This window comes from Macaca mulatta, chromosome 19, assembly GCF_049350105.2.
Source record: "Macaca mulatta isolate MMU2019108-1 chromosome 19, T2T-MMU8v2.0, whole genome shotgun sequence".
Classification (NCBI taxonomy): Eukaryota; Metazoa; Chordata; class Mammalia; order Primates; family Cercopithecidae; genus Macaca; species Macaca mulatta.
The window spans coordinates 48,721,899-49,849,327 of NC_133424.1; the positions used below are offsets into that span (position 1 = coordinate 48,721,899).

Consider the following 1,127,429-nt stretch of genomic DNA (forward strand, 5'->3'; position numbering starts at 1 on the left):
CTGGCATGAGGTCTGAACTTTCCACCTTTGCCGTCACCTGTTTCAGTCACAGAAGTTATCTGTTAAAATGGGTTCGTATCCCAAACATACTCACAGGCATTGAGAGTGAAAGTTACATGGTAAAAGGTGCTTCAGATATATTAAGTTAAAGAAAATCAATTAAACTCTCATTACTTCATTTGGAGAAGCTTATAGTTTTATTTTCTAAAACAATTATTAATTTTAATATGCAATACTTTAATATGCTCATTTAACCACAGAAAGATTTTTTTTTTAAATGCCATCAAGCACTAGCATTTCCTGGGAAATGGTTTCAAATGCTATCAAGTTTCATATTCCATTTCAGAAATGGAATATAATGATGTAATACACTGAACATCATAGCTTCCCAATTATAGCAGCAAATACAGTTCACAATGGATGACCGCAGTGAAATCACTGAAGTCCAACTGATGTAATCATTTATAAGAACTCTGTCTTTATTAATTTTGAGAAGGTAATTTTAAGGTGTTGGGTTATACTTTTACATCCACAAAATTTATTCCATTCTTAATACATAGAAAGCTAAAGAAGAAAAGACAATCAGCATCAATTGGGATGATACTGGGCCAGAATCATACCTCTTTCACTATCATTACGATGTTCTGAAGGTAGAATGCCTAGAATCTAAATATATAATTACAGCCAGAGGGATCTGGTCCAAGATATTCCACATAAATGATTTTCTATTCTATATTTAAACCATTGGATATAATTTGCCATAGAAATTAGAATTACTAGATTTCTCTTTATACGGGAAATGTCTAGATTTTGGTTTCCCCAGCCCTCCTCATCTAGTTCATATAATCAGTTTTAGGTTAGTCTTGTAGAATAGTATGTTGGAAAAATTTAGCAATTACCAATTCTTCAAATATTTTACTTCTAAAAAATTAGGTTCTCGGAGTCTCTCTGAGACTACTCTGGCTCGGGAGAGTAGGATTTAAAAAAAAAAGTCAGATTCTAAATGTATTCTTTTAGAAAGCATTATCTTCTAACTGTCTTAATTTTTCCTTTGTTTGTTGGTCTACTCAGGCTTTCTTCAGCATGTGAAGTAAATTTTAGTATATTTTTTCCATAAAATAATTCTGGATTTTCAATATTTTAAAATACATGTATAGTGTGTGTATAAATATATATACCTACACACTATACACATACACATTACATATCTATAGTATAGCAACTTATAACTTTAAAAATCCATAGCTGCCGCTTTTATGATTCATATAGCTGTAGCTGTGTAATCTTTCATATTTCTATTCTGTGATCAAGACTGCCAAGGTCTTGATTATATTGGTATCCTTTAAAGAAACACACAAAAACAACCAAGTCTACTTTTTATTATTTATACCAGTGCTGACAACAGAAATATGTGAGCTACAGATATAAAATTTTCCTGTAACACATTTTTTAAAAACAAAAAATATTCATTTTAATGTATTTTATTTGAACCAATATATCTAAAATATTATTTCAATATGTACTCAATATGAAAAACTGAGATACTTAACTTTTTAGAAACAACTAAGTCTTTAGAATCTTGTGTTTCACATTTACCACCATTTGAATTTGGACTAGCCACATTTCAGTGCTCAATAACTCAATTTCAAGTGCTCAACAGGTTGCTAGTGACTACCATATATTAGACAGTACAGGTCTAGTCCATTATTTCCCACATTTAGCAGTAGTAATTGCTTTCTTTTACTCATTCTTTAAACATATGAAGTACTGGCCGGGCGCGTGGCTCACGCCTGTAATCACAGCACTTTGGGAGGCTGAGGCAGGTGGATCACCTGAGGTCACGAGTTGAGACCAGCCTGGCCAACATGGTGAAACCCCATGTTTACTAAAAATACAAAAATCAGCCTGGCATGGTGGCAGGCGCCTGTAATCCCAGCTACTCGGAAGGCTGGGGGAGGAGATGGCTTGAACCCGGAAGACAGAGCTTGCAGTGAGCCGAGATTGTGATTGTAGCACTGCACGCCAGTCTGGGCGATAGAGAGAGACTCCGTCTCAAAAAAAAAAAAAAAAAAAGGTGCATACCATGGGTACTATAATACAGAGATAGAGAGGTGAACTAAATAAAATGTGGACCCACATTTTAACTTCCTGAATACATTTATCGTTATTATAGTGTAATTAATATTCCAATCCCAATGTGTACAGCTTTGGCAACATCCACAAGTTTTAATATGTACAAATTTTTTTTTTTTTTGAGATGGAGTTTTGCTCTTGTTGCCCAGGCTGGCGTGCAATGGCATGATCTCGGCTCACTGCAACCTCTGCCTCCTGGGTTCAAGTGATTCTCCCGTCTCAGTCTCACGAGTAGCTGGTATTACAGGTGCATGCCACCATGCTCGGCTAATTTTTGTATTTTTAGTGGAGATGAGGTTTTTGCCAGGATGGTCAGGCTGGTCTCAAACTCCTGACCTCATGATCTGCCCACCTTGGCCTCCCAAAGTGCTGGGATTACAGGCATGAGCCACCACGTCTAGCCAGAAATTTTTTTTAATAATTCATTTTAAACTGGTTATAATTTCATGGATAATTTGATCTTTAAAAGAACATCATGGAAAATTTTAAAAACCCAGAAGTAGAGAGAATAGCAAAAACAAATAAAAACCACGTATCCAAGACTTAGGTTACCATCATTTTGCCAAACTTGTTATTCATCCTCATTTTTCTTTTGCATGAACAAAATGACATTCCAGAATATCATCTCCTGTGTATAAACTTCAGAAATTATCTCTAATACTTTTACATAACCACAATGCTATTATCACACATAACAAAAAGTTTAATATTATCTAATATTGTCAATATTCCCATTCTCCCAATTATTATAAGTATGTCTTCTTTTACGTTTGTTCAACTCATGATCTAAGTGAAAACCACTCTTTCATTGCATGTGACTGATGTTGTCTCAAGTCTGTCAATACCTAAGGGTTCCACCTTATTTCTTAAAATGCCATTTTATTGGTTGGGAAACCAGGTGATTCCTCTTGTAGAATTACCCTTATTTTATATTTAATTGCTCCTTTTCATGTCATGTAATTTACTTTTCCATTCCTTGAATTTTCTATAAACTGGGAGTTAGTTCTTGAGGCTTAAATTCAGGTTCAGTATTTTTGGCAAGATGTGTTTATCTTACTGTATCACATTAGGAGGCACATAATTTTTACTGTCTTGCTTTTTGTGAAGTTAAGATGATCAGTGGGTTCAGATGTTGTCAGTCTCATCTATTCATTGTAAAGTTCACAACCTTTCACTGAATAGTCTCAACCTCTACAGAGAATCATGCCTAAATCCATTATTTCATTATGTGTTACACAATAGTTTTTCTAATACAATTTTCTATTATTCTTTCTGCATTCATTAGCCTGGAATTTTCTAATAAAGAAGAACTTTACCTCATTAACTTCTGGTTGCCTTGAAATACAGTTTACACAGGAAATGCAGACTAAATGACTTTCCTTTCATTTGCACATTTTCAGAATGAGGTGGTTCCCTGGCAACCTCCTTGTGTATACTACACAGATGGAAGAATATGGAGATAATAATAGGTAAGATCAAAAGCTTTTCCACATTCAGTACTTTAATAAAGTTCCTTTCTAGGATGAATTTCCTATAACATGGTTTCAAAGGTGATGAAAGGCTTCCATATGTTCATTAACGTATTCTTTCCTTTAAATAAAACTTCCTTAGTTGTGAGCATGAAGCAAAAGGGATTCCCACGTTCAAAAACCTTTCCTCTAGAATGTACTTCCTATGCGCAACATAAAATTCACAACGGAAGAGTTCTAATAACTATTAAGTTACATTATGAATTCGCTGATGGTAAGTAAGATGTGAATGTTGTCTAAATGCCTTTTTACATTCCTTACATTTGTAAGGTTTCTCACCAGAATGAATTCTCTGATGTTGAATTAGTGATGAATGAAGTCTAAAGGCCTTTCCACATTCCTTACAGTCATAGGGCTTTTCACCAGTATGAATACTTTGATGTTGAGTAAGTTGTGAAAGCAGTCTAAAAGTCTTCTCACATTCCTTACACTTATAGGGTTTCTCACCAAAATGAATACTCTGATGTTGAGTAAGCTGTGAGAACAGTCTAAATGCCTTCCCACATTCCTTACATTCATAAGGTTTCTCTCCAATGTGAATACCTTGATGTGAAATAAGTTCTGAGTAACGACGAAAGAACTTCTGACATTCCTTACATTCATAGGGCTTCTCACCAGTATGTATTCTCTGATGGAGAGTTAGATGATAGCCACGACTAAAAGTCTTCCCACATTCCTTACAATCGTAAGGCTTCTCACCAGTGTGAATTCTCTGATGGAGAGTAAGTTGTTGCCGCACTCTAAAGGCCTTTCCACACTCCTTACATTCATAGGGTTTTTCTCCAGTATGAAGTTTGTGATGTATTCGGAGGCCTGTACTACACAGAAAGGCCTGACCACATTCCTTACACTCATAGCACTTCTCAGCAATGTTAAGTCTCTGATGTCGAGTAAGGTGTGCATACTGCCTAAAGGCCTTCCCACATTCCTTACATTCATAGGGCTTCTCACCTGTGTGAATCCTTTGATGGAGATTAAGTTGTCCTCTAACTCTAAAGCCTTTCCCACATTCTTTACATTCATACGGTTTCTCACCAATATGAATTCTCTGATGTACTCGAAGGTCTGAGCCACATGTGAAGATCTTTCCACATTTTTTACATTCATAGAGTTTGTCAGAAGTATGAATTCTCTGATGTCGACTGAGGTGGGCACACTGTCTAAAGGCTTTTCCACATTCTTTACATTCATAGGGTTTCTCACCAGTATGAATTCTTTGATGGAAAGTAAGTTGTTGTCGTACTCTAAAAGCCTTCCCACATTCCCCACATTCGTAGGGTTTCTCTCTGTTATGACTCTTCTGATACAGAGGAAGAGATGTGAGTTTTCTGTAGGTAGGCGTTTTTCCAGAAGTGGTTTTTGTCACTTGCGTGAAACACACTTCATGAGGACTTTCTTGTCCTTCAAGTCCACAGCTTTTAATTCTTTCCATTACCTTCCACTGAGATAAGTTCATTTCATAAATATCCTTTTCTTGAAATAACTTTTTAGTGTCATATCTGGATTCCAAATCTGAAAGAAAACAAGACCAAAACATATTTTCCTGTTCTACACAAAATAAACAAAAAACTTTATGATAGAAATCAATGACACCCACAAAAAAGAAAAGAAAGCCCAATTGAAGTAAATGGGCTCAAAATCTCTAAAACAGGTAACTTTAAAAAAGCTAAAAGGAAATATGAAAATGATGAGTTAAGACCAGATTATTTGGGTGCAGATCAAAGTTTGAGACTCTGCAATTAAATTTTTTAAATTTCTCTTTTCAATTAGAATAAAGAGCAAATACTTTATCAGGAGTAACATGGACTCTGTTAACCACAAGGTATCAACTCAAGCCACTGACCCCTTTTTGTTGTCCATGTCCCTATCACACTTGCCTCCTTTCTGCTCCTAGAATGTGTCGCAATCTTTCTTTTTTATTTTTGAGACAGAGTCTCTGTTGCTCCGGTTGGAGTGCAGCAGCATGATGTCGGCTCACTGTAACCTCTGACTCCCGGGTTCAAGCAGTTCTCCTGCCTTAGCCTCCCTAATAGCCGGAATTACAGGAGTGCGCCACCACGCTTGGCTAACTTTTGTATTTTCAGTAGAGACGGGGTTTCACCATGCTGGCCAGGCTGGTCTCGAACTCCTGACCTCAAGTGACCCGCCTGCCTCGGTCTCCCAAAGTGTTGGGATAACAGGCATGAGCCACCGCATCCGGCCCAATCTTTCCACTTCTTGGAGCTTTTCACTGGCTATTAAATCTCCCAGGAATCCTGACTTGGGTTTGCATGGCTGGGTTTCTTTCATACATCAGATTTCATTTTAAAAATCAGAAAAACGATCCCTGCTAACTTCATGTAATATATATCCTTTGTTTTCTATACCAGTCACTTCTTCTTTTCTTCTTTCTTTTTTTTTTGAGACGGAGTCTCGCTCTGTCACCCAGGCTGGAGTGCAGTGGTGCGATCTCAGCTCACTGCAATCTCCGCCTCCCGGGTTCACGCCATTCTCCTGCCTCAGTCTCCCGAGTAGCTGGGACTACAGGTGCCTGCCACCATGCCCGGCTAATTTTTTGTATTTTAGTATAGACGGGGTTTCACTGTGTTAGCCAGGATGGTCTCGATCTCCTGACCTCGTGATCCACTCGCCTCGGCCTCCCAAAGTGCTGGGATTACAGGCACGAGCCACCGTGCCCGGCCTCTTTTTTCTTTTTTTTTTTTTTAAGACAGAGTTTCGCTGTTGTTTCCCAGGCTGGAGTGCAATGGCGCAATCTCGGCTCACTGCAACCTCCGCCTCCCAGGTTCAAGTGATTCTCCTGCCTCAGCCTCCCAAGTAGGTAGGATTACAGGCGCCTGCCACCACTGTATTTTAGTAGAGATGGGGTTTCACCATCTTGGCCAGGCTGGTCTTGAACTCCTGACATCGTGATCCGCCTGCCTCAGCCTCCCAAAGTGCCGGGATTATAAGCGTCAGCCACCGCGCCCAGCTTACTTCTTTCTTTTTTTTTGAGAGAGTCTCACTGTGTCGCCCAAGCTGAAGTGCAGTGGGGCATGATCTCGGTTCAGTGCAATCTCTGCCCCAGGGTTCAAGCAATTCTTGTGTCTCAGCCTCCCAAGTAACTGGGATTACGAGCACCCGCCACCACGCCTGGCTAATTTTTGTATTTTTAGTGGAGACTGAGTTTCACAATTTGGCCAGGCTGATCTCAAACTCCTGTCCTCAAGTGATCTGCCAGCCTCAGCTTCCCAAAAGTGCTGGGATTACAGGTGTGAGCCACCATGCCTGGCTACTTATTTCTTAACACTTTTCTCAATTGTGTTGTTATTCATTAATTTCCCCACTTATTATTATCTTTATTTTCTTACCTTAACTTCCCCAAGGGCAGAAACAATTTTTCACTCACCAGTGAATAACAAATCCACAGTACATGTTAACTATGAATTAAATTCTCATAATTAGTCAGCAATTATGGCATATGATATCCTGCCTCCAATCTTAAACCTTACTACACTGATTAAACATTCTTTTTATCGCTTCCTACAGAGATGGGAAACAAGCACATCTAAGCTATCTCAGTAAGTATATAAATGGAAAATAGTGATTTCTTTACACTTGATCATCTTCCAATTTGCCTCTTCATGTACACTTGCAGGTATCTCCACTGCAGTTCAACTCCTACTTTGCATAGTCATAGGTGAGCTTTGCCCCCATTCACGACCAAGGTAATGAGAGGCTCTAAATATTTATCTTCACTTGAGTTTACATAATGTGCACATCTATGTTACAGGTTCCCCATATCTTACCAGAAGTCCCCATAATGCCACCTGGGTACTTCCTAGAGAATATTTCAGTGATTTTCCAGGTGTAACAACAGGTTTATGCTATGGTAAAAGGCTAGTAAAATTCTGAGCAAAGAGATGTTTTTTGCAAATGTGCACGTTCTCAAAATCTTTGCAACAGGAATTCAATACTCTTTAAAAAGGAAAAGGTATTTTAAATATTGTTGCTTTAGGGTTAGGATTAGAGTTAGGGTTAAAGCAACATTATTTGCAATCTACCCAAAGTGGAAAGAATCCAAGTATTCATCAATGGAAGAACAGCTAATAAATGATGGCATATTAATACATCACAATACCATACAGCAACGAGAATTAACAATCTACAACTACATGCAAGATTAGCAAGGGCTAATCTCACAAACATAATGGTGAGTAAACAAAACTAGACATAGAACAATATATACTGTACAATTCCATTTTTATAAAGTTTAAAAATGATAATTAATAATCTATAGTGGTGTCAGGACAGTGGTTAGCCTTGGTGGGGAGGAATGACTGAAAGAAGTCAGGAAGGGCTTCTGGCATCCCAGTAAAGTTCTGTTTCTGAATCTGTGTACTGATTAGATGGGTGTGGTCACTGTGCCAATTCACTAATTATCTGTATATTTTTGTGTGTATTTATATTTCAATAAGTTTACTTTAAAAAAGTATATACTAGGGCCGGGCACGGTGGGTCAGGCCTGTAATCCCAGCACTTTGGGAGGCCAAGACGGGCGGATCACGAGGTCAGGAGATCGAGACCATCCTGGCTAACACGGTGAAACCCCGTCTCTACTAAAAATACAAAAAACTAGCCGGGCGAGGTGGTGGGCGCCTGTAGTCCCAGCTACTCCAGAGGCTGAGGCAGGAGAATGGCATAAACCCAGGAGGCGGAGCTTGCAGTGAGCTGAGATCCGGCCACTGCACTCCAGCCCGGGCTACAGAGCAAGACTCCGTCTCAAAAAAAAAAAAAAAAAAAAGTATACACTAAAAAGATACTAAAGGGCAACAATAATTTAAATACTGTGGGTAAAATGTGACCAGAGACAGGTAAATGAATGGAACAGAAAATACTGTTATATAATCTGTGTTTCTCTCACTCTGTCTCTCTCTTTCTCTGTCTCCCCACCCAAAAAAAGCAATACAAAACTACGGCAATTGTCTAGAATTTTGGGGATAAAGTCCATTTATGGCCTCAATAAGACAAATAAGATATAAGTGATATTAATAAAAGCATCATAATTAAATAATGGTAGTAAATAAGTAGTTATGAAGGTAATACAAAGGTTAAAGAAATAAGATGCTCATTTCAAAGGATTTACCTGCAAATTAAAAATAAAACCAGTAATCTATAAAAGGAAAGCCAGTCAAAAATCAAATTAAAGGCTAAAACATTCATAAGAAAGTGAGAAAGTGTTACTGTTCACAGCATTAAAGTCCACACAAACTGGGCACCATGGCTCGTGCCTGTAATCCCCAACTACTTGGGGAGGCTGCAGTTGGGGGATCACTTGAGGTGGAAGGATTATTTGAGGCCAGGAGGTCAAGACCAGCCTGGCCAATGTAATGAGACCCCAATCTCGAAAAATTTAAAACAAGAAATTTAAGCCCATACAAATTGGCATAAGAAACAATAAACAATGGAAACAGTAATGGAATACAGGAAGCGAGGAGACAATGCACAAAGTAAATATAAGCATAAACAAATTAGGACAAAATGTCTGTATTCACTAATAACCAAATTAGAACAGGTTGTAAAATTTGTTCTGTAAAATTTGAAGGTTTTCATTAAAAAAAAAAAAATTGCCAATGTTGATAAAGTGAACTTGAAATTGTCATATATGGCTCCCTACTTAAGTGACAAGCCAGATCAATATCTTGGCTACTTAAGTGACAAGCCAGATCAAGATCTTGGCATTTTGAACATTCTCAATTAGGAGGGTATTCTATAATATACACAGCTGAGCTGTATGTCACCAAAGAGTCAGCCATGTTCGTTCCCAAATGTGCCTATTCCAGTTCTTACTGCTGCAAGCAACTAAAATTATTAATGTTTAAAGACAATTATTTCTATGAAAACTAAGTTGGATGTTTTGGAAGTATTGGCTATACATGCACATTGCATTTTTGTCAACGTAGGCATGGGTGAGAAACATAATAAAAGACAGAAAACATAAAAATTCAAGGATTCTGCCCTCAGATTGCTTCACAAGTATCTTTACATTCCTGCTCTACTTCAAAGAAGTTGAAACTGGAAAGAATAGCCTATGTTTCATATATACTTTGATCAAGACAGAATGGGCTAGACCTACACTGAAACAAAATGCTGGGCCAAACATCAAAATATTGGACTATGAGAGACAATTTTAATGTTCTACCTCCTAAAACATGTATGTAAAATATTTTAATGCTAATATTAATTATTATTTATTAATCATATAATATATAATTTATATCAATATATTAATTAATGTTAATTAATAAAATTAATAAGCCAAATACTAGTTTGGATTCCACTGAATCAAAGAGTTTATTCTAGTAAACACTGCTAATGTGAAAAAATATTAGTCCATCTTAGATCAAAATGAAAGAAGTATTTCCATTTGCGGGCATCAGCTTTAAATAAAAAGAAAAGAGGGGCAGGGCATGGTGGCTCACTGTAATACCAGCACTTTGGCAGGCCAAAGCAAAAAGACTGCATGAACCCAGGAGTTTGAGACTAGTCTGGGCAACATGGTTTTCCATCTCAAAAAAAATTAAATAAAGTAAAATAAAATAATAAAATAAAATAGGGAGCAAATTATCTTGTCATATAATTATCCCCGGAAGTATGCTGTTTCCTGAGGTACAATGTCTCCCCCATCCCTTTTTTTCTGGCTGATACAAGATTATACAGGACACAGAATATTTATGACAAAGACAGTTCTAATTATATTAACATCAGAGATCTGAAAATGTTAAAACCCTATCACCATGAAATTGTACTTCTGAAAATTAACACTGATCTAATACTGCATAATCCTGATCTAATACTGCATAATCCATACTGAATTCCAATGAAATACTGAATAAGCCTCAGGTTCAGATGATAATCTTACTGCCATTTCACCAAGGAACCAGAAACAACTGAAAAATATGTATTCTCCTCTTCACCACATTCTCCAATCAATCTATGTCTGAAATCTTACCATATATGTGGTTTTCCTTCATCAATCGGTTCCACTCCTTCCCATCTACTGAAGGTCACTGCCTACAAAACTACCCTCTCTCTCTACTTCATCATTATTCCTCTCTTCGAAATCATTCTCATAGCCTATAAACATGTTAAATATTTCACATAATAATTTCACATCATAAAATATATTCCCTGTACTCTGTGTGTCTGCTTCTCTTTATGACAAAATTCATCCAAAGAATAGTTTAACCTTATTTTCACCATTGCCTCACCACCATTTTCTTTTTGTCTCTCAATAAATAACTCTAAAGCAAACAAACAAACGAAAAACCTTTATAAGAGAGCATTTCTAACATATCAAAAAGTAGACAGAACAGCATAATAATCTCCATGTATCCAGCACCAACCATTAACCCCATGCCCAATCTTGGCCTATGAACCCCCCAATCTACTTCCTTCCTATTATTTGAAGCAAATCTTGGATATTACATTGTTTCATGTGTACAAAATATGCATCTCAAAAAGCACTTTTATACAAAACCACAATACCATTATCTAAACCTTAAAAACGAGTTATTAAATATCATCAAACATCAGTGCCCACACTTCCATTTGGCTGACAAAATTTTTTTTTTTTTTTTTTTTTTTTTGATACAGAGTCTCGCTCTGTTGCCCAGGCTGGAGTGCAGTGGCACGATCTCGGCTCACTGCACGCTCTGCCTCCCGGGTTTACGCCATTCTCCTGCCTCAGCCTCCCAAGTAGCTGGGACTACAGGTGCCCGCCACCTCGCCCGGCTAGTTTTTCGTATTTTTTTAGTAGAGACGGGGTTTCACCATGTTAGCCAGGATAGTCGCGATCTCCTGACCTCGTGATCCACCCATCTCGGCCTCCCAAAGTGCTGGGATTACAGGCTTGAGCCACCACGCCCAGCCCTGGCTGATAAAATTTTAAACAACCTAAAAAGAATAACTCATCCAAAGTTCACAGAATACAATTGTTACATGTCTTTTACATCTCTTTTAATGTATAGATTTTCCTATCATTTTTTGATTTCCCTTGTAATTTATTTGTTGAAGAACCTGTTTTTGGTCCTGTAGTTTCCCATATTCTGAATTTTGCTCACTACATTCCCAAGGTGTAGAACATAGTCCTCTATCTTCTTCCCATAAGTTGGGAATTGGCTTTAGATGCCTGACAAGACTTAGGACCTTTGTTGGCAAAGTTACCTCATAGGTGATACTGTGCTCTTTCATCAGGAGAAACAACGTCTGATTGTCTCTATCTCTTTGATGCTATCAGCACTGATGTTCAATATCTAAATCCAGTAGTTCTTATGGGCTCCAAAATGGTAATATTCTATCATTTCCTCTTCATTTATTCACTGAATACTTTCATTAAGAGAAACATACCTCCACCTACTACCTATTCGTTCAATTGTTATAAGGCAGGATAAATACTTCTTTTCCTTTAAATTTATGCTTTTTAAATGTTAGTTGCCTAGTAACTTCCAATGATGAATAATTTGCTGTTAGCATCATTAAGAATTTATAAAATTAAGTGTATTTTATGCATTGCAATACATTGTAGTCATTATAGTAATGACATTCAAATAGTCCCATCTTTGGACAACTGAAGCCTCTTCAAATTGGCTCTTCTTCCCTGACCACCCCATCTAAAATTACTCCATTCACTCATTATGATTCTCCATATCCTTACCTTACTCACTTTTCTTCATAATACCTAATTACTTCAGGATATTTTAGTAATCCATTTACTGATTTACTTGTTTACTGCCTGACTCCCCACTACAATTTAAACTCCATGAACAGAGGGCAATGAAAAAATGTATACATAAAAGTCAAAACACAAAAGATGAGCTAGAAAGGGATTAGATCCAAAATACAGGTAAAATGGAATCACGAGGGAAGAAAGCTTTCCCCTATAAGAAAAGGGAGGGAAACAAGACAGAAAAGAAACAAGTGATAAGTGGAAGTATGGATGAAATTTCTTTGGTGGCTCATGCTGAGAATATCTAAATATTCTTCCCAAGATTCAGGTCTCTTCTTCACAATTGACATCTAAGGGGTGTGTCTCCTCCTCAACCAGCAGGTCTGGCCATGCCATAATGGCTGACCTCTGCCTGATCAGCACTTACCTAGAGTCCATCTTCTTTTCTCATCCCTCATAACCATCCAGGGCTCTTTCCCTTGTTCCAATAGGGTGATCACATCTGGCTTAGAAATGGAACATCCTGCTTAAAAATAAATAATAGAATATAATAAAGAATTTATTTAAGACTTCAAAACAAAGATGACTATCAAGATTGAAAAACATTCATAGCACAGTTACTTTAGGATCACAAGGAAAAACAAGAACAGAGAAGTAGGGACCTGGTCTTATACTTAATTTAAACTTACACAGGCTCTGTCTCGAGAGAAAAGAATAGTTGAAATCAATGGTTTCAAATCCTGCCTCTCTTTCCCATGTCAATAGAGCAACTAATTCAATCTCTCTGCACCTCAGTTTTCTCAGATGTGAAAAGCAGATAACAGTAATGTGTATACATAGCATTGCTGTGAGATTTGATTTAATGTAAGTGTTTAGATGAGTACCTGGTACATGTTAACCATTATATATGTTCATGAGGTACTACATTTGCTATTTTTTGATATTAATTTGTTAATAGAAAAATAAGTTTCTTGCCAGGATATGCATACAATATTAAATTCAAATTCATGTATTTTAAACTTAATCAGAAAGTAGTTAAAGTATGTCTGTTGTAGGAAACTGAATACTGTCCACTTGAGTTTTAACAAACTCTCAATTCAACCCAGCATCACATACACTATAAAAGCTGTTTTAATAGCTATGTAGAGCCAGACACCTCTGTCTTCCTATTTTCACTGTAAATGAGTTACAAATAACATGGACTATCCATAGCAGTATAAAAACCAATTTCTTTAACAATGGTTTTGCCATGAGTGTCTAAGAATTTATATCCAGCTGTCATTAAAGACCAGTAATAACAGAAAAGTCAAAGAAAAATGTAAAGGTCAATGAATAGGAAAAGATGAAGGTGCTTAATAGTGGTAGCTATTGTCAAACCACAAAGCAGACAGCTAGTTTTTAGACAGTCCAGACGCGGCGGCTCACGCCTGTAATCCCAGCACTTTGGGAGGCCCAGGCGGGCAGATCACGAGGTCAAGAGATCAAGACCATCCTAGCCAACATGGTGAAACCCTGTCTCTACTTAAAATACAAAAATTAGCTTGGCGTGGTGGCACGCGCCTGTAGTCCCAGCTACTTGGGAGGCTGAGGCAGGAGAATTGCTGGAACCCAGGAGATAGAGGTTGCAGTGAGCCAAGATTGCGCCACTGCACTCCAGCCTGGTAACCAAGCGAGACTCTGTCTTAGAAAAAAAAAAAAAGCCCAGAAATTCAGTCCTGTGAATTTCTAAATTATTTGACACAGATATGCTATGCTTACCCAGTGACACCAAGTTGCTATAGTTCTCTAATATCACATCTCTGTACAAATTCCTCTGATATGAGTTCAGGCATTCCCACTCTTCCTGAGAAAAGTCTACAGCCACATCTCTGAACATCACCAAATCCTGAAATGATAAACGCACGTATTATTTGTAAGATAAATGAAAACATTTTGAAGATGGAAGAAGGTATCTGGATGTAGTGGCTCAACGCCTGTAATTCCAGCTTTGGGAGCCTGAAGCAGGAGGATTGCTTGAGGCCAGGAGTTCAAGACCAGCCTAGACAACATACCAAGACTTTGTCTCTTAAAAAAAAGGCTGGGCGCGGTGGCTCACACCTGTAATCCCAGCACTCTGGGAGGCCGAAGCGGGCGGATCATGAAGTCAGTAGATCGAGACCACCCTGGCTAACACGGTGAAACCCCGTCTCTACTAAAAATACAAAAAATTAGCCAGGCATGGTGGTGGGCACCTGTAGTCCCAGCTACTCGGGAGGCTGAGGCAGGAGAATGGAGTGAACCTGGGAGATGGAGCTTGCAGTGAGCCAAGATCATGCCACTGTACTTCAGCCTGGGTGACAGAGCAACAGAGCAAGACTCCGTCTCCACAAAAAAAAAAAAAAAAAAAAAAAAGTGGAGGAAAGGTTTGATGGGTTTTGATGATATATGTTCACTTCATACATCAAATGAATAGACTGGTGCTGGAAGCCTGTGATGTGGGAAGGTGGCAATAAAGATGTGAGTGTGACTGAAGCAGAATATATGTTCTTGAAGATTTCTATAAACAAAAGACCAGGGTTTGGCAACATTTTCTGTAAAGGGCCAATATTTTAGGCTCTGTATACCACATATGGTCTCTGTTCCACATTCTTCTTTTTTTTTTTTGTAACAATTATTTCAAAATTTAATTAGCTGGCAGGCTGTTCCGAAACAAGCTGCAGCTTGTGGGCCAAATCTGCAGTGTATCTAGTTTGCCCACCACTGCTATGGTCAAAACTTCCTATGTACTATGGAATAGAAGATAATTTTATTTATTTCCAGACATATTCAGGTAATTATCAGAATTTCTCAATTAACTGAAATAGGTTCATAGGAACAGTACTTGCAAAGGACCTAAAACATTCTCAATAAGTGGGATTTACTCTATCTTCTTTTCCTTTAAAGATTAAAACAATAATAATTATTGATGGGATTCTCCCCAAAAAATGAACTGTAAAATCTCTATTTTTAAAAAGTATATTTTGCATAAAACTTAAAAATTTCTTCCAGATATAACTTTATTATAATGTATCATTAGCATTTTTATCATAACAGATGCTTTATTTAATATTTATAGTTTACTACATGATACAGTAGTTCCCCCTTACTCGTGGTTTTGCCTTCCTCAATTTCAGTTACCCACAGTCAACCACGGTCCAAAAATATTAGATGGAAAAATTCCAGAAATAAACAATTTTTAAGTTTTCAACTCCATGCCATTCTCAGTAACATGATGAAATCTCACACTAACCACTCTGCCCACCTCGGATGTGATATGCTTTGTCCAGCATATCAACATTGTATATACTACCTGATTATCAGATCAAAACAACATCATATATATAGGGTTCCATACTATCTGAGGTTTTCGGCATCCACTGGGGGTCTTGGAATGTATCCTCCTTGGGTAAGGATGGACTGCTGTACGCCATCTGATGGATATGTTACACTTAATAGAGATTATATTTATATATAGCTATACTTTTAAATATATTAAATTATATTTAGAATTTACATTACAAAAAATCTCTAAAGTTACTGCAATGTCCAACACTCTAGTTTAGCAATATGTGGATATTGAGCACTTGAATGGGACTAGTCCAAATCCACATGTGCTGTAAATGTCAAATATATACCAGATACCAGATAGTGAAGACTTTAGAAGGAAAATAAAAAGGTAAAACATATTGATGATTTGTATGTATTTTTTATTTTATCTTGGTTTTGAGGCAGGGTCTCACTCTGTCACCTAGGTTGGAATGGCGTGGCACAATCACAGCCCATTTATTGATTACAGCTCACTGCAGCCTCGAACTCCTGGGTTCGAGCAATTCTCCTACCTCAGCTTCCCAAATTGCTAAGACCATAGGCATATGCTACCACGTCTGGCTAATTTTTTTTTGGTGGTGGTGGTTGTTTTTTAGAGATAGGATCTCATTAAGTTGCTCAGGCTTATCTCAAACTCCTGGGCTCAAGCAGTCCTCCTGCCTCAGCCTTCCAATTCCAAAGTGCTGAGATTACAGACATGAACCACCACTGTCAGGGCCTGACCATGACTTTTATATTGAATACACTTTGAAATAATATTTTGGCCATATTGGGTTAAATAAAAGACATTAAAATCAATTGCATGTGTTTCTTTTTCCTTTTTTTTAATGTGACTACTAAAGTATTTAAAATGTTTACTAAAATACGTGGCCTTGCATACCATTCTATACTTTCAAAATTTGACTACTAATTTTAAATTCCATATGTAGCTTGAATTACAATTATTTTAGACAGTGCTATTTTAATCCTGAGAATTTCAGATACAATGCCCATTTCTAGGAACTTCATTTCTGCCCATCTCTGCTCTAGACAGATAAGGAGCACACAGGAGATGCTGAATGATTTGGTCAATGCACACATGGATACTGATACAATTTGGCTGTGTCCCCACCCAAATCTCATCTTGAATTGTAGCTCCCATAATTCCCATGTGTTGTGGGAGAGACCCAGTGTGAGATAATTGAATCACGGAGGCCACTGTCCCTATACTGTTTTTGTGGCAGTAAGTCTCACAGGATCTAATGATTTTATAAGGGGTTTCCCTTTTCTCTTGGCATTCATTCACTCTTTGCCTGTCACCATGTAAGACACGCCTTTCGCCTTCCGCCATGACTGTGAGGCCTCCCCAGCTATGTGGAACTGAGTCCATTAAACCTCTTTTTCTTTATAAATTACCCAGTCTCAGGAATGTCTTTATCAGCAGTGTGAGAACGGACTACTAAAGATATGCATGGAGAAGATGGGGGCACTTAGGAATCTGGCTGGCTCCACCCCTTGCTGGAATGGGGAAGACTGGGGAGCAGCTGTTGAATGGGGCTCTGTTAGAAAGTTGCCGAGTAACAAATGAGAATGTTCACATAACCTGAAAAAAATGACAGAATTCCAAGTAGAGAGAAATTCCAACTTACACGAGCCATGATTTTAGAATTGAAAGAACCGGGTCAATGTTCCTCAAGGTTCATTTACTTCAGAAGCAGGGTCCACAGATGCCAGAGCTGGAGAAAGAATGCGTAAAATCATGAGAACAGAATTGCCTCAGAGTTTCCAAATTTAAAAAACCGATACTATTACTCCATTCCTATATGCAACTCCCACCCCCAACATACAGACAAGTTTTGATAAGTAAGAGGTAGTTCAGACAAAGATGTCCTCCCCAAAACCACAGCGAAATCAGCTCAGCTGCACAAGGAATTGCAGAGCAGAGACTGCAGCATCAAAGCGTATGTCTAGACACTTCAGCAGGAGGGCTGCCAGTTGGTCCTCAGCTCCGACCCCAGGGCAGGCTGGTTTGGACCACAGAATGGGTTGCGCAGACCTGTCCTGAACAGATCCTCCTCCCTCCATCCCCACCTTCCCAGATGAAAAGGGGTTACCCCATCTAAACCAAAACTCTCCTTCTTGGCCTTAGGAATCTGGCTGGCCTCCCCAAACACGAAGACAGAACATAGCATAGACAAGAACTGCCCAAACTTTGCTCAAATTGGAATCACCTGGATACCTTTAAACTATACTGTTGCCTGGCTCCCACCTTTAAACACACTGATTTAATTAGTGTGACGTGGGATTTAGGATTTTTTTAAATTACCTCTTCCTCCCATGGGTGTTTCTAATGGGCAGCAAAGTTTGGTAGTCAAACTTGAGTATGCATCAGAATCACCCAGAGGGCTTGTTAAAACACAACTTGCTAGGTCTCACTGCTAGAGTTTGGCATTCAGTAGGTTTGGGATTGGACTTGAGAATTTGCATTTCTAAAAAGTTTCCAGGTGATGCTGCTGCTGCGGGTCCAGATGCCACACTTTGAGAACCACAGGTATAAAACACCTGTAGAAAGGCTATATAGCAGCCTTGATTATGGCAAAACCACAGGTGCACATTGGGATCCCTTCCCCAAGGCTTAACTCAGAGCTCTCTGCTCCTTATTTTCCTATTCAGGATCAATATTGCCTGCACGATCTCAATTACCAAGCAATCTTTCTTGGTACTCAGACTTAAAGAAGTAAATTTATGAAACCTGAGCATGGATAATGTTCTAGAAGGTAGAAACAGGCTGGGTGCAGTGGCTCATGCATGTAGTCCCAGCACTTTGGGAGGCCCAGATGGGAGGATTGTTTGATGCCAGGAATTGAAAACCAGCCTGGACAACATAGTAAGAGTCTGTCTCTGACAAAAAAAAAAAAATTTTTTAATTAGCTGGGTGTGTTGGCACCTGCCTGTATCCCTAGCTACTTGGGAGGCTGAGGCAAGAGAACTGCTTGAGCCCAGGAGTTCAGGGCTGCAGTGAGCTATGATCTTTCCACCGCACTCCAGTCTGGGTGACAGAGTAAGACCTTGAACAAAATAGGAAAAGGAAAAAGAAAGAACCTATCAGCTTATCAGTTAAAATATACTAGTAACTAGAGAGCATATTGAAGGAACTGTATTGGCAGATTTGAAAAAGTTATGACACCTCATAATTACTAAGCTGTTGGGGAAATGGATACTCAATGATATGATGTAGAAAGAATGAAATAATTTGTGGATAGAAAGTGTTTAAAATGGGACCAAAAAAGCTGGAAAGAACCTAAATATCCTTCAGCAATGTTAAATAAATTACCACGCATTCACACAATGGAAAATTAAACAGCCGAGTGCAGTGGCTCATGCCTGTAATCCCAGCACTCTGGGAGGTCAAGGCAGGTAACCGCTTAGTAAGTCCAGGAGTTCAAGACCAGCCTGGCCAACATGGCAAAACTCCATCTCTACAAAAAATTAGCCAGGCATGGTGGTGCAAACCTGTGGTCCCAGCTCCCTGGGAGGCTAAGGTGAGAGGATTGCCTGAGCCCAGGAGGTTGAGGCGGCAATGAACCCTGTTCATGCCACTGAACTCCAGCCTGGGCAGCAGAGCAATACCCTGTTTTGTTTTGTTTTGTTTTGTTTTTTTAAAAAAAAAAGAAAGAAAAGAAAAATAAACACCCATTAAAAATGAAGATAAAATTCATATTTGATGTCATGGGAAGACAGCCACTACATATTGTTGGGGGAAGAAGACAGGTTAGAAAATATGATTGTAATGTAACTGTCTTTTGGCAGGTAAACTACGTATACATGCATATATGCATATATGTATATGCATGTGTATATATGCATATATGTATATGCATGTGTATATATGTATATGCATGTGTATATATGTATATGCATGTGTATAAAAAGATCTGTGAATTGTAATAAAATTTTATTGTTACCTCTACTTGAGTCCTAGGTGATAATTATTTATTCTTCCCTGGAGTCTTTACAATTTTTTTAAGGCAGGATTTTGCTCTGTCACCCAGGCTAAAGTGCAATCTCGGATCTCAGCTCACTGCAGCCTCCACTTCCAGGGCTCAAGCGATCCTCCTACCTCAGCCTCTGGAGTAGCTGGGACTAAAGGCACATGCCACCACCCTGGCTAATTTTTGTATTTTTTGCCAGTCTATGTTGCCTAGCCTGTTCTCAAACTCCTGGACTCAAGTGATCCACCTGCCTCCACCTCTCAAAGTGCTAGGATTACAGGCTTGAGCCACTGCACCTGGCCTGAATTTTTTAATTAAAAATTTGTATTGCTTATACCTGAACAATAATTCAAAACAGCTATGCAAGGAATATCACAAAAAGCTCCAACAGTTCCATCCCTGCTACTATGCCCCTATCTTCCAAATCTAGAGGCAACAATTTTTACCTCTATTAACTGTTCCTTTTGGTATTTAAACTCCATACATTTAAAAACCATGCTAATATTTTTACTTCTGAATTTTTAGTTGTAATCATTATATATTCCCTTACTACTATGGCAGGCACAGTTTTAGCTATCTTACCTACTCATCTCCCACCCACATATGCACAGTTACAGTCCCTTTGTCCTTTCAATATGATTTTTTTTTTTTTTTTGAGACAGAGTTTCACTCTGTCACCCAGGCTGTAGAATCTCAGCTCACTGCAACCTCTGCCTCCTGGATTCAAGTGATTCTCCGCCTGTCCCACCCTCCCAAGTAGCTGGGATTACAGGTGCACACCACCACGCTCAGCTAATTTTTGTGTTTTTTGTAGAGATGGGGTTTCACCATGTTGGCCAGGCTGGTGTCGAACTCCTGGGCTCAGGTGATCCACCAGCCTCGGCCTCCCAAAGTGTTGGGATTATAGGTGTGAGCCACTGCACCCAGCCTCAATATGATTTTATTCTATTTCAGAGTAAATCCGTTTTTAAATTCAGTTTATATTATTGCGACTAAACATTGTTACCAACTGAACTATGTAGTACACTCAGGTTATTCTGCCTTCTTTGCATAAGACTTTTTTTTCTGAGATTAAAATGATCTTGTTTTTTGTAAGTTTAGTTTTCAAAGAAATTGTCATTAATTCATTTCCCCGAATCATGTAATTGAGGGATGAAGCTCCTGGTATAAAATAGCACAGCTGGCCGGGCACGGTGGCTCGTGCCTGTAATCCCAGCACTTTGGGAGGCCAAGGCGGGTGGATCATGAGGTCAGGAGATCAAGATCATCCTGGCTAAAATAGTGAAACCCCGTCTCCACTAAAAATACAAAAAATTAGCCGAGCATGGTAGCACATGCCTGTAGTCCCAGCTACTGGGGAGGCTGAGGCAGGAGAATCGCTTGAACCCAGAAGGGGGAGGTTGCAGTGAGCCAAGATCGCACCACTGCACTCCATCCAGCCTGGGTGACAGAGCAAGACTCCATCTCAACATAAAAAATAAAAAATAAAATAGCACAGTTGTCTATTTTATATTCTGAGAATGAAAATCAATCCTTCAGAAATACAGTCAAATACTTCAAATACCTGTATCCCACCTGGCAAAAGTCAATTCCTAAATGTGCCTATCGCTGAAATTCGCATGACTCTGAGGTGAAAAGTTGATCAAGTTATAGGAGCCAGAAACCCTCCTGAAGGAATTGCTTGGGCAGTTTTGAATAGTCCTGCCCAATAAGTGATTTCTTAAATAATTTACAAAACATCCATAAAATGGAATACTAAGGTAATCACTAAATGCCAAATTTTAGAAAACAGTTAAGGAAAGGAAAATATTCAAGATACACTGAAAGAAAAAAAAACAGATTACAACACGATATATGATTAGATTTTTTAGACCATTAAAGGGAAACAGACTTGAACAGATGAAAAAAACTCCTAAAATTTCAATTCTGAGACTTTAAAATTAATTTTAAAATCAGATTTAAATCTCAACTTAACTGAAATTTCCATAATCTAAAGAACTAAATATTTGGAAGGTTTGTCAAACCAGAAGTGGATCATTGGGATGTCACTTTTCTCCATACATCCATGGAGTTATAATCCACAACAGCAGTGAATTCCTCTTTTAAACCTAGTTTAAACTTAGTTTAAAAGAGGTCTTAGTTTCTTTCAAATTTTCTATGAGTCTTAGCCTATTCTTCAGAGATAAAACCACCAGCTGGGTATGGTGGCTCACATCTGTAATCCAGCACTTTGTGAAGCTGAGGCGGGTGAATTGTCTGAGGTCAGGAGTTTGAGACCAGCTTGGTCAACATAGTGAAACCCTGTCTCTACTAAAAATACAAAAATTAGCCGGACATGGTGGTAGGTGCCCGTAATCCCAGCTATTTGGAAGGCTGAGGCAGGAGAATAGCTTGAACCCGGGAGGCGGAGGTTGCAGTGGGCCAAGATCGCGCCATTGCACTCCAGCCTGGGCAATAAGAGCGAAACTCCACCTCAAAAAAAAAAAAAAAAGAAATAAAGAAATAAAACCACACAGGCTTGTAGAAATATTTTGGGAAAATATGCTCTAAAACATTAATAATGATTATTTCTGGACATTGGGACCATTGATCATTTTAATTTTCTTTATAGGTTCCATAGTTACTAATACTTCACAAGCTTGTATTAATTCTATCATCAGAAATATTTTAAAAAGCTATTCCAAAAAATTTTAAATGACTGGGAAGATAGGCTACCTTAAAGTCATTAAGAAAATTGGGAGCCAGGTGCAGTGGCTCATGCCTGCAATCCCAGCACTTTGGGAAGCTGAGGTGGGTAGATCACTTGAGGTCAGGAGTTCAAGACCAGCCTGACCAACATGGTGAAACCTCGTCTCTACTAAATACAAAAAATTAGCCGGTCATGGTGGTGGGCACCTGTAATCCCAGCTACTTGGGAGTCTGAGGCAGGAGAATCGCTTGAACCCCAGCGAGGTCACAGTGAACTGAGATTTCAGCATTGCACTCCAACCTGGGCAACAAAAGCGAAAACTCTGTCTCAGAAAAAAAAAAAGAAAAGAAAGGAAAAGAAAATTGTGATTAAACAGGCCCTGCACAAATGGTGACAACAAGGAAATCAGTGTGACTGAAAAAATAATTTCTACCAGTTCCTGAGTATTGTATCTCATCAAGACCCTGAAATAGTTCTGTGAAGGATTACAATCCTGGTTCATGTCATTTCCAAAGTGATTAAGAGCCAGTAAGAATGGCAGACAAGAACAAATGCTCATTTCACAGCAGCTACTTAATAACTTGCATTTACCCCTCCTCAGCTCCAATAAATAACTATCATTAAATACCTAGCGATTTTAATATTTACATTGTTGCAAATTAACTTAAAAATCTTTATTGTTGTGTTCAACATTCATATGTAACAACAATTTCTTGGCGATTCTTATTTACATCAATACTTCTCAATATTACATTATACTTTTCTCTTATGACTAAATATAAACACAATTCTTATTATTGCATAACATTCCATCACATGGAGTGTGATTTAACTATTTCCATATTGCTAGATATTAATTTTATAAAAGAATATCCCAAAAGTCACTCCCAGTTATGTCATTTCTAGACAGCGATTATCAATGTCGTTGAAGCTTATATAACTCCGATAATACCATGCAATGACAGGCTTCCTCGCTCCCCTGCAAAAATTAACCATTTACAAATACATACAACAATTCTGGATATAGTCTTAAAATATCTTTGTTGCCCTGAAAGCTCATAAACAGAGTCCAAAGACTTATGTTACCAATCCCTGTTCTGGTCCACTGGAGGGTCTGGCTCATTTTCCTGCTTGCAAGCATCCATCATAATTACCTTCACATTTGCATTGCTCTTGGGAATAAACAAAGCTGACAGGGAATGACTGAGCATCATCATTTTAATACCAGTGGCTACGATGAATTAAGGACTCACTATGTGCCAGGCACTCTCCTAAGAGCTTCACAAATATTAATTCATGTCATCTTCAAAACAACACCGTGAGTATACACTATTACAATTATGAGGAAACTGAAGCACAGATTGCTTAAACTCGTTTAGCTTTAAGTGGCAGTCAGGATTCAAATCCACTTAATCTAGGCTCGAAATACTTAATCACTACACTACACTACACCTCTGTCAGTCGATCCAAAGATATACCCAAAATAAACTCATGCTGCCAAACCTCAAATCACATCTGGCTGGTACCAAAAACTTCTACTCAGGAATTTCCTGGAAAAAAAGACATCATCTTTCTATCCCGGAATCATTAAAACATATCTAAACCCTAGAAAACTCCTTAACAAAAACAAAGTATGAACATTAATCTCAAGCAAGGGTATTTCCATATCATCAAAATCCTTAGAAAAACGGCGCTCACAGAGTAACTGAACATACAGTTAAGTAACCACGTAACTAACTATAGAACAGCATGAAGTAGGCACTAAAAAAGGGAAATCTATTAATTAGGTCCCCTGTCGTTAACGAGGTAGGGAAATCCTAAGGCCCAAATCAATGAATAAATAGATCATTCTCAAGCAGGATTTTAAACGGAAGGAAGTCGAATGCATTTCACAGAAACAAAGCAGCAGCACGAACTCACACGGAACCGGCTTTTAGAAGAGCAGCAGCGATTCGTTTCTCCTTCTCAGGCGCCTCCTCTGGAAACCGGCAGGGCTGGGGAAGCAGGCACGGTTCAGGACACCCCAGCCTTTTCTTGATTGGAACCCCCCCTCCACGCTTCCCTGGCCCCAGCGAACCGCCACCTGCATGCACAAATGGAAACGACAGGGCAGAGGATCCGCAATCACCCGCGTCTGGGTTCGAAGTTCCGGGTACGCTGTAGTTCCATACCCAGTTGCCCACGCCCCGGGACCACCCACTGTGTCTTTTCGGAACTGTCCAGGTGTCCTCCCAGACCCCAGACACCCGCCCCAAATCTAGGTCCCAGCGTTTTGCAGGGGACCTTCATCTTGGGGCGTTCACCTGTGACTTCCCTCTTGGACCTTTTCGCTACGGCCGAGCCTAAGCGACTGAAGAGCGGAAGGAGATGCGCGGAGCCTGGGTCTCCAATTGCACCATAGGCCGCACCCACGAACCGGGCCCGGCACAATTACTGCCGTCCGGGCCTCCAGGCCTCAGGGCTGCAGAAGCTCAGTCCCGGGAAAAAACGCACAGCGGCCTGAGGCTCCATAGGAACCTTTTCTCCACCTCCGGTCCTGCCTGCAAAATAACCCACCCCGCGCTCTTTTCCCTCAGAAAAGTAGCGGCCACAGCGGCGCCCGGCTCCCAGCCCCAGCCTCACCGGACTCCGAGGATCGTCCAGCCGTGGAGTCAGCGGCGCCAGAATACGGGAGAGCGCCTGTCTCGGTCGCGAATGCGCAAGCGCGCGGGGGGCGGAGGCAAGTCCCGCGGCTGCTCCGGAGTGGGAGGGGCGCGTGGGGCAGGGTCTCGGCAGGGATAGTGCGGCGGGGGAGGTGCACCCAGAGGGACGGTAGTGTCCCTTGCCTCAGGCCTCTACCTCTAATGGGGGCCCCGTGACTGACCAGTGCCATTAAAGATAATCCGGGCCTGCTCCCCTGTGGACACTGCGGTCCAAAACTTAAAAAACCAATATTTCGGCTTTTTATTTTTCATTTGGTTCTCAGCTCGGCGCCAGGCGGAAGCTGCGAGCCCCGCCCCGCCCCCAGCGACGCCTCACTGGATCCTTTGGAAATCGGCTTCTGCCCGGAGTGCGCAAGCGCGCGGGGCGAACCTGGGGGCTCTTCAGGGAGCAAGGGAGACGGCGTGGGGCCGCACGTGCAGAGGGGTCGGGAGATTTGGAGGTGGGTGGAGGTTGGCTACAGGATCCCGATGGGGATGGAGTGTCCAAACCTAGGCCTGTAGCCGTGACCCTGGCGGTGAGCTGGATGGAGGAAACCCCAGTGTGGCGAGCCTGGACCAAGGCGCGGCGCGTGCTCCCTGTGGTGTTTGCTGAGTGACGGCCGCCGCGCCCCCGCGCACCTGGACCGAGTGCCTGGCCGCAGGCGGGGTAGTGTTTCCGGGCACGGGGGATGATGAGTGCGCGTGTGCCGTTCTCCTGCAGGGGATTGTGATGGTGCCGCAGAGAGAGCTGCGCGGTGGTGCCCGACTCTGACGCCGGCTGTAGGGGTCTCTGGGATCTGTGCGGTTTGTGTCTGCGTTTGTGACGTACCTGAGATCGGATCTGTGACTGTGGCTCTGCCTCGTCCCGTGTTATTTCCAGAATGCTTTTGCTAGGGCAGCGCTTCTGGTTCTGGTTTTCCATGGAGACGGTTTGTGGGTCTCTACGAAACTGAGTGTTGGGATTTTGATTATCTGCATCTGGCCCTTGTGTACCCTCAGGACTGTGGTGTTAGGCAAGTAAAACAATTGCAGGAAAAAAAAATTGGAAAGGAATAAGGTTGCTGTTACTTCCAAATGATGGACTTGTAGGACTGTGTCAGAAAATTGAAATGAATAGGACACCATGAAACAGGAGGGAGAGGCATTTTATTTTCTTCCATACCTGGACTTGGAATATTCTAACAAATGAGATTTGTTTTTTCTCCTTTGTTCCTAGATGAACTCTTGGATAAATTCAATGTCTCCAAGCATTCTGGTCTCAAACTCCTGACCTCAGGTGATCCTGAGACCATCCTGGCCAACATGGTGAAACCGTGTCTCTGCTAGAAATAAAAGTAGCTGGGCGTGGTAGCCGTGTGTCTGTAATCTCAGCTACTGGGGAGGCTGAGGCAGGAGAATAGCTTCAACCAGAGAGTCAGAGGTTGCAGTGAGCCGAGATCACACCGCTGCACTTAAGCCTGGCGACAGAGCGAGACTCCATCAAAAAAAAAAAAAAGCAAAAATTAGCTGGGCATGGTGGCACATGCCTGTAATCCCAGCTACCCAGGAGGCTGAGACAGGAGAATCGCTTGAACCCAGGAGGTGGAGGTTACACTGAGCCGAGATCGCAACACTGTACTCCAACCTGGGCGACAGAGCAAGACTCCATCTCAAAAAAAAAAAAAAAAAAAAAAAAGGATTGTTGACTCAAGAGTCATGGAGGTATGACCTGGCAGTCAGCATTTGGGGACTTGCAAATGTCTGTGCATGGCTGAAGTGTGGGGTGCCTTTAGGGAGTGGGGAGGGGAACTACAGGGGTAAACAAAGTCTAGATTTTCAAAGACCCTGAATGCCAAGCACAGGAACTTGAACTTCATTCTGTAAGTAATGGGGAGCAGGAATTAAACACGGGAGGGCTGGGTTCATATTTATGCTTCCGAAACATCACAATGATCTTGATAGAGAGAGTGCGAAGTAGAGACAGGACCACTGGGCATCTAGATCATGGTTAGCCTGGGCATGGCTATCCCTGAGAACTTATAGGCTCTTATCAGCCTCTTTAAATAAGCATGATGGCGTCACAGTCTTTGATCTGCAGATCTCTGAGGCTGCAGCATTTCCACTGGCATGAGGCTGAAACTTCGGTATATGATTCACAGTTCAAGGTCCTCCAGCTGTATCCGTCTTTTCTTACTAAGTCCAGATGGACTCATCAGGGTTGGTGATGTAAGAATTGGTCTGGCCCACATGAAAAAATGCTCATCATCACTGGCCATCAGAGAAATGCAAATCAAAACCACAATGAGATACCATCTCACACCAGTTAGAATGGCGATCATTAAAAAGTCAGGAAACAACAGGTGCTGGAGAGGATGTGGAGAAATAGGAACACTTTTACACGGTGGGATTGTAAACTAGTTCAACCATTATGGAAAACAGTATGGCGATTCCTCAAGGATCTAGAACTAGATGTACCATATGACCCAGCCATCCCATTACTGGGTATATACCCAAAGGATTATAAATTATGCTGCTATAAAGACACATGCACACGTATGTTTATTGCAGCACTATTCACAATAGCAAAGACTTGGAATCAACCCAAATGTCCATCAGTGACAGATTGGATTAAGAAAATGTGGCACATATACACCATGGAATACTATGCAGCCATCAAAAAGGATGAGTTTGCGTCCTTTGTAGGGACATGGATGCAGCTGGAAACCATCATTCTTAGCAAACTATCACAAGAACAGAAAACCAAACACCGCATGTTCTCACTCATAGGTGGGAACTGAACAATAAGATCACTTGGACTCAGGAAGGGGAACATCACACACAGGGGCCTATCATGGGGAGGGGGGAGCGGGGAGGGATTGCATTGGGAGTTATACCTGATGTAAATGATGAGTTGATGGGTGCAGCACACCAACATGGCACAAGTATACATATGTAACAAACCTGCACGTTATGCACATGTACCCTACAACTTAAAGTATAATAATAAATAAATTAAAAAAAAAAAAAAAAAAGAATTGGTCTGGCCACTTGATGTCTTCAAAGAAATGATGTTTCCAGCACTTGAATGCAACCATAGAGAAGATCCCATTGTCCACTGGGTTCTGTTGGCTGCTGACCCTTCGCTGTTCCACTTGGCTCCTAAAGGAGAGACACAGCTGCCCACTGCCCCCTTGATGGACAGATGGGACTGGAGGTGTTCACTGATAGTGTCTGGGCTGCTTCTGTAGTCTATCTCACCCTCACCTCTCTGGGATGTTCCCTGCTCACTGGAAGGGAGAAAAGAGCAGGTGAGATTATTTGGATGGCTTTCCATAGCTGGCTGTTGTCTCCAGAGCCTCACCCTTCTGGTAATTGACCATTTAATTTATTGCCTACTGAGACACCTTTAAAAGTCAAAGGAGTCCAGGTGCAGTGACTCACACCTGTAATCCCAACACTTTGGGTGGATCACTTGAGGTCTGGAGTTCGAGACCAGCCTGGCCAACGTGGTGAAACCCCATCTCTACTAAAAACACAAAAATTAGCCAGATGTGGTAGTACACGCCTGTAATCCCAGCTACTCAGGAGGCCGAGGCAGGAGAATTGCTTGAACCTGGGAGGCAGAGGTTCCAGTGAGCTGAGATCACGCCACTGCACTCCAGCCTGGGTAATAGAGACACCCTGATTCTCAAAAAAAAAAAAAAAAAGTCTCTAAGAGGCTGTGAGTGGTGGCTCATACCTGTAATCCTGGCACTTTGGGAGGCCTAGGCAGGGGGATTGCTTGAGCTCAGGAGTTGGAGACCAGCCTGGGTAACATGAGATCCCATCTCTACAAAAAATTTTAAAAATTAGCCAGGCATGGTGGCATGCACCTGTAGTCCCAGCTACTCAGGAGGCTGAAGTGGGAGAATGGCTTGAGCCTAGGAAATTGAGGCTGCAGTGAGCTATGGTCATGCCAGTGCACTCCAGACTGGGTAATAGAGTGAGACCCTGTCTCGGAAATAGAAAAATAAAAATAAAATAGTCTCTAAGAAAGTTTAATACGGGAATTGAATAACAATTGTTTAAGTAAAAACAAAAAATGCAAAAAATAGGAAGTACACTTAGATGCATACATGTGCTTGTGTGAAGATGGGATATCTGGAATGAGATGCAAGAAAATGATTAAGTGGATTTCTGGGACTGGGGTAGAACTGAGGGACTGGTCAGAATAGGAGAGAAACCTACCTTTAATGTGACACCCTTTTTAACAGTTTGATTTGCTTTTGAAAAGAACTATGAACATGCCTTACCTTTTCACCAACTATAAAATTATTAGTAAGTATATGGAGAGGGATCTTGACAGGAATCTGATGTACTGTCCTATTCCATGAATTTTCCATTCCAGAAGCCCCATGGTCAGCTGGGCATTGCTAGTCAATGGGATGTGGCCTGGTACTGGGTCACTCTGATGCAATAGACATCTGCTTTGCTTCAATTACTGCAGGGTTGCCTTTGAAGACAGACAGAATTTCCATGCAAGGTACGTGATGCAGGACCAATGATAAGCCTTCTCTTGGAGTAGGAGATGGGGCAGTTAGATCTCTGAGTGAACTCATAAACAGAGTCCTGGTCTGTGAGTGCTGGTTTCTTCTACAGTGATCCGTCCCAGGACTGCTGTGACCCCTGTGGGGAAGGAGCCCGCACAGCTGGTGTTGCTGTCTGGAGTAGAATCCTGTGCCCCACTCTTCTCATGTTTGGATATATCTAGTAAACCTCTTGTTTTAATAGCAAGACATTGAGCTGCTAACAACCCATAAAAGGTACAGCCTTACCTTGTTACAGCTCACGCCTGTAACCCCAGCACTTTGGGAGGCCAAAATAGGCGGGTCACCTGAGGTTGAGACTAGCCTGGCCATTATGGTGAAACCCGTCTCTACTAAAAATACACAAATTAGCCAGGCATAGTGGCAGGTGCCTGTTAATTCCAGCTACTTAGGAGGCTGAGGCAGGAGAATCGTTTGAACCCAGGTGGCGGAGGTTGCAGTGAGCCAAGATCATGCCACTGCACTCCAGCCTTGGCAACAGACTAAGCCTCTGTCTCAAAAAAAAAAAGGCACAGCCTTACCTTGCAGGATGTCAGTATGTGAGTAAATTCTTTGACTTGATTTCTCAAGTGGCTACAGAGTAGGGCAGAAATTGCCCTGCCTATTTCACAGAACTGAGGCCCAGACATTTTCAGGGCAGAATTGCAGGGAGAAGAATGGCAGAGCTTGTTGGCTGGGACTTCTCCAGGGGAGGTGTTGCCTGTGCTGGGGACTTGGTGCTGTGGAAGCTGTTGGGAATTTCACTATGAGATCGAAGTGAAGTCATTATTGAGTCATAAATGGAGTGTAAGTGTGGCTTGTACCTGTACGTGCCAGCCCTGGCAAGAGTCTCCGGTCCAGTTGTAGGGGTGCCATAAGCAGTGAACAGCCTCTTTGGCCATGAGGTCCCATTTTTTCCATTTCCCAGGTGGTTGGTGATGGTTAACTGGACCCAAGATGATGAGAGAGAAGGGAAGCAGGTCCCAGCCACACTCAGAGCTTTGACCTCTGGAGCTCAAAAGATGTGGGACTGTGTGTGCCTCCATGTAGGGAGGGCTCCTTGCACGCTGAAGCCCTTAGTTTACGATTGGGCATATCAATTAACTTGACCCAGTCAAAGTGAATCTCAGAGGTTTATTTTGGAATGCTAGGCAAAGGTGCTCTCCCTCTTGTACTGAAAGGGATATGTCCAGATAGGAGGCCTGGAACTGATGCAGTCATGAGGAAATTAGCCTCAAGTCAAAGCCAAAACACTGGCAAAGGGAGAGCTGAGCGTTCAGTGTTAAAACCTGATGACATAGTGAACATCTTGATCATGCCATACCCGAAGCTCCATTTATCTTTGGATTTTGTGGTTACAAAAGCCAAAAAAAAAGTCATTGATTTTTTTTCTAAATGAACTAGTTTTTACAATGGTTTTAGATTTATATAAGATACAAAGATATGACAATTTCATACACCCACACCCAATTTCCCCTAGTAGTAACATTTACCTTAATATGATACATTTGTTACAATTAAGCAATACTATCAAGAAACAGGGCTCATATCTGTAATTCCAGTGCTTTGGGAAGCTGAAGCAGGATGATAACTTGAGGCCAGGAGTTTGAGACCAGCCTGGGCAACATATCTAGACCCTGTCACTACAATTTTTTTTTTTTTAATTAGCCAGGCATGGCTAGTCCTGTGGCTCATGCCTGTAATCCCACGACTTTGGGAGGCTGAAGTGGGCAGATCGCCTGAGCCCAGAAGTTTGAGATGAGCCCGGACATAGCAAAACCTTGTCTCTACTAAAAATACAAAAACAGCTGGGCATAGTGACATGCACCTGTGGTCTCTGCTACTTGGGAGGCTGAGGCGGGAGGATTGCTTGAGCCCAGGAGGTGGAAGTTGCAGTGAGCCGAGATTGTGCTACTGCACTCCAGCCTGGATGACGCAGCAAGACTCTGTCTCTTAAAAAAAAAAAAAAAAATTAGGCATGGTGGCATGTACATGTACCTGTAATCCCAATACTTTGCAAGGCTGAGGTGGGCAGATCACAAGGTCAGGAGTTTGAGACCAACCTGGCCAATATGGTGAAACCTGCCTCTACTAAAAATGCAAAAATTAGCCGGGTATGGTGGTGGGCACCTGTAGTCCCAGCTATTGGGGAGGCTGAGGCAGAAAACTGCTTGAACCTGGGGGAGCAGAGGTTGCAGTGAGCTGGGATTGCGCCACTGCACTCCAGCCTGGGTGACAGAGTGAGAGTCCGTCTCAAAAACAAAACAAAACAAAAAAATTAAGTATGACATAGTGTTTACCAAGCAAATTTGGAAGGAACAGATAATCACCATTAAATGTTTATCAATTATTTCTATGAGATTAAATTACCTTTTCCAAAAATGGACAATGGTAGCATCCCAAAATTTTATGATACACTTTTATGTCTTTTGTGTCTTTTTGTGAAGCTATCTATAAAAATTACCAGTAATCAATTAAAATTAGAAGACAAGGAAAGAAAAATGAATATTGAATAGGCAACTTAAATGAAAATTACATAAAAGCATTGATGGACATAAACCTTGCCAGTAATTCCAAAAGTGAGTAGACTGTTACAGTTGAAACTTGTTTTTAATTAGAAGATACTAATCTGGGCTGAGCGCGGTAGCTCATGCCTGTAATCCCAGCACTTTGGGATTACAAGGTGGGCGGATCATGAGGTCAGGAGTTTGAGACAAGCCTGGCCAACATGGTGAAACCCTAGCTCTACTAAAAATACAAAAATTAGTGGTTTTGATAATTTACATAGCTTAAAAGGATCTTCCCACAAAACACTTAGTAATTAAAAAGGGGAATATAATTTTAGAATGGACAAACCTGGTCAACAATACTTTAATCAAGAGATAAAAGTTAGGATTACTGATGCCCTAATATGATGCACTATTAATAAAAAGGGAAAGGCTGGGGCGTGGTGGCTCATGCCTGTAATCCCAGCACTTTGGGAAGCCGAGGCAGGCAGATTACCTGAGGTCAGGAGTTTGAGACCAGCCTGGCCACTATGGTGAAACCCTGTCTCTACTAAAAATACAAAAATTAGCTGGGCATGGTGGTGTGCACCTGTAGTCCCAGCTACTTTGGAGGCTGGGGCAGGAGCATTGCTTGAACTGGGAGGCAGAGGTTGCAGTGAGCCGAGATTGCATCACCGCACTCCAGCCTGGGCGACAGAGCAAAACTCCATCTGAAAAATAAAACTAAACTAAAATAAAATGGAAAAGCACTGTGTATATAGTACAGTATGGTATAATGTAGTACAGTATATGGGTGCCAAAGCATACATAATGTGAATCTAATAGGAAACATTAGAAAAACTCAAATGGAATGATATTTTATAAAACAAATGGCCAGTATTTTCCAAAAATGTCAACTGAAAGGACACAAAGATACAAAAATGCGTACCCTCCCTTCCTCCCCCCGATGTTGCTAAACTCTTTGTTCTGCTTTCTAATCTCTGCACGTACCAGAGGTTTCGTAAGTTCTGTAAGTACATGTTTTTCTTTCTGAGGCCAGGTCACAAGGAATGTTTAAGTAAGATAGCCAGGTCACAAGGTGTGTTTAAGCAAGATAGCCATAAACTGGTTGTGCAACCTGACGCAATATAATTAACTGCCTTTGTGTAAAACTGCTCTTCCGCCTCAAGGGTTGTACTGAAATATCAGAAATGGCGGGAACCAATCATAGTTTGCCAAATCGCTTTGTTCAAACTCCAGCCAATCATACCTCTAATTTGTATAATGATTCTATGCCTACTTTCCTTAGACTATATAACATTGTTCGGAGCTCAGTGGGGGAGCTCTCCTGCCCGTCTCGTTTCACGAGCAAGTGAGAGCTCCAGGTTCGAACTTGTAATAAAGATCCTTGCTGCTTAGCTTTGACTCTGGACTCTGGTGGTCTTCTTTGGGGAATAAACGGTCTGGGCATAACACAACGTCATAAACGACAAAAAAGACTGAGGAACTGCTCCACTATGCCTGGCCAAAAAAATTTTTTTAATAGAGTCGAGGTCTCACTATCTTGCCCAGGCTGGTATCAAACTCCTGCCCTCAAACAATACACCAGCTGTGGCCTCCCAAAGCACTGGGATTACAGGCGTGAGCTACCATGCATGGCCTAAGTAATAGTTTTTAAAGGTGATTATCTCTGATTAAGTTTTCAGTGTTTTTGAAGGGATAATTTTTTGAAGGGCCTTTCTAAAGGTCTTTCCCCATATCTAACATTCATAGGGTTTCTGATTAGTATGACTTACCTGATACTGAGTTAACTGAAAGTTATGATCAAAGTCTCTGCCACATTCCTTATATTCTCTGCATTTCTTTCCAGTGAAATTTCTCTGATGTTTCATATGATTTGTGCAAAATGTAAAGGTGTTCCCACACATTTCATTAAGCTTATCACTGGCATGGATTCTTCCTTGTGGAGTAAAGTTTTCACATTTTGGCTTCATTCAGACTTTCTATAGCTTCAGGTTTGGCTTCATTCAAATTTTCTATGCCTCAGTGAACCAACTAGAAACATTTACATATTTACATATTCCTGTAAAATGAAGTTTACCATAGATGTTTAAAATTTACTTGAAATACTAAACAAAACATTTCATACTATTAAAAATGCCTGTAAAATTTCCATGTTCCCAATTGCACTGATGCATTTATGTCATTTCTCTTATTTATCTCAATCATAACTGGCAAATCTAGTCTATATTACAAGTTGTTTCAAACCACTTTTAGATAAAGTCCACTTTCTGTTTAGCTCATTAATTTTTCTTTTTAAGTAATTCATTCAAATTCATTGAATAAACAAATTGATTTATGTAATACGTTTCCAGTGTTAATTTTGGGTTTGTTACTTTTCTGCTTGAATGTTTATTTATTCAAATGAGCCACATACCTCAGGTTTTATTATGCAACACTATCTTTCATATCTAAATAGCCTATTATTTCAGATAGCATTTTTCACTTAATCCAAGAACTATATATGGTGGTGTTTATAAACTGCAAATTTTAAAAATTCGTCTTCTGTATCTACTTGTCTTATTTGTTTGTTTTTTTCAGATAAAGTCTCACTCTGTCACCCAGGCTGGAGTGCAGTGGTGAGATCTCGGCTCACTGCTACCTCCATCTCCCAGGCTAAAGCAGTTCTCCTGCCTGAGCCTCCCGAGTAGCTGGGACTACAAGTGCACACCACCATACCTGCCTAATTTTTGTATTTTTAGTAGAGATGGGGTTTTGCCTTGTTGGCCAGCCTGGTCTCAAACTCCTGACCTGAAGTGATCCACCTGCCTCAGCCTCCCAAAGTGCTAAGATTAGAGGCATGAGCCACCACACCCACCTGTCTTGAGTTATTGTCAGAAAATGTACACTACTTTTTGAAACTTGCTTCAGATATATCACTTCTCATATCAACTTTAATCTAAAAAATTTACTTAATACATCCATTCAGTGTTTCCAGAGTGAATTTTCTGATTCAACTAAAATAAATTTAAATGAATGTTTCCTCATACTCACTATATTCTAATAATTTTCATTCCAGAATAAATTATCATAGATTTGCAATCAGAGAAATTGTGATGGTGGATTTCATTATATTAATAAAATCTGCATAATTAAATGTTCTTATATAAATATTCTAAGAGTAGTAATGAAGGTGATAATCATGACAGCCAATATTTACTGACTAGTTTCTATTTACCAATAACTGTTCCAGAAGTCTTTGGATAAACTCATTTAATCTTAATCTTCACAATAACCTTATCACAATGTAAGAAATTTGTAATCTGAAGTATACAAAGTTTAAATTACTTGGTAATAAAACAGACGTGGAAACTGGTGAAAGTATAATGATGCTGAAAAAGATTCATATTATAGATAAACACTTTTCTACATTCACAAAGTCAACATGATTATTCTCTATATGCTATTCTCTATGATAAGTCAAATATAATTTTAGTGGTAATGTTTTTATTAGTAATTGATACTCTTTTTTCCCATATAAATTTGATGCTTAATAAATTGTGAATTATGAGGCAAAAACTTTACACAGTCACTGGATTTTCTTCACTTACAGATTATTTGCTATTCCATAATTGATAATTTTAAAATCAAGCGTTTCCTATAGAGTCACACTATATATTATATAATGTTGAGTATATTGTGAGAGTAGATCTTTACACATATCTGGCTTTCATAAGGCTTCTCACCAGTACAAATTCCATTATGAAAAAGCCTAGCTGAGGGACAGGTAAAAGTGTTTCCCACATTTCTTATACTTCTGAAGTTTCTCGCAATGTGAATTTGGTGATGTTAGGTAAGAATTGTTAAATAAAAAGATGCTATTCAAATACATAAGATTTATCCCTTCATGTATGTATTCTCTGGTGCTTTTTCAGCTGTGAAAGACAAGAAAAGGCCTTCTCACATTCGTTACATTCATAGGGTTTCTCACCAGTATGACTTCTTTGATGTTGAGTAAGATGCGCCCTCTGCCTAAAGGCCTTCCTACATTCCTACATTCAAAGGGTTTCTCACCAGTGTGAATTCTCTGGTGTTGAATAAGAGTTGAACAATCAATAAAGAATTTTCTACATTCTTTACACTGGTATGGCTTCTCTCCAGTGTGAATTCTCTGATGTCTATTAAAGTAGGAAACACAAACAAAGGCCTTCTCACATTCCTTACACTCATATGGTTTTTCACCAGTATGAATTCTTTGATGTTGAGTAAGATGTGTTCTCTGCCTAAAGGCCTTGCTGCATTCCTGACATTCATAGGGTTTCTCATTAGTATGAGTTCTACAGTGTTGAATAAATGTTGAATAACAAAGAAAAGCTTTCTTACAATCTTTACATTCAAAGGGTTTGTCACCAGTGTGAATTCTCTGATGTGTATTTTTTTTAAATTTTTTTTGAGATGGAGTCTCACTCTGTTGCCCAGGCTGGAGTGCAGTGGCACAATCTCAGCTCACTGCAAGCTCCGCCTCCTGAGTTCATGCCATTCTCCTGCCTCAGCCTCCCGGGTAGCTGGGACTACAGGCACCTGCCACCACGCCCGGCTAATTTTGTGTATTTTTAGTAGAGAGTGGGTTTCATCATGTTAGCCAGGAGGGTCTCGATCTCCTGACCTCGTGATCTGCCCACCTCGACCTCCCAAAGTGCTGGGATTACAGGTGTGAGCCACCGCGCCTGGCCTCTGATGTTTATTCAAGTTTGAAAGCCAAGTAAAGGTCTTTCAACATTCCTTACCTTCATAGGGCTTCACACTGGTATGAATTCTTTGATGTTAAGTAAGAGTTAGATAATTATTAAAAACCTTCCTACATTCTTTACACTGATAGGGTTTCTCTCCTTTGTGAATTCTCTGATGTCTATTAAAATCAGAAAAACAAATGAAGGCATTCCCACATTCATTACATTCATAGGGTTTCTCCCCACTGAATTCTCTGGTGTCTCATTAGATGTGCACTCTGCTTGAAGGCCTTGCATTCCTGACATTTATAAGGTTTTTCATTAGTATGTGTTCTCTGATGTTGAACAAGTGTTGAACAGGATATAAAAGCTTTCCCACACTGCTTACATTCATAAGGCTTCTCACCAGTGTGAATTCTCTGGTGTTGAATAAGAGCTGAGCAATTATTAAAGGCTTTACCACATTCTTTACATTCATAGGGTTTTTCAACAGTGTGAATTCTCTGATGTCTGTTAAAGTCAGAAGCACAAGTGAAAGCCTTCCCACGTTCCTCACACTTATATGGTTTCTCACCAGTATGAGTTCTTTGATGTTGAGTAAGATGTGCACTTTGCCTAAAAGCCTTTTTACATTCCTGACATTCATAAGATTTCTTATTAGTATGAGTTCTCTGATGTTGAGTAAGTGTTGAGCAATTATTGAATGCTTTCCCACAGTCCTTACATTCAAAGGGCTTCTCACCAGTGTGAATTCTCTGATGCTGAATAAAAGTTAAGCAATTGTTAAATGCCTTCCCACATTCTTTACGTTTGTAAAGTCTCTCACCAGTGTGAATTTTCTGATGTCTATTAAAATCAGAAACAGAAGCAAAGGCCTTCCAACATTGCTTACGTGTATAAGGTCTCTCACCAGTATGAATTCTTTGATGTCGCATAAGATGTGCATTCCACCTAAACATCTTTCTACATTCCAGACATTCATAGGGTTTCTCATTAGTATGAGTTCTCTTATGTTGAATCAATGTTGAACAACATAAATGCTTTCCCACATTCTTTGCATTCATATGGTTTCTCACCAGTGTGAATTTGATTATGTTGGGTAAGGTGGGCACGCTTTCTTATGGGCTTTCCACATATCTGACATTCATAGGGTTTCTGATTAGCAATGACTTATTTGATATTGAGTTAGTTGAAAGTTACAAGCAGTCTTTGCCACATTCTTTAAATACATTGCATTTCTTTGCAGTAAAATTTGATGTTTCATATGATTTGTGTAAAATACAGACGCATTGCCACACATTTCATCAAGCTTGTCAGTGATACAAATTCTTCCCTGTTGAGTAAGATTTTCACATTTTTTATGTTCATAGAGTTTCTTTCCAGTATGAATTATTTGATTTAGAAGAAAAGATGTAGGCTGGATGAATTCAGATAATATTTTTTCAAATGGCACAGTTACATGCCTGAAATATTCCTCTTTAGTTTCCTGTTGTCTCTTAAAGAGTCCTTTGCATTTCCAATCATTTCCAAAACAAGATTCCTTGAGGCAAGAACTTCTGACTCTATTATTTTCCATTTTAACGATTCTTTTTCAAAAGTGCCATTCTTAAGAGGTAACTCCTTGGTGTCATACCTAGACAGCATATCTGAAAGAAAATAAACATCATGTTTTCCTCTTTTATGAGAAATAAAACTTCATAGAAGCAGTCAAACAGATAATAATGCCCTTAAGCAAGAAATGGCTTAGATAACTTTCAAATCTTGGCATTTAATTTGCAGAAAAAAATTGTTGGAATGGCTATATTAATATCAGATAAAACAGACTTCCAGTTACTCTATATTATCAAAGATAATTTTCTCATAATGATAAAAGAGTTATAATAACTCATCAGGAAGACTTGGCAATCAGAAATGTGTAGGTGCAGAATAACACAGCCTGAAAATATGTGAAGCAAAAATTGACAAAAGTAAAGTAGGAAATAGATAATTCTACAATCATAGTTGGAGATTTTGCAACCATCTCTCAATAACTGATAGGAACAACTGGAACATCCCCCTCCCCCAGAAAATGAGTAAAGTAATAGAGGATATAAGTAACACTGTCCACCACCTTCAACTAGTTGATATATACAAAACATAATATCAAAAACTGCAGAACGTACATTCTCTTCAAATACCTATACGCATTCAAAATAGACCATATGCTGGGCCACTAAACAAGTCTCAATACACTAAAAAGGATCAGTGTCACACAGAGTATTTTCTTTGATCACAATGGAACTCAGTTTGAAATTATTGGCCGGGCGCGGTGGCTCAAGCCTGTAATCCCAGCACTTTGGGAGGCCGAGATGGGCGGATCATGAGGTCAGGAGATCGAGACCATCCTGGCTGACACGGTGAAACCCCGTCTCTACTAAAAAATACAAAAAAACTAGTCGGGTGAGGTGGCGGGTGCCTGTAGTCCCAGCTACTCGGGAGGCTGAGGCAGGAGAATGGCGTGAACCCGGGAGGCGGAGCTTGCAGTGAGCCTAGATCAGGCCACTGCACTCCAGCCTGGGCGGCAGAGCGAGACTCTGTCTCAAAAAAAAAAAAAAAAAAAAAAAAATTATTAAAATATCTGGAACCTGTCCCCCAATACTTGAAAACTAAATACACCTGGAAATTAGAAAATACTTAGAAATTAACAATATTAAAGTATAGCACAGCAAAATGTATGTTATATAGCTAAGGTAACATTTACAGTGAAACCTATAGCTTTAAATGCTTATATTAGAAAAGAAAAAGGTATAAAATAAACAACCTAAGGTTTTACTGCAAGACAGTAGATAAGAGCAAAGTAGGCCAGGGAGGTGACTCATGCCTGTAATCCCAGCGCTTTGGGAGGCCGAGGCAGGTGGATCACGAGGTCATGAGTTTGAGACCAGCCTGGCCAATATGGTAAAACCCCGTCTCTACTAAAAATATAAAAATTAGCTGGATGTGGTGGTATGTGCCTGTAATCCCAGCTACTCGGGAGGCTGAGGCAGGAGAATCACTTAAACCCAGGAGGTGGAGGTTGCAGTGAGCCAAGATCACGCCACGGCACTCCAGCCTGCACTAGAGGGTGAGACTCTGTTTCATAATAATAATAATAATAATAATAATAAAGAGGGTGAGACTCTGTTTCATAATAATAATAATAATAATAATAAAATATTGAAGTCTTTTTTCCTTAGATCAGAAGCAATGGGAGTGATTAATAGGTTTTGTAACTTAATTATGGTGGTTTCATGAGCAAACATGTATACATATAAAGTATACCATTTGACACATCAAAATTTGTCAAACCATATACTTTATAGCATAGCTGGTTCATTATATGTCAATTATGCCTCAATACATCTGCTACAAAAAAAAAGAAAAAAAGTTCTTTGTAAATATTTGAAATACTTCCCATTTGTCAAACTTTTTCTCCCAAGACCTTGGGCCTCTGACGGAAGGTTTCCACACAATATCTTAAACAAAAGACATCACCACTCTGACCAGTTTGGGCTTCCCTAAAATGTACTTCTGCTGGGAGTACCCCAACACCCTTACCCACCTGGATACCATCCTGTTTTCCCAGCCATCCAGGGTTCTTTCCCTTGTTGCAATAGGGAAATCACTGATGGCTTAGAAATGGCAACTCCTGCTCAAAGAAATAGGATATTAAAAATAAATAAACCAAAAAATGTTTCTTTTTAGAATGGTTTAACCTAAAGCAAATTCAAGTTCCTCTGAAGACTGATGGAAACAGAAAATCATAATCTGGCAAACACCAGAGTAAACAACTGCTGTCAGAGCCAGGTGTGGTGGCACATACCAGTGGTCCCAGCTACTTGGGAGTCTGAGGCAGGAAGACTGCTTGAGCCCAGGAGGTCAAGGCTGTAGTGAGCAATCATCATGCCACTGCATTCCGGCCTGAGCCACAGAGCAACACCCTGTCTCAAAAAAGTAATAACCATAACTGTTCTCTGCAGGAATCATTGATGAAACTAAAGTGATAAAAATGTCATGAGCAAGAGGGTATTTGTAGAACCTCAAATTTCCTTACAAGTTACTTACTGATTGCAAAGGTAAAAATAGTAGCTTTACTATGCAGAACCCTAGAGGATACCATTTCAAGCATCAAAACAAGATATTGTTTTTGATTGGCCATTATTTATGTCCTGATGCAATGCACTGAAAAAGGCATCACTTCTGTAGTATTCTTGCCAAAAATACATAACTTTAATGTAATCGTAAGATTGTGCCACTGCACTCCAGCCTGGGCAACAGAACGAGACTCTGTCTCAAAAAAAGAAAAGAAAGTTTTGGCTGGGCATACTGGCTCAGGCCTGTAATCCCAGCACTTTAGGAGGCGAAGGCAGGAGGATCACTTGAGGCCAGGAGTTCAAAATAAGCCTAGGCAACATAGCAAGACCGTATCTCTACACAAATTTTAAAAAATTAGCTGGTCACAGTGGCACATTTGTAGTCCCACCTACTTGGGAGGCAGAGGTGAGGGGATCACTTGAGCCCAGGAGTTTGAGGCTGCAGTGAGCCACGATCATGCCACTGTACTCTAGCCTGAGTAACAGAGACCCTGACTCAAAAAAATATATAATAATACATAAAACAAAATTTAAAAATGGGCCCTAGAAAAGCTTTTGGGTAAAAGAATGATGAAGACGTCAGAATTCATTCACATTAAGCTGACCTAAGGAGCACAAGCAACAAAGAGGCAAATGAGGGGGGAAGGTCTTAGTTAAATTTAAATCTACATGGGCTCTATCTCTACTTACCTGGGTAAGAACAACAAGCAGGCACAAGACAGAATCAATGTATCTTCCTGTGAAATATCAAATTCCTAGAATGTAGCTTTCAAACATAAAAATGACAGGGAATGTGTTTTCCTAAATTTTAGATGAACCATCATGTCTTAAATCCTAAAGGCTGTTATATAAATGTCCCTTGACCATCATCTAGCTCCTTAAAAATCAAGAAGAAAGGCAGTTACATAAGGAGAAAGAGTGAAGGTCAGTGAAGAACAGGAAATATGAAGGTGCCTGACAGAAGCAATCTATTCCAAGACAACAAAACTCAAACCAATTTTTGGAACATGGAACGGAATTTGGATATTTAATGCAGCCCCAGAATTGCCAATGGAGAGAACATTTTCTGAATTACAGGGAACAGGTGACCTTACCCAGTGACACAAAGTTGCTGTAGTTCTCCAACATCACATCTCTGCACAAGTCTCTCTAAGCAGGGCCCAGGCATTCCCACTCTCCCTTAGAGAAATCTATAGCCACACCCCTGAATGTCACCAACTCCTTAAAGGAAAAGTCCCATTTAACATATGTAATAGTAAAGAAAATATATTTTAGGTGAATGATAAGGATATAAAAAAGGATTTTTCTGGAAGGCATTCTATAGTAAGCAATAGGTTGAAATTGGAAACTTATAACACAGGAAGGGGCAATAAGGAAATGAATACACACATATTGGTAAGCAGTCCTGTGCTGTGAGGCGGATACAACATCCTGCCACTGTGGGACATTTCTATTAATCAGAACATGTTGAGAAGCAAACAGTGTAAACAATGTAAATTGAAACTGGGCCGGGCACAGTGGCTCTTGCCTGTAATCCCAGCACCATGGGAGGCCGAAGTGGGCAGATCACCTGAGGCCAAGAGTTCCACACTAGCCTGGCCAACATGGTGAAACCCTATCTCTACTAAAAATACAAAAATTAGCTGGGCGTAGTGGCACTTGCCTGTAATCCCAGCTACTCGGGAGGCTGAGGCAGGAGAATTGCTGGAACCCGGGAGGTAGAGGTTGCTGTGAGCCGAGATTGCACCACTGCACTCCAGCCTGGGTGACGAGAGCAAAACTCCATCTCAAAAAATAGAAAAGATTAAAAAAAAAAAAAAAAAAAACTCAATAGCTCTACAAATACATGAAACACCACGTGCCTCTGTGCAGTTAAGGGTTAACTCAGCAGGCTTAAAGCTTTGAGTTCAAACTCTGCACATTCCAAAAAAAGAACTGGCCTTTGATGGGCTGCTGGAAAATCATCTCTGTGTCCTTGAACACCCTGTCTGATGAGAGTGTTTTTGTGTGCTAAGACCTTGGGCTCTATCAGGTTGACTTCTGGGGACCTGGAGACTAAGTACTAACGTTGTCCAGGTAGACACTCTAAGTATCTCCAATAAAAACCCTGGACACCACCTGGGTGTGGTGACTCATGCCTGTAATCCCAGCACTTTGGGAGGCTGAGGTGGGTGGATCACCTGAGGTCAGGAGTTCAAGACTAGCCCGGCCAACCTGGTGAAACCCTGTCTCTACTAAAAATACAAAAATTAACTGGGCATGGTGGCAGGCACCTGTAATCCCAGCGACTCGGGAGGCTAAGGCAGGAGAATCACTTGAACCTGGGAGGCAGAGGTTGCAGTGAGCCGAGATCGCGCCATTGTACTCCAGACTAGGTGACAGAGTGAGACTCCATCTCAAAAAACAAACAAACAAACAAACAAAAAAACCCTGGACACCAAGGTTTGGGTAAGTTTCGTTTCCCTGGCTGGCAAACTTTCACACATGTTGTCACATACCATGGCTAGAAGAATTAAGGGCATCTCCATCAACTCTACTCTGATAGGACACCTGGAATTTTATGACTCGTTTCTCCTCAACTGTTGCACCTTTCCCTTTCATGATTTTCATCTGCATCCTTTTAATTTAATAAACTCCAACTGTCGGTATAACAGCTTTTCTGAACCCTGTGAGTCCAATCAAGGAATCATTGAGTCTCACGGCAGTCTTGAAGACCCTCAGATCCGAAGTGGGATTTACTAGAAAGATCCTGACTCACTGAAACATAGCAAAAACATTGTTTGGGGTAAAAAAAAAAAAAAAAAAGAACTATGTGGGAGTGGGATTGATGAACCTTTGATACTTGGATGGTTATGGAGTTACCCTTGGTATGAGACAGCAGCTGCACTGCAATCACTTACTAGAAGTAAAATTCATCAATCGAGTTGATTTATTTGGTTATTGTTTGTTTGGAGACAGAGGTTCGCTATATTGCTCAGGCTGGTCTCAAACTCCTGGGCTCAAGCGATCTTCCTGCCTCAGCCTCCCGAGTAGCTGGGACTATAGGCATGTACAACTGTGCCCAGCACCAGTGGAACTTAGAAATGATAGACCCGACCTCCAAAGGGTTGGCTCATTAGATACATAAGGAAAATAAGGCAAAATAATGAGAAACAAGCTAAAAATAGAATCCCTTGTGTGTCACATGCAATAGCTCAAATTAAAGTAAAGGAGAGTCAGAGTGGGGCCTGGCATTGCACCAAGGTCAGACATTGGCTGGCCTGAGCTATGGCCTCTAGCGTCACAGCTGTTACCAAAGGGAACATGTGTGCTGGAACAACAGACAGTACTCCACAACCGTTGATCACTAAAAGGTAGTGCAGGCGGCAGAGAAGATGGTGAAACCAAGAAACTATTGAAACGAGGGGTACAGTGTGAAAGAGTGGTCTCGTTTTGTAGACTGGTATCATCAGCTTTCTGAAGAACCTTTACTAAAGTGAACTGTGAGACTGACTAACTTAGGAGCAATTTCCTCAGTTTTGAATACTGCAGAAGGGAGAAGTATGTTTGCTTTGAGGCAGACCCATGGCTTACTACTGAACAATCACAGATGGCTATATATGATGCAGATACAATGCAGATTGTTGTTGAGGGGACAGTTATCCTAGTCGACTAGATCAAAGCTGCCATAACGGCCAGGTGCGGTGGTTCATGCCTGTAACCCAGCACTTTGGGAGGCTGAGGCAGGTGGATCACTTGAGGTCAGGAGTTTGAGACCAGCCTGGCCAACATGGCAAAAACCCGTCTCTACTAAAAATACAAAAGTTAGCCAGGTGTGGTGGTGGACACTTGTAATCCCAGCTACTTGGGAGGCTGGTACATGATAATCGCTTGAACCTGGGAGGCAGAGGTTGCAGAGAGCCAAGATCAAGCCACTGCACTCCAGTCTGGGTGACAGAGTGAGATTCATCTCAAAACAAAAACAAAAGCAAAAAAAACCTACCATAACATTAATTTACCCTGAGATGGAGAACTGTCCTTCTTTAAATGCCAAGTGGCGCTCCCCAGATGAAGCAGCTGATATGCTGCATATTCAGGATATATCAAGTTGGCTTCATGATGATCAGATGTTTGTGCAATTACCCCAGTTTGAGGCAAATACCATGATTAAGGGGACTCCTTCTGCATGGGCACTCCCTGTCAACTTTACTACTGCAAAATCAAGCAATGGTCCAAGAAGCCATATCAGATTTGTTGTCTCAGCTTCCCCCTTATGGGCATTATAGAAGCTAAGAAAATGAGAGTAATTCACAAGACAATGGGGAAGATGAAGGAGATATCAAGGGACTCTCATCATAAGTAGTGAGTAAACCTTAAAATGGTTCTTAAGAAATGGGATTGGTCGAGCGCAGTGGCTCATGACTGTAATCCCAGCACTTTGGAAGGCCGAGGCAGGTGGATTGCTTGAGGTCAGGAGTTCGAGATCAGCCTGGCCAATATGGTGAAACCCTGTCTCTAATAAAATACAAAAAAAAAAAAATAGCCAGGCGTGGTGGTAAGCGCCTGTAATCCCAACTACTCAGGAGGCTGAGGCAGGAGAATCACTTGAACCCAGGAGGTGGAGGTTGCAGTGAGCCAAGATCTAGCCACTGCACTCCAGACTGGGCAACAGAGCAAGACTCCATCTCAGCTGGGCACGGTGGCTCACACCTATAATCCCAGCACTTCAGGAGGCAGAGGTGGTTGGATCACTTGAGGTCAGGAGTTCGAAACCAGCCTGGCCAACATGGTGAAACCCTGTCTATATTAAAGATGCAGAAATTAGCCAGGCATGGTGGTGGGCACCTGTAATCCCAGCTACTCGGGAGGCTGAGGCAGGAGAATCACTTGAGCCCAGAAGGCAAAGGTTGCAGAGAGCAGAGATTGTGCCACTGCACCCCAGCCTGGGTGACAGGACAAGATTCCATCTAAAAAAAAAAGAACAGTCTTAACACCACTATTAGATGTTGGGTGGATCAACGGGAGCCCTTGCTGATCACCTGACACCAAAGGGCTCTAAACAAATATGTTTTATTTCTCCTAATTTGAAGGAACTTAAAAGGCTGAAATGCAAAGATGACACTGAGAAACCTGATCTTGAATCACTAAGGCAACAGCCTGACAAATTAATCAGGATGACCAACCACGCTGGGACCAAGGCTATATGCATGTGTGTGAGTTAAGACCGGGGTGGAAAAGGAACATTTCTAGGACTCCTTGACATGGAGCTCAATGCACTGTGATTCCAAAATCTGTTGGTGACACCCTAATAGGGACTACAGTTAGATTGGGAAGATACGGGGATGCAGTGGTTGACTGTTATTAAGGTGAAAGTTTAAATGAAAACTAGAAGGTCTGAATGGACCTTACGTGAAGTGGTTGCATCTCCTTGCCTGAATACGTAATGGGGAAAGGTATTATGTATGACTGAGGAACACTTCCCCTACCTAGTATTTTAAAACTAAAGGCATGTAAGTTTGTCCTTCAATCAATGTTATAAGACAGGCCAAACAGGAACCTATAGAATTGCTGAAGCCCACACAGGTTGTCAATTTTTTTTTTTTTTTTTTTTTTTTTGAGATGGAGTCTTGCTTTGTCATGCGGGCTGGAGTGCAGTGGTACAATCTCAGTTCACTGCAACCTCTGCCTCCCGGGTTCCAGCAATTCTTGTGCCTCAGTCTCCCAAGTAGCTGGGATTACAGACGTGCGCCACCACGCCTGGCTAATTTTTGTATTTTTAGTAGAGATGGGGTTTCACCATGTTGGCCAGGCTGCTCTTGAACTCCTGACCTCAGGTGATCCACCCGTTTTGGCCTCTCAAAGTGCTGGGTTTACAGGCGTGAGCCACCACACCCGGCCAACATAGGTTGTTAATTTGAAACTGTATAGAATACCTGGTAGATACAAGAGATTATCACTTTATTAATAACATGTTAGAAGCTAGAGTGCTGGTACCAACAAATTCTCTATACAATAGCCCTGTTAGATCTGTGCCAAAGGGAGAGACTAACAATAGATTGTCGAGGCTTAAATGAAGTAGTACCACCGAATTAAAGGACACCAGTACTCTGACTGATTTTGCAAATGCCTTTTTCATTATCCCAATCTTGGGAAAGAGACAACCATAGTTTGCCTTCATGCGAGGAAGATCTCAATTTATATCTACTGTATTCTCACAGGTTATTTGAATTTACTAGCTTAATATTACAATTTGATTAGGAAAGCGTGGACTTGAGGCTGGTCCTAAATGTAACAATATACTACATTGATGATAATGATAACATCAGAACCTGACGAACAAATTAGGACTGATTTCCAGCAGGGAAGGCCCACACAGAGAGGCAGCATAGCATGTAGACTCTATCCGAGGGCCACTGGTAGCCCTGGGAGCCTACAAAAGGACCCTGGCAGTGGATAGACATACTTACCCTGGATTGGGCTTTTGCATACCTGTGGTAGATGTAAAGGCTCAAAATACTATAAAACACCTTGAATAGAAACGTGCCAATTGGCATTACTGTGTTATATTTCTTCAGACCAAGGGAAACACTTTACACCCCACAGTGTCCAACAATGTCCAGAGTTCTCACATCAATTGGACATACCATGCTGCAGATCATCCTCAAAGTAGTAGACAATTAGAATAGGAGAGCGATAGAGTTGTTGGCTAAAGTAAGGGAAAGTAAAGTATGGTCTGGTTTGCACTCCTTCATGAGGGTGTGCTTACTCTCAAGATGGGGAAAGCCAAGGATAGTCTCCACTAGATAGATTCCTCTACTGTCCTGGGCGATTAGGAGGAGAGGGTGTGTGGCAGAATGCTGGCACAGTTACACAGATCTTCTCCAAATAACCTCAACTTTCTTTTTTCCTACCTGATGCAGTGGTCCTGAGACCATGACTGTAACTCCAAGTGACAGAAGCAGGAATGATCCCTAAACAAGAAACTGAAACTTTACCTTTCAATCTTTCTCAAAATGTTATTTATTTATTTTTAGAGATGGGGTCTTGATATGTTGTCCAGGCTGGATTTGACCTCCTGGGCTCACAGATTCTCCCACCTCAGCCTCCCAAGTAGCTGGGACTAGAGACATATACCACCATACCTGGCTAATGAAGTAACAGTGAAAAAGACTGGCTTGAGGGAGAATTTAGCTAACCATCAGCTAATTTCTACGCTCAATAGTTCTGTACAACTTTATCATGTGGCACATAACAGTAGATTCAAGGAGGGAAATGAGTAATCAAATTAATACAAAAATATGAGAATGCATGTAATGCCTTTATCAGATAGGTTAGTTGTTTCTTTAAATCCCACTGCTACTCCATACAGGCTCCTTGAAATTATAGCCATCTGAGGCCGGGCGCGGTGGCTCAAGCCTGTAATCCCAGCACTTTGGGAGGCAGAGACGGGTGGATCACGACGTCAGGAGATCGAGACCATCCTGGCCAACACGGTGAAACCCCGTCTCTACTAAAAAATACAAAAAACTAGCCGGGCGAGGTGGCGGGCGCCTGTAGTCCCAGCTACTCGGGAGGCTGAGGCAGGAGAATGGCGTGAACCCGGGAGGCAGAGCTTGCAGTGAGCTGAGATCCGGCCACTGCACTGCAGCCTGGGTGACAGAGCGAGACTCCGTCTCAAAAAAAAAAAAAAAAAGAAATTATAGCCATCTGCATCCTGATACTATTGCTGTTTCTGTCATATAAATGTCATATCGAATGCAGATGCTCAGACAGTTTTGCTATAAAAGAGCCTAAGCCAAGGCCTGGGTGAGTGGACAGGTAACTCAGTACACCTGGACTGCTCAAATCCTGCACGTTCCAAAGAAAGAACTGGCCCTTAACTGGCTCCTGGGAGATAACTCTGAGCCCTTAAATATCCTACCTAATAAGAGCATTTTTGTATACATCCGTGACCTAAAAAGATTTAGTTCCACTGTTCTCAAATCAAAGACTAGAATCCCTGATATAACCATAGATGTGACCTCACAAAAAAATTTGTGCCTCCCAAATGTAAAGAATTAGAAAAATTCTTCTTCATTCATGTGCCTTAAAAGGCTCCAGGACCTCTCTGAGCCAAGGTTTGCTCTTCAGAAAGTGGAGTTATAGCGCCTCCCCTGGAATCTTGAACCCCAAACTATGATCTCTCCAGGGTAGTCAACGGGCCTTCATAAATTATTCCTTAATCCGAGGCTTCTCAAATCTGTTGTGTTCCCTAAGCAACAGAATAAATGCCTACTCTACTCAGGGTCTGACGGAAAAGCAGCAGCAAAATAAGATCCTTTAAAATATTTCTTCCTGTATTTAAAAGTCACACTGATTTGGTATACTATACAATAATAAATTTATATTTTATACAGAAATCCTGTTTTATAATATTTATCAGATCAATTATTTAGCTTTTTCTTTTCCAGATTTTCGAGTAAACTGACGTTCTGGAAGAAGCACCCTTATTTTCACCATTTTACAGTAGAAGAAGGAAAGGTAAGAGGCGGTGAATCCGAGACTCCCACTCAGGTGACGATCCCTTGCGGGCACTCACTCTCGCTCGCACTACAATCAGATCCTCCATGCGGCTTTCACATACTCTGTCACATTCGCAGCCAGAATCCCCTCGGATGGACTCTTACAAACCTCCAGCCCCATCCCGGGATCCGTCGCGTCCTCTACAGCCACCAGGCGGGCCAGCGTCCAGGACGCCCAAGCATAACCTCCCCACTCTAAACCGTTAGGAATCAGTGGCTGAACTCACTGCGTCACAATAGCATAAATTGTGACCCGATGAGTCTGTGCACTCGGAAAACAAGAGAACGCTCCCACGTCTCCGGGCGCAGCTTGTGCCAGCAACTAGGTCAGCGGGACAGCTGAGAGGATTCAAGCAACCTTCCCGCAACCGGTTCCGCCATGTTTCTGGACTCGTAGCCCAGAATACATTTCCCAGAGGCGTTCGCGGCCGACATGCTTCGCGCAGGAACGCAGCCGCTTCGCGGCCGAAGGACGCAGTATGGTAGCTGCTCAAAGAGCGGTGCTCAGCCCCGGGAGGCTCAGGGCTGCCCGAGGTAAGTAGTCCCAAAGTCAGTGCTGTTAGGGGCTGAGCATGCGAACAGGGCAGTGGGAAGACCATTTGTGACGGTGGCTTTTAAATACACCCCGAACGTCTGCTTCTTTTAACTGGAGTATTTAATTTATTTACATTTAATATAGCCACTGTTAGATTTAACGCTGCCATTTTATTACATTTTTATTTATTTTTATTGCTAAATACACAGGCTTTTATTTATTTTCTTCGCATTCAATCTTTTTGTAAATTTAAAGATGAGGAGGCCGAGTGCGATGGCTCACGCCTGTAATCCTAGCACTTTGGGAGACCGAGGCGGGCGGATTGCCTGAGCTCAGGAGTTCGGGACCAGCCTGGGCAACACGGTGAAACCCCATCTCCACTAAAATACAAAAAATTAGCTGGGCGTGGTGGCGTGTGCCTGTAGTCCCAGCTACTCGGGAGGCTGAGGCAGGAGAATCGCTTGAATCCGGGAGGCAGAGGTTGCGATGAGCCGAGATTGCACCACTGCACTCGCCTAGGCGACAGAGTGAGACTGTCTCAAAACCACAACAACAACGACAAAACTATATTAATACTTTAATAAACTATACTAAAAAGATAATGAGACAAACGTGCATTTGTGGAACTGCACGTCAGTCAGGCCAGTTCCCTGCAGAGGGAATTCCCAGCATGACCTCATTCATCTGTGAGGACACAGAGCAGTCCTTGTTTAGACAGACACTTTCATCTACTGCTCCAGCATGGTCAGTACTCCACTTCTTGATGGTTTCCTTCTGCTATGAATGCGCATGTCCAGTTGCTTCTTAGAGCAGACGTTTACCTTCCTCATCCACCAGCCATTGGAGGACTGGGGCCACCCAGATGATTGATTGGACCCATTCTTCCGGGAGGGTTTCCCAGTGGCCCTCTTTCATTACCATCATATCTGGAATCACATGAGTTTCCATAGCTGCTTCTTTTTTTCAAATCTTGCTGAAGCAGTTTTGAAAAACAAAACCACAAACTCACCTATTCCCCAGAAGTAATCTGTTATCAAAGATAATCTCCATGGAAACTGACTCCAGCTGTCCAACACTTGTGCATTTGAGATGTAAACCATCTTGCCCTCCCTCCCTGCTTCGGGGACTTACTACTTTTTAAAGACAGGGTCTCCCTATGTTGCCCAGGTTGGCCTTGAACTCCTGGGTTCAAACGATCCTCCCACCTATGCCTCCCAAAGTGCTGGGATTACAGGCGTGAGCTCCTGACATTTTAATTTCTTTTTGTTGCATGTTTCCGTTTTCTCTCCTTTCTTTATGATGGGTTGATGCATTATGATTCCAATTTTCTCTTTAATAGTTTGTAGGTTCTTTTAGTCATTACTCCAGGAATTTTAGTAAGTCCAAATTTATCAATAGTCTGACTCTCCTCACAGAATGCATTCAATTTCATATGCCTTCTTAGTTTTAAAATACAAGGTATCAGTTACATATTTGTTTTGTTTAAACAACCTCTCTGGGCTGGGTGTGGTGGCTCATGCCTGTAATCTCAGCACTTTGGGAGGCCAAGATAGGCGGATCACGAGGTCAGGAGATGGAGACCATCCTGGCCAACATGGTGAAACCCCGTCTCTACTAAAAATACAAAAATTAGCTGGGTGTGATGGCACATGCCTCCACACCCAGCTAATATCAGTAGAATACCAGCTACCCAGCAGGCTGAGGTAGGAGAATCGCTTGAACCAGGGAGTCAGAGGTTGCAGTGAGCTGAGATCGTGCCACTGCATTCCAGCCTGGCGACAGAGCGAGACTCTGTCTCAAAAAACAAACACCTCTCTGATGTTATACTATTATTTTGTCAGTATTCATTTACATTTACTCAGAACATTGACATAAGTATAAGTGGTGTTCAAATAAACAGAATGTTTAGGTTTTGTCAAAGAGAAATAAAGTGGGGCCGGGCACAGAGGCTCATGCCTGTAATCCAGTGCTTTGGGAGCTTAAGGCAGCTGGATTGCTTGAGGCCAGAAATTTAAAAGCAGCCTGGGGGGGCAAAATAGTAAGACCCCCCATGCCTACAAAAAAAAAATTTTTTTTTAACTAGCTGGGCCTGGTGGTCTACACCTGTAATCCCAGCTATTCAGGAGGCTGAGGCCAGAGGATCACTTGAGCCCAAGAGCTATGATGGCATGACTACATTGCAGCCTGGGCCACAGAGCTAGACCCTGTCTTAAAAAAGAAAGAAAAAGGCCAGACGCAGTGGCTAACACCTGTAATCCCAGCACTTTGGGAGGCCAAGGTGGACAGATCGCCTGAGGTCAGCAGTTCAAGACCAGCCTGACCAACATGGTGAAACCCTGTCTCTACTAAAAATACAAAAATTAGCCAGGCGTGGTGGTGTGCACCTGTAATCCCGGCTACTCAGGAGGCTGAGCGGGAGAATTGCTTGAACCTGGGAGGCGGAGGTTGCAAAGAGCCAAGATTGCATCACTGCACTCCAGCCTGGGCGACAACAGTGAGACTCTGTCTCAAAGAAAGGAGAAAAGAGTCCAGGCATGGTGTCTCACACCTGTAATCCCAGCACTTTGGGAGGCCGAGGTGGGTGGATTACCTGAGGTTATGAGTTCAAGCCTGGCCAACATAGTGAAACCCCGTCTCTACTAAAAATACAAAAATTAGTCGGGTGTGGTGGCAATGCCTGTAATCCCAGCTACTCGGGAGGCTGAGGCAGTAGCATCACTTGAACCCAGGAGACAGAGGTTGCAGTCAGCCGAGATCATGGCCACTGTACTCCAGCCTGGGCCACAGAGCCAGACTGCATCTCAAAAAAAGAAAAAAAAAAAGAAAAGAAAAGAAACAAAGTGAGACAATAGTAAAAGGGAGTAGACAGATTTTATTCAGTAATAACTACTGTATTAGAGAACAGAATACGGTGTAAACTGAGCTCCACTTTGGGAAACAAAAATCAGGAGTTGTTGAAAATGGTGGGGTGTACTAAAGGAGACACTGAAAGGTGTTAAGGGGGAGTTTGGTCCCTGTGACTAAGGCATCAGGTTTTTTTTTTTTACTAATTGATATTTATCCAGAGTTGAAACAAATTTCTTTTATCTTTATGACTAAGACAGTTGTGAAAGTTGGAGCAAGACAGCCACCAAAGTTAGGCCCTTACACTCCCATAGGAACTAAGAGGTTGAAGCAAGAGCTGGCTCTCTGAATGTTTGCATTTCAAACTCAGCTCTGAGGAGACAGCTCTTGGTGGTAGATTTACATCTCAAAGGGGCAGATAAATTATTTATAATTGCATCCTTTCTAAAGTAACTGCTTCAAGAGGGGGCTTAAGGACCTATCACTAGTTTCAGGTTTTGGCTGGAACAGTATGTTTTCAGAGCAGCATTGAGCTTTCTCAAGCAGGTTTTTTTTTTTTTTGAGATGGAGTCTTGCTCTGTCACCTAGGCTAGAGGGCAGCGGCATGATCTCGGCTCACAGCAATCTCTGCCTCCCGGGTTCAAACAATTCTCCTGCCTCAGCCTCCTGACTAGGTGGGATTACAGGAGTGTGCCACCATGCCCAGCTAATTTTTGCGTTTTTAGTAGAGATGGGGTTTCACCATGCTGGTCAGGCTGGAGTTGAACTCCTGACCTCAAGTGATCCACCTGCCTTGGCCACGCAAAGTGCTGGGATTACAGGCGTGAGCCACACTGCCCAGTTTACATCTGAATTTCATTCCAGGATTAAGTGTCTGATTCACCTAAACATATCGGAATGAAAGCCCTCTTATGGTTTTTACTTATTAAGTTTACCCAGAATGAATTCAGATTTAAAAACCGTAAAACCTAAAATTTTGAATTCATTAAATCTGAATGGTTAATGGTTTTCATCTCATCAAAATGCACTAAAAATAACACAAGTAATGATATTATTATATATAGAAGCTAATGTTTATTGAACGTAACAGTATATTCCATGTAGTTTCCCATAATTTTTTCATGTACTAACCCATGTAATTCTTCTTTTGTTTTTTAGAGAGCTGAAGTGATTTTACCTTTTTTCCTTCACTTTAAGCCAATCATGAAATTTCAGTGATTTCTGGGGTGAGGGCAGAAGGTGGTATTACAAATCATCGGGGCTGTGGCCCAGTTGCCTCAGGGAGGTGCAGGTAGGCTGGGCCCTCACTAGGGCAACTGGAGGAGCACGGACTGCCCCACTGGCAGGCAGATGATGTTCCAAGAGCGTGAGAGCTGGTATGCAATGTCTTCCACAGTTTCCAGCTTGCACAGCTTGCTCAGGCCATCTCCTGCAGTGGCCAGTGAGTTGGTGATCAGCTCAGCTGCTTTGGAGTCACCCTCAGCAGAGATGATGGCCGCCTTTTTCTGCTGCTTAGCCTTCACCACAAATCTGGCACTCTCTGCCTCCTGCTGGGCCACCTGTTTGGCTTCCACTGCTTCTATTAACTCCTTCCCGAAGGTCAGATATGTCAAAGACATGTTGTCCAGGATGAGCCCAAAGGTGGCTGCTCACTCCATAAGGTCGTTGCTCACCTGGCTGGAGACGAGCTCTCTCTGGGTGATTAGTTCTCCAGCATCAAAGCAGGCCAGCAGTGACTTGAGGATCTCAGTGGTAATGAACGGCAGCACAGGCTCATCATAGTCCTCTCCAAGGCTGGTGAAGATAAGAGGATGCTGGCTAGTGATGGGCTGGAAGAGGATGTGCAGTGTGATGCTGACATTCTGTAAATCTTTGCTACCAGTGATGAATGGTGCATTATGTGGTTGAGAGCAGCAGTCAAAGATAATTGGTTTTTGTACCCATGGGATGAGAAAGTGAGTCCCTTCCCCTACCACAACGTTCTGTACTCCACGGAATTGGTCAAAGATGACAGCTCTGTGCCCAGCATCCACATTATATAAGGCAGAATTCACCATGCCTCCTGCAACAGCTAAGGCCAGGCCAAACTTGCCCATGGACTCAAAACACTTTGGCAGCCATGTTTTCTTCTGCGGGACCCTCTCACACCTGCTTCCACTCTGACTTTCACATCTAACTCATGTAATTCTAACAGCACTATACTGTAGGTACTACTATCACCATTTATATATGATCCCCAGAAGGGATAAGTATCTTCCCCCATATCATCCCAGCTATAAGAAGTGGACATCGATCATGAGCATTAAATATGCAGAATGGCTAAATAGCCTTTCCCATCATCGCTTATATAGACAGAGGTTTCCTGTTTAATGACTTTTCCCAGGTTTAACAATAAATGATTGTTGCTGCAAGATGTTTACATGGAAGTATAAAGAATGGTTTCCTGCATTCTCTCAGTTTTCCTCTACTATGATTATTTTGGCAATCCAAAACTAGAGGAATATCAGAAAAGGTTTTCTTATGTTATTAAAAAAATACATAATAAATTCTCTGAATCTGAGTTAACACAGTTCTTACCAAAGAAACTGCATATTTACATTTTGGAAAGTTCACACCAATACAAATTGATGCCTAACAAAAACTGAACTGTATCTCAAAGCCATTCCACATTGTCTTCAAATTGTTCAGTGGGATAAATCGACAGAATGTGCTTTCTTTACTACCTGTATATGCCACAGTTTCTCTATCAAATATGAATTCTCTGATGTACTTCAAGGATGGATCTAAGCCTAAAGGACCTTCTGCATTTATTACATTTAAAAGGTTTCTCACCAGTATGAACTCTATGATGTATACTAAGTTCATGGCTACTATTAAAAGCTTTCCCACACTCTTCACACATATAGGGATTTCCATCAGCATGAACCCTTTCATGTCTAACAAGATATGAGGCACAGCGAAATGCCTTCCCACATCTTTTACATTCATAGGGTTTATCACTGGTATGAATTCTCTCATGAATAATAAGATGTGAAGCATGACTAAAAGTTTCCCCACATTCTTTACATTCATAGGACTTTTCACCAGCATGAGTTCGGTCATGATATATGAGGCTTGTGGCATGACGAAAGGCCTTGCCACATTCCTTACATTCGTAGGGTTTCTCGGCACTATGAATATTCTGATGGGCTTTAAGTACAGAAATGAACCTAAAAGACTTCCCACATTTGTTGCATTCAAAGGGTTTCTTACCACTATGAATACTCAGATGCTGAGTAAGTTGTCCAGATACACTAAAGGCCTTCCCACATTCCTTACATTCATAAGGTTTCTCACCAGTGTGAACTCTGCGATGTATAGTGAGTTTATGGCTATAACTAAAACCCTTCCCACACTCTTGACATACATAGGGTTTCTCTCCTGTATGAATTCTCTCGTGTATGACAAGATACGAGGCACAACGAAAGGACTTCCCACATTCTTTACATTCAAAGGGTTTGTAACCAGTATGAATTCTGTTATGATGGGCAAGGTGTGCGCGTTGACTGAAGGCCTTCCCACATTCCTTACATTTGTAGGGTTTCTCACCTGTATGAATATTTTGATGTATTTTAAGGGATGAATTCAGCCTAAAGGACTTCCCACATTTGTTACATTCAAAGGGTTTCTTACCACTATGAATACCCTGATGTCGAGTAAGTCGTCCATACACACTAAAGGCTTTCCCACATTCCTCACACTTATAAGGTTTCTCAACACTTTCAAATGTATGAGGTGCAGTAAGTTGATGGCCACTACTAAAAGCCTCCCCATTTTCTTTACATTCATAAGGTTTCTCCCCAGAATAAATTCTCTGATGCATAGTAAGTTGATACCTACATGTAAAGCCCTTACCGCATTCCTTGCATTCATAGGGTTTTTCTCCAGTATGAATTCTTTTATGACCTACAAGGTGGGAAAACTGACGAAAGGCCTTTCCACATTCCTTACATTCATGTGGCTTCTCTCCAGTATGAATACTCTGATGTACTTTAAGGCCTGCTTTGAGCCTAAAGGACTTCCCACATTTGTTACATTCAAAGGGCTTCTCACCAGTGTGAATACTCTGATGTCGACTAAGTCGTCCATACACACTAAAGGCTTTGCCACATTCCTTACATTCGTAGGGTTTCTCACCGTAATGAAATCTGTGATGTACAGTAAGTTGACGGCTAGTCCTAAAAGCTTCCCCACACTCTTTACATTCATAGGGTTTCTCAACATGAACCTTCCCATGTTGAGCAAGGTTTGCAGGATAACTGAAGACTTTCCCACATTCTTCACATTCATAAGGTTTCTCACGAGCATGAATTTTCTGATGCTCTCTAAGGTCTGTAAGATGGCTAAATGCCTTCCCAAACTCTTCACGTTGATCAGGTTCCTCACTAGTATGAATTCTTTGATGTATTATGAGTTCTGTAAGATGACTAAAGGCCTTCTGACATTCCTTACACTCGTATGGTTTCTGTCCATTATGAATTCTCTGATGGAGAGTAACAGATGACTGTTTCCTATAAAGGTGCATTTTCCCATCGCTGATTATTTCATACCTTGAATCCAAATCTAGAAGACATATAATAAAAACATTTTGTTTATTGGATGAGAAAATGTCAATGTATTGTAGAATTAAGAGAAATTCTCACCTATTACAGATGCCAAGAACTCAGGCCGGGCGCGGTGGCTCAAGCCTGTAATCCCAGCACTTTGGGAGGCCGAGGCGGGCGGATCACAAGGTCAGGAGATCGAGACCACAGTGAAACCCCGTCTCTACTAAAAATACAAAAAATTAGCCGGGCGCGGTGGCGGGCGCCTGTAGTCCTAGCTACTCAGGAGGCTGAGGCAGGAGAATGGCGTGAACCCAGGAGGCGGAGCTTGCAGTGAGCCGAGATCGCGCCACTGCACTCCAGCCTGGGCAACAGCGTGAGACTCCGTCTCAAAAAAAAAAAAAAAAAAAACAGATGCCAAGAACTCAAAAATACAGCTATAAAATATAAAAAATGAAAGGAGAGCTCAAAAAATGAGTTTCTACAGGAGGAGTGCAACCTTACACATACATGCACCCATACACAAAGACAGACACACACACACACACACACACAGCCCTGTTTTGTAGTGTTTGCCAAGATCTCTGGTATAAATACTCCCACTGAGGGCAATTTCAAGCTGTCAATTTAATGCAGATTTATTAACATATATGCATAACTGGCTCTAGAATGACAGAACTGACCAGCTGTACCACACCCCCTCTATATAAATTTATATCATATGCTAAGAAGACAGGCAAATATTGATATGGAAATAGAAGAGTAAAATGGAAGAATTCCAGCAGATTGAACATCTGTAGGATCAGAAGTAATAAAAAAAAGTCAGGGTAAGATAACTAAATAAAAACTCAGTATCTTATTTAATATATAGAGAAAAGAAGTATACATGGTCATACATAGAAAGGAATAAACTACAGTTGTGGGAACACCCATCTTTCAGGGAAGATTGTAACTGAAGAATGATCAGGTTTACAACATATGTAGATGTGATATACATGGAAATTATAAAGGGTAAGCAAATCATGATGGAGAAAATGGGTACACATCATAATCATGGGCATTCAGTATCAGCAGGCAGGGAATTCAAAGAGTGAATATTTATCTCAATAAAAAGGAAAGAAAATAAGTTAAAGATCACTACCCAACATTTAGGAATTCAAGAGCAAGGTACAGGAAAGTAGAAAAATAAAGATAAAAGCAGAATGTGATGGGTTAGGAAACAGAATAGTGTCAACACCTAAATCAAAGACATGGTGTTTACAAAAATCATTGGGTGAAATATGAGCTAAAGCAACCAAAAAATAATAAAAATAAAAATAAGAAGGAAAAATAAGAAACAGAGATTTTATTTAAATTATAAGAGTATATATACATATCTTGAAAGTATTAAAAACAATGAATAATTTTGTAGGAATATTCCTCAGAGTGACCCTAAAAGTGAAAAGTCTAAACAGTCAATTGCCATGGATGAAATACAAAAAGCTGCTAAAAAGACAGTTATAATGAGCACATTTTACCACCTATCTTGTAATTTCTCAATATCTAAATTTTAAAATTATGCACATAAGATATTGCAGAGAAACAAACAATTCAGGATAGGAACAGGTAACATGAACCTGAAAATATTACAAAAGAAAAGGAAGGAAGTCTTCAAAGACTTAGAGTTGTGAGTAAACAAAACAATAAAAATAGTAGTGTTGAATATGAATTCTAAATTTCTCTTCAAAACATTAATATATCAGTATGTTCAATTCTTTGCCTTCTACATTTAAACTTAACTTCCTCGTAAAGCAACCTTTTTTGATTACCTACTCCACCCTAAATCATTCTGATCACCTGCTCCACCCTAACTCATTCCTGTTATGGGCTATACCGGCTCTGCCCTGACACCTGCCAAAGCGCTCACTCTGTCATTCTCTTTAAATTAGCCAATCAGAATTAGTTTAGCCTGTGCGGTCTAACCCTAACCAATAGGGGAACGACACAGCAGCAGGGGCCATGTGCCTCAGGGATAAGAACCCCTTCCCCTCCCTTGTCCAAATGTGCGCCCACCATTGCTCCATCGGTGAGAGCGCACCCTTCTATACAAGTACCTTGCCTTGACGAGAATTAAAAAAAAGAGAAAATTTTATATTTGAGTGCTATTTCTTTTGCGGCATTGAAACTTTATTTATAACAGTAGCATACAAAGGTTTGGAGCCAGGCTCAATGGCTGATGCCTGTCATGCTAGCTAATATGATTGCAACATCAGAACATTAAGAAAAAGCTTAGAAAAACACACTGGAAATGACAGACAACATAGGAGCTATAACCACGAGTGGGGAGACAGAAAAGGATGAAAATGCAAATTATACAACTGAAACATATAATCACTAAGGGTCAGTAAACTTGATTGATCAACAGAAATTATTCAACTTGAAATGGAGAGAGAAAAATGGTTTAAAAAATTTTAGCCGGGTGTGGTGGCTCATGCCTGTAATCCCAGCACTTTGGGAGGCTGAGGCAGGTGGATCACCTGATGTCAGGAGTTCGAGACCAGCCTGGCCAACATAGTGAAATCCTATCTCTACTAAACATACAAAAAATTAGCTGGGCATGGTGGCGGGCACCTGTAATTCCAGCTACTGGGGAGGCTGAGGCAGAGAATTCCTTGAACCTGGGAGGCGGAGGTTGCAGTGAGCCAAGATTGCACCATTGCACTCCAGCCTGGGCAACAAGAGTGAAACTCCGTCTCAGAAATAAAAAATTTAAAAAAAAAAAAGAAGAAGAAGAAGAAGAAAACATTTGTAAAGAGCTGTGGGAATAAATCAAAAGCTATGGTTGAAATTATAAACTGAAAAAACAAAGATTTTGGCAGGAAAAATATCTCAGGAAATAGCGATTGAAAACAACTCAAATTTAGTGAAAGAAATAAATTTGTAGAATTAAGATGCTCATTTAATGCCAAGTAAGATACATTACATTTACTGATAAAAGCAAATTAAAATACTTTGTTGCCATCAGATTTACTATACAAAAAATGCTAACAAGTTATTTAGGCCCAAAGAAAATAATACCAAAGAGAAATCTGAATCTTCAGAATATAAGAAAAGCATCACTAATGATGATGTAAATACCTAAAATCATTTTTTGCTCCTTAAGTTCTTTAATATGACTGTCAAAAGCAAAACTAATAACACTGCCTAGTGAGGTTTACAACATATGAAGATGTGATATACATGGAAATTATAACGTGAAGGGTAAGATGGATATAAACCTATAAAAACACAAGGTTTATACATTTGTTGAGAAGGAACAACTCTATCTAGATGGTGAAACATGATGTATATTGTATACTATAATCCCTATAACACTCACTAAAATAAATTACTCAAGGAGATACAACCCAAAAGTCAACAGGTAAATTTATTTATTTATTTAAAAAATTTTTATTATTATTATTATTTTTTGAGATGGTGTTTCACTCTTGTTGCTCAGCGATCTCGGCTCACTACAACCTCCGCCTCCCAGGTTCAAGCAATTCTCCTGCCTCAGCATCCCGAGTACCTGAGATTACAGGCATGCACCACCACGCCAGGCTAATTTTGTATTTTTAGTATAGACGGGGTTTCTCCATGTTGAGGCTGGTCTCGAACTCCTGACCTCAGGTGATCCACCTGCCTCGGCCTCCCAAAGTGCTGGGATTACAGGAGTGAGCCACTGCGCCCAGCCAATAGGTAAATTTAAATAAATAGCAAAAAACAAACAAACAAACAAAAATTGAAATAATCAAAACTACAAAAGGAATGGACAGAGAAACTAAATAGAGAAAAAAAGTAAAGTAGTAGACCTAAATGTAATCATGTTAATAATTACATAAAATGTATAGGGTCAAAACACTTTAAGAGGCAAAGATGAACATAGTGAATGACCCATCATCTCAAAACCATCCTGATGGCTACTGGTTAAAAAACAAAAAAACAAAGCAAAACAAAACAGAAAATAACTAATGTTGAAGAGAATGCAGAGAAATTGGAACCCTTGTGCATTATGTAATGGCTACAAGGAACATACTTTAAAGACACAAAATATTAAAAGTAAAAGGATAGAATCAATATAACAAGCCAAACAAATGGTGGGCTATGTTAATATCAGACAACATAGATTTCAGGACAAAGGAAAATAGGAAGATTCAAGAAGGTGCATGTCATAACATAAAAGGGATCAGTCTATCAAGAAAACATAAAATTCCCAAACACTTATGCACCTGATAACACTCTCAAAGTATATAAAACAAAAACTGATTGAAATGCAATGAAAAATAGGTAACAATAAAACATAACTGGAAATTGGTCAGACGCAGTGGCTCACGCCTGTAATCCCATCAATTTGGGAGGCCGAGGTGGGCGGATCATGAGGTCATGAGATCGAGACCAGCCAGGCCAAAATAGTGAAACCCCGTCTCTAACAAAAATACAAAAATTAGCTGGGTGTGGTGGTGCACGTCTGTAGTCCCAGCTACTCAGAGGCTGAAGCACGAGAATCACTTGAACCCAGAAGCAGGAGAATCGCTTGAACCCAGAAGCAGGAGAATCACTTGAACTCCGGAGGCGGAGGTCGCAGTAAGCTGAGACCACACCATTGCACTCCAACCTGGGTGACAGAGTGAGGCTCTGTCTCAAAAAAAAAAAAAAAAAAGAAAGAAAAAGAAAAAATATAACTGGAAATGGAAATATTTTTCTAGAAACAATTCCCAGAACAAGTACACAAAAACATGGTAAAGATATACAAGATTTGCACAGTATCAACCAAGAAACTACATGAGATATTGACAGAACATCCACCCAACACCAACATATACAATATTCTCAAGCACATGTGGAATATTTGCCAAGAGGGCCCATACAGTACATAAAACAAATCTCAATTATTATTTAAAATAATTCAAGTCATAAAAAGCATGTTCTCTGATCACAACGGTGCTACTTATAAATCACTAACCAACAATGAAACATCCTTAACTGTTTGGAAAACAAACCAACACACTTCTAAATAAACCACAGGTCAAAGAAGAAATCAAGAAGGAAATCAGAAAGCAATATGAACTGAATCAAAATGGAAACACAATGTATCAAATTTTATGGAATACTAACTAATAAAGAACCACCTAGGGGAAATTTACAACACTAACAGCTATGTTAGTATAAAAAAACAACAAAAAAAGACTTCAGTTGGCCGGGCACGGTGGCTCAAGCATGTAATCCCAGTACTTTGGGAGGCCGAGGTGGGCGGATCACGAGGTCAGGAGATCAAGACCATCTGGGCTAACACAGTAAAAGCCCGTCTCTACTAAAAATACAAAAAATTAGCTGGTGGCGGGCGCCTGTAGTCCCAGCTATTCAGGAGGCTGAGGCAGGCAAATGGCGTGAACCCAGGAGGTGGAGCTTGCAGTGAGCCAAGATCCCGCCACTGCACTCCAGTCTGGGCGACAGAGCGAGACTCTGTCTCAAAAACAAACAAACAAACAAACAAACAAACAAACAAAAAAACACCTCAGTCTTCACCTCAATAGAAAGAGACGAGCAAATCAAACCCAAAGCAAGAAGAATAAAAATAATAATCATCAGAAAAAGTAAAATAGAAAATTGAAAATCAATAAAAAAAAAAAATCAATGAAACCAAAAGCCGATTCTTTGAAAAGATCAATGAAGTTGATAAACCTCCACCCAAAGGAGAGAAAGGGAGAGAAGGCATAAATGACCCATTGCAGGAATAAAAAAGGGATTATCACTATAAATCATAAAGTATTATGAACCCCATGCCAATAAATTTGATAACTTAGATGAAATGAACAAATTCCTTGAAAGACACAGACCACCAAAGCTTGACTAAGAAGTAGATAAAGCGATGAACACTACCATCCAGTAAATAATTTAAGCTGGTCAGGCCCTTCAGAAAACAGTTTGCCAGGGTCGGGCATGGTGGCTCACGCCCCAGCCCTTTGGGAAGCTGAGGCAGGCAGATCATCTGAGGTCAGGAGTTTGAAACCAGCCTGGCCAACATGGTGAGACCCTGTCTCTACTAAAAATACAAAAATTAGCCGGGCATGGTGGCGGGCGCTTATAGTCTCAGCTGCTCAGGAGACTGAGGCAGGAGAATCACTTCAACTTGGGAGGCAGAGGTTGCAGTGAGCCGAGATTGCACCACTGCACTCTAGCCTGGGCAAGACAGCAAGACTCTGTCACCCCCCCCCCAAAAAAAAAAAAAACTTAGATGAATGTTCAACTTCCAAGAAAAATACAAACCACCAATTTTTAGTTAAGAAACTGAAAATCTGAAAAAGAAAAAAAATCTGTATTTCTTTCTCTTCCTCTCTTTCTCGAAATCTCTCCCCCACATCTGCTCCCTTCTCTCTTTCTCCCTTTTGTTCTCATAAAGTAATTAAATCAATAACCCAAACACTTTGTATAAAAACAGGTTAATGGGCCGGGTGCGGTGGCTCAAGCCTGTAATCCCAGCACTTTAGGGGGCCGAGGTGGGCAGATCACCTGAGGTCAGGAATTTGAGACCAGCCTGGCCAACATGGTGAAACCCCGTCTCTACTAAAAATACAAAAATTAGCTGGGCAGCACACCCATAGTTCCAGCTACTTGGGAGGCTGAGGCAGGAGAATTGCTTGAACCCAGGAGGCGGAGGTTGCAGTAAGCCACGATCACGCCACTGCTCTCCAGCCTGGGCGACAGAGTGAGACTTTGTCTCTAAATAAATAAATAAGTTAATTTATTAATTCACAGTTTGGTAATTCCAAAATCTCTGCCTTATCTGGGTCTGGTTTCAATCCTTTTTTTTTTTTTTTTTAATGATGTTTACTTATTTTCAGCATGCCTTGTAATTTTTGTTAGAAAAAGCTGGACATGGCCGGGTGCGGTAGCTCATGCCTGTAATCCCAGCACCTTGGGAGGCTGAGGTGGGCGGATCACTTGAGGTCAGGAGTTTGAGACCAGCTTGACCAATATGGTGAATCCCTACCTCTACAAAAAAAAAAAAAAAAATATATATATATATATATATATATATATATATATATATATATATATGATATATAAATTAGCCAGGCATGGTGGCAGGCGCCTGTAATTCCAGCTGCTCGAGAGGCTGAGGCAGGAGAATTGCTTGAACCCAGGAGGTAGAGATTGCAGTGAGCCGAAATCCCTCCACTTTTCTCCAGCCTGGGCAGCAGAGCAAGACTCCGTCTGGAAAGACAGAAAGGGAAGGGAAGGGAAGGGGAAGGGAAGGGGAAGGGAAGGGGAAAGGGAAGGGGAAAGGGGAGGGGAAAGGGAAGGGGAAAGGGGAGGGGAAAGGGGAAGGGAAAGGGGAAGGGAAGTGGAAGGAAATGGGGAAGGGAAGGGGAAGGAAAGGGGAAGGGTAGGGTAAGGTGAAGGGAAAGGGAAAGGAAAGGGAAAGAGAAAGGGAAAGAGAAAGGGAAAGGAAAGGAAAGAGGAAGGAAAGAGAAAGGAAAGAAAAATGGCGAGGGGGGAGGGAAAAAGAAAAGAAAAGAAAGAAGAAAGAAATAGCTGGCCGCGATGTGTCCCGTAATAGGAACTGAGGTGAATACACCTTCAGTGTAAAGTTTGAGGTTTGTCTGCCTGGGAGTTAGGCCGTGTTCATTGTGTGCTGTAGCTGTTTGTGTTGTAGTTTCAATTATTCCAGTTTTTATTTATGTCTTCTCTTTTGTCTTTGGGTTTCCCTAGCAATTCTTTCTTAAATGGAGACTGTCTTGCAGGTCTCTCAGATGGAATCCACAATTTTTATTCTGTAGCTCTGTTGATAAGGAGGTAAGGTATTGCAGAGGGGATGCTTTCTGTAATCTTATGATTAGCACTCTCTTCCCCACCGTGGCCAGAGGGCTCAGGTTGTAACCTTGACAAGAATTTCTTAATTTTTTTTTTTTTTGAGACAGGGTCCCACTCTGTCATCCAGGTTGGAATGCGATGTTGTGATCTCGGCTCACTGCAGCCTCTGCTTCCAAGGCTCAAGTAATCCTTCCACCTTAGCCTCCCAAGTAACTGGGATTATAGGCAGTGCCACCACACCTAGCTAATTTTTCATATTTTTTGTAGAGACAGGGTTTTGCCATGTTGGCCAGGGTGGTCTTGAACTCCTGTCTTCAAGTGATCTGCCTGCCTCGGCCTACCAAAGTGCTGGGATTATAGGTGTGAGCCAGAGAGCCTGGCCAAAATTCACTTTTCTTGATATACAGTTCTATGAGATTTGAAAAATGCACATAGTTGTTCATAACCACAGTGAGGATATAGAACAGGCCGGGCGAGGTGGCTTGCACTTGTAATACTGGCACTTTGGGAGGCTGAGACGGGTCACTTGAGCCCAGAAATTCCAGAGCAGCCTGGGCAACATAGTGAGACCCTGTCTCTACAAAAATACAAAAATTAGCTGGGTGTGGTGGCACACACCTGTGGTCCCAGATATTGCAGAGGATAAGACTGTGCCACTGCACTCCTGCTCTGGGTGACAGAGTGAGACCTTATCTCAAAAAAAAAAAAAAAAAAAGGTTGGGCAGGGGATATAGAACAATTCTGGGCCAGGCATGGTAGCTCACACCTATAATCCCAGCACTGTGGGAGTCTAAGGCAGGAAGAACACTTGAGCCCAGGAGTTTGAGAACAGCCTGGGCGATGTAGGGAGACCTCATCTCTAAAGAAAAAAAAATTACCAGATGTGGTGGTATGCACTTGTGGTCCCAGCTACTGTGGAGGATCACCTCAGGTGATCTGCCCGCCTCGGCCTCCCAAAGTGCTGGGATTACAAGCATGAGCGGCTGCGCTGGGCCTCCATTGGCTATTTCATGCTGAGATATCCATTTCTTTCTTTCTTTCTTTTTTTTTGAGACGGAGTCTCGCTGTGTCTCCCAGGCTGGAGTGCAGTGGCGTGATCTCGGCTCACTGCAAGCTCCGCCTCCCGGGTTCACGCCATTCTCCCGCCTCAGCCTCCCAAGTAGCTGAGACTACAGGCGCCCGCCACCACGCCCGGCTAGTTTTTTGTATTTTTAGTAGAGACGGGGTTTCACCATGTTAGCCAGGATAGTCTCGATCTCCTGACCTCGTGATCCACCCGCCTTGGCCTCCCAAAGTGCTGGGATTACAGGCTTGAGCCACCGCGCCCGGCTAAGAGATATCCATTTCTTCTCCACATCAGAAGCCTCCTCGCTGAGGAGGGAACTTTATGACTAATGTTTCAAGGATGTGTTTACCAAATGAGATGACCACTTCCATTTTGTATTTACATACAAAAATGGCTGCCCCTGCCTGACTTGCTCTTACCTGTACATTCTCCTCTTGTTTCTTCCCCCACAATCATCCATGGCTCTTTTCCTTGCTCCAATAAGGTGATTAAATCTGGCTTAGATATGGAATGTCCTGCTTACAAAGAAAAGAAGTGCCACAAAATACAGAAATCAAATTTGAAGGTCAAATTTAAAATTACAATTGCAATAAATGAAAGGTCAAAGTGATACAGAATAAGATTTTAGAGACGAGTGAGAGAAATAAGAAAAAGATCACCCAGGGAGAGTCAATCTTTTTGTTTGCTGGTTTTCAAAAAATCTCGCTCTGTCACCCAGGCTGGAGTGCAATGGTGCGATCTTGGCACACTGCAACCTCCGCCTCCCAGGTTAAAGTGATTCTCCTGCCTCAGTCTCCTGAGCAGCTGGGACTACAGGCATGCGCCACCACGCCTGGCTAATTTTTGTATTTTTAGTAGAAATGGGGTTTCACCATGTTGGCCAGGCTGGTCTCGAACTCCTGACCTCGTGATCTGCCCATCTCGGACTCCCAAAGCGCTGGGATTACAGACATGAGCCACCATGACTGGCCTCAAAAGAAATTTAAACTTATATGTCCTCTAACTGCAGTAAGCAAGCATAAAGTGGTTGAAAACACACACTCTAAAGCCTGGGATTGGCTGGGTGCGGTGGCTCACGCCTATAACTCCAGCACTCTGGAAGGCTGATGTGGATGGATCACGTGAGGTCAGGAGTTGGAGACCAGCCTGGCCAATATGGCAAAACCGTCTCTACTAAAAATACAAAAATTAGCTGTGGGTGTGGTGGTAGTGCCTGTAATCCCAGCTACTAGGGAGGGTGAGGCAGGAGAATCACTTTAACCCAGGAGGTGGAGGTTGCAGTGAGCTAAGATCGCCCCACTGCACTCCAGCCTGGGTGACAGAAGACTCCATCTCAAAAAAAAGAAAAAAAAAGAAAGAAAGAAAAAAAAAAACAGCCTGGGATCAATTCCTGACTCTGTCACTTTCCAGCTGTGTGTGACCTTGGGCAAGTTACTTACACTGCTGTGCTCAGTATTCTCACTTATAAAATTGGGAAAATAGTAAGGCTGTTGGGAGTATTAAATTACTTGATATATGAGTAAAGTACTTAGAAAAATGTCTGTGTGGAAATCACAATGCTAGCTGTTCACATTATGCTACTGCAGTTATTTTACTAAGAGTATACAAGAAGAGATATCTATAGCATATTCATCCCATTTTACACGTAATTTTCATGGATTGTAAGTTTCAACTATAAATCAAATAAATTCTGTCTCAGGAAATGGACTGTTTTCTCCTCAGTCTTAAGTAAGTTTAATTTATCCAATCCACCACTCTATGACTATATGAACAGGCTATCTCTTTTGATAATAATAGCAATTCAGCACCTTCTGTCAAATTAATATCGCTGCAAATGGATCAGATAATAAAATGGAGCACTAAAGCAATTCTGTGCACAAAATAAATAAGAAACCTGAACGCCCTGACAATGGTTCTACAATGAACATCAGAAAATTCTAAGCTAAACCACTGGTTCAACCCACTTTCTGGGTTAAAGAGACAAATAAAAGAAGTATCAGAGGGAGGTGTGAATGTCACCGAAAGATAGAGAAGATGAAAGTGTTGAAAGGAGCTGCCATTGCTGACTCAAAGCTGAAACCACCTCAATAGAAATAGAGAAAACAAATTTAGTTTCTTAAAAGGCAGCCCTGAAAATCACAACAGAAAAAGAATATATTCTACAGAACAGATGATTCTAAATTATTCTAAATAATTCCAGGTTAATAAACATACCCAGTGAGACTAAGTTATCGTAATTCTCCATCATCACCTCCTGGTACAAGGTCTTCTGAACCAGGTTGAGATATTCCCACTCCTGATGAGAGAAGTCTATGGCCACATCCCCAAATGTTATCGATTCCTGAAACAGCAAATCGAAACAGCAAACCCACGTATTACTGGGGAAATTAAAGAAAAGACTTAAAAAATGGAATAGAGGGGCCGGGCGCGGTGGTTCATGCCTGTAATCCCAGCACTCTGGGAGGCCGAGGCGGGGGGATCATGAGGTCAAGAGATTGAGACCATCATGGCCAACATGGTGAAACCCCGTCTCTACTAAAATACAAAAAATTAGCCAGGCATTGTGGTGCATGCCTGCAGTCCCAACTACTCGGGAGGCTGAGATAGGGGAATCACTTAAACCTGGGAGGTGGAGGTTGCAGTGAGCCGAGATCAGGCCACTGTACTCCAGCCTGGGCAACAGAGCGAGACTCCGTCTCAAAAAAATTAAAAGAAAATGGAGTGCATGGCCAGGCGTGGTGGCTCACGCCTGTAATTCCAGAACTTTGGGAGGCTGAGGTGGGTGGATCACCTGAGGTTGGGAGTTCAAGACCAGACTGACCAAGACGGAGAAATCCTGTCTCTACTAAAAAAAACACAAAATTAGCCAGCATGGTGGAACATGCCTGTAATCCCAGCTACTCAGGAGGCTGAGGCAGGAGAATCGCTTGAACCTGGGAGGCGGAGGTTGTGGTGAGCTGAGAATGTGCCATTGCACTCCAGCCTGGGCAACAAGAGTGAAACTCCGTCTCAAAAAAAAAAAAAAAAGAAAAGAAAAAAGAAAAGAAAAACGAAAATGGAGTGGAGGAGATGAAGGACTGCATTGCAGCAGAAGAGCAAGATAACCAGCACACAGACCAGAAATATATGCTATCAGGGAAGGGAATGAAGTAGAATTTATGCATATTTTTGAAGAAGCTTGAAACACAGACAAAACTTTCTGCCTGTTCTGGGACACTTCTTAGGTATCTGACCCTTTTGAAAATGACAAAATAATAATGTTTTTCTATTAAACTAAATCATTATTATGCACATAACGCCCTGGTGGTATCTGCCTCATAAATTCTCAATCAGTGTATGTTAACTGAGGAATATTTTGACTTGGAAGAGAACTTAAATTTTTAATTAAGAGATGTTTTATGCAAAATATGGTACAGATTCTCAATTTTAGAAAACTAGGTTTCCTGTGACCTCATGGTGCAACAGTAGTGCATCTGACTCGCGCGTCTGACTCCAGAAAACTAGGTTTCCTTAAAATTAATAATCTCTTCAAGCATCAAGTACTTCATTACGTCAAATCTTACCATGAGCATTTTTGTTTGTTTTGACAAAGGATTTTATCATGACATCATTATGTTACGGTATTTGTTTTTCAGGACTTTTTATCCAGATCCACAACTTCTGTGTTTACGAGTTCCAATCCAATAGACTAATTCACAAGAAGCATGATATTTTATCCTACCTGAAGATTTAGATCCTTCAGTGCCAATTTCCACCTTATCTAGCTGAAAAACTCAAATGTCTGGAAAATTTAAAAGATTTCCCATGGATGGTCAAATGGAACTGTTGTCTCAATCGCAACAAATGACAAAACCGACCTGAAATGCGTATATCTGTACTCAAAGAACTTGACTCCTTTCCTCTGTATCACTGCCCAAAATAGAAGAATGGGCACCTAGAGGACATTGAGTAATTTGGTCAATAACAACACGAACGCTAGTGAATTTGCAGTAGCCCACCTAGCAAGGATGCTGGGTGACGTGGTACATATTTTACAGGAAGAATAAGAACTGGGGATTAGGTTAACTGAGCACCCTCTCACGAAGGTAACTTCAGGAAACATGATGAAAAGACGTATATGACCTAAAAAATCACACACACATCAACATGGCGAGAAATATCAACTTACACAGGCCATGGTTTGAGACTGGCAAGAGTTGATCAGTCCTCAGGGTTTCTCTACCAGAAGAGCAAAGTCAAAAAACCAAGACCTGAAAGAAGAGAAGACCTTGAGACCAGTTGTGCTTCAGTGTTCCCCACAGGACTCAAGGTAATAGTGCTGTTTTCCTCTTCCATTCCAAGTTCCAAACTACCTCCTCTTACATACAATTTGGGAAGATTAAGATTCTGGATAAACCCATTTCCTCCCCGACTACCCAAGGGTCTCACCTACACAGAGTCATACATCAGAAACATACTGTCATGGAAACCAGACCCAGATAATTCAGTGGGAAATTTTCTGGCCAATGTATGATGTTGGTGAGGCAGATGTGGACCTCAGATTAGGCAGCTCTGTCCTGCTTTGAGCAGACCTACCTCTTTCCATTCCCTCCTTTAAGGGTAAAAACAGGGCACATCATCCATATCAGAACCTCTTTTTAGTCTTGAAATTGGGTGAAATTGGTCAAGATATTGGAGACAGATAGTGACTGTTCAGCGTTCTGAGCCTAGCAAAGCTTCCTAGTTAAATATATAACAGACTATCACTGTCCTAGAATACAAAGTAGTCATTAAATGTGAAATTGAGAAAAATTCAAGGACATGAAAAATATCAGAAACAATGTCAACAGAAAGATCACACTGACCAATACATTTATTTTTGTAAAATATATAAATACATATCCATCAATACAGAGAGAAAGGCTGACAGACAGATAATCATAAAATAGGCAAAGTGGCATGTACCTGTAGTCCCAGCTACCCGGGAGGCTGAGGCGAGAGGATCACTTGAGCCCAGGAGTTCAAGGTTGCAGTGAACCATGATTGTGCTACTGAACTCCAGCCCGGGTGACAGAGCGAGACTCTGTCTCCAAGAAACAAAAAAGTGCTTATAGTTATAGTGCTTATATCTCACTTTGTATTCCATTTTGGCTCAATACATGAAACAACTAAATAAAGCTAAAGGAAAAGTAAATAAACCTTTGCTTAGCAACTTCCCAAAATCAGAGTTTGATAAACAGCATTCCTTATACTTTTGTGTGGCTCTTGATTTTTTCATTATTAATGTTTCCTTCGTAATTATTGTAAGCATGGACATATTAACTTGAAACGTGTATGTGTTTCCAATTTGTTAAGGTGGGAATTTCAACAAAATTATGTTTTCTCTAAATTTAAAATCATTTTACTGAATGGCTTATCTTCTGTGGGTTCTTTTGGGTCACCAAACCTAAACTCACTTCATCACTGGTTCTTAGATATGTTAGAATTGTGTCTCCAACAGCATGGGGAACTGTCCCTGAGTAATCTTCTCTGTGAATGGATGATGGCCTCAATACAGATTTACTTCAGGTCTTCTTAACAGAAGGGTTTATTTTTTTCCTAAATCTGGCAGGTAGGTCAGGATATCTTCCAGATAGCTGCTGAATTTCCTCATGCAATTAATTTTGCTTTCCATCTAATATCAATACAGTGAAAACTACAAGGTTTAAAAGATATAGCAGAAACCTGTTTATCACCATACACAGCCCATAGACTCAGTATAATTTGTTCATAGCCTGACTGTTGCTATAGTCAGACTGATGTCTCTGTTACGTGACATCACCACGTAGGTCACCTAAATCTCTCCAAATGGACTCTATCACATACTGCCTTAAACTTCCTCCTATTCAGATTTGATTTGCCTTCATAGATTATATTTCAAAGGAAGCAACTCTATCTTTTCAGGATTGTCCCATTTCAAATACTACAATTTTCAAGTGTGGCATACTAGAAGCACTTAATAAAAGTCTGATTTTTTTTTTTTTTGAGACAAAGTTTTGCTCTTTTGCCCAGGCTGGAGTGTAGTAGCGTGATCTCGACTCACTGCAACCTCTGCCTTCCAGTTTCAAGTGGTTCTCCTGCCTCAGCCTCCAGAGTAGCTAGCTGGGATTACAGGCGCCCACCACCACGTCCAACTAATTTTTGTATTTTTAGTAGAAACGGGGTTATCACCATGTTGGCCAGGCTTGTCTTGAACTCCTGACCTCATAATCTGCCCGCCTCAGCCTCCCAAAGTGCTAGGATTACAGGCGTCAGCCACTGTGCCCGGCCCAAAAGTAAGATTTTTTTTTTACCACAAAATTCATTCGTAGGAATTTCTAAAAGGAAATAACTATAGAAGTATACAACCAATATGTACAATACATTCATCAAAGATAATTTTTGACTATCGAAATTAAAAATACAAACATTAAAACACAGTAGGGAGTAGTTTAAACATATTATTCTCCCGACTATGGTAACAACCTATGCCATTATTAGTAAGATTGATTTTAAATCATATAATCAAAGGAAAATAGTACCAAGGATGAGTTACTAAATAAGACAGGTTTAAAAACGTATGCACCCTGTCTCTACTAAAAATTAAAAAAAAAAAAAATAGCCCGGCATGGTGGCGGGCGCCTGTAATCCCAGCTACTTGGGAGGCTGAGGCATGACAATCACTTGAACCAGGAGACACAGGTTGCAGTGAGCCGAGATGATGCTACTGCACTCCAGCCTGGGTGACAGAGTGAGACCCTGTCTCAAAAACAAACAAACAAACAAAAAGCAAACAACAACAAAAAGTATACACAAATTAGTTACCTGGTATCCTGGCAAAATTAGGAAGACAGGCTGTCTTCTCACTCTCAAAAGTGATACCGAGTTGTGCCCTATGAGAGATGCTAACATCTCAGTGCCTGTTTCCCCATCAGCAAATAAGGGATAGGGTGGCTGGGCGCAGTGGCTCACGCCTATAATCCCATCACTTTGGGAGGCCGAGGTGGGCAGATCACGAGGTCAGGAGACCGAGACCATCGTGGCTAACATGGTGAAACCCCATCTCTACTAAAAATACAAAAAAATAGGCGGGCGTGGTGGCGGGCACCTATATTCCCAGCTACTTGGGAGGCTGAGGCAGGAGAATTGCGGAACCCGGGAGGCAGAGGTTGCTGTGAGCTGAGATCGTGCCATTGCACTCCAGCCTGGGCCACAGACTGAAACTCCAACTGAAAAAAATTTTTTTTAAAAAGATGATCAGGTAAGTAAGGAGAAAATGCCCCTTTCCTTACTCCCCAGCAGGTACAGAAAACAAGATACCACTCAGCCTCACATAAATTCAAAGAACTGGATCTAATAAAGTACTAGGTCAAGAATATTAAGGAGAGTGAATCTTATTTTCCTGCCAAATACAAACATTTATGTAAGTATTTGTAAATATTACAATACCTATTTATTATTATTACTGAACTATCTTTGGAAATATTACCATACTTGCAAGACATCTGGAAATCATAGATTACCATGCTTTTTTCTGCAGTAACTTTGCATTTCTAAATTACTAATTCTGAGAGGATGTCTTACTTCATAATTTGTGCCCTGTTAAGTTTTAAATCGCATTTTTAATACCTAAAAGGTATAAAAACTTGGATTGTTTTTCATCTCTGAAGGAGGTCCCTAGTAGCTAGCTCTCCTCTTAATATGCAGGGATATATGAAATCCCATGTCAAAAGACTCAGTTACAACACACTGACTTACAGATCTAATGGGCTTTATTTGTGATTCATGAAAGGGGTAGCCTCCATTGTACAAAACAGCATAAGAGCTCCTACTGAGCAATGGAGAAACAGTGGATTTTGTAAGGTGGGAACAAATAAGAGAACTATAGAAAAAAAAAATTGGTGACCATCAGGCTACTTCAGTTTACTTTTTTCTGCAAGGGTTAAAGCGGAGGTCATTTCCTTATTATGCTGACTCGGGTAGGCTGGAATCTCCTGTTTTCAGGAAAAACTGATCTGTTTGGCACTCTACCCGCTCCCTTAAAGTTTCAGTTTTGTAATGTGGCTTTTAGTATGAGTAACTTCATTTTGGTTTAGTCTGGTCTGTTGGAGCCTAGTGCAGGAGCTCAGTCCAAAGTAATGGTGTCTCATCATACTGGTTTTATATCCACGGTTGGGTTAGATTCCTTTTTCTAACTAAAATTGGAGTCTTTGTCTATTTCATTAATTCTCTTCTGTAAAGACAAAACCACACACAAGTGCTCACGCATGAAAACTGAAAACATATACACCCACATTTTTAAAGTGATTATCTCTGGGCAGGGAGGTTTGGGTTATTCTAACTTTCTTCTTCGAAACTATCTTAGGGAATGAAATTTTTGTGATGAACCTGCCTTAATTCCATCATCATAAATATAACTTCAAGATATTTCAAAGTAGTAAACTATTCCTAGAAGTATCATTACGGGGAGAGGGTACATGTGTCATCAAAGAAATCTAAATATTAGGCCCAGAATGAAAAATCAGTGCGCCTAAAACATGTAACACTTTGTCTTCTTGAACAGCCTTTAGCTGTGTTTCTTCTACATAACTAGAAACAATTCACTATAAAGATTCTTTCCTAAATGGACAGGGAATGTCTTCTGCACATTTAATGGGAACAGGTACACAGAATAGGTCAAGTAATTTGGGGCACACATTATATGCTCAATAAATGTGGCCACAACCCTTCCATTCTTCTCTGAAAAACCAATTAAATAATCATTTTGGATACAATCCTTGCAAAAATTTTGCAAAATTCCATTTTTAAAAAATGAGCTGCATGTATAGTTTAACATTTTGAGAACTGTGATCCATCACCGTAAGTCTAAACAGTCTTAAACATTAGATCACAGCTATTTTTCCTGTGACAGATTCTTTACAAACATAAATCTTATTATCTGTATAATATCCAATCCCATGGATGTTGTATAATTTTCTTAACCATTCCTATAATCTTGATCAATAGTTTTCTGCAAAACCATTCAAAGGTATAAAACTCCTTGATTCCAGATCTAAAACTCAAGTCTAAATAATCTGGATTATGGACATCCTCGAAAAATGCATATTAACAAACATGTGCAGCAATTCTTTATAGAATTTCAGGGGGTTTGTGATGTCCCTTATGCCCACAAGGGCACTGGTCTACAGACAGTACACCAATAACTGAGAATTCCTGTTTTGGAAAACTTAAATTCTGGCTCACTTCCTTCACAACACGGTTAAGTTCATATTCTTGTTGCTTTTGATCTACAGAAATCCAAAATAGAATATCCAAAATTGCCTCATAATACTTAGCGCTTACGTTTCCCCCCTCCAAGACTACAGGCGCATAATTTCATACACATAACCAGAAGGAAGTATGTTGGATGGAATCTGCAATCATCCTTCACTGCAGGTTCTTAGGGTCAGAATTCAAGAAGGCGGTGTCTGTTAAACATGTAAATGAAACTCCAAGAACCGGGAGATGGGGGCGGAGTAACAACCCTTTTCAGGAGGGAATCCTACACTCGAAACTGACAAACTCTGCCAAACTTTAGTCAGGCTATTACATCTTCAGCTAGGTCCATCTGTACACTTCACTGTAAAATCTGGCTATAGCAAAGAACTATTCTAAGTCAGTTTAGCAAGACCCCTTCGCCTCTGTATCTTCATCCTCCACCGTCCCCCAGGTGATAAAGTCTTATCACCCAGGTCTCTCTCTCTCCAGAAATAATCCTTTTAGCTGCGTTTAGTCAGAATCTTCCTTAACTCAGACATTTCCTCTTAGTAATTTCTCATCCAGTGATCCCTAACCTTCTTGGCTATAAATTCCCACTTGTTCATGCTGAATTCGGAGTTGAGCCCAATGTTTCTTACCCACTGCAAAATCCCACAGCCGGGATCCCAATACCTACCACGATGGTCCTGAATAAAGGCTTCTTTGCATGCTTTAACAAGTGTCACCGAATAATTTTTTATTTAACAGAATCTATCATACCTGTCTTAAGGGCAATTACTCCTCTAAGCTTCCCATCCTATCTGCTTCTTCTCACTGGAAATCTTCATCTAAGACTCAGTATCTGATTTCCCACTGGGACCATTTCTCTGTTGTAGTCGTACTAGGCTGAGAAGAAGGCAGAGGAAGCAGGAGGGAACCTGGAGCCAAGAGTCAGTAGACCCCACAGAACCCTGCGAAGCACACTTTGCAAAGGACACGCACGGCATGTCCAGGTAACACAAGGTCGACCACGCACCCCTCACAGTCCCACAACTGCACCCGCGTCACACAGGCACGCCGGTCCTGTCGCCGCTGCGCCGTCTCTCACGCTCCCCGCCTGTCTCCTAGAGACGGGCCCCTCCTCCGCATCTCCAGCACCCTAGGGCCTGAGGAGGCGGGAGACTCGCCCGGCCCGGGCCTGGGGCCTCCGTGCTCTGAGCGCCTCCTGCAGCCCTACTCTCACCGCCACGCAGGGTCCCACGCGGGCGGCGGGCTGGGGCTGCAGAGGCTCCCGCAGTGACCTGTGCCGCCTTCTTCAGGTGAAACAAAGTCTCGCGCAGCGCAGAGCCAGAGGTCCCGGAACCGGAGCCAAGGGTCGGAGTTTTCTCCGTTGCCTGTGGAATATGTAGTCCAGGCCAGAACTGTCAGGACTGCAGGCACGGGTGAGAAGTGGGGTCCAGAGTCCTAAAAACCTACGAGAAATACGGCGGTGACCACTGGGATGGCGCGCCCCTCCCAACACCCGAGCCCCGGAGACTTCTGGGAGTGGCCGCCTTGCCTAGGAGTGCGCATGCGCAGATCGGCCGCTACTGGGGCCCCTGACATGAGGCTTAGGGTGGAGTTAGTGCGTTCTCAGGGCCAGAAGGAGGCGAGTCTGAGTGGAAAGCGATCCAGGTAGCCTCGGAAGGGATCACCTGCTGGATGGGTGTGAGCTCCTCAGGGTGGGGCGCCGAAACCGTCATGGCCCCTGAGATGGCGCCGGCCTCCTTGGTAACACTTGGGACCGGGACTTTTAATACCACTCGACAGGCCCAGCTTGTCTCATCAAGTGCTAGGTAAATGGACTCACGTCCTATACGAAGGTTTGAAGTTCCATCACATTTTTCAATACATGACATTATTATGTTCTTCATCTTTGGACACGAATACATTTGACTAAAAACTTGACTAAAAAATCATCTGAAGAAATAACTGCTAAATAGTTTTATTATTTTTGTTCTGGGATAGGCTTCTTAAACGTAAAATAAGAAATTAAAAAAATTTTTTTGAATCTTCATGTAATACTTTGTAAATCTTGATAGTTACTTTTAAGCATCCAAAATTTCCAAATGGTAAAAAATGAATATAAGAAAAAATTTTAGGTAAGTAAATTTTGGGGAAATATTTATAACAGCTAAAACAGACAAATAGATAATAGTCCGGATTTCCTGTTTCTTTGGCTTAATAAAATATTGATGAATACAGGCCGGGCACGGTGGCTCACGCATTTAATCCCAGCATTTTCGGAGGCCAAGGCAGGAGGATCAGTTGAGGCCAGAAGTTCAAGACCAGCCTAAGAAACATAGTGAGACACCCCTCTTCTCCTCCCAAACTCTACCAAAAACAAAGGTTAGCCTGGTGTGGTGGCATACGCCTGTGGTCCCAGCTACTCCAAAGGCAAAGGTAGGAGGATCAGTTGAGCCTGGGAGTTCAGGCTTCAGTGAGGTATGATAGTGCCGCCGCACTCTAGCCTGAGCAACAGAGCAAGACCTTGTCTCAAAAAAATGAATAAATAAAATTAATTTAAAAATAAAAAATATTCGTCTGTACTCTAAGAGGAAAAGGAACAAAAACTAAAAATTCACCATTCAAAAATACAAATAGTCAAGGAAAAAAAACTATTAAAGTTACAGTCTAAGAACTTATTGATCACTTATTTCTTCTCTTAATTAGTTCTTGGATTTGTTGCTCCTGAATCTCCTGAGTAATCCCTCAGAAGTACCACACATAGATCAATGGATTAAATTGATTCCACATATTATTTTCTTTTTCTTTTTTTTTCTTTTTTTTTTGAGATGGAGTTTTGCTCTGGCGCGATCTTGGCTCACCGCAACCTCCACCTCCCAGGTTCAAGTGATTCTTCTGCCTCAGCCTCCTGAGTAGCTGGAATTACAGGCATGTGCCATCACGCCCGGCTAATTTTGTATTTTTAGTAGAGACGGGGTTTTACCATGTTGGTCAGGCTGGTCTTGAACTCCCGACATCAGGTGATCCTCCCACCTCAGCCTCCCAAAGTGCTGGGATTGTAGGCGCGAGCCACCGTGTCCGGCTCCACATGTTATTTTTAACAAGGATACCAAGGCAATTTAAGGAAGGGAAGAGTAGTCTTTTCAACAAAGACTGGAACTAGAGATGCACACAGAAAATAATGAATTGAGTTCCCTGCCTCTCACCATATACAAAATCAGCTCAAAATGGATCAAACACCTAAGTGTAAGCGTAAGACTTAAAACAGTAGAACGTTTAGAAGGAAATGTAGGCATAGATCTTCTGGACTCTATAGTCAGCAATTGTGACATCAGAATCACAAGCAACAACATCAAAAAAGGAAATTGAACATAAATTGTAAAACATTGTGCTTCAAAATCCACCAAGAATGTGAGAAGCTACCCAAAGAATGAGAAAAATTGTTTGTAAACTATGTATTCAATAAGGAATTTGTATCTAGAATATACAAAGAAGTCTTGCAACTCAATAATAAAAAGCCCAACAAAAATGGGCAAAGTAACTGAATAAGTATTTCTCAAAAAAAAAAGTATACACACGGCTACTAAATACTTGAAAACATGTTCTATATTAATCATCAAGAATATGCAAATCAGTCAGGAGCAGTGGCTCATGCCTGTAATCTCAGCACTTTGGGAGGTCGAGGCAGGAGGATTGCTTGAGCCTAGGAGTTTGAAACCAGCCTGGGAAACAAAGAAAAAAGACTATGTAAATCAAAACCCCCAAAACACCAATGAAATATCAACTCATACTACTTAGGATGACTAAAATCAAATAAATACACAATAACAAATTTTGGATAGGATTTGGAGAAATAGAACCCTACATATATTGATGGTGGCACTGGAAAATGGTAGAGCTATTGTATAAACAGTCTGCCAGTTCCTCAGAAGAATACAGAGTTACCATACAACATAGCAGTTTTAGTCCTAGGTATATTCTCATGATAAATTAAAACCATATGTTCTCACAAAGCTAATATGCAAATATTTACAGCAGCATGATTCATGATAGCCAAAAACTGGAAAAGAAAAACCCCAATTGTTCTTCATTTCATAAGTAGATAAGTAAAATGTGGCATATCTACACAGTGGACTATTATTTGGTAATATAAGGAAATGAAGATCTGATACAAGCTACAACATAGATCAACCTTGAACACTATTCCAAGTGAATGAAGCTGGTACAAAAGACCACGTATTTATGATTCCTACTATGTGACATTTCTTCTCATATAAAATTTCCAATGTGGGCTAATTTATAGAGACTGAAAGTAAATTGTTTCCTAAATTGAAGGGTGGCAGGAGGTGGCCAAAGGCTGTAGGCTTTCATGCTGGCGTGATGAAAATGTTCTAAAATTGACTGTGCTGAAGGTTTCATAACATTGTGACTACATTAAAAACCACTGAATTTTACACTTTAAATGAGTGAATTGGACGGAATGTGAATTATATACAAAGTTGTTACCAAAAGAAATAAAAAAGAAATACAGACTTTTCAACAGGTAAAAACTGAGAGCATTTGTTGCTAGCAGATCTTCTTTATAAGAAATGTTAAAGAAAATTCTTGAGAGAGAAACAATAGGACAGAATCAGAAATTTGTATCTAAACAAGAAATGAAGAGTCAGAATTAAAGTTAATGGAAGCAAAACCATTTTTTTCTCATAGTTTCTCTGAAAGATAGTAATAATGTTATTATTTTTTTTTTAAATTTTTTGAGATAGAGTCTCGCTCTGTTGCCCAGGGTGGAGTGCAGTGGCATGATCTCAGTTCACTGCAACCTTTGCCTCCCGGATTCAAGCAATTCTCCTGCCTCAGTCTCCTAAGTAGCTGGGATTACAGGCACGCATCACCAGGCCCGGCGAATTTTGTATTTTTAGTAGAGACGGGGTTTTACCATGTTGATCAGGCTGGTCTTGAACTCCTGACTTCAAGTGATCCACCCACCTTGGCCTCCCAAAGTGTTGGGATTACAGGCATGAGCTACTGAGCCCAGGCTATCTTATTGTTTTTAAAAGACAGGGTCTTGCTCCGTTGCCCAGGCAGGAGTGCAGTGGTGCAATCACAGCTCACAGCAGCCTCGACCTCCCAGGCTCAAGAGATCCTCCTACCTCAGCCTCCTGAGTAGCTAGGATTATAGGTGTGCATCACTACATCTGGCTAATTTTTAAATTTTTTTTGCAGAGACAGGGCCTCACTGTATTGTCCAGGTTGATCTCAAACTCCGGGGCTCAAGCGATCCTCCCATCTCAGCCTCTCAAAGTGTTGAGATTACAGGTGTGAGCCACTACGCCCAGCTCAATCATGTTTTAAGCAATTTAAATAATAAGATATATTTACCCACATATTAGCCATGTCCTATGTAGGTCCAAATTTCCATCTGATATCACTTTCCATTTGTCTGAAGAACCTTAACATTTCTTAAAAGCATTATTCTCTCATCTTTTAGATGCCTAAAAAATCGGACATCCACAAATTTTCACCTTCGTACAAAAGTATTTTCACATTATACAGAATTCAAGGTAATATTTTTCATTTCTGCACTATATAAGAATTTTGAGGCCAGGCGCCATGGCTCACGCCTGTAATCCAAGCACTTTGGGAGGCTGAGGCAGGCGGACCATGAGGTCAGGAGATCAAGACCATCCTGGCTAACATGGTGAAACCCTGTCTCTACCAGAAACATAAAAAATCACCTGGGCGTGTTGGCAGGCGCCTGTAGTCCCAGCTACTCGGGAGGCTGAGGCAGGAGAATGGTGTGAACCCGGGAGGTGGAGCTTGCAGTGAGCCGAGATGGCGCCACTGCACACTCCAGCCTGGGGGACAGAGCGAGATTCCATCTCAAAAAAAAGAAAAAGAATTTTGCTTAACTGTCTTCTAGGTTATGTTGGTTTCAACATGAAATACTTTTATTCTTGCATTTGTTCCTCTCTATATAGTCTCCTTTCTCTGCTGACTTATTCTTTATCACTATTTTAAAGCAATTAGATTATGATCAGTCTTTGTTTAGATTTCTACATTTCTTGTGATTAGAATTCATTGAGTTGCTTCAATTTGTAAGTCTACAGTTTTCACCAACTGGGAAAACTTTTAAGCCTACGAATCCTTTTCCTGCAATGTCTAATCATTTCTCCAGAGTATTTTACATATCAGACATTGTAGTTTTCATTTGTAGATGTTTAATGTGGTTTAAAAAAAATCTCCCATGATTCTCCTAAAAGTGCTTATATTTTGGCCAGTGGCTTACACATATAATCCCAGCAGTGTGAGAGGCTAAGGCAAGACCCTGTCTCTACTAGAAAATACAAAAAATTAGCCGAGCATGGTGGTGCATGCCTGCAGTCCCAGCTACTAGGGAGGCTGAGGTGGGAAGATCAACTGAGCTCAAGAGGTCAAGGCTGCAGTGAGCCATGATTGGACCACTGCACTCCAGTCTGGGCCAAAGAGTGATACTCTGTCTTAAAAAAAAAAAAAGTGCTTACATTTTGGTCTACTTTTGTCAACATATGAAATATCATTATAACTGTTCTGATAACCTATCAATTCTAGTATGTGAGACAATTTTGATTAATCAATTTTGCTTCTCCTTCTGTATCATGTTTTCCTGGTCCTTTGCATGTCTTGTAACTTTTTTTTTTTTTTGAGATGGAGTCTCGATCTTGTTGCCCAGGCTGGATTGCAATAGTGTGATCTCTGGTCACTGCAACCTCCACCTCCCAGGTTTAAGCGATTCTCCTGCCTCAGCCTCCCGAGTAGCTGGGATTACAGGCATGCACCACCGCACCTGGCTAATTTTTTGTATTTTCAGTAGAAACGGGGTTTCTCCATGTTGGTCAGGCTGATCTGGAACTCCCGACCTCAGGTGATCCACCCACCTCGGCCTCCCAAAGTGTTGGGATTACAGGCATGAGCCACTGCACCCACCTGTCTTGTAACTTTTGATTGGATGCTAAACATTGAAATGTTACCTTGCCAGGTATTCTGGTATATTTTTAAAGTATTTTTGAGCTTTGTTTTGAAATATAGTTCACGTACTTGAAAACAGTTTGATCTTTTTCATCGGTTCTTTTTCAGCTTTGATAAGGCAGGACCAGAGCAAGACTAATTAGTCCAAAGCTAATTTTTCCTCTCTGTTAAGACAGTACCCGTCTGAGTACCCAAGGTCTTGTGAATTATGAGGGTTTTTCCACTTTGGTTATTGGTAACACCTGCTATTCCTGGACTTGTTTGAGCTATGAGGATTATTCCCTCTATTCATTTCAAGTGGGTTTTCCCACAGCTTCAGGTGTTTTCACATATGAGCTAACTGGTCAGTACTTTCAGCTGAAGATTCAAGGGAACTCCCTGGCAGCTCTCCAGAGATCTCTTCGTGGAGGTTGTTCCTGTCTAGTACTTTGTTCCACATATCCTGGCTTCCACAGACTCCCAAGTTTGTGTCTCAATTCAGGAAGAACAACGGGCTCTGCTTCTGGTAACTCTCCCTGAGCAATGGACTGAAAATACTCCAGATGTTAAGTTGGGAGAAATAATAGAGTTCACCTTGGTGGTTTCTGCAATTGGGGATCATGGTCTGCTTGTTGTTCAGTGTCTGAAAATTATCATTCTATATTATTTTTAAAAATTATTGAGATGGGAGGGTACATCCTACCCGTTATTATGTCTTAAAAGTAAACAAAACTTTTTTTTTTTTGAGATAGGGTCTTGCTTTGTAGTCCAGGCTAACATGCAGCGGTGCCCTCACTGCAGCCTCCACCTCCTGGCTCAAGCGATCCTCTTGCCTCAGCCTCCCGAGTAACTGGGACTACAGGTGCATGCCACCATACCTAGTGAATTTTTTTTTACTTTTTGTAGAGATGAGTCTTGCTTTGTTGCCCAGGCTGCTCTCAAACTCCTGGGCTCAAAGAATCCTCCCACCTTGGCTTCCCAAAATGTGGGGATTATAGGAGTGAGCCACTGTGTTCAGCCTAAAATTATATCTTGCTTTATCTCAATAATGCTTATTTAAGAAGAAAAAGCTAAAAGAAAAACACTTAATGACCTCTTCCATAAGCTCACCAAGACCAAGGCCCTGATCAAGAAATATGTGGTTGATAATCCACATGGTAAAGCTTTCACTTTTTGTGATTATATCTTTACATGCATGTGTCTCAGTGAAGACCATGGAAACTAGAGGAGTATCTAAAAATTGCTCAATTACAATTAACTGTAGAGAGAAAAATGGGAAGGACTAAGAACACAAGTGCAAAAAAATAGTAAGAACAGCCGGGCGCAGTGGCTCACGCCTGTAACCCCAACACTTTGGGAGGCTGAGGCAGGTGGATCACAAGGTCAGGAGTTCAAGACCAGCCTGGCCAAGATGGTGAAACCCTGTCTCTACTAAAAATACAAAAAATTAGCCAGGTGTGGTGGTGGGCACCTGTAATCCCAACTACTCGGGAGGCTGAGGCAGAGAAATGCTTGAACCCAGGAGGTAGAGGTTGCAGTGAGCCAAGATCGTGCCACTGCACTCCAGCCTGGGCGACAGAGTGAGACTCCATCTCAAAAAAAAAAAAAAAATAGTAAGAATAAAATATAAATGAATATTACAACTTTTTTGCATATTGTTTCCACTTTAAAATATTCAAGATGCTTTCAAGTATCTGATAAAAATTAATGACTTTTCTTTTTTAGAGACAGGGCCTCACTGTATTGCCCAAGATGGAGCGCAGTGGTGCCATCATAGCTCACTGCAACCTCAAACTCCTAGGATCAAGCAATCCCCCTGCCTCGACCTCCAGAGTAGCTGGGACTACAGGCATGCACCAGCACGCCTGACTAATTAAAAAAAAATTTTTTTTTGTAGACACAGGGTCTCACTATGTTGCCAGGGCTGTTCTTGAACTCCTGACTCCCTCTTCAGCCTCCCAAAGTGCTGGAATTAAAGGCGTGAGCCACCACACCCAGCCTACATTTTTTAATATATACCTAAAATTGCTCAATTAATTTTGCAAGTGATAATTAAGTGCTTGGCAACATTTAATTTGTTAAATCCATGATTATTTTGTATGTGAATAGAATGTAAGTATTCAGAATATTCCTATCCAACAGAAAGTTTTCCAATAATGAAAACATTGTATATAGTAGTCTCCCTCTTATTTGCAGGGGTTATGTTCCAAGACCCCCAGGGGAAGCCTGAAACCAAGGATGGCACCAAACCATCCTATTTTTTTACTATACATATGTACTTATGATAAAGTTTAATTTATAAATTAGGCACAGCAAGAGATTAACAACAAGGAAACATGAGATAAAGGGGGGACTACTGTATCTGTAAAGTCCAATACACAAGGCTATTGAACACTTAATTGTGACTAGTCCTACTGGTGTGAACTCAATTTTATGTCTTATTAAATTTAAATTAATTTAAAATGGCCACATGTAGCTGGTGGCTAGTGTATCTATCTGACAGTGCAGATCTAGAGGAATGTCAACTACTTAATATTTAATGCAATCAATGCTAATTATGTGACAAATTATAACTTTAACATGAGGCAATAAAATAAAACTATTAATGGATATTTACTCACCTTGCATTACAACTTTTCACACATTAAAGAATCTATCATTCTCATGACGGCTGCTGGTAAGTATCCAAACATGTCTAAGCAGCAATGCATTTTATATTCTTTTTTTTTTTTTTTGAGATGAAGTTTTGTTCTTGTTGCCCAGGCTGGAGTGCAATGGCCTGATCTTGGCTCACCGCAACTGCAGCCTCAAGAGATTCTCCTGCCTCAGCCTCCCGAGTAGCTGGGATTACAGGCATGCACCACCACGCCCCACTAATTTTGTATTTTTTTTATTAGTAGAGATGGGGTTTCTCCATGTTGGCCAGGCTGCTCTCAAACTCCTGACCTTAGGTGATCCGCCTGCTTTGGCCTCCCAAAGTGCTGGGATTACAGGCGTGAGCCACCGTGCCTGGTCCACATCTTACATTCTTGGTAAAGAGTTCTGAGCTCCCAGCATCGTATTGCCAAGAACACATAATGCTTGATTTTCATTGAGGGGTTCATGTGGGGATGCTTCTTTTATGTGGAACCCAGTGGTAATACCATGATGTGCAGTGCTCAGAGGCACTGTGGCTGGGGCAGGTACTCAGCTCGGTTAATCTGTAGCTTTCATATAAAGCAAAATTCAAATAGAGTATCAGGTGATTTTGGAAAAGTGTTTAACAATCCAATATTAAAACGGTAAGAAGGAAAACAAAATAAAGAAAAACAGGACCATATGGGGTTTAAAGCCAAATTTTATCTAACCTTTAATAAACAAATAATGGCAATAACAAAAGTTTAAAAATATTCTTAATTTTGAATATTAATATATGAATGCTAATAATACCAATTTTGAATATTTGTACAAAAATCCCGAACAAAATATTCATAAGATAAGCAGCTTATCAAAATAATAATATACCACAGCTAAGCATATTATATTTCAGAAATGGTTTAAAACAAGAAATCAGTATGAATTATAACATTAAAATAGCAGAGGAGAATGATATATGAACAAAGCAAAAGAAGTGATGGGATTTGAAAAAAAATAAGAAGTTAGCCCTAATTATAAAGCATACTTACATACAACAAAGTAAATATTAGTTGAATGGTAAAACATTGTACTGATTTCCATTAAACTAGCTAAACAACTAAGACACTGGCTATTACCCCAATACTTGGCATAATCATATTTATTTTAATAAAAGTAAAGAAATAATAATGATTTTAGGCCGGGCGCGGTGGCTCAAGCCTGTAATCCCAGCACTTTGGGAGGCCGAGGCGGGCGGATCACAAGGTCAGGAGATCGAGACCACAGTGAAACCCCGTCTCTACTAAAAATACAAAAAATTAGCCGGGCGCGGTGGCGGGCGCCTGTAGTCCCAGCTACTCAGGAGGCTGAGGCAGGAGAATGGCGGGAACCCGGGAGGCGGAGCTTGCAGTGAGCCGAGATCGCGCCACTGCACTCCAGCCTGGGCAACAGCGTGAGACTCCGTCTCAAAAAAAAAAAAAAAAAAAAAAAAGAAATAATAATGATTTTAAAAGAAAATTCATTTCCATTCATAGATAATCTGACTGAACACATAGAAATCTCACATACTATTAAAAATATAAATAGATTACCAGTTTATGGTTAGACTGATAATGGTAATGTCCAAATATAATATGATAGTATGCGGGAAAACTATCAGTATCAGAAAAATCATGAATGCACTTTAAAAAGTTACTGTCCAGGAAAAGGATATTATATATAAAATAATGAAAGAATCAAGATCTAGAGTATGTGTGTGTATTCATAAATCAGCAGGTTGAGAAAATGAGCAAAAGAAACAAACAGGAAAGTCACAGTAAATAACATGATTGGCCAATAAATACATATAAAAAATACTTAATGGGTTAGTTAAAAAAATAAATATATTTTTAGGTGGACAAGTGGAGTTACTGGATACTTTTACTTCCAGCTGACCAGACTAGAAATTACAAGAGTAGAAGAGCATTTGGAAAAGATCCAAGAATATACATCAGCTATGACTGCAATTATAGAGTTTTGTTATTTACAGACTCCTCTGAAACAATATTCTAAGTAGAGTTTTAAAAACTTATCTATAACCTAAATACTGATCAGGATGAGAGTTTAAAAACACTTAGGCCAGGCATGGTGGCTCACACCTGTAATTCCAACACTTTGGGAGGCCGAGGCAGGTGGATCACCTGAGGTCGGGAGTTCGAGACCAGCCTGACCAACATGGAGAAACCCCGTCTCTACTAAAAATACAAAAAACAATTGGCCAGGCATGGTGATGCATGCCTGTAATCCCAGCTACTCAGGAGGCTGAGGCAGGAGAATTGCTTGAACCCGGGAGGCAGAGGTTGCAATGAGTCAAGATCGGACCATTGCACTCCAGCCTGGGCAACAAGAGCGAAACTCTGTCTCAAAAAAAAAAAAAATCCAAAAAACAAAACAAAACAAAAACCACATTTAGGTTTTTCATTTTGTAGAAAAGTAACAGTAGTATGAGTACAGAAAAAGGTGGTTACTTGCCTATAATCATGTGAGCTGACTACATTCTCCCAGGATTAATCACCTGACAGAATGCTGAAATTCCAGTTTGAGGGTCATTCAGCTTTTGGTTGGCAGCATTTCAGCTTACGGTTTCATGTTCCAGTTTTTGTTTTGTTTTTTGTTTTTTTTGAAACAGTCTCACTCTGTCACCCAGGCTGGAATGCAGTGGCACAATCTTGGCTCACTGCAGCCTACACCTCCAGGTTCAAGTGATTCTCCTGCCTCGGGCTCCAGAGCAGCTGGGATTACAGGCATGCACCACCACACCTGGCTAATTTTTGTATTTTTAGTAGAGATGGGGTTTCACCATGTTGGCCAGGCTGGTCTTGAACTCCTGACCTCAAGTGATCCAACCACCTCGGCCTCCTGAAGTGCTGGGATTACAGGCATGAGCCACCACACTCAGACTTAAGTGTTAGTAGGTAATATTAATAGAAATGGAAGTTCTGAGGTAATTCTTAGATACACTGGGTTATGGAAAGGCAAACAAACTTTCTACACCACAGTGCACGCCAGTCTTGTGAGAGGCTAATCATGTGGCTTTTGTTTGTTCCAGGAGCAGGAGAGTGCTTCACTGGCTTGTCTAAGAACACAAACTATTTTTCAATTATCAAGTACAGTGGTCATCTAACCTATAGCAAAATCATTCTGCATTGTGTTTTATTTCATTATCAAAACTTAAAATAGATTAGGGCAAATGATGTTAGTATTTAATAGTGAATTATTCCCTTTGTGGACAAAAGGGATATCAGTATGCAGATCACAGCGAATGATCATGCTGACGCGAATGATCATGCTGACACTACAGACACAACGCATGATCACGCTGACACTACAGACGCAACGCGTGATCACGCTGACACTACAGACGCAACGCGTGATCACGCTGACACTACAGACGCAACGCGTGATCATGCTTACACTACAGACTGTTGGCTGACAATGCATAATGTGTGATGCTCCTTAGTTTGGAAAAGTAATTTTTATAGGGCTGGAAGTGAGTTTAGGTAGTTATCAACTGCAATCCTGATTTCCAAAAGGTTTTTAAAAAGGTAGTTTTTAGAATTGATGGTATCATGTGCACATAATTCATCCCATTTACAAAACTGTATATAAAGCTTAGAAAATTACAAGGATAAACATAGATCAACATTCCTTTTCTTTCATTTGTCTAGAATATATTGAACCAGAAGAATGAATTGACTCTGCCAGAAAAATGACTATTGCACAATTATTTTAAAAGAATGTTAGAGTTTGCTGATATCATACTCGGAAATTTTCCATTTACCCTAATGAGTGAAACTCATCTTGTTTTCAGTCATCTTTTAAAAATTCTGATTTCCTACAATATCTATGTCATGTTTGAAAAACTATATTCTTTTTTTTTAATGAAAAACTATAGTCTTTTACAAATATAATTCCTTCTCAAAATACATTAGAGATTGCTAAGTATTTTGGTATAAACACCAAAAATTAACTTTTTCTTTTGAGACTGGGTCTTGCTCTATTGCCCAGCCTGGAGTGCAGTGGCATGATCTCGGCTCACTGCAATCTCTGCCTCCCAGGTTCATGTGATTCTCCCATCTCAGCCTCCCAAGTAGCTAGGATTACAGGCGCATGCCGCCATGCCCAGCTAATTTTTGTATTTTTAGTAGAGATGAGGTTTCACCATGTTGGCCAGGCTGGTCTTGAACTCCTGACCTCAAATGATCTATCTCCCAAAGCGCTGGGAATATAGGCGTGAGCCACTGTGCCTGGCAAAAATTAACTTTTAATTTAAAACATTTTCTTTATATCTTTTAAATTTTTTCTTGATTATATCTAGAGATTTAGCTCATGTTCCACAAAATGGGATGGGGTAGGATTTGAATAAAAACTAGTTGTATTTCCTAATCATTAATCTCTTTATCTAGTTTTATTAATTTTTTCTTAATATTGGTATATTTGTTTTCCTTTCTTCTGGCCTCATATATTAACAGTTTTTATGCACAGATTTATAGTCTAGCCTTTAACAGGCAGTTCATATGTACTATACAGAGAGATGAATACAAAAACATCTTTTTGTTTCAATCTTTGTTTCCTGAATTAAAGGTATTATATTTTCAAATTAATGGATCAATGTAGCACCCATCAAATTACTAATGCAAAATGGAGTTTTTCAATGGAGAGCTGACAGGTGCCTCTTTAAGCAGCTTTACAATGTAGCATAAATAATCATGTAAAAAACTGATATGCTTTCAGAAGTCTGCAGCATCATTCATGAGATGTTCTTGACAAAAATCTCAACCTAATCTCAACCTAACGAATTTTCTAGACATAACTTCCAATTTATAGGAAACACGAGGGACAGAGCAACAAGTTAAATCATACTGTGAAGCAAAAATCAAGAATGTGGGACATTCTCTGGGTACTTAAAAAAGAAAAATTCAGGCTGGGCGCAGTGGCTCACGCCTGTAATCCCAGCACTTTGGGAGGCCAAGGTGGGCGGATCACAAGGTCAAGAGATGGAGACCATCCCGGCCAACATGGTGAAACCCTGTCTCTGCTAAAAATACAAAAATTAACTGGGTGTGGTGGCACACACCTGTAGTCCCAGCTACTTGGGAGGCTGAGGCAGAATTGCTTGAACCTGGGAGGCAGAGGTTGTAGTAAGCCGAGATCGCACCACTGCACTCCAGCCTAGTGACAGAGTGAAACTCTGTCTCAAAAAAAAAGAAAAAAAAATTCAAAAGCATGAAAAAGTGGAGATATTATCCTAGAGAAAAAGAATAAATTTAAAAAATCCCAAATGCAATGAATTAACCAAGAGTGGATACTGATCAGAAAATAAGTAGTTATAAAAAATCTTTGGGCACATATTTGAAGACACTATAGAAATTATTAAGTTTTTCCAGTATGATTATAGTATCACAGTTATCCAGGAAATTTGCAAATATTTAAAGGCAAAGTGCCATGATATCTACAACTTACTCTCAAATGATACAGAAATAACCCATACATAAGCAGATAAAAAGAGCTGAAATAAGATAAAGCAAGTAACATGAATGTAAACATATATGGTGGGTTACTAAACAATTATTTCAATTTTCCTGTATGTTAAATTAAAATGTACATTTAGAATTTAGGGAAAACCTCAAAGAGAACAATTTACTTCTTGATAGTCCATTATTAATTCCTACTTTATCTTAAATTGTGAACAGAGAATATGAATTGTTGGCTATTATCAAAATCTTGGCCAGGCACAGTGGCTCATGCCTATAATCTCAGTAATTTGGGAAGCCAAGGACTGCTTGAGGCCAGGGGTTTGAGACCAGCCTAGGCAACATAGTTAGACCCCATTTCCACAAAAAATGAAAAAAGCAAAAGCAAAACAAAACAAAATATGCAAAGTCTCTCTTTTTTTTTTTGAGACGGAGTCTTGCTCTGTCACTCAAGCTGGAGTGTAGTGGTGTGATCTCGGCTCACTGCAACCTCCGCCTCCCGGGTTCAAGTGATTCTCGTGTCTCAGCCCTCCGAGTAGCTGGGATTACAGGTGTGTGGCATTACGCCCAGCTAATTTTTGTATTTTTAGGAGAGATGGGGTTTTGCCATGTTGCCCAGGTTGGTCTTGAACTCCTGACCTCAGGTGATCTGCCAGCTTTGGCCTCCTAAAGTGCTGGGATTAGAGGTGTGAGCCACTGCACCTGGCCAAAATCTTCAGACACACAAAAATCGTATTTTTAATTTCCAAAATTATATAAAATTTAATAGATGAGTGGCTTTAAGCTGTTCTAAATAAATTAATTATGCTATTAGAATCTTTCATAAAAATTATCAGCAACACAAATAATGACGATATCCATAATAGCTCATATTTATTTATTTATTTATTTTGAGATGGAGTCTCGCTCTGTCTCCCAGGCTGGAGTGCAGTGGCACAATCTCGGCTCACTGCAACCTCCGCCTCCCAGGTTCAAGTGATTCTCCCGCCTCAGCCTTTCAGAGTAGCTGGGACTACAGGTGGTGTCACCACACCCAGCTAATTTTTTGTATTTTTTGTAGAGATGGGGTTTTACCATGTTAGCCAGGATGGTCTCAATCTCCTGACATGTGATCCACCCACCTCGGCCTCCCAAAGTGCTGAGATTACAGGCGTAAGCCACTGTACCCGGCCAATAGCTCATATTTATTGAGCATGAGGCTATATGCCAAACAGTCTTCCCAGATTTTGACAAGTATAATTTGGGCCACATCTGCATAATAGGACTCTTATGTACCTTTTTTCTTTTTAGACAGGGCCTAAAAAAGCCAGGCTGGTGTGCAGTGGCTATTCACAGGCACCATCATACAGCACTGTAGCCTCACACTCTTGCCTCAAGTGATCCTCCCGCCTCAGTCTCCCGAGTAGCTGAGAGTACATGTGTGCACCGCCATGCCTGGGTTTCATGTAGGCTCTTGATTATACTTTGCAAATAATTCCCATAGATGATAAATATCTTGGCCAATGACACACAGGGAGTTATGTGGCAGTGATGACAGGTAAGGCATGAGCTGTGGCTAAAAGCACTACTGCATACATGACATTAACAAGTTAGTTTATTAGTACTAATTTTCAAGACCTCAACAATGATTGAGTGGTGTCAGGTGTGGTGATTTTAAAATAAAAATATGTCTGCAAATGTTTTGACATTTCTTTCTTTAAAAGGTGAAAGTGGGCTAGGCATGGTGGTTCACGCCTATAATTTCAGCACTTTGGGAACACTGTGGGAGGACTGCTTGAGCCCAAGAGTTTGAGACGAGCCTGGGCAAGTTGGTGAGACCCCCATCTCTACAAAAAAATTAAAAATTAGCTGGGCATGGTGACGCATACCTGGCGCACACCTGGTGCACAGCTACTCAGAAAGCTGAAGCAGGAGGATCACTGAAGCCCAGGAGGTTGAGGCTGAAGTGAGCCATATGCACTCCACTGGGCGACAGTGAAAGATCCTGCCTCCAAGAAAAAAAAAAAAAAGGTGAAACTTAATTCCACTCTTATTGAATGTAGGCCAGACTTAATGACTTGCTGGTAACAAATAGAATGTGGTAGAACTAACTTCCAAAGGGAGATTATAAAAAGGATCACATCTGAGAAAAGCCAATTGTCACGTCACAAGCACACTCAAGCAGCTTATGGACAAGGCCCCATGGGAGAAGAAACGACTTTCCAGTATAAACTTAGCCACAGAACCAAGCCTTTGAAAGCATATCTTCTAGCTATAGTCAAGCCTTTAGATAAGCACAACCTCTTGAGACACTTGGAGTAAGAACTGCCCAGCTTAGCCGCTCCCAAATTTCTGAGTCACAAAAACTGTGAGAAAAATACATATTTATTGGCATTTTAAGCCAGTAATTCTTCGGGTTCTCTGAAATGTGGCATGAGATAACAGATTCTGGTACCTAGACAAGGGATGCTATTGAAACAAAAAGCTATAAATGTCAGAGGGGCATTGGGACCACAAACTGTGTGGAAATTGGAAGGGCCTAGAAAATATTATTAGCAGAAACCTGGATATTTTTGAAGAGGCTCCTAGTGAGGTTTTAAAGAAAACTGAAAAATGTTACTGGAGACTATGGGGAAGGGATTCTCGTTATGTAACAGCAGAAAGCAACATTGCTGCATGTGGTAACTGTGAGAAGTATAAAATAATACATACAGAACTGTGTAACTGGGCCAGGCTCGCGCTATAATCCCAGCACTTTGGGAGGTCAAGGTAGGAGGGTCAAGAGTTTGAGACCAGCTCAGGCAACATAGAGAGACCTCATCTCTACCAAAAAAAACAAAAAACAACAACAAAAAAAAAACACAAAAAACAAACCACAAAGAATTAACTAGGTGTAGTTGTGCATACACCTGTAGTCCTAGCTACTCATAAGGCTGAGACGGGTGGATCACTCGAGCCCAGGAGTTCAAGGTTGTAGTGAGCTATGATCATACCACTGCACTCCAACTTGGGTGACAAAGCAAGATTGTGTCTTTAAGAAACAAAAACAAACAAACAACAGCAACAAAAAAAAGTGGGTAATTTAGCTTAGGAGACTTCCAAGCAGAATGTTGACGGTGTCTTCTGGCTCTTGTTGCTTAAGTGCTAGAAGTGAGATAAGCTAGAAAAAGATTGTTAAACAGAAGTGAACCAGGACTTGCTTTTGGAAACTCCCAACCTCTCCAGAAAGCAAATGATGCTAAACTTCAGAAATGGTCTCTGGACAAAGACAAAATCCAGAGCACTGTTAGGGAAACATAGTATATAGGTAACCTTAGGGTATGTGTTCATACTGATCCTCTGAAAAGCAAAAAACAAGGTCAGATCAGAAGGAAGGAAGGGGCTATGAATGAAAAAGAGGTCCAGGAAAGGCAGTGAAAGCCTTCAGGTCACGGTTCAAGACGGATGACTCTGAAGGAGAGGAATGAAGCAAGATTGGTAGAAAAACTATGAAAACGCAGGGCTATGAAGACAGTTTAAGCCTGGCTGATGGGAAGCTGATTCACAGTTCCCCAGCTGAAGGGTCTGGGTTTCGTAAGAATTGACTAGTATGAATACTTCTGTTACAGAAAAGGGGCTGGGGGCAGCCCATGGGAAGCATGGCCTCAACATTAACACAGTGATTATTTCAGAGAGGGAGCAGAAGGGGCACTTCACAGCAGGTTATCTGTTCTCCAAAGAATAGAGTATGACTATTAAAAACCCTTGGTTAAGACCCCAGAAATATCTAATGTGACAATTATGAGAATCATCACTCAATGAAATTTCTATAAAAGGTTCTGTCAGCAGCCTCTGCAGAAGCCCAACGTAGAGGAGGCCGGATCTGCATGAGAGTGAATGAACAAGTGAGCATGAGCACTAGGGAAAGGCGATCCTGAAGATTCTGTTCATTAGAAGCAAGTGACTAGGTTCACCTCACATGCAAAGGGAGGCAAACTGGACTTCTGTTTTTTTTGTTTTTTGTTTTTGTTTTTGAGATGGAGTCTCACTCTTTTGCCCAGGCTGGAGTGCAGTGGCACAATCTCAGCTCACCACTGCAGCCTCTGCCTCCCAAGTTCAAGCGATTCTCCTGCCTCAGTCTCCCTAGTGGCTGGGACTACAGGCATGTACCATCACGCCTGGCTAGTTTTTTAGTTTTTTATTTTTAGTAGAGATGGGGTTTCACTATGTTAGCCAGGCTTGTCTCAAATTCCTGACCTCAAGTGATTCGCCTGCCTCGGTCTCCCAGAGTGCTGGAATTACAGGCATGAGTCACCATGGCCGGCCAGACTTCAAGTTTGAAGGGTAGAGTTTCAAATAATTTGAGGGCATATTTTTAAAACACCATGACTGGCACTCTGAATACAAATTGCTTATATTTCTACGTCATGCAAAATATCCTCAAGAAGCCACCCAAATTGCTTGAGCCCAGAAGTTGAAAGGTGCAGTGAGCTATGATCATGCCTCTGCACTCCAGCCTGGGTGACACAGCAAGACCCTGTTTCAAAAAAAAGAAAAAAACTCCAAAGTCTCATTCATTTGTAGTATCAACTACGCTCAGGCTAGGATTTCCTCATGTAAATTGAACCCACCGTGGATGAGGACAGCTTTCTCCTGGCACTCTCACTCTCTAAGCCAGCCCACCAGTGCGAGCGAGTCACCTGGAAAACAGATCCTTTAGCCCCAACAAGTCCTCAGAAGACCACAAGCTCAAGGAAAAACCAATCCAAAAGCACTCAGTTAAGTCTCTTCCCGAATTTCTGACCCTCAGAACCTATGAGTGATGTTTACTGTTGTGGTAAGACATTAAGGCTTGGAGTAATTTGTAATACAGCCATTGAAATCTAGTATGAAAGGCTTTTGGTCATCCTTTTAATTAATAAGTTTATATAAAAAAATCCATGCCATGGATGTTGTAGGCATGAAGAAACTGGGATTCCTTTTTTTTGTTTGTTTTTGTTTTTGTTTTTTTCTTAATTTACCATTGAACAGTCAGATGTTCCATTAAAATATCAACATCGAATGCTTTCTAATGTGGCAAGAACTGCATTTTGAACTCTCTCAATTGCTAAAGCCATACCTGTAAGACTAACATTCCATCATTTCTCACCAGTGTGGACTGTCTGATGATGAATGGCGAGCTCGTACTCTTTATGGTCTTAGACTTTTGTGCTCCTATGAATTCCCTGATGGGCTTTAAGGGCTGAACCATATCTGAAGGTTTTCCCACACTGCTTACACACATAGGGTTTCTCACCAGTATGAATTCTCTCATGTTGAACAAGGTTTGAAGCACGACTGAAGGCCTTCCCACATTCTTTACATTCATAAGGTTTTCCACCAGTATGAATTTTCTGATGTTGTGTAAGGTAGCCATACATTTTAAAGGCCTTTCCACATTCTTTACATTCATAGGGTTTTTTATCAGCATGAATGCTCTGATGTGCAGTAAGGTGTGAAGTACGTCTAAAGGTCTTCCCACATTCCTTACATTCAAAAGGTTTCTCATCAGTATGAATACTTTGATGTAGAGTAAGATTTCTATAGAAAGTAAAGGTTTTTCTACATACCTTACATTCATAGGGTTTCACACCAGTATGAATTTTCTGATGTTGATTAAGATATCCATGCAAGCTAAAGGTCTTTCCACATTCCTTACATTCATAGGGTTTCTCACCAGTATGAATTTTCTGATGTTGAATAAGGTTTGAGCCAGTACTATAGGCCTTCCCACATTCCTGACATTCAAAAAGTTTCTTACCAGTGTGAATATTCTGATGTCGAGTCAGATTTCTATACAAAGTAAAGGTTTTCTTACACTCCTTACATTCAAAGTGTTTCATGCCAGTATGAATTTTCTGATGTTGTTTAAGGTAGCCATACAAGGTAAAGGCCTTTCCACATTCCTTGCATTCATAGGGTTTCTCGCCAGTATGAGTTTTCTGATGTTGAAAGAGTTTTGAACCAGTAGTATAGGTCTTCCCACATTGCTTGCATTCAAAAAGTTTCTCACCAGTATGAATATTCTGATGCCGAGTAAGATTTCTATACAAAGTAAAGGTTTTCTTACACTCCTTACATTCATAGGGTTTTCCACCTTTATGAATTCTCTGATGTAGAAGAAAGTATGAGGCAGTCGTATAGCCCTTCCCACATTCTTTACACTCATATGGCTTTTTACCAGTGTGAACACTCTGATGTACAGTAAGTTGGTGACATCTTCTAAAGGCTTTTCCACATTTCTCACATACGTATGGCTTCTCATCAGTATGAATCTGCCCATGTTCAACAAGATTTGAGCGCCTACTAAAAGTCTTCCCACATTCCTTACATTTATATGGTTTTTCGCCAGTATGAACTCTCTGATGAATTCTAAGGTGTCCACCTTGACTAAAGGTCTTCCCACACTCCTGACATTCATAAGGCTTCCCACCAGTGTGAATTCTCTCATGTTGAGCAATGTGTGAGGCATATATAAAGGCCTTCCCACATTGCCTACATTCATAGGTCTTCTCACCAGTATGAAATCTCTGATGCACAGTCAGCTGATAACCACTTTTAAAGTCCTTCCCACATTCTGTACATTCATAGGGTTTCTCACCAGTATGAAATCTTTGATGGAGAGTAAGTTGATAACCACTACGAAAGTTCTCCCCACACTCTTTGCATTCATAGGGTCTCTCAATAATATGAAACTTGTGATGTAGAATAAGTTGATAACCACTACTGAATTTCTTCTGACACTTCTTACATTCATAGAGTTTCTCTCTCTTATATATGCTCTGAAGTTGTACAGAGGATATACCTGTTTCATAAGTGGGTACTTCTATGTAGCTGATTATCTCACACTGTAAATCCAAATCTGAAACAAAAAAGGACAACAAAAAAAATTTGTTTCTATACCAGAGAACAAGAAACTTTATGAAACAAAGAAAAACCAACCCTCACAATAAGTGAATGGCATACAGAATTCAAAAATATGGTTATGAAATTTGAAAAAGGCCAAGAAGAGTTCAGAGATGTATACGAGTTTAAGTAAGATAGTGAAATTACTTATTGAGGACATATGTAACATTTAGGTGGGGCTAGAATTTTTGACAAGCTTGTTCCAAATCTGCCATCTTGGCACTGTCAAAGACCAAGTGAATTAAAACTGAGAGGAGAAAAACCTTGACATCTTTATTTTGAACCTATCACTGATTTAGATACAGGTCAGTGTTTAAGAATACATCCTTTAAGTTCCTCAAGTGATTTTTCATTGTTCTTAGAATAAAATACAAATCCCTTTCCAAGGACTGCTGCTTACCTAGGAGGTCTCATGTCAAAACAACTAACTCTTTGCTTCCTATTCTCTATCATAGTTCCTCTTTGCAACACCAAGAATATAGTACAATTGCCCCTTCGTATCTGTGGAGGATCAGTTCCAGGACCTCCTGCAGATACCAAAACCCAATCCAGCTACAGATGCCCAAGTCCCTGATATAAAATGGCATAGTATTTGCACATAACCTATACGCATCTTCCTGTATACTTTCAATCATCTCTGGATTACTTACAATACCTAATACAATGTAAATGCTATGTGAATAGCTGTCCTACTGTATTACTGAGAAAATAATGACAAGAAAAAAGTCTGTATGTGGTCAGTACTCTCACAATTTAAAAATATATGTTTGATCTGAAGATGGTTGAATCCATGAGTGCAGAAGTCATGGATACAAAGGGCCAACTATACAACTTGCCACAACACTTAATGCTGTCCACAGACTGTTTAACTGCTCAAGAGTCCTTGGACTTAGACATTTCACAGGCTGAATCCTTCTCATCCTTTATGTTTCAGGGTAAATGTTCTTTCTTTAGAAAGGCAGTACCTGCTAACTCTGTCTGTCTCTCTATCTTTATCTATCTACCTATCTATCTATCTATCTATCTATCTATCTATCCATCCATCTAGCTATCAATCAATCAATCATCAAGACAGGGTCTTGCTCTGTCACTCAGGCAGAAGTACAGTAGCCCAATCATAATTCACTGCAGCCTTGTACTCTTCCAGCTCAAGCGATCTTCCCACCTCAGCCTCTCAAGTAATTAGGACTACAGATGCACAACACTACGCCTGGCTCATTTTAAAATTATGTGTAGAGACAGGGTCTCACTATATTGCTTATCCACCATGATCAAGTCAGCTTCATCCCTGGGATGCGAGGCTGGTTCAACATACACAAATCAATAAACGTAATCCATCACATAAACCGAACCAAAGACAAAAAAATCACATGATTATCTCAATAGATACAGAAAAAGCCTTTGATAAAATTTAACTTCCCTTCATGTTAAAACTTAAAACTGGCAATAAACTAGGTATTGATGGAACATATCTCTACAGAAAAGGCCTTTGATAAAATTCAACATCCCTTCATGTTAAAATTTAAAACTGGCAATAAACTAGGTATTGAAGGAACACATCTCAAAACAATAAGAGCTAATAAGAGCTATTTATGACAAACCCACAGCCGATATCATATTGAATGGGTGAAAGCTGGAAGCATTCCCTTTGAAAACCAGTACAAGACAAGGATGCCCTCTCTCACCACTCCTATTCAACATAGTACTGGAAGTTCTGGCCAGGGCAATCAGGCAAGAGAAATAAATAAAGGTATACAAATAGGAAGAGAGGAAGTCAAGTTGTCTCTGTTTGCAGATAACATGATTTTATATTTGGAAATCCCCATCATCTCAGGCCAAAAACTCCTTAAACTGATAAGCAACTTCAGCAAAGTCTCAGGGTACAAAATCAACGTGAAAAAATCACAAGCATTCCTTTACACCAACAATAGACAAGCAGAGAGCAAAATCGTGAATGAACTCCCATTCACAATCACTACGAAGAGAATAAAATACCTAGGAACACAATTAACAAGGAATGTGAAGGACTTCTTCAAGGAGAACTATAAACCACTGCTCAAGGAAATAAGAGAGGACACAAACAAATGGAAAAACATTCCATCCTCATAGATAGGAAGAATCAATATTGTGAAAATGGCCATACTACCCAAAGTAAATTATAGATTCAATGCTATTCCCATCAAATTACCATTAACATTCTGCACAGAATTAGAAAAAACTATTTTAAATTTTATATGGAATCAAAGAAGACACCATACAACCAAGACAATCCTAAGCAAAAAGAATAAAGCTGCAGACATCATGCTACCTGACTTCAAACTACACTACAAGGCTACAGTAACCAAAACAGCATGGTACTGGTACCAAAACAGACATATAGACCAATGGAGCAGAAAAGAGACCTTAGAAATAACACCATGCATCTACAACCATCTGATCTTCGACAAACCTGCCACAAACAAGCAATGGAGAAAGGATATCCTATTCAGTAAATGGTGCTGGGAAAACTGGGTAGCCGTATGCAGAAAACTAAAACTAGACCCCTTCCTTACACCATATACAACAATCAACTCAAGATGGATTAAAGACTTAACTGTAAAACCCAAAACCATAAAAACCCTATAAGAAAACGTAGGCAATACCATTCAGTACATAGGCATGGGCAAAGACTTGATGACAAAAATGACAAAAGCCATTGCAACAAAAGCCAAAATTGACAAATGGGATCTAATTAAACTAAAGAGCTTCTGCACAGGAAAAGAAACTATCATCAGAGTGAACAGACAACCTACAGAATGGGAGAAACCTACTCATCTGACAAAGGTCTAATATCCATAAATTACATGGAACAAATTTACAAGAACCAAACAATACATCAAAAAGTGGGCAAGGGATATGAACAGACACTTCTCAAAAGAAGACATTTGGTTGGGTGTGGTGGCTCACGCCTGTAATCCCAGCACTTTGGGAGGCCAAGGCGAGTGGGTCACAAGGTCAGGAGTTCAAGACCAGCCTGGCCAATATGGTGAAACCCTGTCTCTACTAAAAATACAAAAAAAATTAGCCAGGCATGGTGGCAGGTGCCTGTAATCCCAGCTACTCGGGAGGCTGAGGCAGGAGAATCACTTGAACCCGGGAGGTGGAGGTTGCAGTGAGCCGAGATCAAGCCACTGCACTCCAGCCTGGGTGACAGAGTGAGAATCCATCTCAAAAAAAAAAAAAAGAAGACATTTATAAGGCCAACAAACATATGAAGAAAAGCTCAACATCATTATCAGAGATCATCAGAGAAATGCAAATCAAAACCACAATGAAATACCATCTCACACCAGTTAGAATGGTGATTATTAAAAAGTCAGGAAAAACAATAGATGCTGGTGAGGCTGTGGAGAAATAGGAACACTTTTACACTGTTGGTGGGAATGTAAATTAGTTCAACCACTGTGGAAGGCAGTATGGCGATTCCTCAAGGATCTAGAACCAGAAATACATTTGACCCAGCAGTCCCATTACTGGGTATATACCCAAAGAAATATAAATTATTCTACTATAAAGACACGTGTACATGTATGTTTCCTGCAGCAGGATTTACAATAGCAAAGACTTGGAGCCAACCTAAATGCCCATCCGTGATAAACTGGATAAAGAAAATGTGGTACATATGCACCATGGAATACTATGCAGCCATAAAAAGAAATGAGATCATGTCCTTTGCAGGGACATGCATGAAGCTGGAGGCCATCATTCTCAGCAAACTATCACAGGAACAGAAAACCAAATACCGCATGTTCTCACTCATAAGTGGGAGCTGAACAATGAGAACACACGGACACAGAGAGGGGAATAACATATACCAGGGCCTGTTGGGTGCTGGGAGGTGAGGGGAGGGAACTTAGAGGACAGGTCAAAAGGTGCAGCAAACCACCATGGCACATGTATACCTATATAATAAACGTGCATGTTCTGCACATGTATCCCGTTTTTTTGTTTTAGGAAAAAAAAAAAAAAAGACTAATGATGTCACACACATATACCAAGAAGGTAGGAAAACGTTTATAACTCTCATCATGAGGCTTTCTAGAGAGCAGAGCAGCTCCCAAACAGGTCATAAAACAACTTGAGAGATTAGGAAAAGGCTGGCTTGGAGTTTGCATGGTGGTTAGGGCGTGGTGCTGGGCTGAGTGTTCCTGCTCATGGGATGGGGTTCACATGGTTTGAATGTAAAGGAGGGAGCACCTAGGTTTTCTATCAGCTGGCCCAGAAGTAAACAGAAGGGGGAAAAAAGAGGAGTCGTCAGCAGTTAAACATCAAAAACAGAGTCAGGGACTGGAGTGGCGGCTCACGCCTGTAATGCCAGCACTTTGGGAAGCCGAGGCAGGAGGATTGCTCAAGCCCAGGAGTTCAAGACCAGCCTGGGCAACACAATAAGACCTCTTCTTTACAAAAAAAAAAATTTAAAAACTTGGCTGGGCATGGTAGCATGCACCTGTGGTCCCAGATATTCGGGAGGGCAAGGTGGGAGAATTGCTAGAGCCCAGGCGGCCAAAGCTGCAGTGAGCTGTGTTCATGCCACTGCACTTCAGGCCAGGAAACAGAGCAAGACCCTGTCTCAAAAAAAAAAAAAAAAAAAAAAAAGAAAACACTTTTTTTTTTTGAGACGGAGTCTCTCTCTGTCTCTCAGGCTGGAGTGCAGTGGTGCAATCTTGGCTCACTGCAAGCTCCGCCTCCTGGGTTCACACCATTCTCCTGCCTCAGTCTCCCGAGTGGCTGGGACAGCAGGCACCCAACACCACGCCCAGCTAATTTTTTGTATTTTTACTAGAGATGGGGTTTCACCCTGTTAGCCAGGATGGTCTTGATCTCCTGACCTCGTGATCCGCCCGCCTCAGCCTCCCAAAGTGCTGGGATTACAGGCGTGAGCCACCGCACCCGGCCAGGAAATCCTTAAGAAAAAAAAATACTCTGTCACTCAGGCTGGAGTGCAGTGGTGTGATCTTGGCTCACTGCAACCTTTGCCTCTCGGGTTCAAGCAATTCTTGTGTCTCAGCCTCCCAGGTAGCTGGGGCCACAGGTGACCACCACCATGCCTGCCTAATTTGTTTGTATTTTTAGTAGAGATAAGGTTTCTCCATGTTGGCCAGGCTGGTCTCGGAACTCGGAGCTAAGTGATTCGCCTCCGTCTGCCTCAGCTTCCCAAAGTGTTAGGATTACAGGCATGACCCACTGCATCCAGCCAAGACTTTAATTTTTTTTGGGGGGGGCGGGGGTGGTGGGATGGAATCTGGCTCTGTGGCCCAGGCTGGAGTGCAGTGGCGCAATCTCGGCTCTGCAACCTCCGCCTGCCAGGTTCAAGCAATTCTACTGCCTCAGCCTCTGGAGTAGCTGGGATTATAGGTACTTGCCACTATGCCTGGCTAATTTTTGTATTTTTAGTAGAGACAGGGTTTCACCATGTTGGACAGGCTTGTCTTGAACTCCTGACCTCAAACGATCTGCCCACCTCAGCCTCCCAAAGTGCTGGGATTACAGGCGTGAGCCACCACACTCGGCAAGATTTTAATGTTTCAAAAGCAGTTTTAACCATCTCTATTTTCTAACGAACTACAATATACATAGAGGATTTCTTAATAAGTGTTAAAATTATTTCTTTATAAGGGTTATAAATAATTCTGTATTTCTCTATTAACATGGTATGAAATAAAGAAAGCAAATTATCCAAAGTCTGATTAAGCAAAGACAATCCAAAGTCTGAGTGGAACATTTAATCAATAAAGATCCAGAACTTCATAGATACAATTCAAATACTGCAGAGCTCAGTTACTTTCCAGTCACACACAGATTGTTCCCAAAAACTGACCATATACTGGGCTATAAAGCAAGTTTCAACGTATTTCAAAGGATCAAGATCATATAGAGTATGTAGTCTGACCACAAAAAAATGTTATGCTAGAAATCAATACTGCAAAGGTAACTAGACAACATATATTTGGTAATTATATACTGCTTGTAGGTAATCAATATACTGAACAAACAGTGCACTGTGATATGATAAAATAACAAACTTTGGAAAATGATGTGTTGACTGAAAATTATAAGGCCACACACTAAAGGAAGTATATACAAACACTACTCAAGTGAGTAAACTTGTTGCTTATGGAGGTACTGGTTAATTCAGAAATGTGTTACATGTACACTGGAGTTGAACAGGTACATAAATAAATGGTGGATGGGGAGAGCCAGTTTTCTTGCTATCAGGGTAAAAAAGTTACAGATAAACAAGGCAGGAAGACTAGAATGCATTTTGTGGTACTGGATGAGAGTCAGAGACATTAGTATGAACTCATGTTTAGCTTCAGATGCATACAAACAGATAGACAGAGAGACAATTACTAATATATGTAAGCATACATGGGTGAATGTGCATGTATATCCGTTACCCAGACCTTGTTTTTTTGTTTGTTTGTTGGTTGGTTGGTTGGTTTTTTTGGGGAGGGTGGAGGATGGAGTCTTGCTCTGTCACCCAGGCTGGAGTGCAGTGGTGTGATCTCGGCTCATTGCAACCTCTGCCTCCGAGTTCAAGCAATTCTCCTGCCTCAGCCTCCTGAGTAGCTGGCATTACAGACGCGTGCCTCCATGCCCAGCTAATTTTTGTATTTTTAGTTGAGACGGGGTTTCACCATGTTGGCCAGGCTCGTCTTAAACTCCTGACCTCGTGATCTGCCCGCCTTGGCCTCCCAAAGTGCTGGGATTACAGGCGTGAGCCACCATGCCCAGCTGACCTCGGTTTTTAAATCCCATTCTCCACTAAAAGGAACCACACTCCCGGGAGAAACAGCTGATTCCAGGACCACAGGAGGGAGAAAACAAAATGAACTTGAAGGTAGTACCAGGAAAGAAGTCCTCAAAAAACAGAAGGATCAGGGTATTAAATGAACACAGGTACCAATCTAAAAGAGCTATCAATGTCTGAAGCTGAAACAGTATGGGTGGCAAAAGAAATAATGTAATATTTGATTATATCTTGAAGTATAAAACAAATATACGTGAGTCTATAAATGAGAAGTATAAATGAGAAGAAACAAATATTTCTCATAGAAGAATTCTAGATATTAGAGATTAAACTCTATGGAATGTAAAGCTTAATTTCTACTCCTGTGTACCTGCTCCCAGGGTGGGCTAGACTTAACAAGTTGTTTCTAAAGAATAGAGAATGGAAAAGGAAAAAATAGTACATTTGGAGTGAAAAAAGCTGGCAGACACTACTTTAGCCAAATGATAAAGGTTAATATCACCAGTGATGTCATGTACCCCCATGTAATGTGATGAAAAGCATACTTCACCTCTGTTACAGTCTTTCTAAAAATTACTACTTCCAGCCTAATTACAAGAAAAATAAGACTTGGACTGGGAGATACACTACTGGCATGGTCTGTCAAGACAGTCAAATTACAAGAAAAATAAGACTTGGACTGGGAGATACACTACTGGCATGGTCTGTCAAGACAGTCAAAGTCATGAAAAGCAAAGCTGAAAAAACTGTCACAGAACAGAAGAGACTGGAAGATAAGACAAATATATACAATGTGGTGCCCCTGACTGGATGCATCTTGGAACAGAAATATGAGCTATATGGAAAAACTGAAGGAAATCCCAATAAAGAGTCTCATGTCAGTTTCCTAGTTTTGACAAATGTACTTCATGTAAGATGTTAACGGTGGTGGAAAGTAGGAGAGGTGTATACAGGAAATCTCTGTATTATCTTTGTAAATCTGTTAATTTTGTAAATCTAAAATTATTCTACAATTAAAAAGTTATTGTAAACAAAGATAATTACCAGTGGTCTTTGCTTGGTTGGTGGAGAAAAGAACAAACAAAAATGATCATTACACACTACTTCTTTAATATTCTTGGCAAAAAATGTTTAACCTTACTCTAGTCATGAGGGGAAACCTTCAAACCTATAAACCTGACATTCCACAAGAAAACTGGAGTAGACACTTCAAAAAAACCAAACTCTAAGGGGTAAATGTAGTAGGGTAACACCAAGATAAAAAGCCTAAGATCTGGCTGGGCGTGGTGGCTCATGCCTTAATCCCAGCACTTTGGGAGGCCAAGGCGGGCGTATCACAAGGTCAGGAGTTCGAGAGCAGCCTGGCCAATATGGTGAAACCCCATCTGTACTAAAAATACAAAAATTAGCCAGGTGTGGTGGTGGGTGCCACCAGCTAACTCGGAGGCTGAGGCAGGAGAATCACTTGAACCCAGGAAGCAGAGGTTGCAGTGAGCTGAGATCACACCACTGCATTCCAGCCTGGGCAACAGAGCGAGACTCGGCCTCAAAAAAAAAAAAAAAAAAAAAAAAAGGCTAAGACCTAAATGCAATGTATGAATACACAATGGATCCTGGAAAGATTTTATAAATGACATTTTTAGAAACAGTATAACAAATGTAAGTATAGACTATAGTAGATAAGACTACATTACTATTATAATAATATTGTGACTTTGAAGGAGAATGTCTTTATTCTTAGAAGATGCACATAGTTAAGAGGTGAAATTTAATGATAACTGCTACTTACCATCAAGTGAGCCAAGAAGAAAGGTGCATATATACAGAGAAAAAGTAAGGCAAAATGTTAATAACCAAAGATGAATTTACGTGAAGGGTAATTAACTGTATATATATTATATATTATACACATACACATACAGACATACACAAATACATATTTTAAAAATATTCTCACTTGGCTTGATGATTTTCAAAATAAAAAGCTGGGGAAAGGAAGGAAAAAGCAACCCAGAATTTAAGGAGGTATTACCTAAATTCCCATATAAAATTATTTTGAACTAAATAATAGCATGTTTGTATCCATTTATATTTGATAGAGTGAAAGAAGTAGAAAAACAATTTATAAAGCAGATATAAATACATATGAGAAAAGAAGAAAACTTGAAAATTGATGACCTATATATTCATCACAAGAAGCTGGAAAAAGTGCAATAAAATAAACAAAAATAAGACAAAAGTCCAGTAATTAAAAAAAAAAAAATAGAGTTCACAAATACCACAGAAGAGCCACAATGGCAAATATTGTATTTCAAACTAATGTTACTGATGCAATTCTTTCAACACTGATGAAGAAAAAAGTAAATGCTACAATATCCAACCTAGGAGTGCTATCAGGTACCTCAGCTATAGCTCTCCACACTGCACAAACACAATAACATGGCATTATGATAAAAACATGTTACTAACTTGCTTGAAATGCATAAAACTCTAAAAAGCAGCCACTGCAAAATCAACACACAGAACACTTGGACAATTCTATAAGCATTACGTAATTTGCATCAGTTTTTAAAAAGCACAATGGAAACTGAAGGTTCAGATGTTTTTTTCTGGAGTGTTTCTTCGGACTCTAAGAGGGGGTAAAAGGGTACATTCCCTCAACACAACACATGTATGAAGCTAATGAAACACTTACATCCAACATTATTTATTTTTTATTTTTTATTTTTTTGAGATAGAGTCTCCCTTTGTTGCCCAGGCTGGGGTGCAACGGTACGATCTCGGCTCACCGCAACCTCTGCCTCCTGGGTTCAAGCAGTTCTCCTGCCTCAACCTCCTGAGTAGCTGAGGTTGCAGGCGCACGCCACCATGCATCGCTAATTTTTGTACTTTTAGTAGAGACAGGGTTTCTCCACATTAGCCAGGCTGGTCATAAACTCTGACCACAAGTGATCCACCTGCCTCGGCCTCCCAAAGTGCTGGGATTACAGGCATGAGCCACTGGGCCCAGCATTCCAGCGTTAGGAAGGACAATGAAAAAAAAAACAAATTACAATCCAATCCCATTCATGAAACCTAAAGAAAACATTAAAAGTTCAGATATAATTGAAAAGAGATAAAATATCAACACATGATGACCAAATTGGATTACAGCATGCAAGGTTAGTCGAGTAATAGAATTCAACACAGTACAGAATAATGGAGGAAAAAAATCGTATGAATTATGTCAATAAATGCAGAAAGAATGATTCCTAAGAAGAGTTTTAGCAATTGTATAAAAAAGGAAACCACCTCCATATGAAAGAGTATTTATATATATATTTAAAAAACATACCTTAGCCAGGCGCGGTGGCTAATGCCTGTAATCCCAGCACTTTGGGACTCTGAGACAGGAGAATTACAGCAGTAAGCCAAGATCACACTACTGTACTCCAACCCCCGGTGACAGAGCAAGACTCAGTCTCCAAAAAAAAAAAAAAGTCAACGGCCTTTTTCTTGTGGAAAATGACAAGCTGAATTCATATGCGAATACAGAAGACTCAGAATAGCCAAAACAATCTTGAAAGACAAGAATCAAGTATCAGTACTCATACTTTGTGACTTCAAAACTTTTTATAATGCTACAGTAAATCAAGTAGTATATAGTACTGACAGAAAGTGTGTGTATATACGCATATATATATATACACACACACAGGTACATATATCTCAAATTTATGATTAATTCATTATCAAAAAGGGTGCCAACAAAATTCAAAGGAGTCTCTTTAGCAATAGTGCTAGCACAACTGGATATTCCCATGCAAAAGAATGAAGCTGGGCATCTACCCTTTATATCACATATGAAAATTAACTCAATGTGGATCAAAGACTTAAAAGTAAGAGCTAAAACTACTAAAATAGAAGATAACATAGAAGTAAATCATCATAACCTTGGATTACAAAAGTTTCCTAGATAATAATATCAAAAGCACAGCAACAAAAGAAATAATAGAATGGAATAGAATATTATTCAGCCATAAAAAAAGAATGAGTATTGACACCTCCTATTATATTGATGAAACTCAAAAACATGCTAAGTGAAATAAAGTCATTCACAAAAGGCCACATGTTGCTTGATTCTTTTTTTATATGCAGAATAGGCAAATCTATAGATATCAGAGGAGATTAATGGTTGCCAGAGGCTGAGAGTGGGAGGACAGGGAATGACTGGCAAGGTGTATGAGGTTTCTTTTCTCTTTTTTTCTGAGATGGGGATTTTGCTCTGTTCCCTAGGTTGGAGTACAGTGGCATGATCATAGCTCACTGCAGCCTCAACCTTCAGGGCTCAAGTCATCCTCCCATCTCAGCCTCCTGAGTAGAAGGCAAAGGTTAAAAAAAGGTATCTTAATCTTGGTATCAAAAACTTTGGAATTAAGGGCACAAATTACAAAACAGACCAAATGGCATTCCATAACATTAAACAATGAAATAACAATGAATTTAAAAGTTAGGAACAGCCACACAACATAACACCTACTATCAAATCAATCTTGAAACAAGAACGAAAAGATTTCTAAAAATAAAAAGTAACTAATTAGAGGTAAAGAATGACAGTCTCGAATCAATGGAATAAATCTATTTTATTTATTTATTTATTTATTTATTTATTTATTTATTTTTGAGATGAAGTCTAGCTCTGTCGCCCAGGCTGGAATGCAGTGGCGCCATCTCGGCTCACTGCAAGCTCCACCTCCTGGGTTCACGCCATTCTGCTGCCTCAGCCTCCTGAGTAGCTGGGACTACAGGTGCCGGCCACCATACCCGGCAAATTTTTTGTATTTTTAGTAGAGACGGGGTTTCACCGTGTTAGCTAGGGTGGTCTTGATCTCCTGACCTCATGAGCCGCCCGCTTCAGCCTCTCAAAGTGCTGGGATTACAGGTGTGAGCCACCGTGCCCGGCCTACACTAAAATTACGATGTCATAAACTCAGCCCCATCCCAACTAGTTCGCTCTGTTTTGCAAAACCTGCCTTAAAAATTACCCAGTTGCAGGCCGGGTAATATACATATATATATTTTATATACATTTTATATATATATAAAAAACCCAGTGGCTACTTTTCGGTGGAGCACGTTTTTAAAAAAAAAAACAAAGAGGCTGGGCGTGGTGGCTCATGCCTATAATCCAAGCACTTTGGGAGACAGAGGCAGGGGCAGGTGGATCACCTGAGGTAAGGTGTTCCAGACCAGCCTGGCCAATGTGGTGAAACCGCGTCTCTACTAAAAATACAAAAATTAGCCAGGCGTGGTGGTGGGTGCCTGTAATCCCAGCTACTCGGGAGGCTGTGGCAGGAGAATTGCTTGAACCTGGGAGGCGGAGGTTGCAGTGAGCTGAGATCCGGCCACTGCACTCCAGCCTTGCAACAGAGCAAGACTCCGTCTCAAAAAAAAAAAAAAAAAAAAAGGAAAAAAAGTTACCCAGTCTCGTTCTAAAACCTGATAAGTAACTTTCCTGGTTTCTTATTTTAAGATACTACTGCTACTCTTTCAAGAGGTTGTTCTCCCTTTTTTGCAATAAATCTAATAAGTTTAGCTTTGCTAGATGAACAGAAATGTCTGGTAATTCTTGGAAGTCAACAGTATATAGACACCCTAGGAAATAACTTATGAAAAATGTTGTTAAATGTAGAAAAATAAATATTTTGAAACAACATAAACATATAACAAGTAAGTCCAACTCAGAATAATACAAAGTACCAGAATAATGAAAGATATATCAGGAAGGCTGATATTTTCAGACAAAAATCAGTTGCTTTCTAATATATCAATAATAACTAATTACAAGCTGAGCAAGGTGGCTCACACCTCTATTTTCAGTTCTTTGGGAAGCCAAGGCAGGAGGACTGCTTGAGCCCAGGAGTTAGAGACCAGCTGAGCAACCTAGTGAGACCCCCATTACTAATAAACAAACAAACAAAATAATGAATCACACAATATAGAAGTATACAATTACATATTATAGAATTATATGTTATACGAGTTCTTAATCTCTGACAAGAACATAGCACCATTAGAAATTTATAGCAACACCAGAGAACAATTTCTTTTACAACAAGTAAAAGAACTCTATTTTAATTGACCTGAAATTTAACTGTAACTGAAAAGTTTAGAAAAACTTAATAAACTATAATCATAGATTTAGTTTTAAGGGTTTTTAAAAACTATCATCTTTCAAATTTCTTTTAAAAAATTATAGTTTAAGTTAGAATATAAAACTTACATTGCTGGTTTCTTTATCCTAATTTAATAAGGCATATCAACCTTCACTGGTCTTTGTTCATTTTCACTACAACTGGATAAATGATTAGACATTACTGCCAGCGTGGCAATTCCTTTAGTATATGTAAAATTTGGACAGGATGAAATGGAGAAAATTATTTTTCTCAGCTTCATTGATAAGAAATGCAAACTATGAAGACTGACATTGTTCACACATGTGATTTGGAGTTTTCAAATTCGTATAAAGCTTGTTCTGGTGTTGCAGCTTTGAAAGAACAGGAAGATACTCCAGAGTGATTGGCCACATTGCTACACATACATACACAGCTACCAGTTTCTCTGAGTTAAGAGGGCCTAGCACTAAGAGGGTCCAGGGGCAATTAGCATACCTAAGCCTAGATCTGGATTTCTAAATGGCATTCCCAATAAAAGGAACTGGTGCTCCATACAGAAGTGGCTGATTCCAGGGCTATGGCAGATAAAACATAAGATAATCCTAGATTAACAGCTTGTAGTGCCAGAAAATAAGAAATCCTCACCAAAGGATGGGGGTAGGTTGAAAAGGCACAGGAGCCAACTTGAAAGAGCTCCAAGTGGCCAAAGCAGAAGAAAAATAACTAAGGATAGTACTGGATTATAACTCATGGAATAAATATCTATGAGTCCATATTGATATAAATAATTGAATAAATAGAGGAATAAGGGAGTATTCCTTCTTACAGAAGAATTCCAGCTAATGGGCCAGGCACGGTGGCTCACACCTGTAATCCCAGCACTTTTGGAGGTTGAGGTGGGCAGATCACGAGGTCAGGAGTTTGAGATCAGCCTGACCAACATGGTGAAACCCCATCTCTACTAAAAATACAAAAATTAGCCAGGCGTGGTGGTGCATGCCTGCAATTCCAGCTACTCAGGAGGCTGAGGCAGGAGAATCACTTGAACCCAGAAGGCAGAGGTTGCAGTGAGCCGAGATCGTGCCACTGCATTCCAGCCTGGGCAACAGAGTGAGACTCTATCTCAAAAAAAAAAAAAAAAAAAAGGCCGGGCGTGGTGGCTCACGCCTGTAATCCCAGCACTTTGGGAGGCCGAGGCAGGCGGATCACGAGGTCAGGAGAAAAAACACAAAAAAATTAGCTGGGCGTGGTGGCGGGCGCCTGTAGTCCCAGCTGCTCGGGAGGCTGAGGCAGGAGAATGGCGTCAGCCTGGGAGGCGGAGGTTGCAGTGAGCCGAGATCGCACCACTGCACTCCAGCCTGGGCGACAGAGCGAGACTCTGTCTCAAAAAAAAAAAAAAAAAAAAAAAAGATTCCAGCTAATAAATGTAGGAGGTTAACACAAAATCATCAGTAGGCAAATGTTGCATTAAAGATGGGTGCAAGCAGGCCGGGTACAGTGGCTCACACCTGTAATCCCAGCACTTTTGGGAGGCTGAGGCGGGTGGATGACCTGAGGTCAGGGGCTCAAGACCAGCCTGGCCAACATGGTAAAAACCCATCTCTACTAAAAATACAAAAATTAGCTAGACGTGGTGGCATACGCCTGTAATCCTAGCTATAGCGCCTGTAATCCCAGACTGAGCCTGAGAGGCGGAGGTGGCAGTGAGCCAAGATAGCACCACTGCACCTGCACTCTAGCCTGGGTGACAAAGTGAGACTCTGTCTCGAAAAAAAAAAAAGAACTGGTATAAGCAAAATCTACTGTTGGAAGCTAAAATCTGGGGCAGGGATGGGGGACTGTAAAAGTTGGAGGAGAAATAGGATATCTATATTGTTTTCCTGGGACTCACAAAATAATACCACAAAATGAAGTCTGCAAAAGCATCCTCAGAAGCAAAAGTTTTTTCTCGGACCTTCTCTTGCCCTCCTGTCTCTCAGTCCCATTCTCTCCCGAGGCTAACCATAGCCTCTTCTCCAAGGCAAGTCATGGAAACCAGAACCCCTTGTCCCCAAAGCTATTCATAAAACCTAAAAATATTACTCTAACTTTCCCCCACCTTTTTGGGTAAAAACTGGCCATAAAAAATTACGTGGCTTACTTTGTTTGACTGTTGGTCACAAGACCCCCATTCCAGAGAGGGTCACCCGTTCTAGAAGGAAGGAATACGTGTTCTGAGAGGCCAAGAAGAATCTAGACAAACAGGCATTGCTGGGTTTCCCTACTCAGACTATTAGCATTAGATCACATCCTTTTTGTCCAATCCTGTTTCTACATAGCAGTCCATACTTCGTTAAATCTAAGCATAAAAATAGGTAATTTCCCCTGAATCTTTGGATCTTCTTTCTAAAGGCTCCTGTGTCATGAAAAAGTATGATTAGATCAATTTGTATGCCTTTTCTCCTCAATCTGCCTTTTGTCAGTGATTTTCAGTGAAACTTCAGAGGGTGAAAAAGAAGTTTTTCCTTGGCCCGGACAGATACAATTATGGAAAGCATCTCAAACAAGTTATATCATATTAGCATTGCCTAAGGCACAAATTCTTATTCCACCAAATTATCATATTAGCATTGCCAGTGGAACAAACTATCATAGTCTCCTCATGTGATACAATGGGAGGAATAGAACATCACCTGGGGGCAATTTTACAAAATATGTTTGGCTTGAATTTAATCATAAGGAAGTGACAAAACATTGCAGATTGTAGGACATTCTAAAAAGAAATCAAGTGGACTGGACTTTGCAAAGATGTCAATTTCATGAAGGAAGATGCTCTGAATTAAAGGATAATAAATAGATTTGGTGAGTAAGTATGACAGATGTTCTTTGAGTTGATCCTAGATTTTAAAATTTATAAAAGGACATTATTGGGATAGTTGGGAGAAATTTGGATGTGGACTGTATATTTGATTATATTCTTAGAGTATTGTGAAATCACTAGGGTAATGTGGGCAAAGGGTTAACAAAACATTTTTTAATGTTCTGTTATTAAACATTAAACAAAATGGGAATCCCATTCTGCATGAGGATGTACTCTCAGGCTAACTCTCTAACTCTGCTTCCCTAAAAACGGAATGTGTTGACTATGTTAATTAAGTTTCATTATTTATGGTAACAATGACCCTGATAGGCAAGTTGCACCTGAGATTGTGGACTAGGGGCTAGATAAAGAGAACACCATATATGGGGTTTATTTGACTACAACATTTCTTTTTAAAAGGGTTCATGTCCTTGAAAGACCCTGGAAGCTATGCCTAGAGAATCCTCACACCAGATATTGTACCAACCTATGGAGCCAGGTTTTTTTTGTTTTTTGAGACAGAATCTCGTTCTGTCACCCAGGCTGGAGTGCAGTGGTGCGATCTCAGCTCACTGCAACCTCTGACTCCCTAGTTCAAGAGATTCTCCTGCCTCAGCCTCTCAAGTAGCTGAGATTACAGGCCCGGCTAATTTTTTATATTTTTGGTAGAGATGGGGTTTCACCATGTTGGCCAGGCTGCTCTTGAACTCCTGACCTCAAGCAATCCACCCGCCTCAGCCTCCCAAAGTGCTGGGATTACAGGCGTGAGTCACCGCGCCCGACCAAGCCAGTCTTCTTAAGTCAGGGGAGGCCCCACACTCGCCGTGTGGATCTTACCTCCTAGCACTTGAGCTCTAGCACCTGTGGAAAAGAGAGCTCCTGGAAGGCTGAGTCTCACGTGCATGAATCACTGCAGCCACACCACACGGTGCTGAGCACTAAATACAGCAACAACTACAAACTTAAAGATGTGTATTTAGGTTAAGAGTAAATATCAGGGCCAGGCACTGTGGCTCACAACTGTAATCCGAGGACTTTGGGAGGCTGTGGCAGGCAGATCACTTGAGGTCAGGAGTTCGAGACCAGCCTTTGGATTTTGTAAAATACAAAAATTAGCCAGGCATGGTGGCGCACACTTGTAATCCCAGCTATTTGGGAGGCTGAGGCAGGAAGATCACTTGAAACTAGAAGGCGGAGGTTGCAGTGAGCCAAGAGCGGGCCATGCACCATGCACTCCAGCCTGGGCGATAGAGTGAGACTGTCTCTTTTCTTTTTTTTTTTTTTTTGAGACGGAGTCTTGCTCTGTCGCCCAGGCTGGAGTGCAGTGGCCGGATCTCAGCTCACTGCAAGCCCCGCCTCCCGGGTTCACGCCATTCTCCTGCCTCAGCCTCCCGAGTAGCTGGGACTACAGGCGCCCGCCACCTCGCCCGGCTAGTTTTTTGTATTTTTTAGTAGAGACGGAGTTTCACCGTGTTAGCCAGGATGGTCTCGATCTTCTGACCTCGTGATCCACCCGTCTCAGCCTCCCAAAGTGCTGGGATTACAGGCTTGAGCCACCGCGCCCGGCCGAGACTGTCTCAAAAAAAAGAGTAAATATCAGTCATAAGAGAGGAAGTATATGATGCAATGACTATATATTTAAAAATATGATTACAGTAAAACTAAAAATTGGGAGGAGACTGGACATACTAAAAAACATAACTGTTTTCAGTAATCATTTTGGTAGTAAAGCTGTTATTAATGTTCTGAGAATGTTTCACATGTCATAAAGAATAAAGGAAGTGGCTGGGCATGGTGGCTCATGCCTGTAATCCCAGAACTTTGGGAGGCCAAGGTGGGTGGATCACCTGAAGTCGGGAGTTTGAGACCAGCCTGACCAACATGGAGAAACCCTGTTTCTACTAAAAATACAAAATTAGCTGGGTGTGGCAGCGCATGCCTGTAATCCCGGCTATTTGGAGGCTGAGGCAGGAGAATCGCTTGAACCTGGGAGGTGGAGGTTGCAGTAAGCCGAGATTGCACCACTGCACTCCAGCCCAGGCAACCAGAGTGAAACTCTGTCTCAAAAAAAAAAAAAAAAAAAAAAAAGAATAAAGGAAATGAATACTTGCATGGTATTTTAATTTTATCATCACTGGAGTATTGGAGAATTGGTACTGAGCAAAAGAGATACAGATCAAAGACAGAAAATTTCAATTAAACACCATTTAGTTCTAAGTTTGGCCAGGAAGTTGCCATATAAACTCATTAGGTAATTGGTAATTTATTTTTATGTAAATATGTAACACATACATGTATACTTACAGATTTTTTTTTTTTTTTTTTTGAGACAGAGTTTCCCTCTTGTCGCCCAGGCTGGAGTACAGTGGCATGATCTCTGCTCACTGCAACCTCTGCCTCCTAGATTCAAGTGATATTCCTGCCTCAGCCTCCCCAGTAGCTCGAATTACAGGCACCTGCCCCAATGCCTGGCTAATTTTTGTATTTTTAGTAGAGGTGGCTTTTCACCATGTTGGCCAGGCTGGTCTTGAACTCCTGACCTCCGGTGATCCATCCACCTAGGTCTCCCAAAGTGCTGGGATTACAGGCATGAGCCACCACGCCCGGTCACTTACGGATTTTTCTATCTTTAGCTAGTAAAAAGCCTATAACAATCTTCAACCCAGAAAAATGGGCACTTCTAGCGGCTAGACTGTGGCCTTGAAATACCATTTCCCACTAAAAGAACCCAACAGTTCACAAACTTATGGCTAAAAGCTTGGTACAGGAAATGTACAAGATAAGCCTGGAACACTTTGTCATATCAGATGGGAAAAAACTGGCAATAAAATAACTGTCTAAGGCTGGGTGCAGTGGTTCATGCCTGTAATCCCAGCACTTTGGGAGGCTGAGGTGGGCGGATCACCTGAGGTCGGGAGTTCAAGACCAGCCTGACCAACATGGTAAAACCCCGTCTCTACTAAAACAAAATTAGCCAGGCGTGGTGGCGCATGCCTGTAATCCCAGCTACTCAGGAGGCTGAGGCAGGAGAATCGCCTGAACCTGGGAGGCAGAGGTTGCGGTGGGCTGAGATCACGGTGAGCTGAGATTGCACCACTGCACTCCAGCCTGGGCAACAAGAGCAAAACTCCGCCTTAAAAAAAAAAAAAACCCTAAAACTAAAAGGAAAACTATCTAGTCACATAAGAAGGATCCTAGGGGCCAGGCATGGTGGCACATGCCTGTAATCCTAACACTTTGGGAAGCCGAGTCGGGTGGATCATCTGAGGTCAGGAGTTTGAGACCAGCCTGGACAACATGGTGAAACCCCGTCTCTACTAAAGATATAAAAATTAGCTGGGCATGGTGGCACGTGCCTGTGATCACAGCTACTTGGGAGCCTGAAGCAGGAGAATGGCTTGAACCCAGGAGATGCGGGTTGCAGTGAGCCAAGATCGTGCCATTGCACTTCAGCCTGGGCGACAAGAGCGAAACTCCATCTCAAAACAAAAAACAAAAGAAAAGAGAAAGAGAAAGACCAAACATTGATCTAGTCTTTATTTTACAAATGGTATCAGTAGTTACCAAATAGTAGGTGATGTAAGAAATTGTTTATATTTGTACATAATAAACAAAAAATAAATGTTAGAATTAGAATATGGCTGTTTTAGAATGTCTGATGAATTAATACATCCAGGCACTGAGCATAAATGCTTGCTAAAAATCACAGAAAGAGAGACAACCAGAAAGTTTATGCTGAGAACCTAAACCATTCACTCCCACACTCAGCCTTAAAACACAGAAGTGGCCCTACCAATCCCCCCACAGGTAGCTTACTGTCTACATAAACATGATGTCACTATCCCACTGTTTTCCTCAGCACAATTATACTGTTCTGGAAGTTTCTTGCATAGGCAAATGGCTTCATTGTTCATTGTTCATTACTGGAAATTCCTGAAAGATCCACCAACTCTTTTTTTTTTTTTTGTGAGACGGAGTCTCACTCTGTCGCCCAGGCTGGAGTGCAGTGGCGCGATCTCACCTCACTGCACGCTTCGCCTCCCGGGTTCACACCATTCTCCTGCCTCAGCTTTCCCAGTAGCTGGGACTACAGGCGCCCACCACCATGCCCGGCTAATTTTTTTGTGTTTTTAGTAGAGATGGGGTTTCATAGTGTTCGCCGGGATGGTCTCGATCTCCTGACCTCGTGATCCACCTGCCTTGGCCTCCTAAAGTGCTGGGATTACAGGCGCGAGCCACCGCGCCCAGCCCAGAGATCCATTAACTCCTAAATGGCAAACATCAACAGTTTGTACTCTAGAAAATTTTCAGTTCCTAACCTCAAAATTCTAACCTAGCTGTTTCCACTAATTCTCCACTGTGGTATTGTCATCTTTACCTAATCCTAATCAAGTCCCCGCATGAAGATCAGCCTTAAACCACACTTTTAATTCTCAGTAAAAGCCATCCTTGCCCTCCCGCCCCTGAGACACTAAATAAAGCTCTTTAGAGGTGGTGTTTTCCTTTAACACAGTAAACCGTAAGCCCAGTTCTCTCTGGTGTGAGGGGAGCAGGAAAAGTGCCAACATATGATGCATACAATACTGCCCAGGAAGTTGTCTTGCAAAAAAATAAATAAAATAAATTGAATCAAAATCGACTAAGTGTAACAGTGAGATAAATCTGGCATAGCTGACTCCACCTTACTTCTAACCTCACAAGCTAATAGCGTTTGCTCATTCCTGCACGCTGGCCAAGTTAACAATGGGAGGATTTAGTTTATAGTATAACTTTAAAGCAAGGATAATAATCCCTTTCCAAAACTATTAATAATTCCCAAGGAGACAGGGAGGGTGTACATACAAGTAACAACGTTATGTTAAAGATTTACAGGAGCATTGTGACCTGACCGAGGACAACGTTGTGCAGCCTTCTCGGACCCCTGCTGACACCCAGATATCTGTAGTCGCCAGTCACCTCCTGACCTCAACCTCCTCCTTGTTCCCCTTTGCCCAACATAAAAAACGGCATGAGATTCATGCCTTTTAAGATGGTTCTTTAGGACATTAATCTGCCATCTTCTCCGTTTGCTGGCTCTCTGAAGTATAAAGTTCCTCGCCCCAACACCTTGTCTCTTGACTTACTGGTTGTTGTGCAGTGAGCAGTGTGAGCTCTGGACTCAGACACATAAGCCTCTTGATCCCTCTACTTAATTAGAGGATATAGAGGGGTCAGAGAACATATTTAAGCAAATCTCAGGGATGGCATCAGCAAAATCTAGAATGGAAGATGTTTTCTTCAGCAAATAAGGGGTTAGGAACACAAAGAAAGATGAAGACAAAACTTAGAGACTTGTGAAAACTTAAAAAGACTTGAAATTGGAGAAAGAATAAAAGGAAGGAACTTATTACCATTAAAATCAGAACAGTGGTTACACTTAGCAGGAGGAAGAAGATTGTGACTGGTTGGAGACATGTGGAGGACTTCAGAATTAACTAGAAACTATCTCCTTGTTTAGAAATACTGCTTGGAGTGTATAAAAGAATCTTGTATGCCATTATTATAACCTTTCTGTAACTCTAAAATTATATTAAAATAAAAAAATGTTTTAAAGTTTTAACTCCTGACCCAGCTGTGGTGACATAATTGTTTAACTTATAAGACTCAGTAAGCTACGCATTTGTTATATGTTGTTCTCTGAATCTGATGTTTTCAAAAATGCCTTGAAAACAATTACATCGTTTCTAATCCTTCGTATTCCCAACAATTCAAATTCAACAATACCTCATATGATCTGACTCCTCCTAACAGTGTGACCTCATTTCTTGTCACTCTCCTCTTAGGATCTCTATTCTGGTCTACTTTGGTGCTCCTCAAACTCACATAGCTCTCTCCATTCTCCTCCCTTGACTCTCCACATTCCTTCCCTTCACTGCCCCAGTCATCTCCTTAGCCTTCCAAGCTCATTATTCAGCTTGGAATATTCTTCCCCAGATAAACACATGGCCCGTGACCTTATACCATGTCTCTTTCCAAATACTACTGCCCCAAAGAAGCTGTCCCAGGCAATCTCATCCAAAACGGCCTAATCTCTGCTTACTTTCTACCATTGCTTATTCCACTGTCTAATAGTATTTGTTTGCCTGTTTATTTTATTTTATTTTTGAGACAGAGTCTCACTCTGTTACCCAGGCTGCAGTGCAAAGGTGTGATCTCGGCTCACTGCAACCTCTGCCGCCTGGGTTCAAGCAATTCTCCTGCCTCAGCCTCCCGAGTAGCTGGGATTACAGGCACCTGCCACCATGCCCAGCTAATTTTTGTATTTTTGGTAGAGACGGGGTTTCACCATTCAAGATCGGTCAGGCTGGTCTTGAACTCCTGACATCATGATCCACCTGCCTCAGCCTCCCAAAGTGTTGGGATTACAGGTATGAGCCACTGCGCCCGGCCTACCTGATTATTTTTATGTGTTCTTTAGTACAATGTAAACTTCCATGAGGATAAGGACCTTACATGTCTTGCTCATGATCACTACATTGATATGTGTGTTGTGTGTGTGCGTGTGTGCAAAAGGGGAGCCGGAAAAACAGCTGAGTCCAAAACACAGGTAAAATATTGCACTCAAGAAAAGAGGCTGGGTGTAGTGGCTCACACCTGTAATCCCAGCACTTTGGGAGGCTGAGGCGTGCAGATCACGAGGTCAGGAGTTCGAGACCAGCCTGGCCAACATGGTGAAACCCTGTCTCTACTAAAAATACAAAAATTAGCCGGGGGTGGTGGCACACGTCTGTAATCCCAGCTACTCGGGAGGCTGAGGTGGGAGAATTGCTTGAACCCAGGAGGCGGAGGTTGCAGTGAGTGGAGATCAAGCCACTGTACTCCGGCCTCGGTGACAGAGCAAGACTCTGTCTTGGAAAAAAAGAAAAGAAAAGAAAAAAGAAAGCACCCATCACTGAAAACGGGTTTGAAATAGAAAAGAAATAAGGTGGTTGGTAAATGGGGTAAAGTTGAAGCTTCTTCTATAGCTTATGCTGCGATCTTTATTCCCCACCAGGTTGTAGGCCTTTGCTCCACAAGTCTGGGTGCCTAGGAGGGCTTCACAAACAAAGTGACACAAAAGTGTCTCCTTTCTCTTACCACATGGGCTGTGGCTGGCCCTGATGGTGTCCCCTGCCTTCCTTACCTGTGAACTGTGTTTCTTCCCTCAAAATCATCCAGGGCTCTTTTCCTTGCTCCAGTAAGTCCACCACAACTGGTTTAGAAATGGAATGTCCTCCTTATAAGAAAAGAAATGCCACATGTTATAAAAATAAAAACAAAAGTAACAGAAACCTTTGAGCTTTGGTTAAATTTATAATGAACTAAGGACTTCAAATAAAAGAGGGGAGAGATGATTAAAGAAATGAAGCAGGTACAGTAAAACCTTATTTTAATGTAAACTCATACACGCTTGGTCTCTTAGGAGAAAGTTTTACCTGTGACCTTATAAATTGTCTATTTCCAAATATTACTACCCCAAAATAGCTGTGAAGTTCTCTAGAGCCAGAAGGCTGGGGCACAAATTATTCCTCTTAAATCTACCAACCTTGTGACTTTGGCCATGTGACTTCAACTCATTATTCCAATTTGGCAAATAAACTGGGCATAATACTACTACTATTGGCTAGGCGCAGCGGTTCACGCCTGTAATCCCAGCATTTTGGAAGGTTGAGGTGGGAGGATCACTGAGACGAGGAGTTTGAGACCAACCTGGGCAACACAGCGAGACCTCATCTCTACAAAAAATTAGTCAGGCAGGGTGGTGCATCTATAGTCCCAGCTACTCAGGAGGCTGAGGCAGGAGGATCACTTGAGCCCAGGAGGTCAAGGCTACAGTGAGCTATGATTGCACCACTGCACTCCAGCCTGGGCAACAGAGCAAGACCCAGTCTCAAAATAAATAAGTAAATAAATAAATAAATAAGATAATAACAATAATACTAACACACAGTTATATGAGGATTAAGTTATTTTATATATATATATATTTCCCTCCCTTCTGAAGAGTGGCTGGGGACATAATGACCACAGTTGTACCAATTATGATTATCTTATTATTTCTGTATGAGATTAAAAAAAAGCATCCCGACTGATATATAAAATCTTCATTCAAACTCAATGCAAAGTTCATGAATTATAACTTTCAACAATAAATCATACAAATTGGCTACAGGAAATGAAATGTGGACTCTTCAGTTTTCAACAAATATTGTTCATCTAATCCAGCACTATGTAAGTCACAGGGGTTCTTCTTATACTCAGAGTAAATCATGAATCTGCATCTGTTGTCTCTGCAGGTGGATCAGATGATGACACAGCATATCTATAGGAATTCTGGAAATACACACAATGGGAAACCAGGATTCCTGGACAATGGTTATTCATGGACTAATAATATATAATTTTATAATAATAATATACAATTTTAACACAGCCCCTTGGATATTAAGGAAAGGAGGCAATCATAAGGGGCAGGAGAATATGTGACTATCTCTAAAGGATGAAGAAAATGATGGTGTTTGGTGGCACAGCCATTGTCAAACAGGCGGAGCTGAAATCTTCCTCTAAGAACAGGAAGAACTTCAACTATATAAAATACAGCCTTGAAATTCACTGCATTGAAAGGTAACATATCACAGATCACATTTTAAATTACTTGAGGCAAATAAACTTACCCAGTGAGACCAGGTTTCTGTAGTTCTCCAACATCACATCCCTGTATAAGTCCCTCTGATTAGGGTCCAGGTATTCCCACTCCTGCTGAGAGAAGTCTATGGCCACATCCCTGAATGTCACTAATTCCTGAAACTGCAAACCCATTCATTACATAATTTTAAAAACATTTTAAAGATGGAAAGACAGGATATTAACAGCACACTGGAGAAAAGGAGTGATATAGCATATGTGGCTAATGACTGGTAGCAGACTAAAGCAATGTGTCTACATATTCCTAAAGGATCCTTTTGCCACAGACAAACTTTTCTGCATGTGGAAGGCTCCCACAATAATTCAGACCTGCTGAGGAATGGATAAAATAAAATTCAATAAAGTATTAAAGACAAAACTACATAGTCTGCTAGTTGTGTGATGCATAAATTCCCAATAAACATGAGTTTCTAAACTATTTTTCCTTTAAGTTAGAAAAATGAGATGTCCTTGTCAAATTTAATAATCTCCATATTTTATTGTTTTGTTCTATTTATTTATTTTTTTTGAGACGGGGTCTTAATCTTGCTTAGGCTGGAGTGCAGTGACTCAAACAAGGCTCATTGCATCCTTGACCTCCCAGGCCCAGGTGATTCTCCCATCTCAGCCTTTCTAGTAGCTGGGACTACAGGTGGGCAAGACCCGCCCAGTTAATTTTTGTATTTTTTGTAGAGACTGGTTTTACCATGTTGCCCAGGCTGGTCTCAAACTCCTGGGCTCAAGCAATCTGCCTGCCTCAGCCTCCCAAAGTGCTGGGATTACAGGTATGAGCCACTGCACCTGGCCAATTTCCTTTTTTTTAAAAAAAAAAAAAAAAAAAAGCTTTTGCAGAACATTTAGACATTTCCACAAGCCTCAAGTTACATCATTATGTCAGAACACATAATAAGCATTTTTCTTTATTTTGACAAATACATTTATTGACTGTGCAACAATCAATTTTATTATGAATATTTCAGACTTACTCCATTGTTAATCCATCTTTTACCTTCATGTCCATTTAAAAAAAATTTTTTTTTTTTTTTGAGACAGACGCACTCTGTTGCCCAGGCTGGAGTGCAGTGACACAATCCCAGCTTACTGCAGCCTTGACCTCCCAAGCTCAAGCAATCCTCCTACCATAGCCTCCCAAGTAACTGGGACTACAGGCCCAGCTGATTTTGTACTTTTTTGTAGAGATGGGGGTCTCACTTTTTTTGCAAGGGGTCTCAAACTCCTGGCCTCAAGCGAGCCTCCCGCCTTGGCCTCCCAAAGTGCTGGCATTACAGGTATGAACCACCGTGGCTAGCCTACCTTCATATACTTTGTTGGACAAAACTTCAAAGATCTTCCCCAGTTCTGGAAATCAGCATATTTACTCCTTAGGATAATATTCTCATTCATCGCCATTTTCCATCATTTAATACTTTTCTTATTCCAGAATGGATACTGATATAGGATGACACATAATCAAAAAGATGTCACCCAAGTTCAGCAGCACACGTTCAACCACAAAATAAAAACTTGCCTCTCAGTAATTCCTTGGCAAGATCCATGGTATATCTCCAACAATTCTAAAATTCTTAAAGAATATGAGATCTCATGGCATACTAAGACAGACCAATTAATAACCAAATCCCATCTTATCTGCCTAGAAAACTCAGGTCTGTGGAGAATGTCAAAACCTACCTATGGTACCCAAATAGGACCAACATCTCTAATTCACCAAACCAAGGACCTATAAAGGAAGCTCAAATAGTTCCCCGTTGAGACTTCACTCCTTTACTGCTCTATCATAGACTTTGGTTGAAGAATAAGCACATGAGTATTAAATACATTTGACAATAAATAGAAAAGTGGACAGAAAACACTTGTAGGGAGAAAACTGAGTTATTTGCTATCACTATTCACTGTATTAGAAGAAAGTGGGGACAGATAACTGAAGGGGGCCTTCTTAAATAGGAAGCCTTAGGTTAATGAAAAAATCCACATAACCTATGATCATGATATTGCAAGGAAACAGAATTAATCAACTTACACAGGTCATGGTTTTAGAACTGTAAGACCTGATCAGTCCTACTCGGTGAGGTTCCAATACCAGAAACATTCAAACTCCAGAGAATCCAGAGCTGAGAGAAGAAAAGAGATGTTAGTGTTCCCAATATGACTTAATTTAATAAAATCTTTCACCTCCTCTATTTCTCCTTCCAAATTAATCCCTCATAACTGAACACATAACTTAAGGAAAAACAGACAATGAATCTAAGCACTCCTTCACACCCCAGGAAACCTAGCTACACAAAGGTAGTTTTAGAGTAAGTCACTGGCTCATTAAAGCCAGAACCAGACAAGATAACAAGATGTTTTCTGGACAAGCCTCCAATTTGGGAAGGCTGATCTAGACTTGAGATTTGGCTGCTCAGTTTCTCCATGAGAAGATTCACTTGCCTTCATTCCCACCTTCCAAGGCTGAGAGAGGGCTCACCGTTCAAACTAGAAGCTTTTTTTTTTTTCTGAGATGGAGGCTCGCTCTGTTGCCCAGGCTGGAGTGCAGTGGTGAGATCTCAGCTCACTGCAACCTCTGCCTCCCAGGTTCAAGCGATTCTCCTGCCTCAGCCACCCAAGTAGCTGGGACTACAGGTGCGCACCACCACACCTAGCTAATTTTTTTTGTATTTTTAGTAGAGACAGGGTTTCACTATGTTGGTGGGGCTGGTCTTGGTGATTCACCCGCCTTGGCCTCCCAAAGTATTCAGATTACAGGCATGTGCCATCGTGCCTGGCCTCAAACTAGAACCTCCTCTAGGGCATCAGAATCAGTTGAAATTGGTCAAAATATGAGAGAGAACACAGCACAGAAGGAAATGCTTAGGCCTGGTTCTGTGTTGAGTACAAACTGCCTTGCTAAATACAAAATATACACATAATAGAATACCAAGAAGCTATCAGATGTTAAGTAGAGAAATGTATTTAATAAAATAAAAAAATTTCAGATATACTGTCAAAAGAAAATTAAGATGAAAAAACAGAATGTGCAATATCACTGAATCATTAAAAAGACAGACAAGCATTGAGACACAGGCTATAGGACATCAATACATTGAGAAATCTGGTAATTTATTTATTCTGTTACATTACAACATGATCGTATGTTACCATTACTTTTCTTTTAGTTGCTATCTTGATTTTCTTTTTTGAATATATTTCATAATCATTTTAACATTGTTCATGCATTAACTTAAAAAATACATGTGTACACACACACACACAAATGTGTGTGATAAAAGTTGGGTTTGTTTTGTTACTTACCCACAATGTCATCCAGACTAATGTTAAACTCTCTCTCTCTCTCTCTCTTTTTTTTTTTTTAAAGGGGCAAGGTGTCTTGCTCTGTCATCCAGGCTAGAGTACAGTGGTGTGATCATAGCTCACTGCAAACTCAAGTTTCTGGGTTCAAGTAATCCTATTGCCTCAGTCTCTCGACTGGTTGGGACTAAAGGTGTGTACCACCGTGCCTAGTTAATTAAAAACATTTTTTTTAGAGACAGGGTCTTACTATGTTACCTAGGCTGGTCTCAAACTCCTGGGCTCAAGAGATCCTCACTCCTAGGCCTCCCAAACTGTTGGGATTACAGGCATGAGCTACCACGCCTGGCCTACTTTCACTTTTTATCTAACATCACTTGAAGAAAAAATTAGACAGTAAAAGCTTACAGAATACATTCACTAACTTCCATATATATTCCATGGACTTAGTTACAATGATGACCAGAATCTAATCAATGCCACCTCCACATGAATTCCCAAGGCACATCACCTGAATCTCTCTAGTGGTCTTCACTATACACTGATTTACCCATTCCTATTTACAACTTATAGTCCTTGCTGAATTATTGGCATTTTAAAGTAGTGACTAGTCCTACCACAGCAATCAGACAAGAGAAAGAAATAAAGGGCATCCAAATTGGTAAACAGGAAGTCAAACCTGCTGTTTGCTGATGATATAATCATATACCTAGAAAACCCTAAAGACTCATCCAAAAAGCCCCTAGATGTGATAAATAAATTCCATAAAGTTTCAAGATACAAAATTAATGTACACAAATCAGTAGCATTGCTATATACCAACATTGACTAAGCTGAGAATCAAATCAAGAACCCAACCTCTTTTACAACAGCTGCAAAAACAAAACAAAAGCAAAAACAAAAATCCAGAAAACAAAAAACTTAGGAATATACCTAATCAAGGAGGTGAAAGATCTCTACAAGGAACACTACCAAACACTGCTAAAAGAAATCATAGATGACACAAACAGATGGAAGCACATCCCACACTCATGGATGGGTAGAATCAGTATTGTGAAAATGACCATACTGTCAAAAGCAATCCATAAATTCAATGCAATTCTCATCAAAATACCATCATCATTCTTCACAGAACTAGAAAAAACAATCCTAAAATGCATATGGAACAAAAAAAAGAGCCTGCATAGTCAAAGCAAGACTAAGCAAAAAGAACAAATCTGGAGACTTAACAGTCCCTGACTTCAAACTATACTACAAGGCAATCATTACCAAAACAGCATGGCAACGGTATAAAAACAGGCATGTAGACCAATGGAACAGAATAGAGAACCCAGAAAGAAAGCCAAATACTTACAGTCAACTGATCTTCGACAAAGTAAACAAAAACATAAAGTGGGGAAAGGACACACTATTCAACAAATGGTGCTGCGATAATTGGCAAGCCACGTATAGAAGAATGAAACTGGAGCTTCATCTCTCACCTTAGACAAAAATCAACTCAAGATGGATCAAAGACTTAAATCTAAGACCTGAAACCATAAAAATTCTAGAAGATAACATTGGAAAAACTCTTCTAGACATTGGCTTAGGCAAAGAGTTCATGACCAAGAACCCAAAACCAAATGCAACACAAGCAAAGATAAATAGATGGGACTTAATTAAACTAAAAAGCTTCTGCGCAGCAAAAGAAATAATCAGCAGAGTAAACAGACAACTCACAGAGTAGGAAAAAGTATTCACAAACTATACATCTGACAGAGGACTAACATCCAGAATCTACAAGGAACTCAAACAAATCAGCAAGAAAAAAACAAATAATCCCATCAAAAAGTAGGCTAAGGACATGAATAGGCAATTCTCAAAAGAAGATATACAAATGGCCAACAAACATATGAAAAAACGCTCAACATTATCAGTTATCAGGAAAATGCCAATAAAAATCACAATGTGATACCACCTTACTCCTCTAAGAATGACCATAATTTTAAAAAATCAAAAGATAATGGACATTGCCATGTTTGTGGTGAAGAGAGAACACTTCTACACCACTGGTGGGAACAAAAACTAGTACAACCACTATGAAAAACAGTATGAAGATTCCTTAAAGAACTAAAAGTAGAACTACCATTTGATCCAGCAATTCCACTAATGGGTATCTATCCAGAGGAAAAGAACACATTACATAAAATTCTTTTATTATTATTTTTTGAATGATAGAGATAGGGGTCTCACCATGTTGGCCAGGCTGGTCTCAAACTCCTGGCCTTAAGTGATCTGCTGGCCTCAGCCTCCCAAAATGCTGGGATTACAGGTGTGAGCCACTGTACCCAGCCAGAAGTAATTATATGAAAAAGACATTTGCACACATGTTTACAGCAGCACAATTCACAATTGCAAAAATATGGAACCAGCCTAAATGTCTATCAACAAGTGGATAAAGAAAATGTGGTGTGTGTACACATATATATACACTATGGAATACTACTTGGCCATAAAAAGGAATGAAATAATGGCATTGGATATAATCTGAATGGAGTTGAGACCATTATTCTAAGTGAAGTAACTCAGGAATGGAAAACCAAACATTACATGTTCTCATTTATGAGTGGGAGCTAAGCTATGAGGATGCAAAGACATAAGAATGATATAATGGACCTCAGGAGGCTGAGGGAGGAGAATCGCTCGAACTCAGGAGGCAGAGGTTGCAGTGAGCCAGACTGTGCCACTGCACTCCAGTCTGGCGATAGAGCAAGCTTCTGTCTCAAAAAATAAATAAATAAATAAATAATATTTAAGAGATGGTCTCTTGAAGTAACTAATACAAACTTCAAGTCTTTTTGTTAGTCTTTTGGGATATGATTTTCAGATTTAAGCTCTGATACTTAATAAAATGTTTCTTAAAGTCTCATTGGTTAATTGGGAGAGAATGTCATTTAGCATATAAAATAGTCTGAAGATGAAGTAGAATAATCCATATAAAATATTTAATAAAACAATTGCTTAATGTAAGTTGGCTTTTTATTATCAGAGATGAAGAACTTTACAAATTTCCTAAATGTACTGCTTTCAAAGAAACATAATTCTACTAATTCCATTTTTTTTTTTTTTTTTTGAGACGGAGTTTTGCCTTGTTGCCCTGGCTGGAGTGCAATGGAGTCCTCTGTTGGATGTATAGCTCTCAGCTCACTGCAATCTCTGCCTCCGGGTTCAAGCAATTCTCCTGTCTCAACCCCCCAAAGAGTTGGGATTACAGGCGCATGCCACCACACCCAGCTAATTTTTATATTTTTAGTAGAGATGGGGTTTCATCATATTGGTTAGGCTAGACTTGAACTCCTAACCTCAGATGATCCGCCCACCTTGGCCTCCCAAATTGTTGGGATTACAGGCGTGAGCCACCGTGCCCGGCCTACTAATTCCATTTTCTCATGTGAAAAAAATTAATGTTTCTCTGGCCTGAATTCTTATGTGGCTAACTAAAAAATGTTGAAGGCTGGCTTTAAGCATACAATTCTCCTCAATAAACAATATTAGCAAAAATGATTCTCAAATACCTAAGGAGAAAATGTGCCCTTCCTTTGCCCCCAGCAGCTAGAGAAAAAACATTTCAGTAACCTAAAGCTGCTCAGAGAATGTGATCTGATAAACTGCCAAATTAAGAATTTAACAGCAGCCTAAATTCTGTTCTTCAGTACAACATGGTGATTTCTGTGACTCTTCCTAACTTTTACTATCTATCTCATGTTTCGGCTAGTATCTATTCCAAGTATCTATTGTGTAGACAATGTTTCCAATACACTAGGTACAATAGATCTAAATTTCATACAATAGGTACTTGGAGGCACTTGGACATCAGAGATTATTTTTTGTTCTGTGAAATGAAACTGAATCTAACTTTTATTTTATTTTATTTTATTTTATTTTATTTTTGAGACTGAGTCTCACTCTGTCGCCCAGGCTGGAGTGCAGAGATGTGGTCTCAGCTCACTACAACCTCCGCCTTCCTGGTTCAAGTGATTCTCCTGCCTCAGCCTCCTGAGTAGCTGGGATTACGGGCACCTACCACCACACCTGGTTAATTTTCTTTTTTTTTTTTTTTTTTTTTTGTATTTTTAGCAGAGACAGGGTTTCACCATGTTGGCCAGGTTGGTCTCAAACTCCTGAACTTGTGATCTGCCCGCCTCAGCCTCCCAAAGTGCTGAGATGACAGGCGTAAGCCCAGCTAAACTCTTTTTTTTTTTTTTTTTTAATTATTATTATACTTTAAGTTCTAGGGTACATGTGCATAACATGCAGGTTTGTTACATATGTATACTTGTGCCATGTTGGTGTGCTGCACCCATCAACTCGTCAGCACCCATCAACTCGTCATTTACATCAGGTATAACTCCCAGTGCAATCCCTCCCCCCTCCCCCCTCCCCATGATAGGCCCCGGTGTGTGATGTTCCCCTTCCCGAGTCCAAGTGATCTCATTGTTCAGTTCCCACCTATGAGTGAGAACATGCGGTGTTTGGTTTTCTGTTCTTGCGATAGTTTGCTGAGAATGATGGTTTCCAGCTGCATCCATGTCCCTACAAAGGACACAAAATCATCCTTTTTTATGGCTGCATAGTATTCCACGGTGTATATGTGCCACATTTTCTTAATCCAGTCTGTCACTGATGGACATTTGGGTTGATTCCAAGTCTTTGCTATTGTGAACAGTGCTGCAATAAACATACATGTGCATGTGTCTTCATAGCAGCATGATTTATAATCCTTTGGGTATATACCCAGTAATGGGATGGCTGGGTCATATGGTACATCTAGTTCTAGATCCTTCAGGAATCGCCATACTGTTTTCCATAATGGTTGAACTAGTTTACAATCCCACCAACAGTGTAAAAGTGTTCCTATTTCTCCACATCCTCTCCAGCACCTGTTGTTTCCTGACTTTTTAATGATCGCCATTCTAACTGGTGTGAGATGGTATCTCATTGTGGTTTTGATTTGCATTTCTCTGATGGCCAGTGATGATGAGCATTTTTTCTTGTGTCTGTTGGCTGTATGAATGTCTTCTTTTGAGAAATGTCTGTTCATATCCTTTGCCCACTTTTTGATGGAGTTGTTTTTTTCTTGTAAATTTGTTTGAGTTATTTGTAGGTTCTGGATATTAGCCCTTTGTCAGATGAGTAGATTGCAAAAATTTTCTCCCATTCTGTAGGTTGCCTGTTCACTCTGATGGTAGTTTCTTTTGCTGTGCAGAAGCTCTTTAGTTTAATTAGATCCCATTTGTCAATTTTGGCTTTTGCTGCCGTTGCTTTTGGTGTTTTAGACATGAAGTCTTTGCCCATGCCTATGTCCTGAATGGTACTACCTAGGTTTTCCTCTAGGGTTTTTATGGTATTAGGTCTAACATTTAAGTCTCTAATCCATCTTGAATTAATTTTCGTATAAGGAGTAAGGAAAGGATCCAGTTTCAGCTTTCTACTTATGGCTAGCCAATTTTCCCAGCACCATTTATTAAATAGGGAATCCTTTCCCCATTTCTTGTTTCTCTCAGGTTTGTCAAAGATCAGATGGCTGTAGATGTGTGGTATTATTTCTGAGGACTCTGTTCTGTTCCATTGGTCTATATCTCTGTTTTGGTACCAGTACTATGCTGTTTTGGTTACTGTAGCCTTGTAGTATAGTTTGAAGTCAGGTAGCGTGATGCCTCCAGCTTTGTTCTTTTGACTTAGGATTGTCTTGGAGATGCGGGCTCTTTTTTGGTTCCATATGAACTTTAAAGCAGTTTTGTCCAATTCTGTGAAGAAACTCATTGGTAGCTTGATGGGAATGGCACTGAATCTATAAATAACCTTGGGCAGTATGGCCATTTTCACGATATTGATTCTTCCTATCCATGAGCATGGTATGTTCTTCCATTTGTTTGTGTCCTCTTTTATTTCACTGAGCAGTGGTTTGTAGTTCTCCTTGAAGAGGTCCTTTACATCCCTTGTAAGTTGGATTCCTAGGTATTTTATTCTCTTTGAAGCAATTGTGAATGGAAGTTCATTCATGATTTGGCTCTCTGTTTGTCTGTTACTGGTGTATAAGAATGCTTGTGATTTTTGCACATCAATTTTGTATCCTGAGACTTTGCTGAAGTTGCTTATCAGCTTAAGGAGATTTTGGGCTGAGACAATGGGGTTTTCTAAATATACAATCATGTCATCTGCAAAGAGGGACAATTTGACTTCTTCTTTTCCTAACTGAATACCCTTGATTTCTTTCTCTTGCCTGATTGCCCTAGCCAGAACTTCCAACACTATGTTGAATAGGAGTGGTGAGAGAGGGCATCCCTGTCTTGTGCCAGTTTTCAAAGGGAATTTTTCCAGTTTTTTTTTTTTTTTTTTTTTTTGAGATGGAGTCTCGCTCTGTCACCCAGGCTGGAGTGCAGTGGCCGGATCTCAGCTCACTGCAAGCTCCGCCTCCCGGGTTCACGCCATTCTCCTGCCTCAGCCTCCCGAGTAGCTGGGACTACAGGCGCCCGCTACCTCGCCTGGCTAGTTTTTTGTATTTTTTAGTAGAGACGGGGTTTCACCGTGTTAACCAGGATGGTCTCGATCTCCCGACCTCGTGATCCGCCCGTCTCGGCCTCCCAAAGTGCTGGGATTACAGGCTTGAGCCACCACGCCCGGCCAATTTTTCCAGTTTTTGCCCATTCAGTATGATATTGGCTGTGGGTTTGTCATAAATAGCTCTTATTATTTTGAGGTACGTTCCATCAACACCGAATTTATTGAGCGTTTTTAGCATGAAGGGCTGTTGAATTTGGTCAAAAGCCTTTTCTGCATCTATTGAGATAATCATGTGGTTCTTGTCTTTGGTTCTGTTTATATGCTGGATTATGTTTATTGATTTGCGAATGTTGAACCAGCCTTGCATCCCAGGGATGAAGCCCACTTGATCATGGTGGATAAGCTTTTTGATGTGCTGCTGAATCCGGTTTGCCAGTATTTTATTGAGGATTTTTGCATCGATGTTCATCAGGGATATTCAGCTGAACTCTTTTTAAACATTGAATCCCAAAATGCTATTTTAGTTGATCATTTCTTTTCCTGGTAATTAATTTTAACTGATAAATCTATGATTCTAAAAGGTAAAAATATTTAGGTTTTTCAAGTGAGACGATTATGGGCCCTTTTCAACAAACTACATATAGAAAGAACATACCTCAACACATGTATATGACAAAAATCCATATATGACAAACTCACAGCTAACATCATACTGAATGGGAAAAAGCTGAAGGCTTTTCTCTAAGATCTGGAACAAGACAAGGATGCCCATTTTCACCACTTTTATTCAGCATAGTACTGGAAGTCCCAGGCAGAGCAATTAGGCAAGAGAAAGAAATAAAAGACGGCTGGGCATGGTGGCTCGGGCCTGCAGTCCCAGCACTTTGGGAGGCCGAGGTGGGCAGATCATGAGGTCAGGAGATGGAGACCATCCTGGCTAACACAGTGAAACCCCATCTCTACTAAAAAACTACAAAAAATTAGCCGGGCATGGTGGTGGACGCCTGTAGTCCCAGCTACTCAGGAGGCTGAGGCAGGAGAATGGTATGAACCCGGGAGGCAGAGCTTGCAGTGAGCCGAGATCGCGCCACTGCACTCCAGCCTGGGCGACAGAGCGAGACTCCATCTCAAAAAAAAAAAAGAAAGAAAGAAAATCCAAATTGCAATGGAGGAAGTCAAACTGTCCCTGTCCCTGTCTGCAGACAACATGAACTTACATATAGAAAGTCATAAAGACTCCACCAAAAACTGTTACAGCTAACAAACACACTAAAGCTGCAGGATACAAAATCAACATATAAAAATCAGTAGCATGGCCAGGCGTGGTGGCTCATGCCTGTAATCCCAACACTTTGGGAGGCCGAGGCGGGTGGATCACCTGAGGTCAGGAGTTTGAGACCAGCCTGGTCAACATTGTGAAACCCCATCTCTACTAAAAATACAAAATTAGCCGGGCATGGTGGTGTGTGCCTGTCGTCCCAGTTACTCAGGAGGCTGAGAACCCAGGAGGTGGAGGTTGCAGTGAGCTGAGATCGTGCCATCGCACTCTTGCCTGGGCAACAAAAGCAAAACTCCGTCTCAAAAATCTCACCAAAAAAAAAATAATAATAATAAAAAATCAGTATCATTTCTATATGCCATTAATAAACTACCTGAAAAAGAAATCAGAAAAGCAATCCCATTCACAATTGTTACACAAGTTTTTGTTTTTGTTTTTTTTTTAAGATGCCCTGGAATAACAAAGGAGGTGAAAGATCAGTACAATAAAATCTATAAAGCTTTGATGAAAGAAATTGAAGAGGCCACAAAAAAATGGAAAGAGATCACATTTTCAGGAATTGGAGGAATTAACATTGTTAAAATGTCCATGATACCCAAAGTGATCTACAGATTGAATGCAATCCCTATCAAATTACCAATGACATTCTTCACAGAAATAGAAAAAACAATTCTAAAATTCATACGAGACCACAAAAGACCCTGAATAGCCAAAGACATTTTGAACAAAAAGAACAAAGGTAGTGACATCATATTATCTGACTTCAAAATACACTGCAAAGCTATAATAACCAAAACAGCATGTTACTAGAACAAAAACAGACACATAGACAAGGCAGAATAAAGAACACAGAAATAAATGCATACACTTATATCCACCTGATTTTCAACAAAGGTGCCAAAATAAGTTACCACGGGCCCTCCTTCTCCTTCTTACATGCACACAGGGATAATGAAACCCATGGATTCCTTTTCAAACTAAGGTTGGAAATCATATGATCAAGTAAGGTGATTTTATTTTGCAAAAAGAAAACCAAAAACATATGCTTACAGATAAAAATTGGAAAAACCTACCCCAAAATATAATTAGTAATTCACCCTGGTAGAAGTGGAGGAGGAGAAAGGGCATGGGTAATTTTAACTTTCTCATTACTTCATTCTTTAGGTTACTGGATTCTTCTGCCACAAAGCTGATATACTTCTTATCTAGAAACATAGCACCAATAATACCTAAGATATTTATTAAAATGAAATTATAAAGGAGAATGTTTCTACTCATTGAGGAAACTGTGAACTTTAGTCCTGAAATAGAAAAACAATATGATTGAAATAAGTAACACCTACCATTTCTTGGATAGCCTTTAGTTGTATCATCAGTGTAATTCAAATTTTTTTCTGTGAATGAACATAATTCAGATAAATGAAATTAGCATTATTTTATTATATTTTATTATAAAAAACAGAAAAGAGTTTTGCACATAGTAGATTCTCAAATGTGAATGTAGACATCTCCTTCACAAAACATACAATCCAAATATCATTTTGGATACAATCCTTGCCAAATGTCTGATTGAACCTAATAAAATTGTTTTTTTGAGTCGGGGTCTCACTTCCATCATCCAGGCTGCAGTGCAGTGGGGTGCTCACATCTCACTGCAGCCTTGACCTTGCGAACTCAAGTGATCCTCCTATCTCAGCTTCCCAAGTAACTGGGACTACAGGCACACACCACCATGCCTGGCTACTTTTTTGTATTTTTAGTAGAGACAGGGTTTCACCATGTTGGTCAAGCTGATCTCAAACTCCTGAGTTCAGGCAATCTGTTGGCCTGACTTAATATTTGTTTAGCTTATGTTCCAGGGTCTGTTGTCATGGGATTTACATTTTTATTCTCATTACACTCCTATGAAGTAGGTACTATTATAATATGTGTCTGAGAGCTGTAGAACTCGGAGCCTGAGTGAACACACTGCCTATGCTCATACAGATAGGAAGTGGCAGAGCTGAGATTCAAACTAAATCTGGGATACCCAGAGCCCATTCTCTTCAATATCATACCACACTGTCTCTCAAAATCCACACAACAACGTGTCTGAAAAACTCAGGCTGCCAGCCCACAAATATCCCTGACCAGTACTAACAATTATTTCTTAGAGATCATCTGAACATATTCTCCACTTGTAGACACAGACCTGTATCCTCAAATACCAAATTATAGTTCTGCTTCCAAAAATACCACCAAGCAGATGACTCTGCAATTGTTGACTCTTAGTCCTCTGGAGAAAGAATAGCTAAGATCTCTGGTGTATGATTCCCTATAAACCCACTAATCTCCTTCTGAAATACAGCCCAACTGCATGGTTTGAATGATCTGCCAATTGAATAAGTGAATATTACTTAGAGAAGAGACAGAACCTAAGAACCATTGTGTAGTTGTCTCAGTGAACTCTGTCATCACCTGGGGAAGGAAGGCCTAAGATACTCTCTACCTAGTTCACTTCAGGCAAAGAAAATCCAATGTTCTTACATCAAAATAAAAATTTTTGTGAACCAAAAGGAAAGAAACCAACATGAATATTGCTTTTTAGCCATCAACAATATTTCTTAACCTTCATTATTTTTGTAGTGCAACAGTTCTTTCCTCCTTCTTGGGTTTCTTTTGGAGAATGGCAGGAGCAGAGGAAAACTGGATCACAACCAAACGTTGGTCACATACAAAACCAAGATATAGGCCAGGTGTGGTGACTCATGCTTGTAATCCCAGCACTTCAGGAGGTCAAGGCAGGAGGATCACTTGAGCCCAGGAGTTCAAGACCAGCCTAGGCAATATAACAAGACCCGTTCTCTACAAAAAACACAAAAATTAGCTGGGTGTGGTGGCACACCTATAGTCCCAGCTACTTGGGAGGCTGAGATAGGAGGAACACCTGAGTTCATGAAGTTGATGAAGTTGAGGCTGCAGTGGGCCATGACTGCACTACTGTACTACACCCTGGGTGACAGAGTGAGATTTTATCTCAAAAACAAACAAACACATAAAAAAACAGGATATAGGAGGAGGGCTGAAATCTGTAACAGAGTTCACAGTTCCTGGGGTCAAAGCTGTAGGAATGGTGTGGTTCTGAGACTTATACTGCCCCTGCACAGCCCCAAGGGAGGAGCTTCCACCAGGGTGTGTAACTCCAGGAGCCTTCCCATGATGTCTTCCCAGGAACTTGGCTTAAGAGGTACCTGCAGCTCTAAAAATTTCCGTCCCAAGCTCATATGAGTACTTTATTTCTGGGAACCTTCATGCTAGAGCTCTAAATGTGACTTCTCTCTTGGGGCTGTGAGAATTGATGATATGAACTGGATTGTCATACCCAATTTAATCACAGTCATTTAATTGTCATACCCAATTAAATCACAGTTCAGAGTCTAGGGAGAAGAAAAGCACAGCATTCATAGTGCAAGCACCTGCCCAGGGATTATCGTGCAAATCAGCTATTAAAATGACTGCTAGAACCTTAAGACCAGTTTTACCTAGTAGCTGCTCAAATAATTGCCCTAATGCTAAGACTAGTTTTACCTACCGCCCTCACTCACCAGAAATTGCCAGCTCCCCGAAACTTCACTAGTGCCAATGAGTTTTGTGTCAAAACAATAGGTAACATTTCTCTTTCTAATAAAGCCCTCTGAGTGGGAAAAAAAACACAAATGATTTTTCCTCTGCAATTACACAACACTCAACACAGAAGACTTCCGTAAGCAAACGTGGAGGTTTTTCCACACACACCAAGCTAGCAATCAATTCTGTAATGGACAACCAGCTGGGTGTCCTCCAATACAATTCAGACACTATCTACCTGGAGATAGGATCAGATCCCTCAGGTTGAGGGCTTAGTCCCACAAGACTGGCTCACCCTTCAGACACTGGTTCCAAGTCTGGGCCTCCAGAATGTCATGCATGTTATTAACATGCACGTTAATAAATTTGTCTTTCTTTTCTCCTATTAATCTGCCTTTTGTCAGCTGACTTGCAGCAAACCTTCAGAGGTTTACACCCAAATTGCAATCCTGTTTTTCCCAAATAAAATGTTTTATTTTAGAGATTTCTCTTAATATTTTATCTGACTTTGATAGGGCCATTTCTTTAAGCTACAAATGGCTGTAAGTTAAGAGGGTAGAGGAACCAGCAGGTAACCAACTCAGTGACACACACAGAGCCCAACAACCCACACTCACATAAAAGCCAGGCTTTCTAGTCACAGGAGCACATTCACACACCACTCACAGTGTCACAACCGCATAGGTTGTTGTGGACACCTACCCTACCCTGTTACACGCGCTCACTGACATGCATACTGCACACTCACTTCCACCCTCGGTCACCCTCAGTCACACAATCCCTCTCCTCTCAGGCTCGCACAGATGAGAGGCCAAGACCAACACCCTGTCTATGCCCTGGGCCTTCTCTAGTGCAGCTCTGAAATCCCAACCTCTGCTCTCCCTGCAGGTTCGTGTCTGGCATCGATCTAGGTCCAAAATTACCTTGTGTTGGTTTCTCCCTTTGACATGACTATCTTACTATGTGGCCCCCAATAACCATGCGGACATAGGAAAACCCGAGACATCAAGATTATTTTAGCCCCAGTAGCCTCTGAAAAATGTGGTCTTCAAGAGAAAACTTTGTGGCAGTGGAAGCCCCACATTCAAACTGCTCCCATTGCATTTTCAATCCACTCTCCAATGACTGGCTTTTGGAAGACTTCAGAGATTTCCTGCTGGCAATGTACTGTGCAGGCCCACAGTCAGCTAAGGACTGGTGTTTCTGGCCTGTGTGTAGGGAGAGGTAGGGTAGGTGCACTGGCCCTCGGGGAAGGCTGATGATGGAAATTGCTGATTAAATGACTGGATTTTTAAAAAAATTAAATCAGTCCTCTGTCCAAAGCCAACACAGGCCAAAAGCTAGGCCTCTAGAATTAAACAGGTAGCCAAGTTGTGAATGCAAAGGAAAAGTTCTTAAAGCAAATTTAAAGTGCTACTCCACTGAATACATGAATAAGAAAATAAAATAGCCTTATTGCTGATATGAAAAACATGTTATGGTCTGGATAGAATATCAAACCAGCCACATCATTCCCTTAAGCCAAAGCCAAATCCAGAGAAAGGCCCTAAGCTCTCTTCAATTCTGTGAAGTCTGAGAGAGGTGAGGACACTGTGGAAGAGAAGTTTGAGACTAGTGGAGGATGGTTCATGAGGTTTAAGGAAAGACGGCATCTCCATAACATAAAAGTCCAAGGTCCAGTCTGGCCAACATGGTGAAACCCCATCTCTACTAAAAATACAAAAATTAGTCTGGTGTGGTGGCAGGTACATGCAATCCCAACTACTCGGGAGGCTGAAGCAGGAGAATTGCTTAAACCTAGGAGGCGAAGGTTGCAGTGAGCCCAGATCGCGTCATTGTACTCCAGCAGCCTGGGCAACAGAGCGAGACTCTGTCTCAAAAAAAAAAAAAAGTGCAAGGTGAAGCAACAAGAGCTGATGTAGCAGCTGTTCTAAGTCATCCAGAAGATCTAGCTAACATAACTGACAAAGGTAGCTACACTAAACAGATTTTTCAATGTAGATAAAACAGCCTTCTTTAATGGCCATGACTTCTCCTCTCTAGCTATGAAAAGTCCCAGATGGCATCTTCTTCCATGTCACTACTACTACTCAGAAAAAAAGATACCTTTTTTAATATTATTGGTCATTGACAATGCACAAGTCATCCAAGAGCTGTGATAGAGATATACAAGGACACTGATGTTCTTTTCATGCCTATTAATACAACCACCATTCTGCAGCCCATGGATCAAGCAGTAAGTTTGATTTTCAGTCTATTATTTAAGAAATCCACTTCATAAGGCTATAGCTGCCATACATCATGATTCCTCTGATGGATGTAGGCAAAGTACATAGAAAACCTTGTGGAAAGAACTCACCACTCTACATGCCATTAAGACTATTTGCGATTCATGGGAGGAGGTCAAAATGTCAACATTAACAGGAGTTTAGAAGAAGTTGATTCCAACCCTCACTTTTTTTTTTGAAGACTTTGAGGGCTTCAAAACTTCAACAGAGGAAGGAACTCCAGATGGGGTGGAAATAGCAAGAGAATTAGAAGTGGAGCCTGAGGGTGAGCATATGTGAACTGATGAGGAGTTGCTTCTTATAGTTGAGCAAAGAAAAGTGGTTTCTGGAGATGGTAATCTACTCACGGTGGAGATTCTTTGAACATTGTTGAAATGACAACAAAAGATTTTGGATATTACATTAACTTAGTTGATAAAGCAGCAACAGGGTTTGAGAAGATTGCCTCCAACTTTGAAAGATGTTCTACTGTGGGTAAAATGCTACCAAACAACATTGCATGCTACAGAAAAATATTTTGTGAAAGGAAGAGTCAATCCATGCAGGAAACTTCATTGTTGCACTTTTTTTTTTTTTTGGAGACAAGCTCTCACTCTGTTGCCCAGGCTGGAGTACAGTGGTGCGATCTCAGCTCACCGGAGCCTCCACCTCCCAGGTTCAAGCAATTTTCATGGCTCAGTCTCAGCCTCCCGAGTAGTTGGGATTATAGGCATGTACCACCATGCCTGGGTAATTTTTGTATTTTTAGTAGAGACGGGGTTTCACCATGTTAGCCAGGATGGTCTTGAACTCCTAGCCTCAGGTGATCTGTCTGCCTCGGCCTCCCAACGTAGGTATGTAGATTTTTTAGATATAATGTCGTTGCCCACTTAATTGACTACTTTAAACATAACTTTTATATGCACTGCAAGACCAAACAGGCTCATCTTATTTTTTTTTTTTTATTTTTTATGTTTTTTTTGAGACGAGTCTCGCTTTGTCACCAGGCTGGAGTGCAGTGGCATGATCTCAGCTCACTGCAACCTCCACCACCCAGGTTCAAGCTATTCTCCTGCCTCAGCCTCCCAAGTAGCTGGGACTACAGGCGCCCGCCACCATGTCCAGCTAATTTTTGTATTTTTAGTAGACACGGGGTTTCACCATGTTGGCCAGGATGGTATCGATCTCTTGACCTCGTGATCCGCCTGCTTCAGCCTCCCAAAGTTTTATTTTGATACTTGCCTTTACCTCTGTGGTCTGGAACCAAACCCACAATATCACCAACATATGCCTATACAGCATAATCCCACATTATAACCACTCTTTTGCTTACATCCTCACCTCCATGAACTTCTCTGCTTCATTTTTGCTGAAATACAGTTGTTTCTCAGTATCTGAGGGGGACTGGTTCCAGGACTCCCATGGATACCAAAAATCCATGGATACAAAAGTCCCTTATATAAAATGGTATAGTATTCACCGGGTGTGGTGGCTCATGACTGTAATCCCAGCACTTTGGGAGGCCGAGGCAGGCTGATCACTTGAGGTCAGGAGTTTGAGACCAGCCTGACCAACATGGTGAAACCCTGTCTCTACTGAAAACACAAAAATTAGCTGGGTGTGGTGGCGCGCATCTGTAATCCCAGCTACTCAGGAGGCTGAGGCAGGAGAATTGCTTGAACCTGGGAGGCAGAGGTTGCAGTGAGCCAAGACTGCGCCACTGCACTCCAGCCTGAGTGACACAGCGAGAGCGAGACTCCGTTTCAAAAAAAAAAAAGTATAGTATTTGCATATAACCTACATGCATCTTCCTGTATACAGATGGTCCCAGACTTACAATGGTTTAACTTACAATTTTTAGACTTTAGGACGGTGTTAAAGTTATACTCATGCAGTATGTTCCTGGATTTCCAATGGAGTTAGGAGTTTATCTGGATGCAACCCCAGCAGAAGTTGAGGAGTGTCTGTACTTTAAATAATCTCTAGACTACCTATAATACCTTAAAAAATATAAATGGTATATAAGTAGTTGTTATCCTGTGTTGTTTAGGGAATAATGACAAGGAAAAAAGTCTGTACATGTTCAGAACAGACACAACCATCATAGGTAAGCCTAATTACACTTTCAGTCTGTGGTTGGTTGAATCCATAGATGTGGAACCCACAGAAACAAAGGGCTCATTGTATCACAACCTTAGGTAAATCTAACTCTTTTTTACTCTATGCTTGATCTTATGCAACTGGTATAGTCAAAGAAAAATGTGTGAGCCATGATGTGCCACCTCACTCCAGCCTGTGCAACAGAGAACCTGTTGCTATAAAAAACAAAGAGATATATATGCAGATTAGACTCATATTAAAATAGTCACAAACCAGAAGCAGGACATTAACACTGCCCAGCATTCCTATTCGATTTATTTTCTTCCTTCCTTCCTTCCTTCCTTTTCTTTCTTTCTTCCTCTTTCTTCCCCTTTCTTTCTCTCCCTTCCTTTCTTCTTGTTTCTCCTTTCTTTCTCTTTCTTTTTTCTTTCTCTCTCTCCTTCTCTCCCTTTCTCTTTTCTTTTTCTTTTCTTTCTTTCTTTCCCCTCTCTCTTCTTCCTTCTTTCTTTCCTTTCTTTCTTTCCTTTTTTCTTTCTCTCTCTCTCTCTCTCTCTTTCTCTCTTTCTTTCTTTCTTGGTTGAGACAGAGTCTTGCTCTGTCACCCAGGCTACAGTGCAGTGGTACAATCACAGCTCACTACAGTCTCAATCTCCTGGGCGTGATCACCGGATCCTCTTGCCTCAGCCTGCCACGTGGTTGGGACTACAGGTGTGCACCATCACTCCCAGCTAATTTTTTGATGTTTTTGTAGAGACAGGGTTTTACTTAGTTGCCTAGGCTGGTCTCAAATTCCTGAATCAAGTGATACTCCTACCGTAGCCTCCCAAAATGCTGGGATTCCAGGTATGAGCCATGGCACCCAGCTCCCATTCTATTTCGTTTCTTTTCTTTTTTTTTTTCTTTTCAATTGAGATGGAGTCTCACTCTGTCACCAGAACGAGGAGTGCAGTGGTTCAGTCTCGGCTCACTGCAACCTCCACCTCCCAGTTTCAAATGATTCTCCTGCCTCAGCCTGCTGAGTAGCTGGGATTACAGGCATGCACCTCCACCATGCCTGGCTAATTTTTGTATTTTTAGTAGAGACGGGGTTTACCATGTTGGTCAGGCTGGTTTCCAACTCTTGACCTCAAGTGATCTGCCCTCCTCTGCCTCCCAAAGTGCTGGGATTACAGGAGTGGCCACCACACCCAGCTCCATTCTATTTTCTTAATCATTTCCTTTTCTTACTCAGACTATCAATGAGAAAATCTTGGCTGACAGTGAAACCGCATGTTAGAAAGTTAGGCCTCAACAATATAAATATGCTAAATGAAAAGCATTATACTCTTACAACCTTAAAAGAATAAGTTACCCCTTTGTCTCAAACTACATCAGTAACAGCAACAATAATCGTAAAGAGAGGAAGATTGCTGTCCTTGATGCTAAACTGAATTTTTAGGTTCTCTTTACCATATGAGAATACATGGAAGAATCTGAATGATATGCCAAATGAATATGAGATTTTTTTTTTTTTTTTTTTTTTTGAGAGTCTTGCTCTGTAGCCCAGGCTGGAGTGCAGTGGCAAGATGTCGGCTCACTGCAACCTCCGCCTCCTGGGCTCTCCTTCCTCAGCCTCCCGAGTAGCTGGGATTACAACCGTGCACCATCATGCCAGACTAATTTTTGTATTTTTAGTAGTGATGGGGTTTCGTCATGTTGGCCAGCCTGGTCTCGAATTCCTGACCTCAAGTGATCCGCCCGCCTTGGCCTCCCAAAATGCTGCGATTACAGGCATGAGCCACCACACTCGGCAGAATATAAGAACGTTAATGAGATTCAGCTCAATGGCTCCCAAAATCTACTGGGAAAAAAGCAGATTGGTATTAGGACATTCAGACACATTTCAGACAAAGGGAAGCATGCCCTAAAACCAGTAATCTTAGGAAAGAAAAAAGCCAACTAGCCTAAACATTGATTTTTAGACGTGAAAGAATTTTTTTCCTCCTCATCAGAGTCCTTTTGAGTAATAGCAGGACCAAGGAGGGGGAAAAGAATCATGAGTTACCAGGTCCTTCCTTGAAGCACGGAATGCCTCGTAACACAATACCCTCCACACCTTCCCTGTTCACACACTTTAACACATGGAGGTAGGAGGGAGGCTGGAATCTGGGTATGAGTTCACAGCAGGTTCCTGGGGTCAGAGCTCTGGGAAAGACGAGGTTCTGAGACAAGTAGCTCGCTCTCAGAGTTCACAAAGAAATAACCTCCCAGGCGTTTCCAATCTCACAGCAAGTCAATGCCTTCTTGCTGGAAAACTTCATTTAGAGTTCAGTATCCAATTTCCCTCTTGCAGACATTTTTTGTGTGTGTGTCAGCCGCAAGCAGCTGTGAGGAGAGAGGGGAGAAGACGCATCCAGGAACCTACAGCCACGACTCAAAGTGACACCGCAGTGCCACCGCAATCAACGTACATGAAAAGGACAAGCACCTCACATCCCCGTCACGCAAGCACAGCCACTCACTCACCTGTCACAGCCTCACAACCGCACCCACCGTCAAGGAGGCACATCACAGCCTCTCACACGCACAGTTTCTCTCTCACACACTCTCAAACATTCTCCATCTGACATATACAACATTCTCTCACGTGCGCACTCAAATACCCTCCTCTGCTGTTCATGCACCCACGGGCCTGAGATTCCGATAACAACTGGTCATCCAACTACAGGCTTCCACGGTTTAAGCGCTTCCTCCACCACCCCGGCCGGTTTAGGTTGGGCTCCAGTGTAACTTGATTGCCCAGAGCTCTGCCTGCGAGTACCCTGTGCCCATCCTGAAATGAGTTCAACTCACCTTGCAAAAGAACCACGCGAAAACGGAAAGGAAGCCATAGATTGGGTGTTCCCGTTGCCCTCTGGGAAATGTAGTTTAAGCCTAAAGATCCATGACGGCGGTGGCTTGTGGGAAAAGTGTCTCGGAACCCCAAATCCCGGTTAGATTGCAGGCACCGTCGGACGCTGGCTCCCGGAGGGTTTAATCTTCCCTCTACCCGGAGTGCGCAGACACAGAGACTTACTGCGCTGGCGAAGATAGCTGAGGCGAAGCCATGTTCGACTTGTCCTCGGAGTCCTGAGGGTTTCAGTGACCACAGAAGGCTGAGAAGGGGAATCCGAACTCGGAGCTGCCGGAAGCCTCGGGCTGGTTGAGTGTAGAGCCGGTCGGGGAGGGGGTTCAAGGTGTGGCCGCGAGGGCGAGCGTGGGGGATCGGGTATGAGCTCCCGAGGGCGGGGACTCTGCTCTGTGTCCCCTGAGGAGGTCCAGCCTTGTTATAAGGTATGAGAAAAGTAACTTTTAAAGAATGGACAAATATTAATTGTATGTTTTATATACTGATAGAGTACAATATGCTGTTTTGATCTATGTTTACAATGTGAAATGATTAAGTCAAGCTAATTAAATCTGTCACCTCACTTTTTTGTGGTGAAAACATTTAAAATCTACTCTTTGAGCAATTTTGAAACATACAACACATTATTTATGTAGTTGCTATTCTGTGCAATAGATTACTAAAGTTTGTTCCTGCTAACTAACTGAAATTTTGTACTCCTTTAATTAATATCTCCCTTTCCCCCATTTTTCAGTCTCTGGTAAACACTATTCTCTGCCTCTTAAGAGTTAGACTTTTTTAGATTCCACAAATACCACTTATGTGATATTTGTATTTGTCTTTCTGTTCCTGGCTTCTCTCACTTAGCATAATGTCCTCTTGGTTTATCCATGTTGTCACAGATGACAGAATTTTCCTCGTTTTATTTTTATTTTTTATTTATTTTCTAAAAATCTATCTTTTATTTGTTTTTTAAAAACTCCATCTTGAGACGGAGTTTCACTCTTGTCGCCCGGGCTGGAATGCAGTGGCACAGTCTCAGCTCACTGCAACCTCTGCCTGCCCAGTCCAAGCAATTCTTGTGTCTCAGCCTCCCAAGTATCTGGGATTATAGGCATGCGCCCCTACATCGGCTAATTTTTGTATTTTCAGTAGAGACAGGGTTTCACCATGTTGATCTGGCTGGTCTCGAACTCCTGACCTCAGGTGATCCACTCACCTTGGCCTCTCAAAGTGCTGTGTTTACAGGTGTGAGCCACTGTGCCCGGCCAATTTTCCTCTTTTTAAAAAGTGAATAGTATTCCTTTATATATACATATATATGTATATGACATTATATATATAATATGTAACATTCTCTTCATCCATTTATAACATGCTGGACACCTAGGTTGCTTCCATATCCAATGCAGAATAATGCTGCAGTGAATATGGTAGTGCAGTTCTCTCTTCAGCATGCTGATTTCAATTCCTTTAGCTATACACCCACAGGTGGGATTGCTGGAACATAGAGTAATTCTATTTTTAGTTTCTGATGAATCGCCATATTATTTTCCATAATGGCTGTATTAATATACATTGGGAAATGTACTTACTTTTGATGCTGTTGGGAATGGACTGGTTTATTGAATAAATTGTGTTAGGTACATTGACTAATGAGTGGGTAGAAGTGAAGTTATATTTACTTAATTCTTTAAGGCATAGTCAAAACAGACTGAATAATTAAATGTAAAAATGATCTGGAGAAAACGTTTTTGGCTTTTTTTTGAGATGGAGTCTCGCTCTGTTGACCAGGCTGGAGTGCAGTCGTGCGATCTCGGCTCACTGCAACCTCTGTCTCCCGGGTTTGAGTGCTTCTCCTGCCTCAGCCTCCCAAGTAGCTGGGATTACAGGCATGTGCCACCGCACCTGGCTAATTGTATATGTTTTAAAATATTGAGTTAGGAATACATTTTCTAAGCTAAATTGACGTGAAATGCTAAGGAAATAGTGAGATTTAACTTGATAATTATGTGTCTGAATGAATCAGCCAATTAATAAAATTAAAACAGGCCAGGGGCTGTGTTGCATGCCTGTCATCCCAGTACTTTGGGAGGCCAAGACAGGCAGATCGCTTGAGTCCAGGAGTTTGAGACCAGCCTGAGCAACACATCAAAACGCTGTCTCTACAAAATACAAAAATTAGCCAGGCGGGGTAGCATATGCCTGTAGTCCCCACTACTTGGGAGGCTGAGGCAGGAGGATCACCTGAGCCCAGGGAAGTGGAGGCTGCAGTGAGCTGTGATCCTGCCACTGCACTTCCAGCCTGGGCGACAGAGTGAGACCCTGTCCCAAAGAAACTAAAATAAAATGAAATGAAAACAAATACAAGACAAAAATGGATAGACTTAACACACAGTATGATGAACAGACATAGATAACAATACTGATCCAGTGTGTTTCTGTTATCAAACTCTTGGTCACTAGTCTAAAGGAAATGGGAATGGTGACTATAAATTCACAACCATTTACAACATTAGAAATACAAATTATCATCAGATATATCAGACTCACAATTACTTGCCCTTTTAAAAATTCATCCTGCTCTCCATAATTAAGAAAATATTGATAACTCTTTTTTGCCCTTAACTTAGCCCTTTGTGCTCCTGAATCTCTGAATTTGTGTTCACATCTTAAGACTCTTTTTGTAATTATTTACTGTAGCTTTTTGTCTTCAGTTGAGACATCACCTATATTCTCTTTACACTTTTCCACAAATGACTCAATTTTTTCATAAGCATCATTGATGAGTTCCATGTATGTGATGATAGTGTAATGATAAATTATCAATGTGGTTTCCCTCCAGTCTTGTTCATTATTCAAGTGACTCTCCTTGGTTTAGCAACAGGTCAGGAGGTATCTATGACATTTTGTTCAGGTTAAGCAGTAAGAAGAAAACAAAATCTACATTATCTTTTTCATATTTTAAACACAAGCCAACAAATAATTTGGAAGGACCCGTGATTAGGCAGTGAGGATTTTATGCTCCCTCAAGAGTAATTGAGATTGTTTAATTGTATGGAGGAATGAACACATCTCAAAGGGAAGCAAGAAGATACAATATTTAGATCACAGAAACATTAGGAAGTGGCTTTGCACCGTGGCTACACCACTGTACACAGGAAATATCGGCACCGTGGCACACACCTGTAATCCCAGCACTTTGGGAGGCTGGGGCAGGTGGATGACCTGAGGTCAGGAGTTTAAGACCAGCCTGACGAACATGGTGAAACCCCATCTCTACTAAATACAAAAAATTAGCTGGGTGTGGTGGCACACACCTGTAATCCCAGCTACTTCGGAGGCTGAGGCAGGAGAATCGCTTGAACCTGGGAGGCGGAGGTTGCAGTGAGCTGAGATGGTGCCATTGCACTCCAGCCCGGGCAACAAGAGTGAAACTCTGTCTCAAAAAAAAAAAAATCACTGCCACAAACTTTTTCACATAGGATGATGAAGGATTCCAGAGCCCCTGCTACCTCTAGGGGCTCCTCCCCCTGCCATACCACACATATATCTTGACAGGGCCTGTTACAGAGAAGAAAAGGCCCAGTAAATTAATATCACAATCATTGACACATACCCACCAGAAAACTCAAAGTAAAATTTTGACAAAATTAAGTGTCAGCAAGAATGCAAAGATTTGGGAATTATGAGACATTGTAAGACTGTCAGTTGGTGTGTTAACTTTGGGATGAAACCAATAATACCTAGTAAAGCTGAAGATACGTTTACCCTGTAACCTATGGTTTTACCTCTTGCTTTATACCATACATAAATACACACTAATGGTAACCAAATAGAAATACAAAAATACAACAGCATCATTTATAACTTACAAAAATGAACACAACCCACATGTCCACCAACCATGAAGGGATACAAACTGGTGTACTCTTTTTTTGTTTGTTTGTTTGTTTGTTTTTTGAGACTGAGTCTCACTCTGTTGCCCAGGCTGGAGTGCAGTGGCGCGATCTCAGCTCACTGCAACCTCCACCTCCCAGGTTCAAGTGATTCTCCTGCCTCAGCCTCCCGAGTAGCTGGGATTAAAGGTGTGCACCATCACTCCTGACTAATTTTTGGTTTTTTGTTTCTTTGTTTGCTTTGAGACGGAGTCTCACTCTGTTGCCCAGGCTGGAGTGCAGTGGTGCAATCTTGGCTTGCTGCAGCCTCCGCCTCCTGGGTTCAAGCGATTCTCCTGCCTCAGCCTCCCAAGTAGCTGGGACTACAGGTCCAGCTAATTTTTTGTATTTTTAGTAGAGATGGTGTTTCACCACTTTAGCCAGGATGGTCTCGATCTCCTGACCTCATGATCCGCCCGCCTCAGCCTCCCAAAGTGCTGGGATTACAGGCATGAGCCACCACATCTAGCTGGTGTACTGTTTTAATAGAATGCAGAACCGATGCTAGATGTGAATATTAAATACTTAATATTGAATAATAGAAGCCAGATACAGCAGGATACAGACTATTACTCCAATTATGTAAGAGGAAAACCAGGCAAAATCAGACTATACTTTAGGCATATAAAAATACATAATAAGGCCATGATTCATGCTAAATGAGTAGATTTTAGCTTCCCTTGCCACACGCAAAAAATGTGGGTATCTGTGAGATGATAGAGATGTTAATTAGTTTCACTTTATACTATGTATATGTATCCTATAACATAATGTTGTGTATCTTAAATATACACAATAAAATACTTAAAAAAAGAAAAAATTTTGACCAGATGTGGTGGCTCATGCCTGTAATCCCAGCACTTTGGGAGGCTGAGGGATGAGGATTGCTTGAGCCCAGGAGTTCAAGAACAGCCTGGGCAACATAGTGAGACCTTATCAAAAAAGAAAAGGAGGCCAGGTGTGGTGACTCATGCCTATAATCTCAGCACTTTGAGAGGCCGAGGCGGGCAGATCACAAGGTCAGGTGTTTGAGACCAGCCTGGCCAACATGGTGAAACCTCATCTTTACTAAAGATACAAAACATCTTTACAAAAAGATACAAAACATTAGCCAGGCATGGTGGCTCACACCTGTAACCCCAGCTATTCAGAAGACTGAGGCAGGAGAATTGCTTGAACCCAGGAGGCGGTGGTCGTGCCTCGTGAGCCGAGATCGTGCCATTGCACCCCAGCCTGGGCAATAGGGCAAGACTCTGTCTCAAAAAAAAAAAAAAAAAAAAAGAAAACAAAATTATGAAAGGATGCCCAACAGAATTAAAATGTTGACTCTAAAGTGAGCTACTGAATGACGGGGATGCATGAGAGAAAATGTTACTTAACATTTTTATACCTATTGAATTGAATCGTATGTATGCATTATAAATTTAAATGTGCAATAATGCAGATAACTCAAATGTGGGTATGCTTTGATTAGGACTTTGCATTTCCCATTTGCTCAACTTCCTTATGATTGTAGATGCATATGAATAGAAATACAAAATTTAAGGAGACACAGGACTTCTGATAGCCCTTTTTTCTTTCCACATTTTGTGTCTCTGGCTGTAGTTTGCTATATGTGCCCCTATGGCTAATGAGCAAAATGTTTTTCAGATGGATACCTGTGACCAAGCATTGCAAGTTAAAGATATTTCTGAATCTTGGACCTCTTAGTTCCTGTGAAGCCTGCCAATGCATAATAAAGCAGAGAGGAATGTAAAAGGTTGCTGCATCGATAATCAATTTCTGGTGAGCAGTAATTACAGGTAATGTAAAATGAGACAATTATTGCTTTTCATCATATCTTAAAGGAACTCCTACAGTCGATGATTTTGAACAAAACACCTAAGTTCACTCTCCTCTTTTCTATAATGAAAAGACATTATCCAGTAGAAGTTCAAGAGTAAAATCTGAAGGCAACTTATCTGACCTGGCCACATGGCCTTGCCACTTATTCAACATAACTTTCTACACACTAACCTCTCCAGACCTCAGATCTTCAACTCTCTAAAATGGAAACATAGTGGTATTTACCTCTAGAACTGCAGCTGAACTGAGCATTTTAGGGAAGGAACAAACACACACATGATAGATATAGTCAGATTATGAACCTAGTGTAGCCCAGAATACAGAAATTTCTCAGTAATAGAGATCCTCAAGAGAAAAATCACATGTAGCCTATCTCAGTGGCCTTTCATGTGGCAAATGAAAAGTGAAAGTCCATAATGAGAAAGACATGGGCAGCCAGTGACACCATCCATTCAATGTAGACTCTCAACATACTTGACAGTCGTTACCTGTTATACCCCAACCCAAACCATACATAAACCTCAAGCCTCAGTCAGAAATATTTATGGACAACCAGGTATATTATTCTGTGCTTCCAGTCAAAACTCAGGTAGACCACATTTTATGTGACAGGAGAAGGCACAGTTGATGCCCAGTTAACCCTGAGATCATCTCTGCCTGCAGCTTCCTATCATCATAGCAAGCTCTTTCCCTTCAGTGCATTGTCTGTATCTGCCCTTTGCTATATAGGTAGCAAAAATAAGCATCTGAAAAGATGCTTAACTAGGGAATTCACTGTGTCACTAGGGAATTCAAAATTCAAAAATTCACATTCAGTATGTCACTAGGGAATTCAAATTAAAACAACGATGAGACACCACTACACATCTATTAGACTGGCTCAGATCCAAACACTGACACCACCAAATGCTGGTGAGGATATGGAGCAACAGGAACTCTCATTGATTGCCGCTGGGAATGCAAAATGGTACAGCCACTGTGGAAGGCAGTTTTGCAAATTGCTGCAAAACTAAACATATGCTTACCATATGATCTGACGATTGCATTCTTTGGTATATACCCAAATGAGTTGAAAACTTATATCCACTCAAATCCTCCACACGAATGTTTATAGCAGCTTATACATAACCAACAAAGATTGGAAGTAACCAAGATATCCTACAATAGGGAAATGGATAAACTCTGAAATATTCATACAATGGAATATTTTTCAGGAATAAAAAGAAATGAACTACCAAGGCATGAAAAGACATGGAGGAATCTTAAACATGTATTTCTAAATGAAAGAAGCTAATGCAAAAAGGCCACATAGTGTATAGTTCCAATTATATGCAATACTAGAAAAGGCAAAACTAGGCAGATGGTATTATAAAAGTTCAGAGGTTGTCAGAGGCTTGAGCAGAGGGAAGGATGAATAGGTGGAACACAGAGGATTTTTAGGGCAATGAAACTTTTCTCTGTGACCCTCTAATGGTGGATATATGTTCTTATGCATTTGTCAAAGCCCATAAATGGTACAACACAAGGAGTGAAGCTTAATATAAGCCATGAACTTAATAATATCCATATTGACTCATCAAGCATAACAAATGTACCACACTAACAAGATGATAATAGAGGAAGTGTGTGTACTGTGGTGTGAGGGGGGATAGTAGAGCTCAATATGCCCTCTGCTCTGTTTTTCTGTACACCTACAACTGTTCTAAAAATTAACTCAATTATTTATTTATCTTTTGGAGACAGGGTCTCGTGCTGTCACTCAGGCTGGAGTGCAGTGGTGCAATCACAGCTCACTGCAGCCCCAACCTCCAGGGCTCAATCAATCCTCCCACCTCAGCCTCCTGAGTAGCTGGGACCACAGGTATGTGCCACCATGCCCGGCACATTTCGTAGGCATCTGAAAAGATGTTCAACACCATATGTCACTAGGGAATTCAGATTAAATCAACGATGAGATACCATTACACATCTATTAGACTGGCTTGAATCCAAATGCCAACAACACCAAATGCTGGTGAAGATATGGAGAGACAGGAACTCTGATCTATTGCTGCTGGGAATGCAAAATGGTACAGCCACTGTGGAAGGCAGTTTTGCAAGTTCCTGCCAGGCTAAACATATGCTTACCATACTATCCAGCAAAAAAAAAAAATAAGAATTTAGAATATATTTTATATACTTAAAAATACGTATTTAAAGAAATATATATTTTCTATATATTTTTAAAATAATGTTTTAAATTTTTTTGTAGAGACAGGGTCTCCCTATGTTGCCCAGCGTGCAGAATCTATTAATTTTAAAAATGTTTTAAACTCTTGAGCAAGGAATTATTTGAAGAGTGAAAAATCAAATGATAGAATATTGATTGGTAAATTGCAAATGTTGAATATTAAATAATTTGGATTAATTTTAAATTCCAAAAAGCGAAACTTTAAAAAATATTTTTAAAATTTCCTAATCCCATGTCAATGCATGTTCAACATATTCAGAAGCCGATTTCAGAGAAGAAATAAGCGGTTGACAAGTTCTTAGGTTTTGACTTCGTTTGTTGACTATTTGTATTTGTGAATGGAGAAGTTTAGATTTTGTTCCTTTCTTCTTAGGGTATTGACTAATAATTTTATTAAGCCAGAGAGACAGTAAATTATAATTATTACCTGCTTGTCCATTTTATCTGTTATAAATCTCTCCTCCAAATTCACTTATCTAAAGTTTTTGGTTCTTTTAGCTGCGTGCAGTGGCTCATGCCTGTAATCCCAGCACTTTGGGAGGCTGAAGCAGGAGGATCACTTGAGGTCAGGAGTTCGAGACCAACCTGGGCAACATGGAAAAACCCTGTGCCTACTAAACATACAAAAATTAGGCTGCCAGGCATGGTGGCTCACGCCTGTAATCCCAGCACTTTGGGAGGCCGAGGCAGGCAGATCGCCTGAGGTTGCGAGTTTGAGACCAGCCTGACCAACATGGAGCAACCCCATCTCTACTAAAAATACAAAATTATCCAGGCGTGGTGGCACATGCCTGTAATCCTAGCTAGTTGGGGGGCAGAGGCAGGAGAATAGCTTGAACCCAGGAGGCAGAGGTTGCAATGAGCCGAGATCGTGCCATTGCTCTCCAGCCTGGGCAACAGGAGCAAAACTCTGTCTCAAAAAAAAAAAAAAAATAGCTGGGCATGGTGGCGCATGCCTGTAGTCCCAGCTACTCGGGAGGCTGAGGCAGGAGAATCCCTTGAGCCTAGGAGGCGGAGGTTACAGTGACCTGAGATTGCACCATTGTACTTCAGCCTGGGAAGAAAAAGGTTTTTTTTTTAACTCATTTTTTTTTTAAACTATTCAGATATATGGGATGTTTATAGATAACTACCAAGATAAATAATTACCATATCAAGATTCTAAATTTTAAAAACTATTTTTTCCCTTTGTTACGTTTAAGAAGCCTGTTCCAGGCCGGGGTGGTGGCTCATGCCTACAATCCCAGCACTTTGGGAAGCTGAGGCCAGGGGATGATGAGGTCAAGAGATCAAGACCATCCTGGTCAACATGGTGAAACCTTGTCTCTACTAAAAATATAAAAATTACCTGGGCGTGGTGGTGGGTGCCTGTAGTCCCAGCTACTCGGAAGGCTGAGGCAGGAGAATGACTTGAACCAGGGAGTCGCAGGTGGCAGTGAGCCGAGATCACGCCACTGCACTCCAGCCTGGGACAGAGCGAGACTCGGTGTCAAAAAAAAGAAAAAAAGCCGGGCGTGGTGGCTCACGCCTGTAATCCCAGCATTTTGGGAGGCCAAGGCGGGCAGATCACTTGAGATCAGAAGTTCAAGACCAGCCTGGCAACATGGTGAAACTCTGTCTCTACTGAAAATACAAAAATTAGCTGGGTGTGATGGTATGCACCTGTAATCTCAGCCACTCACAAGGCTGAGGCAGGAGAACCGCTTGAACCCGGGAGGCAAAGGTTTCAGTGAGCCAAGATCATGCCACTGCACTCCAGCCTGGGTGACACAGTGACACTCCGTCTCGAAATAAATAAATAAGGGGGAAAAAAACAAATGTAAAAAACAAGTGAGTCTAAAAGTAGCAATGAATCATAATGCCTAAATTTGTGGGATTGGTGGGACGTGGTGGCTCCTGCCTGTCATCCCTGCACTTTGAGAGACCAAGGTGGGTGGATCACCTGAGGTCAGGAGTTCAAGACCAGCCTCACCAACATGGTGAAACCACGTCTCTACTGAAAATACAAAAATTAGCCGGGCGTGGTGGCAGACGCCTGTAGTCCCAGCTACTAGGGAGGCTGAGGCGGGAGAATGGCTTGAACATGGGAGGCGGAGGTTGCAGTGAGCCGAGATCACGCCACCGCACCCCAGCCTGGGTGACAGAGTGAGACTCCCTCAAAAAAAAAGTTTGTGGGACCAATTACAGTCCAGGCCAGGGGAGCACACACTGGCGACCAACATCTCCCCCTCAGGCACCTTCAGGGTCAAAAGAGTGCGCCTGGAACAGACTGGGAAACTCCAGCAGGCAAAGTAAGGTGCCAGGAATAAAGATACCGCCTGACACATTCTCCACTCTCCCCCCACCCACCCCTCTCCCCACCACGCTTCCATCTGGCTCCAACCCTGCCCTCTCCCCAGCAGCCTCAGATTGAAATCTTGCAAGGAAGACACCGATTCTCAAAGTCACAGGCTTAGGAATCTGAGCTACAAACAAAAATGAGGCCCTGCTTCCGCAACTCCCCTCTACTCCCCTCGGCACTGCTGCCCTGCACCTGCCCCTTCCTCCATAATTTGAACTGTCCTCCCAGAAGCTGGAGGGACGGCCGGCCTGTCAGGAACAGAGGACCAGCATGCGGCAAATGCCTGGGGTAGGTAGGAGCGACAGCGAGATTAGCGCAGGGATGTAAGAAACAAGTGGCTCTCGGACCAGAGAAGACTCTGCGGCAGACGGCACAGTAGACCTTCACAGATGCGTGCGCTGGACAGGAGCTCCCGTTACCGAAAGAATTGTCTGAGAAAGGCTCTGATCTGACCCGAAAGGCCCTTGGTTCCCACGGCAACGCCCTAGGGTCTGGCAGTAACAGGCTCTGTGCCGGGAATCTCTGGGTCTGGGGGGTCCCGCCTCCGCCAGCCTCTCACAGCCGAGGCACCTCCCATTGGCGCCTGATGGGTTAGGGAGGCTTTTCTTCCAGCTGTGACAGATCCAGCCTGAGGAGCGCTCCTGGGTCTGTCTTAGTTGTTTCTTCCCGCCCACCTGCCACTCAAAGCCACAACCCACTTGCACGCCACCGTGTGGACACCTTAAAGCGACCGTCTAGGTCTGAAACGCGCTGAGGGAATGGTCAGCTTCGCTCCCATTAGATGGCTTGGCCCAAAGGACCTAGCGACTGCCCGGACAAAAATTTCTTCCTACAAGCTGCATGTGTCTGTGGGCTCTAAGAGTCAAAACCAAACCCAAAAGAAAAAGCCAACCCACCCCCACTGCAAAACCAAAAACCACCACCAACCCACCTTTCACGTGAGGAGTCCTTGAGAAGGGCTTCTTCAGCCAGGACCAGGAAAGGGAATCTGTACACTTGGCGGGACCCAGAACACCCAGTGGCAGGGACCTGACCCACCACTGACACACAGATCAGGATGCCTCACCCTGAGAGATGACCCCACAAATCTGGCTCTCACAGATTGATTCCACACCCTCTCATCGATCCCACACACATCCCATCACTCACACCAGATTCCCTCATCACTGACCCTACATACGCACAATTGTTGATTCCATGGACCTCATCACTATCCCAAAGACCACCCATCACTAATCTACAGACCCTCCTCTGTCACCCCAGGGACCTCACAGATTCCCCATCCCTGATTCCAGGATCTATAGAACCTCATCTCTTATCCCACATACCTATTAGTAAGAGGATACATTCATGGAAGACTGTGTTGACCATTTTACACATCCATTGCATGTGTGTATGTGTGTGTGTGCTGATTAATGGCTTAGGTAAACTTAACCATTTTGATAGCCAACGCAGTTTTTCTTTTCTTCTTTTTTTTTTTTTTTTTTTTTTTGAGATGGAATCTTGCTCTGTTGCCCAGGCTGGAGTGCAGTGGCGCAATCTTGGCTCACTGCAAGCTCTGCCTCTGAGGTTCACACCATTCTCCTGCCTAAGCCGCACGAGTAGTTGGGACTTCAGGCCGCCCGCCAGCATGCCTGGCTAATTTTTGCATTTTTAGTAGAGACGAGGTTTCACCTTGTTAACCAGGATGGTCTTGATCTCCTGACCTCATGATCTGCGCACCTCAGCCTCCCAAAGTGCTGGGATTACAGGCGTGAGCCACCGTGCCCGGCGGCCAACACAGTTTTTCAATGGCTTTTCTTTTTCCTTCTTTTTCTTGTACATATTTAAAGACCTTACTCCAGTAAGTGTGGATTGCAAATTATTAATGCCTATCCCTTATTGAGTCCTTGTCATGCATATTTGTTATTAATCATAATTCACAATTCTTACAACTCAGAGACACCAAAGACTCACATAAGAAGAATGGCTGTGGGTTTTTGTTATTACTATTTTTTGGTTTCTGTAGATTATAAAAGTCATTCATTTGTATCAAGTCACTAAGTGTATATTTTGTTTTCTAAAAAAAATTGTAATTAAAAATATTTCTTAGACAGGGTCTTGCTCTGTCACCCAGGCTGGAGTGCAGTGGTATAATCATGGCCACTGCAGCCTCAAGCTCCTGGACTCAAGCGATCCTCCCACCTCAGCCTCCCTACTGGCTGAGACCACAGGCATGCACCAATATGCCCACCTAATGAAAAAAAAATTTTTGTACAGATGGGATTCTCACTATATTACAGAGACTGGTCTTGAACTCCTGGGCTCAACTGATCCTCCCACCTTGGCCTCCCAAAGTGTTGAGATTACAGGTGTGAGCCACTGCACCCAGGTGATAAAATCTTTAAAAGAGTAAAATACTTTGGGAATGAATGTAAACTAAATCTTGGGCCTGGCATGGTGGCCTATGCCTGTAATCCCAGCACTTTGGGAGGCCAAGGTGAGGGACTCACTTGAGGTCAGAAGTTCGAGACTAGCCTAGTCAATACGGTGAAATGCCGTCTTTACTAAAAATACAAAAATTAGCTGCGTGTGGTGGCGGGCGCCTGTAATCCCAGCCACTCAGGTTGCTGAGGCACAAGAATTGCTTCAGCACCCTAGGCAGAGGTTTCAGTGAGCTGAGATCCTGCCACTGCACTGTAGCCTGGGTGACAGAGGGAGACTGTCTCAAAAAAAGAAAAGAAGAAAAGAAGAAGAAGAAGGAGGAGGAGGAGGAAGAAGAAGAAGAAGAAGAAAAAGAAGAAGAAGGAGGAGGAGGAGGAGGAAGGAAGAAAAAAATAAGAAGGATTACACTATAGCATCATTAATAAGAAAGGGGACATATCTATAAATATGGAGAAAAATTTTAATTATAAAATAATACTTGTTTGTTCCTCTATATTTAGAAATCTAGAGAGACTATTTTCCTAGAAAAATGTAATTTATCAAAATTGACTTAAGATGATATTGGAGATTTTTTAAACTAAAATATATATATTTTTGTAATCAAAGGAAAGGAACCTCTTCATTTTAAAAGCAGCACTTGGCCGGGCATGGTGGTTCACACCTGTAATCTCAGCACTTTGGGAGCCTGAGACAGTTGGATCACTTGAGGCCAAGAGTTCGAGACCACGCTGGCCAATATGGTGAAACCCCATCCCTACTAAAAATACAAAAAAAAAAAAAAAAAAAAAAAAAAAAATTAGCCAGGTGTGGTGGCTACTGGGGAAGCTGAGGTGGGAGGATCACTTGAATCTGGGAGAGGGGAGGCAGATCGCCCCACTGCACTCTCACCTGGGTGACATAGCAAGACTCAAAAAAAATAAAAAGCAACACTTATACTATGGTACATCCTCAGGTAAGACGTAAAGAAGGAAATTATTTCTAATGAAAATTTCCAGCTCATTGAAGCATGGATTAGATGAGTATAACAAATCTCTGTAAGAATACCTCCTAAAAATCAAAAGCAAAATTAGTTTCCCTTGAGAAACTAATTATAGAAAATATATATACATTACCAAGTGAACTAAGGATCTACCCAAAGAACTATGAAATTAAAAATAATTAATCTAGAACAGCGATCCCCAACCGTTTTGGCACCAGGGACCAGCTTCGTGGCAGTTTTTCCACGGGCTGGGGGAGGGGGTGAGATGATTCAAGCGCGTTACGTTTATCATTAGATTCTCAAAGAGTGAGCAGCCGAGAACCCCTGCATGCTCAGTTCACAGTAGGGCTCACGCTCCTATAAGAATCTGATGCTACTACTGATCTGACAGGGAGGCAGAGCTCAGCTTCCTTCACTGGCTCCTGCTCAGTGCAGCTGGGTTCCTAACTGGGTTCCAATATCAGTCAGTGGCGTGGGGGTTGGGGACCCCTGACATAGAATATCCAGGACTTAACTATTCTGATTTAATTATAAATCTTGATGAATAACAAAATTATTGATCTAACTCTGGTGCTTTCAAGATTAGAAGTCAGCAATCAATTGCTTATGGACCAACCACTGGTTTTGTAAATGAAATTTTATTGGGACACAGCAATACTCATTTGTTTACTCATTTCTTTCCCACTTCAGTAGCACGTATGAGTAGTTGTAAAATATGACCCAAAGCCTAAATTAGTTACTGTTTAGCCCTTTACTGTTGGCCCTTTAAGAAAGAGAGTGCCAACTTGTGGTCTAGATTTATTACTTCTTCTAATATTTATTTGATTTTATGAAGGGTTGTTTCACACATAATTGATTTTTTCAATACTGAAAAACACCTTTTTCCCCACATTTTACCATTTTCTAAATCAGGATGCTACTTACAGTTGATAACTACTTTCAAGCACTTCCAGCTAGATGACCACTCTAAAATAATCATTAGATATACCTTCCACTGTATTTTCTGGCAATCTCAAGGAAGTGCCAGCGTCGAAGAATATTAGTTTTAATGAAATTTGTGCATTTTTGCACAATTAGAATTCAACCCAATGAAAGAATCAAGAATCAATACCTTTTAAATAAGAATGATTAAAGAAAATCACAAGTTACACATTGTCAAATCACCATCCATTATGTCAGTGTGATTATCCATTATAATTTACATTTCTATGTCCATTTTTTTTTTTAACTTTTAAGCTCAGGGGTACATGTGCAGGTTACACAGGTGAACTTGTGTCATGGGGGTTGTACAGATTATTTCATCACCCAGGTATTAAACCTAGTACCCATTAGTTATTTTGCCTGATCCTCTCCCTCCTCCCACCCTCCAACTTCCAATGGGCTGCAGTGTCCGTTGTTCCCCTCTATCCATCCATGTGTTCTCATCAATTAGGCCCCACTTATAAGTGAGAACATGCGGTATTTGGTTTTCTGTTCCTGCATTAGTTTGCTAAAGATAATGACCTCCAGCTCCAGCCATGCCCCTGCAAAGGACATGAGCTTGTTCTTTTTTATGACTGCAACTATGTCCATTTCTTGCATATAGGGAATCCAATATCCTATTCATTTATTCTCAGTTTTATAGTTAACACTTTTTTCCCCATACAAAGTTAAGTTTTACAATAAAATCTAACACAAGACAGAATAATGAGTTCTGTAATAAAATAAGCCATTGCAATAGGTTGCTATTCCTCCAGCTAACTATATATGCATGTTAAATGTAAGGATATACCTTTACCCAACATTTTTGAAATTATGCTACCAGGAACACCATTAGTACTTGATGGTACTTTTATTAAGGCTTCTTTGCTTAAACAAGTTTATGAAGTACTGAATATTAAATCTCTGTCTTGGAACAATGAAAAGCTCATTATCAATCAAACAAAGGAATAATGAGCCGTGGCATAAAGAACATTTTAAAATGTTACCATGGAACCCGCATTCCTAATACCTGTAAACATCTTTGGGAAAAGTTGCCAGATCCAAAGCGAGTGACTCTAGGGTTGGAATTTTCAGACATTTCCTGTGATTAGCCATGAGTCCATGACAGCGCACATCATGACCTGTAATTAGCTTCTTTTATCTGAACGTAGAGCTGCTATTTTTCTACAAAATGAAAACTCTTTCAGCCTAATCTTTCTATAAATATACTTCAGTGTATTTAAATCTTTTTTGCTTTTGCAGTTGACAATTATGCAGTTGCTTACAATTTTCACTATTATATAAAGAGTAATGAGCTTTGCTTCTGTTTTCTAGTGTACATGTGAACAGTAGTCTCTAATTGCTGAGGCATAGGCTGTAAACATTTTCAGCATTGGTGCATATAGCCAACTTCTTCAGTTTTGAAATATCTGACAGCTCAGTCAAAACTGAAGTGGGTGCTATACTTCTCCCGGTATATGTTTTAGTTTTTATTTTTCTAATCGCTAGTGAATTGAGTGTTTTCCACAGATTTTTACTTGACAATTATTAATTATGATTTTTCCTAGTTGTGCTTTTTGCCTGCTTATTCATTTGTTTTCCTACTGATAAATAAGTGTTTTAAAAAATCATATTCTGGCCGGGCGCAGTGGCTCAAGCCTGTAATCCCAGCACTTTGGGAGGCCGAGACGGGCGGATCACGAGGTCAGGAGATCGAGACCATCCTGGCTGACACGGTGAAACCCCGTCTCTACTAAAAAATACAAAAAAACTAGCCGGGCGAGGTGGCGGGCGCCTGTAGTCCCAGCTACTCGGGAGGCTGAGGCAGGAGAATGGCGTGAACCCGGGAGGCGGAGCTTGCAGTGAGCCAAGATCACGCCACTGCACTCCAGCCTGGGCGGCAGAGCGAGACTCTGTCTCAAAAAAAAAAAAAAAAAAAATCATATTCAGGATCCAAATTATTTGTTTGTTTTATAGGATGTCTTCATTTTTTCCAAACTGATGATTTATGCTGTTTTTTGTGTTCAGTATCCCCAATGCCAACAATTTAAATGTCAATTTAGTCAGTTTTCACTCTTATCAAATATTCTTATTATTTTTATTCATAATTTTATTGTACTCTGGTTTTCTAAATATCAGTCAAATTATCTGCAAGTTAAAATGAAAATGCCTTTTCTAATATTTATATAGATTTCTTTAATTGAAATAGCTTTAGTTATCTCATATATTGGGAGTGATACCAGGCTTTGAGTATTTTCCTTCAATTTAATGGAAATTACATCAGCAGTTCACATTAATCTAATGTTTCTTTTTGGTTGTGGGTGAATCATCTGTGTTGTATGTAAGTAGCTTCCTATGTTAGAAATGCCTCATTTTTTCTTTTCTTTTTTTTTCTACTACCCACTCATCTGTTACTCTTTTTTTAAATGCCATTTTATTATCTGTTGCTATAGTCATATACTATTCCTCTTTAATTTATTGATATATTAATTGATATATTTCTTGATTTTTAAACATCCCTGGAATAAACCCTGGTTGGCCAAGGTATATTATTATTTTGATACCTACTCAGTTTCATTAGTTAATATTTACTTAGAATGTTTACATCTACAGCCAGGTGCGGTGGCTCACGCCTGTAATCCCAGGCGTGGGAGGATTAATTCCAATTCTTCGAATCACTCATTCCTAAGGTTCATAACCCAACTGTTTAAATGTAAACTGTCTTGTTTTGTTATTAGGTAGTGCTGCATAACAAATTACCATAAATGGAGGAGGTTAAAAAACATACATTAATGGATTGGATTAATTGGATTAATTAATTCCTCCACCTTTGGGAGGCTGAGGTGGGTGGACCACGAGGTCAGGAGTTCAAGACTAGCCCAGTCAACATGGTGAAACCCTACCTCTACTAAAAATACAAAAATTAGCTGGGCATGGTGGCGGGCACCTGTAATCCCAGCTACTCAGGAGGCTGAGGCAGGAGAATCACTGGAACCTGGGAGGCGAAGGTTGCAGTAAGCTGAGATCACATCACTGTCATATCACTGCACTCCAGGCTGGGCGACAAAGTGAGATTCCATCTCAAAACAAACAAAAAAGAAGAAGAAGAAAGACTGTGGGATGGCAAGGAATGTAGTGCCGCATAACTCATTCAATGGGGCCATCAATCCCGTAAGTGTGAGGAACTGAATTACGCCAACAAGTACAAGAGCTTGGAAGAAAACCCTAAACTCCATAAAGGAACACAGCCTGGCTGATATCCTGATTGCAGCCTTGTGAGATCCTGAGCAGAGAACTCTTCCTCAGCCAAGTACAGACTCTAACCCATGAGAACTATGACATCATTAATGTATGTTTTTTAACCTCCTCCATTTGTGGTAATTTGTTATGCAGCAATACCTAATACCAAAACAAGACAGTTTACATTTAAACAGATGGGTTATGAACCTTAGGAATGAGTGATTTGAAGAATTGGAATTAAGACTCCGGCATAACACTAGGTACTAAAATGGAAATAACTTCTTCCCTCCGTATTTACAAATTATGAGCCTTACTTGGGTTTGAGGTATGAACTTATTTGAGCTGCAAGGTACAGAAATATCAAACCAGGAATAAACAGAACTTCCCAACGACTGAAAATCATGGGGTACAAAGTGGGGAGGGGAATGGAAGGGAGAGGCACCACTTCAATTCCACTGAAATTTTCCACACAGGAAACTTCAGTTATCATGAGCTCACAGTCCAAAGTTAGGAAACAGTCCAGAAAACAATCCACTATGAGTAGACAACAATGGACAGAGCCAAATTTACACTTCTTCCTCTATCAGAAAATATTAATACTGCTTGGGGGTTATATTATAGCCCTTGTTAAAATATTAACGGACAACAGATATAACAAATATGAAGAAAGGGCCGGGCGCGGTGGCTCAAGCCTGTAATCCCAGCACTTTGGGAGGCCGAGACGGGCGGATCACGAGTTCAGGAAATCGAGGCCATCCTGGCTAACCCAGTGAAACCCCGTCTCTACTAAAAAAAATACAAAAAACTAGCCAGGCGAGGTGGCGGCGCCTGTAGTCCCAGCTACTCGGGAGGCTAAGGCAGGAGAATGGCGTAAACCCGAGAGGCGGAGCTTGCAGTGAGCTGAGATCCGGCCACTGCACTCCAGCCTGGGCGACAGAGCGAGACGCCGTCTCAAAAAAAAAAAAAAAAAATGAGGAAAGAAAATACTGTTGAAAGCACCAGAGAGGTTTGAAAAAGACGGGTTAGACCTTAAAGCACTTACCGGGTTTGGCACAGCGAAAGAAAATGAGTAATCTGACAACTAGGTCAGAGGAAATTAAAAGAGAAGTCAGATGGATAGGAAAACATGAGAGGCCAAGAAGCAACGTTGTTGAATGAGCAGTGGAAACCGAGATGTATTGTAATTGGATGCTAGAAGGAAATTATAGATGGAATGATGGAGAAGAAGCAAAACGTTAGCATTTGAGAATTTTCTTCTTTTTTTTTTTTTTTTTTTTTTAAGAGACGGAGTCTGGCTCTGTTGCCCAGGCTGGAGTGCAGTAGCGCGATCTTGGCTCACTGCAACCTCCACCTTCCGGGTTCAAGCAAATCTACTGCCTCAGCCTCCCGAGTAGCTGGGACTACAGGCGCGAGTCGCCAGGCCTGGCTAATTTTTTTTGGTATTATAGTAGAGACAGGGTTTTACCATGTTTTCCAGGCTGGTTTCTAACTCCTGGGCTCAGGCAATCCACCTGCTTTGGCCTCCAAAGTGCTAGGATTACAGGCATGAGCCACCGCGCCCGTTCGAGAATTTTCTAGTATTGAAGAAAGGCATGATTCCCCAGGTGGCACAATAAAAACCAATTATATTCTGGACTGACTTCCGGAATGGTTAAGTGAGGAGTTTATGAAATCCTCTCCTCCTAAAAGCAATGATAAAAGTGTACAAAGTTGTCAAAAACCACTATTCAAAAACGCTGGAAGCTGATCAAGAGCATGGACACAATTAAGAAGCATTTGTTGAAAGCAAGTTTACTGACTCTTGGAAAGAACAGTGGGATCTGTGGTATTTTAGCCAGGTGCTGCTCCCATCCTGCCCGCCCCTCCCCTCAAGTCTACCTTCAGGCCTGGCAGTTCGACCGTACTACCAGAGGGGGCAGAATGGAGTTAGTAGCAGACATGAAAAAAATCCATGCCCTGAGTACTGCTGAAAACAATGGAGAACTCAGTGACAAACAATCAGAGAATTCTAATAATAGCCTGAGCTCCATACCGGTTAGCGTAATTAACAAAATGGCAGGCCAGACAGTTACAGGAAGAACCATGGAATGAGACAGCAAAAGAGGGCCTTGCTAAGATCCCACAGGTTCCTAGAGGTCTGGAAGGCTGTGCACATGCACACAGCTGTGGCTGCTCAGGAGAAAACCAAAAGGGGCCTGGCGTGGTGGTTCACACCTGTAATTCTAGCACTTTGGGAGGCTGAGGCAGGCGGATTGTTTGAGCCCAGGAGTTCGAGATCAACCTGCACAATGTGGTGAAACCCTACCTCCACAAAAAATTAGCCAGGTATGGTGGTGTCTGCTTGTAGTTCCAGCTACTCGGGAGGCCGAGGTGGGAGGATCACTTGAGCCTGGGAGGTCGAGGCTGCAGTGAGCTGTGATTGCAACAATGCACTCCAACCTGGATGACAGAGAGTGAGACCCTGTCTCAAAAAAGTCCCCAAAATAAAAACAAACAAAAAACACGGGATACTTAACTTTTATTTAGGGGCTCATATAAAAAGACTTATAATCATATACGTATACATATAATCACCTTTAAGGTGATTAAAAATCTAACATTATGAACAAAACAAATCAACAGATATAAAAAGCTCCATACATTTTCAAAGACAAGTTCTATTTCTTTTTTTAAGGAACTGATATGACGTATCAAATATGTAAAATATAATACAGAAGGAAATTAGAATATAATCTCATATATAAATATAGATGCAAACTTTTTTTTTTTTTTTTTTTTTGAGAAGGAGTCTTGCTCTGTTGCCCAGACTGGAGTGCAATAACGCGATCTTGGCTCACTGTTACCTCCACCTCCCGGGTTCAAACAATTCTCTTGCCCCCCAAATAGCTGGGACTACTGGCGCCTGCCACCACGCCCAGCTAATTTTTGTATTTTTAGTAGAGACAGGGTTTCACTATGTTGGCCAGGCTGGTCTTAAACTCCTGACCTCAGGTAATCTGCCTGCCTTGGCCTCCCAAAGTTCTGGGATTACATAGGCGTGAGCCACCATGCCCGGCCAGATGCCTCCAAGACCTTCTAAGGAAAGGAATAGTAGCCAAAGAGAAAGAGTACCAGGGCAGACTTTTCTACAAAAAAGTGATCAGATACTGGCCCTTGCCCTCTAAAGGTTATACTGCACTGACTGAAAAATTGTCCCCTTTAGGACAAAGGGCATCGGTTTTCTCTGGCCACTTTCCAAGGGATTCTAGGCTTGAGGAGGAAGAGAAGCTAGAATATTTGTTACAGCTGAGAAATGTCACTTTATTCAGTATACAGTAGCAGGTTTCTGGAGCTGAATGAAGATGAGTCTTCATCTAGCTCCACCTCAAAGCAGGGAACAAGTAAGGAGGCTTAAAATCTGTGGCCCAGGCTCATTTTCCCATAGAATCCCAAAGTCCTAATATTAAGCCCAATCATAGTAGGAGTAGGCATACTGGGCAGCCTCTCAATACAGTGAGGACTGACTTGCGGTAGGCTTTTCCAGGCAAGTTGTAGGAAGCCATACTGGGCAATGCCCTCAGGTTGGATAGTATGGACATTGTTCTGCCCAGGGAGGGGTACCACATCCTGGAACTTGAGGGGACCTGCAGGGTCATGGGAATGACCACAAAAGAGGTGGTAGAACAAACGCTCACCATATGCCAGCTCCTTGGTCTTCAGGGCATTTTTGTAGATGGTCTCTTGGGGTTGAAGTTCCTCTCTCTGCAGTAACTCTAGTAGAAGCCTCTGGATTCTAGGGGACTTAAGTTGGTACAGGTCCATGAGCTGGTAGAACTGTTCCATCCAAGCAGCACTGTCTTTTGCATATCGCTGCTGCAGCATCCGCAAAACATGGTACAGTGCCACAAACGTCTCCCACAAAGGCATCTCTTCCTTCTTTTTAGAGATGGATTGTGCCTTCTTCTCCAACCTGGGCAATTTAGGGGCCCTGCCCTTACCCTTAAAAGCCCCGAGATCCTTCTGAAACATTAGTGCTGGAGTTTGTTTGTCCACAGAGGCATGGGCACCTGTGAACATGTCTCTTGTGGCAGGATAAAAATGTTGCATCTCCATCTCTTTGAGGGCATCAGATAACCGTTGTACCTGCGCACTCCTGTAAGGCTCTTCCAAAAGATGCCGGTTCATAGCCTTCGGGACTTGAATCCTCTTGGTAATTGGTGGTATCACTGGAGCAGGGATGGGCAGTGCTTCCTCCTTTGCCGAAGGGTGAGATTTGGAGATCTCACCCTTCCTCCTCAAGGCTGGGAAGTCCTTCTCAAATACCAAGGCTAGAGATTTCTTATCCACAGAGGGACAAACAGCTGTAGGAACATCCCTTGTGACTGGATAAAGGTGCTTTATCTCCTTGAGAGCAGTGGATAACTGTTGTGCCTGCTTCTTCCTATGGGACTCAGCTAAGAGATGCCAGCTGACAGCCTGTGGGGTCTGAGTCCTCTTGATGGCTGATGGTAATACTGGTTTGGGCACAGAGGACAGCCCCAACCATTTCTGTGTTTCTTTTTTTCTAATTGGAGGGATCTCTTTTAAGTGCACCGGACTCAAAACTTCCTTACAGAGTTGTAATGTATCAGTGGGACTTAACTCTAGGTTCTGCCTGAGATGTTTAGCAATGACCTTAAGATTGGACATACGCATCCATTTCAAGTGTCTCTTTGAAGTAAAGTCTCTGAGGATCTGACTCAGTCGATGAAAACTGTCCCTGGAAAGTTGCTTTCCTGCTTCCAACCTTTGTAAGGCATTGTTAATCCAATCCTCGTCTGAGAAGCTTGCTTCTGAGAAGGCCAGCCTTCGATATCTCCTATCTGGCATTTCAGGTGAAAAGGCTGGGACTGGAGCTGGAGCCTGACCCTTAGTTTCCCCCATCAAAGAATCCTGATACCCCAAGAACCACTTCCATCTTTCACCTTTGTGTCTGTGTTTAGGTTTGTGTGGTTCCATGGAAGTATCAGATAATTGAAACTCTGGCCTGTGGAGACCTTCTGGGACCGGGGTCTCTAAGCCTGTTTCCATGGCTTGTAAAAACATACCCCTGGCTTTCTCCAAGAGTTCATTCTCTTCTCTTCCCAGTGAACTTGTCATGGGGTGTACTCCAAGAAGTTGACGGCCCTGTCTGTTTTCAGAATCCAAGTGATCCTCTAACACTTTCAGGGGTGTTCCCTCTTTTTCCTCCAGGGTTACCTGGAATAGTATTTTGGAGGGGCTCTTCAGAACTGTTGGCCACATAGCCTTGTCCATAAGTCTGGAGTCTCTCCTTACATCAAGCAAGCCCTCTTTCTTAAAATGCATTTCTCCTTTAGCTGTACCCTCGCTTTCCTCAGCAAGATCCTCACCTTCTATCACCAGCTTGGATAATCTCACCTCTTCCTTTGGGAACTTTGTTTTCAATACTCTCTCCTCTTCTGAGAACATTGCCTCCATAAGTCTGCTCTCCTTTTCCTTCTCTTCACTCAGGCTTTCCACATCCTTCTGCCTTTCCTCCTCCTCCTTCTCTTTTTCCTCCATTTCCTCTTCCTCTTCCTCTTCACTCAAGCTCTCCTCCTCCTCACTCAAGCTCTCCTCCTCCTCACTCAGGCTTTCCTCCTCCTTCTCACTCAAGCTCTCCTCCTCCTCCTCACTCAGGCTCTCCTCCTCCTCTTCACTCAAGCTCTCCTCCTCACTCAAGCTCTCCTCTCCCTCCTCACTCAGGCTCTCCTCTTCCTCCTCCTCACTCCAGCGCCCCCACTCCTCTTCGCTAAGGCTCTTCTTTTCTTCTTGTGGGCCCTCTTTTTTCTTAATCAGCCTCTCTTTCTCTTTAGTCAACCTCTTTTCCATTTTCCTTTTTTGAGTCAAACCCTCTTCCTTTAGCTTCTTAGTCAAGTTATCCTCCAATTCCTCTTCACTCATACTTGCTTTCTTCTTCTTAATCAGATGTTTCCTTTTCTCTTTCTTGGGCAGAATCTCCTCCTGTTTCCCTTTCTTAATTAGACCTTCCTCTGTTTCCTTCTCAGTCAAGCCCTTATATAAGTCCTTTAATAGTATAATTCTGAGATTATCTAATAACCACTTCATCTGAGTCTTCTTTAGTTCACGCTCCTCAACTTTCTTCAGAAGCTCCTCTACCTGCCTTTTTTCTAACAAATTTGTCTTCTGAAACTCCTTTAACATAGTCTGTACCTGGATTTTATTGAATAGTATATTTTCCTGGACCTCCTCTAATAACTTTTGGTCCTCCTCTGAGCTCTCTTTATCAGTTAGCATTCTCTCTTTGGTGACCAGTCTGTCTACTAGTTTCCTATCTTTCTGAGCCTGTTCCTTCTCTTCTTTAATTAATTCCCTCTGTTCCTTAAAAAATTCCCACCTGTCGCCATCAATTTCACTCTTTTCTATAATGGATGATGTCTCTCCCTCAGTTATTTCTCTTTCTTCTGAAGGAACTGTAACCAATTCTCTAACTATTCGTGCCAGGATCCCAAACAGTTGATTCTCTTTCATTCTTATATTTTCTTCCGTGAAGCGAGTCTCTTTCTCTTCAGAACCAATCCCTTCTTCCATATCCAGTTTTCTCATTGCCTGTTTTCTTTCCTTTTTGGTTTTCTTTTTCTTCTTGGCAACATCTCTCTCCTTCGTCATAATGTCATAGGCCAGTTTCCTGTCTTCCTGGGACAATTTGCCCTCTTCTTTCATAATTTCTTTCTCTTCCTGGGTTATTTTTTTCTTTTTCTCAGTTATGCCAATTCCTTCCCTGGCCATTGCCTTTTCTTTCTCAGCAATATCACTCTCTTTCTTGGCCAGTTTACTGTCTTTTGGGGCTTGTCTCTTTGCCAATGCCCTTTTCTCTATTTCCTTGGCCTCTTTCTCTTTTTCCTGGAACTGTTCCTCCATTTCACCAGCCTGTTCCTCCTCTTCTAAGGACAATTTCTCTTTTTTCCAGACTCTTTTTTTTGGCTCTACCTCTTTCTTCTTTTTCCAGGCCCGTTTCTTGTCTTTCTGACTCCATACTCTCTCTTCGTGGGCCAGTTTCTCCTTTTGTAAGGCTAGTTTTTCCTGAATCCATTGTTCTTCTTCCTCAATTGCTTTCTCATCTTTCTCAGTCTGTTTCTTCTTTTTCTTAGCTTTTTTCTCTTTTCCTATGGCCTGTTTCTCTCCTTTTGGGGACCCTTTCTTGATTTCCTCTGTGATTTTTTCCTCTTCTGAGACCCGTTTTATTTTTTCTCTGGCCCATTGTTTTCTTTTCTCAGCTTCTTGCTCCATTTTTTGAACTAATTTCTCTTCTTCTTGTGACAATTTCTCCAGTTCTCCAAACTTTTCATTGTCTTCTAGGTACAGTTTCTTTCTTTCCCAGGCTAACTGTTTGCTCTCCTCTTTTTGAGCCTGCCTCTCTGTCTGGTCTTGTTCCTCCTGCTCCCCATAAAGGGCCTCTTTGCCAAACCATTTCTCTTTTTGGATTAATTTACTCTCTTGCTCTGCCAACCTCTCCCTTTCTAATGTCTGTTCTCTCTCTTTCCCAGACAGTCCTTCCTCTTCTCTAGACCAATGATCCTGAACCAGTTTCCCCAGTTCCCAGGCCTCTTGCTCCTCTTCCTCAACATGTTTCTCCTTTTCCCAGATGTGTTTCTTCCTTTCTCCAACTTGTTTCTCTATGTCTAGGATTAGTGCTTCCTTTTCCTCAGCCACTTCCTCCTCTTCTTCAGCCACCTCCTCCTCTTCCCCAGCCACCTCCTCCTCTTCCCCAGCCAGCTCCTCCTCTTCCCCAGCCAGCTCCTCCTCTTCCTCAGCCAGCTCCTCCTCTTCCCCAGCCAGCTCCTCCTCTTCCCCAGCCAGCTCCTCCTCTTCCTCAGCCAGCTCCTCCTCTTCCCCAGCCAGCTCCTCCTCTTCCTCAGCCAGCTCCTCCTCTTCCCCTGCCACCTCCTCTTCCTCAGCCAGCTCTTTATCTTCCTCAGCCAGCTCCTCCTCTTCCCCTGCCAGCTCCTCCTCTTCCTCAGCCAGCTCCTCCTCTTCTCCAGCCAGCTCCTCCTCTTCCCCAGCCAGCTCCTCCTCTTCCCCAGCCAGCTCCTCCTCTTCCCCTGCCAGCTTCTCCTCTTCCTCAGCCAGCTCTTTCTCTTCCCTAGCCAGCTCCTTCTCTTCCCCAGCCAGCTCCTCCTCTTCCCCTGCCAGCTCCTCCTCTTCCCCAGCCAGCTCTTTCTCTTCCTGGGCCCTCATGCTTTCCTCCTGGGCCTGCATCTTTTCCCATTCTGACCTTTCCCTTTTCAGGATTGGCTGCTTTTTCCTGATCACTTTCTTTCCTTTCCCTAGTAGTTGTCCCCTTTTTCCAGTTAGTCTTTTTTCTTCTAGGACTAACTTCTGATCTTCCATAATTAATTCCTTTTGTGGGGAAGCAAGTATTTCTTCTTCCTGGGCCATTTTTTCTTCTGGATGGGTCAGTTTCTTTTTATCTTTGGTTGGTTTCTTCTTTCTCTGCATTTTTTCCTCTGGTTTTGTCAGTTTCCTTTCTTCCTTAGCTATTTTCCTTTCTTGCTTGGCCAGTTTCCCCATTTTTCTTTTAAATTTCCTTTTCTCCAAGACTAAGCGATCTGCTGGGAAAACAGCTTTCTTTTTCTTTTCTTCTTGAGAAAATTTCTCATCTTCCTTTAATGCTTTTTTATCCTCTTGTTCTGTCAATACTCCTGTCCTTTTGTCCTTGACACCCCCTCTAATGACTTGTTTTGTTATGGTGGGTGTTTCTTCCAATACTCTGTCATCTAATTCTAATGAGACTGAGCTTGAATCCTTTAAAAGGGGGCATATCTCTTGGAAGAGATTCCAGCTGGGCTGTCGGTCAGCAAGTATCACCCCAGCCAGGCCTACCAATTCTTTGCCCAGATCCCTTAACATTCCTGGATGGGAACTTGCTATCCTTGAAGTGACAAGAGAGCAAATGTCATCCCTCCAAGATCTGGTGTCTGGTCTACTTGCGTGTCCAGGGGTCCCAGCCAAACCCCGGGTCTTCTTCTTTTCACTTTTCTTCCATTTACCTTCTTCTTGCTCATCAATTTTTATGACATCTTCCTTAGGTTCTTCTGTAGTCACCTCTGAAACATCCTTCAAATCTTGTTTCTCTTTCCACTGCACATCTGCTATTCTGTGGCTTTTTCTCATTGCCTTTTTCCAAAGCCTTTTAATGTGTTCTTTTCTTTCCAGCTTAGAGATCACGTCTCCATAATCTTTCATGCTACCTTGATCTATGGCTTCCATGGTGTCTGTGGCCTCTAGGGCTTCTGTGGCCTCCATGGCCTCCATAACTTGTAAAATGACCTCCTTCTCTGTTTCAGCATAATCCTGGGATTTGACTGTGCTTAAAGAACTCAGTGGTAGCTCTGGCTCTAAGGTAACATGTTGGGTTTCAACTTGCTCTGATTTCCTGGCCTCTCTTTGTTCACCTGCATCTTCTGAAGGCATCAACATGGAAATAGACTTTCCCAACTTTGTCTTTCTGTGCTTCCTGGCAACTCTCAGGTCCTTTTTAACTGCAGAGATATTGGGAGAAAAACAGTTAACAGAAACACAGAGGTATTGAGTAAGATCCTTTGTAAAATCTAATTCAGTGAGCTACCATAAGAGATACAAAGCAGGGGGACTGAGGCTTTATGATATGGAAATGCATGGTTTCATCCCGCCATCCATATTCTAATGAAATAAGAGCTTGGTATTTGCTGTGGGATAGATCTTTCTCAGGAAGGTCATTTTCTGTGAATAAGATTCTCCCACTGAACTCCATTCTCACTAGTATCCTTTCATATACCTTGGCCTCATTCACCCTGCATTTTGGGGCCCTGAGGTTGGCCCCAAACATGTTCCATACATCACCCCATACATACTAAGCTTTCTGCTCCTTTCTTGAAAATGTCTCTTTCTTTTCTTTGGTTTGGTGAGCTTTACAGTTTCTAACAAAGGTACGAGCATGTCTTTAGAAAAGACCTTAAGTTCTTCAGACCATGGTATATCCAAAGAAAAAGTAAGTGACTTTTCTCTTTGTAACAAGGTCAAGTTTTCACTTAGCTGCTGCTCCACATGAATAAGCAGGGACTGTATATCTTCAGCTTGAATATTCAGCAGTTGTCCCAGAGTGATTTCCCCGATAATTTCTTGCCTATATAAGTCAAGGGAAAAGGAGGACAGTACTAAGCTAGTGATAGAACAAAATTCAAAAAAAACAAGAAGTTACAATGGAAGAGAGGGATAAAGTAGTAATTTAGAACAGGCTGAAGTAAAGTCTGGTTAAAGAAGAAAGAATGTGGCTGGACACAGTAGCTCACGCCTGTAATCCCAGTGCTTTGGGAGGCCGAGGTGGGTGGACGACTTGAGGTCAAGAGTTCAAGACCAGCCTGGCTAATATGGCAAAACCTCATCTCTACTAAAAATATAAAAATTAGCTGGGCATGGTGGTGGGCGCCTGTAATCCCAGCTACTCAGGAGGCTGAGGCAGGAGAATTCCTGGAACCCAGAAGGCGAAGGCTGCAGTGAGCCAAGATAACATCACTGCACTCCAGCCTGGGTGACAGAGTGAGATTCCATCTCAAAAAAAAAAAAAGGCTGAAGGATGGCAAGGAATGTAGTGCCACATAACTCGTTCTCTTGTGCTTTGCTTTATTGTGCTTCACAGACACTGTGTTTTTTACAAATGGAAGGTCTGTGGCAACCCTGCCTAGAGCAAGCCTGTCAGCATCATTTTTCCAACAGCGTGTGCTCGCCTCTTGTCTCTGTCACAGTTTGCTAATTTTGACAGTATTTCAAACTTTTTCATCATTATTATTGTATCCATTTTGGTGATATGTTATCAGCGATCTTTGAAGTGACTATTTTACTTGTTTCACGGCACCATGAGCCGCACCCATGTAAGACGCTGAACTTAATCAATAAATGTTGTGTGTATTCTGACTGCTCTATTAACCAGCCATTCCCCCACCTCTTCTCCTCAGACCTCGCTATTCCCTGGGACACAACAATATTGAACTTAGGCCAGCTAATAGCTCTACAATGTCCTCTAAGTGTTCGAGTGAAAGGAAGAGTCACATGTGTGTCACTTTAAATCAAAAGCTAGAAATGATTAAACTTAGTGAGGAAAGCATGTTGAAAGTCAAGATAGGCAGGAAGCAAGGCCTCCTGTGCCAAACAGTAGGCCAAGTTGCAAATGCAAAGGAAATGTTCTCGAAGCAAATTAAAAGTACTACTCCAGTGAACACACAATGATAAGAAAGCAAAACAGTTTTATTGCTGATGTGGAGAATGTTTTAGTGGTCTGGATAGATCAAACCAGCTACAACGTTCTGTTAAGCCTAAACCTAATCCAGAGCAAGGCCCTAACACTGTTCAATTCTACGGAGGCTGAGAGCTGAGGAAGCTGTGGAAGAAAAGTTTGAAGCTAGCAGAGAATAATTCATGAGGTTGAAGGAAAGAAGCTGTCTCCAGAACATAAAAGTGCAAGGTGAAGCAGCAAGTGCTGATGGAGAACCTCCAGCATGTGATCCAGAAGACCTAACTAAAATAACTGATGAGGGCGACTGCATTAAATAACAGATTTTCATTGTAGGCAAAACAGCCTTCTATTCAAAGAAGATGCCTTCTAGGACTTTCATGGCTAGAGAAGAGTCAGTGGCCGGCTTCAAAGCTTCAAAGGACATGCCATGTCCTGTTAGGGGCTAATGCAGCTGGTAACTTTAAGTCAAAGCCCGTGTGTATTTGCCATTCTGAGAGTCCTAGGATCCGAAAGAATGGTGCTAAATCTACTCTGCTCATGCTGTATAAATAGAACAACAAAGCCTAGATGACAGCACATCCCTTTATAGCATAGTTTACTGAAGATTTTGAGACCCACTGCTGAGAAAGATAGATCATTTTCAAAATATTACTGCTCACTGACAATGTGCCTCATCACCCAAGAGGTGTGATGGAGATGTATAAGGAGATTAACGTGGTTTTTCATGCCTATTAACACAACATCCATTCTGCAGCCAATAAATCAAGGATTAATTTTGACTTTCAAGTCTTATTTAAGAAACACATTTTGTATGGCAATAGCCACCATAGGTAGCAGTTCTTCTCATGGATCTAGGGAAAGTAAACTGAAAACCTTGTGGAAAAGATTCAACGTTCTAGATGCAATTAAGAATAGCTGTGATTCATGGGAAGAAGTCAGGTATCAACATGAACAGAAGTTTGGAAGAAGTTAATTCCAACCCTCATGGATGACTTTCAGAGGTTCAAGACTTCGGTGGAGGAAGTAACTGCTGCAGTTACTTGTAGTGGAAATAGCAAGAGAAATAGAATTAGAAGTGGAGCCTCATGATGTGACTGAATTGCTGCAACCTTGTGATCAAACTGGAATGGATGAAGAATCTACTCCTGGTGAAGATGCTTTGAACATTGCTGAAAAGACAAGGACATTAAAATATTACATTAATTTAGTTGATACAGCAGTGGCAGGGTTTGAGAAGACTGACTGTAGTTTTGACAGAAGTTCTATTTGAGTAAAATGCTATCCAACAGCACCACATGCTGCAGAGACATCTTTCATGACAGGGAGAGTCAACTGATGCAGCAAACTTCTTTGTCTTATTTTAATAAAATGTCATACCCGCCTCAACCTTTAGCACCCACCAGTCAGCAGCCATCAATATCAAGTCAAGACCATTCACCAACAAAAAACATGACAACTCGCTGAAGGCTCAGATGATCATTAGCAATTTTTAGCAATAAAGTATTTTTAATTAAAGTATGTGCATTGGTTTTTTTTGAAGATGAAACTTCGCTCTTGTTGCCCAGGCTGGCGTGCAGTGCTGCGATCTCGGCTCACTGCAGCCTCCGCCTCCCGGGTTCAAGTGATTCGCCTGCCTCAGCCTCCTGAGTGGCTGGGATTACAGGCGCCCAGCACCACGCCCAGCTAATTTTTGTATTTTTGGTAGAGACAGGGTTTCACCATGTTGGCCAGGCTGGTCTGGAACTCCTGACCTCAGGTGATATGCCCGCCTTGGCCTCCCAAAGTGCTGGGATTACAAGTGTGAGCCACCGCGCCTGGCCTGTGCATTGATTTTTTTAGATATAATGCTACTGCACACTTAATAGACTACAGTCTAGGGTAAATATAACTTATACGCACTGGGAAACCAAAAAATCCATGTAACTTGCTTTACTGCAGTATTCACTTTATTGCAGTGGTCTGGAACGAAACCCACAATATCTCTAAGGTATGCCTGTAGTCAGTGGGACACATGATGCTTCTTTGGTTGGGAGATTTGTGGACATGAGTCTTGAGGAATCTTGAGAAATTGAAGAAATGATGGAAAGACAGGCTAGTCAGCGGTCAGAAGGAAAGGGGTAGGTGCTGAGTAAAAGAGCAAATTGAAACAAAGAACAAAGTGGGAATTTATTTATTTATTTATTTATTTATTTATTTTTTGAGACTGAGTCTCACTCTGTTGCCCAGATTAGAGTGCAGTGGCACCATCTCAGCTCACCACAACATCTGCCTCCCAGGTTCAAGCGATTCTTGTGCCTCAGCCTCCTAAGTAGCTGGGACTACAGGCATGCACCACCACACCCGACTAATATTTGTATTTTTAATAAAGACAGGGTTTCACTATGCTGGCCAGGCTGGTCTTGAACTCCTGACCTTGGGTGATCTGCCCGCCTTGGACTCCCAAAGTGCTGGGATTACAGGCATGAGCCACCATGCCTGGCAAGAATAGAATTTAAAAAGGATTTTAGAAATGGGAAGACACAGTCAGATATTGGAGGATAGGAGACGGAAGGAACCAGAAGAAGAGAAGGTCACCATCCAACTTACTGCATTTTCCGGAGAGTTTCTTGTTTCTTCAGCAGTTGTACCAGCCTGGTCTTGGTTTGGATGCCTGTGACTCTTACCATAAGGTATAAGGCCTTAGCCCGCACATTCTCATCACTGTCCATCAATCCCATAGTCAGTGGAATAGCAAAATGATGGTTCATGAGGCCTAGCCTATCCAGTACCTCCCAGGCTAGCTCACGGATATGTGGATTGGAATGGGTTGTATCTTGCAGGAGGCGATGGGCAGTCTTAGAAACCAACTCTGAAGATATCTGGCAAGTGGCAAAAATACGTTTAAGTACCCTAAAATATCTCTTGTATTCCTCTACAGAGCAGTAAATTGTGAGGTTGAGGATGGCCTCTATTAAATCATCCATAAGCCTTCCACTATAGTTTCTTCTCATCCAATTTTGGTTTGCCATGCTTTCAAGAATATCAAGGGAAGTTCCTTTTCGCTTCTTGGATTTATCCTTCTGTTGACTCCTTGACATTTTCTCTTCTACTAGAGTCATAGATGACAAGTCCCAGTCCTTAACTTGGTAGGATGAATACAGATCACAGCATAGGAAGACTGGGGTACCCTCAGGCCAAAGGCGGGCACGGATCACTGAGTTAGGGATGTAGCCATCGGGAGCAAAGGGCCATTGCCGCCCTTGACCAAAGAAGCACCGTAGCATTTGGTAGGCATTGAATCCATCCCAGCCAGCCAGCTGCAACTGAGCAGGAACCTCATGTCGGGGACGATTATGCTTGGAATCAAGAGTAGAGAAATCAATATCCTTAGCCTCAAACAAAGGAAATTTGGTCTTTTGAATCACAAGGGACATGCTTCTCTCTTCTTCTACAACATGAGGCACAGTATTGTCGAAGGCAATGAACCGTTTGTTGACAAGGGTCTCTAGCCCCTGTAATTCCTGCCGCCCTCTTCCAAGGTAGACAAATCTGGGTACAAATACTGTTTCAAACATAAAGAAGAAGCTAGGAAGGAAGGGTTTAGGGACTTCTTGTATTTCATCTGCATTTTTTAGGATACGCAGGTGAACCAGCTGAGCTGGAGGGAGAAGCTTTAAGCAAGATACTATGTAGATACTCTGGTTGAAAGTCAACAACAGGTCACCTCGATTATTGGCAAAGCAGAGTGGGCCAAAATGCAGGGCTGAGTCGATCTCGGTTACAAGTCTACCGTGGAAGTCCCAGATCCGGACTGAGCCATCAATGCCACCTGTGACAAAAAGTTTCAGGGGAAGGCAGACATCAAATGAAGTGATGTCACACTCATGCAGGCATTTTGTCTCTCTCCACACAAAGCTCTGTTTTGATTCTGAAGATGTCAGAGAGCCTTCATAGTGCCAGAGACGCCAGCAGTAGCTTTCAGTGATGGCACCCACAGAACCTGGCAAGAGTATCACATGTTTTAGGGGGCAGCCACAGAGGATTTTGCTGACAGGCTGAAGGACTACCTTGTTCACCTGAAGCACGGCCTCTGTCAAGTGTATGATGTTATCCATGCCATAGGAACAGAGCAAGGCATTTTCCTGAAGGCCTTCCAGGGTAGACAATGCCAATACTGCCCCAGAGTGAACAGTCTTCTCTATTCGGGCACGACTGTAGTGGGAAAGGATTCTCACAATGCCACTCTCATGCCCACAGAACATCAATCCTCCTAGGCCTTTTTGCAGATGGGACCTCCCATAAGCCAAGCATCTTACTCTATCCTTACCGTCTGCTGAAGTGCACACAAGATACTTGACTGTACAAGGAGAGCGTGTTGCATCAAACACCAGCACCTCTGAACTGCCTAATGCCACAAAGAGCTCCTCTCTCTCTGAGTCATAGGCCCAAGCCAAAGCCTTATCCATAACAAGTAGAGGCCAGGTGATAACCAGGAGATCCCCTGTTACTGGAGATAAGAAGCGCAATAAACCATCCTCAGTGGCACATAGAATCCGAGTCCAGTTATGGCCGCAGCAGACCCGCTGCACCTGCTGGGGAGCAGAACCACAGACATTGAAGAGGCTATAAAAGTAGGGCAGGTGATGCAATGAAAAACTGTAGGTGGTCTGGCAGAAAAAAGTGGTATTATCAATAAACTGCAGTCTCTGAAGATCCTCGTCAACATTCAGCTGCCGCAGCAAGTTCCCATAAGTGAGATTCCATTCCCTCACTGTGCCTTCACTGCCTGCTGTTAGTAAGGTGTGGATCTCTGGCCGGCTATGGATACATATCACTGATGAGGAATGGGCTTGAAAGCTGTGGAGGAAGTTACCCTGGTCTAAACCCCAAGCGTGGATCTCTCCAGCCGTGTTTCCAGCGTAGAAATTGCCCTGAGAGACACAAGTAAAGGAGCAAGTGATGGAAGAGCCACTGGCGACAGGCGTGAACTTCTTCACTTCTTCCAGCTGGCCCTGACCCCGGTGAATGAAGACCCTCACTGTATCCTCACACAGAGCCAACAGGGATCCCTGGGGGCCATTCAGGGAAAATCCCTGTACAAGCTCATGATTAGCCATAGGGACTATTTGAGCCATCTCGATGCTCCTGCCATTTGGTAAGATAAACCAGGTAACCACAGCCCCCAGGGTACCACATAGCAGCAACTCAGTTGCTGGATCATAGAAGAGGCAGCTGGTGGAGAAATGACAGGGCACTGTACCCAGACATCTGAACCCTTGATGGTGATCTCCAAAAAGCCTTAGGCGCATGTCACCACAGTAAGCAATTAACATGTGGTAGGAACCTGTGTGGACCATTGCTTGGATGGGCGGCAGCTGATCCATCACGCGAAGCCTCATCTTCTCTACCATTCCTTTCATTTCTGTACCCTTTTTCTGTATCCAAAGTACTGCCTAGAAGAGGATGAGAGATGAAAGCCTGACTGTGGAGGCAGATCATTTCCCAAAGTGTGGGGTAGGGAAGGCTGAATATTCAGGTCCCTGTTCCCTCTGGTGTGACTAAGGAAAGACTAGAGAGCTTGACTTTAGGAGTCTCCTAGTACAGCAGCCCCCACTTACCCATGGTTTCCCTTTCTGTGGTTTCAATTACCTGTGTGGTCAACTGCAGTCCAAAAATATTAAATGAAAAATTCCAGAAATAAACAATTCATAAGTTTTAAATTGCATGCTGTTCTGAGTAGCAGGATGAAATCTCAGGCAGTCCCATTCCATCCTGCCTGGGATTTGAATTATCCCTTTGTCCAGTCTATCTACACTATATACCCTATCTGCCTGTTAAGTCACTTAGTAGCCATCGCAGTTATCAAATTAACTGTCATAGTATTGCTGTGCCTGTGTTCAAGTAACCCTTATTTTATTTAATAATGGTCCCAAAGCACAAGAATAGTGATACTGGCAATTCAGATATGCCACAGAGAAGCCACAAAATGCTTCCTTTAAGTGAAAAGGTGAAGGTTCTTGACTTAATAAGGAAAGCAATTGTATGCTGAGGTTGCTACAATCTATAGAAAGAATTAATCTTTTCGGACCGGGCGCAGTGGCTCATGCCTGTAATCCCAGCACTTTGGGAGGCCAAGGTGGGCGTATCACGAGGTCAGGAGTTCGAGACCAGCCTGAACAACATGGTGAAACCCCGTCTCTACTAAAAATACAAAAATTAGCCAGACATGGTGGTACGCGCCTGTAATCCCAGCTACTCAGGAGGCTGAGACAGGAGAATCACTGGAACCTGGGAGGCAGAGGTTGCCGTAAGCCGAGATCTTGCCACTGCGCTCCAGCCTGGGCAACAGAGTGAGACTCTGTCTCAAAAAAAAAAAAAAAAAAGAATCATCTGTGAAATTGTGAAGGAGGAAAGAGAAATTCATGCTAGTTTTGCTGTTGCACCTCAACGGCATGCATTATGGCCACAGTGCATGAACAGGCTTAGTTATGATGGAAAAAGCATTAAATCTGTAGGTCAGCCACATGAACAGAAACATGTTCCAATTCATGGCAGTCAGGTTTGGTACTATCTGCAATTTCAGATGTCCACTGGGAGCTTGGAATGTATGCCCCATGAATACGCGGGGACTACTATACTAGGAATTGGGTATATGATAGAAGCACCATGTTCAAGGCCCTTTTCTTGGCCTTCAGTGTACTTTATGGGGAATATGAATTCTGTGGGCCTAATAACATGAGGTGAAGAAGGATCACTGCATCCCGTCAAACTGGGATATGGAGATGAGTACTAAAATGAGCTAATTCACAGTCACTACCATCATTCTAAAATGAGGGCAGTTCAGGTGTGATTCATGTAAATTGGATTAAGAAGGAGAGGGGGGAAATGAGGTGGCTTCACCTGCATTTTTCCACCAGGTTCCATCCAGTTTAAGGAGATAAAACAGTTGACCTTGATGGAGTAGTAGAAGCAGACAAAAGGCTTGTTCTGACGATGGTGAGACTCCCGGTATAGAGTCTCAGGCCAGTCACTCAGTAGAACCACATCATTCTTTGGTTCTTCATCAATCTGAGAGAGAAGAATGACCTGAGTTAAGAGTTCTGAGTCCTCACTCATTCATTCATTTAAGAAATATTTACTGGCCAGGTGTGGTGGTTTGCACCTGTAATCTCAACACTTTCGGAGGCCAAGGCAAGCAGATAGCTTGAGCCCAGGAGTTCAAGACCAACCTGGGCAACACAGCAAAGCCCCATCTCTACAGAAAATACAGAAATTAGCTGGGCATGGTGGTGCATGACTATAGTCGCAGCTACTCAGAAGGCTAAGACAGGAGGATCGCTTGAGCCCAAGAGGTCAGGCCACAGTGAGCCATGATTGTACCACTGCACTCCAGTGTGGGTGACAGAGCGAGACCCTGTCTCAATAAGTTAAATAAATAAATAAATATTTACCAAGAGATGAGTGGTCATTTGTTGTTTTTGAGCTAACCAACATTTACCCTACTACTGGAAAGCAGCATTTGAGGAGTCATCCCTCCCTCGCCCTCAGTTTGCAACAGAATACATCTGTATCGATCGGTCTCTTCTATGCTTTCTCAACCAAGTTTCCATTTAAAAAAGTAAGCCCTTATGTCCTAAAGTATCCAATCTACATAATGAATTAATTTCTCTCCTAGTCATCTAGAATGCTACCAGTTATAAGGCATTGAGAGAAAAAAAAGTAGCCCCTCAAATCATGTTCTGTGTTCCATGGTTCAGATGAAGAGCCACAGTTGAGAAAGGCTGACAGGTTCTATGAAAGACCCTGAGGGTACAGTGCTGAGCAAAACAGACATGGCTCTGACTCTTAAGAAGATGAGTCCAGGGGGGAAACAGATATTAAACAAATAACTAACAACTGAGTATACAAAACAAGTAAGTGCTTACAAAGAAAGGAATACAATTCTGTATGAGTATGACAGAGGAACCCAACCACGGCAAATATGTATACATGTCACAGTTGGAATCACTTTTTTTTTTTTTTTTTTGAGAGGGAGTCTTGCTCTGATGCCAAGGCTGGAGTGCAGTGGCACGATCTCGGCTCACTGCAAGCTCTGCCTCCCGGGTTCACGCCATTCTCCCGCTTCAGCCTCCCAAGTAGCTGGGACTACAGGCTCCTGCCACCACGCCCGGCTAATTTTTTGTATTTTTAGTAGAGACGGGGTTTCACCGTGTTAGCCAGGATGGTCTCGATCTCCTTACCTCGTGATCCGCCTGTCTCGGCCCTCCGAAGTGGTGGGATTACAGGCGTGAGCCACCGCGCCCAGCCGGAACTACTTTTTTAAGTTCCAACCTACATCAAAAGGACCACTCTTGTTAGAATCACACCCACATAATACACCACCTTTGGGAAACTCATACTTCACAGTATGTAATAGAAGACCGCCATGTGTGGCAGACCTTGTGGCATGCACTTCTGTCTCTTCTCTTCTCTTCTCTTCTCTTTTCTTTCTTTCGATGGAGTCACGCTGTGTCGCCCAGGTTGGACTGCAGTGGCGCAATCTTGGCTCACTACAACTTCCGCCTCCTGGGTTCAGGTGATTCTCCTTCCTCAGCCTCCCGAGGAGTTGGGATTACAGGCACCTGCCACCATGCCCAGCTAATTTTTGTATTTTTAGTAGAGACAGGGTTTTGCCATGTTTGTCAGGCTGGTCTCGAACTCCTGACTTCAAGTGATCTGCCCACCTCAGCCTCCCAGAGTGCTGGATTTACAGGTGTGAGCCACCGTGCTCGGCATTCTGTCACTATTCTTATGTGTACCCAAGGGGAATGTGTGCTATTTATGGAGTTAGCTGTGTGTCAGCTCTTCTGGCCATGTGGGATGTGTGTATATGTATGTACCTATCAAGGGAGTTACATCCCTTTTAATAGGTTACACAGTAGAACATATACAATACATACTACCTTCCAGTGATGTAGCAGATGTCTGTAATACACGTACATGAACTCCTCATGCTGATCAGCCAAAACTTGAGTTCATGAAGTTTACTTTTGGGGTCACCCTTCTCAGTAGCTGCTTGAACTATACCTGCCTCCTGAACAATGCTCTGTGGATCTAACTCTCCAAGCTCTCTGCATCAGAATTTGTGCTCTGACCACCTAAGGTGGAAGGTATAATACTAAATCAACTGAAGTATTAAAACAACTTTACTTATAATGTCCATCATACCTGCTTCCTGCATCCACAAAGGATTTGAGACTATACTGAGGCCAACATGTATCTACAACTCAGAATCTCTCTTCTTTCTGTATTCTTTTTTTTTTCCTTTCTCTCTTGCTCGCTCTTTTTTTTTTTTTTAAAGAGACAGTCTTGCTCTGTTGCTGTTGACCTGACTAGAGTGCCATGGTGTGATCATAGCTCACTGTAACTTCAAAATGCTGGGCTCAAGCAATCTTTCCACCTTAGCCTCTTGAGTAGCTGGGACTATAGTCACACACCACCACACTTGGATAATTTTATTTTTGTAGAGATGGGGTCTCGCTATGCTGCCCAGGCTACTCTTGAACTCCTGGGCTCAAGTGATCCTCTTGCCTTGGCCTCCCAAAGTCCTGGGATTACAGGCGCGAGCCACCATGCCCAGCCCTACCTGTATTTCTTATTTTCAGATCTTAAGAGCTTACAGCACCACTGTCATTGCTGATTCAGTAGCAGTAGCAGAGTTGAGTGTAAGGACCCTGGTGTCTGAACTCCCAACGCCTCATCTCTCTTAATCAGAAAGCTCATTTACATACCTCGTATTCTATTAGTTAATCATCATTCCTTTTCTCCTTTCCAGCCTTTATATATAAACAATTCATTCACTCATTAAACAATATCAATGCTTTGCTATGGAAAAAAGATTATCGTAAACAAATGCAATGTGTCTGCCTGATATTACTGCTACCTACTCTACATCAAACCCTTCTCCTTCCTGTTCCCCCTCCTTCCATTCCAATAAAATTCTGCTTTGGTTTAGGGTGATCATGGACCCAGAAACCCTGGCAACATAGAGTACTATTATGGTACTCCAAGGCTGGCACGGCCCTGTGGCTCTCTGACCTTCCCTCTTCCATCTTCTATCTACTTGCAATTTGAGGCTGATACCTGGAAGTGTAACAACTATCTTGTAACCCTAGGGTCATAAGCTAACATAATAGAACGGTGGAAAAGAAAGAAAAAGAATGTGGTCCTTGACAACATGTAAGACAAAGATGCCTCCTACTTATTTAATCCATATAAATCCATTTTCTGTTATTGCAGCAGAAAGTGTTCTAACTTACCTAATGCGATCATCTTAATTTAGCAGGGGAAGTTATTGGGGGATGTGGGAGGGCCTTTCCAAAGTTGCCTATGTCTTGCCCATGCCCCAGCCTGCCTTGGCAGGGATAATTAGTACAGGTCCACCATGTGCACAGCTCTCATACACATCACCTTTATGTCCTTCAGGATCTTATTTATGAGGAACTTCAAGTTCTTCCACTCAGGAATAAGTCTGGATGAAGATGATTTCCTATTGATATCCCAGTTCTTTATAGACATCTTGGATTACAGAACCTGTGGAAGGTAAAGGTCTCTTAATCAACAACATCTGATGTTAGACCAGAAATTAAGGGAAGTGGGAAACAGGGAAGGGCAGCAAGATAAATTGGAGAAGTACTCCTTTAGAGGCCAGGCGTGGTGGCCCACGCCTGTAATCCCAGCACTTTGGGAGGCCAAGGCAGGTGGATCGCTTGAGCCCAGGAATTTGAGACCAGCCTGGCCAACATGGTGAAACTCCGTATCTACTAAAAACACAAAAATTAGCTGGGCATGGTGGCACGTGCCTGTAAACCCAGGTACTCGGAAGGCTGAGGCAGAAGAATCGCTTGAACCCAGGAGGAGGAGGTTGCAGTGGGCCGAGATTGCACCACTGCACTCCAGCCTTGGCGACAGAGCGAGACTCCATCTCAAAAAAAAAAAAAAAAAGAAGTGCTCCTTTAGAAACAGGAGAAACTCCTTTGTTTTAAAAAAGGCATGAGAATGAACTACTGGTACTTGCAAAAACATAGATGAAACTCAAAAACTTAATACTGAATACAAGAAGGCAGACACAAAAGAGAACATATTGTATGATTCCATCTATATGAAATTCTAGAAAAGAGTCATCTAGGCTGGGCGCAGTGGCTCATGCCTGTAATCCCAGCACTTTCAGGGGCCGAGGTGGGTGGATCACAATGTCAGGAGTTCGAGACCATCCTAGCCAACATGGTGAAACCCCATCTCTACTAAAAATACAAAAATTAGCCAGGCATGATGGGATGTGCCTGTGGTCCCAGCTACTCATGAGGCAGGAGAATCGCTTGAACCCAGGAGGAAGAGGTTGCAGTGAGCCAAAATTGTGCCACTGCACTCCAGCCTGGGTGACAGAGTAAGACTCCATCTCAAAAAAAAAAAAAAAGAATAATCTAACCAACAGGGGCAGAAAGTAGATCAGTGGTTATGTGGGGCCAAGATTTATGGGGACTGAGTGGGAAGGGGTGAAAGGGAACTTTTTGTAGTCTTGTAATGGTCTATATCTTGACTGTGGTAGTGGTTACATGGGTATAGAAATTGGTCAAAACTCATAAAAAAATTATGGTATACTTTATTACATGAAAATTATACTTAAATAAATTTGGTTTTGTTTGCTTAGAAAGTCTTGCTGTGACACTCAGGCTGGAATGCACGGGAGTAATCAAAGCTCACTGTAACCTGCAGCTCCTGGGTTCAAGGGATCCTTCTGCCTTAGCCACCCAAGTAGCTTGGACTACAGGCACAGGCCATCATGCTCAGCTAATGTTTTATTTTTTTTTATCTTTTATTCTCCAAAAGATGTAGAGATGGGGTCTTGCTATGTTGCCCAGGCTGGTCTCAAACTCCTGCCCTCAAGCAGTTCTCCTGCCTCAGCCTCCCAAAGTGCTGGGGTTACAGGTGTGAGCCACCACGCTCGGCCTTAATTTCATTTTTAAAAGGGAATAGAGTGGCCTGGCACAATGACTCATGCTTGTAATCCTAACATTTTGGGAGGCTGAAGTGGAAGGATCACTTCAGCTCAGGAGTTTGAGACCAGCCTGGGCAACACAATGAGACCTTGTCTCTAAAAAAATTTTCAAAAATCAGCCGGGTGTGGTGGCAAGTACCTGTAGCCCCAGCTACTCAAGTAGCTGAGGCAGGAGGATTGCTTGAGCCTGGGAGGTCAAGGCTGCACTGAGTTGTGGTCATGGCACTGCACTCCAGCCTGGATGATAAAGTGAGACCCTGTCCTAAGAAAAAAATAGCCAGCGTGGTGGCTCATGTCTGTAATCCCAGCACTTTGGGAGGCCGAGGCGGGTGGATCACAAGGTCAGGAGTTCAAGACCAGCCTGGCCAAGATGGTGAAACCCCATCTCTACTAAAAATACAAAAATTAGCCAGGTGTGGTGGTGCATGCCTGTAATCCCAGCTACTAGGGAGGCTGAGGCAGGAGAATCGCTTGAACCCCAGAGGTGAAGTCAGTGAGCCAAGATCGTGCCACTGCACTCCAACCTGGGCGACAGAGCGAGACTCCATCAGAAAGAAAGAAAGAAATTGAGAGAGAGAGAGAAAGAAAAGAAAGAGAAAGAAAGAAAGAAAGAGGGCGGGTGCGGTGGCTCATGCCTGTAATCCCAGCACTTTGGGAGACCGAGGCGGGCAAATCACGAGGTTAAGGTCAAGAGATCGAGACCATCCTGGCCAACATGGTGAAACCCTGTTTCTACTAAAAATACAAAAAATTAGCTGGTCGTGGTGGTGCACGCCTGTAGTCCCAGCTACTCGGGAGGCTGAGGCAGAAGGATTGCTTGAACCTGGGAGGCAGAGGTTGCAGTGAGCCAAGGTTGCGCCACTGTACTCCAGCCTGGTGACAGAGCGAGACTCCATCTCAAAAAACAAACAAAACAAACAAAAGAAAGAAAGAAAGAAAGAAAAATAATAGAGTGAAGTGGGTGCTTTATATAGTCTAGAAACAGAACAAAAAATACATCAAGTAAAGTTTTTAGGTGAGTTTAGGCGAGCCAGCTATAGCTTAGCTGAAATAATGCAGGGGCCTAGCCCTCCCTTAGCTCTCTTTATTAGGAATCTCATATTTGTGGACATAATTATATTTATTAACCATCATCCTTCTTTCCTACTGAAGTCCTCATATATGTAAAAGTCACCCACTTTCCACAAATATTTCCTCCCTGCTCATTATATGCCAGACTGCGCTGAGAGCTGGAGATGAAGCAGGGAGGAAGAATGAGTATCTGTCTGGATGGGGTTTACTGTCTAGCATAGAAGGCAGACACTGAACAAGTTCATATAGATATCCAATTATGACAAGATGTCGGGCTAAAATAACCTGAAAGCCTCACACTACAAAATCCAAGAAATTCTGGATAAAATAACAAGTACCTAAGCTTCAGGAGCCAGAAATTAGGGAAGTAGAGGGTAACCCACAGCAACAGGTGCTGACTGCTGTTGTTCCAGTCCTGAGAAAGTGTAGTTATCAGAGCCCATAAAGACCATAAATATCAATGACCACAATGGCTAGTGGCTTGAATAGTATTGCCCTGGTAAAGAGAAGACCCAGGCCTCAGGCCAATGATAGGGAGTTGTAGTTAAAACCCTTCCACAAAGCAGTGGAACACTTGACAAAAACAAACCTTGGAGAGAAAGACTTCTACAGACAGAGCTGACTCATGAACAGCTTCCTGAAAGCTTACACATCTTTAAACTTTTATCCAGGCATTCCCCAAATTCACAGGGATACCTATCGCGTTCTCCAAAAGATTCTCTGACATGTCCCTCACTTGGACTGACAAGGGAGAAAAGCAAGAGGGAAGGAGAAACACCACAGAGCACATCAACAATTCTCCCCTGCGAAATCATCATTTTAATTATGTACCCAACAGGAAAATAATTTAAGAGTCACACACACACACAAAAAAATCCTTCACAATCTTTTAGCATGCTCTTCATATGTTATCAAACACCTACTGATCTCAAATAAAACTCCCAGAACACAGAAAGTCACATTTAACATTCTGTTACATGTGTATATTAAAAATGTTAAGGAAACCACCATAAATAAAAATAAAAATAAAAATAGGTGGCTCATGCCTGTAATCCCAGCACTTTGGGAGGCCGAGTTAGGCAGATCACCTGAGGTCAGGAGTTCAACACCAGCCTGGCCAACAGAGCGAAACCCCATCTCTACTAAAAATACAAAACTTAGCCAGGAGTGGTAGCACGCACCTGTAGTCCCAGCTACTCGGGAGGTTGAGTCAGGAGAATCGTGTTGAACCCAGGAGGTGGAGGTTGCAGTGAGCCGAGATCACTCCAATGCACTCCAGCCTGGGTGACACAGCGAGACTCCATCTCAAAAGAAGAAGAGAGAGAGAGAGAGAGAGAGAGAGAGAGAGAGAGAGACAGAAAGAAAGAAAGAAAGAAAGAAAGAAAGAAAGAAAGAAAGAAAGAAAGAAAGAAAGAAAGAAAGAAAGAAAAGGAAAGAAAGAAAGAAAGAAAGAAAGAAAGAAAGAAAGAAAGAAAGAAAGAAAGAAAGAAAAAGAAAGAAAGAGAATGCACGATTTTACCAGTTGAGGGAAAGGGACACGAAATAAAGAAAACATTAGAAAACATTAACCAATTCAATATTAGAAATAAGAAGGAAAAATGAGGTATGATATATAGAAATGAGGGGATAGAAACAAATCTTTCATTATCATAATAAATATAGATTAAACTCATCAGATAAAAGAGAGACCAAATTGAATATTTAAATGAATTAAGTGTGTGCTGTTTATAAGAGAAAAATCTAAAATATAAGACATAGAAACTTTATAGCATCATGGGCTTCTGTTCCTTAAAATGATCTGAAAGCAATAAGGAGAATGAAAAACATCTTCACAAGCTCAACATTCAGCAAAACCTGGATAAGTGTAATCTGTAGACAACAAATTACATGTAAGAGTTGGGAAAAACAGCTCAAATGAGGAACAACTATAGGGAGGAAGTGGAGACAAGAAACTATGGAAAGAAATTTGAGCAGAAAGAAAGATAAACAGGAGCAGATATAAGAAAACACCTGTGGTGGCTCACGCCTGTAATCCCAGCACTTTGGGAGGCTGAGGGATGACAGGGTCAGGAGATCAAGACCATCCTGGCCAACATGGTGAAACTTCATCTCTACTAAAAATACAAAAATTAGCTAGGTGTGGCAGTATGTGCCTGTAGTCCCAGCTATTTGAGAGACTGAGGCAGGAAAATTGCTTGAACCCCATAGGTGGAGGTTGCAGTGAGCCGAGATGGTGCCACTGCACTCCAGCCTGGGCGACAGAGCAAGACTTCATCTCAAAAAAAAAAAAAAAAAAAAAAGAAAGAAAGAAAAGAAAAGAAAAAGAAAACACCTGGAAAATTAAATTTCCTAAAGGTGAGGAGTCCACCATCAGGTAAGGATCTATACCTCTTCTTTGCAACTACACTGTAAGAAACTGGAAAGCAAAAACAGAGGAGACAGAGTTGATCAGTCTCCTACAGAAGACATATATGAGGCAGAAAGAACCTCTTAAACAAGAAAAACTCATGCTGGAAAACCTAACTTACGCAATATTCTGCAAAAAAAAGGGACTAGCCACATTAACCCAAAACTGCAAAACGAACTATGAAGGAAAGCATAACAAAATAAACTAACATATGAAGAGCTTTCACTGGAAAACTGCCTCAACAGATCAGATAAAAATTATAAGCAGGCCAGGTGTGGTGGCTCTTGCTTGTAATCTCAGCACTTCAGGAGGCTGAGGTGAGAAGATTGCTTGAGCCCAGGAGTTCAAGACCAGCCTGGGCAACATAGCGAGACCCCGTCTCTACAAAAAATAAAAAATTCACCAGGAGTGGTGGCACACTACTGTAGCCTCAGCTACTCAGGAGGTTGAGGTGGGAAGATTGCTTGAGCCTTGGAGGTTGAGGCTGTAGTGAGCTATGATCTCACCACCGTACTCCAGCCTGGACAACAGAGTGAGACACTGTCTCAAAAACAAAAAAATTATAACCAAATATTTTGCCATGAATAAAAAAAAAATGATGCAATTGCCTCTATGATGGAAGACCACAAAGCAAAAATACAAAAATCCAGGGAAGAGATGCTGAAAGAACAGGGTAAGAACAAATGGAGAGCAGGCAGAAATCGAAGAAAAATCAAGTATCACAAGCATAAGGACAAAAGTTGAAAGAACACAAGGGAGAAAAACCCAGTGAAGAACCTAGAGGATAAAAATGGGAGAAGCAGGCCAGGCATGGTGGCTGATACCTGTAATCCTAGCACTTTGGGAGGCCGAAGCAAGAGGATCACTTGAGGTCAGGAGTTCAAGACGAGCCTGGCCAGCATGGAGAAACCCTGTCTCTACTAAGAAATACAAAAATTAGCTGGGCGTGTTGGTGCACGCCTGTAGTCTCAGCTACTTGGGAGGCTAAGGCAGGAGAATTGCTTGAACCCGGGAGACAGAGGTTGCAGTAAGCCGGGATCAGACAGAACAAAACTCCATCTCTAAATCAATAAATAAATAAGCCTGTGAACTTAAAGTGATCCACACCCTGTCCCCTTATATATACTGTCAGTTTCTTCTCTCTTTCTCTCTGGCCACCTGACTCTTCATTCCTGCCTTGCATGTTTCGTGACAGAGGACTGCCCTCCAGACTCATTGTACGTTCCCTGCCCAGGATCTGTAAGTAAAAAAATCTTTGAACCTATTTTCTGTTGTGGTAGTGTGTTGGATTTGCACCTTCCATCTAAAACACTAGGGGCTGCCTCAGGCTGGATTTCCCCAAGGATGTGAGAGGGAACATAACGCTGGGTTCCTGGTGCCAGAGCTGGGGCATGGGTCAGACAAGAGCCACAAGGACATCTGCCAGTATAAACAAGTTTCCAGCACAAAGTTTCCCCTGGTCGTGCGTGGGACAACTGAGAGTCAGAATGTCTGCTAGGTAAAAGAAGTATTCTAGGCCAGGTGTGGTGGCTCACATCTGTAATCCCAGCACTTTGGGAGACCGAGGCGGGAGGATCTCATGAGTCTGGGAGTTTGAGACCAGCCTAGGCAACATAGTGAGACATCATCTCAAAAAAAAAAAAAAGTATTCTGTGAAAGGCACACTGTAAATACCCATATCCAGCTCCCCTTCATTTCCCATTAGGTTTAGGATTGCTAGTTGCTCTGGTGCTGGAACCCCATTTTTTTTTTTTTTTTTTTTGAGATAGAGTCTTGCTCCATTGCCCAGGCTGGAGTGCGGTGGCACTATCTCGACTCACTGCAACCCCTGCCTCCCAGGTTCAAGTGATTCTCCTGGCTCAGCCTCCAGAGTAGCTGGGACTATAGGGGTGTGCCATCACGTCCGGCTAATTTTTGAATTTTTAGTAGAGATGGGGTTTCACCATGTTGGCCAGGCTGGTCTCAAACTCTTGACCTCAAGTGATCTGACCACCTCAGCCTCCCAAAATGCTGGGATTATAGGTGTGAGCCACCTTGATTTTTTATCATTAAGTTCAACAGATATTAGATTACTCTGTAAAACTGCTATAAAAGTTCCTAAATGCTTACTCTGAATTTCCGTACTTGTCTTGTGGCGGACAAGGACAAACAGCTCCCGGCTGACACCAGTGTGCTAATGGAGGACCTTCTTTGAGATTCTTATCCCTAGCTGAACAATTCCAACCCTTTCTTTTCCACATAGCAAGAGTCACTACCTCTTTTTCTTCCTTTATCTCACTAAATTTCTACCATAAGTAAAGCTTATTTATTTTATTATTTTTTTACATGGATTCTCACTCTGTCACCCAGGCTGGAGTGCAATGGCACAGTCTTGGCTCACTGCAACCTCTGCCTCCTGGGTTCAAGCAATTCTGCCTCGGCTTCCTGAGTAGCTGGGATTACAGGTGTGCACCACCATGGCTGGCTAATTTTTGTATTTTTAGTAGAGACAGGGTTTCACCATGTTGGCCAGGCTGGTCTGGAACTCCCGACCTCAGGTGATCTGCCTGCCTCGGCCTCCCAAAGTGCTGGGATTACAGCCATGAGCCACCACACCCAGCCTACCATAAGTAAAGTTTAAACTTTCCAAAATCCTGCATACAACTCTCAAGTACATGCAAGGGAAGACCAAGTGGCCACTGCAAAGAAGGATTTTTTTTAAATGAGAAAATTAAATGTGTTTAAAAGTCAAGGGGAAGAAGCCACTAAGAAGGGAGAGTGAAAGTACAGGAAAGAGAGAGTGGGCTGCTACAGCAAGCTGATGTGTGAAGAGAAATAAGAGTTAGATCCCACAATCTCAGAGCCTTCTCAAAGTTTCCTCTGGTAATTTACGACTAGGAGCTCTAACTGGGAAAATGGGGGTTTCCTGACACTTCTAAATCTTAGACTAAGGCTTCATTCCATTAAGTTTTTGGTGAGAGTCAGATATTTCACTCAACCCTTCTTGACCTCAGAGAGAAATTCCCTTTTCTTTTTCCCTACTAAAGTGTTTAGAAAAAGAAAGTGAGGCTGGGTGCGGTGGCTCATGCCTATAATCCCAGCACTTTTGGAGGCCAAGGTGGATGAATCACCTGAGGTCAGGAGTTCATGACCAGCCTGGCCAACATGGCGAAACCCCATCTCTTCTATAAGTACAAAAATTAGCACACACCTGTAATCCCAGCTATTTGAGAGCCTGAGGCAGGAGAATCGCTTGAACCTTGGAGGCAGAGGTTGCTGTGAGCCGAGATCGCGCCACTGCACTCCAGCCTGGGCAACAGTGAGACTTTGTCTGAAAAAAAAAAAAAAAAAAAGAAAGTGAGATAATGAAACTAAAAATGCGTTATAATTTTAAAATGCAGTATTAATGCAGGGTGCCATTACATATGAGAGAAGTGAGGGGCGTGCTAAAATCAGGGGAGAATAAGAGAGATGGAACAGAAACTAGAGCAAATAGACTTACGTTTAAAAAGCTAGGTTCTCCCCTTCAACTTTTTTTTCTCTGGACTTCTCAGATTGAACAAAGTTTTATCTCCTCTATGGCAGACGTCTTAATGAGCTCAGTGGGACCAATGGCACTCAATATACATTCGCCCCATGGGGAAAACCTGTTACTAACATCATACAAACATCATAGGCTTCCCCACTGAATCTTCCATTGCCTCCTGGCTCACACACAGAGGATTACATGCCCCTAGTTCTACAAGAGACAGACTCCAGCTACAATTTCCCCTAGAAAGAGTGTCACTGGCTCCAACATCATAATGCCTCGGACTCCCCCAGCCCCTCCCCCATATGTCCAGTGAAAGCAGCAACATGAACAGCATGAAAATCCCCACATGAATGTGCTAAGAGCTGGGAGGTAGGAGAAATCTGGTCGTTTGTGATAGTGGAAAGGGGTCACTACATTGCGGTGGGATGGTGAGATTTAAACTGTCCTTTTATGACAGAGTGATTTTCTGAGGGCTGGTCATTTGAGATCCCATAGCCGGATGAGTAGAGACACTAATATATTGTGAGGGAGGGCAGGGAGTGTGACCTTTTTATCTAAATAAACTTTATTGTGTGCTTACATGTACCAGACACTGCTCTAGAAATGTTCATGTATTGTCTCCAAACAATGCCTTAAAGCAGGGCTGCCAGATAAAATACAGTTAAATTTGAACTTGATGCCCGGTTACATTTGAATTTCAGTTGAACAATATTTGGGAGATACATGCTTTAAAAAAATCTGTTTTCTTTTCTTTTCTTTTTTTTTTTTTTGGAGATGGAGTTTCACTTTTGTTGCCCAGGCTGGAGTGCAATGGTGCAATCTCAGCTCACTGCAACCTCTGCCTCCCTGGTTCAAACAATTCTCCTGCCTCAGCCTCCCAAGTAGCTGGGATTACAGGCGCCGGCCACCACGCCCAGCTAATTTTTGTATTTTTAGTAAAGACGAGGTTTCTCCATGTTGGTCGGGCTGGTCTCGAACTTCCGACCTCAGGTGATCCACCCGCCTTGGCCTCCCAAAGTGCTGGGATCACAGGCGGGAGCCACAGCGCCCGGCCCTTGTTTTCTTTTTTAACTGACATCCAAACTTAATTGGGTGTCCTCCATTTTTATTTGCTAAATAAAATGTGGCAACACTACTTAAAGCTACTATCATCCCCGCTTCCTCCAGGTGAGCAAATGCCCCACCACACAGCCAGAATGTGGCAGGACCAAGAGTCAGACTCCAGACATGTTCTGAGCCATTATGCCATTGTCCTGCCTGGCCGTGCTGGGATGTGCGTGGGACGCTCTGGCCTTTGTGACAGAGGCCCTGCATCAGCGGTTTACACGCACGGCCGGCTCTTTACGGTTCTACGGGGTCCCCATGCAGCCCTTCATAAAGGCAAAGCTTGAGGTCCACCAGGCCGGAAGAAGCCATGAAACAAAAGCTATGAGAAGGACGGGCGCGGTGGCTCACGCCTGTAATCCCAGCACTTTGGGAGGCCGAGGCGGGCGGATCACCTGAGGTCAGGAGTTCAAGACCAGTCTGGCCAAAATGGCGAAACCCTGGAGTTCAAGACCAGTCTGGCCAAAATGGCGAAACCCTGTCACTACTACAAAAATTAGCCAGGCATGGTGGTGCGTGCCTGCAGGAGAATCGCTTGAACTCGGGAGGCGGAGGCTGCAGTGAGCCAAGATCGCGCCACTACACTCCAGCCTGGGCAATAGAGGCGACTCTGTCTCAAAAATAAAACACACACACACACACACACACACACGGGCGACTCTGTCTCAAAAATAAAACACACACACACAGACACACACACGGGCGACTGTCTCAAAAATAAAACACACACACACACACACACGGGCGACTGTCTCAAAAATAAAACACACACACACACACGCACACGCACATGCACACACACACACACACACACGGAAAAAACGGCCCTGGACTCCGTGTATAGAACCTGGTGTCTTAGGGCGTTGGGCGGGAGCAGGGGCAGGTGTCTAAGCCGGACCATTGGCTCCCTTCCGCACCAGCCCCGTGCGCTACGAGAACCTCGTTACCGCCTCGCTGAAGCTGGGAAAAGCAGCCACCGCATTTTGGCGAGAAAGCACGCGGGACCCACCGACTGCGCGTGCGTGCAAGCCAGGGCAGGCGCGCGCGCAGAGGAGGGGCTCTATCCCGGAGCCACGGCCCCCGCCACATCCCACCTCCCCGCCCAGGAGCTTCCGCGAGGCTCGCCCAGCAGCTCCTGCTCCACAGCAGCATGCCTACCTTGACGTCTCACGCGCTCTTCAGCCCTCTTTTTCTCTGGGTCTCGCGGCTCTCCCCCTCTCCGATTCCGAGTAGTGCCTTGCGCCGGGCGTTCGGAGACCGACACAGAAGGAACAGGAGGGGAACAGCGGCATTAAAGAGTGGTGACTCAGGAGTTCAAGACCAGCCTGGCCAACATGAAGAAACCCCATCTCTACCAAAAGTACAAAAATTCGCCAGGCATGACGGCGGACGCCTGTAATCCCACCTACTTGGGAGGCTGAGGCAGAAGAATCACTTGAACCTGGGAGGTGGAGGTTGCAGTGAGCCGAGAAGATAGCGCCACTGCACTCCAGCCTGGGCGACTGAGCAGGAAGAGCGGGACTCCGTCTCAAAAAAAAAAAAAAAAAAAAAGGTGGGGTGGTGACAAGCCCCTATTACGGCCTTAGTGCGGGATTCCCCTTGGGGCGGGAGACGTCGTCCTTTCGGGTGGGGGCGCGGACTGCAAGTCCTATCAGGGAGCGACACCGGACTGCATCCGCCAGTATCCAGGGTGTAGCGCCCCCTAGGCGCTGCCTTCCTCCGTCTCTACGGGGAGTTGCGGCCGGAGGACTGGGTTTTCCCTGTGCAGCTGTGCCCCGCATTGGGGAAACTGACTTTTCAGGTAAGATCCCTTCCAAGTTCCGTGGGTTTCGCCTTTCCCTTTAACCTGTTCCCCAGCGTCCCCTGGTAATAGCAGATGAGGGTGATGACGGGAGGACTAAAGTTCCCCATCTGCCTCGTGTTGGAAGCCTCCATGGTCTTCACCTCCCCAATGTTGCCTGCAAGTAGATAGGAGCAGAGATGATATTTGGGGAGGTGACCGAACTACGGCTCCTAACATACAACTCTCAGTGTGTCGCGTCTGTAGCTCCCTGTATTTCGTCTCTCCCTCCCCCTCAAATTTCCCAAAGAGAAAAGGTAGAGGCGACAGGTGGATTGTAGCTCTCAGGAGGTCCTGTGGGGAGAGGGAGCCTTCCCAGCAGGCGCCAGGCGGTGGCTTCCGCTCCCTAAGTAGCCAAGCTGTACCCTGGCCCGCAGGTGGCTGGAGAAAAGTGCACTGCCACCCTGCTCCCGCTTTCAATTTATAACCATGAACCTCAAGTAGTTCTTAGTGCTCCCCCGCAGACACGCTGTTTAGGGTTTTGTTGTGTTTTTAGTCCATTCACTGCCGAACACAACTTTTCAAACCGACCGCACCCTCCCGTTGCCTCCCTCTAGGCTAATAAGTGCTTCTTACTTCACTGAGAAAATCAAAGCTATCAGATGAGATTCTGTACAGACTCCCAGCACCATGCCTACCTATCTGTATCTCTGCTCATATACACTGCCTCTCCTCTCTTGCTGCAAATGAACTAACAGTGTTCTTACCTAAAGTCCATTCAGCAGTTAGGCACTAGGTTCCACCCCCTTTTATCTCTCCAGTTTTTGTTTGTTTGTTTGTTTAGATGGAGTCTTGCTCTGTCGCCCAGGCTGGAGTGCAGTGGTGCTATCTCGGCTCACTGCAACCTCCGCTTCTCGGGTTCAAGTGATCCTCCCACCTCAGCCTCCCGAATAGCTGGGACTACAGGCATCTGCCACCACACCCAGCTAACTTTTGTATTTTTAGTAGAAACGTGGTTTCACCATATTGGCCAGGCTGGTCTCAAACTCCTGACCTCAAGTGATCCACATGCCTCGGCCTACCAAAGTGCTGGGATTACAGGTGTGAGCCACCGTGCCCGGCCAAAAGCCGGAGCTCTGTCCAGAAAACAAACAACACACATAGACACACATACACACTTTAAAAAGTCCCCCTACTCCTATTAACCACTGCTGCATTCCAGGCAGAACTCATAGAAAGTACTGTCTATATTTCCTGCCTCTAATGTCTCTTTTCTTGTCCTGTATTGAACCCATTCCAATTATACTTCAGCATCTATCACTACCGGAACCGTCCTTGTCAAGGTTACCAACAATCATCTTGCTAAATTTAATGGTTGACTTTCGATTGTTATTCTACCTGACCTGTTGGCAGCACTTAACACAAATAATCACCCCCTCCTCCTTAATACACTTTCTTCACTTAGTTTTGCTGACATCACGCATTCTTCGTTTTCTTTCTACCTCAGCCTCTCCTTCTCCATCTCCTGTGCTAGTTCTTCCACTGTTCTTTAACTTCTTAATATTAATGCTCCTCCAAACTCAATCTTTGTTCCTCTTCCTTATCCGCACTCCCTTGGTCATCTCATCCAGTCTCATGGCTTTAGGTATCTTCTCATCCGGGGTTCGTAATATGGCCTCTTGTTCCTTTTTTTTTTTTTTTTTGAGACGGAGTTCTGACACCCAGGGTGGAGTGCAGTGGTGCGATCTCAGCTCAATGCAACCTCCTCCCCCCAGGTTCAAGCAGTTCTCCTGCCTCAGCCTCCCAAGTAGCTGAGATTACAGGCGCCTGCCACCACGCCTGGCTAATTTTTGTATTTTCAGTAGAAACAGGGTTTCACCATGTTGGCCACACTGGTCTTGAACTCCTGAGCTTCAGTGATCCGCCCGCCTCAGCCTCCCAAAGTGCTGGGATTACACGTGTGAGCCACCGCGCCCGGCCTACTTTCTGACCTCATTTTCTGTTACTCTCCCGTTCACTCAATTTGCTCCAGGTATGCTGGTGTTTTTGCTGCCAGGCACCTCATTGGTATCAATGTTTGCCACATTTATAATTCTAGCTCATACCTTTTCCCTCAACTCCATAGTCATATATCCAACTGCCCATTAGACACGTTCACTTAAACGTCTAATAGGCATCTTAATCTCAATTTGTCCAAAACTATGAGTTCCTAATCTTCCTTCTAGTATTCACTTCCTTGTTAATCTTCCCCAACTCAATTGTACCTCCAACCTTCCAACTGTTCAAGCCAAAAAACCCTGAAGTCATCATTAACTCTTCCTTTTTGCTCATACCCACACCCAGTCTTATCAGTAAATGCTTGTGGCTCATCCTCCAAATAGATCCAGATCTGCCCAATATTCCTCTTTCCCCTATATTACTGTAGCAGACTCTTCATTCATTCCCCTGCTTCTACTCCCCTTCCCTGCACTTCTGACTACCTCACTGCAATCTATTCTCTACATAGCAATCAAGGTGCTTCTTAAAAATATAAGACTGTGACACTCCTTGGCTCAGACTCTCCCATGGTTTCCATCTCATGCAAAGTAAAAGCCAAGACCTTAAAATGGTCCCAAAGTCCCGACATAATCCGGCCCGCTGTTACTCCAGGAACACTGGCCTTTTTGCTGTTTTCCAAACCTGCCAGGTACCTCATTGCCGTTGTTTTGCCATTGTAGATAAGCGTATTTATTTATTTATTGTATATATATATTTTTTGAGACGGAGTTTCGTTCTTGTTGCCCAGGCTGGAGTGCAATGGCTCGATCTCAGCTCACTGTAACCTCAGCCTCTGGGGTTCAAGCGATTCTTCTGCCTCAGCCTCCCAAGTAGCTGGGATTCCAGGCATGCGCCACCATGCCCGGCTAATCTTGTATTTTTAGTAGAGACGGGGTTTCTCCATGTTGGTCAAATTGGTCTTGAACTCTCAACCTCATGTGATCTGCCTGCTTCGGTCTCCCAAAGTGCTGGGATTACAGGCATGAGCCACTGCGCCCAGCCATAGATAAGCTTTCGATTTGCTTGTAACCAATAAAAAATATTTTTTAAAAAATCCGCCAGGCACAATGGCGTACACCTGTAATCCCAGCACTGAACCCAGGAGGTTGAGGTGGCAGTGAGCATGATTGACTGTGCCACTGCACTCCAGCACAGATGACAGAGCAAGACCCTGTCTCAAAAAAAAAAAAAAAAAAAAAAAAGTCTAACCTGTAAGGAGCAGGAGAAATATAATTTTTTTAAATGTATGTGGTATATATTTATCGGTATTAAAGTTTTATAATTAGCTAAAGGTTGAAGTAATTGATATGAAAGGTTCAACGGCTTTATATGCTATTATATATGCCATTTATTGGAATTAAGTTTCTATAATTAGCTAAAGGTTGATAGTATTGTTTAGATCCTTGGGATCTTTTCTTTCTCTGATTAAATCTCTCAACCATTTATTTCTCTCCACCTTTCTGTTAAAATATCCAAAAGCAGGCCAGGTGTGGTGGCTCACGTCTGTAATCCCAGCACTTTGAGAGGCCGAGGCAAGTTCACTTGAGGTCAGGAGTTTGAGACCAGCCTGGCCAACATGGTGAAACTCCATCTCTACTGAAGATACAAAACTTAGATGGGTGTGGCTGGGCACGGTGGCTCACGCCTGTAATCCCAGCACTTTGGGAGGCCAAGGTGGGTGGATCACGAGGTTAGGAGTTCGAGACCAGCCTGGCCAACATAGTGAAACCCCATCTCTACTAAAAATACAAAAATTAGCCAGGCAGGATGGCAGGTGCCTGTAATCCCAGCTCCTTGGGAGGCTGAGGCAGGAGAATCACTTGAACCCGCGAGGCAGAGATTGCAGTGAGCTAAGATCACGCCGCTGCACCTCTCCAGCCTGGATGACACAGAGAGACTCCATCTTAGGGGAAAAAAAAAAAAGCATATTACAATTTCTTATTGAGTATTCAAATTTCCAACAATCTGTTTCTCCTTATGGTTTTGTCACTTTGCTATATTTTTGGCAGGATTGTTAGCTGCCTGTTTAAGATTAACATATTTCCTTCTGTTGTACTTTTTATTAGTATATTTTTCTTTGTCCTTTATTATTTTTTATGTTTTTACACATATATCATAGTTGTACATATTTGGGGGGTACGTGTGCTATTTTGATACCTGTAAATAATATGTTACTATCAAGTCAGGGTAATTGGGATACCCATCACCTCAAACATCTGTCTTTTCTCTTTCTTTCTTTCTTTCTTTCTTTCTTTCTTTCTTTCTTTCTTTCTTTCTTTCTTTCTTTCTTTTCTTTCTTTTCCTTCCTTCCTCCCTCCCTCCCTCCTTTCTCTCTCTCTCTCTTTCTCTCTCTCTCTCTCTCTCTCTCTTTCTTTTCTTTCTTTTCTTTCTTTGACGGAGTCTCACTCTGTTGCCCAAGGTGGATTGCAGTGGTGCAGTCTTGGCTCACTGCAACCTCTGCCTCCAGGGTTCAAACAATTCTGCATCAGTCCCCACCTAGTACCTGGGATTACAGGTGCATGCACCACCATAACCGGCTTATTTTTGTATTTTTAGTAGAAATGTGGTTTCACCATGTTGGCCAGGCTGGTCTTGAACTCCTGACCTCAGGTGATCCACCCACCTCAGCCTCCCAGAGTGCTGAGATTACAGGTGTGAGCCACCTTGCCAGGCCGATTTGTCTTTTCTTTGTGTTGAAAACATTACAGTTCTTCTCTTATAGCTATTTTGAAATATATAATCATTGTTCACTATAATTACCCTACTGTACTATCAAATATTAGGATTTATTCAAATATTAGGATTTATTCCTTCTATATAACTGTAGTTTTGTACACATTAACCAACCAACTTCTCTTTATGTACCCTCCGCTTACCTTCCCAGTCTCTGGTAACCACCATTTTACTGTTTTATCTCAACTTTAAATTTTATTTTGTGAGCTAGTAAGACTGCTACTTTAGGTGTCTTTTAATTCATATTTGTTTAGCATATAATTTTACTTCCTCTTATTTTCTTTTTTTTTTTTTTGAGACGGAGTCTCGCTCTGTCGCAGGCTGGAGTGCAGTGGCCGGATCTCAGCTCACTGCAATCTCCGCCTCCCGGGTTCACGCCATTCTCCTGCCTCAGCCTCTGGAGTAGCTGGGACTACAGGCACCCGCCATTTCGCCCGGCTAGTTTTTTGTATTCTTTTTAGTAGAGACGGGGTTTCACCGTGTTAGCCAGGCTGGTCTCGATCTCCTTACCTTGTGATCTTCCTGTCTCAGCCCCCCAAACTTCCTCTTATTTTCAAGATTTCTTTTTATTTTAAATGTATTCCTCCTTGACAACATATTATTGGACCTGATTTTTTAAATATAATCTGAAAGTCTCTGCATTTTAAAGGGTGAATTTGGCTGGACGTATTGGCTCATGGTGGATAGCCAACATGGTGAAACCCTGTCACTACCAAAAATATACAAAAATTAGCTGGGTGTGGTGGTGCACGCCTGCAGTCCCAGCTACTAAGGAGACTGAGGTGGGAGAATCGCTTGAACCTCGAAGGCGGAAGTTGCAGTGAGCTGAGATCATGCCATTGCACTCCAGGCTGGGTGATGCCTGGCCGCCTGTTTATATCTTAAATTTATCACTATTTATACCTTCTGTGTCAGTCTCGATTCACTTAAGAAATATAAAACACACAGTGGGCTAAACAAAAGAAGTTTAATATAAAGAGTTATTAAATTCTGATCGAATAATGATTACAGGCTGGGCACAGTGGCTCATGGCTGTAATCCCAGCACTTTGGGAAGCCGAGGCGGGCAGATCACCTGAGGTCAGGAGTTTGAGACCAGCCTGGCCAACATGATGAAACCCTGTCTCTACTAAAAATACAAAAATTAGTCAGGTGTGGTGGCAGACACCTGTAATCCCAGTTTCTCGGGAGGCTGAGGCAGCAGAATCACTTGAACCTGGGAGGCGGAGATTGCAGTGAGCCCTGATGGCGCCAGTGCACTCCAGCCCGGGTGACAGGGTGATACTCTGTCTCAAAAAAAAAAAAAAAAAAAAAAAAAAAAAAAAAAAATTACAAGCTATAAGGAAACTCTGTATGGCAACCTAGAACTAAGGGAGAATACTCAAAGAAGGACAAACTTGGGAAAGGGCTCCCTCCCGAAAGCTGGAGTTCAGACGGAACTGGAGAAGATAAAGCCCATTAGCCAAGCACAGTGGCTCACACCTGTAGTTCCAGATACTCAGGAGGCTGAGGCTGCAGTGAGCCATGATCATGCCACTGCACTCCAGTCTGGACAACAGCGCAAGACCATGTCTCCCAAAAAGAAATAGTAATAAGGAAGAAGAAGAAGAGGAAGAAGAAGAGGAGGAAGAAGAAGAAGAAGACGATGAAGAAGAAGAAGAGGAGGAAGAAGAAGAAGAAGAGAAAAAGAAGGAGAGAAAAAGAAGAAGGAGGAGAAGGAGGATGAAAGAAGAAGAAGGAAAGAAGAAGGAGGAGGAGGAGGAGGAGAAGGGGGGTGGGGTGAGGAGGAGGAGAGAGGAAGGAGGCAGGAAAACCTTGCCAGTTTTCCCAGGCTGGAGCTGGTCTGCAGTTTCTGAGCAAACAGAAAGCAACCATCCAGCGTGCAGGCGAAGCACAGACAATCAGCAACCTGTGGCATGGGTGTGCGGAAGAAGCAGAGACCTCTGGGGCACTGGTTTTCCATATTAATGCAGGAAGGTAATTGTAAGGCCAGAACAAAGGTGCAAGGTCACCAAGAGACCACGTATTCTGGGAACATGGCTGTGGCAGAGCTCTATTGGATGTTCTCTCCCCAACACCCACCATGCAGGAGCCAGGAACAGCAGGAGAGCCCATTCCTCCGCAGCATCCTTCCAGAGCTCCCAGTGACTCTCACAAGGATCTCACCGTTTGCTCACAGTAAAGGAGAGTTGCTTAAAGGAATTCTGTCCATTGTGACAGAGCATATGTTAATGGGTGAATTGGAGCTGACAGACAATACATTTTTTAATCTTATGTATTTCTTCATTTTTATTTTTTGGAGACAAGTGTTTTACATTGTCACCCAGGCTGGAGTGCAGTGGCGTGACCTCAGCTCACTGCAACCTCTGCTTCCCAGGTCCAAGTGATTCTCATGCCTCAGTCTCCTGAGTAGCTGGGATTACAGGTGCCCACCACCCGCCTAGCTAACTTTGGTATTTTTAGTAAAGATGGGTTTTACCGTGTTGGCCAGGCTGGTCTCAAACTCCTGACCTCAAGTGATCCACCTACCTCGACCTTCCAAAGTGCTGGGATTACAGGTGTGAGCCACCGCGCCCGTCCTGAGAGGAAGTAAATTGACAACATCATCTCTAACAGGACAAGTACTTTACCATGATCCTCATATCCCTCTGATCTCCCATCCTTGTCCCCTCCATTCATATTGATATTGTCCAGAATTTTATTTTAGAGTTATGAATGTTCTCTGTATTTCATTAGATCCTAGCCTTATTAGTATAGCAATAACAAGGAACAGTTATCAAAATAATTACCAAAACAAATCACCTTTTCTTTCCATTTTTCATTTTTTGTTGTTGTAGCTGACACGGAGTCTCACTCTGTCACCCAGGCTGGAGTGCAGTGGTGAGATCTAGGCTTACTGCAACCTCGGCCTCCCAGGTTCAAGCGATTCTCATGCCTCAGCCTCCCGAGTAGCTGGGATTACATGCTTGCATCACCACGCCCATCTAATTTTTGTCTTTTTAGTAGAGACAGGGTTTCACCATGTTGGCAAAGCTGGTCTCGAACTCCTGACCTCAAGTGATCAGCCTGCCTTGGCCTCCCAAAGTGCTGGGATTACAGGCGTGAGTTACGGCGTCCGGCCTCTTTCCATTTTTCTTGCAGCATCTGTAGAATTTCTCTTTCTCTCTGTCTCTTTTTTCTTTTTTTTTTTTTTTTTTTTGGCCCTTCTTCCAAAACTTTTTCAAAATGGGCCTCTATGTGTCAATCTTTGTGAGGCCTTGTGAGCTTGAAGTTATTTTTTTCCCAGGTTTTAAAAATAACTTTTATTGGTCGGGTGAGGTGGCTCACGCCTGTAATCCCAGCACTTTGGGAGGCCGAGGCAGGTGGATCACGAGGTCAGGAGTTTGAGACCAGCCTGGCCAACATGGTGAAACTCTGTCTCTACTAAAAATACAAAAAATTAGCTGGGTGTGGTGGCGGGCACCTGTAGTCCCAGCTACTCGGGAGGCTGAGGCAGGAGAATGGCGTGAACCCAGGAGGCAGAGCTTGCAGTGAGCCAAGATTACACCACTGTACTCCAGCCTGGGTGACAGATCTAGACTTCATCTCAAAATAAATAAATAAATAAATAAATAAATAAATAAATAAATAAAACTTTTAGTTTCTAAAAGCTGAGGTGTGCATTATAGGAAACTGAAAAACACAAGAAGCAAAGAACAAAGTCATCCACAATTGCAAGTACTTTACAGTTTGACGTGTCCTTCTAGGCCCTATGTGTGTATAGAAACATTTAATTTTATGGGATTGAGATCATTCAGTGGGTATCATGCTTTTTCACACATCATGAATATTTATCAATTCAAAATCCCCAAGCTATGTCAGTATTTTGATAACCAAGAATACACTTCACCAGCTCAATCTGTTAGAAAAAAATGTAATCCTGCCTTCCTTGGGACAAAAATTTCATAGAAGACAAAAATGGCAACAAGCCTCTAGATGAAAGCATTGGCAGAGTTCGATTAAAATACTGCATTCCCTTAACACTCAATTTAAATGAAGTTATTTTTTGTAAAGTCTTCATTGATTGACAATTCAGTTGTAAATTTCTTGGTTCACATTTCTTCCCCTTCAATATTTTACTCCCTGGTCTACTTGCATCCAGGGTTGCTACAGAGAAATTTGATGTCAGTTTGAACCTTGTTCCTTTGTAGATAATCTGATCTTTCTCTCTAGAAGCCTCTCTCTTTCACTCCCTCTCCTTCCCTTTCTATGTATCTATATATTATATATCCATGTATCGCTTTCTCAGCCTATTTGCATGCACATAGCCAAATGTGGCTATTCCAGCCCAATATTACAGTTCCTCAGTTCAAGCAGCCAGCAGAGTTTGACCAGATGCTCTCAGTTTTAATTCCAAATTCCTTGAAAGGAAAAGCTGATTGGCTTAGCTTGGATCTGGTATCCACTCTGGGTCTAATTAACCATGACAAAAAGGAGGGTCATGGCTGCTAGGCTTATTCCTCTAGGGGAAGGGACAAATCTTATAGAAAGGAGAATGGTGTGGTATTGATTCTCTCCCTTGTTCAGAGGCCAGATTTATACCTGGCTCCTGTGCTTCCTCTCCAGCTACTGGTATGCAGTTGTCCTGAGTGATAGCCCCTCTGAACATCGGTTTCTGTTCCCTGGACTCTCACAATTTTCACTTTTACTCCACATCAGCGACCCACACCCTGGAATGTATTACTCAGAATGATTTCCCTCTGGAAATTTATGTATTTATGTATGTATGTATGTATGTATTTATTAAGGCAAAGTCTCACTGTGTCACGCAGGCTGGAGTGCAGTGGCACCATCACAGTTCATTGCAGCCTCCAACTCCTGGGCTCAGGTGATCCTCCCACCCTAGCCTCCTGAGTAGCTGGGACCACAGACATGCACCACCATGCCCAACTAGTTGTTGTATTTTTTTTTTTTATAGAGATGGGTTTTGCCATGTTGCCCAGGCTAGTCTTGAACTCTTGGACTCAAGCAATCCACCTCTCTCGGCCTCCCAAAGTGCTGGGATTAGAGGTGTGAACCACTGGACTCAGGCCCCTCTGAAATTTTAAATTCAAGCTTCCCACTTAAAAAAATTTTTTTTGAAACACTTTGTTTCCCAGTCTGGAGTACAGTGGCACAATCACTGCTCACTGCAGCCTGGACCTCCAGGCTTAGGCAGTATTGCCTCAGCTTCCCAAATAGCTGGGACTACAGGCACGTGCCACCACGCCCCGCTAATGTTTGTATTTGTGGTAGAGATGGAGCTTTGCCGTTGCCCAGGCTGATACTGAATGCCTGGGTTCAAGGGATCTGCCTGCCTCAGCCTCCCAAAGTGCTGAAAGCTTCCGACTTTTTGACCATAACCACAAGCGACCCTTCTGTCACAGCTTCCCAAGTAGATGAGACTATGGGCACATGCCACCACACCTTTTTAACTAAGGTCTCTCCTTATCCAAGTCTAAACTCGTTTTGAATGGACAACATTCACTGCTCTTGCACTTTGCAGGCTTCCCACAATCTTGGAGAATATTGTAGTCCTTGGAGATCATTGCCCTATAAAATCAAGTTTCTTCTTATTCCCTGCACACTCCCAGATAATAACTTTTTACTTCACTCTAAAAATAGAATGTGGGTCAGATCCAGTGGCTCACACCTGTAATCACCAGCACTTTGGGTGGCTGAGGCAGGAGGACTGCTTGAGACCAGGGGTTTGAGACCAGCCTGGGAAACATGGTGAGACCCTGTCTCTATAAAAATAGAAAAACATAGTTGAGCATGGTGGTGCACGCTTGTAGTCCCAGCTACTCAGGAGGCTGATGTGGAAGGATCACAGCAGTTCAAGGCTGCAGTGAGCTATGATCACGGCACTGCACTCCAGCCTGGGTGATAGAGCAAGACCCTGACTCTTTTTTTTTTTTTTTTTTTTTTTTGAGACGGAGTCTCGGCTCTGTCGCCCAGGCTGGAGTGCGGTGGCGCGATCTCGGCTCAGTGCAAGCTCCGCCTCCCGGGTTCCCGCCATTCTCCTGCCTCAGCCTCCGGAGTAGCTGGGACTACAGGCGCCCGCCACCTCGCCCGGCTAGTTTTTTTTTTTTTTTTTTTGTACTTTTTAGTAGAGACGGGGTTTCACCGTGTTCGCCAGGATGGTCTCGATCTCCTGACCTCGTGATCCGCCCGTCTCGGCCTCCCAAAGTGCTGGGATTACAGGCTTGAGCCACCGCGCCCGGCGACCCTGACTCTTAAAGAAAGAAAGAATATAGGGCGTGGCTTGGGAAAAAATAGAATGTATTAGTTGGGAACTTGCTTAACTTGTGACAACTAAAATGAGTGATTGAGGCATAAGTCTCAAATCATGGAGGTTTATTGAGCCATCTTGAGGCTCAATAAACATGAGTCACAGAAACATCTATGGCTGTTTGGAGAATCTCCAAAGAGCCTCCAAAGAGGTTCTCAGGAGGTGTAGTGTTTATACGTTTTCCTTAAAGGGGAAGGTAGGGGGAGGCCCGCAGTGAGATAAATGATTACATACAATTACTTACAATTGTGAGACTTTAGGTAGTGCCCAGTAAATCTACATTTTACCTAAGACAAGGTGTACATTTGAAGAAAAAGGGAATAGGAAGCATGTCTCAGGAAGGGGTGAAGGAATCAAAAAGGATTAATCTTGTCTTTGTTCTGTACCAGGTAAGGTAAGCCAGTAGTCTTTTGAAAGGGCTGGTTTAGAGCCAGGTGCAGTGGCTCATGCCTGTAATCCCAAAAATTCGGGAGGCTGATGCGGGCAGATCACCTGAGCCCAAGAGTTCAAGACCAGCCTGGGCAACATGGCGAAACCCTGTCTCCACTAAAGATACAAAGAAACTAGCCAGGGGGCTGAGGTGGGAGGATCACCTGAGCCAGGGAGGTCAAGGCCGCAGTGATCCGTGATTGTGCCACTGCTCTTCAGCCTGAGCAACAGAGGGAAACCCTGTCTCAAAACATGGGGGGAAGTAGGGAGTTCTGTTTAGCCCGTAGGGAAGAAAGTCTAATGACTGGTAGCGAAGGAGGGGGTATAACGAAGCCTCTCTGATCTCCTGTTGCCAAGGTTGAGGACACGCACCCGTGACACAGCTTCAGGAAGTCCTGACAACACGTGCCCAAAATGTCAAGGCACAGCTTGGTTTTATACATTTTAGGGAGATGAAACATCAATCAAAATATATAAGAAGTACATTGGTTCTGGCTGGGCGCGGTGGCTAATGCCTGTAATCCCAGCATTTTGGGAGGCTGAGGCGGGTGGATCACCTGAGGTCAGGAGTTCAAGACCAGCCTGGCCAAGATGGTGAAACCCCGCCTCTACTAAAAATACAGAAATTAGCCGGGCGTGGTGGCAGGCACCTGTAATCTACTTTGAGGCTAAGGCAGGAGAATCGCTTGAACCTGGGAGGTGGAGGTTGTAGTGAGCCGAGATGGTGCCACTGCACTCCAGCCTGGGTGACAGAGTGAGACCCTGTCTCAAAAAAAAAAAAAAAAAAAAAAATACATTGGTTCCCTCCAGAAAGGCAGGGACAACTCAAGCAGGGAGGGGGCTTCCAGGTCACAGGTAGGGGAGAAACAAATGGTGGCATTCTTTTGAGTTTCTGAGAAGCCTTTTTAAAGGAGGCAATCTGAATATGCATCTATCTCAGTGAGCAGAGGGATGACTTTGAATAGAATGGGAGGCAGGTTTGCCCTGAGTGATTCCCAGCTTGAATTTTCCCTTTAGCTTAGTGACTTTCGGGGCCCAAGATTTTTTCCTTTCACAACCCTCACTATGCTGGAAAGGTACATCCCTGTCCCCTTGTCCAAGGCTAATTCTTCCAGCTGGACTCTGGACCCTTTTCTCTTGCTTTATCAGGGACCTGGCTTATCGCAGTATTCCCCTGTTCATCCTACACCTTCAAGCTTACCATCTCCGTGATTTGGCCACATCAGCATGACAAACATGACAGAGCAGGAGTATTGCCACCTTGGACAAGCACTGTTGTTTTCAGTTCACCTTGATCAAAAACTGCCTAAATCCAAAGGGCATCAGCCTAATGGCTAAGGTCAGCATGACCATAAACCACAAATAACATCTCTGACCAGAAACATTCCAGACTCCTCCCCAACCAGAGACATGGCAGCCTTAAGATAACCTCCCTGCCGGCTGGAGAGATGTCAGCCCCAAGATAACCTCCCCTCCAACTAGAGACATTCCAACCCCACCTTAAACTTCTCCCCCACACATAAACATTCCAAGCTCTCTCACCAATAAATACTTAAGTCTATAATAGAGAGCGCTCCTGACCGAAATCAGCCAGAAGCCCCTCTCAGGTTTATTGCTCCTGTCTTGACTGTTAAGCACTTTTCATGTTTCTTAACTTTCTTTGCTTAAGTGCTTAAGTGTCTCCTGTTGACAAAAAGAGTCAAACTCTGTAAAATATTTGCAGAGGTTTATTCTGAGCCAGATATGGTGACCATCGCCAGTGTTACAGCCTCAGGAGGTCCTGACAACATGCACCCAAGGTGCCCAGGCTGCACTTGATTTTATACATTTTAGGGAGACATAAGGCATCAATCAGTACATACAAGATGTAGATTTGTTTGATCTGGGAAGATTGGACAACTGGAAGTGGGGTGTGTCCAGGTCATAGGTGGATTCAAAATTTCCTAAATGGCAGTTGGTTGAGTTTATCTAGGCCGGGCATGATGGTTCATGCTTGTAATCCCAGCACTTTGGAAGGCCGAGGCAGGTGGATCACCTGAGGTCAGGAGTTCAAGACCAGCCTGACCAGTATGGTGAAACCCCGTCTCTACTAAAAATACAAAAATTAGCTGGGTGTGGTGGCAAGCACCTATAACCACAGTTACTTGGGAGGCTGAGGCTGGAGAATTGCTTGAACCCAGGAGGTGGAGGTTGCAGTTAGCTGAGATCATGCCACTGCACTTCAGCCTGGGTGATAGAGGGAGACTCCATCTCAAAAACAAACAAACAAACAAAAGACCGTGGAATCAATAGAAGGAGTGTCTGGGTTAAGCTAAGGGGTTGTGGAGACCAAGGTTCTTACTATGCAGATGAAGTGTCCAGGTAGCAGGTTTCAGAGATAATAGATTGCACATGTTTCTTATGAGACTTAGAAAGGTGCCAGACTCTTAGTTAATTCTCTCCTGGATCAGGAAAAAGACCTGGAAAGGGAAGGCGATTCTCTACAAAATGTTGATTTTCCCCACAAGAGTCAGCTTTGCAGGTCCATTTCAAAATATGTCAAAGAAATATATTTTGGAACAAAATACTTCCATTTCTTTCAGGGCCTGCTATGTATCATGTTGGTATCTTGTTGCTACAAAGAGTATGTTTTGTCAGTCTTAAGTCTCTGTTTCACTGTTAATGCTGGTCAGCTGTGCCTGAATTCCAAAGGGAGGAAGTTACAATGAGACATGTCCGACCACCCATTCCCATCATTGCCAGAACTAGTGTTTCAGGTTTACCTTAGAATGCCCTTGGCCAAGAGGAGGGGTCCGTTCAGTTGTCTGGGGGGCCTAAAGAGTTTTATTTTTGGTTTCCACTCCCATATTAAAATCTTCTCACCTGGCCAGGCATGGTGGCTCACACCTATAATCCCAGCACTTTGGGAGGCTGAGGTGGGCGGATCACCTGAGGTCACGAGTTTGAGACCAATCTGAACAACATGGTAAAACCTCGTCTACTAAAAATACAAAAATTAGCCCAGCATGGTGGTGCACACCTGTAATCCCAGTTACTCGGGAGGCTGAGGCAGGAGAATTGCTTGAACCTGGGAGGTGGAGGTTGCAGTGAGCCAAGATCACACCACTGGACTCCAGCCTGGGTGACAGAGCAAGAGTCCATCTCAAAAAAAAAAAAAAGTCTCCCCACCTGACCTTATAGGCTGCTGCTTTCTCTCCTCCCTCCACTTCCTGGTCAATTCTATTGCATTTACAGTGTCTTGTCTTCTTACCGTCCATGGTGAGAAGGTGTGTTAGTGAAGCAGCCTTGTAGTCTGGAGTAACACCCAAGGTTCGTTGTCTCACAGCCACAGAGAACAAGGACGCAGACACAAAGAGTGAGGTTGAGAGTGGAAGTTTACTAAGTGAAGGAAAGAGAATAGCTCTCTGCTGCAGAGAGGGGTCCTGGAAAAATGGGTTGCCAGATCCACAGTGGGTTTTTCTCCCGGCCCGCGGGATAGTCGAAGCAGGCCCTGGAGGAGGGGGTGGGAATTTGGGGAACAAGAGATACGAGAAATGGAGACAAGACAGTGCTCTGATCAAGTCTCTTTTAATGGCGGTAATGCAGTGCCTTATATACACTTGGAGGGGAAGGGGTTGGGCCAAGGCGAAAATGATCTCATAATGGAGGCGTGGCCAGATAGGTATTGGTTTCTCTGGTCGAACGTCATGTTGCACCTGCGCTGTCAGGTAGTAATTTTCACGGGCGCGGGAAAAATGGGTGAAGAAGAAGCAGGAAGAGCGCCATCTTCAACGAGGTATTAGTACAGGGGAAAAAAGGCAAAGATAGGGAGAAGGCGTGGGGTGGAAATGAATAGAGCTCAGGCGTTCCCAATCGTCAGCTATCATTCGCTATGGCCGGGGCGCGCAGCTCCGGACAGGTCCCCCTTTTAATTATTTTATGATGAGAAAACGACCCCTCAGGAACTGCGCCTGTCTTAGGTTGGGTCAACTCATCCCCACCTTCTAGGCCCGTCATGGGATAAGGCAGCAGCAAGGGCGGCCCTCCTGTCTTAGGCTCCGATGGAGATAGTGTCCTCTTACCCGTCATTGACTGTCCAGTTCAGCACACAGGAGAGGTGGTCTTATTAAGGCAAATAAGACTCACCATTTTCAGTCATCTCAAGGCGATGATAATGGACCTGTATAGGTTTGGCCTGGAAGGCCTCGATTTGTTGTCTGACGAATGCCATAAGCTTATTAAAGATTATAGGCCCGAGAGTGAGAAAGAGTAGAAGAGTAAGTAAAGGACCAAGAAATGGCAGGAGATAGGGGAGAAGTCCATTGAGTCCAGTCCACAAGGGATTAGCGACCAGACCTTTTCTGCGCTCTTCTAGTTCTTCCTGTAAAGTCTTTATCTTATCTCTGACGATTCCGGATTTGTTGGCGTAAAAACAGCACTTTTCATTTCCATGACTGGTCTGGCATTAGGTAAGCTGTCTTGCCCGAGCAAGTCACCTGGGTGATTCTGTCTGACGGAGGTTCAGATACCTGTCCCCCTTTGCAATCACAAGGCTGGCCGTATTGTTTTCGTAATAATTCTCTTGCCTTACGAGGGTCACCAAAACCTGCATAGACTGTCACTATGTTATATAGAGCGATTATTCTCCAAAGGAATCTCATGTTAGGCTTCATTTTCTGAAAAACAAAAAGGAAAGAACTTCTCAGGGAGATTTATCTTCCCTGGACTGACAATGGTTATGATTTATTTGTCTTACCAATCTTTCAGGCAGCCATCTGGCTGCATCATTTTTTTGTGAGAAGATGCATACTGAACCTCTTCCCCAAATTAAAACTGGATCGGGGCCATGCCATGAATTATCAAGTGGATCTTTCCATTTTACCATTGCAAACTGTTTTTGAGATTCAGGATGCCAGAAACGATCGGCAGCCAATTTTCCATGACTGTCCAAATTTAAAAAATTAAGGATAAACAGGGCATGATTGAGAATGTTTCTAGGGGTACCCTTCACGGGGTACCAGCTCCCCCCTTTTAATTTTGTGATAACAGTTTTTAAAGATAGATGAGCTCTTTCTATTATACCTTGTCCTTGGGGATTGTAGGGAATACCTGTGGTATGTTTAATTTGTAGGGTATTACAGAATTGTAAAAAGGTTTTGGCTATATAACCAGGGCCATTGTCTGTTTTGATTTGTTTGGGTATTCCTAAAATAGAAAAGCAATGCAATAAATGAGCTATGACATGTTTGGTGGCCTCTCCTGTTTGGAGAGTTGCACTGATGAATCCACTATAGGTGTCTATGCATACATGGATATATTTTAGCTGACCGAATTCTAAGTGGTGAGTAATGTCCATTTGCCAAATTTCGTTGGGGATGAGTCCTCGGGGGTTAACTCCTAGATAGGGAACAGGCAAATACGTTATGCAGTTGGCGCATTGTTTAACTATTTGTCGAGCTTGTTCTCTGGTAAGTTTAAACATGAGTCTTAAAGTTTGGGCGTTTAAATGATGCAAGGCATGTGCTTTTTGTGCTTGTTGCAAATTGTCTGTAGTGACTGTGGCTATGATTTTTGTTGCCGCGTCAGCTGTTGCGTTACCTTGTGTTAAAGGTCCCGGTAATCCTGAATGTGCTCTAATATGCCCAAGAAAAAAGGGAGTAGTCCTTTTTCGAATAAGTTGTTGACATTGTAAAAATAGGTCAGCTGTGTCTGAAATATGTTTAATTTGAGGCACAGTCTCTAAGAGGGGTATTGAATGAGCCAGGTAGGTGCTGTCTGTGTAAATGTTAAGTGGCTGACAAGGAAAAGCTGATAGTGCTGCAATTATAGCTTGCAATTCGACCAGCTGAGCTGATGTATAAGTGGTCTGGAATTTAACGACTACATTATTATAAGTGTAAGCGGCAAGTCCTGTGGAAGATCCATCAGTGAAAATTAGTAATGCGTCATTGAGAGGTTCTTTGCTGGTAATATGGGGAAACACAAACGCATGAAGTTTACAAAATTGAATGAGTTTGTTAGGTGGGTAATGGTTGTCAATTGAGCCAGTATAAGAAGCGCAAGCAACTGGCCAGGCTTCCGTATTTTGTAATAGCCAATGAATGTGTGATTGAGTGTAGGGCTGTATAATGGTAGAGGGTTCTATTCCAAAGTATTTTCTACTGTTTTCTCGTCCCAAGATAATTAGATCAGCTATGGCATCATAATAAGGCAACAAAACCTTTTTAGGGGAGGAGGGCAGGTGTACCCACATAATGGGATTGTTCTGCCAAAATAGGCCAGTAGGGGTTATTGTTGTGTTAAAAATAAGGAATATTAATGGCTGAGAATAATCAATACCGGTAACAAATTGTGTTGCAATGGCATGTTCTACCTGTTGGAGTGCCATTAATGCTTCTTTAGTAATGGACATGGGAGATTTTGGATTAGAGTCTCCTTTTAATATATCGAAAAGAGGTTTTAACTCTCCTGTAGTGAGTTTTAAGTACGGTCGAAGCCAATTTATGTCTCCCAGTAATTTTTGGAAATCATTTAAAGTTTTTAAATGATCACGACGTATAACGGCCTTTTGATTAATGATTTTGGGTCCATTAATCTGGAAACCAAGATAGGTGTATGGATCTTGTAACTGTACCTTTTCTGGGGCTATTTGTAGTCCAGCTGCTGCTAACTCTTGTTTGAGTTGAGCAAAGCACTGTAAGACTTGTTCGCCAATTTCTCCTGCTATTAAAATATCATCCATATAATGTATAATATACATTTGTGCCCACGTTTTTCTGACTGGCTCTATAGCAGCAGCTACATATTTTTGACACAAGGTAGGACTATTAGCCATACCCTGAGGTAAGACTTTCCATTGATAGCGTTTCATTGGTTGTTTAAAATTTGTAGATGGAAGACTAAAGGCAAATCTTTTCTGGTCAGCAGGGTGAAGGGGAATTGTAAAAAAGCAATCTTTAAGGTCAATAATGATTTTAAAATATTTTTGAGGAATCGCAACCGGTGAAGGTAATCCTGGTTGTAAGGCACCCATAAGGATCATAGTGATATTTACTGCTCTTAAATCTTGTAAACGCAAAGCATGCCTACAAGACCAAAAACCTCATCACCTGGGTACATGGTAGATAAGTAAATAATGGTCTGCACCCCAGACGCAGCAAATCAGAAACTTGGAGGGCAGAGCTCTGCAAGCTGTGATTGAACAAGCCTCCCAGGTGAGTTTCATGCACACTGAAGGCTCAATGAGAACCATTGTTTTAACCAATTAAAATACAATCTTCAGGTGGTTCATATACACTGCCAAAATTGAGAAAGCTTGAGAATCACTGAATAGTAATAATTATTTTCAGATGGTACTCGACAAATTTACAAAAACTGCAAACATGCAAGACCCGCCCAGCCATCTGCACATCCACTGGGATCCACTCCCACGATCACCCTCGAGGGAAATGAGACCCTCCTCCGTATCTTGCGGAGGCTTTGCAAGGTTAGAACAAGAGGTCACCTTTAAAATATGCTCTGTCTGAGCGACCGCAGCCACGACTTGCGGATCGACCTCCTTCCTATCTATTAAATCTCTAATGAGGTTCCAATAAGAGAAAACGGTCACAGGAATTTTTTCTGGCCCAAAAGTATTATAATAGTCCTGAAGACAATCCCCTACTCTACGCCATATTTTGATATCAATAGTTCCTTCCTGTGGGAACCAAGGGCAAATATCTTTTACAAAATCAAAAAATTTAAACAAGTCATTACCTTTAACCTTTACTCCTCGTATCTTTAAAGCCTCTTTTAATTGTCCTACATATATTTCATGTTGGCTTAATTCTTGTCCCATTTCGGATGCCTCACTTACCTTCGATCCTGACGCAGCAGGTTCCCGCGGTGATCAGTTTAATTCCTTTTGTCTTTGTTAGCGGTCAACCATCCTTTAGCGTCCTCTTCCTCACAGAGTCCCTCGTTTCCAGGTCCCTGTTCGGGCGCCACGTCTCCTGGCCCGCGGGATAGTCGAAGCAGGCCCTGGAGGAGGGGGTGGGAATTTGGGGAACAAGAGATACGAGAAATGGAGACAAGACAGTGCTCTGATCAAGTCTCTTTTAATGGCGGTAATGCAGTGCCTTATATACACTTGGAGGGGAAGGGGTTGGGCCAAGGCGAAAATGATCTCATAATGGAGGCGTGGCCAGATAGGTATTGGTTTCTCTGGTCGAACGTCATGTTGCACCTGCGCTGTCAGGTAGTAATTTTCACGGGCGCGGGAAAAATGGGTGAAGAAGAAGCAGGAAGAGCGCCATCTTCAACGAGGTATTAGTACAGGGGAAAAAAGGCAAAGATAGGGAGAAGGCGTGGGGTGGAAATGAATAGAGCTCAGGCGTTCCCAATCGTCAGCTATCATTCGCTATGGCCGGGGCGCGCAGCTCCGGACAGGTTTTATAGATGATCTGGTGAGGAGACAGTGTCTGATTTACATAGGGCATGAAAAACTGGTTGGATCAGGTGTGCCATTGGCATAGGCGTGAATCTCAGGTAACTCCAGCCTGATCTTTTATTATGCAGGTGGGTTCTCTGCCTGGTCTGCAGTATGTTGCCCGTTTCTTTATTGCTGTACAGGTGGTAACAAAAAAAGGGAAGATGGAGCCTCCATGTTGGACATGCCCGGCCCCAGATAGCCCTTTTCTGTTGGCACCGCTGCTGGCATTCCCCCATGCAAGCTTCTAGCTTCCTTATTTATGTTTGCAGCTCGATTTTTCACACCGCTGTTTGTTTAGAAAAGAAATGATTTGGGGGCTGCTTTTTGTTAGAAAAGAAATTCTGCCGAGGACTTTTTGTCCTCAGTACCTGCCTAAATAATTTCTTTCTACCTCCTGTATCATTGGCACTTGGGGAACGTATCTGAGTCGTACAGCACTCTTCCACCCATTACAGTCTAGCTTCAACCCTCATTCCTCACTGAATTGGCTTTGGTCAAGGTCGCCACAATCTCCTTGTTGCTAAATCCAGTGAAGCCCCGTCAGTCCTTTTCTTTGCAGTAGCTGACCCTACTGGCCACTCTTTCCTTGAAGCACTCCTCTTCCTTTAGCTTCTCTGGTCCTGCACTTTCTGATTGTTCTTCAGCCTCTCTAGCCTTTCCCTCAAAGTCTGTGTCAATGCTCCATGATTATTTTTGTGTTTCTGCATGGTTTGGTTTCCTGAGCAAAGGAGAACTTACTTAGATGTGCTAGAAAATGTCTCCTTTTCTCCAGACCTGTTTGCTCATCACATGCCAATGGTGTTAAACTTGGAGCCATCTGCTCCCATTCAAAGGAAAATAAAACTGGCCAGGCATGGTGGCTCATGCCTGTAATTCCAACACTTTGGGAGGCCGAGGTGGTTGGATCATGAGGTCAGAAGATCGAGACCATCCTGGCTAACATGGTGAAACCCCGTCTCTACTAAAAAAATACAAAAAAATGAGCCAGGCCTGGTGGCAGGTGCCTGTAGTCCCAGGTACTCAGGAGGCTGAGGCAGGAGAATGGCGTGAACCTGGGAGGCAGAGCTTGCAGTGAGCCGATTGTGCCACGCACTCCAGCCTGGGCGACAGAGCGAGGATAATAAAACTTATCTTGACTGAGTGTGGTAGCTCTTGCCTGTAATCCTGGCACTTTGGAGGCCAAGGCAGTCAGACTCCTTGAGCCCAGGAGTTCGAGAGCAGACTGGGCAACATGCTGAAAATGCATCCCTACAAAAAATGCAAAAATTAGCCAGGTATGGTGGTGCATGCCTGTAGTCCCAGCTACTTGAGAGGCTGAAGCAGGTGTGTTAGCACTTTAGGGAATGTATCTGAGTCACACAGCAACAAATGTTAAAATCGTCTCACCTGGCCAGGCATGGTGGCTCACGCCTGTAATCCCAGCACTTTGGGAGGCTGGGGTGGGCGGATAGGGTCTCTAGCATCCTCAATTCTTGCCTCCTCAGAAGAATTCCACCGAGGGGCATAAGGCAGGGTGAGAGACTGAGGCATGTTGTAGAGGAGAAGTGAAAATTAATTAAAAAGCTTTAGAGGCTAGGTGCGGTGGCTCACACCTGTAATCCCAACACTTTGGGAGGCCAAGGTGGGCGGATCACGAGATCAAGAGATCGAGACCAGCCTGGCCAACATGGTGAAACCCTGTCTCTGCCAAAAATAAAAAAATTAGCCAGGCGTGGTGGCCCATGCCTGTAGTTCCAGCTACTCAGGAGGCTGAAGCAGGAGAATTGCTTGAACTCAGGAGGTAGAGGTTGCAGTGAGTCGAGATCATGCCACTGCACTCCAGCCTGGCGACAGAGCGAGACTCCGTCTCAAAAAAAAAAAAAACAAAAAAACAAAACAAAAAAAACTTTAGAGCAGGAAAGGAAGGAAATAAAATACACTTGGAGGAGGTCCAAGCGGGCGGAGATCAAGTGTGTGGTTTAACCCTGGACTTGGGGTTTTATACAGACTTGGCATTTTATCCGTTGTTATGCTTCTTGGGGGGTTGCATTCTTTCTCCCCTGATTATTTCCTTGGGGTGCGCTGTCCACATGTGGCCAGCGCTTGGCAGGGAGTGCACGCACAGTGTGTTTACCGAAGATGTATGCATGACCACTTGAAGCATTCGTCCCTTATTAGTCAAGCGTTCTTAGAAGAAGGTCATACACCAGTTAAACTCTGCCATTTTGCCCCTTAGTGCACATGGTTGAGCCCACTTGCCCAAGTCCTAAGATCTTACAGGGAAGCTGCTGATCACCAGTTTCAGGAGTTTTCTGTCTATTGGGATACTGCTGTTCCCTGGTGCCAGCTGTGACCAATTATTATTTTAGAGAGCTGTTTGGGGCAGGGCACCGGGGACACGGACTAGCTACCTACTGTAACAGGTGGATCCCTTGAGCCCAGGGAGGTTGAGGCTGCAGTGAGCTGTGATTGCACCACTGCACTCCAGCCTAGGTGACAGAGTGAGACCCTGTCTCAAAAGACAACAACAACAGGCCAGGCGCAGTGGCTCACGCCTGTAATCCCAGCACTTTGGGAGGCTGAGGCGGGTGGATCACGAGGTCAAGAAATTGAGACCATCCTGGCCAACATGGCGAAACCCTGTCTCTACTAAAAATACAAAAATTAGCTGGATGCGGTGGTGCGTGCCTGTAATCCCAGCGACTTGGAGGCTGAGGCAGGAGAATCACTTGAACCTAGCAGGTGGAAGTTGCAGTGAGCCCAGATAGTGCCAGTGCACACCAGCCTGGGTGACAGAGTGAGACTCTTGTCTCAAAAACACAAAAACAAAAACCCAAAAAACTGATTTTCTTCATAGTGCTGACATTCTGGTGGGGAGAGATGAGCATTAAATAAATATATGTCAATTGCTAAGTACTACAGAGAAAAACAGAGCCAAGTAAGGAGAATGGAGAATGCCAGAGGGGAAGGGAAGGCCTCTCTGATAAAGCAGTATTTCAGTAGAGATCTGGAGGAAGTGAAGAGTGAACCATATGTTTATTTTGGGGAAGAACATTCCAGGAAAAGGAACAGCAAGTGCCAAGGCCCTGAGGGGGAATTGCATTTGACATATTTGAGCATGGTTGCTGGAGCTGGGAGAGAAGAAAAGTGATAATTCATGTACTCAGAGAGGTGCGGGGAGGGGCTCGGCTGCAAATCATGTCAGCCTTTTAGGCCATTGTAAGGACTTTAGTATTTCCTCTTAGTGAAGAGCCACTGGAGGATTTTGAACAAAGGGAATGGCATGATCCAAAGTTGGTTTTTAATTTTTTTAATATTCATTTTTTATAGACAGGGTCTCAGTCTGTTGCCCAGGCTGGAGTGCAGTGGTGCAATCATAGGTCACTGCAGCCTCGACCTCCTGGGCTCAAGCGATCCTCCCATCTCAGGCTCCCAAGTAGCTGAGACCACAGGCAGTGCCACCATACCCAACTAATCTTTTTTATTTTTTTGTAGAGACAGTATCTCACTATGTTGCCCACGCTAGTCTCAAACTCCTGGCCTCAAGCAATATTCCCACCTTAGCCTCTCGAAGTCTGGAGTTACAACTGTGAGCAGGGAAAGTGCTGGGATCTCAGGTGTGAGCCACTGCGCCCAGCCTGATGTTTGTTTTCAAAGGATCCTTCGGGTTGTTGTGTGGAGAATAGAATATGGGAGGTCTAGGGCAGGAGCAGTGAGATGAATGAGTTTGATAAAGCCAGATAGGACCTTCTGTGGGGTATAAGTGAAAGGAAGGCATCAAGAATGACTTTAAGTGGCTTGAGTAAATGGAAGAACATAAATTGCCATTTATTGAGAATGGGAAGAACTAGGGGAGTAATAGTTTTGGAAAGATGAGATTAGAATGTTACTGGACACAGTGGCCCACACATGTAATCCTAGAACTTTGGGAGGCCAAGGTGGGACGATCATTGAGTGCAGGAATTTGAGACCAGCCTGAGCTACACAGAGAGACCCTGTCTCCAAAAAAATGTTTAAAGCTTAGCCAGGTATGAAGGCCTGCGCCTGTAGTCGCAGCTACTTGGGAGGCTGAGGCAGGAGAATTGATTGAACCTGGGAGGCAGAGGTGGCAGTGAGCCGAGATTGCGTCACTGCACTCCAGCCTGGGCGACAGAGCGAGACTGTCTCTAAATAAATAAATAAACAAACAAACAAACAAATAAATAAATAAGAAATGGGGGCAGGCAGCAAAGAACCCTATAGGTATGGATTGAAATTGGGGGTATCGGTGTGAACTCATAAACTCTAAAATATATATATGTATGTGTATAAACACATTTGTGTACACAGGGATATACTGTATGTCTGTGTTTCTGTGTGTGTGTGTGTGTGTGTGTGTGTGTATACATACACACTTATATTTCCTACCTGTGAATGCTGAAAGAGCCATGAGGCAAAGTCACCCCGAAGCAATGAGCACACCGACTGCCCATATCTTAATAGTTTCCTGGGACTGCCATACTGAATTAGCACAAACTAGGTGGCTTTCAACAACGGAAATGTATTCTCTTACAGTTCAGGATGCCAAAAATCCAAAATCAAAGTGTTGCCAGGGTTGGTTCTTTCTGGGTCCAATTAACCATGACCAAAGAGAGGGTCATAGGCTGGGCGCAGTGGCTCACGCCTGTAATCCCAACACTCTGGGAGGCCAAGGTGGGTGGATCACGAGGTCAGGAGTTCAAGACCAGCCTGACCAACATGGTGAAACCCCATCTCTACTAAAAATACAAAAATTAGCCGGGCATGGTGGCACGCACCTGTAATCTCAGCTACTCAGGAGGCTGAGGCAGGAGAATGGCTTGAACCCGGGAGGCGGAGGTTGCAGTGAGCCAAGATCACACCACTGCACTCCAGCCTGGGCGACACAGTGAGACGCCATCTCAAAAAAAAAAAAAGTTACAGTTGTCAATTTCATGTTATACATGTGTTACCACAATTGAAAATGGCAATATTATATAAGGCAAATAAAGGTTGTAGAAATGTTCCAGATTAAAGGACACAAAATAGACATGATAACTAAATGCAATCAATACCTGACTCTAGACTGGTTCTTTGTTTGGTTAGAGATGGGGTCTCGTTATGTTGACCAGGCTGGCTTTGAACTCCTGGCCCCAAGCAATACTCCTGTCTCAGTCTCACAAAGTGCTAGGATTACAGGCATGAGCCACTGTGCCTGGCCTAGGTTTGCTCTTACAATGGAAGGGAAGGAATGCTTTAGGCTGGGCATGGCAGCTCACGCCTGTAATCCCAGCACTTTGGGAGGCCAAGGTGGGCGGATCACCTGAGGTCAGGAGTTTGAGACCAGCCTGGCCAACATGGTGAAACCCCGACTCTATTAAAAATACAAAAATTAGCCGGGCGTGGTGGTGGGCACCTGTAATCCCAGCTACTTGGGAGGCTGAGGCAGGAAATTTTCTTGAACCCAGGAGGCAGAGGTTACAGTGAATTGAGATAGCGTCACTGCACTCCAGACTGGACGACAAGAGCGAAACTCCATCTCAGAAAAAAAAAAAAAAAAAAGAATGATTTAAAGGACATTATTAGGACAACTGACAGTATGGGATTATGGATGTAAAGTATTGCAAATGTATGAAGTTGATAACTGTACAACAGTTATATAAGAGAATATCCTGGCCAGGCGCGGTGGCTCAAGCCTGTAATCTCAGCACTTTGGGAGGCCGAGACGGGCAAATAACGAGGTCAGGAGATCGAGACCATCCTGGCTAACACGGTGAAACCCCGTCTCTACTAAAAAATACAAAAAACTAGCCGGGCGTGGTGGCGGGCGCCTGTAGTCCCAGCTACTCGGGAGGCTGAGGCAGGAGAATGGCGTGAACCCGGGAGGCGGAGCTTGCAGTGAGCTGAGATCCGGCCACTGCACTCCAGCCTGGGCGACAGAGTGAGACTCCGTCTCAAAAAAAAAAAAAAAAAAGAGAGAATATCCTTATCCTTAGGAAGTACATACTGAAGTGTTCTATGTAACTTACCCTCAAATATTCCAGATAAATATTAAATTGTTTATGTGTATGTGTGTGGAGAGACAGAATAAGCAAATGAGGCAATATTTTAACAATAATCTGAATAAAGGGCATAGAGGTTTATTGCATTATTTTAATTTTTTGATTTTTTTGGGAATTTGAAATAATTTCTAAATAATGTTCTAAAGTTCAAGCTGGGCATGGTGGCACACACCTGTAGTCCCAGCTACTCAGGAGGCTGAGGTGGGAGGATCACCTGAGCACAGGAGGTTGAGACTGCAGTGAGTGGTGATCATGCCACTGCACTTCAGCCTGGGAGAGACAGTGAGACTCTGTCTCAAAATAAAATAAGTTCGAAAACAAACGAAAACCCCAGTGAGCCTATTCCTTTTGTTCATTCTCTCTCTCTTTTTTTTTTTCCTTTTGAGACGGAGTCTTGCTCTGTCATCAGACTAGAGTGCTATGGAGTGATCTCCACTCACTGCAACATCTAACTCCCTGGTTCAAGCGATTCTCCTGCCTCAGCCTCCCAAGTAGCTGGGATTGCAGGCACATGCCACCATGCCCAGATAATTTTTGTATTTTTGGTAGAGACAGGGTTTCACCATGTTGGCCAGGATGGTCTCGATCTCCTGACCTTGTGATCTGCCCACCTCAGCCTCCCAAAGTGCTGAGATTATAGGCATGAGCCACCGCGCCCAGCCCCCATTCTCTCTTAAACCCACTCTAATCAATCCACCTATCCCACAACTCCACTGAAATGTATTTGTCAAGATTACGAAATATACCCATTTGCCAACTCCAGTGGTGACTTCTCTCACTCTTTCTCCTACTTGACTCATCAGCAGTATTTGACATGGTTTATCACTCCCTCCTTCTTGAAATGTGTGCATCTTTTGACTTCTGGACACCACTTTTTTGGTTTTTCTCTTACATTCCTGGCCGCTCCTTCTAAATATCCTTGACAGTTCCCCTTCCAACCATTGGAGTGTCCAGGGCTCAGTTGTCAGAGCCAACCCATCTAGATGGAGGTTGCAGTGAGTGGAGATCACTCCATAGCACTCTAGTCTGATGACAGAGCAAGACTCCGTCTCAAAAGAAAAAAAAAAAGAGAGAGAGAGAATGGAACAAAAGGAACAGGCTCACTGGGGTTTTTGTTTGTTTTTGAACTTATTTTATTTTGAGACAGAGTCTCACTGTCTCTCCCAGGCTGAAGTGCAGTGGCAAGATCACCGCTCACTGCAGTCTCAACCTCCTGTGCTCAGGTGATCCTCCCACCTCAGCCTCCTGAGTAGCTGGGACTACAGGTGTGTGCCACCATGACCAGCTTGAACTTTGTTTTTTTGTTTGTTTGTTTGTTTTGAGACGGAGTCTCTCTCTGTTGCCCAGGCTGGAGTGCAGTGGCCGGATCTCAGCTCACTGCAAGCTCCGCCTCCCGGGTTTACGCCATTCTCCTGCCTCAGCCTCCCGAGTAGCTGGGACTACAGTCGCCCGCCACCTCGCCCCGCTAGTTTTTGTATTTTTTAGTAGAGACCGGGTTTCGCGTGTTAGCCAGGATGGTCTCGATCTCCTGACCTCGTGAACCGCCCGTCTCGGCCTCCCAAAGTGCTGGGATTACAGGCTTGAGCCACCGCACCCGGCCGAATTTTAGAATATTATTTAGAAATTATTTCAAATTCCCAAAAAAATCAAAAAAATAAAATAATGCAATAAACCTCCATGCCCTTTATTCAGATTAAATTATTGTTAAAATATTGCCTCATTTGCTTATTCTGTCTCTCCACACACATACACATAAATAATTTAATATTTATCTGGAATATTTGAGGGTAAGTTACATAGAGCACTTCAGTATGTACTTCCTAAGGATAGGGATAGTCTCTTATATAACTGTTGTACAGTTATCAACTTCATACATTTGCAATACTTTACATCCATAATCCCATACTGTCAGTTGTCCTAATAATGTCCTTTAAATCATTCTTTTTTTTTTTTTTGAGATGGGGTTTCGCTCTTGTCGTCCAGTCTGGAGTGCAGTGACGCTATCTCAATTCACTGTAACCTCTGCCTCCTGGGTTCAAGAAAATTTCCTGCCTCAGCCTCCCAAGTAGCTGGGATTACAGGTGCCCACCACCATGCCCGGCTAATTTTTGTATTTTTAATAGAGTCGGGGTTTCACCATGTTGGCCAGGCTGGTCTCAAACTCCTGACCTCAGGTGATCCGCCCACCTTGGCCTCCCAAAGTGCTGGGATTACAGGCGTGAGCCGCCACACCCAGCCTAAAGCATTCCTTCCCTTCCATTGTAAGAGCAAACCTAGGCTAGGCACAGTGGCTCATGCCTGTAATCCTAGCACTTTGTGAGACTGAGACAGGAGTATTGCTTGGGGCCAGGAGTTCAAAACCAGCCTGGTCAACATAACGAGACCCCATCTCTAACCAAACAAAGTCAGAGTCAGGTATTGATTGCATCTAGAGTCAGGTATTGATTGCATTTAGTTATCATGTCTATTTTGTGTCCTTTAATCTGGAACATTTCTACAACCTTTATTTGCCTTATATAATATTGCCATTTTCAATTGTGGTAACACATGTATAACATAAAATTGACAACTGTAACTTTTTTTTTTTTTTTTGAGATGGTGTCTCACTGTGTCACCCAGGCTGGAGTGCAGTGGTGTGATCTTGGCTCACTGCAACCTCCGCCTCCCGGGTTCAAGCCATTCTCCTGCCTCAGCCTCCTGAGTAGCTGGGATTACAGGTGCGTGCCACCATGCCCGGCTAATTTTTGTATTTTTAGTAGAGATGGGGTTTCACCATGTTGGTCAGGCTGGTCTTGAACTCCTGACCTCGTGATCCACCCACCTCTGCCTCCCAAAGTGCTGGGATTACAGGTGTGAGCCACCGCTCCTGGACTCAATTTTTTGTTTTTTAGAGACAGAGTCTCGCTGTCACTTAGGCTGGAGGGCAGTGGCACAATCATAGCTCACTATAGCCTTGAACTCCTGGGCTCAAGTGATCCTCCCATCACAGCCACCTGAGTAGCTGGGACTACAGGAGCACACCACCACATGTGGCTAATTGTTTGTTTGTTTGTTTTGAGGTAGAGTCTTGCTCATTGTATCACCCAGGCTGGAGTGCAGTGGTGCAATCTTGGCTCACTGCAACCTCTGCCTCTCAGGTTCAAGAGATTCTCCTGCTTCACCCTCCCGAGTAACTGGGATTATAGGCATGCACCACCACTCCTGGCTGATTTTTGTAGTTTTTAGTAGAGAGGAGGTTTCACTATGTTGGCCAGGCTGGTCTCAAACTCCTGAGCTCAAGTGATCTGCCCGCCTCTGCATCCCAAAGTGCTGCTATTACAGGCATGAGCCACCGCGCCTGGCTATATATATGTGTGTGTGTGTGTGTGTGTGTGTGTATATATATATGGAGAGAGAAAGAGAGAGAGACAGAGAGAGGGTCACACTCTTATTTGAATTCTGATTCAAACAAAGTATAAAAGGACATTTAGGGAGCCAGACATGGTGGCATGCACCAATGATCTCAGCTACTTTGGAGTCTGAGGTGGGAGGATCCCTTGAGTCCAGGAGTTCAAGGCCAGCCTGAGAAATATAGCAAGAACCCATCTCTAAAAAATGAAAAGAAAAACAAAAAACATTTTGGGGAGGGGAACAACCATGGAAATTTGCATAGACTTGAGTATTAGATTATATTAAGGAATTATTTTGTTAGACATGAAAATCATTATATAGAAAAATGTTATTTTTTAGAACTGAAATATCAAAGTATTTAGGGTTGAAATATGATGTCTAGGATTCTTAAAATACTTCAACAAAGAAAAAAGTAGATGAATCAATTTTGACAAAATGTTAATTATAGGTGATAGGGAGCTGGGAGTTCATTGTAAAACTCTTCTACTTTTGTGATTGAAATTTTTCATAAAAACACAAACAACTGTTCTTTGACATTCTGGCAAACACAAGAAAATATCTGGGTTGTCACAGCCAATACCCAAATTCTGAGGGTCCCTGAAGAGTCATTTATAGACTTTCTGACTCTAGCACCACAGGCTGTCTGCTGGGTTTTGTTTCTTTTTACTAGAGGACTCACTGATATCCTGACTCTAGACTAGCTCCTACAATGGAAGAGAAAGAATACTGTAAAGGACATTATTAAGTCAACTGACAAAATTGGAATATGGATGGTAGATTTATAAATGAATCAGATAGGTATTGTTATTCTTTTTCTGGATCTTTCAAGGAAATTATCCATTTCATCTGCATTGTCAAATGTACAGACATAGAGTTGTTCATAGTAGTCTCTTATCTTTGTAAATGTCTATAGGATCTGTAGTGATGGCTCCTCTTTCATGCCTCATATTTGTGATTTGTGCACTATCCTTTTTTTGACACAGACAGAGGCCAAAAGGAGAAATGACTCAGGTCAAGACTGCAGAGCCAGCTGGGCTATCCTTAACTCCTGCTGCCTTGCCTGGCTGTCAGGTGAATCATCCTTTTTGAGGCTTCCTACTCCCAGCCCACAGCTCTCACATATTCTTTTTTTAATTTTTATTTTATTATTATTTTGAGATGGAGTCTCACTCTATTGCCCAGGCTGGATGGAGTGCAGTGGCACGATCTCAGCTCACTGCAACCTCCACCTCCCAGGTTCAAGCAATTCTCCTGCCTCAGCCTCCCAAGTAGCCAGGACTACAGGTGCCTGCCACCACGCCCAGCTAATTTTTTTTTTTTCTGTATTTGAGTAGAGATGGAGTTTCACCATGTTGCTCAGGCTGGTCTTGAACCCCTGAGCTCAGGCAGTCTGCCTGCCTTGGCCTCCCAAAGTGCTAAGATTACAGGCGTGAGCCACCATGCCTGGCCATCTCTCACCTATTCTGCATGGTCTGACATGTAGTCTGACATGGAAGAGCCCAATTGCAGAGCAAGGACACTTATTGCCCTTGGCCTCTGAGGTGAATCTAACTTCTCAGAATGTTCTCTTGCCCTCTATCCTCTGCTTCCCCTCAAAAGAAAAAAAAGAGGTAGAGGAGGTAAGATAACAAAAGAGAGATTGGGGTGGGGAGTGGCAAATGGCAAAGATGGGCTACTTTTTAGAAGCAGCAATAAGCCTCAGCTGACCTGGAAAGAGGCCGTTCTGCCATGGCAGGGAGAGGAGATCAGGGAAAAACAGTGACAACTTTACTGCCCCCTTTCTTTTTCTTTGAGATGAAGTCTCGCTCTGTCGCCCAGGCTGGAGTACAGTGGCACGATCTTGGCTCACTGCAACCTCTGCCTCCTGGGTTCAAGTGATTCCCCTGCCTCAGCCTCCTGAGTAGCTGGGATTACAGGCACACACCACCATGCCCAACTAAGTTTTTTGTATTTTTGGAAGAGATGGGTTTTCACCATGATGGTCAGGCTAGTCCTGAACTCCTGGCCTCAAGTGATCCACCCACTTTGACCTCCCAAAGTGCTGGGATTACAGGTGTGAGCCACCACACCCGGCCTACTCCTTTTGCTTTAACTCTTGTCTCCTTAATTGCTAGAGGGAAGGTCCCTAAGTAACTGGGGGGGCCTAATTGAGCCTACACCTAGTTTTCCAAATTCTTATTCTATCACCCTACCCAAATTCCATGTCTAGATAGTAATAAAGGGAGTGAAAGACATAGGGACATCAGCTTCCTTCTTTTTGTTGTTGTTTTGTTTTTTTGAGACAGGGTCTTGCTCTTGCCCAGGCTGGAGTGCAGTGGCACAACCATGGCTCACTGCAGTCTCAACCTCCCAGGCTCAAGTGATCTTCCCATTTCAGCCTCCTGAGTAGCTGGGACTACAACAGGCACACATCACTGCACCTAGCTATTTAAAAAACAGGCCAGGTGTAGTGGCTCATGCCTGTAATCCCAGCACCTTGGGTGGCCAAGGTGGGTGGATCACGAAGTCAGGAGTTCGAGACCAGCCTGATCAATGTGGTGAAACCCTGTCTCTACTAAAAATACAAAAATTAGCCAGGCATGGTGGCGTGTGCCTGTAATCCCAGCTACTCAGGAGGCGAAGGCAGGAGAATCGCTTGAACCGAGAGGCGGAGGTTGCAGTGAGCCAATTTTGCACCACTGCGCTCCAGCCTGGGTGACAGAGTGAGACTCCAACTCCAAAAAAAAAAAAAAATTGTAGAGATGGGGTTTCACCATGTTGCCCAGGCTGGTCTCAAACTCCTGGGCTCAAACGATCCTCCCACCTTGGCCTCCCAAAGTGCTGCGATTACAGGCGTGAGCCACTATACCTAGCCTAAACTCTATTTTTTTTTTTTTGGCTTCAACCTCAGATGGCCTCACCCCTTGGTGCCATCCAGTGATGAAGTCACCAGGTGGAGGTGGTACTGGCTAAAACTTGTTGAAGATTATTCCTTTACTCTGAGAATCTCCTCAACACCCACCATTCCTGCTATCTGGAACTCAAGTCATCAGCATGCAGAACTACAAACAGAAAAATAGAGTCAGCCCCACTGTAGGACCCCAAATACTAAGGGACAAAATGTTGCATTTTCTGACTCTAAAGCCCATTCTCTTTCCACCATATCAATACCTCTCAAATTCGTGCCAAATATATATTAGTTTTTGTGTCTGGTACTTTCCTTCTTAGAGTGCTTGGGGAGGATGGTGGGAAGGAATGAAGAGAACAAGGACAGACTTGTCTGCCTCAACACATCCACACAGTGGGCACCCCTGTCTTTTGGGAAGCTTCCCCCCATCTCAGGAGTACGTGAGTAAGTTGTTTCCCTGGCTACCTTCTTGGGGAACTAAAGTTTGCTGGGAAAAAACACATCAAATTGCTTGTTGCAAACAAGAACCTCCTCTTTATTCCACATATAGAAGCTGTGTTTCCAGAGCTGGGAAAGGGCTTCGACCTGGCCCTACCTCTGTGTGGGCCTAGAGATGAAGGTCTAGGTCTGGGCACGGTGACTCATGCCTATAATCCCAGCTACTCGGGAGGCTGAGGCAGGAGATTTGCTTGAACCCGGGAGGCGGAGGTTGCAGTGAGCTGAGATCACGTCATTGCACTCCAGCCTGGGCAACAAGAGTGAAACCCCATCTCAAAAAAAAAAAAAAAAAAAAAGAGAGAGAGAGAGAGATGAAGGTCTAGATCCTGGTGACCAGGCCTTTCTCCACTTGGCAATGAAAAGTCCCAACCTCCAGTCAGTCCCAAATTAGAGAGTGGGAGCAACGGTGTGTGTCAATGCCTTGGTGAGATGAAGATCAGCTTGCGGCAGGCTTTTCCAGGCAAGTTCTAAGATCCCATACCGGGCAATGCCCACGGGAAGGATGGTGTGCACACAGTTCTGCCAAGGGAGGGGTACCACACCCTGAAACTCCTGAGGACTTCTACAAGTATGAGAACTGCCACAAAACAGGCAGCAGAACAGCCGTTCCCCGGGAACTAGCTCTGTGGCTTTTAGGGCCTCTTCATAGATGATCTCTTGGGGTTGAGGTTCCTCTCTCATTAGCAGCTCCTGAAGCAGCTTCTGGATTCTGGGGGACTTAAGTTGGTACAGGTCCATGAGCTGGTGGAACTGTTCCATCCAAGCAGTGCTGTCTTTTGCATATCGCTGCTGCAGCATCCGCAAAACATAGTACAGTGCCACAAACGTCTCCCACAAAGGCAACTCTTCCTTCTTTTTAGAAATGGGCTGTTTCTTCTTCTCTAATTTGGGCAATCTGGGAAACCTGCGTTTATCCTTAAAATCCCAGAAGTCCTTTTGAAACATCAGTGCCAGGGTTTGTTTTTCCACAGAGGCATGGGCACTTGGAAAAATGTCTCTTGTGGCAGGATAAAAGTATTGCATTTCCATCTCCTTGTGAGCAATGGCTATCTGCTGTGCCCTCTCACTTCTGTAAGGCTCTCCTAGAAGATGCCAATTTTTAGCCCTTGGGTCTGGAATCCTCTCGGTAGCTAATGGGTACTTTTGTGTGGGGACAGCCAAAGGTTTTGGCCAGCTCTCCTTTTCCTTTGCTTTTATAGGAGGAATCACTTTCCGGTATTTTGGACTCATAGACTCTCTAGTGGGTTTTGAGATCCTTGTGCCTCGTGACTCCAGGGCCTGCTTGTGACGGTACACGATGGCTTCAAGTTTGGCCAGATTCAGCCATTCTAAGTTTCCCTTTGAGACGAGGTCTTTGAGCAGCTGGCATAGTCTGTGGAAACCATCCCTGGAAAGCTGTTCTCCTGCTTCCATTCGTTCTAGGACATGGCGGATCCACTCTACATCTGAGAGGATTTCATCTGCATGTTGTTCCTTAGCTGGGATTTGGGAGAGAGGTAACTGTACCTCAGTCTGTCCCATCAGAGGTGGATGCTGCAGAAACCACTTCCACCAGGCACCTAGTGGCTTGTGTTGGAGTTCCTGACCTTCCACGGTCCTCCTTAATATGTGGGACATAAATGGGGTCTTTAAGTCCCGTGCTTCGGACTCTAAAACTGTACCCAAAACATGTGGAGGTATGGGTTCATATTTTCCCATCACTTCTCTTTCTTTATCCATTGTCTCTGAGAATTTCCTGGGTATTTCAACTACTGTGGCCTTTTTATCTTCCCAGGATATTTGTTCCTCTGGCACTGGCACTGGTATTTTCTCTTTCATCTCCAGAGCTCTTGACATCAGTTTCTTCAAAGGGCTTTTTAGAACTCCCAGTCTTACAGCCCCATCTTTGACATGAGGAACTCCTTTTCCAATGGAAAGGACTCTTTCCTTTTCTCTTAGGATCTTTCTTCTTTGTTCTTGTAACTTAAATAGTTTTTCTTTTTTTAAGGTATCTTTTTCCCTGTCCATTTCTTCTTCCAATGAGCTGCTCTCCTCTTCCTCTTCCTCATCACTCAAACTTTCTATCTCTTCCTCACTCGTAATTTCTTCTTTCTCCTCAAACACTTCTTCCTTCTCCTGAACCTCCTCCTTCTTTTCCTTTTTTTTCTCCTCCTCCTCCTCCTCTTTCTCCACTTGCTTCTCCTCCCCTTCCTCCTCCTCCTCTTCCTCCTCCTTCTCCTTTTCCTCTTCCTCCTCACTTTCCTCCTCCTCTTCTCTCTCCCTTTCCTCCTCTTCCTCCCTTTCCTCCTCCTCCTCAGAAGACAAACTCTCTTGCTTCTCTAGTTCATCTAACAGGCTTTCCATTTCTTCAGAAAAATGCTCTTCACTTTCCACTTCATCCACTTGACTGGAAAACTTTTCCTTTGGTTTATCAACTCTCTTGGCCTCTTTCCTCTTTCTCCACCTTCGTTTAAGGAATGGGATTACCTCTTCTTCTTCTATTCCTCCTTCCTCTTCATCATCCAGTATGACTTCTGAATGCTCTCTGGCCAATTTGCTCTCTTCCTCAGTCATTTTTTCTTCTCTGTTTACCATTCTCCTCATTTCCTTGGCCAGTTTTCTCTGCTTCCGAGCCAGTTTCTTCTCATCTTTAGTCAGTTCTGATCGTTTTTCAGAAAAATCCCACTCTTTGATATCCAGCTTACTCTGTTCTGTACTCAGTCTTCTCTCCTTAACAAAGAGTGACCTCTTTATCTTTGTCATTTTTATTTCTTCCTGTGTTAGTTTCCTTTCATCCCTGGTTAGTCTTTGAAGTGCCTTTAAGATTTTGTTTAGTTTTGCTGGTTCCTTGGAAAGGCTCTCCTTTTTTTTAATCAAATTCCTTTCAGCCTTGGCTAACTTTCTTTGCCCCTGGGCAAATATTCTCCGTCCTCTAGTAAATTCCAGTTTTCCTTTGGCAATTTCCCTTTCCTCCATGGCCAGTATCCTGTCTTCATGTAGCAGTATCTTCTCCTGTAGTGACAATTTCCTCTCAAGTAGTTCTTGTTCAACTTTAGTCATTTTTCTTTGTCTTGAAGTTTCTGGAGTCTCTCCCTTAGACAGTGTTTCCTTTCCCTCAACCAGTCTCATCTTCTCCTCAGCCAGTCTTTTCATTTCCAGGTTCAATGCCTTTTTTTCCTTAACAATATCCAACTCTCCTCTGAGCCGTTTCTTTCCTTGGACCATTGCCTTCTCCAGAGCTAATTTCATTTTTTCCTGGGCCAATTTCTCCTGTTTCTCGGCCAGACTATCCTCTACTTGGACCAATTTTTTCTCTGTTTCAGTCATTTTCTCCTTCTTCTTGATCACGGTCTCCTCTTCCTGTGTCAGCTTCTCCTCTACCTGAGCCAGTGTCTTCTTGAACATTCCCAATTTGTTCTTTACTTGCACTAATTTCTTTCTGCTGTGGGTGAGTCTTTCTTTGTTATAGAGTAGGTTCTCTTTCCTCTGAGCCAATTTTTCCTTCTCCTGGGCCAGATTCTTCTTTTCCTGAGCCAGATTCTTCTTCTGATACAGTATCATCTTGTTCTCTGTGAGTTCTTCCATGCTGTTGATCCATCTTTCCCTTTTCTGGGCCAGTTTCATCTTCTTCTTAATCAATTGCTCCCTTTTCTGTCCCAGTCTTTCCTCTTCCTCAGGCATTTTTTCCTTGTGCTGGGCCAGTTTCTCCTCTTCCTGGATCAGCAACTCTTCTTCCTGGGTCAATTTTGTCTCTTCTTCAGACAGTTTCTCCCTTTGCCAGATCAATGTCTTCTCTTCCTCAGCCAGCTTCTTCTTTTCCTCAATCAGTTTCTCCTCTTCCTGATTCAGTTCCTCTTCTTTCCAAGACAGTTCTTCCATGTCCCATTCCAGTTCCTCCAATTCCTGGGCCAGCTCCTTTTCTTGCCAGTCCAGATTTTGTTCCCTCTGGGCCAGTTCTTCCACTTTCTGGACCAATATGTTTTTTACCTCGGCCAGTTTCCCTTCTTTCTTTGCTAGTTTCTCTTCTTCTCTAGCCACTTTCTCCCATTTCTTGGACAGTTTCTTCCTTTTCTGGGCCAATTTCTCCACCTCCTGGCTTAGCTTCTCCCCTCTTTGGGCCAGTGTTGCCTCTTTCTGGGCAAACTTACCCTCTGCCTGGGCCATTTCCCTGTCATCCTTGGTTATTTTAACATACGCCTGGGCCAGTTTTCTCTCTTCCTGGGCCAACTGTCTCTCTTCTTGTGCAAGTTTCTCTTCTTCTTGTGCTAATTTCCTCTCTTCTTGGGCTCGTTTTTTTTCAGCTCGGGCTTGTTTCCTGTGTATTCTGGCCCGTTTGTGTTCTTCTTGGATCTGTCTCTGCTCTTCTGTGACCTGCTCTTCTTTTTCTTCCTCCTTCCGAGACACTTCTTCTTCCTCCAAAGTCACTTCTTCCTCCAAAGTCACTTCTTCCTCATCCTTGTACAGTTGCTCCTTGGATTCAGATTGCAACATATTTTCCCAGAATTGTTTCCACTCTTCCCATTTCAGCTTCTTGTCCTCCTGAAGCATTTCCTCCTCCGGGGATAGCTTCTCTCCAGCCTGGTGTAGTTTCTCCTCTTCCTGAAGAAGCCTCTTCTCCCAGTCTTCCTTCCATGCCTTCCAGGATTTCCTTGTCTCACCATGGGCCTGTTTCCACTCATCCCAGGACTTTTTCCAGTCCTGCCAAGACGATGTCCTCTCAATCATAACCGGTTTTCCTTCTTGTTCAACCACTTTCTCCTCTAGTGTGGCCATTTCCTTCACTTCCTCACTCATATCCCTCTCTTCTTTGGGCATTTCCCTCTTTGTTTTTCCTACTTTTCTTTCCTGCTGGACAGCTTTCCTCTCTTGCTTAGGTGACTTCTGAAAGGTTTTCTTCTTTTCTTTCTTTGATATTTGTTTTCCCTTGGTTACATCACCTGGTTCTAAAAAAATAACTTTCTTTTTCTTGCCCTTTTTCAAAATCACTTGGGTTTCCTCCAAGGCCGGCATGTCTTTTGCTTTCTTTTGTGCTTGTTCTTCTTCCCTTGGCATCACTTCGTGTCTGATCACCTCTTCTGTCACACCTTGTATCATGTCCTCTCTAATTGCTCCTTCATGGATAAAAATTGGTTTCTCCTCTGGCGGGACTACATCCCAATCAAGGTCCTCAAGCAGAACTTTACTTTCTTTCTTCAACAGGGGGCAGATCTCCTGAAAGAGTTCCCAACTGGGGTGCCTATCTACCAGCATCTCCTGAGCAAAGGTCACTAGCTCAGTGTTTAGATTTTCTGACATTTTTGTTTGGGAACCAGATATCCTCAGGGTCATAAGACGACACAGATCGTCCCGCCATGATGAGCCATCTCCAGCGGTTGACCTGCGGCCAGATATTCCTGAGGCTCCGCGCCCTAGAATTTTAACCTTTTTAGTAACTGGCTGTCCCATTACAGGAGGTGTAGGTTTCTCAGTTATAACTTTGGCTTCTTTTCCCTTCTTCTTGTGCTTCTTTTTGAGTTTCCGAGCTCTTGCTTTCTTGTCTCTTTTGTCACGTATTTTCCGCAGCATCTTCAGGGTCAATGCAACGTGATCCTTTGAGATATCTTTCTCTTGAGAGTCAACATCTTTTAAGAGCTTTGTTACACTGGTGCTTGAAGACCATTTGGAATGGACGGATGCTTCCTCCATCTCAACTGGTGCGGCCTCAGTCCCACTTTCATCCTCTAAGAGGCCTGGCTCAGTGATCATATGTTTAGAGTCTCTCTCTTTCGTCTTCTTGAGACCCCGCAACCATTTTCGGCCTGTAGGAAAAATGGAGAGGTGGAGGTAAGCAAAGTATGGGGAACTAAATGAAACCTTTCCAAATATTAGGTGTGAGCTAAGAAGAACTGTCATAAAAGAAGTAGCAACAAAGAGAACTGAGGCCTTAAAAAAAAAAAAAAAAAGCATCTCTTTGCTTTATTCCTAGCCCCCTACTCCTGCCAAATCCTAGAGAGCTAGGCCTTAGAGTCTTCCTGAGTTTGAGTGGATCCTTCCTTAGAAAGTCTTTTTTTTCTTCATTGCTTTCATAAAAATCAATTTTATTGAGGTATAATTTACATATGATATACCCATTTTAAGCAAACAATTTGATGAGTTTGAAAAATGTATACACTCTTGTAACTATTGCAATTACAATCAGGATATAAGGCATTTCTATTATCCCCCTAAATTCCCTCCTACATAGTGTCCCAGTCAACATCTATCTACCCTTAATCCCTGGCCCTAGGCAACAACTGATCTGCTTTCTGTGACTGTAGATTCATTTGCCTTTTTTAGAATTCCAAATAAATAGAATCATTTAAAAATGTGCTCTTTTGTGTTTTCTTTCAACAGTTTTTGAGATTCTTCCATGTTGTTGCATGTATCACTCTTTTTTATCACAGTAGTATTTCATTTTATGAATACACTGTCATTTCCTTATCTGTACACTTTTTAAAAAATTATACTTTAAGTTCTGGGATACATGTGCAGAACATGCAGGTTTGTTACATAGGTATACAGGTGCCATGGTGGTTTGCTGCACCCATCAACCTGTCATCTACATTAGGTATTTCTCCTAATGTTATCCCTCCCCTAGTCCCCCATCTGAGAGTGCCTTTTCTATGATGAGACCTTTCCACTTATCTCTCTTCCCACCTGGTATCTCTTTTTTTTTTTTTGAGATGGAGTTTCGCTCTGTCACCCAGGCTGGAGTGCAGTGGCACCATCTCGGCTCACTGCAACCTCCACCTCCTGGGTTCAAGTGATTCTCCCACCTCAGCCTCTCGAGTAGCTGGGTTTACAGTCACCCACCATCATGCCTGGCTAATTTTTGTATTTCCAGTAGAGACGGGGTTTCACCATATTGGCCGGGCTGGTCTCAAGCTCCTGACCTCGAGTGATCCACCCGCCTTGGCGTCCCGAAGTGCTGGGATTACAGGCGTGAGCCATTGTGTCTGGCCAGCCCACCTAGTATCTCTTGATCCACTTTAACACTAACTACCCTGCCTCTTGAGGACCCTGAGGCATGGACCAGATTACCCCTTACATACTATGCTTTTTGACCACTGCTCGGCCTCGTCTGTGGCCTTTGCTGTGCTTGACGGCCACTTCAGGTTCTTCAGAAACTGTAGGAGGTTTCACGGAGAAGGATTTAAGTTCAGAAGCCTTTGGGACATCTAAAGAAAAAGCCGGCTTTTCATCTCTATGTGACAGAGTCAGGTCTTCATTCAATCTCTGCTCCACTTGAGTGGAAAGGATTTGGAGATCTGTGGCCCGCATCCCCAGCAGATGGTCTAGAGTTTCCTCCCCGATCATCTCCTGCCTATGAAAGTCAAAGGAGAAGAAGGACTATGCTGAGTCAGGAACAAAAGGGAGAATGGGAAGAACAAAACGGCTGTGGAACAGGCAGGAGGCTTGGCAAAGTGGCCAAGAGAGACGGCATATACAGAGGAAAACAATGGCTGAGACAAAAGAAACTATCTATGAAGCCAAGATGGCAATGAATGGAGTGATCTGTATTGGAGGCTGTAGAAACAGGAGAAAAGGATGAAAATGGAACTTGAAGAGGTAGCGGACATATAAGAAAAGCAATGGAGAAAGGGGTGAGCAGGCCAGGTGTGGTGGCTCATGCCTGTACTCCTAGCACTTTGGGAGGCCAAGGTGGCAGGAAGATTGCTTGAGCCCGGGAGTTTGAGACCAGTCTGGGCAATATAGTGAGACTCTGTCTCTACAAAAAATTAGCCAGTGTGGTGGTGCATGCTTGTAGCCCCAGCTACTGAGGAGGCTGTGGCAGGAGGATTACTTGAGCCTGGGAAGCAGAGGTTGCAGTGAGCCAAGATCGCACCACTATACTCCAGCCTCCAACAGAATAAGTCCCTGTCTCAAAAAAAGAAGGAAGAGGAGGAGGAGGAGGAGTGAATAGGGGATTGTCAAGAATAGTCATCTAGGAATGAGCAAAGGCTATGAGAAAGAAGAAACGTCAGGAAGAATTAATAAACAGGGATGAAGAAATAGCAAAGGAAAGGAGGGGGAAATGGGGAATGGGGTGAAGAATTGAGGGAAGCACAAACGTACTGCATCTCCCGAAAAGTCTCTTGTTTCTGGATCAGCTGTAAGAGTGAGGTCCTAGAGTGGATTCCAATCTCAGACATGAGGCTTAGAGTCTTGACCCTCACTCTTTCATCCTTGTCCATTAATCCCTGAGCCAGAGGCATGGCAAAAAGATGAGTAATCATTCCTAGACGCTTCAGCCCTTCCCAAGCTAGTTCTCGGATCAGCGGGTTGGAATTGGTTGTATCATCCAGTAGCCGACGGGCTGTCTCAGAGCGTAGGGCTGGAGACACCTGGTAAGAGGCAAAGATTTGCCCTAGTGCACCAACACAGTACTGGTACTTCAGCAAGGAAGCATGGACCATAATATTGAGCATTGTCTCAATCATGCTATTAATGGCTATTTCACTCATCTTTCTTCCCAGCCAACTTCGGTTTGCTCCATCTGTAAGGACGCCGTAGGTTATATCCTTGGAAAGTCTCATTTCTAGGAATTGTTCATCCTCCTTCTCTGGATATTCTATATTACTTACAGTTCTTACCTTGCTCTGCCAGAAAAAGAATTCTTGAGACCTGTCCCATTCCAGCTCCCGCTGGGGTGCATGCAGGTTGCACTGTAGGTATATTGGGGTGCCCTCTGGCCAAAGACGGGCACGAATCACTGAATTGGGGATATAGCAATCAGGGGCAAAAAGCCATTCCCGCCCATGACCAAAGTAGTATCGCAATATCTGATAGGGGTTGAGTCCATCCCAGCTAGTCAGTTGTAGTTGGGGAGGAAGCACATAATGGCGTTGGTAACGTTTACTCATCTGCGTCCAATTTTCCATGTCCTGCAAAGAATAATGCATGGAGGAACGCAGTAACACTGGGCTCCCTTCCTCATCTTCTTCTATCACATGTGGCACAGAATGGTCAAAGGCAATGGCCCGCTTGTTGACAAGGTTCTCCAGACCCACTAATTTCTGTTGTGCTTTTCCAAGGTAGATGTACTTGGGCACAAACATGGTCTCAAAGGAGAAGAAGAAGCTTGGTATGAAAGGCTTAGGGATTTCCAGTACTTCATCTGATATGCTCATAAAGGAAAGGCGAGTCAGCAGGGCTGGGGGAAGCAATTTTAAACAGGACACTAGGTAAAGACTCTGGTTAAAAGTCACAAGCAGGTCACCCCGGTCATTTGCAAAACAGAGTGGGCCAAAGTGCAGTGATGAGTCCAGAATGGCTATGAGTCTGCCATGGAAGTCCCAGATCCGAACAGAGCCATCGGCAGAACCTGTGACGAAAAGACTCAAGGAGAGGCAGACATCAAAGGATGTGATGGCACACAGGTGCAGAGGCAGTGTTTCTATGAATTTCAAGCCATTCTGTGACCCAGAGGACATAAAATCATGGAACTTCCAGAGACGCAGGCAGTTTGTCTCTGTGATGGCACCCACAGACTTGGGCAAGAGTATCAGATGTGTTAGGTGACAGCTGCTGAGGATGCTGGCGAGAGGCTGCAGTTGTACTCTGACCCCATCAAGCACAGCTTCTGACAGGTGCACATAGTCATCCATTCCATAGGAACAGAGCAGAGAGTTTCCTTCGCCACCAAAAATCCCTCCAGACAGCGTGGAGAGTGCCAGTACAGCACCAAAGTGCATGAATTTTTGTAATCGAGCACAGCTGTGCTGGGAGAGCACTCTTATCACACCACTCTGGTGCCCAGAGAATATCAGTCCCTCTAGACCCCGCCCCAAGTTGAAATGCCCATAAGCCAGGCATTGTACAAAGTCCTGAGAATTTGGTGAGGTGCCTAGAAGATACTTGGCTGGGCAAGGGCAGCGGGTTGTGTCAAATACCAGAACCTCTGAGCTGCCTGTTGCTACAAAGAGCTCCTCTTTACCTGGGTCGTAGGCCCAATCCACAGCCCGGTCCACGATTGAGAAGGGCCAGGTGATAACCAGAAGGTCCCCTGTTATTGGGGACACAAAGCGCAACAAGCCATCCTCGGTGGTACACAGGATCCGGAACCAGTTATTTCCACAGTAGACCCGACGCAACTGCTGGGGAGCAGAGCCACAGACATTGAAGAGGCTGTAGAAGCAGGGCAGGCGGCGCAAGGAAAAACTATGGGCAGTTTGGCAGAAGAAAGTAATGCTGTCAATAAACTGGAGCCGGTACAGCTCCTCGCCAAGCTCTAGCCGCCGAAGCAGGCTCCCTGAAGTCAGGTTCCACTCCTTGATTAGGCTGTCACTGCCAGCTGTTAGCAGGGTGTGGGCCTCTGGTCGGCTGCGGATACAGATCACTCCTGAGTGATGGGCCTGGAAACTATGGAGCGGATGGCCCTGTTGGAGGCTCCAAACTTGGATTTCCCCAGCTTGGTTTCCAGCATAGAGAAAGCCCTGATCAAAACAAGTGAAGCAGCAGGTGATGGAGGAGCCGCTGCTGGTGGACATGAACCTCTTTACCTCTCCCAGCTGACCCTTGCCCTGGCGCATCAGGACCCTCACCACCGTCTCACACAGGGCCAGGAGGGAGCCATTGGGACCATTCAGCACGATGTCCTGGACCAGCTCATCACCTGGCATGGAGATCATGTGGGCTATATGGAGGCCCGTGCCACTTCGCTCAATGACCCAGGTCACCACTGCTCCCAGGACGCCAGATAGAAGCATCTTCATTTCCGGGTCATAGCAGAGGCAGCTGATGTTGAAGCGGCAGTGCACTTTACCCAGGGGTTTGAATGCCCGAAAGTGGTCCCCAAAGAGTCGCAGGATCAGGTCACCACAGTAGACCACGAGGATATGAAAGGAACCTGTGTGGACCATGGACTGGATGGGTGGCAATCGTTCAGTCATGGAGAATATTCTTTTCTCAATCATGTCCTCAGTTTTGCTCTTCATCCACACTACAGCCTAGAAGAGAATAAGATGGAAACTGCCTAGGCCAGGCGCGGTGGCTCATGCCTGTAATCCTGGCACTTTGGGAGGCCGAGGCAGGTGGATCACCTGAGGTCAGGAGTTCGAGACCAGCCTGGCCAAAATGGTGAAAGCCTATCTCTACTAAAAATACAAAATTTAGCTGGGCATGGTGACCGGCGCCTGTAATTCCAGCTACTCAGGAGGCTGAGGCAGGAGAATCGCTTGAATTCGGGAGGCAAAGGTTACAGTGAGCCAATGCACTCCAGCCTGGGTGACAGAGCAAGACTCCGTCTCAAAAACACAAAAAAACAAAAACAAAAAAAAAAAAAAAAAGAAAAGAAACTGCCTAGAACTGATAGTAGTGCAGAATATTCCCTTATTTCCCCATGTTTTGTGTGAAGGAGGAGTTGGAGGACTCTAGAGTGATTTTATCCCTTGGTGATGGGAACTGGAAATACAGTAGAGGCAGGAAGCCTAGGACCCTTTTCCTAACCTTGGTTTACTTCGGGGGAACCATACAACCCACTCAACATGGGGACTATAATTGGAGAAAGGATGAGGAGAGATTTCTGGTTCCAGACCACATTAATTCATGGGGAATATCTTCCTTTGTCAATCTGGGCTAAGAGCCATGTGGGCATGGCCCTGGGAGAATGGGCCAAGAAGGGGAAGAAAGGCAGTCTTACCTGTATTTCTTTTGTGCTCGATGTCACCCAAGAGAGGGAGGTGAAGAAATGGGCATCACTGAAGTAATAACATACACATGGCATATTTTGAGGATAGCGAGACTCTTTGAACAGTATCTGGGACCGGTCGCTCAGCACAATTAGGCTGTTCTTTGGGTCTTCTGAAGGCTGCTGGAGAGAGGTGTGGCATAAACTAAGAGGCTAGGGCACAGAGGCACTAAATATATTCTCGCATAAGTCACAATTGGAGGAGTTCCCAAAGTCATGCCTCCCACCCGAAGGACCTACTCCTGTTACACTCACACGTGCATAACTTATCACCTGTGGGACAGCTATACTTCACAAGCATGTAACAAATCCCCCAATGCAGGAGAGAACACAACCCTACAGAGCCTCTGTGTGCAAATTTTATAGTGTGAACACGGGGAAAATGATGTTCTTTTCAACATGAAGTTAGCCATGCCTGCCCTCTAACATTCCTTTTTTTTTTTCAGATGGAGTCTCACTGTGTTGCCCAGGCTGGAGTGCAGTAGCGTGATCGCAGCTCACTGCAACCTCTGCCTCCCAGGTTCAAGCGATTCTCCTGCTTCAGCCTCTCAAGTAGCTGGGACTACAGGCACACGCCACCAAGCCCTGCTAATTTTTTGTATTTTTAGTAGAGATGGAGTTTCACCATGTTGACCGGGCTGGTCTCGAACTCCAGACCTCAGGTGATCCACCCGCCTTGGCCTCCCAAAGTGCTGGGATTACAGGCATGAGCTACTGCATCCAACCCCCTCTAACATTCTTGCTTGTGTCTAGAAGGTACATGTACCATAAAGACACAATCTTTAACAGAATAGTCAGGCAAGTACATCACCTTACACCCACATGGAATATAGCAGAGTCTCCCAAAGTCAGTGCATCAGTGCAGCTCTAAGTTACTGAAGCTTAAAGCTGCACTAAGTGAGACTCTCGGGACACCCTATCGGGCCTTTAAATTTGACGGAGGGCAAGCATTTATACCATATATATATAATCCCACGGTGATAGAGTATGTGCTATGAAACATGCATCTGGGATCCTGTAATTTTTTTTGTTTTGTTTTGTTTTGTTTTTTGAGACGGAGTCTCGCTCTGTCGCAGGGGCTGGAGCGCAGTGGCCGGATCTCAGCTCACTGCAAGCTCCGCCTCCCGGGTTTACGCCATTCTCCTGCCTCAGCCTCCTGTGTAGCTGGGACTACAGGCGCCCGCCACCTCGCCCGGCTAGTTTTTTGTATTTTTTTAGTAGAGACGGGGTTTCACCGTGTTCGCCAGGATGGTCTCGATCTCCTGACCTCGTGATCCGCCCGTCTCGGCCTCCCAAAGTGCTGGGATTACAGGCTTGAGCCACCGCGCCCGGCCTTGTTTTGTTTTTTGAGACACAGTCTCGCTCTGTGGCCCCAGGCTGGAGTGCAGTGGCCTGATTTTGGCTCATTGCAACCTTCGCCTCCTGGGTTCCAAGCGATTCTCCTGCCTCAGTCTCCCGAGTAGCTGCAACTACAGGTGCAGGCTACCACACCTGGCTAATATTTTATATTTTTAGTAGAGATGGTGTTTCACCATGTTGCCCAGCGTGGTCTCAAACTCCTGAGCTCAGGTGATCTACCTACCTTGGCCTCCCAAAGTGCTGCAATTACAGGCATGAGCCACCACGCCTGGCCCTGGGATCGTTGGTGACTTTTTTTTTTTTTTTTTTGAGACAGAGTCTCGCTCTGTCGCCCAGGCTGGAGTGCAGTGGTTGGATCTCAGCTCACTGCAAGCTCCGCCTCCCGCGTTCACGCCGTTCTCCTGCCTCAGCCTCCCGCGTAGCTGGGACTACAGGCGCCGCCACCACGCCCGGCTAGTTTTTTGTATTTTTTAGTAGAGACGGGGTTTCACCGTGTTAACCAAGATGGTCTCGATCTCCTGACCTCGTGATCCGCCCGCCTCGGCCTCCCAAAGTGCTGGGATTACAGGCTTGAGCCACCGCGCCCGGCCTGGGATCGTTTTATGCAGAGCCAACCATAGCAAAACTGAGATTGGCAACTGTTCTCTCTGGTGTCTCCTCCTCTGTTTTAAAAAACCTCTCAGCCAGGTGCGGTGGCTCACACCTGTGATCCCAGCACTTTGGGAGGCCAAGGCGGCAGATGGCCTGAGCTCAGGAGCTCAGCCTGACCCGCCTGGGCAACATGGTGAAACCCCATCTCTATTAAAAATACAAAAAATTAGCCGGGCATAGTGGCATGTGCCTGTAGTCCCAGCTACTTGGGAGGCTGAGGCAGGAGAATCACTTGAACCCGGGGGCAAAAGTTGCAGTGAGCCAAGATTGCGTCACTGCACTCCAGCCTAGGTGACAGAGCGAGATTGCATCTCAAAATAAATAAAATTAAAAAATAGAAAAACTCTCTTTCCAGAAGGTCAGTTCCTCTGACAGTGCTTCAGAGTGTCCACTTTCCACTATGAAAATGTCCTTGCGAGTAGTCTGTGACTCATGGAAATTGATGGCCTACCTCCTGCTAAGGTGATGACTATCTTTATAATATACCTTGTTTGCTTCCTGTTCTCAAGGACAATCTGTGGCTCTTCTGAAATGCTCATGACTCTAAGACGGGTAGCAGCCAACCTATGATGTGTTTATGTCCTACGTATACATTACCTTGCTTTCATTTATGGTGTCATTTAGGAGGAGTTTTAAATCTTTCCACAGGGGAATGAGCCTGGGGGAAGATGTCGCCATGAGACTCCCTTGGCCCTCCTGAGGACCGTTGCTTAAAAACCTGTGGGAATCCAAAAGAGCCCAGCTTAGTCACTGCCACTTTCCGAGAAGCTAGGAATCAGAAGGCAAGAACAATGAATTCATGTCTATTGAACACCTTCTGAAAGTCAGGAACTGTGCACAAGACATACTTTCTCATTTCATCCACTCTACAGCCTAGTAAGGTAGGCATTATTTCATTTTATAGATGAGAAAACTGAGGCCTGGAGACAGCAAATGGGGAGTGAATCTTAGCGTGTTCCTTCCTATTGTAACCCAGTAACATAAATGGGTGAGAGAAGCAGAGAAACCGAGAGGGGGCTGGAAAAGAATACCCTCACAGGCAAATAATAGTCCTTCACATTTTGTGTTGTGTCCGGAGAGCATTTTGTGAAGACTGTGGGGTCTCAAAGTATGGTCCCCGGACCTCCTGAACCAGCATTCCTGGGGGTAAGTTTTATTTTGTTTTATTTATTTATTTATCTATTTTTGAGACAGAGTCTCTGTCACCCAGGCTGGTGCGTGCCTGTGCTCCCAGCTCCTTGGAAGGCTGAGGCAGGAGGATCACTTGATTTTTTTTAATTTTAATTAGTTAATTTATTTATTTTGAGACAGAGTCTCACTCTGTCACCCAGGCTGGAGTGCAGTGGCCCAATCTTGGCTCACTGCAACCTCCGCCTTCCAGGTTCAAGTGATTCTCCTGCCTCAGCCTCCCGAGTAGCTGGGATTACAGGCACGTACCACCACGTCCAGCTAACTTTTGTATTTTCAGTAGAGATGTGGTTTCACCATGTTGGTCAGGCTGGTCTTGAGCACCTGACCTCAGGTGATCCACCCACCTTGGCCTCCCAAAGTGCTGGGATGACAGGTGTGAGCCACTGCTGTCTGGCCACCTGGGGGTAAGTTTAAAAAAAAATAAAGCTGGGCGTGGTGGCTCATGCCTGTCATCCCAGCACTTTGGGAGGCCGAGATGGGCAGATTACAAGGTCAGGAGATCGAGACCATCCTAGCTAACACAGTGAAACCCCGTCTCTACTAAAAATACAAAAAATTAGCTGGGCGTGGTGGCAGGCACCTGTAGTCCCAGCTACTCAGGAGGCTGAGGCAGGAGAATGGCGTGAACCCGGGAGGCGGAGCTTGCAGTGAGCCGAGATCACGCCACTGCACTCCAGCCTGGGCAATAGAGTGAGACTCTGTCTCAAAATAAATAAATAAATAAATATTTAAAAAATCAAGTGATCCTCCTGCCTCAGCCTTCCAAGAAGCTGGGACCACAGGTATGCACCACCATGCCTGGCTAACTTTTCAAACTTTTTTTTTTTTTGTAGAGATGGGGTTTTGCTTTGTTGCCTAGGCTGGTCTTGAAGCTGGGTTCCAGCTTTAGCCTCCCAAAGTGCTAGGAATACAGGTGTGAGCCATAACACCGACCTGTAGGTGTCAAAATGCATATTCCTGGGCTCCTCCCCTAGACCTACTGAATCAGAACCATGGAAGTACGACGCAGGAACCTCCACTTGTAATGTGCTCCCTGGGTGATTCTACTGGCATTGGAGCCTGACTGCTGAAATAGGAAATGGAGATATAGGGCACCCAGGACTAAGAGTCAGCTCCAGCTAGCACATATGGAGAGAGGATCCAGCCATTTGGCTTTGCAGGTTTCCCTGACCATGTGGAATCAGGTAGCTCCTTTTTTTTTTTTTTTTTTTTTTTTTAAGATGGAGTTTCGCTCTGGTTGCCCAGGCTGGAGTGCAATGGTGCAATCTCGGCTCACTGTAACCTCTGCCTCCTGGGTTCACGCCATTCTCCTGCCTCAGCCTCCTGAGTAGCTGGGATTGTAGGTATGCACCACCACGCCCGGCTAATTTTGTGTTTTTAGTAGAGATGGGGTTTCACCATGTTGGCCAGGCTAGTCTTGAGCTCCTGACCTCAGATTATCCACCCACCTCAGCCTCCCAAAGTGCTGGGATTACAGGCATCAGCCACCAAGCCCGGCCTCAGGTAGCTCTCTTACAGGAGGTACATCTGCTGTTCATTGTCCTCATCCCCGTTCCCTTTTCTTTGGCCTTCATGAGGACAAACCTCTACTTTTCCTGGTTGTACAGTGAATTACTTTTAACATACCCCCTCTGTCAGGAAATCTGTTACTACTTGTGGGAAAATGGGCTAGTTTTTCCTCATTTGTAAAATGAAAATGCCACTGTTGCTTATGTTACAGGATTGCTGCAAAGATTAAATAGGATAATTTATGTGAAAACCCTTTTAAGCATACCCTGTAGTGACAAACACGACTTCTGTTTGTAGGCTGGCCTAGTTCTCAGACAGGTGACCACTCTATTTCCTTCCAACTCAAACTTTGTGCTTTTCAGCTGCTCTGGAAACATGACAGTTAAATTTATAGTCTGGCCAGCAGAGGGCAACGGAGGCCAACCTTGCCTGCCAGATGTAGAAGAACTTCATCCGTTTAGAGAAATAGTGGGAACTTGTTAGAAATGCAAATTATTGGGCCCCACCCCAGACCTACTCAATTGGAAATTCTGAGATTAAGGCCCATCAATTAGTTATTGTTGTTGTTGTTTTGTTTTTAAGATATAGGGTTTTGGCTGGGCGCAGTGGCTCACGCCTGTAATCCCAGCACTTTGGGAGGCTGAGGATAGGTCACCTGAGGTCAAGAGTCCGAGACTAGCCTGGCCAACATGGTGAAACCCCGTCTCTACTAAAAATACAAAAATTAGCTGGGCGTTGTGGCAGGCGCCTGTAATCCCAGCTCTTCAGGAGGCTGAGGCAAGAGAGTCACTCGAACCCAGGAGGCGGAGGCTGCAGTAAGCTGAGATTGTACCACTGCACCCCAGCCTGGGCAAGAGTGAGATTCAGTCTCAAAAAGAAAAAGAGACAGGGTTTTGCTCTGTTGCCCAGACAGTAGTGCAGTGGCATCATCATAGCTCACTGCAGCTTTGAACTCCAGAGCTCCAGAACTCAAGTGATCCTCCCACTTCAGCCTCCCACGTGCTAGGACTACAGGCATGTGCCACCACACCTGGCTAATTTTTGTTTCTTTGTTTTGTTTCTGTGGAGACAGGGTCTCACTGTGTTACCCGGGCTGAAGTGGTCACAAGTGATCCTCCCACCTTGGCCTCCTGGTCACAAGTGATCCTCCCACCTTGGCCTCCCAAAATGCTGGGATTTCAGGCATAAGCCACCACGCCTGGCCTATTTTGTTTTTTTGTTTCCATTTTTGTAGAGATGGGAGTGGGGGTGGGGTAGGGATAAGGGGGTGTCACTATGCTGTCCAGGCTGGTCTCTAACTCCTGGCCTCAAGCTTTGGCTTCCCAAAGCCTCGGCTTCCCAAAGCGCTGGGATTACAGGCATGAACTGTTGCACCTTGCTTCAACAATAACCAAAGTGTGAAAAACACTGGTTTAGAGAACTGGTGGAGTCCCAAGTCATTTGGCCTGGGCTTCCTGAACCTAGGTCAGCAGAACCCACCTTCTGGTATGGCTAAGCCGAGGCTCTGTGTTACCACAGAGACTTGCTCACTGGATTTGCAGTGGGGGAAAGCAGCAGGCAAAACTTATCATCATCATCATCATCTCACATGCATACAGTGGGTGAGAGCCCAAGGAAAAGCTTTCAACATCAATCATTTCCTTAGTTCTTGAAAGAATCCTGAGAGGCAGATATCATCATCTCCGTTGTACAAAAGAGGAACATGAACTCAAAGAGGAAAAGGGATGTGTTTAAGTCTACAAAGGGCAGATCAAGACTAAGATCCACCGAGTACAGTGGCTCACGCCTGTAATCCCAGCACTTTAGGAGGCCAAGGCGAGTGGATCATGAGGTCAGGAGTTTGAGACCAGCCTGGCCAACATGGTGAAACCCCGTCTCTACTAAAAATACAAAAATTAGCCGGGCGCGGTGGTGGGCGCCTGTAATTCCAACTACTCGGGAGGCTGAGACAGGAGAATCGCTTGAACACAGGAGGCAGAGGTTGCAGTGAGCCCAGATCACGCCACTGCACTCTAGCCTCGGTGATAGCGCAAGACTCTGTCTCAAAAAAAAAAAAAAAAGACTAAGATCCAATCCACAGTTCAGGATTCTTCCACTATATCAGAGGAGGAAGAGGTTTTGCTGGCTGATGCTAAGAAGGCTCTCTGATCCACAAATCCACTCACAGTGGGAACTTGGCACTGGCTGGCAGCACACAGCATCCTGTCTCTTTCCATGCTCCCCAAACTGCATGCTGCCCTCCTGCGATAGCTGTCTCCATTCGGTTCCACTCAACCCTGCACTTGCTGCTCATTCTGAACACCTTTCAGGCTCCAGATGATCTGCTTCAGATCCTGCACAGCAGTGGAGGCCCCTATGGGAGTTACCCCAGGCCAAAGTGGGAGGCTCACTCGCTTGCAGCCAGAAGTTCAAGGCCAGCCTGGGCAACATAGTGAGACCCTGTCTCTACAAAAAAATAAAAGTAGCCAGGCGTGGTGCCATGTGCCTGTAGTCCTAGGTATCTGGGAGGCTGAGGTGGAGGATCACTTGAGCTCAGGAGGCTGAGGCTGCAGTCAGTTATGATGGCCCCACTGCATGCCAGCCTGGGTGACAAAGCAAAATCCTGTCTCAAAAAAAAAAAAAAAAGCCAGTTGCGGTGGCTCACGCCTGTAATCCCAGCACTTTGGGAGGCCGAGGTGGGTGGATCACAAGGTCAAGAATTCAAGACCAGCTTGACCAGCATGGTGAAACCCTGTATCTACTAAAAATAACAAAAATTTGCCAGGCATGGTGGAGGGTGCCTGTAATCCCAGCTACTCCGGAGCCTGTGGCAGAGAATTGCTTTAAGTTGCAGGAGGCGGAAGTTGCAGTGAGCCGAGACTGCACCACTGCATTCCGGCCTGGGTGACAGGGTGAGACTCCAACTCAAAAACAAAACAAAACAAAACACCAGAAAAAAACCAAACAACCACCACAACTCAGAGTTACCCCACTGGCCCCTTCTTGCGGCCTCAGAGCTGCTGAGAGAGCAGTCATTTGTAGCAAATTTGCAGTCACTGCCATCACTTCCCATTATTCCAAATATCTCCACTGGGTCCCACTTCTCTTGACCAGCCTACAAAGAGCAATTGGTTGGGACTATTTCAGGGAATATTTCTAGGTGGTGAGTGAGAAGGAGGACTTTCAAACCCCAAATCTCTATGTTTATTTAATTTTATGGGGTGTTTTTTTTGTTTTGTTTTTTTGAGACAGAGTCTTGCTCTGTTGCCCGGGCTGGAGTACAGTGGTGGAGTCACAGTTCACTGCAGTCTCGAACTCCTGGGCTCAAGCAATCCTCCCGCCTCACCCTCCTGAGTAGTTGGGAACACAGGCATGCACCCCCATGCCTGGCTAATTTTTTAAAAACTTTTTGTAGAGACAGGGTCTCACTATGTTGCTTAGGTGGTCTCAAACTCCTGGGCTCAAGCGATCCGCCTGCCTCAGCCTCCCAAAGTGCTGGGATTACAGGTATGAGCCACTGCACCTGGCCCTTTATGTTTATTTTCTTATTTATTTATTTGCTACTCTTTCGCACATCATAGACCAGTTTCCTTGGGTTAGCCTCAGAGGATGACATTCAACTCCCTAATCCCAGTACCTGTCCTTAAAAGCAAGTTTGTAGTGAGCTCCAGATGCTTTAATCCCAACAGTCTTGATTGTTTAATATCTTTGACTTTTTATTTTTTGTTTTTTTTGAGATGGAGTCTCACTCTGTCGCCCAGGCTGGAGTGCCATGGCGGGATCTCAGCTCACTGCGAACCCCGCCTCCGGAGTTCACGTGATTCTCCTGCCTCAGCCTCCTGGGTAGCTGGGATTACAGGCATGCACCACCATGCCCAGCTAATTTTTTTTTTTTTTTTTTTTTTAGTAGAGACGGAGTTTTACCATGTTGGCCAGGCTGGTCTCAAACTCCTGACCTCAGGTGATGCACCCGCCTCAGCCTCCTAAAGTGCTGGGATTACAGGCGTGAATCACCATGCCCGGCCGATTGTTTAATATCTTTTTTTTTTTTTTTTTTTTTTTTTTTTTGAGACGGAGTCTCGTTCTGTCGCCCAGGCTGGAGTGCAGTGGCCGGATCTCAGCTCACTGCAAGCTCCGCCTCCCGGGTTTACGCCATTCTCCTGCCTCAGCCTCCCGAGTAGCTGGGACTACAGGCGCCCGCCACCTCGCCCAGCTATTTTTTTGTATTTTTTAGTAGAGACGGGGTTTCACCATGTTAGCCAGGATGGTCTCGATCTCCTGACCTTGCGATCCGCCCGTCTCGGCCTCCCAAAGTGCTGGGATTACAGGCTTGAGCCACCGCGCCCGGCCCTTTTTTTTTTTTTTGAGACGGAGTCTCGCTGTCTCCCAGGCTGGAGTGCAGTGGCCGGATCTCAGCTCACTGCAAGCTCCGCCTCCCGGGTCCAAGCCATTTTCCTGCCTCAGCCTCCCGAGTAGCTGGGACTACAGGCGCCCGCCACCTCACCCAGCTAGTTTTTTTTTTGTATTTTTTTTTAGTAGAGACGGGGTTTCACCGTGTTAGCCAGGATGGCGATTGTTTAATATCTTAACGCAAAGATCCTAATGGGAGAATTCAAGCTCTGTGGCCAATTTAGCGTGAAGGGTATTTGGGACCAACGAATGTTATTCCTGCTGATTGCGGAGACAAACCAGGTCCATGACTGATGTTGACACTGGAACTATATTCCTTTTCTTAGCATCAGTCCACTGTAAGGTACATAATGTTCGTGATGGCCTGAGGAAAGGCAATCCTCCCACGAGTTTTGTCTTGTTAAAGAGAGTTGACTCTAGGGGGCGCTGCACTCCACGACACAGTCAGGCCCCTGGGCTCCCATTGGCTCACTAGTTGGCTCCACTGTGTTCTGTTATATGTGTGTGTGAGGGGATCCAGGCAGGTTTCTTGCTCCCTAGAGCTTACAGTCATCAATGAAGAGATATAAAATGGATTGCAGTGGGAAACTCTAGATGATGGGTTATATTATCCCGTAGAACTTTTCTGCAACTTTTAATTTTCTCAAATTAAATTGCAAATTAAATTCAGTTTTAAGAAGGAAAAGTATGAAGTGCTTTGAGTACATATAACGAGGAGACCTGGCCACCCAAAAGGAAGGTGATGAGTGCGCCACACTGTGAGACAGGGCCCTGCATGGATTATATAACCTTGCAGGTGGTCTCACGTTTGGGGACAGGGGTGCAGAAAGTCCAGCAGGGGACAGGGGTTCAGAAAGTCCAGCTGGTATCGGAAGAGCCTAATTAGTTGACTGTAAAGTCAGAGGGGCAACCTAAGCTTACTTGGTTCTTTGAATGACATTACTGATAAGGAGCCCAAGTTTGTCCCCAGGGCCTGGGAGTGCTATTCTGGCCTTCAGGTGGCTGCATAGCTAGGGCTGGGGGTGGAATGCATTTAACTTTCTTAATGGGAAGAAATAATTTTCCAGGCTGACAAACATACATTAACAGGGTGGGCTAGTTTCTGTTGGATGGAAGTGTTACCCTGGATCCCTGAGAAGTAATGACAGTATCCAGGATTAATTAGGTTGTAAAGTAGTAACCAGGAGTTTTACGTATCTTTTAATTCTTATTTATTTTGAGACAGGGCCTCACTCTGTCACCCAGTTGGAGTGCAGTAGCACGATCATGGCTCACTGCAGCCTCGACTTCACTGGCTCAAGTGATCCTCCTGCCTTAGCCTCCTGAGTAGCTGGGACTACAGGCTAGTGCTACCACACCTGGCTAATTTTTGTACTTTTGGTAGAGATGGGGTTTCACCATGTTGCCCAGGCTGGTCTCAAACTCCTGGACTCAAAGAATCCATTTGCCTCAGCCTCCCAAAGTGTTGGATTATAGGTGTCAGCCACCACACCCAGCCTATTTTGTTTCTTACAATTATTCTAATGACTTAGCTATTATCCTCCCTGTAATTAAACAACTTCTTTTTTTTTTTTTTTTTTTTTTTTTGAGACAAGAGTCTCACTCTGTCGCCCAGGCTGCAGTGCAGTGGCATGATCTCGGCTCACTGCAAGCTCTACCTCCCGGGTTCATGCCATTCTCCTGCCTCAGCCTCCCGAGTAGCTGGGACTACAGGCCCCTGCCACCATACCTGGCTAATTCTTTCTATTTTTTAGTAGAGACGGGGTTTCACCATATTAGCCAGGATGGTCTCAATCTCCTGACCTCATGATCCACCTGCCTTGGCCTCCCAAAGTGCTGGGATTACAGGCTTGAGCCACTGCGCCCAGCCAAAAATATTTTTCTTATGCGAGTGATAATATACTATATACACTGTTATTCACCTTTTTTTTTTCCTCTTAATATAGCTTTAAGATTAAGTCATGTTAATACATATAACTCTGTTTCATTTCTCAACAGTTACTAACTGCAGGGCATTCCAATGTGTGGCTGAACTATCATTTATTTATCCAAATTTCTACTAATGGACATTGGGTGGTTTCCAACCTTTTGCTATTGCAGCTAATGCTGCAAATGAATATCTTTGTTAGTGCCTCATAACATTTTAATTTTATTTGATTTTAATTTAACTTAAATTGTAGAATTGAGGTCAGGCATGGTGGCTCATGCCTGTAGTCCCAGCACTTTGGGAGGCCAAGGCTGGCGGATCACGAGGTCAGGAGGTCGAGACTATCCTGGCCAACATGGTGAAACCCGGTCTCTACTAAAAATACAAAAATTAGCTGGGTGTTGGGGGGTGTGCCTGTAATCCCAGCTACTTGGGAGGTTGAGGCAGGAGAATCACTCGAATCAGGGAGTCAGAGGTTGCAGGGAGCTGAGGTGGCATCACTGCACTCCAGCCTGGCGAGAGAGTGGGACTCCATCTCAAAAAAAAAAGAAAAAAAAATGTAGAGCTGAGGCAATGAAAACATTTTTCCATTAACCTAACTTGGAATAATATTTTGGATGTATTTGAGTTAAAGTATTAAAATTAATTTCATAGCTGGGTGACATGGCTCACGCCTATAATCCCAGCACTTTGGGAGGCTGACGTAGGAAGATGTCTTGAGGCCAAGAGTTCAATACCAGCCTGGCAACATGGCAAAAAAAAAAAAAAAAAAAAAAAAAGTAAGTAAATAATAATAAATAAAATGAATTTTACCTGTTTATGTAAAATTTAAAATTGCATATGTGGCTTGCATTACACATAAATACACACATACACATAAATTTTTTTTTTTTTTTTTTTTTTTTTTTTTTTTTAAAGAGACAGGGTTCTGCTGTCACCCAAGCTGGAGTGCAGTGGTGCAATCATGGTTCCCTGCAGTCTCAAACTCCTGGGCTTAAGCGATACTCAGCCTCTTGAACAGCTGGGACTATGGCCACATGCCACCACGCCTAGCTAGTTTTTTAGTTTTAGTAGAGATGGGGTCTTGCTATGTTACCCGGCCAGTCTCCAACTCCTGGCCTTAAGTGATCCTCCTGCCTCAGTGGCTCAAAGTGCCTGGTATATTTCTCTTAGGTAGTATTGCTCTACATTGCCGTAGTCTGGTGGTGGCCTGATATCCCTATTGGACAGAAAGTTCCCTGAAGTAGGACTCCAGTCTGTCTGGATTTCTCTTGTTTCCATAATCACCCAACCTGACAAAGAATAGGTGCTTAATCCATTTTTGTTGAATGAGTGGAAAAACGTGCTCTCCCAGGAAGAAACATCTGCTTCCCAGCTTCAAATGTTAATCTTCCTAGAAGGCAGGCTGAGGCGGAAAGGGTATTGACTACGGCTTCTCGACCAGAGGACCTTGCGATTCCAGTCAATTCCCTCGGTAACTCTTATGGAGGCGTGGCAATATACATTAAAAAAGGAGTGTGTGTTAAGGAGTATTCCGCTGCTGGGTTATGCCAGCAGGTGGATTAAATTCGGATAAAATTTCCCAAGGTGTAGGTACTCTACAAACACTAGTTACCCTCAGGAATGTGTGATCAACAAAAGAATGTAAGATAACAAGGCCCCTACGCAGCCCTTGGGTCTTGTGGCTGCCGTCGAAGGCAGAGCTCTGGAGCCGCCTACGCCGGGGAGAGGCGACTACACCCAGGGCCCTTCACCCTCGGGCCTCCTGCACGGGGGGAGGCAGGGCGTTTCTGTCTCAAAGCATGGGCTGCGCCTGTTACCTGCGACAGGACTCCCGACAAGGGACGGGTACGGTGTGTGCACTCAGACGCTCCTTGAGCTAGGGGCAGCGACTAAGAAGCTACCTGGCGGATGCTGCGAGAGGACTCCGCCCACAGAACGGTTAGACCCCAACCCCGCAGCCAGCGGACTCCCCGAGGCCAGGGGTCTGAACGCGCGTGCGCATGGGCGCGCGCTCGAAAGAAAGAAAAAAAATCCTCTCAGCGGGGGCCCGCGGCAATTTAGGCCGGGGTCTGCCGGCGAGCGCGCGTGCGCGAGCGCGCATCGACGCCCTCCTCCACCACCCCCTTCGCGGGGGGTCTAGCTCACTGCTCCGCTTCCTCCACTTCTCCTGGGGGAAGAGTGACTAGCGTCCTAAGGGTGAGTGACTCGAGCCTGGCAGAGAGTGAAAGAGAGGTTCCGCCGAAAGAAGGGAGGAGGCAGACGGGGCTAGGAGAAAGGAGAAACCGCCCCGGCGGGGTGAGCAGCGCAGCTCTGGAGCTGGAGTCTGCAGGAGACACGCCTCCCTCCCTCACGCCCCTCGGGGCTGCGGAAGTGCTCTAGAGACTGGAGCTGCATGAAGGCGACCAGTGGACTACGGTTCCTAGGAGGCAGCGCGGCAGTGCGCCTACGGCTCCCGGCAGCCCCCGCGCGCCAGGCTCTTTTCAGTTCGCGGCCGGCTAGGGCGAAACTACAGTTCCCAGGAGGACGCGCGCGAAGCGGCTTGGAAGTGGGCAGCCTGGAAGTCACTCGGGCCACCGGAGCTGGCGGCGTCTCCAGCGAGCGGCGCGGAGCCCGACGCCGCAGTCGTGGGGCCCGCGGGGCGGGCAGCCCAGACGTCAGGTATGTGGCTCCGGGTGCGGGGTCGGCCTCGCGCAAGTGTGGCGGGGAATCGGTGGCTGCCCGGACCCCGAGGGTCAGCGCGGGCGGACGGCCGGGTGTGGGTACTGGCCGTGGGGGGCGGCGGCGCCGGGACTCGCGCCCTCCGGACCCAGCCGGACTTGTGCCTGCATGGCTCAACTTTCCAGGCGTGCACCCCGGCGCTGTGGGGAAGAGCTTGGAGGCGGGGAGCGGTGGATTCGCGTCCCGGCTGTGCCGCTCGGGAGCTGCGATCTGGGGAAACCGCGCCGAACCTCAATTTCCCCTGCAGTAAAACGGAGTAGGAGAGTGTCTTGGCGGAGATTCTTTTGAGATAATAGAATAAAACATTTGGCACATAGGAGGCACTTACTACGTGTTGGGGTTATTGTTAGCTCTCCGAAAAATGAGGTGAAGATGTTATCGATTGCATAGGGTGAGGATTAGTTGAGTGTGTGCATGTAAAGAGGTGAGTCCATGGTTAGCACCCAACGCAGGCTAGCTGCTGTTAACCGAGATAATTTTGTTAAGAGCGTTGGTTTGGAAGGCAGAGAGACCCCAGGTTCAAATTTGAACATTTACCAGCTGTGTGACTTTGAGCAACTGGCCTCACCTCTCTGTGCCTTGGCTTCCCTATCTATAAAATGGGGATTTAAGTAGCAACCACTTCGTCGAGTTGTTTTCAGGATGCAGTGAGAATACCATGCGTAAAGTGCTTAGCACAGCAGCTGGCACATAATGCTCAGTAAATGGTACCGTTTATTAAGCGTGTTCCTAGTGGCCCAGAGACCCTCTGAGGGTGGGGCTCTGGCTGTAGTATTGGTCTCCCCCGAGGGCCAGATTCAGAACTGGTCCAGTTGACTTGACATCCTACTACCTCAGGTTCCTCATTTCCAAAATGAGATAATAACAAGATCACTCTCAAAGGGTTGTAAGGATTTGCTGAGATTGTGTTTCTAGTCCAGCGCCATCTCTCACTAAGTAGCAGCTCTTATGTATTATAATTGTTCTTCAATATTCTCCATCTGGCCCAGAGACTGCCTGACTGTGGGCTGTGACATGACAGCCCTGAGCTCCCCCACACGTTTGCTCCCAGCCTCAGTGTCCCATCTGTGGAATGGTAGTCATAGGACTTTTGTGCCAGGATTGTTTGGATGGTTCCAGGAGATAATTCATGTTTAGTGCTTTGCACAAGACCCGGCACACAGTAAGTGCTTATTAAATGATTAAATGCATCTTGCTGTTTTTTTTTTCTTTTTTTTTTTTTTTTTTTAATAGGCCCTTTTTGCTTGTTTGTACCTACATGGCAGAGTGGTCACAAGGTTAGTGTTTCTTTATTCTCCCCACCGCCCAAAATTTTACTCACCAAAGATTAAATTATGGAACACACTATAGTAGAAAGGCCTAAGAAGAAATGGGACTGACCTGCCATCAGCGGTCCCCTGCTCACACACCCCTCCCCATAGAGCCATTATGTTTACTCCAGTGCTTTAATTATTGTCTTAATGCTGCCAGCTCTTGCCTCTGTGTCCCCTGCACTCCAGCTCCAGATGTGGAGCCTGTGCTTCTTCGATGCCCCTAGTGGCTTTCTTGGGCACCATAAACTCAACATGTCCAACCTGAACTCCTCCTTCTGAAACCAGTAGTCACCATCTTGGCAAATGCACCAGCATAGACCTGGTTGCCTAAGCCAGAAACCTGGGAGTTGCTCTTCCCCTGCCTTCCCATGTCCAGTCGACAGGCAAGAAGGACGAATCTGCTATTTCATAGGAACACCATTTCATTGGCCCATATTGGTCTCCCATCTGATGGGCACTGAAAGTTCCCCTCCGCTCCTCGAGGTGGTGGCCTTTTCTCACGAGGTTGAGTTTTTTGTTTCTTTGTTTGTTTTGAGATGGAGTCTGTAGCTCTGTAGCCCAGGCTGGAGTGCATCGGCACAGTCTCAGCTCACCTCCGCCTCCCGGGTTCAAGCGATTCTCCTACCTCAGCCTCCTGAGTAGCTGGGATTACAGGTGCCCGCCACCACGTGCGGCTGGTTTTTGTGTTTTCAGTAGAGATGGGGTTTTCACCGTGTTGGCCATTCTGGTCTCGAACTCCTGACCTCAGGTGATCTACCCATTTTGGCCTCCCACAGTGCTGGGATTGTAGGACATGAGCCACCACGCCTGGCCATGACAAGGTTAAGTCATTAGGGATTAACATAGGTAAACCTATGTAACATATGTATTAATAAGGGCAAGAAGACATTATAGACTTGACTGGACAGCAGTGACTGTGGATGTGGCATGAAAGCCTGGCTTTCAGGGGACCCAGTTCTGTGATTTTAGCCTGGTACAGACTGGCTGAGTTGTAAATTTCTTTCAGAAAAGTTAGATGGTGTCAGCGGCTTAGAATATCCCGTGTGGGAGGGTGGCCATCCTGGGCATTTCAGGAGGCAGCACCCATACCACACACCCAAGAAGAGCCTGGGAAGAGCATTTATTAGCGCTCCCTTTAGATTGAGTTTATTGTCAGAAACCTGTCATTGTGATTTCATTTGATGATAGAAACCGGTGGTCTCAATCACATTTGTGATGGCCACCAAATTTACCTAAGCATTTTGTTCCCTTAACCTGAAGAAATAAAGCAGTGGCTTAAAAAAAAAAAAAAAAAAATCTTGGTTATTCTCCATGACTAGTGACAGCAGCACGTGGCTTTTCGGCAGTCTGTGTAGAATGAATATCTAAGAGTTAAATGCGAGTCTGTCTTTCAGACATTGCAGTTGTTAGGTGGTAAATCAAAAGTGGAATTTAGAATGTGCAGTGATTGGTGCCTCTCTTTTTTGCTGTAAAATATATTTTACTGATATATTTCAAACATAGATTTAGTAACTTGAAAATCTAAATTAAATGTATTTACATTTTAACAAAATAATTCAACAGTCATTTCCTTTAAAATAAAGAATTTGGGCCGGGCGCAGTGCCTCACACCTGTAATCCCAGCATTTTGGGAGGCCGAGACGGGCGGATCACGAGGTCAGGAGATTGATACCATCCTGGCCAACATGGTGAAACCCCGTCTCTACTAAAAATACAAAAAAATTAGGCGGGCATAGTGGCGGGCCCCTGTAGTCCCAGCTACTCGGGAGGCTGAGGCAGGAGAATGGCGTGAACCGGGGAGGCAGAGCTTGCAGTGAGCCGAGATCGCGCCACTGCACTGCAGCCCGGGCGACTGAGCGAGACTCTGTCTCAAAAATAAATAAATAAATAAATAAATAAATTAAAAAAAAAGAATTTGTCTTTAGCTGTAAGGACAAGAATGAGAGGCTATTTGGTGGGGTGCAGTGGCTCATGCTTGTAATCCTAGCACTTTGGAGGCTGAGGCAGGTGGATCACTTGAGCCCAGGAGTTTGAGAGCAGCCTGGGCAACGTATTGACACTCCATCTCTACAAAAAAGTAGTCAGGTGTGATGGCACACATCTCTAGTCCCAGCTACCCGGGATGTTGAGGCTGTGGTGGGCTGTGATTGCAGCATTGCACTCTAGCCTGTGTGACGGAGTAAGACCCTCTCTCAGAAATTTAAAAAAAAAAAAAAAATGAGAGTCTATTGGACAAGTTTGTGCATTTGTGTATTCTTCAAGACTGATATTACTTCCTTTTTTTTTGTTTTGTTTTGTTTTGTTTTGTTTTGTTTAGACAGAGTCTTGCTCTGTGGCCCAGGCTGGAGTGCAGTGGCATGATGTCGGCTCACTGCAACCTCCACCTCCTGGGTTCAGATGATTCTCCTGCCTCAGCTTCCTGAGTATCTGGGATTACAGGCACGTGCCACCATGCCTGGCTAATTTGTGTATTTTTAGTAGATATGGGGTTTTGCCATGTTGGCTTCGAACTCTTGACCTCAGGTGATCCACCCACCTTGGCCTCCTAAAGTGCTGAAATTACAGGCATGAGCCACCGTGCCCAGCCTATTGCTTCCTTTTTTTTAGGACTATTCTGGTCATGACATTTTGTGCGTGTGTGTATGTATGTGATTGGGTTGAATTTAGCTTAAAAAAAGTTATGCAAGAAATTCATGCTTGTTGTAATGTGTCAAACAGTACAGAGATGTAGGGAAAATACCTACTGCCACCCTCCACTCCAAAATCCCATGTACCCAGAGATAACCATTTGTTCAGACAGTGAGTATCTATTAAGTATCTATTGCTAGGTTTTGGAGATAGCATAATGAACAAAATGGATGTGTTCTCTGCCCCTGTGATTTGGGCCGATGCCTCAGTTATCTTTTTCTGTGCTTATATTGATTATGTCTGTATGTGTGTATGTGCGTGTGTGTGTGTGTGTATCGACTGTTTTCTTCCTCCTACCGTACCATTCCCCAAAAAAGGATGGGGTAGAAATCAAGTTACACCTATTTGTAACCCAATTTTTTCAATTAATGGCTGGGCATGTCCTTCCAAGTCATTACATATAGATTTGGCTTATCCTTTTCAGCAGCTGTACCCACATTCTTCAGTGTAGAGAGACCATGCTTTATTCCAGCATTCCCCCACTGCTGGACCTTTACGTCGTTCCTCTGAGATTTCTTTACCTCAGCAAACACACATCTAATAAGTATCCTTGGTGGTGGCTCACGCCTGTAATTCCAGCACTTTGGGAGGCCAAGGCAGGCAGATCATCTGAGGTCAGGAGATTGAGACCATCCTGGCTAACACAGTGAAACCCCATCTCTACTAAAAATTACAAAAAAATTAGCTGGGCGTGGTAGCCGGCGCCTATAGTCCCAGCCGCGAGGGAGGCTGAGGCAGGAGAATGGTGTGAACCCAGGAGGCGGAGCTTGCAGTGAGCTGAGATTGAGCCACTGCATTCCAGCCTGGGCGACAGAGCGAGACTCCATCTCAAAAAAAAAAAAAAAAAAAAAGACAAACAAAAAACAAACAACAACAAAAAAATACAAAATTAGCCAGGCGTGATGATGAGCACCTGTAATCCCAGCTACTTGAGAGGCTGAGGCAGGAGAATTGCTTGAACCAGGGAGGCGGGGAGGCAGAGGGTGCAGTGAGCCGAGATTGTGCCACTGCACTCCAGCCTGAGTGACAAGAGTGACACTGTGTCTCGAAATTAAAAAAAAAAAAAAGTATCCTTTCACATAGGCAGCATGGCCTAGTGGCTGAAGCATAAACTCTGGGGCCACATGGTCCGGGTTCACACTGTGACTTTACCCTATACTTGTTGTGATACCTTGGGCAAGTCATGTGTCCTTCTGGGCCTTAGTGTCCTCATCTGAAAATGGGGATGATACAAGTGTCTTCCTTATAAGGTGATTGTTGAGAGGTTCCATAAGATCATCTGCATCAAGCCTTCAGGGCAGGGACAGCTGTGATTTTTTTTTACAGACAGGGTCACTCTGTTGCCCACGCTGGAGTGCAGTGGCATCATCGTAGCTCACTGTAACCTTGAAACCCTGAGCTCAAGTGATTCTCCCACCCCAACCTCCCTAGTAGCTGGGGCTACAGGTGTGCACCACCACACCCAGCTAATTTTTTAATTTTTGTGGAGATAGGGTCTCACACTATGTTGCCTAGGCTGGTCTCAAACTCCTGGCCTCAAAACGATCCTCCCACCTCAACCTACATGTGATCTTTCAAACTCAAAGTAATTCACAGGAAGAGTCAACTCAATCATTTGAAACACCAGGTAGAAATAAGAAAAAGTTGTATCACAGGGATCCCGCTTGAAGATGTTGGGGCCTAGGGCAAGGGATCCAGCTGCACCTGAAAGAAGGGAGGAGATTTGCCCAGGAAGATAGGAGCCAGTAAAGTGGCCTGACCACAGTGGGTGGTGGGGGTGAGGGACTGGTGGTGGAGCGTCAGTGGGAAATATCACTCCTCATATTTGCGAGAAGCGTGCCACCGTTGGAGGGTGGCTTAGGTGGCGGGCAGACCAAGTTCAGATCACAATATAGCCACTAACTTGGAAGATGTGCACTGAACTTTTTTGTTCATTGGCAAAATGGGTGTGATAGTAGTCTTTATCTCGAGGGTCGTTGGAGACTGAATGAAATGTCTGCAAGACTTTCAGCACATTGGGATGTCATTAGCCCTGTGCAGTTAGCTACTATTCTTATTTTATTGAGTTGACAGATGTGTTGAGACCGTGCTGTGTACCAGGTCCTATTCTAGGCACTGAGGATTCAGCAGTCAACAAGACAGACAAGATCCTTGCTGTCCTAGGGTTTACATTCTAGCCATTCTAGCCCGGGAAGACATGCAATAAACAGGATCACTTCACTTTGTTTTTTTGAGATGGAGTCTCGCTGTCACCCAGGCTGGCACAATCTCAGCTCACTGCAACCTCTGCCTTCCAAGTTCAAGCCAATCTCCTGCCTCAGGCTCCCGAGTAACTGGGACTACAGGCATGCGCCACTATGCCCCGCTGATTTTTGCATTTTTAGTAGGGGAGGGGTTTTGCCATGTTAGCCAGGCTGGTCTCAAACTCCTGACCTTGGGTGATCCACCTACCTCGGTCTTGTACAGTGCTGGGATTACAGGCATGAGCCACTGGGCCCAGCCTCTTTTTTTTTTTTTAAATAAAGAAAAATCCTGATCCTGCCTCTTCAGATAGTTTTAACTGTGATGGAGAAAATTTAACAGGGTAAGTGGAGAGAAAATGGCTGATGGGGCAAGATGGCAGTGGTTACTTTAGCTTGGATGGTCAGGGAAGACCTCCCAGGCCTCTTTGAAGAGTCATGTTAACTGAGACCTTAATGAGCAGTGGCACTGGCTATGCCAAAAGTTGGGGAAAGAACGTTCCAGGCAGAGGGGACAGCAAGTGTTAAGGTCCGGAGGTGGGAGTGAGTTTGCTATAAAGAGTATCAGTGTGACTGGAGAAGGGTAAATTCCTAGTTTTCAAGTTTATACCACTTTAAGTTCTTTTTCTTTTTCTTTTCCTTTTCTTTTTTTTTTTTTAGAGTATCAGTGTGACTGGAGAAGGGTAAATTCCTAGTTTTCAAGTTTATACCACTTTAAGTTCTTTTTCTTTTTCTTTTCCTTTTCTTTTTTTTTTTTTTTTTGTGAAGGGTCTGCTCTGCCGCCCAGGCTGGAGTGCAGTGGCATGATCTCAGCTCACTGCAACCTCCGCTTCCTGGGCTCAAGTGATCCTCCTGCCTCAGCCTCCCAAAGAGCTGGGATTACAGGAATGTGCCACCACACCTGGCTAATTATTTTTGGTACTTTTAGTAGAGGAGACAGGGTTTCATCATGTTGGCCAGGCTGGTTTCAAACTCCTGACCTCAGGTGATCTGCCCACTTCGGTCTCCCAAAGCGCTGGGATTACAGGTGTGAGCCGCCACACCCGGCCATATTTTTTCTTTTTTTTGTGGAGACCCGTTTTGCCCAGGCTGATCTTGAACTTCTGGGCTGAAGTGATCCTCACCCTCGGCCTTCCAAAGTGCTGAAATTACAGGCACGAGCCACCATACCTGGCCTACTTTTTTATAAAATAATAATAATGGTAGCAGCTTACCTAGTGCTTACTCTGTGCTAGATGCTCTTCTAAGCATTTCACACATTCCTCAGTTAATCCTGACAGTAGTCCAATGAAGTAATCAACTTGATCGAACTCATTTTACAGGTGAGGAAACTGATTCCGCCCTCCATGCTCTTTACCTACATTCTAAGCTCTCTTCCCAGGCCCTCCTTACTAGGCAGAAGCAAATTGAGGAAGCGGACACAGCATTTCGTGTCCTTGTTGTTTGACATGCAAAGCACTTTAGACTGTGTTTAGTACCCAATTCATGTGGCAGCAGGGGCGGCCTGGGATGTTGTGGCATCATTTTTGCTCTCAATGAGACAGGGATGGTTTGGTGGTGGTTTCAAAACTAAAGACCCTCCAGCAGAGCCTGTCAAGTAGAACAAGACTGACTGATTGCCATACCAGGCACAGGTTAGCATGAAACAAAGTGTAGTGTCTGAGGGAGCAGGGTGTCTCCTTTGGGTGAGCTTTGCAAGGGGACTTGGGACTTGGCTGGAAAAGGTGTTTTTTTCTTTTTTTTTTTGAGTCGGAGGCTTGCTCTGTCGCTCACGCTGAAGTGTAATGGTGTGATCTGGGCTCACTGCAACCTCTGCTTCCTGGGTTCAAGCGATTCTCCTTCCTCAGCCTCCTGAGTACCTGGAGTTACAGGCATCCACCGCCACTCCCAGGTAATTTCTGTATTTTTAATAGAGACGGGGTTTCACCATGTTGGCCAGGCTGGCCTTCAACTCCTCATCTCAAGTGATCTGCTGGCCTCGGCCTCCCAAAATGTTGAGATTACAGATGTGAGCCACTGCACCCAGCTGGAAATGGTGTTTGAAGCACACTAGCCGTGTGGACTGTTAAAGTATCACACTGTGGCCCAGCAACTAAGACAGTGATTCCTGGACCTGTAAGGGCCCCAGGTCCCTGCTCCAGCACCATGACCTGTGTGTACTTTGATTTGCTGTAGCCTAGGCCTTATGGGTTACTAAATATTTTGAATGAAGGATAGCCCTGATTAGATGTGAGGACAGTAGTGGGTGCTTTTAAGACTAAAAATATTGGGTGGGCATGGTGGCTCATGCTTGTAATCCCAGCACTTTGGGAGGCTGAGGTGGGAGGATTACTTCAGGCCAGAAGTTCACGACCAGTCTGGGCAACATAATGAGACCCCATCTCTGCAAAACAAAAAGTTTTTGTTTTTGAGACAGATTCTCACTTTATTGCCCAGGCTGGAGTATAGTGGTGTGATCATATCTCACTGCAGCCTCTGCTTCATGGGTTCAGATGATTATCCTGCCTTAGCCTCCCCAGTAGCTAGGATTCCAGGTGCCTGCCACCACACTCGGGTAAGTTTTGTATTTTTAGTAGAGACAGGTTTTCACCATGTTGGCCAGGCTGGTCTTGAACTCTTGACCTCAGGTGATCCTCCCACCTTGGCCTCCCAAAGTGCTGGGATTACAGATGTGAGCTACTGCATCTGACCTCATCTCTGCAAAAATTTTTTAAATTAGCCAGGCCTGGTGATGTGCACCTATACTTCCAGCTACTCAGGAGGCTGAGGTGAGAGGGTCACTTGAGCCTAGGCACTCCCACACCTTGAGTCCCGGAGATCAAGGCTACAGTGAGCTATGATCACACCGCCTGTCTCTTTTAAAAACAAAAAAAAAAGACTGGAAGTATGGCGAGCATCTTTCATCTGTCCATCTGTGAAACATTTCTTCACCTACCCTGTGTGCCAGGCTCCATGCTTGACACTGACAGTATAAAGTTGAGTAAGACACTGGTTCTCAAAGGCCCACAGCAGTGCTGTCCAGTAGAAATATAATGTGGGGCCGAGCACGGTAATCCCAGCACTTTGGGAGGCTGAGGCAGGCAGGTTACTTGAGTTCAGTTCGAGACCAGCCTGGCCAACATGGTGAAACCCCATCTCTACTTAAATACAAAAAATTAGCCGGGTGTGGTGGCACGTGCCTGTTATCCCAGCTACTTGGGAGACTGAGTCAGAGAATCACTTGAACCCTGGAGGTGACGGTTGCAGTGAACTGAGATTGTGCCACTGCACTCCAGCCTGGGCAACAGAGCAAGACTCCTTCTCCAAAAAAAAAAAAAAGAAAGAAAGAAAGAAATATAATGTGGGCCACTGATGAGGCTCATATATGTAATTAAAAATTTTCTAGTAGCCATATTTTAAAAAGTAAAAGGAAGGAGGAAAGTAATTTTAATAATGTATTTTATTTCATCTAAAACATAATTTCAATGTGTAATCAATATAGAAATTATTAGTGACCTATTTTACATCCCTTTTTTCACATTAAGCCTTTGACATACAATATGTATTTTACACTTTCAGCACATCTCAGTTTGTACCAGCCATGTTTCAAGCGTTTGGTGGCTACATGTGGCTAATGGCTACCACGTTGGACAGCACGGGCCAAGGGTATGAGATTCAGGTGTAAATCAAAGGCGGTAGTTCACTGACAGATCAGACCTGCCACCCCTGTTTTATCTTGGTGGAGAAGGGCAGATGTATGATGAAAAGCAGGTTTATCACAAGCAATTATAGCTAACCAAAGAGCTACTGTCCATCAAACTTGCTGTATGTGCCTGGCACTGTGCTTTGTGTTGGTGGGTGTTACCTGTGTTTGGAGGTGCCAGGGACTATGATTATTCCCATTTCACAGTTGAGGAAGCTGAGATAAGGCAACGAGAGGTCACTTGCTGAAAGTTGGGAAGTGGCAGAGGCAGCATTTGAGCTCAGGTACAGAGTGTATACTTTTAAACCTGTTTTATATGCTGCATTGGAAGGTGTTTAAGGGGGATAGGGTCTGAGTTTTGAGCAATGAAAACCATAGGAGGGACTTGTTGCACAAAATCGATTCTCATGCTGGTGGTAGAAGATCATACCTGTAATCCAACATTTTGGGAGGCCCAGGAAGGAGGATCGCTTAAGCCCAGGAGTTTGAGACCAGTCTGGGCAACAAAGCAAGACTCCATCTCTACAAAAAATTAAAAAATTAGTTGGGTGTGGTGGCATGTGCCTGTGGTCCCAGCTACATGGACGGCTAAAGTGGGAGGATTGCTTTAGGCCAGGAGGTCAAGGCTGCAGTGAGCCGTGGTTGTGCCACTGCACTCCAGCCTGGGTGACAGGGCAAGACCCTTGCTCAATAAAAAAAAAAAAAGAAGTCCCAAATTTTCAGCGTTGATCTCTAGGTTTACGTTGGTGCTGGGGTGCTGGTTTGAGAACTGAATGATTGAGAGGTCCACTCCTTAAATTGACCTCTAGGTTGGCTGGAACCTGGAACCTTACCTCCCAGGAGAGAGGGATTTTGGGGAGTTGGGAGGGGTGTGGGCAGGGAGACTGAGGAAGGCAATGAAAGGTCTTGGCCTGTTTGAAAGCTCATTTCTTTTTTTTTTTTTTTTGAGACGGAGTCTCGCTCTGTCGTCAGGCTGGAGTGCAGTGGCGCCATCTCAGCTCACTGCGACCTCCGCCTCCCAGGTTCAAGTGATTCTCCTGCCTTAGCCTCCCGAGTAGCTGGGACTACGGGTGTGTACCACCACACCCAGCTAATATTTGTATTTTTAGTAGAGATGGGGTTTCACCATGTTGGCCAGGATGGTCTTGATCTCTTGGCCTCATGATCCACTTGCCTTGGCCTCCCGAAGTGCTAGGATTACAGGCGTGAGCCAGTGCACCTGGCCTGAAAGCTCATTTCTAAATTGCTGCTTTGGGGCCAGGCATGGTGACTCATGCCTATAATCCCAGCACTTTGGGAGGATGAGGAGGGAGGATCACCTGAGGTCAGGAGTTCAAGACCAGACTGGTCAACATGGTGAAAAATAGAAAAAAATTAGCCAGGTATGTGGTGGGTACCTGGAATCCCCGCTCCTTGGGAGGCTGAGGCAGGAGAATCAATTTAACCCAGGAGGCAGAGGTTGCAGTGAGCCAAGATTGTACCTCTACACTCCAGCCTGGGCGACAGAGCGAGACTCAGTCTCAAAATAAATAAATAAATAAATAAACAAACTGCTGCTTTGGAGGTGAAGCCTTTCGTGTGGCTGACTCTGGCCCTCATTGCTGTGTATTCAGGTGGGTGCTGTGGGCTCTGGTGGAAGCAACAGCAGAGCTTAGCGTGTGAGTGCATCTTACCCTTGCTGTGCTCCAAAGACATTGCCAGTGGCTGGGGTGCAGGGAAGGGACATCACAGTGGTTTCCTCTGTTAACTCTATGAGAGTCGTGGTTCTAGACTTTTTGGTGGTCTCAGGTGCAGGATGAATCCTGGCCTCCTACCCAAACGGGGCAGGTGCTGGAGATTCTCAGCTGGTTCCTTTTCCCAGGTGGTGCTCACCACACTTATCTCCAACTGCTGGACAGTGCCTGGCATGTCAGAGATGCTCGGTAAGTCTCTGTTGAATTAATGATACGAGCCAGCATTCACTGAGCTCTTACTATGTAGGAGGCACTGCTCTGAGTGCTTCTCAGATAATACCTCATTGAATCCTTAGAACCACTCCTTGGGGTAGGTACTGTTGTTTTTCCCATGTCTCATCAGGGGAAACTGAGTTACAGAGAAGTTCAAGTCACAGAGCTGGTGAGTCTCAAATTCAGGATTCCTGTGCAAGACACTGGCTGCAGAGTCTAGGCTCTTAAACACTCACTGTGTGGTCTTTCCGTGAATGGACAGACGAACAGATGGGGCAGACAAGCAGGACCATTCTCACTAGTTCCAGCCTCCCCACTCCACATGTGGTTTCTGAGCCCCTGTGTTGGGGTGGGGGCCGCAACAGTTCCCAGGCCCCTTTGGGCCCTGAGGCTTTTTTTTTTTGAGACGGAGTTTCATTCTTGTTGCCCAGGCTGGAGTGCAATGGCGCGATCTCAGCTCACCGCAACCTCTGCCTCCCAGATTCAAGCAATTCTCCTGCCTCAGCCTCCCGAGTAGCTGGGATTAGAGGCATGTGCCACCACGCCCGGCTAATTTGGTATTTTTAGTAGAGACAGGATTTCTCCATGTTGGTCAGGCTGGTCTCGAACTCACGAGCTCAGTTGATCCGCCTGCCTTGGCCTCCCAAAGTGCTGGGATTATAGGCAAGAGTCACTGCGCCTGGCTGGGCCTTGAGGCTTTAATACCTCTCTGGCCAGTGCTTCTTGGTTTGTAATTTTTTTTTTTGGAGACAGGGTCTCACTCTGTTACTCAGGCTGGAGTACAGTGGCACGATCATAGCTCCCTGCAGCCTCTACCTCCTGCACTCAAGCGATCCCCCCGTCTCAGCCTTCTGAGTAGTTGGGACTACAGGTATGCACAACCATGCCCAGCTAATTTTTAATTTTTTTTGTAGAGATGGGATCTCTCTATGTTGCCCAGGCTGGTCTTGAACTCTTGGACTCAAGTGATCTTCCCTTTTTCCTCCCAAAATGTTGGGATTACAGGCATGAGCCCACCATACCTAACCTAAAAAGTCCCTATCTGTAAGATGCTCATGCTGAAATATCTAGGATTAAACTGTTAAGCTGTCTAGGATTTCCTTCAAAATAATACAGACAGGCGGAGAGAGCAGGGGCTCAAGTGTGCATGGGTGAATAAGAGATGAAATAAGATTGCCCGTGATTGGAACTATTGAAGCCGGACAGTGAGGGTTTATTTTACTCTTTTTTTGCCTTGATGTGTTTGAAATGTATCCTCATGAAAAGTTAAAAACAAGTACAACAAATTTCACCCAGCATTTGTGTATTTCAAGCTCAAGTGTACATACGGGGGAATTCCCTGCCTCTGCTCAGTCCACTTATATAATACAAATGTTTGCTTTTTTTTCTCTATTATATCAGCCAATACTTGGCCCAATGCTTTGGAAGCCCCTTTGATAAAGCCATGTGTGGCAGCAGTGGGAACACCCGGCCAGGCCTCAGCAGCCCCGGCTTCTCTGAGCAGCAAACACTGTGGCACTGGCCTTCGAGTCGGTTTACTGAGGTCCCTGTTCCCTGAGATCTGTTTCCCACTAGCACCTGCCTGTGGGGTCCCTCCCACATTTTTTCCAAGGACTTGTTTCAACAAAAAGCCTCAGACCCTCCCCTCATGAGAGATGTACACAGATCTTCTGACACCCGGCCTTCGTCTGGTGGGTCTTTGTTGAGGCCCCACACGAACCGGAATCCAGTCTTTGGTGTGCCCACAACATCGCGGCAGGAGGCAGGAAACGTGCCCCTTTCAGTTCTGACTCTGGACAAAAGAAGAAAAGGGGCAAGATGCAGCTTGTGACAGTGCCTGGGACCTGATGGTATTTCTCATCAAGCTAGCAGCTAGGCCTTTACGGCCGGCGTGCGCTCCCCGCTCCCATCACTGCGTTTGTGCCTTGGGGGTCTGGAACAACAGCACATGAGTATGTGGTGAAATTCTTATGTGGAGGTGGCAGGAAAAGAGGGGAGCGTTTGGGGGCTTCTCCTGATGGTGTGCTGCCTGGTGGGTAGAGATGGTTGATGGGAACAGGAGCGCTGGTTGGTCGGATCCTGCCAGTGCTGGCACCGTTTGTTGCATCTGATGGTGAGCTCTCTTCTCTGGTGCCCTGTTCTCTGTGCTGTGCTGTTGGTTTGCAGGGAGGAAGACGGGGGAAGTCCTGCACCCCCTCTAGCTTCCATAAACTTCCACCCCCAGCACCATCTTCATCTCTGTCCTTTCTTTTTCTTTCTTTTTATTTTTTTTCTTGAGACAAGGTCTTGCTCTTTTTTTTCACCCAGCCTGAAGTGTAATGGCACGATCACAACTCACCGCAGCCTCAGACTCCTGGGCTCAAGTGATCCTCCCACCTCAGCCTCCCAAGAAGCTGGGACCACAGGCACATGCCACCACGCCTGGATAATTTTTTAATATTTTTGTAGAAACAGCCTCTTTCTATGTTGTCGTAGCTGGTCTCGAACTCCTGGCCTCAAGCAGTCCTCCTGCCTCAGCCTCCCAAAGTGCTGGGATCACAGGCGTGATCCACCATGCCTGGCCTCTTTTTCTTTCCAAGGCACTTTTTGCAGTTCTTTCAGTAGAGAGGCTTTCAGGTGAGTCTAGTGTGGAGGGAATGTCGGGAGCTCTGTCTTCAGTATAGGTGGCTTGATTTGTGTATATTTCCCAGTGTGGACTGCATGTGGGATCTAAGGGCAGCAAACCCCAAATGCTGATGCCGTGAATCTGACTTTTATTTTTTTTTTTTTTTTGAGATGGAGTTTCGCGTTTTGCCCAGGCTGGAGTGAACTGGTACGAGCTCAGCTCACTGCAACCTCAGCCCCCCGGGTTCAAGCAATTCTCCTGCCTCAGCCTCCCTAGTAGCTGTGATTATAGGTGCCCGCCACCACGCCTGGCTAATTTTTGTAATTTGTTTTAGTACAGACGGGGTTTAGCCATGTTGACCAGGCTGGTCTCAAACTCCTGACCTCAGGAGATCCACCTACCTCAGCCTCCCAAAGTGCTAGGATTACAGGTGTAAGTCACAGAGCCTGGCCTTGATTTTTATTTTATTTTATTTTATTTTGAGACAGAGTATAACTCTGTCGCCCAGGCTGGAGTGCAGTGGTGCGAACTTGGCTCACTGCAATCTCCGTCTCCTGGGTTCAAGTGATTCTGCTGCCTCAGCCTCCTGAGTAGCTGGGACTACAGGCACGTGCCACCACACCCGGCTAATTTTTTGTATTTTTAGTAGAGACAGGGTTTCACCTTGTTAGCCAGGATGGTCTCGATCTCCTGACCTTGTGATCCACCCACCTCGGCCTCCCAGAGTGCTGGGATTACAGGTGTGAGCCACTGAGCCTGGCCTTGAGTTTTATTTATTTATTTATTTATTTATTTATTTATTTATTTATTTGAGACGGAGTCTCGCTCTGTAGCCCAGGCTGGAGTGCAGTGGCTGGATCTCAGCTCACTGCAAGCTCCGCCTCCCGGGTTCACGCCATTCTCTGGCCTCAGCCTCCCGAGTAGCTGGGACTACAGGCGCCCGCCACCTCGCCCGGCTAGTTTTTTGTATTTCTTAGTAGAGACGGGGTTTCACCGTGTTAGCCAGGATGGTCTCGATCTCCTGACCTCGTGATCCGCCCGTCTCGGCCTCTCAAAGTGCTGGGATTACAGGCTTGAGCCACTGCGCCCGGCCTTGGCCTTGAGTTTTAAACTTATCAAGTCCTCAGTGAGGGGAGCACTGTTCTAGATACCAGGGTGCAGCCATGAGCAAAACAGCCAAGAGTTCTCACCCTTCTGGGACTCACCTTGAAGTGGAAGAGTCAGTCAACAAACAAGATAAAGAAGTAAAACACGCACCATGTCAGCTGGTGATAAGCGCGAGGCGGCAGAAATTAAACAGGGAAAGGGCCTAGGAAGCAGTCCTGCATGGCTTCACAATGGGGCTATGTTCTGAGAAATGTGTTGTTAGGCTGTTTTATTGTGTGAACCTCATGGAGTGTACTTGCTGCGAACCTACATGGCACAGCCTCCTCCACACCTAGGCGCTATGGAGTAGGCTGTCGCTCCTAGGCCACAAACCTACACGCACGTGACTGCCCTGAATTCTGTGGCAGTTGTAACACAATGGCAAGTATTTGTGTAGCTAAACGTAGAAAAGGTGCAGTAAAAATATGGTATAAAAGATTTTTTAAAAGGTGCACCTGTACAGGGCACTTAACCGTGGATGGAGCTTGCAGGACTGGAAGTTGCTCTGGGTGAGTCAGTGAGTGAGTGGTGAGTGAATGGGAAGGCTGGGACAGGACTGTACACCACTGTAGACTTAACGGACACTGTACATTTAGGCTACACTAAATTTGTTTTACAAAATGTTTCCTCAATAATCAGTTAACCGTAGCTTACTGTAACTTGTTTACTTTGTAAACTTTTAAATTTCTTAACTGTTTTGGGTTTTTTTTTTTCTTTTTTTTTGAGACAGAGTCTCGCTCTGTTACCCAGGCTGGAGTGCAGTGGCATAATCTCAGCTCACTGCAACCTCTGCCTCCCGGGTTCAAGCAATTCTTCTGCCTCAGCCTCCCCAGTAGCTGGGATTACAGGCACCCACCAACTGTAATCTATTTTTCGTTGTTGTTTTTTTTTTTTGTATTTTTAGTAGAGATGGGGTTTCACCATGTTGGCCAGGCTGGTCTCGAACTCCTGCCCTCTGGTGATCTGCCTGCCTCGGCCTCCCAAAGTGCTGGGCATGAGCCACCGTGCCCTGCCTTGACTCTGTGGTAATACCACTTAGCTTAAAACACATCTTATTCAGTTGTAGAAAAATATTTTCTTTATATCCTTATTCTGTAAGCTTTTTTCTATTTTTAAATTTAAAATGTTCTACTTTTATTTTTTTGATTTCTGAGCTGCTTTTAGTAAAAACTAAGACACAAACACATGAGCCTACGCCTCCCCAGGATCATTAGTATCACGGTTCCTCCTCCATCTCTTGTCCCACTGGAAGGTCTTTGGGGGCAGTAACACACGTGAAGCTGTCACTTCCTATGATAGCAATGCCTTCTTCTGGAATAACTCCTGAAGGACCTGCCTGAGGCTGTTTTACAGCTTTTTTTTGTATATAAGTAGAAGGAGCACGCTCTAAAATAACAATAAAAAGTATATATACAGCCCGGCCAACATGGCGAAACCCCATCTCTACTAAAAATACAAAAATTAGCCCGGCATAGTGACAGGAGGCTGTAATCCCAGCTGCTCGGGAGGCTGAGACAGGAGAATAGCTTGAACCCGGGAGGCAGAGGTTGCAGAGAGCTGAGATTGCGCCACTATACTCCAGCCTGGGTGACAGGGCTAGACTCTGTCTCAAAAAAAAAAAAAAAAAAAAAAGTATATATAGTAAATATGTAAACCAGTAACATAGTCATTTATTATCCTTATCAAGTGTTATGTACTGTACACGGGCCGGGCGTGGTGGCTCACGCCTGTAATCCCAGCACTTTTGGAGCCTGAGGTGGGCGGATCACCTAAGGTCAGGAATTCTAGACCAGCCTGGCCAACATGGTGAAACCCTGTCTCCACTAAAAATACAAAAATTAGCTGGGCGACGTGACTTGCACCTGTAATCTGAGCTACTTGGGAGGCTGAGGTAGGGGAATTGCTTGAACCCAGGAGGCAGAGGTTGCAGCCTGGGCAATAGAGTAACACTGTGTCTCAAAAAAAAAAAAAAAGTATTATGAACTATACATGATTGTATATGTTACCTTGTCTTTTACATGACTGGAACCACAGTAGGTTTGTTTACACCAATGTCATGACAAACAGGTGAGTAATGCATGGCGTTCAGACCTCCCTGTAGCTGCAATGTTACTAGGCAAGAGGAATTTTTCAGCTCCATTGTCTTCTTATGTGACCACCCTTGTAAATGTGGTCCATCGTTGACTGAAACAGTGTTATGCAACACATGACTGCATTAAGGTGGAGGGTGTTGAAATTTTGGGAAGGGTGGCCAGGGATGGTCTCCCTGAAAAGGTGGCCAGACCTGAAGGAGGTGAGGGAGTGGGAACAGCCAGTGCAAAGGCCCTGAGGCGAGGGGCCTGGTAAGATTGAGGCCCACATGGCTGGAGCAGAGTGAGCGGGGGAGAGTGGGAGGAATGAGGGTAGAGAGGAGACATTTGCAGATCTCTTAGGGACCTGCACAGGTTTGTCTTTTCTCTGATTGAGAAGGTAAGATTTTTCAGGGTTGATTACATTTTTTTTTTTTTTTTTGAGACAGAGTCTCACTCTGTTGCCAGGCTGGAGTACAATGGCCCAATCTCAGCTCGCTGCAATCTGCGCCTCCCAGGTTCAAGTGATTCTCCTGCCCCAACCTCCTGAGTAGCTGGGATTACAGGCGTGCACCACCACGCCCAGCTAATTTTTGTATTTTTAGTAGAGACGGGGTTTCACCGTGATGGCCAGGCTGGTCTCAAACTCTTGACCTCGTGATTCACCTGCCTTGGCCTCCCAAAGTGCTGGGATTATAGGCGTGAGCCACTGCGCCCGGCCGATTTATTACATTTTTGAAAAGTCTGACTAGTGACCACACGTATATGGAACCAAAGCAACAAAAATAGGGCACCCAGTTCCCTTCCCAAGAGGCCACCGCCATTCCAGTTTCCTGCTGGCGACCAGTTCCTTGACATTATCTGAGGGAGTTTCCTGTCTTGTATTAGGTCGAACTGCCTGACATTGTGCTTTTGTGGGTCAAGAATGGTTGAATATTGGCAATTTTATGAGGTTCAGCCTCATAAAATGAGGCTCTCAGGAACCTGAGGAATTTGGCCAAGGCTTTCCTGCCATAAAGAGTTGGTAGTCCTCCCCCAGTTCCTCCTGCATCTCACTGTCCTCTTTCAGTGACAGGCCCAACAGTGCCTGTGACACCAGGGCGTGAAAACCCCTGCCCCAACTTGTAGTGTCAAACCGGGGCTTGCTATTAAGCCCAACAAGAGGCTGCCCCTTCCCACGGGGACCTCACCTGGCTTATGATGGTAGACACTTTGCCTTTCTGCATCTTGGTACCACCAGTTTTGAAAGCACAGCTCCCAGAGGGAGGGGCACCCGCGGACTCTTGCTGGATGTTTGGTGTGGCTCACGTGGTGGGGATGCTCTCTGGAACTCGTGGGCATTCTGGATCAGTCACCAAGCACAGTAGCTGGCAGAGCACCCAGCTTGAGGTGTCTGTGGGAATCTGTGCTGGGACCAGGTGGCTCAGGCTTGGGGAGGAGGCCTGAGGAGCCGCGCACCTCCCTGTAGCGATGGGAGATTTGCAAGTCGTTGTGGAACCCTAGGGCACTCGTCTTGGTCCTGTGGGAGCGGGTGGGGGTGAAATAACCTTAAAGGAGATACGGTGCCAACTTTGGAAGAGCTCAGTCGGGAAGTTGTGCCAGTTGGTAAGCCTTTGGCTGCAAGCGGTAATAATAGCATCAGCAGCAACAACTGCAGCAGCAAGTAGGCAATGTATGTAGCGTCTGCTGCATGCAAGACTGTGCCAGGCCCTTCACATGAAGCCACTCCTTTAAGCCTCCCGACAGCCCTGGAAGATACTATTCTCCCTTTGCAGATGAGGCAACTAAATTTGAATAACTTGTTCAAGGTCAGGCAGCTAGAAAAAGGTGGTGACGTGATTTTTTTATTTTTTTAGATTCAGAGAATACATGTGCAGGTTTGTTACATGAGTATATTGTGTGATGCTGAGGTTTGGGGTACAGATCCTGTCACTCAGATAGTGAACAGAGTACCCAATAGGTAGATTTTCTTTTCCTTTTTTTTTGAGATGGAGTCTCGCTCTGTCACCCAGGGTGGAGTGCAGTGGTGCAATCTCAGCTCAGTGCAACCTCCGCCTCCCAGGTTCAAGCAATTCTCCCTGCCTCAGCCTCCCGAGTATCTGGGACTACAGGTGCCACCCCCTCCCCCCTCCGCCCCACCATGCCTGGCTAATTTTTGTTTGTATTTTTTAGTAGAGATGGGGTTTCACCTTGTTGGCCAGGCTGGTTTTGAACTCCTGACCTCAGGTGATCAGCACTTGGCCTCCCAAAGTGCTGGGATTACAGGCGTGAGCCACCGCGCCCGGCCGGCAGATTTTCAACCCTTGCCCCGTTCCTTCTTGGCTTTTGGAATTTTCAGTGTCTATTGTTCTTTTGTGTGTGTGTGTGTGTGTGTGTGTGTGTGTACCCAATGTTTAGCTCCCACTTAGAAGTAAGAACATGGAGTGTGTGTGTGGGTATGTACCCCATGTTTAGCTCCCACTTAGAAGTAAGAACATGGGCTGTGTGTGTGTACCCAATGTTTAGCTCCCACTTAGAAGTAAGAACATGGAGTGTGTGTGTGTGGGGGTGGGTGTGGGTGTGTACCCAATGTTTAACCCCCACTTAGAAGTCAGAACATGGGGTATGTGTTTGTGTACCCAATGTTTAGCTCCCACTTAGAAGTAAGAACGTGGGATATTTGGTTTTCTGTTTCTGCATTCATTCACTTAGGATATTGGCCTCTAGCTACAGCCATGTTGCTGCGATAGACACGATTCCATTCTCGTTTAATGGCTGTGTAGTATTCCATGGTATATATGTACCACATTGTCTTTATCCAGTCCACCGTCGACGGGCCTCGGGGTTGATTCCATGGCTTTGTGGGTGGATTCACATGCTATTGTGAATAGCGCTGCGATGAACATACAAGCGCAGGTGTTGTTTGGTAGAACCGTTCCTTTTCCTTTGGGTAGATACCCAGTAATGGGATTGCTGGGTCGAATGGTAATTCTATTTTTAATTTTTTGAGGAATCTTCAAAAGCCACTGCTTTCCCCAGTGGCTGAGCTAATTTACATTCCCACCAACAGTGTATCAGCATGGTGACGTGATTTGGATTCAGGCAGTCTGACTCCAGAGCTGTATCTTAACTCCAAAGCTCTATGTGCTACTGCAGTGGTTTTCAAACCCCAGCAAGACCAGGCGCGGTGGCTCACACCTGTAATCCCAACACTTTGGGAAGCCAAGGCAGGTGGATCATTTGAGGCCAGGAGTTTGAGGCCAGCCTGAGCAGCATGGTGAAACTCCATCTCTACTAAAAATACAAAAATTAGCCGGGTGTGGTGGCACACACCTGTGGTCCCAGCTGTTCAGGGGGGTGAGGCGGGAGAATCGCTTGAACCTGGGAGGCGGAGGTTGCAGTGAGCCAAGATTGCGCCACTGCACTCCAGCCTGGGCAACAGAATGAGTGAGACTCCGTCACAAAAAAACAAACAAAAAACCCTAGCAAGGATCAGAATCCCCAGAGGGCTAGGTAAAACAGAGATTGCTGGGCCCCACCTGATTCTGTAAGTTCCTGATTCTGTAAGTTCCTGATTCTGTAAGTCTAGATTGAGAATTTGCATTTTTGGTGACACTGGTGCCCTTAGTCCAGGAAGCACGTTTTGAGAACCGCGAGCTACTCTAATAGGAAGCCCGAATGAAATTGGCCTGAAATAACGAGATTTATGATCTCATATAACAAGCCTGTAGGTAGGCAGCACAGGAGTTGACTAAGCAGTTTCCCAATGCCTGCAGGGATCCCATTCCTCTCCTTCAAGCCACCCTGCCATCCATGGTGTGTCTCCTGGGTCCCTAGACTCCCTGCGTGGCCACAAGATGACTGCCAGGGCTCCAGTTGGCACACACTGACAGGGCCACATCCAGCAGCAGAAAGAGGGCATCTCTCACTCGCTGTGTATCTCTTTAAGAGTGAGGAAACCGTTCATTGATTCCCTGCCTCCCAGATTTCCCTCATATCTCATTGGCCAGCATTGTGATACGTGACCCTGCCCAAGAAACCAGCCAAGGGCCAATTAGGATTGACCCTCTGGGGCTGGGGCCTGGGGCCTGGGGCCAGCGGCCAGCCTCACCTGAAGTAGGTAGCACAGGGAGGAGAGTGGCTACAGGAATAAAATCAGAGTACCATTTAGGAAAGGACTGGGAAAGGGGGAGGGATATTGGGTAGGCAGACAATTGGATTTGCTGCAGAAATAAGTGGAACAGAGTGAAAACATAATGTCCATGCATTTTTGTCATCGTGCTTACCAACTTTGTTTGGTAATTACCTGAATCAGGACTTACCTTTTGTTCTCTAATCATGCCCACCTTTGAAACTGTGTGCACAGAGTCCCTGTACCATAAGAACTCTGAATCTTATTGGAATACCAAGTATTTTGTCTGACAATTCAGGGAAACCTGAGTTGAGTGATGAGGCAGCAGTCTGAAGGTTAGAGTGCGCGGTCTTTTTTTTTTTTTTTTTTTTTTTTTTTTTGAGACGGAGTCTCTGTCGCTCTGGCTGGAGTGCAGTGGCCAGATCTCAGCTCACTGCAAGCTCCGCCTCCTGGGTTCACGCCATTCTCCTGCCTCAGCCTCCCGAGTAGCTGGGACTACAGGCGCCCGCCACCTTGCCCGGCTAGTTTTTTGTATTTTTTAGTAGAGACGGGGTTTCACCGTGTTAGCCAGGATGGTCTCGATCTCCTGACCTCGTGATCCCCCCGTCTCGGCCTCCAAAAGTGCTGGGATTACAGGCTTGAGCCACCACGCCCGGCCGAGTGTGCCGTCTTTGAGAGCACTCACTCTGCTCAGAAGCACCTGGGTCTCACTCCTTTCTCTGCTCCTGAATCCCTCCCCCCTCCTCCTTCCCCTCCATGCAGAGACTGAGTTTCCGCCTCTGAGGGTCATCCTTGGATGAAAGGAGAGGATGCCTGTCAAGTGCTTACCCCCAGGGGCCAGCATATGGTAAGTGCCTAAGAATGTGGCCTCTGCTATTAACATATTAAATGTGACTTTTTATGTATGTATGTATTTGTTGTTTTTAAAGACAGTCTTGTTCTGTCACCCACGCTAGAGTGCAGTAGTGTGATCATGGCTCACTGCAGCCTCAACCTCCTGGGCTCAAGCAATCCTCCCGCCTCAGCCTCCCATGTAGCTGGGACCACAGGTGCATGCCACCATGCCTGACTAATTTTTTAATCTTTCATAGAGACGAGGTCTCACTTTGTTGTTCAGGCTGGTCTTGAACTCCTGGCTTCAAGGGATCCTCCCTCCTTGGCCTCCCGAAGTGCTGGGATTACAGGTGTGAGCCACTGTGCCCAGCATAAATGTGACTTGTAATAAATATAATTTGATGATCCTGCCCCCCCTCATCAAAAAAGAAAAAGAAAAAGAAAAAGATCTGTGAAGAGTGACCATCCCTTTTGCAGACTGAAATTTCCTGAGGATACCTGTTGGTACTGCTCGTGTCCACATTGTAAAGCCATCACCCTTTGAGACTGCAAAAGGCTGAGGAATGCAGTGTGGGTTCTGAGCCAGACTGCTGAGTGCAAGTTCTGGATCCATCTTGGGCTCCTTGTTTTACTTTGGGCAAGCCACTTAGCCTTGCATGTCTTAGTTTCCGTATCTGTAAGGTGGAGCTGGTAACGGTACTGTCCTCCTAGGTTGTTGGGAGGATTCGAATACATGAAAGCACGTGACATGCTTAGACCACTACAGCATCTGACCCAAAGCAGCGCTCAGTACAAGATATATCAGCTAATCTTTGAATATTCGGTGCCAGTTCATTCAGAGGGGACTATAAGCTCCCTGTGGGCAGGGTTTATGTGGTTTTTGTTTACTACTGTGTCCCAGTGCCTGACTCAGAATAGACATTCTGTTTATATTTGTGTGTGTGGATGAAAAGAAGCATGGTAAGAGCCTTTCTTAATTTCTTTTCCTTCAGCTGCCTGGAATTTAAACTCTGGCCATGAGCTGATTAGTCGGTATTGTGAAGGAATAAAGTGGACCTGTTTGACTCTGAGGGCAGCATGTGATAAGTGCAGCTGATAGTTGTTGAGCGTTTTTGTGAGCCAGAAGCACAGTGCCCACCATAAAGATCTCACTTGGCCAGGCACAGTGGCTCATGCCTGTAATCCCAGCACTTTGGGAGGCCAAGTAGGGAGGATCGCTTGAAGCCAGGAGTTCAAGACCAGCCTGGACAACACAGTGAGACCCTTGTCTCTACAAAAATAATAATAAAGCTCTCACTGACTCCTCATCCCATTTCATACATGAGGAAACTGAGGCCCAGTGGGAGCACCTGCTTCTCCTTGCAAGAGGAGATCTAAAGTACTGGTTAAGGCTGGGCACGGTGGCTCATGCCTGTAATCCCAGCACTTTGGGAGACCAAGGCAGGTGGATCACCTGAGGTTAGGAGTTCAAGACCAGCGTGGCCAACATGGTGAAACCCTGTCTTTACTAAAAATACAAAAAAAAAAAGTAGCTGGGTGTGGTGGCGCACACTTGCAATCCCAGCTATTTGGGAGGCTGAGGCGGGAGAATTGCTTGAATCCAGAAGGCTGCGGAGGTTGCAGTGAGCCGAGATTGCATCACTGCACTCCATCCAGCCTGGGTGACCGAGCCAAACTCTGTCTCAAAATAAAATAAAATAAATAAATAAATAAATAAAGTAGTGGTTAAAAACTGGAACCTTGGAGCCACTCTACTTGGGTTAGATCCCCACCCCAGCACTTTCTTCCTGTGTGACCTCCAGCCTGTGACTTGTTCGTTCAACTTCTCATCTGTAAAATAAGAATGCTGATAGTTTCTCCTTAGAGGGTCACTGGGAGGGTTAGAAGAGAGAATTCATATGCAGCGCTTAGAACAGCCCCTTGTGCAATGAGCATTCCTGTTGTGGTTGTTGTTATTAGCCAGCCGAAGCTGTTCGGTTGTGCTTCCAAAGCTGGCTGGAAGAGTCCAGCGACCGCGTTTAATCATTAAGCTGCATTGCCTCTGCGAGCTAGCGCCTCCTCTGCACGGGCCAAGGAGCCCGCCTTTGGATTGTACGGTTCTGAATGAAGCATCCAGGCGCAAGCTCAGGGCAGGGGATGGTGTGGGCACAAGTCCAGCCCTGGCTCGGTCAGTGAACAGGTGGCTGTGTCTGAATCCGAGGTAACAGGCGAGCCGCCTTTGTTACCTTTGAGCTTTCTCTCAAGTCCATTCAGACTCCTCAGACCACGTGTCTGATGAGTAAGGAGGCCTTTTCTTTCCCTCCCCCAGAGGGACTGTTGGCAAAACAGCTTTCTTTGGGAACGCGCCTGTTCACGACGGACCAGCCATCTCCTGGGGAACTCCGGTGGCTGGCGTGTTCCTGCGGCTGTTGAATAAGTCGCTGTTAGGAGCTGGCACGGCAGGTTCCCGTTTCCGCATTCCAGACACCCACAGCGGGCTGGGGGCGGGCACCACCGAGGTCGGCCTGGAGAGCCGAGGCAGGTGGCCTCGCCCTGGGAGGACCTGGGACAGGAGGAGCCCACCTGGGGCTCCCCTGACAGCCACCTGCCCACTTTGTGATGAGAGCCGTGTTCGGGGAGTCTTTCAGGTGAGCGATGTTCGTTAAATGTGGCAGTGACTTGCCAAGAAAGTTAATCATGTTTCTTCCTCTCCGGAGTTAGACAGTTGTTTTTTTTGGTTTTCTTTTTTTCCCCCCTCTTCTCCCTGAAATGTTTACCTGTCTGCTCCTAACTGTGAAGAAAGAGTGGGCCGGGTGTTGAGGGACTGAGAAAAATGGAGGACATTTCTCCCGAGAGGAGGAATCGGTGACTCTTTCAGTGAGCTGAGCTCCTGCTGGATGCAGACTTCTGTGCCGGGGCTGGGGGCGATCCCAGCCTGGTGTAGACGAGCTCCGTGGTCTCGCCTGAGTCCCCTTTCCTCTCTGGGCCTCAGTTTCCTCTTCTTGTGAAACGGGAACTAGCAGCAGTGCCCAGTGAGTCATCTATGTAAAGTGCTTTAAGCCTGGGCACTGAGCGGTGCTCAAGTGTCCCCACCCCAACCCCGGGCCCCCATTTTCCCTGTGTGACCTTATCTGTGACCTCTCAGCTGCTTGCTTGCTGTACCCCAGCTACACTGGCCTCCCGCTGTCCTCCCTCAGAGACTTTGCCCTGGCTGTTCCCTCTGCCTGGAACACTTCCCCTAGAATCCCCAGTGCCACCTCCCTCCTTCCCTCCCTCTTTCAAGTCTCTGTTCTGATGTCACCTTCTCCATGAGGCCTCTCTCCTTATTAAATTGCACCTTCTCCCTCACCCTCACCCTTACTCTTTACTTTATTTTTCTTCCTAGCATTTATTTCCACTCAGCGTGTTTTGTCTATGCTCTGCTTCCCAGCTCTAGGCTCCATAGAAGCACAGGCACTTTTGTGTCCATCCTTGTAGAACCGTTCCTGGCACATGGTAGATGCGGGCTAAATTATGATATGAATGAATTTTTATCAGGTGCAACATGGTCCAAGGATGGGTGGCCAGCCTCGTTTGGGGTTTGAGGAGGGTGTCAGCTTTTCCAGGAACCTGTGGCTGCGGGTGAGGAGGCATGCGCAGATGCCTCCCTCTGGTCACCCAGCAGCTCCCTGGCACCTGCCTGCAGCATCCAGCCCTCTGGCTTCTTGTCCCACAACCCCTGCAGTTTGTGCAGCCCAGGCCTGGTAGTGACTCCTCCGGGCAGCCTGGGTGCCTGTGGCATGGAACAGGAAAGCTTGGCCTAGTAAGTGGAGAGGATGTCAGGTTCATTTAGGTGGAGAAGGCTGTGTGGAAGACACCACCCATATACACACAGCCCATATTTATCTCCAGCTCCTGCTTGCTGTTCCTGCACGGGGAGGCCAGGGAATGCCTGGGAAGTAGCAATTAACCAGCCAGGCACAGTTGAGCCATCTCCCCTGCTTTAATGGGCAATAATTCTTGCTCTGGGGCTGAACAAGTTTTAATTAAATGGTGAGCTCGAAGAATCTGACCGTGTAATAGCTGACACATCCTCATCTATTTTCTAGCTCCTGGTGTCAGCAATTGATTCTGTAAAAATATCCTGGGCAGGGCTTCCCTGAGCTCCGTGGAGTGAGGTCAGTGGCCCTCTTGGATTTCTCCCAGCATGAGGCACCAGGGGACCGAGGTGCTGATGGACTTCATGCTGCTGTAGCATACATCATCACACGTCAGGACCTGCTGCTATTTTAAGAATGTGCAGAGCAGGAGGGAAGCTCTTCTACAACATTTAACATGTATGTCCCTTGAGCTCCCAGTGCGGGAGTTTGGGGTTGAGTTGGGGACCCTCCTATTACACTTATTTCATATAATACCTGAGCCCCAACACTGTGGGCACACTACTTCTCTGGGCCACACGTTCCTTATCTGGAAAATGGGGATAATTAATAGATGATTAAACGAGAAGTCAAAGTGAGATCAGGTGACTCAGCACTGTGTCTGGTGCATAGATAGCACCCAGCAAATTAGATTTTAAAAAGATAATTATTTATATGAATTATTTTCAAGCCCCTTTTTAATATTCACGGTCTGTCCCTTTTTTGTGCCACCCCCCACTCCACCCCTATGTCAGCATCCTCTCGCAATCCTTCACCCATGGTAACAATCAAGGACTGTATGTATCTTTCCACATTCTTCTCCTTGGTTATATAATCCTATAGGAGATAATATTACACTTATTTTCTTGCATTTTGCTCTTCTCACATAGCAAGCAGTGCCATGTGGAAATGCCTCTGAGTCCTTGCGTAGTGCTCAGATTTGTTCTTTTTAGTGGCTACATAACACACAGTGGTGTGGATGCAACATAATTGATTTGGCCAAGACATCACTGATGGGCATTCCCTTTGCTTCTAGAGTTTTTTCTCCCCTAAAATTATTATTTTTATTGATAGCCTTCTTTAATTAGATTGCAGGCGTCCAAGCTGTTTGGCCACCTTGTTAAGCTCTAGGCCTTTGAGAATGAATATGAAATAACAGTAGTATAATGATGCCTCTCGTCCAGATAGAAGATGTATTTTTGGAGGGTTCTTACCAGGTCCAGCACTGTGTTGAACCAAAAAGCAATTTAAATGCTTTTTCATTTTTAGGAAAATTAATAGATTCATCGCACTTAGCCAGATTAGTTGTGTTTAATGTACTTATTATGAAATAAGAGTGAAAGGACAGTTCATGTTTTTTCATATTAACAGTCTTGGTTGGAAATCAGAATGTGCAAGAGATTTTTGTTGGAATTTGTGATCGATTGTGTGTTTCTTTTTCAGGTGGCACTTTAGTTAGGGACTGTGCTTGTCTTCAGGAAACTTGTACAGTGTTGTACCCAGATAGAGGTTTGTTCTACTTATCTATTGCTGCACCACAAACCACCCCCAAACTTAAGGCCTTAAAATGACAGCAGTTTCTTATTTCTTGTGAACCTGTGGTTGACTGGGGCTTAGCAGGATGGTTCTTCTTGTCGTGCTTGGGGTCTGTTATGTGGCTACAGTCAGAGAGTGGATGGGGCTGGAACATTCAAAATTGCTTTACTGAAATGGCACCTTGGGAATGACTGGGTCCATTTCTGTCCATAGTCTTGGGACCTCTTCTTTCATGTGGCCTGGCCAGCCTGTAGCTGGACTTATAACATGGCAGCCAAGGACTTTGTGAGCCTTCTTAAGGCATAGATTTAGAACTGACCCCACATCACTTCTACTTCATTCTGTTAGTTAATGTGAGTTGAAGAGTCAGCCCAGATTCAGTATGGGAGGAATATCACAAAACAAGTTCCAGGAGGTGTGGTCCACTGGGGGCATCTTTCTATCCAGGCTACCACAGGGTTCATTTTCTCAAGTAAGAAGTACAGAGCTCAGCAGGCTAAGGTGGTGCTCACCCTCTCTCTGCTGCTCCAGGTCCCTCCTTATCTGTGTCACCATCCCTAACCTCTTATTCATAAAATGGTTGCTCCACCTCCAGCCTGATATCCTTGTGATGGGCAGGCAGAAGCAAGGCTCTAAGGAAAGGAAACAGCACCTGTATCAGGAAACCAAAGCCTTCCCTGAAATCCTTAGCAGACTTCTGCTTGTGACTGTTTGGCTAGAACTTTGTGACATGGCCACTCCTTGCTGCAAGGACATCTGCAGTTTTTCAGTTGGGCTCATTGCCACCCTGAGCAAAGGGTCAATAAGGAAGAAGATGGAGAGTGGATATGTTGGGCACATACCTGCCAACGCTCTATCCAGACAGCCACAGAAGTGGTGGGTAAACAGAGTCAGCATACATTCATTTATCAAATGTTTAGTAAATTCCTGGCAAGGGTAGGGCACTGAGCTTCTCCCAAAGACTAAGAGTGTGCAGGATTTTTTGCAGACCTTGACCAGATCATTGCTGAGCTCACCTCTCTCATATCAGTGTTTGAAGTTAGTCTAATGATAAGAATAGTAGCCAGTCTCTTTAAGGGCTTACCTTGTGTAGAGGAACTGTTATGAATACTTTTCATAAGCCAACTCAGTGAATCTTCACAGTGGCCCTATGAAGTGGGCACTGCTATCACCCCCTCTTCTCAGAGGCAGAAACAGAGGCACAGAGAAGTTCAGTAGCTTGCCATATTTCCTCTGACGAGGGCATGGTGGAGTTGAGATGCGGTCTCTCCTGGTCTGGCTCTGGAGGCGTGTACTGAACCATTTGACTATACTGCTTTGGTTAATTACAGGAAACATTTCTTGTTGAAATGAATATGTAATTGACAGCAGAATAAAACATGAAACAAAAACCACTTACTTACTCCATCCTCTCCACTCCTACTTCCTGCCTCATTGGTCTCATCTGTCAGTAACCTAGTAGAGATTCTTCCTCACCTCTTTCTAAATGCATTAATTTTTAAAATCTGTTTAGAGTCTGGGTCTCACTGTGACGCTTAGGCTGGAATAGAATGGTTGTTTGGCTAATGTTTTTCATTTATTTGTAGAGATGGGATCCTGCTATGTTGCCCAGACTGGTTTCAGACTCCTGGGCTCAAGTGATCCTCCTGCCTTGGCCTCCCAAAGCATTGGCAGTACAGGCATAAGCCAACATACCTAGCCTGTATTCACTTCTTAAAGATGGCCTTTGGACACACAGAATTGGATTAATCATAATGCGTGGTGCATGATACACTGGCATTTTTGGTCTGTGAAATAATATTTGTCTATCGTAATGAACAGCCATTAGCCCACTGTTTGCCCAAGAACTTGAATATTACCAGTAACTTACATGTACCTATGTGGTACTTCCCATTCACTTTCTTGCCTGCTCTCAGAAGTGACTACCATCTTGAATTTTTTGTTTATTATTCTTTGTCTTTAAAAGAATGATTTTTGAACTTTATCAGAATATGGCTGAGTGTGGTGGCTCGTGCATGTAATCCCAGCACTTTGGGAGGCAGAGGCAGCAGGATTTCTTGAGCCAAGGAGTTTGAGACCAGCCTGGGCAACATGGCGAGACTTCATCTCTACAAAAAATTTTTAAAAATTAGCCAGGTGTGGTGGCATGCACTTGTGGTCCCAGCTACTTGGGGGGCTTAGGAGGAAGGAAGGATTGCTTGAGCTCAGGAGGTTGAGGCTGCAGTGAGTCTTGTTCGTGCCACTGCACTGTAGCCGAGGTGACAGAGTGAAACCCTGTCTCAAAAAAATAAAAATAAAATAAAAAAGGCTGGGCGCGGTGGCTCACGCCTGTAATCCTAGCACTTTGGGAGGCCGAAGCGGGTGGATCACGAGGTTAAGAGATTGAGACCATCTGGCCAACATGATGAAACCCCATCTCTATTAAAAATACAAAAAAATTAGCTGGGCGTGGTGGTGTGCACCTGTAGTCCCAGCTACTCAGGAGGCTGAGGCAGGAGAATCGCTTGAACGCAGGAGGTGGAGGTTGCACTGAGCTGAGATCATGCCACTGCACTCCAGCCTGGGTGACAGAGCGAGACTCCACCTCAAAAAAAGAAAGATATACTGTACATAGTCTTCTGAGACTTGCATTTTTCACCTAATATTATGATTCTGACATTGATTTAGACTGGTACTGCTGTGACTCATGCATTTTTATTTACTGCCATGTGAGTATTCCACTGGCTGGATATACCACGTTTTTGTTTTAGGCATTTTCATGCCAATGGACATTTTGTTTTCAGATATTTTGCTGTTCACAGGCTGCTGTGAATGTTGTTACACTTACTTCCTGGTGCACATGGACAGGCATTTCTTTTAGGTATGTACTGGACGTGAGATTTCTGGATTGTAGGTTGTGATCATCTTTAACTTTGCCAGATATTACTGAGCTGCTTGTTAAACATCCCACCAAGGATGAGTTTCTTTTATTCAGTGTCCTTGTCACATTTGATTTTGTAAAGCTTTTTTACTTTTGCCAGCCTAATGGATAGGAAATGAAATCTTGTTGTGGTTAATTTACCCCTGAAGACTAGTAAGGCAGAATATCTTTTCATTCATGTTTCTCCTTCTGGATATTGCTTGCTCATCAATTCTGCTTCTTTTTCTTTTTCTTTTTTTTTTTTTTTAGATGGAATTTTACTCTTGTTGCCCAGGCTGGAGTGCAGTAGTGCGATTTTGGCTCACCACAACCTGCACCTGCTGGGTTCAAGCAATTCTCCTGCCTCAGCCTCACGAGTAGTTGGGATTACAGGCACCTGCCACCACACCCAGCTAATTTTTGTATTTTTAGTAGAGATAGGATTTCATCATGTTGGTCAGGCTGGTCTCAAACTCCTGAGCACAGGTGATCCGCCTGCCTCAGCCTTCCACAGTTCTGGGATTACAGGCGTGAGCCACAGTGCCTGGCCACTTTCGCTTTTTTCCTATTGAATTGTAGGTGTTCTTTATGTACTGTGGCTGCTAATCCTGGGGTGGCAGCCTATTTAACGTAATGAAAGTTTATGATCCTTGGGTCATCCTTTCTATGGTTGTTTTCTCTCCCCTGCTATTCTCCCACGAATTCCATGATACCTTTTTGTGTATCCCCAGCTCACAGTGATTCACTCTTTGAAACAGTCCTCAACTTCTGGGCATTTGTGTATGTTAGTACAGATATATGACTATATCTGTTCCACCCACTGTGCTGTGGCATTTTGTTCTCAGATATATCTCTTAGGATTAGTTTCAACTGCAGGCTGGCTGTTGGTGGTGCACACCTGTAATCCCAGCTACTCAAGAGGCTGAGGTAGGAGAATTGCTTGAATCCAGGAGGCGGAGGCTGCAGTGAACTGAGATCCCACCATGCACTAGGCAACAGAGCGAGACTCCATCTCAAAAAATAAAAATAAAAAAATAAAAGAAAAAAAAGATTAGTTTCAACTGCATGTAATTTAGTTTCAACAAAGTGACAGTGGCCTAAGCAAAATAACTTATTGCTCTCTCATATAAAGGAGCCCCGTAATAGACAGGCGAGGCCTATGTTCTCATCAGGGACTCAGGCTGCTCCCACCTTCTGGCTCCACCACCCTTGTCCTGCCACCTCGTGGTATGAGACGGCTGCCCAAGCTTCAGCCATTATGTCCCAGGAGGCAAGAAAGAAGAAAGGAGACTTAAGTTGTACACGGCAAGTCTCCTTAGACCTTTGCCCAGAATTTAATCTCACTACTATATGTAGCTGCAGGGGAACCTGGGAAAGGTAGTTTTATTTCCCATGGCCTTATTCTTAGCTAAAATTTAGATTTGATTACTAAGTTAAAAGGGGAGACTCAATATTGGAGTAGGCAGCCGGTAATGTTACTAGTTCTGAGGTGTTCCCTAATAGCGGAGCTGAAAGGAGCCATCAGACACCAGAATGGTACTGTAGATGATGCCCCCCCACCAATTTTGGTTCTTTGATTAATTACACAGATATTTATGGAGTACCTGTTTTGTACAGGCACTATTCTGGGAGCTGGGAAGAGAGTAATAGAAAAGCAAATGAGGTCTCCACCCTCGCAGAGCTTGTATTTTAAAAGAGCAGCTAGATAGTAAGCAAGTCAGTTACTTAGTGAGTCAGAGATAAGAGGTGTGAAGAAAAAATAAAGGAGGGCTGGGCCTAGAGGCTCTCAACTGTAATCCCAGCACTTTGGGAGGCTGAGGCAGGAAGATTGCTTGAGCCCAGGAGGTTGGGGCTGCAGTGAGCCGTGATTGCACCGCTGCATTCCAGCCTGGGTGACAGGGCAAGACCCTGCCTTTAAAAAAAAAAAAAAAATTGCTTTACCTCTTACTAACTCACGACCACTCTGTTTTCTTCTATATCCACCACCATCCACCCCCTACTGTATTATTTTAAAGCTAAATAGTTGAGTATCTGCAAGATAAGTATTCTTTAAAGACGTATGACAAGACCATTTTAATCATGACAATAATTAACATTAATTGCTTACCTCATCTGGTATCCACACAGTGTTAACATCTCAGATCATCTTATAAATATATTTCTAGAATTGGTTTGTTCCAATCAGGACCCACCCGGGTTCACCATTGGATTTGGTTCATCTGCTCGTGAAGCCTCATTTAATCTATGACTTCTCCCTCCCTCCAGCTCACTGCAACCTCCGTCTCCCAGGTTCAGGCAGTTCTCCACCTCAGCCTCCCTAGTAGCTGGGATTGTAGGCATGTACCACCACGCCCAGCTAATTTTTTTGTATTATCAGTAGAGATGGGGTTTCACTGTGTTGGCCAGGCTGGTCTCAAACTCCTGACCTCAAATGATCCTCCCGCTTCAGCTTCCGAAAGTGCTGGGATTGCAGGAGTGAGCCACCACACCTGGCTTGTTTTTTCTTTGTTTTCTCTTGCAGTTTGTTTGTTGAGAAAAGCCATGTCATTTGTCCTGTATATGATCAGGCCTGGATCTGACTGATCATATCCTTGTTGCAGTGTTTAACTTATTCTTCTATCTCTTTGTTTCCTATAAATGAATCATTGAATTTGCAGAGTAGGTGAGTTTCATGTTTGAGATGTACACACACGCGCACACACTCTCTCTCTCTCTCTCTTTCTCTCTCTCTCTCTCTCTCTCTCTCTCTTTTGGCAGTGAGAGCTAGCCATCCTCCTAGTTGTTGCTGTATATGTCCATTAGGTATGGAAAATTGGTGGCCCCTTTCTGTGTTTTGTGGCATTAGTGGCTGTGGGTGACCATTGCTCAGAGCCATTATTTCATTTGGGGTGTACAAAAATTGTGCCGTTGTAATTCTGTTCACCTCTTCATTTATTAGTGGGACTATTCCTCTAGAGAGAACCTGCCCCTCATCTATTATTCAGTTATCCCGAGGGTACTGGCTCTTTTGAACTTTTGTTTGCCTTAGAAATGACTATTGAACAATTGGGCTGGTGGTTTCTAATCTGTTGTGTTTTTTTTTTTTTTTTTCCTCCCTGCAGAGATTCAAATCTTCTTTGTTTTTATGTTCATTCATTTGACATTTGCCGGTCTCTGCCACTGCTCATACCCTGGCCTGAGCTTGCCAATAAACAGATGAACCAGTCCAGTCATCTCATTGTGTGGGCACGGCTGCTGCAGGCCTTACCTTTGACCGGGTGGGGCCTTGTGGGTGTTTGTCAGAGTAATGAGACTGTTGACATTCCCATATTTCTCTTCCCCCTGTCAGACCTTATAGTCTTTGGTGAGTTCCTGCTCTGCGCCAAGGAATTAGTCCTTTATGCTTGGGGCAAGAGGTTTTTGAGTATTTGGATTTCTTCTGATCTGAAACTCCATTCCTAGACAAAAGAACAATAAAGGGCTCTGCTCCATTGCAGAGGCAAGCCCTGGTAACCTGGCCAGGGGCGAGCTCTGACCCCAGCCACTGTTGTCTGAGTCATAAATTCTTGAGAGCAGTAGCACGCTTGAAATCATTTAGATGCTTTGGGATCAGTTATTCATTATATCGCATGATATCTAAGGGCCTCTTTGCTGCTAGAGATTACAACACATTCCTTCCAGGGGCAGAGAATTTATTGTTCAGTGATGTGCAAACTCATTCATTCATTCCATTGTTAACTTCTCCATTCAGCAAATATTTACTGAACTTCGCATATGCTTCCAGTGCTGCGGATGGAGCCGGAGAAGGCTCGTCCTCCTGGAGTTGATTGTTTAGGTTGGGGGACATAGTCAAGGAAGAAGTAAACAGATTAACAAGATAATTCCAGATGGGGATGAATAATGCTGTGGAGTCAGGAAAGCAGAATAGTGAGAGAGATGCACCTGGAACTGGAAGGGATTGTGGGAGGCTGGACAACTGGGGTGGTTGGAGCCTCCCCAGGGTGACATGCCAGCCGAGAGTGGAGTGGTATGCAAAGGTGCCAGTCTTGTGAAAGATCAGGAAAGAGCTTTCCCAGCAGAGGGAACAGGAGGTGCAAAGGCGCTGAGGCTGGAATGAGTTTGACGTGTGGAGTGCGGGGTAGGGAGAAGGGGGAGGGCAGGCAAGTGGGGGAGCCTGGTGAGGGTGTGGGTTGATTCAGAGTGTCCTCCCATGCCCTCTGGCTACTGCGAGGAGCATAGATTGAAGGTGGGAGTGGAAGTAGGGCAGTGAGGGGCAGCCTGTACTGCGTGAGGAGAGAAGTAAAGTCCCGGATGAGAGTGGTGGCACTGGGTACAAGAAATGGGTGGCCCAACAGAACTTGTTTAGGGATTGGCCATGGTGGGTGGTGAGTGGGCTGAAAGGTTTACCAGTGGGTTCAGGCTTTGGTCTGCAGGATTTTGTGGTAGTAAGGATAGCCCCAGTCCCCTTTAACATGGGCTGAGGTTTTCTTTTGTTCTTTCCGTTTTTTGTTTTTTTTTTTTTTTGAGATGGTCTCTGTTGCCCAGGCTGGAGTGCAGTGACAGTGATCTCGACTCACTGCAATCTCCTCTTCCCAGGTTCAAGTGATTCTGGTGCCTCAACCTCCTGAGTAGCTGGGACTACAGGTGTATGCCACTACACCTGGCTCATTTTTGTGTTGTTAGTAGAGGCAGGTTTTGCTGTGTTCAACAGGCTGGTCTGGAACTCCTGGCCTCAAGTGATCCTTCTGCCTCGGCCTCCCAAAGTGCTGGGATTAGACACATGAGCCACTGCACCCAGCCTCTTTCTCTGTCTCTGTCTCTGTCTCTCTCTCTCTTTGTAGAGACAGGGTCTTGCTATGTTGCCCAAGCTGGTATCAAACTCCTGACCCCACGTGATCCTCCTGCCTTGGCCTCCCAAAGTTGCTGGGATTCTAGGCATGAGCCACTGGGCCTGGCAAAGAGCTGAGGTTTTCTACCACACACGTCTTTTCTAGCCTCCATATAGTAGATTCTTAATTCCCATTTCACCCCCAAAGGAACTGAGGCCCAGAGAAATGAAGTCCTTGGTCCTCGTCACATAGGCTGTTGGGACTGGATTGGAACCTGGGTAGCCCCACCCATAGTCTGACCATGCTCCCTTCTTCTCCCTCACTCCAACCACAGCCGTTAATTCATGATATTGACACAGCCTGTGTCCAGGAGGAGCCAAATGTCAGTGTTGTACATATATGAAGTCAGGAGGGGATCAAATCCACATCGGTGGCCTTTCCACCATTCCCACTAACCTGGATTCCAACACGCCTTTTATGGCAGTAATTATTACAGGGCAGAAAACAGGGACTTTACGATTGCTGACAACTTTACACGGGACCCAGTTAAGCTGTACATCTAGGCCCTGGACTTTGAGCCCAGAGCCTGCTTAACTGATTGGGCCGAAAGTGTTCTCACCCATCAAATCCTCCTTATCACCTTCTCCAGAACTCCACCTGTAAAGGGAGCTCACCACCCACAGGGTGTGTGTTGTATGTGATGCCTCAGCCAGCCAAATGACTTTACTTGGTGTCCTCTAAGAAAAGGTGTGACCTCCTCCTCTAGCATGGTCTCCTGTGAAAAGTGGTGTTGAGTTTGGTGCTGCCTCTGCTTGCGTTTAGGCCCCATGACAAGGATTGTATGTTGATGAATTTTTTAAAGTGTTTTTGAAAAATATTTACTGCTTTAAAATGTACAGAAGCCACACGCTGGCTATAAGCCGTTCCAACAGCAGAGCAGTATGTAGAGAGAGCATGGGCCGGACATGGTGGCTCACACCTGTAATCCCAGCACTTTGAGAAGCCGAGGCGGGCAAATCACCTGAGGTCAGGAGTCTGAGACCAACCTGGCCAACGTGGTGAAACTGCATCTCTACTAAAAATAAAAAAATTTACCAGGTGCAGAGGCGTGCGCCTGTAATCCCAGCTACTTGGAAGGCTGAGACAGGAGAATTGCTTGAACCCAGGAGGTGGAGGTTGCAGTGAGCTGAGATTGTGCCACTGCACTCCAGCCTGGGTGACAGAGTAAGACTCCATCTCAAAAAACAAAAACAAAAACAAAAAACAGAAAGCATGAAGATCTGCTTCATTGTCTCAACCCAATGGCCTGGCTTTGCCCCCAGGTCCTGCCCAGATGCATATTAAGTGCACACTTCCAGGTCTCGGTCTGTGCAGTGGATTATTTGTTAAGAGCCAGAGTACCTGGGTTCAAGTCCTAGTATTGCTGTGTACTGACTGTGTGAACTTGGGCCTTTACTTAATCTCTCTGTGCCTTGATTTCTCCATCTTTAAAATCATGGTGTTGGTCCCAACCTCATAGGCTTTTAAGGATTTACCCTGTTAACGTATTAATATGTAAAAGTTAGAGTAGTGCCTGGCATGTGATAAGCACAGGTGGTCCTCGATGGGGTTATGTTCTAATGAACCCCTTATACATTGAAATTACCCTTAAGTCAAAAACGCATTCACACCTGTCATCCCAGCACTTTGGGAGGCTGAGGCAGGCAGATCACTTGAGGTCAGGAGTTCGAGACCAGCCTGGCTAACATGGTGAAACCCCATCTCTACTAAAAGTACAAATTAGCTGGGTGTGGTGGCGGGTCCCAGTAATCCCAGCTACTCGGGAGACTGAGCCAGGAGAATCACTTGAGCCCGGGAGGCGGAGGTTGAGTAAGCCGAGATTGTTGCCACTGCGCTCCAGCCTGGGTGATAGAGCGAGACTCCATCTCATAAATAAATAAATAAATGCATTCAATACACCTCACCTTCCAAACATCATAGCGTAGCCTAGCCTTCCTTAAATGTGCTCAGAACACTTGCATTAGCCTATAGTTGGGGAAAAATAATCTAACACAAAGCCTATTTTACAGTAAAGTGTTGAGTATCTCATGTACTGCTTATTGCTGGCCTGGAAAAAGTTCAGAATTCAAAATACATTGAAATTGCAGCCATTTGCGCCATGGTAAAGTCAAAAAATTGCAAGTCAGAGACTGTACTCATGTCTTAGGTTTTTTTTTTTTTTTTTTTTTTTTTTGGGATGGAGTCTTGCTCTGTCATCCAGGCTGGAGTGCAGTGGCACAATCACGGCTCACTGTAACCTCCGCCTCCCAGGTTCAAGTGATTCTCCTGCTTCAGCCTCCCGGTAGCTGGGACTACAGGTGTGTACCACCATGCCTGGCTAATATTTTTTTGTATTTTTTGTAGAGACGGGGTTTCACCGTTTTACCCAGACTGGTCTCGAATTCCTGAGCTCAGCAGTCTGCCCGCCTCAGCCTCCCAAAGTGCTAGAATTACAGGCGTGAGCCACCGCGCCCAGCCAGCTATTTTTTTTATTACAGATCTGTGTGAGTACCACTGTTCGTTTTATAGACATACTCTAGGTATGCCATCCTGCAGATTACACTTGAGTAGGCTAGCTTAGAGATCCCCCCATGTCTATGGGTCAACGTCTGTGGCATTCTTTTTAATGGCTACACAGCATTCCACTGTATTTGTTCCCTGTTGTTGAACATACTGGCTGCTCCCATCTTTCATTATTGGAACTCTGAACATCTCACGCACAAAAATCCTTTGTTTGCTTATGAAGTTTTTTTTGTGACAAAGTCCTAGAGTTACAATTCCTGAAACAAAGTGTCTGTTTTTAAAGACTTGTGGCTGGGCGCGGTGGCTCACACCTGTAATCCCAGCACTTTGGGAGGCCAAGGTGGGAGAATCACCTGAGGTCAGGAGTTCGAGACCAGCCTGGCCAATATGGTGAAACCCTGTGTCTCCTAAAAATACAAAAATTAGCCAGACGTGGTGGTGCATGCCTGTTATCCCAGCTACTTGGGAGGCTGAGGCAGGAGAATCGCTTGAACCCGGGAGGCAGAGGTTGCAGTGAGCCGAGATCATACCACTGTACTCCAGCCTGGGCAACAGAGTGAGACTCTGTCTCAAAAAAAAAAAAAAAAATCCAACTCCCCCACTTCGATAGTCAACGAGTTATCCCTATCCCTACTGACTAAATAATCCATTCCTTCCCACTAATATGAGACTCAAGCTTACTATGAGCCAGGCCCTCGTCTGTCAAGTTTACCTTTCAGTCTCCTGCCGTAACTCAATGAAGCAGATTGATAATATTCCCATTCACAGTAAGAAAACCGAAGCACAAAGTGGTGTCGTTTCCTGTGTGACACATCACAGCTTGGATGGGGCAGAGCCTGGCTGGAAATATTGTAGATTTATTTAATAACCAGCTCCCTATTTGTAATATGTTTTCAGCAGTTTTTCCTGCAGTTTCTTGCCAAATCTCCCTTTTGTCCACTCGTAATTGCCTGCAGCATTTACCCCATGCTGGAGTTCTATGTTTTAGGCCTGTTCTCTGCCTCTGCCCTGGCCAGGACTTCTGTGGCAATGTTAGATGCCAGTGGAGGCTGCTGGCAGGCATGGACCTATCAGATGTCTGATCCTGTAGGAGCCCCCTCCACAGGACCCTGGCTAGGCAGGGACCAGGGTGTTTCCGAATCCCCTTAAGTTAATGGTGGCCACTTAGGCAGTGAAAGTGTCATGAAAGACTCCTCTGTCCCCATGGCTGGGCCAAACCAGGGAAGACGCTGACATCAAGCACAACTGAGAACAAGCAGCAGTAGGCAATGTTCTGGGGCTATTAATTCATCCTGGGGGAAAAAAACCTCTCAGTGAATTAAATTGGTTTGTGTAAAGTGCTGAGAAGAGCCCAGCCTGGGCGACATGATGAAACCTTGTATCCACAAAAAATACAAAAATTGACTGGGCATGGTGGCGTGCACCTGTGGTCCCAGTTACTCGGGAGGCTGAAGTGGGAGGATCACCTGAGCCCAGGAAGGTCAAGGCTGCAGTGAGCTGTGATGGTGCCACTGCACTCCAGCCTGGGCAGCAAAGTGAGATGCGGTCTTAAAAAAAAGAAAGAAAGAAAAAAAAAGAGTGTTTGGCACATAGTAAACACTCACATACATATTAGTCATTGTTCCTGTGTTTCTGAGGGCAGGGATATTATTCCCAGGAGGTGTGCCTAGAATGTGTGTGGGCAGATACCACTCGGGTATTTCCTGAGCACCTACACCATGGCACACAAGTGCTGGGGCTACAGTTAGGGCTCAGGACAGACACGGCCCCCATGCTCTTGAAGCTGACATTCTGGAAGGCAGGTGGACCCTAAACAAACAGATACATGATAAAATGTTTTATAGTGAGAAGTGCTATGAAGAAAACAGATCTGGGGAAGGGCTAGAGATTGAGGGAGGCTACTGTTTTATCAGAAGTGACCAGGGCAGGCCTCTAAAGAGGTCACCTTTGAGTCAAGGCCTGATAGATAAGGAGCCAGCCGTGGAAGGTGCATTCCAGACAGAACCACAGATGCAAAGGCCCAAAGCTGGAGCTTGCAGAGCTTGTTCCCAGCAATTCACAGATGCCACTGTGGCAGGAGGGCAGTAGGGGAGAATGGCAGGAGATGGCATCAGAGAAGGAGCCAGGTGGCAGCTTCTTAGCCTCGGTTCTTTTGGTTGAAAATAACAGAAACCCATCTTAGACCCACCTAAGCCTCAAAGAATTGTGAGATGCCTCCTGAAGCCTAGGACTGGCACTTGTCTCCTGGCATCAGGATTGATAGGCCCAAGGCCTAGGCGATTTTCTGTCTCCATCTCCCATCTCTGCCTCTTCTTTCTCTCTGCTTCCTCCCCTCTTTGGGTCTCTCCAGGCATTTGGCTGCCCCGTTGCCCCTTCCTTTGTGGAGTTCACGGTTCTCAACCACAGATGGTCACCTCTCATCCAGTAAGCTTTGGCTGGAGAATAAGCATGGCCATCCCACCCATGCCTGTGTACATGCACAGTTTTTATTCAAAGGGTACTCTAAGGCCAGGCGTGGTGGCTCACACCTGTAATTCCAACACTTTGGGAGACTGAGGTGGGCGGATCACCTAATGTCAGGAGTTCAAGACCAGCCTGGCCAGCATGGTGAAACTCCATCGCTACTAAAAATACAAAATTAGCCAGGTATGGTGGTGTGGGCCTGTAGTCCCAGCTACTCAGGAGGCTGAGGCAGGAGAATTGCTTGAACCTGGGAGGCGGAGGTTGCAGTGAGCTGAGATTGCACCACTGCCCTCCAGCCTGGGAGACAAGAGCGACACTCTGTCTCAAAACAAACAAAAAAAAATGGTGGAGAGGGGACTTTAGGAAGCCTGGAAGACCCACTCCCCTGCTGTCCTGGCCTAGAGTACATTTCCCTTCTCTCATGGGAAGCAACATCATGTCATGGTTAAGAACATGGCCACATTGGCCGGACGCGGTGGCTCACGCCTGTAATCCCAGCACTTTGGGAGGCCAAGGCAGGCGGATCATGAGGTCAAGAGATTGAAACCATCCTGGCCAAAATGGTGAAACCCTGTTCTCTACTAAAAATACAAAAATTACCTGGGCGTGGTGGTGCATGCCTGTAGTCCCAGCTACGCGGGAGGCTGAGGCAGGAGAATTGCTTGAACCCAGGAGGCAGAGGTTGCAGTGAGCCGAGATCGTGCCACTGCACTCCAGCCTGGGTGACAGAACAAGACTCCATCTAAAAAAAAAAAAAAAAAAAAAAAAGAACATGACCACATTGTCTGGATTCAGAGCTCTGCCGCTTGCTAGCTGTGTGACCTCGGACTCATAACCTCCCTCTCGGGGCACAGTTTTCTCACATATAGAATGAGGATGCTAAAGCCTTTTGCTTCAGGGTGTGGTTCAGAACATTAGATAAACTTAGGTAAAGGACTTAGTCTGAGCCTGATACACAGTAAGCACTCAAAGTATTAGTTTTCATCATCATCATCGTCATCCTTACTTTTCCTTCCTGAAGCTGGATAGTGCTCTACAGTTCAAGATAGGACTTGGAAATAAAAAGCCTAGGATTGATCCCAGCTCTACTACCAGCTAGCTCTGTGACCTTGGCCAAGTGAGTAACAGCTTTGGTTTCTTTATCTGCATAGTAAGGAGAAGAAAGAGCTGACAGGGCTCGATCACTGGATGTATGTCATCTGAGATTTGGGGCAACTGGCAATTCAAGAGATCCCAAGTTCCCTGCTCAGTGCAGCCCCGGCTCCTGATCACATCTGAATGTGAGCTGATGGAGGGCTTGATGCTAGGGCCTGCCTCACCTCCATCATGAAGGCTTGCATGAGACCCTTCTGTGCTGAGCCTGGCGCTTGCTCCCTGTAAGCCTGTCTGCTGCTCCCTCCACTGCGAGCCCTCCCAGGTCTGATGCCGCCTGTCCCCAGGCCCCCAGCATGCAACACTTTTTCTTCTTCTCTTGTGAAAGGCAGATCTGGAAGAAGCTTCTGGGGAAATGCTGTGTTTGTGTCTGGTTATATCTATTCCCAAAATGGTGATTCTTAAACCTGGCTGTGAGTCGGCATCACCTGGGGAATCTTGGTAACAGTTGGGATTCTTTGGCTTCCCTCCTGGAGCGTCTGCTCCCGCAGGTGGAGAGGAAGATCATCTGCTGGTTTGGCCGCCCTACAACCATTCACCATTCCTTTGGGGTTTTCCTTTTGGGAACTGCTCTTCCTCCATTGCGTCCGTTCACTTACTGAGACCGCTGTGTGGAATATATTACTTACCCAAGGCACTGGGGATATGGCAGGGAATCTGGAATATGCCCTTGAAACTGGAATCGTGTCTGTCCCTTGGATCACAGTACCGTAAGGCTGTCACTTTCTGATTTTTATAATTGTACTGTGCTTCAGAGATTCTTCTTAGGAAATACCCACATCTTTAGGGGTTACAAACAAGAGCAAATTAACTGGAAAAGGGAAGCAAACCAGTGTTGGCTGAACAAACATGAAAATGACTACAATGTTTATCTTCAGTTTTGGGAGAATTGTCCTGAAGACTGAATCACAGCGTCATCCTTTGTACAGAATAGGGTTCTGTTCAGGAGACCAGTGCTCTCGTGCACAGCTTTGAGTGTGAAGATCTAAAAATTTTAGTTGGTAGGATGATTATAGGTTATTTTCATTTTCTTCTTTATACTTTTGTATAGGTTTCACATTTTCCAGAAGGAAGTTTTAGAAACAGAAGGGGGAAAAAAAACTACTTAAGAAAAGCCCTGGGCCAGGTACGGTGGCTCACACCTGTAATCCCAGTACTTTGGGAGGCTGAGGCGGGTGGATCACTAGGTCAGGAAATCGAGACTCTCCTGGCCAACATGGTGACACCCGGTCTCTACTAAAATGCAAAAAAAAAATTAGCCAGGCACGGTGGCACGTACCTGTAGTCCCGGCTTCTCAGGAGGCTAAGGCAAGGGAATCACTTGGATCCTGGAGGCGGAGGTTGCAGTGAGCTGAGATCACACCACTGCACTCCAGCCTGGTGACAGAGCAAGACTGTCTCAAAACAACAACAACAACGAAAAAAAACCCCACTGTTGTGGAGTGCCCCAGTCTACCTGGTTTGTACTTAGAAATGCCTTAGGAGCAGCCTGGGCCAGTCAGGTCATTCCTTGTCTTCCTGCCACAGGGATTGGTTCAGGGAAGGGAGGAGTCGAGTCAGTCCAATCAGAATTAAGATAGGTCTTTCTCTGGAGCTCCCAGGAAAGAAGAGGAACTTTCTTCCTACGAAGGTGCCAAGTTGTGGGGTGTAAGCTTAATGCTGCCGGGGGCCTGGGGACCATCTTTGCTCAAAGGGTCAGTTGGAAAGGAGATGGAAATGATTCAATACAAATTCTTTGGGTAACTGAACTTTTCAGTAACAGGAGCCAAAAAATTGGCCCTTTTTTTCCCCTCAAGTCAGTTTGAGTTGGGTCTTTGCCACTTGCAACCAAAAAAGTCCTAAGTAATATGGTAATTTTCGTGGGCCCTAGAATCTATATTTAAATTTAAAATTTTTTCTGCTGGGCTCAGTGGCTCACGCCTGTAATCCTAGCACTTTGGGATGCTGACGCAGGTGGATCACTTGAGGTCAGGAGTTTGAAACCAGCCTGGCCAACGTGGTGAAACCCTGTCTCCACGAAAAATACAAAAACTAGCCTGGCATGGTGGCAGGTGCCTGTAATCCCAGCTACTCGGGGGCTGAGGTAGGAGAATCCCTTGAACCCGGGAGGCGAAGGTTGCAATGAGCCAAGATCGTGCCATTGCACTCCAGCCTGAGGAACAGGGTAAGACTCTCAAAAATAAAATAAAATAATAAATAAATAATTCTCCACAAATGATTTGTATGAATCACATATTTGGGAACCACTTTGCTAGACTTTCCTGAGTAGCAGTTCTTAGCTTTATGTGATCAACAGACTGGCCTGGGGAACTTGTTAAAATATAGCAGCTCTGTTCCACATTGCTGGAGATTCTGGTTTGGGGCCTGGGGCCTGGGTATCTGCATTTTGAACACCATCCTGGGTGATTGCATACACATCAGAGTATGTGAATGCACAGAGCATCCTCGGCCGGGCAGGTGGCTCACGCCTGTAATCCCAGCACTTTGGGAGGCTGAGGCCAGTGGATTGCGAGGTCAGGAGATCAAGACCATCGTGGCTAACATGGTGAAACCCCGTCTCTACTAAAAATACAAAAAAATTTAGCCAGGTGTGGTGGCGGACGCGTGTAGTCCCAGCTACTCAGGAGGCTGAGGCAGGAGAATGGCGTGAACCCGGGAGGCAGAGCTTGCAGTGAGCCGAGATCATGCCACTGCACTCCAGCCTGGGTGTCACAGCGAGACTCCGTCTCAAAAAAAAAAAAAAAAAAGAAAAAAGGAATTTTGCTAATAGTGGAAAATGTTCAAGAGGGTAATCACTGATTTAGTTCAAGGTAATTTAAGGTGAATGCATTCCTCGTGTGTGTATGTGTATGTGTGTGCGTGTATATGTGTGTACCATACTTACTTGAGTTGAAGGAGGGCGAAAGCCCTTTTACTCGACTGAAAGGAAATCTTTTGAATTGACCTATCGGTTCAGAAAATCCCTTTTCAAGTCTTCCCTTGGGCAGCTTTGCTTTTGAGGCCCCTGAAAGCTGGGGAAGAAGGGGCTGTGAGGCCTGACTGACTCCACGCTGCTGGCTATCCCTCTAGGCACGTGTGATTTTGCTATTGTCTGAAGTCTTGCTTTCCCCAGAATTTGTGCCCCATGCTGAGTTCCTACAACTCAGCCACCAGGAATTAGGGCATGGGTTAGCCAGGATTATTCAAATTTAATCTGATCATCTTTAAACATTTTTGCTTGCATCCCCTCCCAAAAGAATTTTGATAAGCCCCTATATACCTCCTTGTACACTGTAAAGCTAACATCTAAAATAATCTTATGGTAACTTTACATTTGTCTTATTAGTGGGAGAAGAAAATAGTACACATTTTGAAGGTCAAATGTAATTGAAATATTTTATGATGTGATTAGATAAAAAAAAGTTTTTACTACCTTATTGAGTAAAGTACACAGAAGCTGAAAGCCGGGCGTGGTGGCGGGCGCCTGTAGTCCCAGCTACTCAGAGGGCTGAGGCAGGAGAATGGCGTGAACCCGGAAGGCAGAGCTTGCAGTGAGCTGAGATTGTGCCACTGCACTCCAGCCTGGATGACAGAGCGAGACTCCATCTCAAAAAAAAAAAAAAAAAAAAAATGGGGGGGAAGAAAAAAGGAATTTTGCCAATAGTGGGAAATGTTCAAAAGGGTAATCACTGATTTAGTTCAAGGTAATTACAATCATGTAAATTTTTCCCTGGAAATTTTTTTCTGGTGGATCTCGAAAAATTAGGTGGTCCTGAAAAATGTTCCCTTTGAACAAATCAGAGCCACTAACCTATATTGCTTTGACATTCATGATCCTACTGTGGTTCAGAAAATCCTATTTTTAAAGCCAAGTTTCATGTTTGGCAGAAAGATACTTAAGTCAGGGAAAGACAGGCAAGTCTAGGGGTTTAAGTAGCTTTTTATTGTTCACTAAAGGCTGCTTCCCTGAAAGCAATATTGATGTTGTGTGTTTGGAGTCCTGGAGGTTTACACACCTCAGGGTAGTGCTCCTTGGGAAAGTGGGGGAGTGTACAACAGCGGGTGGGCAGTGGAGGAGACAGGTTGGTTTGCAGCCAGATCAGTTTTAGGAAGAGTAACTTTTGGACGTTGAGGATCTGAACATTGCTTCCCTTGAAAACACTGTTTTCAAGATACTCCTGTATCTGTTAAGTTTCTGTAAACCCCAAGTGATAAGCACATCCAAGCGTGAAGCCTCTCGGCTTCAAGAACCAGGCAGTTTCTTATGGAGCAGGAAGTCCAGAGGTGAGTAGGTTACAGAAGTTGTCACCACCACCACCTGTATGTGTAATATATACACATGTACCATAAAAGTCACCCGTTCAGAATATGCAATTCAGGCTGGGCGCAGTGGCTCATGTCCGTAATCCCAGTACTTAGGGAGGCCAAGGCAGGCGGATCTCCTGAGGCCAGGAGTTCGAGACCAGCCAGGGCAACATGGCGAAATCCTGTCTCTACTAAAAATACAAAAATTAGCCGGGCATTGTGGTGCATGCCTGAGGTCCCAGGTATTCGGGTGACTGAAGCATGAGGATTGCTTGAACCCAGGAGGTGGAGGTTGCAGTGAGCTGGGATCACACCACTGCACTCCAGCCTGGGGCGACAGAGTGAGATGCTGTCTCTCAAAAAAAAAAAAAAAAAAAAAAAAAAAAGACCAGGCGTGGTGGCTTACGCCTGTAATCCCAGCACTTTGGGAGGCCGAGGCGGGTAGATCACCTGAGGTCGAGAGTTGAAGACCACCCTGACCAACATGGAGAAACCCCGTCTCTACTAAAAATACAAAATTAGCCAGGTGTGTTGGCACATGCCTGTAATCTCAGCTACTCAGGAGGCTGAGACAGGAGAATCACTTGAACCTAAGAGGCGGAGGTTGCAGTGAGCTGAGATTGCACCATTGTATTCTAGCCTGGGCAACAAGAGCAAAACTCCGTCTCAAAAAAAAAAAAAAAAAATTATACAATTCAGCTATTTTTGGTAAATTTGTAAAGCTGTATAACTATCACCACAATCCAGTTTTAGAATATGACCACCACCCCAAAAGATACCCATCTTGTACCTGTTTACAGGCAGTCCTTGCTTCCACACCTAGGCCCAGGCTACCGCTAACCTGCTCTTTGTCTCTGTAGATTTGCCTTTTCTGAACATTTCAAATACATGCATGTATTTGACATTTCGAATACATACATACAGTATGTAGTCTTTTCCGTACCAGGCTTCCGTCACTTAGCATGATGTTTCTGGGCTTCCTCCAGGTGATTGCTCGGATCAGTTGTTCATTTCTTCTTATTGCTGAATAATATTCTATTGTGTGTGTAAACCACATTTTGTTTATTTGTTAACCATGAATGAATAATTTCATTACCATTATTCATTAGTGGATACTTGGATTGTTTCCAGTTTGGGCTGTTATGAGTAGTGCTGTTACAAACATTTATGTTCAGGTCTTTGTGTGGACATGTTTTCATTTCTGCTCAGGAATGGAATTACTGGGTCATTCGGTAACTGTTTAACTTTTTAAGAAACTGCCAGATTGTTTTCCAAAGTGACTGCACCATTTTCATAGATAGAGTCTCATGGTGTTGTCCAGGTTGGAGTACAATGGCTATTCACAGGTGTGATCATGGCGCACTACAGTGTCGAACTCCTGGGCTCAAGCTGTTTTCCCGCTTCAGCCTCCTGAGTAGTTGGGACCACAGGTGCATGCCACCGCCCCTGGCTGGGGTCCAGTATTTCTTTATCCTCACCAACGCTTATTGTTACAGCCGTCCTAGTGGGTGTGCAGTGGTATCTCATTGTAGTTTTGATTTGCATGTCTCTGATGACTAATGCTGTTGATCATCTTTTTATGTGCTTATTGACTATTCGTGTATCTTCTTTGGTGAAATGTATATTTGAATTGTTTGCCCATTTCTTAATCTTGTTATTTCATTGAGTTGTAAGAGTTCTTGATATGTCCTGAGTAACACTCATCAGATATGTGATTTACAAATGTTTTCTCCCAGAAAATATTTTTATTTTTTTAGTCATGCCTTTTGAAGTATACAAGTTTTGTTTTGTTTTTTTTTTTGAGACCGAGTCTCACTCTTGTCACCCAGATTGGAGCAGTGGCACGATCTCGGCTCACGGCAATCTCTGCCTCCTGGGTTCAAGCAATTCTCCTGCCTCAGCCTCCCTCATGGCCAGGATTACATGCATATGCCACCATGCCTGGCTAATTTTTGTATCTTTAGTAGAGACAGGGTTTTGCCATGTTGGCCAGGCTGATCTTGAACTCCTGACCTCAAGCGATCCGCCCTCTTTGGCCTCCCAAAGTGTTAGGATTACAGGCGTGAGCCACCGTGCCCACCCTAATATAAAAGTTTTTAATTTTGGAAATTCAGTTTATCAATTAGTCTTTTATGTATTGTGCTTTTGGTATTATGTTTAAGAACTCTTTGACCCAGTATCATAAAGTTCTTCTTTCATGTTTTCTCCTAGAAGTTGCATACTTTAAACTCTTGCCTTCGAATCTGTCATTAATTTTGATATCATTTTTGGGTATTACGTAAGGGCCTAAATTTATCTTTTTGCATATGAATATCCAATTGTCCCAGCACCATTTGTTGAAAAAAAGACCATTTTCCTCCACTGAATTAGGTAGCACTATAGTAAAAGTCATTTGATTATTAACATAAGGGTTTGTTTCTTCTGATCTATTGGTCTAAATGTCTATCCTACTGCTAGTGCCACAGTCTTCATTACTGTAACTTTAAAGTTACTTTAGAAATTGGAAAGTATTAAGTCCTCACCTTGTTGTTCTTTTCCAAAATTGTTTTGGCTTATATGGGTCCTTTGCATACTGACAAGTTTTCAGATCATCTTGTCAATATCTGCACAAAAGCCTGCTGGGATTTGATAGACTCTGTGTTGACTCTACATGTCAATTTGGTGAGAATTACCATATTAATATTTAGTCTTCCAGTTTGTGTACAAAGAATGCTTCTCTATTTATTTAGATTTTCTTTACTTTCAGCATTTCAGTGCTTGTAGCTTTCAGTGTACAAGTCTACACTTCTGTTAAATTTATTCTTATGTATTTTATTTTATTTTATTTTTGATGCTATTGTGAATGGAATTGTTTCCTTTTTCTTTTTCTTTCTTTCTTTCTTTTTTTTTGAGACAGGGTCTCACTGTTACCCAGTCTGGAGTGCAGTGGCATGATCATGGCCTTCTGGGCTCAAGCAACCCTCCCATCTTAACCTCCTGAGTAACTAGGATTATAGGCACATGTCACCACACCCAGATAATTTTTAATTTAATTTAATTTATTTTTTGAGACAGAGTCTTCTGTTGCCCAGGCTGATGTACAGTGGCATGATTGCAGCTCACTGCAGCCTCAAATTCTAAGTTCAAGTGATCCTCTCACCTTAACTTCTGGAGTAGCTGTGATTATAGGCATGCGTCACCATGCCTGGCTAATTTTTTTCTATTTTTATGGAGGCAGGGTTTTGCCCAGGCTGGTCTTGAACTCCTGGGCCCAAACAATCCTCCTGCGTCAGCCTCCCAAAGTGCTGAGATTACGGGCATGAGCTGCCATATCTGTCCTAAAAAGTATCTTATTTAATGGAGACATTTGGAGATAAGATGCCACACTTTATATGATTTCAGTCCTTTAAAGTTTTTTTTTTTTTTTTTTTAACCTTTCCTTTTGAAATAATTTAAGTCTCACAAGAAGTTGCAAAATTACTACAAATAGGCCGGGCATGGTGGCTCATGCCTGTAATCCCAACCCTTTGGGAGGCCAAGGAGGTTGGATCACTTCAGCCCAGGAGTTTGAGACCAGCCCAGGCAACATGGCAAAACCCTGCTCTATAAAAAATTAGCTGGGCATGGTGATGTGCACCTGTAGTTTGAGCTACCGGAGAGGCTGAGGTGGGAGGATCACCTGAGCCCAGGGGGATCGAGGCTACAGTGAGCCGTGATTGTGCCACTGCACTCTGGCCTGGGCAACACAGTGAGACCCTGTCTGGAAAAACAAAACAAAACAAAACAAAAAAACTACAAATGTATATCTACATGTGAAAGAATGAAGTTGGAACCTTACCTCACACCATATATAATAATTAACTCAAAGTAGATCATAGACCTAAATGTAAGAGTTAAAATTGTAAAACTCTTAGAAGAAAATATAAGATTATATCTTTGTGACCTTGAGTTAGGCAGTGGTTTCTTAGGTGAGACACCAAAAGCACAAACAACAGAAGAGTAAAATAGACACATTAGACTTCATGAAAATTTAAAACCTTTGTGATGCAAAGGATGCCATCAAGAACATAAAAAGACAAACCATAGAATGGGAGAAGATAATTGCAAATCATGTCTATAAAGGACTTATGTGCTGAATATACAAAGAACTGTCACAACTTGACAATATAAAAACAACCCAATTTAGACAGGGGCAGAGGATTTGAATGGCTATTTCTCCAAAACATCCAAATGGCCTATAACCACATGAAAATGGCTCAATGTGATTATCATTAGGGTAACGCTAATCAAAACCACAGGATTCTATTTCGCACCAACAAGGATGACCATAGCCAAAAGGGTGGGCAATAACAAGTCTTGGCCAGGATGTGGAGAAATTGGAACCCTCATACATGGCTGGTGGGATTGTAACATGGTGTAGCCATTTTGGAAAACAATTTGGCAGTTACTAAAAAAAATATATACATAGAATTACCATATGATCCAGCAATTCCACTCCTAGGTATATACTCAAAAGAAATACTAACATATGTTCACACAATTACTTGTACATGCATGTTCAGAGTAGCGTTATTCATAACCCCAGAAGTGAAAATGACCCGATGTCCATCAACTGATAATTGGCCAGATGGAATGCGATATAGACCCACAATGGTATATTATTCTGCCTTAGAAAGGAATGAAGTACTGATACAGACTACAACATGGATGAACCCTGAAACACACATGAATGAAAGAAACCAGACCCAAAAGAGCATATATTGCTTCCTCCCATTTATATGAAATGTTCAGAGTAAGCAAATCTACAGAGACGGAAAATAGATTAGTGTTTGCCGAGGGCTGGGGATGCTGTGAACAGGAAATGCAAAGTGATTGCTAGGGGTGCAGAGTTTATTTTGGGGACGATAAAAATTTTCTAAGCTTAGGTTGTGGTGACGGGGAAATATACGCTTTTAAAGGGTACATTTTATTCATTCACGTTTGATGTGATTGTTGGTGTGTGTTTGGATTAACATCTGTCGTTTTTGCTGGTTTTTGTATGTCTCACATCTTTTTTTCTGCTTTTATTCTGCCTTTATTGCCGTCTTTCTGATAAGCAGATATTTTCTAGTGTTTCATTTTTATTTGGTTGGGTTTTAAACTCTTTCTTGTTATTTTTTTAGTGGGTCTCTAGGGATTACAGCATGCATCTAAATTTATCACAGTCTACTTCAGATTAATATTAAAACTTAGTTCTAGTTAAATATAGAAATTTTGCTGTAATATAGTTTCATTTTCTTTTCCCTCTTTTGTGTTATTATTGTCACGTTACAAGCCCCACAGGATGGTTTTATAATTATTTTATGAAATCTTACATCTTTTAATTCAGTCAAGAGAAGAAAAGAAAAAATGTATTTATGTCATCTTTTATATTTGCCCATGTATCTACCTTTTCTCATGTTCTTTCTTATTGTAAATTGGAGTTATACGGCCTCTTTTCCTTTCAGCCTAAAGGACTTCTGTAATATTTCTTACAGATCAAATCTTCTAGCAGTGAATTCTCTCAGTCTTTGTCTGGGAATGCCTTTATTTAGCCTTGATTGATTGATTTTGATGCAGGATCTTGCTCTGTGGTACAGGCTGGAGTGCACTGAACTGCAGCCTCAACCTACTGCGTTCAAGCGATCCTCTACCTCAGCCTTCTGAGTAGCAGGGACTATAGGTGTGCGCCACCACACTCAGCTAATTTTTAAATTTTTTGTAGAGATGAAGTTTTGCCATGTTGCTCAGGCTGGTCTTGAACTCCGGGACCCTAGCAATCCTCCCACCTTGACCTCCCAAAATGCTGGGATTACAGGCATGAGCCACTGCACCCAGCCAATTGAAAAAAATTTTTTTTCTTTTGTTTTGAGACAGAGTCTTGCTCTGTCACCCAGGCTGGAGTGCAGTGGGTGTAACCTTGGCTCACTGCAACCTCCACCTCCTGGGTTCAAGTGATCCTCGTGCCTCATCCTCTTGAGTATCTGGGCTTACAGGTATCCGCTACCACGCTTGGCTAATTTTTGTATTTTTAGTAGAGATGGGGTTTCACCATCTTGGCCAGAGTGGTCTTGAACTCCTGGCCTCAAGTGATCCACCCGCCTCAGCTTCCCAGAGTGCTAGAATTACAGGTGTGAGTCACCGTGCCCAACCATTTTTTTTTTTTAATTTTTAATTTTTCTTTAGAGATGGGGATCTCGCTATGTTGCCCAAGCTAGTCTCAAACTTCTGGCCTCAAGTTATCTTCCTGCCTGGGCCTCTCAAAGTGCTGGTATAATAGGCATGAGTTGCTGTGCCCTTTTCCACCTTGATTTTTGAAGGATAGTTTTGCTGGCTATAGAATTCTTATTTGACAGTTTTTTTTTTTTCCTTCAGCATTTTGAAAATGCTATCCTCCATTGTTTCTGGTGGGAAACAAGCTGTCATTTGTACTGATGCTGAAGCTTTTCTCCTTGTGTTTGTCTTTCAACAGTTTGACTATGTTTAAAAACAAAACAACACCAAAACCAATTTGACTACATTGTGTCCAGTGTGGCTCGCTCTTTATTTATTGTGTGTGGAGTTTCTTGGCCTTCTTGGATGTGTAAACTAATGTTTTCCATCAGATTTGGGATGTTTTGGGCTATTACTTGTTCAGATTTTTTTTTCTGGCTCTATTTTTTTTTTTTTTTTGAGACAGAGTTTCACTCTGTCGCCCAGGCTGGAGTGCAGTGGCATGATCTCGGCTCACTGCAAGCTCCGCCTCCCGGGTTCACGCCATTCTCCTGCCTCAGCCTTCCAAGTAGCTGGGACTACAGGTGCCCACCACCATGCCCAGCTAATTTTTTGTATTTTTCAGTAGAGACGGGATTTCACCGTGTTAGCCAGGATGGTCTCGATCTCCTGACCTCGTGATCCACCTGCCTCGGCCTCCCAAAGTGCTGGGATTACAAGCGTGAGCCACCGCGCCTGGCTTTTATGGCACTCTCTCTCCTCTTTATGGACTCGCATTATGTCTTTCTTGATGCCTTTGATGGTGTCCCTCATGTCTCTGAAGGCCTGTTTATTCGTATTCAATCTTTCTTACAGATTATATAAATTCTGTACAGATTATGTACATTTTTTTGATCTGTCTTTAAACTCACTGGTTCTTCTCAAATCTGCTGTTGAGCCCCTCTAGTGAATTTTTTATTTTAGTTATCAGAATTTCCATTGCTTTTTTCTAATTTCTATTGATTATTTCTACTTTCCTTTAATTTTTTAAACATTATTTTATTTAGTATTTGAACATACTTGTAACAGCTGTTTGAGGTGTAACTTGTAAGCCCTCTGGAAGTCAATTTCTATTAACTGATTCTTTTCCTGAGTCGGGGTCACATTTTACTGTTTGTGTGTCTCACAATTTTTTTTTCCTTTTTTTTTTTTTTTTTTTGAGACAGAGCCTTACTCTGTCGCCCAGGCTGGAGTGCAGTGGCACAATTTTGGCTCACTGCAACCTCCGCCTCCTGAGTTCAAGCAATTCTCCTGCCTCAGCCTCCCGAGTAGCTGGGATTACAGGCCTGCGCCACCATGCCTGGCTAATTTCTGTGTTTTTAGTAGACATGGGGTTTCCCCATGTTGGCCAGGCTGGTCTCAAACTCCTGACCTCAGGTGATCTACCCACCTCAGCCTCCCAAAGTGCTGGGATTACAGGTGTGAGCCACCGCACCTGGCCATGAGCTACTGCGTCCAGCCTTTTTTGTGTGTGTGTGTGTGAGATAGGGTTCCACTCTTGTCGCCCAGGCTGGAGTGCAGTGGCAGGATTATGGCTCTTCTCAGCCTTGACCTCCTGGGCTCAAGTGATTCTCTTGCCTCAGTCTCCCGAATTGCTGGGATTATAGGCATGCAACACCATGCCCAGCTTTGTGTGTTTGGCGTGGGTGTGCACACGCATGCATACATGTAGAAATGAGGCTTCCTATCTTGTCCAGGCTGGTCTCAAACTCCTGGGCTCCAGTGATCCTCCTGCCTTGGCCTTCCAGAGTGTTGGGATTACAGGCGTGAGCCACTGTACCCAGCCTCAGTTTGTTGAGTTGCTGCTCATACACTGTAGCAACTGTGGATTCAGATCTCTCCCTTCCCAGGCCGCGGTTGCCGTCACCATTTTTCTCCTTTTGTTTTGTTTACTGAGTATCCTGGGCTAATTCTTTGGAGTTTGTCTCCTTGTGGTATAGAGACTCTCTTTTCTTTTCTCTTTAAAAAAAAATTGTTTTAATTTTAAGCATAACTTACTAGGGGTTGCCTTTGGTTCAGCGTAGTTTAGTGGTCAGATTAAAGATAGTGCTGAAACACCTTAGGCCAATAAAGCTTCCGTCCTTTGCCAATGGATCTGTGTCTGTGGGTTGGGGAATATTTTCAAAGTTCAGTTTCTTCCTTTGTTTTTTTCCCAAGCAGTTTCTGAGTCAGCCCCAGCTATTACTTTCTGCCTGGCCTTCTGGTGTCTCCCTTGCACACTCTCAAGGCATCATGTTGGGCCGGGGATGTATGGACAGCAAGGGCCCCTCTAGTCTCTCTGGAGCTTGTGTGCAACCTTGTGTATATGCACGTTGTTCCAGACCAGCAGGGCTGCATGGAACCTTACCAAGGCCTGGTGTGGCTATCTCATTCCCTGGATCTTCCTGCTAAATTTCTGGCTAGTCTCCAGGCCCGCTGCTGGCTCCAGCCAGATCGTAACCACAGTCTAGCTGTGATGTTGGTCTTCCCCATTTGTTTGGCACTAGGCCCCCCTCCAGCCACAAAGTTTTCATGGCTTGCTCTGCCTTGGTCAAACGGATGGAGTTGGTGTGTGTGATGGGAGGAACCCTAAATTAAACGCCACATGCTCACACTGTTCTTACTTGAAGTTCAGTGTTTATTTATTTAGTTTTTGAGTAAATGCTTCTTGGGTAGTTACATGCCTTCGGTTGATTTCTAGAATCCTCAAATGGTTGTGTTTGGCAATTCTGTCTACTTTCATTGTTGATTTTGGTGGGAAATACTTTTCTGAGCTCCTCCTCACTTCCCCATTCCAGAAGTCTGGTTAGCAGTTTTGACTTTTGATTTTCTCTTTAATTTAAGACATACCCAGAAGTCTTTCCAAATTTCCAAATTTTAAATATGTAGCTCTAGCTGCATATTTCAGTCAATTTGGAAGCTTTTTAAGTTGTTAGGTGTGGTTTTTGTTTTTTAATTTTACTTTTTAGTATGCACAATTGCAAACATGTAAGAAGTACAGTTTATATTATCCAGCCGTGAGCAAGCTTATTTTGTTTATATTCTGACTTTGCCCACTCCTCAGCCCATTGTTTTGAGGCAAGTACCATATATCATATTTCCCTTCACCCATAAATATTTCAGTAAATAGTTCTAAAGGGAGAAGAGGCTGAATGCAGTAGCTCATACCTGTCATCTCAACACCTTGGGAGGTGGAGGCAGGATGGAGTTCGAGACCAGCCTGGGTAACATGGCAAGACCCCATCTCTACAAAAATTTTTTAAAAAACATTAATCAGGTACGGTGGTACACACCTGTGGTCTGAGGCTAAGGCAGGAGGATTGCTTGAGCCCGGGGGGTCAAGACTACAGTGAGCCATGTTTGTGACACTGTATTCCAGCTTGGGTGGCAAAGCAAGATCCTGTCTCAAAAAAATAAAATAAGATAAAAGGAGAAAATTTCTCTTTAAAAACACAACAGTGATAAATTATCACAGCTAAAGCATTTGATAGTAATTTCTGTCTTTCTTTTTGTTTGTTTTGAGACAGAGTCTCACTCTGTCATCCAGGGTGGAGTGTAGTGACCCAATCTCAGCTCACTGCAACCTCTGCCTCCCAGGTTCAAGCGATTCTCCTGCCTCAGCCTCCCAAGTAGCTGGGATTACAGGCATGTGCCACCACACCTGGCTAATTTTTTGTATTTTTAGTAGAGACAGGGTTTCACCGTGTTAGCCAGGCTGGTCTCGAACTCCTGACCTCAAGTGATCCACCCACCTCAGCCTCCCAAAGTTCTGGGACTATAGTTGTGAGCCACCACACCCGGCCAGCATTTAATAGTAATTTCTTAATGTAAAATAGACCTTGAAAAGTAAGATGCCCAGTTAAGTGAAATCAGATTCTCTGAGAGTGAGGCCTGGACGTCAGCATATATTAGATTCTTTCGGTAATTGTGACGTGCAGCTGAGGTCGAGAATCATTGAGTGAGATAGAATTCTCTTTACCCTTTTCCAGAATTGTTCATTTCTCATGTAAATGCATTAGCATGAAAGTATTGTGATAGAAAATTCTCGTTTGGGGAATTCAAGAAAATTGCTTTCCTAATATAGGATCAGTTTTTCTGGCCATCCCATGGATAGTTTATAAAGAATGAATCTCATCTGTTTTCTGGCACAGAGTTTTATATAAACTTTTAAAATCAAATTGCGGCCGGGCACGGTGGCTCAAGCCTGTAATCCCAGCACTTTGGGAGGCCGAGACGGGCGGATCACGAGGTCAGGAGATCGAGACCATCCTGGCTAACACGGTGAAACCCCGTCTCTACTAAAAAATACAAAAAACTAGCCGGGCGAGGTGGCGGGCGCCTGTAGTCCCAGCTACTCGGGAGGCTGAGGCAGGAGAATGGCGTAAACCCGGGAGGTGGGGCTTGCGGTGAGCTGAGATCCGGCCACTGTACTCCAGCCTGGGCGACACAGCGAGACTCCGTCTCAAAAAAAATAAAATAAAAAAAAAAAAATAAAATAAAATAAAATAAAATTGCTAGTTTGTATTATTCAGATTCTCTATAGCCATAATTTTGGTCAATTTTATCTGTTACTCTCCTGAAAAGAAATATGTTTGCTTCCTACAGTGATTATAATTTTATCAGTTCTTTTTATATTTCTAATTTTTTTTTTTTTTTTTTTTGAGAAGGAGACTCACCCTGTTGCCAGGCTGGAGTGCATTGGTGCAATCTCGTCTCACTGCAACCTCCAACTCCCTGCTTCAAGCGATTCTTCTGCCTCAGCCTCCCGAGTAACTGGGATTACAGGCGTGTGCCACCATGCCTGGCTAATTTTTGTATTTTTAGTAGAGATGAGGATTTCACCATGTTGGCCAGGATGGTCTCAATCTCCTGACCTCGTGATCTGCCTGCGTCGTTCTCCCAAAGTGCTGGGATTACAGGCGTGAGCCACTCTGCCGGGCCTGGTTTTGTTTTAAAATGTAGATTCGCATTTTCTTTGTAACTTTTTGTCATGAAATGTTGAGGAAAAGAACAGCAGACTGGCCGGGCGCGGTGGCTCACGCCTGTAATCCCAGCACTTTGGGAGGCCGAGGCGGGCGGATCACAAGGTCAGGAGATCGAGACCACAGTGAAACCCCGTCTCTACTAAAAATACAAAAAATTAGCCGGGCGCGGTTGTGGGCGCCTGTAGTCCCAGCTACTCGGGAGGCTGAGGCAGGAGAATGGCGTGAACCCGGGAGGCGGAGCTTGCAGTGAGCCGAGATCATGCCACTGCACTCCAGCCTGGGCGACAGAGCGAGACTCAGTCTCAAAAAAAAAAAAAAAAAAAAAAGAACAGCAGACTGTCTTCTACCCACCTCCCTGCCTCCACCCCTAGTTCCTACATTCTAGCATCCTTAATTGTATCTGGAATTTTTCTGATGTCAGTGTCATCAAATGGTGTTGGATGACATTAAATTCCATGTCAACCCTCCCAAAACACGCCCCTGTCACTCCAGGGTTCATGTCTGGGACCCAGCGTTCTGTGTTTGGGCATTGCCACCTCCTGCCCACCTCAGAAGCACCCGCCACCTTCCTGATCTTTGTGTGTGGTGGGCACTTGGGGGGAATGTGTATGTTAGAATAGGCGGTCTGTGATCTATCACATTATTTTGCACGGCCAAAGTGTGTGCCAGGCTCAGTTCTCCATCCCCTCTGCTAGTACCATTTGGTTAGACACAGACAGAATCTCCCCCCACTCCCCTGCCGTGTGATCCACAGCTTACTGTTTTTTTCTGAAATAAGTGCTAATTGGTTTTTAATTCCACTTGGATTTTAATGCTGCCCACTGCAGCCTTGGTCCAGGAACACTGATCTGTTTGAAGAAATGTTCCTCAGGAGGAGGAATCAGCACTGCAGGGAGCTGGCAGGCTCCGTCCTTCCCAGCTCACCACAGTGGACTCAGGCCCCTGCCAGCCACACGTGTCCCTTTGCCTCGGGCTCAGCGAGGGATGCTTTGCAATGACTTGCTCACGATGGCAAGGACAGGTTTGGACAGAGCTCCCTTTCCTCCATATGTGGAGAGCTACTGGGCCTCAGTTCATGGAAGCTGGAGGAATGTTACGAGCCCAGCGTGGAGCGGTGGGTCGCAGAGTCCTGATCTGAGATCCAGGAGCGTTCCTGTGGCTTCTGGATGACTCCTGCCATGCCCACCTCCCTCTGCACCGTCCATCTGGGACAGGCTCTGTTCTGTAGTCTGTTATGGGAGAGGCTGGATCCTGTCCTGCCAGCCATCTGGGATGGGGAAGTGATTTTGATCTGCCTCCACCCTCCTCCCCAGTGTTTTCTTCTCTCTAGAACACTGTTCAGAACTGTCCCACTTGCCGGGCGCGGTGGCTCAAGCCTGTAATCCCAGCACTTTGGGAGGCCGAGACGGGCGGATCACAAGGTCAGGAGATCGAGACCATCCTGGCTAACACGGTGAAACCCCGTCTCTACTAAAAAATACAAAAAACTAGCCGGGCGAGGTGGCGGGCGCCTGTGGTCCCAGCTACTTGGGAGGCTGAGGCAGGAGAATGGCGTCAACCCGGGAGGCGGAGCTTGCAGTGAGCTGAGATCCGGCCACTGCACTCCAGCCTGGGCTACAGAGCCAGACTCAGTCTCAAAAAAAAAAAAAAAAAAAAAAAAAAAAGAACTGTCCCACTCCAGGGCTGCCTCCAAGACCCACACTCATTCATGCCCACTTATTCTGTGCATCTGCCCAGGCACTGAGGGAGGGGAAAGGCAGATGTGAGTCCAGCAGGTGGAAAACAGGAGTGCGTGGAGGCGTGGGGGTGGAGCAGCTCCTGCAAGGGCAGAACAACAGTGGAGCGGTTGGGAACACAGACTACTTCGGCGGACAGGCCCAGTTTCCACGGCTGGCTGGGAAATTTGGTGCAGGTGACCTCACCCCTCTGGACCTCAGTTTCATTAGGGCTGCCATCACAAAGTACCACACACCAGTAGCCTAAACAACAGAAACATATTGTCTCAGAGTTTAGGGGGCCAGAAGTCTGAGATCAAGGTCTGGGCTGGGGCTGGGTTTGTTCCTTCTGAGGTCTATCGAGAAGACTTTATCCCATACCCCTCCCCCAGCCTCTGGTGGTTTGTGGGCATTGTTGGCATTCCATGGCTTCTGCCGTAGCACCCTGATCTCTGCCCTCATCTTCATGTGGCATTCTCCCTGTGTGTCTACGTGGAAGTTTCCTGTTCTTTTTTTTTTTTTTTTGAGACAGAGTCTTGCTCTGTCGCCCAGGCTGGAGTGCAATGGCACGATCTCAGCTCGCTGCAACCTCCGCCTCCCCGGGTTCAAGCAATTCTCCTGCCTCAGCCTCCTGAGTAGCTGGGATTACAGGCGCCCACCACCACGCCTGGCTAATTTTTGTATTTTTAGTAGAGACAGGGTTTCACCATGTTGGCCAGGCCAGGCTCACTCCTGACCTTGTGATCCGCCTGCCTCATGCTCCCAAAGTGCTGGGATTACCGGAGTGAGCCACCGCACCCGGCCGGAAATTTTCCCTTCTTATAAGGACACTAGTCATACTGGATTAGGGGCTCACCCTGCTTGATCCCAACTTCTGCAACAATCCTATCTCCAAATGAGGCCACATTCTGAAACACCAAAGGTTGGGACTTCAACACGTGAATTTTAGGGGGACACAGTTCAACTCATGATGGAAAAAAATAGCAATGATAATTACCCATATACTAGGGTTGTTAAACTTTAAAAAAATTTATTTATTTATTTAGAGACTGGGTTATGCAACTGGCTAATTTTTGTATTTTTGGTAGAGATGGGGTTTCACCATGTTGCCAAGGCTGGTCTCAAACTCTCGAGCGCAAGCAATCCACCCCCCTCTGCCTCCCAGTGTTGGGATTACAGGAGTGAGCCCTGGCGCCCAGCCACTTATGTTATTGATTCATATAAGTAAAGCCCTTAGCTCAGTTCCTGTAGCATAGTAAGTGCTCAGTAAATGTTAGTCTCATTAATGGGTTCTGATGGCCTCATCTCTTTTTTTTTTTTTTTTTTTTTGAGACAGAGGCTAGCTTTGTCACAAGGCTGGAGTGCAGTGGCACGATCTAGGCTCACTGCAACCTCCGCCTCCCGGGTTCAAGCGATTCTCCTGCCTCAGCCTCCCAAGTAGCTGGGATTACAGGCATGTGCCACCATACCCAGCTAATTTTTGTATTTTTAGTAGAGATGGAGTTTCACCATATTGGCCAGGATGGTCTCAATCTCCTGACCTCAAGTGATCCACCCACCTCGGCCTCCCAAAATGCTGGGATTACAGGCCTGAGCCACCACACCCGGCCATCCTCATCTCTTAATGGGACAATTGCAGTCCTGATTAGCTCACTGCTTCTATTCTTGCCTCCTCTATTCCATTTCTGATTTTCATTCCAAAACCAGAAATGAAATCATGTGATATACCCCATGTGTAAAGCCTTCAGTGGTTTCCCATTTCTAGCATTCAGAGTCTTTGAGCCTCAGGTAAAAGAAAACCAAACCCAAACTGGCCAAAGGACATGAAGATAACATGATTGAAGTTCAGGGGTAAGCTGCTTTATGTGCAGCTTGAGCCAGAGCTCAGATAATATTATTACCAATGCTGGGTTTTTCTCCTTGATCTCCCAAGTTGTTTCCAGTCTCAAATTGGTTGTCCTCTGATAGTTATGATTGCAACAACTCTAGCCTGACATCAGGTCCGGTGGAAAAAGAGAGAGTGAGTTTTTTTTTTTTTTTTTTTTCCTTGTGGAAGCTTCTGCAAAAGTTCTGAAACTCACTGTGAGCTGGCTTGGGTCATGTGTCCAGCTGTTAACCATTGCTATGACCAGGGAGGGAAGGTGGTCAATTGGCTTAGTTAGGCCTGGGTCAGGTGTGGAACCCCATTGACACATCATGTCCCGAAACTGGATTGCAAATGAAAATAGCGTTCTTTTTTAGGAACAGAGACAATGGCTGCTAGTAGGGAACAAATCAATTACTCTCTAATATGCTCCAGTACTTACAATAACTTTCAAAAATCCTGACCTGGAATGGTGGCACATGCCTGTAGTTCCAGCTACTAGGGAAGCTGTGGTGAGAGGATCACTTGAGCCTGGGAGTTCAAGGCTGCAGTGAGCCATGATCATGCCACTACACTCCAGCCTCGGCAGTAAAGAGAGACCCCATCTCTGTTAAAAAGAAAAAAAGAAAAGAAAAAACCCTTATGGGCCAGGTGTGGTGGATCACCTGAGGTCAGAAATTTGAGAGCAGCCTGGCCAACGTGGTGAAACCCTATCTCAACTAAAAATACAGAAGTTAGCCAGGCGTGGTGGTGGGTGCCTGTAATCCCAGCTACTTGGGAGGCTGAGGCATGAGAATTATTTCAGCCGGGAGCTGGAGGTTGCAGTGAGCTGAGATCGTGCCACTGCACTCCAACCTGGGTGACAGAATTAGACTGTGTCTAAAATAATATAATAATAATAAAAAATCAAAAACAAAAACAAAAATCCTTATCATGGCTTATAAGGTCCCACGCAATGCAGCCTTGCCAATCTTGCTTACTGCACACCAGCCAGTCTTTCATATTCATTTCTCAAATACGCCACACTTTCCTCCAGCCTTTGTGTGTGCCCTTCCCTATGCCTGAAATACTTTTCCTGACTGCTTGTCTTCTAGCCTTCTCCTTCTTATCCAGATCTTAGCCTAAATGTCAAGTCCTCAAAGAGGCCCTTCTGGGCTGTCCTGAATGTAAACTAGGCCCCTTGTTATTCCTGCCTGGCAAAGCTTCATAGCAGTTATCATAATATTTAATTACACGTTATGTTTGTCTTCACATGTTTAATGCCCGTCTTCCTCACGGGGCTGGCTGTGAGTCCCAGGAGGTCAAGCCCAGACCTGTTACTTATTTATTTTTTTTGCTTTGCGTTGCATCCCCAGTACCTACTAGGTGTGCAAAACAAAACAAAAAACCTTTATTAAATGAATGTGGTTGAAATAGAATCATTACTCATTTAAAATTCTGGTTAGTTTGTCATTGAACTAGAGCAGGGAACAAAGTCCAGCTGGAAGTTTTTAAAACCCTGGCAGTGAAATTTCACAGTGAAAATGTTACTCGTAAGTTAAATGGATCCATAACTGCAGCCATATTTTTCTAGGCTGGTTGGTATTAGTGATAACCCAAAATGACTTTCCTTTTGGAGTCTTGGGGAGTGGAGATGGTACATCTCCCAACAATAAAAACTTCACGTTAAGTGGAGTACTACGATTAACACACATTTTTAATTAGCCTCTTAGTCATCTCCTATCTGAAGAGGCCAGGACAGGCATTTTAATACTTGGTTATTGGACTGCCTCTAAGGAACTCTCCCGTGCTGCAGATACGATTCTGAATCTCTGCAGTTTGTCAAGGTTCCTGCAGCTGGAAGCCATTTTCCAGGCCGCTCTCTTCTCACTAAAGCCATAGTTCTTTCTTCTCACTAAAGCCATCTGTTCAGGCTCTGTGCAGAGGGAAGAGGTCCCTGAACTGGCATGACTGCAAAGGCGGTCGAACCCTCCTCTCCTGCAGGAGGTGGCAGGCATGGAGGCTGTGCTGTGGATGGGCAGTGCATCTCAGAAGAGTTAGCTTCAGCAGTCATCAGGTAAAGCAAACATGCTAGAGAGTCACTACCACCTTCACATTCTAAAGATGTCAGGTATTAGTCAGGTATAGGTTTGGCTGCTGTAACAGACCCAGGATAGCAGTGGCTTAAATGAGAGGGCAGTTTATTTCCCTCCTGTGAAACAGTTTGAGAGTGAGCAGCCCAGGCCCCTGCCATCTTGTTGCTCCCTGTTCCTGGGGTGTTTCTTTCATCTGCATGGTCCAGAATGATTCTCCGTCGTTGCCATGTGTGCAGCCTGGCCCGTGGTGGGGAGGATGTAAAAGGAGGGGTTATACCTCTTCTTTTTCAGGCAGTTTTTTTTTTTTTTTTAGATATAATTTATAAGTGTTAAAATTTGCCCCCCTTTTTTTTCCTCCCCCACTTCCCCTGCTTTTCTTTCTTTTTTTTCTTTTTCTTTTTTTCTTTTTTTTTTGAGAATGGAGTCTCACTCTGTTGCCCAGGCAGGTCTCAAACTCCTGGGCTCAAGTGATCCTCCTGTCTCTGCCTCCCTAAGTGCTGGGAGTACAGGCGTGAGCCACTGCACCTGGCATATTTGCCCTTTTAAAACATTTGGTGATTTTTCAGTGTATTTTCCAGGCTCTTTTACTGTTGTAACAATCTATTTGCAGAACATTTTCACCACCTCAAAAAGAAACCCTGAACCCATTCCCCCTTCTCTGATTCCTCCCTGTGATTTCCCCGTCCCTGCATCCCCTGGCACCACTAATCTTTCTGTCTCTGTGGATTTGCCTGTTCTGGACATTTCATGTAATTGGAATCATGCAGTGTCCATTTCTGTCTGGCTTCTTTCATTGAGTGTCATGTTTTTTGTTTTTGTAAAGACAGAGTCTTGCTCTTTCGCCCAGGCTGGAGTGCAGTGGCGCGATCTCGGCTCACTGCAACCTCCGCTTCCCAGGTTCAAGCAGTTCTCCTGCCTCAGCCTCCTGAGTACCTGGGATTACAGGCGTGTGCCACCATGCCCAGCTAATTTCTTTTGTATTTTATTAGAGACGGGGTTGCCCAGGCTGGTCTTGAACTGAGTGTAGGCAGTCCGCCTGCCTCAGCCTCCCAAAGTGCTGGGATTACAGGCATGAGGCACCACGCCCAGCCTCAGTGTCATGTTTTTAAGGTTCACCCATGTTGTGCACGAATCAGTACTTCATTCCTTTTTGGGACGGATAATATTCTGTTGTACGGATAGACCACATTTTGCTTTTCCAGGCATCAGCTGATGAACCTTTGGGTTGTTTCCACGTTTTAACTCTAATGAATAATACTGTAAACATTCATATATAAGTTTTTGTGTAAAGATATTTTTCAGTTCTCTTGGATATCTACATACTTAAGAGTGGAGTTACTAAGTCATGTGGTAACTGTGTTTAACTTCTTTAGAAATAAGAAAGAGATACCTAGTGTGTGTGCGCGTCATGAACCCTTTGACACCTTTTGCTTACAGTTGTGTTTTTACATCCTAAAATGTAGGATGACAAAGGCAACTAATTGTCTTAAAATGTAGTTTTTGAAATACGAAGATAAATTTGTGACATAGTGTGGCAAAATCCATTGGCGGATCTAACAACCATAATTCCAAAGTAACAAAGGGCATAAGTGCTATTTTGAGATGTTTGTAAGAACTGTGAGCTGGGTGTGGTGGCTCATGACTATAATCCCTGTGCTTTGAGAGGCCGAGGTGGGAGGATCACTTGAGGCCAGGAATTCGAGACCAGCTTGGGCAGCATATTAAAACCCCATCTCTACAGAAAATTTAAAAACTTAGCCAGGCATGGTAATGTGCTAAAATGTGTCCTGTAGTCCCAGCTACTTGGGAGACTGAGGCGAGAGGATCCCTTGAGTCCAGGATTTTGAGGCTGCAGTGATCTGTGATCGTGCCACTGCACTCCAGCCTGAGCCGGAGAGTGAGACCCTGCCTTAACAAAATAAACCAACAAAACTGCAATGTGATGATGATACCTGTGGTTTCTGTTGGTAACAAATTCATAAGCACGAAAACGACTATAGTTTGCCTATATTCCTAATTGAAGAAAATGCTGAATTTCAGTTAGAGATTACTGAAATAAAGAGGTAATTCTGCCCCCTTCCCCCCAAATTAATGGAGCTCCTGAATTCTATCCTGCTTCAAAGAGCATGACCCAGAAGTTGCACACATTTCCTTCACTTCTTCCCTGTGATCCTGATTAGTTACATGGTGACACCTAGCTGCAAGGGAGGCTGGGAAATGTAGTCCTCATTCAAGTCAATCACATGCCTGGCTAAAATGTAGGGGTTCCGTTATTAAAGGAAAGGGAGGAGGATGGGTATTGGGGGACAAGAAGTCGATACTGTACTACACTACACCCCCTGCAGCCACTTTCTCACCCAGGTCAAAACACGTGTTCTTCTGATAAGCACCTGCCAGAGGAGTTAGTTTGGCTTTCGGGACCATGGTGTATGAAAAAAAAAGTGCATTTTTTTTTTTTTTTTTTTTTTTTAGGTGGAGTCTTGCTCTGTCTCCCAGGCTGGAGTGCAGTGGCGTGATCTCGGCTCACAGCAGCCTCTGCCTCCCAGGTTCAAGTGATTCTCCTGCCTCAGCCTCCCAAGTAGCTGGGGTTATAGGCACATGCCACCATGCCCGGCTGATTTTTTTATCTTAGTAGAGACGGGGTTTCACCATATTGGCCAGACTGGTCTGGAACTCCTGACCTCAGGTGATCCACCCACCTTGGCCTCCCAAAGTGCTGGGATTATAGGCGTGAGTCACCGTGCCTGGCCAAAAAAAAAAAAAAAAACGTTCATCTTGAAGCACCAGAACGCCTCTCAGAGTGGTGAGCTGCTCGCATGATGAAGAACCGAGCCTGCCTGAGGGAGTAGTGTATGCCTGCCCCCCATCCCACACTCACACCAGAGGAAATGCTCAGAAAGTGGAATGCTGGGCATCTGTTCTGCTTAAATTACTTGGCCTTAGCAGTGAGGGCTAAGGGGATCCTAGTTGATTTCTACGAGGTAAACATTTGATACAACCTCTCTCTGCCTTTTTACTGTGCACTAAGATGTGTGGTTGGCTTCTCAGATGACTGGATGGTGATGCTGTATTGAAACTCTTGATTCTAAGTGTCAGAATCCACTGTCGATCACCCAAGGCGGAAGAGGGATTGATGTGTGGGCCTGAAGTCCCAGGAAGATCAGTAACAGACAGTGGGCAGCTCAGCCGTCTGGCAGCAAATTAACAGGACATGGGCAGCCCAGAGGCAAAGTGACTTCCCCATTGTCTTGGTTATAGAGGTTGAAGGGCATGATGCTGATCTAACACTGGTAACAACTGGACTTTATTGAGCACTTCCTGGTTGCCTGGCAGTATTCGTTTTACAACAACCTCATGAGATGGGTCCTGCCATACCCTACTTTCCTGATGTGTAGGGACTCATCGACCTCTTCAAGATCATATAGTTACTTATTTGTGGCTGGACATGATGGCTTACACCTGTAATCCCAACACTTTGGGAGGCCGAGGCAGGAGGATAACTTGAGCCAGGAGTTCAAGGTCAGCCTACGCAACATAGTGAGATCCCATCTCTACAAAAAAATTAGCCGGGTGCAATGGTGCGTGCCTATAGTCCCAGCTCCTCAGGAGGCTGAGGTGGGAAGATCACTGGAGCCTGGGAGGTCGAGGTTGCAACAGCAAGCCATGATTGTGCCACTGCACTCCAGCCTGAACAGTAGAGTGAGACCCTGTCTCCCCCCCCCCCGAAAAAAGGAAAGTACAAGTATTGATTCATGGCGGCGGTGGGGTTTGAACAGAGGCTGGTTCTAGCTGGTACTGTCATGAGGGCGGAGGGTGAGATGCAGGAGCAAAAGGCTTGAAAGCCTGGACAGAGGAGTTTGTGTTTACCTTCACGCTTTCATTTCGTGAGTCTTTATTATTGATGATGACTTTTGAGTTGACGTGATTGTGCCATCCCAGCCTCCCCTCCCTCTGTTCTAACACCCGGTGGTACACACCCCTCCCCAGCACCACCATCAGACCCACAGGTGGCTCTCATGGAATCTCTCCATTCCCCATTATTCTAGGCCAGCCCTTCTCCCTTGTCCTAGTTTTAAACATGAATTTATAAAAAGTAGTTAATTTGTGGCCATGTGCTGTGGCTCACGCCTGTAATCCCAGCACTTTGGGAGGCTGAGGCGGGCAGATCATGAGGTCAGGAGATTGAGGCCATCCTGGCTAACACGGTGAAACTCCACCTCTACAAAAAATACCAAAAAAAAAGTAGTTAATTTGTTGCTCAGCAAGTCTATACGGTGCCTACCAGGCTCCAGATCTGGGCTGCTCGACACAGGAACATCGTGAAGCAAATCCCTGCCATCGTGGAGCTGACAGCCTGGAGGGACCCAAGAGACTCAGGCGTTCAACAGATAACGTCAAAGTCCCAACTGCAGCTGTGATACATACCAAACAGGAAACATACAGGGAGCAAGGAGAGCATATTTAATGTGCGGAACCCAGGGCCTGACCCAGGGGCCGGGAGGGAGGATGGCAAGGAGGGCTTCTCGAGGAGGTGCTGTGTAGGCCGAACCTAGAGCGGAATGGCAGCAGAGAGGGAGCAGGGCACCTCCGGGGGGAGCTGGAAAGCCTTAGACACGTCGCCTTAGTCCTCACTCCCACTGAACTCTGAGGAGACGGCTGCAAGTCGAGACTCCCCACCTACCAGCACGTCACAGTGTGTCCAGGCTCAGGGTCCCCATCTGTAAGATGGGAGCGATATTGGTCATGGTGCCCAGTTCATTGGTGGATATCCCTGGTGGATTAAATGAGTTACTATATGTAAAACTTTAGAACAGCTCCTGGCCTCTGGCAAGGGCTCTATAAGTTTAATTAGTCATTAAAATTTGTATGTTATAGGTCTAAAAACAGCTAATAAAAAATCACCCCACCCAGGCCAGAATCCAAGTTAGAGAACTGCTTGAGAGGGACTGCCAGACACACAGACTTGGTTGCGGGAGTCAGGGATGCAGCCAGAAATGGGGGGTTGGCCGGGCACCGTGGCTCACACCTGTAATCCCAGCACTTTGGGCGGCCAAGGCAGGAGGATCACTTGAGGCCAGGAGTTCAACACCAGCCTGGCCAACATGTTGAAACCCCATTTATACTAAAAATAACAAAAATTAGCCACGTGTGGTGGTGGGCACCTGTAATCCCAGCTACTTGGGAGGCTGAGGCACAAGAATCACTTGAACCCAGGAGGCGGAAATTGCAGTGAGCTGAGATCGCACCAGTGTACTCCTGCCTGGGTGACAGAGCAAGGCTCTGTCTTAAAAAAAAAAAAGAAAAAAGAAAAAGAAATGGGGAGTTGGTCTCAGGGAGTGCTGTCCTGGAAGGGATTTCCTTGGATTTTCATCCTGCTGTACATCTCTTATTGTGTTTCTCTTCCCGGGATGGAAAGATGGCAGCTCTTAGAGATGCAGGCTGCCCCTGAGTGCCCTGATCACTGACTCCACCTTGTAAAATATTTGTAAGATGCCCCTGCATTGTTGCACTTGGAAGCAGTGCCGGCCAGTCTGGCAGAAAGTGTGAAACCAAGTAAGTGATCTGCTTTATCAATCGGGGTTCTTGGGTTGCAAGCAACAGAAATCAACTTAGGCCACCTGAGGCCCTAAAAGGGGCGAGCAGCTCTGGGATGTCTCTCAGTGGATATTCTTGGGCACTTTTTTTAGGGCCCTGCCACCCCAGGGGCTGGGGAGGCAGTGGAGGGTAGCAGTGAAGCACTTAGACTCTGCAGCCAGCCTCCTGGATGAGAATCCCAACCTCACCCCTTATTCATAAGCATCTCAAGCTTTCTGTGCATCAGTTTGTCAGCTGTAACATGGGAATGAGAACCAGAGGGTTGCTATGAGGATTCAGTAAGTTGATACTTGAGACGTGTTGAGAACAGTGCCTAGTGTAGAATATGTGGCTAGATATATACTAGCTGCTATTATTTTTATGTAATTGCTGTGGTTATTACCATTATTATTATTTCTTTGAGATGGGGTCTCTGTCACCCAGGCTAGAGTTCAGTGGCACAAACACGGCTCACTGCAGCCTCAACCTCTTGGGTTCAGGTGATCCTTCCACCTCAGCCTCCTGTGTAGCTGGGACTATAGGCGTGTGCTACCATTCCTGCCTAATTTTTTGTATGTTTTTGTAGAGACAGAGTCTTGCCATGTTGCCCAGGCTGGTCTTGAACTCCTGGGCTCAAGCAGTACACTCACCTGAGCCTCCCAAAGTGCTGGGATTACAGGCATGAACACCTCCCAACCTAGCCTACCATTATTATTTCTATTTTATTTTAAAATTTTATTTTTTTGAGATGGAGGCTTGCTCTGTTGCCCAGGCTGGAGTGCAGTGGTGTGATCTCGGCACATTGCAATCTCCGCCTCCTGGGTTCAGGTGATTCTCTGCCTCAGCCTCCCAAGTAGCTGGGGCTATAGGCGTGTACCACCACACCCAGTTAATTTTTGTATTTTTAGCAGAGACAGGGTTTTGCCATGTTAGCCAGGCTGGTCTCGAACTCCTGACCTCAGGTGATCCGGAGGTCCTGCCTTGGCCTCCCAGAGTGCTGGGATTACAGGCATGGGCCACTTCGCCCGGCCTCATTATTATTTTTATTGGCAGCTTGAAATTGAAATCCCTGAACAAGAGGCAGCCATTAGCCCAGTTTGGATCGGGTGGGTGGGCAGGTCCCATGATTGGCAGTCCCTCCCGACCCCCCACAGAACTAGGAGGAATGAGGGAGAAATAGTTGTCCCCAGGGAAAGTGGGCTGCTGTCACCAGAAGTTGGGGCAGAGACTCCAGGCTCCAGGCAGGCCCAGAGCACCCATGTCCTCCAAGCTCAGTAATTGGACCCAACAAATGTTGGTTACTTCCCTGCTTTGTGCCATGGGCTCTGCTGAGCACAGAAGACACACAAGGGACAGTGACTTGCACAGTCTCCTCCTCACAAGCCCTGTAGTCCAAAAATTGAGGGTCCTGGTTAAAACTAAATGCCTAGAACAGTGCCTGGCCTATAGGAGCTCCTTCATAAATGTTTCCTGAATGAATAAACACACAGGGAAGTGCGAGAGTTTTATGGAACACACAACCGAAGCATCCCACTAGTTATTTTAAAGAAACCCATGTTTGTACCTTTAGCCTCCAGGATGAGGTTCAGAGGGGTGTCCAAGCACCCAGTAGGTGTTTACTAAATGGGGACTAAATTATCTCATAGGTGCATGAGATAATTTAGTCCTGCAGCCTGCCCAGTGTGACAGTTGAGGGCAGACCCAGAGTTGGGGAGCTGGCTGCCTTCTTTGTTGAACCGGATGTGCAGACGTGGCTCCAGGATGCATCTCTGTGGAATGCAGTTGCTAATACAAATGAGCCTCCTCACGTCACAAGGCATCTATTCTGTGGACAGTTGGGTGATGGGCCGTGGGACTGGGCGGGCTCTCTACGGGAGTTTCAGAGCCACATGTTTAGGGCCTTCCTTTGGAGAGGGACTTTTCCCCATGAATGACTCTTAATAGCAAAGATAATAAGAGCCACCGCTTTCCAGGTGCCTGGAACTGTGCAAGGGAATTAACCCATGGAATCCTCACAGTGGCCCATGAAGCCCGTATATGATCCCCATTGTGCTGAGGCTCAGAGAGGGAAAATAACTTCCCTGTTGGGTGCACAGCAAGCAAGGAATCGAGGTGGGATTCTGGCCGTGGTCTCTTGCTCCAAAGCTTCGGTTTGTCCTTCTATACCATGCACAGCCTGTTTTCTCTCTCTACTATTAAGTTTAAAACAATATTATTTGTATTAATTTGCACACAGTACAATATTTAAAAATAAAAAGTCAGACCAGGCATGGTGGCTTACACCTGTAATCCCAACACTTTGGGAGGCTGAGGCAGGAGGATCACTGGAGTCCAGGAGTTCCAGACTAGCCAGGACAACATAGTGAGACCCTGTTTCTACAAAAAATTTAAAAATTAGCTGGGCACGGTGGCTCAGGGCTGTAGTCCCAGCCACTCGGGAGGCTGAGGTGGGAGGATCTGCTTGAGTCCAGGAGGTTGAGGCTGCAGTGAGCTGTGATTGCACCACTGGACTCCAGGCTGGATGACAGAGACCCCGTCTCAAAAACAAAACCAGAAAAAGGCAGTTTCCCTTCCACACCCAAACCCTCCACAGAAGCAGCCACCGTGACCTGTTTCTTACATCTCCTTTCAGAAGTCATGTGTACAGGCAGATCTGTAAACACGGCAGCCAGGCTCAACATTAAGGGTGGCCAGCTGTAGCCTGCCGGCCAAATCCAACTCACTGCCGGTTTTTGTATGGCCAGGGAGCTAAAAATGGGTTTCACATTTTTAAAAGGTTAAAAAAATTAAAACGATTTCATGTCACGTAAACCTATATGAAATTTAGGTTTCGCCAGACGCGGTGGCTCACGCCTGTAATCCCAGCGCTTTGGGAGGCCAAGATGGGTGGATTACCTGAGGTCAGGAATTTGAGACCAGCATGGCCAACATGGTGAAACCCTGTCTCTACTGAAAAAAAATACAAAAATTAGCTGGGCATGGTGGCGCATGCCTGTAATCCCAGCTACTTGGGAGGCTGAGGCAGGATTATTGCCTCTGCCCAGGAGGCAGAGGTTGCAGTGAGCTGAGATCGTGCCACTGCACTCCAGCCTGGGCGACAGAGCCAGACTCTGTCTCAAAAAAAAAAAAAAAAAAAAAAATTTAGGTTTCAATGTCTATAAATATTTATTGGAACACAGCCACGCCCATTTCATTGTGTATTGTCTGTGGCTGTTCTCACGCTGTAGTGGCAGAATTGAGCAGTTGCAACAGAGACAAGTGTGACCCATTCCCCCCAAACCTGCAATATTTGCTCTTTGGCCCTTTACAGAAGAAGTTTGCTGATCCCTGTGCTACACACTTTCCTTGAGCAATGTGCATTGGAAAGACGGTCAGCTCTCAGCACTTCCCTTGCATTCTAACTGTGCTGCCCAAAAGCAGAGCCCAGCTGCAAGCCGTGGGCATGTCCAGGTGTGGCTGGCGGTGGGTCTGTTGGTACCTCCACGTACACCTCGCTGAGTATTTCTTAGGCCCTGGCTGCGTGGCAGGCCACTGGCTGGGAGCCAGAGCAGGTCTAGGCCTGCCCTCGGGAATCCACAGGCTGGTGGGTGGGGAGAGTCAGGCAGTATCGGGCAGTCCTGTGGAGGGATGTATTCGGGCCTGCTCTCACAGGCCTTCCCTGACCCTCTCCCCATCACTCCCACTTTGTTTTTATTTGTGGCACTTAAAAAAAATAGGTTATGCATTTATATGCTTCAAAATCAATTCTGTGTGGATGTGTGAACGGTCTCTGTCCTCCACTCCTCTCCCTGCCCACTTTGTTCCTTTTCCCCTTACGTAATGATTTGTATTTTCCCTTGGGTATCCATCTAAGGTATCATTATATCAATACAAGCAAATATGGATATGTATTTTTGTCTTCTCCTTCCTTCTTCGACAAAAGGTAGCCTACTTAGTACTCTGTTGTGCACTTCGCGAATGTTTACTGAACAGCACACCCTGGAGATCTCTCTTATTTTAGTGTTCTGGTGGAAACTGAAGGATGGGTAGGAACTAATAAGGCACAAAGGAAAGGTGTATGCTGGGGTCGGGGGAGCATGAGGAAGAGCATTCTAGGCAGAGGGAACAGTGTGAATGGCGTGTGTCCAGGTTCCAGGGAGCATGGCTCCCTCCAGAGCAGGGGGAAGGCCTGGGAGGCTGAGGCCAGGGAGGAGGGGGCCAGTCAAGGCATGAAGGTTCAGCAAGGCCTGATGGTCAGTGGAGGTATCGTGCCCTTAATTCTGGGCACACCCGGGTGTGGGGTTCTGCTCTGTTTCCTTCCATGCCCTGATTTCTGTGTGGCCAAGTACACTTGGCCGTCATCACATGTGACCAAGGAGAGACCGAGAATGTCCTCTAGAGCGGGTTATTGGGACTCTGGTTAATGATGGAAGAGTTTCTCCTGTGAGCTGCTCTCGAGAAGTGTGACCTGGTGTCTGGGAGGTTTCAGGCCTGTACCTCCTGCCTCCTCAGTTCTTTCTAGTCATGGGACACGGGACACGTCCCATCAGTTCTCACCTTTTCAGTGGACACAGTCGTGGTGCCCAGTACAGGCATTGTTTGGAGGGTAACGCATGCACCATGCTGAGTTCCAAGTTGGCCACATAGTGAGTGCTCAAGATTTGATGGAGATGACTTTGGTTCTTTTTATAGGGCTGGTGTGGGCTCATGGTTTGTTAGTATAACTCATGATTAGAGGTTTGGGGAGTCGATGCAGTGGCTCATGCCTGTAATCCCAGCATTTTTCGAGGCTGAAGCGGGAGGACTGCTTGAGGCCAGGAGTTCAAGACCAGCCTGGAGAATACAGCAAGATTCCCACCTCTACAAAAAATGAGCCAGGTAGTGGCACATGACTGTAGTCTCAGCTACTCAGGAGGCTGAAGTGGGAGGATCACTTGAGCCCAGGAGGTCGAGGCTGCAGTGAGCTATGCTTGTGCCACTGTACTCCAGTCTGGTGACAGAGGGAGACCCTGTCTCAAAAAAAAAACCAGAGTTTTGGTTTGGTTTGCTCACCTGAGTTCTAATACCTGCTCTGTTACTTCTTGTTCATGTTGAGCAGGTTACTTAACCTCTCTCTACTTGATTTTTGTCAGTTGCAAGCGAAAGTGGTAATACTTGCCTCTGGGTCCTGTGGATGCCGGCAATTATTATTATTCCTATTATTTCGTAGCCTCCACTGTACAGTGTTGTCAGATGACTCAGTGCCGGTGGTAGCAGCGTTGCCATCATTTCAACAGCAGTGCCCTTCGTTAGCTGTGACACCTCACCTTTTCTGCAGGACACCTTCCCGCAAATCCTTTCCTGTCAAAGGGTTTGGGTAGAGTTGCTCCTTGAGTATTTAGGAAAGGAAGCCCTGAAGGAGAAGATTGTCTCTTTAGTCCCTTTATGAGTCATTGACCATAAAAAGTCACGTGACCACAAGTACCTGCAGGGAAGGGTGAGAGATGGAGAATTTTCCCAGTTGCCTCCTGCACAGAATATAAATATCACCACCACAGCCCTGTGCAGTACGTATTCGTGAGCACGTTAATCCATCTCGCCATCAGAGAGGCTGGCTCCAGCATCTTACGCATGTCCACGTTGTGGTCAGCTTGCAAGAAGTCACCCGTGGTATGTGGCAAAACAGCTGGACTCCCGACATAAAGTGCTGGAAGGAAGACTATGAGGGACACAGTTGTAAAGGCTCTCGAGTATCTGTCTAATCAGAGAAACAATTTAATGTCCCAGATCAAAGTCGAGAGGCAGGCTCTGGGAACTGGGCTGTGAGCAGCCAGAGAAAGGCAGCAGAACCGGTTTCTTCAGGGCAGGTCTCTTACCTGCTTGTCTAATGCCCAGTGGACACTCCATTGGCTCCCAGAGGCCTTCCTGGTCATCTCTTCCCTCTGGCTGGGTCCTTGATCTTTGCAGATGGCTGTGTCCCCTGGGGCCAGGGAGCACCTACTGTGTGCCTAGTGCTGTCCAAGGTACTGGAGATAATCATAGGTAATGTTCTTTGAGCGCTCACCGTGTGCTTGATGTTGCAGTTACTTGGGTGAACCCATGTAATCCTTGCAGCAGCCCTATGAGGTGGACAGTGTCGGGTCCATTACAGATGTGGAGACAAGCCCAGGGCTGCTATGTCACTTGCCCAAGGTCACATAGCTAGTTGGGGCAGCCTCTGCCGTCTGGATCAAAGCCTGCCATGTAAATGGCTCCAGCGTTTGCAGGCCACATGCACGTCTTCAGAGCTTTCTCCATAATGGACTCTTTCGGAAGACCCTGGCCTCCAAGGGGTGTATAGTGGCTTATGGCTCTCCCAGTTAACGGTGCTTATGAATGTGGCTGTGGAGGGCGAGCGGCTGGGGCTGGACAACGTGGGCTTTCCCACTGTGACCTCTGGCAGCCAGAAAAAGGGACAGGGGTCAAGCAGGGGCATCTTTGTCCACTCTTAGCTCCTCCTGCCTATTCAGGACCCACCCTACAGGTTCCTGTGGCCTCCCCGGGGTGTCTTCCTGGGGTCAAGGCTTCTCTGGCACGCATACCATGGTGACCTTGCCCCTCTACCCCGACATCCCGGCCAGGCCATGTTGAAATTGCCTTTTCGTTTGTTAGTCCCTCTATGCAAAATGTTGGGAGGGCAGGGGCCTTGCATCTACTTCCCTTGGCCCAATCCTGGCTGTGCAGTAGGTTTTAAAAACACGTCTGAACAAATGAGTAAATAAATGACTCATGTGACTCAACTAACATCTAAACAGAACTTAACTTGCCATATCTTCTGGGCACATGCCGCATCTGGGCTAGAGAGGCAGCGGAGGGTGGTAGTTGAAAGCCAACCCTGGAGGCATGTGCTGGGAGTTCAAATCCAGTTCTGTCGCTTACTTGCTGGGTGACCTCGGACAAGGGACCACACCTCTCAGGACCTCAGTTTTCTCATCTGTTAAGTGGGATAATGGTAGGGCCTGCCCCACGGAGCAGTTGTGAAGGTTACATGAGTTGGAATGTTAAAGCATCTGGCACAGGCACTGGCTTAAGAGTTAGCTGCTTGGCCAGGCGCGGTGGCTCACGCCTGTAATCCCAACACTTTGGGAGGCTGATGCGGGTGGATCTCGAGGTCAGGAGATCGAGACCATCCTGGCTAACACGGTGAAACCCCCGTCTCTACTAAAAATGCAAAAAATTAGCCGAGCGTGGCGGCGGGTGCCTGTAGTCCCAGCTACTTGGGAGGCTGAGGCAGGAGAATGGTGTGAACCTGGGAGGCGGAGCTTGCAGTGAGCCGAGATCGCACCACTGCACTGCAGCCTGGGTGACTGAGTGAGACTCCGTCTCAAAAAAAAAAAAAAAAAAAAGAAAAAAGAAAAAAAGAGTTAGCTGCTCCTAGGCACTGTGCGGTGGTGTTAACCGTGAAGAGTAATCGGGTCTTAGCCTTAGGTATGTGGAGAACCGGCTCAGTTCCAGGGGAGGTGATATTCACCGCATGAGCCTAAGAAACCGTGATTTCATCCAAAAAAGATTGCTCAGCCCTGGCATGGTGGCTCATACCTGTAATCCTAGCACTTTGGGAGGCTGAAGTGGGTGGATGACTTGAGCTTAGGAGTTCGAGACCAGCCTGGGCAACATGGTGAAATCCCATCTGTACAAAAAACACAAAAATTAGCTGGGCGTGGTGGTTTGCATCTTGAGATCTCAGCTACTGAGGAGGCTGAGGTAGGAGGATAACTTGAGCCTGGGAGGCAGAGGTTGCTAGTGAGCCAAGATCACACTACTGCACTCCAGCCTGGGTGACTGAGCAAGACCCCATCTCTTAAAAAAAAAAAAAAAAAAAAAAATTGCTCAGCACTGATGAGGAATTGCAACTCTAACCCTGATCAGTAAGCTTGCTTAACACAGGCGTGATTCGAGTGGGGATTTTTGGAGTTGCATGAAACTATGTGTTCTTTGTGGGAGAAGTTGGGAGAAAGACCCAGCCCAGCTGAATCTCCTGAGAACAATGAGGCACTTTTTGCAGATACGCTGTCCTTCCAGTCTCAGGGAGCGCTGTGTGAGCCCTCTGCAGGGCGGGGCAGTGAGGCGGTTAAGGGCTGGATTCCATCCTTACTAATGTGTGACCTTGGGCAAGTAACACCAGGCACAGTCAGTGAGAAAATTAGTAAATCAAATTCACTCTGAGTATAGAATAGAGATAAAATACATAGAAGTAACATAACAGGTAGAGTGAGAAGAAACATACATCTAGTAGGATTTCCAGAAATAAAGCTAGAAGGGGTGGAGGGGAGGCAGTATTAGAACTAATGCTAAAAATGTGCCATAATTGAAGACTTGAATCTCAATGCTGAAAACTCACAATGAGTGCCAAGCAGAGACTGGATAAAAAGAAATCCCCTAGATAGATTATTGGGAGGCTGCAGAACATTAAGGATAAAGAGAAAACCTTGGAAACTAGCAGACTAGGCGAGCGCAAGTAACAAACCATCCCTAATCCTAGGTGTTCATTTCTACAAAATGAGGAAAAGAACAAGTTACAATGTGACCAGCTTACTAATGAGCTTGGAACTAGTAAAGATCTTTTTGCATAGGTCCTGACACATAACAAGTGTGCATTAAATGTTAGCTGCCTTACTGTTGGTGTCATAAATGTTGATGACAACAATAGTGATTGTTCTGTAGGCTGCTGTGGAGTATGGCTGGTACTCCACAGATGCCTCTCATGCAGGCAGCTCTGTGGCCAACTAGAGCATGTTGTTGTGGTGATCCCTAAAGAAGAGAATAGTCATTTCATGAACCTGACTGGAAGTCAAGATTTGTGGATTCCTTCAACAAATGTTTCTAGGACCTCTTGTCTGTGCTAAACACAGTTTCAATGCCCAGGTATGCAGCAGACAAGACAGACCTAGTCCTTGCTGTCCTGGAGTACAAGGTCTGGTGGAGGAGACAGACTAGAAATAAACAGTATTTATCAGAAGTGATTGGTAGTGCCATTAAGACATTCAACCATCGTAGCATTTTGGGAGGCCAAGGCAGGAGGATCAGTTGAGGCCAGTTTGAGACCAGCCTGGGCAACAGAACAAGATTCTATCTCTTAAAAATTTTTTTTTCTTTTTTTTTGAGTCAGGGTCTCTCTCTGTTGCCCAGGCTGGAGTGCAGTGGCACAATCTCAGCTCACTGCAGCCTCAACCTCTCTGGCTCAAGGAGTCTTCCCACCTCAGCCTCCTGATTGGGACTAGAGAGGCACATGCCACCATGCCCGGCCAATTTTACAAAGACAGTTGTTTAGGTCGAGTGTGATGGCCCATGCCTGTAGTCCCAGCTACCGGGGAGGCTGAGACAGGAGGATCACTTGAGGCCAGGAGTTCAAAACCAGCTTAGGCAAGAGAGAGAGAGAAAGAAAAGAAAGGAAAGGAAGGAAAGAAACTAAACCAGGATAAGGTGAAGTGAGTGGTATTGGTGGGAGGGGTGTCTTAGAGGGCTGAGGAAGGGGCCTGTCCAAGGAGGTGACATTTAATCTGAGACTTGAAAGACGAAAAGGAGCCAGCCATACACACAGTTGGGTGAACAAGGGTGAGAATGTGGTGGGAGGGATAGGTAGTTTGTTCCCCAAAGCCTCCACTTGCGTCCATCCCAGGGGTGTTTGGAGAGGAGGTCTGTGGGGAGCTGACTTTGGCATCTAGGAAGAGAGGTGGTGGGCCCAGAGACCGGGCCCCTCCCTGGCTCCTCCCAGCCTTCTCAGGGCCCTTACCCAGGGACGCAGGGCCACAGGGAAGAGACCCTTCGCCCCTTGGGTGGGCTCCCTGACTTCCCAGTCAAGAACGTGGTTGTCCTTTTTGTTCCAAAGGTGACCCAGCTGCACCATCATACAAGCAAAGCGGTGGCGCTCTGTGCCTGAAGCCCGCTTTCTCCCCCAGAGTAAATCAGCCCAAAGCTGTCTGCCCTGGAGAAGCTCCAGAAAGCAGCCAGGCCAGACTGGGCATGCTGCTTGAGGCTGTGGGGAATTAACCATCTCTTTTCTTTGTGTCAAAGGTGGGGAAGGTATTAAAGCAACAGGGCTTCCTGGATAGAGCCGCAATTAGGAGCCCAGATTCAGGGCTTCAGCTCCGGCTTCCCTACTCACACCTTGGGCAAATGCCTTCCATGTGCCTCACCTTAACTTTCCCATCTGTACAATGGGACAGTATTTCCTGCGCTTAGAAAAGTGCACACAGGATGTGCTACGTTAAGTGTATCACCTTCCAATTTTAACTTGAGGTGAGACGACTTTCTCTTTCCTCTAGTTTCTTGTCAACAGTTAAGACACTTGCGTTTGACTTCTGTTTCTCCACACCAGCCCGGTTCTTGCCCAGGAGCTTGGCGTCAGGCAGTCAGCCAGCCTTCAGGTGCCAAAAGCAGCCCTTCTGCTGGGGGGAGCAGGTTATTTGATGCCAGGAAGCTGAGAATTGTCAGGATGTTTGTCGCCAGCAGCGTTGGGGGCCTGTGTGGTGCCTGCACAAAAAGGACTGTTGCTGCTTGTCAGAGAGAGAAGGCTGCTTCCTCCAGGGCAGCTGCTGCTTTTCTTAACCCTGGCTGCACGAACCCTGTTAGAATCAGGTGGGGACTGTTTACAGCGTGCCCGTGCCTGCCTTTCCCCTTTTCCCGCTTCCTGTGTAAAGGGCCTGAGGCCTGGGCACGGAGACTTTTTTTTCTTAGCTCCCTGATGTGCCTTCAGGGACACTCTGAATTCAGGGGCATTCACAGTCACTGAACGTAGCTGAGAGCCACCTGGGGATCGTGATAAAATGCAGGTTCTGATTCATCTGATCTGAGGAGGAATTTAGCATTTTCTTTTTCTTTTCTTTTCTTTTTTTTTTTCTTTCTTTTTTTTTTTTTTTTTGCTTTTTGAGACAGACTCTTACTGTGTCGCCCAGGCTGGAGTGCTTTGGTGCGATCTCAGCTCAAGGCAACCTTTGCCTCCCGGGTTCAAGCGATTCTTGTGCCTCAGCTTCCGGAGTAGCTGGGATTACAGACTTGCATCACCACCCCTGGCTAATTTTCAAAGTTTTAGTAGAGATGGGGTTTCACCACGTTGGCCAGGCTGGTCTCAAACTCCCAACCTCAGGTGATCCGCCCGCCTTGGCCTCCCAAAGCAATGGGATTACAGATGTGAGCCACTGCGCCCGGCCGCATCTGCTTTTTCGGTGAGCTCCTAGGTGATGTTGATGATACTGTTTCCCAGACCGCAGCTGTCAGAATCAAGGGCCTAGAAGTCTGCTTTTGAGATATGTAGAATGTGGGACACGCACTTTGAATCCCTAGCTGCATCTTTACCAGACCTCTTGGTGATTGACTGCCCATTAGGATTTGCGAGCCTAGACCAGGGTTTGTGCACCCTGACACTGTTGAGCTTTGGAGCTAGATCACTTTTTGATGTCAGGATTGTCCTGTGCATTATGGGATGTTTAGCAGCATCCCTGGCCTCTACCCACTAGATGCCAGTAACAGCACCTCCAGCGGGGATCATCAAAAGTGTCTCCAAATGTCCCCTGGAATAGAGGTGGGGCAGTGTTATCCCTAGCTGGTTACCAGCGGCCTCACACCCTCAAACTACACCATGCCTGGGACCTGCTGGGCCCGCTGGTCACGCACATCGATGCTCAGGTCCTACAGCAGCAGTCATGGCCACTTTAGTTTGGGGCAGGGCCCCAGTGGGGATACAAGCTCTTGGTGCATCTCCCGTCTGCCGCGCTTTGACAGACACTGCCCCAGCGCCCTTACCGCTCAGTAAATGGTGGGTGTGGCTGGACTAGCAAGTGGGGAAAGGATAATAAACCAAGCTGGGTGTTTGTGTTGGGAGAGTGGGAATCAGAATGAAGTCACCATAAAGTCCCTTTTAATAACAGTAGAGAAAATTCTAGGCTTGGTGGCATTATCTCCTTTGGAAATCGTCCCAAATTCACTCTCTTCTCCCCTCCTCCTACAGTCCCCATGCTGGTCCTGTCCATCCTTGGCTCCCACTGGCCTAAGGCAGCAGTCTCTCCTTATCCCCCTGGCTCCTGCCCTACCCCTCGTGGTCTGTCCTCCATACTCAGCCAGGTGGGGTCTGTGAACACCTGATGTCATGGCCCTCCCCTGCTCAGAACCTCCCATGGCTGCATCTCACTCAAGAGAAAAGTCAAGGCCAGGTGCGGTGGCTCACGCCTGTAATCTCAGCACTTTGGGAGGCCTAGGAGGGAGGATTGCATGAGCCCAGGAGTTCGAGAGCAGCCTGGGCAACATAGACCCTGTCTCTACAAAAAATTTTATAATTTTTTTTTTTTTTTGATTAAACAGAGAAGCCGGTGCAGTGGCTCGTGCCTGTAATCCCAGCACTTTGGGAGGCTGAGGTGGGTGGATCACCTGAGGTCAGGAGTTTGAGACCAGCCTGGCCAACATGGTGAAACCCTGTCCCTACTAAAAATATAGAAACGAGCCAGGCATGGTGGTGGGCATCTGTAATCCTAGCTACTCGAGAGGCTGAGGCAGGAGAATCGCTTGAACCCGGGAGACAGAGGTTGTAGTGAGCCGAGATCATACCACTGCACTCTGGCCTGGGCGACAGAGTGAGACTCCATCTCAAAAATAAATAAACAAATAAATAAATAAACAAATACATAAATAAAAATTAAAAAGAGGAAAGTCAGTGTCTTTTTTGTGGCCCACTGGGCCCCTGTGATCTGGCTGTCACCTCTCTGCCTTGTCCTTTGACCGTTTCCCTGCTGCTAGAACGCGGCAGGCACCTTCGCTCTCCAGGGTGTCTGCGCGAACCGTCCTCTCTCCGGCTCCACACAGTCCTCTGGCTGCTCCTGCGAAGCTTCCCTCAGGTTTCTCTGCCTAGAAGTCACCCTCCCAGTGAGGCCTTCTTTATGCCTGACCCCCAAACAAAAATGGATTCCATTTATTTACCGTCTTCCCTCATGGAATATAAGCCCCGTTAGAGCAGGGCCCTTGTCTGCTTTCCCGTGGTTTCCCCAGCACAGTGCCTGCCATGTGGGAGGTGTTGGCTGTGCGATTGAGGAGAGAATGAGTGAATGGCTACTTAAGTGCTGCTTTATGCCTGGCCTTGTGCATCCTCCCGCGGAACCCTCCTAATTCTGTGGGGCAGCTCCTGTTTTTTGTTTGTTTGTTTGTTTTTTAAGACAAGGTCTTGCTCTGTCACCCAGGCTGGAGTGCAGTGGCACAGTCATGGCTCAGCGCAACGTCCGTTTCCTGAGCTCAAGCCATCCTCCCACCTCAGCCTCGTGTGTAACTGAGACTACAGGTGTGCACCATCATGCCCGGCTAATTTTTAAAAAATATTCAGTAGAGACGGGGATCTTGCGGTGTTGCCCAGGCTGGTCTTGAACTCCTGGCCTCAAGCAGTCCTCATGCCTTGGACTCCCAAAGCCCTGGGATTACAGGCGTAATCTCAGTGCACCACTGCACCCAGCTATGCAGCACCTGTCTTGAGCTCCATTTTACAAATGAAGACATGGAGGTTCTGATTAAGTCCCTGCCCAAGGTCTCCCTCTGAATAGGGAAATCGCCAGAACACACATCAGGCCTCTCTGCTTAGGTTGAATTCTTTTTTTTTTTTTTGAGATAGAGTCTCGCTCTGTCACCCAGGCTGTAGTACAATGGCGTTATCTCAGCTCACTGCAACCTCCGCCTCTTGGGTTCAAGCGATTCTCCTGCCTCAGCCTCCCCAGTGAGTAGCTGGGATCACAGGTGTGAGCCACCGCACCTGGCTAGGATGAATTCTTTAACTCCCTACATCATTGCACTGCTTGTCAGGTGGCACAGCCAGAATGAGCCTTGGCTTCCCGTGCACTCAGGGTGCTGGGGCCTGGCTGAGCCAGGCCATTGGAGAGTAGAGGATTTGGGGTTCCCTGCTGGGCTTGTTGACGTGGACACCCCTCCCCCACCTGGTCTTTTGTTTGACCTGGTGCTTTCTGTTTGCCTCTGCAGCCCTCATGCATATTTAGGGTTCTACCTGGCGGAGTGGGGGAGGGGAGGCTCCTTCTCTGTGTTTCCTCTGTGAGATTCTGGAGTGGGGTCAGCCCCTGGTTCTGCCCCACGGCCCCAAGCCTCTTCTGGTTGCTGAACCACCCTGGAAGAATTCCCAGGTCATTTTATACCCACATCTTGATTTCTGTGACCGGATGGACCAGATCACCAGCTACCTGGGGGGAGGGACAGAGGCGTCTTTTTGGGTTTCTTTTAGGCCTGGCAAGGTGGTGGGTGTTCCTGTTGAAAGATCTAAAAACCTCCGTTCATTCCTAAATGTCTTTTTGGGGCCTCTTGCGTGTTGGGCACTTCCTTGAGCATATGGGAGGAAGGCAGCCAGTGAGACAGGCGGGGTCATGGGGTGAACACCTGCGGAACTTCGGCGGTAGCCAGGTCCGTTGGGATCTGGAGTACCCACTTTGCCTTCGGAACGCTGTCTTCTGGCTGGGCATGGAGATAAGGAATAGATACAGCAACAGCCACTTAACCGCAGGTGGACGACGAGTACAGCTCTTGATCAGCTAGTCAGCCCACAGTGAGAACCCCGCCCCAGTCTAGGCTACCGTGTCCTCTGCTGCCAGCAGCCCAGTAGGGTTCTTTGCTGAAGTCTGGTTTTTCCTTGACTTGTGGCTGGCGAGTGCTACACGCTCTCAGAGGCCCAGCGGACCTCTCCGTCCACTCAAGGGGCGCGTGTGTGTTTAATTGGACCGCTAGTACCAACAACAGCAGACACTCTCAGTGCCAGGCCCTATTCTGAGTGCCTTTTAATCCCCATAATGACTCAGTGGCGTTGGTACTGTTGTTGGCTTTCTTTTCCAGATGAGGAAAGTGAGGCAAAGAGAGGGGAGGTAACTTGTCCACTGCCTCACAGCTATTAATAGTAAGTGGCAGGGGCCAGGCACGGTGGCTCACGCCTGCAGTCCCAGCACTTTGGGAGGCTGAGGCGGGCAGATCACTTGAGGCCAGGAGTTCAAGACCAGCCTGGCCAAGATGGTGAAATCCCGTCTCTACTAAAAATACAAAATCAGCAGGGCACAGTGGTGCGTACCTGTAATCCCAGCTACTCGGCAGGCTGAGGCATGAGAATCGCTTGAACCCGGGAGGCGGAGGTTGCAGTGAGCTGAGACTGTGCCACTGCCCTCCAGCCTGGGCAACAGTGCAAGACTCTATCTCGAAGAAGAGAAGAGAGGGAAAGGAGGGGAATAGAGAGGAAGGGAGGGAGAGGGGGAATGGGAGGAGAGGGGAGGGAAGAGAGAAGAGAAGAGAAAGAGCTTACTGACCTTAAAAAAAAAAAAAAAAAAAGTCACAAAGCTGGGATTTGAACCCAGTCCATCTGGCTTCCAATTCCACGCTCTTAAGCACTCTGTGGACACATCAGATGGCTGGACAGGGCCAAACTGGCTGAGCTCTCTGGGGATGGGAGGAAGACCCTGCCAGCATGGAAAGGAGCAGACGTTCCCATTCCTGGTGCTCTGGGAAGAACTGCCTCCCCACATCCCCAGAGCAAAGGCCATGGAAGAAAACCTGAAGGCAGGGAGAAAGCTATGTGGCCGGTCAGCTGCTGTCACCCTGGAAAGCCCTGGGCTGGCTTATGTACCCCACCTGCATGTGAGTTCAGTGGGCCCATTGTGCAGATGGCTTGGCAGGGGCTGTGCAGAGTCACTGTCCCCAGGAATGCAGCAGCTGAGCTCTCTGCCCTGGAGTTCCAGAGGCTCCTTTCACTCAAGACAGCCCTGTGACAATGACCTGTCGCACAGATGACCCTCCACCTGATGCTTTGGAGCTGGAGACAGATCTCTCTTGGGGGCTTGCTGGGACCGGGGTGGGGTTTGGGGCGTTTGGAGTTGGGTGTGAGGCCATGGAGCCTTGCAGCTGATGGCTTGGAGTCACACTGCAGGCAGCTGTGTCCGGGCCCCACCCTGCACTAGCTGCGTGGCCTCAGGCAGGTGACTTCACCTCCTTCCTCAGGCTCTTCATTTTTCAAATACCTGCCTCGTTGAGTTTGGGCTGGAGGGAGAGAGAAAGGATGGTAATTCACTGAGGTCATCTTATGCAGAGTATTCAGTCCACAGCCAGGCATCCTCATGGGAGGCAGTGTCACCATGTGGCTACAGCCAGGGCCTCAGGAACCACCACTTCCAGCACAGGGCTTTAGGCAAGTGGCTTTAGCCTCCATTGGGCTACACTTCCTCATTCTACAGCAAGGGCCAGAGCAGTCCCGACCTCTTAAGGCTGTGGGTTCACTGAGTGAGTCGGTACCTGGGGAGTATTTAGCACAGGCCCTGGCACTCAAGGTAAGCACGCCCCATGGCATGAGCTGTCACAATCATAACGTGCAATTGAGAATGTCGGCTTGAGGCCTAACAACCAGGCAAGGAGGAACTGCACAGATAATGTGATCAATGGGGCCGGGCACAGTGGCTCACACCTTTAATTCCAGCACTTTGGGAGGCCAATGCGGGTGGATCACTTGAAGTCAGGAGTTCGAGACCAGCCTGGCCAACACGGCGAGACCCTGTCTCTGTCAAAAATAAAAAAATTTTCTGCACATGGTGGCGCACGCCTGTAATCCTAGCTACTTGGGAGCTGAGGCATGAGAATCACTTGAACCTGGGAGGCGGAGGTTGCAGTGAGCTGAGATTGCGCCACTGCACTCCAGCCTGGGCAACAAAGCGAGTCTGTCTTAAAAAAAAAAAAAAAAATTATGAATGGGATGGTTCTAGAAAACTCCAACTTAGTCAGCCACTCCCCTTTGGCCTTGAAAAGTGGTGACATGTCCCCCAAGGCTTTGGGAGGCTCCATTCAGATTGCCTACATGCTGACCCTGGTCAGTTGTGCAGGGCGAGTGTGAGTGCAGGAAGTCGGCGGACCTAGGTCCCTGGTACTCCCAGCTGTGTGACCCCGGCAGGATCCTCAGACTCGCTGGGTCAGTGTCAGGCACAGCGCTAAGCACAGAGGTCGTGCCCAGTCACTGTTGGTTGTTCTGAAGACAGCAGAATAGTGAGGGCACTGGAGGGTGGGCCCTATGGTCAGTCAGATGGATTCAAACCCTGACTGTGTCAGGTCTGAGTTATGAGACCTTGAATAAGTGATTTAGCCCCCCTGACCCTCAGTTTCCTCATCTGTGAGATGGGGATGACATCACTTCAAATGGGGCTGTGGGGATCACGAGGCGATCTATATGAAGCCCTTAAACCAGCTCTTGGCACAGAGAAAGTTCTCATTGCGCGTTGGCTATTTTTGTTGCTATTATTATTTTTGAGATGGAGTTTCACTCTTACCGCCCAGGCTGGAGTGCAGTGGTACGATCTTGGCTCACTGCAACCTCCGCCTCCTGAGTTCAAGCAATTCTCTTGCCTCAGCCTCCCGAGTAGCTGGAATTACAGGTGCACGCCACCATGCCCAGCTAATTTTTTGTATTTTTAGTAGAGACAGCGTTTCACTCTGGTGGCCAGGCTATTATTATTAAACCATTCTAGAAAGCATCATAACTGGAAAGTGTAAATCGCAGATATGTTCCAGGGAACAGATCCCTAACGGGGGAGTCTGTGGAGAGCTCCTCCTCTGGAGGGCTTGTTCAGAGCTAGCATTCGAGCCTTTTTGTCTCCAGAATGTACCTGAAAGAGTCTGTGAAGGAGGGGGCAGGAGCGTGTCAACCAGGTGTGATGTTGTCTTGCCACAGGGACAGGTTTCCCAAGGTCAGAGGATTCCACGGATTGTTCAAGGTGCCATATGAATAAACACTTGAAGTATTTTAATAACTGTGCTTTTATTTCATTGCATAGCGGGAAAGTAATTTTATTTTTTTATTATTTTTTTAGAGACGGGTCTTGCTCTGTCACCTAGGCTGGAGTGCAGTGGTACTATCATAGCTCACGGCAGCCAGGAATTCCTGGGCTCAAGCAATCCTCCTATTTCAGCCTTCCAAGAAGCTGGGACTACAGGTGTGCACCACCACACCTGGCTAAGTTTCTTATTTTTATTTTTTGTAGAGATGGGGGTCTCGCTGTGTTGCCCAGACTGGTATTGAACTCCTGGCCTCAAGTAACCCTCCCACCTTGGCCTCCCAAAGTGTTGGGATTACAGGCATGAGCCATTGTGCCTGGCCAGGGAAGGAGTTTAAACAGCACGTCAAACCTAGTATCCCTTGGCTATTTCCACATTGGGTGAGGCTAAGGTTGATACTGAAGCCAAAAATAAATGAATGTAGTTAAAGTGTGGAGGAAGCAGTCGCTCAGGTGCTCTGGGATATGGTACAAGTGGCGCCAGTGCGTGTAGATCTGGGAGACGAATGGGGTCAGGGCGGGGCTGTGAAGTTGTTTTTCAGTCGTGGAAAGGCTGAAGCTCCCTCAGGAGGTTGCTGAGCTGTTTGGCCCCCTTTGCCTGTCTCCTCCTTGGCTCTTGAAAATCACTAAAGGTCTGAGCACGGCCACTCCAGAGTGGAGCAGCTGCCCCAGCTGCTGTAGTTTCCCACATCAGAGGTGGTAAGACGGATGAGGAAACGGACCAAGTGTTTATTGCTAGCGCCTTCTTTTCCTGCAGTGGGATGTGAAAGCTGGGGAATGGCCTGGAGCAGCTAACTGTGATAGTGGTAATAATCTTTAACCAATGTTTGAGTGCCAAGCACTTTCCATGCTTGATGGCATCGAATCCTCCCTCTACAGCGTGATCTTTCCATCTGTCGGTTGGGACACATTGGGCTGCAGGTAACAAGATGTCTGGTGTCTCCTGGCTGAGCAGCGGAGACCGCGTCATTGCAAACACTCTGGAGGAGACAAGCTCCATGGCCGGTGCAGAGGTGCTCACCTGGAGCTCCAGGCACTTAGGTTTCTGTGTGCAGGCGTTTTATTCGTGCTGGCGGGGTTGGTCGTTGCATGGTCATGGGATGGCTGCCCCAGCCTGAGGATCACTTCCTCAGACACGGCATCCCGAGCTGGGAGGAGGGGTAGGGGAAGGGTTTCCTCTTCACATGCCTTTCCTTTTGGAAGAGAATATGTTCTTATAAATGCCCCTCCCCCAGCAGACCTCTCTTTACGTTCCATTGGCCATAAAGGAGCCAGGGGCCGGCCCTAGCTGCAAGGGAGGCTGGGGCAGCGCATGTCTGTACCGTGGGAGACAGCAAGAGACAGGGGATGGCAGTGGCATCCGCTACACAACCAAGTGTCTGCTGTGGGTGGGTGCTGTTGCCACCCTTGCTATAGATGAGAAAAATCAAGGATCAGAGAGGTGAGAGAACGGCTTGCTTGGAATCTCATACAGCCTGGAGGACAGAGCAGGGATCTGAAGCCATGTCTTCCCACAGAGCCTGCAGTTTTAACCCCTGTGCAGTGCTGCCTTCCTGCGGGGGGGACTCCCAGCCAGCTGTAATGCAGGGTGGTGAGTAGGTGAGCTGCAGCTGCCAGGGGAACACAGGAAAGAGAAACTCGGCTTGGGCTCCACCAGGGAGAACTGTGAAGAGGGGTGGTTGGGCTGGCCTTCAAAGGGTTAGTAGGAGTTCTGCCAGATACACAGGGAAATGGCCTGAGGAGGTGGGCCCTGGGCAGAGGGCACAGAATGAACAAAAGCGGATTGGGACAGTGTATGCTGGGTGGGTCAAGGAAGCCTCTTTGGGTTGAAAGGTGAATTTGTCTTACGTCACTGGGAAGTCTGTAGGAGGGGAGCTTCAGACACAGTCCGAGTATGGGGCCCACACGTGCCACTGGGGCTCTCCTTGGCTTTGCTCTGCCAGCAGGCTGGATTCAGGGGCAGATCCTCCTGGTTTATTAACTCAGTGGAAAGAGGATTTAGAGTCTTCAGTGGTTTGTTTTGTTCCGAGACGGGGTCTAGCTCTGTCACCCAGGCTGGGGTGAAGGTCATGATCATAGTTCACTGTAACCTTGAACTCCTGGCCTCAAGCAGTCTTCCCACCTCAGCCTCCAAGTAGCTAGGAGTACAGGAGTGCACTACCACGCCTGGCTAATTTTTAAATTCTTGAAGGGGGTGTGTGTGTAGAGATGGGGTCTCACTACATTGCCAGGGCTGGTCTCAGACTCCTGGCCTCAAGAGATCCTCCTGCCTTGGCCAACCAAAGTGTTGGGATTACAGGCATGAGCCAGCACACCCAGCCAATATTTATTTATATAGAGATAGCATCTTGCTCTGTTACCCAGGCTGAAGTGTAGTGGTTCAATCACAGCTCACTGCAGCCTCAACTTCCTGGACACAAATGATCCTTCCTCCTCAGCCTCCAGAGTAGCTGGATTTACAGGCGGAAGCCCAGCCTTTATTGTTTTTAATTGATAGGTCAACATTACATCTATTTATGGTATGCAACATGCTGTTTTGGTATGTGTGTACATTGTGGAATGGCTAGGGCAAGCCCTTTAACATAACGCATGACCTCACTTGTTTTTTTTTTTTGTAGTGAGAACACTTAAAGTCTCTGCTCTCCACCATTTTGAAGTATGCCGTGTATTGTTAGTAATTGTTGCTATCATGATGTACAGTAGCTCTCTTGAACTTACTTCTCCTGTCCAACTGAAGCTTTGTGTCCTTTGACCAACTCCACAATCCTCCACTGCCATCCTCTGTATTTTATTTTCTTGAGACAGAGTCTCACTCTGTTGCCTAGGCTGGAATGCAGTGGCGCCATCTCAGCTCGCTACATCCTCCGCCTTCTGGGTTCAAGTAATTCTCCCTGCCTCAGCCTCCCAGGTAGCTGGGATTACAGGTGCCCACTACCATGCCCGGCTAATTTTTGTATTTTTGGTAGAGACGGGGTTTCACCACTTTGGCCAGGCTGGTCTCAAACTCCTGACCTCAAGTGATCCACCCGCCTTGGTCTCCCAAAGTGCTGGGATTACAGGTGTGAGCCACCGCGCCCAGCCAGTCCTCAGTGTTTTTATACCAGCCCCAGGGAATATTCCAGTTGGGTTGTATGCCTATCCAAGAAGGTGGTATTTGGGAGTGAGTGGGGGAAGATGAAGCAGAGATGCTAGATACACAACATAATATCCACAAGTACACGTGCAACTTTTAATAGATACCTTCATCTTCTGTACTTTAATATCCTTGTCTGAAAAGTGGGATTAAGGTAATCACCCCTGCCTCATACATAGGGTTTGGGAAGATTCCACATGGTAGACATTCACCAGTACAGTTAGAGAATGCTCTTTGGGCTGGGTGCGGCGGCTCACATCTATAATCCCAGCACTTTGGTAGGCTGAGGCAGGCGGATCACTTGAGGTCAGGAGTTCGAGACCAGCCTGGCCATCATGGTGAAACCTGATCTCTACTCAAAATACAAAAATTAGCCAGGCATGGTAGCACATTCCTGTAGTCCCAGCTACTTGGGAGGCCAAGGCATGAGAATCGCTTGAACCGGGAGATGGAGATTGCAGTGAGCTGAGATTGCACCACTGTGCTCCAGCCTGGGCAACAGAGTGAGACTGTCTCCAAAAAAAAAAAAAAAAAAAAAGTCCGGGCACATTGGCTCACACCTGTAATCCCAGCACTGTGGGAGGCCGAGGCGGGTGGATCACGAGGTCAAGAGATCGAGACCATCCTGGCCAACATGGTGAAACCTCATCTCTACTAAAAATATAAAAATTAGCTGGGCGCATTGGCGCACTCCTGTAAGTCCCAGCTACTCGGGAGGCTGAGGCAGGAGAATCGCTTGAACCCAGGAGGCAGAGGTTGCAGTGAGCCGAGATCACACCAGTTCACTCCAGCCTAGTGACAAAGCAAGACTCTGTCTCAAAAAAAAAAAAAAAAGACAAAACAAAAAGAGAGAGAGTGTGTGCTCTTTGGAACCTAGAGCACTGGTCTCCCAATTGGTAGAAGACCCCAAATGACACCTTGCCAGGACCTGGTATTGCCATATAAACTTGGGCTGCTTGGATTCAAATCCCAGCCCTGGCCGGTAAGAGCTAGATAACCCTGGGCAAGTGGCTTTACCTCTCTGTGCCTTAGTTTCCACATCTGTACCAGAGAGAAGAATGCTTAGGGCACTGCCAGGCACATGGTAGACATCAGTAAATATTCTTTTGATGAGTGCATGAATGGAAAATCTGAGTCAGAAGCAACTCATGGCTTGTTAAACCTTTTTGGATTTGTATTGCCAAGAGTACCTCCAGAAAAGCGTTACTCTGTTACTGCAGGCTGTGATGACCCATTTCCCTGTTGCCCAGCCAGTGCTGTGTCTTATCTTCTAGGAAAGAATTCATAGTAATTTTTTCCAGGAGTATGTGGTGGGACATAGTAATTTCGATCGGTAATGGATCCAGCCTAATATTATGGCCATGTAAGAAAATGTCTGTGTTTTTCAGAGCTGCAAACTGAAATGCATAAAGTTGAAATGACATGATATCCGGCATTTGCTTTAAAATCCTTCAGGCTGGGTGCGGTGGCACACATGTGTATTCCCAGCACTTTGGGAGACCAAGGTGGGAGGATTGCTTGAGCTCAGGAGTTGGAGATCAGCCTGAGCAATATAGCAAGACCTCATCTCTACTAAAAGTAAAAGTTAATTAACCAGGCATGGTGAGATATGCCTGTGCTCCCAGCTACTCAGGAGGCTGAGGCAGGAGGATCACTTGAGCCTGGGGGGTTGAGGCTGCAGTGAGCTGAGATCACACCAGTGTACCAGCCTGGGAGACAGAGCGAGACCCTGTCTAAAATAAACAAAATAAAATACTTTGGTAAGAAGGAAAAGGGGGGAAAAAGGAAGAAATAAAGAATAGATGAAGCTAATATGGCAGAATCTTGACAATTTTTGAATCTAGGTTTGGGTACATGGGAGTTCATTGTACCTTGCTCCCTACTTTTTTTTAGCATGTTAACAGAACACAAACCAACCCTATCTTATCACACACGTGCACACACACACACACACACACACAGACTAAAAATTGTGTGATCTTGAAAAGCACTGCGATCCTGCTGCCCACAGGCAGTCGGGAAGGCCCCGAGCCAGGGTGGCAATGGGTAAATGACCACCTTGCAGTTCTTTGTTCATCCCCTTCGTGGGGAGACCTTTTCTGGTTCAGCAACTGGACGGATAGTGGATTTCAGGCCAAAGCATCAATTTCTCATCTCTTTCTTGCTTAGGGGGAGGAGACCAAACCCCCTCAGTGATTGACTCCTGGGTTCCCGCTCACTGCGGGCCTGGTTTTACCATGGGGTGGAGGGAGCCACAAGCTACTCTTCTCCAGGGACCTGGGTGATGATAGCAAAAACGTAACTGGCCAATCTTCCACAGTGACTAAATGCTAACTCCAGCCCCGCTCCTGGATGCACATGAGCAGTCTTGCCCATCCTTGTTAAACAGGCGACCGCCCCCAGCCTTCTCTCTAGTTGCACATGGAAGTGAGTGGTGGGTGAGTTTTCTAGCGCTCAGTGTGCTCTTCATTCCGCTGCCTGTGGACGCCAGGGAGGGGCTTCCGCAGTCCATCTGGCACTGGGTGGGTCTCAGTCCGGGCGGGCGATCCACCCAGGAACTGACCCCTGGTTGCTCCAGAAAGGTCATCGTTTAAGAATGTTTCTTGGGTAGCCCAGCGGGAGGCCCACGTGTGCGTGTGGTCAGCTGTAGCTTCCGGCTGTCTCACTTCTGCTGAATTCCAGCAATTTCTCATTTCCTTTAGGAAACAGGATGAGTCTGGAGAGGAGTATGAAAAATCATGACAAACCTGGCGATAGGGACACTGGGAACCTAGCCCTGAATGAAGCTTATAGTTTGTTATGATTGCCAGGGTCTTGAACAGTGTAGACCAGGGGAAAGAAGGTACCTGGGGCCAGATGCCCTGGATTCAAACCCCCCCACCCCCACTTAACAGCTTTGTGACCCTGAGAAAGTTGTGTAACCTCTCTCTGCCTCAGTTTGCTCATCTGTAAAATGATGATAGTACCTGCCTCGTAGGATTTAAGGATTAAATTAGATACTGTTTTTTAAGTGTTTGAAACTGCCTCTTCTGTAGTAGTTCCTCAATTAATAGTGGCTATGACAATATTATCGTATCCTGTTGTAATGTGCATGCACAGTTAGGATTAAGAACCTTTGGTCAGCCAGGCACGGTGGCTTACACCTGTAATCCCAGCACTTTGAGAGGCCAACGTGGGCAGATCACGAGTTCAGGAGATCGAGACCATCCTGGCTAACATGGTGAAGCTCCATCTCTACCAAAAAGACAAAAAAGAAAATTAGCCGGGCGTAGTGGCGGGTGCCTGTAGTCCCAGCTACTCGGGAGGCTGAGGCAGGAGAATGGTGTGAACCCAGGAGGTGGAGCTTGCATGAGCTGAGATCACGCCACTGCACCACAGCCTGGGCGACAGAGTGAGACTCCCTCTCAAAAAAAAAAAAGGAACCTTTGGTCAGCCAGGCGCGGTGGCTCACACCTGTAATCCCAGCACTTTGGGAGGCCGACACGGGTGGATCACCTGAGGTCAGGAGTTCGAGACCAGCCTGGCCAACATGGTAAAACCCCATCTCTACTACTAAAAATTAAAAAAATTAGCTGGGCATGGTGGTGGGTGCCTGTAATCCCGGCCACTCTGGAGGCTGAGGCAGGAGAATTGCTTGAACCCGGGAGGCAGAGGTTTCAGTGAGCCAAGATCACACTACTGCATTCCAGCCTGGGCAACAGAGTGAGCAGTGAGACTCTGTCTCAAAAAAAAAAAAAAAAAAAAAAAAAAAAACTCTTGGTCTATAAATAGTGGTTCAGATGGAAGCAGAATTAGAGGAGAGGAAGAGGGAAGCACTTTTCTCCCCAGCAGTACATGGTTTGAGGAAATAGGCTTAATTTCACCATTGAAAAATGTTATTTTTTACTCGATGTTCAAAATCTCCTAGGAAAGCAGGGCAAAAGACTTTTTTTTCTTTTTTTTCCCTCATGCTTAGGCATGCAAAAGACTTTAAAGGGGGAAAATGTCTCTTCCCCACTTCTCTGTATACATGCTGGGAAAAAAAAAGACTGGAAGGAAATGAACCAATGTCTTTACAGTAGTTGCCCTTTGGTGGGGAGAGTATGAGTAACTCTGTAATCTTCTTTGTACATTTATGGTCCAAGTTTTATATATATAGATAGATAGATAGATAGATAGATAGATAGATAAACATATACTACTTTCATAAACAGGAAAAATGTTAAAAAGTTAAGAAATCGTGTGAGCTTGGCTTCTGGGGAGGTTGGGTGGAGTTATTTCAGAATAAAGCTTTCTGCTTAATGTTTGAGTGTCCAGAGAAGTTTGCACCCCACCCTTCCTCAAGGTGTACTTGAGGCCTGTACAATTTCTGCTTAGAAAGTTCTTGATATCAAAGATGATCTCTCAACCTCCATTCCTCCACCTGCCCAATATTGTTCTAGATATTTATGTTCTCTCCCATCTTTCTCTTGAGATGAAAGAACTCTAATTCTTTTGTGGTTCTTCTGATCTTGAGAAAGAACTGCATTTTAAAAAACTTAAAAAAATTTTTTTTTCTGAGACAGGGTCTTGCCCTGTTGGCCAGGCTGGAGTACAGTGGGGCAATCATAGCTCACTTCAGCCTCAGCCTCTTAGCTCAGGTGATCCTCCTGCCTCAGCCTCCCAAATAGCTATGACCACAGGCATGTGCCACCATGCTTGGCTAGTAGATTTTAATATTCGTAGAGACTAGGTCTTGCTGTCTTGCCCAGGCTGGTCTCAAACTCCTGGGCTCAAAGCAATCCTGCCACCTCGGCCTCCCCAAGTGCTGGGATCACAGGCGTGAGCCGCCATGCCTGACCCTGCAGTTTTTAAGTACTTTTTTATTATGATAAAGTATGATAAAATGTACATAACACAAAATTAACCATTTAAAAGTTTTATTGTGCACTTTGGGAGGGCGAGGTGGGAGGTCAGGAGATCAAGACCGTCCGGACTAACATGGTGAAACCCTGTCTCTACTAAAAATACAAAAAAAAAAATTAGCTGGGCGTGGTGGCAGTGCCTGTAGTCCCAGCTACTCGGGAGGCTGAGGCAGGAGAATGGCGTGAACCCAGGAGGCGGAGCTTGCAGTGAGCCGAGATCACGCCACTGCACTCCAGCCTGGGCGACAGAGCAAGACTCTGTCTCAAAAAAAAAAAAAAAAAAAGAATAAAAAAAAAAGATAAAGACTCCGTCTCAAAAAAAAAAAAAAAAGTTTTATTGTGGCATGATATACATAACATAATTTTTTTTCTGTTTTATAAATAGCTTTAGCTTGATTGTGGTGATTTTGTCACAGTGCATACGTATATACAAGTTGTCCACCTTGAGTATAAACAGTTTCCATTTGTCAGTTATACCTTTAAGGAAACTGTAAAAAATAAAATATGCACAACTCATTTAGTAACCTAGAAATCAAGTATTTAATTTTCTGATATTTTATTATGCCCAGTAACATTACCCAGTAACAAAGCTGAGGAAAAGCCAAGCGCACCTGAAAACCTGCAAGACAGGGCCTGTGCCCGAGTTTTCTGATATTGTATTATGCCCAGTAACATTACTGATATACATAGTTACCAAAAAATGTACCTTACGCGTGCAGTTCAGTGGCGTTCAGTACATTCACATGGTTGTGCATCCATCATCATCCATCTGCAGAACATTTTTCATCTTGCAAACTGAAACTCTGTCTCTGAAAAACAATATTCTCCATCCCTAAGCCCCCAGTCCCTGGAAGCCACCTATTTTCTGTCTCTATGAGATTGACAAATGTAAGTGTCTCCTATGAGTGGAATCATCCAGTATTTGTCCTTTTATGACTGGCATATTTTATTTAGTATCATGTCTTTAAGGTTCATTCATGTTGTATATATCAGGATTTCCTTCCTTTTAAAGGCTAAATAATATTCCAATTAGTATTTAAGGCTAAATAATAATGATATGTATATATCACATTTTGTGGCCAGGTGCGGTGGCTCACGCCTGTAATCCCAGCACTTTGGGAGGCTGAGGTGGTCGGATCACAGAGTCAACAGATCAAGACCATCCTGGTTAACATGGTGAAACCCTGTCTGTACTAAAAATGCAAAAATTAGCTGAGAGTGGTGGCACGTGCCTGTAATACCAGCTACTTGGGAGGCTGAGACAGGAGAATCGCTTGAACCCGGTAGGCAAAGGTTGCAGTGAGCCAAGATCACGTCACTGCATTCCAGTCTGGTGACAGAGCGAGACTCCATCTCAAAAAAAAGCAAAACGAACACAAAAAAACAACAAAAAAAAGATATGTATATGTATATATCACATTTTGCTTATCTGTTTATCTGTTGATGAACACTTGTGATGCTTCCACCTTTTAAGTATAGTGAATAATGCTGCTGTTAACATTGGTGTACTGACAGGCACAGTGGCTCATGCCTGTAATCCCAGCACTTTGGGAGGCCAAGGCAAGCGGATCACTCGAAGCCAGGAGTTCGAGACCAGCCTGGCCAACATGGTGAAACCCGATCTCTACTAAAAATACAAAAAAATTAGCCGGGCATGGTGGCACGCCCCTGTAGTCCCAGCTACTCAGGAAGCCGAGGCATGAGAATTGCTTGAACCCAGGAGGTGGAGGTTGCAGTGAGCCGAGATCACACACTCCAGCCTAGGCAACAGAGTGAGACTCCATCTCAAAAAATAAAATTAAAACTGAAAACAGGAGAGTTTATTCAGTAAACATCGACTGAAGACCCTACTCTGGGCCAGGTACCAATGGGCAAGGCAGGCACAGCTCCCCGCTGGTGGAGCCCACAGCCAGGGAGAAAACACAAGAACCACAGAGCCATATGGATGAGTACTGTGTTCTGAGTGCTCTGAAGAAGAATGGGATTTTTCGAGCTGTAGTACAGGGGGATTCACAGAGGCTCCCCAGGGAATTATAGTTTGAAGTATCATATTCTGGGTGCAAATGGAAATTTGGTGTACATCTCTAGATAAGCCTCACTTCTGAATGCTTCCAGCTGTGGGCAGGGATCCCCAGATGGGCGTTGCTATGGAAGCAGCTTGCACCTCTCACTTCCTGACTTGAGTTTATTTCCGAGTTTCCCGTGCCACCGCCAGTTCCCAGCTGTAAATACATACGTGGCAGGGTCCCTTTTTCCTGCAGCCTCATAGCTGCCCAGAGAACGGATGTGGCTGGAATCCAGCCCGGGAAGCCTCCTCCCGACAGACAGAGCTCGTTCTGGAACCTGCCATGTCGCGGTTTCTCTTCCATCCCGGCTCTTTCCTTTGTCCTCTCTCGGGACTGTGCCAGCATGCCCCAGCCTGTGTTTTGAAACTTCAGACCCCAGCTTGTATCTGATGGAGAAATGAGCTCATGAAGACTTTTTCCACCACCCAGCTACCGGGGAAGTTGAGTCAAATCTCTTTCATTTCAGATCCATCGCCCACCCCCACCCCCACCCCCAGGTCAGATTTGCCACCCTTCTGACAGAAACTGGGTTAGCTGTTCTCTGGGACTGTTTGTGAGGAAGGGACTTGTTGACCTGAACAAAGGACTACAAACAAGACGGGGGAGGGGTGTGGCTGATCGCTCACCGGGATTGGGACTTTTCAGCTACCCTTCAGTGCTTTCGAATAGTAATTGCTAACGTGTTGAGAATTTACAGTGTGCTAGACAATCTTTAAATCACTTTTAATCCATTTAACAGCTCAATCAAGTGTATATAATTATTCGCATTCTAGAGCTGGGGAGGCGGTGGGCAAGTTGGGCAAGTTGAGTCATTGGCCAAATTCCTGTACTGCAGCAATTTAGGCAAAAAGTGGGCATTTAACCAGAGGCTGCTGGGGCGGCCCAGAGACCTGAAGCAAAGCCTCAGGACCAGTCGGTTACTTGGTTGCAAGTAACAAAAACACCAACTCAAACAGACATAAATTTTAGGGGAAAGGATTGGCTCATTCAACTGGAAAGCCCAGAGGTGGGGCAGATGTCTGGGCTGGCTGGTCCAGGAGCCTGGGGCTATTGCCAGTGACCCATTTTCTTTCTGTCTCTTTATTGTTCCCTCTGATGTCAGTGTCATCCTCAAACCTGGCTCCCCTGAAAGTTGCACACCAGCTGCCAGCACCCGCTCAGGCTTGTGTCCTTATCCCTGTCCTGAGAGAAAGAGAGGGTATCTGTCCCCCAGCCATCATGCAAAACCTCAGAGCTCCTCTCTGATTGGACTAGCACTGGTCATGTGATCTTCCCTGAACCAATCACTAATAAGAGAGGTGAGCTCACACTAGCAGGCTGGTTGCAAAACCTCCCATAGGGGAAGGGCGGGCAGGGTGCTGGGATTGGAACCAGGATACACATGCCACTGTATCTGCATTCTCTTCCTCACTTGTTCACTCCCCACCTCTAGATCTGCGTTATTCATTTTCTTACATTCAGTCTCTCTCTCTGCTTTTTCTTCTACTGGACAGGAAGCCTGGGCATCCCAGACTGCTGAGGGATACACCTTGCAGTACAGGCCCCCAAAGAGTCACCCCATGTTCTCTCAGCCCAAATCCAAAACAACCCGAGGAGGGGAGGATGTCTCCCTCCGGACTAACCGGGGCCGAGGAAGGGGTTCTTGTGACGGGCTCAGCTGAGTCAGGTGTCCTCCACCCACCCCCCAGCCAATCAGCTACAGGCAGGGATGAGGTCATTGCTCCCCTGTCCCCTGCCATGTGCCTGCTATAACATCTTCATAGGACCTCTAAGCTGGAATCATTTAAGCAGGATGCCAAAGGACAGCAATTGGGCCACACTTCTTGACCGTAGTGACACTAAAACCTCATTGCAGCTCTCTACAGGAAGGCCAGCTCTTCACTGTGGCCCCCCAGACCCTGCGTGCTCTGGGCCCTGCCTGCCGCCCGCCCACGCCTCATCCTGTAAGTCCCTGTGCACCGTGCTCCAGTTGCCGGGCCTGTCTGTGTTCCTTGAATGCACCATGTCTGAGCCTTGCTCCTGGGCTGCTTTCTTGGCCCTCCCGCCATGCTGCCTACTACCCCTTCCCTTCTGGCCTGGCCGATGTCGACTCCTCCTTCAGATGTCTCCTTCAACACACTCCCAGGGGGCTGTTCCAAAGCCCACCCCACCCTTCTTCCCTGAGCTATTCATCTGACCTGATCAGGGCTTTCCCCTCCCCTTAATGTCAGCTCTATAAAGGCAGGAACCAAGTCTGTTTTGTTACAGATATGACCCGTTCCACCAAATATGCACCTTACTGAACTTTGCTAAAGGGAATGAATGAAGTGATAATAGTGACATAAGGAGAAAGGGAAAACGGAGCACAGCGACTTGCCTATCACTTAGCTAGGAATCCCGGCACTGTGGAAGGCTGAGGCGGGCAGACTGCTTCAGGCCAGGAGTTTGAGACCAGCCTGGACAACATGCTGAAACCTCATCTCTATAAACAATACAAAAATTAGCCGGGCATTGTGGTGCGCACCTGTGGTCCCAGCTACTTGGGAGACTGAGGCAGGAAAATTACTTAAGCCTGGGAGGTTGGGCTGTGATCCCGCCACTGCGCTTCAAGCCTGGGCGACAGAGTAAGACACCATCTCAAAGAAAAATAAAAGCACCCAGATAAACAGGCGGTGAATGGTGGAGGAAAAATCCTGGGTGCCAAGACATCATGTAGCTAGTTGGGGAGGTGACTCCGGGGCTGAGAGCATCAGTCAAAGTTTGCCAGTCTAGGGGAGCGGTGGTGGCAGGGGTGAGTCCAGGGTAGGGGTCGGAGACTGTATATGAGAAGAGCCTGAGCTGGGGTAGAGCCAGTCTGGAAGAACTGAAAGGCCCGAACATAGATGCAGCATTGGTGAGGTGGGATGGAGCAGTAGAAGGTGCAAGAAGCAGACAGGGCCAATCATGCTTGACCTTGCAGGCTTTGCAGGGTGTGGGCATCATGCCTTTCACCTTCTAGGGAATGGGGCGCATAAGAGAGGGAAGAGGGCAAGAAAGGTGGGAGGGCTTTGAATATTGGCATGAGAATACTGTCCAGGGAGATGACAGTCCCCCACACTGACACGGGCGGCATCTGTAGAAACAGGAAAGGCCTCTCAGACACATGGAAAGATACCTGACTCTGGGCATAATAAGAGAAATACCAATTAAAATCATGCTGAGATACTACTTCGCACCTCTCAGAAGGGCAAGAGCACAAAGCGTGCGCACACGCTGCAGGCAGTGGCGTGGAGGGCAGCCAGGGTTCTCCGGAGCTAGTGGGAGGGAAAGCAGAGCTGTCGCTTTGGAGGGAACTCTGGCCATTCCTGTGAGTATGACCCGGCACACACCCACCCTTCACCCCAGCAGCTCCACTCCCTGAAGCTTCACCTACACATGTTCCCAAGTGTGAGAAGTGATCTTTGTCTAAGGTTATTCATTGCAGCAGTGCTTGTCAGAGCCGAAAAGGGGACATGGCTTGTGTGTGCCTTAATATGGCACTAGAGGAATCAGTCGGGTGTCTGTACAGTGGAATACTGTGCGACAGGGAAGGTAGAGTAAGGCCCTGATAGGAGGGGCCTTCGGTGTCTGGTGTGCTGCTAAGCAGGAAAAGGAAAAGAACATGGTGGCTCACGCCTATAATCCCAGCACTTTGGGAGACCAAGGCAGATAGATCATTTGAGGTTAGGAGTTCAAGACCAGCCTGGCCAACATGGTGAAACCCTGTCTCTACTAAAAATACAAAAATTAGCTGGGCACGGTGGCTGATGCCTGTAATCCCAGCATTTTGGGAGACTGAGGTGAGCAGATCATTTGACTTCGGGAGTTCAAGACCAGCCTGGCCAATATGGTGAAACCCTGTCTCTACTAAAAATACAAAAATTAGCCAGGGATGGTGGCCGGCACCTGTAATCCCAGCTACTCTGGAGACTGAGGCAGGAGAATCGCTTGAACCCGGGAGGCAGAGGTTGCAGTGAGCCGAGATCACGCCACTGCACTCCAGTGCAGTGCGAAAGTGAGACTCTGTCTCAAAAAAAAAAAAAAAAAAAAGGAAAAAACAATTCTTATATTTGTAATTCCCCAGGGGAGGGGGAATTTTGGAAAATGTGAGGAGAATATAGGTTTTGTGACAATTCCAGTGTCAGTCAGCCCTGGAGCACTCTTTATTATTTATTATTATTATTATTATTAATTCTTCTTCTACCTTTTTTTGCTTAACTTAAGCATACCCTGAGAGAGCACTCTTAACTGTCAAATTAGATCACCTTAATTTTCCATACCAGGCACTGTGTGCTTGGCTGTATGTGTGTACGTATCTTTGTGTGTGTGTGCACGTATGTGCATGTATGATTTAGTTACTTTATTGAGATCTCTAAGGCACCACCTCTGAGCGGCCTTCCTCAGCAGCCTGTGTAAAATGGCCTTCCCTGTCACTGTCTCCTGCTTTTTTTTTTTTTTTTTTTCATGGCGTTTATCATGATCTGATGGTCTATATTTGTTTGCTTTCTACACCATCCTCTTTGGAATGTGAGCTCCGCGAAGGCAGGGATCTTTGTTTTGTTCCTTTCTGTATCCCCAACGTCTAGAGCAGTGCCTGTCCCATAGCAGTTGCTTGATGAGTGTGTGCTGAATGAATGTGAGTGCGTCTGAAGACTGAATGTTATCCTTCTGTTACAGATGCAGACCTCAGGCCCCCAGAGGCCTTGCCCTCTTTTCATGGACTCTACAAACTGCAAAGCCCACTGGTGTTCTGACTGGGAAAGAGGCGAGAAATCCCCCTAGGCTGCCTTTTTTTTTTTTTTTTTTTGAGACAGAGTCTCGCTCTGTTACCCAGGCTAGAGTAAGTACAGTGGCGCAATCTCGGCTCACTGTGACCTCCGCCTCCTGGGTTCAAGCAATTCTCCTGTCTCAGCCTCCCTAGCAGCTGGGACTACAGGCACCCACCACCACGCCCAACTAATTTTTTGTATTTTTAGTAGAGACACAATTTCACCATATTGGTCAGGCTGGTCTTGAATTCCTGACCTCAGGTGATCCACCCACTTCGGCTTCCCAAAGTGCTGGGATTACAAACGTGAGCCACTGCTCCTGGCTAGGCTGCCTTTTAAGCTGTTAAAATTCTCCCTTTACCCCCATTCCTTTTTCTTTCTTTTTTTCCCCTTAGAGACAGAAGTACAGTGATGGGATCATAGCTCACTGCAGCCTTGAACTCCTGGGCCCAAGCAATCCTCCTGCCTCAGCCTCTTGAGTAGCTGTGACTACAGGTGCATGCCACCAGGCCTAGCTAATTTTTAAAATTTTTTTGGTAGAGACAGGGTCTCCCTATGTTGTGCAGGCTGGTCTTGAACTCTTGGCCTCAAGCAGTCTCCCCAGCTCAGCCTCCCAAAGTGCTGAGATTACAGGCATGAGCCACCATGCCTGGCCACATTCCTTTTACAAAGTCACCGTGAGAGCTAGGAATACTAGCTGGGTCTCTTCTGCGGGGTCCTGCCTGTGAAGTACTGAGGGGCTTGCCTGCACCACAAAATTTCTTCAGCTGTCTGGGGTCCGTCTCCCCTTCTTGCTTGGACGACCCTTGTTGTGGCCTGGTTGTTTTGTTTTTGTTTGTTTGTTTTTGAGATGGAGTCTCGCTCTGTCACTCAGGCTGGAGTGCAGTGGCGTGATCTCGGCTCACTGCCACCTGTACCTCCTGGGTTCAAGTAATTCTCCTGCCTCAGCCTCCCAAGTAGCTGGGATTACAGGCGCCTGCCACCACACCCAGCTAATTTTTGTATTTTTAGTAGAGACGAGGTTTCACGGTGTTGGTCAGGCTGGTCTCAAACTCCTAACCTTGTGATCCACCTGCCTTGGCCTCCCAAAGTGCTGGGATTACAGGCGTGAGCCACCGCGCCCAGCCCTGTTCTGGGCTGTTATTCCATGGAGAATAGGTAGAGAGAGAAGGAAATTTCCAACGTGAAGGCATTCTCTTCTGGAGGGAACCATCACTTAGGCTGCATGCTTAATCTTACCAGAGTCCAATTTGCCCAAGAGACCTCCTCAGACATGAGGAGTTGAGAATGTCGTTTATTTCTTCAGTATTTCCGTTGTAATAACAGCTTTGCCAGTGTGCTTTTGAGGATCCTTCTGTGCCAGTCACTTTGCCAGCCGTTGCATTGCTGTTACCTCATTTAACCCTCTCAACAGCCCTACTGAGGGTGGGTATTACTCCTCCCACCATGTTACTGATGAGGAAGCTTGGGATTCAGAATGGGCTGGTAACCAGCCACACGTCACAGGCTGCTAAGCCGCAGACCTGCGATTTGATTCGGGCTCTAGCTGACCACCAAGATGGCGCTCCCTGGCCTCGTTGCCACACTGCTTCCCCATCTGCTTTGGGGATTTTCCCAGTGGCCAGCAGGACAGGGTCTGGTTTTCTGTGACAGCGTGATATGGATGGTTAATCATGTCTCCAAGCCCTGCTGTCCGGCATGAGGCTTTGGTGGATTGGAGGAAGGCTGGTGTAGAGCCTTCTGCTTGTTTACTTCTCATAGGTGTTTGCCACACAAGAGATCAAACTTCTGTTTCCCGTTGAGATTGGTTTCCATCTCTCTCCATTCATCTCTGACACTCCCTGTCTCTCTTAATTATGTCTTATACTGATGTCTATAACCCTGCCCAGCCCTCTCCCTCCAGACCCCCTCCCAGCAGTAACTGCTATTAGTAGAGCTATTAAGAACACAGGCCTGTATTTTCAGCACTTGAGGAAGCCGAGGCCGGAGGATTGCTTGAGCCCAGGAGTTTGAGACCAGCCTGGGCAATATAATGAGACTCTGTCTCTACTGAACATAAACATTTTTTAAATGAGCTGGGCGTGTTGGCTCACGCTTATAACCCCAGCACTTTAGGAGGCTGAAATGGGAGGATCACTGTAGCCCAGGAGTTTGAGGCTACAGTAAGCTAAAATCAAGTCACTACATTCCATCCAAGGTGACAGAGCGAGAACCTGTCTCTTAAAAAAAAAAAAAGAGTCTGGGCACGGTGGCTTACGCTTGTAATCCCAGCACTTTGGGAGGCTGAGGCAGGTGGATCACCTGAGGTCAGGAGTTCAAGACCAGCCTGGCCAATATGGCGAAACCCTATCTCTACTAAAAATAACAAAATTAGCTGGGCGTGGTGGCGAGCGCCTGTAATCCCAGTGACTCGGGAGGCTGAGGCAGGAGAATCGCTTTAATCCAAGAGGTAGAGGTTGCAGTGAGCCGAGATTGCGCCATTGCACTCCAGCCTGGGCAACAAGAGCAAAACTTCGTCTAAAAAACAAAACAAAACAAAACAACAACAACAAAGAACATGCACACTCTAGCCAGGCAGCCTGGATAGAGCCTTGGCTCTACAGTTACCCACTGTGTGACCTTGGGTAAGTGACTCTGAGCCTCATTTCCTCCCCTGTAATATAGGAGTAATAATAACAGAACCTTCTTCCAAGGATGGTCATGAGTATTCATCAAGATTGTGCTGAACCCAGGGTACAACTCATGGTAATGACCAACAAACACGGTCTCTTTCTGTGCACATAGAAACATCTCTCCTTACACAGTTTGTTACTTTATTCACTGAGAAGACATGGATGTGTGCAGATATATCTTATTTTTTCTCAGAGCTGCTAGAACATTTATTTAGCAGATACTCTCTTGTGAGTGGCAGCACTGTTGCACGGTCTAGGTATCCATTGGGAACAAGGTGAGAGCCCTGTACTCATAGAGTTCATGTATTCATCAGCAAGACATAATAAAGAAATCAGTGGGCCGGGTCTAGTGACTCACACCTGTAATCCCAACACCTTGGGAGGCCAAGGTGGGAGGATCACTTGAGCCCAGGAGTTCAAGACCAGCCTGGGCAACATGGTGAAACCCTATCTCTACAAAAAACAACAAAAATTAACCAGGGATGGTGACGTGCACCTGTAGTCCCAGCTACTTGGGAGGCTAAGGTGGGAGAATCATGAGCCCAGGAGGTCCGGTGAGCCATGATTGCACCACTTCACTCCAGCCTGAACAGTGGAGTGAGACCCTGTGTTGAAAAAAGAAAAACAGCGGTCGTGCTTACTGCTCTGTAAGGAATAAAACTAGATTGAAGTAGGGGCCCCCTGATCTGGGTGGTCAGGGAATGCTTCCCTGAGGAAGCCTGCCTTGAGAATAGCTAGAGCCACACGTGCAAAGGCCCTGGGGCAGGAATAAAATTGGAAGGTCAAGGCAGCCAGTGTGGTGGGAGCATTTGGATGGTGGGGGAAGATGATGAGGCCCGAGATATGTTGAAGAACTTTAAGCTGGAAAGCAGCTGGAGGTGATCCCTGTTTGATGTAATCCCTCTGGCTGTGGGTGGAGAACAGAATCTAGGAAGGCAAACGTGGCCTGGGGAGGCCAGAGAGGGATCTCATGCAGTTGTTAAGATGAAAGATGATGGTAGTGGCTTGGCCTGGGAAGGAGGAAGAAAGGAAATGAATTCAGGACGTATTTTGGAGTTAGTGGCAATAGGGTTTGCTGATGGACTTGCTGTGGAGGATGAGGGAAGGAGGGACAGGAAGGATTCTCCCATGTGTCTGCATCGTTGCTGGATCCCTGCTGACAGACACACAGGTTGTCTCCCATGTCTCCCAACATGCATGAACGCACACCCTTGCTGGGTTGTGTCCCTTTTTTTTTTTGAGACAGGATCTTGCTCTGTCACCGAGGCTGGAGTGCAGTGGTGTGATCTTGGCTCACTGCAGCCTCGACCTTTCCGGCTCCCGGCTCAAGCAACCTCAGCCTCCCGGATAGCTGGGACGACAGGTGCACGCCTCCATGTCTGGCTGATTTTTTTATTTTTTATTTTTTGTAGAGATGGGGTCTCGCTATGTTGACCAGGCTGATCCCCATCTCCTGACCTCAAGCGTTCCTCCCACCTCAGTGTCCCAAAGCGCTGGGATTACAAGGGTGAGCTACCATGAGTCTTAAGGGATGGAGGGGAAGGGCATTTCACGTGGAGGGAAGCATCTGAGGAAATACTAGGGCCTGAGTAAAGGCTGGGGCCCTGCTGTGGTGCTGTACAGGGAGCCTCCTCTGCTCCTAGCCCAGCTCAGGCCAAAGCGTGGGGTGAGGGACAGAGTTGTCTCCTGGGCTGTGGAACAGCAGCATCCAACCTTAATCCACCACCTGAAGTGTGTGCAGTTGCTGCCCATTTTGAGATTCTTTCATGTCCTCCATCCCCCGTCTTATCCAGAGCTGCTTTCTCATCTGGCCAAGTCCATTCTCCTCCCGTCCTCTCCCCTCCCCAGGTGAGTCCAGAGTTTCAGCTAATGTTGCAGCAGCAGATGCATCACGTTGGATTGCCTGCCATTCTCGGGGCCCTTTTGCTGTCTGCATTTAGGTCAGCTTTGTTTTCCTGGGGATTGAAAGCAGTGGCTGGCATGGCCTTTGGTTCTGGGCCAGCCTCGCAAGGAGGCTGGACCTGCAGGAACTGAACGAGAGGCCTCTTGTTTGTATGAACTTGATTCTTCCACCTTCTTTGTCCCCTATTCCCTTCTGTTTCTTGTTTCTGGCCTTGTTCTTGAGAGTGCAGGTCCCACAGGCAGTGGCCAGTGCTGCAGGCCTCCTTTGCCCTTTCTGAGGGACTTTGGGCATCTGGTGGACTCTAGTCCACTCAGCCAGTGAGGGCAGCTCAGCCAGTGTGAGTTTAAAACGGCATGACCTCCAAGCTCCCGTTGCCTCCTGCTCCGACCCTGACCTGGGTTTCTCTCTGGTGCTGCTGGCAGGTGCTGGGCCAGGCTGCTCGTCAAAATTAGCATCTCTGGGAATTCGCCTTCTGCCTACCCAAGGGCTGTAGAATAGGAGGTATCACAGATTACAAGAAGGTAAAATTTGACACATTTCAGCTCATACCAGGTCCAAAAAAAAGGAACGACCTTGAAGGAGAAAAATATAGAGCATTAATGAGCTCAACTCAGCACCCTCCCAAGTTGCTGGAGGACATGTGAATCACTGCAGCCTTTTTAGAGCATGGACTGAAAAAAAAAAACAAAAACCTCTTTTTTTTTTTTTTTTTTTTTTTTTATGAGCCAGTACATGCATGTGATAAAACATTCAAATGGTACAAAAAAGGTATACAATAGTCTTCTTCCCCTACCTACGATCTCCCAGTTCCTTCCTGTGAGGACACCCATGTCTCATATGTTCTTTGAGAGATGCTCAATACAAAAACAAGCATATATTATACGTGCAGTTCTGGACCTTCACTGGGAGACCATTCCGTAATGTAACCATGTAATTTTTCATAAACAGCCTTTGACCCAGCACTGCCACTCCTGAGAATCTATCGTGCAGAAGAAAAAAACAAATAGCCTAAGTACAAAAGGATATTTATTGCAGCATTGTTTGCAGTGGCAAAGCAAAAAACAAACCCTGGAAATAAAACGAATGCCCATTTTTCAGGGACTGATGGAATAAAATGCAGCACATCTATGTTCTTGGCCTATCAGCTGCTAAAAAGAGTGGGTAAGAGCACTGATTGCTGGCCTGGAGGCATTTCTGTGATGTATTTAAGGGAAAGCAAGATTCAGAGAAGTACATTTGATAAGATCCTGTTGATGTAAAATACAGCGACAAAAGGCATTGTCATTTTATTGGGGACAGTGGGTATCTACTTCATTCTCTTCCACATCACATGGCCTGCTCCACCCCGCATTCTGCCTGGGAGACATTGCCAGGATCCTTACTTGTGCTCAGAGTGAACTTCACCCACTGGTATTATTAGAGGCCTATCTGGGAGCATCCTCCAGCCAGACCACAGGTGGAGAGCCCATGGCATTCGTGCTGGAAAATGCTCACCTGGGCCTCTGTCAGGCTAGGAGAGGCCAGCCTGTTCCTGGGTGCCAGGTGCTATGGTGAGAATCGCTTCTCGCTAACCATGACAGGCAGTGTGACCAATTTCCCAGTCACTTGGTAGGATGAACTAAGCGGAGTTTGGTGAGCTGTGAAGCATGCAGCACCACCAAATCTGCCACTCACGAGACCGGCACAGAAGAATTACAGAAGTGCTGAAGTCAGGACATCAGATCTCGGGCTCTGTTCCAGCTGAAGGTTCCGGGGGCAGAAAGCACAGGTAACAACTTAACTCACGTCCATCCCGAGCTCAACACACAGAGTCACCCAATGAAATGCTTCTCGTGCCACATTCTTTTTTTTTTTAAGTTCTAGGGTACATGTGCACAACATGCAGGTTTGTTACATATGTATACATGTGCCATGTTGGTGTGCTGCACTCATTAACTCATCATTTACATTAGGCATATCTCCTAATGCTGTCCCTCCCGCCGCCCTCCACCCCATGACAGGCCCCGGTGTGTGATGTTCCCCTTCCTGTGTCCTACTATTCTCATTGTTCAGTTCCCACCTATGAGTGAGAACATGCGGTGTTTGGTTTTTTGTCCTTGTGATAGTTTGCTCAGAATGATGGCTTCCGGCTTCATCCATGTCCCTACAAAGGACACAAACTCATCCTTTTTTATGGCTGCATTGTATTCCATGGTGTATGTGTGCCACATTTTCTTAATCCAGTCTATCATTGATGGGCATTTGGGTTGGTTCCAAGTCTTTGCTGTTGTGAATAGTGCTGCAATAAACATACGTGTGCATGTGTCTTTATAGCAGCATGACTTATAATCCTTTGGGTATATACCAGTAACAGGATGGCTGGGTCAAATGGTATTTCTAGTTCTAGATCCTTGAGGAATTGCCACACTGTCTTCCACCATGGCTGAACTAGTTTACAGTCCCACCAACAGTGTAAAAGTGTTCCTATTTCTCCACATCCTCTCCAGCACCTGTTGTTTCCTGACTTTTTAATGATCGCCATTCTAACTGGTGTGAGATGGTATCTCATTGTGATTTTGATTTGCATTTCTCTGATGACCAGTGATGATGAGCATTTTTTCATGTGTCTGTTGGCTGCGTGAATGTCTTCTTTTGAGAAGTGTCTGTTCATATCCTTCACCCACTTTTTGATGGGGTTGTTGTTTTCTTGTAAGTTTGTTTGAGTTCTTTGTAGATTCTGGATATTAGCTCTACAAGGCTACTACAAGGCTACAGTTACCAAAACAGAGATATAGACCAGTGGAACAGAGCAGAGCCCTCAGAAATAATACCACACATCTACGACCATCTGATCTCTGACAAACATGACAAAAACAAGAAATGGGGAAAGGATTCCCTATTTAATAAATGGTGCTGGGAAAACTGGCTAGCCATATGTAGAAAGCTGAAACTGGATACCTTCCTTGCACCTTATACAAAAATTAATTCAAGATGGATTAAAGACTTAAATGTTAGACCTAAAACCATAAAAAACCTAGGCAATACCATTCAGGACATAGGCATGGGCAAGGACTTCATGTCTAAAACACCAAAAGCAGTGGCAACAAAAGCCAGAATTAACAAATGGGATCTAATTAAACTAACGAACTTCTGCACAGCAAAAGAAACTACCATCAGAGTGAACAGGCAACCTAGAGAATGGGAGAAAATTTTTGCAATCTACTCATCTGACAAAGGGCTAATATCCAGAATTTTTTTTTTTTTTTTTTTTTTTTTAAATAAGAGAGTCTTGCTCTGTTGCCTAGGCTGGAGTGCAGTGGTACAATCATAGCTCACTTCAGCCTCAACCCCCCAGGCTCAAGTTATCCTCCCAAGCAGCTGGGTCTACAGGTGCACACCACTAGTAGTAGGCCCAGCTAATTTTTAAACTTTTTTTGTTGACATATGATCTCACTATGTTGCCCAGTCTGGTCTCAAAACTCCCGGCCTCAAGCGATCCTTCTGCCTCAGCCTCCCAAAGTGCTGGGATTACAGCTATGAGTCACCACACCCAGCTCCATGCCAGGTTTAAATGCAAGTAACAGATCATTTCACTCTTTGGAATCACTAAATGACACAGCTTGCATTTCCTGGCTTATACGTATATATGTCATTCATTCTTACCAGAATAGTGGAAACGCTGCACAAAACCAACTTAAACTGTTTTCATTTCATATCTTGACATGTGTACATTCTACCAATATTCTACCTTTGACTTACTGATGACTAAGGAAGGAATGATAGGAAAAGGAACTGTGGGTTGCTGTATCTTTCCCTTTCCTTCCATGTCATCGTTCTGCATGCCTAGTTGGCTAATTCGGGGAAGTGTGGCAAGTAAAAAAGAATGTTGCCAGGTACGGTGGCTCATGCCTGTAATTCCACACTTTGGGAGGCTGAGGCAGGCAGACTGCTTGACCCCAGGAGTTTGAGACCAGCCTGGGGAACATGGCAAAACTCTGTCTCTAAAAAATATACAAAAACTAGCCGGGGATGGTGATATGCACCTGTGGTCCCAGCTACTCAGGTAGCTGTGGTGGGAGGACCACTTGAGCCTGGGAGGTCAAGGTTGCAGTGAGCTGAGATCATGTCACAGCTCTCCAGCCTCCAGCCTCCAGCCTGGGTGACAGAGCAATACCATGTTAAAAAAAAAAAAAAAAAGATTGTGAGAGGTCTCCATGGTCTTCATGTTTCTTTCTGCATTTCATATTTCATCACCTTCTTTCTGCTGTGTTCGAAGCAACTCCTGGCTCTAATGGAGGGGCCTCTGGGAACTGTCAGTTTTCCCGCTTACTCCGTGTAGCTGTGATTATATGCTTACTTTATACCTGCTTTCAATCTTGCTGAACTTGCATGCATCGTTGGCCCGCTGGAATCCGGCGCTCACAGGGGATCCGGAATACCATATGAGAATGCCGTGACAAGGAGTGACAGGCACACACGTGGCTCAGATCTTCTCTGCTCACATGCGTGTTCCATTGGCCCCGGACTTCACTTACAAAATACAAGTTCAAAGACAAAATGATTTAGAATTTCAAGACGTTGACAGAACATTAGACCAAGGGAAGGGCTCACAACTACTGGGGTCACACACCCAGAAAGCTAGCACTATCTGGGTTTGTTGCATGAAGTAACAAATACTCAGTTGGAGATAGGGTTCTGTTACCACCCCAGTTTTAACTTACCTGACTTGGAGTAATAGCGTTTCATGCTAGGACTTAAAACACTTCTAAGGCCAGCTCTATTTTTAGTAGACTGTATATACGAATCGAAACATAATCAGTATCCTTACCTGTGCCTGTTTTTCTGCCATCCGCTGGTGGGTAGTGGTCCATATTGGCAGATGACATCATCAACTACCCATTTATTCAAACCAGAAACATACACATATATATGCATACATACTGTGAATGCATGTCTTCTTTTTTTAAATGGAGTCTCTGTTGCTGAGGCTAGAGTTCAGTGGCACAGTCTTGGCGCACTGCAACCTCCGCCTCCCAGATTCAAGCATTTCTCCTGCCTCAGCCTCCCCAGTAGCTGGGATTATGGGCACACGCCACCACGCTCAGCTAACTTTTGTATTTTTAGTAGAGATGAGGTTTCACCATGTTGGCCAGGCTGGTCTCACAACTCGTGACCTCAAGTGATCCTCTTGCCTTGGCCTCCCAAAGTGCTGGGATTATAGGTGTGAGGCATCACACCTGGCCTTAAAGTGATTATTGATATATTTGGTTAATACCAATCATGTTTGTAATTGTTTTCTACTCTACTCCTTACCAGAGACTTCTTTTTCTGCCTCCTCTGGCTTTTTTTTTTTTGAGATGGAGTTTCACTCTTGTTGCCTTGGCTGGAGTGCAGTGGTGCAATTTCAGCTCACCGCAACCTCTGCCTCCCAGGTTCAAGCGATTCTCCTGTCTCAGCCTCCCAAGTAGCTGGGATTACAGGCGTCCGCCACCATGCCCGGCTAATTTTTTGTATTTTTTAGTAGAGACAAGGTTTCACCAGGTTGGCCAGGCTGGTCTTGAACTCCTGACCTCAGGTAATCCAACCGCCTCAGCCTCCCAAAGTGCTGGGATTACAGGCATGAGCCACCGCGCCAGCCCTTTTTTTTTTTTTTTTTTGAGACTGGGTCTCGCTCTGTCGCCCAGGCTGGAGTGCAGTGGCATGATCTCAGCTCACTGCAGCCTCCAGCTCCCAGGTTCAAGCAATTCTCCCACATCAGCCTCCTGATTAGCTGAGATTACAGGGGCATACCACCACACCACTAATTTTTGCATTTTTAATAGAGATGGGGTTTCACCATGTTGGCCAGGCTGGTCTCAAACTCTTGACCTCAGATCAATAGCCTTTCTATCTCTATGGATTTGCCCATTCTGGACATTTCATGTAAATGGAACTGTGTAATCCATGGTCTTTTGTGACTGGCTTTCACTCAGCATCATGTTTTCATGGCCCATCCATGTCACGAATGAATTCTTGCTTCATTCCTTTTATGGCTGAATATTCCATTGTACGGAGGTACCACATTTTGTTAATTCTTCAGCTAATGGACATTCTGGGATATCCTTCCTCCCACTTTTCACATAGCTTCCTTTTGCTTTTTATTTAGTTCTGGGCTTAAATTCATTCTGGTTCTCACCACTGAACTTATATATGTACCTGTTTGCCTACTTCTTTACTCTGGTCCCCTAGTGTGGACGGTACATTTTGTGAGGGCGGGGACTGTGTCTGCTTTGTTCACCGTACCTAGCATCCTACCCCACACCGTGTCCAGAGTGAGGTAGTGCCCATTGTTGAATGAATGATCTCATATATATCTCACTTTACCTCTTCCTAAGGCAAGGTGATCGTAACCCCACTCTGTATCTGGGAAGTTCTGTGTCTAGCTTTCTCCCTGGTGTTGAGGAGAGCAAGGCATCCTAAAGCATGAGGATACTTTAAATGGTGGCAGGTTACTAGAAGGATTTCTTTGGTGTAAAATACTGTTCCATCACTCATCTGCTATGCAAGACTGCCGGCTCATTTGAAAAGCCCATTTGGCTGCCAGTAGCAGACACCAGAAATAACAGTGGTATAAACTCAGTGGAAGGCAGTTTCTGTCCTGAGTAAGACATCAAGAGATAGGCAGTCCATGCCTGGTGTGGCAGCTTCACAGTCAACAAGAAAAGCAGAGTCCTTTGATACAGGGTCCTTCTGCTCACTATCCCTAGCACAGGGCCTTCATGGCCCAGTGTGACTGCTGGAGTCAAGCTAGTGAGTCTGGAGTCCAGGTGGGAATAGGGTGAGGGAGAGGCACAAAAGCATAGTCCAGCTTTGCATTTCTGATGAGGATTTTCCTCAAAGTCCCACAGCTTATATTTACCTTGCATTGGCCATGCTGGCTGCAAGGGAGGTTGGGAAATGTAGTCTTGGCTGAGCATCCTGAGAAGAAAGAGAAGAATGGCTGCTGGGTGGGAAGGGCACTTAGCAACTGGAGTTGGTTCATTTCCTGCCCACAGTACCCAGGTCCATCACAGCCAGCTTCTGCCCATTGGCCTGGACCTTCAAGCCTTAAGTGACCAGAATCAGAGCAGGGACTTTCTCCGTGTGTCTGGTTGACCAGAGGGTGGGATTTTGAGGCTTGTCAGGGAGCATCAGTTCAAGAAACTTACCACATCACCAGCAATAAGAATAATGGTAGCTCTGGCCAGGTGCAGTGGTTCATACCTGTAATCTCAGCATTTTGTGAGGCTGAGGCAGGAGGATTCCCTGAGGTCAGGAGGTAGAGACCAGCCTGGGCCACTTAGTAAGACCCTGTCTGCACAAAAAAGAAATTTAAAAACATTACCCAGGTGTGGTGATGCACACCTGTAGTTCCAGCTACTCAGGAGGCTGAGGCGAGAGGATCACCTAAGCCTGGGAGTTCAAGACTGCAGTGAGCTCTATGATTGCACCACTGCACTCCACCCTGGGCAACCGAGTGAGACCCTGTCTCTAAATATATATATATAAATAACTAAACTCATGGTAGCTCACACTTAATTTATACTTAGTGCATAATAGATTTTGTTCTAAACAATTTGTGTGGAGTAACTTTTTACTTAATCCTCACAACACCCTTATTGTTATCCCCATTTTAGAGATGAGGAAACTGAGGCACAGAGAGGGTAAGCAACCATAGGCTTTCTCACTGTGAGTAATTTTTTTCCCCTTCACTTCCCTTTCAATGTGTTATGAATAACAGGATTAGAAAATAAAGCCTGACCTATTTTGGTAGATTGACCACTGTTCTGCCTTTCAGCTGATTAGCTGGGGTCTGGAGAGTGCTTTGTGGAAAGGCACCCAACAGTCGAAACCACACTGACAGGCTGTTTTCATAGCAGTGCAGGAAGGGGCTTAACTGTTGGCACATCCAGCAAATGGCTGGTGACAGGAAGAAAAAGGATCCACAGCTATGCAGAATTTCCGCAGCCCGTGAGCCTGGGGCCGGCTGACCACAGTGCCTGTGTGCCAGCGGACTGGGCCTGGCCTTTAAAATGACAGTCACCCCAGCTGCCCTTAGTAGTGTGTTAAGGAGAAAGAAGCTGTTCTCTCTTCAGGTCCCCAATAATTAGTTCGGGCACCAGGTCATCATTCTAGCTGCCTCTGATCAGCCATGCTCAGTGGAAATCTTTGAGTCCCACAATATATCTCTGAGTTGAGTCTTTATTTTTTTTATTTTTTTGAGATGGAGTCTCACTCTGTGGCCCAGGCTGGAGTGCAGTGGCACTATCTTGGCTCACTGCAACCTCTGCCTCCAAGCAATTCTCCTGTCTCAGTCTCCCGAGTAGCTGGGACTACAGGTGTGTGCCACCACACTCAGCTAATTTTTGTATTTTTAGTAGAGATGGGGTTTTGCCATGTTGGCCAGGCTGGTCTCAAACTCTTGACCTCGGTGATCTGCCCACCTCAGCCTCCCAAAGTGCTGGGATTACAGGCGTGAGCCACCGTGCCCGGCTTTTAGCTGAGTCTTTTTGAGACCCCTTCAGGTCCATGTTGGTGGCTGTCTGCAGACTATCCAGGGTGGTGGCACAGCACATGGCCCCAGGCTGCAGCAGGTGTTTCAGTTAGGAATGATTCAGCCACAGCTAGTAGAATTCACAAGTGGCATTGTCACCTTAACACATAGGTGGTCCTTCATGTCCCATAACAATGTCCGGAGTGAGAGCCTGGCAGGTTCAGTGGCTGACAGGTCAACACCAGCACTGCTCTGACCCTCTTGCCACCATGGCCTTAAGATGGCTGTTGGACCCTGAGAACTCAGCCCATCTAGTCTGGGCTGGCTATTTCTGGGGACAAGGGGACTCTCTCAAATCCGGCTGTCACATCTGCCTGTCTACATTCCAAGATGGAGAAAAGGCAGACTGGCGAAAGGGAAAATGACTGTGTAGATGTAGATGAGTCTGACCCTTTTTTTTTTTTTTTTTTTGGAGACAGACTCTTGCTCTGTCTCCCAGGCTGCGATGGAGTGATACAGTCATGGCTCACTACAGCCTTGGTCTCCTGGGCTCAAGTGATCCTCCTACCTTCCTGCCTCAGCCTCCCAAGTAGCTGGGACTACAGGTATATGCCTCCACGCCTGGGTAATTTTTATATTTTTTTAATAGGGATGGGGTCTCGCTGTGTTGCCCAAGCTGGTCTCTAACTCTTGGGCTCAAGGAATCTGCCAGCCTCGGCCTCCCAAAGTACCGGGATTACAGGCATGAGCCACCGCACCTCGAGTATGAATCCGATCCTTTTTGTGAGGAGAGGGGAAATGCTTTTCTAGAGTTCCTGAATGAGAAACCTCTGCCCTCCCCAAGGTTCTGAAGATATGTGCCTGTGCTGTCTTCCAGACATGTTCATATATTTCCTTTGGCATTTAGGTATTTGACCCATCTGACATTGATGTCTGTATGTGGAAAGAGACAGAGTTCAAGGCTAAGCTCATATTCTTTGCTGTTGCATTTAGTAGGCACCATTGTTGGTGGTTCTAGAGCCAGACCCACTGGGTTCAAATCCCTCCTGGCTATGCCGTCTACTTGCTGTGTGATCTTGAGCAAGGTACCTTTCTGTACTTCAGTTTTCTGGTCTGTTAAAAATGGAGATCAGGCCAGGTGCGGTGGCTCACACCTGTAATCCCAGCACTTTGGGAGGCCGAGGTGGGCAGATCATGAGGTCAGGAGATCAAGACCATCCTGGCTAACACAGTGAAACCCCGTCTCTACTAAAAAATACAAAAAATTAGCTGGACGTGGTGGCGGGCGTCTGTAGTCCCAGCCACTTGGGAAGCTGAGGCAGGAGAATTGCTTGAACCTTGGAGGCAGAGCTTGCAGTGAGCCAAGATTACGCCATTGCACTCCAGCCTGGGCAACAGAACGAGACTCCGTCTCAAAAAAATAAAGAAAAAGAAAAAAATGGAGATCATAGTACAACCTACTTCTCAGGTTATTAAGAGGTTTAAATGAATTGGTAGTTAAAGAGCAGAAAACAGAGCCAGGAATGGTGGCATGCACCAGTAGTCCCAGCCACTCGGGAGGCTGAGGTGGGAGGATCACTTGAGCTCAGGAGGTCAAGGCTGCAGTGAGCTGATTGTGCCACTGCACTCCAGCCTGGGTGACAGAGTGAGACCCTGTCTTTAAGAAGAAAAATTGTAATTCCAGCACTTTGGGAGGCTGAAGTGGGCAGATCACGAGGTCAGGAGATTGAGACCATCCTGGCTAACACGGTGAAACCCTGTCTCTACTGAAAATACAAAAAAAAAAAAAAAAAGCCGGGCATGGTGGTGGACACCTGTAGTCCCAGCTACTCGGGAGGCTGAGGCAGGAGAAGGGTGTGAACCTGGGAGGCGGAGCTTGCAGTGATCTGAGATCGTGCCACTGCACTCCAGCGTGGGCGACAGAGCGAGACTCCGTCTCAAAAAAAAAAAAGAGAGACGAAAAAACAAAACACAACTGAAAACAGTGCCTGGCATGTAGTAAGGAACCAAAAAAGAGCCCGCATCTCCAAGACAATCCTAAGTCAAAAGAACAAAGCTGGAGGCATCACGCTACCTGACTTCAAACTATACTACAAGGCTACAGTAACCAAAACAGCATGGTACTGGTACCAAAACAGAGATATAGACCAATGGAACAGAACAGAGTCCTCAGAAATAATACCACACATCTACAGCCATCTGATCTTTGACAAACCTGAGAGAAACAAGAAATGGGGAAAGGATTCCCTATTTAATAAATGGTGCTGGGAAAATTGGCTAGCCATAAGTAGAAAGCTGAAACTGGATCCTTTCCTTACTCCTTATACGAAAATTAATTCAAGATGGATTAGAGACTTAAATGTTAGACCTAATACCATAAAAATCCTAGAGGAAAACCTAGGTAATACCATTCAGGACATAGGCATGGGCAAAGACTTCATGTCTAAAACACCAAAAGCAACAGCAGCAAAAGCCAAAATTGACAAATGGGATCTAATTAAACTAAAGAGCTTCTGCACAGCAAAAGAAACTACCATCAGAGTGAAGAGGCAACCTACAGAATGGGAGAAAATTTTTGCTCATCTACTCATCTGACAAAGGGCTAATATCCAGAACCTACAAAGAACTCAAACAAATTTACAAGAAAAAAACAAACAACCCCATCAAAAAGTGGGCAAAGGATATGAACAGACATTTCTCAAAAGAAGACATTCATACAGCCAACAGACACATGAAAAAATGCTCATCATCACTGGCCATCAGAGAAATGCAAATCAAAACCACAATGAGATACCATCTCACACCAGTTAGAATGGCGATCATTAAAAAGTCAGGAAACAACAGGTGCTGAAGAGGATGTGGAGAAATAGGAACGCTTTTACACTGTTGGTGGGATTGTAAACTAGTTCAACCATTATGGAAAACAGTATGGCGATTCCTCAAGGATCTAGAACTAGATGTACCATATGACCCAGCCATCCCATTACTGGGTATATACCCAAAGGATTATAAATTATGCTGCTATAAAGACACATGCACACGTATGTTTATTGCAGCACTATTCACAATAGCAAAGACTTGGAATCAACCCAAATGTCCATCAGTGACAGATTGGATTAAGAAAATGTGGCACATATACACCATGGAATACTATGCAGCCATAAAAAAGGATGAGTTTGTGTCCTTTGTAGGGACATGGATGCAGCTGGAAACCATCATTCTTAGCAAACTATCACAAGAACAGAAAACCAAACACCGCATGTTCTCACTCATAGGTGGGAACTGAACAATGAGATCACTTGGACTCAGGAAGGGGAACATCACACACTGGGGCCTATCATGGGGAGGGGGGAAGGGGGAGGGATTGCATTGGGAGTTATACCTGATGTAAATGACGAGTTGATGGGTGCAGCACACCAACATGGCACAAGTATACATATGTAACAAACCTGCACGTTATGCACATGTACCCTACAACTTAAAGTATAATAATAATAAATTAAAAATAAATAAATAAATAAATAAATAAATAGTAGGAAAAAAAAAAAAAAAAAGAAAACCTTGTGCTTCAACCCAGAAAGAATTTGCACAGCCGCACATGGGTCTGGGGGCTCAGCAGGGAGCTCTGGGCCTGTCAGTAGATGAAGTTTGTCACTGAGGTTACCCTCTCTTCATCTTGACAAGAAGTTGCCAAATTGCTCTCCCAAAATGTTTGTTCCTATTTCCACCCCCACCCGCAGTGACTGAGCGTTCCCCTTACTCTACAACTTCAGCACATTTGGTGTTGTCAGCCTGGCATTTTGGCCAATCTGCTGTGCGTGGAATGGCCACACAGCATTTTTTTTTCCCAGAGCAGCTTATCTGCAGAGGTCTGTCTGCGAGCCCATTCTGCCACCGAGTTACTCAGGCTGGGCTGCAGGCGGGACCACCATGGGGCCCCCAGCACAGTGAACTCCTCATAGCTGTGTTCAGAGCACCACACTAGCATGCTTATCTTCTGGAGAGGGTGAGGTGGTGGGGCCAGGGTTGCGGGGGGGCAAGGAAATGAGGAAGAGACCCTTAAAGTCAGTGACCCAACCTTCGTCATGTTGGTAGACCGCATCAATCAGCAAAAGAACCAGCGCTAAATCATTAGTATGTGCTATTAATAGAATGTAGGTCATAAGAGAAAACATGATTAATTGCAAGATGATCTCAGTGGCTGTTGAGGGCCTAGATTTTCCCAAGGCAAAGTCCTTTGCTCACATACCAGCTTTTCTTTGTTGGGATGTAGGCTAGAGGCAGCTGAATGAACAGATACTTCCCTAAGTCATTATTTCAAAGACAGGACAGGGAAGGGTATAATGGGAATCTTCTCTAAATGAAGGATGGTTGAACCACTTTGTTAGTAGGTGAGTAATCCCTGATGCCACAGTGATGCTCTGGCGGTCTAGAAAGGAGAGTGAAGCTTACAGCAAAGGCTCCGGCGGGTTTGGTTCTTCCAGACCAGCCACTTATACAGCGGCACAGAAGAGAAAGGCCTGGCTGTCCCCCCATCACCACTCGGTCAAGAGAGAGTGCCTGTGGCCAGGCTGTCTTAGAGGCTGAGTAGACACTGCCCAGGGTGTTTATTCTGCTCCAAGTCAGAAACAGAAGAGAACCTCCTGCCATCTCTGGACACAGAGAGAGAAAAGAGCTGGTAGGCCTGGGCCCAGCTGGCTAATAATCTGCCCACTTAAAAGCAGATGCTGGCAACAGTCACAATCTCTGGGCTGTTAGATTGGCCTGCCCTTCTTCCTCGGGGGGTACCAGGTAAAGGAGAGTGGAGAGGTATGAGCAGATGATCCTTTCCATATGAATTGAGATAGAAATACGAGAGTGGAATAGAAAACCCAGGCCCAGAAGTACAGGTCCAGGAACAAAAAGGGGCAGGTGCTGCAGCCAGCCTTGAGGTCAGGAGAGAAGCGACCTGGTCAGCCCAGCAGAAACAGCTCACCTGGAGCCATGGTGATAATGCCTGCTTCACAGGGTTTCATGAGGGTTGAAATCAAGGTAATTAACATGTAAGTGTTCTGAAATGTAATGTGAAAGACTGGTTTTCAGTATGTTGATTATGGTGTTATGGAACTTTTGTCAGACACTTCCTTGTAGGCCCATTTTATAAAGCAGGAAAAAATGGAGCTGCCAGAGGTGAGATGAGGGTGTGGTGGCCTAGAGCCTCACTTGCAGCCTTTCTTTACCCTCTGCAGTCTCCTCGGAGGACTGTACTCAGGGGCGCTTAAGGTGAAACCTGGGGGTCTCAGGGAGCCCGGCACTGCCCCCAGTGGGCCCTGGGCCCCAAACAAGTCATTTACACATTTTGGACCCCAGTTTGCTTTTCCACCAAGTGAACAGACAAGTCAGATAGATCAAAGGATTCTTCACTTAGTTCCTACGGACAGGGGCTTCAGAAATCTTTGACATCTTTGAGACAGGCAGTATTTTGTGCTTTTTTTTCCTGGAGAGACATGACATAGTTTTGTTTCGTCAACTTCTTAGAAGGGTCATGTTCGCCCAAACATGAAGGAGTGCTGTATTGATTTCTCAGGTCCCTTCCTGTGCTGTGAGTTTGTTGTAAGCGACAGAACCTCCCCAAGTCAAATTGACTTAAACTGCAAAGGGAAGTTAATGGTTCAGGGACCTGAAAAATCCCAGAGCTGGCCCAACTGGAGTCAGTACTCAGGTATTCTCATCAGGAATTTACCCCTCTTTATTTCCGGACTCTGCCTTTGTCAGGTTTAACTTCATTCTCGGCCCCTTCCTCCTGTTCCGCCTCTGCTCACCCTCAGGTGGCAAAGAAGTCCTCAGCAGTCCTCCTGCCTTACCGCCCATCTGTTTCCCCCAAGAAATTGCAGCAAAATGTCCAGGGCCCGCTCTCATTGGCCATGCTTGGATCACGTGTCTCTCCCAGAGCCAATCCCTATGGCTGAGGGAGGAGACATTCGGGTCAGGGCGCCTCTCCCTCTTCCATTCTCTCATGGGATTCTGTTCTTGCTGTAAACCTGTAGGAAGTGACGTGCTGGGCCCGTGTGTCACCTGTGTGATGAATGGGTCATGGCCATGGGTGTGCTGGCATTGTGGAAGCAAACCGAAGGGCATCGTCCCTTCCCAGGTGGTAGAAAATGGGACCCTGGGATACACAGGGTACTGGCTGGATTCCCGGATCTGTAGCCCTCCTTTGCTGCCGTTTCCACGGCTCTTTGGCATCTTCCTCTCTCCTGCATGAGGGACTGCGGGACGACGGGCATCCACAGCTCCCTCTAGTCGGCAGGAAGTAGGTTCCTGGCTGAGAGAGACTTGGCGCCACAGCACATAGCTGGTGATCAGCCTTTATAGAGCCATATGCATCACTTTAGAGAAAGAAAGGAGAAAAATTAGAGTGGCGGGAAAGCAATTTCCGTTGCAATTTAAAAGGCGGCTATTAAAATTTTACAAGAGCTTTATTGCAGGGGTTTTCTGATCATCCCAGGAATTTTTAAAATGGGAAGTCTAGTGATAAAGGAAAATGTTCTGGGTGCGTCTGGTTCCCTCCTGCCCTGCCAAGCATCTTGAAAACCACCATTGTGAGGGCTTCCTAGACCAGCTTAGCAATAGCAACGGCCCAAGAGGCCATTTCTGAGTGTTTTAAAAGCGGGTTTTTCCATATTTGCTGTTTCTATGTATAGGACTGTTTCTAATTTTATTTTGTACTTTGCTAAATGGCCTGGTAGGGAGCTATGGGAATCGTCAAGAAGAGCAGTTGCCTCTGCCCTTCCTGTGTTAGTTGAGAGTCATTTGGTTGTGTGAACAAATAGAAATTCAGGTCAGCTTGCTGAAGTATAAAAGGAAGTGGATGGACACAGGGCCTGGGAGATTCGGCTTGGAATGGTTTCAGGCATGGCTGGATCCAGGGCCTCATGAGGTTGCCAGGACATGTTTCCTTTTACCTCCTGACTCTGCATTCTTCTGTGCTGATTTTATTCTCAGGTAGGCTCTGAAGCAGCCCCTAACAGTTCCACAGGTAGATTCAACCAGCTTAGCAGCTCCAAGGGAAATAAACCATCTCTTTCCCCCATAGTCCCAGCATATATCATGGGGCTGGTGTTTACTGGCTCTGATCATCCTGGCTTTGGTGGCAGGATCACCCTGGGCCATCGCTGAAGCTGGAACAGGGAAGGTGGTGCAGTGGCATTTTGGCCAGACCTGGATCACATGACCAGTCCCACCCCCACCCACAACCCATGGGTGGGGTCAGTCCCATAGGACTGAGTGGGAAAGGTGAGGTTCAAGGGGTTGACTGAGGAAAAGAAGTGGATGCAGGGTGGGCCAAAGCAGCCGACACCTGGAACCCCTTCCCATACTAACTTCACGAAGCTGAATCTGCCCCACACTCCCCAGTTGTTCTTTTCCCTTGGAACCTGCTCTGCCTTTACCCACTCTCAGATCTCCTTGAGGGGTTCTTAATCTCGGGTCCAGGGACCTTTGAAGGGTGGAAGTTTAGTGGGTCACGAGGTTGGCTGGGAAAAACATTACATCTCTATTTTCACTACCCTCTAACTGAAATTAACATTTTTTTATGCACAGGGCAATACACCACAATTGAATTAGCAATATCTGTGACTTTGTCACTACTAGAAATCACAGATATTCCCATATCACATTACAGTGTTGCAAATATCACAAAATATCATTTAAACACCTACCTATTTCTAAATCACTATAGTTATTGGATTCACTACTAGATCTTGTAATATAAAAGCATTAATAGGCCAGACGTGGTGGTTCACACCTGTAATCCCAGCACTGTGAGAGGCCAACATGGGCGGATCGCTTGATCCCAAGAGTTTGAGACCAGCCTAGCCAATGTGGCAAAACCCCATCTCTACTAAAAATACAAAAATTACCTGGGGTGGTGGTGTGCGCCTGTAAGCCCTGCTACTCAGGAGGCTGAGGCAGAATTGCTTGAGCCGGGGAGGCAGAGGTTGCAGTGAGCCAAGATGGCGCCCCTGCACTCCAGCCTGGGCAATAGATCAAGACTCCATCTCGGAAAAAAAGAAATTATTCTGAGGAGTCTGCAACTAATTCGCCAGGCTGCCAGTAGGAGTCCCTGGCATGAGAAAGGTTAAGAACCCCCTTGGGCTTCTCCAAGAACCCCAGAGGAATGATCATTGAAGTTGTCCCGATTCCTGAACCCTGGAGTATTGACTAGCTGCTCGCTAGGCTTCCTTCCTGGGAGGATTCCTGGAGGAGCTGACCCGCCTTTGAGGTTGGCGTGGATATTTGGGTAGCATTTGGACATTATGGTATTGGGGAAGTGGGGCAGGGAGGTGTTGCCAGCCCACAGTTGGCCCTGCCTTCATTGACCATCGTGACAGTGTGGTCTAGCCAGGTGGTCAGAAACAGGCTCTGGGACCAGGTTGCTGGGTTCACATCCTGGCTGTATATAGTACACTTTTTTTTTTTTTTTTTTTTTTTTAAAGAGAGAAACAGGGTGTTGCTATATTGCCCAGGCTGGTCTTGAACTTCTGAGCTCAAATAATCCTCCTATCTCAGCCTCTTGAGTAGCTGGGACTATAGGCAGGTACCACTGTGCCTGGCTTAGTATACTTTTGACTGACTGGGCAACCTCGCTAGTGGATCTCTTATGAATTCTGTGCCTCAGTTTCCTCATTTGTAACTTGGAAGTAATAATAGGATCTTCTTGGATGATGGGGAGAGTGAAATGAGTCAGCGCATGTCTGCCAGCACAGAGCCGGCATATTGGGAGGGATTGTTATTAGTGAATGGCCATTACATGTAGGACAGCTCTAGGCCCTCTCAGATCTCATCTCCTGACTTAGTGCCCAGCCTCTGCCGGTGCCCAGAATGTGATGCTGAACAATACAGACAGTGCCTTCTCCGCCTGGAGACATTCGTTCATCCATGGAATATTCACTTAAATATAAACAAGCATACTACATATTCAAAGGCATAAACTCATAATATAAAGTTCCAAACCAGGACAAGTGCGATTTCTCTGTCATTCCTCTGCTCACAGTTGTCTGAGGAAATGTCCTTAGAATAGTCCTCCATCTGTCCCCTCCGCCACTGCTCACCCCTCATGCACCCCGTGCCAGCTCCACGGGCCTCCTGGCTGCTCCTGAGATGCTCCACATCTGCTCCCGCCTCTGGAAGGCTCTTTCCCAGGTAGTCACACGGTCTGTGGTCTCATGTATTCACATCTCTGTCCCCTCGTCCAGGAGGCCTTCTCCGAGCTCTCCGTGTAAGGTCGCAGTCTCATCACTATGGCGTCGCCCCGCTAGGTTTCATCAAGGCTCCACTCCCTGACTTTGTGTTATGTATTTGTTACTGTCCTCCTCCCCTACTAGACTGTCTGCTCCCTGAGGACAGCCACTTTGTCTTGGAGAACCCTGGTTGTATTCCTGGTGCCTGGCATGTAGCAGGTGTTCAGTAAATACTTTTTTTTCTTTTTTCTTTCTTTTTTTTTTTTTGAGACAGAGTCTTGCTGGAGCAAGGCTGGAGTGCAGTGGCACAGTCACCCAGGCTGGAGTGCAGTGGCACAGTCTCGGCTCACTGTAACCTTCCTCTCCCAGGTTCAAGTGATTCTCCTGCCTCAGCCTCCCAAGTACCTGGGATGACAGGTGTCCACTGCCATGCCCGGCTAATTTTTTGTATTTTTAGTAGAGATAGGGTTTTGCCACGTTGGCCAGGCTGGTCTTGAACTCCTGGCCTCAAGTTATCCACCCGCCTCGGCCTCCCAGAGTGCTGGGATTACACTCAACCATGTTCAGTAAATACTTGTTGAAAGAGTGAGTATGTGATTGACAGCTGGGTATTGCAGCAGGAAGGCTTAAGTTGGCCAGAGACCTAACCTCTTCTTTTTCCTCCATGTAGATGCACAGTCTCTGACGTCGGCTCTCCTGGGACCATCCAAGAGTTCTAGTGTCTAGAAGGTACTAACGGTGAGTACGGTGTGGCTGCTGGTTTGCTTAGAACTTTACAGCTCATACACATAAGCATCTTTATTATTTTTTTAATTACAAAAAAAAAAGTATCAAGGGAAAAATGAAAGTTTGCTTCACTGTTCTTCCCATCACTCGCAAGCCTAACATCTATCCCAGAGGTAATTACTGTCAGTCACTGGCTGGGTGCCCTGCCAGACCTTTTCCTGTACACAAACTTTCCTATGTGCACATATACACACTAATTTTGGTTCACTGTATAAGAAAAAGGAACCATGCTATGTGGTGCTTCTTGGCTTGCTTCCACCATCCCCAATAATAGTATGTTTTGAAGATCTTTGCTCATGAGCATACCTCAGTGTATCATACATTTCATATACTTTTATTTTTTTCTTTTTCATTCAATTTTTAAACCTTACATACAGTAAAACTCTCTCTTTGGTGTACAGTTCTTTGTTTTGTTTTGTTTTGTTTTGTTTTGAGATGGAGTTTCGCTTTTGTTGCCCAGGCTGGATTGCAACGGTGTGATCTTGGCTCACTGCAACCTCCGCCTCCTGGGTTCAAGCGATTCTTCTGCCTCAGCCTCCCGAGTAGCTAGGACTACAGACATGTGCCACAATGCCTGGCTCATTTTGTATTTTTAGTAGAGATGGGGTTTCTCCATGTTGGTCAGGCTGGTTTCGAACTCCCGACCTCAGGTGATCCGCCTGCCTCAGCCTCGGTTTTTTTTGGTTTTTTTTTTTGAGGTGGAGTCTCACCCTGTCACCCACACTGGAGTGCGGTAGCGCCATCTCAGCTCACTGCAGTCTCCGCCTCCCAGGTTCAAGTGATTCTCCCGCCTCAGCCTCTCAAATAGCTGGGATTACAGGTGCCCGCCATTATACCTGACTGATTTTTGTATTTTTTGTAGAGGTGGGGTTTCACCATGTTAGCCAGGCTGGTCTTGAACTCCTGACCTCAGGTGATGCACCTGCCTCAGCCTCCCAAAATGCTGGGATTACAGGCGTGAGCACCAGCGCCTGGCCGGTATACAGTTCTTTGAATGCAGACAGTTGTAGATAGTTGTGAAACTGCCACCATGATCAAGATTCAGAGCAGCCCCACTGCCCCACGATGTGAATGTACTGGTTTCTCTGTTGGTTAAAAATATGAGCCAGGTGTGGTGGCTCACACCTGTAACCCCAGCACTTTGAGAGGATGGGGCTGGAGGATTGATTGAGCCCAGGCACTCGAGACCAGCCTGGGCAACTTAGTGAGACCCTGTCTCTACAAAAAATACAAAAATTAGCTGGACGTGGTGGCGCACACTTGCAGTTCCAGCTACACTGGGGCTAAAGTGGAAGGGTCACCTGAACCAGTGGAGGTCAAGGCTGCTGCGAGACCCTGTCTCAAAAAAAACTAAAAATTAAAATAAATAAATACATACACACATGTATATGGCATGGGTAATGGGTATTTATACATATTTAAAATATATACATATGGCAAATACTTACCTGTGCTGTATAGGTTTCAAATATGTTATATTTAGGTTTTTGGGTTGGTTTGCTAGTTAACATTCTCTTTTGTTTCTGTGGGTGGGTTCTAAGCAGTGGCGTGGGACCCCAGCTGCATGTCAGTTTGCAGTGAAGGCTTCCAGGACGATCCCCAGCTTTGTTGGGAGGGGGCATTGTCTGATCCTTGAAGAAACAAGAGACCATACCAGTGTGGGAAGTGTAAAGGGGAGGATTGTGGCCTTCAGAACCTGGATGCAGGTAGCTGTGTCAGCCGAGCTGCGGGAACTGAGTGGCTCTGGATGGAGTTTCTCTCTCCTGGACATTTAGTGGTTCCGTCACATTCCCTCATCCTGGCAGTCTTGCCTGGGTAACTGAAGCTGGTGTGTGGGACAGTGACTAGAGGCCAGATTTCTGTCAAAGGATGCTTCCTAGCACAATTCTTGATTACTTTTATTTTGAAGTGATTTGAGAATTATTAAAAAGTTGTGAAAATGGTTACAGAGTCCACATGTCTACCCTACATCCAGCTTCCCCTATGTTACCATCTTATACAACTGTAACACAGGGATCAAAACCAGGAAATTCACATAGCCCAGTACGATTAACTCAATGACAGACATTAATCACATTTCACCAGTTTTTCCACTGATGTCCTTTTTTGTTCCAAGAGTCTATTCTTGATCCCACACTGCATTTGGTTTTCATGTCTCGTTAACCTCCTCCAATCTGGAACAATTCCTCCATCTTTCCTAGCCTTTCCTGACCTGGACACTTTGGAAGAGGACTGCTCTGGTATTTTGTTGTGTGCTTCAACTTGGGTTTTTCTGATGTTTTCTCATGACCTCATTGAGGTTATTCATTATTTAGAACAATGCCACACAGGCAGCATGCCCTCCTCAGTGCATCTTTGTGCGGGTCTATGATATTGGTGCATCGTATTTCTGGTAATGTTCACCTAGATCACTTGGTTAAGCTGCTGTGTGTCAGATTTCTCCATACTAAAGTTACACTTTTCCCTTTGTAATTAATAGCTATCTTGGGGCACTCCAGGCCAGGAGTTTGAAACCAGCTAGCTCTAAAAAAATAAAATAAAAACAAATTAGCCAGGTGTGGTGGTGCACACTTGTAGTCCCAGCTACTCAGGAGGTTGAGGCAGGAGGATCCCTTGAGCCCAGGAGGCAGAGAATGCCGTGAGCTGAGATCGTGCCACTGTACTCAGCCTGGGTATCAAGACCTGGTAGCAAGACCTGGGTAGCAAGAGCAAGACCCTGTCTCTTTAAAAAAACAAAACAAAACAAAACAAAAAAATGCTACCTTTGGGGAGAAACTTTGAGGCTATGCTAATATCCCACATCCCGTTTTTCCTCAAACTTCCTCCCACTAATTTTAGCATCCATTGGTGGCCAAGGTCTTGTCTACAGCAGTTATTGCTGTGCTGTTTCCCTGATGGCAGTTTTTGTGTGCCTCTCATTCCATCTACATTTATTAATTGAAATTCTTCTGTAAGGAAGACCTGTCCCTTCCGCCTTACTTATTTCTTTATTTAGTTACTAATTTATATCCTATAGGCTATATTTGTTTTAATCTAGCACATTGCTTTTTAATGTGATAAAAGGCCCCAGATCCCAAGTAAATTCCGAGCATTGCCTCACACAGCAGGAAGACCGGCATTTTTCCTAGCTGGTAACCAGGGCCTTAGGGAACTTGGAAAGAACAAGAACAGGTTTCATTTGTTCATTCATTTTCCTTCACTCAGCAAATGTGCATTTGAGCACCTACTAGAAGCACTAGGGATTCAGGAATGAACAAAACAAACTCCTTACCTTAAGGGAACGGACATCCTACTGGAGAGTAACACAGTAAACAGATAAAAAGTGAATATAGGGCTGGGCACAGTGGCTCACACCTGTAATCCCCTCACCTTCACGAGGCTGAGGTGGGCTGATCACTTGAGGTCAGGAGTTCGAGACCAGCCTGGCCAATATGGTGAAACCCCGTCTCTACTAAAAATACAAAAAAAAAAATTAGCCAGCCATGGTGGCACACAACTGTAATCCCAGCTACTCAGGAGGCTGAGGTGGGAGGATCGCTTGAACCCAGAGGCAGAGGTGGCAGTGAACCAAGGTCGTGCCACTGCAATCCAACCTAGGTGACAGAGCGAGACAGGGTCTCAAAAAAAAAAGAAAAAGAAAAGGTGAATATAGGATAAGTTAGATGTATATAGTGTATATAGGATGTATATAGGAGTATATAGTGATGAATAAAGCAGGGAAGGAGATTGGCCTCACGGCAATTTTTAGACAAGGTGACCAAGGAAGGCCTCTTTGAGGAGGCCCTGAATGGAGGAGGGAGTGAGGCGGTCCCCGGCCTGATTCATCCACAGCCAGCTGGGAGATTGCAGTCAAATCATCTCCCTTCTGAACAGTTTCTGTGAACAGGAAATGTGTTCCCTCTCCGAGGGGCAGCCCTGCTCAGTGGGGGCCAGTCTTATCCCCGAGTATTGCCAGATCTGATGTTCCCCGCAATAGGAAAGGAAAGTGAAGAATTTTTTGCCAGTCCATTAAACCCAAATTATGCTACATCAGATAATGAATATGACTCTATTTTGTTTTCATTGTGTTTGTTTTTTAAGTTTCCTTTTCTTTGTAGCAAGAGATAGCAATTTTTCATTTTTAGTGGTGATAGAGATTCTTTTAAAATACATAAAGCTTGAACATCACTTCAGGGCTGGATGCGGTGGCTCACCCTATAATCCCAGCTCTTTGGGAGGTCAAGGCAGGAGAATCGCTTGAGGCCAGGAGTTTAAGACCAGCCTGGGCAGCAGAGTGAGACTCCATCTCTACAAAAAATGTTCAAAGTAGCCAGGCGTGGTGGCATGCACCTGTAGTCCCAGGTACTCAGACAGCTATGGCAGGAGGATCACTTGCGCCCAGGAGGTTGAGTCCACGCTACTGTACTCCAGCCCCGGGCAATAGAGCAAGAGAGATACGTGTGTGCGTGTGTAAATAATTGTACAGATGGGGAGCAGATACAGCTGAAAAGAAAGGGTGGAACACAGCAACTGGGCTTGGTAAGCACTGTATGGCTCAGCCACCCACTGTTTTTCCTCTGGGTCAGGGGTTCTCAGCAGTGGGCCTGAGCTGAAATTGGCAAACAATTACCATGGGTGTGTGCCTTGAGCCATTTGCATCATGGCGTGTGCATCGGCCGGGAATGTCTTCAAGTTTCAGGAACAGAAACCCCCACTCACCACAGCTTGATTGAATGAGGGCTGATTTCTTGCCCACTACAAGCACACCTGGAGGTGCTTGGCTGCCAGTGTTAGTTTGGTGGCTGGGCAGTGTCAGGGCAGAGCCGCTTTGATTCTCTTGGCCTTTCCCCTCATGGACATAGTTGCTGCTGCCATGTCGCGTAGCCTCCCCTAGCTCCAAGGAAGGTGGCAAATGTTATTTAACTTTTCAGCCTTTCCTGAGGAGGAAGGCAGAGAAAAAAATGAATTGAGTGTATCTGTTGGGGTAGCCAGCCAGTACTGCCTGGCTCCATGGGGAAGGAAAAGCAGTAATAATGAACATTAATGGGTGCTGACTCTGTGCCAAGCCCTGCCGTAAGCGCCTCACGTGCATGATCTCATTCAGTTCTTGCAACTACACTAAGACGTCACTGCTATGATATCCCCATGGTAATAATGAGGAAACTGAGGCACGGAATGGTGAAGCTGCCTGCCAAGTAGAGGAGCTGGGGAAGGGGGGCATGCAGCCTGGGTCCAGGGCCCCCGTTCTTAGCCACTACACTTTGTTGCCTCATAAGAGGTCTGGGGTGGGGTGGGGTGGAGGGGCCCAGGCTGCTCACTGTCTGGCCTGGGTTTAAATTCTTGCAGCAAGGCGGAGCCCAGCAGCATGTTTTGCTTTGGGGAAGTTGTGATCATTAAAAAACTGTCTTGTGAATCGCATCCGCCCCTGTGTAACTAACTACCTCCCACATGTTCAGGTCCAGTCCTTGGGAGCAGCACCCGCTGCACGTCTTATTCCTGGCAGCCGTGCAGGGACTTATAAGCGGCTGAGGGAACCCCTCTCAGCCTCCCTTTTTCCAAACAAACTATACCTGTGCTTTTAGTTATTCTTCCCAGGATGAGGCTTCTAGCCTGTTATTTCTCTGGAGGTCTGCTGGTTGATTGCCCACACATTTGTTATGTGCTTCCTCTGTGCCTGTCCCTGTAGAGTAGTGGAGATGCAGTGGTGGCTGGGCCAGCCTCACGACTGGGTGGCTCTGCCCTCATGGGGTTCCCCGTCCGGTGAGGGAGCAGGCCCTCAGACCCCCGAGTGGTCAGGTCTGTGATGGAGGAAGCCCAGGAGAGTGGGAACCCAGCAGAGGTGCCCAACCCAGCCTAGGGGTCAAAGAGGGCTCCTGGAAGCAGCTTTTGGGCTTTGGAGGTGGAATAGAGATTCATCAAGGAGCAGTGTCTACCATCTTCTCCACTTGCCTTTCTTCATTGAAACTCTCACGACAGCTCTCCTTTCTGAACTTCTGTTCCCCTCCTTAGTAAAATGAAAGGTTCAGACTTGGGTCTCCATCCATCCTTCCAACCAACCATCATTGACTGGACATCTCCCATGTTCCTGCTCCTCTGCTGGGCACGAGACTTACTCCCATATACAGTATGTTGGGAAGTTCTGCAGGTAAACAACCCAGAGTGATAAGAGTTCTAATAGGGGAAGCCATGGGGCTGTGGGAAGCCTGAGGAGGCACCTAACGGTGACTTGGAGTTTGGGGACAAGCTTCTCCAGGGAGATGAAACAAAAATGGGTTGACACGGTGGCCAAGAGCACAGGTTTCCAGAGTCCAGCTGACCTGGGGTCTAGTCATAGCTGAGCCCCTAACTAGCCCTAAATGGGCAGCTTAATTCTGGGAGCTTCCATTTTCTCCCAAGGTGGTTGTAAGGATTAAGATGGGATTATGAATTACAAGTACCTAGGACAGTACCTCGCACAAGAAGTCACATAATAGATGATAATGAGATGATGATGATGAGATGATGGTGGCGGCGGTGGTGGAGGTGGTGATGATGATAATGAGGAGGTGGAGGATGGTGGCATCTTGCATTCATTAGCGCATACTGCACGTTGGAGGTTAGGTGGCTTAGTAACAGCCTGTAAGATAATAAGCGTGAGCTGCTGCTGTTGTGATTATTCATTCACCAGACATGTGAGGGGTCGCCCTGCCCCCCGCCCTGAGCTGGCACAGGGCTAGCTATAGCAGGACTGTGTTTTGGGAGCAGGGCTCGTACAGCGGAAGCCTGGGCCAGGAATTTCATGGAACAAGTTGGGAGTTTCTTTGGTGTGTGTTGGAAACCCATGGCTCCCGGCCTCCTGGTCCCCTTTCTTGTTCATTCCTCAGACTTTTCAGCACTGGCCTCAAGAGTGTAGGCTGCCCTTGACCTCTGTGGCCAGCATGCATGGATGCTCTGCTCAGCCCATCAGCCAAGCCCCAAATTAGACCTGACAGTGTGATTTATTCTCTAGGATGGAGCCAGGAGGGCACAGCCCCAGTGGGTGATTCGGAGGGAAGGTTGTCAGCCCGAATTAGCCCAGGCTTTTCATGCAGCCTTGCTGGTTCAGCTTCCTCTGTCTACGAGGGTTTTCCAGGGTGTTGCTGGCTTCAGCACTGCCTCCTCCCCCGTCCCCAGGGACGGACACTTGGCTGTGATCCCTGAGGAGCGTGTGTGCTGAGGGCTGCCCAGGCAGGCCCTGTCTGAAGGCAGTGGAGGCTCTGGGTCGTTTCATCTGCCCCGTCAGGAGCCCAGAGTGGCGGCTCCCTGTGGAGTGCTTGGCCCATTCCCCGCTTCCTGTTCTTTCACTGAGTTCCATGCGGGGTGGCTGGAGGCCGTTTCCCTGCTCCACACCTTCCGGTCGGTGATCACAGCGTCTCTGCTTTCTAGCTGCCTTCATTCATTCACAAGAATGCCTCTGATGGGCGAGTTTCTGCTGCAGTAACAGATTAACCCTGAAATCCTAGAGGTTGGACACAACAGATGCCCATTTCTTACTCGTGACCTGGGCAGGTCAGGTGGGAGGGCTTAACCTTGTACCTCAGGGACCCAGGCTGACAGGAGCACCCCCGCTCCCCCTCCCGGCCCATCCCCGTTTTGAAGCTTCACAGGCTGCAGAGACACGACGGCAGGAGAAGGGGACGGAGAGTTGCACAGCAGCACTTAGATGCCGAGGCCCAGAAGCCACATGTTCACTTTCACCTGTACCCAGAACTGTCACACGGTTCTGCCTAACTGCAAGGGGCTAGAAATATGATACTCAGTGAGCAGTAACTCTCACAGCCACGGTGGACAGGTGGGGTATTTATGCAGCACCTACTGTGTGCCAGGCCTTCTCAGGGCTCTAGAAATGCAGAGGTGTCCCCCGCCTTCCTGGAGCTCATAGTTTAGTGGTGGAAACCGAATTGAAGTAATTACAGCAACAGCTGTGTGATTATGTCTGCACTAAGTGCTCTGGCGGAGGAGCCCAGAGGGCCGTGACAGCATATCTGAGAGCCCGGACGTGTCTGGAGAGGTCAGGGAATGTCTGTCATAAGGACTGACGTTTGGGAGGAGGCTCGAAGGATAAGTAGACCTTCCCCCAGTGGGGGCGAGGAATGGGGAGAGAGTCCCTGGTAGAGGGAAACACATCAGCGGAGCTGCGGACGTGGGAAGGAGCTTGACTCTGCGAAGGAACTGGAAGAAGACCTGTGTAACTGCAGGGTCAAGAGCTGGGAGAGGTAGGTGGGGGCAGATGGTGCCGGGTCTGGCTGGCGGTGAGGAGGAGGCTGGGACTTGGAACACCTGCCTTTTGGAGCTGTTGAAAGAATCAAATGAGCTCAGTCATTCTCTTAACAAATGCTGAGTTCCCACTCTTTGGCAGCGGGTGTTCCAGCAGCGAACAAGACGACAAATATCCCTGTTCTCAGAGCCGGCATTCGAGGCGGGGGACACAGACAATGAACCAGGCAGATACATAGGATAATTTTTACCTGGTGTAAAAAACTGCTGACTAGTAAATAGAGTAAAATGATAAAGAGCGTATGGATTGGAGGCTTTTGGCTCCAGGTAACGGCAACCCCCATTGACTCAGACTTAAGCAGTCAGGCCCCCCACCTCCAAGTCTGAGGGTTCTTTGGACCCTGTGAGCTGGTGACACAGCAGCTCGACAATAGCATGGACGACTGTCCGTCACGGTGCCTTCATCTTAAAGCAGGCCCCTTCTATGGTCAGAGGATGGCAGGTGGGGATGCCCTGGGCAGTATCGGGGCAGGTAGTGGGAGATTTTTCAAACTCTGCATGTCCCAAAGATCTGCCACTAGCGTGCCTTGGTGACAGTGAATTCTAGAAGCCAGTGTGAGAGTAAGGAGGAGGCTGTTGCTCTAGTCTAGGTGGGAGATGCCGGAGGATGGGACCAGGGTAAGGAGTGTGGAGGGAGAGGAGGGGGCAGGTTCTGGGTACAGTTTAGGGCTTGCTAAAGGCATGGCTGCTGGAAAGGAGCACAGAGCAGACACACACACAGATGTCCACTGTGTACTGTATCGTCCTCATGTAAAAGTCATGTGCAGGCCCAACGCGGTGGCTCACACCTGTAATCCCAGCACTTTTGGAGGCCGAGGCGGGCAGATCACCTGTCAGGAGTTCGAGACTAGCCTGGCCAACATGGTGAAACCCCATCTCTACTAAAAATACAAAAATTAGCCAGGCGTGGTGGTGGGCGCCTATAATCCCAGCTACTCAAGAGGCTGAGGCAGGGAGAATTGCTTGAACTCAGGAGGCAGAGGTTGCAGTAAGCCAAGTCATGTCACTGCACGGTAGCCTGGGCGACAGCAATACTCCATCTCAAAAAAAGAAAGAAAGAAAGAAAGAAAAAGTCATGTGCATGTTACAGAGTCTGAGAAATCCTACAGGAAAGAAACGCGCTTCTTTGACTGTGGAACACTTTTGTTTTTGAAAGACACCTAGGAACATCTTGTACAGTATAATTTGGAAAATGTTTAATAATGATTCCCATCCTTGCTGTACGTTAGAATTATGTTAGCAATTTTAAGAAATCCCAAGGCCTGGGTCTCACCCTGGACCAATTCAGTTAGAATTACTGAGTGACATTATAAAGCTGTATTATTTGTTTGCATTTCTTTAATTTTTTAATTTTTATTTTTTGGAGACACAGTCTCACTTCGTCACCCAGGCTGGAGTGCAGTGGCACAATCTTGGCTCACTGCAACCTCCGCCTCCCAGGTTCAAGCAATTCTCTTTTTTTTTTTTTTTTTTTGAGACGGAGTCTCACTCTGCCGCCCAGGCTGGAGTGCAGTGGCGCGATCTCAGCTCACTGCAAGCTCCGCCTCCCCCGTTCTCGCCATTCTCCTGCCTCAGCCTCCTGAGTAGCTGAGACTACAGGCACCCGCCACCGCGCCCAGCTAATTTTTTTGTATTTTTAGTAGAGGCGGGGTTTCACCGTGGTCTCCATCTCCTGACCTTGTGATCCGCCCGCCTCGGCCTCCCAAAGTGCTGGGATTACAAGCTTGAGCCACCGCAATTCTCATGCCTCAGCCTCCCGAGTAGCTGGGACCACAGGCGTGCACCACCACGCCTGCTAAGTTTTTGTATTTTAGTAGAGACGAGGTTTCACCATGTTGCCCAGGGTGGTCTTGAACTCCTGAACTCAGACAATCCACCTGCCTGGGCCTCTCAAAGTGCTAGGATTACAGGCGTGAGCCACCTCGCCCAGCTTGCGTTTCTGATTATCAAAGTAATACTTGTTTGTTGTTTAAAAAAAGAAATCAAAGGACCCATAATGCCCCAAGATAATCTTTTACGAGCTGGTGTGTGTCTTCCAGATTTTTTTCAATGCTTGTACCTAAAAAATACCATATGTGCCCCAGAACAAAGTGGTTCAATAGCTTTCCAAAGAGATGAAAAAAAGTTTGCGGTTGGTGGGGAGGGCGTAGTGGCTCATGCCTGTAATCCCAGCACTTTGGGAAGCCGATGCGGGTGGATCACCCGAGGCCAGGACTTCGAGACCAGCCTGGCCAACATGGTGAAACCCCGTCTCTACTAAAACTACAAAAATTAGCCTGGCGTGGTGGTACATGCCTGTAATCCCAGCTACTCCGGAGGCCGAGGAATGAGAATCACTTGAACCTGGGAGGCGGAGATTGCAGTGAGCCAAGATCGCGCCAATCTACTCCAGCCTGGGTGACAGAGCAAGACTCCATCTTAAAAAAAAAAAAAGTTTGGGGGCCTACCTGAAATGTTAGGGATTTGGACAACGTAATCAGCTGCCTTTCTGTATTTTCTAATTGATTAATTTTGTGACATGTTTGGAATCCAGATATCAAAAATGTTGAATTCAGCAAGGTGCAGTGGCTCACGCCTGTAGTCCTGTCCCTTTGGGAGGCATAGGAGGGAGGATGACTTGAGGCCAGGAGTTCGAGACCAGCCAGGGCAACATAGCAAGACCCCATCTCTACAAAGAAAAAAAATAGCCAAGTGTGGTGGTGCATGCCTGTGGTCCCAGCTACTCGGGAGGCTGAGGTGGGAGGATCACTTGAGCCCAGGAGTTGGAGTCTGCAGTGAATCATAACTGTAACACTGCACTGCAGCCTGGGCAGCAGAGGGAGACCCTGTCTCAAAGGAAAAAGAGAAAATTGGACTCAAAATGTTCCGTATATCCTCTCACATGTCATAAAACAGCGTTAGTCATACTTTTCCCAGGCATCCTTATTACAAGAGTCACTTTTTGAGTCATCTACACATATTTCCAGAGTACACTGTCTCCACGTCTATCTGAAGCATTTGTGATGTGGCACCCCTCGAATTTGTGTATATTGCCACTGGAAACTGTATCCCAGCACTCAAGAAGCCATTCCTCTACCATTAGACAGTTTTTTGGTTTTTTTTTTTAACACCTCTTTTAGGAATTGGTGATCTCTACAGCCACTCACTGTTAGGTTTGTTTAAAAAAACCAACTCAGATGTTTAAGGATAGTTACTGAACATGGGTAAGTGGCTGAGTAAATGTGAACGTATAAAAGTGGTTATATAATCGCCTGTTTGTGAGTCAATCAGACTCATCATTCCAGTGTGAATAAGAAATGACAACTTAGGAAAATTTCTCCATGTACTTTCTTCCCCCACAGTGGCACTTTGCTTTAAGACAGTTTTCAGTGCTATATTACACATCCTTTTTATAAAAAATTCGAAATTCTAGTTTAAATGCCCCATTCAAGACTTTCACCTGAAGTATTTTGTTTAAATTGGTTAAACATGGCTTAAAATTATTTGTCCCTATCTTGCTTTTCTTTTTTTCTTTTTTCTTTTTTGAGACGGAGTCTTGCTCTGTCGCCCAGACTGGAGTGCAGTGGCCGGATCTCAGCTCACTGCAAGCTCCGCCTCCCGGGTTTACGCCATTCTCCTGCCTCAGCCTCCCGAGTAGCTGGGACTACAGACGCCCGCCACCTCGCCCGGCTAGTTTTTTGTATTTTTTAGTAGAGATGGGGTTTCACCGTGTTAGCCAGGATGGTCTCGATCTCCTGACTTCATGATCCACCCGTCTCGGCCTCCCAAAGTGCTGGGATTACAGGCTTGAGCCACCGCGCCCGGCCCTCCTATCTTGCTTTTCAAAGGAATCTTTATTTATTTTATTATTATTATTCCTTTTTTTTTTTTTTTTTTTTGAGATGGAGGCTCACTCTGTCACCCAGGCTAGAGTGCAGTGCCTCGATTTCAGCTCACTGCAACCTCTGTCTCCAAAGTTCAAGCAATTCTGCCTCAGCCTCCTCAGTAGCTGGGATTACAGGCGTGTGCTACCATGCCTGGCTAATTTTTGTATTTTTAGTAGAGACATGGTTTCACCATGTCGGCCAGGCTGATCTTGAACTCTTGACCTCGTGATCCACCCAACCTCAGCCTCCCAAAGTGCTGAGATTACAGACGTGAGCCACCACACCAGGCCCCAGCTAATTTTTGTGGTTTTTGTTTGTTTGTTTTTAGTAGAGACCGAGTTTTGCTGTGTTGGCCAGGCTGGTCTCAAACTCCTAACCTCAAGTGATCCACCTGCCTCAGCCTCCAAAGTAGCTGGGACCACAGGCACAAGCCACCACACCCAGCTAAGTTTTAAATTTTTTATAGAGACAGGTCTCACTATGTTGCCCAGGCTGGTCTCAAACTCTAGTCTCAAGTGATCCTCCTGTCTCAGCCTCCCAAAGTGCTGGGATTACAGGTGTGAGCCACCACACCTGGCACTTTGCTAATTTCTTACTTGGTTATTTTTTTCTGATATTGAGTTGTAAGAGTTCTTCATAAATTTTGGATATTAACCCTTTGTCAGATATGTGGTTTGCAAATATTGTTTCCTAGTCCATAGGTTGACTTTTCATTTTGTTAATTGCTTCCTTTGCTGTGCAGAAGCTTTTTAGTTGGATGTAGTCCTGTTTATTTATTTTTGCTTTTGTAGCCTGAGCTTTTGGTGTGATGTTCAAAAAATAATTGCCAAAGCCAGTGTTGAGGAGCTTTCCCCCATGTTCTTTTCTGGGAGTTTTATGGTTTCAAATCTTACATTTAGGTCTTTTATCCACTTGGAGTTTATTTTTGTGTATGTTATAAAATTTCATTCTTTGAAGGGCTCAGTTTCATTCTTATTGACCACTTATGTTTGGATTTATTTCTGGGCTCTCTATTCTCTTCTGTTTTTATGTCAGCACCATACTTTTTTGATTACTATAGCTTTGTAATATAATTTTAAATCAGGAAGTGTGATGCCTTCAACTTTTTATTTCTCAGTGTTGCTTTGGCTAGTTAGGGTTTTTTTGTGGCTACATATAAATTTTAGGATTGCTTAAAGAGCATGTTTACAGAGACTTATCACACTTGGAATTGTGGGATCAAGCCCTTGGGAATACTTACCAAGTCTCCTATAATATATGCCTCCCTTTCTATTATTTTCCAAACTAGCATCATTTAAGTTTTTGAAAGCTAATATGTCTTTCCCAAAGAGCACTTGTTCCAAAATAAAATAAGGTGAAAGACCCTGAAATATAGCTACTTTTTTTAAGGATAATATTTTGGGTATATCTTGCTTTATCTTTGGTTACATCTTGTATCCAAAATAAATGAAGTTAACCACTGACAAATAACTAGCTCATTAGTGTTTGACCTTCCTGCAGGAGCTGTAACTAGTTCTCTCACATCCCCAGCTTGACCTCACTCATTCATTCATTCATTCGACATTGATTTATTTCCTGTCAGCTGCCCTGAAAGCCAGTAGTAAAGATGGCCTTTGGAATGTATTGGAATCCCAGCCCTCCCTTTCTACCTCTATGACCATGGCCAAAGCACTTACCTTCCTGTGCCTCAGTTTCTCCATCTGTAAAACAGAGGAGATAATGCTGCCTACGTCATAATGTGGTTGTGGGCATTCAAGGATTTAAAACAGATCCATGGGCCAGGCACGGTGGCTCACACCTGTAATCCCAGCAGTTTGGGAGGCCGAGGTGGGCGGATCACTTGAGGTCAGGAGTTCCTGACCTCCTGACCTCAAGTGAGGTACATACCTGTAATCCCAGCTACTGGGGAGGCTGAGGCAGGAGAATCCGGGAGGCAGAGGTTGCAGTGAGCTGAGATCACACCCTGCACTCCAGCCTGGCGACAGAACGAGACTTCATCTCAAAATAAATAAATATGTAGATAGATGGAAAGAGAGAGAAAGAAAAAAAGAGAAAAAGAGAGAGAAAGAAAGAAAAAAAACAGATCCACGGTCCCAGGTGGAATATCATCCAAGCTGATGTCTTGTTATCACTGCAGAAATATCGATGTGAGAGACTACCACTGCTCGCTCAGAACCTTCTAGGGTTGCCTTTCTAAAGTCTGAATTATTCAGAATTCCGAAACACATCAGGCCCAAGAGGTTTAGGAAGGAATCATTCCACCGTATATATAAAGAAAGCACTTAGCATAGCACCTGGCACATAGTAAATGCTGTGTCAGTGTTAACCATTTACTGTTGCTACTATTACTATGTAAAGTGCATACCTCACCATCCCTAATCATCGTCATGGAAAAGCAAATGATAATCACAGTGAGATGCCGTGACACACCTGCCTCAGTAACTCTGATAAAAAGAGGGCACAGAGGAGCTGAGGTCAGAGAGTTCCACAGGAGGCCTGCTAGGGACTGGGGCCTTTTCCTTAAATGGATAGAGGGAGGGTTCCGAGCAGAGGAAGGACATGATCTGACCCATAGATTAATAGAAGCCCTCTGGCTGTGTGTGGCAGCAGGAGCCGGAGCCAGGAAATTGGGGCAGAAGCTCCTGCTGTGGTCCATGGTCCTGCCTGTGGGGTTGTGAGGGAGGGGCGAGCCCATTTATATCTTGAAGGTGGAGCTGACAGTGAGTACTGATGGCCTGGATGTGGGGGTGAGAGAAACAGAGGGGGCTAGGATGACCCTGAGGTTTGGGCCTGGATACCAGGTGAGGAGTGAAGATGTTGCATTGAGGGACTCCAGGGTGGGGGTTTGCAGGGAGCGGCAAAAGGCCTTGTGAAGAATCAGAAATGCCGCTGTGAGTCTATTCAGTGCCAGGTGCCTGTCGGACAGCTGCGTGAGACAGCAAGGAGACGGTTGGATACGCACACCTGAAGTTGAGAGAGGTCCAGGTGGGAGAAGGAAAAGTAGGGGTCCCCAGCACAGAGGTGTTGAAATCACCGGGAGAGCCGTGTGGATGGGGAGGAGCGAAGCTGTGCAGAGGGATGGCGAGGAATCAGCAAAGGAGGCTTGGGGAGGGAGCGCCAGTGAGGAGGGAGGAGACCCAGAGAGTATGGACTCCTGCCATGAGGCAGGAGGGCGACGAGGGCCCGAGGTGATTGCTGTGTCCAGTGATGGGAGGCACAAAAAAGGCTGGCAGGAGCAGGTTCTAGAGAGATGGGGCTTTGTTGAGGCCTGTAGAGGTGTGACTACACGTGTTGTTTGTTGCTTTCTCTCTGTTCAGGGCACGCCCGGCACACAATAGTTGCACAATAAAAATGTATTAAATTAATGTCTTCATGGACTGGGGGGAGATTAGAACCCGGAGGAGCCCTTGGAATTGGGGGTCGCCACTGTGGAGTATGACAGAAGTGTGTTCCGTGGACCTGGGCTCCTGTTCCCAGATGATGGGGAAGGAGAATCGGAAACGTAACCCAGACATCTGGGTGCCCCCCCAGACCATTTATTGAGTGCCTGGTGCCACCGACAGGACTGACGTGGCATCCCCATCTAGAGAATGAGAATAATAATAGTATTGACTCATGGAGCTGTTGTTGGGAATCAATGAGATAATGCTGTAAAACATCATCAGTGTTTGATAGAGTTGAGCTGTTGTTACAAGTAAAATCCTACATTACCATTATTCTGGCTTCATGGCCCTCACCATCTAGTGGAGGAGATAGATATAAAATAATCAGGCCGGGCGCGGTGGCTCATGCCTGTAATCACAGCATTTTGGGAAGCCAAGGTTGGCAGATCACTTGAGATCAGGAGTTCGAGACCAGCCTGGCCAACATGGTGAAACCCCATCTCTACAAAAAATACAAAAATTAGCCAGTGTGGTGGCCAGTGCCTGTAATCCCAGCTACTCAGGAGGCTGAGGCACCAGAATCACTTGAACCCGGGAGGCGGAGCTTGCAGTGAGCCAAGATCACGCCACCGTACTCCAGCCTGGGTGACAGAGTGAGACTCCGTCTCAAAAAAAAAAAAAAAAAAAAAAAATCAAATAATCAAAGAGCCACATAATTTAACTGTGGCAATGAAACTATAAAGAAAAAGTACACAGCCACTCGGGCGGCTAAGATGGGAGGATCGCTTGAGCCCAGGGGGTCGAGGCTGCAGTGAGCCATGATCACGCCACTGCACTCCAGCCTGGGTGACAGAGCGAGACCTTGTCTCAAAAAAAAAGAAAGAAAAAGTGCAGAGGGCCTTGAGAGAGAATAACAGGCAGGAGGGTGGGGGTCTTATTCCAGGCTGGGATGGGCGTGGGAGTGGCAGAGGGAGCTTTTCCGAAGAAGCGACCTGTGAGGCTAGACTGGGAGGATGAACAGGAATTTGCCTAGGGTGGGCTGGAGGCTGGGGCGTTTGGGCTGGGAGAATAGTCTGTGCGCAGGTCCTCGGGTGGGGAGGAGCTGGGTGTGTTGGAGGAGCAGAGTGCAGGGAGGAAAACTTGGGTCAGCTGGTCTGGTGAGCCACGGTAAGAGATTTGAGCTTTCTTCCCAGAGGCCCTGGGAGCCACAGAAGGGTTTTCAGGGGAGAAGTGATAACAACTTCATTTAATTCTTTTTAAACTTCTGTGTGCACTTTCAAGGCTTGATGTCCTGACGCCCTTCCTCCCCCAGGACAGTTTGTACCGCTCCAGGGTCAGGTCAGAGACTCCAGAGCCACCCCCACCACTGTGGCTCCTTGAAGCTTTGTGCTGTCATCTGGTCACTCAGTCAGCGGGGTTGAAAGGAGCTTTCTATAGAGGAGAAGGTGCCCTGGTTCTCAACTCATCAGCCCCTAGGAAAGAAGCAGCTTGCTGGTCCATCCCAGGCTGCTGGGAGGCCCGAGAAACAGGTCACAGCAGCCCCGCCTCCTCCTCCGGGCCTCCAGGCCCTTCCTCTCAGAAGGGACCCCCACCTGCTTCCGGCAAAGATGGCCTCATTTCCTCTCAGGCCCGGAGCTGCCAGCAGCCTGTCCCCCCTCCTCATTTCCCTACTTCTTTTGAGTGGCCAGATGACAGCACAAAGCTTCAGGGTGCCTTGTGGGTCGGCGGCCGTGGGGTGGTGGTAGAGTCTATGACCTCATGCCAAGCAACGTGCTTCTCTCGGTTCCCTCTTCTGGGCCCTGCCCTGGAAAGAGACAGGGCAGCCGGGGAGGGGAGTTTCCAGATCACCTGTGTCTCCCGGGCATGGCACAGGAAATGACTCCTTCATGGGCTGACAGTTTTGGGAGGCCCTGTGCCACAGCCCCCCAGCAAGAGCCCACATGAATCTGCCATCTCGCCCACAGCCTGGGGATGGGGCTGGATTTTCGGGGTGTGGAGGGGCCCAGGTCCCCCAAGCAGCTCCTCTGAGCCCACAACCCCGTATCTCCTGTGCCTGAGTGGCGTCTGTCAGTTGCTGGGTAAGTAGAGGGCTTTGCTGTCCCTTCTGCTGTACCTGCGGCTGCCTGCTCAGAGCAAGGTGGCTCTGACCCTGCAGGAGGGGGGCTCTCTTTGAGAGCACTTGGGGGTGTCGTGTCTTAGAAAACCCACATGGCTTGTAGCTGTGGCTGCCTAGCAGCACCACCTGGGTGGCTGAGCAGCTCTTCCAGAGATCCTTCAATGGATCGGCTCCCCAGCCAGGTGTGGTCCCCACTGCTCAGTGTATTATGGATATTGACCCACTTAGTCCTCCCAAAAACCCTGTGAGGCAGGCACTATCCAGTTTTACTCATGAGGAAACTGAGGCACGGGTAAGTCGGGTTGTTTGCCCGAGCCACACAGGCAGGAAATGCCACAACCAGGATTCGAACCCAGAGCATCTGGCTTCATAATCACTCTGCTATACTTCCTGCCAGCCTGCTCCCCCCCGCCCCAACACACACACACATGCATGCACGCACGCACGCACACACACACACTCCTACACATTCCTCTATCATATCACCTGGTTTATTTTCTTCATGGCACGTATCACAGTGGATTTGTGGACTTGGGTATTGCCTGTCTATACCCTATAGTATAGCCTGGGAGCTCCTGTTTGACCATAGAAATTCTGTCTTGTGCATTGCCGTATCCCCAGCATCTAGAATGGGACCTGGCCCAAAAGAGCTGCTCAATAAATGTTTATTGAATGAATGAACCGAGATGGCCAGTGATACGATGTCTCACTGGGTAGGTTTGTGTTATTTTTCCCTCCTTCATCCTTGATCCCTCCTGCCACTCACTTTATAGTAGAGGCAGTCACAGGCGATCTGTGGGTAGAGAGATGATTGAACCCGGGCCGGGCTGACCCCAGAGTGCACACTCCTTTGCCCAACCCTGCCACACTGGTGCCTTTCCCTTGATGCCAGGTCTCCTCGTGAGGGGCCTCAGACCATGTGTCATTTTAGAGACCCCAGCGGCAGTCCAGATCCTGAAGTTCGACCTTTGATTCGGGAACACAGCAGCTGCAGGAGTGCCAGGCCGGGCTTTCTGGTCCTGTCTCTCATCCTCAACTCCAGTCAGCTGGGGATTAACCCCCTGCCGTCATCAGGAGAAATCCAACACGGGAAACTGGCAGCAGCTCCACTGTGGTAAAGGATGTGAGGGAAGCAGTGACCCACCGCGGAGCGTTCCCTGAGCTCTCGTGCACAGAGAATCGTGCGTGTGCCTCGGGGTGGGCAGGGGACATGCAGTTTGGGTGAACATTTCCCATACGCTGGGATGAATTGGCCCTTCCTGTTCATGCCTCTAATGCCCCATTTCCCTCCTACAGAGATGTTCTCTTGTTTAACAATCAAAAGATAGCAGGCTACTTTGTGCTTCTCAGTCAGGATGCTTTTTAGTTGCAAGTAACAACCCTGGCACCATCTGGCCAATGGTTAAGACAAATGATGTGTTCTAGAAGCCCAGGGATGGATGGGCACCAGGCGCATAGGATCAGGAGCTCAAGCATGTCTGTCAGGGACTCAGGTTCTCAGCCTCCGAAGGCCTCTGTGTATGCCTCTTGGTTCCAGAATGGCTTCCAGTGCTAATCAGGGCCACTTGCCCTTGTCCATAGGCATCAGGAGAGAGAGAACACCCCCCACTGATGGTTATAAGTGGTTCCCCTCAGTCTACAGCTGGTCCAGCTGAGGTCACATGCCCCTCAACCAAGCCAGTCGGGTTCCTAGAGGAATGCCACATCCTGATCACTCTTGACTAACTGGATTCTGTTGTGTAGGAGCTGAAAAAAGCAGCAGCGGAAATTGAGTAGACAACCAAATGCCCACCAAGCTCGGTCCCTGACCAAGTCCCCTCCCTAAGTTAACAAATCGTGTCACGCCCAACAGATTTTGTGGCATTTGAGAACAAAGAAGTGTGGTTTTCTTTTGAAGAAGTTTAATGACTTGTGTCCAGTTTCTGCCTCCTGCGTCATCCACCCTCAGTTAAAACCCAAAAATGGGGGCAAGCTGGGCATGGTGGCTCACGCCTGTAATCTCAGCACTTTTGGAGGCTGAGCGCGCAGATCACGAGGTTGAGAGATCGAGACCATCCTGGCCAACATGGTGAAACCACATCTCTACTAAAAATACAAAAATTAGCCGGGCGTGGTGGTGTGCGCCTGTAGTCCCAGCTTTTGGGAGACTGAGGCAGGAGAATCGCTTGAACCCGGGAGGTGGAGGTTGCAGTGAGCTGAGATTGCACCACTGCACTCCAGCCTGGGCGACAGAGCAAGACTCCATCTCAAAAAAAAAAAAAAAAAAAAAAAAAAAAAAAAGCTGGGGGGTGGGGACGATGGCAAGTGGAGTCTGGCTGCCAAAGACTACTTGTCTGCTGGTGGGAAGAAAAAAGTGGGTGTCGCCTCCCTTGTCACTGGGAGGGTTTTTGTTACTCTTTCCATCATCATCCTCTATATGTCCTTTCATTCCTTCCCCCAGTCTGAAATGTTTGTGGCGTGTCTGTAGCTGTGCACACATCCTTGCAAAATATAAATGAGGTTTGAATAAGGAGCTTCTGGAAATGGTTTGGAGCTCCAAATCTCATTCTTTCGGTTTCTTCCAGTTTTCACCAAATAGCATGTGTTCGCCATCTAGCCACGTTACTGTATGTGTGTCCAGTGTGTGGCGTCTGGCAGCTGAACAGTTGTACGTGTTGTACATCTGCCACACCTCACGTGTCTGGTCCCCTAGTGTTGGGCATCCAGGTTGCCGCCAGCTCCACCCCACTTCAGACCGTGCTTCAGTGAGCATCTGCCTACCTTCGCCTTAGGAATTCATGGGGCTTACATCCAGGAATCAATTGCAGCCCGAAATGGGCTTTCTCTCTCCCCAGGGGTGGGATTACAGGCACCTGCCACAACACCCGGCTAATTTTTGTGCTTTTGGTAGAGATGGGGTTTTGCCCTGTTGGCCAAGCTGGTCTTGAACTCCTGAGCTCTCCATGAGGCTGCTCTGACCCACGCTCCCCACAGAGAACAGGAGGGTCCAGCTTCCCTGTTTACGTCTCACCACTTGCTGTTGTCCTGCTTCCCAATTTCACTAATCTGACGGGTGTCAAGTGGGGTCTCCGGGGTTTTAATGCTCTGATGGTGAGTCTGGCTGAGTGCCTTTTCATGCCCCTGTTAGCCTAATTCAGGCTCCCCTTTCCAAGAGAGGCCCAGTCAGCACGCCTGGAAGGCAAATTCTGGAGCCGGTGGCCTGCATTTGAATCCTGACCCTGCCATTTAACCCAGCAAGTTAGTTCACCTCTCTGAGCCTCAGAGCTTCCATAAATATTAAAAATGGAAATGATAGTAGTATCTATATTGTAAGGTATTTTGAGGATTAAATGAGATAATATATGTAAAGCATTTAAGACAGTGGTGGCTAGGCGTGGTGGCTCATGCCGGTAATCCCAACACTTTGGGAGACCGAGGCAGGTGAATCACTTGACGTCATGAGTTCGAGACCAGCCTGGCCAACATAATGAAACCCTGTCTCCACTAAAAATGCAAAAATTAGCCCAGCATGGTGGTGCATGCCTGTAATCCCAGCTACTCAGGAGGCTGAGGCAGGAGAATCTCTTGAACCCGGGAGGCAGAGGTTGCAGTGAGCCAAGATCGCACCACTGCACTCCAGCCTGGGCGACAGAGTAAGACTGTCTCAACAATAACAACAAAAAAACAGTGCCTAACATATACGTGATCTGAAAGCATTAGCAATTATTATTATCACTATCACCATCATTATTATTGTTTTAAAGTTTCTAAACCTTCAAAGGTTGTATCCTTTCACTTTCAAGACACATCAGAATGTCTGCCTGTGGAGGAATTTCTGGCTTCTCCTGGGTTGACCAAGAGACGGTATAGTCAAAGTAGTCTGAAGAGCAGGCTTGGAGCTACTCCTTTCTTTCACATTTGAGTCGAGTGCTGTATATTCATTTCCATGTATGTAGTTTTTAATTTTTGAAAGTATGGGCCGGGCGCGGTGGCTCAAGCCTGTAATCCCAGCACTTTGGGAGGCCGAGATGGGCGGATCACGAGGTCGGGAGATCGAGACCATCCTGGCTAACATGGTGAAACCCCGTCTCTACTAAAAAATACAAAAAACTAGCCGGGCGCGGTGGCGGGCGCCTGTAGTCCCAGCTACTCCGGAGGCTGAGGCAGGAGAATGGCGTGAACCCGGGAGGCGGAGCTTGCAGTGAGCTGAGATCCGGCCACTGCACTCCAGTCTGGGCGGCAGAGCGAGACTCCGTCTCAAAAAAAAAAAAAAAAAAAATTTTGAAAGTATGATGTGTGGGCTGGGCATGGTGGCTCACGCCTGTAATCTCAGCACTTTGGGAGGCTGAGGCTGATGGATCATTTGAGGTCAGGAGTTCAAGACCGCCCTGGGCAACATGGCGAAACCCCATCTCTACAAAAAAATACAAAAATTAGCCTGGCGTGGTGAAATACGCCTGTAATCCCAGCTACTCTGGAGGCTGAGGCAGAAGAATCACTGGAACCTGGGAGGCGGAGGTTGCAGTGAGCCAAAATGGTGCCACTGTACTCCAGCCTGGGTGACAGAGCTAGACTCTTGTCTTAAAAAGAAAAGAAAATATATGTAAAGTGTTTAGAGCAGTGCCTGACACATTTTAAATGCTATATGCATGTTTGTGGATATTACTACATTTACCAGAGTTTTCTCCTCTGGGTAGCACAGGTTTTTAATGTGATGTGATAAATACTTTTTCTTCACAGCTAGCGTTTGTCTCTTAGGAATATCTCTAGACATGTTCTCACGTTAGCATGTTAAATGTACCTTCTTTCTTTTTAATGGCTGCCTGTATCATATGGACATATCAAAATGTATTTACTGGTTCTTTAATGAGAGACTCTTGGGCTTCTTCTTTTCATCTTCCTCAAGTAGTGCTGCAGTGGAGAGCCTCGTCCAAGCAGCTCTGGGTCCTTGAACCAGTGTTTTCACTGGTGCCGGAATTGCTAGGTCCAGCGATATGCATGGTTTTGATGTAATAAACTGACAAGTTGCCCTCAAAGACGGTTCTGCCACTAGAACCTGGTGTACCCCCACCAACAAAATAGAGACCTGTTGGTTTTTATTTGTTTCTTAGTTTGATTTGTTTTTTTTGTTTGTTTGTTTGAGACAGGGTCTCTCTGTGGCCCAGGCTGGAGTGCAATGGCACGATCTTAGCTCATTGCAGACTCGAACTCCTGGACTCAAGTGATCCTCCCACCTCAGCCTCCTGAGTAGCTGGGACCACAGGCATGCACCATCACACCTGCTAACTTTTTAATTTGTTTGTAGAGACAGGGTCTTGCTATGTTGCCCAGGCTGGTCTTGAACCCCTGGCCTCAAGCAATGCTCCCGCCTTGGCCTCCCAAAATGCTGGGATCGCAGGTGTGAGCTATCACACCCCACTTGATTTGTTTGAGTAGTGGGAAATCTCAGGCATTTACAGGGGTAGAAAGAGCATATATTGCCTGCATGTACACAGTTGTCACCAGATTCTTTGGTGACGGACACATGGCCGGTCTTGTTTCATCCATTCCTCTGCCTTTGGATCATTTTGAAGCAAATCTCGAACATTATATCATGTCATTTGGGGGGGCTTTAAACTGCATGCCCACAGTGTGCCTGTACATTGTGGAAGAAAGGAGGACATTTCTATAAAATCACCCTGTGGTGCTTTTCATTTTCCAGGGTGTATCTTCTCCCTTGATTCTCAGGTGCCCCTAAGACATAGGCAAGGCAGGTGTATCTGTCGGGAAAACAGAATCCACTCTAGGTATTTTAGGCGCAGGGAATTCAATATAGGGAATTTGGTTTAAAAAGTTGGGGAGGAGAAGAGAAACCAAAAAGTGGCAGAGACCAGTCCCTAGATGAGCAACCACAGCTGAAGGGTGCAAGGAGGAGGGCACCTTAGCAGAGCCCAGGGCGTTGTTGGGCGTGGACTTCCTCCACCTGAGATGCTGTCCACAGTGGAGGGAGGACCACCCGGCTTCTCATCACCTCTTCCTTCCAGGCTTCTGCCACTGCCCCTGTTGGCTGAGCCTCACCAGAAGTCCTGGGAAATGTAGTTCCCTATATTTCAGAGCAGGCTAGGAAAAGGGCAGGCAATGGATCAGAGAGGGAACTCGATCCCCATTTGATAGATGAGAAAGCCAGAGGGTCTAATGACCTGTCAGAGGCACCTCATTTAGTGACAGGCACCACCCCTGGCACTGAGGTAGGTCCCTTGGTTGCCAGGGTAACCTATGGCAGCTCTTTGGGCATTGCCTGCCACCAGCCGGTCACTGCTGCCGGGGGTGGGCCTACATGGTTCCGAGTTCCTCCTCTGCCGGAGGAGCCCCCTCCAAGCTTCCCTCCCCACACTCAGAGCGGACACTGCCTTTTGTCCCTGCTCATCGGACTGGGCTGTGCCCTGACCCTAAGGAAAGCCCTCCTGAGGGCACCGTGCCAGAGAGTTCTGGGTGCTGGAGTATTCTCAGGGAGCCCCCGGCATGAGGTACCAGCATCCTGGGCCACACGAGAGTCAGGGGAATGTTGTGCCACTGAGAAGCCCAAGCTGGCATTGAGGGGGCAGCTCCGTGCTCAGCTGGCATCAGGCACCTGTGGGTGGGAGCTATGCTTTGTGCCCTCCTGGAGCTGGTGGCTTCATGGAGGTGGGGGGAGCCCACGGGAGAGGGATGGTGCCCAGATACACAAACAGGGAAGCTCAACACCAATGGGAGAGTTTAAAGGACACAGAGAAGCCCAGTTAGTTACACAAGAAAGCCTCGGTCAGAAGCGATGTGATTGCTAAGGTGACCCGGGCCCTTCTTGTAAAGCAGGCCTTGTTTCAAGTACTTCACACTTATTAACTGAGTTAATTCTCATAATAATCCTGTGAGGTAGGTAGGGACTGTTAACCCCAGAGAGTTAAGTACCTTGGCCAAGGCCACACATCTAGGGAGTGGCACACCAGGAATCCATATAATAATAGTAGTAATAGCCACAGACACTGCCTGGTGGTCACCTATGCCAGGCTGCCCTCAGACCTCTATGTATTAACTCATTTAATCTTCACAGTCACCCTATGAAGGAGGTACTTTTTTTTTTTTTTTTTTTTGGAAATGGGGTTCTTGCTGTGTCACCCAGGCTGGAGTATAGTGGTGCAGTCACAGCTCACTGCAGCTTCAAAGTCCTGGGCTCAAGTGATCCTCTCACCTCAGCCTCCCAAGTAGCTGGGATCACAGGCGTGTGCCACCACGCCCAGCTAATTTTTATTACTTTTTATTTTTTTGTAGAGATAGGGTCTCACTTTCTTGCCTAGGCTGGTCTCGAACTCCTGGGCTCAGGTGATCCTCTCACTGTGGCCTCCCACAGTGCCGGGATTACAGGCGTGAGCCACCACGCCCAGCCTTCTTATTTCCGTTTTGCGAGGTTGGTGCAAAAGTAATTGTGGTTTTTGCCATCAAAAGCAATGGCAAAAACTGCAATTACTTTTGCACCAACCAAATACAGATGTGGCAACTGAGGCACAAAGAGATTCAAGGAACCTGTCCAAGGTCACACGGCAGAGCTGAGTTCAAACCCAGGCAGCCTGAGTTCAGAATTTGTGCTCTTAACAGTGGCTCACGCCTGTAGTCCCAGCACTTTGGGAGGCCAAGGCAGGCGGATCACCTGAGGTTGGGAGTTTGAGACCAGCCTGGCCAACATGGAGAAACCCCTTCTCTACTAAAAATACAAAACTAGCCAGGCGTGGTGGCACATGCCACAGGGAGGCCACTCCCATGCACAGTAGTTAGGAATTGGTTGGAAGTCCTCGGAGGTGATTGGCCTGTGAGTTATGGCTAGTTTGTGTTGAGAAATTGTCTTTTGAGGGCAAGTGTGGTGGCTCACGCCTGTAATCCTAGCACTTTGGGAGGCCAAGGCAAGCGGATCACTTGAGGTCAGGAGTTTGAGACTAGCCTGGCCAACATGGTGAAACCCTGTCTCCACTAAAAATACAAAAATTAGTGAATGTGGTAGTGGGTGTCAGTAATCCCAGCTACTCAGCAGGCAGAGGCAGGAGAATCGCTTGAACCTGATCTCCGCAGTGAGCTGAGATCGCGCCACCGCACTCCAGCATGGGCGACAGAGCGACTCCATCTCAAAAAAAAAAGGAAATTGTCTTTGAATCCAACTTTAGGGGGAAAAAAAAATCATCCGTACTTGGTACATTCTCTTGGTCACGAGGAGAGGCCTTTGGAAGAGGAACTCCACAGCTTCAGTGATGGTGATAAGTTTTGTTTGGCACTAACTGGACAGCATACCCTCCCACACAGTCTCCTGTGAAGCCACTGTTGCCGCCCCCACTTTCCAGGGGGATCACACGACCTTCCTGGCCTGCGGTCGCTGCTCAGGCCGTGGGGATGGCTGCGCTCCTGCGCTCCTGCCGTGAGTCCTTGGTGATAGCAGGTGAATGGTAAAGATTCCACATTCCCAGGAGCCCCTGCTGCTGGTGGAGGAATGGACAAGTAAACGACTGAATAGAGAAGCACGTTGGAACCAAGGTTTCTCCAAAGCTAGTGCTTGTAACTGATTTGGGGTGCTGCTGTGACGTGGTTAGGAATAGAGGCTCACACTCCAGCCTTGTCACATCCTGACTCTGTGACCTTGGCCTGGTGACCTCCCCTGCTGGCCTTCAGTTTCCTTAGCTGTTAAATGAGGATCTGGTAAGACCTCTATCAGTCAAGATTGCAATCGGCCACGTATAACAAAAACCCAGTAAGCAGTGGCTTCAGTAAGGCAACAGGTGGTCTCTTACACATGAGAAGAAAAGGAGGGGAGGGCAGCTGGGGGCAGCACCGCTGTTGCAGGGGTGCAGGGATGGGGAGCAGGCTCCTTCTGACTCCTCACCTTGCCATCCCCAGCATGTCACTCTCAGCCTCATGCTCCCAAGATGATGGTTGCACCCCCTGATGTGACATTTAAGTTCCAGGTACAAGAGAAGGGTAGAAGAGGTGTGTCCCATTTATTAGGAAAACAATAGCTTCGCCAGAAGGTCCTGTCCCCCACCCCCTGCAAACTTCCTTATACCTGTCACTGGCCATAATCAGACACATCCTTAGCCTTAGCTGCGTGGGAATCCAGGAAAGTACGCTTTTTGGATTAGTATCTTGCCACCCCAACAAATGTGGGCCTCTCTCCAGGAATCAGAAGAGGATGGGTTTGGATTTGACAACCAGCAGTGGAGCCTGAGGTGCGCAGCCCTGGAGTAGCCCAGAGCAGGGGTGCGGGATTCTCCCACTGCGGGCCTGACTTCTGGTTCGTGATGTCCAGGAACGCCACTGGTTTGTGCCCTGTTTCTTCATCTGCCTGATGCCCCCTGCTGAGGGACACTTGGGAGAAGCTTTAAAACCTGGCTGGGAAGGACTTTGAAATACATCCCACCCCATAGGACAGCTGAGGCTGGCTTTTGTTGGAAAATTGTCAGGTTTTCTTCAAGTGGAGCCCAGCCGAACTAGACAATTGACTGTCACAGCCCAAACATACTGCCCTGAGACGGCTCATTTATTCACCTCTCTCCCGCTTGAGTCTGAACAGCGTGGGGGTTGAGAGTGGGAGTGATGGCTGCGGCTTTGCGGCCAGCATCTGGCGCAGCGCCCAGCACCCGCCAGGTACCCGGCTGAGGATTGCCTGCCTTGCTTCTGAGCACCTCTTGATCGGAGGAGCAGTCAGATCTTCCCCAGTCGGTCCCTTCTCTGCACCAGCACCACCCTTGTTCTGGGCTAGGCCACTCTTGCTCCCACATGGGTGGCCACCCTGGCCTCCTGATGAGCCTCTCTACCCTCGGCCGGTCACGATCTCCATGACAGCCAGTCAGGTCACTGACCTCCCTAAACTTGCCGTGGAGATCAACTCCAGATTCCTGAACACAGTGGCATCCTTGCACCTGTTTTTCCTCCATCCTCCTCACCCACTCACAGCCCTTTCCATGGCCAGCTTCTCATCCTTCAGGGCTTAAACACCACCCCTTCCATGCCATCTTCCTTGGCCACCCACTCTCCAGCACCCTGCTCCCATCCTTCGTCAGTTTACCCTTTCCCTGTCTTGCTTTAGACTGATTTGTGTGCTTGCTTAAGTGCATTTAATTAATGTTCGTTTCCTCCTTTAGTCAGTGGACAGAGAAGGGGGCTATCTTAGTTACCGCTTTGTTACTTATCACATAGTAAGATCTCAGGAAATACTCACCTAGTGAATGGAAGTCAATCAAATGAATGAAAACTTGTTTGGTTTTTTTTCCCCCTGATTTTGAAAACATTCACTGAAAGTAATTTGAAAAAAATATGGAAAGGGGCCAGGCGTGGTGGCTCATACCTGTAATTCCAAAACTTTGGGAGGCCAAGATGGGTGGATCCCTTGAGGTCAGGAGTTGGAGGCCACCTGGAGCAACATAGCCAGACCTCCTCTCTACAAAAAATTTAAAAAATTAGTCAGGCATGGTGGTACACACCTGTATTCTCAGCTACTGACACGGTGAGACCCTGTCGTTAAAAAAATATATATGGGAACCGGGCACAGTGGCTCACGCCTGTAATCCCAGCACTCTGGGAAGCCAAGGTGGTGGATCACTTGAGGTCAGGAGTTCGAGACCAGTCTGACCAACATGGCGAAACCCTGTCTCTACTACAAATACAAAAATTAGCCAGGCATGGTAGTGGGCGCCTGTAATCCCAGCTACTCAGGAGGCTGAAGCAAGAGAATTGCTTGAACCCAGGAAGCAGAGGTTGCAGTGAGCTGAGATCCCACCGCTGCACTCCAGCAAGACTCTGTCTCAAAAAAAAAAAAAAAATATATATATATATATACACACACACACACACACACACATATATATATATGAAGGTATAAAGAACAAATTTTCAAAAACCACTAGTAGCCCTAGCATCAGATTATCAAGTCTTTCCCTTCTTTTTTCTGTGAATGCATCTGCATAGCCTATAGATGTTTACTGTCTTAGGGGTGTGCAATAATTTCTGTAATGGTACTCCTGGTGTTGGTCATTGAGGTTGGGCTTTTTTCCTGTTATAACGGATACTATGAATTTTTCTTCATCTCTAATTATTTATTTGAGATTAATTTACAGAAGTAGCGTTCCTGGTTCAGAGGGCGAGAACTTTTTTTTTTTTTTTTTTTGAGACAGAGTCTCGCTCTGTCACCCATGCTGGAGTGCAGTGGCGCAATCTCGGCTCACTGCAAGCTCTGCCACTCGGGTTCACGCCATTCTTCTGCCTCAGCCTCCCGAGTAGCTGGGACTACAGGCACCCTCCACCACGCCTGGCTAATTTTTTTTTTTTTTTGCATTTTTTACTAGAGACGGGGTTTTACCATGTTAGCCAAGATGGTCTCAGTCTCATGACCTCGTGATCTGCCCACCTCAGCCTCCCAAAGTGCTGGGATTACAGGCGTGAGCCACCAACCCGAGAACATTTTTAAAGCTATTGCCAAATTGCCCTTAGAAGGGGTCCAGCAACTGGGAACATCAAAAAAGAAAGAAGTCTGTTGTACTGGGGAGTGGCCAGTTTCCTAGTGTCCTGGGCTCATCAGGCTCCTAGAGAGCTATTTTCCTGGTCTCCTGAGGGCCTGGTGTTCCCTTCCAGCCTGCTGTCCTCTGCCTGGCCTGGGTTGAAGTCCTGGAGCAGAATGTTTGATTATGGTGTTGAGCAAACAGAACAGCAGGCCCTCGCCATCTGCCAGCTGGTCCCTCGGGCTTGAGAAGAGCTTCACACCCAGCGAGGGTCATAACTGGAGCCCTTCTAGAGCCTTCTGTGGCGCTGCTGAAGGGTAGGGCTGGAGTGCTCATTCCTAACAGTCACCAGGCCCCACAACCCCCATTCCCACACGCCTCTCCCCACTGGGAAGGAAGACAGGTGTCCCCCAGCATGTCTCAGGTGGGTGGAGGTGCATCCCCTCTGTCCCCAGCTATCACATATGGAGAGTTGTCCTGAAACTGCCTCTGTGAGGGTGCCCCGCTCTCCCTGACTCCCTCTGGACTCAGAGGGAGTGCACATTCCCCCAGGCTGCCCGCACTGTTTGCGTTCATCCAGGTGAAGTGGCCCTGCCGGTTCTGGGAGTGGAAATCTCTTATAGGAGAGATAAAGTGAATCTCAAGCTATGGCCTGAGAGTGACTGGGGTGGCACAGAGGGCGATCAAACAGCTGAGTTTTTTTTGTTGTTGTTTTGTTTTTTAAGACAGAGTCTCGGCCAGGCGCAGTGGCCCACACTTGTAATCCCAGCACTTTGGGTGGCCGAGGCAGGTGGATCACCTGAGGTCAGGAGTTCTAGAGCAGCCTGGCTAACATCGTGAAACCCTTTCTCTACTAAAAATAGAAAATCTGCCGGGCGTGGTGGTGCATACCTATAATCCTAGCTACTGGGGAGGCTGAGGCAGGAGAATTACTTGAAACTGGGAGATGAAGGTTACAGTGAGCTGAGATCCCGCCACCGCACTCCAGCCTGGGTAACAAGAGCGAAACTCCATCTCAAAAAAAAAAAAAAAAGACAGAGTCTTGCCCTGTCACCCAGGTTGGAGTGCAGTGGCACCATCATAGCTCAAGCAATCCTCCCGCCTCAGCCTCCTGAGTAGCTGAGTCTACAGGTGCATGTCACCATACTCAGCTCATTTTTTTTTTTTTTGGTAGAGATGGGGTTTCACTGTTGCCCAGGCTGGTTTCAAACTCCTGGGCTCAAGCTATCCTCACTGCCTCAGCCTCCCAAAGGGCTTGTATTACAGGCATAAGCCACCATGCCTGGCAAACAGCTGAGAATTTTTTTTTTTTGAGACGGAGTCTCACTCTGTTGCCCAGGCTGCACTATCTCGGCTCACTGCAGCCTCCACCTCCCAGGTTCAAGCGATTCGCCTGCCTCAGCCTCCTGAGTAGCTGAGACTACAGGTACCTGCCACCACGCCTAGCTAATTTTTGTATTTTTCATAGAGATGGGGTTTCACCATGTTAGCTGAGATTTTAAAATACATTTGTATACATTTTAAAGTTGCTTATGTTATACAAGAGTACAATCTCACTGTTTAAAAATAACTCATGCAATACAAAAGACTTTTTAAAATTCTGTTATTGTAAAATGGAACATGCATACAGACAAGCATGTAAAACGTGAATACACAGTTTTCCAAAGAATTCCAAAGCAAGCACTCAGGTAACCCAGGTCAAGAAAGAGAATCTGCTGGCAGCCTGGAACCCCCATGGGCTCTGACCACTAGAACCCTCTTTTTTTTTTTTTTTTTTTTTTTTGAGACAAAGTCTCACTCTGTCGCCCAGGCTGGAGTGCAGTAGCACAGTCTCAGGTCACTGCAGCCTCTGCCTCCGGGGTTCAAGCAATTCTCCTGCCTCAACCTCCCAAGTAGCTGGGATTACAGGCACCCGCCACAACACCTGGCTAATTTTTGTACTTTTAGTCGAGACGGGGTTTTACCATGTTGGCCAGGCTGGTCTCGAACTTGTGAGGTTAGGTGACCCGCCTACCTCAGCCTCTCAAAGTGCTGGGATTACAGGCATGAGCCACCGCACCTGGCCAGAACCCTCTTTCTAAAAGCGACTGCTCTCTGCACTTCCACAGTCACTATTTCCTGCCATTGTGAAAGCTGTGTTCCCTAGATGAGCAACTCTAAATAACGTGGTTCCAGTTTGCCTGGTTTTAAACTTTATATAAAAATAATCATGAACTGTATATGCTGTTCTGCGTCTGGCTTTTTCACTTAGTATCATGTCCGAGAGGCGCATTCTGGTTTGGAGTCAATGCATTTCTGGTCCTAAAGCTCATTTTCCTTGATAAACAGACAAGCTTTATTAGTTCTAATATTTGTGCATTTTGTTTAGTGAGTATTAGAAGAAAATACAATGAATCCGACTGGATGTTCTTAAGGGTTTAGTCAGTGAGTTGGTTGAAAGGATCACGTTCGGTAAATAATAGTACAGGTGGGCTGCAGTTATGCCTGAGCGGAGGTGCGTGACTTTGGACAGTTTGGGAGCCTCTCCCCAGAGGAGAGAATGAGCGCACATGTGGTGCACACCGTCGCTCCCCTTGCTGAGGAACCAGTGTTATCGCTGGGCCTCTGCCTCCCAGATCTTTGCTCTGCAATGAGCTTGGTAGGTAGATAAGAGTATAAAATATGTAGCTTGAAAGATTTTTAGGTACTAACTTCTTTTTTTTTTGAGACGGAGTTTCACTCTTGTTGCCCAGGCTGGTGTGCAATGGCCCGATCTCAGTTTATCACAACCTCCACCTCCTAGGTTCAACCGATTCTCCTGCCTCAGCCTCTCAAGTAGCTGGGATTACAGACGCCTGCCACCACGCCTGGCTAATTTTTGTATTTTTAGTAGTGACGGGGTTTCATTATGTTGGCCAGGCTGGTTTCAAACTCCTGACCTCAGGTGATCTGCCCGCCTCAGCCTCCCAGAGTGGTGGGATTACAGGCGTGAGCCACTGCACCCAGCCTTAAGTACTAACTTCTTAAATGTGAGAGTATGCCTTTCTTCCGAATTAGTACTTCTTGGGGTTTCTGGGTTTGTTCTCTGATTAAAGTAACCAAATCCCTTGTAATATTGCACTTCACGGTAGGGTAGGAATGGGCCAGGCAGACCCTGCCTGGAGTACAGGGAACTCAGGGGCCAGGACAATGCTGCACATGCCAGTGACTTTTTTATTTAGCAGATGGTTTGGTATCTGCCTCCTGGTTTTTTTTTTCTTTTTAGAGATGGGATCTCACTATGTTGCCCAGGCTGGTCTTGAATTCCTGGCCTCAAGTGACCCGCCTGCCTCAACCACCCTACGTGCTGGGATTACAGGTGTGAGCCTCCGTGCCTGGCCTTTCTTTTTCTTTCTTTCTTTTTTTTCTATAATAATCTTGACCAATTCCTTAGCTCCCCTCCCTCCCTCCCTGCAGATGTTGGGAACTTGGAATCTGGGAGGAGGTGACCAGAGGGGCCAGGTAGAAGCTGCCTGGGACAGACACATCCTTAGTGGTGAGTTGACGTGGGGTTGTGACTCAGAGGCCAGAAATGTGCAGGGCCCTGGCCATCTGTGTGTGCACGTGTGCAAGAGACACAGAGAGAAACAGAGAGACAGACAAGGACAGGGCCGTGGAGAGACAGGTACAGGGATGCAGAGGGGTGGGGGGACAGGAGTGCAGAGAGATGGAACAGGGACAAGAAACGTGGGACAGAGATGGGGTGGAGATGAAGAGAGTTGGGGACAGGCCCCCGAGACATGAGACCCGTTGACTGGTTAACTAGCTGGTTGGCTGTTTGGATAATTGACTGGTTAACTGGTCAGTTGATTATCTAGTTGACTGGCTAATTGGTTGTCTGGTTGGTTTTGGATTTTTGAGTGTTTTTTTTTTGTTTTGTTTTTTGTTTCTTTGTTTGTTTTTCATGGATTCAGAGAATACTAGTGGAAGATTCACCCTGATGATGGCCCTATTTTGGTTGCTGGTGATAGACCAGTGAATGGTGGCTTGCAGGCATTTGGGTGTTTGATTGCTGGTCCCCACCCCTCAGCCCGATGAGTGCACTGTGAGTGCAGGTGCTATTGACAGGGTGTATCGTGTGCTTGCCATGTGCCCCTTAGTATGGGAGTGCCCTATGGGGATCATCTTGCCGGATCTTCCAGCAGTCTCACGAGGTGGTACTTACCACCTCTGGTACATACTGGGGTCAGAATTTGATCCCAGGCAATCTGGCTCCAAAGCATGAGCCTAATTTCTGCCTTAAGTCACCGGGAGTGGAGCATAGGCATTTATTAAGTGCCCCCGGTGTTCATGGCTCTATCCCCAATCTTTAGAGATGACAGTGGTTTTAATGGCCATAGATTTGACCTGCCTGGGTTCAAGTCCTTCTTCTGCCTTTACCTCATTGGGTGCTCTTCAACAGGAACCTACTGCTGTGAGCCTCCCTTTTCCCTTCTGTAAGGTGGGGAGAACAGTAGGGCCTGCCTTCTCAGGATGCTGTGTGGGCTCAGTGGAGCCGGGTGTGAGGCCAGTGCTGAGTGGGGGCTGCCATTGCTATGTGCAGCTTAGGGAGCTTCACCACTTCACTGGGCTTCTGGTTCCGTAAATGCCAGTTTTTGCTGCCATTTTATTATTATTATTATTATTATTATTATTATTATTTTGAGAAAGAGTCTTACTCTGTCGCCCAGGCTGGAGTACAGCGGCGTGATCTCAGCTCACTGTAACCACTGCCTCACGGGCTCAAGCAGTTCTCCTGCCTCAGCCTCCCGAGTAGCTAGGATTACAGGCATGCGTCACCACGTCCGGCTAGTATTTGTATTTTTAGTAGAGACGGAGTTTCACCGTGTTGGTCAGGCTGGTCTTGAACTCCTGACCTTAGGTGATCCGCCCACTGTGGCCTCCCAAAGTGCTGGGATTACAACGGCCTGCTCTCATTTTTGACAACAGATGTTCTCAAATGGGCTGGCCCCATGAGTGGTCACGAGGGCAAACTCTGGAGTCAACCAATCCCAGGTTCAGATCCCGGCTCCTCCTTCCCTTCTCTTTGTGGCCCTCTCTGAACTCCATTGTGAAGCGAGGTTAACAGTAGCGGGTAATTAGAAGCTTCAGTGCAGCGGTTTGTGTTATGGTGTCATGTGCTCCGCACAGGGCCTGGCTTCCGACAGCCCTGGGTCAGGGGCCAGTTAGGATGATGGATGATTACTGCCAGCAGCTGGGTTTCCCCCCAACCCCACCCCTTAACCTGGATAACAAGGCCCAGCTGTGTGTGTCCAGCACCAGCAACCCTCCTCCCACCCCTGCCAGCCCTCCCATGGCAGGGAACCCTCCTGGCCATGGCGTTGGGGGTGGGCCCCACTGCCGCTCCCCATCCCTTCAGCCTAGAGCCATCCTCAGGTTAGGACAAGCAGAGCCAGAGCCACCCTCGGCCTGGCCCCCAGCAGCAGGACGGAAAGAATGGGGCTTTAACAGATGTTCTTTTACAAGGATTCCCTGGCTGTATTTAATCAAGATTGTCAAATATTGATTTAATCTCCAGGCCCAACAGATGTGATCTTAGCAGGTTTCAGTGGCAATTAGCTGGGATTAGTTTGCAGGTCAGGCTCCATGCTGACAAGACACTGTCTTCTAAAGGAGGCTTGGCCTGGCCACAGGAGTGAGCCCTGAAGGGGGAACATACTAAATATTTAACCATCAGTCCAGCCCGAGCAGTGGCCCACGGGAGCAGAGCCTCAGGCTGGCTCATAGCAGCCCCTGTGGGGCCCAGTGTTCCCCCCATGATGATAGTGGGGACACTCAGCAGGTTTAGGGCAGCAGCTGTTCACTGAAAAAAAAAAAATTAATACTAAAAGAAGCAGCCCAGCCACGCCAGGGCCTGCAACTTGATCGTGAGCCTGACTGGAGCCGGGGAGATCCCTGCAGGGTAGCCTGGAGCCCTGATGATGCCCCCAGTTAAGTACCCAGAAGGGGCTACAACAACAGAGGCCTCTCATCTGCCCTTTCAGGCCCCTCGCCTGACTGCATCACACCATCCCCACTCTACAGACGTGGCTGTAGCTCCTGGGTGGGCCTGGCATGTGCTCCCATACTCCAAGAAGCATCCCATTCCAGTTCTGCATTTCAAAGGCTCATTAGAGCGAATGGGACTGTGCCTAGAATTGAAACAAGCTGCTTCATCCACATGTGCTTCAGGGGAGGTCACGACAGCCTCCTTCAACCCAGCCAACCCCACAGAGACTCAGAGGGGCGCCTCCCCGTGGCCCTGGCACTGGGGCTGCCAGAAAGGAGCCTTTGCTCCGGTGAGCCACCCTAGGCTGCCTGGCCCCTGAGCCCAGAGGAACGAGGGTTCCTTGCCAGGTCACATTTGGTTTGCTTGAGATTTTTTAAAAAGTATTATTATATAAGAAAAAAATGAAGGCTGGGCACAGTGGCTCACGCCTGTAATCTCAGCAATTTGGGAGGTCGAGGTGGGTAGATCACCTGAGGTCAGGAGTTCGAGACCAGCCTGGCCAACATGGCAAAACCCCGTATCTAATAAAAATACAAAAATTAGTCGGGCGTGGTGGTGTGAGTGCCTGTAATCCCAGCTACTTGGGAGGCTGAGGCAGGAGAATTGCTTGAACCCAGGAGGCAGAGGTTGCAGTGAGCCAAGATCGTGCCACTGCACTCCAACCTGGGGAACAACGAGACTCTGTCTCAAAAAAAAAGAAAAGAAAAAGAAAAAATGATAATAGCCAATACTTGCTTTTCACTGCAGGCCAGGGATATTCTAAGCCATGGCATTTATTAACCTACATCTTTCGTAAGAGTTCAGCTGTATTACTATCTCCATTTTACAGATGGGAAAACTGAGGCATAGAGAGACTATGTCGCCTGTCCAGGGTCTAGCTAGTTAAGTGATGGAGCTGGGAATTGAACCAAGATAGACTTTTCTTCCAACCACTCTGCTACAGCCGCCACACCAGGGAAGACCTCCAGCCTCTGGTGATGAGTGAGAGAGGCAGCTGTGAAGGTATTCTTTTTTTTTCCCCCCCCTTTTTTTTTTTTTTTTTTTGAGACAGAGTCTCATTCCATTACCCAGGCTGGAGTACAGTGGCGCAATCTCGGCTCACTGTAACCTCTGCCTCCTGGGTGCAAGCGATTCTCATGCCTCACCATCCGGAATAGCTGGGACTACAGGCACACACCACCACGCCCGGCTAATTTTTTGTATTTTTAGTAGAGACAAAGTTTCACCCTGTTGGCCAGGCTGGTCTCGAACCCCTGACCTCAAGTGATCCACCTGCCTCAGCCTCCTGAAGTGCTGGGATTACAGTCGTGAGCCCCCACACCCGGCCTGCTGTGCAGGTATTCACCATTTTTTTTTTTTTTTAAATTTCATCTCTGTACGCAAGTGTGTAATCATATGAACATCTAACCTATAAATAAAGTTCAGTTATACCAGGCAGCAAAATTAAAATTAGACATTTCAGTTTAAGCATTTGGGGTGATTACAGCCTCTGTTTCCCTGGGGAATATGTGAACACAAGATGGGGTGCATTGTCCTTCCCTCACTGGCTCTGGGTGGGAGCCTGTCGCCAGGCCACGTAGGACTCTGCCTTTGGAAAGATGCAGATTGTTCAGACTCCATGGGCCCTCAGGCAGAGAGCTCTAACTGTGCAGCGTGGAAGTTTCTCCTCGTTCTGACTTCTAGAAGGTAAGAGCATTACAAGGGGTGACTCTCACTCTGCTCATGTTTTCCCTCACATGCTGCCTTTTTTTTTTTTAAGATGGAGTTTCATTCTTGTTGCCCAGGCTAGAGTGCAATGGTGCGATCTCAGCTCACTGCAACCTCCACCTCCCGGGTTCAAGCAGTTCTTCCTGTCTCAGTCTCCTGAGTAGCTGGGATTACAGGTGCCCGCCACCACACCTGGCTAATTTTTTTTTTGTATTTTTAGTGGAGATGGGATTTCACCCTTGTTGGCAAGGCTGGTCTCAAACTCCCGACCTCAGGTGATCTACCCACCTTGGCCTCCCAAAATGCTGGGATTACAGGCGTGATGAGTTACTGCTCTAAAAGCGCTTCACACCGTGCTTGGTATGCAGTGAGCACACACTAAGTATAAGCTGTGCCCATTCACTTGGGGCTGCATGAGCATCTTGCATGCATTCCACATAGCTCTACCTTGCTATTTATGTATGTATGTATTTATTTATTTATTTTTGAGGCAACATCTTGCTCTGTTACCCAGGCAAGATCTCTCGAGGAGATCCTAGCTAACTGCAGAGTCCAACTCCTGGGCTTAGGCGATCCTCACGCCTCAGCCTCTTGAGTAGCTGGTACTACAGGCATGTACCACCACACCTGGTGAATTTTTTTAAAAACTTTTTTGTAGAGATGGGATCTCACTCTGTTATACAGACTGGTCTTGAACTACCACCCTCAAGGGATCCTCTTGCCTCAGCCTCCCAAAGGGTTGAAATTGATTATAGGCCTGAGCCACTGGCCTGGCCTAGCTCTTTTTTTTTTGAGACGGAGTCTCACTCTGCCACCCAAGCTAGAGTGCAGTGGCACGATCTCAGCTCACTGCAAGCTCCGCCTCCCGGGTTCACGCCATTCTCCTGCCTCAGCCTCCCCAGCAACTGGGACTACAGGCGCCTGCCACCACGCCCAGCTAATTTTTTTGTGTTTTTAGTAGAGACGGTGTTCCACCGTGTTAGCCAGAATGGTCTCGATCTGATCTGACCTCGTGATCCACCCACCTCGGCCACAAAGTGCTGGCATTACAGGCTTGAGCCACCACACCCAGCCACCTAGCTCTTTTTGTACAGATACATTGTATTCCCTGGAATAGAGACACCGAGATTCACTTAACCCTTCTTGTGCTGTGGGCATTTGGGCTGTTCTCAGTTCTTCTGTATTATAGCAGTGTAATACAGTCAAACCATCGTGTACCTTTCTTGATGTAGACTGGTGTTATTATCAGAGAGACAGATTTCTGGAAGTGGAATTGTTGGATTAAAATAAATAGAATGAGCCCAGGCATGGTGGCTCACGCCTGTAATCCCAGCACTTTGGGAGGCCAAGACGGGCGGATCACTTGAGGTCAGGAGTTCGAGACCAGCCTGGCCAACATGGTGAAACCCCTGTCTCTACTAAAAACACAGTAATTAGCTGGGTGCGGTGACGCATGCCTGTGATCCCAGCTGCTCAGGAGGCTGAGGCAGGAGAATCGCTTGACTTGGGAGGCAGAGCTTGCAGTGAGCTGAGATCGCGCCACTGCACTCCAGCCTGGGCGACAGAGCAAGACTCCGTCTCAAAAAAGTAAAAATAAAAATAATAAAATAAATAGAACGCACACCTAAAATGTTGATGCATAATTCCCACTCTCTCTCTTCCCCCAGTCGGGAAAAACTGTACTGATTTAACACCCTTAAAAGCAGAATGGGCGTGGTGGCTCACAACTGTAATCCCAGCAGTTTGGGAGGCCGAGATGAGAAGATTGCTTGAGCCCAGGAGTTCAAGACCAGCCTGAGCAACATAGCGAGACCCTACCTCTACAAAAAAAAAATTAAGAAGTAGCCAGGTATGCTGGCACACACCTGTAGTCCCAGTTACTCGGGAGGCTGAGGCAGGAGGATCAGTTGAACCCAGGAGGTCGAGGATGCAGTGAGCCATAATCACACCACTGCACTCCAGCCCAGGCGACAGAGAAACTTAAAATTTTGATGCACGATTCTAACTCATTCTTTCTGTTCTCTCAAGGGGAGAAAACTACTAACACCCTTAAAAGCAGAACAGGTCATGCAGGAGCCCTGACCTGTGTGGGAGCCTTGCCAATTGGAATGTAACAGCTGGATGTGGCCTCCCTCTCTCCTGTGGGGACTGCCCTTGGTCCTGGGTAGGAATTTGGGCTCCCCCTGGATGCTGGAGATTTGTTTCAGAAACACCAATCCTCAGCCAGGCGCGGTGGCTCATGCCTGTAATCCCAGCACTTTGGGAGGCCGACGTGGGCAGATCACCTGAGGTCAGGAGTTCAAGACCAGCCTGGCCAACATGGCGAAACCCATCTCTACTAAAAATACAAAAATTAGCTGGGTGTGGTGGCGTGCGCCTGTAATCCCAGCTACTCGGGAGGCTGAGGCAGCAGAATCTCTTGAACCCAGGAGGTGGAGGTTGCAGTGAGCCGAGATCATGCCACTGCACTCCAGTCTGGGTGACAGAGTGAGACTCCGTCAAAAAAAAAAAAAAAAGAAAGAAGGAAAGAAACACTAGTCCTCTGGGCTCTTTGACGTTAAAAATGGAAGCGCTTGCTCTTCCAGGCAATGGAGCAGAGTCTCTGCCATGGCACTTGCTAATGAGATTTCTGAGATTTCCATCCGCCTTATTTCCTGAGGGGGCTCTATAGCAGTCCCATGTATGCTCAAACTCCCAGTAAGGTGGGGGAAGACACACAAGGGAAAAATCAGATTCTTAGCGTGCAATCCACTGAGCTGTTGCTGACTTGCTAGAATTTTGTCCTTATGAATGGATTTTAAAGATACTCGGCGTCATTCACTTATTCCCACAGCATACTCGTTCGAACGATTTCATCTTATTTGGAGCACAGGGTAAAGGGGTGGCAGGCAGACTGTTGAGGTTTGAATCCCACCTGCCCCTTGTAACCTTTGCCTCGTCTGTAAGAGGGGCATGGTGGAAGTCCCTGCTTGGCGAGGCGTGGTGGTTCACACCTGTAACCCTAGCACTTTGGGAGGCCAAGGCAGGAGGACCACTTGAGGCCAGGAGTTTGAGGTTTTGTGAGACCTCATCTCTACAAAAAAAATTTTAAAGTAAAAATGTTAGCCAGGCGTGGTGGCACACAGCTGTAGTCCCAGCCACTCAAGAGGCTGAGGTGGGAGGATTGCTTGTGCCCAGGAATTTAAGGCTGCAGTGAGATATGATTGTACCACCACACTCCAGCCTGGGTGACAAAAACCCTGTCTCAAAAAAGAGAAGAGAAATATATTTAAAAAGGAAAAGAAGCCCCTACTTGATAGAGTTGTTATAACACACCGGTTAATACACGCCAGTGTGGAGCCCTGAATCTGGCACATCAGGAGAGCTCATCAGTGTTGACCTTATGTTTAATACCGTCATCACCGTATTATCCCTCTCTACTGCCCCGCCCACACGTGAGAACAAATATGTTAGATCCCAGTCCACCCCAGACGTGCATCTGTTCACAGTCTAGGGAAGACAAAAGATACTCAGAGGCTTAAAAATCCAGTGGGCTAAGTCCCATAGTCAGGGGTGCGTGTACACCCCTGGGAGCTCAGCAGAGGGAGGAAAGGGGGAATTCTGCCTGGCCTGTAGAGGGACAGACAGCAATGGGGGGACAATGGGAGGGAGGCGAGGACAAGGCTCTCTGAATCAGTGGACCCCTGAAATATCTGCAAAGGTCACCAGTGTCCTTCATACCTATAACTGCCACCATACATGACTCTTTCAGCAGCATCCACCCCTGTTGACAATTGGTCCTCCCCAACCACACCTGCACTCCAGCCTCCCTGCTGGGCCTGCTGTAACTCACGTCCTGGCTCCCACCACCCACCTGCCCACTTGGATATACAGCCTCTCCGGGCTCAGAGGCAGACCCTCTTCTCTCTGCTCTCTCTGTTCTTCTGTCCTCAGCTAAGACCGCACAGTAGAATCAGCTGCCGAGCTTTTAAGAGGCACTCAGTCCCGGGCCCCACCCCAACCAGCTGATTTAGAATCTCTGGGAGTCGGGTGTGGACAGATACCTATATTTTTATTTTTATTTTTTATTTTTGTAAGACGGAGTCTTGCTCAGTCTCCCAAGCTGGAGTGCAGTGGTGTGATCTCAGCTCACTGCAACCTCCACCTCCTGGTTCAAGCGATTCTCCTGTCTCAGCCTCCCGAGTAGCTGGGATTACAGGCACGCGCCACTATACTTGGTTATTTTATTTTTATTTTTATTTTTTTGTATTTTTAGTAGAGATGGGGTTTTACCATGTTGGCCAGGCAGGCTGGTCTTAAACTCCTGACCTCAAGTGATCCTCCTGCCTTGGCCTCCCAAAGTGCTGGGATTACAGGCATGAGCCACCACGCCTGGCCCAGACAGCTATATTTTTATAAAGCTCCTCTGGTGTCTCTACTGTACGGCTGGCAGGGAGAACCAGTCCCCTCAGCATCCTCATCTGGCCTTGGACACTGGCTGTTCCCAGCTTCCCTGCTCATCCACGGCAGGTACCCTCTCTTCATGCAGATCCTGGTTTAGACACCACCCTTCAAGGGGTCTTCCTGACGCCCTCCCAACTAGAGTAATCTTCAGTCCTATTAATTAATTAATTTATTTATTTATTATTTATTATTTTTTTATTTTTTTTTTGAGACAGGATCTTGCTCTGTCGCCCAGGCTGGAGTGCAGTGGTGCAATCACAGCTCACTGCAGCCCTGACCTCTTGGGCACAAGTGATCCTCCCACCTCAGCCTCCCAAAGTGCTGTGATTACACGCAGGAGCCACTGCACCCAGCCATTTTATAGCCTTTACAATGCTGACCACCCTTGGAAATTCTATCTTATTTCTCTGGCGTTTCTCTACTGGAGGTTCATTCATGAGAGCAGGGGCACGGTCCGTCCTGCTCAGAGATTATCTTTAGCACCCACAGCAGTGGCGTGTAGTAGAAATAGATTGAGTAAATGAATGGATTTCGAGTGTCTGGTGCTTGTAGAATGAATGAATGAGTTATACATGACTGGGAAGTGGTGAATACATGAATATGTTTTTAGGGCTTTGTTGGCTGGAAGAACTTTTTTGAGGGATTTATAAGAACATGGTAGGTGTTTGTTGTGTGAGTGAATGGATGAATGGATGCATTTTAAGGACTAACTAGTTCTTCCTGGATAAATACATGACTTGTACGTGCCCAGAAACTGATGAGTCACTGGATGCATGCCTGGAGGAGTCCTCATTCCACCTGGGTCTTGGAGAGGAACCCTCAGACTTGACGCCACACACCTGAGCCCTCCAGGGTGCTTGAGCCCCGCTGAGCCTCCATCACTGTGACTGGATCATGTTTCTGTGAAAGGGAAATGCTTGGTACACATCAGGGCAGCCCTGGATACCCAGGGGGTCCCTCCACCTCCAATCAAAGGCCTGTGAAAGGACAGTCCATCCCACCCCTACACGCTACCTCCAAGCATTGCTTTCAGCTTCTTGGGCATGCTGCTTCCCAGGGAAGGACACACTCGGGCACCAAGCAGGCCCTGCTTGCCTTGGGTCACAGACCCTGACTGAGCCAGTGCTCCCTGGTCCTGAGTGAGGTTGTCGTCCATCCAGTCATTCAATAGTTATGTTATTTTATCTGTCTGTCTATCTATCTATCTATCTATCTATCTATCTATCTATCTATCTATCTGCTTGCGTACCTACCTACCTGCCTGCCTACCTATCTATCTAGTGACAGAGTCTCACTTTATTGCCCAGGCTGGAGTACAAAGGCATGATCTCAGCTCACTGCCACCTTCGCCTCCCAGGTTTAAGCAATTCTATTGCCTCAGCCTCCAAAGTAGCTGGGACTACAGGCATGCACCACCATGCCTAGCTAATCTTGTTATATTTTTAGTGGACACAGGGCTTTACCATGTTGGCCAGGCTGATCTCGAACTCCTGACCACAGGTGATTTGCCCACCTCAGCCTCCCAAAGTGCTGGGATTACAGACATGAGCCAACGTGCCTGATCAGATATTTATTTAGAAAAAAATATTTTAGAGACAGGGTTTTGCTGTGCTACCAGGCTGGAGTGCGTGGTTCAACCCTGTCTCCTTCCTTTGCAATCAGCAGGGTCCCAGGTAAGGGCTGCTTTGTCTGCTGGGAGTGAAGTTGGCATGAGTACGGCCCTCAGCCAGCCTGTGATGGACAGGCAGTGTGAGCAAGAACCAAGTCTCAGTTGTGAAAGCCTCTGAGCATCTGGGGTCATTTGTTACTGCAGCATAGCTTAGCTCATCCCGCCTGTCCCAAGAAGGAACACATTTTGTGGATGGGCAGCGATCAAGAGTTCAGGTTGGGAATGTTCTGTTGCAATGCATGTGACATGTATAGGTGGTGATGTCAAGTAGTCAGGTAGGTAGGTGAGTTTGGGACTTAGCAGGGCGGTTGGAGCTGGAGATATTTTCCGCATTGGTGACACACAGTTAAATGAGAATCGCAGAGGTCCAGACACTGCCTGTGATTGCAGGGAAGGCTGGTGCTTGAACTGAGGACTCTCTGACTTGAGGTATGAAGGGGCTGGGGTTGCGTCCCCACTGTGTCAACTCATAGCCATGTGGCCTTGGGCACATTACTTCCTCTGTCTGCTTCTCAGTTTCCTCATCTGTAAAACGGAGGTAATGATACCCACCTCATGGGGTTATCGAAAGGGTTAACGCATAGCAATTGACAGGCTTGACGTGCTCAGGAAAGGACCTGGGCCGTAGAAGGATTCTATTCATGGTAGTTGCTGTTGTAGATACTGGCTTTTGTGTATGTTTTCATTGTTGCGTTGTTTTATAACTAAAATGTCCAGTGGTGGGAAATGGAGTAGGGCTGACTTTGTGTCCACCTTGATGCAGAGACCCAAATGATGACTACAGCCCCAGATTCTAACTCTCAGTCGCCTTCACAGATAGTTCTTCTCCCATGGTTATGAGACAGCTGCAGTGACTCCATCCCTCACATCTTCTCAGACTTAGGCTTAAAGGGAAAAGCGCAGCCTTCAGCTCTAGCACTCCTGGTAAAGACATCGCGGTCTCACTGGTTCTGATCAGGCCACATGGGTTGCTCCAGAGCTAGGGAAGGAGCCCCACCTCTAGCCCATTGGGTGGCCAGTGGAGAGGGGAGGCTCCCAAAGGGAAGTCTGGACTGTTGGAAAAAAGAGTCCTGGCAGCAGGGAAAGCAAACCACAAATGTCCACATTGGAGGGCTCTTGTGTTTCCCTATGCTGTGTCCTGTGAGCTTCTGGCAGACATTGTGGCCCTCACAGAATTAGGCCTTTTGGAGCCAAGACACCAAGGCCATGGTGCTTGCCTGCCTGTCGCAGGGGCAGTCTGGGAGCGTTTACACCCACAGATATACCATTGGTCGCCTGCTTTTCTAACAGACCCTGATTAAGTCCCCACTGGCCCAGAGGCAATCAGGATGGCTACAGATTCTGGCTCTCCCAGCGTCCCTTGTAACTGGAGTGGCCGTGTATCCACATTCTAGCCAGTAGGACATTAAAGAAAGGATTGCAGCAAGGGGAATGTTCTGGGAAAGATGCTCCTTCCTGATTAGGGTCAGACTGGTACCCTTACCATCCCTGTCTTTCCCCTTTGCCCGTGATTCAGTGGGAAGTGTGGCTGTGGCCACCAGCTTGTTACTGTGACGCAGCAAAGCCGGAAGACTTGCTCAATCCTACAGCACATGAGGGAGGCAGAGGGAATGGGGGGACATGCTTCACATCACTGTCCAGCTTTCCCACCGGGCGGGAGCCACCATATCTGGCCTCCTGGTGACATGAGATGACTAAATGTTTTCACTGTGCAAGCCACCACTGGATAGTCTTCCGTTACTTGCAGCCAAACACATCCCAACTGACTCTCTCCCACTGCCACTCACTCCTCATTTTCCTGCGGTCTCCCAGCCTGCCCTAATTTTTCCCGTATACAGTTCCCCAGCTGCCCTCCTTCACACAACAACGTGTGTCACTCCGGGTCCTCTGATGCCAGCAGCAGAAGCCACGCTTGGCAGTTTGTGGCCGAATCACAATTCATTGAGGATGTACAGAATGAACAGGAGGCCAGAGGAGCAATCTTAGAAAACAGGGAGGAGCCAAGGTAGCCCTGGAGGGAAGAAACCAGGGGTCCCCAGCAAAAGTCACTGCACAGGAGAAGCCAGGTCCACTGTCCCCACCCCTGCAAGAATACTTTCCAGCCTCGCATGTTCTTAGAAACCTTGCCCAGAATCCTAGGAGAGGACCCTGGTCTGACCAAGCCCACGTCCTGCGCCCACCCCAACTGTGCTTCTGTAATTGGGGGGAAAAGGGAAGCACTCCTGCCAAAGATACACAACAGAACTGTAGTAAGAGCAGTGGCTGGCCGGGCGCAGTGGCTCACGCCTGTAATCCCAGCACTTTAGGAAGCCGAGGCGGGCGGATTACGAGGTCAGGAGATCGAAACCATCCTAACAGTGGAACCCCATCTAAAGAATACAAAAAATTAGCCAGGTGCAGTGGCGGGCGCCTATAGTCCCAGCTACTCGGGAGGCTGAGGCAGGAGAATGGCGTGAACCCGGGAGGTGGAGCTTGCAGTGAGCCGAGATTATGCCACTGCACTCCAGCCTGGGCAACAGAGCAAGGCTCCATCTCAAAAAAAAAAAAAAAAAAGAGCAGTGGCTATGGGGCAGGTGATATTATACCCATTTTACAGATTGAAACCAAGTCGCTATTTCCATAACCCATCCGTGGCACATCAGGATTGAGCCCAGGAGGCGGTCTGGTTCCTGCCTATGCTGTGCTTCTCTCATCACAGGGGTTCCTCACCGGGAAGGTCCAGGTGCTTTTAGGAAGGAGGAGCTCAGTGGAAGACAGCTGGAAGGAGACCAATGTGCGCCCTCTGAATCCTAGAGGCTGCAGGTGCCACTCAGCCTCTGAATGTCACAGGAAGACTCGGCTGCAGCTGCTAGGAGAAGGGATTTGTGCAGAGAGACCAAGGCCTGCAAGAACATCTGTGTGTGTGCACAGAAGGGAGCAGAATGGATTGAGGGTTTCTGACTGAGCTGGAAACAAATGCCATCAGCAAAGCCCAGCTGTCGGGAGGTGCTTGCATAAGCAAGTCAGGGTCGCATCTGGGCCACTGGTTTTCCCAACCAGCCTAAGTGTGGCCTCAAAGGACTAATCCTCCTTCCGCACTCTGCACTCTGAAGGCGGAGCCACAACACAGACTGGGCTGCGGAGGACAGGTAGCGCCCTCAGGTGGGCCATCATCCCAGCTTGACTTGGGATCTGGTGCCCAGCACAGCCGAGTGTGGAGCAGGGTTCAGGCTCTCAAGCAAACAGTCTTGCCATTCTGTAACTGACAGTTTAGAGTGGAGACAATAAATACCATAGATAAAATAATTTCACTTTTCTCTGGCAAACCAGCAACCCCTGCCCGAGTGTGACCCACACATACTTATTTTGTGCACCCTCATTGTGTGTGTGTATGTGGTGGTGTCGCTTGTTTTTTGAGACAGACTCTTGCTCTGTCACCTGGGCTGGAATGCAGTGGCACAATCACAGCTCACTGCAGCCTTGGCCTCCCAAGTAGCTGGAACTACAGGCACACGCCACCATGCCTGGCTACGTTTTAAAATTTTTTGTAGAGATGGGGTTTCACTGTATTGCCCAGGCTGGGGTCATACTCCTGGGCTCAAACAATCCTCCCGCCTCAGCCTCCCAAAGTGCTGGTATTACAGACATGAGCCACTGTGCTCAGCTTCATTGAGGTTTTTATTGTTAATGTTCTTAGGAAGTGCATTTTACCCTTGAACAACATGGTTTCGAACTGCATGGACCTACGTATACCTGAATTTTTTTCAATAAATGTATTGGAAAATTCTTTAGAAATTTGCAACTATTTACTGGGCGCAGTGGCTCACACCTGTAATCCTAGCACTTGGGGAGGCCAAGGTGGGCAGATCACCTGAGGTTGGGAGTTCGAGACCAGCCTGCCCAACATGGAGAAACCCTGTCTCTACTAAAGATACAAAATTAGCTGGGCGTGGTGGTGCATGCCTGTAATGCCAGCTACTCGGGAGGCTGAGGCAGGAGACTCACTTGAACCCAGGAGGCGGAGGTTGCCATGAGATGGCACCACTGTACTCCAGCCTGGGCAACAGAGCGATACTCCATCTCAGAAAAAAAAAAAAAAAGATTTGCAAATATTTGAAAATAACTTGCAGGGGCGGGTGCAGTCACGCCTGTAGTCCCAGCACTTTGGGAGGCCGAGGCAGCAGATCACTTGAGGCCAGGAGTTCGAGCCAGCCTTGCCAACATGGTAAAACCCTGTCTCTACTAAAAATAAAAAATTAGCCGGGTATGGTGGTGTGCACCTGTAGTCCCAGCTACTCAGGAGGCTGAGGCAGGAGAATCACTTGATCCTGGGAAGCAGAGATTGCAGTGAGCCAAGATTGTGCCACTGTACTCCAGCCTGGGTGACAGAGCAAGACTCTGTCAAAAAAAAAAAAAAAAAAAAAAAAACAGAAAAGAAAAGATCTTACAGGTGAACCACATAGCCTAAAAACATTTTTTTTTAAATAAAATGTTAGGGCTGGGCGAGGTGGCTCATGCCTGTGACTCCAACACTTTGGGAAGCCGAGGCAGGCGAATCACAAGGTCAGGAGATCGAGACCATCCTGACTAACACGGTGAAACCCCGTCTCTACTAAAAATACAAAAAAATATTAGCCAGGCGTGGTGGTGGGCACCTGTAGTCCCAGCTACTCCGGAGGCTGGGGCAGGAGAATGGCGTGAACCCAGGAGGCGGAGCTTGCAGTGAGCCGAGATCACACCACTGCACTCCAGCCTGGGCGACCGAGCGAGACTCCTTCTCAAAAATAAATAAATAAATATTTAGCCTGGGCGACCGAGCGAGACTCCTTCTCAAAAATAAATAAATAAATAAATAAATAAATAAATAAATAAATAAGTGGGCGACCAAGCGAGACTCCTTCTCAAAAATAAATAAATAAAATAAAATGTTAGGTATGTCATGAATACATAAAATATATGTCCATTAGTTTATCATTTACTACCATAAAATATACACAAATGCATTCTAAAAAAGTTAAAATTTATCAAAAGTTACACACAAATACATTGCCAAGCCAAGAGAAATGTAAACAAACATAAACATGCAGAATTAAATCATAACTGCATGAAATTAACTGCAGTACACACTGCACTATTGTCATAGTTTTGCGACCACCTCCTGTTGCTACTGCAGTGAGCTTAAGTACTGTGAGTATCCGTTTGAAACACCATTTGACACTCATCATCTCTGCATGAGCAGTTTGTCTCTCCAGCAAATTGCATATTGCAGTAAAAAATGATCCCTGGAGGTTCTCACCTAGTTTTCATCATGTTTAGTGCAATACCGTAAGCCCTGAATAACCTCAGGGGACTCATACAAAGTGCCACTAGTGATGCTGGAAGTTGTCCCAAGAAGCACAGAAAAGTCATAACATTACGAGAAAATATGCAATTGCTTGATATGTGCCATCGATGGAGGACTGCAGCCGCAGTTGCCCGCCATTTCCAGATAAATGAATCCAGTGTGAGGACCATTGTAAAAAATGAAAAGGAAATTCATGAAGCTGTCGCTGCACCTATGCCAGCAGGCACAAAAACCTTGCACTTTTTACAAAATATATTTTTATCTCGTGTTGCAAATGCATCTTCTATGTGGGTACAGGATTGCTATAAGAAAGGCATACCTATAGATTCTAATTTGCTTCAAGAAAAAGTGAAGTCATTACATGGCAACCTAAAGCAAAAGGAAGGAGGAGGATCTCAAGCTGGGGAATTTAATGCCAGCAAAGGATGGTTTGATAATTTTAGAAAGAGTATGGCTTAAAAAATGTCAAGATAGCAGGAGAAGCAGCTTCTAGCCGACCAGAGGCAGCAGATGAGTTCCCAGATGCCAGTGAGAAAATCACTGAGGAGGCTGGGCACGGTGCCTCACACCTATAATCCCAGTACATTGGGAGGCTGAGGTGGGAAGATCACTTGAGCCCAGGAGTTTGAGACCAGCCTGCGCAACATACTGAGACCCCACCCCTACCAAAAATTTAAAAATTAGCTGGGCGTGGTGACATGTGTCTTTAGTCCTAGCTACTCAGAAGGCTGAGGCAGGAGGATCACTTTGAGCCCTGAAGTTTGAGGCTGTAGTGAGCTCTGATTGTACCACTGCACTCCAGCCTTGACAACAGAGAAAGACCCTGTCTGTAAAATAATAATAATAATAATGAGTAAGAAAAAGAAGTAAGCCTGTTCATAAGTGCTAAGGAGAAAAATGGAAAAGGGGAAGGGGCTGGGAGTGGTGGGGACGGACATACAGAGGCAAGCACTATTAGCAGTTTCTTGAAAATCCTTCCCATTATCTCTGTATGATAGTTTGTTATTGTCTCTGTTGCTCTGTTGTTTTTCCTTTTCTTTTTCTTTTCATTTTTTGAGATGGAGTCTCACTGTCACCTAGGCTGGAGTGCAGTGGCATGATCTCAGCTCACTGTAACCTCCACCTCCCGGGTTCAAGTGATTCTCCTGCCTCAGCCTCCCGAGTAGCTGGGACTACAGATGTGTGCCACCATGCCCGGTTAATTTTTGTATTTTTAGTAGAGATGAAGTTTCACCATGTAGCCAGGCTGATCTCGAACTCCTGACCTCAGGCAATCCACCTGCCTCGGCCTCCCAAAGTGCTGGGGTTAGAGGCGTGACCCACCATGCCCGGCCAATGTTTTTGCTTTTCAAATTGGAAGATGTTGCATGCAATTCCAGGTTTCTGATTTCTCTTGGAAAATCAGATGATCTGACATCCACACTCCCACAAGCCTTGGTTGGCAGAAGACACCCTGCCGTCCAGGTCAGTGCAGGCTCCTCTTGGCCTCTCTCCCGTCTCCCTTAGGCAACTCGACCCTGTGGGCTTTCCAGCTTCCTCACTCTTCTTTAGCCCATCCCTGTGCTGCCTCCCAGCAACGTCTTCAGGATTGTTTGTGTTCTCATGGGGCACCAGGAAGAGGGGCTCCCCACTCCCCACCTGCCCTCTTCTGGTGCTCGCTTTTTCAGAGGCTGTAGGCTCTCCTTGCTATTTTGCTCCTTGAATCTGCTTTGAGCTTCCCTCGTGGTCTCTGCCGGTTCGCTCCATACCTCCGGGCATAAATTAGGAAAAGCCCCCCTACACATGCACATATGCGCGCACATACAGACACAGACACGCACGCACACAGAGATACAGACGCACACAGACACGCACACAGACACACAGATGCACACACACACACACAGATGCACACACACAGACATGCACACACACACAGAGACATACAGACACACAGATGTACACACATAGACACATACAGACACACAGACACGCACACACACAGACACAGATGCACACAGACACAGACACATACAGACACAGAACACACACACAGACATGCGCACACACACACAGACACACAGATGCACACACACATGCACACACACAGACACACAGAGACACACACAGATGCACACACAGACACACACACACAGACATACACAGACACACACAGACACACACACACACACCGACGCACACACACACAGAAGAGGCCTGCTACTTTCTCACACAGGAAGCACCAATAGCTGCTGACCAAGAACGGCTGCATCCAGCTCTAGATTCCCAAGGAAAGAAAACTTAGAGGTCACTTTGAGCCAAGTGCCCAGCCCAAAGCAGCACTGTACTGCTCCGAGCAAAATCAGTTCCATTGGCAGGAGGGAGCGGGCACGATTGCTGGGCAGTCAACAGGTTCCATCACAGACGGCGACCCACTTTCCCCTTCCTCTCCAGCAGGATTTTCATCTTCTAGAAGTTCAAGGTGGAGACAAAGGGAAGTGACCCCGCAGGTGGTTTTATGTGCTGGACAGAGGCACAGACTCCCTTCCCCAGGGGCCTGCAAATCAGGAGGTACTTACACCTCCAATTAGGCAGAAGCCATCTGTTCACTCGTACATACACGAAATACTGAACAAACGTCCTGGACACTGTTCTAGGCACTGGGGATGCATCAGTGAACAACACAGACATCCCTGCCGTTCTGGAGCCAACATTTGAGTGGTGGACCCAGCCAGTAGACAGAATGAACAACTGCTAAAAAAATGGGAAGAAGGCCGGGCCCAGTGGCTCAAGCCTGTAATCCCAGCACTTTCGGAGGCTGAGACGGGCGGATCACGAGGTCAGGAGATCGAGACCATCCTGGCTAACACAGTGAAACCCCGTCCCTACTAAAAAATACAAAAAACTAGCCGGGCAAGGTGGCGGGCGCCTGTAGTCCCAGCTACTCGGGAGGCTGAGGCAGGAGAATGGCGTGAACCCGGAAGGCGGAGCTTGCAGTGAGCTGAGATCCGGCCACCGCACTCCAGCCTGGGTGACAGAGCGAGACAAAAAAAAAAAAAAAATTGGAAGAAAGTAGAGTGGATAATTAAGAAAGGCTTACAGAAGATGGGGCTTCTCTGTCTCTATAGGGTGATTTGGGAAGGTTTTTGTTTTTGTTTTTTGGGAGTTTTTTTGTTTTGTTTTGTTTTGTTTTGTTTGAGAGAAGGTCTCACTTTGCTGCCCAGGCTGGAGCGCAGTGGTGTGATCATGGCTCACGCAATCTCAACCTCCCGGGTTCAAGCAATCCTCTTACCTCAGCCCCCTGAGTAGCTAGGACTACAGGTACCTGCCACCACACCTGCCTAATTTTTGTATTTTTAGTAGAGACAGGGTTTTGCCATGTTGGCCAGGCTGGTCTTGAGCTGCTGGGCTCAAGTGATCCACCCACCTTGGCCTCCCAAAGTGCTGGGATTACAGGCGTGAGCCACCGCGCCCAGCTGGAAGTCTCCATGGAAAAACTGACATGGGAAAGAACCAGCCCCAGGAAGGAACCAGCCCCCGGAAGGACTGAGGAAGCATATCAGATATCCTGGATAAGGTTTAGTGCATCAGAACAGAAAAGAAGGCCAGTATGATCAGAGTTTAGTCAGGGATGGGGAGAGACATCAGAGCCAGATCCTGTGGGGTTTATGGAGCAGGGGAAGGAGTTTGGATAGTGTTTTAATGCAGTAAGCAGTCACTGGGGAGATCTCAGTGAAAAAGTGATGGGCTCTGATTTACCCAGCCATAGTCTGCAGTAACCACATGGATTTCTAGAGACATTCCTTCTGCGGCTTTCCTCCCCAAACTCCACTGGTGCTCATGTTGACTCATCTGTCATTTTCACTTCCTTTCTGACAGAGTAGCTGAGCTGAGCGAACAACAGAGCAGATGAACAATAGTCTGGCCTCTGCGTGAAGCCACCAGTTCACGGGAAATACAGGGGGCAGAGGAACATGTTAAGTGGCACCACAGGGATCCTGAAAGTGGGGAAATCCACAGGACGGGTGACCCCTTTCCTTCAACAAGTAAAGAGCATCAAAATAAAGGAAGGTGGCTGTTGTAGAGTAAAGGAGACTTAAGAAAATACCTGCATAAGCAGAAGATAATTTCGAACAAACCAGCTCACAGAAGACACCTGCGAGACAATGATGGGAAATGTAATGCAGGCAGGGTACTGCATGACATTAAAGAATTCTTGTTAATTTAGATGAGTATGATAATGTTATTGTAGTGATTTTTTTTTTAAACCTTACCTACTAGAGATACAAGCTGAAGTATTTATGGGTGAAAAATGACCTGATGTCTGGCTGCGTATGGTGGCTCATATCTGTAATACTAGCACTTTGGGAGGCTGAGGTGGGCAGGGATTGCCTAAAGTCAGGAATTCGAGACCAGTCTGGCCAATATGATGAAACCCCTTCTCTACTAAAAATACAAAAAATTAGCTGGCCAAGGTAGCGCATGCTGGAATTCCAGCTACTTGGGAGGCTGAGGTAGGAGAATCATTCGAACCCTTGAGGTGGAGGTTGCAGTGAGCCAAGCATGTGCCACTGCACTCGAGTCTGGGTGACAGAGTGAGACTCTGTCTCAAAAAAAAAAAAAAAAGACCTGATGTCTGGGGTTTACTCTAAAACATTCTGTTAGAAACAAAGAAGGTCATAAGGCGGGGTGAATAGATGAAATGGGAATAGGAGCTAGTTAGTGGTTGTTGGAGCTGATGGGTGACTCAGTCTCTTCTCTGCCTTTGAGTATGTTTGCAAATTTCCATAATAAAAAGGTTTTTTTTAATGAGTGAGGCTGTCAAGAAAAGTCACATGTCCCACTTTCTGGGAGCAGTAACACGGCTATCACAGCTCACATTTTCCTTTTCTCCCATTTCAGCATGGCGGGGACAACTTCCTCGCTACCTCCGGCTGGCCGGCGCCCGCAACTGCTGCCTGCTCTGTGCTGCTGAACCACTCGGTCTGGAGCCCCCAGGACAGCACCTGCCTCCTGAGGTTGCCCGGGCTCAGCTGTGCACAGCGATGGTGGAGAACTGGACTCCACAGGCTCACAACCTTCCTGTCAGGTTTCAGGGCCCAGCATCCTTCATCCTGGGCCTGGCGGCCCTGAACAATGGCTGAGGGGTGGGGAACCCTATAGAGTGACACCACAGCGTACCGGGCCAGCAGCACTCCAGTGCCCGTGGACTATGACCACCTATCGGGCCATCCCCAGCGATGGTGTGGACCTTGCAGCCAGTTGTGGGGCCAGGGTGGGCGATGTCCTCCCTGGGCCACACACAGGGGACTATGCTCCCTTGGGATTCTGGGCCCAGAATGGCAGCATGTCCCAGCCTCTTGGTGACAGCCCGGTTACCGCCACTGCCACCACCCGCCCCAGCCCCACCACCCCCGCAATGCCCAAGATGGGTGTGCGTGCAAGGGTGGCCGACTGGCCGCCCAAGCGGGAGGCCCTGAGGGAGCAGAGCAACCCAAGCCCCTCACAGGACACAGATGGCACAAAGGCCACCAAGATGGCCCATTCCATGAGGAGCATACAGAACGGACAGCCCCCCACCAGCACCCCAGCTTCCTCAGGGTCCAAAGCCTTCCACCGACTCTCCAGGAGAAGGTCCAAAGACGTGGAGTTCCAGGACGGGTGGCCCCGGTCCCCCGGCAGGGCCTTCCTCCCTCTTCGGCACCGCAGCAGCAGCGAGATAACCCTCAGCGAGTGTGACGCGGAGGACGCGGGGGAGCCGCGCGGGGTCCGGCACACGGGGGCGCTGCCCCTCTTCCGCGAGTATGGGAGCACCTCGTCCATCGATGTGCAGGGCATGCCGGAGCAGAGCTTCTTCGACATCCTCAACGAGTTCCGCAGCGAGCAGCCCGACGCCCGGGGCTGCCAGGCCCTCACCGAGCTCCTCCGGGCAGATCCTGGCCCGCACCTCATGGGGGGCGGAGGCGGAGCCAAGGAGGACTGCCACAACGGGCAGCCCGCCAAGGACAGCCTCCTGCCGCTGCAGCCCGCGAAGGAGAAGGAGAAGACCCGAAAGAAACCTGTGCGGGGCCTCAGCGGCGGGGACTCAGTGGACTCGTCCATCTTTCGGAAGCTAAGGAGCAGCAAACCCGAGGGGGAGGCTGGGCGGTCCCCGGGGGAGGCCGACGAGGGCCGCAGCCCCCCGGAAGCCAGCAGGCCGTGGGTGTGTCAGAAGAGCTTCGCCCACTTCGACGTGCAGAGCATGCTGTTCGATCTCAACGAGGCGGCCGCCAACAGGGTGTCGGTGTCGCAGAGGCGGAACACCACCACGGGCGCTTCGGCCGCCTCCGCCGCCTCGGCCATGGCCTCCCTCACGGCCTCGCGGGCCCACAGCCTCGGAGGCCTGGACCCGGCCTTCACCAGCACGGAGGACCTAAACTGCAAGGAGAACTTGGAGCAGGACCTCGGCGATGACAACAGCAATGACCTGCTGCTCAGCTGCCCACACTTCCGCAATGAGATTGGGGGCGAGTGTGAGCGCAACGTGAGCTTCTCCCGGGCTTCCGTGGGCTCCCCGAGCAGCGGCGAGGGCCACCTGGCAGAGCCCTCCCTGAGCGCCTACCGCACCAACGCCAGCATCTCGGTGCTGGAAGTGCCCAAGGAGCAGCAGAGGACGCAGAGTCGGCCCCGGCAGTACAGCATCGAGCATGTGGACCTGGGCGCCCGCTACTACCAGGATTACTTCGTGGGCAAAGGTGACGGACGGCGGGTGGGTGGGAGGGTTGGGTGGGCCGCGGCTTGTCTCCGAGACCCCTACTTATTCATTTACTCTGTGCCAGGTACTGCTCTGGCACTGAGGATGTGGCAGGAACAGAGACCTCCCTTCTGGAGGGCTGTGAGGATCCGGTGAGCAGAGCCACCCGGGCCTCAGCCCTGTGTCTGACACAGCAGCACTCCATAAACCTGGAGCTACAGGACACAACAGCTCTGCATTTACTCAGCACGTACGGGCTTGGACAGCTCAGTGCCAGGCACTCTCTAGAGCCTGGGGGTATAGTATCAACCAGCTTGAAACAAATATTCTGTCTTCCCAGCACTTTTAATGTTTTCATGGGTAAGACAAACAATAGAACAGGATAAATACGAAAAATACACAGGGGATTATAGGGTGCTAAATGCAGTGGAAAAGAGTAAAGTGGGGAAGAAGGAAATGGAGTGTTGGGGGTGGGGGCAGATCTCAGTAGGGGATGGTCAGAGAGGGCCTCGGAGGCAGGTGCGGTTTGAGTACCGAGCTGAAAGCACCATGTGCAAATTGCAGACCCTGTTCCCAGAACAGAGCAGCGAATACGTAAGTCTTGGAACTGCCAGGCGCGGTGGCTCACGCCTGTAATCCCAACACTTTGGGAGGCCGAGGAGGGCGGATCACTTGAGGTCAGGAGTTCAAGACCAGCCTGGCCAACATGGCAAAACCCTGCCTCCTCTAAAAATACAAAAATTAGCCAGGTGTGGTAGCACATGCCTGTAGTCCTAGCTACTCGGGAGGCTGAGACAGGAGAATCTCTTGAACCCGAGAGGCGGGGGTTGCAGTGAACCAAGATCGCGCCACTGCACTCCAGCCTCCAACTTGAGTGACAGAGCGAAACTCCATCTCAAAAAAAAAAAAAGTCCTGGAATGTTGGAGGAACAGACAGGAGGTCAGTGTTGCTGGGGCAGAGTGATGGGGGAGAGTGGATGGAGCTGACGCAGGGGGTGACAGGGGCAGGTCATGTGGGACTCTAGCAAGGACTCTCATTTGTACCCTGCATGAGATTGAGCCACAGGACGGCTTTGAGCAGGGCAGGGCCCTCCTCTGACTCCTGTGTTCACGACCTGCCTCCAGCTGCATGTGGGGAGCAGACTGTGAGGGATGGGGAGAGGACAGGGGAACAGGCAGGAGGCTGCTGCAGTCATCCAGGCAGGAGATGATGGACATGTCTAAGATGGGAGCCCAGAAGTGGGGAAGAATCTTGCAAGCCACTACTGGATCCATTTAGGAGTGCGGTGACGCCATCTCTGCTCACTGCAACCTCCACCTCCCAGGTTCAAGCGATTCATGGGCCTCAGCCTCCCAAGGAGCTGGGACTACAGGTGTGCACCACCACACCCAACTAATTTTTTTTTTGTATTTTTAGTGGAGATGGGGTTTCACCATGTTGGCCAGGATGGTCTTGATCTCCTGACCTTGTGATCTGCCCGCCTCACCCTCCCAAAGTGCTGGGATTACAGGTGTGAGCCACCGCGCCCGGCCTCTGGATCCACTTTGAAGGCGAAGCTGTTGATGTTTGGAGGGTGTTAACATCAGGGAGAGATGGGCTTCATACATGATTAGTGCTGGTGAGGCATTCCCAGGAGACAGCATAGCGTATTGCAGAGACCATAAACCCAGGCAGCTTCAGGGGACAGCAGAACACTGTAAGAGTACGGCATACTAGGCAAAGACTAGGCCATTCCTGCCCGGTGCCAGCTGACTGTTGTCATGCAAGACATGCAGACAAATCTAGTGTTACCAGCCTTTCCAGTTTTTCAAGATTCTCCTGAAACTCAGATTTTTTAAAATACAGACTTTACTGATTTTTAAATGGTGGCAGCTATAACGATTCAGAATTATTAGCTGGGTATGATGGCTCATGCCTATAATCCCAGCACTTTGGGAGGCTGAGGCAGGTGGATCACTTGAGGTCAGAAGTTCAAGACCAGCTTGGCCAACATGGTGAAACCACGTCTCTACTAAAAATACAAAAAAATTAGCCAGGCGTGGTGACATGTGGCTGTAATCCCAGATACTTGAGAGGCTGAGGCAGGAGAATCACTTGAACCCAGGAGGCAGATGTTGCAGTGGGCCGAGATCATGCCACTGCACTCCAGTCTGGGTGACAGAGTGAGACTCTGTCTCAAAAAAAAAAAAAAAATCAGAATTGCTTGTAACTGCTAGTAACAGGCTTAAACAACATAGAAGTGACTCTCCTGTGAAGAAAGCCAGAGTTCAGCAGCCCAGGGCTGGTTTGGTCAGTCTTCAGCATCAGTGGAACATCAGCCTTAGTGCATGGCACGATCCCCTGCCGCACCACACCAAGATAGCTGCTGGAGTTACAGGCATCACATCTGTGTTTCCAGGCAGAGAAAAAGAGGAAAGGGTAAGGACAAAAAGGCAGACCTCTTGTCAAGTCAACCCCCTATGCCGTTATGCCTAGTGTTTCATTATTGGAACACTAAGCATGTGGGAGTTATAGCCTACTGCTCAAGGTCATTGCCAGGGTCTGAATTTTTACTCCTGGAAAAATCCACAAAATTGCAGTCTCCAGCATAAATGGGTTAAAGAGCTTTCTCAGAAGCCCCATCCAACCACTTCCACTTAGTGACCACACCTGTGTGCAAGGAGGCTGGGAAATGTAGATTTTTAGCTAGACAAAGTTTCTCTTTTCCAAGAATAGAGAGTTTTTCTTAAAAAAAAAAAAGAAGAGGAGCTAGCAGCTAGTACTCCACAGCAACTGGATTTGTTGTTGTTGTTGTTGCTTTTTCTTTCTTTTTTTTGAGGCAGAGTCTCGCTCTGTCACCCAGGCTGGAGTGTAGTGGCGCGATGTCAGCTCACTGCAGCCTCTGCCTCCCAGGTTCATGCGATTCTCCTGCCTCAGCCTCCCAAGTAACTGGGATTACAGATGCTTGCCATCACACCCAGCTAATTTTTGTAGTTTTAGTAGAGACAGGGTTTCTTCATGTTGGCGAGGCTGGTCTCGAACTCCTGACCTCAGATGATCCACCCCCCTCGGTCTCCCAATGTGTTTGGGATTATAGGCGTGAGCCACCACACCTGGCTCACAGCAACTAGTTTTTAAAAAATATTTAAAGTAAGGTCCTTGTCAAACATAACAAATGTCAGTTAAGTTGTCCCATGGGGCACTGGAGCTTCAACTTGGAGTCTCTGGAGTTCCAACTTGGAGTCAGAAAGCCCTCAGTTTGGGGTATCTGTTCCATAGCTGATCCATGTGATACGTTTTACCCTTCAGACTGCATGGCAAATGAAGATGATTATATCAATATCACATGCACAAACAAAATGACACAGAGATTGAAAAGAAAGGGATCAAAAAGAAGTTCCAAGCCAGACACGGTGGCTCACGATTGTAATCCCAGCACTTAGGGAGGCCGAGGCGGGCGGATCACGAGATCAGGAGATCGAGACCATCCTGGCTAACACAGTGAAACCCCATCTCTACTAAAAATACAAAAAATTAGCCGGGCGTGGTGGCAAGCGCCTGTAGTCCCAGCTACTCGAGAGGCTGAGGCAGGAGAATGGCGTGAACCCAGGAGACGGAGCTTGTAGTGAGCCGAGATTGTGCCACTGCACTCCAGCCTGGGCGACAGAGTGAGACTCCATCTCAAAAAAAAAAAAAAAAGAAGTTCCAGACAGTTGCTTACAAGGAAAAAGCCAATGAGACAATATCAGTATCACATGAAATAGATTTAAAGGCTGAAAGCACTTTTTAGAGGAAGTAAGAAGGCCATTTCATGTTTCTTAAAATTCGCCAAGAAATTCTGGTAGTTGTGAACCTTTATATACCTGGCAACTTGGTTTAGGGGTATATAGATTTTAAAAATGGATCAGGCTGGCTGAGCGCATTCGCTCACGCCTGTAATCCCAACACTTTGGGAGGCCCGAGGTGGGCAGATTACGTGAGGTCAGGAGTTTAAGACCAGCCTGGCCAGCATGGTGAGACCCTGTCTCCACTAAAAAATACAAAAATTAGCTGGGTGTGGTGGCAGGTGCCTGTTATCCCAGCAACTTGGGAGGCTGAGGCAGGAGAATCTCTTGAAGCTGGGAGGCAGAGGTTTCAGTGAGCCGAGATCGCACCACTGCAATCCAGCCTGGGCGACAGAGTGAGACTCTGTCCCCCCAACCAAAACAAAAAAACAAACAAACAAACAAAAACGCTACGGGGAGAAGTGGAAAAATTCACAACCATAGCGGGAGAAGTGCACAGATTATCTCTCTGAAATTGACAGAATCTAGTAACTGAAAAATAAGGATTTAGAGGATTTGAATAACCTAATGAAAACTTGATTTTACACTGTATATATATTAACTTTGTACCTAACCAACAAAGAACACATTCTTTTCAACCTACACATACAAATACTTACATGAAAGGAATGTGGATCAAATAAAGATCAAGTAAGATTATACATTAAAATACTTAGTTCTGTGTTAGGCAGGTAGGAAGTACTCATCATGCAGCTTTAAAAAAAAAAAAAGTCATTTTATTTTTAAAAATTTCTTTGTAGCACTGAAAGCTGTTCAAGAAAAAAATGTCCTGGCCAAGCACAAGGGCTCCCTGAACGCCTATAATTCCAGCACTTTTGGAGGCTGAGGCGGGATGATCACTTGCCCCTAGGAGTTAAGAGACAAGCCTGGGCAACATAGTGAGACCTCAAAAAAAGGTTAAAAATTTAGCCAGGTGTGGTGGCACGTGTCTGTAGTCCCAACTGCTGTGGAGGCTGAGCTGGGAGGATCGCTTCAGCCCTGGAGGCAGAGGTTGCAGTGAGCCATGATTGCACCACTGCACTCCAGCCTGAGTGACAGAGCAAGACCCTGTCTCAAAAAAGAAAACTATTCAATAATATTTGTTAAAGCACAGTAAAGAATTTATTCAGAGCCATCACAGTAGGCGTAGGGACCACTGCGGCGGGGTCTGGCAGTAGGGAAGAGAGATTGGGCTTAGCTCTGAATACAGCGTGGTCAAGTGGGGATTTATAGCCAAGAGTCAGGGTGGGGGTCAGTGGATGGAAGAAATTACTAAGAAGAAATGTCAGAGGTAAGGAAGATTCTGGCTAAACCAACCTAATCTCGATGATGACACACCAGGATGATCCGACATCACCTTTGGATGGTGAAGGATGAAGAGCTTGATCAGATGTTGAGGATGTCCAGATATTAGGATAAGGTTGGGGGGCAGGGTTCTTGCTAAACTGACTTAGCAGGGTTCTTTGTTAAAACTGGATTTTACAAGGAGGTGCACAGATGGGCCTAGGAGAATATTCCAAAGCCTGACTAAAGTTTGGCCAAGCAAAGAGTCTTTGTCAAAACTAGTAAATAAATTAATCATTGGTCAGTGTTTGAGTGTCTGCGATATGCTAGGATTTGCAAGGAGCTAGATATGCATTGATGGGAAAAGCAACAACCCCTGTAGCTGCTTCAGGAATAAGCTGGTATCTGCGATCTGTAGATCTGTAGAGTACAATGTTTATTCCATTCTCTGATCAGCTGGAGATTGTTGAACCCCCTGCAGATGCTATCCTGATTGGGGCCATTAATTAACACACAATATTTTGCCTTTAGATTAGCCTTTGATTTGCCAAGAGCATCTCATGAGAACAAGAACCATCAGTTAAAAACATTCAGCGTACCAGTACAATTTCCGGTGGTGGGTGATGCTAACTTCATGGACTTGGGTCAAGACAGACCGCTGGTGGATACCCACACAAGCATGAGATACTTGGGTTATACATCGGGAAGAACTGTTTGCCTGGAAGGGTTATAAGATAGCAGCATGTTTTAGAAAAAAAGAGGAGGCAGCTGTCGGGTAGAGGAGGGAGCAGGAGGCGTGCCCCATGGCTGGCTAAAGCCTCTGTTACCCTAAGGGAAAAAAGAGCAGTGTTGAAGTTACCTAGGTAAAGAACCATGGTGAGATAAAGGTGATGCCTGGGGACCCCTATCGTGGTCCCTGACAGGCGCCAACGACTGGGGCTGGTCATTGCCAACACTCATCATGTGCGTGCTATGTGCCTGGCACAGTACTCAAGGCTGGGTCCACCTTTAACTTTATTTTATGGCTGAAAATGCTGTCTAGCAACTTGGCTGGGGCCAGACATCTCTTAAGGGGCAGAGCCCAGATGTCAGGAGGCTCTCTAGACTAGAATCGTACTTAACAACTTCACAAGGGCTAATCAGCAGTTAAACCAAGTGAACAATTTGCAAGCACGGGATGAATCACAGTGGTGCTGGGTTGATGACATGCCATGCACCGTAGTAAGCGTTTCATATCTGTAGCTTCATTTTGCCTTCACATCAGCTCTCTGAATTGTGGGTGGCATCAAGGCCCCGTTTTCTCAGACAAGAGCACTGAGGCTCAGAAAAGTTCTGTGGCTTGGCAGAGGTGGTACAGTAAGGTGGGCTTTTGCCTCTTACAGTTTCTCTACTGGGGGTGTGTGTGACCAAGGCATGAGGTTTGCGTGACCAGCATTCCACAGATTGCACAGGACCCTGCCTGATCACCCTATCTGCAGGCCTGCTGGGCATCAGGGCCCCTCCTTCCCAGACAGCTGAGCCTGAACTCGCCTGCTCTTCCTTCTTAGAACATGCCAATTACTTCGGCGTGGATGAGAAACTGGGGCCAGTGGCTGTGAGCATTAAGCGGGAGAAGCTGGAAGACCACAAGGAGCATGGACCTCAGTACCAGTACAGGATCATCTTCCGGACCCGCGAGGTAGGTCCCATCACTCTCGTTCTTATTAAAGAAATCATAGCCACTCGCATCTCGAGCTAGGTTCTGGGGGCAAAGACTTCCCTGGCTTCATCTCATGGAATCTTTCCAACCACCCCAGGAGAGCAATCCTGTTAGTCTCTCCATCTCGTAGAGGAGGAAACTAAGACTCAGAATTTCAATGACTTCCGGCTGGGCACAGTGGCTCACACCTGTAATCCCAGCACTTTGGGAAGCGAGGTGGGTGGCTCAGATGAGGTCGGGAGTTCAAGACCAGCCTGACCAACATGGCGAAACTCCATCTCTACCAAAAATACAAATTAGCCAGGCGTGGTGGCACGCGCCTATAATCCCAGCTATTGGGGACGCTGAGCCAGGTGAATTGCTTGAAACTGGGAGGCAGAGGCTGCACTGAGCTGAAATTATGCCACTGCACTCCAGCCTGGGCGACAGAGTGAGACTCTGTCTCAAAAAAAAAAAAAAAAAAAAAAAAGAGAGAGAGATAAATGGTTTCTATAGGATCAATGAATCAGTGGCCAGACCAAGATTTCAGTCCAGGGTGTCTGACTTCAGAGCCCAACATTACAAAACCTGTTTGCGAGAGATGAACTCTAATAAGCATAAGAAATAAAAGGGAAGGTAAGGGATCATTTTAGGATCATGAGGTGTCCTGCATAATGGAAAGAATTAAGGCAACAAGCCTCAGGCAGGACAGGAATTGGGGACTGTCAACCACAGGCGCTGCTGTTGGGCCAATCAGCTCAAGGTACTCCCAATGTGTCACTTTCCATTCTGAGTGGAGAAGCCCATGATCCTGGCTGGAGGCCTTCCCCTGGATTAAATGTCAGCTGTAGCTAGTGGGGAAGTCCTGCTGGGGCACCCATGCTCTATTAGAACTCTAAATTGTAAGTGACAGAAGTCTACTTCTAACTTTCTTAAGTCAGAAATAGCATTCATGGTTCGTGTAACTGCAAATCCAGAGGTAGGGCAAGCTTCGGGCATAGCTGGACTTAGAGACTCAAATGCAGTCACCAGAACTCTGCTACTTTAGGTCTCTGCTTGGCTTTGCTGTTTGCATCATGAATGTCATTTTCTTCTGCCACTAACAAGCTCTCACCGTGTCATGAGAACATGGAGATGGGCTGCTCAAACCTACATCTTTACGCCTTCTCATCCCAAAGGCTCAGACTGGCCAGACACAGTAGTAGTTCATGCCTGTAATCCCAGCACTTTGGGAGGCCAAGGCAGGCGGATCACCTGAGGTCAGGAGTTTGAGACCAGCCTGCCCAACATGGTGAAACCCCGTCTCTACCAAAAATACAAAAATTAGCTGGGCGTGGTGGCAGGTGCCTGTCATCCCAGCTACTCAGGAGACTGAGGCAGGAGAATTGCTTGAACCCAGGAGGCGGAGGTTGCAGTGAGCTGAGATTGCACCATTGTACTCCAGCCTAGGCAACAAACACAAAACTCCATCTCAAAAAAAAAAAAAAAAAAAGACTTAGACAGATTTATCTGGGAAGAACTCTGGCTCTGCTTAGATCACAAATGCAATCCCTGGGCCAGTCGCTGTGATCGGGGTGGTAGAGGAAACTGGCCAGGTCTAGCACATGTTACCCCCCACCCTGGGTCCAGGGGCAAGGCCAGGCACTGTGATTGACAGTTCCACCAGAGCTCCCTGGAGAAGGAGGCAGGGCAGATCCTCAGCAAAAAGAGGGGACCCAGGCAAGCAGAAATGACAGAGAGGTCCAGAAGACCCAAATAAGGAAGACCTTTCAGAAAAGGGGCAGTCACCAGCTAGGCAGGCCCTCCAAAATGGGTCTCCCTCAGCGTGCATTGCCCCAGCCCCTTGGGCCTGGCCTTTGCCCAGACATGGAAGCCTAGCAGGCTGAGGCTGCCAAGGACTTTTGTGGGGCCAGCCAAGTCCTGGACCTCATCCAGGCTGGCAGATGCAGCTCGGAGTGCCCTCGCCCCATCCCCTGACCAAGACCTTCCCACTGTGTTGGGGGAATGGGATGGCACGGAGGCTTTGCAGCAGCCAGGAAGAGGCAGCCACAAAACCATGTGTGCCAAACCACAGGTGGTCACCAGCCTGTGTCTCCCCAGCCCCTCCTCCCTCCACCCACCTTTCTGGCCAGATGAGCACCAGAGCAGAATGAGAGGTGACAGCTCACACTGCATCCGACTGTTTTAGGACATACGGGCAACTGCTGGGTGAAATGACGCCTACAGTCATATACTTATAAATAGGCTGGGTACAGTGGCTCACACCTGTAATCCCTGCACTTTGGGAGGCCAAGGCAGGTGGGTCGTTTGAGCCCTGGAGTTCAAGACCAGCCTGGCCAATATGGTAAAACCCTGTCTCTACTAAAAACACAAAAAATTAGCTGGGTATGTTAGCGCACACTTGTAGTCTCAGCTGCTCGGGAGGCTGAGGCATGAGAATCTCTTGAACCCAGGAGGTAAAGGTTGCAGTGAGCCGAGATCGCACCACTGCACTCCAGCCTGGGTGACAGAGCGAGACTCCATCTCAAAAAAAAATAAATAATATATATATATATTTATTACAAAGGTTATTATTACTGCAAATCTCCTTTATACTGTGTGTCAGGCAATATTCTATACCTTTTATATCTATTAACTCACTTAAATCTCATCACGATTCTAGGATGAAGACACTCTTGTCCTCATTTATAGATGACAGAACAGGCACAGAGAGGTGAAGGGACTTGCCCAAAGCACCCTCCAGGGCGTGGCAGGGCAGGGTGCCTGCCTGTGTTCTGGCCACCACACTCGGCTGCCTCTGGGGTTTGACTGAGTCAGCTTAGACTGCACATTGGACCCACTCATGAGTTAGGAGCTCAGCCAACTCAGTGCTAGCATTTGTGTTTTTGTTCGTAATGAAAATATAATAGGCCGGGCATGGAGGCTTACGTCTGTAATCCCAGCACTTTGGGAGGCTGAGGTGGGTGGATCACCCAAGGTCAGGAGTTTGAGACCAGACTGGCCAAAATGGCAAAACCCCGTCTCTACTAAAAATACAAAAAAAATTAGCTAGGCGTAGTAGCAGGTGCCTGTAATCCCAGCTTCTCAGGAAGCTGAGGCAGGATAATCGCTTGAACCTGAGAGGTGGAAGTTGCAGTGAGCCAAGATCACTCCATTGCACTCCAGGCTGGGTGACACAGTGAGACTCTGTCTCAAAAAAAAAAAAAAAAAAAAAAAAAAAAAGAAGAAAGAGAATACAATAAGGGCCGGGCACGGTAGCTCAAGCCTGTAATCCCAGCACTTTGGAAGGCCGAGACGGGCGGATCACGAGGTCAGGAGATCGAGACCATCCTGGCTAACACAGTGAAACCCCGTCTCTACTAAAAAAACACCAGAAAAACTAGCCGGGCGTGGTGGCGGGCGCCTGTAGTCCCAGCTACTCGGGAGGCTGAGGCAGGAGAATGGCGTAAACCCGGGAGGTGGAGCTTGCAGTGAGCTAAGATCCGGCCACTGCATTCCAGCCTGGGTGACAGTGAGACTCCGTCTCAAAAAAAAAAAAAAAGAGAATACAATATATAGGCAGGCATGGTGGCTCATACCTGTAATCCCAGCATTTTGGGACGGGAGGCTAAGACAGGAGGATTGCTTGAAACCTGGAGTTCAAGACCGGCCTAGGCACCACAGTGAGACCCTTGTCTCTAAAAAATAAAAAATACCAGACTATAGCATTAGGAGAAATACCTAATGTAAATGATGAGTTAATGGGTGCAGCAAACCAACGTGGCACATGTAATACCTATGTAACAAACCTGCTCGTTATACACATGTACCCTAGAACTTAAAATATAAAAATTAAAAAATATATATATATTAGACTATGCCACACATACTGAGAGTTGTGAGACTTTAGTGCATGGATACTGGGTTATATAATTTTTTTGCTGTGATTTCCTGTTCACTAAGTTTGAAACTGGCTTGATGCCATTCCCAGTGTATACCTGCTCCCATCTACTTCCTACCCCCAGCACCTACAAAACTAGCCGTGGGGGACTCTGGTCCATCCCAGGTGACAGCACGGGGACACTTTGGGTCTCACAGCCACAGGCCTGGGATCCATCCATTCCATAGACGTTTGCTCAGTGCTCGCCCGTCCCAGCTCTATGCTGGGCATGGAGGGTACCATAGCACACAAGGCAGCAAAGATATTCAGGGGAGTGGGTCTTTGAGGAGGAGAGAGCAGGACACCAAACACCTTAGCAAATTACGCTGTTGGTGCTGCCTATAGTGACAAGGTGGGGAACGAAGCAAGGAGTGATGAGTGTGGCAGGTGCTTAGATTTTTAACAGGAAGGTCAAGAGAGGCCTCACTGGGAAGGTAACGTTCTAGTAAACCTAGAGAAGGGGAGAGAGAGCCGTGTGGACAACTGGAAGAAGAGCATTCCAGGCAGAGGGAACAGCCAGTGCAGAGGTCCTGAGGCAGAGCCATGCTCCATGGGTTGGAGACCTCATATGAGTCCTAGTTTGGCCACTCAGCAGTTCTAGAACCTTGGGCACATGGCTCATTTCCTCTCGGAGCCTCAGTTTCCCTCTTGGAAATTCTTGGCTTGCAGAACTGTGTTGTGGGCTCGGTGAGGTTGCACATATCAAGCAGGCAGTGCTGGGCCTGACACTTGACGGAAAATAATTATGAGCAGTACCACTGTCGCAGCGGACGTTCTTTCCCAGGAGGTCAGAGGCCCATTCTGGGGAGCATGGATTGAGCTCACGGATGGGGTTCTGTCCTTCTCATGTTCACACACACATGCCTTGGGGTCCTGTAAACCAGGGCATGGGGGCCAGAGCGAGAGGTCTGGGCTGCCTTCCAAGCCAGCAGGCCTGCCCCAGATGGCCGCCCCTGGCTGCCAAGCGACAGTCTCGAGTGGACCCGCATCTCCCAGCAGATGGGATATGAGCATTGTCAGTGCCAGGCTCCCCACCGAGGCAGGAACAGACTTGGAGCTGGGCTTTGGCACCGCTCATCCAAAACCCAGAGAGCCTGGACAGGACGAGCACCAGGCCAGGCTGCCCTGTCTCAAGCCCCTTCACTGGCACTGTCTCACCCAGGACACTGAGGAGGGAGTGGGAATAGCAACCAGCCAGGAACTGTGTGGCCCCGCCCAGGCCCAGTGGTTCTCATTGGCCTAGCACACATGAGTTTTTGGACAGGCTTTAGTTCTGATAGGGTTAGAGATTTGGATTTTTATTTTATTGATTTTTCTTTTTTATTTAAAAAGTACCAGACGCTTATTGTTAAGAACTTAGACAATACATAAGTATGCAAAGTAGAAAAAGGAAAGCTTTCATTAAGTGAAAAAAGCAAGTGTTTGTTCAGTAGGTACATCTGATTGTGTGTGTGTCTGTGTGTGTTTGCTTATTTATTTTTGAGACAGGGTCTCACTCTGTCCCCCAGGCTGAAGTGCAGTGGTGCAGTCATAGCTCACTGCAGCCTCGAATTCCTGGGCTCAAGTGATCCTCCTGCCTCAGCGTCCCTAGCAGCTGACACCACAGGCGTGCACCACCATACCTGGCTAATAATTTTGTTTTATTTATTTTTTATTTTTTTTATTTATTTATTTATTTATTTATTTTTTTTGAGACGGAGTCTCACGCTGTTGCCCAGGCTGGAGTGCAGTGGCGCGATCTCGGCTCACTGCAAGCTCCGCCTCCTGGGTTCCCGCCATTCTCCTGCCTCAGCCTCCTGAGTAGCTGGGACTACAGGCGCCCGCCACCGCGCCCGGCTAATTTTTTGTATTTTTAGTAGAGACGGGGTTTCACTGTGGTCTCGATCTCCTGACCTTGTGATCCGCCCGCCTCGGCCTCCCAAAGTGCTGGGATTACAGGCTTGAGCCACCGCGCCCGGCCTGTTTTATTTTTAGAGATAGAATCTCACTATGTTGCCCAGGCTGGTCTTGAACTCCTGGGCTCAGGCAACCCTCCTCCTTTGGCCTCCCAAAATGCCAAGATTACAGGCATGAGCCACTGCACCTGGCCATGTGTGTGTTTAAATGAAAAATCTCCAAAGCATATTGTTAAGTAGGGGGAAAAGCAAAAAAATGTAGCTTCCTGCTTAAGGTTAAAAAATTTAAAACTCGTCTAGGTGCAGTGGCTCACACCTGTAATCCCAGCACTTTGGAAAGCCGAGGGAGAAAGATTGCTTGAGCCCAGGAGTTTGAGACTAACCTGGGCAACATAGCGAGACCCTGTCTCTATTAAAAATAAGTGAATTGCCGGGCATGGTGGCTCACGCCTGTAATTTCAGCACTTTGGGAGGCCTACGCAGGTGGATCACCTGAGGTCAGGAGTTCGAGACCAGCCTGGTCAACATGGCAAAACCATGGGATGGGAGGTTTTACTAAAACTACGAAAATTAGCTGGGTGTGGTGGCACACACCTGTAATCCCAGCTACCCGGGAAGCTGAGGCAGGAGAATCACTTGAACCCAGGAGGCAGAGGTTGCAGTGAGCCAAGATCACACCATTGCATTCCAGCCTGGGCGACAAGAGCGAAACTCCGTCTCCAAAAACAAATAAAAAAGAAAAAATTTAAAACTATTAACTATGCATGTGACTTTGTACATAAACATTTAACACTCATCTACAGATAATAGTGGTTAACACACATTGAGCTCTTACTCTATGCCCAAGATACAGCGCTAAGCATTATACACAGATCTTTTTGAATCCTTTCAGTGCCTTGAGGCAGGCATTTTTATCCCCATTTTGTCAATGAGGTAATAGGGAAATTAAGTGGCTTGCCCAGAATCACACAGCTAGGGAGGAGCTAGAGCTAGAATTCAAATCCAGGCAGACCACCTCCTAAGTAACCTCCTAGGAAATGCTCTTGAAGGGTACACCCACCGCCCAGCACAGTCAAGCGGGGAGCGCGTCTGAGTCAGGAGTGAGTGGGGATAACCTGTACCAGCTGGAACCTCCTTGCTCGCGTGGCACTGTGTGCCTTTCATGGCTTAGTTGATTTGTTGCCCTTGACCAGCTGATGCCAGATGTTTTCAGGCTCTGAGCAGAGGAGGGCTGTGATCTGACTCGGGCAGCTGTAGAAGGAATGGACTGGGGACAGGGCAGGGGCAGGGAGACCTGGAGGAGGCTGCTGTCCAGGTGAGAGGTGATGGTGGGGGTGACCAGGTAGAGAGTGAGGTGGCCACTCATGACCTGCCAGTGTCGCACTTACTGTCCCCAGTGCAGAAAGAGCTTTTCAAGTAGTGCGAGCTGATGAGGTGGTCAGAGCCAAAATATGACTGTAAGCCACCGGTCTCCAGGGAAGAATGATTTCTGGTCCATGCTGTCCCTCATTCCCAGCAGAGGGCACTGTGGGACAGTGTCAATGGGATATAAAGACACTGATCCTGTTGGTGCCTTAACTGAAACCCACAACCCCAGGGCCACCCAGATTGACAGGGCAAAGCCCCTGACACTATTGCTTTTCATGATCGGTTTCAACACTACCCTGCTTGTGATGAGAGAGATTTGTTTGTTATTAATTACCGGGGCCAGAAGTGGGATCATTCTATTCCTTCCACACATACCTCTTGCCCAGGTGCTATTTGGCAAGGGTGGCGGGCTGTGTGCTTAGAGGCGAAGTCATGACATGTTTTTTTTGCCACCTCCTGTGTTTTTCGACTTAGGCAAGCATGTTTTTGCAGTTAATACTTATCCTTCTTAGTCTTGTTGTTGTTGTTGTTGAGATGGAGTCTCACTCTGTCGCCCAGGCTGGAGTGCAGTGGCACAATCTCAACTCACTGCAACTTCCGCCTCCTGGGTTCAAGTGATTCCCCTGCCTCAGCCTCCCAAGTAACTGGGATTACAGGCATAAGCCATCATGTCTGGCTAATTTATCTATTTTAGTAGAGATGGGGTTTCACCACGTTGGCCAGGCTGGTCTCGAACTCCTGGCCTCAGGTGATCCGCCCGCCTCAACCTCCCAGAGTGCTGGGATTACAGGCGTGAGCCACCAGACCTGGCCTCCTCTTTAGTCTTTAGACCACAGCCCCAAGTGTACTTTGGGTGCTTGTAACAAGCCCCCTGGGGAGGGATTTTTCTTGTGCATTCTTGGTGTGGTGCTGGTCCCGTGCGTGGCATGACCTGGTGGCCAGCAGCATGCTGTGGCTACAGGTACGAGCTGGTGTTAGTGAGGATGTGGAGCAGCAGGGGCTCAGACAGGGCTGGTGGGGTGTAAATTGGTACAACCACTTGGAAAACTATTTGGCAGTTCAGTAAAATTGAAGATTAGCATGCCTGGTGGTTTAGCAATTTCTGTCCTAGGTATAAAACCAAAAAAAAATGTGTTCATGTGCACTGAGGTGCTTCTGTGAGGGTTCCTAACAGCACTGTTCACAGTTGGCAAATACTGGAAGCAGTTCTGGTGCTTATCAACGTGAAAAGGACCAAACCTATCAAAGTAAAACGTCAGCCTCTCGCAACAGCGTGGCTGCATCTCACATATGTAGGATTCAGAGAAAGAAGCCAGATAACAAAAGAATACAAACTGCCTGGCTGGACGCAGTAGCTCACACCTGTAATCCCGGGACTCCGGGAGGCCGAGGCGGGAGGATCACTTGAGCCTAGGAGTTGCAGACCAGCCTGGGCAGCATAGTGGGACTCTGTCTCTACAAAAGATATACAGAATTATCCAGGCATGGTGGCACATGCCTATAGTCCCCGCTACTCAGGAAGCTGAGGCAGGGGGATCTTTTGCGCCCAGGAGGTCGAGGCTGCAGTGAACCGTGATTGTGCCACTCCATTCCGGCCTGGGCAACAGAGTGAGACCCTGTCTTCAAAAGAACAAAAGAATAAAAAAATACAAACTGCATGAAGTTCAAAAATAGAAATAAATGATAAATGATGGTGTTGAAAATCAGGATATAGTTACCTTTGGGGAAAAAGAAGGGGGTACAAAAGGGCTGTGGGTGCTGGAAATGCATTTCTTGATTTGGATAGTGATTACGCAGGTATTCACTTTGTGATAATTTATTTGGCCTCACACCTATGTTTCTTTGTGGTTTTTTTTTTTTTTTGAGATAGAGTTTGGCTCTTGTTGCCAGGCTGGAGTGCAATAGTGTGATCTCAGCTCACTGCAATCTCCACCTCCTGGGTTCAAGCGATTCTCCTGCCTCAGCCTCCCAAGTAAATGGGATTACAGGCATGCGCCACCACACCCTGCTAATATTTGTGTATTTAGTGGAGACGGGGTTATACCACATTGGTCAGGCTGGTCTCAAACTCCTGACCTCAGGTGATCCGCCCGCCTTGGCCTCCCAAATGGGGCTTTCCTTTTATTAGAGAGAAATCTGCACCAGAAGTCCTCACCAAGCACAATTCCCCTCACGTCTTATTGCCTGGAATTGGTCACATGGTTGTCTATAGGAAAACCTAGGAAAGCAACATCTGGGGAATGGGAATGAGATGGCTGTGACTGGCTTTGTCCAAAGGTTTTCATCCCTAGCTGCCCATCAGAAGCACCTGAAATGGATTAAAAATATGCCATGTATACAAACATGCATGTCTGGCCCCATCCCAGACCATCCACATTAGAATCACTGGTGGCGTTTTTCTTCCTTTTTTATTTATTTCTTGAGACTGCGTCTTGCTCTGTCACCCAGACTGGAGTACAGTGGTGCAATCTTGGCTCCCTGCAACCTCTGCCTGCCGGGTTCAAGTGATTCTCCTCCCTCAGCCTCCCAAGTAGCTGGGATTACAGGCACATGCCACCATGCCTGGCTAATTTTTGTATTTTTAGTAGAGATGGGGTTTCACCATGTTGGCCAGGGTGGTCTCAAACTCCTGACCTCAAGTGATCTGCCCACCTTGGCCTCCCAAAGTGCTGGGATTACAGGTGTGAGCCACTGCACCTGACCCTTTTTTTCTTTTCTTTTCTTTTTTTTTGAGACGGAGTCTCGCTCTGTTGCTCAGGCGGGAGTGTAGTGGTGTGATCTCGGCTCACTGCAAACTCTGCCTCCCAGGTTCACACCATTCTCCTGCCTCAGCCTTCTGAGTAGCTGGGACTACAGGCACCGGCCACCATGCCCGGCTAATTTTTTATATTTTTAGTAGAGACAGGGTTTCACCTTGTTAGCCAGGATGGTCTCGATCTCCTGACCTCGTGATCTGCCCACCTCAGCCTCCCAAAGTCCTGGGATTACAGGCGTGAGCCACTGCGCCCAGCCTTTTTTTTTTTTTTTTTTTAATTTGATGAAACTGGTCGGAAACCAGTGCCACAGTTCAAGATCCAAGGTGGTGCCAGTATTCAAGGCAGGCGGGTGTTTTACATAAGCATTTACAGGAATGTGTACATAATACAGTATTACTGTAATAAGGACAAGAGCCCACATCCTCTTGGTAGGACCTGTTTTCTTCATTATACTCCCTACTACCTTACATAATACTTCTCTCCGATTCCAGTGTCAGCTCCACAAGGACAAGGGTCTTTGTTCATTGCACCTAGAATAGGACTCAGTGTCTCAGAGGAGGCACTCAGCCAATATATGTTGAACAGATGAAGTTAGTTTACATTATTGTCTCATTTAACCCTCCCAACACCCCTTCAAGGTTACAATACCATCCTGTACCCATTTCACAAAAGAGCAAGCTGAGGCTCAGAGATACGAAGTCACTTGGTCAAGACCACACAGCCAGGCGGCAACAGGTTCAAGTTCTGGCTCAGACCTAGGACTTTCTGACCTTAGAGCACAAACTTCCAATCATCACACATGTCTCTTTCAACACAAGATGTCTGTCGTATGCTGTCATCCCTTTCTAGGTCCCAAGAACCCCTTAACCTTCCCTTCTCTCCCTTGAGTAGCTCATCACCCTGCGGGGCTCCATCCTGGAAGATGCCACGCCCACAGCCACCAAGCATGGGACCGGGCGGGGCTTGCCCTTGAAGGATGCCCTGGAGTACGTCATCCCCGAGCTCAACATCCACTGCCTGCGGCTGGCCCTCAACACCCCCAAGGTGACAGAGCAACTGCTGAAGCTCGATGAGCAAGGGGTGAGTCAGGGGCTGGAGGTCAGGGCGCTGCAGGGGCAGTAGCTTGCAACCCCACTCCTGGTACCTTTTTCTATCTTGGTCACATCCTTTTTTCTTTGCAAGTAACAGAAACCTACTTAAGCTGGTTTCAGCAAAAGGAGGGATTTGAATCAAATTCTAGTGGTGCCAAGAGCAGGAATGTAACTGGGTCTCCTAAAGGAGGGAGATCGTCTGGGGGTGAGATCGCTGCTAGGTCCCCATGTGTGCTGCGTATATGTGTCTGTGGTGGGGGGTTAGCGTCTTTCCTCCCCGCTCCACACGCTGGCTCCCTCTGCTTCTCTCGCCTCTCCCACAGCTCCCAGTCTGTTAGAATTCCAGCCACAGGCAGACCCCAGCAAGCTGACCCTGGTCACAGGAGAGCCATCAATTGGGCTATGCGTAGGTCAGGTGGCTGACCGTGGCCCAGTCACCAGTGACCAGGGGAATCCGAGATACCTAAAGCAAACATGGTTGTTGGGAGCCCACTCCCTAAAAAAGCTATTGACTATAAGCCTTGAGCCCTCCAGATTTTGCTTTTGCAGAATCTCAGCCCATCCCAGTCCACCTACTGTGGGAAGCATTCCACCTACTGTGGGAAGCATTCCACCTACTGTGGGAAGCCGGCCAAGGCAACAGTCTCTTTCATGCAAGCGTGGCATCACCAGCCATCCTCCACCCGCCATAGCGAGAAGAGGCAGCCTGGACACCTCGCTGTGCTTCTGTGGGAGGGGAGAGAGGGAAAGGGACAACTGGGACATGCCGCCATGCCCCAACACTGTTTTCCTCCCTGTCTGGCTGTGGCTCTGGGTTCTCGAGTGGTCCCAGCAGCTCCCAGGGCTGAAGGCCTCAGACATACCCCTTGCTCCCTTCCCTCTGCCATCTCTGCCTGGCCTGCCTCCACAAAGCCACTCTTGCCTCTGCAGCTCTGCCGGAAGCACAAGGTGGGCATCCTCTATTGCAAGGCCGGCCAGAGCTCCGAGGAGGAGATGTACAACAACGAGGAGGCTGGCCCCGCCTTCGAGGAGTTCCTCTCCCTCATCGGCGAGAAGGTCTGCCTGAAGGGCTTCACCAAGTATGCTGCCCAGCTGGACGTCAAGAGTAAGTGGGGGGCCAGTTAGATCACAGTGAGCCACCACTGCACGCCCACTCAACGGGCAAAGCTTAAAAGGTCTGGGGATGCCAGGGTGGGGACGTGGAGCAGTGGAGCTGTGGAGCTCTCAGACTTGTAGGAGCACAAATAAGTGTAGCCATTTTCTTTTTTCTTTTTTCCTTTTTTTTTTTTTTTTGTTTTGTTGTTGTTGTTGTTGTTGTTTTTGAGACAGAATCTCACTCTGTGGCCCAGGCTGGAGTGCAGAGGTGTGAGCTCATCTCACTGCAACCTCCACCTCCCAGGTTCAAACAATATTCTCCTGCCTCAGCCTCCCGAGTAGCTGTGACTACAGGTGTGCACCACCACACTTGGGTAATTTTTGTATTTTTAGTAGAGATGGGGTTTCACCATATTGGCCAGACTGGTCTCGAACTCCTGACCTCAAGTGGTCCACCCACCTCAGCCTCCCAAAGTGTTGGGATTATAGGCGTGAGCCACTGCACCTGGCCATGTGCAACCACTTTGGAAAACGGTACAGCACATTCAAATCCAGTTTGAAGAGACCCTGCTCTGTGACTCAGCTTTTGCACTCCTAGGTATGCACTCTGTCTAATGCACACATGCACGGCAGGAGAGGACTGAATATCCCTAATCACCGGCACCTCGGTGCACCCAATGCACACTGGCAAGGTTGTGGTGTGTTCACCCAGCGGAGATGAACTGGCACCAAGGGCATCAGCGTGGAGGAGAGCTGCATGCTTCGTGCTGTGCAAAGACAGCAAACCTCAGAAGAGTGGGACCTGAATGATGCCTTTCACATAACTATATATATATATATATATATATATATATATATATATATATATATTTTTTTTTTTTTTTTTTTTTTTGGAGACAGAGTCTCCCTCTATTGCCCAGGCTGGAGTGCAGTGGCCCAATCTCAGCTCACTGCAACCTCTGCCTCCTGGGTTCAAGGGATTATTCTGCCTCAGCCTCCCAAGTAGCTGGGACTACAGGTGTGTGCCACCATGCCCAGCTAGTTTTTGTATTTTTAGTAGAGATGGGGTTTCACCATATTGGCCAGGCTGGTCTCAAACTGCTGATCTCGTGATCTGCCTGCCTCAGCCTCCCAAAGTGCTGAGATTACAGGTGTGAGCCACCGTGCGGGCCAATTATCCTTTTTTATGGAGACAAGGTCTTGCTATGTTACCCAGACTGGTCTCAAACACAAGGCCTCCAGGGATTCTTGGCCCCCAAAAGTGCTGGAACTACACATATGAGCCAAAACTAGCAAACAAAAATCTGGCAAAAACCAGCAGGCTCAGCAGGATGACTCACACCTGTAATCCCAACACTTTTGGAGGCCAAGGCAGGATGATTGCTTGAGGCCAGGTATTCAAGACCAGCCTGGGCAATAAAGCAAGACCCTGTCTCTGGAAAAAAAAAAATCCACCAGCCATATATTGTTTGGGGGTATGCTCTTATATAGTGGAACTCTAAAGAAAAACAGAGTCAAGCATGGTGGCTCATGCCACCAGGTTTGGGAGGCTGAGGCGGGAGGATTGCTTGAACCTGGGAGTTTGAGACTGCAGCGAGCTAAAATCATGCCACTACACTCCACCCTGGGCAACAGAGCAAGACCCCATCTCAAAAATAAATAAATAGGCTGGACGCGGTGGCTCACGCCTATAATCCCAACACTTTGGGAGGCTGAGGCAGGCAGATCATGAGGTTAGGAGCTCGAGACCAGCCTGGCCAATATAGTGAAACCCTGTCTCTACTAAAAAACACAAAAATTAGCCGGGTATGGTGGTATGGTGGCGTGTGCCTGTAGTCCCAGCTGATCAGGAGGCTGAGGCAAGAGAATTACTTGAACCCAGAAGGTGGAGGTTGCAGTGAGCCGAGATTGCACCACTGCACTCTAGCCTGGGTGACAGAGCGACACTGTCTCAAAAAAATAAATAATTAGGCCGGACACAGTGGCTCACAGCTATCATCCCAGCACTATGGGAGGCCAAGGCAGGTGGATCACGAGGTCAAGAGTTCGAGACCAGCCTGGCCAACATGGTGAAACCTCATCTCTACTAAAAATACAAAAAATTAGCCGGGTGTGGTGACACATATCTGTAATCCCAGCTACTTGGGAAGCTGAGGCAGGAGAATCGCTTGAACTTTGGAGGCAGAGGTTGCAGTGAGCTGAGATCACACCACTGTACTCCAGCCTGGGCAACAAGAGCAAAACTTTATCTCAAAAAAAGAAAAAAAAAAAAGAAAGAAAAAATATATTTGTGTATGATGTATAGGATCAAAATGTTTCATGAGCAGTAGTTAGGTGGGTGGATGGGTGATGTTCACAGGTGTCACAGCTCCCTGGGGAATGGACTGCCACTGTCCTTGGGGGTGAGTTTTCATCGGCTGGGAGTGAGAAGGCCCCGAGATGGCTCAGTCAATTGCTCTGCCCCACACCTCACCAAGACTCGGTTTGCTCTTCTAGAAAACGGAAGCCCAGATCAGGAGACAAATCTTAGAGAAGTGAAGTGTTAGGCCGGTGCCTGAGGCCATCACCACCTTCCCCTCCTCCCCTGCTAAAGGAGGCTGTAGGAGGAACGAGCATGATATTATGCCATTTGCTAGTTTCGTGATCTTGGACAGGTGGCTTTGCCTCTCTTGACCTCAGTTTCCTCATCTGTAGAGTGAAGGTAATAATTGCACTTAACCTTGGAAGCACAGTTGCACGGTGAGGGTTCCGTGGGACAGCATTGCCCCAAACATCCTGAGCCCTCCCTCTGTGCCAGGTGCTTCCCAGAGCTCTGCCAGTGTGGGTGTCCCCCTAGGCGGGCAGGGAGGCAGCAGGCCTCACTGGGCTCGCCTGGCGTGGAGGAAGCTGGCAGGTGTGAGTGTTAGTATTGTTTGTTTTTTTTTGGTTTTTTTGTTTTTCATTTTTTTGAGACAGAGTCTTGCTCTGTCACCCAGGCTGGAGTGCAGTGGAGCGATCTTGGCTCACTGCAACCTCCACCTCCTGGATTCAAGCGATTCTTCCACCTTAGCCTCCTGAGTAGCTGGGATTACAGGCGCATGTCACCAAACCCAGCTAATTTTGTATTTTTAGTGGAGATGGGATTTCACCATGTTGGCCAGGCTGGTCTTGAACTTCTGACCTCAGGTGATCCACCCACATCAGCCTCCCAAGGTGCTGGGATTACAGGTGTGAGCCACCATGCCTGGCCAGGAAGTGCGTTCTCGGAGAGGACCCTGGGAAGCGTAGTGCTCCTAGAAGTAGTCTCTCCAAATTACAGGCAGGGATGGTCCTGGCTTGAGCAGACACCTTGAGGTTACCTGGCTCCCGACCTGGCTCTGGCACTGGCAGCTGTGGCCTCAGTGTCCCCACCGGACACTGAGGCAGCATTGAATATTGTTAAGAACAGATCTGGAGGCCGGGCACAGTGGCTTACGCCTGTAATCCCAGCGCTTTGGGAGGCTGAGGCAGGTGGATCACCTGAGGTCAGGGGTTCGACCAGCCTGGCCAACGTGGTGAAACCCCGTCTCTACTAAAAATACTAAAATTATCCAGGCATGGTGGCAGGCGCCTGTAATCCCAGCTACTCGGGAGGTTGAAGCAGGAGAATTGCTTGAACCCAGGAGGCAGAGGTTGCAGTGAGCCCACATTGCCCCATTGCTCTCCAGCCTGGGTGACAGAGCAAAACTCTGTCTCAAAAACAAACAAATAACAACAACAACAACAAAAACAGATCTGGAGTCCGACAGCCTGAGTTCTGATCCAGACTCTACCACTTAGTGCAGCGTGACCTTGGGAAGGCACTCCCTCTCCATGCCTCCGTTTCCCCCTCTGAAACATGGGCTCAATAAGTAGGTTTGCCTCTTCCTGGTCATAACCCTCCCTTCCTATTAGAGAGAACCCATATCCTGATTCTCAGTGATAATCATTTCTTTGCTTTTCTTCATAATTTTGCTACTTACGTACGCATCCCTGACTGGTATACTCTGACCTGCTTTTGCACGTCACATGAATGGGATCATGCCGTGTGTGCTGCTTTGTGTCAGCATCTTTCACTCAACATTCAGAGGATTCCCCCAAGCCACAGCCGTGACTCGTTCCTTTTCCTGGCTGTATATTTTTCCACAGTGTGAATTGACCAGTGTGTTCACACATTCTTGTGACTGACACGTGAAGCTTCTTATACCCATATCCCAGGACACGTGGGCATGATTTCTTTGGGCTGTGGTCCGAGGAGAGGAAGTGCTAGGTTTTCAATGAAGCCCATCTTCAGGCTTAAGAGAGATTGCTAAAAAGTTTTCCGAAGTGCTCGGACCGCGTTACACACCTAACCAGCCACCTCAAGGGTTCCATTTGCTCCACATCCTCACCAACCTTTGGTGCTGTCAGACTTTTTAATTTTTACCAGTCTGGTGGGTGCATAGCAATGAGGTTTCCTTTTTATCTAAATGTATTTAATTTTTTTGTTTTTTTTTTTTTTGAGACACAGTCACCCTGTTGCCCAGGCTAGAGTGCAGTGGAGTGATCTTGATTCCCTGCAAACTGCAGCTCCCGGGTTCAAGCGATTCTTCTGCTTCAGCCTCCTGAGTAGCTGGGACTACAGGTGCCCAACACCACGCCTGGCTAATTTTTGTATTTTTAGTAGAGACGGGGTTTCACCACGTTGGCCAGGCTGGTCTCAAACTCCTGACCTAGATGATCCACCCTCCTCAGCCTCCCAAAGTGCTGGGATTATAGGCATGAGCCACCGCGACTAGCCAATGTATTTAATTTTTAAGAGTGGATTGAAGTGAAAGCACCAAGTTAAAAACCAGCACAGATGGTACGTGGGATATGGCAAAAACCCAGAGGTTTTGGAAACATGGTCCTAACTGGCATTTCTGTTTCAGCCGACTCCACGGGAACCCACTCCCTCTACACGACGTACCAGGACTACGAGATCATGTTCCACGTCTCCACCCTGCTCCCTTACACCCCCAACAACAGGCAGCAGGTCAGTGATTTTCAGCAGAGGCACGGCTGCTGGATGTTGACTGCCCACCCACCAGCATTGGCCCTCCCAGTACCGTCCTGTGGATCATATGGAGGCCCTTGGCCTTGGAGGCCATCTTTACCGTAGTCATTTTCCCTGGGGGTTAGAGACCAGGCCAGGTGTGGTTCGAGATGTCACTTTGGCCCCAGTCTTTCCTGCTGCTCTTTGGGCACCCTGCTTGGCCCCAGCTACCCCGACTCCCCTCCAGGGCCTCTTGAGTCATCACTGGTCTTAAGAAGAAGAGTGAATCAGTCAACATTATTTTGACTGCAAGTAACAGAAACACCAAACTGGCTTAACTAGAAAGAGATTTACTCGGTTATATAACTCTTAAGATTCTGGAGAGGGCTGGCCTCAGGTCTGGTTGGATCCAGGGACTCCAACAATATTAGGAATCCTCCCCATTTCGCACCTCCGCTTTTCTTTGCAGCAGCTTTATTCACAGGTGCAGGGCAGAGACACCTCCTTGTAGCCACAGGCTCACATCCTACCAGCTTAGCCACCCCAGCAGGAAGAGTGCTGTTCTTTCCAGTTGTCCCGAAGTGTTTCAGAACTGTCTCATTGGACCATTCACATGCCAGTCTCGGGGCCTGGGGTGGGGGTGGAAGGGGCAGACTGGCTAAGCCGGAGGCTCATGCCCACCCCAGAGAGGGTGAGTGGCGCCAGCTCAACTTGAAACATGGACGGAGGTTGGGATGGTGCTTTCCCAAACTAGGTGGGTGTGGCTGCCAGGAGGAGGCAGGGATACTCGGTGGGCAGCACCACCAAACACCCATTGCCAGGAGGCTGCAGCTGTGACCCCGCTCCTCTCCTGGACTCAGCTTGCAGGCTGGGCCCACAGAGCAGTTCTTCCAGTTCCTAATGAACGGAAGCCCCAGAGTGTTGACAGTTTAGGAAGTAAGTGTACATGTTTTCCCATTTGGCACAAGTGACATTGTAGGCCAAAAATGGTCAAATATTGATTTCTTAAGGTTCATCTAAAAACATGCTATTAACAGCTTTGGTCTTAGGCCAGGCTTGGTGGTTCATGCCTGTGATCCCAGCACTTTGGGAGGCCGAGGCAGGCAGATCACCTGAAGTCGGGAGTTTGAAACCAACCTGGCTAATATGGTGAAACCCCGTCTTTACTAAAAATACAAAAATTAGCTGGATGTGGTGGCGTGTGCCTATAGTCCCAGCTGAGGCACAAGAATTGCTTGAACCCAGGAGGCAGTGGTTACAGTGAGCTGAGATCGTGCCACTGCACTCCAGCCTGGGCAACAGAGCAAGACTCTGTCTCAAAAAAAAAAAAAAAAAAAAAAAAAAAGGCTGTTATCTCAGAATTAGACCTGAATTTGAGTTCTTTCTTTGCTACTTCCTAGCTGTGTGATCTCGAGTAAGTGATTTCACCTCTCTGGGCCTTGAGTCCCTCCTGTGTAAAATGGTTAGAATGGTAGTGCCCCTGTCTCAGGGTCATTGAGAAAGGTCCATACACTCCTGCGGCAACTGGAGCGTGACAGGGCCCGACACGCAGGAGGGGTTCAGGGAGCAGTAGCCGTTCCTGAGTAAGTGGGAGGCGTGCTGGAGAAAAGCTTGAGTCGTAAAGAAATGGGTTAGAATCCAGGCTCTTTCCCTCCGTCACTACATGACTTAGGGAAAATTACTTAACCTCTGTAAGCCTAAGTTTTCTCATCTGTAAAGCGGGGCAAAGTGAGTTAACACTTCTCGGGGTTGTTAGGAGATTCATTGAGAAGATAAATTGAAGAGACGGCTGTACAGTGTTTAGTACAGGACCAGCCATAGTCAATAGCTACTTTAGCAACTTGATTTAATGCCACTTAAAACACACATAAAGAACTAACCATTCAACAGTAGGAGTTGAGCTGCAAAGCGTGTCTGGAGTTCATGCTGTGAGCCACGTCACTTAGAGCTCCATGGGACTCTCGTCCGTGGATCTCCTGCATTGGCAGATTCCTTAACAGTTATGTGAATACTAGAACTGTGTAAATAAGAACGGTATAATAGGCTGGGCGCGGTGGCTCACACCTGTAATCCCAGCACTTTCGGAGGCCAAGGCAGGGAGATCACCTGAGGTCAGGAGTTCGAGACCATCCTGACCAACATGGAGAAACCCTGTCTCTACTAAAAATACAAAATTAACTGGGCGTGGTGGCACATGCCTGTAATCCCAGCTACTCAGGAGGCTGAGGCAGGAGAATCACTTGAACCCGGGAGGCGGAGGTTGCAGTGAGCTGAGATAGCACCATTGCACTCCAGCCTGGGCAACAAGAGCGAAACTCCGTCTCAAAAAAAAAAAAAAGAAAAATAACAATATAATATCAGCAAATAAGCCAAACACGGTGAATACAGCGTCACCTGTGAAGATAACAGAGTCTTCCTCGGAGACTGACCAGCAGGGGAGAGAAGGTGTATTAGTCCGTTTTCACACTGCTAATGAAGATTTACCCAAAACTGGGTAGTTTATAAAGAAAAAGAGGTTTAATGGACTCACAGCTCCACATGGCTGGGGAGTCCTCACAGTCATGGCAGAAGGCAAAGAAGGACCAAAATCATGTCTTCCATGGTGGCAGGCAAGAGAGCTTGTGCAGCGGAACTACCATTTTATAAAACCATCAGATCTCGTGAGACTTGTTTACTACCACGAGAACAGCACGGAAAAGACCCACCCCCGTGATTCAATTACCTCCCACCGGGTCCCTCCCACAACGCATGGGAATTATGGGAGCTACAATTCAAGATGAACTGTAGGGTGGGGACACAGCCAAATTGTATCAGAGGGTGAGGGTCCCATAGGGCACTCGGAAGCCACAGCCGTCTTGACCTCAGTCAGGGTCCAGGGAAGGGGTGGCGCCATAACTGGCCCTGCCAGTGACCTGGGATCTGACTCTGCCATTGTCCCTGAGTGTGGCTTTGAGCAAGTTGAAGGGCACCAGCCTGTGCTCTCTGGATCATATTTATTGAGCACCTCCTGTATGCCAGGCACTGTGCTGGGTACTGAGGGTACAGCGGTGGGCATTGAACAAAATCCCTGTTCTCATGGAACTGCCACTTCAGTGGGAAGAGACAGGAAACAAAAGGAAGAGGGGAAAACTGTCTGTGCTGAGTGTCAATAAGTGTTAAGTAATGGGGACAGGAAAGCAAAGATCAGGGAGTGTTGTGGTGGGATGATGTTGGATAACGTAGTCAGCAAAGGCCTCCCTGGGAGGGAGGTTTCTGCAAGACCAGAGGAGGTGAGGAAGGAAGCCACGTGGGGACTCAGGAAGAATGTTCCTAGCAGAGGGAACAGAGGTGCAGAGGCCTCAAAGAAGTGTTTCTGGCGTGGTTGAGGAGCAGCAGGAGGTGGGTATGGCTGCAGCAGAGTGAGCAGGGGCCATGGGGAATGTCAGAGAGGTGACGGGGGCCTGCCGGGCCATGGGGAATGTCAGAGAGGTGACGGGGGCCTGCTGGGCCATGGCAAGATGTTAGTCCTTTATCCTGAATGAGAGGGAACCACAGGAAGCTCGTTTCTTGGGCTGTGTGTGAGCAGGGAGCGGGAATGGGGGTGGGTAAGGAGCTGTGGCAATGGTCCAGGCAGGACCCCTCAGGCCAACCTGTGACACGTTCCTGTCCCCCTCTGTTGCCCTTTCCCAGCTGCTACGGAAGAGGCACATAGGGAACGACATCGTGACGATCATCTTCCAGGAGCCTGGCGCGCTACCGTTCACCCCCAAGAACATCCGCTCCCACTTCCAGCACGTCTTCATCATTGTCCGAGTCCACAATCCCTGCACTGATAACGTCTGCTACAGGTATGCCCCGCCACACCCGGTCCCCAGCAGTGCACGGAGAGAGGGGCAGGCAGCTGGCCCGAGTGGGTCCCAGTACGGGGCCCCCCACCACCTCACATGTTGTGCTTCAGGAGGAGAGTGCAGCGCACACTCCCCACACCATCTCAGAGAGTGGTTTTCTGCCAGAAAGGGGCGTGGCTCCCCGGTTTTGCTAAGGAAACCATCAGAGATTTGTATTTGCTTGTAATCTTTTGTTTCGAGTGACAGAAGACCCATCTCAATGTGGCTGGAGACAAAAAGACAGTTGTGTATATAAGCTCTCAAAAATGGCACGGTTAGGCCTGGCTGGATCTGCCCCCCTCTCCTGGGGGTCACCTTTCCAGCAGCTCTGAGGTGAACATCCTGCCAGCCACAAATCCCCCAAAATGAGAGCTTTTCTTTCCCAGGAGTTGCATCAGAAGCCCCTGAACTGGGGCTCACTGGCCCAGTTGGAGTTGTGTGCCTGTCCTAGAGCCAGAATCACCAGCCAGGCCTGGGCACCGGGCTTCAAGGACCGAGAGGCACGAGTGATGGCCCAGAGGAAAGTCGGGGGGAAGCAGGGCCTGCCTGTGGAGGTGGGCCCTGCTTTGGAGGTAGAATTGAGGTTTTTGTTGTTTAGGGTTTTTTTTTTTTTTTTTTTTTAAGACAGGGTCTTACTCTGTTGCCCAGGCTGGAATGCAGTGGTGCAATCATAGGTCACTGCAGCCTTGACCCCCTGGGCTCAAACGATCCTCCTGCCTCAGCCTCCTGAGTAGCTGGAGCTACAGGTGCACACCCCCATGCCTAGCTAATTAAAAAAAAAAATTAGTAGAGATGGGGTCTCTCTGTTTTACCCAGGCTGATCTTGAACTCATGGCCTCAAGCGATCTTCCAGCCTCAGCCTCCCAAAGTGATGGGATTGTAAGTGTGAGCCACCGCACACAGCTGAGCTCTTTTCCTACCTGTACATGAAGTGCTTTTTGTTCTTTCTGACGCTCCATATTCCATTGTATGGATGCGGGGTCATCTCCTGTCCTCTACTGATGGGTATTAGGGTTGTTGCTTGATGCAATGAACAGTCTTATTTATAGTCTGATTGTGCCTGAGTCCAAGCATACAGCTGTAAAAGAAATTCTAGAAATGGAGGTGCTGGAGCAGAGTACGTATATATATGCACTGATAGTCGCTGCGGAATTACCACGGGTCTACCAGCTGTCTCCCTCGGCTGGGCGAGGGAAGGGAGGGGCATCCCAGCCTGCAGCACTGGCTGTCAAGCACTGCTGTGCTGCACGTGTTGCCCACTGGCTACTGGGAGCCAGCACACTGCGTGGCAGGGGCCTCCTTCCAGGCATGTCCCGGGACCTAAGGCCCCCTCTCCCCCTGCCCGTCGGTTCCTGGAACATGCCGCAGCAGCTAGAGTGCCTGCGCCTCAGGCCCTTTGTGGGGCTGAGGACTAATCTTAGATGAGATGGGAGATATTTACACACATGCACATGCATGCATGCACAGGCAGATGCACACACACACGCACACATGCATGCACACATCCATGCACACGCACACATGCACGCACATGCATGCACTCGTACAGGCACACATAAATACATGCACACACATATGTGCACACACATACATGCACTCACACGGCACACAAACACATGCACCTATGCACACACATACGCATGCACACACATACATGCACACACATGCACACGCACACATACACATGCACACACTGGAAAAGGAGGCAGCCTTCTTAGGATGCATCACAGGTGAGGGGTTGAGCTGGTCGGGGGGGTGACTTTCTCTTCTTCGTCCCCACTCTGACCTCCCCTCTCCTACTGGGGTCATCACATCAGCCTGCAGCCAACCTCCCACCCTTCCAGGCCCGCCTCTGCATGGTCTCCAGAGTGATTTCTTCTCTCTGACACACAAACCTTTCTTTTTTTTTATAATTTAATTTAAAGTATTTTTATTATGCAATATTTTAAACATGCAGAAAATCATTTAACAGACACCCATGTGCCCACCGCCAGCTTTAACAGATGTTAACATTTTGCTTTGTTTGCCTCAGCTCTCCCTCTTTCCTTCACTTTTAAAGAAAGAAAATGTTAGAGATACAACCGAAGCGACTCCTCAGCCATCACCCTGCCTTCCCATCCCTCCTTCCCCACAGGCCGCTGCTCTCTGGACAGACCTGACCCTGCCTCTCGCCTGTGGAGGGAGCCTGACCACAGCTCCCCAGCTTACCTTCTCCTGAAACCCCCAACTCCTGGCCCCCAACTCAGTGAATTTCTGATTGTCCTTCAAGACTGAACTCAGGGCTAGGTGCGGTGGCTCACACCTGTAATCCCAACAGTTTGGGAGGCTGAGGCAGGCAGATCACCTGAGGTCAGGAGTTGGAGACCAACCTGGCCAACATGGTGAAACCCCATCTCCACTAAAAATACAAAAATTAGCCAGGTGTTGTGGCAGGTGCCTGTAATCACAGCTGCTCCTCTGAAGGTTGAGAGAGGAGAATCGCTTGAACCCAGGAGGCAGAGATTGCAGTGAGCCAAGACTGCACCACTGCACTCCAGCCTGGGCGACAGAGCAAGACTCCATCTCAAAAAAAAAAAAAAAAAAAAAAAAAAACACTGAACTCAGATGAGCCTCTGACATCCTCCAGTGGTTCCTTACCTGCTCCAAGTGCCATTGCCCAACATGTTTCTGTCATAGCACACATCACACCATAAAAATGATATGATGGGCCGGACATGGTGACTCATGCCTGTAATCCCAGCACTTTGGGAGGCTGAGGCAGGAGGATCACTTGAGCCTAGGAGTTCAAGATCAGCCTGGACAACATAGGGAGACCCTGTCTCTATAAAAACAAATTACAAATTAGCCAGGCATGCTGGCATGCACCTGTAATCCCAGCTGAGGTGGGAGGATCACTTGAGCCCAGGAGGTCAAGGCTAGAGTGAGCCCCACTGCACTCCAGCCTGTGTGACAGAGCAAGACTCTGTCTCAAAAAAAAAATTACATGGCTCTTGCCTCCTTTGACAGTAACCCCATCCCATGTCATGTTTAGCTTCCTGTATCTGTCACAGCACAGAGCTGGGCACATAGTGGACCCTAAAGCCATCTTTGCTTGCTGGAAAGACGCCTGGCCCCAGTGTTGTAGGCACTGAAAAAATAACGGTTGAATAAATAATTCTGAGTGTTGTAGCAACACTTATTGCCCTCCAGTGTTTAGGTGGCCACCAGGTCACCTCGTCTCCTGGTTGTGTCGTGAGTTGTCATCCTTTCTGTTTCAAGTGTGCCATTTCCGAATGACCACCCGCATCATCCCTGCAGCCTGTGAACTCTCAAAAGCCAGTCGCTCCCACTGGGAAGTAAAGGACCAGCTGTTTTGATGGCTCAAAAACCTTCAGCCGTTTGCAATTTTATGATTCGTAAAATCATGAATCAGGAATATAGGAAAAGCCAAAATCTGTCACTGTAAGCAGCTAAGTGCTAAATTAAGAAGTTGCAAAGCTCAGCCGGGCACGATGGCTCACGCCTGTAATCCCAGCACTTTGGGAGGCCGAGGTAGGTGGATCACCTGAGGTCAGGAGTTCGAGACCAGCTTGACCAACATGGAGAAGTCCCATCTCTACTAAAAAAAGTACAAAATTAGCCAGTCATGGTGGCAAGTGCCTGTAATCCCAGCTACTCTGGAGGCTGAGGCAGGAGAATCACTTGAACCCAGGAGGTAGAGGTTGCGGTGAGCTGAGATCACACCATTGCACTCTGGCCTGGGAGACAAGAGCGAAACTGTTTCACACACACAAAAAAGAAGAAGTTGCAGAGCTCTTCATCTCTGTAAGGTGCAATCTGACTGCCCCATTCAGTAGAGAGAGGGACAGGGGAGGTCATCTCATCCATCCCCCTGCCTGGGGTAAGGCCATGCCTACAAGATTTCCCACAGAAGAAAATTTGCCTGGTGTGTGTGGCATTCTTTGAAGCATGTCCGCTCTGGAAAATGCGTTTTTCTGTTAAAGCTATGCCCACCATACCTTGGTAGAAACGTGTTTCATCTGTCCACTTTTAAACCATTACTTTAGTCAGCATGGAGCACCTGTGCTGGGGAATCCACTCAGCCCAGAGCAGTACCCAGCCATGTGGCACTCCTGGGGCATGAAGGGTCACTAGACAGTCAAGGCCAGAGATGGAGAGTGAGGAGTCTGGCCTGATCGGCTGGGGTCCTGCAGTACCTCCCTCTCTGGTCTCCTGCACATGCCCCATCCTCCCGTCCATTCTTCATGAGACAGCCACAGTGTTCTCCGCAGATTGCCAATCTGTTGTCCCTCTGCCAGCGTCTGCCTCCATTGGGAACCCAGCGAGAAGCAGATCTCCCTCAAGGATTTAACCAAAGGGAGTTGATGCCACTAACAGAGGTGTGGGGAGCTTGCAGGAACTGTGTGGGAAGATGCTGCATGCAGGGACTAGCCAGGGCAGGAGCCTTATACCCACCCCCAAAGCTTGATGGGCTCAGAGGGAGACGGGAGAAGTTTCTGAAAGCTGATGAGAGCTGTGGCCCTGGGAGAGGGGCAGCCCAACAGGAGCAGTAGCTGTAAGGGACCAAAGATGACAGCCATTGACGCTATCATCACAGCCCCTCAGGGAGGAAGAGAAAGAAATACTCCAGCCTTGGCTGGGCGCGGTGGCTTACGCCTGTAATCCCAGCACTTTGGGAGGCCGAGGTGGGCAGATCACGAGGTCAGGAGATCGAGACCATCCTGGCTAACACGGTGAAACCCCGTCTCTACCGAAAATACAAAAAAATTAGCCGGGCGCGGTGGCGGGCGCCTGTAGTCCCAGCTACTCGGGAGGCTGAGGCAGGAGAATGGCGTGAACCCGGGAGGCGGAGCTTGCAGTGAGCGGAGATGGCGCCACTGCACTCCAGCCTGGGCGACAGAGCGAGATTCCATCTCAAAAAAAAAAAAAACAAAAAAACTCCAGCCTCTCTCCTCTTGTCTTCCCATCCCCTGCCAGTGCTTCCCATTGGCCAAACTCACAGGGCACAGGAACCCAGGTGACACAGCTGGAGAGATCGTCCTTCCTGAGCACAGAGCAGGGCAGGGAATGGCAGACTGGATCAGAGGAGGCAGACGGAATCGTTTCACCACCAGATCGGATCATTAAATGGTTGCCTGCTCTCATGATAAGGATTGGAAGTGCTAACCCCCCAGGGCCCCGTGTGGCCTGGCCTCTGGTGACCTCACGGCCTCCTGCTCCTTGCCTTCTGGGCTCTGCCCACCCTGGCCTTCCCTAGTTGGCCGCTACCTGTGCTGCACCCCCTGGCTGCAGCACTCTCCCCCAGCTCTTCCTCTGGTTCCACTCAGCCCTTAGTTCCCAGCTTCATCGTCACGTCCTCAGAGAGGCCCTCCCAGATTCTCCCTGTCCAAATCAGGTCTTTCTCTAGTTTTGTCATAACCCGCCCTGTTCCCTTTCCTCGTCTTTATGAGTTTATCTCAGTGTGTTGATTTAGTATGTCCCTCCTCCTGGGCTAGAAGCTCTGGGAAGGCAGGGACCACGTTATCCCCAATGCCCAAGAGCATGGAGTCCAGGACGTGCTTGTCAAACAAATGGATGAGTGTCGCACTGTTACCTTTGTCAAGAGTTGGGGGTAAGGGGAGGGAATCAACAAAACCTGGGCAAACGTGTCATTGGGTTGGAGTTTCATGGAGTATTTTTAATCCATAATCTCTATTTTTTAAAATTACCCTACAGTTGGAAGAGAAACAGTAGGAATTCTGTCTTGACACTGTACTGACAAATAGAGGTTTTAATCAAGGATGAAAATACCATGCATTTTTAGGAAAACATAGTTAACTTATTGTATCACCTTGTGCCATTAAGAAATATAAACAGACCGGGCACGGTGGCTCACACCTGCAATCCCAGCACTTTGGAAGTCCAAGGCAAGCAGATCATGAGGCCAGGAGTTCAAGACCAGCCTGACCAACATGGTGAAACCCCATTTCTAGAAGAATTTAAAAAAAGAAAGAATCAAAAAAAAAAGAAAAAGAAACCTCGTCTCTACTAAAAATACAAAAATTAGCCGGGTGTGGTGGTGCATGCCTGTAATCCCAGCTACTCAGGAGGCTGAGACAGGAGAATCGCTTAAACTTGGGAGGCTTGAACCCAGGAGGCGGAGGTTGCAGTGAGCTGAGATCACACCACTGCACTCTAGCCCAGGCAACAGAGCGGCAAGACTCTGTCTCAAAAGAAAGAGAGAAAGAGAGAAAAGAGCAGGCTGGGTGCGTTGGCTCACACCTGTAATCCCAGCACTTTGGGAGGCCAAGGCAGGCAGATCACTTGAGGCCAGGAATTCAAGAGCAACCTGGCCAACATAGTAAAACCCCATCTCTACCAAAAATACAAAAATTAAAAAAAAAAAAAAAAAAATTAGCCAGGCATGGTGGTGCACGCCTGTAATCTCAGTTACCCTGGAGACTGAGGCGGGAGAATTGACTGAACCTGGGAGGTGGAGGTTGCAGTGAGCTGCGATCTTGCCACTGCACTCCAGCCTGGGTGACAGAGCAAGGCTCCATCTCAAAAAATAATAATGAAAGAAACATGAAGAACATAACTCACCTGCCCTCAGTGAATATTCTGGCAGGTGCCTTGGCCTTTTTGTGCACTTTTAGCAATAATCTGCCCAAAGGCCACCGAGCCTCTATTTAATTTGGTCATCAGAGCATCACATCCAAGATATTCATCAAATCTCCAAATGTGACTCATCAACAGATCTTCTCCCTGTCCGGGCTCAGGGCTCCTTCCGCCCAGAAGCCTCAATGGGTGGAGAGCCTGGTTACCTCTCCTGCTTCTGCACCTTGTACTTCTCCTCCTCCCAACCCTGCTCACTGCCAGGTTCTGACCCATCCAGGGTTGGAGTGCAGGGAGGAAAAGGGAGGCAAGGAAGTGCCATGTGGATTGCGGCTGGAGCTGGCTGGCTGCTTGCCGGGCTTTTCCAGGGCTTCCTACACAGGCAGGAGACAGATCCCAGTCCCCTCGCTGCTGTAAGGATCACCTTGGGGCTGGGCGCGGTGGCTCATGCCTGTAATCCCAGCACTTTGGGAGGCCAGGGCAGGTAGATCATTTGAGGTCAGTAGTTCAAGACCAGCCTGACCAACATGGTGAAACCCTGTCTCTACTAAAAATACAAAATTAGCCGGGTGTGGTAGCAGGTGCATGTAATCCCAGCTACTTGGGAGGAAGAGGCAGGAGAATTGCTTGACCCAGGGAGGAGGAGGTTGCGATGAGCCGAGATTGCGCCATTGTGTTCCAGCCTGAGCTACAGAGTGATACTCCATCTCAGAAAAAAAAAAAAAAAAAAAAAAGCCTTACCTAGGGGACCCCTCCTGCTGGGGGTTGGGTAGGGAGAGAATGGGGCTCACCCCCCAGCTTTCTCCACAAATTCCTTTTCTCTCTCCATAGTTTACATAGTGGGAAATGAGGTATAAGAGTTTGGGGGAATGGAGTTTTCAGATCATTTTCTCTTTTTTTTTCTTTTTGACATAGTGTCTCTCTCTGTCGCCCAGTCTAGAGTGCAGTGGCTCATTCTTGGCTCACTGTAACCTCCGCCTCCTAGATTCAAATGATTCTCCTGCCTCAGCCTCCCGAGTGTCTAGGACTATAGGCATGTGCCACCACACCAGGCCTAATTTTCTCTTTACGTTCTCCTGAGTTGCTATCCTATTTCTATCATGATAGTGCCTCCATCAAATCCCAAACAGGAAGAGTTCCATTCTAACTTCCTATTACAATGAACTTCCTTTATTATTTTTTTCTTCTTCTTTAAACCTCAGCATCTACCACAGGAATGCAATGAATTTTCAAAATAACCTTTGTTGAGAAGACTTACAAGGTATACTTGTGTCACACAAGTGTTCAAAAGAACTAAACCTCGTAAACATTCTACATCAGTCAGCTATTTGTGCAGTAAAGCTGTATAACAAACCACCCCAGAGCTCAGTGACAAACATTAATGTTTCTTTCTGGTCCACACATCTGCGTGTCTGCTGGAGTTTGGCTGGACTTGGTTCCAGGTCTGCTCCAGAGGTCCCTCATCTTCTGGGACCAGTAGACTACTTGGGGTCTGTTCACCCACAGTGATGGCAGGTGCTTAGCAGTGAGTCCCCCCTACCCAAACACACACACACACACACACACACACACACATTCTTCAAGCCTTTAACTTGGAAGCCGTTGGCCAGATCAAGTCACATGACCAAGATCCGTGGGGTGTGCCTGCCTCTGAATGTGGAGAGGAGGGGGTGTATTTTTTTTTTAATATCTTCCCCAATTTAAATATTTTTAAATCTCTTAATTTAAAAGTAAACTTTAGGCTGGGCGCAGTGGCTCACGCCTGTAATCCTAGCACTTTGGGAGGCCAAGGCAGGCAGATCACCTGAGGTCGGGAGTTCGAGACCAGCCTAGGAGAAACCCCGTTTCTACTAAAAATACAAAATTAGCCGGGCGTGGTGGTGGGCACCTGTAGTCCCAGCTACTCGGGAGGCTGAGGCAGGAGAATCGCTTGAACCCAGGAGGCAGAGGTTGCCATGAGCCGAGATCGCGCCACTGCACTGAGGGAGTGGATTTTTGCCAAACTATAATCTGATCTGCCACACAGTCTAAGTGTATTTAAAACAAGAATAACTGGACAGTCCTTGGAGAGTTACCCTTTGATGTCAGAGGATGTTCAGACATCTGCTTTATAGAAAATGTGTATGTGCCCTAACACTTTTTTGGTTTTTTGTTTTTTGTTTTTTGTTTTTTTTTTTTGAGACATAGTCTCGCTCTGTACCCCAGGCTAGAGTGCAGTGGTGCCATCTCGACTCACTGCAACCTCCGCCTCCCGGGTTCACGCCATTCTCCTGTCTCAGCCTCCCGAGTAGCTAGGACTACAGGTGCCCACAACCACGCCCAGCCAGTTTTTTTTGTATTTTTAGTAGAGACAGGGTTTCACCATATTGGTCAGGCTGGTCTTGAACTCCTGACCTCAGGTGATCTGCCCGCCTCAGCCTCACAAAGTGCTGGGATTACAGGTATGAGCCACTGCACCGAGCTGACTTTATATTAGATTCCGAATCTGGTTAGCCAGCAACTTACTAATTAGACGTGGGCTTTCATTCTTCAGAAGGAAACCATTGGCCGGGCGCGGTGGCTCAAGCCTGTAATCCCAGCACTTTGGGAGGCCGAGACGGGCGGATCACGAGGTCAGGAGATCGAGACCATCCTGGCGAACACGGTGAAACCCCGTCTCTACTAAAAAAAAACAAAAAACTAGCCGGGCGAGGTGGCGGGCGCCTGTAGTCCCAGCTACACAGGAGGCTGAGGCAGGAGAATGGCGTAAACCCGGGAGGCGGAGCTTGCAGTGAGCTGAGATCCGGCCACTGCGCTCCAGCCCCGGCGACAAAGCGAGACTCCGTCTCAAAAAAAAAAAAAAAAAAAAAGAAGGAAACCATTTGGCTGGGTGTGGTGGCTCACACCTGTAATCCCAACACTTTGGGAAGCCCAGGAGGTAGGATGACTTGAGCCCAGGAGTTTGAGACCAGCCTGGGCAACATAGTGAGACCTCCTCTCTACAAAAAATAGACAAGATTGCCTGGGTATGGTGGTATGAGCCTGTAGTCCCAGCTACTTGGGAGGCTGAGGCAGGAGGATTGCTTGCGGACAGGAGGTCAAAGCTGCAGTGCGCTATGATTGCACCATTGCACTCCAGCCTGGGTGACAGAGACCTGTCTCGATAAAACAAAACAAACAAAAAAACCCTATTCCTATTTTTTGATGGAATATTTTCTTTCTAAAGTGTCTTCGTGCCTTTCTTCCCACCATCTAAATAATCTCTCCCTCCACAGTATGGCTGTGACCCGATCCAAAGACGCCCCTCCTTTCGGCCCCCCCATCCCCAGTGGAACCACATTCCGCAAATCCGACGTCTTCAGAGACTTCTTGCTGGCCAAGGCGATTAACGCTGAGAATGCCGCGCACAAGTCCGACAAGTTCCACACCATGGCCACCAGGACCCGCCAGGAGTATCTCAAGGACCTGGCCGAAAACTGTGTCTCCAACACCCCCATCGACTCCACCGGCAAATTCAACCTCATCTCCCTGACCTCCAAGAAGAAGGAAAAGACAAAAGCACGGGCCGGCGCTGAGCAGCACAGCGCAGGGGCCATCGCCTGGAGGGTGGCGGCCCAGGACTACGCCCAGGGGGTGGAAATCGACTGCATTTTGGGAATTTCCAATGAGTTTGTGGTGCTCCTGGACCTACGCACCAAGGAGGTGGTGTTCAACTGCTACTGCGGGGATGTCATTGGCTGGACTCCAGACTCCTCCACACTCAAAATTTTCTATGGACGAGGGGACCACATCTTCCTACAGGCGACAGAGGGCTCTGTGGAGGACATAAGGGAGATCGTGCAGAGACTGAAGGTAAGGGCAAGAGCCCGGCAACAGGGCGGCGGTTCGTATGGTTTCGGCCTCAGGAACCACTGAAATATCTCCCTAGCCCAGTCAGTTAGGCTAAGACATGCACTGGCCCCAAGAGAATCACAGTTGTCACTGGCACACTAGACATCTTGTGGGTTCTGCAGCTAGGTTCTTCCTCTGGAAGATTTTGTGCCAGAGATCTAAGGATCTTCATGCTGTTACCTTGGAAAGACAAGAGATACTTATTAACCTTGGACATTGATGGAAAGTACAAGTTTAAGCTTAGGTTAAAAATGTAGGCCAGGCCGGGCACAGTGGCTCACGCCTGTAATCCCAGCACTTTGGGAAGCCAAGGTGGGCAGATCACGAGGTCAGGAGATCGAGACCATCCTGGCTAACACAGTGAAACCCCGCCTCTACTAAAAATACAAAAATATTAGCCAGGTGTGGTGGCGGTCGCCTATAGTTCCAGCTACTTGGGAGGCTGAGGCAGGAGAATGGCGTGAACCCGGGAGGTGGAGCTTGCAGTGAGCAGAGATCGCGCCACTGCACTCCAGCCTGGGCGACTGAGCCAGACTCCATCTCAAAAAAAAAAAAAAAAAAAAAATGTAGACCAGGCGCCTTGGCTCATGCCTGTAATCCCAGCACTTTAGGAGGCTGAGGTGGTGGATCACTTGAGCCCAGGAATTCCCAGACCAACCTGGGTAATCATAGTGAGACCCTGTCTACAAAAAAAAAAATAAGAAAATTAGCGAAGCGTGATGGTGGTGCATGCCTGTGGTCCCAGCTACTCAACAGGCTGAGGTGAGAGGATTGTTTGAGCCCAAGAGGTTGAGGCCACAGTGAGCTGAGATCACGCCACTGCACTTCAGCCTGGGCAACAGAATGAGACCATGTCTCAAAAGAAAAAAAAAAAAGTTTAAGAGTACTTTCTGGCTGGGCGCGGTGGCTCACGCCTGTAATCCCAGCACTTTGGGAGGCCGAGGCGGGTGGATCACGAGGTCAGGAGATCGAGACCATCCTGGCTAACACGGTGAAACCCCGTCTCTACCAAAAATACAAAAAAAAAATCAGCCGGGCGCGGTGGCGGGCGCCTGTAGTCCCAGCTACTCGGGAGGCTGAGGCAGGAGAATGGCGTGAACCTGGGAGGCGGAGCTTGCAGTGAGCCGAGATCGCGCCACTGCACTCCAGCCTGGGTGACAGAGCAAGACTCTGTCTCAAAAAAAAAAAAAAAGAGTACTTTCTATAATAATTAAAATAAAATGAAAAATGTCCAAACCATTAAAGGATAGGGCAGAGGGGAGAGGAGGAAAAAATACAAGAAAGCACAAAGGAACATAAAATGATATGGCAGGAATGAGTTCCATGTTAGCAATCACAGTAAATGTGAATGGTTTAACTTGCCCTATTAAAAGACAAAGACTCACAGTCTAGGTAGAAATCTTCCCCTAAACCCCTCGTGGACAAAGCAGACAAACCAAGAGTGGCAGATTGGTGACAGCTGAGTTGCTGTCTGCCTGAAGCATTGTGCTGAGAAGTACTCAGGCACCATCTAAGCTCCACAAGAAAGAAGACTGTGGTCAGTGATTGCCTCTGCAGTGGGTTTGGCAGAACGGTGTGGCATGCATGCTAAATAAAGATAGCATATAACACGGCAGTTCAGAGCACAAGATCTAGAGTCAGAAGGCCTGTCTTCAAGTCCCAGCACTGCCACTCACCAGCTGCATGACCTTATGCCAAGTTATTTAGCTTCTTTGTGATTCAGGTTCTTCAACTGAAAAGCAGGAACAAGAATCATTCTGCATTGCTGGGTGCAGTGGCTCATGCTTATAATCCCAACACTTTGGGAGGCCAAAGAGAAAGGATTGCTTGTGCCCAGGAGTTTGAGACCAGCCTGGGCAATATAGTGAGACCCTGTTTCTAAAAAAAAATTTTTAATAAATTAGCCAAGGCAGGCGGATCACAGGGTCAGGAGATCAAGACCATCCTGGCTAATAAGGTGAAACCCCATCTCTACTAAAAATACAAAAAATTAGCCGTGCATGGTGGCGAGTGCCTGTAGTCCCAGCTACTCGGGAGGCTGAGGCAGGAGAATGGCGTGAACCCAGAAGGCGGAGCTTGCAGTGAGCTGAGATTGTGCCACTGCACTCCAGCCTGGGTGACAGTGCGAGACTCTTTCTCAAAAAATAAAACTAAAAACTAAATTAGCTGGGCATGGTGAGGCTTGTGGCCTCAACTATTCAGGAGGCTGAATGGGATGATCACTTGAGCCCAGGAGTTTGAGGCTGCAGCGAGCTATGATCACACCACTGCACTCCAACCTCGGCAACAGAGAAAGACCCCAGCTCAAAAAAAAAAAAAAAAAATGAAAAAGTGACTAGGCGCGGTGGCTCACACCTGTAATCCCAGCACTTAGGGAGGCCGAGGTGGATGGATTATTTCAGGTCAGGAGTTCGAGACCAGCCTGGCCAACATGGTAAAACCCCATCTCTACTAAAAATACAAAAATTAACCAGGCGTGGTGGCACACACCTGTAATCCCAGCTACGTGGGAGGCTAAGGGAGGAGAAATGCTTGAACCCAAGAGGCAGAGGTTGCAGTAAGCCGAGAGTAAGCCACTGTACTCCAACCTGGGTGACAGAGCAAGACTCTGTCTCAAAACAAACAAACAAAAGCAAACTCCAGTGTTTCTCCCCACCCCTCTCAGAGGTTTCCTGACTTCGTAAAACAGAAGTCCTCTACTCAAATAAGGTTTTAGGGAAAAAAGGTCAAGTCCATCCCTCCGTTTGCAGATGTCAGAGCCTTGGCATCAGCCTGGGCTCCACTCTCTCTCATGCCCACATTCGTCAGCTCCACTTCCGCAGGCAGACGCCAACCGCCTCTCCCACAGCCCCCACCCTGGCGCCAGCCAACCTGGTCTCTCCCGGACACTTTAGGTAGTGTCCTTTCTGGTCCTTCTTGCCCCTGCCCTTGCTTCTCTGTGGCCTGTTCTCGACATGGTAGTGAGAGCAATCTGATCACATCACTGGTAGTGAGAGCAATCTGATCACATCACCTCTCTGCTCTAAACCCTCAGGTCACTGTAGGTTAAAGCCTCAGTCCTTATCGAAGCCCATGAGGCCGGGTGTGACCTGACTCCCTGTCGACTTCTCTGACCTCACATCCCTGTTGCTGTCTCTGCCCCAGCCATGCAGACCTCTGGGATTTCATGTGCATGCTAGGACGGTGTCCAGCCTCAGGGCCCTTGTACTGCCTGTGCCTCTCGCTGGAACACTGCTCTGATCACCACATGGCTCGCTCCCTTTCCTCCTACAGGCCTTTGGTCACATGTTGCCTTGTCAGTGAGGCCTTGTTATCTAAGATTGCACACCCCCTCCCCTGGCTTGCAGCACATTCTCCCGCTTTGCCTGCTTAACCACCGTCTGCCATGCACTGTGCGTTACGTGTTCACTGCCATGTCCTCAGCACCTAGGCCAGCATCTGGCGCACAGTAGCCGCTGAGTGAGCAGGAACCGAGTGTAGGCATGAATGCATTGTACGCTGCAACAGCCATAATAGCGAGCTTCAAGTAGGCGCCAGCCGTGCGTCAGACCCTGCTCAGCACCTTGGGTGGTTTTGCGTCTCTTGCTCGCAAAAGCCTGATGAGGTAGATACCATTCTCCTCCTCACTTTGCAGATGAGGAAACAGGCCCAGAGATACCTTGACTTGCCCAGAGCCCAAAGAACCTGGGTTTTTGGATTTTTCATTTTGTTTTGTTTTTTGAGACGGAGTCTTGCTCTGTCCCCCAGGCTGGACTGCAGCAGTGCGATCTCAGCTCACTGCAACGTCCACCTCCCGGGTTCAAGCAATTCTCCTGTCTCAGCTCCCCAAGTAGCTGGGACTATAGGCGCCCGCCACCACACCCAGCTAATTTTTGCATTTTTAATAGAGATGGGGTTTTGCCATGTTGGCCAGGCTGTTCTCGAACTCCTGGCCTCAAGTGATCCACCCGTCTTGGCCTCCCAAAGTGCTGCGATTACAGGCCTGAGCCACTGTGCCCAGCCAAGCCTGGGTTCTTAAACGCTAGGCTACTCCACCTCCCCTAATCCTCACAGCAGCTCGCGTTTTTTAAGCAGCGACCATGCCAGGCACTGTGCCAGGTGACATGTTTTACCCACATCCTCACTGCTACTCTGTCCCACGCCCACCCCCGTTCCTACTGTTGGCGGAGTCCTTTTAGAGCACATTTCCACAGCCATACCCCCACCCCCACCCCCAGTCTCAACGCCCCAGAACCTGCTGGGGAACCAGTGGGCCAGGGAATGGTGACATAAGCCATCTCCCATGAAGGGGCAGGCCCACCTTGAATGACTCATGACAGCAAGTTTCTCTCTTTGTGAAGCACCCACAGGGTACAGATTCCACACTCTCCCCGGCAGGCTGACTTGACTGCCCCAGACATCCTGAACTAATGGTATTCCATCACTGGTTAATTGAGTGAGTGTTACTATGTGCCTGGCCTTGGCCTGGGCAGTACTGGGACGTAGCACTGACCGTAACAGACCCAGGCCTACTTTCATGGGGCACCTCTCTGGGACAGATATTAAACACACAGTTAAATGTGCCAAGAGCTTGAAAGGGGGGTGTGGAGGATGCCAGGAGAACCTATCAGATGGTGCTGAATCAGACAAGGAGAAGGTCTCAAATCCATGGTTTGGATACAATCCCAGACATATTAAGTTAGTTACCAGAGTTTAACATTTAGAGCAAGCTTGTCCAACCTGCAGCCCAAGACGGCTTTGAATGGCACCCAACACAAATTCATAAACTTTCTTAAAACATTATGACATTATGAATTTTTTTGTGATTTTTTTTTAAGCTTATCAGCTATCATTAGCATTAGTGTATTTCGTGTGAGGCCCAAGACGATTCTTTTTTTTTTCTTTGAGACAGAGTCTCGCTCTGGTCGCCCAGGCTGGAGTGCATTGGTGCAATCGTGGCTCACTGCAACCTCGACCTCCCAGGTTCAAGCGATTCTTGTGCCTCAGCCTCCCAAGTAGCTGGAATTACAGGCGTGAAACACCATGCCCAGCTAATTTTTGTATTTTTAGTACAGACGGGGTTTTGTCGTGGTGACCAGGCTGGTCTCAAACTCCTGACCTCAAGCAATCCACCGGCCTAGTTTCCCAAAGTGCTGGGACTAGAGATGTGAGCCATTGCACCTGGCCCCAAGACAGTTCTTCTTCCAATGTGGCCCAGGGAAGCCGAAAGATTGGACATCCCTGATTTAGAGGATTTTGGCTGGATGCAGTACCTCACGCCTGTAATCCCAGAGCTTTGGGAGGCTGAGGTGAGAGGATTGCTTGAGGCCAGGAGTTCAAGACCAGCCTGGGCAACAGAGCGAGACCCCATCTCTACCAAAAAAAAAAAAAAAAAGCCGGGCGCAGTGGCTCTTGCCTATAATCCCAGCACTTTGGGAGGCCGAGGCAGGCGGATCACCTGAGGTCAGGAGTTCGAGACCAGCCTGGCCAACGTGGTAAAACCCAGTCTCTACTAAAAATACAAAAAGCTGGGCATGGTGGGTGGCGCCTGTAATCCCAGCTACTGGGGAGGCTAAGGCAGGAGAATCACTTGATCCTGGTAGGCGGAGGTTGCAGTGCGCCGAGATCGCACCACTACACTCCAGCCTGGGTGACAAGAGCGAGACTCCGTCTCTAAAAATAAAAAGAAAAGAAAAGAAAGAACACGACGTGGAAGTTTCATCACTTCATATCCTGTTGGTCAAAACTGAGTCATCTGTCCATACCCAGCTACAAAGGAAGCAGAGAAATGTGGTCCCCAACTTGGTGGCCACGTGCCCATCAAAACTCTGTTTTACAGAGGAGGCCTGGACCTAATTACCAAAAGGCAGAGGCAGGGGGAATGGAAAACAAACAGCATTGGCAGGCCTTGCCACAGCAGTGTTTGCTGAGCTGTTGCCTACTCTCTCTCTCTGGACTCTATGGAAGGTCGGGCCTTCCAAGGAACCGCCTGCAACTCTGAGGGCTGGTGTGGCCTAATTGATTGTGGGCACAGACACACAGGACTTTGCTTAATAACCCACAGCCAAACTCCTTGGACACAAGAGGGACAGCTTCAAAGGGAAGAAGAATTTTGACTCCCAGAGCAGAAGGAATGGGCTAGGACGAATCCAGCCACAGCTTTCTCTTCTGAAGCACTAAGCTACACCTTTGCTTTCAAATGAATTTTACTTTTTTGTGGGGTTTTTTTTGAGATGGATCTCACCCTGTCTCCCAGACTGGAGCGCATTGGCGCGATCTCAGCTCACTGCAACCTCCACCTCCCGGGTTCAAGTGATCTTCCTGCCTCAGCCTCCCAAGTAGCTGGGATTACAGGTGTGCACCACCACGCCCAGCTAATTTTGTATTTTTTTTTTTACTAGAGATAGGGTTTCACCATATTGCCCAGGCTGGTCTTGAACTCCTGACCTCAGGTGATCCTCCCACCTCAGCCTCCCAAAGTGCTGGAATTGCAGGCATGAGACATGGCACCCAGCCCAATTTTACTTTTTTTTTTTTCTGAGACAGAGTCTTGCTCTGTCGCCCAGGGTGGAGTGCAGTGGCAGGTGATCTCGGCTCACTGCAAGCTCCACCTCCTGGGTTCACGCCATTCTCCTGCCTCAGCCTCCCGAGTAGCTGGGACTACAGGCGCCCGCCACCACACCCAGCTAATTTTTTTTTTTGTATTTTTAGTAGAGACGGGGTTTCACCAGATAGCCAGGATGGTTTCTATCTGCTGACCTCGTGATCTGCCCGCCTCAGCCTCCCAAAGTGCTGGGATTACAGGCGTGAGCCACCACGCCCGGCCGAATTTTACTTTTTAATTATAGAAAATTGCAAGCATACACTAAAGCAAAAGGAATCATATAAGAAACCCAGTCTTGGCTGGGCACGGTAGCTCACACCTGTAATCCCAGCACTTTGAGAGGCCAAGGCAGGTAGATCACCAGAGGTCGGGAGTTTGAGACCAGCCTGACCAACATGGAGAAACCCCATCTATACTAAAAATACAAAATTAGCACGCCTATAATCCCAGCTACTCGGGAGGCTGAGGCAGGAGAATTGCTTGAACCCGGGAAGTGGAGGTTGCGGTGAGCCGAGATTGCACCACTGCACTCCAGCCTGGGCGACAAGAGTGAAACTCCGTCTCAAAAAAAAAAAAAAGAACCCAAATCTTCATCACCAGCCCAGCCTCAGCAGTTACTGACCCATGGCTGATCTTGTTTCTTTCTTCCCTCCCTCTCTTTCCAAATTATTTTGAAGCAAATCCTAGACATCCTATCATTTCATCCGTAAACTCTTCAATATTTATTTCTAAAAGATACAAACTCTTAAAACATAAGTATCTTGTCATCATACATAAAATAAAAAATTAACAATAATTCCTTATTGTCAAATAAACACATTGTCACCCATGAATGGGCTATAAAATCAATCACAGAGACATAATTTTTTTTAATTTTTGATTTTAATTTTTATTTTTAAAGACAAGATCTTGCTCTCAACCCGGCTGGAGTGCAGTGGCACAGTCATTGCTCACTACAGCGTCAGTCTCCTGGGCTCAAGCCTGCTTTGCACCTTAGCCTCCCGAGTAGCTGGGGCTGCAAGAGTATGCCACCATGTTCAACTAATTTTTTTTTTTTTTTTTTTTTTTTAGTGGAGAGGAGATCTTGCTATGTTGCCCAGGCTCATCTTGAATTCCTGGGCTCAAGCAGTCCTCCTGCCTTGGCCTGGGAAAGTGCTGAGACTACAGGCGTGAGGCTCTGCACTCATCCTGAGTTACAACAATGTTAAAGGTTAGATATCTTAGTCCATTTAGCCTGAATATAACAACATACCTTAGACTGGGTAGTTTATAAGCTAGAGAAATTTATTTCCTCGCAGTTCCAGAAGCCAGGAAGTCCAAGATAAAGGCACCTGCAGGTTCAATATCTGGTGAGGGCCCCTTTCAAATTCACAGATGTCACCTTCTTGCTATCACAGTGGAAGAGGTGAACAAGTTCCTTGGGCCTCTTTTTTTTTTTTTTTTTTTTTTGAGACAGTCTCACTCTGTCGCCCAGGCTGGAGTGCAATGGCGCAATCTTAGCTCACTGCAACCTCCACCTCCCGGGTTCAAGTGATTCTCCTGAGTCAGCCTTCCGAGTAGCTGGGATTACAGGCAGGCACCACCGTGTCAGGCCTCTTTTATATGGGCACTGATCCCCTTTATAAGGGTTCTGCCATAGTAATAGTATGGGAAACAATGAAAAGTGTCACAGTGTGCCTCAGTGAGTAAAGATAAGACTATTTTATGAAGCATTGTTTTGGTCATACATGTTTCCCCCACTTTCCAAATTCTCGCCATCCAAATCAGGAACCAAACAGATTCAGTGACATTTTCAGGTAAGTCATTTACCATCCAAACTCTTCTTGCTATCCACACTCAAGAATGTGACAGATTTGAATTGCAAGGAATATTTGTGTCTGTGGGCCTGTGTGTAAAACGTGAATGTGTAGAGTAGTTTGTGACATAAAATTATTCCTTTTCTTGGCCAGGCGTGGTGGCTCACGCCTGTAATCCCAGCACTTTGGGAGGCCAAGACGGGTGGATCACTTGAGGTCAGGAGTTCGAGACCAGCCTGGCCAAAATGGTAAAACCCTGTCTCTACTAAAAATACCAAAATTAGCCAGGCGTGGTGGCACACACTTGTAATCCCAGCTACTCGGAAGGCTGAGGCAGGAGAATCGCTTGAACCCAGGAGGCAGATGTTGCAGTGAGCTGAGGTCATGCCGCTGCACTCCAGCCTGGGTGACAAAGTGAGCCTCTGTCTCAAAAATAAATAAATAATAAAATAAACAAATACCGCAGCCCAGAGGACATGCCAGTGCCACTCACAATTCATTGGCCAAAACAAGTCCCAGGGCCCCACCCAACCACAAAGGAGCCAAGAAGTGCAATCCCACTGACCCCAAGAAGGAGGGAGGTCGGGGCCTTTGGAGCCATAGCTCATGACCGCCATTGTCTCTGCAAGGTTAGAAGCCACTGGGTCGCATAGCCACATTTCCCCTCCAGAAATCAGGAAGCCGGGCTGGGACCGGGTGCGTGTTCCCCCTTCAGGTCTCCTGCCATCGCCCAGGAAGGTATTAAAAGATGGGAGTCAGCAGGTTTTTGACCTCAAAGTGGGGAAACTGACCCAGGCAGCTTCTGAGGCTAGATCCTGCCTGTGGCCTGCAGGTGATGACCAATGGCTGGGAGACAGTGGACATGACGCTGCGGCGGAACGGGCTCGGGCAGCTGGGCTTCCACGTGAAGTACGACGGCACGGTGGCCGAGGTCGAGGACTACGGGTTCGCCTGGCAGGCTGGCCTCCGGCAGGGCAGCCGACTGGTGGAGATCTGCAAGGTGGCCGTGGTCACATTGACCCACGACCAGATGATCGACCTGCTGCGCACCTCTGTCACCGTGAAGGTGGTCATCATCCCGCCTTTCGAGGACGGCACACCCCGGAGGTAAGGGCCTCCGCCTTTCAGCCGGGTGGTGGGTGGCAGCTCCCAGATCGCTGGCATGAGACCTCCCTGGCACTGTCACTTGAGGTCCCAATAGAGGGGGCATAGGCCCTTCTAGGCAGGAATAATGGCAACGGTGACAGGATGGGGAGGGCGCATCTACAGAGCGCTTACTGTATGCCAGTTACTGGTTTAGCCCTTCACATATGCACGATCCCATTTAATCTCCACAGTTGCCCTGTAAAGGGAGAACCTCATTCTTCCTGTTTTCTGCATGAAGCACACGATGTTAATAGTCACTTGCCTGTGGGCCCCCCACACTTCATTCATTTGTTCAAAATGTGTTTATTGAGCCCCTGCTATGTGCAAGCTCTGTTCAAAGTGACCACAACAAAGTGCCTGCTCCTTTGGGGTTTGTGTTCTACAGGGAAAGACAGGCCGTGAAGAAATAGGTGTGTCACACAGGATCAGGTAGTGCGAAGTCTCAGAAGGGAATTAAAGCAGGATAACGAAGGGGCTGCAGCACAGTGGGAGAGCTGCTTACAAGGCGGGCAGAGAAGGCTCCATGGGGAGGCAGCCATGTGGTTTTCTGGTCAGCGGGCTCCCGACGGGAGCTGGCCAGGGCACAGCCTCCCCAGTGTACATAGGTGGTGCGTTGCTGGAGTGCAGGGAGGCCGGTGTGGCTGGAGCAGAGCAAGCAGGAGTGAGAGCTGGGAGCAAAGGACAGAGAGGTGACCAGGCAGATGGTGTGGGCTTCATGAGCCATGGGAGAAGCTTAGGTTTTATTCCACGCACACTGGGAAGCTGGTAGGTGACTTACTTCTTTTGTTTTGTTTTGTTTTTTTGTTTTGTTTTAAGATGGAGTCTCGCTCTGTCACCCAGGCTGGAGTGCAGTGGCGTGATCTCAACTCACTGCAAACTTCACCTCCCGGGTTCAAGTGATTCTCCTACCTTAGCCTCCCGAGTAGCTGGGACTACGGGCGCGTGCCACCACGCCCAGCTAATTTTTGTATTTTTAGGAGAGACGGAGTTTCACCATGTGGCCCAGACTGTCTTGAATTCCTGACCTCAGGTGATCTGCCTGCCTCAGCCTCCCAAAGTGCTGAGCCTCCCCAGGCTGTTTCATTTTTTAATGGAACATCTCAAACATAAAGTGTATTACAAGTATCAAAACATATCATGTACCCCATAAATATATACACCTACTATGTACCCACCAAAATTAAAAAGAAATAAGGCTGGGCGCAGTGGCTCACACCTGTAATCCCAGCACTCTGGGAGGCTGAGATGGGCGGATCACGAGGTCGGGAGATCGAGACCATCCTGGCTAACATGGTGAAACCCCGTCTCTACTAAAAAATACAAAAAATTAGCCGGGCGTAGTGGCGGGCGCCTGTAGTCCCAGCTACTCAGGAGGTTGAGGCAGGAGAATGGCACGAACCTAGGAGGCGGAGGTTGCAGTGAGCCGAGATTGCGCCACTGCACTCCAGCCTAGGAGAGAGAGCGAGACTCCATCTCAAAAAAAAGAAAAAAAAGAAATAAAAAGAAATATCCTACTGCAGGGAACAAAAGTATACTGGGCCCTCTGAGCACTTACCAACATGCGGCCAGGTTTTCGTTTTTTTGTTGTATTATGTCCATATCCTCTTCCTGCCCCACCTGTCACCTTAGATTATCTAAAACAATTCCAGATCCTGGAATGTACCTCTATACAATAAAGACCTTTTTTAAAAAATTACACTTAACAAATTTAGCAGTAATTTCATGTATTTCTTGTTTTTTATTTGTTTGTGTTTTATTTATTTATTTAATTTTTTTTTTTTTTTTTGAGATGGAGTCTCACTCTGTTGCCCAGGCTGGAGTGCAGTGGCACCATCTCGGCTCAGTGCAACCTCCACCTCCCGGTTCAAACGATTCTCCTGCCTCAGCCTCAGCCTCTCGAGAGGCTGGAACTACAGACATGTGCCACCATGCCCAGCTAATGTTTGTATTTTTTGGTAGAGACAGGGCTTCCCCATGTTGGCCAGGCTGATCTCAACTCCTGACCTCAAGAGATCTGCCTGCGTGGGCCTCCCAAAGTACTGGGATTACAGGCTTGAGCCCCCACACCTGGTCTTAACAGTATTTTCTTTTTCTTTCTTTCTTTTTTTTTTTTTTTGTGAGATGGAGTCTCGCTCTATTGCCAGGCTGGAGTGCATTGGTGCTATCTCGGCTTACTGCAACCTCTGCCTCCCAGGTTCAAGCGATTCTCCTGCCTCAGCCTCCCAAGTAGCTGGGACTACGAGCACGTGCCACCATGCTCAGCTAATTTTTGTATTTTTAGTAGACATGGGGTTTTGCCATGTTGTCCAGGATGGTCTCAATCTCTTGACCTCATGATCCGTCCGCCTCGGCCTCCCAAAGTGCTGGGGTTAACAGACGTGAGCCACTGTGCCCAGCCAACAGTAATTTCTTAATGTCAACTATCTAGGCTGGATTCACACCTATAATCATAACACTTTGGGAGGCTGAGGTGGGAAGATCACTTGAGGCCAAGAGTTCAAGACCCAGCCTAGCCAACACAGTGAGACCCCCATGTCTGCATCTCTGCCCAAAGGAAAAAAAAAAAATAGTGCAGTTGTAACCCCAGCTATTTTTAGGCTGAGGTAGGAGGATCACTTGAGCCCAGGAAGCTGAAGCTACAGGAAGCCATGATTGTGCCACTGCACTCCAGCCTGGGCAACAGAGGGAGACCTCATCTCTTTGTTTTTTTTTAACAGTTGTTCATCAGAATTCTCCTATTAGGCAGGGTACGGTGGCTCACGCCTATAATCCCAGCACTTTGGGAGGCCAAGACAGGCGGATCACCAGGTGGGAGTTCAAGACCAGCCTGAACCAAGCTGGAGTTCAAGACCAGCCTGACCAACAGGGAGAAACACTATCTCTACTAAAAATACAAAATTAGCTGGGTGTGGTGGCGCATGCCTGTAATCCCAGCTACTCGGGAGGCTGAGGCAGGAGAATTGCTTGAATCCGGGAGGCAGAGGTTGTGGTGAGCTGAGATTGCGCCATTGTACTTAGCCTGGGCAACAAGAATGAAGCTCCGCCTCAACAAAAAAAGAATTCTCCTATTGTATTTGATTGATGTATCTCTCAAGGCTCTTTTTTTTTTTCCTTTGAGACAGAGTCTCGCTCTGTTACCCAGGCTGGAGTGCAGTGGCACAATCTCGGCTCATTGCAACCTCCGCCTCCTGGGTTCAAGTGATTCTCCTGTGTCAGCCTCCTGATTAGCTGGGACTACAGGCGTGCAGCACCATGCCTGGCTAAATTTCATGTTTTTCATAGATACGGGGTTTCACCATGCTTCCCAGGCTGGTCTTGAACTCCTGACCTCAGGTGATCTGGCCGCCACAGCCTCCCAAACTGCTGGGATTACAGACATGAGCCATTGTGCCTCGCCTTTTCCTTGCAGTTTATTTTGGAAAGAAACCAGGTCACCTGTCCTTGGAATTTCCCACTTCCTGGCTTTAGCTGGCGGCCTCCCCATGGTGTTCTTTAGCCTGTTGCTCCACCACTGGTATTTTCTGTAAACTAGAGTCAAAGATGGAAGCTTGCTCAGGCCCCAGTGTGATGTCTTTCGGCCGCAGCACTCCCAGGTATGCATCTGCAAGAAGGCACTGCGTGCCTGGTGTCCCTCTGCAAGTGACACTAAAGGCGAGCATAGGCTTCAGACAGTGGCGCCTAGCATCACCACACGTCCCCTTCAGCCCTGTTTCACAGCCAAGCAGCCACTGCTAGGCACTGCCTAGATCCATCATTTCATGACAGCTTGCAGACGAGTGCCATCTTCATTCTGTCGTTCCTTCTTCATGTATTGGTTGGAATGCTTCTAAAAAGAGCTTTCTTTCTCTAACCGTTCAGTTACCCTGTGGTATAATTTGTACAGAGAAGGCAAGATAAAAACAGTTTTCAGAATAATGAGTTGGTCCCTAGCAACCTCCAGAAGTGACCAATGAGAGAGATGCACCATGTTCCCAGCTCTGGAAGCAGTGCACGGAGGACAGCCGAGGCCTTGGCCTCATGGAGTGAGGCCCTAGTGGGTCAGGGGAGACAAACAGTAAACAAGTAAATGAATGAGATGATTTCAGATCACAGAGTGGGGAGGCAGGAGAGCATAGCGGGGGAGGCAGGCTCTGCAGTGAGGCAGGCTGTCTAGGTTTGAATCCCAGCTCTTCCCCTTGTTACCTGCAACCCTAGGGAAGTGGCCTCACCACCCTGTGCCTGGTTTCCTCATTTGTAAAACAAGGACAATAACGTCCTTTCCACAAGAGCGTTTGTGAAGTTGAAGAGATCCAACTTGTAAAGCACATAGGACAGGTCAGACCCAGTGAATGGCTTGTGACTGTGGAGTGCTGGTGGCTCTCAGCACTTTTGGAGGCCAAGGCCAGAGGATCACTTGAGCCCAGCAGTTTGAGACCAGCCTAGGCAACATAGCAAGACCTCGCCACTACAACAATTTTTTTTTTTTTTTGAGACAGAGTTTTACTCTTGTTGCCCAGACTGCAGTGCAGTGGCATGATCTTAGCTCACTGAAAGCTCCACCTCCTGGGTGCAAGCAATTCTTCTGCCTCTTCCTCCTGAGTAGCTGAGACTACAGGCATGCACTACCACACCCGGCTAATTTTTGTATCTTTAGCAGAGACAGGGTTTCACCATGTTGGCCAGGCTGGTCTCAAACTCCTGACCTCATGTGATCCGCCCGTCTCAACCTCCCAAAGTGCTGGGATTACAGTGTGAGCTACCACACCCAGCCCAAATTTTTGAAAATTAGCTAGGTGTGATGGCACATGCATGTAGTCTCAGCTACTCAGGATGAGGTAGGAGGCTGAGACTGCAGTAAGCCATGATCACACCGCTGCACTGAAGCTTTCTCAAAAAAAAAAAAAAAAAAACACCACGCTCGGTGGCTCACGCCTGTAATCCCAGTACTTTGGGAGGCCAGTACTTTGGCAGGCGGATCACAAGGTCAGGAGTTTGAGACCAGCCTGGCCAATATGGTGAAACCCTGTATCTACAAAAAATACAAAAATTAGCCGGGCATGGTGGCGCACGCCTGTAATCCCAGCTACTCGGGAGACTGAGGCAGGAGAATCACTTGAACCCAGGAGGTGGAGGTTGCAGTGAGCTGATTGCGCCACTACGCTCCAGCCTGGGTGACAGAGCGAGACTCCATTTCAGGAAAAAAAAAAAAAAAATGGGACAGTACTTGGCCTATAGGAGGCGCTTGAGAGACACTGATGCTGAGGTACTGGATGTGAGGACTGTAAAGGGCACATAACCCACATTGGACAGGGTGGTCTGGGAAGGCCCGAAGGTGAGAGCAAAGGCCCATGGCTCGGAGACAGACCAGAAAGTGGGCCTGCATGGCTGCAGCAGATTGAGCCAAGAGGAGGACACAAGATGGGGTGCCGATGAGTACTGTATTCACAGATGACCTTGCTGGGCTCACACCAGGGCTGGTGTGATCTCTGCTTTATAGATGAGAAAACCGAGGCCCAGGGCAAACAAATCATTTTGCCGTGTTGCACAGCTAGTAAGCAGCAAAGAAAATTCAAATCCAGGTTGGCCTGTCTCCATTATACTGTGCGGTCTCCGAAAGCCATCACAAGCTGTTAATACGCGGGCATGCGAGTGATTTCCCCACCCTCACTTTCCTTAGTCGTGCTTGCTCTCTCTTCCCTTGGTGGGGGACAGTTCTGAGCAGGCCTAAACCCTGAACCTGAGGGTGTGGCCACCCCTACCCCCACCCCCGATGGCTCAGCCTCAGGACTCCAGTCACGCCCCAGGTATCTCCCGTTCCCAGCCCTCTTCCCCTGCCGCCTTCCTCCTCTGCCCGGAGCCAAAGCGTAGCCACACCTGCTCACATCTCTGCAGGGGCAAGTCAAGGCCAGATAACCCCACAGGCGAATGCCCTGGTGACTACCCCTCTCGGGGAAGGACACGCATCCTTCTCCACACACTCCCATGGGTGCACACGATAAGCCAGCTCGCCCGTTGCATGACTGTCACCCCAAACATGCAGGTAGGGCCAAATGAAACGCAAAGAAAAGTGTGCGGTTCTCCAGCTTTGGGGAGACAGGGCCAGGGAGAGTACAACCAGACAGACGAGTTCTCCCTGCCCTATTCGGGAGGAAGACCTTCCCTCCTGCTCCCTTTGCAAGGCGTCTGCTGAAACAGGATCTCCCATTTGCAGGGGTGGGCATGGGTCAGGACTTGGGTGGTTTTTGTTGTTTTTCAAATGCAGAGGTGTGTAGCTGACCTCATTTGCAGGGCTGATAACCCTGGCTCTGGGCTCTCTCCAGCCTCTTGGCTCAAATGTCTGTTGCAGTGAACGCTGAGGGGAGCAGTGAGGACGGGACAGAAGTGCCATCACTGCCACCAGCCAGGCTGCATGGCTTGCACGCCAACCTCATGCTTTCCCTCTCAGACACCGAGGAGAATACACAGTGTCTTCCTCCTACCCCCTGGGCCACAAGGCTGAAGTTTTGTTTGTTATGTTTTGTTTTGTTTTTCTTCTTTTTTTTTTTTTTTTTTGAGACGGAGTCTCGCTTTGTCACCCAGGCGGGAGTGCAGTGGCACAATCAATCTCGGCTCACTGCAAGCTCCGCCTCCTGGGTTTACGCCATTCTCCTGCCTCGGCCTCCCGAGTAGCTGGGACTACAGACGCCCGCCACCTCGCCCGGCTAGTTTTTTGTATTTTTTAGTAGAGATGGGGTTTCACCGTGTTAGCCAGGATGGTCTCGATCTCCTGACCTCATGATCCACCCATCTCGGCCTCCCAAAGTGCTGGGATTACAGGCGTGAGCCACCGCGCCCGGCCATTTTTCTTCTTTTTTTTACACGAGGTTTCACTCTCCTTGCCCAGGCTGGAGTGCAGTGGTGCGATTTCAGCTCACTGCAACCTCCACCTCCCGGGTTCAAGCAATTCTCCTGCCTCAACCTCCCAACTGGCTGGGATTACAAAAGCCCACCACCATACCCAACTAATTTTTGTATTTTAGTAGAGATGGTATTTGTCCATGTTGGCCAGGCTGGTCTCAAACTCTAGACCTCAAGCGATCCACCTGCCTCAGCCTCCCCAAGTGCTGGGATTACAGCCATCAGCCCCTGCACCTGGCCGATATATTGTTAATTGGGAATAGAAAAAAAAAAAAGCAAGATACTATACAGAGGTATAACGTGCTAGTCTTTGTATTACTATTTTATTTTATTTATTTATTTATTATTTTTATTTATTTTTTTTTTTTTTTGAGACGGAGTCTCGCTCTGTCACCCAGGCTGGAGTGCAGTGGCGCAATCTCGGCTCACTGCAAGCTCCGCCCCCCAGGTTCACGCCATTCTCCTGCCTCAGCCTCCCGAGTAGCTGGGATTACAGGCGCCTGCCACCATGGCCGGTTAATTTTTTTTTGTATTTTTAGTAGAGACGGGGTTTCACCATTTTAGCCAGGATGGGCTCGATCTCCTGACCTCGTGATCCGCCCATCTCGGCCTCCCAAAGTGCTGGGATTACAGGCGTGAGCCACCGCGCCCGGCCTATTTAATTTTTTTGAGATAGTCTCACTCTGTTGCCCAGGCTAGAATGCAGTGGTGTGATCATGGCTCACTGCATCCTTGACCTGCCAGGCTCAAGTGATCCTCCCTCCTCTGTCTCCCAAGTAGCTGAGACCATAGGCATGTGCCACCATGCCCAGATAATTTTTTTTAATTTTTTTGTAGAGACAGGGCCTCCCTATGTTGCCTAGGCTGATCTCAAACTCCTAGGCTCAAGTAATCCTTCCACCCTAGCCTCCCAAAGTACTAGGATTATAGGCATGAGCCACTGTGCCTGGACTTTGTTACTATTTTAAATAATATTTTGCTTTCCTGCATAAGGTATTTCTGAAAGAATGCATAAGAAACTGGGAGCAGTGGTTGCTTCTGGTAGTTGAAACTGGAGGATGGGAGTGGGAAACAGGGATGCATCTTATGTCATTTTAATCCTTAAAAACAATTCAAGGGTCCAACGTGGTGGCTCATGCCTGTAATCCCAACACTTTGGGAGGCCGAGGCAGGTGAATCACCTGAGATCAGGAGTTCGAGACCAGCCTAGACAACATGGTGAAACCCAGTGTCTACTAAAAATACAAAAATCAGCCAGGCGTGGTGGCGGGCCTGTAATCCCAGCTATTCAGGAGGCTGAGGCAGGAGAATCACTTGAACCCGGGAGGTGGAGATTGCAGTGAGCCAAGACCGTGCCTCTGCACACCAACAAGGGTGACAGAGCAAGACTTCATCTCAAAAAAAAATCTTTTTTTAATCAATACATGAAGCAGGCCTTCTCAAATGTTACCATGTATCAACATCATCACAGGCAGCTCAGTCAAATGCAGATCCTTGGGCCCTGCCTCAGTGGGGATTCTGTTACATGTAATCTGGGGTGAGGCCCAGGAACCTTCGTTATTTGCTGAGCTCTTGATGATTTAGATGATGGTCATTTTCAGGTCACTGGGGAGGGCGAGAGCCGGGAGGAGCTGGGACAGAATCTTTTCCAGAGCCCCAAGGTGGTTTGGCTGGATTTCAGAAAGTGGAAGCGAGGCTTTTGCTTCTGTTAGTGGGAAAAGCAGGCAGACTGTCCTTAGAATCAGCCGGAGTAGGCAACCGCATCAGCTCTGATTTGTTAAGCACTTGGTACGTGCAGACTCTGCTAACGCTCAGAGAATGCTCACAGCCAGCCCCATCTTACAGATTAGGAAACTGGGGCTCTGAGAAGAGAATTCCTCACCCAAACCCATATAGGTGATGACGGGACTAGAATCTGAACCAGCCATCTGGCCCCGCAGCCTGTACTGCTCCATGCTGCATGCTGCCTTCATTTTTTTTTTTCTTTTTTTTGAGATGGAGTCTTGCTCTGTTGTCCAGGCTGGAGTGCAGTGGCATGATCTTGGCTCACTGCAACCTCCGCCTCCCAGGTTCAAGCGATCCTCCTGCCTCAGCCTCCCTAGTAGCTGGGATTATAGGCACATGCCACCATGCCTGGCTAATTTTTGTCTTTTTAGTAGAGATGGGGTTTCACCATGTTGGCCAGGCTGGTCTTGAACTCCTGACCTCAGGTGATCCACCCACCTCTATCTCAAAAAAAAAAAAAAAAAGGACTTAGTGTGGTGGCTCACGCCTGTAATCCCAGCACTTTGGGAGGCCAAGGAAGATGGATTACTTGAGGTCAGGTATTCGACACCAGCCTGGGTGTCAAATGCCATTTCTACTAAAAATACAAAAATTAGTTGGGTGTGGTGGCACGTGCCTGTAGTCCTAGCTACTCAGGAGGCTAAGGCACAGGAATCATTGCAGTGAGCCGAGATCTCACCATTGCACTCCAGCCTGGTGACAGAGCAAGACTCCATCTCAAAAAGAACAAACAACTGATGCTCATTATCTCTCGTTGGCCCTGCCTAGAGCACAGGACAATTCTGTGCTAGTCATCGTGTTGGGGTAGGGGCTTGGAGAAAACTTGATTGGTCAGACCTGGGTCACATGCTCATACCTGGAGCCAAGAAGTGGGGTCAGCCCCACCCAGAGCCCGTATTAACAAAGACCTGTTATCAGGAGAGGGGGTAAGGGGAGAGACACCAGGCAGGCAGGAATGGCAGGTGTGCACTGCCCAGAGACAGTGATGGTACCCGTCCCCACCTCTGCCCAGGCCTGGCGTGTCTACAGGCTCTGTTAGACATTCATATTGTTACTGTTCCTCACCTGGTGCCTGGTGAGACATTGGCAGCTGCCAATCCAAAGAGACAGCCAGCAGACACTGCCGAGGGTCAGTTCCAGCCATGGTGCTACCGAGGGGTGCGGTGTGTCAGGCCCTGGGTGCCAGAGCGCATCCACCTGTGTCTTAGTCTGTTTTGTGCATCTTTGACAGAGTACATGAGATCGGATAACTGATAACAGAAATACATTTCTCAGAGTTCTGGGGGCTGCAGGTTCAAGATCCAGGCACTGGCAGGATAGGGCCTGGTCTTTCTGCTTCCATGATGGTGCCTTGAACCCTGTGACCTCTGGAGGACAGGAACGCCATGTCCAAACACAGCAGAAGAGCAGAAGAGAGAGAGAGCCCACTCCCGCAAGCCCTTTCTATAGCAGCATTCATCCATTCATGAGGGCTCTGCCCTAAGCTCCTCCCACCAGGCCCCACCTCCCAACAGTGGCATTGGGGGTTAAGTTTCCATCACATGACTTTTGGGGGAACCCACATCCAGACCATAGCAGCCTCCGAACCACCATATCCACCAGACCTTTTGCTGGATGACCATGAACTGGGTGGCTCCAGGGAACTTGGGAGACCCTCAGAGGATCAGCTTGATGGGCGCATGGGAGCTTCCAGGCTGAAGGCTCCTCTGAGCTCAGCTCTCACAGCTGCCGGAAGGTGGATTTCATGAGCACAGCTCAGGGACCCCTCCCGTGTGGCACTGCAGTGGCAGTGAAGAATGCCAGCCCAGCCGGTGGATCTCCCTACCTCAAGCCAGGAGCACCGCGGTGCATGTGCCAGCCTGGTCTAGCGGGAGTCATAGGCCTCTCTGCATCTATTTCAAGGTTGTGGATTTCAGGGCTTTTTTTTTTTTTTTTTTTTTTTTTTAAACCACCCTGCAAAGTAGGTCACCTGCTCCTCTTCCAGCTGCCTTTAAGATTCTTTGGAACAAGGCAGTTACTGTCCTTTGATTCTGAGGACATCTGCCTTTCTGGCCCTGAGGACCGCTAAGGGGGGCCAGGCAGGTCTGTGGAGGACACTGGCAGCCGTGTGGTCTGGGTCAGGTAGAAGCGAGGGGAGGGAACAGAGAGAGTGGGAGGAAGGGGGAGGAGATGAGGTGGAAGGGGCCGAGCAGTCGGAGCCCCTGTGTTGGGTCCCATCCTGGTTGAAGACTCTGAGCTGGTAAGTTTCAGACCATTTTAACGGGTATTCACTCGAATTTTAAAATAGACCATCCCCAGCCAGGCGCAGTGGCTCACTCCTGTAATCCCAGCACTTTGGGAGGCCGAGGCAGGTGGATCACCTGAGGTCAGGAGTTCAAGACCAGCCTGGCCAACATGGTGAAACTCTTTCTCTACTAAAAATACAAAAATTAGCCGGAACCCGCTTGAACCCGGGAGGCAGAGGTTGCAGTGAGCCAAGATCGTGCCACTGTACTCCAGCCTGGGTGACAGAGCAAGATTCTGTCTCAAAAAAAAAAAAAAAAAAAAGGCCATCCCGGTTTGCATTGGGCCAGGAGAACCCAGCCTAGACAGCAGGCCCACATGTTGGTAGGCTGGGGTCTTTCTGAATAACACAGTTTTTCTCCCCAGGGGTTGGCCGGAGACCTATGACATGAATACCTCGGAGCCCAAGACGGAGCAGGAAAGCATCACTCCTGGGGGCCGGCCCCCATACCGCAGCAATGCTCCCTGGCAGTGGAGCGGGCCCGCATCCCATAACTCTCTACCAGCCTCCAAGTGGGCCACTCCAACCACCCCTGGCCACGCCCAGTCCCTGAGCCGGCCCCCGAAGCAGACCTCCATAGTCCCCTTCCGGGAGTCCCAGCCACTGCACAGCAAGAGGTAAGCACCTGCGGGGGGGCAAACACTTCCCAATCCCCACCGGCCCACACCTGTCCTCTGCCCCTCCCTCTCTGCACTATTTCCTCCATCCTCTTCATCGCCTCAGGCTTTCGACCTTCCTTCTTATCCTTCTGTCTCCCTTGTTCCTCCCTCCCTCCTTCCCTTCAGCTTTCACCATGGGCCTCTTGTTTGGGACCCAGTGCTGGGGAGCTCAGCATCTGAGTTAGAAATTCACCATACTAAGTAGACAATTAAAGCTCTGCTTTTTTATGCTGGGCACAGTGGCTCACGCCTGTAATCCCAACATTGTGGGAGGTCAAGGCAGGAGCATTACTTGAGGCCAGGAGTTAGAGAGCTTGGGCAACATAGCGGAACCCTGACTCTATAAAAAACATTTATTAAAAATTAGCCAGGCGTGATGCACACCTGTGGTCTCAGCCACCCAAGAGACTGAGGTGGGAGGATGGCTTGAGCCCAGGAGTTGGAGGCTGCAGTGAGCTGTGATTGCACCACTGCACCCCAGACTGAGCAATACCTCATCTCTGAAAAAAAAAAAAAAAAGCCGGGCGCAGTGGCTCATCTCTGGAAAAAAAAAAAAGCCGGGCACGGTGGCTCAAGCCTGTAATCCCAGCAGTTTGGGAGGCCGAGATGGGCAGATCACAAGGTCAGGAGATCGAGACCATCCTGGCTAACACGGTGAAACCCCGTCTCTACTAAAAAATACAAAAAACTAGCCGGGTGAGGTGGCAGGCGCCTGTAGTCCCAGCTACTCAGGAGGCTGAGGCAGGAGAATGACGTGAACCCGGGAAGCGGAGCTTGCAGTGAGCTGAGATCTGGCCACTGCACTCCAGCATGGGCAACAGAGCAAGACTCTGTCTCAAAAAAAAAAAAAAAAAAAAAATCTCTGTTATTTTTAAGGTGAAGGGACTGATAAGCACAAAATTTAGGACAGTTATTTCTTCCTGGAGGAGGCAGGGAAATGGAAGTGGGGAAGCCCACGGATAGATGTTATCACCGCCGTTCTAGTCCCGGGTTGGGTGGTACCTTAAGGGAGTTCGTTTTATGATGATGACAAATATAACTTATAGATACTCTTTTGAAGATATTATATATTAAAAGATAAAAAGAAAATTGTCCAAAAAAATGAAGGAATCCAACTTGCAGAGGGACATCTCGTCCCCGGGGGGCCAGAGGCGAGAACGGTCTTGGGCAGCCTGCAAAAGCTGTGGGTTGGGGGCAGCCGCAGTGGATCCGGGAAGAGGGGACCCAGGGGCATCCCAGCTTCTCTCATCCTGTGCTCAGCATCCTCCCCTTCATCCTGAGCAGTGGACAGCAGAAGGGATGTGGCTGGGCAGGGGAAAGGTCTGTCTGTCCGTCCGTCCGTCTGTCCATCTGTCTGTCCATCCTCCCAGGGCAGGGGTACCCTCCCACTCACCCTCTGCCTCCTTCCTCCCCTTGTCTCCTTCCAGGCCTGTCAGCTTCCCAGAAACCCCTTACACAGTATCACCAGCAGGGGCCGACAGAGTCCCTCCCTACCGACAGCCTTCTGGGAGCTTCTCCACCCCCGGCTCGGCCACCTACGTGAGATACAAGCCATCCCCAGAAAGGTCAGCCTCTCTCCATTCTTTTCATGTTAAGGGATCTGATGAAAACTGTGGCTCCTTCTTCCCCAGGAAATGCACACCCCCACAATTCTATTTGCCATTTTATGGTGTTTCTGGACCCCTGAAGGTCCTCAGAGGACCCAGCCCCATGGGGTGGTTATGTCTCATGTTTTGGAGCGAAACTGGGCCGGGCTGTGCAGGACCCATCGTTGGCTTTCCTTGCAGCAGAATTGTGGTTGCTGTTCTCTTGACACCTGTCGAGGAAGAGCATCCACCATCCAGCACGGCCACACATCTAACTCTCTCCAGCCCTAAGTCCCTAGGACCCGGCTGCCAGCATTACCCAGTTTTCGAGATCTTTCAGGCTTCAGTTCTGCCCGCTTGTGTCCATCTGCAACCTGGCAGCCTGAGAGATCTCCCCAAACCCTCCATGACTCCCCAGTGTCCTCAGGATAAACTTGGCATTCAAGGCCCTTCAGGTTCTGGCTCCGGCTGAGCCTATTCCCCAGCTGCCTTCAGCCCTCGTGCCCTCTGTTCTTCCTCCGCCCCCAGGTCCCTGGGGCAGCCACATCAATCCCAGTCCTTGGGCCTGAGCCGTGGGCCTCATCCTGTGAATGTCCCCTTCCTCCTTCTCCCTGCAGTGGTCCTCCTCCTGAGCATCTCTGTCACCCATCCCACCTCCTTTCCCTGCTTTCTTGCCCAGGCCACCACAGTGGGCTTCCAGCCTTCATCTCACCTCCTCTGGTCAACCCTCCACTTAACAGCCAGAGGGATCTTTCTGTGTCTTTTTTTTTTTTTTTTTTTTTTTTTTTTTTTGAGACCGCTCTGTTGCCCAGTCTAGAGTACAGTGGCATGATCTTGGCTGACTGCAACCTCTGCCTCCCAGGTTCAAGTGATTCTCCTGCCTCAGCCCCCTGAGTAGCTGGGACTACAGGCTCCCGACACCACACCCAGCTAATTTTTGTATTTTTATAGAGACAGAGTTTCACCATGTTGGCCAGACTGGTCTCAAACTCCTGACCTCAAGTGATCCGCCCGCCTCAGCTTCGCAAAGTGCTGGGATTACAAGTGTGAGCCCCCGCGCCCGGCCAGATCCTTCTATATCTGAACATGCCTGTCCCCTGCTCCAAACCCTCTCACCACTCCCAGAGCCCTCCGGACACAGCTTTGGCCCCTCCCTGTGGCCACCAAGGCACCTGGCACCCTGCGAGTCTTGTGCAGTGCCACACGTCAGCCACACCAGCCACTCCCAGCTTCCTAGGGGGACTGTCTGCATTTCAGAGCCTTGATGGTATTCCTTCCTTGGCCTGAATGTGCTTCACACTCCTCACCCACACTCCCCCTGTCCTACCAACTCGAGCTTCTGTGTCCCTCTCCAGAACGCTTCTCTGGAGCTCCCTCTTGAGGCAAGGCGCTGCCCCCCAATTCCCTGTGTATTTCCTGACCATGGCCTTGAGCACTCTCCATCTTTATTAGCCAGCTAAGAGTGTGCGTGCTTGCGTACGTGCATGTGTATGCACCTGTAAGAGAGCGAGAAAGCGTAAGCGTGCTGTTCAAGACCTCCCATCACATAGTACAGAGTTCGACACATGGCTGATCTTTGGTATATATTGGATGAAAGGATAGAGTGAGCAGGTTTGTTAAAAATGAAACCACCTACCTTAAGACAAGGAATCAGGCCACCAAACCAGTAGTTCTCAGTCTTTAGCAGGCATTGGAATCATCCAGAGGAGGACTTGTTAAAATACAGATTACTGGGCCTGAGCCCCGAATTTCTGACCTGGTAGGTTCGGGGTGCTGCACCAGGGACCATTCTCTGAGAGTCACCACACTCATCCGTTGTTAGATTCTAAGCCCCTTGTTCAACTGGGGAGACATACCCACTGTTTCTTCTTCTAGTGGCCACCGTTCAGCTTTCATTCAGCAAAGGTCTCAAGAGTTTTCTCGCATGCCAGGAGGAGTATCTGAGATACTCAGTTACGAGAGGGTTCTGTAGTCAGCCCTCGCTGATCGTGATGGAGAGGATGGTAAAAACCACGTGCACTCTGATGAGCACTTTAATAGAGGAAGAGGGAACATAGCCCAGCCCTGGAGGTCTAGGCTGGCTGCCTGGAGGAGGTGACATCTGAACAAAATTTTGAGGGACCAATAGGAGTTTGCCACAGAGAGGAGAGAAAAAGTCATTCCAAACAGAGCAAAGGCCACAGACATGAACAAGCAAGATTAACATGGGAGAATCAGAGAGGAATCTGGTATGTGTGGGACACGGGGTGTGGGGGCACCCAGGCGACAGCAGGGGCTGAGGTTGGTAATGGCAGTTAGTGCAACTTGCCAGTAACAAAGGTGCTGGCAGTGGTGTTACCAAAAGCTCTTGGGAACTGTTTTGTTTTTGTTTTTGTTTTTCCCCTAAAATCTTGGTATCTCCCTTTATATTTTCTGTTAACTTTTTATTTTGTAATAATTATTGAGTCACAGGAAGTTGCCAAAAAAAGACATACAAGTGGCCGGGCACAGTGGCTCATGCCTGTAATCCCTGCACTTTGGGAGGCCAAGGCGGGTGGATCATCTGAGGTCAGGAGTTCGAGACCAGCCTGGCCAACATGATGAAACCCCATGTCTACTAAAAATACAAAAAAATTAGCTGGGTGTGGTGGCACGCGCCTGTAATCCCAGCTACTCAGGAAACTGAGGTGAGAGAATCGCTTGAACCAGCTAGGTGGAGGTTGCAGTGAGCCAAGATTGTGCCACTGTACTCTAGCCTGGGCAACAAGAGCAAAAACTCCATCTCAAAAAAAAAAACATACAGGGAGAAAGTCTTGTGAGCCTGAACCCTTCACGCAGCCTCCCCTATTGTTAACATCTTGTATGGTTATAACGCAATATCAAAGCAGGAGGTTGACATGGGTACAGGCCTGCAGCTTATTCGGAATTCACCAGTTATGCATGCACTCATTTGTGTGTGTGTGTGTCTATAGCTCTGCGCAATTTTATCACATGTGAAGTCTTGTGTAACCATCACAGGGTGCCTCATGCTATCCTTTTACAGCCACACCCATCTCCTCCCCCTATGCCTAACCCCTGGCATTCACCATTCATCTGTTCTGAGGCTCTTTTTTTTTTTTTTTTTTTGGACACACAGTCTCACTCTGTCAGCCAGGCTGGAGTGCAATGGCACGATCATAGCTCACTGAAGCCTCACTCTCCTGGGTACAAGCAGTCCTCCCATCTCAGCCTTGCAAGTAGCTAGGACTGCAGGCATGCACCACCACACCCAGCCAATTTTTCTTTTCTTTCATAGAGACAAGGTCTCACTGTGTTGCTGAGACTGGTCTTGAAGTCCTTGCCTCAAGCCATCCTCCCAGCTGGACGTCCCAAAGTGCTACAGGCGTGAGCCACCACACCCAGCCTGTCTTCTTTAATTGTTGTTATTTCATGATGAATGTTAGATAAAAGAAATTGGATGCACGTATGCTTCAGAGGTTGTCTTTTTCACTCAGCAGAATATCCTTAAGGTTCATCCACGTTATCGCGAGTCTCTGGTTCATTCATTATGCTGTTTATTCCGTGGTCTGGATATACCACAGATTAACCACTCACCCTATACCACAGTTTAACCACTCACCCATCAAAAGACATTTGGGGGAGTGCATATTCAGGGCACTTTGAATCTATGCTCCTGGGTTGAAATGAAGTTTTTTTAAATATTAAAAATATATTTTTTAAAAAATTTAAAAAGAAAGACATTTGGGTAGTTTCCGAGTTTTGGCTATTATAAATATTCATGTGGTGAACATGTACATTCAGGCATACAGGTTTCTGCATGCAAATAAGTTTTCATTTCTCTGGGATAAATGCCCAGGAGTACAATTGCTTACCGTATGGTAAGTCCATTTTTAGTTTGAAAAGGAACTGCCAAACTGTTTTCCAGAGTGTCTGTATCATTTTACATTCCCACCAGCAGAGCGTGAGTGATCCGGGTCTCCACATCCTCACATTTGGCGTTGTCACTGTTTCTCATTTTAGCTATTTTGATAGGTGTGCAGTGATATCTCACTGTGATTTTAATTTGCATGTTCCTAATGGCTAAGGATGTTGAACACCTTTTCACGCCTTACTTGCCAATCCTGTATCCTCTTCAGTGAAGTGCCTGTGCGTGTCTTTTGTGCGTCTTCTAATTGGATGCAATGGTGTTCAGTGTCTGAGAGTTCTTTGGACGTTCTAAATACAAGTCCTTCGTCAGATATGCGATTTGCAAATGTTTCCTCCCAGCCTTTAGTTTGTCTTTTTTACAGGGTCTTTCACAGAACAAAAGTTTTTTTTTTTTTTTTTTTTTTTTTGAGACGGAGTCTCGCTGTGTCTCCCAGGCTGGAGTGCAGTGGTGTGATCTCGGCTCACTGCAAGCTCCGCCTCCCGGGTTCACGCCATTCTCCCGCCTCAGCCTCCCAAGTAGCTGAGACTACAGGCGCCCGCCACCACGCCCGGCTAGTTTTTTTTTTTTTTTTTTTTTTTTTGTATTTTTAGTAGAGACGGGGTTTCACCATGTTAGCCAGGATAGTCTCGATCTCCTGACCTCGTGATCCACCCGCCTCGGCCTCCCAAAGTGCTGGGATTACAGGCTTGAGCCACCGCGCCCGGCCTAGTTATTTATTTTTTGAGACGAAGTCTTGCTCTGTTGCCCAGGCTGGAGTGCAGTGGTGCCATCTCGGCTCACTGCAACTTCTGCCTCCCAGGTTCAAGCGATTCTCATTCCTCAACCTCCCATGAAGCTGGGATTACAGGTACGCACAACCCTTCCAGCTAGTTTTTGTATTTTTAGTAGAGACAGGGTTTCGCCATGTTGGCCAGGCTGGTCTCAAACTCCTGGGCTAAAGTGATCCTCCTGCCTTGGCCTCCCAAAGTGCTGGGATTACAGGCATGAGCCACCACACCCGGCGTAAGTTTTTTTATTTTGATAAGGCTCAAATTATCTTTTTTTTTTTTTTTTTTAATTTTATGGATCAGGTTTTTGGTGTTGTCTAAGAATTCTGCTCAGTGCTAGGTCCTAAAGATTTTCTCATGTTTTTTTCTGGAAGTTTTACTGCTTTACATTTAAGTCCATGATCCATTTTGAGTTTGTTTTTATTTTTGTATAAGGTGAGAGGTTTAGGTTGAGGTTCCTTGATTGCCTATGGTTGTCTGATTTACTCCAGCGCTATTTATTGAAAAGGTTATCCCCACTCCACTGTACTGCTTTTGTTCCTTAAGGCAAAAAGTGCTTTTGTTCCTTAAGGCAAAAATGGGGGAGTGCAGAATTAATTGGATATCCTTGTGTGGATCTGTTTCTGAGTTCCATTGATCTCTATTCATGATCTCAGCGACTCCTCCCAGCAACTCCTTGAGGTGGGTAGTTTAATTACCCTCATTTTATGGAGGGAAAACTATAGCTCAGTGAGGTGAATTCACTTGGCTAAGGTCACTCTGCCAGGATGTAACAGAGCCAAGATGAGAACCCAGGACTATGGTTCCAGAGGGCTGACCCTGACAGCACTTTGGGAGGCTGAGGTGGGAGGATTGCTTGGGCCCAGGCTGTCAAGGCTTCAGTGAGCCAGGTGTGCAACATTGCACTCCAGCCTGGGTGACAGACTGAGATTCTGTCCCAAAATAATTAATTAATTAAGAGGGAAGGGGCTGGGCTCCGTGGCTCAAGCCTGTAATCCTAGCACTTTGGGAGGCCGAGGTGGGTGGATCACGAGGTCAAGAGTTTGAGACCAGCCTGGCCAAGATGGTGAAACCCCGTCTGTACTAAAAATACAAAAGTTAGCCTGGGCGTGGTGGCAGGTGCCTGTAGTCCCAGCTACTCAGGAGGCTGAGGCAGGAGAATCACTTGAACCCGGGAGGCGGAGGTTGCAGTGAGCTGAGATCATGACACTGCACTCTAGCCTGGGTGACAGAACAAGACTCTGTCTCCAAAAAAAAAAAAAAAAAAAAAGGAAGGAAGGAACTGGATCACTTGCCCACCCCTCAACCCCTGGCAAGGTTACATTGCACCCCTGTGGCTGTGTTAACTGTCAGGATTTACTCAAGTCACGTTGACAGAGGGCTGGCTGCCAGAGTGGAATCTGGGCAAGCAGGAACAGAGAAGGTGATGACTGCTGGGGTGGCAGCCAACAAGGCTACATCATCTGACCATCATTTTGCCCAGGCATCCTGTCATTTACCTGTCTATTGTTCCATCTGCCCTGTGAGGCTCCTGCCCACAGTCCTGTCTATCTTGGTGCTTTCCTCTATGGCCAAAAGGGAAGCTCAAGCCGGCATCCCATAGCCCAACCCTGCTCCCCGTAAGGTGCCTCCCCAGAGTTAGTACCTCCAGCTTCTGCGTGGAGACACCTGAAACCACAGCTAGTCAGCTCCTCCCAAAACCCCAAACCTTTTATCTATAAAGTGAGTTATCTTCCAGGAAGAGATAATTACTTTAAAATTACTCAGATGAGGTTAAAGACAACAATTTTATCTTCTGTACTGCCAGAGATGTTTCCCCAGAGCTGTATGTGATGAGATGCTGGGATGTCCCGATTTCCAATCAGTTTGACCAAAATTGGACAGTGATAGACATGGTCCCAAATGGGATATGTTCAGCATCCCAATGAATGGCCAACACAGGTCAGTTTGCATTGGGATGATAAAAAGTCTTGTTAGTTGGGTGGGGCACAGTGGCTCACACCTATAATCCCAGCACTTTGGGAGGCCGAGATGAGCAGTTGCAGGCAGATCACTTGAGGAGTTTGAGACCAGCCTGGCCAATATGGTGAAACCCCATCTCTACTAAAAATACAAAAAACAGCTTGGCATCTTGGCGCGTGCCTGTCTTCCCTTGGGAGGCTGAGGCAAGAGAATATCGCTTGAACCCTGGAAGCGGAAGTTCGCGTCACTGCTGCCCTCCAACCTAAGCAAAAGGGCAAGACTCCGTCTCAAAAAACCAAAAGTCTTGTTAGCAAGAGAAGTACATGGTTGGATAAAGTACAGGTTGTCTGATTGGGGAGAGGAGCTGAGAGATGAAACAAGGTCAAATATGCCTGACGAAAGAGGAGGGTCTATCGATTAGGTTTAGCTGCATAGTATACAAAATAGTGGTTCTGACAAGATTGTTTCTTTCCCCACATTGACGGGAAACCAGGCCCCTCCTCCTTGATGTATCGCTGTCCTTGGCCTTTTGCCTTCTGGTTCAAGGTGGCTGTTCAAGCTGTAGCCTTGAGGAGGTGGTGAGGCAAAGGCACCCGCAGCACACTGGTGAGGAGGCTTCGAGGCTGGAAGTCACGTGTGGCGCCTCCACTTTTATCTCATTGGCCAGAGCTGCAAGGGATCCTGGGACATGTAGTCTGGTGATCCAGTCTCATTGCTGCCCCAGATACAGTTGGGATTCTGTTACCAAGGAGGAAGGAGAGGCTAGTCATGGGGAGCAGCCTGCAGCGTCTGCCACTCAGACTTTCCGCTCTCCCCGGGCTCATCCTAGCCATTTTTCCTGAGTGCCGAGGATTTCACAGTGACTTTTTGGGAAAACTGAGTAAGTGCATCAACACTCCGATCTCCAGCAAGGATGGAGCCACATTTTACCAGGCAGCTAGCCAGGTGTGAAGTCAGCTAGTAAGGTGAAGATTGCTTATAGTCAAAGTTGCTTTTGTAAAACCCCTTTGATTGCTGGAAGCTGGGCCCTCAGACTTTGAGAAAAGTAAGAATTCACGTTTTGTACATCCTGTATTTGGGCTCTGTCTTCCTCTCCTGGAAGTGTCAGAGGTCAAGGTCTGGTTGAGGGCAAGGAGGATGGTGTGTTTTTTCCTGGCAAGTGAGTAGAGTTGAGTTTTCAGAGAGTGCAGTGCTCCTTGAAACACCCCTCTACTGTGCTCAGGGCGTTGAAGCCAGGGGGTTAGAGCAGGGTCTCTGTAGAGACAGTCCTGGCTTTGAGCTGGCAGGATGACCCTGAATAAGTCAATTACTTTCTCTTTGGCATCTTGGAGGATCCCAGTTTATGACCTCACCTCCCCCTGCCAGATCCTCCCAAGTTGAAAGTACAGGTGCCAGGAGCCAACCAGGGAATTGCAATATCAACACTTTTTTTTGTTGGTTTTTTTTTTTTTTTTTTGAAATGGACTCTCACTCTGTCGTCCAGGCTGGAGCACAGTGGCACAATCTTGGCTCATTGCAACCTGCAACCTCCGCCTCCCAGGTTCAAGTGATTCTCCTGCCTCAGCCTCCCAAGTAGCTGGGACATCACAGGCACACACCACCACACCTGGCTAATTTTTGTATTTTTAGTAGAGACGGGGTTTTGCCATATTGGCCAGGCTGGTCTCAAACTCCTGAGCTCTAGTGATCCACCTGCCTTGGCCTCCCAAAGTGCTGGGATTACAGGCGTGAGCCACCACGCCTGGCTAATATCAACATTACTAATCGAGGCTCAGTAACTCCCCCAGAGCACAGGGCCTGTGTCAGTGAGGTACTTCTGGCTGAAGCAACCAAACTTTGGCTCAAACATTGTAGGAATTTGTTATCTCACAGAAAAGGAAGTTAAGGAGCAGGGCAGGTTCCAGGGAGGGTGAACCCAGCTTCTTGACCACATTATCAAGGGCCAGATTCCTTCTGCCTCATCTCTTCCACCATCAGAGTGGGCCTCACCTGCAGGCTGGTAGCAGGACGGCAGCCGCAGCTTGTGATGTTAAGTCTGGACCCAGCAGCATCTGGAGGGCAAAGAAAGGCCATCTTTTCTTGTCATCCCTCTTAGGAGCAAGGAGATTTCCCAGAAGCCTCTGGGCAGACTTACCCCGTTTCAGTCAGACGGTGCTGGGTAACAGACACCTGAAAGTCTCTGTGGCTTAAATCAGCAAAGTTTATTTCTCGGCCCCTCCTCAGTTCCACTGCTGGTTGGCAGGGACCTCTCAGGACCCAGGCTCCCCAGGCAGCCAGCAACTCCCAGTCACTTCCCTGACAGCTCAGCTACGAGCGCTGGTCACATAACTCCATTCAGCCAGTCTCAAGGGACCCAGAAGTGTGTCCTGCCACCTGCTTGGAAGTGGAGAACTGGAAATGTTTTGTGGGCGTCTTAATAACTCTGACCTCCCTTCATGTCTCATCAGTCAAAATTGTGTCACAGGCCTGTCTCTGAACCAACCTGAGGCAGGGAGAAGACTTTCTACCACAACCGACTGTGATCCAGGGAGGACTGGACATTAGGAAGTGTCTACAAGATTCACCCCATGGTTGTAGACAGGGCCGCTGGGGCTGGGCGTGATGGTTCACACCTGTAGTCCCAGCGCTTTGGGAAGCTGAAGTAGGCAGATAGCTTGGGCCCAGGAGTTCGAGACCAGCCTGGGCAACATAGTGAAACCCATCTCTACAAAAAATACTAAAAATTAGCCAGGCATGGTAACATGCACCTATAGTACCAGCTACTCAGGAGGCTGAGTTGGGAGGATCGCTTGAGCTGGGAGGCAGAGGTTGTAGTGAGCTGAGATTATGCCACTGCACTCCAGCCTGGTTGACAGAGCGAGACCCCGTTTCAAAAAAAAAAAAAGAATGCCACTGGGACATGAGGGCACAGTGAGAGCCTTCTACCACCACCTCCCTTAAATCCTAGCCTTGCCTGTGAGTGTGTGAAGCCGGCCTCCAGGAGGACCTCTGTCTAGGGGATAACTTTATTCCATCCACTCCCCAACCCTATGAGGTAGAAAATGTTACCTCGTGAACTGACCATGGTAGAACAGGCAGAGTTCTAGCCCATCAGCCAGGTGTCCCAACTTACCATGTGTCAGGAGTCAGCCCATGGCTAAACACTGGGCATGACGGGGCATCCTTCAGTCCTGAGAAGGGCTTACTGTTATTGCCTCTTGACAGCTAAGGAAACTGAGGCTCGGGGCTAGGAAGTGGCTGCATCTGTCTAAGCAAGAGGCCATGGTGAGGTCTGAAGCCCCAATTGCCCAACTCAGGGCCTGCTGCACCCATGAGTGCTTCCCTAGCCTGCTGTCTCCATCAGAAAGCAAGGCAGCCCGAGATAAGCCTGGGGCTGTAGCTGCTGGGGACGTTCACCCCATGTCACAGCCAGAAAACAGGACCCCTGAGAGGAGCCCAGGGGTAGGGCTGTCGGCCCAAGCGGCCTCTGCCCCCTCCTTCCCCGAGGAACCCGCCTTGCCCCACCACCACCAGCTCCCTGGCAGGCTTCCCAGGCGAGACTCTCATCCTGGACCCGCAGCTAATAGCACGTTTCCAGGCTTACTCATCCAGCCTTGCTAACAGCTTTCTCTCTGTCATCCACGGCGGAGCCTCCCATGTGTCTAAAACCCCACTGGCAAGCAAGGCTGAGGCTCAGGTGGTTTTCGACACAGGCTGGTCTTTCACCCTGGGCACGTCTCCTCTCGTCCCCTGCAGGTACACGGCTGCCCCACACCCCCTGCTATCTCTTGATCCCCACTTCAGCCACGATGGGACGTCCAGCGGCGACTCCTCTTCCGGCGGCCTGACAAGCCAGGAGAGCACCATGGAACGCCAGAAGCCAGGTAGGGCCCCCACCAGCTACTGTGCCCACCCGCCCACCTCACTCCACAGGACCTCTTACTTAGAGCTTGACAGGCGACACTCCCCCTCCTGTCAGTGACAGATAAAACACGAAAGAAAGCTGTAAGCGCCACGTGTAAGACTAGAGAGGGCACCCAGGAGAGCAGCGGAACCAGGGAGCGAGATCCTTATCCGTCCAGATGAGGCATCGGCAGGTTTCGTCTGCTCCCGCTGATAAGGCTGGAGCCAGCGTGCAGCTGTGTGACACAGAGCTGGGAGCCACCAGGGAAGGTAGCTGAAAAAGATTAAGCATGATGCTCTCAGGAGCAGGACTGACTGCGTCCTGTGGCTTTTCATTACATAAACCCTCCTATGTTGTTTTCAACTTTTATGGACATACAGCACATGTTAAGAACCCACATGGCTGGGCGCAGGGGCTCACGGCTATAATCCCAGCGCTTTAGGAGGCCGAGGTGGGAGGATCATCTGAGGTCAGCAGTTCGAGACCAGCCTGGCCAACATGGTGAAACCCTATCTCTACTGAAAATACAAAAACTACCCGGGCATGGTGGCACGTGCCTGTAGTCCCAGCTACTCGGGAGGCTGAGGCAGGAGAATCGCTTGAACCTGGAAGGCGGAGGTTGCAGTGAGCCGAGATCATGCCACTGCACTCCAGCCTGGGTGACAAAGCAAGACATTCTCATAAAAAAGAGGCCAGGCCAAGGCAGGTGGATCATTTGAGGTCAGGAGTTCGAGGCCAGCCTGACCAACATGGTGAAACCCTGTCTCTACTAAAAATACAAAAATTAGCCAGGTGTGGTGGTACATGCCTGTAATCCCAGCTACTGGGGAGGCTGAGGCAGGAGAATTGCTTGAACCTAGGAGATAGAGGTTGCATTGAGCCGAGATTGATGCACTCCAGCCTGAGCGACAGAGCAAGACTCTGTCTCAAAAAAAGAAAAGAGAAGAGCCCACATGATGAGTGCATAGCCTGATAATCTATCACAGAGTGGACACACCCAGGCGGGAAACAGAACATAGCTAGCCTCCCCAAACGCCCATTCCCCTCCCAGTTAGTATCCCCAAAGGAACCCTGTCCTACTTCTCATAGCCTGAGCTTTGCCTGGTTTTGAATTTCATGGAATACAGAATCACACTGTGTCTATTTTGTGTATGTGTGTCTGGTTTCTGTCACTCAGTGTTACACTGGTGACAGCCAGCCCTGTGAATGCACAGTGTATCGCAGTATCTGAGCGGTATCCCCGGTTGTCTGAATGAGGCACAATGTATTGCCACATCCTGGTGTTGATAGACATTTGGGTTGTTTACAGTTGGGACTGCCTAGAGCAGTGTTGCTGGGAACATTCTTGTGCCTGTCTTTTGATGAACATATGCTCACATTTCTGTAGGGTATACACCTGGGAGTGAAATTTCTAGGTCATATGTTTAACTTTTTTATTTTATTTTATTGTATTATTATTTATTTTTTTGAGACAGAGTCTCACTCTGTTGCCCAAGCTGGAGTGCGGTGGCGCAATCTCAGCTCACTGCAACCTCCGCCTCCCAGGCTCAAGCGATTCTCCTGCCTCAGCCTCCCGAGTAGCTGAAACCACAGGCATGCGCCACCACTCCCGTCTAATTTTGTATTTTTAATAGAGACAGGGTTTCAACATGTTGCCCAGGCTGGTCTTGAACTCCTGACCTCAAGTGATCCACCCGCCTCAGCCTCCCAAAGTGCTGAGATTACAGGTGTGAGCCACCGCACAGGGCCAGTATGTTTAACTTTATAAGAACGTGCCAAACTGTTTCCCAAAATGACAAAGCATCTTATACTCTGTCCAGCAACATGTGAGAGTTCTAGTTGCTCTATGCCCTCACCAGCCTCTGTGTTTCATTTATTCCAATGGGCAGGTGGTGCCATCACATTGTGGTTTTATTTATTATTTTTTAAAAACATTTTTTGTAGAGACAAGGTCTTGCCAAGTTGCCCAGGCTGGTCTCGAACTCCTGGGCTCAAGTGATCCTCCTACCTCGGCCTCCCAAAGTGGTGCTGGGATTACAGGCACGAGCCACCGCACCTGGCTGACATTGTGTTTGTAATTTGCGTTTTTCTGAAGACTACTGAGATTGAGCATCTTCTCAATGTTTCTTCCCCATTATTAATCAAGTTGTGAACTACTCAGATGAATATTTTAAACATAATTCCATAGAACAAACCTGTAGCCCCTTTGAAGTCTGAGAACTAGCAGTTGAATGGGCAAGATGGATTCAGAAGGAAGCAAACAAATAAGCAATGTTAGAAAGCGGTGACGTCAGAGTGGGAGGGGTGGAGATGTCCTCTTAGGGAGTGTTTGAGAATTTCCAGGCAGCTGGCAGAGCTGACCCCATCAGCACACCAGCTCTCCCAGCTGCTGCGGGGTATGGAAGAGGCTGCATGCCCCAAGATTTGTGGCCTGGAGAATTCCTTAGTGTCTCAGCCCATGGTTCTCTTAAACCAGAGACAATGTCACACCTATAATCCCAGCACTTTGGAAGGCCGAGGGGGGCGCGGATCACCTGAGGTCGGGAGTTTGAGACCAGCCTGGCCAACTTGGTGAAACCCCGTCTCTACTAAAAATACGAAAATTAGCCAGGTGTGATGGTGCATGCCTGTAATCCCAGCTACTCGGGAGGCTTAGGCAGGAGAATCACTTGAACCAGGGAGGCAGAGGTTGCAGTGAGCTGAGATCGTGCCATTGCACTCCAGCCTGGGTAATGAGAGAGAAACTCTGTCTCAAAAAAAAAAACAAAAAACAAACCAGAGACAGCGGTTGGGCTTCAGGGAAGCAGGTAGAACTGCTGGGGCCTCAGCCTCTTTGCTGCCTCCAGGGCGTGCGTGGTTTGCTCCTGTCCTCAGCACACTTAATCATGCCTGTCACTGCCCCTAATTCTGTCATCTTTGCTCCAAGACAGATAGATTTGGATCCCTTTTTTCCTTTTTCCTCACCAAGTTCAGAAAAAGAGAACAGTGTTGCTTGGCTATTTTATTACACACCAAAGTACAAAATGGGGAGGGAATGTCTCCCGCATACACCATGGGCCCCAGATAAGAAACTCACTGTTGCCCTTCCCTTCCCTCTTCCGTCTCCTGGAGCTTGGCTCCCCACTCACTTCCTTGACCTTGTTATAGTTGACTCCTAAAGTTGCTGCTGCCACACACACACGCCCACACAGATCAGGGAAATCTGTTTAGAAATCATCGTGAGGCCGGGCGCGATGGCTCACGCCTATAATCCCAGCACTTTAGGAGGCAGAGGCAGCTGGATCACTTGAGGTCAGGAGTTCAAGACCAGCCTGACCAACATAATGAAACCCCACCTCTACCAAAAATACAAAAATTAGCTGGCATGCACCTGTAATCCCAGCTACTCAGGAGGCTGAGGCAGGAGAATCGCCTGAACCCAGGAGATAGAGGTTGCAGTGAGCTGAGACCGCGCATTGCATTCCTCGGAGACAGACTAGGACTCCATCTAAAAAATAAAAAAAGAAATCATTGTGAGGTCTAGAATGTATTCAAGACCCAGAAAAAAGGTCGGGCACAATGGCTCACACCTATAATCCTAGCACTTTGGGAAGCTGAGGTAGGAGGATTGCTTGAGGCTAGAAGTTCGAAACCAGCCTGGGCAACCTAGTGGGACTCTGCCTCTACAAAAAAAAAAAATAGCTAGGTGTGGCAGTGCGCACCTATGGTCCCAGCTGCTCAAGAGACTGAGGGGTAAGGATGGCTGCAGCTTGAGGCTGCAGTGAGCTGTGATCCACTACACTGTAGCCTGGGCGACAGAGCAACACCGTCTCAAAAAAAAAAAAGGTAGTTCACTACAGATGGCAAGGATCAGGCTTCGCAGCAAATGTGGGGGTTTGCCCAGCCCCGATGGAGCGAGCCATCCTAATAACAGCCGCACGGTTTTGTGGACTGTGCGGTGTGCAGCGCTGCACATGCGTTCGTGTTTAGTCGTCTCAGGAACGCGCCAGAGTAGGCACTGCGACTGCCCCTGGTCAGAGAGGAGGACGATGAGGCACAGAAAGGTTGTCACTTGTCCCAGGTCACTAAGCGGGATATGAACGGAGCCCTGTTGGGTCCCAGGACCCCCCCGTAAGCTCCACCCACAACCCCTTACCCACAGAGTGTGAGCGTTTCCCAGGCCTCAGAGCACCCAGGTTGGGAAGGTGCCTCCAGGGTCACTGGCTGCCCTGAGACTGTGCCTGGCCCAGGGTTTTAGCGTATCTCTCACGCTGTCCCCTGCCCAGCATGTCGAGGTTGCGGTAGGAAGGCCAGCAGGTCACTGAGGGCTGATCCAGAGAACCAGGATCAGGGCCTGCTGAGGGCAGAGCTGGGGCAGGAGAATGCAGGGGCAGCCAGGATGGCGAGGAAGCTGGCCTTCCACCTGTGCATGCATTCAACTGATGATGCCACCAGGCTGGGCGCCAGGGATACCGGGTGAGCCCGGCAGGCATGTTTTCTGTCTTCTTGGAGCTGACAGTCTGGTGGGAGAATTGGATAATAACAGGGACACGATGATGATGAAACATCAACAGTAATGCTGAGTGTAATGTGGAAACTAGGCCAGGCGTGGTGGCTCACGCGTGTAATCCCAGCACTTTGGGAGGCCAAGGCGGGAGGATCACTTGAGGTCCGGAGTTCGAGAGCAGCCTGGCCAACACGGTGAAACCCCGTCTCTACTAAAAATACAAAAATTCGCTGGATGGGGTGGCAGGTGCCTGTAATCCCAGCTACTCGGGAGGCTGAGGCAGGAGAATCACTTGAACCCGGGAGGCGGAGGTTGCAGTGAGCCGAGATTGTGCTGCTGCACTCCAGCCTGGGCAACAGAGCAAGTCTCTGTCTCAAACAAACAAACAAAAAAGTGGAAACTGTCATAGCCTGCAGAAAGACATTGACAGGGTTTGGGGGGCATCTCTGAGCAAATCACATTTCAGGTGAGGCTGGAACAATGCGAAGAAGTCAGTGGGAATGAGAACATTCCAGGGAAAGTGAACAGCTAGTCGGAGACCCTGAGGTGGTGGCGACGAGGCCCATGTGTCAGGGAGGGAACAGGGGCAGAGTATGTGGAGCCTCGTGGGCCACAGGGAGGCCATTGTCCTGTACTGAGAGTGGGACAGGAGCCGCAGGTCTCAGTCTTCTGTGCAGAGGAGGGGCAGGATCTGACTCGGGTGTTCCCAGAGCCCCCCTGGCTACAGATTACTGTCAGGTGGGGTGAGAGCAGGACCAGGTAGGGACAGAGGAAGGGGGAGATACGCGGTTCTGGATATAGTATTTTAAAGGCAGCGTTAACCAAATTTCCTGATGATGCCTAGTTGTGGGCATGAGAGAAGTCAAGGATGCCACAGGGGTTTTGGCCACAGCAGCTGAAAGGAGAAGCCATGAACCGAGCAGGAAAACCGTGGGAGACGCAGGTTTGGGGGAAGGTACAGCCCTTGACCTTGGCCTTAGCCATGTTCGGTGAGAGTGCCCGACAGATACCCAAGTGGAGATGCTGCAGGGCATCTGAGTTCGAGTCTCAAGTCAGGGGCAGAGGTCAGCCCAGAGGCAGAGCGCTGGAGTTGTCTGTGGTTTTTGAGGCCGATGTGACTGCCATGGGCTCTGCTCTGTATAAATGTGGTTTCCCAGCGTGACTGCCTGCCTCCCAGGGAACCAGCACCTTCTGGTCATATAAAGATGTCCCAAAGAGGTAAACCATCAACGGAGGCAGGGCAGGTGGACAAAGAGGCCAGCCTCCCCACTTTCTCGCATCCATGGTTCCCCAGTGAAAGCCACACAGGCAGTGACACCCTCAACTGAGACTAGATGACGTCCAGCCAGGTCATTCTCTGCAGTGGCCCTGAGTGCTCTGCCCGGTCACCCAGGCCACCTTCCCCAGCAGGAACCTGGGCCCTAGAGTACCCTGGGCTTGCACCGGAGGTGGCAGTGTTGTGGTTGTGGGCTCAGGGGTCCCACAGGGCCTGGTGGACAGTTCTGAGTTGGACATGTGCTTGGTGTGCGGCCTCAGCAGTGACCTCCTCCCCGTCAGCCTCAGGTCCCACTCCTGTAGTGGACATCCTAGGTGTCTCTCCTTCCAGGGCAGTTTGGGGGGTGTCCAGTGAGATAATGCCGGCCAAGTCCACGGCCCATCATTAGAACAAGGCCTCCTCCTACTGGGCACTCACTCTCTACCACTGCCAGCATTGCTGTTGTTGGTGAAACCCAGGAAGGAGGCAGGGCTTGACAGCACGGGCGCTAAACCAGGCCAGCCTGAGCCCCATGTCCTGCCTGGCCCTTTCCTACTGTGTGACCTTGGACCAGCTGCTTAACGTCCCCGAGGCTTGTTCCACATCTATTGGAGATGCTCCTGATACACACTTCACAGTGGTACTGGGAGGATACATCAGGGTGATATATGCAGAATGCTTGCGATAGCACCTGACACAGAACATGCACTTAATGGGAATTATCATTATGTTAATGGTCTTGAATACCGTAGTGATCAAAAGTCAGCTTTGGGGTTAAACCACCAGCGTTCAGCTTCTCAGTTAGTGCATTTGTAATTTCCGTAGATAATATCTAAATGCCCTCCACTGGGGGTGGTCTATATATATATATATATATATATATTTTTTTTTTTTTTTTTTTTTTTTTTTTTTTTTGAGGCAGAGTCTTGCTCTGTTGCCCAAGCTGGAGTGCAGTGGCACAATCTCGGCTCATTGCAACCTCCACCTCCCAGATTCAAGTGATTCTCCTGCCTCAGCCTCCCAAGTAGCTGGGACTACAGGCATGTGCCATCACACCCAGCTAATTTTTTTATATTTTTAGGAGAGACAGGGTTTCACCATGTTGGTCAGGCTGGTCCTGAACTCCTGACCTCAAATGATCCCCTGACCTTGGCTTCCCAAAGTGCTGTTATTACAGGCATGAGCCTGTATTTTGGCACCTGGCCAATTATTTTTTTTAAGGTCATCAAGATACTCGGTTCAGGCATACTGACTAGGCTGGAGAGGTTAAACCAGTTGACATCCACAGCAGCTGCTACTCTTTTTTTTTTTTGGAAACAGAGTCTTGCTCAGTCGCCAGGCTGGAGTACAGGGGCGCGATCTCGGCTCACTGCAGCCTCCTCCTCCCAGGTTCAAGCAATTCTTTTGCCTCAGCGTCCTGAGTAGCTGGGACTACAGGTGCACACCACCACGCCCAGCAATTTTTTTTTTTTTTTTTTTTTTTTTTAGTAGAGATGGGCTTTCACCATGTTGGACAGGATGGTCTCAAACTCTTGACCTCATGATCTACCCGCCTCAGCCTCCCAAAGTGCTGGGATTACAGGCATGAGCCACTGCGCCCTGCCTGACATCCACAGCAGCCGCTACTCTTAAACCCGCTTCACCTTTGGACCAGCAGTTCCACCAGTAGAACTCTCTGTCCCACACACAATCCTACACTTGCTCAAAGTCGCATGTAGAGGGAAGGCCATTGCAAGACTGTTGAAGCTAATGTAAATATCCATCAGTAGGAAACTGGCAGGTCATTGATGTATATTCACTTGGTGCAATACTCTTAGGGTAACATCACGTTCAATTATGTGAAGACCTATTGTGAAGATATGAAGAGAAAAGCAAGTATAGATATATTACAAAATGAAAAATTAAGTTGTAGGACAGTGTTTATTATGATTCCTTTTTTTTTTTTTTTTTTTTTTTTTAAGTTATGGGCTGGGCACAGTGGCTCACACCTGTAATCCCAGCACTTTGGGAGATGGAGATGGGTGGATCACAAGGTCAGGAATTCGAGACCAGCCTGGCCAAGATAGTGAAACCCCGTCTCTACTAAAAATACAAAAATTAGCTGGGCGTGGTGGCCAGTGCCTGTAATCCCAGCTACTCGGGAGGCTGAGGCAGGAGAATCGCTTGACCCAGGAGGTTGCAGTGAGCCAAGATCACACCACTGCGCTCTAGCCTGGGTGCCAGAGCAAGATTCTGTATCAAAAAAAAAAAAAAATATGTACATATAACCAACAAAGGATTACTACCTTGCATATGTAAAGAATTTCCAAGGCAGGTGGATCACGAGGTCAGGAGTTCGAGACCAGCCTGGCCAACATGATGAAACCCTGTCTCTGCTAAAAATACAAAACAATGAGCTGAGCATGGTGGTGCTCACCTGTAATTCCAGCTACTTGGGAGGCTGAGACAGGAGAATCACTTGAACCCTGGGTGGTGGAGGTTGCAGTGAGCTGAGATCACACCACTGCACTCCAGCCTGGGCGACAGAGCGAGACCCCATCTCAAAAAGGGAAAAAAAAAGATAGTCAAACTCATAAAAAAATGGGTGAAGGAGGCCAGGCATGGTGGCTCACACCTATCATCTCACTATCATCCCAGCACTTTGAGAGGCTGAGGCAGGAGGATCACTTGAGGCCAGGAGTTCAAGACCACCCTGGATGCTGTAGCAAGACCTGAAAAAAAAAAAAAAATTAGCCAAGCATGGTGATGCACACCTGTAGTCCTAGCTACTTGGGAGGCTGAAGCGGGAGGATGGCTTCAACCCAGGAGTTCGAGGTTATAGTGAGCTATGATCATGCCATTGCACTTTAGCCTGGGTGACAGGGATGGAGGGAAATGGGATATTGTACGGCTTCAGTGAGGCTCTCAGAACGGTGTCTGGCACATAGTATGTGCTGAGATGTATTCTCTGTTACTGAGTGTTGAACTCCAAGGCATAAATTGATGGGGTCATGCCCTGGGTGAGCAGACAGGCTGGCAGAGGGGCCGGATTCTTTAGGCCCTGGCCTGAGTCACTCCTAACCACTGGTGTGTCTCCTGTTTTCCTACAGAGCCTTTGTGGCATGTGCCCGCCCAGGCCAGGCTCTCAGCCATAGCCGGAAGCAGCGGGAACAAGCACCCGTCCAGGCAGGATGCAGCAGGCAAAGATTCCCCCAACAGGCATTCCAAAGTGAGTCTGGGCAACACCCTGCCCCACTGGGGGAGCCAGGCCTACCTGGGTGTGGCCTGGGAGCTTCATACTTGGGCACATCCTCCACCTCTGCCACCTTCCACTCAGCAGAGGAGCTGAATACTTGGTCTGGAGTTGGAAACAACCAGGTTCACATTCTGGCTCCAGCCCTCGTCAGCAGTCATCTTAGGCAAATCTCTTACCTCCTCGAGCTGCAGTTTCCTCTTTGTTCCATCAGTCATGGTAAATCAGCTGCTGTAACAGACAGCCCCGAATCTCAGTGACCTCATACAGTAGAAGTTGATTTCCCTCTCCTTTAACAGCACAGTGCAGGTATTCAGTGAGCATCTACCCACCATCCACATGGTGATTCAGAGCCCGGGCTCCCTCCCTCTTGTGGCTCTGCTCTTCCGCAGAGGTTCCAAGCCCTCTGCTAGGTCCCTGCATCTTTCCAACAGTGGAGGTGAGTGAGAGAAAAGATCATGTGGGAGGTGTTTTTTAGCCCAGGCCTGGAAATGGCATGAATCACTTCCATTCCATCATGTGGCCACACCTAACTGCAAGGGAGGCTGGGAAATGTAGTCTTACATGTCCCAGGAAGCCTGGGAAATGTAGTCCTGTGTGTCCAGGAGGAGTAGATGGTTTACAGGGGCTCTTGGCAATCTCTTTGTATCCATTCATTCAGTGGGTGTTTGACAAGCCCTTACAACACTCCAGGCATTGGGACCATGATGATGAAGAGGACAGACCAGCCCTGTCCTCAGGAAGCTGACTTCCCAGTGGGGGCAGCAAGCCGTAAGAAGATAAACAGATCTGTTGTATAAGAAAAAGCGCAGGCTAGGCATGGTGGCTCACGCCTGTAATCCCAGCACTTTGGGAGGCCAAGGCGGACAGATCACCTGCAGTCAGGAGTTCGAGACCAGCCTGGGCAACCTAATAAAACCCCATCTCTACTAAAAATACAAAAATTAGCCAGGTGTGGTGGCAGGCACCTGTAATCCCAGCTCCTTGGAAGGCTGAGGCATGAGAATAGCTTGAACCCAGGAAGCGGAGGCTGCAGTAAGCCGAGATTGCACCACTGCCCTCCAGCCTGGGCGACAAAGCGAGACTCCATCTCAAAAAAAAAAAAAAAAAAGAATGAAAAGAAAACGCACAGTCCAAGGGAGAGAGTGACAAGCACTGCATCTCGAGGATGACGTGGTCAGAGAGGGCCTTTGAGGGGGTGACCTTTGAGCAGAAATCTGGAGTGAAGGAAGGAGCAGCCCGCGAAGATCCCTCAGGGAAGAGCATTGCAGGCAGAGGGAGCAGCAGGTGCAGAGGCCCTGAGGGGGAGTGCCCAGTGTGTTCAGAGAACAGCAAGGGGGCCACCATGGCCGCAGCAACGTGATCAGGAGGGAGGGGAGATGACGTCGGAAACCGGGACCCAAGCATCAAAGCCCCGTGGGCCGTGGTGGGAACTCTCACTTGTGCCTGGAGTAAGATGGAGCCACAGGTGGGGGACATAATGTAACTCAGGTGTTCCCAGCCTCCCACTGGCTGCGCATGGGGAATAAACGGGGATGAGGGTGCAGAGAGACCAGGGAGGAGGCTGCTGCACTGGCCCCGGGGAGAGGACAGGACAGGCACGGACAGGACCAGGCGGAGCCGTGGAGCAGGAAGTGACAGGTCCCGGATCTGTGTTGAGGACGCAGGCAGCAGGGTTTGCTGTTGGGCTGGACATGAGTGAGAGCAAAAGCGGGGTCAAGGTGAGTCCACGGCTCTTGGCAGGGGCAGCTGAAAGCATGGCTGGAGTCACTGAGACAGGGAAGATGGTGCCGAGCTCAGTCTTAAATTCTCTGAGTCTGAGGTGTGGGAAGCACGTTCTGTGCGTGATGTCATTTGTTCCTCCGAGCAGTCCCGTTAGGCAGGCTTACTATCACCCTCCACTGTACAGATGTGGAAACTGAGGCAAAGGGACGTTAAATCACTTGCCCAAGGTAACACAGCCAGTAGATGAGAAGCCAGGATTTGAAGCTGTCTGGTCCCAGGGTTCAGGCCCAGGCGGAGGGAGGACCCAGCGAGGGAAGATGCGCCCCTGCCCTGGAGTCTGGGAATGACATGCTTCTCTTGCCCCTCAGGGAGAACCTCAGTACTCAAGTCATTCCAGCAGCAACACCCTCTCCAGCAACGCATCCAGCAGCCACAGTGACGACCGCTGGTTCGACCCCCTGGACCCCCTGGAGCCGGAGCAAGACCCCCTCTCTAAGGGTGGCTCCAGCGACAGTGGCATCGACACCACCCTCTACACCTCCAGCCCCAGCTGCATGTCCCTGGCCAAGGCTCCACGGCCCGCCAAGCCACACAAGCCCCCTGGAAGTATGGGCCTTTGTGGCGGGGGTCGCGAGGCCGCCGGGAGGTCCCACCACACAGACAGGCGGCGGGAGGTCTCCCCTGCCCCCACAGTTGCTGGCCAAAGCAAGGGCTACCGACCGAAGCTGTACTCCTCCGGCTCCAGCACCCCCACGGGACTGGCAGGGGGCAGCCGAGACCCACCGAGGCAGCCCAGGTAAGCTCTTGAACCTAGTCTGGGTTCTGGCCACTTTCCACTTCTGCCAGTTGTACTTCTAGGGTCCTGATGGCGGGGTTCTCCTCCCCAGAAACACACTCACGGATGCATGCGCCTAGTCACTGGTTTGCTGACAGAATTGGGGTGCTCATGGACCTCTGCCTTATTGCCCATCCATCAGCCTTCAGGGACCCCAGGTGGAAGGAAAGAAACCCCTGGCCTTCCGTCTGTTTTCATCTGTCTCTGGTTCTCTCTGACCCCCTGTCTCTTTTTTCTTTGCTCTCTGCTGAGACCAAAAGTTTGTATGCTTTCTCAAGGGTCACAGACTGTATCTGTTAGAGTGCATTTGACTGGAGGCAATAGGAAACCTGACCCACTATGGCTTAAACAAATAGAGGTGTAACAAACAGTCCCCTGACATGAAGTCCAGGGAGGGCACAGCCAGGTTAGTGATGCGGCTCATGGAGAGCCTCAAGGATTGGCGCTCTGTATCTCCCTGCGCGGCATCTTTACCGTGCTGGCTCATGTCTCCCTGCCTTGAGATGGAGCTGTGGTGTCTGTCGAGTGGCAGTCGGGGGCAGAGAACAGAGGGAAAGGTGGCAGCCTCCAAGCACCTTTCCCTTCCTATGGAGAAAGCAAGCACTTTCCCAGAACCCCCTTCAGCAGCTGGCGTCACGGGGCCATCCCAGCTACAAGGAGGTCTGGAAGGTCATGGTTTGGCCTTCCAGGCTCTACAGTATAGGGCGATGGTCCCCAAAGAAGCCGTCGAAGGCTTGTTCAGCCCAGCTGCTGGGCCCCACCCAGAGTTTCTGATTCAGTAGGTCGGAGCGGGAGACCTGAGAACACGCATTGGTGTTTTTTGTTTGTTTGTTTTTTAGATGGAGTTTCATTCTGTTCACCAGGCTGGAGTGCAGTGGTGCGGTCTCGGGCTCACTGCACCCTCCACCTCCCAGGATCAAGCGATTCTCCTGCCTCGGCCTCCCGAGTTGCTGAGATTACAGGTGCCCACCACCATGCCCAACTAATTTTTGTATTTTTATATTTTTAGTAGAGACAGGGTTTCACCATGTTGGCCAGGCTGGTCTCAACTCCTGACCTCAAGCGATCCGCCCACCTCAGCCTCCCAAAGTGCTGGGATCACAGGTGTAAGCCACCATGCCTGGCTGAGAATATGCATTAAGTTCTCAGTAGATGCTGATGCTGCTGGTCCCAGAGACCACACTTTGAGAGCCGCTGGTAGAGAGGCAGACAGGAGTAAGAGAGAAAGAGCAGGCATTGGCCGGGCGTGGTGGCTCACGCCTGTAATCCCAGCACTTTGGGAGTCCAAGGCGGGTGAATCACGAGGTCAGGAGATCGAGACTATCCTGGCCAACGTGGTGAAACCCCGTCTCTACTGAAATACAAAAAAATTAGCCAGGCATGGTGGCGGGCGCCTGTAGTTCCAGCTACTCGGGAGGCTGAGGCAGGAGAATCGCTTGAACCCAGGAGGCAGAGGTTGCAGTGAGCCGAGATTGCGCCACTGCACTCCAGCCTGGCAACAGAGTGAGACTCTATCTCAAAAAAAAAAAAAAAAAAAAAGCAGGCATTGGCCTGCCAGCAGCCTGGAGTCCCGACCACACACACTGACGTTCTGATGGAGGCGGTGAGCCACCTTCTAGAAAAGGGCACAGAGATGGGAAAAGTATTTCACACAAACAGAGCTCAGCCTCATCCTTGGACCCCCTTAGGGTGCTGCGACCCCAGCAGGGCTTGCTGTGCTGTAGTGTTCAGTGCCAGCCCCTGAGTCCACAGCTCTACATCCCTTCCTGACCATGCCTGAGGTGGGCTAACCTGAATCCCCGATTCCTATCAGGGCTCAGAACCTGGTTGGTGCAGGGATCTTCCTCTCCAGTGGCTCCCTAAACCCTTTGCCAGTCCTCAAACCCCAGCCTCTCTCCACACAGGACACCTACACGCAGGCAGCCAACTCAGACTTCTGACCACAGTCTGCAGTAGAATTGTGTCCATCTACACAGAAATATTTATGTTTAAAAAAAAAATGGCTTTGTGCCATGGCTTACACCTGTAATCCCAGCACTTTGGGAGACCAAGGCAGGCAGATCACAAGGTCAAGAGATTGAGACCATCCTGGCCAACATGATGAAACCCCATCTCTACTAAAAATACGAAAATTAGTTGGGCGTGGTGGTGCACACCTGTAGTCCCAGCTACTTGGCAGGCTGAGGCAGGAGAATCGCTTGAATCCGGGAGGCAGAGGTTGCAGTGAGCAAAGATCACACCACTGCATTCCAGTCTGGCGACAGAGCGAGACTCTGTCTCAAAAAAAAAAAAAAAAAAAAAAAGGTGAAGCGGTGGTTTCCAAAATAATTCTTAATCTGTGTGTGATACACTTTGATCCAGTCTACTGTATCTAAAAATGTTTAATGCCAATCAATCCCCACTCAAATGATGTCATGGCTTACAGTGTTCTCTGACAGATTTGAAAACTGCTGTGTTTGAGTGACTGTAATGTCAGCACTTCCCCGGGCACACCGTGATCCAAGGATCTCCTTGCGTCAAAGAGCCAGAAGAGGGGCTGAAGGAGGAAAGAGGAGATAGAGAGAGAGACTGTCTGAGTGTTTTAGATCTCTGTTCATCTCCCTAGACAAGTGGCTGTTTGTTTTTTAGAAACAGGTCCCGCTCTGTCACCCAGGCTGGGGTGCACCAGTACAATCATAGCTCACTGCAGCCTCGAACTCCTGGGCTCAAGTGTTTCTCTCGCCTCAGCACCCCCAAGTAGCTGAGACTACAGGTGCGCACCCCCAGGCTCAGCTAATTTTTTAAGTTCGTTAGTAGAGAAATGGTCTCACTATGTTGCTCAGGCTGGTCTCAAACTCCTGGGCTCAAGGGATCCTCCTACCTAGACCTCTCAAAAGTGCTGGGATTACAGGCATGAGCCACCACACCTGGTGACGAGTACCTCTTAATCTTTTGAACACATGGGCTCTTTTGAATGGCTCATTCATTCATTCATTTATTCCATTCATAAGTATTCTTAGGGATTTGCTCTGTCCCAGACACTGTGCTGGGAACTGAGAGAAATCACAAGCACATTTGGATGAGGCCCCCAGGCCTCCCCACCGTCCAATGAGGGAAACAGATGAGAATCAGATTGTCACTGAGACGAATGAATAACTGTGCCCACTGGGGTCGAGCGCGGTGGCTTACGCCTATAAACCCAGCACTTTGGGAGGCCAAGGTGGGAGGATCACCTGAGGTCAGGAGTTCAAGACCAGCCTGGCCAACATGGTGAAACCCCGTCTCTACTAAAAATACAAAAATTAGCCAGGCATGGTGGTGGGCGCCTGTTATCCCAGCTACTCGGGAGGCTGAGGCAGGAGAATCACTTGAACCTGAGAGGTGGAGGGTGCAGTGAGCCGAGACTACACCACTGCACTCCAGCCTGGGGAATAGAATGAGACTCCATCTAAAACAAAAACAAAAACAAAAACAACCAATGCGTTCACTCCAGCCTGGGTGACAGAGGAAACTCTGTCTCAAAAATTAAATAAATAAATAAATAAAACACTGTGGGGAGGGGGGAACCTGTCCCACGAAGAGGGACATGAGACCAAGAAAGTCTACACCAGGGGTCTCAGATCTCCGTTGTGGTAGCCCCCGTTCCAGGCACGGAACTACCACCTTAGTGAACCCAAACAACTGGGAGGATTTGAAATCCGAGACATAAAGACAGCCAGGCCTGGAGTAGACTGTGGCTGAGATGGGAGGGTGGGTATGAAATCATCCTGTGTCTAAGGAAAGGATCTGCTGAACCCAGAAATGAAAGGAATGAAATGGGAGAGGAGCCCGCTGCAAAAGAGGGCCCTGCGGTTGGGAGCTTTAATTTGCATACAGACAATTGATGCTAATTGCAAATCATTCTTATCTACTCATTAAAGCTGCTTCCTGAAGTTTTCTCCTAGGCAACCAGGCTTGAGAGTGGCGCAGCATTTCCCAAAATGGGGTGCTTGAGGTGATTTGGGTGGTGCGGGGAGGAAAATATTTTATTTTAAATGGATATATGCTTGCTTTAATGAGTATTAGAAAAAACTGTTTGCAACTCACCCCCTGATTTTACAGACACCACCTTGGACAAGTCAAGGAGAAAATAAAATGAGTTGATTTAAAGAACTATATCCAGGCTGGGCTCCATGGCTCACGCCTGTAATCCCAGTACTCTGGGAGGCCAAGGCCAGGGGTTCCAGACCAGCCTGACCAACATGGTAAAACCCCGTATCTACTGAAAATACAAAAATTAGCCAGGCATGGTGGCGCATGCCTGTGGTCCCAGCTCTTCTGGAGGCTGAGGCGGGAGAATCGCTTGAGCCTGGGAGGCAGAGGTTGCAGTGAGCTGAGATCGTGCCGCTGCACTTCAGCCTCAGCAACAGAGCAAGACTCAGTCTCAGAAAAAAAAAAAAAGAAACATATCCATGTGGATAAGAGTGTGACCTTCAGTGTCAGCCCACCTGCGTTCAATCCCTCCCTCAGCCACTTCTTGGCTGTGTATCCCCCGGGCAAGTGACTGAACTTCTCTGGGCCTCAGTTTCCTCATCTGTAAAACTAGGGATAAACCACATCCCTACCTCATAGGGATGTGGTGAAGATTGAATGTACCCTTAGAACAGTGCTTAGACTTGAAGACTGCCTGTCGGAATCATGGGGTATGAGGGGGTATTTGAAAAACACACAAAAATGAGGCCTTGCCTCAGATTCACAAAATCAGAATATCTCCCCTGGTCCAAGCCCTGTTACAGGCAGTGTTGGGGGCACAGCAGTGACTGAGGGAGCCCCAGTCCTGCCTGACAGATGCATTCCCAGAGACAGCCCAGAGGGGTCAGGTCAAGATAGGGGAGGCCCAGGCAGAGGGGTCAGGGTCAGGGTGGGGGGCCCAGGCTGAGGGATCAGGGCTGGGATACAAGGGAGCCAGGAAGAGGAGTCAGGGTAAGATGAGGGGGCACAGGTAGAGGGGCCAGGGTGGGATGGAGGGGGGCCAGGCAGACAGATTGCGGCCATGATGGAGGGGTACAGGGAACGTGGGAGCCCAAAGGGGGCCTCCCCTAACCCAGTCGTGGGAGGGGCCGCTCCGTTGCGGGAGAGGCTTACCAGGAGAGTCTGAGCTAGCCAGGGGAGTCAGGAGGGAAAAGCAGTCCAGACGAAGTGGTGGCTCCCACCGTCCGTCTCACCCTACCTCCCTCCATTGGCCTCCCACAGTCTTCCATTTTCCATTTCAATGGGCGCAAGTTCCCTGGATGGCCACAGAGCCACCTGCTCAGAGTCAGACCTGGGTTCAAGTGGCCACACGTGCCTCCGCTTCCCATGGCGGCCACACTGTGCTGTGCAGTGGGCGGCCCAGCAGCCCCTGCGTGTGCTGTCGTCAGCACGTGCCCCTGGGCTGGAGTGACAGCTTGCTCCCCAGCCTCTGCCTGGAAGGCAGGCACCTGTGTTTGAACAGGCCCCGCACAAGTGCTCAGTGACTGCCCTGTGTCGATCTCCACAGATCTCCACAGCACGCCGTGGCATAGAACTCGGCATTTATTCACGCAGTGAGTGCCTGCTGCGCACCGGGGCCTCTGCAGGGAGCTGGAATGGTCAGACCAGACCCCGGCCATCCTGGCACGGACGGAGGCCCATGGGAAACAGCTAGCAAATAATGCCAAAAGCCAGGAATGAATTGTGCCAGGGGACAGCCTTCAGACACGGGTGGGGTCTGAGGGTGGATGGGATGCAGGGCTGGAGGAGGTGTCAAATCTAGCCTAGGGCCAGGGATAATGTCCCCGAACAAGGGTCAGGAGGGTCACGTCTGCCAAGGATGAGGGGGACAGGGAGGAGGGAGCGGATGAAGAGGAGGGGGGTTCAGTGGGGCGGAGAGGCATTCATCTGGGATGCAGTTATACGGATGTTTGCTCAGTTTTTTAAATTGTGTGTATATACACAACATATATATAGACACACACACATTCTGGGCCTCAATATATGTTGTGAACCTCAATATGTGTATATACAACTATATATATATACACACTAGGTTTTTTTAAAGTATGCTGAATTCCTCATTCAGATGAGTGTATATATAACTATTTACCATTAAAAAAACAACCAGAAGGGAAAGATGAGGCATGGAGGAAGTATGTCTATAAACTGGAGTCGCATGTGCAGAGCCCCTGAGGTGGGGAGGAGGGTGGCATCGTCAGGCCACTGAACACAGGCCCCTTGGCTCAAGTATAGAAATTGTGGCTGGGCACAGTGGCTCATGCCTGTAATCCCAGCACTTTGGGAGGCCAAGGCAGGAGCGTCACTTGAGGCCAGGAGTTTGAGACCAGCCTGGGCAGCATAGACCCACTTCTATCCCCCAACCAAACTGCTTTTTTTTTTTTTTTCTTTTTGGGATGGAGTTTTGCTCTTGTTGCCCAGGCTGGAGTGCAGTGGCGCAATCTCAGCTCACTCCCAGGTTCAAGCGATTCTCCTGCCTCATCCTCCCGAGTAGCTGGGATTACAGGCCACCACACCCAACTAATTTTTGTATTTATAGTAGAGACAGGGTTTCACCATGTTGGCCAGGCTAGTCTCGAACTCCTGCCCTCGGGTGACCCACCCACCTTGGCTTCCCAAAGTGCTGAGATTACAGGCATGAGCCATCATGCTTGGCCAAAATTTTTTTTTAATTAGCTGGGTATGGCAGTAGGCTCCTGCAGTCCCAGCTACTCAAGAGGCTGAGGTGAGAGGATCACTTGAGCCTGGTAGTTCGAGACTGCAGTGGGCTGTGATTGCACCACTGCACTCCGTCCTGGGTAACTAATTGACACCCTCTTGATCAATCAATCACTCCATCCTAGGTGACAAAGCAAGACCCTGTAGGTAGGTAGGTAGGTAGGTAGGTAGGTAGGTAGGTAGATAGATAGATAGATAGATAGATAGATAGATAGATAGATAGATAGATAGATAGATAGATAGATAGATAGATAGACAGACAGATAGACAGATGGATAGACAGACAGATAGATGGATGGATAGATAGATGGATAGATAGATAGATGGATAGAGACATAGATAGGGCAGTCAGTGGGAGGTTGTGGAAGTCAGCAGTGGCCAGAACATTCAGGGCCCTACCAGCTCCTTTATGGAGTTTGGATCTCATCTTAAGAGCAGCGAGGGTAATGCGGGTGGATTTGTCTTCCAAAATATGGTGCTGGCGGTGAGACAGGAGGCAAAGTCTGAGGGGGCTGAGGCTTGGATCTGCATGGGAGGACGTGGGCCTGAGCTGGAGGACAGAGCAATTGTGGATGTGGCGGCAGGCGGCATTGCCAGGAAATAAGCCAGGAGGGAGATGCAGGCCTGGGGCACAGCCAGCAAGCCATGTGAGAGTCCAGGGTGACTGCCACGTGTCTGGAGACTGCTGTGGCCTGGGAGCGCCTGAGGCGTTTGTGAGAAGAGGAGGCAGGGTGGGGCAGCCAGGGGGGACCGATTCTTCCAGTCACTGACCTTTGCAGCACCCACTCTGTGCCAGGTGTCATTCCAGACACAGTGGTGCAGCAGCATGCCTCCCTTATGGAGCTGTCATTCTCCTGGAGACAGGACAAGACAGACAGACAGCCGAACCACCATGGAGCATGCCGGCAGGTGATAAGTGCTGGGGAGGAAAGGCAAACAGAGTGGGTCTCCAGGAAGGCTTCTCGGAGGAGGTGATGCATTGTAGGAAGCCAGGGTGAGATGCAGGCAGTGGAAACAGATGTCCAGACCCTGAGGGTGAATTTATTCGCAGTGCTCCAGAAATGGTCAGGCGGCCAGAGGGGCTGAAGCAGGTGTGACGGGGGAGAGTGGCAGGAGCCTGGTTCTGGTGGGCATATTGACCACAGTCAGATGCTGGGATTTGGTTCCAAGGGACATGGGAGCCATGGGAGGCATTTGAGCACATCATCTGACTTAATGTTTTTAAAAAGATTACTGTGGGCTGGGCACGGTGGCTCACACCTGTAATCCCAGCACTTTGGGAGGCTGAGGCAGGCAGATCACTTGAGCCCAGGAGTTCAAGACCAGCCTGGGCAACATGACAAAACCCCATGTCTACAAAAAATTAGCTGGGTGTGGTGGCACACGCGTGTTTGGGAGCCTGAGGTCGGAGGATTGCTTGAGCCCGGGAAGTGGAGGCTACAGTGAGCCGAGATCACATCACGGCACTCAGCCTGGGTGACAAAGCAAGACCCTATCTCAAAAAATGATAATAAAATGTAAAACTAAAAACTAGAAAGGATCACTGTGGGCTACTCTGGAGAGGACAGACTGTCTTGGGCAGCGGGAGGATGGTGAGCAACATTCAAAGACTGCCAGGAGAGGGATGGGTCCTGACACGCCCAAGCAGGGAGCCCCCACCCACTCCCTTCCCCGGGCTACGGCCCTCGCCGTGGAAGCCGCTGCAGCCTGTAGCAGCTTGTGCCCATCGATGACCTCACAGATGCTCCCTCCAGACATTCGTCATGGGAGCCCAGCTGCCAGGCATGCTGCCAGGCGCCAGCGCCTGCCGTGGGCACCGCGGTGGGCTGAGTGACCCTGGGCAGGCAGCCACCTGGCCCTCGCCCTCTCCTGAGGCAGCGCACACTCCCGAGCTTTCTGGGCTTCCAGAGCAATTTGTCAGAGCTGTTAAGAGCAGTCAGAGGCTCTCGGCTCCACGTGGAGCTGACGCAGCCGCAGCCGGGCGTTCCCAGGCAGGCAGGAAGCACGTGGCCTTGCTTCCCCAGGCTGTGCCAGGAGTCCCTGGGATGCCCTTCTGGGGGCACAGCCCTGAAAGGTAATCTGAGGGCCTGAAGATCCACCGGGGCCCACCCTGCCTGTGTTAGGTCACCCGAGACCGAGACCTCCTCAGGGAGTCACAGTCATAGTCAGCTTGGGAAGAGGAACCCAGGGAGCCAGGCAGAGATCTGTGGGCAGGGAGCAGTGCAAAGGTTCCGAGGTAGAAGCATTTCTGGTGTATTTGAGGATAGCTTCTGCATGGCTGGAGCAGAGTGAAGGAGAGGGAGTGTGGAGGAGCTGGGGGCAGACGCGGGCCCCTGAGGGAAGGGCTCTGGGTCTTACCAGAGTGAGGTGGAACCCTGAGAGAGTCCCGATCTGATTCTCATGTTCTCAGGATCTCTCTGGCTGTGTTTTGAGGCTGGGGAAGGATGCAGGAGGGAGGGGGAGCCAGGAGGAGGCCGCTCTGATGATACAGGTGGCAGTGGTTGGTGGAGGTAGCGCGCAGTGGCTGGATTGGGATTTCTGTTGAATCTCTCACCTAGACCCTCTCTCTGTCCACTTTCTGAAGGCCCGTTGCTTCTGCCCCGCAGGCCACAGGGTGATGTGGCCGCTCACGGCTCCTACACCGGAGCACAATTCCAGCCACACGCAGGGACAAATTGGCTCTTCAGCCCACGACACATGTCAGGGAGAGAAAGCAAGACTGGTCCGGAGTGAAGGCCAAGTGGCTAGGGGCCCGCAGGGTGTGTGGGTGAGCAGTGTGACTTCAGGGCTCTGCTTCTGACTGCCTGTGTCTGCATCCCAGCTCCACCTTTTACCCCAGCTGTGTTATCTCCATCAACCCCCTTAGGTGCTCTGAGGCTCAATGTCCTCATCTGTAAAATGGGTGTAATAATAGGATCTGTCGGCCAGGCATAGTGGCCCATGCCTGTAATCCCAGCACTTTGGGAGGCTGAGGCAGGCGGATCACCTGAGGTCAGGAGTTTGAGACCAGCCTGGCCAGCGTGATGAAACCCCACCTCTACTAAAAATACAAAAATTAGCCACATGTGGTGGTGGGCACCTGTATTCCCAGATACTCGAGAGGCTGAGGTGAGAGAATCACTTGAACCTGGGAGGCAGAGGTTGCAGTGAGCCGAGAGGGTACCACTGCACTCCAGCCTGGGTGACAGAGCTAGACTCTGTCTCTCAAAAAAAAAAAAAAAAAAAAAAAAAATTGGATCCATCATCTAAGGTTGTGAGGGTGAACTGAGACCATGAGTTTAAAGCTCTTATTACAGGGCCGGAGACATAGCTGGGCTCAAGTGTATCAGCTGCTGCTGTATTTTATTCTCATGTATTATGTATTAATATTTATCATTAACAATTGTTGTCACTGGGAGTACAGAATAGTGGTTAAAAGTATCATCTCTCAAGCCAGACTACCTGTGTCTACGTCCTGGCTCTTATCCCCCTATAGCTACATCATTTGGGGCAAGTTATTTCATCTCCCTGGGCCTCCGTTTCCCCAACCTGGAACATGGGAGTGGTGGTAGTTCCTGTCTCGGGGTTGCCACGGCGGCTAAGTGAGGTGACGCATATAAGATGCTTAGAACAAGACCAGGCAGCCTCCATGGGCTCGGAGTGGTCAGCACCGTCACTGTCACGGCCACCTACTGTGCCACTGCTCCTCTTCCTGCAGGCAGGGACCACAGCTCGCTCTCTGAGAGCCTGTCACCCACCCAGGACCACCCGTCGGTCCCCTTCAGAGTCCCCAGGCTGAACAGACCAAAAGCATTGCACACACTTATGCAGCTGGTATGATTTCTCTACCCAGCCTCTGGTTTTTCAGCTTTTTTGAAAGCATAAATCCTTTGACTCCAACAAAATGATAAATGCTCCCCTAAGCTGTCAAACAGGTAAATGCATAGCCTCTCTGGTTGAAGGTGAGGATGGGAGCACAGAGCAGGATGCCTGCCCCTCCCCTGCTACCACCACTGCTGTCTGAGCCCAGAGCCCAGGGACCCCACCACCACCTCCCTGGGACCTGCAGCTCCCTGGTTCCTCCTCGGGACTCAGTGCTGAGCACTTAGCACATAGGATCTCATGAGGCAGGTGCTGTCATTGCCTCATTTCTCAGAGGAGGAAACTGAGGCTCACTGAAGGGAATAGACCCCATCCAAGTTGGCCAGTGTGTTGACTGGAGCCAGGATTGGAACCTGGGTCAGGTGGACAGCAAAGCCCACACTATCTTGCCCCAGTTTTCAAGTTGATACTGAGGCTTCAGGAGAACGCATGGGCACACTGACGCTCCAGAAAGAATGTTCAGGCCGGGAGCTGTGGCTCATGCCTGTAATCCCAGCACTTTGGGAAGCCGAGGCGGGCGGATCAGGAGGTCAGAAGTTCGAGACCAGCCTGGAGAAACCCTGTCTCTACTAAAAATACAAAAATTAGCTGGGCATAGTGGTGGGTGCCTGTAATCCCAGCTACTCAGGAGGCTGAGGCAGGAGAATCACTTGAACCCAGGAGGCGGAGGTTGCAGTGAGCCCAGATCGCGCTACTGCACGCCAGCCTGGGTGACAGAGCGAGACTCTGTCTCAAAAAAAAAAAAAGAATGTTCACTCTGTCCATTGGCAGGTGGGGTCAGAACTCACACCTGTAATCGCAGCATTTGGGCCAGTTGAGGCAGGGGGATCGCTTGAGTCCAGGAGTTCTAAACCAACTGGGGCAACGTAGCAAGACCCCATCTCTAAAAAACAAAGTTTAAAAATTAACTGGTTGAACATGCATATAGTCCCAGATACTCAGGAGGTTGAAGTGGGAGGATCGCTTGAGCCCAAGAGTTCAACACTGCAGTGAACTATGATTTCACTGCTGCACTCCAGCCTGGTTGACAGAACAAGACCCTGTCTCTTAAAAAAAAGAACTCCACTAGGCTGGGTGCAGTGGCTCACGCCTGTAATCCCAGCACTTTGGGAGGCCGAGGTGGGCGGATCACGAGGTCAGGAGATCGAGACCATCCTGGCTAACAGGGTGAAACCCAATCTCTACTAAAAATACAAAAATTGGCTGGGCATGGTGGCGGGCGCCTATAATCCCAGCTGCTTGGGAGGCTGAGACAGGAGAATGGCATGAACCTGGGAGGCGCAGGTTGCAGTGAGCCGAGGTAGTGCCACTGCACTCCAGCCTGGGCAACAGAGCAAGACTCCGTCCCCCCCCAAAAAAAAGAAAAACTCCACCCGGTGGAACAGGCATTCACTGATGCCACTGAGAAATGACCGAGCATGGTGCCTGGCACCTGGCAGGGCTCGTGGCCCATGGGGTGTCGGGGAGGGGGCGCCCACCCACCTCAGAGGGCTGGGTGGAGTTGCACAGCATATTCATGGAAGTTATTATTTTGCCAAGGCCGTGCTGGGCTAGCAGAGTTTGAAGACAGGGACAGTCATGGGAATGCTTTAGGGCTGTAAGCAGCAAAATCCCAGCTCAGTTGGCGGACACTTATTAATTAATTTTTTTTTTTTTTTTGAGACAATCTTGCTCTGTCGCTCAGGCTGAAGTGCAGTGGTGCGATCTTGGCTCACCGCAACCTCTGCCTCCCAGGTGATTCTCCTGCCTCAGCCTCCTGAGTAACTGGGATTACAGGTGCACACCACCACACTTGGCTCATTTTTTTGTTTGTTTGTTTTTTGTATTTTTTAGTACAGATGGGGTTTCACCATGTTGGCCAGGCTGATCTCGAACTCCTGACCTTAGGTGATCCATTCGCCTCAGCCTCCCAAAGTGCTAAGATTACAGGCGTGAGCCACCCCGCCCAGCTGGCCACTTCCTTTTTACCCTGTGCCATTTATACAGTTTAATTAGACTTTTTAGGGGTTTTTTTTGTTTGTTTTATTTTGTTTTTGTTTGTTTTTGAGTGATGGGGACTCTGTCACCCAAGCTGGAATCCAGTGGCACAGTCCTGCCTCACTGCAGTCTCAAACCCCTGGGTTCAAGCGATTCTCCCACCTCAGGCTTCCAAGTAGCTGGGACTACAAGCATGTGCCACTCTGCCCAGCTTAATTTGGCTTTTATTCTGTACATGTTCCCCATCATTACTACTTCCAGAGATAATCCATTAGTGTACACTCCTCCAGAGATTTTTCTCCAAACCTTTACCAACCCAGTTCTTTCAAACATACCACTTAACCCTTACCTTGTGTGATATACAATGACTTTTTTAAAATTCTGGTTTATTTTGCCAGATGCAGTGGCTCACACCTGTAATCCCAGCTCTCAGAGAGGCAGAGGCAGGAGGATAGCTTGAGCCCAGGAATTCGAGACCTGCCTGGACAATATAGTGAGACCCCGTTCTCCATAAAAAGAAAAAAAAGGCCGGGCGCGGTGGCTCAAGCCTGTAATCCTAGCACTTTGGGAGGCAGAGGTAGGCAGATCATGAGGACAGGAGATTGAGACCATCATGGCTAACGCGGTGAAACCCCGTCTCTACTAAACATACAAAACAATTAGCCGGGCGTGGTGGCGGGCGCCTGTAGTCCCAGCTACTCGGGAGGCTGAGGCAGGAGAATGGCGTGAATCGGGGAGGCGGAGGTTGCGGTGAGCCGAGATCGCGCCACTGCACTCCAGCCTGGGTGACACAGCGAGACTCCGTCTCAAAAAAAAAAAAAAAGAAAAAGAAAAGACAAAAAAAAGTGTAAAATTCCAGTTTATTTCTTCTTTTCTCTATATATACGTGTGTGTATATCTGTCTATCTATCTATCTATCTATCTATATATATATATATATATATATATATTTTTTTTTTTTTTTTTTTTTTTACCTTAAGAACACAGAGTGGGCCGGGCGCGGTGGCTCAAGCCTGTAATCCCAGCACTTTGAGAGGCCGAGACGGGCGGATCATGAGGTCAGGAGATCGAGACCATCCTGGGTAACCCGGTGAAACCCCGTCTCTACAAAAAATACAAAAAACTAGCCGGGCGAGGTGGCAGGCGCCTGTAGTCCCAGCTACTCGGGAGGCTAAGGCAGGAGAATGGCATAAACCCGGGAGGCGGAGCTTGCAGTGAGCTGAGATCTGGCCACTGCACTCCAGCCTGGGCGACAGAGCAAGACTCCGTCTCAAAAAAAAAAAAGGGCCGGGCGCGGTGGCTCAAGCCTGTAATCCCAGCACTTTGGGAGGCCGAGACGGGCGGATCACGAGGTCAAGAGATCGAGACCATCCTGGCGAACACGGTGAAACCCCGTCTCTACTAAATAGTACAAAAAACTAGCTGGGCGAGGTGGTGGGCGCCTGTAGTCCCAGCTACTCGGGAGGCTGAGGCAGGAGAATGGCGGGAACCCGGGAGGCAGAGCTTGCAGTGAGCTGAGATCCGGCCACTGCACTCCAGCCTGGGTGACAGAGCGAGACTCGTCTCAAAAAAAAAAAAAAAAAAAAAACACAGAGTGATGTTTTGTACCATGCATCGTTTCCATTTACTATAGCTCAGACCACCTGTCCTCATACGTAAACAGAGATTGACCTCTTTCTTTGCACTGGCTGCATGGTTTTCTTTTTCTTTTTTTTTTTTTTTTTTTTTTTTTTTTTGAGATGGAGTCTCACTCTGTCGCCCAGGCTGGAGTGCAGTGGCGCGATCTCGGCTCACTGCAACCTCCGCCTCCCTGATTCACGCCATTCTCCTGCCTCAGCCTCCCGAGTAGCTGGGACTACAGGCGCCCGCCACCACGCCCGGCTAATTGTTTTGTATGTTTAGTAGAGACGGGGTTTCACCGCGTTAGCCATGATGGTCTCAATCTCCTGTCCTCATGATCTGCCCACCTCTGCCTCCCAAAGTGCTAGGATTACAAGCGTGAGCCACTGCGCCCAGCTGCATAGTTTTCGATCATAAGGATACACTTGTGGCAGGGTGTGGTGGCTCATGCCTGTGATACCAGCATCTTGGGAGGTCGAGGCAGGTGGATCACTTGAGGCCAGAAGTTCAAGACTAGCCTGACCAATATGGTGAAACCCCGTCTCTACTAAAAATAACAAAAATTATCCAGGTGTGGTGGTGCATACCTATAATCCCAGCTACTCGGGAGGCTGAGGCACGAGAATCACTTGAACCCCGGAGGCGCGGAGGCTGCAGTGAGCCGAGATTGCACCACTGCATTCCAGCCTGGCCATTTCCAACTTTTCCTGATTATAAACAGTACTACAGAGACCATCCTCATACCTGCCTGTGTGTGCTTGTGCAGGCCTTTTTTTTTGCCGTTTGTTTGTTTGTTTGTTTGTTTGAGTAGCTAAGACTACAGGCATGTGCCACTATTCCCAGCTACTTTTATTTTTCTGTGGAGATGGGGTCTCTAGGGTTGAGCATGGTGCCTCACAACTGTAATCCTAGCACTTTGGGAGGCTGGGGTAGGAGGATCATTTGAGCCCAAGAGTTCAAGACCAGCCTGGGCAACGTAGCAATACCCCATCCCTATTTAAAAAACAAGAGAGAGAGAGAGAGAGAGTTAGGGTCTCTACAACATTCCTGGGCTCCAGCAGTTCTCCCACCTCAGCCTCCCAGAGTGCTGGGATTACAGCATGAGCCACCGTTCCCGGCCTTGTGCAGGCTTCTCTATTGCATGGATTTCTGGGAGGCCAAATGTTAAGCTGAGGCCAGTCATCCTTCAGTTCTCAGCTCTGATGCTCTTGTCTCCTGGAGAAAGCATTCCTGACCATTCTGGTTTTTTTTAATTTTATTATTATTTTTATTTTTTGAGACAGAGTCTTGCTCTGTCACCCGGGGTGGGGTACAGTGGTGCAATCTCCGCTCACTGCAACCGCTGCCTCCCAGGTTCACGCCTTCTCCTGCCTTAGCCTCCTGAGTAGCTGGGACTACAGGCACACGCCACCACGCCCGGCTAATTTTTTGTATTTGTAGTAGAGACGGGGTTTCACTGTGTTAACCAGGATGGTCTCGATCTCCTGACCTCATGATCCACCGGCCTCGGCCTCCCAAAGTGCTGGGATTACAGGCGTGAGCCGCTGCACCAGGCCTCATTCCTGACCATTCTTGGTGTTACATGCTTCAGTAGTTCCCTGGACATCTCCTCACCAATGCATACTCTTTGCCCCATTGATAGATGTTGCTAAATTGTAGAAAGCATTACATAGTTGCTGTTTGTATCCAGGCTGACAATCCCTGCCTTTTGATGGGAGTGTTTAAACCATTCACTTTAAATATAATTATTACTGCTAATGGTTGGTTTTGCATTAGCCATTTTGCTATTTGTTTTCTGTATGTCTACTATATTTCTTGCTTCTCTGTTCTTCCTTACTGCCTTATTATGTAGTAAATAAATATAATTTCAGGCCAGATGTGGTGGCTCACACCTGTAATCCCAGCACTTTGGGAGGCCCAGGCGGGCATATCACCTGAGGTCAGGAGTTCGAGACCAGCCTGGCCAGCATGGCAAAACCCTGTCTCTACTAAAAATACAAAAATTTAGCCGGGCATGGTGGCCTGCACCCATAATCTCATCTACTCGGGAGGCTGAGGCAGGAGAATTGCTTGAGCCAGGGAGGCGGAGGTTGTAGTGTAGTGGGCCAAGGCTGCACCACTGCCTTCCAGCCTAAGTGACAGAGTGAGACTCTGTTCCAAAAGTTAAAAATAAAAAATATATATAATTTAGTATAACATTTGGATTCTACTCTTGTTTAACTATCTTTTTAGTTATTATAATGTGCATCTATCAGTGCAATTCAGGTTAATACTAAATTCCAATAAAATATAAAACTTTTCTCCAATATTGTACTATTTCCTTCTCCCTTTTTTGTGCTCTGTTTATCAGATATATTATATCCATATATGTTTTAACCCAGCAGTGTAGTATTATAATTATTGCCTTATACAGTCTTACATCTTTAAGGAAGTTAAGAGAAGAAATAAGAAAGCATATACTTATAGAATCCTATTTTAAAGCACAGTTTGCCATCTTGGGCTATTCATTTCTGTCTACTGACTCAGGTCATTGTCTAGAGTCATTTCTTTCAACCTGAGGACTTTTTTGTTTTTCTTTTTTTGAGACGGAGTCTTGCTCTGTCACCTAGACTAGAGTACAATGGCGCAATCTCAGCTCACTGCAACCTCTGCCTCCTGGGTTCAAGCAATTCTCCTGCCTTAGCCTCCTGAGTAGCTGAGATTACAGGTGCCTGCCACCACTCCATTGATTTTTGTATTTTTAGTAGAGTTGGGGTTTCGCCATGTTGGCCAGGCTGGTCTTGATCTCCTGACAGGTGATCCACCTGCCTTGGCTTCCCAAAGGGCTGGGATTAACCGGAGGAGTTTTAAAATTATTTTGTATCAGGCAGATATGCTAGCAACAAATTCTCTCCATCTCTGTTTATAAAGGAATATCTTTCTGCTGCCTTCATTTTTCAAGGATGGTTTTCCTGGATATAGAATTCCTGGTTAACGGTTGTTTTCTTTCAGCACTTTAAAAATTACTTTTTATTTCATTCTTTTAAATGAGAAGTCAACAGTTAATTGTATTTTTTTTTTCTTTTTTATAGAAATGGGGTCTCATTATGTTTCCCAGGCTGGTTTCCAACTCCTGGGCTCAAGGGATCTTCCCGTCTCGGCCTCCCAAAGTGCTGGGATTATAGGCCTGTTAATTGTATTGATGCTCCCCTATATGTGATGCATCATCTTGAAGCTTTCAAGATGTTTATGTTAGCGTTTAACTTTCTTTTTATTTTTATTTATTTATTTATTTATGTAATTTTTTTTTTGAGACAGAGTTTCACTCCTGTTGCCCAGGCTGGAGTGCAATGGCGTAATGGTGTGATCTCGGCTCACCGCAACCTCCGCCTCCCAGGTTCAAGGGATTCTCCTGCCTCAGCCTCCCGAGTGGCTGGGATTACAGGGGGGCGCCACCATGCCCGGCTAATTTTTTTGTATTTTAGTAAAGATGGGGTTTCTCCATGTTGATCAGACTGGTCTCAAATTTCTGACCTCAGGTGATCCGCCCGCCTCGGCCTCCCAAAGTGCTGAGATTACAGGCGTGAGCCACCGCGCCCGGCCAGCATTTAACTTTCAACTCTTTTTCTAGGTGTGAATCTCTGTATTTTTCCTACTTGGTGTTTGTTGAGCTTCTTAGATGTGTAATGTTTTTCATCAGATTAAAGAAGTTTCCAACCATTACTTCTTCAAATATTTCTTCTGCCCCTTCTCTCCTCTCCTTCCAAAGTTCCTGATGCACATATGTTGGTACCCTTCATACCGTCCCAAAGTTTCTGTCCCGGAAGAGCTTCTTCATTCACTGAGCTGGGAACGGGTGGGGAGAGGACAAAATGGGACGAATTTCCTCTATTCTTGCCTAAAGTTCAGTTTCTCGAGCATAAATGCCTCTCAAATTGTCGTACGTGTTTGGTCAGTTTTCAGAGTACTGAAATGGTTGTTTGTGGTCAATTTTGTCATCTCTGGGGAGAAGATTTGCCAGTCTTCTCATTTGACTATAGTCAAAAAGTACCATCCTGTGATACTGCTAAATTAACCCTCAAAAAGGATTTATTAACTTATATATATATAATCCTAGCTGGGTGTGGTGGCACACACCCGTGTTCCCAGCTACTTAGGAAGCTGAGGTGGGAGGATCACCTGAACCCAGGAATTTGAGGCCAGCCTGGGCAACATAGTGAGACGTTGTCTCTTTAAATAAACAAAAAACCAATAATCCTCCCACCCATCCCCCCACCCCCCGCAGAATGCCCCCTTTTATATACATATGTGTATGTCTTTGCATAGAAAAAGGTTGAGCAGGCGCAGTGGCTCACGCCTATAATCCCAACACTTTGGGAGGCTGAGTTGGGTGATCATCTGAGGTTAGGAGTTTGACACCTGCCTGGCCAACATGGTGAAACGCTGTCTCTACTAAAAATACAAAAAATTTAACTGGGTGTGGTGGCACACATCTGTAATCCCTGCTATTAGGGAGGTTGAGGCAGGAGAATCGCTTGAACTCAGGAGACTGAGGATGGAGTGAGCCGAGATTGCACCACTGCACTCTGGCCTGGGTAACAGAGTGAGACTCTGTCTCAAAAAAAAAAAAAGAAAAAGGTTAAGGGCCAGGCCCAGTGATGGGAACATAGCGAAACCCCATCTCTACGAAAATTAGCCAGGCATAGTGGTGCATGCCGGTAGTCGCAGCTACTCAGAGGCTGAGGTGGGATGATCACTTGAGGCTGGGAGGTCAAGCCTGCGGTGAGTTGAGACCGCGCCACTGCATTCCAGCCTGGGTGACAGAGTGAGACCCTGTCTCGAAAAAAAAAGAGAGAGAAAAGTTAGGAACGAAAAAGCGCAAACTATAAGCCATAGTTCCCTCTAGAGATGAGCAGGAGGTTGGATCCCCACCTTTAGCTGCATAGGTTGTACCAAGGAGACTGGAGTGAATTTTTCAGATTCCCATAGAGGAACCAAATGTGCTAGAAGGCCATCCTCGGGTGGGATTGGGTGCTGTGCAGGCAACCTTGCCTTTTCTACAGATAGGCGTCTGTATTGTTGGAATTTTCCACAGCGGTAATATATTTGTGTCTCTCTTGTGCAAATGAACCTTTTTGATTCCCAGGAGTAAACTTCAATAGTGCTGTCTTGCCAAATGTGGAATGGATTTGGTTTTTTTATCTCTCTCATTTTTGTTTTGCAGTGACATGGGCTCGAGGGTTGGCTACCCCGCTCAGGTTTACAAAACTGCCAGTGCAGAGACTCCTCGGCCCTCCCAGCTGGCCCAGCCCAGCCCCTTCCAGCTCTCCGCCTCCGTCCCCAAGTCCTTCTTCTCCAAGCAGCCTGTGCGCAATAAGCACCCAACAGGGTGGAAGAGAACGGAGGAGCCCCCACCACGGCCACTCCCCTTCAGTGACCCAAAGAAGTAAGTGCCTGGACGTCCAGCAAGGCGCTCGCCAGATCCACACCAGGGCGTCTCGGGGGCGGAAAGAGGGTGATGCCACATGCTGTCGTTGTACAGATGACTGTGAGCCAGTGTACACACTGGGGCTGCAGCTGCGAACAGGACAGGCGGGAACCCCTCTTAGGGAGCTGGCATTCCAACTGGGGTGACCAACAGTAAATGGAATGAATAGAGAAGCACGCAGTAGGTCCATGGCGGTTAGCCCTGTGCCGCATCCGGGTGAGGAACATTCCAGACAGGAGTAGCAGCTGCAAAGGTCCTGAGGCAGTGAGTGACACGGTTGCCTGCAGGCAGGCTGGGGTGGCTGGAACAGTTTGGGCCAGGGGAGGGTGTGGGGACATGAGGTCAGGGAGGGATGGGGACAGAACGCGGAGGGTCTTGCAGGCCACGTGGAAGGGGCTTGGTGTTTGCCCTGAGTGACATGGAGCCACGGGAGGGCATGGAGCAGAGATGGGGCAGGATCTAAATTGGGCGTTCCAGGGTCTCTGTGGCTGCGTGTGGGGAGCAGCCTGCGAGGAGCAGGGAGGAGCTGCTGTCGTGGTCCAGGCGGAGACGAGGGGGCGGGAGCAGGGTGGGGGGCGGAGAGGGTGAGAAGAGGGCGGTTCCGGATAGATTATCTGAAATGGAGCAGACGGGGCTTGCTGGCAGAGTGGATGTGGTGTGAGAGAAAGAGAGGGGTTGAGGATGATGCCGTGCCTTGAAGCCCGGAGGATAGACTTGCCTTGAGTGGGGAGCAGTCTTGGGGAAGGCACAGTAGTTCAATCCTGGATGCTTCGGTGTGAGATTCGCAGGAGACATCCAGACGGAGGCGTCGGGGAGGCCCTTGAGTAAGGAATCCCGAATTCAGTGGAGAGGTCAGGCTGGAGGGAGAACTTTGGGTATTAATCAGCCTAGAGCTGCGAGGCTGGAAGAGCACCTAAGGCAGGGTGTGGATAGAGAACTGTGGGACTGAGACTGAAACCCCGTGGCGTTGAGCCAAAGTGAGAAACCGGGGAAGGAGGTGGGGCAGGGAAGGCGGGGAGGTGCAGAGGCGGGCCAGGGGAGGCGGAGCTCAGGCGAGGAGGCGGGGCCCAGGCCAGGGTGATGAGCCTGAGAACTGACTATATAGGGTTAAGCCTCCCAGAGGTCTCTCGAGGGTTCAGGAGAAAAGGGTGAGGCAGAATTGAGGAGCTGTGTGAGCAGTTCATTTGGGGCATTTTACTTTAAAGTGAAAGAGGAGAGGGGTGTGCAGTTGAGAAAGAGTTTTGTTTTTCACTTGGAGGATACAGGAGCTACCATTTCCTGAGCACTCGCCACATCTAGGTTCATTCTAAGTGGTTTGATGCAAATGAATTTACTGGATCCCGCAACAGCTCCATGGGGGTGGACCTGTCCTCCCCCCATCCCACCGCCGTTTTTGTTTTTTGTTTTTTGTTTTTTGTTTTGAGACGGAGTTTCACTCTTGTTGCCCTGGCTGGAGTGCAATGGTGCTATCTCGGCTCACTACCACCTCTACCTCTCGGGTTCTAGTGATTCTCCAGCCTCAGCCTCCCGAGTAGCTGGGGTTACAGGTGTGCGCCACCACGCCCGGCTAATTTTGTATTTTTAGTAGAGACAGGGTTTCACAATGTTAGGCTGGTCTCAAACTCCTGGCCTCAAGTGATCTGTCCGCCTGAGCCTCCCAAAGTGCAGGGATTACAGGCATGAGCCGCTGTGCCTGGCCCCTGTCCTCCCCCTTTTACAGATGAGGCAGCTGAGGCCCAGAGTCACACAGCTGATGAGAGATGCAGCCTGGATCAGAGCCCAGGAAGCCTGGATCAAGGCTCATGTCTCTTGAGTGAGGGGCTCTGCCCTCCTCCATCCTGTTCTTTTTAGTGTCGTCTTTCATGACCTAGATGGAGACATTCAAATCGGGGGATGACACAGAGCTTGGAGGGAGAGACGTGTCAGGAGACAGAAACTGTCCCGGGAGATATCAGCAGGCGAGTGTGCTGAGCTCACGCTGAGAGCCAGAGGGGATTCTGAAAACTAGACTGATGATTAAAACTGCTTAAAACCCCAGCAGCCTCCCATGCTCCCGGGATTAATGATGCAGGCTCACATTGACTACGCACGTTTTATACCAGGCGCCGTGTTCTTTGCCCAAACTCCCGCTCAGACCCTGGATGATCTGTCCCTCACCTCTGCCCTCATTCCCGTCCACTCTCCCCTCCTCGCTCTGTTCCAGCCACACTGGCCTCTTGCTCCTCCTCACACTCTCCACATCGAGGCACACCCCAGGGCCTTTGCACTGGCTCTCAATGCTGCCTGCAGTGAGCTCCCTCCAGATCTTGTGGGGTGCAGCTCACGAGGACTCGCTCTAATGCCACCCCCTCACACAGGTCCTCCTGGCCTTCAGTAGCCCAGGCTGTCATTCCGTGTCGCTGTACTCTGTTCCACATCCTGTGTCCCCCATGGGAAATAGGTTCTGCCATCTTGGTCACAAGGCACTTGTAACGTGCCCGGCACACAGGGCATGCTCCATCCTGAACATAAGACGCGTGGATCTCGTTTGATTCTCACGGCGAACCCAATAAGTAGATACTATAAGGCCCCCACTTTTCAGTGTGCCCCAAGTTGGGCCCTGCTGAACCCTGTTACCCTCCTCAACAATCACCCGTGCACACTGCTTCCTCTGCCATGAACCCCCCAACCCACACCCCCACTCTAGGCTCACTCCTGCCCACCCATGTTAATTTGCTGGGGCAGCCGCAACAAAGTACCACACCCTAAGTGGCTTAAACTACAGAAATGTACCATCTCACCGTTGTGGAGGCCAGAAGTCCAAGGTCCAGGCGTTGACAGGGTGGTTCCCTCCAAGGGCGGTGAGGGAGAACCTGTTCCTGGCCTCCCTCCTAGCAGCCAGTGGGTGCCAACACGTAGATGCATCACCCCCGTCTCCGCCTCCTCTTCGCATGACGTTCTCCCTGTGTCTGTGCCCACATTTCCCCTTTCTGTAAGGACACCAATCTAACGGAATTAGGGTCTACCTGATTTACTTGATTGCCTCTGGAAAGACTGTCTCCAAATGAGGTCACATTTGGAGATGCTGGGGCTTAGGACTTCAATATAGCTTTTTGTGGGGGCCCAGTTCAACCCATAGCACCACTCCTTGGGTATCAACACAGACACGTCTTTCTTGGAGAAGTTCTCTGAACCCCCACACCAGGCTCAACCCACCCCCAGCACCTGTCCCAGGGAACAGCGAATGCCGCTCCCATGGCAGCTTGCTTCCTCTCTGTCACCCCCACGGGGCCCAGAACGGAGACATCCTGAACCTCACCCAGACCACACACTTAGCAGGAGCTCAGAAGATATACCTGGAGAGACAACAGCCCTATGCAATAGCAAGAGCTTTCCCAGTGACGAAATCCAGAGGTGGCTTGTATGTGTGTGTGTTTGTGTAAACATGTGTAAACTAAACATATAAAATATCAGGGGGGACACAAATGAAATCGCTTCATAGTTCCTTTTAATATTTATTTATTTATTTATTTATTTATCTATGTATTTATTTATTTTTGAGACAAAGTGTCGCTCTGTTGCCCAGGCCGGAGTGCAGTGGCGCGATCTCGGCTCACTGCAACCTCCACCTCCCAGGTTCAAGCACTTCTTCTGCCTCAGCCTCCCAAGTAGGTGGGACTATATGCGCACACCACCACTCCTGGCTAATTTTTGTTTTGTTTTGTTCTTCTTAATTTTTGTGTTTTTAATAGAGACGAGGTTTCACCGTGTTAGTCAGGCTGGTCTCGAAATCCTGACCTCAGGCAATCCGCCCCCCTCGGCCTCCCAAAGTGCTGGGATTACAGTCATGAGCCACTGCACTCGGCTCCTTTTAATATTTATTTAGTTGCAGATACATTTTAAAAATCACAACCAGAGCCGGTTGTGGTACGGTGGCTCACGCCTATAATCCCAGCACTTCGGGAGGCCGAGGCAGGCGGATCACCTGAGGTTGGGAGTTCGAGACCACCCTGACCAGCATGGAGAAACCCCGTCTCTACTAAGAATACAAAATTAGCCAGGCGTGGTGGCGCATGCCTGTAATCTGTTCCACATCCCGTGTCCAGCTACTCGGGAGGCTGAGGCAGGAGAATTGCTTGAACCCAGGAGATGGAGGTTGCAGTGAACGAAGATCACGCCGTTGCACTCCAGCCTGGGCAACAAGAGCTAAACTCTATCTCAAAAAAAAAAAAAAATCACAACCAGATGCAGTAGCTCACACCTGTACTCCCAGCACTTTGGAAGGCCGAGGCGGGGGAATTGCTTGAGCCTAGAAGTTGGAAGCCAACCTGGGCAACAACATGGTGAGGTACCATCTGTATAAAAAAATTTTTTCGGCCAGGCGTGGTGGCTCATGCCTATAATCCCAGCACTTTGGGAGGCCGGGATGGGTGGATCACGTGAGGTCAGGAGTTTGAGACCAGCCTGGCCAACATGGTGAAACCCCATCTCTACTAAAACTACAAAAATTAACCGGGTGTGGTGGCGCATGCCTGTAATCCCAGCTACTCGGGAGGCTGAGGCTGGAGAATGGCTTGAACCCGGGAGGCGGAGGTTGCAGTGAGCCGAGATTGCACCATTGCACTCCAGCCTAGGCAACAAGAGCAAAACTCTTTCTCAAAAGAAAGACAAAAGAGAAAAAGATTTTTTTTCAAGGCGGGTGGATCACCTGAGGTCAGGAGTTCAGCCTGGCGAACATAGTGAAACCCCATCTCTACAAAAATACAAAAATTAGCCAAGTATGATGACAAGTGCCTGTAGTCCCAATTATTGGGAGGCTGAGGCGGGAGAATCACTTGTACCCAGGAGGCAGAGGTTTCAGTGAGCCAAGATCATGCCACTGCACTCCAGTCTAGGTGACAGAGCGAGACTGTCTCAAAAAAAAAAAAAAAAAAAAAAAAAGGCCGGGCGCAGTGGCTCAAGCCTGTAATCCCAGCACTTTGGGAGGCCGAGACGGGTGGATTACGAGGTCAGGAGATCGAGACCATCCTGGCTAACACGGTGAAACCCCGTCTCTACTAAAATATACAAAAAACTAGCCGGGCGAGGTGGCGGGCGCCTGTAGTCCCAGCTACTCGGGAGGCTGAGGCAGGAGAATGGCGTGAACCCGGGAGGCGGAGCTTGCAGTGAGCTGAGATCCGGCCACTGCACTCCAGCCTGGGCAACAGAGCGAGACTCCTTCTCAAAAAAAAAAAAAAAAATTGCATATATAAAATATTAGCTTAGAATTATTACTTTTGTTCATACATTCCCCTTGTATGTGCTGTAACTCACTAAGCATTTTGGAGATAGTGTCTTTGTTATTATGAGAGGCACTTTTGAGTCACTTCACTTCTAACTCAATTATTTTAGATTAAACATATTTTGTTGTCGTCATTTTTGTGACAGGGTTTCACTCTGTTGCCCAAGCTGGAGCACAGTGGCATGATCACAGTTCACTGCAGCCTCTGCCTCCCGGTACAAGTGATTCTCGTGCCTCAGCCTCCCAAGTAGCTGGGACTGTAGGCGCCCACCACCATGCCTGGCTAATTTTTGTATTTTTAGTAGAGAAAGGGTTTTACTATGTTGGCCAGTCTGGTCTTGAACTCCTGACCTCAAGTGATCCACTTGCCTTGGCCTCCAAAGTGCTGGGATTACAGGTGTTGAGCCACCACGCCAGGCGCAAAATTCAAATTTACACAACAGAGGCAAATCAGAGATGATGTCCAGTGCCGTCAGTCAGAACCTGGAGGCTGTTTTCTTCATCGAGGTTTTGAAAGGTAAAACATGCACAAGGTAAAAACCAAAATACTACAAAAGGGTTTGCAATAGAAAGAGCTTCTCTCCCTTCCCTGGCCCTCAGCCATCCTGCTCCCTCCCCGAAAGCAACCGTTGTTTCATTTCTACATTCTTCCAGAAATGTTCCAAATGTGAGTGCACACACGATTGTGAGGGCTTCCCTTGCACCCGTTTTATTAATGTGGTCACCTCCTGCATATGAACTGCTTCCTCACTTGCTCTTTCTCTTCAAGTCTTTTTGTTTGTTTGTTTGTTTGAGACAGGCTCTGACTCTGTCACCCAGGCTGGAGTGCAGTGGCGCCATCATAGCTCACTGCAGCCTCAACCTCCCAAGCTCAAGCAGTCTCCTGTCTCAGTAGCTGGTCCCGTAGGAGTACACCACCACACCCACCTAGTTTTTCACTTTTTGTGGAGGTGAGATCTCAGATCTCACTGTGTTACCCAGGCCGGTCTCACACTCCACACTCCTGGGCTCGAGTGATCCTCCCACTTATGCCTCCGAAAGTGCTGGGATTACAGGCATGAGCCACCATGCCCGACCTAAGTTTCTTGGCAGTAGTTCCATATCAGTGTGTAGAAAGTGATGTCATTCTGGGCGTGGTGGCCCATGCCTGTAATCCCAGCACTTTGGGAGGCTGAGACAGGCGGACCACCCGAGGTCAGGAGTTCAAGATCAGTCTGGCCAACATGGTGAAACCTTGTCTCTACTAAAAATACAAAAATTAGCCAGGCATGGCGGCAGGTGCCTGTAATCCCAGCTACTCGGGAAGCTGAGGCAGGGGAATTGCTTGAACCCGGGAGGCGGAGGTTGCAGTGAGGCAAGATCGCACCACTGCACTCCAGCCTGGGTGACAGAGCAAGACCCTGTTTCAAAAAAAAAAGAAAAAGAAAGTGAATCCCTCACGTATCCAGTATTAGAAAGGAAAGTTTGGTAAACTCCAGTGTACCAAGCTGAGCTGTGTGTGAGTTTTCTAAAAATGGTTTCACGCTATCCATACTTCTTTTTTCCACGTGACGTCGTATCTGGGAGGGCCTCTGCACACCATGTGGATCTGCCGTGCGTCTCCGGAGGGTGTGATTCTGGGTGGTGGACCCGGCCCTTTCCCAGCTGGGGGCTGCTGTCTGCTCCGCAGGCAGGACCCTAGGAAGTGTCCGTGTACACGTGGCACTGTGGACTCATGTGAGCCTTTCTGAAGGACGCGTTTCCAGAACTAGGACTGCTAGTGCAAAGAGCAAGCACATTTTATTCATGCTTCCGGGAGGTCTTAGCACGCCCCTCTCGAGCGGAGCCTGTGGGCAGTGCACTGGCTGGGGGGCGTGCTGAAGGCCAGGCCAGCTTCCTCACTGCCGGGAGATGGGCACCATGAGCCCTGCAGAGTCACGCTCCCCTGTGCAGGGCATTCTGGGAAATGTTGAAATCAAAAGGGGTGGGAGAGTCCCCTTTTGATTTGTGTCTGTCTCTCTTTCTCTTTGTCTCTCTCTCTGTTTCTCTATTTTGGATCTAAAGCTTTTAATTTGCGTAGAGAATATACTTCCCTGATATTGACAGACCCAGCATTATCCTAGACCTGGAATTCCAATCTGGGGAGGAATATGACCTGACAGGGAAGAAATCTGGCCCTGCTCTTGCCCTTCCTTTGTTAAAATCCCAAGGCTGGCAGCTGAGAAAGAGAAAAAGGAAACCTAGTCGTTAAAACCCTCAGGAACCCAAGACATCTTATTTCTTCCCCAGGTTCAAAGACTCTTTTTCTTTCTTGCATTACAGAATGAAGAATTCCAGGCATCAGCTTTTATTAAGCTAATTTTTATTATTTTTATTGTTATAACACATGATTATGTTTAAGTAAATTCAGACAGTTCAGAAGGATATCAGATAAAAAGGAAAAGTCCTATTTTTCTACCTAATAAGATTCTACCTCCCAGAGGTTATCATGGTTCATAATTTCTTCCAGAAATTGTTATCTGCAGACAGAAGCATATTTTTAAATCCAATGTGGCTGTTCCCCACACCATACATGTTTTTTCCTGCCATCTCTGATATACACGTGACAGTCAAGCTTGGCAGTGGCGTGGGTAGGCTCTGCAGCCTGGCGGCCTTGATTTGAATCCTGACTCCTTCACTCACAGGCTGTGTGACTTGGGACAAGTGGCTAAACTCCTCTGTACCTTAATAGCCTCATCCTTGAGATGGGATACCAATTGTCCTTAACACATATGGCAGTGGTGGGGATCAAATGAATTTATAAGCTGGGCACAGTGGCTCATGCCTGTAATCCCAGGAGTTTGGGACCAGCCTGGGCAACATAGTGGGACCCCATCTTTACAAAAAAATTAGCTGGGTGTAGTGGCATGCGCCTGTAGTCCTAGCTACTTGGGAGGCCGGGGTAGGAGGGTTACTCGAGCCCAGGAGGTTGAGGCTGCAGCGAGCTGTGATCACAACACTGCATTCCAGCCTGGGCGACAGAGGAGGCTCTGACTCAAAAAAAAAAAAAAAGAAATCCCCTGCCACCCACACACAAATGACTACATATATGTTCCAAGGGAAACCCAGGCCTTGCTCTGGTATGGTTCACATTCTGCTGGGTAGACTGACAATAGGCAAAGACGCAGGTCTGGTCACGGTGGCTCACGCCTGTAATCCCAGCACTTTGGGAGGCCGAGGCCGGGGGATCACCTGAGGTCAGGAGTTCGAGACCAGCCTGACCAACATGGAGAAACCCCGTCTCTACTAAAAGTACAAAAATTAACTGGACATGGTGGCGGGTCCCTGTAATCCCTGCTACTCCGGAGGCTGAGGCAGGAGAATAGCTTGAACCCAGGAGGCAGAGGTTTCAGTGAGCCGAGATCACGGCACTCCAGCCTAGGCGACAGGGAAAACTCTGTCTCAAGCGAAAAAAAAAAAAAGCTTCTCCCCTCACACAGGGGCTCCGTCTCTGTGCATGTGTTCAGCGTGGGCCTCCCCCACTGGCTGCCAACTCGGTGCTCACGGCCGTGTCCCTGGCACCTGGGACAGGACAGCACAGCAGGCTCCGTGTGGTTCCCGGGAAACGTTTGTGGAAGGAGGGAATGGATCCAAGCCCCTCTCTGCCACACGTTCACTGGGTGAAGGAGAGAAGGCTGTGGCCATGCGTCCCGTGGGAGCCGGCCCTCTTGAATCCTAACAGCTTTGAAAAGTGGCTTGAGCCGGGCGCGGTGGCTCAAGCCTGTAATCCCAGCACTTTGGGAGGCCGAGACAGGCGGATCACGAGGTCAGGAGATCGAGACCATCCTGGCTAACCCGGTGAAACCCCGTCTCTACTAAAAAATACAGAAAACTAGCCGGGCGAGGTGGCGGGCGCCTGTAGTCCCAGCTACTCGGGAGGCTGAGGCAGGAGGATGGCGTAAACCCGGGAGGTGGAGCTTGCAGTGAGCTGAGATCCGGCCACTGCACTCCAGCCTGGACCACAGAGCGAGACTCGGCCTCGAAAAAAAAAAAAAAAAAGAAAAGTGGCTTGAGCCTCCCTGGCACCCCTCTGACCCTGACGCTCTCATTCCAGGCAGGTGGACACGAACACCAAAAACGTCTTTGGACAACCGAGGTTGAGGGCATCCCTCCGAGACCTCCGGTCGCCACGTAAGAACTACAAATCCACCATCGAGGATGACCTGAAGAAACTCATCATCATGGACAACCTGGGGCCAGAGCAGGAGAGAGACGCAGGAGTACGTAGCACCCCATCCCCAGCTCCCGACCCCCAGCTTCCAGTGGGATCTCAGATCCGGGTGGACAGGGAGAAGGACTGTGCTCCCCGCGGTCCCATCGTGCCCCCAGCTTTCAGCATCTGCCAGTCCCGTTGAGGGGTGTGGGCTCGTGGCTGGGAGTGAGGGCAGTGCATTAGTCTGGGCTGGGATCACAGGATGAGCCCAGGCAGGCACACAGGAATCTACCCCATACCGAGAACCTCATACAACTGGAGGGACCTGGGCCTCGTGCCCTCCTCCTCCAGCCCAGGATAGAAACAGCCACATCCGCCCAAACCACAGGGACTGAGTGGAGCAGGGGCTCCCAGGGGAAGTTCAGGCTCTTGTTACTCAGGGACGGGGGTGGAAAGAACAGTGGGCGCCAGGGAACCTCCATGGCACCTGCTTCCCTTCCCCTCCCAGCCAGGCCTGCCCTGCTCATCCTCACTGCCAGGCAGGAGCTGTTTTGTGGGAGTCGAGGTGGACCCCAGCCTCCCCAGGGTTGGGTCCCACCAGCCACAGCTGGGGGAAGAGAGCACATCAGCCCAGCACTACCCAATGGGGTCCCAGCACTGACTCTTGTGGGTCCAGCTTGCCTCCCACCACCTTCCCCAACCCGTCAGGCTTTGATCACCAGCCCTTACCCAGAGCTGGAGGGTGGGGTTGGGGAGCGGGAGTCCCCAGGGGGAAATGGGAGCACTTTGGTCAGAAAGGAGGAAGAAGGCCGAGGTGGTGGCTCACACCTGTAATCCCAATACTTTGGGTGGCCAAGGTGAGAGGATCACTTGAGCCCAGGAGTTTTAAGACCAGCCTGGGCAGTATAATGAGACCCCCATCTCTATAAAAAAATCTAAAAATTAGCCAAGTGTGGTGGCACACACCTGTGGTCCCAGCTACTTACCTGGGAAGATGAGATAGGAGGATCGCTGAAGCCCAGGAGGTCGAGGTTGTAGTAAGCTGAGATCACCCCATTACACCCCAGCTTGGGTGACAGAGTGAGACCCTGTCTCTAAAAAAAAAAGAAAGAATCCCAGCACTTTGGGAGGCCGAGACGGGCGGATCGCGAGGTCAGGAGATCGAGACCATCCTGGCTAACGCAGTGAAACCCCGTCTCTACTAAAAAATACAAAAAACTAGCCGGGCGAGGTGGCGGGCGCCTGTAGTCCCAGCTACTTGGGAGGCTGAGGCAGGAGAATGGCGTAAACCCGGGAGGTGGAGTTTGCAGTGAGCTGAGATCCGGCCACTGCACTCCAGCCTGGGCGACAGAGTGAGACTCCATCTCAAAAAAAAAAAAAGAAAGAAAGAAAGAAAGAAAAATCAGGCAGGAATGGATGCTGGGTCGGTAAGGACTCGCCACCGATGTCCTGGAGGGGAAGATGCCTCTGAGGACCCTGGCTACGAGCCAGTCCGTGACCTCCCCCAACATCCCACCCACCCCCACAGCAGTCGCCGCAGAAGGGCCTGCAGCGCACACTGTCGGACGAGAGCCTGTGCAGCGGGCGCCGGGAGCCCAGCTTCGCCAGCCCCGCCGGCCTAGAGCCAGGGCTCCCCAGCGACGTGCTCTTCACCAGCACCTGCGCCTTCCCGTCCAGCACGCTGCCTGCACGCCGCCAGCACCAGCACCCCCACCCGCCCGGCGGCCCCGGCGCCACCCCTGCCACTGGCAGCGGCTTCCCCGAGAAGAAATGTGAGCCCGGGCTCCCTGGGACTGGCGCGGTATTTACCCCAAGGTTGGGAGGTGGGGATGCCTGAGCAGGGGCTCACCTGGAGGTCAAAGGCTAGAGATCATCAGTGTTGGGGCCATCTCGGAGGAATGGGATTCGCAGGAACTTCGGAGGGCCTGATGGTGGGGCACCAGGTGTCACCCAAGGAGCAAGGATTGTTGGCCAAGCATCAGAGGGTCACCTGGGAGTCAGGAGCACCCAAGGATTGGAGTCACCTGAGACCAGAGAGGAAGTCCACCCTCAGGGTACAGGCCTGGGGAATGGGGCTGCCTAGCTGCTGCCCCAGCACCCCCCAACCCTCCCACCCATTCCAGCACCAAGCGGTTTGCTTCATGAGCATTTTATTTGCTTCCCTGACTCCCCCTATGTTTGCCACACTTGGGGGCGGTGCATGGTGTGACTTGTCCACTCCTTAATCACCCAGCAAATATTTACCAAGCATTCCCCTTAAACAGGTACTGCGCACACCACCCCCATCAAAAGCCACGAGCCAGCTGGGGTTGGCCATGCCCCAGATGCACCCTGTGACCCCTTATCCACCCCCTAAGCCCCCCACAACTGAAAGACAGTACGTAAGTTTGCACCATGTGCACTGGGTGGCAAACCTGGCCTGGAGGGACGTGAGGCTGTTTAGGGTCCATAGTCCCCCTACTTAGTACTAGCGATGAGGAGCTTGGGGCAGAGCGCTGGCGTGCCACTGCGTGTGGGGTGCCCCTGACCTTTCTGGGTGTGTTACATTATACACAGCATCTGCACACTTACTCTCTCAAATCCAAGCACATCTCAAATTCAGGGGCATGTGCTACCCCAAGGGTCTCAGCTGAGGGGCTGTGCCTGCCTGTGCCATCTGTACAGAGCCTCTTGTGAGCTGTGGGGGATGGGGTGGAGGAGACTCTGCGACTTTTATGAAGGGTGGTCTGTCTCCCCCGTTAAAATTCCCCCGCAGACTGGGCACAGTGGCTCATGCCTCCCAGCACTTTGGGAGGCCGAGGCAGGCAGATCACTTGAGGTCAGGAGTTCGAGACCAGCCTGGCCAACGTGGTGAAACCCCGTCTCTACTAAAGATACAAAAATTAGCTGGACATGATGGTGGGTGCCTGTAATCCCAGCTACTCAGTAGGCTGAGGCAGGAGAATCGCTTGAACCCAGGAGGCAGAGGTTGCAGTGAGCTGAGATCAAGCCACTGCACTCCAGCCTGGGTGACAGAGCCAGACTCTATCTCAAAAAAAAAAAAAAAAATTCCCCTGCAGCTCCCTGTTGCCTTGGCGTTTGCATCTGTACTCCTTGCCCTGGTGGTGTGGGGCGCCCACCTCTGCTCCTCCACCTCGCAGAGCCTTCCTTTTGATCACTCAGCACATCAGACCTTCCCTGCTCAGGGCATCCTGCATGGCTGTTCCCTCTGCCCGCCATGCTCTTCCCTCAGTCGTCTTCTGGGTCACTCTTGTCCTTCAGGGCTGGCTCCATTCCTGCTCTTTCCTGGAAGGCTCCTCTAAGCCCTGGGCTGGGTCCCTGCCCCCATCTCAATTCCAGAGCTGCTCTGCCCTCCTCTGTGCTCCCTTCCTGCAGTGCCTGCTGTGGGCGGGGCGCTACTCCAGGTGCCAGGATGCGGCCCTGAGCAAGGCAGAGCACACCCCTGCCCTCACGGGGCTGCCCACTCCAGTGGACATTTCCCTGCTCCCCAGGCTTCCCGCCACGTTCCTTCCTCGGCCTCTCCTCCTCGCTGCTCTGTTTCTGCCTAAGGCAGGGCTGGTCACAAAGTAGACGTTCAGCCACTGCAAAGGAAGGGGACAGCAGCCACCGCAGAAAGGTGGTGACAGAGGACACAGGCACAGACTCCACAGGTTGATCTGAATTCCTCCAGCTTGCTGTACCTCATTCTTTCTGTCTTGGCTCAGATGCCCCCTCCTCCAGGAAGCCCTCCCTCCCCCTACCAGGCTGAGTCAGGCACCTCCACGGGCCCCATCGCCCCCTCCCGGGTTTCTCTCACCCCCTCCGTCCCCCCTCACTGCCCTGTATCCCCATCACCATCCTGAGCTGTCACTAGATGAGAATATGTCTGTCTCTACCCCAGTACCGGGGGCCCCCCAAAGACAGGGCCTGGGGTTGTCTCCATCACTGCTGTGACCCCAGCTCAGGGCCCTCTGCCTCACATAACACACACATACCCTTCTTTGGCCATCTGACTCCCCCACACCCCTGAGCTGGGGAGAGTCCCGTCTGGCTCCAGTGTGGCCAGGGACCCTGGGCCTCTGTTTCTCCAGTGCCTGCTCCAGAGCCCTTCCCAGGCCCCATCCCAGATGGAGAGACATGGGCATTCCTGGGCTGGGCTTCACTAACCAAGTGCCCTCCACACCAAGGAGCCTGTCACACGGTGCTGCTGATGCCCTCTTCAGCAATGACAGCCACTCCCATGGCTCCCGCTAGCTGAGCAGTGAGATGCCAGCAGGCTGGAGGCACAGAACAAGGAGGCCAGGGGAAGAGCAAGGAGGCCCAGGGCGGAGCAAGGAGGTCAAGGGCAGAGCATGGTCAAGGGCGGAGCAAGGAGGTCAAGGGCAGAGCATGGAGGTCAAGGGTGGAGCAAGGAGGCCAAGGGCAGAGCATGGAGGTCAAGGGCGGAGCAAAGAGGCCAAGGGCGGAGCAAGGAGGCCAAGGGCAGAGCATGGAGGCCAAGGGCAAAGCATGGAGGTCAAGGGCAGAGCAAGGAGGCCAAGGGCGGAGTATGGAGGTCAAGAGTGGAGCAAAGAGGTCAGGGGTGGAGCATGGAGGTCAAGGGCAGACCAAGGAGGTCAAGGGTGGGGCATGGAGGTCAAGGGTGAGCAAGGAGGCCAAGAATGGAGCATGGAGGTCAAGGGCAGAGCAAGGAGGTTAAGGGCAGAGCATGGAGGTCAAGGGTGGAGCAAGGAGGCTAAGGGTGGGGCATTGAGGTCAAGGGTAGAGCATGGAGGTCAAGGGCAGAGCAAGGAGGCCAAGGGTGGAACGTGGAGGTCTGGGGCGGAGAATGGAGGCCAAGAGCAGAGCATGGAGGTCAAGGGCGGAACAAGGAGGCTGAGGGCAGAACAAGGAGGTCAAGGGCAGAGCATGGAGGCCAAGGGCCGAGGATGGAGGCTGAGGGCGGAGCAAGGAGGCCAAGGACTCGTTCATTCACCCATTCAGCCAGCACTTACTGCACACCACATATCACAGAGCTGGACTACCTGAGTTTATGTCCCACGTCTTCCACTCCAGATATAATCTCTCTGTGCCTCAGTTTCTTTGACTGTAAAATGAAAAAGTAGTGCCCACATCCCTAGGTTGAAAGAATCAAACAAGTGAATATATGGAAAGCACATAGCATACACCTCATACGTAGTCAGCACCAAGAAGTACCAGCTGGAAGCCATGCAAGCCCAGGCAAGGCAGCGCCTCGCTCGGGTCTCAGTTTTCCTCCTCCATGCGCGGAGATCGCGACACCCCTGCCCCCGCCAGGCTCACGGTGAGACTGCGAGATGATCCCCTGGGCCCTGCACAGAGGAGGTGCCAGGAACACAGAGCAGACTGGGCCCATGGTCGGGCTCTGACGATTCCCAGCTAAGGGCCCTCAGGCCTGTCTCCTGGTCTCTCTGTACCTGCCTATCCTCCTCTGTCCTTGTCCCTTAGGGGCTTCAGGGAGTCACGGAGCCCCAGGCCAGAGCTTGAGCCTGGTGCCGGGGACCCTCGATAGCCGTAGCAGGTGCGAGAGCAGTGCTGGTGCCGTTGCTTCTCACCTCCAACCCCTGAGATGTCACAGGCCTCTCCTCTGCTCAGCGTATCATACCTGAACACCCCCCCACGGCAACCCCACCGCGTGTAAACACTGTCCATACACTGGCGATTCTGATTACAGGTGCAGCTGGGACTCTATTTGTTGCCAGCTCCTGTGGCCAGCCCCCCCCCACCGTCTCCTTGGGGTGTCCAGGGCCAACTCCACTAAGCACCTCCAGAAACAGATTTCTGATCCCCCACCCGAGCCTTCCTGATCAGAGCTGCAATCCTGGCCCTTCTCTTTGTTTCACAGCCATATCCATCCCTCAGGAAATCCTATTGGCTGCCCCTGAAAAGTAGGCCCAGAATCTGCCCCTGGTCCTACCATGGCCCCACCCTGGTCCTGCGCAGTGTCACTGTCTCTCTTGTGGGTCATGGTTACAGCTCCTACCTGCTCCCTGCCTCCCCCGAAATGCCCCCACATGCACACAGTCCATCCCCCACATGCACCCAGAGGGAGCCTTCCAGGGCTCCATTGCACTCAGGGTGAGAACACAGTTGACATTGGGGCCCACAGGACCTGCATGGTGCGGCCGTGTTGCCTCTGTCCTCGCCTCCTGCTGCTTCCTCCCTTGCTCACCCTCACCCAGCCATAGGGGCCGCCTCCGTGTTCCTTAAACCTTCCAGGCGCACTCCTGCCTCAGGGATTTAGCACTGGCTGTTCCGTCTGCCTGGAATGTTCCTCCCCCAGGTGTCCCCCGGCGCACTCCCTCCTCCCCGTCAGAGTTTTGTCCAGATGACGTCTCTGCCAGGCCTGGCCCAGCACCTTGTTTAAAGTCAGGCCTCCGTAGACTCCAGCGCCCCCAGACCCCTTACCCTGCTGGAGGTTGTCCCGGACACGTAGCGTCTCTGCATAAGCAATGGAATGTCTTCATGTGTATGTGTCCCCCGCGTTGTCATGCTCAACCACTGCCATCTTCACCCTCCCCATCCAGCCACCATCTCAGCCTCGGAGCTCTCGCTGGCTGACGGGCGGGACCGCCCCCTGCGGCGCCTGGACCCTGGGATGATGCCCCTGCCTGACACGGCTGCTGGCCTCGAGTGGTCCAGCCTGGTGAACGCAGCCAAGGCATACGAAGGTAGGCACCTTCCACCCAGTCCCGCCGGGCCCCCACGCCCTCCTCTGTTCTAGAGGGAGTTATGGAGGGCCTCGTGGCTTTGCAGGGATACCCACTCAGGTTCCAGAATCAGGGAGCGGGGTTCGAGTCCTGCCCCATCACTTGCTTACCATGCGGCCCTGGGCAAGTGTCTTCATCTCTTTGATGCGAGTTACCATGTTGACCGACAAGTAAAAGTCACCATGCTTGAGGCTGCCATGACAATTACACAAAACACCACATGGAAGATACGTGAGGCCAAGCATAGTGGTTCACACCTGTAATCCCAGCACTCTGAGAGTCCGAGGCAAGAGGATCACTTGAGGCCAGGAGTTTGAGACCAGCCTGGGCCACATAGTAAGACCCAGTCTGTACAAAAGAGAAAAACATAAGTGACACATGGCGGTGCACACCTGTAGTCCCAGCCACTCTGGAGGCTGAGGCAGGAGGATCGCTTGAGCCCAGGAGAGGGAGGCTGTGTGGTGAGCTGTGATCACACCAATGCACTCCAGCCTGGGCGACAGTACAAGACCCCGTGTCTGGGGGGAAAAAAAAAAGTCTGTGTCCCTGAGCACATTTGGGTTTTCAGCCCCAGATTTGGGAGCCAGAAGAGGGAATAAAGACTTTCAGTGCCCTGAGGGTCCTGCCAAGACCTTGATTCTGGGTCGGGGGTTCCCCATACCAGGCCTGCAGAGATCCTCACTCCCTGGGTTCCCTGGAGCAGTGGACAGGGTTTGTTCTGCCACCCAGGGCCCTTTATGTGCTGGGAGTCCATGGGGACAGGGGGCCGGGTAGCTGGGGGCATCTCCTCTCTCGTGTGGGTCTCCAGGCATCCTGGGGCCAGGACAGCCGGTTCCGGGATAGTGGGAAGTGACGAAGGCCTCAGGTCTCTCCCTGGAGACCCAGATGCCATCAGCGGTTGTAGTGTTGTCTGCAGAAGGCAGAGCTGCCCAGACGCCAGCCCTACCAACCATAGGCCACAGGAAAGGGCTTGGGCAGCCAAAGCCCCTACCCACTCCCAGCTGCTGCATGCACCTGGCATGCCTGGGGGCTGTGCAGCCCATGTGAGAAAGCGGAAGGAGCCTGGCTGGTGGCACTGATTTCTCTCCCAGGCTGTGCGTCACAGTCGCCTAGGGAGCTTTTTCCTTCCTTATAAAATTAATAGATGAACCACAGAAGGTTATGGGGGAGGGGTGGCGTAGCAGAAAGACCTGGGAGGAAGCGGTGCCTCCCCGGGAGCCGGAAAGGGGCTGGCAGGGAGTGCAGGTCAGAGTGGTTTCAGCCTGCCGGGAGGTGCGGGGTTTTAATGAAGATATGTATGTTTTCCCATGCAATTCACATGAGTGGAAAAGGCTAAAGGAATTCTCGTTAACTTTGGTAGGTGTGTTCATAGCATAGTAGTTTTCTTCCCCCAAAAATATATATATATATATATGCCTTATCCACTAGAGCTACTTAGTGAAGTTTCTACAGATGAAATACAAAGATGTCTGGAGTTTGATTTAAAATATTCCAGGTTGGGTGCAGTGGTTCACACCTGTAACCCCAACACTTTGGGAGGTCAAGGTGGGAGGATGGCTTAAGGCCAGGAATTCAACCAGCCTGGGCAACATAGCGAGACCCCGTCACTACAAAAAATTTTATTTTACTTATTTATTTTTTAGAGTCTCACTTGGTCACCCAGGCTGGAGTTCAGTGGCATGATCTTGGCTCACTGCAGCCTCCACCTCTCAGGTTCAAGCGATTCTCCTGCCTCAGCCTCCTGAGTAGCTGGGATTATAGGCGCTAATTTTAAAATTTGCCAGGCGTGGTATTACACACCTGTAGTCCAAGCTCCTTGGGAGGTTGAAGCAGGAGGATTGCTGGAGCCCAGGAGTTCTAGACTGGAGTGTGCTGTTCCGATCCGGTGTCTTCACTAAACTCAGTATCAATATGGTGACCTCCAGGGAGCCAGGGAGCCAGGGACCACCAGGTTTCCTAAGGACAGGTGTACTGGCCCAGGTCAGAAATGGAGCAGGTCAGAGCTCCCGTGCTGATCAGTAATGGACTCGGGCCTGTGAAGAGCCACTGCACTCCAGCATGGGCAACATCACAAGACCCTGTCTCTTAAAACACAAATGTCAAAGTGAATATACATTAAATCCAAGATAGAAAAATATAACTATAAAGGGTATTATTCAGAGAATCGGAGAACATTTGCAGATGACTGTATATTAGAGAATATCGTGGCCAGGCGTGGTGGCTCATGCCTGTAATCCAGCACTTTGGGAGGCCGAGGCGGGCAGATCACCTGAGGTCAGGAGTTCGAGACCAACCTGACCAACATGGAGAAACCCCATCTCTACTAAAAATATAAAATTAACTGGGTGTGGTGGCGCAGGCCTGTAATCCCAGCTACTTGGGAGACTGAGACAGGAGAATCTCTTGAACCCAGGAGGCGGAGGTTGCATTGAGCCAAGATCGCGCCATTGCACTCCAGCCTGGGCAACAAGAGTGAAACTCTGTCTCAAAAAAAAAGTAAATGGGCAAAATGTTACCAATGGGTGGTGCCAGGGAAGGAGTGTTGGGGTTTTTACTGTGCTATTCTTGCGGCACAGAAATGGAAGTTGGGGAGCTGCTTGCCTCTGGGGCTCGCCCTCTGCCCTGCCCCTGGCGGTGCCGCCCTCGACACAGGGCACACTGGGATGCCTTCGTGTGTTTAACACCCCCGAGGAGTCCATTGTCTGGCTGTTCGTAGCTCACTAAACCAGCCACTATTGGAGGGCACTGGGGCGGTGGCCAGCTGTTGCCATTACAGGAAGAAAATCCAACAGTCACGTTTGAAAACGCAGACGGCTCAGGTACCCCCAGTGCCAGTCACATGTCCAAGGCGGAACCCAGGAATCTTCACTTTCACTGGCAACCCCATGCGATTTCTTTTCTCTCTTCAATATGCATGATGTGATCTGTCTCACTTCTCTTTTTGCTTTTGAAATCTTCCCGGCTTCCTCCGAAGGAAAGCGAATCGTATAGCGAATCCCCGTGGACCTGGCGCCAGCCTGTCCACTTTGGACCCCTTTTTTCCTACCTTGTACTTGTGGACCAAAGCCAGTCATTTATGTTGAGAGCATGCCAGGTTCAGAATCCAGTCGGATGCTGCCTCGCACTCTCATCTAACTGCCTTCTCCAGCCCTTGTATTTTGTATGAACTAGTCATTGGATCAAAAGCCTCGATCGGAATCAGGATGGGATTTTGTGTTCTTGTTTTGTGTGTTCATTTGCTCGGTGTCTTGGCGAGAATCTATCCAAGTGCCGATGCAGGCTTTCCCAAGAGTGATGGGAAGTGTCGTGGAGGTTTGCAGGGAAAGGCATCGTCCAGCAATTGAGGGAGAAGCTGGGAGCCTTACTGACCCTCTCCTCCTCCTCCCTCCCTGGCAGTGCAAAGAGCCGTCTCACTCTTCTCTCTGAACGACCCGGCCCTGAGCCCAGACATCCCGCCTGCACACAGTCCTGTCCACAGCCACCTGAGCCTGGAGAGGGGACCCCCGACCCCCAGGACCACGCCTACCATGAGGTGAGCTTTCCCTGGGAACACCCAGGTTCATACCAGCGGCAGGTCTGTGCAGTGGAAGACGCTCCTCCAGAGAGAGGCAGCCACTGCGGGTCACCCCCACCACTCTTCGGGCAGAAGCTGATATAGTAGCTGCTCCCCTCTCCTAACAAGAGTTGGAAGTCATTACACTGCACCTGTCTATGCACCGGGGATCCACAGTGACTAAGACAGACTCTGCCCAGTCCCAACAGATCTCCCGGTCCAACGGAGACGACACTGAAATCAATACACACACAGTTGTTTCGCTTCCAACTTGGAAAACTGCTAAGCAGGCCAGGCACAGTGGCTCACACCTGTAATCCCTGCACTTTGGGAGGCCAAGGTGGGTGGGTCACTTGAGGTCAGGAATTCAAGACTAACCTGGCCAACGTGGTGAAACCCCGTCTCTACTAAAAATACAAAAATTAGCCGGGTGTGGTGGCAGGCGCCTGTAATCCCAGCTACTCGAGAGGCTGAGGCAGGAGAATCACTTGAATCCGGGAGGCGGACGTTGCAGTGAGCCGAGATCACGCCACTGCACTCCAGCCTGGGCCTCAGAGCAAGACTCCATCTCAAAAAAAGAAAAAAAGAAGGAAAGCTGCTCAGCAGTGTCTCCCAATCCCCCAGCCCTGTGCCTCTCGCCAGCCCCATCGCTGCCAGGCTCCCGCCTATCTGCTCCTTCGTCTCCTCCTCTGCAGGTTCCTAAACCTCACAGACTTCTGCCGCATGCTCAGCCTTCCCAGCCTCCCTGCCAGGTGCCGTGCTGGGCTATCTGAGGACCCAGTGGCAATTGAGGCCAGGCCTGGCCCTCAGGAGGCTTCACGGGGGAAGGAAGAGGACGGGGACAGATCTCTCACATTTGTCATCTCACGCGTGGCTTCTCACATTCAGCGCAGCATATTTGACTGCACTCACTTGGCAGAAAACAAAATTAAAAAGAGGCAGAGAGAATGTAAATGGCACATTCTGCCTGTACATGGATTTAAATAGTGCATTTCACACTCGTCTGCACACCTCACGGTGCAGGGTTCTATATACAACCATCCGTGCACTGTACTTCATGGGCAGTGGGAGCAATTTTTGAGGGTAATTTTGACTTCTTGCTTTTCACACTCTGGCTTCAGAACTCAACCTCCACCACGAACGTAGGCCCCGCTGTAATTACAAGAAATCGGCAGTTCCAGATGGTGCTGCCAGGCTCAGGGGCAGGAGCAGCCTGGGCTGTGGGAAGCAGTGGGACCTGTGGCCCCTGGGCGGCACTCCTGGAGTCCATTTGCCCCCATCTCCCTCTGCAGCTGCTGATTCCCAGGACTCAGCAGCAAAGTTGTAGGAAAGGGTGGGCAAGGCAGGAGGGCCAGCCCCCGACCGCCACCACCTGTGCACCCGCAGCGTCCAACAGAGCCTCCTTCAGCCCCAACTCCAAGCAGGAAGGGGCTGTGCGTTCTCTGCAGCGGCCAGGCAGGCCCAGGGCTGGGAGGATCTGCAGGGGGCGGCTACTGGCCGTGGGTCCCTGACTCAAATCCTAGCAGCAGCACGTGGGTGGGCGATACTGCCTGCATATCCTCCGCTGGCCAGCGGGTAACTGTGCAGCACATCCGAAGGCCGCAGTGGGCAGAGGAGCTCTGTGAGATGAGCCGGGCAGCCTGGGGCTTGGTGCGGGTTGGCTGTCAGTGATGGGCACATGGTCAGCATCACTGACAGGACCGTTATTGGTCCTGCCCACGAGGGCGGGCCCTTTTGACCATCTGTCCGTTCTCGTGCTTCCTGTGCCTGGAGTGGTGCCTGGACCCGCCAGGTGCTCAGCAGGCATCTGTGGAGCAGGCTCTTTGTGTCCTGGAGGTGTGAAGAAGGGGTGCTCCCTGAAGTCACATGCACGGCCCAGCCTCAGGGAAAACACACACTTCAGGGCGGGCGCCCACCCTTCCCCTGGCCTGGTGCTCCCAACACCCCATCCACATCCACCGAGGTGCCCCTGCTGGGTGGAGTATGCCGGTGGACGGCTGGCTTCCTGCTTCCCCTGGGAGCTTCTCCTCGGGCTTCGCCAGAATGTCAGGGTTAAGGGGGCCCGTACCCCCAGGCTCCTCAGCTGTGGGCCAGAAGCCCTCCTCAGGGGCTGTGGGGCCTCAGGCTGACCTGGTCCCTGTCTTTCCAGTGAGGAGCCGCCCCTGGATCTGACAGGCAAGGTGTACCAGCTGGAGGTGATGCTGAAACAGCTGCACACTGACCTGCAGAAGGTAACGCTGGGGGCCACGCCCTCTCCATCCCACTTCCCAGACACTGGGCAGGGTGGTCAGCAGGGATCAGGCACCTGCCTCGGCCATGCAGCACCCACCCCACCCCCACACCTCCTGTGCTTGAGTGCAGTCATGGGTGAAGAGTAAACAGTGATAACACGCAAGGCTAGCAAGCACTCAGAGAAACTCATCCATTCTTGGGGGGAGAATAATCGCCCAGGCTTTTCGGGGGGCAGTTGGACAACATTTATCAAAAATGTAATTGTGTCCAGGCGCGGTGGCTCATGCCTGTAATCCCAGCACTTTGGGAGGCCAAGGGGGGGTGGGTTGCCTGAGATCAGGAGTTCGAGACCAGCCTGGCCAACATGGTGAAACCCCATCTCTATTAAAAAGTATAATAATTAGCCAGGTGTGGTGGCGGGCGCCTGTAATCCTAGCTACTTAGGAGGCTGAGGCAGGAGAATCACTTGAACCCCGGAAGGCGGAGATTGCAGTGAGCTGAGATCATGCCACTGGACTCCAGCCTGGGCAACAGAGCGAGACTCCGTCTCACAAAAAAGAAAAAAAAAAAATGTTAACCCAGTAATTCCACTTGTGGGAATTTATCCATGACAGCGTGAGTACAAAGAGATTGTGAACAAGGACGTTCATTGCCACACTATTGGCAATAAAAAATTGGAGCCAGCGTGGCTGTCCCTCAGCAGGAGAGCGGCGGTGTAAATTACAGGCGCCCATGCAGCGGGACAGCGTGCAGCCAATTAAAGTAACAACAAATCTATATATTTACTAACACGCAAAAGAAATCCAGTAACTTACGTAAAAACCAAAGCGAGCTGCAGCACTGTTGCCTAGAACATCATCATACTTACTTATTTATTGTTTAACCACCACGGTTGAGAGGGCCATCTAGAAGGTGACAGTCAATTTGTTCTTTGGACTTGTCTCCATGGGGCGGGAGGATGAGGAGGAGACTGGCCAGGTGCAGTGGCTCACACCTCTAATCCCAGCACTTTGGGAGGCTGAGGCGGGTAGATCACCTGAGGTCAGGAGTTTGAGACCAGCCTGACCAACATGGTGAAACCCCATCTCTACTAAAAATACAAAATTAACCGGGCTTGATGGCGCACTCCTGTAATCCCAGCTACTTGGGAGGCTGAGGCAGGAGAATTGCTAGAACCTGGGAGGCAGAGGTTGCAGTGAGCCGAGGGCGACAAGAGCGAAACCCAGTCTCAAAAAAAAAAAAAGAAAAATGAGGAGGAGACTTTTATCTATCGTTCGTATACTTCTGGGTAAAAGTCAGAAAAGTGGCCGGGCGCGGTGGCTCACGCCTGTAATCCCAGCACTTTGGGAGGCCGAGGCGGGCGGATCACAAGGTCAGGAGATCGAGACCACGGTGAAACCCCGTCTCTACTAAAAATACAAAAAATTAGCCGGGCGTAGTTGTGGGCGCCTGTAGTCCCAGCTACTCGGGAGGCTGAGGCAGGAGAATGGCGTGAACCCGGGAGGCGGAGCTTGCAGTGAGCCGAGATCGCGCCACTGCACTCCAGCCTGGGCGACAGAGCGAGACTCCGTCTCAAAAAAAAAAAAAAAAAAAAGTCAGAAAAGTGGCAGAGCATGTAACGCGTTAAGTCCTCGAGCTGTGGAATCAAAGGGGCCCAGGTTCTGACCTCCGCCCCACCACATAATGCTGTGCGACCTAAGACAAGTCCCTGCCTCCGGGGCTACGTCCTCCTGGAAGAATGGGGTCTGCTCAGGCCACCCTGCCTCCATGTCTCAGCTCCCCACTTGCTGTGTGAGGCTGGGGTCGTCTTCCAGGAAACTGGGGATAGCGACAGTCCCCAAGTCCTCAGGTAGTGTGATGGTGGGATGCGGTGGCCACAACAGTGCTGTTTGTCAGGCGGTGACTCCACCTCGGGCTGCATTCCGGGAGCTGTACATAGACGAGCTCCAGGCAACCCTCAGCCCCCTGGTAGGGTTGCGGGAACCGAGTGACTTGCCCAGGGTCCCTCGGTTGTGGAGAGGCAGAGTGGGATGTGCACCCCGGCCTGACCCGGCTCTAGTGGTCGGCTCCAAAGCACAGCCAGGCCAGGGTTCGCAGGCCCCAGGGAGCCATCGGCTGTTCCAGGAGCAGCCAAGGCCACCCGCCTGACGCCAGCTTCCCACCCCACGCAGGAGAAGCAGGACAAGGTGGTGCTGCAGTCAGAGGTGGCCAGCCTGCGGCAGAACAACCAGCGGCTGCAGGAGGAGTCGCAGGCCGCCAGCGAGCAGCTGCGCAAGTTCGCAGAGATCTTCTGCAGGGAGAAGAAGGAGCTCTGAGGCGGGAGGGCCACCACCCCGCCCTCGCTCCTTCCCTGCAGGCCGTGGCGCTGCTCGCCTCTCTCCCTCCGCTCGGCTCCCAGCCGCCCGTGTGACCAAGATGACTCAGCCAGGGTCCTCCCCACGGACACAGAAACCACGATGGCCTCACCGGGGCTGTGAGTCTGGGTCAGCGCACGGCCCTCACGCCCGAGGGTAACGTGGTCTCAGGCCTCCCTCCGAGCTGCCCGGCTGTGGTCCCGGTGAGCTGGGCCGTGCTTACACCGCTTCCGGGCCTGTCCCGCTGTCCCCATCTAGCCTCTTCCTGGGACCAGCCCTCTGAAGCTGATGGGGACACAGAGAGGACCCAGTCCCCAGACCCCGCGGCCCCAGGAGGTCACAGAGCAGGTTTCTGCGCCACGCACGACGACGTTGCGGCGTGTGGGGCCGAGGCCCCTGCATGAAAAGTACAGCGTGAAAGCAGCCCTTTCTTCCCCACATCCGGAGAGGTGAGGCCCGCGTGGACACAGACCGGGGCGCCTCGGTGCCTGGCGCGTGAGCTCCAAAAAGCACGAACATGATCCCCCCCAACCCCCTCCTCCCAAACAGCTGCCAGGAGCACTTTCTTAGAGTTTAAATTATTTTCTTGGGGGCCTGAGGATAGAGAGAGGCAAGGCCAGCCTCCAGAGCCGATTTATTTGAGAGAGAAACTCTTATTTGTACCTCCGGGACGGTTTATATGATCTTTTTCTATCAGCTCCTCTTCCACCAGAGGCCACTGCACCTGGGCTGGGGGTCCACAGGCCCCTCCACCTTCCAGCTAACCAGGTCAGGCCGGGGCGGTGGAGCCACCACACAGCCGACTCTCTCCTCCTCCCGGCACGACCTGGCCCTGACCAGCAGCCTCGGCTTCTTCTGGGCTCCAGGAGGGGCTCCCGAAGCCCTCAGTACAGGGCTGGAGGAGAACAGCCTTCACCTCCTCCTCTGGTTTTTTTTTCCTTTGCAAGTCTCCCAGCCCATCTCTCCCAGCAGCGACCACCAGACCCCCTCACCGTGCTCCCTGGGGAACACTGCCCCGCGAACCCCACTGGACGCTGGTTCTCTAAAGGCAATAAGGGGCGGCCACGCCGGTGTGGTACCATGCTGTTCACCCAGGAAACCGTTTCTTTTTTTCCTTCTTTAAAAACAAACAGAAAAAGAGATATATATATATATATTTATTTTTTCATGTAGAGTTGGCGCCAGAACAAGCCTATATGGCCACAGTCTGTGGATTCACCCCCCAACCTCAAGCTGAGGACCAAGGCGTGTCCCCCGTGGGCTGGGGGTCAGTGGGAGGACCAGAGGGAGGAAGTCAGGGCAGGCAGGCAGGCCAGTGCCCTTTTTGGGAGGCACCAGGCGGGGAGGAGTTGGCAGAGCAGGTCTGGCCGTGAGCCAGCACCAGGCAACCCGGCCCTTGTCCAGGGACCCCTGCCACCTTCTGTCTGGGGTCAGGAACCTCAGGGAAGGGGGCTCCGGGGACTGCATAGGACGCAGGCACTCAGGGAGGTGCCGGTGTGGGTGGGTGGGGGTGAGAGAAGAGGGTTCTCATGGCGTCTCCTGTGATCAGCCTCTGGCCCCCTGGAGGAGGAACCCTCAGCGCTGCCCCTGCCCCCACCCTCACCCCCACACCGAGAGTGAGGTGGGCGTGCCCCAGGCAGCGTCCTCAGCCCTGGCCAGCTACTGTGATGCCATCTTCTCCCCCATCCCCTTCTCTGGGGGGCCCTCCCGTCCCCCACCCCCACCCCTTAGACCCTAATCGGGCCCCTTTTGTTTTCTTCAGTTGTCTCCTCCCATCTTCAGATCATTCGAATCATTTTGGGGACTTAATCATGTACATGGACAAGTGTAAATTATGATTTTTGGTTTTGTTTTGTGTTATTTTTTAAGGATTTCTGCAAAAACAGATCTATTTAATTTGAGGTTGGTGTTCTATCCGATGGCTGAAGATAGCAGCAGGTTTTGTTTTTTTTTTTTTCATATGTTGATTTTTTCATTTGGATTTTTTATTATTATTCTTTATTGTCTTTTTTTTCCCCCCCATCCCTGTCTTGAGATTTTCTGGCATGTTTCTGGAGGTTTCAAAGGAAATAAATGTTTCATAGAAATAGCTTGTGTGTTCACTTCTGGAGCAGCTGCCTGGAGTTGCTGATGGGAGGGTGTGGTCCCGCATCGGCCCCTCCTCCTGCTCCTGTCCCCAAGTCCCCCACACCATGACCACCACACACGAGTCCTAAGAACCAGGGGCACCTGCCTTGCTAACTTCTTTTCCTGGGAACCCAAAGGACAGAAATCCAACACTCAGAATGTGAAATGTCCTTAAGTTCAAAAGAGTGAAATTCTGCCTCAGAGGTACTGGAGGCCTGAAGGCCAGACCTGGCTCAGCTGGTTGTGTTGGGTCCTAGAAATATTGGCCAACTTTTAATCTGGACATTCAGCCAGGTGCTGTGGCTCATGCCTGTAATCCCCGCACTTTTTGAGAGGCTGAAGCAGGAGGATTGCTTGAGCCCAGGAATTCAAAACCAGCCTGGACAACATAGCAAGATCCTGCCTCCAAAAAAAATTTTTTTTTTTTAAATTTTTTGAGACAGAGACTCTTTCTGTCACCCATGCTGGAGTGCAGTGGTGCAATCTCAGTTCACTGCAACCTCCGCATCCTAGGTTCAAGTGATTCTCTTGCCTTAGCCTCCCAAGTAGCCAGGATCACAGGCACCCGGCTAATTTTTGTATGTTTGTAGAGACGAGATCTCACCATGTTGGCCAGGCTGGTCTCGAACTCCTGACCTCAAGTGATCTGCCCACCCCACCCTCCCAAAGTGCTGGATTACAGGTGTGAGCTGCTGTGCCTGTGCCTGGCTTAACTTTTTTTTTTTTTTAATGGAGATTGCACATGAAGAAGGCCAGGTTTCCAGCTTGGTTGATCTTTCCTTTGCTGCAAGACTCACAAGGGGCCCCTGCCTCCTTTGGTCCCCGCCACATGGCTGCATTTGGGACACTGTCCCTCTTCGGTCTGTAGAGGTGGGAGGAGACCCCCACTGCAGGTTCCCAAGTGAATGCTTTGGGGGTAGGAAGCAGCCCCTCATCGCGGCAGATCTGCATCTGGCCTGATGAACATTTGCATTTTGGGAATCCGGATCAAACTGATTTCGGAATCAGGAAATTCCTCCTGAAAATCCCGAAGTGCAGCGCCTTGAGGGAAGCCTAGACTCCTGATGGGGCTGGCCAGGTGGGGTCTCTCTGCCCCCCTTACCCATGTACCTGTCATGGAGTTTCACATCCCTGAGCTAAAACCCAGTGCTTCTCTGACTCAGACCCTGCCCCCTCCAAAAAATGTCTTTTTCCAAAAGGCGTGGGGCTGGCATCCGGAGGAGCAGGACCAGCCATTCCCACGTCTCCTAAAAATTCTGGAGTTCTCCAGACACTCTCCCAGTCTCCGCCCTCCTCCTCGACGCCCCGTCCTCAACCCGCACTGCCCTCCCCCCGCCACCAGGCGAAGGGGGCGGGAAGCCTGGGAACAGGCTGTTCTCACATCCTCTCCTGGCGCCGGAGCCACGCCAGCTGCTTCCAGCACCCCACAACTCGCACGCACGCCAGCCCCTGGTCGCGCCCGAACTGTGCTTTGAGGCCTGGCCCTTCCCTTCGTGTCCCAGTTTCCAGCTTCCTCTGCCCGTCTCGGACCTCCCTGTCTCTCCTCCCCAATCTTTCTGGGTCCCTCATACCTCCGACTCTCTATACAGATTGTTCTGCTGTTCCCCTAAATTCTGTCTTTTCCTTCTCTCCCCTGCTACCCGCGTCTCTCCCCCTCTCTGCCTGTTGTCCTGGGACTTTGCCTGTCCCTGATCCCAAGTCTCTCTCTCCACCCGCAATGTGGCTCCTTCTCTGTCTCCCCTCCTGGAGGACCTTTCCCTAAATCTGCTGCTGCTCTTCCCCAATCACCATCCTCCTCCTCCTCCCGCCTCTCCCAGCATGTCAGCCATTCTTTATTACTGTTATTCCCTCTCCCACTAAACCTCCTTCTCACCCCTGCTCCCTTCCTCTCTCCCAGTCCTTCCTCCTGTCTCTCCCTTCTGCACCCTCCTGCTCTTTTTTCTGATTCTCTCAATAACTGTGTGACTGTCCTCATCTCTTTCTCTCTCCTGATCTGTGTCCTAGTTCCCTCACTCCTCACTCCCGCCCCCCACGTGTCGCCCACATCTCAGTCTCTCTCCCAGTGCCAGTGTCTAGATACCCTCCTGCCCTCCCTTAGTACCTCTCTTTCCACCCCATCCCCACTGCTGATTTGCCCCACATCCAGGACAGGGAGCTCCCTGGAGATGTCTGGGCCTGGGATGACACCTCCTGACACCCCCATTCCCCACCCCAGTCTCAGGAGGGGCCACCCCACCGTCCTCTTCCCAGCCCTTCCCTTCCCCCGGCCCGGCTCCTGCCTCCCTCTTGGCTGCACCCGCTGCAGCTGCAGCAGCCCGTTGCCAGGGCAACCACAGCTGGCTGGGCGGGAGCCCCTCCACCCCATCCCCCTTCTCCTCCTTTCTGGCAAAGCAAGGCGGAGCTGGGACAAAGCTGGGGAGAGGCAGGGTGCAGGCGGGAGGAGAAAGAGGTGGATGGAGGTAGGGGCTGGCTGGTCGCCTCACCCCCTACAAGGCCCCCCCCACCCCTGGCCCTCCTTCTTGGTGATGCCCCAAACCAGACGGGAGAACGAGGCAGTCGTGGGCAGAGGGGTCAGGCCCAGTTTAATACACAGAACAAGTTAATTCACAGCAGAGGCAGGCAATAGAGGAGACTTGGTGACAAGTGGGGGGGGCACTCCTGGATTGGGGGACATCCCCCCAAAACCCACCACCTCCCCCACCTGCAGTCTCAGTTTCCCTTTTTAAAAACCCGAACAACAAACACACACAACCACAAGAAACAACCACGCCCCCTCACTCCCCCCAAAATGGCCAGTGAGGGGGGCGGGGGCCGCCAGGCCTGGCGGGGCGGGAGGAGGGCGGAGGAGGGAGGGAAAAGGAGTCCGTGGCGGAGTCTGTGCTTCTCATTCCAGCAGGCGCTGGGCGGGGGCCCACCCGGCCCCACCACCGCCACCCACCAGCCACGGCAGGCACGGGGCGGGCACAGGCCAGGGCGGTCGGGGAGGGGCAGGAACAGAGTTCAAAACCAAGGTTCACATCATGCAGTATCCACCGTGGGCACCGGGAGGGGCAGGTGGACACCACGCCCACCGCCCTGGGCACAGGAGGGGAAGGTGCCCACCTTGGGTGGGGCGCGGGACGGCTGCAGCTCCAGAAATTGGGGTTCGGGCGCCCGGCAGGGGGCCGGCAGAGGCGGGTGCCCAGTGGACGCTCTCAGCAGCGCCCCTCCACCCAGCCAGGCCTTGGAGGACTCTTTGTATATATTAACTTCTTTTCCTTTTTTTTCTTTTTTTTTTTTTTTTTTAACTTTTTGTCTTTTTCTTTAGAAAAAGGCTCTGTCCATGCCCCTGGCTGGCACCCACCACCCCCCATGCCCGCCCAGAGGCGGGGTATGGCTTTGAGGGGAGAAGCCCCTGGTGTCCATTTGCCAAGGGACAGAGAGGGAGGGAGGGAGGGAGGGAGAGGCCCCGGCCGGGCCACCCACCCACAGGGCACACATTCCGCTTGCACAGAGGGGAGGGGGTGGCCCAGCCCCCTCTCGGCTTCCGCCTCTCCCGCTCCCGCTGCGGGGCATTCAGGGTGGGGGAGAAGTGAGGAGCTCAGAGAGGCAGGTAGGCGAGCACCACCCCAGAGTCCCGGCGCCGAGCCGGCCTAGGTGAGGGTGATGTAAGCAGAAGCCTTTTCCTTCAGGTGCCGAAGACAGAGGTGACAGCTCCAGCTCCCTGCGGGGGCGGCCGAAGCTGGAGTCAGGCCCAGGTCCGGGAGGGCTGCCCCAGCCGCTTCCCACCCAGAGGACACAGTTCTCCACAACCGGGAGATGGGCGTTCCCACCCCCCGCCCACGTGGTGCCTGCCTCTCCTCTCACCTTCCGGGGGCTCCGCCATGGGGGGGCTGAGGCAGTACATGTGGTAACCCCGATCGCAGTCGTCACAAAACAGCAGCTGGTCCTGGGGGGTGAGACCCGCCCAGCTGGCACCCTGGGGGCACGGGCACCAGAAACGGGGGTGGGGGGCTGGGGCAGGGGCTAGGTCAAGGGGGCTGGGGGGAGGTGAGGCCTGCCAAGAAAGTCTCTGAGAAGGTCTTTGCAGCAGGAAATGTATACACAACACTGCTTAGCCAAGCACATATCCCTCGGGACGGTCCCTTTGCGATTTATAGTGGGGGTTTCACAAGGCTCTGCGGAAGGTTTATTATTATTATTATTTTATATTTTTAGAGACAGGGTCCTACCCTGTTGCCCAGGCTGGAAGTGCAGTGGTGCAGTCACAGCTCACTGCAGCCTCACACTCCTGGGCTCAAGTGATTCTCCTGCCTCAGCCACCTGAGCTGGGACTATAGGTGTGGGCCACCACGCCTGGCTTTTTTTTTTTTTTTTTTTTTTTTTAAGTTTTTTGTAGAGATGGGGGTCTCACTATGTTGCCCAGGCTGGTCTAGAACTGCTGGGCTCAAAACTCCTCAGCCTCCCAAAGTGCTGGGATTACACAGGTGGGCCACCACTCCCGGCCTGTGGAAGGCCTTATATGACACCAAGATGATCTGATACCAGCTCTGCCAGCAACGGTCATGGCTTTTTTTTTTTTTTTTTTTTTTTGAGACGGAATCTCGCTCTGTCACGCAGGCTGGAGTACGCAGTGGCGCCATCTCGGTTCACTGCAATCTCCACCTCCTAGGTTCAAGAGATTCTCCTGCCTCAGCCTCCCAAGTAGCTGGGACTACAGGCACCCAGCTAACTTTTGTACTTTTGTAGAAACGGGGTTTCACCATGTTGGCCAGGCTGGTCTGGAACTCCTGACCTCAGGTGATCCACCCACCTCAGCCTCTCCCAGAGTGCTGGGATTACAGGCGTGAGTCACCGCGCCCGGCCTGTGGAAGGCTTTAAACAATCCTAAGATGATCTGACACCAGCTCTGCCAGCAGTGGTCATGGCTTTACATCTCAGCTCTTCCATTTCCCTAGCTGGCTGGCCCTGGCCAGGTCTCTTTCCCTCTCCGAGCTCGGTTTCTTCCCTGCTTCAGAGGGTGGTTGGGAGGAGCCAGAGAGACGAAGAGGAGAAAGTGCCGGGTTCAATTTGTGGACACCAGCATGACGGTAACACAAGGGACTCGCGTTCACCAGGGAGGGCTCAGACACAGGCTTTAAGCTCGAGGAGCGGAGGTGGACGTGCCAAGCGGGGCGGGCAGCAGGGCACGCGGGGGGCGGGCGGCACTCACGTCGTTCTCGGAGGTTCCGCACAGGCTGCAGGATTTGCACTCAATGCACTGCCAGCGGTAGGTCCGCACAGCTGCCGTCATGTTCACCGTGAATTGTAAACACGAGGGGTGTCCTGGGCGCCAAGGGGCAGGGGTGCAGTTAGGAGGTCAGCGTGCCCCTGGTGGGCACTGACCACCAGGGGAACCATCGCTCAGCCCCTGCCCCCGGCTGATGAGGCCGGGATGAGCTGCTGGGGTCCACAGCCTGACCCCACACCTGCCCAGCAACCACGTGGCCAGCAGCCGTCCCCCGGCCACCACAGTCTCCTACCACAACCACCATGGCAACCACACTCTGCTCCCCAGAACGCCATGGCAACCGCATTCCATTACCCACAGTGCTGTGGCAACCACTTTCTACCACCCACAACACCGTGGCAACCACCTTCTGTTAACCACCGTGCTGAGACAGCCACATTCCATTACCCGCAGCAGAACGGCCAGGGTCCTGTGAACCGCGGCAGCGTGGCGACCACACTCTCCCAGCCACAATGCCATGGCAACCGCCTTCCACAACGGGGTCCCCACACCTTGGTTTCGTGCAACTAAAGCCCATTCCACATGATGCCCCAGCAACCAAACTGTTACTGACAATACCGTGGAGCGCCAGGCTGTCCGTCATTCCACGGCCCCGGTGCAGAGACACCTGCAGCTGCGACCTGTAGCCACGACCCGTGGTGCCCGCCCCCTGCAACCATGGCCCCGGTGCCATCACAACTACATTCCATGATACCGAGTTGCCATGACAACCACATTTCACTACCCATGATGCCATGACAACCACAATGCATGGCCTACTGTGCTGTGGCAACCACAGTCTATATTGCCCCCAAGTCCACCACAGGAAACCACGTTCTGTAAGCCACAATTCTACGGCAAGCTCGTCCTGCTACCAGTGCCCAGGTGGTGGCATCCGTCACTCACACCACACAGCCCACTACCCGCCACACCTTGACCCCCATCTCTTGCTACTCCTTTTGTCTTGTTTTGGTTTTTGAAACAGGGTCTCACTCTGTTGCCCAGGCTGGAGCACAGTGGTGCCATCAGAGCCCACTCTGCAGCCTTGACCTCCCGGGCTCCAGCAATCCTCCCACCTCAGCCTCCCGAGTAGCTGGGACTAATGGGGTGCGAAACCATACCCAGCTTTTTTTTTTTGAGACGGAGTCTTGCTCTGACACCCAGGCTGGAGTGCGGTAGTGCGATCTCAGCTCGCTGAAACCTCGGAGTCCTGGGTTCAAGCGATTCTCCTGCCTGAGCCTCCAGAGTAGCTGGGATTACAGGCACGCGCCACCACACCCAGATAATTTTTATATTTTTAGTAGAGACGGGGTTTCACTATGTTGGCCAGGATGGTCTTGATCTCTTGACCTTGTAATCCACCCACCTCAGCCTCCCAAAGTGCTGGGATTACAGATGTGAGCCACTGCACCCGGCCTATTTTTTTTTAATAGATGGGCTCTCATTATGTCGCCCAGACTGGTCAAAAACTCCTGGGCTCAAGGGGCCGGGTGCAGTGGCTCATGCCTTTAATCCCAGCACTTTGGGAGGCCAAGGCAGGCAGATCACCTGAGGTCAGGAGTTTGAGACCAGCCTGGCCAACATGGTGAAACCCTGTCTCTACTAAAAATACAAAAATTAGCCTGGCATGGTGGCGTGTGCCTGTAATCCCAGCTACTCAGGAGGCTGAGGCGCAAGAATCAGTTGAACCCAGGAGGCGGAGGTTACAGTGAGCCAAGATCGTGCCAATGCACACCAGCCTGGGTGACAGAGGGAGACTCCATCTCAAAAAAAAAACCTCCTGGGCTCAAGCAGCCTCCCACCTCAGCCTCCTGGGTAGCTGGGACTAATGGGGTGCGACACCATGCCCAGCTAATTTTGTTTTTAATAGATGGGATCTCACTATGTTGCCCAGACTGGTCTCAAACTCCTGGGCTCAAGGGAGCCTCCAGCCTCAGCCTCCTGAGTTGCTGGGATTACAGGTGCGCAACAACACACCTGGCTAATTTTTAAATTTTTTGTAGAGATGGGGGTCTTGCTATGTTGCTCAGGCTGGTCTCAAATTCCTGGCCTCAAGTGATCCTCCCACCTCTGCCTCCCAAAGTGCTGGGATTACAGACGTGAGCCACTGCACCCGGCCTCTCACTACTCTTGATGCCATGCTAAGCACAGGCCGCTACCCACAGTGCCATGAGAGCCACATCCCGTTATCCCTGAAGCCTCACTGATCCGATCCAATTCCCACCATCCTCAGCAGTTGCATCAGCCTCGCTAGCTCTGGTTATCCCCAGTATCCCCTACACGCTCGGGGTCCCCTCAGTCCTCACCACCTTGCCTCCCTCCCTCCAGGTCTGCACTCCTGAATGTCCTCTGCACCCGGCCCCCAGAAACCTCAGGTGGGGAGCGTCACCTGATCGCCCACAGTCTGCACAGGAGATGAGGTCCTCGGGACACCCCGTCTTCTTGGAGCCCCCCAGGCAGAAGTCACAGTAGCCGTTGGGGATGACAGTGCCGTCGGGCGCCTTCTTGGCTGCAAGACAGCGGACAGGCATTGGCACGGGGCAGGCAAGGGCACCCCGCAAAGGTGGCTGCAGACGTTAGGAGCAGAAGGAGGCGTCCATACCTGTGTGTTTCCTTTGTGCCTCAGGGACCCAGGCCAATTCTTTGTAAAACTCTGGGGTGAGGGGGACAGAGAGAGGGACTCTCACCACAGGCAAGGCTCCACCCTGCCCCCAGCCTCAGCCCCAGGGATGGACCTCTTAGTCCAGGTGTGGGGAGATGGGAAGAGTGAGTAGCTACCCTAAGCCGTGGGGAGAGGCGAAAACAGTTCTCATCGGGACTCCCAACTCTTCTTTTTATTTATTTATTTTTTTTCAATTAAAAATAAAAGCAGCATCTTGGTATGTTGTCCAGGCTGGACTCCAACTCCTGGCCTCCAGCGATCCTCCCGCCCCAGCCTCCCAAAATGGTGGGATTATAAGTGTGAGCCACTGCACCCAGTCAGGATTCCCAACTCCTTGAGACAACTGACCCGTCCTCTTTATTGGGTCAAAACTTGGTAAAGACAGCGTGAAGAAGGGCTCCCTGCTTCCCTTCTCACATACATGTCTCCCAGCCACCCATTTCCAAGTGCACCCTCAGTAATTTGTATCTAACAAATTCAGAGAGTACCCCGAGCCAAGATCTGGTACAGAAACAGACACTCAGAAGAAAAATTCTGAACGCCGAGGTGCCCAGGTGTGTAGTGGCCTGGGGTGAGGACACTCAGCCTCTGCCTCTGAGAGATGCTGCCTCTCCCAAACCCTCCTCCCCGCCCCCATCCCTCAGCTGTCAGAACTGGCATGGGATTGGCACGGGCGGACGCCAAGGGCTCCCAGGTCACAGACCCTGCCCCTTGACCAAAGCTTAGCCGAGAAAGGAGAAAGGGAAGGCAGGGCGGGAGGGGAGCCATCTATCACACCCCCCCTCCCCAAGCTCTAATTGAAACAATAAATCAGACCCAGAAATATTACGCCCGGCCGGGAGCGAAGGAGCGATGGTTGGTTGCCATGGCAACCCCAGAGCCAGCATCCCCATGGTCGGTGGGGGGAGGGAACGGCTGAGCTGGAGATTTTCCAGAAATGTCTAATGCCCCCCCACCCCCACCCCCAGCTGGGCTCCTCTTCCCCACTCCCAGGGCCCCTTACCACCCCCACCTGGCCTGCCAGCTCACGTTTATGGTTGTTTTTCCGGTGGAAGGGCAGGGCGTGGCGTTCGGCGTTCTCCTCCCCCTCCTCCTCAGCCAGGTGGGTGTGGGTGTAGTGGTAGCTGAGCCCCGGCCGGTTCTTATACCGTTTCCCACAGACTGGGGAGCGAGCGAGCCAGGAGGGCCTGTCAGCCCCTCCAGGCCCATGCTGCCTCCACCCTGGCCTCCAGGATCACACCTCCCCCCCTCGGCCAGAGACCTGAGCATCCCCCCAACCCGGGTCTGGTACAGGAGGCAGAGGGCCACAAGGTGGGGATTCTCTGGGCCCCCCTCTCTCTGCCTTTCCCCCTCTTCAGAAGGACTCACTATCACAGACATACGGCTTGTCTCGGTCCTCCAGGGAAGCGGTGTCCTGGCGTTTCCGAAGACCCCCGATGCCATATGCCTGTAGGGAGAGTCAGGAGTGAGAGGCCAAGAAAGTAAGAAAACAGGCCGGGCGCGGCGGCTCACGCCTGTAATCCCAGCACTTTGGAAGGCCAAGGCAGGCGGATCATGAGGTCAAGAGCTCGAGACCACCTTGGCCAACATGGTGAAACCCCATCTCTACTAAAAATACAAAAATTAGCTGGGTGTGGTGGCGCATGCCTGTAGTCCCAGCTACTCAGGAGGCTGAGGCAGAAGAATAGCTTGAACCCAGGAGGCGGAGGTTGCAGTGAGCTGAGATCACACCACTGCACTCCAGCCTGGCGACAGAGCAAGACTCTGTCTCGAAAAAAAAAAGGAAAAAAGAAAGTGAGAAAACAGAGTCTTTTGCAAATTCAAATTGCAGCTCTGCAAATGTCCTAGCTGTGGGGCTTCAAACCTCTCCAAGTTTTAGCTTCTTCCTCTGCGGCACGGGGATGAAGGTAGCTCTAACCCACTGCATAATCTCTGCTTTGCAAATGGCTTAATACAGATGAGCCTCAGTTTCCTCATCTGTAAAATGGGTATTAAATCCCCCACCCCTGCAGGCTGTTCTGGGATTCAATGAGGTCAGACTGTGGCAGGGGCCGACCACTGCGCCTGCTCCACGAATGAGACCTGTCATTAAGGGGAGCAGGGGAGAGGAGAACCTTGGGGTGATACCTTTCCTTTGGCCCTGTTCTTCCTCCTGGGAATGTCATCCTCCAAGTCTTCCACCTCGAGATCATGCGGAAACTCCAGCAACTGCTGTTTCTGGGCAATAGAGAAAGGAGACGGATCAAGAAAGTAGGAGCCACTGACCTGCTTTTGAGGGGCTCTGGGCAGAGGTGGAGATTGGGGATGAGAGCGTAAGTCAGGAGTTCTTCCAAACAGAGATGAAGTCTGGGAGGATGGAGACTGGGATGCCCGAGGGCTGGAGGAAACCGGGGGGTTTCAGAGCAGGAACATGAGGGCCCGGGCTGGCGGCCGGCAGGGGTGAGAGGAAGCCATGTCGGGGGGTCCCCCAGGGGTGGGCCTACCTGACAGTCCATAATGGTCTCCTCCTCCTTCAGCTCAATCTTCTTCTCCCCCGTCTCTGCACACAGCAGAGCCTCGAGGACGGGCCCTTCAGGGAGGCCACCCTCCTTCTTCAGGGGTGCTTCACAGTCTGGGGACAGGGCCATGGCAGGGTCAGATGGGGAAGTTGACCCTAGAGGACTCCTCAAACTATGCAGGTGGGGGGACCATGCTCTTTGCGGGAGGGAAGAAGCTTTCCCACACTCGGCCAGCAGCCGAGGCGAGGATTTAACTACACGCCCTAGAAGGGAGGCCCAGACCCCGGGGAGACCCAGCCACACCCTCAGATGCCCTGGGACGCACGGCAGGAGACACAGTCAGAACTTTGGATATACCGGAAAGCCTCAGAAAAAGACACAGGCCATCAGGCACACCCAGACCTACTCAGGGAAGACACAGCGACTCTTTTTTTTTTTTTTTTTTTGAGACGGAGTCTCGCTCTGTTGCCCAGGCTGGAGTGCAGTGGCCGGATCTCAGCTCACTGCAAGCTCCGCCTCCCGGGTTTATGCCATTCTCCTGCCTCAGCCTCCCTCCCGAGTAGCTGGGACTACAGGCGCCCACCACCTCGCCCGGCTAGTTTTTTGTATTTTTTTTTAGTAGAGACGGGGTTTCACCGTGTTAGCCAGGATTGTCTCGATCTCCTGACCTCGTGATCCGCCCGTCTTGGCCTCCCAAAGTGCTGGGATTACAGGCTTGAGCCACCGCACCCGGCCGACACAGCGACTTTTAAACACACCCAGACAAATACGGACAGATACACACACTCACAGAGGAGACACATGGACACCCATAGGGGACATCCAGACAGATTTTCTGAGACACACGCAGAAAGGAAGAGGCCCAACCAAGCTCTCCTTTTTCTTTTTCTTTCTTTCTTTTTTTTTTTTTTTTTTTGAGACAGGGTCTCGCTCCGTCACCCAGGTTGGAGTGCAGTGGCACAATCTCAGCTCACTGCGACTCCCAGGCTCAAGTGATCCTCCCATCAGCCTCCTGGGTAACTAGGACTACAGGCAGAGTGGTTGGCCCGCCACCACACCGGCTAATTTTTGTATTTTTGGTAGAGACGGGGTTTCACCATGTTAGTCAGGCTGGTCTCAAACTCCTGAGTTCAAGTGATCCTCTGCCTCAGCCTCCCAAAGTGCTGGAATTACAGGCACAAGCCACCATGCCTGGCCAAGCCACACTCTCAGATACAGCCTAGAGACTCAGAGAGGTATAGCCAGATCCTTGGAGACAGCCAGACACATGAAGGAGACATAGCCGGACCCATGGGTACTCTCAGAGATGCGCAGAGACAATCAGCTGGTCAGGTGCGGTGCCTCACACCTGTAATCCCAGCACTTTAGGAGGCCGAGGTGGGTGGATCACTTCAGGTCAGGAGTTCGAGACCAGCCTGGCCAACATGGTAAAACCTCATCTCTACTTAAAAACAAAATACAAAAATTGACTGGATGTAATTGCTCACGCCTGTAATCCCAGCTACTCAGGAGGCTGAGAAAGAGAATCACCTGAACTCGGGAGACAGAGGTTGCAGTGAGCTGAGATCGTGCCACTGCACTCCAAACTGGATGGAAGAAAAGAAAGAGAAAGAAACAAGGAAAAGAAAGAAAGAAAAGGAAGGGAGGGAGGGAGGGAGGGAAGAAGGAAGGAAGGAAGGAAGGAAGGAAGGAAGGAAGGAAGGAAGGAAGGAAGGAAGGAAGGAAGGAAGGAAGGAAGGAAGGAAGGAAGGGAAAGAAAGAAAAAAGAAAAGAAAGAAAGAAAGAAAGAGAAGAGAGAGGGAGGGAGGGAGAGAAAGAGAGAGGGAGAGAAAAAGAAAGAAAGAAAAAGAAAGAAAGAAAGAAAGAAAGAAAGAAAGAAAGAAAGAAAGAAAGAAAGAAAGAGAAAGAAAGAAAGAAAAAGAAAGAAAGAAAGAAAGAAAGAAAGAAAGAAAGAAAGAAAGAAAGAAAGAAAGAAAGAAAGAAAGAAAGAAAGAAAGAAGAAAGAATTAGCCCTCCAGATACCTAGGCCCCCCTGGGGAAGACAGCCAGATGAGATGCCTAGACACATAGTGGGGAGATACCAACATACCCAGGGAGAATTGCTCAGCTAGATACACACACACACACATAGGAGACACAGACAGACAGAGACACAGCCAGGTGGTCACTGCCACACTCCTGGGTACACACAGACCTTCGGACTCAGGAAGAGAAACTGACCCCAATGACCCTGATACTCCTAAACACATTCAAGGTTAAGTCCAGATCCTCTGATGGACTGACACACACGTGCAGAAATACACCTGATACACCAGACACCATCAGGAAGAGATTCTCCCAGACACTCCGAGGCACCTACACACCCACAGAAAGAGACGGCCGCACCGCGTAACACACCCAGACACACTGGGAAGGAGCTGGACGCCCTGACAAACCAGACATACACAAGACACAAGCCTTCTAAGACACTTGGAGACACCCGGGAAGATACACCTAAGAGAGGAAAGAGCTCCAACCAGACACTGAGACATCCAGACGCCCTTGGGGAGATACAGAGGCGGACACCCTCAGGCACCCACAGAAGAAAATACAGGCAGATGGCCGGGCACGGTGGCTCAAGCCTATAATCCCAGCACTCTGGGAGGCCGAGTCGGGTGGATCACCTGAGGTCAGGAGTTCGAGACCAGCCTGGCCAACACGGTGAAACCCCGTCTCTACTAAAAATACACAAAAATTAGCCGGGCGTGTCGATGTGCGCTAGGTGGGAGGTTGAGACAGGAGAATCACTTGAACCCACTAGGCGGAGGTTGCAGTGAGTTGAGATCGTGCCACTGTACTTCCAGCCTGGGCAACAGAGCCGGACTCCATCTCCAAAAAAAAAAAAAAAAAATACAGGCAGATACTGATCCATCCCAACTCCCAGGGGAAGGGATGCAGACAGAAACTCCATATACCCACACACACCTAACAGGTATCACTATGCCCTCCAATACCACTGGACCCCTTGGCGGGGTGTAGTGGCTCACGCCTGTAATCGCCACACTTTGGAGGGCTGAGAAGGGAGGATCCTTTGAGCTCAGGAGTTCGAGACCAGCCTAGGCAACATAATAACACCCTGCCTCTATTTTAAAAACAACAGGCCGGGTACAGTGGCTCACGCCTGTAATGCCAGCACTTCGGGAGGCCGAGGTGGCCAGATCACCTAAGGTCAGAAGTTCCAAACCAGCCTGACCAACACGGTGAAACCCCATTTCTACTAAAAATACAAAATTAGCTGGGCGTGGCGGCGCATGCCTGTAATCCCAGCTACTCAGAAGGCTGAGGCAGGAGAATCGCTTGAACCCGCTAGGCAGAGGTTGCGGGTTCAAGGTTCAACTCCCCACTAGGTGGAGGTTGCGAGATCGCGCCATTGCACTCCAGCCTGGGTGAAACTCTGTCTCAAAAATAAATAAATAAATACATAACAACAACTGGGCACCTGGGCCCATGTAGGAGGAGATGCAGTCGCCACTCAGTGACTCAGAGAAACTGTGGAATCTCTGGGAAACACCCGAGATGCACATGGGCAGACACACAGCCAGCCAGGCAGACACTTGCTAGAAGGCGGATAAAGGTGACCGACGGGCTTGGACACACAGCAGGCCGTGGGACACCATTGGAGGCCCCAGCGGCTGCACCCACCGATCTTGTACTCGCAGGGCCTGAGTCTGGGGTCCTCCAGGATGTTGAGTCTCCGTTTCTTCCTCCAACAGCGGGCGGGGTACGTGTAAATCTGTCCCGGGGCCAAACCTGGCGAGAACGGAAGGTGAGAGGGCGGCCGAGGTGGGGTGGCCCGGCCCCGCCCCGCCTCGCGCCAGCCCTCCCAGCGGTACCCGGCCCGCGGTGGGTCTTCTCCATCCAGATGTAGCAGTTGTTCTGGGCCACGCCGGTCTGCGAGTCGAGGAAGGGCAGTCGCAGGCTGCGCTCCGCACACAGGCGCGCGTTGTAGCTGCGGCAGTGCTCGATGGCCTCGCGGTAGAAGTCCTCGCCTAGGCTAGAGGGGCAGCGAACGGGCGGGCGGCTGTCAGCAAGGGCAGGCGCACTGGGTCGCCCAGCACCCCTCCCCCGGCTGCCGGCCCGCCCAGGCTCGGGAGGGGTGGGCAGACCCCTCCAGCTTCACCTCTCTCCTCCTCCCACTCCGGGACCCAGGCTGGGGGAAGGGTACAGGGCCCAGGGGCCCCCAAACTGGGACTCAAACACGCCTCCAGCTCATGAGTAGAAACACCATACAGAAACAAACAAAAACACACCGGGATGTATCCCTACATGAACACATGCAGACACACAACACAAATCACACACAGTCACACGGGATTCACACACACAAAGAGAGACAAATCCCAGTACTCACAAAGGAGAAACAGACAAACCTCACACACGTGCACACATAAATATCTACTGAAAAAGACAAATATCCCAAGTTCCATAGTGTGGAGACGAATCACACAAATAACCATGCACAAAGACACATCACATATCCACAGACACACACCAGAAACACATCACTCACACAAAGACACACAACATGGAAACATAACACCACACACACATACACACCTCATGCAGCCAAAGACATACAGACACACACATGTCAAAGGACAGGAACTACAGAAACCACTTACCCCCCTGTGCACTTACCCACGTATCCAAAGACACAACACAAACCACACACACAATATCCAGACACACAACACAAAGAAATCACATAGATTCACACAGGTACACACATTTACAAAGATGTGCAATGTGGAACCAGTATCTAAAATATAATACATCCACACAGACACACACACATATAAAACACAGAAACAGCCAAATCCACCCACAGTCACACAAAAATTTACACACAAATACACACAGTCCTACATACCCAAAAACACAGAACACAAGACAAATGACAGATAGTTCCAAAGGACACAGACACACACTGGGAGACCCAAATATCCAAAGATATCTAGTGCAGAATAAAAAGAAACGGACACACGTCCACACACCTATCCCCCAAAAATTCTTTAAAAAACCAGAACACAAATAAGTGGTACATACACACACTCCACATCCCAAGACAAAGGTAGTGTGGACTTCACTCCAGTTTGCCAAGGCTCCCGCACCCCCGGGTCATTTCACCCTCTCCCAGACCCGAGGGTCGCAGGGAGGGGACGATGTCCCCCTTCCCCAAAAAGAATCTGGAGGTCCCCCACGCCCTCCACCCCTCCAGGGAGCGGCGCATCCGACATCATTCTTGTCAGAGACCCACAGTCACACACTCTCGCACCCCCACGCAGCCCCGCACTCGGTGACAGCCCCCCAGACACCCCCTCGGCCCCACCCCCGGCCGCCACACACACCCAGGCCCGCGTAGACCCGCCCGCGCTCCCTCCCCGCCTCCTGCCAGCCCGCACCACCTCAGGGGGCCAGGGATGACAGTGGCCATCTTGCTCCCCGGGTCCTGCCCCCAGCAGGTCCCCGCCGGGTCGGTCCTCCCAGCGGTCGGGCGGGCGCTGAGGCCGCCCATCCATTCATTCCCGGGGGGCGGGAGCACGAGGGCCACGGCCAATAGCGGCGACGGGGCGGGCCCGCCCGGGCCATGCCGGGAGTGGTAGTCCCAGGCCAGGGGGCCCCCGGGACCCCGCGGGGACGGGGACGGCGCGGAGGAGGGGCCCGGGGCACGCACCGTCACTCACCCGCCCTCACTCGTCCACATAGCCTGCTCTCGCGTGCACACAACCACATGCACACCTGGACTCGCACACGCCCACGCATGGCAGTTTACACACACATTCACGCGGAGACTCACAGCCGCCCACACACTCCTACTCACACACCTTCGCACGGACTCACAGCCACATGCACACACACTGCAATACTAAGAGACGCAGAGACACCTCCCAGGTGCCCACACAGACTTCTCACCAACATGCTTCCAGCAGACACCTCCCATCCCCCCCACCCGAGTCTCTCCTGGCTCCAGAGTCCCCATCCGGGGCTGTCTCTCCCAGCAGCCACGCTCACGGTCACCCCGCCCTGCTCAACGCCTTCTGCAGGCCTGACAGCAGCAGTGCAGGTTAGAAACAGTAGTCTCACCTCCAGGGTTTAAATCTTAGCTCTGTCACTTGGTGGCCATGTGACCTTGGCAAATGACTTAACCTTTCTGGGCCTCAGTTTCCTCATCTGTAAAAAGAGGATGATGCCTCACTGGAGTGTTGTGAGGATTAAATGAGGAAGTATAGGCAAAGCATTTTAAAAGGTAACTGGCAGGCCAGGTGCAGTGGCTCACACCTGTAATCCCGGCACTTTGGGAGGCCCAGGCAGGTGGATCACCTGAGGTCAGGAGTAGGAGACCAGCCTGGCCAACAGTCTCTACTAAAAATACAAAAATTAGCCGGATGTGGTGGTGCATGCCTGTACTCCCAGCTATTTGGGAGGCTGAGGCAGGAGAATCACTTGAGCCCAGGAGGCGGAGGTTGCAGTGAGTTGACATCGCGCCTGGGCGACAGAGCAAGAAACTGCCTTAAACAAAAAAACAAAAAAAGGTACCTGGCAGGTAGTATTTGCTCAAGAAATCCATTTATTCCACAAAGGAGCTGATACGTACTTTACTAAGATGTCAATGGTAATACCTAAATGCTATCAGAAAGAATAATGCGGGCCAGGAACAGTGGCTCACGCTTGTAATCCCAGCACTTTGAGAGGCTGAGGCGGGCAGATCACCTTAGGTTGGGAGTTTGAGACCTGCCTGACCAACAAGGAGAAACCCCATCTCTACTAAAAATACAAAATTAGCCAGGCGTAGTGGCACATGCCTATAATCCCAGCCACTTGGGAAGCTGAGGCAGGAAAATCACTTGAACCCAGGAGGCGGAGGTTGCAGTGAGCCAAGATCATGCCTTTGCACTCCAGCCTGGGCAACAAGAGCAAGACTCCATCTCAAAAATAAATAAATAAATAAATAACAAATAAGAAAGAAAGAATAATGCTGGCCAGGTGCAATGGTTCCAGTCTGCGATCCCAGTACTTTGGGAGGCCTAGATGAGAGGACTACTTGAGCCCAGGAGTTTGAGACCAACCTGGGCAACATATCCAGACTCCTGTCTCTACAAAAAAAAAAAAATTTAAATTAGCTGGGCATGATGGCGCATCAGTGTAGTACCAGCTACTTGCGAGGCTAAAGTGGGAGGATAGCTTGAACCTGGGAGGCTGAGGCTGCAGTGAGCTGTGGTCTCACCACTGCACTCCAGTCTGGATGGCAGAGCAAGACTCTGTCTCTAAAAGCAAACAAACAAACAAAAAAAATAAGTAAGCAGGGCGAGGTGACTCATGCCTGTAATCCCAGCAATTTGGGAGGCTGAGATGAGAGGACCACTTGAGCTCAGGAGACCAGCCTGGGCAACATAGCGAGACCTGGTCTCTACCAAAAAGAAAATAAATAGCTGGGCATGGTGGCACATGCCTATGGTCCCAGCTACTCAGGAGGCTGAGTCAGGAGGATTGGTTGAGCCCAGGAGATCAAAGCTGTAATGAGCTATGATCACACCACTACACTCCAGCCTGGACAACTGAGCAAGACCCTATCTCCAAAAAAAAAAAAAAAATAGATGCTCAGTAGATATTTGTTGAATGAGTAAATGCACCCATCATGTGCTGGGCATAGTTCACCCCGTGTTGCTATTATTATCTGCATTTTCCAGGTGAGGAATCTGAGGCACAGGAAGGTGACCTCACATACCTGCATCCCCTGGCGGCTCTTTGAAAGTGAGACTGAAGGAAGGAGGCAGACACCCTGACGCCCCTCCCCAAGTGGCCCTGACCTCCTTCTCTCTTCCACTGTCACACACACTGACTCCACCGGAAGAGATCCCCAGGGAGTGAGCGGACCCACTGAGTCACACACTGACCCAGTCTCTCCACAACACCACCACCCCGTCCCTCTTCCCGTCTCACCCCTCCTTCCCCTTTCCCCTTCCTCTCTTCCGCCCCGACCCCTGTAGAGCCAGCATTCAGGTTTGGGCGGCTGCTGTAATTAACACGCCCACAAACGCCCTCATCCACCAGGGGGCGCCCCAGCCGACAATAGTGGCCCGCTAGCCTTCACCATTTTTGTCACTTGAAATCCCCCCATGAGAAACATCCAGTCAAGGCCTCCTACACTCACGGTCACTTCTACACACACACACACACACACACACACACACACACACACACACACACCCCTCTAGTCTTAGACCCTTTCCACCAACTTGCCCATCTAAGCCAGGTAAGGCCTTGGCCCGCCCCTCTCCTGAAACAGGAGGAAGTGGGTCTCTGATTCACATATGGCCTGGAGTGTGACAAAGGGATTAAGTGGGGGAAAGTGGCACCCCTACGATCACTCTGGCCTCCAGGGGCCTATAGTGGCCACCCCACGCCTTGCCCACGGTGAGCTGTGACCCCACCTTCCTCTCTCACCTCCCATTCGCTCACAGGTCCCCTAGCACACCCTCTTACACTTGATTCCCACACCTCTAGCCTCAGGCACTCACCCCTGCCCCACCCCAAACTCTCATGTCAATTTGATTAAGAGAAGCCCGAGTGTAGACACTCTGAGTGTAGACCTTTCTAACAGTCCTCCTCTACAAGCAGAATTTCTATTTGTCTTTTCTTTTCTTCCTTTCTTTCTTTCTCTTTTTCCTTCTCTCTTTCTTTCTTTCTTCCTTTCTTTCTTTCTTTCTCCTTCTTTCTTTCCTCTTTCTTTTTCTCTCTCTCTTTTTTTTTGGACAGGGTCTCACTCAATGACCCAGGCTGGAGTGCATGAACACAGCTCACTGCAGCCTCCACCTCCCAGGCTCAAGCGATCCTCCCACCTCAAACCCCCAAGTAGCTGGGACTACAGGTGTGCACCACCACACCCGGCTAATTTTTGTATTTTTGTAAAAACAGGGTGTCCCTATGTTGGCCAGGCTAGTCTCAAACTTCTAAGCTCAAGTGATCTGCCCACCCTGGCCTCCCAAAGTGCTGGGATTACAGGCATGAGCCTCTGTGTCTGGCCCACCAGCAGGGCCTCTACCCGCAGACCCAGGCTGACACTTGGAGCGGGCTCTCCTTTCTTTCCTTCCGCCCTAACCACCTGCACACACCACTCCCACACACTTCTACACACTTGAACTCCCAGTCCTCTCCCTGGCCCAAACAATCCTCCTGCCCCATGCCCCAGTGCCCTGTTGGGGAGCTGGCCCACAGTAGAAATCAATTTCATAAATCAATATTGATACCACTAATAATAATCACTACATTTGATCAGTGTCGGTCTCTGTGCTAAGTGCTTTACAAAGATGGCCTTATTTAAGCCCCAGGACAGCCCCATCAGGTGGTAAGGGCTGTTAGAAGCCCCCATACACAGATGGTAAAACTGAGGCTCACGGCGGGGGAACATTCGTGGCTCAAGCTGGTTTCGGAACTCAGTCGGAACTTCCGAGGGCGGCACCCTCCAGCTCCTTCTCCCCATGGGATTTGACTCGCATTCCTTCAGGAGCCAGGGAGTCCCCACCCTCACCCCTGCAGAGACCTTTTGGAAGGGGAGGGCACAGAGGGGCAGGGCCCTCCCAGTCCAGGCTTACTCTGGCTGGGCCCCTGCTCAGGGCTCCAGCACACCTCCTCCTGGGGTCTGGGCCAGGGTCAAGGTGAGGGGCCCCATCGCCTGTAGATCCACCAACTTGCACAGGTGCCCCGTTCCCAGCCATTTTGCGGATATCCCTCACAGGACAGACAGCTGTCTGTGTGTACCACTTAAGGTGAGAGGGCAGCAGAGGGGTGTCACCACCATGCACCACCTCACACGGACCCAAGCCCCACACACCGGCTCCCGGCACCCTGCTCACGGCGGAGCCACACGTGTAGGCGCGTGCCTCTAAATCTCTGCCCCGCTTCCTCTCCCAACTCCCACCCTCCACCTCCCACCCCCATTCCCGCCAGAAACCAGAAGCAACTGGCGGCCTCTGGTCCAGCCAGCAGGCGCATCCCTTCTCGTGGGTGGGGTGGGGGGCCGCTCCCTCTCTCACTCTCTCCCTCTCACCCCCCTTCACCCCCGCCCCCAGCCCTCGATGTTCAAGGTCAAGGCAGCCAGTGCACGGGGTTGGGGGAAGGGTGGGGGAGGTCGCCCCGGCCCCTTTGTGCGACGCCGCGGGCGCTCGCCCTCCGCCTCCTCCACCAGGCCCGGGAGGAGGGGGAGGGGAGCGCCGCGCTCGCCTGCGGGGAGGGAGGGCGGGAGCGGCCGAGCGCCTGTCACTCGGAGCCCGCTGTCACCGCCTGGGAACAGGGGGTGGGGGAGGGCTGGGACCCGGGAGTCCGGGATCCCGAAGAGGAAGCAAGAGCGAGATGGAGAGGGGGAAGGGGAGGGGTGGAGAGCGCGAGGGATGGCAAGGAGAGGGGAGGGTCAGGAGGGGCCAGGCTGGGACCCAGACGTCCGAGTTCCCAGTCACCAGGCCCGGGAAGAGGCGAACGCTCGGAGGGCCGCGGCCAGGGAGAAAGGGAGGGAATCCCCGAAGACCGAGGGCGCTCCCGGCACCGCCTCCTGGGCAGCCGGTCCCCAAGGGGATCAGAGATGCTCCCGTTTGATGTGTATGGGCGGGGAGAGGGAAGGATGCTGCGGTCCAGGCTGACCGTGGGTTCGGGGTTTCTAGTTCCCAGAGATTCCGGGAGGAAAAAGGGGAGGCAGAGGGGATGGAACTCGGGACCCCCGACGTCTCAGCTCCCACCCTGCGGCCGCGAGGGCCGGGGTCCCCAGAGAAAGAAGGGGAAAGAGAGAAAGGCGCTTTGATGAGGGGAGAGCGGGTAATGGAAACCCTGGAGACCGAGGTCCGGACTTAGGTGTTCGAGCTTCCAGCCCCGGCTGGGGCAGGCCCGGCACCTCCGGAGACCCTGAGGAAGAGATGGAGGAGAGGGAAGCCCCTACCCCCACTCTGGGTGGGGAAACGGCCTCCGCCACCCCCAGCCCGCGCCACATTCCTTCACTGACAGCGACAAAGAAGAGGCGCCCCCGCGACCCTGGAGGGGCTCCCGCCCCCAACCCCAGGGGGCGACAGGGGGTGGGGGTCCCCGGGGCAAGGGTTCGCGCTGGGGGCCCCCATTCAACTACGGTCCGCGCGCTGGGTTCCCCTCCTCAGCCCTAGGGCGAGCGGGGGAAGGGCTCCTGGTGGGGGGGGGTCTGGACAGGGGGCGGGGACGGCGGGGACACTCACGACTTGAGCGGGTTCTGAATGGCGGTAGCCATGGCCCGCTCGGCTGGGCCGCCTCCGGCCCGGGGCGCCGCTGCCGCCGCGCGCGGGCCCAGCCCGGCCTGCGCCGCCCGCTCTGCCGCCCAGCGCGCTACGATTTCATTCATTCTTGGGGCTGCGGCGCGAGCGGAGCGGGGCGGGCCGGGGGCGGGGCTCAGCCAATCCCCGCGCCCCCCGGCGCACGACGGGACGTGGAGTCTAGGGGCGCGCGGCGGCGCCCGAGGGCGCCCCTGCCCGGACTACACGTCCCAGGGGGCGTCAGGAGGACCGCGCTCCCATTGGCTGCTGGGGATACAGGGAGGGGCGGGGCTCCCCCCAGAGCATCTTTCCTCCCTTCCTGGGAGTGCTCGGTCTCCAGCTCGGGATCTCCACCCTCCAGGCACCGCGGGCGCGGAATCAGGTGGTCCCTAGCTTCTAGGTGTCCCCAGGGTATGCGGATGACCCTAAAGTCTGTCGTGTATTATTGTCTGGGCCTATTTGGGTGTCTCTTCTATGTCGGACAGCCTGTGAACAAGCACAGGGGTTCATCAGTGCCTTTGTTCATTTACTGAGTGCCTGCTGTGTTCCAGGAACTCTTCTAGGCACTGGGGATACAGCAATGACCAAAACAAAGTTGCCACTCTCAAGGAGCTGACATTCTAGTGGAGAAAGACAGATAATAAGAAAATAAATAGATAAAATCATTTCAGACAGTGAACGGTGCTATAAAGAAAAGAAAATGGGGCCAGTCGTGGTGCCTCATGCCTGTAATCCCATCACTTTGGGAGGCCGAGGCAGGTGCGTCATCTGAGCTCAGGAGTTCAAGACCAATATGGGCAAGATGGCGAAACCCCATCTCTACCCAAAATACAAAAAATTAGCGGGGTGTGGTGGCGCATGACTGTAATCCCAGCTATTCAGGAAGCTGAGGTGGGAGGATCACTTGAACCTGGGAGGCAGAGGTTGCAGTAAGCCGAGATTGTGCCACTGCATTCCAGCCTGGGTGACAGAGTGAGACCCTGTTTCAAAAAATAAATAAATAAATAATAAAAAGAAAAGAGAGAGAGAGAAAAAAAAAAGAAAAGAAAAGAAAAAGAGAAGAGTCTGGGCACACACTTATAATCCCAGCACTTTGGGAAGCTGAGGCAGGAGGATTGCTTGAGCCCCAGAGCACGAGACCAGCCTGGGCAACATAGTGAGACCCCATCTCTACAAAAAGTTTAAAAATTATCTGGGTGTGGGGATGCATGTCTGCAGTCTCAGCTACTCAGGAGGATGAGGCACGAAGATCACTTGAGCCTGAAAGTTGGAGGCAGCAGTGAGCTATGATCACACCACTGCACTCTAGCCTGGACAACAGAGACAGTCTCTGTCTTGAAAGAAAGAAAGAGAGAGAGAGAGAGAAAGAGAAAGAAAATAAAATAGATTCAGCAGAACACAGATTCTGGAAAGAAAAAAATAAACAAATGAAAAATAACTTTAGGGACGGGCGCGGTGGCTCACGCGTGTAATCCCAGCACTTTGGGAGGCCAAGATGGGTGGATCACGAGGTCAGGAGATCGAGACGATCCTGGCTAACACGGTGAAACTCCCTCTCTACTAAAAATACAAAAATTAGCCGGGCGCGGTGGCGGGCACCTGTAGTCCCAGCTACACAGGAAGCTGAGGCAGGAGAATGGTGTGAACCTGGGAGGCGGAGCTTGCAGTGAGTGGAGATTGCGCCACTCCAGCCTGGGCGACAGAGCAAGACTCTGTCTTCTGTCTCAAAAAAAATCAAAGAGAAAAGAAAACTTTATTTTTTTTTTTTATTTTTTTTTTTTTTTGAGACGGAGTCTCGCTCTGCCGCCCAGGCTGGAGTGCAGTGGCCGGATCTCAGCTCACTGCAAGCTCCGCCTCCCGGGTTCAGGCCATTCTCCTGCCTCAGCCTCCCGAGTAGCTGGGACTACAGGCGTCCGCCACCTCGCCCGGCTAGTTTTTTGTATTTTTTAGTAGAGACGGGGTTTCACCGTGTTAGCCAGGATGGTCTCGATCTCCTGACCTCGTGATCCACCCGTCTCGGCCTCCCAAAGTGCTGGGATTACAGGCTTGAGCCACCGCGCCCGGCCAAGAAAACTTTAAAAAAAGAAAACAGATTGATTTGAAGGAGTGAAGAAGTGGCTTCTCCGAGGAGAGGACATTTGAGCTAAGATCTAGAGGTTGCCAGCATGCACTAAGAAGCACGTCTAGGACAGGATCAACAAGTGCAAACGCCCTGGGCTGGGAACAAGTGTGGCATGTTCAAAGATCAGGAAGCAATTGAGTGTGACTGGAGCAGAGTGAGCAGGGGGAGACCGCCTGGGGAGACAGCAAGGACTCGGCTCATGTAGGACCTTGTAGGTCATTATAAAGAAAATGGATTTTGTTCTAAGTGCAATCAATCATCCTGGACTCTCCTCTTCTTCTTTTTCACACACACACCCCAAGCCCATCAGCAAATCCTGTTGTCTCTATTTTCAAAACATATCCAGATTCCACCCACTCTCTGCCCTTCATGGCCTGCACCCCAGTCCTGTCCATCATCGTCTGCTGCCTGGATTATGGTAGCATTTTCATCACTGGGCTCCTGCCCCCCAAGTTTGCTCTCCCCACACAGCCAGAGCGGGTTATCTGAAGCATATCTCTGGGCTGAGCACAGTGGCTCACGCCTGTAATCCCAACAGTTTGGGAGGCCAAGGTGGGTGGATCACTTGAGGTCAGGAGTTTGAGACCAGTCTGGACAACATGGAGAAACCCCATCACTACTAAAAATACAAAAATTAGCCAGTGGTGGTGGCACATGCCTGTAACCCCAGTTACTCGGAAGGCTGAGGCAGGAGAATCTCTTGGACCCAGGAGACAGAGGTTGCAGTGAGCCAAGATCGCACCGCTGCACTCCAGCCTGGGCAAAAGAGTGAGATTCCATCTCAACTAATAATAATAATAATAATTAATTAAGCATATATCTGCATCCAACCACTTTCTGGCTCAAACCTCCAACAGCTTCTTTCATAATTTGAATAAAATGCAAAGCCCTCACTATGCCCTCCTCCATCCCTCCTCAACCTTCATCACATTTCTGGCCTCTTTCCCCTCCTTCCTTCCCTTGGCTAACTTCACTCCAGCCCCATCAGCCTCCTCCCTGTTCCCGGAACATTCCAATCCCACTCCAGCCACAGGACCTTTGCACCTCTGCCTAGCGTGCTCCTCCCACAGACACTTCCCTCGCTCCATCCCGCACTTCATTCAGGTCTCTGGTTAAATGCCACCTCCTCAGAGACAACCCTAGTTAAAATAGCAGCTCCTGGCCTCAGGCACAAGCCACAACACCCAGCCAAAATTATGAATAAATAAATGTATTGGCCGGGTGCAGTGGCTCACGTTTGTAATCCTAGCACTTTGGGAGGCCAAGGCGGGTGGATCACCTGAAATCAAGAGTTCGGGACCAGCTGGCCAACACGTTGAACCCCATCTCTACTAAAAATACAAAAATAAGCCAGGCATGGTGGCTCGTGCCTGTAATCCCAGCCACTCGAGAGGCTGAGGCAAGAGAATCACTTGAACCCAGGGAGCGGAGGTTGCAGCAAACCGAGATCGCACCACTTCACTCCAGCCTGGGCAAAAGAGCAAAAAACTCCGTCTCAAAATAAAATAATAAAATAAAATAAATGTATCAATTAGTCATGCTCCATGCCTCTCCCCAATGTCCAAAAGCATGCACCCAGCATGAAGAGAGTCAGGTGGGATCCAGGCTGTGCCCTACCTCATATAGACACTTAGAAAACCTGAAGTGAGGGGCAGATTTGGGGCCTTTATTAAGGAAAACTGCCCACCAGAGGGTCTGGACCTAAGGCTTCAAGGCAGAGAGAAGGGATAGATTAAAAGGCACACTTGGCTGGGCGTGGTGCCTCACGCTATAATCCCAACACTTTGGGAGGCCAAGGAGAGTGGATCACCTGAAGTCAGGGGTTCGAGACCAGCCTGGCCAATATGGTATAACCCCGACTCTACTAAAAATACAAAAATTAGCCAGGCATGGTGGTGGGCACCTGTAGTCCCAGCTATTCGGGAGGCTGAGGCAGGAGAATCACTTGAACTAGGGAAGTGGAGGCTGCAGTGAGCTGAGATGGCACCACTGCACTCTAGTCTGGGCAACAGAGCGAGACTCCATCTCAAAATAAATAAATAAATGGCACATCCACTCATTTCTAGAGAACGATGGTCTCCATCCCTGTGTGGACGTGCTGGGGACACAGCAGTGGTTGAGATGGTCCAGACTTTGCCTTAAGCTTGGAGTCCAGAAGAGTAACAGACTCATCACCAGACAGTGATGCCCAGAGGGGTCCAGGTGGGATGGGGAGCACAGGCAGAGGCGTCGGGGCTGGGACAAGAGGGACACAGGCAGAGGGGTCCAGGCAGGGTCTGGGGGGCACAGGCAAAGGGATCCGGCCAGGGATTGGGGGCACAGGCGGAGGGCTCGGGGCTGGGGCGGGGGAGGCACAGGGCACTGTGGGAGCCCAGAGGCGGCTGTCTCCTGGCCTAGAGTGACAGTCAGGGAAGCCTTCCTGGAGGAGAGAACACCCGGCCTGCATGTGAATCCTTTTGAGTCCTGACCCCCTGATCTACACGAACACAGGGTAGGGTTCCTGCTCTGACCCCTCGGGGCCTTAATGCCTGATGTTCCCATCACTTAAGTTTTGGGGAACAAACCCTAAAAGTCTCGACCTGTGGTCGCTTCTCCTAATCCTGGAACCCAAGGGTTTGCCCACCAGAGGGCGCTGTGGCCCCAGTCTTTGTCCAGCAGAGGCTGCTTCGGAAGCCTCAGATCCGGGAGACATCCTGCAGGTCTTGGGGCTGCCGGTGGAGACACTGGGCCCCCAAACCTGAGCCTCAGACCCTGCTCAGGACCTGGTCACCAGGGTCTCTTCCCTCTCCTTCTCTCTCTCACACACAAATACACACATACACGCCTCTAATCCAAGGTTCCGGTGGACCTGGAATCACAGAAAACTCTCTGCCCCATGCCCGCTGGGTCCAGCTTTTGCCTCTGAAGGAGATACGACTGCTAACAGCCACTTCTCCCCTCTCCTCCCCGCTACAGTTCAGAGGAAGCCTCCCCTAAGCGGCCCTTGGGATGTTCAGGTGTGCTCGTCAGAAGTTTCCTGCCCAGGTCTGGCGCAGTGGCTCATGCCTGTAATTCCAGCACTTTGGGAAGCGGAGGCAGGCTGACCACCTGAGGTCAGGAGTTTGAGACCAACCTGGCCAAAATGGTGAAACCCTGTCTGTACTAAAAGTACAAAAAATAACTGGCTGAGCGTGGTGGCAGGTGCCTGTAATCCCCAGCTACTCAGGAGGTTGAGATGAGAGAATCGCTTGAACCCAGGAGGCGGACACTGCAGTGAGCTGAGATCATGCCACTGCACTCCAGCCTGGGCAACAAGAGCGAGACCCTGTATCAAAAACAAAAAAAGTTTCCTGCCCAGATGGGGATGCTGAGGTGCAGAAGAGGTGGGGCTGGTGGGGCCACGCAGCATCAGGGCAACAACACTCATGACCATAATAGCAAATAAGGAACCGTTGGTTTAGCTCCTCCTGAGTCAGGATCTGTACTGAGCTTTAACAAGCTACACACATCACTGGATCATATAGACCACACTTGGGAAGCAGGAGCCCAAACCTCAGCAATGAGCTGAGGCAGGAAGCCCTCATCCTTCATGGCAGGGAGAACTGGGGTTTGAACCCAGGTGTCTCATGCTGGGATGCTGGATGTAATCCCAGCATCCAGCACTTTGGAAAGCCAAGGTGGGAGTTTTGTTTTGTTTTTGTTTTGCTATTTTGAGACAGAGTCTCACTCCGTCGCCCAGGCTGGAGTTCAGGGGCACCATCTCAGCTCACTGCAACCTCCGCCTCCTGAGTTCAAGCGATTCTCCTGCCTCAGCCTCCTAAGTAGCTGGGACTACAGGCATGCACCACCACATCTGACTAATTTTTGTATTTTTAGTAGAGATGAGGTCTCACCATGTTGGCCAGGCTGATCTCGAACTCCTGACCTCAAGCGATCCACCCACCTCGGCCTCCCAAAGTGCTGGGATTACAGGCGTGAGCTACCGCGCCTGGCCAGGAGGATCATTTGAGCCCAGGAGTTTGAGACTAAACAAGGCAACATAGTGAGACCCCATCTCTACAAAAGATTAAAAATAAATTAGCCGGCCGGGCGCGGTGGCTCAAGCCTGTAATCCCAGCACTTTGGGAGGCCGAGATGGGCGGATCACGAGGTCAGGAGATCGAAACCATCCTGGCTAACATGGTGAAACCCCGTCTCTACTAAAAATAAAATACAAAAAACTAGCCGGGCGAGGTGGCGGGCACCTGTAGTCCCAGCTACTCGGGAGGCTGAGGCAGGAGAATGGCGTAAACCCGGGAGGCGGAGCTTGCAGTGAGCTGAGATCCGGCCACTGCACTCCAGCCTGGGCGACAGAGCGAGACTCCGTCTCAAAAAATAAATAAATAAAAAATAAAAAATAAATTAGCCAAGTGTGGTGGGGGGCACTTATACTCCCAGCTATTCAGGAGGCTGAGGCAGGAGGGTGACTTGAGCCCAACTTGGGTTTCTGAAGGAGACATGATTGCTAAGGTCGAGGCAGTAGTGAGCTGTGATTGTGACACTGCACTCCAGCCTGGAGTGCAGAGGGAGACTTGACACAGACAGGAGAGCGAGACTCTGGCTCAAAAAAAAAAAAAAAAAGAGAGAAAGAAATATCAGGGCGGGCATGGTGGCTCAGGCTGGGCATAGTGGCTCATGCCTATAATCCCAACTCTTTGGGAGGCCGAGGCAGGCGGACCACGAGGTCAAGAGATTGAGGCCATCCTGGCCAGCATGGTGAAACCCTGTCTTTACTAAAAATACAAAAATTAGCTGGGCATGGTGGCGCGCACCTATAGTCCCAGCTACTCAGGAGGCTGAGGCAGGAGAATCCTTGAACACAGGAGGGAGAGGCTGCAGTGAGCCAACATTGAGCCAATGTACTCCAGCCTGACGACAAAGTGAGACTCCGTCTCAAAAAAAAAAAAAAAAAAAAACGGAAAGGAAAAAGAAAGAAGAAAGAAAGGAAAGGAAAAGGAAAAGGAAAGGGAAAGGGAAAAGAAAAGAATCTCCGTGACTATTGGTGGGGGCACAGACTGTGGAGGCAAAGGGGAGAGCAGAGACCAGGGAAGTGGTGCCAAGATGGGTCAGAAGGGAAGGGGAGCAACAGGGTGGGTATGAGAAGGGGATGGGAAGTAAGAGAATGTGGCTATTATATGACCACCAACGTGGTGGCCTAAAACAACAGAAATGGGCGGGCAAGGGTCACGCCTGGAATCCCAGCACTTTGGGAGGCCAAGGAGGGCAAGATCACTTGAGGTCAGGAGTTCAAGACCAGCCTGGCCAACATGGTGAAACCCCGTCTCAACTAAAAATACAAAAATTAGCTGGGTGTGGTGATGCATGTCTGCAGTGTCAGCTACTCAGGAGGCTGAGGCAAGAGGATCACCTGAGCCTGAAAGTTGGAGGCAGTAGTGAGCTATGATCACACCACTACACTCCAGCCTGGACAACAGAGTCTCTCTCTCTAAAAAAAAAAAAAAAAAAAGAAAGAAAAGAAAAGAAAAAGAAAGAAGAAAATAAAATAGATTCAGCAGAACACAGATTCTAAAAAGAAAAAAGCAAATAAAAAATAATTTTAAAAGAGAAAACAGATTGATTTGAAGGAGTGAAGAAGTGTGGTGGCAGGCGCCTGTAATCCCAGCTACTCGGGAGGCTGAGGCAGGAGAACTGCTTGAACCCAGGAGGTGGAGATTGCAGTGAGTCGTGATGGCGCCATTGCACTCCAACCTAGGTGAGAAATGAGAGAGCGATACGTTTCTCAAAAAACAAACAAACAAAAACACAGAAATGTATTCTCTGACACTTTAGAGGCCAGAAGTCCAAAGTCAGTGTCACTGGGCTGACAGCAAGGTGTGGCCCGGGCTGTGTTCCTTCGGGAGGCTCTAGGGGAAAATCTGTTCCTCTCCAATTCCAGCTTATGGGGGTTGCTGGCAGTCCTAGGCTTGGCCACATCACTCCAGTCTTCAAGGCCAGCATCTCCACATCTCTGCTCCACCTTCACAGCACCTTCTGCTGTCTGTGTCAAGTCTCCCTCTGCCACCCTCTTAAAGGGCACATATAATCGCTTTTGGAACTCACCTAGATAATTCAGGAGAATCTACCTCCCCTCAGGTCCCCCTTCTTTTATTTGAGACACAGTCTCACTCTGTCCCCAGGCTGGAGTGCAGTGGCGCCATCTTGGCTCACTGCAACCTCCGCCTCCCAGGTTCTAGCTATTCTTCTGCCTCAGCCTCCTGAGTGGCTGGGATTACAGGCGCCTGCCACCATGCCCAGCTAATTTTTGTATTTTTAGTAGAAACGGGGTTTCACTGTGTTGGCCAGGATGGTCTCAATCTCTTGACCTTGTGATCCGCCCACCTCGGCTTCCCAAAGCGCTGGGATTACAGACGTGAACCACCGCACCCGGCTTTTTTTGTTGTTGTTGTTTTATAGAGAGAGTGTCTCACTTTGTTGCCCGGGCTGGTCTCAAACTCCTGGCCTCAAGTGATCCTCCCACCTCAGCCTCCCAACACCCTGTGATTACAGGCATGAGCTGCCACACCCAGCCAGATCCCATGTTAAGATGCTTAACTCAATCTCATCTGCAAAGACTCTTTCCTTCTACGGAACTATGATCTCTTTGGGGAGGCATGATTCAGCCTCCCCCAGCAGAGTGGACAGAATCTGAGGGTGGATAATTTACAAATCTGACTTGGAGTGTCAAGAATGAGGATGATGCCAGGGTCTGGAACCTGAGCAACTGGAGGCCCCTGAGATGGGGCCGCATGAGAAAGGGGCAGGTTAGGGAGAGGCCAGGAAATCCAGAGGTGTTGGGTCTGATATACGCATCAGACATCCAAGTGTTGTTGGGTGAATCTGAAGGTCAGAGAAGAGGTCAGGCTGGAGAGAATGGTGGAAGACTGTTGATGTTACGTAAAGTCATCTTCTCCACGCAGGCATTCTCCCCAGGGGAGCTCACTCAGCCTTCTCACTGTAGGTAACATCAACAGTCTTCCAAACGTCAGAGACCCCGGCTGACCAGCATTGACAGGTGAGAGAGTGAAGAGGAACCAGCTGAGAACGAGGATGGAGACAGAGGAGGCAGGGAGGGGAGAGGAGGCCAGAGACAGTGGCCCTGTAAAGAAAACATTCAGACGGGCATGGTGGCTCACAGCTGCAAGCCCAGCACTGGGCAGCTGAGGGGGAAGGATCTCTTGAGCCGAGGAGTTTTCAAGACCAGCCTGAGCAACATACTGAGACCCTCGTCTCTACAAAAAATAAGAAAATTAGCAGGGCACAGTGGTGCATGCCTGTAGCCCCAGCTACTGGGGAGGCTGAGGGGGGAGGATCACCTGAGCCTCCGTGCTTCCCTTGCTCATAGTGAGGGTTCCAAGTGTGTCTCTCTCCTTTCCCCGTCCTTGCTCACAAGCTTCTTATTTTGTGGAAGCCACTAGAAGAGAACACCCTAATTCCCTCCTCTCCTGCCGACTGGCCCACCTCCTGGCTTCTGTGCTGGTAGGTAGTTTCGGGTGCTGTTGGGATGAATCAGCTGTCTCTAACTGACCCCTCCTTGGGGACTTTCCCCATTTTCTTTTTTTTTTTTTTTCTTCTGTATGTGCCGCTACATAGGGACCCTTTTGTAGGATTATTTTTAAATTTTTTTAAAAATTTCAATCGTTTTGGGGCACAGGTGGTTTTTGGTTGCATGGATAAGTTCTTTAGTGGTGATTTCTGAGATGTTAGTGCACTTGTCACTGCAGCATGTACACTGTATCCAGTATGTAGTCTCTATCCCTCACCACCTCCCAGTCTTCCCTGCCCCAAGTCCCCAGAGTCCATTATATCATTCTTATGCCACTGTGTCCCCACACCTTAGGTCCCACTTACAAGTGAGAACATACAGTTTTTGGTTTTCCATTCCTCAGTTACTTTACTTAGAATAATGGCCTCCAAGACTGGGCACGGTGGCTCACGCCTGTAATCCCAGCACTTTGGGAGGCCTAGGCGGGTGGATCACCTGAGGTCAGGAGTTCGAGACCAGCCTGGCGAATATGATGAAACCCCTTCTCTACTAAAAATACAAAAAAATTAGCCGGGGCCGGGCGCGGTGGCCCAAGCCTGTAATCCCAGCACTTTGGGAGGCCGAGGCGGGCGGATCACGAGGTCAGGAGATCAAGACCATCCTGGCTGACACGGTGAAATCCCGTCTCTACTAAAAAATACAAAAAACTAGCCGGGCGAGGTGACGGGCGCCTGTAGTCCCAGCTACTGGGGAGGCTGAGGCAGGAGAATGGCGTGAACCCGGGAGGCGGAGCTTGCAGTGAGCTGAGATCCGGCCACTGCACTCCAGCCTGGGCGGCAGAGCGAGACTCCGTCTCAAAAAAAAAAATTAGCCGGGTGTGGTGGCGCATGCCTGTAATCCCAACTACTCAAGAGACTGAGGCAGGAGAATCGCTTGAACCCAGGAGGTGGAGTTTGCAGTGAGCCGAGATCCTGCCATTGCACTCTAGCCTGGGCCACAGAGCGAGACCTTCGTCTCAAACAAACAAAAAAAAAGAATAATGGTCTCCAGCTCCATCCAAGTTGCTACAAAATACATGATTTCATTCCTTTTAATGACTGTACATGTACCACATTTCCTTTATGCACTCATTGGCTGATGGGCAGAACTTCTTTTTGAGACACAGTCTCACTCTGTTGTCCAGAATGGAGTGTAGTGGAACCATCACATCTCACTGCACCCTCAAACTCCTGGGCTCAGGTGATCCTCCCGCCTCAGCCTCCTGAGTAACTAGGACTACAGGCACATGCCATCACACCTAATTTTTTTTTTTTCTCAGACAAAGTCTCGCTGTTGCCCAGGCTGGAGTACAGCAGCACAATCTCGGCTCACTGTAACCTCCACCTCCCAGGTTCAAGCAATTCTCCTGCCTCAGCCTCCTGAGTAGCTGGGATTACAGGCATGCACCACCACACCCCGCTAATTTTTGTATTTTTAGTAGAGATGGGGTTTCACCATGTTGATTAAGCTGGTCTCGAACTCCTGACCTCAGGTGATCCACCCATCTCAGCCTCCCAAAGTTCATCTGGAATTTTGATGAAGATTGCTGTGGGTGGGTGGGGTGGTTTATGCCTGTAATCCCAGCATTTTGAGAGACTGAGGCAGGCAGATCATGAGTTCAGGAGTTCGAGACCAGCCTGGCCAAAATGTCGAAACCCCATCTCTACTAAAAATACAAAAATTAGCCGGGCGTGGTGGCACACGCCTGTAATCCCAGCTACTCAGGAGGCTGAGGCAGCAGAATCGCTTGAACCTGGGAGGCGGAGGTTGCAGTCATTGGAGATGGCGCCACTGCATTCCAGCCTCAGTGACAGAGTGATGCTTGGTCTCAAAACAAAGAAACAAACAAAAACCACTTCAAGCTGGGCATGGTAGCAGGTGCCTGTAGTCCCAGGTACTCAGGAGGCCGAAGCAGGTAGGATCGCTTGAACTCAGGATTTCGAGGCTGCAGTGAGCTATCGTGGTGTCGTTGTGCTCCAGCCTGGGCGACAGAGCAAGACCCCTTATCAAAAGAAAAAAAAAAAAAAAGATGAGAAAACAAAACAGCCAGGAGACAGGTGTGGTGGCTCACGCCTGGAATCCCAGCACTGTGGGAGGCCGAGGTGAGTGGATTACCAGAGGTCAGGAGTTCGAGACCAGCCTGACTAATATGGTGAAGCCCCGTCTCTACTAAAAATACAAAAATTAGCCGGGCCTGATGGCGCACGTGTAATCCCAGCTACTCAGGAGGCTGAGGCAGGAGAATTGCTTGAACCTGGGAGGAGGAGGTTGCAGTGAGCCAAGATCATGCCATTGCACTCCAGCATGGGAGACAAGAGCAAAAACTCCATCTCAAAAAACAAACAAAGAAACAAAACAAAACAAAACAAAACAAGTAAAAAGGAGAAACTAAAATAAAAACAAAACAAAAAAATAAATAAAATAAAATAAACCAATTCACATAGCCACCAGGGGGCGCTGAGGCCTCACGTACGCACGTAGAGGGCTGCGGCGCTTGGAGACAACGTGGCCACCTGGGAGTAAGGTTCTTGGGCAAGCGCCCACTGTGTGCCCCGCACCGTTCTACACAGGAACACGGCCCTGTTCAAGGTAGGCGAGGAGCTAATATTCTGAAGATGGTGGTGGGGGGCGGTGAACAGGCAATAGAATAGACAGACCAGAATGTAATTTTTTTTTTTTTTTTTTGAGATAGGGTGTCCTTCTGTTTCCCAGGCTGGAGTGCAGTGGAGCAATCATGGCTCACTGCAGCCTCAAACTCCTGGACTCAAGCGATACTCCCACCTCAGCCTCCAAAGAACACAGGCGCGCAACACTACATCCAGTAATTTTATTTTTTGTAGAGACAGGGTCTCACCAGGGCTGGTCTGGAACTTCTGGCCTCAAGTGATCCTCCTACCTCAGCCACTCAGAGTGCTAGGATTACAGGCGTGAGCCACCACACCTGGCCAATAAATGCTATAAAAAATAAATAAATCGGCCGGGCACGGTGGCTCACGCCTGTAATCCCAGCACTTTGGGAGGCCAAGGCGGATGGATCACGAGGTCAGTAGTTCAAGACCAGCCTGGCCAAGATGGTGAAACCTTGTCTCTACTACAAATACAAAAAAAAATTAGCTAGGCGTGGTGGCAGGTGCCCGTAATCCCAGCTACTTGGGAGGCTGAAGCAGAGAATTGCTTGAACCCAGGAGGTGGAGGTTGCGGTGAGTCGGGATCACGCCAGTGCACTCCAGCTTGGCAACAGAGTGAGACTCCATCTCCAAAAAAATTAAATAAATAAACAAATCAAGTGACAGGATAGTGGCTGAGGGTGCTCCTTAGATTAGGTGCTCCACAACACCTCCCTGAGATGACATCTACGTGATGGTGAGGATGAGAGAAACCTGGGGAGAACTGCAGGCAGAGGCAATGTGGCCGTGGGTCATGGAGGGGGCGGCAGGTGGGTCTGAGGACAGGAGAGAAACTGGTGTGGGTGAGGGTCAGACAGCAGAGGGCTGAAGGCAGAAAGGTGACAGGGCACAGTGTGGCCAGGGGGACTGCCAAGGAAAAGCTGTGAAAAGTGGTGATACAAAACGTCTTCAGGATGTTTTTTTAATTATTTATGTATGTATTTATTTATTTTTTGAGACGGAGTCTCATTCTGTCTCCCAGGCTGGAGTGCAGTGGCGCGGTCTTGGCCCACTGTAAGCTCCACCTCCTGGGTTCACGCCATTCTCCTGCGTCAGCCTCCCCAGTAGCTGGGAGTACAGGCACCCATCACCACGCCTGGCTAATTTTTTTTGTATTTTTAGTAGAGATGGGGTTTCACCGTGTTGGCCAGGATGGTCTCAATCACCTGACCTCATGATCTGCCCGCCTCGGACTTCCAAAGTGTTGGGATTACAGGCATGAGCCACTGCGCCTGGCCTTTCCCGCCGCCCCCCACCCTGAGATGGAGTCTCGCTCTGTCGCCCATGCTGGAGTGCAGTGGTATGATCTCAGTTCACTGCAACCTCCGCCTCCCAGATTCAAGCGATTCTCCTGCCTCAGCCTCCAGAGTTGTTGAGACTACAGGCATGCACCACCACGCCCGGCTAATTTTTCTTTCTTTTTTCTTTTTCTTTTTTTTTTTTTTTTTTTTGTATTTTTAGTAGACAGGGTTCCACCACGTTGGGCAGGCTGGTCTCAAACTCCTGACCTCAGGTGATCCTTCTGCCTCGGCCTCCCAAATTGCTGGGATGACAGGCACGATCCACCACGCCGGGCCCAGGGTGAGTTGTTAAATGGCTGGCAAGGCATCTCACGCCTGTCATCCCTGCACTTTGAGAGACTGAGGTGGGAGGATCACTTGAGCTCAGGAGTTTGAGAACAGCTTAACCAACATAGTGAGACCTCACCTCTACAAAATATTTACAAATTATCTGGGCAAAGTGGTGCACACCTGTGGTCCCAGCTATGTGGGAGGCTAAGGCAGGCGGCTTACTTGAGCCCAGGAATTAGAGGCTGCAGTGAGTTATGATCGCACCATTGCATTCCAGTTGGGGTGAGAGAGCAAGACTCTGTCTCTAAAAAAAATAAAATTTAATTTAAAAAGCAAAGAGTTGGCCGGGCGCGGTGGCTCAAGCCTGTAATCCCAGCACTTTGGGAGGCCGAGACGGGCGGATCACGAGGTCAGGAGATCGAGACCATCCTGGCGAACACGGTGAAACCCCGTCTCTACTAAAAAAATACAAAAAACTAGCCGGGCGAGGTGGCGGGCGCCTGTAGTCCCAGCTACACAGGAGGCTGAGGCAGGAGAATGGCGGGAACCCGGGAGGCGGAGCTTGCAGTGAGCTGAGATCCGGCCACTGCGCTCCAGCCCTGGCGACAGAGCGAGACTCCGTCTCAAAAAAAAAAAAAAAAAAAGCAAAGAGTAATGTTCAGAATGTCTGCCTTGTTGGTACAAAACGGGTGACTAGAACATAGCTTCACACTTGTTTGTATTTGCAGAAAAAATATTGCAGTAATACTGAGAAATTGATTTTATTTTTAAAATGGTGACCTTTGGAGGAAAGAGGAAGAGGGAACAGGGTGGATGGAACTTAGGGTGAGAGTGAGAAAAGGCATTGTCTGGCTGCTGAGTGGGAAATGGACCACAGACGGTGGGAAGCAAGGAGCCAGCTGGGTGGGGAGGTGAGTGTGGCTACAACGGGGTGGGGCATGGTGGGTCAAGTACACTGTGTCTTTTGGGGCTCTTTTTTTTTTTTTTTTTTTGAGGCGGAATTCCGTTCTTGTTGCCCAGGCTGGATTGCCCAGGCTGGAGTGCAATGGTGCAATCTTGGCTCACTGCAACCTCTGCCTCCTGGGTTCAAGCTATTCTACTGCCTTAGTCTCCTGAGTAGCTGGAATTACAGGCATGTGCCACCACGCCCAGCTGTTTTTTGTTTGTTTGTTTTGTATTTTTAGTAGAGATGGGATTTCGCCATATTGGCCAGGCTGGTTTCGAACTCGTGACCTCAGGTGATCCACCCACCTCAGCCTCCCAAAGTGCAGGGATCACAGGTGTGAGCCAGTGCTCCTGGCCCCTTTGGGGCTTTTCTGTATCTGAAGGCCTGTGGTTCAGTGTTCCCAAGGGACTTCCTGCTGGCCAGAAATGGTGGCTATAGAAGCTAATGATCAGTCCCCTCCTCACAATGACAGGGTTGATGACAGTGCTTACCATGTGCCTGGTCCTAGCCTATGCTCTGCATTTAAACCTCACAACAGGCCGGGCACGGTGTCTCCCACCTGTAATCCCAGCACTTTGGGAGGCCAAGGCAAGTGGACTGCTTGAGCCCAGGAGTTCGAGACTAGCCTGGGCAACATGGTGAAATCCCGTTTCCACAAAACATACCAAAATTAGCTGGGCTTGGTGGTGCATGCCTGTAATCCCAGCTGCTTGGGAAGCTGAGGTGGAAGGATCATTTGAGCCCTGAGGCGGAGGGAGCAGTGAGCCAAGATCACACCACTGCACCCCAGCGTGGGCAGCAGAGTGAAACCCTGTCTCAAACAACAAAATAAAACAGAACCTCGTAATAATCCCTGGAGGTAGGTACTATTAAAATCACCTTCATTTTACAGATGTGGACACAGACACAGAGAGGTTAAGTGACTTTCTCAAGATCACAGAGCTAGGAAGTGGCAGTTGCTCTTAACCACTAACCACTGTGGTGTGCCGTTTCCCAATTCTTTTCCTTTTTTTTTTTTTTTTTTTGAGACAGAGTTTTGCTCTTTCGCCCAGGATGGAGTGCAACGGCGCAATCTCAGTTCACCACAACCTCTGCCTCCCGGGTTCAAGCGATTCTCCTGCCTCAGCCTCCCGAGTAGCTGGGATTACAGTCATGCACCACCACAAAATTAGCCCGGCTAATTTTGTATTTTTAGTAGAGACTGGGTTTCTCCATGTTGGTCAGGCTGGTCTCGAACTCCTGACTGCAGATGATCCGCCCGCCTCAGCCTCACAAAGTGCTGGGATTACAGGCATGAGCCACCGCGCCCGGCCCTTTTTATTTTATTTATTTATTTATTTATTGAGACACTGCTCCATTACCCAGGCTGAATGCAGTGGTGTGATCGACCTCCTGAGTTCAATCCTCTGACCTTGGCAGGGATTGCAGACTTGAGTCACCCCGCCTGGCCTCCCAGTCCTTCACTGTAACATTGTTCTGTTAATTGCATTGCCCTTTAGGTTGGTTATCTCCAAGGATTGTGAGCAATCATTAACACCTTAGTATGAATTAGCCAATATTTTCCCATCATGGAACAACAGCAATTGTTGCTGTGGTTTAAAGGGACTCTGTAGAGCAGGAGTTAAATAGTTGGGCTCTGGAATCATAATGCCTGGGACTGAAGCCCAGCGCCACCATTTCCCAGCCATGTGACTTTGAACAAGTGACATCCCTAATCTGGGCCTCTGTTTCCTCATCTGCAAAGTACTCATTTTCCAGATGAGGATACTGAGGCCTAACACACAGCACACACAAGACTTTAGAACCTGGGTTTTGAGCACATACCGCCTCCACCAGGACGAGGAACCCAAACCAGGTTCTGTGAGAGGGAAGTAGAAGGGGTTCTGCAGGCCCAAGTGGGGTGTTCTGGGACAGGGTCCCAGGAGCTGGGATGTCAGCAGGAAGGACTTGCTCATCCTCTATACAGTGTGGAGGAAAGGGGTTACTGGAAGCCTTGGGTGCATCTGCACAGAGACGGCAAGATCACCTGAACGGCTGGACAGGCCAGGGTGCTCCTGGATGCTCCTCCTCAGGGGGCTCTTCTCTTCCTCCCAGACTGGAGTTCAGACCCCCAGGATAAATGACTAATCCTGGCGGAGCCACTTGATGGCACAGGTGGGGACAGGGCCCTGGGGCCCCAACTTCAGTCAGTGGAGGCGAGGTGGGAGATGTGCTTTGTCCTTGGTGAGATAGCCCAGCTCTGACCCTGCCCTAGTCCTAAGCACAGCCTGGCCGAGATCACACCATTGCCTGGGCAACGAGAGCAAAACTTCATCTCAGGGAAAAAAAAAGATAATGTTGAAATAAAGGACTGGGCATGGTGGGTGAATTGCTTGAGCCCAGAAGTCCAAGATCAGTCTGGACAACATAAGGAGACATCGTCTCTACAAAAAAGTAAAAAAATAGCCAGGCGTGATGCTCACACCTGTAATCCCAGCACTTTGGGATGCCAAGTTGGGAGGACTTATTGAGCCCAGGAGGTCAAGGCTGTAGTGAGCTATGATTGTGTCACTGCACTCCAGCCTGGGTGACAAGAGTGAGGCTCTGTCTCTAAAATAAAATTAGGTCAGGCACAGTGGCTCACCTCTGTAATCGTAGCACTTTGGGAGGCCGAGACAGGCTGATAATTTGAGCCCAAGAGTTCAAGACCAGCCTAGGCAACATAGCAAGATCCTGTTTCAGAAAAAAAAAAAAAATGCCGGGCATGGTGGTGCATGCCTGTAGTCCCAGCTACTTGGGAGGCTGAGCTGACAGGATCACCTGAGCCTAGGGAGGTCAAGGCTGCAGTAAGCCTTGACTCCAGCCTGAATAAGACCCTATCTCAAAAAACAAAATATATTTTTTTAAATAATAAAATTTTAAAACATAAAATAAAAATTTTTTAGAAAGCCACTACCCGGCCGGGCGCGGTGGCTCAAGCCTGTAATCCCAGCACTTTGGGAGGCCGAGACGGGCGGATCACAAGGTCAGGAGATCGAGACCATCCTGGCTAACACGGCGAAACCCCGTCTCTACTAAAAACACAAAAAATTAGCCGGGCGAGGTGGCGGCGCCTGTGGTCCCAGCTACTCGGGAGGCTGAGGCAGGAGAATGGCGGGAACCCGGGAGGCAGAGCTTGCAGTGAGCTGAGATCTGGCCACTGCACTCCAGCCTGGGCGACAGAGCGAGACTCCGTCTCAAAAAAAAAAAAAAAAAAAAAAAAAAAAAAAGAAAGCCACTACCCACTTCTGCGCCGGGCATGGTGGCTCACACCTGTTATCCTAGCACTTTGGGAGGCCGAGGCGGGCGAATCACGAGGTCAGGAGATCGAGACCATCCTGGCCAACATGGTGAAACCCTGTCTCTACTAAAAATACAAAAAAAAAAGTTAGCTGGGTGTGGTGGCGCGTGCCTGTAATCCCAGCTACTTGAGAGGCTGAGCAGGAGAATCACTTGAAGCCGGGAGGCGGAGGTTGCAGTGAGCCAAGACTGCACCACTGCACTTCAGCCTGGCAACAGAGAGAGACTCTGTCTAAAAAAAAAAAAAAAGAAAGAAAGAAAGCCACTACCCTCTAATGGCCCAGCTGCTCCCTTGGGACCCTCCAGGCCTCTCCATGCCCCAGCATGAAAGGATTAACCCCAGTTCAATAGGGGGTTTCCCTGACCCAGCTCTGGGGGCCATTGTCCTTCCTGACTGGTGGATGGCCCTGGCAATATTTGATATTTTCCCTGGCTCTGCCCCAATATCAATCCCTCCACCCATAAGTTCAGAATCCTCAGAGAGGGGTATCCATTTCACAGAACTCCTATGCATCCTTCAAAGCCTACCTTAATGTCACTTCCTTCAGGAGGCCCTCCCAGATTTCTTCACCACCCCCAGAGTGAATACCTCCCTCCCCGCTGCCAGGCTCCCAGGTATCTTGAGCCATTCAGCACACCTTGCTCTGATCCTCATACTCAGGCCCTTCTCCCCCCATAGTGTGTGAGCACCTTGATGCCAGAGACCATCTTCCTCTCATCTTTGCAGCCTCAGTACCAAGGGCCATTTAAGCACAGCGCAGATTTCATGGAGTGGCTGAATGATTTGTTTGTTGTGTGATCACCTGTACTGAGTCAATATCGGTCACCTTCCGTCATGAGCATGCCCCTTGACCCAGATTCCTGCAGGAGCACGCATATAGGGGCCCTGCTGGCTGGGACTGGGGATAGGGGTGGGGTGGGGAGTTCAAGGGAAGGCGAGGTCTAGGATATGAGTCCCAAGGGCGCAGGCTCAGCAAGGCCCGTTCTCATGCTCTCTGGCCCAGGAGGAGTGATTCTCCATCTGGCAGGCCCAACTGCGGTGCTGGGACAGGGACATGAGCAGAGGCCACAGGAGGAGAGAGGGAGGTTGTGGGGGGAGCTCGGAGAAGCCCATGGTAACCGGGCGGGGGGAGGAAAAACAACCACACAGTGTTATTGTTACAGAACCATTAAATACAACTTATACACAAGCTGGGCGGTGTCGGCAGGGCAGGGAGAGTGCGAGAGGGTCAGGGGTGAGCAGTCCGGGCTCGGTCCTGGAGGGGGCTGAGGCTGCCATCGTGGGAGGGGCTGGGCTGGCGGAGGCCGGGCTGCCTGTGGAGGCCTTGAAGCTTTGCCAGCAGCTCCTGGATGAAGTCCTGAGACAGGGCGGGGGAGCTGAGAACATGGGAACATCGCCGGGGCACCCCCTGCCCCTGTCCAGCCCAGTCCCTGACCTGGGCACCTCCTCCTGTTCTCTGATTGTGGGGTTGGGGGAGTTAGGGCTGGAGGCTATAGACATAGAGAGAAAAGTGAGCTGGGAGAAAGACAGAGCTGGGGAAAGAGCAATGGGAGGAATGGAGAGAAAGAGCTAGGAAGACAGATAGAGATCCAAGGAGACAGATAGGGAGTGGGGGAGGGGGAGAAACAGATACAGACAGAAAGAGAGAGACGTGTAGAGATAGAGACAGACAGAGACATAGGGACAGAGAAAGAAACACAGACACGTGGAGACAGGTCCCCAGAGATAGATCCAGGGCGAACAGAAACGCAATGACGTTTGTCCCTCAGAGCTAGTTGGAGAAACATGAATAGTTTTCCCTTTTAAAGCAGGGAAGGAAGTGGGAGGGGTTGGGCCACTCAGCTTCAGGGCCTGGGAAGATGGAGGGCCCCCAGAGGTGGGGAAGGGAGCCTGGGGTGGCAGAGGCAGTGACAGGGGAGAAGGACAGAGGGAGACTGAACCTGAAGGTTGGCGGCCAAAGGACAGGCACGGGAGAGACAGAAATAAGACAGATGGGGGAGGACAGAATGGAGCCCCCTCGGCAGGTGGGGGAGAGGGGGAGAGAGACAAGGAGGAGGACAAAAGATACCCCTGCAGACCAGAAAGAGCTGCAGAGGGTGGGGGAGGGGGTTCCCCAGAGACCCTTCTGCCTGTCCCAGGCACGGTCAGCTTCTTCCTACTCCCCCATCAGAGAACTTGGGGCCAGAACAGGGCCCATAATGAGGGACAGAAAACTCACCTCGACAGGTTTCCCACACGACTTCAGGAGTCCCTAAAACCCCCAACCAAAAACAAAACAAAACAAAACAAAACAAAACAGTAAATGACTAACAGCTACTCCCCTCCAGCCCCTTCCCTTTCCCAAAAAGCCCCAGCAGCAAGACAAATGGAAGTCAGACTCCAGGGTGGACTGCCTACCAAGCTTCAAGAGAGGAACAGAGCCCAAGGGGCATGTGAAGTGACTCAGGGCAGGGGTGAGTCACTAGATCCAGAGAGGGCGAGAGGGTCACACAGCACTTCTCTCCTCTAAAAAGGCATACACCATAAGCAAGGCCATGGCTGCCAAACTGCCTGGGTTCGATGCCCAGCTCTGCTCCTTCTGAGCTGTGTGACACTGGGCAAGGGATTCAACCTCTCTGGGCCTCATTTTCCTCATGGGGAAAATGGAGCTCACACTAGCGACTGCTTTGGAGGGTTTTGTGAGGGTTAAATGAGTGAATACATGTAAAGCCATCACACCAGTGCCCGGCATCTAGTGAGCACTCAGTAAACATGTGAACTATTGCTATTATTTTTAGGGAGGTGCAAAGTGGGGAGCTGGGGGACACTTCCCCGCCACCTACCTGGATTTTCCGGCTTCTCTCCTCTTCACTCTCTAACTCCAACAATTCGTCAATGTTGATCTCGTCGGGCATGTCTGCCTCCTAGAGCCAGGGAGAGAGGGGTGCCTAGGATCGCCTTCCCTCCCTCCCTCGCCTTTGTCCAGGGCTCTGCAGGAGCCCCACCGGCCCCAGGGCCCAGCTGGCGGGTTCTGGAGCATTCATGTGGCAGTCAGGGATGGCACTGCCAAGGCAGGACATCTGGGTGTTGGGGGGGAGGGGTGACAGATGGGCTGATAGAGCCCCAGGGCCCTGTACCAGCCCGATGCCTGGGCGCATGGGCCCCGGGAGCCTCGGGGCTGGCACGGGTCTCTCGCCTTGGCTCCAGTTCCCACAGAGGAAAACAGGCCTAGTGGAGTCCTGGAATGTCAGATTCTGGGATTCAGGAGAGGGGCTGGCTTCTGCCCTTTCAAGGAGAAGTCTTAGCACTAGGTGTGGGGGAGGAGAGGCTGGCAGCCAGCAGCCAGCTGGGGCGGCCCCTTCCCCCAGGGGACAGGAAGGGAGGGGACCACTTGGGCCAGCCCCTGGGGGGCCAAAATGCAGCCTGATGAGACCGGAGGGAGGACCACTGAGGCCCCTCAAGGTGGGTGGGTGGGATGAGTCATGAGCTCAACTCAGCTGCTTAGAGTGGGGCGCTTAGTGTGGCCTCTACAGGCAGTGGCCCAAGCGCAGGCTGGCTCAGTCACCCTGCTGGGAACAGGACCCAGCTGTCCCCAGCTGTTGAGGGAGCAAGAGAGCCTTGGGGTCATGAATCCTTTCCTCCCCAACCCAAAGTCCGGCTGTCGGCTTCAGGCCTGGGGCTTCAGGGCTGGATGGTCCTGGTTCATGTGTGATGAAGAGGCTTCAGCAAGGGGGTGTGTGAGTCTCTGCCAGGGCTACTGCCTGGTGCCAAGGGCCCGGGGCTGGTTGAGCAGGCAGAGGGACCCGGCATCGTGCAGTGGCTTCATATAGTGGTCTATGGTCCTGCAGGTGTGAGGTGTGTGGCTCTGGCTTGGGTGCGTGACACATCAGCATGTGTCCACAGTCAGCTGTGGGGCCCACCACCCAAGCATGGCCTCATAGATGACACCTGCCACTAGCAACCAGATTGGTTCACCGGTATGGGCCCAGGTCTGAGTCTGAGAACAGAGGGACTGCATGTCACTGTGGGGGAGGGCCATGCCTTCCACCACTGCTGCGCCATGAAGAGGACTCGTGGGTCCTGTGTACACTGCAGCATACAGATGTCACAGAAGGCCCAGAGCAATGGCTCACACCTGTAATCCTGACATTTGGGGAGCCCAACAAGAGAGAATTACTTGAGCCCAGGAGTTCAAGACCAGCCTGGGCAACATAGCGAGATAGTGAGGCCCGATCTCTTTTTCTTTCTTTTTTTTTTTTTTTTTTTTTTGAGATGGAGTCTCGCTCTGTCGCCCAGGCTGGAGTGCAGTGGCCGGATCTCAGCTCACTGCAACCTCAGCCTCCCAAGTTCAAGTGATTCTCCTGCCTCAGCCTCCCTAGTCACTAGATTACAGGCGCCCACCACCATACCCGGCTAATTTTTGTATTTGTAGTAGAGATGGAGTTTCACCATGTTGGCCAGGCTAGTCTTGAACTCCTGACCTCAAGTGATCTGCCCACCTCAGCCTCCCAAAGTTCTGGGATTACAGGTGTGAGACACCGTGCTCGGCCAGTAAGGCCCCACCTCTAAGGAAAAGAAAAAAGAAGTCACTGAAAGTGTGACTTCAAGCAGAAGCTCAAGTGATGACGTACCTGTGTCTGTCATGGAGCTACGGCTTAGGCTCTTGTGTGCCTATGAACAGCAGTGGGTTCTGCAGTTGTATGTCTGCCTGTTCCTATAGCTTACAGTTTTATGTCTGGGTGTAGTTATAAACTCTGTTGGGCTTTGTTTGTTTTTGAGACACGGTCTCACTCTGTTGCCCAGGCTGGAGTGCAGTGGCGCAATCTTGGTTCACTGCAACCTTGGCCTCCCAGGCTCAAGCAATCCTCCCACCTCAGCCTCCCGAGGAGCTGAGATTACAGGTGTGTGTGTGCCACCACGCCCGGCTATGTTTTAATATTTTTGGTAGAGACAGGTTTTTCCCATGTTGCCCAGGCTGGTCTTGAACTCCTGACGTCAAGCAATCCTCCCGCCCCGGCCTCACAAAGTGCTGGGATGACAGGCGTGAGCCACTATGCTGGGCCAATTTCTGTTGTTTTATGTCTTTGAGTGGCTGTGGATCAGCGCTTATGCTTGCAGGTGGTCATAGTTTTTTCTTTAGGAGATAGGAAGGGCCGTAACTTGAGTCATTTTGTGTTCCAATGGGGTTGTGCTGTATCTGCCTACGGCTGTGGCCCACGCCGCTGTGTCTGAGGGTGGCTGTGGCTGTAGCACATGTTGAACTGTAGGTGACCCTCCACCAACCGCCACCCCCCCGCGCCCGCTTGTGTCCTTGTGGGTTTGTGCATGGCTGTTACTTCTGTGTTGTGTCCGTGAGCTGCTAGAGCTTCCTTCACTGTGCACATCTGTGTCTGCTTTTGCTTCCTTTACCGTGGGTCTCTGTGTGGCTGTATCTCCCCTGTCACTATGTCTATGTTTGGCTTTATGACACCCCCCTTCCCCCACTCTTTCTCCAGATGTGGTGGTTCCAGCTCAACTTAGCCTCCTCCCTCCTCATATGCTAAACTCCTGGCTCTCCCCAGGCATTTGGACACATCTCTGGAGACTCAGGTGTTTGTATGTTGCTCTCGGTGTGTCCACAAGCACAATGCCATAGGGCACGGACAGGGCCAGGCCAGTGAGTGCCCAGCCCTGGGGCACTCGTCCTCTTGTGCAGACCAGGCTGACCGTGCACCAGCGAGTGAGCACCGAGACCCCAAGGGCGTGGGATCTCCGCGCCCGGGCTCCATCTGTCCCCTACCACTCCCGAGCCCTCCCCGGGCTCACCATGCCGCTGTACAGCTCCTCCAGGCGCCCGTCGATCCACTTCTCCACGTCCAGCCGTCGCTGCAGCTCCCGCCGGTCATACTTGACGGTGACGCGCGCGTGCCGCTTCTGCAGCCCCCCGGGACTGCCCCCTGGCCCACGGGCCCGCGACGGAGACTGCAGCTTGCTCAGCACGCGCTTGCCCAGCCGCTGAGCTGCCATCGCGCTGCTGGCCCCAGCCCGGTCCCGCGCTGTGCGCCTTCGCCTAGCGCCCGGGGTGCTTCTTACGGGCCGGGGCGGGGCTGGCCGGGGGCGGGGGCTCGGGCTCGCCTGGAGGTCGGCCCCGCCCCGGCCGCCTCGGGCCTCAGTTTCTCCGTCTGCAACGCGAGAGTAGGCCTCTGCGCCGGCTTGAGGCACGCAGTCGTGCGGGATCCAGGTATGGGCGGGGACCCAGAACCTCAGGCGGGTCCCTGCGTCGGGGGCTCCGGGGCCTGGATCCCGTGGGGCGGGGGCCCGGGACAGACACTCGGGACCCGGCCTGTCTGCGCCCTCTGGCGGTGGCAGGGGTGGTGCGGGAGCGCCTGCGCCACCATCGCTGTAGAAGGTCCAGCAATCACTTGTTCCTTCGTTCATTCATTCACTCATCCATCCATTTGTTCACTCATTCCGTTTAACGAATTTATTTTTTGAATCGGTGTCTCTCTTTGTCGCCCAGGCTGGAGTGCAGTGGCGCGATCTCGGCTCATCGCAACGTCAGCCTCCCAGGTTCAAGCGATTCTCCTGCCTCAGCCTCCGAAGTAGCTGGGATTACAGGGATGCACCACCACACCCAGCTAATTTTTGTATTTTTAGTAGAGACGGGGTTTCACCATGTTGCCCAGGCTGGTCTCAAACTCTTGACCTCAGGTGATCTGCCTGCCTCCGCCTCCCAAAGTGTGGGGATTATAGGCGTGAGCCACTGCCCCTGGCCCCATTCAACGAATATCTATTAAGTATCCACTCTGTACAAGACACTGCTCTACGCTCCAGGGATACAGCAAGGAACAAAACAGACAAGCCCAGTCCCACGCAGTTGACAGCTGTAGCCGGGACACACGAGAAACACAGTAAGCATGGTATTATACAGTTTATTATCATATAAGTGCTTTGGAGAAATAGAAAGCAGAAAAGGACAAATGGAGTGACGGTAGGGTTGCAATTTTATCGAGGGTGGCCAGGGAAGTCCCTTACTTCAAAATAGTTGTCCCACTTCTAATTATAAGCAGCAAGAATTATACTTTAAAATTTAAATGTGGCTGGGTACAGTGGCTCACGTCTGTAATCCCAGAACTTTGGAAGGCCAAGGCGGGTGGATCACGAGGTCAGGAGTTCAAGACCAGCCTGGCCAACATGCTGAGGCCCCATCTCTCTAAAAATACAAAAGTTATCTGGGCGTGGTGGCACGTGCCTGTAATTCCAGCTACTCGGGAGGCTGAGGCAGGAGAATCGCTTCAACCCGGGAGGCGGAGGTTGCGGTGAGCCAAGATAGCACCATTGCACTCCAGCCTGGGCAACAAGATCGAGACTCTATCTCAAAATAAATAAGTTAAATTAAATACAATAATAATAAATAATTGTTTATTTATTATTGGTGGTTCATGCCTGTAATCCCAGCACTCTGAGAGGCCGAGGTGGGCAGATCACCAGGTCCGGAATTAGAGACCAGCCTGGCCAACATGGTAAAATCCCATCTCTACTAAAAATACAAAAAAAAAAAAAAAATAGCCAGGTGTGGTAGTGTGCACCTGTAATTGCAGCTACTGGGGAGGCTCAGGCAGAAGAATTGCTTGAACCCAGGAGGCGGAGGTTGCGGTGAGCCGAGATGGTGCCACTGCACTCCAGCCTGGGTGACAGAGCAAGACACCATCTCAAAAAAAAAAAAAAAAGCGCGGTGGCTCAAGCCTGTAATCCCAGCACTTTGGGAGGCCGAGACGGGCGGATCACGAGGTCAGGAGATCGAAACCATCCTGGCTAACACGGTGAAACCCCGTCTCTATTAAGAAATACAAAAAAAAACTAGCCGGGCGAGGTGGCGGGCGCCTGTAGTCCCAGCTACTCGGGAGGCTGAGGCAGGAGAATGGCGTGAACCCGGGAGGCGGAGCTTGCAGTGAGCTGAGATCCGGCCACTGCACTCCAGCCTGGGCGACAGAGCGAGACTCCGTCTCAAAAAAAAAAAAAAAAAAAAAAAAAAAATTTTAGAGACAGGGTCTCACTATGTTGCCTAGGCTGTTCTCCAATTCCTGAGCTCAAGCAATCCTCCCACCTTGGCCTCCCAAGGTGCTAGGATTATAGGCATGAGCCACCTCACCCCACCAATCAGCCAAAATGTAAAACTTTTGAGTTTCTTTTTTTTTTTTTTTTTTTTTTTTTTTGAGACGGAGTCTCACGCTGTTGCCCAGGCTGGAGTGCAGTGGCGCGATCTCGGCTCACTGCAAGCTCCGCCTCCCGGGTTCCCGCCATTCTCCTGCCTCAGCCTCCTGAGTGGCTGGAACTACAGGCGCCCGCCACCGCGCCCGGCTAATTTTTTGTATTTTTAGTAGAGACGGGGTTTCACTGTGGTCTCGATCTCCTGACCTTGTGATCCACCCGCCTCGGCCTCCCAAAGTGCTGGGATTACAGGCTTGAGCCACCGCGCCCGGCCAAACTTTTGAGTTTCAAAGAACATCACCAAGAAAGTGAAGAGACAACTCATAGAATGGTAGAAAAAAAATAGCAATCATGTAACTCATAAGGTGTTGGGATGAGCCACCACACCGGGCTGAACTGTACACTTTAAAAAGGTGAATTGGGCCGGGCACAGTGACTCATGCCTGTAATCCCAGCACTTTGGGAGGCCGAGGCGGGTGGATCATGCGAGGTCAAGAGTTAGAGACCAACCTGGCTAACATGGTGAAACCCTGTCTCTACTAAAAATACAAAAATTAGCTGGGCATGGTGGCATATGCCTGTAATCCCAGCTACTTGGGAGGCTGAGGCAGGAGAATTGCTTGAACCCAGGAGGGGGATGTTGCAGTGAGCCGAGATCACACCATCGCACTCCAGCCTGGGCAACAAGAGTGAAACTCCATCTGTAAATAAATAAATAAATAAATAAAAAAGGATGAGTTGTATGGTATGTGAGTTATCTCTCAATAAAGCTGGGTTTTTGTTTGTTTTTTTTTTTGAGATAGAGTCTCACACTGTTGGCGAGGCTGGAGTACAATGGCACAATCTCAGCTCACTGCAACCTCTGCCTCCTGGGGCAAGCAATTCTCCTGCCTCAGCCTCCCCAGTAGCTGGGATTACAGGGGTGTGCCACCATGCCTGGCTAATTTTTGTATTTTTAGTAGAGACGGGGTTTCACCATGTTGGCCAGGCTGTTCTTGAACTCCTGACCTCAGGTAATCCACCCACCTCGGCCTTCCAAAGTGCTGGGATTTCAGGTGTGAGCCACCATGCCAGGCCTCAATAAAGCTTTTTATTTTTTTTTTTTTTTTTGAGGCAGAGTCTCGCTCTGTCGCCCAGGCCGGAGTGCGGTGGCCGGATCTCAGCTCACTGCAAGCTCCGCCTCCCAGGTTTACGCCATTCTCCTGCCTCAGTCTCTGGAGTAGCTGGGACTACAGACGCCCACCACCTCGCCCGGCTAGTTTTTTGTATTTTTTTAGTAGAGACGTGTTAGCCAGGATGGTCTCGATCTCTTGACCTCGTGATCCGCCCATCTCGGCCTCCCAAAGTGCTGGGATTACAGGCTTGAGCCACCGCACCCAGTCAAGCTGTTTTATTTCTAAATTAAAAACAGGCCAGGCGCCATGGCTCACGTCTGTAATCCCAGCACTTTGGGAGGCTGAGGTGAGTGGATCATCTGAGGTCAGGAATTTGAGACCAGTCTGGCCAACATGGCGAACCCCTGTCTCTACTAAAAATGCAAAAAAATTAGCCAAGCATGGTGGTGCACCCCTGTAATCCCAGCTATTCGGGAGGCTGAGGTGGGAGAATTGCTTGAACCTGGGAGGCAGAGGCTGCAGTGAGCTGAGCTCGCACCATCACACTCCAGCCTGGGCGACAGAGCAAGACCCCATCTCTAAAAAAATAAAAATAAAAAACAACTATCCATAGCTCCCCATGGCCCTCAGTCTAAAGGACAAACTCCTTGGTTTAGCAGTCCCAGCTCTGCCAGGGACAGTCCCATTTCAGTACCTTTCACTCCCAGTTCCCTCTACCAAGAAAGTTCTTCCCTAGAACATCAGCAGGGCTCACTCCTTCACCTCCCTCCAATGTCACTGTTCAGTGAGGTCTTCCCTGGCCACGCTATTTCACGCTGCAACTCTCGTGCCCCTCACCCAGCTCTGTTTGATACATAACACTTACCACTTTCTAACATTTGAGATATATTTTTTTTCTTTTTTTTTTTTTTTTTTTTTTTGAGACGGAGTCTCACTCTGTCGCCCAGGCTGGAGTGCAGTGGCCGGATCTCAGCTCACTGCAAGCTTCACCTCCCGGGTTCACGCCATTCTCCTGCCTCAGCCTCCCGAGTAGCTGGGACTACAGGCGCCCGCCACCTCGCCCGGCTAGTTTTTTGTATTTTTTTAGTAGAGACGGGGTTTCACCGTGTTCGCCAGGATGGTCTCGATCTCCTGACCTCGTGATCCGCCCGTCTCGGCCTCCCAAAGTGCTGGGATTACAGGCTTGAGCCACCGCGCCCGGCTTCTTTTTTTTTTTTTTTTGAGATGGAGTCTCACTCTGTCGCCCCAGGCTGGAGTGCAGTATTGTGATCTCGGCTCACTGCAACCTCCGTCTCCCGGGTTCAAGAGACTCTCCTGCTTCAGGCTCCTGAGTAGCTGGGACTACAGTTGTGTACCACTGCGTCTGCTTACTTTTTATATTTTCAGTAGAGACGGGGTTTCACTATGTTGGTCAGGCTGGTCTCGAACTCCTGACTTCAGATGATCTGCCCATCTTGGCCTCCCAAAGTGCTGGAATTACAGGCGTGTGCCACCACAACCGGCCTCTAACATTATATATAATGTACTCATTTAATGTATTGTCTATGCCAGGTGTGGTGGCTCACACCTGTAAACTCAACACTATAGGAGGCTGAGGCAGGAGGAGCAATTACATCCAGGAGTTCAAGACCAGCTTGGACAACACAGTGAGACCTTATCTCTACAAAAAAAAAAAAAAAAAAAAAAAGCCAGGTGCAGTGGTGCGTGCTTGTAGACCCAGTTACTCTGGAGGCTGAGTTGGGAGAATCACTTGAGCCCCGGAGATGAAGGATGCAGTGAACTGTGATCGCACCACTGCACTCCAGCCTGGGTGATAGAGTGAGACCCTGTCTCAAAAAGAAAAATGTCATATTTTCTGTTCTGTGCAGTGACAGAAAAAAAAATTATTGTCTGTTTTCCAACTAGTAGCATACCAAAGGCGGGGGGACAGGAGTGGTCTACTTTGGATACAGGCAAAAAGAAGGTGCACTATCTGTAGAGAATTTAAAAACAAAAAAAACTGACCAAGGCTGGACATGGTGGCTCACGCCTGTAATCATAGCACTTCGGGAGGCCAAGGCAGGCAGATCACCTGAGGTCAGGAGTTCAAGACCAGCCTGGCCAACATGGTGAAACCCTGTCTCCATAAAAATAGAAAAATTAGTCAGGTGTGGTGGCGCACGCCTGTAATCCCGGCTAGTTGGGAGACTGAGGCAGAAGAATCACTTGAGCCCAGGAGGTGGAGGTTGCGGTGAGCCGAGATTGTGCCATTGCACTGCAGCCTGGGCCACAGAGTGAGACTCCGTTTCAAAAACAAACAAAACAAAACTGACCAAAAGTTGGTCTGGTTTTTATTTTCCTTTGCATTGACATTTCTAAACAGTGTCAATGATAAAATAGTCTTCCCCAGGGAAGAAACAGAAACAAAAACCTTTTGGTGGCCTGCTTTCTAAACAATTGATGCAATACAAAACAGGGGGGAAAGAAAAACAATTGATGCAATTACTGTCAAGTTTGTTTTTCTTTTTTTTTTTTTTTTTTTTTTTTTTTTTTGAGACGGAGTCTCGCTCTGTCGCCGGGGCTGGAGCGCAGTGGCCGGATCTCAGCTCACTGCAAGCTCCGCCTCCCGGGTTTACGCCATTCTCCTGCCTCAGCCTCCTGTGTAGCTGGGACTACAGGCGCCCGCCACCTCGCCCGGCTAGTTTTTTGTATTTTTTTAGTAGAGACGGGGTTTCACCGTGTTCGCCAGGATGGTCTCGATCTCCTGACCTCGTGATCCGCCCGTCTCGGCCTCCCAAAGTGCTGGGATTACGGGCTTGAGCCACCGCGCCCGGCTTCTTTTTTTTTTTTTTTTTGAGACGGAGTCTCACTCAGTTGCCCAGGCTGGAGTGCAGTGGTGCGATCTTGGCTCACTGCAAGCTCCGCCTCCCGGGTTCACGCCATACTCCTGCCTCAGCCTCCCAAGTAGCTGGGACTACAGGCGCCTGCCGCCATGCCTGGCTAATTTTTTGAATTTTTAGTAGAAACGGGGTTTCACCGTGTTAGCCAGGATGGTCTCGATCTTCTGACCTCGTGATCCGCCCGCCTCGGCTTCCCAAAGTGCTGGGATTACAGGCTTGAGCCGCTGCGCCCAGCCTTTGTTTCATTTTTTGTGATGGAGTTTCGCTCTTGTTGCCTGGGCTGGAGTGCAATGGCACGATCTCAGCTCACTGCAACCTCCACCTCCCAGGTTCAAGCAATTCTCCTGCCTCAGCCTCCCGAGTAGCGTGGATTACAGGCATCTGCCACCACACCCGACTAATTTTATATTTTTAGTAGAGACAGGGTTTCCCATGTTGGTCAGGCTGGTCTTGAACTCCCAACCTCGGGTGATCCGCCCACCTCGGCCTCCCAAAGTGCTGGGATTACAAGCGTGAGCCACCACACCTGGCCTACTGTCAAGTTTCTCTTTTTTGTTTTGTTTTGTTGTTGTTGTTGTTGTTTTAGACGGAGTCTCGCTCTGTCGCCCAGGCTGGAGTGCAGTGGCACAATATCGGCTCACTGAAAACTCCGCCTCCCGGGTTCAAGCGATTCTCCTGCCTCAGCCTCCCAAGTGGCTGGGGCTACAGGCACAAGTCATCATGCCCAGCTAATTTTCGTATTTTTAGTAGAGACAGGGTTTCACTATGTTGGCCAGGCTGGTCTTGAACTCCTGACCTGGTGATCTGCCCACCTTGGCCTCCCAAAGTGCTGAGATTACAGGTGTGAGCCACCCCCGGCCTTTTCTTTTTTTTTTTTTTTTTTTTTTTTTTTTTTTTTTTTAGAACGAGTCTCGCGCTTTTGCTCAGGCTGGAGTGCAGTGGCGCAATATTGGCTCACTGCAAACTCCGCTTCCGGGGTTCAAGCGATTCTCCTGCCTCAGCCTCCTGGGTAGTTGGGACTACATGGGCCACCACCACACCCAGCTAATCTTTTGTATTTTTTTTTAGTAGAGACGGGGTTTCACAGTGTTAGCCAAGATGGTCTCCATCTACTGACCTCGTGATCCGCCTGCCTTGGTCTCCTCCCAAAGTGCTGGGATTACAGGCATGAGCCACCGCGCCCGGCCCTCCTTTTGAGTTTTTGTGTTTAAAGCTCAAAACTGGACGGAAACCCCATCTCTACAAAAAATACAAAAATTAGCTGGGTGTGGTGGCGGGTGCCTGTAATCCCAGCTACTCAGGAGGCTGAGACGGGAGAATTGCTTGAACCCGGAAGGGGGAGGCTGCAGTGAGAGCTGAGATCCCACCACTGCATTCCAGCCTGGGCAACAAGCAAAACTGTCTCAAAATAAAATAAAATGAAAGAAAGAAGAGGCCTGTGCCTTCTTCCAAGCCTCAACAGCTCAGCACATACTTCTCTGTTTTCATGCTCAAGCCTGGGTTTAGTGGGTCTGAGTGGCAGTGGGAGATTCAAGTGCTGGGAGAGACCTTTGGCCTCATATTCAGACTCCACCTTGAGTCCCATGACCTCACTGCAAGGTGAGACTTCCACTGTTTAAGGAACTCAGTTATCAAAATGTATTATTATGCTACCAGGGAGGCTGACAAGTGGGAGTGGCCCTGGCTCCTGAACACACTATTCTCTTTCCTGCCTGAAGACCTCTGCATTTGCGGTTCCTGATGCTTGGAATGTTTGTCCCTTGGCCTTTATCATCCTTCAGAGTTCATTATCAAAGCCACCCCTTACAGAGCCCTTCCTCCACCACCCAATTCAAACGATCTCATTATTTTCCATCCCAGCTCCCGATTCATTTTCTGCATAGCACTGTTAAAGTGTTTTCAGGCCTGGTGTGGTGATTCATGCCTGTAATACAACATTATTGGAGGATGAGACAGGAGGATCCCTTGAAATCAGGAGTTTGAGACCACCTTGGGCAACATAGCAAGACCCGTGTCTCCACAAAAAATTTAAAAATCAGCTGGGTGTGGTGGCTCACATCTGTAGTCCCAGCTACTTGGAAGGCTGAGGTAGGAGGATCCCTTGAGCCCAGGAGGTCAACGCTGCAGTGAGCCAAGATCATGCCATTGCACTCCAGCCTGGGCAACAAGAACAAAACTCCATCTCAAAAAAAAGAAAGAAAGAATTAAAAAAGTGTTTTCAATAATAATGCATTTATTTTGATTACCTTGTTGGCTGTCCTCTACTCGTGTGCCTGCCCCACTCCATTCCCCTTTCTAGAGTTAGCTCACGTAACTCCTCTTCCAGGAAGCCCTCTTTGACTCCCAGGCTTGGTCAGGTGTCTCCTCTGGGATTCCCCAGGGGCTTCCTTTCTCTCAATTCTGATGCTGCCTGTGCTAAGTATTTGTCTCCATATCTGTCCTGAGAACCTTGGAGCCAGGGCCCGGGGCTGTTGTTTTTGCATGGGCCTATCACCTCCTCCAGGAAGCCCTCCTTGGCCCTCTCTCAGGCTGGATGGGAAAGCTGCCTGGGCTCCCATCATGCCCTGGTTTTCTAGCGTCCCAGCCTCTGATCCCTCAGCTTGGCCTTCCCCATCACAGCTTTCATCACTTTGCGCTAAGCTTCCGCTATCACTACTCTGGGCCGTTCCTGCTCGGTGACTCAGGGACCAGTCTGGCACGGCCACCGCTGGGTCCCCAGCATTAAGCCCCGGAGCATGAGCCCAGTGAACTTTGAATTCAGGAAGGAATTCACAGGAAAGCTGCGGGGAGGCGGGCAGAAAACCACAGGCTTCCAAGAAACGCGTGTCTGCCGCCCCCTCCTCCCACCCTGAGACCAGTCCAATGGCGAAGGCCCTCCTCGGACTTCGTCACCAAGCCCACGGGAAGGGTGAAAGGTGCTCAGCGAGCAGGCGTCCCAACCCGCCAGGTTCTGTTGGAGACCAGGCTCGCGCAAGTCCCGCCTCTTCCCCCGGCACCAGGGGCGGGCCCAGGTGCGCCCAGGGCGGGGGAGTGGCCGCGCAGGTGCCGGCCCTTTGCGCCTGCGCCCTGCTCGCCCTGCCTAGCCAGGTGCGCCCCGCCCCTGCCTGCCCTGCCACCTTCGGAAGCCGCTTCCAAAGGCGTTCGCCATTGGCTCTGGCGACCCCCGTGCGTTGGGAGGTGTAGCGGGGCTCTGAACGCGCGGAGGACCGTTGAGTGTCGCAGGCGGCGAAGGTGCGAGGAGCAGACCCAGGCATCGCGCGCCGAGAAGGCCGGGTGTCCCCGCACCGAAGGTCCGGAAAGGCGACTTCCGGGGGCTTCGGCACCTGGCGGACCCTCTCGGAGCGCCGGCACCTGAACGCGAGGCGCTCCAGTGCGCGTGCGCGGCGAGGGGCTTCCCGCACCTGATCGCGAGACCCCAACGGCTGGAGGCTTGTGGCGTCGCCTGCGCGTCTCGGCGGAGCGGGCAATGGCGCAGCTGTGCGGGCTGAGGCGGGGCCGGGCGCTTCTCGCCCTGCTGGGATCGCTGCTCCTCTCTGGGGTCCTGGCGGCCGACCGAGAACGCAGCATCCACGGTGAGGGCCGGGCGGGGAGGCTGGAGGCGGGGCGCAGGGGGCAGGGGCTCGGGGGCCAATGGGGGTCTGAGCAGGGAGAAAGTGGCGGGGGAGGAAACTGGGGGCGACTTGATGGCGTTCAGTGGGTGTGGTGGAACCAGCCCTGGAGGATTGAGCCTTGAGATGAGGTTTGGTAGCCCTCGAGAGCGAAGACGGGCGGAGGAGCGAGGGTTAGGAGAGTTTCCTTCGGGTGAAGGAAGAGTCTAAGGGTATTGACCAAGAAGGCGTGGCACTGTTCCTTCCTGTGGCAGGAGCGGGGTGAGCAGCCGCACTAAAGACCTGCCTCCTCCTGGCGGTGGAATGTACCATGGCCAAAGCCCAGGGAGAGGCCAGGCCTGTGAGAGGGTGGGGGTTGGATTGGTGACCTGGTGGCCGTTTTAGACTAAGGGAAGACTACCTCACCCCTGCCTCTTTGGAGATTGGACGAGAGCCTCCCCCGAAGTTTTTGTAGTTGAGTTGCACTAGGTGCCTGAGAAGGAGGGAGCAAGAAAGGAAACAAGCGTTGGGGAAGAGGAGGCTCTGCTAAGGCGCGAGAGAGTATTGGCAGCTGGAGTTGGGTTCTTTGAATTGGTCCTTAGAAGTCGGTGGCGAATAAGGTGATTTAAACCTCTACACTCTTAAGGAAGTATGGTCTGAAAGGTCTCTTTGAACAAGTGTTGTTATAACCTTAACTGCTTCAGACAAGCACCAGCGGGTTTTGAAAAGAGCTCTCTTGAAAGAATTCATTGATTCAGCAAAACTTAACTGAGGCCCTGCTACGAGTCAGGCACTGGCGCTGGTGATAACAGTTAACTCAGACGAGCTGGGTTCCTGCATTCACAGAGCTAATATTCTAGTGAGAGAGGCAGAGCTAGTGAAGGTTTATTTTATTTTATTTTTTTGATAGAATAAAATCAAATTATGAGTCTCGCTTTGTCGCCCAGGCTGGAGTGCGGTGGCCCGATCTCGGCTCACTGCAAGCTGCGCCTCCCAGGTTCACGCCATTCTCCTGCCTCAGCCTCCGAGTAGCTAGGACTACAGGCGCACACCACCACGCCCGGCTAATTTTTTGTATTTTTAGTAGAGACGGGGTTTCACCGTGTTAGCCAGGATGGTCTCGATCTCCTGACCTCGTGATCCGCCCGCCTCGGCCTCCCAAAGTGCTGGGATTACAGGCGTGAGCCACCGCGCCGCGATATGGAAGGTTTAAAAAGCACTTGCCATGAGATTAAGTTACTGAGAATTAAATGAACCAGGTGAAGTACACCAACAGGGGGACTAAGATGTTGGGGGTGGCTTTAGCTCAGGTGGTCGGTGGAGGTCTCTGTGAGGAGGGTGACATCTGAGCTCTAACATGAAGAATGAGGAGGCAGTAGCCATACAGAGACCTGGGGGACCAGTGTCCAGTTGCAGGCAATAGAGTACAAAGGCCTTGAAGCTGGAACAAGCTTGGTTGGGTTAAGGGAAAAGACAGAACCAGCCTGGCGTGAAGGAGGCGGGGACTGGAGGAGGATGGGAGGTGGGAGAGGTAGGCTGCAGCCAGATGGCCTAGGGCTTTATAGACAGATACTGGGTGGAAAGAGAAAGCAGTCTGGATTCAGGACTAGATCTGTTAAAAAACAAAAGGCCAAGGCTGTGCGCGGTGGCTCACACCTGTAATTCCTGCACTTTGGAAGGCCAAGGTGGGCGGATCACTTGAGGTCAGGAGTTCGAGACCAGCCTGGCCAACATGGTGAAACCCGTCTCTACTACAAAATACAAAAAAATTAGCCGGGAGTGGTAGCGTGCACCTGTAATCCTATCTACTCAGGAGGCTGAGGCAGGAGAATTGCTTGAACCCGGGAGGCGGATGTTGCAGTGAGCCGAAATCGTGCCACTGCATTCTAGCCTGGGCAACAAGAGTGAAACTCCATCTCAAAAAAAAAAAATATATATATATATATAGAAGGCCGGGCAATGTGGCTCATGCCTGTAATCCCAGCACTTTGGGAGGCCGAGGTGGACAGATCACTTGAGGCCAGGAGTTCAGCACCACCCTAGGCAACATGATGAAACGCCGTCTCTACCAAAAATACAAAAATTAGCTGGGCATGGTGGTGCGCACCTGTAGTCCCTGCTACTTGGGAGGCTGAGGTAAGAAAATCGCTTGAAGCTCAGAGGCGGAGGCTGTAGTGAGCTGAGATCAAGCCACTACACAGCAGCCTGGGCAACAGAGCAAGACTCCGTCTCAAAAGAAAAAAAAGAAAAAAGAGCAGGATAGGTGTGCACCAGGTCATCACCTGTGGTAACTTCTGGGGACTGGTTAATTTCCCTATGCCCCAGGCAGGAGAAAAAAGTGAATTGGTGGGGAGAGGCTCAGCTGTAGGTGACTGGGAGTCAGGCATGCAGACGCTGACCGTTCTTGCAATCAGAACCAGAATTTGGCAGCGCTGCTGGACTTTCTCAGGTGAAGTAATTACGTTAGGATGTACCTCCCAGTTACCTGGCCTCTTGCTACCTCTGGTGCTTACTCTGAGCTCGGATGTGCCGTTTAACCTTTGAGACAGCTGGGTGCGGTGGTGAAGTTACGTGCCTTGTCCGAGGTCACTCTGCAGTAGTAATTGACAAAGCCAGGTCTCACTGCAGAGGCCTTCTCTGTTCAGAGTGGCATCCCTGACTGCTGCTGCCGGCTGGACCTACTGACCTTTCAGAAGTACTAGTGTCTGACTGGGTGAACTAATGCCCTCACTTATCACAAGTTCTGTTTGTTTGAAAGCTTGAACAGCTTAATCGGAGGCAGGAGGCAGTTTTGATTTTTTTTTTTTCTCCCTCCTTCCTGATTGCTTCTGTTTTCTCTGGAAGCGAGTCATCCACTGGGAGTGTGGTGTTGCTGAAGCTCCATGCAGTGGCTCAGGTGCTGCCGGATGAATGTCGTGGTGAGGGAGGAGTGAGCAGAGAATGTGTGAGGGAGTGAGGATGGGAGTTGGTCAAGAAATTTATTCTGTGTGAAGATGTGAGGGGGCGGAGGGCCGAGTTGGTAGGGCCAGCAGATTGTTGGAGTTGAGGTTCTGAAGGGAATGAATCAGACAGATAGGATGCAGTGGGTAGTGAGTGAGATGCATGAGAGGGAGGTTCTGAAGAGGTGGCAGTTATTGAGACAGGTCTAGGTGTGACCCTGAGAGGGAGGGGGGCGAGGGTGGGACGAGATCAGCTGGAGGTCTTGGAACCTCCAGAGAACCATCTACCTGGATATAGAAATCTCTAAGAATGATGATAAGAGCAGCGGGAGAGGTGGCAGGCCCGGAGCTAAAGTTGGGAAGGAGTAGTTGTCTGGGTTGGCAGACAACGTGCCAGGCAGGGTAGTGAATGATTTACTCTGATAATGGGCGTCTGCCAGCTGGGGGTTTTGGGAAAGGTGGAGGGAGAACAGTCCAGAAGCAGCTCCCGGGAGCAAGGAGACCTCCCTACTTGGAAGGGCCCCAGGAGGTGTGTCCTCAGAGGAGATTGCAGTTAGGTGAGAGGGTGGCAACAGTGTTCAGAGGAGAGATTGAGGACATGGAAGATTTGCCGAAGACCAGAAGAGCTAAAGTAAAGTGGCCAGTTAGGTGTAGTTCTTGCTGCCAATAACTTTGTGCCTGGCCCTGGGCATCAGAACTTGTGTTAATGGTTACTTGGCTCAAGGTCCTTTGTGTTTTTTTGTTTTGTTTTGGAGACAGAGTCTGTCATCGCCCAGGCTGGAGTGCAGTACTGCGATAACTGCAAGCTCCGCCTCCCAGGTTCACGCCATTCTCCTGCCTCAGCCTCCCAAGTAGCTGAGACTACAGGTGCCTGCCACCACGCCCGACTAATTTTTTGTATTTTTAGTAGAGACAGGGTTTCACTGTGTTAGGTTGGTTCAAGGTCCTTTGTTGATTCTTCTTGGGGATTTCCACTGGAGGCAAGCAGGGCAACACTCATTTGAGAACCTCTTCCTGCATTTTTTTTTTTTTTTTTTTTTTTGAGACAGAGTCTTGCTCTGTTACCCAGACAGGAGTGCAGTGGCGCCATCTTGGCTCACTGCAACCTCTGCCTCCTGGGTTCAAGTGATTCTCCTGCCTCATCCTCCTGAGTAGCTGGGATTACAGGTGTGCAGCACCGAGTCCAGCTAATTTTTGTATTTTTGGTTGAGATGGGATTTCAACATGTTGGCCAAGCTGGTCTCGAACTCATGACCTCAGGTGATCTGCGCACCTCAGCCTTCCAAAGTGCTGGAATTACAGGCTCGAGCCACTGGGCCTGGCCTTCTCCTGCACTTCCAAGGGATTTTCGAAATCCATGGACCTCTTGGGTTAATTACAGTGTCTCCAGAACCTTAACTGAAAGGTAAGCTTTCCAGCAGATTCCATAGACATGTTATTAGTTGCCACCCTTTCTTTACTTTCATCCACACCCCCATGGGTAGTTGTGACGCATGTTGTGGTCAGAGATAAGATGACAGAAGAGCTAAAGTAAAGCTGGTGTTGACGATCAGCTGGGAATTCTCTAAAGCAGCTTCTCACATTATTCTTATCCTCCATAGAAGGGATGCTTGTCCTACTTGCAGGCAAGGCAGTTTGGTTCCAGGGTAGCTCGAAGTCTTATTCACTGATATAGTCAGTAAATGTTTATTGAGCTCCCACCAGTTGCCAGGACTGACTCACTCAAAATAGAGCACTGAACAAAACAGACCCCCTCCCCCGTCCATGGCAGATGTGTCGTAATGAGAGGAAGACAGTACAATAAATGAACAGATGAGTGTATGTCTGGTGATGAGTGTCAGGGTTGGTGTGCTTAGCACTGAAAATGGAGGCTTCTGAGGTTCAAATGGTTGCAGTTCCTAAAGAAGATTGAGGGCCTTGCCTTCAGGTCTCCGCAGGAGACTGGCCCCTTTCCACTGGAAACATTACTTTGCACGGTCAGTATTTGAGAGCTCAGTCTGTGATGGAGAAAGCGTACTTCTCCTCTTTCACCCTACCCCCAACCTGTTTCTCATTTTACCCATCACCAGCCATTTGCAGCATGTGTGCAGAGCTTCTGTTTGCCGTGTCTGGAGACTACAGGGGAGGCTGAATGAGGGGTGATAAGCCTGTGGCTCACGTGAGGCAGAAGAGAGCCCAGCAGGAGTCACACTGAAATGACTCCATTAGCCCCAGGATGCCTTGGCCCACTGGCCGTGACTAATGTGGACATTAGAATGTAGATTCCGATGTCCTGCAAGATCCTCCTCACAAGTGTCATTTCACGGTTGTTTCTGGCAACATCTTTTTGAAAACTCCCTGTAAAGACGTGCTGATGTTGATGCTGAGGCCCAGGAACTTTGGAGTTTATTTACTTTTTGTTTGTTGGTTTTATTTTCCTTGGCAGGTGAAGTAGGAGCTAGGGTTTAGTTATTCTGAAGTTTACTTGAAATATGCTTTTTATGATTAGAAGTCATTTTAGAAATGAGGGCAAGAATTCACATGTTGTTTTACACACATGTGTTGGAGACGGAGCTCAGGGGGATTCCTGACTGGGCCCAGGGTCAGTGGCCTCAGAAGTTCCTTAATCGAAGTCCTTCACTTTTATGTAACACTGCTGGGCACAATGGCTCACGCCTGTAATCTCAGCACTTTGGGAGGCCGAGGCGGGTGGATTGCTTGACTCAGGAGTTTCAACATGGTGAAACAAAAAATACAAAAAATTAGTCAGCCTGTAGTCCCAGCTACGTGGGAGGCTGAGGTGGAAGAATTGCTTGAGTCCAGGAGGTGGAGGTTGCAGTGAGCTGAGATCGCACCATTGCACTCCAGCCTGGGCGACAGAGCGAGACCCATCTCAGAACAATTTTATATGTGATGATTTGTCCATGTGTATACCAGGGTCTGTCATTTAGAGTCTGTGGCATGTTCTTTTTCTTTTCTTTTTTTTTTTTTTTTTTTTTTTGAGACGGAGTCTATCTCTGCCGCCCAGGCTGGAGTGCAGTGGCCGGATCTCAGCTCACTGCAAGCTCCGCCTCCTGGGTTCACGCCATTCTCCTGCCTCAGCCTCCGGAGTAGCTGGGACTACAGGCACCCGCCACCTCGCCCGGCTAGTTTTTTTGTATTTTTTAGTAGAGACGGGGTTTCACCGTGTCAGCCAGGATGGTCTCAATCTCCGGACCTCGTGATCCGCCCATCTCGGCCTCCCAAAGTGCTGGGATTACAGGCTTGAGCTGTGGCATGTTCTTAAAGGGGTGGAAGAAAAAAAAGATGCTACAATAGTTTGTGACCTTTTGAAGGGCCACTCTACATGAATAGATACACAGTATGTCTGTGGTATTAAAATTTCGTGGGGCGATTAGGAAAAACATGTCCCAAAAGTCTCCTTAGGAGGAAGGTAGTAATGAAAAAAGGTTGAGAAACGCCATTCCGGAGAGAGGGTCCAAGAGCTTTCCTCAGTTCTGAAAATGGTCCGTGATTTGCAGAAGGTAAAGAGTGCCTGAATGTGAATTAACAGCAGACAGTTCCTTGGAAGATTTGAAACTATTTGTTTCCTTCCCAGCTATTCAGATGGGCTGCTCAGGTTCTTTTTTTTTTTTTGAGACGGAGTCTCGCTGTGCCCCAGGCTAGAGTGCTGTGGTCGGATCTCAGCTCACTGCAAGCTCCGCCTCCTGGGTTTACGCCATTCTCCTGCCTCAGCCTCCCGAGTAGCTGGGACTACAGGCGCCCGCCACCTCGCCCGGCTAGTTTTTTGTATTTTTTAGTAGAGACTGGGTTTCACCGTGTTAGCCAGGATGGTCTCGATCTCCTGACCTCGTGATCCGCCCGTCTCGGCCTCCCAAAGTGCTGGGATTACAGGCTTGAGCCACTGCGCCCGGCCTGGGCTGCTCAGGTTCTTGTTACAGATTGAGGCGAGGGTGAACTTAGTAGTCCTGTTTCAGAGTGGAATATGGAGTGACAGTGGGCGTGAGTAGTGATGGCTTGCATTGTGTTGATAGGTTATGAAATGTAAATTTTTTATTTTTTGATACGGAGTCTCCCTCTGTTGCCCAGACTCTGGAGTGCAGTGGTGCCATCTCGGCTCACTGCAACCTCCACCTCCTGGGTTCAAGCGATTCTCCTGCCTCAGCCTCTTGAGTAACTGGGATTACAGGCATGCGCCACCACGCTGGCTCATTTTGTTGTATTTTTAGTAGAGACGGGGTTTCACCATGTTGGCCAGGCTGGTCTTGAACTCCTGACTTCTGATGATCCTCCTGCCTCGGCCTCCCAAAGTGCTGGGGTTACAGGCATGAGCCACTGTGCCCGGCCTGAAATGTAAACTTTTATATCTAAATATTTTATATAGAAAATGCCAAGATTTTATATCTGAAACACAAGATTTTATGAGCCTCATAACTTAAGTTGGATTTGTAATTGTAAATGTTCTTTCCTCATAAATACCTGAGTTTTTTTTTTTTGAAAGGTTCTGAATTGTCTCAATAATGAAAACTTCCAGACACTCAAACCTAGAGGAGATGGGTAGTTGGTAACTTTCTGTACTGGAAACAGAAACACTCAAATATGTAGAACCTAGCCAGCTAACCAAAGTAGGTAGATGTGTAGATCACCTTAAAATAAGGCTGACTGCACAGTAAATATCACCTTTGGAATGTTGCTTGGTAGAATTGAAGTAGGCTTCAGTACCTCCTGTCATTCAGTACCTGTTTTCTTGAACTCCTGACTTCAAGTGATCCACCTCGGCCTCCCAAAGTGCTGGGTTTACAGGCGTGAGCCACTGTGCCCGGCCTCAGTACCTCTTTTTAAGATGCTCTCATTCATTCCCTGGGGAAAAGATACTTGAAGTGCAAGTGCAAGTGGGTGTGGAAAGCATGGAGGGTGTGTGTTGGTTCATTTGTTTGGTGTTTGTTTTTTCCACCAGTCCCTCCCTCTGGCTTTCTGCCTCCCAGCCCAGCATATCCTGATCTTGTAGCCATGCGGGACTTTGACCCATGTGGTGGTTTGCCATTGTCTTCCTCTAAATGAAGATAAGAAATAATTGGTTTGGCTTGAGGTTGTACTTCTGGCCTTCCTTGTATATCCTCTTCCTCCTTATCCTCTCCGTCAGCATGCTTGGTTGGACTTTGTAGTGAAATGTGTCATTCTCTTTATTCTGACTGTCCCTATGTTAGTCCTACCTTCATAAAAAATACAATCCTAAAGTCACAATATCTACTATTTGTTAAAAGTTTTATGCCAGGCCAGGTGCGGTGGCTCATGCCCATAATCCCAGCACTTCAGGAGGCTGAGGCAGATAGATCATTTGAGCCCAGGAGTTCAATATTAGTCTGGGCAACATGGTAAAACCTCGTCTCTACAAAAAATACAAAAATTAACTAGGTATGGTGGCACATGCCTGTAGTCCCAGCTACTTGGAGGCTGAGGTGGGTGGGTCACTGAGCACAGGTCGAAGCTGCTGTGAGCCGAGATTGTACCACTGTACTCCAGCTTGGGTGACAGGGCAAGTCCCTGTCTCTAAAACAAACAGCTGTGTGCCAAATAAGCACTTAAAATGGATTAAAAACTCCTTTAATCTTCATAACACTTTTTCTTTTCTTTCTCTTTTTTTGAAATGGAGTGTCGCTCTGTTGCCCAGGCTGGAGTGCAGTGGCACGATCTCAGCTCACTGCAACCTCTGCCTCCCAGGTTCAAGCAATTCTCCTGCCTTAGCCTCCCAAGTAGCTGGGATTAGAGGCATGAGCCACCACACCCAGCAAATTTTTTTTTTTTTTTTTTTTGGTATTTTTAGTAGGGACGGGGTTTCACCATGTTGGCCATGCTGGTCTTGAACTCCTGACCTTAAGTGATCTGCCCACCTTGGCCTCCCAAACTGCTGGGATTACGTACATGAGCCACTGTGCCTGGCCTGTCTTCACAGCACTCTTTTTTTTTTTTTTTTTTTTTTTTTTTTGAGACGGAGTCTCGCTCTGTCACCCAGGCTGGAGTGCAGTGGCCGGATTTCAGCTCACTGCTAGCTCCGCCTCCTGGGTTCACGCCATTCTCCTGCCTCAGCCTCCGGAGTAGCTGGGACTACAGGCGCCCGCCACCTCGCCCGGCTAGTTTTTTTTGTATTTTTTTAGTAGAGACGGGGTTTCACCGGGTTAGCCAGGATGGTCTCGATCTCCTGACCTTGTGATCCGCCCGTCTCGGCCTCCCAAAGTACTGGGATTACAGGCTTGAGCCACCGCGCCCGGCCAACACAGCACTCTTATATTGGTACGGTGTGTCAAAGAAAAACCTCCCATTTGCATTACTTTTAGGAAATGAATCTGCAAGCCCATGAACTTTATCTCCATGGGGCCCGTGGAGAGAAAGCCAACCGAGTCTCTGTGCTTTATTATTCACAAGCCAGTTGAAGTTCCAGCGAACAAATGCCATTTCCCAGACAAGCGATTGGCAAGATAGTCTCAAGACTGATGGTACATTCCACAGCAGGAAACTGGGTCTGGAGAGAGGTTACAAAAGGGAACTCTGCTCACAGACTTGCCAGAAACATTTTATTCTGACCAGATCCAGAACAGGTATAAATCACATGCAGACACACCTTCCCTCCTGCTTGGGCTGAGGTCTGTTTATAACATCCTCAAGATAGTTGTCTTGCTAACATTCCCAGTCTTTCACCTTAACCCAAAGGGACATGATGGCTTCATAATCAGAGCTTTGCTTTATCATTCTGAACCTCTATAATCTGCATGATTAAATTTTTTTTTAACTTACTAATTTTTTTTAGAGATGGACATCTCACTCTGTTGCCCAAGCTGAACTGTAGTGGCACAACCATAGCTCACTGCAGCCTTGAACTCCAAGGCTCAAGCAATCCTCCCGCATCAGCCTCCTGAGTAGCTGAGATTACAGGTGTGAGCCACCGTGCCTAGTGAAAAATATGCATGATTTTAGAAATTAGCCATACCTAAATCAGAGAATATGGGACTTAATAAAAGAACATGGGGTTTATTCATTGTTTATTGCATGTGTTATTGTTGCCTGTTATGAAAGAGGAAAAAAGCACAGAGGAAGACTGCCCCAGGTAGCACAGCTGGCTTGTGCGAATCAGCCAGGGATTTATGTGCTCATTGGTCCTTTGCTGGAGCAGCTCAGGGTGTAGGCTTTTTCCTCTAATCTGCCCTACACACTTTTGCCAAATGACTCTTCCTTATTGTGTCACTCCCCTATACCAAAGCATAGCTTACAAGCTCTTTGAATTGAGGGTGTGATTATAATCTTTTACCTTTTTCCTTTTTTTTTTTTTTTGAGATGGAGTCTCGCTCTGTCACCCAGGCTGGAGTGCAGTGGCATGATCTCGGCTCACTGCAACCTCTGCCTCCCGTGTTCACGCCATTCTCCCTCCTCAGCCTCCCGAGTAGGTGGGACTACAGGCACCCACCTCCATGCCCAGTTAATTTTTTTTTTTTTTTTTTTGTATTTTTAGTAGGGGTTTTCACCGTGTTAACCAGGATGGTCTCCATCTCCTGACCTTGTGATCCACCCACCTCAGCCTCCCAAAATGCTAGGATTAGCAAGTGTGAGCCACCGATCCCGGCCCCCGCCTTTTTTTTTTTTTTTTTTTTTTTTTTTTTTTTTGAGACGCAGTCTCGCCCTGTGGCCCAGGCTGGAGTGCAGTACTGTGATCTCAGCTCACTGCAAGCTCTGCCTCCCGGGTTCATGCCATTCTCCTGCCTCAGCATCCCAAGTAGCTAGGACTACAGGCGCCCACCACCAGGCCTGGCTAATTTTTTGTATTGTTAGTAGAGATGGGGTTTCACCATGTTTGCCAGGATGGTCTCGATCTCCTGATCTCGTGATCTGCCTGCCTCGGCCTCCCAAAGTTCTGAGATTACGGGTGTGAGCCACCGCGCCTAGCCCTTCTGTGATTTTTCTCTATCCAACTGAGTTTTGTGGCTCCAGCTTAATTGCAAACCCTGGGAGGACAAGAACTATATCCCCAGTCAGTCTGGACAATTCCAATTCACGCTACCATATGTCTCAGGGTAGCCGTTGAGAGCACCTCCTTCCATTGTAAAAAGTGTCTGGGGCGCAAGCAGTCCACCTGTCTTGACCTCCCCAAGTGCTGGGATTACAGGGGTGCATCACCACGCCTGGCCCTTTTTTCTCGTTGTTTGAGATAGGGTCTCGCTTTGTCACCTAGGCTGGAGTGCAGTGGCACAATCATTGCTTACTGCAGCATCCACCACCCAGGCTCAAGCGATCCTTCCATCTCAGCCCCCCTGAGTAGCTGGTACTGCAGATGCACACCACTACACCCAGCTAATTAAAAAAAAAAAAATTGTAGAGATGATGTCTCACTGTGTTGCCCAGGCTGGTCTCAAACTCCTGGCCTCAAGCCATCTTCCCCCTTCAGCCTCTCAAAGTGCTGGGATTACAGGTGTGAGCCACCACGCCCTGCCTAATTTTTTTTCTTTTTTCTTTTTTTTTTTTTGAGACAGTCTCGCTCTGTCGTCCAGGCTAGAGTGCAGTGGCATGATCTCAGCTCGCTGCAACCCTGCTTCCCAGGTTCAACCAATTCTGCCTCAGCCTCCTGAGTAGCTGGGACCACAGGCACATGCCACCACGCCCGGTCGTTTTTTTGTTTTTTTGTTATTTTTTTTTTTTGAGATGGAGACAAACTTGACCAACATGGTGAAACCCTGTCTCTACTAAATACAAAAAAAAAAAAATTAGCTGGGCTAATTTTTTGGGAGGCTGAGGCAGGAGAATCTCTTGAACTCCAGAGGCAGAGGTTGCGGTGCGCTGAGATCATGCCATTGCACTCCAGCCTGGGCAACAAGAGCAAAACTTTGTCTCAAAAAAAAAAAAAAGAAAAAATGAAAAACCACATAACAGCCTCTTTCCTTCCTCTAGTGTCTTTCTCTAAAGGTAGATTAATACATGCATCCTGAAGCTTTTTAATATATAAGCCATTCTTTTGCTTTTTCTTCCCTCTTATTCATTTTTCTTTCCTGGCACATACACATACACATTTGTGTATTTCATTTTATCCTGTTTTCCATTGCTGATCAGCCGACCGTGTATTTAAACCGTTCTGAGTATTCCCTTGTGTGGACGTCTCAGAAGCCATTTAGCTAGCACGAGCAAAATGTCTCTACGATGCATTTTAGCTGTTGAAGGTCTGTGAACACCAGAACCTTTGTAGATGTGGTAATAGTTGCCCCTGTTCTTTGAAACTCTTGGATTAAATGACTCTTCAGAGCTTTCTTTGCTTTTTGATACTAAGGAGTGGCCTGTAGCCTATCCTACTTTTCGATGTAAAATATGCTTTTCTATGTCTGGGGATTTTTATAGCAAATAATTTCTCCTTGGTTACTATCCTTAGAATTCCAAGTGTCTTTAATGAAAAGAGGAGAGTTGTTTTTAGTGATGTGAGTTGTTTTTAGGAAAGGTGTCCTGCAGTGTTTTTCACTAAGGTGGCTCATGCCTGTAATCCCAGCACTTTGGGAGGCCGAGGTAGGCAGATCACTTGAGGTCAGGAGTTTGAGGCCAGCCTGGCCAACACAGCAAAACCCTATCTACTGAAAATACACAAAGTAGCCAGGTGTGGTGGTGTACTCCTGGAGTCCTAGCTACTCGGGAGGCTGAGGCAGGAGATCACTTGAACCCGGGAGGCAGAGGTTGCAGTGAGCCGAGGTTGTGCTATTGCACTCCAGCCTGGACAACAGAGTGAGACTGTCTTAAAAAAAAAAAAAAAAAGGCCGGGCGCGGTGGCTCAAGCCTGTAATCCCAGCACTTTGGGAGGCCGAGATGGGCGGATCACGAGGTCAGGAGATCGAGACCATCCTGGCTAACATGGTGAAACCCTGTCTCTATTAAGAAATACAAAAAAACTAGCCGGGCAAGGTGGCGGGCGCCTGTAGTCCCAGCTACTCGGGAGGCTGAGGCCGGAGAATGGCGTGAACCCAGGAGGCGGAGCTTGCAGTGAGCTGAGATCCGGCCACTGCACTCCAGCCTGGGTGACAGAGCGAGACTCCGTCTCAAAAAAAAAAAAAAAAAAAAAAGGCCAGACACGATGGCTCAAGCCTGTAATCCCAGCACTTTGGGAGACCGAGACGGGCAGATCACTAGGTCGGGAGATCGAGACCATCCTGGCTAACACGGTGAAACTCCGTCTCTACTAAAAAAAATACAAAAAACAAGCCGGGTGAGGTGGCAGGTGCCTGTAGTCCCAGCTACTCGGGAGGCTGAGGCAGGAGAATGGTGTAAACCCGGGAGGCGGAGCTTGTAGTGAGCTGAGATCCGGCCACTGCACTCCAGCCTGGGCGACAGAGCCAGAATCCGTCTCAAAAAAAAAAAAAAACCAAAAACAAAAAAAAACATACAATGGAGTGGTAGACCAGCTTACGGGAGGTGTTGCACTTCCCTCTGCCATTGGAGAGACTCTGGATCTGCAGCCAGGGGAGCTTGTGAAGGCTTCTTGTCCACAGAAATGAGGGCGGCAGTTGTAACTTTCTGGATGGTGGCCCAGAGGAAGCAACGCTGGCAAAGCCTCTTCTGTGAAGCAGCTCTCAGAGCAATTTTGTGACATTGAAAGAGCAAAGGATAAAACGTTGAAAGCTGATCCAGATCTAGAAGAGTGTTTGGCAGTTGTTAGAAAAGGTGTAGAAATGATGCTTGCCCTTAGTCGTAAGTTATATGGTAAGAAGACCACAAGCACGGTTCAAACTCCCCTTAGAAATTCTTTTGCAGGCCGGGCGCGGTGGCTCAAGCCTGTAATCCCAGCACTTTGGGAGGCCGAGACGGGCGGATCACTAGGTCAGGAGATCGAGACCATCCTGGCGAACACGGTGAAACCCCGTCTCTACTAAAAAATACAAAAAACTAGCCGGGCGAGGCGGCAGGCGCCTGTAGTCCCAGCTACTCGGGAGGCTGAGGCAGGAGAATGGCGTAAACCCGGGGGGCGGAGCTTGCAGTGAGCTGAGATCCGGCCACTGCACTCTAGCCCGGGCGACAGAGCCAGACTCCGTCTCAAAAAAAAAAAAAAATTATTTTGCAAAGAAATTAACACTGTAATCCTAAATGTTTCTGATGTTTTAACTTACAGTATGCTAAATAAATACTCTTTTGTTTGTTTTGTTTTGTTACTCTGCATTTATAGCCAATAGAGTTTGTTTTGTTTTGTTTTCCTTATTTTTTTGAGACAGGGTCTTGCTCTGTCACCCAGGCTAGAGTGCAGTGGCGTGATGTCAGCTCACTGCAACCTCTGCCTCCCAGGTTCGAGTGATTCTCCTGCCTTACCCTCCCGAGTAGCTGGGGCTACAGGCACGTGCCACCATGCCTGGCTAAGTTTTGTATTTTTAGTAGAGATGGGGTTTTGCCATGTTGGCCAGGGTGATCTCGAAATCCTGACCACAGGTGTGAGCCACTGCACCTGGCCAAAAAAATTTTTTTATTTTTTGTAGACAGGGTCTCACTGTGTTGCCCAGGCTGGTCTTGAACTCGTGACCTCAAATGATCCTCCTGCCTTGGCCTCCCAAAGTGCTGGGATTATAGGTATGAGCCACCATGCCCAGCTTGACAAATTTTTTTTTTTTTTTTTTTTTTTTTTTTTTTTTTTGAGACGGAGTCTTGCTTTGTCATCCAGGCTAGAGTGCAGTGGCCGGATCTCAGCTCACTGCAAGCTCCGCCTCCCGGGTCACTGCAAGCTCCGCCTCCCGGGTTCACGCCATTCTCCTGGCTCAGCCTCCCGAGTAGCTGGGACTACAGGTGCCCGCCACCTCGCCCGGCTAGTTTTTTGTATGTTTTAGTAGAGACGGCGTTTCACCATGTTAGCCAGGATGGTCTCGATCTCCTGACCTTGTGATCCGCCCGTCTCGGCCTCCCAAAGTGCTGGGATTACAGGCTTGAGCCACCGCGCCCGGCCTTTTTTTTTTTTTTTTTTTTTTTTTTGAGAGATGAAGCTTCACTCTTGTTGCCCAGCTGGAGTGCAGTGGATCGGCTCACTGCAACCTGCACCTCCTGGGTTCAAGCGATTCTCCTGCCTCAGCCTCCCGAGTAGGTGGGATTACAGCCACACGCCACCATGCACGGCTAATTTTGTATTTTTAGTGCAGATGGAGTTTCTCCATGTTGGTCAGGCTGGTCTCGAACTCCTGACCTCAGGTAATCCACCCACCTCAACCTCCCAAAGTGCTGGGATTACAGGCATGAGCTACCATGCCCAGCTGACAAAAATTTTTAAATGTCGTTGAGCAATATCATTTTTCCCACCGATTATGAGATTGCTTTGTGTGATCACACACTGACGGGCAGGCCAATTGCTGCCTGTGTTTGCTATTTGGCCCCTTATAGAAAACATTTGCAGACCCTTGTTCTAGAAAAAAGATAGGTGGGAGGAGGAGTAGGAGAAGCATTTCAGGAGTGGCTTTGGGCTTTCCTGTTCTGCATGTGGTGAGGCAAGAAGCTCTTATGCCTCAGCTCATAGCACTCATGGGAGTGTGTCAATAACTAGAACTCTAGGAAAGTTATTTTTGCTTGTTTTAAAAATAAGCTTGTTTTGGGGCCAGGCATGGTGGCTCACGCCTGTAATCCGAGCACTTTGGGAGGCCGAGTTGGGTGGACTACAAAGTCAGGAGATTGAGACCATCCTGGCTAACACAGTGAAACCCCGTCTCTACTAAAAATACAAAAATTAGCCAGGCATGGTGGCAGGCGCCTGTAGTCCCAGCTACTCGGGAGGCTGAGGCAGGAGAATGGCATGAACCCAGGGGGCAGAGCTTGCACGAGCCGAGATTGCACCACTGCACTCCAGCCTGGGCGACAGAGCAAGACTCCATCTCAAAGCAAACGAAAAAGCTTGTTTTAATGGATATAAAAACATGAATAAAAGAAAACGCCAAGTTCAAGATGGTAGGGGGTTAATTTGGAAGAGGCAGAGCAAATGTGATTGAATGAGGGGTATGCAAAGGGTTTCCGCTCTATCCATGTTTTATTTATTTATTTTTGGAGAACGAAGTCTCGCTTTGTTGTCCAGGCTGGAGTACAGTGGCGCGATCTTGGCTCACTGCAACCTTCACCTCTTGGGTTCAAGTGATTCTCCTGCCTCAGCCTCCTGAGTCGCTGGGACTACAGGCGTGCTCTTCCATGCCCTGCTAATCTTTGTATTTTTCAGTAGAGACAGAGTTTCACCTTATTGGCCAGGCTGGTCTCGAACTCCTGACCCCAGGTGATCTGCCTGGCCAGCCTACTCTATGTTTTAGTCCTTGAGAATGTTAGAATTTGTTGACACTGAGATGTGGATATACCAGACATGGGGTATTTTCTGTATTCGTCAGCATATTTGAAGTATTTCATTAAAGTACTTACTTTGCAAAGTAGACACAGCTGCAGTTACGCATTTTTGGAAAATGATTAGGTACTATCTCAACTGTTTTTGTTTTTGTTTTTGAGACGGGGTCTCTGTCACCCAGGCCTGAGTGCAGTGGCGCAATCTCAGCTCACTGCATCCTCTGCCTCCCGGCACAGGTGATCCTCCTACCTCAGCCTCTCAAGTAGCTGGGACCACAGGTGCACACCACCACACCCGGCTCATTTTTAAAATATTTTTGAGCGCAAGTAATTGGCTCATCTCAGCCTCCCAAAGTACTGGGGTTGCAGATGTGAGCCACTGGCCCAGTACTATCTTCTTAAGCCTATAAAGTTAGATGAGATTGGCAGTACTTGGGACCCCTCAGAACTCTATAATGTTCTCCTTAGAAGGTGACGGCAGATTGATCCAGCAGACTGTAGATCGTCTTAGTCACAGGCTGATCGTCTTGGTTAAAGCTCTAGTGACTTCAGAACCAGAGAAACCAGTTTTCCAAGACACTCACAAAGACCAGTTTGTTTTGCAGTTTTGCTGTAGCTGACATTCAGAATGCCTGCCAGGATTTTCTAAGTGAGGTTCATATTTTGGATAATGTGTGACTTTAGCCATTTCTTTTTTTTTTTTTTTTTTTTGAGACGGAGTCTCGCTCTGTGGCCCAGGCTGGAGTGCAGTGGCCAGATCTCAGCTCACTGCAAGCTCCGCCTTCCGGGTTCACGCCATTCTCCTGCCTCAGCCTCCCGAGTAGCTGAGACTACAGGTGCCCGCCACCTCGCCTGGCTAGTTTTTTGTATTTTTTAGTAGAGATGGGGTTTCACTGGGTTAGCCAGGATGGTCTTGATCTCCTGACCTCGTGATCCACCCGTCTCGGCCTCCCAAAGTGCTGGGATTACAGGCTTGAGCCACCGCGCCCGGCCGACTTTAGCCATTTCTGATGCTTTTCCAAAAGAAAGTTATTCTTCCCTAAAGGCAGGAATTCTACTTTTGCTTAGATATTCTGAAGCTTATGAGTTCATCCAAATTTGGTTCCTTTCAGCATTTTCCTCTTGGTCTGTCTCGGTTTTGAAAACATACAAAATGTACTTAATTTTGCCCTAGCATTTGTCAGCATACAAAATAGCACTTGAGTCATGTTTTTCATGATTGCTTTCCAATACTATTCTAAGACCAATATAGCATTTTGTCATTTCATAATAATAGAATTCCTCATTAAGGAGTAACTTTCTAAAAATGTGTCCAACCCATTTCCCCCCAGCCTTGGCCGTTTCCTTTGGTATGTTGGTGTCCATGACCCTGTCATTGAGTGTGACTGAAAACAGAGGCCTGGCAGAGGGCCTGCCCTTGGTGAGCCCTCAGATTGTGATAAAGACCCTGAGGAATGTTTTGGCTTTTAGGCAACCTCAGTTCTGTTTTCCTACTGCCTGTTGATGCAACGGCTTTTTCTTCCCATCAGTCTGAAGGGTCATGTTAGTGCCTGGGCTCCCATCGGACCATGGGAAACTCATCCTGGCACTGCTGCCTGCCTCACTTTAACCACCTCGAGTCTCAGCATTCTTGCTTGTAAAGTGGGGATATTGTTACATGATTCACAGTTTTATTGTGACCATTAGAGGTAGGGCACGTGATATGCCAGGCATCATGCTTGGCAAAGGCAATAAGTAATGCAACCAGGCGCCGTGGCTCACGTCTATGATCCCAGCACTTTCAGAGGCGGAGGCTGGAGGATCACTTGAGACCAGCCTGGGCAACATGGTGACAACCCCATCTTTACAAAAAATAAAAATTAGCCGGGCGTGGTGGTGCGTGCCTGTAGTCCCAGCTACTCAGGAGGCTGAGGTGGGAGGATTGCTTGAGCTCAGGAGGTCGAGGCTGCAGTGAGCTGTGATCATGCCATTGCACTCCAGCCTGGGTGACAGAGTGAGACTGAGTCTCAAAATAAATAAATAAATACAAGGTTTTTGCAGAACAATGAATGAGAAAATACATTGTTGTTATTTGTGGTGGAAGTGAATACTACATGGCATGTGTTTCCTGAAGGAACACTGCCTCCATTAAAACAAATGAGGAAACAAAATCCCTTTTCATGACTTCAGTTCTCTCAGGCCTGAGAGTAAAGTTTACATCATAGATGCTTAAAAACAATTCAGTTAGTAAAAGCATGTGACAAGATGAGATGATTTGCCTTCAACAAGGAGCTTCCTTCCATACGCACAGAAAGACGCGTGTCTTAACACAGTAAGGACATGGTTAAATTTAGTCTTAATTGAACCTAACTTCAGCCAATTAATCTGCTACTTAGAACTCTTTTATTCAAATGAAATTTGAGTAAAAAAAAAAAAAAAATTTTTTGGCCAGGTGCGGTGGCTCATGCCTGTAATCCCAGCACTTGGGGAGGCTAAGGCGGGTGGATCACCTGAGGTCAGGAGTTCGAGACCAGCCTGGCCAACATGGAAAAACCACGTCTCTCCTAAAAGTACAAAATTAGTGGGCGTAGTGGCGCATGCCTATAATCCCAGCTACTCAGGAGGCTGAGGCAGGAGAATCGCTTGAACCTGGGAGGTGGAGGTTGCAGTGAGCCGAGATTGCACCATTGCACTCCAGCCTGGGCAACAAGAGTGAAACTCCATCTTAAAGGAAAAAAAAATTCATTATAAGAATTTTCAATATACAAAGCACTGACACGTTTTATAAACCCCCATGCACCATCACCCAGCTTCAACAACTACCAACATCTGTCTTTCAGACATGTTTTTAGTCCAAGTTTTCTCTTACTAAAGAGACTTTCTTTTTTTTTCTTTTTTCTTTTTTTTTTTTTTTGTTTGAGACAGAGCCTTGCTGTGTCACCTAGGCTGGAGTGCAATGGCAAGATCTTGGCTCACTGCAACCTCCGCCTCGCGGGCTCAAGTGATTCACCTGCGTCAGTTTCCCGAGTAGCTGGGACTACCGGTGCCCACCACCATGCCTAGCTAATTTTTGTATTTTTAGTTAGAGACGGGCTTTTACCATGTTGGCCAGGCTGGTCTTGAACTCCTAACCTCAGGTGATCCGCCCACCTCAGCCTTCCAAAGTGCTGGGATTACAGGCGTGAGCCACCGTGCCTGGCCGTAAAGAGATGTTTCTAAATTTTCCCGGGACAACAGTGAAGTTCTGCCTTTCCTTCCTACTTTACCCAAGGAACCTGAAAATAAGGCTGCTTTCTGAAACTTTAAACTACTAAGTCAACGTGTGATATTTAGAGCAGATGTGAGCAACTGCCTAGACACAGAATGGCTTCCCAGGCTCGCAAGACTTGTCATGAAGGGCCCGGCATGTGGACAGAAAGCGTCCAAGCTAGAAAAGGCGCTGGCTCACAGCAGCAGCCCGGAAAGGAAGCATCTCAGGGACAGCTCGTGACCGTGCTCTGGAAGAGCTGTCCTGAGCCGCTAATGTGAGCATTTGGTCTGCCTGACAGATTCCGATGGCAAGAATGTTCCTAGGAATCATACAGTAAACTAACTTTATTCTGACTCCAAGCATCGTGTTCCATTGACGCTTGCTTTCCAAGGTGTTTTGCTGATTCACATCAACACGCAACCTGCTTGACAGAATACAGTGATGTTCTCACTGTAAATTCATCACCTGCTGCTAAGGTCTCATGTATCATCCCGTGCACTGTTAGCTGAGGCCAGCGCTCCTGTGTCTCCTGAGCACTAGGGCACTGGCAAGAGTGCATGTCTGCGCCTATAAAGATGATGGCCAGGTTGCGGGCAGGGTTGAATTCACCAAGGTAGCTTCCATCCGTCCCTCGATAGGCACTTTTTCTCCTTCTACACACCCTCGGGCGTCTGCACATGCCACGTGTACCTGGCACCCTTGCTTACGAAGTTAACGAATTCCTGCCATGATACTGTGGGTTACCCTGCTTCATTCTCAGGTGTGGTGTCGGGTGGTTCCTGGTTCCTGCCTGGGCGCCCGGTGTTGTGGGCCCTCCCTCAGGTTATTATTTTTGTTTTGAGATGTAATTCACATGTCATGTGATTCACCCATTTAAGGTGTACAATATTCCCCTCAGGTTTGTTGTGGAAAAAGACTGTGTCTGACACTGCTCAGGAAGCTAGGACACAAAGCAGCCAGAGTGGCTGGCCGCCAGGGCTCAGCGTGGCAGGGCAGTGGAGAGGCTGCTGGCACCTCTGTAGCCATTGGGCGCTCCTGCCTTGATGCTGTTTTCAGCTTTGGATTGTAACTGGGTCCCACGTGGGTCCCCTTCATCTCATCTTGTTGGTGGCAGTGTTGCTCCCAGTGTTGGGCTGGGTAGAGTCACACACCGGAGGACCTCCTCCTGCTGTTTTCTCTGGACGTTGTTGATTATTTGTTTTGTGACCTTTGGCATATTGTACCTATTCCAGGTGTACAGCCAGCTGGTTCTGGTTGATGTGTAATGGACAAAAGGTCCCCCTATTTAAAAAAAAAAAATTTTTTTTTTCTGCTTGTAGTCCCAGCTACTCAGGAGGCTGAGGTGGGAGGGTCACTTGAGCCTAGGAGGCGAGGCTTCAGTGAGCCATGGTCCTGCAGCTGCACTCCAGCTTGGGTGACAGAGGAAGACCCTATCTCAAAAACACTTATATAGGCCAGGTGCGGTGGCTCACACCTGTAATCCCAGCACTTTGAGGGGCCAAGATGGGCGGATCACCTGAGGTCAGGAGTTCGAGACCAGCCTGGCCAACATGGTGAAACCCCGTCTCTACTACAAATACAAAATTAGCCAGGTGTGGTGCATGCCTGTAATTCCAGCTACTTGGGAGGCTGAGGCAGGAGAATAGCTTGAACCCGGGAGGCGGAGGTGCAGTGAACCGAGATCATGCCATTGTACTCCAGCCTGGGCAACAAGAGTGAAACTCAGTCTCAAAAAAAAAAAAAAAATTATACATCCTAAAATCACTCGTTTTAAGTATTATCATCCAAGGATTTTTAGCACCTTCTACAGAGCTGTGCAGCTATTGCCACAATCCAATTTTAGAACATTTTCATCATCCCCTAAAGATCCCTTTACCCATCACTCCCCAGTCCCACCCCCAGTAACAAGCAACCACTCATCTACTTCCCGTGTCTATTGATTTGCCTTTTATGGACATACTGTACACTTCCATTCATATGAAGTGTCTAGATAAGGTACATTCTAACGGGTGACTTTTCAGGGTTAGCTTTTTTCAAATGATAGGGAATTTCGTGCTTCAGAAGATGCTTTTTCTGCTGTGCTACTTACCTGTGATTTATTGTGTGGGTGGGATTTCCTTGGAGGCATGTATGTGTGTGTTTGTTTTGCACAGTAGCAACCTTTTTTATCCGTTGATTAGTGTTCTGTGGAACATCTGGTTTCATGCCCATCACTGTGACATATTTGGGGAGACACAACAGAAGATATATCCCTAGTGGGTGAAATAAACCTAACAAACATGAAAACAAGTAGCGAGGAGTCAATGACAACATCTAAGCAAGCGTTTGGCTGTGGGATGCTTTTATTGGAGACATGTTTATCAAGCACCCTGTGCCAGGCCCCGTGCAAGCTGGAATGCCCTTGTGCTGAACAGGCGGAGCTGGGTAAAGGCCAGGGTTAGGGAGGGGTGATAATGTGGTACAGGAGCAGATGCGGAGCCACACAGCCAGGCTGTCTCTTTTCAGGTTGCTTTCAGTCCTTCTGGTGGAAAGGCTTATTTTGGTGCAGGTGATGCTTCTAGCAATTTTCTGTCTCCCTTTCAAGAGACCGTACCAACCTTTTGCAAGAAATGTTTCTGGCTAGAATTTTATAATATTGGCTTTTGTTCGCTTTTACTAAAGTAGGGCCAGATTTGAGGGTGCCTTGAAACCCAGGCCCATCTTGGTGTGCCCAGATAGGAGCTATAACAAGCCTTGGCGCAGGGGTAGGACCTGTGTTATCTCTGGAGCCGTGGGCTGGGCTGTAGGCACTAGAGTTAAGAAGCTTCCTTCTAGCCGGGCGCGGTGGCTCACGCCTGTAATCCCGGCACTTTGGGAGGCTGAGGCAGGCGGATCACAAGGTCAGGGGATCGAGACCACCCTGGCCAACACGGTGAAACCCCGTCTCTACTAAAAATACAAAAAATTAGCCGGGCATGGTGGCGGGCGCCTGTAGTCCCAGCTACTCTGGAGGCTGAGGCGGGAGAATGGCGTGAACCTGGGAGGCGTCGCTTGCAGTGAGCCGAGATGGTGCCACTGCACTCCAGCCTGGGCGACAGAGCGAGACTCCGTCTCAAAAAAAAAAAAAAAAAGAAGAAGCTTCCTTCTGAGGCTCTTGCAGTAATTTGAGTGTTCGGTGCTGCCTGGGCAGAGAGTGGACAGGAAAGGTCAGGAAAAGTGCATGTGAGGACTACTGAGGGCGCTGATAGCGCCTCTCCTTCCCAAGCTCACTTCTCCGGCTCTGACCTTTCAGCGCTAAGCTCCCCTTGGCCCTGTGGGATGGGGCAGTATCCAGAAGGGTCTTGGAGTCAGGGGTTTTGTTTTTTTTTTTTTTTTTTTTTGAGACGGAGTCTCGCTCTGTCGCCCATCCCAGGCTGGAGTGCAGTGGCGCGATCTCGGCTCACTGCAAGCTCCGCCTCCCGGGTTCACGCCATTCTCCTGCCTCAGCCTCAGCCTGAGTAGCTGGGCCATTCTCCTGCCTCAGCCTGAGTAGCTGGGACCACAGGCGCCCACATCCGCGCCCGGCTAATTTTTTATATTTTTAGTAGAGACGGGGTTTCACCGTGGTCTCAATCTCCTGACCTTGTGATCCGCCCGCCTCGGCCTCCCAAAGTGCTGGGATTACAGGCGTGAGCCACCGCGCCCGGCCTGTTTTTTTTTTTAAAGTCATGTTTCCGTTGGGCATGGTGGCTTGTGCTTGTGATCCCAGCACTTTGGGAGGCGAAGCAGGCGGATTACCTGAGCTCAGGAGTTGAAGACCAGCCTGGGCAACATGGTGAAACCCCATCTGTACTGAAAGTACAAAAAAACCAAAAGCCCAGCATGGTGGCGCATGCCTGTAATTCCAGTTACTCGGGAGGGTGAGGCAAAAGAATCATTTGAACCTGGGAGGCGGAGGTTGCAGTGAGCTGAGATCAAGTCACTGCTCTCCAGCCTGGGCGATGGAGTGAGACTCTGTCTCCAAAATAAATAAATAAATAAAGTCATGTTTCTACACTGGATGTGCATGTCTTCAATAATGGGGACGGGACAAAACATACAACTGAAATACAGTTCAGTGGGTGGGTTGGTGTCTTTATTGTTGGGCGACGTGTTTATACAAGGAAGGAAGCACTGAGTGGGCCTGTTGGCGATCTGGGCTTGGGAAACAGCTCACAAAGGAACTGCTGGAACTCAAGGCTCTGGTTCCCCTCGGGGATCTGTGTACAGGTCTGTGTGTGTCCTTCATTGCCAGGATTGCCCTGCCAAGCTAACGGGATTGTGCTTTGCATTTCAGACTTTTGTCTAGTGTCGAAGGTGGTGGGCAGATGCCGGGCCTCCATGCCTAGGTGGTGGTACAATGTCACTGACGGATCCTGCCAGCTGTTTGTGTATGGGGGCTGTGATGGAAACAGCAATAATTACATGAGCAAGGAGGAGTGCCTCAAGAAATGTGCCGCTGTTACAGGTAAGACAGTAGTAGTTAGAGCTTTTTTTTTTTTTTTTTTTTTTTTTTTCCTGTTTTGAGATGGAGTCTTGCTCTGTCGCCCAGGCTGGAGTGCAGTGGTGCAATCCCGGCTCACTGCAAGCTCCACCTCCTGGGTTCACGCCATTCTCCTGCCTCAGCCTACCAAGTATTTGGGACTACAGGCACCCACCACCACGCCCAACTAATTTTTTGTGTTTTTAATAGAGACATGGTTTCACCACGTTAGCCAGGATGATCTCGATCTCCTGACCTCGTGATCCACCCACCTCGGCCCCACAAAGTGCTGGGATTACAGGCGTGAGCCACCATGCCTGGCCCCTGCTTTTTTTTTAAACAGGGTCTCACTGCAGCCTCCACTTCCTGGGCTCAAGCAGATCCTCCCACCTCAGCCTCCTGAATAGTTGGGACTACAGGCACACGCCACCACACCTTGCTCATTTTGAAATTTTTTATAGAGATGGGTCTCCCTATGTTACCCAGGCTGGTCTCAAACTCTTGGCCTCAAGCAATTCTTCCACCTGGGCCTTCTAAAGTGCTGGGATTACAGGTGTGAGCCACTGTGCCCAGCCAGATTTTGCTATTTAGAGACAATTTATTAACTGGAATGTGGATACTTTCCTCTCTTTATTAGTTCTTGACAGTGGAATCTGGGCGATGTTTTAAAAAGCAGAAGAAACAGGCACCGTATGAATGCCCTGTGGCCGTACAGTGGTTTCACAGCAGACCCTCACTCCTCCGCTTCCCAGAAAGGCAGCAAAACAACAGGGCAGAGCTGGAGCCATCATGACCCAGCTTCCTTTCTCCCTCTTTACTAAGTGCAAGTTTCAGAGCAGACCGATGAGGAAGTAGCCTTGCCTTCTTGAGCAGAGGCTTTTTGATCCACTCCAACAGGGCTGCCCCTCTTGTTCCCTGGGTATTTGGGTTATTTTATTTTATTTTGAGACAGAGTCTTGCTCTATTGCCCAAGCTGGAGTGCAGTGGAGCAATCTCAGCTCACTGCAGCCTCAGCCTCCTGAGCAGCTGGGATTCCAGGTGCTTACCACCATGCCTGGCTAATTTTCGTAGTTTTAGTAGAGATGGGATTTCGCCATGTTGGCCAAGCTGGTCTCGAACTCCTGGCCTCAGGTGATCTGCCTGCCTTAGCCTCCCAAAGTTCTGGGATTACAGGTGTGAGCCACCGCGCCTGGCTGCTGTTTGGGTTATTTTAATTGTGGGACAAATGACTTGAATAGCTCACCCAGCCAAGTTATGGATCAAGTTAAAACAAACATACGTCCTGGAATCTATCCTCTTTGTGGCCCTCACCTGCCAGGGGTTCTGTGGAATCAAGGTAATTTTGACCCTGACAACCTCACAGTTTAAATTAAAACCTAAACCCCCCAGCAGTGTGCCCTGGCTCTCAGCTGAGTGACAAGGACTTCCTGAGAGCCGATGGTGATGAGACGTTGGCCCTTTGGGGCTGCTCCATCCCAAGTGTTCCAGAGACCCAAGGGTTTGGCCATCCAAATCCTATGTTAAAGATTTTCACTTTTTTCTTTTTTTCTTGCTTAGTCGCCCACCGGGCTGGAGTGCAGTGGTGTGATCTTGGCTCACTGCAACCTCCGCCTCCTGTGTTCGAGTGATTCTCGTGCCTCAGCCTCTCAAGTAGCTGGGACTACAGGCGCACACCCCCACACCTGGCTAATTTTTGTGTATTTTGTTAAGGTGGGGTTTCACCATGTTACCCAGGCTGGTCTCAAACTCCTGAGCTCAAGCAATCTGCCCGCTTCCCAAAGTGCTAGGATTACAGGTGTGAGCCACTGAGCCCAGCTAACATTTCACTTTAACTGAAAAAACAAACAAACAATTACACTGGCCTTTAAGTAAAAAATAAATAAAAATATTTTCAGTGGCACTGTCCCTAACATGTTTTTTTGGTGACTTAACGTTGTGTCTGTGAGCCATCATTGACCCAGTTACTGTATTTCTATCATCAACTATGATTCATTATGAAGGAGGACTTGGGAGAAATATTTTTTGCTACCTTTTCTGAGCTATCCCAGTCAAGAGTTGCCTTTAGCAAATGTATGTGTCCATCCTGGCTGTTCCTTATCTCCTCAGGAAGGAAGTTGAAGTGTTGAGAACTCAGGCAGTGGACAGTGAGCATAGCCAGGGGACGTGGGTGGCTGTGTGTTCCTGGGAGCAGGCAGGTTAGCTGTCTCCCTAGAGTCTGGCCCTGTCTCGCAGGTCCAGAAAGCACATATTGGCATCTGACTGTCTCTTGAGGCGCTCCCATGTGAGTCTGTAAAGAGCTAAACACTGCCAGGGTTGCTAGTGCCTGGGGTCCTTTGCCAGCATATTCTCTCCCAGGCAGGCTCTGTGGGAAGGCAAGTGAGAATGAGAATGCCAGTGTATTAATTCATCATGAGAACCGGGACCGCCCCGGGGAGCAGGCACTCATGTCCCCAGGCCCGCGTCTGTAGTCCGCATAGGCAAGTCTCGAGTCCAGTTGTCAGAAGACTGCTTGATGGAGAGAGGCAGAATGAGGGGAGCTGGTTTGCAAGGTGACCGTTTAATAGCATCAGGCTAGGCCAGGCCCGAGGATGCAGGGGAACCAGGGTTCCCTCCGTCTTGGACAAGGTGTAGGACATAAAATAAACGCTGTGTAAAATTCATCATGTTAACCCTTAAAAAAAGTGTTTTGTTCCCGCTCCCCCTCACAAACAGATGAGGTCTTTTTATGTTGCCCAAGCTGCTCTCAAACTCCTGGCCTCAAGTGATGCCCCCCACCCTTCAGCCTTCCGAAGCACTGGGATTACAGTTGAATTAGTTAGATGATTTGATACAGTTAAGCAGATTATTTGGCCCTGGAAGTCACTGTGTTTTATTTGTTTCCTTGTTTGAGATGGAGTTTTGCTCTTGTTGCCCAGGCTGGAGTGCAGTGGTCAGTAGTGCGATCTCGGCTCACCACAACCTCTGCCTCCCGGGTTCAAGCAATTCTCCTGCCTCAGCCGCCCAAATAGCTGGGATTACAGGCATCTGCCATCACGCTTGGCTAACTTTTTGGGTTGTTTGTTTGTTTTTTGAGACGGAGTCTCACTCTGTCGTCCAGGCTGGAGTGCAGTGGTGCAATCTCTGCTCACTGCAACCTCCACTTCCAGGGTTCAAGCAATTATCCTGCCTCAACCTCCCAAGTAGCTGGGACTACAGGCGTGCGCCACCACACCCGGCTAATTTTTTGTATTTTCAGTAGAGACGGGGTTTCGCAGTGTTGGCCCGGATGTTCTCAATCCCTGACCTCGTGATCCACCCGCCTCACTCCCAAAGTGTTGGGATTACAGGCGTGAGCCACCACACCCGGCCCTAACTTTTGTATTTTTAATAAGTTTCACCATGTTGGCCAGGCTGATCTCGAACTTCTGACCTCAGGTGATCCACCCGCCTTGGCCTCCCAAAGTAATGGAATTACAGGCATGAGCCCCCACACCCGGCCAAGTCACTGTCTTTTTGAGGTCACTGTGTGCATCTTTGCTTTGATTCCCTGCAAGTTGATCTTAAGTTTCCTCTTCAGGAGGCAGTCTTGCTTCCTCATTTCCGAGTGTGGTCTGGCACGCACATTGAAGGTCCTATGTAAAGGAGAAATGGATGCTGTGGTGAGAGGCACACAGGGCCAGCTCATTCTTTGTCCCCGGCAGTCTCAGAAGCACTGTCTCACTATGCTGTTTCTTTGTCTCCTTGCAGAGAATGCCACAGGTGACCTGGCCACCAGCAGGAATGCAGCAGATTCCTCTGTCCCAAGTGGTAGGTTCTTAAAGAGACCCGCGATAGAGTGAGGCCACCGGATGGGTCATTGTGAAAGGACACTTGTCATTTGGGAACTGTCACAGGCTTCCCTCTCATGGTTCTGTTTACTCAAAATTGGCAAACCGGGGGCTCTGCTTGGGCTGCCAGCTTCTGGCTCCGGCGTCCTTACATGGGGGAGTTTACACTGTCCAGTGGGCACAGGGGCCAGGGATCCTGCAGCACTCCCTGGCTGGCCCCCGCCGCCTCCTGGAGGACAGGGGATGGAGGTTGCTGCTGCCCATGAGGCTCAGGCCCCTCCCTGCTGTGCGGGCCTCCAGCTGCTCTGCTGGCCCCACTCCCCACCCACCCTTCTGTCTGCCTGTTCTGCCTCCTCTGCTTCCTTTGTTCCCTGTTGCCATCGCTGTCCCCTTCCTTGTGGACATCCTCTGTCCTCTGCCACCCCTGCCTCCCCGCCACTGCAGTGCATGATCTCAAGATGTGTGTTAGCTTGCTTTGTAGTACTGGCGGCCGCTGCCCCATTCCTCCTTTATGGTTTAAGGACTCTGCATCGGGCGCTTGGGGTGAGTGGTCCCGATGCACTACCAGGTAGCAGATGCACCCTCGGGTCAGGCCTCAGGCCGTGGGCTCTGGGAGGCGGCCATGGAGGGGGGACTGCATCGCACCCCTGCTGGAGGATGGGACTCCCTCATCAGCTGCAACCCACTGAGTGCTCTGTAGCTCAGCAGCTCTTGGGCTGGCTGGCTTACAGAATGCTGGGGCGTTAGGGTGGTCACTTTCCAGCTTTGCTAGGCCAGGAGTCCCATGCCTGTCCTGGCGTTGCTCTGCCTGGCTCCGTTTATCCTCTGCTAGCCCCGCCGCACGCCTGCTCTGGTTTCCATCCTGTTGGAGCAGAACATGTGCCCCTCACTGTATTAGAAAGTGTGAACAAGACTGTGTTCCTTATCACATTAGGAGCTATGGCGGGCTTGGTTTCTATAGGAACCCTGAGGTGGCGGCAGGGCCGCCTCATCCAGCACTCTCAGTGTGTGCGTAGAGCCAATTAGGGATGGGGTGACGCGGCAGAGCCAGCAATGGAAGGGGCTCCACATCCCTCTTTAAAGGTGTGGTGTCCACACTCCTCAGTGGGCCCTTCCAGACCCAGCCCCAGCTAGGCCCATGTCCTATGTCCAGCCCAGCCTCCCTAACACAGATGTTTGTGTTTCAGTTCCCAGAAGGCAGGATTCTGATGACCACTCCAGCGATATGTTCAACTATGAAGGTAAAACTCCAAAGAGGCCGGGCTCGGTGGCTCATGCTTGTAATCCCAGCACTTTGGGAGGCTGAGGTGGGCGGATCACGAGGTCAGGATATCGAGACCATCCTAACACAGTGAAATCCTGTCTCTACTAAAAATACAAAAAATTAGCTGGGCATAGTGGCACACACCTGTAGTCCTAGCTACTCGGGAGGCTGAAGCAGGAGAATTGCTGAACCTGGGAGGTGGAGGTTGCAAGGAACCAAGATTGCGCCACTGCAGTTCAGCCTGGGCGACAGAGCGAGACTCCGTCTCAAAAAACAAAAAAACTCCGAAGAAACTTACATGTGGGGCAAAACATGTATTTTTAGTTGGGTATTGAGAGACACTTGCGGATTTCCACTGAGGAAGTTGTAGCGCAGGGCTCCCCTCGTAGGTGGTGGCAGCCCCCTGGGGTTGGAGTCAAGGTAACAGGCCCCATGTGGATGCCCCCACCAGCAGGAAGGAGGCCGAGCCTGCGGAGATGCACTTTAGAGGCACAGCCTGGTGCGTGGCTCTGGGATGTCCATTGTCCCTGCCCCTCTCACTAGCGGCTTGGCTGTGGGCAAGTGGCTGCCGCCCCGCCTCCATGGCTGCCACGCTGCCTCAGTGTTCCCACATATAAAGTGAAGGGCCCCAGACAGGTCTCATAGAGACGCAGCCACTGCACGTAAAAGGCCTAGGACGGGACCTGGCAGAGAGCAGTCTTCAAAGCTCTGAAGCCGCCATCTGGACCCGTGGGGCAGCGCGTCAGAGCCGCTGCGCTGGCCTTGGGTGTAATTTACAGGCTTCTCTACCAGAGATGTTTCTCCGTCAGCTGGAGCTGCGAGCCTCCTCAGGCACTTTCTGGCTTGCTTCCCCTCCTTGCGGGCCCTACTAATTTGTGTTCCTTGGGCTGTCTTGCTCCCAGAATACTGTGCCGCCAAGGCGGTCACTGGACCTTGCCGTGCGTCCTTCCCACGCTGGTACTTTGACGTGGAGAGGAACTCCTGCAATAACTTCATCTATGGAGGCTGCCGGGGCAATAAGAACAGCTACCGCTCTGAGGAGGCCTGCATGCTCCGCTGCTTCCGTGAGTCTGCGGCCCCTCAGCCCAGGAAACCCTGCCCTTGAGGACCCTGGGCCATCTCCCCATCCCTAAAATATGAAGGCCTTGGAAATGCTGTTCTTGGGCCCACCAGGGCGGCAAGGCCTCTAAGCCCCAGAAGAGCTGGAATAAAGTCCCTCAAAAAGAGCTCCCCATGGAGGCCCTGGCTGAGGGGATCCCCTATGGCCGCTCTGTGGAATGGGAGCTGTGAGCTGACCTCAGGCTGTGTGTTCTCTTTCAGGCCAGCAGGAGAATCCTTCCCTGCCCCTTGGCTCAAAGGGTAAGTGGCCCCTTACCCTCCTCCTGCCATCAGCCTGCCTCCTCCCTTCCTTGACTGAGCTCAGCCCCGCCCAGTTGTGGTTTACATTATCCTTTATTGTGAACATCATCTTGGCAGAAAGTCATATTTTTGCGTGAGAATGGCGAGGTGGTGGTTTGTCTCACCATTCAGTGTACATAGTTGGGGCTGGAGTGAGTCAGTCACGAGGCAGGCCCTGCCCAGGTGGCGTGAGTGACTGGGGATGAGGTCTTCCTGTTGGGCATTTGAGGACTGCTGCACACGGACCTGAGACTGGCCTGGGGTGTGGAGGGAGCGCTGTTGTGTGGGGCATAAGAGTTGGTCACGGGTGACAGGATGGAGGGCCACAGGCCAGGGTGTTTCCCAACACAGTCTGGCCTGAGCAAGAGGCCAGCCCTCTGGCCTGTGTTTCTGAGCCTGAGTTGCAGATGATAGTGTTGGCACAAAAGACCTGCCATGCCAGTCTGGCCTCTTTCTCCGCCTGTTTCCCTGTGAAGGAGCTGGGACCTGGCCTGGGAGTCTGTCCTGTTCTAGCAGTGAAGCCTGGTTTGCCAGGCATGGGACTGGGAAGCAAGCAGTCTGGGTCTGGAGGGTGGCCCCAAAAAGGCCAACTCTGCAGCTCCATAGCCACAGGGGAGGCTGCCACAAGAGGTCACACTCCTTAGCCGGAGCCCCTCCTGAAGAAAAGCATCTGAGCTGACCAGTGGGACTGCAGTGGGGCAGACACTATTAAATTTGCTGGCACAGCTCTGAGGACACCCTCACTTCCACCCTGACTTCATCCTGCAGCAGCTCTCAGCCCTCGCAGCCCCTGCAGGGCTCCATCTTTCTCTATTGCCAGTCAGCGTGTGTGTGCACAAAGCCCCTAAGGTTTCATGTGTACACACCCGTGCTAAATGTTTTTTACACCCTTGTGCATCTCTTGGCCTGGGGCTCCTGTGCAGGTTGCCCCACGTATCGGGGGAAACCCCACCCCCGATATTCAACTTGGGTTCTTTTCTGTTTCCCTAAGTGTCAGCTGGTCTGAGAAATAAAGGGAAAGAGTACAAAAGAGAGATTTCAAAGCTAGGTGTCCGGGGGAGACATCACATGTTGGCAGGTTCCGTGATGCCCCTGAGCCGTAAAACTAGCAAGTTTTTATTAGCGATTTTCAAAAGGGGAGGGAGTGTATGAATAGGGTGTGGGTCACAGAGATCACATGCTTCACAAGGTAGTAAAATATCACAAAGCAAATGGAGGCAGGGCAAGATCTCAGGACCACAGGATGGGGCGAAATTAAAATTGCTTATGAAGTTTCCACACACATTGTCATTGGTAACATCTTATCAGGAGACAGAGTTTGAGAGCAGACAACCTGTCTGACCAAAATTTATTAGGCGGGAATTTCCTCGTCCTAATAAGCCTGGGAGCGTTACAGGAGACCAGGGCTTATTTCATCCCTTGGCTGTGAAAGACAGCTGCCCCCAGGGTGGCCGTTCAGAGGCCTACCCTCAGGGGCGCATTCTCTTTCTCAGGGATGTTCCTTGCTGAGAAAAAGAATTCAGCCGTATTTCTCCTATTTGCTTTTGAAAGAAGATAAATGTGGCTCTGTTCTGCCTGGCTCACTGGCAGTCAGAGTTTAAGGTTCTCTCTCCTTCCCAGAACATTGCTGTCATCCTGTTCTTTTTTCAAGGTGCCCAGATTTCGTATTGTTCAAACACACATGCTCTACAAACAATTTGTGCAGTTAACGCAATCATCACAGGGTCCTGAGGCAACATACCTCTTCCTCAGCTTACGAAGATGACGGCATTAAGAGATTAAAGACAGGCATAGGAAATCACAAGGGTATTGATTGGGGAAGTGATAAGTGTCCATGAAATTTTCACAATTTATGTTCAGAGATTGCAGTAAAGACAGGCAAAAGAAATTATAAAAGTATTAATTTGGGGAACTAATAAATGTCCATAAAATCTTCACAATTTATGTTCTTCTGCCATGGCTTCAGCCAGGTCCCTCCATTTGGGGTCCCTGACTTTCCGCAACACCCAAGAGTTGGGCTTTTAGTTCAAAAAGAAGGAACACAGACGGCCACTCTGCTGGCACACACATAGCATGGCACCTCCTTTTTTGGGGGAATCTCCTTGATGGCATCTCTGGCAGGCTGTGTCCTCTCCAGCTGCAGTTCTGTACCCTCTCTGGGTTGGGGAGGGGCATTTGGTCCTCAGCCTGAGCCCACCTGGATTCCCCAGGCCCTTGGTGAGCCCCACTCTGGCTGCAGCTCCCCTTGCCTGGCCCATCCTGAGGCCCCTCTCTTGTCCTCAGTGGTGGTTCTGGCGGGGCTGTTCGTGATGGTGTTGATCCTCTTCCTGGGAGCCTCCATGGTCTACCTGATCCGGGTGGCACGGAGGAACCAGGAGCGTGCCCTGCGCACTGTCTGGAGCTCCGGAGACGACAAGGAGCAGCTGGTGAAGAACACATATGTCCTGTGACCGCCCTGTCACCAAGAGGACTGGGGAAGGAAGGGGAGACTATGTGCGTGCTTTTTTTAAATAGAGCGATTGACTTGGATTTGTGCGATCATTAGGGCTGAGGTCTGTTTCTCTGGGAGGTAGGACGGCTGCTTTCTGGTCTGGCAGGGGTGGATTTGCTTTGGATATTCTCTAGGAGGCTCCTCCTTGCATGGCCGGTGGTCTGGCAGCAGCCCCGAGTTGTTTCCTCGCTGATAGATTTCTTCCCTCCAGGTAGAGTTTTCTTTGCTTATATTGAATTCCATTGCCTGTTTTCTCATCACAAAAGTGATGTTAGAACCATTTCTTTTGTTTGTCTGATTTATGGGTTTTTTAAGTATAAACGAATGTTTTTTATTAGCATTCTGAAAGAAGGAAAGTAAAATGTACAAGTTTAATAAAAGGGGATCTTCCCCTTTAAAATAAATTTCAGCATGTACTTTCTTTATGGGAGTCCCAATTTCAGCCCTACCAAAACGATTACAAGACATTATCTGAGGTGTCCCATTCTAGAAACATACCCCTCAAAATAGCGTCTTTCAGATCTTTTTGAATGAATCCACAAGATGAAATAAATGTCCTATTATTGAGTGCCCGTGAACTTTCACCAAACCACACTTAGCCTCACCACCTGTGAACGCTGATATTTTCTTACTCTATTTCACTTTGTAAAACTTCTGGCTACAACCCTCTGCACTGATCTTGATGCTCCACTATGGACTGTAGCCCACACCTTGAAGCACTGCCCTCGAGGGCGCAGGAAGGGTGCATGCTGTCCAGGCCTCGAGGACCAAGACCTTCCCGGGTTGGAGGGGCTTAACCGAGTCCTTGTGGCGTCCATGATGCTTCTCCTCTCATGGTTCTGTGCTCTCTGCATCCTGGAGGGGTGGTGGGAGGGCCCTCTAGGTCAGGCCTTGCACTGCCTGCACTGGGCTTTTCTGTCACGTCTCCCACATGCCCCTGTGTGGGAACGGGGACAGAGCGCACTGCCCGGCTGAATTTGTCCTCCAGGCCCAATTCTGCTGCCACCTGTGGGTGTTCCTTTCCCAACACTAGACTCTAGAAGCCCCTTTTCTCCCTCCTCCATTCCAACAAGGAGGTCCTGGGGTACAGGCATCTGGGCACCCCATGAGGTCAGGCTGGACTCTGCTGGCCTTGGAGACACAGGACGAGTGGCCGGGTGCAGTGCCACAGGCCAGATAGTGCTTTCGACTGCTTGGAACCAAAGAACTCATCCCTTGGCCCTTCCTAGAAATCCCTTAGGGCTTAAAAATCTCTTCCAGAAGCAAATTGAGCAAATAGCTGATCTGCTCCTGCCCCACCTGCCTCACCTACAGCAGATGCTGCAAAGGGATCGTGGTGTGTCCTCCCAGCTAAGCCCCGCAGGCCTCAGCCTGCTCTCCAGTGGCCATTGCAGCTGGCTCGGGGTTGGTGAACAAGTGGAATCTACTTAACACATCCCAGACAGATCAGACACCAGGGGTCCTGGTGAGCCTGTGGCCCAGGGAAAGAGGTCCTGGGAGTTAGGAGCCTCTCCACCTGCAGCACTGTGAGTGCGGCCCCTAACCCCTGCAAGCCTGCAAAGTCCGCACATGCGCCTCTGCCTGGCAGGAGCCTTTCTCCACCAACTCCAATATAGGCTGTCTCCTATCTTGGTCATGTTAAAAAAAAAAAAAAAAAGTTGTGCCTTTGGAACTTTTCAAAAACTTGAGAATTGGCTGGGTGCGGTGGCTCACACCTGTAATCCCAGCACTTTGGGAGACTGAGGTCAGGAGTTCCAGACCAGCCTGGCCAACATGGTGAAACCCCCTCTCTACTAAAAATACAAAAAAAGAACCAGGTGTGGTGGCAGGCGCCTGTAATCCCAGCTACTCGGGAGGCTGAGGCAGGAGAATTGCTTGAACCCGGGAGGCGGAGGTTGCAGTGAGCCAAGATTGCGCCATTGCACGGCAGCCTAGGTGATAGAGCAAGACTCTGTTTCAAAACAAAAAAAACTTGAGAATCACTTAATTCCACCATAATAGGAAGTTAGATGAAGGGAATTCTCTGAAGCCCAGTTGAGCTTCTGTAGGTTTCTAGTACAATGAGCCTTTATATGTTTCTAGTGCAGAAGCTGCTGCTCTGTGACCTGTTTCTCCTGCCTAAAACTGCCTCTTTCTTCTTGCGGCAAGGGAGGCCCTGGCCCCACTGCTCCTGGCAGCTCGACTCCATCCGGGCCTCTGGACTCTTTCCAGGGCGACTGGTGGGCCTCACCGCAGCAGACACTCTTCAGGCTGCTGCCGCTGTGGCCCTTGAAGCTCAGCTGTGTCATGTGTTCAACTCTTGGGGCCTTTTATGGCCTGACAAAGGCCCTCTTTTTGTTGCAAAGGCTGCCCAACAGTGGGTCAGTGGCCAAGGCATTCAGTGGCCACTTCACATCCCTGTCACCCTTGGGCTGCTGGCACCGTTGAGAGGTGAAATGGGCTTTATAAAAAATCAACTTGTTGCTTGTCTGAGTGCAGTGGTGTGACGAGTAATTGATCACAACCAGTTAACAGAGTTATTTGTTCCTTCTGCTGCTTCACTTGACCAGCCTGAAAAAAATCATCTCACCGAAAATATAAATCAACTCGGAGCTTCTCACTCGCCTTTTTCCTGGTCCACACACTTGAGAAAGGCAGACAGTGTGGCTCTCCCCAGAAAGGGTTCCCCTAGGCCATCTCCTGGGTAAAGATCAGGACAAAGGGCTTGGGGGTTATACAAACTCATAAACATTTGAGGCCCGGTGCAGTGGCTCATGCCTGTAATCCCAGCACTTTGGGAGGCTGAGGCAGGTACATCACTTGAATCCAGAAGTTTGAGGCCAGCCTGGGTAACGTAGCAAAACCCCAACTCTACAAAAAAAAATTAGCCAGGCATGGTGATGCATGGCTGCACTCCAGTTACTCAGGAGGCTGAGGTGGGAGGATCGCTTGAGCCCAGGAGATCGAGGCTGCAGTGAGACATGATTGCACCACTGCACTCCAGCCTGGGTGACAGAGTGAGACTCTTTCTCAAAAAAATAAACAGGCCGGGCGCAGTAGCTCGCGCCTGTAGTCCCAGCACTTTGGGAGGCCGAGGCGGGCGGATCATGAGGTCAGGAGATCAAGACCATCCTGGTTAACACGGTGAACCCCGTCTCTACTAAAAATACACAAAATTAGCCGGGTGTGGTGGCAGATGCCTACAGTCCCAGCTACTGAGGAGGCTGAGGCGGGAGAATGGCATGAACCCGGGAGGTGGAACTCGCAGTGAGCTGAGATCACGCCACAGCACTCCAGCCTGGGTGACAAAGCAAGACTCCATCATAAATAAATAAATAAATAAATAAATAATCATTCCTGGGTATGTGTGCCTCTTTCTTCCCCCAGTGTTAAGCGCAGGCCTGCCTGATGGGTGCAGCCTCCAGAGGGCAGGCCCACCGGAACGGGACCTATGGGGCTTGGCGTTAGTTCATGTTCTGCCCTTGGGACTCTCCTGGACTCACTCTTCCTAGGTCCCGAAGACAGCGGCCACTTGGTCGAGTGTCCTGTTTGCCAAGTCTCCCTACAGTGTCCCACATCAGACAACGTGAGGGAAAGCGTAAGTCAATTTGTAAAAATGCCCATGTTCCATTCACATCTGACTTCCAAAAACAAGTCTGGGTGTGAGTAGATGGTGAAAGAAGAGGTGAAGCGGTACTTCCTGGGGTGGGATACAGACTGACTTCATGTCCTTGGAGGGAGAGCAACAACCCGGCACCTGGGGAGGGAACACCTTAGACCCCAGGAGGTTGAGGGGTGGGGAGGGTGTAATCCTCCCTCTGGCCTCCAGACCCAGCACCGCTGCTTGGCCAGACTGTCACCTGGTCCTCCTGAGTCCAGCAGCATCTGCAGCTGCTATTCTGACCCACTGTAAGAATAGCTGGCGCAGTGGCTCAGGCTTGTAATCCTGACACTTTGGGAAGCCAAGGCGGGCAGATCACTTGAAGTCAGGAGTTCGAGACCAGCCTTGCCAACATGGTGAAACCCCATCTCTACTAAAAATACAAAAAGTAGCCGGGCATGGTGGTGCATGCCTGTTGTCCCAGCTAGTCGGGAGGCAGAGGCATGACCATCACCCGAATCTGGGAGGTGGAGGTTGCAGTGAACTGAGACTGTACCACTGGCACTCCAGCCTGGGTGACAAAGTGAGACTCTGTCTCAAAAACAACAACAACAGGCTGGGCGCGGTGGCTCACGCCTGTAATCCCAGCACTTTGGGAGGCCGAGACGGGCGGATCACAAGGTCAGGAGATCGAGACCATCCTGGCTAACACAGTGAAACCCCGTCTCTACTAAAAATACAAAAAATTAGCCGGGCGCAGTGGCGGGCGCCTGTAGTCCCAGCTACTCAGGAGGCTGAGGCAGGAGAATGGCGTGAACCTGGGGGCGGAGGTTGCAGTGAGTCGAGATCGCGCCACTGCACTCCAGCCTGGGTGACAGAGCGAGACTCCGTCTCAAAAAAAAACAAAAAAACAACAACAACAACAACAAAAAACCCACACTAGTAGACATGGCCAGTCTAGAGCCATTCTGCACCTGAAGCCATCAATGGCAGCTCCTGAATGTGGGGCCCTCTCTCCCGACACACAAGATGTTTCTAAACATAGGGACAGGCCCAGCCTTGTTCCAGTCTGGCTGGTACAAAATCATAGGCTTCTGATGCCCAAGGAGCCCTGAGCTCTACCCCATGTAGTAATGGAGCCTGCAGCTCAGTAGCACCGCCCATGGGGCTTGACCGAACCAATGCTGTGGTGTTCCCAGTGACGTTTCCCAATTCCTGCCTGGGCACAGTGCTCACGCCTATCATCCCAGCACTTTGGGAGGCTGAGATGGAAAAATGGTTTGAGCCTGGGCGGTCAAGGCTGCAGCGAACCATGCTCACAGTGCTACCACTGCACTCCAGCCTGGGCAACAGAGCAAGACCAGACCCCATCTCTAAAAACAAACAACAATTGGCCGGGCGCGGTGGCTCAAGCCTGTAATCCCAGCACTTTGGGAGGCCGAGATGGGCGGATCACGAGGTCAGGAGATCGAGACCATCCTGGCTAACCCGGTGAAACCCCGTCTCTACTAAAAAATACAAAAAACTAGCCGGGCGAGGTGGCGGGCGCCTGTAGTCCCAGCTACCCGGGAGGCTGAGGCAGGAGAATGGCGTAAACCCGGGAGGCGGAGCTTGCAGTGAGCTGAGATCCAGCCACTGCACTCCAGCCTGGGTGACAGAGCAAGACTCCATCTCAAAACAAACAAACACAATTCCTGACCTGGGCACCCTGGACCCCTCAGGTTGTGTGTTTGCATGTGGGAAGGTGGCCCACAGAATGTCTCTCCTCCGGGGAGGAAGTTGCTTTTTGGGTTTGTAATGACAGGCAATGACAGCAAAGATCAGCAGCTCAGACTTGACTCCCTTGTGTGGGTCCTAATGAAGTGCTCCCCAACCTTTCTGGCATCAGGGACTGGTTTTGTGGAAGACAGTTTTTCCACAGACTAGGGCGGTGGGGAGTAGAGGGTGGTTTCATGATGAAACTTCCACCTCAGATCATCAGGCATTAGATTCTTGTAAGGAGGCCGGGCACATTGGCTCACACCTGTAATCCCAGCACGTTGGGAGGCCAAGGTGGGTGGATCACTTGAGGTCAGGAGTTTGAGACCAGCCCGGCCAACATGGCAAAACCCCGTCTCTACCAAAAATACAAAAATCAACTGGGTGTGGTGACACACGCCTATAATCCCAGCGACTCGGGAGGCTGAGGCATGAGAATCACTTGAACCCAGGAGGCGGAGGTTGCAGTGAGCCGAGATCACACCACTGCACTCCAGCCTGGGCGACAGAGTGAGACTGTGTCTCAAAAAAAAAAAAAAAAAAAAAAAGATTCTCATAAGGAGCACACAGCCTAGATTCCTCGCATGCACAGTTCACTATAGGGTTCGTGCTCCTATGAGAACCTGATGCCGCTGCTGATCTGACAGGAGGTGGAGGATGCTCACTCGCCTGCTGCTCGCCTGCTCTGCAGCCGGGTTCCTAATGGGCTGCAGACCAGTACTGGTCTGTGGCCTGAGGGTCGGGGACCCCTATCCTAGTGAATGGGAGACTGTGTCCGGGATGTCTGAAATAAGACCTGCTGGTCCCCTTGCCCCTGGAACCCGGCGGCACGGTTGAGGTTAATGCTGCAGATTGGAGTCCGGTTGATCATAGATGCTTAATGAGATGCTGTATGAAACACTACATTTGGCCTCAGCCTCTGTTGGTCAGATTCTTCAGAGTGGAAGCAGAATGACACATTCATTCACTTTATCAGCAGCTAAGGCGGTAGAGGGGGGTCTGTCGCTCCTACAGGTCTTGCTGAGTGTGCCAGGAGTGCATGACCCTGATAGCTCTCTCCCCTGGTTTTTTTTTTTTTTTCTTTTGAGACAGTTTCACTGTGTCGCCCAGGCTGGACTACAGTGGTGCAGTCTAAGCTCACTGCAACCTATGCCTCCCGGGTTCAAGTGATTCTCTTGCCTCAGCCTCCTGAGTAGCTGGGATTATAAGGGACACACCACCAGGATTGGCTAATTTTCGTATTTTTAGTAGAGATGGGGTTTCGCCATGTTGGCCAGACTGATCTCAAACTCCTGACCTCAAGTGATCCACCTGCCTTGGCCTCCCAAACTGCTGGGATTACAGGGGTGAGCCACCGCGCCTGGCCTCCCTTGGTCATTTCTTGGGGTTGTGTTTGCAGCAAGCACCTTGAGGGGTGAGGGCAGGCTGGGGATAGCCAGGTAGGTCCCCAAGCTTAGCATGCCTCTTTTGTAACAACCCACTCCCTGTGCAGCTGTCCATCTGGGTCCCCAGCTCTGCCTCCACAGCCTGGGGGAAACCCACACATGCTGGCGCCTATGCTGCTTCGTGTGAGCAGGAAAGCCTTTGTCTCTGACCCTGGAGTTTCGAGGCTTCTCCCAGCATTTTTGAAATAGTAAGAGGCTCACATACGAGCCTGTTAAGTGGAATCAAATCAAATCTGAGACCCAGCAGTCAGCTGGGTGGAGACCAAGCCTGGGCCTTTCTAGTTGGATTGTCAGTCCCTTGGCACTTCCCAGGGATGGTCCGTGGAGATTTCCTGATGATCAGGATCCCAGAACATCAAGGGCCAGAGCAAGACTGGCTGTGGTCAGAGGGCCAGTCCAGAGCTTTTGTCTTCTGGGAAAGGAAACTGGGTCCCTGTATACTCTGTGCTTAAGGTCATCTGTCTCCTGAGATGTGGTTGATTTCAAAGAAAACATTCAGGAACAGGGATTATGGTGTTTACAGAACCAACTCTCTTCCTGTAAACTTCAAGAAAGAAACCCAACCAGCCTTGCTGCAGCTGCTTTTCCAGTCCACCCATCAGCCCCCGGGCGTGCAGGAGTGTGAGACCCGCTGGGAGGACGAGACAGTGCACTCTTTGGTCCCACACCGTCTTGGCTTCCCAACGCAGTTAAACTGACATCCAGAAATCTTCCTAAATGGCAGAGATTAAGTAAAAGCTTTCAGGGTTCGAGTGACCCCCAGAAGGATGGCTGCTGGTGAAATGTTAGAGAAGGGGTAAGCTGACCTAGCAGTGGATGATGTCAATACCGCTGCCAGTCGGAAACACAGGTCCCTTTTTCCTACAGGGGAGAAGGCACTGTTTACACCCTCAAGGCATTTTAGGCAGAGATCATCAGGGAATAAACAGGGAAGGGCAAGCTGGGTGCGGTGGCTCATGCCTGTAATCCCAACACTTTGAGTTCAACACCAGCATGAGCAACATGAGGAAACCTTGTCTCTACTTAAAATATAAAACAGCCAGGCGGGGTGGCGCGTGCCTGTAATCCCAGCTACTCGGTAGGCTGATGCGGGAAAATCGCTTAAACCTGGGAGGCGGAGGTTGCAGTGAGCCAAGATTGTGCCACTGCATTTCAGCCTGGGCAACAGAGCGAGACTGTCAAAATTAAAAAACAGGGCAAGTCAGAGCCGTAAATGCCAAGGCAAGAACAACAGGGAAGTCCCACATGCCACCTGTGCCTGTTGCTATGTGAGGAGTGACCAGGGCCTGGGAAGGACAGACATAAGCTACGGTTATGTTACTGCCCCTGTTAGTCACGGTGGATGAGAACTGAATGGCAAGGCTGGGTGCAGTGGCTCATGCCTGTAATCCCAGCATTGTGGGAGGCCAAAGAGGATCAATTGAGCCCAAGAATTTGAGACCAGCCTGGGCAACATCGTGAGACCCCATCTGTAAAAAATATATATGTATTTATTTATTTTTTTTCTTTTTGAGATGGGGTCTCACCCTGTCATCCAGACTGGAGTGCAGTGGCACAATCTTGGCTCATCACAACCTTCACTTCCCAGGCTCAAGCAATTCTCCTGCCTCAGCCTCCCTAGTAGCTGGGATTACAGACACCCGCCACTATGGCCTGGCTAATTTTTGTATTTTTAATAGAGACGGGATTTCACCATGTTGGTCAGGCTGGTCTCAAACTCCTGACCTCAGGTGATCCACCCACCTCAGCCTCCCGAAGTGCTGGGATAACAGGTGTGAACCACCACGCCCAGCCCAAAATAATTTTTTGTATGAGCCAAGCATAGTGGTGCATGGCTGTAGTCCCAGCTACTCAGGAGGCTGAGGTGGGAGGATCCCTTGAGCCCAGGAGGTCGAGGCTGCAGTGAGCTATGATCATACCACTGCACTCCAGCCTGGGTGACAGAGCAAGACCCTGCCTCAAAAAAAAAAAAAAAAAAAAAATTGCTGGGCGCAGTGGCTCACACCTGTAATCCCAGCATTTTGGGAGGCCAAGGTGGGCGGATCACGAGGTCAGGAGATCGAGACCATCCTGGCCAACATGGGGAAACCCCGTCTCTACTAAAAATACAAAAAATCATCTGGGCATGGTGGCGTGTGCCTGTAATCCCAGCTACTCAGGAGGCTGAGGCAGGAGAATCACTTGAACCAGGGAGTTGGAGGTTGCATTGCAGTGAGCCGAGATCGCGCCACTGCACTCCAGCCTGGCGACAGAGCAAGACTCTGTCTCAAAAAAAAAAAAAAAGAAGAAAACAAAAACGAACATTGATTGAGCATCAATAGAACTTGTGCCAGGCAGGCTCTGTGCAAAACCATTTCCTAGAAAAGTTTTCTTTTTTACAGAGGAGGAAACAGAAATCCACAGTGGCTAACTGATTTGTCCACAGAAGAGTAAGTGTAGTGACTGACCTCCAGGACCCAAACCTGCAACCCTTCTGTGCCGGTGGTGACTCGCCCTTAGCACACTACCTGGCAGCAGGCGATACCACCCATTCACTAAGGCATGGCAAGCAGCCCTCCTGAGTCACACCGTTCTGGGTGGTGCACAAAGCGGGAGTTCTCACCCTCATGGAATGCGTGCTCTGCCTCGAGAGACAGACACTTTCTCTCATATCCTGTGTCCAGTTGCAGGCAAAGCCACAATCATTGCTCACCTCCCAGTCACACTCAGGGTAAAGAGCAAGGGTCTTTGATTTACAAGTTCATGCCCGCCACCCGCCTCTCCTTCCACTCTCTCTGCCACTCTGACCGCAGAGCAGCTCCTCAGACACAGGTACATTCCTGCCTCAGGTGCCTTTGCATTTGCTCTTCCCTCTTCCTCTATATGCTTGCGTGGCTTGCCTGCTTGTCTTCAGGTCTTTTTTTTTTTTTTTTTTTTGAGACGGAGTCTCGCTTTGTCGCCCAGGCTGGAGTGCAGTGGCCGAATCTCAGCTCACTGCAAGCTCCGCCTCCCGGTTTACGTCATTCTCCTGCGTCAGTCTCCCGAGTAGCTGGGACTATAGGCGCCCGCCACCTCGCCAGGCTAGTTGTTTGTATTTTTTAGTAGACACGGGGTTTCACCGTGTTAGCCAGGATGGTCTCGATCTCCTGACCTCATGATCCGCCCGTCTCGGCCTCCCAAAGTGCTGGGATTATAGTCGTGAGCCACCGCGCCTGGCCTTTTTTCTTTTTTTTTTTTTTTTGATTCTCGCCCTGTCGCCCAGGCTGGAGTGCAATGGCACCATCTCGACTCACTGCAACCTCTGCTTCCCGGATTCAAACGATTCTCCTGCCTCAGCCTCCCAAGTAGCTGGGATAACAGGCGCCCACCACCATGCCCAGCTAATTTTTGTATTTTTTTAGTAGAGATGGGGTTTGACCATGTTGGCCAGGCTGGTCTGGAACTCCTAACCTCAGGTGATCCGCCTGCCTCAGACTCCCAAAGTGCTGGGAATACAGGCGTGAGCCACTGCACCTGACCGCCTTTTAAAAAAAATTAATTAATTTGTATTTATTTATTTTCAGGTCCTCCTTTAACAATTTTTTTTTTTTTTTTTTTTTTGAGACGGAGTCTCGCGCTGTGTCACCCAGGCTGGAGTGCAGTGGCGCGATCTCGGCTCATTGCAAGCTCCGCCTCCCAGGTTCACGCCATTCTCCTGCCTCAGCCTCCGAGTAGCTGGGACTACAGGCGCCCGCCACCACGCCCGGCTAGTTTTTTGTATTTTTAGTAGAGACGGAGTTTCACCATGTTAGCCAGGATGGTCTCGATCTCCTGACCTCGTGATCCACCCGCCTCGGCCTCCCAAAGTGCTGGGATTACAGGCTTGAGCCACCGCGCCCGGCCAACAATTTTTTTTTTTTTAATAGAGATGGGGTTTCGCCATGTGGCCCAGGCTGGTCTCAAACTCCTGAGCTCAAGCCATCCAACCTCCTCAGCCTCCCAAAGTGCTGGGATTACAAGCATGTGCCACTGTGCCTGGCCACCCTCAGGTCTTGAAGTGTGCTGGAGACATAGTAGGTGCTCAATAAATACATGCCGAAGAAGTGAATGTGAAGAAAGGTAACTGCAGATGGTGGCAGGCATGGGCTATGCTGGACTTCAAGCCGGGGAAAGGGGATGGAGCATTGCCACTCTGAGTTGCTGGCAGCCGAGCCAGGCGCCTCTGAGGAATGGACATGTGAGCAGACACCTGAGTGTACAAGGGCATGAGCTGCATGCTCATTACCATGCCCAGGCCTCAGCCACCTGCTCCTAGATGCCCACTCCTTGTAGATGCAGGCAGCCCAGTTGCTGGGGGCAGGGCTGGGCTGGAGAGGGACGCCAAGGATATCTCACCTCACAGCGGTAGGAGCAGATGGCTCAGGCTCCAGTTTCTACCCTAACCTGACCTGAGCCCAGCCCAGGGGAGGGAAAACTGGGCCCAGCTGGCTGCTCATTCCTCTGAGATCTCCCAAGAGGGTGAGACAGAGGGGCCAAGCCAAGCATTGGAATCAAGCTACACTGCCTGCGTTTGAACTATATATATAGCATGAACAGACTAGAACTAGACTACGTGTGTGTGTGTGTCTCGGAGTCTTGCTCTGTTACCCAGGCTGGAGTGCAGTGATGCAGTCTCAACTCACTGCAACCACCGCCTCCTGGGTTCAAGCAATTCTCAAGCCTCAGCCTCCCGAGTAGCTGGGATTACAGGCGTGCGCCACGATACTCAGTGATTTTTTATATTTTTCACCACATTGGCCAGGCTGCTCTTGAACTCCTGACCACAAGTGACCCTCCCGCCTCGGCCTCCCAAAGTGCTGGGATTACAGGTGTGAGCCACTGTGCCTGGCCTGTGTGTGTGTTTTGAGACAGGGTCTTGCTCCGTCAACCACGCTGGAGTGCAGTGGCTCGATCACAGCTTACTGCAGCTTGGACTTCCCGGGCTCAAGTGATTCTCCTGTCTCAGCCTCCTGAGTAGCTGGGACTACAGGTGAGTGCCACCATGCCTGTCTAAGTTTTAATTTCATGTAGAGATGGTCTCAGTATGTTACCCAGGCTGATCTCAAACTCTTCAGCTCAAGTGATCCTCCTGCCTTGCTTCCCTCCCAAAGTGCTGGGATTACAGGCATGAACTACTGCACCCAGCCCATGCTCTATGTTTACCCTTCGTCTTCTTACCTAATCCCTCAGTTTCCTCATCTGTGAAGTAGGGGTTGGAACAGTACCTACTGTCATAGACTGAATGTTTGTGTCTTCCCCAAACTCCTGTGCTGAAGCCAAGTGATGGTATTTGAAGGTAGGACCTCTGGGAGGTCACCAGGTGATGCGGGAGGAGCCTTCATGAATGGGATTTGTGCCCTTATAGAAAGGGACACAACGTGAGATGATCTCGCTCTCGGCCATGCGGAGAGGCAGGGTGGCTGTCAACGAGCCAGGAAGCGGCGCTCCTGACACCGGATCTACCAACACCCCCATCTCAGACTTCCAGCCTCCAGGACCGTGAGAACTGTGTTTCCTGTTAAAGCCACCCTCTCTGTATTTGTTACAGCAGCCCACACTCATAAAGACATTTATCTTCCTTTTTTTTTTTTTTTTTGAGATGGAGCCTGGCTCTACCACCCAGGCTGGAGTGCAATGGCACAATCGCGGCTCACTGTAACCTCCGCCTCCGGGCTGAAGTGATTCTCCTGCCTCAGCCTCCAAGTAGCTGGGATTACAGGCGCCCGCCACCACGCCTGGCTAAATTTTGTATTTTTAGTAGAGACGGGGCTTCACCATGTCGGCCAGGCTGGTCTCAAACTCCCCTTGGGTTATCCACCTGCCTCGGCCTCCCAAAGTGCTGGGCATGAGCCACCGTGCCTGGCTTGACACTTATCTTTTATATCTATATACTTTTTTCTTTTTTCTTTTTTTTTTTTTTTTGAGACGGAGTCTCGCTCTGTCGCCCAGACTGGAGTGCAGTGGCGCGATCTCGGCTCACTGCAAGCTCCGCCTCCCGGGTTCACGCCATTCTCCTGCCTCAGCCTCCGGAGTAGCTGGGACTACAGGCGCCCGCCACCACGCCCGGCTAATTTCTTTTTGTATTTTTAGTAGAGACGGGGTTTCACCGTGTTAGCCAGGATGGTCTCGATCTCCTGACCTCGTGATCCGCCCGCCTCGGCCTCCCAAAGTGCTGGGATTACAGGCTTGAGCCACCGCGCCCGGCCACTTTTTTCTTTTTTGAGACGGAGTCTAACTGTGTCACCCAGGCTGGAGTGCAGTGGTGCAATCTTGGCTCACTGAAACCTCTGCCTCCCGGGTTCAAGTGATTCTTGTGCCTCAGCCTCCAGAGCAGCTGGGATTACAGGCGTGCACCACCGTGCCCAGCTAATTTTTTTATTTTTAGTACAGACAGGGTTTCACTATGTTGGTCAGGCTGGTCTCGAACTCCTGACCTCAGGTGATCTACCTGCCTCTGCCTCCCAAAGTGCTGGGATTACAGGTGTGAGCCACCATGACCGGCCTAAAACACCTACCTTTTATTTTTAAAAAATCCAACACATTATCAGTACTTCATGCCAGACACCATTCTAGGAAAGTAACTCTTCTTTCACATCAACCCCATGGGTAGCTGTCATTTACAGATGAGGAAACTGAGGCACGGAGGTGAAGCAACTTTCCTGAGGTCACCCTGCTACTAAGTGACACAGGTGGCATCTAGTGCAGCAGGCTGGCTCCAAGTCTACGCCCCTCACCCCTCAGATGCTGCTCACCAAGCCGGAGGGGCTGTGGGAGCGAGTTAGAACACAGGACGCCCCTGGCAGCAGCGCCCTGTGTGTGAAACTACGGCGGAGGAGGCCATATTGCGGCGGTATGCAGGAAGGCGGGGGCACCTCCCTCCAAGAACCAGCATCTGAGCTTTTTGGGGAAACATGTAGCTCCCTGAATGGCATCCACAGAGCCCCCCTCAGTCAGCCTCCCCTCAGGCACCAAGGCTGGCGGAGACCACCACTGTCCATCTCCCTCACTCCTCACAGAGGAAATGCTGGGCGGTGCCGCGCAGTCAGGGCTGAGGACCGGGACAGAGGTTGGGTGGGGCGTGTCAGCATTCCTCCAACGGGCAGGTCTCAGCGCTCCTCCCACTGCTCCACTCCTCTGCAGGGCCCAGGTGCCCTTGGCCCTGGGACACACCTCTCGCCATGGAGTTCGACCTGGGAGCAGGTGAGCTCCTGGGGAGTGTGGATTGGAGGTGGAGGGGGCGAGAATCAAGCCCAGAAGCTGCCCGCACCAACCACCCAACTTCTCTCCACAGCTCTGGAGCCAACCTCCCAGAAGCCAGGTGTGGGGGCGGGCCATGGGGGAGACCCCAAGCTCAGTCCCCACAAAGTTCAGGGCCGGTCGGAGGCGGGGGCAGGTCCGGGTCCAGAGGTAAGTCTCCTCATCACCGGCTGCGGACGGGCGGGAGGGGTGGGGTTGCCCCTGACCCCAGGGTCCTGCCTTGGGCTTCCAACTTCGGGGGCTGGGTAAGGGGCACCGCCTCACTGCCGCACCTCCATCCAGCAAGGACACCACAGCTCTTCCGACTCCAGCAGCAGCTCCAGCGACTCGGACATGGATGTGAAGGTAAGGGGTTCTCGCCAGCGTCCCCAGGCCCGTGCCCTGCACCGCAGAGAAGCGTCCCAGCGCAGGGGCTGGTGGGGAGGGTGCAGGAGGCGGTTCCTCTGTCTCCTTCCAGCCCAGAACCATCTCTTCTCTCCCATCCCTGCCCTCGGTCCCACAGCCCCACACCGCTGGCTCCAAGCAGCACGAGAGCACCCCCGGCAAGGCCAAGAAGCCCAAAGTGAAGAAGAAGAAAAAGGAAAAGGGCAAGAAGGAGGCTCCTCACTGAAGGGCCCTGGACAGGGCTCATTAAACCTTCCTCTCTGCCTTCTGCGACTGATCAGCGCAGTGCCTGCTCCGGTCCGTCCCCAGTTCCCTGCCCCCTGCCCAGGGCTGGGCCCGCCCATCCCTGCACGCGGCCAAGGAGAGGCTGCCCACGCCATGCCCATCAGGGTTTATTGTTTCTGTAACAGCGGCCACGCCCTGGGGCGATGGCCTGTGCAGCTGGAGATCTCTCAGCACCTTGGGTTGGGGGCGGGGCTGGGCGGGACATGGGATGGAGGCGTCGCCTGTGGCCAGACAGGGTGGACCCCTGGGGCCTGCAGGCAGGAGATGAGTCCAGTGGCTCCCAGCAGCAGCAGCAGCAGCGGCGGCGGCGGCGGGAGGCTCCGCTCACCGCACCAGGTGGAAGGTGAGCCAGTACATGAGCAGAGGTTGTGCCGCTGCCACTGCCATGGTCAGGTACATGCGCAGCTGGTTCCGGGCCCCACGCACCGGGACCCCCTCAGCCGCTGCCTCTGCCAAGATCTTCAGCCGCAGCGTCCGGATCTGGGTGGGAAAGGGAGAGAGGAACCAAGGGGTTTACCCTTGAGCTCTCTGGGCCAGAGTGAGAGCCCCGACATACTTCCAGCCTCTGTCTAGAAGCCCCAGGCAGCCGGGGACAAGTCCCTGGCCCTCTGCAGCCTCAGGTTTCTGGGGGCCTCAGTTTCCCCAAACCTCCTAACATGGTGAGGATTTGGACCCTGTGGGCAAAATATGAGAAGGTTCGACACTCAAATGCCAGGCAAGGTCTGGGAGCGGGTGAAGGGGGACTTCGCGGTGGACACCCGGCCTGAGGGGGTGGGAGATGTGGCCCTGGCTGCTGCTCCCCGTTATGCTGGTCACATGGCAGTTTCTGAAGACATGCCAGAAATGCTATCTTTATTTTTATTAAAGGACAGGGTCTCTGGCCTAGTGCGTTGGCTCACGCCTGTAATCCCAGCACTTTGGGAGGCCGAGGCGGGCGGATCACAAGGTCAGGAGATCAAGACCATCGTGGCCAACATGGTGAAACCCCATCTCTACTAAAAATACAAAAATTAGCTGGGAGGCCGGGCGCGGTGGCTCACGCCTGTAATCCCAGCACTTTGGGAGGCCGAGGCGGGCGGATCACAAGGTCAGGAGATCGAGACCACGGTGAAACCCCGTCTCTACTAAAAATACAAAAAATTAGCCGGGCACGGTGGCGGGCGCCTGTAGTCCCAGCTACTTAGGAGGCTGAGGCAGGAGAATGGCATGAACCCGGGAGGCGGAGCTTGCAGTGAGCCGAGATCGCGCCACTGCACTCCAGCCTGGGCGACAGAGCGAGACTCCGTCTCAAAAAAAAAAAAAAAAAAAAAAAAAAAAAATTAGCTGGGTATGGTGGTGCTCCCTGCTTCTCAGGAGGCTGAGGCAGGAGAATCGCTCCTGTGAACCCAGGAGGCTGCAGTGAGCCAAGATCGCGCCACTGCACTCCAGCCTGGTGACAGAGCGAGACTCCGTCTCAAAAAAAAAAAAAAAGACAGGGTCTCACCCTGTCCACCAGGTTTGACTGCAGTGGCATGATCTCAGCTCACTGCAGCCTCAATCTTCCAGACTCAAGTGATCCTCCCACCTCAGCGTCTCGAGTAGCTGGGACTATAGGTACACACTGCCATGCCTGGCTAATTATTTAATTTTTTTAGAGATGGGGTCTTGCTATGTTGTCCAGGCTGGTATCAAGCTCCTGGCCTCCAGTGATCCTCCTGCCTCAGCCTCCCAAAGTGCTGGGATCACAGATGTGAGTTATGCGTTTGGCCTAAACTTTTAAATGACGAGACCTAAGTCAAAGTTTGCGTGAGGCTCTGCCCTGGCTCACCAGCCACCACAGTCTGCCCTCTGCTTCTCACACGTTCACAGTGAATCCTCCCAGCACCTTAAGGTGCAAGTATCATCCTCCTATTTTAAAATAGGGAAACTGAGTTTTGGTTTGTTTTTTTTTTTTGAGACAGAGTCTTGCTCTGTCGCCCAGGCTGGAGTGCAGGGGTGCAATCTCAGCTCACCGCAACCTCCACTTCCCGGGTTCAAGCGATTCTCCTGCCTCAGCTTCCCGAGTAGCTGGGGCTACAGGCACACACCACCAAGCCCAGCTAATTTTTTTGTATTTTTAGTAGAGATGGGGTTTCACCGTGTTAGCCAGGATGGTCTCATCTCCTGACCTCGTGATCCTTCTGCTTCGGCCTCCCAAAGTGCTGGGATTACGGGCGTGAGCCACCGCGCCCGGCAAAAGGGGAAACTGAGTTTAAAGAAAGGAAGTGATTTGCCCAGGATCCAACTAAACTTGGGGTCCACCCAGCCTGCAGACCCCAGTGCTCTTCACCAGCACCCCTGACTCTAGCAGGAAGGGCTCTAGAGAATCTCCTTCCAGGGAAATTCTGGCAGGAAAGCCCCCATGCAAGGAGAGTGGAATGAGGGTGAGAGCCCAGCCTGGAGCCTGTGTGCTGGGGATCCCCAGCCTCTAGCAGCCTGGGTGGGATCTCCTCTTCCAGGGCTCAGGATACCCCCTCTTCCAGGAAGCCCTCCTGACCCCCCCAGGCTGGGCAGCCACTCCAGGGCTCTTCAGTTCAGCAATGTGTCTCTGGTCTGAACCCCACACCTGACATCCTCTTCTTGGATGCCTCCGGGGCACCTGTGCCCTCACCCTCACCAGCCCCGAGCCCCTGCTCACCATGAACACAAAGATGGCCACACAGCACCAGCCCAGCACCAGGTAGTAGCCAATCTTCCCGAAGAGCAGGCCCATGAGGACCCCGCCAATCATCCTGGGGGAGGGAGAGGAGGCTGTGTGAGGACAAGGCCCAAGGGCTGGGGCTGGCATGAAGGGCGGGCGTACTCACCCGACGTACTTGTAGCCCAAGAAGGCCACCAGGTCGATGGTGGTGAGGTCGGTGTTGACAGTGACCAGATAGAGGCTGAGCAGGATGGCCACCACCTCCAGGGTCAGCCAGGCCAGGGCTGAGCTCGCCTGCAGCCCTAGGAGGTCTGGGGAGAACCTGCAGGCAGCAAGTCCCGCCACTTGGTTGGCTGGTTCAGACCTCCCACCCCCAGCACCCGCCTGGGGACAGCCCCGTGTTGGGTAGGGCTGGACACCCGGCAGTGACCAAGATGGACCTGCACGCTATCCTATTCTCATGGAAATCCCATCCAGGGAGGACGGCAGACCCATCCCTAGACAGTGACACCCAGAGTGGGCAGGGCTGGAGTCACAGGGGGCTGTGCCTGACAGTCAGGAGGCAGGTGTCAGAGAGGGCTTCCCAGGAGAGGGGACAGCAAGCTGAGGCCTGCAGGAAGGAGCTGGTCAGGGACAAAGCCTTCGGCCTCTGCCATATCCCCAGGGCCTCACCAGTTAGTTAATGACAGATGTGTTCAGTGTCACAAAGGAAAAGAACAGGGCAGTGTGAGCAAGAGGAGGGGCCTGACCTAGCCTGGGGGACAGGAAGGCTTCCTGGAGGAGGTGACACTGGAATGGAGCCAGCGGGAATGCCCAGGTACTCAGCAGTAGTGGAGGGGAACACGCTCCCGGGCAGAGGGAAGTTGATGTGACAAGGCCCCAGGAGACAGCGCCAGCCCTCCTGAGGAAAGGAACGGACAGAAGTGTGCAACGGGAGGGGCAGTGCGGGGCTGAGGAGCTGAGGCTTGATCGGGAGCCATGGATAGTAGGGTGGAGCAGGGTGGGCTGTGGCCAGGCTCACACCTCAGACAGGACGGTCCTGGCTGCTGCTGGAGTAGGGGTGCAATGGGGAGCTGGTGACGACAGAGCGAGGATGAGGATGGGTCTGGTAGCAGAGGCCAAGAGGAAGGGTGGATGGAGAGGGTCGCCCAGCACAGGGTGTGGTGACACAATGCACATGGGTAGGAAGGAGAGGGAAGAGGCGAGGGTGATGCTGATGGTGACCCTGAGGGCCGTATCTTGGGCCAACTGGGAGCAAAGTGGGGCTGTCCTGAGAGGGGAACTGAGACCTTGGAACTGAAACCTTCCTGACCAACCATGGGCCTCCCAAACCCCACCCTACTCGGCCTGCCCCAGGCCGCCCTTACCTATCCTGGGTCCCCAGCGCAAGACCAGCCACCAAAACGTACGTGATGAAAGCCATCGCTGTGGGAGGCAGACACACAGACACTGGTCACCAGAAGAAGAACTGCCCTGGGCCTCCAGACACCCACACACCCACCCCAGACAGGCCCGGAAGAGAGAGGAGGGTGCAGGGTAGAGGGAGGGTGAAACCTGGAATGTAGAGGTCCGGGGCATTGACGTCAAAGCGGGGGGCCACCGGGGTGTCCTGTTGGTACTGCACCTCCCAGTCCTGTGGGGATGGGGAGATGGGCAGGACCCTCAGAACCAGGTCCCTCCTACCCTGCTACAGGCCCTCCTCCCTCGAGGTGAATCTCCTGGCCCCACCACACACCTGCCCCCACCCCTGAGCCCCCACAGGCCCACCGCAGACCCACATTCCCCTGGGGGTGCTGACCTGGTGCAGGTAGGGGAAGAACAACAGGCCCAGCTTTCTGCCCACATACATGGTGTCCACAGCAAAGTAATACTTGAGCTTGGTGACGGGGATGAAGCGGTCAATCTGGGGAGGCAGAGCTCAAGCCTGAGTGCCCGTGGCCCCGTGCGTCCCCCAACTCCCGCCAGCCCTGGCCACTTACGTTCTTATCCACCAGCTCCTTGCCCTGCGCAGCCAGGCTGCTCCCATAGGCCATGGCCATGTTGGACACCGGGTCAGCCAGGAAGGCTGCCTGGGGCGTGGCAGAGGCTGCAGGATAGCCTAGGCCGCCAGGTGCCCGCTGGGCCCCATAGCCCCGGCTCTGGGTTGAACTTGTATCATCGAAAAGCTGGTGGGGGTCGGCCATGCCTGGCTGGGACACAGGGATCCTCCGCTTTGAGGCTGCAAGGGAAGAGGGTGGGGAGACACTGGGGATCCAGGATAGATAAGGGAGGCCTGGTGAGCCTCATTCATCCTGCAGTTCTGCCTCCTGCTCCTACTGAGAGGAGGGTGGTGTCACCATTAGAGACACTAGCTTTGACATCAGATGGACTGGCAGGTGCAGCCTCTGCCATTCATCCATCGACCCACCCATCTAGCCAACTATCCATCCACTGATACACTAATCTATGCATCCATTCATCTACCCACCCATCCATCTATTCATCCATCCACCCACCCACCCACTCGCCCACCCATCCACATCTATCCTTCCAACTACCCATTCATCCATCCACCCATCCATTCATCCATCCATCTGTCCACCTATCCATCCATCCATCCACCCACCCATCTAGCCAACTATCCGTCCACTGATGCATTCATCTGTCCATCCATTCATCCACCCATCCATCTATCCATCCACCCTCCCACCCATCAATCCATCCACCATCTATCCACCCTCCCACCCATTAATCCATCCATTCATCCATCCGCCCACCCATCCATCCATCCATCCACCCACCTACCCATCCATCCATCTATCCATCCACCTATCCACCCCCCACCCCCATCCATCCATCCACTCACCCATCCATCCACCTACCCATCCATCCACCCATCTATCCATCCATCCATCCACCCACCCATCCATCCACCTATTCATCCACCCATCCATCTAGTTAACTATCCATCCACTGATGCATTCATCTTTCCATCCATTCATCCATCCATCCATCCATCCATCCATCCATCCATCCATGCATCCATGCATCCATCCATCCACTCATCAAGCTATCTATCTATTCACCAACCCACTCATCTATCCACCCATCCATCCATCATCCATCCATCCACCCAGCCAGCCATCCATCTATCCAGCCAGCCAGCCAGCCAGCCAGCCAACTATCCATCCATTGATGCATTCATCTATCTGTCCATTCATCCACCCATCCATCCATCCACTCACCAAGCTATCTATCCATCCACCAACCCATTCATCAATCTATCCATCCATCCATCCACCCACCCATCCACCCACACATCTAGCCAACTATCCATCCACTGATGCTTTCATCTTTCCATCCATCCGTCCATCCATCCATCCATCCATGCACTCACCAAGCTATTTATCCATCCATCAACACATTCATCTATCCACCCATCCATCATCCATCCATCTAACCATCCATTCACCCACCCACCCATCCACTTATCTGATGATGATTATCTTAAAAGCTACTACATACGGGGGGGAGGAGGGGCTATTGGGTACAAAATCCTGTACCAAGCCTTTTACACAAGGCCTCTGTGCATATCTCCCATGCTCCCCCTCAATCACTTGACTCCAGCCACCTGCGCCTCCCAATGCTCACTGAACGCACCAGGAAGGTGCCTGCCTCAAGGCCTCTGCACCAGCTGTGCCTCTGCTTGCAACGTTCTTCCTCCAACATCCTCAGGGCTCCCTCCTCTCCTCTTCGAGGGCTTTGCTCAGTGAGGCCTTCCCCAGCCATCCTGTCTACAACCGTACCTCCCTTGGTGGCACTCCCCACCCCCTGCCCTGCTTCACTGATAGCCTTAGAACTCAGCACCAGCTGACATGCTGGCTGTCTTATTTTGTTCACTGTCTCCCCCACTCGAATGTGAGTCCCCCAAGGTGGGGATCTTGATCTCGTTCACAGCTGAGTCCCCAGCCCCTTGCACAGGGTTAGAGTAGGCGCTTGATAAAAATCTGATCAATGAATAAAGGTAGCCTGGGCAACATGGCGAAACCCCATCCCTGCAAAATATAGAAAGATTAACTAGGCGTGGTGGTTCACACCTGTGGTCCCAGCTACTCGGGAGGCCAAGGTGGGAGGATCGCTTAAGCCTGGGAGGCAAAGGTTGCAGTGAGCCAAGATTGCACCACTGAACTCCAGCCTGGACAACACAGTGAGACCCTGTCTCAAAAAAAAAAAAAAAAAGAGAATAAATGACCACCCCCAATTTACAGGTGTGGAAACCAAGGCCCAGACAGCTAAAATGACTTGTGCAAAGGGCCAAACTGAGTGAGTGGCAGAGCAGGAGTCCAGCCCTGCTGTGCCTGATAAATATTACAATAATCCTGTGGATGAACTCATTTCATCTTCACAACCACCCTGTTTCTGCCAACTGCCAATGCTATCATCATCCCCATTTTACATGAGAAAAGCAAGCCCTAAAGAGGCTCAGGCCCTTGCCCAAAGTCATAGTATGAGAGCCAGGTTTCAAACGATTTTAAAAGGTCCCCGTGGCCTCATATGGGGAACAGATGAGGGGTGGGCAGGGAAGGGAGAGAGGAGGCTGCTGGGGCAGTCCAGGTGGGAGACCACGGCAGACAGGACTGGGGGTGTAAAAGTGGAATGGGTTATTTCTGGATCAGTTTCAGAGCTAGAAGGGACAGGACTTGCTGAGGTGTGCTCAGAGGAGGTGTGTTAAGAAGTGGGAAGAGGCCGGGCGCAGTGGTTCATGCCTGTAATCCCAGCACTTTGGGAGGCCAAGGCAGGCGGATCAAGAGGTCAGGAGTTCAAGACCAGCCTGGCCAACATGGCAAAACCCCGTTCCTACTAAAAATATAAAAATGAGCTGGGCATGGTGGTGCATTCCTATAATCCCAGCTACTCTGGAGGCTGAGGCAGGAGAACTGCTTGAACTGGGACGGGGGCGGGTCGGGGGGGAGGGCGCGGGCAGAGGTTGCAGTTAGCCAAGATCATGCCACTGCACTCTGGCCTGGGCTACAGAGCGAGACTCCATCTCAAAAAAAAAAAAGTGGGAAGAGGCTGGGCATGGTGACTCACGCCTATAATCCCAGCACTTTGGGAGGCCAAGACAGGCAGATCACTTTAACTCAGTTCAAGACCAGCCTGGCCAACATAGTGAAACCCTATCTCTACAAAATACAATATAGCAGGGCATGGTGGCACGCACCTGTAGTCCCAGCTATTTGGGAGGCTGAGGTGAGAGGACCTGGGTTGTCAAGGCTGCAGTGAGCCAAGATCGCACCACTGCACTCCAGCCTGGGCGACACAGCAAAGCCCTCTTTAAAAAAAAAAAAAAAAAAAGGGCTGGGTGCGGTGGCTCACCCCTGTAATCCCAGCACTTTGGGAGGCTGAGGCGGGCGGATCACGAGGTCAGGAGATGGAGACCATCCTGGCTAATACAGTGAAACCCCGTCTCTACTAAAAATACAAAAAAAAAAAAAAAAAACAATTAGCCGGGCGTGGTGGTGGGCGCCTGTAGTCCCAGCTACTTGGGAGGCTGAGGCAGGAGAATGACATGAACCTGGGAGGCAGAGCTTGCAGTGAGCCAAGATGGCGCCACTGCACTCCAGCATGGGCAACAGAGCGAGAGTCCGTCTCAAAAAAAGAAGTGGGAAGAGCCAATACTGTCTCTATAGATCCCGGTTTGAGTAATGGGGCAAGTGGAAGTGCTCTGTACTTCCACTTTCTCTGTATGGAGAAAATGGGAAGGGCAGGATTTGAACCCAGCACTCTGCCTCCAGGGCCTCTGCTCCTAATCAATAACCAATGCTATCCTGCAAATATCTGCTGAGATCCTACTATCTGCCTGGCACTATTGCAGGCACAGGGAATGGGTGATCACATGACAGTGGGAATGGGGAGAGGAATAGAATTATCCACATCATGATTTTCTCTGCACCTGGATGTTCTCCTCTACACAACGGAATTAACTGTCCCACCTTGCAAAGCTGTTGTGACACTCATAAACTCCTTGGCCTCATAAAAAGCAGTCCATCCATGTCACTCCTGATCAGCTACTAGCCTCGAACTCTTCCTCTCAATTATTCGTAGCCTGAAGACAGACCCAGGTCTCCTCAATTCCAAGGCAAGCAGCACTGGCCCCAGCCTCTCCACAAGCCCCACTTCCCTTTTCTTTCCCCCACTTCTTCTTTTTTTTTCAGACAGAGTCTCGCTCTTGTCGCCCAGGCTGGAGTGCAATGGCGCGATCTCGGCTCACTGCAACCTCCACCTCCCAGGTTCAAGCAATTCTCCTGCCTCAGCCTCCTGCATAGCTGGGATTATAGGCGCACACCACCACGCCCAGGTAATTTTTGTATTTTTAGTAGAGACAAGAGTTTCACCATTTTGGGCAGGCTGGTCTCGAACTCCTGAGCTCAAGTGATCTTCCTCACTCCTCACTGGAACACACTAGCCCCGCCTGGCTCCTTCTCATAACATGCGGTGCTTTCTTTTTCTCTTCTGAGCACTCATAATAATTTCTTTTTCTTTTTTTGAGACGGAGTCTCGCTCTGTCACCCAGGCTGGAGTGCAGTGGCACGATCTCGGCTCACTGCAAGCTCCGCTTCTCGGGTTCACGCCATTCTCCTGCCTCAGCCTCCTGAGTAGCTGGGACTACAGGCACCCGCCACCGTGCCCGGCTAATTTTTTGTATTTTTAATAGAGACGGGGTTTCACTATGGTCTCGATCTCCTGACCTTGTGATCCGCCCGCCTCGGCCTCCCAAAGTGCTGGGATTACAGGTGTGAGCCACCACGCCCGGCTAATAATTTCTGTAATATATATTCATTTGTCTACTTTTTTACTTGGCACAGGCCTCCAATGCCTTTCCCTCTTTTTTTTTTTTTTTCTTGAGGCATTGTTTCACTCTTGTTGCCTAGGCTGGAGTGCCATGGCACAATCTTGGCTCACTGCAACCTCCGCCTCCCACATTCAAGAGATTCTCCTGCCTCAGCTGCCCGAGTAGCAGGGATTACAGGTGCGCACCACAACACCCAGACAATTTTTTTTTTTTTTTTTGAGACAGAGTCTCACTCTGTTGTCCAGGCTGGAGTGCACTGGCGCAATCTCAGTTCACTGCAACCTACGCCTCCCAGGTTCAAGCAATTCTTCTGCCTCAGCCTCCCAAATAGCTGGGACTACAGGCGCACGCCACCACGCTTGGCTAAATTTTGTATTTTTAGTAGAGACCAGGTCTCACCATACTGGCCAGGCTGGTCTCAAACTCCTGACCTCGTGATCCTCCCGCCTCGGTCTCCCAAAGTCCTGGGATTATGGGTGTAAGCCATGGCACCTAAGCTTTTTTTTTTTGTATTTTTAGTAGAGACAGGGTTTCACATGTTGGCCAGGCTGGTTGGCTGGGCACCGTGACTCATGCCTGTAATTCCAGCACTTCGGGAGGCCGAGGCAGGTGGATTACCCTCTTTTTTTTTTTTTTTGAGGTGAAGTCTTGCTCTGTCACCCAGGCTGGTGCAATCTCGCCACCACGCCCGGCTACTTTTTTGCACTTTTATTAGAGATAGGATTTTGCTATGTTACCCAAGCTGGTCTCCAACTCTTGGTCCCAAGTGATTAGCCCACCTCGACCTCCCAAAGTGCTGGGATTATAGGTGTAAACCACCACGCCCAGCCTGCCCTCTCACCACAAATCTCCTTCTCCTGGGTAACTTTTCATCATCAGAAGTATCTTCTTCCATGCCAGGCGCGGTGGCTCATGCCTGTAATCTCAGCACTTTGGGAGGCCTAGGCGGGCGGATCACCTGAGGTTGGGAGTTCGAGACCAGCTTGACCAACATGGAGAAACCCCATCTCTATTAAAAATACAAAATTAGCCGGGCGTGGTGGCCTGCCCCTGTAATCCCAGCTACTTGGGAGGCTGAGGCAGGAGAATCACTTGAACCCGGGAGGCGGAGGTTGTGGTGACCTGAGATTGTGCTGTTGCACTCCAGTCTGGGCAACAAGAACAAAATTAGGTCTCAAAAAAAAGGAAAAAGAAGTATGCTCTTCCAGGAAGCTTCACTGACACCCCTTGGCTGGGTCACATGCCTCCTCTGGGCTCCCACATCTCCATCCCAGCGCAGGGCCTGACACATGGGAGTTGAGGCAAGTTAGATTGAATGAACAAATTAAACACACAGCACACTCACGGAGATGAAGAGACAGGAAAAGGGGGCCAACAGCACAATACAGGTTCGCTTCTTAAATGAGCGGTAGGTATGGCCCTCTGCGCTCACGGGGGGGCACGAAACTGTCCTAAGGGTGTGGGCGACAGCAGGCGGGCACTGGGGAGCCACGGAAAGGTGGGGAGCGGGGAGGGCGGATCGCTAACTGCAAATGAATGAAAGTTGCATTTCTCTGCATGTCGCACGCTATCCTGTCCCAAGTTGTTTTCTTCTAAAGGAATTTCCTAAAGAATCGCCCCCCAAGGCGCCCCCTACCCAGACCTGGCATCCCAGCGCTGTGCACACCTCGGGGTTCCAGATCCTTGATCTCGTGACCTCCGACCTGCAGTGACCTCGCCAACCGCCGCGGCCGCCCCGCCACGCCCCTGCCCGCCCGATCTCCTCCGCCGGCCACGTACGCCACTTACGCAGCCGGGGCGTCCCCGCCGCCGCTGCCGCCGCCAAGCCTGCCGGGTGCATCCTTCGTCTTCGCCTTCGCCTTCGCCGCCGCCGCCGCCACCGCCTCAGCCGCGGTTCGGAACGTGCCCGCCCGGCTCCCGTACCCACGCCCCGCCGGCGAAGAGACAGCCAATGGACGTCAGGATTGAGGGAAGGCCACGCCCTCCCACGGAGGCCTTGGCGAGTGGGCGGTGCCTTACGTAAGAGGCGGAGACTGGGTTACTGGGCTCCTGCTGTAAAGCGAGTCAGGGCCTGAGGGGCAGGAGGGCGGGGCCGGGAACAACCCCAGGAGGAGGCGGTGTCTGCCATGACAGAAAGTGACTGTGTCTGCCCTTTGCGGGTGCTCACGCCGGTAACTCCAGCACTTTGGTAGGCCGAGGCGGGAGGATTGCTTGAGCCCAGGGGTTCGAGACTAGCCTGAGCAACATAGTGACCTCGCCCCACCTCATCCCTACAAAGTTGTTTTTTTTTGTTTGTTCTGTTGTTTTGGTTTTTTGTTTTTTGTTTTAATTTAGCCAAGCGCAGTGACTTATGCCTGTAATCTCAGCACTCTGGAAGGCCGAGGATCGCTTGAGCCCAGGAGTTCGAGACCAGCCTGGGCAACAGCAAGATCTCCATCGCTACAAAACATTTTTTAAAATGTAAATATCGAGCGAAAGGGTCGATGGGAAATGCAGTTCTCTACAGACAGGCGTTCCATTTGGGTCGTTGAGAGCACTGGAGAGCCAGAGAAGGCTGTGGAGCAGGGAAAAGAGAAACATTTGTGTTCCTGAGGGGCTAATAGGAGTTGTAGGGGCTTATACAATTTTTGACAGCCCTTAGGTATTAAAGTAATTATTTATTTATTTTGAGACAGGGTCTTGCTCTGTTTCCCAGGCTGCCTCGGACCCTCTGGGCTCAAGTGATCCTCCTGCCTCAGCCTCCCCAGTAACTGGGACCACAGGCATGCACCACCATGCCCAGCTAATTTTTAGTCAAAACAGGATCTTGCTATGTTGCCCAGGCTGGTCTCGAATTCCTGGGCTCAAGCCATCCTCCTGCTTCAGCCTCCTAAAGCGTTAGGATGACAGACATGAGCCACAGTGCCCAGCCTTAAAGTGAATATTTACAGTGAGAAAAGGAAATCCAACAAGTTAGGTGAGAAGAACCAGGTGTCTCTCTTGGAAGAGATCTTAAGGCAGTTTCCCAGAAATTCATAAAAATGTTCTCACATTGCAACCTGGTTCCCTCTGTCCACCAAAAGCATTCTACAACCCCCAGCAACTCATAGCACACAGGTGCACCTGCAAGTGAAGAGCCCTGCCGACCAAGCGTCCTTAGTCTCTCCCCTCTCTGCCCCTCAGTCTCCCCCTTTCTCTCCCTCTCAGACTCCCCGACTTATCTCAGGAAAACATAGTGGTGGAAGTTACTTCTGCGCAGCGATAGCACATCCGGAAGGATGTCAGCAAGTGACCCTATCGCTGTGGCTTCCCCTTCCTCCTCTGAGACATTGTCTTTTTGGGGACCCTAAGGGCTGCTCCTGGTTTCTCAGTGATGAGTCCTGGCTCCACTGTTGTTCCTTTTTGTGAGTGAAATTCTCGCATTCTTTTTTTTTTTTTTTTTTGAGGCGGAGTCTGGCTCTCTTGCCCAGGCTGGAGTGCAGTGGCCGGATCTCAGCTCACTGCAGGCTCCGCCTTCTGGGTTCACGCCATTCTCCTGCCTCAGCCTCCTGAGTAGCTGGGACTACAGGCGCCCATGACCTCGCCCGGCTAGTTTTTTGTATTTTTCAGTAGAGACGGGGTTTCACCGTGTTCGCCAGGATGGTCTCGATCTCCTGACCTCGTGATCCGCCCGTCTCGGCCTCCCAAAGTGCTGGGATTACAGGCTTGAGCCACCGCGCCCAGCCAAATTCTCGCATTCTTCTTCACCTCTGATTTAGCCTCTGTCCCCTGGGCTCCAACACCATTTTCTCCTCATCCTCAGCCCTCTCTCTTGCTCTGGTTGCTCCAGATACATCTCTTCTATAATATTTTTTTTTTTGAGATGGAGTCTTGCTCTGTTGCCCAGGCTGGAGTGCAGTGGTGCGATCTCGGCTCACTGCAACCTTTGCCTCCTGGGTTCAAGCGATTCTCCTGCTTCAGCCTCCCGAGTAGCTGGGATTACAGTTATGCGCCACCACACCTGGCTAATTTTTTGTATTTTTAGTAGAGATGGGGTTTTGCCGTGTTGGCCAGGCTGGTCTCGAACTCCTGACCTCAGGTGATCCACCTGCCTCGGCCTCCCAAAGCGCTGAGATTACAGGCGTGAGTCACCGCGCCCAGCCTTATATATATGTTTTTAATTAATAAAGCAAGCTGCCAGGTACGGCGGATCACGCCTGTAATACGAGCACTTTGGGAGGCCAAGGCGGGCAGATCGCGTGAGGTCAGTTCGAGACCATGCTGGCCAACATGGCGAAACCCTGTCTCTACTCAAAATACAAAAATTAGCTGGGTGTTGTGACAGGCACCTATAATTCCAGTGACTTGGGAGGCTGAGGCAGGAAAATTGCTTGAACCCAGGAGGCAGAGGTTGCAGTGAGCCGAGATTATGCCATTGCACTCTAGCCTGGGAGACAGAGCAAGACTCTTGTCTCAAAAAAAACAAAAAACAAAAAAAGCAAGTTCATTGGCTTCCCGCTGGCCTCATGTTCACCCTTTACCAATTATGTGACTACTACTTTTTATTTTTTTGAGGCAGGGTCTCACTCCATCACCCATACTGGAGTGCAGTGGTGTGATCGTAACTCATTACAGCCTCTAATTCCTGGGCTCAATCGATCCTCCTGCCTCAGCCTCCCAAGTAGCTGGGACTACAGGCGCATGCCACCCTGCTTGGCTAATTTTTGTATTTTTTGTCGAGATGGGGTTTTGCCATGTTGCCCAAGCTGGTCTCAAATGACTACTTCATTTTTAAGCCTAAACTTTCTCATCTGTTTGGTGGGAATCATACTGGGAGGGGGCAGCGGGGGAGGGGGCAGTTGAGAATTCAGTGCGAGTTCAGGTGTCCACAGGGCCTGGCAGAATGTAAGCCTTCCATCACTGGCACCTACTGTGTTACTGTTTCTATTATCAGGTGCCTCTACTTCTGGATTGTCAACCCCAAGTTGGGCTCTGCCCCGTGATCTGCCAGCTCTTTAATAGAACCACCTGGGCCATGTCTGAGCTGAGCCCCAAGCCCCGCTCCTCTGCCAGTCAGATGGGGTCAGGACTCTGGGCTGCCCTCCAAAAGGCTCTCAGGAAGGCCCTGAGTTCTGGCTGGAGTCAGAAGTGGAGAGATTTACAGTAGGGGCACAGAAGGAAAGCTTTCCTCTTAAATAGAGGCATGTATTTGTGATTCCGCCTGGCTCGTTTCCATTCATCCTTCATGCTTCAGCTCAGCTAGCCCCTTCCTCAGGAAGCTCTCTTGACCTCCCTAGGCATGGTTGGTTGCTTCCTCTGGACTCTTTCTTTCTTTTTTTAGAGATGGGGTCTCACTCTCTCTTCCAGGCATAGCTCACTGCAGCCTCGAACTCCTGGGCTCACGCAATCCTCTGACCTCAGCCTCCCGAGTAGCTGGGACATCAGGTGTGGGTCGCTCTTGTGTCTGTCTCCCAGTTAGACTGGGAGCCCCATGGATGCATGGCACAGGACCGTCTCATCATTACTGAGTCTCCAGGATCATCCAGCGAGGGGTCGGCACAAAATGGGCACTGAACAAAGATTTGGTGAGTAGCTGAGGATTCCCACTCTGTCCACGCGGGCACAGGGGACACCTGACCCTGTGGTGCCCGCTGTTCCCACTCCAAGGCACACGACTTGGCGAATGGAGCGAGAATTGGATTTCTTTTTCTTTTTTTTTTTTTTTTTTTTGAGACGGAGTCTCGCTCTGTCACCCAGGCTGGAGTGCAGTGGCCGGATCTCAGCTCACTGCAAGCTCCGCCTCCCGGGTTCACGCCATTCTTCTGCCTCAGCCTCCCGAGTAGCTGGGACTACAGGCGCCTGCCACCTCGCCCGGCTAAGTTTTTGTATTTTTAGTAGAGACGGGGTTTCACCGTGTTCGCCAGGATGGTCTCGATCTCCTGACCTCGTGATCCGCCCGTCTCGGCCTCCCAAAGTGCTGGGATTACAGGCTTGAGCCACCGCGCCCGGCCTAAGAATTGGATTTCAGTTTGCCCCTTTGCTCCGTCAGCCGCGCGCCCTGATGCAGTGCACAACCTTAGCTGCTGTGCGCGGTAGGGGGCGACTCCTCGGCCTGCGACCTGAAAGGAAAGTTCAGATTCCTCTAACATAGTGAACCAGCCTTGCAGGAGGACGAGAAGGAAGGAATGAGGGGAAGAGAGGACTGCTTCCACCTTTTCCATCCCGTTGGTCTCATGGGCCTGGGAGCGCTGGGCTCCACCCTCTCTGAACTAACACCTGGCAGTTGGGCGTGCCTCAGTTTCCCGGAGGCGGGGCATTCCTCCGTCGCCGCCCCCCACCTCCCCTTTTTCCTCTTCCTCTTGGGGCTTCTGCGGCCGCGCCTCTAGCACTCCCGGAACTGAAACTAGGTGCCAGACGGTCCGGAGGCGGGGGCCACGTCAGCGGGGCCACCCCGGGCTCGCGGGGTCCCGGCGGGCGCCATGCGGAGGGGCGCGCTCCTGGCGGGCGCGCTGGCCGTGTACGTCGCGTACCTGGTGCTGGGCGCGCTGCTGGTGGCGCGGCTGGAGGGGCCGCACGAAGCCCAGCTCCGAGCCGAGCTGGAGACACTGCGGGCGCAGCTGCTGCAGCGCAGCCCATGTGTGGCGGCCCCTGCCCTGGACGCCTTCGTGGAACGAGTGTTGGCGGCCGGACGGCTGGGGCGCGTAGTGCTTGCCAACGCTTCGGGGTCCGCCAACGCCTCGGACCCTGCCTGGGACTTCGCCTCTGCTCTCTTCTTCGCCAGCACGCTGGTCACCACCGTGGGTAGGTAAGCGCCGCCCCGCAAGGCGGCGAGGACCGGGATCCCCACTTCATCCTTACCCCCTGAGGACCCTAGAACCCTCACGAATACCCTTATTCCAATCCCCTCTGGGCTTCGGATCCCCCGAAAAGACCCCCGTGAGGACCCGGGACCCACGCTCATGATATCCGCTCTGCTCCGGGAGCCCAAGTCCGAGCCCTTCCTCCTAAGTAGGAAACACCCAGCTCCCCTCAGAGTACCTTTGCAGAGAACACCCTTTGCAGGGACCCCGTTCCTCGGTCTTTTTTCTTTTTCTTCTTTTGAGACAGGGCTCACTGTGTCGCCCAGGCTGGAGTGCAGTGGCACGATCTCCTATCACTGCAGCCTCTGCTTACCGGTTTCAAGTTATTCTCCTGCTTCAGCCTGCCCAGTAGCTGGGATTACAGGCACATACCACCATGCCTGGCTAATTTTTGTATTTTTAGTGGAGTTTCATCAGTTGGCCAGGCTAGTCTCGAACTCCTGACCCCAGGTGATCAGCCCGCCTCGCCCTCCCAAAGTGCTGGCATTACAGGCGTGAGCCACTGCACTGGGACTCCATTCCCCGGTCTTAATCCTCCTGGTGACCCGGGTCTGTCCAGTCCTCTCTAAGCCTAGGACTGTCCTCAGAGATCTCCAGCAAGGACCTAGGATCCTCTGCCCTCCAAAGGAGATCTTTGCTCCCTCTGGACCCAGATCTCAACCATGCCAGGACCCCTGACTTTAGTCTGGGTCTGCCACCCTTGCCATGTCTCCTGACCCTCCAGATATGTCTTTCTGGGAAACCCCCCTGGAGAAACCCCATCTCAACCTTCTCCTGACCCTGGCGCCCCAGCGAGGACCCTAAATCTCCAGACCTCTCAGGGTGTCCTCACTAAAGACCTCCCTCCCAGCAGAGATTCCTCAGCAAGGACCTGGCACCACCATCTGGGACTCCTGCCCCTCTGGACCTAGGCCTCTGCTCCAGACCCCCGTCCCTCTCCTGGCCCCACACTCCCCAGCAGGCAACTCTGACCCCAGACACAAAAGCCATCCCTACGTACCCCACCCCATCTTGACATCTCCCCCATATGGGGTCACCCTCAGTGCAGGGTTTTCCTCCCAATAGGGACACCACCTGTTCCCTCTGGACCTGGGACTCCCAATTCAGCAACCCCAGCTAGGGATGTGTCAAAAGGACCCACAGTGGAGGAACCCCGAGTTTTGGGAAACCCTGAGAAGCCAGACTTGGGAAATCTCTTTGTTGCCAGGCTCTGCTGCTCCCCCAGCCCCTTCTCAGCCCCCAGACTTCCTCTTTATTTCTTTGTTGGGGATTTGTTGAGGAGAGGAGGCTGGCGCAGGGCTAGCCCAGACTCCTAACTCCCCCTCCCGACCAGCAATAGGGGGCAGCTTTTGCTTTTGGTCCCCTGGCAGCAGAGCTGGGGGACTTCTCATTAGCTGACCTCCCCTGGGGCCTGCCCACGCTGCCAGGGCGGCCCGACCTGCTTCTGAGCTTCCCTGGGTCATGTGCGCGCTTCCTGCCTCTTCCCCGATCTTGGCTTCTAAGAAGTCATCCCTGGCAGGGCAGGTGAGGGAAGCCAGACACAGTCAGGCACAGCCCGGCCGCATCCCTGCTCAGCCACGGCTCATTGCCAGGCTTCAGTGTCCTCCCCCGTTGCTAAAATGGAGATAATAACACTCCCCATTTCCCTGTAATAGCAATAGCCTGACAGAGGACTTGCCAGTGCATGCTTTAACTCACTTAATCATCACAACAGCCTTGTGAGGCAGGCACCTTTATAGGCTCTATATTTTTAGCCATGGAAACCGAGGCCTAGAGAAGTTGGGTAACTTTCCCAAGATCACACAGCAAAGATGGCATAGAGTGGAGATTTAGTCAAGGCCATCAGGCTGCAGACTCCCATGCTGCTAGCCAACAGACCACACTACTTAGAAGAAGGATGCTGTGTGTGTTGTAAAAGAAAAAAAATATGCTAACACTTGTTAAAAACGGAAAGTTATTGTGGTAGAGGAGAGACCATTGCAAAGGCCAGAGAGACTGAATATAGCAAACACAGCTGGAGATTTACGGCTAACAAGTAGAATAAGGGAGTCAGTGGATAGAAGAATACTAAGAGGAGAGACATCGGGGTAGGGGGATTCTTGCTAAACTCAGCTTAACAAGATTCTTGCTAAAGACAGGCCAAGGGGCCGGGCGCGGTGGCTCAAGCCTGTAATCCCAGCACTTTGGGAGGCCGAGGCGGGTGGATCACGAGGTCAGGAGATCGAGACTATCCTGGCTAACACGGTGAAACCCCGTCTCTACTAAAAATACAAAAAACGGCCGGGCGCGGTGGCTCAAGCCTGTAATCCCAGCACTTTGGGAGGCCGAGACGGGCGGATCACGAGGTCTGGAGATCGAGACCATCCTGGCTAACACGGTGAAACCCCGTCTCTATTAAGAAATACAAAAAACTAGCCGGGCGAGGTGGCGGGCGCCTGTAGTCCCAGCTACTCGGGAGGCTGAGGCCGGAGAATGGCGTAAACCCGGGAGGCGGAGCTTGCAGTGAGCTGAGATCCGGCCACTGCACTCCAGCCTGGGTGACAGAGCGAGACTCCGTCTCAAAAAAATAAATAAATAAATAAAATAAAAATAAAAATACAAAAAACTAGCCGGGCGTGGTGGCGGGCGCCTGTAGTCTCAGCTACTTGGGAGGCTGAGGCGGGAGAATGGCGTGAACCCGGGAGGCGGAGCTTGCAGTGAGCCGAGATCACGCCACTGCACTCCAGCCTGGGAGACACAGCGAGACTCCGTCTCAAAAAAAAAAAAAAAAAGACAGGCCAAGGACTTAGATATCAAGAGGGGGTAGATGAGGGCCAGGTGCAGTGGCTCATGCCTGTAATCCCAGCACTTTGGAAGGCCGAGGTGGGCAGATCACCTGAGGTTAGGAGTTTGAGACCAGCCTGACCAACATGGTGAAACCCCGTCTACTAAAAATACAAAAATCAACCAAGCGTTGTGGCAGGTGCCTGTAATTCCTGCTACTCGGGAGGCTGAGGCAGGAGAATCACTTGAACCTGGGAGGCAGAGGTTGCAATAAGCTGAGATCATGCCACTGCACTCCAACCAGGGCAACAGAGTGAGACTCTGTCTCAAAAAAACAAAAAACAGGCCGGGCGCGGTGGCTCATGTCTGTAATCCCAGCACTTTGGGAGGCCGAGGCTGGCGGATCACGAGGTCAGGAGATTCAGACCATCCTGGCTAACATGGTGAAACCCCGTCTCTACTAAAAAAAAAAAAATACAAAAAAACTAGCCAGGTGAGGTGGCGGGCGCCTGTAGTCCCAGCTACTGGGGAGGCTGAGGCCGGAGAATGGCGTGAACCCGGGAGGCGGAGCTTGCTGTGAGCCGAGATCCGGCCACTGCACTCCAGCCTGGGCCACAGAGGGAGACTCTGTCTCAAAAAACAAACAAACAAACAAACAAACAAAAGAGTGGTGGATGAGGAATTTGATCAGATATCGGGGAGGGTGGCTTGTAGGATTCTTGCTAAAACTGGGCCTACTTAAGGACTTAGGAGTCAGACGGAAGTGTAGTCAAGGAGGGAGTCTTTGTCCGTGTGAAGCACTGGTAATGACTGATGTTTACTGAGTTAATGTTGACTGTTTTCATTGTGGGCAAAGCCTTGAATACATCTGGAGAAATGGAAAACCAATTAAACATGATTCAGAGAGACCTCTTCCCACAATGCCCTTCATTTGGTCATAGGCCCAAGTCTTGGCCCTGGAATTGATCCGGGCAGCCTTGCTGCACTTGAGGCAGGAGGAAGCGGGTAGTCCTACCCGGAACTGGGAATTGGAGAGAGGAAGTGAGCATTGCAATCCTTGTAACTCTTTCCACGCTCTTGCTAGGCGCTATGCCCTATCCCAACCTGGTAGGATTACTACCACATTTGAGGAAGGGATTGTTTGTTGTTTTTGAGACAGGGCCTCGCTCTGTCACCCAGGCTAGAGTGCAGTGGCGCAGTCATAGCTCACTGCAGCCTTGACCTCTTGGGCTTAAGTGAGCCTCCCACCTCAGCCTCCTGAGTAGTTGGAACCGTGGGTGCATGCTACTGCGCCCAGCTAATTTTTTTTTTTTTTTTTTTTTTTTTTGTAGAAGGTTGTCTCCTTAGGTTGCCCAGGCTGGTCTCAAAATCCTCCTAGGCTCAAGCGGTTCTCCTGCCTTGGCCTCCCAAAGTGCTGGAATTACAGGTGTAAGCCACCTTGCCCAGCCAGGAAGGTACTACTTAACAAGCCCATTTTTGCGGAATAGGGAACTGAGGCTCAGAGGGGAGGAGTCATTTGGCCAAATTCATGCAGGGAGTAAATGGCAAAACACTGTTTTGGACTCAGCTCTTTGAAATAGTAACTTGAGGCTCACAGGCCCCATGCTTTTCAAACTCTATGATTTGGCCGGGCGCGGTGGCTCAAGCCTGTAATCCCAGCACTTTGGGAGGCCGAGAGGGTGGATCACGAGGTCAGGAGATCGAAACGATCCTGGCTAACATGGTGAAACCCTGTCTCTACTAAAAATACAAAAGCTAGCCGGGCGAGGTGGCGGGCGCCTGTAGTCCCAGCTACTTGGGAGGCTGAGGCAGGAGAATGGCGTGAACCCGAGGGCGGAGCTTGCAGTGAGCTGAGATCCGGCCACTGCACTCCAGCCTGGGCGACAGAGTGAGACTCCGTCTCAAAAAAAAAAAAAAAAAAAAACAAACAAACAAAAAAAACATGTATCAAACTCTATGATTTGTCTATAAAGATTTCTCTTTTATTATTATTATTATTTTTTATAGAGACAGGGTCTTCCTATGTTACCAACTCTGCTGGTGTTGAACTCCTGGGCTCAAGTAATCCTCCCACCTCGGCCTCCCAAAGTGCTGGGATTATAGGAATGAGCCACCTCACCCGGCCTATTTATAAGGATTTCATGTCATTTGCAAGCCTTCCAGGCTGCTGGAGTTTCCCCATCAAAAACCCTTGTATTAATAAGGGTTGGAGTCATACGTGGTACACCTCAAATTACAGTTGCTTAAATAAGAAGTGTATTTCTTGTTCACATTCCAGATAGTCAGTCCAAGTGGTACTGCATGGTCAGAGACCTAGGACTCCTTCTCAGCAAAACCCTGGTGTTCCTGCCTAACTCCTCTGCGCAACTTCCATTCCCAAGGTCACCTAATGGTCCAAGATGGCTGTGTAGCTCCAGCCTCCATGTCTGTGCTCCAGCCAGCAAGAGGAGGGAGGAAAGAAGGGAGACTGGCATCCCTCGCGCCTTAAGGACCCTTCCTGGAAGTTGCCTGACTCTTTCATGAATACCTCAGTGGCCAGAAATTAGTTGCAGAACCACACCTGGCTCTGCAAGCGGGAAGGGAATGTCCTTATTCCAAAAGGCCATGTAGCCAGCTAAGACCCAGAGGGAGCCTTTTTATTATTATTATTATTGTTATTATTTTTTAAAGTAGAGATAGGGTCTTCCTGTGTTGCCCAGGCTAGTCTCAAATTCCTGGGCTCAAGTGATCCTCCCACCTCAGCCCCCCAGAGGGCTGGGATTACAGGTGTGAACCACCATTGCCCAGCTGGGATCATTTCTTTTCCCAATTTTTTTATTGTAGTAAAATATACATAACATAAAAAGTACCATCTTGGCCGGGCGCGGTGGCTCAAGCCTGTAATCCCAGCACTTTGGGAGGCCAAGACGGGCGGATCACGAGGTCAGGAGATCGAGACCATCCTGGCTAACACAGTGAAACCCCGTCTCTACTAAAAAAAAAAAAAAAATACAAAAACTAGCCGGGCGAGGTGGCGGGCGCCTGTAGTCCCAGCTACTTGGGAGGCTGATACAGGAGATTGGCGTAAACCCGGGAGGCGGAGCTTGCAGTGAGCTGAGATCCGGCCACTGCACTCCAGCCTGGGCGACAGAGCGAGACTCCGTCTCAACAACAACAACAAAAAAAGTACCATCTTAGTCATTTTTAAGGGTACAGTTCGGTGACATTAAGTACATTCATATTGTTACCATCACTTTCATCTTTTTTTTTTTTTAATAGATACGAGGCTGGCCATGCCACATGGGAGATGGAGTTATTGCTCAACTCAAATCACTCTCCACCACCATCCATCTCTAAAACTTTTTTTTTTTGAGACGGAGTCTTGCTCTGTCACACAGACTGGAGTGCAGTGGCACAATCTCGGCTCACTGTAACCTCCGCCTCCCAGGTTAAAGTGATTCTTCTGACTCAGCCTCCCGAGTAGCTGGGACTACAGGCGCAAGCCACTATGCCCGGCTAATTTTTGCAGTTTTAGTAGAGACAGGGTTTCATATTGGTCAGGCTGGTCTTGAACTCCTGACCTCATAATCTGCCCGCCTAGGCCTCCCAAAGTGCTGGGATTATAGGCGTGAGCCCTGGCGCCCAGCCTCTGGAACTGTTTTCATCTTGCAGAACTGAAATTCTATACCCATTAAACCCTAACTGCCCATTCGCCCTTTTCCCTAGCCCCTGGCAACCACCATTCTACTTTCTGTCTCTGAAGTTGACTAACTACTTTGTATAGAATAATACAGTGTCTGTCCTTTTATGACTGGTTTGTTTCACTGAGCATAATGTCGTTAACGTTCATCCATGTTGTATCATGTGTCAGAATTTCCTTCCTTTTTAAGGCTACATAACATCCCACTGTATGCGTAAACCACATTTTACTTATTCATTAATCCGTAGATGGAAACGTGTTGCTTCTGAGGTTTAGTTATTGTGAATAATGCTGTTATGAACATGGGTATACAGATACAGATATCCCTTTGAGACCCTGCTTTAGGTTCTTTTGAGTATATAAAAAAACGGGGCTGGGTGTGGTGGCTCACACCTGTAATCCTAGCACTTTGGGAGGCCGAGGCAGGTGGATCACCTGAGGTCAGGAGTTTGAGACCAACCTGGCCAAAATACTAAAAATACAAAATTAGCCAGGCGTGGTGGCGCATGCCTGTAGTCCCAGCTACTCGGGAGGCTGAGGCAGGAGAATCACTTGAACCTGGGAGGCAGAGGTTGCAGGGAGCCAAGATCGCCCCATTGCACTCTAGCCTGGGCAACAAGAGCGAAACTCCATCTCAAAAATAAATAAATTACACTTTGCCAAAGTGAGTCAGTCCCACCAACAGCTGAATTCCCCTTGATCATATTTCTGCTTACAGAATTCATACCCACACCGAGCTTATTGTGTTCCCACAGTCCTTTGGGAGCCCAGGGGGGCTTGTCACACCAATTTTCCTTTTTTATTTTTATTTTTTTGAGACAGAGTCTCACTCTGGGGCACAATGGTGCAATCTTGGCTCACTGCAACCTCTGTCTCCTGGCATTAAGCGATTCCCCCACCTCAGCCCCCAAGTAGCTGGGATTACAGGCATATGCCACAATACCCGGCTAATTTTTGTACTTTTTGGTAGAGACAGAGTTTCACCATGTTGGCCAGGCTGGTCTCGAACTCCTGACCTCAGGTGACCTGCTCTCTTGGCTTCCCAAAGTGCTGGGATTACAGGCGTGAGCCACCACGCCTGGCCCATTGTCTCACCCATTTTAGAATAGGGCAAACTGAAGCTCAGAGCCAGGCAACAGCCTGCACCCTTCATTCTTTGTTTTGACAAGTACTAATCGAGTGCCCACAGCAGTGATGAAACACACAGAAGCTCCTGCTTTGCTGAACTGGCAGCCTATGAGAAGACGGTAAACCATAGAGCGTGCTAGAAGGTATTAAGTGCTATGGGAAAAAAAAGCGTTGGGTAAGAGGATGTTACCATTTAGGGTGGTCAAGGGAAGGCCTCACTGAGAAGGTGACATTTGGATGAAGAAGACCTGGAGAGGAGAGAGGGGAGCATTCTTTGGGGAAGGAGCAGCCGGTGCAATGGCCGTGGGGTGGGAGCGTGCTGCCCCGGTGGACCCTGTGGGGCTTCACGGGTCATGATGAGCACTCTTTCCTTTTACCTGAGTGAGATGGGGCCACAGAGGGGCTCTGGGCAGGGCAGGGGCGTGACTGAACTCAGGTGTTGGCAGGCTCTGCTGGCTGAACAGATTGTAGGGGCTGGGGTTGGGGAAGGGAGACCCAGGAGGAGGCTGCTGTGGTGGACAGGACCAGGGTAGGGGCCATGGGACCGGGTGGGGGAGAAGTAATTGGGTTCTGGGCCTATTTGAAGGTTGAGATAATAGGCTTCACTGACAGATGGAGTGTGGCATGAGTGACGAGGGCGTCAGGGATGAAGGCAAGGCTCTTGGACTGAACGTCCAAGGACAGAGGTGCCATCACCTGGGACAGGAGGGAATGTGGGGAGAGGCAGGTTTGGGATGAAATCAGGTCTAGGTGTGTGTCCATAGATATCTCGGTGGAGGTGTTGAGTGGGCAGAAGGATTTTCCCTGGCTAGGTCCTGGGGGCTAGATCTGTAACTCCACACAGTCCCCTTCCAACACCTTGGAAGGCAAAGGCAGGAGGATCACTAGAGCCCAGAAGCTCAAGACTAGCCTGGGCAACAGAGTAGGACCCCATCTCTACAAAAAAATTTAAAATCAACTGGGCGTGCTGGACAGTGCCTGTAGTCCCAGCTACTTGGGAGGCTGAGGTGGGAGGATCACTTGGGTCCAGGAGTTCAAGACTGCAGTGAGCTATGATGGCACCACTGCACTCCAGCCTAGGTGACAGAGTGATCCCCCCATCTCTAAAAAGAAAAAGATTTCCCCTTTACTCTCTTTACTCCCCTAGGCTATGGGTACACAACGCCACTGACTGACGCGGGCAAGGCCTTCTCCATTGCCTTCGCGCTCCTGGGCGTGCCGACCACTATGCTGCTGCTGACTGCGTCAGCGCAGCGCCTGTCGCTGCTGCTGACTCACGCGCCCCTGTCTTGGCTGAGCATGCGTTGGGGCTGGGACCCCCGGCGGGCGGCCTGCTGGCACTTGGTGGCCCTGCTGGGGGTCGTAGTGACCATCTGCTTTCTGGTGCCGGCTGCGATCTTCGCCCACCTGGAGGAGGCCTGGAGCTTCCTAGATGCCTTCTACTTCTGCTTTATCTCTCTGTCCACCATTGGCCTGGGCGACTACGTGCCCGGGGAAGCCCCTGGCCAGCCCTACCGGGCCCTCTACAAGGTGCTGGTCACAGGTGAGCTGGGAAGCTAGGGCGGGGCTTTGAGGAGGACCTAGCCCTGTCCCTGGGGGAGTTAAAGGCACACAGTCCCACTCTGGGACTTCCAAAAGGGATCCAACCCCACCCCGCAGGGTCCAGTAGAACCACGGCCCCGCCAGGAAGATCTGAGCCCCAGGATGACCTATGCCCCTCCTCTGCCTCCACAGTCTACCTCTTCCTGGGCCTGGTGGCCATGGTGCTGGTGCTACAGACCTTCCGCCACGTGTCCGACCTCCACGGCCTCACGGAGCTCATCCTGCTGCCCTCACCGTGCCCTGCCAGCTTCAACGAGGATGAGGACGATCGGGTGGACATCCTGGGCCCCCAGCCGGGGTTGCACCAGCAACTCTCTGCCAGCTCCCACACCGACTACGCTTCCATCCCCAGGTAGCTGGGGCAGGCTCTGCCAGCCTTGGGTGTGCCTGGCCTGGGACTGAGGGGCCCAGGCGACCAGAGCTGGCTGTACAGGAGTGTCTGCGAGCACAGCAGGCGATCCTGAGGCCTTGCTGCCCACCATCTCTCCTTTGTTTCCCAGCATCTGGCTGGGATGTGAGGGGCGGCACTCCCTGTCCCCATGTCCCGGGCTCCACTGGGCATCAACATGACCTTGTTCTCCATCCTTTCTCTCATCCTCTTTACACTGTGCCTCTCTGGCTCTCTGGTGTTCTCGCTGTCTCTGTCTTTCCCTCTTGCTGTCTCTGTTTCTCATTCTCTTTCATGTTCTGTCTGTGTCTCTCAATTAACCACTCGTCAATTGCTGATTCTACCGGGCTGCAGCCTTGGACCTCATTTCAGGCACCAGATTGGTCACTACACCCTGGACAAGTGACTGACCCTCTCTGAGCCTTGATTTCCTCAGCTGCCAAATGGGAAGAATAGACGAATTCACCCCTAAACCCCTCCTGTGCGCTGGCCCTGTGCTAGACAGTGCTGGAGATATCGTTGCGGGTGGAGAACTGCCCTTATGGAGCTTGCAGTCCAGTGAGGTGGACAGACCTGTCCCAGACAGTGATGGCCCAAAATGGGCAGGACTTTAATGGAGGAGGTGAGGTGATAAAAGCACAGGCAGAGTGGTCAGGGCTGAAGTCGGAGAAGCACAGGGACTAGGCCCAATCCAGCCTAGAAGGTCAGGGAGGACTTCCTGGAGGAAGGGACATCGAACTAAGACCTGAACTATGAGAAATAGGTGGGAAGAAGTTGTACCTGACTCATTTTTCTCAGGTGTCTCCAGGGAGCAGGACCCATGGAGGGAGCCCTGGTGTAGGCCTAGGCGGTAGACTCTTCCTCAGCAGCCTGGCAGGCAGGAAACGGACATAGGACCCAAGCCCAGATCTGAATGGCATGGAGGTGCTGCCCGTAACCCTGACACCATTGTAAGAGCTGTCCCCATTTGTATGTTGTGCTAATTGTATGTTGTGTCCTGGGCCCTGGAATCATCCTTGTTGAGCTCAAATCCCAACTTAGCCTTATCTGGCCTGTGTCCTTGGGCAGTCACCCTACCTCTCTGATTTCGTTTCCTTATCTGTAAAATGGTAATCATCATAATACAACTTCAAAAGATGATTTCAGGCTGAGTGTGGTGGCTCACGCCTATACGCCCAGCACTTTGGAAGGCTGAGGAAGGAGGATCGCTTGAGGCCAGGAGTTTGAGACTAGCCTGGGCAACACAGTGAGACCTTATCTCAACAACAACCACAAAATCTAAAAATTAGCTGGGTGTGGTGGTGCATGCCTGTGATCCCGGCTACTCCAGAGGCTGAGGTGGAAGGATCACTTGAGGCCAGGAGTTTGAGGCTGCAGTGAGTTATGACGCCACTGCTGCACTCCAGCCTGGGGGACAGAGTGAGACCCTGTCTCTAAGAAAAAGAAAAGAAAAGAAAAAAGAGAAAGAGAAAGAGACCGGGTGCAGTGACTCAGTCCTATAATCCCAGCACCTTGGTAGGGCCAAGGTGGGAAGATCGCTTGAGGCCAGGAGTTTGAGACCAGCCTGGCCATCATAGCAAGACCCCATCTCTACAAAAATTAAAAATTTTAAAAGGGCTGAGGCATTTGAGCCAGGTCCCAACAGTAGACAAATAGAAAAGGCATGGAGAGGGCATGCCAGGTGGGAGCAGCTGTGTGCAAAGGCCTGGAGATGGAAAAGCATGCTGGCCACCAGCTTCTGACAAGCAGTTTACTGTGAACGGTATGGAGGGAAAGAGGGAAGGAGGACAGAGGGGTGGGCACAAGCACCCCTTAGTGTCCTTAAATGACAAGCGAGGGAACCTGGTCTCTTTCCTGAGGGCCCTAGAGAGCCATGGAAGGGTTTAGAGTAGGAGAGGGTCGTGGTTAGGTTTGGGTTGTAGGATGATTCCCCTAGTTGCTCTGGAGAGGTGGAGCAGACGGGGGACTGAGGCTGGGTGCCTGTGGGAGGCTGGGGCAGGAATGAAGAGGGAGATGATGGGTCTGGGCTGAGCCATGTAAGGGAGGAGGGGTGGGTGCGGGGACACTCAGAAGCCAGGTGGACAGGCCATAGGCCTCACAGACTGGAGGAATGCGGCTAGGGAAGGGCCCATGGAGTGGCCAATTATCCCTGAGATGGGGACCTGGGAGAAAGAGCAGGTTTTATCGGAGATGCTGAGGCTGCTTTAGTATATGGTGGGTGCGAGGGGCAAAAGGGACACCCAGGGGTGTATCAAGAGGTCATAGGCAGGCAGGCCAGGTGTCTCACACCTGTAATCCCAGCACTTTGGGAGGCCAAGGCGGGTGGATCACCTGAGGACAGGAGTTCGAGACCAGCCTGGCCAACATGGTGAAATCCCCTCTCTACTAAAAATACAAAAATTACCTGGGCGTGGTGGTGCACACGCCTGTAGTCCTAGCTACTTGGGAGGCTGAGACAGAATTGCTTGAACCCGGGAGATGGAGGCTGCAGTGGGCCGAGATTGCACCACTGCACTCCAGCCTGGGTGACACAGAGACTCTGTCTCAAAAAAAAAAAAGAGGTCATAGGGGCTGGGCATAGTGGCTCTCACCTATAATCCTAGCAAATCCTAGCACTTTGGGAGGCCGAGGTAGGAGGATTGCCTGAGCCAAGGGGTTCAAGACCAGCCTGAGCAACATAAAATACAAAACATACAAAAATTAGCTGGGTGTGGTGGTGTGCACCTGTGGTCCCAGCTACTCAGGAGGCTGAGGTGGGAGGATCACTTGAGCCTGGGAGGTCAAGGCTGCAGTGAGCTGTGATTGCACCACTGCATTCCAGCTTGGGTGACAGAGCAAGACCCTGTCTCAAAAAAGAAAAAAAAAGAAAAAAGAAAATACTTATATTGCATATACTATGTGCCAGACACGATTCCAAGCCCCTGATACATTCTCTAGATTTTACAGATGAGGAAAGGAGATCCAGAGACGTTAAATACTTGCCCAAGGTCACACAGAAAGTACAACACTGGGATTTGAGCAAGGTTTTGGTTGGGCATCTTTTCCTGTGGGAGCTCAGAAATATCTGTTGTCTAGCCCTTTCTCAGCCTCCCATCCTTCTCGGTTCCTTACCTATGTCACAGTTGACTTTGAGCTAAAGTCATCTCAGGGCGGCTAGGTGCCTATGTGAGCTGGCGTCATTTCTCACTGTTTTTCCTTCCAAATACCTCCAGGAAAAAAAAGCAAGTCCTTTTTGGTCCAAGACATTAAAAAAGCCAGGCACAGTGGCTCATGCCGTAATCCCAACACTTTGGGAGGCTGAGGCAGGAGGATTGCTTGAGCCCGGGAGTTGGAGACCAGCCTGGACATGTTAACATAGCAAGACCCCTCTACAGAAAATGTTAAAAATGAGCTGGGTGTGGTGGCGCATACCTGTAGTCCCAGTTACTCAGGAGGCTGAGGCAGGAGGATTGCTTGAGCCTAGGAGGTTGAGGCTGCAGTGAGTCATGATCACACCACTGGACTCCAGCCTGGGCTACAGATCAAGACCCTGTCCCAGGAGAAAAAAAAGGTCCAGGCACAGTGGCTCATGCCTGTAATTCCAGTACTTTGGGAGGCCGAAGCAGGCAGATCACGAGGTCAGGAGATCAAGACCATTCTGGCTAACACAGTGAAACCCCGTCTCTACTAAAAATACAGAAAATTAGCTGGGTGTGGTGGCACGCGCCTGTGATCACAGCTACTCGGGAGGCTGAGGTAGGAGAATCACTTGAACCCGGGAGGTGGAGGTTGCAGTTAGCCGAGATCATGCCATTGCACTCCAGCCTGGGAGATAGAGCAAGACTCCGTCTCAAAAAAAAAAAAAAAAAAAAAAGAAAAGAAAAGAAAAAAGAAAAAAAGTGTGTACTAAAAAAATTCAACAGGTACTAAAGAATATATGGTGGAAAGTAAGTCTTTCTCCTGCACTCAGACCATGAATGGATGTCTCAGTTCTTCTCAGGCACATTCGATGTATGCACCAGCCATATGCATGTGTGTGCCATTTACTTTTCACTCTACACAAGTAGTACCTAATATGGTGAGGTTGTTACGATTACAGACTTTAGAGGCAAAGTTCCTGGGTGTAAATCTGAACTCCGTCACTCCCAAGCTAAGTGGCTTTGGGCAAGTGATTTCATTTCCCTGTGCCTCAGTTTGCTAGTCTGTACAATGGGATGGTAATAGCACCTACCTCATGGACTTAAGAAGTCAGCAACTTCATATCTGTACAGCCCTTAGAGCTAGCAGTATGTGGCACTCAATAAAATGTTGACTAATGATGATTCTTACTTCTGTAATATGCTTTTTTTGTATCAATTATAAATATTAATATTTTAATGTCACTTTTCTATTCTTCTTCTGTACCTTGCTTTTGTCACCAACACAGTGTAATTCAGAGATAATTTCAGAGACACACAATAGGTCTTTTTTATTTTATTTTATTTTATTTTATTTTTTCTTTTTTGAGACCAAGCCTCGCTCTGTCACCCAGGCTGGAGTGCAGTGGCAAGATCTCGGCTCACTGCAACCTCCACCTCCTAGGTTCAAGCGATTCTCCTGCCTCAGCCTCCCGATTAGCTGGGATTACAGGCACCTGCCACTGTGCCTGGCTCATTTTTGTATTTTTAGTAGAGACAGGGTTTCACCATGTTGGCCAGGCTGGTCTCGAACCCTAGACCTCAAGTGATCCACCCGCCTCAGCCTCCCAAAGTGCTGGGATTACAGGCGTGAGCTACCACACCTAGCCACAATAGGTCTTATATCTTATGGTGCCTCTTCTGGGACACATGTCCCATAAATAATTTCAACATCCCCTGTTGATGATATGTGGGTGTTTTCCAGTATTTTGCTGGTACAACAATGCTGCAGCAAACATCTTGCGGTTTAAGATCTAATGAAGGCATCGAGTGAGGCAGGAGTTCAAGACTGCACTGGGCAACATAGCAAGACCCTCCCTGTACAAAAAATTTAAAAATTAGCCGGGTGTGGTGGAACACCAGCTATTCAGGAGGCTGCGGCAGGAGGATCACTCCAACCCAGATGTTTGGGAGTAGCTTGGACAGCATGTGAGACCTCATCTCTGCTGGGCATGGTGACTCATGTCTGTAATTCCAGCACTTAGGGAGGCTGAGATGGGAGGATTGCTTGAGGCCAGGAGTTTTAGACCAGACTGGTCAAAATGGTGAGACCCTATCTCTATTTTTTTTTTTTTTTTTTTTTTTTTGAGATGGAGTCTCGCTCTGCCGCCCAGGCTGGAGTGCAGTGGCCGGATCTCAGCTCACTGCAGGCTCCGCCTCCCGGGTTCACGCAATTCTCCTGCCTCAGCCTCCCCAGTAGCTGGGACTACAGGCGCCCGCCACCTCGCCCGGCTAGTTTTTTGTATTTTTTAGTAGAGACGGGGTTTCACCGTGTCAGCCAGGATGGTCTCGATCTCCTGACCTCGTGATCCACCCGCCTCGGCCTCCCAAAGTGCTGGGATTACAGGCTTGAGCCACCGCGCCCGGCCTATTTTTTTTTTAAGATGAAAAAAGGTCGGGTGCAATGACGCACATCTGTAATCCCAGCACGTTGGGAGGCTGAAGCAGGTGGATCGCTTTAAGTCAGGAGTTCGAGACCAGCCTGGCCAACATGGTGAAACTTCATCTCTACTAAAAATACAAAAATTAGTCGGGTGTGGTGGCAGATGCCTGTAATCCCAGCTACTCAGGAGGCTGAGGCAGGAGAATTGCTTGAAATGGGGAGGTGGAGGTTGCAGTGAGCCGTGATGGCACCACTGCACTCCAGCCTGGGTGACAGAGTGAGACTCTGTCTCAAAAAAAAAAGAAAATGATGATGAAAAAGAAACCCCCATCTCCTAAAAAAAAAAAAAAATTAAAAATAAAACTAATTAACTGGACGTGGTGACTCGCATCTGTATGTAGTTCCAGTTACTTGGGAGGCTGAGATGGGAGGATCACTTGAGCTGGGGAGTTCGAGGCTGCAGTAAGCAATGACTGCACCACTCCACTCCAGCCTGGGTGAGAAAGTAAGACCCTGTTTCTTTTTTTTTTTTTGAGACTGAGTCTGGCTCTGTCGCCCAGGCTGGAGTGCAGTGGCCGGATCTCAGCTCACTGCAAGCTCCGCCTCCCGGGTTTACGCCATTCTCCTGCCTCAGCCTCCGGAGTAGCTGGGACCACAGGCGCCCGCCACCTCGCCCGGCTAGTTTTTTGTATTTTTTAGTAGAGACGGGGTTTCACCGTGTTAGCCAGGATGGTCTCGATCTCCTGACCTTGTGATCCGCCCGTCTCAGCCTCCCAAAGTGCTGGGATTACAGGCTTGAGCCACCGCGCCCGGCAGACCCTGTTTCTAAAAATAAAAAATAAAATAAAAAATTAAAGGGCTCCTGTACATGGCTACCGAGGTTCTTCCCTTAGAAGACGTCACCGTTCCCTGGCCTGTGGGGGTGGGCTGGGGTGGGAAGGATAGACCGCCATCATCGGTTCATTTACATAAAACCACTATTATGTGCGGTGCCTGGCAGGGCTGAGGGACAACAGAGGTAGAGAAAGCCATACACCCTGCCCTCACGGAGCCTGTGATCCAGTGGAAAAGAAATACCCATTTCCAGCCATGAGTGGCCTAGAGGGGCCAAGAGGTGGGATGAGGGCTGGTCATGTATCACAGAGAAGACCTAAGGGAAGGAAAGTGGTGGGCCCTGTTAAAAAGCATGGAATGGGCCGGGCGCGGTGGCTCAAGCCTGTAATCCCAGCACTTTGGGAGGCCGAGACGGGCGGATCACGAGGTCAGGAGATCGAGAGACGATCCCGGCTAACACGGTGAAACCCCGTCTCTACTAAAAAATACAAAAAAATAGTCGGGCGCGGTGGCGGGCACCTGTAGTCCCAGCTACTCGGGAGGCTGAGGCAGGAGAATGGCGTGAACCCGGGAGGCGGAGCTTGCAGTGAGCTGAGATCCGGCCACTGCACTCCAGCCTGGGTGACAGAGCAAGACTCCGTCTCAAAAAAAAAAATAAAAAAAAATAAATAAAAAGCATGGAATGGTATTCCAGAGGGCATTACTGAGCCTGCACAGGTCTGGGTCATACTGAGCCTGAGCATGCATGGGTCACGCCTGATCAAGGATATTCAAGTCGCTCCATGTGACCAGACTGGACCACAGAGGTCTAAGGGGGGAGGGCAGATGAGCCAGATAGAATGACAGGGAGGAGTGTATGAGTGGCTCTGGAAACCGAGGGGTTTGGAAGTTTTCCTGAGGGCCTAGAGGGTCATGGAAGGTTCTAGAGCACTGGTTCTCAAGGTGTGGTCTCCAGACCATTAGTATCAGCATCACCTAGGAACCTGCCAGAAATACAAATTATCAGGCCCCACTCCAGATCTACTGAATAAAAAATTCTGGAAGTAGCCAGGTACTCACTCAGGAGGCAGAGGTGGGAGGATCACATGAGGCCAGAAATTCAAGGCTAACTTGAGATAGGGTATTGCTCTTTTGTCCAGGCTGAAATGCAGTGGTGTGATCACAGCTCACTGCATTTCTGTGTATTTCAGAGCTCACTGCAGCCTCAAACTCCTGGGTTCAAGTGATCTTCCTGCCTCAACCTCCCAGGTAGCTAGGATCACAGGGATGGGTCACCACACTGGGCTAATTAAAAAAAAAAAAAATTAGCAACAGGGTCTCACCATATTGCCCAGGCTGGTCTCAAGTGATCCTCCTACCTCAGCCTCCCAAAGTACTGGGATTACAGGTGTGCATCACCACAGCTGGTTTAATTTCTTTTCTTTTTTTTTGGAGACAGGGTCTCATTCTGTTGCCCAGGCTGGAGTGCAGTGGAGGGATCTCGGCTCACTGCAACCTCTGCCTCCTGGGTTCAAGCAACTCCTGCCTCAGCCTCCCAAGTAGCTGGGATTACAGGTGCCCGCCACCATGCCCGGCTAATTTTTGTATTTTTTGGTACAGACAAGGTTTTATGTTGGCCAGGCTGGCATCGAACTTCAGACCTCAAGTGATCCGCCTGCCTCAGCTTTCCAAAGTGCTGGGATTATAGGCATGAGCCACTATGCCCAGCCAGAGACTCCATCTGTAAAACAAAAACAAAAATTCAGGGTGTGATGCCCACCAACCTGGCTTACCGAGCCCTTTAGGTGAGTCTAATACATGCTCAAATTTGAAAAACACTGGGTTAAATGTCTGGTCTGGAATTCATCAAAAAGTCATGGCCTGAATCCTTACCTATAAGGCATCAGAATGCAAATGAAAATTAATATTTTACTCGAGCCAGGCACACTTCCCACAACTGTGTGAGATGGCTGTCCTTGTCCTGTTTTTTAGAGGATGGTGCTAAGTAGCCGATTCACTCTCACAAGGTCTCTAGGAAACCACACTTTTTAAAGGAGTAATCCCACACTTTTTTAAGCTGTAATCTCAGCACTTTGGTAGGCCGAGGTGGGTGGATCACCTGAGGTCAGGAGTTGGGACCAGCCTGGCCAACACGGCGAAACCCCGTCTCTACTAAAAATACAAAAAATAAATTAGCCAGGCGTGGTGGCGGGAGCCTATAATCCCAGCTACTCGGGAGGCTGAGGCAGGAGAATCGCTTGAATCCTGAGCGGGGGAGCGGAGGTTGCAGTGAGTCGAGATCGCGTCACTTCACACTTCACTCCAGCCTGGGTGAAAGAGCGAAACTCCGTCTCAAAAAAAAAAAAAAAGAATATTTGGGTAGAAGGACAAGTAGGGACGGTGCTTGCTGCCAGAACCACCAATAGAAACTTCTTGAAGGCCTTCCTGGCATAAACGTTGTCTCCAGCACCCTCTGCCGACCAGGCTCCGCGCTCTGAGTGCTGAGACTGTCCCCGGCCCTAGGTGTCTTAGGGCTTGCGCGTTACCTTGGAGACAGCGTGAGTGGAGGGCGTGCCTCTGCAAAGGCGGAAGTCGGCTGTGGAAGTGTGGGCGGCCATTTTGAGACCGGGCAAGAGGGGCGGGACTGGTGCGGCCGAGTGACAGTTGACCGGTTTTAACCAAGTGACTGGTACCACGGGGCCGGGGAGAAAGAGCGGTGCCATCCCGGGGCGGGGGGATGCCGGGGAGGGGGAGGAATTAGGAAGGGGAGGGGAGGGGGGAGGCGAGAAGGGGAGAGGCAGGGGAAAGAGGGGAGAGTCGTGGGAGCTGGCAGAAGAGGGAAAGGGGGAGCCGAACGTGAAGGGCGAAGGGCGGGGCGGGGTAGGAGAGTCGGGGTACAAAGCAGGCAGGTGTTCATGGCATGGGAAGGAAGAGTAAGAAGTGGGTCAAGAAGGTGTCGTGGTACGAGGGGAAGGTGAGACTCAAGAAGGTGCCGGCTAAGAAGCTAGGGCCGGCGTGGAAGGAGAAGGTGTGGGGCGAGGAAACAACGAAGGGCAAGGAAAGATCCCGAGGCGAAGAGACAGTCTTCATCGAGAAGGGGCAGGGCGAGGAGGAGGGGCGTGACCAGAGGGCGGGACGGGGCGAGGGGCCGGTGCTAGAAGAACCAATCGCCGAGAACCCGGGGAAGGGACGGGTCCATAAAGACCAGGTGGAGAAACAGGGGCGGGGCCGGGAGCGGAAGCAGAGCGAGGAGCAAGCCTTGGGCAAGAAACAGGAGCCCGGCCGAAAGCAAGAGCAGGGGCCGGGCCGGGAGCAGGGGCGGGGTCAGGAGCAGGGGCGGGGCCGGGAGCAAGAGCAGGGGCGGGGCCCGGAGAGGGGCAAGACCAGGCACAGTACCCTGCCCCTGGGCAGACGCCGAGCGAGGAGAAAGGGGCGATACCAAGAGAAGTGCGAGGGTAGGGCAAGAAGTTGGGGCAGAGTCGGGTGGAAGTACACGGGTGCGATCGCAGGCAGGAGCAGGACGGGGGAACACAAGAGAGGGGCTGTCAAAGCGAGAAATAGAAACCAAGACCAGGTGAAGAGCAAGAGTGGAATACAGAGAGGGGGCGAAACAAGGAGCAAGGTGGAGATAAAGGAAGAAACGTGGAGGCGGGGCGGAACGAGGCGCAGGAGCAGGAGTGTGGCCAGAAACATTAGTAGGGCTGGGGTCCGGAGCAATAGCAGAGGTGCGATCCCCACTAGGGTTCCGACGAGCAAGAGCAGGGGCGGGACCAGGAGCAAGTGCAGAGGCGGAGCCAGGAACAAGAGCAGGGGCGGGGCTAAAAGTCCGTGCGGGGATAGGGCCAGGAGCAAGAGCAGGGGCGGGGCCAGGAGCAAGAGCCGGGGCGTGACCAGGAGCATGGGCTGTGCGAGGCGCAGAAGCGAGGTGAAGTCTTAGAAGTGGGCTCCAGAGAGCTGTTTTGCGTGGGTGTTGACGCCTGCGTTCTCCAGGTTCTAGCCACATTATGTGCGGCCCAGCCATGTTCCCTGCCGGTCCTCGGTGGCCCAGAGTCCGAGTCCTGCAGGTGCTGTGGGCCCTGCTAGCAGTGCTCCTGGCGTCGCGGAGGCTGTGGGCGATCAAGGATTTCGAAGAATGCACCTGGCAGGTTGTCCTGAACGAGTTTAAGAGGGTAGGCGAGAATGGTGCGAGCGACCGCTTCTTTGAGCAAGAGCTCGTGGACACAGTCGGCAACTTGTTTCACATGCTGGTGGACTCACCCATCGACCCGAGGGAGGTGAGGGAACCAGGGTCAAGCGAACCAGAGGGATTTTGAACCCGCACTCCACTCATTTCTGAACATGCGGCCGAACCTCTCTTTGCAGAAATACCTGGGCTTCCCTTACTACCTGAAGATCAACTACTCCTGCGAGGAAAAGGTGAGTGGGTGCAGCACGGATAGGCTTATTCTATGAGCCTTCTTTTTCCCATCTCTAACATTTTGATTAATTTATTAATTATTTTTTTTTTTGAGAAGGAGTCTTGCTTTATTGCCCAGGCTGGAGTGCAGTGGCGTGATCTCGGCTCACTGCAACCTCCGCCTCCCAGGTTCAAGCGATTCTCCTGCCTTGGCCTCCCAAGTAGTTGGGACTACAGGCATGTGCCACTACGCTCGGCTAATTTTTGTATTTAGTAGATACAGGGTTTCACCGCATTGTCCAGGCTGATCTCAAACTCCTGACCTCATATGACCCACCTGCCTCAGCCTCCCAAAGTGCTGGGATTACAGGCATGAGCCACTGTGCCTGGCCCACATCTCAATATTTTAATAGTGGTAGCCCCATCCAACCCTGGTGGCTTTAAGGATTCAAGAAGGCTGTGTGCAGTTCCCAGTGACCCACCAAGCACCTAGTAGGTGCTCAAGTAAGCTGCTTTTTTTGTTCCATTTGTGTGTGTGTGTGTGTGTGTGTGTTTTTGAGGTGGAGTCTCATTGTGTAGCCCAGGCTGGAGTGCAGTGGCTGGATCTCGGCTCACTGCAAGCTCCGCCTCCCAGGTTCACACCATTCTCCTGCCTCAGCCTCCCGAGTAGCTGGGACTACAGGCGCCCGCCACCACGCCCGGCTACTTTTTTGTATTTTTAGTAGAGACGGGGTTTCACTGTGTTAGCCAGGATGGTCTCAATCTTCTACCCTCGTGATCTGCCCGCCTTGGCCTCCCAAAGTGCTGGGATTACAGGTGTCAGCCACCTTGCCCGGCCTTGTTTCATGTTTTTAAAGCTTTAAGTAGGAGTTTACCATATATATAATTCACACACCATAAAATTCACCATTATTATTATTATTATTTTTTTTTTTTTTGAGGCAGGGTCTCACTCTGTTACCCCATCTGGAGTGCAATGGAGAAATCACAGCTCATTGCAGCCTTGACCTCCTGGGCTCAAGTGAACCTTCTTCATCAGCCTCTTGAATAGCTGGGACTAGTTGTGTGCCACCACACCACCATGGGAGGATCGCTTGTATCCACAAGTTCAAGACTAGCCTAGGTCAGTTTGGCTGGGCATGGTGGCTCACATGTGTAGAAATGCTAAGGCAGGAGCATCATAATGAACCTAGGAGGTTGAGGCTGCAGGGGGCTGTGATCATGCCACTACACTCCAGCCTGGGTGACAGAGCTAGCCCCTGTCTTTATTTTTATTAATTAATTCATTAATTTATTTTTGAGATGGAGTCTCACTCTGCTGTTGGGGTGATGAGACCCAACACCAGGTCATGGGGGCAACGAAGTCCGGCGGAGTCAAAGGATTGAGAAAAAGACAGTTTGAGAGAGAGAAGTGGGACTAAAGAGCCATTGCTAGTGTATGGAGGCTGCAAAGGCCCGAGCTCTGGGAGCCCACGCTATTTATTGGTAATCCAACAAAGAAACAGGTGGTGAGAATGTGGAGGTCAAAAGGGCGCATTGCATTAAGCACATGATTGACAGCTGTGATGGTTTAGCATTTGCTCTGTTACTGGAGATAATGGAGAGCAGGTTCTTTTAACTCAAGATACAATCAATCCTGGAAGCACAAGGAGCAAGAAGCCAGCAAGTCTAGACACATTCCAGAGCCACGAGCCCTGGATTCTATCCAAGCCACGAGGGATTTTATGCCCTGGGCTTAGATTATGGTGCATCGGGGTAGCCTGCCACCCTTTAGCATGTGGCTTGGCATTCCGAAGGCCACAAGGGGTTTTAGACCCTGGACCCCGGACATGTTCCAAGACTCTTTTACATTATGTCAGACATGCAAGCCCTCCCTCAGCTTCTCCTAACACTCTGTGGCCCAGACCGGAGTGCAGTGGCGCGATCTCAGCACACTGCAGTTTCTGCCTCCTGGGTTCAAGAGATTCTCCTGCCTCAGCCTCCTGAGTAGTAGGAATTAAAGTTTTTAATTTTGGTGAAGCCCAGTTTATCAATTTTTTTTCTTTTTTTGCTTGTGTTTTTTGTGTCATTTACAAAGGCCTTGCCTAAGGCAATGAAGACTTACTCATAATTTCTTCTAAGAGATTTTTAGTTTTAGCTCTTACATTTAGGTCTTTCATCCATTTTGAGTTATTTTTTGTATATGTTGTGAGGTCCAAGCTTTTACATGTGCATATCCAGTTGTCCCAGTACCATTTGGTAAGATGATTTTTTTTTTTTTTTGAGATGGAGTCTCGTTCCACCACCCAGGCTGGAGTGCAGTGGCACGATCTTGACTCACTGCAACCTCCACCTCCTAGGTTCAAGTGATTCTCCTGCCTCAGCCTCCGGAGTAGCAGGAATTACAGGCACGCACCACCACGCCTGGCTAATTTTTATATTTTAGTAGAGACAGGGTTTCACCATGTTGGCCAGGCTGGTCTCAAACTCCTGACCTCAGGTGATCCACCTGCCTTGGCCTCCCAAAGTGCTGGGACTACAGGCGTGAGCCACCGTGCCTGGCCTGTTGAGATTATTCTTTCCCCACTGAATTGTCTTGGCACCTTTGTCAAAAATCAATTGAACATAAATATAAGTGTTTATTTCTGGACTCAATTCTATTCTAAATGAATTGATTTCCTCAATAATTCATTGCTCTAAATGCCTATTCATATGCCAGTACCACACAGTCTTTTTTTTTTTTTTTTTTTTTTTTTTTTTTTTTTTTTTTTTTTGGAGACAGGGTCTCACTCTGTCACCCAGGCTGGAGTGCAGTGGCATGATCTCGGCTCACTGCAGCCTATGCATTCTGGGTTCAAGTGATTCTCCTGCCTCAGCTGCCCAAGTAGCTGGGACTACAGATGTGAGCCACCACGCCCAGCTAATTTTTGTATTTTTAGTAGAGACAGGGTTTCACCATGTTGGTCAGGCTGGTCTCGAACTCCTGACCTCAAGTGATCCACTGGCCTCAGCCTCCCAAAGTACTGGGATTACACAGGCATGAGCCACCATGCCCGGCCTACACAGTTTTAATTACTGTAGCTTTGTAGTAAGTTTTCAAATGGGGAAGTTTGAGTCCTCCAACTTTGTTCCTCTTTTTCTAGATTGTTTTGGCTATAGTTAATTGTTTGGGCTCTGAAGCCAGGCACGTAATAACTCTGTGTTCTCAGGCTAGTTACTTAACCTGTCTGTGCCAAAGTTTTCTCATCATTAACAAGGGTATGGTAATAATGATATAGTGATTAAATATGTGTAAAGCATGCATGGTACCTGGCTCATAGAAAAGGCTCTGTGTGGAAATAATACCTTTTTCTATTCACTCAACACCCACTGTGAATTAGGCCCCCTTTTATTTCAGATGATACAATGGTGAATAAAATGGTCAGGTTTTTCTTGTGGATTCAGTTGTCTGGGGAGGCAGATAATCAGCAAGTAAATGCATTAAAAAATGAAATAATAGGCCAGGCACAGTGGCTCATGCCTGTAATCCCAGCACTTTGGGAGGCCAAGGCAGGCGGATCACAAGGTCAGGAGATCAAGACCATCCTGGCTAACCCGGTGAAACCCCATCTCTACTAAAACTACGAAAAATTAGCCGGGCGTGGTGGCAGGTGCCTGTAGTCCAAGCTACTCAGGAGGCTGAGGCAGGAGAATGGTGTGAACCCGGGAGGCAGAGCTTGCAGTGAGTCAAGATCACGCCACTGCACTCCAGCTTGGGTGACAGAGCAAGACTCTGTCAAAAAAAAAAAAAAAAAAGAAATTATTTATATATATGTGTGTGTGTGTGTGTGTATATATATATATATATATTTTTTTTTTGAGATGGAGTTTCGCTCTTGTTGCCCAGGCTGGAGTGCAGTGGCACTATCGCGGCTCACGGCAAGCTCCGTCTCCTGAGTTCACACCATTCTCCTGCCTCAGCCTCCCAACTAGCTGAGATTACAGGCATACGCCACCACCCGGGCTAATTTTGTATTTTTAGTAGAGATGGGGTTTCTCCATGTTGGTCAGGCTGGTCTTGAACTCCCGACCTCAAGTGATCCGCCCACCTTGGCCTCCCAAAGTGCTGGGATTACAGGTATGAGCCACCACGCCTGGCCAATAATTTTATTTTTTTAGAGACAGGGTCTTGTGCTGTCATCCAGGCTGAAGTGCAGTGGGTCGATCATAGCTCATTGCAGCCTCCTGGGCCCAAGTGATCCTCCTGCCTCAGCCTCCCAAGTAGCAGAGACTACAGGCTCGAGCCATCACACCAGTGGACTTTCAATTAGACGGGGTCTCACTATGTTGCCTAAGGCTGGCATGAAAGACTTTCTGAGAGTAATATTAATAAATGCAAAGAATAAAATGAGGTGATCTGTTAGAAGCGGGGGCACTGTTTTAGTGGGGATGGTTGGAGAAGGTCACTTTGGAGAGGCTTGAGCAGAAATGATCAAATGATGAATGAATGATGAATGATCAAACAATGAAAAGTGGGGACTGTTAGGAGAGCCAGGCAAAGCATTCTAGTCTGAGGGAAGAGCCAGCGCGATGGCCCAGAGGTAGGAAAGAGGTCAGCACGTGTTAGAAACTGTGAGGAGGCCTTTGTGGCTGGAGCAGAGTGAGTGAGAGGGAGTGCGGGAGGAGAGGTCAGGGAGGTGACGGGGAAGGTTTTTTAGGCTTGACTGGCCATGGCGAGGACTTGGCTTTTACTCTGAGACACAGCCTGAGAGGGCCCTATGCAGACGAGGGATGGGATCTGATTCCAGGCTTCACTGGGTGCCCCCTGTTGTTGGGAGGCAGGGCAGGAGCAGTGAGACGAGGAGGAGGCTGCTGCATTGCACAGGCAGGAGATGACGGGGACAGGACCAGGATGTGAGCGGCTACTGTCATCTTCACAGGAAGGAGGTCCCTGCCCGACTAGCACCACCTCCTCGAATAGGAACTCAGGCAGGGCCAGGGACAGGTGTAGTTGACAGGATTGAAATGAGCCTGGTGCTGGGTGTGGTGACTCATACCTGTAATCCCAGCACTTTGGGAGGCCGGGGAGAGAAGATTGCTTGAGCCCAAGAATTCAAGACCAACCTGGACAGCATAGGAGACCCTGTCTCTACAAAAAAATCAAAAAATTGGGCCGGGCATGGTGGCTCATGCCTGTAATCCCAGCACTTTGGGAGGTCAGGGCGGGTGGATCACCTGAGGTCAGGAGTTCGAGACCAGCCTGACCAACATGGTGAAACCCCATCTCTACTAAAAATGCAAAAATTAGCTGGGCATGGTGGCACATGCCTGTAATCCCAGCTACTCAGGAGGCTGAGGCAGGAGAATCGCCTGAACCTGGGAGGTGGAGGGTGCAGTGAACTGAGATGGTGCCATTGTACTCCAGCTTGGGCAACAAGTGCGAAACTCCATCTTGAAAAAAAATAAATAAATCTGAAAATTAGCCAGGTATGGTAGCGGTACCTGTAGTCCCAGCTGTTTGGGAGGCTGAGGCAGGAGGATTGCTGAAGTCTGGGAGAGGTGGAGGTCACAGTGAGCTGTGATGGCACCACTGCACTCCAGGCTGGGCAACAGAGCAAGACCTTATCTTTAAAAAAAAAAAAAAAAAAAAAGCCAGGTGCAGTGGCTTACACTATAGGATTACACTGTAATCCTAGCACTTTAGGAGGGTAAGGCTGGAGGATTGCTTGAGGCCAAGAGTTCAAGACCAACCTGGCCAACATAGCAAGACCCTGTCCCATGTAAAAAATAAATAATTAAATAAATAAATAAATTACAGAAATAGCCAGCCGAGGCAACTATTTGTAGGCAAGTAGACTCTGTCCCTACAAAAATTAAACAATTTTCAAAGAAAGAAAAAGAGGCCAGCCATGGTGGCTCATGCCTGTAATCCTGGCACTTTGGGAGGCTGAAGCAGGCAGATCAGTTGAGGCCAGGAGTTTAAGACCAGCCTGGCCAACATGGTGAAACCTCGTCTTTACTAAAAATACAAAAATTAGCCGGGCATGGTGGTGCACACGTGTAGTCCCAGCTACTCAGGAGGCTGAAGCAGGAGAATCACTTGAACCCAGGAGACAGAGGCTGCAGTGAGCCAAGATCATGCCACTGCACTCTAGCCTGGGTGACAGAGTGAGACTCCTTAAAAAAAAAAAAAAAAGGAAAAGGAGCCTGGCAAAGAAAGTCAGCCCTCTGGATGAAGGGCTGTGCACAGGCGACTGGATCTGGTAAATCCCTCGCCCTGGTTCCACAGCGACCAAGGCCTCCCCTTGGTGGCCTGAGTGCCGCCTTCTCTCAGGGACGCCTCTTAGCCTTCACTGGTGCTGGTCCACGTGCCTGAAACATCCTTCTCCTCTTCTCTCATCTCCACTCTAAGCGCTCCCCACCCTTTTCTATCCAGCCAGGATCCCAGATCCCTTGGAGGCTGTCCAGGCATGCCCTGTCACCCTCATCCTCAGTTCCTTCCTGTGTAACTACCCCATCCCACCCTCACCCCAAGCTCCAGGCCCAGAACCTGGCTGTCCTCTGACTTGCATAGGTGGCAGAAAGTCTGCTGCAGAGACAGTGGAAGCCCACCTCAAGAGTGAGACTGGGGGCCAGATGAGATGGCTCACGCCTTTAATGCCAGTACTTTGGGAGGCCAAGGTGGGAGGCTCACTTGAGACCAGGAGTTCAAGACCAGCCTAGGCAATGTAGTGAGACCTCATCTCTCTAATTTTTTTTTTTTTTTTTTTTTTTGAGACGGAGTCTCGCTCTGTCACCCAGGCTGGAGTGCAGTGGCGCTATCTCGGCTCACTGCAAGCTCCGCCTCCCGGGTTCACGCCATTCTCCTGCCTCAGCCTCCCGAGTAGCTGGGACTACAGGCGCCCACAACCGCGCCCGGCTAATTTTTTGTATTTTTAGTAGAGACAGGGTTTCACCGTGGTCTCGATCTCCTGACCTTGTGATCCGCCCGCCTCGGCCTCCCAAAGTGCTGGGATTACAGGCGTGAGCCACCGCGCCCGGCCTTTTTTTTTTTTTTTTTAAGCTGGAACTGGATATTCCCGGAGTGGAAAGCAGCACCCTAGGTGCCACATCCCTCCCACCTTCCCAGCATCCCTCCCACCTGCACAGTTTTGCTCATCCCATGCTGTCCTTCCCTATGTATTCCCTACATGCACATTCTGTCTGCAGACACTGGCTCTGGAGTCATTTCCTCCAGGAAGGCCTCCGACTCCCTCCACAGCCCCTTACCCCTCTGCCCCCTCCTAGGCTGGCCCATCCCCCATCCAAGCCCCAAACCTAGACCATGTCCTCTGGCCATCACATGGTGGACAGTGTGCTGCCCCCGGCCAGCCCAGGAGACAGGCTGTTCGAGGTGGGCTCAAGGCAGGGGGCATCCAGAGGCTACCATAAGGACACACTCGTGGGGCCATCTCACCCTCAGCACTCTGAGGACCTGGTGCGCATGGGCCACCTGACGGGGCTAAAGCCCGTGGTGCTGGTCACCTTCCAGTCGCCAGTCAACTTCTACCGCTGGAAGATAGAGCAGCTACAGATCCAGATGGAGGCTGCCCCCTTCCGCAGCAAAGGTGGGCCTGGGGGAGGCTGGAGGGGTCGCAGTCTGGCAGGGGTTTGGGGTTTGCTGGGGGCCGCCGTGGGGCCATGATCTGAGGAGGGTATGTGGGGGGGCAGGAGCTCAGCACATTCCATAGCCTAGATGGGGCCACACAGAGGCCCCAGTGGGACCCATGGCATGGAGGCGGGTATGGGGAGTTGTGGGGAGATCCCAGTGTGGTCTGGGGCCTGGAACCGGCCATTGGGAGGCCCCAGCAATTTCAGTGCCCAGGGCCTCCCTGCAGAGCCATGCATAGCAGAGGAAGTGTGTAGCATGAGCTGGTACACGCCCATGCCTATCAAGAATGGCAGTGTGGTCATGCGTGTGGACGTCAGCAGCAATGGCCTGGGGACCTTCATTCCAGATAAAAGGTATCCTTTCCCAAGCCGGGGGCCGGGGTGGACTCCAGGGGAACTCCTCACCCCGGGGTCCCCAGAGGAGCCAGTGGGAGATCCAAGGGAGAGAATGGGGAGAGAGGCAGCTGCGAGCTGTGGAACCCCTGACACTGGGACCTCACCTGCGCCTGTCCTGCACCTGCTGCTAGGTTCCAGGTGAATATCAATGGCTTCCTGAAGAGAAACCAGGACAATGACATCCAATTCACTGTGGGAGATGAGGTGAGGGAATCTGGGCAGGGGAAAAAGACAATGGTCTGGGCCTTACGCTGACGCCCTGGTTACTTCCCAGATAAGCAGCAGATCCCATTTAGGGAGCACCAACTTCATGCCAGGCCCCACATGAAGATTCCATTAATCTCCCCAGTGACTCTTTGAGGGGACATACTCTCACATACTCCATTATAAAGAGGAGACACCTGAGGTCCCAAAGGGATGGAACCATTTTCCCATAGTCCCTCAGCATGGAAGGAGTCTTGAAGTTATCTGCCTATCTGCCTGACTCCTGTACATACCTGTACACACACACACACACACACATATATGTTTTTTTTTTTTTTTTTTTTTGAAACAGGGCCTTGCTCTGTCATCCAGGCTGGAGTGCAGTGCTGCAATCATGGCTCACTGTAGACTTGAGCTCCTGGGCTCAAGCAATACTCCCACTTCAGCCTCCCGAGTAGCTGGGACCACAGGCATGTACCACCATATCCAGCTAACTTTTTAATTAATTAGTTAATTGTTGTTTTTGAGCCAGAGTCTTGCTCTGTCCCCCAGGCTAGAGCGCAGTGGTACAATCTCACCTCATTGCAACCTCCACCTCCTGGGTTCAAGCAATTCTCCTGCCTCAGCCTCCCAAGTAGCTGGGATTACCGGCGCCCATCACCACGCCAGGCTAATAATTTTTTTATTTTTTGTAGAGATGAGGACTCACTCTATCATCCAGGCTGGAGTGCATCATCCAGGCTGGAGTGCAGGAGAGTGACCTCGTCAGGCTCAGGTGATACTCTCCCCTCAGTTTTTGTATTTTTAGTAGAGGCAGGGTTTTATCATGTTGCCAGGGTTGGCTGAAGTGATCCGCCCACCTCGGTCTCCCAAAGTGCTAGGATTACAGGTGTGAGCCACTGCGCCCAACCCATGCCCATATGCAATTTTTTTTTTTTTTTTTGAGACAGAGTTTCGCTCTTGTTGCCCAGGCTGGAGTGCAGTGGTGTGATCTCGGCTCACTGCAACCTCTGCCTCCCGGGTTCAAGCAATTCTCCTACCTCAGCCTCCTGAGTAACTGGGATTATAGGCACATGCCACCACACCCAGCTAATGATTTTTTATTTTTATTTTTATTAGAGATGGGGTTTCTTCATGTTGGCAGGCTGGTCTCAAACTCCCGACCTCAGGTGATCCACCCGCCTCAACCTCCCAAAGTGCTGGGATTACAGGCGTGAGCCACCACGCCTGGCCTCATACCCATATTCTTAATCCCGATGCATTCACCCATTCATTCATGCTGTCACTCAGCAGGCACTTACTGAGCACACGTTGTTGCATCATGGGGACACAGCAGTGAACCCACAGACCCAAATCTCTGCCCTCCTGGAGCTGACACTGTAGTAGGGGAGACAGATGGCAACCTGGCAAACTGGTAAATGTGAAAATCAAGTGAATTCTGTAGTAGGGTAAAGGGTGGTAAGTGCTCTGGAGAGAAATGGAACAGGACAATGGGAGTTGGGTCTGTGCAGAAGGAGAGTGCAATGTTTAATAGGATGGTCAAGAAAGGCCTTGGTCGGGCGCGGTGGCTCAAGCCTGTAATCCCAGCACTTTGGGAGGCCGAGACGGGCAGATCACGAGGTCAGGAGATCGAGACCATCCTGGCTAACCCGGTGAAACCCCGTCTCTACTGAAAAATACAAAAAACTAGCCGGGCGAGGTGGCGGGCGCCTGTAGTCCCAGCTACTTGGGAGGCTGAGGCAGGAGAATGGCGTAAACCCGGAAGGCGGAGTTTGCAGTGAGCTGAGATCCGGCCACTGCACTCCAGCCTGGGCGACAGAGCGAGACTCCGTCTCAAAAAAAAAAAAAAGGCCTCATTGAGAAGTTTAAGCTTCCAAGGAGAGAATCGCATGGATACTAGGGGAAGAGCATTTCATCAGGAGAAGCAGGGGCCCTGAGGTGGGCGTGTGCCTGGGAGGTCTGAGAAGCAGAGAAGAGGCCGTGTGGCTGGGAGAGAGGGGGGTGAGGGGGAGAATGGTAAGGAATGAGGTCAAGGAATTGAGAAGGACAAATTGCGTGGGGCCTTGTGGGTCCAGGTCAGGCATTGGACCTAAATGAGATGGAGCCTCAGGAGAGTGGCGGGAGTGTTGGCATCCCTCCTGTCCCTCCCTGGCAGCTCTTCAACCTGATGCCCCAGTACTTTGTGGGTATCTCATCGAGGCCCTTGTGGCACACTGTGGACCAGTCACCTGTGCTCATCCTGGGAGGCATTCCCAATGAGAAGTACGTCCTGATGACCGACACCAGCTTCAAGGACTTCTCTCTGGTGGAGGTGAACGGTGTGGGGCAGATGGTGGGCGGGGCCTCTTGGAGGGAGCTGGGCCTCAGCCCCTGGAATAGGGTGGGGGCCTGGGGCTCTAGAAGAGGTCCCCACAGACACATCAGTCACCATGAGAGGCAGAGAGCATGAAGAAAAAACACACGATTCTACAGCCAGAGGCCTAGGTTCAAATCCTGGTTCTGCCGCCACCTGGCTGCCTGACCCTGGACTTGGCATTCAACAACCCGGTCCTCAGATTCCCATTTGTAACATGGTAGTAATACTTATATTTACTTCATAGGATTATTGTGAGGATGATGTAAGTTAATAGTTTCCAGCTGAGTGCAGAGGCTCATGCCTATAATCCCAGCACTTTGGGAGGCTGAGGTAGGAGAACCACTTGAGAGCAGGAGTTTGAGACCAGCCTGGACAACATAGTGAAACCCCATCGCTACCAAAAATACAAAACTTAGCCGGGGTGGTGGCATGAGTCTGTAGTCTCAGCTGCTCAGAAGGCTGAGGCAGGAGGATTGCTTGAGCCTGGGACTTTGAGGCTGCAGTGAGCTATGATCATATCATTGCACTCCAGCCTGGGAGACAGATCGAGACCCTGTCTCAAAAAAAAAAAAGGGTTAATAGCTTCCATAACCAATGGTATATGTGTGCCATTACCTTCTCCACTCTGGAAAATTCTGCATTGCAATATACATCTCTGCCCAAGAGTTTCCTATTAGGCTTTGAGAGCCTATATTATCCCATAATAGGGAGAGAGTGTCTGAAGTAAGGATCTTTTGGCTTCAGCGACAGAAATATGTTGGAATTAGTGCAGCTACAGGCAGAATGCCAAGCCAGGTTGGTTTACCCAGAGAACTGGTTTACCCAGAGAACAGAGAACCGTGCGCAGCCTTGTTCTTGTTCTCTAACCATGGGGATTTCTCCCTGATGGTCTCATCTCATTGTCTCCTGTCTTCCCCGCTCCTGTCTCTCCCCACCACTCCCTTCCACACTGCCCCCAGGAAACAGATCCTCCCCTGCGCAGCTCGCTTCACCTTTGTTGGTTGGGGTCCAGGTATAGATGCTGTAACAAAGAGACCCTGGAAGAGAATGACTGAAATAAAGACTGTTGCTCGTTTTTTCTTTTTCTTTCTTTCTTTCTTTTTTTTTTTTTTTTTGAGACAGAGTCTCGCTCTGTTGCCCAGGCTGGAGTACGGTGGTGCAATCTCGGCTTACTGCAACCTCTGCCTCCCGGGTTCAGGTGATTCTTCTGCCTCAGCCTCTCGAGTAGCTGGGATTGGAGGCACCCACCACCGCACCTGGATAATTTTTGTATTTTTAGTAGAGATGGGGTTTTGCCATGTTGGCCAGGCTGGTCTCAAACTCCTGACCTCAAATGATCTACCCACCTTGGCCTCCCAAAGTGTTGGGATTACAGGTGTGAGCCACCGCACCTGGCTGTTGCTCATTCTCGTAACAGTCCAGAGGTGAAGAACCTTGTTCCTTCCATTTTCTCACTTCACCATCCCCTGGGCTGGAGGTGTTGACCTCTGTATGACGGCAGCCACTGGGAAAGGGGAGGAGAAGAAGTAGAGGGCAAGCCATTTTCTTTTAAGCAAGCTTCACATCCACTGACATTCCGCTAGTGAGAAGGGGTCACCTGGCTACATCCAACTGCAGGGGACACTGGGTGGTACATGCCCAGCTAAATTCAATCACCAAAAAATATAGGGAAATGGATATGAGAGTTTCGCTAGCCATCTCCTGAAAGTGGAGAAGAAAATTTACTGGTTCACGAGACCAAAAAATTCAAGACTTCAGGCTCTGCTTGGCCCAGGATTTCAAACAGTATCACTGAGACGGGGTTTCTTGTCTCATCTCTTGGACCACATTCCTCTGTTTTTTGTTTTTTGGATGGAGTTTCACTCTTGTCACGCAGGCTGGAGTGCAGTGGTGCAATCTTGGCTTACCGCAACCTCTGCCTCCCGGGTTCAAGCGATTCTCTTGCCTCAGCCTCCCAAGTAGCTGGGATTACAGGCGCGTGTCACCACGTCCAGCTAATTTTTTGTATTTTTAGTAGAGACGGGGTTTCATCACACAGTTATTTATTTTAATTAGCTGGGAGTGGTGGCAAGCACCTGTAGTCCCAGCTACTCGGGAGGCTGAGGCGGAAGGATTGCTTGAGCCCAGGAGTTCAAGACCAGCCTGGGTAACATAGCGAGACCTCACCTCTACAAAAATAAAAATTAAAAAATCAGCTAGGCATGGCGGTGAGCACCTGTCGTCCCAACTACTCGGGAGACTGAGGTGGGAGGATCGTTCGAGCCCAGGAGTTTGAAGTTGCAGTGAGCTGTGATCATACCACTGCACTCTAGCCTGGGTGACAGAGCCAGATCCAGCCTTTTAAAAAAAAAAGTCCCTTGGGGAGAGCAAGGGGTGTTGTATCCATGTAGGTGTAACCCTGACTGTAGCCAGGGGTACAAGGACCGCTAAGGACCGTTGAGCATGCTGTGCACTGCCCAACTCCAGGGGGCACACGAAGCCTGAACTGGCTCAGGCCTGGGTCACCTGCTTCTCTGGTCCATATAGGGGAGGTTTGGCTACCAAGGTGTTGCTGCAGGGTGAGCAGGGAGAGCACTCTGGGGCAGCTGTCAGAGCAGGAGCTTCCCTGCAAGGCAGGACATGGGGGCTGAGGCCAAGGCCACCTGCTCACCACTGGCCTCTGCTCCCCTGCAGCTAAGCATTGACAGTTGCTGGGTGGGCTCCTTCTACTGCCCCCAATCTGGCTTCACAGCCACCATCTATGACACTGTTGCCACCGAGAGCACCCTCTTCATTCGGCAGAACCAGCTGGTCTACTATTTCACAGGCACCTATACCACACTCTATGAGAGAAACCGCGGCAGTGGTGAGTGGGCTGTGGCAGGACCCACGCCTGGGGAGGGCACCCCGGTGAACCCCTCCACAGAAGGTACCTGGGGCTGGCATTGCTGTGGGTGAGGCAGCAGGGAAGGAACTTGCTAAGGCCCTGACCACCCCTGCCCACCCCGAATGGACCTTTCCTTGCCCCCTCTTTTTTTGTTTTTTGTTTTTTTTTTGCCGGGATGAGGCTTCCACTCAGACCCTCCTGGGAATTGTGAGCAACTGTGAGAAGAGGGGGTGTGAGAGTAAAGGGAGGTAGAGAGAAGCAGACACATGCGTGTGCCCACACAGGGTGGCAGAAGGACATGCCGAGAGAGACCAGACAGGGAGAAAGAGGGAGAGGGGCATGGCAAGTCAGAAGGAGCGGGAGGAGAGAGAGAAACAGATGGGCAAAGCCTCAAGGGAAACTCATCGGAGACAAAAAAGAGAGGCTAGGCACAGTGGCTCAGGAGGCCAGTCTACTCAGGAGGCTGATGGGAGGGGGGATCACATGAGCCCAGGGGTTTGAGGCTACAGTGAGCTATGATCACACTACTGCACTCCAGCCTGGGCGACAGAGCAAGACCCTGTTTCAAAAAAAGAAAAATGCTGGGTGCGGTGGCGCATGCCTGTAATCCCAGCACTCTGGGAGGCTGAGGCGGGTGGATCACTTGAAGTCAGGAGTTCAAGACCAGCATGGCTAACACGGTGAAACCCCGTCTCTACTAAAAATACAAAAAATTAGCAAAATTAGCTGGGCATGGTGGCACGTGCCTGTAGTCCCAGCTACTTGGGAGGCTGAGGCAGGAGAATCGCTTGAACCCTGGAGGCGGAGGTTGCAGTGAGCCAAGATCGTGCCCCTGCACTCCAGCCTGGGTGACAGAGCGAGATGTCATCTAAAAAAAAAAAAAAAAAAAAAAAAAAAAAAAAAGCTAGGTGCAGTGGCTCACACCTGTAATCCCAGCACTTTGGGAGGCTGAGGCGGGCGGATCACAAGGTCAGGAGTTTGAGACCAGCCTGGCCAATGTGTTGAAACCCCGTCTCTACTAAAAATACAAAAATTAGCTGGGTGTGGTGGCGGGTGCCTGTACTCCCAGCTACTCGGGAGGCTGAGGCAGGAGAATCACTTGAACTCAGGAGGTGGGGCTGCCGTGAGCCGAGATAGTGCTACTGCACTCCAGCCTGGGCAACAGAGTGAGACTCCGTCTCAAAAAAAAAAAATGCCAAAGCTCTCCTATTTCTTCTAGTTTTTCCTGCCATCTCAGAACTGTCAGCTTCCAGAGTCACCGGAAATTGGACTGTAACTTATAAGTAAATGGGTGTTCCCAGCAGCTTTGCTTTCTCTCTTTCTTAGGGCACTTTGACAGTGGGAGGAACCAAATTCAAATTGGCTTAAGCCAAAGAAAAGAGGTGTTTATTGGCTTCCGTGGCTGAAAAGCCCAGTAGCGTGTTGGTTTCAGGAATGGCTGCACCAGGGGGTCACTGTCACAGTTAAACAGTCACCTCTTCGTGCATGCCACGGTGACTCCGGCCCCTGCCCAGCAACTGTAGACTTGTATGCCCCTCAGTAGCCCCAGAAAAGAGCATCTTGTTGCTGATTGCAAGCTGGTATTGCCTCTGATTTGGCCAGCTTGGTCACATGGTAATCATTGTGGCCAAGGGAGTGCAAGGGAGGTGTCAGCCCAATCTGACCCTCATGGACAGAGTGTGAGCAAAGGAAGATTTTCTCAAAGGCAGCGGGTGCCCTCTGCCAGGTGCTCCCTGACACCACACTGAACAGGTGCTGCAGCACCATAGGACAGATAACAGGCTCACTAAAGCCAGGGAAATGTGGGCGGGGCGGAGGGCAGAGGCCGCAGATCCAACCACCTGGGTCTGAGGCCCCATGCTGGCTTCCCTAGGCAGCTGGGTTCGTGTCCTGGCCAGCGAGTGCATCAAGAAGCTGTGCCCTGTGTATTTCCATAGCAATGGCTCTGAGTACATAATGGCCCTCACCACGGGCAAGCATGAGGGTTTTGTACACTTCGGGACCATCAGAGGTAAGGGTGTGGGCCTCTGGCAGCCCCAGGGACCCCTCCATACCCTCTCACCTCCAAGGATTCTAACCTTGGGACCTCACTCATCACCATGTGCCCTAAGGAGGGCCCCCAGGCTGAGGGTGGTGATGGTGGTGGTGGAGGGATGCGTTTGTAGGGGTAGGGCTTGGGGGTATGTTATGTATCTTTCATGATGTACTTGGCTTTAAAGCGCAGATCTGGGCATGGTGGCTCATGCCTGTAATCCCAGCACTTTGGGAGGCTGAGGCAGGCAGATCACTTGAGGTCAGGAGTTCAAGAACATCCTGGCCAACATGGTGAAACCCCATCTCTATTAAAAATACAAAAATTAGCTGGGCATGGTAGCAGGCACCTGTAATCCCAGCTATTCAGGAGGCTGAGGCAGGAGAGTCACTTGAACCCAGGAGATGAAGGTTGTAGTGAGGCGAGATTGCGCCACTGCACTCCAGCCTGGGCAACAGAGTGAGACTCCATCTCAAAACAAACAAATCCACCACCAGAAAAACAAAAATAGCAGAAGCCCAGTTCAAAAATAATTTAAGTACAGCTGGGCACAGTGGCTCATGCCTGTAATCCCAGCACTTTGGGAGGCTGAGGTGGGTGGATCACCTGAGGTCAGGAGTTCGAGACCAACCTGCCCAACATGGAGAAACTCCATCTCTACTAAAAATACAAAAACCAGCTGAGCATGGTGGCACACACCTGTAGTCCCAGCTACTTGGGAGGCTGAGGCATGAGAATTGCTTGAACCTGGGAAGCAGTGGTTGCAGTAAGCCGAGATCATGCCACTGCACTCCAGCCTGGGCAACAGAATGAGACTGTCTTAATAATAGTAATAATAGGCATAAAGAATTTGTGGACTTACATAAATGAAAAGACTCAGGTTCAACTTCAGGTATGGCTGGATCCAGGGGCTCACAGTGTATGTCATCAGGACTCCATCTCTTGGTAAGGTAGTGCAGCATAGTAATTATAGCACAGATTCTGGAGAGAGACTGCTCCATCACACCTTTGCTGTGTGCCTTGCAATATGTAACTTGACCTCTCTGATCTCATTTTCTTCACCTACAAAATGTGACTAATGGTAGTACTAGTATCTAGGTCACTGGGTCGATATAAAGATTAAATAAGTTGGTTTTTGTAAAGGTCTTAGTACTAGCAATGTGGTGAGTGTTACAAATGGTTTATTATTATTGGTCCTATAATTTGGGTCCATTTTCAGGTAGCTATTCCTCCATGGAGGTTAAAGGTAGCCCCTTAAAGCTTAAGACTCAAGTCACCTACTAGTCTGAGTCATGCCAAGAGAATGAAGACAGCATCTTTCCCATTAATTCTAACACAAGTCCCAGAGTAAATTCTGATTGGCCCACTGTGGTTCTCATGGCCAGACCTGAGCCATGAGACCCACAGTGTCATGACTGTGACCAGAGACAGACATGCTCTGATAGGCCAGGTGTGAGTGACGGAAGGCCAGAGAATGAGATCCCAAGGACTGAGGGGCTGGTGGGCATGAGGAGGGCAATCAGAGTTGGCTTGATGGGCTGCCAGACAGGAGGGAGAGGGACTGAACATGAACCGCACCTTGCTCTGCAGATGGCCAGGTGTCCTTTGAGATGCTGCCCAGGGAGTGGTCTGTGTGCGAGCAGATAGGAGGTACTAATCCCCCTGATGGGTCTGCGGCGGGAGGCTGGGGGGACTGAGGATGCAGAAGAGCAGGAGAGGGTGGCAGGGGTCATGGGAAAGAATGGGCAGTGTCTTAGGGAGGGGTGAGAGTTATGGGGAGGGGCACAGCTGGCACAGGACCAAGGCCATTGAGCCCTGGGGTGGCTCTGGACTGCCCCTTTCCCTCTCAGTTACCACCTGCTCCATAATTTGGTCTGACTACATCGCGGGTGAGTATACCCTACTGCTGCTAGTGGAGAGCGAATATGAAAATGCCAGTAAACGTTTCCAGGTGGTCAGCTACAACACAGGTAATCAGGGCGATGCAAGGGGCTGGGCGCAAAGGGGCAGGAGCCCAGACTGTGGACCGCATGCCCATCCTGAGGGATCTATGCCCAGCAGACAGAGGGAGGGCGACATTATCTGTGCCACTCCTGGATGAGGGGTAGCAGTGGAGAACTGGGTATAGGCTTGGCGATCTGAAAGGGCTCTGTGACTCACAATAAAGAGATTTTTTTTTTTTTTTTTTTTTGAAACGAAGTCTAGCTCTGTCGCCCAGGCTGGAGTGTGGTGGCCGGATCTCAGCTCACTGCAAGCTCTGCCTCCCGGGTTCACGCCATTCTCCTGCCTCAGCCTCCCAAGTAGTTGGGACTACAGGCGCCCGCCACCTCACCTGGCTAGTTTTTTTTTTTTTTTTTTTTTTTTGTATTTTTTAGTAGAGACGGGGTTTCACCGTGTTAGCCAGGATGGTCTCGATCTCCCGACCTCATGATCTGCCCGCCTCTGCCTCCCAAAGTGCTGGGATTACAAGCTTGAGCCACCGCACCCAGCCAATAAAGATATTTTATTTTACCTGCAGTGAGAATAGGGCCGCCATGTAGAGTTGTACAGGCTGTGCACTGCACAAAACCCCCAACCGAGGGGTCAGAGGAGACAGGTCCTGTGCCTTAACAGGACTGTTCCCTCTCAGAGGCAGTGTCTTTTTATAATTCACATGAAGAAATTCTAAAGGGCTAGGCATGGGGCTCACACCTGTAATCCCAGCACTTTGGGAGGCCAAGGCCAGAGGATCGCTTGAGGCCAGTAGTTCAAGACCAGCCTGGGGCAACATAGCAAGACCCTGTCTCTACAAATTAAAAAAACAAACAAAAAAAGGTAGCCGAGTATGGAGGTGCGCCTGTAGTCCCAGCTACTTGGAATATACCTGAGGTGGAAGGATGGCATAAGCCCAGGAGGTTGAGGCAACAGTGAGCTATGATCATGCCACTGCCTGGGTGACAGAGCAAGACCCTGTCTCAAAAAGAAAAAAAAAAAAAGAACTGGGCGTGGTGGCTCATTGTTGTAATCCCAGCACTCTGGGATACCAAGGTGGGTGGAATGCTTGAGCTCAGGAGTTCAAGACCAGCCTAGGCAACATAGCGAAACCTCCTCTCTACTAAAAATACAAAAATTGGGCCGGGTGCGGTGGCTCATGCCTGTAGTCCCAGCACTTTGGGAGGTTGAGGCAGGTGGATCACGAGGTCAGGAGATCGAGACCACAGTGAAACCAGGTTTCTACTAAAAATACAAAAAATTTAGCCGGGTGCAGTAGCGGGTGCCTGTAGTCCCAGCTACTCGGGAGGCTGAGGCAGGAGAATGGTGTGAACCTGGGAGGCGGAGCTTGCAGTGAGCCGAGATCCGGCCACTGCACTCCGTCTCAAAAAAAAAAAAAAAATACAAAAATTGGCAGGGGGCAGTGGCTCACACCTGTAATCCCAGCACTCTGGGAGGCCGAGGCGGGGTTGGGGGGGATCACTTAAGGTCAGGAGTTCAAGACCAGCCTGGCTAACATGGTGAAACCCTGTCTCTACTAAAAATACAAAAATTAGTCAGGCATGATGGTGGGTGCCTGTAAACCTAGCTACTCGGGAGGCTGAGGCAGAAGAATTGCTTGAACCTGGGAAGCAGAGGTTGCAGTGAGCCGAGATCACGCCATTGCACTGCAGTCTGGGCAGCAGAGGGAGACTCCATCTTGGAAAAAAAAAAAAATACAAAAAATTAGCTGGGTGTGGTGGTGGTGCGTGTCTATAATCCCAGCTACTCTATAGGCTGAGGTGGGAGGATCACTTGAACCCAGGAGGCAGAGGTTGCAGTGAGCCAAGATCACACCATTGCACTCCAGCCTGGGCGACAGAGAGATCCTGTCTTGGCGGGGGGCGGTGGAAGAAACTCTTAAGGACTAGCAAGCCCGGGTGGGAAGCTCTTTGGAGGGTTTTACAGGAGGCTGAGAAGCAAGCAACTTGCTCCAGCTCCAGGGTTTGAAAGCACAGAGCCTCAGGAGATTTTGCTGTATTCACACCCCCCCCCCCTCCCCGTAGCTAATGATGACCTGGAACTTCTCTACCACATCCCGGAGTTCATCCCTGAAGGTAGGAGGGGAAGGCAGAGGTGGCCTCAAGGGCGGCTGTGGGCCAGGAGGGGCCCAGGTGACTCCACCTCACTGCCGTGTCTTCTCTTCCTCTGCCCCGATCAGCTCGAGGATTGGAGTTCCTGATGATCCTAGGGACGGAGTCCTACACCAACACTGTAATGACCCCCAAGGGCATCTCCTGTAACCCGTACAACCACCTGATCTTCATCTGGGGCAACTTTCTCCTGCAGAGGTGGGCCTCCACCACTCCCGGGTGGGCCAGGCATACTCTGTCTCCCCAGCACCTTTAGGGTGTGGATGCTTTCAAGATCAGACTAGGCGAGTCTCACCAAGCCTTCAGAGGATGCCCAAATCCAGAAGTTACCAGGACGGTGATGGGGAACACACCGTTAGGGTAGTCAGTGCTGGGACGAGGGGAGCCAATGTTTTAAAGCTGTGGGAGCCCTTTTCTTAAAAATGAAACCTTATATAAAGACCCAGCCTGTGTGAGCAATAGATGAGCAGTTTCTAGGGTTTGTTTTTGTTTTTGTTTTGGGACAGTCTCGCTCTGTCACCCAGGCTACAGGGCAGTGGCACAATCTCAGCTCACTGCAGCCCCCGCCTCCCTGATTCAAGTGATTCTCCTGCGTCAGCCTCCCTAGTAGCTGGGATTACAGTTGCATGTCACCACGCCTGGCTAATTTTTGTATTTTTAGTAGAGACGGATTTCACCATGTTGGGCAGGCTTGTCTCGAACTCCTGACCTCAGGTGATCCTCCCGCCTCAGCCTCCGAGAGTGCTGGGATTACAGGTGTGAACCACGTGCCCGGCTAACTGACGAGCATTTTCTAGGGACAGTTTAGGATCCTCCCCACCCCAGCCACCCTCTCGACCCTCAGGAACCTAGGGGCCCCTGAGCCACTTTCTTGGGTGGCTGGCAAACTGCCAGGTTGGCCCGATGCTTCTGTTTTACAGATGGGGAGCTGGAGACTCTCAAAGGGTTTGGGTTGGGGGGCGGGAGCTAGGATTTCAAGCTTCCTTTGCACATTCTTCCAAGTGGAGAAACTGAGTAAGTGGCTCCCGAGTTATTAGGCCTGGGATTGGGGTAAGCGGCTGTCCAGGATGCGCCCAGCTCTCCATCTCTGTCCCTGCAGCTCTAACAAGGAAAACTTCATCTACCTGGCAGACTTCCCCAAGGAACTGTCCATCAAATACATGACCAGATCGTTCCGTGGGGCTGTGGCTATTGTCACGGAGACGGAGGAGGTGGGCTGCCCTGCCCCTCTCCCCATTCCCTCTCTGCCCACCCCCAAACCCCAGGGGTCCCTCTTTCCCCCTGTCACAGTAAAGGAGCTAAGGGAAGGGGGCACCCTCGGGGACCCTGAGAAAGGGCAGTGAAGCTCCATTTATAGCTGCAATCCCTGGAACTCAGAGTGTCAGCTCCAAAGTCATGCAGACCAGAGCTATGATCTAATGTTCAGAGGCGGCCCTCTTTCATCCCACAGTGCACTCGTTCACTTCATAAATATTGAGCATTTACTGTGTACCTGCCCCCTGTGCTGGAGAACACAGAGCGATCGGGGCTGCAATGGGGAAAATATTACCTATGGAAGTAGGGGGACCTGGCCCATTCTGGGGGATTGCGCATGTCAGGGAGGGCTTCATGGGGGAGACCACATGGAGGGGGACATCTTGGAGGCTGGAGGGTATCACCCAGGTTGTGGTTCAGGAAGGGTAGTGAAGGTTCCCTTCAGATGTGTATGGGGGTGGGCATTAGTGCAGAGATGGGGAACTGAGGCCAAGGAAATGGTGAGACCGTGGAAGCTCTCACCATTTGAGAAGAAAAAAGAGGTCTCGGCCCTAGGAACCGTGGCTGTTAGGGAGTGTGTATGTTAGGGACGTTTAGGTTACAAGTGCTAGAAACCTTAACAGACCAAAAACATTGAAAAACATGATCATAGTGTGTGAGGGCTGGAACCAGAGGTGATTGGGCCCAGGGAAGTAGAGAGATGGCACCACAGAGAAAAGGAAGGGGAGCGCCCTTGGTCCCAGTGGAGGTGAGTTTGCAAACTTCATCCCTCAAACAATGGGGCCACCACACTGGGCAGAGGGTGAGGTGGGATCAGAGGACCCCATGGTCCTGACACACACACATCCGGCCATCGTACCCACAGATCTGGTACCTCCTGGAGGGCACCTACCGGGTGTACCGGCTGTTCCCATCCAAGGGCTGGAAGGTGCACATCAGCTTACAGCTGATGCAACAGTCCTCTCTCTACGCATCCAATGAGACCATGCTGACCCTCTTCTACGAAGGCAGCAAACTGTACCAGGTGCCTGGCGGGGCTCTGCGGGGACATTGGGGCACCGCAGGAGGGCTGACCCCAGCTCACCTGACTCTGCCTTCCCCCTGTAGCTGGTGTACCTTATGAACAACCAGAAGGGCCAGCTGGTCAAGAGGCTTATGCCCGTGGAACAGCTTCTGATGTATCAACAGCACACCAGCCACTATGACTTGGATCGGAAAGGGTGAGAGGACACCGGACCATGACAGGGGTCTGAGGGCTCCCGGCACTGCCCTCCTGAAGCTACCATTTTTGAGAGAGGGGAGACCGAGCTAACCCCAGTGACAGCCTCAGGGCTACGATGGCAGGAGTTCAGCACTTATGGAAGCTCAGAGGAGGAGCCGAACCTGGCCAGGGGGGAAGGTGCATCAGGGAGGGCTTCAAAGAGGAGGAGGTGTATGCACTGTGACAAGAAGGGTGAGGAAGGATTAGCCAAGTGATAAGGTGGGGAAGGGTGTCCCAGAACGGGAGAACCAGCTGTGCAGAAGCCCTGATGGGAAGGGGGACGAAGTGAGCCTGGTGGTCATGGGGAGAAACTTGGACTTCATCTTGAGGGTCTTGGGGGAGCCATGGATGGGACTAAAGGAAAGGACTGCAGGATCGGATTTTACCGCGTGCCATAATGATGCCTCTGGTCGCTGTCCTGCAGAAGGTGGATCAGAGCAACCCAGGGAGGCAGCTGGATTCGGGGCAGGGACAGGGAACTGGGGTGGAAGGAGGAAGCAGGAGGTGGAACAAAGATAAGAGGTCAAGTGGACAGGCAGATGGGGACTGCCCGTTGAGCAGGGAGGATTCTGGTCTCAGGGATCGAGGGACGTCCGAGGGGATGTGTGAAGAGGCCTCTGGGCAGCAGGGGCTGACGCTGAGGAGGAAGATCGGGGCTGGATTCAATACAGGAAGTGGGTGAGGTGGGAAAGAGGCCTGCGGAAGCTTCCAGTGCGCGGGGTGCCTTAGAGCCAGCAGCCCTTCCCCCCTGCCGCTGCCCAGGGGCTACTTGATGCTCTCCTTCACCAACTTCTGCCCCTTCTCGGTGATGCGCCTGAGGAACCTGCCCGGTCCGCAGAGATACACGCGCCAGGAGCGCTACCGGGCACGGCCACCGCACGTCTTGGAGCGCTCGGGCTTCCACAACGAGAACTCGCTAGCCATCTACCAGGGCCTTATCTACTACCTGCTGTGGCTGCACTCCGTGTACGACAAGGTGGGCGTCCGGCGGCGGGCGGGCAGGCCTGAGACCGGACTCGGGGAGCGGGGAGCGGGGAGCCGGGAGCCGGCTTAGAGGGCGAGGCTTGTGGAGCGGAGCGCAGCGGGATTGTAGGACTGGAGGACTGGGGGGTGGGGTGGGTGGGGGACGTGGGGGCGGGGCCTGGCTTGAGCAGGACTTCCAGGGGAGGGTGTTGGAGGTGTGGCCGGTTTGAAAGCAGGGTCTGGGGATGCGCTGGGGTGTGTATCTTCTGCTCTGGGTTAGGAGCTGGCATTGAGGCTGGGAGGGGGTCTGGGGATGCCGCTTGCCTCGGGGCCCTCGCCCCACCGCCCAATCCCTTTACGGTGCCGGGCGATCCCTGCAGCCATACGCGGACCCGGTGCACGACCCCACCTGGCGCTGGTGGGAGAAAAACAAACAAGACCAGGTAGGCGGAGCGGATTGGGAGCCGGGAAAGGGGCGGTGCCCGGACACCCCTCACAGTGCCCCCAGCCCCGGCGCTGACTCTGCCGCGCGCATGTGGTACTCCAGGATTACTACTTCTTCCTGGCGAGCAACTGGCGAAGCGCGGGCGGCGTGTTCATAGAAATGGACAGCTACGAAAAGATCTACAACCTCAAGTCCGCGTACGAGCTGCCGGAGCGCATTTTCCTGGACAAGGGCACTGAGTACAGCTTCGCCATCTTCCTGTCGGCGCAGAGCCGCTCGTTCCGGACGATGGCAGACCTCGGTCTGCGCGGGGCCAGAGTCACTCCCGAAGGGCAGGGCGAGGGCTGCCGGAATCTGGGAGCCTGGGGGGAGGGGACACCATCCGAAGGGCGGGGCCTGTGAGGGAGGCCTTAACCCCGTTTACTGTCCCGAGCAGGCACCGTCTTCGAGCTGCATAGCCACGTAGACGTGGGCGTGGTGCTGGCCGACCCCGGCTGCATCGAGGCCTCGGTGAAGCAGGAGGTCCTGATTAATCGCAACGCGGTGCTATTTTCGGTGAGGCTCGGCAGGCAGTTGGGATCAAGGGAGGTTTTTTGTTTTGTTTTTGTTTTTGTTTTTTGTTTGTTTGTTTTTGAGACAGGGTCTTGCTCTGTCAGGCTGGAGTGCAGTGGCGCGATCACTGCATTCTTGGCCTCCTGGGCTCAAGTGATCCTCCTCCCTCAACCTCCTGAGTAGCTGGGACTGCAGGCATGCACCACAGTGCCCAGCGAACTTTCTTTTCTTTTTTTCTTTTGAGACGGAGTCTCACTCTGTCGCCCAGGCTGGAGTGCAATGGCACAATCTTGACTCGCTGCAACCTCTGCCTCGCAGGTTCAACCGAGTCTCCTGCCTCATCCTCCCTAGTAGCTGAGATTACAGGTGCACACCACCGCATCCAGCTAATTTTTTGTATTTTTAGTAGAGATGGATTTTTACCATGTTGGCCCGGCTGGTCTTGAACTCCTGACCTCAAATGATCCGCCCACCTCAGCCTCCCAAAGTGCTGGGATTACAGGCGTGAGCCACTGTGCCCAGCCTTAACTTTTTATGTTTTGTAGAGAGGGGGGTCTACCTGTGTTGCCCAGGCTGGTCTCGAATTCCTGGGCTCAAGAGATCCTCACGCCTCGGCGTGAGGTGTGAGGTGTGAGGCACGAGCCACGAGCCACCCTGCGCTTGGCCCCGTTAGCCTATTCCTGAGTAGAAAATGGAAGACTTCCGTTCTCCTACCAGCCCCCACCTCGCCCCAGCTATGGGTTATTTGAACTGTTTGTTGGTCTTTGGGAAGACCTATTCACCCCTTCATTTCTGCCTCTCCCCTCCTTCAACCCCAGATTACGCTCAAGGATAAAAAGGTTTGCTATGACCAAGGCATTAGTGGACACCACCTTATGAAGTCTTCCATGACGGTCAATGTGAGGTCCAAGCCTGGAGGGGAGGGTGCAGGATGGTGGGGAAGCCTGGGCCCACAGGGATCACCATCTTCACCTGCTCCTACCTGCAGGTGGTGGGTTCATCCGGGCTCTGCTTCCAGGAAACGCACGCGGGGGCCCGTATGCAAGTATTGGAGCTTGGGATACTGGGCCCTGGGAGGGGAAGGTTGGGGTCAGGTCTCAACACGGCTAATCCCCTGAGAATCCCACTAATCATTCATAATTTCCTTTCTTCTCATTCTTTCTCATCATTCATCCACCCACCCACTACTACCCATTAACTCCTTTCGTTCTTTTTTTCTTTGAGATGGAGTTTCGCTCTTGTTGCCCGGGCTGGAGTGCGATGGTGCAGTCTTGGCTCACTGCAACCTCCACCTCCTTGGCTCAAGTGATTCTCCTGCTTCAGCCTCCCGAGTAGCTGGGATTACAGGTGCCCACCACCATGCCCAGCTAATTTTTTGTATTTTTAGTGGAAACAGGGTTTCTCCATGTTGGCCAGGCTGGTCGCAAACTCCTGAACTCAAGTGATCCACCCGCCTCAGCCTCCCAAAGTGCTAGGATTCCAGGCATGAGCCTCCACACCCAGCCTAACTCCTTCCATTCATTCATGTTTTCAGAAAGGGCCACCTTCCCAGTTGTGCAGGTTGCACACAAGCTGATGTGTTCCCTCTGATAACTTTTCTGCAGAGGGAGAATAGAGCGAGCAACAGGGCCTTTTTATTTTTTTGAGATGAAGTCTCACTCTTGTCCCCCAAGCTGCAGTGCAATGGCGCATGCAATGGCGCAATCTCGGCTCACTGCAACCTCTGCCTCCCGGGTTCAAGCGATTCTTCTGCCTCAGCCTCCCAAGTAGCTAGGATTACAGGTGCATACCACCATGCCTGGCTAATTTTTTGTATTTTAAGAAGAGATGGAGTTTCACCATGTTGGCCAGGCTAGTCTCAAACTCCTGACCTCAGGTGACCTGCCCACCTCGGCCTCCCAAAGTGTTGGGATTACAAGTGTGAGCCACCACTCCTGGCCCAGGGCCACTTTTTGCAATTGGCACAAAGGTGGCACAAGGGCTGGCCTGGCCCTGCCTTCACATCTCTCTCTTCTTCTGCCCACTCACACATTCCTCATTCAGTTCTTTGGGATCTTGGTTCTTCACTTGCTTATATATGTGATATCGCCTTTGCCCAGGGCAGACACTGAGGCTCAGAGAGGTGCAGTGTAACCCAGGGAGCTAATAAGTGGTAGAGGAGGGGCCTGCCCCAGAGTTCTTGTTCTCACCCACTTCCCTACCCACTCCGGGGCATGCAGATCCTGGTGTTCCTCTCTCCTGGGTTAGAATGACCTTGGGCAGTCAAAAGGGATTGTAACAGCCCCCACCTCCTTAGAGTACATGAGATTTCATGTGCTAGACTGAATAAACAAGGAGGAAGTGTGACCACATCACAGGGTGGGCAAGGGGAAATGTGGCGGGATGAACTCAGAGCAGCGATGGGGCAGAGTAAGTGGGGCCTCGTGGGCCATGGTGCGTGAGCTGGTTCTTTGGGAGGGCTCCAAGCAGAGGAGGGACTCGAGGGTCCCCAGGGCCCATCTGGCTGCATGGGGTGGGGGGACATCAATGAGGGAACTGGAAGTAGGGAGACTCTGGAGAAGACAAGGTTGGACAAAACAGGGTGGGGGCAAAGGAGTTGGAGGTTTAAGGGAGAGAATGAGTGGACTCTGCGTCTTTTTTTTTTTTTTTTTCGAGACAGAGTCCTGCTCTGTCAGCTGGAGTGCAGTGGCGCAATCTTGGCCTCTGTCTCCCTGGTTCAAGCTGTTCTCCTGCCTCTGCCTCCCGAGTAGCTGGGATTACAGGCATGCGCCACCACACCCAGCTAATTTTTTGTATTTTTAGTAGAGAAAGGGTTTTGCTGTGCTGGCCAGGCTAGTCTCGAACTCTGGATTCAAGTGATTGGCCTGCCTCGGCCTCCCAAAGTGCTGGGATTACAGGCATGAGCCACTGCGCCAAGACGTTTTAATGATATTAATGACCATATTGCTCTTGGCGGTGAGGGAGAGCCAGGCAGTTGGTGGTGGTGTTTGTGGGAGGGGTACTGTCCTTCCTGCCCCTCACCTTTCCAGGGGCCTGAGGAGACCCTGGCCACTCCCATGAGCCTTTTTTCCTCCCACCGAGGGCAACCTGATGGTGCCAGTGTTCATTGGCTGCCCTCCAGGCAAGCGTCTGGCGTTCGACATCACCTACACTCTGGAATACAGCCGCCTGAAGAACAAACACTACTTTGACTGCGTTCAAGTGGACCCCGAGATGCCCTGCTTTCTCTTCCGGGACAGTGTGTGTCCAGTCCCTTCCCCTGCATCATTCACTGTCCTCTTGCGCCCACCACTTTGCGCTCTCCCTCCCCGCTCCTCTGCCCACAGGCTACCCACCCTCTTTCCCCCGGCATCTCACTTTCCCCCTTCTCGGTCCTCAGCTTCTCAGGCCAGGCTAATTTCTTCTTCCCGTCTCAACCCCCTCCAACCCCATAGTTTTCTACCCCTTCTTCTTGATTCAAGATTTGGTGACAGGAGACTCCGGCAGTTTCCAGGGCAGGTAAAGGCGTGGCCAACTTGTAGCTAGGTCAGGTGGAGGGAGTGGAAGGGGATGGGTGCAGGACTCGAGACCCGGAGACCAGTCCGTGTGCACTTCTGTCCCTGGTAGCTACGTGCTGCTGGTGGTGGGTGGCGGGCCCACACTGGACACACTCAAGGACTACAACAAGGACGAAATCTACCGCTTCAACAGCCCCTTGGACAAGTAATCCCTGTGGGGCCCCACGCGTAATTGGCCTTGCTTCCCCTGGAGGCCTTTCCCACTTCCAAGCCAAGCCCACCTCATAAGCCCCCGCCTCCGCATCTCAGGTCCCGCCCACAGTGGGGCTCTTAGGATCCCACAGGCAAACTCCTGCAGGGCCCCCCTAACACCATGCCCCCTGCACCCACCTCTGGCCTCCCTCCACACTGACCACTGAGGCCATACCTCCCCCACACCCCCCCAACCCCGGGCTGAGATGACCTCGTCCTGCACAGGACCCACAGCCTTATCTGGACCACGAGGACCAAAAGGACCACCAAAGACTCAGCCTTCCACATCATGTCCCATGAGAGCCCGGGTATCGAGTGAGTGCGCAGCCTGGCCCTCTTGGCCCCCATCTGTCGGTAGTCCATCAGGCCCACCCATCCTTTCTGCCCCCAGGAGGCCTCTTGATCCCCAAGTCACACTGACTGCCTTTGTGTTACTCAAATGGGGCTGAACTTTGCACAAGCTGAAGTCCCTGCCTGGAATGCTGCTCCCTCCTCCTCTCGTCGGGCCTTAGGCAGATGCCCCTTCAGCCAGGAGGACTTTTCTGTTTCAGGATGGGACAATTGTCCCTTCGTGGCTCCCATGGTCGCCTGGGGCTCTCCCATCCCGCCCCTGAGTCCCCTACCTGTGCATCCCCATTCTAGAGTGGACAGCCCTGGGCAGTCACTGTCTGGTGTGGGGTCTGTCTCTCCTCCAGAACTGGGTCCTGAATAGACTCATAAATTTGTTTTTATTTTTATTTTTGAGATGGAGTTTCGCTCTTTGTTGCCCACTCTGGAATGCCGTGGCATGATCTCAGCTCACTGCAATCTCCACCTTCCGGGTTCAAGCGATTCTCCTGTCTCAGCCTCCTGTTTGTTTATTTTTTTGAGACAGGCTCCCTCTGTAGTCCACCAGGCTGGAGTGCAGTGGCGCAATCTCAGCTCACTGCAACCTCTGCCTCCCAGGTTCAAGCAACTCTCCTGCCTTAGCCTCCCAAGTAGCTGGGATTACAGGCAACCGCCACCACGCCTGGCTAATTTTTGTATTTTTAGTAGGGATGGGGTTTCACCATGTTGGTCAGGCTGGTCTTGAACTGCTGACCTCAGGTGATCCTCACGCTTCAGCCTCCCAAAGCACTGGGATTACAGGCGCACGCCACCATGCCCGGTTAATTTTTGTTTTTGTTTTTTTCTAGTAGAGATGGAGTTTCACCATATTGGCCAGGCTGGTTAACATAGCATTTATTGAATGAAATAATGAACAAATGAATAAATCAATTCATGGCAGGCATTTATTGATATTTGAATGTGGGTATTAATGAATGAATAAAACAATGGAGAAACAAATTCATATATAGGGGCTCAATAAGTTTCATTCAATGAAAGGAAAAAAATGAAGCCATGAGCAAATGAAGGCAGTGAATGAATGAACAACTTGCGCCTAGTCAGAATTTAACCTGCTCTATTTTTTTATTTTTTAGTTTTATTTATTTTTTTGAGATGGACTCTTGCTCTGTCACCCAGGCTGGAGTACAGTGGTACAATCTCAGCTCACTGCAACTTCCGCCTCTTGGGTTCAAGTGATTCTCCCACCTCAGCCTCCCGTGTAGCTGGGATTACAGGCGCATGCCACCACGCCTGGCTAGTTTTGTAATTTTTAGTAGAGATGGGATTTCACCATGTTGGTCAGGCTGGTCTTGAACTCCTGACCTCAAGTGATCCACCTGCCTCGGCCTCCCAAAGTGCTGGGATTATAGGTGTGAGCCACCGCGCCTGGCCTAACCTGCATTTATTGGATAATGAATAGAGAAGGAAATAAATGAAAGATGTGACTTTGTACCTAATAAGTGCTCAAGCTGTATTTATGGGATAAAGGAATGAAGGGAGCAAAGAATGAATAAGGAGTTGGCACATGATAGGTACAGAGCCTGTAATCTGGATGGATGCACAGTGACAGAGGAATTGACAGATGGAGGCGTGAAGGCAGGAGGAAATGAATGAGTAGACAGCCTGTGGCACAGTAGCCGTTCAGTCAGCATGATTGAATGAGTGAATGAAGGAAGGAATGAGGGAAGGCATGAGATCGCACCCATTTGGTCCTCACCGAGAGCGTTGGGGTGGAAGAAGAAATTGGGAGTTGGCACAGACTAGGCATGGTTGGTAGCACAACTGCCTGATCTTTGGCTTGCAGATGGCTCTGTCTGGAGAACGCCCCATGCTATGACAATGTTCCCCAAGGCATCTTCGCCCCTGAATTCTTCTTCAAGGTGTTGGTGAGCAATAGGTGAGCCAGGCAAGTGGCCCAGGTGTGGGTCAGGGGCTGCCCATGGAATGCCTGGCTTCTCCTCTAACCCTGGGTCCCCTCCCAACCCCCGCAGAGGAGTGGACACGAGCACCTACTGCAACTACCAGCTCACCTTCCTGCTGCACATCCACGGGCTGCCACTCAGTCCCAAGCGGGCCCTTTTCATCCTCATGGTGAGTGGCTGTCCAGGAGCTGCCCTGCTGGGTGGGCAAGGGCCCACACCTCCACACCTATGCTTGTTGTACTTCACTAATTCATTCCTTCAGTCACTCATCTGGTCATGCCGACTGAACGCCTGCCATGCCACAGGCTGTCTACTCATTCATTTCCTCCTGCCATCACGCCTCCATCTGTCAATTTCCCTGTAACTGTGGATCCAGATTGTGGACTGTGTACCTTATCATGTGCCAACTCTTTATTTATTCTTTGCTCCCTGCAGGTGTCACTCAGCGTGTTTGTGGGCCTGGTGATCTTCTACATTGCCTTCTGCCTCCTGTGGCCCCTCGTGGTGAAGGGCTGCACGATGATCCGGTGGAAGATAAATGATATCATTGCCTCAGAATCCTACTACACCTATGCCTCCATTTCCGGAATGTCGAGCATGCAGTCTCTGAGACGTTCCAGGATGGGCTCCATGTTCAGCTCCAGGATGACAGAGGACAAGGCTGAACCCAAGGAAGCCGTGGAGAGACAGTTGATGACCTGAGTCTGCCGCGTGCCCCAGCCCCCAGTCACTGTCACACTTCCCCTATGAGGCCCATCTTGAAGATGCAGCCTGTCACCCAGCTCAGACCTCTGTTTTGCTTGATGTTTACTTCTCGTTCAGACTCAAATAAAGCCTTTTTTCAGGACCAGCTGTGGGCCCTCTTAAGAGCTTGAGTTCAGAAGGTTTGTACCAGCATAGCTGCACATTAAAATATCATAAACCTCGCTGGGCACTGTAGCTTATGCCTGTAATCCCAGCACTTTGGGAGGCGGAAGCAGGCAGATCACTTCAGGTCAGGAGTTTGAGACCAGCCTGGCCCACATGGTGAAAACCTGCAACCCTGTCTCTACTAAAAATACAAAAAATTAGCTGGGCATGGTGGTGCATGACTGTAATTCCAACTACTTGGGAGGCTGAGACAGGATAATCCCCTGAACCTGGGAGGCAGAAGTTGCAGTGAGCCAAGATTGCGCCACTGCATTCCAGCCTGGGCAACAGACTGAGACTCCCGACTCAACAAAACAATAAATAAAATATCAAAAACCTAGGCCACCTGTTAAATAGTGGCTTCTCTGTGTGCCTGTTGGCTGAGCCCCTCCCCAGGGTGCCCCAGACCTCCCTGTGGTCCAGCAAGATCCTCCACAATCCAGGCCCATTGCTATGGCCCACCATCTGCTCTGATTATTTAGTGTTAAGTATTTTGAATGTCAACACCTATCTAATGTCTTAAGGATGGGACCCTGGTGATGTCAGGATTCTTATTTTAGTTGCAAGTAGCAAGTATTTCCCTCAAATGGTCTACATGAAAATGGTAATTTACAGGCTTCAGGTACAGTTTGATCCAGTAGTCCCCAAGGTCCACAGGATTCAGCCTTCCTTTCTCTGTAGTTTTTTCTTCTCTGTCCTCCTCTGAGTGCAGTCTCTGACCTCAGGACAACTCCTCTCACCATCTGAGGCTAGTTATGCAGTCCATAATCTGGATGGATGCATAGTGACCAATGAATTGACAGATGGAGGCATGAAGGCAGGAGGAAATAAATGAGTAAAAAAATACCCTGTTGCGTGGTAGGCATTCGGTCAGCATTACTGGATGAATGAATGAAGGAGCGAATGAGGACAGGTATGAGACTATGCCTAGTTGGTGCTCACTCAGAGTGTTGGGGTGGAGGAATAAATTGGGATTGGCATCGATTAGGCATGGTTGGTAGCACAAAAACCTAATGAAACTTGACAATAACAAGAGTTGGCAACACTCGTGTGTAAGGTCTGTTGGCTAAGGTTGTTTCCACCACCAAGATTCTATTGAGTCACCTCGTGGTCCAGATGAACACATCATAATCCTGTATCAGCCAAGTCAACATATGATCTGAATATCACCATCTGCATTTCCAGCCAAGATAAAGTGACAGAGACTGGATTTCCCCTCATACTTGAAACTATTTATTTATTTTTGAGATGGAGTCTTGCTCTGTCACCCAGGCTGGAGTGCAGTGGTGCTATCTCGGCTCACTGCAACCTCTGCCTCCTGGGTTCAAGCGATTCTCCTGCCTCAGCCTCCCGAGTGGCTGGGACTACAGACGCATGACACCATGTCCAGCTAATTTTTTGTATTTTTAGTAGAGACAGGGTTTCACCGTGTTAGCCAGGCTGGTCTCGATCTCCCGACCTCGTGATCCATCCACCTCAGCCTCCCGAAGTACTGGAATTACAGGCGTGAGCCACCTGGCCCGGCCGTATCATCGTGGTTTTTTGGTTTTTTTTGTTTTTGTTTTTTTTTTTTTTTTGAGACGGAGTCTCGCTCTGTTGCCCAGGCTGGAGTGCCGTGGCTGGATCTCAGCTCACTGCAAGCTCCGCCTCCCAGGTTCACGCCATTCTCCCGCCTCAGCCTCCCGAGTAGCTGGGACTACAGGCGCCCGCCACTTCGCCCGGCTACTTTTTTGTATTTTTAGTAGAGACGGGGTTTCACCGTGTTAGCCAGGATGGTCTCGATCTCCTGACCTCGTGATCCACCCGTCTCGGCCTCCCGAAGTGCTGGGATTACAGGCTTGAGCCACCGCGCCCGGCCTGTTTTTGTTTTTTTTTAAATGGAGTTTTGCTCTTGTTGCCTAGGCTGGAGGGCAATGGTGCGATCCTGGCTCACTGCAACCTCCGCCTCCCAAGTTCAAGTGATTCTCCTGTCTCAGGCTCCCGAATGAGTAACTGGGATTACAGGCACCCACCACCATGCCTGGATAGATAATTTTTCGTATTTGTAGTAGAGATGGAGTTTCACCATGTTGGCCAAGCTGGTCTCAAACTCCTGACCTCGGGTGATCCACCCACTTCAGCCTCCCAAAGTGCTGAGATTACAGGCGTGAGCCACCACACCCAGCCATCATTTTTGTTTAAAATATTTTTTAACACCACAACTTCTTTCACATATTAATTTACTCATTAATTCAACAAATATATAATTTCTTTTTTTTTTTTTTTTGAGCCTGTCACCCGGGCCAGAGTGCAATGGCGATCTTGGTTCACTGCAACCTCTGCCTCCCGGATTCAAGTGCTTCTCCTGCCTCAGCCTCCCAAGGAGCTGGGATTACAGATGCACACCACCATGCCCGGATAATTTTTGGTATTTTTACATTTATTTATTTATTTCTCTGAGAAGGAGTGCCACTCTGTCACCCAGGCTGGAGTGCAGCAGCGTGATCTCAGCACACTGCAAGCTGGTCTCCTGGGTTCAAGCAATTCTCCTGCCTCGGACTTCTGCGTATCCGGGATTACAGGTGCGTGCCACCATGCCCAGCTAATTTTTTTTTGTATTTTCAGTAGCAATGGGGTTTCGCTATGTTGGCCAGGTTGGTCTCGAACTCCTGACCTCAAGTGATCTACCTGCCTCGGCCTCCCAAAGTGCTGGGATTACAGGCGTGAGCCACCGTGCCCGGCCAACAAATATTTATTGACTGTCGACTGATATTTGCCAAGCACTGAGATACTGGGAATTCAGTGGTGAAGGAAATCGTCCTGCCTCCATGGAGATGACATTCTAAATAGTGGAGACAGAGAGTGAGAGCCCGGCTTGAGAAAAACGTGCTGTCCAGGCGCAGTGGCTCATACCTGTGAATTCCAACACTTTGAGAGGTCAAGGCAGGAAGATCGCTTGAGCTCAGGAGTTCGAGACCAACCTGGGCAGTATGAGTCTCTACAAAAAATTTAAAATAAATTTTTTTTAAAAAGAGAGAAAAAGCGATGTTGAATGTTCAGGTGTAATATCAATCAATGGAGGAAGGAGAAGTTGGTATAAGAAGCTGTGAATACTGGCCAGGCAAGGTGGCTCATGCCTGTAATCCCAGCACTTTGGGAGGCCAGGGCCCGGGGAATTACCTGAGTTCAGGAGTTGGAGACCAGCCTGACCAACATGGTGGAACCTGGGCTCTACTAAAAATACGAAAATTAACTGTATGTGGTGGCACGTGCCTGTAATCCCAGCTACTTGGGAGGCTGGGGCAGAAGAATCACTTGAACCCAGGAGGCGGAGGATGCAGTGAGCCAAGATCGCTCCATTGCACTCCAGCCTGGGCAGCAAGAGCTAAATTCCGTCTCAAAAAAAAAAAAAAAAATTGTGAATCCTTCATTTACATATGATATTTAAAGCCATAGAGCTGGATGAGGTTTGTAACTAGTTCGTTTATATAAGCTTGGGAAAAAGATGTGGAAGGATGCATTGAAAAAGAGACTGGAGGCCGGGCGCGGTGGCTCACGCCTGTAATCCCAACACTTTGGGAGGCCGAGACGGGCGGATCACGAGGTCAGGAGATCGAGACCAGCCTGGCGAACACGGTGAAACCCCATCTCTACCAAAAAAATACAAAAAACTAGCCGGGCGAGGTGGCGGGCGCCTGTAGTCCCAGCTACTCGGGAGGCTGAGGCAGGAGAATGGCGTAGACCCGGGAGGCGGATCTTGCAGTGAGCTGAGATCCGGCCACTGCACTCCAGCCTGGGCGACTGAGCGAGACTCCGTCTCAAAAAAAAAAAAAAGAAAAAAGAAAAAGAGACTGGAGAGGGAGCCCCAGGTATACATCCTAGCTGTTAGTCCGTTGGAAGGTTACCCGGCCTGTCTATAAAATGAGTAAAACACAGCTCTCCAAACGGCACGACATCGCCACCTATTGGCTGGAGACGCTGCCCCGAAGGCGGAACCTTCAGGACAGCTACGTAGCGTCCCGAACACTCAGACTGAAACCAGGGCAGCCATGTTCATTACTGGAACCGTGAGGTCGGTGGGGCGGGAGGGCGGCGTTGAGACAGCTGTCATTTTCAGTTAGAGCAAAAGCCGACTTCCGGTCACCATCTTGAGTGACGACAGAGGCGGAGCTCCAACTGACATGTTCATTAAGGGCAGGGCTCCGAGGGCGCCACCTCGAGAGCGACAGCGGGCTACCCGTGGCGGGCGGAGGCAGGTTGTAGCCCCGCCCCGGGCCTTGGGCTCCACCTCTCGGCCCCACTTCCGCCGGGCGAGCGTCTGTAGGCGGCGTTGCCGTAAATCGGGCGGTCGGCTTGCCGCATCACGCAACATGGCGGCCGCGGCGGTGAACGGGGCGGCAGGCTTCTCGAGCTCGGGGCCCGCGGCGACCTCGGGCGCTGTCCTACAAGCCGCGACCGGCATGTACGAGCAACTCAAGGGCGAGTGGAATCGTAAAAGCCCCAATCTTAGCAAGTGCGGGGAAGAGCTGGGCCGGCTAAAGGTAAGGTTGGCAGGCCCAGGAAACCGAGTGTTGCGGGCGTGGGGGGCGCTACGAGGCGTCTGGACCCAACCAAGTCCCGGGCCGCGGAATACACCTCGGTGCCAGCGAGACTGAGGCGGGCTGGGGGATCCGACTGGGCGAAAGATTTGGAGCAGCCAAAGTGGCGGCCCGGAGGGGGTCAAGAAGCGAGAGAGGACAGGGCGCGGTGGTTCACGCCTGTAATCGCAGCACTTGGCGGGGGAGCATCACTTAAGCCCAAGAGTTCAAGATCAGCTTGAGCAACAAAGCGAGACTCTTGTCTCTACACTTTTTTTTTTTTTTTTTCCAGGTGAGAGATGACTGGAATGGACCTACGCGGGCGTGGTGGGGGAATGATGGAAAGACTCGGGATGGCAGAATGAGTGAGGGGTTAGAGTTTTGGTGCTTGGAGGCTTAACTGGTCGGAGTGGCAGGACTGGGGTTCTTTCTTTTCCTGATGGTGGAGTCCAGGCAAGACCAAGTGGGAAATGAGGACTGCCCAGAATGATAAAAGAATGAGACTGAAAAGGTGGACTGTGTAGAGGGTGTGTCGTTAAGACCAGGCTGGGTTAGGATCTGAGAGATCTGGGGCTTAGGCTCGCATCTGTGGGGAGAGGGGGCAGCCTAGTTGTGAAGGCAGGACTGAACCTAGAGGAAATATTCTTACAAGTAGAGAACAAGAATATGGGGCTCAGAGTGCTTGAGACCAAGTATGTGTTGGGAGGGAGTATAAATCCAGTGGCTTGGAACAAGCTGCTGTGTCTGCTAAGGAAAAATGTATGGGCTGAACTGTGTGGGGAGATTTGGACCTCCCCCTCCCAGATACAGATTTTGGGGATAGCCCAGCTACCCCTTCCCCAGTAGATGGTGGGGAAGATCAGCCACGAATGGAATGTGCTGGTGTCCCCCCGCCCCTCGCCGTGTGATTCCACTGGGTCAGGCACTGAGTGTCCCTCCTCGTTTCCCCAGTGGGGCTATTAATAATTGTAATGTGATGGAATCTTAAATGGGCGTGTGTTGTGTGCTCAGGCCTTGTTCTGAGTGCTTGATGAAAAAGGACTCTTCGGCCTGGCGCGGTGGCTCACGCCTGTAATCCCAGCACTTTGGGAGGCCAAGACAGGATCATGAGGTCAGGAGGTCGAGACCATCCTGGCTAACACGGTGAAATCCCATCTCTACTAAAAATACAAAAAAAAAATTAGCTGGGTATGGTGGCAGGTGCCTGTTGTCCCAGCTACTTGAGAGGCTGAGGCAGGAGGATGGCGTGAACTCGGGAGGTGGAGCTTGCAGTGAACCGAGATCACACCACTGCACTCCAGCCTGGGCGACAGAGTGAGACTCCGTCTCAAAAAAAAAAAAAAAAAAAAGAAAAAGAAAAAGGACTCTTCATGAGTCAGGATGATGGTTAGCCCCATTTTCCAAGTGGGAGGAACAAAGCATAGAGCAAGTAAGTCATCTGTATTTGAATTCCCATCTTTTCTTCCCTCCCCTCCCCATCAGCTAGTTCTTCTGGAGCTCAACTTCTTGCCAACCACAGGGACCAAGCTGACCAAACAGCAGCTCATTCTGGCCCGTGAGTGTCACTGGGGTTAGTGGGGGGTGATGATCAGGGGGTTATGGCAGGAATGGTAGCAGTGGTGGTTGGGGAAGAGACCTCAGTCACCTCCTGAGAGCTCACTCTGTCACCCACAGGTGACATACTGGAGATCGGGGCCCAGTGGAGCATCCTGCGCAAGGACATCCCCTCCTTCGAGCGCTACATGGCCCAGCTCAAATGCTACTACTTTGATTACAAGTAAGAATGGGTCCTGCCCCCAATTGGGGGGTGGTTGCATGGCAGCTCCTTTATCTCTGGGGCTCTGGCCACGTGGGTCCTCTTTCTTCATCTGGGAACTCCTCCTGGCTTAGTTCTGTCCTCAGAACTAGGGTCAGGAGTTGGCTTGGAGGTCCTGAGACTTGGCTTGTGTGATCCAGGCTTGTAGGTCTCTAGTCAGTCTCCCCCAACCCATTCCCACACTGCAGCCCCTCTGCCCAGCAGGGCTGCCATCACCCTTCACTAGTCCTGGCCCCAGCCTTGTCCCTCTGACTCAAACCCCCGTGGCAGCCAGCAGGATCATGTAACACTAAAATTTGACACTGTCCATACCCTGCTCAGAACCTGCATGGCTCTTCATGGTCCTCAGGCACAAGACCAAGTTCTTTCCTGTGGCTTCCAGTCCGGTCCCAGCTCCGACCCCTCTGCCTGTGCCTGCCCATCCCAGCCCTTTCTCTCACTGGACTGTGAGCTTTCTAAAGGCAGAGCCTGGAACTGTTTCAGTTACTGCTGTGTCCCTTACACTGCCTACCACAGGGCCAGGCCCAGAACAGGGACTCACCGGATATGTGTTGAATGTAAAACTGAATGATACCTGCACAGATTAATGATTGGGAATTTGACGTCAGACGAACCTGGCTTTGAAATGTCCAGCCGCTTCCTGATTATGAGGTCTTGGGCAAATGACTTTACCTCTCTCACTTTCCCTGTTAAAGTAGGGAGTGGTGGTTCTTTTATTTATTTATTTTTGGAGATAGGGTCTTGCTCTGTTGCCCAGGCTGGAGTGCAATGGTGCAGTCATGGCTCACCACAGCCTTGACCTCCTGGGCTCAAGCGATGCTCCTACCTTAGCCTCTCAAGTAGCTAGGGCTACAGGTGCACACCACCACTCCTGCCTCTTTCATTTTAATTTTTTGTAGAGATGGGGGTCTCACTTTGTTGTCCAGGCTGGTCTTGAACTCCTGGCCACAAGTGATCCTCCTGCCTTAGGCTCCCAGATTGTTGGGATTACAGGTGTTGAGTCATTGCACCTGACTCCAATAACTTTTTTTTTTTTTTTTTGAGATGGAGTTTCACTCTTGTTGCCCAGGCCGTCGTGCAATGGTGTGATCTCGGCTCACCACAACCTCCGCCTCCTAGGTTCAAGTGATTCTCCTGCCTCAGTCTCCCGAGTAGCTGGGATTACAGGCATGCACCACCACACCTGGCTAATTTTTGTATTTTTAGTAGAGATGGGGTTTCTCCATGTTGGTCAGGCTGGTCTCGAACTCCTGACCTCAGGCAATCCACCCGCCTCAGCCTCCCAAAGTGCTGGGATTACAGACGTGAGCCACCATGCCCGGCCAGTAACTTTCTTTTTTTTTTTTTTTTTTTTTTTTTTTTTTTTTTTTTTTTTTTTTTTTTTTTTTTGAGATAGGAGTCTCACTCTGTCACCCAGGCTAGAGTGCAACAGTGCAAACTTGGCTCACTGCGACCTCCACCTCCCACGTTCAAGTGATTCTCCTGCCTCAGCCTCCCTCAGCCTCCTGAGTAGCTGGGATTACAGGCGCCCGCCACCACGCCCAGCTAATTTTTGTATTTTTAGTAGAGACGGGGTTTTGCCAGGTTGGCCAGGCTGGTTTTGAACTCCTGACCTCAGGTGATCCATCCGCCTCAGCCTCCCAAAATGCTGGGATTATAGGCATGAGCCACCGCGCCTGGCCAGTAACTCTTAATATAATTATAGCTAACACTGTGTTTATTTGGGCCAGGTATTGTTCTAATCACCTTACCTGGGTTGAACCATTTAGTTCACTTAACCCTGGTTCATTCAACCCATCTCTACAAAGTGGATACTGTGAGGCCAGGCATGATGGCACATGCCTGAAACCCCAGCACTTTGGGAGGCTGAGACAAAAGGATCACTTGTGTCCAGGAGTTCCAGACCTGCCTGACCAACATGGCGAAATCCTGTCTCTACAAAAAATAACAAAAAAATTAGCTGGACATGATGGTGTGCACTTGTAGTCCCGCTACTTTGGAGTCTGAGGTTGGAGGATAGCTTGAACATGGGAAGTTGAGGCTGCAGTGAGCCTGAGTGACAGAGCGAGACCCTGTCTTGGAATTGGGAAAAAATAAAAGGGCCAGGTGTGGTGGCTCACACTGTAATCCCAGCACTTTGGGGCGCTGAGGTGGGTGGATCACGAGATCAGGAGTTCAAGACCAGCCTGGCCAGCATGGTGAAACCCTGTCTCTACTAAAAATACCAAAAATTAGCCAGGCGTGGTGGCATGTGCTTGTAGTCCCAGCTACTTGGGAGGCTGAGTCAGGAGACTCGCTTAAACCCAGCAAGCAGAGGTTGCAGTGAGCCAAGAACGCACCATTGCACTCCAGTCTGGGCAACAGAGAGAGACTCCTTCTCAAAAATAAATAAATAAAAGGACACTGTGGTGATACCCAGTTTGCACTTTGGGAAACTGAGGTTGTCATTTCACTGAAGTGAGGTCCCTCACTTGGATCAGTATGACTTGTGACTAATTCATGCATCTTTGGGCCACAGTTTCCTCATATGAAAACCCGGGACCTGATACTTCTTCAGGAGATGCATGGGGCAGGCGTGAGAATTCCTGGAGCCTCGGGTAGACGGCTCGCTAGGCCCCTAAATCCTCCTTACCCTGCTTCCCCGTCCCGCGTCCACAGGGAGCAGCTCCCCGAGTCAGCCTATATGCACCAGCTCTTGGGCCTCAACCTCCTCTTCCTGCTGTCCCAGAACCGGGTGGCTGAGTTCCACACGGAGTTGGAGCGGCTGCCTGCCAAGGACATCCAGACCAACGTCTACATCAAGCACCCTGTGTCCCTGGAGCAAGTGAGGCGGCAAGCGGCGGGGGAGGACCTGGCCAAAGTGGGCGGTGCAGGGGTGGCCTTCAGAGGGCTTTCCTGAAGGAGTGGCCCGGGTTCACCCATCTTTCCACCCATGGACCCATCCTCTTGTTTGTCCAACAAATACTGAGTCCCAGCTGTGTGCCAGGCACTGTGGGAGGTTGTCAGACTGTGCAGTGAGCCAAGCAGGTGAAATTCGTGATCTTGTGGTGATGACATTGGCGTGTGGAAGCAGATAGTAAGCCCGAAGAGTGAGTGGCCTGTGCGGTCTGTCAGATGCTGAGTACTGTGGAGAAAAGGCAGAAAGGAGGGTAGAGAGGCAGGGACGGGGTAACATTTATCTCGGGGAGTCAGAAGGCCTTACTGAAAAGGTGAAATTGGAGAAAGACTTGAAAAGGGTGAGGAACTGGCTCATGCCTGTAATCCTAGCACTTTGGGAGGCTGAGGCAGGAGGACAGCTTGAGCCCAGGAGTTCAAGACTGCAGTGTGCTATGATCACACCACTGTATTCTAGCCTGGGTGACAGATTCTGTCTCTATTTAGAAAATAAATAAATAAAAACATTTTTTTAAAGAAAAGGGTGACCGTGCACAGTGGCTCACGCCTGTAATCCCAGCACATTGGGAGGCCAAGGCGGGTAGATCACCTGAGGTCAGGAGGTCGAAACCAGCATGGCCAACATGGTGAAACCCCGTCTCTATAAAACAAAAATTAGCCGGGTGCGGTGGTTGGTGCCTGTAATCCCAGCTACTTGGGAGGCTGAGACAGGAGAATCACTTGAACCCAGGAGGTAGAGGTTGCAGTGAACCAAGATTGCGCTACTGCACTCCAGCCTGGGCAACAGAGCAAGACGCTATCTCAAAAAGAAAAAAAAGGATGAGGAACTGAACCCTGTGGACAGCCAGGCAGAGGGACCAGCCAATCCAAGTGTCCTGAGGCAGCACCATGTCTGCTGTGTTAGAGGGACAGCCGAGAAGACGGTGTTTTTGGAACAAAGGGAGCAGGGCCAGGGCAAGGCCTTAGGACCTAAGGTTGGGAAGTTGTTCCTGGAGCTGACGTCTTAGGGGAGGATTTGGTCCGTGGGGAGAGGATGGGAGAGAGAGCAGTTAGGGCAGGCAGCACAGTTCATGCAAAGGTGTACAGGGATGAGCCTGAGGTGGAGCCAGCCCTGTCTCCCTCCTCTAGAATAGGTGGATAATTGGACAGTAGATGAGATAATGAGATGCCAGCCCAGAGCAGGCTTGGGGAGAGGGAGGGAGGGAGGAAGGGGGTGGGGGCAGAGAGAGTCGTGTGTGTGTGTGTGTGTGTGTGTCTGTGTGTGTGTGTCTGTGTGTGTGTGTGTGTCTGTGTGTGTGTCTGTGTGTGTGTCTGTGTGTGTGTGTGTGTCTGTGTCTGTCTGTGTGTGTGTGTGTGTGTGTGTCTGTGTGTGTCTGTGTGTGTGTCTGTGTGTGTGTCTATGTGTGTGTGTGTCTGTGTGTGTGTGTCTGTGTGTGTGTGTGTGTGTGTGTGTGTGTCTGTGTGTGTGTGTGTGTGTGTGTGTGTGTGTCTGTGTGTGTGTGTGTGTCTGTGTGTGTGTGTCTGTGTGCATAAACCAGCAAGGTCTTTCTGGAAGAGGGAGTACCCAGGGAAGGGGTGTGGCTGTGTGGCAAGGGGTGTTCTGGCAGGGTAGGGATTACAGGGGCACTAGGAGTATGATGAGGCCCACACAGGTAGGGCCCTTTGCAGCTTCCTCTTCATTCTCTTCTCTTTCCCCTTTCCCGGTGTCTGTAGTACCTGATGGAGGGCAGCTACAACAAAGTGTTCCTGGCCAAGGGTAACATCCCCGCTGAGAGCTACACCTTCTTCATTGACATCCTGCTGGACACCATCAGGTGTGTGGGGGGCCCGGGCCCTGTGGAGCTTGGAGTTTGGAAAGAACTTGGGCTTCGGCCAGACAGCTTTGAGTCTGAATCTCATTCCAGCCACCGGTTATCTGGGCAGGCTAGGTGTGTTTCTTATCCTCCTAGCACCTCAGCTCTCCTTTCCAGTGAATTGGGCCTGGTCGTGGGATTGTGGATAACAGCCCTTATCTCACCGCCCTTGGCTGTTGACACGTGTGGCCACATGTGTCAAACCTGCGCATGGGCTTGGCTGAGCAGGCAGGGACTGTGTGGCCTGTCTTAGCCCATCTTCCGTCCTAGACACCCATCCAGTGAGTCAAGAGACTTCACCTCCGACCACTGAAACTGTGGACCCTTCAGTTTCCCCTTCTCTAGAATGGGTTGACCAAATCCCAGCAGCCCCGTGGGTTGCTGCGTGCACAAGTGACATCCCACGGGCAGGTGGATGTGACATACAAATCCCTTGAGGAGTAAAAGGGTGTCGAAGTGGTGGCCGAGCTGGTTCACTCGGGCAGAGCACCAGATCAGAATGAGTTTCTGTGCCTTAGGTGGCAAAGGCGAGCCCAGAGGCATTTGAGTGAGGAGTGGTGGCCAGTACCACTACCCACCGCGTGGCCTAAGTGATGTCGGAGGCACTCCTCCCTGTCACTCGCTTTTCCCCAGAGCTAACCCCCTCCCCCACTATAGCGACTTAATTCCTTGCTCTTTTTCTACTTTGGTGGTGTTCATGGTGCCTCTTGATGGGTACAAGGAACCCCTCAGGATCTATGAAGCGGGGTGCAGCACCCTGGTGATGTTTGTTTTGAGAAGAGGTGCCCTCATGTGAATCCCAAGCTGGGTTTCAGACCTGAAATCATGTGGCTGGCAGTGAGATTCAGAGTGTGGGCCCAGGAGTCAGAGAGTTCAGTGGGGATCTCCTGTGGCCCTTGCTTGCTTTGTGAGTCTGGTCAAGTTTCTCCCGCTCTGAGCCTTGATGAATAAAACAGGGCCCCTCACATTCCTGCCATCAGTGCTGAACTCCAGGGTCAGAGCTGACTTGTGTCAGGTTTGGGGGAACAGGTCCTGGGTGGTTGTCGATGCTCAGTAACGAGGAGCTTCTCATCTTCTCCCAGGGATGAGATCGCTGGGTGCATCGAGAAGGCCTACGAGAAAATCCTTTTCACTGAGGCCACCCGGATCCTCTTCTTCAACACACCCAAAAAGATGACCGACTACGCCAAGAAGGTGGCTGGGGTACAGGGCAAGGGGCCATGGGACCAAGGGGTGAAATCACTAACAACAGTGTGGGGTGGCTTCGAGGGACGCTGGAACAAGACTGCCCAGGTTTAAGTGCGTGACTCTAGGCAAGCTGCCAAAGCTCTCTGAGCCTCAGTTTCTCTGTCCACAGAATGGAGGTAGATACATAGGATGAGCTTAGTGCTGGCACCAGCTAGAGGTGGGCAGAGGTGGGCGCTGCACGCATGTTGGCTGCTGTCTTTATCAAAATTTCTTAGAAGTGGCAGCTTTTTCTGCAAGACTTCGCTTCATTTGGTCTCAGACGTTTGAGCACGAGCAATGCTTGGTGTTGCAATAGGAGGGCCGGACCAGGCTATGGAAGGTGAAATTGGGTGGGCGCAGTGGCTCACGCACACTGAGGTGGATCTTCCCACCTAGGCTCACTCTGGGAGGCTGAGGTGGGTGGATCACCTGAGGTCAGGAGTTCGAGACCAGCCTGGTCAACATGGTGAAACCCCGTCTCTACTAAAAAATACAAAAAAATTAGCTGGATGTGGTGGCGGGTGCCTGTAATCCCAGCTACTTGGGAGACTGAGGCATGAGAATTGCTTGAACCCGGGAGGCGGAGGTTGCAGTGAGCCGAGATCACACCATTGCACTGCAGCCTGGGCGACAGAGCAAGACTCCGTCTGGAAAAAAAGAAGAAGGTGAAATTGAATTTGAGTGAGGGTGACAGCTGAAACTATCACTCAGGCCAAACACTATCCTCGGTGCTTTAAAGGTGTTGATTCACCAAATCCTCACAGTCGACCCAGAGAGGTGTGTAATTAGGGTCCCAGTGTCAACACAGAGAAACTGAGGCACAGAGGTGAAGTTACTTGTCAAGAGTCGTTGGGGTAGAGTAGAGTTGGTGAGAAAAGACAGTATAGGCAAGTGCTGGCTCCATAGGGTGGGGACGGAGCCTTTGTGATCACCCTACCCATCTCTGATCCCTCCTTTCCTGCAGCGAGGGTGGGTCCTGGGCCCCAGCAACTACTACAGTTTTGCCAGCCAGCAGCAGAAGCCGGAAGACACCACCATTCCCTCCACAGAACTGGCCAAACAGGTCATCGAGTATGCCCGGCAGCTGGAGATGATCGTCTGAGCCCACTGGGCACTGGGTGGGGCAGGGCATGCGTTATTTAAAACAGTTACACTGCAGGGTTTCGTCCAATAAAGGTGGATTGACATTCCCTCTTCCAGGCCCTTGTCTCCCCAGTTGGGATGGCAGAGAGACAAGTTCTTATCTCTGAAGAACTTGGAGGTTTTGGGGCGCTCAGGGGTTGGAGATAACACCCTCCAACTGGGTAAGCCTCTGTTTGGTGGGCATTGCTCAGGGCCTCAAACACAGACGCCCACTGTAGGGCCCCAGCAGCACTGTGGCCTGCAGGAGGGCATGGCCCCAGGTAGGGGGACTGTTCTAGCCTACTGTGGACACACAGGAATGCTGGGCCAGGGTACCAGATTTTTTCAACAAAGCGGGTGAAGTGTCCTATTAAAAAGAATAAATGTTGGTGATGAATTAAACAATTTTTCAAATGATATATGAAATGGAACCCGTCTGTAGGCTGCCCGTTTGAGCCCTGTGCGGATCAAAAGGTGTGGGCCCTGGTGTGGGCTTGTGGCTCCCACCCTCCCTGAGCCGGCGTGTGATTGAGGACCTCCCCGCACACCCCTCAGCCTAGGTTTCCTGCCTTGAAATTCTTGGGAAGGTGTTCAAGGCGCAGGGTCCAAATCTGGCTGAATCCCTTGTGGGATGTGGAAATTTCACAAGTGTTCCAGAGTTAGTTTTCCCAACTGTAAAATGGGAATGATCACTCCTTTGCACAGTGGTTTGTGCTGAGCTTGGTACCAGGTCAGCTCAGAATTAGGGCTTATGGATTGAGGGGAATCAGATCCCCCCTGCCCTGGGCCCATCAGTCTGGGTGCTGGGTGAATGGAACCTCAGTTACTGCTGCTCTGGTCCAGCCTCCCTTTTGTTCCCAAGATGTGCTTTAATGGCGAGCCTGCCCTGCTGTACCCTACCCACTACCTTGGCAAGTGATTGACAGGCTGCTGGCATCTGGATTGGTTATTTTATTGTCATGGAGGGGAAGGTGGAGAGTGTTGAGCCGACTGCACTCAGTTGGAATGGGTGGCCTGCAGGTCGTAGTGCTCCAGCCCAGCCACCAGGGAGCCGGCCAGCTTGATGGTGGCAACCCAGGGTGGCTCGCCCAGGTGGTTGGTGGGTGTGCTCAGCCTAGGGGGGAGGATAGAGTCAGCAAAGCCTGGCAATGTGGCCAGGCCCCTAGCCCTTCTAGGGCCTCCCTGTCCCCATATGAATAAGGAAGCTTCTGAAGGCCATATTGGAATATCCCAAAGGCAGTTCAGGGCAGGGCTGTGTCCACCTAATAGGAAAGGGAGCTGAGGACTGGAGAGTGTCACAGCTAAGCCTCAAGAGGTCCAGGGCAGTCTCCCAGTGGTTCAGCACTCCCAGGAGCCAGGATCAGACCCCAGTGGCCAGATCTGGTGATTCAGTGTGGGTAGGGGGTAGCTGGAGGATGCAGTGTCCCCCTTGGATGAGAGACTCAGGAGGAGCCTCCCCAGCACAAGAGCTGGGACATCAGTGCCCTCTGGTGGCAGAAGCCTTGAGTCCCAGAGTCAGGAGAAGTTGCCAGAAGCTAGAGGGGTCAGGAGTCCAGGGCTGCCCCTGTGCCCAGTAATGTTGGAGGCCTGCATGTGCCCCCATTTGGTTCCAGGAAGACAGTCATCTCACCCCCATCCCTGAGTGGCCTGGGATGTGGTCCTCCTTGATACCCTCAAGGACAGGGTCAAGGCAGTGTATAGGGTCAGGCCAGCTGGGACCAGCCTCCCTCTCTGATGGCTCCAAGAGAAGTACAGGAGGGCCAAGAATCCACTTAGGTATCGGATGCCATAGGGCTGGGCCAGGGTGTCCCCTTTCCCGTCAAAGGTCAGCATGGGATCAAGGGTCCTCTTGGTCCTGAAGGGTGGAGCTTAGCTAGGTTTGAGATGTGGTGGAGAGGAAGGACACGGGTCATTCTAGGGCCAGGAAACCAAAGGGTTGAGTAGGACTCTATCCAGCAGTCTGGGGTTGGGCACCCTCCGGTCCCTTCTCCCCTCCTCTCACCAGGCAGAGACGTTGCGTGGCAGGCGGCGATGGCGTGGCTGGTGGCGGCAGTAACACTTGCAGGGACAGGAGTTAAGCACCTGGAAGGGCGGCCAGTGGCGCGCAGTGCGGGTGTTAGCTGCCCCAGTCTGAGAGGCCCCGCTGCCACCACCCCCTCCACCGCTGCTGTCCGGCACTGTAGCTGTAGCTCCTTCACGAGGACCGTCTCCAGGCAAGCCATCCTCACGGGTTGCGCCCCGGGCTGCACGGGAACCCTTGTTCCTGCGCGTGCGGGTCTTGATGGGTGCAGCCGCGGGTGCGGGCGCGGACACAGGCGGCGAGGGCTCAGCCACGGTGGGAGCTGGGGATGGGGCTGGGGCCGGGGCCGGGGCCGGGGCCGGGGCCTGGTCGGCGGCTGAGGCTGGGGGCAGAGCAGGGGCTAGGGTGGGAGCCAGGGCTGACGCCTCGTGGCCCAGGCCCGGGGAGAGCGGAGGAGCCATCGGCAGTGGCGTTGACTGGAGCGCTGGTGGCTGCAGTGTGGGCGGCGGTGTGGGCGGGGGCGCGGGCGGCGGCGTGGGCGGTGGCAGCGGTGGTAACTCCTGCAGGCCTGGAGGCCCCGGGCGCATGGGCTCGCCAGTGGGTGCCGGGAAGATGAACATAGGCGGCGCCAGTAGGGCAGGTGCGGGCCTCCGGGGCCCGGGAGCTGAGTGCATCTGCCCTGGTGGTGGCGGAGGGGAGCCCCAAGGCCCAGAGAGTGCAGCCGCACGCCGTCGCGGCGCCCCGATGCCTCCGCCAGCCCCGTTGAAGCGGAAGTGGCGTTCAGGGCCGTCGGGAGCGCTAACCCAGTCGAATTTGGGCTTTGAGCCTGGGAAGGTGGTGTAGGGTGGCGGCGGTAGGGCCTGGGCTTGGGACGCAGGCGCCGAGGGAGGACCAGAGCACCCTTCGCCGTCTCCATCACCTCCCTCAGCTTCCTGTGCCCCTCGAGGAACCTCTCCCAGGGGGCGAGCGGATCCAGGAGGCAGGGGCCCCTGCTTCAGGACCTCGGCGTAAGAGATGGGACCCGAGGCAGCAAAGAGGCCGCCGCCTCCGCCGCCCCCGAGCGAAGCTTTGGCTGCTAAGGAACTCGAGGCTGCCGGAGGAGCCAAAGAGGGCCCCGACTTGAAGGTGATTTTACACAGCAGGCTCAGGCCGGACTCGGAAGCCACAGGCTGGGCCATTTCGCCTTCGCCCGCCTGGGGAGGCGCCCCTCCGCGAGCCCTACCGGCCGTCTGGCCCTGGTTGCCCGGCCCAGCCTGGCTTTCTGTGGGGGTTGAGGCGGGTGTGGCCAGAGCAGGAGTGATTCTGCGGTCCGCCGGCTGCCGTTCAGAAGGTAATGGTGGTGGCGGCTTCCAAGGCTCCAGGGGCGGCGGAAATTGGGATGGGGCCCTCGGGACAGTGTCCTTTACGGATAGTTGCCGGGGCGGGGGCGGGGGCGGCGGCGGCGGCAGCGGGCGGAGGCTCGGAGGGTCGCCCTGGCCGCGATGGCTCGCCTCCAGCAGGCCGCGGATCCGGGGCACTGGAGTGCCCGCGGGCTTTTGCCATTTAGACGGGCCGGGCAGCAGGGTCCCCGCGGGGGCTGGGGGTGGTGCAGAGACCGCGGCCGCCTCTTCAGGAGGGGACATCACTGGAGAGGGCCGTTCTAAGGTGAGGGGCAGGGTCGAGGGTGAGGCCTGGGGCTCCCGGGGTACCAGGAGTCCCGGGGGTGCGGAGCTGCCAGGGAACCAGACACCCAGCCCGCGAGTCAGGCGCATGGCCTGGGAGGTCATCTCGGGCTCCACCAGGGACGTCTGGCGGGAGTCGGGGGCGCGGTCCGAGGCCTGCTCTTTTCGGGAGCCCCCACCCGCCGATGGCTCCGACTGCACGTTCCCCATTTCTGACGGAGCTGGGAGACTGATCAGAAAAACTTAAGCCAGTCAGCCTGCCAGGGCCGTGGGGACCCTATGAGGCTGGCTGTACTTGATCTAATGCGTCCGCACCGGCCCCGCCCCTGTTCTCCACGATCCGATCAGGCCCAAGTCCTTAGGTAGCACTCCTATTCCTCGACCCTCGACAATCACGCCTTCTTTCCCATGTCCCCAACACAGCTGCTGTTCAGACACTTCAGTACCTGCCCCATTATGTACTAAGGTTCCATGCCTGTCCCCTTGGCTGGTCATGCTGATCCCTCAGTCCTCTCCTCTAACTCTCTGACTCCTCGCCTCTCTCTAGATCACCTGGGTCCCGCCCTCTTCCCAGACAGCGGCAGATCCTCAGGCCTCACCCCTAAACCTCTTCCCGCGCCAGGTCTATCTACTAGCTGGCATCCACACTCAAGCTCCACCCCTGTCCCCAAGCTCCGCCCTGGCCCCGCCTCCGCCCAGAGGAGCCCACTCACCGAGTCCTCCAGCCGACCAGAGTTCAGACAGCGGCCCCCTGGGCCCGGGGCAGGGCAGGGAACTGCCGTAGCAGAAAATAACCGAAAAGAACGGGGGTGCGGGTGAAGGCAAGTGGGCGAGACAGCGAGGGCGGACCCCGAGATCTAGGCCCCGCCCCTGGAGCTCGAGGCCCCGCCCTCCTGCGAGCCCGCGGGAGCCCGGTCCCTTACGAACCTGGGTCTCCCCTTGAAATACTCCGAGGTCGTCTTCCTCGCCCCCCGGCCTTCTGGTTCTAAGCTCCACCCCTTTGGGTTGTTCTCCTTAGCCCCTCCCCTTTAGAATGCTCCGCCCCTCTCCTTATTCCCTCCCGAGGCCCCGCCCACGCGAACACCCAGGCGTCGCTCCTCCCCTTTGGACCTCTCTGCCCCGCCCCTGAGGCAATTTACCTCTAAGCTCCGCCTTTTTAAGACCCAGCAACATCGTTTCCCAAGACCCTCTCCATGCCCCGGCGCGCCGAGAAGGCCCATCCACCGTGGGCCCGCCCCTTCCGTGACGCACGCACTAGTCCTCGCCTTCAGCATCCAAACCTCGTTATACCCAGGCCCTCCAACCCCACCCACACGTGAAGGCTCCCTTCTCGCCCCACCCCTTATCGAACCCTGCCAGGCACTCAGCCCCTCCTATTTCGAAGCCACAGCGTAGACCACCGCCTCTTTAGAACCTTGAGACCAGCCCCTGTCCCTGCCCCTATCCCCTCCTCATAGCATTAGAGACCAATGGCGCAGATGGGTGGAAAAGTGGGGGATCCCCTCTGGATCTTAAGAAAATGGGGGCTGGGGGGTTGCTCGCTAGAGCTAGTGCCGGGCTCTAGGACCCAGCAGGCAAGTAAGCCCGCCTCGCTCTTACCCCTCCCCCAGCCGCCCCTTCCCCCCCCCACCCGTCTTCCAGGTTCCCCCTCCCTCCCCCCTCGCCCCGGCTCCCGGTGCCCGTCTCCAGCGCCGCCGGAGCCAGCGAGGGAGCCGGAACGAAAAGGAGGAGGAGGAGGCCGCGTCGCCGCCGCTCGGAGCCCGGCCGGAGCCTCGCAGGCAGGTGCCGAGGGGGGCGAGGGGGCGGGGGCTGACAGACTGCCTGCCCCGATGAGGGGGCGGCCAGGACCGCGCTGCGCCTTCTGCCCACCGAGGCGCCCCCCAGGCCCCGGCTGGGAGGACTAGGGAGTGGGGACCCCTCAAACTGCGCGGCAGCCATTCGGGGTACCAATCTTCATTTGGGGGGTCTGGACTTTCTCCGAGGAAGCCCCATTCACAAAATTCCGTCCTGGACCCTCACCATTGAGGAACGCTGAGGACCACTCCCCCCCGCGGGGGACACAGGATGTGTGGGGAGCGTAGGACACGCTGAAATCCCAGTGCCCCATTCCAGTTAGGCCCTGGGGGGACCCCTGCCCTCGTTCCCTGCTTCACCTGTTGTCGGGGGAGGCGGGCGGACAAAGGAAGCAGCGTCACGTGACTGCTCATTCACAAAATCCCATCCCATTGAGAAAAGGGGGCTGGGGGCGCTGCGGCCGCCCCTTCCCCTCCCGAAGGGCCGGGGAAACCCAGCAGCCTGCAGGTGGGGGAGGGGGCTAGAGCTCGTCTGGGTCCCTAAGGTTGGGACGCCAGGGTCCCTGTGCTGGGTGGCAGTGAGGGGCTGGACACTGATCCCGATTACTGGGCGGAGGGCTACGTCCCCTGAGCTGGGGGGCGGGGTAAAATGGTTCTGAAGGATGCTGGGGCTGGGGGGCGGGAAGGGAAGAGGGAGGAAGGATCAATCTCCCCCCCAATCCCATCTTTCCCCCCTGGCTTCCCTCGGCTGGGGCCTGAGGGAGCAGCCTTGATTTTTGTGAATGAAATGCTCTCTGGATGTGTCTTCGGTCGCCCGTTTCTGACTTCCTCTGCCTCCATCTCCCTCTGAGCCTCTCTTTCTGGCCATTTCTGGTTCTCTCCCTGTTCCCTGCCCATCTCCCGTTGCTGGGTGACTCAGTGAGCTTTGCATCCGGTCTCATTCATAAATCCGGGAAGGGGTGGGGGGGGAAAGAGCCTGGGTTTCTCACCCAGCCTGTGACCTGGACGACAGGGTGCGGAGGCAGGGGTGGGAGAACGGGAGCTGAGTTGATGGGCCCAGAGAAAATATATATGCGCAGGCACCCAGCTGTGAGGGGGAGCACTGGGTGGGGCTGTGGGTATGTGCTGAGGGAGGAGAAGGGGGTAATAGGGATGAGCAGGAGGGGGAGGGGAGTGCAACACCAGGGCTGTGGGGGTGGGGACGGAGAGATGGGGGAAAGGTGGGTACAGAGAGAAAGGGCAGACATGGAGAAGAAGATAGAGGTGGGAGAGAAGAGAAGGCATGAGGAAGAAAGGAGCCATGTGGAAGAAGGTGGCCATGGGGTTGAAGGTGGGTATCGCTAGCTTAGGGTGCAGTCGACCCAGACGTGAGAGATAAAGTTGGAGGGGAGATGAGGGTTAGGGGAACATTCCATGGGAGAGCAGGATTTGAGCTCATGACTGTGTTGTCCCTGTCCTTCCCCCCACCTCCTGCAGGTACATGGTGCGGGTCCGAGCTGTGGTGATGGCCCGAGATGACTCCAGTGGGGGCTGGCTGCCTGTGGGGGGCGGGGGCCTCAGCCAGGTGAGCGTGTGTCGGGTCCGAGGGGCCAGGCCCGAGGGGGGGGCCCGCCAGGGGCACTACGTCATCCACGGGGAGCGCCTCCGGGACCAGAAAGTGAGCCACCCTGGGGCATGCGGGGAGGGTAGGGACCTGGGGAGGGAGGGGAGTGGGGCTGGTGTGTGGAGCAGAGGTCAGGTTGCCTCTCAGCCCAGAAATCAAGCTGGGGTGTGAAGTTTGGGAGTGAATATCTGTCCTGTAGATAAGAGTTGGGAATTGCAGGATACATGGGGTGTTAGGAAGGTCCAGTCCACTGCCACTTCCAGCCAGACTATCACAGCAGCCTCCTCGTTGTCTCCCTGTACTGCTCCTGCTCCCCTCTCCAGCCCCCTGTCTGGTCCACAGGGGCACAGCCTCCCCCCACCCCCCGACTCAGACCATGTCCCTCCTCTGTTCAAAACCCTCCACCTTGCTCAGAGATCCTCGCCACGAGGCCCTACACCTCCTGGCCCTTGTCTGCCCTAAGTGTAGGAAAGCATTTGCTGGGGTCCATTTGAAAGTGTCAGAGATGGGTGACAATTCTATATATGGGTTTATCAGGAATAACTGGGCTGTCTGGCACAATGTGGAGGGACAGTGTTGAAGTTTCAGCTAGGGATGCAGTAGAAAGATATGGATTGTGTGAAAGGCTTGGGGGAAAGGTTTTGTTTCAGAGCAGGAGTCAGTGGGGGGATTTGAAATGGAGTGAAAGAATATGGTGATACTAAGCAAGGATTTGAGGGAACACCAATAGGGTGTTGGCTAGCATCTGAGGGGGAATCTATGGAAGTTTAATAAGACTATTTTGGGGTAAGCACTGGATACAGTGCCTATGTAATCCCAGCCACCCATGAGGCTGATGCAGGAGGATTGCTTGAGCCCAGAGTTTGAGACCAACCTGGGCAACACAGAGAAAGCTCATCTGGAAAAAAAAAAAAAAAAAAAAAAAAAAAGAGAGAGAACATTTTTGGGTAAAGTTTCCAGAGATTATTACTAGAAGAGGATTAACAATAATATTGTGAGATGTTCAGTAAAGTCTGGGAAGTATTTTTGAGCCAGAGTGGGGATGCTGGGTTATCAGAAAGGGGTTAACAATATTTTGGGGCATTCAGTAAGATTCGGGGTTTCTACAGGGGTATCAGCGGGAGGTATTAGGAAAATACAGGGGTTGGGAAAATATTTGAGCATCAGAGGTGTGTTCAGTAAAACTGGGCGTAGCTGGGTGTGGGGGTTCATGCCTGTAATCCCAGCACTTTGGGAGGCTGAGGCGGGAGAATCACTTGAGATTGGGAGGTTGACTCTGTAGTGAGACCTGATCACACCATTGCAGTTCAGCCTGGGTGACAGAGTAAGACTGTTTCAAAAAACAAAACAAGTAAAACTGGGGAGTCATATCAGCATTGATCAGGGTTCAGGGTTACACCTAGGGCTGGTGGCCTAGGTGTAAGAAGACACTAGGGTGTGTGCATGAGGGCTGGTGATGGAGGAGATGTCACAGGCATGTCTGGGTTGGGGTACCTGACCCTGCTCTCCTCCTGCCCCTCAGACGACCTTGGAGTGTACCCTGAAGCCAGGCTTGGTTTACAACAAGGTGAATCCCATCTTTCACCACTGGAGCCTGGGTGACTGCAAGTTTGGACTGACATTTCAGAGCCCTGCAGAGGCTGATGAGTTCCAGAAGAGCCTGCTGGCTGCGCTGGCCGCGCTGGGTCGAGGTGAGCAGCCCAGGTGGTGTGCACTGGGGGCTGACCTGGGAGCGGGAGGAGAAGCTGGGCTCAAGGAACTCACTCTCTGCCTCTCTCCCTGCCCCAGGCTCACTCACCCCCTCCTCTTCCTCCTCCTCCTCCTCCTCCTCTCCTTCCCAGGATACTGCAGAGACCCCCTGCCCTCTGACGGTGAGTGTCCAGGATGCCTCTCTGCTGGGAGGGCAGGGGTGTTGATTCTATGAACATTCTTGAGCACCTACTGTATAGCAGGCACCATGCCACATGCTGGGGACACAAAATTGGGCCCAAACTATGAGCGTCAATTCAATCCCAGTTATTCTAGTCTTTCTGCCCTGTCATGATTCACACATTCATTCAAAGGTCCTTATTGTGCACCTTTTGTATACCAGACAGTGTTTTAGGCACTGGGTTACATCAGTGAACAAAAAGTTCCTTTCCTCCTGGAGCTTCTATTCTAGTGTGGAAAGGCAGAAAATTGAAAAAATATATATATAAGCAATAAAAATGAATAAATATTAAAAGTAAATGGATGAACAAATTAATGGCAACCCCACGCTTCCAGTTACTCAGGCTCTAAACCTTGGAGTCATCCCTGACTCCTCTTATCTTTTATGCGTCTCATCTCATCTGTCAGCAAATATTGGTTCCACTTTCCAAACCATCACAATCTGCCTCCAACCTGGTACCGTCCAAACTCATCTCCCAACTGGACCATCTCAGTAGCTTCTCACTGTCAGCTCCTTCCCTCCCTCCCCCACACACAGCCAGAGGATCCCTACCAACAGCTGAGTCAGATCATGCCCCTCCCACACTCGGAACCCTCCCAGGGCTCCAGCTCACTCAGGTAAAGGACAAAGTCCTTACAGTGGCATATGAGATCCCATGCCATGTGGCCCTGTGTGTCTGGCCCCCTTGCTTACTCGGCTCCAGCCACACAGCCTCCTGGCTCTTACTCTAACATGGCAGGCACAGTCCTGCCCCAGCGCCTCTGGACTGGCTGTTGCCTGGAACACTCACAGATTTCCTTGTGGCTCGTTCCCTTGTTTCTTTCAGGGCTTTACACAAATATCAACTTCTCAGATAGGGCCTCCCTGAGTATTTAAGTATTCCATTTAAAATTGCAATCTATCAATGCCCCTTGTCTAGTGCTAATTTTTTCCCATGTTCTAAAGCATTTTCCTTATTTCCTTTCTGAAATTACTATTATCTTTTTTGTTTTTGAGACAGTCTTGCACTGTCACCCAGGCTGGAGTGCAGGGACACAATCTTGGTTCACTGTAACCTCCACCTCCTAGGTTCAAGGGATTCTTCTGCCTCAGTCCCCCAAGCAGCTGGGATTACAGGTGCTCAGCTAATTTTTTGTATTTTTAGTAGAGATGGGGTTTCACTATGTTGGCCAGGCTGGTCTCAAACTCCTGACCTTGTGATCCGCCGGCTTTGGCCTCCCAAAGTGCTGGGATTACAGGCGTATTTCCCAGCCTATTTTCTTCTTATCTATTAGTTTATGGTCTATCTCCCATGCTAGAATGTCAGCTTCAGGCCGGCAAGGATCTTTTGTTGGTTTCTTGCTGTGTCTCCAATGCCTGAAACAGTGCCTGGCACACAGTAAGTGTTTAGTAAATATGTGTTGAATAAACTGAATGAATGAATGCACATAATATCGGGTGCAATTTGGCACTTGCTGGAAACCATGGGAGTTACGGAAAACACCTGCAGGAACAAAATTGATTCCCTGGGCAGAAAAGCGGGGGGATTCCAGGGTCATGGGAGATGAAGTGGGGCCACAACAGTTGCAGACAGTTCCCGTGCATCGCGCGCTTACCCGGGAAAGATGCTCTGCTGTCCAGGCCCCCTCTGGAATCTGCACTGTGGTCTTTGTGAGTCTGGCACGTTGTGGGTGCTCAATGAATGTCTATTGAAGGCAGTGTGCAGATGAGGTAGGAGTTATGCCCAAGTGACAGAAAGGAAGCTAAGGGTCTGAGAAGTCATGTTTCGGCTAGTTTCAGAACAGAGGCTGGTTTGCATGGGAAGAGGAGCACTCAGAGTGGGTGGGACTGCCCCAATAAAAGTGTGGGGCTGGGAGTGAGAGAGGAAGGCAGCTGGCTGCCCCGGGGAGAGGGGTTCTGAGAAGCGGGAAGACCATTAGATGTTCTGCAGGTTTGGCGAGCTGGTTAGATCAGGAAAAGAGTTCCACAAAAATAATAATAAGCATTTCCAGTTCTCCCAGTACTTCAGGCATGTGCTGTGCCCTTGACAGTGGCCCTAACCGCATCCTTATGAATAGGTACTCTTAGGATCCCCGTTTTACAGAGGAGGAAACTGAGGCTCCAAGAGGTGAGCTCACTTGCCGGAGGTCACACAACCAGTGACAGAGCCAGGGTTTGAACCCAGTCCTTCCTGGTCGCAGAGCCCTCGCTCTCAATGGGAGGGGGTCTATGGGAGGGCATCGGCTGTGCGGGGGCGTGTCCCCGCTCTGAGGCAGCCAATCTCCTCCAGTCCCACGTGGACAGCGACTCCTCCTCCAGTCACAGCCGCCAGGAGACGCCTCCCAGCGCCGCTGCGGCCCCCGTCATCACGATGGAGTCAGCTTCAGGCTTCGGGCCGACCACGCCCCCCCAGCGCCGCCGCTCCTCAGCTCAGGTGCGACCTGAGAGCCTGAGGCTCCTGGGGGAATGGGGCGGTGCACTCGGGACCCAAAGGGAGCGGGAGCCATGGTTCAGGGGGGTGAAAAACCACAGATTCCAGGGGATGGCTGACCTGATAACTGGGCGGGACTGGGAGAAAGCGGCGGGGAAATAGGGAGAGGCTTGGAGGCCTGGGTTTCTTGGAGGCTTGGGTGCGGGCTTCCCGAATCTCCTTGCGCTCTTGGAGATTTTAAGGGGTTCCGAAGTCCAGAGAGGTTTAGGACCATTTTCAGAGTGTATATTTGGGGAACTCCTGGAAGAGGACTGTTAAATTAACGAGGAGGGTGGGCGAGTCAGTACCCAGGAGGGTAAAAGGGGCCCAGGAACCAAACTCCTGCGTCTTTAAGGAGGAGGTGGCTGGGTCCAGAACCCCTGAATCTCAAGATGGAGGGGGCTGGGAGCTGGGGCTCTTGGATCTTAAGAGAGGACAGGACTGGGAACCTTCGGCCTCTGGGTCCTTAAAGGTGTGGGGTTGGTGCGTGGATTCCTCTGTCTGTCCCTGGAGAAAAGTGGGGATTGAGGGACCTTGGGAGAGAAGCAAGCTGGGGTCTTGAAAATCTCAATCCCAGACCCAAGAGTGCGCTAGGGAACTGGATCCTTGAGGCTGAGACTGGGATGGATTCTGATCTCTTTGTCCCTTCGTCCTGCAGAGCTACCCGCCGCTTCTACCGTTCACGGGGATTCCGGAGCCCTCAGAGCCCCTGGCAGGGGCAGGGGGCCTGGGGTGGGGCGGCCGCGGCTACGAGGATTACCGGCGCTCCGGGCCACCCGCGCCCCTCTCCCTGTCCACCTGCGTCGTGCGCTTCGCCAAGACCGGCGCGTTGAGGGGCGCCGCCCTGGGGCCCCCAGCGGCACTACCTGCCCCTTTGACCGAGGCTGCGCCCCCAGCGCCCCCAGCTCGCCCACCCCCCGGCCCGGGCCCAGCCTCTGCGCCTGCCAAGGCCTCCCCTGAGGCGGAGGAGGCAGCGCGCTGTGTGCATTGCCGCGCGCTCTTCCGCCGCAGAGCAGACGGGCGTGGCGGCCGCTGCGCAGAGGCCCCGGACCCGGGTCGCCTCCTGGTGCGCCGTCTGAGCTGCCTGTGGTGCGCCGAGAGCTTGCTCTACCACTGCCTGTCGGACGCCGAGGGCGACTTCTCGGACCCGTGCGCCTGCGAGCCGGGCCACCCGCGCCCCGCCGCGCGCTGGGCCGCTCTGGCCGCGCTCTCCCTGGCAGTGCCCTGCCTCTGCTGCTACGCGCCCCTGCGCGCGTGCCACTGGGTCGCAGCGCGATGCGGTTGCGCCGGCTGCGGGGGTCGCCACGAGGAGGCTGCGCGGTGAGGACGGCCTGATGGGTCCCCTAGCCGGCCCGAGGACCCAAAATTGAGGGTCCAGGACCCCGGACTCCGTTCGGACCTAAAACCCAAACCTAGGCACATCCGGAACTTGGAGCTTGAGTTTGGATTGAGAGATCTCAGACCTGGAACCTGGAACCCAAACCTAGGACTGAGAGACCCCAGCCCCAGCTTCATTGGGATGTCTGTCCAAGAGGTCCCAGGCGTACTGAGTTCTGGCGTTCCCCCACCCCTACACCCCACGAGGAGGCTCCAGGCGTCCCCATACTTTGCATCTCAGAAGGGCCAGGGAGCGCATAGATCCCTGAAAGGGCAGGTCCCTGTTGAAATGAACGACATAGACCCCGGTCACGCCTGGCACCATGTCCCTCAGATTACAGCCCCACAATTAGTCAGGACTTGCCCATACCTGACTCTGCCTTTATTCAACTCCCAGATCAGATCTTGAGACCATAGGACCTAGAGTCACCCCCAAACAGTCCCTGAATGTTCACCTAAGACCTGGTGCCCCCACATCTGAGACACTCTTACAGTCTCAGGACCCCTGAGACAGCAGGACCCCCGGGACAGTTTCAAACAGAGTTTGAAACTCTGTTATGCTCTGGAATCTCCAGATGCTGCCCCAACATCTGCCCACAACTGAGTGCCCGCAGACCTGGCCTCCAATCCAGGAACACTGAAGTCTAAGATGTCCAGGGAACCCCCAGACACCCTAGGACCCCGGACTCCTTATGATGCACTGAGTGCTCGGATATACTCAAACACGAGATGTTCTCTTACCAAAATGACTTGGGATGCCCATCCCAGAGCCCCCAAGATCCACATATCAGACACCAAGATGCTCTGGAAGCCAGGGATCAAAGACCTCCATAGGTCCACCCACCCCAAAGCCAGGGTTCTCAGGAGCTTTGGATATCATTTATAGGACTCAGAGGTGCCTGGTGCCCTCAAATGTGCGACTGAAGGCTACCAACACTTCAGGGCCCGTGATACTGGTCTCGAGTTCTCAAACAGCCCTCTCACAGTTCCTCCTGGACCTGGATTTTGAGACCCCAAATGCCCTGGAATCTTCAGCTTCTTTCTATCCACAGATTCCCGACCCCTTAAGGGCTGGGAATCCAGCTCCCAGAAGATGGGGTGCTCATGGCGACCCAGACCTCTGACCCCCTTGGCCCTCAGCCCCTGAGTGACCCCAAGGTACTTTAGGAGCACGGATCCAATACCCCAAAGGTGCCACTGACCCCCAAATGCAAGGCTCAAGACCCTACAACATTGGGATTGTTCCTGATCCAAGACCTTCGTCCCTCCAAACCAGAGGCATTCAGATTTGCGGTGCCCCAAGACCCTAGCACCCTCAGACCCCATATTTCTTTGGACTCAAACCTTTCTAGCCTGATGAACCCCAAGATGCCTCTACATCCGATTCCCCCAGCCCCACTTGTCCATCCTTGGAGACCTGCTGCCCCTTGAATCCTGCCATCCATAGGCCCCCAAAACTCCAAGGTTCCAGACTCTGGAATTCTGGTCCCAAGGATCCCAGCCCAAGCCCCCAGCAATCCTCAGAATTACCCCTTTATCTTAGGGTGGGATCCCTTGCATTTGGAACTCATTGTAGGACTGCCCAGGGTGGGGCGCAGTGGCTCATGCCTTGTAATCCCAGCACTTTGGGAGGCCAAGGAAGGAGGATCGCTTGAGGCCAGGAGTTTGAGACCAGCCTGGGTAATGTAGTGAGACCCTGTCTCTTAAAGAAAAAAAAAAAAAGGGACCAACTAGGAGCTCCGTCACTGTCATGTCTAGGACCCAGCATTGTCACAGATGATTATGCAGAGTCTTCATTAAGTGAAGGCATACAGCCCAGGGTTTCGAGGAGCTGGAAGTCACACCAGTCTGCTGGCCATGCTGTGCCCTTGGAAGTATGTGCAATGGAACCTTTCAGGCTAGGTATGGCTCTGCTGTCCCACAGCCCCCACCCTTGCAGATCTTCCTTCAAGTTCAACCTTAATTCCTAGTCCAGGTTCAAGTTCCACCTTTTATGTTCTGCCCCTCCATTAACCCCTTCTCTTCCTATTTATTTATTTATTTGTTTGTTTGTTTGTTTTGAGACAGAATCCCGCTCTACCACCCAGGCTGGAGTTCTGTGGCACAATCTCGGCTTACCACAATCTCCCCCTCCCGGGTTCAAGCCATTCTTCTGCCTCAGCCTCCCGAGTAGCTGGGATATCAGGCATGTGCCACCACACCCGGCTAGTTTTTTGTATTTTGAATAGAGATAGGGTTTCACCATGTTGGCCAGGATGGTCTGGAACTCCTGACCTTGTGATCCACCTGCCTCAGCCTCCCAAAGTGCTGGGATTACAGGCGCGAGCCACTGCGCCTGGCTCTCTTCCACTTTAGAGTTAGAAGTTGCTTCAGGAAGTTTGAAAGCCTGTGGCCCGCTGAGTCTCTTCTTCTGTGCAAGGGGGGAGTGCCACAGGCTTTTTTTTTCCCCAAGTGAAATGGGACTTCCAGTGGATTGAAGATCTGGTGTCCTGTATGGGGGCATCAAGGTCTTGGAGCAAGACAGCCTCAGTGTTGTGTGAGCTTGGAACCTGCATCTGGCCCCAAGCATCTGGAACTGTGCACTTAACCTTTCTTCATTACCCAGACTTGGATGGCCTTGTTGGGGTTCAAGGGATAGGTCCTCTGTCTCTTCCTTTAAATTATTAACTATTTATTACATCCGGAACCTGTGAGATTCAGCACTCCCAACCAGACCCTGGGATGGGTGAGAGAAAAGCGGGGTGTCTCTCCCCTCCCCACTCTGCCCAGCTCTCATCACTGTCAGACCCACCAGAGCTGAGGGTGGAGGGATTGGGGGCTGGGGCAGCCTGGGTTCCCATGCCCCTCTCTGTGCCTCGGTCTCCCCCCTTCCGTGGTGGGCAGGGGGGAAGCTCCATTCTTAACCTACCTCGTTTTGGGGAGGGGTGGGACGGGGGACCAGAGTGCTGTACGGTGCTGTGGGATCTGCAGATGAAGCGGTGGGGGCTGGGGAAAGGTCCCCTGGCCACCACTTCCCAGCAGCGCCTCTCCCAGGTCCCCCAGTCCTGCTCCCTGCTGAGACCCACCTCTGATCCATGATTCCCCTTCATTGCCCCCAAATCAGGGGTGCATGGAGGGCCGCCCTGGGAGCCAGGCAGACCTCAGACCCTAGAGCCCCCAGGCCCAATTTCCCAGCCGCTTGCCCCTCAGATTGGATGCTTGGCCCCCAGATTTGGGGGAGGCACCCCAACACATATCTTCCTGATCTTGATTCTAAGCCAGTCTGTGACCTCAATATTGTTAGTGTCAGTGCAGGCTGAAGTGGTGGGGGAGGATGGGGGCCAAAGACCCAGCCTTGTCATCGGGGGAGGGGGCACGAGATCTGCTCCAAGAAATGTCTGTGACAAAGTCTCAGCCTGTGTTATTTATTTGCCTCTCTGCACCCCACCCACTCACCTTCCTGAACTGCCAAACAAGTCTCCTACTTCAATTCTTCCTTCTCCCATCAGACCCTCAAGCTGAGTTTTATAAGACACTCAACAAGTGCATTTATTGAACACCTAATTATGTGCCAAGCCCTGTTGAAAGCACTGGAGATAAAGCAGTGGGCAGAGCAGACCGAAGTCCCTCCTGCAAAGAGTTTATGAGCTTTATAATAGGGGAGATAATGAGTAAATGACTTAATATGTTAGAAATGATAGCAGAAAGAAAAAAAGAAAGTGGGAATGGGGGATACACACCATTTTAGCGAGAGTGGCCAGGTCAGGCCCTCCTCAGGAGCTGGCATTTGTTGTCGTCGTTTTAAGACGGAGTCTGACTCTGTCACCCAGGCCAGAGTACAGTGGCATGATCTCTGCTCACTGCAGCCTCTGCCTCCTGGGTTCAAGCGATTCTCCTGCCTCAGGCTCCCGAGTAGCTGGGACTACAGGTGGGTACCACGATGCTCGGTTAATTTTTGTATTTTTAGTGGAGTCAGGGTTTCACCATGTTGGCCAGGCTGGTCTCGAACTCCTGACCTCAAGTGATCCACTTGCCTTGGTCTCTCAAAGTGTCCCAAGTGATTCCAGGTGGAAATCTCCCAAGTGATTACAGATGTGAGCCACTGTGCCCAGCCAGGAGCTGGCATTTGAATAAAGCCCTGACGGGGGTGAGGGAGTCCTGGGGATGTCTGCAGGGAAGGGTGTTTTAAGTAAAGGGAACAGCCAGTGCAAGGCCCTGAGGCAGGAGTGTGTCTGGTAAGTCTGAGGAGCTTCAGGGAGCTAGAGTGTTGAGAGGGGAGGAAGCAAAGAAGAGAGTGCCAGGAGATGAGGGCAGAGGGGCGATGGGGCAGATCTGTAAGGCGTTGAAGGCATTGAATGGACTTAGGTTTTTACCCTGAGAGAGACGGAGCCACAGGAAATTTCAAGCATGGAAGGGATGTGACCTGACTCAGTTCACAGGCTCCCTCTGCTGCATGTGGTCAGCAGAGTGGGAGTGGGCTGGGGGGCAGTTTGCCAAAGAGGAGGCTGCTGTGAAGGTTCAGGACAAGACAGCAGCAGGCAGGTCCAGGGTGAGGGCCCTGAAGAGTGGAGAAGTGGGCAGGTGCTGGGCCTACTTTGTAAATAGAATCCACAGATTTATATATGGGGTTTGAGATAAAGAGAGGAGTCAAGATTGGAAGTCCAGGTTTTTGGCTGGAGCAATGTTTTTTTTTTTTTTTTTTTGAGACGGAGTCTCGCTCTGCCGCCCAGGCTGGAGTGCAATGGCCGGATCTCAGCTCACTGCAAGCTCCGCCTCCCGGGTTTACGCCATTCTCCTGCCTCAGCCTCCCGAGTAGCTGGGACTACAGGCGCCCGCCACCGCGCCCGGCTAGTTTTTTTTGTATTTTTAAGTAGAGACGGGGTTTCACTGTGTTAGCCAGGATGGTCTCGATCTACTGACCTCGTGATCCGCCCGTCTCGGCCTCCCAAAGTGCTGGGATTACAGGCTTGAGCCACCGCGCCCGGCCAATTTTTTTTTTTTTTTTAATTGAGATCATCACCCAGGCTGGAGTGCAGTGGCATGATCACAGCTCATTGCAGCCTCAAACTCCTGAGCTCAAGTGATTCCCCCACCTCAGCCTCCCGAGCAGCTGGGATTACAGGTGCGCACCACCAATCCTGGCTAATTTTAAAAATGTTTTTGTAGAGACATGGTCTCACTATGTTGCCTGGTCTGGTCTTAAACTCCTGGGCTCAAGCGATCCTCCCACCTCAGCCTCCTGAAGTGTGGGGATTACACGTGTGAGCCCCTGTGGCCCGCCTCTGGGCAATTTTTAACATTCGATTTATGTCAACAAATAGCCCGCCAAGTGTCCTGCCTTGGGGTAAACAGGGTTATGGGGTTACTCAGATCTGTCCTTAAGGAACAAGTTCTATCCCTGTTCTTCCCTCCAGGCTCCTGGTCCACCCCCAACTTCCAGCAGAATTGTCTAGGAACTACTGGATACCAGAATACTGTAAGGAAGAGATTAGATCTAACACAATGTTTACTTAGCAACAGCAACAAAACAACAGTAGTAGTAACTGTAGAAATAGGTTCCGTGGTTTAAGAGCATGGAGTCTGGAATTTCATCTTCAAGCCGTGGCATCACCAGGAATTCACTCTGTGACTTATCTTCTCTCAATCTTAGTTTTCTCCTCTGTAAAAGAGATAAGATACTTTGCCCAGTAGTACACATTAAATGCTATATATATATATATATATTAGTTATTCTTTATTAAGTACTCCCTTTATATGTGCTAAGCACTTTTTACATATGAAACTCCAATTAATCCTCAGTAACAGCTCTCAGAGGTAGGTACTATTATCCCCGTTACATAGATGGGAAGCAATTTGGCAGGAACATGGAGCTGGTGAGTAATAGAATCAAACCCTAACCCTTGTCTGCCTGACTCCTAGGGTATAATTTCTCAACCACTATGGTGCACTGCACCTACTCATTCCAAGGCTTAGAAGGGAGAGGAGTGAAGGCCTAACAGGCACATTGTGACCGATGAGGAGGGCCTGGTGTGTGAGGGGTGTGCCGGGATTCCTAGGTCCCTTATGTAATTCAAACCCTGAGGTGTAAAGGAGGGAGAAAGTTTTGGATTTTAGGCTGAGTTGGGTGAACACCACTCCATCTGGGCTGCTTTAAGAGCAGAGGACAGGGCCAGGCACACTGGCTCAAGCCTATAATCCCAACACTTTGGGAGGCTGAGGGGGAAGGATTGCTTGAACCCTGGAGTTAAGAGGCAAACCCGGGAGACATAGCTGGACCCCTCTCTACAAAAATTTCTTTTTTGACATGGAGTCTCGCTCTGTCACCCAGGCTGGAGTGCAGTGGCTTGATCTCGGCTCACTGCAGCCTCTGCCTCCTGGGTTCAAGTGATTCTCCTTCCTCAGCCTCCTGGGCAGCTGGGACCACAAGTGCATGCCACCATACCTGGCTAATTTTTGTATTTTTAGTAGAGATGGGGTTTCACCATGTTGCCCGGGCTGGTCTCGAACTCTTGACCTCAAGTGATCCACCCACCTCAGCCTCCCAAAGTGCTGGGATTACAGGCGTGAGCCACCACGCCCAGCCTCTACAAAACTTAAAAAAAAAAAAAAAAAAAAAAAAAAGGCCGGGTGCGGTGGCTCACGCCTATAATCCCAGCACTTTTGGAGGCCGAGGTGGGCGGATCACGAGGTCAGGAGATCGAGACCATCCTGGCGAACACGGTGAAACCCCGTCTCTACTAAAAAAATACAAAAAAATTAGCCGGGCGTGGTGGCGGGTACCTGTAGTCCCAGCTTCTAGGGAGGCTGAGGCAGAAGAATGGCGTGAACCTGGGAGGCGGTGGAGCTTGCAGTGAGCGGAGATCGCGCCACTGCACTCCAGCCTGGGCGACAGAGCGAGACTCTGTCTCAAAAAATGGCCCGTCGCAGTGGCTCACGCCTGTAATTCCAGCACTTTGGGAGGCCAAAGCAGGAGGATCGCTTGAACCCAGGAGATGGAAACCAGGCATGGCAACATGAGGAAACCTTGTCTCTACAAAAAAATTAAAAACAAATCAGCCGAGTGTGGTGGTCTGTGCCTGTGGTCCCAGCTACTAGGTATAAGCCATCAAGCCTGACTGATTTTTTTTTTTTTTTTTTTTTTGAGACGGAGTCTCGCTCTGTCGCCCAGGCTGGAGTGCAGTGGCGCGATCTCGGCTCACTGCAAGCTCCGCCCCCCGGGTTCGCGCCATTCTCCGGCCTCAGCCTCCCGAGTAGCTGGGACTACAGGCGCCCGCCACCTCGCCCGGCTAGTTTTCTTGTATTTTTTAGTAGAGACGGGGTTTCACCGTGTTAGCCAGGATGGTCTCGATCTCCTGACCTCGTGATCCGCCCGTCTCGGCCTCCCAAAGTGCTGGGATTACAGGCTTGAGCCACCGCGCCCGGCCAAGCCTGACTGATTTTTAAAAATTTAGCTGGGAGGCTGAGGTGGCAGGATCTCTTGAGCCCAGGAGGTCGAGGCTGCAGTAAGCCGTGATGGCACCACTGCAGTCCAGAACGATAGAGCGAGATTTGCCTCAAAAACAAACCAACAAAACGCCAGCAGAGGACAACTGAGGGAGGAAAAGGAAAAGGACACCGAAGTTGTTTTTATGTTACCGCAACAGTGACACCCGCCGCCAGCTTGTCTAACATCGGAGATCCCGAACGCACTGCAATTTACAGCGCCAGGGGGCGTTCCTAGAACCCTGTCAGGTTACCCGAGGGGCGGGGAGGGCGGGAGGGCGGGGAGGGCGGGCCCCGGGGCGGGTTCGGCGTCCTCCTGTGCCAATGGGAGCACCCAAGCCCCTGCGCGGGAAGATGCCGATTGGTCAGTGCCGCCAGACGCCGCGAGGAGCTCGCGCGCGCGGCACTTCTGGGGCGGAGCCTGCCACCGGCCGCCAGGGGGCGCGCCGAGGCGACGCTTTCATGGAGGGGGTGAAGGCGGAAGCGCGGGAGGGGGCCGCGGTGGCCCAGGACCTACTGGCTCTGGGGTAAAAGGGTGTGTGGTGAGGCTGGTGGGTGCAGGAAGGCCAGGTCTGCCCCCTGGACGCGGAAGGAAAGGGATTCTCAGTGACCTCCCCGCCCCCTTCCGCTGCCTCGGTCCCCACAGGTATGGGGGTGTCCCGGGGACGGCGTCGCGGGGCGCCTCATGTCCAGACTTCAGGGCGCTGTGCGTGCGGCTGGCGGCGGAGCTGGCGACGCTGGGCGCCCTCGAGCAGCAGCGAGAGGCGGGCGCCGAGGTGCTGAGCGCCGGCGACGGTAAGCACGGAGCGGGAGGGTGGCAGGGGGGCCGCCACGGGACCACCGAGCCCTGACACCCCTGTCCCCGCAGGCCCCTACGCGGAGGAGGACTTTCTGCGGCAGCTTGGCCGCCTGCTGCGGGAGCTGCACTGCCCGGATCGCGCGCTCTGCGGCGGGGATGGCGCGGCTGCGCTTCGGGAACCGGGTGCCGGACTGCGCCTGCTGCGTGAGTCCCGGGATGCGGAAGTGGCAAGGCCATGGCCTCGGGAGCGGCGGGCTCCGACTTTTTAGGGGAAATCGAGGTTCCCAAGGGGGTGTAGTCAGAACTTTGGGGGCGGCCCAGAGGGTACGAGGTGGGTGGGGTGAGCATGTTGGGGCGAGAGCGCTCTGAGATGGGCGGGGGTAGAATCTTATTTTATTTTTTATTTATTTTATTTTTTTATTATTATTATTTTCGAGATGGAGTTTCACTCTTGTTGCCCAAGCCGAAGTGCAGTGGCTCGATCTCAGCTCACTGCAACCTTCACCTCCCGGGTTCAAGTGATTCTCTTGCCTCAGCCTCCCGAGTAGCTGGGATTACAGGCATGCACCACCACACCTGGCTAATTTTTTGTATTTTTAGTAGAAACAGGGTTTCACCATGTTAGCCAGGCTGGTCTCGAACTCCTGACCTCAAGTGATCTGCCTTCCTCGGCTTCCCAAAGTGTTGGGATTACGGGCGTGAGCCACCACACCTGGCCCGGGAGTAGAATTTTAATTGAAGGGCCTGGGAGCTTAAGTAGGTTGGATTAAGAGGAAGGCTCGAGGTTTCCAAGTGGGTGGGAGTCGAATTCATAGGAGGACACCGGGTCTCAAGGAGGGGCATACTCTGGAGGCCAAGGCTTTAGGTGGGTGGGACTAGAAGGTGGAAGATTTTTTTTTAAGTGGAGATGGGGTCTCCCTATGTTGCCCTGTCTGGTCCTCAACTCCTGGCTTCAAGTGATCCTCCCACCTCAGCCTCCCAACGTGTTGGGATTACAGGCATGAGCCACTGTGCCTGGGCGAAGGTGGAGGTTTTAAAGCCAGTGGAGCCAATTTTTTTTTTTTTTTTTTTTTGAAACAGTCTCGCCCTGTTGCCAGGCTGGAGTACAGTGGCGCCATCTCGGCTCACTGCAACCTCCAACTCCCTGGTTCAAGCGATTCTCCTGCTTCGGCCTCCTGAGTAGCTGGGATTACAGGCATTCACCACCATGTCCAGCTAATTTTTGTATATTTAGTAGAGACAGGGTTTCACCATGTTGACCAGGCTGGTCTCCATCTCCTGACCTTGTGATCCGCCCGCCTCCGCCTCCCCAAGTGCTGGGATTACAGGAGTGAGCCACTGCGCCCGGACATTGGTGGAGCTTTTTGACCAAGATGGATGAATGGGGTAGCAGCCTCCCTGAGTGCACAGCACCCATTTATTACTTTCAGGTTTTCTCTGCTCAGAGCTCCAAGCCACCCGCCTCCTGCGCCTGCGCTCTCTGCTGGATCCCAGTCCTAGGCCACCCCTTGGTGAAGGGGTGGTGGAGGGAGCTGGCATGGTCCAAGAACTGGGCCTTACCCTCCAAGCCCTGGGACTGCCCAGACCTGCACCAGGGACCCCCGCCAGCCAGCTGCTGCAAGAGTTGCATGCTAAGGTAGAGAGTCAGAGTTGCCTCCCGACCTGGGCTACCCTGCTTTCCTTTTGGGGGTGGTGGTCCTCTTTCTAAAACACCTCTGGAAGGAGTATTCCAACCTCTAGCCTGGTTTTTCTGGAGCTGTGACTGCCATTCTCACGTCTGTGGCCTAGGTCCTCAGGGTTTTGGGGAGCTGGGTTTACAGAGGGGCCCATCCTCTCTGCCCCAATTGGCCTCTGACTTCTTCTCCCATCAGATCTCAGAGCTGCAGCCTTTTCTGCCCCCAGGGTCCCTGCAGCCCCTCCTCAGCTACTCGCTAGATGCACCCAGATGGGTAAGACTGTGTGTGACTGACTGAATGTGAACTGTGTCCTTATCAGAAGTGGCTGTGAGAGGGACCCCTAGCCTGACCTTGAGACCTTTTCTGCCAGGAAGCATTGGAGTCTCTGTCCCAAAGCCTCAGAGATCAGTACTGCTGCCGCCGCTACCTCCTCCTCAAGCGCCTTGACCTCACTACATCTGCTTTCCACTGGAGTGACCGGGCAGAGGTGTGAGCAGGGAACCGTGCAGAATTGGAGAGGCCCAGTTGTGGGGGCTGCAGTTGCAGGGAGGAGGGATGAGGGCCAGGAGTATCACCCTCTGGCAGGTTCTCAGGCTGTGGACTTTTAGAAGTTTTTGATGTTTGGGGCTCCTAGAATCTCAGGGCCGCAGGGTATTGTTGAATTCCCAGCTTTGAGCTGGGAGTATATTCAGAGGCATACCCCATCTTTTTTTAAAAATTAATTAATTAATTAATTAATTTATTTTGAGACAGGGTCTCGCTCTGTTGCCAGGCTGGAGTGCAGTGGTGTGATCTCAGCTCACTGCAACCTCTGACTCCCGGGTTCAAGCGATTCTCCTGCCTCAGCCTCCCGAGTAGCTGGGATTACAGGCAAGCGTCACCACGCCAGGCTAATTTTGTATTTTTTATAGGGTTTCTCCATATTAGTTAGGCTGGTCTAGAACTCCCAACCTCAGGTGATCTGCCTGCCTTGGCCTCCCAAAGTGCTGGGATTGCAGGCATGAGCCACCACACCTGGCCAAGTATACCCCATCTTTAAGAGATATGAGCAGAGCCAGGCACAGTGGCTCATGCCTGTTATCCCAGCACTTTTGGAGGCCAAGGCAGGAGGATCACTTGAGCTCAGAAGTTTGAGACCAGATTGGGCAACATAGCAAAACCCTCATCTCTACTAAAAATTAAAAAAAAAAAAAATTAGCTGGGCATGGTGGCACATGCTTGTCATCTGAGTTACTTAGGAGGCTGAGGTAGGAGGATCACTTAAGCCCAGGAGATTGAGGCAGCAGTGAGCCACCATCATGCCACTGCACTCCAGGCTGGGAGACAGCGAGACCCTGTCTCAAACAATAAATATTTATTTAGAGCTGTGGGCAGTGAGGTCTTGAATGGTAAAGCGATGCTTCCAAGACGACAGGTCCCACTTGGGGAGGGCTCCAGGGTAACTTCTGTTACCTCCTTCCCACTCCAGGCCCAAGGAGAAGCCATGAGGGCAGTGCTGATCCCAATTCGAGAGGTTCTAACCCCGGAATCGGACATCTCCATCGCACACGTCCTGGCTGCCCGAGCCGACCTGTCTCGTCTCATCCCAGCCACCAGCATGGCTGTCCGCAGAGGGACCTGCTGTGCCATCAACAAGGTGGGTATCTGGGGTAGGGAAGGGCCCTGACATCCTTGGCCTTCAGATTGGCCTTTCAGCCTCTGTTCCGGTCCAAGCTTCAGACTCACCACCTCTATTCCACCCCCTAGACACGGGAGCTAGGACCTCGCTCACACAAAAAGTGACCGTGGACTCCTCAGCTCAGAATGCTTCCGTGGCTCCCTAATGATCTGAAAACAAAGTCCAGCTATTTACTGAATCCCTGGCTACCTCTCCATCTTGGGCTCAAAATCCTTCCCCATCACCAAACACTATCTATTGTGTTGTTTTTTAACCTCTTTCTTTTTTTCCAAGACAGTCTTGCTCTGTCACCCAGGCTGGAATGCAGTGGCTTGATCTCGGCTCACTGCAACCTCCACCTCCCGGGTTCAAGCGATTCTCCTGCCTCAGCCTACTGAGTAGTTGGGATTACAGTCACTCACTACCATGCCCGGGTAATTTTTGTTTTTTTTTTTTTTTTTTTTTTTTTGAGACAGTCTCGCTCTGTCACCCAGGCTGGAGTGCAGTGGCACGATCTCGGCTCACTGCAAGCTCTGCCTGCTGGGTTCACGCCATTCTCCTGCCTCAGCCTCCCGAGTAGCTGGGACTATAGGTGCCCATCACCATGCCCAGCTAATTTTTTGTACTTTTAGTAGAGACGGGGTTTCACCGTGTTAGCCAGGATGGTCTCGATCTCCTGACCTCGTGATCCGCCCGTCTCAGCCTCCCAAAGTGCTGGGATTACAGGCGTGAGCCACTGTGCCCAGCCAATATTTGTATTTTTAGTAGTGATGGGGTTTCACTGTATTGGTCAGGCTGGTCTTGAACTCCTGACCTTGTGATCTACCTGCCTCAGCCTCCCAAAGTGCTGGGGTTACAGGCGTGAGCCACCGCACCCTTTTAACCTTTTTTTTTTTTTTTTTTTTTTTTTTTTTTTTTTTTTTGAGACGGAGTCTCGCTCTGTCGCCCAGGCTGGAGTGCAGTGGCGCGATCTCGGCTCACTGCAAGCTCCGCCTCCCGGGTTCACGCCATTCTCCTGCCTCAGCCTCCCGAGTAGCTGGGACTACAGGCGCCCACAACCACGCCCGGCTAATTTTTTGTATTTTTAGTAGAGACGGGGTTTCACCGTGGTCTCGATCTCCTGACCTTGTGATCCGCCCGCCTCGGCCTCCCAAAGTGCTGGGATTACAGGCGTGAGCCACCGCACCCGGCCTTTTTTTTTTTAAAAAAAAAAACAAAAACAGAAATACCCTCTGTTTTAGTGATGAGGTATCTAGCCGCATACCTCTGTAAGTAGTCTTATGTAAAATGAGTATTAGGGAATAAAGTCTAGCACAGCAACTATTAAGGCAAAATTTAAGTTAAGAAAAAAAAATAAGCCCAAGGTGGGTGGATCACTTGAGCCCAGGAGCAGAGGTTGCAGTGAGCCATGTTCTTGCTACTGCACTCCAGCCTGGGTGACAAAGCCTAGGCAACTGTCTCAAAAAAAAAAAAAAGAAAGAAAAGAAAAGAAGGCTGGGCGCAGTGACTCATGCCTGTAATCCCAGCACTTTGGGAGCTGAGGCGAGATGATCATAAGGTCAGATCAAGACCATCCTGGCTAAAACAGTGAAACCCTGTCTCTACTAAAAATACAAAAAATTAGCCAGGCATGGTGACACACGCCTATAGTCCCAGCTACTCGGGAGACTGAGGCAGGAGAATCGCTTGAACCCGGGAGGCAGAGGTTGCAGTGAGCTGAGATCGTACCACTGCACTCTAGCCTGGGCGACAGAGCAAGACTCTATCTCAAAAAAAAGAAAAGAAAAAAGAAAACTCATGCTTGTATCTTCCACCAGTTTAGTCCCCTCTCCCCCAGCCACTGTACTCAAATAGTCAATATCTGCTGTTTCTTCTTCAGCCTTGTGTTGTTCCCTTTGCTCTCTAGCCCCCTTGTCCGAGATACTTTTTTTCCCTGCAACTCAAATCTCATAAACTCTCAGGTGCTTATGGGCAACGTTCCAGACCGGGGGGGCCGCCCAAATGAGCTGGAGCCTCCCATGCCCACCTGGAGGAGCCGAAGAGAGGATGGAGGCCCCCAGTGTTGGGGCCGCAAGAAGAAGAAGAAGAAGAAGAAGTAAAGAGGGACTGGTGGTCGGGGACAGGGGGACCTCCGTGTGATGCCAATGCCATCAGTAATCTCTGGGGAGTCCGTTTAAGGCTTTCCTTGGTCCTTGGCACCCAAGCCCCCCCATCTCCTATTCCTGAGGCCCCAAATGCCGTACTCCCATTCACTAGTCAATACCAAGAACCATGTTCTCCGGAGAATAAATTTAATTTATGACAGCTGTAGGGCCTCTCTCTGTGGGGGCCCAGGCAGGGGTGCTGGGGTTTGTGAAAGGGTTAGGGGGTCTCTGCTCCCTGGGTCTGAATGGGCCCCTGCTGCTCTGACCCTCAAAGTTCTTTGCCCTACAGCACATTTTTCCTGTGCCGTGGGCATGGGTAAGGAGACATTTCAGGCATCAGACAAGCATCTGTCAGGCGCCTACCACCTGCCAGCCCTGTTCTAGGCACTGAGGATGCAGCAGTGAAAGACACTGATAGAAATCCCTGCTCTCCTGGAGTTGATGTTCCTGTTGAGGAAAGACAGACGTTCAACGAGATAAAGAGGGAAAAAGCATAGGCTGTCAGAGGGGGAACGTTCTATGCAGAAAAATAAAGCAGGGGCTGGGCGCGGTGGCTCACACCTGTAATCCCAGCACTTTGGGAGGCTGAGGCTGGTGGATCATGAGGTCAGGAGTTCAAGGCCATCTTGGCCAACACAGGGAAACCCCGTCTCTACTAAAAATACAAAAATTAGCCGGGCATGGTGGCGCGTGCCTGTAATCCAAGCTACTTGGGAAGCTGAGGCAGAAGAATCGCTTGATCCCTGGAGGCGGAGGTTGCAGTGAGCTGAGATCGCACCATTGCACTCCAGCCTGGGTGACAGAGTGAGACTCTCTCAAAAAAAAAAAGAAAAAGAAAAAAGAAATGGAGATTTAGGGAGTTGGTGAAATGAAGCCTGAGTCTAGATATATCCAACACAGAGATGCATAGATACTAAGTGCAGGGAAAGGGAGCAGGATTAGCATCCACCACCACACAAGACAGGAAAGTCACTTCTGGGGAAAAAGATGATGGACGTGCCACCAAAGGCAGCGTGGATGGGAAGGCGGATGCCTTTGGGGGTCCTACCTCTGGGAGCCCTGCCAGAGTCTGATAACAGGAGTCAGGACTGACTGGGGTAAGGGAGTGAGGGAGAGAGGAGACCAAGAGATGTCTAGGAATCCGGCTTGGAGGATGCAGTTGATGGTGGGCCCATTACCGGGCAGGGGACCTGGAAGGAGGAAGGGAGGAAGACAGATGATGTGGAGAGCATCTGATGTCTAGGAGACACTTCACTGCCAGGAGCACTGCCCCGCCCAGACTGAATGAATGGCGCCTGTGAAATCCTTTTTGTAACCCAATCTGAGAGTCTGCCCTCGAATAGTGGCGTTTACTCCATTAACACTTACAGTAGCTCCTGATATATTTGGCCTTATTCTTGCTATCTTATTGGCTAGAATCCTTTTTTCTGTTCTAGTGGTTATCATCCCCACCCTACTCCTAATATGTTGTAACTTCTATTTTTCTCTCTCTCTTTTTTTTTTTTTTTTTTTTGAGACAAGGTCTTGCTGTCGCCTAGGCTGGAGTGCAGTGGCACAATCTCGGCTCACTACAGCCTCTGCCTCCCAGGCACAAGTGATTCTCTGCCTCAGCCTCCCAAGTAGCTGGGACTACGGGCACCTGCCCCTGCCATCACATTTGGCTAATTTTTATATTTTTAGTAGAGACAAGGTTTCATCATGTTGGGCAGGCTGGTCTCGAACTTCTGACCTCAAGTGATCCTCCTACCTCGGCCTCCCAAAGTCCTGGGATTACAGGCGTGAGCCACCACGCCTGGCCTATCTTTCTATCAGCATTAAAAAGTAACCAGCGGCCGGGCGCAGTGGCTCAAGCCTGTAATCCCAGCACTTTGGGAGGCTGAGACGGGCGGATCACGAGGTCAGGAGATCGAGACCATCCTGGCTAACACGGTGAAACCCCGTCTCTACTAAAAAATACAAAAAACTAGCCGGGCGAGGTGGCGGGCGCCTGTAGTCCCAGCTAGTCGGGAGACTGAGGCAGGAGAATGGCGTAAACCTGGGAGGCGGCGCTTGCAGTGAGCCGAGATCGCGCCACTGCACTCCAGCCTGGGCGACAGAGCGAGACTCTGTCTCAAAAAAAAAAAAAAAAAAAGTCACCAGCATCCATACGCTCCCACCCCAGCAGTCAAGGACTTCTGCATATTTTTACTTTCCTATGGGTCTCCAAATCTGTCCAGTCTCCCCCAGGCCAATGGCCCGTGTTCCCTGTATCCACCTGGGGGTAGGGCGGTTTCTCCTCACCGTGTCTGTTTCCCAGGAAGGGTGTGGGGATTCAGTCTGGGTCCAGGCATGGCGAAGCTGGCACCCAGTCTCAGGTTCCAGGGATAGCGTGTAGGAGAGATTTTCCTCGGAGCCTGTTTGTGGGTGGATGGAAGGGATGTGGGTCTGATGGGAAGGGCCTCGTGACCTTGGACTCAACCCCCTTCCCCCAAGCCCCTTCCCAGCACCGCTGTGCTCTAGGTCTTACCACAGCTGGCATGGGGAGCTGGTGTGCATGGAACAGGAGCTCCGGGGGGCCCTGCATCGCCCTTGCCCCCCGGCCTCTTCTTACATTCCACCTTCACTTGGTCTCTGCAGTGTCTGTGGCAACACAGCCCACACTCTGGGGGAAGGCAGCAGTTAATGGCCAGGGCTCCGATCTGTGTCCATTCTTCCAACCTGTGGGCCAAGGCTTCCCCCCCCACTCGCTCACACCCCACTCACCCCGACAGCGGTAGCCTTGCTTGGTGACACCCCAGAGCTGGGAAGAGAAAGGAGAAAAGGTTACCCATCCTAGGAGAGGGAGGGCTGTGGATTGGCAGGGCAGCTGGTGAGTGGAAGTGTGAAAGCTACCTAGGTCTTGGAATTCTCAAGGCTAGAGATTTAATTGGAATTAAAGGAATGTGGGTGGGGTACAGTGGCTCATGCCAGTAATCCCAGCACTCTGAGACGCCAAGGTGGGAGGTTGGGAGGCCAAGGTGGGAGGATCGCTTGAGCTCAGGAGTTCAAGACCAGCCTGGGCAATATATGGAGACTCTTTCTACAAAAAAAAGTATTTGGTTTTTTTTTGAGACGGAGGCTCGCTCTGTCGCCCAGGCTGGAGTGCAGTGGCGCAATCTCGGCTCACTACAAGCTCTGCCTCCCAGGTTCACGCCATTCTCCTGCCTCAGCCTCCCAAGTAGCTGGGACTACAGGTGCCCGCCACCACGCCCAGCTAATTTTTTTGTATTTTTAGTAGAGACGGAGTTTCACCATGTTAGCCAGGATGGTCTCAATCTCCTGACCTCGTGATCTGCGCACCTCGGCCTCCCAAAGTGCTGGGATTAGAGGTGTGAGCCACCGCGCCCGGCCTGTTTTTCGGTTTTTCTTGAGACGGAGTTTTGCTCTTGTTGCCCAGGCTAGAGTGCAATGATGCGATCTCGGCTCACCATAACCACCGCCTCCTGGGTTCAAGCGATTCTCGTGCCTCAGCCTCCTGAGTAGCTGGGATCACAGGTGTGCACCACCACATGGAGCTAATTTGTGTAATTTTAGTAGAGACAGGGTCTCTCTCACTATGTTGCCTAGGCTGGTCTTGAACTCTTGAGCTCAAGCAATCTGCCCACTTCAGTGTCCCAAAGTGCTGGGATCATGGGCGTGAGCTGCCGCTCCTGGCCTCCTCTCCAGAGTTTTAGATATTACCCATGGTTCAGCGACTATCTGGGGTGGAGATTATCTGGGATTTGGGGATTATCTGCCATTTGGAGATTATCCAGGATATAGGGAATGTTTGGTGTTGAGGGTTTATATGAAAAAATGGAATTTGGGGGTTATCTGGGGTTTGGGGACTGCCGGCTTCAGGACAGATGGAACCTAAGGGCGGTGATGGGGTGGAGTGCTCACAAAGCCACTGCAGCTGTCGCAGAAGGTAGGCTTTCGGAAGGTGACCTCATGGAAGGTGTGCAGGAAGGCCAGGCCCAGCTTGGAGCAGATGGCGCTGGCCCGGAGCAGGTACCCTGTCAGCTCCTCTCTGCTGAAGGAGCCTCTCCTGGGGGCAGAAACTGAGCCTCAGCATGGCCTGCCCCAACCTCCCCCAGACCCAGGAGTCCAGGCAACCCCCATGTCCTCATCTTCAGGGGATCCAGGAGTCAGAACCACTTACCCCTGGCGTGGGGGCGGGTGGAGCCCATGGCAGGCGAAGGGAAAATTGCCTGAGAGTCGCTCGAAGTCCTCCTGAGAGATGGTTCCTCGGCCTTCAGGGTCATAATTCTTGAACACGGACTTCAGAGGAGTGTGGGGAAGCAGATAAGGCCCAGTTGTCGAAATACGATCCCCACGGCAATAAGTCCCCGCCTCCAAGCTCAGAGTTCTACAGATGTCTTCCCTCCTGGCTCCTGGCGGCCAGGCCACCCTCCCTTCCTTACCTCCACCAGCTGCTCCACGTGCCGACCCAGCGTGACCCTGTCCGGCTTGGGGGTCACACCAGGGGCCCACTCCACCACCAGAGGTGCGTTGAAGGGGGAGGGTGGCTGGGGTGGGGACAGAGGAGCAGTTAGTCACTGCATAGGCTTAGGGGGGTTCGAGGTAATTGGGGGGCGTCCGAGGCCAGGGGTCAGGTCTCACCAGACTCTTGGGACAGCGTGGCTCTCGGGCATAAGAAAGCTCATAGATCTCGTCTTCCGTGTAGAAGAGGTCCAGGGAGAGCTGGAGCGGACAGGGGTGTTACAGATCCTCCTGTCTACAGCCCTGCCCCAGACCCCCACACCCACTTGCAGGCTCTTCCTAAAGCCCCTCCTGGGTTCAAATCCTGGCATTACTGCTGTGGGACAGTGGGCAAGTGACCTCACCTCTCCGGGCCTCAGTTTCCCAATCCACAGATTGGGCACAGTAAGGGTCCCGACCTCATAGGGTTGTAAGGTGGAATGAGGTGCCTGGCACATAGTCAACGATCAATAACTGTTAGTAGCCTTTTGCTTAGATTCTTGGATTCAAAGCTTGAGATTTTGCACTATCAGCATGAGAAGCTCAGAACCTTGGAGTTTAAGATTGTGAACCCCAAAGCAATTCCAGAGCTCAGATCAATGGATACTTGAGTCGCTGGGGGAAGTGGAGAAAAGACATGTTACTTATATAGAATATAGAGCTCGCTCTGCTCCATATACTGTTGTTTTTTGAGACAGAGTCTCGCTCTGTCTCCCAGGCTGGAGTGTAGCGGTGCGATCTTGGCTCACTGCAACCTCTGCCTCCCAGGTTCAAGCGATTCTCGTGCGTCAGCCTCCCAAGTAGCTGGGACTACAGGCGTGCACCACCGTGCCCGGCTAATTTTTTTTGTATTTTTAGTAGAGATGGGGTTTCACCATGTTGCCTAGGCTGGTCTCAAACTCTTCAGGCAATCTGCCTACCTCAGCCTCCCAAAGTGCTAGGATTACAGGCATGAGCCACTGTGCCCAGCTAGACACTGTCTTAAGGATAAGGACATTATTTGAATGATGTCATTGGCTTTCTCTCCTCAACCACCCTCGAGGTGGGTCCCTTTATTTTATTTTTTATTTTTATTTATTTATTTTGAGACAGAGTTTCGCTCTTCTTGCCCAGTCTGGAGTGCAATGGCGCGATCTCAGCTCACTGCAACCTCTACCTCCCAGGTTCAAGCGATTCTCCTACCTCAGCCTCCCTAGTAGCTGGGATTACAGGCATGTGCTACCACTCCTGGCTAATTCTGTATTTTTAGTAGAGACGGGGTTTCTGCATGTTGATCAGGCTGGTCTTAAACTCCTGACCTCAGGTGATTTGCCCGCCTTGGCCTCCCAAAGTGTTGGGATAACAGGCATGAGCCAGTGGACCTGGCTGGGTCCTTTTATTATTCCCATTTTGCAGATAAGGAAACTGAGGCTGAAGGGTTCAGTGACTTGCCTAAGATCACGCAGCTAGAAAAAAACCTAGAAGCTCTGGCTTCAAACTCCATGCAGTCCAGCACTTTTCTACCCTGGTCCTAGAGACACTCACACACCCAGGACCCTACATCTCAGTACCCTCGGAAGCCCAGCCTGGGCGGGGCCAGGGGCTCACTGTGAGCAGGTGCAGCAGATCCTCGTTGGCGCTGCAGGGCGGATGCTGCCCTTGGAGGGCCACCAGCTCCTGCAGCCGCAGGTAGAGGTTGTTCAACTTGGGTAGGTGCAGGCGGCCGTCAGGCAACCTGTCGGGCTGTGCTTCATGCAGGGACACCAGATCCTTGAGGTGCACGCCCAGTACAGGCAGCCGGAAGCCCGTGCAGCCAGCCCAGGTGCGGCGGTAGCGGGCGTAGTTGTTGTGGGAGGCAAGGATCTCAGTGAGCTCCAGCAGGGCCTGGGGAGGAGGCACATGGGATGGGGGCGTTATCAGGGCAGTCCTGCCTCCTGAGCAGTCTCCTATGTGGGCTTTAGGCCTTTAGGGATCCAGTGGCATTTTGGACACCTCTGGAGCCCTTCCATATCCCATGCTGGTGTCAGCATCTCCCCGAAACTGCTCTTCCTCTTCGGTCCCCACCTCAGAGAAGTTCCACAATCCCCCATTCTTTGGCTAAAATGATTTCTTTTATCTTTCTTTCTTTTCTTTTCTTTTTTTTTTTTTTTTTTGAGATGGAGTTTTGCTGTCTTGCCCAGGCTGGAGTGCAGTGGCGCGATCTCAGCTCACTGCAACCTCCACATCCTGGGTTCAAGCGATTCTCCTGCCTCAGCCTCCCAAGTAGCTGGGATTACATGCATGAGCCACCAAACCCAGCTAATTTTGTATTTTTAGTAGAGATAGGGTTTTACCATGTTAGTCCAGGCTGGTCTTGAACTCCTGACCTCAGGTGATCGGCCTGCCTTGGCCTCCCAAAGTGTTGGGATTACAGGCGTGAGCCACCATGCCTGGCCTTTATTATTATTATTATTATTATTATTGTTATTATTTAAGCTAGGGTCCCACTTTGTCACCCGGCTGGAGTGCAGTGTCATGATCACAGCTCACTGCAGCCTTAAACTCCGGGGCTTGATGGCTGGGTGCGGTGGCTCAAGCCTGTAATCCCAGCAGTTTGAGGGGCTGAGGCAGGTGGATCATTTGAGGTCAGGAGTTCAAAACCAGCCTGGGCAACATGGTAAAACCCTATCTCTACTAAAAATACAAAAATTAACTGGGCCTGGTGGTACAGGCCTGTAATCCCAGCTACCCGGGAGGTTGAGGCAGGCAAATCTCTTGAACCTGCCTCGAGGAGTTTGAAACCAGCCTGGCCAACATGGTAAAACCCTGTCTCTACTAAAAATACAAAATTAGGGCATGGTGGTGCACCCCTGAAATCCCAGCTACTCAGGAGGCTGGGGCAGGAGAATTACTTGAATCCGGGAGGCAGAAGTTGCAGTAAGCCAAGATTGCGCCACTGCATTCCAGCCTGGGCAACAAGAGTGAGACTCTGTCTCAAAAAAAAAAAAAAAAAAAAAATTTCTAGAGATGGGGTCTCACTATGTTGCCCAGGCTGGTCTCAAACACCTGGGCTCAGGTGATCCTTCCATCTTGGCCTCCCAAAATGCTGGGATTACAGGTGTGAGCCACTGTACCCAGCCTATAATTATTTCTTAAAAACCCAGATCTGGCCAGGTGCGGTGGCTCACCCCTGTAATCCCAGCACTCTGGGAGGCCGAGGCGGGCTGATCATGAGGTCAGGAGATCGAGACCATCCTGGCTAACACGGTGAACCCCGTCTCTACTAAAAATATAAAAAATTGGCTGGGCGTGGTGGCTCACGCCTGTAATCCCAGCACTTTGGGAGGCCAAGGCGGGTGGATTACAAGGTCAGGAGATTGAGACTATCCTGGCTAACACGGTGAAACCCTGTCTCTACTAAAAATAAAAAAAAATTAGCCGGGTGTGGTGGCGGCCGCCTGTAGTCCCAGCTACTCGGGAGGCTGAGGCAGGAAAATGGCATGAACCCAGGAGGTGGAGCTTCTAGGGAGCCGAGGTCACGCCATTGCCCTCCAGCCTGGGCGACAGAGCGAGACTCCACCTCAAAAAACAAACAAACAAACAAACAAAAAAACCCCAAAAAACCCAGATCTTATCAAGGGTGTGTCATCACTCTCAAAACTTCCCTCGCTTAGCCCATCTTGCAAGGTGCTATAGGATCTTCCCAGGGCATCTTCAGCCTAATTTCCTGCCACTTTCTGACCTCAGCCAGTCCTCCCCATAGGGACTGCAAAGTTCTCTGCTAGCCTTTCTCCCATCTGTCTCCCTCACAGTCCACCTCTGGAACAGACACACTGAGAGCAGAGAGGGGTCCGCACCATGAGTGGATGGATGACAGGAAGGAGGAATGCTGGCAGAGCCTGGGGATCTGGGATTTGGAGGAGCAAGGACTTCAGGTGGTTCCAGGGTCCCTGGGCAGGAATGGACAGGGCTTGGGGAATTAGGTGTGGGGGCTCAAGACAGCTGACCACTTGGAGCTCTGGGGAGGGTAGTGGGATTCACCTTGGTGCTGTCAGGGCTCAGGTGGGCATGGGAGTCTTTGAGTCTGGAGATGGCACTGTGACACAGGCCCCCCGTGACCGCCATCAGCGTGTTGAAATTCTGCAGCTGGCGAAGCCTCTAGGAAGAGAAGCATGCGCACAAGGTCGTCACGGGAGGGAGTTCAGATGACAGCATCCCAGTTGAGGTGGGGTCCCAGGCATGTGTGGGTATGGACCGATGTGGGGATCAGACAGGTGAGAGAAGGTGGGTGTGTGCGGCAGGAGTGGGACATGCCATGTGTGGGCCTCACAGGGGTGTCGGATAGTTATCTGAGCCTGGGGGGTCAAGTAGGTGATTGATACCAGGTTAGAAAATCTGGGGAGACAGGAAGTATGGGAAGTTGGGCGGATTTGGGGAGTAGACAGGTGGGTGTGTCTGACACAGCAGCGGGGGGGGGGGAGGCTTCAGACATGTCAGGTTGTCAGCCATCTGGGGGTCTGACTGCTCTGCGTCACACAGGTGCGGGGAGGCAAGAAGGCACGGGCTCTGGGCAGGAGCTGGGAGCCAGGCAGAGGTTAACGGGGCCAGAGAGATATGGAGGAGTTAGACAGATGCTAGACAGGTGTGGGGCCACCAGGGCAGCTGGGGAATTCCCTCGCCCTCCCTTTGACAAATTTGGGCAGAGGTTGCTGTGGAGAGAGTGGGGCCAGGGAGGAATGGAAAACACTCAGACCAAGGAGACCCCAGGTGGACGTGGAGACCCCCAGGTCTAAGGGCCCCTGCAGGAGGAAGCAAGCCAGGGAAGACGCCAGAGGAAGGGCGTGGTCTGCGTGGAAATACGCAAGGGGGCGCGGCCACGGCGGGCCAGAGGGCTTCCCTTTTCCCCAGAAGGATGAGAAGGTGTCCGGAAAGGAGGGGGAAGGGAGGGGAAGAGAAGGGCTTAGCACAACAGGGAGGGGCGGGGAGAGCCCGGACGCAATGGGGAGCGATGCGCAGTCCCGAAGCGACCGAAGCGACCGCTGGGGCCCGGGGACTGGGAATCGAAGCCTCGGTAAAGGATGGCACAAAGGTGGGGACATGGAAGGGACACTCTCATTGACCTGGGGATAGAATATTCGGGCCTAGGGCTTGGAAGCCTGTCACGTCTACGGCCAAGGGGTGGGGCCGCGGTGGGTGGGACGCGGTGACATCAAGGCCAAAGAAGAAGTTACGGTCCTGGGTTGGAACGCCCAGACTGTGGCCTCTGGGGCGGGGCCGGGAGATGCGTGACGTCACCGCCAGGATGACCCTGTGAGGTCGGGGGTCTGGAAGGTGGAGGGCCAGGTAGCTGCGTGCAGTGGCCTTCGCAGCCCCAAGGGGTGGGCCTCACCTGTGCCACGTGAATGAACTTGTCCAGCACCTGTGCGCGCTGCAGAGGCCCGGGACGGCTCAGCACCATCACCTGCACCCAGCGGGACACGCTGTTGCTGAGACCTACAGAGCCCTCCAGGGCGGGGCAGCCTCGTACTGAGCCCTGCAAAACGTAGCTCCGCAGGTCCTGGGGCTGGGAGCGAGGTGGATGTCAAGGTGGGCAGTGGCGCTCAGGGCCTGCCCTTCCGTGGCATCCAAATAGTAGTCACAATCTCTGATGTCCTAGCCTGGTCTAGCCTGAATGACCTTTGTCATCTGTCCCCCCACCCTCAGGCTGCTACATGTCCTTGACCTCACCATGCTCCTCTCCCATCTGAGGAGGCATGTTTAAATATAGCCAGGCACTATATTTGACAAATGATCGTATTAAGTAATTTAATCCTCATAACTCTGTGAGGTATCCTTCCATTTTCGAGATGAGACAGTTGAGGCACAGAGAGGATAGGTAATTTGCCTAGGGTCACACAGGTATGAGTCAGGGTGGGAGTCTCTATGCCCTTAACTCTACACCTGACTGGTATACAGTCAGCAAAGGCAAGGACGGGGAAGATGACTTGAAATCAACCTCTATCTGTTCTGCCCAATGAGTGTTCATTTCATACCCGCATCCACTACACTATCTTTGCACACACACACACACACATCACACTCACACACACCACACTCACACACACAATTGGGACAGTTTCACATGAAGGAACCAGATCCCCACCTTCCCTTAAAATGATGATGCCCAGATGGCAAAAGCTAACACATATGTATGCTGAAGCACATGAAACTGATCCTTGGGTAGGTAATATATGGCAATTTCAAATGGTTCAAGCAGATAGCATTTACCCTGGACCAGTCACTGTTCCTGCAAGGCAGGAACTGTTCATATCCCCTTTTTACAGATGAGGACACTGAGGCACCATGAATTTAAATGCTTGTTGAATAAATGATAAAATATTTTGAGCACTTACTAAGTGCCAGTCACTGCAATAAGCATTTATTTATTTATTTATTTATTATTGTTACTGTCTTTTGAGACAGAGTCTCGCTCTGTCGCCCAGGCTGGAGTGCAGTGGTGTGATCTCGGCTCACTGCAACCTCTGCCTCCTGAGGCTCAAGTGATTCTCCTGCCTCAGCCTCCCAAGTAGCTGGGATTACAGGCGTGCGCCACCACACCCAGATTATTTTTGTATTTTTAGTAGAGATGGGGTTTCACCATGTTGGCCAGGCTGGTCTCAAACTCCTGACCTCAGGTGATCGCCCCCCTCGGCCTCCTTAACTCATTTTCCTGGGCCTTCTAGCACACAGGTTTCAGTTTAAGACTTTGGAGATCTCTGCTGAATGACCATGCAGGTGTCCTCTCAGTCCTGCCTTCCCCCAGCCAATCCCTCCCCTACCCCAATCTCTCCCCTGCTTGGGACAGGGACGGGAGGGGGTCCTCACCGTGATAGCCTGGAAGGAGCGGAACTCCAGGTAGGTGAGGTGCTGAGCCAGCTCCCCCGTCTCCAGGTGGTCGAAAAGCAGGGACACTTTGCGCTTTTTGCCCAGGCCTGGGCTGCTCATGGGGGGTGGGGGGCCAGGGCCACCAGGGCTCAGGCTGGGGGCCAAGAGGGGCAGGGGATTGGAGTGGTTCACGGTTGAGGGCTTGGGAATGCAGAGGGAGATGGCAGAATGGGGATGGGGCAGGGGAGCGGGGAGCACAGGGCTGACTCACAGGTTAGAGGAGTCTCTCAGGTTTCTCTGGGCCGAGTTGCCCTCCTGGGCCACGGTGGCCCAGAAACGACCTATGACTTCTTCCAGCTGGGGGTCCTGGTGCATCACCTCAGGGTGTTGAGTCAGCCAGTACCTGGGAGTGGTTTGGAGATGGTGAGATGAGACTGGGGGTGGCAAAGGTCTCTACAAGGGGTATTTTGGGCTGAGAAATTTCTAGGTGCTGAGGTAGGGGTCTCTAAATGTGTGTGCGGGTCCCTGGAGGGTCGGGGTTTGGAGGGGCACCAGGCTCGGGGAATCTCTGGAGTAGGATGGGCATCTCTTAACACAGACTGGGGGATCTCTGGGAAACAGACTGGGGAGTCACTTGGAAGTGGGATTATTGGGAAGCAGGATTGTGGAGGGTCCTAGGAACTAGACTGGGGGCTTCTGGGCGTGAGATTTTTGGAGGGACAGAATGAGGGGGTCTTATGGGCTAGGCTGGGGTCTGTGGGAGGTGGAGATTTTGGGGATCAGGGCCAGAGGTCTCTGGGCACCAGCTAAGAGGGTCTATGAGATCTGGTTGGTGAGGGGGGTCTCTAGGAAGTGGGGGTTCTAAGGAACAGAACTGAGAGGGTGTTAGGAACCAAGCTACGGGTGTCTCAGAAGTGAGATTTTGGCCTGTGGGGCTGGTTGGGTCTGTGGGAACTGGGCTGGAGAGTCTCTGAGGAATGTTTTTTGGGGGGCAGCAGGATGGAAGTCGTGGGTCCTGAGAGTGGGGATCTTGGCCCAGCCCTACCTGACCAGGTGACAGATCTGCAGCCGTCTCAGCTCCTGGGTGTCCCCTGTGGCCTTCTGGTACTTGAGTTCTGGTCAAGGCTCTGTTATCCAGGATCCATGACCTGTCTGCTCCCCATTCCAATTGCCCAGGTTCTCACGACTCTGCCCTCCGCCCTCCACCCATAGCTCACGGTCCTGGAGGATATAAGGTCAGCAGGCGGGCAGCCAGGTCGGCAGAGGGCAGCACCCAGCTATGCATGGCCAGCACCATGTTGAGCATGTGGTCCCCGTGGCACAGGCTGCCAGCTGAATCTGGGGTGGAAGGAGGGGGACTCTGACAGAATGGGCCTCAGGCAATGCACAGCGCAGCCTCCAGATCCTGCGGGACCGCCTGGTTCAAAGACCAGCTCTAATGGTGATCCCCGGCATGACCTTGGACAGGCAACCTAACCTCCTGTGCCTCCGTTTCCTTATCTGTATTGTGCACGGGGCAGCATCACCCCTGGCAAGTCTTGTTGAAGACTGAAATAGCACCAGACTGGCCGGGCACAGTGGCTCGCGTCTGTAATCCCAGCACTTTGGGAGGCCGAATCGGGTGGATCACATGAGGCCAGGAGTTCGAGACCAGCCTGGCCAACATGGTGAAACCCCATTTCTACTAAAAACACAAAAATTAGCTGGGCCTGGTGGCACGTGCCTGTAATCCTAGCTACTCGGGAGGCTGAGGCAGGAGAATCTCTTGAACCCGGGAGGTGGGGGTTGTGGTGAGCCAAGATCAAGCCACTGCACTCCAGCCTGGGTGACAGAGCGAGACTCTGTCTCAAAAGAAAAAGAAAATAAAAGAAAAAAAATTTATATAAATATATATATAATATACATTAAATATCTATCTATCTATATATAGATATGTATGTATTTCCATTTCAGGAAAGAAGAAATATAGGTGTTTCTCTTATCTCTAATGTAGTGATTGAGTTTCATTCCACCCAGCCATGTTCTCATTTTACCTCCAAAAACTGAGGCAGAGAGAAGTGGGTGCTGAGCCTGAGGTTAGGGCCGGGGAGGCTGCTGGGGAGAGGACACTCACCGAAGGACTGGATGCATTTCTCCAGCAGCTCATCTTCGCTGCAGCCGCCCTCGCTCAGCAGGCCCAGGTTCATGGAAGCCATGACCTTGCTGATTTCCCGGGGGCTGGGGCATGTCTTGTGGCGGCGCGTTTGGCGGGGCCGGCCCCGCCCTCCTGTCTTTCCGGTGCATTCCTGGTGGGACTTTCTGTGGGCACAGCCCCCAAGGAGTCACGGGAGCCCCTTCCTTCGGACAGACCCTAGAATTCCTCTTGACCCTAATGCCCCAAGGCACCACGGGAGAGGCTTCCTAAAGGCAAAGCCCCTGGGTTACCCCTGACCTACCAGGGACTCATGGGAGAATCCCCAGGAATATTCCAGATCCCTGGGGGAATCATGGGAGCCCTCTCCCACAAGCAATCTCCCAGGGATATTCCTGCTCCCTTCAGGGAATCAGAGAGGAAGATCCTCAATACCAGGGGTCCTCAGCCCCCAGGACACGGACAGGTACCAGTCCGTGGCCTGTTAGGAACCAGTGGGCGAGCGAGCACCCCTGCCTGAGCTCTGCTCTGATCTGTCAGATCTGCTGGGGCATTAGACTCTTAGGAGCATGAACCCTTTTGTGAACTTCGCATGGGAGGGATCTAGGTTGCATGCTCCTTATGATAATCTAATGCCTGATGATCTGTCACTGTCTCCCATCACTCCCAGATGGGAGCATCCAGTTGCAGGAAAACAAGCTCAGGGCTCCCACTGATTCTACATTATGGTGAGCTGCGTAACTATTTCATTATATATTACAATGTAATAATAGTACAAATAAATCACACGATACATGTAATTAACTTGAATCATCCCCAAACCATCCCCACCCCCTTCCACAAAACCAATCCCTGGTGCCAAAAAGGCTAGGGACTGAGGCTCAGTACTACTCTGAATCCCCCAGGGAATCACTGCAGAAGATTCCTGGGACCACTCAGGACCCCTCAGGGAATCATAAGAACTCCCTCCCCAGGCATTGCCCCCAACTTCCTCCTGACCGCTTCCAAGACATCCTGGAAGAGACTTCCTGTTGGCAGATCCCGGAATTACTTCTGGCCTCCCAGGGACTCATGGGAGGAGACCCCTGGGATCTCTCCCGTCCTCCCTAGGCAGAGGCATGGGAGGATGTGCCTTCAGGAATTGCCGCCTCAGGTCTCTAATACACACCCCTCCTTCCTCCCGCAGCCCTCAAGAGAGCAAGGCTCCTGGACCAGTGCGATGGCTCACACCTGTAATCCCAGCACTTTGGGAGGCCAAGGTGGGTGGATCACTTGAGGCCAGGAGTTCGGGGCCACCCCGGCCAACACGGTGGAAACCCCCGTCTCTACTAAAAATGCAAAAATTGGTCAGGCATGATGGCGGGCACCTGTGATCCCAGCTACTCAGGAGGCTGAGGCAGGAGGATCACTTGAACCCAGGAGGTGGAGGCTGCAGTGAGCTGGAACTGCATCACTGTGCTCCAGCCTGGGTGACAGAGTGATTTCTGTTTCAAAAATAATAATAAAAAAATAAAAAAGAGAGGCCTGGCACACACCTGTAGTCCCAGCACTTTGGGACGCTGAGGTAGACGGATCACTTGAGGTCAGGAGTTTGAGAGCAGCCTGGCCAACATGGTGAAACCCCGTCTCTACTAAAAATACAAAAATTAGCCGGGCATGGTGATGGGCACCTGTAATCCCAGCTACTTGTGAGGCTGAGGCAGGAGAATCGCTTGAATTTGGGAGGTGGAGGTTGCAGTGAGCCGAGATTGTGCCACTGCACTCCAGCCTGGGTGACAGAGTAAGACTCTGTCTCAATAAATAAATAAATAAATTAAATAAATAAATAAATAAAAAGAGAGCAAGGCTCCTGCAAGGAAACCCCAGGATTTCATCTCTGCCCTTCTCCCACCCCTTCACCCCACTAAGGTAACAGACCCCTCTCTGAAGTTAGCCTTCCGGCAGGACCTACAGTTTAGCCTTCAGTCTGGGTCCTTAGATTTGGGACTGGAGAGGAAATACCAGTGCTAAATGGTCTTCTCTGGGGCTCCTCAGAGTTAGGTGAGAGGTTCCTGGGGCTGAGGCAGCTTCAAGGAAGGTGGGAAAATAATCCTCTCATCACAACGTCATGAGTTCGAGACCAGCTTGACCAACATGGTGAAACCCCGTCTCTACTAAAAATACAAAAATTAGCTGGGCATGGTGGTGCACACCTGTAATCCCAGCTACTCAGGAGGCTGAGGCAGAAGAATCGCTTGAACCCAGGAGGCAGAGGTTGCAGTGAGCCGAGATTGCGCCACTGCACTCCAGCCTGGGCAACAGAGCAAGTCTTTGTCTCCAAAATAATAATAATAATAATAACAATAATAGTAATAATAATTCTTCCTCTGCCTGGTGCCTCCCAGAGGCTGCTGTTCCTGATGGGGAAAGAGGGTAATGGAGAGACAGGGATGGTGGGAGGAGGGAGGGAGCTGAATCCATGTTTCAAACGAAAGTAGAATCCAGAAATTTCTGCCAGCTGTTGTGACTTCGTGTTAGTTACTTAATTTCTCTGGGGCTGTTTCCTCAAAGGAAAAATGAAGATAGTCCTTGGACCTTCCCCAAGGATTTTTTTTTTTTTTCTTTTTTTGGAGACAGGGTCTCACTCTGTCACCCAGGCTGGAGTGCAGTGGTGCAATCTCAGCTCACTGCAACCTCCACCTTCCGAGTTCAAGCAATTCTCCTGCCTCAGCCTCCCAATTAGTTGGGCTACAGGCACCTGCCACCAAGCCCAGCTAATTTTTGTATTTTTAGTAGAAATGGAGTTTCACCGTGTTGGCCAGGCTGGTTTTGAACTCCTGGGCCCAACTGATCCTCCCACCTTTGCCTCCTAAAGTGCTGGGATTATAGGTGTGAGCCATCACGCCAGGCCCCTACCTCTACCCTTTTTTAGACAGGATCTTGCTCTGTCTCTCAGGCTGGAGTGCAATGGTGCAATCAAAGCTCACTGTAACCTTGAACTCCTGGACTCGAGTGATCCTCCTGCCTTAGTCTCCCAGCTAGCTGGGACTACAGGTGTGCACAACCGTACCCAGCTAATTTTGTGTGTGTGTGTGTGTGTCGATGGGGGTCTCACTATATTGCCCAGGCTGGTCTAGAACTTCTGGCCTCAAGTTCTCCTTGCCTTATCCTCCCAAAGTTCTGGGATTAGAGGCATGAGCCACTGTTACTAGAAGGGACATTTTAAAGTATTAAATATGTCCTAGGCCGAGGAGGGAGCATTGTAACTAAATCAGCGTTTCCCTAAGTGTGGGCACCCAGCTAGTACAAAAGCATCACCTGGGAACTGGATATAAATACAGATTCTCAGGTCCCAACCGACACCTACAAAATCAAACATTTTAAGGCTGGGGCAGTGGCTCATGCCTCTCTAATCCCAGCACTTTGGGAGGCCGAGGTGGGCGGATCACGAGGTCAAGAGATCGAGACCATCTTGCCCAGCATGGTGAAACCCCATCTCTACTAAAAATACAAAAAAGTAGCCGGGTGTGGTGGCATGCACCGGTAATCCCAGCTATTTGGGAGGCTGAGGCAGGAGGATCGCCTGAACCCAGGAGGCAGAGGTTGCAGTGAGCCGAGATTGTGCCACCGCACTCCAGCCTGGAGACAGAGCGAGACTCCGTCTCAAAAAAAAAAAAGAAAGAAAAAAATAATAAGGGTAAGCCCAGCAACCTGTATTTTAAAAGCCCTCCAGACAGTTCTGAGGCACGCTCCAGTTTGAGAACCACTGGTCTAGAGTGTCTCATTGAGTACTTACAGGCCTCTCCGAGGTGGAGGCTATGATTATTCTATTGACAGAAGAAAAACCCAAGACACAGAGCAGTTAAGTGACTTACCTAAGGTCAGCCAGGAGTCTACCACTAAATTGCTGGGTGGGGAGGAAAGCCCTTTGCCCATCAGAGTGATTCTGGGGATGGCAGGAGGAGCTACCCAGGCTAGGGAGACACCCACCCTATCTGCCTCTGTGGGGACAGAAGGGCCAGCTTGCCCAGGAGATAGAAGCCCATTCTAGAACCAGCCACACAGCCAGCCACTAGGCCCTGTCCTGCAGCCCCCTGTAGGGCTCTGGAACAGCCAGAAGTGGTTTAAGAGGCAGGGGAGCCACTTTGCCCTGTGTCACACTCCCAGGCCTCTCCTGGGCCAGGGCCCTGCAGGAGCTTGGAGTTTCCAGTCCAAGGGAATGGGGAACCAGGAAGCCCCCAGGGAGGGCAGAGACACTCAGCCCAGGCCAGGGATGGAGGTGTGGTGACAAGAAGTGGGAAAGGGGCAAAGAGCAGCTCAAACTCCAGGGACAACATGGTACAGATGCCACATCCAAGCCACTGCCGCCCTAGCTGGCTCCAGACTCCCTGAACCCTGAAGCATCCACCTGGCCCCCCTGCACCCGGTCCCGAAGAAGCCAGGCATCCTGCCACCCTGGCGAGTGATCTCCCCAGCCCTCCCATGCAGAGGGAGGCCTCAGGGTGCTGCCGGGCTCCCTGGGGAGGGTCCTCTCACCTCTTGCTGTCTTTTCTGTTCATGTTTCCTGTTGGGGGGGGGAGGAGGGCGGGGGTCTTGCAAGAGTATGGCTCGGCTCCTCCCCTTCCCCAGGACTCCAGCTTCTCAGCCCCTAGGGAGCTGGGGCCTCCTCGGTGCTTGGGAAGGAAAGAGGAACTGCCCCTCCCCACCCACCCTCAGGCCAGGGGGAAGGAAGAGGCTGGGGAGAGACCAAAGGCCCCCCTCCCCCACACGGGGATCCCTTCTGCTGAGGTTTCCGGCACTGCTGGCTCTCCCACCCTCAAGAGCCCCGGCGGGCTCTCTATCTCCCTCATCTTTCGGTCTCAAGACCCGTCACTGTCATACTTCAATAAAAGCAGGGGTTTTTCTTTTCAAAGCATGACTGATATTTATGTAAAAACACACACACACTCAAAAAGATAAGTCTGTCTTTCTAGAAGGACATACTGATATATATAATTCACGAAGGTTTGAATGGAAACTCACAAGACATAGTATTTTATATATTTCTTCATAGGCTTCTCTTATTCCTAGTTTAAGTGATACCATTTGTACCCTGGAAAACATTTTCACTTTCTGACTTTATTGTAACAAACCTCCACATAGCACCTACTGTGTACCACACACTGCTCTAAGGACTTTAAAAATACTAACTCATTTAATCCTCACACAATCCACTGTTACCTTAAAAGAACATTACATACTGGGCCAGGCACGGGGGCTCACGCCTGTCATCCAGCACTTTGGGAGGCCAAGGCAGGCGGATCGCTTGAGTCCAGGAGTTTGAGACCAGCCTGAACAACATGACAAAACCCCGTCTCTAAAAAAATGTAAAAAGTTAGGCTGGCGTGGTGGCTCACTCCTGTAATCCCAGCACTTTAGAAGGCTGAGGCGGCGGATCACCTGAGGTCGGGAGTTTGAGACCAACATAGAGAAACCCCGTCTCTACTAAAAATACAAAATTAGCCCAGCGTGGTGGCACATGCCTGTAATCCCAGCTACTTGGGAGGCTGAGGCAGGAGAATTGCTTGAACCCGGGAGGCGGAGGTTGAGGTGAGTCGAGATCGCACCATTACACTCCAGCCTGGGCAACGGGAGCAAAACTCTGTCTCAAACAAAAAAGAAAAAAAAAAGCTAGCTGAGCATAGTGGTGCATACCTGTAGTCCCAGGTACTCAGGAGGCTGAGGCAAGAGGATTGCTTGAGCCCAAGGAGGTGGAGGCTGCAGTGAGCCATGATGGTGCCACTGCACGTCAGTCCTATCTCAAAAAACAAAAAACAGAACAAAACAAAAAAAACCCACACACACATCAAAAACCATCAAAGATGGAGGTAAAGCCTTTGGGAAGCCCCTCCCCATCCCGTCTTTCTTAAGCAGGGTGTGACCAATATGACATGTTGTCAAGTTTCGTCCAAACTGCTGTCTGTGCGTTTAAGCACATTGTATAAACATGTGCTCCTAGAAACAGACTTTTCTTTTGAGTGTGCATTTTTTTCTTTTTACCTAAATGTGTCATGCTCGACCTTTTTTTTTTTTTTAAATCGAAGTACAAAAAAGATCACCAATCATTAAGTATTTAGGTTGATGAAATGTCACCAACTGAGCAAACCTGTGTGACATTCATACAAATCAAGACACAGAACACTGTCACCCTCCACAAGCCCCGTCTTTCTTCCCAGCACGAATTCCCACAGATCCCCACTCGCCCGAAGTCTAGTGCAGTAGTTTCGTCTCATTTTGAGCTGGATAAAAATGGACTCCTGTATTGAATCTGGGTTCTTTCTCTCCACGTCTTGTTTTTGCAGTTCTTTCGTGTTATCATATTTGGTTATAATTTATTCCTTTTTTTGGCCGGGCACGGTGGCTCACGCCTGTAATCCCAGCACTTTGGGAGGCTGAGTTGGGCAGATCACTTGAGGTCAGGAGTTTGAGACTAGCCTGGCCAACATGGTGAAACTCCCATCTCTACTACAAATATAAAAATGTGCCGGGCGTGGTGGTGGGTGCCTGTAATCCCAGCTACTTGGGAGGCTGAGGCAGGAGAATCACTTGAACCCAGGAAGAGGAGGTTGCAGTGAGCCGAGATCGCACACTGCACTTCAGCCTGGGCGACAGGGTGAGACTCTGTCTTAAAATAATAATAATTTCCGTATAGTCTTTCATTATGTGACAATTCCATGACATATATATATATATAATTTATTTAGAGATAGGTGTTGTGGATAGTGACTAAGTGGGCTGGTGGCATGTTAACTTCCATTTTTCTTTTTTTTTTTTGTGACGGAGTCTTGCTCTGTCGCCCAGGCTGGAGTGCAGCGCCGCAATCTCGGCTCACTGCCAGCTCCGCCTCCCAGGCCCACGCCATTCTCCTGCCTCAGCCTCCCGAGTAGCTGGGACTACAGGTGCCCGCCACCGTGCCCGGCTAGTTTTTTGTATTTTTAGTAGAGACGGGGTTTCACCGTGTTAGCCAGAATGGTCTCGATCTTCTGACCTCAGGTGATCCGCCCGCCTCGGCTTCCCAAAGTGCTGGGATTACAGGCGTGAGACACCGTGCCCGGCTTTTATTTTTTATTTTTTTTTTGAGACAGAGTCTTGCTCTGTTGCCCAGGCTGGAGTGCAGTGGCACGACCTCAGCTCACTGCAACCTCTGCCTCCTGGGTTCAAGCGATTCTCCTGCCTCAGCCTCTCCAGAATCTGGGATCACAGGTGTGTGCCACCATGCCCAGCTAATTTTTGTATTTTTTTGTAGAGACAGGGTTTCATCATGTTGGCCAGGCTGGTCTTGAACTCCTGGTCTCAAGTAATCCACCCACCTCAGCCTCCCAAAGTGCTGGGGTTACAGGCGTGAGTCACCGCACTAAGTTCTATTTTTAATCAGTCTAGAGGCTGGTAATAACTAGACACTGAAACATTTTAAGTTAAGTGAGTTATCTATACAAGAGGACTATTATGTCCTAGACCATAAAAAAAGACAAACTTATAGCTTATCTGTTTTTTTAAAATTCTTTGGTCCTGCCATCCTGACTCTTTTTTCTTAATTAAGACTCCACAGCAGGGTCTCGCTCTGTCACCAAGGCTGGAGTGCAGTGGCGAGATCCTAGCTCACTGCAGCCTCAGACTCCTGGGCTCAAGCAATCTTCCCACCTCAGCCTCCTGAGTGACTAGGACTACAAGTGCACACCACTGTGCCCTGCTAATTTTTTTTTTTAAGTATTATTTTCCTGTAGAAACAGAGTCTCACTTTGCTGCCTAGGCTGATCTCGAACTCCTAGGCTCGAGCGATCCTCCCTCCTGTGCCTCCAAAGTGCTGACTTTCCAGGCATGAACCACTACTCCCAGCCTCCGTGGATTATTGGTCAATTTTCCTGGGATGGACATCTGAGTTGTTTCCAGGTTGGGGCTGCGGTGACTATTTGAGCATCTGACTTTTGGTGAACATAGAGTGTACCATATTGTAGGGCAGTACCCAGGAGTGGAATAAATGGGTCATAGTAGTTACTGTGATTCTGCCAAACATAGCATGTTAGCCAATTCATTGAAACCATTCTCTCAGAAGTATATTTTTCCACTTTTCTTTTTTCACTAAAAGAAGGCGCCGTGGATGTATATTTTTTCCATGCCAGAACATTTAGACAGTCGTCGAACCCGCTCTCTTTAGTTTTTCCATCACGCGACGTTACCATAGCTTCAGACTCTCTCTCTTCCTGCCCTGTTTCACCCTCTCTCCCCACAGCCCCATGGTGTGCCGTCTGACTCTCAGTCCATCTCCTGTAGCACCTGCGTCTTGAATGTGACTTAACAATCCTGGCTGAGCAGAGACTTCGTAGTGTGGCAGTGTCTCCAGGCCCTGGGGACCCAGAAAATCCTCAGAGAGGAGGTCAGGAATCCTGGCGCTTGTTTATACTGTACAGGCAGCCTTAGTCCTCGGGCTGGCCAAGAATACGGACAATACTAATGCTGATGACCACAAAGGAAGGGACTTCCGAATCAAACCACAGAAACTCATTAAGGCAGAAAAATGATGCACATGATAACATGCAAATACATATTTTCTTCTCTTGTTGTTGTTCTTCTTTCTTTTTTAAATTTTAAAGATGGGATCTTGCTATGTTGTCCAGTTGGTCTCAAACTCCTGGGCCCACGGGATCCTTTCATCTAGGCCTCCCAAAGTGCTGAGATTACAGGCAGATTTTCTTTTAACGAAGATACCATGGGACCAATATCAGATGACAGAAGGGGAAAAGGTGTTTGCAATACTTCAAAATCAATGAGAAATTAATATCTAAAATATAGGCTGGGTGCAGTAGCTCATGCCTGTAATCCCAGCACTTTGAGAAGCTGAGGCGGGCAGATCACTTGAGATCAGGAGTTCGAGGCCGACCTGGCCAACGTGGCAAAACCCCGTCTCTATTAAAAATACAAAAATTAGCAGGGTGTGGGCATAGGTGTTGCTCTGTCATCCCAGCTACTTGGGAGGCTGAGGCATGAGAATCAGTTGAACCCAGGAGGTGGAGGTTGCAGTGAGCTGGGATTGAGCCACTGCACTCCAGCCTGGGAGACAGAATGGGACTGCATCTAAAAAAAAAAAAAAAAAAAAAAGAATATAAAAGGAACAGCTGCAAATTACCAAGCAAAAAACACAGCAACCATATTAGAAAAATGATCGGGCAGGGTGGCTCCTGCGCCTGTAATGTAAGATTACATGCCTATAATCTCAGCACTTTGGGAGACCAAGGCGAGTAGATCACCTGAGGTCAGGAGTTCGAGACCACTCTGGCCAACATGGCGAAACCCCTTCTCTACTAAAAATACAAAAGTTATGCAGGGTACGGTGGCTCACGCCTGTAATCCTAGCACTTTGGGAGGCCAAGGCAGGCGGATTGGCTGAGCTCAGGAGTTCGAGACCAGCCTGGGCAACACAGTGAAACCCCGTCTCTACTGAAATACAAAAGAAATTAGCCAGGTGTGGCAGCATACGCCTGTAGTCCCAAGGGGGCTGAGGCAGGAGAATTGCTTGAACCCGCGAGGTGGAGGTTGCAGTGAGCCGAGATGGCGTCATTGAACTCCAGCCTGGGTGACAGAGTGAGACTTTGTCTCAAAAAAACAAGACAAAAAAAAAAAAAGTGAGAAGACAGCACAATGAGCAGATGACAAAGAAACCCAAAACTCTGACAGGCACCTGAGAAGATGCTAGAAATTGTTGGTAACTCATCAGGGAAGTGGAAATTAAAATGACAACGAGGCTAGGTGTGGTGGTTCATGCCTGTAATCCCAGCACTTTGGGAAGCCAAGGTAGGAGGGTCACTTGAGCCCAGCAGTTCAATAGCAGCCTGGGCAATATAGCAAGACCCCATCTCTATAAAAAGCTTAAAAGTTAGCTGGGCGTGGTGGCGCAAGCCTGTTGTCCCAGCTACTCAGGAGGTTGAGGTGGGAGGATCCTTGAGCCCAGGAGTTTCAGGCAGCAGTGAACCATAATTGCGCCACCACACCCCAGCCTGGGCAACAAAGTGAGACCCCATCTCTAAAAGTAAAATAGAGAAAATGAATTAAAAAACAGTGAATTGGCCAGGCATGGTGGCTCACGCCTGTAATCCCAGCACTTTGGGAGGCTGAGGAGGGCAGATCACGGGGTCAGGAGATCGAGACCATCCCGGCTAACATGGTGAAACCCCATCTCTACTAAAAACTAGAACAAAAACTAGCTGGGCATGGTGGTGGGTGCCTGTAGTCCCAGCTACTCGGGAGGCTGAGGCAGGAGAATGGCGTGAACCCGGGAGGCAGAGTTTGTAGTGAGCCGAGATCGCGTCACTGCACTCCAAACTGCGTGACAGAGCAAGACTCCGTCTCAAAAAACAAAACAAAACAAAAAACAGCGAGTCATCCTATATAAATCTGGCAAAAATTAGTTAAGTTGGAAATGCTACATGGGGGTTGGGGATATGGGGACCCAGGGACTCTCATGGACTGATAGTGAGTAGCCATTCTGAGGGCTAACTGGCACTACTTTACACAAATTGTGCACGTGAATATGTCACCCAGCAATTAGCTTCTGGGTGTGCACAACAAAACATTCCCCCTCAGCTTCCTGGGGGACCAATACACAGATGTTCCCTCCAGCATTATTTCAGGGAAGATGGAGGCAGCCTTGGTGTCCACTCCCAGTAGGGGTTGGTGGATAAACAGAAGGGATCAGTCACCAAAGAATCCTGCAAAGCCACCACTGTCACACACCAGGTGTCCACAGAGCAACAGGGGTAGGTCTTAACACACATAATGAGACTGACAAAAATAAGAAACACTATTAATAACTTATGATATAATGCTCAATGACAGAATCATTTCATATTCACACAAAGTTTTAGGGAAAAACAATACTTAGTATACAACTATGTGTTAGATAATATATAATAGATACAACATAGAATTGTATTGTACAGTATAATTATATTGGCCTAAATATTTAATTATATAATTATACATTATATAACGTCGAATTATATAATTCCATAATATGACACAAACTTTTGTGCTATTTATTGCAGTTGTACTAACATCAGTATTTAATTATGGAACACCTAGAAACCTGCTATACATTGAAGAACGGTTTCTATGTAATTTTGTTTAACTATGGGATATTGTTTTATATAACTTACTGTACACCACTACATGTTAATAAAAAATATATATATATATATATTTTAGATAGAGCCTTGCTCTGTCACCTGGGCTGGAGTGTAGTGGTACAATCTCAGCTCACTACAACCTCTGCCTCCTGGGCTCAAATGATTCTTGTGCCTCAGCCTCCCGAGTAGCTGGGATTACAGTCGTGCGCCACCATGCCCTGCTAATTTCTGTGTTTTTAGTAGAGCTAGGGTTTCACCATGTTGGCCAAGCTGGTCTCAAATTCCTGGCTTCAAATGATCTGTCTGCCTTGGCCTCCCAACGTGCTGGGATTACAGGCATGAGCCACTGTGTCTGGCCTAATAATAATTTTAATAAGGCTGGATGTAGTGGTTTACACCTGTAATCCCAGCACTTTGGGAGGCTGAGGCAGGTGGATCATGAGGTCAGGAGTTCGAGACCAGCCTGGCCAACATGGTGAAACCCTATCTCTACCAAAAATACAAAAATTAGCCGGGTGTGTTGGCAGGTGCCTGTAATCCCAGCTACTTGGGAGGCTGAGCAGGGGAATCGTTTGAACCCAGGAGGTGGAGTTTGCAATGAGCCGAGATCTGGCCACTGCACTCCAGTCTGGGCAACAAGAGCGAGAGTCTGTCTCAAATAATAATAATAATAATAAAATAATAATAATAATAATAGCAACACTTACATTACCTTAACCAGGCACTGGCACTGTTTTAAGTGCTGTAAATTAATTACCTCATTTAACTCGCCCAACAACCACATGAGGTCGGTACTATTATTATTCCCCTTACTGGATGGGGAAACCGAGGCACAGAGAAGCTAAGTGGCTTATCCATGTAACTCAAGGGAGTGGCAAGGCTGGGTGGGATTCAGATCCAGATTATCTGGCTCGGAGTCGGAGTCCTTGTTCTTTTTTTTTCTTTTTTAGATGGAGTCTCGCCCAGGCTGGAGTGCAGTGGATCAATCTCGGCTCACTTCAGCTTCTGCCTCCCGAGTTCAAGCAATTCTCCTGCCTCAGTTTCCCAAGTGGCTGGGATTACAAGCGTGTGTCCCCACGCCTGGCTAATTTTTGTACTTTTAGTAGAGACGGGGTTTCACCGTGTTGGCCAGGCTGGTCTCGAACTCCTGACCTCGAGTGATCCACCCACCTCGGCGTCCTAAAGTGCTGGGGATTACAGGGGTGAACCACCACGCCCGGCCGGAGTTCTTGTTCTTAATCACTATGTTTGGTGCTTTTTAAAGTCAGGAGACCTGGTGCACAGCCCTGCTCTGCTGCGTGATACCTTGCAAGGGCTTCCCCACGCAGAGCCTCAGTCTGCCCTCTGTGAAATGGGAGAATGATGGCACGTTACTTACCGTGGTAGGGGGAGAGAACGCAGGTACCTTCTAGACACTCCCTCTCCCACCCCACCTCCGGCGGCCAGGCAAACCTCCAGCCAAGATTTGGGGTATGTGGGCGGGGCTCCGGCGAAGGGGCGTGGCCAGGAGTCCTGGTCCAATGGGGCCCGGGGGCGGGGCCTTCCTCCCATCTCTGTCCAGCACGCGTGTCCTCCTCTCAGTTCCATCCACCTCGCGGGTGCCTCTGGCGTCCCCAGAGGTCTCCGACCCCAGCCCGCCCCCAGCCCTCCCGCCCAGCCCGCAGCCCCCTCCCTCTGTTCCCTGATCTCAGACCCTGGCCCTCGGACCTCGACATCATGGCTGACGCAGAAGGCGAGGACGACGTCCAGTTCCTGCGGACGGTGCGTATTTCTGGGTTAGGGGTCTGTGGGGCTATCTCTCGGGGCTCTCTGAGGGTGTCTCTGTCTCTGAACGTCCCTATCCGGTTTACCGGTGGTCTCTGAGACTCGAGGTCTCTTCCTGTGTCACTTTGAGTGACTGTCATTCTGTCTTTTAGTCTCTTTCACCTTTCTCACTACAGAGAATTAGTAGGATTGGGGACTCCAGAATGGGAGAGGGATCTTCGGTTGCCCTCTCTTCTGACATTAGCGAATTGTCCCCCACAAGAAGGACCCCTGAGGAAGCACACCCTCGCACCATCCTGGAAGCAGGCACTTGGAGAAGGTGGTTCTAATTCCTGGGCTTAATTTAGCCGTGCCCCCAACCCCCACCTCAGCCCTAATTTTCTTTTTGCTCCAGACTCTGACCTATTTAAATTCTTGGGAAGGGAGCTGGGGCGGGGGGGGGGGGTGGGCTGGAGGACACAGCTGCTTCCAATTCCTAGCCCTTAAGGGTCTCGTGGGGGAGGGATTTCTTGGGTTCTGGGTCTTTCCTTCTTTGTTTTGGGCAGGAGGGCTGCTCCCAGTGGCTGCTAATGGTCTTGGAGGGTCTCTCCCCATCTGTCTCTTTGGGTGTCTCCATGTCTCTGTCTCTTCCTCCATCTCAGTCTCCCTGTCTCTGTTTCTTAGCTTAAGGCCCTCTGATTTTCTGTGTCTCTCTAGCTGGGTCACTCCCTGCATCTCTGAGCCCTAGCTGGGGGCAGGGATGGGAACTGGAACAACAGGTGGCCCTCCCAGAATAGCCCGCTTTTCTGGGGCCTGGGGAGGGGACGAGAGGGAGGAGGGGCTGCCATCTCCCGGCCCTTCCCACCTTCCCCTCCCAGTGGCTCTGCAGGGTGTGGGGCCGTAACTATGGGAGGGGACGTCCTCTGCTCTGGGCTAGGTCTGCTGACCCAACGCTAGCCCCGCCCCTCCCCCGGGGCTTTGGAGCCACGCAGGAAATGCTGACACAGCATTCTGGCCCCAGAATAGGACCCTGGAGAGCAGGGTCCGGTTTCCCGGGAGAGAGGAACAAACAGCTGGGGCTGGTAGTGAAGGATGGGGACAGCTGGGAAGGGGCCTAGCTTCAGCTGAGACTCTCTCCCCAGCCCCAGTCCCTCAGCAGACACCATGGGTTGGGCCCTCCCCAGCCCTAATAAGACCATGGCCATGGCCAATGGCCCTTGAACTGTTGCTCTAAACCAGGCCCCGTGCCCTGGGCCTCTGCCTCCTGAGACATCTAATTATATCCTCGCTGCCCTGTCTTCTGAGGTAGGGTCCTATCTTTATCTCCCTGAGAGATTTGAGGGAAACCAAGGCCCGAATGGTAGAATCACTCACCCAAGGTCAAGGCCAGGAAGTGGCATCTCTGGATGCCCCTGGTGCCCAGCCCCATTGCCTTCACCAGAGAAAAACTGGGCCCAGACTTACCAAAGTAGTCAGTGTTAGGGTTCTGGAGGCTTGGCCCTAGAATCTCTCCACCCTAGACTGGGTCAGTTTTTCTGAGTGTTACTGAGCTTGTGGTGGATTTCTCAAAACTTTTTGGAGGCTGGGCTCGGTGGCTCATGCCTGTAATCCCAGCACTTTGGGAGGCCAAGGTGGGTGGATCACTTGAGGTTAGGAGTTTGAGACCAGCCTGGCGAACATGGTGAAACCCCGTCTCTACTAAAAATACAAAAAAGTATTGGCCAGGTGTGGTGGTGCATGCCTGTAATCATAGCTACTCAGGAGGCTGAAGTGGGAGGATTGCTTGAACCTGGGAGGCAGAGCTTGCATTGAGTCGAGATTGCGCCACTGCACACTCCAGCTTGGGTGACAGGGCAAGACTCCGTCTCAGAATAAAAAACCTTTTGGACCCCATCCCACCCATAAGAAATATATTCTGTTGGCCGGGTGCGGTGGCTCACGCCTGTAATCCCAGCACTTTGGGAGGCCGAGGTGGGCGGATCATGAGGTCAGGAGATCGAGACCATCCTGACGAACACGGTGAAACTCTGTCTCTATTAAAAATACAAAAAAATTAGCTGGGCGTGGTGGTGGGCACCTGTAGTCCTAGCTTCTTGGGAGGCTGAGGCAGGAGAATGGCGTGAACCCGGGAGGTGACAGAGCTTGCAGTGAGTGCAGATCGCGCCACTGCACTCCCACCTGGGCAACAGAGTGAGACTCCATCTCAAAAAAAAAAAAAAAAAAAAAATATATATATATATATATATTCTGTCTTACAACTCAGTACATTCACACATGCATAGACATGATTAAAAATCAACTTTATTGAGGTGTAATTGACCTTCAATACATTTTACCTATTTTATGTGTTCAATAAGTTTTTTTTTTTTTTTTTTTTGAGACAGAGTTTCACTCTTGTTGCCTAGGTTGGAGTGCAATGGCGTGATCGCAGCTCACTGCAACCTCTGCCTCCTGGGTTCAAGCAATTCTTCTGCCTTAGCCCCCTGAGTAGCTGGGGTTACAGGCATGTGCCACCAAGCCTGGCTAATTTTTTGTATTTTTAGTAGAGATGGGGCTTCACCATGTTGGCCAGGCTGGTCTCGAACTCCTGACCTCAGGCGATCCACCCATCGCATGAGCCATCGCGCGAGCCATCGCGCCCGGCCTTTTTTTTTTTTTTTTTTTTAAAGACAGTGTCTCAATCTGTTCCCCAGGCTGGAGTACAGTGGTTCAATGGTTGGTTCAATGCAACCTCCACTTCCCAGGCTCCAGTGATCCTCCTACCTCAGCCTCCCGAGTAGCTGGGACTATATGTGCGTAGCACCATGCTTGGCTAATTTGTAAAATTGTAGAGGTGAGGTCTCACTATATTGCCCAGGCTGGTCTCGAACTCCTGGCTCAAGAAATCCTCCGGCCTTGGCCTCCCAAAGTTTTGAGATTATAGGCATGAGCCACTGTGCCCAGCCTTTCTTCTTTCACTCAGCATAATCTTTTTGACATTCATCCACGTAGCGTGTATTGAGTTTGTTGCTTTTTGTGGCCGAGTAATATTCCACTGTGCAACTATACTGTGGTGTGTTTATCAGTTCACCTGCTGATGGACATTTGAATCGTCTCCAATTTTTACTATTATGGACAACACAGGACCTGTGACCATTCACACATACCTATTTTTAACTGAAACAAGTCTCATAAAATGTAGATGGCCCCTGAAGCATGATGTGCACACTGTTATTTTCTATTCTTGCTCCATTTTGCTTCATTTGGTTAAGCGCGATAGCCACAGCCCCGCCGACAAACTGATTTCACTTCCCTTTGGTGGGTGGTGACCTCTACCCCTACCCAGGCTGGGGCTTCTCAAACCCTGGCCCAAGTTAGTAGCTCCTGGGGTCTGGTTAAGAGTACACATTCCCTGCTGACCCCAAATCAGGCTCATGATGGTGGTAGGGGACTGGGCCAGCAGGGAAGCTACATTTTTAACCAGAACCCTCCTCCTTCCTTCATTTTTTTTTTTTTTTTTTTAAGATAGAGTCTTGCTCTATAGCCCAGGCTGCAGTGCAGTGGCATGATCTCGGCTCACTGCAACCTCCACCTCCCGGGTTCAAGCGATTCTCCTGTCTCAGCCTCCGGAGTAGCTGGGATTACAGGCATGCACCACTACATCCGGCTAATTTTTGTACTTTTAGTAGAGATGGGGTTTCACTATGTTGGCCAGGCTGGTCTCGAACTCCTGACCTCAAGTGATCCACCCACCTTGTTGGATCCCAAAGTGCTGGGATTACAGGAATGAGCCACTGCGCTTGGCCTCCCTTCATTCTAATTCAGGAAAAGTTTGAGAATCAATGCGGTAACAATTAGGCCATCTGTCTCCGCTTTGCATCCTGGCTTTGCCATTTGCCTGCTTCCTAATTTGGGGCTAGTGATTTTTAGTTTTCTGTCTGAGCCTCAGGGTTCTCATCTGGAAAATGGGGACAATAATATATACCATAGCCAGACCCCATGGCTTACACCTGTAATCCCTTCTCTTTGGGAGGCTGAAGCAGGAGGACTGCTTGAGGCCAGGTGTTCAAGAACAGCCTGGGCAACATAGGCAGACCTTGTCTTTACAAAAAATGTTAAACTTTAGCTGGGCGTGGCAATGTGCACCTGTAGTCCCAGGTACTCGGGAGGCTGAGGTGGGCAGATCACTCGAAACCAGGAGTTGGAGGCTGCAGTGAGCTGTGATCTTGCCACTGCACTCCACCCTGGGCAACAGAGCAAGACCCCGTGTCTATGAAAATATGTATATTTTAAATTAGCTGGGCATGGTGGCATGAGCCTGCAGTCATAGCTTCTCAGGAAGCTGAATGGAGAGGATCACTCAGCCTAAGAGTCCGAGGCTGCAGTGAGCTATGATCGTACCACTGCACTCCATCCCGGGAGACAGAGTGAGACCCAGTCTCTTAAAAAAATTTTTTTTCAAGGGACCCGTGCAAGTATCTCTCTGACCTCATCTCCTCCCTGTTTTCCTCTCCCCACTGCGGCCACCATCCTGCTCTGTCTCCTGTGCTGGTCCTCAACACCCCAGCACCCACCAGCCAGAGGCCTTGGCCCAGACTCCCTCCTCTTCCCCCAGAGATGAGCAGGCCTGATTCCTTCTTGTTATTTGGACAAGGCTCAACTCAAATGTCACCTCCTTGGAGAGGCTGTCACTTCACTCCCTCACTGATCTCATCCCCATCCCAAAAGCCACTCTCTTACATCAGCCTGGGTTATTTTTTCCATGACACCTATCACTGACATTAACACTACATATTAATTCACCTGTTTATTGCCTGTCTCCATCATGAGGATTTAAGCTCCCTGAGGGCAGTGATTTTTTTTTTTTTTTCTTTTGAGACACGGTCTCAATCTGTCTCAGGGGCCCCAGGGAGGTGGGGCTTGATCATGACTCACTGCAGCCTAGATTTCCCGGACTTGGCAGTCCTCCCACCTCAGCCTCCCGAGTAGCAGGGACTACAGGAGTGTACCACCATGCCCGGCTAATTTTTAATTTTTAACTTTTGTAGAGATGGGGGTCTCATTATGTTGCCCAGGCTGGTCTTGAACTCCTGGGCTCAAGCAATCCGCCTCAGCCTCCCAAACTGTTGAGATTTACAGGTGCGAACCACCGCGTCCAACCAGGGCAGGGATCTTGATCTCGTTTACTTTATTCACTGCTCTGTATTCAGTGTCTAGAACAGCACCTGGCCTATGGCAGAGGCTCAATCAGGGTCTGTTAAATGAGTGTAAGACCCACAGCATAAGGCCTGGGATCCAGTAAAGTGCTTAATAAATACAGGCTATACCATTACTATGTTTTTTTGTTTTGTTTTGTTTTGTTGTTGTTGTTGTTTTTGAGATGGAGTTTTGCCCAGGCTGGAGTTTTGCTCTTGTTTCCCAGCTGGAGTGCAATGGCGTGATCTCGGCTCACTGCAATCTCCACCTCCCAGGCTCAAGCGATTCTCCTGCCTCAGCCTCCCGAGTAGCTGGGATTACAGGCATACGCCACCACGCCTGGCTAATTTTTTGTATTTTTAGTAGAGACAGGGTTTCTCCATGTTGGTCAGGCTGGTCTCGAACTTCTGACCTCAGGTGATCCACCCACCTCGGCCTCCCAAAGTGCTGGGATTACAGGCGTGAACCACTGTGCCCAGCTATTTTTGGTTTTGTTTGTTTTTGAGATGGAGTCTCGCTTTGTCGCCTAGGCTGGAATGCAATGGCTTGATCTCAGTTCCCTGCAACCTCTGCTTCCTGGGTTCAAGCGATTCTCCTGGCTCAGACTCCCGAGTAGCTGGAACTACAGGCGTGCACCACCGCACCACGCTACTTTTTGTATTATTTTGTAGAGATGGGGTTTCACCGTGTTGGCCAGGCTGGTCTTGAACTCCTGACCTCAAGTGATCCACCTCCTCGGCCTCCCAAAGTGCTGGGATTGCAGGTGGGAACTACCACGCCTGGACTCAATACTGTCCTTTATGATACTTCCAGGATCCAGCCCAGGCTCTCACGTTGCATTCAGGTGCCATTAGAAAGCAGTCTATAAATAAGATAAAATAGCAGTCTATTATTAAAACAACACGCAAAAGAGAGAATTTAGAGAAAGATGAGCTTAAAAAGCAATTTAACTTGAGCAATTTTCCACCTTCCAGTGGATCACTTTGCAGACCCCACTTGGGAGGCCTCTGGAGCCAGTTGGACACAGGTTCAAATCCCAGCTCCTCCTGTTACCAACTGTGTTGGCCTTGGTCCATCCATGTCCCACTTTGAGCCTCAGTTTCCCCATTTTAAAATGGGGATAGGCCAGGCACAACAGCTCATGCCTGTAGTCCCAGCTACTCAGGAGGCTGAGGCAACAGGATTGCTTGAGCCCAGGAGGTCAAAGTTGCAGTGAGCTATAATTTACACCACTTCACTCCAGCCTGGGTGACACAGCAAGACCCTGTCTCTAAAAATAAAAATAAATGGGATGATTACTTGAGGTCAGGAGTTCGAGAGCAGCCTGGCCAACATGGTGAAACCCTGTCTCTACTAAAAATATAAAAATTAGCCAGGCGTGGTGGTGCATGCTTGTAATTTCAGCTATTTGGGAGGCTGAGGCAGGAGAATCGCTTGAACCCAGGAGGTGGAGGCTGCAGCGAGCTGAGATTGCAACACTGTGCTCCAGCCTGGGCGACAGAGACTGTTTCAAATAAATAAATAAATAAATAATAAAAAATAAAATAGGCCGGGCGCGGTGGCTCAAGCCTGTAATCCCAGCACTTTGGGAGGCCGAGACGGGCGGATCACGAGGTCAGGAGATCGAGACCATCCTGGCTAACACAATGAAACCCCGTCTCCACTAAAAATACAAAAAAAATTAGCCAGGCGTGGTGGCGGCGCCTGTAGTCCCAGCTACTCGGGAGGCTGAGGCAGGAGAATGGCGGGAACCCGGGAGGCGGAGCTTGCAGTGAGCCGAGATCGCGCCACTGCACTCCAGCCTGGGCGACAGAGCGAGACTCCGCCTCAAAAAAAAAAAAATAAATAAATAAAATAAAATAAAATAAAATAAAGGGATGACACTGGCTTGTATCTCAAGGAGTTGTCAGGAGCAGGTAGAGGGCTTGGGTGGGTGGATCTTGTTCATCACTGTTTTTTTCACAAGGACAAGGGTGGGAGGAGGGGCCTGTGGCCTGCAGTGTCTGTGGTATCCGGGCCAGGCACCCCTGGAGACCCTGCCCCTCGGTTCCGCAGGATGATGAGGTGGTCCTGCAGTGCAGCGCCACCGTGCTCAAGGAGCAGCTCAAGCTCTGCCTGGCCGCCGAGGGTTTCGGTAACCGCCTGTGCTTCCTGGAGCCCACCAGCAACGCCCAGGTCTGTGCAGGAGGGAGAGGGGCCTGGGGACACGGGGGTCTGAAGGGGCAGAGAATCTGGGGTCCAAAGAAGAGGGTTCTGGGAGTCTGAAAGGAGGTGCTGACAGGAGAGAAAGTGAGGAGGGAGGCTAAGAGGGGCTACCTGAGGTGGGGAGGGGTGGGGGTTCTGGGGTGTTGGAGGGGATCCCTGTGTGCACAGAGGTGTGGTAGGCCAGGGCGGGGGCTGCTGATCCAGAACGTTCTTTGGCAGGTGGCTGAGTGGGTAGAAAGCCTCGAGTTTAAGGGGAGGTGGCCTGAGAGTCCAGAAGAAGGGCTGGTTGGGGAACAGGGGTCTCAGGAGGGAGGAGCAGGGAAATTGAGGGATGGGTGGGGAGGTGGGGAGCGGGGGCGGGGCGGGATGAGGCAAAGGACCTGGACAAGGAGGAGGGGTCTGCGATGTGTTATTTTTTATTTTTACATTTTTTTCAAGTAACAAGACTGAATCATTACAGGGTGTTTTAGGGGGAAGGGGGCCCTTGGTGGGGACAGGGGAGGATGGGACAGGGCCTGAGATGCGGAGGGTGTAGGGCATCTGACGGGGGTGGGGGCTTGAGGGTCTTAGATAGTGGGGTCTGAGGGAAGGTGATTCCTGAGTCCAAGCCCAGGAATTCTGAGGGTGGGGACAGCTGGAGTCTGAGAGGGCAGGGGATCAAGGGGCCGAGGACCTTGGATCCAAGGCAAAGGGGCCTGGAGGGTCAGGGGACACCCGCAGGGGGCTGACTGGGGAGATTGGGGGCTGACAGGTAGAAGGAGCCTGGGGTCTGAAAGGAGGAGACCTGGGGGAGGGGCTGGCAGACCGCGGGATGTGGAATCTGATGCAGGGGAAGTTTCAGAGTCTGAGCGAGTGGGGTCTGAGGAGCAGAGTCTTGAGTTTAGGAGTCGGAGGGTGGGGGACTGAACTGAGGAGGGAGTATAAGATTGGGCGCCCTTCTGTGTCTGTGAAGCAGAGTTCAGAGGTGTTTGAGGGAAAAGGCAGGAGCGAGGACTGTCTGATGGTGGAGGCGGGAGGTGGGGCTTCCTTGGGGTTGGAGGGATGTGGGGTCATCTGCAGAGGAGGACACAGAACAGGAGATTCCTGTCCTTGGAGCAGGGTCAGTGTGTCTCAGGGCGGAGGTATGGGGCTGAGGCTTCCTATGAGATCAGGTGGGACACGGGTTAGTGGGGAGGGTTAGGGTTAGGAAAGCTTCTAAGAAGTCTGGGCGGGGCTGAGGTGTTTGAGGGAGGAGGCACAGAAGAGTGTTTTCATGATGTTGGTCTAGATTCAGGGGTGGCAGAGGGCAGGGCCTTCCTGTGGGGTGGGAGTGGGGTCTGGTGTCTCAGGAATGTGGGTATTCAGACTAGGGGAGGGAGTGTGGCAGAGAATGGTGCTTGGGGGGTCTTCCGGCCCCTCACTCACATCCCCCCTCCCACTCCAGAATGTGCCCCCTGATCTGGCCATCTGTTGCTTCGTCCTGGAGCAGTCCCTGTCCGTGCGAGCCCTGCAGGAGATGCTGGCCAACACGGTGGAGGCCGGCGTGGAGGTGAGGACCCCACCTGGGGGTGGGCGGGGTGGCAGGGATGGGTGAGAGGACCTGGGGGTCGTTTAGGGCACGGTGGCAAGGATGAGTGAGAGGATCCGGGGGTCGCTTACCATGTGCTCTTCTTCCTGTCTCTGCCCTGCCCCCCACAGGCCCTCAATTTGGATAAGTGGGTAGGTCTGGCCTTGGATGTCACCTGTCCTTCCACCCCTCCTGACCCCAGGCAGGCCCGTCTCTTGGGCCCACGCCCTGCACACAGGGACTGGAGGGTCCTCCCCCACCCCAGTTGTCGGGGGCTGTGGAGCCCAGAACAGGCCAGACAGGAAGGAAGGAAGGAAGGAAGGGGATGGGGGCTTCTGAGCCCCTGTCCCCGACGCCTGCTCCTTTCTCCTCGTTCCAGTCCTTTCCCCCAACCCTGATCCCAGCTTGTCTCCGCATGGGACCTCTCCCCCACCTCCCCTATCCCCAGCGTGAGTCCCTCTGGTCCAGGAGTGGGTCCACCATGTGATCACCTGGCCCCATCACATGGTGCCCCCATGGCGCGCTCGGAGCGTGGGCATGTGACAGCCATGATGGGAGGCATGGTGACATCGAGCAGTCAGATGTCCGCCCCAAGGCCCGGGTTGGGGACCTTGTGCTGGGGAGGGGCGGCTGTCTTAGCACTGTGGGTGATGTTCACCTATGGAACAACTGCTAGGCCTGTCCCGGAGCACACGGGCTGCAGCTCAGCGTGTTGCGGGAGGTCAGAGCAGAAGGGTCGAAGTCCACAGGACATGAGACCTTGGGGCTGTCCTCAGGGTCTCCAGGAAACTAGAAGACTCCTGAGTGAGTCTTCCTGAGTGATTTCCAGCCAAGGTGAAGGCAGCAGAGAGGACAGAGTGGGCCTTGGGGAATATAAAATGCTTCATCCATAGGCATCTCAGAGACATTGTCCCCGCTTCCATAAATGCGGAAACTGAAGCAGGGAGTCCTGTGAGAGTCTGAGTTGAGGCTGTTTTACCTCCAGGCCTGAGCATGGCGTTTCACGGGGAGCATCTTGTCACCTGTGACTAGGTCAAACTTCTTGGGGATCTGGAGAGTCTGGGGGTCTGTGCTTATTCTGTTCCCTCCTTCCCCCTGCAGTCATCCCAGGGCGGGGGACACAGGACGCTCCTGTATGGCCATGCCATCTTACTCCGGCACGCACACAGCCGCATGGTGAGTGCAACCTCGGTGGGCTTGGGCAGGGGCCAGGACTTGCAGGGCCTGCTAGAAAGAGACTGACCTCCATCTACAACCCTAGTATCTGAGCTGCCTCACCACCTCCCGCTCCATGACTGACAAGCTGGCCTTCGATGTGGGACTGCAGGAGGATGCAATAGGTACAGCGGCTGGAGGGGGTGGGGGTGTGAAGGGGACCCCGCAGCAGGGATTCAGGGGGTAGAAGGTCTGCAGAACGCCGAGGCAAGCATGAGACTACCCTGGGGACATGAATGGGGGCTTCGTAGCAGAGAGTCTGCGACACAGTCCAGACAGGGGGACTTAGACACACATTGGGGAGCGCTAGGCAGAGTCTGAAGTCAGGAACAGGGAATGTTGGGCAGAGAGTTGGTGGCAGTGATAGAGTTGTGGGCTAAGGGCCCGGGAGGCTCAGAGGCTGGGAGAGCCCTGGGGAAGAGCATTCTGAGAAGCCATCATTCTGACAACCACCCCCATTCCCTCCCCACCCATAGGAGAGGCTTGCTGGTGGACCACGCACCCAGCCTCCAAGCAGAGGTCTGAAGGAGAAAAGGTCCGTGTTGGGGATGACATCATCCTTGTCAGTGTCTCTTCTGAACGCTACCTGGTGAGCCATTGCGGTTCCTCCTGCTCCCAGGTCTGGGGGCACATGGGATGGTCCCTCATCTTCTCACCATGGGTTTGCCTGGCTGATCTCCCACCCCCAAGGTCCTGACTCACAATTTTCCGTTTCCTGACCCCTGGCATCCAGTTTTCTGATTTCTGACCTCTCACTGCCCAACTTGATCATTTCCTGATCTGTGATCTCTGATGACTCTGTCTCCCATCTCGTTTCCGGGTATCCACCCTTGATTTCTGGCCTCTGACATTGGGACTCTCGCCTACCCCTGCAATCGTCTCTGACTGCCGCATCCTGGTGGCCCCCAGCACCTGTCGACTGCCAGCGGGGAGCTCCAGGTTGACGCTTCCTTCATGCAGACGCTGTGGAACATGAACCCCATCTGCTCCCGCTGCGAAGAGGGTGAGGTCTCCAGACCTCCGGCCCCTAAACGGAGACGCCCCCAAAACAGACCCTTAGTGTTGCCCTTCAGGCATACCCAAATGGAACCTTGGAACCTAACCCCAAACCCAGATCTCCAAATTATGGCTCTCACACTTAGATCTCCAGCTGACCCCAAATCCAGACCCCCAGAGCTCAGACCCCCCCAAACCCCAAACGAAATATCAGGCTCCCAAACTTAGACCCCGAAGTATTAGCCCCCAAGACTCCTAAACTCAGGTTCAAATCTTAAAACATCAAGTTTAAAGCTTGTGGCTGGGGCCAGGGCGGTGGCTCATGCCTGTAATCCCAGCACTTTGGGAGGCCGAGGCGGGTGGATCACGAGGTCAGGAGATCAAGACCATCCTGGCTAACACAGTGAAACCCTGTCTACTAAAAACACAAAAAATTAGCCGGGCGAGGTGGCGGGCGCCTGTAGTCCCAGCTACTTGGGAGGCCGAGGCAGGAGAATGGCGTGAACTGGGAGGCGGAGCTTGCAGTGAGCCAAGATCACGCCACAGCACTCTAACCTGGGCGACAGGGCAAGACTCCATCTCAAAAAAAAAAAAAAAAAAAAAAAAACTTGTGACCAGGCATGGTGGCTCACACATGTAATCTCAGCACTTTGGGAGGCCAAGGCAGGTGGATCACCTGAGTTCAGGAGTTTGAGACCAGCCTGGCCAACATGGCAAAACCCCATCTTTATTAAAAACACAAAAGTTAGCTGGGTGTGGTGGCGTGTGCCTGTAATCCCGCCTACTCAGGAGGGTGAGGCAGGAGAATTGCTGGAACCTGGGTGGTGGAGGCTGCAGTGAGCAGAGATCGTGACACTGTACTGCAGCCTGGGTGACAGAGCCAGACTCGGTCTCAGAAAAAAAAAAAAAAATTAAAACTCCTTAGACAATAAGCATAGACTGTAATCTCAGCCCCTCAAACCCAGACCCCCAAATTCAACCTCAGATCCCCAAACCAAGACTCCAATCTTCAGCTCTCCAACCTCAGACTTCCAAACTTCAATTTCAAATCTCAAAAACCAAAGTCCACCAAAGCAAACTCCCAATTCAGATTCCAATGCTAAGACTCCAGGCATGGCCCAATATTTTGACCCCAAGTCTCATACCCTAAACTTCAGAGTCCTAAACCAGACCCACACTGGGACTCAAACCACAGATGGTTTTGACCCTCAAACTCAGACCATGAAACTCAGACCCATCAATTTCTAACTACAAAGCTCAGATCGCTCCTACCTCATACCCCCAAAACTCAGACTTCCAAACCCTAGATTATGACCTCAGATCCCCAACCTCACCTTCCAGCTTCTGGCCTCCAAAATCAATACTCAAGGCCGGGCGTGGTGCCCTGTAATCCCAGCACTTTGGGAGGCCAAGGGGGGTGGATCACTTGAGATCAGGAGTTCGAGACCACCCTGGGCCAACATGGCAAAAACCCATCTCTACTAAAAATACAAAACTTGGCTGGGCATGGTGGCGGGCGGCTGTAGCTCCAGCTACTTGGGAGGCTGAGGCAAGAGAATTGCTTGAACCTGGGAGGCAGAGGTTGCAGTGAGCCAAGATTGCGCCACTGCACTGCAGCCTGGGCAACAGAGCAAAACTGTGTCTTAAAAACAAAACTAAACAAAATGAAACAAAAAACCCTCAAAATTCAGGCCCTACTCCAGAACCCAGCCTCAGACCCAACCATCACCCTTCTAAACCCAGACGCCAAACCTCAACCCTAGAACGTAGACTCTAATACCAGTGAACATTAGACCTCCACCTTTGACCACACACGCACTCTGACCCCAACCTCAAAAGTCTAAACTCAGAACCTTAAATCACAGACTTACAACTCCCCCAACCTCAGCTCTGCAGACCCAGACCCCCCAAATTAGGTGCCCAGCTTCAGACCCCAAGTTTCATATCCCCACTTCAGGCCTCAACCTTGGCCCGAAAATACTCTGAATCTCAGACCTCCAACTGCAAAACCCCAAACCCAGCCCTCAGTTTCCCCCAGGGGAGGAGCCGGGCCCCTGACTTCATCTTGGCTCCTGGGTCTTCCTGGGGCTCCAGCCTCCCATTGACCACCTTCCCTTGCTCCTCTCCAGGCTTCGTGACAGGAGGTCACGTCCTCCGCCTCTTTCATGGACATATGGATGAGTGTCTGACCATTTCCCCTGCTGACAGTGACGACCAGCGCAGGTCTGGCCTGCAGACAAGAGAGCCTGGGGTCTAGGGGCGGAGGTGGAGGGCTGGGACCCTATGAGCAGGATTAGAAACCAGATTCTGGGGAGCTGAACCCTTGACTTCACTCTCTCCTCTGTCCCCAGACTTGTCTACTATGAGGGGGGAGCTGTGTGCACCCACGCCCGTTCCCTCTGGAGGCTGGAGCCCCTGAGAATCAGGTAGGGTGGGGAAGGTGGGGTCTCCGGGCAGCCTGGGGGGAGAGAAAAGGTCTTGAGGGAAGATCTGATAAAGAGACTGAAAGGTCTCGAGGGAAAATCAGAGCAGCCTGAGACAGAGATGAGAATCTTGGCCAGGCATGGTGACTTCATGCCTGTAATCTCGGCACTTTGGGAGGCTGAGGCGAGGGGATCACTGGAGGCCAGAAGTTCAAAACAAGCCTGGGCAGCATCATGAGACCCCCATCTCTGCAAAAAGAAAGAAAGAGAGAGAGAGAGAGAGAGAGAGAGAGAGGAAGAAAGGAAGAAAGGAAAGAAAAAGAATTAGCCGGGTGTGGTGGTGTGCACCTTTAGCCTCAGCTACTTTGTGGGGCTGAGGTGGGAGGATGACTTGAGCCCAGGGGGTCAAGGCTGCAGTGAGCTGAGACCTTGCCACTGTACTCCAGCCTGGGTGACAGAGCAAGTTCCTGTCTCAAACAAACAAACAAAACAAAACCAAAAATAAGCCAAGTGCGGTGGCTCACGCCTGTAATTCCAGCACTTTGGGAGGCCGAGGCAGGTGAATCACTTGAGGTCGGGAGTTCCAGACCAGGCTGACTAACATGGTGAAACCCTGTCTCTACTAAAAATACAAAAATTAGCTTGGTGTGGTGGTGGGCACCTGTAAGTCTTGCTACTGGGGAGGCTTAGGCAGGAGAATCCCTTGAACCCAGGAGGTGGCGGTTACAGTGAGCTGTGATTGCACCATTGCACTCCAGCCTGGGCAACAGAGCGAGACTCCATCTTAAAAAAATACAAAAACAAAGGCCAAGCACGATGGCTCTCACCTGTAATCCCAGCACTTTGGGAAGCTGAGACGGGTGGATCATTTGAGGTCAGGAGTTCAAGACCAGCCTCACCAACATAGTGAAACAGTGTCTCCACTAAAAATACAAAAATTAGCCGGGCGGTAGTGGTGCGCACCTGTGATCCCAGCTTCTCGGGAGGCTGAGGCAGGAGAATCACTTGAGCCTGGGAGGCAGAGGTTGCAACGAGGTGAGATCGTGCCACTGCACTCCAGCCTGGGCAACAGAGTGAGACCCGGCCTCAAAAAAAAAAAAACCCAAAAACAAGCAAGCAAAACAAAAACAAAAAAGGAAGTCTCTCTGGAGTCCTTTGGGAAAAGGAGGTTTGGGGGGTTTTCGAGGGAGAGATTGGGGGTCCGGAGTAAAACAATGGGGGAATTTAGGGGTCTGGAAAAATGAGGGCACTGAAGATATTTGGGAAGCCCTGAGGAAGCTGTGAAGGCCTGAGAGAGGATTGGGGTTCCTAAGGGAGGACTAGTGGTCCTAATTAAGATTTAGGGGCCCTATAAAAGGTTTGAGGAACACTGGAAGAGGGTTCGGGGCTTGAGAAGGTTTGGACCAAGACTGTAATGTCCAGTCCAGGTGCGGTGGCTCACGCCTGTAATCCCAGCACTTTGGGAGCCCGAGGCGGAGGATTGCTTTAGCCCTGAAGTTTGAGATCAGCTTGGGCAACATAGCAAGACCTGGTACCTGTAAAAAAAAAAAAAAAAAAAAGAAAAAGAAGAAAGGCCGTAATGTCCATGGGAGACCTGGGGGGTCCTCTGACTCCCCTGGCCCTCACCCTCCACAGCTGGAGTGGGAGCCACCTACGCTGGGGCCAGCCACTCCGAGTCCGGCATGTCACCACCGGGCGGTACCTGGCACTCACCGAGGACCAGGGCCTGGTGGTGGTTGACGCCAGCAAGGCCCATACCAAGGCTACGTCCTTCTGCTTCCGCATCTCCAAGGTCAGTGGGGTTTGTGGCGCCCTCCCTCACCTGCAGCCCCTAATCCCAGCCCAGCCTGCACTCTGCAGTCCCTCAGGGGGGCCTCCCCTGCTAAACACACAGGCAGAGGAGACTGACCTGTGTCCCCTGCCCCTGCAGGAGAAGCTGGATGTGGCCCCCAAGCGGGATGTGGAAGGCATGGGCCCCCCTGAGATCAAGTACGGGGAGTCACTGTGCTTTGTGCAGCATGTGGCCTCAGGACTGTGGCTCACCTATGCCGCTCCAGACCCCAAGGCCCTGAGGCTCGGTGTGCTCAAGAAGAAGGTGGGTGTAATGCCAGCTACTCAGGAGGCTGAGGTGGGAGAATCACTTGAGCCCAGGAGGTCAAGGCTGCAGTGAGCCGTGATCACACCACTGCACTCCAGCCTGGGTGACAGGCTGAGGGGTGGTGCTTGAGCCTTTGGGAGTTTGAGGATGAGACCGAGAGAAAGACAAAGACTGGGAGAGAAACTGAGACTGAGAGAAATAGCAAAAAAAAGACAAAGGGATATATCTAGAGAGAGAGAGAACAGAAATCTATAGACAGAGATAGGGAAAGGCAGAGATAAAGAGGCATGGAAACAGAGAAATAGAGAAAGATAGAGACAGAGAAACAGAGACACGGCTGGGCGCTGGGCGCGGTGGCTCACGCCTGTAATCCCAGCACGTTGGGAGGCCCAGGCAAGTGAATCACCTAAGGTCAGGAGTTGTCTGAGACCAGCCTGGCCAACATGGTGAAATTCTGTTTCTACTAAAAATACAAAAATTATCCAGGTGTGGTGTCAGGTGAGTGTAATCCCAGCTACTCAGGAGGCTGAGGCAGGAGAATCACTTGAACCCAGGAGGTGGAGGTTGGGAGTGAGCCAAGATTGTGCCATTGCACTCCAGCTTGGCTGACAAGAGTGAAACTCTATCTCAAAAAAACAAAAACAAAAACAAAAAACAGAGATAGAGTGAGAAAAGATGGATAATCACCGACTGTGAATAACGGTCAGCAAACAATTACTGAGTACCCAAGTTTTTCTGGTTGTGTGTATAGAAAATAGACGAAGTGTAAAGACCTGTTCCCTGCCCTCCCCATGCTCAGAAATTGTGAACAAACTGTCTTTAGTGTAGTACATAGTTTTACAATTAAGGAGTGGGAAAACTATTTTTGGCAGAGGGAACAGCATGTGCAAAGGTCCTGAGGTTAGCGTGAGCTTGGCTTATTGCAGTAGCAGAAAGAAGCCACAGTGTGGCTGGAGCAGGGTGAGCAACAGGTGAGTAGTGGTTGGTGAGAAAAGAGAGGGGATGGGAAAAACTTGTGTGAGGCCTTGTGGGCCTTGGGAGAGGTCTAGTCTTTGTTTGTTTGTTTTTTGTGCAGATGAGGTCTCACTGTGTTACCCAGGCTGGTCTCAAACTCCTGGGGCTCAAGTGATCCTCCTGCCTCAGCCTCCCGAAGTGCTGAGATTAAAGCATGAGGCACTGCTCCTGGCCAGGTTCTAGTTTTTATCCTGAGTGAGATGGGCTCATGGGAGATTTTGAGCAGGGCAGGGAGGTGACCTGATGCAGGATCACAGAGTTCTTAGGCTGTCTCTGGGAACAGACTATGGTCGGGGGACAAAGCCAGAGCAGGGAGACCACAGAAGAGACTGCTGTGATGTTCCAAATGGGAGATGACAGTGAACAGGACCAGGATGGGGACTGTGGAGTTGGGAAAAGTCGTAGATTCTGGTGGGGTTCTGAGGGTAGAGCCAACAGGATTTGCTGGCAGATTGGCTGTGGGGTGAGAGAAGGAGGGGTTGAGGTTGATGCCATGATTTTTGCCCCAAGCAACTGGAAGGATGGAAGTGCTGAAACAGCCTCATTGTCTGGAGTATCACCCGAGGTTTGTGGTCTCACGGCCACAGAGAACAAGGATGCGGACACACAAAGAGTGAGGTTAAGAGGGGGAAGTTTAATAGGCGAAAGAAGGAGCTCTGTATTGCGGAGAAGTGTCCCAGAAAAATGGGTTGAAATGCAGGGGGTTCCACGGCGAAATGCAGGGGGCTTTACAGATGAGCTGGTGGGGAGCTGGTGTCTGATTTACCTAGGGTGCAAAAGACTGGTTGGACCAGTTGTGCCATTTGCATAGGGCACAAATTTCTGGCTGCCTCCATCCTACGTTTTTATTGTACAAGCAGGTCCTCTGTCCAAGGTGTGCCATGCTGCCCATTCCTTTACTGTACATGTGGTAAAATACATACATACATACATACATACATACATACATACATACATACATAAAGGGAAGAAGGGGCCTCCATGTTGGACATGCCTAGCCCCAGGTATTCCTTGGCACATTCCCCCATGCAAGCTTCTAGCTTGCTTATCTATGTTTGTAGCTCGATTTTTCAGGCTGCTCTTTGTTAGAAAAGAAATGGTTTTGGGGGCTGCTTTTCATTAGAAAGGAAATTCTGCTGAGGACTCTGTTGCCCTTACTCTCTACCTAAATAATTTCTTTCTACCTCTTGTATCAGTGCCATCAACCAAGTTAGGGGACAGTCAGTGTTGGCTCAAAAGGACAGGGATCTTAGGCTTTACTGCCAGTGCCTAGAACAGAGCCACTTACTACAGCCTTGCTGAATGGACAAGTAGGAAGCCTTGGGGAGGCACCCGTTTGCAAAAACAGGCCTGTAGTTGAGTACATGAGCTGAGGGCATAGAGACGGGGCCTGGGCCATGTCCAAAGTGGGGACACTTGAGCATCATCAACAGGTGGATGGTATTTACAGCCACAGACTGGATGAGTTCTGGGGAGGTCAGCTCGGGGCGAAGCTGGCAGCCGTGATGGTCTCACCTCGTGGAAAGGTGGTCTGGCATTCTGTCTGCGACATGCTCAGTTTGGGGGCTGTTAGAGCTTTCTGGTCAGGGGGAATGTTAAGTCAGCAGTAGGTACAGGTGGAAGGGGTCTGGCCTGGAGACAGAGACAGGAAGGAGATAGGGATAGAGAGATGGAGAGGGAGAGGCAGGGACAGAGGTGAGAGAGATAGACGGAGAGACAAAGACAAGACCAAAGACAGAGACAGAGAGACAGAGAGGAGAGAGAGAATCAAAGACACGGAGGAGACAGATGACAGGGGACAGAAAAATGAGAAGGAATTTGCAGTGAGATTCTGCAGAGCAGGGAGGAGGGGGCAAGTGCAGAACTCAAGTCTGGACAGAGGTCTTGGGGGCATGGCCCTAGGCCCACTCCAGATGTCTGTCCGCCCACTCCTAGGCCATGCTGCACCAGGAAGGCCACATGGACGACGCACTGTCACTGACCCGCTGCCAGCAGGAGGAGTCCCAGGCTGCCCGCATGATCCACAGCACCAATGGCCTGTACAACCAGTTCATCAAGTGAGCGACCTGCCTTCCCTGCCCGGGTGACTCCGGGCATCCATGCACCTGGCCTTTTTCATCTCTACCTCTGATGCCCACACCCTTGTCTAACATATACATGGGCCAAGGGCAGTGGCTCACACCTGTAATCCCAAGACTTTGGGAGGCCAAGGCAGGAGGATCGCTTGAGCCCAGGAGCTTGAGACCAGCCTGGGCAACATAGGGAGACCCTGCCTCTACCAAAAAAAAAAAAAAAAAAAAAAAAATTATGCTGGGCGCAGTGGCTCACGCCTGTAATCCTAGCACTTTGAGAGGCTGGGGCAGGCAGATCGCTTGAGCCCAGGAGTTCAAGACCAGCCTGAGCAACATAGTGAAACCCTGTCTCTATAAAGAAATTACAAAAAATTTGCCAGGTGTGGTGGCACGTGCCTGTAGTCCCAGCTACATGGGAGGCTGAGGAGGGAGGATTGCTTGAGCCAGGGGGGCAGAGGCTGCAGTGAGCCACTATACTCCAGCTTCAACGACAGAGTGAGACCCTTCTCAAAAATTAATAACGATAACATACACATGACCCCTTACCTCTAAACTCCTGACCTCTGTACACTTGACCCGTAATCTGACCTTGACAACCATGATCACATTCCTGATCATCACCCAACTTTCACACCCCTGACACCCAAAGCCTGGACCCTGGACCTCTCCATCCCTGAGTTCCGGGACCTCCCTCTACCTACACAGGATCGAGTCCCAGTCCCAGCTCTGCCCTTGGCCATTGTGTGACCTCGGACCAATGCTTTTCCCTCTCCGTCTCAGTCTCCCCCTCTGTAAAACGGGTGGGTCTGGGGGAGTCTTGCGGGAGTGAGGTTGCGGCAGTTAGCGCTCCCGGCCCTGGCTGACAGCTGCGAGGTCCCTATAGGAGCCTGGACAGCTTCAGCGGGAAGCCACGGGGCTCGGGGCCGCCGGCTGGCACGGCGCTGCCCATCGAGGGCGTTATCCTGAGCCTGCAGGACCTCATCATCTACTTCGAGCCGCCCTCCGAGGACTTGCAGCATGAGGAGAAGCAGAGCAAGCTGCGAAGCCTGCGCAACCGCCAGAGTCTCTTCCAGGAGGAGGTGAGGATGCGACGAGGGCGGAGCGCGGCCTATGGGCCCAGTGGGCGGGACCACTGAGGGGCGGGACCACTGAGGGGCGGGACCACTGGGGGTGGGGCCACTGAGGGGCGGGGCCACGGCACTTGGCGGGGCAGGGCCTGAGGGACCTGGGGAAGTAGGGTCTGAGAAGGGGGCGGGGCAGGAGGAGGAGCCAGACAGGAACCCCAGCCAGTGAGAACACGAGGTGGCAGTGCCTTGGGGAGGGGCGGGCCTGCTGCGCTAGTGGGCACGACCTGTGGGAAGGGACAGGGCGTATTGCCGAAAAGGGGGCGGGGCCTGGAGAGAAGGATGGAACAAAAGAGGTGAGGGGCGGGGCCTGAGTGAAGCTCAGGGATAGGGTGAGGCCCGGGGAGGTGAGGCCAGGGGTGGGGCCAGAGGTCGGAGGTAGGGGTGCCGACTCAGCGGGCGGGGTCTGCTGGCGCGGGGTCTGCGGGGTGGGCGGACAGAACTAGGGTGGGGTATGGGAGGTGAGGGGCCAGAAATAGATCTTTGGGCATTAGGGAGAGGAGGCCAGCTGTGAACAAAACAGAAAAAAAATCTCTGTCCTTATGGAGTTGACACAGCAGGGAGAGACAGGAGATCAATAAAATAAATAAGTAAATTATATGGCATATTAGATGGTAATAACTGCTAAAGAGAAAAATTCAGCAGGTAAGGGGTAGGGAGTGTTGGGGTTTGCAGTTTAAGACAGAGCTGTCAGGCAGGGTGACCGGGAGGAAGAGAGGAAGCCATGTGCAAAGGCCACGAGGTGGGAGCGTGTTTGGCATGTTCCACAGTCAGGTGGTGATAGGAGCAGGGAGGCTTGGGTGGGGGAGTGGGAGGAGATGAGGGCAGAGAGGTGACGAGGGCCAGGCCTTGGTGAGGACTTTGGCTTTGGGAGCTACAGGAGGTTTTGGTCCTCTACAGTCACAGCTAGTTAGTGGCAGAGCCGGTCAGTGTGATGCCACTTTGGTTGTGTTCTCCACTTTGAGGCACTGCTCCTCTCACTACCGATCTGGGCCCCAGGATGCAGACACAACAATTGTTTTGTTTTGTTTTGTTTTTTGAGACAGAGTCTCTCTCTGTCACCCAGGCTGGAGTGCAGTGGTGTGATCTTGGCTCACTGCAACCTCCACCTCCCGGGTTCAAATAATTCTCCTGCCTCAGCCTCCCGAGTAGCTGAAACTACAGGTGTGAGCCACCACGCCTGGCTAATTTTTGTATTTTTAGTAGAGATGGGGTTTCACCATGTTGGCCAGGCTCGTCTCCAACTCCTGACCTCAGGTGATGCGCTGGCCTCAGCCTCCCAAAGAGCTAGGATTACAGGCATGAGCCACTGCACCCAGACAGTTTTGTCCTTTTCGTTGATTTCAGCGTTTATAATGTCTCCCAAGTGTAGTGCTGAAGTGCTGTCTAGCTTTCCTAAGCGCAAGAAAGCTGTGATGTGCCTTACTGAGAAAATATATGTTAGATAAGCTTACTTAAGGCACGAGTGTAGTACTATTGGCTGTGAATTTAATGTTAATGACTCAACCATGTAGACTAAATAACTGTCTTTAAACAGAAACATTCAAAACAAGGTTACGTAATAAGTGGTTGATGAAAATGCTGTCATAGACTCACAAGGACTCCCTGTATTTCCCCTAGAAGCAGTGGTTCGGTATTTGATAATTCAGTGTTCGTAATGACTTTATAGAACGTAACTATGAATAACGAGAATTGATTGTATATGTTTTATGTACTTTTCTGTATGTATATTATGATTCACAATAAAATAAGAAAAAAGATTAAAATATAAAAAAAAAAGAAAGAAAAGATAAAGTGAGAAAAATCTTTCTGATGGTTGGTGTGGAGAGTGAACTGGGTCAATTAGGACCAGGAGTGGGGTTCCTGGAAGTGAGTAGGATGGAGAGAAAAGTGCAGGAAGGGGAAGCATAAACTCAGTCCTGGTGTTAATAGGGACTGAATTATCATGGACTGAATCTCATGTTGGGGATAGAGTCAGAGAGGACGAGAACAGGTATGGGGAGCCAAAGAAGAGAGGAGAGCGAGGGGACTGATTGGGAATATGAAACCGAAGGGGCTGGTTTAGATCTGGGAACACACCGTCACTAGTTGTTGATGGAACAGAATTAGTGAATCCAAGACAGACAAGGAAGAGAGGGACTGGGTCTCCTATTGTGACTCTTCTTATTTTCCTCATCCTAGGGGATGCTCTCCCTGGTCCTGAATTGCATTGACCGCCTAAATGTCTACACCACCGCTGCCCACTTTGCCGAGTTTGCAGGGGAGGAGGCAGCCGAGTCCTGGAAAGAGATTGTGAATCTTCTTTATGAACTCCTGGGTAGGGGGTCCCAGTCCTGACTCCCCCGAGAACACCCCAGATCCCCAGTCCTATTGGATCTGACACCTTTTCCCCCCTCAGCTTCTCTGATCCGTGGCAATCGTAGCAACTGTGCCCTCTTCTCCACAAACTTGGACTGGCTGGTCAGCAAGCTGGATCGGCTGGAGGCCTCATCTGGTAGGAGAACCCCAGGGAGTGGGACAGAGGCTTGTGGGAGAGGATGACCATGGCGGCTTCACCTCTCATTCTGGGCACCCTGGCAGGCATCCTGGAGGTCCTGTACTGTGTCCTCATTGAGAGTCCAGAGGTTCTGAACATCATCCAGGAGAATCACATCAAGTCCATCATCTCCCTCCTGGACAAGCATGGGAGGAACCACAAGGTTGGCCCCTCACCCCTGACCTCTCATTCTCTGAACTCTGAACGCTGACCTCTCCCCGGGGCCCCAGAACTCCACTCACTCCCTCACTTCCCTCCTCCATCTCATCTCTCACCTGTACGTCACTCCCACTGGCTTTCATCTCAAGACGGGGGTCTCAAACAATGGCTCTTAAGTTGATTCTGGGCCACATATATGCCTGGTTAGATCTCTGAAATGTTTTTTGTTTTTGTTTTTTGTTTTTGTTTTTGTTTTTGTTTTTGAGACAGAGTCTCGCACTGTCTCCCAGGCTGGAGTGCAGTGGTGTGATCTTGGCTCACTGCAACCTCCGCCTCCTGGGTTCAAACAATTCTCCTGCCTCAGCCTCCCGAGTAGCTGGGACTACAGGCACATGCCACCATGCCTGGCTAATTTTTGTATTTGTTTTTTTTAGTAGAGATGGGGTTTCACAATGTTGGCCAGGATGGTCTTGATCTCTTGGATTCGTGATCCACCCACCTCAGCCTCCCAAAGTGCTAGGATTACAGGCATGAGCCACAGGCGCCTGGCTGTTTTTTTTTTTTTTTTTTTTTTTTTTTGAGACGGAGTCTCACTCTGTCACCCAGGCTAGATTGGGAGTGCAGTGGCATGATCTCGGCTCACTGCAACTTCCGCCTCCCAGGTTCAAGCAATTCTCCTGCCTCAGCCTCCCGAGTAGCTGGGATTCCAGGTGCCCACCACCACGTGCAACTAATTTTTGTAATTTTAGTAGAGGCAGGGTTTCACCATTTTGGCCAGGCTGGTCTCGAACTCCTGACCTCAGGTGATCCACCCGCCTTGGCCTCCCAAAGTGCTGGGATTATAGGTGTGAGCCACCATCCCCTGCCGGTGGCGCTGAAATGTTTTTAAAATTTTTAAATATTATAGCCTTTAGGTGGGCTGTGTGCATATATATATGTATATATACATACATACATATATACATATACATATATATATACACACACACTCTGTAGTTTGCCACAGCCCTACAAGTTCCTATTGCGTGATTTTTTTTTTTTTTTTTTTTTTTTTTTTGAGACGGAGTCTCGCTCTGTCGCCTAGGCTGGAGTGCAGTGGTGCGATCTCCACTCACTGCAAGCTCCGCCCCCCGGGTTCACACCATTCTCCTGCCTCAGCCTCCGGTGTAGCTGGGACTACAGGTGCCCACCACCACGCCCGGCTAATTTTTTGTATTTTTAGTAGAGACGGGGTTTCACCGTGTTAGCCAGGATGGTCTCGATCTCCTGACCTCGTGATCCGTCCACCTCAGCCTCCCAAAGTGCCGGGATTACAGGCGTGAGCCACCGTGCCTGGCTCTTGTTGCATGATTTCTAACCACTTCACACATTTATTCAGTCTGTGCAAAAGTAATTGCAGTTTTGCTATTAAAAGGAATGACAAAAACCGGAATTACTTTTGCACCAACCTAATACATTTTCCACTTGGCCCCTAAAGACACAAGTTTGCAACCCCTGAGGATTTAAAATTTCATCTTGATTCCTGTGTCTCTCACTGGTCCTTTCACTCTGCCCTCTGACCTTTTACCTCACTTCTCCAGTATCTCCTTCCTTACATTGCTGATACCTTAGCCCAACCCATGTGACCCTCCCTCAGCCTCTTGCCAGATCTTCCTCTTTGACCCCTGACCTTTCTCTGATCCCTGACCTTCCACTTTCACCACCTCCTTTCAGTCAAAATTGTCACATCTTATCCCGACATGCTGTCCTTTCCTCCTGGCTTCCCTCCCTCCCAGGGTTCTTCCATAGACCCTGCCCTGGTGCCTGCACACCCTTTGACTTCTGACCTTGACCTTCAGGTCCTGGACGTGCTGTGCTCCCTGTGTGTGTGTAATGGTGTGGCTGTACGCTCCAACCAAGATCTTATTACTGAGAACTTGCTGCCTGGCCGTGAGCTTCTGCTGCAGACAAACCTCATCAACTATGTCACCAGGTCTGGCTCTTAACATCTGACCCCAGAACTCAGAACCTCTCAACCTTCTCCCTGACTTAGAGACTCCACACCCAGGTGGATGTCCCTTCGTTAATCTCCCACCCTAGCATTAACACCCAGTCCTCACAAATGTCCACTGCGGCCGCACGCACCCCTGGCATCCACTCCTCTTGTTCTGTCTTCCTGGCTCCATTTCTGCCTCTGATTCTCTTTCTCTCTCTCTCTCTCCTCTCTCTGTTTTCTCTTTTTGTCTGCCTGTTTCTGTCTCGATTCTTCCTGCATCTCTTTCTGCCTGTCTCTCTCCTATCTCTCTCTGTCTTTGGATGTCTGTCTCTCTCCCGCTTCCCACCACTTGGCTCTCCTCTCTGCCTCTCCCTCATCCCCCTCTCCTGTCCCATCTCTCCTGCAGCATCCGGCCCAACATCTTCGTGGGCCGAGCGGAGGGCACCACGCAGTACAGCAAATGGTACTTTGAGGTGATGGTGGATGAGGTGACTCCATTTCTGACAGCTCAGGCCACCCACTTGCGGGTGGGCTGGGCCCTCACCGAGGGCTACAGCCCCTACCCTGGGGGCGGCGAGGGCTGGGGCGGCAACGGGGTCGGCGATGACCTCTATTCCTACGGCTTTGATGGACTGCATCTCTGGACAGGTACCTGAACCCTGCCAGGGGACCCTCACCCCTGACCATTGACCCCAGTGTTTCTAAGACTCTGACCATACACCTTGGGGTTCTCAGGATCCTGACTCCCAGAAAAGATCAACTTTTGACCTTTTATTCCTCATTTCCCAAGACCCTAACCCCAGAGTTTCCAGCTTCCTAGCACTGACGTGTATCCTCGTTACCTACAGAACTCTGATCCCTGAGTAGATGTGACCTCTGACCCTAGATATCCCAGAAGACCACTCAGATTACTGTGATCTCTGATCTTTGACTTTTGACCCCAGGATTATTTATTTATTTATTTAATTTGTTTTGAAATGGAGTCTCACTCTGTCGCCCAGGCTGGAGTGCAGTAGCGTGATCTCGGCTCATTGCAACCTCTGCCTCCCGGGTTCAAGCGATTCTCCTGCCTCAGCCTCCCGAGTCACTGGGATTACAGGCGCCCACCACCAACCCTGACTCATTTTTGTATTTTTAGTAGAGACGGGGTTTCACCATATTGGCCAGGCCGGTCTTAAATTCCTGACCTCAAGTGATCCATCCGCCTTGGCCTCCCAAAGTGCTGGGATTACAGGTGTGAGTCATTGCATCCGGCCCCCAGGAGGATTTAATCTCTGGCCCAACAGCTCAGAATCCTAACTTCAGGGGAATCCTGACCTCTGCCCTTCATTTCAGAGCTACAGGAGCATCCAAGGGAACACTTTCAATTAGGGTTTACAAGTCCCCACAGGAGCCTCCAATATCTGTCCCTTTTGGTGTCATTGGTTCCGTGGGACCTGTGACCTCTGACCCCTCTCTGGTGACTTCGACGCAGGACACGTGGCACGCCCAGTGACTTCCCCAGGGCAGCACCTCCTGGCCCCTGAAGACGTAGTCAGCTGCTGTCTGGACCTCAGCGTGCCGTCCATCTCCTTCCGCATCAATGGCTGCCCTGTGCAGGGCGTCTTTGAGTCCTTCAACCTGGACGGGCTTTTCTTCCCTGTTGTCAGCTTCTCGGCTGGTGTCAAGTGAGAACTCGCCCCCGCCCCTTGGCCAGTCCTCAGTCCTAGGACTGACCCGAGACAGCTTCCCAGTCATTCCATGGCCTCCCAGCAGGAGGCCGGGACACTGCAGTCTGCCATCAAGACTGACCAGTGGCCACAACCCTTACTTGAAGGTCCCAGGGACCTCCACGTGACCCCAGACTCTTTCCAATGACCTCAGATTCTCCCTAACTCCATGTCCTTCTAGTAACCTCTGAGATAGTGATCTCAGACTCTCCTAGTGGTCTCTCGACAACCCAATATTCTTCCAGTGACCTGCCAATGACCTCATACTTTCCCAATAACTCCAGAATCTGATGATGATCGCATGACTCCAGACCCTCCTTGACTCCCCAGTGACCTCAGACTCTCCCAATGACTCCAGAATCTGATAATGATCTAATGACTCCAGACCCTCCTTAACCCCCTAATGACCTCAGACTCTTCCAATGACACCAGGCTCTCTCAATAATCTCTTAACAATGCCAGCATCTCCCAATGACCTTTCAATAGACCCAGACTTGCCCAGTGACCCTGCTCCCAAATAACCCCAGTTATTCCAAAGTTGCCTCAATAAGCCAGTCCTTTCCCAATCACCCCAAGCTCTCTGAATGTCCATTCAGTGGTGTTTGCGTTTATCTCATAATTATAACAGATGCTCAGTGACTTCTCAATGACCTTCTTCTTGATGTCCCCAAACCTTCCAATGTCCCTGAATGCTCTGTTGACCTGGGGTCTCCTCTGAAGGACTGTTCCATGACCTTGCAGTCATCTGAACTCTTCTGGATTAACCGCAGACCCTCCCACTCTGAACTCACTGGCTCTTAATTCCCTTATGATATTCCTTTGACTCTAGACTTTCTTGTATGATTTCTAAATGATCTCCAGGAGACTATGACTGCCCGGTGACCTCAGGTCTCCCCAGAACTTTCCACTGATCCCAGGACTGCTTCCATGTCCCCCACTGACCACAGAGTGTCCCCTCTGTGATACCTCCCCTCAATGATCCACATTGTCCTTCCCCAGGGTGCGGTTCCTCCTTGGTGGCCGCCATGGCGAATTCAAGTTCCTGCCCCCACCTGGCTATGCCCCATGCCATGAGGCTGTGCTCCCTCGAGAGCGACTCCATCTTGAACCCATCAAGGAGTATCGACGGGAGGGGCCCCGGGGGCCTCACCTGGTGGGCCCCAGTCGCTGCCTCTCACACACCGACTTTGTGCCCTGCCCTGTGGACACCGTTCAGGTACTGCCTGCCCTGCAAATGTTTTCTGGTGAGGCAGGGTCTCTTAGGAGTCAGAGAGAGGGCTGGGTGCCATCGTTCACGCCTATAATCCCAGCACTTTGGATGGCCAGGCACGGTGGCTTATGCCTGTAATCCCAGCACTTTGGGAGGCTGAGGCAGGCGGATCACCTGAGGTCAGGAGTTCAAGACCAGCCTGGCCAACATGGTGAAACCCACTCTCTACTAAAAATACAAAAAATTAGCTGGGCGTGGTGGTGGGTGCCTGTAATCTCAGCTACTCAGGAGGCTGAGGCAGGAGAGTCACTTGAACCTGGGAGGTGGAGGTTGCAGTGAGCCGAGATCATGCCACTGCACTCCAGCCTGGGCAACAAGAGTGAAACTCCATCTCAAAACAAAACAAAACAAAAAAACAAAAATTAGCATGGTGGCAAGTGCCTGTAATCCCAGCTACTCTGGAGGCTGAGGCGAGAGAATTGCTTGAACCTGGGAGGCAGAGGTTACAAAGATCCAAGATCACGCCACTACACTCCAGCCTGAGAAACAGAATGAGACTCCATCTCAAAACAAACAAACAAACAAACAAAAACAACCAACATTTTGGGAAGCCGAAATGGGGGCCTCGCACTCGCCCAAAATTTCGAGACTAGTCTGAGTAACAAAGTGAGACCCCGTCTTTACAGAAAAAAAGTTTTAATATTTAAAAATTTAAACAATTTTTTAAAAGGAGTAAGAGCGTTGGGGAGCTGCCCTAGAAGCTGGGAACGTCGTTGGTTAACAGATGGAGAAACCCAGCACAGGGAGGCAGAGGATTCTGTCAGGGCAGAATTGCAGTCTCAGGGAGTCCTCACCACTGCCCCTGAAAGAAAAGGTGGCTCACAGCCAGGCGCGGTGGCTCAAGCCTATAATCCCAGCACTTTGGGAGGCCGAGACGGGTGGATCACGAGGTCAAGAGATCAAGACCATCCTGGCTAACACGGTGAAACCCCGTCTCTACTAAAAAATACAAAAAACTAGCCGGGCGCGGTGGCGGGCGCTTGTAGTCCCAGCTACTCGGGAGGCTGAGGCAGGAGAATGGCGTGAACCCGGGAGGCGGAGCTTGCAGTGAGCCGAGATCCGGCCACTGCACTCCAGCCTGGGCGACAGAGAGAGACTCTGTCTCAAAAAAAAAAAAAAGAAAAAAAAAAAAAAGAAAAGGTGGCTCACACCTGTGATCCCAGAACTTTGAGAGGCTGAGACAGGAGGATCGCTTGAGTCCAGGAGTTTGAGACCAGCCTAGGCAACATAGTGAGACTCCGTCTCTACTAAAAATTAAAAGTTAACTGAGGTGATGATTCACAACTGTAGTCCCAGCTACTTGGGAGGCTGAGATGGGAGGGTCTCTTGAGCCTGGGGATTCGAAGCTGCAGTGAGGCAGTGAGCTATGACTGTACCACTGCACTCCAGCCTGGGTAACAGAGCATAACCCTGAAAAAAAAAAAAGGAAGGAAGAGAGAGAGAGAGAAAGAAAGAGAAAGAAAGAAAGAGAGACAAAGAAAGAGAAAGAAAGAAAGAGAGAGAGACAAAGAAAGAGAAAGAAAGAAAGAAAGAGAAAGAAAGAAAGAAAAAGAAAGAAAGAAAGAAAGAAAGAAAGAAAGAAAGAAAGAAAGACAGACAGACAGACAGACAGAGGCTGGGTGTGTTGACTCACGCCTGTAATCCCAGCATTTTGGGAGGCTGAGGTGGGCGGATCACCTGAAGTCAGGAGTTCAAGACCAGCCTGGCCAACATGGTGAAACCCCATCTCTACTGAAAATACAAAAATGAGCCAGGCGTGGTGGCGTGCACCTGTAATCTCAGCTATTCAGGAGGCTGAGGCAGGAGAATCACTTGAACCCGGGAGGTGGAGGTTGCAGTGAGCCGAGATTGCACCTTTGCACTCCAGCCTGGGCGACAGAGCGAGACTCTGCTCAAAAAAAGAAAGAAAGAAAGGACTGTTATTGCCCCCAAATTACAGTTGAGGAAAGCAAAGCCCAGAAACGCTAAGTAATCTATGCAATTCACACAGCAGATCTGAACCCAGGCAGTCCGATTCTGAAGCCTGTGGTCCTATCCATTATGATTTTTTTGGGCATATCTTCTATCCCAGGCCCCTCATGGCCCACTTTCCCTCCAAGCATGTCCCTACATGCCTCACTGCAGCCTTGAATCCCCGGGCTCAAGAGACCCTCCCATCTCAGCCTCCCAAGTAGCTGAGACTACAGTCGTGGGTCATCACCTCAGCTAACTTTTAATTTTTAGTAGAGACGGAGTCTCACTATGTTGCCTAGGCTGGTCTCAAACTCCTGGACTCAAGTGATCCTCCTGCTTCGGTCTCTCAAAGTTCTGGGATCACAGGTGTGAGCCACCTTTTCTTTGAGGGGCAGTGGTGAGGACTCCCTGAGACTGCGATTCTGCCCTGACAGAATCCTTTGCCTCTCTGTGCTCCGTTTCTCCATCTGTTAAACAACGAGGTTCCTAGCTTCTAGGGCAGCTCCCCACCGCTCTCACTCCTTTTAAAAAATTGTTTCAATTTTTAAATAGTAAAAAATTGTTTAGATTTGTATTTTTAGAAGAGAAGGGGTTTCACCATGTTGCCCAGACTGGTCTTGAACTCCTGACCTCAGGCAATCTGCCCCCACCTTAGCCTCCCAAAGTGCTTGGATTACAGACGTGAGCCACCACGGCTGGCCCCAGATAATTCCTTAATTCTGAGGATGCTAAGCCCTCACCCATCTGAGTGTCAACCCTGGAATCAAGGCGAGGGATGGGGAGCAGGGCTGCGGGACGGCGGGAAAGGGGGTGCTAGACGAGCCTTCCAGGGCTCACAGGTGTCCTTGGGAAGAGGGGTCATGATGGAGGAGGGTAGAGGGACCTTGGGGATCTCAAGAACGTCCCTCTGCCCTTAGATCGTCCTGCCACCCCATCTGGAGCGCATTCGGGAGAAGCTGGCAGAGAACATCCACGAGCTCTGGGCGCTGACCCGCATTGAGCAAGGCTGGACCTATGGCCCGGTGAGGCACTGCCTGCAGCCTGCGGGAGGCCGGCTAGACTTGTGGTGCCAGGAGGGAGAACGGCTCACTGGCGGGGAGGAGGGAAGGACCGCAGGGCACCAGGGGGTCCTTGGACTGAGGGTGGCATAACTAGGGTTGGAGGTCAGGGGTCACGGTCTGGGCATGCGGAGAGTGGGGAGGAAAGGGGAGGCTGAGGAGTTGACCCCGCGTTTTCTTCAGGTTCGGGATGACAACAAGAGGCTGCACCCGTGTCTTGTGGACTTCCACAGCCTTCCAGAGCCCGAGAGGAACTACAACCTGCAGATGTCGGGGGAGACGCTCAAGTGAGGGCCCAGAGGAGCGGGGGGCTGGGGCCGGCCGCTGGTGCAGTGAGAGAGGGAGGCATGGAGAGCCGGGTTAGGAGGTAGAGACAGAGAGAGAGAAGGATGGAGGGGACGAGGATTGTGAGACAGAAACAAACGGGGAGTGGCCGGGCATGGTGGCTCACACCCGTAATCCTAGCACTTTGGGAGGCCGAGGTGGGTGGATCACTTGAGGTCAGGAGTTTGAGACCAGCCTGGCCAACATGGTGAAACCGCATCTCTACTAAAAATACAAATATTAGCCGGGCGTGGTGGTGCATACCTGTAATCCCAGGTACTCCGGAGGCTGAGGCAGGAGAATCGCTTGAACCCAGGAGGCAGAGATTGCAGTGAACTGAGATCACACTACTGCACTCTAGCCTGGGCGACAGAGAGACTCGGTTTCAAAAAAAAAAAACAAAAAAAAAAAAAACAAAAAAAGATGCAAACGGAGAGCAAGAAAGAGACAGAGGCAGAACGAGAGAGAAAGAAAAGGCAGGGGTGGAAAGAGAGAGGGATGCAGAAAGAAACATGAGAAACAGCAGACAGGAAAAGACAGACATGGTCAGTTATACAGACAAAGATGCAGGGAAAGACGGAAGTCATGAAGCCTGAGGCCAGGATCAAGAGAGACAGGGCCAGAGCATCCCAGACACTGAAGCAGCAGAGGCAGAGGGAGCTGGAGACCCTGAGGCCTTGGGAGGAGATGGGAGCAGAGAGCTCTGAGGGGTGTGACCTGTTGCCCCGGCTCCCCCACCCCCAGGACTCTGCTGGCTCTGGGCTGCCACGTGGGTATGGCGGATGAGAAGGCGGAGGACAACCTGAAGAAGACAAAACTCCCCAAGACGTGAGTGTGGGCGGCCAGGTCCTGTCTGGGGATGGACTGGGGGCTGGGGATGCCGTACTAAGGGCTAGGGAGGTTGAGGGATCTTGTGGGGAAGTTGAGGTTAGAGAGAAAGGAGCCTTGGGTTAGGGCAAAGGTCACAGGGTCAAGTCTCTGTGGTCAGAGGGGAATGTCCAGGATTGAGGAGTTAGGAACTCCAAGAGAGACAGAGGGTGTGAATCCAGGATCCAGGGTCAGGATCCGCCCAGAATCAGGGAAAATGAGAGCAGAGGTCACATGTCCACGTAAGGGGTAAGGGGCCAATGGTAATCTGGAGGTTGTTGGAGTTGTATAAGTAAGGGATCCTGAAATTATAGATGAGCAGTTACAGGTCTTGAGTTCAGAGGTCAAGGACTCCAAACCCAGGGGTTTGGGGGTGATGAGGCCTGGGATCAGAGTAAGAAAACTCAAAGTGGGCTGGATGAGGTGGCTTACACCTGTAATCCCAGCACTTTGGGAGGTTGAGGCAAGAAGAACACTTGAGCCCAGTTCAAGACCAGCCTGGGCAACCTGGCGAGACCCCTCTGCAAAAAATTTAAAAATTAGCAGGGCTTGGTGGTGGGACATGCCTGTAGTTCCAGCAACTTGGGAGCTTGAGCTGGGAGAATTGCTTGAGCCCAGGAGTTTGAGGCTGCAGTGAGCCATGATTGCACCACTACACTCCAGCCTGGGTGACAGCATGAGACAAGAACCTCAAAAAACAAAAATAGCTGGGCACAGTCGCTCACACCTGTAATGCCAGCCCTTTGAGAGCCTGAGGTGGGCAGATCACCTGAGATCGGGAGTTCGAGACCAGCCTGACCAACATGGTGAAACCCACTCTTTACGAAAAATACAAAATGAGCCAGGCGTGGTGGCTCATGCCTGTAATCCCCGCTACTCAGGAGGCTGAGGCAGGAGAATCGCTTGAACCCAGGAGGTGGAGGTTGCAGTGAGCCAAGATCATGCCACTGCACTCCAGCTTGGGCAACAAGAGTGAAACTCCGTCTCAAAAAAAAAAAAAAATAGGAAAAACCTCAAAGTTAAGGGTGAGAGGTCCGAGAGAGTTCCAGGGTTAGAGATAGGGGTCCCAAAGTCAAGACAAAGGGGGCCAGAGGCCATTGATGTCAAAGCCCTTGCTAGGGTCCCGTGATCCTAGGCTCAGAAGCCAGGGATCTCAAAGTTTATTCTAAAATTTCATAGAACTGCAACATTAGGTCAAAGGCCGGAAACGCCAAAGCTGGGACAAGGGTCAGCAGTCAGGGATCCCGTACAGTGCAGGGCCCAGAAGTGGACGTGAGGACCTTGTCCCACCGAGTCCCTGCCATGCCTGCAGGTATATGATGAGCAATGGGTACAAGCCGGCTCCGCTGGACCTGAGCCACGTGCGGCTGACGCCGGCGCAGACGACACTGGTGGACCGTCTGGCAGAAAATGGGCACAACGTGTGGGCCCGAGACCGTGTGGGCCAGGGCTGGAGCTACAGTGCGGTGCAGGACATCCCCGCGCGCCGAAACCCACGGCTCGTGCCCTATCGCCTCCTGGACGAGGCCACCAAGCGCAGCAACCGGGACAGCCTCTGCCAGGCCGTGCGCACCCTCCTAGGTTACGGCTACAACATCGAGCCTCCTGACCAGGAGCCCAGTGAGTGCTTACCCCCGGCCCTGGCCGTGACTCCTACCCCAACTCTGACCCCAGCCCCGACCCCTGATCTCTGACGTCACTCAACCCCCAAATGAGCTATATCTCTTTTTTTTTTTTTTTTTGAGACGGAGTCTCACTCTGTCGCCTAGGCTGGAGTGCAGTGGCCGGATCTCAGCTCACTGCAAGCTCCACCTCCTGGGTTCAGGCCATTCTCCTGCCTCAGCCTCCCGAGTAGCTGGGACAACAGGCGCCCATCACCATGCCCGGCTAATTTTTTGTATTTTTAGTAGAGACGGGGTTTCACCGTGTTAGCCAGGATGATCTCGATCTCCTGACCTCGTGATCCACCTGCTTCGGCCTCCCAAAGTGCTGGGACTACAGGAATGAGCCACCTCGCCCGGCCCAAATGGACTATATCTATCACATCGAGCAGACTGACCTCTACCTGAAACTCTTACCCTTACCCCAGTTCCAACTCGGAACCTGGTGGAACCACTTCCCTTGACCTGACTCCAGCCCTGCCTGGGCTGCCTGCAACCCAGAGCTGTCAGCCTAGGAACCCAATGAGTGCCAACCCCACCCTTGACTCTGACTCCTGACCTCTAGCTTTGACCCCTAATCACTAATCTCTGAACTGTAGCTACCACATGGAGGCACCCAACCAAGGGCTTAGAGAGCCTGTCATCCCTACCCCTAACCTGACTCCTGACCTATCACTGGCTTCCAATCCCAGCCTTGACCCCAAACCCTGGCCATGGTCCCCAACCTTCAGTTTCTCAACTCTTGGCCCCAACCCAAGTTTCCATCCCTTCCATAACCCTGGCCCTGACCCTCCAATCCTGGTCTCAACCCTTGATTCTAATAAACCCTAATCTTGACCTTTAACCCCAGACCATAACTCTGACCAGTCACTGACTTGACTTTTTCCTTCTATGTCTCTGCCAGTATCCCTGTTCTCTGAGAACTCTGACTGCTACAGAGATGGGGGTCTCTCTCAACAGGTCCCTACCTCTCTCTGACTATTCTGAGGTTCGCCAATTCTCCTCTAACTCCAAGAAATTGACCCTCTTCCAACAGTTCCCCAAAGCCCTTACTGTCCCTGGTCTCTTCTACCAACTTCTCAATGTCTTAGGATCCACTTTCTCCCCAGCCCCTCTGACTCTGCCTGGCCTCATTTATAGGTCAGGTGGAGAACCAGTCTCGTTGGGACCGGGTGCGCATCTTCCGGGCAGAGAAATCCTATGCAGTGCAGAGCGGCCGCTGGTACTTCGAGTTTGAAGCAGTCACCACAGGCGAGATGCGAGTGGGCTGGGCGAGGCCCGAGCTGAGGCCTGATGTAGAGCTGGGAGCTGATGAGCTGGCCTATGTCTTCAATGGGCACCGCGTGGGTACCTCCCTAGGCACCATTCTGCCAGGTCCTGTGGTCTCTCCCACAGCTTGTCTACTCTGGCCCTGCCTCTGTCTGTGCCTCACTCTGTCCCCACTTCCTGCATCTACTGTACCACTCATCCACCCATCCATTCATCCATTCAACCATGATTCATCCATCCATCAATCTGTCAGACATCCATCTATCCAACCAACAATTCATCCATGTATCCATCCATCCATCATCCATCCATCATTCATCCATCCATCCAACCATCCATCCATCATCCATCCATCCATCCATCAATCCATCATCCATCCATCATCCATCCATCCATCCAACCATCCATCCATCATCCATCCATCCATCCATCCATCCATCATCCATCCATCATCCATCCATCCATCCATCATCCATCCATCCAACCATCCATCATCCATCCATCCAACCATCCATCATCCATCCATCCATCCAACCATCCATCATCCATTCATCCATCCCACCATCTATCCATCCATCATCCATCCATCCATCCAGATAACCAACCATCCATCCATCCATCCAACCATCCATCATCCATCCATCCATCCAACCATCCATCATCCATTCATCCATCCCACCATCTATCCATCCATCATCCATCCATCCATTCATCCATCATCCATCCATCATCCATCCATCATCCATCCATCCAACCATCCATCATCCATCCATCCATCCAACCATCCATCATCCATTCATCCATCCAACCATCCATCCATCCATCCATCCATCCATCCAACCATCCATCATCCATTCATCCATCCAACCATCCATCCATCCATCCATCCATCCATCCATCCATCCATCCAGATAACCAACCATCCATTCATCCAGCCAACATAGGGAGACACCATCTCTACAAAAAATAAAAAAAATTAGGCAGGCAAGGTAGCATGCACATATAGTCCCATCATCCATTCATCCATCCATCCATCCATCCATCCATCCATCCATCCATCTGTCGTCTATCCAACTGACCAGCCAACCATGCATCCATCCATCCATTCAACCATCCATCCATCATCCATTCATCCCTCATCTGTCCAACCAACCATCCATCCATTCTTCCAGCCAACTGTCCATCCATCCATCCAACAACCGTCTGTCCATCCAACAACCATTTATACAACCATCCTTCCCTTCCTCCGTCTGTCCATCATCCATTTATCTATCCTTGCACCTACTTAGACTTTCTTCTTTCTCTGCATCAACCCAGGTAGATTCTCAACTTTCCAGTCATTCTTCTGTCCAGTCATATACTCAACTTCTCACCCATCCATCTGTCTCCTTAGCCACTCATCTATTTTGTGCACAGATATAAGCATATATGGATCTGTATGGGAGACACTGATAGGTTCGTTTTTCCTTTCCATCCCTCTGCTTACTGCTGCTTCCAGCCCCCCACTACCACTTTGGTGGTCTGCATAATGCCAGCCATGGCAACAGCAGAGAACCCAGGCAGAAGGGATGAGTGGGGAAAAAAATTCCTGTGATCATGGTTGCAAATGTGAGGAAAGATGGAGACACTGTGGGGTGACCCCTCTTCCATACCACATGCCCTGAACCTGACACTTCGAATGTCTGTCTTCATATATCTCTCCCTCCCTGCTTCCTTATCTCTCCATTTCTCTGTGTGTCTCCCCACACCATGTCTTCTCTGGCCCTCCTCACAGGGCCAGCGCTGGCACTTGGGTAGTGAACCATTTGGGCGCCCCTGGCAGCCGGGCGATGTCGTTGGCTGTATGATCGACCTCACAGAGAACACCATTATCTTCACCCTCAATGGCGAGGTCCTCATGTCTGACTCGGGCTCCGAAACAGCCTTCCGGGAGATTGAGATTGGGGACGGTGAGTGCTGAGACCCCTTCACGTGCCCTTTCTTGTTTTCCTCTGTCTCTCCCGACCTTGCACTGCCCTTCTGGCTCCAGCTCTCCCAGCCCTACCTCCTCCCCTCGGCTCCCCCTGCCCTGCCCACCTGCCCTCACCCCTGCCCATCCATCCGCTCCCACCAGGCTTCCTGCCCGTCTGCAGCTTGGGACCTGGCCAGGTGGGTCACCTGAACCTGGGCCAGGACGTGAGCTCCCTGCGGTTCTTTGCCATCTGTGGTCTCCAGGAAGGCTTTGAGCCATTTGCCATCAACATGCAGCGCCCAGTCACCACCTGGTTCAGCAAAGGCCTGCCCCAGTTTGAGCCAGTGCCCCTTGAACACCCTCACTATGAGGTAAGGACTGAGCCCCCTCAATGCCTTCTCGTCTGCCTCCAAAGCTCCTTCTTTCCACAGTGCTCTTCCTTGAGTTTCTCTTTTCCCTCCATGTTAGCACACAAACCACGTGGAAGCAAGTGTCAGGGTAATGGGCTCGCGGGCTGTATGACTCGGGGTACAACTTTGGCAAACCATAGCTTCCTGAGGTCCAGGTGCCTCACCTATAAAACAAGGGAAACCCTGCCTGGGCAACAAGCAAAACTCCATCTCTAAAAATAAAAAAAAAATTAAGTCTAGGCACGGTAGCTCATGCCTGTAATCCCAGCACTTAAGGGGGCTGAGGCGGGAGGATCCCTTGAGCCCAGGAGTTCAAGACCAGCCTTGGCAACATAGGGACGATTTTGGAGGTCGGGACCAGCCTAGGCAACATGGTGAAACCCTGTCTCTACCAAAAATACAAAAATTAGCCAGGCATGTTGGCTCGTGCTTGAACCCAGGAGGCAGAAGTTGCAGTGAGCCAAGATCGCACGATTGCACTCCAGCCTAGGTGACAGAGCGAGACTGTTTCAAGAAAAAAAAAGAAGAAGAAGTCTGAGAACAAAGGGATACCCCATCTCTACAAAAAATAAAAAAATTAGCCAGGTGTGTAGTATGCACACATAGCCCCGGCTACTCAGAAGGCTGAGACTGGAGAATTGCTTGATTCCAAGGGGTCAAGGCTGCAGTGAATTAGCCAGATGTGGTGGCACATGCCTGTAATTCCAGCTACTTAGGGAACTGAGGCAGGAGACTCGCTTGAACACGGGAGACGGAGGTTGCAGTGAGCCAAGATCGTGCCATTGCACTCCAGCCTGGGCAAGGAGAGCCAAACTCCATCTCAAAAAAAAAAAAAAAAAGTTAAAGGCTGCAGTGAGCTGTGTTCACACCACTGCACTCCAGCCTAAGAGACAGAGCAAGACCCTATCTCACAAACAATTTTTTTTAATAAATAATTTTTAAAACTCAGGAGGTGGAGGTTGTAGTGAGCTGAGATTGCATCACTGCACTCCAGCCTGGGCGACAGAGCGAGACAAAAGGAGACAAAAAAACAAAACAAAAGGACTCTGCAAAATGAGTTTTAAGTATGGGAACGTCCAGTTGAGGTCTGAGTTTCGGAAAGGTCCCTATTGGCAGTGGATTGTAGGAGGTGAGAGTGCAGTCAGAAGGACCTTAGAGGTGGCTGGGACGGGGCAGTACTGCGGAGTGGATGCGGAGTTCCTGACACCTGCCACTACCAGATGTCCCCAGCCCAAGGCACAGCATGCTACACAGCAGTGAGAATGAATACATGGAAATACACACAGCCATGTGGACGAATCTCAGACATAATGTCGAGTAGAACAAGCCAGAGACAAGACAGCACGGGCTGTGGGATTCCATTCACAGAAACTTCAAGAACAGAGCGGATCTGTGGTGTGCTAAGTTGGGAAATTGGTTACTATGAAAGAATAACTCAGAGACATTGTTAGTTACTTTGAATGCAAATCACAGGAGGGAGATCAGTCAGTAGACTGTCGCTAAAGAGCAAAGGCTGCTTGGATGCGGTGGCTCACGCCTATAATCTCAGCACTTTGGGAGGCCAAGGTGGGAGGATCACTTGAGCCTGGGAATTCAAGACCAGCCTGGGCAACATAGCAAAACCCTGTCTCTACACAGAATAAACAAAATTATTCGGGCATGGTGGTATGTGCCTGTGGTCCCAGCTACTTGGGAGGCTGAAGTGTGAGGATTGTTTGAGCTTAGGATTTCGAGGCTGCAGTGAACTGTGGTTGCACCAGTACATTCCAGCCCAGGTGACAGAGCAAGACCTGTCTCTAAGAAAAAAGAGTGAAGGCAGAAACCAGATTTATAAGACAGAGGGGAGAAAGAGGATAGAAAAGAAACCCCTAAATAGGGAGTCTGAGAACAGGCGGGGCTTGGTGGCTCATGCCTGTAATCCCAGCACTTTGGGAGGCTGACGTGGGTGGATCACCTGAGGTCAGGAATTTGACACCAGCCTGGCCAACATGGTGAAACCCCATCTCTTCTAAAAATACAAAAAATTAACCAGGCATGGTGCCGGGCGCGTATAATCCCAGTTACTCGGGAGGCTGAGGCAGAAGAATCGCTTGAACCCAGGAGGCAGAGGTTGCAGTGAGCCAAGATTGCACCATTGCACTCCAGCCTGGGTGACAGAGCGAAACTCAGTCTCAAGAAAAAAAAAAAAAATAGATTCTGAGAACAAAGAATCTTGTATGCAAGGAGTACCTAGGTACTCCTTGCCAGCCAATGAATTTTGGGGCAAATTCATTGGCTGGCAAGGAGTACCTAGGTTCATCTTGGCAACTGGTCCTTGGAGAGGTTAACCTGAGGAGGGGCATGAAAGAGAACAACTTTGTCTTTTTTTTTTTTTGAGACTAAGTCTCGCTCTGTCACCCAGGCTCGGCTCACTGCAAGCTCCGCCTCCTGGGTTCACGCCATTCTCCTGCCTCAGCCTCCGGAGTAGCTGGGACTATAGACGCCTGCCACCACACCCAGCTAATTTTTTGTATTTTTTTAGTACAGACAGGGTTTCACCATGTTAGCCAGGATGGTCTCAATCTCCTGACCTCATGATCCACCCGCCTCGGCCTCCCGAAGTGCTGGGATTACAGGTGTGAGCCACGGCGCCCGGCCCAAAAGAGAACAGCTGTCATTGTTTACCGAGTCTCTAGAAGACTTTCGAGAGTCCATTGTTTTTGTTTTTTGTTTTTTGAGACAGGGTCTCACTCCGTCACCCAGGCTGGAGGCCAGTGGCAAGATCTCAGCTCCCCGCAACCTCCACCTCCCTGATTCAAGCGATTCTTTTGCCTCAGCCTCCTTAGTAGCTGGAATTATAGGCATGCGCCAGCTTGCCTGGCTAATTTTTTGTATTTTTAGTAGAGACGAGGTTTCACCATGTTGGCCAGGCTGGTCTCAAACTCCTGACCTCAGGTGATCAGCCCGCCTCAGCCTCCCAAAGTGCTGGGATTACAGGCATGAGCCACTGCGCCCGGCCGCTATTCGTGGAATTGTAACTGAACACAGGTTCAGTTGCTCATCAGTTACAGAGTCTGGTTAACAAGATCAAGGTCTGCTAGAAAGAGAATGACTTTATTCACCAAAACTAGTCATGGAGAAGTGACTGGATTCCCATCCAAAGCAACCACTTCAAATCTGTGGGGGAAAGCAAGGGTTTAAAGAGGGGAAACTTGGCTGGGGGTGGTGGTTCACGCCTGTAATCCTAACACTTTGGGAGACTGAGGCAGGCAGATCACATGAGCTCAGGAGGTCAAGACCAGCCTAGGCAACATGGTGAAACCCTGTCTCTACCAAAAATACAAAAATTAGCCAGGCATGTTGGCTCGTGCTTGAACCCAGGAGGCAGAAGTTGCAGTGAGCCAAGATGGTACAATTGCACTCCAGCCTAGGTGACAGAGTGAGACTCTGTCTCAAGAAAAAAAAAAAAAGAAGAAGTCTGAGAACAAAGAATCTTGTATGCACAGTTTTGGGGCAAATTTTCAGGAGGCTGAGACAAGAGAATCATTTGAACCCTGTAGGTGGAGGTTGCAGTGAGCGGAGATCCTGCTACTGCACTCCAGCCTGGGCTACAGAGCAAGACTATTTCAAAAAAAAAAAAAAAAAAATTTCATTGAAGTTGAGCTGCCGGGTTACAGAATGACAGAATGGAGGGTTGGATGGATGTAGGTAGGTTTTGGAAGTTACCCCAATTGATTCCAGGGTGTGTCCAGGGCTGTCACTGTACACGATGCCGAAAGAAAGGCTGCAGAAGGCTGCAGGCACCCCCGGGCCCAGCGGTGTACCCGGCCGGGAGCTTCATCCGCCTGCAGGAGGGGGCGCCCTTGACTAATTCCCACACGGGTGCTCTATGGCCTAATGGTGGCTCTGTGCGTGACCAGGTGTGGGACCAACGGCCTGGCCTAGCCCACCTGCCCAGCTCAGTGCTCCATTCCCTGCCACCCCAGGTAGCCCGAGTGGACGGCACTGTGGACACGCCCCCGTGTCTGCGTCTGACTCACCGCACCTGGGGCTCCCAGAACAGCCTGGTGGAGATGCTCTTCCTGCGGCTGAGCCTCCCAGTCCAGTTCCACCAGCACTTCCGCTGCACCGCAGGGGCCACCCCGCTGGCACCCCCCGGCCTGCAGCCCCCTGCCGAGGACGAGGCCCGGGCGGCGGAACCCGACCCTGACTACGAAAACCTGCGCCGCTCAGCTGGGGGCTGGGGCGAGGCCGAGAACGGCAAAGAAGGGACTGCGAAGGAGGGCGCCCCTGGGGGCACCCCGCAGGCGGGGGGAGAGGCACAGCCCGCCAGGGCTGAGAATGAGAAGGACGCCACCACCGAGAAGAACAAGAAGAGAGGGTGAGTCGAGGGGGCCCAGAGTGGGGATTGGGGGCTACCTTGGGACCCCCTAAGTTGGCAGCCACAGTAACCTGGGAAACCCCCATTGTACCCCAAAGTAGCCCCATATATGTTAAGTGGAGTAAGAATACTCCTTGTATTCTTGATAAATACGTGTATGAATTCTATCATGTCTCTAGTGAACCCCATTTTTTCCCGGGATGTCCTAATGTCCCCAAGGATATATAATTGGGTACCCTACTATCTGTATGGAGAGCTCTATTATCCTTCAGTACTTGGAGGGCCCCAAAGGGCTTTGCCCAATGGACCTTATCATCCGTGGACACTAAAAGGGACTTCAGTATCTCCCTAGGAGAGTTTACTGCACCCTAAGGCATCCCAGTGAACACCCAGTGGTCTTCTAAATGGGGATCCTTTCTGTGTCACAAATGTACCCCCCAAAAGCTAACTTAAAGGGAGACTCTGAGAAGGTACTAAATCTGCTTTTTCCCTACAATGGCAGTGGTTTTCCTGTTTTGCTTTTTTTTTTTTTTTTCTTTTGAGATGGAGTCAGTCTCTGTTGCCAGACTGGAGTGCAATGGTGCAATCTCAGCTCCCTGCAATCTCTGCCTCCCGGGTTCAAGTGATTCTCCTGCCTCAGCCTCCTGAGTAGCTGGGATTACAGGCATGCGCCACCATGCCTGGCTAATTTTTGTATTTTTGGTAGAGACGGGGTTTTGCCATATTGGCCAGGCTGGTCTCAAACTCCTGACCTCAGGTGATCCACCCACCTCAGCCTCCCAAAGTGCTGGAATTACAGGCGTGAGACACCATGCCTGGCTCCTTTTTTTTTTTTTTTTTTTTGAGACGGAGTCTCGCTCTGTTGTCCAGGCTGGAGTGCAGTGGCACAATCTCGGCTCTCTGCAATCTCCGCCTCCTGGGTTCAAGCAGTTCTCCTGCCCCAGCTTCCTGAGTATCTGGGACTACAGGCATGCACCACCACATCTGCCTAATTTTTGTATTTTTAGTAGAGACGGTTTCACCATGTTGGCCAGGCTGGTCTCGAACTCCTGACCTCAGGTGATACGTACAATAGCAGTGGTTTTCTTTTTTTTTTTTTTTTTTTTTTTTTTTTTTGAGACGGAGTCTCGCTCTGTCGCCCAGGCTGGAGTGCAGTGGCGCAATCTCGGCTCACTGCACGCTCCGCCTCCCGGGTTCACGCCATTCTCCTGCCTCAGCCTCCCGAGTAGCTGGGACTACAGGCGCCCGCCCCTGCGCCCGACTAATTTTTTCTATTTTTAGTAGAGACGGGGTTTCACCATGGTCTCGATCTCCTGACCTTGTGATCCGCCCACCTCGGCCTCCCAAAGTGCTGGGATTACAGGCATGAGCCACCACGCCCGGCCAATAGCAGTGGTTTTCAATGGAATTGAAAACTCATTGTATCTCTTGGTGGATATTTGGAAATGATGGAGTCTTTGTGGTCATTACAGTTTGGGAGGGGCTGCTGCTGCTCGGCGGAGGCCCCGGGGTCCACCTACCTTGCAGTGTACAAAACAGTGCCGCACAATGAAGACTTATCCTTTTCCAAGTGCATTTAGCACCCATCTGAGAAATGCATGTGGGAAATGCTGACTTAGAGGGACCCCCATATGCCCCAGTGGGGACCTCCATATTCCCAGAAGGCACCTTTAATTTGGGTAACTCAGCATCCACAAGCGTAGAGCACAACACTTCCAGAACGCATTAGGCTGGGGTAGGTGGGAAGCCAGCCTTCTAGAGGCCATACCTGGGGTATTAGAAGCAGGGTGTATCCAAGCCGGATGTGGGGGGCATGAATGTTGCAGTGGGAGGGCTGGGCTTGAAAGCTGGTTCTTATGGCGCCTCTCCTCCCACCACCAGCTTCTTATTCAAGGCCAAGAAGGTCGCCATGATGACCCAACCACCGGCCACCCCCACGCTGCCTCGGCTCCCTCACGACGTGGTGCCTGCAGACAACCGCGATGACCCTGAGATCATCCTCAACACCACCACGGTGTGGATCAGAAACCCTCAATTTTGGGGTCCCCCCGCATAGCATAGGCACTCCTGAATTTCCAAGTTTAGTGTGACAGTCCCCAGTAACTGCCCACCTTACACTGGGGACTCCCCAATATACACTAGAAACTCACAAAATATGGCACACACGGATTTAATCCTTTGAACCCCTAAGTCCATATAGCTACTGGCCCACAAATGGCAGGGGGTACAGTAGAGGTGCACAGCACACTGATATAACTCCCGGGGATCCCCAAAGCCAGGGCATAAGCCATTACAGACTAGGGACCCCAACATTTGGGCTCACCCATATAAACACAGTGCCTTCAATGTAATACCTACTCTAATATATTACTGGGAACAAAAATTCATAATTGTCTTAATATAGTTTTGGGATTCCCCAAATCCAAAATATTTCATAGACAGCCTAGTGCAGCGCTCCCCAACTATTTTGGTACCAGGGACCAATTCTATGGAAGACAGTTTTTCCATGGACCAGGGATGTGGGGATGTGGGGATGTGGGGAGGGATGGTTTCAGGATGAAATGTTCCATCTCAGATCATCAGGCATAGATTCTGGGTTTGTTTTTTTTTTTTTTTTTTTTGAGATGGAGTCTTGCCCTGTTGCCCAATCTAGAGTGCAGTGGCACGATCTCGGCTCATTGCAACCTCTGCCTCCTGGGTTCAAACGATTCTCCTGCCTCAGCCTCCTGAGCAGCTGGGATAACAGGCTCCTAGCACCATGCCCAGCTAATTTGTGTTTTTTGTTTTTTTGAGATGGAGTCTCGGTCTGTCGCCCAGGCTGGAGTGCAGTGGCGCGATCTCGGCTCACTGCAACCTCTGCCTCCCGGCTTCAAGCGAGTCTTCTGCCTCAGCCTCCTGAGTAGCTGAGACTATAGGCACACGCCACCATGCCTGGCTAATTTTTGTATTTTTAGCAGAAACAGAGTTTTACCATATTGGCCAGGCTGGTCTCGAACTCCTGACCTCGTGATCTGCCTGCCTCGGCCTCCCAAAGTGCTGGGATTACAGGCATGAACCACCGTGCGTGGCCTAATTTTTGTATTTTTAGTAGAAACGGGGTTTTACCATGTTGGCCAGGTTGGTCTCGAATCCCCAACCTCAAATGATCCTCCTGCCTCGGACTCCCAAAGTGCTGGGATTACAAGCATGAGCCACCGCTCCCAGCTGTAGATTCTTACAAGGAGTGCTCACCCTAGGTGGCTTGGATCCTGGTACCAGTCCACAGCCTGGGTTTGGGGATCCCTGGCCTCGAGGTTAGGATCGTGGGCCGCCTGGGTGCCACTTGAGCAAGTCATTTCACCACTCTGTGCCTTCTGTCCTATGGAGGTGCTATGGTTTCCCATCAGTAGAATGGGGGTAAAAATTATACCTACCTGATATGGAGGATGAAGTGAGTTCATCTGTGTAAAGACCTTAGAAGAACAGGCCTGGCACTGTGGCTCTCACCCGTAGTCCCAGAATGTTGGGAGGCCAAGGTGAGAGGATCACTTAAATCCAGGAATTTGAGGCTGCAGTGAGCTATGGTGGTGCCTCTGCACTCCAGCCTGGGTGACAGAGGGAGATCACAACTCAGGAAAAAAAAAAAAAAAAAAAGAAGGAAAGAAAAAAAAGACCTTAGCACAGTTGGTGCTATTTGTGAGCAACTATTTGATTATTTTTTGTATCTATTTATTTTGAGATGGCGTCTTGCTCTGTCACCCAGGCTGGAGTGCAGTGGTGCAGTCTCAGCTCACTGCAACCTCTGCCTCCCAGGTTCAAGTGATTCTCCTGCCTCAGCCTCCCGAGTAGCTGGTACTACAGGCGCCCGCCACCACGCCTGGCTAATTTTTGTACTTTCAGTAGAGATAGGGTTTCACCATATTGGTCAGGCTGGTCTCAAACTCCTGACCTTAGGTGATCCACCTGCCTCAGCCTCTCAAAGTGCTGGGATTACAGGCGTGAGTCACCGCGCCCGGCCTGCCATTATTTATTTGTCAGTCTGCTGTAACCTGGGAGGAACCCAAACATGGCGTTGTCACACAATATTCCCAAGGAACTCCTAAATATAGAATTGCACAAATTGACACAGAAACAGACATAACCAGGGGGTGGGGGTCTCAGATTCAACAAATTCCTGTTAAATTCCCAGAGGACCCAACGGTCCAGGGAAACTAATTTCAAGTCCCAGGGAGCCTGAGTTCCCAGACTTCCAGACTGACCACTGGTTCCCCTCCTGTGTCCCCAGTACTATTACTCCGTGAGGGTCTTTGCCGGACAGGAGCCCAGCTGCGTGTGGGTGGGCTGGGTCACTCCTGACTACCATCAGCACGACATGAGCTTCGACCTCAGCAAGGTCCGGGTCGTGACAGTGACCATGGGGGATGAACAAGGCAACATCCACAGCAGGTGCTGGGGCTGCGGGGAGGTGGGTGGTGCAGGGTGGGGAGAGCAGGAGGCAGTGGGTGCTCCCGACGCCAGCTCTGTGGCTGCCTGGTTGTGGGACCTGGGAACCTTCTGGAGCAGGAGGATGCTCTGGGGCACTGGGCACCCGGCTTGGAATCTTCCCTCCTTCTCTTTTTTCTCTTCTCTTCCTGCCCTGGTATTTTTCTTCTCCTCCTCCTCCTCTTTCTCCATTTCTCCTATTCCATTTTCTCCTTTTCCTTCTCATCCTCTTACATCTCACCCTTCTCATTCTCTGTAATCTCATTCTCTCTCCTCCTGCTTCCTTTCCTTTTCCTCCTTTCAGACCCCCACCCCCAGCCTGACTCCCCACCACACCAGCTGCTAAGAATCCCAGCTCCGAAGAGCTCAGTGTCTGGGGCGAGGGTTTCAGTGCTCAGGTCTGCAGGGGGCGGGCGCTTGGGGATGGGACTCTGAGGTTGTGTGTTTCCGGGAGCTTGGGGAAGGGGGTGTCCAGGGTCCAGAGCTACTCAGACGAGGAGTGCAGTGACCGCTTCTGTCTCCTGCAGCCTCAAGTGCAGCAATTGCTACATGGTGTGGGGTGGGGACTTTGTGAGTCCCGGGCAGCAGGGCCGGATCAGCCACACGGATCTTGTCATTGGGTGCCTGGTGGACTTGGCCACTGGCTTAATGACCTTTACAGCCAATGGCAAAGAGAGCAACACCTTTTTCCAGGTGAGTCCAGATCACAGCAGCTTAGTGAGAGCATCCTCATGTCCCAGCATCCCAGGACAGCCCTTACAGATGTCCCCTGAGGACAGACCTCAGAGAGATGGAACAAAAAGAGCTCCTAGGCTGTCCTCAAGAGGTCGCTGGGAGACCACCTTGTTGAAACTTCCATGAAGCTAAGGTCCAGACTGGAGGAGATACAGAATCTCACTCTGTTGCCCAGACTGGAGTGCAAATGGCATGATCCTGGCTTATCGCAACCTTTGCCTCCTGGGTTAGAAGGATTCTCCTGCCTCAGCCTCCAAAATAGCTGGGATTACAGGAGTGCACCACAACAGCCGGCTAAGTTTTATATTTTTAGTAGAGACGAGGTTTCGCTATGTTGGCCAGGCTGGTCTCAAACTCCTGACCTCAAGTGATCCACCCACCTTGGCCTCCCAAAGTGCTGGGATTACAGGCATGAGCCACCACACTCAGCCAGAGTCCAGCCTTGACCTTGCAAAGAGGTCTCTATTCCCTCTTGGGCTGGGTGACACCAGTCACCGACTTCTCTCCAACCAGGGAACACGCTAGGATGGGCCAGAATCCTAAGGTGGCCTTTTCCTTTTCAACATTTTATTCTGAAAATTTTCAACTATACAGCAAAATTGAAGGAACTATATAGATAACACCCTGTACCCACCCCCAGGAATCTGCTATCAACTTTGCAGATATTGGCCTTATCACATATTAAGCTACCTATCCATTAATTTATCTAAGGTGGGTTTATACAACTTATTTTAATTTTTTGGCATCCATTGTTGGCTATGAAATTTTATTGCATTTTATTTTATTTATTTTGAGACAGGGCCTCACTCTGTCCCCCGGGCTGGAGTACAGTGGTGTGATCACAGCTGACTGTGGCCTTAACTTCCCAGGCTCAAGCAATCCTTCTATCTCAGCCTCCTAAGTAGCTGGGACTATAGGGTTGCACCACCTTGACTAGCTAATTTTTTGTGTGTGTGTATTTTTTGTAGAAGTGGGTTTTCCCCATATTGCCCAGGCTGGTCTCTGATTCCCGGGCTCAAGCGATCTCCCCACCTTGGCCTCGCAAAGTGCTGGGATTACAGGCATGAGTCACTGTGCCTGGCTAATTTTTTATTTTTATTTTTTGAGACAGGGTTTTGCTCTGTTACCCAGGCTGGAGCGTCATGGTGAGATCATAGTCACTGCAGCCTTGATCTTCCTGGGCTCAAGCAATCCTCCCACTTCGGCCTCCTGAACAGCTGGGAACACAGGCACGTGCCACCACGCCCAGCTAATTTTTTTTGTATTTATGGTGGAGATGGGGTCTCACTATGTTGCCCAGGCTGGTCTCAAACTCCTGGTCTCAAGCAATCCTTCTGCCTCAGCCTCCCAAAGTGCTGGGATTGCAGGTGTGAGCCACCACTCCTAGCTAAAACTTTATGTTAAATGAAGAATTAAAAACATATGCAAGAATGGAATAGTATAACAAACTGCCATGCCCCGTCATACAGCTTCAACTGTCACCCACTCACAGCCAATCTTGTTTCATCTTTTGTGTTTGTTTGTTTGTTTTTTGAGAGAGGGTCTCCCTCTGTTACCCAGGCTGGAGTGCAGTGGCACAATCTCAGCTCACTGCAACCTCTGCCTCCCAGGTTCAGTGATCCTCCCACCTCAGCCTCCTGAGTAGCTGAGACTACAGGTGTGCACCACCTTGCCTAGCTAATTCTTTTAGTTTTAGTGGAGACAGGATCTTGCTATGTTGCCCAGGCTGGTTTCGAACTCTTGAGCTCAAGCAGTCCTCCTGCCTCAGCCTCCCAAAGTGCTGGGATGACAGGTATGAGCCACTGCGCCTGACTTGTTTCATCTTTTTATATCTACCTCCTTTCCACACCCACTAGATAATTTTGAAGGAAATTGCAGACATCAGATAGTTTCATCTCTTTTCAGTATGTATCTTTAAAAGATAAGGATGATCTTAAAGAGCATAACCACATAACACTATCACCTAAAAGAAAAAAAAAACAGTGGTTTCTAAATATCATCAAATATCCAGTTTGTGTTCAGATTTCTTTGGCTGTCCCAAAAATTGGCTGTCCCAAAAAGAAATTTTTACCATTTCTTTGTTTGAATCAGAAGCTAAATAGGGTCATATATTCTATTTTATTTACTATTTATTTTTATTCTTATTTTTTGAGACAATGTCTCACTCTGTCTGTCACCCAATCTGGAGTGCAGTGGCGTGGTCTTGGCTCATGGCAACCCTCACCTCTTAAGCTCAAGCCTCCTAAGTAGGTGGGATTACAGGCGTGCGCCACCACACCCGGCTAATTTTTATATTTTTAGTAGAGACGGGGTCCAGGTATATTCCCCAGTCTGGTCTTGAACTCCTGGGCTCAAGTGACCCTCCCGCCTTGGCCTCCCAAAGTGCTGGGATTATAGTGTAAGCCAGCGTGCTCAACCTTATTTATTTAATTATTTAATTTATTAAGACGGAGTCTCACTCTGTCACCCAGGCTGGTGCACAGTGGTGCCAACCTTACTCAACCTTATTTATTTATTTATTTATTTATTTATTTATCTCAGTTTATTAGACAGAGTCTCGCTCTGTCACCCACTCTGGTGCACAGTGGTGCCAAGCGTACTCAACCTTATTTATTTATTTATTTATTTATTTATTTATCTTAATTTATTAAGACAGAGTCTCGCCCTGTCACCCAGGCTGGTGTGCAGTGGTGCCAATCATACTCAACCTTTATTTATTTATTTATTTATTTTAATTTATTAAGACAGAGTCTCGCCCTGTCACCCAGGCTGGTGTGCAGTGGTGCCAACCATACTCAACCTTCATTTATTTATTTTAATTTATTAAGACAGAGTCTCGCTCTGTCACCCAGGCTGGTGCACAGTGGTGTAATCTTGGTTCACTGCAGCCTCAACCTCCTGGGATCAAATGATCCTCCCACCTCAGCCTACCAAGTAGCTGGGAGCACAGACGCGCACCACCACACCTGGCTAATTTTTCTATTTTTTGTAGAGATGGTGTTTTGCCACGTTGCCCAGGCTGGTCTTGAACTCCTGACCTCAAACAATTTGCCCACCTCCACCTCCCATGTAATCCCAGCATATAATCCCGTGCTGGGATTACAGGCATGCACCACCATACTCGACCCAGGGTCATATATTTTAGCTGGTTGCTGTGTACCTTGAGTTTCATTTCATATGTAGATTTCCCCCTCCACTTCTTCTTTCTCATTTTTTTCCCCTAGAAATATATTTGTTGAAGGAACCAGGCTATTTGTCCTGTGGTGCTTTGCTCCTCAAAGTGTGGTCCCTGGACCAACCAGCAGGGTCAGCATCACCTGGGAGCTTGTCAGAGCTGCAGGACCTTTAGCTGGGCCTAGTGGTAGGCACCTGCAGTTCCAGCTACTCTGGAGGAGGCTGAGGCAGGAGGATCACTTGTGTCTGGGAGGCAGAGGTTGTAGTGAGCTATGATCGCGCCACTGCACTGCAGCCTGGTTGACAGAGCAAGACCCTGCTTCTTTTAAAAAAATTAAAATGGGCCAGGCGTGGTGGCTCACACCTGTAATCCCAGCACTTTGGGAGGCCGAGGCAGGCAGATCGCCTGAGGTCAGGAGTTCGAGACCAGCCTGGCCAACATGGTGAAACCCCATCTCTACTAAAAATACAAAAATTAGCCTGGTGTGGTAGCGGGCACCTGTAATCCCAGCTACTTGGGAGGCTGAGGCAGGAGCATCGCTTGAACACAGGAGGTGGAGGTTGCAGCAAGCCAAGATTGCACCACTGCACTCCAGCCTGGGTGACAGAGTGAGACTTCATCTCAAAAAAAAAAAAAAATTAAAATTAAATAAATGCAGAGTCTCAGGCCCCTTCCCATGCCTACCAAATCAGAATCTGCATTTTGACAGGATCCCAGGGGCTTCCTGTGCATATTAAATCTGGAGAGGGCTGGCCTGGTTTCCCATAGCCTGGATCTGGCGGTGTATTCCTGTGGTGGTGGTTTAACATTTTCATTTGTCCCCTGTATTTCCTGTAAACTGGGAATTGGGTCCCAGGGTGCAATTAGATCGGGTTTGGTTTGGCGGACAAGACTGCTTCAGAGACAGTGTTGTTTGTGGAGGCGGAAGCTGGCTAGACGGGCTCCACTGGAAAGATGGGAGTGGGGCAAGACAGTCTGAGGACACTTCCTGGAATTCTTTGTTTTAATTTTTGGTTTGAGATAGGGTCTTGTTCTGTCACCCAGGCTGAAGTGCAGTGGTGCAATCATGGCTTACTCCAGCCTCGACCTCCCAGGCTCAAGTGATTCATCTTAGCCTCCTGAGCAGCTGCAACTACAGATATGGACCACCACGCCTGGCTAATGTTTTTATTTTTTTGTAGAGATGGGGTCCCACTATATTGCCCAGGCTGCTCTTGAACTCTTAGGCTCAAGTGACCCTCCCACTTCAGCCTCCCAAAATTCTAGGATTACGGGTGTGAGCCACTGCACTCTCTGGGTTTTGAAGAATGAGTATGCTTGGGAGAGAAATGGGAAAGGCATTCCCATTGTGGGGTGTGATGCGTGCAGAGACAGATGACAGGTTGCCCTGGGAGAGTTGCCCTGGGAGAGTTGGAGGAGGTTGGCCTGGCTGGATCAGAGGTGGGACAGTTTAAGGGTGACCTCTGAGCCATTTTGGAGCCTCTAACGCTCAGATGAGGGCCCGCAAATAGGCCCCAGAGTTTGAGGTCCAGAGCCAACCCTCCCTTCAGCCCACCTGTTTCCTCACCTTTCCTCTTCTCCCCTGCCAGGTGGAACCCAACACAAAGCTATTTCCTGCTGTCTTCGTCCTGCCCACCCACCAGAACGTCATCCAGTTTGAGCTGGGGAAGCAGAAGGTACAAGTGCCGTGATGGGGGCGCTAATGGGGGCAGGCTGAGGCAGGAAGTGTGGGGAGGCGAGGCAGGCAGAGTCACTGAAAGGGAGGGGGCAATCCAAGAGGTCTCCCTGGAAGTGGTGTGGTGGGACACAGGGGGCTGGCCATCTTGACCCATGTGTGTCTCTCTGCGCTCAGAACATCATGCCGTTGTCAGCCGCCATGTTCCAGAGCGAGCGCAAGAACCCGGCCCCGCAGTGCCCGCCGCGGCTGGAGATGCAGATGCTGATGCCAGTGTCCTGGAGCCGCATGCCCAACCACTTCCTGCAGGTGGAGACGAGGCGCGCCGGCGAGCGGCTGGGCTGGGCCGTGCAGTGCCGGGAGCCGCTGACCATGATGGCGCTGCACATCCCCGAGGAGAACCGGTCAGGGCCAGCCCAGCTATGCAGGGGTGGGCAGGTGTTGCAAGCCCTCTGGGGTCTGGGTCCGACTCAGTGCCCCTCCTCAACACAACCCTGGGATTCCAGGCAACACCCCGGGAATCTCCAGACCTACCTCAGGGGACTCGGGCTCAGCTCAGACATCCCCAGATTACACACCCCAAGGGGATTCAGACTCAACTCAGGAGCCTCTAGGCCATCCCAGTGGACCGCAGGCCCACCCTAAGGGACCCCAGACAATACCCCAGGGGCCCAGAGCCACTCCACAGGGCCCCAGACCCATCTCAGGGAGCCAGACCCACAGCAACACCCCAGGGGGCCCCAAGTACACCCTAGGATCCCTGGACATGGTTCAGGGAGGCTCGGATGCACCCTAGAGTCTCTTGGGCATACCCAGGGAGACTAAGAATCCCATGGAGATCTCAAACCCATCCCAGAAGATCCAGACACACCTAGGGCCACAGACGCATTCACATGGATGGCAGGGTTACTCTTAGGAACTCTGAAAATGGCCAGGCATGGTGGCTCACGCCTGTAATCCCAGCACTTTGGGAGGCTAAGGCAGGCAGATGACCTAAGGTCAAGAGTCTCTACTAAAAATACAAAAACGAGCTGGTTGTGGTGGTGTCCACCTGTAATCCCAGCTACTTGGGAGGCTGAGGTATGAGATTTGCTTGAACCCAGGAGGCGGAGGTTGCAGTGAGCCGAGATCACGCCACTGCACTTCAGCCTGGGCAACAGAGCAAGATGCTGTCTCAAAAAATAGAACTCTGAACATGGGAGCGATCCCAGACTCAACCAGGAAGTTTCTGACCGACTTCCTTCCTTCCTTCCTTCCTTCCTTCCCTCCTTCCCTCCTTCCCTCCTTCCTTCCTTCCTTCCTTCCTCCCTCCCTCCCTCCCTCCCTCCCTCCATTCAACAAATAGCTCTGGGTTCCTCCTATGTGCTGGGTAGTATTCTAGGCTGGAGACACCGAGCCCCTGTGAAGTGACATTCTAGTATTGCTTGTACATAACTCAGGAGGCTCAGACATGTCCAAAGGGACCCAGAGTCATCCCCAGGGCCCCAGACACACCCATTTATTTATTTATTCATTCAACAAAGATTTATGGGCACAGTGGCTCATGCTTGTAATATGAGCACTTCAGGAGGCTAAGGAGGAAGGAGGGTTGCTTGAGGCCAGGGGTTTGAGACCACCAGGAAGCATAGTGAGAACCCATCCCCACATTTTTTTTTTCTTTTTAATTAGCTTGGCTTGGTGGCACACACATGTAGTCTCAGTTACTTGGGAGGCTGAGGCAGGAGGATTGCTTAAGCCCAGGAGTTCAAGGCTGCAGAGCTAGGATCACACCACTGCACTCTAGCCTGGACGACAGAGCAAGACCCCATCACTAAAAAACAACAACAACAACAAAAATGCCGAGCACTTTACTATGTGCTAGGTGTGGTTGTAGGTGCTGGGAACACAACAAATAAAAGCAAAAACAAAACAGGCAGAAATGTCCTGCCCTTGGAATTTACATTCTAATGGCAATCAAACACAACCAGTGTACTCAGACCTGCCAGAGTGGGGTTCAGACCCAATCTGGGGGCCCAAACACATCTTGGGAACATCAGATATTCTACGTGGACGCTGAGACTCTTACAAAGTCCCAGATCATCCCAGGGACCCCAGGTCCCTTAGGGACTTCCAGAACCATTGAAAGACTCCTAGACCCAGCTCCACTGTCCTCACAGAACCCTAAGCTGGGAAGCCACTGGAACTCCCTGCTGCAGCCTTCGACACTCATCTAAGCATCTCTGCCTCTCTGGGGTCTGTGTCTCTGTCTCCCATCTCCCAGGATGGGTGAATTGATAGATGGAATGATAGGGGTTTGAAGGAGAGATGGATGGATGAATGAATGGGTGGGTAATGATGAAGGAAATGGAGAAAGAGATGGTGGCTGGACGGATGCAGGAGGCTCATTCATCTGTCCCTGTCTGTTTCCCACCTCTGCTGCAGATGCATGGACATCCTGGAGTTGTCGGAGCGCCTGGACCTGCAGCGCTTCCACTCGCACACCCTGCGCCTCTACCGCGCTGTGTGCGCCCTGGGCAACAATCGCGTGGCGCACGCTCTGTGCAGCCACGTGGACCAGGCTCAGCTGCTGCACGCCCTGGAGGACGCGCACCTGCCAGGCCCACTGCGTGCAGGCTACTACGACCTCCTCATTAGCATCCATCTCGAAAGTGCCTGCCGCAGCCGCCGCTCCATGCTCTCTGAATACATCGTGCCCCTCACACCTGAGACCCGCGCCATCACGCTCTTCCCTCCTGGAAGGAGCACAGAAAATGGTCACCTACGGCACGGCCTGCCGGGAGTTGGAGTCAGCACTTCGCTGCGGCCCCCGCATCATTTCTCGGCCCCCTGTTTCGTGGCCGCTCTGCCAGCTGCTGGGGCAGCAGAGGCTCCGGCCCGCCTCAGCCCCGCCATCCCGCTGGAGGCCCTACGGGACAAGGCACTGAGGATGCTGGGGGAGGCGGTGCGCGACGGTGGGCAGCACGCTCGCGATCCCGTCGGGGGCTCCGTGGAGTTCCAGTTTGTGCCTGTGCTCAAGCTCGTGTCCACCCTGCTGGTAATGGCTTCCTCCTGCTTCTCTCTGTCGCGTTCTTCTTCCACATTCCCAAAACTCCAGAAATACATGCATCAATCCTGCTCTATTTATGCATCCAACCACCCATTCCTTCCTTCCTCTATGCATCCATCCACCTTTCTTTTTATTATTATTATTATTTATTTCGAGATAGAGTCCTACTCTGTCGCCCAGGCTGGAGTGCAGTGGCACAATCTCAGCTCACTGTAACCCCTGCCTCCCGGGTTCAAGTAATTCTCCTGCCTCAGCCCCCAGAGTAGCTGGGACTACAGGCATGTGCCACCACGCCCGGCTAATATTTGTATTTTTAGTAGAGACTGCTTTCACCATGTTGGCCAGGCTAGTCTCGAACTCCTGACCTCGTGATTCGTCCACCTTGGCCTCCCAAAGTGCTGGGATTACAGGCGTCAGCCACCGCGCTCGGCCACCATCCACCTTTCTATGTATCCTTCCACCATCTCCCTATCCTTCATTCACCTTTCCCTCCATCTGCTCACCTGTCATCTATTTATGTTTATTCATCTCTTCTTTCTTCCTATTCATCTCTCCAACCAACCATCATTCATCCATCCATCAATCCATCGGTCCTCCACCCGCCTTTCCATCCACCCATTCATCCTATCCATTCATGTGTATAGATCATCTTTCCATCAACAAGTCCATCTGCCTTTCTATCCTTTTGTTCTCCACCACTCCGTTCATTCATTCATGTACCCATCTATCTAAGTTTCAATCTATTTGCCCATCCATCTTTTCATTCATTCATACAGCAGTCCATCCACCATTCCATCTGTTCATCTATCCACCTACCCATTTATGTATTAATCTGTCTTTCCTTCCATAGGTCCAATAATCATCTCCTCCCACCTATGCGTCCATCCATACCTACATCCACAGATCCATCCGTTCCTCCGTTTCCCACCTACCCTTCATCCATCCCTCCATCTCTCCATTCATATGTATGTACACCCATCCACCTACCCACAAATCCATTTAGACATCCACACCCATCCATCTACCCATTCCCTATCCTTCTGTCCATCCCTTGTATCATGTACCCTTTTATTCATATACCCATCTAACCATTTATATATCCATCTTTTTGGTTTTGTTTGTTTGTTTTGAGATGAAGTCTTGCTGTGTCACCCAGGCTGAAGAGTGCAGTGGCACAATCTCAGCTCACTGCAACCTCCACTTCTCGTGTTCAAGCGATTCTCCTGCCTCAGCCTCCCAAGTAGCTAGGATTACAGGCACCTGCCACCATGCCTGGCTAATTTTTGTATTTTTAATAGAGATGGGGTTTCAGCATGTTGGCCAGGCTGGTCTTGAACTCCTGACCTCATGATCCACCCACCTCATCCTCCTAAAGTGCTGGAACTATGGGCGTGAGCCACTGTGCCCAGGTGTTTGTTTTTGAGACAGGGTCTCGCTCTGTCACCCAGGCTGGAGTGCAATGGCACAATAATGGCTCACCATAACCTCAACCTCCTGGGCTTAAGCAATCCTCCTACCTCAGCCTCCTGAATACCTGGGACTACAGGTGTGCACCCCATGCCCAGCTAATTTTTAAATTTTTTGTAGAGGTGGAGTCTCACTATGTTGCCCAAGCTGGTCTTGAACTCCTGGGCTCAAGTGATTCTCCCACTTTGGCCTCCCAGTGTTGGGATTACAGGCATGAGACACTCTGCTCAACCTAATTTTATTTTTATTTATTATTTTAAATTTTATTTTATTTAGTGAGAGACAGGGTCATGCCCAGGCTAGAATGCAGTGACATGATTGTAGCCCACTGCAGTCTCAAACTCCTGGGTTCAAGTGATCATCTTGCCTCAGCCTCCCGAAGTACTGTGATTACAGGTGTGAGCCGCCACACCTGGCCCCAAATTTTCGTACACGAACCTATCCAGCCATGTGGCCAACCATCCCCCCTACCCTCATGGCTATTCACTAATTTATCTATTTATCCACATATTTATTTACTTCCTCATGCATCTATCAACCCATCCATCACCTACCCACCTACCTATACATCCTTTATCCTTCTCTCATCCATCCACCCATCATCTCTTCCTCCACCATTTCCTTCATCTCTCCATCATCATCCACTTATTCATCTTTCCTTCAAACCTCTACCATTCCAACTCTCGATTCATCCAGCCATCCATCCAGTCCTCCCTCCATTCATCCATCTGTCTCTCTCCCCCTCACTCTTCTTCCCTTTCGTCTACTCCTCTTTACTTCTGTATGTTAGCATCTTTTAAACTTTATTATTATTATTATTATTATTTTTGGAGACAAACTCTCTCTCTGTCATGCAGGCTGGAGTGCAGTGGCATAATCTCGGCTCAGTGCAACCTCTGCCTCCCAGGTTCAAGCGATTCTCCTGCCTCAGCCTCCTGACTAGCTGGGAATACAGGCATGCACCACCACAACCAGCTAATTTTTTTTTTTTTTTTTTGTATTTTTGAAGAGACAGGGTTTCACCATGTTGGCCAGGCTGGTCTCGAACTCCTGGCCTCAAGTGATCTGCCCGCCTTGGCCTCCCAAAGTGCTGGGATTACAGGTGTGAGCCTCGCCTCATGTGTTAGCATCTTCATTGTGTTGACTGAGAGCTGGTGTATGCTGGGAGCTATGCAGGCGTAGGGTGTGTCCTGGGCCAGAGGACACAGCACATGCTTAGGCTTGAGAGAAAGGACACTCACCTGTGATGGGAGAGGCACTCATATTTGGCTCTGTGGTCTGGGGTGTGTGGATGGGACACACAGTGAGGAGCTGGGTGGATCTTAAGGAGGGTGAATGGCAAGGTGGGGGGATGCCATTCCTGCTGTGGGAGGAATCCGATCAGCCAATGAAGGAATGATTGGCATGTGCAAGAGGGGCAGGTCTGGAGAGCGAGGCCAGGGCCTGATGACGGAGGCCTCGCAGGCCACAGTGAAGAACCGAGACTTTGTCCTGTAGGTGATGGGCATCTTTGGCGATGAGGATGTGAAACAGATCTTGAAGATGATTGAGCCTGAAGTCTTCACTGAGGAAGAAGAGGAGGAGGAGGAAGAAGAGGAGGAAGAGGAAGATGAGGAGGAGAAGGAGGAGGATGAGGAGGAAACAGCACAGGAAAAGGAAGATGAAGAAAAAGAGGAAGAGGAGGCAGCAGGAGGGGAGAAGGAAGAAGGCTTGGAGGAGGGGCTGCTCCAGATGAAGTTGCCAGAGTCTGTGAAGTTACAGGTGGGCTGCTGCTTCCTGCTTTTCCGCCTCTGTCCATCTGGGCTGGGAGACACAGGGTAGGTGGGGTGTGAGTCTGGACTTTGTCCTCAGGCAGTGGGGAGCTGTGGAAATGCATATGGCAGTGAGCAACGCTGACATGGAAAGATCTCTGTTTTCCGGAGATGAGAACATGGAGAAGGCAGTCTTTTTTGTTTGTTTTTTGAGACAGAATTTTGCTCTGTCGCCCAGGCTGGAATACAGTGGTGCAGTCTTGGCTCACTGTAACCTCCACCTCCCAGGTTCAAGCGATTCTCCTTCCTCAGCCTCCTGAGTAGCTGGGATCACAGGCACACGCCACCACGCCCAGCTAATTTTTGTATTTTTAGTAGAAATGGGGTTTCGCCCTGTTAGCCAGGCTGGTCTCGATTTCCTGACCTCAGGTGATCCACCCACCTCGGCCTCCCAAAGTGCTGGGATTACAGGCGTGAGCCGCCATGGCCGGTGAAGGCAGGCTTAAGGTTCCAGGCAGGAAATGATGTTGGCTGGACCTGTGCAGGGCCATGGAGAGGGAAGAGGAAGAAAGAGAAGTTTCAAGGAAGTCCTGATGGTCTCACCTCCATTTCTCCTCCTGCATGCCTGTCCTTCCACAGATGTGCCACCTGCTGGAATATTTCTGTGACCAAGAGTTGCAGCACCGTGTGGAGTCCCTGGCAGCCTTTGCGGAGCGCTATGTGGACAAGCTCCAGGCCAACCAGCGGAGCCGCTATGGCCTCCTCATGAAAGCCTTCAGCATGACCGCAGCGGAGACTGCAAGACGTACCCGCGAGTTCCGCTCCCCGCCCCAGGAGCAGGTCATCTGACCCCTGACACTGGCCACTCTTACTATCTAAACCCCAACCCCAACATCTCCCAACTCTGATCACTGAGGACCCTCAACCTCTATACCCGTGCTTGACCCCTGACCCTAGTGATACATTTATCTCCTACTCTGTGAACCAACCTGGCCTCTGAGTCGCCTCAGACTGACCCTGACTCCTTTCAAACCTCTGGCCCTAGTCTCTCAAATAGTCTTCACTAACTCACACTTTGACTCATGACCTTAGACACGAACTTAAAATTGCATCTTCTCTCTCTGATCTCAGAGTTCCTGCTTTGGGATCTCAGACCCTCATTCTAACCTTTGACCTTCCCCTAGATCAATATGCTATTGCAGTTCAAAGATGGTACAGATGAGGAAGACTGTCCTCTCCCTGAAGAGATACGACAGGATTTGCTTGACTTTCATCAAGACCTGCTGGCACACTGTGGTAAGGAGTGGGGATCAGAGAGTCCTCCCTACACCAACTTTCTCTTGAGACCTCTCCAGAAGTTTCCCTAAGATTTCCGGACCTTAACCCTCTACAGTATTGGTGCTATGTAACTATTGGTTGAATGAATGAATGAATGAATGTGTTAGTGAACAGTTAGATGATATGTGGAAGGATATGTTTATATGGGTATTTGGGTGGATGGCTATAAGCAGATAAATGAATGGGAATGTGAATTGATGGATAGAAGAAGTGGGTAAAAATTGGCTGGCTGGATAGATGGATGGATGAGGAGAAGGATGGATGGATGGATGGCTGAGAACTGGGTGGAGAGATGGCTGGCTGGGTGGAAGGATAGATGGATGACCTCCAGGGTTTCTGATGAGAAGTCTGCTAACAGACTTATTGAGATTCCCTTACCCATGATGAATTACTTTTCCTTGGCTGACTTTTAAGGTTTTCTCTTTGTCTTTGCCTTTCAACAATTTAGTATGAGATGTCTAGGTGTACAGCTCTTTGAATTTATCCTATTGGAAGTTTGTTGAGTTTCTTGGATATATAATTACTTTTTATCAAAGTTGGAATATTTTTGACAATTACTTATTCAAATACTTTTCTGCCCCTTTCCTCTTCCTCTGGGTCTCTCATTATGCATATATTGGTACACTTGATGGCATCCTACAGGTCTCTGAGGCTTCTTTTTTTTTTTTTTGAGATGGAGTCTCGCTTTGTCGCCCAGGCTGGAGTGCAGTGGCGCGATCTCAGCTCACTGCAAGCTCCGCCTCCTGGATTCACGCCATTCTCCTGCCTCAGCCTCCGAGTAGCTGGGACTACAGGCACGCACCACCACGCCCAGCTAATTTTTTGTATTTTTAGTAGAGATGGGGTTTCACCGTGTTAGCCAGGATGGCCTCGATCTCCTGACCTCATGATTCATCTGCCTCGGCCTCCCAAAGTGCTGGGATTACAGGCGTGAGCCACCGTGCCCGCCTCTGAGGCTTTTTTTCATTTTGCTTTGCTCTTTTTTTTTTTTTTTTGAGACAGTCTCACTCTGTCACCCAGCAGGAGTGCAGGGGTGCAATCTTAGCTCACTGCATCCTCTGCCTCCTGGGCTCAAGCCATCCTCCTACCTCAGCCTCCTGAGTAGCTGGGAGAACAGGTGTGTGCTACCAAGCCTTGCTAATTTTTTAATTTTTTATAGAGTCGGGGTTTTGCCATGTTGCCGAGGCTGGTCTTGAACTCCTGGGCTAAAGCAATTTGCATGCCTGGGCCTCCCAAAGTGCTGGATTACAGGCATGAGCCACTACATCTGGTCCACTTTTCTTCATTCTTTTACTTTTCTGTTCTTCAGGCTACATAATCTCTATGTCCTACCTTCAAGTTCACTGACTGTTTCTCCTACCAGCTCAAATATGCTGTTGAACCCCCTCTAGTAATTTTTTATTTCAGTTATTTTATCTTTCAACTCCAGAATTTCTATATTTTAGCTGGGCGTGGTGGCTCACGCCTGTAATCCCAGCACTTTGGGAGGCCGAGGTGGGCGGATCACCTGAGGTTGGGAATTTGAGACCAGCCTGACCAACATGGAGAAACCCCATCTCTACTAAAAATACAAAATTAGCCGGGCATGATGGTACAGGCTACTTGGGAGGCTAAGGCAGGAGAATCCCTTGAACCCGGGAGGCGGAGGTTGCAGTGAACCGAGATCGCGCCATTGCACTTGAGCCTGGGTGACAAGAGCAAAACTCCATCTCAAAAAATAATAATAATTTCTGTATTTTAACAATCTGCCTTTTTATTAGTATTCACTACTAGGTGAGTCACTATTATCATATTTCCTTTTCTTTGAGGTGGAGTCTCGCTCTGTCGCCCAGGCTGGAGTGCAGTGGCCGGATCTCAGCTCACTGCAGGCTCCGCCTCCCGGGTTTACGCCATTCTCCTGCCTCAGCCTCCCGAGTAGCTGGGACTACAGGCGCCCGCCACCTCGCCCGGCTAGTTTTTTGTATTTTTCAGTAGAGACGGGGTTTCACCGTGTTAGCCAGGATGGTCTCAATCTCCTGACCTCGTGATCCTCCCGTCTCAGGCTCCCAAAGTACTGGGATTACAGGCTTGAGCCACCGCGCCCGGCCCATATTCCTTTTAATTCTTCAGACATAGTTTCCTTTAGTTCTTTGAACATATTTGTAAAATTGATTTAAAAGATAAATGTTTCGAGGCCGAGACGGGCGGATCACGAGGCCAGGAGATCGAGAGACGATCCCGGCTAACACGGTGAAACCCCGTCTCTACTAAAAAATACAAAAAAACTAGCCGGGCGAGGTGGCGGGCACCTGTAGTCCCAGCTACTCGGGAGGCTGAGGCAGGAGAACGGCGTAAACCCGGGAGGCGGAGCTTGCAGTGAGCTGAGATCCGGCCACTGCACTCCAGCCTGGGTGACAGAGCAAGACTCCGTCTCAAAAAAAAAAAAAAAAAAAAAAAAATAAATGTTTCATAGAATGAATACATGAACAGAGACATGAGCATACAAAGAAGTAAATGAGGCCGGGGTGGTGGCTCATGCCTGTAATCCTGGCATTTTGGGAGGCTGAGGGGGAGGATTGCTTGAGCTCAGGAGTTCAAAACCAGCCTGGGCAACATGGCAAGACCCCCCATCTCTACAGCAAAAGATACAAAATTAACAGGGCATGGTGGCACACACCTGTAGTCCCAGCTACTCAGGAGGCTGAGGTAGGAGTATGGCTTGAGCCTGGGAGGCAGAGGTTACAGTGAGGTGAGATCATGCCATTGCCCTCCACTGCAACAGAGCAAGACACTGTCTCAAAAAAAAAAAAAAAAAAAAAAGGAAATGAAAAACTCCATGAATGCATGCGCATATGCACAAATGAAGAAGTGAGTGTGTGAGCAGGTGAATAAGCAAACTGGTGAATGATATTTCCCCGCTTCTTGACCACTTCCAGGAATTCAGCTGGATGGAGAGGAGGAGGAACTAGAGGAAGAGACCACCCTGGGCAGCCGCCTCATGAGCCTTTTGGAGAAAGTGCGGCTGGTGAAGAAGGAGGAGGAGAAACCTGAGGAGGAGCGGCCAGCAGAGGAGAGCAAACCCCGTGAGGACTGGGGTCACCGGGGAGAGGGCAGGGGTGGGGTGGGCAGCCCCATGCCTGGGGAGCCTCTGTGTCCCAATGAGGGCATGACGATGGATGCAAGGGAGGGGAAGATAGGCAGGAGTGAGAGAAGAAGAGCGGTGGGCAAACTGGAAGCAGGCATGGTGGGTCATGCTTGTAATCCCAGCAATTTGGAGGGCTGAGACGGGTGGATCACTTGAGGTCAGGAGTTCGAGGCCAGCCTGGCCAACATGGTGAAACCCCCTTCTCTACTAAAAATACAAAAATTAACCGGGCGTGGTGGTGCACACCTGTAATCCCAGCTACTTGGAGGTGAGGCACCAGAATTGCTTGAACCCAGGAGGTGGGGGCTGCAGTGAGCCCAGATTGCACCACTGCACTCTACCCGGGGTAACAGAGCAAGACTCTGTCTAAAAAAAAAGAAAAGGGCATGCTGGAGTTTGCCTCCAAAAATGGGGGCTGTAGAACATGTGTGTTGGACCAGGGTGACACAGCCTACCAGCTTAGTGGCAAACCTCTAACCAAGGGATGGTGGCAACCTGAACCACTGTGGCTTCTGTGGCCTTGCGGCTTCTCTTTTCTCTCTTGATGAGACGATTACCATGCTGAGGGATTAGACAAGCAGCTGTGATGAATGTTGGGCCAACGTGTTATTTTGCAAACTGTGTATTAGCCACATCTAACAAGGACAGATTTCCTAACGTTGGTACAGGTTTTATCCTGCAACATTCAGGAAACTTTTATGGGGCCAACTCTGGGCCAGGCACTGTTACCAGGGCTGGGAAATACAGCCGAGGGGAGAAAGTCAAAGCCCCTGCCTGCGAGTTTAGATTTTTAAATTATTATTATTATTATTATTTTTTGAGACAGGGTCTTGCTGTGTCACCCAGGCTAGAGTGCAGTGGCGTGATCTTGGCTCACTGCAACCTCTGCCTCCTAGGTGCAAGCAATTCTCCTGTCTCAGCCTCCCGAGTAGCTGGGATTACAGGCACGCTACTGGCTAATTTTTGTACTTTTAGTAGAGACGGGGCTTCACCATGTTGGCCAGGCTGGTCTCGAGCTCCTGACCTCAGGTGATCCACCCACCTCAGCCTCCCAAAGTGCAGGGATTACGGGTGTGAGCCACCATGCCCTGCCAAATCCACAGTATTTTTATAGAACAAATGGGATTGTGACATGTGCCTTCAAAGGTGTATGGTGAAGTGCTTCCGGTTGGCTCTGGTATCTTGCAGTTATACAGTTTATTATTCCTGTTGAAATTTTTAGGAAGCCCTTGTGGGCTGGATATTAGGGCAAACAGAACAGAGAGATTCTTGGGGGAATAGAAAAAAGTTTGCCAGGCTGGGCACAGTGGCTCACACCTATAATCCTAGCCCTTTGGGAGGCCAGAGTAGGAGGATCACTTGAGCCCGGGAGTTCGAGGCTGCACTGAGCTGTGATCGCACCACTGCACCCCAGCCAGGGCAACAGCGCAAGACACTGTCTCTAAAAGAGAAAAGGGAAAACAGTCTGCTAGAATCTGCCTGCTCCCGGCAGGTGGAAGGCAGGGGTGGTAGTAACTGGGAAAGCTTCTGGAACAGGGGACCCCTTCCACATTGTTGTGGTCCGTGGTCCATGGTCCCACGTGCTGACCTGCCCTGCGTGGTGCTCCAAGCCTTGTGTTGTCTCCTTCCCAGGGTCCCTGCAGGAACTGGTGTCCCACATGGTGGTGCGCTGGGCCCAAGAGGACTTCGTGCAGAGCCCCGAGCTGGTGCGGGCCATGTTCAGCCTCCTGCACCGGCAGTACGACGGGCTGGGTGAGCTGCTGCGTGCCCTGCCACGGGCGTACACCATCTCACCGTCCTCCGTGGAAGACACCATGAGCCTGCTTGAGTGCCTCGGCCAGATCCGCTCCCTGCTTATCGTGCAGATGGGCCCTCAGGAGGAGAACCTCATGATCCAGAGCATCGGGTGAGGCACCGCCCTGCCCGCTTACTTTGCATATCCCCTTGGCTAATGAATGCCTTCAGGATACAATCACATTCCCTTACCCAACTCTGGCCCATCCTCTGGGTGATCTACTCAGTCTCAGGCGGCTAGCCCACCTCCTGGTTAATGTCTCCTTCCCTTACCTCTCTACCTCAGTGGTAGCAGCAGCTCCACTTACTGTGTGACTCTCAGCAGGATGTTTACCCTTTTTTTTTTTTTTTTTTTTTTGTGAGACTGAGTCTCACTCTGTCACCCAGGCTGGAGTGTGGTGGCATGATCTCAGCTCACTGCAACCTCCGCCTCCCAGGTTCAAGCAATTCTCCTGTCTCAACCTTCCAAGTAGCTGGGATTACAGACACGCACCACCACACCTGGCTAATTTTTTATAATTAGTAGAGACAGGGTTTCACCACTTTGATCAAGCTGGTCTCGAACTCCTAACCTCAGGTGATCTACCCGCCTCGGCCTCCCAAAGTGCTGGGATTAGAGGCTTGAGCCACCGCGCCTGGCTGAGGTTTACCCTTTTTGAGCTTCAGTTTCCTCATCTGTAAAATGGGGGAGAGCCAAGCCTGCTCTGAAGAGTTGTGCTGTGGCTTCCATGAGCTTGTGCGAATAATAATAATCATGGTAGTAGTAGTGAGCACTCAGTATCAAATATATCTCATTCACACAGTAAACATTTATTAAGCACCTACCGCATGCCAGGCCCTTTCTAGGTGTTTTTGAGACAGGGCCTCACTCTGTTGCCCAGGTTAGAGTGCAGTGGCCCAATCATAGCTCACTGCAGCCTCAACTTCCTGTGCTCAAGCAATCCTCCTGCCTCAGCCTCCTGAGTAGCTGGGACTACAGACACATATCACCATGCCCAGCTAATTTGCAAATTTTTTTGTAGAGGCAGGGTCTTGCTATGTTGCCCGAGCTGGTCTTGAACTCCTGGGCTCAAGTGATCCTCCTGCCTTGGCCTCCCAAAGGGCTGGAATTACAAGGCGTGAGCCACTCTGCTGGGACAACATTTGACAAAGGGCAACATGGCAAAGATCTCTGTTCTAGAGGAGCTCGCCTTGGGTGCACAGCTCGGTCTCCTTATGAGAGAAACAAGGACCCTTTCTCCCACAGTGGCTGTAGGAATTGTTTTTTATTTTTTTATTGTTATTTTTTTTGAGATGGAGTCTTGCTCTGTTCCCCAACCTGGAGTGCGCAATGTCTGCTTACTGCAACCTCCGCCTACCAGGTTCAAGCGATTCTCCCACCTCAGCCTCCCACGTAGCTGGGATTACGGGTATGCGCCACCACACCTGGCTAATTTTTGTATTTTTAGTAGAAATGGGGTTTCACCATGTTGGCCAGGCTGATCTCGAATTCCTGACCTCAAGTGATCCTCCAGCTTCGGCCTCCCAAAGTGCTGGGATTACACGCGTGAGCCACTGCACCTGGCTGGCTGTAGCAATTGAGTGACTGCAGATCTGTAAAGGGGGTGGTGCTAGGCACAGAGGGACAGGGTTGAGAATACCAGCTGCTGTCACAGTGGTGGCTGTGGCCCTCTCTGGACTTGGGCCCTACCCGGCCCCTGGTGACCCCATGCACTCTGCCCATGCACAGGAACATCATGAACAACAAAGTCTTCTACCAACACCCGAACCTGATGAGGGCGCTGGGCATGCACGAGACGGTCATGGAGGTCATGGTCAACGTCCTCGGGGGCGGCGAGTCCAAGGTGAGGGCCCAGGCGAACACTGGGGAGCTCAGGGGAGGCGGCCACAGAGGGCAGGCCCTGACCACCGGCCCACCCTGCCTGTCCCAGGAGATCCGCTTCCCCAAGATGGTGACAAGCTGCTGCCGCTTCCTCTGCTATTTCTGCCGCATCAGCCGGCAGAACCAGCGCTCCATGTTTGACCACCTGAGCTACCTGCTGGAGAACAGTGGCATCGGCCTGGGTGAGAACCCCCGAGCCCAGGGGCTGTCCCCCAGAACCCACTCCTGGCACCCTATCCACGCCTGCCCCACTTTCCACCAGCTCACTCACTCAGTCATTCAGTAAACACTCCCTCTCAACTATGGCTCTGGCCCCGTAACGAGTAATGCCGGGGATACAATAGTGACCCCAGTAGTGACAGCCCAGAGTGGTCAGAGCTTGGATGAGGGAAGTACAGACCAGAGGAGGTACCTGATCCAGGTTGGATAAAGGGTGGTCAGGGAGGGCTTCCCAGAGGAGGTGAGACAAGCAGGAGTGAGATGTTCTTCCCACCTCTTGCCCCTGCAGGCATGCAGGGCTCCACACCCCTGGATGTGGCTGCTGCCTCTGTCATTGACAACAATGAGCTGGCCTTGGCGTTGCAGGAGCAGGACCTGGAAAAGGTATGGAGGGCAGGGCTGGGCTCCGGGCCTAAGGGAGGAGATTGGGCCGCTACCTGGCTCTTTGGGACACCTACTGATTCTGAACTCATTCTGGGGGGCAATTCTGGATGGTGTGCCCAACCAGGAGACTAATTTGCAGGGAGAGAACGGCACCCAGTTGCTCATTCATGGGATGCTTCCTGGCTGTGGGCAGGTCTGCACTCCATGCTTCCGGCTTGGGGCAGGTCTGCAGTCTACGCTTCAGGCTGGGAGCCCATCCGCACTCTAGCTTCCCAGCTGGGGGCGGGTCCGCAGTCTAGGCTTCCAGCTAGGTAGCCTTGGCACATTTCTTGGCTCTCTGAGCTTGCACTTCTGTGTACAGTGGTGCAATGCATGGGCTCCAGAGTTCAGCAACTTTGCTTCTGCTCTCCTCGCTCCGTGGCTGTGTGGCCTTGGATAAGTGACTTAGAGTCTCCAGACCTCTGTTGCTTTATTTTGTACAATGAATATAGTCATAGAAACGACTTCATGGAGTCATTCTGAGGATTAAATGACTTAATCCAGGAAAGCATTTGTAAAGAGGCAGTCAGTGGTGTTATATTAGTCAGCTGCTGTTATATTATCATTCAACAAATATGTAGCGTTCACTTACCATATGGTAGGACCTGTGCAAAGCAATAGTAATATGACAGTCAAAAATCACTGTCCAGCCAGGCAAAGTGGCTCGTGTCTGTAATCCCAGTACTTTGGGAGGCCGAGGCAGGAGGATCACTTGAGCTCAGGATTTTAAGACCAGCCTGGCCAATATAGGGAGACCTTGTATCTACAAAGAAATACAAAAATTAGGTGGGTGTAGTGGCACGTACCTGTCGTTCCAGTTACTCAGGAGGCTAAGGTGGAAGGATTTGATAGAGCCTGCGAGGCTGAGGCTGCAGTGAGATATCGCACCACTGCACTTCACCTGAGGGACAGAGCGAGAACCCTTAAAAAAAAAAAAAAAGTGTTCAAGCCTGTAATCCCAGCACTTTGGGAGGCCGAGACGGGCGGATCACGAGGTCAGGAGATCGAGACCATCCTGGCTAACACGGTGAAACTCCGTCTCTACTAAAAAATACAAAAAACTAGCCGGGTGAAGTGGCGGGCGCCTGTGGTCCCAGCTACTCGGGAGGCTGAGGCAGGAGAATGGCGTGAATCCGGGAGGCGGAGCTTGCAGTGAGCTGAGATCCGGCCACCGCACTCCAGCCTGGGCGACAGAGCCAGACTCAGTCTCAAAAAAAAAAAAAAAAAAAAGTGGCCAGAGAAAGTCTCATTGAGAAAGTGACATTTGTGTAAAGCTCTGAAGGAAGGTGACAGGTCAGGTGGACATCATGGGGAAGAGCATTCTTGGCAGTGGGAACAGCCAGTGCAAAGGCCCTGAGGCAGGAGTGAACCTCGTGAGTTGGAGGAACAGCAGAGAGACAGCTGTGGCTGGGGCAGAGGCAGTGGGGGTGAGGGCAGGAGGTGACAGATGGGTCATGAGGCATCTCATGGGTCACAACAAGGGCTCTGGCTTTTACCCTGAGTGAGAGGAGGCCAGGGTTCTGAGCAGAGGAGGGACGTGACCTGACTCAGGTGTTCACAGAGTCCCTCTGGCTGTGTGTGGGAAACAGATCGAGGGGAAGGCAGAAGGACAGAAGCACAGGGAGGAGGCTGGTGTCGTGGTCCAGATGGGAGACGAGGGCAGACAGGACCACTACAGGAAAGGGGTCTGGATCCAGGCCCAAAGAGAAGGTTCTTAGATCTCACGCAAGAAAGAATTCAGGGCGAGTCCATAGAGTAAAGTGAAAGCAAGTTTATTAGGAAAGTAAAGGAATAAAAGAATGGCTAATCCACAGACAGAGCAGCCCCAAGGGCTGCTGGTTGCCCATTTTTTATGTTATTTCTTGATGATATGCTAAACAAGGGGTGGATTATTCGTGCCTCCCCTTTCTAGACCATGTAGGATAACTTCCTGACATTGCCATGACATTTGTAAACTCTCATGGCGCTGGTGGGAGTGTAGCGGTGAGGATGGCCAGAGGTCACTCTCTTCGCCATCTTGGTTTTGGTGGGTTTTGGCTGGCTTCTTTACTGCAACTGTTTTATCAGTAAGGTCTTTATGACCTGTATCTTGTGCCAACCTTCTATCTCATTCTGTGACTTAGAATGCCTTAACCATCTGGGAATGCAGTGCAGTAGATCTCAGCCTCATTTTACTCCGCTCCTGTTCAAGATGGAGTTGCTCTAGTTTACAGGCCTCTGACAGGACCAGGGCTAATTGGCCAAGGGATCAGAGCTGAACCAGACTGAGGAGCCGCAGGGCAAGGCAGGGCAGAGGGCTGGGCCCCAGGAGGATGGTGGCGTGGGTCTGGTCTCTGACTGAGCCCCTCCTGTCCCCAGGTCGTGTCCTACCTGGCAGGCTGTGGCCTCCAAAGCTGCCCCATGCTTGTGGCCAAGGGATACCCAGATATTGGCTGGAACCCCTGCGGTGGAGAGCGCTACCTGGACTTCCTGCGCTTCGCTGTCTTCGTAAATGGTGAGGAGGGGGTGGCAGTGGCAGAGGGGGAAGTATGGAGTCACTGGTCACACCTCCCTTGGGATGACTGCTCACACCCTGAGCCACAGGTGGGGTCCAGACAGGGATCCCTTCAAGCAGGCCTGGGGCTGGCAGGGGCCTGTGTTACCCCTGGAGGTGTTGGGTCCTGGGGCTGGCAGGGGCCTGCGTTACCTCTCTGGACGTATTGGGTCCTGGGGCTGGCAGCGTTGGGTCCTGGGGCTGGTGGGAGCCTGGTGTTACCCCTGGAGATATTGGGTCATGGGGCTGGCAGGGACCTGGTGTTACCCCTAGAGTTGTTGGGTCCTGGGGCTGGATGGGACCTGTGTTACCCCTGGAAGTGTTGAGTCCTGGGGCTTCATGGGGAGGTATCTGGTGGTGGCTCATTGAGACCCCCTGTCCCCACACGGGTGGCCAGGCGAGAGCGTGGAGGAGAACGCCAACGTGGTGGTGCGGCTGCTCATCCGGAAGCCTGAGTGCTTCGGACCCGCCCTGCGGGGTGAGGGTGGCTCAGGGCTGCTGGCTGCCATCGAAGAGGCCATCCGCATCTCCGAGGACCCTGCGAGGGATGGCCCAGGCATCCGCAGGGACCGGCGGCGCGAGCAGTGAGTGTCCCGGCCCCCTCCTCAATAGGGCAACCCGCCCTCCCCGGCCCCTAGCTGCCTCCCCCACCCACCCACCTTCCCTGCAGCTTCGGTGAGGAACCACCTGAAGAAAACCGGGTGCACCTGGGACACGCCATCATGTCCTTCTATGCCGCCTTGATCGACCTGCTCGGACGCTGTGCGCCAGAGATGCATGTGAGACCCAGAGCCAGGGCGGGATGGGGAGGGAGGGCAGGCACAGCCGCCTTGAATGCCTCATGCAGGCACTCAGTGACACGGAGTGAGCTCACATACGTGGGTGGTCCTGGACTAGCAATGCTGGGGACACAACAGTGACCAAGACAGCCCCAGGGCCTGGTCTCACAGAGCTCCCGGTCCAGTGGGGGAGACAGACAGTGACACCCAGAGTGGTCAGGGCTGGGGTGGGGGCACACAGGGAGAGAGGTCGGGGCCGGGATGGCGGGGCACATGGAGAGGACTCAGGATGGATGGGGACACAGGGAGAGAGGTCAGGATGGGGATGGGGACACAGGGATAGGGGTCGGGGCCAGGATGAGGGGTCACAGGGAGAGGGGTCAGGACTGGGGTTGGGGGGCACAAGAAGAGGGGTCAGGATGGGGATGGGGACACAGGGAGAGAGGTCAGGACTGGGGTCGGGGGGCACAAGCAGAGGGGTCAGGATGGGGATGGGGGGTGCAGGGAGAGGGTTCAGGGCTGGGGTCGGGGGGCACAGGCAGAGGAATGAGGGCTGGAAACCCTAGACAGCCTGCTGAAAGAGGCCTGCTCTACCCCCCTGTATGGGAAGGGAGGGAGCGGAGCAGTCACTGAGCGGGGCACCAGCGCCTGATGAGTGCCCCTCTCCCTCCCTGCGTTCCCCAGCTAATCCAAGCCTGCAAGGGTGAGGCCCTGCGGATCCGTGCCATCCTCCGCTCCCTTGTGCCCTTGGAGGACCTCGTGGGCATCATCAGCCTCCCACTGCAGATGCCTACCCTGGGCAAAGGTGAGGAGGGGATGGAACTTGGCAAAGGAGTGACGCTGGGGAGGGAGCCGCCGGGTCCGGGTCCGGGTCCGCAGGGCATCCCCGAACCCGCCCTCCCTGCCTGCAGACGGGGCTCTGGTGCAGCCAAAGATGTCAGCATCCTTCGTGCCGGACCACAAGGCGTCCATGGTGCTCTTCCTGGACCGTGTGTACGGCATCGAGAACCAGGACTTCTTGCTGCACGTGCTGGACGTGGGATTCCTGCCCGACATGAGGGCAGCCGCCTCGCTGGACACGGTGAGCAGCCCCGCCCAGCCTGGCCGCCCTCCCCGCCTCCACAGAGGGACAGGAGATGGGTCACGGTGGAGCAGCAGCAGCTGCTTTTGCTTTTCTTGGGATTGTGGACATACCATAATCCCCGATACCATCATAAAGATAGAAAATGAAAACCAAGAAACACTCTGAATTCCAATGAAGGGTGAGTAGGAATCTCCACGACCTCCAGTTATAAGAAATAGAAATCATTGTTCAAGGCCGGGTGCGGTGGCTCACGCCTGTAATCCCAGCACTTTGTGGGGCCGAGGCAAGCAGATCACAAGGTCAGGAGTTCGAAACCAGCCTGACCAACGTGGTGAAACCACATCTCTACTAAAAATACAAAAATTAGCCAGGCATGGTGGCGCACACCTGTAATCCCAGCTACTCAGGAGGCTGAGGCAGGAGAATTGCTTGAACCCGGGAGGCGAGGTTGCAGTGAGCTGAGATCACGCTGCTGCACTCCAGCCTGGCGACAGAGCGAGACTCCAACTTAAAAAAAAAAAAAATTCGTTCACAGTGTTGGTTTGGCACTGTGGACACACAGAACTCTGTACAGGAACAGCAATAACAGAAGGGTGATAGGGCAAGGAAAATGAGCACTGAGAAGTGATCACCAGTTTAGCAAAGTCAAGGTCACTGGAAACTGGGATGAACAGTTTCAGCAGGGGACAGAAGCCTTCCTAGAGAGGGTTTAAGAGAGCCTGGGGCTGTGCATGGTGGCTCACCCTTGTAATAACTTTGGGAGGCCAAGGCGGGCAGTTCGCTTGAAGCCAGGAGTTCGAGACCAGCCTGGGCAACATGGAGAGACCCTGTCTCTACAAAAAAATTTAAATATTAGCTGGGTATGGTGGTGCACACCTGTAGTCTCTGCTACTAGAGAGGCTGAGGTGGGAGAATCACTTGAGGCACAGACTTTGAGGCTGCAGTGAACCGTGATTACACCGCTGCATTCCTGCCTGGGCAACAGAGCCAGACCTTATCTCAAAAAAAAAAAAAGAAAAAGAAATTAGCCAGGCATGGAGGTGCGTCCCTGTAGTCCTAGCTACTAGTGAGGCTGAGGCAGGAGGATCACCAGAGCCCAGGAATTCGAGGCTGCAGGAAGCTATGATTGCACCACTGCACTCCAGCCTGGGCAACAGAGACCGCTGTCTCTAACAAATGGAAAAGAACGTGTTACAGGAAGAAAGGTGAGGCTTAGAGAGGAGATAAGTGTGCAGACCATCCATATTTACAGAAGAGCCAAATCTGTAATGGGGTTCATTAATCTCATCGACCAGTTGTGTGTGTTTGAAATTTTGCATAGGCCAAAGTAGTAAGTGGTGGGGTGGGGACTGTGGGCGTAGGGGCATGGGCATAGGGTGGGAGGAGGGTGGTAGAGATTGAGAGAAGCAGGTTTTGGGGGAGTGATCAGAAGCTTGGATCCTTTGGCCAGAGTAGCTCAGGGCAGGTGCCAGAGCAGCCCCGGGGGTGTGCAGCGGGCCTGATGTCCTCCCTCTGCGACCTAGGCCACTTTCAGCACCACCGAGATGGCACTGGCGCTGAACCGCTACCTGTGCCTGGCCGTGCTGCCTCTCATCACCAAGTGTGCGCCGCTCTTTGCGGGCACGGAACACCGCGCCATCATGGTGGACTCCATGCTGCACACGGTGTACCGCCTGTCCCGGGGTCGCTCGCTCACCAAGGCGCAGCGCGACGTCATCGAGGACTGCCTCATGGCTCTCTGCAGGTGGGGTGGGGCGGGCCCCAGGACGGGGCGGGGGCAGGCGCGGGGCCGCAGAGCAGGCCTAGAGGGGAGGTCCCACCATCCTGTGCGCTGTCGCGCAGGTACATCCGCCCGTCGATGCTGCAGCACCTGCTGCGGCGTCTGGTGTTCGACGTGCCCATCTTAAACGAGTTTGCCAAGATGCCACTCAAGGTAAGGACAAGCGATCTTTAGCGGTTCGTTTCCAGGCCGCGCCCACACTGGTTTGCTCTTCCCTCCGACTGCGGGGCTCATTTGTGTCGGCGCTGCCCAGCCCAGTTAACCTGCACTAGTTAGGACGGCGTCCCCATAGAAACCTCTTAGTATCCTTATTTGCATACTAGGATTCCCAGAACATTCACTTTGCTTCATTGATGCCTCTAGCGTTCCCTAATTAGCGTTTAATTTGCTTAACAGTGAGCCAGCCCCTGCTTCAATTAGCATATATTTGCATGGAACACACCACTTTCCCTAATTAGCATGTTTATTTGCATGCCTGGACCACCAGACTTCCACTATTCAAATGAGTGCATTTATTTGAATAAACATTACCACAGCTATTCTGAATATTTGCACACTGTCTTTCTTATTTTTTCATTTGCATGCTAATTTGCATAAAGAGCTACCCTAACTCAGATAGCTTGACTATTTTGCATAATACATCGAAATCAGCTCGTATTTCAAATTTGCATTTTAGTCAGGCGCGGTGGCTCACGACTGTAATCCCAACACTTTGGGAGGCAGAGGTGGGCAGATTACTTGAGGTCAGGCGTTCGAGACCAGCCTGGCCAACATGGTGAAACCCGGTCTCTACTAAAAATACAAAAATGAGCTGGGCGTGGTGCAGCACACCTGTAATCCCAGCTACTCTGGAGGCTGAGGCTGGAGAATTGCTTGAACCTGGGAGGCGGAGGTTGCAGTGAGCCGAGATTGTGCCACTGCATTCCAGCTGGGTCGACAGAGACTCCACCTCAAAAAAAAAAAAAAAAAAAAAACTTTGCATCTTGGATAGTGGAGGCCCTCCTCCCGATTACCATATATTTGCATGGGGTGCAGCTTTTGTTTCTACTTGATATGTTAATTTGCATAAGCACAGATTGCCGCATCCATATGCCCATTTACTCACTACGTACCCACGGATTAATATTAGCATGCTTATTTGTGTAAAGCAACACCAGACGCAACCAGCTCTAGTTTAATGCCCATCTTAACTCTAAATTAAGAATGCTAAATTTGCATACTAAGCTGTCTAAGACCACTCCTCAAAAAACATACCATTTCTTCCTTTATTAGCATATCATTTGCATAACCCACACCTCCTTCATAATTTAAAAGCACTGGCATGCTTGTGTCTCTCTGGGCCTTCATCTGCCTGCCATCCGCTGGTTCCCCCTTTCATTTGTGTGTCCCCCTCTTGCTCCCACCCAGCTCCTCACCAACCACTATGAGCGTTGTTGGAAGTACTACTGCCTACCCACAGGCTGGGCCAACTTCGGGGTCACCTCCGAGGAGGAGCTGCACCTCACCCGGAAACTCTTCTGGGGCATCTTTGACTCTCTGGCCCATAAGGTCTGGGCAGCAGGGAGCCCCAAAATGGCCTGTGTGGAGGGTTTGGGGCCCTAAATTGGGAGTCCAGAGCGAAACCCCCCAATTTTGGGGGGTTCAAGGATGAGAGCGTTTTGCATGTTTGGATCTAGGAGGATCTATGGGTTGAGGCTTCAGCGTGGAGGTTATGGAAAAGGGGGTGGGCCTCTAGTTTGGGAGCTTGGAGAGGGTAATATGGGGATGATTTGAGCATACAGTTGGGTCTGAGATTTGGGTTTCAAGGAGAGGGACCATAATTCAGGTTTGGGGGTTCAGGGAGAAGGGCTGATTATTGCAGTGTGTGAGTTTGAGGTCCCGAGGCTCACTGAGGCTTTTAGTGACCTCCTACCCCTGCTCCTCCCGGCCTTCCCAGAAATACGACCCGGAGCTTTACCGAATGGCCATGCCTTGTCTGTGTGCCATCGCTGGGGCTCTGCCCCCCGACTATGTGGACGCCTCATACTCATCTAAGGCGGAGAAAAAGGCCACAGTGGATGCTGAAGGCAACTTTGATCCCCGGCCTGTGGAAACCCTCAAGTGAGGCCTGGGGGCTGGGAGACAGAGAGGAAGATTTCAGGGGTGGAGGGAACCCCAGTCCCAACATCTGCTGACCCTATGCCCCCCACAGTGTGATCATCCCGGAGAAGCTGGACTCCTTCATTAACAAGTTTGCGGAGTATACACATGAGAAGTGGGCCTTCGACAAGGTTGGCCTCAGGGTCCTCCTATCCTAGAAACCCTCAAGACCCCAGCTTTCCCCCTGACCCGGTTCCTCCCTGAGGCTCCAGATCTCCCTGAGACCCCCCAGCCTTCCCTAAGACCCTTAGCTTTTTCTGGGATCCCCCAGGATTCTCTGTCCTCGGCTCCTCCAGGGTCCCCCCTATGTGTCCCCAACTGCTGCCTCCCCATCACCCTGCCTCTTCTCCATCTCTAGATCCAGAGCAACTGGTCCTATGGAGAGAACATAGATGAGGAGTTGAAGACCCACCCCATGCTGAGGCCCTACAAGACCTTTTCAGAGAAGGTGACCAGGCCTTGAGGCCCAGCATTGGGAGTCAAAATGAAACCCCTAAATTTGAGGGTTCAGGGAGGAGTGAGGAAGGTTCACAGGTTTGCATCTAGGTGGATCTGTGGATTAGGTCTCCTCATTCGTGGACTTTGCCTTCTCTCAAACTTGGTAGAGCGGGTAGAGAGTCTGAGAGAGTGGGTTTGATTCCTTGGCTGTAGTAAGACTTCTTGGAGCCGGGCGCTGTGGCTCACGCCTGTAATCCCAGCACTTTGGGAAGCCGAGGCGGGCGGATCACGAGGTCAGAAGATGGAGACCATCCTGGCTAACACGGTGAAACCTCGTCTCTACTATAAATACAAAAAATTAGCTGGGTGTGGTGGCAGGCGCCTGTAGTCCCAGCTACTCGGGAGGCTGAGGCAGGAGAATGGCGTGAACCCGGGAGGAGGAGCTGGCAGTGAGCCAAGATCATGCCACTGTACTCTAGGCTGGGTGACAGAAGGAGACTCTGTCTCAAAAAAAAAAAAAAAAAAAATTCTCAGAGACTCGTGTGTCTAATGGGATAAGGACATTGGGTTTGGGAGGCTCTGTTACAGAGCAGGTAAGAGACTTGAGTTCGAATCCAGACTGGACCACTGCCTAGCCATGTGGTCAGGGTTTTCTCCTTTGGGGTCCTTCCTCCACCCCCCTCTCACTCCATTCCACCAACTCCCCACCCTCCTGTCCACCCCAGGACAAAGAGATTTACCGCTGGCCCATCAAGGAGTCCCTGAAGGCCATGATTGCCTGGGAATGGACCATAGAGAAGGCCAGGGACGGTGAGGAGGAGAAGACGGAAAAGAAAAAAACGCGGAAGATATCACAAAGTGCCCAGGTGAAGGCGGGGCCTGGGCGGAGGGCAGGGGCACGATGTGGGGAGGGTCTAGAACAAGGGGCGAGGCCAGGAGAGGGCGTGGCCAGACAGGGATGGGATGGAGAGGAGAGGGGCCCAGGGAGGTAGGTGGGGCCAGAGAGGGGTGCAGAAACTTGAGCTCTGGGAAAGGAGAGGGCAGGGGTCTGAATAATTGCAAAGGGCAGAGGAGAGAAGGATGGGGTAGTTTAGAGACAGGGCCTTAAGGAGAGGACACGGGGTATTGAGCCAGGGGAGGGCGGAGGAGGTAGAATGGACTAGTGGGGGCCTGGGGAGGGGCTGGCCTGGGCTTCCTGCTAGCCCATCAACCTACCTCCCATATTCCCCTTGTCCTCTTAGACCTACGATCCTCGAGAAGGCTACAACCCCCAGCCCCCCGACCTTAGCGCAGTTACCCTGTCCCGGGAGCTGCAGGTGAGAGCCCTGATCCTTCTGGGGGGACATGGGGTGTCTTTGGGGGGGGCTGGCATCCTCTGAATCTACCCGTTGACTCTGCATCCACTCCCAGGCCATGGCAGAACAACTGGCGGAAAATTACCACAACACGTGGGGAAGGAAGAAGAAGCAGGAGCTGGAAGCCAAAGGTGAGGACGCCCATGCCGCCCCCAGGCGACCCCCGTGGCTTCACCGTGTGGCTTTACTGATTGCCTTCATGCCCCTGAAACTCGGTTTCTCCATCTGTAGATGGGAATAATAACAACGTTTACCACCATGGGGTAATGAGATGAGCACCAGCAAGCAATGTTTCCGTTATTCGTATCTTCATCTTTATTACTATAATTACGCATGCCGGGCACTGCAGGAACCACTTCAGTGAGAGTGGCCCGGGTCTTCCCCAGAGCCCTGATTTCTGGTCTTTGCCTCCTCAGGCGGTGGGACCCACCCCCTGCTGGTCCCCTACGACACGCTAACAGCCAAGGAGAAGGCACGAGATCGAGAGAAGGCCCAGGAGCTGCTGAAATTCCTGCAGATGAATGGCTACGCGGTTACAAGGCACGCGGGTTGGGACCCCCGCGGAAGAGCAGCAGGAGGAACCCACCCGGCAAAGGCTGGGAGAGGCGGGGCCAGAGAGGGGTGGAACCGAGAGGAGCGGGGCCTGGGGAGCAAAGATGGAACCAGAGGGGAGGAGCTAAGGGAGTGGGGCCTGGACACAGAGGCGGGGCCAGATGGGGAGGAGTCCGAAATGGGTGGGGCGGGGCTTAAGGAGCAGAGGCGGAACCAGAGAGGAGAGGAGGCAGAGAAGGGCGGGGCCCAGGGAGCAGAGGCGGGGCCAGAGAGTGGAGGAGACTGAGAGGGACGGGGACCGGTGAGTGGAGGCGGGACCAAAGAGGAGAGAAGGCTGAGAAGGGCAGGACCTGGGGAACAGGTGGGGCCAAAGGGGAGGAGGCTGAGGGGGCGGGGCCTGGGAGCAGAGGCGGGGCCAGAGAGGGGAGAAGGCTAAGTGGGGTGGGGCATGGGGGGCTCAGAGTGGAGCCCCAACCTGGGGTGAAGCCAAAGCTGGCCAGCAGGAGCAGAGACGGACCTGAGAAGGGTGGGAAACTGTAGGGCCGGTGTCTGGGCTGATCCTTCTTTCCACATCTCCAGAGGCCTTAAGGACATGGAACTGGACTCGTCTTCCATTGAAAAGCGGTTTGCCTTTGGCTTCCTGCAGCAGCTGTTGCGCTGGATGGACATTTCTCAGGAGTTCATTGCCCACCTGGGTAGGGAGAAATCCCCCCCTTATGCCCGCCCCACCTGCAGACACCGGTTCTGCAGACCAGACTCACCTAGGACACCCATTCCTGCACTCAATCCGTCCTCCCCTTATCTGATGTTTATTGAGCTTCTACTATGTGCCAGACACTGTTCTAGATGCTGGGGTACAGCAGTGAAGATGACAAATGAACCCTGCTCCCCTGCAACTACTCCTGTGTTGGCTTCAGGCAATTAGCATCATAAATAATGAAATCATTTAGTGTTAGAAGGTGATCAGTGTCATGGGAAGAAGAAAACAATAGAGCCAGGTAGAGGGGATTGGGAGTGTGGAGCCAGTTGTCATTTTAAATAGGGTGTTCCGGAAAGACTTTGATGAGAAAGTGACATCTGAGGCAAGCCATGAAGGAGGTGAGGGAGGAGCTGTGTGGACCTCTGGGAGACATCTGTTCCTCACAGGCAAAGGAACAGTGAGTGCGAAGGCCCTGAGAGGTCCCTGGTGTAAGTGTCAGGATGCCCGGCAGCTGAAGCAGAGTCATCGAGGGGGACAGAGATAAACGGGGTCACAGAGGTGACTGGGGCAGATCATGCAGGGCTTTGCTAGCTGTGATGAGGACTTTGACCTTTACCTGGAGTGAGATGGAGTTGGGGTTTGAGGGCTGAGCCGAGGACGGACGTGATCCATAATTCTGGTGTTCACGGGGTCCCTCTGGCTTGACTGGGGTGGAGACAGGAGGCAAAAAGGGTGAGAACAGGGCAGATTTCTGGATCCATTTTGAAGGCTGAGCTTGTTGGGATGCTCCCAATGCCTTTTATAGACCACTAAGAATTACAGCTAGGCCCTGCAAGCCCCTCTAGTTTCCCTAGAGACCCCCCTCCAGCATTGCCCTTGAGAGCTGCCCTCAGGAACCCCAAATTCCCTCCAGGTGAGTGGCAGAGCAGGATTCGCTGTCACGTCTCGCCTCAAAGCCTGCCTGCCTAGCTTCAGTGCTGCACATCCCCTTGACAATTCCCTTCCCTCTCTAGACCTCTGATTCCTCACCTGTGATATGAGCCTATGTTCGCCATAACTAGCCATGGTTCTGTCACTTACTGACCTGGGGTCAGTTACTTCACCTCCGTTTCCTCATCTGAAAAATGGGGGCTGGGAACCAACTGCACAGACCTCCAAGTTGTAAGGAGACTGTGTGAGGATGACATGTCTCACAGTGCCAAGGCCATAGCAAGTGTTTAATAATTGGAGCCAGTATTATTATTTTAATAGAATCAGTTACGACTATCACCATTATTATTGTTTGAAATTGATTTCCATTTTAAAATTAACTCTAATTTGTTTACATTGACTTCTTGTTTCATTTGGTTCATTCATTCATTTGTTGCAGATTAACTCAGTGCCATGTATTCAAGTTCAGAATGAAAAGCACCTGTGGTGGGTGAGGAAGGGCATGTTCCAGGACTTTAACCCATTCCAATTTGTTTTCCCCATCCTCAGCTTCAGAAAGGGTTTGATCAAGGAGTTGTCAGCTTCAGGAAGGGTTTAATCAAGAAGTTGGGGGAAAGCACTTTGGGAGGCTGAGGCGGGTGGATCACCTGAGGTCAGAAGTTTGAGACCAGCCTGGACAACATGGTGAAACCTTGGCTGTACTAAAACTACAAAAATTAGCTGGGTGTGGTGATGCACGCCTGTAATCCCAGCTACTTAGGAGGCTGAGTCAGGAGAATCGCTTGAACTCAGGAGGCAGAGAGTGCAGTGAGCCAAGATGGTGCCATTGCACTCCAGCCTGGGTGACAAGAGTGAAACTCCGTCCCAAAAAAAAAAAAAAAAAAATCTGGGGGAATCAGATGAAAGTTAGGAGAAAGGTTCATCTCAAAGTCAACACAAATAACTTCATACCAATAATTTATTCCCCATCATTTCCCAACTCTGCTCCTAGCATCCTGCTCATCAGAACACCCTGGGTTCTCCAGCCTTAAACCCACCATGAACCCTGTTTGCTCTCTCTACAGAGGCTGTGGTCAGCAGTGGGCGAGTGGAAAAGTCCCCACATGAACAGGAGATTAAATTCTTTGCCAAGGTGAGAGGTGGGCTTAGAAGCTAGAAGGGGGCTGGGGACTCGTGGGCTCTCCCCACCCCTCACCGGACCCTTTATCTCCTCCCCACCACCCCATCTCCAGATCCTGCTCCCTTTGATCAACCAGTACTTCACCAACCACTGCCTCTATTTCTTGTCCACTCCTGCTAAAGTGCTGGGCAGTGGCGGCCACGCCTCCAACAAGGAGAAGGAAATGATCACCAGGTGGGCTGCCTGTGACCCTGGACCCAGCCCCCTGACCCCACAGTATTGTAATCTTTCGCCCGTGGAGGCTCTGTCCTGGGTGCTGGGTGTTAGGTACTGACCGTCTCCTGCAGAGGCAACTGAAGGGCTATGGTGACCAGCCATCCTAGTGTGCCCGGGACTGAAGGGCTTCCCACAATGTGGGACTCTCAGACAACTTGGGACAAATCAATCACCCTGTCCAGGAAGGCCAACTCAAGGCCGGGCGTGGTGGCTCACACCTGTAATTCTAATACTTTGGGAAGCTGAGGTGGGAAGATCAGTTGAAGCCAGGAGTTTGAGGCCAGTCTGGGTAACATACCGAGACCCCATTTCTACAAAAAATACAAAAATTAGCTGGGCGTGGTGGCGCATGCCTGTAGTCCCAGCTACTCGGGAGGCTGAGGTGGGAGGATCGCTTGAACCCAGGGGCTGGGGGCTGCCGGGAGCTGGGATCGCGCCACTGCACTCCAGCCTGGGTGACAGAGCAAGACCCTGTCTCAAAAAAAATAAACAAAGAATAATAAGAAAGGCCGACTTGCCCCTCACCTCCCCAGCATCCCAGTTACTGCCTATGACTTACCGGCTTGCCCATCTCTCTGCCCCTTCCTATCCCTCCTGTCTCCATCATTCGGCCCCCTCCTGGTTCCTCTCTCCTTGTCTTCTGTGTCCCTGTCTCCTCCAATTGGGTCACCCTTTCCTCGTCTCCTTGGTCTCCTCACTTGCTGTTTCTCCTGCCTTCTGTCCCTTTCTCTTTCTTCAGCCTCTTCTGCAAACTTGCTGCTCTTGTCCGCCACCGAGTCTCTCTCTTTGGTAAGTGGCTCCACTCCCTTGGTCTTCCTCCCTAATCTCTCTCTTCTCCACCCTGAAGAAATAGCTCCCAGGTTCTGCCTTAATTTGAACAAGCTTTGTTGTGTTCTTCCTCTGGACCCGGAGACATGGACCGGGTATCCCGGGGGCAGGGCAGTGACTGAGACACCCTGGGCCTGCCCTCAATGGGACTCCCAGGCCAGTGGGAGAGACAGACCCATCTCCAGACAAGGACAGCCAGTGGGGTCAGGGCTGGGCAGGAAGAAGACCAGGAGAGTGGTCGGGCTGGGGAGGAGGGAAGTTTGGAGGCGCTGTAGGAGTCCAGGTGGGGTGGGGGTGCAGTACCATTCCAACGTAGCCTGCGGGTAGCCTCAGGAAGAGAGGGGTTGGGGTGGATGTAGAGGGAGGCACTGTCCTCTGTCCTCTTAGCCATGCCATCTCCCCGGCCCGTCTTCCTCTCCCAGGGACGGACGCCCCGGCTGTGGTTAACTGTCTTCACATCCTGGCCCGCTCCCTGGATGCCAGGTAGGGCCATGGGCAGTGGCACCCACTCCCACCGTCATCGGGCCCCCACCCCAACCCCTGGTCTCCTAGACTGTCTGATTCCAGAGCTGGTGTTCCCCTGCTGCCCTTCTAGGACAGTGATGAAGTCAGGCCCTGAGATCGTGAAGGCTGGCCTCCGCTCCTTCTTCGAGAGTGCCTCGGAGGACATCGAGAAGATGGTGGAGAACCTGCGGCTGGGCAAGGTGTCACAGGCGCGCACCCAGGTGAAGGGCGTGGGCCAGAACCTCACCTACACCACCGTGGCGCTGCTGCCGGTCCTCACCACCCTCTTCCAGCACATCGCCCAGCACCAGTTCGGAGATGACGTCATCCGTAAGGGCTCCTGACCCAAGGGCAGGTTGTGGGGCGTCAGTGTGGCCAACACCACCCATCCTGGATGCCTATGAGAGTCCCTGGGTGTTTGAGTGTGTGGATTTCTTGCTGTAAGCAAAGCATGTGTCAGTACCTTGGCAGGTGGCAAATGAGTTAAAGAGGATGCAAGCTCAGCAGCTCTAACAAAAGACCCTAAATGGACTGGCACAGTGATTCATGCCTGTAATCCCAGCACTTTGGGAGGCTGAGGCAGGAGGACCGCTTGAGCTCAGGAGTTCAAGACCAGCCTGGGCAACATAGCGAGACTCTGTCTCTACTAAAAAAACAATTTTAAAGATTAGCCAGGCATGGAGGCACACGCCTGTAATCCCAACTACTGGGGAGGCTGATGGGGGAGGATCACTTGAGTCTAAGAGTTGGAGGCTACAGTGAGCTATGATCATACCACTGCACTCCCTTGAGCTCAGGAGTTCAAGACCAGCCTGGGCAACATAGCGAGACTCTGTCTCTACTAAAAAAACAATTTTAAAGATTAGCCAGGCATGGAGGCACACGCCTGTAATCCCAACTACTGGGGAGGCTGATGGGGGAGGATCACTTGAGTCTAAGAGTTGGAGGCTACAGTGAGCTATGATCATACCACTGCACTCCAGCCTGGATAACAGCAAAATTCTGTCTCTAAAATAAATAAGGAATAAAATAGGGTCCTTGATGATAAAAAAGAGAATCTATTGATAGAGGTTAAGAAAAGTAGCACTTGGCTGGGCACAGTGGCTCACGCCTGTAATCCCAGCACTTTGGGAGGCCAAGGCGGACAGATCACCTGAGCTCAAGAATTCAAGACCAGCCTAGCCAACATGACAAAACCCTGTCTCTACTAAAATACAAAAATTAGCTGGGCATGGTGGTGGTTGCCTATAATCCCAGCTACTTGGGAGGCTGAGGCAGGAGAATCGCTTGAACCCAGGAGGCGGAGGTTGCAGTGAGCCGAGATCGTGCCATTGCACGCCAGCCTGGGCAACAGGGCGAGACTCCATCTCAAAAAAGAAAAGAAAAGAAAAGTAGCACTTGGTAGCCAGGCTCAGTGACTCATGCCTGTAATTCCAGCACTTTGGGAGACCAAGGTAGGAAGATCACTTGAGCCCAGGATTTCTTTTTTTTTTTTTTTTTTTTTTGAGACGGAGTCTCGCTGTGTCTCCCAGGCTGGAGTGCAGTGGCGTGATCTGGGCTCACTGCAAGCTCCGCCTCCCGGGTTCACGCCATTCTCCCGCCTCAGCCTCCCAAGTAGCTGAGACTACAGGCGCCCGCCACCATGCCCGGCTAGTTTTTTGTATTTTTAGTAGAGACGGGGTTTCACCATGTTAGCCAGGATAGTCTCGATCTCCTGACCTCGTGATCCACCCGCCTCGGCCTCCCAAAGTGCTGGGATTACAGGCTTGAGCCACCGTGCCCGGCCGAGCCCAGGATTTCAAGACCAACCTGGGCAACACAGCAAAACCCCATCTTAAAAAAAGAATAGAAAAGTAGCACCTGGATAGGGTTCTTCTCCCATCCAACTTTTTATTTTGAAATTTTCAAAACATACAGGAAGGTGGAAAGAAGAAAATTGTTGGCTGGGCACGGTGGCTCACACCTGTAGTCCCAGCTACTTGGGAGGCTGAGGCACAAGAACTGCTTGAACCCAGGAGGTGGAGGTTACAGTGAGCTGAGATTGCGCCACTGCAGTCCAGCTTGGGTGATGGAGCAAGACTCCATCTCAAAAAAAAAAAAAAAAAGAAGAAGAAGAAGAAGAAGAAAAGCCCCATGTGCTTACCCTTCACTGTGTGGGTGAAAATATTTAGTTTTTTGGTTGAACTTTTGGATGTAAGTTGCACACACCAGCAGGTGTAAGTTGCACACACCAGGATAACCTCATCCCTTAATGTTCATCAGCTGGCTTTCCTAGAATAAGAACCTTCTCTTGTGTAACCACGATATCATTATCACACCTAACCTAACCGTATTTAAATTTCCCTCGTTACCCACAAAATGTCTTTAATTTTTTAAAAATAATTCAGAATCCAGCCGGGCGCAGTGGCTCACACCTGTAATCCGAGCACTTTGGGAGGCTGGGGCAGGCAAATCACTTAAGACCAGGAGTTTGAGACCAGCCTGGGCAACATACTGAGACCCCATCTCTAAAACTATATATATTTTTTCTTTTTTTTAGACAGAGTCTCGCTCTGTCACCTAGGCTGGAGTGCAGTGGCACGATCTCAGCTCACTGCAACCTCTGCCTCCCGGGTTCAAGAGATTCTCCTGCCTCAGCCTCCCCAGTAGCTGGGATTACAGGCATTCACCACCACACTCAGATAATTTTTGTATTTTTAGTAGAGATGGGGTTTCACCATGTTGCCCAGGCTGGTCTCGAACTCCTCACCTCAGGTGATCTGCCCACCTCAGCCTCCAAAGTGCTGGGATTACAGGCGTGAGCCGCCGCGCCAACCCTAAAAATATATACATTTTAAATAAAATAAAAAAGCCTAAAATTGCAGTAACATTGCAGGTCTGTTTGCTTTTTTCTGGAGGAAGTACCCCTCACTTTCATTATAGCGGCCCATGACTCCTCTCCACAGAAGAAACAACATCTAGCGTTTATTGAGTGCCTAATGTGTGCCCCGTTCTAGTGACTTTCCAAGTAGTAACTCATTTGATCCTCACAACCAACCCCGTGAGGAAGGTACTATAACTAGCCCCATGTTATAGGTAGGGAAGTTGAGGCTGAGAGTTTGGTAACTTGCTCAAGTCACAAGACTACATGGCAGGCTGGCTGTAAAGCTGCTTGCTCTTCCTCACTGCATAGGCCTATTTGGAGACAGGGGAGGTGGGGGTGGGGAGGGCTTGTCTTGTGGGCGCATCCCACAGCCTCGCTCCCGTCTCCCTCAGTGGACGACGTCCAGGTCTCTTGCTACCGAACGCTGTGCAGTATCTACTCCCTGGGAACCACCAAGAACATTTACGTGGAAAAGTAAGGAGAGAGAGCCATCGTTTGGGGCTGGGTGGGGCTGGAGGGGAAGGGAGGGAGGGAGCAGGAGAAGAAGACGGGGTGGGTGAAAAGCAGGGTAGATGTTAGGAATCTTCCCGCACACGGCTGCAGCCGCAGTTCCCCATGGCGGCCGCGTGAGGGCGCTCAGGGACAGGTCAGGCAACGAGGTAGAGCCGCCAGGTCTGGGGCCGGGAAGCAGCAGGCGCTTGCGGGCCTCGCTGGGGAAGAAGGGGAGGCGCAGACCATGGGGGCTGTACACAGGTGCCGCGCAACACTGGGGTCCCTGGGGAGGGCCCCTGGCAGTGGCCACGTGACCGCTCCCGAGCTGATTACTGATACAGCAAGAGCGGGGCTGAGACTGTTTCCACCAGCTCTGAAGTTATTCATACTTCAAGTGACACCGGCGGTGTGCGGTGGCTCACACCTGTGAGCACTTTGGGAGGCCGAGGAGGGAGGATCACTGGAGCTCAGGAGTTTGAGACCAACCTGGGCAACATAGTGAAACTCCATCTCTACCAAAAAAAATTGTTTTAATTAGCCTGGTGTGGTTGTGGTGTGGTGGCGCTGGTGCCTGTAAATCCATCTACTCCTAAGGCCGAGATGGGAGAATCAGTTGAGCTCAGGAGTTCGAGACCAGCCTGGGCAGCATAGTGAGACTGTACCTCTACAAAAACAACTTTTTTTTTTTAACTAGTTAGACATGGTATGGTGCATGCCTGTAATCCCAGCGACTCAGGAGGCTGAGGTGGGAGGATCACTTGAGCCCAGGAATTCGAGGTCGCAGTGAGCCAAGATCAGGCCACTGGACTGCAGCCTGAGTGACAGAGCGAGACCCTGTCTTAAAAAAACAAAACAAGTAGCACACATGGATGAAAGGCAGCTCTGTCCCAAAGGGTTCTGGGAGGAGCCGTTTCTATGGAGATGGGGCTGGGACCCAGGACCCGAAAGAGGGGGACACGTGGCAGCTATACACAGCCCCCTCTTCCAGGCTTCGGCCAGCCCTCGGGGAGTGCCTGGCCCGTCTGGCAGCAGCCATGCCGGTGGCGTTCCTGGAGCCGCAGCTGAACGAGTACAACGCCTGCTCCGTGTACACCACCAAGTCTCCCCGAGAGCGGGCCAGTAAGCTGTGTGGGGCTGAAGCAGTGCCGGGGATCTGGGTCTCCCCAGCACAGGGCCTTGGGAAGAGGCTAATTTGGGGGTAGTGTGGCTGGGCTGGGCTGTGAGCGGCTGAGGATTCCCCAGGTTGGGAGTGCCACACATTCAGGAACCCCAGAGTTTATGGTTTGGGGGCATTTCAAGGCCATTACGTGGGGAGCATTAGGAGATTAATTTGATTTTTAAAACGAGAATCCATTGATAAAGTTTAAGAAAAATAGCACTTGGTGGCCAGGCGCAGTGGGTCACGCCTGTAATCCCAGCACTTTGGAAGGCCAAGGTAGGAGGATTGCTTGAGTCCAGGAGTTCAAGACCAATCTGGGCAACATAGCAAAACCCCATCCATGGAATTTGGAGCTGTGGAATTTATTTTAGTGATGGTGACATTTGAGGGCATCGTCAAGCTTGGAGACATAGGGTGAGGGGTATCTGACCATGAGAGGATTGAGGGAAGGCATGGGTTCATTCCTTCATTCAGCAAATATGTATTGAGCAGTTATGACATATGAGGCGCTGTCCTAGTCACCTGAGGTTCAGCAGTGAACAGATAAAATAGACAAAAGTCCTCTGAGTTCTGGGTCCAGAGGCTAGAATGAGGCGTGGACCTGGGGGGAATATACGCTCCAGGGCAGGAAGCTCGTCTTCTTGGTCAGCTGTGCTCCCAGAATGGGTACCTGGCCCAGAGTCAGCGAGTGAGCCAGTGACAGGTTGTCTGTTTCCAGGGAGTGAACTGGGTGTGGGATTCAGAGACGACGCCGGGGGACGGGGTGGGGTTGGAAAAGGTCTCTTTTGGAGTATGCTGCACTGTAGGGATGAGGGGAATGGGCTTGGGATGTGGGAGATTTTAGGAGGGAAGGTTTCTAGGGGTGACATTTTAGGCAGCAGACAGGCTCGGGGCTGTGAAGTGTTTGCAGGGCCACTGAGTTTCAGTGTGAGGGTTGGGAGAGGTAGTTGGGCTGGAGGGTGAGATGGGAGGAATAGGGTTTGGGAGACTGGTTTGGGGGGTGGCAATTCAATGGTGTCTGATGTATTGTGGGGAAGGCCAGGGCACTGAGGTCTGGGGGTGATCGGTTGACATTCCCTGCCCCCCTCCCTGTACCCCAGTCCTGGGGCTCCCCAACAGTGTGGAGGAGATGTGTCCTGACATCCCGGTGCTGGAGCGGCTCATGGCAGACATCGGGGGGCTGGCCGAGTCAGGGGCCCGCTACACGGAGATGCCGCACGTCATTGAGATCGCGCTGCCCATGCTCTGCAGCTACCTGCCCCGATGGTGGGAGCGCGGGCCCGAGGCACCCCCTCCTGCCCTGCCCGCCGGCGCCCCCCCACCCTGCACAGCTGTCACCTCCGACCACCTCAACTCCCTGCTGGGGAACATCCTGAGAATCATCGTCAACAACCTGGGCATTGACGAGGCCTCCTGGATGAAGCGGCTGGCTGGTGGGTCGGGGGCACTGGGCGTCTGAGGGGTGGGTCAGCGGCCTGGGTTCCCTTGGCCAGATGGTCTGAAAGGGAGACCCATGGTCCCCTGGGAGTTGGGAGGAGTCAGAGTGTAGGTTTTTTCAGCGTCAAAAGGCCAGGGGTCAACCGGGCATGGTGGCTCACAACTGTTACTCCAACACTTTGGGAGGCCAAGGTGGGAGGATCAGTTGAGGCCAGCCATTTGAGACCAGCCTAGGTAACATAGCATGACCCCATCTCTTTAAATAAAATAAATAACTTTTTTTAATTAGCCAGGTGTGGTGGCACACACCTATAGTCCCAGCTACTTGGGAGGCTGAGGCAGGAGGATCTCTTGAGCCCAGGAGTTGGAGGCTGCAGTGAGCTGTGATTGCACCATTGCATTCCAGACTGGGTGACAGAGTGATATACTCTCTCAAAACAGACAAACAAAACAAAAGGAAGCAAAGAAAGAAAGAGAGAGAGAGAGAGAAAAGGAAGGAAGGAAGGAAGGAAGGAAGGAGGGAAGGAAGGAGAAAAAGGAAGAAAGAGAAAAAAGGGAAGGAAGGAAGAAAGAGAGAAAGAAAAAGAAAAGGAAAGAAAGAGAGAAAGAAAAAGAGAAAGAGAGAGAGAGAAAGAGAGAGAAAGAAAAGAAAAGAAAAGAAAAAAGATCCTCAAAGCGTTAGGTTTCCTGATTCAGAAGTTTCATGTAAGGGCCAGGCATGATGGCTCATGCCTGTAATCCCAGCACTTTGAGAGGCCAAGGTGGGTGGATCACTTGAGACCAGGAGTTCAAGACCAGCCTGGGCAACGCGGTGAAACCTCGTCCCTATTATTTAAAAAAAAAAAAAAAAAAAAAGGTTTTGTGTAAGGAAACAGGTTGTGGATCAGGGTCAAGCTAGCAGTCAGGAGCTGGGATCAGGGGCCAGAGGCTGGGGTAAGAAGCCCATTCATGACCTTAGGGTCACATAGTGACCAGAAATCACATAGTGAGGTAAGAGTCTGGGTATGGGCCAGGTCAGAGGTTAAAGATTGGGGTCAGGGGTCATGCTAGTTAAGGATGAGGTAACAGGCCAGGCACAGTGGCTCACGCCTGTAATCCCAGAACTTTGGGAGGCCGAGACGGGTGGATCTCCTAAGGTCAGGAGTTCGAGACCAGCCTGGCCAACATGGTGAAACCCGGTCTCTACCAAAAATACAAAAGTTAGCTGGGTGTGGTGGCAGACGCCTGTAATCCCAGCTACTTGGGGGGCTGAGACAGGAGAATCACTTGAACTCAGGAGGCAGAGGTTGCAGTGAGCCGAGATGGCACCATGGCACTCCAGCCTGGGCCACAAGAGTGAAACTCCGTCTCAAAAAAAAAAAAAAAAAAAAAAAAGGCCGGGCGCGGTGGCTCAAGCCTGTAATCCCAGCACTTTGGGAGGCCGAGACGGGCGGATCATGAGGTCAGGAGATCGAGACCATCCTGGCTAATACGGTGAAACCCCGTCTCTACTAAAAAATACAAAAAACTAGCCGGGTGAAGTGGCGGGTGCCTGTAGTCCCAGCTACTCGGGAGGCTGAGGCAGGAGAATGGCGTGAACCCGAGAGGAGGAGCTTGCAGTGAGCTGAGATCCGGCCACTGCACTCCAGCCTGGGTGACAGAGCGAGACTCCGTCTCAAAAAAAAAAAAAAAAAAAAAAAAAAAGAAAGTGAAGTAACAGGTGAGGCTTCAGTTGTTAGAGGTCAGAAGAAGTCAGGGATTTGTGCCGGGCTGGGGTCACAGGATAGGGACTGGGTCGTAGGTTCAGGTCAGGAGCTGTGGCTGGGATCAGTGTTCAGGGACGATGTCCGAGGTTAGGGTCAGGCTGGGGTCGTATGGCAGCTGCTAGGTCGGAGGTGCCGTTAGGGAGTCGGGCTGGGAACGGAGGTCAGGGCCTGTATCAGAGGCCGGAGGTGGCATCGGAGCCCACTGCGCCCCTGCAGTGTTCGCACAGCCCATCGTGAGCCGTGCGCGGCCGGAGCTCCTGCAGTCCCACTTCATCCCCACCATCGGGCGGCTGCGCAAGAGGGCGGGGAAGGTGGTGTCCGAGGAGGAGCAGCTGCGGCTGGAGGCCAAGGCCGAGGCCCAGGAGGGCGAGCTGCTGGTGCGAGACGAGTTCTCCGTGCTCTGCCGGGACCTGTACGCCCTGTATCCGCTGCTCATCCGCTATGTGGACAACAACAGGTCAGCGGCGCCCCGCCGTCCCCCCGCCCTACGCCCCGACCTACCGCGTCCTCCAGCCCCAACTGATCTCTGCCTCCTGACTGGCTGGAAACTTCTTCCAATGCTCTGGCTCCACCAGCCTTCTGACTCTTCCTCCTGGTTTCTTCTAGCTTTGAGAACATGGGCCCAACATCACCCAGCCCACTTGTTTCTTTCTTTTTGGTTTTGGTTTTGGGGTTTTTTTTGTTCGTTTGTTTGTTTGTTTTGAGACAGAGCCTGGCTTCGTTGCCCAGGCTGGAGTGCAGTGGTGCAATCTCGGCCTACTGCAACCTCCACCTCCCAGGTTCAAGCAATTCTCCTGCCTCAGCCTCCCCAGTAGCTAGGATTATAGGCGCATGCCACCACGCCCGGCTAAGTTTTGTATTTTTAGTAGAGACAGATTTTCACCATGTAGGCTAGGCTGGTCTTGAACTCTTGACCTCATGATCTGTCTGCCTCAGCCTCTCAAAGTGCTGGGATTACAGCCATGAGCCAACACACCTGGCCAATGTGATTTTTTTTTTTTTTTTAATTCTCCTAATGCTGGACACTTAGATTGTGTCGATTTCTTTGTCACTATGCACAACACTGTAAGGAACAGTTTGCTTTTTTTTTAAATTATTATTATTGAGACGGGGTCTCGCTCTGTTGCCCAGGCTGGAGTGCTGTGGCATGATCATGGCTTACTGCAGCCTCGATTCCTGGGCTCAAGTGATCCTCTGCTTCTGCCCCTGCGTAGCTGGGATTATAGGCTCACACCAACATGCTCAGCTAATTTCTGTATTTTTATGGGGTCTCACTATGTTACACAGGTTTGTCTCGAATTCCTGGGGTCAAGCGATCCACCCACCTCAGCCTCCCAAAGTGTTGGGATTACAGAAGTGAGCCACCACACCTGGCTGTGATTTTTTTTTTTAAACATAACAATACACCATGAAAGACATATAGGCCAGGTGTGGTGGCTTATGCCTGTAATTGCCTTGGGAGGCCGAGGCGGGTGTATCACCTGAGGTCAGGCGTTTGAGAACAGCCTGACCAACATGGCAAAACCCTGTCTCTATTATGAATACAAAAATTAGCCAGGCGTAGTGACGCAGGCTTGTAAACCCAGCTACTCCAGAGGCTGAGGCAGAAGAAACGCCTGAGCCTGGGAGGCGGAGGTTGCACTGAGCTGAGATCGTGTCAGTGCACTCCAGCCTGGGAACAGAGCGAGGCTCCATCTCAAAAAAAAAAAAAAGACATATAGATTCACCCCTTTTGTCTTGGTGGTCATGTGACATTCTCTGCTGTTGGATATAGTTCCATTTTTAACTCAGTAAATATGAACAAATTGTGGTTTCTTCATACAATGGAAGACTCCATGGCAGTGGGAGTGAACAAGTTGTTTCTACACAGAATGTAATTGGCTTTCACAAATGTTAGGTGGAATGAAAGAAGCCAGAAAACCAAGAAATAAACTACAAATTACACCATCTCTTTAATGTTCACGAGCAGATAAAAATAAGTTTGGGGCCGGGGGTAGTGCCTCACAACTGTAATCCCAGCACTTTGAGAGACTGAGGCAGGAGGATCACTTGAGTTCAGGAGTTTGAGACCAGCCTAGGCAACATGGCTAGACCCTGTCTCTACAAAAAAAGAAAACATACAAAAATTAGTCAGGCATGGTGCCACACACCTGTAGTCTTGGCCTCAGGCTGGGACTGGGAGGCTGAGGTGGGAGGATGGTTTGAGCCCAGGAGGTCAAAGCTGCAGTGAACTGTGATCACACCACTGTGCTCCAGCCTGGGCAACAGAGACAGATCCTGTCTCAATAAGGGTTTTTTTCTTTAATACAAGTAAATAAATAAAATATGTGAACCTACTTAGATTCTGACTCTGTCCCCCAAAAAAAGAAATTTTATGGCTGGGTGCGGTGGCTCACGCCTGTAATCCCAACACTTTGGGAGGCCAAAGCAGGTGGATCACCTGAGCTCAGGAGTTTGAGACCAGCCTGGGCAACATGGCAAAACCCTGTCTCTACTAAAAATACAAAAATTAGCCGGGCGTGGTGGCGCGTACCTGTAGTCCCAGCTAAGTGCTCCTGACTGGGAGGCTGAGGCAGGAGAATCGCTTGAACCTGGGAGGCGGAGATTGCAGTGAGCCGAGATCACACCACCGTACTCCAGCCTGGGCGACAGAGCGAGACTCTGTCTCAAAAAAGAAAGAAAGAAAGAAATATTTTAAAACAGTTTTTAGCCTAGAAGTTAGAATAAGGATCATTTTTTAGGAGGAGGAAGGGGGAGTGGCTGGGAGGGGCCATGATGGTACTTCCAGGGACCAGAAATGTCCTATTTCTTGACTTTGGTGGTGGCTACACAAGTGTGTTCACTTTGTGATAATTAATCAAGACGATACTTCTTAATATGTAGGTTATATAATACATATGTATGTATCGTGTGTGTGTATTGCTTGTATACATATTATATTTATGTATTTCAATGAAAAGTTTAGACAAAGAGAAAGTTTTTAAAAAAGGAATAGTCAGGCCAGGCAAGGTGGCCCACACCTGTAATCCCGGGAAAGAGGATCTCTTGAGCCCAGGAGTTCAAGACTGGCCTGGGCAACCTAGGGAGACCCCCTTGCTACAAAAAGTAAAATAAAAATTAGCCAGGCATGGGCATGGTGACGTGCACCTGTAGTCCCAGCTACTCAAGAAGGCTGAAATGGGAGGATCGCTTAAGCCTGGGAGGTCGAGGTTGCAGTGAGCGGAGATCGCATCACTGTACTCCAGCCTGACAGATTGAGACCCTGTCACAGAGAGAGAGAGAGAGAGAGAGAGAATGGATCATTAAAACATTTTAAATGTTCAGTTGGGCACGGTGGCTCACGCCTGTAATCCCAGCACTTTGGGAGACCGAGGAGGGGTGGATCACCTGAGGTCAGGAGTTCGAGACCAGCCTGGCCAACATGGTGAAACCCTGTCTCTACTAAAAATACAGAAATTAGCCGGGCATGGTGTCGGGCACCTGTGGTCCCACTTACTCAGGAGGCTGAGCCAGAGAAAAAAGAATTAAATGTTCACCTGAATGGCCAGAAGACCCTAGAAACCCCATCCCTCTGACTGGATGTCTCCTGGTCCCCGTCTCCTCCTCCAAGATCTCTCTCTGGGCAGCCCCCTTCCCTGGGATCTCTACCCCCTCCCTCATCTCCCCTCCGCTGACCTCAGGGCGCAGTGGCTGACGGAGCCGAATCCCAGCGCGGAGGAGCTGTTCAGGATGGTGGGCGAGATCTTCATCTACTGGTCCAAGTCCCACGTGAGTGCCCACCCCAACCGCCCTCCCCACCACCAGAGGAGCCACAGCCCACAGGCGCCTGCCTTCACCTCTCCGGTCTCCAACACTGCTTCCCCCATCAGAACTTCAAGCGCGAGGAGCAGAACTTTGTGGTCCAGAACGAGATCAACAACATGTCCTTCCTGACTGCGGACAACAAGAGCAAAATGGCTAAGGTGGGGGCTTGGTTCTGGGAGGAGCACTTGGCAGAGAGGGCGGGAGCACCCTCTAGGGTTTCCTACCTGGCCTGTCCTCACCCAGCCAGCCTGTCCTGGGCGCATTCCCTGCAGCCCTCAGAGCAGCCCCTGTTACCTTCTCTCCCTTGTTCCCCAGCTCCTTCCTCCTCCTGTATCTTCTCCCTCCTCCCATCTCCCTCCTCCTCCCCATCTCCCTCTTCACTCATTCCTGTCTCCTTCCTCCTCCTGTACCTTCTCCCTCCTCCCATCTCCCTCCTCCTCCCCATCTCCCTCTTCACTCATTCCTGTCTCCTTCCTCCTCCTGTATCTTCTCCCTCCTCCCATCTCCCTCCTCCTCCCCAGCTCCCTCTTCACTCATTCCTGTCTCCTTCCTCCTCCTGGATCTTCTCCCTCCTCCCATCTCCCTCCTGTCCATTTTCCTCTTCTCCAAGCCTCTCTCTCCTCCCATCACCCTCCTCCTCCCCATTTTCCCCCTCTTCCATTTCTTTCTTCCTCTCCCCATTACCCCATCTCCTGCTTTCTTCCCTATCCTTCTCAGAACTGCCCTCCTCAGGTCCCAAAAATGACCCCTACCCCAAGCCAAGGCCTGGAAATGCCCAGCTAGAGAATACATGGCAGGTGGGGCAGAGGAGGTGGGGTGCTGGCAAGTTGGAGTTGGGCCTGGGCTTCTCTGCGGGGCTGGGGTAACCCTTCTTGTCTCTGTCTGCGGTCCGGTGGAGCAGGCGGGAGATACACAGGTCAGCCCCACATCTGGGACCTTCCGCATGTCTCTTGGCTAATGCCCTCTTCCCTCAGCCTCTGCACTCCTCCCCACCCCCGAGAAAACCCCTGCTTCTGTTCCTCACCCCTGTCCTCCACTCCCAGCCCCCACCCATCCTCCTTCCGTTCCCTTCCTTCCCCACCACCCCCATCCATTCCCATCCCAACCCTCGGCTTTTGGCAATTTGACTTCTTTTCTTTTCTCTTTTCTTTTCTTTCTTTTTTTTCTTTTTTGGACTTTTGTTCTGAAAAAAAAAAGAAAAGAAAAAAAGAGCAACTCTCAGCTTTTACCAAAGCATCTTGGGCTGAGGTCGAGGGTAATGGGGGTGGGAGAGGCACGCGGCGCATGGTTGGGGAGGGGGCAGCACCCTCACCGTGCAGTGGTTTAAGGCTTGGGCTCTGGACTATATGGACTGGGGTTAGAATCCTGTCTTGATAGTCAGCTGTGTGACCTTGGCCAAGGGTCATCCTTTTGAGCCTCTGAGGGCATCCAGCCAGCGGCCCCCACCCCAGGGCTCTGCGAGGACTCAGGGAGAAGCTGCATGTGTAGCCTGCAGCAGTGCCTGGCACAGGGGTCATGCTCAAAGTTGCCAGCCAGCGTGGATGTGGCTCTGCCCAAAGCTTGTCATCGGGGCTTCTTGTTGGCATGACTGAGGTGGCCCTGGCCCCGGGTCTGCACCCAAGGCTCCAGGACACGGCTGTGGGACTCTGTGCCCCGTGTCTCTGCTTCCAGGTCTTTCTGGATGTGTCTTGCATCTTTGGTCTTCCTGTCTCCTTGTCTTTTTCAGTCTCTCAGTGTCTTTTTCTTGCAACTTCTCTTGTCTCTTGAACTCTTTGTGGGCCTGCATCTTTGTTTCATTCTTGAGAACTCGGTCTTGGGATGTGAAGTGTGGGGTTGTGCATGCTGTGGACGGGGTGTTGTACTGGGGTTCCTAGGGGATTCTGGAAGATGACTGCTAGAAGTTGAGATAGGCCCAGAATTGGGGAAAATCTGGATGGGCCTGGGTTAGAAATTGGAGCCAGGCAGGCACGGTGGTGTGTGCCCATAGTCCCAGTTATTTGGGAGGCTGAGGCAGGAGGATCACTTGAACCCAGGAATTCAAGTCCAGCCTGGGCAACATGGCAAGACACCATCTCTAAACATACATTTGTTTAAAAAACAAGCAACTGGGAATTTTGGTTGTGGGCTTGGGTCTGGAGGGTCTCCAGTCACGGCTGCAGGCCTGAAGTGTAGGGTCAGCAAGGCTGGGGCGGAATTGAGGTGTCCTTGGCCGTTGGGGAGGGAGCGCCTGCTGTCCAGACTGGAGCCTGGGGTGTGGATGATGGCCACAGGCTGGGGCGGGATTGGGATTGGGGCTTGGGCTGATGCTGAGCCCTGTGTCCCCACAGTCCGGTGGCTCGGACCAGGAACGCACGAAGAAGAAGCGCCGTGGGGACCGGTACTCCGTGCAGACGTCGCTGATCGTGGCCACGCTGAAGAAGATGCTGCCCATCGGCCTGAACATGTGCGCGCCCACCGACCAGGACCTCATCACGCTGGCCAAGACCCGCTACGCCCTGGTGCCTGCCCAGCCCCGTCCTTGGAACCTTCCAGGATGCCGCCTGGCACCCACTGAGCCCCTGGGACCCTAGGGGACAACCAGGATCCCACTGAACCCCCCGGGTCCCTGGGAGCCTTCTCTTCAGACCCTACTGAGTTCTTTTCCAGGACCCTGAGGACTCACTGGGCCCTCTGGGATGCCCTGAGGACCCCACTCAAGATATTGCCAGGGCACCACAGACCTAAGGGCCCTCACTGAAACCCCACTGAAACCTAGAAAAGCTCTAGGACCCCTGGGACCCCCATGAGGACTGCAGGACCCCGCTGCCTCCACTACTGGACCATGCCACACCTGCTGAGATCCTGAGAGCCCGCCCAACAAGATGAGCCCCCGAGACTCCTCTGAACCCACCACCAAGGCCCCTTCAAGCCCCTTGGCACCTATTGAGACCCTCATGACCCCTCCTTCCCTCCCCGCTAAGACTGAACGTCTGGGTTCCCCCGAGCCCTCGGCTCACCATCCCTTTCCTTCAGGACCTGGCTGACGCCTCCCCCTGGGCCCTGTTGATGCCCAATTAAGCCCCCAAGAACTCTCAGGGCCTTAGGGAGCCCCTGTGACCCTGAGTAACTCCCCAGGATCCATGAGCCCCATCCCCAGGACTGCACCCAAACTTCTGAGGTCTCAAGTGTCCTGGAGACCAAAGGACCTGGGCCCTAGAACCTCTTAAGCTCGCTGGGATGTCGAGGCGGCCTCCCGGGACCCCACTTACCCCTTGTATGGGACAAGGACAATCTCCCTCCTGTCCGATCCTTTCCAGTTTCAGGGGCCCTAAAGAACCCTCCCAGGATTCTGCCCCAAGACCCCTATAGCCCTACCCCCAGGACCACACCAACAACCTGACAACCTACTAACCCCTGGCCCCTAAAGATCACCCAGTTGCTACCCTGCTACCACCAGGACACCACTTCCCTCAGGACCTCAAGCACCTCCCAGGACTGCTGAGTCCTGCCAGGACCCCAGAGAGCCCTCCAGGGTCCCATGGACCCCTCACCTTGGTCCTTGAGGGCTCTCCATCCTGGAACCCCAGTGAACCCCCACCCTGCTGATGCCCCCTTTGGCCCCTGTGTAACCAATGACTCAGTTGACCTATCTGACCCCCCATGACCTCTGCTGACCCCTTCTGATCTTCAAAGACTCCCTGCCCCACTCTGACCCCCAATCATCCCTCTTTGGCCATATTTGACCTTTGATGAAATCCTCTTGTCACCCTCTGCCTCTTCCCAAACCCCCATGAGGCCCCTCGAATCCTTACTGTATCTTCAAGGTGACTCTGTGACCCTCTGGCCCCCCTAGGACCCCTTCCGACCCCTGTCTACCTCTGCATCCTCTTGTTTCTCTCAGACCCCCCGCCCCAAGAAAAACGCCTTCAGTTCCTGGGGTACTGGGCCTGGAAGGAAAGGGCTGTGGGTCAGGAAGGAGGCTGGGAACTCCAGAGTGACCCAGCCTGGCCCTGTCTCCCCAGAAAGACACAGATGAGGAGGTCCGGGAATTTCTGAACAACAACCTTCACCTTCAGGGAAAGGTACGCCTCCTTTCTCTGCAAGCAAAAGAAGCAAGTCAGAATAATAACCACAATATTAGCGAAGGTTTGAGCATTTACCAAAGACCAGGCATCGAAGAAAGACCTCAAAGGTCAGGAGTTTGAGACCAGCCTGGCCAACGTGGCGAAACCATGTTTCTACTAAAAATACAACAATTAGGCCCAGCACAATGGCTCACGCCTGTAATACCAACACTTTGGAAGGTCAAAGCAGGCAGATCACCTGAGGTTAGGAGTTCGAGAGCAGCCTGGCCAACACAGTGAAAACCCATCTCTCTACTAAAAGTACAAAATTAGACGGGTGTGGTGGTGGGTGCCTGTAGTCCTGGCTGCTGGGGAGGCTGAGGCAGGAGAACCGCTGGAGCCCAGGAAGCAGAGGTTGCAGTGAGCCGAGATTGCACCACTGCCCCCCAGCCTGGGGGACGGGGCGAGGCTCCGTCTCAAAACAAAATGATGAAGAAGAAAGGCCTCAACATGCAGTCACCCATTGAGTGCTCCCAAAAACGGAAAGAGAACATCTGGCCGACTCTGTGGGGAGGGTCCCTCACGCCGAACCCTCCTTCCTCCTCTCAGGTCGAAGGCTCCCCGTCTCTGCGCTGGCAGATGGCCCTGTACTGGGGCGTCCCGGGTCGTGAGGAGGACGCCGACGACCCGGAGAAAATCGTGCGCAGAGTCCAGGAAGTGTCAGCCGTGCTCTACCACCTGGACCAGGTGGGTGGGGCCGAATGGGTCTTTCTGCTGGGTCTCTGGGCGGAGCCTGGCAGGGGGGAGGGGCTTTAAGAATGTGGGTGGGGTCTGGAGATGACTATTAAGTTTTGGGGCGGGGCAGGAGGTGGATCCTGGAGTTTACGGTGAGCCTTAGACTGGATCGGGGGAGGGGTCTGCTGCTTAATCTTGCATCTGGGGGCGGGACGGGGAAGGGGCAGAATTTTAGATCTAGGGGTGGGGCCTAGAGGAGAAGCGTTGAGTTCGTGGGCAGGGCCTTGGGTGGGTCGTAGAATTGGTCGTGGCCTGGGTCGTAGTCTTGGCTCTGTGGGACCAGGCCTAGGATGGAAACTTAGGTCTGGAGGCGGAGTCAGGACCCTGACTCTGTTGGTGGAGACAAGGTTTTCCTTCTGCCGTGTGTGTCGTACCTGAACATGGACTTGGGCACAGCTGGGCAGTTTCATCCAGGGCTTGGAGTGAGAGGGGCAGGATCTGGGGATGTGACTGTCCCGCTCTCCCCTCCCCAGACCGAGCACCCTTACAAGTCTAAGAAGGCCGTGTGGCACAAGCTTTTGTCCAAGCAGCGCCGGCGGGCAGTCGTGGCCTGTTTCCGTATGACGCCCCTGTACAACCTGCCCACGTAAGGCCCCCGGGGACAAAGGGAGCGTGAAGGGCCACGGAGAAAGGGTGGCTGGAGAGTCTGGAAAATGGAGGGCCAACGTGATGGCGCCTTGGGGATGACTGGGGGCTGCAGGCGCATGGGAGGTCGGGAGGCATGGAGGAGAGCGCGTCCCAGTGACGTCACACCTCTCCCCTGCAGGCACCGGGCATGTAACATGTTCCTGGAGAGCTACAAGGCTGCATGGATCCTGACTGAAGACCACAGTTTTGAGGACCGCATGATAGATGACCTTTCAGTGAGCTGGGGCCCGCCTGGGAGAGTGGGGGGCGAGCTGGATAGGGCTAGGGGTGGAGGCCACCCTTGGTACACCTCCAGGGGTCACGCTCCACATCAAGGGGTACAGAAATGCCAGCTCCTGGCTTGAGTAGTACCAAAGTAGGGCGCAGAATGTGGGAAAAGAGAAAAAAAATCCAGACTAACAGGGACATGGGGGAGGTAATAGAAGGGGACTCTAGAAACACTCTCCCCAAGCCTCTGCTCTCCCCCTAGAAAGCTGGGGAGCAGGAGGAGGAGGAGGAAGAGGTGGAAGAAAAGAAGCCAGACCCCCTGCACCAGTTGGTCCTGCACTTCAGCCGCACTGCCCTGACGGAAAAGAGGTGAGGACTCTTCCTAGGGCCCCAGAAATGCCCCCAAGGTCCTAGGAAAGAGGGGCACCTGGCCGCCCCCAACTCCAGCCCAGCAGCCTCCCTGTGCCTCAGGAGAGGCCCTCCAGGTCCTGGGGAGGCCCAGGACAGACAGATCTTTAAATGTCACTTTGCCGGCCAGGCACAGTGGCTCACGCCTATAGTCCCAGCACTCTGGGAGGCCGAGGCAGGCGATCACTTGAGCCCAGGAGTTCAAGACCAGCCTGGCCAACATGGAGAAACCCCGTTTCTACAAAAATACAATAAATAGCCAGGCTTGGTGGTGGGCACTTGTAATCCCATCCACTCAGGAGGCTGAGGCAGGAGAATCGCTTGAACCCAGGAGGCAGAGTTTGCAGTGAGCCAAGATCATACCACTACACTCCAGCCTGGGCAACAGAGTGAGACTCTGTCTCAAAAGGAAAAGAAAAGAAACATAAATATCACTTTGTTAGGACAGGCACAGCCACCATACACCGTTGCATGGCTGAACAGTTCACAAGGGCATCTCTGAGGGGTTCACATCACAGACAATATAGATTAACTAGGCTTTTCTAGAAGAAAGTGTCTTGCTCAAATAAAATCAGTATATTATGAAAAAAATCCATATGTAGGACAAATTTCCAACAGACAGAAGTAGTGGGGGAGTTTTCTCTTAATTCCCTCAAAGGCTTCATGTGGGCTAATGACAGGCTTAGTAATAAATAATTGTGATGCGGATGGCGCAGCTGCTGCTGCTACTGCTGACAGTAGCAGGCAGCCATTCATCAAATGCTTATTATGTGTCAGGCACCAAGCTAAGCGGTGACATCTATATCCTCTCACTTAACCGCCACACTGTGAGACGGATTATTGCAGCTCCTTTGTGTGGATAAAGGAATGAAGGCACAGGGATTTATTTTTCATTTTGTTTTCATTTATTTATTTATTTATTTATTTATTTATTGAGATGGAGTCTCACTCTGTCACCCAGCCTGGAGTGCAGTGGCACAATCTCAGCTCACTGCAACCTCCGCCTCCCAGGTTCAAGCAAGTGGGATTACAGGCGCCCACTGCCACACCCAGCTAATTTTTGTATTTTTAGTAGAGATGGGTTCCCACCATGTTGGCCATGCTTGTCTCAAACTCCTGACCTCAAGTGATCCTCCCGCCTCGGCCTCCCAAAGTGCTGGGACTACAGGCGTGAGCCACTGCACCTGGCTTATTTTTTGAGACAGTCTTGCTCTCTTGCCCAGGCTGGAATGCAGAGTCATATCATAGCTCACTGCAGCTCAGACCCCCCCACTCCACATCACCCCGGGCTCAAGAGATCCTCCTGCCTCAGCCTGCTGGTAGCTGGGACTACAGGCATGTGCCTCCATGCCTGGCTTTTTTTTTTTTTTTTTTTGGTAGAGATGGTGGTCTCACTATGTTGCCCAGGCTGGTCTCAAACTCCTGAGCTCAAGCAATCCTCCCCACTCAGCCTCCCAAAGTGTTGGGGTTACAGGCGTGAGCCACCACGCCTGGCAGGGGTTTATTTTTCTTATATAACGTGAAGTCAAGAGCTAAAGACTTCAGGACTGGGCAGTGGCACAGGGACACTGACAGGGGCCCAGGGTTTTTCTAGCTTTCTGCTCTGCCTTTCTGAGCTTTTGTCTGTAGTCCTGGGTAGATGCTGCACTTCCAGGCATCACGGCCACATGCCAGGCAGAAAGAAGGAGAAAGGCTCCCCACTCTTCACCCTTAGCAAGATCTTTGGTCTCTCTCTCTTTTTTTTTTTTTTTTTTTTTTTGAGACGGAGTTTTGCTCTTGTTGCCCAGGCTGGAGTGCAGTGGCATGATCTTGGCTCACGACAACCTCCATCTTCCGGGTTCAAGCGATTCTTCTGCCTCAGCCTTCAGAGTAGCTGGGATTACAGGTGCATGCCACTGTGCCCAGCTATTTTTCTTTCTTCTTTTCTTTTTTTTTTTTTTTTTGTATTTTTAGTAGAGACAAGATTTCACCCTGTTGTCCAGGCTGGTCTCAAACTCCTGACCTCGGGTGATCCGCCCACCTCAGCCTCCCAAAGTGCTAGGATTACGGGCATGAGCCACCGCGCCCAGACTTCTTTGGTCTCTTTATCTCTCTGGTGGGCTTCCACACAGATCTCATTGGCCAGAAATTCTGACAGGAGGCCATCTTGGGCTGCAAGGTGATGAAGAATTTGAGTGTCCTATTTTGCATCCTGTGGGAGAGCAATGTCTCTGGAGTTTGGCCATCCAGGTTGAGTCCCAGTGCAAGCTGTGTGACCCCAGCCAAGAAGGGTCTTTGTATCTTAGTTCCCCCACCTATAAAATAGGGCTAGTAACATACCCACCCAACTGAATGACTGTGAGGGTCAGTTTGTCAATATACACAAGGCACCTAGAACAGGCACTGACATGGTGTTAGTGTAAACACTCAGCAGGTGTTGGCCATTGTACAGGAGACCCAAGCAGAAAGGGATTGGCCATACTTGTTATTGGGCTGACACATGGCAAGAGGGCCCTGGGAGCTCCAGCCTTCCATCACTCCATTTTAGCATCCCCAGTGGAAAGGTAGTGCCTCCGCCATTAGCTCCAGCAAACCTCACTGAATGGGCCAGGTGTGGTGGCTCATGCCCTTAATCCCAGTACTTTGGGAGGCCAGGAGTTCGAGACCAGCTTGGGCAACATAGCAAGACCCCATCTCTACAAAAAATAGAAAAATTAGCCAGGTGTGGTGGTATGTGCCTATAGTCCCAGTTACTCAGGAGGCTGAGGTGGGAGGATCACTTGAGCCTGGGAGGTCAAGGCTGCAGTAAGCCTTGATTGTACCACTGCACTCCAGCCTGGCCAACAGAGCAAGACCCTGCCTCAAAAACAAAATAAACAAACAAAACAACAACTCCCAGAATGGATTTTACTGGACAGCATGGACAACATGACCATTTCTTACCTGTCATCGTGGCCACACAGATAAAAGTCCTCATCGGCCATGCATCTGTCATAAGCCACCCTGGCAATGGCCACTCCAGCCACCTGAGCCACACAGCCTGAGTATGGGGAGGGTTGGCCCTCCAAAGGAAACCAGAAGCTCTTTTTTTTTTTTTTTTTTGGATATGGAGTCTTGCTCTGTCACCCAGACTGGAGTGCAGTGGCGCAATGTCAGCTCACTGCAACGTCTGCCTCCTGGGTACAAGCAATTCTCCTGCCTCAGCCTCCGGAGTAGCTGGGATTATAGGCAAACACCATCACGCCCAGCTAATTTTTTTGTACTTTTAGTAGAGATGGGGTTTCACCATGTTGGCTAGGTTCATTTCAAACTCCTGACCTCAAGTGATCTGCCCGCCTCAGCCTCCCAGAGTGTTGGGATTACAGTCATGAGCCACCGTGCCCAGCCCAGAAGCTCTTATGAGATGGGGGTCCTCTCCACCAGGTCCTGACCACTCCCCTGCTTACTTCCCCAGCAAACTGGACGAGGATTACCTGTACATGGCCTATGCTGATATCATGGCAAAGGTGAGGCCCCACCCACCTCATCTGGGGCATGTTTCCCTCTCCCCACCTGCAGTGCTTGTCCACAAAAAGGGCTGGGGCGGGATGGAGGGGTCTGCTTTGTTCATCCCTTAACTGATGCCCCCTCCCCAGAGCTGCCACCTGGAGGAGGGAGGGGAGAACGGCGAAGGTGAAGAGGAGGTTGAGGTCTCCTTTGAGGTAGGTGGGCTCAGGAGGTCCTGGAGGGAAGGGATGGGGGACCCTGACTGCAGTCATCTCCCATTCATTCAGCAAAGCTCTGGGGACACAACAGTGACCAAGTCAGTCCACTGGGGAGACAGATAACACCAGCCAAACTAACACCACAGGGTGTGCACCATGGTCATGGGGGAAGTTCAGGCAGAGGGGTGAGGGCTGGGATGATTATGGGGGAACCTTGCGGGGATACAGCAGCCCAAGCAAGGTGCCTGACCCAGCCTGCAGGAAAAGGTATCAGGGAGGGCTTCTCGGAGGAGGGGACTTCTGAGCAGAAGGATAAAAGGAGCCTGCCAGTTGAAGAAAAAGAGAAAAATGTTCCACGTAGGGAGGATAGTATATGCCAAGGCCAGGCAGCAAGAAAGAGCTAGGAAACCTGCAATTCACTGATTCATTCATTCATTGAGACAGTCAGCAAGCATTTACGTCATAGTTTTCTTAACTGTTTCTGTGCCAGAGTCCCTTCTGGCACCTGGTGAAGACTTTCTCAGGATCATGTTTTTAAATGTATAAAATGAATTCATAGCAGAGGAAACAAGTATTGAGTAGCTATCAAAATATTTTTAAAATGAATTTGTGATCCAGTAGTACTTGTACGTTGTTAATCTATCAAATAAGATCTAAGGCGGGGCGCGGTGGCTCACACCTGTAATCCCAGCACTTTGGGAGGCCAAGGCGGGTGGATCACCTGAGTCCAGGAGTTCAAGACCAGCCTGGCCAACATGGTGAAACCCCGTCTTTACTAAAAATACAAAAATTAGCTGGACATGGTGGCACGTGCCTGTAATCCCAGCTACTCAGGAGGCTGAGGCAGGAGAATAGCTTGAATCCACGAGGTGGAGGTTGCAGTGAGCCGAGATCACGCCATTGCACTCCAGCCTGGGTGACAGAGTGAGACTCCATCTCAAAAAAAAAAAAAGATCTAGCAATGGATCCAGCAGCTACTATAATTGAGAAGTAGTGATGAACATAAGTGATATTTAAAGACATCTTTGAGCCATTGTGAATCTCTCTTCCTGGACCAAAAGAGCAGAATTTCAATAGGAAATGGTTCTAATTCTACAGTAATAATGTGATATGGAATATACATTAATAATAATGTGGTATGGAAACATCTGTGATTTATTTTATTTATTTATTTTTTTTTGGAGACAGAGGCTCGCTCTATCGCCCAGGCTGGAGTGCAGTGGTGCGATCTCGGCTCACTGCAAGCTCTGCCTCCCTGTTTCAAGCGATTCTCCTGCCTCAGCCTCCCGAGTAGCTGGGACTAAAGGCGCCCGCCACCACGCCCGGCTAATTTTTTGTATTTTTAGTAGAGTCAGGGTTTCACCCTGTTAGCCAGGATGGTCTTGACCTCCTGACCTTGTGATCTCCCCGCCCCAGCCTCCCAAAGTGCTGGGATTACAGACGTGAGCCACTGCGCCTGGCCACATCTGTGATTTTTATTGGTGACAAAACCACAAATTTTGCTAATATTGCTGTGATTTATGGTTTCATCCATAAAAGAAGGAAATGCTACATTTCTGTTAAAGGATGGAAAACATAAAAATGTAACTTTCCATCATCCAAGTTCACAGATGGCCTGGAGGCCCATGGACCCAGGTTAAGACTGCTGCATGCCCAGCTCTGATTTATGTAGATTTTGCCCTATGCCTAGCCCCGTGCTAGGTACAGGAGCTATATCAAGGGTGTGAGCCCCAGGGGATGGAAGGAGCTCATGGTTGAAGGAGTGAGTTGTGGATGTGGCTGGAACAGGGAGGGCAGAAGTGAGAATGTGAGGGGGAAAGGCTAGGCTGGAAAGCCTGGACTTGCCCCCATGGGTCTGCCTCCCTGCCCAGGAGAAAGAGATGGAGAAGCAGCGGCTCCTATACCAGCAAGCACGGCTGCACACCCGGGGGGCAGCCGAGATGGTGCTGCAGATGATCAGTGCCTGCAAAGGTGCCCCTCACATGTTCATTGGGCTCTTCCGAGTGCACTCATCCTATCCTCACTCTTCCCGGCTCACCCATTTCCTGCGGACCCACCCCTCCATGCCTGTGGTTTGCACGCACACCCCAGCCCTTGCAGCTTCCCCTTGCATACCTGCCTTGCAATTTCTCACTCATCCTTCAGTCACGATCACCCCTGCATGCACACCTTGGCACACTCTTACATCCCCTTTCTCACATCCCTTGGGATGGCTGTTTTCTGTTGGCTGGAACACACTGCCTTCCAACTGGGTGGGCCATCTTTTGTCTCCCATTCCCTCCAGGAGAGACAGGTGCCATGGTGTCCTCCACCCTGAAGCTGGGCATCTCCATCCTCAATGGAGGCAATGCTGAGGTCCAGCAGGTAACAGAGGCAAAGGGACTTCAGAGGAAGGCAAAGAGGGGTGGGAGGTTCTTGTGTGACTCCCAGTTCCTCCTCCCCTGCCTCCCCCTCTGCAGAAAATGCTGGATTATCTTAAGGACAAGAAGGAAGTTGGCTTCTTCCAGAGTATCCAGGCACTGATGCAAACATGCAGGTAGGTTCGAGTGGACCTCTTCTTGTTAAGCTCTGTTTGGTACCACTGCCACCCCACTCCCGGTACCATTTCCGGTTCAGATTCTGCTCTTTCAGTCCAGGGAAAGAGACTCACTCAGAATCGCTCAAATAACAGGGAATTTATTATAAGAATTAATGTAGAACAATAAGGAAGGCAAAATGTCATAGGCTTGAAGAATGAGTTGCATTATGGATTCCAGACAGTGGAACCAAAAACTTGAGAACTCAAGGGGAACTTGACAGGGAGATTTAGGAGCTCTCTGATGACCCCTCTTAATATGCCTCTACTGTTGTCTGCCTTTATTCGTCTCTTGCTGCTGGCTGACTTTTCCTACCCTCTGCAGCTTTTGCTAAATGGGTGGTTTCTGGTTCTTCGTTATTTCAGCTTGCACATGGTTCATCCTGGCCCTACCTTATGTCCTAGCTTCTGCCAACTCTTCATTTCTGCTTCCTCTTGATTTCAGCGCATACATGATATACTATGGCTCTCCAGCCTACCATGGTTGGGAGCTGCCAGGCCCTGGAAGAGAGGAGGGCAGAGGCTTCATCACATCCACCCCCGTTTTTCCTTTCTTTTCCTCAGCGTACTGGATCTCAATGCCTTTGAGAGACAGAACAAGGCCGAGGGGCTGGGCATGGTGAACGAGGATGGCACTGGTGAGGCCCTCCCTTGGGCTTCCCTCTCCCTGGGACATCTTCTTTTGGGATTCCCGCCACCCACCCCCACCCACCATTGCCCAAAGCTCCCTTCCTTGAAGACACTGGTTCCCAAGGGCTCCCTTGGGTCCCTCCCTCTGCTGTGGTCCCCCAGTCCCACCCTCTCCATCCCCCCGGGGTCTCCCTACCCATGTCCACCACCCACCTTCCCCCGCCGACCAGAAGTCATTCTGTCTTGTGTTCTCACCCATCACCACAAGGACCCCACCCTCCACGTGCCCCAAATGTCACGCCCTGGTTGCTGTTCTCTTATTAATGTCCCTAATCCGGGTTAATCACGTCTCCTCTTTGCCGTGTTGTGACGTGTCTAACCTTTCTACCCTGATCCTCGCTCCGGCCTTTCCACCTCTACGTCTTCATCTCTCTCTCTCCCTCTCCATCCTCTTCTTTCATTCCCTCTGCTTTTACCCTCATTTCCTATCCCCTTCCTTGCTAATCTACTTCCTTCTGTCTCCTTATCACTCTGCCTTTCTCTCTGTGGGTTGTTCCTCTCTCTGTGTGTGTCTTTCTGTGTCTTTGTCCCTGACTGTCATTGTGTGTGTTTGCGGTCTCTGTCTCCCTCTCTCTTTTTCTCTCTTTTCTCCTGCTTCCTCCTCCCATCCTGTTGGCTGCCCCAGTCATCAATCGCCAGAACGGTAATTCCCCCAGCCCACCCCTGTGCTGTGCTGCTGCCACCCACCCCTCCTAACCCCGTCCGCCCCTCCACCTGGGGGCTGAGGATCTGGGACGTGGAGGGGAGGGAGGGACTTCGGCAGGTGCGCCCTGCCAGTGCAAAACCTGGAGATCAGGAGTCTGGGGAGCATGATTCAGGCCCCAGACCAGCCACTGAGAATACATGGGCCTGTGAACAAGCCTCTTACCTTCCCTAAGCTTCACTCTCCCCATGTGTAAAACAGAAGCTAGAAAACACAGCAAAGATCTCTTTCCAGCTGGATATTGTTGGTCTTCCAGACCCAGATTCGCAGTCCCGGTGTGGAGTGATCCCCACTCCCACCTACTCTGCTCTTTGCGCCCCGACCTCAGATTGGTCGGTCAGCGTTTCCCACCCACCAACCGAATTGGTTGCCTCCGGCATCCACTCTGATTGGTGTGCGCCTGCCTCCTCAGCGCCTGCCTCATCTGCGCCTGCTCTGGTTGGCCCATTTGCGGTCTAGCCTCCTCCCCTACTGCCCACCATGATTTGCTTCTTTCAGATGCCCATTCTGATTGGCCCTTGTTTACACGCCTCCCTTCTGCTACTCCTGGATTGGCTGCTTTCAAGGCATCTGGGCCAATTGGCTGGCTTTCAATCTCCATCCCTTATCCCAGCCCAATCTTCCCCTGTCCAGAGCGTTTGTGTGAAGGTGACCCAAACCCCCATAATCCATTAACCTCCACGGCCTGAAGGGGGGCTGAGGGAATCACCAGCTGCCTGAATGTCTGCTAGGTCAGCAGACACTCCCGAATGTAACACAAGTGGTGACATCAGAGGGCACTGATGTAGAAAGACACTTGAGGCCTCAGCTTCATGACTCAGGGCCCCTCGGGTCTCCATCTGCTGATGTCATGGGCTCTGAGGTCAAGACCACCTGGCGTCATGGATGCCCATGGCCCTCACAGTGTCTTTGGAGTGGCGGCTACTCCTTCCAGCACCCCCATGCTTTGTGCATGCGTGTGCAGTGTGCGTGGGCCTTGTGCATGTGTGCGCTGTGTCTTGGCGCATCTGACCCCTCCTGGGCCCTGTCCCCTCCTTTCCACCCAGGAGAGAAGGTCATGGCGGATGATGAATTCACACAAGACCTGTTCCGATTCCTACAATTGCTCTGTGAGGGGCACAATAATGGTGAGGAGGAGGGGTGTGGGGTGGAGGGGAAGCCGAGGTTTGGGGCGGGTACAGAAGGGTTACCTGAGTTAGTGTCCAATCCCCTCCTCCCGCTATCAATGATAGCCACTCTCCAGCCAGTGTCGATCCACCTAGCTTCAAAATCTCTCTGGAGGCCGGGCGCAGTGACTCAGACCTGTAATCCCAGCACTTTGGGAGGCAAAGGCGGGTGAGGTCAGGAGTTCGAGACCAGCCTGGCCAACATGGTGAAACCCCGTCTCTACTAAAAATAGAAAAAAAAAAAATAGCAGGTGTGGTGGCACGTGCTTGTAATCCTACCTACTCAGGAGGCTGAGGCAGGAGAATCGCTTGAACCCATGAGACGGAGGTTGCAGTGAGCCGAGATTACACCATTGCACTCCGGCCTGGGCAACAGAGCAAAACTCCCTCTTAAAAAAAAAAAAAAAAACTCTGGAATTTCTGGAATCTAGCCACTTTGCTTCCGCTTCATCTCCTCTGGCCAGTCCAATTCCCCAAAAGCAAACTGCCAAAAACCAATTTGGCCAAAAATCAATTTGCTCAAATGGACAATTTGTCACACGCTATTTTCCCACAGGCAGTCTGCAGTGGCTGCCAAAGTTCAATACACGTGGTGGATTTCTGTACTTTAAGTCCAGAAAAGACCTAAAGGAAAAAACTGCCTGGCATTTAAAAATAAATCTATTAGAATCGTTTGTTTATTTTGCTTATAAAATCTTTGCAGAGGAAAGATCTGTATGAAGGCCGACAGATTCTTTCCTATCTTAAGCAAGAGTTCCGTTTTGTTGTGGTTCAGCCAATTTAACAAGATTGAAGATGACAGCAAATTAATTACACAACATCAGTGATGAGAAATACAGTCTCACGCCGCAAACCTAGTTTACAACTTTACAGAAGAGTCAAAATTCTGCACAAAAAACATTCTACCCAATGCCATTTCCTATAACAAACATGTACAGTCTCAAGATTGTGGTTATAACCTTTAGCAGATGATTAGGAAACCACAGACTACCCGGAAATTAACTTTCATGACAAGAATTGGAGCAATTAGTAATCTAACTTCCATAGAACCATAGAACCTTCACCTACTTGGTTAGTGCTTTGTAAGGTAACTGATTTCTAACTATCTTTAATCTTCATTCTTTTTCTTTCAACAAAGGATAAAGCATGATCCCTTTGTCTTGAATTTTCAAAAACTCTTGTGTCCACAACCAGTTTTTCAAGGTTTATTAAATACCTTTGTGCCATGGGACTAAGATTTTCTTTCTCCTTTTTTTTTTTTTTTTTTTTCTTTTTGCAGAGTCTCACTCTGTCGCCCAGACTGGAGTGCAGTGGTGTGATCACAGCTCACTACAACCTCTGCCTCCCGGGCTCAAGTGATCTACCCCTCAGCCTCCTGAGTATCCGGGACTACAGGCATGCATCACCATGGCTGGCTAAGTCTTTTATTTTTTAGAGACGAGATCTCACTATGTTGCTCAGGGGATCTCGAACTCCTGGATTCAAGCGATCCTCCTGCCTTGGCCTCCTAAAATGCTGGGATTACAGGTGTGAGCCACCACACCCAGCTGGGACTAAGATTTTCATTCTTTAATTTTAACTAATATGGAATCAGTCTTTGGGTTTAAAATACATTTTATTCCTCGGGAATGTGAAGTTTTGAAAATTAGAATGTTGTTATGAGAGGAATTGCTGTCTCCCAACAAATTTGCAACCCAGTCCTCTGCCTAAATTCGTGGCCCAGTCAAACAGATGCTTGAAATAACTTTCAAATCTCAGACCCCTTGCATGTCTTGAGGAGTCAGTGCTATTCAAAGCAGACAAAAGGTTTGTCTTTCATTTATTTGCACATGTCTATAACAGGTGTTTTCAGTCGGCAGAAATTTTTTTAACAGGAGCTGTGTATCTTTTATTTTTGCATATAGTCCAATTTAAATTAACACAGTTTAATTTAACAATTTAAATTAAGACAAATAAAGGAGTTAGAAAGCAGGGTTGATGGGAAAACCTGTACCTTTGCTTACAAAATTTTGAATATTTGAGGAGGCTTTGTCTATATCATGAAACTAGGCAAAATGGGCCTTCTGTCGAGCCAATGTGATAGAGCAATTGTGAACTGACTCTAAAAAAGTTAGGAGGAAAGAAAAACTGGGGGCGAAAATACTTTCAGGGGCTGTGAAAACCTTCCTGTGCAACATGATGTTGCTATAAACGTTTAAAAGGACATGGCTGGGCACTGTGGCTTATGCCTGTAATCCCAGCACTTTAGGAGGCTGAGGCAGGAGGATCACCTGAACCCAGGAGTTCAAGACCAGCCTGGGCAACATAGGGAGACCCTGTCTCTACAAAAACAAAAACAAAAAACAAAAAAAAACCATATACTACAGTATAATAAACCTCCAATCATATCCTACGGTATAATAAACCTCCAATCATATACTACAGTATAATAAACCTCCAACTACCCGTCACTCAGCTTTAACAGTTTGCTGCCATAGAACGATGTTTTTTAAATAGTGGGAACCACCCCATCAGACAGACGTTCATGAATCAGTTTCATGCAGAGGTTCTCATCATAATTGTACACTGGCATGCCTGGGGAGCTTTAAAAGAGACTGAAGCCTAGATTTTGCCTCTAGAGATTCTAATTTAATTGATCTGGGGTTGGGCCTGAGCCCTGGGATTTTTAAAAGCCTCCTGGTTGTTCTGATGTGCAGCCAAGGTTGAGAGGATGAGAACCACACATTTCTTCTTTTGTAGTTAACTAGAGCGGTACAGGACAGAAAAGAACAGAATGCATGGTACAGAGTAAAGCAATGCGAAACTTCTGTTTTGGGAATAGGTGAATATAATTTCAGATTGAACATATATTATCAGGTCTCAATGTAATAAGGATTTCCTTGACTGGGTGTGGTGGCTCACGCCTGTAATCCCAGCACTTTGGGAGGCCAAGGCAGGTGGATCACAAGGTCAGGAGTTGGAGACCAGCTTTGCCAGTATGGTGAAACACTATCTCAACTAAAAATACAAAAAAGTTAACCAAGCGTGGTGGCGCATGCCTGTAACCCCCGCTACTCGGGAGGCTGAGGCAGAAGAATTGCTTGAACCCAGGAGGCAGAGGTTTCAGTGAGCCTAGATCACGCCACTGCACTCCAGCTCAGGCAACAAGAGTGAAACTCCGTCTCAAAAAATAAATACAAAAAATAAAATAAAAAAAATTATTGAGGGCCTACTATGTGTCAAATGTGGTGGTGGGTCATTTATTCATTCAGTTTTTTCCAACAAATATGTATTTTGAGCACCAACTATGTAGCAGGGAGAAATAGAGATTCAGTCCCTCATTAGTTTCCAAACAATTTTTATCAAATTCCTGCTATGTGCTGGAGATATTCATGCATTTATCCAACAAATATTTATTGAGCACCTCCTAAAGGCCAGGGAACATAAGGATTGGTCACTTGTTCATTTATTCAACATGTTTTGTTGAGTGTATAATACATGCTCACAAGATTAAGATTGTCACATATTCTTTGCTACAACAAATTTGTTGCATTCTTACTATGTGTCATGCAGTATTCTAGGCTCTGGGGATACAGTAGTAAAAGAAAACAGTCCCTGGCATTGTGGGGGAATTTTTTTTGTTTTTTGACAAGGTCTCCCTCCGTTGCCCAGGTTGGAGTACTGTGGCATGATCACAGCTCACTGCAGCCTTGACTTCCTGGGTTCAAGTGATCGTCCCACCTCAGCTTCCCGGGTAGCTGGAGCTATAGGTGTGAGCCACTATGTCCGGCCAATTTTTAAATTTTTTGTTGAGACCTGGGGGGGCTGGTCTCGAACTCCTGGCCTCAAGCATCCCTCCCACCTCAACCTCCCATAGTGCTGGGATTACAGGCATGAGCCACCTGGCCAGTATTTTTAGATAAATGAATAAATGATCATCCTTCTTTCTCTGACACATAGTAAATACTTCACAGTTATTAAATAAATTGATAATGATATGCCTTCTGGCATACAACAGGCACTCAACACATGAGTATTGCATAAATGAATAAATGACCCACTGTTCATCTCCCCTAGCACATGGGAGGTGCTGGATAAATGACTTTTCATCTCCCCAGATTTCCAGAACTACCTACGGACACAGACAGGGAACACGACCACTATTAACATCATCATCTGCACGGTGGACTACCTCCTGCGGCTGCAGGTGAGGACGTGAGACGGCTCATATGTGACTTGGGTCGGGGGCTGCAGGGCCATGGTCGGCCCCAGCACCCCCTCACATCCTGCCCGCCCCCTCCTCAGGAATCCATCAGCGACTTCTACTGGTACTACTCAGGCAAGGATGTCATTGAAGAGCAGGGCAAGAGGAACTTCTCCAAAGCCATGTCGGTGGCTAAGCAGGTGTTCAACAGCCTCACTGAGTACATCCAGGTAGGGCGCTCCCCCTGGGGCGGAAGTGGGAAGGGAGGGGGTCCCGCATCGCGATCCCTGATCCCTTCTCGGGGATTCCTTTCCTGCTCACACGGCCCTCTGCCTCCCAGGGCCCCTGCACCGGGAACCAGCAGAGCCTGGCGCACAGCCGCCTTTGGGACGCAGTGGTGGGATTCCTGCACGTGTTCGCCCACATGATGATGAAGCTCGCTCAGGTTCGAGCCCCTGTGGTCTCCATCCACCTGCTTCTAGGCGTCCCCCAAGTGGTCCATTTCCAAGTCTCTCCCCATTGCTCAGTTTGTCACCCACGTTCTCCCGGCATGTTCCAGACTGGTTCCCTCTCAGTGGCCAAATCCATCCTCTTTCTGGATTGGCTCTCTGCATGACCCCGCCTCCTCCTGTGCCCCTCCCGCCCTACCAATCAGCTGGTTTTCCATCCACGCTTCCATTGATCGGACGTGTTGGCACCGCCCCAATGGCCAGAGCTCCTCTATGATTGGTTGCTGTTTTTCTCTCCGATGAGGTCATCTCATATGTAGACAGTCCTTGGGCTAGGATGGGGCTGGCTTCTAGATTCGAACCTGGGGCTGAGGAAGTGTTTTGTTTCTTTATCTTGCTTGCGGCAGATGACACCCATATCAGGCATTCATGATGTAAGGTCCCTGTTGAGCACCATCTCCCGTCTCCATAATCCTTGTGTTCCTCTTTCCCTTACCCCTTTGCAGCCTTGCCAATGTCTCATGAACACTTAATCCATTTGCTCTGCCTCTGTCTGGTAACCGTATTCAAGGCTGCCATATACCGTTCCGCAGGTTGTGCACTGCACAAAGGCACGACCTCTGAGGGCATCCACATCCTACACATCATGGTGTATTTTTACAGTACTTTAGTTTTCCAGCAGATGGCAGTACAGTATCCAGCATATTATAACTTCCCCACAGGAAGTGTTTTGGGGGCGCCTTTTTTTCTAATTTGCCCAAAGGTGCCCCAGGGGCTGGCAGAAACCCTAACTGGTTGTCATCTGACTTTTGAAAAGGAGTTAAACTTAGTATGCAATTCCTCCGTGTCACAGCAGCTGAAGTTGTGCTGTTGGTATCATCCTAAAATTCTAGAGAATGTTGGTATCATCGTGTAGAATTCCAAATCCTGCAGGACTAATTCATCCGCCACCATATAGTCTAGGTTGCAAAAGCTAGAAATCCAATGCAAAGTGGTGGCTTAAGAAAAATAAAAATAAGGCCGGGCACGGTGGCTCAAGCCTGTAATCCCAGCACTTTGGGAGGCCGAGACGGGCGGATCACGAGGTCAGGAGATCGAGACCATCCTGGCTAACACAGTGAAACCCCGTCTCTACTAAAAATACAAAAACTTAGCCGGGCGAGGTGGCAGGCGCCTGTAGTCCCAGCTACTCGGGAGGCTGAGGCAGGAGAATGGCGTGAACCCGGGAGGCGGAGCTTGCAGTGAGCTGAGATCCGGCCACTGCACTCCAGCCTGGGTGACAGAGCGAGACTCCGTCTCAAAAAAAAAAAAAAAAAAAAAAGAAAAAGAAAAAGAAAAATAAGGAATTTATCAGTTCATATCACAGATCCAGGGCTTAGAGTGATGTCAGCAGAACTGTCCCCTCTTTGACTGCATTTGGAAGCAGGCTGTCTCCCTGGGCTGGAGAAAATGGTGCCTTAGGCTCCTATCCACCCTACTCTTAACAGCCCCAGAGGGAAGAGATCTCCTTCCTGAGTGCTCCAAGAAAAAAAAACCCCTGAGATTCTCTCTGACTGGCCTATTGGGTCACATGTCCATCCCTGAACCAATCACCATAGCCTTGGGAAAGAAAGCTCTGATTGGCCAGGCCTGGTCATATACCCACCCATAAAACCAGGAGGTTAGGGTCAGTCCCATATGCTCTGACTATGGGATGGGGGACACCTCAGGCAAAAATTGAGGGATTGTTAAGAGAGGAGAGGGACTGAATCATGGGTAGGCACAAAGCACAGGCGCCCACCCACTGTAGGGTCTTGAGATTAGGAGTGTCAGGACCTTAGACCCAGAATGCAGAGCTTTGGAACTGTGGAAATATATTAGGATTGGAATCAACAACTCGTAGAACTAGCATGGGAGCAAAGGACCCTTACCTCTCATTTATCTGGTATCGTCCACTCCCCTCTCCATTTTATTTGGTGGAACCATATGAAATTATCACTTTGGACCTGGCACGGTGGCTCATGCCTGTAATCCCAGCACTCTGGGAGGCCGAGGTGGGTGGATCACCTGAGGTCAGGAGTTCGAGACCAGCCTCACCAACACGGAGAAATCCCGCCTCTGTTAAAAATAAAATATTAGCCGGGTGTGGTGGTGCACGCCTGTAATCCCAGCTACTTGGGAGGCTGAGGCAGGGGAATTGCTTGAACCTGGGAGGTGGAGGTTGCAGTGAGCCGAGATTGTGCCATTGCATTCCAGCTTGGGTAACAAGAGCAACACTCTGTCTCAAAAAGAAATTACCACTTTGTGAGTCAAAAGTGATCACATATTGGCACTTTTATGTGACTCAACCTAACATAAGTAGGGGCCATGAGGCAAAACTTTGTGTTGGAGGTTTCTATGGGCCCTACACCGTGGCCCCATGTTCCCCACAGACAGCTAACCAGAAAGCACGTGGCTGTCTCCGCAGCCTTCCTGCTGAACCCAGAGTCCCACTCTTGCCATCACACATTATATTCAACATACATCTGTCAAGCCCACCATAGGCCAGACACAGTGCTGGGCTCACATCCCTTCCTACACTTGGGTCTCTGTCCCCAGTGTTTGTCTCTGTCTGTCTCTGTCTCTGTCTGCCCCAAATGTCTGCCCCGCAAGCCTCCCAGTCCTCCTTGTCTGCCAGCCTTCCCACTACCCATCACCTATTGGGCCCTTCCCCCAAGTTCCAACCCCACCCCCACAATCTTGTCTCTCTGCCCCTTCCCCTGCTTCCGAGGAACATGTCTGGACTCGGGTCCCCTCGGAGGTAAGAGGGGAGAAAACAGGGGTTTAGATCCAGCTGGGTAGGTGTGGAGGGGAGAAGCAACAGAGGTGGGGGAGGTGTCTGCAGAGACCAGCCCTCACCGAGCTGGGGTGTGGGGTCTCCAGGACTCAAGCCAGATCGAGCTGCTGAAGGAGCTGCTGGATCTGCAGAAGGACATGGTGGTGATGTTGCTGTCGCTACTAGAAGGTAAACACCCAGGAGTGAGGGTGAGGGGACAGTAAAGAGGTTCAGCGAAGCCTGAGAATGGCCCTCAGAGACCCAGGAGACCCTAACTCTCAACCCCATCTGACATCACGTCAGGATCCACGGGTTGGTGAAGAAGCCATAATAGGCCAGATGCGGCGCCTCACGCCCATAATCCCAGCACTTTAGGAGGCCTGGGCGGGTGGATCACTGGAAGTCAGGAGTTTGAGACCAGCCGGGCCAACATGGTGAAAACCTGTCTCTACTAAAAATACAAAAATTAGCCCTGTGTGGTGGCGTGTGCCTGTAATCCCAGCTACTCAGGAGGCTGAGGCAGGAGAATCGCTTGAACCTGGGAGGCGGAGCTTGCAGTGAGCCATTGCACTACAGCCTGGGTGACAAAAGCGAAACTCCGATTCAAAAAAAAAAAAAAATCAGAAGGTTCCCTTTAAACATCAAGATTTCCAGCTTTTCTTGAAAAACTGTAAGCTTCAGTGACCCTGGGTCCACATTCTCACATGGCAAAAATTAGCTGGATTAGATGAAATAACTTAATTATATCAATGTTAGATCTCTAGATGTTCATGATAGCATAGTGATTATATTAAACAATGTCCTTGTCTTGGACATAGACACCGAAATGTTTAAGAGTAAAAGGACCTGATGTCTGCAACTTATTCTCAAATTGTTCAGAAACAAAATATATGGAGAGAAAGAGAATTACAAAACAAATGCGATGCAGGGTGCGGCACGTGCCTGTAATCCCAGCACAAGGGTCGCTTGAGCCCAGCAGTTTAAGACCAGCCTGGGCAACGTGGTGAGACCCTGTCTCTACAAAAAATACAAAAATTAGCCTAGTGTGGTGGTGTGTGCCTGTAGACCCAGCTACTTGGGAGGCTGAGGTGGGAGGATCACCAGAGCCCGGGAGGTCCAGGCTGCAGTGAGCTGTGATCGCACCACTGCACTCCAGCCTGGGTGACAGAGCAAGACCCGTCTCAAAAAAACAAAACCCAAAAACAAACCAAATGTGGCAAAAGATAAACAATTGATTAATGTGGATATATGAGGATCCCTTACACTATTCTTGCAGCTTTTATATAAATGTGAAATTACATTTAAAAAAATTTTTTTTCTCCTGCCTCAGCCTCCTGAGTAGCTGGGATTACAGGCACACGCCACCATGTCTGGCTAATTTTTGTATTTTTAGTAGAGACAGGGTTTTACCATGTTGGTCAGGCTGGTCTCGAACTCCTGACCTCGTGATCCACCTGCCTCAGCCTCCCAAAGTGCGGGGATTACAGGCATGAGCCACTGCGCCCAGCCTACATTAAAATTTTAAAAATACAAAAATAAACTGGAGCCAAGCTTCAGCTGCTGCCTTTAGAGGGACTGTGGGATCTCAGTTTGCCAATCTCCACCTCTCCTTGCTGCTTACCATTGGCTGGCCTCAGTCTTCTGTGGACCCGCCTGACTGTGTGGACTCATGGAAGCTTTAGCTGTGTAAGCCCTCAGAGGGTCATGCAGCTCTGAGTTCAAATCCATTCTCCTCGCTTTACTGGCTATGTAACTTCGAGTGTATGAGTTTCTCTATGTCTCAGTTTCCTCCTCTGTAAAAACAGAGAGTCACTCACTTCCCTTTTTGTGTGATTGTGCCAGGGTAGCATTTGGCACCTACCTTTAGCATATGTCATCGTTATCTTTTTTTTTTTTTGAGACAGAGTCTCAATCCATCACCCAGGCTGGAGTGCAGTGGCACGATCTCAGCTCTGCAACCTCCACCTCCCAGGTTAAAGCAATTCTTGTCTCAGCCTCCCAAGTAGCTGGAATTACAAGCACATGCCACCACGCCCAGCTAATTTTGTATTTTTAGTAGAGACAGGGTTTCACTATGTTGGCCAGGCAGGTCTCAAACTCCTGGCCTCAAGTGATCCACCCACCTCGATCTCCCAGAGTGCTGGGATTACAGGCGTGAGCCACCGCGCCCAACCTGACATCATTATCTTTACTGGGGGAGGAGGGCAAAGGCAGGATCAGCCAGGTTGGCACAGGAGGCTGATGCGGGTCAGGAAGGGACCCGTGGAGGGGAGCTGGCCAGGGACACTCCAGCAGCGTGGTGGCTCCTGGGCTGGAAAGAGAGGCAAGCCTTGTGGGGTCCCGGAAGGGAGTGTCCGCCGGCCACACTGACCTGGGGCTGCCTGCAGGGAACGTGGTAAACGGCACGATCGCCCGGCAGATGGTGGACATGCTCGTGGAATCCTCGTCCAATGTGGAGATGATCCTCAAGTTCTTCGACATGTTCCTGAAACTCAAGGACATTGTGGGCTCTGAAGCCTTCCAGGACTACGTAACGGATCCCCGTGGCCTCATCTCCAAGAAGGACTTCCAGAAGGTGGGTGCGGCACATGGTGTGGGCCCAGGACTTGGATGGGGTTGCCAAGGGCCAGCCATGCCCTTCTGGCTGCCTGCCTCAGACAAGAGATCTCTGCAAGCCTCATTTTCCTTATTTGTACAATGAGGATAAAATAGTCCTTGGGTTATAGCTGTTCTGTTCTGTTCTGTTCTGTTCTGTTCTGTTTTGTTTTGTTTTGTTTTGGACGGAGTCTCGCTCAGTCGCCCAGGCTGGAGTTCAGTGGTGCCATCTCGGCTCACTGCAAGCTCCGCCTCCCGGGTTCTCGCCATTCTCCTGCCTCAGCCTCCCGAGTAGCTGGGACTACAGGCACCCACCACGACGCCCGGCTAATTTTTTGTATTTTTAGTGGAGATGGGGTTTCACCGTGTTAGCCAGGATGGTCTCGATCTCCTGACCTCGTGATCCCCCCACCTCAGTCTCCCAAAGTACTGGGATTACAGGCGTGAGCCACCGCACCCGCCTGTATTCTGTTTTATTTTATTTTAGAGACAGGGTCTTTCTCTGTTGCCCAGGCTGGAGTGCAGTGGCATGATCGTAGCTCTGTGCAGCCTTGACCTCCTGGGCTTAAGCAATACTCCTGCCACAGCCTCCTGAGTAGTTGGGACTACAGGTGTGTGATATCACGCCTGGCTGATTTTTAAGTTTATTTTTTGTAGAGATGATGTGGTCTCACTACATTGCCCAGGCTCCTCTTGAACTCTTGGGCTCCAACAATTGTCCTACCTCAGCCTCCCAAAGTGCTGGGATTATAGGCATGAGCCAACTCACTCAGCCCCTTGGGTTATTTTGAGGATCAAATGCATTAACACAAATGAGAAGCATTATTACTGTTATCTTTATTAATAGTCATAACATTATCTTATTGTGAATAGGCATCAGTTATTCCATTGATAAACATTCACTGGCTTTCTTCTCTGTGTGGGGCCTGTGGTGACTCTATCAACCCATCAATGACCAAGATAGACACGACACAGTCCATGCTTTCATGGGTTTATAGTATAATGGGGGAGGCAGTCACTAACTAGACCATTCCAAGTCTAAATAATGAGGCTGCTAGGAAGGAAGTGCTGGAACATACTTATTCAGGAACCCACTCATCCTCCTCTAACCACCTCTCCCATCCTAACTCTCCATCTTTTCTTAACACAGCCCTGGGCAAGTCACTCTCTTCTCTGAGCCTCAGTTTCCTCCTCTGTAAAATGGGTATAGGATAATGACATTAACCACTAACTGTTGGCAGAGTGCAGTGGTTCACGCGTATAATCCCAGCAATTTGGGAGGCCAAGGTGCGAGGATTGCTTGAGCCCGAGAGTTTGAGATCAGCCTGGGCAGCATAGTGAAACCCTGTATCTATAAAAATAAAAATAAAACAACTATTAACTATTGTGAGGATGGGCAGTGTGGGCAGTACCTGGAATATGGTGAGTGCTCAAGAGATGTTAGCTACTATTACTACTCCCAGATCTTTGCTGTTACCATTTTGTTAACTTTTTGTTTTGAAATAACTTCAGGTTTATAGAGAAGTTGCAAGAACAGCACATAGAATTGCTGAATACCCTTAACCCATGTTGCCCAAATGTTTTCTATTTATTCCATCATGATTTCCATTTTTTTTTTTTTTTTTTTTTTTTTTTTCCTGAGACGGAGTTTTGCTCTTGTTGCCCAGGCTGGAGTGCAGTGGTGCGATCTCAGCTCAGTGCAACCTCCGCCTCCTGGGTTCAAGCGATTCTCCTGCCTCAGCCTCCTGAGTAGCTGGGAGTACAGGCACGCACCACCACGCCCAGCTAAATTTTTGTTTGTTTGTTGTATTTTTAGTAGAGATGGGATTTCACCATGTTGGCCAGGCTGGTCTTGAACTCCTGGCCTCAAGTGATATGTCTGCCTTGGCCTCCCAAAGTGCTGGGATTAGAAGCATGAGCCACCTCGCCTGACTGATTTCCCTTTACTTTTAAACACTTCAGTGTATCTCCTGAGAACAAATTCATTCTCCTGCCTAACCACAGGACAATTATGCTAATCAGGAAATTAACACTGGCACAGTGCTGCTATCTAATCCCAGACCTTACTCAGTTTCCCTTGTTGAAGAAATTTCTTTTGTCAGTGTCTTTTCTTTGCCAAACCAGAACCAGGGATTGCATTGAGGTATTGAGGTATTCTGTTTTCCGCCTTCAGTCTGGAACTGTGCCTGGGTCTGTCTGTATCTTTCCTGACGTGTTTGAAGAACACAGGCGAGCTGTTTTGTAAAATGTCGTTCAGTGTGGGTTTGTCTGAGTTTTCATCATTATTAGACTAGGGTTATGCATTTTTTGCAGGAATATCAGAGAAGTGATGTGTCCTCAGTGTAATGTATTAGGAGGCACATGTGCTTTCATCCCATTACTCTTTATTTACTTATTTGTTTGTTTTTAGAGTCAGAGTCTTGCTCTATTGCCCAGGCTGGAGTGCAGTCAAACAATTCTAGCTCACTGCAGCCTTGACCCCCTGGGCTCAGGCCATCCTCCTGCCTCATGAGACCACTTAAAGTGCTGGGATTACAGGTGTGAGTCACTGCACCTGGCCAATGTCTCTTCCCATTACTGTTGTTAACTTGGACGGCTTGGTTAACTCGGTGTTTACCAGGGACTCCACAATGAAGTTATTATTATTCCCTTTGGAATCAATAAGTGTCTTGTGAGGACATACTTTGAGGCTATGTAAATATTCTGTGTAATATTCTATGTAAATATTCTGCTCACTGCAGGGTCAGCATCCATTGATGATTCTTGCTTGAAACAGTTATTCCTCTGGTAGCTGACAAATGGTGGTTTTCTCATTTCACCGTATGCTTTACCATTATTCGGCACCATTTTACTGTAAGAAAGAGTGTTTCCTTCTTGTCCATTTCATTTGCTCATTCATCCATTCATTTACATCAGTGTGGATTCATGGGTTTTTGTTTTGTTTTGTTTTGTTTTGTTTGAGACGGAGTCTTGCTCTGCCGCCCAGGCTGGAGTGCAGTGGCCGGATCTCAGCTCACTGCAAGCTCCGCCTCCCGGGTTCACGCCATTCTCCTGCCTCAGCCTCCCGAGTAGCTGGGACTACAGGCGCCCGCCACCTCGCCCGGCTAGTTTTTTGTATATTTTAGTAGAGACGGGGTTTCACCATGTTAGCCAGGATGGTCTCAATCTCCTGACCTCGTGATCTGCCTGTCTCGGCCTCCCAAAGTGCTGGGATTACAGGCTTGAGCCACCGCGCCCGGCTTGTTTTTTTTGAGATGGAGTTTTGCTCTTGTTGCCCAGGCTGGAGTGCAATGGTGTGATCTCAGCTCATCGCAACTTCCATCTCCCAGGTTCAAGCGATTTTCCTGTCTCAGCCTCCCAAGTCGCTGGGATTACAGGCACCCACCACCACGCCTGGCTAATTTTGTATTTTTAGTGGAGACGGGGTTTCACCACATTAGTCAGGCTGATCTCGAACTCCCGACCTCAAGTGATGGTCAGGCTGGTTTCAAACTCCCAACCTCAAGTGATCCACCCGCCTCAGCCTCCCAAAGTGCTGGGATTACAGGCATGAGCCACTGCACCTGGCCCATGGCTGCTTCTTCTATGGGTTGCAACTGTGACTGGCCATCTGCACTTAGGTAAGCTCAGGGTTCCCTGAGTTAAAATCAAAGTGCCCCGTGCCTTCCAGTGTTCCCCAAGAGCCTCCCTGTGTCTCTGCTTCTCAGCCACGCCTTGGCAGAGTCATCTGCCCTTGATCCTCCGTTCTCACCTCCTACTCCTTCCCTGAATTGGGGCTTGCCGGCTTCCGTCCCTGTCAGGCTCCTGAAACTCCTCTGACCAAGATCATCAGGGACCTCTTTACCTCTGACTCTCCCCTCTGGCTTGTGGTCTTGGCAGCCTTTGTCACAGCCGGCCTTTTCCTTTCCCTCCCCAACCCTGAGGGGCAATGCCTGCCTCCCTGAACCTGAGCTTCACATCCCTGGGACTCTGCCTCCCAGACAACCCCTCGTAGCCTCTTACCCGTCGCTGTGCCTGAGCCCTCCACCTTCATGAAGAGCTCATAGTTACCATATTCTCACTCTGTGCCCTGCGTATCAGTGAATTCGCTCATTTAGTCCTTACGGCAACCCTACATGGTAAGGACTGCTTTTTTGTTTTGTTTTGCTTCTTTGAGACAGGGTCTAGCTCTGTCAGTCAGGCTGGAGTGCAGTGGCATGATCACAACTCACTGTAGCCTCGGCCTCCCAGGCTCAGGTGATCCTCCTACCTTAGCCTCCCAAGTAACTGGGACTCCAGGTGTGCACCACCACACCCAGATAATTTTTTTTGTTATTTCTTTCTTTATTTATTTATTTTAGAGATGGGGTTTCACATGTTGCCCTAGCTGGTCTTGAACTTCAGGACTGAAGCAATCAGCCTACCTCGGGCTTCCAAAGTGCTGGAATTACCAGCATAAGCTACTGTGCCCAGCAGGACTGCCTTTTTTTTTTTTTTTGAGATGGAGTCTCACTCTGTTGCCAGGCTGGAGTGCAATGGTGCGATCTCGGCTCACTGCAAACTCCGCCTCCCAGGTTGAAGCGATTCTCCTGCCTCAGCCTCTTGAGTTGCTAGACCACAGGCACCTGCCGCCACGCCCAACTAATTTTTGTATTTTTAGTAGAGACGGGGTTTCCATGTTGGCCAAGGTGGTCTCGATCTCTTGACCTCGTGATCCACCTGCCTCGGCCTCCCAAAGTGCTGGGATTACAGGCGTGAGCCACCGTGCCCGGCCACCAGGACTGCTTTTTATTCCCATTTTATGGATGTGGAAACTGAGGCACAGGGAAATAAACGGACATGCTTAAGGTCACCCAGCTAATAAGTGGCAAGGCTGGGGTTAGACCTCAGGTGGTCTGGCTCCAGAGTACACTGCCTCCAGATTCATCTGTTAATCTGGTCTAATCAATAGTCAGTGAGCACTTCCTGGGAGCTGGGCCCTGGCTGGTAGTCTCAGCCCTACTCTCGAGCTGGCAGGTTTAAGAGTCTGGGGTGACTACAAGAGAAGCCAAAAGCACTTGCAGGAGCTAAAATACACATGATTCATAATTGAAAATGAGTAATGATCTCTCTTGACTGGGGCTGCACAGATCACAGGGTTTAGTGTCAGGTAGCTGACATTTTACAGCTCAACATCTGTTACACAGAGTTACAATCTGCAACTGGGAAAAGTGTATTCATTTTATTTTTTGAATATATAATACGATTTTAAAAATCAAAATATAGGCTGGGCACAGTGGCTCACACCTGTAATCTCAACATTTTGGGAGGCCGAGGCAGGCAGATCACTTGAGGTTAGGAGTTCAAGACCAGCCTGGGCAACATGGCGAACCCCCGTCATCTCTACTAAAAATACAGAAATTAGCCAAGCATGGTGGCAGGTGCCTGTAATCCCAGCTACTCAGGAGGCTAAGGCAGGAGAATCCCTGGAGCCTGGGAGGCAGAGATTGCAGTGAGCTGAGATCATGCCACTGCATTCCAGCCTGGGCGGCAGAGTGTGATTACATCTCAAAAAAAAAAAAAAAGATCAAAATATAGCCAGATGCTGTGGCTCACACTGGTAATTTCAGCACTTTAGGAGGCCAAGACAGGAGAATTGCTTGAGGCCAGGAGTTTGAGACCAGCCTGAACAATATAGCAAGACCCCATTGCTAAAAAAAAAAAAAAAAAAAAAAAAATTCAAAAAATTAGTTGGATGTGGAGGTGTGCACCTGTAGTCCCAGCTCCTCTGGAGGCCGACTGAGCTGGGAGGATCCTTTGATCCCAGAAGGTCAAGGCTGCAGTGTGCCATGATTGTGCCACTGCACTCCAGCCTGGGCAACAGAGCACAAGACTTTGTCTCAAAAAATATATATCAAAATATAGCAAGGCGTGAAGTAAGAAGTCTCACTCCTACTCTTTTCCAATCCATTCTTCCCCATATCTACCAGGGTAAGCCCTTTCATTAGTTTCTTTTGCATCCTTCCATCATTTTTTTTTGTTTGTTTGTTTTTGTTTGAGACGGAGTCTCGCTCTGTTGCCCAGGCTGGAGTGCAGTGGCCGGATCTCAGCTCACTGCAAGCTCCGCCTCCCAGGTTTATGTCATTCTCCTGCCTCAGCCTCCCGAGTAGCTGGGACTACAGGCGCCCGCCACCTCGCCCGGCTAGTTTTTTTTGTATTTTTAGTAGAGACGGGGTTTCATGGTGTTAGCCAGGATGGTCTCGATCTCCTAACCTCATGATCCGCCCGTCTCGGCCTCCCAAAGTGCTGGGATTACAGGCTTGAGCCACCGCGCCCAGCCCCTTCCATCATGTTTTAAATGAAAATACAAACAGATATTCTTGTTTTTCTCATTTTGTACATAATAGGTATAATATCACTGGTCTGTATTATTTAACCACATATTCTGGAGATACAGGAAGCTTCCTCATTCTTTTTTACAGGTGTCCAATATTCCACGCTGTATGTATATTATGGTTTATTTGCTATTCCTTGTTGATGGACACTGGCTTTATTTCCTATGTGTTGCTATACAACCCATGTTGCGGTCAGGGCTGTCATGGATAGTTGCACACATTGTGCACTGCAACAAGAGTGTCATTTATACCACAGGCATTGTACATTTGTACATGTATTACTGCAGAGTTCTAGCAGATGGAGGGAAATGTGCTGAGGAAGGCTGTATTTGGGCCTAGAGCAATGCTGGCTCTAACAATTACTCTTGTTACACTTTGAGAGGCTGAGGCAGATGGATCACCTGAGGTCAGGAGTTTGAAACCAGCCTGGCCAACACAGTGAAACCCTATCTCTACTAAAAATACAAAAAATGAGCTGGTCATGGTGGCATGCACCTGTAATCTGAGCTGCTTGGGAGGCTGAGGCAGGAGAATCACTTGAACCTGGGAGGTAGAGGTTGCAGTGAGCTGAGATTGCGCCATTGCACTCCATCCTGGACAACAAAAGTGAAAGTCCATCTCAAAAAACAAACAAACAAACAAAAACAATTACTCTTGTTATACAACATTCTGTAAATCACGTGTGGTTCATCTCAGAGGATAAACTTCCAGAAGTGGGATAGCTGGCTAAAAGGGTAAATGCAGCCGGGCGCGGTGGCTCAAGCCTGTAATCCCAGCACTTTGGGAGGCCGAGACGGGCGGATCACGAGGTCAGGAGATCGAGACCATCCTGGCTAACACCGTGAAACCCCGTCTCTACTAAAAATACAAAAAAAACTAGCCGGGCAAGGTGGCGGGCGCCTGTAGTCCCAGCTACTCCGGAGGCTGAGGCAGGAGAATGGCGTGAACCCGGGAGGCGGAGCTTGCAGTGAGCTGAGATCCAGCCACTGCACTCCAGCCCGGGCTACAGAGCAAGACTCCGTCTCAAAAAAAAAAAAAAAAAAAAAAAAAGGGTAAATGCATTTGTCATTTGGACAGACATTGCTCTCCATTTTTCTTTCTCATTAATAACACATGAGTGTGCCTGTCTCCCCACAGCCTCGCCACCAGACCGCACTGTCAAATCTTTGGATTTTTGCCAATCTGATAGGTGAAAAACGGTATTGCAGTATAGTTTTAATTTTTTAATTTTTTTTTTTTTTTTTTTTTGAGACAGAGTCTTGCTCTGTTGCCCAAAGTAGAGTGCAGTGGTGTGATCTCAGCTTATTGTAACCTCTGCCTCACGGGTTGAAGCGATTCTCATACCTAAGCCTCCCAAGTAGCTGGGATTACAGGCGTGTGCCACCACACCCAGCTATTTTTTTTTTTTATTTTTAGTAGAGATGGGGTTTCACCATGTTGGCCAGGCTGGTCTCGAAATCCTGGCCTCAGGTGATCCACCCGCCTTGGCCTCCCAAAGTTCAGATGCTTTTTCTGCATTTCCATTCATATGAAAATCTGCATTAAAAAAATGTAGCATTGTGGCCGGGCTCAGTGGTTACTGATTTATTCCTGGTCAGTAAACAGTCTTGAGGTTATCTTTACTGTTTTCCCATCTGCAAATATAGGAAATGTCTTCCTTTTTAAAATGTCTTTATTGAAATAGAATGTACATACCATAAAATCCACCCATTTAAAAGGTACGGTTCAGTGGTTTATAGTGTGTTCACAGAATTGTAAAGCCATCACTGCAATCTAATTTTAAAACATTTTAATCGGCCGGGCGCAGTGGCTCAAGCCTGTAATCCTAGCACTTTGGGAGGCCGAGGCGGGCGGATCACAAGGTCAGGAGATCGAGACCACAGTGAAACCCCGTCTCTACTAAAAATACAAAAAATTAGCCGGGCGCGGTGGCGGGCGCCTGTAGTCCCAGCTACTCAGGAGGCTGAGGCAGGAGAATGGCGGGAACCTGGGAGGCGGAGCTTGCAGTGAGCCGAGATCGCGCCACTGCACTCCAGCCTGGGCAACAGCGTGAGACTCCGTCTCAAAAAAAAAAAAAAAAAAAAAACAAAACATTTTAATCATCCTTTGAAAAGGAACCCTATACCTGTTAGCAGTCATTTCCCATTTCCCCCACCCAGGTCCTGGTAACCACTCATCTTTCTGCCTGTATAGATTTGCCTATTCTGAACACTGCATATAAATGGTATCTTAAAATATATATGGTCTTGGCCAGACACGGTGGCTCACGCCTGTAATCCCAGCACTTTGGGAGGTCCAAGAGGGTGGATTGCTTGAGCCCAGGTGTTCGAGAAGAGCCTGGGCAACATGGCGAAACCCTGTCTCCACTAAAAATACAAAAAATTAGCCGAGTGTGGTGGCAAATGCCTGTAGTCCTAGCTACTTGGGAGGCTGAGGTGGGAGGACCGAGAAGTTGAGGTTGTAGTGAGTCCTGAACACACCACTGCACCCCACTTCAGCCTGGGCAACAGAGAGAGACTCTGCCTCAAACAAACAAACAAACAAAATGCATGTGTGCGTGTATGTGTGTGTGGCCTTAAAAGACATTCCTTTTATTTGACAAACCACAACGTCATTATCACTCCTAACCAAAAATAAAAAAATAGTCACAGTCTTTTTTTTTTTTTTTTTTTTTTTTGAGACGGAGTCTCGCTCTGCCGCCCAGGCTGGAGTGCAGTGGCCGGATCTCAGCTCACTGCAAGCTCCGCCTCCCGGGTTCACGCCATTCTCCTGCCTCAGCCTCCCGAGTAGCTGGGACTATAGGCGCCCGCCACCTCGCCCGGCTAGTTTTTTGTATTTTTTTTTAGTAGAGACGGGGTTTCACCGTGTCAGCCAGGATGGTCTCGATCTCCTGACCTTGTGATCCGCCCGTCTCGGCCTCCCAAAGTGCTGGGATTACAGGCTTGAGCCACCGCGCCCGGCCTAGTCACAGTCTTTAAATCATCAAGTATCTAGTCAGTGTGCAAATTTCCAAATCTCATAACTTTCATATAACTATCAGGATTTTTTTTTTTTTTTTTTTTAGACGGAGTCATGCTCTGTCGCCTAGGCTGGAGTTCAGTGGCCGGATTTCCGCTCACTGCAAGCTCCGCCTCCCGGGTTCACGCCATTCTCCTGCCTCAGCCTCCCAAGTAGCTGGGACTACAGGCGCCCGCCACTTCGCCCGGCTAGTTTTTTGTATTTTTTAGTAGAGACGGGGTTTCACCGTGTTAGCCAGGATGGTCTCGATCTCCTGACCTCGTGATCCGCCCGTCTCGGCCTCCCAAAGTGCTGGGATTACAGGCTTGAGCCACCGCGCCCGGCCTTGTTTTTTTTTTTTTTTTTGAGACGGAGTCTCGCTCTGTGGCCCAGGCTGGAGTGCAGTGGCCGGATCTCGGCTCACTGCAAGCTCCGCCTCCCGGGTTTATGCCATTCTCCTGCCTCAGCCTGCCGAGTAGCTGGGACCACAGGTGCCCACCACCTCATCTGGCTAGTTTTTGGTTTTTTTTTGTTGTTGTATTTTTTAGTAGAGACGGGGTTTCACCGGGTTAGCCAGGATGGTCTCGATCTCCTGATCTTGTGATACACCCGTCTCGGCCTCCCAAAGTGCTGAGATTACAGGCTTGAGCCACTGTGCCCAGCCTCAGGATTTTTTGCAGCTTCTTTGAATCAGAATCCAAACAGGGGCCACCCATTGCAATTGGCTGATACTTTTTAAAATCATCTTTCCTCTCTTGCTTCCCTGCTATCATCTTTTCTTTTTCCTTGCAGTTTATCTCCTGGAGATCCAGGCTGTTAGTCCTGCAGATTTTTACTGTCCAACAGAAATACAATATGAACAATACACATATTTTTAAATTTTTTTTTTTTGAGACAGGATCTCGCTCTGTTGTCCAGGCTGGAGTGCAGTGGGGCAATCTCAGCTCACTTCAACCTCCACTTGTCAGGTTCAAGTGATTCTCCTGCCTCAGCCTCCTGAGTAGCTGAGATTACAGGCATGCGCCACCACACCTGGCTAATTTTTGTGTTTTTAGTAGAGACAAGGTTTCGCCATGTTGGCCAGGATAGTCTCGAACTCCTGGCGTAAAGTGATCTGCCCACCTCAGCCTCCCAAAGCGCTGGGATTACAGGCGTGAGTCATCATAATTTTAAATTTTATAATAGCCATGTTTTTTAAAAAGTAAAAAGAGGACCAGGCATGGTGGCTCACGCCTATAATCCCAGCATTTTGGGAGGCCAAGGCGGGAGGATCACTTGAGGTCAGGAGTTTGAGCCAGCCTGGGTAACATAGCAAAACCCTGTCTCTATAAAAATTTTAAAAAATAACCAGATGTAGTAGTGCATATCTGCAGTCGAAGTTACTGGGGAGGCTGAGGCAGGAGGATCCCTTGAACCTCAGAGGTTAATGCTGCAGTGAGCCGTGTTCATGGCACTGCACTTCAACCTGGGCAACAGAGCAAGACCCTGTTAAAAAAAAAAAAAAGTAAGATGAAACACTACACGTAATCTAATACATTCAAGATATCATTTCAACATGGAATCAATCCTGTTTATTTATTTATAGAGACGAGGTCTCGCCATGTTGCCCAAGCTGGTCTCAAACTCCTGTGCTCAAGCAATCCACCCTCCTCAGCCACCCAAGGTGCTGGGATTACAGGCAAGAGCCACCGTGCCTGGCCATAATCAATCTAAAAAATGATTAGCTTGACATTTTTCACTCTTTTTTCACACTAAGTCTATCAATGGATAGTGCTGTCCTAGTTGTAGAGTTTCCCTGACCGATGCGTCCTTGTGGTATCATTTCTTGTGTTCCTCTGTCCCCTGGGTTTCCTCCAAAGTGGGACTCAGCTGAAGTTCGAGCAGATTCAGATTTGGGTGTAAGGAGTTTTTTGGCCAGAACCTTCCTATGTAGGGCTGCTGTGTACCTCCACCAGGAAGCACCTCCTTTCCAGATACCAGCAGCTGTTTCTGCTCAACGCTCAGACATATTCATTCATTAGAGATTGCAAAATGGCAATAGTCTCATTTCTTTTTTTTTTTTTAGACAGAGTCTTGTTCTGTCACCCAGGCATGCTCTTGGCTCACTGCGACCTCCGCCTCCCAGGTTCAAGCAATTATCCTGCCTCAGTCTCCCAAAGAGCTGGGATTACCAGCACCCACCATCACCCTGACTAATTTTTGTATTTTTACTAGAGATGGGGTTTCATCACGTTTGCCAGGCTGGTCTTGAACTCCTGACCTCAAGTGATCCACCTGCCGCAGCCTCCCAAAGTGCTGGGATTATAGGCATGACCCACTGCTCCCGGCCTCTTAGTTTTCGTGATGCTTCTTTCATTTGACAAATGAGTATGAGTGCCTACTGTGTGTCAGGCACTGCCCTAGTCCTGAAGGTACAGCAGTGAACAAAACAGAGAGCCCACTGTGGGGGCCGATAGTCCAGTGGGAAGGGGCAGATGCAAATAATGAAATACACAAAGTAATTGTAGGTTATAATCTGTGGTCTGAAGGGCGTGGGAGTGAGCAGAGTGTGGTAAGCCCCGTAAACCGGCTAGTGGAGGAAGGCCTTCTGCAGGAGGGGACAGCGAAGCTGAGAGTTGAAAGGTACCATATGAATCAGGGAGGCTGTGGTGTCCCAGGCAAAGGGGACAGTAAATGGAAAGGCTGAAAGATGGGAACAAGAGGGACAGAGAGCAGCCTGGGCAACATGGCAAAACCCTGTCCCTACAAAAAATGCAAAAATTATCCAGGCATCGTGGCCTGTGCCTGAAGTCCTAGCTACTTGGGAGGCTGAGGCAAGAGAACCACTTGAACCCAGGAGGAGGAGGTTGCTGTGAGCCAAGATCGTGCCATTGCACTCCAGCCTGGGTGACAAGAGCGAAATTCTGTCTCAAAAAAGTAAAAATAAAAATACACAAATTAGCTAGGCATGGTGGTGCATGCCTGTAATCCCAGCTACTCGGGAGGCTGAGGCAAGAGAATTGCTTGAACCCAGGAGGCGGAGGTTGCAGTGAGCCGAGATCACGCCACTGCACTCCAGCCTGGGCAACAGAGTGAGACTCTCTCAAAAATAAAATAAAATATAAAGTAAAATACTAGCCAGGCACGATGACTTATGCCTGTAATCTCGGCACTTTGGGAGGCTGAGGTGGGAGGATCGCTTGAGCCCAGGAGTTCAAACATAATGAGACCTTGTCTCTACAAAAAACTGTTTAAAAAATTATCTGGGCATGCCTGTGGTTCCAACTTGGAAGGCTAAGATGGGAGGATCACTTGAGCCCAGGAGGTCGAGGCTATGGCAAGCCATGATCACTCCATTACACTCTGGCCTAGGTAGTAGAGATAGACTTTGTCTCAAAAAATTAATAATAAAATAAAACAGCTAAAAGACTATAAGTAGACTGTAACACAAAGAAATGATAAATGCTGGAGGGAACGGATACCCCATCAACCCTGATGTGAGTACGTATTGCGTGCCTGTATCAAAATAGTTCACCTACCTCATAAATATATACAACGACTATGTACCCACAAAAATGAAAGATAAAAAGGCCTGGTTCACTCCTGGAATCCCAACACTTTGGGAGGCCAAGGCAGGCGGATCACTTGAGATCAGGAGTTCAAGACCAGCCTGACCAACATGGCGAAACCTCATCTCTACTAAAAATACAAAAATTAGCTGAGCGTGGTGGCACATGCCTATAATCTCAGCTACTCAGAAGACTGAGGCAGGAGAATCGCTGAACCCTGGAGGCAGAGGTCGCAGTGAACCAACATCACACCACTGCATTCCAGCCTGGGTGACAGAGCAAGACTCTGTCTCAAAAAATAAAAGTAAAAATAATGTTTTTTTTTAAATAGGCCAGGTGTGGTGGCTCACGCCTGTAACCCCAGCATTTTGAGAGGCCCAGGCGGGCAGATCATCTGAGGTCAGGAGTTCGAGGTCAGCCTGACCAACATGGCAAAACCCTGTCTCTACTAAAAATACAGAATTAGCCAGTGCGGTGGCACATGCCTGTAGTCCCAGCTACTCAGTAGGCTGAGACAGGAGAATCACTTGAACCCAGGAGGTGGAGGCTGCAGTGAGCCAAGATCGTGCCACCGCACTCCAGCCTGGGCAAGACACAGCAAGACTCTGTCTCTAATAATAATAATAATAATAATAATAATAATACACAGCAAGACTCTGTCTCTAATAATAATAATAATAATAATAATAATAAATAAATAAATAAATAAAATAAAATAAAGGGATGGGCAATGAATGATGACAAAGACAGACCAGCAAATCACAAGAGCAGAGTCTAGGAGTGAATGGAGGTGATAGTGTCCCAGGACCCTGTGGAGAGGTGTTTTTTTTTTTTTGCACAGGGTCTTGCTCTTATTGCCCAGGCTAGGTGCAGTGGCACAATCTCGGCTCACTGCAACCTCCGCCTCACAGGTTCAAGCCATTCTCCTGCCTCAGCCTCCCAAGTAGCTGGGATTATAGGCACGCACCACCATGCCTAGCTAATTTTTGTATTTTTAGTAGAGACGGGATTTCACCATGTTGTCCAGGCTGGTCTTGAACTCCCGACCTCAGGTGATCCACCCGCCTTGGCCTCCCAAAGTCCTGGGATTACAGGCATGAGCCACCACGCCTGGCCAGGGTGGGTTTTTGAGACAGATAGTGTCACATTGCTCATGATAGAGGGGGAGGCAGGCAGACGAGGTGAGGGCAGTAGGTGAGGGGTTCCGGTGTGATTATGTCTCCACGCTCTGTGGTTTCTAGAGCCCTTCATGATTTGCAAAGCGTGTTACTCATTTAGAAAGCATTTTGCAAAGTTCTGGGGTTTTTACAAAGCACTTTTGAGAGCCAGAAAATTTTGCTTCTGTTCATACCCCAGAGCAACATTTCTCACACTGCATATTGCAACCCATCTGTAGGTAATGAAATTAATTTAGCAACGCATAACTCGTGACCAGCCTCTTTAGAAATAAAATAGAACATTGCAGAGTGTGCTCCACAGCAAAGGTCAGAATTGTGTCACGAAACCTTTTTTTTTTTTTTTTTTTTGAGTCACATTGTAAAATGTATTCTTACATTGAGTGCAGTGAAGAACATTTTACGCTGCTCTAGAGAACCTCTTGCAAAAATGCATGGGCAATCAGCACAAGAATGTTCAAGAAAAATGTTGTCTGTAAAAAAAAATCTGTGGGTGAACTTGGTGATTTATGCTTGTAATCCCAACACTTTGTGATGCAGAGGAGGGCACATCACCTGAGTTCAGGAGTTTGGGACAAGCCTAGGCAACATGGCAAAACCCCGTCTACAAAAAAATACAAAAATTCACCAGGTACAGTGGCATGCACATGTAGTCCTAGCTACTCAGGAGGCTGAAGCACACGACTCATTTGACCCTGGGAGGTGGAGGCTGCAATGAGCTGAGATTGTGCCACTACACCACCCCAGCCTGGGTGACAGAGCCAGACCCAGTCTCAGGAGAAAACAAAACAAAACAAAACAAATCTGGAAGCAACCTACATTTCCATCAGGAGGATAACAGATAAACAGTGTTATGGCTGGCCGTGGTGGCTCACACCTGTCACCCCTGCACTTTGGGAGGCGGAGGCGGGTGGATCACCTGAGGACAGGACCGGAGTTCGAGACCAGCCTGGCCAACATGATGAAACCCCATCTCACTAAAAATACAAAAAATTAGCCAGATGTGGTGGCAGGAGCCTGTAATCCCAGCTACTCAGGACGCTGAGGCACTTGAACCTGGGAGGTAGAGGTTGCAGTGAGCCGAGATCATGCCACTGCACTCCAGCCTGGGCGACAAGAGTGAAACTCTGTCTCAAAAAAACAAACAAACAAACAAACAAAAAAACAGGTTTCAGCTGAAGTGGGAGGATCCCTTGAGCCCAGGAGTTTGAGACCAGCCTTGGCAACATAGGGAGACCCTATCTCTAAAAAAAAAAAAAAAAAAAAAAAAAAAAAAAAAAATTAAAAAAGTTAAAATTAGCCAGGTGTAGTGGTGTGTGCCTATAGTCCCAGCTACTCTGGAGGCTGGGCAGTTGAGCCCAGGGGTTGGGATGGGGGCAAGAGCAATGTGTTGAGGCTGTGGTGAGCCGTGATTGTGCCACTGCACTCCAGCCTGGGCGATACAGCGATACCTTGTCTAAAAAAAGAGAGAGAGAGAATTGAGGCTCTCCAGGCCACCCCACTGACCTCCCTGCCCGCCCCCAGGCCATGGACAGCCAGAAGCAGTTCAGCGGTCCAGAAATCCAGTTCCTGCTTTCGTGCTCCGAAGCGGATGAGAACGAGATGATCAACTGCGAGGAGTTCGCCAACCGCTTCCAGGAGCCAGCTCGCGACATCGGCTTCAACGTGGCGGTGCTGCTGACCAACCTGTCGGAGCATGTGCCGCATGACCCGCGCCTGCACAACTTCCTGGAGCTGGCCGAGAGCATCCTCGAGTACTTCCGCCCCTACCTGGGCCGCATCGAGATCATGGGCGCCTCGCGCCGCATCGAGCGCATCTACTTCGAGATCTCGGAGACCAACCGCGCCCAGTGGGAGATGCCCCAGGTCGGGGGACACGCGCGCGTGCATGCTCGCCTCCTGGGGCTTCGGGCATGTGGGTGCTCACTTCCGGCACGCTTGGACCCCACAGGGGGCCGTGCCGTGCCTCGCATATCTGCCCTACTCTGGCAAGCCCACGCCCACCCTTTTGTACACATTTTGCCCTGCTGTGCCCTTGCACATCCCTGGCTCGCCCCTGGCCATTTCTTGCGCACCTGGACCACACAAGGATGCACAGCCCTTGGGCATGAAGCAAGGTCAGTGTGTCCTGACTGTGGCTGCTCACACGCCATGCTCTTCCCCTACACGCACACCCTGGGAGCTCTGGCAGGCCCTTATAGCCCTGATGCAGCCCTGCCCACACTGTCACCTCCTTGAACCCGCATGGCGATACACCCCTTGCTCACCTTCCCAGCAGCTCCGGTGTGCCGTCTCTTGGTCCTGGCCCGCTCATGCTTACGCTTGTACACGCTCGCCTTGGGGGCTCTGGGGTGCCCTGGCATGCTGACCCACCCTTCACCAGTCATCACGTGTGCCCCCAGATGCATTCTGAAGTCCTAGCACACGATGTGTACCCCCCCTTATTCTGGGCCCACAGGTGGGTGCACACCTTTTGCACACACACCCTGAGGATGCCGGTGAGCCCTCCCAGAACCCTGGCATGCCTCATTCGTTCACTGCCCACTTGCCCTCACTGTAGCCCCGGCACAACCATGCTCACCCACACACACTTGGGCCACAGTCTCAGGCTCACCCACAAGAGCCCCCAGATCCACTCTCTAACCTGACGGACCCTATCTCAGCTCCTCCTATGCCCAGCCCACAAATGCTTGAACACCCCTCACACACTCACTTGCCCCGAGGGTACACTCATGTGGTCCCAGCATGTCCCCAGCACAGTTGGCACACCTGGCTGACATATGGTTCCCCTCCCCATTCCCTCACACTCCCCACATGGCCCTGACACACCCTCACCACATTCTTTTGCACACACATTTGCTTGTTGTTCCTCAGATGCCCCCAGGTATGTGCACACCCCTCCTTGTCTCACACTCATAGCCCGGGAGGCTTGCGCACCCATCACCTCCTTCACAACTGGGCCCTTCATATGTCTCCTCAGGGGACACCAGCTCATGCACGCGGGCTCATGTCCCACACAGAGCCCTGTCCTCATGTTCTGGGAGCCAGTACACAAACCCTTGGCTCCCCTTCGCACATTCATGCCTGCCTCACGCACACTGCATAACTGCAGACCCCTCTCACACTCATACTCCTCCTGTCCCCCCATAGAGTCCCAGGCCCTTGCACGCCTGCCCCATGTGCCCACGCCCACTGTGCACACTGAGCCTCTCATGGTTGCACACTTCTGGCATCCTCCCATGCTGCCACGCCCTCCTTGCACCTGAGCCCTCCCTGGCCCCTGGTGTCTCCTCACATACTCCGCAGGAACCCTTGAGATCTTGCACACTCATCTATGCCTCTTGGGACCCCGCTGCATACACACCCCCATCTGGCACACACGTGGTTGCAGCATCCTGGCACCCAGGATGTCTGCACATTCCTGCCTCTGCAGGAAGCCCCTGTTCACCATGGCCCTTCCCACTCACTCCTTGCACGTGCTGGGGGAGCTCTGCCCTCCCTCTTCCTCTGCCTCCCACACCAACACTCTTTCCCTTAGTGCTATTCCTCCAAACATCCGCTCCCTTCTGCTCACCCCTTCCCATTCCACTTTCCCCGCTCCTCAGGCATCCACGTATGCCCATGTGGCCGCGGAGCACCTGTGTGGCAGTATAATAGGGAACACTGTATGGTGTTGTTGTCATCGTTGTTGTTTGAGATGGAGTTTTGCTCTTGTCGCCCAGGCTGGAGTGCAATGGCATGATCTCGGCTCACTGCAACCTCCACCTCCTGGGTTCAAGTAGTTCTCCTGTCTCAGCGTCCCGAGTAACTGAGATTACAGCCATGTGCCACCACACCCAGCTAATTTTTATATTTTCAGTAGAGTCGGGATTTTGCCATGTTGGCCAGGCTGGTCTTGAACTCCTGACCTCAGGTGATCCGCTTACCTTGGCCTCCCAAAGTGCTGGCATTACAGGCGTGAGCCACCATGGCCTGCCCGTTATATGGCATTTATCAGGCACCAGGAGCTGTTCTAATCATGCAGCATCTACTAACTCATTTAGCCCTCACACCAACCCTACAATGTAGGTCCTATTATGCCCATTTTACAGAGGGAAAACGGAGGTCCAGAGAGTTAATTCAGAATCACCCAGCTACTCAGTGGCAGAATCAGGATTTGAACCCAGGCAGGCTGGCTGCCTTTGCCTTCGAGCACTATGCTCCTCCTCTCAAGGAAGCTAAATACATCCATCCTGGAGCCAGCTCACTGGGATTTCAAATCCTATACGTGCCACCTCATCTGTGTCACCTGGGCATGTACCTTTCTGAGCCTCCCTGTCCTCATCTGTAAAATGGGAAGAAAACCCGCTAGCCCTAGGCTTGTTTGTGAGGATTAAATGAGTTTTATGGAAACTGCTTGTCTGGGGCCTGGCCTTACGGAAGCATTTACAGGAGTACCTGCAATGAGTGCCCTCTATAAAGCGCTCTCTGTAGGTTTGCTATTGATAACCAAGACAACAACATGGCCGGGTGCTGTGGCGCCTGCCTGTATTCCCAGCACTTTGGGAGGCCAAGGCCAGAGGAGTGCTTGAGGCCAGGACTTCGACACCAGCCTGACCAACACAGCCAGACCCTGTCTCTGCAAAAAAAAATTTTTTTAGAAATTAGCAGGCCAGTCATGGTGGCTCATGCCTGTAATCCCAGCACTTTGGGAAGCTGAGGCATGCAGATCACTTGAGGCCAGGAGTTCGACACCAGCCTGGCCAACATGGCAAAACCCTGTCTCCACTGAAAATTCAAAAACAGCCCGGCATGGTGTCGGGTGCCTGTAATCCTAGCTACTCAAGAGGCCTAGGCATGGGGATCGCTTGAACCCTGGGGGCGAAGGTTGCAGTGAGCCGAGATAGCATCACTTCATTCCAGCCTGGGAGACAGAGCTAGATCCTGTCTTTTTTTTTTTTTTTTTTTTGAGACGGAGTCTTGCTCTGTCGCCCAGGCTAGAGTATAGTGGCGAGATCTGGGCTCACTGCAACCTCTGCCTCACGGGTTCGAGTAATTCTCCTACCTCAGCCTCCCGAGTAGCTGGGATTACAGGGGTGCGCCACCACAGCGGCTAATTTTTGCATTTTTAGTGGAGACGGGGGTTTCACCATGTTGGCCAGGCTGGTCTCGAACTCCTGACCTCAAGTGATCTGCCCGGTTTCCCAAAGTGCTGTGATTACAGGCGGAGCCACCGCGCCCGACCTGACCCTGTCTCAAAAACAAAACAAAATAACAGTGCATTTAGAATAGCGCCTGCAGTGGTGACCCCTTGTAGCTGCCACTGCTGCTGTCCGAGCCCCCGCTGACAGTGCCCCTATCCTGTCCCCCGCCCCGCGCTTCAGGTGAAGGAGTCCAAGCGCCAGTTCATCTTCGACGTGGTGAACGAGGGCGGCGAGGCCGAGAAGATGGAGCTCTTCGTGAGTTTCTGCGAGGACACCATCTTCGAGATGCAGATCGCCGCGCAGATCTCGGAGCCCGAGGGCGAGCCGGAGACCGACGAGGACGAGGGCGCGGCGGAGGCGGGCGTGGAGGGCGCGGAGGAGAGCGCGGCGGGCCCCGAGGGCACGGCGGCCACGGCGGCGGCAGGGGCGACAGCGCGGGTGGCGGCGGCCATGGGCCGGGCCCTGCGCGGCCTCAGCTACCGCAGCCTGCGGCGGCGCGTGCGGCGGCTGCGGCGGCTCACGGCCCGCGAGGCGGCCACCGCGGTGGCGGCGCTGCTCTGGGCAGCCGTGACGCGCGCGGGGGCCGCTGGCGCTGGGGCGGCGGCGGGCGCGCTGGGCCTGCTCTGGGGCTCGCTGTTCGGCGGCGGCCTGGTGGAGGGCGCCAAGAAGGTGACGGTGACCGAGCTCCTGGCGGGCATGCCCGACCCCACCAGCGACGAGGTGCACGGCGAGCAGCCGGCCGGGCCCGGCGGAGACGCAGACGGCGAGGGTGCCAGCGAAGGCGGAGGGGACGCCGCGGAGGGCGCTGGAGACGAGGAGGAGGCGGTGGACGAGGCCGGGCCGGGCGGTGCCGACGGGGCGGTGGCCGTGACGGATGGGGGCCCCTTCCGGCCCGAAGGGGCTGGCGGTCTCGGGGACATGGGGGACACGACGCCTGCGGAACCGCCCACGCCCGAGGGCTCTCCCATTCTCAAGAGGAAGCTGGGGGTGAGAGAGCAGGCGGGGGCTTTGGGGTTTTGGAAAGATGAGGCATTGAAGGGAGGAAGAGAGCCCGACTGGGTATAAACACCGAGAAGAGAGAACTGGCCAGAGGGATAGGCACACGCAGGGCGCACGCACCCACGGAGGACGCACACGGGGACTGAGCGGGCGCCGGGCAAGAGAGACGCTCAGAGACAGAGGGACACACAGACGCACAGAGAGACTTAGAGATGGAGACCTGGAGAAAGGGCCGGGGGAGAGAGAGTGCAGGGCCGGGCAAAGTGCAGGGCCCAGGAGAGGTACAGAAAATGACACCTGGAGAGCCAGAAAGAGTAAGAAACCCAGAGACCAAATTAGAAGGCAAGAAAGACCAAAACTAAGCCGGGCGCGGTGGCTCACATCTGTGATCCCAGCACTTTGGGAGGCCGAGGCGGGCGGATCACCTGAGGTCAGGAGTTTGAGATCATCCTGGCCACCGTGGTGGAACCCTGTCTCTACTAAAAATACAAAAATTAGCCGGGCGTGGTGGTGTGCGCCTGTAATCCCAGCTACTAGGGGGGGCTGAGGCAGGAGAATCGTTTGAACCCGGGAGGCGGAGGTTGCAGTGAGCCAAGATGGTGCCACTGCACTCCAGCCTAGGCGACAGAGCGAGACTCCGTTTCCAAAAAAAAGAAAAGGAAAAGAAAGACCAAGACTAAAAAAAGTTTCCAGACAGGGTCAGGGCCACTAGGAAAAGACCCTCGGAGATACTGGTGTGGGAATGAAGTACCCCATGGAGGAAGGAACCCCAAACATCCTCAGGCACTTGGTGCTGGGAATGCCATGGTGGGGCGCAGAGGTCAAGGTGGTGGGAAGCAGTGGGAGACAAGCAGAGCTGCACATGGAGTCAGCCCGACCCTGCGCAGTGCTTTGGGCAAAGGTCTTCACCTCGATGAGCCTCAGTTTCCCCTCTGTAAAATGGGGGTCATAATCTGCCTCTTTCTGGTGGGGAGAAGTGTAAAACTTAGATTACCCAGGGGAAATAAGAAAGGAGATGAGAGGAACAGGCAAGCAGCCCTGAGAAGCCCTTGGGGTGGGGACTCAGCCCTGATGCTTGCCCCGCCCCTAGGTGGATGGAGTGGAGGAGGAGCTCCCGCCAGAGCCGGAGCCGGAACCAGAACTGGAGCCGGAGAAAGCAGAGTGAGTGGCCAGCCCCTATCACTGCCTCCCTCCTAGACTAGGAGCCTCCAGAGATCAGGCCCCGGGGCTGTCCTGGCCACCCTGTGTCCTCGGTGTCACCCAGCCCAGACTCAGGCACGGAAGAGAGGCTCTGAGAAAAAGAATCAAGAAATAAATGCTCCAGCTTGAGTACTATAAAAAAAAATTAAAATTGGCCAGGCGCACTGGCTCACGCCTGTAATCCCAGCACTTGGGAGGCTGAGGCAGGTGGATCACGAGGTCAGGGGATCGAGACCATCCTGGCTAACACGGTGAAACCCCATCTCTACTAAAATACAAAAAAATGAGCCGGGCGTGGTGGTGGACACCTGTAGTCCCAGCTACTTAGGAGGCTGAGGCAGGAGAATGGCATGAACCGGGAGGCGGAGCTTGCAGTGAGCCAAGATTGCACCACTGCACTCCAGCCTGGGCAACAGAGCGAGACTCCGTCTCAAAAAAAAAAAAAAAAATTTAAATTAGCCAAGCATGGTGGTATGTGGAGAGACTGAGGTGGGAAGATCACCGCTGCACTCCAGCCTGGGTGACAGAGCAAGACCCTGTCTCAAAAAAAACAAAAACAAAAAAAACCAGAAAAATAAAAACTCCCATCTAACCGCCAGGTCATCACATGTGCCTTCCCTCTGCATGGAACACAGGCCCCCATGCCTCCTCTGAGTCTCTCTCATCCTTTCCAATTCTCCAGGACACCTGACCCCCTCCTAAGCTGAGGAAGTGTCTCCTCCAGATTCCCACAACCCCCTGAGCTTCCGGCATCCCAGCCCTGACCACTCTGGGCTGTCACTGCCTGGTGTCACTGTCACTGCCTGTCTCCCACATTGGACTGGAGCCTCATAAGGGCAAGTCCTGATTATCTCATCATCCCATGTACCCAGCACCATCCAAATCTGGGCCAGGCATGGGGCGGGCCCCCGACGAATGCTTTTGAATGAATGAACTCATGCATTGCCTGCCCTGGCACCTCCTGACCTCTCTCTGTCCTGCCTTGCAGTGCCGAGAATGGGGAGAAAGAAGAAGTTCCCGAACCCCCACCAGAGCCCCCCAAGAAGCAAGCACCTCCCTCACCCCCTCCAAAGAAGGAAGAAGCTGGGGGTGAATTCTGGGGAGAACTGGAGGTGCAGAGGGTGAAGTTCCTGGTGAGGATCCAGCCAGGTCACTTGAACCTTCTTCTCCCCGGGAACCCCACCTCTGGTGCCCACCTCTCCGGCTCACCCTGTTCTTGAGTTCACCTGTTCAAGCTCATCTCCAAGAAGAACGCTAGCTGGGGAGAGGGCAGAGGCATCCCCAGACCTGAGGACAGGGTAGCATTTTCAGATGGCCCTCACTTGGTTCCTTGTCCCCTCCCTGCTCACAATCCTTATTCCAACCTCCACATCTCTGTTCATCAGGGTCACCCACCCACACTTCCACCTCCATCCTCTATCCAGAGCTACATTCAATGAGGCCACCGCTCTGGCCTTCCCACCGTGGCCTGTTCTTGGCTGTCAGCCTTTAGAGTCTTAGTCCCTCCATTACTCCCAGTGCTGCTGTGGAGGTCTGAGCTCTCTCCCAGTTCCTGGGAAAGCGCTCATCTCATCCAGGCCAGGAAGAAGGGTGGGTGTTGGGAGGCAGGTCCCAGGGTTCCCTCTATCCTGTCTCCTCTCCAGGCCTGGCCTGATAGGAGGGGGTAAGGGAGGCTGGACACGGTGGCTCACGCCTGTAATCCCAGCACCTTGGAAGGCCGAGGCAGGCGGGTCGCCTGAGGTCAGAAGTTCAAGGCCAGCCTGGCCAACATGGTGAAACCCATGTCTACTAAAAAAACAAAACAAAAAAAAAAATTAGCCGGACATAGTGGTGTATGCCTGCAATTCCAGGTACTCAGGAGGCTGAGGCATGAGACTCGCATGAACCCAAGAGGCAGAAGTTTCAGTGAGCCGAGATCGTGCCACTGCACTCCAGCCTGGGCGACAGAGCGAGACTCTGTCTCAAAACAAAAGTTGCAGGGGAGGGCGGTGAGGGAATCATGTGGAATGAAGGTGGTTCATGAGAATTTGTGGGAAGAATAAGGGATGGAGGGAAAGGTGGAGAGAAAGAGGGAGAGATGGAAGATGTTCCCGGCCACGTGAGGGGGCTCATGCCTGGAATTCCAGTACTTTGGAAGGCCAAGGTAGGAGGATCGCTTGAGCCCAGGAGTTTGAGACAAGCCAGGGCAGTAAAGGGAGATCCCTGTCTCTATGAAATAATTTTTCTTTCTTTTTTTTTTTTTTTTTTCTCTGTTGCCCAGGCTGGAGTGCAGTGGCGCGATCTCAGCTCACTGCAAGCTCCGCCTCCTGGGTTCACGCCATTCTCCCACCTCAGCCTCCCAAGTCTGGGACTACAGGCGCCCACCATCACACCCGGCCAATTTTTTGTATTTTTAGTAGAGATGGGATTTCACCGTGTTAGCCAGGATGGTTTCGATCTCCTGACATCATGATCCGCCCGCCTCAGCCTCCCAAAGTCCTGGGATTACAAGCGTGAGCCACCACACCCAGCGGAATTTTTTTAATCTCTTTTTTTTTTTTTTTTTAATTACTGCTGCTTGCAGAGCAGGGCTACCCTATAGGCAGTGCACCCAAAGTAGCCAAAATTGTTTCTTTAATTAGCTGGGCGAGTTAACACATGCCTGTAGTCCCGGGTATTCAGGAGGCTGAGGGCGGGAGCATCACTTGAGCACAAGAGGTTGAGGCAGCAGTGAGCTATGATTGCATCACTGCACTCCAACCTGGGTAACAGAGCAAGACCTTGACTCAAAAAAAAAAAATAATAAGTTCCCTTTCATCTTCTGTAAAGCAGACAGGGTGACCTCACTCAGGGAGCAGCATGCCAAATGGCTTGGAGCTTGGACTCTGGAGCCTGACTGCCTGGGTTCAAATCCCAGCTATGCCACTCATTGGCTATGTTACCTTGAGCAAGACTCCACTTCCCTGAGCCTCAGTTTCCTCATCTGTAAAGTGCGCATAACGGTAGTACCCACTTCACAGTGCTGTGCTGAGGATTAAACAGGTTCTTGCAAATAAAGCTCTTAGCCCAGATGTTGGTATAAGCAAGCACTCAATAAATAGGAGGTTGAGGCCAGGTGCAGTGGCTCACACCTATAATCCAGCACTTTGGGAGGCCGAGGTGGGTGGATCACCTGAGGTCAGGAGTTTGAGACCAGCGTGGCCAGCATGGCGAAACCCCATCTCTACTGAAAATATAAAAATTAACTGAGTGTGGTGGTGCACGCCTGTATTCCCAGCTACTCAGGAGGCTGAGATGAGAATTTGAACCCAGTAGGCAGAGGTTGCAGTGAGCCAAGATGGCGGCACTGCTCTCCAGCCTGGGTGACAGAGCAAGACTCCGTCTCAAAAATAATAATAATAATGATAATAATAGGCTGGGCGCGGTGGCTCAAGCCTGTAGTCCCAGCACTTTGGGAGGCCGAGACGGGCGGATCACAAGGTCAGGAGATCAAGACCATCCTGGCTAACATGGTGAAACCCCGTCTCTACTAAAAAATACAAAAAACTAGCCGGGCGCGGTGGCGGGCGCCTGTAGTCCCAGCTACTCGGGAGGCTGAGGCAGGAGAATGGCGGGAACCTGGGAGGCGGAGCTTGCAGTGAGCCGAGATCCGGCCACTGCACTCCAGTCTGGGTGACAGAGCAAGACTCCGTCTCAAAAAAAATAATAATAATAATGATAATAATAATCAATTAGGCCGGGCGCGGTGGCTCAAGCCTGTAATCCCAGCACTTTGGGAGGCCGAGACGGGCGGATCACGAGGTCAGGAGATCGAGACCATCCTGGCTAACACGGTGAAACCCCGTCTCTACTAAAAAATACAAAAAACTAGCCGGGCGAGGTGGCAGGCGCCTGTAGTCCAGCTACTTGGGAGGCTGAGGCAGGAGAATGGCGTAAACCTGGGAGGCGGAGCTTGCAGTGAGCTGAGATCTGGCCACTGCACTCCAGCCTGGGCGACAGAGCGAGACTCCGTCTAAAAAAAAAAAAAAATAATAATAATAATAATCAATTAATTAATAGGTTGTAGGAACAGATATTGAGAGCCCAGGTGCTTTGACTGTGGGTAAATGATGGGATGAATTCTCCAGGGAAGAGGCTGATCTATGAGTGCTTTCTCTCTTTTTGTCTTCTCTCCAGAACTACCTGTCCCGGAACTTTTACACCCTGCGGTTCCTTGCCCTCTTCTTGGCATTTGCCATCAACTTCATCTTGCTGTTTTATAAGGTGCTGGTCCCGAAGGGCTGGGAGGGTCAGGCCCTTATCCATGCTGTGGGATGGGAGGCTCAGCCCCCATCATAATTTCAGGGTTCCTCCAGTGAAGGGACAAGGCACTGGGCTCAGGGTCCTTAGGAGGGTTCAGGCTGGACACCTGGATCCTGGGACCCCCCCTCCATGGGGGTGAGTAGGGGATACCTGGATCCATCTGGGACAGAAACCTGAGTGCCTGTGGGAGTTAGAACAGGAGCAGGAGCTGAGTTCTCTGCTCAGCTCGGCCACATGCCAGTCCTGTGTGCCTGGCTGCAGGCCCTCAGATCTCGGCAACACCCACTGATGCCGTTAAGCATCTTTGCTTTCACGTAAGCTAAACAGAAGTTTGCGGGGAGGAAGAAACAGTCTGCTCACAGAATGAAAGGAAAGGGCTAAGAACCAGGCCTCCTGAAAGACAAAGGGACCCTTGGGGTCTTGCCAGGGGTCTAGATAACAGGACAGTAAGGTAGACTAGAGAGATCGAAGCATGGCTTCTGTGGGACCCAGTCCTGCTCCACCGCCCACTGGTGCATGATGTTAGGCAAGGTGCTTACCGTCCCTGAGCCTCAACCCTCTCATCTGTAAAATGGAATACCTCTTAGTGCTGTGGGGATTGAAAGAGGATAAGGCACCAGGCACAGTGGCTCATGCCTGTAATCCCAGGACTTTGGGAGGCCAAAGTAGGTGGATCACCTAAGTCAGGAATTCAAGACCAGCCTGGCCATATGGTGAAACCCCGTCTCTACTAAAGATACAAAAACATTAGCTGGGCATGGTGGTGGGCACCTGTAATCCAAGCTACGCAGGAGCCTGAGACAGTAGAATCCCTTGAACCCGGGAGGCAAAGGTTGCAGTGAGCCAAGATTGCACCACTGCACCCAGGCTGCGTGACAAGAGCGAAACTCCGTCCACCCCACCAAAAAGAAGAAGATGAGTATGTGTAAGGCACTTAGAGCAACAGTACCTGGCATATAAAAAGCACTGTGTAAATGTTTAACTGCTACTAATTTTCGTGTTAGTGTTAATATTAGTGGGCAGTCTCTTTAGAGCTCCACTATGAAGATGAACCAACTCTGTCTTCAGTTCTGTGCCACTCAGTTCGACAGGCTAATTCCCAGGTCAGAGACTGATTTGCTAGCTAGGGCCCTGGTCCCACCCCTTGATCTTGATTGACAGCCACACCAAGACTGTATCTGGTATGGCCCCAGGGCAATCTCAGGAATGGAGGCTCAATTTTGTGAGTGGGCTCTGCATGTGGCAGACCCACAGATGGATCTCTGTCCCCATTTCAGGTCTCAGACTCTCCACCAGGGGAAGACGACATGGAAGGCTCAGCTGCTGGGGACGTGTCAGGTGCAGGCTCTGGTGGCGGCTCTGGCTGGGGCTTGGGGGCCGGAGAGGAGGCAGAGGGCGATGAGGATGAGAACATGGTGTACTACTTCCTGGAGGAGAGCACAGGCTACATGGAGCCCGCTCTGCGGTGTCTGAGCCTCCTGCATACACTGGTGGCCTTTCTCTGCATCATTGGCTATAACTGTCTCAAGGTGGGCCCATGGCCATGGTTCTGGGGCAAGGGCTTATTGGCTGGGTAGGGGTGGGGGCGGTGCTGGAATACTGGCTGGGGCTGGGGACCCTCACAGTGGCTGGGACAGAGGGGGCCCAGGGTTGGGGCGAGGGCTAGGGAACTGGGTACAGGATTGGGGTCTCCAGCAAGGATGATAGGGGTCTCCAGCAAGGATGACATTCAAATTGGGAACGGTCTTGATACTTTACTATTGGATGAACTTTACTATTGGAGTTCTTTGGGCTTAAAACTTTCATACATGCTGTTCCCTCTGCCTGCAAAGCTTTGCCCCGCTTCCACCTCCTTGCACCTGCCTCTGTTTTATTCATCCTTCAGTTCTGAGTTCAGACCTCCCTCCTTGGGAAGCCCTAGGTGGCATCAGGCACCACTCCTGGACTCCCACAGCTCCCCTGTTCTCACATCCTGGACCAATCCCTCTGCCTGTGCCCCACCCCCATTGTGGCCCTGACCCCTCTATGCCCCTATATCCCAGCCCTGACACCCCTGCCTGTGCCTCCCCACTGCCAGCCCTATCCCCTCTGCCTGTGCCCCCCAATTCCAGCCCTGACCCCTCTATCTATGCCCCCCATCCCGGCCCTGATCCATCTATCTTTGTACCCACATTCCAGTCATGACACCTCTGCCTGCGCCTCCCCCATCCCCGCCCTGACCCCTCTGCCCATGTCCCCCACATCCCAGTCCTGAGCCCTCTGCCTGGACCTCCTCATTTCTACCCTTATCACTGGGAAAGCACTTCTGATGTGGGGTCGCACATGGACTCCAGCAAGATCTCATGGCTTCTGCTGAGACTGTGGTCCAGCCAAGGTGCCTGACACCCACCCTTGGCCTCCTCCCACTATCCAGGTGCCCCTGGTAATCTTTAAGCGGGAGAAGGAGCTGGCCCGGAAGCTGGAGTTTGACGGCCTATACATCACAGAGCAGCCCGAGGACGATGACGTGAAGGGGCAGTGGGACCGACTGGTGCTCAACACACCGTAAGGACCCAGCCCCCACCTCAGGGTGGCAGCAGGAGGGAACCTGGGTTTCCACCCAGTCCAGGATAGGACCCAAAAAAACTAAGGTTTCAGGCCAGGCACGGTGGCTCACGCCTGTAATCCCAGCACTTTGGGAGGCCGAGGTGGGCGGATCACGAGGTCAGGAGTTCGAGACCAGCCTGGCCAACATGGTGAAACCTCGTCTCTACTAAAAGTACAAAAATTAGCTGGGCGTGGTGGCGGGCACCTGTAATCCCAGCTACTGGGGATGAATCAGGAGAATCACTTAAATCTGGGAAGTGGAGGATGCAGATCGCACCATTGCACTCCAGCCTGGGCAACAAGAGCGAAATTCCGTCCCCCATGCCCCCGGCAAAAAAAAAAAAAACCTAGGGTTTCAGTCCCTGCAGGCCCTGCCTCATTCTCCCCAAGCCTTACTCTTCCTTTCCATAAAAGAGGCACATTTCCCGTGCATCACAGCATCTGTGTGGGTGAGGGTGGCACACGGAGATTCCTAGACTTGAGGCCGGGAAGTTCCTCTTCAGTGACTCTGGGGTGTGAGCCCAGGAACCCATGTTTTAAACCCTGTCTCCCAGTGTGATTCTTACTCAGGCGCAATGAGTGCAAAATAAAAAGACGTGGCCGGGCGCGGTGGCTCACACCTGTAATCCCAACACTTGGGAGGCCAAGGTGGGCAGATCACTTGAGGTCAGGAGTTCGAGACCAGCCTGGCCAACATGGTGAAACCCCATCTCTACTAAAAATACAAAAAGTAGTCTCTACTAAAAATACAAAAATTAGCCAGGCATGGTTGTGGGCACCTGTAGTCTTAGCTACTGAGGAGGCTGAGGCATGAGAATCACTTAAACATGGGAGGTAGAGGTTGCAGTGAGCCGAGATTGTGCCTCTGCACTCCAGCCTAGGCAACAGAGCGAGACTCCGTCTAAAAAAAAAAAAAAAAAGAAAGAAATCATTAGGGGCCTTAGGGGCCGCACTCGGTGGCTCACGCCTGTAATCTCAGCACTTTGTGAGGCTGAAGCGGGAGGATCCCTTGTGCCCAGGAGTTCAAGACCAGCCTGGGCAACATAGGGAGACCTCTATCTTTAGAAAAAAAAACAAACTAAAAAGCAGGCATGCTAGCCTGGCTAGTGCATGCCTGTAGTCTTAGCTACTTGGGAGGCTGAGGCAGGAGGATAGCTTGAGCCCAGGAGTTCCAGGATGCAGTGAGCTATGATTATGCCACTGTCCTTCAGCCTGAGTGACAGAGCAAGACCCTATGTCTGGGGGAAAAAAAAGAATAGGAATTAGAAGTGCAATGAATCGAAGCACTTCAAATAATTGTAAATCTGTGAACTCATAATCAATCGTCACTCCACCCTCTCAAACAACAAAACTCGGTAGCCATACTTGAGGATGTTAGGGCATCAATTTGTCACTTGGAAAACTGGTCAATAAAGGGCCAGAATCATGAAATTAAATGAAATCAACCAGTATGAGGAAGGAGGCAGTTCCACTGGAGTTGGTGCTGGGTCAGGCTGCTGGTTTGGACTCCTTCCCGCCCATCACCACGCCAGAGCCTCTTTATCAGAGTGCCATTCTGAGGTCTTTTTTGCACATCTGGCTCTGAATGCAAATTCTCTACCTCATCTGGGGTCCAGCAAAGATGGCAGGGGGGGTCCCCACTGCTCAAGGTTCCTACAAGAAAAGCAGTGGAGCCAGGCACGGTGGCTCACGCCTGTAATCCCAGCACTTTGGGAGGCCAAGGCGGTTGGGGGGGGGGATCACCTGAGGTCAGAAGTTCGAGACCAGCCTGACCAACATGGCAAAACCCAGTCTCTACTAAAAATACAAAAATTAACCGGGCATGGTGGTGGGCCCCTGTAATCCCAGCTACTCAGGAGGCTGAGGCAGGAGAATCGCTTGAACCTGGGAGGCAAAGGTTGCAGTGAGCCGATAACACACCACTGCACTCCAGCCTGGGCGACAGAGTGAGACAGAGAAAAAAAAAAAAAACAGTGGAATTTCAACCCACCCCCCAATGTGACTGACAGCTCCGATCCCTCTGGCCCTAACATCTCACACTCACGCGCGCTCTCTCTCTCTCTCGGCAGGTCTTTCCCCAGCAACTACTGGGACAAGTTTGTCAAGCGCAAGGTGAGAGGACATGGATGCACTGGGTCCTGGATTAGGTCCCTGCCTGCCACCAGGTCGTCACAGGCTTGCCGAGCACTTGCTTGGTGTGTGACCTTGGGCAAGAGGTTTTTTTGCCTCTCTGAGTAACACCTCAGTTTCCCCATGGGGAGATGGGTATAGTAAACACACTTCCCTTTCTTGAATGGGCACATGGAAAGAGCAGAGCATCAAGGCTGGGCACGGTGGCTCACACCTGTAATCCCAGCACTTTGGGAGGCCAAGGTGGGCGGATCACTTGAGGTTAGGAGATCAAGACCAGCCTGGCCAACATGGTGAGACCCCGTCTCTACTTAAAATATAAAAAATTAGCTGGTGTGGCGGCGGGCGTCTGTAATCCCAGCTACTCAGGAGGCTGAGGCAGGAGAATCACTTGAACGTGGGAGGCAGAGGTTGTGGTGAGCAGAGATGGCGCCACTGTACTCCAGCCTGGGCATCAGAGGGAGACTCTGTCTCAACACAAAACAAAACAAAACAATGCACCTCTCATTTCTCGTTCAGAGTTTGGAGTGTCCCCAGAACCCCCTTGCAGGCCACGACACACACCACACTCCAGCTGTGTCTACACAGCTTGACGCTCTCTTGTGCAGGTCCTGGACAAACATGGGGACATCTACGGGCGGGAGCGGATTGCTGAGCTACTGGGCATGGACCTGGCCACACTAGAGATCACCGCCCACAATGAGCGCAAGCCCGACCCGCCACCAGGGCTGCTGACCTGGTGAGCCCAGGACGCCCCTGCACAGGCCTGGGGCATGCAGGGGAGGTGACTGGGGTCTGACACTCAAGCATATCTCCTCCGACCCCCGCCCCCACAGGCTCATGTCCATCGATGTCAAGTACCAGATCTGGAAGTTCGGGGTCATCTTCACAGACAACGTGAGCAGGGGCCCGCAGATTGGGGAGGGACTCTGCAGGGGTGGGGCGTTAGGAGGGTTCCCAGCTTGGGGGATTCCTGACCAGAGAATGACTCCTGGGACGCTGAGTGGCTGTGACGCTAGGGTACCTTCTTACGCACACGAGGCTCCTTATCCCCCCAGACATCGTTTTATTATTATCACTATTTTTTTTTAAATAGCTGGGATTGGGTGTGGTGGCTCACGCCTGTACTCCCAACGCTTTGAGAGGCCAAGGCTGGTGGCTCACTGGAGTCCAGAGTTTGAGACCAGCCTGGACAATATAGTGAGATCCTCTCTCTACAAAAAATTTAAAAATTAGCTGGGGCTGGGCGTGGTGGCTCACACTTGTAGTCCCAGCACTTGCGGAGGCCGAGGCAGGCAGATCACTTGAGGTCAGGAGTTCAAGACACACCTGGCCCTGGGCATGGTGGCAGGTGCTTGTAATCCCAGCTACTCGGGAGGCTGAGGCAGGAGAATGGCTTGAATTCAGGAGGTGGAGGCTGCAGTGAGCTAAGATCGCACCACTGCACTCCAGCCTGGGTGACAGAATGAGAATCCGTCTCAAAAAAAAAAAAAAAAAAATTAGCCAGGCAGCCAGGCACAGTGGCTCACACCTGTAATCCCAGCACTTTGGGAGGCAAAGGCAGAGGATTGCTTGAGCTCAAACATTTAAGACCAGCTTGGGCAACTTTTGTAGAGACGGTGAAACCCTGTCTCTACAAAAAATACAAACATTAGCCAGGTGTGGTGGCACACACCTGCAGTCCCAGCTACTCAACAGGCTGCAGTAGGAGGATGGCTTGAGCCCAGGAGGCAGAAGTTTCAGTGAGCTGCGTGTTCACCACTGCACTTCAGCCTGGATAACAGAGTGAGACCCTGTCTCAAACAAAAAGCAGAGAGTGGCCAAGTGCGGTGGCTCAGGCCTGTAATCCCAGCACTTTGGGTTGGGAGGCCAAGGTGGGTGGATAAATTGAGGCCAGGAGTTAGAGACCAGCCTGGCCATCATGGTGAAACCCCAGCTCTACTAAAAATACAAAAATTAGCTGGGTGTGGTGACCCACGCCTGTGGTCCCATCTACTTCAGAGGCTAAGGCAGGAGAATCGCTTGAACCCGGGAGGCGGAGGTTGCAGTGAGCCGAGATTGCACCACTGCACTCCAGCCTGGGCAACAGACTAACACTCCATCTCAAAAAAAAAAAAAAAAAAAATTAGCTGGGTGTGGTTACCCACACCTATGGTCTCAGCTACTTGGGAGGCTAAGCAAGGCTAAGGTAGGCTTAGCCTCCTTCACTTGGACCCTGGAGGTGGAGATTGCGGTGAGCTGGGATTGCGCCATTGCACTCCAGCCTGGGTGACAAGAGTGAAACTCCATCTCAAAAAAAAAAAAAAAAAAAAAAAAAGGAAGAAATGAGGGAGTTTCACTATGTTGCCTGGACTGGTCTTGAACTCCTGACCTCAAGTGATCCTCCTGCCTCAGCCCCCCAAAGCGCTGGGATTACAGGCATGAGCCACCACACCCGACCCAGAACATCCTTTGGCTTTCTCAGTGTGCCCTTGGATTCCCAGATTATTTCCTTCTGCAGGGGGCTCTCATCTCCCCGCAGGATGCCTTCTCACCCAGAATGCCCCGTCCTCCATGTACTCCCCAGCCAGGGCTGGCACCCGACCCCCAGGGCATAGCTGACTCTCCCGAGTGGCCCCTACCCTCCAGAGTGCTCCTCATATGTCCCTGCCTTCCCCCTGACACCTGGCCCTGTGCGCCCACAGTCCTTCCTGTACCTGGGCTGGTATATGGTGATGTCCCTCTTGGGGCACTACAACAACTTCTTCTTCGCTGCCCATCTCCTGGACATCGCCATGGGGGTCAAGACGCTGCGCACCATCCTCTCCTCCGTCACCCACAATGGGAAACAGGTGTGGGGAGGACCTGGCTGTGGGGCGTGGGCCAGCAGGGACCAGCGTGGCAGTGGGTGGTGGAGGGGTGAGGGCCGGGCAGCTGGGCTGAGGAGGGGCAAGGCCAGGCGGGGCCAAGCCAAGGGTGTGTGGGGCAGCAAGGTAGAGCCACGGGGACTGAACTGGGGCCAGGACCCGGAATGGGCGTGGCCAGGGGAGGGCAAGCCCAGGGCGGAGCTCACCTGGCCCCGTCCTGCCCCCAGCTGGTAATGACCGTGGGCCTTCTGGCGGTGGTCGTCTACCTGTACACCGTAGTGGCCTTCAACTTCTTCCGCAAGTTCTACAACAAGAGCGAGGATGAGGATGAGCCTGACATGAAATGTGACGACATGATGACGGTGAGCCCCTCCCCCAGCGCTCTGGGACCCTTCCTTCTCCCATCTGTTGAAGGGGTTAATAATGGTACCTCCAGGCCGGGCGTGGTACCTCCAGTCTGCAATCCCAGCGCGTTGGGAGGCGGAAGCGGGAGGATCACTTGAGTCCAGAAGTTGGAAACCAGCCTGGGCAACAAGGCAAAAATCCCGTCTCTATAAAAAATGTTAAATATTAGCTGGGTGTTGTGTTGTGTGCCTGGAGGCTAAGGCAGGAGGATCACTTGAGCCCAGCAGTTTGAGGCTTCAGTGAGCTACGAATGGGCCACTACACTCCATCCTGGTAGACAGAGGGACACCTTGCCTCTAAAAAATGAAAATAGTACCTACAGTTTGGCAAGCTGATGCATGCCAGGCACATTTTGGTTTTTTTGGTTTTGGTTTTTGTTTTTTTCAGTCGGAGTCTCGCTCTGTTGCCCAGGCTGGAGTGCAGTGGCACAATCTCGGCTCACTGCAACCTCCACCTCCCGGGTTCAAGTGATTCTCCTGCCTCAGCCTCCCAAGTAGCTGGGACTACAGGCATGTGCCACCGTGCCCAGGTAATTTTTGTATTTTTAGTAGAGACAGGGTTTCACCATGTTGACCAGGATGGTCTCCATCTCTGCCTGTGCCCTTGTGATCCGCCCACCTTCGCCTCCCAAAGTGCTGGAATTACAGGCGTGAGCCACCGCGCCTGGCCATGTCAGGTACTTTGAACAGTGCCAGGCAAATGAGTGCTCCACATCTGTTGGCCATTGTTTCAATATTATTTGAGCTGAGGTTTTTTGTTTTTTTTTTTCTGAGACGAAGTCCCAGGCTGGAGTGCAGTGACATGATCTCAGCTTACTACAACCTCTGTCTCTCAGGTTCAAGTGATTCTCCTGTGGCGTGAACCCGGGAGGCGGAGCTTGCAGTGAGCTGAGATCCGGCCACTATACTCCAGCCTGGGCAACAGAGCGAGACTCCGTCTCAAAAAAAAAAAAAAAAAAAGAAAACCAAACAAGTGATTCTCCTGCTTCAGCCTCCTGAGTAGCTGGGATTACAGGCAAACACTACCACACCCAGCTGATTTTTGTATTTTTAGTAGAGCTGGGAGATCTCACTATGTTGGCCAGGCTAGTCTTGAACTCCTGACCTCAAATGATCTACCCACCTCGGCCTCTCAAAGTGCTGGGATTACAGGCCTGAACCACCACCCCCAGCCTTATTTGAGCTTTTCAAACGGATTATTATTGGAAAGGTACTCAGGGAGCTTGCCCCTGCCACTTATGAGCCATGTGATTTTTGGACAGGCTACTCAACCTCCTCCCTATGCCCTGGGGGCTTCACTTGTAAAATGAGTGTGTAATAGTAGGACTAATAGGTGCTCCCTGGCTATAGAAGACTTAAAAGACTTAGACTAGTGCCTTGCACGGTGGCTCATGCCTGTAATCCCAGCACTTTGGGAGGCTGAGGCGGGCGGATCACCTGAGGTCGGGAGTTCGAGACCAGCCTGACCAACATGGAGAAACCCCGTCTCTACTAAAAATACAAAATTAGGCAGGGCGCGGTGGCTCACGCCTGTAATCCCAGCTCTCAGGGAGGCAGAGGCGGGAGGATAGCTTGAGCCCAGGAGTTCGAGACCTGCCTGGGTAATATAGCGAGACCCCGTTCTCCACAAAAAGGAAAAAAAAAAAAAAGACAAAAAATACAAAATTAGCCGGGCATGGTGGCGCATGCCTGTAATCCCAGCTACTCGGGAGGCTGAGACAGGAGAATCGCTTGAACCTGGGAGGTGGAGGTTGCAGTGAGCCGAGATCGCACCACTGCACTCCAGCCTGGGCAACAAGAGCGAAACTCTGTCTCAAAAAAACAAAACAAAACAAACAAACAAAAAGACTTGGACTAGTGCCTGGCACATCCTCAGGATTATATAGATGTTAGCTTCTATCATCATTATCCACAATTAAAAGTTTCATCCAGGCCAGACGCAGTGACTCACATCTGTAATCCCAACACTTTGGGAGGCTGAAGCAAGAGGATCACTTGAGCTTAGGAGTTCGAGGTTGCAGTGAGCTATGATTGTGCCACTGCACTCCAGCCTGGGTACCACAGTGAGACTCTGTCTCAAGTTTAAAAAAAAGTTTCACCCAAGGTATACCCAGCATTCAATGCATATTTATTTTTTCTCTTCTATTCTAATAATGGTGATCATAGCCCCAATTGATATGAACTTACTAGAGACATAGGCCACAATTAAAAGAATCATTTCCCAGGTTTATCTCCAAAGATGTCCTGTAATCTGGCTCCCTGGGTTCCTTCCTGCTCTCAGGACAAAGTCCAGCTCCTCAACCTGACATCTGAGGCCCTTCCAGACACGGCCTCACTGCCTACAGCCTTGTTTTCATTATAGTCACTTATCTTAGCTTTTACTCTAGGATGACTGTGTTCTCTCACATCCTGGGAACACAAAAAGAACAAGTGTATGTCGGGTGCTGTGGCTCACGCTTTTAATCCCAGCACTTTGGGAGGCCAAGGCAGGTGGATCATCTGAGGTCAAGAGTTTGAGACCAGTCTGGCCAACATAGTGAAACCCCGTCTCCACTAAAAATACAAAAATTAGTGGGATGTGGTGGTGTGCACCTGTAATCCCAGCTACTTGGGAGGCTGAGGCAGGAGAATCTCTTGAACCCTGGAGGCGGAGGTTGTGGTGAGCCGAGATCGCACCATTGCACTCCAGCCTGGGCAACAAGAGCAAAACTCCATCTCAAAAAAAAAAAAAAAAAAGTACAAAAATTAGCTGGCTGGGATGGCACGTACCTGTAATCCCAACTACTCAGGAGGCTGAGGCAGGAGAATCTCTTGAACTCGGAGGTAGAGGTCGCAGTGAGCCAAGATGGCACCACTGCACTCCAGCCTGGGCAACAGAGCAAGACTCTATCTCAAAAAAACAAAAAAAAAAAACCAAGTGTAAAGTTGTTCCCAAATGCCAGGTGGACCATGCTCCCTCACCACCTCCATTCAGACCCTTCTTGCGGCTCCCCATCCACTGCGGATAAAATCGAATCACCCCGCCACGACTTACAAAGCCTGGGAAGATCTGGCCCGGCCTGGGTCTAACCACAAACTCTCTTGCTTTTTGCTTTCTGGCCGCCTGGTCCTCTTTCAGTTCCCCTAGGACTGCGTGTTTCCTCCTGACTGAAGCCCTTTGCACCTGATGTTCTCTCTGTCCCCTAGCCCAGGCCGACATACACACACACACCCCATTCACTTGATACCTCACCTTTCCACTTAAATGCTGCGTCCTACAGGAAGCCCCTGACCACGGGCTGGGCCGGGGCCTACAGAGCCACGTGTCCAGGCCCTGCCTCATCTCTCTCCCTGCTCTCCTGCACAGGAGCTCTATTTTCCAGCCTCACCCAACCATTTTCAGTTCCTCACAGCAGCAAGCTGTATTCTTTCCTCACTGATGGTGTTGCAGCGTGTGGCTTTCTCTGCCGGGAACACTCTCTCCCACCACGCCTCCACCTAACGCCTCCTTTAGGTTTCAGCTCACACCTGCCTCCTCTTCCAGGAAGCCTCGCCTGATCACTTAGGCTGGATCAGATGCCTCCAGTGGGCTGTTAAAGCTTCCAGTGCTTCCCCCAGCTCATCCCTGGTCACACTGTGCCTCCCCACCCCAGCCCCGACCCTCTGCCTGTGCCCTCCCATCCCGGCCGTCACTCCTCTGCCTGTGTCCCCACATCCCAGCCCTGACCCCTCTTTCTGTGCCCTCCCATCCCAGCCCTGACCCCTCTGCCTGTGCTCCGCACCCAACCCGGCCCTCACCCCTCTGCCTGTGCCCCCCAACCCTGGCCCTGACCCCTCTGCCTGTGCCCCCCAACCCTGGCCCTGACCCCTCTGCCTGTGCCCCCCAACCCTGGCCCTGACTTCTGCCTGTGCTCCCCACCCAACCCGGCCCTCACCCCTCTGCCCATGCTCCCCGTGGGACTCTGCCTGTGCCCCCCGACCCTGGCCCTGACCCCTCTGCCTGTGCCCCCCCACATCCTGGCCCTGACCCCTCTGCCTGTGCCCCCCCACATCCTGGCCCTGACCCCTCTGCCTGTGCCCCCCCACATCCTGGCCCTGACCCCTCTGCCTGTGCCCCCCCACATCCTGGCCCTGACCCCTCTGCCTGTGCCCCCCCACATCCTGGCCCTGACCCCTCTGCCTGTGCCCCCCCACATCCTGGCCCTGACCCCTCTGCCTGTGATCCGCACCCAACCCGGCCCTCACCCCCCTGCCCATGCCCTTCCTGTCACAGCCCTAACCATTTCTGGCTGTTGGTCCCTGTCTGATGCTGTATCTCTGAGGCCTCTGAGGGCAGGGCCCAGGGCTGTCTCAGTCGTTACCGTACCTTCAGCCCTATCCCGGGGCGCTGGCTGGTACTCAGTGAGTGTTGAATGAATGAGTGACCCATGTGCTCCCTTCCCTCAGTGTTACCTGTTTCACATGTACGTGGGTGTCCGGGCTGGCGGAGGCATTGGGGACGAGATCGAGGACCCCGCGGGTGACGAATACGAGCTCTACAGGGTGGTCTTCGACATCACCTTCTTCTTCTTCGTCATCGTCATCCTGTTGGCCATCATCCAGGGTCAGTGCTGGGAGTGGGCGCTCAGGGCCCGGAGGGAGGCTAGCTCCGTGGCTAAGAATGCAGGCCCAGGATCCAGTCGGCCTGGATTCATGCCCCATCTCTACCTCTCGCTACTGTGAGACCCTGGGCAAGTCGCCTCTTGGGGCCTCAGTTTCTCCATCTGCAAAACAAGGGCGTCAGTGGTACTGACCTCATAGGTTGTGATCAGGATTAAGTCAATGCATAGGTGCTCAGTGTCTGGCTCATATCAGTGCTCAATAAAGGCCTGAGATATTTATGTTATACATATATGTATATTATATATATTATTCATATACGTATATTATATATATTATATATACATATATTATATGTATATTACATATATGTGTGCGTGTATGTGTATATATAAATATACATATATACATATATACATATATATACACATACACATACACATATCTATATATATATATATATATATATTTTTTTTTTTTTTTTTTGAGAGAGGGAGTCTCGCTCTGTTGCCCAGGCTGGAGTTCAGTGGTGCAACCTTGGCTCACTGCAACCTCTACCTCCCAAGTTCAAGTGATTCTTCTGCCTCAGCCTCCCGAGTAGCTGGGACTGCAGGCACGTGCCAACACGCCCAGCTAATTTTTTTTTTTTTCGTATTATTAGTAGCGATGGAGTTTTACCACGTTGGCCAGGCTGCTCTTGAACTCCTGACCTCACATGATCCTCCCGCTTCAGCCTCCTAAAGTACTGGGATTGCAGGCATGAGCCACCCTACCCGGCCAATAAAGGCCTAATATTATCTTCTTAGGAAGTGAGATTAGGGGTGAGATTAGGGAGATGGGGGATGGAGGGCAAGCCCTGGAGGTACCTAGCTGGAGAGGGAGGAGTCTGAACAAGGTCAGAGGTTGGGCTCTGACTCGTGTCCTGCCACCCCAGGTCTGATCATCGACGCTTTTGGTGAGCTCCGAGACCAACAAGAGCAAGTGAAGGAGGATATGGAGGTGGGTCATGTCTGGGGGTAACCCAGAGGGATTACGGGATTCAGGGGGTCAAGTGGGCCTCCACTCTGATGTCTCTTGCCACTCACAGACCAAGTGCTTCATCTGCGGAATCGGCAGCGACTACTTTGATACGACACCGCATGGCTTCGAGACTCACACGCTGGAGGAGCACAACCTGGCCAATTACATGTGAGCACGGACACACTGGCCAATCAGGAGGGTGGGGGGCATGGCTGCCAATAGCTAGGGGCGGGGTCCTTAGCTTTGGCCAGTTAGGAAAGGGGGTGTGGTGTCCATGTGGGCAGATTCCCTGCCAGCCAATCAGAAGGTAAGGGTGGGGCCCCGGGCGCTGGTTCACACCTGTAAGCCCTGCACTTTGGGAGGCCAAGTGAGGAGGATAACTTGAGGCCAGGAGTTCGAGACCAGCTTGGGCAACATAGCAAGACTTTCTCTCTACTATAAATAAAAAAATAAAATAAGGTAAGGGTGGTTCAGACTTGTCTCCTGTGGTCCTCTCACCCTCAGGTTTTTCCTGATGTATTTGATAAACAAGGATGAGACAGAACACACAGGTCAGGTAAGGGGGTGTTAATGGGAGGACAGTGGGCAGGACATGGAGTCCTTTAACATAAGGCCAGTCAGTAGGTGGCAGTAAAAAGCTCCCATCAATATCAAGGGTTAAGGCTGGGGCTGGTCGCGGTGGCTCACGCCTGTAATCCTAACACTTTGGGAGGCCAAGACGGGTGGATTACTTGAGGTCAGGAGTTCGAGACCAGCCTGGCCAACATGGTGAAATTCCGTCTCTACTAAAAATACGAAAATTAGCGGGACGTGGTGGCGCACGCCTGTAATCCCAGCTACTTGGGAAGTTGAGGTGGCAGAATTGCTTGAACCCAGGAGGCGGAAGTTGCAGTGAGCCAAGATCATGCCACTGCACTCCAGCCTAGGCAACAGAGTGATACTCCGTCTCAAAAAAATGGGTTTGGGCTGGGCATCCTGGCTCACGCCTGCAATCCTAGCACTTCAGGAGGCCACAGCGGGAGAATTGCTTGAGGCCAGAAGTTCAAGACAGCCTAGGCAACATGGCGAGAGAGACCCTGTCTCTATTAAAAAATTAGCCAGGGGTGGTGGTGTGCACCTGTAGTCCCAGCTACTCTGTAGACTGAGGCAGAGAATTGCTTGAGCCAGGAGGCTGCAATGAGCTGCGATTGCTACCACTGCACTCCAGCCTGGGCAACAGAGCAACACCCTGTCTAAAAGTATATATATATATATATGTCTCAAGGGTTTGAAGATGTGACCAATGAACTCCTTCTATCCCCAATCCTAGGAGTCTTATGTCTGGAAGATGTACCAAGAGAGATGTTGGGATTTCTTCCCGGCTGGCGATTGTTTCCGCAAGCAGTATGAGGACCAGCTTAGCTGAGACCCCCAGCTGGCTCTCCACCCCCACCTCAAGTGCCTTATTCTCACAGCAAGTCCCTTAGTCCCCAAGCTCCTCCCCCTAAGGCAGCTGGGGGAGAGGTGACCTAGTACTGGAAAATAAATCTGCGCTACGCCCCCCAGCATCATTGTGTTGGGCTGTTGAAATTTTGGAGGAGTGGGCATCCAGAAATTGTTTCCCCCAAGAAAAACAAGATGACAGCAGAGGCTGAAGTCACGTTTATTGGGAGAAGAGGACATGCCATGACCACTAGTGCGTCTGTGGGGGAGGGGGGTGCAAGGACTAGTTCCTAACACCCCCCTAGGGACTCATTCCTGGATGTAGAGGTTGCTGGGAGCAGTAGGATCATCCACTGGGCGTGTCTCCACCACTACAGGCCTGTGGAAGGAAGAGAGAAGTCAGTTCATTTATTCATTCATACGTTCATTGATTCATTCATTCACAAAGTAGTTAACAGAGACTGTGCCAGCCCCATGCGGAACTATAGCAGTGAACGGGCAGACATGGTCCCTGCCCTTGGAAAGCTCTAGAGGAGGAGATCAACGTGAATCAGTGAATTACTTCAAAAAAGCATGGCATGCCTGGCAGGGAAACCTAACCCAGGAGGTCAGCCCAGACTCCCCAGAGAATGGATGGTGCAGCCTGAAGGAGGATTAGGAGGGAACTTGGTGAAAGGGCAAGGAAGAGTGTTCTGGCCGGGGAGAACAGCCTGTGCAAAGGATTTGAGGTGGGAGAAAGGCTGGGACTTGGTTGAAGATGTCATGGCCTTGTGGGCTGTGGCTAGGATTGAGTCTTTATCTTGAGGCCACGAGAGGATTTTAACCAGGGAGAGAGTGACACGATCAGATCTGGATTTTAAAATGACCCTTCTGGCATGTCAAAAGGACACAGGGGCTCCTTAAGGTGGTTCCCACTGGCTAAATTTGAGACTCTTTGTGCCTCAACATAAATAATGACAAGGCCGGGCACGGTGGCTCATGCTTGGTAGTGATAGACTATAACCCACAGAATGAAAATCCCTGAGACCATGCTGGTATAAAGAAAGAAGGGATGGGCCGGGCGCGGTGGCTCAAGCCTGTAATCCCAGCACTTTGGGAGGCCGAGACGGGCGGATCACGAGGTCGGGAGATCGAGACCATCCTGGCTAACATGGTGAAACCCCGTCTCTACTAAAAAATACAAAAAACTAGCCGGGCGAGGTGGCGGGCGCCTGTAGTCCCAGCTACTGGGGAGGCTGAGGCAGGAGAATGGCGTAAACCCGGGAGGCGGAGCTTGCAGTGAGCTGAGATCCGGCCACTGCACTCCAGCCTGGGCGGCAGAGCGAGACTCCGTCTCAAAAAAAAAAAAAAAAAAAAAGAAAGAAGGGATGGAGAAGACACAGCTCTTCTTTAGAGTAGAATGCCAACTAACACACGCAGAAGGAAACAGAATCAGAAAATCACCATTTATCGTTAGTAACCACCTAACAATAATAGATTCAGAGAAAAAAATCAATTGATTCTAAAACTAGTGGGCAGGCCAGGTGCGTTGGCTCACACCTGTAATCCCAGCACTTTTGGAGGCCGAGCGTGATGATCACATGAGGCCAGGAGTTCAAGACCAGCCTGGCCAACATGGCGAAACCCCACCACTACTGAAAATACAAAAATTAGCCGGGTGTGATGATGCACGCCTATAATCCCAGCTACTCAGGAGGCTGAGGCAGGAGAATTGCTTGAACCTGGGAGGAAGAGGTTGCAGAGGCGAGATCGTGCCACTGCACTCTGATGTTTGAGATCCAAGGGGATCTCAAAACGACAACAAAAAACAAAAAACAATAAAACTAGTGGGTGAAAATCTGATGAGAAACAACATATTTATAGACTATTTACATAGTCTCAATGAATCTCCCCCAAAAGATACTTCTTATTACAAAGAAAAACAGAGGCTGGGTGTGGTGGCCCAAGCCTATAAGCCCAGCACTTTGGGAAGCCTATGCAGGTGAATCACTTGAGTCCAGGATTCCAGACCAGGCTGAGTAATATGGCGAAACCCTGTCTCTACAAAAAAATACAAAAATAAGCCAGGTGTAGTGTGGTAAGCGCCTGTCATCCTAGCTGTCCGGGAGGTTGAGGTGGGAGGACTGATTGAGCCCAGGAGGTCGAGGCTGCAGTGAGCCATGATCGCGTCACTGCACTCCAGCCAGAGTGACAGAGAGACCCTATCTTTAAAAAAAAAAAAAAAAAGAAAAAGGGGCCGGGCGCGGTGGCTCAAGCCTGTAATCCCAGCACTTTGGGAGGCCAAGACGGGAGGATCACGAGGTCAGGAGATTGAGACCATCCTGGCTAACACGGTGAAACCCCGTCTCTACTAAAAAATACAAAAAAACTAGCCGGGCGAGGTGGCGGGCGCCTGTAGTCCCAGCTACTCGGGAGGCTGAGGCCGGAGAATGGCGTGAACCCGGGAGGCGGAGCTTGCAGTGAGCTGAGATCCGGCCACTGCACTCCAGCCTGGGTGACAGAGCAAGACTCCATCTCAAAAAAAAAAAAAAAAAAAAGGAAAAAAAAGCAACTTCACACTGGAGAGAACTGGCTTAACCAAATGATCAAAATTAGTATCACCAGTAACGGGACAAACTAGCATCATGTACTTCCTGAAATGATGCCTGAGAAAGACGTCTTTCTGCGGTATTCCTGGCCAAAATGCAGAACCTGGAAACCTCAAACACAGTCAAGGAACATTCTAGAAAACAACTTTCCTTTACTCTTGAAAAAGGTCAAGCTCAGGCCGGGCGCGGTGGCTCACACCTGTAATCCCAGCACTTTGGGAGGCTGAGGTGGACGGATCACCAGGTCAGGAGTTCGAGACCAGCCTGACCAACATGGTGAAACCCCGTCTCTACTAAAAATACAAAAGTAGCCAGACGTGGTGGCGCATGCCTGTAATCCCAGCTACTCGGGAGGCTGAGGCAGGAGGAGCGCTTGAACCCGGGAGGGGGAGGTTGTGGTGAGCTGAGATCGTGCTATTGCACTCCAGCCTGGGCAACAAGAGCGAAAGTCTGTCTCAAAAAAAGAAAAAAAAAGAGAGAGAGAGAGAATAATAAGGCAAATGCGGTCAAAAAGATTAATATCTGGCCAGGTGCAGTGGCTCAGACCTGTAATCCCAGCACTTTGGGAGGCCGAGGTGTGTGGATCACCTGAGGTCAGGAGTACAAGACCAGCCTGACCACCATGATGAAAGCCTGTCCCTACTGAAAATACAAAAAAATTAGCTGGGCGTGGTGGCATGCAACTATAGTCCTAGCTACTCAGGAGGCTGAGACAGGAGAATTGCCTGAACCCAGGAGGCGGAGGTTGCAGTGAGTTGAGATCACGCCACTGCACTCCAGCCTGGGCCACTCCATCCCAAAAAGAAAAGATTAACATATGGTTAATCTGGATAAAAGGGAATTTTTTTGTTTTATTTTTGCAACTTCTCTGGGAGTGTGAGTTTAAAATTATGTCAAAATAAACAGTTAAAATAGTTTTTTTTTTTTTTTTTTTTTTTGAGACAGAGTCTCACTTAGTCACCCAGGCTGGAGTGCAGTGGCGCGATCTCGGCTCACTGCAAGCTCCGCCTCCCGGGTTCACGCCATTCTCCTGCCTCAGCCTCCCGAGTAGCTGGGACTACAGGCGCCCGCCGCCTCGCCCGGCTAATTTTTTTTTTTTTTTTTGCATTTTTAGTAGAGACGGGGTTTCACCGTGTTAGCCAGGATGGTCTCGATCTCCTGACCTTGTGATCCGCCCGCCTCGGCCTCCCAAAGTGCTGGGATTACAGGCGTGAGCCACCGCGCCCGGCCAATAGTTATTTTTAATAGTTAACTTTTTTTTTTTTTTTTTTTGGAGACGGAGTCTCGCTCTGTCGCCCAGGCTGGAGTGCAGTGGCCGGATCTCCGCTCACTGCAAGCTCCGCCTCCCGGGTTTACGCCATTCTCCTGCCTCAGCCTCCCGAGTAGCTGGGGCTACAGGCGCCAGGCCTAAAAATTTTTAATAGCCGGGCGCGGTGGCTCAAGCCTGTAATCCCAGCACTTTGGGAGGCCGAGACGGGCGGATCACGAGGTCAGGAGATCGAGACCATCCTGGCTAACACGGTGAAACCCCATCTCTACTAAAAAATACAAAAAACTAGCCGGGCGAGGTGGCGGGCGCCTGTAGCCCCAGCTACTCGGGAGGCTGAGGCAGGAGAATGGCGTAAACCCAGGAGGCGGAGCTTGCAGTGAGCTGAGATCCGGCCACTGCACCCCAGCCTGGGCGACAGAGCGAGACTCCGTCTCCAAAAAAAAAAAAAAAAAAAATTTTTAATAAGATAAAAATCTAAAATAAAAATGTAGCCAGGGCCGGGCATGGTGGCTCATGCCTGTAGTCCCAGCATTTTGGGAGGCTGAGATGGGCAGATAGCCTGAGGTCAGGAGTTCAAGAGCAGCCTGGACAACATGGCAAAAGCCTGTCTCTACTGAAAATACAAAAATTAGCCGGGCATGGTGGCACGTGCCTGTAATCCCAGCTACTCGGGAGGCTGAGGCAGGAGAATTGCGTGAACCTGGTGGGTAGATGTTGTGGTGAGCTGAAATCACGCCATTGCATTCCAGCCTGGGCAACAGAGCAAGATTCTGTCTTAAAAAAAAAAAAAAACACGGCAGGTATGGTGGCTCATGCGAGTAATCCTAACATTTTGGGAGGCCAAGGTAGGAAGATTGCTTGGGGCCAGGAGTTCAAGGGCAGACTGGGCAACATGGTAAGACCCCGTCTCTATAAAAAATCAAAACATTAGCCGGTTGTGGTGGTGTACGCCTGTGGTCCTAGCTACTCAGGAGGCTGAGGTGGGAGGACTGCTTGAGCTCAGAAGGTCAAGACTGCAGTGAGCTGTGTGTGTACCACCACTTCAGCCTGGGCAACAGAATGAGATCTTGTCTCAAAAATGAAGTAAAATTAGGGCCAGGTGCAATGGTTCACTTCTGTAATCCCAGCACTTTGGGAGGCCAAGGCAGCTGGATCACCTGAGGTCAGTAGTGTGAGACCAGCCTGGCTCACAAGGCAAAACTCCGTCTCTACTAAAAATACAAAAAATAGCCAAACGTGCTAGTGCACACCTGTAAACCCAGCTGCTTGGGAGGCTGAAGCATGAGAATCATTTGAACCTGGGAGGCAGAGGTTGCAGTGAACTGAGATTGTGCCACTGCACTCCAGCCTGGGCGACAGAGCGAGACTCTGTATCAAAAATAAATAAATAAAATGTTTTATAAAGAAAAGAATTAAAATCAAAAAATAAAAAAATTGCCCGGGTACAGTGGCTCATGCCTATAATCCAAGCACTTTGGGAGGCCGAGGCAGGTGGATCACCTGAGGTCAGGAGTTCAAGACCAGCCTGGTCAACATGGTGAAATGCCACCTCTACTAAAAAATACAGTATTAGCTGGGTGTGGTGGCACATGCCTGTAATCCCAGCTACTTGGGAGGCTGAGGCAGGAGAATCGCTTGAACCTGGGAGGCGAAGGTTTCAGTGAACCAAGATCATGCCATTACTCTCCAGCCTGGGCAACAAAAGCAAAACTCCATCTCAATAAAAAATAAATAAATAAATAAAAGAATTGCTGGGCATGGTGGCACATGCCTGTAGTTCCAGATACTCCGGAGGCTGAGGTGAGGGGGATCATTTGAGCCTGGGAGGTCAAGGCTGTAGTGAGCCGTGATCGTGCCACTGCACTCTAGCCTTTGAGTACAGTGAGAAACAAAACAAAAAGAAAGAAAATGCCCCCGTGGCTGCAGTGCAGGGAATAGACTCTAGGGGGCAGGCCTGGAAGCAGGGTGACCAGGTGAGACACTGTCCAGGCTAGAGATACCTTGTGGGGACACCTCAGAATGCTCTCTTCACATCAGAAGCCCCCTCCCAGGTCCTTCTGCACCCCACCCCACAACATACCTGGGGGAGCCAAGCAGACGGAAAGTGAGGGTAGGGTCTCTCAGCTCCTGTAGCAGCTAGGGAAAAAAAGTGTGTGTCTCAGTGCCTGGAAGATATTTCCACTGTCACTACAAACATGGCTCCCTTAAAGAAAGCAAGGAGCTGGGTGTAGTGGCTCACACCTGTAATCCCAGCAATTTGGGAGGCCGAAGTGGGTGGATCACCTGAGGTCAGGAGTTCGAGACCAGCCTGGCCAACATGACAAAACCCCGTCTCTACTAAAAATACAAAAATGACCTGGGCGTGATGGAGTGTACCTGTAATCCCAGCTACTCAGCAGACTGAGGCAGGAGAATCACTTGGACCCAGGAGGCAGAGGCTGCAGTGAGCTCGGATCCTGCCACTGCACTCCTCCGTGGGTGACAGAGCGAGACTCTGCCTCAAAAAATATATAAAAATGGCCAGGAGTAGTGGCTCACGCCTGTAATCCCAGCACTTTGGGAGGCCGAGACGGGAGGATCACGAGGTCAGGAGATCGAGACCATCCTGGCTAACACGGTGAAATCCCGACTCTACTAAAAAATACAAAAAAAAAAAAAACTAGCCAGGTAAGGTGGCGGGCGCCTGTAGTCCCAGCTACTCGGGAGGCTGAAATAGGAGAATGGTGTAAACCCAGGAGGCGGAGCTTGCAGTGAGCCGAGATCGCATCACTGCACTCCAGCCTGGGCGACAGAGCGAGACTCCATCTCAAAAAAAAAAAAATTAGCCTGGCATGGCGGCATGCACCTGTAGTCCCAGCTACTAGGGAGGCTGAGGCAGGAGAATTCCTTGAACCTGGGAGGCGGAGGCTGCAGTGAGCTGAGATCACGCCACTACACTCCAGCCTGGGTGACAGAGTGAGAATCCATCTCCAAAAATCAATAAATTGTGTGTGTGTGTGTGTGTATATATATATATAAAAGATCGGGTGTGGTGGCTCACGACTGTAATTCCAGCACTTTGGGAGGCCAAGGCGAACGAATCACCCCAGGTCAAGAGTTCAAGACCATCCAGCCTGATGAATGTGGTGAAACCCCGTCTCTACTGAAAATACAAAAATTAGACAGCTGTGGTGGTGCATGCCTGTAATCCCAGCTACTTGGGAGGCCGAGGCAGGAGAATTGCTTGAACCCGGGAGGAGGAGGTTGCAGTGAGCTGGGATCGTGCCATTGCACTCCAGCCTGGGCAACAAGAGCAAAACTCCGTCTTAAAAAAATAAATAAAAATAAAAATAAAATAAAAAATAAATCCTCGGGCAAAGAAGGGGATCTGTCTGAACTGAAATTGGAAGATGCTTCCCCTCCAGGACTTCACACTCTGACTCAGGAGTTTTCGGAGCCCATCTGATGAACGTGATGATGTGATGATGGAGGCCGGGGGACAGCGATGTGGAGTTTGGATGGAGGGGCTTACCTGATCCGAGCCTAGAGCCCACACCTGCACTCCATGCTTCCAGAAGGCCTGAAGCTGACCTCCAACCATAGCTGGGGAGAAAGCAATGCCCGTTACCCTTGGGGATCACCTGAGTCTCCACCCCTGATCCTGGGCTCTCCCGTCCCTGCACAGACCCACGGCCTCCACCGCTTCGGTCATGGGGATCTCAGGTGTGCGAAGTCCCCGAACTGGGGACCCCTCCGGGGTCACCAGCTTCAAAGAGCCTGGAAGGAGATAGACAGTTTTAAGAACTGTGAGCAAGGTTTAGAGGGTTACTAAGGGACCAGTCCATAAATTCAGTGTGAAAGCTATGTAGGACAGGGGCAAGGCCGATAGGGGCTCAGGGGATTCTGAGAAGCACAAGTTCGGAGGCAGAGATCTAGGGACCGCAGCTGGAGGGGTGGGGAGGAAGGGGAGGGAGGAGGGTTCTTACCGTCCATCAACACCATCACCATATCCTCCTCTACCTGGGTCACCTGCACTGGTCCCTTATGCTCTGTTTGGGGGGGATGGGTTAAGGATTGACCCCACCCCATTCCCCTTTCCCCACACCACCTCCAGAAGGCCAGTACCTCTGCTTTAGCCACTGCCTCAGTTCCCCAGCAAGTGGGCTAAACCTCGCCCACCATCCCGGCCCCACCCCATCATCAGTCTCCCCAATTAACTAAAACCTGCCATTCTCCCTTTCCCGCCCTTCCAGCCCTTTCTCAGGCCGGTAGTGCGTCAGGCTAAGCGAAGCCCCGCCTCCATCCCCGCCCCTCCGAACCTGATAAGCCCCGCCCCCAGCAGCCCCGCCCACTCACCGGTGCTCATCTCGCCCAGCCAGCAGGAGAGCGCGCCAAAGCGCACCGTGTGGAAGAGCACCGACTTCCCCGGCCGCCCGGGGCTCACGCCGATGCACACAGCGGGCAGCTCAGAGCCTGGCCCGGTCAGCAGCGCGAACACGGACAGAGGCGTCGGCAGTGGGAACAGCACCTGCTGCGGGCCGCACAGGGAGGGGCGGGCTAGGGGGTGGTCCAGGGCGGGGCCTCAGGGGGCGTGGCTTGGAGCCCGCCTGGGACTTCCGAACCAGAGCCCTAAGTCTTGGGAGATGCCGACTAGAAATGTCAGGGGGTAAGGCCTGGTGCCTCCATAAAACGGGGGGAGTGGCCTCCGAGTGGGTGTGGCTTCCACGTGCGGGCATGCCACCTTGGCGGCAGAGGGGCAGGGCCCCAAAGATAGCAAAACCTGCTTAGAGACTCAAAGGGACAGGCTCTAAATGGGCTGTACTAGGAGACCCAGGGAGTGGCAGCATTGAGCCTAAGGAATAATTAGGCCCAGGTGTGAGGGGCGGCGCTTAAGGATCAGGATGGCCTCAGAAGGGCGAGGCTCCAGCGCAGACCGCAGGTGGGCGGGACCTCGGAGGATTGGGGTGGGGCCTCGACGGAGGTGGGGCTTCACGGAGCTCTTGATAGAAGCGCAAAGGGTGCAAGGCCTTAGCCATCCACGCCTCAGAGTTCCCAGCACCCTCCCAAGCCCCTTACCCGGACAAGCAGGAATTTGTTCATGGGCTGGTACCACTGAAGCAGGACAACGGACGTCTCCAATGCCCCGCACAGGAACGGGCCCCCAGAGCTCGCACCCTCCGCTGTGGCGTGTGCAAGGATGAGTCAAAATCAATGCCCTCTACCCTCCTCGCCACCCTCCCACAAGGCCCACACTACCACCCATCTTCTGGGTTCTGGACACATTGCCTTAACTCTGTAACCTCAGGTGGATGCAGCTCAAGCCCCTCCTCTGGCCCGGCCCCGCCCACTCTGCACACCCGTGAAGCTCTCTCTCACCCACACAGCACGCCCGGCAGCCTTTGGTGTCCTGGATCTTGGTGGAAACCATGTTCTTCCTGGAGAACAGGTAGGCGTGAAGAGGGGCAGGACAGCAGGAGGCAGGGGGACATGGGGGAAATTATAAGGCTCTGTGGTGCCATTCATTGGGAGCTGGTACCTTGCCAGTAGGCGGTGGGGGCTAATGTGAGCGATGGGGTTTCCTGCTCTGGTGTCTTTCCGTTCCAGCAGGCCCAGGATGCTATGAGAATACAGGTGGGGGGTCTTTCCTGCAGGGTGTGTGTATGGGGGGGGGAAGCAGGCAGTTATAGGATCCCATCTACCACTTCCTTTCCTCCATCCCTTCCCTCAGCCCCATCCCTTTGTCTGAGACTCCCAAGCCTGCAAGTCTCAAGTACTATTCATTCGTTCATTCATTTCTCACTCCACATAGATTAAAGGCTCCTTGTAGGCCAGGCCTGCTGTGCTTGGCTCTGGTGAACAGTGATGAGCATAATAAATATGTTCCCTACTCTCGTGGTATTTGCTACAAATACCAGATGAAGTTACACATATTACAAAGTTTTAGAATAAACACATCTAGAAAATCTTCTAGTTTGTCATTACAGATGTGGCTTTCACTAACTCATGAATCCTATTTGGCTTGGTGTTTCCCCCAAAACTAGACATTATTTCATTTATTTTTATTATTATTTTAGACAGTCTCACTCTGTCACCCAGGCTGGAGTGCAGTGGTACAATCTTGGATCACTGCAACCTCTGCCTCCTAGGTTCAACCAATTCTCATTCCTCAGCCTCCCAAGTAGCTAGGAGTAGAAGTGTATGCCACCAAGCCCGGATAATTTATGTATTTTTAGTAGAGACGGGGTTTCACCATGTTGACCAGTCTGGTCTCCAACTACTGACCTCAGGCGATCCACACGCCTCAGCCTCCCAAAGTGTTGGGATTAAAGGTGTGAACCACCGCACCCGGCCTATTTATTGTTATGTTTGAGACACAGGGTCTCATTCTGTCTGCCAGGCTGGAGTGCAGTGGCATGATCATGACTCACTGCAGCCTCTAACTTCTGGGATCAAGTGATCCTCCCACCTCAGCCTTCCGAGTAGCCGGAACCACAGGTGTGTGCCACCATACCCAGCTAATATTTTTAATTTTTAGTAGAGACGAGGTCTCACTATGTTGCCCAGGCTGATCTAGAACTCCTGGGCTCAAGCAATACTACTGCCTTGGCCTCTCAAAGTGCTGGGATCACAGGCATAAGCCACTGCACCTGGTCCGGATTTTTAAATCTATAACTTGCTCACTCTATCTTAGTAAAGTACGGAATAAGTTCTGATTGTCATCTGAACGTGAAAGCCATTTAAAGACTAACTTAGGGCCAGGCACGGTGTCTTACACCTGTAATCCCAGTACTTTGGGGGGCCGAGGTAAGTGGATCACCAGGTCAGGAGTTCGAGACCAGCCTGGCCAACATGGTGAAACCCCCGTCTCTACTAAAAATACAAAAAATTAGCCGGGCGTGGTGGCAGGTGCCTGCAATCCCAGCTACTCGGGAGGCTGAGGCAGGAGAATCGCTTGAACATGGGAAACAGAAGTTGCAGTGAGCCGAGACTGCGCCACTGCACTCCAGTCTGGGCAACAGAGTGAGATTCCATCTCAAAAAAAAAAAAAAAAAAAAAAGGACTAATTTAGGCCAGGTGCAGTGGCTCACGCTGATAATCCCAGCGCTTTGGGAGGCCAAAGCAAGCGGATCACCTGAGGTCAGGAGTTTGAGACCAGCCTGGCCAACAGGGTAAAACCCTGTCTCTACTAAAAATACAAAAATTAGCCAGGTGTGGTGGCGCACACCTGTAATTCCAGCTACTCAGGAGGCTGAGGCATGAGAATCACTTGAACCCGGGAGGCGGAGGTTGCAGTGAGCCACTGCACTCCAGCCTGAGCAATAGAGCGAGACTGTCTCAAAAAAAGAAAAAAAAAAAAAAGACTAATTTATTGTAGAAACTACCTCAAAATTGACTCGAGAGGTGAAGACTATTGTGAACCCCATTTTCCAAATGGAGAAACTGAGGCTTGGGGAGCACGGTGAAAAAGTGGCTGGGATTTGAACCTAGGACTTTGTGACCAAGGAGTCGAAGTTTTTTTTTTAGCTTTCCCCATCTACTTCCCAGCCCCCCAACCCTTGACCCCTTAACCTCCGCCCCCATCCCACCTGCTGCCCACAGCCAGACCTGAGAGAGACATGAGAACGTTGTTGATGGAGTACACCCACGTAGTCCGGCTAGGAAAGAGCTGCGGGGAACGGGAGAGATGGTTCTGGTGATACCCCAGCAACCCCCGACTCCAGCCCTTGCCCTTGCCCGGTATGGTTCCTCACCATCTCCAGCGTGGCCTCCTGGTCGTTCCGGTTCAGGATAAAGATACCTTCCTCTGCGCCCAGGAGCAGGTGCTGGTCTGGAGGCACAGACAAGGACCCTGGGACCGACTTCATCCTCGGGGACCTCCCAGATCCCCACCTGGCCTCAAACACTGACACTGTGGCCCCAGCTCTGACCCTCTATTCTTTCTCCAAACCAATACTCCCAGCCTCTGTTTCCCCAAACAAACCCAGAGCAGACGGTCCCTCAAGCCAGTCTCATTCTCCCTCCTTTTGACTACCCATATTCTGGTGGTTTTTTCATCTCTGCCCCACTGTCTTCTGAACCTAACTGACCCCAACCTTAGACCTGCCCCCCAAAATAATCCTCTGATTGCCTCCCCTCTTCCTCCCCAGTTCTGATACCCTAATGCCAATCCTATCTTAACATTGACCTTCAAACTCAGACACCCCCAAATAGGACTTTTTCTGTCCAGTGTGACCTGTTCCTTTAACACTGACCTTGTCGTCATCTCTTTGATCTCTAGATTCTGTCCCTTTCTGGCTGCATCCTAATCTCTAAAATTCCTCACCCCAAAATGCTGCTCCCAGTCTCCCTATCATTAACCTCCAGCTGTCCATCTCTCCTGTGCCCCAAACTCTAACCTTTTTGTTATATTCTGACACTCCTGGCCTCTGAATTCCAATATTGCTAGTTTCACTCTCCAACTCATCCCTCTCCCCTTTTTTTTTTTTTTTTTTTTGTTGTTGTTGTTGTTGAGACTGTTGCCCAGGCTAGAGTGCAGTGGCATGATCTCGGCTCACTGCAACCTCCACCCCTTAGATTCAAGCAATTCTCCTGCCTCAGCCTCGTAACTGGAATTATAGGCACGTGCCACTACGCCTGGCTAATTTTTGTATTTTTAGTAGAGACGAGGTTTCACCATGTTGGCCAGGCTGGTCTTGAACTCCTGACCTCAACTGATTTACCCACCTCAGCCTCCCAAAGTGCTGGGACTACCGGCGTGAGCCACCGCACCTGGCTGCCCTCCATGCATCTTTGATCACCAAATCCTGAGTGAAAGGACAAGCTCCGCCCCTGTTTCCGCCTGGCCACACCCCAACCCCATTAAGTTCCTCCCTGTCCCTGCCTTTGTGCCTTCCTTAGGCTCCTCCCCATCCCTACTTCTGCTCCCCCATTCCCTGCAGGATCTCCTTGACCCTCCAGAATGCCCACCCTTGGTGGAGGGATGTGTCCAGGCGGCTGTGCTGTGGATCCGGAGGGGGCAGCCATTGAACAACTTTACCAGAAGGGCGCATCCCTGGGCAGGTCGCCGCGGGGCCAAGCAGCAGATCCGGCAAAGAGAGCAGGGAACAGGAAGGGGCAGTGGTTAAGACTCTGGAGCAAGAGTGCCAAGGTTCAAATCCTGCCTCTTACCTTGGCGCAATTTCCCATAATCTACCCCGTAATATACTTCTTCATATATTGAGTTTTCTTTTCAGTTTGTTATTTTTTTGTTATATATTTCTTTTTTTACTTTTTCCTCTACTATCCTAAATCATCAGCATTTTTTTTTTTTTAAGATGGATTCTCGCTCTGTTGCCCAGGCTGGAATGCAATGACATGATCTCAGCTCACTACAATCTCTGCTTCCCAAGTTCTCATGCCTAAGCCTTCTGAGTAGCTGGGCCACAGGTGTGTGCCATCACACCCAGCTAATTTTTGTATTTTTAGTAGAGATGGGGTTTCGCCATGTTGCCCAGGCTGGTCTTGAACTCCTGGCCTCATGTGATTCACCTGCCTCAGCCTCCCAAAGTGCTGGGATTACAGGCGTGAGCCACCACTCCCAGCTATCAGTTTTGTTTTTGGAGATGGAGTCTCACTCTGTTGCCCAGGCTGAAGTGCAGTGGTGCAATCTCAGCTCACTGCAACCTCCGCCTCCCAGGCTCAAGCAATTCTTCTGCCTCAGCTTCCTGAGTAGCTGGGATTACTGGTGCACAACACCACGCCTGGCTAATTTTTGTATTTTAGTAGAGACAGGGTTTCGCCATGTTAGCCAGGCTGGTCTTGAACTCCCGACCTCAGGAGATCCACCTGCCTTGGTCTCCCAAAGTGCTGGGATTACAGGCATGAGCCACTGTGCCTGGCCAGTATATATATATATATATACTATATATATATATATACTATATATACTATATATATATATGTACTATATATATATATACTATATATACTATATATATATACACACACACACACACACACACACACACACACACATATATATATATAATTCACTATGCTATGTATTTCATCTTTTAATCATTTTCAGTACTGGAAGATAAATTATACATACTCTTAGCCGGTAACTGGCCAGGGAAGGTGGCTTATGCCTGTAATCCCACCAGTTTGGGAGGCCAAGGCGGGAGGATCACTTAAGCCTAGGAGTTCAGGACCAGCCTAGGCAACATAGTGAGACCCTGCCTCTATAAAACATTTTTTAAAAAATTAGCCAAGCTGGGCCAGGCGTGGTGGCTCATGCCTGTAATGCCAGCACTTTGGGAGGCCAAGGCTGGCAGACAACTTGAGGTTAGGAGTTTGAGACCAGCCTGGCCAACGTGGCAAAACTCCATCTCTACAAAAGATACAAAAATTAGTTGGGCGTAGTTGTAGGCACCTGTAGTCCCAGCTACTTGGGAGGCTGAGGCAGGACAATAGCTTAGACTGGGGAGGCAGAGGTTGCAGTGAGCCAAGATAGCACCACTACCCTCCAGCCTGGGCAACAGAGCAAGACTCCATCTCAGAAAAAAAAAAAAAAAATTAGCCAAGTGCATAGTTCCAGCTACTAGGGAGGCTGAGGTGTGAGGATTGCTTTAGTCTCCGAGGTCAAGGCGGCAGTGAGCCATGATTGCACCACTAAACTCCAGCAGCCCGGGCGACAGAGCGAGATCCTATCTCAAAAAAAAAAAAAAAAAAAAAGACTAGATAGTTCTAATTCATTTTATGCATTTTTTGGCAAATTTGATCCCACAAAGGTACATTATCACAACACTGACTATGTGTGTAGGCATTATGCGTGTACGTAAAAACACTGAAACTTTCTGAATAAAGAGATGTTCTTTTTGTACATCTCCATTTATGAGAGGTAAAATTTTTTGAGATCTTGGCTCTTCGGATAACTGCATATGTGGTGGTGACTCATGGAGGTTTTGATGGATCTCGTCAAAAGACTCTAACTTTTGGGCTCAAGCAATCCTCCTACCTCAGCCTCCCAAGTAGCTGGGACCATAGGTGTGTGCCACCATGCCCAGCTAATTTTTTAAATTTTTAGTAGCCGGGTGCGGTGGCTCATGCCTGTAATCCCAGCACTTTGGGAGGCTGAGGCAAGCGGATCACCTGAGGTTGGGAGTTCGAGACCAGCCTGACCAACATGAAGAAACCCCATCTTTACTAAAAATACAAAAATTAGCCGGGTGTAGTGGCACACACCTGTAATCCCAACTACTCAGAAGGCTGAGGCAGGAGAATCACTTGAACCCAGGAAGTGGGGGTTGCAGTGAGGTGAGATCATGCCACTGCACTCCAGCCTGGGTGACAAAGCGAGACTCTGTCTCAAAAAAAAAAAAAAAAAAAAAAATTACCTCAGGTGGTATGCACCTGTAGTCCCAGCTACTCCAGAGGCTGAGGCAGGAGAATCGCGTGAATCCGGGAAGCGGAGGTTGCAGTGAGCTGAGATCACGCCATTGCACTCCAGCCCGGGTGACAGTAGGAGACTCCGTTAAAAAAAAAAAACTTGCTGGGCGCGGTGGCTCAAGCCTGTAATCCCAGCATTTTGGGAGGCCAAGATGGGCGGATCATAAAGTCAGGAGATCGAGACCATCCTGGCTAACACGTTGAAACCCCGTCTCTACTAAAAAAAAAATACAAAAAACTAGCCAGGCGAGGTGGCGGGCGCCTGTAGTCCCAGCTACTCCGGAGGCTGAGGTAGGAGAATGGTGTAAGCTCGGGAGGCGGAGCTTGCAGGGAGCTGAGATCCGGCCACTGCACTCCAGCCTGGGCGACAGAGCCAGACTCTGTCTCAAAAAAAAAAAAAAAAAACTTAAGCCAGGCACAGTGGCTCACTCCCATAATCCCAGCACTGTGGGAGGCCAAGGCCAGCGGATCACAAGGTCAGGAGATCGAGACCATCCTGGCTAACACGGTGAAACCCCATCTCTACTAACTACAAAAAAATTAGCCAGGCGTGGTGGTGGGCGCCTGTAGTCCCAGCTACTCAGGAGGCTGAGGCAGAAGAATGGCGTGAACCCGGGAGGCGGAGCTTGCAGTGAGCTGAGATCGCACCACCACACTCCAGCCTGGGCGACTGAGCAAGACACCATCTCAAAAAAAAAAAAAAAAAAAAAAAAAAAAAAGGCAGGCTGGGCGCGGTGGCTCATGCCTGTAATCCCAGCACTTTGGGAGGCCAAGGCAGGTGGATCACCTGAGGTCAGGAGTTCAAGACCAGCCTAACCAACATGGTGAAACCCTGCCTCTACTAAAAATACAAAATTAACTGGACATGGTGGCGCATGCCTGTAATCTTAGCTAATCCGGAGGCTGAGGCAGGAGAATCACTTGAACCAGGGTGGCGGAGGTTGTAGTGAGCTGAGATCCTGCCACTGCACTCTAGCCTGGGCAACAAGTGAAACTCTGTCTTAAAAAAAAAAAAGCAGAAACAACGATCCTGCCTCAGCCTCCTCAGAGGTATTTATATGACCTTGGGTAAGCCACTTACCCTCTCTGTGCCTCAATTTCCCCATCTGTGAAATGGGGGATAATGTCTCTGTGATAGCTTCTTTACTCTGTAAAGCTTTATGCCATGTAATGACAGGAGATCAGTGTAGGCACAGAGAAGTGCTCACCAAATGTCACCTGTTGTTACTGTCCGTCCTGCCACCCCCTCCCCACCTCACCAGGCATCCCCAGCCCCGTCCAGAGGTGCAAGTCCTCAGCAGAGCTGAACCTCACCTTTCTCTTCATCTTTTCCTTCTTGGGGGGCAGGAGTGGGGGCTTGTCGAGCTCCCGGGAGGGTGGGTTCCAGAGTGAGGGTTCTGAGAGGGGTTAGGGGAAAATCAGCCCCCAAGACTCCCCACTCCTCCCACCCTCCACCCTAGCCTGTCCCTTTACCTGAATGGGCGGTGAGATGGGGGCTGCTGGTGGATGGGGGAGGCCCAGGACGGGGGTTGTGTGGTGGGGGCCCACTGGCACACCGGACCAGCACCCCCGGGCTCAGCCGCCCATCATCCCCCATACCCCCAGGACCCTCGTCTGATGGAGAACGGAACTTGGGCTTTGGAGACAGGAACAGAGCGTGGGGAAATACATCAGATGATCTCAGAGAGGGCACCCTTTTGCAACTCCAGTCCCTGCCTCCACCAGAACTAACAGCCACGGCTCTGACCCTCCCCCACAACATCTTGCGCCCCCTCCAGCCTTCCCCGGACACCCCCAGCCTGGACATCAACACACTTCAGAAACTGATGGGTTAATGTTGGATACAGCAGGGGCTTCCTAGGACCAGCTACTGACCAGTGTCCAAGAGGCTAAATATTTTGAATCCCCCCCTGAGGTTGAGGGATACCACTTCCAGATCCCAATGTAGCCACCATCCTGGTCTCCCCGATTCCCTGCCCTGGAGATCCCAGTATCCCAGCATCTAAGGACCTGGACTCCTGGCACCCAGTGGCCCTGGGGCCCCATCCTCCCAGCTCTGGCCCAGGGCCTTACCTTGGGGGGAAGTGGAGGAGGTGTGTCCTCTGCAGGGGTGGGGCTGAAACACAAAGATGGGCTAAATAGTTGGGGGCGTGGGGAACAAGGACCCAGGGAAGACGGCATGGTTCTGGGCTGGAGGACTGGGACTGGGGTCTGAGGTCAGGAGGATTAAGGGATGACTGGTTCTGGCTGGAGCTGAGGATTAAAGGATTAATAACCAGGCCTGACATGGTAGCTCATGCCTGTAATCGCAGTGCTTTGGGAGGCCAGGGCAGGAGGATGGCTTGAGCCCAGGAGCTCGAGACCAGCCTGGGCAGCATAGTAAGACTTTGTCTCTACAAAAAAATTAAAAATTAGCCAGGCGTGGTAGGTACACCTGTGAACCCAGCTACTCAGGAGGCTGAGGCAGGAGAATTGCTTGAACCCGGGGTGCCGAGGTTGCAGTGAGCTGAGACTGCGTCACTGCACTCCAGCCTGGGCCACGGAGTGAGACTCTGTCTCAAAAAAAAAAAAAAAAAAAGGTGGAAGGAAAGTGGGAGCTGGAGCTGGAACTGGGATCAGGTTGGGGGTCAGGGGTTGGAGGTGAAGGGTTAAGGGAGGTGGTTAGGGAATAGGGTCTAGGTAGCTGGGCAGAGGGGCTGCATCAAGGGTCTAGTCAGGGCTCAGGGCTCGGGGCTAGAAGACAGGCAGGGGTGCAGCGGGGTCAGGAGTGGAGGAAAGGTCACATCAGGGGCTTGTAGGAAGGTGGAGGCTGAGGTGGGGCCTGTGGAGCTGCAGGCAGGGCCTCACTTACATGTCCACGTCGTCATAGTCATCGTCGGAAGACTCTGACTGTTGCTCCCTGAAGGGTGATGGGTATGAGTCTTGGGGGCCTTGCCCACATTCCAGCCCCCTCCCCATCCTCCCTGGGGTCCCTGACCTGGGGCTGCTGCTCCTGAGGTCTCGGGGGGGTTGTAGGCGAGCCTGTGGGGTAGGAAAAGGGTCAGCAGTGGCCTCAGGGAAGCAGGTGGTGTGGTGGGGAGTTGGGGGCAGCATCTCACGGTGTTGGCTGGGGGTCTGGTCTCCATTCCTCGGAGCTTCCTGAACTCCATGTGCCGCCCTAGGATGTGTGGGGAAGATAACCCACTGTGAGATGGGGGCAAGGGGTAGTGAGATGGGCTTAAGAACAGAAAGAGTAGAATTGGCAGGGGGGTTGCAGTCAGGATCTTAGGGACTGCAAAGGATCTCAGGGAACTGTCCCTTAGGGAAAGGGGTCTTGGTTTACAGGGACCTCATTTGGGGGTCAAGTTTGGGATCAAGACCGGGTACAGTGGCTCATGCCTATAATCCCAGTACTTCAGAAGGTGAGGTGGGTAGATCACTGGAACCCAGAGTTTGAGACCTGCCTGGACAACTTGGCGAGAACCCATCTCTACAAAAAATGATTAAAAATTAGCCAAGTGGCTGGGCACGGTGGCTCACGCCTGTAATGCCAGCACTTTGGGAGGCTGAGGCAGGCAGATCACCTGAGGTCAGGAGTTCAAGACCAGCCTGGTCAACAGGGTGAAGCCCCGTCTCTACTAAAAAAAAAAAAAAAATACGAAAATTAGCCGGGCATGGTAGTGCGCATCTGTAATCCTAATTACTCGGGAGGCTGAGGCAGGAGAATCGCTTGAACCCAGGAGGCAGAGGTTTCGATGAGCCAAGATCGCACCATTACACTCCAGCACTCCAGCCTGGGCAACAGAGTGGCAGGGCAACAACAACAACAACAAACAGCCAGGGCAACAATAACAACAACAAAAAAAGTTAGCCACATGTGGTGAATAAGCCTGTAGTCCCAGCTACTCAGGAGGCTGAGGTGGGAGGATTCCTTGAGCCCAAGAAGTTTGAGGCTGAAGTGAGCTGTGATCACGCCACTGCACTCCAGCCTGGGGGACAGAGCAAGATCCTGTCACAAAAAAAAAACCAAATAGCCGGGCGTGGTGGCTCACGCCTGTAATCCCAGCACTTTGGGAGGCTGAGGCAGGTGGATCATGAGGTCAGGAGATCGAGATCATCCTGGTTAACATGGTGAAACCCCGTCTCTACTAAAAATACAAAAAGTCCCAGCTACTCGGGAGGCTGAGGCAGGAGAATGGCATGAACCTGGGAGGCGGAGCTTGCAGTGAGGCGAGATCGCACCACTGCACTCCAGCCTGGGTGACAGAGTAAGATGCCGTCTCAAAAAAATAAATAAATAAATAAACAAATAAATAAGCTTTGGGATCAGGAAGCTGGGGGCTCAATATAGTTACAGAGGTTTTTGGGATCCGTTTGGGTATTGAGGTTCTGATGAGATTTCTGAGGTCTCCCTGGGGACTCTATGGTCATCTTGCTTTTTTTTTTTTTTTTTTTGAGACGGTCTCGCTCTTGTCGCCCAGGCTAGAGTGCAGTGGCACAATCTTGGCTCACTGCAACCTCTACCTCACAGATTCAAGCAATTCTCCTGCCTCAGCCTCCTGAATAGCTGGGACTACAGGCGCGCACTACCACATCCGGCTAATTTTTGTATTTTTAGCAGAGACGGGGTTTCACCCTGTTACCCAGGCTGGTCTCAACATCCTGACCTCAGATGATCCCCCCCACCTTGGCCTCCCAAAGTGCTGGGATTACAGGCGTGAGCAACCGCGCCCAGCCTCTACGGTCATTTTGTAGGTCAGGTGCTGATGAGATTGTCTGGGGTCTCTTATAGGATCAGATGATACTGAGGGTCTCTGGTGGCCTGATGGTAAGGGAAGGGGGTCTCTTAGGTCTATTATAGGGTCAGGTGTCCCCAGAGATAAGGATTCTCTACTCACGACAGCAGTCTGCATCTGGGATCCCCAGAGAGCTGGAGCGGTGGGTGGATCTGATCCGCCGAGGGATAGCAGGGGGTAGCTGGGCAGAGGGGCAGCCACGTCAGGGCTCAGGACCCCCAAGCAGCCCCCTACCCTGCCCGGGGTCCATCTGCTTTCCTGTAACCCTCTGGGCACACAGCCTTGTACCAAGCTCCCCATCCTCCCTGCCTGTTCTCCCCCTAAGAGAGGCAGCGGGAAGGCACTGCCCGCAGCAGGCACAGCCTGAGAAAGACCAAGCGGTCCCCAGTGCTCTTGTCAGCCAAGGCGCTCACCTCGGGCTCCTCATCCTCAATGTCCCCAATGGAGGGTCCTTTCCCAGGATTCTTCAGTTTGTCAAGAAGATCTAGGATCAGGCCTCGATTCAGCCCAGGCTGGGATACCAGTTGATGCTGGGGGAGGGAAGAGGTGTCCATATCCAGAGGGCTGGAGTGGATAGAGAGGGCTGGTATGGACAGAGAGGGCTGGTACAGGGCCTTGGGGACTGGACTAAAGGAATCTAGCTGGGGAGAAGGTGCCAGTGGATGGAGAGGGCGGGGAAATCCAGGGAACTGTCAGAGGTCTGGGGTATTCTTTTTTTTTTAAGACAGAGTCTCACTCTGTCACCCAGACAGTGGCACACTCTAGGCTCGCTGCAACCTCCACCTGCTGGGCTTAATTGATTCTCCTGCCTCAGCCTCCCAAGTGGCTGTGATTACAGGCTCATGCCAACATGCCCAGCTAATTTTTTTTTTTTTTTGAGACAGGGTCTCTCCCTGTCACTCAGGCTAGAGTGCAGTGGCGCAATCCTGGCTCACTGTAGCCTCCGCCTCCTGGGTTTAAGTGATTCTCCCACCTCAGCCTCCCAAGCAGCTGCGATTACAGGCGCGCGCCACTACACTCGGCTAATTTTTGTGTTTTTAGTAGAGACGGGGTTTCACCATGTTGGCCAGGCTGGTCTCAAACTCCTGACTTCAAGTGATCCACCTGCCTCAGCCTCCCAAAGTGCTGGGATTACAGGCATGAGCCACCGTGCCCAGCCAGCCTGGGGAGTCTAAGAAATTTTTAGGAATTAGAATTTACATTTCTCAGAGCAGGGCTGGGAGAATTCCACAGTTGTCTTGGAAGAGACTGTGGTTCCCTGGGGATTCAAGAGGACACTCAGGAACAAGTCTTGAGTCCTTTGGGAATTTGTGAGTTCTGGCAACTCAGGGGATTTGGGAAAGTTTTGGGGTATAGCCCAGAGGGTCTCTAGTGGTGGACGGTGGTCCTGGGAAATTCTGAGGCATTAGGGACTTCGGAAGGCCACGGGGACTCCGTGGAACGAAGTTATCCATGTCCTCGGGAGTTGTGGAAGGCCCCGGGGAATTCTGGGCTGAGGGGAATTCTTGGGGAAGGGAGGGTTACACTGAGCATCTTGGTGGCGCTGGGTCGTTTCTTGGGGCTCTTAGTCAGGGTGACTTTGATGAAGTTGTGGAAGGCAGCGGACCTTGGGAAGAAGAAGCCAGGTTCTGGGTGAGGGGACCAGAGACCCTCCCATCAGGCCACCCAGCCCCAGCCCCGCCCTCGCTCACCCTCCCTCCTGTCACTCTCTCATACCATTTGCCTTTTTCCTTCATTCGGGGAGGCTGGTAGCCACTCTTGGTCATGAGGAAGAGAACTCTAGAATAGTAGGGAAAGGATATGGAGTTCAGACCTTCAAGGGGGCCAGACCTCATGGCTTGAGGGGTTCCTAGTAGCATTACGGTCAGCAGAGGGCAAAGTGAGAAACAGCATGGAAGTGAGGTTCGGGTTTTACAGTGCACCAGGATACCTCTCCTAAGGGAAGCCGCTTATGGCGTGGTAGAGCTACGGCAAGGCCAGGTGCAGTGGCTCATGCCCGTAATCCCAACACTTGGGGAGGCCAAGGCGGGAGGACAGCTTGAGCCCAGGAGTTGGAGACCACCTGGGGCAACATAGTGAGACAAAAAAAAAAAAAAATTTTTGGCCGGGCGCGGTGGCTCAAGCCTGTAATCCCAGCACTTTGGGAGGCCGAGACGGGCGGATCACGAGGTCGGGAGATCGAGACCATCCTGGCTAACACAGTGAAACCCCGTCTCTACTAAAAAAATACAAAAAACTAGCCGGGCGACGTGGCGGGCGCCTGTAGTCCCACCTACTCGGGAGGCTGAGGCAGGAGAATGGCGTAAACCCGGGAGGCGGAGCTTGCAGTGAGCTGAGATCCAGCCACTGCACTCTAGCCTGGGCAGCAGAGTGAGACTCCGTCTCAAAAAAAAAAAAAAAAAAAAAAAAAATTTTTTTTAATAGCTGGATATGGCAATGTGGGCCTGTAGGACCAGCTATGTGAGAGGCTAAGGCAGGAGGATCATTTGAGCCCTGGCATTCAAGGCTGAAGTGAACTACGATGGTGCCACTGCACTCCAGCCTGGGTGACAGAGCAAGATCCTGTCTCTAAAAATAATAATAATTAATTACTTAATTTTTAAAATGGGCGTGGTGGCTCACACCTGTAATCCCAGCATTTTTGGAGGCCAAGGCAAGTGGATCACCTGAGGTCAGGAGTTCGAGACCAGCCTGGTCAACATGGTGAAACCCCATCTCTACCAAAAAATACAAAAATTAGCCAGGTTTGATGGCGCTTGCCTGTAATCCCAGCTACTTAGGAGGTTGAGGCGGGAGAATCACTTGAACCTGGGAGGCAGAGGTTGCAGTGAGCTGAGATCGTGCCACTGCACTCCAGCCTGGGTGACAAGAGTGGGACTCCATCTCAAAAATAAATAAATATATAAAAATTAAAATAAAAGATAGGCTGGGTGCAGCGGCTCACGCCTGTAATCCCAGCACCTCGGGAAGCTGAGGTGGGCAGATAATCTGAGGTCAGGAGTTTGAGACTACCCTCGCCAACATGGTGAAAACCCATCTCTACTAAAAATACAAAAATTAGCCAGGCGTGGTGGTGCACACCTGTAGTCCCAGCTACTTGGGAGGCTGAGGCAGGAAAATAGCTTGAACCCGGGAGATGGAAGTTGCAGTGAGCTGAGATTGCGCCACTGCACTCCAGCCTGGGTGACAGAGCAAGACTCAGTCTTAAAAAATAAAAAATAAAATAAAATGTTAAATTAAGTTTAAAAAATAGAGCTGCAGCATGTGCCAAGGTAGGCTCAAGTGGCGATCCCTGAACTGGAGGTTCCTGGGATGGAAGGCAGAAGCTGAGGGTGGGCTTTGGGCCAGGGCCGGACAGGATCTCTGGGCCTGGGGACCCCACACCTGCCTACCTGAGAGGGTGCACATCGAAGAGCGGTGGCTGTAGCTCGGCCAGTTCGATGGCCGTGATACCCAGGGACCAAATGTCACATAGCTCATTGTATCCTCCCTTCAGGGCCACGGCTGCCACTTCTGGAGCCATCCTGGGGGGAGACACACTCAGAGAGCCAGAGGTGGCATGGGGACAGGAAGGGAAGGAGGGGCAGAGAAGGAGAAGGAGTTGAGGGGAGATGCAGCACACAGAGTCAGACGGAGAGACAGAGGGACAGGAGGACAGACAGACACAGGCAGACGAAGACGGAGATGCAGACTGGGCGCGATGGCTCACACCTGTAATCCCAGCACTTTGGGAGGCTAAGCAAGGCAGATGATTTAGGCCCAGGAGTTTGAGACCAGCCTGGGCAACTTATCAAGACCCCATCTCGGCTGAGCATGGTGGCTCTTGCCTGTAATTCCAGCACTTTGGGAGGTCAAGGCAGGCAGATCACCTGAGGTGAGGAGTTTGAGATCAGCCTGGCCAACATGGCGAAAGCCCATCTCTACCAAAAGTACAAAAATTAGCTGGGTGTGGTGGCAGGCGTCTGTAATCCCAGTTACTTGGAGGCTGAGGCAGGAGAATTGCTTGAACCCGGGAGGTGGAGGCTGCAGTGAGCCGAGACTGTGCCACAGCACTCTGGCCTGGGCAACAGAGCAAAACTCCATCTCAAGAAAAAAAAAAAAAAAAAAAAACACCATCTCTACACAAATTTTTAAAAAATTAGCCAGGTGTCATGGTGTACACCTGTGGTCCCAGCTACTTGGGAGGCTGAGGTGGGAGGATCTCCTGAGCCCAGGAGTTCTAGGCTGCAGTGAGCCATGATTGTGCCACTGCAATCCAGCCTGGGCCACAGTGGGGCTGGAGGCACAGTGAACCTGTCTCTAAAAACAAAACAAAATGAAAAGATAGAGAGGCAGAGAAGAGAGTGAGAGACAGAAACAAAGAGACAGAGAGCGCTACAAACTGAGCTAGAGGAAAGAAACAGAAATGGATATGGAGGGACAGATAAATCAAGATAAAAACCAACACAAGCACCTAGAGCAACGGGCAGAAAAGGGCACAAAACGAGAGAGAAAAGTGGAAAACTCAAGAGACACCCAGAGAGAATGAAAGAATCTTCCATGGAGAAAGGAAGAGACAGGGAAACGAAGCCAGGAAGGAGGATCCCGGGGAACCACGGTGGGAAAAACCACTGAGCCCCACTCCACCCCTAGCTGCCCGCTGGGCACCCCTCACCAGTAGGGTGTCCCAATGAAAGAGAGGCGTCTGGCCAGCGTTGCCCCGATCTGGGCCGAGATGCCAAAGTCAGCTGGAAGCAGAGGGAGACATAGTGATCTGGGGTCCACTGTGCCTCCAGCCCCCCAGTCAGCCCCCCTGCTCAACCCCCAGCCTTACTCACCCAATCTGACCTCCCCAGCATCATTGATGAGGATGTTAGCTCCCTGGGAATGAGAGGGGGTATGGGAGGCTGCGGAGACTCTTTCCCCACAGCTCAAACTACCCTGATCCCTGAGTCCCCCGAAATGCCACGCCCATCTCCTGGGCCCCACCCCCCAACAGCATCCCTGTAACCCCAGACCACCTTGATGTCTCGGTGTATCTTCTTCTGTGAGTGCAGATAGGCCAGTCCCTGGGGAGAAGGGTGGACAAGGGGACTGTGAGTGTCTGGGGGCTGGAGTGGGGGCTCCCCTCCTCTCCTCTCCCCAGAATACCCAGGCCTCTCCTTACCTGGAGCACTTCCCGGCAGACATAGCTAATCTGGAGCTCTGACAGGGAGCCTGTCACTGCAAAGGTCACCCCGGCCAGGCCAGGCGTTGGATGGGAGCCAGGGAACCTGGGCTGGGGAGTCCTGCCCCCCCACACCAGCTAAGAGGGTGCCATAGGGAGAGGGGAAACAGGATGGGACCAGTGGGAGGGGGAGATGGTGGGGTAGTCAGCAACAGAAAGAGGCAGCGATGCAAATAAAAGAGGCCAATAGGGCTGGCGCAGCGGCTCATGCCTATAACCCCAGCACTTTGGGAGGCCAAGGCGGGTGGATCACTTGAGGTCAGGAGTCCAGGACCAGCCTGGGCAACATGGCGAAACCCTATCTCTACTAAAAATACAAAAATTAGCCAGGCATAGTGGTGCATGCCTGTAATCCCAAGTACTCAGGAGGCTGAGGCAGGAGAATCGCTTGAACCCAGGAGGTGGAGGCTGCAATGAGCCGAGATCGTACCACTGCACTCCAGCCTGGGCAATAGAAGGAGGCTCTGTCTCAAAAAAAAAAAAAAAAAGAAAGAAAAGAAAGAAAGAAAAAGAAAAAGAAAAAATAAAGAAAGAAAGAAAGTAAGCAAGATAAGTAGAATATGATGTAGTTCCTCAGACGCTGAAAGACAATAGGAAGAAACATACAGCAAGAAAGGGGCACGTAGGAGGAGGGGCTATGACATTTCACAGAGGTGGTCAGTCACGGCTGCTCTCTGAAGGTGACAGCAGGTGAAGACGTGAGGGCTCCCACTCTGAGTGGGACTAGCCACAGCAAGTGCAGGGTCCCAGGTGGGACAGTTCCTGGTGGGTCTGGAAAGCAGCAAAGGCGGTGGGGTGGAGTGGAGGGGGAGGAGGCAAGTGGGAGGAGGTGAGGTCGGCCAGCCTGGGGTGGACCCTGATGAGGAGTCTGGGCTTCTCCTCCGAGAGAAATGGAAGCTGTAGGAGGGCTCTGAGCAGGGGCGTGATATGACTTTGCAAAATAAGGAAAGGCACAGAGACACAGAGACAGAGAGAGACAGAGAGAGACAGAGAAACGGGGGCAGATCACACATGAGACATACAGAAGGAACAGGATTGAAAAAACCAAAAAAAATGAGACAAAGACAGAGGTCAGAGGCCAAAATGTGGGGAGACAAATTTAGAGAGAGACCCAGAGGATGACAAGGGAGGAAGAACACACAGGCGGAAAGTCAGAGAGACAGAGAGAGGCCGTCAGACATTAGGTCTTACAGACCAGCTGTGGGATTCACTTCCTTTCTGTGGACCTCAGTTTCCCTGAGGACTTCTCAATGAAGTCCTTCCTTTTCTAACATTTGAGGTCTAGGGTTGGAAGGAATCAGAGATTTTCTGCCTTCCAGATTCAAGTGATGCTCCTGCCTCAGCCTCCCAAGTAGCTAGGATTACAGGCATCTGCCACCACGCCTGGCTAATTTTTTGTATTTTCAGTAGCGGCGGGGTTTCACCATGTTGGCCAAGCTGGTCTTGAACTCCTGACCTCAGGTGATCCACCTATCTCAGCCTCTCAAAGTGCGGGGATTACAGGCGTGAGCCACCGCACCAGGCCCAGCAGTTATATTTTTAAAAATAATTAAATTAAATTAAATTAAATTAAATTTTAAAAAGCCAGGCACGGTGGCTCAAGCCTGTAATCTCAGCACTTCAGCAGCTGAAGGCAAGAGGATCAGCTCAGCCCAGGAGTTTGAAATACGGCCCAGAAAGACAGTTCCTGTGAGATACACACACACAGACGAAGAGGTGAATTCGGGTCGGGGTTGGGGGGTGGGGGTGGGAGGGTTGCCTGGGTCCCCTTGTGCTTTCTCTAACCTTGGTAGATGTCCTGGAGAGAACCAGCCCCACAGAATTCCATGCAGATCCAGAGCTTCTGCAACCTGCAGTGTTTCAAGGGTAAGAATAATAATAGCAGTAATACATTATTATTTGCAGGAAAGTCCCTGGTTTGCTTCTGTCTTGTTCTAGATCAGTAAGAACTTTAATGTAACAGCTCTCATCACTCCATCTCTCCTTGTCTACCAGAGTGAGGTGGTTTCATTCCCGTTTCACAGACAAGGAAGTTAAGGCTCAGAGAGGAAATGTGAGTTCCGGGGCAAGTCAACTCAAACCTAGACCTTTGGGCGGGACCCCTCTGCCGTCCCACGCCAACCTAGGAGGTAGGGCAGAGATCTCACGGGTTGTGGAGATTTGGAGGGGACAGAGGGGCCCAGGGCATCTGTTCCGGGGAGCAGAGGTCAGTATTGGGACATCTGGAATATTAATTTGGGGATCAGGGAATTTAGAAGTTTATATTAAAGGAACAGAGAGTGGAACTGGGGGAGCCAGAGGGCAGAATGATGAGAGCTTCGTTTCTAGGGAGTTGATTTCCAATTCCGTTACTATGAAGGGATCAGTTTGGGGTACTCTTGATCAGAAATGGGAATTCTGGATTGGAGATTAGATTAGAGGCTGCTCTGGTCAGAAAAGTGGGACTTAGGAGTGAGGATCAGGGTAGGGTTAGCCCAGTCAAAAATGGGGGTCCAGGATGGGAGGCCGGGTTATGGTGAGAAATGGAAGTTCAAGGTTAGAACTCAGGGTGCCAAGGCCAGGCACGGTGGCTCACACCTGTAATCCCAGCACTTTGGGAGGCCAAGGCCAATGGATCACGAGGTCAGGAGTTCAAGACCAGCCTGGCCAAGATGGTGAAACCCCATCTCTACTAAAAATATAAAAATTAGCCGAGTGGGGTGGTGGACGCCTGTAATTCCAGCTACTCGGGGGTCTGAGGCAGAGAATTGCTTGAACACGGGAGGCAGAGGTTGCAGTGAGCCGAGATCATGCCACTGCGCTCCAGTCTGGCAACAGAACAAGACTCCATCTCAAAAAAAATGAAAAAAAATGAAAAAAAAAAAAAAAAAAAAAAGAAATGAGGGTACCCCCATCAAGAAATGGAGGCTCTGCGTTAGGGGCTGGGCTGGGTGCCAGGGTGGGTCTGAGGTTCATCACCAGAGATAACTCCCATGGTAGGCCACGATGTTGGCGTGCCGGCAAGTTTTCAATATGAGGATTTCCTTCTGAAGGGTGGAGACATCATCATCTGTGAGGAGGGTGGGAGAGAAAGGCAGCTCGCATGGAGAGAGCTACGAGGGAGGTGATCCCAGTGTCCCAGGAGGCGAAGGTGGGGATGTGGGGAAGGAGCTCCGGGTTCCCTCCTCACCAGGCTCCATCTTCACCATCTTCAGTGCCACCAGGTCCCCTGTCGCCTTGTCTCGAGCCTTGCAAAGGGGAAGTCGGCAGTCAGGCAGGCTCCATTTGCCAGCGTCCCTCCTCAGCATCCCTGAGTCAAGGTCAAGGACTGGGACCCCCTCTTGCAGCCTCCTCCCTACCGAGGCCTTGCCTTAAAGGCCACTAGTTTGAGGGTGTTGGGGACAGAGGGGCTTTCTCACCTTAAAGACTTCCCCATATGTGCCGCCACCCAGTCGCTGCAGCAGGTCGTAGTGGTCCCGGGGGTCTCTATTGAAAATGTCCGGATCCACGAGGTCCATCCCTGGGGGCCGGAGCTGGGCCTGCGCCCAGGGGCCAGCAGGGCCTCAGGGCTCAAGTTCTGGCACCTCCCTCTGTCCCCAGAAGCCCTGCACCCGCCTTGCCTCCGCGGGCTGTGGCCTCCCTCCTCCCCACTCTCGCTTCCTGCCCCAGCTGCACTGCAGGGCTGTGCAAAGGGCTCCACCCCCTGTCCCCTGGGCGCTGAGAGCCTCTGAGGGGCAGCTTGTCTTGGGACCCAAGGGACCATCCTCAACCTCCAAGGCCCAGGGCTGGATGTAAATGTGATGCAAATGATCTTAATGGTAACTGGATTGGAGGGGGGTGCCTTAGAACCCCCGCCCCCGTCTCCTAGGTAGTGTCTAAACCTCTACTGGGTGCTTGAAGGTTTGGCCACAACCCGAAGGCGGCAAGTCTGCACAAGGATGACTACGCAGTGTACATGCCTGTTCACCTGTCACATACATGCACTTGGGTTACCTCCTGTGCACTGCGCGGGCATGTAGACGTGTAGATGTGCATCTACCTAGATACCTGTGTGCACAGTACACACGTGGAGGTACCCAGCGCATATACCTCCACATACATGGCACATAACTGCATTTTCTACGCTTGCAGTGTACAAAACCTATACATGATATATAATTGATGGCAGTACAGATAGGACCCTCGCCCTCAGCTCCAAGACCGGAACCTAATGGAGACCGGGCGCGATCCGGCGAAGTCCAGGAGCCCTCACCCCAGCCCCTGCCCGGCAGAGCACAATAGCTTTGTGGGACCCTCTTCCTGGAGCTGGGGACCAAGGGCCGAGACTTGAAACTGGATCCTGGGCGCTCAGGATCCTGCACCATGCGCCCAGGCCTGAGGCGAGAGGGACCTCAGAGAACATCTCCCTCGGGACTTGGCCAATGCCTAAACGGAGGGCTGCTGCGTGCATTCCCGCACAGCTCCGGGGACTTATGGCCGCGCGCAATACAACGCGCGCGCACGCCGCCAGAGCTCCGACTGCTTCCCAATGAGTTCGCGCGCGCACGCTCCCGCGCCCCCGGCACTGGAACTGGGTCTGTGAGGCCCGGGAAAAGCTTAGCCCCGCCCCTCGCCGAGAGGCGCCTGCGCACTGGGATACAGTAAGCTTTTTCTCACGCTGTCCGTCCAGCTTGAGTGGAGCGAATGCGCACGCGCTAATTGCCCCTGCGAGGAAGAAGTCACGTGGCAGCCGGAAAGCGTGGCGGCTGCTGCGAGAGCCTGTCCCTTCACCGCCCCCAGGGAGCTGGAGCGACAACAATGACGTCGTTTCCGTTTCCACCACCTCTTCCTTTTCCCGTCCTCGCGGACGCCGTGCCGGGCCGGTATTAGTCTCCAGCCCTGGTTGTGGAAAGCGACAGAAGTCATGGCGATGTTTGAACAGATGAGAGCTAACGTGGGCAAGTTGCTCAAGGGTATCGACAGGTCTGAGCCCGGTCGGAGGGAGCGCTCTGGCCATGCGGGGCGGAGGGGAGGGTTTTCAGGAGGCAGCAGGGGGTGGTCAGGGTCCTGGGCTTGCCGCGGGGTGGGGTTTCTCTATCCTCCTGGAGGAGGAGATGCTTAAAGAAACGCCACTGAGCTGGGGGCGGTGACTCACGCCTGTGATCTCAGCACTTTGGGAGGCCGAGGCAGGCGGGTCGCCTGAGCCCAGGAGTTAGAGACCAGCCTGGGCAACAGTCATACCCCGTCTTTAAAAGAAAGAAAGAAACAGCCCTGCAAAGGCCTAGAAGCGAAAGAATCTTGGTACCGCTCAGTCTCTTCGTGAATTGCCTTAAGGTTTCCTTCTCTGCCCTGCCTCCTTTGAGTGCCTCTGAATCTCTCCCTTCTCTGCTCCTTACGTCATTCATTCACATGTTTATTGAAATAAAGTGTCAGTGCTAAGGCAATGCTGGGAACCACAGGCGAATCAGACAGCGGCAGATCATGCCTTCACGGTCTGAGTTCCCATTCCATGAGGGAGACAAACCTGACATCAGACAGTGATATCTGGGAGAGGTTAGAACCGAAATGGGGGAAGCAAAGGCTAGAGTGTTCAGACGGACATGGGGGAAGTAGGCATCCAGGTAGGCAGGAGAGGATGGGGCTGGATCAGGGTGGAGGCCTGAGCAGGGGAGGAAGGGGTGAGTAACAGAGATGTTCAGGAGGCCAGATGCACAAGCTGCAGTGACTGACTGGCTCAGAGGTTGGGGAGGTATCCTAGGCAAGACCCAGGGCTCCAATGGAGTATAGAGCTTAGGTGAGAGGTCTGGGATATGAATAAGTTTTATTAGAGATTATACTGGACATAATTCACTACCTGGATAGAGCAAGTGGCCAGTGCCAGATTTAGAGGGGAAGGGTGGGAGGAGCAGGTTACAGTTGCCCCTGCAACTGTAAAGTGACTGGCCTCAGCTTCTGTCTCCTGTCTGCTCACCTATCTTGATTCTCCTTTAGGTACAATCCTGAGAACCTGGCCACCCTGGAGCGCTATGTGGAGACGCAGGCCAAGGAAAATGCCTATGATCTGGAAGCCAACCTGGCTGTCCTGAAGCTGTAAGTGTCTGGCTGTCTGTCTACACTCCCATTTCAGCAGCTAGCAGGGTGCCACTCCCAGTACAGGGCAAGGGGGTGGCTGGTGGTATCCTGCATGATGCAGCATCTCTTGGTGTGCAAGACTAGGAAGCCAAGGAAGTTGGGACAGGAGGAGGGATGGTTTTTGAAAAATCAATTGCCGAGCGCAGTCACTCACACCTGTAATCCCAGCACTTTGGGAGGATGAGGTGAGTGGATCACCTGAGGCAGGGAGTTTGAGACCAGCCTGGCCAACATAGAGAAACCCCAACTCTGCTGAAAAATACAAAATTAGCCAGGCGTGGTGGCACATGCGTGTAATCCCAGCTACTTGGGGGGCTGAGGCAGGAGAATCGCTTGAACCTGGGATGCAGAGATTGCGGTGAGCCAAGGTCGCACCATTGCACTCCAGCCTGGGCAACAAGAGCAAAACTCCATCTCAAAAAAAAATTAATAATAAAAAATCAATTAGGGTGGCTGCAGGGGCTCATGCCGCTAATCCCAGCACTTTGGGAGGCTGAGGCGAGATACTCACTTGAACCAAAGAGTTCGAGACCAGCCATGGCAACATAGCAAGACCCAACTCTATAAAAAAATTTAAAAATTGGACGGGCATGGTGGCTTACACCTGTACTTTGGGAGGCTGAGGTAAATGAATCACGAGGCCAGGAGATCAAGACCATCCTGGCTAACACGGTGAAACCCCATCTCTATGGAAAAAAAAATACAAAAGATTAGCCGGGCGTGGTGGCGGGGCGCCTGTAGTCCCAGCTACTTGGGATGCTGAGGCGGGAGAATGGCATGAACCCAGAAGGGTTGCAGTGAGCCTAGATCACACCCCTGCATTCCAGCCTGAGCTACACAGCAAGACTCCGTCTCAAAAAAAAACCATTGTTTTAGTTAATGTAGTGGTGTGTGGCTGTAGTTCCAGCTACTTGAGAGGCTGAAGTGGGAGGATTGCTTAAGCCTGGGGGATCGAGGGTGCAGTGAGCCATGATTGTGCCACTGCACTCCAGCCTGGGGGACAGAGTGAGACCCTTCGTTTTCTCAAAAAAAAAAATAAATAAAATAAATAAGAATTACCGATCTGGGTGACATGGCACAGCCCTGTCTCTACAAAAAATCAGCTGGGCACAGTGGCACACAGCTGTAGTCCCAGCTACTCGGGAGGTTGAGGCAGGAGAATTGCTTGAACCTGGGAGGCAGAGGTTGCAGTGAGCCAAGGTCATGCCACTGTACTCCAGCCTGGGCAACAGAGTGAGACCCTGTCTCAAAAATAAAGAATAATTACAGAACACATGTACAGGCAAATACATTAAGCAAACATGTAGTTTAACAAATCATTATAAATGAAAGCCTACATAATTGCCATTTATGTTGCAAAAGTGTTGCTAGCGCGACAGGCCTTTTGCCCCATATGCTCTGTGCCAGCCAACTCCCCTGCTCCCCCGTATTCTCATGGCCTGGCTTTATGTGATGGTTTACCATACATGCATCCATCTGAATCAGCTCAGCTCAGGTTTCCCTGCTTTGAACTTGATATAGATGGAGTAGATACAGCACAAACTCTTCTGCATCTGCCATTTGCTACTCATCACTGGGTTTGTGAGATCCATCCAGTTTTGTGTGTTTGTTTGTTTGTTTGATGTGGCTCCAGTTTGTTTTCATGGATGTATACCTCTTCAGTGTGTCACTTGTGTGACTGTCCTAATGATCTCTTCTGGCTCTTGATGGACGTGTGGGTTCTTCCTACCTCCACTTTTTTTTTTTTTTTTTTTTTTTGAGACAGGATCTTCTGTTGCCCAGGCTGTAGTTCAGTGGCACAGTCATGGCTCACTGCAGCCTCAGCCTTCTGGACTCAAGCGATCCTCCCGCCTCAGCCTCCTGAATAGCTGGGACTACAGGCACCACCATGCCCAGTTAATTTTACTTGGGTGCTTTCTTGCTTGCTTTCTTTTTTTCCTTTTTCTTTTCTTTTCTTTTTTGAGACAGAGTCTCACCTTGTTGCCCAGGCTGGAGTGCCTTGATGTGATCTCATGATCTCAGCTCACTGCATCCTTTGTCTCCCAGGTTCATGCAATCCTCCTGCCTCAGCCTCCTAAGTAGCTGTGACTAGAGGTATGCGCCACTATGCCCAGCTAATTTTTGTATTTTTAGTAGAGACAGGGCTTTGTCATGTTGGCCAGGCTAGTCTTGAACTCCTGACCTCAGGTGATCCGCTCATCTCGGCCTCCCAAAGTACTGGGATTACAGGCTTGAGCCACCCACCCCCACCCCCCACCTTCTGTTGTCCTCTTTTGCAAGGGAGGAAACTGACAGCCCCTCAGTTTCCTTTCTCTGCTCTTTAGCCTTTCAGTGCCTCTTAATCTCTCTCTTGTCTGCTCCTCATGTCATAAATAAGCAGTCCAGGGTCACTCAGCGGGAAGTTTAAACCAAGGCAGTCTGGCTCTGGTTGCTTAGCCACTACTCCAGACCGCTGCTGCTGTTCTCATTTGTTTGTGAATCACTTAGCAGTGTCTGCCCCACTGGGTGGTTGTGAGCATTAACTGTCTCTGTTCACAGAGGAGGAAAGTAGGCTCAGGGAGGTGAAGGTTATACAGCCGGGAAGCATTGGGATTGGGATTGGAACCCAGGCGTGTCCAATTCCCAAACTCCAGAATAAAGCAGTGGACAGCCTGCCTGGCACCTGGAGAGGGTTGGGGACTTGGAGGTGCCACATGTGGCCATGTCTCTTGTTCTCTTTCTTAGGTACCAGTTCAACCCAGCCTTCTTTCAGACCACGGTCACCGCCCAGATCCTGCTGAAGGCCCTCACCAACCTGCCGCACACAGATTTCACCCTATGCAAGTGCATGATCGACCAGGCACATGTATCCTTCCAGCACTGGGGCCAGGGCCTGTGTGGGAAGGGGCCAGAGTCAAAGTGCATGAATTCCGGGGGAGATGGTCTGTGGGTGCATCCACAAACACCAAGTGCCTGCTCTGGCCCAGCATGGCAGGGTGCTGGACCGTGCTGGGACACTGTGTGACTGAGACAGGCCTGGGCCCTGTCTTCACGAAGTTGTCACAGTCCAGTGAGGAGGCAGACAGTGATAGACTGGAGTGGTCAGGGTTGGGTTAGAAGAGCCACAGCAGCCGGACACAGTGACTCACACCTCTAATCCCAGCACTTTGAGAGATTACGGTGGGTGGATCACCTGAGGTCAGGAGTTCGAGACCAGCCTGGCCAATATGGCGAAACCCCATTTCTACTAAAAATACAAAAACTTAGCCGGGCACGGTGGCACACACCTATAGTCCCAGCTACTTGGGAGACTGAGGTAGGAGGATCACTTGAACCCGGGAGGTGGAGGTTGCAGTGAGCCAAGATCGTGCTGCTGCACTCCACCCTGGATGACACAGTGTCTCACAAAAAAAAAAAAAAGAGCTATAGCAGGCACCTGACCATTTGGGTGGGGGAATATGTGGACATGAACACAGCCATCTGTATTTACATTTCTATAGAACAATGTCTGGAAAGGTGGAAAAGTACCCAAGAATTTGCAAATGACTGTTAATCTCCTAGGAAGGATGGCTGTGAGACGAGGGAAGACCTATTTTGCCACTGTTCACTCTTTTGTATTTTTAACTAGAAAATGTTTAAACCAGGGCCTCCTGGAGGAGGGAACATCTAAAACATAAGGAGGTAGGTGAAGGGGTAGGCAAAGGTGATCCAGGCAGAGAGGACACTCATGGGCTAAAGGAAGCAAAGCTCGGTGCTGTCTTTCAGAAATAGTAGAGGAAGCTTGACATAGGAATGATTTTAGGTGGTTTTTTTGTGTGTGTTTGTTTGTTTGAGACGGAACCTTGCTCTGTCACCCAGGCTGGAGGGCAGTGGCATGATCTCGGCTTACTGCAACCTCCACCTCCCAGGTTCAAGCTATTCTCCTGCCTCAGCCTCCCGAGCAGCTGGGAAGACAGGTGCATGCCACCATGCCCGGATAATTTTTGTATTTTTAGTAGAGACGGGTTTTGCTATGTTGGCCAGGCTGCTCTCAAACTCCTGACCTCAGGTGATCTGCCCGCCTCAACCTCCCAAAGTGCTGGGATTACAGGTGTAAGCCACCGTGCCCAGCCTTTAGGTTTTATTTTATTAGTAGTAATAGTAGATTTTTTTGTTGTTAATATTTTCTTTTTTTTTTTTTTTTTTATTTTCCGAGACGGAGTCTCGCTCTATCACCCAGGCAGGAGTGCAGTGGCTGGATCTCAGCTCACTGCAAGCTCCACCTCCCAGGTTTACGCCATTCTCCTGCCTCAGCCTCCTGAGTAGCTGGGACTACAGGCGCCCGCCACCTCGCCCGGCTGGTTTTTTCTATTTTTTAGTAGAGAAAGGGTTTCACCGTGTTCGCCAGGATGGTCTCGATCTCCTGACCTCGTGATCCGCCCATCTTGGCCTCCCAAAGTGCTGGGATTACAGGCTTTAGCCACTGCACCCGGCCAGTTAATATTTTCTTTCTTTCTTTTTTTTTTTCTGAGACAGAGTCTCGCTCTGTCACCCAGGCTGGAGTGCAGTGTCACAATCTCGGCTCACTGCAGCCTCCTCCTCCCAGGTTCAAGTGATTCTCCTGCCTCAGCCCCCCAAGTAGCTGGGACTACAGGCACGTGCCACCACACTCGGCTGATTTTTTGTATGCTTAGTAGAGATGGGGTTTCACCATGTTGGCCAGGCTGGTCTCGAACTCCTGACCTCAGGTGATCCACCTGCCTTGGCCTCCCAAAGTACCAGGATTACAGGTGTGAACCACCAGGACTGGCACGTCATTTCTTTCCTTTTGCCATTACAAACAGTCCTGCAGCCAACATCCTTTCTCCTGCATACACCTGCGGGAGAAATAAGCTGGCTTCCTTTTCCAGCTCTTTTTCTGAGCTGAACCTTTGGAAGAAAGCAGCCAGAAGAAGGTAGGTGGGGAGGGGTGACCTGTGGCCCAACCTTAGCTCCAAAGCCAGTTTTCCTTAATGCTTCCTCCTACCAGCAAGAAGAAAGGCCAATCCGACAGATTTTGTACCTTGGGGACCTGCTGGAGACCTGCCACTTCCAGGCCTTCTGGGTAACTTCCGTGGGGTCCAGGGACAGGGGAGATGGCAGTGCCATGTGGAGCTGAATGCTAAAAGTAACAATGGTGCACAGAGCCTGGCTTCCTGCTTTGGCAGTGGGCCCAGTGCTCCACATGTGTGTTTTTGAGGAATCATCATCCTCTCATGGGGCAGGTACTCACAGGTCCTCCCCTTGCCCACAGGCTGAGGCCGACCCTTTCCCCTCTCTCCCGTCTTTCCACTGGGCCCTCTACTACATACCGTTAATCAGAAGAAGTCCTCCAATGGCTGGGTGTAGTGACTCACCCCTGTGATTCCAGTATTTTGTGGAGGCCGAGGTAGGAGGATTGCTTGAGGCCAGGAGTTCCAGACCAGCCTGAGCAACATAGTGAGACCTCATCTTTACAAAATTGAAAATTAATTGGGTGTGGTGGCAGGTGCTTGTACTGCCAGCCACCCAGGAGGCTAAGGTGGGAGGATCGCTTGAGCCTGCAAGTGAGCCATGATCATACCACTGTACCCCAGCCTGGGCAACAGAGCAGGACCGTGTCTCAAGAAAGATAAATTCTCCGTTTCTTTCCATTTCTTCTGCCTGTCTGACACACTCTGCCCTTCTTGCTCTAACTGGAACCTGGCCCCCTACTTCTGCAGCCTCCTGAGTGGGAGGCTAGTTCACCTCCTGGTTCCTATCTCTTCTGATACCCTCAGTCTTTTTTGTTGTTTTTTGTTTGTTTGTTTGTTTGTTTGTTTTTTGAGATGGAGTCTCACGTTGTTGCCTAGGCTGGAGTACAGTGGCACGATCTTGGCTCACTGCAACCTCTGCCTCCTGGGTTCAAGTGATTCTCCTGCCTCCTGAGTAGCTGGCACTACAGGCACGCGCCATCACGCCCAGCTAATTTTTATATGTATTTTTTATTTTATTTTATTTTTTTGAGACAGAATCTCACTCTGTTGCCCAGGCTGGAGTGCAGTGCAGCAATCTCGGCTCACTGCAACCGCCACCCCCGCCCCGAGTTCAACCGATTCTCTTGCCTCAGCCTCCCAAGTGGCTGCGGTTACAGGCACACGCCATCACACTGGCTAATTTTTGTATTTTTAGTAGAGACGGGGTTTTGCCATGTTGTCCAGGCTGCCCTTGAACTCCCGGCCTCAGGTGATCTGCCTGCCTCAGCCTCCCAAAGTGCTGGGATTACAGGCGTGAACCACCGCGCCAGGCCAGAAACCCCCAGTCTTGAAGTGCGTGTGTCATCACTTCCTGCCCAGTATCAGTCCCTCTGGTGACGGCTCTTTGTTTCTTGAAGAATTCGGCTCCTGGCCGGGCACGGTGGCTCACACCTGTAATCCCAGCACTTTGAGAAGCTGAGGCAGGTGGATCACTTGAGGTCGGGAGTTCGAGACCAGCCTGACCAACATGGAGAAACACTGCCTCAACTAAAAATACAAAATTAGCCTGGTGAGGTGGTGCATGCCTGTAATCCTAGCTCCTTGGGAGGCTGAGGCAAGATAATCGCTTGAACCCAGGAGGCAGAGGTTGCGGTGAGCTGAGATCACGCCATTGCACTCCAGCCTGGGCAAGACTCCCTCTAAAAAAAAAAAAAAAAACAACCCAGAATTCAGCTCCTTCTCACTGGCTTTGTCTACCACTCTTGCCCTAATTATTAGATGCTTAGAAAGTAACACAGAGGATCCTTTGACCACCCAGACCTCTGGGTCCCTTGCTGTCTTGGCCAGCTATCTTGTACTGCATTTGACCTCAGTCCTTCTCTTCCAATCATACCCTGGGCCAGTTCTCTGCACATTGGACCTCTGAGGCAATTATTTTCTTTCTTTTTTTTTTTCTTTTTTTTTTTTTTTTTGGTTTTGTTTGAGACAGTGTCTCGCTGTGTGAGCAGGCTGAAGTGCAGTGGCGCAATCTCAACTCACTGCAACCTCCGCCTCCTGGGTTCAAGCGATTTTCCTGTCTCAGCCTCCCAGGTAGCTGGGACTACAGGCATGGGCCACCACGCCTGGCTAATTTTTGTATTTTTAGTAGAGATGGGGTTTCACCATGGTGGCTAGGCTGGTCTCAAACTCCTGACCTCAAGTGATCTGCCTGCCTCAGCCTCCCAAAGTGCTAGGACTACAGGTGTCAGCCACCGCGCCCAGCCCTCTGAGGCATTTTTAAAAATTGATACTGATACATGGGTCCTGCCCTCACAGAGTCTGATGTAATTGGTTCAGTGTAGCCTAGGCCTTGGGATTTTAAAAAGTTACCCTGGGTGATTTGGACATCTGGCCAATGTTGGGAGCCACTGCCCTCACCAATAATGGCTCCCCTCCTCCCCCTGTGAGTTTCCAGTGTCTCCATTCTCGCCGCTTCCTCCCAGCTTCTCAGCTCACCCCCACAGGTTCTCCATCCCCACATTCTTGGGCCTGACCATTAGCTCCAACCCTCTGTCTCTGCATTCTTCTCTGTTTCGCTTCCTTCTCTTAAATTGCATGTGCTGGCCGGGCGTGGTGGCTCACGCCTGTAATCCCAGCACTTTGGGAGGCCGGGGTGACCGGATTGCCTGAGGTCAGGAGCTCAAGACCAGCCTGACCAACATGGAGAAACCCCATCTCTACTAAGAATACAAAGTTGGCCGGGCGTGGTGGCACATACCTGTAATCCCAGCTACTCGAGAGGCTGAGGCAGGAGAATTGCTTGAACTTGGGAGGCGGAGGTTGCGGTAAGCTGAGATCATGCCATTGTCCTCCAGTCTGAGCAACAAGAGCAAAACTCCATCTCAAAACAAACAAACAAACAAACAAACAAAAAAAACACACGTGCTTCCCCTGTCCCCAGCTGCAGCAGTGGTCTTGCTTCCTTCCCCAACTCCTGGATGTTTGCTCATGCTTTATCTGTCTCCCTTTCTTCTCACCTCAACTTACGATCTGGCTTCTTGTCTCAGGAGAAAATAGAAGCAGCCACTGCAGAAATTGCACCTGCTCCCATCCCAGACCCTGACATTTTATGTGCGGCTGACTGCATACTTTTTTGTTTTTAATTCTTAAACATTTTATTTTTTATTCAAGTAAGAAATTATTGATTAGCTTCAGTTAATCCCACAAAGAAAATGATCAAATGCTTAAAATAATAGAATTTACTAGTTCTACAAACGACTGTTCTCACTAGCAAACTAGCAAATGAGATGTGTTGGAGATCGTAGACCTATTCCATGTAACAGACAGGGTTTTTTTTGTTTTGTTTTGTTTTGTTTTTCGAGACAGGGTCTCACTCTGTCGCCCAGGCCGCGGTGCGGTGATGCAAACACAGCTCACTGCAGCTTCGACCTCCCAGGCTCCAGTGATCAAGTGATCCTCCCACTTCAGCCTCCTGAGTAGCTGGGACTATAGGCCCAGTTTTTGTATTTTTAGTAGAAGTGGGGTTTCGCCATGTTGACCAGGCTGTCTTGAACTTCTGGCCTCAAGTGATCCTCCTGCTTCAGCCTCCCAAAGTGCTGGGATTACAGGTTGAGCCATGACGCCCGGCCACAAATCTGGATTTCTGCCCACCTCACTGGCTGCACCTTCCTGGCATCCACGTGGGGGATTCCCTCCCTTCTGTTGGAGGGAACATGTACCACAGAGCTGACCTTTGAGCAGAAACCTGAAGGAGGTGAGGGTGGTAGCCATGGCCATGGAGGCGGAGAATTCCACACACAGGCCCTGAGATGGGCAGGTGCCTGGTGGGTTTGGGGAGCATCAGGGAAGCCCCTGTGGCTGGAGCGGGGTGAGTGAGGAGCGAGTGGGCAGGGGTGAGGGCACAGAGGTGACAGGCAGATTCTGTGTGGCCTCATGGGCTATGGTAGGAAAATTGGCCTTTTCTCTGAGTGGGACAGAAGCAAGGGGAGGTGGCTGCATACGCTTAGCCAATACGTGTCTGTCCTCTTTCTCAGGGCCCTGGTTTCTGCCTGCCAGGTTCAAGCCTCACCTCTAGGATTTTGGGTAAATCACTTAGCAGCCCGGTCTCTTCATCTGTAAAATGGATGTAACTTACATCACAGGGCTGCACTCAGATGAATGGCTAGCATGTGGGATCAGTGCTCAAATGGTAGCTGCTTTTTTTTTTTTTTTTTTTTCCCCTGAGATGGAGTATGGCTGTGTCGCCCAGGCTAGAGTGCAGTGATATGATCTTGGTTCACTGCAACCTCTGCCTCCCAGGTTCAAGTGATTCTCCTGTCTCATCCTCCCTAGTGGCTGGGATTACAGATTACAGGCACCCACCACTACACCCGGCTTATTTATTTATATTTATATATATATATGTTTTTTTGAGACGGAGTCTCGCTCTGTCTCCCAGGCTGGAGTTCATGGCACAGTCTCAGCTCACTGCAACCTCTGCCTGTTCAAGTGATTCTCCTGCCTCAGCCTCCCGAGTAGCTGGGTCTGCAGCTAATTTTTTGTATTTTTAGTAGAGACGGGGTTTCACCATGTTAGCTGGGATGGTCTCAGTCTCCTGACCTCATGATCGCCCGTCTCAGCCTCCCAAAGTGCTGGGATTACAAGTGTGAGCCACCGCGCCCAGCCTAATTTCTGGGTTTTTGTTTGTTTGTTTGTTTATTTGTTTGTTTTTGAGAGGGAGTCTCCCTCTGTCGCCCAGGCTGGAATGCAGTGGTGTGATCTCAACTCACCACAACCTCCACCTCCTGGGTTCAAGCAGATTCTCCTGCCTCAGCCTCCCGAGTAGTTGGGATTACAGAAATGTGCCACCAAGCCCTGCTAATTTTGTAATTTTAGTAGAGTCAGGGTTTCTCCATGTTGGTCAGGCTGGTCTCAAACTCCTGACCTCAGGTGATCCGCCCACCTCAGCCTCCCAAAGTGCTGGGACTACAGGCATAAACCACTGCATCTGGCTAATTTCTATATTTTTAGTAGAGGCGGGGTTTCACCATGTTGGCCAGGCTGTCCTTGAACTCCTGACCTCAAGTGATCCACCCACTTCAGCTTCCCAGAGTGCTGGGATTATAGGCGTGAGCCACCACACATGGCCTGGTAGCTGCTATTCTTGTTAAAATTACTGATATGAACGTTGTTGATACGTAAGATTACCAGTGTAGGCTGGGAGTGGTGGCTCACGCCTGTAATCCCAACGCTTTGGGAGACCAACGTGGGCAGATCACTTGAGCCCAGGAGTTTGAGAGATCAGCCTGGGCAATATAGTGACACCTTGTCTCTGTAACAACCGCAGCAACAAAATCCCAGCACTTTGGGAGGCTGAGGCAGGAAGATCACTTGAGCCCAGAAATTCAAGACCAGCCTGGGCAACATAGTGAGACCCCAACCCTATAAATAAATAAAAATAAAGGCAAATAATTTAAAAGAATAAACATTGTGAACATCAATTCCCATCACAGCAAGCCCTGGATGAAAACATGGACCTCTTGGAAGGTATAACTGGCTTTGAAGACTCTGTCCGAAAGTGTAAGTCCCTCTCTGAGGCTGGGCTCCCCAAGGGGAAGGGGTAGGGAGTGGCAGCCAGGTCCGGGGGAACAGCTCCTTACCAGTTTTGTCTCTGACCTCCACAGTTATCTGCCATGTTGTGGGTATCACTTACCAGCACATCGACCGCTGGCTGCTGGCCGAGATGCTCGGGGATCTGTCGGGTAATGCCTTCTGGGTCCTGGTGCACATCTGGGAGGTTGGGGGTGGCCAGGGCAGTGGACCTCAGTCAGCTCCTCCAATGGGCCTGTGCAGGTCTCATCAGGTCAGCATGGAAGGCCCAACCCAGGGAGGAAATAAGAACCTGGTATAAGACAGTCCCTACCTTGAGGGAGATCCTATACCATTTGCTCATTTCTTCTGCATTAATTGAGTGCCTACCGTGTATCAGGCAGTGTGCTAAACTGGGCATGCAGCAGTAAACAAAGTGGGATGGCTCCAATTCATTCTCATGGAGGCAGCAAAGCACGTGGCAACGTGTAGGTGTCCAGTGGCAATTCATGTCGTGAAGGAAAGCAAGACAACTCACAGACCAGCGGCATCTGAGCCCTTCCCTCCGTGGAGTGAGGCCCGTGGGCTGAGGTAGAGCAGAGGAGGATTGTGGAGCACGGCCCTGACTTGTAACGTTCATGGGCGGGGTAGCCAGAGTGTATATGGCCAGAGCAGAGTGAGCATGGGCGAAAGTAGAGAGGTGGAGGTTGGAGGGGCATCTCCAGGTCATGTGGGGCCTCGGGAGGACCTTGTCCTTTCCCCTGAGTGAGAAGGAGCCACCGGAGGGCTCTGAGCAGGGGAAGGCTCTGATCAGATGGATATTTTTTAAAGATCCCTCCAGGCCGGGCGCGGTGGCTCAAGCCTGTAATCCCAGCACTTTGGGAGGCCGAGGCGGGCGGATCACGAGGTCAGGAGATCGAGACCATCCTGGCTAACACGGTGAAACCCCGTCTCTACTAAAAATACAAAAAACTAGCCGGGCGAGGTGGCGGGCGCCTGTAGTCCCAGCTACTCGGAGGCTGAGGCGGTAGAATGGCGTAAACCCGGGAGGCGGAGCTTGCAGTGAGCTGAGATCTGGCCACTGCACTCCAGCCTGGGTGACAGAGCAAGACTCCGTCTCAAAAAAAAAAAAAAAAAGATCCCTCCAAAAACAAAAAAAAAGGAAAAATAACATATTTGCTTATTTTTGCGAAAAGAAACGTAGAAAAGGAAGTCAAAAAACTAAGGAAGGCCAGGTGCAATGGCTCACGCCTGTAATCCAGCACTTTGGGAGGCTGAGGTGGGTGGATCATCTGTGGTCAGGAGTTCGAGACCAGCCTGCCCAACATGGTAAAACCCCCTCTCTACTAAAAATACAAAAATTTGCTGGGTGTAGTGGCGTCCACCTGTAATCCCAGCTACTTGGGAGGCTGAGGCAGGATTGAATCGCTTCAACCCAGGAGGCAGAGGTTGCAGTGAGCTGAGATCGCACTATTGCACTCCAGCTTGGTTGATAAGATTGAAACTCCGTCTATTAAAAAAAAAAAAAAGAAAAGAAACTAAGGAAGGCCACGTGCGATGGCTTATACCAGTGAGGCAAGTAGATCATGTGAGGTGAGGAGATCAAGACCAGCCTGGCCAACATGGTAAAACCCCGTCTCTACTAAAAATACAAAAATTAGTTGGGCGTGTTGGCATGTGCCTGTAATCCCAGCTCTTCGGGAGGCTGAGGCAGGAGAATCGCTTGAACCCGGGAGCAGAGGTTGCAGTGAGCCAAGATCATACCACTGCACTCCAGTCTGGGCACTTTTAGTAGAGATGGAGTTTCACCATGTTGGCCAGGCTGGTCTTGAACTCCTGACCTCAAGTGATCCACCCACTTTGGCCTCCCAAAGTGCTGGGATTACAGGCGTGAGCCGCTGCATCCAGCCAAGTAAAAGCTAACTTTTTTTTTTTTGAAACAGAGCCTGGCCCTGTCACCCAGGCTGGAGTGCAGTGGCATAATCTCAGCTCACTGCAACCTCCTCCTCCCAGTTTCAAACAGTTCTCCTGCTGGGGTTTCACCATGTTGGACAGGCTGGTCTTGAACTCATGAACTCAAGTGATCTGCCCGCCTTGGCCTCCCAAAGTGCTGGGATTACAGGCATGAGCCACAACGCCTGGCCAAGTGGAGGCTAACTTTTATTGGACATTTTATGTCATGCATTGTACTAAGTGCCTTATATCAGGTAGATGTTTTACATATTTAACAGTGAAAGGAAATGAAAGGATGTGAACATGCCTTAGAATTGAATATAAAGAGAATTATATGAACCTGTATCAAAATGATAATAGTCACACAAAATTATTTCAGGTAACTGAACACTATTCTGGCCATACATTCTTACAGGCAGATTTTTTTTTTCTTTCCCTTCTCCTTTTAGAGATGGGGGTCTTACTTTGTTGCCCAGGCTAATCTCAAACTCCTGGGCTCAAGTGATCCTCCCACCTCAGCCTCCCAAAGTGCTGGGATTACTGGTGTGAGCCACCGCACCCGGCCGTGGCCATATTTTCTAAGGGCAAAAAAAGTGTATTGTGGCCCGGCATGGTGGCTCACACCTGTAATCCTAGCACTTTGGGAGGCTGAGGTGGGCAGATCACCTGAGGTCAGGAGTTCAAGACCAGCCTGACCAACATGGAGAAACCCGGTCTCTACTAAAAATACAAAATTAGCCAGGTGTGGTGGCACATGCCTGTAATCCTAGCTACTCGGGAGGCTGAGGCAGGAGAACTGCTTGAACCCAGGAGGCGGAGGTTGCAGTGAATTGAGATCGCGCCATTGCCCTCCAGCCTGGGCAACAAGAGAGAAACTCCGTCTCAAAAAAAAAAAAAAAATATATATATATATATATATATATATAGTTTGTGGTAATGGTCATGTCATAATTTTGCAACCATTTCATATAGGTTGTGGGAAAAGTTAATAAATACGCTGCTTTTGTTAGGAACCAAGATTTGCCCAGGGAGAGAAAAGAGAGGAATAGAAAATAAAAGAAATTAAGGCAGAAGCCCCACGTGAGGCTGAGAGAGCTCAAAGGCTCCCTCTGGCGGCCGTTCAGAGAATGACCTGTGGAAGGGCAGGGGCAGCAGCAAGGAGACCAGCTGCTGCTGTCCAGGAGATGCCAGTGGGCAAGGGGGGCTGCCCTGGCTTCCTGAGCTATGACTCTGTTGCCTCCCAGTCCCCTGAAACTGTGGGATCAGGGTGACCGAAGCCTCTCACTGCCCCTGTCACCTGCAGACAGCCAGCTAAAGGTGTGGATGAGCAAATACGGCTGGAGTGCTGACGAGTCGGGGCAGATCTTCATCTGTAGCCAAGAAGAGAGCATTAAACCCAAAAACATTGTGGAGAAGATTGACTTTGACAGTGAGTGGTGGCCCACGGCCTCAGGCCTTGGGGCTAAGGGGGTGCCTCTCAAGGGAGGCCGAGGCAGGGGCCCAGAGGACCTGGGTACATCTGCTCATGTTCTGGGCTGGGAAGTCTGCACCTGCCAGATTCCATTCACCTTGTGTCTCGGGGCTCCTGCCCAGGGAGCAATAGTGGGGAGCTGGGTGATCTTCCCTGAAACTTCTAGGCCCTGTGTCCTGCCTCATAGCACTCAGCAAGACTTCCTGGGGCCCAGCGGGGCCTCGCAGGGGGTCTCTGCACCCTTACTCATCCCTGAGGCCGGTCTGGTTGGCCCTCTTTTATCCTTGGGGTACCCAGGCCTCATGTGCAGACTTGGAGTCCGGTGAACAGTAGGAATCTTGATTCTCTACTTTGGGTGATTTCACATCTTTGTGCCTCAGTTTTCTCATCTAAAAAATGAGGACGGCTGGCCGGGCGCGGTGGCTCAAGCCTGTAATCCCAGCACTTTGGGAGGCCGAGACGGGCGGATCACGAGGTCAGGAGATCGAGACCATCCTGGCTAACACGGTGAAACCCCGTCTCTACTAAAAAAATACAAAAAAACTAGCCAGGCAAGGTGGCGGGCGCCTGTAGTCCCAGCTGCTCAGGAGGCTGAGATGGGAGAATGGCGTAAACCCGGGAGGCGGAGCTTGCAGTGAGCCGAGATCCGGCCACTGCACTCCAGCCTGGGCGACAGAGCGAGACTCCATCTCAAAAAAAAAAAAAAAAAAATGGGGACGACTGCAACAGTAACTATGATAAACACTGTGTAGGTCCTTACATTTACGTTGTTTGATCCTCAGTTACTAAATTACATAAATAGTATTATACCTACCTCATGGAATCATAAGTGTGAATGCTTGTATAACACTTAGCAAAGAACCAGTCACACCGTTCGTTAAATATTCATTATGACCATCGTCTACACACATGTAACTAGCAGAGGCTCAACTGCTTGCTCAACTAAAAAGAGTGCAGTGGCTACTCCGGCAGCGGGGGCTGCTTCACTGTCGCTCATCGTGGCACCGAGCAGATATCCTGGAGCCGGGGAGAAAGGCATGGGCGGGCCGCTCCCTTCATCCCAGGTCTCCCCCACCCTCTTGAGTGTGAATCAGGTGTTTTAAAGATGTGTTTGGTACAACATGGCTTCTTAACACAAACCAGCTAATTTTGTACTTAACTGGGGAACAGCATTGAGCAGGCAGCCATCTGTGCACTTACGGCCCGTGGTATCTCACCTCTAAATGCCACGTGACTGCTGTGTCAGGGTTCTCGGTGAGAACTCCAGCAAAAGATTCTGTAGTGAGGAAAGGGCCTCCTTTTTTCTCCCCTTTGGCTTCTGTCACCCCACCCCACCTTCCTGACCTTTTAGGTCACGGGTGGAGAGGGCATTGCTGAGTCAACAAGGAAGAGGAGGAGGAAGGTGTGAATCTTAGGGATGTAGGAGCCCAGCCCTGCTGGGGGAGTAGACGGGAGGATTCCCTCTGTCTCAGTCCTGGCTCCATTGCTCTGTGTCCTGGGTCCAACAGGATAGGTTCAAAATACTTGGGAGACTGAGGCAGGAGAATCGCTTGAACCCAGAAGGTGGAGGTTGCAATGAGCCAAGATCGCTCCACCGCACTCCACCCTGGGCAACAGAATGAGACTCTTGTCTCAAAAAAAAAACTTGAGTATCCTGCAAATAGTACATAGTAAATATTATTATCATGTAGGTAATTACAAACAACTCTTCCTTGGCACTTTGTTCTCAGCACCTCGTTTGGTCCTACAATCCTATAGGGTAGGTGCTTCTTAAAGATAGGAAGGTGATGCTCAGAGATGTTCAGTAACTTGTCCAAGTGACCCAGCTGTTAATTGGCAGAGCAGGGATTCGAACCTAGCCCTCCTTGCTCCAGAGTCCATGTTTTTAAAATACTGCACCAAGCTGCTTTTGTGATGGTAACCGGGGCCTGGAAGGAGTTTGTGATCTCCCCCTAAAGAACTGTGGGTGCTGTAGCAGGTAGCTGGAGATTTGTCTCCTGCCCTTCTCACCTTCACTCTGGTCTCTCCTTCCCTGCAGGTGTGTCCAGCATCATGGCCTCCTCCCAGTAACTGCAGGTGTTTAATAAAGATGTGTTGACTCAGCCCTACTGTCTCCTCCCTGGCTTCCTGCTCTGCCCCTTGCCCACCAGAGGGAGCCCAGGAGCAGGCCTCTGCTCTGAGTGGGCCCCCCTCTACCACCACAACACCCCACCACACCACACCCCCATGGTGGGGTTTCCGCCTCCTTTTTCCCCCAGCTTTCCTCCCTTGCCCCACCCTACCTTCCTGACCTTTTAGGTCTTGGGCGGGGAGGGCAGCATTGCCTTTTAGGTCTTTAGGTCTTGGGCGGGGAGGGCAGCATTGACTCAGCAAGGAGGAGGGAGTATGAATGGTATGTAGCAGCCCAGCCCTGTGGTGGAGGCTGAGCACCTCTGGGAGGAGTGTAGGTGAAGGTTCCCTCTGTCTTGATGGTGGCTCTGTTGCTTTGTGACCTTGGTCAAGGCACTGCGCCTCTCTCTCTCTCTTTTTTTTTTTTTCTTTTTTTTTTTTTTTTTTTTTTGAGACGGAGTCTCGCTATGTCTCCCAGGCTGGAGTGCAGTGGCGTGATCTCGGCTCACTGCAAGCTCCGCCTCCCGGGTTCACGCCATTCTCCCGCCTCAGCCTCCCAAGTAGCTGAGACTACAGGCGCCCGCCACCACGCCCGGCTAGTTTTTTGTATTTTTAGTAGAGACGGGGTTTCACCATGTTAGCCAGGATAGTCTCGATCTCCTGACCTTGTGATCCACCCGCCTCGGCCTCCCAAAGTGCTGGGATTACAGGCTTGAGCCACCACGCCCGGCCTCTTTTTTTTTTTTTTTTTTTTTTTTCTTGAGACGGAGTCTCGCTTTGTCGCCCAGGCTGGAGTGCAGTGGCGCGATCTCGGCTCACTGCAAGCTCTGCCTCCCGGGTTCACGCCATTCTCCTGCCTCAGCCTCCTGAGTAGCTGGGACTACAGGCGCCCACCACCACGCCCGGCTAATTTTTTGTATTTTTTAGTAGAGACGGGGTTTCACTGGGTTAGCCAGGATGATCTCGATCTCCTGACCTTGTGATCCACCCATCTCGGCCTCCCAAAGTCCTGGGATTACAGGCTTGAGCCACCGCGCCCGGCTCTCTCTTTTTTTTTGAGACGGAGTCTTGCTCTGTCGCCCAGACTGGAGTGCAGTGGCGCAATCTCAGCTCACTGCAAGCTCTGCCTTCCGGGTTCCCGCCATTCTCCTGCCTCAGCGTCCCGAGTAGCTGGGACTACAGGCACCCGCCACCATGCTTGGCCAATTTTTTATATTTTTAGTAGAAATGGGGTTTCATCGTGTTAGCCAGGGTGGTCTTGATCTGAGCTCGTGATCCGCCCACCTGGGCCTCCCAAAGTGCTGGGATTACGGGTGTGAGCCACCGTACCCGGCCGGGACTACGCCTTCTAATTCTCAGTTTCTTCTTCTGCAGAAGGGGAAGAATAATGCACCCTTCTGAAACCTGTGAGGGTTCCTCCAGCCCTTGCCAGTAAAGGCCTGAGATCGGGGCCTGTCGTTGCTCTTAGAAAATGTGAGCCACAGGCCGGGTGCAGTGGTTCATGCCTGTAATCCCGACACTTCGGGAGGCCAAAGCAGGAGGATTGCTTGAGCCCTGGAGTTTGAGACCACCCTGGGGAACAAAGAGACTCTGTCTCTAAAAAAAAATTTTTTTTTTTTTTTTTTTTGAGATGGAGGCTCACTCTGTTGCCCAGGCTGGAGTACAGTGGCACGATCTCAGTTCACTGTAGTCTTGTCTCACCGCAATGTCCGTCTCCCAGGTTCAAGCAATTCTGCCTCAGCCTCCCAAGTAACTAGGACTACAGGCACACAACGCCATGCCCAACTAATTTTTTCGTATTCTAGTAGAGATGGGGCTTCATCATGTTACCCAGGCTGGTCTCGAACTCCTGGGCTCAGGCAATCTGCCTGCTTCGGCCTCCCAAAGTACTAGGAATACACACATGAGCCACCGTGCCTGACCAAAAAGTTTATTTTAAATAGCTGGGCATGGTGGCGCATGCCTATAGTCCCAGCTATTTAGGAGGCTGAGGTCGGCAAATCCCCTGAGCCCAGGAGGTCAAGGCTGCATTGAGCTGTGATCACACCACTGCACTCCAGCCTGGGTGACAGACCCTGTCTCAAAAAGGAAAATATAAGCCATTGTTAATTCCAGGCTCAGAAGTGTTTGTCACCAAGGTTGCAAGCTAGTCCTCAGTACTATTCCGTAAGGGGAGACTTCATGAGAAAATTAGTATATATATTTTTTCCTCTCAAGGTGTCATAGGTAGACAGCTCCTTCAGCCACACCATTCTTCCCAAGTCCCAGCCCACTCCCCTGGTTAGTGTTACCTGAAGGAGACCTGACTCACCTCGCATGTTCATTCCCATCTCCTGAGGAATTTGGGGCACTCGCAGTGGCCCTTAGGCAGTGCTTTTCCCCTCTGAGCATATTGCCTGGAGGGGCGGGGGGTTGGGGGAATGCAGGAATTAAAAAGACCATGTAGAGGCTGGTTTATGCCTGTAATTCCAGCACTTTGAGAGGCTAAGGGAGGAGGATGGCTGGAAATCCCCTCTATGCAAAAGTAAAAATTAGCTCAGGTTGGGCAAGGCAGTCCATCCATATAATTACAACAGTGGGAGGAGTGCAGCAGGAGGATTGCTGAAAGCCAGGAGTTCGAGACCAGGGCAACAAAGCGAGACCCTGTTCCTAGAAAAGTTTTAAAATTAACGGGCTGGTCAGGCACCGTGGCTCACGCCTGTAATCCCAACACTTTGGGAGGCCAAGGCAGATGGATGGCTTGACCTCAGGAGTTCCAGGCGAACCTGGACAACATGGTGAAACCCCATGTAAACTACAAAAAAATTAGTCGGCCATGGTGGCACACACCTGTAATCCCAGCTACTCTAGAGGCTAAGGTGGGAGGATCACTTGAGCCTGGGAGTTAGAGGTTGCAGTGAGCCAAGATGGCATCACTGCACTTCAGCCTGGGTAACAGAGTGAGACCCTGTCTTAAAAATAAGTAGCTGGGCACGGTGGCTCGTGCCTGTAATCCCAGCACTTTGGGAGGCCGAGGCAGGCAGATCACCTGAGGTCAGGAGTTTGAGACTAGCCTGGCTAACATAGTGAAACTCCGTTTCTACTAAAAATACAAAAAACTAGCCAGACGTGGAGGCGCACACCTATAATCCCAGTTACTGGGGAGGCTGAGGCGGGAGAATCACTTGAACCCAGGAGCCGGAGGGTGCAGTGAGCCGAGATCACGCCATTGCACTCCAGCTTGGGCAACAAGAGCAGAACTCCATCTCAAAAAAAAAAAAGCAAAAAAATAAATAAGTAAAAATTAGCCAGGCACAGTGGTATGTGCCTGTAGTCCCAGCTACCCAGGAGTTTGAGGCTGTAATGAGCTATGATTGCACCACCGCACACCAGCCCAGGTGAGAGCAAGACCCCGTCTCCAAAAAAGGAAAAGAAATGCCCCAATAGATGTTCACTGCTTAGAGGAGACTGGCAGCTGCCGCTTGGTGATTCATCCTGGATGCTGGTGTGCAGAAGCATTGCTGTGGAGAGGGCAGCTGTGGTACCCAAGCTGCCAGCTGGCCCGACCTCCCTGTCTGCACTCACACCCAGCATTCCTCAGAAGGCCCTGCCTTGGGGAGCCAGTGGGAGCAGACACCCCTTGCCCTGGAGCCCAGACCTCAACAGGTCCCAGTAGCCAGGAAGTGCCCAAATCCTGGGGACTGAACAAAAGGTTGCTTCTGCAGTTCACTGGGATAAAAAGAAGGACTGGGAGGCCTGGCTCAGTGGCTCATGCCTATAATCCCAGCACTTTGGGAGGCCAAGACAGGCAGATCACCTGGGGTCAGGAGTTTGAGACCAGCCTTACCAACATGGTGAAACCCCGACTCTACTGAAAATACAAAATTAACCGGGTGTGGTGGCACATGCCTGTAGTCCCAGCTACTTGTGGGAGTGAGGCAGGAGAATCGCCTGAACCCGGGAGGCAGAGGTTGCAGTGAGCCAAGATCATGCCACTGCACTCCAGCCTGGGCAACAGTGAGACTCCATCTCAAAAATAAGAATAATAAATTAAATAAATAAATAAATAAAAAATAGCTGGGCGCAGTGGCTCATGCGTGTCATCTCAGCACTTTGGGAGGCCGAAGTAGACGGATCACCTGAGGTCAGAAGTTCGAGACCAGCCTGACCAACATGGAGAAACCCCCGTCTCTACTAAAAATACAAAATTAGCCAGGCATGGTGGCGCATGCCTGTAATCCCAGCTACTCGGGAGGCTGAGGCAGGAGAATCACTTGAGCCTAGGGGGTGGAGGTTGCGGTGAGCGGAGATCGCACCATTACACTCCAGCCAGTGCAACAACAGCGAAACTGTCTTAAAAAACAACAACAACAAAAAATAGTCAGGCGTGGTGGCATGTGCCTGTAATTCCAGCTACTCAGGAGACTTGAGGTGGGAGAATCGCTTGAATCCTGAAAGCGGAGGTTGCAGTGACCCAAGATTGTGCCACTGCACTCCAGCCTGGGTGACAGAACAAGACTCTATCTCTAAATAAATAAATAAATAAATAGAAAATAAACTCAAATTGATTCTGTCTCCAAATTCCATCCTGGTGGGTGCCTATCATGCTCATTTGGGGTTCAGTGCTGCTGCTCCAGCTGCTTCCTGAGACATCTCTAGACACTGCAGTATTTGTTCATGTCCCCACCCTGTGAGGACACACCCTCTCTAATCGCCTTCCCCCAAGTAGTGTTAACAATGGGATACAGCATTTAATACATTCTGACTGAGGTCTCACGGTTCCAAGGAGTGACGGTGCAGAAATGGTAAACCTAAAAACGCCTGTAGGGTCCACTGGCATGCCCTTCTCTCAGAGCCCCTCCTGGTCCCTTGAACATCAATAGACACATCAGCTATTATTACTACACTGCCCACAGATAGCTGCCAGGAAGTAGCCTCAAGGCTGACAATTAAAGGGAAGCTTTAATTTAAACTTCAATGGCTGGGGCTGTCGCCTCCATCTGGGAGCACTTGGTCTGGACAGTTTCTCAGAGTCCACCAGGAGCTGCCGAGAGGGACCGATGGTCCATCCCCTGAAGACTTCTTCCCCCCAGGCCAGACCAAGCATAAGGGTCTTGAGGGGGCTGCCCTGCCCGGCCCCACCCACTCCAGCCCAGCTCTGGAAACAGCCAACACGCCTGGGAGTCTTTGGTCAGGTCCTGGCATCTCCTACGAAATCGGGCTGCTGCCTGAGCTTTGCCCTCTTCCTCTGCTGTCACTGGATCGTTTCGTGTGCCTTTGGTAGAGGCAGAGAAGCAGAGAAGGATCCTTGCACCTCCTATAGCTGGAGAAACCATAAACCATGGTGGCTTTTTGTTTGTTTGTTTGTTTGTTTGTTTGTTTTTTAGACAGAGTCATGCTCTGTTGCCCAGGTTGGAGTGCAGTGGTGCGATCTTGGATCACTGCAACCTCTGCCTCCCAGGTTCAAGCGATTCTCATGCCTCAGCCTCCCGAGTAGCTGGGATTATGCCACCACACCCAGCCAGTGTTTTGTATTTTCAGTACAGACGGAATTTCGATCTGCTGGCCAGGCTGGTCTCAAACTCTTCAGCTCCTGTGATTCTCCCACCTCAGCTTCTCAGAGTTCTGGGATTACAGGCGTGACAAGAAACCACGTCTTCTTATTCCCACCCGAGTCAGATCACAGCCCTCCCCTGCTTCAAATCCTACCTTAACTTCCAGTGTATTTAGAATAAAACTCACACTTCTCACCAGGGTTTTAAGCCCATTCATTCATTCACCTAGGATTTATTAAGTGTCTACTCTGTACCAGACACTGCTTCAGAGACTAGGAATACAATGGTGACCAAAAACAGATTGCCCCCTTCATGGGCTGTTACTCATGGGGAGACCAAGACACACTGGACATAAACAGATCAGACAGTATGTTAAATGGCAATTAGTGCTACGGACAAAAGGTAAGCAGGGAAGGTGCGGGGGTTTTTTTGTTTTTTTTTGTTTTTTTTTTTTTTGAGACGGAGTCTTGCTCTGTTGCCCAGGCTGGAGTACAGTGGCCGGATCTCAGCTCACTGCAAGCTCCGCCTCCCGGGTTCAGGCCATTCTCCTGCCTCAGCCTCCCGAGTAGCTGGGACTACAGGCGCCCGCCGCCTCACCCGGCTAGTTTTTTTTTTTTGTATTTTTTAGTAGAGACGGGGTTTCACCGTTTTAGCCAGGATGGTCTCGATCTCCTGACCTCGTGATCCGCCCGTCTCGGCCTCCCAAAGTGCTGGGATTACAGGCTTGAGCCACCGCGCCCGGCCTTTTTTTTTTTTTTTTTTGTGAGACAGAGTCTCCCTCTGTTGCCCAGGGTGGAGTACAGTGGTGCGATCTCAGCTCACCGCACCCTCTGCCCCCTGAGTTCAAGAGATTTTCCTGCCTCAGCCTCCCAAATAACTGGGACTACAGGCGCCCGCCACCACACCTGACTAATTTTTTGTATTTTTAGTAGAAATAGGGTTTCATCGTGTTAGCCAGGATGGTCTCGATCTCCTGACCTCGTGATCCGTCCGCCTCGGCCTCCCAAAGTGTTGGGATTACAGGTGTGAGCCAACGCGTCCAGCAATATTTTATTTTATTTTATTTTATTTTTGAGACAGGGTCTCACTTTGTCACCCAGGCTAGAGTGCAGTGGTGCGATCTCAACTCACTGCTACCTCGACCTCCTGGACTCAAGTGATCCTCCTGCCTCGGCCCTCCAGGTAGCTGGGAACGCTGGCATGCACCACCACACTTGGCTAATTTTTTGTATTTTTTGTAGAGACGGGGTTTCACCATGTTGGCTAGGCTGGCCTCGAACATCCACGCCCAACGGGATATTTTAAATAAGGTGGTCCGGGAAGGTCTCACTGAGGATGCCGTATTTCCCTGAGACCTGCAGGAGATGGGGCTGTGAGCCCTGGGGACTCAGTGTCTGCGGAAAGTGTTTCTGGGGAGTGGTGACTCTACCTCACAAGCACAAAGACCTCATCAGAGGTTGAGTTTGGCGCCTGGTGTGCTTGAGGGACAGCAAGGAGGCCAGCAAGGCGGGGATACTCTAAGCCTTTTTTTTTTTTTTTTTTTTGAGGCAGTCTCGCTCTGTCACCCAGGCTGGAGTGCAGTGCCATGATCTCAGCTCATTGTAACCTCTACCTCCTGGGTTCAAGCAATTCTCCTGCCTCAGCCACCTGAGTAGTTGGGATTATAGGCATGCACCTCCATGCCTGGCCAATTTTTGTATTTTTAGTAGTGATGGGATTTCATTATGTTGCCCAAGCTCGTCTCAAACTTCTGGTGTCAAGTGATCTGCCTGCCTCAGCCTCCCAAAGTACCGGGATTACAGGTGTGGCCACCGTGCCAGCTGACTCTAAACTCTTTCAAAAACTAGGTTGAGGCAGGGCTTGGGTAGTTCACACTTGTAATCCCAGCATGTAATCCCAGCATTCCCTGAGGTAGGAGGATCACTTGAGGCCAGGAGTTTGAGGCTAGCCTGAGCAACCTAGCGAGACCCCGCCCTCTACTCCCCTCGCCCCCACCACTTGTCTCTACAAAAAATTTAGAAAGTAGCCAGGCGTGGACCGGGCATGGTGACCACACCTGTAATCCCAACACTTTGAGAGGCCGAGATGGGTGGATCATGAGGTCAGGAGATCAAGATCATCCTGGCTAACGCAGTGAAACCCGTTTCTACTAAAAATACAAAAAATTAGCTGGGAATGGTAGCCAATGCCTGTAGTCCCAGCTACTTGGGAGGCTGAGGCAGGAGAATGGCATGAACTCAGGAAGTGGGGCTTGCGGTGAGCCGAGATTGTGTCACTGCACTCCAGCCTGGGCAACAGAGCGAGAGTCCGTCTCAAAAAATAAATAAATAAGTTAGCCAGGCGTGGTGGGGTGCACCTGCAGTCCCAGCTACTTGGGAGGCTAAAGCAGGAGGATCACTTGGGCCCAGGAATTTGAGGCTGCAGTGAACTGGAACCATGTCACTGTACTCCAGCCTGGGTGACATAGCAAGTTGCTGTGTCAAACACCACCACCACCACCACCACTAGCAGCACCAACAACAATATCAACAAAACTTGGCTGAGCTGGATGTGATGGTACATGTTCATAGTCGCAGCTACTCAGAAGGCTGAGGCAGGAGAATCAAGAGTCTGAGCTCAACTTAGACAAAATATTGAGACCCCTGTCTCCAAAACCAAAAAACTGAAACCCTGGGCTGGCCAGGTAGAGTGGCTCATGCCTGTAATCCCTGCACTTTGGGAGGCCAAGGCAGGCAGATCACCTGAGCTCAGGAGTTCGAGACCAGCCTGGCCAACATGGCAAAACCCCTCTCTACTAAGAATACAAAAATTAGTCAGGCATGGTGGTGTATGCCTGTAATCCCAGCTACTCTGGAGACTGACACAGGAGAATCGCTCGAACCCAGGAGGTGGAGATTGCAGTGAGCCGAGATAGTGCCACTACACTCTGGTCTGGGTAACAGGGCGAGACCCCACCTCCAAAAACAAACAAACAAACAAACAAACAAAAAACCCAGAAAAAACCACTGGGCTGGACTGGGTAGGGCAAGGCAGGGCAGGGCAGACTCCTCTGCAGCCTTTCTTCCTTTCCTTGACTTTGACTGTTAGCCTGAGCATGGAGCCACAGGAGGGTTTGAATAGAGGAGAGAGGAACTGACTCAGTGATCTGACTCAGTCATTCATTCACAGGCTCCCTCCAGCTTCTCCTGGGAAAGAGAAGGGGGTGGGAGGGGGAGCTAGGAGACAGTTTGGGAACTGCTGCAATGGCCGGAGGGAAGGCGAGGCGAGGGTAGAAAGAACCTGGGTGGTGCAGTGGGGCAGGGGGAAGTGGGTGGGTTCTGTGTATTCTTTCAAGATGGAATGACAGAATTTCCTGAAGAACTGGATGGGGTTGTGAAGAAAAAGAGGCGTTAAGGATGACCGCAGGGACTGTAGCCTCAGCACCTGCAAGGCTGGAGGTGCACGAATTGAAGAGGGATGACTGTGGAATGGGATGACCATGCTTGGGGGGAAGATCAGGAACTCTGTTTTGGATATTTTTTATTATTATTATTTGAGACGGAGTTTCACTGTTGTTGCCCAGGCTGGAGTGCAATGGTGCGATCTCGGCTCACTGCAATCTCCGCCTCCCAGGTTCAAGCGATTCTCCTGCCTCAGCCTCCCCAGTAGCTGGGATTACAGGCATGTGCCACTAAGCCTGGCTAATTTTGTATTTTTAGTAGAGACAGGGTTGTTGGCCCGGCTGGTATGGAACTCCTGAGCTCAGGTGATCCTCCCACTTTGGCCTCCCAAAGTGCTGAGATTACAGGTGTGAGCCACCACGCCTGGCCGGATATCTATTTTTTTATTTTTATTTTAATTTTTTTTAGACAGAGTCTTGTTCCGTCACCCAGGCTGGAGTACAGTGGTGCGATCTCAGCTCACTGCAGCCTCTGCCTCTCAAGTTCCAGCCATTCCCCTACCTCAGCCTCCTGGGTAGCTGGGATAACAGATGCACACCACCACGACCGGCTAATTTTTGTATTTTTAATAGAGATGGGGTTTCACCATATTGGCCAGGCTGGTCTCTAACTCCTGACCTTGTGATCTGCCTGCCTCAGCCTCCCAACGTGCTGGGATTACAGGCATGAGCTATTGTGCCCAGCCATTAATTTTTTTATTTTTTTATTTTTAGTTTTATTATTATTATTATTATTATTATTATTTTTTTTTTTTTGAGACAGAGTCTCGCTCTGTCGTCCAGGCTGGAGTGCAGTGGCACGATCTCGGCTCACTGCAAGCTCCGCCTCCCGGGTTTACGCCATTCTCCTGCCTCAGCCTCCCCTGTAGCTGGGACTACAGGCACCCGCCACCTTGCCCGGCTAGTTTTTTGTATTTTTTAGTGGAGATGGGGTTTCACCTTGTTAGCCAGGATGGTCTCGATCTCCTGACCTCGTGATCCGCTCGTCTCAGCCTCCCAAAGTACTGGGATTACAGGCTTGAGCCACTGCGCCCAGCCCCCAGCCATTTATTTTTAATGTAAATATTTTTTTGTAGATATGGGATCTTGTTATGTTACCCGGTCTGGCCTCAAACTCCTGGGCTCGAGCACTCTTCCAGCCTTGACTCCCCAAAGTGCTGGGATTACATGAGTAAGCCACCAATGCCTAGCTGAATATTTAAATTTAAGATGCTACCTGATGCAGTGGCTCGCACCTTTGTTCAAATGTCTGCCTTCTCCATGAAGCCTACCTGAGTACTTTATTTGCATTCCAGCCGATGCTTGATTTTTTTCCTCAAATTCTCATCACCTTGGAATTTACAATACTACCTATTTTTACTTTTTTTTTTTTTGAGATGGAGTCTTACTCTGTTGCCCAGGCTGGAGTGCAGTGGCACGATCTCCACTCACTGCAAGCTCCGCCGCCTCCCGGGTTCACGCCATTCTCCTGCCTCAACCTCCCGAGAAGCTGGGACTACAGGTGCCCGCCACGACGCCCGGCTAATTTTTTTTTGTATTTTTAGTGGAGACGGGGGTTTCACCGTGTTAGCCAGGATGGTCTCGATCTCCTGACCTCGTGATCTGCCCACCTCGGCCTCCCAAAGTGCTGGGCTCACAGGCATGAGCCACCGCGCCTGGCCTATTTTTTACTTTTTTTTTTTTTTTTTTTTTTGAGACGGAGTCTCTCTCTGTCACCCAGGCTGGAGTGCTGTGGCCGGATCTCAGCTCACTGCAAGCTCCGCCTCCCGGGTTCACGCCATTCTCCTGCCTCAGCCTCCTGAGTAGCTGGGACTACAGGCGCCCGCCACCTCACCCGGCTAGTTTTTTTGTATTTTTTAGTAGAGACAGGGTTTCACCGTGTTAGCCAGGATGGTCTCGATCTCCTGACCTCGTGATCTGCCCACCTCAGCCTCCCAAAGTGCTGGGCTCACAGGCATGAGCCACCGCGCCTGGCCTATTTTTTACTTTTATGTATATTTTTGAGACAGGATTTCACTTCTGGCATTGGTGTGATCACAGCTCACTGCAGACTGGAACTCCTGGGCTCAAGTGATCTCCCTTCTTCAGCCTCCTGAGTAGCTGGGACTACAGGTGCACACAACCATGCCCAGTGAATTTTTAAATTTCTTGTAGAGACAGGTTCTTGCTATGTTGCCCAGGCTGGCCTTGAACTCGGGCTCAAGCCATCCTCCCACCTCAGCCTCTCAAAGTGCTGGGATTACAGGTGTGAGCCACTGTTCCTGGCCTGTTTACATATTTTTTAAAATTTTGTGTGTTGAGGCCAGGCGCAGTGGCTCACACCTGTAATCCCAGCACTTTGGGAGGCCGAGGCAGGGGGGATCACCTGAGGTCGGGAGTTCAAGACCAGCCTGACCTACATGGAGAAATCCCGTCTCGACTACAAATACAAAATTAGCCGCGTGTGGCCGGGCGCGGTGGCTCAAGTCTGTAATCCCAGTACTTTGGGAGGCCGAGACGAGCGGATCACGAGGTCAGGAGATCGAGACCATTCCAACATGGGCTAACATGGTGAAACCCCGTCTCCACTAAAAAATACAAAAAACTAGCCGGGCGAGGTGGCGGGCGCCTGTAGTCCCAGCTACTCGGGAGGCTGAGGCAGGAGAATGGCGTGAACCCGGGAGACGGAGCTTGCAGTGAGCTGAGATCCGGCCACTGCACTCCAGCCTGGGTGACAGAGCGAGACTTCGTCTCAAAAAAAAAAAAAAAAAAAAAAATTAGCCGGGTGTGGTGGCACACCCCTGTAATCCCAGCTACTCCAGAGGCTGAGGCAGGAAAATCGCTTGAACCTGGGAGGTGGAGGTTGCAGTGAGCCAAGATCGCACCATTGCACTCCAGCCTGGGCAACAAGAGCAAAACTCTGTCTCAAAAAAAAAAAAAAAAAAAAATTGTGTGTTGGCTGTGCACGGTGACTCACGCCTGTAATTCCAGAGCTTTGGGAGGCTGAGGCCGGAGGATCGCTTGAGCTCAAGACTTCAAGACCAGTCTGGCCAACATGGTGAAACCCTGTCTCTACCAAAAAAATACAAAAATTAGCCGGGCGTGGTGGAGCATGCCTGTGTTCCCAGCTACTCGGGAGGCTGAGGCAGGAGAATTGCTTGAACCTGGGGGGCGGAGGTTGCAGTAAGCCGAGATCGCGCCACTGCACTAAAAATAAAAATAGATTTGTGTGCATGTGGCTCCCTTCACTAGAAGGTAGTTTTATGAAGGTCGGGATTTTTTTCTGTTTTTAGTGCCTGCGTAAAACATAGTCTGGTACAAGTGGGTGTTCGATAAATATTTGTTGAATTTGTGTCCCTGAATGGGAACCCGATGCAGTACATTCCAAGCCTGAGCTAGTTCAGGCTCGATGGCGGGGCCTGCCTTTATGAATCATTCAAGACTCTGGCCCCGCCCACACGCGAACGACGCGCGCGTTCTCGCAGGAGAGGGGGCGTGGTTTGCACCCGGGCTGAGTCGGGTGGCGAGGAAGGGGGACTCTGCGCAGGCGCCAAGCTCCCAAGCGCGGCCTTGGTGCCTTTTCAGGTTTGGCAGGCGGGCGCGCGCGGGAGGGCGGCAACCTCGGCGCTGTGCGCAGGCGCGGCGGGCAGTGCGCAGGCGCGGGCGGAGGGCGGGCTGAAGCGGCTGAAGCGGCGGCAGCTGCGGCGGCTCGGGCAGAGGGGCGGGAGCTGAGGCGGGAGCGGACAGGCTGGTGGGCGAGCGAGAGGCGGCGGAATGGTGGACTACCACGCGGCGAACCAGTCGTACCAGTACGGCCCCAGCAGCGCGGGCAATGGCGCTGGCGGCGGGGGCAGCATGGGCGACTACATGGCCCAGGAGGACGACTGGGACCGGGACCTGCTGCTGGACCCGGCCTGGGAGAAGCAGCAGCGCAAGGTGCGCGGCCCGCGGGCCAGACGGGCTGGAGGGGCTTTTCCGAGGGGGCCTGGGGAGGGGTAGGAGGTCCTGAAAGGTAACTGGAGCGCCTGTGATGGCAACGGGGGAGTCCCGAGAAGGAATAGGCGGGTCCGGGAAGAGAATTGGAGTCCTGAGAAGGAATAGCCGAGCTCGAGGGAGGAATTGGGAATCTGAAAAGAGAATTGGCGTCCGGGTGGGGAATATGGGAGTAAAAAAAAAAAAAAGGAATCGGGAAGCCCGATGAAGGATTTGGAGGGTCTGGGCGTGCCATTAGGGGAAACCGAGGAGATGACTGGGCAGGCTGAAATGGAACTGGGATCCGAGGCGGGCTTGAAGGGTCCGAGCATGGGTTGGAGGTGCTGGGAGGAGAATCACGGGAGGCTTGGAAGGGAATTTCTGGGTCTGGGAAGTGTGAGGAGGAGCTCGAGTGTGGAGGGGTTGGTTATTTTGGAGAGCAGAAAGATCTGAAGGAGATTGGAATTGGGGGAGCCTCAGGTTGGGGGAGTTCTAAAGGGGATGAAGAATCAAGTGTGAGGATGGAATGGAGATTGTGGGGTCTGAAAACGGGTGGGAGGACTAGGGAGGCTGGGAAGGTGAAAACAGAGGGGCCAAGGGCATGAAAAGACATGGGCTTAGGGTATGAGGAAGGTAGAGGTGCCAGGACAGGGTCTGAGGAGGGTGGGGTGCGGAAGGAAGAAGTTAAGGGGCCCGTGAATGAGACGTTTTTGAAGGGGGTGAGATTTATTTGGGGTGCCCTGTTCCAAAGGGAAGAGAAGATTGAGAGATAGGAGGAATAAGAGGAATTGATGAGGGATGGAGAAGCCGAAGTGGGGGGTATACGGAGAGTGTTTGGGGATAATTTGGGGAGGGGTTTCTGAAGAATTGATGGGAAGCTGAAAAGCTAAAGCGTTGGAGAGAGTGAGGAAGTGTAGAGGGAGAAGGTGAGATCGGTGGGAGGGAGTGTGAGCCGGAATGGTGGATAATGGGGAGGGAGGTTCGTTTAGGAAAATGAAAGTCTCATTCGAAAGGGAGTGCGTAATGGATAGACTGAGAAAGGAATGTGGGGAAGGGGCGCTGGCTCCTGGAGGTGCAGTCCCGGGACTGGAGAGCGTGTGTGTGTCGTGCAGGGAGAATAAGGAGTTTGGGGAGGAAGCGGTGAGAGTGTCCAGGAAGAATTGTGTCTTTTTCGGAAGAGAACGCAGGCAGGTGAAGGGATCCTGAAGCAGAGACTGTTTTCAGGTGGCACTGTTTTTGGGGTGGGGGGAGAGCAACTCGGGAGGGTGATCAGAAGTGGAATGGGATCCCCAAGTGAGGTGTCAGTGTCTGTGTGTGTGGGAGTAATCCAGTGTGGTTGAGGGGGGAGCTCTGAGTGTGCAGAAAGAGCTAAAGGAAGGAGCGTGGTGAGTGGGTGTGTGTGGGGAAGGGGTTGTTCAGAAGTTTTGTGTGTGAAATGGGTGGGAGGTACTTGAAGTTGGAAGCATTTTGTGGGATCTGGAGATCTGGATTTTCTTTCCAGATTTGTTACTGATTAGCTCTGTGGCCTTGGACAAGACCCTTGAACTCTCCATGCAGTTTTGTTATCTGCAAAATGCGAAGGGGTCCGAGGGGTCCCTGCGGTGATTCTGTTAATAAAGAGGGATGTGTGTAGAGGTGGGACTTTGGACAGGGCTCTGAAGGTTTGGGAGAGTGGGTTTGGTGGAGATTTTTCAGGAACAGACTACAGGGCTTTGAGTGGTGAGCTGGCAGAGTGGGGAGTGACTGGAAGCTTCTCGAGGGCGTGAGTTGGTGGCCAGGAGCTCGGCACAGGCAGCCTAGCCCAGGCTGGAGGGGAAAGGGTGGGAAGGGTGGAAAGAGCAACTGTTCCAAGGCAGCCTGAGGTGGGGCCAGGCATAACCTTGGATCCATTACCAGCGTTGCTTGAATTTCCTCATCCGTAGTAACTGAGGGGGGGTGTCAGTGGCTTGGTGGGAGTGGTGTCCTTATCCGTGGCCCCACCTACCGCAGAGTGGACATGTTGTGATAGTTGGCATAAATTCGCTTTTTGAGGGGAAGGCGAGATCTGTTCTGGAGTCTCAACAATAATTTATTGCCCGAGGCAGTGCCAGGTTGGAAAAGGTTAAGAGTTGCCAAGAGACCTGGAAAGTTGGGAGGGAGCAGGGTCTACAGTGGTGGTTTTGAGAACGTCTAGGCTTTGTCTTCTGCAGCTGAAGGTGCTGGAGAAAATGAACCCCTCACCCTCTTTTCTCAGGTGATAGGGGTGGGAGACCTTCCTTTTCTCTCCCTTCCTGTCTCCTGCCACTCCCCAAGTGACTCCTTTTGCGAGCCGGTTCCACTCCCTCCCAAGAGTTAGGGTGTGGGCTTTGTTCATATAGTGTCCCTTGCTCACAGGGTGAGGCTGGGGCACCATTCAGGCCCTGAACGGAAACCAGGACTCCCCGGAACCTCCAAGTCTTGCTGCCATGTGTCATTCTCTTACCTCCCAGCTTCCTTCCTCCGGGGCCCGGCAGGGTTGAGGGAAGAGGGTGGCTCACAGCGTCCCCTAATACCATCTGCTTTTGTGTCTCAACCAGGGCCCGATTCTAGTAACTCCTGCTTTACACCTCCTCCAGCAAATATTTACCCTTAGCTGCTCTGTGGGGGAAACTACTGCTTCACCTCTGTGCCCTTTCCCGTTATGGGGTAGGGATCCTTTCTGAAATGGGGCAAGGAGTAATGGAAAGGAGTACCCCAATCAGTGTGGCTCTCTACCTTCCTACTAAGAAACATCCCGCGCTCCCAGGCTGGCTGGGTGTTTTTTTGGTTTTTTTTTTGGAGACGGAGGTTTGCTCTTGTTGCCCAGGCATGATCTTGGCTCACCGCAACCTCTGCCCCCCGGGTTCAAGCGATTCTCCTGCCTAAGTCTCCCAGGTAGCTGGGATTGCAGGCATGAGCCACCGCACCTGGACTGGCTGGGTTTTTTCTACGTTGCAGTGTTGCTTTAGTGAATGACAGATTGCCCTTCTTGCCTCTCCAAGGCTGAACCACTGGGCACAGGAGGAGTGACAGTCCTGGGAGCTCTGTACATGCATACTCCAAAAAAATATGTATCCAGAACAGCTGTAGGCCCTCAAAGTGGGTAGAATGGAATTCTTCTAGGAATTAAGCAAGAGTTGGCCCAAATCAGAGGGGACGTGTGTCTCATTTCTGCTTGGAAGCCCTTTGCTCTGACTTCTAGGGACCCCGTAACCCATAAGTAGGTCATGCAACAGTTTTTACACGAGAGGGCCGTGAACGTGCTCCTGGCAGGGTGGAGAAGCGTTGTTCTGGTCTTTGAGCAAATTCTTGAGCAATTACGGTTCTGGGCCACAGTTCCCTCTCCCAGTTTCTAAAAGTGGCCTGGGTAACCTCATCACCCTCTGTTGTCCTGGAAGGGTAAGATCTCTTGAAGGTTATGCCAAATCTCATTACAGCAAGAAGAAATGCCTCACTTGCTGAGTTTCCGTGTTCATTGAAACATCACTATTTCAGGGGCCTCAGTGTTTCAACCTTGACCTTTGGCTTTTTTTTTTTTTTTTTTGGAGACTGAGTTTTGCTCTTGTTGCTCAGAGGACTATTAGGTATGAGTTAATTATTTGAAAGGTTGTTTTTTTTTTTTGTTTTTTTTTTTTTGAGACAGAGCCTCTCACTCTGTTACTCAGGCTGGAGTGCAATGGTGTGTGATCTTGGCTCACTGCAACCTCTGCCTTCCAGGTTCAAGCAATTTTCCTGCCTCAGCCTCCCAAGTAGCTGGGACTACAGGCGTGTGCCGCCATGCCTGGCTAATTTTTGTATTTTTAGTAGAGACAGAGTTTCACCATGTTGGCCAGGCTGGTCTCTAACTCCTGACCTCAAGTGATCCGCCTGCCTTGGCCTCCCAAAGTGCTGGGATTACAGGTGTGAGCCACTGCGCCCTGTCTTGTTTTTCTTTTTCTTTTTTTTTTTTTTTGAGACGGAGTCTCTCTCTGTCGCCCAGGCTGGAGTGCAGTGGCCAGATCTCAGCTCACTGCAAGCTCCGCCTCCCGGGTTTACACCATTCTCCTGCCTCAGCCTCCTGAGTAGCTGGGACTACAGGCGCCCGCCATCTCGTCTGGCTAGTTTTTTGTATTTTTTAGTAGAGACGGGGTTTCACCGTGTTAGCCAGGATGGTCTCGATCTCCTGACCTCGTGATCCGCCCGTCTCGGCTTCCCAAAGTGCTGGGATTACAGGCTTGAGCCACCGCGCCCGGCCGCATTTTTTTTCTTTTTAAAGGCTGATAATGGAGGCCCCAAAGTAGCCACCTGTTATTTTGTTCCATTACTCTAATTGCTTGCCTCTTAGGATCTGGCTAAGACTAACAGTTTTCAAAATTGAATAACACACTTACAAAAAAAAAAAGGAACCAAACTTAAACTCAACTGTTATCTAGAAAAAAGACTGTGTAAATATGTGTGAGAGGCAAGTATACTCTGTTTGTCCTCTTGTAAGAGGGGTAGGGGAAGCCACTCAGCTGCTAGCACTCTGTTCTCTCGCCTCATCCTCTCCAGAATGTATTTTAGAACTTGACTCTACTAATGACTGAAGAAAAGGTGGGGTATGGGAAGATGGCCTGGGACTGCAGGGTCACTCACACTCACCTGACTAAGAGTTGAGATCTGTCTGGTGCACTGGAGTGGTGCCTGCCACTCACCTAATCCTAGGCAGTTCAGGGTGTGGGCCCAGGATTGCCCTCTGCCTTTTGAAACACCCTTGCTGGTTCCGGCTTCTGAGACCAACAGGGAGGCTACTTTGGCGGCAGGGAGCTGAGTCACCCTCCAGTTGGAACTGGTGCTAAAAGCTTCCATTTAATGGCAGCTGACTGCTTGGCCCCAAGTGGGCTGCCTTGTGGGGGAAGTGTTGGAGGAGGCAGGGTGGTGTGTAAATATCCAGGTAGTGCTGGTGCTATTAAGCTCTGACACAGTCAGGGAGGTCAGTTAAAATGGAGTCTTATGGCCAGGCACCGTGGCTCACGCCTGTAATCCCAGCACTTTGGGAGGCTGAGGTGGGCATGGGCAGATCACCTGAGGTCAGGAGTTCAAGACCAGCCTGGCCAGCATGGTGAAACCCCGTCTCTACCAGAAATACAAAAATTAACTGGGCATGGTGGCAGACGCCTGTAATCCTAGCTACTCAGGAGGCTGAGGCAGGAGAATCGCTTGAACCCGGGAGGCAGAGGTTGCAGTGAGCCGAGATCGCACTACTGCACTCTAGCCTGGGTGACAGAGCAAGCCTCCATCTCAAAAAAAAAACCAAAAAAAAAAAAAGGGGTCTTGTACTCTCAAAACGTCCTTTTAATCAGATGACAGAGGGGAGCAGGGACAAGTTTAAGTCTAAGCCTCTGGGGTGGGGAGTTCTGCCGTTTCAGCATATGTTTCAGTCATGGCAGACTTTGGCCAGACAGCGCCCTTTTTCAGAGTGAACTGAGTGTGTAGCACAAGTTATCTGCCAGTGCTATTTAGCAAATAGAATAGAGCCAAAAAAGAATTGATTTGGGAAGACCCAAGGAATTTGAAACTGTTGAGATGAATACTTTCAGCTTTTGCTACACTGATTTATGTTGTGCTGGGAATTGTACAAGCCTTTAACCAGATCTTAGGGTTGTTCTTTTAAAAAAGAATGATTTCCCTGCTGCTGCTTTTACTTTTTTGAAGGGCAGAAGGGAAGGGCAAATATAATTAGCGAACAGCTGTTTGCTCTAGTATCACTTGCTCATTCAGGTTTTCTGAATAGCTGAAATATCAACATGTTTATCTCTTCCCTGGCCTTAGTATATCCTAGAGCAGTGTTTCTCCCGGCTTTATCTTTATTCCTTCATTTAGTGAACTCCGTGTTCTCATCATTCACATTTTGTTCCCTTCCCTCTGTTTCCTTCCTTTGCCTTCATTTATGTATTTAGTTTACAGAATAACAAAAGCACTCGTGTTACCTTTAAACAAGGTAAAACTTAAACAGATTTTTCCTCCTTTTCTTTTTTCATGGAAATAAGAGGCAAGCGATAGCAAGTGGGTAATTCAATGGCAGTGGTAACTGAAGCACTGACCTGTTACAAGAGAGACGGAAGCTTCTACTTGAGCAGATACAAATACTGTCATCCGTGGAGATTTGAAAGAAGTCTTTCTATCACTGGGTAGTTTGAGAGCTCATTAGTCTTCTTTAGGATGGGTTTAAATTTGGAAACATCAAAGCAAGTTACAAGGAAACTTAGTTTTATAGTGTTGGCAGGGTAGGCGCCAGAATTTGTTATAAAGTATCTGAAAGTGGCACAAGTATCACTTAACTTTTCTTCAAGAAGGTCTATGAATTTTACTCAGTATCCCAGGTATCAAGGAGTGTAACTTTCAATGAATCAAAGAGAAACAGAATCATTTTAAATTCCAGCCTCTGTTTAAAGAAGGATCTTATGAAGGGGAGAAATTAACCACCTGACCCAGAGAAGGATCCTGCCTCCTCCAGAAAGTGAAATTGTCCGGGCGCGGTGGCTCACACCTGTAATCCCAGCACTTTGAGAGGTCGAGGTGGGTGGATCACATGAAGTCAGGCGTTCAAGACCAGCCTGGCCAACATGGTGAAACCCCATCTCTACTAAAATACAAAATTAGCCTGGCATGGCGGTGCACCCCTGTAATCCCAGCTACTCGGGAGGCTGGAGCAGGATAATCACTTAAACCTGGAAGGCGGAGATTGCAGTGAGCTGAGATCGCGCCACTACACTCCAGCCTGGACGACACAGTGAGACTCCGTCTCAAAAAAAAAAAGGAAAAAGAAAAGGAGTGAAATCTTTGCATATATTTAACTGGCAAGAGCATCCTTACATCAGTGCTTGGGAAGTTTTATTCAAGTAGCGGTCTCCCTGCGATTATAAAAATCCCCGAGACATTTGTCTTGGTGTTGTGCCTTTTTTGGTTGTGTTTTTTCACGTCCCTCCCCTCCCCATTCTCCATAAACAACAGAGGCATTAACTTGGAATGTCCATGGAAAGTCTTAGAAGCTGATTGGTGTAACTTGCTTGCCTTCCCTTCAGTTTGAACAGTGTTTACTCTGGAAGAGGTCAGTGGCCTTTTTCTTGGTTGTGATTTATGCAAGTGTTATCTGAAGGCAAGTGGAGTGAGTTTACGTGGGATTTGCTGTTTGCCACCTGTTGTTGTGCTGGCTCCTGCCTTCCTGGGATGAGTTCCATTCTCTCCCCCCTCCCAGGAGTGAGGGACCGTCCTGTGGCTCCCCAGCCAGAGTAGTCCCCCTGTGCTTATCCCCTTCCTTCCTAAACTGCAGCCATTTGTGATTTTCCGTAACCACTTTTATAGACACATAATAATTTTTTTTTTTTTTTTTTTTTTTTGAGACGGAGTCTCGCTCTGTCACCCAGGCTGGAGTGCAGTGGCCGGATCTCAGCTCACTGCAAGCTCCGCCTCCCGGGTTCACGCCATTCTCCTGCCTCAGCCTCCCGAGTAGCTGGGACTACAGGCGCCTGCCACCTCGCCCGGCTAGTTTTTTTTTTGTATTTTTAGTAGAGACGGGGTTTCACTGTGTTAGCCAGGATGGTCTCGATCTCCTGACCTCGTGATCCGCCCGTCTCGGCCTCCCAAAGTGCTGGGATTACAGGCTTGAGCCACCGCGCCCGGCCCTTAGACACATAATAATTTCCTTTGAATCAGTTTGCATTTTAAGTTTTAAAAGGAAGACTGACAAGAGTATGGCAACTGGAAAACCCAGCTTCCCTGGCCATAAATATAATAGAAGGAAACTGCAAAAATAAACACATTGAAAACAAAACAGTGTTGTTTCCAGGTGGTTACTAAAGGCCCCAGGCCTGAGGCCTGCTCGCTGTGTTAGAAAGGGATTGGCAAGTGTTGGTGAGGTGTTAGACCCGCCAGCTCCAAGCAGAGACGTTCTCTTTGAAGTCATCAGGTTTATAAGAGAATCAAAGGAAATACCTTTCTTAATGTGATTCAAGGTTTAGGGTAAGGTGTAGATAATCCTTAAAGTTTTCCATGTGTGCATGTCACACTTTAAAAAAAAAACTTGATCTCATCTGGTCGAGGAGGGCAGGGCAGCACCTTGTCCAGGAACACACAGCCCCTCTTGGCTCTGTGTGTCATCCCACCATACTAGACTGGAACATATGGCTCATGATTGGATGATGCTTGATTCATCTTCAGTTTCAAGTGTTAGTGCTTTGGGGGTTTTGTAAGAAACCAGGACACATTGAAAATATAGTCATTTCTCAGTATCTGTGGGGGATTGGTTCCAGGAACCCCCTTATATACCAAAATCCACAGATGCTCAAGTTCCTTATGTAAGATAAAACGATGTGTTATTTGCATTTTAACTATGCACATCCTCCTGAATACTTTAAATCATCTCTAGATTACTTATAACCTAATGCTAAATGCTACGTAAATGGTTGTTACACCGTACTGTTTAGGGAATAATGACAAGAAAAATACGTACGTGTTCAGTGCATATGCAACCGTTCATTTTTTTCTTCCAGTATTTTCGATCCATCATTGGTTGAATTCATAGATACAGAACCCATGGATACAGAGGGCTAACTATAAGAAATGTGGGTTTATCATTTGCTCCTCACACAACTTTTTTCTTTCTTTTTCTGTCTTTCGTTCCTTTTTTTTGAGACAGGGTGTCACTCTTTTTACCGAGGCTGGAGTGCAGTGGGACAGTCTTGGCTCACTGCAGCTTTGACCTCTGGGGCTTAAGCCATCCTCCCACCTTAGCCTCCCAAGTAGCTGGGACTAGAGGCGCATGCCACCATGCCTGACTCATTTTTGTATTTTTGTAGAGATGGGGTTTTGCTATGTTGCCCATTCTGGTCTCAGCTCCCAAAGTCTTGGGATTACAGGTGTGAGCCACTGCGCCCAGCCAACTTTTTCTTCTTAAGGCTTCAGTTTTCTTCTTAAGAGTTGGGCCCCTCCCACGAAGAAAGCACACTGCCACCCCATCAGAGGATTGGAACCCTCCATCCTGAAAGGAAAGCAGTGCCCTCCTGCTGCGTTAACAAGGCTTATTTAAATGTTTTTCTTCCTAATATCAGAGCAGAACAGATTCTTTGTCTTCCAGTGGAACTATCCACATGGGGCAGAAGTAGTTGGAAGCGGCAGTTAGTACCCTGCAGAACACAATGAAGTCATCTTGGGAAATATCGTGGATGGTGTTGCAGTGATTGAATGGTGTATAGAACACCAGCAATACAATAGCATTTGTGTCTTCAGCTTCAGGCAGGAATAAAGAAGACTTTGTGGTTTGTTTTATGTTTTTTAAAGTTCCTCCCCCAAAAGGTGTGGGGCTGAGTGATGTCTGTCACCAGCTTTCTAGTGGGTTTTTCTTTTCATCTTTTCCCCTCCCTGATGCCTTTTGAGAGTGGGTGGAAGCCACAGTCTAGGTGGATCAGAGGAAGCACAGAAGGCAGGCAGTATACCCCACTTTATGTTCTCCATGTCTAAAGGGAACACATTTGGTTTTTGTTTTGTTTTGAAATTTTAGAGACAAGGTCTCACTGTCACCCAGGCTGGAGTGCAGTGGCCTGATCATAGCTCACTGCAGCCTTGAACTCCTGGGCTTGAGGGATCTTTCAGCCTCAGCCTCCCTAGTAGCTGGGATTACGTGTGCACCACCATGGCCAGCTAATTTTAATTTTTTTTTTTTTTTTTGAGATGGAGTCTCGCTCTGTCACCCAGGCTAGAGTGCAGTGGCACGATCTCAGCTCACTGCAACCTCTGCCTCCCAGGTTCAAGTGATTCTCCTGCCTCAGCTTCCCGAGTAGCTGGGACTACAGGCATGCGCCACGACGCCCAGCTAATTTTTGTATTTTTAGTAGAGACAGGGTTTCACCATGTTGGCCAAGGCTGGTCTCGAGCTCCTGACCTTAAGCAATCCACCCACCTCGGCCCCACAAAGTGCTGGGGTTACAGGCATGAGCCACCACGCCCAAACTAATTTTTAAATTTTTCGTAGAGACTGGGTTTTACTATGTTGCCCAGGCTTTCAATCTGCAAAAAACCCAAGATAAAGAGTTTTAATGTCTTACCTCCTGAGTAGTAATGACTGATTCCAGTTCTAAGAATGTCTTAATTACAGTCATCCAGATTGAGGGGACTGCAGGAAGTGAAATAGATGCATTTCTTTTTTCTTTCTTTCTTTTCCTTTTTTAAATACACACTTCATTTTGGTGGTGAAGGCCAGTTTGAGGTTAGGAGAGGCATTATGGAAGGAAGCTTGCAAAGCTTGCAGGTGATTCAGCATCTGGGCATGCTGGGAAGTTGCCTGAGGGGGACGTCACAATAAGACGACTGTGGGTCTATAGCCTGCCTTAGCAAAATGACAGGCCTTCTTTTACCAAGGCCAAGGGCAGTGCTGGAAGCTGACCTCAGTCAGTGTCATCAAGGCCTCCGTTAACAAATTACTATTCTATGATCACTCTCTATCTGGGTGTGAGTAAAAGGTATTTAGTTGCTATCACCATGGAAACTGAGTTGCTTACTTACTGTTTTGGGGAGTGCCCTCATACCAGAGGCAGTGCTAATGGTGGAGTGTTAGGCCCCTGGGCAGAAAAAAAGATCCTTCCACTTGGTATCACAGGAAAATACCTACATGCACAGCAGCCTTGCCAGGTAGGGGATGAAGGGCCTCTGTCCTCAGGGCAGGAGTTGGGCCAGTTGATTTTATTGATGAGGAGTGTGCATTTGTGCATGAGAGAGGGAGAAGAAAAAGGAGAGCACTCTATGAAAGCCACTGCTGGCTTTGTAGCCTAGAAGAGTGCTTTTTTCTCTAGGAGTTTAGAGTTGGAATCTCAGCTATGTGACTTCTTAATAGTAGGGCAAAATATGCCTGTATCTTTTGCCTACTTCCACAAACACTGATAAATTAAAAAGAACTCTAAAGTTTCCCACAAATCCCAAGCACAAGTAACTTTTTTTAAAAATCCACATCCTCCCTACTCCAAATCTAACAGCAAATCCTTTTCTCCCTGTCACTCCCTGCTTTTCTTCAAGAAAATACCTTGCCTTAAACTGTTTATTGGATGAAAATATTAAATGCTTTCACAAAGTGCTTCTTTGGCTGTTACTGGTGTGACTTGCATTTGGAAGGGTCAGAGATTTGAAGACTTCTGTGATCTTCCAGTTCTGGCCTATGAAATGCAGTCAGTTTCAAAATTCAAAATGTCTGGAAGAGCCAACTTGCCAGGCCGGTTCAAGGGCAATCAGATGAATCGACTCTTCTTACAGGCTGTCTGCGAACCAGTCATGATTCAGATTTTCAAGTCCTGGAAGGTATCCAGACGGTAAACATCACCAGGATTGTGAAGCAGTTACTTTTTTTTTTTTTTTTGGGATCATTTGAGCTACACTGCCAAGACTGTGGTAGGACTGGTCTGTGTAAATCAGAAAGGGCTGTCTCTAGTTGTCTTTTTCAAGGATGTTTGCTGTAGTCACCCGACACTGTCTTGTGGTGGGGGGAGATGAAATACCTAGAACAGTTAGGGGAAGGCCTTCTTGGCCATTTTTTGAACTAATTTTGCCTTTCCATTTGTACCTTTTTTTTTTTTTTTTTTTTTTTTTGAGACAGAGGCTCACTCTGTCACCCAGGCTGGAGTGCAGTGGTGCGATCTTGGCTCATTGCAACCTCCGCATCCTGGGTTCAAGTGATTCTCCTGCCTTAGGCTCCCGAGTGGCTGGGACTACAGGCATGCACCACCACGCCCAGCTAGTTTTTGTATTTTTTAGTAGAGATGGGGTTTCACCATGTTGGCCAGGCTGGCCTCAAACTCTTGACCTCATGATGCTCACCTAGGCCTCCCAAAGTGCTGGGATTACAGGCGTGAGCCACCGTGCCCAGCCCCTTTGTAACTTTTATTAACACTGATGAGGCACAAGCCATGGGATAGAATCGACTCCATTGAGAGCTGTGAGCCAATTGAGGGATGATTGGGTAATAGATTGTGGCTGAAAGCTGTGGAAGGTAAGGGGTGACACTTGACTCCTACCAGCCTTATAGAAACACCTCAGAGATTCACAGGAAACAAACTTTGACTATAGAAATAGAAGACTCACAGCGCACCGAGTTCTCTTAGCAGCTACCTCAGGGTTGAGAAAGTTTTGGGCCTCTTTAATAAACCAGCACAGAGAAGTTCTTGCCAAATACGGCCTGCTCTCAGGCCACAGGGTTAGCTTAGGAGACAGCTTTCTTGCCTAAAAATAAATGCATGTTCCTATCAGACATTCCAAGCATAGTTTAAACATGAGACTTATGAGCAGCAGCTCAGACTCTGTGGGTTCAATTATGTCAGAGTGTGGGCAGTGAGGGCTTTTGGGGAGCGTGCCCCCTGATTTGGGATTGGTTGTGGCCACCAAGGAAATCAGAAGACCAAATGCAAAACTTCCTCCATCTTATTTCTATATGTTTTTTTTGTTTTTTTTTTTTGAGTTGGAGTCTTGTTCTGTTGTCCAGGCTAGAATGCAGTGGCACGATCTTGGCTCACTGCAGCCTCTGTCTCCCAGGTTCAAGCCATTATTTTCCTGCCTCAGCCTTCCAAGTACCTGGTACTACAGGCATGGCCATCATGTCCAGCTAATTTTTGTATTTTTAATAGAGATGGGGTTTTGCCATGTTGGCCAGGCTGGTCTCGAACTCCTGACCTCAAGTGAGCCGTCCACCTCTGCCTCCCAAAATGCTGGGATTACAGGCATGGGCCACCGCCCCCAGCCTTATTTCTATATGTTCTTGATTTATCACAGGCTGGTGGGGGAGACAGCATGCATATAAATAATGAACAAGGTAACTTCAGATAGGATTGCGTGCTATAAATTAAATAACAGCTAGCATTTTACCTTGTCCTAGACACTATTCTAAGTGCTTCCCATGGACTGACTTGTATAATCTTGTGAGGCGGGTGTTGCTACCCTTACATACAGAAATGGATCCATGGGCCTTTAAGCCACTTGCCCATGTGACTGTGCCAGGATTTGAATGTAGAAGTTGAGGCTTTCAAGTTTATGCTGTTATTTCTACACTACATTGAAGTCTAGTTATTGGGAATGGCTTTTCGAGAGGGTGGTGAGGGGAGGAGTGTGCAGCGCAGGTACTTTAGATGGAGACGAATATCTCGAAGAGGTGGCATTTCAGCTGTTCCTTAACAGATGAGAAAGAGGGAACCAAGAGAGCACCAGAGAAATGTGCTTCCAACAGAGGAAACCAGGCGAGGGGGCGCCCGAGGAGCAGAAAGACCCGAGTGGTCAGAGCAGGGCCTGTGAAAGAGATGAGCACAGCCAGATTGCTTAGAGCTGTGTTGTCAGAAGTGCTGATGAGTCTACATTCAACTTGCGCCTGCAAACTCAGTCCCTCTTAGATGCCAGTAGGTCAGGAACCTCATGCTTCCAGGACTCTGGCACTCCCACCCTTTCCTCCCAGGCCTCCTGGACAGGCCAAACCAGAACTGACTTCTAAAGTGGAAACTCCAAGATGGCAGAACATGAAGCCAAACAAAAGCTGCGGTTATCTCTGTGATGATTTCGGCAGTGGGCACCTGTATTTGATTAAAGCGTTGGTAATTTTGAATCTGGAGTTTTATGGCACTGTGTGTACTCATAATGGCTTTGTAGTGTGGCTCTCTTAGGGAGCTTAACTTTTACAACACGAACAAGTTCCAGCCCCCTTTGGTCCCATGAAGAGGCCATTTCTACCTGGTGGGATGCCACTTGCTTTACAAAGCATCTTTTGTAAAATGTTGAGTCTCCTTCTTTGAAGATGGAAGCCAGGAAGCCTGATTTTTTTTCCTACAATAAATATCGTAGAAGATGGCAGTCTGATTTTTAAACTGGCTTTTCTCCTAGGTCCTTTCCTTCTCTATAAATGCCTCTTTCACTTAGTGTTTCCTCCTGTTTCCTTTTGGTCAGGTGGAGTGAGGGTGGTTCTAGTTCAGAGAAAGAGACAGGCATGCAGGCTGATTCAGTCTGAGGTGCTCAGCTTTCTGTACCTCACTGGAAACCAGTCCAGGAATACTAGGTTTCACTAGGTTTCATCGCACCCACAACTCTCCATTTGAAGGCAGAGCTTGTCAAACGAGTTATGTGGCCTTTACTCAAGGAGGGAGGAGCAGCAACAGAGAGCTCGGGGCTATTGATAGACACTGCTGCCTCTGTACACAGAGCACCCGGCAAGAAGTTACCTTCATGGGTTGTCTAGAGTGAACGTGGGCTGGGATTCTCTCCGCTTTACCACTGACGATTCGACAGCAAAAATCACCCCTGTGGGTAGAGTATGAGGGAGTAAATGAGTATGGTGACCTGTGATGGTGCAGCCAGCCCAGCTGCTTCAGCTGGAAAGAAGATGGTGAGGTTTCCATTCTCCTGGCAGCATACCCATGTGAACTTGTTAAATCTTTTAAGTAGCTGTATAGGAGGGGAGATAAGTGTGTGTGTATGTTTATTCTTATCCCCTTAAATACAAAAACAAAACTTCCCCATTATAAAATCAATTCAGGGCGGGAAGAGGTGCATGGCACATGGAAAATGTGTCGGATTAGATTGAGTCCTACCCCACGTTTGGGACACAGCTGTAAGTTTCCATGGTGGGTGGCTTATGCATTTATGCTGAGCTGAACCTGCTCCAAGCTGCTGCAGTATAGGAAAGACTGTCTTGGAGGGGAAGCTGCCTCTATCACACTGTAAAGACATGGAAGGTCTTTTGAAAGGCTCCAGCAGTCACCACTTGGGTAACAGGATTAGGGACTGTTGAGCAAAGTGGGTCTGCATTTTTTTTTTTTTTTTTAAAGACAGAGTTTCCCTTTTGTCCAGGAGTGGAGTGCAGTGTCACAATCTTGGCTCACTGCAACCTCCGCCTCCTGAATTCAAGCGATTCTCCTGCTTCAGCCTCCCAAGTAGCTGGGATTACAGGCGCCCGCCATGATGCCCAGCTATTTTCTTGTATTTTTAGTAGAGACAGGATTTCATCATGTTGGCGAGGCTTGTCGCGAACTCCTGACCTCAGGTGATCCACCTGCCTCGGCCTCCCAAAGTGCTGGGATTACAGGCGTGAGCCACCCCGCCTGCTGGCCACATTTTATAGCCAACCAGCTTCTTGTGTAACTTGAGTTGGAGCTTCTTGGGCCCCAGAGTCCAGCACTCAGGTAGAAATATGACCGCCAGGGCCAGACAGCAGCCCTCGCTGGGCCCCTCTGCAGAGCAGAGCTCTGTGCCGAGCCTTTAGGGGTATGAGAGAAACCGGAGACCCGGCCCGTGCTCTCAAGGAGCTCACGGTGTAGCTGGGGAGAGAGCAAGGCCACATGAGACCTCAGAAGGACACTAAGCGGCACACGGACAAGCCCACAGCACTGTAGCTGTGTCCTGGGAGAGGAAAGGGGTGAATCAGGGCAGGTGGGGTCAGTCATGGAAACTTTCATAAAGGAGGTGAGTGTGCAGGAGGGGCGGGCCTTTGTCCCCGCTATGGGCAGGTTGCCGGGGGCAAGTATTAGGGGGTCCCGTGTGCAATCGAACATTTCTTAGCTGCCTCTTTCGAGTAGCCCTACCAGTTCCTGTCCCCATAAGCATCATCTTCGGGGAGCTGCTGGTTTGAAGGATGAGGTACCACGCTCATCTTGGCCATGTCTTAGAACCTATGAATAGCAAGACCTGGGGTTCTGGATCCGTATCCATTCATGCGTCCTGTCACTGTCACAGATATTGTGGGTGGGCCGGACTCTTCCCCCCAGGTGGGAGGGGGTGCCTTCTGAGGCATATGTTTTCAGCCAGCTGATGGCCTTTTCAGAATTAGCACAGGTTTCAACAAAAAGAATGGAGAGAGACTCCCTTCTCATGTCCAAGGGTCTCCCCAAGCCCTGTGTCTCAGCCCCTCAGTGTGTGTGTTGCTGCACGCCGCCGCCCAGATGACCACGCACAGCCGGAATGGCAGCCCCTGTATTGAGAAGTGGAATCGGCTGCCAGTCCGCTGGCGGGGCTGGGTTGCCACAGCTCCTCTGTTGCTCTGCAACGCGGGTGGCCTAGGAGTGTGCTGCCTTCAGTTTATTCCTGCCTGCCAAGCTATGCTTCCAGGTGCTATTCTTTTCTTTAAATAACTGCCTTAGTGCTGGCTTGTGGAACTTAGCGTTCCCATCCCAGGAAATACTCCAGTGTTTTTTTTTTTTTTTTAAACTCATTCAGATGCTCATAGCCAAATGTTTGACTTAAATACCACAGTGCCCTTGATATTGCCTTCCCCACACCGACAAACCGAGTTGCATTCTGGTCCCACTGTGGGCTAAGGTTAGGGTAGCGGCACTCACCTCTTTGTGTGGTTTTGGATGTGTGTCTCCCCACTTCAGATAACGCATGACAGCTGTAATATAGCTCAGCTCGTGCAGGTAAAGTAGGGGCAGAAATCAACCGGAGAACTCAGCCTCCATCCTGAAGGATTAGACTGCCTGAGATCAGTAGGTTTGCCATAGAAGGATTCAGTGGAGATGGTGAGGGTGGCAACTGTTGCTAGATTGAGCCCCTCCCTGCAGCCTGGGCACGGGAGCACTGCAGTGCCATGAACGAGAGGGCAGGGTGGGGGGGGGGTATTAGCACAGCCGGTTCCTATTTCTTTTTCCACCTGGTTAGGACTTCCGGGGAGGCCCTGCCCAGCAGTACGTGTGAGATGCTGCCTTCCTCTTTTTTGAAAGGCATAGGTGATAAGGAGGTGGACGTGTTTTAAGAAGAGAACCTGGAGCTCATTACTTATAGTTGGGGCATGTATTGCTTCACTTTGGGAGAGTTTTTTTCTGGGGAAGTTCAGGATCAGAGTTTCCTGCATGGTTCCAGGGGCTGGGAGGAGCCACCTGCTCAGCTAGTGGTTAGCTGATAGGACCCAGCCTACCCACCTAGATAGGAGGCGGCTCAGATATCACTGGGATTCGCAGTGCCACAGGCTGTCTCTGGGCCCAAGCAGCTAGCTAGCTGCACCCCGGGAGGGGGTGTTGAGAGCACTGAAGCTCCTGTGGGAGAGTGCCTTTGACATCCCCGACTCCCCAGAACCAGGAGGTAGTGAAGGGTGTCAATGGGAGGAAGGCTGGGCCAGAGCATGGAGGGAGGCCGACCTGGGCTCCACACCCAACTCCTCCACCAAGGGCTGGCCGTGCGACCCTGGGCAGGTGGCAGGGGTTAAGCCTCGGCAGCGTCCTTTGAAAAGGGGCATCATCCTACCCTCAGGATTCTGAGGATTAGACATGATAGTGCGTAGGAAGCACTCTGGTGCCTGGTACACTGTAAGTGCTCAATAAATGCAGCTTCTCAAAATGATTTCAATGGCACATGGTCCTGCATACAGGTGGGGTCTGCTACTTGAGTCTCCTCCTCAAAGGGGCCTGCTGAAATACGAAACTCAGTGGGAAACCAAAACACACCCCTTTCCTCCAGTGCTCCCCAGGAAGCGCCAACTCGAGCCCAGCCAGCAACTTCAAAGAAGCGCCCTCCAACAAGTGGCAGTGGGCACTTGAGCAAGTGACTTAACACAGCCCTCTCCCCAGCCCCTGCATCCATCTGGGCCTCATTGTCTGGGAGGTGGCTTCTTGTTTCAGAGTTACAGGCCCTGAACAATTTTGTGTTGGGATGTGCCATAGGCAGTACCAGGAAGGTTCTCTCATGAGTAATTTAACTTGTTACTAAGTTTGCTATCAGCCGGGGGTCTCTTTCCCTGGGTCCCCTTCCCCCCAAAGCAAACTCTTAACTCAAGTTAGAAACATCCCACAGCCTGGAGTCAGGCCGCTCTGTCTTCAGTTGGTGTGTGATGTAGAAGCAGGAAGGGCTTCCCACTGATAACCCTAAAAATAACTGCCCAGAAATACTGTCAGATGGGGCCAAGAGGTATACAGGAGCCTGTGCCCAGCTGCTGACCTGGAACGTGGGACTTTCTAAAGGGTTTGAAGGAGCCCTGCCCCTTCCAGGCCTCTTCCCCACAGTGCTTCTCACGGTTGCTGCTCCATCCCCTTTCCTCCTTCCTCCCGCGCCCCCCCTTTCCTGGGGTCACTTCCTGATGCCATTCTTCAACTTCGCCCCTATCCCCCCCAAAAGCAATCAAATCCACAACCTAATAAGGCAAAAGAATGAGGAGAATGTCCGCCTCCCAGCCTCTCCCCTAACGGCGCAGGCCCGAAGCAAATTTGGAAAATGTTACAACGGAGTGACAAGCGACGGAGTCTGGGGGTGGGGCGGTGCAGCCTTGTTCAGGAGCTGCCCATTGTTGGCCTGGGGCAGGATCCTGAGGGAGGGCCACCTGGTTTGCGCTTTCCAGATCAGGCTGTTGACACCCTTCTAGCACAAAAAAATGTATGGAAAGTAACTGCCTGAGTCAGCTGCGTCTCCAGTTGTGGGATCCACGTGCCAGGAGAACACGAAGTACAAACACACAGGTCCGCGATGGGAGCCTGCTCGGAGACACCTCCCCGCCGTCACGGCTGGGACTGTGCAAATTCAAACACTTCTTGCCTCTGAGATGAGCAGTTTTCTTCCCCTTGACTGTGCCAGGGTTAAATTAGCCTGGGCGTTAATTAAAACTTGTCAACACTTAGAGTGGGGCCCCCAGAAATTTGTCACCCCTCCTAGATCATTGTCCCAGGCTAATCAACCCTCTCTAAAGCAGTTTCCATTCTTGACTTAGTGGGAGGGAGGAACAAGCCCCTCAGTGCTGGGGAGCCCTGGGGGAGGTAGGGACTGACTGGACCCAACCCACTTTGTTTTGGAAGGTCAAGCTTAGTAATTAACCTGAATGCTTGGGGGAGGGGGTGAAGGAGAAAGAACTGGGTCTAGGGATGTGCCAGGTCTTTCAAATTGCTAATTATCAGCGAGCATGAGGTCATCCGTAAATATATCTAATTCTTTAGCTTGTAATTAAGGTGCTCATTAAAAGTGCAGGGAAATCTTGTTTTCCTAAAAGGGGAAAAAAAAACAACAACACAAAAAGCCTTTGTTTTGACCTGACAGGATGGCTCAGAACAGGGGGAGGACTCAAGGCACAGGACTAGTTTCCTGCCTTAAAGAGCCTTTACAGGAAATTCACTGCAAACAGTGTTGGTGACCCTGCCAAGGAGGCAAACCTAGGGTGATGTCATTGTTCGAAGCTGTCACCGCCAAGCCTCTGGCCTTGGGGCGAGGAGAGTTGGTGGGATTAAAAAATGAGTGTGAGTGTATGTGTGTGTGTGTGTTTAGCAGTCTCCAAAGAGGCAAGTCAACGGAAAAGCCTAGAGGGAGAAAAATCGCAAGGCGGGGGGTCTCAGAAATATTCTTAGCTGGGTTCAACTTTCCTCGTTTTTCTAAGTTTAAAAAATCCTCTCTTACTATTTTTGCTCCTCAAAATGCTGCTGCTTTTTCAGAGACAGCCTTTTTTGAGCCATTCCCTATTTAGTGTTTTGGGTAATTGGCTGTTACAGTATGGAATTTGTGGCCCAAAGGCAGCGTGGTTAGACACTAGGTGCACGGTGCCCCGTCGTTATGAAGTGTGGAAACTGAGATGCTGGGCTAGTCTGATGTATCTGTTTCTTCCACCAAAAAAAAAAAAAAATTTGGAGAACTACCCAATGCCAGTGACTTGGCATCTCTAAGTCGCTAATCTTCCATGTGCCTCCAGGAACCGTCTGGAGCGTCCCTGAAAAAAGGACAAGCTTTGTATCTTGTCATTTTTTCTCTGGCTGGAAGTCTGAGAGGCATAAACACAGTCTTAAAATGAAAGCAACAAAAATAAACTCAAAGCAGCCCTGCGTGAAGACATTAATGCAAAATATGCAAGCTGGCTTCCTATTTATACGGCAGAAGGCAGTCAGAAGGGCCAGGCCTGGTTAAGGAAGGAGTTATGTCTCTGGAGGTGCCTGTTCCTCAGAATTACAAATAAACTCTGGGCGATTACTCAGATGAGGTTGTAATGCGGTGTCTCATTTCATGCTTTGCACAGTCCAGTTTCTTGATGGAACCAACGGCCTCTGAAATGCTAATGCAGGATCAGGATACAGTTAGAGTGCCCCCCTTCCTGTGCCCCTCCTAACATCCTAACAGCTTTAGAAGGAAGTTTGAAGATTAAACAGGAGAGCCATGTAAGTTTCCTGTGATCCTGGATCCTGTGATTTGTTAATATTCTTTCTTTTCAATCCACTTGACATTTACCCAGATACCATGTTACTCTTGGAAATACAACAAGGAAGAAAACCAACCCAGCCCTGTCCTTATAGCAAAGATAGACAATGAAGGGCCGGGCATGGTGGCTCACGCCTATAATCTCAGCACTTTGGGAGGCCGAGGCGTGCAAATCACGAGGTCAGGAGTTTGAGACCATCCTGACCAACATGGTGAAACCCCGTCTCTACTAAAATACAAAACATGAGCTGGACGTGGTGGTGCGCGCCTATAGTCCCAGCTACTCGGGAGGCTGAGGCAGGGGTATTGCTTGAACCTGAGAGGCAGAGGTTGCAGTGAGCCAAGATTGTGCCGCTACACTCCAGCCTGGCAACAGAGTGAGACTGTCCCAAAAAAAAAAAAAAAAAATTGGCTGGGCGCGGTGGCTCACACCTGTAATCCCAGCACTTTGGCAGGCCGAGGCGGGCAGATCACGAGGTCAGGAAATTGAGACCATCCTGGCTAACACGGTGAAACCCCGTCTCTACTAAAAATACAAAAAATTAGCTGGGCATTTTGGCGGGCCCCTGTAGTCCCAGCTACTCGGGAGACTGAGGCGGGAGAATGGCATGAACCCGGGAGGCAGAGTTTGCAGTGAGCCGAGATCGCGCCACTGCACTCCAGCCTGGGTGACAGAGCAAGACCCCGTCCCCGCCACCAAAAAAAAAAAAGAAAAGATGGAAATGAATTGCATGATGGAAGTGAACAGAGTGTTAGGGCGATACGCAGATGTGAATGTGGTCTTGTTTTACTGCTCACTGACTCACTGAAGTAGACCCATTGACTTCGCCTTTGTGGGTCTGGAAAGGGTCTTTCCAATGTGCTCTGTATGTCTGGGAGCTCAGATGTTCAGAGCTGCCTCCCTTATAAGTCGACCTCCAGGTGAGTCGTGTGTTTGGTTCTTGGCGTGTGGTTTCATAGGCTCCCCAGGGCTGAGGAGTCACCTTGGGATCCAGCTTTTTCTTTTTCTTTTTCTTTTGTTTTTTTGAGACAGTCTCTCACGGCTGAAGTACTGTAGTACGCACTTGGCTCACTGCAACCTCCATCTCCCGGATTCAAGCGATTCTCCTGCCTCAGCCTCCCAAGTAGCTGGGATTACAAGCGTTGTATTTTTAGTAGAGACGAGGTTTCACCATGTTGGCCAGATTGGTCTCGAATTCCTGACCTTAGGCAATCCACTGCCTTGGCCTCCTAAAGTGCTGGCATTACAGGCCTGAGTCACCACGCCCAGCCAAAATCCAGCTTTTTCTTAGTTCCTGGCTTGGGACATGTTGCTGGAAAGGAATGACAGATCGAGGCAAGAAGGATGCATCTCCTGGCCAAGGAAACTAGAGTTTGGAGGTGTCCCCTGTCAATGGCATCTCTAGAATTTCTACATGGGAAAGGCATAGGTGACCCAGTCTAGTTTGGAGTAGATGGGACTGGATAGGGGACTAGTTTTGAAGCTGCAAGCATGCTGTTTTTACTTAGAGCACAGGTAGCTGGGGAGGAGATCACTGTGGTGTGGGTGGCAGAAGCCATCCCTAGGCATCACCTAGGAAGATGGTGGCCCTTGGCTTGCCTGAGCTGCTGCTTGTTTTAGTAGCTGCATTCGGTGCCACATTTTTGTGGTAACTGCCAGGAAGTGGAGCCCAGCGTGGCCTCCGGAAGTTGGTAAGGTTTGCACCACATTTTAACAGGCTGGTAACAGTGCCGGAGCTGATACCCTCATGGTTGCAGCCCTGGGATTTTGTTCTTTGGGGACACTTTGGAATGTGTCACTCAGAAGTCTGGCTCACTAGCTCCAAGCGTTGGGGGAAGGAGGGAGAGGCAATTGCAGCCTAGCCAAGAATCTCAAGGCTGAGTCTTCAATGTATGGAAACTTCAGTCCTTTTCTGATCTTTAGTGGAAATAGCTGTTCACTCTTAGCGCCAATTGGAAAGTGTTGGCAGCTGAAGGGGGTCGTTCCTCAGGGGCCCCCAGAGCCAGTGTATCTGGTGTTTCTAACATTTTCCTAGCCACCCCTTTCTCCTCCATTTGCCCCATCCCAGCCCCCAGACTCCCAGCCCCACCGTTCAGATAGGGTAGCTGGAAAGAGCATCTCCTAGGTCCTCTAGGAAACTCAGTGTTTCCACTCAAGGGAGTTGAGGATCACACAACACCCTCCTCTTCCACCTGGGATTTCAGGCCATCTGTGGGAGCACAGGAGCATGGTGGGGTAGAGGTCAAAGGAGGCTGGAAGCCAAGCCAGGGCAGCTCCACCTGGAGCCCCCTTTCAGGAACAGCAAGGACAGGCCGGTGTGTATCTTGTTGCTCAGAGCAGGTGATCCGGTCATTTGGACCATCGTGAGGAGAATGGATGTAAGTGTGCACCTGGTTCTCTTCTGGGGCTGAGGGACTGTGGTCCTGGATTATTACATGGTAGGTGAGGTGACAAAATGGAAGGAAGTAGTCTGGGTGGGGACTGGGGCGGCCACTACAGAGCTCCAGCTGATGGTGGCCAGGTGGGAATGGGGGCCTGGGACTTCACGAAGCTGGAAATGGAGAGTTTTATGGGGCACTTCATTCAACTTAAAACAAAAACCTGGCCGGGTGCGGTGGCTCACACCTGTTATCCCAGCTCATTGGGAGGCTGAGGCAGGAGAATCCCTTGAACCAGGGCATCGGAGGTTGCAGTGAGCTGAGATGGTGCCATTGCACTCCAGCCTGGCAACAGAGCGAGACTCCATCTAAAAACAAAAACAAAAACAAAAAACCTGCAGGCCATACAAAATAGGGCCTATTGGGTGTCAAGAGCTACCCATTTGTGACCCCTGACCTTGACCCTATCTCTGCCTCTCCTCTAGTCTCCCCTTTCCTCTTGTCTGAATTGCTACTGCTTAATCCTCTCCCTAGGAGCAAGAAAATTGTATTTTGCCCCTTAGTGACAGCTCTGATAAAAGGTGGTTGAAGTGGATGGTAGTAAAAAGGGTTTGCCTTAGCTGTGGTTTTCCAGCCTCCGGACTCTTCCCCCTTTCCCATCACCATAGATAATTAAGAGTTGACTCCTCAAAATTCCTCCCACCATATTGCATATTTTTAGGCTTCAGGTTTCTGTGAACCAAAATAGTGGAAAGTTTTTTTGTTTGTTTTGGGTAGACCAAAGCAACACTTTTCTACAGAGGCAGCCATTCTGCACACACAATAACCTGGTGAACAATGCCAGCTTTCTGTTAATAAATGAACTGCCAGTTCAGAATTTGTACCCAAGTGGCAGATGGACAGAAATAGTTTCTTTAGGATTGATCCCTTAATTTTGACTTCTGGAAGATATTGGCAGTCCAGGTTTTGTGACAGAGATCCAGCCCGACATCTTTGTAAATGGAAAAGCCTGAATACAGTGTTTCCTGTTGCTAGGAGAGTTGATGGATTTCAGGAAAATGGGATATAGTAGATGTGCAATGAATTTGTTGACTTGAAAACAAATTTGGATACTTATCCCTGAAAAATTCAGTCCATTTTTTCCTAAACTGTAATTGAGTCCCTGTTGATTGCATTACTAGCCCCACAGTCCTTATCAAACTTCGCATTTGGAGCAGGCAGGTTGTCTGGGAAAAGCCAGGAAGCTTGCCATGAAGCCATCGCCCTCTGCTTTTAACTTTTTTAGGCTCTGTTGCCTCTGCGCTGGTTTGAGTATTTCCTGGCTCAATTGTTTTCTCAGGCTGGCCGTGAGTCCTTAGATGTTATTTGTGTGCCTAGAAATAGCTGGAAGAAAAATGGTTGTAATGCTTTGCATAGATCACTGCTCTCCATGGATGGAAATTCTGTGAGGGAAAGAGAACTTTCCATGCAGAAAAAGAGCTGGGCAGCGTAGACTTCATCGTCCTGCTGGCCTGTCGTGTTATTCTACTATACTACAGCAATTAGGATGAGAGAGTTTCTCGCTCTCCCTGGGTGTGCTACCTAAGGTACTCTAGGGTAGGGACCAAAGTGGCGGGAGTTCTCACAGTGAGCTTTCCTGCCAGACGTATGGGCCACACAGCAGTATTTCTTTTTTTTTTTGAGACGGAGTTTCGCTCTGTCGCCCAGGCTGGAGTGCAGTGGCTGGATCTCAGCTCACTGCAAGCTCCGCCTCCTGGGTTCACGCCATTCTCCTGCCTCAGCCTCCCGAGTAGCTGGGACTACAGGCGCCCGCCACCTCGCCCGGCTAATTTTTTGTATTTTTTAGTAGAGACGGGGTTTCACCGTGTTAGCCAGCATGGTCTCGATCTCCTGACCTCGTGATCCGCCCATCTCGGCCTCCCAAAGTGCTGGGATTACAGGCTTGAGCCACCGCGCCCGGCCACAGCAGTATTTCTTACATGTGGTTCTTTTCTTTTTTTGAGACAGTCTTGATCTATTACCTAGGCTGGAGTGCAGTAGCGTGATATCAGCTCACTGCAACCCCCACCTCCGAGGTTCAAGCGATTCTCCTGCCTCAGCCTCCCGAGTAGCTGGGACCACAGATGCACACCACTACGCCTGGCTAATTTTTGTATTTTTAGTAGAGACGGGGTTTCTCCATGTTGGCCAGGCTGGTCTCGAACTCCTGACCTCAAGTAATCCACTCGCCTCAGCCTCCCAAAGTGTTGGGATTACAGGCGTGAGCTACCACACCCTGCCAAGGTTCCATTATTTGATCTATGTTCTTTGTTTGTTTGTTTGTTTTTTGAGACATAGTTTTGCTCTTGTTGCCCAGGTTGGAGTGCAATGGCGCGATCTCAGCTCACCGCAACCTCTACCTCCCGGGTTCAAGCAATTCTCCTGCCTCAGCCTCCCGAGTAGCCGGGATAACAGGCATGCGCCACCATGCCTGGCCACCATGCCCGGCTAATTTTGTATTTTTGTATTTTTTGTATTTTTAGTAGAGACGAGGTTTCTCCATATTGGTCAGGCTGGTCTCAAACTCCTGACCTCAAGTGATCCACCTGCCTCGGCTTCCCAAAGTGTTGGAATCACAGGTGTGAGCCACCGCGCCCAGCCCCTGTAACCATTTTTAAGTGATTGATCTCAGCGTGATTGATGGAGATGATGGGGTTAGCCATCCACTCTTTTTTTTTTTTTTTTTTTTTTTTTTTTTTGAGACAATCTCACTCTGTCGCCAAGGCTGGAGTGCAGTGGCACAATCTTGACTCACTGCAACCTCTGCCTTCTGGGTTCAAGCGATTCTCCTGCCTCAGCTTCCCAAATAGCTGAGATTACATGCATGCACCACCATGCCTGGCCGGTTTTTGTATTTTTAGTAGAGACCCGTCTCTACTTTTGTCAGTGTTGGCCAGTCTGGTCTCAAGCCCCTGACCTCAGGTGATCCCTCCGCCTCAGCCTCCCAAAGTGCTAGGATTACAGGCCTGAGCCACCGCGCCCGGCCTATTTATCATTTATTAAGCATTTATTTATACCCACTATGTGCCGTAAACAAGGTGCTGGGTAATGAGATGTGAACAGAATAGTCCTTCTTCACGTCCTCATGGAGCTTACAGCCTAGTCGGGGACAACAGGCATTAAAAAATAACAACAGTGAAAACCCAAGACATACATAGAGTGTTCCAAATTGTGATTTTATTTTTTATACACACATACACACTCATATATATATATATATATAATACATATATATATATATAAAAAATTTTTTTTATTTTTTTTTTTGAGATGGAGTCTCTGTCGCCCAGACTGGAGTGTACTAGCATGATCTCAGCTCACTGCAGCCTCCGCATCCCAGGTTCAAGCAGTTCTCTGCCTCAGCCTCCTGAGTAGCTGGGATTAACAGGTGCCTGCCACCATGCCCGGCTAATTTTTGTATTTTTAGTAGAGACGGGATTTCACCATCTTGGCCAGGGTGGTCTTGAACTCCTGACCTTGTGATCCACCTGCTTCGGCCCGGCCAAAGTGTTGGGATTACAGGCGTGAACCACCATGCCCGGTGTGGTTATTTTTATGAAAGAAAAGACCAGAGTCCTTTGAGAGGGGACAGTGGGGGACTTGTAATTGATTGGGTGGGAGCTGTCAGGGGAGACTTTCTGAGATGGTGACAGTGGAGTGAGACCTGGAGGGAGAGTTGGAGCCAACCTCAGAGAAGGGAACACTGTTCTAGGCAGGAAGACCCAGGGTTGTGGGAAGAGAGAAATAAAATGAGACCAAGACAGTGGGGAGAGCAGTGTGAGTTGAGGTCAGAGGGGTGACAGCAGCCAGAATGTGCCGGTAGCAAGGATCTTGGATTTTATTCTAGCTGCAATGAGAGCTTTGATTCTACAAATATTTATTGCATACTAGTCACTGTTTTAGGTACTGGGCGTACAACAGTGAAAAAATAACTTCCCTGCCCTCAGGGGGCTCCCAGCCAAGTGGAATGCTGTGGAGCATATCTGTTTTGATGCTGGGACAGATCCCCAACACAACCCATTAAAGCAGATAGCACCATTCCATCTCTTTCTTCAGCTTCACTTTACATCAGTCCCAGCATTTTTATCCCTACCTTACAGATGAGGGAACTAAAGTTCAGAGAGGTGACGTGACTTGCCCCAGGCCCCTCTGTCAGTAAAGGACAGAACCAAGAATCCAACCAGACTCTTCCCTTTTTAGGTTGTTTCTCTCACATTAGGGCTGAGTATCGATTCTTTTTCCCTCTGACTTCGTGTCCCTGGTATTAAGACTCAGGGCTCACAGTGCCTCTTGGAATTCAGGCATATGGTGACATCAGAGCGCCTACCATTCAGGTCTTGGAGGATAGGGTATGGCGAAAGCAGAGAACTCGTGATATCGCTGATTCAGTAGCCCAGAGTTGTACGAGTCCTTGGGTGTTTCACCTTCACCCAGGCATCTGAGATTGGAGACAAGCATGTGGCTGAATGACGTATCTGAGGGAAGCTGTCTGTCTAAACAGCTGTGTGGGGTTGGAGAGTTGAATTAGCTCTGTGGCCAAACCTCTGGGCTGCCTATATATGGCTTGATCTCAAAGAACAGGTGATAGCAGTAGGAGTTGTTTTCTGTGTTGCTGGTGGGAGGTGCCCAGGCACATTCCTTTGTAGACAAGCACAAACTAGATATTTTTGAAATCGAAGGTCTGAAACCCGCCGAAGAATTAATCCTGGCCTGGAAAGCGTATGGGAGAGTACGGCCGACATGGCTTGGGTGTTGCCTTCTTGGTTTCATTGCATTTTTGAGGCAGGGTCTTACTCTGTCACCCAAGTGGGATCGCAGTGGTGCAATCATGGCTCATTGCAGCCTTGACCTTCTGGGCTCACGTGATCCTCCTGCCTTATTTTTTGATTTTTTTTGTAGAGATGAGGTCTCACCATGTTGCCCAGACTGGTCTTGAACTCCTGGGCTCAAGTGATCCTCCTGCCTTGGTCTCCTAAAGTGTTAGGATTACAGGCGTGAGTCACTGCCCATGGTGACTTTGTTGCTTTTTAATAAGCCCAGAAATTTCTTTCAAGAGGGAGGATCTTTGTGAACATCTTGAGCCGTGTTCTTGATCGCTGGCTGTGGGGGCCTCCACCTGTCAGGCTCAAGTCCACGTTGCTCTCTTGTGCACTTTGGCTGGTGAGGTGCTGAGCAGAGGTTTCAGCCTGTACCACAAGGTTTCCTGATGAAAGGTCAGCTGAGTGGGCCCAGCTTCTCCTTACCCAACCGAGAGGCCTCATAGAGCACAAGGCCTGGGTACGGGGTTCCTGGGGCTCCTGCCATACACAGCCAGGCCAAGCAGAGGGCCCCAGTGTGTTGAGAGGCTGCCCGCAGCCCTCCCCTGTGTTGGAAGGCTGTAGACTTGGCTTCTCCCGAACACAGGCTGTGAAGCCGCGGACTCAGATTCTCAGCCTGGCCCTGCTACTTACTGTAGGACCTTGGGTGAGGAAGTCTCCATTTTCTATTCTACAAAATGGGGCCAATAATGTGACTACCACAGGGCTGTCAGGATGCAGCGGGATGGAGCCTTTGTAGGGTCTTGTTCTGTGGGATCTAGAGTCCCATATAGGAGTTATTACTTGAGGGATGAGGCATCTGGGAATCTTTATTCAACTAGGAAACTTCAGCCAAAGAACTAAGGCAATAGAGATGTCTTATGGTGTCTGCATTTGAAGCCAGCTGTTCTTTGAAGATTTATCCTGAGTTCCAGAAAGCCAACTGCTAGATAAGTAAGCACTGAGCATTTAAGGGGTCCTGGAAGTAAGATTCCTGGAAAGAAGCAGCAATCTCTTACTCATCCCCGATTATCTCAGACACAGAGTGGTGGATGGAGCCTTTGTGCTTTAGGGGCTGACTCTTGGTATTGCTGGACAAGGAACATGAGCCAGTAGAGACGAGTGTGTTGTAGAGCAATGTCCTGTGAGTGGACTGGAGACGTGGCTGAGGGAGGCCAGGGGGCCCCGCGGTGCATGGGAGGAGGCTCACGGAGGTCTTTTGCATCCTGCAGAACGCCGCATGTGTCCTTCCCTCTGGGAAACCTTCCATCCGGGCAGGGCCTCTGGGGCCGGATGTGGAAGGTAAACAGGCTGCCTTTCTTGCTCTCTACCACAGACAGGCCCGGAAAGGCCTGAGTAGGAGCTTTTCATCTCAGGAAGCCCTGAGGTCCCACCGCTTCTCCTGAAGCAGCCTCATTGTCTTCCTTTGCAAGAGCATGACCAGGTGCTCTAGCTCCTGGGGCACCAGTGGAGAACTAGAGTGGCCCAGGTGCTGATGCCAAGTTGGAGCAACAGCTCCTGGCGGGTTTCCCTGCATCCCCCCACCCACTCCAGTCTGTTCTCCGCATAGGGGCCAAACCGCATCCTGCTTGACATCTTGATCCGTATCCCTTGCCCTCAGGATCAAACCTGCAAGTCCCCGAGGCCCTGCAGGATCTGTTTTCTCCTCTCTGTGCTCCAGGCACATGCCAGCTGCCTCTCTGCTCCATGCTCATTCCTGCCTCCTGAGGGCCTTCACACAGGGCCCTTGCCTCTGCCCCTTTCCCCTCAGATCCCCACCTACCTCCTCCTCATTCTTCAGATGGCAGTTTATGCTTCACTATTTGTAGGGCCGTCGCACCTGACGCCTCCAGCCTAGGTTAGGAGCATGTCCATCACCTCTACTTCTCCTTTTACCTCCAACCATCCTTGGCTCTCCCTGTTGAGGGTCACGAGAGCAGAGAGAGGATCTATTTTGTTCACCGCTGTGTCCCTACCATGTGGGGCATTGTCAAGGCAAATGTAAGTGTGCACTAAAGAAATATGTATTGAATGAATAGATAGCCAAGCAGACAGAATGGATCTGCCACAACACAAACAGGATGCTTTTCAATTGGGCAGAAGAGGGAGACATCACTTGTGGAGACACTCAAACAAGTGACTAGATGGATGAGTGGCAGATCCATTCTGTCTTTCTGCTTGGCTTTAGGAGTAGAGGGATCATCCAGGGTCGGTCCTCTGAGGACGGAGGGTATCATGACCGTCCAGGCTCGACTCACCCCTCCCAGGCTCATTACATCCCATCTAAAAGCTGGCCCTACACTAAGCTGTGTGCTCTGGAAGGTCCTAAGAAGTCCTCACCTGGGACACTTCTAGGCCCAGTGTTCAGCCAGCTGTCCTGAGTTCTGCATCAGTCCCTGCAAGATATGAAACACAAACAGGATGCAATGCTTTTCTTTTTTGTTTTCTTTTTCTTTTTTGTTTTTGAGACGGAGTCTCGCTCTGTCGCCCAGGCTGGAGTGTGGTGGGTGCAACCCCTACCTTCCAAGTTGAAGTGATTCTCCTGCCTCAGCCTCCCAAGTAGCTGGGACTACAGGTGCGCACCACCACACCCGGCTAATTTTGTATTTTTGGTAGAGACAAGGTTTCACCATGTTGGCCAGGCTGGTGTCAAACTCCTGGCCTCAAGTCATCTGCCTGCCTCAGCCTCCCGAAGTGCTGGGATTACAGGTGTGAGCCACCACGCCGGGCCAAACAGGATGCTTTTCAGGTGGGCAGAAGAGGAAGACATCACTGTCCCCTGGAGAGGTGGGAAAATCATCGTTAGTACAGGATCGTTCATCCTATTTTGTGCTCATGTTTACTGAGCTAGGATTGACCTGTGTCCGGGCAGCAGGGACACAGAGGTGAGCAAGACAAAGAGAAGGCCCCTGCCCTTAAAAATGATGTGTGTGGCTAAAACACTGTAGACCTTTTGTTTTTTTCCTTTTTGAGACTTCCTTTTTATAGAGAAATTGCTACCTGCAGGTAAAATTAACTTACATTGTGAAAGCGACAGTCAAGTGTTTTGTTTCTAGGGATAGCTGAACGCCTAAGAACACAGCCGTGTGGTCTGGCTGGCTGGCCACCTTCCTGCGGCTGGGCTTACCATGGTGCCGTGTTCTGGGACAGCCCACCCGTCTCCATTTATTGCGCTGAGCCTCGAGACCTGCAATACCAGAGAAGGAAGGGTAGTCCGGGCTGTCTTTGGTAGCCATTGTTATTTATGGGGCATTGGCAGAGAAGTCAGTACCATGGAAAATCTAGAGAAAGATAGAGGATATGTGGTGTGGTTGAGCAGAATCTGATAGCTCCCTGGCTCTCTCTGGGCCATGGGACCCAGGGCGACACAGCCACCCTTTTTCTCTCTGCTGTCTGGCTTGGGCTTGGGCTTTGTCTCCTGCGTCCCTCCACACCTTCTTCGCTGTCAGTGGTGACCAATCCCGCGGAATCAGCCACTCTGTGTTCCCCCAAGTCCTTGCCCCTGGGACCTTTGCTCTGTTCGGAGACAAAACCCGGGACTGTTTCTCCTTTTAAATGCAACCTTGTTCCGCAGGAGAGGAGAAAAGCCAGAAAGAGGTGGACTGTTTATCTGATGGTAGTGGGGTGTGCCCTGATATGCCTTTGAAAAGGGAACCAGCTTTGCTTTGCCCAGTGGCCTTTGCAGGATAATGAGAAGGAAAACACAGGGAACTTAATGGGAATTTGAAACTGGAGTCTGGGAGTGGGAAAGTTCAGCTTTTACCTTGGAGCAATCAAGTCTTTCTGCTGTAGGAAAATGGAATGGTGCTGTATGTCCCCCAGGCTGGGTTACATCCTGGGAAAAAGACACGTGCTTGGCTATTGGCCTGGGCGCACGTTATGTGTAAGCCTTCCCTTGCGGATTCCATGTTCTCATTTCCCGAATACTTTTCAGCCCACAAGTCCACTGAGTCTTCTCTGTCTCCAGAGACTGCCTGGTTTCCATCCCCGAGGGCATCTGCGCAGCATCACTTACCGTAGTGTACCATGCACCTCCGGTCAGGAGCTGGGGATACAGGTGCTGGTCCCCACCTCACTCCTCTCAGCCTCTGCAGTACATGATACTTAACCCACACACACAGACTGTATGCAACAGTGGTGGGACTCTCGTGCCTGTCACCTACATCAGTGATAATCAGCATTTTGCCAGACTTGTTTCATCAGTGTCTCCCAGCACACTCCCCCAGACATCACCCAGATGTGCTCAAATAGATGTGTGTGTGTGTGTGTTATTTTTTAGAGACAGGGTCTCGCTCTGTCGCCTAGGCTGGAGTACCGTGGCGAGATCATAGCTCACTGCAGCCTCCGAACTCCTGGACTCAAGTGATGCCCCCACCTCAGCCTTCCAAGTAGCTGGGACCATAGGCTCATGCGTCCACACCCGGCTTATTTTCTTAAAATTTTTTTGTAGAGACAGAGTCTTGCTTTGTTGCCCAGGCTGGTCTCAAAACTCCTGGCCTCAAGCGATTCTGCCACCTTGGCCTCCCAAAATGCTGGGATTACAAGCGTGAACCACCGCACCTGGCCAGTGTATGTATTTTTAAACATAACCACATACTGTTATATTTAATGCTTCTGACCATGTCTTAAGAAAAAAACAAAAACCTCTTCCTTTGGCTTCCTTGACATCACAGTCTGTTTCTCTGACTCTTCCTGCTCATCTCCTATGGCTAAATTCTCTCCCTCTGTCCACTGCTTACACATGGGCATTTCACAACGCCCTTTTTCCCTGAAGGAACTTACCTTCTCCCCTCGGCCCTAAGTGCCCCATCTGTGGGGATGATGCCCATGCCTGTAGTCCTGGCTCACTCACCACACTCTGTCGCAGTTATTTACTGATGCATCTCTCTCCCCTATCAGACGTTGAGGTCTTTGATGGAGCAACCTTGTGTCATTTGTCCCTGTATCCCCAGCACCACGCCTGTCCATAACTGGAGCTCAGGAAGTTTTGTTTTGTTTTTGTTTTTTAAAGACAGAGTCTCACTCAGTCGCCCAGGCTAGAGTGCAGTGGCACAATCTTGGCTCACTGCAACCTCCGCCTCTTGGGTTCAAGCAAGTCTGGGTAATTTTTGTGTTTTTAGTAGAGATGGGATTTCACCATGTTGGCCAGGCTGGTCTCAAAGTCCTGACTGCAAGTGATCTGACTGCCTCGGGCTCCCAAAGTGCTGGGATTACAGACAGGTGTGAGCCACTGCGCCCGGCCTTAGGAAGTATTTGAATGAGTGACTGAATGAATGCCCGCGGGAACAAATGATCCCTTTGCTGAACTTTAGACTGACGTTGCCTGATGCCCACTGGTTGTACAGTATGTACTTCAGTCTCGGCATGTCTGAGACCAAACTCATTCTCTAGTCCCACTTCCTGGGCTTGGCATTGCCTATTCATCAGCCATCCGTGTCAGAAACCTTGGAGTCAGCTTTTGACTTCTCATCCTGTAACAGGCACCAAGTTTGATTTCTTTCTCTTGAATATCTCTTAGAACCCTTACCTTCCTGCTTCTCTTTATTCCTACCATTGTCCTTCCTCAGGACCACATCGTGAGGGTTTAAAAGTGCAGAGTCTTGGCCAGCAAGGTGGCTCGCGCCTGTAATCCCAGCACTTTGGGAGGAGGCAAGGCGGGTGGATCATTTGAGGTCAGGAGTTTGAGACCAGCCTGGCCAACATGGTGAAACCCTGTCTCTACTAAAATTACAAAACTTAGCTGGATGTGGTGGTACGTGCCTGTAATCAATCCCAGCTACTCAGGAGGCGGAGGCAGGAGAATCATTTGAACCCGGGAGGCGGAGGTTGCAGTGAGCTGAGATCGCGCCACTACCTTCCAGCCTGGGCAACAGAGTGAGACTCCATCTCTTTAAAAAAAAAAAAAAAAAAAAAAAACGCAGATTCTGAACTCGCAGAGCTGCTGCTGGCTGCCTGAACTGTGTGACTTTGGACAGATGACTTAACCACTCTGTGAAGATGGTATCTGATGCACAGGAAATGCTCTGACGTTGGCTCTCGTCATCATCTGTGCTCGTGTCTCCCTCAGCAGCCTCCTTACTGGCCCTCTCCAGTCTCCTGGTTTGGATTGTGGCTCCCTAGACCCCATCTTTCTGAGACTGGTATCTAGTCAGGTCACTCTGGGAGATCTCCACCCCTCACTGCCCAGAGAGCAGGTTCTGAGCTCTTTAGTCTTTCCACCTTCTGTCCCCAGCTTACACCATCCCTGCCACTTCTCCTGGGGTCCCCAAACATCTGTGGTACTTTTGTCTTTCCTGCCCTTGGTGTTCCCACTCTGCAGAACGACCTTCTCTCCAGGTCACCACTGATCGCAATCTCGCTCTCCTTTCAAGGCCCAGATCAGGTGTCACCTGACTTCTGCTGTCCTCAGATCACATCTCCCTCCTCCTACTGGCTCCCCATTGTCCCTCTCTGACCGAGCTGTGCATTCCTCTAGGGCAGCACTGTCAGGGTCTCCCCCAGACCCCTGGTTGTGGTTCTCTCTCCTTGTCCTGAATCTCAGTTCTCCTGATAGATGGGATGCTACCTGAAGGCAGGTTTCAACTTTCAATCTTTTTTTTTTTTTTTTTTTTTTTTTTTTGGTGAGATGGAGTCTTGCTCTGTTGTTCAGGCTGGAGTGCAGTAGCGCCATCTCGGCTTACTGCAGCCTCCGCCTCCCAGGTTCAAGGGATTCTTGTGCTTCAGCCTCCTGAGTACCTGGGACCACAGGGGCCCACCACCACACCTGGCTAATTTTTGTATTTTTAGTAGAGACGGGGTTTCGCCATGTTGACCAGGCTGGTATCGAACTCCTGGCCTCAAGTGATCCGCCCACCTCAGCCTCCCAAAGTGTTGGGATTACAGGCGTGAGCCACTGCTCCTGGCCTGGAGGATTTAAGATTTAAAGCAAAGAAGATATTTTCCAACAAAGCAACTGCTTTTTTATTTTTTATTTTTATTTTTATTTTATTTATTTATTATTTTTTTTGAGACGGAGTCTCATGCTGTTGCCCAGGCTGGAGTGCAGTGGCGCGATCTCGGCTCACTGCAAGCTCCGCCTCCCGGGTTCCCGCCATTCTCCTGCCTCAGCCTCCTGAGTAGCTGGGACTACAGGCGCCCGCCACCGCGCCCGGCTAATTTTTTGTATTTTTAGTAGAGACGGGGTTTCACTGTGGTCTCGATCTCCTGACCTTGTGATCGGCCCGCCTCGGCCTCCCAAAGTGCTGGGATTACAGGCTTGAGCCACCGCGCCCGGCCTATAATGTGATTATTCGATTATTCCTTTTTTTTTTTTTTTTTTTTTTTTGAGACTGAGTCTTGCTCTGCCGCCCAGGCTGGAGTGCAGCAACCGCATCTCAGCTCACTGCAAGCTCCGCCTCCCGGGTTTAGGCCATTCTCCTGTCTCAGCCTCCCGAGTAGCTGGGACTACAGGCCCCGCCACCACACCCGGGTAGTTTATTTTGTATTTTTTAGTAGAGACTGGGTTTCACTGTGTTAGCCAGGATGGTCTCGATCTGCTGACCTCGTGATCCGCCCGTCTCGGCCTCCCAAAGTGCTGGGATTACAGGCTTGAGCCACCGCGCCCGGCCTGCTTTTTTGTTTTTAAATTTTATTATTTTTAATAAAGATGGGATCTTGCATGTTGGCCAGGCTGGTCTCAAACTTCTGGCCTCGAGTGATCCGCCTGCCTTAGCCTCCCAAAGTGCTGGGATTACAGGCCTGAGCTACCATGCCCTCTCTCTCTTTTTTTTTTGTTTGTTTTTTCCCAAATTGAAACAGGGTCTCACTGTGTTGCCCAGGCTGGATTGAACTCTTGGCCTCAAGCAGTCCTCTCGCCTTGACCTCCCAAAGTGTTGAGATTACAGGTGTGAGCCATCGTGCCTGACCCTGTAGAGGGGAGGCATTGATGAAGGTCAAGAAGTCCTGTTAGCTCTGCCTTCAGAATCTACCCCAGGTCCTTCAAGTTCTCTCCAGCCTTACTGCTGGAACCCTTGTCCAAGCCACCACCTTGCAGTCCACACGGCCACCAGGATTGGGGTGGTGTTCTCCCCGCAAAATCTGGCTGTGCTCGTCCCCCATGAGGCCCTCCAAAGGCTTCCTGTTCTTAGGATGAAACCCACACTGCCAGCTGAAGCTCCTCAGGCTCCCACCCTCTACAGGCTCCTTCTGCTCCAGCCACACCCACCAGGCCTGAGTTCCCACCCAGCGCCTTCCCTGGGAATGATCTCCCCCTGGTTGGCTCTTTCTACTTATTCAGGCTCAAATGTCACCTCCACTGAGAGGCCTTCCCTGACCTGAGCTTGATTCCCTCCCCTCACTGCTCACTCCCCTCCCCAGTCACAGTACTCCGTATTATGGTACCCATCCCTGTCTCCTTAGCTTGTTTTTGTCTGTATTGGCTCTTCCACTAGACTGTAAGTTGCATGAGGGCAGGGATGTCTGTTTAATCCCAGTGCTCAGGATAGTGTATGGCTCCTGATAGACGCCCAATACATTTGAAAATGAGAATGAATGAAGTTTGGGAGAGGCTCAGAGCAGTGAGTTTCTCCCTTGTGGGGGGGACTGGGGAGTGCCTGGGAGGGGCTGTCTGGTGCCAGCAGTTTGGAGTGGCTGGGATGACTCTGGAATCCTGTGAGGCCCAGTCCGTTTCTTTGATTCTCATGCAGTGCAGTGCCCTCAGACCTAATAATTTTGTTCCATGCTGGCTTGAAAGCCTCTGCCTCCCTCCCGGTGCAGTCCCTGCCTCTCCTCTTTCTCGACACCCTCCCCCGCCAGCCCACCCCGGGAGAAAGCAGGTGGTGAGGACTCTAACCCAGACAGGACTTGCTCTTCAGCCCCAGCTTGAAATTGATTTCCTCCAGCCCTCCTTGAGGGAGAGGTCTAGCCAGGCCTCCTAGGCCACTGGTGGGAGGGAGAATGAGACAGCCGTTTGGCCCACAGGCCACCAACCTTTTCCCCCCCCTTCTCTAAAAGATACACAATGGCAGTTGGGCTACACCTTTGTGAGTCACCGGTGATAGCCCTTCATAAATTGTTATTTCCTATACTTCCAGAGCAGCTTTATCGGGCGTTGTCTGTGCAGTCCGGGAACCGATTTGATACAGGGTCAGTTAACACGCTGTCTTGTTGAAATCTGTCATCATGCCCATATAAGGCAAACTCTTTGGGTTACTTTTTACCTTGGCAGAATCACAGGAATGTCAAGGTAACCAGGCCACCTCAGCATAGCTCTGATTCTCACCCAGTCACCTGACTCGCCTGCCCTCCCCCATGACTCACCCAGTGGCTCAGCGCGGGGCCTGCAGCACTGTGGCTGCTGGAATCTGCCGAGGGCCTCCTGGGACTGCCCTTGGTTTTGTGTCTTCCTTAGAGTAGATCAAATGAGAGGAACCATGTGAAGTAACTCACACAGGGCCTCACAGAGCAAACAGAAGAAGTGGAAAGCAGCCTTGGTGAGGCTTGAGGTTAGTTTGGGGGTCGCGGGGTCCCAGCTCTTCTGCTTAACAGCTGTGTGGCTGTGGGTATATCCCCCAGCATTCGGATCCTTATCTGTAAAATTAGAGCATGTGCAACAAACCCTGGTACACACTAAGTGCTCAGTAAATGTGAGTCATTTGTGTAATTATAGTAGGGTAGGCCTTATGCCCTACCCAATCATAAAAATCCCTCTTGCTGTCGTTGGTTCAGGCTCAGCCCCTTAGTAGCTTTCATGGGGCAGGTTGACATGGGACCCAGAGTTCTCCTCGGTCCTCTTCCCACAGTGTAGTGAGCGCACTCAGGACCACCTGGGCCTTTCCTGGAAAACTGAACCCACACCTTCCTGGTGCTGCCCCACCCTGGTCCCCCACCCCCTGCAGGACAAACCACTCCTCCCTTGTTCTGGGGCCAGGAATCAGATCTACCCGTGAGAGCAGCAGGGGCCCCTTTGTCCTTTGACGTCACACCCGCTCCTGGAGACAGCCACCCCTTCATGCCAGCCCCAGGAAGGCTTGTAGGTGGGGCGAGCCAGGGTGAGAGTGTAGCCCTGTTCCTCGGCCAGGGCAGATGTTTCACCATTTTTAATGGAGCAATTATGAGTCAGAGGTTTCAGTCTCTACTGGTTCCTCCCAATCCTATAATTACTCTTTGGCTATAGAATCCTATTTTGGTCTTTCTTTCTTTTCTGTAGACCTTCTCTGTGGTCTGGTCAGGTTTTTCTTTCTTTAAATCCTCCCAAGACACTGTTAGTGTTGTCTGTCTCATGCATCCCAGGAATCTGAGATGGACTGAATATTGTCAAGGAAAAAAAAAAAAAAGAGACCCCAAATCCAGAGTGATTTCTTAACCCACCCAAATTGATTTTTTTTTTTTTTTTGAAACAGAGTCTCATTCTGTAGCCAGGGTAGAGGGCAGTGGTGTGAACTCGGCTCACTGCAACCTTTGCCTCCCGGGTTCAGGCAATTCTCCTGCCTCAGACTCCCAAGTAGCTGGGATTACAGGTGCACGCCACTGTGCCCAGCTAATTTTTGCATTTTTAGTAGAGACAGGGTTTCACCATGTTGGCCAGGATAGTCTCGAACTCCTGACCTTGTGATCCACCTGCCCCGGCCTCCCAAAGTGCTGGGATTACAGGCATGAGCCACTATGCCCGGCCAACCCACCCAAATTGTGTATCCCACACCATGCTAGTGCCTGGGAGCCAACACCAACTCACAGGAGGCTAAGGGCAAGTTTAGATAACTCTTAACACCAGCAGTTGCCTTCTGGCAAACTTCAAACTCCAAGCCTGGAATTTCTGGTTGGAGTCATCTCCCAGATGGACTCAGGGGTTCATTCACCCCCTCATCCAGTGCTCACGGAGCCTCTGTGAGGTGCAGGCCTGGAGAGGTGCCCTGTGGCCTCGGCAAAGGGCAGGCAGGCTGGTGAGCACCCAACGCCTCCGTGGGTTGGGCTCCTGCCAGTGCCATTCCACTCAGGAGCGAGGGGACTCAATTATGCAGATAAAGACCCCGAATCCTCTCAGTGCTCCAAATTCACCCTGCTTCTTTTTTTTTTTTTTTTTTTTTTTTTGAGACGGAGTGTCGCTGTGTCTCCCAGGCTGGAGTGCAGTGGCGTGATCTCGGCTCACTGCAAGCTCCGCCTCCCGGGTTCACGCCATTCTCCCGCCTCAGCCTCCCAAGTAGCTGAGACTACAGGCGCCCGCCACCACGCCCGGCTAGTTTTTTGTATTTTTAGTAGAGACGGGGTTTCACCATGTTAGCCAGGATAGTCTCGATCTCCTGACCTCGTGATCCGCCCGTCTCGGCCTCCCAAAGTGCTGGGATTACAGGCTTGAGCCACCGCGCCCGGCCTTCACCCTGCTTCTGAAAGGGATCTTCTTACCCTAGGGACTGAGTATGCATGAAACAAGCCCAAGTCTGTGGGGCTGTACATGGTCAAGATCACAGATTTCCAGACCAAGCCGGCTCCACCCTAGCCGGGATGCCCACCCCGAGACACCCCTCTCTGCTTTCGCTGGAATAGGAGAATGGCCCTGACTTGGCCGGGTGGACTGTTGAATCAGAGCCTCTCAAAACAGGAAAAAGGAAAAGGATCACCAAGTAGGAGTTTCACTTGTCAAAGACAAAACCCTTACCACGGTTAAAGATTACTCTGGGGCCTGGCATATTCACCCTTCCACCAGCAGGGCCCAGTTTGAATACCAGCAGAAAAACAAGCCACCTGCTGGAGAGATGAACAGAGGGAGAAACAGGAGTGTTTGCCCTGCTTCCAGACACCCCTTTCCTTTCCTGTGGCACTTCCTGCACCTGGCAAGATCTGCTGGGGAATTCTTGGGGTCCCGCTAGCTCAGGACGGGTGTGTAGCACTTGCCTAAATAACAATCCCATCAGTGCCCTGTCTGACCTTTTCTTCCCAAATGCCAAAGGCCTCCTGTCTGGATGAACAAATCCCTGGGTGGATTTGTCCAGACTAAAGCATTAAATCTAAAGATTGGGCCCCTCAGGCACTCGCCAGGATTCCAGGCCTCACCCTCTCAAGGCCAAGGCCGAACTGGCTCACTTGGCTATCTTTTTGAAAGATCAAAGTTTAACCAGACGATCTTTAGTCCACCACCCCCACCCGGAAACCTGAGCTCAGCTGTAAGCATTGAAAGTAAATGGGGTGTTTGTAGCTCACACTCCCTGTTCTCCAGGTGAAGGGCCCCATGTGCCTGATCATTTCATAGCAAAATGCCAGATGGGGCCAGAGGAGGCGGAGGGCAAGTCCCCAGCCTCTGCTGCTGTCCTAATTTTAAAACTGTCTTTTGGGAGTGGAAGTTTCCTCTGTTAAAGGTAGTTATTTCAAGGTAGGCCTCACCATCTCCTCCTCCTGGTGAGAAGCTTTGCCTGGAGGGCTGAGCACTGCCTCCCCCTCTGCTCTGTGGGCCCCACCTGCCTTGGGTTAGACCTATATCTTCCTGTGCAAGTGGACTCTGCGTGGGGAACACAGGCTCTTCCCCTTGGGGAGAACCCAGTTCTTTGACGTATAATCTGAGTGGTTTGGGTTGGTTGGTTGGTTTCCCGTGTGTGGGATGGCTCCGGAAGTCTGAGAAAAGAGGCAGGCTGAGACGGGGGCAGCTCCTACCCCGGGCTGCCTATCCCTCTTTCCCTTGGGGTTTCTTTTAGCCCCAAGGGTCCATTCCAGTTTAGCAAATCTAGGGGCAGAGTCTCTTTTTTTTTTTTTTTTTTTTTTTTTTTTGAGACGGAGTCTCACTCTGTTGCCCAGGCTGGAGTACAGTGGCACAATCTCACTGCAGCCTCCGCCTCCCAGGCTCAAGCGATTCTCTTGCCTCAGCCTCCTGAGTAGCTGGGGTTACAGGCGTGCGCCACCACGTCTGGCTAATTTTTTTGTGTTATTAGTAGAGACGGGGTTTCACCATGTTGGCCAGGCTGGTCTTGAGCTCCTGACCTCAAATGATCCGCCTGCCTCGGCCCCCCATAGTGCTGGGATTGCAGGCGTGAGTCCCTGCACCCAGCCCCGCTGGTTCTACTGAGACCTCAGATCTTTCATATATGGAACAAGGGGGTTGGATTAGATTGGTGGCTCTCAGCCCTCACTTCATGTTAGACTCACTAGGTAGACTTTGTCAAATGTCATTGCCCAGGGCCCACCTTGAGGGGAATCTGTCTCATTTTGCCTGTGGTGAAATTCAGGTATTTTTAAAAAGCTCCGAGGTCCCATACATCTATTGTCAATGGATTTTGAACAAGGGTACAAGACAATTCAATGGGGGAAAGAATAGTGTTTTCAACAAATAGTGCAGGAACAACTATTAATAGATACCCGTCTGCAAAGAATGAAGTTGGACCTTTATCTCACACCATATACAAAAATTAACTCCAAATGGATCAGATACTTAAATGTGAGAGCTAAAACTGTAAAACTCTTAGAAGAAAACACAAGTGTAAATCTCAGGACCTTGGGTTAGGCAACGGTTATTAGATATGACAGCAGAAACATAACTGAAGAAAAATAGATAAATTAGACTGTTTCAAAACTGGAAACTTTTTGCTTCAAAGGACACTATTAAAGTAAAAGGACAACCCACAGAATATTTACAAATTGTATATCTGATAAAGGTCTACTGTCTAGAATGTATAAAGGACTCTTTAACATTAAAAAGACAAGCCAGTTTAAAATGGGCAAAGGATTCAAGTAGACACTTCTCCAAAGAAGATCTATAAATGGTCAATAAGCACGTGAAAAGGTGTTCAATGTCATTACTAATGAGGGCAAATCAAAACCATAACGTGGTTGGGCCTGGTGGCTCATGCCCATAATTCCAGCATTTTTGGAGGTAGAAGTGGAAGGATGGCTTGAGGCCAGGAATTGGAGACCAGCCTAGGCAACATAGTGAGACCCTGTCTCTACAGATAAAATAAAAAATTAGGCCCAGCACGGTGGCTCATGCCTGTAATCCCAGTACTTTGGGAGGCTGAGGCGAGCGGATCACCTGAGGTCAGGAGTTTGAGACCAGCCTGGCAAACATGGTGAAACCCTGTCTCTACCAAAAAAAAAAAAAAAAAAACCCACAAAAATTAGCCGGACATGGTGGCAGGTGCCTGTTGTCCCAGCTAGTGGGGAGGCTGAGGTGGGAGAATCGCTTGAACCTGGGAGGAAGAGGTTACAGTGAGCCGAGATCATGCCATTACACTCCAGCCTGGGCAACGGAGTAAGACCCTGTCTCAAAATAATAATAATAATAATAAAAATAAGAAATTGGCCAGATATAGTAGCATACTCCTGGGAAGCTGAGGTAGGCAGATTGCTTGAGCCCAGGAGTTCAAGGCTGCAGTGAGCTATGATGACACCACTGTACTCCAGCCTGGGCAACAGAGCGAGACCCCAACCCTAAAACAAAAAACCACAATGAGATACCACTGCACGCCCACCATGATGGCTCTAATCAGAAAGTCAGATAGTAAGTATTGACTAGGATGGGAGAAATCAGAACCCTCACATTGTTGGTCGAAGTATAACGTGGTGCAGCTTCTTGGGAAAACAGTCTGGCAGTTCCTCAAATTTTAAACAGATGTTTTGTATTTTTAGTAGAGACGGGGTTTCACCATGTCACCCAGGCTGGTTTTGTCTCAGCCTCCCAAGTGTTGGGATTACAGGCATGAGCCACCAGGCCCAGCCAAGTTCCTCAAATTTTTTAAATATAAGAGGTATCATATGACTCAGCAATTTTACTCATAGGTATATGCCCAAGGCAATTGAAAACATGTCCACATAAAACTTACACATGTGAATATTCATGGTGGCGCTAATATGCAAAAGATAGAAGCAACCCAGAGGCCCATCATCCAATGAATGATAAACTGTGGTATATCCATACAATGGAATGTTATTTAGGCAGGAATGAAGTACTGATACGTGCTACAACATGGCTGAACCTTGAAAACATGCTAAGGAGAAGCCAAACTCAAAGATCATATACCATATGGTTCCACTTGTATGAAATGCCCAAAATAGGCAAATTGCAAGAGAAAGAAAGTAGGTTAGTGGTTGTCAGGAGCTGGGGGCTAGGTAGGAGGGAAGTGGGGTTGGGGAGTTTTGCGGTGGTAGACATGTTCCTTGTGTTTTTGGTTTTTTGTTTTGAGGTGAGGTCTCACTGTTGCCCAGGCTAGAGTGCAAGTGGCGCTGTCATAGCTCACTGTGGCCTCGAATTCCCAGGCCTAAGTGTTCCTCACACCTCAGCCTTCTGAGTAGCTGGGACTACAGGCAAGAGTCACCATACCCAGTTAATTTTTAATTTTTGTTTTCTTTTTCTTTGAGACGGAGTCTCGCTCTGTTGCCCAGGCTGGAGTGCAGTGGTGCAATCTCGGCTCATTGCAACCTTCGCCTCCTGGGTTCAAGTGATTCTCCTGCCTCAGTCTCCCGAGTAGCTGGAACTACAGGTGTGCGCCACCACGCCCGGCTACTTTTTGTATTATTAGTTAGAGACCAGGTTTCACCATGTTGGCCATGAGAGACAGGACTAGCTGGATTTCCCAGGCCAACAAAGAATTCCTAAGCCTAGCTGGGGAAGGTACCTCACCCACCTGTAAACACGGGGCTTGTAACTCAGCTCACACCTGACCAATCAGGTAGTAAAAAGGGCTCACTAAAATACCAATTAGGCTAAAACCAGGAGGTAAAGAAATAGTCAAATCATCTATCATCTGAGAGCACAGGAAGAGGGACAATGATTGGGATGTAAACCCCAGGCATTTGAGCCGGGAGTGGGCAACCCCCTTTGGGTCCTCTCCCGCTGTATGGGAGCTCTGTTTTCACTCTATTAAATCTTGCAACCACACATTCTTCTGGTCCACATTTGTTCCAGCTCAAGCTGAGCTTTCGCTCACCGTCCTCCCCTGCTGTTCGCCGCCATCACAGACCTACCTCCAGATCTGGCAGGGTGCTGCGTTTCTGATCCAGCGAGGCACCCATTGCCGCTCCCATTCAGGCTAGAGGCTTGCCATTGTTCCTGCGCGACTAAGTGCCCGAGTTCGTCCTAATTGAGCTAAACACTAGTCGCTGGGTTCCATGGTTCTGTTCCGTGTCCCACGGCTTCTAATAGAGCTATAACACTCACCACGTGGCTCAAGGTTCAGTTCCTTGGAATCATGAGGACAAGAACATCAGGTCAGAGAATAAAAGTCTTGCTGCCATCTTGGGAGCAGCCACCACCATCTTGGGAGCTCTAAGAACAAAGACCCACTGGTAACAGCCAGGCTGGTCTTGAACTCCTGACCTCTTGATCCGCCCGCCTTGGCCTCCCAAAGTGCTGGGATTACAGGCGTGAGCCACCATGCCTAGCGTTGTTCTGGAATTAAATAGTGGTGGTTGTTGCACAGTCTCGTGAATATACTAAAACTCCCTGAATTTTACGTAAAAGGGTGAATTTTTTGGTATATTATGTGAATTACATTTCAATTTTTTTTTTTTTTTTTTTGAGACGGAGTCTCGCTCTGTCGCCCAGGCTGGAGTGCAGTGGCCAGATCTCAGCTCACTGCAAGCTCCGCCTCCCGGGTTCACGCCATTCTCCTGCCTCAGCCTCCCGAGTAGCTGGGACCACAGGCGCCGCCACCTCGCCCGGCTAATTTTTTGTGTTTTTAGTAGAGACGGGGTTTCGCCGTGTTAGCCAGGATGGTCTCGATCTCCTGACCTTGTGATCCGCCCGTCTCGGCCTCCCAAAGTGCTGGGATTACAGGCTTGAGCCACCGCGCCCGGCCTACATTTCAATTTTTAAAAATTGATTCTCCAAACTATGTACATATTTAAAGAGTACATGAAAGAGAGGGAAAGAAAGTAAAAGCTGGATGTGAGATGCCACAACCTGATTCTACTCACTCCTAGATTTATTGAGTACCTACTATGTGAAAGGCACCACTCCAGGCAGTGGGTTCCCACAGCAAACAGAACCCTCCTCTGGGGAGCTTATGCTGCACTTGAGGGGGAGAGTGGCTATGAATAAAGAACAGTTTCCGATGGTAGTTGGTGCAGTGAGTAAAACAATGCAGTGTGAGGCCGGGTGCATTGGCTCACGCCTGTAATCCCAGCACTGTGGGAGGCCGAGGTGTGCGGATCACCTGAGGTTGGGAGTTCGAGACCAGCCTGACCAACATGGAGAAACTCTGTCTCTACTAAAAATACAAAATTAGCCGGGCCTGTAATCCCAGCTACTCGGGAGACTGAGGCCGGAGAATAGCGTGAACTCGGGAGGCAGAGGTTGCGTTGAGCCGAGATCATGCTATTGCACTCCAGACTGGGCACCAAGAGTGAAACTCTGTCTCAAAAACAAAAACAAAAAAACACAAAAAACCAAAACAACAACAACGCAGAGTGGAGTGATAGCCTAGGGAAGACAGCAGAGTGTGGAAAGGCCTCCTGGGATGCTGGCATTTGAGGCAAGTTCTGAGTGACGAGACAAAACCAACCCTATAAAGAGCTACAGGAAAGTCTTAGACCAGTATTTCTCACGAGGAGACAGCACTCCCAAATCCATCCTTTGGCCTGGCGCAGTGGCTCATGCCCGTAATCCCAGCACTTTGGGAGGCCGAGGTGGATGGATCACCTGAGATCAGGAGTTCGAGACCAGCCTGGCCAACATGGCGGAAACCCATCTCTACTGAAAATATAAAAATTAGCCGGGTGTGATGGTGGGTGCCTGTAATCCCAGCTACTCGGGAGGCTGAGGCAGGAGAATCCCTTGAACCCAGGAGGTGGAGGCTGCAGTGAGCCGAGATCACACCACTGCACTCCAATCTGGTGACAGAGCGAGACTCTGTCTCAAAAACAAAAACAAAAACAAACAAAATCCATCCTTTGCAGCAGCAACACACACGCTTTCTGGCCCCTCAAAGGGGATTGGCCAAGACTGGAACACTGGCTGCGGGGAGGGGGCCGGGTGCAAAGAGCTGGTTTCTGGGTAGACACGCAGGACCTTTGGAATGCTTGCTACCCCACTCAGCGGTATTTATACCTCTCCTCCAACTGCGAAGTCAGAGCTTTTTCATGTAGGCTGAGAAAACTCCGAATAAGGCAACTTCAGGCCAGGACATAAGACGCATTCCATATTTCACTGTAATTGCTTTCAAATTAGGTTATGTCGTCATGTAACAGGCATACACAGTGCACTTGCTTTGCCCCCGGCCGGGGTTGGGTCCTGGACGGGCAGCCCCGTGTGTCGCTGAACTGCGGCAGCACCAGCCCTGATCGCCTGGGCAGGTGGGGCTGTCTGCGTCCCATGCATTAGTTGCTGCACCCATCTAATTTGTGGCCATGTTATCGTGACCTGCTCGTTTTCTGTTCTTTCAGCCTGTTCCCTGGCTTTTATCTCCTTCAGAATCTGGTGGCAGTGGATCTTCAAAAAGTGCTCAGGTGTGCACTCTCATAGACAGGCCAGAGGCTCCACAGGCCCCCTTGCCAGGGCAAGCACCTCTGCCTGTGCAACTGGTAACCCAGATTCCAGAAGGCTTAGCCGTCTGGCCCTGAAAGCGCCTTTATAGTTGGTGATGAAGCCCGTGGGCCAGGGAGCCGTTTCTGCTTTCAGGAACTGAAAAGATGCCCCAGTGGGGCTAGGCCTTGCCTGAGGTCTGGCAATAGCCTGCCAGATGGGTGATAAGAAGGCTGGGTGCCTACCCAGGAATAAATAGCTGTCCCTCCCCTGTGTCCAAGCCCCGGACACCCTTCCCAAGGACCCGTGGAAGCAGGAACCATGGGCAGCGTCAGAGGCCACAGCAGGCAAGGTGGGAGTTCAGGAGGTGGGACGGCGCCCTCCCCCTCAAAGCAACTGATGCCCCAGCGGAACGACAAACCCTACACGGTATTTCAGAGCCAAGGTTTGAAAACTCCCAGGGTGCTAGGGAGCTCCGTCTGGCCTCCAGGTACCTGGGGGTGGGGCTGGCTGTGGCCAGTTGCAGTCAACTCCGAGCCTAGGGAAAATGCATGCAGGCTGGTCCTCCTAGGTCAGCCTGTCGGCCTGTGATATCCTGCTAGGCGGGTGGGCAGTGTACACGGCAGAAGAGGGTTGTGGTGTGAGGCAGCAAATGGTTTATTCTAAAATCTTGTCAGGTTCAGGGTCCGTGGAATCCACATATGAGCATCAGCCTGGTGGGTGGGGAGAGGGAAGCCTGCAATCCGGTCTGGATCCTGTGCTACACAGTGCAGAGCCGGCTTGCTCGCCCCTCCCGAGGGATCTCTCGAGCCTGTTTCTAGGCTCAAAGCGACTTTGCAAGAGACTCTCTTTATTCTGGGCTTAGTGGAATTCCAGCTTCCAATAGCCATTTCCCTCCACCCCCTTCAGTTCTGAGAACATGTTTTGTAATGGGAAGGCAGGAAGAAAAGAGAAGGCGAGTTTGTTCAGCTGGGTCAGCCTCATCCCACCAGGGCCCTTTCTAACCTCCAGTTCACCATCGCCCTGCCCACTGGAACCACTCGGTTGCCCTGTGTCTGCTGAATGTTTGTTTCTTAGTCAGTGCCCCAGAGTAGAGAGGGCTTTGCCTCTTCGGGTTGAGGGAGGGATTCATTGATGAATGGCTCATTAAAGCCCACTGCTGCCACATTCCTGGGTGCTTAGGTCACCTCCTGAACAATATCCATCATTCATTCACCTACCGCCCCACATCCTGGCGACTGGGAGGGGTCCCTGTGACGCAGGAAGGACTTTATGACCAGAGATGCTGGGTCTCCATCTCCCTCCTGCAGCCCACAGTGACAAAGCAGAAACTGCTCTTGGGGCTCCCTGAAGCCCGCCTTAGCCGGGTCACCATGGGCCTTGGCACACGGAGGGGTGACCGTGGAGCCCAACTCAACTGACAAGCTTGCCTTTCTGTGTTCTTCCACCCCCCTTCCCCCCAGTCACACCCTGTACTATTTTAGCAACCAGAGAAGCCTCTTTAATAGGCTGCCCGCCTGCAGGGGCGAGCTCTGAAGCCTCCTCTCTGTGGTTTGGTTCACATGTGTTCTCAAAGACAGATGAGTCCACATCCTTCCTTCCTCCCTAGATAGGTCAAGGGCTGGATGCAGGCTCCCTTCACAGGAGGGCCAGGGACAGGCTGGGAGCAGCGGGGCCACCTTTTGAGAAGCAGGCAAGCTGCCCGGGCGTCGCTGTGCCTGCCTCCCTACCTGCCTCCCTGCCTCCCTGCCTGCCTGCCTGCCTCTCTGCCTGCCTTGCTCTCTGAGTTCACCTCTAGCTCAGGGACCAAGGCTGGGCTGGGCTGGGCGGGGCCTTCTTTTTTTTTTTTTTTTTTTTTTTTTTGAAACGGAGTCTTAGTCTGTCTCCTAGGCTGGAGTGCAGTGGTGCGATCTCTGCTCACTGCAACCTCCACCTCCCAGGTTCAAGCGATTCTCCCGTCTCAGCTTCCCGAGTAGCTGGGATTACAGAAGCCCGCCACCACGTCTGGCTAATTTTTGTATTTTTAGTAGGATGAGGTTTCACCATGTTGGCCAGGCTGGTCTCAAATTCCTGATCTCAAGTTATCTGCCCGCCTCAGCCTCCCAAAGTGTTGGGATTACAGGTGCGAGCCACCGCGCCTGGCCCTGGCTGGGGGCTTCTTGACCTGACTCTGCTGTCTCTCCCTCACTGACCAGCGCCTCCCATTCTACTCAGACATCGTGGAATGAATGCCCACCCTGTGTTTGTATGTATCATCTGTGTCTGTGTAACATTAAGCAAGTCACTGAACCTCTCCCTGCCTCAGTTTCCTCATCAAATGGAGATAATATCTCCTGTGATCATGGGGTTGGAGGTTTTAAAGAATTGCTAATGTAGGCCGGGCGCGGTGGCTCAAGCCTGTAATCCCAGCACTCTGGGAGGCCGAGACGGGCGGATCACGAGGTCAGGAGATCGAGACCATCCTGGCAAACACGGTGAAACCCCGTCTCTACTAAAAAAATACAAAAAACTAGCCGGGCGAGGTGGCGGGCGCCTGTAGTCCCAGCTACACAGGAGGCTGAGGCAGGAGAATGGCGTAAACCCGGGAGGCGGAGCTTGCAGTGAGCTGAGATCCGGCCACTGCGCTCCAGCCCCGGCGACAGAGCGAGACTCCGTCTCAAAAAAAAAAAAAAAAAAAGAATTGCTAATGTGTAAATAGTAAGAACTAGCAATTAGCCGTTATAGCATAATTACCTTTAATATGTCATGCCCCCCCGCATCCCAGTGCTGAATGTAATTTTGGTGGGGGATGGGTTGAGACAGGGTCTGGCTCTGTCACCCAGGCTGGAGTGCACTGACATGATCTCAGCTCACTGCAACCCCTGCCTCCCAGGCTCAAGCCGTCTTCCCACCTCAGCCTCTCGAGTAGCTGGGACTACAGTCACGCAGTACCACACCTGGCTAATTTTTGTAGTTTTGTAGAGATGGGGTTTTGCCATGTTGCCTAGGCTGGTCTCGAACTCCTGGGCTAAAGCAATCCTCCTGTCTCGGCCTCCTGAAGTGCTGGGATTATAGGTGTGTGCCACCACGCTTGGCTGGCCAGAATATAAATGATAACTGTTTTGCTTTCTCACGTGTCCAGTACATAATAGGGCTCGAAGTCAGTATTTGTGAGGCAGGTGCATGCCTCTTAGGTGCGGTCCTGAGGGCATGGCCAATGCCACGTTCTGGACGGTCAGAGTCGCTGCTGCCCCTGGAAGATGACCGCGATGATGAAGCCCAGGAGAGCTCAGTGCTTTTTGCCTTTCCCTCCTCCCACAAAGGTGGTTCCTCCCAAATGAAATAGAAACCTTGAGTTTGCATTTCTCCCTCGGCATGCCAGCAGGGCACCTCTGCCTTCCTCTTCCTCCCAAGGGAGGGAGTTTCTCTCAGGGGCTCTTCACCCTGCTTTATTCCTGGCCATCACACGTTGACCCTTGTCCCCTTCGGCTCTTTCCCCACATGGCAGGGACAGCATGACCGCTTAATGGCCTTGTGAGGCCAGTGTGCCAGCCTCACTCCTTTACTCCCTTCCTTCTTGGAGCGGGCTCTGTCCCTTCTGCAGGAGGGCTTTGGCTCGTGCTCTTCCCAGTACCTGGAAGGTCTCCCTCATTTTTGTCTTATTAACTCCTCATCCTTCAGCTCAGAGTTTGAGAATGACCTCTTCAGGGACACCTTTCTGTGTCTGCCTCGCCACTCGCTTGATGCCCGCCGGCCCCCCCCGCCACCCTGCTGACCGCATTCTTCAGCTCCCATCACGGGGGGGGGGACACAAACTAGGCAGAACACCCCATGGCCCCAGGAGCCCAGCACCTGGCTTTAAACCCAGCTCTGTAACTTTCTAGTGCCTGACTGATGGGAGCAAGCCACTTTACCTCTCAGGCCCTCCTTTTCCTCATCTGTAAAATGGAGGTAGTACTAGCACCTCCCTCTAGAGATGATTACGAGGGTGAGAGAATTAGTAAGTGACCAAGTGCCTGGAGCCGTCCCTGCCCCTAGTAGACTCTGTGGAAGTGTCTGCTGCGGTTATTCCTGTTGTTATTACCACTTTTCCTAAGGGCGTTATTTCTGGAGTGAACTGATTGCTTGATTAATGAGATCAGACCTGGAGCCTCATGAGAGTGTCCACTTTTTTTTTTTTTTTTTTTTTTTTTTTTTTTTTTTTTTTTTGAGACGGAGTCTTGCTCTGTAGCCCGGGCTGGAGTGCAGTGGCCGGATCTCAGCTCACTGCAAGCTCCGCCTCCCGGGTTTACGCCATTCTCCTGCCTCAGCCTCCGGAGTAGCTGGGACTATAGGCGCCCGCCACCTCACCCGGCTAGTTTTTTGTATTTTTAGTAGAGACGGGGTTTCACGGTGTTAGCCAGGATGGTCTCGATCTCCTGACCTCGTGATCCGCCCGTCTCGGCCTCCCAAAGTGCTGGGATTACAGGCTTGAGCCACTGCGCCCGGCCGAGAGTGTCCACTTTTGCTCACTGTTATGGATTCGGCACAGGGCCTGGCCCTCTGCTGACACCCAGCACATGCTTGTCCAGGGAATGAATAGGTGCGGACCCATGGCGGCCTGGGGCATCATGAAGTCGGCTGCCCACATTCTGAGAATTCTGCATGGTGGAGGGCGGCATCGTGGGCGCATAGGGCCTCCATCTATAGAAACCACCTCTCCACACCATCCACCCCACGCAGCATAGTCTAAACCGGGTAGGGAGAGGAAGGATGGAAGCAGTGTGTTATTTTTGTAACCAAGTAGAAAAAGCGATGAATTTTTAATGTCCCATTCGAACTCCAGCTCCTACTCACCAGTCTCTCTGCATGGAGAAGTGGTCGTCGTGGTCGACCTGTTCCTAGGGGTGGCCTTGTGAGTGCAGGCTCTCTCCTCACCAGAGCTGAGGGCTTTGTGAACCTCTGACGTCAGTAGATGCCCCTCATCTTCCAGGAGGACAAAACAGGGCAAAGCAAGACATGGGGTGAGGATAGGAGCACATCAGTGGGGTTCACCAAGGCTGTGTCAGTTCCGGATCTGAGCGGGAGTTCTGTTCTGTATCATCCAGGCCAGGCGAGTGAGCACCTGTGCTTGGGGCTTTGCCTGCGTCAGTCAGGAAGACAGAGCACACGGAAGAGTTACCATTGATTTCAGAGCGGACCTTCCTTTGATACTTGTTTAACACATCACTGAGTGATTGACATGGCATCTTTGTGTTTAATCTCTATCTTAACCTCTCGGTTTTTATCAGTGAGGAAACTGAGGCTTATCGCTTGCCTGAGGCCTCAGTGGCAGAGGCAAGATGTGAATCCACACCTGTGTGACGCCCAAGCCAGAGCTCTTGTTTGCTACCCAGAGAAGATGAGCACAGGTGGGGTGTATGTATGGAGGGCGGGTAGTGCAGCAGCCCCTCTGAGGACAGGCGGCCAGAACCCAAGCGGCGAGGTTTGTTCACAGCCTCCACAGGGTGGGGTGGGGCCATCCACAGAGGGTCTCCTGCCATCCCATTTTCCCTACATACCAGTGGGTGGTCTGAGGGCCTTTGCAGAGAAGAGACTGGATCCAGCGCGTGCTTGTGCGTGTGTGTACATGCACACACATGCGTGTGATTCATCTGGCTCTTAATTTATGCCAAGGAGCCTGTCAGATGCTTTAAATGTATTTTCCCTGTTTAATTCTTAGAGCACACTGCAGGAGGTAGATTCTGATAAATCCATCTTACAGGGAAGGAAACAGACTTAAGTAGGTAAAGTCACTTGGTTGGAAACATGGAATGAGTAAGCCAAGGGGCTGGCATTCAAACCCAAACCCAGGTCTGTGCCCCTGCAGAGCCTGCAGGAGCAGCCTACACAGGCTGAGGCTGTGAGGGGTGCTGTTTGCACACGTGCCCGGCCCTCCCTGCAGCCCAGGTGCCTAGGTCTGGGCCTGGCAACACCAGAGCACGGGGCCTTGACCTCGGGGAACAGCCCTCTTGCGTCCTCAGGCTGTGGGATGTGTCTTGGCTACTTTGCTGCCCAGCAGCGCCTGCTCTCAGGCACACGTGAGAGTAGAGGCCTACCATCCATGGCCATTTCCTTCCCAGCCCATTTGCTGCTGCCCTCTGCTCCGCAGGGCTGCTGGGCTCCACACCTGCTTGCTGCCCGCCATCAAGGCTGACAGTGCTCTGGGGCTGTAAAGGCGCAGGCGCCATACTTCCCACCCCCTGGAGCTCACACATGGTAGGAAAGAGAGCTCATGTGCATGGAACATCCAATAAGACTAAAAGTGACTGGGGGATGCTACGGGAGAGATGCCAAGGGCTGTGTGGTGCTGAGTGCGGGCCGGGGACAGAGCAGGCACGCTGTGGAAGGGGTGGGCAGGACTCCTGAGACCAGGGCAGGGAGGGAGGAGACCCTGGGAGGCACAGGGCCATCCAGAGAGCTGCCACTTCCTGAGCGCTGCCATGCACGCTACAGGCATGGCCACCTTGAGTCCTCACACTGCTTGTGGCCTAGGTGGGATCTTCATCCCCACGTTGCAGAGGAGGAAATGGAAGTTAGGAAGGTTGGGTGGCATGTCCGCATGAGTGGTGTAAGCAGGGTTCCTGCCCTGGCTCTCTGAATTCAGCGTTGTATGGGGGAGGCTGGGAAGGTGAGTTAGTATGCTCCGTAATGAGAACCTACTTTGGGGCCCCTCCCCTCAAGGAGCTCATAGCCATGAGAGGGTGGGAGACAAGAACTGTTAGAGACCAGAGAGCAAGGGCGTGATGCGATCTGCAGGGAGGAGGCCGTCCGAGGCAGACCCGGGTCAGGGAGGCCATGGTGCAGGTACCGTCCAGGCACAGCATTTGGCCTGACTTTTGAGGGGTGCCCAGGGCTGGCTACATGGCGGAGCAGAGGTATCTTTAGTGGAGGAACAGCGTCGTGCCACCAGGAGCGGGTCTCTGTCTCCCAGGTAGAGGAATTCTCCATGGCGAGAGGTGGGGCAGGGGTGGTCTAGCTGTCCGCGCTTGCCCCCGTTCAGATTTGGAAGGAAGCCCCATGCTGGGTCCACACTGTGGTACGGCATATTAATTAGGCAGCTGCTTTGTCTGCGAGGGGCTTTATGTCGGGTCTCCCTGAATGAGCAGGGCTGGCGACAGTTGTCAAAACACATGGTGCTTGGCCAGAGCCTCCGTGGAAGCCCCTTGTGCTCCCTCCGCATGGCCTCCGCCTGCACCCGGGGCGTGGAATGTGCTCTTGTGTGTCCCTGGCTGTCTGCCCACTTCTACACTGGCCCCTGCAGATGGAGAGGGTGGGGTACAGGGGTTCCTATAAGAAGCAGACACTTGGGGTTTTTCCCAGGCCCTGTTGCGGGAGGGTGCGTAGGCTGGTTTCCCTGAAGGCGCCTGGGCGTGTTGACGTTAACTGATCTGAGATCTTCTGTGGCTCTAATGTCTATGAGCATGCCCCAGCTTGCAGGGGGCTGAGTAGCTGGGCACCACCAGGAGGCTGCATGCCCCGTGCTTGGGTGTACCTATGCCCTGTCAGCATCGTTGGTCTGTTAGGGCCAGGGACTTAGACTTCTTGTTTAGTACCCTCCTTCCCTTCCAGTTGGTCCTCCGAAACATTTTCCTTAGATGCGGCTGCCTAATCCTGGTGAGGGGGGCCTGCCTCCCACTTGCCTTCCAGCCTCTAAGCTGCACTGAGTCTTAAAAATAGGAACCGGGGGCCGGGCGCGGTGGCTCAAGCCTGTAATCCCAGCACTTTGGGAGGCCGAGACGGGCGGATCACGAGGTCAGGAGATCGAGACCATCCTGGCTAACACGGTGAAACCCCGTCTCTATTAAGAAATACAAAAAAAACTAGCCGGGCGAGGTGGCAGGCGCCTGTAGTCCCAGCTACTCGGGAGGCTGAGGCCAGAGAATGGCGTGAACCCGGGAGGCGGAGCTTGCAGTGAGCTGAGATCCGGCCACTGCACTCCAGCCTGGGTGACAGAGCGAGACTCCGTCTCAAAAAAAAAAAAAAAAAAAAAAAAGGAACCGGGTGCGGTGGTTCATGCCTGTAATCCCAGCACTTTGGGAGACTGAGGCGGGTGGATCACTTGAGGCCAGGAGTTCAAGACCAGCCTGGCCAACATGGTAAAACCCCATCTCTACTAAAAATACAAAAATTAACTGGGCGTGTTGGCATACGCTTGTAGTCCCAGCTACTCAGGAGGCTGAGGCATGAGAATCGCTCGAACCCGGGAGGTGGAGGTTGCAGTGAGCCAAGATTGCGCCACTGCACTCCAGCCTGGGTGACAGAGTGAGACTCCATCTCAACAACAACAAAAGAATAGGAGGGATGGGGCATGGCATGTTCTCCAGGAGAGAGAGGGGCGGCGGCATCTTGCTCACAGAAAGCCAGACGACACAGGCGTGTAGGCATATGCCCAGGGCTCAGAGGGTCTGTGTTCCTGGCCTTTCCTGGGAGGGCTTGCTGCTGGGCTGCCCAAGCTCGAAGAGAGACTTGAGGAAATCCTGCGTTTATGGGAGCTTTTCTTTTCCTGCCACTTTTCTGTTCTGGGTTGTATCTGTGCACGTGATTGGAACGCGGCAGCCTGAGCTCCTGCCTGAGAAGAGCAGCCGCCGGTCAAGGAAGCCAGGGTCCAGCTGGGGCACGTGGGTCTGGCTGGCAGATGAAGGGCTGGCCTTCATCAAGAAAACAAGCCCCGTGAGGGCAGGAGCCCGACCTGTTGATTCCACACTACCGAGCCTGGTGCTCAGTCATGTTTATATGACCAAGTGAGCCGGTGGTGGGCTGAGGCACCAGTCTGATGTTTGTACTGGTCTTCCTTGAGGCAGCTTGGGGGTGTGGAAAAAGCACATGTTGCCAAAATTGACAGACTTGGGTTCAAATCCAAGCTCTGCCACTTACCACCTGGATGGTCTCGTGGTGGGTCATTAATCACCTGAAGCCTCAGTTTCCTCACATCTGCCTCCCGCGGTCACTGTGAGGATCAGAAACAATGTGTGTATCGGGCATGTGCGGTGTGTGTGGGTGAGTGCTCCGTGGCAGCTGCGGTTCTCCTGAGGTCAGGGCTGCAGCCCGGCAGGTGTGTGGAAAGAGCCCGACAGCCAGGCTGACTCTGTGCACTACCCTTTGTTCTGCCTCCTCAGACCTTCACGGCGTGGTGCAACTCCCACCTGCGGAAGGCAGGCACGCAGATCGAGAACATCGATGAGGACTTCCGAGACGGGCTGAAGCTCATGTTGCTCCTGGAGGTCATATCAGGTGAGGCTCCCAGCCACACAGTGCGGCCCAGCCCTGGCACAGGTGCTCGGCCACAGCAGTCCCCAGAGACGCTGCCCACCCAGCTGCCTCATTGCTCCTGGGGAGGAGAGGGCACCCCTTAGCAGCTGCACGGCGGCCGGGTGGGTGGGGCCGGAGTGGCCTGGTGGTCCAGCAGGGGAACCTGGTTTTGGTGAACAGAGGAGACTCTAAAGCTTCTCTCCCTATCTCCCTTTCTCTCTCTCTGTCTCGCCCCCTCTTCTTTTCTCTTTGTGCATTTCTCAGGGGAGCGGTTACCTAAGCCGGAGCGAGGGAAAATGAGAGTGCACAAAATCAACAACGTGAACAAAGCACTGGACTTTATTGCCAGCAAAGGCGTCAAGCTGGTCTCCATCGGGGCAGAAGGTGAGCTGGAGATGGAGCAGTGAGGGTCCTGCTCAATTTCTGACCTTCAGGCTCTGAGGCACATCTGCATTCTGAAGAGAAATTTTGTTGGTCGTAGGGTGCTTGGGGCACTCAGTACATATTCAGCAGTGATCCCAACAACTGCTCTTGATACGATGCTGGGCCCACAAGCTCCCCCAGCCCCTTGGAAAAATCCGGTGGACACAGTCCAAATCTAGGAAGTGCAACCCACCCAACCATGGGGGCGGCAGCTTCTGTAGGGGGTGGAATGGTTTTGACTTGCACTCAGGTCGCCCTCACTGGTTCTCCTTGTGCCAGGCTCAGCAGACAGTAACAAACACGTGCCACACCTTCTCTCTGTACCAGGAACACTTTTCTCATTATGCCCTTCCCAATATCAGAGAAGGGGACTAGAGGCCCCGTGTCAGGCATCGGGACAGGGAGTGCATGGCCAAAGGTCAGTGCCCAGACTTTGCCCTGTGTGCACAGGCTTGGAGAGTTTCACCTCTGACCACCCCAGGATCCTCCTGGGCCCCATGTAGATAACCAGGACTGTAGCCTCACTAGAGCAGCAGGCTCTCAGCAGGGGCCCCTGGGTTGAGCTCCCAGGCGCTTTTAGAGACAGGCGAGGTCTGATGGAGCTCAGAAGCTCCCCAGCAGCGTGGGCTCACAGTTCCGCTCGTTAGTCAGAGTAAGGATTCTTCACCCTGACATCCATGTTGTCCCAGCTTCTAGAAAAACAAAGTAAACTAATTGCCGTTAATGACAGGGCTCTGAGAGTTTGGCCAAGACTCCGGGCCAGAATGTGTGTACTGAGTTCCAAGGCTCTGCCCTGGCCCAGGACCTCTGCGAGGAGGGGTGCCAAGCCTTGCATGCCACAGTCGAGGTGGTTGGTGTTTGTTTAAAAAAATCACAACCCAAAAATTCAGTCAGGCCCTGAGATTTTCTGTCCTTGCATGGATCTTTCCTCCGGGCTCTGTTCCAGCCTTCTGCTTCTCACAGCTGCATTTATTTTGCTCAAATGCTAGTCTGTAAATACAGGAGGGGTTAGAGGAGAGACCCATGGCGGTCATCAGTTTTCATTTGGAGAAAAACTTGGTCTAAAAATGTTCTCTGGGCCGGGCACGGTGGCTCACGCCTGTAATCCCAGCACTTTGGGAGGCCGAGGCGGGCGGATCACAAGGTCAGGAGATTGAGACCACGGTGAAACCCCGTCTCTATTAAAAAATACAAAAAATAGCCAGGCGCGGTGGCGGGCGCCTGTAGTCCCAGCTACTCAGGAGGCTGAGGCAGGAGAATGGCGTGAACCCGGGAGGCGGAGCTTGCAGTGAGCCAAGATCGTGCCACTTCACTCCAGCCTGGGCGACAGAGCGAGACTCCATCTCAAAAAAAAAAAAAAAAAAAAAAGTTCTCTCTTCATGCCCAAATTGGTTCACTCCTAGTCCCTGCGACCGTGGGGCCTCGGAACAAAGCCTAATGGAGGCGTTCCTGGGGCTCAAGGCACCTGAGAACCCCACCCCATGCTGTCCCCCTGTCCTTCCACATGATCGGGCATTCACGGGATTATTGGCTTCCCGTAGGGGTGATGAGAGGGACCAGAGGCACAGCTGCAGGTCAGAGAAGCAGCTGGTGGATGTGTCATGAGAAACGCCATCCTCTCCTCACCAGAACTCCATAAGCCCTCCGTGACCAGCTGCACCGGTGCCCGCTGGGCTGGGGAGCTGCGGCCTTGCCCAGCTCTGCAGGCCCAGCCCTCGGGAGGTGCACAGCATAGATTTCCTGAGGCTCGAGCTGCCTCGCTCCACTAAGGGGCAGGTGGCGCTGCTCCGTTTCTGGGTCTGGGGCTCTGAACCCTAGGACAGGGTGGACACTGGGTCCCTCCCCTGTCTCTGGGCAGCAGAATGAGCATATTTCCTCCTCCGAAAACCCAAAAGCTGTGGCTCATGGACACCCCCTTCCTCTGGGTGTATCCCCGGGGGAAGGTGGGCCCCGTCTTCTCTGTGACCTCTCCACCTGCTTCCAAGCAAGCCTGCCCTGGAGTGTTCTGCTCAGAGGTCAGTGAGCAGGGTCTCCCGTGGTGTCCTGTGCCTCCAGCTCTGCAGTTAGCTCTGCAACTCACCCCTGTGCCCAGCCCTTCCCAAGAGTAGTTGCAGCAGTGGAGCCCCTCTGTCTTCTTTGGAAGCCCCTTTGCCGTGCTCCTTGCATCTGGCATGTTGACAAGTGGGGAGGTCTGCCCTAGGCACGCCTGACTGGTGGACTCCGGGATGAGGCACTGCCTTCTCTCATCCAGCCTCAGACACACAGCTGCCCTGGGCCTTGCAGAGAAAGTTTTTCTCTTTAGTTGCTGAGGCTGAGGAAGGTGTGGTCCAAGCACTTCTTTTGAGAAGTTACAGCAAGTTTTTTTTTTTTTTTTTTTGTTTTTTTTGAGATGGAGTCTCACTCTTGTCTTCTAGGCTGGAGTGCAATGGTGGAATCTTGGCTCACTGCAACCTCCTGGGCTCAAGCAATTCTCCTGCCTCAGGAGAGTAGCTGCAATTACAGGCACCTGCCACCATGCCAGGCTAATGTTTGTATTTTTGGTAGAGACAGGGTTTCACCATCTTGGCCAGGCTGGTCTCAAACTCCTGACCTCTGGTGATCCACACCCACCTCAGCCTCCCAAATTGCTGGGGTTACAGGTGTGAGCCACCACACCTGGCCGCAAATGTTTGTTTTTAGGTTAGTTCAGAAAGCGTACAGCCTGGCCACCTGGCCTCGGGCCTGTGCTCTCCCCTTCCTGACAACACAGCAGTCGTGCTTGTTCCTCACCGGCCTTCCAGGCACTGGATCCAGTGGTGGTCAGAGCAGCCTCGCCCTCATGAGGGCTGGCAGATGGTGAACAAGTAAACAGCCTGTCCAACACGTGATTTCACATAGTGATGGCTTGGGGGCAGCACAGGGGCCAGGGAGGGAGGAACTGGGTGGCGGGTGGGGGAGCTCCTTGGGACGGGCAGTCAGGGAAGCCACAGTGAGAGGTGGCACAAGCAGAAGCTTGCACGATGAGAAGGACCAGCCAGTTGAGAGTTGCAGGCTAGGGGCGTGCTTTGTGGGTGGACAGAAGGTGTGAACATCTCAAAGCAAGAAAGAGCCTGGCTTGCCCAGAGGATGCAGGTAGAGAAATCTGGGAGGATGGCAGGGCCTGGGCCTTCAGGGCAAGCCTTTTCCCTGTGGGCCAGGCATGGAGGCTTACACTTGCAGTCCCAGCACTTTGGGAAGCCAAGGCGGGAAGATCACTTGAGCAGGAGTTTGAGACCAGCTTGGGTAACGGCAAGACCCAGCCTCTACAAAAAGTTTAAAAACTAACCAGGTGTTGTGGCGTGCGTCTGTGGTCCCAGCTACTCGGGAGACTGAGGCAAGAGGATTGCTTGAGCCCAGGCAGTCAAGGCTGCAGTGAGCTGTGACTACACCATTGCACTCCAGCCAGCCAGCCAGACCCTGTCTCAGAAGAAGAAAACCGACCATGCTGGCTGCTGTGTCGATGTGGATTATGGGCGGGAAGGGTACATAGGAAGTAGCCTCATTGAACTCTGGAGATGAGAGTGGCTTGGAAGAGAGTGTTGGCAGTGGGATTGGAAGGAAGTGGACAGATTTGCAATAAATAATAATGTAGTGTACATTTGCTGACTGAGAGATGAAAAAGACTACCTTTGCCCTGAGAGCGTGGGCCTGCGGTGCTCCCCTGTAGTCAGGAGGTATGCAGATGAAGGCAGAAATGTACAGAGCACGGAGAGTTGAGAGAGGTGTGAACAGAGGCCACACACCTGAGACTGGCCTCTTGGAGGAGTGGTTTTTTGAGTTGGGTCGGGGGAAGGAGCTGGCTGCGGGGCCAGGGACCCTTGTGGCCAGAAGCCTGCAGGCACTCAGTAGCAGGAGGCTCTGGAACAGCGCTGCCCAGAGATTGTTCCATGCATTTTCTCCTGAGAGAGGGAGGAGGACGGGCCTGGGAGATGCAGCCGGGGGTGGTTTGGAGCCTTTCTCTAGATGGGGCTGGAAGGTCACCTTCAGATTGGGCAGAGGAGCCTCACTTTGGTTTTAACGACTTTCTGTCCTCTGCCCCCTTCCCTGCGTGCAGAGATTGTGGACGGCAACGCAAAGATGACCCTGGGAATGATCTGGACCATCATCCTTAGGTTCGCCATCCAGGACATCTCCGTGGAAGGTGAGAGCCACCTGTACTGCGCCCGCTTCCCACCTGAGTCAGGGCAGGTTAGAGGAGAGCTGAAGTGTGGTCTTCATGCTTCAAGCCTCTTCCTGCTTCGTTGGGGTCGCTCACAGGGCCTGACCTTCGCAGGAGTAGTCAGTGGGTGGCAGGTGAAGGGGGGCTCCTCCCAGCCGCCCACCTCTTGGCTCCAGTGCCCTCTGAGTGCCTTTGCTCTTGCAGCCTCATCTCAGTGGACCCTCATGCCACCCTCATGAGATGGGCAAGGATAGCTGGGCCCGTTTTACAGTCCAGGAACCCAAGTCCCAGAACAGACTAGTGAGAGAGTTGGGCCTGGGCCTGGTTCTGTGTTTGCTCAACATCCCCGTCCTTGAAACTTGGTCCCCATGGACCCGTTATGATCTCATGCCGTCCAGGAATGGACAATTTTGCTTCCCTTCAAGCACCTGTGTGCACACAGGATGGGCAGAGCCACCTGGGCCAGCGTGCAGGAGCTCCCAGGTGCCGGGTCGCAGTGATGACCGGGAGAGATGTGCTTCCTGCCGTTGAAGGGCTCCCAGTCTGTGAGGACAGCTGAGCTATCCACGGGGAACAGAAGGGCCCCCTGGGCTTCTCCACAGCTGACTTTTCACCTTGTTCAAAAGAGGCCAAGGCCGGTGTCAAGGGCTTGTCTGCAGTGTGTTCTGGTGGTGAAAGGCACGGGCTTGGTGGCCAGGCACACGGCACAGATTCAGGCCCTGACACCACCACCTCCTGGGGCAGCCCTGGTCAAGCGACTCTCCTTGGGGCCATGAGGATTAAGCAGGGCTGTGTGTCCTGGCAGTTGGGCCTGGCAGCATCCGTCTGCATCCGGAATGGGAGTAGCCGTCTCACTGCTATCACTGCTGCTGTTGTTAGGACTGATGTCCTCTCCCCTTGGGTTTTGTTTGACCCCTAGTCCTGAGGCTGAAAGTCCCATCCAACTTGGGCTGAGTTCTGAGGGTTTATTTTTGAGCCAGTGCTCACTGTCTTTGTGTGTTTTGCAGAGACCTCGGCCAAGGAAGGGCTTCTTCTCTGGTGCCAGAGAAAGACAGCCCCGTATAAGAACGTCAACGTGCAGAACTTCCACATTAGGTGAGCACCAGTCCTGCTCATCCTCTCCCTTCCTCTAGGAACCTGAGATCCTTCCTTCCACCTACTTTGTTTCCTGTGTTTTTGTCATGGTCTGTGAGATGCCAGCCCTCAGTCAGCCCCTCACTGGCCATGGGCCCTACAAGCCCATGGGAAGGTCACCTGGTCCTCTCTGAGGAAGAGGAGGCAGTTTCCCAGCCATCCTGGCTGAAGGCCGTAAGGTCAGCCCTCTCGCTGGCCTAATAGAACCTTCTTCGTCCCCAGGCAAGGTGACTCTCAGAAGCAACAATAAAGCTCTTCATTTTTGAGACAGGGTCTTGTGCTGTCGCCCAGGCTGGAGTGCAGTGGTGCAGTCGCTCGTCCCTGCTGCCTTGGCCTGGGCTCAAGTGGTCTTCCTGTCTCAGCCTCCCAAGTAGCTGGGACTGCAGGTGCACGCAGCCACACTTGGCTAATTTTTTATTTTCATTTTTAGTAGGAACGGGGTCTCCCTGTGTTGCCCAGGCTGGACTTGAACTCCTGAGCTCAAGCAGTCCTCCTACCCCGGCCTCCCAAAGTTCTGGGATTACAGATGTGAGCCACTGCCTACTCCTGGCCTCTTTATTTTGACAGCTCAAGAGTGAATTGTTTTTAGAGTTGCTATTGAATTTTGTGTTGGGGAAAAATGTGCTCTGTGGCTGCTAAGATGAACAAGCCTCAGCTCCGCCATGAACCTGCTTCCCTCAAAGTGAGTGGGAGATGAGACATGTCCACCATTGCCGTAGCTGAGGCGGGCATGGGCAGTGCCGCATGCGGTCCAGGGGGTGGCAAGAGGCGGGCCTGCCCAGTGTTTGGGAACACTGGCTCTGGGGGCGGCCCTGAGGTCAAATCCAGTTTGCCCTGTGGCTCCACCCTCTGAGTCTCCTGGATGGCCCGCACAGGAATGAAGAGCAGGGCCTCGTGGGATATGCAGCGGCTTCAGGCTCTCAGGGCCCCTCGCTGGGTGCAGAGGGCTTTTCCTATCGTGCTCACCCTGATAGCATGTGGTCCCTCCCTTGGTCACTCTTCTCTGCGTGTCTCCTTTTTTTCCCTGCCACTAACTGACTGAATCTTCCTATAGCTTCCATTCATTTTCTTCAACTAGTAAGTATCTAGCATGCCCACTGCATGCCACTAGTGGAGATACAGTGGCACCCAAACAAAGTCCCCATTTGTGGGAAGTTTACGCCACAGCGCGGGACCAGCTCTGAACACAGTGGCCAGTAATCCCGCAGCATAACTTCAGTGAGAAGTGCTGCACCCAGACAGGGAAGTCAGAGGAAGAAAGCTCCCTGGGTGGCCTTTCTGAGGAGGTGACATCGAGCTTGACCTCAGAGGGAACCAACCCTTAAAGGGTCTCAGGGAGGAGAATGTGACCCATCTAGCTTGTAACTGACCAACTTGTGGCCTTGGGGAGGTCCCTCTCCTCCAGAGACCTGCGTGCCAAGCGAAATCCTGGCATTTAGCCAGCCCACGGACTGGCCTTCCTGTAAGTCAGGTCCACCAGGGTGTGGAGGCCACACAGCACAGGCACCAGCCTCCTGCAGTGGCCACCTCCCCTGAAGTGGTCTGTCCGGTTCAGGGCGGCCTCCCATGGAAGGTGCTAGCAGTTATAAAGCAGTTGTCATGAGTCAGGCACTGATCCAAGCATTTACTCATTTAGTCCGCACAGCAGCCCTACGTAGCAGGTATGTCACTATCCCCATCGTACAGATGTGGACACCGAGATAGCCTGGCTTACCCGAGATCACGCTGTCAGTAGGCAGAAGAGTCAGGATTTGATCTCAGACTGCCTGGCCCCAGAGGTCATGCTCGCAGCCTCTCTGCCACACCGTCTCCATGCAGTGCCTGGCACAGGCCAGACCTCAGTGAATGAGAATTAGTCATTGCTGCGGGTGCGCAGGGCCATACGGCACTCTGTGACAGTGAGCGGGCCTTCCTATAACCTTTGCCTTTCCTTCCTCAGCTGGAAGGACGGTCTTGCCTTCAATGCCCTGATCCACCGGCACAGACCAGAGCTGATTGAGTATGACAAGCTGAGGAAGGTGGGTGTCTCGAGCTCCCTTTGATGGCCCACAGACACGCCCTGTCTGACCCCCTAACTCTGGGTCACCATCCCCATGTCCATCCATCGCCAGCCTCCAGATCCCGGTTCTGCATGCAGATGGGTGGCCTGGGAGAGCCTTGTGCAGGCTTCCCGCGACCTCTGGCTTGGTGGCTGACTCTCACCTCCCTTATTCCCCTCGGGGACTGTCCACTCTCCCTCTATGACACTGCAACCAACCCGGGGTTATTTAAGGGCCTGGCCAGCCATGCTTTATAACTCCCCTTCCTCAACCTTCTGGATTCTAGAACCTCCTCTGCCCAAAGGGGCAGAGGGCAAGGAATTCCAAACCATCACTAGCCCATGTTGCCCATACAGGGTCCTGCTCTCATTTGCCTATACAAAGCCTGTATGAACCCAGGCCTTGCCCACCAGAAGCTGCCAGCCTCATGGGGGAAGGCAGGACAAAAATTGTGTCCAAAGCAAAGCACCACACAAGGCCATGCACATGTGCTCAGGCTGAATGGGGTGGCAGGGCATGAGGTCAGAGCAGTGCTGCGGAGGAGGCTAGTGCACCCCGAGCCAGCAGGAGCCCAGAAGGGCCCCAGAAGAAGAGGCAGCTTAGAGCCAGAGGAGGGCTTCCTAGGGGAAGCACCAGACGGCACCCAGCTCATTCCAGCCACAGCGAGCAAGAGCGCTAGGTCCCGGCCAGGGAGACTTGGGGTGCAGTGGGCTTTAGTCCTGTAAGCAGTGGGGAGCCCTTGAGGGGGCTGGGGGACACTTCAGGGTGGTTGGGACCTGGGAGCTCGCGGTTTGCTCTCCTTACCCAGTCCCCAGTGCTCTCTCGGGTCTGGCCCACATCTTCCAGTCAACATGAAAACCAGGGTTTAGGGCAGGGGGCTTAATCTAGAGTCTGTGGGTGGCTGGAAATTGTATGAAAAGGGTACACCTGCATTTTTCTGGAGAAAAAGCCCATGGTTTGTCCCCCAAAGATTTCACGAAGCACTCCTGTGAGTAGGAATTGAATTTATCCAATCGGTGCCCTCCCGCTCACACCCCACACATGGCCGAGAACTGCCTGAAGAAACCCGCAGCCCTAGCCTTCCCGGGTCTCTCCCTCTGGGCCAGCCCTGCCTGCCTCCTACTCCCACACCCTGCCCTGACAGAGTTCTTGTTGCTGTCCCCACTTGCCTCCTTCCAGGACGACCCTGTTACCAACCTGAACAATGCCTTCGAAGTGGCTGAGAAATACCTCGACATCCCCAAGATGCTGGATGCAGAGGGTGAGTCATCTGTTCAGCCAGCGCTGTGCTTCCTGATGGCCTTATCTGTCCAGGGCTGGCCTCGGGCAAGGGCCTGTGGGCACGTCAGATCTTTGGGTCACCTCGGGGAGCTGGCAGAGCCAGCGAGAAGGGCTGAATGATTCCGAGTGAACTCGGGACAGCCGTGTTGCCCTGGGAGACGAAGCGAGGACATCCTGGGCTGGCCAGATTCCTTCAGGGATGGAGAAGGGTATGGGAAGGGGGAGCTGAAGGATCAGCTCTCCTGAGACTGCATCTCCACAGGGCCCGGGAGGGGCAAGGTGGCTGAGGAGGGGCGCTCGAGGCTTCCTGCGAGCAAGCCTGGCCTCTCCCTCCCTACCTGCAGCAGGCATGGAGTATGGAGCCTGCCAAAGTGGAGTGTTTTGTTTTTTCCTTTCTGGCTTTGCTCCGTTTCCCAGCCATGCACTGCCCCAGCAGGGACCTGTGTCTCTGGTTTCTGGTGGCCCTTGGAGTTGACTGTCCTGCTGCTCCTTGAGGCCATTCTCAGAGAACAAAAGTGGCCTCATTTTAATCCGCTTCCCACAGGCTTGTCCTTTCCAGAGCCATGGAAGAGGGCGGGGCTGAGGGTGTGGCTGAGCCCACCCAAGTCACAGTCACTCTGCGGGTCCCTCTCCCCTAAGGCCGTGGCTCCCAGTGAGTGAGGCCTCCACCCTGCCCGCCTGCCTCGGGCAGTTTAACCCTTGTCGTTCACTTGCAGACATCGTGAACACGGCCCGCCCCGACGAGAAGGCCATAATGACCTATGTGTCCAGCTTCTACCATGCCTTTTCGGGAGCGCAGAAGGTACCGGGCAGGGCCAGGCAGGCCCTCCTCGCCGCCACCGCGCAATGCCGCCGCTGCCTCTCACCTCCCGTGCTCACCTCATTTCTCTTGCAGACAGCAGTGGCCTCTCTCTGACTGGAAGCCACCCCCTGCTCCCTGGTGTTGCTGCCCCCTCAGCCTTAGCTCACACACCTGTCGGGTACCTCGTCTGTGCCAGGCTTTTCCAGGCATTGAGGATACCCTGGTGACTGGGTCAGGCAAGGTCCCTGCTCTCAGGGTACTTCCATGCTAGTGAGAGAGACACACCTGGCCTGTCACAGGAGTGGAATAGAGAACATGGGGCTCGATGGGGGGACAGAGATGACTGGGGTGACCTGCAGCTGGCACTGTCAACATGGAGGGGTGTCGTGAGCAGGTACTTGCAGCAGGAGCTGCTAGATGCAGCCTGGGGCACGGGTGTTCCAGGCAGAAGGTGAAGCATGGCGAAGGCACTGAGACAGGAAGAAGCTTGGCTTTTTCAAGGACCAGCTAGAGAGGAGTGAGTGACAAGCAGTGACAAGCAGTGATGGACCAGGCCCCACAAGACCCTTGTGGTGTGGGATAAGGAATTCTTGTTTTACTTAGGGCCACGGGAGACCCTAAGGGTCTTACTCCGTGGTGGTAGGTGCTCACTCACATTTTCAGACAGATCATTTAGCAACTGACTCCTCCAGCCCAAAACAAAGCTGCCTTTATAGGGCTCACGGCTAGTCTGTCTCCAGCCCAGGCCTGGTTAGAAAAGGAATGCACCCCATTTGGACTCCACAAAACCCCGCAAGGCATGTCCACGCAGGCCTGGGGCTGGCTTCCAGTCCAGAGCAAGCGCTCTTCCTCCCGCATGAGCCTCGGGCCGGCCCGGCCGCCCTCCCTGCATCTTTCACTCTCTCCTGCCTCTCTCTCTCTTTCTCTCTCTCTCTGTGCAGATATTGTGGGTACTCTGAGGCCAGATGAGAAGGCCATCATGACTTACGTGTCCTGCTTCTACCACGCTTTCTCGGGGGCTCAGAAGGTGAGCTGGGCCGGGCACACCTCGCTGCTGGGGCTGCAGACCTGCCTTCACCACCGCCCTTGCGTCACCGCCGGCCATCTGTGGTTGGAGCCCTGGCCAGGCTGCGGGCCACCACACCACACAGACTGACCCTGCTGGGCTCTGACTCGGAAGGGTCCCCTGGGGCAGGGTCCCCTGGGGCAGGTTTCCCGCCTGGCTGGTGCTGGGCCTGTGCTGAGGAGCCACAGACCTTCTCTGAACACAGCCCACCCTGGGAGGTGGGTAGTGGCATCCCAGGCTCTCAGGCGGAGAAACTGAAGCCCTACATCAGTCAATGGCAGAGCTGGGATTTGACCGCCCAGCGTTCCCACTTGCCCTGTCCATCATCTGTACCACCTGCCTGCCCCTGCCGGGCCCTTTCGTGGGGAGCACTGGGCTTTACCCCAGTTCTGCAGCTCCTTCTTGCCAGGAAAGGCTCAGCGTGTGCAGCCCAACCTGCACTCACGGTCTCGGCCTTCCAGAGGCCAGACAGAGCCCGCAGAGGGTGCGTGCCAGCAGCCGCCCTCATGCGCCCGGCTGACCTCATGCTGCCCCGTGGCTCCTGCTGGGCCCTCAACGTTCACGCAGAGGCCCAAGCACTGCTCCCCCCGCTTGCCTTGTGGTCTGTGAAGTACTTCAGGCAACACTCCCGATGCCTGCTTTGGTGTCAGTAGTTGGCACAGGTGCAAAGGAGGAGGTGGAATTGCTTCTTGTTTACTGAGCATGTACTGCATACTAGGCGCTCTCCAAGCCGTTCACATGCACAGGCTTCCAGAGGGCCCCTGTGCACACCCCTAGGAGGGCTAGGCGCAGTTAGCCCCATTTGAGAGAGGAGGAGTTAAATTTTAGGGAAACAGAGAGCTGTTCCTAAAGCTAGAAGGCAGGGGCTGTACCTTCTGTAGACCCCCTGCTTCGAACCCCCAATCTAGCAAGTCCATTACCCACCGTCAGTCTGGCTTGGCCCCACTCTGCCACCTCTTGGTACTGTGACCTTGGGTAGGTCACTTGACCTCAGCTACCCTATCTGTGAGATGGGCATTGCTGTAGTTCAGTCTCACAGGATTGCTCTGGGCGTGAAACAAGCAGGCAAAGGGCTTAGCACAGTGTCTGGCACGGCAGGTGCCTTGTAAGCAGCCGGGGGAGTCACAGTGGTGGGGAGTGTGGTTCTTCCCAACCTCAGGCCAGAAAGGCCTCTTCACCTCCTCAGCAGGCGATTGGAGCTTGTGTTTGGAGTGTTCTGCTAGAGGCCACGGGCCAAGAGGGTGGAGGGAGGACCCCTGACCCACACCCCGGCAGGAAGATGGGCAGGGACCAGCAGCAGTGGACGATTCGTCACCATAGATCCCAACTAACAGCATGTTTGCCGTTGGACTCACCCCTACGGGCCCTGAGCCAGCCCCCTGCCCACCACATGGCCTCGTCAGATTGCTTTTCCTTCTACCCACACTGCTCCTCTGTGCTTAAGGCTGAACTCCAGTGTGGAGGCGCTGAGAGATTTGGGGGAGCAGGGACTGGCATGCGAGCCCAGGACAGCATGGGTGGGTGCTGAGGTGCTAGGCCTGGAGGCTTGTCACCGGCCCCTCTCCTGAGGGGGTAGCGGAGGCCTGGCTGCAGGGTGCTGGCCGGTTGGGAAGGAAAGTGCTGGGTCCCTGTGTGCTCCTCAGGACAGCCACGTGGTTTCCCCAGAGACCCAGTCCGAGCTCTTGCAAGAGTGCTCTCTAGGGTTCGTGTTTCATAAATGCAGAGTGAACCCCAGGCCTAGCGCTGGTGTGCCCATTCTGTCCTGATCGTTTATTTCCAGTCACCGAAGCGTTCCCACCTCGTTCCTTTATTCACTCACTCATTCAGCAACCCTGAGCACCAGCAGTGCACCAAGCCCTAAGCTGGATGTGGGAACTCAGCAGTGAAACATGATTCCCCTGCCCTGTGGCAGCCCCGTGCTCACAGAGTGGACTTGAGTTTCGGGTGCCAGTTTTCGCTGCCCAGTTAGGAGTCAGGGACTGACCTCTGTGACCCCCACAAGCTGCAGCCCTGGCTGTTTTTTCCACACTGGTCTGGGGCCCATGTTCCTTGGCCGAGGAACCTCCTGGACCTCATTTCTGAGGAGCACCGCCTGGGGCCCTGGGTGTGTGTCCCGCAGCATGGCGCGGGGTGTGCACGTGTGTGTGTGTGTGCACTCACATGAGCCCCAGCTGCCGCCTCCCCGCCTGTCTCCAGGTGCCGTGCGTGCAGGGGAGAGGCTGGGCATCGCTGCCTGCAGCGCTGGCTCTGAGCCATTGGCCAAGCCTCTCCATTTTCCTTCCCCATCACTCTGTAGACCCTCCTCATTCTTTCTGTTCCTGTTCTGTTGCCGTTTCAACTCCTCCTCTTGGACCCTTTCTGTGCTTCCTGAAAGGTACCTGGTCTTTCCTCTCCCTGTGTGCACCCCCCGCCTCCTCTACACTGTTCACTGCCCCACAGCAGGACAGGGCAGGATGCTCTCCTGTAGTTCAGGCCCAGGGACTATGTCCACCACTCTCACCCTCCAAAGCCCCAGTGCTTTTCTGCCCCATGGATGGTGACTTTTGCCCCCTGGAGCTCCTGTTAACCCTGCCTCCAAGGCAGGAGAGAGGACAGGCCTGAGTGTGCTCCTGTGCATGGACCACCAGGCTCCTCCGGGGCCCGGGCGCCTCTGCTCTGCTGCCCCCAGCTCTCCAGCTTTCGGCTTCCCATCCATTCACCTTCCCACCGGGAGAGACTCCTCCACGGTCTTAGGTCCAGCACAGCCAACCCATCCAGCCTCACTCTCCTCTGTGTGGGGCACTAGAGGGTTTGCGAGCAGCAGTGGGAGGGCTCCCCGACCTTCCTCGGTGCCACCCAGGTCTGGGCTCTCTGGACCCAGGGGCATTTTGCAGTTAGCAGTGAGGATGCCAACAAGGCCTGTTGGGACAGGGCACCATCTCACGGGAACTGTGCTTCCTCTCCTTCCCTCTGTGAGGAGTTCTGTGGGCCTTGGACCAGCTGCTTTCAAGGGACATGCCCGTCAGGAGGGAGGGTGGCCAGCCCCCAGGCAGCCCTGACTGTGCGCTCCCCTCCAGGCTGAAACTGCTGCCAATCGGATCTGCAAGGTGCTGGCTGTCAACCAAGAGAACGAGCACCTGATGGAGGACTACGAGAAGCTGGCCAGCGACGTGAGTGTCCCCCCAGTGAAAGTCAGGGCCACCTCGTTACCCTCAGCCAGAGGTCACAGCGACTCTTGCAGTGGGAAAGCAGGTGTGGCAGCGAGATGACCTAGAAAAGTCTGCGCGGTCACAGACCATGGCATTTAGCCAGCCAGTGTGTGACCTCTCCATTTGCTTCCACAAGGCTAAGGGTCAGACTGGCAGCCACCTTGCCATTCAGTCCCTGGGCTCCGAGCTTGGGTTCCTACAGAGATGCTCAGGGACAGTGTTTCCTGGGCACCTCAGTGCTTTAGAATCACCCGGGGAGCTTTGTGAAAGCCCCTCTTCCCGTGCCCTGGCCCTGGAGAGAGCGATTCAGAAGGCTGGAGAGGGGCCTGGGAACCAGCAGGATAGCAGGCCCTGTGCAGGCACTTCACAAGCAGCCCAGCAAGACAGGAACTCAGATTATCTTCCTTTCCAAGTGAGGAAACTGAGGCCCAGGGAGGGTCAGGCACGTGCTTGCTGTTACATGACTGGTGGGACAGAGAGCTGGGCTTCAAGCCCAGGCAGCCCTTCTCTAGAGCCCAAACTCAATGCTTCAGTTGGAAACAAGGGTGGTTAGTATATCTCTTCTGGAGGCTCTTCATTTTTGAAATCTCCATATTTAAAAAATTAAAGGCTGGGCGCAGTGGCTCACGCCTGTAATCCCAGCACTTTAGGAAGCCAAGGCAGGCGGATCACTTGAGGTCAGGAGTTCAAAACCAGCCTGGCCAACATGGTGAAACCCCGTCTCTACTGAAAATACAAAAACTAGCCGGGTGTTGTGGCACACACCTGTAGTCCCAGCTACTCGGGAGGCTGAGGCAGGAGGATCGCTTGAGCCTGGGAGGCAGAGGTTGCAGTGAGCTGAGATTGCGCCACTGCACTCCAGCCTGGTGACAGAGCAAGACTCCATCAAAATAAAAATAAAGTAAAATAAAATAAAATTTCCCAAAGAGCAGTGGTTTGACTGCTCATCTAGAACCAGTGGTTCCTAGATTTTCCTATCTCATAGACCAGGAAAATTTGAAAAACTATTTGATGTCCAACCTAAGATGGCCAGCTTTTTATTTTGCCAAGTTACGGATGTTTTAAAAAGAAACATTACCATCTGTTACCACCAGCACTTCTAACACCAAGATAAGGTAAAAAGGTTATTCTTAGAACCCCAGCCGTTGCCAAGAAAGGGCAGCTGGCAGCACGCCTCACAATGTATCCACACAGGGGTATTTCTGTCCTTGAATTTCTCACTTTGCCAGAAGTTGGCATTTGGGAACCACTTCTCCAGCTTGTCCGTGCTGGCAGATAACTGATTTTATTCTTCTAGAATTGTTTTATTATTTTTTTGAGATGGAGTTTCACTCTTGTTGCCCAGGCTGGAGTGCAATGGCACGATCTTGGCCCACTGCAAACTCCACCTCCCGGGTTCAAGCAATTCTCCTGCCTCAGCCTCCCAAGTAGCTGGGATTACAGGCGCATGCCACCATGCCCAACTAATTTTTGTATTTTTTTAGTAGAGATGGGGTTTCACCATGTTGGTCAGGCTGATCTCGAACTCCTGACCTCAGGTGATCCACTCGCCTCAGCCTCCCAAAGTGCTGGGATTACAGGTGTGAACCAGCATGCCTGGCCTAGAATTGTTTTAGAATGTCCAATTTTTTGTTACCCTTCCTCACTCCATCAGAAATCTGAGTAGCTCCTAAAAGTATATATTTGTTTCATTTTCAATTTTATTTTCTAATTTATGTCCCAGGCCCAGTGCACGCACTGGCCTAGCCAGACTGAGCCAGGTGGGCTTGTCGGCCTTGTCCTTGAGGCACGTAGTGAGCCCGGAAGCAGTGAGGCTCTCAGTGTGGAGCTCAGTGAAGACAGCGGCAGTGGGGCATGTGACAGCATGGAAGGGGACCTTTTTGGCGGGGGCATGGGAGTGGAGGTCTCCCCTCTTAGACCTGAGGGAAAAGACTGAGAGCAAAGGCATGGGCCAGGCATGGTGGCTCACCCCTGTCATCCCACCACTTTGGGAGGCTAAAGTGGGATTGCTTGAAGTTACAAGTTCAAAACCAGCCTCGGCAGTATACTGAGACCCCCTTCTCTATAAAAACTTAAAATAAAAATCAGCCAGGCTCGGAGGTAGGCACCTGTAGTCCCAACTACTTGGGAGACTGAGATGGAAGGATGGCTTGAGCCCGGGAGGTTGAAGCTGCAGTGAGCTATGATCGTGCCACTTCACTCCAGCCTGGATGACAAAGCACGAACCTGTCTTTAAAAAGAAAAGCACAGGCAGGAACAGGAAGTAACAAGAGAATAGTACAGTGATGCAGGGATAGGGAGGGGGCTACACTCCCAGAGTTCTGGGTCGGGGGTTCCAGCAGGAATTGTGGAGAAGTTGGGCTGGGGAGCAGGGGCAAGCCCCTAAGGTGGGGCCCTCAAAGATCCAGATCCCATGTGCCCATAAGCTGGGGGACAGCCCGTCAGCACTCTGAGGGCCCCCGACAAAGGCCACTCTGGCTTCTGTGGGCCCACAGCTCCTGGAGTGGATCCGGCGCACCATCCCCTGGCTGGAGGACCGTGTGCCCCAAAAGACTATCCAGGAGATGCAGCAGAAGCTAGAGGACTTCCGCGACTACCGGCGCGTGCACAAGCCACCCAAGGTGCAGGAGAAGTGCCAGCTGGAGATCAACTTCAACACGCTGCAGACCAAGCTGCGCCTCAGCAACCGGCCTGCCTTCATGCCCTCTGAGGGCAAGATGGTCTCGGTGAGCGCCAGCATTCACAGGGGAGCGGCTGTGAGGGGCAGAGGCAGCCCTAGACCTGCCTGTGGGCTCACCGTTTGGCCAGCATAGTCTTTCCTAAGTTGTTGATGTCCTGTGGGACATGGCACGGCCTTTCGGATGCAGGGCTCAGGGAGGGGTGCATTTCACTTGGCACTGTGCTGCCCTTTGGCCCTCACTGGGTATATTACACCCAGGGTTTTATACCCACCCCAAATCCATGCCACGGGTTGTGTGGGTGTGGAGTGGTGTGAATTTGGAGTCCCGGTCTGCTATGATGGCAGGACCACCATGTGCTTGAGGCCCTTCATCAACAGAGGGGCAGTGCGCCCTGGACGGTTACCACTTCCCCATCTATGATATCCATTCATTCATGCACTCACCCGTTCACACATTCATTTTGTTAATCCAGAATTGATTGTACCTGCCGAGTGCTGAGGGGCCCTGTGTAGGCATCTAGATATAACAGCAAAGTATGGCACAGACATGACCCCAGCCAAGCTCTGCCAACTTCCCATCAGCATCCCTTGGAGACATCCCCCTGGGTGCCCCTGCTTCCTTTTGATAGCCCTGCCTGCTCCCGCCCCGCCCCAGGACATCAACAACGGCTGGCAGCACTTGGAGCAGGCTGAGAAGGGCTATGAGGAGTGGTTGCTGAATGAGATCCGCAGGCTGGAGCGGCTCGACCACCTGGCAGAGAAGTTCCGGCAGAAGGCCTCCATCCACGAGGCCTGGACTGACGGTATGGCCCAGCCCTGCCCCACTCTGCCCAGCCCCGCTCCTGCACTCCCCTCCTGTCTCTCAGGCACACGTGAGGGTGCACACACAGCCCCCTGCCGCATTGGGTGTGTTTCTCAGGTCTCCTTTCTTGCTGCTTGGGAGCATGTGTGTGTGTCAGAAATGTTGCTTTAGAGCCAGGTGCAGTGGCTCACACCTGTAATCCCAACACTTTATCAGGCCAAGGCAGGAGGATCACTTGAGCCCAGGAGTTTGAGACCAGCCTGGGCAACATAGCAAGACCCTGCCTATAAAAAAAAAAAAAATTAAATAACAAAATTAGTCAGGCACGGTGGTGCACACCTGTGGTCCCAGCTACTTAGGAGGCTGAGGTGGGAGGGGATCGATTGAGCCAGGGAGGTCAAGGCTACAGTGAGCCTTGATCGTACCACTGCACTCCAGCCTGGTGACAGAGCAAGACCTTGTCTCAAAAAAAAAAAAAAAAAAAAGGAAAGAAATGCTGCTTTGGGCCGGGCACGGTGGCTCAAGCCTGTAATCCCAGCACTTTGGGAGGCCGAGACGGGTGGATCACGAGGTCAGGAGATCGAGACCATCCTGGCAAACACGGTGAAACCTCGTCTCTACTAAAAAATACAAAAAACTAGCCCGGCGAGGTGGCAGGCTCCTGTAGTCCCAGCTACTCAGGAGGCTGAGGCAGGAGAATGGCGTAAACCTGGGAGGCGGAGCTTGCAGTGAGCTGAGATCCGGCCACTGCACTCCAACCTGGGCGACAGAGCGAGACTCCGTCTCAAAAAAAAAAAAAGAAATGCTGCTTTGTGGGTTCCTCCAGCCCCAGGAGGCAGGGACCATTCAGGGGCCAGGTCCTCTTTGTTGCCCAGTCTGCCCTTGCCTCAGAGATTACTTACAGGTGGGCCCCTGTCAGTCATCCAGGAACACAGCCAAGCCCCCTCCAGCGCTTCAGGGAAGTGGCCTTATACCCATCCCTTTGTCACCTCTGCCCCTTTGTCACCTCTGCATGTCTTCTCTATCCAGGGCGAGCGTGTGGGGCAGGCCTCTTCCATCCCCCGCACCCTGTGTTCAGAGTCGGCTCCCCTGTCCCACACCTCTGAGAGTGTGGACGGCAGGCTGGGGAGCCTGTGTTCACTGGCACGTCCCTTGGGCTAGGCAAGGGCCTGCCTCCTGGGCCTGCTGCGGGACCGGACAGCCGACAGTGTTCACCCATACCCACTGCCTTCGGCCCACCCTTCAGCATGGCCCACCTGCTCGCTCCTCCCACCTCCCATCCCTTCCCAGAGCCTCCTTCCCAGGCCTGGCTCCCCCTGCAGGAGCGCAGCTGCACTTTCTGTTCTCAGCAGCCCTGCAGCTCCCTGGCCCTTGGCTCCGGATGTGGGATTCCATCACGTCCCTGGCCTTCCTTTGGGTCACGCCAAGGTTGAGATTCCAGATCCCAGGGGTCTGGAAGCCTTCAGAAAGCTGCCAGTGCCTGGGAGAGCCACAAGAGCCATCCATAGGACTCCTCTCCCGTTCTGGCCACCTCCTTCCCAGTGCTGTCTCCTGGGCCCTCCGGCCGCCACTCCGCCCAGCTGAGCCCTTCCTTGCGTTCCTCAGTGCAGTTTCTCACCCCTCCCCACCCTGGCCGCATGCGAGTATGCAGCTCCGCATGGCCCGCAGCCCTGGTCACGGCCCAGCTCGTGTCCTTCTCACAGGAGCTCAGCTCGCCATGCCCGCAACAGCTGCCAGCCCCAGAGCAGCCCGGCCCCTTTGCTGCCAGAAAAGAATGCAGATGAGAGTGGATGGTGAGGAGGAAGGAAGGGCCTGGCCAGGCCAAATGCCGCACTTCCCTCTTGCCTGGCAGAAAGGCACCAGTGTGAGGAGAGCATGTTGGCACTGATGCCATCTTGTGTGGGTTGGTGGCCTCCATCCATTCCTGGATTCACTCGTTCATTCAACAGACAGCTCAGGTGGCTCCAGCCGTCCTTATCCATGGAGGCCTGGGCATTGCCCTGTGGCTGAACCTTCTGGGGGTCTTTCTGCCCACCCTTCAGCTCTTCAGTCCCTCTACAGGGCTCCGTGAGGCCCTGCAGATGGTTTCCTGCGGCTGAGGGGCTGGGTGGAGTGGCCCCACTGGCGTTCCACCCCTGGGAGAAGGGCTCTGGGGCAGCCTTCACCTGATGTTTAGAAGCCAGTCAGTCTCCCGGCCAGGGCCCAGCTGGTTCGGTGGCCTCCACACATCCCTGCCCCACCCCTGCCTGGCTGGGCATCCACCCGGGTCTGCCCATGGCGTCCGCCAGAACCCCCAGGCAGGCTGGACTGCTGATTCCCAAGACTCAGAGCCTCTGTCCTCTCAAGCAGCAGTTATGTGAAACAGGACGGGCAGGCCCTCCACACCCCAGGGTCTGGTCATAGCGGCCTCTTCCGCCCTGGGGTAGGTGGACCACCTTTGCTCCACGCCCCTCACCATCCCCCACAGCCCGCAGCGGGAGGGTCGTCGTGGATGCTTCTCCAAGGGACTTGATTTCCTGGGAATACGACCAGCCCCCAGCGACCCCTTTTCCCCACTCCGGCTGTCCCTTGGCCTGGATCCCAGGTAGCCGTGGCCATGGCCCGCTGCCCACATCCTCTCGGTGCACCCTTGCCGGGACTCTGCTGAGGCAGAGGGAGATGTCACCTGCTGTTTCCCGTTCCCGCCCCTGGGAGAAAGCAATTGGAGAAGGGAATTGCAAGGCTGCCTTGTGGCTGAGCCTCCTGCCCCAGGGCTGTGCAGCAGGGCCGGTGGAGCCAGAATCTCTCAGGCCGCCCACCTCTTGCCCATCAGCGCCAGGGCCCATCCCAGGGGGAGGCTGGTAGGTGCCTGACAGATGAGACCGGGAGAGGCTGAGGTGACGCTGGTACTGGCTTCATGCCTGCTGTGCTTGAACACCACCTCACTGGAATTTGAGAATAGTTCCATGCCACATAGGTGCTGGGGCTGGCCCCATTTTACAGATGAAGGCACAGGCCCAGAGAGGCCCTGGTGGCTGCACTGGGCGGGCAACTTTCAGGTGCGCTGGGATAGAGCTGAGGGGATCTCTGCTACCACTCCAGGCAAGCCCAAGTTGGTGTCCCTGAGGCAGGGCCCCTGTAGGAGCTGGGGTGCAGCCACCGTCCCAGGCTGGCATTTTCCCTGCAGTTTCCTAAAGATCTTCACTTGCTTGCAGGGCTGCTTGAGCTTTGGTTCTAGGATGTGTAATTAGCCAGGATCCGGGACTAATAACAGTGTTCCTCCTTTCCTTCAAAGGGCCTGACGGTAGGCCCGCCCCACTGCACACAGGACACTTTAGGACAGCGTGGGGCACTTAGATGTGGGAGAGAACCACCACCTGTGCGGGTGCAGGCTCAGGCTCCTAGAAGAAGCTGGTTCCAATGCTTCCTCTTCCCCAAGCCTGCTGGGACATGGGCTTTGACTCCGGGTGCTTCTCTGGATCAAAGCCCTCCAGAAACAGGTGCTACCTTTTCAAGCTGTGCTACCACGGCCCAATTTGTATGGTTTCCTACTAATAAAAGATGCTAAGTTTAGGACACACAGGTTAAAATGGAATCTCTCTCTCAGGCTCACCAACCCTGAAGTGTCCATCCAGGTCCATCCAGGTTACAGTTGGGCTTAAAGATCCCTAGAGGGTGCAGAAAAAGGTTCTGGAAGTTTCCATGCCACCGTCAATGGCGTGGAAGGATGTAGGGTCCACGGTCTCCCTTTCCCTCCCTCTGCTTGGACAGCCACTCCAGACTCCTGCCCCAGAGCCGCCGTGCTGTGGTCTTAAGTGCCTCTCTGCCCCCACCAGGGAAGGAAGCCATGCTGAAGCACCGGGACTACGAGACGGCCACCCTGTCGGACATCAAAGCCCTCATTCGCAAGCACGAGGCCTTCGAGAGCGACCTGGCCGCGCACCAAGACCGCGTGGAGCAGATCGCCGCCATTGCCCAGGAGCTCAAGTACGTGCGGGCTCAGGACACTCCCATCACCTGGCTACCACCACAGCCTGCCCAGACCGGTGGTGGCAGCACGCCGAGGCCCAGCCTGCCTCAAGGCCTGGAATAGGGTCCCCAGTGCCCCAACTTCACCTCCTTCCAGAAGCCAGGGAAGGGCCTCACGGGATGAGGCCTTTTGCACATCCTGTCTCAGCCCCAGATGGGACACCTGAAGGATCTGGATTCTCTAGCAGGAGGGAGGTGTCTGGCCCCTTGTCTTGATTCTTCAGGCTTTAGGGGTCCCTGGGGGTGCCACCTCTCCTGCTGGCCACCCCAGGTAGGCCCTGGCCCCCTGATGGGATGGGCCCCGGCCTCGGTTGCTCCCGGCCGCAGCTCCCTGAGGGAGCCGGGCTGCACAGTGAGCCTATTGTTCTGCCCGGCCCCTTCCCTTTCTTGCTCAGAATACACTTATTGTAAGAGCTTCCAGGCAGCCGGGCTCCTTCTCCTCCCCACCCAGTCAGATAAACTTGTGTACACAATTAGTACGCTGAGGCTCGCGCTGGTGAATGGGGCCTTATTCCACCAGCGCGGCGGCCGGCAGCAGGGCGGGCCCAGACAGCGGAGGCCCAGGCCATTACTTCATGGAAAATCCACAGGCCCTCAAGGGGCAGCAGGGCTCCCAAAATAGCTGTCTGCTCAAAAATAGGATCCTTGGCTATAACTGCTCTTTCCACTGACACCCCCACCCCACCACAGTCACCCCCAAATGTCTGCTTATTCCTATGAGTCCAAGGCCCGGCCCTGATGCCCAGTGAGCCCCATGCTGGGCAGAGCTGGTTTCCTCCCTGACTCACTACCCCCCACTGCCCGGGTGCTTTGAGGGTTCCCCATTGGCTCAGCCAGAGGCAGGAGTCCCATGGGGCTGTCACAGCACTGGAAACCACAGCTGCTGCTTTGGCACAGTTGGGGCACCTCAGGGGTCCTGCCACCACCACATCCAGGCCAAGGAGAGCAAGGCCACAGATGCAGCACCCTCAGGGGTGTGGGGGTGGGACACAGGCAGCTTCCTCAGTGATGGGGGAGCCCCTAGAACCTCGTAGGAAACAGACTTGAAATAAACCCTAGGCCTGCCCCCTTCTCAGGCCCTGGGCAATGCCATGTGAAACCCATTACTCTGCTCAGGAATAGGCGGTCCCTGAAGCAGCTTTCTGGACGGTAGCCCTGGAGGAACAGAAGGGAGGGCTGTCTGGGTCCTGTCTGTTCTGCTGCGGGGGAAGTACAGAGGCCTGTGGACCGTCCAGGATGAGCCGGATGGGCAGCCCTGCTGAGCGCTGATTAATGGTGACAGCAAAAACTCATTGAGCTCTCAGGGCTTTATGTGTACCAGCTCATTTAATCCCCACAGCAACTGTGTCACTGAGGGAACCAAGGCACGGAGAGGCCAACAGGTCTGCCCAGGATCACACAGCAATGGAGTGGTTGAGATGGGAATGGCGCCCAGGCCCCCAGCCCTACTGTGGAGCATGGCCTCAGCCCCTGTCCGCTGTCTGTGGCTGGCTTACCTGGTCCCCATGTCCTGTTCCTACCCAGAGTCGTTCCCTGCCCCCTACCCCTCCTCAGGCCCCAAGGCCTGGTTGAAGGGCCACACTCTTAGCTGATAGTGGCAGAATGAGTCAGGGATGGGTGAGCAGGAGGAAGCCCCTTCCCTGCTCAGGCCTGGTAATTACCTGTTAACCAGCCCTGTTATCACCCCTTCCCTTCTACCCTGGGGGTACCCCGGGCCAGAACCAAGCGGTGATTGATTAGTGATTGGTTGTTGATATCCTGGAATGTTGACTGCCCTGACACTCCGGCCTGGGAATCCTGGGGGTAGATGGGTCCAAGCCACCCACCAGTTGTCCCTGCCGGGCCTCATTGCTCTCTGCCTGGCCCGCAGCGAGCTGGATTACTACGACTCCCACAATGTCAACACCCGGTGCCAGAAGATCTGCGACCAGTGGGACGCCCTCGGCTCTCTGACCCACAGTCGCAGGGAAGCCCTGGAGGTGAGGAGGGGGTGACATCACCCATGGAGCTCTGTGCCCCTGCTTCCCTGGGGCTGGTGGTGTAGTAGTGTCCAGACCCGTGAGCTCCCCACAACTCCCACAGAGAGGATGTTCTCTGACTCCTCAGGGCCCTCCAGGCCCCTCCCCGCCCTCCTGCTCACATATTGACTTGCCTTCCCTCTGTTCCTGCCCCCTTCCCTCCCATACACCAGAAAACAGAGAAGCAGCTGGAGGCCATCGACCAGCTGCACCTGGAGTATGCCAAGCGCGCGGCCCCCTTCAACAACTGGATGGAGAGCGCCATGGAGGACCTCCAGGACATGTTCATCGTCCACACCATCGAGGAGATTGAGGTCCGCACCCCTCAGCCCCCCATCTTCCCAAGAACCTCTGCGGGGCTGGGCCGCCCCCTCACTCCAGCTCCTCCCCCAGGGCCTGATCTCAGCCCATGACCAGTTCAAGTCCACCTTGCCGGACGCCGACAGGGAGCGCGAGGCCATCCTGGCCATCCACAAGGAGGCCCAGAGGATTGCTGAGAGCAACCACATCAAGCTGTCGGGCAGCAACCCCTACACCACTGTCACCCCGCAGATCATCAACTCCAAGTGGGAGAAGGTGGGCCGGGGCCGTCGGGAGGGGCTGGGGGCAGGATGGCGGGACTGGGGGCCACCTTTCTGACCGCTCCTGTGCCCCGTCCCCTCTGTCAGGTGCAGCAGCTGGTGCCAAAACGGGACCATGCCCTCCTGGAGGAGCAGAGCAAGCAGCAGTCCAATGAGCACCTGCGCCGCCAGTTTGCCAGCCAGGCCAACGTCGTGGGCCCCTGGATCCAGACCAAGATGGAGGTGAGGCACGGCTGAGCCCCGCAGAGCTGAGAAGGTTCCAAGGGAGCTCCCGCAGTGAGGGGCTCCCCGGCCAGCCCAGGGCCTGCAGACTGAGGCACCTCGCAGAGCAGGTCCCAACTGTCACCACCCAGGGGCCATGATCACCCTGCGGGGTTAGGAGAGTCCACAGAGCTTGAGCCTGGAATCCTAGCACCTGGGGAAGCTGAGGCGGGTGGATTGCTTGAGCCCAGGTGTTTGAGACCAGCCTGGGCAACATAGTGAGACCCCCAACTCTACAAAAAATACAAAAATTAGCTGGGCGTGGTGGTGCGCAGCCCAAGAAGGTCAAGGCTGCTGTGAGCTATGATCATGCCACTGCACTTCAGCCTGACAGCGAGACCCTGTCTCAAAAACGAAAGTGGCAGTGCCCTCCAGAGAGGAACTTGGCTAAGGAGTCGACTGGAGGTGGGTTTGATCCCCGAATGCCCTGGCCTGATGATTGTGAGACTCAGGCACTACTGAACCTCTGATCCTGTCCTCCCAGCTCTAAAATGGGGATGAAAACAGTTACTTTATTCTTTCAACAAATGCTTTTTGCACCGACTAACCAGCCACATGAGTGCTGTCATTCTGATAGCAGCTCTGGCCACCACTCACTGAGCACTCATTGCGTGCTAGGCAACCAGGCTGGCAGCAGGTGACCTCATTTAAACCCAGCAAGTCTGAGAGGGGGTCTGGGTGCCAGGCAGGCCAGCCCTGAGGTTCATGCCATCCACGCAGCATGTGGACTTGTGGGTGCCGAGAAATGGAGTGCCCAAGGTCAGGAGCCGCGGCCAGGCCAGGGTTCAGATCCCAACTCTGCCTCTTAACTGCACTGAGCTGTCCTCCGTGAGCCTCGGTTTCTACCTCTGCAGTCAGGGCTTGCCACAGCCCTGGCCTCACAAAGAGGTCAAGGGTAAATTGAAGTTGGGCACGGGGAGTGCTTGGCAGAGAAAGCCTCTCTGTCATAGTCATAGCTGCTTTAACACGAGAGGGCAGGACCAGAGGGGACAGTCGTGAACAGTGGGCCTTCCTTCCCGGGGACCCACAGGCCAAAGCCCCAGGCCAGAAGGGCCCCGGGGGAGATGCAGGCCAACGGCGCGAGTGGGCTTCTCCAGGTGGTCAGTGGTGGCAGGCCCACCAGCCTCACCCCACTGCCTGCACCCCCATAGGAGATCGGGCGCATCTCCATTGAGATGAACGGGACCCTGGAGGACCAGCTGAGCCACCTGAAGCAGTATGAACGCAGCATCGTGGACTACAAGCCCAACCTGGACCTGCTGGAGCAGCAGCACCAGCTCATCCAGGAGGCCCTCATCTTCGACAACAAGCACACCAACTACACCATGGAGGTGCGTGGCCGCCCCGCCTGCTGGCCTTTCCACCAGCACGGCCGGCTTCCTCACTGGAAATGGCTCGGGCCAGTGAGAAGATAGCTGTCTGCTGTGTTTTTCACTCTGTTTAAAAATTATTGAAGAGACCAGCACTTTGGGAGGCCAAGGTGGGAGGATGGCTTAAGCCCAGGAGTTCAAGACCAGCCTGGGCAACATAGCAAGACCCTGTCTCTACAAAGAATGAAACTATTAGATGGTGGTGCATGCCTGTAGTCCCAGCTTCCCAGGAGGTTGAGGTGGGCAGATTGCTTGAGCCAGGGAGGCAGAGGTTGAGGTGAGCCGAGGTCGTGCCACCACACTTGTCTGGGTGACAGAGCCAGACTCTGTCTCAAAAAATGAAAAAAGATTCAAAAGACTAAATCAAAATGTTCAGACATTTTAAAAAAATTACACTTTCCCTAGCACTGCTCTCATCACCATGACAATGCCCCTCACAGGACAAGCTGGTCCAGGGGCCCACGGAGGGCACCGTTTGCCCTGTGGCCTCAGCAGTATCAGCCTTGCTCAGGGTCAGAGCCTGCCACTGGCTAACACGCCAGGAACGTTGCAAGCTGGTCGCTGTCATATTGGTAGCTTGAGAAGCCAAAAGATTGGACACTCTTGATTCACCCCATACAGGTCCACAGATGCCTCAAACCAGAGTTGGCTTATTTTTTTCCCCTGAGAGCCAGTGGTGAGACATTGACCAGACTGTGTCCAAACAGTCTCCACAGGGATCCCAGCACAAGAGTCATGGGTGCTTGCCCTTCTGCTGCCCCTGTAGCTGGGAAACACACTTACTGTGGAGACATAAGCCTCGTGGCAGAGGCAGCAGGGAGGCACCACGGCCCATGTCCTCCGGGAGGTGTACAGGAGAGCAAGGGCTTTCCCCAGGGCAGGCTCCCGAGGACATCCCACCACAGTGAGGACAGTTCACAGCGCCCAGCCCACAGTCACACCCCTGTCTTCCCGCAGCACATTCGCGTGGGCTGGGAGCAGCTGCTCACCACCATTGCCCGCACCATCAACGAGGTGGAGAACCAGATCCTCACCCGCGACGCCAAGGGCATCAGCCAGGAGCAGATGCAGGAGTTCCGGGCATCCTTCAACCACTTCGACAAGGTGAGCAGCCTGCCGCCGCCTCGGCCTCTCCCTTCCCGCCGTTGCCGTCCCAGCCCGCCCCCTCGTCTCTGCATCTGTCCGTCCTTTCCCATCACAGTTGCTGAGCATCGGTCGCCACTCTCAGGGCCAGCAGGGCCCTGCCACTGTCAGGGTGTGGCCGTGTGGCACCGAGACCCCAGCCCGGGCCACTTCACACACACAGGCAGGGGGCCAGATGTCCCAAGTCCTGCCCTCTGGGGTGGCATCCTCACCACCCCTGGGGAAGATGAAGTCTCAGCACACCCAGGCTTTGCAACCCGGTCTGTGAACCTGGACACAGACACCCTGCACGGTGCTTTTAGAATTCAGATTTGGTCTGGCAGCCTCATCAGAGGGGCCCTGAGCGCCAGTTTGCTGCCATCCCCAGCCCACCCTGCCAGGCTGACAGACTGAGGAGTGTGCAGCCTCAGCTCTGCACCTGGTGTCCCCAGGACAGGGTGCAGTCCCTTCTGTCTCACTCCAAATCCCAAAGGCAAGGAGGGCCCCTCTACCTCCTATCCTCCTGGAGGACAGCCCCTCCAGTCCTGGGACTTGTCCTCAATTCTGTGGCATCCAGCTGCCGCCCCTGCTGTGGGCAGAGAGGTACAGGAGGCCTCTGCCTGCCTTTGAGCTTCCAAGGTTGGGGGCAGGATGAAAGGGGCCCGCGCCGCCCCCCGCCCCATGCGTCCCTGGCCATCTCCTTGTCCACGTCACCTCTAACTCTGTGTTTCCCTTCCCTACGTGTCCCTTCCCCCTGCCCTCTGCATGTGACCCCGATCCCTCATCCTGGTCTCCACGCCCGCCACCCCTCCCGCACACCTGCCTTCGGATGGCCCCGGCAGGACCATGGCGGGGCGCTGGGGCCCGAGGAGTTCAAGGCCTGCCTCATCAGCCTGGGCTACGACGTGGAGAACGACCGGCAGGTACCGCACCCTGGGCCCCAGTGGACCGTGGCATTAACTGCTCTCTCTCTCTCTCTCTCTCCTTCTCTCTTTCTCCCCTTGCCATCCCACCCCTGCCATCCTGTGTGCCATCTCACGGCTCTCTTGCCTCCCTGCCCGCATCTCCCTGGACACCTTCCCTCTTACCTGGTCTCTTGGGGCCGCTGTCTCCCTGCTCCCCGCCACTGTCCTGTCTGCCCGCTGTGCACATGGGGCGGTCCCTCTTGCCTACTCTGGGCCCGGCCTCCTCTGCTATGCCTGCGTCCTCGGAGCAGAAGCAGACAGGCAGCATGGACTCCGATGACTTCAGGGCTCTGCTTATCTCCACAGGATACAGCCTGGTATGCAGCTCTGTCTCCCCAGCCGCCCGCTCCTCCTCCTCCTCCCCTACCTCTCCCCCTCACCGCCTCCAGAGCTTCCTCGTCCTCGGGGACACTCCTCCGCCCGAGCAGCGCAGCCGTGCCTGCCTCTTCCTCTGCTGCACCTGCCGGGGTGGGGTCCCTCCGATGACTTCCCAGCCCCCCTTCTTCCCTAGAAGTCTCCAGAGAGAGGGGACAGCTCTCCCACTCTCTCTCTCCCTTTTCTTTCTCTTTCTCTCTCTCTTTCTTCCCCACCCTCCAGAGCTAACTCGTGAGTCTGGGCTGAGGGCAGTAAACCCCAGTTCCCTGCTGTCGGAGACCACAGGAGGGGAGGGTGCAGAGAGGCCCTGCTCCCCAGCCTGGGGCACTGAGGGCTTGGGGCTCTGGGGCAGCCGGAGCAGTGGCAGGCTCTGCTCGGGGCCAAAGCCAGTGGAGCAGGTGGGGAACAGGGCGGACGCACATGCGGGTTGGGCCCTGCTCTCAGCTGTTTCCCTGGAGACCCCACCAGTGTGGGCCTGGCTGCCCCTACCCCACTCAATGTTGTGTGTCCCCCACCCCGCCCCCTCCTTGCAGGGTGAGGCCGAGTTCAACCGCATCATGAGCCTGGTTGACCCCAACCACAGCGGCCTTGTGACCTTCCAAGCCTTCATCGACTTCATGTCTCGGGAGACCACCGACACCGACACGGCCGACCAGGTCATCGCCTCCTTCAAGGTCCTGGCAGGGGACAAGGTGAGCGAGACCCCTACGAGGCTCATGGGGGCTGACGAGAGGGGTCCCTGCAGTGGGAGGGGCTGAGGGGGCAGCGTGTGGGTGGGGATGGCTCAGAGTCCCACCCTGCTGGCCCCAGAACTTCATCACAGCTGAGGAGCTGCGGAGAGAGCTGCCCCCCGACCAGGCTGAGTACTGCATTGCCCGCATGGCACCGTACCAGGGCCCCGACGCTGTGCCCGGCGCCCTCGACTACAAGTCCTTCTCCACAGCCCTGTATGGCGAGAGCGACCTGTGAGGCCCCGGAGACACCCGGACCCAACACCCGCCACGGCCTCCGGGAGGGGCCGGGGCAGCCCCACAGTCCCTTCCTCCACTCTGTATCTATGCAAAGCTCTCCGCAGTCCTCCGGGTGGGTGGGCGGGCAGGGAGGGGCTGGGGCAGGCTCTCTCCTCTCTCTCTGGGCTGGCCAGGAGGTTCCCCCGACCAGGTTGGGACTGGGGAGACTTGGGGCCAGTGCTTCTGGTCTGGTAAATATGTATGATGTGTTGTGTTTTTAACCATCGTGGAGGGGCCAGTGGATTCCCACAGCAAAACCAGTCCCTTCCATGCCCTGGGGATGCCCCACCACACCCAGGTCTCTTCCTTTTGCCCTGAGGTCCCTTCAAGGCCTCCCCCATCCAGGCCAAAGCCCCATGTGCCTTGTCCAGGAACCTCCTGGGCCCTGCGAGGGGCCAGCAGAGGGCGCCACCGCCACCCGACGGCTGGGGACCCACCCAGCCCCTCCCTCCCTGCTCCAGAGTCACTTGCCATTGCCAGGAGATGGGGGCCCCAACCAGCACCCCACTTTCGCAGCAGAGCAGCTGAGTTGGCAGACCGGGCCCCCCTGAACCCCACCCCATCCCACCAGCTCCGGCCTTGCTTTGGCCTCACGTGTCTCAGATTTTCTAAGGACCAAAAAAAAAAAAAAAAAAACCACAAAACCAAAAAAAAAAAAAAAAAATCACAAAAAACACAAAAAAACTATAAAAAAGAATTAAAAACTTTCAGAGGATTACTATTTACTTTATTAACGTACGGATTTATTATATAAATATATATTCACCTAGCAACGTCTCTCTGCCGTCTCTCCTGCTCCCGTCATGAAGACACAGCCCATTCTCTTCCGGGCCCCCGCGGACGCTCCTCCGGCTCTGCGTTGGGCGGGGCTCTCTGGGGACCCTCCAGAGTGGAGGTGGGCTGCTGGCCTGGCTGCCTGGTGGTTGATGGTTTTGCTCCCCCTACCCTTTTTTTTTTTTTTTTGAGTTTATTCTGATTGATTTTTTTTCTCGGTTTCTGGATAAACCACCTTCTGGGGACAGGATAATAAAACATGTAATATTTTTAAGAAGGATTCCTGCAGTGTCATCTTTTTTCTCTCTCGTGTCTGTCCTCCACTCCTAGGAGAGCCAGGGCAGAGCTAGTACCGTCCTAAGCTGTCAACGTGGACTAGCTCGTGTCATCTACTCAAGAGGGGCTGTCACTGTCCTTGTTTCTGAGTGAGCAGCACACAGGCCAGAGTGGTCACCCGGCCGTGAGCGGTGGGGGCCAGAGATCAGCTCCAGGTGGGTGGATGCCAGAGAGAGCAGCACCCGTGCCAGGCAGGGGCTAGGGAGGTGGTCTTGCCAGCAACCCTGCCCCAAGCAGCAGGTGCACCCGTCCTGAGATCCTAGGAGAAGGTGGCCGCCTCCATCCACTAAGCAAGAGAAGGAAGACAGTGGGCTTGAGGCAGGGAGCTCCCAGGATGGAGCCTGAGCCGCCCTGTCCCTCCCACCCGGCTCACCTGTCTGTGGGTCAGGCAGATGACCCCTTCGCCCCCATCCAGGTGCTGGCTGCAGTGGCCTGTGCAGAGAGGAGCAGGGTGAGTGCCCACTAGTCACCATACCCCTTCCCCCATGCCCCACCATGCCAGGGGTGGTACTCACAGAAGATGCAGGTGAGCTGGGCCACACAGGACACGAACCGCTCGAAGTCCACACGCAGACGGCTATCCCGGTAGCGGCTGGTGAGGGCCTGGGTCAGCTGGTTGTTCAGGTGGAAGCCTAGAGGGAGGCTGCTTCTGAGCCCAGCGGCCCACAGGGAACCCACCGTAGCATTGCATCCCCACCCCACCTCCTCGCGGAGGATGCGGATGCCACAGGGTGTCACACCCCAACTCTGCCCCATCCCAGCAGGGCAAGCACAGGCTGGGCCCTTCAATTATCTGGGCCTGTTTCCTCATCCACCAAACGGGGACTGAGACAGCCCCGACCCCATAGGGTATGTGAAGACAAGAGCGCTCGGACAGCGTCTGGTGCGTGACTCGACGTGTGGGTACTGTTACTCCTTAAATCCTGTGGGGCTTTCTCCTTGCCAGTGGGCACTGGAGGATATTTCTGTGCCGCAAAAAATATCGTCAATCCCCCATGGAGTCGGTTTCTTTACGGTCCACCTCAAAGGCGATTTCTAAAGCTGAGAAACCGTGTCTGCTGTGGCGTCTCACTGGAAGCTTTCCAAAACCCAAAACAATAGGTTCTTGACCCCTTCTGAGATGCAAGGTCGTGCCTCACGACCTTCTCCTTTGTCTCCCACGTGGCCAAACCCAGTTCCAAGGACCATTTCGTGGGCTTCTGCTGCTTCCAAAGCCCATCTTCACCCCCATTCTGTGTGTTCATTCTCTTCACAAATATCTACCAAGTAAGCACCACTCCATGCTGTGCCCACTGCTGTTTAGCAGGAAGCAGGAGGTCAGATGACCTGCCCCAGGTCACTCTCCCTCTGGCCTTCATCTGCCCTCGGGCATAGGGGTGGAGGCTGCTGTACCCAGGGCTATGAGAAAACCCAGCCAGATGGGGTGGAAGGACCCGAGAAGGGGCTGGAGCCCCTCAGCTGCCTGCAGGAGTTCCCGTTTGAGAACTTCTCAAGGTACTTTATCAGTTTCCTTCTTACTGGAATAACTGGGCATGTAACCGGCACTCAGTGGTGCCAGATGCGTGAGCACAGCCTGCCACCTGCCACCTGCTGTGAGTCCTTGCTCCCTCACCTCCGTTCCTGTCTATCTCGGGCCCAGCCTCTCCCTCTCTGCCCGACGTCTCCCAATCCTTGGCTGTCTCTGACGCCATCTCTCCCCCTTTTGACTTGGGCTTTTTTTTTTTTTTAAAACAGAGTCTTGCTCTGTTGCCCAGGCTAGAGTACAATGGCATGATCTCGGCTTATGGCAACCTCCGCCTCCCGGGTTCAAGCGATTCTCCTGTCTCAGCCTCCCAAGTAGCTGGGATTACAGGCACGCACCACCACACCCGGCTAATTTTGTATTTTTAGTAGAGACTGGTGTGGTGGCAGACAGGCCTGGGAGTGGGGTTGGGGATCTGGGAATTCCAAGTTCTGACCCCAGCCCACTCTCCAAATCCCCTCCACATGAGGGTGACAGTCCCTGCACTGTCTCATCTGCCTTGGAGCCCACGGAAAGCCTTTCTCTCTGACTTTGTTTCTTGGTTAGGATGTTGTGCTGGGCTTGTTCCAGCTCATCAGGAGGAACTCAGCCTCATAGCAGAGGCCATTGGCTGGCTCTCTGGGGTGCTCCGGCTTTTTGTAATGAAAGCTGCGTTCTCTGATCATTAAGTACTATGCCCCGCAGTCCATGGATGACTTTTCACCACCCTGGGTACTGGCTTTTTTTTTTTTTTTTTTTGAGAGTCAGGGTCTTGCTCTGTTGCCCAGGCACAATCAGGGCTCACGGCAGCCTCAGCCTCCCGGGCTCAAGCCATCCTCAAGCCTCAGCCTCCTGAGTAGCTGGGACCATAGGTGTGAGCCACCACACCAGGCCCTGGCCATTTCAGAGAGGAAAATAGAGGCTCGAAGAGATGGAGTCAAGTGCCCAGAGCCCCTCCTGGAGTCAGTAGTGTGAGGATTCCAACCTCGTGGCACCAGAATCCAGAACATTCTACCATGCTGCCCTGGGGGCCAGAGCCTCTCAGACATCAGCTCCTAATCTTCCCCTTCCTGGAGGAGCCTCTCTCTCCCCTAGCACCCTACCACGCACATCCCCCTTTCATGTCCTCCCCACCCCACAAACACCCCTTGCCCTCCTTCCTTATTTGGCCTCTTTCAGGGTCACCCAACCCCTGGCAGGGACTGGCAACAAGCTAAGGTGTGGACTTGTGGATGGCCACGGTGCAGATGGCCACAGCTGAGCGGGGGGACTTGGAGACGATGGGATGGGAGAGAACAAGTCCTGTCCCCACGACCACCCCAGGGCCCTGTCCACACCTGCCGCATTCAGCGCCAGCCTCAGCTCGAAGGAGTTCATGGTTCCAGAGACATCCTCATCGAACTTGTGGAATATGGCCTAGGCAGGAGGGATGAGTCAGGGCTACCCCCCAGGCCTTGAAGAAGGCCGCAAATGGGGCCCGCCAGGCAAGACAGCCTGGTGCCCATCCTAACTCTCTTTTTTTTTTTTTGAGATGGAGTCTCGCTCTGTCGCCCAGGCTGGAGTGCAGTGGCCAGATCTCAGCTCACTGCAAGCTCCGCCTCCCGGGTTTACACCATTCTCCTGCCTCAGCCTCCCAAGTAGCTGGGACTACAGGCGCCCGCCACCTCGCCCGGCTAGTTTTTTGTTTTTTTTTTTTTAGTAGAGATGGGGTTTCACCGTGTTAGCCAGGATGGTCTCGATCTCCTGACCTCGTGATCCGCCCGTCTTGGCCTCCCAAAGTGTTGGGATTACAGGCTTGAGCCACCGCGCCCGGCCTCCCAACTCCCTTTCTTCTGGTGTGGACCCCCAGAAAGCAGCCTAACCACTTTGGACTTCTGTTTCCCAATCTGTAAAATGGGAATAAGAGCAATGTCCCCAGAGGACAAGCTGAGGCTGGGCGGGGGCAGGGATATCCCAGCCAGATCCCTCCAAGTCAGCATAGTCCAGCCCCCCTCATTCCCTGGGGCTCTGATAGCCCACAGGGTGCCTATGTCTCTGTTAGTAAAGATTTCTGTCTTTCTGGGAAGAGGCCCAGTCTCCCACCTCACCTGCCACTCCAGGAGGTGGCCCCAGAGCCGCTGGAAGTGGTGTAAGGCCAGGCTTTGCCCATGCTGTGTTGGGGGTGGGGGCATCTGGTTAAGGTCAATCTCTCCAGAAGGGGAGGAGACCCCAGCATCCCCTTCCCCACTCCCTCCCTCACCCAGGCACTTCCCCCCCATGTACCCCGAAACACTGCAGCAGCTGCTCACAGGTCCTGAGCCCGATCTCTCTGGGGGTGTGGGTGTGGACCCTGGCTACAGGAAGAGCAAAATCAAACCACAGCACTTTCCTGCATTCTGGCCGCCACTCTGAGGGCCATGTGGATGCAACTCCCTCAAGCAGGCGATGTTGTCAGTCCCATGTTATAGAAGCCGAGGCACAGGGAGCCACTGACTGCTGTGACTAGCAGAGCTGGGATTCCAATCCAGGCAGGGGTGCCCAGTCTGTGCTCAAGGCAGCCTTGCCTCTCAGCAGAAGGGGAACTTGCGAGCAGCTGTGGCCCAGGTCACCGGCCCACACAGGATCCCTTGCAGGGAGATGCTGCCAGGCTGAGCCCTGGCTTCCTGAGCCCAACTCCCAGCAGCACCGTGGGTTCACAGACATAGGGTGGCACCGGCTCTGGTTGCAGGACCCCTAGCTAAGACCCCTCCTCCTGCCCCCATCCCAGCCAACTCACCAGGCTCCAGGGCAATGCTTAGTAAGGCCTGCAGCTGCCAGGCATTGAGCTCTTCCTCCTAGTCCAGGAAAGAGGGCTTGTGAGGCCACTGACTCATCCAGCTGCTCTGGGCCAGGCCCTGTGCTTGGCTGGGCTAGGGACACGCAAGGGCTGACAGAGCCTCAGAGCTAGCTCCAGGAGTGGGGGGAGACAGGCCTGTCCCCACAGGGCCATGGCTGTGATGGGGGAAGCACTGGGCTGTGGGAGCTGGTGGGGGGCAGCAGACCGGCCTGGGGGAGGGTCAGGGAGAGCTTCCATGGCTGGACACCTTAGATGAGGCCTGAGCCTGGCCTGAGGTGTCAGGAGGGAGAGGGTGGTCCTGGGAGAGGGTGGTCAGTATGGACTGAGCCCAAGGCCCTGAGGCAGGGAGGAGCTGTGAGCATTTCAAGAAAAGGTCATGAGATTTAAGCCCGGAGGGAGGAAAAAGTAAGCAAAATGAGACACCCGAGATGCTAGGGCGGGGGAAGGGGGATCTCCAAAGGGAAGCTGCAGCGGGATGCTCCCTCAGCCCAATCCCCCTTCTCACCTCTCCAGCCAGCTCCTTAAACAGCTGCTCCAAATCCAGCTCCAGGGGCAGGTAGGGGCCCTGCGGCACCGGGAAGTTTAGTTCAGGCCAAGATCCCCGCCCCATCGTGCCCCTCCCGGAACAGCCCGCACCTGGAGAGCCTGCAGGTCTGCGCTGATCACGTCGTCGATCTCCCTGCAAATTACAGATGGGAGGTGGGGAGGGGCTGTTTGCCCCAGCTGGGGCTGTGTCTCAGCTGAGGAATCACGTGGGGTCTATCTAGGTGGGGACCGTGCCGTGGGGCCCTGGGGTCATCCTCGCGGGGCGGGGGGGTCCTGGGGCCGGGTCAGGTTTCGGGGGTCTCGGGGCCTGTCTAGGCAGGGATGGGGTCGGATTTGGGTGCCCGGGACTCACACGGCCGTGTGGCGGCGCTCGGAGAAGACACGCAGAGTGAAGTCGGCCTCGTCGCCGGCGTGGGCGGTGCTCGGCACCACCAGGTAGTGGCCCGGGCGCAGGCGGCAGCGGCGGCTCACGTCGCGGCGGGCGCTGAGGGGCGAGCGGTCGGCGCGCAGCAGCCGGGGCAGGAGCGCGCGGCTGCGCGGGGAGTCCCAGAGGCCCAGCAGCTGGGAACGGGGCGGCGTGACCACGGACGAGGCTCACCCCCGGCCCTTCAGCCCCGCACCCTCCAGCCCGCCCCGTCCACCCTGCCCAACCCCCGTCCACGCCTTCCCTGCCCCCGGACCCCGGCTCTGCCCCCCACCCGCAGCGCAGGTTGACCAAGCCCCAGGGCCGGTTGACCCCATCCCAGACTCACCTCCTCTGGAATCTGAAAGAAGCAAGAGCAAGGGGCGTCGGGGCAGGGGAGGGATGGCCGCCGCTCAGGGTCCCCTCCCTGCCCTTCCTCACCTCTCTGCCCTCTCCCTCCTTCTTCGTCCTATTAGACCCTTATTGAACCTTTGCCCCGCAGTCCCCGACCCAGGCCCTCGCCGACCCCTCCTCAACCCTTCCTTCCCCATCTGCGCTCTCAGCGCCTGTCTCCTTTGTCCCCTCTGGCCCTTCTAACCTCCAGTCTCTCTCTGTCCCAAACCTCGCCCCTCAGTCTGTCCCTGAGCCCCTCTCTCTCATTCCCTTAGCGCCCTCTCCCCCTCTGAGACCTGGCCCCCAGCCCTACTCGCCCCCTACTCTCCTCCCGCGCCGTCCCTTCTCGGCCCCGCTCCTCCACTCCTCCCCGATCCCCCTCAGCCCCACCCCTCTACCACTCCCCTCCTCCCCCTTGGCCCCGCCCTCCACACCTCCCCTCTTCTTCTTGGCCCCGCCCCTCCATGCCTCCCCTGCTCCTTGGCCCCGCCCCTCTCCGGGTTCCCTCGAGCCTCAGCTCTACCCAGGACCTCACCTGGAACACGTGGAAGCCCACGGTGAGGTAAGTGAGGCCCTTGGCTCTCAGGCGCCGTCGGTTGCGCTGGGTGAGGGACAGAAGGACGGTGCACTTGGGCGTGCGGCCCCCCCGCGCTGGGCCCCACGCCCCTGAAGCCCCCCAACCCCCCCAGGGCCCTTCCTCATCCTCGTCCTCCTCCTCGTCGGGTTCCAGCAGCGTTAAACGGAACTGAGGATTGGTCCAGAAGGTTTCTAGGGGAGGAGGAAGAAAGGGGGTTTCCCAGCCGGCCACAGCGCCCCCCACCCCGGCAAGCCTCTCAGGGCCCCCTCAGGCCTCACCAGCACTCGGCTGGCTCCCGCCGGAGTTGAAGCCGCGCACCCAGCGGCCTTGGAAGGTGTGGACGTGCCAGCCGCCCCCCTCCGGGCTGGGGCCCAGCACCTCCGGGCTCAGCGAGCAGATCTGCACCGTGTCGAAGTGGAGGAGGAAGTCCCGCAGCTCCATCCTGCACGGTGGCCCAGTCAGACCTTGCCTGGCCCCACCTCGAGGGGGTCCCAAGATCCCGGAAATGACTCCCAGATCCCAAAGCCTCCCACATTTCTTAAATATTGCCAAATATCCTTCAGGTTCCAGAAATGACCCCCAAAGAGCTGGGCCTCTAGCTCCCCCAAATTCCTCCAAGTCCTCAGACACCCCACAAATCGCCATGATTCACAAGCTGCCCCCAAATATTGTTAAATTGCCACCAACCCCCAAAGAGCAAGACCCTTAGACTCCGAATTACCAACAAGTATCCTTCAGCCCCTCAGCATTGCCAAATCTCAAGAAATGCCCCAAATATCACCAAGCCTTCTTCCATTGCCCTGAGTACTATACCCTCCACAGATAACTATGCCTTCAAATTCCCCTAACATTACTACTTTTTTTAGCCCACTCCAATCAGTGGCACTCTAATATTACTACCAATTTTTCCTTGACTTCCCAAAATGGAACCTGGCCCCAAAATTACCACTGATGTACAGAGTTTCTCCTTATCAGGACCCATCCTTCCATCGGGGCTTGCCCCTCCCTGAGCCCCCTGGCACGGGGACCCTCCCAGAGGCACAGCTGGGACCCTGATGAACTGACCAGAACTCGCCATCCTCCTTTTTCACCAGCAGGGCATCGCGGCACTCGGTGGGGAGTGCGTCCCAGCGTGGGCAGCTGGAGAGACTGCAGTGTGAGGGGCGGGCAGGTGGGGTCCAGCCCCACACCCACCCCAGACCCATCCCACCTGTCACTCCAGGCCCCGGTCCACTCCACGCGGCCCCATGGGTTCCGCAGCCGCAGCAGCCGCACCTTGGTGAAGCCCAGGAACACCTGGGGCAGCATCGTCAGTGGGGATGATGCCTGGACATGGCCTGCCACCCCACCCATGGGGGACACTCACCTTGTGTGTGCCCGTGACGGAATACGCGTGTCCCTTCACCAGGCCTTCTTCTGTGCGGTACTCGCCCCGATCACTCTGGGCAGGGGATGGGATGGTGAGGCTGAGGTGGGGGACAGGAGGGCAGCTGCTCCTCCCTGCCCCCAACCTCCTGCCACCAAGGCAGGAGCCAACCAGAGCACTGAACTGAATGGCACACAGCTCAGAGACCATGTCAGGGTTAGTGACTGAAGGCAACAGAGAAAAGGAGAGGAAGGGAGATGGAAATGAGACAAAAGGAGAGGTACAGGCTCACGCCTGTAATCCCAGCACTTAGGGAGGTCGAGGTGGAAGGACTGCTTGAGGCCAGGAGTCCAAGACCAGCCTGGACAACATAGCAAGATCCCAAGTCTACAAAAAATTTAAAAATTCAACAGGCATGGTAGTGCTCATCAATGGTCCCAGCTATTCCGGAGGCTGAGGCAGGAGGATCCCTTGAGCCCACAGGTCAAGGCTATAGTGAGCTATGATGACACTACTGCACTCCAACGTGGGTGACAGAGTGAGATGAGACCCTGTCTCCAAAAACAAAAACAAACAAAATAGATGGAAAGAGGGCCTGGAATGGTGGCTCACACCTGTAATCCCAGCATGTTGGGAGGCCAAGGCGGGTGGATCACGAGGTCAGGAGATTGAGACCATCCCGGCTAACATGATGAAACCCCATCTCTACTAAAACTACAAAAAATTAGCCGGGCATGGTGGCACGCACCTGTAGTCCCAGCTACTCGGGAGGCTGAAGCAGGAAAATTGCTTGAACTCAGGAGGCGGAGGTTGCAGTGAGCCAAGATTGTGCCACTGCACTCCAGCCTGGGTGACACAGAAAGATTCCATCTCAAAACAAACAAACAAAAAATAGATGGAAAGAGAAGACAGACAGAGACATAGAGACAAAGAAAGATACAGAAGAGAGAGACAGACACAAAAGAAAAAGAGAAGCAGTAACTCAGTAGAGGATTTACGTAAATTAATGAGTGAAGGAGTTAGACTAACTCAATGAATGAATGAGTGTGTCATGAGGTCACAGATGAACACATGACCCAAGCTAAGCCCACGAGAATCAATCCTGGGACTTTTACTGAAATTCTCAGAAAGAGGCACTCTTTTTTTTTTTTTAAATAACCCCTGGGGTAGTAGGAGATACCTGCAGCTATGGGGGACCCTTTTGTGCCCATGAGGGGAGAGCCTGGCTGAGAGTGACACTAACACAGAACGGGAAATAAACAAACATGGTTGCAACACCCTCAGCATCTGGATCCAGCTGTGCCTGAAGCCCCTGATTCATGAGAGCAAATGAATTTATTTTTGACTAGTTAGATTTATGAGCGAGCCTAAGCCAGTAACAGAAGCAGAGAAGAGAAGAACCAAGGAAGCACTCTGCCCCCCCCACCACACCCCTGACTGTGCTCTGGTCCTGGTGGGGCTTCCGCATGGGAGTCCAGGTCTCTTACCAGGGCAGTGGCGCCCACAAGGGACTCCTTGGCCAGGGCATGGCGCAGGGCAGAGAAGAGCCCCATGCTGTTTTGTCTCAGATAGAGCACCTCACCCACGCCGCCTGTGAAGTCCACAAAAGCCTCATTCATGTGGCCGCCCCGCATCACCTCGTAAGAGCCGTGGAGCCTGTGGGAGCAGATCCGGGGTGAGGGTTGAGGCAAGTACGAGCATCTCAGGCACCCCTGCCCTAGGATCTGCAGGCGCCTCTATCTCAGGGTATAGAATCCCCAGGGGAAATTCCTGAAGTTTAGAGACTTTTTTCAGGGTCTCACCCTGTGGCCCAGGCCGGAGTGCAGTGGCATGATCTCATCTCACTGTAGCCTCAGACTCCTGGGTTCAAGCGATCCTCCTCCCACCTCAGCCTCCTGAGGAGGTGGGCCCTCAGGTGCACATCCTGAGGAGGTGGGACCTCAGGTGCACACCGCCACACCCAGCTAAAACAATTTCAAACTCTTGGCCGGGCATGGTGGCTCACGCCTGTAATCCCAGCGCTTTGGGAAGCCGAGACAAGTGGATCACCTGAGGTCAGGAGTTCGAGACCAGCCTGGCCAACACGGTGAAACCCCGTCTCTACTAAAAATACAAAAATTAGCCAGGTGTGGTGGTGGGCACCTGTAATTGGGAGGCTGAGGCAGGAGAATTGCTTGAACCCGGGAGGTGAAGGTTGCAGTGAGCCAATATCGCACCACAGCACTCCAGCCTGGGTGACAGAGTGAGTAAGACTCCGTCTCAAAAAAAAGAAAGAAAAAGATGTGAAGTTGCTCAGGTGATGTTGTGATTTGAGGGTTCTGGGGGTTGTCACTTGGTTTGGGATTGTTGGTGGGGTGTCTGGAGGATTGCAGAGCCTGGGGGCTCTGGGTGCCCCCTGTGGCTTGGTGCCTGCTGTGGGGACTTGGGGCTGCAGCTGGTTGGAATTGGGGTCCTTACTTGGCATAGGCCTTCTCCAGGAGTGGGGCCCAGAACTCGTTCCGCTGTTCCGAGTGCACGAACATCAGCTTCCCCTCGCGCACAGGCAGCCTGTCATCCACCACGACGTCCACCCAGCGGCCAAACTGCCAGAGCTGGCGGGAGAAGATGCAGGGCCGGACTCGGCTTCCAGCCTGCAACCCTGCCTGGACCCTGCCTCTGGGCCCTGACTCTGCTGTGCCAGTCCCAGAGTGAGGAATTACAGCCCCAAGTCAGTGTTAACTATGAAATCCATATCACCGGCCGGGTGTGGTGGCTCACACCTATAATCCCAGCACTTTGGGAGGCCGAGGTGGGTGGATCACGAGGTCAGGAATTCGAGACCAGCCTGGCTAAGATGGTGAAACCCCGTCTCTACTAAAAATACAAAAAAGGCCGGGCGCGGTGGCTCACGCCTGTAATCCCAGCACTCTGGGAGGCCGAGACAGGCGGATCACGAGGTCAGAAGATCGAGACCATCCTGGCTAACACAGTGAAACCCCATCTCTAATAAAAATACAAAAAATTAGCCGGGCGAAGTGGCAGGCGCCTGTAGTCCCAGCTACTCAGGAGGCTGAGGCAGGAGAATGGCGTAAACCCGGGAGGCGGAGCTTGCAGTGAGCCGAGATTGTGCCACTGCACTCCAGTCTGGGCCACAGAGCGAGACTCCGTCTCAAAAAAAAAAAATAATATCTGGGCATGGTGGTGGGTGCCTGTAATCCCAGCTACTCAGGAGGCTGAGGCAGAGAATTGCTTGAACCCAGGGGTGGGGGCGAAGGCTGCAGTGAGCCGAGATCGCGCCACTGCGCTCCAACCTGGGTGACAGAGCGAGACTCCATCTCAGAAAAAAAAAGAAAGAAAAAGAAATCCATATCACCAAGTCACCACGGGGAAAACTGAGGCATGGGCAGAGGAACTGAGCTGTACCTGGAAGTGGAAGACACCTGCGTAGCCATGCTGGAAATCCTGTCCAGGAGGGACCACCTGGCGCAGGAGCCGGGGATACAGAGTAAGGGAGGCGGCGGCCGCAAGGAACCAGCAGTTACCTGAGAGGAGAGGCCAGGATTAGGTGAGGAGGGAAGGAGGGAGGCCGGGCGCGGTGGCTCACGCCTGTAATCCTAGCACTTTGGGAGGCTGAGGCAGGAAGATCACTTGAGCCTAGGAGTTCAAGACCAGCCTGGCCAACATGGCAAGACTCCAGTATAAGAAAATTTAGGCCGGGCGCGGTGGCTCAAGCCTGTAATCCCAGCACTTTGGGAGGCCGAGACGGGCGGATCACGAGGTCAGGAGATCGAGACCATCCTGGCTAACACGGTGAAACCCGGTCTCTACTAAAAAATACAAAAAACTAGCCGGGCGAGGTGGCGGGCGCCTGTAGTCCCAGCTACTCGAGAGGCTGAGCCAGGAGAATGGCGTGAACCCGGGAGACGGAGCTTGCAGTGAGCTGAGATCCGGCCACTGCACTCCAGCCTGGGCTACAGAGCGAGACTCCGTCACAAAAAAAAAAAGAAAATTTAAAAATTAGCTGGGCATGATGGCATGCACCTGTAGTCCCAGCTACTTGGGAGGCTGAGGCAGGAAGACTGCTCAAGTCCAGGAGGTCAAGGCTGCAGTGAGCTATGATGGTGCCACTGTATTCCAGAATGGATGACCGAGTGAGACCCTATGGAGGGGAGGGGAGGGGAAGGGAAGGGAGGGGAGGGGAGGGGAGGGGAGGGGAGGGGAGGGGAGGGGAGAGGAGGGGAGGGGAGGGGAGGAGAGGAACAGAAAGAAAAAGAACAAAAGAAAGAGAAAAGGAGGGAGGGAGGGAGGGAGGGAGGGAAGGCAGGCAGGCAGGCTTAGGGAGAGAAGAGACTGAGGAGGGATCCAGGGGCCGGGAGTGGGGGGACCAAGGGATGGAGCTGTCAGGATCCCAGCTGACACTGGCTGGATCTGAGGACTCAAGGTGGGTTCAGGGTCTCACCCAGGCTCCCCTGACACACATCTGTGCGGCTCATGTCTTCACAGATGAACTTCGGCTCAGCACAGAACTCCTGTGGGTGGTGGGGGATTCCAGGCCTCAGCCCGAGAAAGGAAGGGAAGGTCATGTGCTGGGGCCCTGCCGCCTCTGCTGCTCCAGAGCAGTGAGGGCCTCCAAGCCCATGAAAGGCCTGGAAGCCTGTGGGCAGGAGCATGGCTTTCCTGGGTCTCTAGAAGCTGTGCTAAGCCAGTCCCATGGTAGCCCCCTCCTCCCTCAGTCCCAGGAGTCCAGATCCTCAGCATGCTCCTCCCTCAGACCCATTAGTCCAGGCCCAGCCCCTCCTCCCTCAGACCTGAGAGTTGAGGTCCCCAGCCCCTCCTCCCTCAGACCCAGGAGTCCAGGCCTCAGCACGCTCCTCCCTCAGACCCGAGAGTTGAGGTCCCCAGCCCCTCCTCCCTCAGACCCAGGAGTCCAGGTCCCCAGCCCCCTTCCCTCAGACCCAGGAGTCCAGGTCCCTAGCCCCCTTCCCTCAGACCCAGGAGTCCAGGTCCCTAGCCCCCTTCCCTCAGACCCAGGAGTCCAGGTCCCTAGCCCCCTTCCCTCAGACCCAGGAGTCCAGGTCCCTAGCCCCCTTCCCTCAGACCCAGGAGTCCAGGTCCCCAGGCCCCTTCCCTCAGACCCAGGAGTCCAGGTCCCCAGGCCCCTTCCCTCAGACCCAGGAGTCCAGGTCCCCAGGCCCCTTCCCTCAGACCCAGGAGTCCAGGTCCCCAGCCCCTCCTCCCTCAGACCCAGGTGTCCAGGTCCCCAGCCCCCTTCCCTCAGACCCCGGAGTCCAGGTCCCCAGCCCTCCTCCCTCAGACCCCGGAGCCCAGGCCTCAGTCCCTCCTCCCTCAGACCCCGGAGCCCAGGCCTCAGTCCCTCCTCCCTCAGACCCAGGAGTCCAGGCCTCAGTCCCTCCTCCCTCAGACCCAGGAGTCCAGGCCTCAGTCCCTCCTCCCTCAGACCCAGGAGTCCAGGCCTCAGTCCCTCCTCCCTCAGACCCAGGAGTCCAGGCCTCAGTCCCTCCTCCCTCAGACCCAGGAGTCCAGGCCTCAGTCCCTCCTCCCTCAGACCCAGGAGTCCAGGCCTCCAGCCCTCCTCCCTCAGACCCCAGACCCCAGCCACACTTTACATGGGGCCTCATCCATTTCACGTCTTTGGCCTTCTCCGAGTCAGGCCCCAGCTGGTCATAGCCAAGGGCATCAGGGCCAGCAGGGAAGTAAGGGTCACGGAACAGGATCCCCGAATCCAGACAGGCTGCCCGGATTGCCTCATAGCTCTGGCCCCGAAAGAGCTGCAGGCCCCCAGCTCCGACCCCAGCCTCCTCGTCCACGAGCTGGATGGTGACCCTCCCACTGCTGCACGCCATCTGGACACTGGTCTCAGAAGCTGGCACCAGGCCCTTTAACCTCCTGAGTCATGGGGGTGGGGCCTCTCCTCCACTAGAGCCCCAGTGGGGGTCTTTAGGCAGCGAGGAGCCTTCGCTCGTTAATATTAATTGATGGTTTGGGGTGCTGGGGAGCAGGGACGCCTCTTCAGTGGTTTTCTCCCCAGGGCGTGGGGCCTTCAGTTGTGGCCAAGGTAGCAACTTAATGAGCTTGGCCAGCAGCAGGAGAGAAGGCGGGCAGAGCTGAGGGAGGACCGGCTGCTGCTGTGAGGGCACCAAGAAGGAGGTCAGTGTGGGGGTGAGCTTCTGCCTACTTATGCCTGTGGGGCTGGGGAAGGAGGCGGGTTTACCTCAGTGTCTATCTCTCAGACCGCCTCTCTCCCCCTCCCTCTGACAGTTTCTCTCTCCCCGTTTCTTCTCCATCACTGTCTGGAGTGCGCGATCTCAGCTCACTGCAACCTCTGCCTTCTAGGTTCAAGTGATTCTCCTGCCTCAGCCTCCCGAGTAGCTGGGATTACAAGCTCATGCCATCATGCTCGGCTACTTTTTGTATTTTTTGGTAGAGAAGGGATTTCACCATGTTGGCCAGGCTGGTCTTGAACTTCTGGCCTCAAGCAATCCGCCCACCTCGGCCTCCCAAAGTGCTGGGATGACAGGTGTGAGCCACCGTGCCCGGTCAGGTTTTGTTAATTAAAAATTTTTTTAAGTAGAGATGGAGGGTGGTGGGGACGGTCCCATATGTTCCCCAGGCTGGTCTTGAACTCCTGGCCTCAAGTGATCCTCCTGCTTCAGCCTCCCAGAGAGCTGGGATTAAGGTATGAGCTACTGCATCCAGCCCTTTCTTGTTTTTTGTTTCTGGCAATATCTGTGTCTCTATATTTCCCTGTCTCCACCCTTCCTCCTCTTCTCTTTTTTTTTTTTTTTTTTTTTTTTTTGGTAGAGATGGGGTGGGGAATCTCACTTTGTTGCCCAGACTGGTCTCGAACTCCAGGACTCAAGTGATCCTCCCCATTTGGTCTCCCAAAGTGTTGGGATTACTGTTGTGAGCCACCACACCTGGCCCCTCTCTTTGTGTCTCTTTCAGCATGTGTCTGCTCCTCTCTGTACCTGTCAGACCCAGGAGTCCAGATCCGCAGCCCCTCCTCCCTCAGACCCAGGAGTCCAGATCCGCAGCCCCTCCTCCCTCAGACCCAGGAGTCCAGATCCGCAGCCCCTCCTCCCTCAGACCCAGGAGTCCAGATCCGCAGCCCCTCCTCCCTCAGACCCAGGCGCCCAGATCCGCAGCCCCTCCTCCCTCAGACCCAGGCGCCCAGATCCGCAGCCCCTCCTCCCTCAGACCCAGGCGCCCAGATCCGCAGCCCCTCCTCCCTCAGACCCAGGAGTCCAGATCCGCAGCCCCTCCTCCCTCAGACCCAGGAGTCCAGATCCGCAGCCCCTCCTCCCTCAGACCCAGGAGTCCAGATCCCCAGCCCCTCCTCCCTCAGACCCAGGAGTCCAGATCCGCAGCCCCTCCTCCCTCAGACCCAGGAGTCCAGATCCGCAGCCCCTCCTCCCTCAGACCCAGGAGTCCAGATCCGCAGCCCGTCCTCCCTCAGACCCAGGAGTCCAGATCCGCAGCCCCTCCTCCCTCAGACCCAGGAGTCCAGATCCCCAGCCCCTCCTCCCTCAGACCCAGGAGTCCAGGCCCCCAGCCCTTCCTCCCTCAGAACCTGTCAGTGTGTCTTGTGTCTGCCTCCCTGTCTCTTCCTCTCCATCTTTCTCTCTGTCCCTGTAACCCACATGTGGCTCCTCTATCATCCACCGAGGGACCCTGAGTTCCCCTCCGTTCATGCCCCCTCAGCCCTCAGGATGCGCCGCCTCCCTCCCTGACAAGGTAGACTCAGCCTGCTTGCCCAGGGAGGCTGACCCTGGAGGGCTCTGCACCTCTCCTGTGCTGGGAGCCATCTGGTGACCATGGTGCCCTGCCCTGGCCCACGCCACTCTGGGTCTGGGTGGAGTAGTATTTCCCCCAGAGGACTCTGGAGCCATTGGAGGAAATGGAAGAAACAGGTTTGGAGATGCCAGAACCTCAGCAGTGCTGGTCCCAGCAGACCTTGCACCCTCCTTGAGGGTGTCTGCTGCCCCCCCCAGAGCCTTGTCACCTCCATGCTGCTCAGATGTCCCTCAAGCCTTCTGGCCTCCTTCCCTCCAAGTGGACCCACAGATATTGTCCAAGCCGTCCACGTACATGGCCACCAAAAGTGGGTTACAAAACAGGCTTTCTGGCTGGGCGTGGTGGCTCACGCCTGTAATCCCGGCACTTTGGGAGGCCACGGTCACGTGTCTCCTTGGAGCTGGGCTGCTATTTCTTTCGTTTGCTTGTTCGTTGGTTGATTTTTTGGGACAGCCTCCCTTTGTCACCCAGGCTGGAGTGCAGTGGCGAGATCTTGGCTCACTACAATCTCTGCCTCCCAGGTTTAAGTGATTCTCCTGCCTCAGCCTCCCGAGTAGCTGGGATTACAGGCGCACACCCCCACAGCTGGCTAATTTTTGTATTTTTAGTAGAGATAGGGTTTCACCATGTTGGTCAGGCTGGTCTCAAACTCCTGACCTCAGGTGATCCACCTGCCTCAGCTATAGGCGTGAGTCACCGCACCCTGTCTTGCTGTTTCTTTTTTTGTATTGTTTTGTTTTGTTTCTGAGACAGGGTCTGACTCTGTTGCCCAGGCTGGAGTGCAGTGGTACAATCTTGGCTCACTGCAGCCTTGACCTCCCGGGCTCAAGCAATCCTCCTGCCTCAGCTTCCTGAGTAGCTGGGACCACAGGCTTGTGCCACCATACCCGGCTAATTTTTAGATTTTTTGGTGAAATGGAGTCTCACTTTGTTGCCAAGACTGGTCTTGAATCCCTGAGCTCAAGCAATCTTCCCATCTTGGCCTCCCAAAGTGCTGGGATTATAGGCCTGAGCCACTGCACCTGGTCGGATGTACAACTTTCAAACCACTGAAGTAGCTTAAAATGAAAAGAAAAGAAAATGTGATCTATTTGGCAGTGGTCAAAAAGCAAAGGAAAATGCAGCGAATCATAGAAAATAAAAGCAGAAAGTATCACACAATGACCTAAATAAAACCAAGCCTATCGGTTATAACAACATTATGCAAAGGTGTGAAACGTACTTGGGTAAGTCAGACAAAATTCAACTCTGTTTAGCTTTCAAAACACTTTCCAGAGATAACAACACAAAATCTTAAAATAAAAGGATGAGAAATAGGTATCAGTCAAAAGCAGATACACAAAAATCAGGGCAAATTTGATACTAGAGAAAACTGGATTTAAAGCATATAGCATTAATTTGGACAAAAGGAGTTATTTTCTATTGATAAAGTATATGATCCAGAATGAAAAGTGACTGGACGGGTGCAGTGGCTCATGCCTGCAATCCCAGCACTTTGGGAGGCTGAGGCAGGTGGATCACTTGAGGTCAGCAGTTCGAGACCAGCCTGGCCAACATGGTGAAAACCTGTCTCTATTAAAAATACAAAAATTAGCCAGGCATAGTAGTGCACGCCTGTAATCTCAGCTACTTGGGAGGCTGAGGCTCAAGAATCACTTGAATCCGGGAGGTGGAGGTTGCAGTGAGCCCAGATTGCGCCTCTGCACTCCAGCCTGGGTGACAGGACAAGATTCTGTCTCTAAATAAATAAATAAATAAATAAATAAAAGACGGGGAGCAATGGCTCATGCCTGTAATCAAAGCAGTTTGGGAAGCCCAGGCAGATGGATTACTCCAGGTCAGGAGTTCAAAACTAGCCTGGCCAACATGGTAAAACCTAGCTCCACTAAAAATACAAAAACAATGAGCCAGGCATGGTGGCGTGTGTGTAATCCCTGCTACTAAGGAGGCTGAGGCAGGAGAATCACTTGAACCTGGGAGGCAGAGGTTGCAGTGAGCCACTGCCCTCCAGCCTGGGTGACAGAGTGAGACTCCATCTCAAAAAAAAAAGTGATCATTTATTACACTATTAGAAACAAAAGGAAAAATACACAGAAACACAGTAGTGGTCATGGGTAATTTAAAACTGCCATTATTCTTCAAATATCAAGTGTTTTAAAATTTGATATTTTGAATAATAGAATAAGGTGAATTTAATATATATGCACACTCATTACATCTATATACACTCATGATTTTCAAGCATATATCAAACATTTGCAAAGACTCAATTTAAAAAATAAAAGGCTGAGCATGGTGGCTCACACCTGTAATCCCAGCTCTTTGGGAGGCCGAAGTGGGCAGATCACCTAGGATCAGGAGTTCAAGACTAGCCTGGCTAACATGATGAAACCCCATTTCTTTTTTTTTTTTTTTTTTTTTTTTGAGACGGAGTCTCGCTGTGTCGCCCAGGCTGGAGTGCAGTGGCCGGATCTCAGCTCACTGCAAGCTCTGCCTCCCGGGTTTTTACGCCATTCTCCTGCCTCAGCCTCCCAAGTAGCTGGGACAACAGGCGCCCGCCACCTCGCCCGGCTAGTTTTTTGTATTTTTTTTAGTAGAGACGGGGTTTCACCGTGTTAGCCAGGATGGTCTCGAACTCCTGACCTCGTGATCCACCCGTCTCGGCCTCCCAAAGTGCTGGGATTACAGGCTTGAGCCACTGCGCCCGGCGATGAAACCCCATTTCTACTAAAAATACAAAAATTAGCCAGGCGTGGTGGCATACACCTGTAGTCCCAGCTACTTGGGAGGCTGACATAGGAGAAGTGCTTGAACTCTGGAGGCAGAGGTTGCAGTGAGCTGAGATCGCGCCACTGCACTCCAGCCTGGGCAACAGAGCGAGACTCTGTCTCAAGAAAAAAAAAAAGAAAAAAGAAAAGAGCCTCCGAGACCAGCTGAATAACATCAAGCAAACAAACATATGTATAATAGGACTCTGGGGAAAGGAGAGGAAGGAGTAGAAAAATTTTTGAAGCATTAATGGCTGGAAACTTATCAAACTTGTTGTAAACGTTAATTTATGGATTCAAGAAGCTCAACAAACTCCAAGAAATATAAATACAAAGAGAGCCATACCTAGATTCATCACAGTCAAACTGCTGAAAACAATTCAAAAAGGGCTTTTTTTTTTTTTTTTTTTTTGAGACAAGGTCTCACTCTGTCACCCAGGCTGGAGTGCAGTGGCATGATCACGGCTCACTGCAGCCTCCAACTCCTGGACTCAAGAGACCCTCCCACCTCATCCCCCTGAGTGAGTGGGCACACAGGCACACACCACCATGCCTGGCTAATTTTTTTTTCTTTTTTTTTTGAGATGGAGTCTCGCTCTGTGGCCCAGGCTGGAGTGCAGTGGTGCAATTCTGGCTCACTGCAAGCTCTGCCTCCCGGGTTCACGACATTCTCCTGCCTCAGCGTCCTGAGTAGCTGGGACTACAGGCCGCCACCTCGCCTGGCTAATTTTTTGTATTTTTAGTAGAGACGGGGTTTCACTGTGTTAGCCAGGATAGTCTTGATCTCCTAACCTCGTGATCCACCTGCCTCGGCCTCCCAAAGTGCTGGGATTACAGGCGTGAGCCACTGTGCCAGGCTTGCCTGGCTGATTTTTGTATATTTAGTAAAAACGGGGTTTCACCATGTTGGCCAGGCTTGTCTTGAACTCCTGAACTCAGGTGATCCACCCACCTCTGCCTCCTAAAGTATCAAGATTACAGGCGTGAGCCACCATGCCAGGAAAATGGAAAATTTTAAAGGAGCAAGTGAAAAACAGCTCATTATGTACCGGGGAACAATAGAACTAATGGCTAGATTCTCCTAGGAACAGTGGAGGCCAGAAGGCAGATGAATGATTTACTCAAAACACTGACAGAAAAATAAAACTGTCAACCGATAATTCTATATTCAACAAAACTATACTTCAGAACAAACGGCAAAAGAAAATCAATCCCAGATAAACAAAAAGAAAGAGAATTCCTGGCTAGCATATACCTAAACGCAGGGAATACTCAAGGAAACCCCTCACACTGAAAATGGCAGCAGACAGAAACCCAAATCCACAGGAAGAAACGAAGAGCCCCAGAAATGCATTTTTCTTTTCTTCTTCTTCCTTTTTTTTTTTTTTTTTGTCTCGCTCTGTTCCCCAGGCTGGAGTGCAGTGGCACGATCTCAGCTCACTGCAAGCTCCGCCTCCCGGGTTTACGCCATTCTCCCGCCTCAGCCTCCCGAGTAGCTGGGACTACAGGCGCCCGCCACCTCGCCCGGCTAGTTTTTTTGTATTTTTTAGTAGAGACAGGGTTTCACTGGGTTAGCCAGGATGGTCTCGATCTCCTGACCTCGTGATCCGCCCATCTCGGCCTCCCAAAGTGCTGGGATTACAGGCTTGAGCCACCGCGTCCGGCCTCTTTTCTTCTTTTAATTTCTTTTAAAATATAAGGCTTGGGGGCCGGGAGCGGTGGGTCACGCCTGTAATCACAGCCCTTTGGAAGGCCGAGGCGGGCAAATCACGAGGTCAGGAGATCGAGACAATCCTGGCTAACACGGTGAAACCCCGTCTCTACTAAAAATACAAAAAATTAGCCGGGCGAGGTGGCGGGCGCCTGTAGTCCCAGCTACTCGGGAGGCTGAGGCAGGAGAATGGCGTGAACCCGGGAGGCGGAGCTTGCAGTGAGCAGAGGTTGCTGCCACTACACTCCAGCCTGGGCAACAGAGCGAGACTCCATCTCAAAAAAAAAAAAAAAAAAAAAAAAAACACATAAGGCCGGGGATGGTGGCTCAAACCTGTAATCCCAGCAATTTGACAGGCCAAGGTAGGTGGATTGCTTGAGCTCAGGAATTCAAGACCAGCCTGGGCAACATGGTGAAACCCCCAAAATTAGCCAGGCATGGTGGTGCACACCTATAGTCCCGTCCCAGCTGTTCAGGAGGCTGAGGTGGGAGGATTGCTGGAACCTGGGAGGTTGGAGCTACAGTGAGCTGTGATTGTGCCACTGCACTCTGGCCTGTGTGACAGAACAAGACTGTCTTAAAAGAAATAAACAGACAAATAAAATTGTAAACACACATACACACACACACACACACACACATATATATAAAATTGTTTAAAGTAAAGGTTATAAAGCTAGGCATGGTGGCTCACGCCTGTAACCCAGCACTTTGGGAGGCCGAGGCGGGAGGATCACTTGAGGTCAGGAATTTGAGACCAGCATGGTCAACATGGTGAAACCCTGTCTCTACAAAAATACAAAACTTAACCAGGCATGATGGCAGGTGCCTGTAGTCCTAGGTATTCAGGAGGCTGAGGCAGGAGAATGGCTTGAACCCAGGTGGTGGAGGTTGCAGTGAGCCGAGATCACGCCACTGCACTCTAACCTGGGCGACAGAGCAAGACTCCATCTCAATAAATAAATAAATAAATAAATAAATAAATAAATAACAAAAAAATTAGCTGGGTGTGATGGTGCGTGTCTTTAGTCCCAGCTACTCAGGAGGCTGAGACAAGAGAATGGCTTGAACCTGAAAGGTGGAGGTTGCAGTGAGCCGAGATCGTGCTATTGAGCTCCAGAGCGAGACTCTGTCTCAAAACAAAACAAAACAAAACAAAACAGGCCGGGCGCGGTGGCTCAAGCCTGTAATCCCAGCACTTTGGGAGGCCGAGACGGGCGGATCACAAGGTCAGGAGATCGAGACCATCCTGGCTAACACGGCGAAACCCCGTCTCTACTAAAAACACAAAAAAAAATTAGCCGGGCGAGGTGGCGGCGCCTGTGGTCCCAGCTACTCGGGAGGCTGAGGCAGGAGAATGGCGGGAACCCGGGAGGCGGAGCTTGCAGTGAGCTGAGATCTGGCCACTGCACTCCAGCCTGGGCGACACAGCGAGACTCCGTCTCAAAAAAAAAAAAAAAAAAAAAAAAAAAAACAAAACAAAACAAAAATGCCACGCGCAGTGGCTCACACCTGTAATCCCACCACCTTGCGAGGCTGGGGTCGGGGGGATCACCTGAGGTCAGTTCAAGACCAGCCTGGCCAACATGGAAACCTATCTCTACTAAAAATACAAAAATTAGCCCAGCATGGTGGCAGGTACCTGTAATTCCAGCTTCTTGGAAGGCTGAGGCAGGAGAATCACTTGAACCTAGGAAGTAGAGGTTGCAGTGAGCCGAGATTATGCCACTGCATTCCAGCCTGAGTAGCAGAGTAAGATTCCATCTAAAAAAAAAAAAAAAGTTATACAGCACTGTATTTTTTTAGAGACATGCTCTTGCTCTGTCACTCAGGCTGGAGTGCAGTGGCATGATCATAACCCATTGTAACCTCAGACTCCCAGTCTCAAGCAATCCCCCTGCCTCACCTTCCCTAATAGCTGGGACTACAGGTATGCACCACCACACCTGGATAATTTTTCAATTTTGTTTTTGTTTTTTGTAGAGACAAGGTCTCACTATGTTGCCCAGGCTGGTCTCAAACTCCTGGCCTCTAGCGGTCATCCCACCTCGGCCTCCCAAAATGCTGGGATTCCAGGCGTGAGCCACCACACCTGGCCTGTATCCCTGACTATGTAACATACACAGTCAGGTGCTGCGTAACGACGTTTCAGTCAGTGATGGACCACACATGCGACAATGCTCCATAAAATTACAATGAAGCCGAACAACTCCTATCACCTAGTGATGCTGCAGTCATCACAATGTTGTAGCACAATTCCTTTTTTTTTTTTTAATTTAGGGTAGCCTAAGAGTACAGTGCTTATAAAGTCTACAGTAGTATACAGTACTGTCCTAGCCTTCACATTCACTCACCACTCACTCATTGACACCTGGAGCAACGTGCAGTCCTGCAAGCTCCATTCACAGTAAGTGTCCCATATAGGTGTAAAACTTGTCATCTTTTATTTATTTATTTTCTGAGATGGAGTCTCACTCTGTCACCCAGGCTGGACTACAGTGGCATGATCTCCGCTCACGGCAACCTCCACCTCCCGGGTTCAAGCGATCCTCCTGCCTCAGCCTCCCAAGTAGCTGGGATTACAGGCATCCACCACCACACCTGGCTAACTTCTTTGTTTTTGCTTTGTTTTGTTTTGTTTTCAGAGAGTCTCTATCTATTGTCCAGGCTGGAGTGCAGTGGCATGATCTTGGCTCACTGCAACCCCCACCTCCCAGGTTCAAGTGATTCTTCTGCCTCAGCCTCCCAAGTAGCTGGGATTACAGGCACACGACACCATGCCTGGCTAAATTTTGTGTTTTTAGTAGAGACGGGGTTTCACCATGCTAGCCAGGATAGTCTCGAACTCCTGACCTCGTGATCCGTCCTCATGGGCCTCCCAAGGTGCTGGGATTAACACCGCATCCCCCCCAAAAAAAAACATAAAAAATGCCAGGCGCAGTGGCTCACGCCTGTAATCCCAGCACCTTGGGAGGCTGAGGTGAGCGGGATCACCTGAGGTCAGTTCAAGACCAGCCTGGCCAACATGGAAACCCCGTCTCTATTAAAAATACAAAAATTAGCCAGACATGGTGGCGCTATCATGCCTGTGAGCCACCATGTGTGAGTCACCGTGCCTGGCCCAAACTTCTTTGTATTTTTAGCAGAGACGCGGTTTCACCATGTTGGCCAGGCTGGTTTCAAACTTCTGACCTCAAGTGATCCGCCCACCTCAGCCTCCCAAAGTGCTAAGATTACAGGAATGAATTGGGGTGCCTGGCCCATCTGTCATCTTTTATACCTTAGTTTTACTGTACCTTTTTAATGTTCAGATATGTTTATATACATGAATACTTACCATTGTGTTACAGTTGCCCACTGTGTTCAGTACAGTTAAATGCTGTGCATGCTTGTAGCTTATGAGCTATAGGCTACTTCATACAGCCTAGGGCTGGGGTGGGCTGTATCACCTAGGTTTGCATAAGTCACTCTATGATGCTCACACCCTGACGAAATTGCTTAGCCATGCATTTCTTAGAACTTAAGACCATATGGATGACCATATAGAAAACCAGAGACTGGGCCAGGTGTGGTGGCTCACGCCTGTAATCCTAGCACTTTGGGAGGCCGAGGTGTGTGGATCACCTGAGGTCCAGTGTTGGAGACCAGCCTGGCCAACATGGTGAAACCCTGTCTCTACTAAAAATACACAAAATTAGCCGGGACTGATGGTGGGCGCCTATAATCCCAGATACTCAGGAGGCTGAGGTAGGAGAATTACTTGAACCCAGGAGGCAGAGGTTGCAGAGATCGCACCATTGCACTCCAGCCTGGACAACAAGAGTGAAACTCTGTCTCAAAATAAATAAATAAATAAATAAAGGAACCGGGGAAGGTCATGAAAGGAGGGTGCTCATGCACAAATGCCTGATAGGAATGATTGCGAAAGACTCTCCAAAAACCACAACCTCGCACAAAGTCCGCAGCAATGTTACACAGAAAGTACTTTTGTTCAGTGACTGCCTGTCCAACCTTGAACTGATGCCACCTTTGTTATCAAGTCTTGTAGCCAAGGATAATTGATTCAAAACAATGTATGTAATCCTCCTCATTTTGCCTTTAAAAACTTCCCCTTGACTGGGCATGGTGGCTTACACCTGTAATGCCAGCACTTTGGGAGGCCGACCCAGGCAGACCCCTAGAGTGCAGGAGTTTGAAATCAGCCTGGGCAATGTGGTGAAACTCTGTCTCTAGAAAAAATACAAAAATTAGCTGGGCATGGTGGTGTGTGACTGTAGTTCCAGCTACTCTGGAGGCTCAGGTGGGAGGATGGCTTGAGGACGGGAAGCGGGGGTTG

At 49.7% G+C, this 1,127,429-nt stretch overlaps 24 protein-coding genes, 17 long non-coding RNA genes and 3 pseudogenes across 251 annotated transcripts in view; 18 read left to right on the plus strand and 26 right to left on the minus strand.

Moving 5' to 3' along the window:
- Positions 1–1,364: 1,364 nt before the first annotated feature.
- ZFP30 (ZFP30 zinc finger protein) lies at positions 1,365–25,040 on the minus strand. 50 transcript variants are annotated; one of them, XR_013410589.1, is made up of 7 exons: positions 24,994–25,040; positions 24,294–24,365; positions 17,340–17,426; positions 14,125–14,251; positions 12,794–12,889; positions 2,529–5,174; positions 1,365–1,790 (listed from the first exon to the last, which is right to left on the minus strand). XR_013410589.1 is itself a non-coding variant. In XM_077982569.1 (6 exons), the coding sequence occupies exons 3-6, from the start codon at positions 17,346–17,348 to the stop codon at positions 3,850–3,852; spliced, it is 1,557 nt and encodes a 518-aa protein (XP_077838695.1). In that variant the 5' UTR covers positions 17,349–17,426; positions 24,294–24,365; positions 24,994–25,040; the 3' UTR covers positions 1,365–3,849. The 50 variants fall into 50 exon arrangements, 15 of the variants coding, with proteins under 15 accessions (XP_077838695.1, XP_077838688.1, XP_077838693.1 ...); XR_013410569.1 differs by having other exon boundaries at positions 12,794–12,892; positions 24,292–24,365; XR_013410567.1 differs by having other exon boundaries at positions 1,365–1,814; positions 2,513–5,174; positions 12,794–12,892; positions 24,292–24,365.
- An 11,908-nt stretch (positions 25,041–36,948) lies between these two features.
- LOC719363 (uncharacterized) lies at positions 36,949–38,254 on the minus strand (annotated as a pseudogene).
- On the minus strand, positions 50,560–51,120 carry LOC100427623 (selenoprotein K pseudogene; annotated as a pseudogene).
- Positions 53,898–54,787, minus strand: LOC719376 (prohibitin 1 pseudogene; annotated as a pseudogene). Its single transcript, XR_001441389.3, has one exon. The product of XR_001441389.3 is annotated as a prohibitin 1 pseudogene (transcript).
- A 363-nt stretch (positions 54,788–55,150) lies between these two features.
- ZNF607 (zinc finger protein 607) lies at positions 55,151–77,079 on the minus strand. 5 transcript variants are annotated; one of them, XM_028839049.2, is made up of 5 exons: positions 76,861–77,079; positions 70,494–70,575; positions 68,540–68,666; positions 66,745–66,843; positions 55,151–57,445 (listed from the first exon to the last, which is right to left on the minus strand). In XM_028839049.2, exons 2-5 carry the CDS (start codon positions 70,500–70,502, stop codon positions 55,590–55,592), a joined length of 2,091 nt encoding a protein of 696 aa, XP_028694882.1. In that variant the 5' UTR covers positions 70,503–70,575; positions 76,861–77,079; the 3' UTR covers positions 55,151–55,589. The 5 variants fall into 5 exon arrangements, with proteins under 5 accessions (XP_028694882.1, XP_028694881.1, XP_014979082.2 ...); XM_028839048.2 differs by having other exon boundaries at positions 76,803–76,916; XM_015123596.3 differs by lacking the exon at positions 76,861–77,079 and adding an exon at positions 76,596–76,724.
- Positions 72,315–77,079, plus strand: LOC144337467 (uncharacterized). The gene is made up of 2 exons (XR_013410631.1): positions 72,315–72,506; positions 73,411–77,079. It is a non-coding gene; the product is annotated as an uncharacterized LOC144337467 (long non-coding RNA).
- A 17,758-nt stretch (positions 77,080–94,837) lies between these two features.
- Positions 94,838–144,047, minus strand: ZNF573 (zinc finger protein 573). Of its 14 annotated transcripts, none has more exons than XM_077982496.1 (7): positions 143,999–144,047; positions 134,537–134,587; positions 124,104–124,194; positions 122,056–122,188; positions 120,525–120,614; positions 96,243–97,534; positions 94,838–95,170 (listed from the first exon to the last, which is right to left on the minus strand). In XM_077982496.1, the coding sequence occupies exons 3-7, from the start codon at positions 124,170–124,172 to the stop codon at positions 95,054–95,056; spliced, it is 1,701 nt and encodes a 566-aa protein (XP_077838622.1). In that variant the 5' UTR covers positions 124,173–124,194; positions 134,537–134,587; positions 143,999–144,047; the 3' UTR covers positions 94,838–95,053. The 14 variants fall into 14 exon arrangements, with proteins under 14 accessions (XP_077838622.1, XP_077838621.1, XP_077838612.1 ...); XM_077982495.1 differs by having other exon boundaries at positions 120,525–120,617; XM_077982486.1 differs by lacking the exon at positions 94,838–95,170 and adding an exon at positions 123,380–123,514 and having other exon boundaries at positions 95,531–97,534.
- Positions 129,450–133,499, plus strand: LOC144337462 (uncharacterized). The gene is made up of 2 exons (XR_013410625.1): positions 129,450–131,762; positions 133,086–133,499. It is a non-coding gene; the product is annotated as an uncharacterized LOC144337462 (long non-coding RNA).
- An 89-nt stretch (positions 144,048–144,136) lies between the features above and the next one.
- LOC144337445 (uncharacterized) lies at positions 144,137–151,042 on the plus strand. Its single transcript, XR_013410608.1, has 2 exons — positions 144,137–144,478; positions 149,621–151,042. It is a non-coding gene; the product is annotated as an uncharacterized LOC144337445 (long non-coding RNA).
- A 6,926-nt stretch (positions 151,043–157,968) lies between these two features.
- LOC144337089 (uncharacterized) lies at positions 157,969–194,289 on the minus strand. The gene is made up of 7 exons (XM_077979911.1): positions 194,197–194,289; positions 192,826–192,888; positions 183,669–183,791; positions 180,120–180,287; positions 171,862–172,133; positions 165,494–171,510; positions 157,969–158,037 (listed from the first exon to the last, which is right to left on the minus strand). The coding sequence occupies exons 5-7, from the start codon at positions 171,944–171,946 to the stop codon at positions 157,969–157,971; spliced, it is 6,171 nt and encodes a 2,056-aa protein (XP_077836037.1). The 5' UTR covers positions 171,947–172,133; positions 180,120–180,287; positions 183,669–183,791; positions 192,826–192,888; positions 194,197–194,289.
- Positions 194,290–228,170: 33,881 nt separating this feature from the next.
- On the minus strand, positions 228,171–252,525 carry WDR87 (WD repeat domain 87). Its single transcript, XM_015123790.3, has 6 exons — positions 252,432–252,525; positions 242,193–242,313; positions 239,538–239,708; positions 235,973–238,845; positions 234,949–235,220; positions 228,171–233,676 (listed from the first exon to the last, which is right to left on the minus strand). Exons 2-6 carry the CDS (start codon positions 242,271–242,273, stop codon positions 228,287–228,289), a joined length of 8,787 nt encoding a protein of 2,928 aa, XP_014979276.3. The 5' UTR covers positions 242,274–242,313; positions 252,432–252,525; the 3' UTR covers positions 228,171–228,286.
- A 207-nt stretch (positions 252,526–252,732) lies between these two features.
- On the plus strand, positions 252,733–293,226 carry LOC144337442 (uncharacterized). The gene is made up of 3 exons (XM_077982619.1): positions 252,733–253,604; positions 290,943–291,245; positions 292,202–293,226. Exon 1 carries the CDS (start codon positions 253,007–253,009, stop codon positions 253,580–253,582), a length of 576 nt encoding a protein of 191 aa, XP_077838745.1. The 5' UTR covers positions 252,733–253,006; the 3' UTR covers positions 253,583–253,604; positions 290,943–291,245; positions 292,202–293,226.
- On the plus strand, positions 252,733–561,644 carry SIPA1L3 (signal induced proliferation associated 1 like 3). 8 transcript variants are annotated; one of them, XM_077982385.1, is made up of 23 exons: positions 278,285–278,593; positions 280,034–280,261; positions 377,563–377,630; positions 430,819–432,650; positions 439,285–439,415; positions 450,245–450,433; positions 451,375–451,549; positions 456,447–456,550; positions 460,220–460,377; positions 470,265–470,841; positions 480,092–480,366; positions 491,716–491,967; positions 493,437–493,574; positions 503,967–504,094; positions 512,945–513,063; positions 515,181–515,608; positions 535,017–535,238; positions 544,613–544,778; positions 546,240–546,483; positions 551,236–551,379; positions 554,815–554,950; positions 557,121–557,202; positions 559,375–561,644. In XM_077982385.1, exons 4-23 carry the CDS (start codon positions 431,129–431,131, stop codon positions 559,516–559,518), a joined length of 5,334 nt encoding a protein of 1,777 aa, XP_077838511.1. In that variant the 5' UTR covers positions 278,285–278,593; positions 280,034–280,261; positions 377,563–377,630; positions 430,819–431,128; the 3' UTR covers positions 559,519–561,644. The 8 variants fall into 8 exon arrangements, with proteins under 8 accessions (XP_028695364.2, XP_028695368.2, XP_077838513.1 ...); XM_028839531.2 differs by lacking the exons at positions 278,285–278,593; positions 280,034–280,261 and adding an exon at positions 252,733–253,272; XM_028839535.2 differs by lacking the exons at positions 278,285–278,593; positions 280,034–280,261 and adding an exon at positions 252,733–253,272 and having other exon boundaries at positions 546,243–546,483.
- Positions 285,629–293,226, minus strand: LOC144337450 (uncharacterized). The gene is made up of 3 exons (XR_013410613.1): positions 291,958–293,226; positions 289,167–290,063; positions 285,629–285,673 (listed from the first exon to the last, which is right to left on the minus strand). It is a non-coding gene; the product is annotated as an uncharacterized LOC144337450 (long non-coding RNA).
- Positions 386,906–413,508, minus strand: LOC144337475 (uncharacterized). Its single transcript, XR_013410639.1, has 2 exons — positions 413,377–413,508; positions 386,906–387,699 (listed from the first exon to the last, which is right to left on the minus strand). It is a non-coding gene; the product is annotated as an uncharacterized LOC144337475 (long non-coding RNA).
- On the minus strand, positions 389,862–393,901 carry LOC144337448 (uncharacterized). The gene is made up of 2 exons (XR_013410611.1): positions 391,617–393,901; positions 389,862–390,342 (listed from the first exon to the last, which is right to left on the minus strand). It is a non-coding gene; the product is annotated as an uncharacterized LOC144337448 (long non-coding RNA).
- Positions 400,568–410,440, minus strand: LOC144337474 (uncharacterized). Its single transcript, XR_013410638.1, has 2 exons — positions 409,765–410,440; positions 400,568–402,297 (listed from the first exon to the last, which is right to left on the minus strand). It is a non-coding gene; the product is annotated as an uncharacterized LOC144337474 (long non-coding RNA).
- On the plus strand, positions 433,473–664,901 carry C19H19orf33 (chromosome 19 C19orf33 homolog). Of its 2 annotated transcripts, none has more exons than XM_077982622.1 (5): positions 433,473–433,476; positions 664,151–664,189; positions 664,281–664,396; positions 664,529–664,591; positions 664,749–664,901. In XM_077982622.1, exons 2-5 carry the CDS (start codon positions 664,168–664,170, stop codon positions 664,854–664,856), a joined length of 309 nt encoding a protein of 102 aa, XP_077838748.1. In that variant the 5' UTR covers positions 433,473–433,476; positions 664,151–664,167; the 3' UTR covers positions 664,857–664,901. The 2 variants fall into 2 exon arrangements, with proteins under 2 accessions (XP_077838748.1, XP_077838747.1); XM_077982621.1 differs by lacking the exon at positions 433,473–433,476 and adding an exon at positions 662,199–663,839 and having other exon boundaries at positions 664,006–664,189.
- On the minus strand, positions 437,316–441,959 carry LOC144337451 (uncharacterized). The gene is made up of 2 exons (XR_013410614.1): positions 440,811–441,959; positions 437,316–437,452 (listed from the first exon to the last, which is right to left on the minus strand). It is a non-coding gene; the product is annotated as an uncharacterized LOC144337451 (long non-coding RNA).
- Positions 497,810–502,955, minus strand: LOC144337460 (uncharacterized). The gene is made up of 3 exons (XR_013410623.1): positions 501,946–502,955; positions 499,450–500,109; positions 497,810–497,936 (listed from the first exon to the last, which is right to left on the minus strand). It is a non-coding gene; the product is annotated as an uncharacterized LOC144337460 (long non-coding RNA).
- On the minus strand, positions 564,243–583,481 carry DPF1 (double PHD fingers 1). Of its 26 annotated transcripts, none has more exons than XM_028838916.2 (12): positions 583,345–583,481; positions 575,965–576,120; positions 575,774–575,881; positions 572,078–572,205; positions 571,722–571,811; positions 570,963–571,041; positions 570,624–570,755; positions 569,535–569,585; positions 569,322–569,441; positions 566,876–566,988; positions 565,531–565,612; positions 564,243–565,387 (listed from the first exon to the last, which is right to left on the minus strand). In XM_028838916.2, exons 2-12 carry the CDS (start codon positions 575,987–575,989, stop codon positions 565,317–565,319), a joined length of 999 nt encoding a protein of 332 aa, XP_028694749.1. In that variant the 5' UTR covers positions 575,990–576,120; positions 583,345–583,481; the 3' UTR covers positions 564,243–565,316. The 26 variants fall into 26 exon arrangements, 22 of the variants coding, with proteins under 22 accessions (XP_028694749.1, XP_014979316.3, XP_014979315.3 ...); XM_015123830.3 differs by having other exon boundaries at positions 575,965–576,125; XM_015123829.3 differs by having other exon boundaries at positions 565,531–565,642; positions 575,965–576,125.
- On the minus strand, positions 598,045–601,822 carry LOC144337444 (uncharacterized). The gene is made up of 2 exons (XR_013410607.1): positions 601,176–601,822; positions 598,045–600,551 (listed from the first exon to the last, which is right to left on the minus strand). It is a non-coding gene; the product is annotated as an uncharacterized LOC144337444 (long non-coding RNA).
- On the minus strand, positions 602,714–607,582 carry PPP1R14A (protein phosphatase 1 regulatory inhibitor subunit 14A). 2 transcript variants are annotated; one of them, XM_028839580.2, is made up of 4 exons: positions 607,347–607,582; positions 604,385–604,465; positions 603,781–603,813; positions 602,714–602,919 (listed from the first exon to the last, which is right to left on the minus strand). In XM_028839580.2, exons 1-4 carry the CDS (start codon positions 607,545–607,547, stop codon positions 602,791–602,793), a joined length of 444 nt encoding a protein of 147 aa, XP_028695413.1. In that variant the 5' UTR covers positions 607,548–607,582; the 3' UTR covers positions 602,714–602,790. The 2 variants fall into 2 exon arrangements, with proteins under 2 accessions (XP_028695413.1, XP_077838744.1); XM_077982618.1 differs by lacking the exon at positions 604,385–604,465.
- On the plus strand, positions 616,636–650,630 carry SPINT2 (serine peptidase inhibitor, Kunitz type 2). 3 transcript variants are annotated; one of them, NM_001194343.2, is given in 7 exon segments: positions 616,831–617,297; positions 641,065–641,235; positions 644,977–645,036; positions 646,244–646,297; positions 647,223–647,384; positions 647,641–647,679; positions 650,002–650,630. In NM_001194343.2, coding segments are annotated over 7 exon segments (759 nt in total). In that variant the 5' UTR covers positions 616,831–617,191; the 3' UTR covers positions 650,169–650,630.
- A 103-nt stretch (positions 664,902–665,004) lies between the features above and the next one.
- On the minus strand, positions 665,005–676,314 carry YIF1B (Yip1 interacting factor homolog B, membrane trafficking protein). Of its 13 annotated transcripts, none has more exons than XM_077982612.1 (9): positions 676,195–676,314; positions 669,554–669,792; positions 669,373–669,477; positions 669,129–669,207; positions 668,942–668,999; positions 667,741–667,896; positions 667,572–667,665; positions 667,063–667,139; positions 665,005–665,395 (listed from the first exon to the last, which is right to left on the minus strand). In XM_077982612.1, exons 1-9 carry the CDS (start codon positions 676,244–676,246, stop codon positions 665,377–665,379), a joined length of 879 nt encoding a protein of 292 aa, XP_077838738.1. In that variant the 5' UTR covers positions 676,247–676,314; the 3' UTR covers positions 665,005–665,376. The 13 variants fall into 13 exon arrangements, with proteins under 13 accessions (XP_077838738.1, XP_077838739.1, XP_077838736.1 ...); XM_077982613.1 differs by lacking the exons at positions 667,063–667,139; positions 676,195–676,314 and adding exons at positions 671,651–671,768; positions 676,073–676,194; XM_077982610.1 differs by lacking the exons at positions 667,063–667,139; positions 676,195–676,314 and adding exons at positions 671,651–671,768; positions 676,049–676,124 and having other exon boundaries at positions 669,554–669,818.
- KCNK6 (potassium two pore domain channel subfamily K member 6) lies at positions 676,285–691,924 on the plus strand. Of its 2 annotated transcripts, XM_015123843.3 has the most exons (7): positions 676,285–676,425; positions 676,741–676,866; positions 679,732–679,949; positions 680,751–681,165; positions 689,942–690,337; positions 690,529–690,748; positions 691,583–691,924. In XM_015123843.3, the coding sequence occupies exons 4-7, from the start codon at positions 680,844–680,846 to the stop codon at positions 691,623–691,625; spliced, it is 981 nt and encodes a 326-aa protein (XP_014979329.3). In that variant the 5' UTR covers positions 676,285–676,425; positions 676,741–676,866; positions 679,732–679,949; positions 680,751–680,843; the 3' UTR covers positions 691,626–691,924. The 2 variants fall into 2 exon arrangements, with proteins under 2 accessions (XP_014979329.3, XP_014979330.3); XM_015123844.3 differs by lacking the exons at positions 676,285–676,425; positions 676,741–676,866; positions 679,732–679,949; positions 691,583–691,924 and having other exon boundaries at positions 680,072–681,165; positions 690,529–690,978.
- A 7,836-nt stretch (positions 691,925–699,760) lies between these two features.
- CATSPERG (cation channel sperm associated auxiliary subunit gamma) lies at positions 699,761–732,475 on the plus strand. Of its 4 annotated transcripts, none has more exons than XM_001107270.5 (29): positions 699,761–699,824; positions 701,126–701,409; positions 701,498–701,551; positions 708,952–709,096; positions 709,367–709,493; positions 709,667–709,739; positions 711,895–712,050; positions 714,769–714,940; positions 716,835–716,972; positions 718,584–718,643; positions 718,844–718,963; positions 721,010–721,060; positions 721,165–721,294; positions 722,196–722,307; positions 723,216–723,374; positions 723,458–723,570; positions 724,374–724,587; positions 724,955–725,017; positions 725,122–725,320; positions 725,456–725,574; positions 726,390–726,470; positions 726,560–726,616; positions 728,653–728,809; positions 729,006–729,069; positions 729,178–729,273; positions 729,546–729,635; positions 731,491–731,583; positions 731,678–731,777; positions 732,044–732,475. In XM_001107270.5, the coding sequence occupies exons 2-29, from the start codon at positions 701,140–701,142 to the stop codon at positions 732,308–732,310; spliced, it is 3,480 nt and encodes a 1,159-aa protein (XP_001107270.1). In that variant the 5' UTR covers positions 699,761–699,824; positions 701,126–701,139; the 3' UTR covers positions 732,311–732,475. The 4 variants fall into 4 exon arrangements, with proteins under 4 accessions (XP_001107270.1, XP_014979340.1, XP_014979332.2 ...); XM_015123846.3 differs by lacking the exon at positions 699,761–699,824 and adding an exon at positions 699,907–700,590; XM_015123854.3 differs by lacking the exon at positions 718,844–718,963.
- A 4,171-nt stretch (positions 732,476–736,646) lies between these two features.
- On the plus strand, positions 736,647–746,388 carry PSMD8 (proteasome 26S subunit, non-ATPase 8). 2 transcript variants are annotated; one of them, XM_015123856.3, is made up of 7 exons: positions 736,647–737,037; positions 738,556–738,628; positions 738,748–738,850; positions 741,548–741,713; positions 743,498–743,598; positions 744,720–744,831; positions 745,829–746,388. In XM_015123856.3, exons 1-7 carry the CDS (start codon positions 736,678–736,680, stop codon positions 745,964–745,966), a joined length of 1,053 nt encoding a protein of 350 aa, XP_014979342.2. In that variant the 5' UTR covers positions 736,647–736,677; the 3' UTR covers positions 745,967–746,388. The 2 variants fall into 2 exon arrangements, with proteins under 2 accessions (XP_014979342.2, XP_077838730.1); XM_077982604.1 differs by lacking the exons at positions 743,498–743,598; positions 744,720–744,831; positions 745,829–746,388 and adding an exon at positions 742,967–743,426 and having other exon boundaries at positions 741,548–741,764.
- A 536-nt stretch (positions 746,389–746,924) lies between these two features.
- GGN (gametogenetin) lies at positions 746,925–750,914 on the minus strand. Of its 3 annotated transcripts, none has more exons than XM_015123855.3 (4): positions 750,807–750,914; positions 750,381–750,442; positions 747,989–749,896; positions 746,925–747,100 (listed from the first exon to the last, which is right to left on the minus strand). In XM_015123855.3, exons 3-4 carry the CDS (start codon positions 749,875–749,877, stop codon positions 746,983–746,985), a joined length of 2,007 nt encoding a protein of 668 aa, XP_014979341.2. In that variant the 5' UTR covers positions 749,878–749,896; positions 750,381–750,442; positions 750,807–750,914; the 3' UTR covers positions 746,925–746,982. The 3 variants fall into 3 exon arrangements, with proteins under 3 accessions (XP_014979341.2, XP_001107336.2, XP_077838635.1); XM_001107336.5 differs by lacking the exon at positions 750,807–750,914 and adding an exon at positions 750,595–750,654; XM_077982509.1 differs by lacking the exons at positions 750,381–750,442; positions 750,807–750,914 and having other exon boundaries at positions 747,989–749,973.
- Positions 750,915–750,924: 10 nt separating this feature from the next.
- Positions 750,925–762,212, plus strand: SPRED3 (sprouty related EVH1 domain containing 3). Of its 8 annotated transcripts, none has more exons than XR_013410600.1 (7): positions 750,925–751,449; positions 752,937–753,117; positions 754,586–754,754; positions 754,852–754,934; positions 757,263–757,406; positions 758,101–760,391; positions 761,139–762,212. XR_013410600.1 is itself a non-coding variant. In XM_077982602.1 (6 exons), exons 2-6 carry the CDS (start codon positions 752,941–752,943, stop codon positions 758,764–758,766), a joined length of 1,239 nt encoding a protein of 412 aa, XP_077838728.1. In that variant the 5' UTR covers positions 751,315–751,445; positions 752,937–752,940; the 3' UTR covers positions 758,767–762,212. The 8 variants fall into 8 exon arrangements, 4 of the variants coding, with proteins under 4 accessions (XP_028695464.2, XP_077838728.1, XP_077838729.1 ...); XR_013410601.1 differs by having other exon boundaries at positions 751,315–751,445; XR_013410602.1 differs by having other exon boundaries at positions 751,315–751,445; positions 758,101–760,010; positions 761,125–762,212.
- A 4,511-nt stretch (positions 762,213–766,723) lies between these two features.
- FAM98C (family with sequence similarity 98 member C) lies at positions 766,724–772,716 on the plus strand. 5 transcript variants are annotated; one of them, XR_013410604.1, is made up of 8 exons: positions 766,724–766,807; positions 766,927–767,075; positions 767,149–767,283; positions 768,510–768,715; positions 768,951–769,028; positions 769,126–769,242; positions 770,224–770,709; positions 772,172–772,716. XR_013410604.1 is itself a non-coding variant. In XM_015123859.3 (8 exons), the coding sequence occupies exons 1-8, from the start codon at positions 766,743–766,745 to the stop codon at positions 772,509–772,511; spliced, it is 1,056 nt and encodes a 351-aa protein (XP_014979345.2). In that variant the 5' UTR covers positions 766,724–766,742; the 3' UTR covers positions 772,512–772,716. The 5 variants fall into 5 exon arrangements, 4 of the variants coding, with proteins under 4 accessions (XP_014979345.2, XP_077838731.1, XP_077838733.1 ...); XM_015123859.3 differs by having other exon boundaries at positions 770,224–770,391; positions 772,374–772,716; XM_077982605.1 differs by lacking the exon at positions 768,951–769,028 and having other exon boundaries at positions 770,224–770,391; positions 772,374–772,716.
- Positions 772,693–790,670, minus strand: RASGRP4 (RAS guanyl releasing protein 4). Of its 9 annotated transcripts, none has more exons than XM_077982479.1 (17): positions 790,504–790,670; positions 785,971–786,155; positions 785,093–785,195; positions 784,903–784,968; positions 784,129–784,260; positions 783,858–783,969; positions 782,383–782,556; positions 781,035–781,151; positions 778,623–778,898; positions 777,177–777,257; positions 776,978–777,082; positions 776,716–776,834; positions 776,457–776,601; positions 775,299–775,335; positions 775,063–775,197; positions 774,837–774,949; positions 772,693–773,746 (listed from the first exon to the last, which is right to left on the minus strand). In XM_077982479.1, exons 1-17 carry the CDS (start codon positions 790,524–790,526, stop codon positions 773,690–773,692), a joined length of 1,980 nt encoding a protein of 659 aa, XP_077838605.1. In that variant the 5' UTR covers positions 790,527–790,670; the 3' UTR covers positions 772,693–773,689. The 9 variants fall into 9 exon arrangements, with proteins under 9 accessions (XP_077838605.1, XP_077838607.1, XP_077838608.1 ...); XM_077982481.1 differs by having other exon boundaries at positions 782,383–782,454; positions 783,858–784,011; XM_077982482.1 differs by having other exon boundaries at positions 778,623–778,691; positions 783,858–784,011.
- Positions 790,671–798,664: 7,994 nt separating this feature from the next.
- RYR1 (ryanodine receptor 1) lies at positions 798,665–957,633 on the plus strand. 2 transcript variants are annotated; one of them, XM_028840010.2, is made up of 106 exons: positions 798,665–798,887; positions 806,100–806,219; positions 807,673–807,777; positions 808,897–808,971; positions 809,057–809,135; positions 809,487–809,599; positions 809,920–810,013; positions 812,136–812,229; positions 812,358–812,432; positions 814,065–814,221; positions 814,360–814,524; positions 817,477–817,598; positions 818,497–818,692; positions 820,919–821,054; positions 821,136–821,231; positions 821,318–821,436; positions 823,271–823,404; positions 823,814–824,055; positions 824,882–825,074; positions 826,116–826,332; positions 829,257–829,361; positions 829,581–829,684; positions 830,466–830,549; positions 831,901–832,208; positions 833,390–833,592; positions 835,293–835,467; positions 835,632–835,840; positions 839,845–840,239; positions 842,121–842,253; positions 844,504–844,664; positions 845,228–845,393; positions 850,200–850,286; positions 850,463–850,689; positions 852,707–853,319; positions 856,296–856,559; positions 857,189–857,389; positions 857,734–857,845; positions 860,803–860,949; positions 862,644–862,917; positions 864,535–864,649; positions 864,737–864,869; positions 865,196–865,290; positions 867,688–867,823; positions 868,260–868,446; positions 868,533–868,641; positions 869,326–869,446; positions 869,553–869,722; positions 871,249–871,469; positions 871,568–871,658; positions 872,913–873,053; positions 873,442–873,605; positions 873,697–873,775; positions 874,003–874,092; positions 874,808–874,948; positions 875,324–875,398; positions 875,493–875,568; positions 875,854–875,977; positions 876,569–876,684; positions 878,684–878,751; positions 878,852–878,973; positions 879,755–879,804; positions 880,266–880,326; positions 880,439–880,677; positions 883,603–883,684; positions 884,691–884,821; positions 885,962–886,294; positions 888,260–888,500; positions 891,724–891,811; positions 891,913–892,005; positions 892,749–892,763; positions 894,175–894,345; positions 895,849–895,908; positions 896,500–896,637; positions 897,159–897,271; positions 897,452–897,548; positions 897,803–897,909; positions 901,382–901,433; positions 901,563–901,628; positions 903,503–903,602; positions 903,916–903,995; positions 904,091–904,167; positions 904,771–904,844; positions 905,522–905,539; positions 906,646–906,726; positions 910,863–910,951; positions 911,050–911,178; positions 911,289–911,393; positions 914,299–914,380; positions 916,579–916,766; positions 932,384–932,725; positions 936,223–937,029; positions 938,132–938,202; positions 939,230–939,374; positions 942,397–942,483; positions 943,800–944,051; positions 944,936–945,066; positions 947,178–947,220; positions 947,847–947,977; positions 948,075–948,135; positions 949,923–950,069; positions 950,312–950,446; positions 954,914–955,070; positions 956,001–956,065; positions 956,154–956,254; positions 956,591–956,642; positions 957,396–957,633. In XM_028840010.2, exons 1-106 carry the CDS (start codon positions 798,843–798,845, stop codon positions 957,489–957,491), a joined length of 15,102 nt encoding a protein of 5,033 aa, XP_028695843.2. In that variant the 5' UTR covers positions 798,665–798,842; the 3' UTR covers positions 957,492–957,633. The 2 variants fall into 2 exon arrangements, with proteins under 2 accessions (XP_028695843.2, XP_028695845.2); XM_028840012.2 differs by lacking the exon at positions 892,749–892,763.
- LOC144337466 (uncharacterized) lies at positions 810,029–820,521 on the minus strand. Its single transcript, XR_013410630.1, has 3 exons — positions 820,008–820,521; positions 811,433–812,591; positions 810,029–810,147 (listed from the first exon to the last, which is right to left on the minus strand). It is a non-coding gene; the product is annotated as an uncharacterized LOC144337466 (long non-coding RNA).
- On the minus strand, positions 917,258–923,796 carry LOC144337476 (uncharacterized). Its single transcript, XR_013410640.1, has 2 exons — positions 923,018–923,796; positions 917,258–918,111 (listed from the first exon to the last, which is right to left on the minus strand). It is a non-coding gene; the product is annotated as an uncharacterized LOC144337476 (long non-coding RNA).
- On the plus strand, positions 927,352–929,235 carry LOC144337468 (uncharacterized). Its single transcript, XR_013410632.1, has 2 exons — positions 927,352–928,261; positions 928,944–929,235. It is a non-coding gene; the product is annotated as an uncharacterized LOC144337468 (long non-coding RNA).
- A 76-nt stretch (positions 957,634–957,709) lies between the features above and the next one.
- MAP4K1 (mitogen-activated protein kinase kinase kinase kinase 1) lies at positions 957,710–987,448 on the minus strand. 3 transcript variants are annotated; one of them, XM_077982392.1, is made up of 32 exons: positions 986,152–987,447; positions 985,923–985,980; positions 985,712–985,802; positions 984,539–984,603; positions 982,694–982,749; positions 982,548–982,595; positions 982,365–982,407; positions 982,202–982,274; positions 980,940–981,071; positions 979,264–979,326; positions 979,072–979,153; positions 977,961–978,077; positions 977,650–977,728; positions 975,871–975,929; positions 975,750–975,793; positions 975,624–975,671; positions 974,846–974,888; positions 974,246–974,408; positions 974,087–974,169; positions 970,313–970,397; positions 969,097–969,173; positions 968,951–969,011; positions 966,882–966,990; positions 966,722–966,780; positions 966,422–966,525; positions 965,702–965,876; positions 965,332–965,394; positions 965,033–965,122; positions 964,878–964,948; positions 963,447–963,502; positions 962,665–962,714; positions 961,810–962,066 (listed from the first exon to the last, which is right to left on the minus strand). In XM_077982392.1, the coding sequence occupies exons 1-32, from the start codon at positions 986,248–986,250 to the stop codon at positions 961,825–961,827; spliced, it is 2,688 nt and encodes an 895-aa protein (XP_077838518.1). In that variant the 5' UTR covers positions 986,251–987,447; the 3' UTR covers positions 961,810–961,824. The 3 variants fall into 3 exon arrangements, with proteins under 3 accessions (XP_028695847.1, XP_028695849.1, XP_077838518.1); XM_028840014.2 differs by lacking the exons at positions 961,810–962,066; positions 962,665–962,714 and adding an exon at positions 957,710–957,887 and having other exon boundaries at positions 986,152–987,448; XM_028840016.2 differs by lacking the exons at positions 961,810–962,066; positions 962,665–962,714 and adding an exon at positions 957,710–957,887 and having other exon boundaries at positions 974,372–974,408.
- EIF3K (eukaryotic translation initiation factor 3 subunit K) lies at positions 987,447–1,004,870 on the plus strand. 4 transcript variants are annotated; one of them, NM_001257691.1, is given in 8 exon segments: positions 987,447–987,694; positions 988,703–988,801; positions 991,568–991,688; positions 993,831–993,905; positions 999,267–999,333; positions 999,438–999,515; positions 1,002,599–1,002,724; positions 1,004,805–1,004,870. In NM_001257691.1, coding segments are annotated over 8 exon segments (657 nt in total). In that variant the 5' UTR covers positions 987,447–987,635; the 3' UTR covers positions 1,004,837–1,004,870.
- Positions 1,004,871–1,017,504: 12,634 nt separating this feature from the next.
- On the plus strand, positions 1,017,505–1,103,157 carry ACTN4 (actinin alpha 4). Of its 50 annotated transcripts, XR_013408534.1 has the most exons (23): positions 1,017,505–1,017,763; positions 1,072,675–1,072,789; positions 1,073,072–1,073,191; positions 1,077,303–1,077,389; positions 1,078,415–1,078,502; positions 1,080,481–1,080,559; positions 1,081,760–1,081,841; positions 1,082,578–1,082,663; positions 1,086,786–1,086,878; positions 1,089,413–1,089,643; positions 1,090,253–1,090,400; positions 1,094,215–1,094,365; positions 1,096,278–1,096,386; positions 1,096,599–1,096,739; positions 1,096,819–1,097,001; positions 1,097,094–1,097,228; positions 1,098,419–1,098,598; positions 1,099,595–1,099,741; positions 1,100,602–1,100,682; positions 1,100,976–1,101,041; positions 1,101,633–1,101,791; positions 1,101,910–1,102,163; positions 1,102,551–1,103,157. XR_013408534.1 is itself a non-coding variant. In XM_077975961.1 (22 exons), the coding sequence occupies exons 1-22, from the start codon at positions 1,017,602–1,017,604 to the stop codon at positions 1,102,066–1,102,068; spliced, it is 2,781 nt and encodes a 926-aa protein (XP_077832087.1). In that variant the 5' UTR covers positions 1,017,505–1,017,601; the 3' UTR covers positions 1,102,069–1,103,157.
- Positions 1,021,409–1,026,144, minus strand: LOC144337463 (uncharacterized). Of its 2 annotated transcripts, none has more exons than XR_013410627.1 (4): positions 1,025,561–1,026,144; positions 1,024,480–1,025,081; positions 1,022,990–1,023,903; positions 1,021,409–1,021,462 (listed from the first exon to the last, which is right to left on the minus strand). It is a non-coding gene; the product is annotated as an uncharacterized LOC144337463 (long non-coding RNA). The 2 variants fall into 2 exon arrangements; XR_013410626.1 differs by having other exon boundaries at positions 1,022,990–1,023,882; positions 1,024,454–1,025,081; positions 1,025,561–1,026,138.
- Positions 1,045,029–1,054,717, minus strand: LOC144337447 (uncharacterized). The gene is made up of 6 exons (XR_013410610.1): positions 1,054,438–1,054,717; positions 1,048,268–1,048,327; positions 1,047,661–1,047,919; positions 1,047,481–1,047,536; positions 1,046,924–1,047,058; positions 1,045,029–1,046,366 (listed from the first exon to the last, which is right to left on the minus strand). It is a non-coding gene; the product is annotated as an uncharacterized LOC144337447 (long non-coding RNA).
- LOC144337461 (uncharacterized) lies at positions 1,051,721–1,055,486 on the plus strand. Its single transcript, XR_013410624.1, has 2 exons — positions 1,051,721–1,052,024; positions 1,052,876–1,055,486. It is a non-coding gene; the product is annotated as an uncharacterized LOC144337461 (long non-coding RNA).
- CAPN12 (calpain 12) overlaps positions 1,102,820–1,127,429 on the minus strand; it is a 34,675-nt gene continuing 10,065 nt past the window's right edge. For 3 of the 14 annotated variants that reach the window (XM_077982428.1, XM_077982430.1, XM_077982431.1), the window contains 20 exons: positions 1,124,736–1,124,857; positions 1,115,259–1,115,328; positions 1,114,223–1,114,341; positions 1,113,278–1,113,411; positions 1,112,308–1,112,476; positions 1,110,821–1,110,895; positions 1,110,665–1,110,750; positions 1,110,520–1,110,594; positions 1,109,733–1,109,896; positions 1,109,401–1,109,645; positions 1,108,434–1,108,642; positions 1,108,172–1,108,214; positions 1,108,041–1,108,100; positions 1,107,476–1,107,533; positions 1,106,983–1,107,053; positions 1,106,808–1,106,870; positions 1,106,058–1,106,136; positions 1,103,735–1,103,851; positions 1,103,593–1,103,651; positions 1,102,820–1,103,505 (listed from right to left, as the gene is read on the minus strand). In XM_077982428.1, the coding sequence (XP_077838554.1) occupies positions 1,103,479–1,103,505; positions 1,103,593–1,103,651; positions 1,103,735–1,103,851; positions 1,106,058–1,106,136; positions 1,106,808–1,106,870; positions 1,106,983–1,107,053; positions 1,107,476–1,107,533; positions 1,108,041–1,108,100; positions 1,108,172–1,108,214; positions 1,108,434–1,108,642; positions 1,109,401–1,109,645; positions 1,109,733–1,109,896; positions 1,110,520–1,110,594; positions 1,110,665–1,110,750; positions 1,110,821–1,110,895; positions 1,112,308–1,112,476; positions 1,113,278–1,113,411; positions 1,114,223–1,114,341; positions 1,115,259–1,115,292 (1,887 nt within the window). In that variant the 5' untranslated portion in view covers positions 1,115,293–1,115,328; positions 1,124,736–1,124,857 and the 3' untranslated portion in view covers positions 1,102,820–1,103,478. Of the gene's footprint in view, positions 1,103,506–1,103,592; positions 1,103,652–1,103,734; positions 1,103,852–1,106,057; positions 1,106,137–1,106,807; positions 1,106,871–1,106,982; positions 1,107,054–1,107,475; positions 1,107,534–1,108,040; positions 1,108,101–1,108,171; positions 1,108,215–1,108,433; positions 1,108,643–1,108,833; positions 1,108,846–1,109,400; positions 1,109,646–1,109,732; positions 1,109,897–1,110,519; positions 1,110,595–1,110,664; positions 1,110,751–1,110,820; positions 1,110,896–1,112,307; positions 1,112,477–1,113,277; positions 1,113,412–1,114,222; positions 1,114,342–1,115,258; positions 1,115,354–1,116,426; positions 1,116,974–1,119,541; positions 1,119,673–1,124,735; positions 1,124,858–1,127,429 lie in introns of those variants that run through there. The other 11 variants (XM_077982429.1, XM_077982433.1, XM_077982435.1 and 8 more) reach the window with 8 other exon arrangements.
- On the plus strand, positions 1,108,301–1,111,063 carry LOC144337471 (uncharacterized). The gene is made up of 2 exons (XR_013410635.1): positions 1,108,301–1,108,799; positions 1,109,262–1,111,063. It is a non-coding gene; the product is annotated as an uncharacterized LOC144337471 (long non-coding RNA).

Coding starts and splice junctions, on each gene's coding strand:
- SPRED3 (XM_077982602.1), top strand. CDS start 752,941: ATGGTGCGGGTCCGAGCTGTGGTGATGGCCCGAGATGACTCCAGTGGG. Junction 753,118..754,585: donor AGCGCCTCCGGGACCAGAAA/GTGAGCCACCCT, acceptor CCTGCCCCTCAG/ACGACCTTGGAGTGTACCCT. Junction 754,935..757,262: donor AGACCCCCTGCCCTCTGACG/GTGAGTGTCCAG, acceptor AATCTCCTCCAG/TCCCACGTGGACAGCGACTC.
- ACTN4 (XM_077975947.1), top strand. CDS start 1,017,602: ATGGTGGACTACCACGCGGCGAACCAGTCGTACCAGTACGGCCCCAGC. Junction 1,080,560..1,081,759: donor AGTATGACAAGCTGAGGAAG/GTGGGTGTCTCG, acceptor GCCTCCTTCCAG/GACGACCCTGTTACCAACCT. Junction 1,096,740..1,096,818: donor ACACCATCGAGGAGATTGAG/GTCCGCACCCCT, acceptor CTCCTCCCCCAG/GGCCTGATCTCAGCCCATGA.
- C19H19orf33 (XM_077982622.1), top strand. CDS start 664,168: ATGGAGTTCGACCTGGGAGCAG. Junction 664,397..664,528: donor GGGCAGGTCCGGGTCCAGAG/GTAAGTCTCCTC, acceptor ACCTCCATCCAG/CAAGGACACCACAGCTCTTC. Junction 664,592..664,748: donor ACTCGGACATGGATGTGAAG/GTAAGGGGTTCT, acceptor TCGGTCCCACAG/CCCCACACCGCTGGCTCCAA.
- RASGRP4 (XM_001114059.5), bottom strand. CDS start 790,526: ATGAACAGAAAAGACAGCAAGAG. Junction 786,156..790,503: donor AACAGAAAAGACAGCAAGAG/GTGAGAGGACCC, acceptor CTGTGCCCACAG/AAAGTCCCACCAGGAATGCA. Junction 777,258..778,622: donor ATCTGCTGCACCTGCTCACA/GTGAGCCCCTGG, acceptor TGTCCGCTCCAG/CTCTCCCTGGACCTCTTCTA.
- ZNF607 (XM_028839049.2), bottom strand. Junction 66,844..68,539: donor CGATAACTTAGTCTCACTGG/GTATGTTTATTA, acceptor TTTCTTTGTAAG/CAGGACATTCCATATCTAAG. Junction 57,446..66,744: donor AACAAGAGGAGAATGTACAG/GTAAGAGCAAGT, acceptor TATGTCTTCTAG/ATTTGGATTCAAGGTATGAA.
- EIF3K (XM_077975944.1), top strand. CDS start 987,636: ATGGCGATGTTTGAACAGATGAGAGCTAACGTGGGCAAGTTGCTCAAG. Junction 988,802..991,567: donor AACCTGGCTGTCCTGAAGCT/GTAAGTGTCTGG, acceptor TCTCTTTCTTAG/GTACCAGTTCAACCCAGCCT. Junction 991,689..993,830: donor GCATGATCGACCAGGCACAT/GTATCCTTCCAG, acceptor TCCTCCTACCAG/CAAGAAGAAAGGCCAATCCG.
- YIF1B (XM_077982610.1), bottom strand. Junction 669,819..671,650: donor CCGAGTAGCTGGGACCACAG/GTGTGAACCACC, acceptor CTGGATCCCCAG/TGTCTCCCCACCCTCTTCCC. Junction 669,000..669,128: donor CCCGGACCTCTACATTCCAG/GTTTCACCCTCC, acceptor TGCCTCCCACAG/CGATGGCTTTCATCACGTAC.
- CATSPERG (XM_015123846.3), top strand. CDS start 700,056: ATGGGAAGGAAGAGTAAGAAGTGGGTCAAGAAGGTGTCGTGGTACGAG. Junction 718,644..718,843: donor TGTGTGCGAGCAGATAGGAG/GTACTAATCCCC, acceptor TTTCCCTCTCAG/TTACCACCTGCTCCATAATT. Junction 725,321..725,455: donor CCGGACGATGGCAGACCTCG/GTCTGCGCGGGG, acceptor TGTCCCGAGCAG/GCACCGTCTTCGAGCTGCAT.
- RYR1 (XM_028840010.2), top strand. CDS start 798,843: ATGGCTGACGCAGAAGGCGAGGACGACGTCCAGTTCCTGCGGACG. Junction 809,136..809,486: donor ACTGCAGGAGGATGCAATAG/GTACAGCGGCTG, acceptor CCCCACCCATAG/GAGAGGCTTGCTGGTGGACC. Junction 862,918..864,534: donor CTCATGATCCAGAGCATCGG/GTGAGGCACCGC, acceptor GCCCATGCACAG/GAACATCATGAACAACAAAG.
- ZFP30 (XM_077982562.1), bottom strand. Junction 12,893..14,124: donor TAGCAACTTGGTGTCACTGG/GTAAGCATAGCA, acceptor TTTATTTTTAAG/CAGGATGTTCCATTTCTAAG. Junction 5,175..12,793: donor GAAAAGAAGATGGACTCTAG/GTAAGTGCTGAT, acceptor GTTTTCTTTCAG/ATTTGGAATCCAGATATGAC.
- WDR87 (XM_015123790.3), bottom strand. CDS start 242,273: ATGGCGACATCTTCCCCCAGGCTCATTCCCCTGTGGAAAGATTTAAAA. Junction 239,709..242,192: donor ACACCATAAATGAAAGCAAG/GTAATGTATACG, acceptor ACCTCTCTCCAG/CAGCCTTCAGAAGACCCAAA. Junction 238,846..239,537: donor CGAGCACAAAAGAAATACAG/GTAAGACTGCCT, acceptor ATTCTCTTCTAG/GCTGTAGTGTGGATGAAGAG.
- KCNK6 (XM_015123843.3), top strand. CDS start 680,844: ATGCGGAGGGGCGCGCTCCTGGCGGGCGCGCTGGCCGTGTACGTCGCG. Junction 681,166..689,941: donor CACGCTGGTCACCACCGTGG/GTAGGTAAGCGC, acceptor TTACTCCCCTAG/GCTATGGGTACACAACGCCA. Junction 690,338..690,528: donor CTACAAGGTGCTGGTCACAG/GTGAGCTGGGAA, acceptor CTGCCTCCACAG/TCTACCTCTTCCTGGGCCTG.
- LOC144337442 (XM_077982619.1), top strand. CDS start 253,007: ATGAAGGCGACCAGTGGACTACGGTTCCTAGGAGGCAGCGCGGCAGTG.
- PPP1R14A (XM_028839580.2), bottom strand. CDS start 607,547: ATGGCAGCTCAGCGGCTGGGCAAGCGCGTGCTGAGCAAGCTGCAGTCT. Junction 603,814..604,384: donor AGAGAAGCCGGAAAATCCAG/GTAGGTGGCGGG, acceptor TGGGGGTTTTAG/GGACTCCTGAAGTCGTGTGG. Junction 602,920..603,780: donor CGTGTGGGAAACCTGTCGAG/GTGAGTTTTCTG, acceptor GCCCTGTCTCAG/GACTTCATCCAGGAGCTGCT.
- SIPA1L3 (XM_028839531.2), top strand. CDS start 431,129: ATGACCACCTATCGGGCCATCCCCAGCGATGGTGTGGACCTTGCAGCC. Junction 432,651..439,284: donor GGATTACTTCGTGGGCAAAG/GTGACGGACGGC, acceptor CTTCCTTCTTAG/AACATGCCAATTACTTCGGC. Junction 551,380..554,814: donor CGCAGCCAAGGCATACGAAG/GTAGGCACCTTC, acceptor CCTCCCTGGCAG/TGCAAAGAGCCGTCTCACTC.
- LOC144337089 (XM_077979911.1), bottom strand. CDS start 171,946: ATGCTCGTACCTTTGTTAGAAACTGTAAAGCTCACCAAACCAAAGAAA. Junction 171,511..171,861: donor AGAAAGGAGCAGAAAGCTTA/GTATGTATGGGG, acceptor ATATCTCTGCAG/TTAAAAAGGACCTGAGAGTT. Junction 158,038..165,493: donor CCTGGAAAAGCCTACCGCAA/GTCAGTCCTCAC, acceptor CCCCTCCCCCAG/CCCGTGGAAAAACTGCCACG.
- SPINT2 (XM_077976475.1), top strand. CDS start 641,109: ATGCCTAGGTGGTGGTACAATGTCACTGACGGATCCTGCCAGCTGTTT. Junction 645,037..646,243: donor AGATTCCTCTGTCCCAAGTG/GTAGGTTCTTAA, acceptor TTTGTGTTTCAG/TTCCCAGAAGGCAGGATTCT. Junction 647,385..647,640: donor CTGCATGCTCCGCTGCTTCC/GTGAGTCTGCGG, acceptor GTTCTCTTTCAG/GCCAGCAGGAGAATCCTTCC.
- MAP4K1 (XM_077982392.1), bottom strand. CDS start 986,250: ATGGACCTCGTGGATCCGGACATTTTCAATAGAGACCCCCGGGACCAC. Junction 984,604..985,711: donor TACCATGGGAGTTATCTCTG/GTGATGAACCTC, acceptor GAAACACTGCAG/GTTGCAGAAGCTCTGGATCT. Junction 970,398..974,086: donor AGGAAAAGATGAAGAGAAAG/GTGAGGTTCAGC, acceptor CGACCTGCCCAG/GGATGCGCCCTTCTGGTAAA.
- FAM98C (XM_015123859.3), top strand. CDS start 766,743: ATGGAGGGGGTGAAGGCGGAAGCGCGGGAGGGGGCCGCGGTGGCCCAG. Junction 766,808..766,926: donor CAGGACCTACTGGCTCTGGG/GTAAAAGGGTGT, acceptor CGGTCCCCACAG/GTATGGGGGTGTCCCGGGGA. Junction 769,029..769,125: donor CGCTAGATGCACCCAGATGG/GTAAGACTGTGT, acceptor CTTTTCTGCCAG/GAAGCATTGGAGTCTCTGTC.
- GGN (XM_015123855.3), bottom strand. CDS start 749,877: ATGGGGAACGTGCAGTCGGAGCCATCGGCGGGTGGGGGCTCCCGAAAA. Junction 747,101..747,988: donor CCACGCAACGTCTCTGCCTG/GTGAGAGGAGGG, acceptor CCTCCCCCCTAG/GCTGAGCACACCCACCAACC.
- PSMD8 (XM_077982604.1), top strand. CDS start 736,678: ATGTTCATTAAGGGCAGGGCTCCGAGGGCGCCACCTCGAGAGCGACAG. Junction 738,851..741,547: donor TGCTACTACTTTGATTACAA/GTAAGAATGGGT, acceptor CCGCGTCCACAG/GGAGCAGCTCCCCGAGTCAG. Junction 741,765..742,966: donor CCAAAGTGGGCGGTGCAGGG/GTGGCCTTCAGA, acceptor AGCCCAGAGCAG/GCTTGGGGAGAGGGAGGGAG.
- ZNF573 (XM_015123787.3), bottom strand. CDS start 123,475: ATGGCGATGAATGAGAATATTATCCTAAGGAGTAAATATGCTGATTTC. Junction 122,189..123,379: donor GTCCAACAAAGTATATGAAG/GTAGGCTAGCCA, acceptor ATGGGTTTGCAG/TTTCAGGAATTAGTGACATT. Junction 97,535..120,524: donor GGAAGAAACACAGTTCACAG/GTAAGGAAGGCA, acceptor TTTTTGTTTCAG/ATTTGGATTTACAGTGTGAG.
- DPF1 (XM_028838909.2), bottom strand. CDS start 577,646: ATGGGCGGCCTCAGCGCCCGCCCGACCGCTGGGAGGACCGACCCGGCG. Junction 571,042..571,721: donor AGAACAGGGCCAAAGGAAAG/GTATCACCCCAA, acceptor CTCTCCCTACAG/GCATATGGCATCGGGGGTCT. Junction 565,388..565,530: donor CATGGCGGAGCCCCCGGAAG/GTGAGAGGAGAG, acceptor CCGCCCCCGCAG/GGAGCTGGAGCTGTCACCTC.